Source organism: Epinephelus lanceolatus, chromosome 14 (assembly GCF_041903045.1).
Source record: "Epinephelus lanceolatus isolate andai-2023 chromosome 14, ASM4190304v1, whole genome shotgun sequence".
In the NCBI taxonomy this organism is placed as follows: domain Eukaryota; kingdom Metazoa; phylum Chordata; class Actinopteri; order Perciformes; family Serranidae; genus Epinephelus; species Epinephelus lanceolatus.
In genome coordinates, this window is record NC_135747.1 from 24,282,412 (window position 1) to 25,282,236 (window position 999,825).

A 999,825-nucleotide genomic window follows, 5' to 3' on the forward strand; every position below is an offset into this window, starting at 1 on the left:
AGGCCTCTTTTTACTACCATAGATGATCTAGAGGGCAGAGTTTTATGCCACATTAGCCGCTGCTCTACCATAAAGAACAATGAAGGGATAGAAATTGGCCACCAACATACATGTGCAGACCCTTTTTATTTGACATAATATGAGATAAAAGCAGGGCTCATATCCTGCAAAGCCCCTCGTGTTATTGGTTCTGTTAAAACATTTTTTCAATATAATCGCAGTAAACTACGCTGTTGTCCTGTCCACTTTGACAAAAGTGGTGGTGCTTTACAGTTCGGACTTAGGGGCCAAATTGGTAGGCATCAGTACCAGCTACACCTCTGTAATTGGGCAGATTTTAGAGAGGTGCTATGAAATACACCCCTCCAACTTTAATAAGTTCCAGAGTCCTGGGCTCCAGGTTGCTGCTCCCAAGGTGCTGGTCTGAGTTAGCTAACATTTATCACATAAACATCTAACACCGCTCCTGCTAAAGCAGACAAATGCCTTCCTGCTCTGCAATCCCTTCCGTAGCCATCAGAATCAGGGCAACAAATCCAGCTTTAATAGTTATCTATGGAGTCCCTCGCATGCAATGAACACCCACATTTATTTCTCTGCTTTCTCCCGATGAGGGTAAGTGGATCAATTAGTGAAGACTACAAGTTCAGCATCTTTACACATAGTATCAATTGTTAAGTTGAGCAACAGCAGGTCCCCAGATTATCTCAGATCTGTACCTCCCCTCACTCCCATCCCTTCTTCTCTCCCTCCTCCAGATCCAAAGCTAGCCTCATTACAAATGATCCTCTGATACACACAACCTTGGCACACACCTTCGCGCTAATGGCCCACAGATTGATTTTTAATTAGTAACACTTTTGGATGGTGGCCAACTCAAACGGACTTTTATGAAAAACTAATCACCTTTTAGCTTTAAGTGTTAAAAGGTGTACGTGAATGTTTAGAAGCTTTAAAAGTGTTTGGATGTTCACAATAAATGAAAACAACTAAACCCAAATTATTCACAAGCTTACAGTTGTACGTTTCAGATATCTTTAAGGATAAAACTACATTTATCACCACACTGAGCACATAGATGACCTTACACTTCTTAAAGTTGTGTGCTGAGAGGACGGCAGTGGAGTGGATGAAAACTGGGTCAGGTCAGATCATCGTCTCAGGGTTGCAGAAGATTTTGGGCCAATGAAATGTCAGTCCACATTAAACAAGCGGGTCAGATGAGACCAAAACTGTGTACCCAGTGAGTTCATCTGGCAGGAGTTCATTATCAAAGTGTACCTAGCTTTGATAAACTGGGCCAGTATTTATGATGGCGAAAAGAGACACGAACAACATCTGCAACATTTTAGGCCCAGATGTGCACCCTGTGATTTGCTGGGTCAAGCCTATGATGTCTGCTGCAGAGGAATACACATGCTATCCTTCATGATAGCATAGGTTGTTGATTATTTTTAGGCATCAGTGTTCATTTTAACACATTATTATTCAGACACATATTATTGTTTCATTGTAATTATTACTACTGCATATTTCACTGCATCTTTTTTAATGTGATTTTACAGGCACCTTTTGCATCCCATGTGCCCTTATTTAAACAAGGGGATCATCAGTAGACAGTCTAGTCCTTTCATGCATGGTGTCCACAACAGTGAAAAGATATTTGGAAGCCATTTTGAACTACTAAGTTGCAGTACCATGTCCCAGTGACCTGGTGGTGGACCCCCCAAAAATTGTCAGCAATTACATTTGATTATTATCCTTGTATCTCTTTGTTGTTTTAAGATATTGCATCATAAATTCAAAATGGTGGACAAAAGAGGAGACACACCAGTTATCTCAGGCATGTTAAAACCTTTTATTCTCAGACAACCAGACAGATAAAAAAATATTTCAACTAATTATGATGTTAAAAAAACACAAATGTACAAGGAAAATTGGGTAAAAGTATTTCTGGAACTGAAAATACATCTTTAAACTCCTGGGACATTGTGTGCCAAAGCGTAGTTAGCATCCACTGCAGTTGACACAATGCATCAATGGTGTAAAAAGTGATTCAATTTAAACCAATATAGGTCAGAAAATAATATGCATATTGTTATACAATTTTCTCATGTGTATTCATACCATTGACTCTTAGTAAATGTTTGGTAGCTGAGTGGTTACAACACATGCCATACAAGTGCAAGTTAGGGATAGCTTGCCTAGGACAAGTCCAGTCTGAAGTCGTCGAAATCAGTCACTTGGGCAGTGAGTTGTGGCATCAAACCAACGAAAAAGGAGTCCTTTAAAGGGAAATTTCGGTTTATTTCAACCTGTCTCCTATCATCCTAAATTTGTTTCAAGTGACTAGTGACATGAAAATAATAGTTAGCATGTTAGCTGTTAGCCTAGATACAGCCGGGGCGCATAGTTGCGTCAGACCTGTTAAAACGTAAGTGAACGGGCAATCTTCAAGTGCAAAGTTAGTCCACTAAACAAGCTTTTTTTCCCACAAAGACCGCCTCATATCGTTAGGATAAATGTCAGAGAACATATAGAAAACGACATGTAAACGTGTTGTCTTACCTTACCAGTGTGGTGCCATGTTTGTTTACCATTTAGCTCTGCTTTCCAAAGCGCGGCCGAAATATTGCGAGAACAAGCAGCGATCTCATACTGTGCCTGAAATCTCGTGAGAACAAGCAGCAACAGCTGGAAGGCAGAACCGGACAGTAGCCTGAAAAGTTCATTCATTTATTTTATGAAAGATTTATAGAATAATGGCTGACTTTTTGCCAGACTTCGACTCTGTGGAGGAGGAATTTGATTTTGCAGAGTTTGATGGCCTTATTTTCAAGGTCTGGATGTGACCGAGGACGAGACACCTCCACCTGGAGTAGTATCCAGCTGGGCTTTATCTAGAGCTCGCGAGATTTCAGGCACGGTATGAGATCGCTGTCAACCATTATTCTATAAATTTTTCATAAAATAAATGAATGAACTTTTCAGGCTACTGTCTGGTTCTGCCTTCCAGCTGTTGCTGCTTGTTCTGGCGAGATTTCAGGCATGGTATGAGATCGCTGCTTGTTCTCGCGATATTTCGGCCGTGCTTTGGAAAGCAGAGCTAGATGGTAAACAAACGTGGCAGCACACCAGTAAGGTAAGACAACATGTTTACATGTCGTTTTCTATATGTTCTCTGACATTTATCCTAACGATATGAGGCGGTCTTTGTGGAAAAAAAGCTTCTTTAGTGGACTAACTTTGCACTTGAAGATTGCCCGTTCACTTACGTTTTAACAGGTCTGACGCTACTATGCGCCCTGGCTGTATCTAGGCTAACGGCTAACATGCTAACTATTATTTTTATGTCACTAGTCACTTGAAACAAATTTAGGACAATAGGAGACAGGTTGAAATGAACCGAAATTTCTCTTTAACATCAGCATGATACGCGGCTGGTTGCCGTTATAGTTCATGCCTGGTGGTGTCAGGGGAAAACGCAGTGGGACAAGGACAAAAGTTAAGGCAGGGAATGTCCGAGTGGGGCGAACAAGAGGGGTGGTGGATGGGTCCAACAAACACCGACTTTCAATGAAGACAGCAATATTCACGTCCCATAAGATTCTAAAGCCAAACCCTGTTCTTTTTTCCTAAACCTAACCACATATTTTTGTTGCCTAAACCCAACCATGTGCGTTAGTTGTTGAAGGTGTTGTACCGATGTAGTGCGTTTATTTTGAGAGCAACTGTATGTAAACGTTAATTTCCTGTAAAAACAGAAGTGTATCTTGAAAGAAGACAATGCACGTAACAGGCAGAACTTTACACAGTGTCCCAGAACATCAACAACCAATGCACCCAGGGTACCTTGCATGTCATATATGGGCCTAGAAAGACCATGACCAAACACGTCAATATGGGACGAGGTCAGAGTGAGAACTGTGAGAATTGAGTGTTACTAGGATGCCAGATTTACGAGGTGCAGCACTGTCTCTGGTAAACATTTTGAGGCACAACACATATATTTAGAATAGCTTAAGTTTCAAAGCGTTGCTGTTGTTGGCAAGGAAGGGCAAACAATAAGGAGTATATTAAAAAGCAAATGAAAATGTTTCCCAAAAAACCCCCCACAATTTCAGTTCTTTACACAAATATAGAGTAGCTTGTGGATGCATGGGGGACGCATATGCTGTTTGTAGCTCTGCAGAGAATGACTGCAGCATATTTAAAACCTAAAACCAAAATAGATAATGACTTTAAATGTAGGAGTTTTTTTTCTAACCTCAAATTTGTCACAGAATAAGATGAATGACAGAGTATGCTTGGTAAAATCCACAGTTCACTCTAGATATTGCATGACACATGCTGGTGCTTTATTTGCGTGTATGTGTGTTTACCTTGCTCAGGGGGGTTTTCATACTTTGCTGGGTGTTCAGGGCAATCACACACCCGCTGCAGCTCTCACACACACGTACACACACACTAACACATCTGACCTAACAATCCACTCAACAGTAATTTATCGGTGTGATCCATCATTATCATGTTTTATTATGGCCACCGTTGGAGATATAATTCACAAATAGGCACACGCTGTAGCGATGACAGTGAAGGAGAGGGATGTCCTTTACCTTCGTCCTCTGCCAGGAGCCTTCAGGAGTCTCTGCGGCCCCGTATGCAAGAGACCAGACCCTGAATGGGCAGGGAAGCTGGGGATCTGGGGAGCAGGAGCCTGCCCTGTTAGCCCGCTGCATTGTGGGCCAGCAGGACTCCCATTAAGTGCCAGAGAGAAGGAGAGAGAGAACACACCACAGCAACAGCGGAGCAGCGTTGGTGCCATGTCACATGACCACGTTTGTATTCGGTAGCCATAACTCACTGCCTGTGCGTGGGGATTGATCCCAGGCTGGACACTCCCTGGAGGAGCCCTGGCACTCAGCGGAGTTTGATCCCTCAGATTAATGCAATAGGGATTCCCGGTCCAGGCCTTTGTCTCTAGCCAAACACTTAACGTCCCCCGAATTTGTATCCAGCAAAGGTTGAGTCCCATGTTTATTTGGGTAATGAATTGCTGTAATTAATGCACCTATTGATTCCTCCTCAGTGTCTCCTACAAAGGCCAGTCCGATATCTAATTTAAAGGGAGTGGGAGTGTTAGCGAGAGGATGAGGAAAGGGGAGGAGAGCCCAGTATAGGCAAAACAATTGCACTATGTGCTCGCAGAATGAGAGTGTAATTGTTCAATGAATCACATTTGAATACATTCAATTAAATCTTTCAAGTTGAGGGCGCTTGGTTCTGTGCGTGTGCTGTTATATCACTTTGGTTTCCCTCTCGTGTTGTAATAAAAATGTAAATCCTTGGAGGGCATCTGAGAGCCGATGAGGACGTTTGCCAAGTAGCATCTCAGAGCTCTGGTGTCGCGCTAATAACCACAATGCAATTTTCTCGCACAAACAGGCAAGAGTGCATTAGCATATAATCCCCTGGAATTATGACTATACTAATCTCCGTCACTGTGCCCTCCCAGAGGAACTCTGGATGTACAAAAAGTGTTACTGCATGTGGAGGAATTTTCTGAGCACTTCAAGGACAGACTATGGTGAAAATGTAATATATGTTTCAGTCTGGATCATGTGTGTGTGTGGTGTGGCTTTTCTCTGATCTGAGACCTTTGCAGGGCTCCTTTAAATGCTGTTTATGTCCTTCCCCTTGCCGTGAGGCTGTGTGGCTGTGCCCTGTGTAAACACCTGGTCACCGCCGCTGAGCAATGTCTGACCACAGAACAATGAACAGCCAGCTGGTCCATCTATTATTGTTTATTGAGGTTCACCTCAAGAATTGCATTCACCCCCCCTGTGAGTAATTACAAGAAAATGAGCCTTTGACCTTTGATGTATATTGGAAAATAAAACTTTAAGAGTAATATTGTCAATATGTGTGTATTGATCACAACTGTAATTACTACTAAATACCTTGACAGTCCAGAGGTGGGTGGTTTTACTGTGTGAACGACGAAATAAATTACAGCGTTGAAAACAGATAACATTACTCTAATCACAAAGCAGTCCATTAGATTTGCTCCTGCTTACCATTAAGTGTGATATTTAAATTGGTTTGATATTCGCGGAGAGCACCGATTGTGTGAGTAACAACAATGTAACAGGGCTAGTTATTCAGCTCATTAATAATGCACTTTAACTAAATCATAGCCAGCAGTTCAGTCTATTGCTCGGTTTTCACCATTCTCACAACAATGATGATGAATAATGATTCGTTCTAACCTCCTAGATTTTCTAAGAACCTATGGCATGCCTTATTAAAGACAAAATAGGTAGAAGACTAATTAAGCAGACCAAATAGGAATGACGGCATGCCCAACTGCCAGAGCCAAGTAAGGGCTTGAAAAATGGCTCCTCTGCTATTTCAATTAATCAGTTGTATTTTGCTTAATTTTGTTTGACGTTGGCAGAGGAAACGTCCTCTGGGAGTATCTGTCCTTTGACCACTAATGCTTTAGTAATTCTTCCATCAGTAGGACCCGTGATTGAAACAATCAAGTGTGTGTGTCTGTCTGTGAGTGTGTGTGTGCACATTTGTTAGTGCATGTCCCGACATGTATGTCTGTATTCCAGCCCACATACAGTGAATATATGCACCTGTTCACAGCAGAGCAGTGTGCATCAGTCTTTCATTCATTCATTTGTGGTGCGTTCATCATTTTTTTTCCCCCTCTGGAGACGAGTATGGAGGTTGATTGCAAAGCCCACACAACTGAGAGTGGAACCTGATTAACCTTACAGTGACTCCAGGAACATGTGACCACGGCTGCTTCCCCTCCTCTCCAACCCGTAGCCCAGGAAGGAGATGCTGAACTTAACCTCTGCTACAGTGATAAATTAACAATAGAACAATTCAATGCCCCAGTAATTACCAAACACTTTGGACACGGCAACATTTTTCAGCTCTGCCACACAGGTTTGTCAGTATTGGTGGCTTTCACCTGGAATCCTGGGGCTCTTTGCTCTTCCTAACTTTGTTTTCTCTGACGCAGATTAGATCTGCCACCCCATTACAGATTCATTTTCCTAATTTTTCATGTCTGCGCCGCGCCCCATCTGCACAGGGCTGATAATTGTGGGGACCAGCCCTGGTGATTAACATCAGCAGAATTAATTACGCCCGCCATTAAGGCTCCAGGTTGCACACAATGATCAAGAGAAATTAACTTTCTCCCAGGCCCCTAAATCATCTCACCTTCAAGTGGAGTGATGGCAAAGAGACAGGCCTGGAGTCCTGGACCCCGCTCGGCACCTTCTTAACCAAACATGAGGTGCGCATCCCACACCTGCACTGCTTCCCACCAAGGAGATTATAGTCGCGGCTGATGGGTATCAATTACGCTACCTTATGTGGTGGGATGAGCGAGAGGTGTCCAGGGTCTGGTGACTAATGGACCTGGGTTGGAGCCACCCTGCAGCTGGAGACCAGGGAGCTGACTGTTTCTCTGGCCAGGGAGCAGCAGCCAGATGCTGAGGGGCTCAGTTCACTGGCCTGACACACACAGGTATATATCTGCACACCACATTTGACTGTGCACTCTGGAGTAGGGTGGCTGTGTGATTGCAGGTTAGCCAGAAAGTGATGAGGAAAAAGACTTTGTCACCTTTGTCAGGCAGTCAGACTCCTGCTGGATCAGTTTATCACTTTGTTTTCTTGTGAAACTTTATCTTATCTTAAAAAGAAGCCTGATTGGAAGATGTAGGAATTTAAAATAATGCCTTGTTTTATACATTTTAAGATGTTATATCAGGGTTTTCTTATATGAGCATCCATAGGTGAGTGCGGCTCCTCAGAGAGGGAGAGTGATGTGTTTGTAAGCTATGCTAATGGAGCAGGCCTCATGCCCCCGCAGCAGGGAGAACAGTGGTAATGTCAGGAGGAGATAAGCAAATTGCGTCTGTATCATATTGACTTGTCAAGGTTAAGCAGTGTGAGCAGGGGGAGGAGTGAGAGGCGAAAACTCTCCATCCTTCTCGCTCCCTCTTACCTTGACTATTGTAAAAGATACATGAGAGGCAGGAGGAGAGGGCGAAGAAGTGAACAAGAACAGGTAGAGAGGTGGCTTTGCCTCCAAGCAACCCACCTCCGAACGCAGAGTCCTGTTGAGATAGCAATCACACGGAGCAGACAACAGACACGCGTTTGTACGGGGAGGGTTTTGGCTCTCTGCTCTCGTTTAGACTGATTTGATTTAGCTCCACAGGATCTAATTAAGCTCAGACCCAAACCTCTTTGGAGTTTCAGCAGCCATATTGTGAATGTCAGGCTTTGAGAAATGGCCATGAGCGATCAAACCTGCGTATGTGTGTTTTTATGAACACACATCACAGTGATAGAATAATGGCTGTCAATGGATATGGTGTAATAAAATCTGACGATCGTTATGCATAAGGGGCCATATAAATTTTAATGACAGCAAATGCAACGTGTAGTAAACATAATAACCAAAACAGTAACAACAATGGCTCTGCCAAGTTAACTTGGACAAAAAAAGTGAAAAAATGCGGCAAAAAAAAAGAAAAATCCACCAGCACTGCCTGAGGTTCATCCCATGGTGATTGTCACAGTGCTTCCCTTTCCCTCTAATTAGCTGTAGCAGTTTTGCTTGAATTCGGTGTATAATCCCCTGGATGAGGTGCAGTCAGCATCTTTCCTTTTCCTAAAAGCACGAGAGGTGCAGTATCATCAACTCCATCTTCGCTCCAACACTGCCTCTGGATGATTTAATAAGGTTAAAAGACTAGTCAGCAATTACCCCCCGCTCAGTGGAGGAAAACTCTGAAACACAATTGCATTACAGCTGTAGACAAAAGTCAGACACTACATCCACAAAGAAAGTGGCTATCTCTGCCTTTTACAGTCCTGGCATTAAACAGCTTTTTTAGTTACAAATGAACGGAGGGGCTTTTCTTCACAAGTTATTCAGATTTCCTGGGTGTGTTTGTGTGTCTATCCCAGAGCCTTGTAATGGTCAGGGTGAGATTGTCCAGAGAGTGTCATGGAGTGACATTTACTGCCTCTGCTTTGGGGGAACAGGTAAGCAGAGCACACCATCTACAAAGTAGTCCCCTTTGACACCAGCACTCTACAAATCAGGGCTGAAGGGCAGGCCAGAACGGGGGCACTGACACAGAGGTCCTTTAGAGTTCTAGCGTGGCCCAGGAATGTGGCAGAGCGAAGGCAGCTGGGGCAGAGCAACCAGACGTCTGGGATTTGTCTGGCACCATGTTTGATTTTACTAACCTCAACGTAAGAGAACTCAGGGGGAGAGAAGTGTCTGGTGGGTTCCTGTCCCACTAACTAAACTAACTCCACTTGCTTTCCAGTGAGAAAAGTTTCTAACTGGGTTATCGCCTCCTCCGTAAGACGCTTGTTCGTGGGGGGTATCAGCTCTATTGAAATTAGTCCTCCTAGTTGCACTTATTAGATAATACTTCCTGTATTAGTGGGGCAGCAGTGATAGCAGGCAGATTTACAGCTCTCTGCGGCAGGCAGCTCACTCTAACATGGGCCGTGTTAACTCTGCTCATTAAACAGAGGATGTCATCACTCCACGCCACCGCTCCATGTTACATGTCACACATATCCTCCATAGGCCAGCCTCTGTCCACCTCCGTCCACAACATCCTCTAAATCTGTCATTGCCACCTGGACCAGGGTCCCACATTTGACCACACCGCCCTGCTGCAGCTTTCGTACGTGCATGTGGCGGGCACATATTGAGGGGATACACACACACACACACACACACACACACACAGGTGTTTGTGTGTGTCGAGTGGCACAAAGAAAATTACACACCCAACCCTTCCTCTACTCACTGCATGTGTGGACGGATGTGTGGGACAGCGGTCGGTCCATCCACATGGGGAGAGGTGTAGGCGTGACGCTCATTACAGACCCAGCTCTGTACACAGGCCAGATAAGCAGAACAGGACAAGATAAGGAAGCATGGCTGGCTACAGCAAAGTGCAGCCAGATATTCTGATGCCAACACCAGATGAAACGGTCTCCCTCGAAACATTTACTCCACTGTTCACCCATGAAAGCTCTATTTTCATAAACTAGTTGCTGCTGCATTTTAATCAATGCAGGGAAAGGTAACTGCTGAATCTGCATGCTTTGCTCAATGCATTTTTTACTGTAAGAAAGCACGCAAGTTCTAAAAAGATACAGGAAAATCCACTTTAAGGGGATCTATGTTCATTTTCAAAATTCATACCTTTTATTCCTATGATCGAAGGTCTAGGAGGACCGAAACGTTAGTGGTACTAATGCATTGTGAAGCTGAGCAAGAAAGACTCAAGTGATATTTTCCAACACCTGCATCTAAGACAGCTGGATGTGCGAATATCTCTCTTCAGCTAATTCCAGCTAAAGATGTTATGTATGAAAGTGAGAGCACTAAGGGGAATGTTTTGAGTATATGGCAACATTTTTTGTTTCAGAACTGAGAACAACCAAATAAAATAAAGCTTGATTGCGTATGAAAAAGAACACACATTCTGTGGATCCACAAAATTAGGCTATGGCGCAGCAGACGTTACACTCTATGACATCAAAGTTTGAGGCTTTGATAGAGAGTAGATCATACTCATAAATATTGATTAAACTTTCCTAAGCCCTGGAAATAATAAATTGGATTTTTTAATTTAAGTGGTGTTCTACTTGAGGACTTTTTTAAGAGGCCATCACCTGCGCCTGTCACTCATATCACACAGAATCTATAATCTTTAAGTGTTTTATCAGTAATATCCCGTTACAATGCAAAATATTTCTGTTGTAGATAACACAGGGAATTCCTTAAATATAATATTTTGCGCATCAAAGTAATATTGAGACATTTTCTTGGGTCTTTTCACACTATAAATATTTGCTCAGGAGCAAAGAGAGGGACTAATGGCACTGGGCTCAACCTCATGCTTAAGGCTCCCTCCAAAGTTGTGTCTAAGCATTGCATGTGATCTGTTTTTCAGAGCTTTCACATACCTTCACACGAATCACAGTTTGCATCAAATACAGGAACTAATCTTTAATGAAAAGGGTCAGATTTTTTTTTAAAACATCTTCTATTTAAATGTGCAAAAATGGAATTTAAATCTGGATAAATGTCAAGATCAGTTCAGCAAATATAAGTATTATATATCACATTTAACCACATTTGTTTTTATCCACTTGGTAATTTGCTTATTAGTATTAGAAGTTGTTAGCTGAAGTTTTCTGAAGCACTTAGAGCAGCATTTTCCCATCAATATACATTGATTAAATTTCCTATCTGAGGCATGTTTATTATGAGCATTTTATGATGAGAAAGGATTTCTGTAAAGTCTAAAAATGTGTTGAAATGCACTGATAGTAATCATTTCTCTAACTGGATAAAGGGCCATTGAGGATTTGCCTGGGTTGACTTGCGAAATGACCCGTGCCAGCACTGGCTATTATACTACATTAGTCATCGACTCCTGGGACTGTGCGGGCCTTATGGTTATTCTTCTTTAAATGGAGTATCATCTAATTCAAAACATAGGAATGTGTTTATCTGACTGCCTGTGCACATAGTTTCTATGTGTTTGTGTGTATAACTTTTTGTGTTTGTGTATGTGTGTTTATAGGCCCATGCATAGGTTTTGTGCATGTGTGTGTTTCTGTAAAGCAGTATTGGATCGCCAGGTGTGAAGGTCATAATTCAGATGCTTCATAGTGATGCAGATAGTGTTTACAGTATCCAAGTGGTGCCATTAGACATCATGTCTGCAGAAATTTAGCCGTTGCCTCTCATCCAGTAGATTGCTCCCCTCATCATCAACAGCACAATCATTCTCAGTGATAGTAAAGCACAGGGGAGGAAAGAGGAGCCGGCCCTCCAAGATGGATGTGTGTTATTGTTTGTGGGATGACAGTGTGTTTCAATCAGGTCCTCTGTGCTCTAATCCCAGGTAGAGCTTTTGAAGTGCTGAGTCAGTTACTGCTTCATCGATCCATCACAGTGGGTTAGTAGTGGGCAGGTGTACTCCCCGGCTCCCACGAGACCGAGGAAACACCTGCCCTGCACTGCTCGGGACTTCATCATCCCGCCATTCCTTTGTCTCGTTCTGCCGGGAGCTCAACGTCGGGCCACGGAAAACTGTGAAAGCAGCACTTTTGTGGTCGTTTGTTGCCCGTACACAAAAATTAGGGGAAGGGAGAGATGGTTTTCCCTTGCCTCCCACACCTGCCCCCCTCCCTTATTTCTCACCCAGGAAGAAGGGACATGCACTGAATGGACCGCACACAACTGCCTTGGAGCAGGTCCACAGCATTTAAACAGAGAGCAGGCGTGCAGGGTAGCACAAAAACACAGTCCCCAAATCTTAATTTTATTAGACAATCCCTGTGTTACCAAGATGAATACTCTTTTTACGATAGCTGTAGAGGAGGATGACTTTGGAAGTACATTGAGAGAAAGCATAGTGGTTATTATTACATCTGAGAGCAGCACGCCAGCGAGGGGTGAGAGTCTATGTTTCTCCTGCTGCAGGCAGTCAATTAGTGCCAGAGGGAAACACAGCACTCCTCTGTTGCTCTCCACTGAGGAGCTGTAAATAAAGGTTTTTATTACACCACACTATCTGCGTCTCTTCTCTGGACATCAATAGGCCAATGCATTGGACTGTTTCCTAACATAATCACTCCTCCTCTTTCTATTTCTCACTAAAATCAAGAAGGAAGGTCATGGTCACTGGCTTAAAAATGCAACAAAAATGGTCACATTCCTGGATTGATTGTTATACTGACTTTCACACAAGTGCCTCGGATCCCATCAATGCATTATTCATTTAGGAAAGGATTGACAAACCAAACAACCTAACACACTTTATTGCTCCCACAGAGCATTTGGAGAAAACCTGCAATTATCTGTCCATATACAGGAGAGGGAGAAAAATACTCCAAGCCCATCCTGACCTGTAGCTCATTTAAAAAGGCTTTGTCCTGGCCTGTCTGACAGTATCAATACACAGTGTGATGGCCTCCATGTATCAGACTATAAGAACCAGTCAATATTAAAAAGCAAACTAAGTGCATAGATGTTCAAAGATATATGAAAACAGTGTCCCTGGGAGTTTGAGCAAAACATAAAACATAAGAGTGAAGAACAAAGATCAACAATTCTCCATGGAGAAAAAGTTATTTTTGCTGAATTACATAAATTAGTGAGAAGACACAGGGGCGACACAGGGGACATGGCCACCTAGGTATTTAGAACATGTGCATTTGTTTGAGGACTTTTATTCTGACAAAATTAGAGACATTTCCAGCTTTAATTAATGCAGAAAAGACACAAAATTGTGCAGAAAAATTCACCAGAATGCAGGAAATTGATTGTTTGACACTGAAAATTTCCTGAGGGGGGGACCCCAAACCCCTGTTTTATATGTGTCCCCTCCTCTTGATGATCTTTACAACACTAAATACTTACATTTATTTATTTATTTTTATATCTACAGAAACATTCTTGACACCAGACTTATAGAACGTGAAAAAAATATTTATAATAATTTATTTACTTACTGAGTTTATTTTTTAAGAAGTATTAATATCACAAGAAACCAGCATTTTAAATATATATTTATGTTTGCTGGGCTCTTCGATCTGTAAGTAGTAGAGTACTGACTAATTTAGCATACCACTGAATGAGATATATTTTTTAATTTTTCAAAAATAGATTTTAAAATTCACAGCCACATTACTATAATGTTGGACTCTAAAACCTCCTTTAAATCATTACACTGTATACTGTGTAGTCAGGTTCTAATAAGGATACTTCTATAGTTAAAAATGGGGGGGGGGAATCAATTTTCCCTGTAAAAATAGAGTTATGATATCTAATATTTATCTTCTGAGCTGTCATGCTGCAAAACATGTAATTTTGTAAGACAGGAAAAAGATATAATTCTTGCTGTGTTGTGTTTTTTAGTTTAAAGAGCACATGACTGCCCTGTAATATGTCTAATGCAGTGATATGTCCTCACACACACACATTTTAGTGACAGAAAGAACCAAAATGCAAGGCCACTGTAACCAACTTTAGCTCCTGTAAATTGAATGCTGATTCTATTTATATTTGGTGTGATTTACACCCAGTTTCCTCTATGCAAGTGAACAGGAAACAGATGCTAGGAATTGTTCTTTCCCTAAATTCCTCAGAGAGAGATTCTAGTCAACACCGACGTGTGAGATGGGCTTTGTACTTGCATGCGAAAAGGTAGTAGACAGTGACTAAATTGACTCTCTGGTTTCCCTCCTCTGAATCTCCATTTCCTCAGAGTTTCCACTTGCGTACGTCCGTCTACCCAAACCCAGGTTGTGGCAGGCAGGCTTCCCTAATGGAGTCATGGAGCCAAGTCTACGCTTTCTCAGGACAAGGTCAACCAGAACACCCCAGGCACCACAGACAGTGAGGGTTAGGGGTTTGTGAGGACATTGAGTTCATAAAAATATTTCAGTGACACATGATAAGACAAAGTAAACACATGTAACTCAGAGCTAAAAAGGGAAATCAAAAAAACAGCCACAATATCATCTCTTAAAAAATACTCGTAATGCTAAATCAATTATCTTGCCACAGTCCCTCTAATAAAGTACACTTTTGCTACGCAACAGAGAGCAGGCCAATAATAAAAATGTGTTCCCCATAATTACATTAATTACGGAAACAAATACAATTAAGGTTTTGAGATGATTGCAGATAATCAAGTAGGCAGACATGTGACACAAGGGAAAAATAATAATTTAGTATCCAGGAATATTGTTTGACATTTACAAGGTGATATGATTTGAAAATAAAAGGCCCATCTTTTCATGGACCATGGTGCCATCTAGAGGACGCTGGGAATAAAAGGGTAGTCAGGCACAATGTGGCCTCGTTTGAGAGGTGAAGGTTGTTAATGGCTGTGTGCGCATTGCAGAGCTTGTGTTTGGGGATGTTTGGGTTCATTATTCACATGTAAAGGTAATTTTTGTGGTAGTCAGAGTGGATTAAGTGGATTTAGTTGAAAGAAAAACCCTGCAGTCAGTTGCTGGTTTATGTATGATCCTTGACACTGCACCTTGTATGCAGCATTATGATAGGGTGCCACCTACTGTTGGATCACTTCCTCTGTTACTGATCTTAGTGTAATCAGATGCTATTAATCTAAACAAATTGATACAAAGGTCAAAAAACTATACAGTTTGATAAAGGTGTGTGTGTGTGCCTATGTGTGTTTCTGTGTTTTTACCCCTCGCCACCTGATAAGAATAAATGGGGGGAAAGGTTATATTCAAGTCATCCTTCACCTCACGGATGATTTGCAGCCACTGGCTCCTCCCTCACAAAGATTTACTGTACATGAAATTTTTGCTGACATGGTGCTCTTCGGCCGCCGTGTCTCAGATATATGGCAAACCATAATTTGGAGGTGTAAAATGGGTATAAAACCTGTATTAATTATTTAATCGTGGTTCTAAGTGCTGCCTTTTAGTCCACACCAGGATGTCATCCCCCTCTATTTCAGGGGATCGTTATATCACTCATTTGTCACAGAGAAAAAAAAAAAAGAATTACAATCAAGACTGAGAATGTGTATGGTAAATCAGAGAGAAACCAAGACTTTTTTATTGACGTCATTAACTGTTACTTTTATTAATTTTTCACTCCATTTGATATAAGTGAACTGCTAATTGCATTTAAATCTCTTGCGCTGGACCTAATTGAAGGCCAACTGGCATACGTAGCCATGATAAATACCCCAAAACCGCAATGATAGGACAGAAGCTGAGACTTTAGAAATAAAAACCTGTTTCTTAAAATGCCATATGAGAGGACAAAGCAAGCCACCACAATTGCAGAGAATAGAAATGTCCCTGGCAGGTAGCAGTGTGTGGGACCCGTGATATATCTTTGTGTCAGGGGGCAGTTAGGTACAAAGACTGCGGGGTGTGATCAACAACCAAACAAACATGTTGTCCTGAGGTTGGGGCGAGGAGGTGTACACAGAGCATCCATCAAACTACATCTGTGAGAGGCTGATACTGTACTGTTTGCTCTCACGACACTCGCTGCGCTCGGCTCGGCTCCTCCTTGCACATCTCAGATGTGGACTTTCAATTATGAGATTATTTATCAGGCCCGCAGTGATGATTGCTGTGGTCACAGGTCTGTCTGGGATATGGTGCAACTTCACAGACTGGCAAGTTACATACATACCTGATTATAGTGTTGTTTGCTGACACTAAGTACCACAAGCCAAAATACATATGTGTTAATAATACATATGTCATCTACAACCAGACAGACTATTAAACAACAGTTAATCTAAAACTAAATACACTGTGATTCCAGTCTTGGTAGAATCACTCAGAAACACACACACACTTGTTCTTCATGCTCATATGCTAGTGTTCAAGATTGTAGCATAATGCACATATTCTTATTCATATATTTTTACATAGACCTACTTCTTATTTTCACGCTTCTTATTTCCACTTTTTTATAAAGCTCTACGCCATATATCAGAGGGACTGTAACGTTCCACTGTTTCGCCTCTGGGATCAATAAATTATTTCTGATGTCTTGATTAACCATGGAGAGGATTCAGATACAACTGAGGGAGGTGGAAGAAGTATTTGTCCTATTTTACTTGAATAAAAGTAGCAATATTACAAGTTAGAGATATAATATTACAGGTCAAAGTCCCACATTCAGAAGGTTTTTTAAGTAAAGGTAATGGTACATCATCAAAATATACTTAAAGTATTAAAAATAAAAGTATTCAGTGCAGGTAGAATGATGTCTGTCAGTGTAACATTGTTATAAATTACTTGTTTATCATTACTGACATTACTGTCAATATGTTGACACTGTTGGGTAATTTAATATATATCAAGGCGCTGCATTTTATAAGCACATAAAATGCAGCGCATTGTATGTTTTGCCTGTAAAATATGAACGTGTTAATATTAGTTATTCAATGTAAAGCAACTGTATATAACCGTACAGCTTTAGGATAAATACTGTGTCGTGCAGTACCTGAGTAAATGTACCTAGTTACTTTCCACTGAGATTAGTAATACATTTTAGATACTGTCTTTGCAAATTCAAGCTGCTGGGTAAAAAATATATGGAAATAAATCAGCTGTATTTCAGGAAAAACGTCAGCTATCTGGAGCTAAAGTTGGTTTATTCATGGTAATAATTGTTAAAATGTCAATTGCAATTAAAACACAAGTAACTGCAGTAACAAAGCTCCAATAATACATCATCAAATCAGTTCTGAAATCTATACATTTATGGGCCTGTACCATAAACTAGACAGACTCTGGTATGCTAAGTTCTGGCTGCATGACTCTATAATGCATTCAAATACTTGTTTGGGTTATAACTCTGGCTTGTTCCACACAAACATCGAAAAAAAAAAACCTTGCCCATGACATTTGGGCAATACCCCAACCATCTGCTCTACTTCAGCAACAGTATAGATCACACAGGCTTCAGCTGTAAAGTGTAGCTTTGGTCTTGCTGAACAGGCATCAACTGCAAATATACATATAATATACAGCCCTTTATTGTCCGTAATATCATCACCATCATCGAATGGTCCATCGGGGTCCAATTTTCAAAAAGGAAGATGGTTTTTCACATGTTCCCACATCGCAGGACATCAAAAATAAATATGTAAAACAATAAAAAATAGGATATTAGTATTGCTGCTTTCAATAATGTTCCCTAACGAAGGGTACCCTACTGTATATGCTCTGAAGTCGAAATGATGTTACCAATTCCTCACACTCATTAGGAATTTAATTAAGGAAAAAATGTACAGTAAAAGCTGTAATGTGGCTGTGATTTACAGATATATCCAAAGATAAGAGGAACAGAGCAATTTCTGCTCAGCTAGTGTTGTAAACCCACAAATGTATCCATTATCTCTAAGCAAATACAGTAACTGCAGTAGAATAAAAGGAGCAACACACAGACTGTCTCTTGAATTTGAACTATGGACTGATCATAAATACTCATCATTAACAGTGTCAGAAAAACATTACCCTTTTTATTGGGGCTGTATTTTCCTCACACACTACAATAAAGTTAATGACAGACATTGTCCAAACCATAAAACAGTCATATATTTGGATGCTGGTCAGCTTCAACAAGGCTCAGTAGCATCTGGCTCATAGATCACTCTTGCCCAATCAAGTATTCTTGTCAGAGAGATCTGACTTGAACTAAAGGCACAGATGTATGTCGTGTTTCTACAATTACAGCTGAATACAACTTGCATAGCTGTCTTAAAACAATTTTGACTATGCTCTGCCATTTGGTCTGAGAAACTGCTGCTAAAAGGCAAACTATGCCCATATTCAAAATTCATACATTATTCCCATGGTCTACGACAGTCCAAAAATTATTGGTAAACATAAACAACTTTCTCCCAAATCCCAAAACCAGAGTGCTAAAACTCAAATTTGCTATGCCATCACGTATTAAGTCTGGAGCTGCTCCATAGGCAATGAATTGGGAAAGATGTTATATACGACCAGCCCGTTATCACTCCCAACTTGTCAAGTACCAATGCTTGGTCAGTGTTTCTTGGTGGCAGACACCAATACAGAGGCACCATAAATGGCAGTATGATATTTTGCTGTTTCTGACATAGCGAGCAACTACACTAGTATTAAGAGTGAGAAAGTCTGAGAAGGGTGGGGATAGCCAGAGATGGATGGGTCAAACAAACTCTGGACTTTCGCCCAGGAGCCTGCTGCTCATGACCTGAGTGAAACCATAAGTCAGCGAAGTTATTTTAATATAGTGTGGCAGTATGTGTAGCATGCTACGCTAGTGACATATGTCACATGATGTTACTAACAATTTAACTTAAGTCAAACAATGATGCTTTTTTTTAAACCTACTGATGAAGTTTTGTTGGCGACACTTTAGTTAATAAAAGTGTTTTACCTGTGTTGTAAGTTTATTTTGAAAAAGACAGCTGAAATTTCATATGTCTATTTTGAGGAGGTGTCATGGGACCAACTAGATGAAACACTGGTGAAAGGAGGTTCCCACCTGATGACCCCAAAGACATGTTAGTTATCACTGCTCACTGGTCTGTATAGTTAAGCCTTGCCATAATAGCTTATCATAGGGCTTAGGAGGTTTTTCACTGAGTGCTGATCCTTTATCTAGAGCACAGACTTCTTGTATTTATTTAAAAAATTGAAGAGACACACTACATGTAATGAGCATAAGTTGACATGCCATCCTTGTACATCCACAGCTGACACAGGAAAGTACCTAACACATCATATTTTGACTATAGGACCACTGACAAAGCGTCAGTATTTGTCAAGGTGGGTTGAGAACATGTTGAGATGACACTGAGAGCACTAAGGGGAATGTCCTGAGTATATGGGTACATTTCTGTTTCACAACTGAGAACACTACAATTGAATTAAACTCATTTGGGTATAAAAGAAAAAAAAGAAACATACTGTGGGTTCATAAAGTCAAACTCCCACACATTGTCTATGGAGAAGCTCAGACGTTATACAATGTACTTGATGACATCACACGTTTAAGACTTGTCTGGTTTCTGGCTTTGAGAGAGAGTAGCTCATGTTCACAAATGTTAATCAAAATTTCCTAGGACATAGAAATAACGTATTGGAATTCTTAATTTTGGTGTTGTTTGCCTTTAATTTGTAACATCATGCAAATACACTAAACAGAATAAACATGTTTATTAAAGTTAGCAATATGAGTGATACTTGAGATAATGCTGCTAGGTTTGTTTCTCTTAGACACTGCTGAGTGTCTTTCAGTCAGAGCTGCTGAGGGTGAACTGTAAAAACTGTATTGTTTTCCTGTCTGAGACTTATGCTATTTGGATTTTGAGTCTGTTTACCTTACAAATAAATGATATTTTGCAGACTGTGATGCACCATCATCTCACTCACTGTCAACCCTTTATAGTGGTCCTATTGGTTGTAAGATGCCTCACCTTGAACACCAACAACATTTCCGATTATTGAAATCAACTCCCATTGTAAACCACTGCATGCCTTTGTGACCGGTTGTATAATATACAAACACTGAAGAAACATTAGAGAAATACTTTAAGAAACAGGAACAGTATTGCTTAGTTTATGTTTCTTGTGGTCACAGGAGCACCCATGATAACTGAAAACACACTGCACACCCATTGCAGTCTCTTCACAAAGTAAAGATTCTGCAACTGCACCAGGCTTACTGCATGTCAGTTGGCTTTAGTATTTTGATTTGTCAAGTGCAATATCAACTAAGTTCAGCACTGTGCACTGAGCACTGTGTCAAACTGTAGTTTTAAGAGCTTTATTGTTTTGTGTTTACATGCTGCACACCCCTACATACCCCCGAACAGCTTAATCAGCATGCAGCAAGGGCAATGTTCTCACTCAAACTAGTACGACATGACAGTTTTACATGTTACATTTTCTAATAATTGATACAACCAAATAAAGCAGTTTAAATGCATTAGTGCATTTGAACAATTGTGATTTCATTGTCAAAGTTAGACCTTACTTTTAGGCTTCAGCCACTTTTGTTTTCCAGCTGGTTCATAAAATATCCTACTTTTTATTGCCCATTTGCTATTAATATTCATGTCTATTTTTATATTTGGGCTTATTGAATTAGGTTATTGTTATGCATCTTTATTTGAAACATTCAGTCTCTGCTGCTCAAAGGGGGTAGGCTTCATCTCAACATTAGGATGGGGGCTGCAGAGAGTAACTTTGGGGTCCTCCCCCAGGAAATGTTGAGCTTCAGACACTAAATTTCCTGCATTCTGGGGAATTTTTATGTATCCATTTTGCCTTTTCTGCATCAATTTATGGTGTAAATATCTTTAATTCCTTCAAAATAAATGTCCTCTTCTACTTTTATGCATTTATTGTGGGGGTGGAGACAAATGCACATGTCCTAAATATTGAGGGGGACAGGTCCACTGTGCCCCCCTCCCCCCCCCCCCCCGAAATCTACACCCATGCTGCTCCTGTTCTTCAGCTGACTGATCACCAACACTGAAACTGAACTTAATAAAATTATTGGTTGCTTTGTTACATAAACATGATGTGACAGTTAAGAACAGAAACAGCCATCTAATTAAATCCACACCCAGCACTCTAAATAAATTTACTTACTTACACTCTCAATTGTTGAACACTGAGCCACACCAAATTGTGGGTTACTTCAGGTTTATAGGAACCCACAGGGTTTGTATTCCCAGCCCTTGTGTTTTTCTAATAGGTAACTGACAGCATTACAGTAGGTATCTTTTAAATTCAATGCCCCAGTGATTTTGGACTGGAGTCACCCAAAGATTAAGGGGCTGGATGAGCATTAATGACTCTGTAGAGACCCGTACCTGTTTAACCAGTAGATGGTGCAAATTATCTTTTTTTTTCATTGCGCAAACCAGACAGTAAAATGGGACACAGTATGCAAACACAACTTTGCATTTTAAGAGGAAACAATCTTAAATATATATGCAATGTTGTGTTATCACATGCATACATGAACCACAGTAGCTATCCTGTGCTCTAATTTTAATTGTGATGATTATAATCCATGACAGACAGACAACCAGACCGACCGGTGTCCTGATCACGTGATCCACTCAGATCTGCGGCCGTGGACATCTGTAAAATGGAGGTGAAGTACCCACAAATATTGCAAATTAAACACGGTTATTTGTAAAGGGCATTAAAGCTAAGGCTACTCTTTAACATAAACGTAATATTCGCGAGAGAATGCATGGTGTGCTATTAAAAATAGTTGCTCTTTTGTAGGTTTAACGTTGCTCTACATTCAGAGCTGTCAACGCTAGCTAACGCTGCAGCTAAACTAAGCTAAGCTAATGGCTGTCACGTTCACATTTAGGGGGTGTCACCGCCGGAGAGCTCTGTGTTGGGTTACTGTTTCAGTGTGTTGTTGTTCCGTTTATTTAACCCATATTGCTCGTCACGGCAGACAGATAAATGGAAGCTTTTAGTGACAAAGTGCAGCGTGACTGATAGTTAGCTAACGCTAGCTGCTAAATTAACGTTAGGCCGCTAGGGCTAACTTAGCTTGTTGTAGCGTGAATTCTGCATTGCGGGCCTCAGCCTGGCGATGGTTTGTCTACTTACCATTTAGCATATATTATTTGACCATTAAAATGTCTGTCCGTGCACTTGGTTTATCTGGCAGCCTAATTATATACGAAAATGTAGTTTAGCATTAGCTTAGCCTGTTGCTGTAACGTTACGACCCAGTGTCAAGACTGCCAGAACTGTATAGCTGCAGATTTTTGTACATTTATTAATCGTTATACTTAACAACCTCATGTAACCACACTGAATATTTCTTCAACTATTCTCCTGTAACATTTTATACAGCTTCAATGATATTTATTGCCTTGTTATGCTTTTATAGGACCGTGAAGCTAAAGAGCCCGAGCAGCTCAGAAAGCTGTTCATTGGAGGCCTGAGCTTTGAAACCACGGAGGAGAGTTTACGGGCCCATTTTGAACAATGGGGAACCCTCACGGACTGTGTGGTACATATCTTTATTGTAATCTGGCAAAATGGCCTCTTATTATAATAAACATTAACTGTCCAGGTAGACTGTTCTCACTACCATTGTGTTTTGTGTTTTTTTTCCAGGTGATGAGGGACCCCAACAACAAGCGCTCAAGAGGGTTTGGCTTTGTGACATACTCCACTGTAGGGGAGGTCGACGATGCCATGAAAGCAAGGCCTCATAAAGTCGATGGCCGAGTTGTCGAACCCAAGAGGGCGGTGTCCAGAGAGGTACATGAATCCCATAGCACAAGGCAGATGCTGCAGTGATGATAATGTTTGGTGTGTGCGCTCACTGATACGCTCTGTTTCAGGACTCCAATAAACCAGGCGCCCACCTGACAGTGAAGAAGATCTTTGTCGGTGGCATCAAGGAGGACACCGAGGAGTACCACATTCGGGAGTACTTTGAGAAATATGGCAGGATTGAATGCATCGACATCATGGAGGAACGCTCCACTGGGAAGAAGAGGGGATTCTGCTTTGTCTCCTTTGATGACCACGACACTGTAGACAAAATTGTCGGTATGTGGATGTGTAGACTGTCAAAATTAAAGCTGCATTTGGTAACTTAAAAAAAATACCCTTTTTTCATATCATGTGAGACTGTTGTTATATTCACACATCACTCAATGAGACAGATAATCTGTGATGAAAACACACTCCACTGCTTACTTTGTTGTACTGTAGCATTTATCATAGTCTTACGGCATATGAAAGAAAAACAACCAACCAGAGGCAAGGAGTCTCGAACACAGCTGTCCCTCATGTCAATTCTTGTGAATTGCAGTCACTGTAGGCAGTGCTGATCAAATATGAATAAAGATTTTGTTACTCTATTGCCTGTTTCTCACTTCAGATGATTTCAGAAATATATTTTAGTGTACTGTTTAGCTATGAAATGAGAACATTTGTGACCCAGCTGCCATGTTGGATACAATTTAATGGGACTACCAAGCACTGCCCATTAGCCGGACCAATTTTCTCATTTTACAGCTAAACGGTACACTAAAATATGTTTCTGAAAGCATTTGCGACAAGAAATAGCCAGTACAGTTAGAGAATTTTGATTCATATTTGATCAGCGCTGCCTAGACGACAGTTTGACCACAGTTCATGGAGCAATTGACATGATTGACAGCTGCGACAGAGACTTCCTGGCGCTGACCAAGGCTATTCAAGAGAAGGCTGAGACACGGGGTCAAACATGGGGGATTGCACATGCGCAGTGTAACTTGAGTTGCGATGCTGGAGGGTGACAGCAGGGGCGCTAGATAAAAAGCGCAGCATCCGCTCAGGCGATCAAGGAGTGCGCTTGGTGCGGTCTGCTTGGACTTGGTCAGCGGCTGCCTGAAGTTGTCGGAATTGCATCTCTGTCTCACCCACAACGCAGGCCACCAGTCACAGTCCAGTAATAAGCTGTGAAAATGACATGCATGCACATCCCCTGTATTCCAATTGAGACAGGAGGGTTGTGTTTTTTCACACACTGTCTCATGCACTACTTTCAGGAAATACTCTCTGCAAATATGACACAAAGTTTGTCCTAAAAGTTATCAAGTGTGGCTTTAACTACGCTGTCAGTAAACATTAAGCAGTGCTATGTACGAGTGATGTTTTCCTCATATTTTTCTTACAGCCCAGAAATTCCACACAATCAACTTCCACAACTGTGAGGTCAGGAAAGCTCTTTCCAAACAGGAAATGAGTGCTATGTCTACTAACAGGGGTAAGCAAACCATCAACTGTAGAGTAAAGTTATACTCACAGACAAATATTGTACATACTGTTTGCAGCTGACATTACAAATATTTTGTAAACAAATCCAAAATTTACATTTCAGGCAGGAGTGGAGGATCTGGAAACTTCATGGGAAGGGGTGGTAATTTTGGAGGTGGTGGCAACTTCAGTCGAGGTAAGTAGTATTTGCATGCCAGATGAAAGTGCCTCTGGCCTTAATCACACCAATGCAGGTACATTGTATTGTGATGGTCACATATCAGAAGGGGTTGTGGGATCACAAGTTTTACATCCATAATTACACACCAGAGAAAGTGAAATGGTTGAAACTGATGAATTAAATTTGAATTTATTTAAAGGATAGCCCTTTGGGACGAAGCATTTCATTTTTTGAGGTGGTCCTGTAGACATAAATACACAATTATAAACACATAAATACACAATTATAAACACACAAATAAAAACAGCATTAGATGACAAACTTATACCACAAATAGACACATGCTCATTCACTCACTCACACCCTCAGCTGTTGTACCAAAGGAATTGGATACAGTGACCTGAATAATGAATTAACTCAATTATCTGCATCAGTATAAACTTAAAGAGCATTTAAAGAAGTTTGACATTTGTTATTGTAAGTACACAAATTATAGCATGAGTAGGTTGCTTTAAGATTAAATTCAATTCAATTCAATTCAATTTTATTTATAAACAGTAAAGTTTTCTTATAGCAGCGGAAAGAGGAAGTAGTTCTCAGAGATAAGGGTAGATTTTCCAGGCAAATTGAGCTTTGTATTGGAATGACTCACATCTGACTTCTCTGATAACTCTGGGCACAAAACTGGGGTGCTGCATATGTCTCAGTGGATCTGAATAACTATATTGAACCAGAAATTGTTTCAAATTGTGAATTTGTTTGTTTTGTTTTTAAATGTCGGCAATCAAGTAAATGGTTTATGGCCATAGCCATCTGGTAAAATCAGGTACTGAGCTTCATGTAAGTTGAGCAAAAGCCAGCAATACTTTGCCAAATGACACTTATTGCGTCATCCAGCAGAGTTTCATAGGGAGATCCAGGTGCTGGGTCGATGGAGGGAAGTTTACCACAGTTCATTCACACATCCTACCCACATTGTTATGATATAAAGCTGGTTGAAAAGCAGAGAAGTCCGCTTTTAAGGAGACCTGTTGTAAGACAATAGGAGTTCATTTCCTCATGCAGCTGTCAGACATAGGGCAGATTTATATCTCAGTGACGGAACATGAGTGTTTCAAGAATATCAGAGGTGATAAACACGTGTCCTTCTAACATAGCTGCTAAGCAGAAATACACTCGCATGTTTGTGAATCGTGGAGTCATATGTCAGCATTCTCAGAGATGCTCTGTTGTCTCTTCCAGCCTTCTAGGCAAGACTCATTTTTAAATGTATCCACTCTGTTGTGCATATTTGAAAATGTCACAGTGTGGACAACAGGCCAAAGCAGAGAGAGGCACATCACTTGAGCCTACATTAGTGTGGACATGGTGTAATCCATGACAGGGCTGCAAGAATACAACAGATCTGTCTCAGTTTTAATGCATAACGTGTTTCACCCTTTTTTTTTTTTTAGGTGGCTTCGGTGGAGGACGAGGTGGTTACGGCGATGATTTTGACAATGGTGAGCTCTGGTAGAACGTTAAATTCCGTTATAGGTTTAATTTCCTTGCTAATTTGCACAACTGTCATGGCCTCAAAAGATACTTTACAGCAGTCTGTGCTATGTTAAAACCACGCATGAACTAATCATGTCACATTTAAGTAAGGTCATGTTGTAAGCTGCCTGTGTTTTCATTGTCGTAGGTCCAGGAGGAAACTATGGTGGAGGACCAGGTTATGGAGGGGGCCGAGGGGGCTACGGTGGTGGTGGTCCAGGGTATGGCAACCAGGGTGGTGGATTTGGTGGCAGCTGCGATGGAGGTTATGGAGGCAATGACGGAGGTAAAAAAAAATAAATAAATAAATAAATTGACTTAAGAGTTTTGTTTGTTGAACTGAAGTTAAACAGTAAATTGTTCAGGTTTAGCACAGTCAAGGAAAACCTGGAGAAGTCATGGAATTGTGTTGTGTGTAATAGTGTACAAATTTATTTTCTACACATTACATAGCTCAAATTTATGTTGCTGTGTCATATTTCATTTAATATCACGTTTCTCCATTTTCCTCCTGCATTGAGTCTCTCCCTTCATGTGTGTCAGATAGTTTAAATTATTTTTGAGTAGAGTTTGAGTCTAATATGTTTGAAAAATGCTTGGCAAGTAGGGCAAGAAAAAAAATGTTATTATGGGTCCTGGAAGTCATGGGAAAGATATGAAATTTTGTTTGTGAAAATGTGTGGGGACCCTGAGTGTTTGATGTAATCCATAGAAGACGTGCTGTACTGAACACCTCGTGCTTGCGGTAAAATTGACACGTACTTCTTCAGGTTACGGAGGCGGTGGAAATTACAACGACTTTGGAAATTATGGTGGGCAGCAGTCCAACTATGGGCCCATGAAGGGAGGCAACTATGGTGGCAGAAACTCAGGTGGACCCTATGGTGGTGAGTTTCACCCTCCATACTGATACATTCAGTGACATAACATCATAATCTCCCCTTAGGAGTATCTAACATATTCTGCTGTGACCGATCCTCAACTGCAGGTGGCTACAGCTCTGGCGGCGGCGGAGGTGGCTACAACCCGCGGCGATATTAATTATTTCATGTTTTGGTAAGTTGCATTCAGTTCCGCACCACCCTCGTAGCACAGTACAGAGTGAGCCCATGAAAGTGCAGAATAACTATTTGTTCTATCCTGTATCCATTCAACAGGCTTCAGTTCTTAGCAGGAGAGGCGAGGAGGTGAGCAAAGGAATTGTCAGGAAAGCTGCAGGTTACTTTGAGGCAGTCATCTGAAAGCATTAGAGGAACACACAAGTCAGACATTACCGCAGCTAAATCGGAGAAGTTTATGGAAGAAGGACTGTATACACAAGACATGAGTGCAGATGAAAACCTCCCCTATTTGTGATAGATGTTTCCCTACAAAGCTATTTTTCCTTTTATGCGTCTGAAGTGTGTGTATTGTGCCTATGGTATCAGGGTTAAAGAGTAAATTGTTTTTTTTTTATCTGAAGCCAGTTCTTAATATCTTTATTTTTTCTTTTTTTATATGGGTTAGTTTTCTGCTGGCCGATTAATCTTATGTCTTTTAACTTGTCATAGTTATATCAGGCCCACAGATGAGCTAGAGTTACTCCATTTTTTTCTTTCTGAAGTTATTATGATTGCTCAATTGCAAGTGTCAAGTGTATTTTGATTTTGTATGTGAAGCACAGTATGTAAATCCTTCGTAGTACCAGTGTCAACAAATATAAGCAATTAATTAGAAATAAGGGAATCCCCTCACTCTTCTTGTTCCCAAAAAAAAACAAATTCTAGATTGTTGGACTATTTTGATTAGAAGAAAAAGACCGAATAAAATTGTGTAGTAAAGTGACAAGAGGTTCAGTGCGTCATTGGTTCAGAAAAAGAGAAAACTGAGTTATTGATGTATCTGTTGCCTGCACATTGTGACTGTGAAGTTTAGCAAATCAGCCTGTCCAGAACTTTCTCCTCTTGAGAGTATTATTGGAGACTTTTGTGGGGGAAATAGTGTATTTGTTGTATGTACTTGTTCAAAGGTGAATGACAAGGGAGTTTTGGGTAGTCCTAGGGCAAGGGCCCATACACCACCTATGCCAGTGTTGAGCGAGTAGGATTATAACAGCCACAAGCACCTGCAGTTGGGCCCTCAGCATCGCTAGTGTGGAAGATTGCAGATGACTGTCAGACAGGACGTCTTCAGCCCCAGCCAGCACAGTGGACCAGTCAGCATTTTGAGAGAGAAGGGAGAAGGCAGCATCGAGCACAACGCCCATGGAGGAAGCTTGCAGTGTCGTTCCTGGTAGTGAGCATCTATCTCTTTCAAGGCTAGCTAAACCCTCCAGCAGCTGGTGCTAGCGAAGAAAGACTAGTTCCTGGACACATTGGAGATCCTGTTGAGTCAGAGATACTGCAGTTTTTACCCGCAAAAATGCTAGATTTCAGACATTAACAAGAAAAGGGAGTGAGTATTTCACAAAAAAAAAGCTGACTTAAGAAGATGGAGCAGGTAAGAGTAACCACTTTGCTTGATTTGCAGATGTGGAAAGAGGCATTCTCTTCTTGCTGAAAATCTGTAAAGACCTGATAACATGGAAGGTTCTGGATGGGTAAGACTTTTTCAAAATATTATCCAAGGCTGCTCTTATTGTGATCTAACAGTGCACATGGTGATTATACGGGGTGCAAGGGTTCTTTTAAGGTAAACGGATCAGGAAGATATCCAGTATTGCTCAACTTTGACCAGAAGTCAGCCTGTGACCTTCACCACACTGCAGGGATTACAGTGAGGTTAAAATATCTTTACATGTTTTATTGCTTTGCTATCAGTCAGACAGGTCTGATAAAGTTGAAAGTGGTGCAACACTTTTGGGTCATGCCCAGAAAAGATAAACTATTTACACATGGTGGCCACTTTATTAGACACACCTGTACAATCTATTAAAGTTGAATACAAGAACTCTGCCATGAATTCTTCTTTATCAAGTGAAGTTTTTGTTGTCGGAGATGTGTAAATTCAGGTCATAGTTAAAGGTTGTGTACTAGTTATGTGGAAGAAATACTTTTTTTTTTTTTTTTTTTTTACTTAAGAACAACTTAAATACAACAGTGTAGGAAAAAATTGTAAGTTGTGCATTCAAAATCTTTCTCAACTCTTTAAGTAAATAAGCAATAGCATTAAAATATACTCAAAGCACCAAAATTAAAACTACTTCTAGTGCAGTATAACATATCACTGGATTATTATCATTGATGCATTAATACGTTAGCATCACTAATAGTATACACTGTTAGGTAGCTTAATCCATAGTAATACATCATGATTTATTAGCAGTGTACATTTTGGACTGATAATCTATGATGTAGTGGAGTCAAAAGTACGATATCTGGCTCCAAAATGTGGTGGAATAAAAGTATAAAGTAGCATAAAATGGAAATATTTAAGTGAAGTACAAGTACCTCTAATTTGTACTCAAATACAGTACTTGATTGAGCATTGTTGTGGAATCCAGGGTGGGGGAGCCCTTCTGTGTGGAGTTTGCATGTTCTCCCCATGTCAGTGTGGGTTTTCTCCCTGGTTTCCTCCCACAGTCCAAAGACATGCAGGTTAATTGGTGACTCTAAATTGTCCGTAGGTGTGAAAGTGAATGGTTGTCTGGCTCTATGTGTCAGCCCTGCGATAGTCTGGCGACCTGTCCAGGGTGTACCCCACCTCTCACCCAATGTCAGCTGGGATAGGCTCCAGCCCCCCCGCAACCCCTAAAAGGATGAGCGGTTACAGAAAATAAATAAATGAATGAGACCAATACCCCCACTAACTATAACCTCATGTTAAAACATAGAATTAATTGAATAAACACCTTTATGGTTGTGTAAAAAAAAAAACTGAATATTATAGGCATAATAAAAGTAGATTTTATGGCTGAGCAGTTGTATTGGATTACATTAGACTGTACATGTTTACCTAATAAAGTGGCCACTAAGTATATATGAATGCCAAGCTTGCACGTAGTTCATGCATTGTTAAAATGTATAGATGCCTTACCAATCTGTGTATTTATGGAAAACAATGTTAACATAATAGAATAGTTTACTTTAAATATAAGTCATTTGATTACTGCTGCAAAGGCTGCTGGTCATAGTGGTATAATGCAATCATAAAATCAGATGTGATTGGTAAAAGGGGTCCGTTCTGAGGGGGGCAAATCCTCTGCTTAAATCACAAGGGCATCTCCCCAAAAACACTAGATGATTAATTAAACAGTTATTTTACTTTACAGGCAACAAACCGCATCAACAGAAAGGAACTGAGGTCACAAGTTTACAGTAACCAACAGTGATATGACAGAGTATACAGAGTAATCACAAGTACAGGCAGGAAGTGTAAGCACAGATGAGTTTGCTTCAGATGCTGAAAGCTTTTTCATCATTTGCTGGCACCTTTTTAACCCAGAGTTCAAAGTAAGTTAAAATTTTCGGGGAAATTTTATTTGGTTTCTCTGAAAATAGGAACTTGCCATCTTCTGCTGTGCTGTTCTTATAGTTCCCTTTTACTGTACTTGAAGATGTGGCAATTATACAGTAAGTAATTTAACATGGTACGCTTAAAAGTGCATTCCAAGTCCAAATTTTTACAGAATAAATGTACATATTTGGGTAATTTAACACTTTAGCAAACATTTATATATTTAATGTCCATGTCAAACATGTCATACTGTTGAAATATGACCCACAGGATTACCTGCTAAAAATTTCATTGTATTTAAAAGGATTCATACATGCGCTGTTATGGTTTCACACAGGACAGGTCTGCTCACCCTGAAAATAAGAAACAATGCTTGCTGATATGTTTTTCAGTCAGCTGAAGGATAGTATTTCTGCAGAGGAATGTAGAATGACCAACTCCATTACAGACGTGCCCGGCAAAGGCACTCCAGTTTCAATGAACTATGTTGGCTAATTCAGTGAGTTATGTTAAGTGTTACTTGTGCTCTTAAATAAAAATATTTTCCATGACTTGAGTGTTTTATTTGTAATAGAAACATACAGAGCTATAAATGTTTTTAATTTGTGAAATACAGCTGCTCTTAAAGGTTTCATGATTCACAGACGCCCTTGAGTCTCTCACCAGTTTAGTCCGCCACACGCCCTCTGACGTTTGTCATGAGAGCGGAAAATAGGCTTGGTGATCAAAGGTAGTGTTTGTGTGTGAAAGTGCATGTAGAGCACATACTGATTGCGTAGGGCTTTACCTTTGAATATGCGTGCCGGGGTTGGACCATTGTGAAGTCGCCATGCGTGGTTCATACTGAGCACACTCTACCGTGGCTCCACAATTGTTCTCTTTGTTGTGTAACATAATGAATGCAGTGGGTGTGATTCCTTTTGCGGAGAGAGTTTTGCAGTATTAAAAGATTTAGGTTACTGTACAAACAAACTTGCTCTAATAAAAAGCAAGCAGATTATAAAAGTGGTTCAGGCCAAGAACTCTTTTGTTCCAGCACAATATTCCTTTTCTTTGCTCCTATATAAGCCCTTTGGTAGAGCCTTCAAGTCAAGACTTGAACATGTGGTAAGTTATGTAACCATTCCTTTGACTATATGTCCATCTGGCATCAATCTGTCGTGGGCCATAGTACACCACACAATGTTCTCTCAGTAAACAGGGAGGCGGTCCAGCTATAGGAATACTTTATTGAAAAGCACAGAAGTCAATATTTTATAAAAGAACCTGGGCAGCAAATCATAAAGGGACAGTTATAAAATATGAGTAACAATGATTGAAACAATCATTAGCATACAGAAATATGATATATACAATATATATATGTACACATACAGTAACAGTATATCAATCTCAAAAGCAAGTGTTTATATTTACAAACAATATTGGTTAAAGAATCTGTTTAAAGTATCCGAGTACAAAAGAAGTAAAATATCAAAAATATTACAACATTCAAGAGAAGTGAGCAAAAACTATACAATAGTTCTGCTGAGCTACTTATACTTTAAAGCTGAAGGACTACAAAGTTATTGCATAGTATTACTATGATAATGCAGTACCATATTACAAAGGAGAAACGAGGTTGTCTTCGCTCTTAATGAAAGTCTTTTTGATGCGAGGGACGAGGAAGACGCTGCCGTCAGTCGACTGCTGGAGGGAGTATTCAGAGGGGGAGTAGGTGTTCCCCTTCTCGTCTCTCAGCATGCTGAAGACCTCCAGGTACAAGCTGTTGAGTTGCTGCTTCATTTCCTTCAGGTTTGTGATGTTCTGGCTCTTCTCGTTCAGCAGACGCTCCTTCTCCTCCTTCAGAGAGTCCAGGTTGCTCTCCAGACCCACTATGTTCTCCATCTTGCGTTTGCGGCAGTTCTGGGCAGCTACCTTGTTCTTGCCGCGGCGGCGTATGTCTCGGACCAGGGCCAGCTGGGCCTCGTTGAGTTGGTGCTTCGACATCATCTCGTTGAAGTCGTCAACAGGCAGATTGATGATCATGTCAACAGTGAAAGGGATTTTGAGGGCCTTAGCCCTCTGCTCGTCTCTGGAGAGACGCACTTCCGAGCGTTTCTTCTGCTTGTCTTTGGTGAAGGGGGCGTTGTTGTGGCCGTTCTCCTCTGCTGGGTCCGTCTTGTGTTGCTTGGGCTTCTTTTCCTGCGTCTGTTGGGGCTGCCCTATCGGTACAGACACAGAGATTCCTAACTGAAGGTCATCAGGTTGGAAATTAAGTGTGAACATCTCTGAGTAGTCAGATTCTGCACTTCCAGGGTTGTGGTCCATCTCCTCCATGTCTGAATCACTGTAACCACCAAAGGACCCATCTCCATACACGGACTTCCCAGGTGAACTAGCATTTGGACTGGTGTTTGAAGAGATTCCTGAATCTGAATCTGGCATTTCTGCCTTCATACTCTGTTTGCCTCTGTCAAAGGCATCTCCAGGTGAGAGGCTGTAAAGGTCCACTGTACTAAAGGGAGGCTTGTTTGGGATGTCAGACATGGCGTTACTTTCGTTTCCTTCAAGGCTATGTTGACCGCTGCTCTCCTCCAGAATGGTGCTGGGGTAAAACATGTCGCAGAAACTCTCTGCTGCAAAGTTAACATTTAACTGAGGAGCTTTTGCCTTCATCTGGCTGAGATTGTCCGGTGTGGCCATACTGGGAACAGAGCCATCGAATGTATTCATAAACTCTGTGGGACAAACATTTAAACTGTTTATTTCCCCATCACTGAGATTGGTCATGGGGTAAAAAGTGTAGTTTGGATTCTGCACTTCAGGGCTGTTTGGAAGAGGATAAGCTGTGGTCTCCAGTGTGTCCTCCATTTGCATGCTCAGGCATTGCTAGAAGAGAAAGATAAAGAAGTATTAAAAGAAATACACTCAACATACTACAGAAAAAAATCCGTGCTTGAACATAAACCTACAGAGCATGATCTGAGGCACATTGTAATGACTGACATAACAAGATACATACTTAATCGATCATCCTCCATAAAAATTTGGGTTTCAATCCTTGAACTCTAAGCCATGCAGTTGACTGGTTGAGCTGGTAGAGCTGGGTTTAGCCCAACATAGCCTACTGTAATTCCCAAGATCAACTAGACATCCAATTGTAAAAGATCAGAAATCACAAATACCAATCTCCCAGCTCGCTGTTGCTGGGAGGTTAAGCGACTACATTATCTCCACAAAGCAGCTTACATGAACCGAAACAGAATTCCACACAGCCCCTTTTTCTACAATGTAGAGTCTTATCAGCAACTTGCCAGAGCAACTAATGCAACACTATGCAAGCTGTACGGCTAGGATTGCAGTCTAGTCCACAGTGAGAGGTCAAGGCAGCAAATGGCACGCTGCTCCACCCATCAGCTAATGCAAATATGAGCAGCCTCGCAACAAAACTGATAAGGCAGCTACTGAAATACTACCATGGACAAATCTTTTCATTAGAAACTAAAGGTTTTCAGACAGCCACACCCCCTTTGAACAAGATGTCTTGTTGTTCTGCTGGATAAAGCTGGTGGCTGCTGCATCACATCTTGAACACCCACCTCCCTAATTCTCTCTAAAGTCTCAACAATGAAACCTAATCACAGTGGAATGAGCCGGGTGCACCTGTCTCACATATATGAGACCCCATTCTCGCAGAGCAACAAAAAAGTGTTTGTCCTCTAATGCCGGGCCCCGGCTCATTGATGCATTCTTTGGGTATTTGTTCCACAACGCCAAACACCATGCCATTGAGGCGGTGTATTATACCTGCAGCTCAGGGAGGGACAAAAGCTCCATCCAGGCCTGCTCCAAATCTGGGGACATCCTCTGTGGTGGTGGTGGTGGTGGTAGTGGACCTGGAGATAGGGTGGCTGGTGGCAGAGCCGGTTGCTCGGGCGACATCATGGGTGCTGAAACAGCAGTTGTGTCCAGGCAAACTGAGGTGCTCTGTCAGACACAAGAAAATGACAGTTTTTATACAACTGAAAGCTGCAAGCTGTGATGTCACATTTGTGGTAATAATTCAATGTTCTTACCTCAGCTTCCTCTACGGGAAACGTCTCTGCCAGTAGCTGCAAACATTCATCAAATGACATGGCATCACAGTTGTCTTCTGTGAAGCTGACATTCTGGAAAAGAGGTTAAAATACAAGGTTTTAACGACCGAGCATCCTTTGTGGCGCACCATCTTTTAAAAGCAGCATGGTTTATATTTATAGCTCCTATGTCTCTGAAGAGTAGTTTCTAGAGCAGAATACACCGATGCAAAACTGCAGACCCACCTGTGTTTCTGTAATTACACAGGATGATGTGGTTACCTAGCTACATAGCCACAGCCTATCAAATCAGGTGGGAGTGGTCCACCTATGACATGAGTAATGACAGCCATGTGCATGTACCTGTGAAACCTCTAGAGGTGTGACAGCCGACTGCAGTGGGGCACTGGGTGGCGGGCGGGGTATGTACTCTCCTGTTTCCTCGTCGAGCTGTAGCTGTGCCAGCAGGGCCTTCTCCTGCTCCCGCACCAAATGCTGCCTCTTCTCTTCTTCCAGCTCCCGCTGCCTCCGCAGTTCATGTTCTTTCTGACGGTGGTTGTAGTCAAACACTTCACGCCTGGCGCCGAGATCAATGTCCTGCTTCCACAGTATGTCAATCAGCTCCATGGCCTGGAAAGAGAACGGCAGATCAGTTTGGAGAGTTGTGAGCCATGTTGTCCTGCAGTGAGAATGTGAGCAGCATTGGAACAAGGAAGAGCGTGGCTGCTGCACCCGCCACACCCTGTCCCTCAGTATCTGTTCACTGACAACAACACTGGCACTAAAGTCAAGGGGGAGAAGCCACATGAATAATAGATGCACTTCTCTCTTTCCCCTGTTGCCACCACACACCAGCAGAAGACACGTATCCTCACTTGATACCCTTTCTAAGGGAAGCGATCATCACCCATCTAATTACACCGAGGTGTGAATTCAGTTGTCTGATTCAAACTCTGAAAAAGGGCTCATTCTAACAAGTAACTTCATGTTACAGTTTAGTTCTGTAAATAAAGTTAAATCCCAAACATTTGTCATAGTATACTGACTTTATAAAATCAGGAAGTTAAAAGTGTATTGTTGTTGTTTTTAAGGGACAGTTCACCCAGAAATCAAAAATAATTATTTATCTTACCTGTAGTGCTATTTATCAATCTATATTGTTTTGGTCTAAGATGCCGAGTGTTTGAGATATCGGCTGTAGACATGTTTGCCTTCTCTCTAATATCATGGAACTAGATGGCACTCAGCTTGTGGAGCTCAAAGCTTAAAAATGTTGCTTTTGTAAAATTCAACAGCAATGTCTCTTTCCAAAAATCATGACCTGGTTACTAAAGATAAACCTCAGACCTTTCTGTGAGCAGTTTCATGTAGGAACTATTTTCTTTCTACAAAACTACACCCACTAACCGTATCATTGCGCAAAAGGAAGTGTGCATACTCAAGGACGAGAGGCTTGTGCTCGTCACAGTGCAAGATGTAAACATCAATGGTGTCCTCCTCTGCTTAGCTGTAACTAGGGTTGCCACCTTGGATTTGTGAAAAAAAGGGACAGTCGACCAAATGTTTGAGGCGGAGGGCTCGGCCATTATTACCAATTCAGACTGACCAATGAACATGAAATTCGGACATAGGAGACCAGATTTGCCATCATTCCATGTCCTTCTATGTGCCTGTATTTTATATTAATTTTTATATCAATGAAAAAAACAAATCCGTGTTACTAAATTCTTACATGTTTACATGTATCTCACCATAGTAAGTTGGAAGTTGACATATTCTGCCATATATGAAGAGGGGAGACTCTCTGGAATCTGGCAATATAATAAGAACCATGATGCTGGGACATTCTGTCACTTCACAGCTGTCCAAAACATGTGGTTTGTGCCAGGCGGACATGATTGCCAGTATTTTTTCATTATTGCAAGAAATTCCATTGACTCATTCACAAGTCAAAAATGTGTTTCATCTGAAAGAAACATGCAATATTTACATCTAAGATAATAGAAAAATAGTCAACCAAGTGCAATGATGTCCTCCAAGATAATATTTGCCACTTTGATTGCAGCAACAAAAAAAAATTGGGCATTGGGGGGGGAGGGGGGGGCATGTGTCTCCCTCAATGTATATGGTGACTACGGCCCTGTCAGGCATGCATAATTAGGCTACAGTTGTCTGGGTGGGCAAAGGTGAAGTGGCTGGTCTTGTCATACAAAGTTTGATGGAGTGTCAACTGGACAATATGGAGATATTTGCATCTTGAAAGCCGGACTACAAATGTGGATAGACAGGGAGAAACACACGCAAGCCTAAGACGTGGTAAGATACGATATTCTTCACTATATGAAGTGACTGATAACAAGATCTGTATAATGGGTTGTAAAGAAATTCGTCAGGATTTTATTTGGTAGACAATTAATCTGGATTTATAGCATGATGGGATGACAGCACAATGATGTGTGTGGTATCACTGGAAAGCTCTGCTCCTGCGCTTTCATGTGATATGTGCCCGTAGGGTTAAATATAAATGGAAAAAATACAAATTAAAACATGATTGGATGTGCAAATATACTAAGTGAACTGTTAGGACTTCCCAGAGCTCTTCTTACTTTGCTGTCTCTGACACAGATGTTCTTGAGCCTGTTGCACTGATTCTGGACGGACTCCTTGGCCTGCTGCTGCTGCATTTTCCCCAAAAAACAGGACAAGTTGTGTCCCGGGAGAGATTTTTTTTTTTCCCGGGACAGCTGATGAAAAAAGAGAACAATTCTGGGAAAAACGGGACGGGTGGCAACTCTAGCTGTAATGTTAGCTAGCTCAGTGGTGCTAAGTAAGCTAGCAATAAACAGCATGAAGAAAGGTCCACAATGTAGCCACAAAGTGCAATTTTTTAGCATAGACTTAGCTAAGTTTTAAGTTGTTTATTACTTTCTTTTATTGGTCCAGCACCTGCGTTCAAGGGTTTTTGGATGTCCATGACTACTATGCTTTTTTTGCTAGGTGAGCTAGCAATAGATGCATGCTCCCTTCTGTGCCGTGATATGGTTGGCGATTGTAGTTTGGTAGAAAAAAAATAGTTCCTACATGAAACGGTTGGCAACAAGGTCTGTGAATTATCTTGAGTAACCAGGTCATGATTTCTGCAAAGAGACATTGCTGTTGAGTTTTTCAAATGTATTTTTGAGGCACTTTGAGCACCACAAGCTGAGTGCCATCTAGTTCTGTTATATTTTAGAGAAAGCAGACATCTCTACGACCGATATCTCCAACACTCGGCAGCACACACCAAAATGATCTAGACTGATAAATAGCACTACAGGTTAAGAAAAAAAATATGTATTTTTTATTTTGGGGTGAACTGTCCCTTTAACTATGGTACCACAGCACTTGGAGGGTGTTCCTTTTTCAAACGACACAGTAGTAATATTCCTGAAATGGTGGGATAATATAACCAAAAAAAGTAACTATAAGGCTGTGGCTCTGTTGCTGGGTGGATTTACAAACCTTTTCTTCCTATTATGTAACGTAATTAACTAAGTATAGATAACTACTGGTAACTGACCACCACCCAGTGCCCCACCTTTAGTTTTTACACATTAATTAAAGTCCTGCTGACAATACAGGGTATAAGACACAGCGTACCAACTGACTAACTAATTTTAATACTGTTTCCTGTAGATTTTCACTCAGAGGCTGACTGGTATTTTCCCTTTTAAACAAGAATGTCTAAAGATAAACTGTGCCGCTCTCCTCCTTGGGCCTTTTACACAGAAATTATTTACAGAAGGAAACCATTTCACAAGGCCCACGGATGTTGCATAAACCCCAGACACTGGTTCACAAGAACATGTCCGGGCATGTGACTTGTTTGTTCCTCAGTTTTGTGTATAAACAGAACTTATGGGCTTATAAATGGTCATATGGCCGAGACAGACGCAGCCAGGAGGAAGCTAATCAACGGGAAATAGAGCACAAAGCAGAATAAAACACAACAAAAGAGGATGTGAAACTGAAGAGAAGAGACTGTAGATTCAAAGAAAATGGGGTAAGAGGTAAAGCTTCATAAACTCATAATAATAGCCAGCAGGCATCTATATATATTCTAAAACACTGTTGACACCGTTTTTCTGACTACAGCTGTGGCACGGCAAAATAAGAACCCACTAACCCTCTTTGACTCAATATTGCATCAGAGGCATGACCGCCAAAGGATTACACGTCACTAAAGCTGCCTAAAACCATACTCGCAGAGTGAGAGATGGGCATACAACCAGGAATTATGGCCTCTGCAGGAATGAGGAAGTAGCCTAAAATGTCCAAGTGGGGACGTCTGGTGATCCGTGTTTTCCAAACTAATAAACCACACTCTTGTCTGTTTGTCACACCTCATAAGCTCACCTGACAAGTCATACAAGTCTCTTTAAAAACAAACCCACGTCTCTTAAACCAGCCCTTTCACTGTCACTGAATAATAGTGCTTTTATATGCCACTGAACCAAACTCCCTAATAAATCATATGTCAAATAGATTGCGTAAATGTGAATCCGGTCAGAACAGGTTATCGGTATGGTATCAGTAATGGCTGTCATAAGACCTGGGCTGGCAGCAGAACAAGGAAACTGGCTCCTAAAATGATTTCCCAGACACCACTGCCACACAATACACAGCCATACAAGCCCAACAACATGCCTTCAGTTTAAAATAGTGGCAAAACATGCAGAGCAAACACACGCCTCCCAATTACCAGAAAACACATGCTGGAGACATATTTTGAAAACAAGCCAAACTAATGGTCCTGCAGGCTATCAAACTAGGCCATAGAGGAGTGATACAAAGTGTGTGTGTGCTTCTTGTAGCCTATGGGTTGTTCATTTACTTCTCTTCAGCTACACTACAAGGGCCTCAGAGGGGACCGGACTCCCAGTGGTTTATTGCATTTTCTTTCATCACAACTGGCTGGACATTCACCCTTGACCGAGGATGATGAAACATAGCAGGCACATGTTCCAAAACAGCCCTTTAGGCCTTCATCAGTCAACCGTGGACTTCCACTGACCCTCGCTTATGACAGGTTTAGCCAAACAGGAAAGATGAAGGGCCATAATCCCAAGTTAAACATCTAATTCAGTGTATATGAACAAAGGTAAGCCTAGACTGAGCTTAGACTGAGTGTGTGGGTCTATTTAGTCAAAACACACTGACAGACAAACAGCAAACACAGAAGCAAAACTAGGAATCAGCCACAATGGTTACAAGCTTGTCTGTATCAGATGTGGGATATCACATGCTTGGAGGAGGAAGGGGGAGGAGGAAGACAGTTACCAGAAATTAGCTCATGAGACTGAGTTTACCAAATATGTCAGAATAAGAAAATATGTAATTTTATTTAAAGTCACACAACGAAAACTATGAGTCTATTTATAACATTATTTCCTGTCGAGGAAAAACGTCACAAGTGAATGACTTGCAGAAGTGAAAGCTGGTCACAGGGCACCTTATTATATCTCTATAAATAAAGACAACCAGGCTCACAGTATATTTCATATGATCTTCCCCCAGCTGCTGTTAATCTATAATATCACCTTATAACTGCGCCATTACCCGATTGTCACTTATTATTAAATTTGCTATATTACAAAAAGTTTCCCTGAACTATCATCACGCCCCTGTCTCCCTCAATGTCTGGCGATGACTTTATAGAAACCCACTATTTACCTGTTGACCGGAATGCATCACCTCCATTTCCATCATCATGGAGATCTGTGCGGCGGTAAAGAGACGCCTTATGATAGGTAAGTGTGGCTGTTATTCCTTCAAATGGCAGATTAAAATGGCGAGCGGTCCGAAGCCGATAGAGTCCGTCGCAGTAGCTGAGCCGAGGGAAACATTTACTGCTTCCTTTAAATCTAATGAACATTACGGAAATGATGGCCCTGCCCACCGAGCTGCGGCGCCGGGATCGTCCCCCTCACACCGGCCTATGAGGCGGGAGAGCAGTGTGTGCATGCGTGTGGAGCCGGATGGGCCTATATCCACTCAATATACTGATTATAAAATTTTAAAAAATCACACAACACATTAATATGCATTGCAAAGTAGTAATAACCATTAAATATAACAATAGAATTAAATTAAATCAATAAAACAAACTGGTTTTCACTTTGTCTAAAGAACATTAAAGTCATTAAAATTCAACCTAATTCTTACAAGAGCATTATTCTACATTTCTGACTCCTTGATAACCAGCTCATGTGTAATTATAAAGCTTAAAAACCATATTGCAGTTTTTCTTTCAACTCCGTCATCACAAGAGTTTTGATTGGTGCATAGCGCCCCCTGCTGGTGACCGTGCCCGGTGTGGAGCTGGAGGCCCTGGGGCCCTAAAGTCCCCGTGGAAACACTGAAGACATCCACTGACAGCTGGGATGTTGTGTCAAAGCTGGGAGGAGACACATGTAGGCTCTGGTCAGTGGTGGAAGAAGCATTTAGATTATTTACATAAGAGGAGATGTCATCTACCACTCAATTTGCCTGTAAGTTAAAGTCCTGCATTAAGTCATGCAGGATGACACCTGTCAGTGCTTTATATTATATTTGTGTAGCATTATTATTCATGCATTGGCATGTAAGCAGTACTTTAATGTTACAGTTGTAGAGACTGAGCTTATTTTAACTACTATCCCAAACACTTTCTGACCATAACAATGCATTGTTGATCATGTGCTGTAGATATCTTAATTAGAAAAGTAACTACTAGCTACAGCTATCAATAACATCGTGTGCAATACATAGCACAATAATCCCATTTGAAATGTAGTGGAGTAGAAGTATGAAGTAGCATAAAATGGAAGTACTGAAGTAAAGGACTTCAAGTAAAGTACCTCACAACTGCACTGGATAAATGTAATTATTCTCCACCACTGGCTTTACATGCTTATTTATTTTGCTTATATTGATATACTTCAATTCAATGTTATTTATAAAGCCCAATATCACAAATCACAATTAGTCTCAGAGGGCTGTACAGCATATGACACACAGTGGAGGGATCCCTCTTCCAGGACGGACAGACGTGCAGTAGATGTCGTACAGAACAGATCAAGGTAATAATTTAGCAGTAATCCATATGATAAAATGTACTGAGGATAATATGCTGTCATAATGCTATTTATTAAAGAACAGCTTACTAGATGCATAACCACATAAATTACTGCATACAGTAAAATATTAGAATAATAAAGAGTAGCCTAACATAAAGATACTGAGTCAGTTGTAATGCAGTGATGGAAAGTAACTGTTTACATTGTATATTTACTCAGTTAACTTAAATACAATTTTGAGGTAGCTGTATTTGAGTATGTCTATTTAATGCTGTACTTTGACTACATTACAGATGGAAACATTCTCTCCTCTCCCCCACTAGCCTAAGATCAGTTTATCAAATATCATGTAGTGCTATACAGTAGTGGAATGTAACTAAGTGCATTTACTCAAGTACTGTACTAAGCTTTTGAGGGCCTTGTCTTTACTGTAGTATTTCCATGTCTTGCTTCTTTATACTTTTCCTTTATAATACAGTACTGTACTCTTTAGTCAACACCTGTAGTTTACAGACTAAGATCTTTTTTAATTGAAGTCATGTGATAGTTTATAAAATAGAACCCATATATAATGGGACAAAATTAGCTCCACCTTGACCAGCTACGATGTCAAAAAGCTGCTTATACTTTAACGCATCAGTATTACTATTCCAGTAACATTTTCTGCAATAATATATCTCTTACTGGGATCATTCTGGTGCATATGTTTTTACTTTTTGCTTTAAGTGCTGATGCAACTTTTGCAGACTTTTAATTAAGTAAGGTTTTAATTGCAGGAGTTTTACTTGTAGCAGAGCATTAATACACTGTGGTGTTATTACTTTTACTAGCCTATAGGGGTTCAATCACTAGTGCTAGAGATTAAACAACAGAAACACAGCTGCATTAAAATTCTGCCCTTCACTTAAATGCATCAGAAATGATAATCCAGAATAATATGGACTAAAACAAGGCACTCTTCTTAAGTACTTTTAATGTTGATGATTTAAGTATATAAATCACACTCTTGCACATCTACTAAAGTAAAAAAAATTGAACGCAGGACTTTTATTTGCAATAGTTTTTTAAAAAATAGTGTACTTTTACTCAAGTAAAGGATCTGGATACTTCTCTCACTACTGTTGGAGACACATGATATGTCCTTAACTGCTCATTTCTTTAACTTCAAATGATCACTGCCATTTAACTAAATTGCTCAGGCTCTTAGAAGTTAATTAAATCTGAACTATTCTGTCACCTCAGCGTCAGTAATAAGTCGGATCGAGATGTAATTAGGCTAAGTGTCTTTAGAAATATGCCAAGGTAATAAGACAGACTGAGCCCTGGCTGTTGCACCTATCTGTGAAGAAGCTCACACTAAAGTGCAGCTCACTGTGCCACTGCGTGAAATTACACTAAAAAAGCCTATTTTTTTTTTCACTCCCCCCTCTCATGCGCGCTCATGAACACGCGTTCACGTTTGGCAGCTCCACGTCGACATTCTTCCAGCTGCATATAGTGAACTGCACAGGACTGGGGGAAGAAAAGGTAAAAGCGGCGGCGGCCACCTTACGATTGGAGCGCTGCAAGTCCGCAGACGGACACCGACCGCAGTGAAAACAGACGTTTGCACTGTGAATCCAGCCGTGGCCTGCAATATCTCCAGATCGCTTTCTGCTTTTGCATTTTATCATCAAGACTACTTGCCCCTCGTGTTGGATTGCAGCTGGTCCCTTGCGTCTACCTATATCAGGTACAGTATGACTTGCAGAACTTCATCACAGCACTTCATGTCTGTATTATTGCCAAGATAATGATCGAGGTGTGACACTGTTTGTTTTCTTGAATTATTTTTGCACTTCTAAAGTTGCTGTCACTTGACTGCTGTGGAAGTGGCAAGTGCCCAAAGTGCCTTCAAACTGACAGAACTTAATACTCCTGGAGCTCAGCTGGCCTTCTGCACTTTCCTCATTGCTATCGTATCTTTCTACATAGTTAGGTGAATAGCTCATTTCTCCAGGGCCTGCTCAGTCCAGAAAGTTGTTAAAGCTCAACAGGTAGAATCAATGACACACTAGCACCGGAGTGAAATAATGGAGTCAAAGATAGCACCAAAACTGGAAACTTCAAACAGCCATTAGAGGCTGTCTCATGTGTTAACTTTACAACCAACCAGATGGTCAAGCTTAAAGAGGTAAGTAAGTACATTTTAGGATCCTTTTCGGTGGGACCTACCACAGGATCAACTATTGCACGTGGCCTACTGATATATAGCCATTTAATCATTTCTGTATAGAGCTGACAATGTGTAAAACGACTCCATCTGGCCTGCTTTACCTGTCTTACTCTAGGGAGGACCCACCACACAGCAAGTCTTGCTGTAGGCCCAGTCCTCAAGGCATTCAAGTCTTAACTGCTCCTCGCTCTCTACGCTTACACAAATAACACCAGCTATTCTCTGTTTGAGATGTTTCAGTCGTCAGTGCAGTGGAAAACCAGATAATCAATGTGGATGTCCTGTTTTCCTTGCTTTTTGTGCCTCACTACAGGTTAAAGGAGCACCCAGTCGTGAGGAGGACAGGGCTCTGCACAAGGACAAACCTATGAGGTGGCACTGTGGCTTTCCAAATAAAGTTCTGTGATACACTTAGACTCTAATTGCTTGCAGTCAGTGCATTACAGAACTTTGTTTTGGGAGTTAATACTTGAACCTGTGGGAAATAAACCTTCAAATGTCTGGATATTTAAGTTGGCAGCACGGTGTAATATTCATGTCTTTTGCTCTCAAATAAAGTTTCTCTTTGTTTCAAGCATTTCTCACAGCCTCTGTCTCTTTTTAAAGACAGTTCACCCAAAGTTAAATTGTATGCTAAAGTAGCAGTGCAGTTGTTTGTCATTTACGTGCTCTAACTTTGTGTTAAATCATTACTTAAAGAGCACTGCTGTGTGCCATATGGAAACAGCAGTCAGGTGAGCGAGCGGAGGTGAGGCCGGGAGGTAAACAGTGAAGTCACAGTGTTTCAGGTTACTCTCAGTTTTTAAAAACATGTCACAAATGTTACACGAGGACTCTTGACACTATAATGATGCTGTTTTAATAAGTGCAAATCATCATTTCTTTAAGATGTGGAAGACTATGCAATTAAAAATGATTAGCCTCACACTATAGATTTATCATCTCAGGTTGAAGTTGCCAGTTTCAGTGAAATATAAAATATATACTGTAGCTGTAGACAATCCAAGATTTATCTCACAGCTTTGAGTAACTTTTCCACTTTTGGTCCACTGTTTCACTTTCTTTCATTATTCTGAGCCAAGCCAACCTGGTGTTACTTTCCACTACCTAATTTTGCACAAGCATAACTTTTGACCTTGTAAACTGTTGATAAAGTCATGTTTTGTTTTCATATACTGTAGATTTATTCACTCCCAAAATCTATTTTTTGCACAACTTCCTGTCGTCTTTAATATTAAAAGTAGTAACACTGGAGGGCCTGACTTAATTTTGTTATCTCTTTAACTATGCAACTGTCTTTTATAACTATACAAAGTGACTGTAAATTCCTGCCTGAGCAGTCAATGGACCATATGCGACCAGTCGTATATTGCAAAGCATGCTGGGAAATACGTAAAATGGTGCGTTCACGTGCATAATGAAGAGTGGCAGTTGTGTAACAGTGTGTAATTATCTGGTGTGACGTTTGAAAACAGAGAGAGTGAAAATATACAGTACGATTATTATCCCAAGGTGTCATATTCGTGTTGCTTGTTTTGTCTGCAGTTCAAAACCCAAATATACAGTTTACTATTATGCAAGGCAAAGAAAACCAGCAGATCCTCATAGTTAAGAGGTTAGGTCAGGCAATGTGGGAGCATGTTTGGTGTTTCAAATGGCAATTATTCGACTATTACAGTAGGCTAGTTTCAGATTAATTTTCTTTGGTGTTATTGTTTCCTTCCCAATCTGAACCAATGCCTGATAGCAATTGAACATGCCACAAATTAAGTGTAAAAAAGATGTATAATAATATGGTATTATCTTACAATTATGTTTAAGTGTTTCCTATGCTTTCTTTCCGACTGCCAAACGTGGCAAGAGAAATTAGGCTCAAATTTTTCCAACTGCAAGGCATTTATCACTATTCGGGTCATTCATATGGAGCGAGTGTGATATTTCCGACGGTCTGTGAACGCGGCGCACTTTCCCTGCGCTGACCTCTGACAGCCGCTCATGGATCCGCTCCCTCCCTTCACAAACACGGAAGCAGCATGGCGTCCAACAGCAGCGGCGGCGGCAGCTCCGACAGGCAACGGATTGCACAGCAAAGACTGAGAATAATCGCCGGGCATTTACAGGGACCGGCGGACGGCGACTCCACCATCCTAGCCGCGGAGTGCAAAGCCCAGGCCGGCAAGACACACGTCTCCAGTGAGAGGAAGACGGTGCCGAGGAGGAGGTACAAGGCTGTGATGGAGCGGTGGACAGGGGTCCATCCTGTGTGGCTGTAGCTCGTTATTAAGTCAAACATAACGGGGCTGTCGGGTAAACGACAGCTAAGTGGACAACATGCACTGACAGACCGGCTTCCATCTCTCCTCAAAGCGTTTACAACGTACGGGGACATGGCTGATGCTGTTTTAAATTAGCTTGCTAGCTAACGTTACTTAGCTACAGAGTGGGCATTCATCTTTTGCTACGGAGTGGGTGCGGCTAGGTTTACTCTCTGGAGTTTAACGTTGTTGTGGTCGACTTTCCTAAAGTTGGTTAGCTTTAGCTTGTTGTGTGGTTTATAAAAGGTAGTTTAATTTGAGGTAAGGTAGTTTTTAACTGTCAGAGAGGTTGTAAAAGCTGAAGAGAAGTGTTACCGTATAGGCTAATGTGACATTTACGGACGCCATAGATAGATAACATCCGTTGAGTACAAGCGGTTAAATAACCGTTAATGTAACCGTTACTGCAACGTAGTTTGATTAATCGACTTTGCCATTCATTTACTGTACATGTAGCCTACTGTATGTGAGTCATTTCAACTGCTGCAAGTACTCTTTATTTGTGTAAACATATTAGTAGAAGAAACATTAATAAGGTTTCTATATGTTTAAAACTTTACCAAACTAACCCTAAAAATATAGGACACCTTAGAAATACATATTCATTCATTACAGTAAGACAAGAGACTGTAGTGAAACTTCTCTTGTCTCCTGTCTTTCCATCTGATTGGCCAGGACAAGTGGTGGTCTGACTTTCAACCTATAGGCAGCTTGGCTCCTTTTGAGGAAACACCATCACACTGTGCTGACATCTAGTGTCAGTCTGAGATAACAGCTGCAGCTCAGGGTAAAACAAAAATCAACAATCAGAAAGTATGAGCATTTGGTCTTGGGGAAATCATCACGTCCTGTTCTGGTCAATATGACACTGGGATGATACAATGGAATATTATGTCTTGCAGCCCCTGTGTGATGCTGAGCTTTAGTCCTGTGATTTTAGTGCTTGCAAGGTTAAACAGTGCGTGGGTTTGTCCCTCAGTATCATCCTACGTAGTAGCATAGTAACAGAATTACATAGGATATCAGTAAAGAGCAAACTTTCTAACAGGAACTGCGCCACAGTGTGAAGTTCAGGTACTCCTTCTCCCTGCCTATTGTTCAGTCGCACATACCTTAACCAGATGCCACTCTGTAATACCCTATAGTCACTTTTTGTTGCCAAGAGACTTCCTCTGTTCAGACTTTCAGCCACAGTCTAACAGTCTTGACATTCTCATTGCTACCTTTCTGGTAGGGCTAGTTAGGAGATTAGTGGTTTAAGGCGAAAATCCTGACTTGCAGGTTGCGTGGTGTCTCAGCTCCACCTAGCTAAAACAAATGTAGATTAATATAACAGCCCCACAGTATTTCCCACCTTCATGATGTTCAGTTTTGTTGTTAAAATTGTTTTATAGATGTGCTGATTCATTTTAGGTATATTTCAAGGCTGTAGTTTGAGGTGCTGTTGAGTAGGTATTTCTGGTATTTGTTTATTGTAGTGATACATATGCACATTAATTAAAGATATGGACAGCTCCACATGTCCCATAACCTCATCTCTGCACATGGTTTTAGAATGATTGCGTTATCCACAACTTTCATCTGTTCTTATGCTAAAGAAACATTCTTCATGCGAAATAGTGTTAAAGGATATTTTATTCCAACATTTCTGAGATCAATTTTGTTGTCTTTTCTTGTCTTTATATCCAATATACTGTATGTCTAGTTAAGGCATGTCAAGACAATTTTATTTATATAAATTCAAAAACTACTAATCAGAAATTTGCCGCAAATGGCTTAAATCAAGGACTCCTAAATTGATACACATTAGGCCATGGACCCCCATCTGAAAAGATATTTTGGTTGATAGACATGATTAAGACCAGACGTTGTCAACTACGGTTGAGAGGATAACTTGGAGGAAGTGAAACCTATGGTCAGAAAGTCAACCTCATGACTCTTACTCACCCTGACCTCACTTCTGTAGTGAATTACATAGTAGAAGAAACTATTTCCACTTCTCCTGGGGTTCCCCTGGAATACCATTAAGGACCCCTGGGGGTTCCCGGACACCTGGTCGTGGTCCACTGCTCTGTGAAAGAAAAAACTTGAGATGCAGGCAGGCGCTAGTTTATATTATCAAAACAATATCATTAAGAGTTACTATTGTGCCTTCAAACATGACCTTGCTTATAGTTTTAAATTGTCTGTATGTAACTGTAGCGTGTACTCACTGACCTTGCCACACGCTTGCCCCATTTATTGATATATTTTTATTCAGTACATTCAGGCACCATGACAGCATATCAATGATGGCGAGGATTCATTAGAGTCTGACTCAGTGTGTCACTCCCACTTTTCACTCTCACTCTTAATTTATCGGAAACTCAATTTTGGCAGGTATTAATCTCAATTATGGCTTTTACTCCACTGTGTTAGCATCCCATCCCAAGTGACCCATGAGTTATGGTTGCTCTGTGAGCGGTACAGCACACGCGCTCTGCACAGTGGTGGAGCATCGACAGTGTAGCAGTGTGGCAGGTGATTATAATGGGATGTCCCTCAACAATAATAGCGTAGTAGCATTTGTTTCCATGTCTTAAGTGGCTATGGTTGTACTCTAATATGGTTGGTGATTCCACAACAAAGGATAGACAGTATGGCTGATGCTTAGGTGCTGATGATTTGGCTATATATACTAAATAATTAGCTGAAGCTTGATAGACCTGCACACACCTTTGGACCTAATCATAAAAACCGAGCAGTATTGAAAGTAGCCATGGATAAGCATGTCTACCAGGTGCCATAAATGTAAAATATTTTAATGTGTTGGATGGAAATGTCTGACAGCACAGCAGGAGTGTCTACTAGCTTCCCCTGTTGATGGATATGCTATTTGAATGTGTCACTTCTGCCTCTGCATTACAATGTCAACCAGCTGCGTGTTTGCATGCCTGCGTGCAGATCGTTGCGTAGTTGTAGGCACCCGGGGAATATCGTAGGTGTGCCTGTCTGCACCCTCCCATATTGTAAATTTGCCAACTGATAGCCAGCCCCACCCTTGATGAATGCAAAGGCAGTGAATGGCTGAATAAAATAAGGGAACATTGATGTTTTCCCTCAGTGAAATGCTAGATGTCTGGGTGTGAAAATTTCAGCATGAATATCATATTATCAGCAAGGACTCTTTGTCTTGGGGAAATTGCCCATGCCAAGCAAGCATCAGCCCAGAGGGAATAGGGTGGCAAATTAAGAATATACCAAGCCACCTTCACACTTGAATCACATTCACCCCTGTTCTTTAACTTTATTTGATGGTATTTCACATTGTGCATTAGCTTCAGTGTAAGGTGTGCGAGTTGTAAGCTTAACCTCTGCCAATATTTGCTTTTCCGCAGGCAGGAGATTATGAAATGGAACGGCTGGGGATACAGCGATTCAAGATTTCTCTTCAACAAGAAAGGTCAAGCAGAATTTACTGGCAAAAGGTAACGCAGAATGTCACATCACCACTCTTAGATATGCAAAAATGCTTATTCTTGGGTGCCTCAGTCGCCCCCTGGGTAGAAGCTGAGTCCTTAGTGCAGCCCGGGTTCAAGTCCGGCTATGAGTCTTTGAAGCATGTTATCCCCTCCTGCTTTTCCTCTCTATCGAAACAAAGCAGAAATGCCGTAAAAATAATCTTTAAAGATTATCTGTTGAGGATTGAGAGAAATCAGTCAGTTCGAGGTCTCATTCACAGCCTCTATTCTTGTGTTAATGCAGCCAGTGCGTCTAACTCCATTCATTCATTCATTAGGGTAACTTAAGGCTGGAGTTCTGCATTGATCATTTTCACAGCCCATACTGTGTGCCTCTGAAATTAGCTGCTGTCCCCTTCCTACACTCACGGCAATGTGGTGCTACTGCCACCTAGTGGCTGGCATTTGAAGTGTTCATTGTCATCTGAGAAGGTCACTGGTTGTGATTGTCAGCTCTCCCAAACTCTGTTGCTCATTAACAGAAACCACTTTCCAAATCTGTTCAAAAATGGAGCGTATTATGTCTGTAATTATTTATGTGTCTCTGTGGAGTTGTGGGTAAACACAGTAAATCACTGACTTGGAAAAGAAAGAATTAGTTTGAATGTCTGAGGGAAACAAAGCCGTTTGTCTCTCAGTCTTACTGAATGTGGCTTCAGTTTACAACAGCACCTTTATCCATGTCTCCCATGACAAGAGCAGAGGTATAGACGAGCCCCGTGATTGTAATCATGACATATGACTTTGGAAGAGACGGCCGCTCTTGTCAGATTGTAAACACAGAGAACTGGCACATTGTGCATGAGGATGTATTTTGAGTAATGAGCCGAGCTGAACAGGATGTTGCGCAGCAAATGGTTTCCTCCTGTGCAAGCAGTTGCCACAAACTGCTCTGTGCCCTCTCGACTGAAAAGCTACCTGGGCGGCGTTACAGTAACTGAGGCTGGGGCGCTGTTGAATGAATGTCAAAGACGGTATTCTCCTCCTCCGCGCTCGCTGTGACAGAGGCTTTTTCATTATAGAGTGTGTTTCATGGTCTCTTGGACAAAGGCGCGCCACAGTCCCCTGATGGGCTGGCCCGGGCTGTGCCAGCAGCTCAATTATGCAGGGGATGGCGAGGGCGATCACACGGACAGCACTGTCACTGCTGCTCTGCTTGCCTAATAACCTCATTGGACTCAAACCTAACACTCTATTCTTATTAGACACAGGCCTGGTTTTCCAAACGAATAAGCCCAGTCAGGCATTTAGATGTTTTCAGTTGAGGGCTTTGACTTCAACAACAGGAAATCACTAATACATGAGTTATAGTTGATTTTTTTTGTGTTTGTGTAATTGGTTGTTCACATAATCTGTCTTCCTTCACACAATCCAGGTATAGACTGAGTGGTATGATCATCCCTGCTCTGAAAGACTGGTTTGAAGGCACATTTGGAGCCAATTTGCAGCATAAATCTCCAGCAGCAGTGAGTGTCATTCATATTTATTCATTGTGTCTTCACTGAATGGCGAAAAAGAGTACTTAGTCACAGTTACAAAAACCACAATGGCTTGTTTTGTTTCAGCCCGTCCTGACTAGCAGTGCTGTACAGCCTCCCACTCTTAACGAGGCCTTCGTGGAGGATGTGAAATCCACAGGTATTCCCTTCTCTCATGACGCAGAGGACCGGGTGTTTCGCGCCCACGGTAAGGCATACTGGGAGGAGACTTCTCCCGAATTACATCACCTACTTTTAATGCTTGTAAACCACAATCAGCATATCTAGCATCAGTGTTTTTATTAGTGATGATCATGGGCTTGTCATCTCATCCCTGTGTTTTCTTCCAGGCCATTGCTTACACGAGATCTTTGCTCTGCGAGAGGGGAAAGTTGGGCGTGTTCCAGATATGGTGGTATGGCCAAGTGAGTTCAGAAGCTGTGTCATGTCTGTGTTTTTATCCGTCTGTTCTCCTCCTCCCACGTAGATATCCCCCCTACTGGCTTAGGTGATTTAAAGGGTTAATCTCTGCAGAGGCTGGGATATTAATATGTATGAGTGGAGGCTTAATAAGAAGCGTCAGGGGGAGGACGGTTGACACCCAATACGCCACGGTCTGGTCCCGCACAGTACACCCATGAATTATGATTCCGAGATTGGTTTTCTGTTGTTATGGCTGGCACTATTTTATCATGCAAATGAGTGTTGACTAATGGTTGAAACTTGATTAGCACCCTCCCAAATGGGCAGCAAATCACCAAGCAACTGTTGGCATCGTTTCATCCTCGCCAGCACCAAATTTAAATCTAACCAACCCCACAAACACACTCTCATTTGCAATGTATCTAACAGATAGTTTAACCTGTAATTTGCATTCCTCAGTAGTCCCTCCAAGTCAAGCTGTGTATTTTAAGTGGCGGTTTAGTTCGTTGAACTGTAATCCGTGGGCAGAAGCTGTGTGTTTAATTGGATGGCAAAATGCACCAGAACGCAGGCATTTCTCACCGCCTCTAAAAGCACTTGAGGCCAGTCGAGCACATCCACGTAGGTGGGTATTGCCACTCTTCCCACTCGCTCACCACTCCAGCGTGAATGGATGTGAGCACCGTGATTGGCTAAAACGCATTTGTATTGATCCGGCACAGCCCACCCTAGAGAGCGCAGCTTCATGCAGTCTGACTCCGCCTGAGGAAAGCCCCAGGCAAATCACAACTATCAGGCAAATCAAAATGTCCCCCAGCTCTAATGGCTCAGGCCATATACATTTATTTATTGTCTCCTGTATACACACAGAGCTGTGTGCCATTTTTTATATCCTTTACAATGTGTCCACTCTGGCTATTATGTAAACACGTAATTTATGAATGTAATAGAGGACGGTAAATGAAAACATTTTCTTTATGGTCGCCACTAATTTCTAAAATGATATTCTGTGTCTTTGCAGACTGCCACAATGATGTCGTGAAAATTGTGGAACTGGCGTGCAAACATAATGTTTGTTTGATACCATATGGAGGTGAGTCGTGAAATAAATGGCACTAATCAGCATAATTAGCTGTCATGTACTGTACATACACACCACTAGATGTATATTTATATTTAATATACTTCATTATTTACTCCCATGTGTTTTTTTTTATTAATGAAGCCACGTAATCTATGAATTAACCTGGTAAATAAGATGCTGGCAGTGCAGTGGACATTTTGCGGTGTGTATTTTGTACTAGACCAACAGAAGAAAGAGTAATAGCCATTCCACTGGGCCACCAGTCTAACCATATGATGTAATTACAACATCTCTGGTTCACTTTCAGGCTCTCTACCCCTCTTGTCTCCTGTCACTCACCACTGTTAACTATTTCAAGATGGCAAAATGGCTGAAATAAATGTTTCATTGTATTACAGTAGTGTAACAACACATTCGCGAGATAGATGTAATTAAAGTCAGTCACACGTTTATACAGTTATATCCTGAAGGCTCCAGTCATTTTAGATGGAGGATGGGTTATTTGCATTGTGCAAACTTAGCTCTCTTTTTTAAACTGTATTTTGCATACCTGTCACTGTGATCATTTTAACACAGCACAGTGCCATGTCCACATTGCTGTCTGAAATTTGAAAAAGTCTGACTCATAAAAAGCTTTGTATTGCTTGAAATTTTCCCATACTACTGTCAGTGTGATACGATTCTTTTTTTTAATACCTTTCTTTGAGAAATATAAACACTTTTTGCATTTAATATTTGATACCATTGTGTTAAAACTATAAAACCAGGAAAGTGTCTGTATGATAACATCCTCCATTTGAAGCCGTCTCTTCTTTAACTCCTTAGAATTGTTGTTTTTCCTCTTCCAGGAGGGACCAGTGTCTCTAGTGCCCTGGAGTGCCCCCCAGAGGAAACTCGCTCCATTGTCTCTCTGGATACCTCTCAGATGGTACGTAGGCACCTGTGTATGTAAGTGTCAGAGGAATTGATCTGCACCACCGACAAGATTCACTGAAATCAAATGAAATATTGTCTGATACAAAATTACAGTATTTGTTGTACACTATTGGCACTACTTATGCTTTAGATAGGTAGAGCACAGGAAAGTAAGGGTCTCAACCTGTGTCTCTAATTCAAACGGCTGCTATTGCATTATGGAACAATAGTATTTATCGGCACCATACTGAGAGAGGAAAAAAAAAAGCAATTTTAGAATCTATGTTGGCATTTTGATTTTTACTTTCTTTCACCACTTTGCCATTTTTCCAGAAGGAATGTACTACATACTCTGGATAATGTTAAAAATAATAAATGATTTAGTCAATTAAGAGAAAAGTATAATTTTAAAATTATTTATCAAGCAAAAACATTTTCTGGTTCTGCCTTGAAAGGCAGGATGTGAGGATTTGCAACATTTTATGTGTTATATATTAAGGTAAATTTAATACATTTGGATTTAAGATTGTCATTTTCAATGACCAAATCATGTTTAAAATGCCACTGAAATGTGTGTCACTTTGTACTGTGCATTATGAGAATCCTACAAAACATAACTACTCACTAATTAATATTTAACAAACACACACAGTAACTCTCACATGCATGTTTGTGCAAAAATTGACATACAAACATACATCTAGGTGTCCCAGAATCTCCATTGTCCCCAAAAGGATCTTTTCTTGTTTAGCAAGAAGACCTTCAGTGGTCGTGAGTGTGTGAGGCTCGGACATACCGTTTGCGTTAAACATCCACAGACAGCTGCAGACTTGTATGCTGGTCTCACATGTAGATCCAAACTCCTCCTGTTTTCCTTTGGGTATCATAACATGAAGAAGTTTAACCGACCAGTATTTCTGGTGCCAGCTAGCGAGGGTAGCAACATTTGTGGCCTACTTGCCTGCATCTCTAATCTTAATATATCCCATAGGGCACTGAGAAGCTGTTTTTTTTTTTACTTCACTAAAGAAAATAAACATTTATTGCAGCCATGGTTAAAATTAGCATGTTTGTTGTGTGCACATGATACACTGCTTAATTCTGGTTTTTAAGATGATAAATGTGGTACCAGAGCACCAGCCATTTATTTGACTGGAAACCCAAGAACCTCACCATGAACACGATGATGTTTCATTGGATATGATATAAAACGGTGAATATTGTCCCCAGTACAGTACAGCCCTTTGATCCAGGCTCACACAGAGGTGATATATAAGCTGTCCGGATGCTGCTAGCCTAGCACTCATTGAGTTTGGTGCCACAGACACCAGTGACCAGTGTTCTGTGTCAGGGGTCAGAGGTGAGGTGGCTCCAATGGAAGCACATGAAAGGAGCAGTGTGGTCGGAACATAAAGTTTATTACCTCTGGAGAATAATTGATGGCAGGTGTGAAATGACCTCCTGCAGGTAAGGGTAGGCCACGTGCCCAGCGGCCCAAATAAGAGGCATATATTTGGAATTAGATGTTAAATTGAGTTTAACCTTGAGGAAACTGTCTCCGTCCCGCAGCCCCTCTGCACTCATTTATCCTCAGACATGTGACCGTCAGGCTAGAAGGACATGCCGGTGCAGAACTTAAAAAAGTATTGCAGGCAAACTGTCAAGGGACTGTCTCCATGGACTGCTGTCGAGGGCATTGTTTGTGTCCGAGCCTGAGATATTTCAAGTCAACATAACGTATGTAGGCAGTTTTAGAGTTCAGATGACAGACACGGTGACACACAACATTTTGCATTACGAGTTTGTAACCTACACAAATGGCGGTGCGTGTGTTTTCGTTTGAGACAAGCAAACAGCATTAGAGAGTATTTGTGTTGCATTGTGTTTTATGACCTCCTCAGTCATGTTGCTTGTTTGTCATTTACAGAATCGCATCCTGTGGATTGACGAGAAAAATTTAACTGCCCATGCTGAAGCTGGCATCGTTGGTCAGGACTTGGAGAGATTGGTAAGCACTGCTCATCCATCCATATTCGTCCAGCGCAAGAGCTTACATCGCCGTAAAACGCCGTGCCAACAATCAAGCTGCGTGACCATTCACACGCAGGTCGCCCCACGCTCAGTCACCTTGGTACTCTTTGCTCAGTAGATGGAGCGGTGTTTAGGAAGGAGTTTGAGACGGGAGCAGAGTGCTGAAGGGGAGAGATTAGAGAGTGAGGCGGCGGTCATGAGCAGATGGCACCATCAAGCTAATTCAGAAAAATGGAGAAGGAGCGGGCATTTGATGTAGAGGAATGCGTGAGCTGCATCTAAAGCAGACTCCACCTCTGCATTTAGACCGGGCCATTTTGATGGAGCAGATGGGTCTGCAGTATAAACTGCCTTCCAGGGGAGTGCTGTGATAAAACAAGGCCTGACTTAACCCCCATCTTGTGCTTCGGGTGGGGGTTGTTGTTGTTGTACTTTAAGGTCCTTATTGTTATTATTACTATTAAATGCTCCGCCTAAAGATGCAGTCTCTTACAGGTTGGGCTGCCTTGAGGAGAAAGTGTTAGTTCCTGATGACTAATGCATTCTCCTCATAGTTGTAGGGATGGTGGTGCATTTGATGAAGGTTGCTCAAAGGTTTTTTTTTTGTGTGTGTGTGTGTGTGTCATACTGTCATATTGTTATACTAGGAAGTCACTTACAGTATTTTGTGGATTGGGTGGAGCTGATTTTGCAGCAGTCTTGCATCATGAATGTCTGAAACACAGTTTCTGTATTTGTAGTTTTACTATTTTTAATAAAAATGCCTTAATATGTCACCTGGCACAGTGCAGCTATTATTTTCCACATAACATCAGTGATCCAGTCAAGCAGTGGAATTTGGCCCTGCCCAGATAATGCGCTGATCTCTGTGTTCAGTCTTCTCGTGCTCTTTCCGCTTGGTTTATTTTAGGCTGTTGTAAAAATGTATGATGCCATAAAACCAGTTTTAGCACTGCAATTATATTTGTTTTCCTTTGCTTGCTCGTTCTTTTTTGCTTGTTATTAAGACATTCTTGTGGGTTTACAACGTCATTGTTTTCCAAACAATTTTAACTCGTTTGTTTTTCATTTTTTTGTCACAGCTTAATGAGAGCGGCTACTGTACGGGGCACGAGCCTGACTCCATGGAGTTCAGCTCCCTGGGGGGCTGGGTAGCAACCAGAGCGTCGGGAATGAAGAAGAATATCTACGGCAACATTGAGGACCTGGTGAGCCGCCCGCCCTCCCCTTTACCTTCCTGCTCATGTTTGTTCCAAAGGATGACAGTCAGCACACAGCTGTTCCTGCACAGTAATTATGAAGGGAATTATTAGCAGCAGATTTGTGGACTTTACCCTCACCTCTAAAATGCAGTGGTCACAGTATCAGTTATGAAATGTGTTCACATATGGCGTTTGCTAGTGTATATTTTCATTTCTAAAAAGTGTTTGTTTTGTTGCTGTTTTTAGGTCATCCATGTAAAGATGGTGACCCCACAAGGGGTAATTGAAAAGAGCTGTCAGGGCCCACGCATGTCCACGGGGCCGGATGTTCACCACTTCATCATGGGCTCAGAAGGTTTGCTCCCTTTCTTGTGTGATTTCAGTACAGCAGGGCACGTGTGTGAGCTTGTGTCAATGTGGGATTTGTGTGCACGTCTGCAAGTCTTAGTGATAAAACAGTAACATCAGGATGATTCTCATGCTCTCGGCTTCTTACACATTAACCAGCTTCGGTGGAAAAGTGATCTGGAGGGGTGTTAGTTAGGAACCAGCAAGTGTCCTCCCCACCCCATCTGCAGTGCCCTGTCCTTGTGAACGCCTACAGAGAATACTGCCATATGCCAGGTTCCCCCTACATAATGAGGAGGTTCAGAGACTCTTGGCATCGCTATGTTAAACAGCTGTGGATGCAAACTTTATATTCGCCCTACAAAGCTCAGCAATCTGCTCCCTGACTGGGCTGGGATCACTGCAGAAATCAACATTTGTACTCATTAGGAGGGATTTCAATACCAAGAGCACACCTTTATATATGAGATTAAAATCAAATATGTTCAAAAATATAGTCACAGGGGGAAATGTTTCAACATTATTAAAGTATTATTACTAGTTAGTATAATGGATAACTGTTGCCAGTCTGAGTGATTAATGCTCTGCGACAGTTTTTAAATAGATTTTGATTTTAATTTCTTAATTACCAATAATACATTTGCATAAATGCATTTTTAAAAGTTATATCTTGACTGTGCAGGTTAACCCTGACTTGTACTGACTTATAATGTATAAGATGGCCACATTCAGGCTTTATGATTAGTCATGTTTGTAGTCTCTTAATTTAAAGCAGCTGTGCGGAACTTTACATTTTTGTTGATTATAGTGCTCCCTTTGGTCAAAGCGGTATGACACCCATGACTGCAACCGGTAATTACCGCATGCATTTGTTTTGGAGAGCGAGAGGAAAATCATAAATGTTCTGGTGAAGCTCTGAATTTCTTATAAACTGAGGACAGTTGCCTGCTGTATATTTGTGTTCATGGTCACAGTCACAGATAATTTTGTGGCGTTTGTTGTAATGTTACTAGACAAAAGCGGTTCACATCAGCTAACGTTACATTTAGCCTGTTTATAACTTCCATGTCGTCGTATATTGAAGTGCGGTATATTCTCTAAATAAAAACAAAAATTGCATACCTGTCAATTAGGAAAAGGGCCAGCTCGGGATCAGTTATAAAACCTTTCAAATCTCTCAGCTCTCTCCACTTGGTGAATGCCCGACCAAGGTTTACACACGTTTGGGCTCGAGCCCTATCACTGTCCCGTTTAGCCTTCTTCTGTTCTTTTTCTTTTAGATGGTGCTCCTTCTTTATCCGCCATGACATCGAAAGTACAACCAAGTCCTTATAGATACATCTGGTAAAACTGTTATGTGTTCAGCAATGCCTGCTGCGTACCACTTACTTAAAGAACACTCTGTAAACACGGCTCTTCTTCTTTTAATTTATTGGCGGATCGCAAACAACTTCCAGGTGCATACCACCACCTACTGTACAAGAGTGTGCAACATCATGTCATTTAGCCTGTTTCTTAAATCCTACTCATGAACACGGCTTCTTCTTCTTCTTCTTCTTTGGTTTAATGGTTGCGGGCTGCTGCGGGCATGCAGACTTATTTCCACCTCCAGGTGCCGTATTCTGGTTTGCTGACTTCTGCTGTGTCCGACCTGACCGAGGCTACACTAAATAGCCATATAGAGAAAGGCTTTTTTGTCGCTGTTGGGTTTAAATAAATATACGGATCAAACTGAATTTCATTATGCCTAAAAGATATTTTGCATAAGTTATATTGCCAGGGTTAAAATAATAATAATAATTCATCTGGCATCATGACATCAAACAGCGGTTTCTCAGTTAAAATTAAAAAAAAAGATTCAATAGACAAGACAAGATAGACGCTGCTGTTGAGTTGCTCTAACTCAGTGTCCTCTAGATATTGCTCGACATCTTTGTTTGTTTTTTTACAATGTTCCGCCCCATTCTCAAAACCCCACAAAACAACTGTTGGCATGGCTACGCATCAGTGTGGACTTAAAATGACATTAGTTTCAGACAGATCCGTTATTGTTGTCGTGATTGGTTCGGGAAAATCCAATCCCCCTCCCCCATGGCAGTCAGTCAGAGTGGACACAATGTCAGACTGAAGATGGAAATGGAGTGTAACGAGTTGACACTTCGGTCCGATAACAGGCAGTAAGTTATAAACACTTGAGAGTTTATGAGGGTTATGTAGAGCGTGTGTAGTTTCCCTTAACCTTACTGCTCCAAAAGTCAAACATGCAGATTTGTGATTGCTGTAAACACAGAACACACATCAGGGCTCGTGTCAAGGGAGAGCCTGTGTAATTACTTCACTAAAAATCGAAAGGGACTTTTATCGCACGCATTTACAGGTGTAAAAGCATGTAGAAAAATGAAACATCATGATAGTATCCAAAACTTGAGAAGTTTCTAAAAGTGTACCTGTTTGTTGTCAGAGGTCACAAAGTGTTGCAGATTGTTCACAAATTGTTCATAACAGCCAATTGATTCAATGCAAAAATCTGAAAATGGCGTGAAGAGAAATGAATTTAAATAGATCTGCCTAATATCAGAATGCTAAAGTGTGTAATCTTTATAAAATAGTATTTTTGTATCAAGTACCATATCTCGAAAACTTGAGCTCTTAGAACAAAATAAGAGAACTGCAATAATAATAAGAGCTATAATCATTCTTTATAATGAAACCACACAAAAGTCAGTGGTGTTAAACAGAGGACAAGCTTGCTGCTGGGCGTCAGTGGCGTGACAGAGACGGGACAGGACCACACGTCTGTGGGAGAACATGTACTTCAGGGAGGCCTAGCGTTCAAACGAAGAGGTCACACCACTGCAGAGTCTCATTAAAATTATCTACCTCCTCACCCCAGAAACCGCGTCCTGCAGTCTGACAGTAGGCCACAACAACAACAACAAAACAACACACTAAAACCTTCAAACAACGCTCTGCATGTTAAGTGGAACGCATCCATTTTATCAGAAATTACTGTGAAACCTCGGAGCTTCTCATTCACCGCACAACAACGGGGCCTCTCTATCTTTCTGACCTTGAAGTAGCCTGAATGCAAAGTCTTTTCTTCGCTCTTGCTTTCAACCGGTGTAAAGAATGAGTGGAATAATCAATGGTAATCCCTTTTCTCTTTTAAACTCCTCTCAGCCATGGAGGATGTAATGTAGGTGTGTGAAGCCAACCAGTGCTAATTCAATGTACAGAGTCAATTCTTTGATTCTAAAGTGGTGGCTGCACAGCGGTCAAAGCTGTTGATTTTTGTCTTAGAAATATTTGACGCTGGAAGCAGAGGGACCCTCCTTCGCAAACAGCCCCTCACCCCAAATACTAATCCTGTGAGATGAGGTTGGTTTAATAGAGACAGTCACAGTAAAAAATGGCTTAAGCTGCACTCCAGCATTTCATTACGTTGCATTCATCCCCAAGAGAGTGTTTTTCTGACCTTGCTGCTCTTATTGCCTCCCTTTATTCCTCATTCGCTCACCCTCCTTCCCCTCTAGCTCCTCCCTATCTTTCTCTCTCTCCCCCTCTCTGTCTCTCTGCCTCTCTGACTCCTCCTCCCTCGCTCACTCGGCGGCTTCTCCCGCGCACCATCAGGTAGGAGGAGCATTTTCCTGGCTGAGGCCTAATGGAGTCACATGTTTTCCACTGGGCCACTAGGGAGCAGCATGTGGCATGTAGTGTCACGTTAGAGGGCTCATTAACAGCCATAACAGGCTGAGGAAGCCACCTAATGGAGCTGGCCATGTTCAGGGGAGATGCATCACGTCGTCTGTAGCAGCACTGAATGCTCAGGCTGGGGAGGGGAGTAATAGGTTTGGTTCACACAGATTAAATTCAAAAACAAAAACAGATGTGCAACCAACAAATGTCAGAAAATAGTTATAAATGCACATTACAATGTACAACAACCCATCTTGTTTTGTTTATCCAACAGCCCAAATCCCAAATATGTTGAATTTACAGTGATGTACAGCAAAAGACAAAGCTTCAAACCTGAGGAGCTTGAACCAGCTAATATTTGGTATTTTGCTTGATCAATGATTTAAACAACTAAATGTCATCAAATGTGTTGGCAGTTTCTTTTATGGAAAATCAGCAAATCATCTCAGCGCCACATGAAATAAATGTAATATAATGCCATGTTTGTAGTATTAACAAACTGTACAGTTTAATCTCAGATCACATTCTTCTGCCCTCATTATGTGTGTAAGTACACAGCTATGCAGCAAGTTGTCAACTATTAAATTTATTGCCAACTAATTTGATAATCGACTGATCAGTTCGAGTAATGTTTTAAGACAAAAATTCTCAGATTCCAGCTTCTTGTTTGTTAACTCCAGTGACACAAGCTGAATATCTTTGGGTTGTAGACCAGACATGACATTTCATGACATTATCTTGGCTTTGAGAAACACTGATTGACATTTTTCTGACATTTTACAGACCAAACAACTAATCGATTAATCGAAAAAATAATTGACAGATTAATCCATGATAAATAATCATTTGTTGCAGCACCACTTCCAATAACACTTGAAGACAGGAGTTTGTGGTTTTACTGGACCTAATAATTAACATTTAAATAGTTAATGGACAAAATGCAATAATTTAATGATTAAAAATCAGGAGGGGATGGCTCTGAAAACCCAACTGCGCATGACCTGCCTCACGCCAAATGGCAGACTGACACAGTTAGAGACTAGCTGTGAACTCAGTGGGGCGTTTAGCAGCTAAAGAGCCAGATATTTACCCCAGGAGCTGAAAGAGACCAGAAACAGAGCTGTTAGAGAGCAAATATCAGACTCATATTCACCAGGTGGCCACAGACATGAGTCCAAATTAATGGATAAATGGTTAATAAATAAGCAGCTTAAAAGATGTTATTATTTTAAAAAAATAGTCAAAAGTCATTCTCTTTTTATTGGTTTATAAAAGCAATATGAACACATGTTAACAAAATCCACAACCAGTTGAACATGAAGACCTCGCAAAATAAAATAAAAAAAAGTTTAATTGGAAAAAAAAAAAGGCAAATGAGTAATAACATAGATAAAAATCATACCATAAAATGAGAATAGAGAGCAAATAACAAATAAATTGTGCTAACGAGGATGCTTAATCAAGACATGCACGTAGAGACAGTGGGGGGGCTACTGATCACACCTCAATGTGTTTCTGGTTCTTATTCAGACAAAATCAGGTCTAATATTTGAGACATATAAAAAACTAAACATAATATTTCTTGGTGAGGGGTTATTATTAATATTATGTCAATATTGTGTTCACTACTTGTTGCTACTGTCAGAAAATTAGAAACGTGCACAATTAGTTAATTTTTGAGGCTGTACTTTGCGGTGGTGTTGTGCTGGACTGCATGTTTTGTTCACCTCATGGACATAAAGCAAAAGACTGTGGGTGCTGAAGGAGGATTTCAACTCAGTTCATAATAAATAATGTCTCAGACTTGGGGGAATCAGTGCTCCTTAGCTGCAGTTTACTGTAAACTTGCATATTTGCGTGAAAGCAGTTTTTAAGTATTATTCCCAGAGATATTTGCTGTGTAAGGTCGACATTCTGTCTTTTAAACATGCAATGTGACTCCCTCAGCAGCAGCTAATGGTTGACAGTTCTCAGGGTCATAAGGTCAGCCAGAGGTTTTGGCGTATCTGTATATGTGTTGCTGCTGCTGTTGGCCTGGCTGCCTTTGATAGAGCCCTGTTTTATTTCCTCACGCTCTTAAGTTGATAAATCTTAGTTGTCCCCCAGTGTGTGGTAGAAAACCAGATCCATGAGGTGAAATGTGAGACAAAGGTCACCCAAAGGACCCTCGGGACGTGTACCAGAGCCCTGTAAAACGGTCTTAAGTTCCGCTCCAAGAGGGGGGTTAGGTCATATGAATTATGGGAACTGATTTACTTCTTTTTGTTTTTCTCAAAATCTCTCACTGTGATTTTCCACAGGAACCCTGGGTGTGGTTACTGAGGTAACGCTGAAGATTCGTCCCATGCCGGAGTATCAGAAATACGGCTCAGTGGTATTCCCTAATTTTGAGCAGGGAGTTGCCTGTCTTCGAGAGGTTGCCAAACAGGTAATATGTTAATACATCTTTAAACATACTGCGCTTTGCCACTGTGTTGTCTCCCTGTCTAAGTATCAGGCTAAGGCCAGAAACTTTTGGAGTCTGTTGCCCAAACTGCTATAAGCATTTAAGCACTATAAGACTTTCCCTTCACCTCTTCACTTGTTTGAAATGAGCCTGCCAACAAAAAGCAGCTGAACGTAGACCAACTTGTACTCTTTTCTAAAACCTAGACGCTAAACTCATCCAACACTTTCTGCAGCTGTTGCAGAGTAAAACCCTTAATCAGACCTTGAAGTTGAGAGACTTTTTATTGCCAGCATACTGCAGAAAACTTTTGTCACCCTGAGTTTACGATGCCATTACAAAGTAAATCGAAACTTTGAGGTTCCAGTTGGAGGTTTTTTTGTCAAATACATCAAGCTACTGGAAAGGACTTGAAGTCTAAAGACTGTACATTTTGGACCACTTGGACCAAAATTACAACCAAAAGTTTCAGCAGTTTGGTTGAATATAGAAGCTTTACTTTGGCATGGTCATTTGATGTAATTCTGCCTTGTGATTCAAACTAATATAGACCAACTTTTATTTTTCAGAGGTGTGCCCCAGCATCTATACGACTCATGGATAATGAACAGTTTAAATTTGGTAAGTTTTGTTCAATCATTCACAAAATAGGCGAACCTAGGCTTAAAGCATTACATAACACTGCTGTCGTGGGTTCAACCAAACTAACACATTTTAAAACACATTAACGACTGATATGTTTACACCTGGTGTTGACACTACTCTGACATTTTGGAATCCCTGAACCTGAGACCTTTGAAAGCACTGCTGACCTCATTTTAGTTTGAAAACTGCGGGGTTGTGTTTTAGCCTAGACGGGCAAAAATAGAGTCTTTTGGGAATGATGAAGCCGACACCCACATTTGTTTCCCAGTTGGGTCTTATCAGTCACAAATCTGTGTCAAGCGAAAACATACCTTTTGGGATTTTATCCTTCTTGTGTTGGTACTTCATTCCCATTCCCATGGATTCCTCCGCTGTTGGATGATGCTCCAAGCCAGTGCTGCTCATATGTCGCCATATTTACTTTGTAATGTCTCCAAACCTGTTTTGTGCCACCTTGACTGCTTTGACCTTGACCGCCTTGATTTGGCGCCCCCAAGCAAAGAAATCCCTGGTCTTACTTTTCACCATCTCCATAGTATTTTCTGTAACCAAGCAACAAACCGCAGAGAATCTGCTTCCTGTTTACACCTGTACATGCATGCCATGTGTACATGAATGGTCATGTGTTTTGCGTTTTCAGACGTGTTGGTATAGATGGAGATTAGTTCTGATATGGTGCTAAAGCATGTGTATGTACAGAGATCGTTTTCATTATGATATGTCATTCTGAAATGAAAACGTTTCAGTGTGGATGCTGTCTAAATCTTGTATCACTCTCACTGAAGCCTTCACTGTACAAGTAGGACTTTAATTTGACGTGGTTTTCACTCAGGAAGTGTTTCTTCCTTTTAGGCTTCAATGAGTGCTTTTACATAGACATGAATAACCCAGTTATGAAGTTTATCTGGGTTATGATCATATTCAGGATACAATGTTTACATGTGTGCAGAGAAATCAGGTTATTCATATTCCCTGTAGACATCCCAGTTTCTTTCATAGTACTTCAGTGAGCACATTCGGGTTTCTCATGAGCAGGATATGGTGTTTAAATGCTTCAACACATAAATGGAGTTCTCCAAAAACCCAGTCATGAACTGGCTTTTCATGTCCATGTAAACATACTCAGTGTGACCTTTGGCTTTGATTAAAGAGCTTCACAACATAAGGCACACAGCAGACTTTTATCCAGCAGAATAACAATAATCATATCTATTAGGAGTTGAGTTTGTTTCTCATACTGTATTTTTTTCAGTGTTTTGGTTTGTGTTTCATTGATGTGCTGTTTACCTCTGAGAAAAGAACAATGAATGGCAACGCTACAGCATGCAACGATTTTACCTTGTACAGCACTGAATTGTTAAATTGATTATTATATCCGCAGCAGAATAGCTGCACACACACAGACAAAGAATTGAAGCAAGATGAAAAATGACCCCGGCCAAAATTAAGTAGTTGTTACATTGAAGTTTTATGATGTTGTTTCTTAAGGTCTAGTGGAATGCATCTGGCATTGCCAGAGATCTCTGTAAAGTTCCCCAGTCTCCAGGGATCTCATTATCTCCCCTATATCTCCACTTTTCACAGAGTAGGCACTTCTTAGCATTAAGCAGGGAAGATGAAGCGACCAGGTTTTTCACTAATAACTAAAACTCATGGCTCTATGATACCTTCTTGGGCTTATTAGTGGCTTGTCCTCACTTTTAATCATGTTGGCTGTTGAGTAAGGAGGGTTGATGTATTCACAGGTCTTTCTCAGATTGGGACTACAAGTGCAATTTGGCGCTGCCTGTCTTGATACACAAGATGAAAAATGAGAACGTTGTAGTAAGTAGCAGCTCGTTGATGTGCAAAAAGAAACAACCAAACCACAGAGGGGAGAGTTAAAAGTAAAATTATGCCCAGTGTAGGTGTAATTCTCTCTCTAAATGTTGAGTATTTAATTAACGAGTATTATGGCTGTGAGGGACCTAAAGACCTGCAATCAAATTTTGGAATGGAAACAATTAGGACACTAAGTGATGAAGAGACTTGAGCATGGGGGGAAATAAATGAACTGTTAAGTCTCGGCGACATCACCCGTGACTTCCCCGCAGTGATTGATAACCATCCCATTGGCCCCAGCCCCTCATTTTCGCTTGTCCACAGGCGCTTTTGTGCGTCCGATCAGAAATAAATCAAAAAGTGTGGGTGAGGAAGACGGATATCGCTGTGTCAACCCCACTTCCCTTCGGAAACCCTCTGATTTATAGTCGCTGTCGCTGGCAGCCACTGGCCAGTTGTAAAGTTATTCAAATGTTACCATTTATTTTTCCTCCTTTTGTTTGAAACCCCAAATAAATCTGACTCGCTCGCCCTCTCAGAACGCCGGAGGATGGAAGCAGAATATGACTAATGTGTGAAAAAAAAAAATTGTCGGCCCACTTCTGTGTGAATAGATGGAGCTGACTCTTATCTCATATCTTCACAGGTCACGCCCTGAAGCCTCAAGTATCTTCAATATTCACATCCTTTCTGGACGGGTTGAAGAAATTTTACATCACCAAGGTTAGAAATAATTAGATGTGAACAACAGTGGTTGCTTGCTCTGAGTGTTTTTTAGCAGGAGTAACGAATCCTCCTCTTTTAATCACCAGTTCAAAGGGTTTGACCCCAACCGCTTGTGTGTGGCCACCCTGCTGTTTGAGGGAGATCGTGAGAAGGTCCTGCAGCATGAGAAGCAAGTTTATGACATCGCTGCAAAATTCGGGTAAGTAGTAGTTTAGTTTAGTCTGTCTTACGGTCGCAGATCCATGTGAAGCACAGGAATGACAAAGCACCATTTGGTTAGACTTTGATGCCCGAGGCCCAGATGTCACTTTATTTAACCAGCCATTATGTAGTAGCAGTGAAAAGGATGGAGAAGCACAGTTACACACTTCAGACTTGGTCCTCTACTCAGTAGTTTGTCTCTGTGTGGATTGATGGATCACCTGTGGATGTCCTCCTGTCAGGCGGGCTTTTATGTTAAAGTAGGTGTGGTGTGGGCGGCGATAGCAGGACACAGCTCCCCTCAGGACAGCGCGGGGCGAGAGGACACAGCCTGGGAGTGCTTGGCTGTTGTGATTGATCATGAAACGGATCAATGAGGACTTCGGTGGAAATCAGTTCCCTGTCAGCTTGAGAGGGATGCTCTCTCTATCTCGTGCCTATTTTAAACCCTGAACAACAGTTTCATAGATGACTTCATCCTAACATAAATTCAGCTTGATGCCATCCAGGTGGTTAATGTTTATCGGTGATTCTGATGTGGCTGTGAAGTCAGATGTTTTAACACATTGTCCCAGTGGACCAGTGGAGTGTGTACTGATTGAAACTTAATGTAAATCAGGAAGCTGTCATAGGTAGCTCTCTAATAGCAGAGTTTAACACTTCTCTCTGTACTTAGAGTTTATTAGTTGTGGATTTATTTTGAAAAATGTGAAACTGTTTATTTTTTTTAATGCTGAAAAAAACCAAACATTTTTTTAAAGCAGCAAAAATCTGAAAACACAACGTTTAAAGATACCATTTGCAACTCAACCATTCTGTTTTCTTTTTTTCCCAACTTGCTTAAAGGAGCTCCAGGGCTCAACAATATGGATTGCCTGGTGGGCTAGGAGAGCTAGCAAAAAGAATTAAAGACATATTTTTTGTATGGAGCTGATAAAGGAAGTAGCTAAGGAGTGAGCCATTTTGCTTATTTCTGATCTCTGTCGAGAAATGCACAACAGCGTTTGAACACTTATGAGAAAATGGTGGCAAAGTTTATGAGCTAAAGTGCAAGCAAGCATTTCAGTTATCCTGGAAACAGGAGTTTAATTGGGTGGCAATAGAGGATGTGGGCAAGTCTCCAACTATGTATAGAACAGTTTGACACAAGTTTGAGACCAAGACGATTAAAAATGGCATTGTTTTTCATGATAGCAAGTAAAAACTGACTTTGGGCAAGTAGTTCTGACCTACTTACCTGACTAGGCAAGTTGGGAAAAAAAACAAACAAAAAAAAATAACACCAAACCCTGAGTTTTGTGATATTCAGAGCATATCTATGATTCAGAGGTTGCCTTTACACAGCTTTCAGCATGGAGGTGGGTGAGCTGGCAGCTAGCAGCTAACGGTGCTTACGGTTCAAACAGTGCTAGCAGCAGCGACAGTGCTAACAGAGCTAACTGTGTTAACTTGGGGGGAACAGGAGGGTGGGCACTAAGCTTCCGCAACAACGTTTTCCCAACACCAGTGGTAACTGCCGTACAAGCACAGCACAGAGTGGCGTTGATCAGCTAGCCTGTGGGATACACACAGGACCCACATGCAGTTACATGCATGCCTGACTGGCATGGCTACCATAACAAACAGAAAAGTTGTATAACAACACATACAGAGGGAGCATGGCTTCATTCTCCGCTCAGGATGCCATTACACTAGTTAGTTTGCATTTTTCTCTATTCTCCTCTTATTTCCTATTATGACATTTTCTGATGTTTTATCACAACAGGACATTACTTTATTGTAACTTATAAGGTCAACACCCTCTCGCTGCTAGAAACACAACAGATTGTAAGTTACACGACAGAAAAGTCCAGGTGATTGATCAATGGCTGTTAAAAACCGGTCTGCTTCAAACCAGATCTTTTCATTTTTACCTTTTACCATTTTTAGCCTTACATTTACTCTGCTTGAGGAACTTGCCAACAAAAAGGCTTCCTAAAATAAAGGAACATTGATGTAACTGTGTCACCTCTATCTTAATATATTTCCACCATCATTTGAATACAGCAACTCATTAAATCACAAGTATAAACAGGACAAACAAGGGATTCTCAGTTCTCCTCACTGGCCGACATCAGTGATTTCTTCCTGGGTAAAGCTTATCGATTATATATTATAGTTGGTGTTACCAGTTGGCTCAGTGCCCAGACCTGCAGGTAGCCGGAGCACTGCGCTGGAAACAGCCAGCAATTAAATCACAAGAAACTTGTCAGTTACATGCAGCATCCTCTGCTTTATTGCATTATTAAAAATAAATCGTGATCACCCATCGGATCAAGTGCCAGTGATGGATTAGTGCGGTTGTGTGAGGAATATTTTCCTGTGGTGTTGGGGAAACAGGAAGAAGGGTGAAAATCAATATAGTGATTTTCTAATGAGCTTGGCCTGATTAGTTTGGGTGGTAGATGAAAATCTGATTACCCACTGCAGGTGATGGATGTGTGCCTGACCTGTGGTGATGCACAGAGCATAGCTTCATTGATCTGTACATTGTTGGATTGACGGCCTCCGAGGCAGCTGTTGTGAGGGGAGCAGTCAGACCAACAAAGCTTAAAGAAACGAGCTGTTAAATATTAACCCTGTTATCTTCTTTCAGGGGGCTGGCAGCTGGAGAGGACAATGGGCAGAGGGGCTACATGTTGACCTTCGTCATCGCTTACCTCCGGGTGGGTCACTCCTCTGGCTTTTTTTCTGCGTGCGCTGATGGGCAGGTGGGGCGGGCGGGGAGGACGCAGGCTGACAGCAGATAGGATAGTGAGCAGCACAGAAAGGCTGCAGAATGTGACCTCGGGAGGGCTTTGATTTGATGTGGTCACAGTTGTTGTCAGGGTGTCTAACACTGAGGTATCTACACCATGAGGAGAGCACAGTGGCTGCAGTCAAAATGATAATGGAGAGTTGTCTTGGGTCAGTCCTGTCAGAGGCCTTTTGATCATCACAGTAACATGGAGTTTACAGGCACTTACATTGTCTCCCTCCTTACTCTGTCTGGAGTATATGTTTTCTCAAATGTCTGCTCTTTATCTTTTTAAACAAATCCAAATAATGGCTTGAATGTTGGACAGACTTTTCCTCTCATGAAATGAAACTGCAGGTCCTTGAAAAGTCTTAATTTGTCTGTCACATTTACTAATAAAAGACCTTAGACAGTACCAAATTGTCTTAAATGTTTTTTAGTCTAGTAACCGCGAGAATTTCCTGTGTTGGCACTATGGGAAACATAATTTTTACAGGAAGGAAACACTATTAGACGGGGGGACAGACTCAGACACAACACCAATATGCATGTAATGCCTCTATTTTCGGTACCTCCGTGCATTTAGATCACGCGATGAGACTGTATTGTTAAATTAAGGCCATGCTATTAAGCCTGCTCCTTAGTTACCTGAACTGACATCAGTGTGTTTACATGAAGGCAGTATATTTTAACTTTTTGTGTATTTACATTGCAAGTTTGGTCTTAAATTTAATTACTCTTGAGCTATAAAATTAACTATGTATTGACATTTCATGAAGAAAACAGAACCTGAGAAGTTTTAAAAATGTCTTTATTTTCCGTAATTTTGATATTGCACACAATCATAGCAATAAGTTCAAACCATTTATAAAGGGGAAACTGAGCACTCACTTCAGAGCCTGTCCCCCCAATGTGGTTGTCTAATTACGCCAACGAAACTCCCAAAAATAAAACAGCTAAAGAAGCAAGCAATTCTCATGCTACCGGTTTCATACCAAAAAATCACAATCACATGCTGTTTTAACCTAACAAACAGTATGTTAGTGTGGGATTTCAGATGTAGCCTGGATTCTTGTGTATATGTAAATGTACTGAATCACCATTTACATGTCAGCCCACTAATGCTAATATTGTTCTCTGAGCAGGACTTGGGGATGGACTACTATGTGATCGGGGAGTCCTTTGAAACCTCTGTGCCTTGGGACAGGTAAAGACACTGATATGAGCTGCAAGCTCTTCTCCGTTTAGTTTAAATAGCTGTAAACATTCTTCTTTTCTCACCTCCCACACAGTTTGTCCTGAGAGACTCCTCTGTCTTCCTCCTGCTCCTGTTTCTTTTATTTCTCTTTGCCTCTGTCTTTGACATTCACCTTCATGCCCCCCCCCCCCCCCCCCCATTAACTGGCTCTGCGTTGGCGGAAGCTTTGCCTCCTCCTCAGCCTACAAACCCGCCATTACTGACACACACACACACACACACACACTAGGAGAGACCTCTGTGTGTATACTCTGTGTGAGGAAATGCAATACTAGCCGCATATTCATCTCACATCCACATGTGGTGTGTTCTGCATTTTCTCCATGGTTTCATCATCATTTTGTCACACAAACACACACAAGAACCAGGAGCACACACACACACACACACACACACACACACACACACATACAGAGCTCCGTGTTGTGTAACATGCCTGACGGGAGAGACCAAGAGATCAGGCGCTGAGGCGAGCATATGTGCCTGGCTCATTACCCATCCTCCCCCCATCCTCCACACACGGCTGCACATGCTTAGGACTGGCGGCCATTTCCACACCAGTGGGAACCTCTCCCACAATGGTCGTCATGTTAGTCTCCTCCTCTTCCTCTTTTCATGTCTTTTTCTGAATTTTGATCATTTTGCAATGCTAATTAGTATTTCAGTTAAATGTAGGTTCCCTGTATGTATGAGCAGTATGTTTTAAATACACTAATACATTAGTGTGGTGCAAAAAGTCATCAGCAATTCTGTGGTATATGTGTTTTTTTTATTCTGCCTTTTACTTTATTCCCAGGGTGTTGGACATTTGCCGGAACGTAAAGGCACGCATTGTTCGAGAGTGTAAAGACAAAGGAGTGCAGTTTCAACCGTTGTCAACATGCAGGTAATGTTTAGCAAATGTTTTGATGCTAAGTGAGGCTGACTGACGATAACTCCAATCCCATAGGGCTGGATATCATTAAACGTCTTCAGAGACGAGTGGAGATACAATGTTTTTCCTCAAAAGCCTTTTTTCATTCAGCAAAAAAACCTCAAGTCCTTTAATGTTTCCCCTCTCATTTTTTGTCAACAAATCCAATCAAGAAAACAAAACCAACAATGTGTTTGTCCATCTTTCAGTATTTTTCGTTATCCCTACCCAGTTTGTCACACTCAACCCCAAATCTATTATCTATTATACTGGAGACATAAAAAAAAATTGTACATCAGTTTTTTAAAAGAAACTAAATAACTTCCTGATACAACAGGGCACTGTAGTAAATTTAACTCAGTCAGGAGTTAATAATGCATTTGTCAGGGACTATTTTCAGCTGCGGATTAATACACATTTGGTGCTCTAGCAAGTATTTACAGCAACAGGACAGTGTATGTAAGACTCATTTAAAAAAAGTACAGTAGTCATGTTCATCAAAATGAAAGAACATTACAACCACTGCAACTGTGGCTCATATATGGTTTTGATTGTTTGTGGACAATAATGGACCTCTGTGGCACAACAGAATAAGACATATGAGGAAGGCTTGGGCAGTATTTTTTCATACCTTCCTGAAATTTCAGCAGGGTATACAGTGTATGACAGTATCTGCGTGTGGTGCTAACACTCCTCACCCAACTGCTTCATTCCACAAGTGCGCTAAGGTTTTTCAGTCCAGAAACTCACAAAATGTCAAGAAAGTTGATATTCTTACACCTAATTTCCTTATTAAACAGAAATACAACCACACACCTTCTAAATTCAAGTCTCTCTGTTTTTTTAAGTAAGACTAGCTTAATTGCCTTGTTAAGTCGATATGAAAAGCACTTAATTCAAACCCGACAGAAACAAAACAAAACCCATCTTAAATAGTCTTGTTAGTCATCTAGTGAGTTAGTCCACTGTTCCAACAATCACCATTTTTGTTCTGGTCGAAATAAACCGCAAATTCATAGAGTTAGATGTTAAAATATGCTGTTTTTCCCTGCAGCTTTCTCTGACGTCGCTAGCTGGTTGTTTACAGTCCTGTGATGTTATCCCTCCCTCTCCCAGTCGCCATGTTTAGCTCAGCTGCCTGTTTCACCAGCAGAGACTGACCTCTGGTGGTGCGTGATGTGCACTACATACAGTACATCCTCAATACAGCATCTCCTTACGAGAAATATGAGTGTCTGTATTTAAGATGCTTTTGAAAATCAAACCCTCGGGATTTCTAAATACCCTGAAATACCGTAATGCTGTGATACCGTCCAAGCCTAAACGATGCTCTGAATCTGCAGCCAATACTTGTTAGAAGGATAAATTAATTGTTGATTTTAATGTTTTCGTTAGATTTGTTAAGTACAAGAAAAAAATTGACTTATTTTTAAGAACTTTGCTTAATTAAATAATTGTCTAGAATTTTAAAATTGTGGTGTAGATCAGGAATTTTCTGATCAAAAAATTTTCCCAAAAAAATATGGATCTGACCAGACATTCGTGGCCAAGTTTTGGTACTTGACAGTCATCAATACACCAAAAAAAACCCCTCAAAAATAGTCGTCAATGCTTCAAAAATGTATTGGTTTGCATACCTTGTCCAACCCCTTCCCCTGGTGAGTTAGCAAGAGCCACACAGACAGACAGACAGACAGACGGACGGACAACCTGACAAACAGACGGCGAGCCGGTCGAGGAGCACCAGGCTTCTGCTCGCCGATTGCGGACAGATTAGGCCTCAGCCTGATTATGCGACAGCCATTCATTTCCCGGCTGCAGTCTGTCACATGATTGATTTGTCCATTTAACCTCTAGAACAGTCAGTGTGCCAGGTGATGGGGCATGTCAAATGAACAAGGGCTCTGCACCCTGCTCCTCCACAGGGAACGAGGCCAGAGAGAGAAAACATGCAAACTGGAAAACATTTTAAACATGTTTTCATACGTGTTCATGATGATAGAATTTAATCTGAATTTTATCTAAAAGCAGCCACATGAGCAGTAAGGATATTTTGTTCTGTGTGAAATAACTCTGATCAATTTTCTGTCCCGCACCAGTGACTCATCCTAATACCTTCAGCAAAAATGTGGCTGAGATGATTCACTAAAAGCATTTGGTGGCCATTTAATGTCTGTTAATGTTATGTTATTAAAGGTGACAGTGCTTCCACGCTGCCGCCGCTCTCTGGAAATCATGAATGGAATTGAGGTCAGGGGTTCATCGGGGAAAGCCAAACCTCCTACTTTACTTGGTCTTTCAATCACGAAGGGAAAAAATGTATTTATTGTATGAAAATGGAGCACTGTGACAAAACACTGCTCTTTGTATTGATGTAAATTAGATTTCTAGAGCTGGAGAAGAAACATTAAGGAGTCTTTTCTGCATGTGTAAACACGACTCTTACTTGTTTTCTTACAGGGTGACTCAGACATATGACGCTGGTGCCTGTGTCTACTTTTACTTTGCCTTCAACTACAGGGGACTCAGTGATCCAGTACATGTGTATGAACAAGTGGAGGTATGACTTGTTTCATTTTTATAAATATTAAGGCATGTCAGTACTTTCATAGGTCATTATTACATCTGATATAATATGTTGAATCTTCAGCATCCCAGAGTGTGTTACACAATATACTAGTATATAATATGTAGACAGGGATGTCACGAGAAATGATAGTTTCATACCAAGTTGACACCAAAATCCTGAAAACGTGACAGTGCTCGTTTTTCTTCAGTAGCGTAGGCACCAGGGATGCAACCTGACAAGGTAGCAAATACACCTACAGGTGTTCTAGTCTGCCGTTAAATGCCAAAGCAAGAAAAAAACGGCACAGCACCAAACAACACGTGGAAGACAGCAACAAGTCCAGCTGCAGCGTCAGCTCTGCCTATATTAATTGAAAAGAAAAGCGTTTTTCATGAGGCTAGCCTACTTTTTAACTTCTTGCAATTGGAGTGCCGCATCTTTACTCTATGCTGCAAACATGAGCAGTGTGACAAGGCAGTGAGTGTCTGTTCTGCACTGAGCGCTGCACATTTAGTGTGTTTTTTTCTGGACTCCAAGACTTGAACAATGCTCAACTTAGAGGTGAAACTCTGCATTCGGGACTGTTACTTTTTACCTGGTCATCCAATCACAGTTGAGAAGGGGCGGGACAAATACCACAAAGACCATCTGTCCCATCTTAGTGTACAAGTCCTGAACAACAACAGCAGAGGAGATACTGTGGGCTAAATATTAATAAAATCTCATGAACCCACATAGACTTGTACTTCACATTTGAGGCAGATTATCAGGGATTATTAATAACATTTACATTTAAATTTAGATGCTTTTAGTTGAGGATTGTATGTTTAAGTACACAGCATTTATTGTTTTGTTTTTGTTTTTTACCGTAGTATCAAATTGGGTATTCTGAATTTAGGTATTTTAATGGTATTGACAACTGAATTTGTTATCGTGGCATGCCTTTATGTAATATGTAATAATAGTTTGTTTTTCTCCCGCAGCATGCAGCTAGAGAAGAGATCCTTGCAAATGGAGGGAGCTTGTCACATCACCATGGAGGTACTACAACCTGAAAAATACATACTAAAATATTGGGTCTGTTTTTGCGAACATGCACTAAACATGTGCACATAACTCACAAGTACAACACTGACATATTTGCACCCTCTCCTAGATTATAATTTATGAAAAGAGACTGCAGCGAGTAGCAAAGGCAGCATGGCATGCTCTCCCAGCGGGCCCTTCCATGCTAGCGAGCGGGCGGCCAGTCGTGCTATAAATGTGCATTTGGTCGGAGATCTTTCATCGCTTCTTTCACGTGTCCAAAATATGTTCCTGCGGCTCAGATGAATGGCTCTGACTCGGCTATTTGTTCATTTCAGCAGTGACCAAATGAAACGTGAGCAGGGGAGGGCGGCGAAACAACTCTCCGGGCCCCATCAGGGCTAACCGAAATGGCTGCCTTATCTATATTGCCATCCGCCTCGCTGTTTTCATACATCACTTCAGGCTATTCATCACAGCTGTCAAAAACAGTATGCAGTGAATCAGCTGCGATATTAAATCACAATTTTTCCTGAAGGCGGGGACGGGTTCAAAATTAAAAGATTGCTAATAAAAAGGAGGCGGCAGGTCGGGGTAAATGATGCTGCCGTTATCGCCGGCTGTATACTGACCTCCAAACGGTGGCCCAGCCACCCCGAGCAGCATGGGGAGGTGACGGAGGGGGGAGAAGAGGAGGGGATATTGATGCAGCTCCTGCGTGCGAGGCCCACTCTGTAATTGTGATTAATAACAGTGGGGCTCGCTATCTGAGCGCAGACAGGCCGGTTTGTCTGCCCACAATCAGCGCTTGACAAATGGAGCTAGTTTCACTGGGTTTTGTGTATCAAACAAAACAGATGTAGTCAAGGATGGTGAGGTGGGAGGGCACCGGAGGAAATATACATTTTTGTGGCCCTGTATTTACAGCAGGTCAGTGTTGTGCTGCGTGGGCGTAGGTAAGGGAATCTGGGCGTGTAGAGCGCCATACCTCTTCCTCTGCAGGATATAATACTCAGCTAATACCACCATGTGTTGAATGCTGTCCTAAACAAAAAACGCAGACAGTTTTAACTGTAGATGGATCCCGGTTCATCACTCACAAAAAAATCTGTTATATGTTTGGTTATTGGCTGGTTCTAAAAGCCACAACGCTGGGAGAAATGTCCTCTTTAACTAGGTCACCAGTGTCGCAGTGGTGAAGAGTTGTTGAACATCCATCACCAGGAGAGTCATCCATCTATCAGCCAATACTCCGGCTCGGCCATATCACAGGAAGGCAGGGCCGCTACCTTACCCCGTCTCTCATGTCCTGACCCCCATTTGTCAGAGAAGCTCGGGGAGAGCTAGAGCAGCGTGTCGAAGGGTTGCGGCTCAGCATGGCCACTACAGTCTCCTCTGTATGTGGGCCACCCCGGGATGCCCAGCAACTGCACCTCACCTTGTGGCTCTGCAAAGCTCCACACAGGTCACTGCACTTAGGAGGTAGAAAAATGACCTGATTCAGTGAAGTTCCCACCTCGCCTTTCGCCGTGCGCTTCCCCAGGCTTCTCCGCACAAGAGAAATACAACACTTTTTAAGAAATCTGTCATTTCTGAAATAACTACCTGCTCCTCTTTGCATGTCTCAGCTACACAGACCCAGCCCGCTGAGATTGATTGCAACAGCAAGCAAAAAAGAGAGAATATGACAAGATAGATGTGTAAATTATCACAGTGATGGAGGCAATGATGCAGTCCCAGCACCTTCTGTTTTCTCTCCTTTCCCTGAGAGGAGGGAGGGATGGAGGTGGAACAAGGAGGAAGGACTGAAGAGGAGGAGGTTGTGGAGAGCAGGGTACTTTCTTAGTTATTGGGTAGCAGCTGATTGGTCCCTCTGTCACCATCTGGAGGTTTGTGTGGTATCAGAGTCCCTGGTGACCCCGCTGTCTGCCCTGTTTTGTCAGGAGACGGGCCTCACTAGCCTCATGGCTGATCCCCATCTGGGTCTCCTGGCTGGACTCTGATAACAGGCGGCCCCGTCCCTCAACATGCCCTATTAACACCGGAGCTCGCCTGCTAGTGATGCAAAGAGAGGCGTGCAGAGAGGGAAGGGAAGGCGTGTGAACACTCCCATCATACACCTTCTTTTTTTTTTTAGGCCTCCGTATCTAATCTCGAGCGATTACGCTGCTGGTTTCAGATGTTTACTCAGTGAGCAGCAGCTGCTCTGTTCTCAAATTTATCTTTTTGAGTTTTGAAATATAGATATCGCACATTTCTTTTAAGTTGACACAACCTCCAAAAGTTAACATTTACCCACCTCTGAGCTGACATACTTAAAGTCAATTTTCTTTAGTTATTTTTGTTTCTTTTGTGATGTAGCCAATGTAAAATCCTTTGATTAAAACCCTTTATTTTTTTTTATGAAATGACTAATTTAATAAGTAGTTATTGCTTTTCAACAGATTTTCACTACATGCTGCAGGGATATTTTTGTGATGCAGTGGCCAAAGGTGCGTAGTGTTTAACAGCATCATCCCCAGTTCAATTCAGGCTGGTGATTAAAGCCACAACAGTTATTTTAATTGTGAATTTATGGATTTAGTTTTGGATCGGTCTTGTAGTCTAAAACAAAATACAAAAAAATGTCTTAACGATTTCCTAGAGACCAAACAAAAACCCAAAGACATTCAGCTTACATCAATATTAAACTGAGAAAAGCAGCAAATCCCCCAATTTAAGATTTTTTTTGCTTTAAATTTAGAATTAATCTGTTTATATTCTCTGTTAAATAATTGACTAACCAGTTCGACTCTGCTAAGTACAGCAGGATCGACCCTTTCCATCGGACCCCTGTTGGGATAGTTTATTAAACCCCACTTTATTTGGGAATATGTACCATAAAAGCGCAGGGTCCATCTTAGTTGATATTGTTCCTTAGTGGTTCAACCACCTTAAAAATGTGCAATTCATTAAATGACCAAAAACCAAATAATACACAATGACGACAGGGCTCTTGGGGAGTCTTGGGGCCCCTGGGCAGATGCCCTATTAGCTTGGTCAGGATTTTTGCTGGATGTTATTCCTCTTGCCTCTTCCCCATTTTTTATCAAAAAATATATATAATTGCGTCCCAAAAATCTTTAGTATTAACAGATAATGTGAAACTCAAAATCAATCCTCATTGTACAGATCGTGGCTGTGTTTACACAGCTTTATCGGCTTGTAGAAAATCAAAGTTTCTGTTTGATTTTAAGTTCTCTAACAATAGTTTGGCTCTCAAGTGAGGTTTTCCCAGTCCTCCGCAGCCACCAGACCTCTCGCTGGCTCCAGACTCTCCGCTAAGAACCTGTCGGGCACAGACGCCGTGGAGTATGTCGGACTGGACAGCTGGTGAAGCAATGGGCACCCACACTAGGCTTGGTGCCACAGCCTCCCTCGCTCCTCAGGTTGGGGGGTTTTGAGGCAGAGGAGGAGTAGGGAGGGTGAAGAGCGGCTGAAAGCCAAAGTCCCGCTGACAGAGGACCATTGTGTAGTGCTCCACGGTTGGCTTTGGCACCCTGTTGGTGATCAGGCCAGTGTCAGAGGGCACAGTGCAGCGTTCAGGACAAGCAAGCACAACACCCCTCGCAGGTCAGCTGGAGGAGCGCGCTTGTGCGCACAATGAGACAGAAACACACACACACAGACAAACGCTCCAGCGACTCTGGAGGGAGGGAAACGGAGGGGAGTGGTGGCTCAAAGAGCGAGGGAGCCGGGGACGGCCCGCTACAGCCGCCAGCCGGCCCCTCCTCTGGGAACACACAGAGCCTAATGAGTTTGATAGTCTGCTGAGCTCCATAAATCATGCCATGCAAAACATTTCTCCTCTCTGAATAAAAGCATTTATCACCCTCTGTTTATTCACTCACTCTCACAAGATTGATTGGCTCCCAGCAGCCCGCTGAGCAATCAGCCGTGCCGATTCCTCTATTTCTCCCCCTCGGTCTTCTTCCTTGAGTTTATTTATTTATTTATTTCCTCTCCTCTGTCATTCAGTGGGTAAACTTCGGAAGGAGTGGATGAGAGAGACCATCTCCAGCGTCGGCATCGGGATGCTCAAGTCTGTCAAAGACTACGTGGACCCCAATAACATCTTCGGCAACAGGAACCTCCTCTAAATCCCCGCTCAACTTTATCTCACCTTTTTCTAAAAAAGGCATCTTGTGCATTTTGAATTAATAGATACTAAATATGAATTTAAAATGGAGAAGAGATGTTTGTCTTTTTCATCAAAAGTGTCATTCGGTGCCATTTATCGATTCACCCAAACCTTTTATTTTATGTTATATTGCACATAATATGCTGTAACAATCATTGTCACTCACGGTGGAGCTCATTTATGCTGTTGAGTCGCAGCCTCCGCTTGTTGTTGGAGCTACGGCCATGATGCAACTAGACATGATGCAGCAAAACCTTGATTTTTGTCATGATTTCTTAACATTTCCTAAATATCCTTGCCAACGTGTTAAACTCATCTGTTTATTTTTACTTTCCTTGTGCGCGTGTGGCACTTCTTTAGTGGTAAGTTCTCGATGAATGCGCTTTCTAAAGCTCTGTGCCTTTCTAAAGCTTATGTCTGCCTTCCCCTTCTCCTACTGAAACACTCTGCTGGTGAGTCCCTTTGTGAAGCGAATTAACGTAGACATGACTTTTCCTGTGTCTTCATCTTGTTCGTGCCCTCATGCCTTTTGTTGTACTAACCTATTGCCATAAGAGACTTTTTCTCAACTGTGTATGTGTGTGTGTGTGTGTGTGTGTGTGTGTGTGTGCATGCATGTGTGTGTGTGTGCGTGCCTCTGCCTCAACTAAAGCCTCCCCCTGCCCCTCCAAATTTTAACAAGAACCCCCCCCCCCCACACACACACACACACACACACACACACCTCCTGATGATTACAAAGCGATAATCTTTGTGTGTTTAGTTTTTTGTACTGAAAGCGTTTACCTTGCATGGTTTGTTACTGAGAAAGTAAAGTGGGGGAAAAAAAGCCATCGCGTTTTTTCCGATCACGCCTGCTTCAGTGTGACGGCAGTCTAAGGCCTCTGGATCCCGGTGCTCACGTCGTACCAAAGACTCAACACATCAGATCATGCACACCTTCACATATTGACTTCATGCACAGCTAAACTATATTTTTTAATCGGCATATGCAAAGATAACCCTTCTGAGAGCTGTAAAATGCAGATATTTGTGACTGTTTCATGTGCTAAAACTTTCTACATCACGTTTCTTATGTTCTAGACACAGTATCGCATTATTTCCACTACCATGAAACTGCCCCAGAAATTCTTCCTGGAAATGCTTCCCTTGTTATGTGCATTGTGTAAAGGTTTTTTGGAACGGATACTACAATTTGATACCAGACTTGTACCATTTGTCACGGTGTAACTATTGATTTTGAAGCAAAGTAAAGCTTTAAGAGAGCAGCTTGATGAGGAATCCTGCCTTTTCCCCCCTTCTAACCTGTGCTGCACATCTTCCTCGAACCGCCTTGTCCTTTTTAATTCATAATATTATCCCCAAATGAAAGGATCCGTCGTGTGACATTTTACCTTTGTGTCAAAAAATCGTGCGAGAGCTTTTGAATGTTATAGATGTACCTTTTTGTTATTTTCCACCTCTCTTAACGACGTCGTAACATCCAAGTACATTTTGTCAATGCTGTTTGTGCAATAAATTGAACTAAAACATCCCATTTGTCGGATTTTCTTTCATTGATATGCAACACTGTTCAAAGGGCAGAACTCTCCGTCTCTCTGACATCATTTCCAATTCAGCTCTTAGTAGCTTTTATTTATGTCATTAGAAGGCGTGAAGAGGGTCAACAGGAGCCTGAGAGCAGCTTATTTTGAATTCTCTACCTGCATTACACTGAACTCAAGGTAATCCAGCACAGAGGAGTTTAACACAGCCTGTATTTTGCTTCCTGACTGGAAGATTTTTTTTCTACACACAGGCTCATTTGGGAGTCATCTTCACCCACACTGCCACCCACACACTGCTCGCTGACATCACCACCACCTATCAACAGCAGTAGAGCTCAGCCTTGGACGGTGAAATACACCGCAGTTATCACATTCCTCACACCGAAGCCTAATACCGAGGATTGTATGAATGAATATAGCAGATATAAATAAGACATGAAGGATTTAACCTCTGGGATCAATCACTGTAGTTGTTAGAGCTGTCAAACACTGATACAGATTCATATATTTGCAGCTAATTTCTATCTTCTTAATGTGTTGGTAACCTTCAACATGACTGCATCATGCAATTTCCTTTCAATGAAATGTGCAAACATCTGCAGTATTTCATGTGTAGGGATGCATTTGTCCACATGAGGTCAGCACTGCACCGAGACATACTGTGTGTGCTGAGCAGCGGAATCAGTGGAGGAAGACATATTCAGGTCTTTCATTAAAGTTGAAGTAGCATGATTTTAATACAGAGAAAAGTCAGGTAATGCAGGACGTGTTTGGTAGATTACCAAGAAAACCACCTTAAACTCTGAAGACACTGAACTTGTTATAAATCTCTGCTTTATTTCTATAGCAAAAAATATGTTGCCAATTAAAATAATTCAGAAACTTTGGACCTTCAAACACATCAAGTACCCCTACCTCATTTTAATGACATGTTCAGGTACAATGTGACAGTCACTTGTGTTTGTTTTTAAATGGTTAAATCCATTTATCAGTTCAGTCATTAAATCATTAATATAACCTGTAGCTATATATATTATATTGTCCAGTTTTTTTGCCATGCTTCCCTTGTTCTTTTGTCGCTGTTTCCTTTGTGCTGTGTTGTCAACAATGGACATGCTTACATGTAACAATTATGGCTAATTCTGGACTATTGTTGCTGACATAGACTCAGTGCATCATTTTTAATATTTTTATTTGTGACAAAAAAGGGCCTAAAAACATGCTGGTTTCAATTCAGAAAAATGTCCTATTTTACCTGAATGCATTAAGCACTCTTTCAAAACCATTTCCCATAAAAAGATACGAGTATTATGAAAATATTTTCACCACAAGTCAAACATTTAATAAAATGAAACATCCTGTAACCACTGTTGTTGTTATACCATTATTATTGTAGCTGCTTATTACCAGAGAGAAGGGTCACCTTGTATGTTCTGGGACCAGTGATTTTGACTCCTTGCAATGCACATACTGTTTGTCTCAGAACAATAAAATGATTGTTTCGTAACACACTTACTTTCTGTAGTGACTTCCTGTAGGTGACAGATGATGCTGCTGTTGCCCAGTTACATCAAGTTGTGCGCAAGCATCTGTCTTTTTGCTGTAATACATTGTCTGGCTGCAGCTTTGGAGTTTATATCGTTTATATGTCTCTTTGCTGTCTGCTTCAGTTTAGTTTTACTCTGTTGTTGATTCCATAAGAAGTGTCAGATAATTTAATGTATGCAGCCTAATAATGCTTGTTGCACCAGTCACAATGTCTGTGGGACCTTCTATTTATTGTCAGTCACTTTTATTTCATATCAATATTTGTCTCAGACCAATAAAAATTATTCATTTCAAGGAAACAATATAATAACATGTTTAGTGATTGGCTGCTAATATTTAAAGAGCCCAAAGTGTAAAACCTTATATGTCCCACATAACCTGACTTCACCCTAAAAACACTACATGATGCTTGTATATCGAAATACTTAATTACAAGTGGACATCCTGCATTGAAAATGTAGAAATATGTAGGCTTGGCATTATCATACTATATATCAGGTTGTTTTTGTTGATGCATTTCAGTGTATGAAGCATTTTACTGTTGTAGTTTGCAGGGGTAAAAATGACCAATTAGGCTTAGATTTAATCTCGTTAATGTAAAAAAAAAAAAAAAGTAGTTTTACCTGTACTTGGATAGTTCAGACGTTTTCCTTTAAATCACAGGTATTGTACTGTGCCACATTTCCAGTCGCATCTGTTACAGAGTAAACACAAAAGGTCCTGATAAATAAACTGTGCTCAGCACAGAGCTGACCGGAAGTCATAACCTACCTGTTTAAACCTTAACTGGCGAGTGTCAAGGGGTAGCAATTATTAGCATATGGGCGTGTCCTCTAGAATAATTTCCCCGCCTCCCCGCACTGCACATGCGCACATCGTGTTGGCAGGTAATTTCAAACGGTTACTCCATTTCTCTAAACACCAACAGTTACAGAGCCGTTAGCTTCACAAATGTACAACAGTGCTGTCAAATTATGCATTTTTATGAAGAAAGGGTGAGGTTAGCTTCAGGTAGATTAGGTTACAAAAGATTTGTCACTGATTTAAGGCACCACCCGCAGACCCAAGTCAAACACACCCAGGGTGTTCTCACTAACAAGTGCATGCTAGTTGTGGCTAACATGCTAAATGCTAATATGCTAATGGTGACAGATGGGTGGGTCCTCCAGGTGGTTTATGCACTCACTGAGGAAGGCTTACCTTCAGTGAGGTCTGTGAGGCTCATAGAAATAGATTTAGGCTAACAATATTTCATTTTATTTCTGTGGTGAGGCCTTTCTGCTGTTTGAGACTGCAGAGCCTCATTCAGCTCAACATGTTGCAGAACTGTGAGGAGCCCAGTAAGATGGAGAGGCCAAGTGGATTGGTGCTATTGGGACAAAGAGGCAGAGTGGACTGGTTACATTACTCCTTGAGAATGAATGAGCAGAGAAGTTGAACCTGGAGCAGATTATGGTGGACGCCAAGGTGTTCAAGACTCACAGAATGACGTCCAGACCAGATGGGTGAGTAAAACAACACACTTACTTACTAGTAGCTTCCTTAAGGTTACAGATGATGCTATGGTTGCCCAGTTACAACAAGCTGTGTGCAAGCATCTGTCTTTTTGATGTAATATGTTGTCTGGCTGCAACTTTGGCGTTTATAATGTGTATACATCTCTTTTCTGTCTGCGGCAGTGAAGTTTTAAGACGTGTCAGGTAATTTAATGCAGTGGTTCCCAACTGGTGGGTTGCGGTCCAGAAGTGGGTCGGAGGTCCATTTGGAGTGGACCGCAAGTGACTCGCAAACATCTCAAGTTTGCAAAAAAACACACTTTATTTTACAGTAAGTACAGTAAATTTGTGGCACAGAGCTTTTATTTTGAAGTGCCATGTCTTGATGTAAAGTGAGTGACTAATGAACAGCTACTTGACAGAGACAGCGAACTAGCTTGAGACATGGCCAAATGCAAGTATGATGCTGAATAAGGAGAAATCTGGACCCGTTGCTGGACCAGTTGGAAACGACTGATTTAATGTATGCAGCCCAGAAATGCTTGTTGCATCCGATACAATATCCGTAGGACTTTATATTTATTGTCGGCCATTTTTAATTTAATTGCCTGAGTTTGTGCTGTTTTCTGGTAAATTCTTGAGAGGCTACGCTGAGAAAGCAGGTTGTATATTTATAATTGATAATCAATCGTACACAAAGGCTGCAAAGTGTCTTCTATAGAACAGAATTTACCATTGCTTTGGACATAAGGGCCCTGTAGAGTGACGTTATTCCATTTGTGTATACCCTGACATTTAATGCAATTAAACATGTAAAAAGTCCATTCTAACTGACTTACATTTTACATCAATTTAAGTACATTTGAACATATGTACTTTTGCTTTTACTTAGGTACATTTTTTTAAAGTAACTACTTCTATTTGAGTATAGTATTCTAGTACTTTTCCTATCTCTGAAAGTTGGTCAAAGTGCGGATAATTTTCACGATTGTTGTTGGGTAGTTTAATCTCGAGTTCGTAGTATTTTATAAGATCATCACATTTTGTATGTAAAATCAAGCTTTAAAGTAATTTACAGTATTTCCCTCTGAATTGTAGTGGAGTAAAATCATAAAGCATGACCTGGAAATATTCAAGTAAAGTACAAGCATCTCAAATACTTGAGTAAATGTTCTTTTGTTTCAGAATAAACCAGAAGGCATACAGCAGCATATTTTTATTTAAACTCTGAACAGAAACATTGCACATTTGCCTTTTCATGCCTTACGTTTCTTTCAGTTTAGCCTGCCTTTAATAAATCCAGACTCCAAACTGGGAGAGGAAAGAAGAAATACAAGAAGCACGTTACATTGCAAAAAAGACAAAGTAGAAGTTTGGCCACATTTGGAGACCTAATAGAAAAATAGAACAGCGATATTCATAATTCACGTAACATGATGCAATAATAGAATTTAAACCATGCATTTCCAATGAGATCATGTGTTTACTGATGAAGTTCAAAGTACGAGGTATTTGTTGGCTCACGTTTGCTACATCCTTAGCAAGTGGTTGAATTTAATACTGCATAAAACATGCGATTCAAAACGGTTCTGGTCGATTTCAATTCAGATCTTCAACTAAAATACAGTAGAGTACACAGATCCATGCCACACAATGTGCACAGTCACATTTTAAACTCCGATTAACAAAGCTACAACACAATTCATAAGGCATACCCCCACCCAAAAGAATAATACTTAATAATAATAATATCAAAACAATAGCTTGTGACTATGGGCACTTCAGTGGGCCTACTACAAGTTTTGGTGTCTCATTCTTCTTTTGGAGATGATAAACATTGTTTAAGTAGCATCTGTGAGCTTTGAGAAAAGGACAGAAATCAGACTGATGGCAAAATTTTAGCATTTTAGGAAATACACTTACTCGCTTTCTGGCAGCAACATTGATAACAGGATACTGCTTTAATATTTTTCCCTTAAATAAAGCTGCTGGTTAGCTTAGCTTAGCATTAAGATTGGGAAGAGGAATATACAGTTAGCTTGGCTCTGTCTAAAGGTAACAGCCTACCAGCATCTCTAAAACTCTTAGATTATCATTATTACATGAATTATATTCCATTTGTTTACTTCGTACAAACGCTAAAGGCTAAAAACACCAGTTTGTTGTTTTATGGGGGGTTATGTGTCAGACTATTTCTTGGCTCTGGCAAGATGCTAGGCAACCAGGAAAGGCTGCATAAAGTAGCATGTCCTGGCCAAGAAATAGTCCAACACATCACCCCTTTTAAAACAGTTAAGTTTGCTTTTTGTCCAAATTACACAAACAAAATATGACATTTTCATTAATGAGCTTTGGAGGTGGTGGTAGGTGGATCTTATAACCTTTGGACAGAACCAGACAGGTGCCATAGCATTGTTCCAACCTCTCATTGTTCCGACCTCTCATTAGTCTGACGTCCCGTTGTTCCGATATGTGATCATACTAGGCTATATTGTATTTGTGTACCATAGAGGATCAGCAACGCAACAAAAGTAGGCTACTGGTCGAGATACAAGTGTCATAGAGGGGAGAGAATGAAACACCATAACCTCCTGTTATTAACTCTGGGGTCCGGGTTGTGTGGGGAGCTTTCCGCGGTGCTGAATGGCTCCCGGCGGGCGCATTTCTGCCTTGATGGTGCGCCACGACCGGCTCTGGGTCAGCTGGGAAAGGCTTGAGGAGAAGCAGGCTCACGGCTTATGTGTTTGCCACTTTCATTTTCATTTTAACCCACACCATGATCTTTTCCTGACCCTAACCAAGTGTTTTTTGTGCCTAAACCTAACCAGACCTTAACCACAGTTCATCATGATGATTTCAGAACAACGGGACTTCGGAACAATGGGTTTAATATGGTCGGAACAATGGGCTGTCGGACCAATGGGCAGACCCCAACCAGATAAGCTATTTATAGTCTTTGTGCTAAGCTAAGCTAAGCTAACCGTTGGCCAACTGTAGCTTTATTTAAAGGAGCAGTGTGTAGGATTTAGGGAAATCTATTGGCAGAACAGAATTGTAATATTTGTTCATAATCACCTGAAACTAAGAACCGTTCTATATTTCTATCCTTAGATTGAACCTTTTATATCTGCATAACGAGCGGGTCCTCTTCCAGGGACTGCCATGTTTCTACAGTCGGCCAGAACTGACAAACCAAACACTGGCTGTAGAGGGGGACTTTCACATTATTTTCTTACCTGAAGGCCACTGAAGGTGGCTGTAAGCAAGAGGTGAGCGGAGGGGCATTCAATTGTTTGTAATCTGCAACCTTACCACAAGATGGCGCCAAATCCTACACACTGCCCCTTTAAAGAGACAGATATGAGAGTAGTATCCCGTCTTCTAAAGTTGAGCGGTATGATTTGAGGCTGTTTCTGATTTGAATTTTGAGCTGCAGAACTAATTGACAAAGTTGGACGGAATTTTGACTTCATTGGACACATTTCCCATTTAGTGCACAGGGAGGATGGAAGACCAATCAAAACACGATGAACTGCTTCCTAACGGCTGTCGGGCATTCAGATGAATTTCTGACATGCTAGAAATTTTAATTAGCTGTTGTCAGGCTCTTGCATAGTTGATGCTGAGCCATGAGTCTGTCATAAACTGACTTTTACGGTCCTTTTGGGACCTGCCTCAAATCATATGGTGTATGCCCCGTTTGAGTGAGTGTATTTCTTTAAATTTCAAACTATTCTTTTTATGCCTCAGCACCGGAGATAGCCATGGCCGGAAACATTTATTTTGGGGTTATCCGTACGTACATATGTAATCCATACATCCGTCTGTCCCTTTCTTGTGAACACATCTCAAGAACGCCTGTAGGGAATTTCTTCAAATTTGGCACAAACATCCACTTAAAGGATGAACTTATTAAATTTTGGTGGTCAATGGTGAAGGTCAGTGTGACCTCACAAAATATGTTTTTGGCCATAATTCAAGAATACATACGCCAATCATGACAAAACTTCCAACAAATGTATAATAGAATATAATGATGAAGTGATGACATTTTATATCCAAAAGGTCAAAGGTCAACTTCACTGTGACATCATAATGTTCTGTATAAAACACTTCTCTTGCCATCACTTAACATCATAACTCAGGAACAGAAGGGGAGACATTTGGTCAGATGCTGAATTGGTGACACTAATCTTGAAACTGTGCTGATTGTATAGATCTTCTGTGCTGTCAGGGGAGGATGTGTGTACGAAGCATTCGTGTTTTCATAGACATGGAAGTAAACTGTAAGAGAAACTTGACCAGTGTGTGGAGGTATATAACTGCGGAGTGGTAATTCTTGTTGGGTTTTTTTAATAGTTTAGTGAGGAGTTTCTATTAGATGTATTGTAATGTTAAGTTTCTGCAGAAATGAATGTGATATCAGAACAATGTCATCAAGGCACATTGTGTGTGTTTGTGTGTGACAAGTGAGACCCTGCATTTATAAAACTGGGCAAAATAGATTTCTATATAATGTTGATGCTTTGTGGCTAACATGGGGTCAAGACGTGACTGCAGTCATTGGTTTTTATTTATTAATTATTATTTAATTATGGCAAAACATGTCCTAGTTCAACATGGGTTTCCATACTATCTAAGAATCTTGGTGAGGAGGCCATGCATTTTTCATTAGGATCTTAAAACAAGGCACAGGAAGGGAGGGAGCGGAGCACTCAATTTGCATTGCAAGCACTGTCACAGGTCCTGCTGTTCCTGCACCCCTTTATCCTTCAGAAACTCTACAGCCACATTACAATCCAGAGCTTACAGGTTCTTAAACAGCACTTGTAAATAACAGCTTATGTACAGATTTACAAAAAATATCTCTGTTACCCCAGACAAAATGCGAGCAACGAGGAGGTACTGAGAGCAAAACGAACCACAGCAGAGACAAACATTCCTCTCCAATATTCTCCATGCCTTATTGTGCCGAAAATCTGTGCAATGCCCAGAATAGTTAGTGTTGACATGGTTGACATGTTGACACAGTGGTTTGAGTTTCCTTTCTGACGTGGTGTCATCAGCTGATTTGTAGCTGCTCCGACAAGCTCACCAAACACAGCTCTGTTAGCCTTCAGCAGAGGAACACTGAAGGGAGCAGAAAAACCTCTATGATAGCGCCGCGCTCAAGTCTAAAGCTCATCTCTAGCAGCAAAAGCAAAGAGGAGCAGAGCCCAAGAACCTCTGCATGCACTGCACTGCCTCTGTTGCAGGCTGCATTTAAGAGGACATAAGCCTAAGAGGTCAGCTCGGAGATGGCATCAGAAGCTAACTAACAGGTTTGGATGGTGTGCCGTCTGCATCACCGCTGCAGCAGGGTGCGACGCCCGTTTTGGCCACAGTGCAGCCGCTTCTTTCAGTGCTGTCTCCACTGCAGGGGCTCGCGGGAGGAGAAACACTTTGACCGCCTTGTCTCTTCTTGTTCAGTTCTTCCCAGTTGGCCCTGTTAGCTTTGATCATGTCAACCATCGGCTGAAGTTTGGGATTCAACTTGACCAGAGTCTAGATGGAAAGAGAGGAAGGAGAGAATGAGAAGACTGGAAAATACACATGAAATTTAAAAACATAAAACACCATCAGCATGACAAGCTGAGGCCCCAGTTTAGGGCTGCATCCGTTAATGTGCAGATATTCAGTGTTGTTGAATATCCCAGAAATTACATTAGTTGCGATGAATAACTATTAAAGTGTACTCAGCTCTGCCTTTTTGCTAATAGAGAGAGATAGATAGATAGGTAGATAGATAGATCGATAGATAGAGAGATAGATAGAGAGAAAGAAAGGAGAGAAGAAACGTGGTGACATACGACACATGGAACGGCGTCACTGGAGGAGGATCGTGAGGAGGAGGAGGTGGATTTTGAGGATAAGGGATGGCAATGAGGTGCGGCATGACCCTTCTCCAATGGCGGCACATGTGGTGGTTGCCACTAATAATGGCACAGACCACTGTTAGTTCTGTTGTCACTGTTAGCACTGTTAGTGTGGTGGTGAAAAGGCCTACAGTAGAAATACCTGACCCTTGAGCAACCCATGATGGTCTCACTCTGGGAAGAAGTCTTAGAGCAGAGTGACCTGGCAAACATTGTGGTGGAGAAACATTGTGATGGGGAATTAGATGTCGTTGGCAGAACAAAGTGTGGAAGAACGCCAAGTATTAAGGTGAAGATAAGCGCAAGTTCTGGAGATGGCAGGAAATCACACCCACACAAACATGGAAAGCTAGGTATGATGTTCATCTGAGGAGGATTATAAGAATCTTTGGAGAACTGCTCTTCGGGGCTTCTCATTGTTGCAGTGTTTGAAGCTGTACATTGTGTCTTCAATAAAATATCCCGCAAAGGCTGCAAGATTGACCCCGTGTCATAAAGAGTCTTTTTTCAACATTAGCACCGTTATCTGCTAGCCACCGGCTCAGCCACCTCCATGTTGAAAACCATGGGCAGACAATAGATATGCTATATGCTCTGAATGCCATATAGAGCTCTTTCCAAATAACCTTCCGCATTTTTCAAATATTGGCAGGCATTTACTTTTCAGAAAATCAAATGCTATAGCTCTGTGACGAGATGCTATGATAATATAGAGCAGGAACAGACTAGAAAAGCAGCACATTATTCACCCAACACACTACAAAACAAATGAAACAATACAGAGAACCCGCCGCTACAGTACAATGAAAGCAACATACAGTAGCTAATGAAACGACTGCTCTTTAGAGATTAGACCCACGTGTATGACTGAGATAAGTCTCCTTTGTCATTTGTCTGTGTTGAACTGTAAAAAGCAGCACAGTCAAAGCTGTCATCCACCATTTTAATAAATTACCTGAGAGACGGGGGGAATTTGTCCCCTCTGTTCTCCTCACATTGTGTCTATTGGATTTCCAGGAAGTCTGTAATTAGTTGTTGTTTCATTAACCCCGTTTCATGTGGAAATATAACATGTGGGCATGACTCCCCCATACCAAAACATTATTCACACATATATAAGAAGAAATAGCCAGCCACTGTGAAAATGAATTAAATAAATAGGTAAGTACACCCACACTGGGGATTGTGTATTGTACCTGTGAAAGGGAAATCAAATGTGTTGTTACATTTGTAGAAAACACAACTAATCACAGCTGCCAATTAACTGAAATTTAAATGCATTTATATTCAGAGGGTGTACTGACTGGTTCATATGAACAATTAAAACACTTGTGTGGGCGGTCGACCAGAACAAAGCTCTATAATGTGGATAAGACATCAAGACTATTTTCTTTGTTAAAACAAGCCCACATTTGCTCATTAAGAATTCATAATGTGTGCTGAAAGGTGTTTTAAAAACTGACTCAATAATTCATAATATTGTAATTGTTGGAGTTTTTGTTACCCTGTGGTGCAGAGCAGCAGCAGAGCATGATATGGATTTCCATTCCTGGGATTTGAGATGAGGTTGAAGCCTGACTCTGACTGTGTTTTTGCACACATCTGGTTTTATAGTCTGTGTAATCCTGTATGGTAATGTAGAGCCGAAACAATTAGCTGGTGATTGGATAATAAGGTTTACATTAACTGGTTCCAACTTCTGAAATGGGAGGATTCGCTGCTTTTTTGTCTTGTGATTATGAATAGGTTATTTTAGGGTGGACTGTTGATCGTACAAAACAAGCCATTTGAAGACATCATCTTGGGCTTTAGGAAATTAAGATTTTTCACAATTCTTTGACATTTGTTGTGGTATTTTCTTTTAGATTAGATCAGATTCAACTTTATTGTCATTGCACATATTACAGCTACTGAGAAAACGAAATGCAGTTTAGTATCTAAGAACAGAAGACTGAGGCTACAATTCACACAGGCTCACCAAAACTGGACAATATAGAAGATTGGACAAACGTTGCCTGGTCTGATGAGTCTGGATTTCTGCTGCGACATTCAGATGGTAGGGTCAGAATTTGGTGTAAACAACATGAAAGCATGGATCCATCCTGCCTTGTATCAACGGTTCAGGCTGTTGGTGGTGGTGTAATGGTGTGGGGGATATTTTCTTGGCACACTTTGGGCCCCTTAGTACCAACTGAGCATGATTTAAACACCACAGCCTACCTGAGTATTGTTGCTGACCGTGTCCATCCCCCCCCTTTTTTTAAGATATGTTTTTTGGGCATTTTGCCTTTAAAGGACAGGACAGCCAGGTGTGAAAGGGGGAGAGAGAGGGGATGACATGCACCAAAGGGCCACAGGCTGGACTCTAACCCGGGCCGCTGCGGCAACAGCCTTGTACATGGGGCACCTGCTCTATCCACTAAGCCACTGACGCCCCGATGTCCATCCCTTTATGACCACAGTGTACCCATCTTCTGATGCCTACTTCCAGCAGGATAACGCACCATGTCACAAAGCTCAAATCATCTCAAACTGGTTTCTTGAACATGACAATGAGTTCACTGTACTCCAATGGCCTCCACAGTCACCAGATCTCAATCCAATAGAGCACCTTTGGGATGTGGTGGGACGGGAGATTCACATCATAGACGTGCAGCCAACAAATCTGCAGCAACTGTGTGATGTCATCATGTCATTATCCATCAATATGGACCAACACCAACACCCCGAATAATTAAGGCAATTCTGAGGGCAAAAGGGGTCCAACCACAAGGTGTACCTAATGAAATGGCCAGTGAGTGTATACAGTATGAATAGTATTAACGTTATAAATAGTGTGATCTACTGCTGTACTTGTGTGTTTTGTTACTGTGCCTCTTCACTGGCCACGGCCGTGGCTGACAGAGTTATGTTTTCAGGCTGTCTGTTGGTCCATCTCATTATCATTAAACATGATATCTCAAAAATGCCTGGAAGGAATTTCGCCATATTTAGCACAAATGTCCACTTGGACTCAAGGATGATCTGATTTAGATATTGGTGGTTAAAAGTTGAGAATTCTGACAAAACGTCACAGTTAAAGTGATGACATTTTATATCCAAAAGGTCAAAGGTCAGCCTCATGCTGACTTCATAATGTTCTGCGAAAACACTTTTCTGGCCATTAGGTCAGATACTTAATTGATGACTTGGGTGCCCATTTTAAAACTGCTGATTATATAGACCGTCTGTGCTGCCAGGGGAAAGATGTGTGTGAAGCATCCATGTTTTAAAATCTGTAGCTTTTTTGCAGCAACATCCATATTTGAAGCATTGTCTATTTTCATGGCCTCATGAGTCTGGACAGACAGATGTAAACTGCAACTTGAGTGGTTGGCAGAAGCACTCAAGGTGGTTAATCTGGTTGGATTCTTAATTTCTGATTTTTACCTCAGAGAGGGCAGTCGCAACACAAATTATGTAATTTAACAATTCAGTAAGAGCAAATATAATATTTTCCCTTTTAAATTTTAAGTCTGTGTTACATGTTTGTCACTCTATGTTTTATGTAACCGGAACACCCCTGTCTAGGCAATCCTATAGACCGAACAGTCCAAAGAGAGACCAAAGCGATACAGTATAGTATGTATGAGAAACATTTAATTTGTAAGCAAAATATATTTTGCTACAACAACCCCAATAACTCGTTGTAACTAGAAACAAAGGGGTTCTGTAAAATAAGCTGATAAACTGACAATTAGGTGTGATCAATAACTGTATGTTACCGCTCACCCTGGGGCTTACCTGCGTTCTGCCCTCATATAGGAGTTGTAAAGGGGAGTAGCCCTAGGCAAGGCTCCATATTGGATTCAGAAATGAAATATAATAAACCCATTTACTAAACCCAAAGCACAAAGAAGTTAATAAACTGAATGTCTAATGGGGCAATAAAGATACAATTTTCATCTGAAATGAGGAATTTGGCTCCCACAGCTCCTGTGAAAGAGACTTTTTATCTCAGCGAGGCCCCTCTCTGGTTAGATAAACCTGATAAATCTGAATGATTAATTGAGAAAATTATCTGCAGATTAACTGTTAATGAAAATGTGGTCGTCATGTAGCTATGATTTTCAAGAACTACAAAAAGAGTTGATGACATCATGGGTTTGTCTCGTTTGCGAATTAAAAGAAGATCATTAAGGAAAACTAAAACAAGGCTCCTGCAGTTTAAAGCAGTGGTTCCCAACTGGTGGGTCGGGGTCCAAAGGGGGGGTTGTGGATCCATTCTGATCAGAGATGTGTCAAGTAAAAGATGCACTTTATCTTTAAGTACAGTGAATTTCCGGCATAGAGCTGTGTTTTTTAGGTGTCGTTTCCTGCTGTAGAGTGAGTGACTAACGGCCTATTTCCTATTTGGTTGCATCTCCGCTCCGGCATGGCAGTGGAGCCGATAGGATTCAATTCTAGTCAATGTGTATGTTTCCACCGGCTGCGGCTGTGCTGCATTCCGGCTCTGTCACAGCTCCGGCACTCCGGAGCCCTCCGCAACAGATACACAGGACTTCTATTTTTGCCGGGCGCCGGAGCACAACGCAGCAATTCAGCACAGAGCAGATCGTGCGGGGCAGGAAGTGGTGCACAGAAACACAATAAAACATCCAGTTAATTTTCAAAACAAAATACACAGTGTTCACGGCGGATCATATTTCCCTGCACTACACCTTGAAAACTACATAATGGGCAGAGGCAGGCCTGAAGTCAACAGGTCAGAGGGTTTCAGACGTCATTTCACCCCGTTAACACCATGGACGAGGAGATATTAATCATGGCAGTGCACCGAGATGTCTTCCGGCGGAGCTGCACCGCTCCGCACAGCAAACGCAGCCGGTGGGTATTGATGGACGGCGGAGCACGCAGCGGATAACCAGCGCTGCCGTTCCGCAACGGACACGCATCCAGTGGAAATCCGGCGTAACATACAGCCACTTGACAGAGACAGCAAAATAGCTCAAAGACATGGCCAAAGGCAAGTATGAAGCAGAATATATTAGACTGTGTGGACCTTGGCCGAACCAGTTGGGTACAAGTGGTTTAAAGGTCCAGTGTGTAGGATACAGTGGCATCTAGCGGTGAAGTTACAGAACTAAAACCTCTCCCATATGGTAAGCGTGTATGAAAACTACAGTGGCCGACACAGAAACGCAAAGGCACAAATGATTTATTCATTTTGGGCAACTGTAGAACAAACTGGCAGAATCCATGGAAGAGGACCCGCTCCGTATGTTGATATGAATGGCTAATTCAAAGCTAACGAAAACACGACAATCCATTTTTTTCAAGAGATCAAAAACTGAAAACTTAGTTATGAATATTGTGTACTGCCTCTGCCAGTAGATGCCCCTGAATCCTACACACTGGACCTTTAACACAGGTTGGAGTTCATACTTTTTAAGACTTTTTTAATGCTACTCAGACTAAAATTTTAGACCAATTTCTACAACAGCCAAAATGGAAGAAAAATAAACATTATTGCGACTTCCAAATAAGTTCAAAAATAGCTGCCCACAGACGCCATAATGGGAGATATGATGAACTCACTGTTTTGGTTTAGTTTTAATTACTGGTTGATTTTGTTTTAGCGTTGACTGATTTGCCGGATGTACGGAGAGTTGCAACATGACGCTATGAACTGGATTTTCCGTTGCCACATAAAAAAAAAAAAGAAAACAAAAATCCCTAAACAAACATTCCCCAAATAAACAGGCCTTTACAAAAACAAAGCTCAAATCAATGAGGTATTCAAGACTTCATCAAACTATAAAAACTAAGATTAACCAAACATACGGCGGTTGAAGACTGTAACCCCGTGGCGTCTTCCATGCTCCACACACACTTTAGCACACATGCCTTTAATTAAGGGCCGTGTCATAGTCGACGCACACAACGCACTTCCTTTCATAGTCAACACACTGAACGCAAGCGATGCAGGCGACACTTGAAATGCAATACATTGCTCGCGCAACAGGGGGCAGCAGAGTCACCGGTATATTCCGGCTAGTTAGCTAGTACTACTATTTTATTAGAGTGCAGGGCACTAGAACTGTCATATAAATAGGGTGTGCCCGTACGATAAGTTTTTCCTCCTCGCCCGCCATATTTCATACCGGCTTCTTCTGTGAATAACAAAAGTGGTTAATTTCAAGTACGTCGCTTGCATTATCACCCCTGCTGGCAACGCATGGTATTACACGCGTCGCTGCGTCGCATATCAAAAAAATGGACAACACATTTTGAGATGCAAGCACGCATCATGGCGGCCATTGCGTCTCAATGCGTCCCAATGCATTCGTGTCTGTGTGCCTTTGCGTTGAATATGAAACGGCCCTAATGGTTCCCGAGATGCCAGGTCAGGTGGTGCATTAAAGTGACTCAAAAAATAATAGGGAACTAGGACTTGCTAGAAATGGCTCTAACAAACATGAACCAACATTAGTTACATAGAGTTGGGGACAACTTTGCCCAAATGTTTAATGTAACATACACATTACTTTTTTTGTTTCACGGCGGAGACGAGGGTAGAACAGAACTGGGAAATACCTGAAGTTTGTTGGCGAGTTTTCTTTAGTTTGAAAAACAACTTGAATGAAATACACTGAGCATTGTGCATTTGCCTGCACTGTTTTTAGCCATGCTGCAAAGTCTGGGTTAAATAGCCAATTTTGGTTGAATTTGCACTTCCCTATATCGTCCAGGGTACGGTGACAGCTAACTAGCAGACAGAGGATCCTCTGCTTGGAGTATCTGGGCTGGAAACACATTTTGAGTGTTGCTGGTTCCACTATCCTGATCTGTGTGACGTTAATGTCAGGGGCACTCCGTAAATTATAGTTGTAGTTATTATTCTGAGATTTTAAAATGCAACGTCAAGAAAGACTGTTCATAAAATTCTACTTTTCATATCTTAGCATTTTTAGGACTTTTTTTCTGAAAGACTGATTTAAGACATTGTAATACCTATCAAGGGCTTATTTTTAGTTAAATGGATTCAAGGACTTTTAAGACTTTTTTAAGATCTGCAGTAACCCTGAAAAACGTCCTTCTCTCCACAAAATATATCCACATAAGGACTCTGTCATTTGTTCCCGCAGCATCATTATTCCACTGAGGTAGACTGGGAAGGAGAAGAAGAAGAGAGAGCCTGTCATATGGTGGGGTATAAAGACGGAAGGTTATAAAATGGGGGATTAATATTCCACAAAGTAGCGAGCCACAACCAGGAGAAGGAGATCAGCGAGATCAAGAACGAGATCTCTTCCGCCCACGGACAAAAAACCCTGCCGCCTCTGAACTTCCTCTGTTCTCCCCCTCGCAAGTTTAATTGGCAGCAGCATGATCGTGAGCTTCATATCTGCATTCTCCAAACATCAGCCTTTTACATGAGGCGGCGTGGAGACGAACCCCCCACGCAGACAACACACAGCGCTTTGATGCTTTTTATCTGCACTACACAGACTGTAACAATGGTGGCACCAGAGCCCCGCGCAGATAAGCCTGATCTAACTTTTGACACTGATCCTGGGATAATTCAATAGATGCGAAGATGATCTACTGTTTGTTTTCTACTCGTGATGACTAAGAGTAATGTGTTTAATATGACAGTAAAAAGGAAAGGAGGGTTAACAGAACAAAAGCAGAGAAAATCACCCAGTGCTGTAAGACTGAATTAACTGTTTTATCCTTGACTCCCTTCACAACTGTTTGCTTTCATGAATTTATCTTCAGCACGCCTCATCTCTTAACAGACCTGATCTCTTCAGTAAGTCAGCCTGCGTTTTTCTCCCACACAGCAGCTGCTGCCGGCAGTGGGAGGGGCAGGTGAGTCTCTCTTGACGTCATTTAGAAACACACGCACACACACATTACTATACTGGCGAGGACACAGTATAGATTTCCATTAATTCCCTGAAAGATTACCACTAGCTCTAACTCTGACCCCAGCGTTTGCTCGGCTGGGATTCCTCAATAAAAGTCTGCCTCTGTATCTGTGTGTGAGCCAAAACGTCTCAGAAGAAAGATACCATCCTTATTTCATTACTGTGCAGCAAAGCCCAGAGTACACTGTGTTACTGAGGGGGATTTAACCCGACTAGCATCACAGCTCACACACTCCACTTCCTCTGAGCTGTCTCGCAGTCAGAAAGTGCACACTCATTCTGCTGTTCTCAAAAGAACAGGATACGACCTTGAAGTTGTTTCAGAGCTTTCAATAAGAAAAAAAAAAAAAAGCATTTCTTTTGCGGTAAGAAATCTGTGGCTGCAAAGAAAAAGTTGAATAGTTGTCGGTGAAAGCTTGATTACTGGCGTCAGTGAAGGGGGGACAATGGCTGAGGAAGGACAGCGACTACTGATGTCAGAGGCGGATGTCTGTGTGTGACAAGCGTGACACAATGAAGGCCAGAGAGCGGCGAAACTTTGTGCGTTACCTCGTACAGTGGCGCGCAGATTCCATCAATCCACTCCAGCTGGAGCCCCGGCAGCTCGTCCTTCCTGTTTCGATCAAAGATGGCCTGAAACAGAAAAGTCAGAATTTATTTACACCTACGTTTGTGGCTGGAGAAACACAGGAGCAATGTGATTCAGGCTCACAGTCCCTAAAGTGCTGCTGTTGCTAAGAAAAGTCTCCCTCGGCTCTGGAGACAACTGACTTTATTTCCCGTACATTTCCTATTCTACCTCATTCTTCTGCAGCCTGAACTTAAGAGGCTCCACCGAGGCTGTGCTTCAGAGATAGTTACTGGGCTACGACTTAGAAGTTAATATTTAATTTCCAACACCCACGCACACAGAGCGGTAAAGGTTTGACACAAGCGGCAGACCTGAGGCTACCGCATTAGTTATTTCAGAGGGGAGGCAATGTGGCCTGGCTCGATTAGTCAACAGCCATTAATGGTGCACAGAAAGCTGTTGGTTATTTCCCCTTTAAGAACTTGCAACACAGTTCAGCCTTCAAAGCTCCTCAATCAAACACACGCAGTACTCCTCTGTTGTGGTGTTGCAGCTTTGAGGACTGTCTGAATGCGTTATGAATCTTCATTAGGACCAGAGTCTTTCCCTGCTATTATTACAGTGCTATTTTTACCTCTATATGAGATTACAAAAATAAAAAACAGTTTATTACCTCAGCTATCAGCAAGTCAAAGCTTGTAGAGCTCCAAAAACCCAAATGCCTTGTGTGTTTACCACTGCATGAATGGAAGGGTCAGTGTTTGCTTTGAATCCTGTGTAGGAGTTTTTTTTTTTCTTTTTTAAGAATGATTGTTACGCGGTCCACAGTTTGCTCCTGGCGCAGCAGCGAGGCAGCGGAGCGGTCAAGCTGACAATTCACTTTTCTCACACTACGAGACACGAGCTCTCATGTTTCCTACGCAGTCAGTGTGTTTTGGAACTGCAGAGAAAATATATCTCTGGCGTCATCAGCTCGGTGGAGGTCACGGAGGTGAAAACAAACTGCAGAAAGCAAAAACAACCACAGAGACGGTTGGATGTACTCACAGAGGGCGTGAGCTTCAGCTCTGATCTTTCTCTGTCGCCCTGCTCGAAGAACTCGCTGGTCACCAACTCTGCAACCTGGAGAGAAAAGATGCAGAGATGTAGAGCTACAGCCAATAAGTATTTTCATTATTGATTCATCTGCCAGTTATTTTCTCAACTAATGATTTATTAAAAACTGTGAAAATTGGGCCTGCCACAATTTCCTAAAACCCAAGATGATGGTATCAAATTTCTTGATTTGCCCAACCAACACAGAGAAGACAAAGAAGAACAGCAGATCCTTTAGAATTTAGAAGCTTTGACTTTACACATTTCTACACATTTTCAATGTTTTTCCAAACTCAAAATTCCAGGCTTCTTGGTACATTTTTCAGACCATATCTGACATCTAAGTACAAATTGCCAGCCCTTGGAAAACTTGGAAAATGACTTTCCACTGTCAAACATCCCTGCCCAAAGAGAAAGTAAACTAGCTAGTCCTACCTTTACTTCTTATTAAAATTGAGGTTCTACTTCTAATTTAAAATGAGAACTGAATTATTTAATTTTCACAGCATCTGTGCAGCTTTGTTTATTCACTGTGTCCATGGAACCAATGATGATGAAGGCAGCCGTAAAGGAAAGTCTTGTCATCACTGCGTAACTCTAGATAGATAGATAGATAGATAGATAGATAGATAGATAGATAGATAGGTAGGTAGGTAGATGGATATATAGGCAGGTAGATGGATAGATAGGTAGACAGATAGATAGATAGATAGATAGATAGATAGATAGATAGATAGATAGAAGTCCTTTCAGAAAGTCATTGTGTACTGTACAGCCATTGTCAGACAAATAAACAGAAAACTATAATAGCACCAACAACAGCAGCACGTTCATGTTCAGACAAGCTTAATACTTTGTTATTTGTGATACTGTATACAGTATATATGCTATTCAAATGCGTAGGAGTGTGCGTTCAGTCACCATGCTTCTTGCCTTGCGTTTGATGACATCAAGCTCACTCTGGCTCGCACTCTCTCACACAGTGGTAAACAGTTTGGCTGCACTGACTGCCTGCTCAAAATACCATGAACAAAACTCTGCTTGATCAGTTTATTTTTAGAAATTCTGAATTTTATATTTAAGAGAACAGAGTAGGAGCAACAGTGTGGAAACACAAGTATTTTTCCATATTTATCTAGACCTGGAAATTACTAAAATGGAATTCCATGTGTTTCCAAACTGTGTAGGAACCCTCTAACTTGGGAATGTTTGGTAATTTAGCTTAAAAAAAGGAATTAAACAATGAATCAGTTATCAAAATAGTTAATATTTTTCCTTTGACCATCTATTAATTAATCAACCGATTGTTTCAGTTCTAGATGAATGGTTAAGAAATACATTCATGTCATATGTGAGAGTGTTTCTTACCTTGCGTGATATTTCCCAAGGTTTAGTGACAGCACCAAGATCACACGCTGTCATCATCATGGATCTGAGAGGAATCAGACAAGATTTATTTCATGTAGTATTTACAAGATCAAAAATTTAGGAACACTATCTTTGTGTGCACAGTGCGTTACCTGCACATGTCCCTGTGACCCTTCACATTCCAGTTGTACTCTCCTTTGCTGACCAGCTCAAAGAAAGTGTTTCTGTTCCTAAAGGGAAACAAGACAGCCACATATATAACTGTAAGTGACATAAAATCCACAAGGGGGCGGTATTCCCTAAAAGAAACTTGTTAACAGTGTGCAGAGACAGACTCAATGTGCTTCACGGTAACTGAGTTAGTACACTGGAGTTGGCCAAGCTCAGTGGACATCAGGAGATTTAACAGTTTAATAAGCTGCACGGTGTTTAGCAGAACATACTCAAAGTAAAGTGTGAGGTCTGTGGCCAGAATCGACTGTTTCAACAGCTGCATGAGGTCACTGTACTCTGTGGACGAGAGGTTGGAGAAGATATTGTGACCCTGTGGAGACACATACAGAAATAACATGATAAAGAATTTCTAAACACAATTTCTAACTTCACACAAAGAGCTTCAGATAAAGAAAAACTAGTCCCTGGATGAATTATTCGTTATGTTTAGGATGGGGAGCATTTACTTAACAGAGGGCCCATATTACTTACGTGGGTTTATTTAAGAGACTTTTTAAATTATTAATAACAGCTTGACTGTTAAATTAGACCCCTGATAATACTAGCTGATACAGATCATTGGATGAGGATATATACCAGACAGTATAGTGCACAAAATTTACTCTCCGCCATTTAATTAAAGTGTACAAATTCTGAACATTACATATATGCCCTTAAGATTCCACGTGGCATTTGCACTACATTTTGTCAGCAGTCCCACAATACAATGTGTCACAGATAACTGTATATGGATTCAGAATCTGCAGGCAATGGTACAACTCTGCGTTCATGTGGTGTCTAAATAATCGGAAAAATGAGTCCCCGACTGAGAGAATTTGCATATATGCTCCCTCAAATCAAGGGCAAGTCTGGAAGTCAGTGAAAACTCTGGTGCATGAGTTGATGTCATATATGGAGAAACATGGCAGAGCGGACAAATGTAAAAAAAATAATAATAATGAATTCACATATTGCATGTCAATGTTTTGCTTATGTAATTTGTAATATAGTTTGAGGCTGTGGCCAGTAGTTGCTGTCCACATAGAGTGACCTACATTAGTTAGAAAAGTCATTTATAAGCATTCGTCATGGTAAAGCAATAAAGCAATAGTGGCATGGTGGTGCAGTGGTTATCATTGTAGCCTCACAGCAAGAGGGTTCCTGGTTTGAACGCGGGGTGGAGAACCCTTCTATTTGCATTTTCGTCCCGCGTCTGCGTGGGTTTTCTCTGGATACTCCGGCACCCCCCCCCCCCCCCCCCCCCCACAGTCCAAAGATATAGGTTAATTGGTGATATAAATGTGAGCATGAATGGTTGTCTGTCTCTATGTGTCAGCCTTGTGATAGTCTAACGGCCTGTCTAGGGTGTACCCTGCCTCTCGCCCAATGCCAGCTGGGATAGGCTCCAGCCCCCCACTGTGACCCCCAACAAGATAAGCGGTTACAGACAATGAAAATGAGGTGAAGCAGTAGTATAGTGGTTTTAGGAGATGTACTGGTGCAGCAACAAGTCTGGGGCAAAATCACTTTGTAATATAAAGCTTCAAACTACTATCAGCGTCTTTTGTAAATGCTCTGAACAACAAAATACAACCCATATTTGTAGCATCTGTAATGTCAAAAGCATTACAACTTAAAGCTCCTGAACACATCAAAGTTGAAACAACGACTTCCCAACTCTGGAAATAGGACAATCTGAGGAGCATGTGAATGCAGCATTCGATCATGGTATTGGAAGCGTTCTGGTTTCTGTTTGTAGTCTGAGTAGTATTAATCAATCATGTTGAAGGGGCAGATAATCGGTCCATGTGGAGAGCAAAAGAGACGGAATGCACTGGCTGAAATGCATTCACAGAATCCATTGGCTATCATCTGACGACAATTTCGCCTTGTATTCGTTATTTTTCTGCATTCATATGCAAATATCAGTTTATAGAGATTTCCCAAAATCCCAGTACACGGAAAAGGAAGTCTTTCCCCGGTGAAGGAGTCCTTACTGAAAAAGGCCGATTTGCATAACTAACCCATGATGGTGAAAAAAAAACCCTGCTCAATAATAAAACTGAATGGATCTGTGCAGGGGAGGAGGGAAGCCAGCAGCTCTTAATAAGTAAGCAACATCCCTCACTTGAGGCTCTCTATCATTAAAACAGGCCTCTCCCCATCATGTATTATACATTCATTCACCACTTAGGCACCCGCCTCTAGAGGACGGAGAGATCCGTCGGTGGAGAAAACAGAAGATGTAGAGGTGACAACAGACAAGGAGCAGAATGAAGGGATGATAACAACCTGCAGAAATTAGCAGAGATCTTCAGAACTAAACGACCACTTTGTTTTCTCCTTTTAAATGCTAAAAGAAGAAGTGTTACGTGCCTGTGATTCCCCTCCATGAGCTCATGTGTTCCAATAAAATATTGAACCAGCGGAGACACAAAGCAGGTCTCACAACTGGAGCGTATGAAGGACAGAGGCGGGTAAAACAGGAAGTGAGAATGACGAGATGAAAATTGAGAGATACAGAGGGAGTGAGTGACGTTTTTAGAAGTTTTAAATAAATGGTTCGTGCGGGCTGGCAGACTGAATCGTGAAGCTTTCCACTTGAATTAGCCACATTATTCATTTATATGCTAATAGGACAGCGGTAGTTCAACCCCAGTATCAACAGAAACCATTATGATACTCCAAGCAAACATTTGTCAGCTTACTGTGTTGTCAGCGCCGCGATAATGAAGCCACTGGAACAAACCCTGCTAAGCCTCGTCTCAGCTGCTCCCTCAAAACGCCTTTAATTACAACTTCATGCAAACCCAGTCACCTGGTAAAATGTCTCTCTCAACCAATTACCACCAAATCTATCGCCTCTGTAATTACATTGATTTGAGGGCAGCATGAGCTATTTGTTTACTCGCTCACATACAGCAGTCATCGAGGCTCCACATGGTTACCTTGAGGCGCAGTGGCGCAAACTCCCTTCATTTTTTTATTCATTTAGTTGTCTAAAAAGTAAAGACAGAAATATATAGTAGGTAAGAAACAGCAGCGTGACTGTATCCATTTGACCCAGTCAGGTGTATTGTCATGGTTCAATATACGTACAAATTCTTCAACGGAATATTTCGACACGTAGGGAAAATAAATTTATTTGCTTGTTTGCTTTCTTGCTGGGAGTTAGATGTGAAGATCAACACTGCTCTCATATCTGTCTGTTAAATATGAATCTACCACCAGCAGTACACTGTGAGACTGGAAACAAGCGGAGACAGCTAGCCTGGCTCTGTTCTGGTCTGCTGCCAACCTCATGGTGATGACAAGCCTCAAGGAAGTCACGGTGCCCAGATAAGAAACTGTGCAGCACATAACCACCCGTTTAAAAAAGCAAAGCATGTGGATTACCTTTTTGTACAGATGAAACAAACCAGACATGACTTGTTAATCAGTGACCTTCAGAGTAACTGGTTGTCAGATTTTTGTTTTACCATTGGACAGAGCAGTGTTGTCATGATACTGGAATTTCTAACTTCAATTAGGGTGACCAGATCCCAACCAACCAAATGTAGGGCAAAGAGTGTTTTGGTGTGGGACAATGTGGGACACGTTATCAATGCTAATACATATATTTATACAATGGTTAGTCCTGACCAAGCAGTTTGATTCGACAGTAAGGCATTCCATGAATGCTGATATAGAGTATAAAATCGTTGGGACTTTTAACTCTGCATGTATCACTCCACTTTACAGGTGTTCTGAACCATTAATTACATTAACTGTTAAATAGCCTACATTAGGGATCATTGTAACAAACTTATTGAACCAAAGCACAACATATTTCCACAAACAGCATTTGAGTTTAATAAGGAGTGGTCGTAAGGAAGGGGCGAAGGGAAGTAAAGAAGCCTGGATACTTCACTGAATATCTCCAGATTTGCTTGTATGAAGATGTCGCAATGTGCTGAAATTACTTCATCGGCATCACACGTATGCTACTAAAGCAACTGTTGACAGACTCTTATTCCACCGGTTGCACAATAAATAGAAACATACATGTAGGTTGATACAATGTGTGTATTTCACTGGCTAGCCCATCGCCGCAGCTTTGCACTACTCTCACGCAGCGGTTACCACTAATATCTGGACGGTTGCATTGCGGAATCAGTTGAGGTGGTTCGGGCATCTGAATAGGATACCTCCTGGCCGCTGGAGGTGTCCCGGGCACATCCCACTGGTAGGAGGTCCCAGGGCAGACCCAGAACACACTGGAGGGATTACATATCTCATCTGACCTGGGAACGCCTTGGGGTCCTCCAGGAGGAGCTGGAAAGCGACGTCTGGAGCGCTTTGCTTGGCCTGCTGCCCCCGTGACCTGGCCCCGGATAAGTGGATGAAAATGGATGGATGGATGGATGGATGGATGGATGGATGCACTGCGGAAGCGTAGCACTCTCCCTTTAGTTCCGCCTGTTTAACATTGTTAGCTCTGTCAGCACTGTTGCTGTCTTTTAGCTATAGAGTTAGCAACATAAGCTGCTAACCGCTTGCTCAGCCGCCTTATATGCTCTAAATTTTACATAGAGTCCCTTTAATAATGAGAGAGAGCAAGAAGGCGCCTCTGGTACCAGTGTGCGAACACTGCAGAAAATGAATACTGAAACCTAGTGTACCTATAATCTAAATTGTTGACACTTTCATGGAGCCAGCATAGCTATTTCCCCCCGTTTCCAGTCCTTAAGCTAAGCTAATCGTCTGCTGCCTGCAGCGTCATATGCAGTGCACGGACATGAGAGTGGTACCAATCTTCTCGTTGAACTCTCGGCAAAGAAAACAAATTATATTGAACTATTCTGTTCAGCTGTGCTTTTCCTGCTATGATGAGTCACAAATATCTGCCGCGAAAAGAAGCACCATGTCGCTTGTTCACACACTGCTAGTGCTAAAGTCAGTTGCTCATTTATTAGCTACACCGAGCTAACACTAATGCAGTCTTTACAGCAGTCCTACAATAAATTCTCCCTTCATAAAGGTTTTAATGTGAAGTGTTTGTTTGAATTGTTTAAAGAGATGTAAAATAAAGTGTCATGTCATCTGGGTGGCTGCAGTTTGTGGTGCTCTTAAATGTCCCCAAGACTCTCATCATCCAGGAATAGGCAGTATCTGAAATAGCCAGATATGCAATTGAATGTGTTTCACAACATGCAGCTCTCCTCTGTGAATTGAGTCCACAACACCATCCTTAAATGCTTAACTGTAAGTTCCAATAAAAAATGATCACATGCAGCAGTACTCATTAGCAGAACCTTCATGGTAACTGCATTGCAGCAGATATTGGAACATAGTGCACCTCGCTCTGCAGGATCATAACGGCGTGGTTGAAGTGGTGGTGCTCCAGCGTAGCAGAGGTCCCATAAAGCAGAGCAAGGGCTGAGCCCGTCCTGAGACACACATGCACAAAAAGCACACACAAACACACACAGGGATCAAGATGAGGTTGATAACATAATCAGCATTCAACACATACTGAGAGACAAAGTCTGCTGTTGAGTCTGTTGTAATTCCCTCTTTGCGCTCTGTCGCCAACTTATGGCTCAATAATAAAAGAAGCAGGAGCGCCATAACCTAAACTGCAGCTGAAATTCAACTGTTCAACACTGAATATGATCATTATTTAATGTGGAGAAAAAATACTCATGAGACGCTCGCTGAGCATGGTGTAGTGAAGGTGAGGCATGTGGGCCAGGATTATTTTAAAGTTTTACATGAGTTAGTTTTCAGTCTGTCATTTCCACAGTGAAAATTGTCTGAGCTTTACAAAGTTTTTGTTTAGTTTTGATCTAGTTTCCGTTCCAGTTTTGGTATTACTGTGGAGTCAGAAAGTATGAGGACAGTAATATATTTTTCATTGTGTTGACTCTGTCCTGCAGCACATTGGATTTGAAATGAAAGAATGGCTGTGAGCTATAAGAGCTGACTTTTAGCTGTGGAGGTTGTTCACATCTCATGTTGGGTGAGCATATCACTACATGCTCTCTTCATAAAAACATACAATTAATGAATCTTAAATAAAGAGGTGGCCTGAAGGCAAACAACTCCTAAAACAATGAGGAAGTGAAAACAGCTGCAGTACAGGTCTGACAGAATAGCGATGTGTGATGATAGAGATGTGACTTTAAATAGCCATTGATCACAAAGGATTTGACCCCAATTAGTAAATATAATGACTTCATTTTCAAGCTTATGTTAACAATTTTTTTCATGTGCTTTAAAGGTGCTGTGTACAACATTCAGAACATTATAAGGGAACTTTATTTTTCAACCTGGACTCTATTTTCCCCTGTTTTTGTGTTTAAGTGACAACTGGGAACAATCATGTTTGAAATTCATCCAATATTAAGAGAGAACGCTGCAGCCAGCAGCAGCAAGACAGGCTACAACATCCATTAACAGTGCTTGTTTTTGTCACTGACAGGCTCAGATTACTATGACTGTATTACAACATTATGGAAAGTACCCTACAGAACAATCTGTCGCTTGTTCCAGGCTGTTTTGTGTCAAAGTCTCGCTCTAAAACCTCGAGAAGTGACTTGTTGCAGGAAGAAAATGGAAGAAACTTAAGTGAGAGTTGCAGAGAGCATTGTAACAATCTGAGCCTATCAGTGGCAAAAACAAGCAAATTTAATGGATGTAAATTTACGGGGTGCACCCTTCCCAGGTGGTTACATTGTAGGTGCCGGCAGCAGCCCTTTCACTCAGTATCCCTTTTATCACTCAAATCGGACCAGTTTCAAAAGTGATTGTTCCCACAAGTCACCTGGACACAAAAACATCCCCTTTAATATAGCACCAAACAACTATTTGCTATGTAAAGATTAGAGCTGTCCCTTGACAACTGGAGATTCGAATCGGCAGTCGGAGGCATCTCAATTGACTGAGATAGCTTCAAGTCCAGCACGGTTGTTTTTTTTCTGTCTTTTGTTTGGCTAGTCAGTCTGCTGTGCAGTGTACCTCAAGAGACGCTTTGGTCCCTAGATTTTGCCGTGGAGTGAGCACTCTTGACTGTCACACTACTCTTTGGTACAAGCAGCAACAAAAATGTGTCACTGTCCTGATATATTATGACTGTGCTGTTTGTGGTAACGGTGTTGATTTTAAGATAATAAAGATACGCTTTAAGATTGCTGCTTTATAAGCAATGACAGTGTTTCACAAATAGGGTATGTGTGCCCCTAGTGGGTGTTTGGATTACTGCAGGGGTTACGTGATTTTTTTTTTTTTTTGTTAATTTAAAAAAAATCAGTCATGCATACTTCCTAAAATAGCTGTATCAGTAAATTGACCTTTCATTAAGTCTAACCCTTCTCACAGACTGGCCAATCATATTGTAGAATCGGCCACTTCTGATGGAGGGTCAGGATGTGCTCCATCAGCTCTCATGCAATCATTTGAGATTTTCTTCATTCTTAGGCTGGTATTGTGGCTTTTGAAACTAGTCATTTTCAAATGTTGTGCCCTGAACATATGTAATAGTGATACTTGTGATACTTGCTACCCGGGGCGGTTGAAAGGAGCAGCCGTTTAACGTGCTATGTCGACACGAAGTCAAGCACTTCAATGAGACGCTAGCCCCTGAAGGTGTACTAAATGTAAAACCATGCTACTTTTTGTGTGTGAATTAAGACCTACCCTGTTTTCCAGGAACAGTTTTGCTCCCACAGTCTGCGGTTGACTGGTTCGCTGTCTTTTGTCTTTGTCGGCAGGTGCTGTAATGGTTCTCTTTTGCACTGCTTTAGCTTCTGTCTTTATCTTTTTAAGATTTCACTGCTGATATATCCTCTGTCTGCTTCTCGCTGAACTGGCTTTTTCGCTTTCCCAAAAAAATTATAAATGTTTCTTCAGGGAGCACAGTTAGTGACCCTGGGCTCCATGCTCACTCTAACAGCTTGATGGACCATCATAAAATGACAAAAGGTTTGAGAACCACTGGGTTACAAGAGCTCCATTATGTCCTTTGTCAGCCTTAAGTAATTCAGCACTGGCCAGGTCAACATTCAGCTCAAAATAACGAACAAACTCAAACTATTTTTGACCGTTGATGTGATGAAAGAGCAGATGTAAAAATACACACACACAAAAAAAAAACCTGATCAACAAGTTTAATTTTGTTCAGCATACATGTTTTCAAGATTTATAATTTAGCCCACGGTTATGTCTGTCATCCACCTAGTTTCCGTCTTGGATTCGGAATCAGTTTACACTAATAACCTCTGTGAGGGCAGAGAACATTAAGTTGAAGCAATTTATTAGTTTAGCTGCTGATCTAAATGTGCTCGGAGTCAGCAGTGTTTACAGTCTCTTCATTAAGCAGACCCTTATATAAGCCTTATACAACTTGCTACTTGACTCTTGCTGATCTGGGCCGGACTGGCGCAGACTGCTGCAGGTGGTAAAACACACTATAAACAGCGTGTAGGAGGGAGTGTGTTTATGTGTGTGTGGCAGAGGGATAAAGCGGGAACACTTACTTTGCCTGAAAAGCGTTGTTGGTTCCCCTGTGGTCCAAATCATGGCACACACAGCCCACAATAAGCGCTAAGATCTCCACCTCTGTCAGGGTCTCCTGGAAGCCTGCCGTCTGATTGGTACAGGGGAGAGGAGGCCAATGAGGAAACAAACACACAGATACAAAGCTGCATATCTTATTCTATGAACCTGTGAGTACATTGAATAAAAATGAAAAACACACAGCAGCAGCATCCGAAAAAACGGTATGTCCCCAGATAGCCAGTGGGACTGCAGTAACACAGTCACACGGGGAGCTTTATGGCTTGGATGAATGGCTTCTGGAGGCCATGTGCTGAGTGAGTCACTATAGGTCATTGTGGGGATAGCGGCAAAGATAGCACGGCCCTCAGCCCACTCATTAAAACACATGGCAGGAGAGTGGAGGGTCCCAGAACAGCTTACACACTACTATTTCATCTCCCTCTGCCAATAATCAATTCAGATGGGACACCAGGCATTAATGCTGTGCTTGATTAAATGAACAACACTCTGGTGTTTGTATAAGTGTGTGTGTGTGCGTTGTCCCAAGGACCTGATGAAGTAATTCTCTTGGGGTCTCTATTCAAACAAACAGCTCTGGTTTGGCTCTGCGCAGAAGTGGCTGTTTGTATAGTTAATAATACAATGACTCGTAATTTGAATTTCAACACAAGTCAAACAGAAACGTATCACGTTCTGTCAACCTAATAACATTTCAATAAGCGCCAAAGTCTGGCTTGCATTAGCCGCTTCATTCATGCTCCACATTCACTGGCTCGACAACCAGCTGACTAGCAACGTCCAATCATATTCATGTAGGTGTACCCTGCTGTCTTGAACCTGAAGCTTCTTTTACTCTGATACCTTCATGCTAATGGCGTTTGCTGCTGCAGGTCCCTTTATGACCTCCAGTGGAAGAAGTAGTTTTAAGATGCTTTACTTAAATAAAAGTACCAATACAACAATGTCAAAGTACTCTATCATTAGTAAAAGTCCTTCACTCAAATTTCCCAACCATACCTCTTCAAAATTCCTTCTTAACGATGTACTATGCAGACTTTCCAAAAAAGCAATGTGTAGGCTAACGGGCATGTTTGTAGTCCACGAATGATAGGCAAATGTTTGCCTACAGAGTTTACATATCACCTTGGGTTTGTCCTTCACCTTCTCAAAATGATCCCACACTTTGGATTTCCTGCGCGACATGTTATTGACTAGCCTTTGTAATAACTGCAGGTACCACCCCTGGAAATTACTTCTCCCTGACTGCTGAGCGTGGTCACTTCCTGTGTCTGTCCTTTCACATCGTCTAGTAGAGTTTCACTTTTGTTTGGTTTCTTTTTGTGTATTTGTTTTTTACGACTAAGCGACCAATGAAATCTTGTCAACTAATGACCTTTCTGGTCAACTAACGTTTGGAAGACTATTGGGGGGCAGCCCTAGTGATAACACCTCTCTAGTGACAAACTTTGCACAGATACAACACAGTATAGTCAAGGTCAGACAGTTTTGGGGACATGAACAGAAGACAACCACATTTTTGAGTGGATGGGGTCTTTAACTACAATCTAATGTTCGTGTGTGAGAATCCTCCTGGCTGCTAAGATCATTTTAAGTGTATGAACATCTGCTATAAATTCTTCAACACAAATGTCTTTGACTAAGCTGATGATCTTTACCGTTAGCATGGCAAACATGCACTGGCAGACGTTGAAGGCATGTCTCCAGTTGTGATAGAGAACCATTCTGTAGTTTTTTCTGACTGTCAGCAGCCATCTGCACAGTGTCTGGAGGGGGAAGACGGAGATAGAGAGGGATGAGCACACGGGTCAGCAGTTGTCACGAGGACACATTAGGATTCGTGTTCTGGGTACATTCAGTCAAGTATTCAAAGGAGACAGACGAAGACAGTCAGCGGTCTCACCTCATAGTCGATCTTAAATTTCTGCAGCATCCCCAACTCCATGAACATCCTCAGAGCGGCCGTTATCATGGCGTCAACGTCCAGGGAGAAGTCATCAAAGGAGAGCTTATCGATGCCGAGCTCGCAGACCAGGGGAATGTTGGCAGCCTGTATCATCGTGGAAAGAGTAAACATAAAGGAGGGGAGAGAATATGAGTTCAGAGAGCAGGAGAGGATGGAGAGGTCAGGGGATGTTGTGCCACTTCCAGATGATACATGGAAATATGGAGACATGCTAATTAAGACTCCAAGGACTCATTTGGAAGGGATTAAGATTAATGAGGAAGTATTTCGCCGCTGTTTACTTTCAGAGCTCATTGACGAATGAATCAGTGCAGTAGTAATCATCAGCAGTGGCTTTTTTTCAGTATTATTCAAATAAAAAAATACATAACACATACATGATTCCAATTAATCATATTCATACTGAAGCATCTGCTATCTCTGATGTGGTCCAGTGAGCAGATACGTCTTATCTGCCTCTAGTCAGCATTTCTAACCTGCATCTCATTCCAAAGAGTCACAGCTCTCCTACAAATCTGTGTTGTTTTTCAGCACAGCCATGTTTGTCTTTTGTCTCCCTGTCTCTCCTCTCTAACAGCCACCAGCATCATGTCTGCCTTCACAAATGTTTGCCTGTCAGGTCAGCAGGTATTCTCCTCTCTCTTAATTCACAGCCCCGGGTTACGAAATGTCAGCCAGGTTTGTTTGCCGCTGCCATTTGCACTGCGGTGGAATCCCAGTCAAGTGTGCTTTGCGAGGCTCTGTATGTAGAGCAGTTATGAAAGAAAGTGGGGGAGAAAGGCAGGAAGCGGAGAGCGGCGCTGGATGAGGGGGCTGAAAGATCACACGAGCACACGCTAGAAAGCGGGGTTCCTACTTTGCCGTGATGGCCACAGGGGAAAATCCAACACATGAAAGTGCAGAAAAATAGGTCATATCTATATTTCAGAAGTGTCATGCCAATTAAAGATGTAGATATTTTCACATTTTACTCTTTATAAGTAATGCATTGAGAATGATTGCCTATTGATTGGAGTAATCCATTTCAAATACCACAATTAGTTTATTTTCTTCGGGGAATTCTCGACCCATATTTATGCCTGCGTGCCACAGCAGTTGTTTGGAGGACCTGTAAAATGAAGACAGGCTGCCAATAATTCATTTCTTTAACCATAGATTTTTTTCTTTCCCATTAAAAGTAATGAAAGATTATTATTTAATTAGACAAAAATATCTTAATTAAAGGGCCCATGAGCTAAATTTCCAGGACTTTACCCCTCTTGTAAATAACAGTTACATTTCGGGCGTCAGAGAAATCTAAATCTTTTTTACTGCTGAAGCATTGCATCATACTCTTACTAAATGGAGGGGTTTAGCAGAATCATAATGGACCTTTGATATTTTAATTTGTCTTAATTGAATCAATAAAAAGCGGAGACATTAAAGGAACGCATTTACGGAAATGATAAAACAATGAAATTATATTATGGCAATTACCTGTGCCAGCAGAGCAAACCTGATACACAAATTGTAATCCGCATTGAGAGTGTGTACACACTGCAGTATGTAAAGAACAGACTACATGACTACTCAGAAAACATTCATATGTGTCCAGGCAATGACAAATGACCTGTTTTGTCGTTGAAATGTGACGACTTGTTGGCTCTTTTTCAGCTAACAGGTGTAAGAAATGACTCCACATCCTCCCTCATCCTCTACTTTGAGGAAGATGTATGTTGAACATGTTTACTCTGAACTGCAGCTTTTTGGCAACAATTCTCATTTAAAGCAGAATACACTTTGTAATGGAAACATGTGCCCCTGTGATCTTGTTGTTTGTTCACAGGTTTTGTTTAAAGGAAAAGGCTGTATATTTTTCTTAATGTCAACGAATCCCTTGAAGAGATGAAAATGAAAATATTCCATGTGCGCCACCGGAGCTTGTTATTGATGAGATCGGTAGGAAACTGTTTGATGATGGCGTCTCGTTTTCTGCTTGTAGTTTTAATTGTGTAATGTATTTAACGGCATGGACACTTTTTTTCCTCTTTAAAATTAAAGCTACAGGGTGTCTGCAGGTCCTTAAAAAGTCTTAAAATGGGGTGTTGGTGGCTTAGTGGTAGAGCAGGTGCCCCATGTACAAGGCTGTTGCCGCAGCGGCCCAGGTTCGACTCCAGCCTGCGGCCCTTTGCTGCATGTCACTCCCTCTCTCTCTCTCCCCCCTTCACGCTCATCTGTCCTATCAAATAAAGGCTAAAAATGCCCCAAAAAATATCTTTAAAAAAAGTCTTAAAATGTTAAATTAAGTATTCCAACACAAGGCCTTAAAAGTCAAATAGTCTTAAATTTGAATTTGTGAGGTCTTAACTACTGCAAACATTTTATCTTATTTAATTTATCCATTGTTTAATTTCTTTTTGTGGGTTAGGGTTAAATTTGGGTAAAATCTGTCTTAAATGCATTAAATTTAACTGTCTGATACTTGTAGATACCCTGTTCTATAAAAATAAACAGCTGTCACTATATCCACCCAGTAGTACATGAGAAGAACAGTATGTGGAAAAAAAATCACATTCCTTCTTGTAGTGCTTCTGATGGCATTTACTAGAATCCACTGCACGTGAACGAAAGCAACCAATCAGAGCTGATAAGTCTCTGTCAATTTTGTCAATAACTGCTCGTGAACTGCGGCCAAACTGTCAAAACTAGGCAGCACTGTTCAAATACAAATCTAGATTCTGTTACTACATTGCCTCTGTCTTGCCTCAAATATTAGCAGAAACATATTTTAGTGTACTGTTTAGCTGTAAAATGAGAAAGGTTGTGACCGGCCGCGATGTTGGAAACATTCATTCATTCATTCATCTTCTAACCGCTTCATCTCTTGAGGGTCGCGGGGGGGCTGGAGCCTATCCCAGCTGACATTGGGCGAGAGGCAGGGTACACCCTGGACAGGTCGCCAGACTATCGCAGGGCTGACACATAGAGACAGACAACCATTCACGCTCACATTCACACCTACGGACAATTTAGAGTTATCAATTAACCTAGTCCCCAATCTGCATGTCTGGACTGTGGGAGGAAGCTGGAGCGCCCGGAGAGAACCCACGCTGACATGGGGAGAACATGCAAACTCCGCACAGAAGGGCTCCCACGCCCGGGATCAAGCCGGCAACCCTCTTGCTGTGAGGCGAGAGTGCTAACCACCACACCACCGTGCCGCCCGATGGAAACAGTCAAGCCAAAACCAAGCACTGTCCACTGGAGCAAACTTTTTCATCTAACAGCTAAACAGTACACTAAAATATGTTTCTGAAAACATTGAGGAATGAAATAGGCAATGCAGTAACGGAATATTTATTAAGATTTGATCAGCGCTGCCTAGTTTGATAGTTTTCGCATTCCACAAGCCAATATTAACATGATTGACAACTGCATCAGACTCCTTGGCGCTGATTGGTTGTTTATTTTACATGCGGTGGATTCTTGCAAAAGCCATCAGAAGCACTATGTGGAGGCCAAGGAGTATGATTTTTTTCCCACAAATCATCTGTTTCCTGTACTCTTGTATGTAGCGACAGTCTCTGCAAATATGACAAAACGTTATTTTTATATAACAGATACCAACTGTAGCTTTAAGTTTGATGGGTTAGCAAATCTGGGGAGAAAATAATAGACAATATGATCAAGACACAACAACGTAGAATTTGAAGTTATGTATGTGATTTATCCTGGCTTTATTTAGAATATCGCCTAACCTAAGACAGTAATGTTCCTACTGTTAAAGAGAGTGTAGAAAACTGACTACTACTGTCAGTACTGAGAAAAGCCGGGCTTGCTGAGACAAATGTAATGATGATAGCAGTGAATATCTGTTACCTTGAATTTGTCAACTTCAGTCTTGGAGCAAGTGGCATGGTAAGACAGAACCTGCAAAATAATGACACAGTGTCACTCAAAGTATTTTTCAAATCATTAAAATAACCAGTGGGGCTCTGAAAGAGAAGCTACGGCTGAAAATACTGCACACAGCTTTTTTCAGTGGATCTTCCAGATGAGGAAGTTGACACTCGCCTCTAGAGCGGTCTACAAGTGTTGCAATGTCAGCCCCGATTCCATCGCCATGTTCCCTTCATTTCCTGAGAGAAATACCTCACACAGACCTCCAGTTGCTTATTTGATCATAAATGCTCATGTTTATTCAGCGCTGCCAGAAGCAATGCATCTACATATTAGTTCATTCTGTGCCTCTCCTTTTAAATGTTATATCTCTCTGTTCTCTGCTGCTGCTCCTATCTTAAAACAGAGTGGTGCTAACTACTATAATGCACCTTAAAGCTCCCCATTGTAATGTAAGGACGTACTGTAAAGGCTGGGTAGTGCTGAATGCCTACACACTGCAGGGCAGATGAGGGATTGCTTTTCACTGCCTCTCATTAATTTTCAATAAAACCTTTGTGAGAAGGTTATCTACAAAGAGACATCAGCACTTTTTTTCATGCGTACATTCTTGTGGAAATATGAGACTAAAACAGGAGCCAAGCACAAATACCCCTGAGAGAGAATAAGTACGAAGAGGTTTTATATTAGCCATGCAGCAGCCGTTGTTTCCAGTGACTTCTGGGTAAATGTTTCAGCACAGAGCGTATGTTGACTGGAAAGGAAAATAAAGGCACCGTAACAGCTAATGGAATACAAGAACAGATAGGACACACAGTGAAAAATCATCCGAGGGAGGGCATGAAGCTGACACAAACACAATGAGCATACAGGCATGACAAAAGGAAACTGCAGTATAAAGCAGGAGCAGAGCAGAATCAACTTAAAGGGTTAGTTTGGGTCTTTAAAAGTGGGTTGTGTGCAGCACTTATCCATCGTCAAAGTATTACCTACGCACTCTAAAAAATTATTAATTTGGTTAGTGGATAACACTTAAAATAAAGACGTTTGTTTCATTAACATGTTTTAGTCAGTCGACAGCTTATTTTCAATAGGATGGAATTAAAATAAATAAGTTAGAATATCTTAAATAAAATAATTTGACCACTAAATATCAAGTTGATTCAACTTCAACTAGCTGAGTTTGTCAGATTATAAAAGACTCATAGTGTTTACTTTATAAGGCCTTACCTTACTTTTTTTAAGCTGAACTAGTGAATTCTTTTTAGAGTGCAGTAGATTAGGTCAGCATACCCCCAGTTTGGAGAAGCAAGCTGGAATACAACACGGAAGCTTAGCGATATACTGCTGTGAATGGGGTCAGCAACAAAATGTAATTTAGCCACCTAAAGAATGTAAGTGTACACTATATTTAGAATATTTTCACCACTTTACTTTGTTGTCAGACAGCAATTTCTGATAGGAAACTGAAGCTATTATATTGCTCTCTTCAAAGCCAGGCCCCATGAAGAAAAACAGCGATTTAACTTTTTTTTCATATATATATATATATACAGTACAGACCAAAAGTTTGGACACACCTTCTCATTCAATGCGTTTTCTTTATTTTCATGACTATTTACATTGTAGATTCTCACTGAAGGCATCAAAACTATGAATGAACACATGTGGAGTTATGTACTTAACAAAAAAAGGTGAAATAACTGAAAACATGTTTTATATTCTAGTTTCTTCAAAATAGCCACCCTTTGCTCTGATTACTGCTTTGCACACTCTTGGCATTCTCTCGATGAGCTTCAAGAAGTAGTCACCTGAAATGGTTTTCCAGCAGTCTTGAAGGAGTTCCCAGAGGTGTTTAGCACTTGTTGGCCCCTTTGCCTTCACTCTGCGGTCCAGCTCACCCCAAACCATCTCGATTGGGTTCAGGTCCGGTGACTGTGGAGGCCAGGTCATCTGCCGCAGCACTCCATCACTCTCCTTCTTGGTCAAATAGCCCTTACACAGCCTGGAGGTGTGTTTGGGGTCATTGTCCTGTTGAAAAATAAATGATCGTCCAACTAAACACAAACCGGATGGGATGGCATGTCGCTGCAGGATGCTGTGGTAGCCATGCTGGTTCAGTGTGCCTTCAATTTTGAATAAATCCCCAACAGTGTCACCAGCAAAACACCCCCACACCATCACACCTCCTCCTCCATGCTTCACAGTGGGAACCAGGCATGTGGAATCCATCCGTTCACCTTTTCTGCGTCTCACAAAGACACGGCGGTTGGAACCAAAGATCTCAAATTTGGACTCATCAGACCAAAGCACAGATTTCCACTGGTCTAATGTCCATTCCTTGTGTTTCTTGGCCCAAACAAATCTCTTCTGCTTGTTGCCTCTCCTTAGCAGTGGTTTCCTAGCAGCTATTTGACCATGAAGGCCTGATTGGCGCAGTCTCCTCTTAACAGTTGTTCTAGAGATGGGTCTGCTGCTAGAACTCAACATGTTTTCAGTTATTTCACCTTTTTTTGTTAAGTACATAACTCCACATGTGTTCATTCATAGTTTTGATGCCTTCAGTGAGAATCTACAATGTAAATAGTCATGAAAATAAAGAAAACGCATTGAATGAGAAGGTGTGTCCAAACTTTTGGCCTGTACTGTATATATATATTTTATTTGCTTTTTGATGCTCAGGGGGTAAAGAATTCACAATAGTAGATCAACAGTCAGACCAGTTACAAAGAAAATCAATAACAACAACATTTTGAGATGGTGAAAAGAGTTCATATCATACAACTGTGCTTGTATCCTGGAGTGGATGCTAGATTCAGATCTTTGATACAATCCTTGACATAAACATACATAAAACTATAACACAGACCCCACACATACACATACTTTTCATATATAAGTACCATAAATAATGTCATAAATAATGTTTTTTAGTTGAGGCAGGTGATATTGTTGTGAATTTACACGTTAATTTGATTCCAAGTTTTGTAGGAGGGAGTGTATATAGAATTGGATGCTTGCTCTAAACTTAGAAGTGTTTCAAAGGTTTGTATCCAAGATTTTACATTAATATTATCAGTAGTCTTTCAGTTAGTAGCAATAACTCGTTTTGCACTCATAAGGCCAACAGACACATTTTTTTTCTTTTTCGATTTAACATCACTGAACACAGGAGCTGCTGCTGCCTCCATCAGTTTTGATTGTGATGTTGTGTGACTTTGGTGTTTGAAGGGAACAGTTTTCTTCCAGTTTGTTTTGCTGTCAAAGCTAACGTTAGCTAATGCGCTAAAAAGTTAGCATTGCAGAGAAATCCAATATTCCTCTTAATACCTCCCCAATTTCTGATTAGGTGGACATGATAACCCTTAAAACACAATGTTATTCATCCCTACAACAGGAAATACTTTTCGCCTAACCTGATATGAATTGTGTGCTGTACATACAAGCATTTGTGATGATCGCCTCCATCCAGTCCTTTTGTCTTATTACATTTAATCATAGTTGTCTTTGTTTTTGTTGACGGATAGTGGCGGCTGGTATGTGATAAAATATAAGTTTTGAGCCATGACTCCTTCTAGCCTACAGCCCTGTGGTGGAGAGGCGTGTTTTGCCTCCAGCTAACAAACTAACGTCATTGTGATGTTGGCTCTAAAAGAGTCTATCAAAAATCACTCACTGGGCAGGGTAAAGCACTGAAAATATTCTCAATATATTGTAACTTAAACTGATTGTCAATTTTTTTTTTTTTAGCTGACGAAAATGTTTTGTTGCTGCCCCCGTCCTTAGCAGTGCATTGTTTCTTTTCTAGGTCAGTACTCCTGTCTGCTTCTCCAAACTGGAGGAGTGTTGACCGCCATGTACTGTATGTAATACACTGACTATGGATAAAAACCTCATAAAATGACACTTAAAAAATCCTACCTATCCCTTTAAGTCAATACTGTGAAGCCGCATTACATTTTGCATAGTAATGTTTTGTTTTGTCTAAATTAAATCAGGAAATAAAAGATTTCTTCTTCAAAACATGGAAGAAATCTTTATTTTCAAACAGTGATGTGAGGCAGGAAATCAAATGTGTTCTTACATCCAAAGCCACAGACTGCTTGGCCCAAGATTTCTTCACCTGGTCGTACATGATGGTGTTGTTGATGCCCAGTCCACAAAAGATCACAAACGCCTGAGAAAGTAACAAAGAGCACACACACTCAGCTACAACACTTTCAGATGCACCCACAATCTACTGTATGTTGTAAAGGAAATAGAAGCAGGGGTAATACTTCAAAGAGACGCTGGTCTGCGTCATCGAATGGTTTCCCATCGAGCCTGTTCAGCACTTGGGCGACACCTGTTACACAAACATACAATAGCAACGTAATGTTTAAGCTCCTATATAGGCACGACTCCTGCCTAACCTGCCTTCAATTAAAAGAGGATCAAACCCACACACTCAATGTCATCGACTAATGTGCATTATTAATGGAAATTAAGCAGAGACACAACATCCAATCACAAAATTAGTATGTAACAAGGTTATGCAAAACAAAGAAAAAATCCAGCACTGGTGAAATTGGCATTCAATTAATGTTATCTATGACAAGACATCGTTATCATCCACAATGCTGCGTTGGCATTGAAGCCTTTGTATATGACAGCAGAATTCCCTTTTTAGATGGCTCCGCTCATCATCTAATTAAAAACAGAGGAAGGCTTTGTTGATAAAGCATAAACATTTAATTGATAGAGACTGACGTTTATTGTCGGTGAGAAATTATGCTAAAAAGTAATTACACAATACATTACCATCTTTATTTATCTCTAGGAGGTCAAACAAACCTGCCAAAGTGACATTTTAATTTCAGTGTATGGCTGGAAATCCACAGAGGAGAATCTGGATTAGTACTGTAGCCATGAACAATTTTCATTATGGCATCATTACATTTAAAATACAAGCCTGATGTTTTCTCAGATCTATTATTGCTCCCTCTGTAATGAGCGTGTAATTTGTGATGAGTTGCCACATAGGTGGCCCCAAGCATAAGTGAACTAAATGGCTGCTCAGAGCCCCGTGGCCACCACATCATATTTAATACACCACATTCCTGATGTCACGGGTATTTCATAATCACAAAAAACACATAAAGTGGCAATAATCTGCAGCTCCATTAGGAGCTTTTACATAAATTACCCATGTGTTGTGTCACTGATATTGGGAGTTGGAAGATGGTATCAAATTTTGTATTTTCCATATCCATAGTCAGTGTATTCCATACGGTAGATGGCAGTTCACGTGCCCCGACTTTGGAGAAGCAGGCAGGTGTACCACTGTAGAAGCTCAGTGATCTACAGTTGTAGATGGGGGGCAGCAGCAAAACATATTTTAGCCACTTTAAAACAATAATTATCAGTTTAAGTGTACGCTATATTTAGAATATTTTCACCACTGTATCTTGCCATCAGACAGCTCTTTCTGATGGGGTACTGAAACCATTATTGCTAACTCCAAAATCAACAGACCTCATTAGCAAAAACAATAATTTAAGGCGCAATCCTAATACCCCCCTTGTCCACTACCCCTTAGCCCTTGGCCCTACCCCTAGCCATTGCCGACTACTCCTTGGCCCTCAAAGCAACGAGGGGTAGGGGTAGAAATCTTGCCCTAGGAATTGGAACACCACTCACTACATCATCGCATCGGTTACGTTCACGCATACGTAACTATTTTAAACAGAAACCTGCGAGCCATCTACATTTCCAACTGGCATCTACAATGAAGTCTCATTCATCTTAACGTTAACAATCGCGTTTGCATTATTCATCGTGCTTCGTTTGATGAACGACAGACGACAGGGGACTTCTGCTAGCTAGCTAACCAGCTAACATTACGAGGCAGCATAGTTATTCTAGCTGGCGTGTTATCGTAATGTGAAAAGTCCGACAGTTTTGCAGAAAAGGACAGATGACAGGCGCCAGATAGTGCGAGCTAGCTAGCTAGCTAACCAGCTAACATTACAAGGCAGCATAGTTATACTAGCTGGCGTGTTATCGTAACGTGAAAAGTCCGACAATTTTGCAGAACAGGACAGATATCAGACGCCAGATAGTGCGGCCTAGTTTACAAGTAATCTGACGACGGTAACGTTAGCTATGTATGAACTTTTTTCCCCGTGCTTGCTCGGTGGTAGCCATGGCGACGTCTACCCCTCGCTGGCAAGTCAGCATCTGAAATCCCTTGCTCCGAAGGGCTAGTTTCATACCCACTACCCCTCGTTATGCCCACTACCCCTCGTTATGCCCCCTACCCCTACACGCAAAAAGAAATTGGAACACCACTACCCCTCACGAGAACGCACAAATGTAGGGGTAGGGCCAAGGGGTAGGGCTAAGGGGGGGTATTGAAACAGTTCCTTAGTGTGCTGAACATTGGAGCTGCTGGTCTACCACTGCCTCGATCAGTTTGTTAGTTTGTTTCACTATGTTTCTTTGGTGAATCTGATTGAACGCTTTTAAACAGCAAAGTCACACAATAACACAAACAAATATCTAGGCAGTGATAGACCAACAGCTCCTGTGTTCAGCAAGGTAAAGGCATGGTTTTTGTCAATGGAGCTGATTTGAAGAGAGCATAGATAAATTGTTGTCACAAACGGCAAGGTAAATCAGTGAAATTTTTCTAAATAAATAGTCCACACTTAAACAGATATTGATTTTTTTTTTTTTTTTAGGTGGCTTAAATACGTTTTGTTGCTGCCCCCATCCATAGCAGTACATTGCTTAGCTTCTACTCCTGTCTGCTTCTCCAAACGTGGGGCGTGCCGACTGACATCTACTGTCTGTTATATACTGACTATAGGTAACCTCATACAATCCCACTTCAAAAAATCCAAACTATCCTTTCAACTCGATAAGTAATTATACCAACCAATCTAAACTCAAAGTAATACAATAGCCTAGCTGTTAATCATAATGGGACATGCAGTTTGTGTAACAACAAATGGCGCTGTTAAGTAAGGGTGCTTTCACACCTGCCCTGTTTTGTTCAGTTCAGTTAAACTTAAGTTTATTTTCCTCCTAAGTGCAGTTCATTTGGGCAGGTGTGAACACAGCAATTGCACCTAAACAACCAAACCGAGACGTTCTTGAAGATGTGGTCTCGGTCTGGTTACAAACAAACTCTGGTGCAGTTTGTTTGTGGTGAGAATGTGTCCCAATCTTGAACCAACTGAACCAAACGTTCACCTTCCTCTTCTGACTTAAACCCCAGAATTACTGCTTGCACCTTTATTACTGAGGCAAGTTCTGCATCCACCTGTTTTTTTCTTGTGTAATATAAAGAGACTACAACTTGCTTTTCGTTGTGCAACCCTGTGTTGTAGAATGACAATAAATGAACCTTGAAGTGCTAAAATGATTTTACTCACATTTGATATTTATCATTAAACTTCATTGTTGTTATAGTGTCAACGGTATTTCTTGCGGTTACGTTTTGAAGGAGCCGACTGTAACCTTGGCGGATGACACAAGGACATTCGTTTTCTACCTGAATGTATCCTTGGCTTGAGAATTTCATCTCCTGCTGCTTTGTTTGTATAATGTTTTTTTTTTCACTCCAGATCCTCAGGTGCCACCCACACACACTGCATTTCTTTCTCCCCTCACTCTCTTTCTGTTCTTCTTCCTCTTCCCTCTCCCCTCCCCAACAAATGCACTTACACCTACGCAAAAAAAAAAAAAAAAGAAGTGTAAGCACACACAGACATTACGCACAGACGGACACACACACACAGTCACAGACACACACACAGGTCTTAACCAACCATCTGCGGCAGATATGCTGATCACTTTGCACTCAAATATAACTAATGACTTCCTGCGTCAGATCTCAGTGGACCGAGAGGAGCTGCTATCATTGCTCCTCCCTGCAATATCCAGCACCAAAGCCGAGACGAGAGATCAATGATTTATCAGAGTGTCAGTGTGGTGTTGGCCTGGGGCTGATCCACAAACACAAAGCACACAGCCAGAAGAAGGGAACTCCACCTCCAAGCGTGGAGTGATGCTGCAGCGTGGGTCTAATCACACACATGCAGCCTCAGCTGAACACACGCTCAAGCTCCCCTCTCCCCTATTGTCTGCTATGCAGCAAAAACGGGGGGAAAGAAATTTGAAACCCACATTATGAGTGCATGTGGATGCTATATGATGCTGGGACTGAATATACAATATATCTGTGAGGGGTGGGACAAAAATAACTTTAATTAAGTGTAGTGATTTTTCTTTTTACGATCTTTAAATCAATTTTTTTAATCCCTGAATTGATCAAATAAATGTGAAGGTGCAACGAAGTTGCCCCGTTTATTGTGGTAATATAAATCACATGACGTCATATCAAGTGACGTTTTAAGAAGAACAAAGCCATAGCAAGAAAGCAGAAAATGGCAGACAGTCTGAGGACATGGACCTTCAGCTGCTCCAGTAGCCACTTGTATTTAGCCAGTTCAGCACAAACTCCCCACCGGATCAGCAAACTTTCTGTTGCTGCCTTTACACGAATTAGACCCTGCCTGCCATGAGCCCCCGCACTGGGGTTTGCATCAGCTGAATTTGAGTTGCTGCAGCTGTTACTGAGGGTCCTACTCCGGAGCTTCCACCCACTCTCCCTCCCAGCAATTTTTATCCTACTGGTGGAGAGTGAGGCAGAGAGTGAGGCAGGAGGATGACGGGGTGCCCGAGCTAGCTAATTCTTGTTTCATTTGTGGTCTGATGACCAGAAAAAAAGATCAAGAGCAAAGAAATAAAAAATACCCCTTTTAAATACTAAAAAATACAAAAAAATGTTAAGTGGTGGTCAATGTTGATATTGTGACAGACGTCACAAATAAATCAATGTATGGGAAACACTGCATGATGAGCAGAGACAGCTAAATGTAGCAGTTTATGATAACTTTATAAAGTACATTTTTTTAATTCATTCTATTGTACATGCACATTTTTATCAAGTAAGTAAAGTGAAGTTAATATAGCACATTTCACAGAGCAAGGTCACAAAGTACTTCACTGGAGTAAAATTGTTAAAAATAAGACCATAGAAACAGTTTTACCATTTTCTATGCAGTGTGTGATGCTGCTGAAATAACAGAAAGACTGACTGACATAAAACGTGCATGTTTTTTGTGTCTTTACATGTCTCATTATATAGAGTCTAGGATTTCACTTTTTCCCATGTCTAGTATTAAAAAAAATAAAAAGAAACTCCTTAATTGGATATATTGAATCGCAATACTTAAAAATCGCAATACATATGGAATCAGCACCCAAGTATTGTAGATCCAGAGATAAGCAGCCATGATATCTGCATCAAAAAGACTATGATCAATAACATGAACACCTGCTTCAAAGTTGTGGAAACAGTTTGGGGAAGGCACTTTCCTGTTTGAACGTGACAATGCTCATGTTCACAAAGCCAGCACCCTAAAATAGAGTTTTCAGAGTTTCGTGTGGAAGAACTCGACTGACCTTGACCTTTGGGATGAACCGAATGCCAACTGCAAGCCAGACCTTATTGCCCAACATCAGTGCCTGATCTCAACAAATAATCACATGGGTGTGATAGTCAGGTATCCAGCCGTATAGTACGGCACAGTACCCAAACTTTAATACCTTTTAAAACACATGTGCAAAGTTAAAAGAAAAATAGGATTAATATACCTAATGAAAACCTTAAGTACATACATCAATAAGACAAAGAGAAAAAGTGGACTTACCAATGATTTGATGGTTGCTGTTCCATATGGGAACACAAAGCACAGAGCGGATGTGGAAGTCCGAGAATTGGTCTGCCTAAAAACAAAAGGAGTGTGAATACAGTATAAAATGAGGATTACATCCATCTGCATAAAACATTTCCTTGCACTGTTCTCTGAAGGTTTGCCTCTAAAGCTGGGGTAGGCGGTTTAAATTTAGCGTCACTGTCCCAAAACACCATCATAAACTTTGAGCATATTGTAAGTCAAGTGGACTGAGAGAAAACTAGACTTCTGAATCTCCCATTGGCTCTGTTTTCAGGCAATCTAGCCCATGAAGGGAGACTTTGGCCAATCACAGGTCATTTCAGAGAGAGGGCATTCCTATTGGCTGCTCTACAAATGCAGATGGTGTTTACGTCTCTTCGGTGAAAGCATGATTCAAGGTCTTGCAGAGTAAGTAGCTAATCTAGCATTGGCAACAACTACCTTTACCACAGAGCAACCCAAAAAAGGAAGACAAACTTATCAAAAAGAGAGACTGACAATAAACAAAATAAAACGTGTCAATATCAGCAAAGCATTTCAAAAATGGAGGGAAAATGATGCTAATAGTTTAGCCTTCTGCTAACCGATGGAGGTGGACACCCAGTCAGCGGCCGCTGTTACCCGCCTCCAGCCAGCACAGACCCTAGCACTAGGGGACTGTACTGCCCTCACTTCCTGCTGGATCAGCAAACTTTCTGTTGCTGCTGTAACACAGGTTAGACCTGGGTCTGCCACTTGCTACCACCCCACTGGAGACCATCTCCAGAGCTGCTGCATCTCCTCACGGCAGAGCAGTCCACAGTGGTGGGGAGCAGGGTGGCTGGCTAGCTAATTCTTGTCTCATTTATGGTCTGATAAACAGAGAGAGCTCTTCAGTGAAACTGGATTTATTGGAAATTGAATCCTCAATTTATGGGAAACCCTAGGTTACTGTATGAAGCGTGTGCATAGGCCTGTGGTCATCTGGTGGGAGGGGCTTTGGACCATGGACTGAAAAATAATGGACGGTGATACCATAATGTTGCACATTGGTTTGTGACTCCTGTTTTGAAGCCATCTTGGTTCTTTGGAGCCAGAAGTGACCATATTCTGGCGAGAGGCTGGTGATTTATAGGAGCGAGAAGTGCATTTGTTTGAGAAGCAGAGGACACTATTGGATGTTCTAAATGGGGATATAAGCTGTAGAGGCCAAAACCTTGGGGGTCTACGGGGACTGAGTGGCTTCCAGAGCCAGCCTTAAATGGCCATTCAAAGAACGGCTGTTTTTGGCACTTGTATGTTGGCTTTATTTTCCAGCCACGGAGGTTGCTGCTTACTTAGGAGAGAGAGGGGAGAAGAACGAGCTGCAGTGGGAGGAAATTTTGTTTTTGTTTGTTTTTTTGGATTTATTCAGACTTCTGCCTACCCCAGCTTTAAGTATAAACAGACTGGGTATTAGGATCTCAAAACTTCCTGATTATCAACCCACATTTTTAAATATGACAAAACAGGTGAATGAATAAATTACAAAAATAATCTCTAGTGCAACCTTTCATGTTTACTTGCTCTTTAATTTGTTATTTTTATTTTTAAATAACAATTTTACTCATTTAAAACTGTGTTTCTTTTAGAATTTAGAATAGAGCATCAAGCACTGATGCATTTGAGACATATTCAAAAGATATGTTTATATTCTTCAAAGTTTGAAATTAAGGATCTCTTCTGAAACTCAAGTATAGTATTAGCACTAGTATTGGAAGATTTAAAACGATACCCTGCTCTCTATACAGAGTACTAAGTATGCATACATGCCTCACCTCTAATGGAAGAGCAAGGCTATATGGAAGTATAGTAAGAACCCTTAAAGCACTTGAAAAGCGATACACACTAAGTTCCCCCCTCCTTTCATTGCAGTGAGAGCCTGCTGCTAGCTTTTCCACCCAGTACACATTTTACATTTCTCTGTCACTGCTGCTTAAGGTTGACCATGTCAAACTTTTGCTGCTTGCCACTGGATGCAGAGCGGACTGCTGTGCTAGCCACTGTGGGACTCTGTTTAGATCTACACTGCATCAGCACTGGCCGCTGTGGTTGTGCTTCCTGGTTTAAAAGGGCCTTTATCCTACGGAGATCAATTAACAGCTGACAAAATGGAAAAATGAGTAGTATATAAATTCGCACCATGTGATGCCAAGAAAACAAGGTCTGTGGATTATCTTGAGTAATCAGGTCATGATTTCTGGAAAGAGACATTGCTGTTGAGTTTTTCAAATGTACTTTTTTGGCGCTTTGAGCACCACAAGCTGAGTGCCATCTAGTTCCATTACATTCAAAACAAGGCAGACATCTCTATGACTGATATCTCCAATACTTGCCAGCTCACACCAAAATAATCAAGACTGATAATTGGCACCACGGGTGAGGAAAAAAATGTATTTCTGATTTGGGGGTGATTTGTCCCTTTAAAGTACAGCTTTTTGTAGCTTTGTATCAAAACAATGTGTGTAGTATGTGTGAATGAGCTGTGGTAAATTTCCCTCCATCTCTCGCCTGGCGAAACTCCATATGACAAATTGATACAAAACACGTATTTCAGCAGAGTTTCACTGGCACTTGGGACTGTTGCTTAAACTACAGGTTGTACTTCCACATTTTCATTTTGCCCGCCACCCCGCGGAAACAAAAAGTACAGAAGCAGATTAATAGACAGAATTTCTCTCTCTCTCGAACACAGACAAGAATCCAACCAGTAAAACTAGGCAGTGCTGATCGACTGTAAATCATGACTATGTAATTGCATTACCTATTTCTCACTTAAAATGTTTTTAGAAACATATTTTAGTGCTGTGTTTAGCTGTAATAGTGAACGTTTGTAAACAGGAAGTGGGCGCCATGCTGTTTCCTGCACAGTGATAATGAAAAAAACAAAAAAAAACTGGATCAAACAGTAAAACTAGGCAGCGCTGATCAAATACAAACCAAGATTCTGTCATTGAGTTGCATATTTCTTGCCTGAAATGTTTTCAGAAACATGTTTTAGTTCACTGTTAAACTGTAATACGAGATCGTTTGTTACCAGCTGGCCGCCATTGTTTCAAACGGACGGTTATGCAATATGTCACCTCTTAGTTGGAGTGTTTATTGGTCTGGTGCGGTGCAGTGCATTCTGGTGGTTGTAGGTTCTCCCTCTGTTTTCTGTGATCGTGTACCACCAATTTCAAAATTATTTTGCACCTTTCTTCTGCAGAGACATCCTAGTTTATTAAAAGCCCACCTCTCCAGTGGTGAGATACTTCTTTAAGGTCACATGACAATCATGTGAAAGATCAGAGCCCAATTAATTAACAAGTGGATTGTTATGAAACCATGTTGAATTGGGTGTAAAGACAGGAGCTTAAACTGGAAAAAAAAAGCTCAGAGATGGATGTTACAGTTTGACTTCAATGGTCTCCTTCATCTCTGTTTTACACCATCTGTCTAATAATCAAAATGCATACTTATAATGCCCTACTGACTTCACCCCTGAGGCAGTTCCACAGCCATTAATGAATCCCATGTGACCTCATTGACTTGCCTGTGACATCGACGTGTGGACATCCCAAAGAGGATTAAAATCGCTAGCTAGCTAACTAATGCTAGTTAGTGGAACTGAAGTGAAGCATCTTCAAAACCAGGCAGTAAGTCTAGCTTTGATTGAGCACTTCTAGAACTGCTACGACCTGAATGATAATCGTCCCATGCATATTTCATGGCGGTTTGTTCACTTGGATGTCAAATTTCAAAGGCATGTCATTGTGTGTTTACCTCAGCATCAAAGCGAGGATCCTGATAGGCATCGCTAATGTTCACAGGGAGTCCTGTGGAAGCTACCAGCTCTGCGATGCTGTTGTTGATGAGCCAGTCAGAGTAGGACGATTTCTCCATGCTGTCTTTGAAACTAGGGTCAGACAATAAGAGGGGAGGATTATGAAAGAAAAACAATACTTGGCCAAATTTGCCCACTTGACTTTTTACTGGAGAGGTTTGATTCTGAAAACGCATTCCTTTAGCTGACAACTTTGTCATCATAAAGATAAAAACTTTTAGTATAGTCAAGAAAAGAAGTTTTTATTCTCTTTCACGCAGCTTATGAAGTAATGAAAAGTTAATTGTGCAGTTGTCTCTCTCATTGCCAAATACCCCCACACTCTGCCACAGAAACACCTTCATCCCTGCACACACTTCCTATTCCCATTTACTGCTGACATTTTACCTTCAAACACAACAAGATAAATGTTCAGTGTGGCTCGTTTTTCTCTTTCGACACTGGAACAAAGATGGAGAGACACTGATGTCAGATCTTTTGAATCCCTTTTGATTGAGTGACACAGCTATGTGTGTGGCAGGGGGTAAACCTCATGGGTGTGATGGCGAGATGCCTCACCTATTTCTTCTGTCTTGCTCTCCTTTCTCTCATCCCTGTCTCATGTCTGTCATTTAGCTGCCACAGACACACTAGCAGCACTGTACACTCACTCAACATTATCCTCCCCGTGGGGGCGGCAGGGTATTGTAAGGCACATTAGACATCCTACTGTACGCTTGCCTTCTGACACCAAATTTATTCACCCAATTACACACGTGAATCTCGCACAGCAGCCATTGTTGTTCAGATGTGAACCTTTAGCGTCATCAGAGATACTGTACCTATGTCATGTTAGCTTGGTTTGAAATGTTGCTACTTGAAATCACAAGCTGTCTATTTATTATATGTCACATCAGAAACAAAGATCATTAGGGAGTGTGTAGTCAAAAAGATTACTACAAATTTCTTGTGTTAGAAGTGACCGTATCAGTTACGTCATGTGCAGGATAATTTGTCTTCCTCTCAGCATTGGTTTTCATCCATAAACATCCCACACAATATTAAGCCTCTCCTTCTCCACTCAGCCGTCCCTAGCAGTGGAGAGAAGCAGCAAAACCCAATTAAGTAGGGCTCCTACAGTATGCCTTCTATTCAGCATCAGCATATTACTCCCACAGCACTACAGAATATTCAATGTTTGTACTTCCCTTATTTTTTTGCCCTTGATGGAAGCTTTACGGATTCAAACCAGGCTCTGTGCAGAATTTACAGGTCTCACGGTGCCAAAGACAAACAAAGGTGAAGATATGACTGTTTGGTGAAAAGATTACTGGTGTGACAAGTGTGGGAAAAGGAGGGCAAAGATGTGTTTTTCATCAGGCCAGGTGTTACTCTCTACTGTGACGTATATCTGTTTTACAAACTTCACGTCTGTTCACTTCCTGTCAACTCTACAGTAACGTTACCTTTGCCTCCACTAATAGTGATCAAAGTGCTTTTTGATCCTTTAAATTTAAGGCAAATAAATGGAAATACAGATATGCAGTTGGCACTCTTAAGATGCTCCCTGGATCAGACAAGCAGTGCGTTAAACCAAAACATAGAGTGCAATGCAGAAAACTCCCATGGGTGTGCAAGAGTGAGCCCAGAGCAAGGCATAAAATACCCCTTTAACCTTTAAGCCATGTTAGGACTGTGAATTAGGAGGGTGAAGACAGGGGTGGAGGAGGTGATGATCAATGATCAAATCAGCTGGCTGTTAAGCTGGTTACAGCTGGGACGTTTGACCTCTGTGTCCTGCATGAACTAATGCAAAGCTTCATTTACTTTTCCTTTTTCTATATAGTGTTATTGATCATTTAAAAAATGTGGTTAGCCAGTCACCTAGCCTCGCTATTTACTAAAATGCAGTGTTGCAATGTAACCAAGTAATAATAATTTATTACAGTATTTAAGTATTTTTGGGGGGAGTATCTGTACTTTATTTGAGTTTTTGTATTTCTGTCAACTTTGTTTTTCACTCCAATACATTTCCTTAATAAAATGTATACTGTTACTCCAGTACATTTCCTCTAAGCATCTTAGATACGTAATCAAAAGTGGGGAAGGAAGGAAGGGAGGGAGGAGGGACAGATGAATTAAGGAATGGAAGGGAAGGAAAAACTGGATTTTGTTCTTTAAACCTTCTGAGTTGTGAAACAGACCTTGTTTTTCTTCTGGTGCAGTGTAAACGCTCCATTTTCAAGGTAGCGTACATTTTATGAAGAAATAAACTTCATAATTCTCAAAATTCTGACTTTTAAATAAGGTTGCTAATGTGGCTATTTTCAAACTCAATGCTTGGAAGAGCTGCCAAAAAATAAGAAATCAGTTGACAAACACCGTCTTGAAAGAGCCATCAGTAAAGCTCAGAAGAGCTGACTGCCCTCTCGTCATAAACTTGACGGTACTTTTCTTTTTATTATTTTATTAGCCAGCTAGGCTAACTGACTGGCTAACTTAGCTATTTAAAGACTCAGGTCATTATCAAAATGATCAGTAACACGATATACAAACTCAAACAGTTAATTCTATTGACAATTTGTACAAAGCGAACTGTGAAAAGTGAGGTTGAGTTAACAAACTCTAGGATGAAAAAACACTTTGATCACTACAGTCTGAGGCAGAGGTTAAGTTACTGTAGAGCTGACGGGAAGTAAACAGACGTAAAGTTTGTAAAATGTACAGTACAGGCCAAAAGTTTGGACACACCTTCTCATTCAATGTGTTTTCTTTATTTTCATGACTATTTACATTGTAGATTCTCACTGAAGGCATCAAAACTATGAATGAACACATGTGGAGTTATGTACTTAACAAAAAAAGGTGAAATAACTGAAAACATGTTTTATATTCTAGTTTCTTCAAAATAGCCACCCTTTGCTCTGATTACTGCTTTGCACACTCTTGGCATTCTCTCCATGAGCTTCAAGAGGTAGTCACCTGAAATGGTTTCCACTTCACAGGTGTGCCTTATCAGGGTTAATTAGTGGAATTTCTTGCTTTATCAATGGGGTTGGGACCATCAGTTGTGTTGTGCAGAAGTCAGGTTAATACACAGCTGACAGCCCTATTGGACAACTGTTAAAATTCATATTATGGCAAGAACCAATCAGCTAACTAAAGAAAAACGAGTGGCCATCATTACTTTAAGAAATGAAGGTCAGTCAGTCCGGAAAATTGCAAAAACTTTAAATGTGTCCCCAAGTGGAGTCGCAAAAACCATCAAGCGCTACAACGAAACTGGCACACATGAGGACCGACCCAGGAAAGGAAGACCAAGAGTCACCTCTGCTTCTGAGGATAAGTTCATCCGAGTCACCAGCCTCAGAAATGGCAAGTTAACAGCAGCTCAGATCAGAGACCAGATGAATGCCACACAGAGTTCTAGCAGCAGACCCATCTCTAGAACAACTGTTAAGAGGAGACTGCGCCAATCAGACCTTCATGGTCAAATAGCTGCTAGGAAACCACTGCTAAGGAGAGGCAACAAGCAGAAGAGATTTGTTTGGGCCAAGAAACACAAGGAATGGACATTAGACCAGTGGAAATCTGTGCTTTGGTCTGATGAGTCCAAATTTGAGATCTTTGGTTCCAACCGCCGTGTCTTTGTGAGACGCAGAAAAGGTGAACGGATGGATTCCACATGCCTGGTTCCCACTGTGAAGCATGGAGGAGGAGGTGTGATGGTGTGGGGGTGTTTTGCTGGTGACACTGTTGGGGATTTTATTCAAAATTGAAGGCACACTGAACCAGCATGGCTACCACAGCATCCTGCAGCGACATGCCATCCCATCCGGTTTGCGTTTAGTTGGACGATCATTTATTTTTCAACAGGACAGTGACCCCAAACACACCTCCAGGCTGTGTAAGGGCTATTTGACCAAGAAGGAGAGTGATGGAGTGCTGCGGCAGATGACCTGGCCTCCACAGTCACCGGACCTGAACCCAATCGAGATGGTTTGGGGTGAGCTGGACCGCAGATTGAAGGCAAAGGGGCCAACAAGTGCTAAACACCTCTGGGAACTCCTTCAAGACTGTTGGAAAACCATTTCAGGTGACTACCTCTTGAAGCTCATGGAGAGAATGCCAAGAGTGTGCAAAGCAGTAATCAGAGCAAAGGGTGGCTATTTTGAAGCAACTAGAATATAAAACATGTTTTCAGTTATTTCACCTTTTTTTGTTAAGTACATAACTCCACATGTGTTCATTCATAGTTTTGATGCCTTGAGTGAGAATCTACAATGTAAATAGTCATGAAAATAAAGAAAACACATTGAATGAGAAGGTGTGTCCAAACTTTTGGCCTGTACTGTATATGTCACACTACATTGTTCAGGTAAATAATTGAGGAGCAGAGTAGATTTCAACACTGAAACAGTATACATACCTGCTTTCAGTGTCTGCACTACACTTAGGGGACAGTAGTTCAAACGACTTGGTGAACTTCACCACCTGAAAGATTTGAAAAGAGACTTAAATTCCTGGAAAGGTTTTAATGGAGGTACAGTGTTGACTGTCTAGGAAGACAGAGAGAACAGACATGGACAAATGGACAGACATACATACACAGCAGAACAGCAAGGGGGGGAAAAAAACAGTACCGGTGACTCAATGTCCTCCAGCAACTGAACAGAGCAGCGCTCGCACTTTAGCAATGTCTGGGCACGGTGCATGATCTTCCTGACAATCTTCTCCAGGTCAGTCTGCTCCTCAAACAGGTCATTGACTACCTCCAAGAGTGCCTGAACACCAGTGACAGAAAAAGATACCACTGCCATTATCTTCAACAATCTGAGCCACACGCTGCTGTAAAAACCCACTTTAGATAAAGACGTTTTGCCTCGCTCAGCTGTTAGAGCAGGATTGTTGTTATTATCCTTAAACCATAAAGCAACAGGATGAAATAACATGATCAGCTTCCCTAATAAAAGTAAATTAGGCCCTTTATCTACGGCAGTGTCAATCCAATTTAACACACAAGCACATAAAAATCATACTGTGTAAAGGCAGCTCTCCTCATTTCTTTCTTCTATTCACTGAGCTGTGTTCTCATTATGTTCTCTTCCATCACAGATCAATGTGTGACATAAATTAGTGCATCTCTTCACATTCCCTAGGAGATTTAGATCATGGACCAGGCCCTAGTCTGGATACAGGCCCATCCCCCCCAACCAGATCCAGAGAAAATGTCCATGCAGGGCTGCATGCTGCTCTGTGATCTCCCCTGCAGTGGCAGCAAGTGGGCTGCTGCTGATCAATAAACGGCCTCAATGTCAGCATCAGGGGGGAGGAAGTAATGCTGATCCCAGGGATGGGAGGGTTTATTATCCTTACCCGACTCCGGTCATACTCCTTCCTTGAGGCGGCGAAGAGTTGGGCGTTGGAGATCGCAATGCCACAGAAAGGCAGGTACATCTGCAGCACCTGTGGACATATTGAACAGACTAATGTCAAAACTGAGCTACATACAGACAAGTAAGGTTATTTATGACACATGGTCCTTGATGCCACAAAATTACTGCTGTAATATACATATATTTATTTCGAGCTGCCCTCCAACTTTAAATGTCCATTGAAATGTGACCTTTTGCATTTTTTTCATATCTTTAAAGGCATAATGCAGAGTTTTACCCATCAGTAGCTCCAGCAGTTGTGAATTTATGAATGAGAAACTTATCCTCATACAACAGTACATATACTTTACAAATTAGCGCCCCTACTGGTTAGGTTTAGTCTAGGAAAAGAATGATGGCTGGTCGTTGCTAAGTTCCATATGTAACATAGCATGATGATGTGATGTTACGTATGTGCGTGACCTAAAATGAAAATATATAAACAGGTCCGCACACCACACCTTTTGGAAATTTTAATCGTATCACCACATGTGACGTTTTGGGCACCAGCCCTTCATCAGACATGAACAAGATAAGGAGACACACTTCTGTATATACAACCACTGGTGGTCGCCCAACAGATCATGTGATGACACATGTAGCTGTGCAGAAACCGAGTACAACCCACTGCAAAACCAGTACAAAATTACACCACAGGAATTCAGTACATTTACAAAAAAAATACATTTACAAAAAAAAATATATTTACCAAAAATACATTTACCAAAAATATATTTACAAAAAATATTTACAAAAAATACATTTACAAAAATATGTTAACAAAAAATACATTTACAAAAAATATATTTACAAAAAAATATGTTTACAAAAAATACATTTACAAAAAGGCCAGCAGTGCCGAGAATATCACCTTGAATATCAGATCACTGAAACATCAGGTAAAAAAAACATCATAATGACATGCAAATTCAGGGTCAAATTGCAGAAGAAGATATTTTTATTCATATATTTAGGGGGGAAAAAGGCAAAGGCTGTAAGTACAATACAATATTCACAGAAAAGCCACTGTATTAGGACATACTTAATTTGTTTCTGGCATACTAAATAGTATGGTGGTACAGGTATTGGAACACACTGTTGGTCTCACACAGGACATGAACGGCAGTCTCCCTATTCAAATTCTGTGTTTATTTGACCCAACCACTAGCTCGACCGCCTCCTTATGTGGACTTTATCACTATTCGTACAACACCTGACTTCCTCCTATGTTGTCATCATATAAGGACAGCCTGCAACACATAGGTCACCTGATCACAGCCTCCGTCTTACAATTATGTGTGTTATATACGAATTATAGTGCATTACTTTTCGTAGGTATAAATACAAACATTGAATGAAAACAGTGTGGAATGTGTCACCATTTGTCTGTAGCGTGCATGTAAGCACCACAAAACACAGTCCTGCCAATGGTTTAACGCTACTCCACTCATCTAACGCAGTGGTTCCCAACTGGTCCAGCCACTGGGTCCAGATTTCTCCTTAGTCATTAGTCCAAGGTCAACACAGATTATTATATTCAGTGTCATACTTGTTTTTGGCCATGCCGTTGAGCTGGTTTGCTGTCTCTGTCAAGTAGCTGTCAATTATTCATTCACTCTACAGCAGAAAAGGGCACTTTAAAATAATAGCTCTGTGCTGGAAATTTACCATCCTTGTGTTTTTTTAAAAACTTGGCACGTTCACGAGTCATTTGCGATCCATACAGAATTGACCCATGACCCACTTTTGGACTGCGACCCACCAGTTGGGTACCACTGCTCTAACGCACAAAGAATCCTCAAAATGAAAATAGTAGCCAATTTTAGATCTGGCTATGAAATTAAAGCTATTTGTAAAAGAAAGCAAACAAAAACAGGCAGTGAGTAATATTTTCATCTGAGGAAAACTTAGCTGTTGAATTGGAACAAATAAGAAATGGCCGTTCATTGGCATCATTACTTGCCAGGACAGATAAATCAATTCAACTGACATTTTACCGTTTGACAGATTAGTCTGACTTGCTGTGCCTCGGGCTGATAACATAAATTCCTTATTTCACTCATATTTTCTTCACATAAATAATGTAATCACTTGATGTGGCCTAATGACTTTATTTAATATGCATCCTGAAATCAAATTAACGTCTTATTTAAAACTACATTTCTTTCTGTCTTACAACTCATTCATAATGAACACCAGCATACAGGATGCGGAGAGGTGGCCGCAGCTGCGTGCTGGTGTTAAGACAGCTGTGATATGATACACAGGTTGAATTCTATACAACTGCAATTACCCCAAAACATGGCCTTATCTGAGAGGCACTCAGCCCCTGTAACATGGGATCAATAGGATTTAGGTTGAGTGCTTCCTTACTCTGCCTCTTTGTTTAGTTATCTATCTTTAGCATCTGGCTGCTGTGTAAACAATACAATCAGTACAACAAACCCACTAATATTTGCCAGCCGTCAGTGCGACCTGAGGGTAGGGACACCACAACAATACATGAATGGGAAGTTACTCAGCTGTTGCTGCTGATATAGGGATATCTCTTTCACCTTTTGGAAAAGATAATTCATCAGTTACTCATCAGCCACAAATGAACATGTAAAGAACAGAATACTATAGCACTGTGTTGATGACTGGGAAGCTTGTGCCTACTTTAAAAAAATATTCAGTAGTCCCAGCCCAGCTGCCAGAAGGAAATGTTGACATTATATGGTTCTGCAAACCATGAAAATGTTACATTTGCATGTTTCATGGGTATCATATCAATGTTTCTAAAGTGACATATGAGCTGACTTTGTTACAGGGCAACACATTCTCAATCCGACCTTGTTACATGTTGACATTGTGGTCATGGACTTTCTACGTACGACGGTTACATGCATTGTCTTCTTTCAAAATACACTTCCGTTTTCACAGGAAATTTACCGTTTATGTACAGTCTCTTTAAAAATAAATGCACTACGTCGTTCCTTCAACAACAAACACATATGGTTAGGTTTAGGAAAAAAGAACAGGGTTTGGCTTTAGAATCTTGCGGGACACAAACACATATCTCATGGGTAAAAGTCGGTGTTTGTTGGACCCATCCACCACCCCAGTCAGACTTTCACCGCCTTCACTTTCATCCCTATCCCACCTGCATTTCCCCTGACGCTGCAGGGCACAGTTTAACTATAGCGGCAATCGGCCGCGTATCATGCCAACGTTAAAGGACGCATTTTTTCGTTGGTGTCTGATGCCGCAAGTCAATGCCCAGGCACCGTATTTCGATGACTTCTGAGTGAGACCGGGCTCTAAAGGGAGGTGAAGTGGATGGTGTGACACCTTGGCGAGATGCCGTCAAAGCTGCAGACCACCATTCAAGAACAACAGGGTGTTTTAGCGACCCATCACTATCTTTCCAGCCTTTTTTAGGTACAGAAAGCAGTTGGTTTTTACCAAGGCATTTCTGCTTTTCCTGCCAGGATTGTGCCCTTTGTGTAACCAAGTGGTTTTTGTTCCTTAACCTAACCACACTTTAACCACAGCCTAAGTTTCCTCTACATAATAGCATACAAAAATGTAGTGTATCTATGATCTGTCGAAATGTATGGGTTGGCAGTCATCATTGAGTTAGGGACCCCATGTGAAGAGACATCATGTGCGGTTGGATATGGACGAAATTAGTGGACTAACATTGGCTATTTATCTTATCTGCTTTAGTTGAAGATATAAAACATGTATTTAAAGCATAATTCAGGATAATACAGTTTTTTTCAGTGCTCTAACAATTGATTCATAAACTCACATGACAACCTCACAGCTCTAATTGCCGAGGTCATGATAATTGTAGACCTAAAAATGGCATCACAGGCTGGAGAAGGTTGAGAAACCCTGCTCTAATTGCTCCAATTTCTCTTCACTATCAAAGAGGTCTCCTGGGTTAGCTACACATCTTTAATTTCTCATTCTATATTTTAATGGTAGTATGGTGATCTAGATTTAAAGAGCGTGTTGACTTCAGCAAGAATGGGTTGTTTATACTAAAGAGAGACTGAAGAATGAGGGAATATTACACCCAATGGTGGAGTGGTAGAGCAATCCTTGTCCGCCAGACCGTATAAAGAGAGCTCGGATCGTACTTTATTATTCTTATGTTTAATGTATGTGTGTTTTACTGGTTTTATAGTTTTGTTTTACGTTCTTTGTTGCATTTCTGAGGACCACAAAGGAAATATGCCATTTGGGTTTTCCTGAATTGGAATAAGACTCTGGTTTATTGCCAAGTAGATTTTCACATACAAGGAATATGCTTGATATAAACATAGCAAGAGAAATGAAATTGAAAAATAAGACAAATATTGCAAAAATCAAGAGACATAAACACTGGGTAGAATACATTTATAATAAAAATATTACAAAATACCGTAATTAAAAAAGTACAGTATATCGGTATTTGGCAGCTCTGGCTCAGGAGGCAGAGCAGGTCATCCACTAATCAGAAGATTAGCGGTTCGATCCCCAGCTCCTTCAGTCTGCATGTCAAAGGATCCTTGGGCAAGATACTGGACCCTAAATTGCTCCCGTTGGCTGTTCCATCGGTGTGCATGAGTGTGTGAATGGTTACTGAGCAGGTGGCACCATGTATGGTAGCCTCAGCCACCAGTGTGTGAATGGGTGTGAATGGGTGAATAGGACATGTAGTGTAGAAGCGCTCTGAGTGGTCAGAAGACTAAAAAGGCGCTATACAAGAGTAGTCCATTACCATTTGTTTATTCAACCTTTATTTATTTCCAAGAAATACATTGAGTGGTGGACCCTCATTTTCAGTGATGCCATTAAGCAACATAAATCACAAGTAACCTAAAATGAATAAGCAGTGCAGTTTTTAGAAGTTGTAGTTTGTGCAGAAATGTGCAAAACTGTCCAAGCATTTTGCAGACGTGTACAGTATGAGATATATAAAGAACGTGGAATATACATGGATGTAGTCCCAAAGATGTGCATTAATGTAACGCATACAGATGGATATAAAGACAGGGGATAGGGGTGGACGAGGCAATCCTGTCTCCTAGAAAGTACATCTTTATGTTATTAAACTGCTTTCTTAATTATGTTGTTGTAGCAACATAATTGCTGCCTAGATTATGTTCTTTCAGGTAATGACACACTACATTGATGTACTGAGTAGGTTTCAGAGGGAGGTGGTTTAGGAGATTGCGCAAGTACAAAGTGCGGGACCTTGATACCACAACTTTGTGTTCCTATCCGGATGCCTGTCTAAGGTTTAGGCAATAAAAGCACTTTGGTTAAGGTTAGGTCAGGGAAAGATCCTGATTTCAGTTAAATGTTAATAAAAAATGTAATAAAAAAAAATAACGCTGTGGTCACTACCAAGCGGCAACCTCCAGAGCTGAAAAAAGAAGCCAACGTGAAAGTGCCAAAAACTGCAGTTCCTCTAATGGCCACTTGAGGCTGGCTCCAAAAACCAGTCAATATCTATAGACCCCCAGGTTAAAGTGCCCAACTTAACTGCAGAAATAAACATGTTAACAGTCTGGTACAAAAAAACAGTTTCGGTCTCTATAGCTAATTTCACAAAGGAGCAGCACACTGATGATGTCAGAGGGCTATGATTGGGTAATTGCAATGTTGGTCCTGGAATGCGATGTGGGATGTTGATGCAGGGAACACACTCTCACTCCAACCTCATCACATAGTGACATTTGGTCATGGACTTTCCACGTCCACATACAACGTGCAAGGTACCCTGGGTGCGTTGGTTGTTGATGTTGTCGGATGCCGTGTCAAGTTCTGCCTGTTACATGCATTGTCTTCTTTCAAGATACACTTCCGTTTTCACAGGAAAGTTAACATTTACATAAAGTCTCTTTCAACATAAAAGCACTATGTCAGCACAACCCCGCAAATTGAGGTTTTTTTTCCTTCAACAACAAACACACATGGTTGGGTTTAGGCAACAAAAGCATGTGGTTAGGTTTAGGAATAAAGAACAGGGTTTGGCTTTAGAATCTCACGGGACGTGAACACTGCTATCTTGGGTGAAAGTCCTTTCTAACTTTTGTCCTTGTCCCACCATGTTTCCCCTTGATGCTGAGACTATAACGGCAACCGGTCATGTAGCATGCCGACGTTAAAGGACGCCTTTTTTTTTATTGGTTTCTGACTCCACAAGTCACTGCCCAAGCACCGTATTTTTGACAACATCAGAGTGAGACCGGGCTCATCCCGGAGCATTTCCTTCTTGGCAAAATGATGTACCTATATAAACATAATTTTTAGGAGACAGGGATGGATGAGGCTAGCTGCAGCCGGGGAGAAACTGTTCTTGTGGTGTAAGGTTTTGCTCCTATTGTATTTTTATCCCTAATGATTGGAACTACTGATGTGCAGTGTTATAGTATTTTGCTTATAGTAGTGCATTTTTAATCATCATAATACTATAAATCCAATTCATCAACACCATAAAAAATAGAATTCTTCTGGTCTGGCATATTGCTAGTACAAATTTAATAAATTAAAATCTCTTCCACTCAATTCTAATCATAATGTGATATGAAATATAACTCTGTCACGCTAATGAGTATGTTAACTTCATGCACTTCATCAAGTCATTATACATAATCAAGCGCCTCATGCAATTGTTTTCAGATGCGGAAAAATGGATGATGCTGAGCAATAAGGTCATGCATAATGCTTTTTCAGCTGTCCTATGGAATTCTCTAATAATGATCTTCCAGAAAGGCAGTGGCCATCAATAGCCCCAGCAGGAGCAGATTCATTAGCGTGCTGGACTTTAGGGATCTGGCTATGGATCTACAGGCAAACGCGAGAAAAGCACTGCTCTCTCTAATTACATTCTGTCAGGCAGGCCATTATACAAGGTTGAATTACAAACAAGACGTTTTTGCCCAGAGACCTGTGGACTGACCAGTAAAGAGTGGTTTAATAACAAAACTAACTGGCCATGGCCTCAGGGACAGTCAGTTCCTCTAACCTCAATGACTTCCGTTCCCACACTTGGAATTTCATATAAGGCAAGCCGAGGGAAATCACACAGCCAACACTTTCACTCTCCTCTCTTCTACTACTCTACTCCTCTCCTCCTGCGCTCACTTTGCATGTGTGGTGAGGTGATGCCACTGTTGTTTTGCCAAGAATTGTTCTCAGGAATGAAAATGAAGCTCTCCGTTTTCTCTGATCTCATATGGGACCCCCTCGCTTGTGTCAGCAAAGCACATAGCAGTTTTGCAAATACACTTAACAATGATTGCTTCTTTTGAAGGTGATATCAAATATTTATGCAACAGGAATCTACACTCCAATAAATTTCACAAAGCAACTCACTGTTATACATTATTATTATCTACATGAATAGTAATGTAATAACAGACATGTGAGGATTCTGTTTCCTCCCTTTGTGCTACATAACATTTACATTTTAAAATTTCATACAGTCAAATGTAACTGTTGAAATATACTGAACGGACTGGCTTTAATTTATGGGCACAAATACAACACAGCTAATAAACACTGAACCACACCAGGAGTGCTGCTCAATAGCTATTATCCATTAAATAATTCAATAGTTCCACACATAGTTGGTACATGGAAAAACGCCAGGAGCAAAGCGAGGTCACATCAGCTAAGCAGCCGATGTTGCATCAGTGCAGTAACATCAAGACACATCAAGTCTTTGTGAATGCTTATTGCTCCCCAGACGAGTATCTATGTGGCCGTTATACATGTGTTAAACTGGATTTATGAAACCTTTTTAAGTACAGTGAGCCTTTTGAGGTTTTCTTGTGCTTTGTAAACACATTCACACAAAACCGAAAAAGAAACAAGTCCATTTCTCTGAAGATGAACTGTGATGGATGATATGGGACAAGAGCATAAAGGAAAGTATAATCTAAATTGGAACATTTAAAACAACAGTACAGTATCAGACAGCAACACAGAGCAGGACTATATCCATAATCTTTATCTTGTCTTAAGAGCAGATGTTGGGAAGGCTGATTTAGAGCATCAACAGCACCCTATTAGCACATTAACATCAGTGTACTGCCACCACGGTTGGCAGTGATACAAGGTTGTTTACACATGCTAATTTCACAACTGAGAAAATCAGTCAATTATCAATTAGCACCAATGATTAAGAATTACATAATGAACGAATTTACTCATCAACAGTTGAGTATAGTGTTAGCGTGCTTATTGTGAGAATTATGAGCTTATTTGCATGATAAAGTCCTGGAAATTTAATCAATGGCGGTAACTTTGTATTCCACTCATAAATTTGAGATGCTTAATGTGGTCAGATATAAAGACACAGATTGTTTTAATTCAGCTCTCAGTTCAGTTTTCACAGTATGGCTAAAAAAGGTTTGAAGAGTAGTTTAAGTAAGGTATTTTTGCACAGTTCCTAATCAATTATTTCTTATTATTTTGTATGTGGAATATGATCGTATGTAGAAACTTAAACACAATTAAACTATTAGACTTGGAGGAATAGTTTCATTTTTAAAACTGTAAAATTTAGAATAACCTAAATCATCAGTTCCTCCAAAACCATTTTCTTTTATCCTGCTGTAATTTGTGTAAGTATTTATACATTACAGGTTAATTAAGACATTATTATCATAATATCATAATAATAATATCATAATATCATAATCATTATATGTAATAAGTTCCAGTGAGAGTGAATATTAGTTTAGCTACCTCTTAAGATCTCATGGGCCTTTCTGTCAGTGGCAGCCTGTGTAGCTAGCTAGCAAAGAAGTTGACTGTATTCCTTTCCTTACTTATTATGTCAACTACTTTTGTTTCAATTAAATTTTTGGGATTACTAATATGGCATTCAAGTGAACTAAACTGAAATAAACTGTATAATGTCCTTATTGCTATGTTCTCGTTAAAGGGGAACACCACCTAAATTAAGATTTCCAATATGGCCCAAGAAAGTTCAGTCCGTATTTGTGTGCATGTACATGAGCTACTCTCTCTCAAAGACAGAAACTAGAGAAGTAAGTCTCAAACTTGTGATGTCACAGAAACTGCTCTATAGACAATGAACAGGAGCCTATGGCAAGCTGTTTTAACATTTAATCGCTAGACTGGATATTCATTACTGATTTCTGCAACATAATTTTGCCTAGTCAAAACTCTTATTCAAGATATCTGTAATTAGATTTTGACTAGTCAAAACTGAATTACAGATATCTGTAATTCAGTTTTGACTAGTAAGATTCAAACTATTTTTGCCATTCATGTGTATGGGGTTTGTCATTATAGATATCTCCAATGTAGTTGCGGATATCTGCAATTCTTTTTGCGGATATCTGTAACTGAATTGTGGATATCTGTAATTCCAGTTTGAGATATCTACAATTTAATTTTGACTAGTCATAATTCAAGTTCAAGATATCTTTAATTATCATCAATTGAAGATATCTACATGGTCCTTTCTAGATATCTTGAATTGAGTTTCAGATAGTCAAAATGACGTTGTAGATATCTGCATCTGAATTATGACCAGTCAAAATGACATTGTAGATATCTGCAACTGAATTATGACTAGTCAAAATGACGTTGTAGATATCCACAACTGAATTATGACTAGTCAAAATGACGTTGTAGATATCTGCAACTGTATTATTACTAGTCAAAATGACGTTGTAGATATCTGCAACTGAATTATTACTAGTCAAAATGACGTTGTAGATATCTCAAACTGGAATTATAGATAGTCATAATGTAATTGTAGATATCTATAATGACAAACCCCATACACATGAATGGCAAAAATAGTTTGAATCTTGCTAGTCAAAACTGAATTACAGATATCTGTAACTGTAGTTCTGACTAGTCAGAATGACGTTATAGATATCTGTAATTCAGTTTTGACTAGTCAGAATGACATCATAGATATCTGTAATTCAGTTTTGACTAGTCAGAATGACGCTTGAGATATCTATAATGGTAATTCCGGATAGTCAGACTTAGCGATTAAATGTTAAAACGGCTTGCCATAGAGCCCGATTTTATGAACCCACAGAATGTTTTTCTTTTTTACACCCAAATTAGCTTTATTTTATTGTAGTGTCCCCAGTTCTGAAACAGAAGATGTGGCCATATACTCAAAGCATTCCCCTGGGTGCTCTCAGTGTCATCTATAACATCTTTCCCAATTAAGATCTTATACCTATGACATCACAAATTTGAGTTTTAGCACTTTAGTGTTTGGATTCAGAAGGGAGTTGTTCACATTTAATAATACTTTTTGGACTGTCTTAGAGTATAGGAATAACATGTATGAATTTTGAAAATCCGTGTATTTGCTCTTTAAAAGTCAAATTGTTTCATAAGTCTATGCACACTAACACATGGTGACAATCCTCGAAGGCCACAGCTGGCTATAAAATACTTAAATCATTTGCACTGTTTGTTGAATGGTTACAGACCTTACACCTTATAATGATCACCACTTGAAGCTCAAACTGGCAGCAGTTACTCTGATTTCCTCCAAGATCCTGCTCCATGGGCAGTGAGCCACAGTCACAGCCAATTTATTATAGTAGTTATAGTAGTAGTGGCACAAATAGGTGCTATGATGTCTTTCTGATGCTCAGACCGGGTTATTGAGGCATAGGGGATCCCTCATCTTCTGTGATACTGTTTTTCTATGACACTAGGTACATTTCAGTCCATTTCATTTGGATTTCACTCACATAGAGATAGAAACCAGCCAGTACTGGATGTTTCACAGCTGCTACCAACAGTGAAAAGTATATAAACTATTAATAAATTACTATTAAAAAAGTAAAGTTACCGTTTGTTTTTTTTACCAGACTGTTCTCACTATTTAATTATTTGTCTTTACCCACTTAGTCATTATATCCGCAATACGGTGTCAATATTTTGTGAAAGCACCAATAGTCAGCCCTACCGATATCAAATTATCTGGTCATCTTGATATTTTACTTTCTCCATATTGCCCAGCCCTCATATCATATCAAATGTAACAGTCAGGCTTTTTCCAAAAACACTGCCATGCACAATCACCCACAGCTCTTGCTTTTTAGTTGAATTTAAAGGTCAGTTACACTGTGATATGAACTTTATCTGCTGGAAGCACAAACTTTTGTCAATCCAAATTACCACACATCCACACTATCCTATAAGCAGAGAAATGGGTCTAATGAAGGCAACCGGTAACCATTAACCACTATCTGTCAGATATCTGTTTGTATTATTGGTTCTTGTTTACTTGTTCTGAGAGTTGTCCACTCAAAGGTATCACACTTTGCTGGAGTAGGTGTGGATATTTTACTTTGGCATCCCCCAGGGTACAGTTTTGGGTCCTCTTCTTTTTTTATTTTTAAAACAAAATGTCCTCTTTCTCTTACATGCAAATAAAAATGTGGAAGAATATAAAATGAATTGGGCTTAAAAAAAAACCAGTAACACTATGCAGTTAAAATGTGCATTGGTTGTGCATTTGCTCTAAATTCAGAAAATCCAAATTGTCATTGAAGCACCCCTCCAATTTCTTAAAACAAGGCAATATCAAAAGCAGGATAATAGACAAGAAATCACTATTGAAGGTCAGCCTCACTTAACCAGCACAGAGTTCAGTTTTAACCCTGAATCACCTCATCATCCCCTCTATCTGTTCCTCTTTGAGAGTCTGGGCAGCCAGGTCTGCCTTTATTGTTTCAGGTCTCCACTTCTCAGTATGTCATTCACATTCACATTCACATGTATTATTTACCCATGGCATGCAAATCCCTCATATTACAAATGTTGTTGTGCAATTGTTCTTTTTATTTTCTCTTGATTTAAGTAGATTTTCATGACATTTTGCTGTTATATAAAGACCTTTGTAAGGAGCCAGTTTGGTATGATGCACTGCATAAATCTGATTTGATCTGATATCCTGCAGGAACATATTAAAAGCATGGGGCTCCAAGCAGAAATTGTGTTCTCTCTTCTTTAGCTGTAGATTTACATTGGGAAATATGGGAAAGCAGTTATTACAATATTGCTTTGAGCCAATCTGACAGGGATTTTGGCAGCCAGAGGGAGCACAGCGGTGAGGTGAGAATGCTCTTTTACAATCGACTCACGCAAATGTTAAACTATATTGGCAAACGGAACCTACATGGGGGGAACTCGCACTTTATTAAGAGAAAATTCATGAAAATGTCTGCCTGAATAATACATTTTATGTAAAATGTATTAAAAGGCATGCAAATTAAAAGAAAAGCTAAATTTAGATAATAACACAAGATGTAGAGATAGTAGGATGAGGTCAGCTTATATACTTAAATTAAGTCAATAGCTATATTCCTCTACAGACAATAATGAGACAATGCAATTATTCATGGGTTGAACCATTATCCAAGCCCTCCAAAGGACTCCCATCCCGCAGGGTATCAACACAACACAATTAAGGCAGCGTGGGATTTAAAATCAGCCATATAATGTGTTTAAATATCCTATCAGCTTTCAATACACAGATTTGTTGTAATGAAGGAACACCAAAGTTTTAAATGACATCTGCTTTTGCAGTAATATCTCATGCTTTAAAACATGTGATACATTTTCTTATTACAAGGTCTTCCATGAAAGCAGAGCTGCAGCTGTGCTATGCAGGGAGCTTACTGTGTTCTCTGACACTAGCAGAGCATTTCATTACTAATTCAGCTGTAGCCATCCCGAGCATTAGTGTGACGTTAATGCAATGTGAAACAGACTCAAAACATCGGAAAGAAAAAAAGAATTCCTAATCCGCATCTATTATGAACAATGGATGTAATGTTGACAGTCAAGCTCAGACGGAGAAAAACATACTACAAATAAAAACCTACAGTCATTTTCTTCAGTGGAACCTAACTCTAACACAAAAGCACAGCTAGCTTTGTGCTTTCATGTTTCATCTCTTCTCCCCTTTAGGGCCTCACAGCTGTAATAAGAGAGCGAGTCAGTGTATCGGCTTGTCACCGCCTTTCTGCTACATCTATTCATGTGTGCTGATGGACGAAACACGTGCACCTCGTGCCTCTCTAATGATGGTAATAGGTCAAATAAACATTCATTCAGAAACAGAAGACCTATCTGGAGTAGTGCGAGATGTAACACCCCCACCTACTGCTTTGACATATTTGTATATAATATAATTCATTCACTAACATCTGTGTCTTTGTGTTTGTTGCAGCTGCCAACTTGACTGATCTGTTTACTGACTGAGCTGATTCACACAGAGGTAAAATAGTGGTCATACAGCAGCATGCTTCAGTCCTCTTGGATCATATGTCTGATCACAAAACCGAACATCTGCACTCTTAGAAATAAAGGTGCTCACTAGAAGCACAGAGGATCTCCTCGTTTGTCTCGATAGGAGAACCCTTTTTGGGTACTGGCAGAACATTTTATAAAGGTTAGAACCCAACATGAAGGGTTATACCTAGAGCCATCTGTGAAAGCATCCACCAAGAAACTGCTATAAGAGGTTTTGTTTGCAATCACGTGTCTATTATGTGTGCAAAATGCAGATGGAGGACAGGAAGTGATAAATCTATACACTCCATAAATTGAATACAGAAGAAAATGACTACATAAAAGGGTCAGAAGAACCTATAGGCAGCAAGTATCGGCAGAAAACTGAAACGCATTGAATGTGATCCATACACAATGAGGACTTTTTTTGAGGTTGAGTCCATGACTAACAACTTTTTCTTGCCATGTTGAGTAAATGTTCACATAATCCGGTCGAAATTAATCTATATTTTTAAGTGTGTGTCATCCAAGAGAGAGATTTAAAACTTAAGTAAAAAAATGGGGATGGTACGGAACTGTTCCATTGGTTCCACTCACAACTTTTCACAGTGGAAATGGAAAAAAAGCATACCGAACTGAATTGTACTGTACTGTATTGCTTGGTGGAAACCGGGCTTTGAATACCCCTTTCTTCATTAAAGGGTTCCTCTGAAGGAAATTGTTCTGGGCAGACTCTCAGCCTTCAGAGGGAACCCTTTTGGGACCCTTATTTCTAAGAGTGTATGAACAATTCATAGCAACTTATCTCTCTAACTTCTCTATTTCTATCCTGTGCACACAGGTACACACCTTCACATCTGGAGGACCTGGCACCTGCCTGATCTGTTGGCTACTGAGCGGCTCCACTGGAACAGTTACGTTACCCTAAACTCCTATTTTACTGGTCTGAACTCCTTTTAAAATCACAAAATGTTGAAATCTAAATGGTGATGCTAAACTCAAAGGCTGTTACTCAGGCTGTTCCACTGTGCGCAGAAGTAAAGCACTAACTAGTCGGAGACTCTGAACAGCTTATACTGTATGGTGTATAAAGTTTTTGGTGACACAACACTGCTCAGAAATATGTGATGATGCTGAGAGACAAGCTCTCACCTAGCTAGAAACTTAGAACTGAGACTCGTACTCAGGGCAAATATGCTACAAGGCAGATTGAGCTTTTAGTTTAGACACAGAAACAAACAGAAGCAAACATTCCTTGCTGTTAATCACACAACAGATATAAAGTTAGTCTTGCTTGTGAAATATTAAGAACGGACAGATGTAAAAGCCTAGCATGCGCTACATTCAAACTCCAAAGACAATATGTGATGTAGATAGCACCCACATCTCCATTTGTTCAGAAAATCAGAAACGAAGTAGATAGAACACAAAAAGTCAGTTTGAGCATCAGGCCACAAAAAAGGTTCCCCTAACTGATGAATCTCCCAACAGTGGATGAAATGTTCCATAGCACGCTCAGTGCTTGCAGGTACAATGCAAATAACATACAGACGGCACAAAATGTGTAAAAAAAAATCCCATTTTTAATTCACAAAATCCATCTTTTTAATATATCTGCTACTGCAAACTCATGAGTATAACAACATTGACTGCAAAGCAAAATGACAGCACTACAGCCCTGCTATGTTTGTGTACCTCTAACACCACATAACAGTATTTGCCTAAAAAAAAAAAACATCCCTGAAATGCCACACATGAATCATGAAGCCTATGAGCATTTTACTTCAGGCTTGTTCTTTCCTCTGCACTACACTCCACTGTGCTAAAATAATAACAGCAGTCTAAAGCCACAGTAGCAGCTCTGCTAATGTCAGCATGACATCATGCTTATGACAGGGTTAACATGCCGATGGTTAGCAGGTTATCTTTACCATGTTCATGTCTTACTTTAGCATGTTAGCATGCTAGCATTCTCTAGCTAGGCTGATGGGAATGTCCGTAGTTTCGCAGGTATTTGCTCATATACCAAAAATATTGGACAGCTTTAAACTCTGACCAGATAATGGCGCTAAAATAAAAAAAAAAGGTCAAGGTAGAGCCAAAGCTATTGCATAAAGGGGCTCTGTGGAGAAATGTCTGCACACAGTTCTCAACATGGAGGTGGCTAAGCTAACAGCGCTAACAGTTCATTTACAATTTCAAGGCAAGACTTTTACTTGCAACAGAGTGCTTTTACAGTGTTGTATTAGTACTTTCATTTAAGTAAAGGATATGAATACTTCTTCCACCACTGTTAGGATGTCTGCAAAAGATGTCTTTGCTCTGTGGACAAGCCAACTACCATTGCTACCCCCCCAAATATGGCTAATAATTGTGACCAAAGTACACTACTGCCTCAGAACCATAGTTACTGGCTTCTTCAAATAAATCACTGGTATTAAAGCTTTATAAAGGTGTGATGTCATCCATCTTTTCATTTATTTATCCAAATAAATAAACATCACACATCATAAGTCGTGATTCTATTTATACACAAATGAGAAACAGCCTGAACTAAGCCTGCCCCAAATGTTATTCTTATCCATTTGTGCCTGATAAAGTTCTTTGATTCAGACATACAAAGATGAAGATGAAAGTCTACCTTTAACATGTGCAGAAAACATTTTGGACACAAGGACTGAGACATCAAAAACCACTTGTAAGTCACGACGACATATAAAACACAATTATCTTGATCTATCCTGCACATGCCAAGCACGCAGCGGGACACATATTGTGTTATGACAGCGCGTGATCCTCACCCAGCATTTATGCTCACAGCTATAATAATGAAATTACCTTTTCATCATCTTCAGTGAAGAGTTCTCCACTTGAAGTCTTGTTGATGCCCTGAGCGACTCCAATGATCTCTCCGTCGCTGTTGCGAATGGGCATGCACAAGAGGGACTTGGTTTTGTACCCTGTCAGCTTGTCGATTTCATCACTGAACCGACGATCCTGAAGACCACGGGGACAGTTAAAAGTTAAAGACACAATGTAAGAACTTAGTGCAAAGAAATACATATTTTACTTTTGTCTTTGAGATGACAGTGCAAATGTTCTGGATGTTCAAATGTTCTCTTCTGCTCATCAGAAGAGATGGTTTCGATACCGTTCTTTCCTTCATTGCGATATTTGAACTCTGCTATCGGCCGATGCTGATTACAGAGCCGATACCACTATATAAAAAAAGCAGCTGTACACTACGAACCCTGTTTGGATGTGAAAGATTTCTATCACTGTTGTATGGCTCAGGTTAAACCCTTTATAAAACATGAATAAATATATACAGAAATAGCTGCCATTAAACTTTCTTTGGTAAAATATTGCCAACATTTTGCTAACACCTAACGTTTCACTGTTCAACGGAAATCGATTCTTCTTCGCCGCTCTAAAACAGTAGATACCAGTGGCGGCAAATTGCAACTTGCTGTGTAGGTTACTGTTTTAGAGCAGTGAGGAAGAAATGATTTCTTGGAAAACTGACGTTTAATTAGTGTGAAACTGCTTTAAAGTTTATTTGTGGTATCGGATTAGTACATAGACTTGTGTATTTGCCGATACCCGGTCCAGCATTTTAGGCAGTATCAGAGGTATTTCAGATACTGGTATTGGTATTGGATTAACCCCACTCATTAGGACTCTGTGTCTTACAAACAGAAAGTCTACAATAAGGGTAACAAAATAGGCAAACTTAGAGGTGGTACTTTGATGCCTGCTGTGTTTGGACTAACTCTTAATTTCTATTACTTCTTTCTTCTGTAAATATTTGGCCAAGTAAGAAGAGGTGTGCTTACACTTCTTCCTACAGGCCACTGGCACCATGAAGCAGTTTGGTGTCCTTGCAGCTATAATGTAATCTAGTATTGTCTTACACAGGCTACTTTAAGTCAAGCTAAACACAGTGGAGTTTGCAAAAGCAACAGAGAGAATGATACCTCTCCTTTATTGCCTTATGTTTTATTACTCTGTGATGCTTTGTATGAATCTGTGCATTGACACAGGCTTGGTCCAGCTGACTGTTGCTCTCAGCTCTGTTACACTCTGTGATTGATGATCAATTAACAGTGACAGACAAACGTCAGATATGTCTCCCTGTCTGTTTGTCTTCTCTGTTTCTGTGACTCATGCAAATGCACACACGCATGCATGCATGCACAAAGAGGAGCAGGCACCTGATAAGCGTCAGGAATGTTCACTGTCTCTCCGTGTTCAGCCACATATCCAATGATGCCTTTCCCCCACGGCACTTGAACTTCATCTGAATTCATGGAGGGTAAAACTGTAGTACCTGCGTGCACGTCAAAGAATTTGGACACTAGTGTCTTCTTGTTGCCCGTCCCCTCCACTAAAAACAAGGAGCACCGGTCTGCATCCACCATAATACAAACAAACACAAGGATTTTGTAGCTGAGACTCGTTAGATCCAAGTCGTTGGATATGTCTTTTACAAGCTCCAGGAAAAACTCTCTTTCGTTGTGTTCTTTGAGGTAATATTTAAAATCCACGGCTGTGGACGGGTACTGGGGGATGTTGACTCTGGACTCCAGCAGTGCGCTCAGTATGTGCGCAGTGGTCGGGGGCAGAGAGCTCGCCTTCCTCAGCAGAGCTCTCCTCCTCATGCTGGTCAGGGGCTCCTGAGCCCTGGAGTTCACATGTTCGTCGTATGTCCTGTTGACATTGATGGCCTTTGATTTGGCGAAAGTTTTGCGCAGCTCCTTCTGCGAGGCTCTCCTCTGCAGACCGTCACATTTGCTTGCCCAGCTGTCCTTACACGCGCTGCCCTTCTCCTCTCTCGGCTCGGCGGGACCCGCAGCCGCCGGACTTTTGCTCGCCTTGTGGTTCTTGAGCCATTTCTCCACCATGCTATAATTCCCCTTTCTGTTCAGGTAGTCCTCGAATAACTCGGGATGCGCGTCCAGAAAACTTTCCACGTCAGAGAACACCATAGTTGACACTGCCATGCCTGTTCTTCAGATGGTCCTCAGTGAACCACATCCATGGAGTCGCGCAGAGAAATATCATCTATGAGGCTTTTACTGAGGGTTAAAGTAGAGAATCGGCTGATAACTTCCAAGATGCATTACGCTGGGAACACCCCTGGAGCCCTGGCCACATATCCAGTTTCCACTCTGTGGGGAGAAGGATGGAGACTCCCTTTGCGCACCAGCATATTCCTCCACAGCATCTCCATATGTATTAATTTAAGAACATTATAGCAGGTCTAAGCAAAGGACAGTGAGGCTGAGACTATCACAAGCATTGGAAATCTCACAGAGAGCCGAGCATCCCCGTCGTATAGGTCTTCTTGTGTGCAAATGACGCTGGCTGTGGTTGGCTCGGTCCCGCTGACGCTCGCTTCGTCACACAGACAGGAGCTCAGGGTTGCTTCAGCAGTCAGCCCTCTGGCCGTTTGAACCGCGTGCCCTCCTTAGAGAGGCTCCAAGTATGATGAGGATGATGATGCTGAGGATGATGAGAATCAGGGAAATATAGGTTATGATGCAGTACATAAAGATGTAAAACTGGTGGATTACAGAGGTGGATGTTTGCTCATAGATGATCATTACTTTCAGCAATAACTCAGTGCTCTATAATGCTGAAAAGCAAAAGACCCTCATGTTGTGGATGGATTATAATTTAATGAAATTATGCTTCATAGCGCCATGCATGATGTATTCCCATGCAACCCCAGACGAGGCTTTGCTGATGGCACTGCATGCTGACAAGAGCAATCAAACTGAATGACTGTCGCCTGCAGAACAATGCGTTTCATAGCATAACTGCAAGTCGACAATACATCTGTTTCACAAGCCACAAACTCTGGCAAATGTGGAGTCTGCAGCGGTTCATCTTCAAAATTTAATTATGGAGCAGCGACTTTTATTGGCAGGAGGGGGATGTCAGAAAATCAAATTCCTTTATACAATTTTATTAGTGGATCAGAGTGCGAGTGTGACATCTGAACGCTAGAGGGAGGTATACTCCACAGCTTGGACTGGGAATATACTGGATACAGAGCCACACTGGTGGATACAGCAGCCTCAGGTGCTGTCTCTTAACATGGACACCCCTTGTCCCGTGATTGCTTTAAATTTAAACTAGAACTGGATATTTTAGAAATTTATTTTTATAGACTCATATGTGCTATAGAATGAAATACAAAAAAAGACAGATAAAGAAGCACCGACAATCATAGAGAAATAAATTGCTCCAAAAATAACAGGTTGGGTCAATGAGTCACATACACTGCTCAAAAAAATGAAAGCAACACCTAAACGACACATCATATTTTGATGAACCAGTTATTCAAGTTGGAAATTTTTACTGATGTACGTTATAATTTTTTAGGAACAGATGAAGAACGGTCAGTGGAAACCAAAATGATCAACCCACTTAGGGATAGATTATGTTTCTGACAGTTTGGTCAGAAACATGCACACCAATATCCTGCTGGAGGTCATTTTGAAGGACTCTGGCAGTGCTCCTCCTGTTCTTCCTCGCACAAAGGAGCAAATACCGGTCCTGCTGCTGGGTTGCTGTCCAGCTCTCCTCGTGTAACGGCCAGTCTCCTAGTGTCTCCTCCATGCTCTTGAGACTATGCTGGGTGACACAGCAAACCTTCTTGCGACCACATGTATGAATGTGCCATCCTGGAGGAGCTGAACTACCTGTGCAACTTGATTAGGCTGCAGGTGCCGCCTCATGCTACCAGTCGTGACAAGTACACTAGCAGAACACAAAACTAGAGAAGAATCAGTCAGGAAGGATAAGGAGAGAGCAACTGTCTGTGGCCACCACATGTAAAACCATTCCTGTTTTGGGGGTTGTCTTGTTTTTGCCTCTCCATTGCACCTGTTGTCACTTTCATTTACACCAAAGCAGCTGAAACTGATTCACAATCACTTGTGCTTCCTAAATGTATATATACATACACCTACACACACAGATGTAAAAACATACACAACTACTTTAAATATCTTTGTAGACATACATCTGTACTCTCATATAATGTCAATACCTTCATACTCTTATAGAACTGGATATTTAAAAAAAGGAAAGAACTATGGCAAAGTTTGAATAACACTGTCTAGATTGGAAAGCCATGTACTACTAGCTTATAACACAAAGTTAAAACCACTTTTTTTTTTTTTTTTTTACAGTACCACCCTTTGTCTACCTAGTTTCCCAACAAATGCACCCAGTAACTGTCAGTCAACATCTGTAACCCAACATGGAGTCTTCTGCAACTCTTACTGAGGCACCTGTAAGTATAACCAACGTTCTCAAAAATGTGCAGCATATGTGACTTTCATTCCAGCTTTCAGATTCAAATACACTCTTCAAAGCTACAAATTTTAAGTCACTTCATTTAGACCCAAAATACTCCTTCCCCCTGTGGCATATGTCAAACACGCAGTCGTATTGCTCTAATTTGCCTTACAAATCTACATGAGCCACAACTGCCAAGACAAGAACATAATTAAAGCCTTACATGATCATCTACACCCTGTATTTGCTCCTCATTTCATGAGAAACCTAATACAGACCACATGTTTACTTATAGGAACTCACTGAGTCAAACAGATTACAAAAGATTAATGTTTAGTGTCAAATTTATTCACCGTCAAATTCAAAAAATGACATCATAAAAACTGTTGAGGTATCACCAGTTTGGAAGCAGATAAGGCATATTCCTTCTTCAAAGACAATTAAGACAACTTGATTATTAATCAACAAGGTACTAAGGAAAAAAAGATGACAATTAGACAATAAGCTAATACAATACACAGCTTTCAGTCCCTACATTCTGACAACACAGTATATGGTTTAATAATTTATGTTAGAAAAGGATCCTGTTAAAACCAGGGGATAGCACTTACTCCATCATAAAGGAGGATCATATCAGAAACAGAGGTACAGCTGTGATAAAATGCGGCAGCTTATCACGCTAATATCAGTCAGAGAATTCTTGCCGCTATGCCTGATTTTGAACAACCGACAACTCCTGGCCTCTTATCAGTTTGTAAGGACACAAAGATGGCAAAAGATGCGCAGATGAAGAGTTCTTTATGAAGTTGCAGACTTCAGATATGCTACGAGATCAGCTCGTTCGCCCTTCTTCTTGATGCCGGCGAAGATCATCTTTGTTCCTGGAATGTACTTCTTGGGGTTCTCCAAGTAAATCATCAGGGTGTCTTCATTCCAGGTGATGCCTGAAATCAAAGTGAGCACACACAGTGGAGTTTAAAAGCCGTACAGCATGATTCCTTGGACTACCGTAACACTTCAATTAAAAGCCTAGGTTCAATTAAAAAGGCCAGTCCCTTTTACAGGCCTGGCGTGGCTACACATTTTGATAATAAAGGCCTGTTTCACTTAGATGCCTTGTTTTGTTGCCAAGCAGTTCATTTTTATAGAAGTTCTTGTATGACACAGGGTTGTTGGCTATCCACCTGACCTAAGTCATTAAGTCAGAATATGTGTCCATTCCTTGATTACCCGTTAAGTTAATCATATTCCTTTAGTCGATAAGGGTCGACTGATCAAAAGACTCAGAACGGTTAAATCATCAAAAATAATCCCAAGTTGTTAGTATTGCTTGAACAGGATAAAATGCTTTTGTGTCGGTATGCCAGGTACTGTCTCTCAGAGATACATCAAATGAATGATTCACAACTGAAACCTTATTTAGGTGTGATTTTCATACAAGTAATATTCAGACTAGTTTAAATAGACAACTTGATAGTATGTCCCATCTTGCTGAGCAACAGTTCAATGTGAAAGGAATTAAAAGCCTGTCCTATATATAGGCCTGTTGAGTTCAGTGATTTAAGCAAATAATAGCCCGTGCTATTAATTGAAGTTTTAAGGTATGCTGTAAATACATGTGTACAGTATTTACCTTTGCTTTTGTTGGCGTCAGTATAGGAGTAGCCCTCTGCCTGGCCTGTTTTGCGTCCAAACAGACCCCAAAGGTTAGGCCCGACCTTGTGCTTTCCATTTTCCTCCACAGTGTGACACTGGGCACATTTCTGGACGAAAGCCTTCTTTCCCTTGGCAATATCTGCAGGCATGATTTCTATAAAGAGGGAAAAAAAACCATACACAAATCGAAAAATTTGACTTAATTGCTTTGTTTAATACATTAGTATCAAAAATAATCCCCACTGTAAAATTAAACATGTTGTGATATTTCCCTAATCTGCTTTTGTTTCATAAAATACATTTTTAAAAGAAGTAATTCCTCACTCCGCCACAAGGGGGAGTTCACTTTTATGTTGCGCAACTACTGTCGTGGGCATTGTTACAAAACTGACTTAGGTAACTTTACTTTGAAAAACAGTTTCTATGGTAAAACAAAAGAAGCAACTATAAACGTTTAGTATAACTGTGATATAATGAATTCAAACAGTAACATGTGAATGAACGGTCATTTACGGTAAAAGGCCTACCTCAACTATATGTAATATATGTGGTAATACATGTAATATAGCAACATTAGGTAATCTATATGCGCTATGTAAAAACAAACAATATAAATGATTTGTAGACATTTATACAACAAAAAAAGAGACTCTTCTTCTGGGTTAAAAATGAACGGTGTCTTCTCCGGAAACAGGAGAACACCGGCTGTAGACCACGTTGCACACCAAAGGAACCGGCACACACAGATTTAAGCCTCATAAAAAGACACTACGTTAAAAACAACCAACAAAACAGCTTCACATTTTGATTATCAGCTTCTTACCTTCTTTTGTTTTGTATTCAGTCGACTTCTTGAGACTCAATTCCTGAGCTTTTGTGCTCTTGCCGGCTCTTTCACAAGTATCTCACCAACGTGCTTCCTCTCAGTGAAGTTACTCCCGCTGCTACGTCACCAGTCAGCTGACCTGTTTCATCATCCTCGTTACGACAGACCGACAGACAGACAGACAGCGGTGTAATGACCTCTGTTATCAAATTGCGCAACGGATTGTGCGTAAGGGAGAGCAGGGGTACAACATGACACATTTTAGTTTGTGCTGGATGTTTTGTTTTATTCTAACAATATGCGCATCTCTGCTACACATGAACAGCTGTTGTTTTTCTAGAACTTACCTTTCTTATACTATTGCACCAAGAGGTGGCGGGAGTGATAGGTTACACTGTATCCCATGGGTGGGGCTAACTGTAACTGGCTGGGAGAGTCTGTTTTACACAATTAATTCAGCACAAATTTATCTATATATCATAGGTTGACATGGATCTATGGATCTATCTATGATATATATCCATAAATCTGTAGGCTACATCCCTCATCTAACCACCAGTGCTCCATGAATGGAAAGAGAATTTAAGTACATAGCGTGAGTGGATATATTTTTCTCTTTTCATCCATGATAGATTGATGGATAGATGTAGGTAGATAGGGGAAGGATAGGTATCCATCCATCTCTTAGTCTCATCGATATCCAGTGGTTGGACTGATAGATGTACACAGATTGGGTAACGGAGATGCACGTGTCAAAATAAGGGTATTGAATGTATGAATATTGACAGACTGTGACTGTGTGTCAATAAGATCCCTGAAAAAATAAAAATGCAAAGTATACTTCATTTAATTAAGGACCTTTGTTCAAACTGGACATAAGCCAGCTGCATTACAACTAATGCTGTGTGGAAATTTTATCAAGCCTAGCTAACACTTACAACTGGGAGTTGGTTACAAAGGTCAATATGATGCTATGTTTTAGGCAAGAAGACGGTTATTAAGATTATATCTGGTTGGATTCGGTGACTTTCATAGACAGCTCAGTATTTAAAAAACAAGTACGACAAAAAAAATTCACTCTGTGGAATTTCGTGGGTCACTGTTTGGGGATACTGTGGACAACTGGCTGGAGGCATGAAAGGATCGACCTTGTGTAACCACTTAAAAAGTCTGCCCTGCTTTAGGTTGTATCACGTTCTCCCCTAAATGTCTCTTTCTGACACCATTACCATCAATAAAAGATATTATTTAACATAAAATCCCATTTTACCGACCACTTCCGATGAATACAAACCACAGCATAACATTATCCTGTTTTGAGACACTGAAGCATAATCATAGAAATGATCTTAACACTGTAATTTGATTCACATAACAGTGGCTGGGATTAACAATCTCTCTATCCGTGTACTGTTGCATGTATTATCTGCATCGTCATGGTCAATGCATACTGTAACAGCATAGTGTGTGCTTGGACACACTTCTGAAATAGAGAGCAGAAAATGCGACCTTCAAAAGTGACCTTGCACACATTTTCACCACATATTTCTGCCCATGGGGTATTCACATAATTCCCTTGTTATTCTACAGTAGAAAACTTGGAAATGAAAATGTTCTATCATGATGAGGTTGATTCTGGTATTATTTGTTACAGCACCTGTCACAGAAATGATACAATCAAGCAATCAAACAATCAAACAATAGAGCAAATACAGGATACTGAGGCCTCAAACAGAAATATACCAGGGAACAAGCACCAGACAATTTAGGGCGGGACAAAGGCCATTTTGAAGAGATGGGTCTTCAGTTGTATTTTAAGAGTTTCTAAAGAGACCGCAGGCTGTAAACCTGCTGTAAACCAAAAAGTTCCAAAGTGTTGGAGCCACTACTTCAAAGGTACGATCACCTTTTGTTGTGAATCTGGAGCGAGAGACTGCCAGTAGATCCTGTTCTGAAGACCTAAGGGACCTACTGACGATACATGGAGGGAGGAGATCACTGATGTATTCAGGTGCCTGATCGAGTGAGAACAAGTAAAGTGAATCCTAAACCTGATGGGAAGCCAGTGTAAAGAAACTAAAATGGGAGTGATGTGGGTTGACCTGTTGGACCTGGTTAACAGCCGAGCAGCAGTACTTTGGATTATTTGAATACAGTTCAGAGAAGATTTGTTTAGACGAGTAAAAAGAGAGTAGTCCAGTGGGGAGGACGCAAAAGCATGGTGAATCATCTCTAGCTCAGGTTGAGACATCTCAGACCTGAGCTTTGCAATATGTCTTGGTTGTATAAAACAAATACAAATTTAATGTGATGATCAAAATGTATGGCCTGATTAAAAATAACACCAAGATTCCTAAAATCCCACGTACCTGTCGTCATCTATACAGTCCAATGGCAAGTTGAGGGAGGAAAAGCTTAAAGGCTAACTTTGGTATTTTTCAACCTGGACCCTGTTCTTCCACATATTTGTGTCTACGTGACTGATGGGAGCAAATATTTTTGAAACTGGTCCAGTATTGAATCAGAGTGCTGCTGTCGTCAGCAGTTAAACAGGCTGCAATGTAATCACTTGAGGATATTGCATGCCCTCAGTGTTTGCCTATACAGTTGTTGTTTTTGCCACTGACAGGCTCGGATCATTACTATAAGTGTCTAACAACAACATGAAAAGGATCCTTATTGAGACAGATCTTTTTGTTAAAGGGTAAGATCCTTTTTGTTTGACTAGAATGACCCCAGATGGCCGTTGCCAAACCCACCAGACTCCATTTAAATAAACAGTAATTTTAGTGTGTATAGAGCCAGCATATTTTCACGTCTAACCTCATGAATTAAGGTTTTATTTCAACCAAACCAGAGTTGGTGATTGTTGGAGTAGTGGAGAAACAACCCAAGATGATTTTTGTGAGTTTTATTTTGTTTTGTGGACTTGAATGACATGTGTTTTACAATGATAAAATTATTGTCAATTTAAATGGAGTCTGGTGGCTTTGGCACTGGTAATGTCGAGGTTCTTTCTGGTTAAACAAAAAGGATATCACTTCTTTCAGGAAAGGTCCATTTCTGTAGGGATTCTTTCCATAATGTGGTCAGACACTCAGAATAACAATTTAAGCCTGTCAATGGCAAAACCAAGCACTTTTAGTGGACGAAAATGATTAACAATGTACAATTACATTACAGTAAAGTCAAAAACTGTCATTGCTATTAGTCACTTGGACACAAAAAACATGAGAAAAATGGGGTCCTGTTTGAAAAGTACCCAAGTTACCCTTTAAATTTGAGCATGTCAGAGTTCAGGTTGGGTAAGCCAGCCATGAAATCTGATACCCAACTATTTCTGAGACAGACATGGACAGATGAGAAGAGTTTATGGTTTCTCTTTCCGATTGACTGCTTCTCAGGTTACTTCTGCATGTAAAATATTCCCCACTGTGTGTGTGCAAAGCCCAGGAGTGCACCAGTTTCCAAGATACCACGGCACCGCCTGGAGCACCACACACTAATGAGCTCCAAACCCTCACACTCACAGTTACTTAACACTGGTCACGTCGTCCATTCAAGCATTCAGTAAAACAGTAGTTAAATTTCCTAATACTGGTCTTTGCCTGTTTCTGTTCTTTCAGTATAACGGCCATGAATGTGTGTGATGCTTTCAATAATACAGAGGTCACCTTGTCTCTGCTGTTACATCACCAGGGTGCTTTTTCTTCTGCGGCTGCTTCTGTATTTGAGGGTCAGGGCCAGTTGATCCATAGGTTGACTGATAGTCTTATTACACTCAAGTATTTGTACTCACCATCCCTCTGTTGTCCAGCCTTTACAGCCTCTCACCTTTATATTTGGCCCAATAACGGCTTGCTTTCTTTTCTTTTTAGTAACCAAATTTGTGACAGTATGCACTTTTCAACTTAATTTGCTGGCAGGAATGGGGTGAAGCAAAGTCTCATACTGTGACATATATTACTAACTAGCATCAGCTGGTGTAAATGGGCTCTCTCCATGGTTTTCACCATAGGGGTTTCTTTCATCCTTGTTTTTAAAAGCCAAAAAATGCTCCTGGGGTTTTATAATAGTTTTCTCTGAAGTGTAGATGGTGTGATTGCAGTCATAAACTGAGCTTAATGTTTCCCCCACTGTATTGGAAATTCCATTATTTTAACTAATATGGAAGGACCATTGTTTTGTTAGCATGCAACAACTGGCTAACTGCTCCCATGAGACTGTGAATATGTTGGCTCAGGGATACCGATGAAACTCACCACAACAGTGTCCTGTCTGGCAGGCTCATCACAGGCTTTACCAAGTTATCATCTAACTCAGGTCCTTTTGTGCGGTTAGTACAGTGCGTCTGGGTGGGTGTGAAAGCTGTCAATCAAACCCTGGTGCAGACCAAACAACTGAACCGAGAAAGGTGGGTCTTGGTCTAAACAGACTCTGGTGCGGTTTGTTTGTGGTGTGAAAGAAAATGAACCAACCAACCAGTGGATTTTATGATAGCAGATATGTGATTATAACGATTTCAACAGTTAAACCAATAATAGATCCGTGGAGTGATCGTGAAATCTGTCTGCAGTCTCAGAATTGATCCTGATTAAGGCCACGTACTGTATATCCCATTACCTATTAATGCTAATGCATACATGTGATGAAGAACCCATTAAAAAACCCACTGACTCCAAGACGAGGGAACCAGAAATGCTGAAATGCTAACTCATGGACAAAGGAAACATTCACTGATCATTTTTAATTGTCAATATGACAAATAGTTTTCATGTGGTGGCATCCTTGCCCCATGTTTGACCTTGTACGTTACTTGATGACGCGGGGAGTGCTGAGTTTATCAAAGCTAACTGTTCCGTTATTATTTCTGATCAGGAAACTCATCTAATAAGTGTTACACATGGAGGTAAAGAGAGATCTCCATGGTCTTACAATTGACTACTCCGTGTTCACATAATCCGGTCGAAATTAATCTATATTTATAAATGCTCATTAGTAAAAGTGTATATCATCCAAGAGAGGCAATAAAAACTAAAGTAATGGTCAGTTGTCAGTTGTCGCCGTGAAATTTAAGGTGTGCTGATGGATTCGCGTCATCAGCTCACGCACTGAGTAACATTACAAGTAAACGTTCCACCTTAAAAGTTATAGTTGTAGTTATAGTTATAGTTTACTAATAAAACTCTCCACGGTATGAACAGTAGTTACAAAACCAGCCACAACTCAAAGCTCCACCTTTTAGTACCAGATCTTTGTGCTAGGTACCCCAGCAGAGGGTTGGGGGAGAGTTACTGCCTCAAGCAAGGGAGTTCAAGTATCTTGGGGTCTTGTTCACGAGTGAGGGTAGAGTGGAGTGTGAGATGGATCGGCAGTTAGGTGCGGCTTCTGCAGTGATGCAGGCGCTGCACCGGTCTGTCGTGATGAAGAGGGAGCTGAGCCGGAAAGTGAAGCTTTTGATTTACTGGTCCATCCACGTCCCAACCCTCACCTGTAGTCATGAGCTCTGGGTAGTGACCGAAAGAATGAGATTGTGGATACAAGTGGCCGAAATGAGTTTCCTCCGTGGGGTGGCTGGGCTCAGCCTTAGAGATAGGGGAAGGAGCTCGGATATCCGGAGGCAGCTTGGAGTAGAGCCGCTGCTTCTTCGTGTTGAAAGGGGTCAGTTGAGGTGGTTCGGGCATCTGATCAGGATGCCTCCTGGGCGCCTCCCGCTGGAGGTGTTCCAGGCCCATCCCACTGGTAGGAGGCCCCGGGGCAGACCCAGAACACACTAGAGGGATTACATATCTCGTCTGGCCTTGGAATGCCCTGGGGTCCCCCAGGAGGAGCTGGAAAGCATCGTTGGGGAGAGGGATATCTGGGGTGCTTTGCTTGGCCTGCTGCCCCCGTGACCTGGCCCTGGATAAGCAGATGAAAATGGATGGATGGATGGATGGTACCCCAACAGAGGGGTGACCAGAAACAGGGACAGTACAGAACAGTTTGTTTTTGTTTTAAACAAAAAAAAAACGCTGGATTTTGGTTTGGTTTAAATTGTTACTACAAACGAATTACAAATTATCCAACGATAACTGCACTGTCTATATGTCCACCAGTGGTGAAAGCACCCTTTAAATTGTGTGAACCACAGACCTTATTTTAGGCATCTAATCAAAAACCCATTAAAAAAAAAAACCCATCGACTTCAAAACAAGGGAACCGGAAGTGCTGAAATGCTAACTCACGGACACAGGAAACACTCACTGAATCCTTTATAACTGTTACTATGAGAAATAGTTTCCCTGTGGTGGCAGCCTTGCCTCATGTTTGACCTCAGAGCTCGTGCGTTACTCTGTGACGTTACGACTGTTACGTTATTTTCTGAGCAGGAAACTCATCTATTAGGCGTAATAAAAGGAGGTAAAGGGTCATGCAGTTGTCTGCTCCGTGTCCGACTCCATAGCCGTGTTTTGTGCCCACCCACTGCCCGCCACTGTTTGATCCACTCCTGCGATTTCTTCCCGCTCAAAGCCGATCTTGCTGCAGGGAGGAGCGAGCGGAGTGCAGTTGAGCCGAGCCGAGAGCATCACAGCCCGCATTCAAGGAAACGGGCAAGCACAGCACTTTTTTGACTTTCCATAATGTTCTAGCCTCCGTACAGCATACCTTTAATACGAAGACAGATATATATTTCGACGTGGACCCGTATGGACGCCGTCTGTCTGTGAGGAGCTGGGGATGTGTGCCCAGTGAAGGGAGACCCCCCCAATTGTTTCCTGCGCCAAGAACTGTAAAGACATGGTCATTACACCGCATCTGTGGTAAGGCAATGAGCTCGTCTCCCTCTGTTTGAATGCAATCTGAATGCCAGTCGTGTTTATGTTGGGGAAACCACCCTGTCATGACAGTGCTGTGTCGAATTAATGTGCACAGCCTTTGTTTTGGTGCTCAGACTCAGAGCCCAGCAGCATCCCATCCTTTTGTATTTGCATCCCGAGTGAATCGCCGAGGACCAGGCAGACATTACTATCTAGCTGCTGCTGCTAGTCTGACAGGAATGAGATGTGCAGAAACATGCATGTCCCATCATCACAGGGAGCATCATCACTCAAACATGGATGCTGTTGTGGAGTGATGAAGCAGCCAGGCAGCCCAACTCTGTACCTGACTTTGATGATGTAGACGTAATGCGTCACTGACATTTTCACCTTTCTAACCGGGCTCCATTGCTTCTCCAAACGTCCCATCAGACATCTGTCTCCTCACATATCTCATTATTATTGATGGACATCATCTCCACTCATGATCCATTATATCCCCCTCATTATGTTGTCAAGGTTGAGATGCCAACTAATTGAAAGTTAGCCAACTTCTGTCACTTACAGGATTGCTCCACAATATCACTCTGCCTCCTTTTTACAACTGAAGGTCAGCCAGTGACTTTGCAGTTGTTTAAGATAGCCCCGAATCACATAAATTAAAGAACAGCAGAGGGGACTGGAAAGCCAGATGCGTTTGTATTTCTCACTGGCATACTTTCTTGAATAGATGTTGCTTTGATCAGCAGTGATGATTGATTTTCTGATATATTTCTTGGCCCCGGCCTGAAGAACACTCCGGCTGAAGGTGTCCCCGTCCCATTTAGATGAAATCTTTGCAGAGCTTTATGTGCCTCATCCTTTTATAGACAGAGAGGGGACGGAGCGGAGGCCAGCCTCATTTTGATGCTCAAAATATTGGATTCAGATTCAGTCTATTTTGCCACATGTTATTAATATTGACAGTAGGGAGTCAATCAGGTAATTGCTTCGTCTTGCTCATCTAATTAGCTGACACATCCAAGCACAAAGTTCATTACAGATTGAAGCAGTTGCCAGAATATATGGCTTGAAGGCCTGTGACTCATGTTTAGCTTGGTTTACTTAACCTTACTCATTCTCTGTCATGTTGTTGCTTATTTTTAGGGCTGCCACAAAATAGTCGACCAAACGTTAGTCGACCAGAAAGGTCATTAGTCGGCAAGATTTCATCGGTCGCTTCGTTGTAGGACAAAACAAAAAACAAATGTGAAACTCTATGAGGAGCTGCACCTTGTCAAAATAAATCAAAACCTATATGACTGGACCATGTGGGAATTTAATTTGAAAGGACAGACACAGGAAGTAGTCACACTCAGCATTCAGACAGGAGTCACGTTACAAACACAGCCGACAGATATCTTTCCCTTCTTCCGTAAATATTCAGTCTGATAAATACGGAAAAGTTGATCATGTTAGTGCAGGGCTACCCAGAGCTTTACATCTGTCCCACGGACGATAGGCCTACACACTTATAAACAGCGCCTGGAAGAAGATCAGCTCTGCACTCAGGATTTCAGTTAAATAGGCTACACGACTGCTTAACAACCTCAGATGCAACCTGCCACCGCGCTCTTGAAAGCTGGCACAAACAAAGGCTCAGGAGTAGCATCCAGCGCTTGACCTCGCGTTTTCCAGGCAGTTAAAGACGCAGCATGTGTACGGCCTCTAATTTCCAGGGCTGGTACCTGCGGTTATTCCACAGGCTAGTTAATAACATGTCGGGCAGGAAATTCAAAGTGTGGGATCATTTTCAGAAGGTGAAGGACGAACCCAAGGTGATATGTAAACTCATCTTCATTGACCAACTACAAACATGACGTATCATTTGAAACATGTTAGTAGCTACATGCCCATTAGCCACTTAGCACAAACATTACTGCTTTACCAACAGCATCATTAACAGGCGGCTCGCTCAGTGTGTGACGTGCACTTGTAGATAAAATATAGGCCTATATTAATAAAGGTTCATTAGTACGGTTTTGTATTTCTCTGTAATGTAGCACAGTGTTAACAATGTTACTGATACTATTCTTTCTCAGACCTTGGACTCAAACCATTGTGTAGCCCCGCCCAATATATATATATATATATATATATATAATTAAATGATTGAATTATTGTTTACATGTGGGTGACTAGTCAACTAATGGCCCTAAATGACGACTATTGGTCGACTAGGAAAATTCTTAGCCGGGGGCAGCCCTACTTGTTTTATTCTCTGGAAGTGTAGCGCTAGATACCATTGTCAACATTTTGGTTCCAGTCCCAACATACTACTTTTCAAATACGTTAATTTGCTGAATATAAACAGCTTCTGTCAAAACTCTCATTTACATTTAACAAAGTAAACCAAACATCTAAAATGAATCAGTGTTGCTTTGACAAAAAAACTGTAGAATGGCTTTGTCTAAGTAAGAAATAGTGTGACGTTAACAGATCATGGTGTACACCAGGCAGCGACTGACAGGATGTGAACAAGAACTCAGAGCCAGCTTTCACTTCTCCACAGTTCCTGATATGGGCACAAGCCAGTCAGCACCTAAAAAGTATTGCAGTGTGATACCCAGCTTTACCTAGATGATGTAATGTGTGCAGTGCAGGATAAACTGGCTCTGTCCAGTTAGTGTTGTCTTTTTTTTGGAGAATAAGACAGGTCTACTCTAAAGGAGTGTGCTGCTTACTGCTTCCAGATGTCACACAAGATCTACATCCTTCTCACCTGCCATTGCACACCCAGGTTAATGGTCAAAACATTGCTGTGCTGATCGATATGCATTATTAGCCAGTTGTAAATTCAGACAATGGTTGTCCTCGTGGACCCTGTAATATAATCTTGGGACATGAGTCTGCTTTTGTTGGCTACTTTAATTATGCAACAGAGAGGGGAGATCAGCAAACTTGGTTCCCTGTAGAGAGCTCGTCGATAATGTGATATTGTGGGTAGCTTGGATGTGGTGACAACACAAACATTATGTCTTCGCACCCCTATTAAGACACAGTTACCATCTTGCTTCATCGTATTACATGTTCATGAGTGATGTCATTAACATTTGTGTGGCATTACATGCACCAGCAGCAGTAGAAAGTGATCTTCCATTGGTTTCTTGTTACTGTTTTTCATTGGTTTGGTTGAGTCTTGTAGTTCTCCTTGACATATTGGGTGTCTGAATCTTAAGTTTTTTTTCTTCATCCCTGTCAGATCTCACAGAACAGGGCACACAGATAGTGGGATTACTGCGGCCCTCTGGTCTAAACCTCTCTCCAGACAACTCTGTGTTGCTCTCCCTGGCTTGACCCACGTCAGGACAGATGATAGTCACTGCTTTATTCGTGATACTCTATTGATCCCAGCGGGAGAAATTTGATTTCTCACTCGACGCCAGCACCCCTAAGGTTACAGCACATATTTTGCTGGAAAAGCCCTGGAGCCTATAGGAAGTTAGCGTGTTTTTCACAGACAGTTCAGGAGAGCAGATTGTTGTTATTGCAGGTGAGTGAACCTGAAGCTGGTGGTTGTCTCTATGCCACTCTGCTCAGACTTCATAAAGCTGGGGGTCTGCGGGTCCTTAAAAGGCCTTAAATTCAAATTTTAAATTATTAGGCCTCAAAGGTCATTAGATAGTCTTAAATCTGAATTTTAAAGGTCTTAATTGCCACAAACATTTAATCTAATCTCTGTTGTTTCATTACTTTTTTGTCAAAATGAGTCAAGCTCTTCTGCATCAAAGTCCACATTTCTGACCTACCACTGAACCTATTATTTTACTTTATACTCGCACATACCTGTTGGCAAAATACAGATTAACCTAGCTCACTCTGATAATCATATTCCTACATAAAACCCTCACGGGACCACGGATATACCACTTACATTTATTGCATTTCAGTGGTATGCAACAAAACTACAAAGCTTTTAATTTATTCAGTTGATGCTCTGAAGCAAGGAGACATGGACATTTCTATTTACTTACCTGCAACATCAGTCTACCAGAGCATGGACTAAATAATGATTGGATGTACTCCAGGGCTGCAAATAACAATTATTCTTTATAGGAAAATATTGGAAAATGCCCATTATCATTTCCCACAGCTCAAGGTGATGTTTTCATATTTCCTGTGTTATTCGACATCATTCAAAATCCCAAATATATTCAGTTTAATATCATATACAGTGGTGCAGGGATGACATTTTTTTATAGGCTAATCTGGTAGTTAACATCGTCCTGGTTTCCTTCTCCAAAAGCCTATGGGATTTTGGATTATTGAAAAAATAAGCTCCCTGGCATGATATTCGAACCAGAAATGCCATCACCAGGCATAAAAAGATAATGTCAGGCTGGAAGCAAAGCACACCATGGCCGCATGACTTCATCATCGACACCATAATGAGGCTGTAAAGCTGTGTTCAGTGTGATGACGCTCTGTAGACTCATTTAACCTCTTGTTAGCAACCTCCTTTTTTAGTGTACTGTTTAGCTGTAAAATGAGAAAGCTGGTCGGATTGGTTGTTTTCGGTGCGCTAGCAGTTGCCTTTAGAAGCAGATAAGGAGGAGGGACATGATTTTTGTCAAAAATTATTCATCTTATGTAGTTCTTTTAGAAGATAGCTACAATTTCAGGAAATATGACACATTAATTTTCAAAAGTGTTACCAACTGTAGCTTAAAGCCTGTGTTAACCACAGTCTTTATTTTAGGCATCTTACCAAAAACCCACTGACTTTGAGACGAGGGAACCAGAGGTGTAAAAAATGCTAACTCATTTCTGGCATTAAGGACTCAATCCTCCATGATAAAGCATTAAATCTTCACATTTAGACATTGGAACCAGCACAGTTTAGACATTTTTTACTAGAAAAATGTTTGAAACAATTCATCAATTATCAAAATTGCCAATTAATTTTCTGTCAGGCAACTAATTGCTTCATCTACTAATGATTGCAGCTCTAAGCGGCTCCATCAGGTCTCAGTGACTACAACCATATGATTTTCAGTGAAGTGAACACTTAACAAAAACGTCTCTTCTTAATGCCCTCAGTGGAGTTCTACAAAACAGGAAGTCTCCTTTTATGTCCCAGTAATAATGGATACTCTTAACTGGGTATAGGTTGCAAATATGCTGCTACTGTAGAATAGTCACCAATGAAGCGTTCTTCCTGTTTACGCCCAGTCATTAGAGTTGTTTACTCAGCTGGCAGAGTCTAGTTTAATGAACCTCGTTTGAACTCTTGGCCTTGAATCTATCAATTAAGCTCGAAATTCATTTCATAGTATACAATCCGCTGATAGCACTGGTCAGAGGTAAGATTATTTTCTCCTCCCAAAAATATCTCTGACAGTTTTCGTCATTACTTTTGATTTCGGGAAAAGCCGTCTTTCAAATACTGCTGCTTTTCTGGAGCATGAAATGAAAAAGACAGAACTTATTTAATGTTTGTGATTGAGCTGAGAGTGCATTTTGGGTGAACAAGAGAGATGGGGAAAGGGAAATGAAAGTGTTTTCCTGCTTATGTAGACATTTCATGCATATGGAGCCACACATGGAAGTGAGGAAATTAGGCAGACAATAGGTTTATTTCCATAAAAAAATCTTTGCAGTGTGTAATGCATCAGCACAAAGAAAGAGGCTACATGCTGCAGAAATGCAGTTTTTAAATTAATCTGCAGTGTGTTGTTTACAGCCCCCTTTGTCTATTTGATAAACAGTATATACATATATATCAGATACATAAATCATTCTTATTTTGTACACGTTTATTCCATCACATCACGACACAACATACATAGGTGTGTATTGTGTAATTATGTGTCATTACTTTATTTGCCTTCAAACATCAGCATTTAAGGTACACAGTCTGAATTTGGTGCATATATTTATGAAAGTGTTTCTCAAGTCCACACAACTGATTTTGCAATACCACTCATTTGTTTTAAAATAACACACTTCCCTACGTTCTCAGTAGCTGGTGTAACCCTAACCCAGGGCTGATCCCAGAGATAGAGAGGTGTTGCCAACAGTTAAAGGTTTTCAATAATTGCAGTGCTCATCCTGCTTTCTCTGAAACTAGCTGCTCACCTGCTTCAAATTATTAGGACATTTTATTTCAATTAAAATGTAATCAGATTTCTACTATGGATCAGTCGGATCTGGTAGTTGCTTTGCTCTGATGAGTAAACTAAATTTGATGGCGATGGTATGGTAAGCCTCGTTATAACAGTGAATGTGGTAAAGTTGGTGACATTTTACTTCAACTTGAGGCATTGAAAGAATGTCGATTCAAGGGTCCGTTCCCCACAGTGTTGCACACTAGTGCCTTTGTTGCTTTATGTGAGTGAAGGCTCCCCTTTGTCCAGCAGGGTCTTGTAACATCCCAACAACATCTGGGGATCTGAAGCTCAGAATCAGACCTTCAGAAAAGGAGTCTGGGCATAAAATACATCAGTAGAAAATATCGCTTTCGTAATGTGCATGACTCCACAAAATTCTGTTTGATTTGAATTAAAATTTTGAATTTTAAATGGAATAATCTTGTAATTTATGTTTTTATTTATTTTTATTTATTTAACCCATATAACCAGGTAAGTTCCGTTTAGATCAACAATCTTTTTAACAAGGGAGACCTGGCCAAGACAGCAGCATACAAAAAAGTGACAGCCAAACAACAACACAATAAAAACCATGAAAGATACACAGTAACATGTAGAAATATTAGGACACCTGCGCACAATGACAAGACCCATCCGATTCACTCATCCTTGTCCTTTTGGGAGCTTTAACGTTGGGCAGAGACCAGTTCACGAAGTTTCAACTCTTTTTGAAGGTTATTCCAAGTGAATAACCTTCTTTCCCAGCTCATTCTGAGCACTAGGAACAGACAACAAAACTACACCTTGAGATCTCAGACTGTAGCTACAGTCGGATCACTGTTCAATCAAAATACAGATGTACGAAGGGAGTTTACCCAGTACGGCTTTCAAATACCAGTGACTGAGCCTACAAAGGTCAAAGATGGCCAGCCAACCCTGGAATAAAGCGTACAGTGATGAGAGAGGGCATTACAATTTCTAACAAATCTCAGTGCACTATCATATGCAGTATCTAACATGTCTTTTTCTAGCCTGCTGTTTTGCATGTATCATTGTTTATCATATTTTGAATAACCTATTCTCTGGATAGGAATTTGAGTGCTTGGATTTCTGGTATATACCGTCTTCCTTTTGCATAAAGCAGGGAGGTCCAACTTATTTTAGTTCATAGGCCACATTCAGCCCAATTTGATCTCAAGTAGGCTGGACAAGTAAAACCATTGCATAATATCCTATAAATAACAACACCTCCAAACTTTTCTAAGAGTGTAAAGACACACATTCTTACATTCTTACAACATTCATCCATTTATAAAACAGATGGTGAACAGCCTGAGATATTTTAGGAAAAATAAATGCGATTCCAAAACTATGTCTCTTTTTTTCCCCACATTCAGTCACTCTGCCAGTCACTGTCATTACATGTGCACTGTTGCATACATCTCCTTTCCAGTGTTGTATTGCTGACATCACGCTAAAGTGGCAGCTGTTGAGAAAGCAGGTTACGTCAACTCCTTACAAACCATTTACAAATCAAAGGTTTTGTCAGTGCCTCAGCAGCAGGGCTCCACCAATGTTGTTTTAAGACAGAAGTCTGATACAGATTCTTTTGTACTGAAGCTGCTGATTGACAATATTTCACACAATGATGACTGTCTTTAAATATGAACATCACAAGTGTTCTTTTTTGTCAGATAGCTGTATTCTGGTCGAGGTGAAAAGCCTCAGAAGCAGCATTTTACATGAAGTAGGCTACTCACTGTTTAACTTGCTCCTGAAACCTGACACCTCTTCACAAGTGTGATATTATTAAGTGTGCATTGTCATCCAGTGGGTCGGATTGGACCTTTTATTGGGCCGGTTCTAGCCTGTGGGCCTTCTGTTTGACACCCCTGGCATATAGCATCATACAAGATTATTTTAGAATGTGAAGTGACTCAAAACAGCTCCCCATGAGCTCCTTTTTGTCCTCATTGTTCCACATGGGTAATCTTGCTTGCAGCATAGCAAAAGCAGACACATCAACACAGACTCATCCATCACTAAACATAACTAAAAACATCAATTAGTAGAGGTATTATGCAACAGCAATAAAAAAAAGAAGCAAGTATTTAAAAAAAACAATGCAGAATAGAAAAGTCTGTAATTTCACCTTTTTTTGCTGATTTTGAATTTCAGTATATCCACTGTACATTTGCTTAAGCATATATTGACATTAAAATGTATACAAGCATAGGGCAGCACTGCAGTATTATCCTCCCACCCCACACCATGACACCTCACCTCACCCAGCCCTGCAAACCAACCCTGCTTGTCCCCTTAAGTCCAGGGACCGGTTGCACAAAACAGCGTAGGATTTTTCCTTAAGTATGACACTTAAGGCTTAATTTCTCCTCAGCTGAGGGACTTACACAGTTGCACAGAATTCCTTAAAAGGTTTCCTTAGTTAAGGAAAAATGTTAACTCACTTACTCAAAGAGATTTTACAGTGGTAAAAGTTTCCATGGAGATTGTTTGTTTCTTGGACTCACGCTTGTGATTACTTATTGTCTTACAAAGTTTGCTTATAGTTAGATAGTGAAAAAAATGGCAGAAGATAAGAAGATAACACTTCTGGAGGAATACACTCATAGAACGCACATCCTACAAAGTAAATGTCATCTCCAAACACCAGAAAACGATTGTAGGAAATAATTGGAACGAAAATTATTTCAGTCAAATCTGCAGAGTTTTTTTTTTTTTTTTTTTTTTTTTTCATTTATCACCATAAATTCAGTCATGTTACAGTTAAGACAGAGTCAGAGGTACCTTAAGATTTTTTTTTTTTTGCCTTGCTTTGGTTGCAAAGGTTTTTTTGTGCAATGGTCCAGGGATTCCTTAAGTATAAGATCAAGACAAGGAGAAAACCAGAAGTACTTGAGTGAACATTTTGAGGAAGCCTTAAGTAGAAGACTTAAGGGTGTTTTGTGCAAGCAGTTTTATTTTGAGGGAAACCTTAACTAGGACTTTAAGGAAAATCTTAACTTAAGGTGTTTTGTGCAACCGGCCCCAGGTCTTCACAAGAATGAATGGCCATTGAGGTGTTTGTCAAACCAAGGACTACAAAAGTACAACACAGTGTTCAAGGATAAATGAAAAAGCATCAGTTCAAGAAAGGAAAACAGCAAGAAAGAAAACCAAATAGCTAAATAAATATAAATAAAATAACATTAATGGCAATAATAAAAACATATATTGGCAGGGATAATAGCATTAAGAAAAACTTCACATAATAATAATAATGTTATCCACATAATAACACACATGTCATCATTTAACAACCAAAACATTGTGAGGTCGGCAGTGTTTGGTTTGACTCTGTTCCTGAGGTCTTGACCAGGTGCTTAAGAAGTGTTGTTGTAGTGTCCACATGGCAGCGCCTGCCTTGTCCTCCTGCTTACAGGACCATAATCATGGTGACTGGATTTAGAAGATTAAGCTCATGACTAATCAAGCTCTGATCGGACGTTCCCCAACACGATACCTGGCTTTATGTGGAGCACCGCTGCTGTCCACCTAAACAGGAGTCAAACAGACACCAAGTCATTGGTGTCCTTAAATTTAAGAATCCTGCTCTTACATTTCCTTGTGCATCAAATGTTTACTGTGGCTGGCATTTGGCACTACTGGTTTAGACTACAAAAGTAAGCCTTTACATGAGGAGTTACGGGGCAAACAATAAGAGACCAATTGACAATTGGCGAATAGAGTCATTTTTCGAGCAAAAATATAAATTTGAACTATAAATTTGAACTGGTCTGTTGGCAAATCAAGAAACTTGGTGACATCACCTTTGGCTATTGGATATTACAAGGGTATTTTTCCTGTTTTTTCTAATGTTTCAGATCAAGTGATTAACTGATTCGTCGAAAGAAATAATCTGCAGATTGATCAATAACAAAAATCATTGTTAGTTGCAGTCCTACACTAAGTAATGGAAGTGTCTTGATTCAGTTTTAATGCATGCACAGTGTACACTTCATGGTGAAAGTGATGAGCAAAAGCCAACAGTCTTGGTTACAAGTTTTCACTTTCATTCACAGCAGATTTATATCTGTTTGGCATCTTTCCATCCGTTCCACGTGCTGATAGACGACTGTTTATGTCTTTAATTTACCTTCAATGTCACTGAAAGGAAGTTCAAGCTTTCAAACTAGATTGAACCATGTATTAAAATGGTAAAGTGCACAGTGAAAGTACTCCTTCCTTCTGCTTCCTTATTAGGTCAAGGAGAGTGGATCTATTAAATAGGCTAAGTGGAGTACTCTATCTGAATGGACTTAGCGCCTTGTCTTACAGTAGCTTAGATCCTAGTTGGCTTAAGACAGGGCAGGGATGATGACGTTGTTAAAGGATCTAAATTATAGATTACACTGTGTGAGGATACTGCACAGTTGCATGTGAGAGTGGATGCTGTTAAGTGTGCAGAGCTGCACAGTGGACTTGGGGAGTTTCCCTTTTAAATGGGAGAATCTAACAGACACATCCTGTCGTTAAAACCACAGGGTGCTCCAGGGTTATAGCCTCTATACAATGCCTGTGAACACAAACAGTCTCTGGTGCAATATGCAGTCCTGCACTGCCACACAGTTTTCTTTTTCAGTCTTTTAGATATTGTCTTTGGTGTCATCTAGTTGCCCTAATAATAATTATAATAATATGTAATAACAATATGTAATAAAATCTCAAAACATTATTTAAAACTTCCAGTATGCGGACAGTTTAGCATTATAAATTGAGCATAGCGTTAGCTCAGGACACGATGTCAAGCTCAGCTCACATCCTGGCTACATCAGCTGATCTCAAACAGCCCAATCAACTGATGGAGCAGCTGATTGATGGAAGGGAGTCAGCTGATAGATCACATGATTCCTTTCTATGCAACCAATTGGGAAATCTGATTCAGGGCACCCTATTTAAACTGCTCTGGCCTGCCTACTGTTGCTGCTTCCTCTGCAAGCTGCTTTGCAACCCACCTCCACCCCAGCTCCTCCTTTTCATGCTGTGTCTGATTTAACAATGTCATTTCTGTTTGTCATTGATGCTGGCTCTGTTGTGTTCCCGAGGGGTCTTTGTTGCTACTCTCCCTGCCTTAGGCTTTCCATGTAGGCACATGGAAGGGCAGGGGAGTGTGCTCTCTGAATCAGGCTTTTCTTGTCTGCACGTGGAAGGTCAGAGAGGTGTGCTCTCTCTGCTTCAAGCTTTCCTCATCTGCACATGGAAGGGCAGAGAGGTGTGCTCTTTCTGTCTTAGGCTTTCCACATAGGCTTTCTGTGTAGGCTCAAGGAAAAGCAGAGAGGCCCCAGAACAGAGCCATACCACCAAATATAATACTGCAAATGGAAATAAGGTTTTCTTTGATTTAAGTGTTCATGACTGAATTACAGTTTTGTGTCACTGTGAGACTTAGCCAGGACTGCATCTAAGTATTACTTTCTAAATATCGTGATCAATATAAAATGTCAGGAAATGATAAAAATATCCTTCATAATTTCCTAAAACCTAAGCTAATGTCATCTAATTGCAGTAGTTTCAAACCCCAAAGATATTCAGTTTACTATTACAAAAAATTATGACATTGAGAAGCTAGAACCCATGTATGTTTAGTGTAATGGCCTAAACAATGATGTAAATTATCAATCAGTTATTAGAATAGTTGATGGATTAATTTTCTGTTGATCAGCTATTTGATTAATCAGTTTTGCTTCAGAAAACATTGTATTTTAGAGTAACTACACAAGATGAAAATTCAGGTTGTCCTGCCATCAAGTTCAGGTCTTAATAAACTACTCCAGTACAACACTGCTCCCCTCCGTACAAGATTTATTGTGGAGCTGCTGTTCATTGTGAAAATACACAATGACCACCTCTTACTTTTTGTTTATCATATCAACATTACTCATATGTTTTTTATTCAACCTCTCCTTGTTTGAAAATACTAGATCTTCTGAGTTTATCTCCAAAAGTCACATGATCAACAGTGAGGTATTTAATCAAAATTATTGTGCTATTTGTCTTTGTAAAGACCCAATAACATCCTCAGCGTCTCAACAAGTGTCTCAGTTTCTAAATTAAACAGGGTTTGTTTATCTGTTTGTTTTCCACCGTCTCGCAATCGATGTATGTTTTATCAGTCCTGGGACCTCCTGAGAGCTTAGACAATTACACAGCACCACTGCAGGCGGTGTTATGGGTGTCAGCGTGGAGTAACACAGTGCCATAACTATCGACAAAAACGAGCATCTCTGTTATCATCTGAACATGAAACTAACTAGATATTTTGAATCTAGTGTCATTATTAAAAATATATAAAAAACACATACAATGTCTGAGGTTTTATAGTTTAAATCCAAATGATACTGACACTGTTAGAGCTTTGGTTTGTGTGTATAAGCTTGTATAAGCTAGTTATCACTGGTTTGTGAAAATATAATAGAGCTGTAGATGCTTTTTGATATGATGTGTATCCTCATCTAATGGCCATCATTATCAGAGTTGTAATTAGATAAGGATTTATGTTACAAAGTCCTGTGGCGTGATCTCAGTCCTCTGATGATGCTGTGACTACAACCAAATTGATACAGTGATCTGCCCCATTGTAAACAGTTCATTGCCTTTACAAATATGTAGGGCTACAAGCAATGATCATTTCATAACAGCGAGGCCCCAACATTAGAGCGCTGTCATATCATATTGTTCATGATAATACAAGTTTCATTTTTAATCTTTTTTTTTTTTTTAATCCTCTATGGTACTTCATTGCCTCAAGGTGACATACCCATTTTGGCTGTTTACACTCACACAGTACATCCTCCATTATGTTGCAATACTTACAAAAAGAGCCAGGACCCTAAGGAAACCAATAACACTGTTAATATTGCATCATGACACCCAGGAGGCCATGTTGAGTCCCTTTTTCGGTGCCGTCCTCTCAACTCTCTCCACAAAAATGGTCTGAAAATTTATTTTCTGTCATTTTTTAACCTGGAAAAATTGGGGGCGTCGGTGGCTTAGTGGTAGAGCAGGTGCCCCATGTACAAGGCTGTTGCCGCAGCGGCCCGGGTTCGACTCCGGCCTGTGGCCCTTTGCTGCATGTCACTCCCTCTCTCTCTCCCCCTTTCACACTTGTCTGTCCTATTGATTAAAGGCTTAAAAATGCCCCCAAAAAATATCTTAAAAAAAAAAAAAATTGGACTCACAATAATAGATGAGTTCATTTTATTCGTAATTGTTTAATGTGCTGTGTTTGACAAGTAGTAGACAATTGTAATATCTTTTTTAATCTCGACAAATTAACTTAGATAAGTTTAACTTACATAAGTTACAGTAAAGTTCAGGCTTTGACACTGTGTAGTGTACTTGGCATTACACACATTTTTCCTCCATTTACAGAATGAATGCAATATTATTCTATGACTCTTCAAAGAAGAAGAGGGTAAAATTAGTGCTCCCAGTTGATGTTAGTGAGGATGAATCAGAATTTAAAAGTTTGGAAGACAACAAGCTGCTAACAGCCCAGCAGCAACACATCAAATAATTGCGTCACGCAGTTTGTCAGGAAAGACACACACCAGGAGCCTGAAAACAGGCATTTAAATGCAAAATGAATTATCAAACACTGAAATGTAACTCACTATCTTGTTTTGAAGATGGTTATAATAGTTCAGTTTGTAAAGTTTGCTGAAATATACTTACATGTTCATTCCTATATGGGCTGTTCCACAGTGTTGTCTGAAGTAACTTTCAGACATACAAACTCAGGAAAAGAGATCATTTTTATTGTTTTTTTTTTTTTTTTCAATTTCAAATGGCATGAATTTTAAACTCAAATGTTTTTGAATATTTTCCAGGAGTACTCCATAAATTTTAAATAATAACCCTGTTCTTTTATTGCTAACCATTATGGTACAGTGTTGCGTTAAGGTAACATACCCAAAAGTGTACCTCCCAAAAGTATTTTGGTCTATTTTATGACAAAAAAGACATTACAAAGATTTGTTTTATCAACTGGCATCATAATGCGTACCTCATTGTGATTACAGTAATATTCCAAGTTATTGACATAATGACATCAGACCATTACGCACAGCAACAACAAGCATGACTAAAGCAAAACTGCTTCCGGTGGAGGAATTAGTTCTAAAAAGGGAGTGACTGCAGAATGCTTCATTTGGGTTTAGCATCCCGAATGTCCTATGAGCAGCTCCATACTTTCAGACCCTTTCATTGAGCTGCTGCTCTGCAGTATGAGAGAGGAGTTACTTTGGTTATGGTTATATACATTGTTTACCAGGAAAATCCTGCATAATATTCCTTTAACTGAAATAAGTAGACAGCATGCAGTTAGAGGCTCAAGTCATTATTTGTAGGTTAGAGGTGAAACAATTCGCCAATTACTCGATTTGTCAATCAAAATGCAACAGTGTCTTTGGCTTCAGCTTCTCAAGATATCCTGCACTAGTCTCACAGAAAACATAATGTAAGGCTTATCCAGTAATGCACATGTAATGAGGAGAATCTTAAAAGAATAGCCCAGGGCTTCTCGACTGAGCATCTGAGAGTCAGATTAACATATTGAAATTGATGGAGGATAGTTCTGAAAGCCTAGGAGAGGCCCAGACGCTTATTTCTTCAAGGAGTAAACTAGACTATGCGATGTTTGATGAATGACAGTGGCTCTGTGTTTTTGTATAAACAGCAGCACTGACTGCTGTAGAATGAGGAAGGCGAAGTAGGTGTGATATAGCATAACTTCCTGACTTTTTTCTGATCTCTATTTTCAGATGAACAGAAAGCAGTGAGTGTGAGGAAGTGTCAGAGGATGCTCTTGATCTGCAGGGCCCAGTGCTGAGGGAGGTCCACGGAGCCAACTGGAGCCCATCATGTCTCAACACCAACACTACCAGCGAGGCCCCCACGGCCGCACCATGAGCTCTGAGGACAGGGGCTCCACGCCAGGCATCAAGACCTCCACACCAGTTCACAAGAGCGCCTCCTCATCGTCTTCTTCCCAGCGCGACAGCCGGCAGGTAATTGCCAGACTACTGTAGGGATCCATATAGAAATAGTCTGTAGAGACAGGAGGACTTTGAATTAATGTAACTTGAGCAGAGGTGATATAGGGAGGAGTGAATTAATTTAAATTATTTTATGTTGCTGCTGTCAGTGCTGTCCTCTTGTGAGACAGTTTATGCAGTAGAAAACAGGCAGATAGAAGGGACCTGCCAGGAATTAGTAAAAGATAAAATATTAATTCATCAGTTTTAGCGCGTGAAACAAAAACAGTCATTATGTTATGTCTGTCAGTTTTTAAAAAATCAGCTAACCCAAATTATCTCTGCAGATGTTTTCATATGCGCAGAAATAGTTTTCCTTATAGGGCTGTCCTCAACTTTCTTCGTTTACTAAAGTTGGACAGACACTGTGCATTTTTGCGTTTTCATCAATCTTGTACATTCAGGGCTCTACAGTAACTTTAAACAGTGGTCGTCAGGCTGGCAACCAGGCATCAGCTTCTGTTTGCTGAAACTGAAAGTATTGTTTCTATTTTTAGTCACCTTATATTTTGTATTTGAAGATACTCTGCAGTTATACTTCTGCCTAATAATGAAAATGTGACATACAAGAATATTAAGAGGCGAACAAATTCTCTATAGTCTGTGTTTTATCTGACAGGTCTTTGTCAGCTGAATCAATTTGCACATCCGTTTGTGATGTTGACATTTTAGTTGAACTTTTCACCTCACAGTCAAGCAATTTAATTTGATTCGCCATGAGTGTATGCGAGTAAATGCACCGACGCACATGCAGTATTGTGACATGCAGCATTGTCTAGCTCCAGTTCTGACTGTAACAGCAATATTCAAATGTCACTAACGCAACAAAAATTTATTTAATTGGGGTTACAAATTTTGCTCTTTGCTGTCCCTGTTTTCATGCCTCTGCTCCAGAGACAGCTGTGGCCTGAGGCATTATGCTTTTGGGTTGTCCATCCCATTCTCGTTAAAGTGATATCTCAGAAATGCCTTGAGGGAATTTCTTCAAATTTGGTACAAACATCCATGTGCACTCAACAATGAACTGATAAGAATTTGGTGGTCAAAGGTCGTTGTGACCTCACTGTGACCTTTGAATTGTGCCTACTGGCACAATAAAGTGTAGCCCTTCAGACATAGCACCTAGACCCTAGCGTTTCCACCGCAAACAGTACTCTTAAATGTGGGTGGTGTTGTTGTCACTCACTGTATTTCCCTATTACCAGTGACGCATAGGGAAGTCTGCACCTCATTTATTGTCCACAGAACAGGGTTGCATGCTAACATTTTCAGAACAAAATAAGACTGCAGTGAGAGTCTCTCTCAATGGGATATTTAGAAATAGCGGGTTTGTGCATGGAAAGGCAAGCTCGGGGATTTAGTGTTGTGTGAGCCAACGGCAACAACTTTTTCTCCAAGTGAGGATTAGAATGCATTCAGTTCACATAAGCTGGTGGAAATTAATATATATGAACGCTTGAAGATCCACTCATTTCTAAAAGAGTATGTCATATAAAAACTAAAGTAATGGTCACAGTTGTCACAGTGAAATTTAAGGTGTGCTGATGGATTCATGTCGTCAACTCATGCATTGAGTAACATTACAAGTTAACGTTGCACCTTAAAAGTCGCCGGCAGTCTGCCCAGTGAATTAAGTTGTTTTTTCTCAGACTACAGCTGCTGTGAGAGGCAGCAAAACATCCTTTAATTTCATAGTTACACTTTACTATTATATGTAAAACTCTCCACAGTATGAACAGTGGTTACATGAGCCTCAAAACCAGCCACAACTCAGCCCTGAGCAGAGTGACCATCTGCTATTTACCAATCAACAGACTGCAGTGTTCACAGCTCCACCTTTTAGTACCAGATCTGTGTGCTAGGTACCCCAACAGCGGGGGGACCAAAAATGGGGACAGTAGGGAACAGTTCCATTGGTACCATCCACAACTTTTCACAGTGGAAACAGGAAAAAAGTTAATTGAACTGGACCGTACCGTACTGCTTGGTTGAAACGGGGCTACAGTATTGTATGGTATGAATTGGTGACACTAATCTTGGGTGTCCACCTTGAAACTGTCCTGACTGTATTGATCTTCTGTGCTGCTGGTTTGAAGATGTGTGTAAGGCCACAAAAAATACTTAATACCTTTTACTGAATTCCTTCAAAGTCCACACTAAATATATTATATGAGACTGGACAGACATGGATGTAAACTGCAACTTGACTGGTTGGCGGAGGCATACAATCACGAAGCAGTGATTCCAGTTTATATGTTTTAAAGTGGTTTCCACTAATGGCAGCCTATGGCTATGAATTGGTTGCCAGTTTCTCAAAATGTTTGTCAATGGCAATCTGGCAAACGTTACTGTCGAGTCATGACATTGTCGTATCAAGTTTTAATCTGCCTGTCTGCATGGTCATTCGACCTCTGTGGTCACACTGTACAGATCCATTCACCGGTCCCGACGTAGCCTCACACTGATCATAAACATGGTTTTGTCTATTGACAGTTCTAATGAAGTTTAATCAAACAAGATGACTGCATCCTCAAAATTGCTGATGAAAACAGAAAGGCAACATCACATCATGCATTTCTAATATTGACTTAAAGCAGGAGGAAAATGACAAATATCGACAGAAGGCTGAGAAGATGCAGACGATATCTTCTGCCAGTTCTGCAGTGAAGTTCAGTTTTATTTCCATCACAGGGAAGACTCAGTGGAGACTACAGTAGTCACAGCGATAGTACTCCGATACTGCATGCCAGAGATCCATCCAATCATCTAACAGCTAGATTATTGATCGTTTGAGCAACTAATTAGATGTTGTTACCACCCTCAAACTGAACAACATCTGATCTGGAAGAAATTCATCCAGGTTCTGTTAATTCAGGGTTAAAATCTGTTTTAATCAGATTAGTGTCTGTCCAGTTTAATAGTTACAGAACTATTTCAACTAAATAATGAGCTAAGTGTGTTAAATCAGGCGTACAGAACAATCTCTGATAAAGACTAATGAGTAATAGTTTATTTACCGTTAAAAGGCCTTTGGAAAAAAGACTAATTGATGATGAACCCTACAAACCTTTATCTACTGATTAGATGACTAATCAGCTAAGACAGAGCAGCACTAATTCCCTGGTTAGTAAGTAAAAACCTTGCTGAGTCATGACAAACAATGAGATACACTCTTATTTCACAGTTCACAGGACAAGCGCTTCAACTTAACCCCTGCAGTAAGCTATCTAAAGCCCCTCGCTCACCTCACCTCACCGAGCTGCTGTGTCACTGTGGCCGCGCAGAAACCGGACACCGAAACTCGAATCTATGACATCACAGCTTTTCCGTCGGCGCTAGGCTATGAATATTTCATGAGGGACAGGCGGAGGCTTGGTGCTCCACTGAACATGTGGCACACTCTGGTATGCTGTGTGGGAGCCCAGCATGTGTCCGCAGGAGAAGGCTCTCTGAGGAGAAAACGGAGTTGTTTGAGAAAAGGGGCCTTTTTGAAGCGCGCAGTGGAAGGCCTGCTGCTCGATGAGGAAGACAGTTAACCCTTCTGTTCTTTGTTCTTTTTCTTTTATATCACTTCTTGCTTTTGATAACAGGGCCTTCATGAGTGAAAGAGCTTGGCATTTCATTTCCTAGATGCTCTATAATCTAAAAGCCAGGAAAATCTGAGGGCAGGGTTATCTACAAACACTTCTGTTCTTATTCATCTCTTCTAATGTCTTTAATGAAGTCAGGTACAACACATAGACGCAGCCGCTAAGATAGCAACGTCTTTGTGAAGTAGGCTCCCTTAAATTCTGCACACCTGCTTGAACAAGACCTCAAGATAGTCAGCGGCATATTAAAGGAATCAGCAGCACATCATGAATTTAATTGGGAATTAGTTCCTGATTGTTGCAGCTGTTTTGTGTTATGATGTGGCAGTGTTCGCTGAGTGATGCAGCAGTGCACCTTTGGGCGATCCAGACACATGATGTATCAACTGCAGAGGCAGGTGCATTGTTCAGAAACAAAGAGTTACAGATCGTTTTGTGTTCAATTCAGTTGTCTCAGGGTTTAAGTTCATAAACATAAAAATGTTCAACGAAAGAACCGGCATGTGTCTCCTGCATCTTTCTAAGTACAATGTAGGGAGACACTGACTTTAAAGTCACAGTAAAACAGAGGGGATATTTCTTCAGCCTCCATAATGTAACATACAGCCTAGTAAAGGTTTAGAAGGGTTTAGTTTGTTAAGTTGCCCTCCACCCACACCACCCTCACCCGTGTTTTATCAGGTCAGGCATCAGTTGTTATCACTCCATGTTGGATGGCGTGTTCAAAATTCAAAAAGAGGTTATGTCTGCCTTTGCAACCACAATAGAAACCTAATAAAAGATTCTGATTATCATTGACGAACCGCAACACATACGTCCACAGTCTACGTGTTGTGCTTCCATCGTCCGTGTCGCTGTTTCTCGTTTGTGAGCAGCACATTGATTCAAATAGCCGCTCCTTGCCCCTCTCTCTGTGGGCCTTTCCCAAACCAGCCCCTATACGCTCTCCCTACCCACTTTCACTCCGTTTCTTTTTTTTCTTTTTTTTTTTTAGCAAAATCCTAAATGATTGAGTTGTTTTTTTCCACCTGGACCTTTATGCTCTGCCGTTTCTCCTCTAATCATCACGCTGCAGGGCTTGACGCTAACTTTTTTCCTAAGGAGCACATGTGCTCCTAAGTTGAAAAAGTAAGGAGCGCACAAAGAACTTTAGGGGCACAATGTAAACTGATCAAATAATGTGTTTTCCGTAATAAATGTGATGCAAATAGACATTTACAAGCAAAATTATTTAATGAATATGTATACAAAATGTACAGAAAGGTAAAATCATCAAGTTTTGAAAAAGTATTGCAATTTAATTTTGTCTTTAATGTTATTATCTTATATATTATCTTTGCAATATGATTATCTTATATAATGTTATTACTATCCTAAAACATTCTCCAGGTCCTCTGAAACTCTGCAAGACTTAAGCTTAAGCCTCTTTCACACAGAGCTTTTGCGGTGCCCACCGTGGGGTAGGGCGCAGAGGACAGGATTTGGGGGAGTACAGGCTCGTTCAGGAGCTACAGCTCCATGGTGACCGCTTTCGGGTCTACTTCAGGCTCTTCTCTGCTATTGGACGCGCGGTGCCGAGGTGTCGTCACAGCGCGCAGACGCCGCAACATGCGCCCTCTCGCGCGCCACTTAGCTCGGCGGCAGAGCGGTGCGCACTTGCGCCGCGGTAGCACATACACAATGAATGGGTTCGTCGGCGGAGGTCTGCACTTTGCGCGCTCTGTGTGAAAAGGGCTTTATTTCCACCCTGCCCAGCAGCGGTACCGTGGCGAACGGTCCCTGAAGGCCTCTACACATGATCAGCTGTAAAACCGCTTTGTGCTGGCTGTCCCATTGTTTGTCTATGGAGAGGGCAGCAACGCCTGATAAAGCGGCACCGCTACCTTTGGCGTCGCACACCGCCCTGATTTTCCGCCCGAGCGCTGCGCTCAGAGTTGAAATTATTTGAACTACGGTGAGAACGGAGCAGGCTTCCCCGGAGATTCGCCGCTTAACCCGGTCCATCTCCTCCACACTTTGACTTATTTCCACACTGCCGACAGTGGGACTTAAGCCCTTTTCACACAGAGCGCGCAAAGCGCAGACCTCCGCCGACGAACCCGTTCATTGTGCATGTGCTACCGCGGCGCAAGAGCGCATTGTGCTGACAGTGGCTTGGAAAACCGCCCATAACCGTGTCACACGGGGAAGAGGGAAGGCGGCTGGAGTTCCTCCAACATTTGCGGTTAGATTATCATATTTTTTTATTGACAAAAATATATGCTGCTTCGGCTGATTTTTTTTATGCGCACATGTGCCCCCAAATATATTTTACAGTTGGCACACACGTATCTTTAGTCGCAAATGCGAGTGAAACGCTCGCACTGTCGAGCCCTGCGCTGTAACCTGTGACAGGCTGTTATGCTACCTATCGCACATTCACATTTATGTAGTTTTTTTTCCGAGCCACGAGCATCACGTAGGTATAGATTACTAATTTATGACAAAATCACTTGACAACACTGACTCCCGTGTGCGTATGGCAAGAGAGGAGAGGGGGTGACGCTGTGCAGCTGCCAGAGGAGCCGCTGAATGAGTTCCCTCTGAGTGTTAAGTCACTAAAAGACTCTGAGAAGTCTGTGTCTGTTCATAAAACATTCAGGACGCCACAGTTTATTCCACACTAGTGAAGCTGCTCCTCTTTTTAGAACCACCATGTCTGTAATAATGTAGCTTTCAGCCATGCTTGTTGTTGCCGTGGCTAACAGTATGACGTCAATATGTCAATGAGTTGAAACACGGCGAATATCACGATATGAATTTTTAATATGATGTTAAAAATTGTACTATTGTGAACGAGATGATATGGCACGCTCCTAATTACCGCTGAATCTGACACACTGGACCTTTAATTAAACCCAGAAAAAAAGGAAGGTTTGGATAATCCTTACACCCCTATCAGTGATAGAATCTCAACACAGGGTCTTTTTAGTAGCTGTTCTGGAACTTTTTACTGTATCACATGGTCCTCCTCAGCAGATGGAGTTTAAAGGCGCTGTATGTAAGAATGTGGCCAAAACGGTTACTGCACTCAAATTCAAAGTACTGCCGCGAGTCGTGTCCGCCCCCCCTCCCCTACAGATTCGAGGTTGCTGGACAGCGGCACGCTGGAGACTGATTTGTTTGCCCACGGGCGGCTGCCTGCATCCTTGATCTTTGGTTTTCCAGCGGACCGTTCGAGCAAGTCCGGCTTCTCTGCTGCTAACGCTGCTGCCAGAATATAGCTGAGGAGGAGCCGGCTGCCAATGCTATGTACTGGGACACTGCTAATGCTGCCTGCCATGCTGCTGTAGCTCAGTCGTAACTGTAACTGATGCTGAGACTCTACTGACTGCGTGACTGGTAGACGGCAGTGGGTGGCGCAACAGGCCAAAACACAAATTCAAAACATAAACATGATTTGCGGACCGTAAAAATGTTTTTTAAATGCGAATATTCTGGCTGTACTATTGTTGTCGGTGAGATCAGTATGTTATATGAACATTATTCCTTAGTCTCTGTGACATATTAGGAGGATTTTATGACTATTTGCTTTAGATTTCTTACATATAGCTCCTTTAAGTTAAGAAGTTAATTCGTTTTACCTTGGAAACTAATTAAAAAATCTCACAAAAAAGTCCATTTAGTAGCTGTTCTGGAGCTTTTGTTCTTAATACATGATTTTCATGACAACTGGGTGAATCATGTGATGTGCTCATCATGTGTGAAGCTCTCTAACAGCTAATAAATGTACCTTGCTGTGAGGCTAACCTGCTGCCCTCAAGGACAGGAATGGTCTTTTATGAATTATTACTGTACAAATCACTCTGAAAACATTGCTTTCTGGTTTTCAGGGACGTCTCCAACACAGATAATTGTGTCTGAACTTTACACCTGAATGTTCTTTGTGTTTCAACCTGAAGATAGTGTTTTACTGCATCGCCGGCTTCTTAGTGTGTTCTTGGTAGCGACTTTTCAATACATTGTTGTGTGATATTGTGTCGGTGGACCACTGTAGAGAACATGCAGCTAAATACATCTTCCCCAGAGACATCCCGAGGAAGCACAGTAGATGCTGAGAAAAGAGCTTAGCTAGCTTGGCCCGCCCCCAGATTTTGAGGAAAAATGAGAGCGGGGCATTTTGTCGTGGGGAAAGCCTTAATGAGATCTAGCCCCCATTTTCTAATCAATACATGTCACTTTCCCCTCTGCTGACGACTACTGTTCACTCTGGAGACCCTCATGAGAGCAATTATAGGCACCACCTGCAGAAAGCACAGACTCTCTGTTACAGTTTGTGGCTCGAGATATTACACATTGATTCAGGATGTCGCTGCAACTATCCATTTTTTTCCCCTCTCTCTGCTGGTCATTTCCTGGTTAGATATTTTTGGGATTGGAGATAGTGGGAGGAATTGATGGGATCAGTTGCTGTGTTTGCAGCTAATAATTAAGAAAGGTCCCTTTTAAATGTTGAGAGAGGAGAAACCAATGACTAGCAGTAGCTCTAAGGTTAGACAGTGGCTGTTTTCATGGGAATGACCAGAACATACTCCTGTTACTGTCGATGAAAAAATGATGGAGCACCTGCACTGACAACTGCATAAATCAGTATCTTCCTTCTCCTTTATTTATTCTCTGGCTGTTATCATAATGTCTGATGTGCTGATTTTACATGTCTGTCATTTTCCTCAGCACACAGCAGACAAAACTCAAAATCAGAGGAGATGATAGAGAATTAATACAAACTGTAATGTAAAATGTGTTGAAAAAAAGACAAACCCACAATTGGTTTTAAAGGGACAGTTCACCCCAAAATCAAAAATACATATTTTCCCTGTTACCCGTAGTGCCATTTATTATTCTGGATTGTTTTCAGGTGAGTTGCTGAGTGTTGGAGATATCAGCTGTAGAGATGTTTTACCTCTCTCAAATATAATGGAACTAGATGGCACTCGGCTTGAGGTGCTTAAAGCGCCAAAAAAATACTGACGGGGCTGCTCAAGATAATCCACAGACCTTGTTGTGAGCAGTTTCATGCAGGGACTACCTCTTTAATGAGCCACACCCAACAACTGTGTCACTGCACAGAAGGAAGTCTATCAAGTTATAGCTCACCTAGCACCACTGAGCTAGCTAACGTTACAACTCAGCTGAGGAGCATGCCATTAAAGTTTACATTATGATGCGTGCATGCTTCTGCAAGGGGATACCATTGACAGATGGAGTCCGGTAGAAAGATGAAACTGCTCACAACAAGGTCTGTGGATTGTCTCAAATAATTGGGTCATGGTTTCTGGAAAGACACATTGCTGTTGAGTTTTTCAAATGTATTTTATTGGTACTTGGAGCATCTCCAACACTCAGCAACCTCAAACCTCACACCAAAACAATCTAGATTGATAAATAACACAACAGGTAAGAGTAAAACTGTGTGTTTTTGACTTTGGGGTGAACTGTCCCTTTAAGGTTTAAATAGGTTTGGCATAGTCTGTGGAAGTGGTTCCAGTCATTCCATGAATATTTATAGTTTCAAGTAAGGTTTTGCCATGATCATTTCCATGACATCAGCCACATCCAGCTCTTTTTTATATTTTTTTTATATGAGGCAATAATAGCATGTTGTCTGATGTAATGTCAGTAATAATGCCATGAATAAAAATCCTGCATTCAGTGTCAGATTTAAAAAAAAAAATCTACAATGATCACTATTTATGGGTACAAAATATAGACCGAAGAGAAGACAAAGTCGGACACTACTCATTATAATGTCCAGGCTTTGGAATCAAGTGGCTATGAAAGGCTGGCTATATAATTTTTTTAAATATATATATATTTTTGTATCTTTCTAATTCTTTTGAATCTTTTTAATTGTATTTACAATATATAAAAATACAGATGAATAATTTTTTATATAAATATTGCTGGTTTGTAAATGGTCTCCTTCTGTTGGAACCTTTTTTTTTTTTGTGGCCTTTTCCTGTTAGATTTGAATATGACAGTTCCCCGTGCCAAACAACTGGGACAAAATACCCAATGTCCAAAAGCTATTGAGTGACCTTCAGATTTCCTTTATGTTGATACTGGTCTAAACACTGTTTCCAAGGTTAAGGATGACCTTTAGTTTTGCAATAAATCACTCAAAGGGCTTCCCTCCTCTTCTCCAGCCTCTGTATCTCTCCTACAAGTCAGCAGGTCACACATGTGCACATGTGGATGTTAGGGTTGTAACTGAATCTGTGGTGTTTACACAGAGCATGAGACTGACACACATACACAGCCTCTCAGGGTGTTAACTTCTCATCCATGTGGCAGCCCACCCTTCTACTCTAAGCTTTACCACTGAGCCAGCCAGACACTGCAGGGAAATCCATCCCCACAACACCTCCGCTGTGTTTATTAGTTGCTGAAATATCATTGTCCAGTGGTGATTGTGGGAGACGAGGTGAGAACAAGTTCCAGTTATTCTGTGAAGGACTACAGTGTATTCTTACATAGTATATTCTTACACAAGCACAACAGCAGACCACAAACGGTAAGATGCAATCTGAATTATTTAGTATTTGGTATTTTGTAGAGAACGAGTTGTAAAAAAGCTTTTAACTTAAAAAAAATACTAACATACAGTGAAAAGACTTGAAATGTCTCAACTGTTAAGATTGAATGAAGGTCATCTAAAGCATTTCAATTTATTTAGAGGTTTATCAACTTAGGCTACAGTCAGACTGCAGGCAGATCTTTAAGACAGACTGATTGATGGACTTGCGAGTAATCAAATTGGATTTGTGTCCAGACATCACCACCTTTTCTGCATGGGTTGCTATGGTAACGACATAAGCGTCAGTAACTACGTAGCTACACTGGTGACACGGCTTTCCAACGTGGCAGCATGAGAAATGGGGTCCATCATTTGGCCCTCAAAACACATTATTTATGTCGGCATCTGTCCATGGACTCTGATATGTATCGTCCTCCATAGCCTTCTGCTGGTAGCAGCATGGATCAGCACCGCACCAGAGAGAATCACAGACGTCACTAAATAAATTCAAAGTTAAAAGGTTAAAATTGACCAGTGGGAGGAGACGTTTTACAATCCTTAGTAATTAAATTTAGGCAGCTTGTTCACACTCTATAAGCTTTGCAGACAGTTGAATTGTCTATATAAAACAAAAAAACAGTTTGGTAAAATCAGTAATGGTTGCTCATGGATGCTGTTTAAAGCAGTGGTTCCCAACTGGTGGGTCACGGTCAAAAAGTGGGTCGCGAGTCCATTCTGATTGGACCGCAAGTGACTCGCAAACATGTCAAATTCGTAAAAAGACTTTTTTTTGAAAGTAGAGTAAATTTCTCGCACAGAGCTTTTATTTTAAAGTGCCGTTTCCTGCTGTAGAGTGATTGACTAACAGACAGCTACTTGACAGAGACAGCAAACTAGTTTGAGGACATGGCGAAACGCAAGTATGACCTTGAATGTATTAAACTGCGTGGACTTTGAACTAATGACTGAGGGGAAATCTGGACCCTGTGGCTGGACCAGCTGGGAACCACTGGTTTAAAGCAACACTGAAAAGTCAGGGCTCTAAATTGGTTGTATACTCTGGGCTCTAGTTTCCCAGCGCAGTGCAGGTGGCGCAGGGTAGCGAACCTCCCGCAGAGCTAGTTTCGAGCAGCGCAACCCGAGGCGCGCTCAGTTTGGTAGTTTGGCAGACCGAGGTGCGCTGAGATGGGTGTGGCGGCACAGCAGGGGGAGGTGTCGACAGATCCAGCTTGGCGCAGTGACAGTTTCGTGCCAAAAGGCTTCGCCGAAGGTGCGCTAAAAGCTCGCCAACAGCATCAGATAGGGAGTATATATTCAGCATCTGTCATCTTAGAAAAGTCAAAAGAAAAGAAACAGAGTGAGACTGCAAGAGAGAAAGAGAGAGCACGCGCGCGCGAGAGAAACGCAACATTGATTTACAATTGTGGTGACCTCCTCGCAGGCTACCTTAGCATCATCAGCCCGTGGAGATCTGCTCGCAGTTCCGTATATTCGGACACTGCGAGCTTGGACCTCCCGGACCAAAACATCAGTTTCCTCCTGGGAGGAGTTTGGCCGTCTGATGCTGCTGCTCTCTTCTGCCATGGCAAATTGAGAAAACTCTCATTACACCTTTGCACGGCGTATTTTAAGGGCGAGAAGAGGGGCTCATTTGATTGGTGTGATGTGTGTAAAACCCACTCCATGCCTTCTCTCCTCCCTCTTTCCGACTTGCGCCGGTAGGAGGTACGGAGATGGGAAAGAGGAGTAGCTGCACCAGGTGCACAGTGTGCCAAACTTACAAAATCCGCCTGGCCACACCCAGTTGGCGAAGCGCAGGTGCGCTGCGCCTCCGCCGCGCCCAGTCTGCGAAACTAGAGCCCTCTAGTTGCTGAGACTTGAGCTGTCCAGATTTCAGTTTAATATAAATAAAGATCAGCCACAAAAGCCAAGAATGGCTGCAGATGCAAGACTTTTATTTCCATCTTCATCTTCTTCTAACCGCTTCATCCTCTTGAGTGTCACGGGGGGCTGGAGCCTATCCCAGCTGACATTGGGTGAGAGGCGGGGTACACCCTGGACAGGTCACCAGACTATCACAGGGCTGACACATAGAGACAACCATTCACACTCACATTCACACCTACGGACAATTTAGAGTCACCAATTAACCTGCATATCTTTGGACTGTGGGAGTAAGCCGGAGTACCCTGAGAAAACCCACGCTGACATGGGGAGAACATGCAAACTCCGCACAGAAGGGCTCCCCCACCCGAGATTGAACCAGGAACCCTCTTGCTGTGAGGTGATAGTGCTAACCACCACACCACCGTGCCGCCCTAATTAATTGTTTCATTATCTCAAAATAAGAACTCTTGCAACTAGGGTGCCCAATAATTATTTAAATTATCGTTTAATCTGCTGATTATTGTGTTGATCACTTGAGAAATCTTTTGAAATGTCCAAAAAGTGTAAATAGAAATTCCAGATTCCAGTGTCTCATTTTGTCTGACCAACAGTCCAAAACCTAAATATCCAATTTACAGTAACATAAAACAAAGAAATACAATAAATCCTCAAGTTTTAGAAGCTTGAACCGACAAATGTTGAGCACTTCAGCTCAAAAAACTGACTTAAACAACATGATTAACTTCCTGTGGATGGACTAATCAATTAATAATCTAGGCTAATCGATGCAGCCCTACTTGTAACGGGATACTAAGCTTTAAAAAACAACAGGTTGTTGTAAAGATTGTAGAATAATTAACTCATTACCTCAAGAAAACACGAGTACCCAAGATAACATGATGCTTGTCATCTTGAGATAATAAGATAATTGAAATGACAGCCATTCTTGGCTTCCATTGCTTGTTGATTAATAAACCAATTTTCTGGCCTTAATGTTGTTTATTTTGGGTAATCAATGGTTATATTGGCCCCTTAGATTTAGAACTCCCTTGAAAAATGAAACAGATTCATCTGATTATATTTGTCACTCCTGTTAGTGCATCATTATGTTTTATAGCACTCTGAGTTCGCTAACGTTAAAGTGGGAAATCAGCTGAAGTGAAGTGAAATAATTGGAGAGTCTATTAACCTAAATTTGATTAGTTTGTGTTTATGAAGTTCAGCACTTAATAAGAGTTCGTCTCACAGTATTTCAGCAGCAGCAGAGAGCGTTACTCTAAGTGTAGATCACTATCTGTGGGAGAAGCGGATGTGTCACAGAAACTTGTCATCTGAAGTGTTGTGCTGATATTTATAGGGCTGATTTAGCCTAAGGTGTCTCCAAGGAGTGTTTGTCCTTTCTCCTGCTCAGGGAGACCTTAACTGTAATAGTTTGATTCATTGCAGCATTAAAAAGTCTACTGTGCTACGGCGCTGAGTGTCTCTGCAGGTGTTGGATACCAGAAGACTGACACAGAATTGATTTAGCTCATGATTGGGATTATAAAAGTCACTTTAGTGTTCTGGCATCTGCTGTAAGTGTGCCATTCTGCTGATGTGGTGTGAGCATTTTTCAAAGGAGGCTTGAAAAAGAAAGAAAGGAATGAAGCTATGTCAAGTAGAAGTTATTCAGTATCAAACTCACAAGTTAATGGAGCAAACCTTTTAGAATTTTGACATTGAAAAGCAGACGGCCTCTCACTGAGCCTGCCACAAGATCCTTCATTAAAGGGGTAAACTCACCAAGAGGGACCGGCTCATTCAGCTTTAAATTATTCTGCAGTGAGATCAATGAATGTGAGCAGAGAGCAGGAAATCACTTTGGCTTAATTCAGTTCTGTTTTTCGGGGTCAAATAACAAAAGCAAATCCTCTGACTGTAGCAGTAATTTCCATATAAACCGATAGTTGGCATATACTTTGGCATTTACGTGGAGCCAGAGGTTGAGTGGACGGTTCCTCATGAAGAATTTGTTGATTTATATCAGTAATGGTTCAGATCTTAAAATGATGCCCAGCAAAGTGCATTCACAAGCAATATTCGCAGCAGGAGCCATTCTTTATTTAGTGTCGTATTGATTTATCAATTTAAAGAGAGTTGAAAGTCTCTTTGTAATGCTGCAGATAACACAACAGGAAGTTTGTCTGAAGGGTTTCTCACAGACGGCTGCTTGTTACTGCCTCTTAGGGAGGGTGCTCATCATGTGTAGGGCTGTTACCGTCTAAATACAGAGGCGTTAATGTATCGATCGTTTCACATTATGCAGTTCAACTGATGACATAATCGCTTTATGCATAATGAGTCAACAGCTACCTTTTACGATATGATTGTTTTCAATGGTGATGTACACTCCACTAATGAAGTCCAGCTCCTCCACTTCCTCAGTCGCACAGGGCCACTAAAGGGAGGGGCTGTCATCGGCGGAGACACACGACCTCATTACCGAACAGATCTGTTCGACCGGTCGTTAGATTAAACAAGCTGTTGTCTCCTTTTGTTAAATGTCCTGCAAGCCAAGGTCGGGTGTCGTAACACACACCCGACGAGCTGTCTTGAAGGTTGCGACATCACACAGAGCAGTGAAGAGCCGTGGGGCTGTTGTGTGGGTTTTGCGGAGATGCTTGTGCATGTTAAGTTGTGGGTTTTGCCTTAAAGGCTGATTCAAGTATGAAATTAAAAATCTGACCTACTTTACCAGTGATACATTTAGACGCTTCCATTTTATTAATATTTTACTTAATCTGAGTCTGGGATAATTGCCCAAAAATAGACGACTACATGTCATGTTGAGATATTGCTACAGAGAGTACACAATGTTAATGCTTTGTACAACAGCAGTGGCACACTATACTGCAGACAGTTAGCTGTGTTGTGAGTAATAGTTGCTACTCTCACTTTTTCTAGACTCTTGATGCTGCATTACATAATATATATATCTAGGTTGCTTTCTGTTTTTTAAGGATTTTCCCCTCAAAAAAGCAAATTTGCTCTATCAGGACTGTTTGGATGTGGTTTGATCAGGTGTATGACTTTTTAAAGTCCTGATTGGTGCACAGAAGTACTTGATATCACCTTCTTCTGAGTCCTGCCTGCTTAAAACCAGTGATAGCAGTAGTTTAACACACTAAATTAAGTTGTATGCAGTTTTAAGGTAAGTTTTAAGTGTTTCTTAAAGAACGGTATTTGTTGACAATTAAAACCTGGGGTTTCAGGGTACTCCAGCTTCCTCCCACAGTCCAAAGACATGCAGTTTAGGTTAACTGGTGACTCTAGATTGGCTGTATGTATGAATGGTTGTCTGTGTCTATGTCAGCCCTGCGATAGTCTGTCGACCTGTCCAGGGAGTATCCTGCCTCTCACCCAATGTCAGCTGGGATAGGCTCCACCCCCCCGCGACCCCCCTGCAGGATAAGCAATTATGGAAAATGAATGAATGAAAGCTGTGTTTTACTCTATTGTCATTTATTATTGTTTATGCACAAGCTTCCGCTTCTGGGTGGGACAGGAGGAGTTGTAGTTGACAAATACATTCATTAAAAATGATGTCTGCTTATCACTACATTACCATGTGTTATAAATGTTAATATACTGCCTATATATGCTAAATGAGGGGACTTAAAGTGTTACCATTTTGTGTAAGACAAGACCGTACAAAACAAATTTTACTAAACCAAGACCAGTAAAATGAATATTTGATAATTTGGTTATATGTTTGTTTGGTCCTCAATTTGAGGATTTGGATATCTCTTTTTTTTTTTTTTAGGAATGACAAATAAAGACATTATAAATGATTATGATTCTCTGTTTCCCATACATTGAGTTATTTGTGGTAATATCAACATTGACTGTCACATATTTATTTTCTAGCTGCATGCATTTGTTTTCTGACTGTTAAACAACTCAGTGTCAGCTGTCAGCTGCTGTATTAGCTTGTGCAGATGGGCAGACGTTGAACTGACTGTTCTGTGGGAGAAGAGCAGCTCCAGAGACGGCCCTTAAGTGCTGCATCTAGTCTGGCTGGGAGTCGGGGTGGTCTGGGATCAGACCTGAGCCTAACTAAACAAATTAACCAAGAACCCCAACAACCAGTTAGTCGATTAATTGATTACAGCAGCTAACATAGAAGTAGACCAGGCAGTTAGAGGGAAAGGAAGCACTCAGTTAAACATTTTTCGAACTTGCAGACAAACTAATTTCTAAAAGATGCTGAATGAATCATTTCAGCTCAGTACAGCAAGATGGTGATCCTTATCTGTTCCGAGACACTTTGCTGCCATCAAAGCTGTGATCCCATCATTCCCAGTGTCCCCTCCAGTGGGACGACCGTGTGATCTTTTACCTGTCCCTGCCCAACTTTCCTGTCCCTCCACTCCAGAGGCGTCACTTTGATTTACAGACCCACTAGCAGCAGGAAGAGCACAGTCAGGAGAAAGCTAATGGAGTGGAAATGCTGAGAGAGCAGGAGGAATTTGAATGGGGCAGTATTTCTTTAAATCTGTAGAACAGGGGGAGAAGAATAAAGAAGTGTTAAGTGTATTCCTGTGGTTTTCTTCAGTCTGTCAGACTGTGGGCATGACAGGACCATCTTTTCTTTTCATTACAGCAAGTGTATCTCCTGTTTTCTTCTCATTCTAGAGGAGTGAGTGAATTAGTTCTGACGCCACATTGTCTCTTTCTTCCTCACCAGGAGGCAGACAGCTGGGAAATCATTGAGGGGCTAAAAATCGGCCAGAGCAACGTCCAGAGGCCTGATAAGCACGAGGGTTTTATGTTGAAGAAGCGGAAATGGCCGCTGAAAGGCTGGCACAAGGTAATCTCCACAGGGAAAGCGAGACACGCAAGCTTTTGCTGGTGGGAAAAACACCTTCAAAACATCCGCTGCTTGAATGTTAAACAGTATGCTGTCTAGTAAAGAAATAAGTTCCCCTTTTCATGCACCTTGCTTTGCCCTCTCTGGGCCTCTTCCGCAAACAAACTGAACATTTCTTTTGAAGTCACCACCTTCAGCATGAGCTGTACTGTTGTTTTCTCAAAACACTTGAATACCAGTGGGAACCAGTCCCTGTTGTTGGCATATTTAAACTCACAACACCACAGTACGCACAGAGCCTACAGCTAATTATAAGAGAATGGATGTTGGGAGACTTTTGTATCGAATCCACAATATAAACGTGTCTAATGTGATCTATATTCAATGCCCTCGCTTCCTGTTATTTCACTAACACATTATTTTTTGTGCTTATATTCTCTGCAGCGTTTTTTTGTTCTGGACAATGGTATCCTGAAGTACTCCAAGTCCCCCATTGATGTAAGTAACCCTGACTATAACCCACAGGCAGAAACAGGGCAGCCTGGCCTGACATCAGCTCAGCTTGGCAATGAGTCAGCAGAAACATCTGTAACACGGGTCATGATGTTCAAAGTGTTTTCAGCACGCCATGTCACTTTGCAGGAAAGCTAGAATTTTAGGGGCAAAATGGAAACATAACACAAGACTGTGAAGAAACCAAAAAATTGTTGTTGTTCTCACTTTATTTCTCTCTGTTGGCAGACCTTGTGCTGGTGCTGTTTGTAGGGCTGCAGCCAATGGTTGTTTACATGAATTAAATGTGTTGATTCTTTGAATAGCTGTTTAATTGTTTGGGCTATAAAACCCCAGAAAACTGTGTCCAATGAATTCAAAATGTCCTAAAGCCTGATGCTTCCTGGCAACGTTTCCCAGTTCAATTTCACCTTCGGACCTCAGTTGCAAGTCACATACACCCTCTTTCTTATGAAATGATACGGTGCACCCTGTTCCTTTCTTGCAGATGTGTCCCTCCCCCAAATTGTCTTCACTGCTTCTTTGTCACACAACTCTCTAGACTTTGAACAGGTGCGAAAAACCTCAGAGACTCAAACCTTTTCTGAAAACTTACATTTACACAACTTTTAGAGTCAGTGTATAAACATGATTGACACAACACGAGGTTGCATTTCCTTTTAATCTTAATGGCTCAAAACATGATGTCATAGGTCATGTAACATGCCATTTTAGGCGCTATAAATGTATGTAACTTTTAAAAACTCCTCATTTAGGATTCAAAAGATTAATTTCAAACATGGTAAGCAGAATCTCAGGACCTACACAGTCCCAAGTTTTGAACATTTTTGCCTGTGGCGAGGCGGGACAGCCCGTTCTCATTTTCAAGTCTTCAAATACTGCGGCTTTGTCAGTGATTTTGCCGTCAGACACTGACACTGACACCAAAAGCCACCTTTCGCAGTGGTATGATACATTCCTTGGCAGCGTCAGTTTGTAAAACAGCCGGATGGCACCTGTTGCGACGAATGATATGCCACTGGATGGCATCAGTTTGAAATGCTGCCAGTAGCGACGGAAAATAAAGAGCTGGAAAGTCCCTGACCAACAGCATGGAGGGTTTTTGGTTTCTTCAGACTCTATGGTGTTCAAGAAGTTTGGGTAACACTTTACTTGAAGGTATCTACATAAGGTTGACATGACACTGTCATGAACCTGTCATAAACATTATGTACATGTCATAAACGTTCATGATAAACGTTCACGCTGTCGTTAAGTGTCATTAGGTTTTTGTAATGACAAGTTGACATTGTTTGGGTTGTCTTGATTATGACAACTTGACATTAATCAAAGTGACATTACCAGAAGTCGTCTTTGTCATGACAAGTTGACATTAAAGTTGTTTGGGATGTCCTTATAATGACAACTTGACATTAACATAAAGACATCTTCTGGTAATGCCATCCTGGTTCATGTCAAGCTGTCATTATAAGGACATCCCAAACAAATTTAATGTCAACTTGTCATGACAAAGACATCTTCTGGTAATGTCACTTTGATTAATGTCAAGTTGTCATAATCAAGACAACCCAAACAATGTCAACTTTTCATTACAAAAACCGAATGACACTTAATGACAGTAGTCATAAACATTTATGACACTACATTATGTTTATGACAGGTTCGTCACGGTGTCATGTCATAGTTATGACAGTGTGATGTCACCCTTATGTAGATACCTTCAAGTAAAGTGTTAGCAAAGTTTGTTGTAAATGTAATAAGTGATAAAAATGATGTGTGCACAACATTTACAGATAATTGAACAACTGTAAACCTTGAGAAACTGTACAAATATTCATCTCTCACTTGCCTTAGATCCAAAAAGGCAAACTTCATGGCAGCATCGATGTTGGCCTCTCAGTCATGTCCATCAAGAAGAGAGCTCGTCGCATCGACCTGGACACTGAGGAGCACATCTATCACCTGAAGGTAACACTGATGGGACGAGTCAATATTGTCATTTTAGCGCTGACGAACAGGAGGTCAGCAGATGAAGGAGTTTAAAGCTGTCTATTCTCTTTAGGTAAAATCTCAAGACATCTTTGATGCCTGGGTGTCCAAGTTGCGTCATCACCGGCTTTACCGACAGAACGAGATCGTGCGATCTCCCCGGGAGGCCACCATGCGCACGTTTCCTCCCCCGGCTGCCATGGAGTCCCCTCAGCCTGCCTCGAGTGTGGTACGTGAAGCCAAGGTGAGCCCTCCAAACAATTAATCATACAGTTATTTTTGCCATAAATCAATAAATCATCTGGTTTATAAAATGTAAGAAAATAGTAAAAGAGAAAAAAGCATTTGGCTGGTTCACAGATCCCAGGATGACCTCAGATGTTGCGTTTTGTCTGAAAAACACTCCGAAGATTTTTAATTTGAAATGATATCAAACAGGAAAGCAGCAAATCCTCTCATTTGAGAAGTTGGAGACACTGTTTGACATTTTTGCTTGTTTTAAATAGTTAATTACCAGAAATATTGCTGATGAATCGTCTCTACAGAGTTCAGCTCAAAATTAAAACATAATGTCACAGATCTGATGAAGATACGGAGCCCTCTAATCAAACCAGCCTGAACATTTTTGTACTGAGCTTAAAAGCAGTCTGTCTCTCTGAGCTCTGAGCAGAGTGCAGTTACTTATTCAAGAAGGGTATGTCATGGGGAATGAGAGATCGCCTAGTTCTGTTTTTACTGGGATAGTGTACGGAAATATCATCCAGTAGAGAGGAAGTCAAACTTAATATGAAACAGCTTACATATATGTAAGCCACTGATTTGCTATTATCTTAACACCTGTTCCACATTGTTGTGTTAACCATCACGGCCCTGATCTGCCCCCTGCGTCATGTGTTATTTGCCAGACTAACTGTGAACGTGTCGACAGATATCTGCCCAATCCAGTAGCCCTGATTGGACAGTTAATTGTATACAGATCATTAGGATAATACAAGGACTTGTTTGTCCAGACTCTTCTCCGTTTGGTGTGAACCCCTGGTCCTTGTTGCTGTGTCTGAAGTGTGTGCAAATGTGAGGATGCAGCCAGAGCAGGTTCTCCTGGGAGTGTGGCTCTGTACCTCATGCAGCCCATTAGAGGTGATCAGTAGGATCTGGATTCAGAGCAGCTGGCTGCAGCCTGATGAGCTCTCCCAGAGGAACAGCTTAAATGAGAGACTCGTATCCTAGAGTCAGAATTAATCGCTTTGAAAGGAGGACTATCAGGGTCTCTTCTAAATACTAAAGAAATCCACAGCATGGAAGCATTTGTACATGTTCCTAAAAGCTGATAATACAATACATTATTCCAGTTGTGATTTTTGGTCCATTTAAATATTAGGGATGTTTTTGTATCCAGAATAATCCTCAGGGGGAAAATTCAAGGCCTTGAAAGGTTTTGAAAACAGATGTAAACAGACATGGGTTATTGAAAGTCAACCACTGTTGTGTCATTGTTTCACACGCCACCTTCCTGTTTGATTGTTTTTTTTTGTTATCACTAGGACTGCAACGATGAGTCGACTAATCGATGACTAATCGACTATCAAAATAATCAGTGACTATTTTAGTAGTTGACTAATCGGTTTGAGTCATTTTTTATAGAAAAGTACTACCAAAATACTCTTATTGCAGCTTCTCATGTTCAGATATTGGCAGCTTTACACACTCTCCCATGAGGGTGAACTAAAACCCTTTGGCGTGAGTACGAAACAAGACATTAGATGACATAGTTTTCGGGTTTGGGAGAGACAGACAGACATTTTTCAACATTTTAACACATTTTTCGATAAAATGATTAGTCGACTAATCGAAGAAATAATCGACAGATTAGTCGACAATGAAAACAGTCATTACTTGCAGCCCTAGTTATCACAACATTAAACTTTGGTTCGAAATAAAGTCATTCATTCATTCATTCATTCATTCATTGTGGGAACCCTGAGCCCTGAAACAATCACTCAGTTGACAAAAAAAATGTAATGTGTTTCAGCACCCAGCAGAGCCACCCCCGACACATCATCAGTTGTGCACCTCAACATCATCAGGTGTTTCGGCCTTAATCACAAGACACCCTTTGTTGAGGCAGCCCCACCACAGGCTGATCAGGCCTGGGTGTGCGTCAGAAAGTTGGCTCCTACGTGGTCACCTAGTGACCCAGACAGGATCCTTTCTCTTCAGCCATAGTGAATGACTGCACCTCTCAGCTATATTGGCCAGATCCTTGACCACTTTCCACTACTTTCCACTTGCCCATTAATCCTGATTTCCTTGAGGAGCCTAGTGGTAGATCAAGCAACGACGCCTCTGCAGCCCACCTTGATTTCTCCTCAGCTTTCCAGGCTCTAATTGCCGTGTCAGTTACGAGGTCAGCGTAGTGCAGTGCCTTGCATTCAGACGCCTCCTCCATGGCATCCTATGAGGAAAGTACACTGACTGGATGACCAGAGGACCAGGTCTGGTCATAAGTTGGTTGCTGGTCCAGTGTGTAAAAGAAGAAATGGTCATATGAAGATAAAAAACAACAACTGGCCGGCTTACTCAGTGTTAAAGTCCATGGTACAGGCAGGCAGTCCAAAAATGCATCCGAGTCACTCTGACTGTAGTTAAAAATCGTTTATTAATACATGGAAAAACCAACATGTTTCGACGAGAGAGTCTTCATCAGGGTGTAAAATGCATTGGAAAGAGGTGTGCAATGTAAGAACTCATATAGGGGTCATGTGACACTGCAATTGGAAATGACGTAAATGTATGCTACAAGTAATCCACATATTTAGTAACAAGAAAAAAAGGTTCAGTGCCAAATAAAAAGAAAAAACAGTGAAATAAAGTAATAATTGTTATGTATGTGACAACCCTGCACATTAAGTGTCAGAAAATGAAAAATATAGATATATATGTATATGGCAAAGACAAGAAACAATATGTGTGAACAGACAACAAACTCATAACGTGTATAAAGTTGAAATATTTGTAGAGTGTAATTCATGATAACTAACAGAAGGATTTGACAATAAGGATAAAGTTAAGCCTAAATATTCAAAGGCAGGAAAACTTCACAGGGCTCACAAAGGATCACCCTCAGTACATATAAAAACATGTCGTCTTTAATATTGTACTCTTAAGAGAGTGTATAAAAACACTCAATACTAGTTCAAAAACATGACAACAAGAGTTCTTGAAGAAATGGTCTCGGTCCGGTTACAAACATGAGCATGTTACAGTCCTGGAGGATTATTAATGTGCACCTCCTCCTGTACTGCCTCAATACGCACATTGAGCACATCCAATGCATCAAAACATTGTTTTCTAGTTGGAGCCGCGCCTCGTTTTCAAACTGTATGGTTTGACTAAAATGAATGACAGCAATATAGTCCACGATGAGCAGCGCTAAAATCAACCTGCGTAGTTGTCCCTCCATTGTGACATTAGAAAGTGTCCCATTTATCTTGCAAGTGTGCTCTTCTTCAACGTTTGCTTTACCTCCTGGATTTTTCCCACATCGAAATTCTGACCAATCAAGAACAGCTTTCTCACACAGGGCATTTGATCTGGTCCGCTTGTAAATGCTGCCGTGAGAACACGAACCAACTCTAGGCAATTATACAACTTTGTAACAAAATCAGTCCCTGATTCAAAGCAAGACAACTCCAGATCTGAGAGCACCCTCAGTGTGATCCAAATCTGTTTAAACACTCTTGACAAGTGTGTAAGACAGTACAGTAAACTCTGACATGAAGTTACAGACAAAACAACCTCCTTACAACATCTTTGTGTTCCCGGATCACCTCTCAACAGGCCAAGCCAAGCAGCTTGCCCTGGCAGCCCGTGGCTCCCAGCAGCAACAGCAGCAGCAGCCTTCCTGCCTCCTACAGCAACGGCCAGAGCAAGGTGGTTGCTTGGCTCCAGGAATCAGAGGAGATGGACAAGTGCGCAGAGGGTGAGTGCAGTTTTCTTTCTCAACCTGGGAACAAATCTGATTTTAAAAAGAAGTAGATTAAATCATGCCTCAGGCCTTATGGTAAGTCTTCTGAACTCTGAGTGCAGGATTGATGGGCATTTCATGACACATAACACTGAATGTGTTTGTGCGCGTGTGGGTGTGAATTTTATTTTCAGAGCTCGCACGATGCCAGTCCAACCTGACTGAGCTGAGCCGGCTATTGCAGAGTTTGGAGATTCTACAGAGGACACAGTCAGCGCCCAACTTCACAGATATGCAGGTAAAAAGAAGACACATGCACGGGTACAAAGAGCAGGGACGCTGTCCCAATAGACAGGATGTAACCATGCTGACAGAAGAGCAGCCAGCTTCTCTAACTGATCAGGATCTATTAAATATAAATGTTTTGTGTTATAGTTTTTTAATGCCACACACTCCATTTGCTTCATTAGTTCCTTTGCGATTCATTTGTGGGGATGTTGTCTTGTTTTTTGCCATTTCACTGCAATCAATGTGTGTGTTAGCTTTTGCTTTTAGTTGTGATGTGTTTGTCCTATTAACCACATTTTGCATATTTTGATCCACGTGTGCCACAAAGGCCAATTGTGTAGAATTGTCAAAGAAAGAAAAGCGCTTGAACAGAAGATGGAGAACAAAAAGTGTCGGCAAAGATGCAAAATTCCAACTTCAGGTACCTGTTTTCAGATTTTTGCTTTGCCACATAAACACACACACGCACACACACAGTAGTCAGTCACTCACGTGCCACATTTCCACTGCATGGTGCAGCAGGGCTCTACTCAACTCGACTTACTCTTTGGTTTGGTTTTCCATTATCAAAAGTTATGGTCGAGGTAAGGTACCATCGGCGAGCTGAGCCGATACGAGAAAGTGGAGTCAAAACACTGCACAGGACTGATTGGTCAGATAGAATCGTCACCACTACGACACAGGACATCCATTTTTAAGTAGCCAAACTATAGGAATTGGTTATTGTTTAAAAAAAAATTACCAAATCACTTTAAGGGTAGTGCCAATACCACTACCAGTGGTACCAGTACTTGCAGAATACTTCATTTGATACCTTCCTTTCTCCTGATGTAGAAGCCTTCAGTAGCATAAATGCCACCAGACGCAGGGCAAATTAATTGTCAGTAGCCTGTCCAGCTCATTCTCATTCCCAGGGTGTTCAAGACCGCCACTTTGTCACACCCCTGTGTTTGTGATATTCACACCAAAGGCAGCCTTCAGGGTCTTTATGAGACACAATGGCCCGTCCACTAACTCCAATGTAAACCCATCTGCGGCAATAGCTGATGTTGAGACCAACAGACGTAGTATAAGGAGTGAGAAAGTGTGCTTGGGTGGACAGGAGAAGAGGTGGGCTTACAGCCACAAGGGCCCGTGTCTGGTGTGAAACCAAAAGTCAGTGTTGTTTGAACTTACCATTAGGCAACTTATGTATGAACGTCACGCATTAACATAGTAGTAATAGTGTAGTACTGGTAGTAGTTGGCTAATCACACGTCGCATTAAATTGAAGAACGCTTGCAGTGATTGGCTGCGAGCAAAACCTTACAAGTAGTCTTTTTTATGTCTACAGTAGATCTGGATACTAATAACAGTGACTGGTGAAGTTCAATAACCACTGGTACTGGGCTATTTCAAGTTCTGATACCTAGTCCCACAAGCTACTGTCAATAGTAGCTGCTGTTTAAAAATGGCAGCCCGCAAAACACCAACATACACAAGGCTGTAGAATTTATGAAGTTCTCCCTCTGCTAGGTTGCCCAATAAAAGAGTTCATTGAGCGTAGATGATGTCATGGCAGTTTCAAGCAGCGTTGCCATGGCGATCACCTGAGAATCCCGCCTACACTGAGGGGGTACTCTCTGCAGCGGAAAATCAAACAGAGAAAAGGACCTGGTACCAAAAATGAGTCGAGTCGAGCTGAACCATGCAGTGGAAATGTGTCATTAGACACATTCAGTTATACAGTCTCCTTGTGATTAGGAATTTTCCTGAGACGACCTTAATGCTGTAATTCAAGACAAAAAAGCTAAATTGTTTTTAAAACACAACAGATGCATATTAAAAGTGAATTCATATATATTACATGAATTGTATTTAACTTGATTGTTAGATTTTAATTTGAAGAGACACTGTGTACTTTCAATATAAGGTGCAGTAAATTTTCGATTTAAGAGAGGTTTGATGTGTTTGTTAGTGGACAGAGAGACCCTGAAGTCACAGGTTTGATTTCTGTATGAGCGTGAAAGTCCACTGTAAGTGTTAGTGAGCAAGAGTGAAATGTGAATTGAACGTCTACTGCTCTTTTTAACATTTTTAAGAGGGGAGACTTTTACAGCACATACACACTACAGAGCATTTCTGTCTTCTTTGTTTTTGTTTTCTTGATCTTTTTTGTTCTTTAATCAGTCTGCGCTGATACTGGCCCTCATTAACGTGGTGTGTCGTGGCCTCAGTAATGCTTTTTCCATCTCTGCTAATTTTCCCTTATTTTGCCCAATACATTAATCTGTGCTTCCTGAAAAGACTAAATGTGCTTTCATACACTGTTGTTTTTTGTTCTCTAATGAGCAGATCACTGAATTTAAAAGCCCCTTCATACGCTACCTTAGAGATTTCTAGATATAACAAGTCAAAGTCAGCTGGACTTCCTGTTCATCCCAAAAAGCAAAGTTATGTAGCTTCTGTCATGATCCAGTGCCAAACACCACATCAAGTTTGATCTGATCAACTAGTTCTTGATATTTAATTGACCTCTATAACTGATAATCTTCATATATTTGAAGATATCAGCCTTAGGAAAATGAAGATGCAGCTATTTTGTAATGGCGTCTTCGTTAAATATATATATTTTTAGGCTAGTAATGAGAAGAGCATGTCACTGCCCCTCAGTGTGACATGTTGGTGTGACATGTCAGATACTTAGACGGAATAATTGGTCCTATTATACGCTACATTCAGAGTTAGCTGTGTGTTAACGGACCAAAGTTCTTGCTCTTCACAGTTCTGTCAGACACACAAGTACTGTGCCTCCCCGCTGACTGACAGTGGTCTTCTCTGGTCGTCACCTTTCTCCAGGTCCCTTTGTCTGCCAGCATGTCCCCTGTCCGCCTCCACTCATCCAACCCCAACCTGTGTGCCGAGCTGGTGGACTTTCAACCCGCTGTCTCCCGGCTGACAGACAGCGTAGAGTGTGCCAGTGACTACATTAAACTTCAGGAGGAATTCTGCACCATCGCCCAGAAAGGTAGGGAGGCAGCATGCATGGCTGCATGGTTATTAGGCGAGATATTCCCAGCGTTTTCAATTCATATGTAAATTGCATATGTATAGACTCATGGACCCTTGATGTTGCTATACCAACCGCTGACCGGCTTACGTCATTGCAGCGTTCCTATTGGTGGTGCTGAATGCAAACAGAAAAAGGGGGATAGTTTTTAGGGGAGCTCGCCCACGGGCATTTTATTTCAGGGAGTCCCCAGAACTGCTTGGTTGTATATGAGCGTACCCTGTCTTGTATCTTGTTGTAAACCTGTTTTGTATATTGTTGTTTGTTACTGTTTGTCATTCTTTTGTTTTGCGCCAGGATCAGAGAAAAACAATTTCATCCCTGCACTGTATATAGGTGAATGACAAAAAATATGTCTCTAAATCTTACAGGATTACTCTGCTTTGTTATAACCTGGATTTCATTTTCATTCCAATTGTTCCTGTTGTTTAGGATATCATTGTACATATAAGAGTAATTGCTGAGATTTTGGAACAATAAAAAGAATTCAGACGGGGCAAAAAATCGATCAAGCAGGTTTTAAATAAAGTCTCAGGTTGGCCAAACTTAGAGATAATATAATATAATATAATATGATATAATATAATATATAATATATATATAATATAAAAAGCGAGCACTAACATTAGTCAAGTCCATTTTATTTATGTAGTGCCATCTCATAACAAAAGTTGTTTCAGAACATTTTTCATATAGAGCAGGTATATCAGTGTCCCTCTTAATTGAATTTACAGAGACCCAATATTTCCCCCATGAGCAAGCACTTGGTGACGGTAAGGAAAAACTTGCTGTTAAGAGGCAGAAAGATAAAGAGAGAAAGATAAAAACATGACATCATGAAACAAACTGTCTCTTGTTAACATCCATCATAGTTGAACTTTGACCGAATGTACTTGCCATGACTGTGTGCAAACACTGTTTGTCTGTGGACATTTGAGATGCACCCATTATCAGTTCTACCTATAAAGTAGTTTAGACAATTTCTTCATTCTACTTGTGAAAGCAATGTTGTCTTTTTACCAGATTTCAACAGTTAAAGGTATACTATGCAGGAATTGTCAGTTAGTGTTTGTAACCTATATCACTACTGAAAGTGGAAGCTAACCCTAGATTTATTCTGCTTCGTGTTTCACCTTGCTATATTTGCATTTTTTTCTGCGATGTGTGCACAGTTTTTGCAGCTTCCTCTTGGATGTGTGCTGCTCATGGTCTGGCACCAGTTTGACCTTTTTATAAAGTCTCAACCTCACCTGCACGCTGTGCCCATAAACTGCCTGAGCACAGCAAAATAAGAGGAAAACAGGGAAATGCAGGCAGAGGGCAGAGTCTCTGCAGATAAAAACACCACCACAGACTTCCTGTGGGTAATAAGTGATGATTGAGAGGGATTACTAATGTATGAGTCTATACATTATTCTTTAGGGATGCCCCAGCTGAGGCTGAGTCCTTACCACAGAGGCCTGGTTTCAAGTCCGGCCAAAGACCCTTTGCTGTAGGTCCTTCACTCTCTCGCTCCTTTTTATACCTGTCTACTCACTATCAATAAAGCATGAAAATGCCCCAAAAAATATCTTGAAAAAAACATTGTCTTTTAGGGTGAACCATACATAGCATAATTTTAATGTAGTAAATACAATGTCATCATAACAGAGAGAAACAACAGCCAAAGTTAAAATAAAGTGGAATTTTAGTTTTCACATTAAAATTTAATGGTAACAATGTTGATAAATATACCTGTAAAGTAGAAATTAACAGAAAAGTTCAAGTTAACTTTGGTCACCAAGGCTAACTCAGTGTGTCAGACCAGACTGTTAATTGAATATAATAATAATAATAATAATAATAATAATATTTATTTATAAAGTGCTTTTCAAAACAAAGATACAAAGTGCTTTACATGTCACAAATTCAGGAAAACATCAACTGATAAAAACACTTTAGTATATAAAACCTGAGGAAATGAGGTTTAATTTAAATAAACTAAAAACTCAAGTAAAATCAGGAAAGGCTCACAGATAAAAGTATGTTTAAAGAAGGGATTTAAAAGAGATCACCGATTTTATTGATTTTCTTGGGCAGATTGTTCCAGAGCCTCGGGGCCCTGACAGCAATTGTCTTTAACTGTGTCTCTCTAACTGGCCCTTTAATAATAATAGTAACAAAAAGTTTTCCACGATACTCAGACAAATTAAATAAAACACCTTCAAAACTGAAACACAACATGGAAGCAAAGTAGTATAAGACTTTTAAATAACACTTTAAAGGAATGCTTTACCAGCAAAGTGACAATTTGTGTATCAGTTACTCGTTGCGTGTTACCTTGAATTTGTGAAGACTGTGTTTTCCTCACATGCCTCAGTGATGAATGGAGAATCCAAAAAAAGGCGAACCTTCTTTATGAATTGAATTAAAAGGGGGACGCGTTTAACAACAGCAAAACTATATATCAAAACGTCCACTTACAAACTCTCACACAACTCATTTATCCAGTTGTATATTCAGTACTCCCCAACAGAGTTGCCGGGTCCGCTTATTAGCCACGACTTTGGGCTTGTTTCTAAAGTGGAGTTGCTTATTTGGGCTTGAGCTCTAAATGTTTCTCTATACGTCTAATAAGTTATTTAAAGGCATGATAGTATGTCAGACTGCAGGATGTTTCCACAGCTCCGCTTCCTCCGCCCCTCTCCTTCTCCGCATACACACAAGTGATGGTCAGTCAGTGAGACTTTTCACATTTAAATTGCGTGATTAATGGAGGCTCTTTAACTATTTCGCTAGCAAGTGGGCAAAATATGGAAAGAATACAATAAAGATTTGTAGAAAGTGAGGATTAAATGATTCGACTTCAAGAGAGGGACGATTCAAAGGCAATGTGGCAGATTCAGATTCTGTGTGAAATATGTTACTCATCACTCAGATGTTTCTTTTGGGCTTGTTGCGTGACTTCGTAGGCTCAAGACTTCTTAACTGTAATGTTTTAGCGAAAATGCATGTGTTTGTACTAAGCATATAGCTGGATAAATAAGATTAGGATTAATACTGTGAATTTCCCAAGTGTGGGATCAATAAAGTTTATATTTTATTATACTGCATGTGTTGTGTTAATAAATGTGTTGATATAGTTTTACTGTTGTTAAATGTGGACCCCTATGACTTCAATTAGTGAAGAAAGTTCTTTATTTTTTGGATTTTCTGTTCACAGTGGAGGCATGCAAAAAAAAAGTGTTATTTTTTCACAGTTTCACAATTTCAAGGTTATTAGTGAGTACTTGATATACAGATTTGAATTTTGAAGAATGTGAAGTATTCCTTTAAAAGCAGTTGCTGAATTATGTGTGATAATAAAGACATGCCTGCACAGTTCAAGAAAGTTAGAAATAGATTGTGAGAGTTTCACAGAGTGTTTTAAGGTTAATGTCTGTCACTCGAAGATTGTGACAAAGCAACTAAGAAAAAAACATGACTATACAGTGTGAAGGATACTAACTTTCCTTTGTCCTGTCTGTGCGCAGTCCACTCTCTGCTGAAGTCAGCCTTCAACACGGTGGCCATCGAGAAAGAAAAGATCAAACAGATTCTGTCTGACCAGGAGCAGTCAGACCAGTCAGCCCAGATCAACTCTCTCAGGAAGTCTCTGTCACAGGTAATGAGCCACCTTCAGCCATTACCTATGATCCCTCCTTCTCTCTGCTATGAGTTAATCTGAGACGTTTATCAAACATATTTGGCTACATCACAATCGTAATGCTGAGTATGATGCTGTTTTAACATGTAATTACCCGGAGTGATCGGGACATTACTGAGGAAATTACTTCAGTAATCTGAGCAATGTGTCTTTAAACCCAAACCTATTTTGTAGTTGTCATGTTATAAAATTCGCTCATGATGACGGGCTGACAGAATAAACACACAAGCTACAGTTTATTCCAGTCAGTGAGATCACAATTGAGAGAGATGATGTGCGGAGATGAGAGCACAGGCGAGTGAGTAGTGAAAGTTCAATCATCTTTTCCCATATTAATTGGTGAGAGAGGGAAATGTGCTGTGCAGTTCATTAACTCGGCTCCTTAGGGCTGTCTCTCTACCCCAGTGATTTAATTGGACTGTTCCTCTGCTAACAGTCGACATCATTTCAATGAAATGTTTCTGCTGCTTTATCTCCACTTTGTTCCTAATTGGATGCTTGTGTGACAATGTTGTTGCAGGCTGGAGGTCAGGTTTTTTTTATGGCAAAGCTCTGTGGGAAGTTGATAATCAGGATTCATGGTCATTATAGCTACAGCGGCTGATGTCAACTATTTTAATCTCTGTTTTTTTTTCCACATGTACACATTCACTTAAAGTGGCTATAAGCAATATTTTATATTTAAGAATGGATCATATGACTACTTGCATGTGAAAGGGGTGATGAGTGATGAATCCACAGAGAATTATCACCTGGGCCCAGTTGTTCAGAAGCTGTCTGATTGGATTTAGACTTTCTGGATCAAATCTTGGAAATGGGTTATTCAAAAGGAAAAAACAGATTCTGAAATCGGATTAGATCATGTAATCTAGTCTTGGTTCTGATCTGGATCAAACCTTTGCTATGTGTTCAAAACTATTTAGAAAGATTGAGTAACATTTAATCCAAAAATCAGGATTATCCTGATCCCAGCAGAAGACTAGATTCAGGTGGATTTTAGTAACAAAATGTAAGTTCAGTCAGGAACACTTAAGTCAAAGAAAACTTCATTTCCATTTGCAGTATTATATTTGGCAGTATGGCTCTGTTCTGGGGCCCCTCTACCTTTCCTTGCGCCTACGCAGAATGCCTCTTCCACGCACCTACATGGAAAGCACAGGGCGGAGAGAGCACACCTCTCTGCCCTTCCACGTGCCTGTATGGAAAGCCTAAGTCAGAGAGAGCAAACCTCCCTGCCCTTCCATGCGCCTACATGGAAAGTCTAAGTGTTGATGATGAGATGAAGAAGTAGCTGAGGATCTGGATATGAAGAGGAGTGGGTTTTTGATGAGCTTGTCCTGGGCTCTGGATTAGGTGACTGGAGGTCAATGGGGTGGAGGGCATGACAACTACGCCTAAAATGACAGATGACAGGAGCAGATAGGAGAACAGATTTAATTTTTGGCAGCAGTGACATGAGTGGATGAAGGAGCTCGTGGCAATGTTTGATTGGTGAACAAGGAGAGGGAACACCTATGGTCAGCTGATTGGTGGAAGTGATGGGAGTGGGGTAGAGAGAGAACTGTGAATGGATATAGTATAAATGAAGTCTTCCTGATTGAACTTACGCTGAGCTTCATTTGTCCATATTTTGATATGTAGTCCCATTTAGAGCACTGGTTGTCCAGATTTGGTAATCTTGGAAAAAAAAAACCTATCTATGTCAGGGTGATCCAATCTAATGTTGCTGTGAAAAACTGGTACCAAAATAAGATGAATTATCTGATCCTGGATAGCAAAACATGGGATTTTCAAATCAGGATCATTCTGATCCAGACTAAACTTTTTAAACGACTAGGCCCTGATTCTTCAGCTCCCCTTCGATTATTTAAGATTTACAGCATGTTTCAGCTCATTCTTTTGATTTTTAGCCCTGCAACTTTACTGTTCTGGTTCACACTCACCGCTCTGATCAGCGATCACTTTTGCAGATGCAGCAGGCAGCGGTTTTCAGTGACTTATGTTCATCAGGTGGACAGAAACATGATGTTGCTCCCTGTCCGCTGGATGTGTAAACAGCCAACTGTTTGCTAAGTTCCCCATATCACAGCTTGTTTCTGATACCTCCCAGGTCGCCAAAAGATCCGTTAATCCTGCTGTTTTTCAACAATAGGTTCAGTCAAGTCTATTTTAAGTTAATACTTAAATGCGCATATGCATGTTGAGGGGTTACTCCTCGTCATAATCATTTATCTTGTCCAAATTTACCATAAAGAAATGATAAAATCCCCTGTCCTCATTATTTACAATAATTTTTAAGTTTGACCTTAGCAGTCTTGAGTTAGCGAAGGTGAAGAGGCATCTTCATCCTGGCACCAAGAAAACCATGTGCATGGAATCACAAAGAGGGAAATTCACACTAAAATGACTGTAACTTTTGAAGGTACTCACTTGATATTCATTTGGCTAACCCAGACTTCTGAAGTCTCTTATTAGCTGCAGTGTCATTGTTTTAGCAAGGGATCTCATCTGTGCCAGTGTGGAGAGGAGGAATGGCAGCAACTAATCATATGAGAGTACTAAGATAACCTTGAGGAAGATTAAAACCAATCCTTTTCCCCCACAATGTTATTTTTTTCTACACCCAGTGCATCAAACACTAGATCTTCCCTCCCCTCCTGCCCAACAAAAAACAGAACAACAACACAGCATGTGGAAAATAAACCACACTTTTCATTATTCAGGCCCTGTCCCAAAACGCAGAACTTCGAACCCGACTCAACCGCATCCACTCTGAATCTGTCCTGACTGAACAAGTTGTCAGTGTGAACATCATCTCCACGCCTGATGAGGTAGGTCGCTGTGGTCAGTCTGTCACTGACTGAGCCCATTTCTGACTCTTACACTGATGAAACAACAAAGCTTCCAAGGCTGACCGGGCAGCTTCAGTGTTTGCATCATACATTCATCAGTTGCATCATTGACTCCTGTCCATAGAGATTGATGTTTTTCGCAGTAAACCCTGGCATGTAAGCTCAAAGGATCATTATTCTATGCAGAAGCTGACACCAAGGTTAATGGAAAAAAATGACTAATTAGAAACGGATGGGAGCTTGCCCTCTGGCAAGGATGCACATGCTGCAAAATGAACTCTGTGTCGTCTTCTGATGGTGTTTGTGTTTGTCCAGGTCTGTTTCGGTCCTTAAATGTGTTATCATAGGAAGGAACGGTGAACATCTCTTGTGTTCGCATGTGTTTTTTTCCTGCAGGCTGGAGAACAGATGGGGATCCCTCTGACTCAGCAGGCCTCTAATGAGAGTCGACTCTCCATGTCGGAGTCTGTCTCTGAGTTCTTTGATGCCCAGGAAGTGCTTCTGTCAGCCAGCTCATCGGAGAATGAGGTACAACAGAGGAGAATTGGGTGTTTAAAGGGATGCTTTGCCAATTTTCAGCCAGCTTTGTATCATAACAGTGTGGGTAATATGGGTAAAAAATGTGGTCCTGGTGACCCCTTTTGTCGTGGGGTGTGTTTGAGGGTTTTGGAAGGTGTTTATATGTCTGTCTCTGGAAAGACTTTATCGATGTGATAGTGTCACAACTGTGGAAGATGCGGTCATGAAACTTTATAGGTGTGTAGCTGAGATACACGGTACAGTAATGGTCCCAGAAAATGTCACGGTATCATGGTATTACAGAATTTATATTACATAACATTACAAACGTTTTAATACTATAATTGAAACTTGAAACCAATTTGTTAGTGAAAGTTTGTGTAAAAAGTCTCCCCTTTGAAATTAACTAAAATAAAGGGGAGATTCTCCGTCCAGTTCCTTTTCCTTTTCCAATTCCACATTGGTTATGTCAACGGCATATATACTAATCCTCACTCGAAAAAGCATTGCAGAGCGTGGTTCCTGTGGGCTCTGGCGACACTAAACCCCCAAGTTTAGTGTTTCACTGCAGCCTGTTGTGTTGTGTTCTGAAAATGTCGGCGTAACCCTGTGGACGATAAACGAGGTGTAGACTGATAAAGGAGGAACTACACTGAGTGCTCTACGTAGCAGTGAGTGTCAACAACCCCACCCCCATGAAAGAGTACTATTTGCGGTGGAAACGCTAGGGTCTAGGTACCATGTCTGAAGGTTACTTTTGGTTCCAAAGCTACCATACCGAAGGTGTTTGGTCGAAATGGGGCTTTTGTCAATTTTCAACCAGCTTTGTGTCACAACAGAGTGGGTAGTGTGTGTTAATGAACTGTGGTAAACTTGCCTCCATCTTACCCGTGACAAGGGGTTTCATTTACAAAACAGTGATTAGGATCCATACTAAAAATGTACTCAAGGACAAACCACTACCATCTGCATTGCCACTTCTCCCGTCTCCAAAATGTTAGTAAGCATGGGTCAGAGTTTTTCCCATCAAGTATGTTTTTATAGATCACAACTTGTGGGAAGTGGTGTACGTCACTTTCAGGCCCCGTTTTGTGCATATGCAGTGTTTATGAATGAGATCCCTAATCTTCCTGCCCATTTGCCAGCAAAAATCTGCGTCACCCAGCAAATAATCACTGGTTCTTGGGCTGTTGCCTGAGCTACAGATGGCACTTCCTCATTTTTGTTTGCCTGTCCCCACCACAAACACAAAGGGTATTGAAGCAGATTGGGACTGAGACGCCCCTCTCTCTCAAACTCAGATCAGACGCTAGGCAGTACTGATCAAATTCAGTAATGTGTTTAAGCTTACTGTTAGGCTGTAATAAGAGAATTTTGAACAAGATGTAGGCACTTCTGTTTCCTGCATTGTGAAAAACGAAGAAAATACTGAGATCAAACAGTAAAACAAAGCAGTGTCGATAAAATATGAACCAAGATTCTGTTACTACACTGCCTATTTATTGCCTCAAATGTTTTCAGAAACATATTTTAACTTATTTAACTGTGAAGATTGTTACTGGTGGGCCACCATATTGTTTTTTGGTTAAGCAACTTGCATTACATCACCTACCAACTGGAGCGTTTATTTGTCTGGTGCTGTGCAGTGCAGTCTGATAGTTGTAGGCTCTCTATCGCTGAGCAAAAGCACCTTTTACTCTGCATATTTCTGCTGCATAGACAACCCAGTTTTATGAATATCTTTCCAGCAGTGAAACACTTCTTTAAAAAGGGACGGTTTAGAGGAGCTGGTTGTAGAGCAAGGAAGGGGTTAAACTAGCCCCACTGCTGGGAAGCCAGATAAAACGTCACTGTGATGTGTGGAGCTGGAGTTAGTCAGCAATTAATGAGGGCAGCATGAAAAGCAGAGATAGCGTGTAACGGAAACTCAAACAAAAGTCAGGCACATGGGAGGGCTTCATCCCTCAGTTGTGCTTCAGAATCATAACACTCCCCTTCTGTCTGTTCCTCCTGATTTGTAGCTTCTGGTTTTGTTAAAAAGGCACTTTGTACCATCACCTGAAACGATCACTCCTGCCTTCTCCCCTTTTTAAACTGCTGCGAACATCCAGTTCCAAATATATGTGGTCTCTGAAGAGCCATTAAGCATTGTAGCTCCCCAGGCACGCATTGAGCCACGCTGAAGGATTACTCGCCAATGAAATTCATCAACACCTCCCGTCCTCCAGCTCCAACAGCCTGTCCATTCAGACCTGTGTTACACTGTCGGCTGAACAATCACCAGCAGCAGGCGACTGTAATAGAGGCCATTACAACAAGTTGCAATATGCTCTTCTTTGGTGGCGTTGATGGCCTCATTGTGTTTGCTATATATAAAGTATGAAAATGCTGCAGAGTCTCTTCCTATGATTACTGCAGTGGGACAGATAGCCGACGACTGCTGCAGTTTGTTAGCCACTGGCAAACTGCAGTAACTGTGTGTGTGTGTGTCTGTGTGTCTGTGTGTGTGTGTGTGTGTGTGTGTGTGTGAGGCTTCGTCCGTCTGCTGTTCTGATCAGAGGTTGTGTTGCACTCTACTGCACTGACTCACTCCGCTCTGTACCTGTTCCCCCTCGCAGGGCTCAGATGATGAGTCATACGTCAGTGATGTGAGCGATAACATTTCCGAGGACAACGCCAGTGTGACTGATAACGTCTCCAGACAAAGTAGGTTCAATCCTGCACCATCACGAGCCCAAACATCTTTATGTTCCCTATTAGAAAGAAGGTGGGGGGGTAATAAAGGAGGGTATCCCACTCAACCATGCTTGCATGCATAGACACACAGACAATTCTGGCAAGATCATTTATCAGTGTGGCGGAGGCAGTTGACTTTGCAGAATTGCTCTTGCTGCCAAGGGCTTCTCTGAGACTTTATGAAAGCTGTCTGTGCGAGGAGGGATGGCACCTCCATCTTTGTCACATAGCACACTGCCATATTAAGTATCTAATGATGATGAAAATACTCTGGAAGTTGGGGAAAGAACTGGGATAGTAATATTATTTCAAGGTGATTTTAATATATAGGGATGGCATAGAAAGTAAATTAGGGAGAGTCCTGATACATGTACTCGTGGTGGCCCTTAAAAAATACCACGATATATCTGGGTATTTTTACGATGATGATATTCTTGACGATCCAACTCACATCACTGTCCGCCCGCTTGACTACCATGGGTTCTGGAGCCTTCAGCCTTTTTGTTGAGCTTCACACAGGCTTACATTACGTCAGGAATATGCCAAAATGACCCAATGACACCGTTTCCTGTGTGCACACGGCGAGAGAGGAGAGTGAGAGACGCTGTGCTGCTGCCAGCGGAGCTACTAACTGAGTTAGCTCTGAGTAGCGAGGCTCTAAAAGGGTCTGAAAAGTCCAGAGCTATTCATAAAACAACTGGGGCATCCAGGCCTGACGGCGCCACTGATTCCACACTACTAAAGGCTCTTCCCTTTTTGGAACTAACTCCTCCATAATGGGGCCAGTAGTAATTTGATTTTCAGTTCTGCCTGTTGTTGCTGTGCATAACAGCATGACGTCATCATTACAACAAGTCGGAATATTGCCATTATCACAATATGATTTCTTTTATCTCTAAAAATTAGACCAGTATTGCATGAATGATATGGTGTGGCACACAAATTTATATGTAGACTCACTGTTATCTTAATGCATTCAGTGATGTGAACCCCACGGCAGTAGAGCGATGTGTCCCAGTTAGTTGACAGCAAATCCAATCAAGAAACACCAATCTGCAGTAAAATAATCCAGAGCCAAGAGGCATGACCACATCACACCTATTTCACCCTCCTTATACTGACTCACAGCATGTTTTAGGATTTTAAGATCTCAGTGATGACTCTGAGGCTCTTTGTGTGGCCTGGTCCATCTCTATACTTCTGTCCATTTCATCCCACGTGATCCTGTATGAGGTCTGAGATCCTCTGGCAGAGGTATTTTATCTATTCCAGACGCTGTATTGCACCAGGCTCATAACCAGAAGGGACAGAGCCTTTGCGGGGATTGTCCTGAGGCTTAGGAACGACCTGCTCATGGGAATGAGGCTGCCTGAATCGTAATCAACTTTTAAATCTCTTCTTAAAACATAGCTTTATCTCGGAGCTCAGCCTCATTTTACCTGGATTATCTCTTTATTTCTTTTATCTGATCTTACTCATGTTGGCTTTACCTACTTCATTCTGGTCCAGTTAATGTTTGTTGTTTAATCACTTAATCTGATGATTATTCTCTTAATTAGGTGATTAAAAGTAATTCTGGAGAAGGATTGCTGAAAACAAATATCACAATAATATATTTACTATCCCTCTGACTCCCACTGCCTATCTCTTTATATATCAATGGCCTGTTCCTTGTTCTAAGCACCAGCATGAAAGCCCCTCTTGCGTCCCTCGGTCGAAAGGTCTAGAAGTGGACCAATAAATTGGTTTGGGCAATCAATCTGTGCCAATATAACTAACCTCTGATAGTGGCCGATATCTTGGCGATCTCCACCAGTCATGCGGGGACGTACATCCCTGACCAGAGCTGAAGAAAAGAGGGTGGTGTTGACTAGAGGTAAAAGAAGCTTATATGGATCAAAAAGCTTGGAAAAGAATCATATATATACAAATGCTTTTTTAGGTAATACGATAAGTACTGATAATACACTTACAATGTCATACATGACATCATCTGGAAACATTTTTTTTTTTAAATTACTCTTTTACTTTACTCCCATGTAGGGGTGTGCCATATCATCTGGTTCATGATAATTATTTTTTAATATCATATGAAAAATTAATTTCGTAATAGGCGATATTTTGACCGTCACAGGTTACAGTGTGATGATTAGAGGCGAAATGGCAGAGCATAAAGGTCCAGGTGGAAAAAAAACAACTCCATCATTTAGGATTTTACAAAAAGAGAAAGAAATTGCCTGTTGATTTATATATATAGATCTCAGGGTAAATTTGTATTTGGGACCTGTTTAAATGTGTAATTTGTGGTAGATTTTAATTTTTGTACTATTAATATTGTATACAGAATCTGAATCTCACTCTGAGTTACTGTTGTTGTCACAAACTAAAGAAATGAGAGGTTTGTTTAGTTTTTACTGAATATTTGAAGGCAAACTTTTTTTTTTTACTAATTTGTTATGTCGTCAAGAATATCGTTATCGCAAAAATACCCCGGAAAAAAATCTCCCCTACTCCCATGATAGGTTGCTTTGTCTCATAGTGACCTGTCTGCCTTCAGCTGGCTACTTGAGGCTGGTGCTGCATGTACATTAAAATCATCACAGGGAAATGAAAGTAATTTTCTGTCACTAAAAAACACGGTCTCCTCAAAGCTTAAGGCAAACTGCTAAACACGAGACAACGAGATGCAGCAGTAGATTGATAATGCAGCTGTCCTGTATTTTCGATACAAGTCTGTGAAGTTTCATCACTTTATAATTATGTAATAAATATACAGAATGTCAGTTAGATGGTCATCTGCATGAGAAATAAGGATAAAAGCAAAAAAAAAGGTTATGATCATCATCTCCTTATTGACCCAGAGAGATGTGCTCACTATAAGAGGTTCCCCCTGTGACAGCAGAGACTGTTACAGATGATGTTGTGCCACATGTAGATTGTTAAAGAGTTTGTATTGTTCTTCTTCCCAGTGGCCAACGGAGACTTTGCTGGCAGTGCCTTCCGTAACGGGCGTCGCAGCTGCCTGCCGGCGCCGTGTCCCGACACCAGCAACATCAACCTCTGGAACATCTTGAGAAACAACATCGGCAAGGACTTGTCCAAAGTGTCCATGCCTGTGGAGCTCAACGAGCCCCTCAATACCCTGCAGCGCATGTGTGAAGAGCTGGAGTACAGCGAGCTGCTGGACAAAGCCGCGGAGACCGAGGATCCCTTTGAACGCATGGTAAAGAAGTCGTTAGTAACAAGCACTCTGTCAAATCAAATGTTCATCACGTTAGGCGCAAGAACGCAGCGACCCTTCAGCGCTGTTTGTGAAGCTATTTAATGTTTGCCTTTGTTTAAAATTCCCTCCATGTTTTTGTGTCGATCATACCTGTATTGTTTATATATGAGGTGACATTGCCAGTCAACATGAATAGTCTCACTCAGAAGCATGAATGCGAGGCGGCGGTACGCTCCGACCGCAGCTGTCGACCTTGGATCCTCCTATTTTTATCTGTCTTCTGTCCTTTTGATAGCGCCTGGTGCATGCTAATGTTTGGCTTATTCCTGACAGAGCCTTTTAATGTGAACCGATTAATCCCCTCTTGTTTGCTCTCACTGTGTTGTTCTGACTCTGACAGGTTCTCGTCGCTGCGTTTGCCGTCTCAGGCTACTCATCCACTTACTACAGAGCAGGAAGTAAGCCATTCAACCCGCTCCTCGGAGAGAGTTATGAATGTATTCGGGAAGACAAGGGCTTCTGTTTTTTCTCCGAACAGGTACGTCTGCTTTGTTCGGTGGAGGACATGTTTCATGATATGAAGTGCATTTTAAACAGAAGCATTATCTTGGCTATATCTCCAGATTCTTGATGTCTGAGGTAAACTTCCATGCCTATGACAACTTAGAACAAATAAATGTCTACTTACAGTATACTGCCTTGCACCCTAACGGTTGTGATCAGCTCAACCACAGACTGATGTTTTTCCTTTGTTTTATAGTATTAGAATATTTTGTCAAATTCCCCAAAAAGTATTATAAATATTGATAAATTTGCAGATGAAGCAAAGATTAAAAGGACATCTAGAAAAAAATAAACATGACTTTGTGTTGCAATAACTATGGATCCTCTAGAACTAAACATTGAGTTTTACAGTTTATTCTTGACTTCTCTTGACTAATCGAATAACTGTTTGGTGGATAAAATGTCAGCCGGAGCCCAAGGTGCACATATTTAGATTGCTTGTTTTGTTTGCCTTGTTTTCAATTGACTATCAGGTGGAGAAAAACAAATAAATATTGACATTTCTGGAGCTGGAACCTAAAAAAAAAAATCTGCATTTCTGGTTGAAAAATTACTATTTCTAAATGATCAAAATCAGTCAATCAACTAATTGTTTCAGCTCTACAGCAAAGTCAGAATGTGTGCACTTGTAGTCCATCACGTGTCCTCTGAGTGCAGACTCACAGAGATGTATATGATGTGTAATCTCAACAACAACAGCTGTCAGACTGTTTTCATTTGATCTCCTCTCAAAGGTGAGCCACCACCCTCCCATCTCCGCCTGCCACTGTGAGTCCAAGAACTTCACCTTCTGGCAAGGTGGGGTACTCTCCTAATTAGTGAGGGGGTTTCATCACAGCAGATGAGCCTTCCAGTCTCATTTAGCCTCTTTAATATCCAGCTGCAGTTTTACAGATTAAAAATTGGTTTTCATTTCTTACATTTTTAGAAGAATTGCAAAGATTTGACTGATGAGTACATTGTTGATGTTTGTTTGCTTTTCAGATGTGAGGTGGAAAAACAAGTTCTGGGGGAAATCGATGGAGATTTTACCGATCGGGACCGTGAATCTTATGATTCCCAGGTAACTTTGATCCAGCTGCTTTGTGTAGTGACTAAACCTAACCTGTGATATATATCCCAAATTGGTGCTTAATCCTTTGAAACATGAGCAAATTGGCTTCGGAAGGCAATGAGCAATGAAAGAAGAAATGACCAAAAAAAAATTAGCAAGAAATTAGTAGAAAGAGAAAATTAAAAACAAGAAAATTAGTATAAAAAAGGTTGGTAGTTAAAAACAAACAAACAAGGAAATGACCTTAAAAGAGTGCTTATTATAAATATAGTTTTCCCCTAGTTTTTTCTTTTGTTCCCTAGTTATTTTAATTTCTTTCTTTTTTTCCTGCAATTTGTGGGACATTTCTTACCAATCTGCTCATTGCCTTTTTTCCCATGTTTCTGAAAGAAACTACACCAATTTTGCTCAAGGGTCAAAGGTTTAAATACTTGCGAAAGGCATCTGAAAGCAGCACAAGAATAGTGATGTCGCTCCAGGTTTCAAAGGGTTAATAATACAGCAGTGCCTTTAATTTGATTTGATTTTTATTTGGAATTTGAAAACAAAATGTCTCACAGGAGAATCATGACATTAAAAAAAATCCCAGAGGGTAGCACTTAAAATCATCACTAAAAACACTTATTTCCAAAGTGGTCCTTGGTGGAAACATCAAAATGCAGATAATTACACCCAGATTTAATGGATGTGTCATATTGAAAATGCACAGTATTTCCAACAACTAATGCTTACCACACACTAAGACTTTGAAAACACACCCTCTCACATCTATAGACAATCAGAGTTTTTAGTCACACACGGTAAGGTTTTACAAAGTCTGGGGATCATGCATCGTCACCATTTGCAAGACTAAAACTAGATTCTTTTGGGATTATTTACCATCCTGCCACTGGTGGAAAACATTACACCAAACTCTCTTCAAAAAATATGACATTAATAATTCCTTACATGACAGCAAAAACACATAAATCTAGAAACACAAGATAAAAGGTGTCCTATGTCGACAGTATTTTTGTCATTTCAGCATCAATATACCTTTAAAGAGAAACTGTATGTGTGTGTGTAAACTTTACATTCTGGGTTTTGTCGCCTCGCCACCAACCTCTGTTGGTTAGTTGCACTGTTGTAGCGGGAGGAGACTGTGGGAATGAGAAGCGAACCTTTTCAAAAATTAAGATGTCTCAATAAATGAGTGCTGGTTGGTTGATCAGATACACATCGAATTAAACAGTGGCTCTTGTTCACTCCACAACTTCACAACCAGTTTCTCACAGTACAAGGGAACTGAGACTTGTTCATATTCTTCCACCTCCCCAGAGTCCCCTCCATATTTACTGTCTCCCTGATTTGCTCCTTCTTGTTTGGTGCTGGAGAGAGTGTGGCCATTGGTTGTTGACAATATTCATGTCATTGATCTTCACTCTTTGCGTGAGCCAAGACTAAAAACTTAAGATAAAATTAAAGTAAGGTTAATGTTAGATTTTGTCAGAACTAGGGTTGCACGATAATATTGGCATGTCACTGGTATCAGCTGATATTGGCTTTAAAATGAAGTATTAGAATTGACTAACATGCTTTTTCTTATTTTGCCTAATGAATGAATATTACATACACTGAAAAGCTTTGTATTTCATATCTCCATCTGCTGGTGGGCCATCACGATAAGAGTATGCATGCATAACGTGATGTTAATTCCACTGCAAGAGAGACTTGATGATCTCTAAAATTAGGTGGATATATTGACATTGGCATATTGGCACATCGGGTATCAGCAAAAAATCCAATATAGTGCATCCCTAGACAGGACGTCAAGATGAGAAAAAGACTGACTTAAGACATCCCGGTCTGAGTTTTATGACCACCTTACACCAAACTATTAAGATCCGAGAGGGCACCACAACTCAAGCAAAACTCAGACAACGGAGATTTGTCTGCGACAGTGACATTGCTTAAAAAGTCGTTTGGTGTCAGGGCGGCAGAACTCTTCAATCATACAACCATCTTGAGTTGACATGAAGTCTCTCCTATCCATCAAGTATGACATGAATGCGGTGTGAGAGGCAGATTCTCAGTATTGCATCCATAAATCTAATATTTACTGCATTTATTGTGAAACTTGAATGTTTCTCAGTCAGTATTTGATCAACACTGTAATATAAAATAGAAAAAAATAATGCAAAAATGTGACTTGTTTACTTATATGTAGAATTTCAGAGCAGAAATGACTCATTAACCTGACTACATATTGTTTATACTGACCTATTAAAAGTTTGACTGAGCAGAAATGTCATGCCAAACCTCAACTTTTCTTCTGTCTTTACCATCATTTTTTAAAAAATCTTTTTCAAGTATAAAGACACAGAGGTCTTGAATGCTCAGTCTTTGTGAATATGACTGTGAGGCCCGTCCATGTGTTTATGTGGGCCAGATTAGTCTATAAGGAGTTCCAGGAGTTGCTGAGAATCTGGGGCTGCTGAACAAGCTGCCAGATCAAACTAGATCACTGACAGTTGTGAATTCATCACTTTCTTTTATCATCTGAGCTCATGTCACTTGAGTAGCACATCAAGCCAATCAGCTGTTGTTGTGTATTTCTAGGTTTGGAGATCACTACGAATGGAACAAAGTCACCACCTGTGTGCACAACATTCTCAGTGGGCGACGGTGGATCGAGCACTACGGGGAGATCACCATCAGAAACACAAAGAGCAGCGCTTGCCTCTGCAAACTTACCTTCGTCAAGGTGAGACACCTTCAGCAAACAATGATAACTGTGTTTAGATGTGATTAAATGCATCACCTTTTTGCCTTGCAAGGATTCACTGTGTTTTAATGTGAAATTCACGATGGTTGCATCTGAACTGTGGTAAAAGGAAGTTAACAATGTGTAATTTGTCTGTTAGGGAAACTACTGGAGTTCTAATGTGAACGAGGTTCAAGGATTTGTGATGGATCAAGAGGGGAAAGTGATCCACAGACTCTTTGGAAAGTGGCATGAGGGCCTTTACTGTGGTGTCCCACCTTCTGCCAAATGTGTCTGGAGGCCAGGTAGGCACTGCTTCTTCATCCACACTCACATTAGTGGTTTTCACTGGAAGTTTTCAAGGGACATTTTTTGACAATATATTTTGTTCCCTTTCACATCGGTTTGGTTGCAGGAAAGTTAGTGATGATAAAATGATTTTCCCTTTTTGGTTATGTTATGTTTCCTCTCCTCCACAGGCTCCATGCCCACAGACTATGAGCTATACTACGGCTTCACCAGGTTTGCCATTGAACTGAATGAGCTTTGCCCCGAGTTGAAAGATGCTCTGCCCCGTACAGACGCCCGGTTTAGGCCTGATCAAAGGTACCGCATCACATCCATCACGAGTGCAGTTTGAAAATGTCCTCCTTACAGCAGAGTGAATTCTGTTGCTCTTCTCTTTATAACCAGCTGACTTACTGTTAACTTAAAAGTGATGTTTGGGTCACACAGGCATCTGGAGGAGGGGAACTTGGAGATGGCATCCTTAGAAAAGCAGCGCATTGAGGAACTTCAAAGAGTCCGGAGGAAGTGGAACGAGGAGAACAACATCAAACTTGAGCCACGCTTCTTTAAGTAAGCACAGACACCAGTCAGAGAAAACTCTGAGTACATACAAAGATAGAAATCCATACACATACATATTTTAGGCACACATGGTTCTGGTTTAGCTGCATTTTTACTGTTAAACAAAAATGGATGTAGACATGTTCGTCATTTGAGTTCAGTTCTTCTGCCTGTCTTTCAATGAAAGAACAGCAGCTGGCAAAAGTGTTCAGACAGATTGTTGGGATTAAATTTGAAATGGTGTAGGAACACAGTGTCTAACCACATGACTGAGGCTAAATCACAATACACTTCAGAAAGTATCAAAATATTAATTAGAATATTCATAGTAAAGTGTCAGTTTGCCAAAAACAGTCAAAAGATTTATGGTAAAGTATGTTATAAAAGGTCATTAAAAAGTCATATTCATTCATTTTCATTCATCCATTCAGTATGTCAAAAAAGTCATAAAATATTTATAGTAAAGTATATCACCACATAAGTCAAAGTCAAGTTATTATTTTTTTTTAAAAGTCCTTATAAAGTACATTATTAAAAAGTCCATTAAAAAAAAAATTAGACTATTTCAATTAAAAATTAAAAAACATTTGTATTAAAGTTTGTTAAAAAAAAAGTCATAGTGTAATTTAAAAAGTCATAATAATGATAATTGTACTGTTAAAGTCCCACTGATTGTCACACACCTGAGTGTGTGAAATTTTTTCCTCTGGATTTGACCCATCCCCAGAGGGAGCACTGAGCAGCAGCAGTGCCGTGCTCAGGAATCATGTGGTGATGTAACCCCCCAATTTCAATCCCTGATGCTGAGTGCCAAGCAGGGAGGCAATGGGTCCCATTTTTATAGTATGACCAGGCCGGGGATCGAACCCATGACCTCCCAGTCTCAGGGCGGACACTCTACCACTCGGCCACTGAGTGGTTTTTTTTGTTTTTATTTAAAAGTCATTGTATCATCTGTAATTAAAAAGTCCCCCCCAAAAAAGTCACAGTATAGTATGTCACAAAAAAGTCGTTAAAATACATACTATTGTAACCAAAAAAAACATAAAATATTTATAGTAAAGTATGTCATACAAGTCATAAAAAATCCTGGTATAGTATGTCCAAATAAATCATAGTATAGAACATAATTATAAAGTTTTTTTCTTTTTAAAGTCTTAGTATAGTACACTAATTAAAAGTCCATAAAAAAGTCATAGTATAGTGTATCAAAAATGTCAGAAAAAAGTCATACCCTAAAAAAGTCATGGTGTAGTATGTCATAAAAAAAGTGATATTATGTAATTTAAAAAAAAGGAGAAAAATTTAAGTCCTCTTTTAGTACGTTAATGAAAAGTCCATTAACAAAAAAATCATAGTAATGTATGCCATTAAAAAAAGCCATAGTGTAGTAAGTCACAAAAGTTATTAAAAATGGTAAAAAAGTCATAGTATATTAAGTAATTAAAGAGTGTTTTTTTAAAGTCCTAATATAGTACCTTATTAAAAAGTTTGTAAAAACAAGTCATAGTATAACATGTAATTGCAATTTTCTTTTGAGGCCAAATATAGTATGTTAATTAAAAGTCATAGTACAGTACATCTAATCTGTAGACTGTAAATCAATCACACATCAGTGAAATTGTCTAACAACTAAAACTGTGTCCTATTACTAGATTTTGTCACCACCTTACCAACAACCTCTGATTGCTCCAAAAAAATTTGTATGCACATGAAGTAAGCATGTGTTCATAGATGCATTTAAATGTAGAAAGTGGCGATGCATTTTACTTCTTTGTTTTTGCATATGCATCATTTATACATCTGACTCCAGGCATGTTTACCAGCCTAGATATTACCTGCCTGATCATGCCTCTGTTTCTTGGTGAATGAAACTTTCTTCTTACAACTGTCCCATCTGTCTTTTCCTTCAGGAAAGTGGTTGATGCCAATCACAGGGAGAGGTGGGTCTCCAACAACATGTACTGGGAGCTCCGCAAGAACCCCGGCTTCATCAATATGGAACCTACGGTGAACCTGTGGTAGCACACGGATAACCACGTCCATCATATCGTCATCGCAGACAGGACGGCTGTTACCTATGCACAATATGGTGTTAAGAGAAACATGTTAATGATGAAACATTGGTGCGCAGGGATACGGGCGACTGCAGAGCTGAGAGGATGGCCTGATGCCCAGTGACCCTGTCGAGGTTCTGTGGCACTGCCACATGGTCATCCATCCATGTAAACATCCTGTAGGATCACCTTCATCGTGCTTGTGGAAGCTGGGTTGTCAGGGCAACAATCGTACCACTCCTATGTAGATCTTTCCTCAGCTCCTTTGACTTCTGAGTATGTCCTTGCCTTAAAAAGACACCCATACAAGTCACAAAGTTTAGCGCTTTTCCGTTGAAGCCATTTGATTTCTGACGGCAGTTTGGGTTAGACTAGTCTCTGAAGTAGACCTTTTGATTACCTACGATACCTTCGTGCATGTTTAGAGAGCAGCTTTCACTGGCATAAAGCCACATTTACTATATCACCAACTATTGTAGAAAAAAGAGGTATTTTTATAAAATATCTTGGACTCAGAATTTAGTGAAATAGTATCACGTGAACTGGCAGATTTTATTTATTTTCGCCTTTTAATACTGTTGAATCTGTGTGATAGCAGTACTCTCTCTCGGGAAACAGCTCATTTAAAATTAATCTCGACCGCAGCAGAGGAAGTGTGACGTCCATAGATGGTACTTTTAATGAGTATTTTCAAACAGCGGCTCTCACAGCTGATCATGTGGTGGAAGGAAAAGTAGGTATGAAAACGTAAATCCTATTCTGGTGTTTTGGACATGTGACGCAGGACACACCTACGCCCTTTACAGATGTTTTCTTTTTTTAAACGGTCAACACTGATCTGTCATGGAGTCCAGTTCCTCCTCACACTGGAGGCTCAGTGTAAACAGAGGAGCCCTCCCCTACACCGCTCTCTAATTTTAAACATTGTTACGTGAAACCAGCTCCTGAATCACATGGTTACATAAATACCACATAACTCACTCCATATATAGTAGGCACACGATATATATGACAGACTCCCAAACAGACCTTTATCTGAATCAAAGGTCTAAGAAAAGATGGTGTAGTAGGTTGTGCAGTCTGTCGAACCCTCGGAGACACTTTTGGCTTTAAAAATAGACCTGACATAAGAGTGAAGCAGTCGAATATTTCCAGTAAGAGGATAAAAAGTCATGTACATCCAGCTACACAAGCCAAGAGCTGCAATGTGCAGTTATTTTTAAATGATCAAAAAGTATTTAATTAAGAAAGTATTCATTTTCTGTCAAAAAATGTGAAAAAAATAATGATAAATTCCCATCAAATTTTAGCAAAGCTCATATCAATATCATAAATTCACATGCTTAGTTTAGCAACCAAAATGTATAATATAAAATGATATGAAACAAAGAGTCATTACTATTACCAGCAACTGTTTGGTATTTTTGTGATTGATCAGTCATCAGAACTGGAATCATTTTTTTATGATTAATTAATTAATTGCTTTATTATATCAGCACTCCCATGACTCGTTCAGCCAAAAAGCATAGTTAGTTCTTTATGAAACACCAGAGCCACCTACAGGTCGGTACATGGAAATGCAGTTTCAGGATGCTCTAGGTCAGAGATAAATTTGCTTTACCCAGGGGCCACTTTTGCAAAATGACAGAAGACCAGAGGCCACTTAATTAACAAAATTAATAATATTTATCACCAAATGTAGTGAATGAATTGCCTCTTTCAAACCTTTAGATGTTGCTATCCTCACATGTGCCAAGAGGCAAATCCAGTTGCAGCAGCGCCACATAGGTCAGGTGTATGCAGGGGCGTCTCTAGAAATTGAGGATATTCAGGGCTCCTTCCCTGGCGCTCTTTCTTTGATAAACAGTCTCCATCATGTGGTGCCCATGAGCTCAGTGGGTAGAGTGGCAGTGTCCTTGCCACACTAGTAACGGGCTCAATTCCAGCCTGTGGCCCTTTGCTGCACGTCAAAGCCCTAAAAATAATCTTTAAAAAAACAACAATCTCTCTTGTGATGTTTATTTCTGCACTCTAGCAACTTATTTACATTAAAAGTACAGAAAAAGATTCCCAGTGTGAATCAATTTATTAGAAAATGGTCATCCGCAGGCCACCCGGCATAGCCTCAATTCCACCGAGCAGTACGGTACGGTACCTTGGAACCAAAAAGAGGTACCCCTTCAGATATGGTATCTAGACCCTAGTGTGTTCACTGCAGAGAGTACCCTTACATGCAGGTGTGGTTGTTACCACCCGGTTGTAGCCGCGTCAGGTACGTAACTAGCGTGAAATTATATAACGTAGCGCAGGAAACGTGATTCAGGAAAAGGCACAATGGACATATTGAACACTTTGTAATCTTCTCCTTATGTGGCTGTTTATCACAAGACGGAGACAAGCTTTGTTTTAGGAAAGCATGGGAGCAGCAAAGAGAAATACTGCCGAAAAATACAAGAGAAGAAAAGCATACCGAGCAACTGAGCTGTATCGTACTGCTCGGTGAAAACAGGGCTTAAGTGTCACCCGGTCAACAATATAGATATTTCCTTTAGCTGTTAAAGCCAAACAAGTGTGTGCAGTTACAGTTATACTATTGAAAACTCAAAATGTGTGCGATTCCCCAGAGACTCTACTGCTACGATCCAGTCACCTATTTGCAGTTTGTGTATTTATTGCAAAGCAGATTGGCTTTAATAACTTACGCAGTAAAAAAAAAAAAAAATAACACAGGTCTTCTGATTGAAATCAACCCCAAACACACACACATACACACACACATATACACATGTAGTCACATGTTTTGTGAGAGCACATTTAAGTTCCCCTCTGCCAGGACTGCAGGACACAGAAGGACAAAAAAGACTAAATATAAATATGTAGAATGAAAACTATGTGAAGCAAATCCATCTTCCGTGCACTGTTCATACGGTACTGTAGATTACAAACCAAAAAGGTAGGTAGTACTGCTTTGCCTCCATATCCTGTTTTATGTTTATGTGCTTTTCTTTCCCTGATCACAGACTCAATGCTACAACTCTTTAGCGTCAGTTTCACTTGCTGTGCCTTATAATGCATTTATTAATGCCTCACAAACACACTACTGATAAGAACCCCCATGCCAAGAAGGTATGCCATTAACAAACACATTACCCAGTCTCCACCTGCCTATTGATCGATTATACTGAGAGTGTTGAGGGTTTAGCTGTGGACAAGCTGTCTTAAGTCTTAAAGGGAGATGTTTTGACATTAGGAGAGGAAAAGAAAAGGTTTGAGTGTAAAATGCTTGCAGTGTTTAAAGATGTTCCGCACTGCTCTGCTACTACAACATGCAACCAATACATTTTTGGTGATCACTGTAAATACAGCACATTTAGAAGATGGGTCACTACTGCAGAAGCTGATTCCCTTTTCCTCCTACGTCGGTGACTTTTTTTAAAAAAAACAAGACTGAACTGTGGACTGTGTGGAGGTAGGAGCAACGCTCAGACTGTAGTGGAAAAAAAAAACATCATGAAAACCTCCTCATGCTTTCTTCATCCACTGTTCTACCTGCATGTCTAGACAACTTAGCCTGCCAATGAATGTTGCAGATGCCTTACACCAAAAAAGGTTTTTGTTTTCTCAATTGGACACTCATGGTTTTTGTTTTTGTTTTGTTGTTGACTGACATGTATCACAAAGCACTGTGTCAGCTCAGTTTCTTTCAGATCTCTTTCCTGATGGGTACCTTCTGAAGTGCAATTTTAACAAAGTACATATCTTTCCATGAACACTGTACACTGCTGCTACATAGTGCTTGTTCTAATAAAACTCTAAAACTCAACCGATGATGTGTGTGTGGTTTATATGGAAAAGAAATGCCATAAAAGTCAATGAGATATCAACATGACTTACCATGAAAGGGTCATCCATGTAGCTGTCATCACTGAATGTAACACCACTTTTGAACTTTGAAATTATTTCTGTTTTATGTCAAGGCCACTACTAGTATAATATGATAAATGTGGTTTACATTGTTCAACTTTTTTTAAACATATTTTTTTGGGCATTTTTGCCTTTAATGCACAGGACAGTAAGTATGAAAGGGGAAGAGAGAGAGGGGATGACATGCAGCGAAGGGCCACAAGCTGGATTCAAACCCGGGCCGCAACAGCCTTGTAAATGGGGTGCCTGCTCTACCACTAAGCCGCCAACGCCCCGACTGAGTGCCATTTTAAGGAGCCAGACGATAGTGGAGGGGCCCACAGTAAATGTGCACACGCTGACTTCTTGAAGACTTTTTTTTTATTATTATTATTGTTATTGTGGCATACTTTTTATGACATAGTATTATGACTTTTTTTCATGATTTTTGACGACATACTATACTGTGACTTTTTTTCATGATTTTTGACGTCATGCTATACTTTGACTTTTTTTCATGATTTTGGACGACATACTATACTAATACTTTTTTTCATGATTTTTGACGTCATGCTATACTTTGACTTTTTTTCATGATTTTGGACGACATACCTTATTATGAAGTTTTTTTTTTATCATTTTTGATTTAAAAAACTGACTTTTTTTCATGATTTTTGACGACATGCTATACTGTGACTTTTTTTCATGATTTTTGACGACATGCTATACTTTGACTTTTTTTCATGATTTTGGACGACATACCTTATTATGAAGTTTTTTTTATTATTTTTGATAAAAAAACTGACTTTTTTTCATGATTTTGGACGACATGTTATACTATGACTTTTTTCATTATTTTGGACGACATGCTATACTATGACTTATTTTTTCATGATTTTTGACGTCATGCTATACTATGACTTTTTTTCATGATTTTTGACGACATGCTATACTATGACTTTTTTTCATGATTTTTGACGACATGCTATACTATGCCTTTTTTTCATGATTTTTGATGACATGCTATACTATGACTTTTTTACACACTTTTGGACGACAGACTATACTATGACTTTTTTTCATGATTTTTGATGACATGCTATACTATGACTTTTTTTCATGATTTTTGATGACATGCTATACTATGACTTTTTTTCATGATTTCTGACGACATGCTATACTATGACTTTTTTTTCATGATTTTTGACAACATGCTATACTATGACTTTTTTTCATGATTTTTGACAACATGCTATACTCTGACTATTTGTTCATGATTTTGGACGACATACCTTATAAAGATTTTTTATTATTTTTGACAACATGCTATATTAGGACATTGTTTCACACTTTTGGACAACATAGTATACTATGACTTTTTTCAGGATTTTTGACGACATGCTATACTATGACTTTTTTTCATGATTGTTGACGACATGCTATACTATGACTTTTTTCATGATTTTTGACAACATGCTATACTATGACTTTTTTTCATGATTTTTGACGTCATGCTATACTATGACTTTTTTTCATGATTTTTGACGACATGCTATACTTTGACTTTTTTCATGATTTTGGATGACATACCTTATTATGAAGTTTTTTTATTATTTTTGTTAAAAAAACTGATTTTTTTTCATGATTTTTGACGACATGCTATACTATGACTTTTTTCATTATTTTGGACGACATGCTATACTATGACTTACTTTATCATGATTTTTGACGACATGCTATACTATGACTTTTTTTCATGATTTTTGACGACATGCTATACTTTGACTTTTTTTCATGATTTTTGACGACATGCTATACTTTGACTTTTTTCATGATTTTGGATGACATACCTTATTATGAAGTTTTTTTATTATTTTTGTTAAAAAAACTGATTTTTTTTCATGATTTTTGACGACATGCTATACTATGACTTTTTTTCATGATTTTTGACGACATGCTATACTTTGACTTTTTTCATGATTTTGGATGACATACCTTATTATGAAGTTTTTTTATTATTTTTGTTAAAAAAACTGATTTTTTTTCATGATTTTTGACGACATGCTATACTATGACTTTTTTCATTATTTTGGACGACATGCTATACTATGACTTACTTTATCATGATTTTTGACGACATGCTATACTATGACTTGTTTCTTGATTTTTGACGACATGCTATACAATGACTTTTTTTCATGATTTTTGATGACATGCTATACTATGACTTTTTTCAGGATTTTTGACGTCATGCTATACTATGACTTGTTTCTTGATTTTTGACGACATGCTATACTATGACTTTTTTTCACACTTTTGGACGACAGACTATACTATGACTTTTTTTTATTATTTTTGACGACATGCTATACTAGGACTTTTTTTCATGATTTTGGACGACATACCTTATTATGAAGTTTTTTTTATTATTTTTGATAAAAAAACTGACTTTTTTTCATGATTTTTGACGACATGCTGTACTGTGACTTTTTTTCATGATTTTTGACAACATGCTGTACTGTGACTTTTTTTCATGATTTTTGAAGTCATGCTATACTTTGACTTTTTTCATGATTTTGGATGACATGCCTTATTATGAAGTTTTTTTTAATTATTTTTGATAAAAAAAAACTGACTTTTTTTCATGATTTTTGACGACATGCTATACTATGACTTTTTTCATTATTTTGGACGACATGCTATACTATGACTTTTTTCATGATTTTTGACAACATGCTATACTATGACTTTTTTTCATGATTTTTGACGTCATGCTATACTATGACTTTTTTTCATGATTTTTGACGACATGCTATACTATGACTTTTTTTCATGATTTTTGACGTCATGCTATACTATGACTTTTTTTCATGATTTTTGACAACATGCTATACTAGGACTTTTTTTCATGATTTTTGACAACATGCTATACTCTGACTATTTGTTCATGATTTTGGACGACATACCTTATGAAGATTTTTTATTATTTTTGACAACATGCTATATTAGGACATTGTTTCACACTTTTGGACAACATAGTATACTATGACTTTTTTCAGGATTTTTGACGACATGCTATACTATGACTTTTTTTCATGATTGTTGACGTCATGCTATACTTTGACTTTTTTATCATGATTTTGGACGACATACTATACTAATACTTTTTTTCATGATTTTGGACGACATACCTTATTATGAAGTTTTTTTTATTATTTTTGATTAAAAAAACTGACTTTTTTTCATGATTTTTGACGACATGCTGTACTGTGACTTTTTTTCATGATTTTTGACGTCATGCTATACTTTGACTTTTTTCATGATTTTGGATGACATACCTTATTATGAAGTTTTTTTATTATTTTTGATAAAAAAAAACTGATTTTTTTTCATGATTTTTGACGACATGCTATACTATGACTTTTTTCATTATTTTGGACGACATGCTATACTATGACTTACTTTATCATGATTTTTGACGACATGCTATACTATGACTTGTTTCTTGATTTTTGACGACATGCTATACAATGACTTTTTTTCATGATTTTTGATGACATGCTATACTATGACTTTTTTCATGATTTTTGACAACATGCTATACTATGACTTGTTTCTTGATTTTTGACGACATGCTATACTATGACTTTTTTTCACACTTTTGGACGACAGACTATACTATGACTTTTTTTATTATTTTTGACGACATGCTATACTATGACTTTTTTTCATGATTTTTGACAACATGCTATACTATGACTTTTTTCATGATTTTTGACGACATGCTATACTCTGACTATTTGTTCGTGATTTTGGACGACATACCTTATTATGAAGATTTTTTATTATTTTTGACAACATGCTATATTAGGACATTGTTTCACACTTTTGGACAACATAGTATCCTATGACTTTTTTCAGGATTTTTGACGACATGCTATACTATGACTTTTTTCACACTTTTGGACGACATACTATACTATGACTTTTTTTTCATTATTTTTGACAACATACTATACTATGACTTTTTTTCATGATTTCTGACTACATAGTATAGTATACTATGACTTTTTCTCTTGATTTTGGATGACAGGCTATACTATGACTTTTTTTCACACTTTTGGACGACATGTTATACTCTATTTTTTTTCATAAATTTTGATGAAATGTTATACTATGACTTTTTTTCATGATTTCTGACTACATACTATACTATGACTTCTTTTCATGATTTTTGACAACATGCTATACTATGACTTTTTTTATTGATTCCTGACGTCATGCTATACTATGACTTTTTTTATTGATTCCTGACGTCATGCTATACTATGACTTTTTTCATGATTTTGGACGAAATACTATACTATGACTTTTTTCATGATTTCTGACGAAATATAATGTGACTTTTATTCCTTGATTTTAGACGACATGCTATACTCTTACTTTTTTTTCATGATTTTGGATGACATGCCATACAATGACTTTTTTTTTTATTTTTGACGACATGCTATACTATGACTGTTTTTCATGATTTTGGATGACATACCTTATTATGAAGTTTTTTGATTATTTTTGAAAAAAAAAACACTGACTTTTTTTATGATTTTTGACGACATGCTATACTATGACTTTTTTATTGATTTTTGACGACATGCTATACTATGACTTTTTTTCATGATTTTGGACGACATACCTTATTATGAAAATTTTTTTTTATTGTTTTTGACGACATGCTATACTATGACTTTGTTTCACACTTTTGGACAACATGCTTTGCTATGACTTTTTTCAGGATTTTTGACAACATGCTATACTATGACATTTTTTCATGATTTTTGACGACATGCTATATTATGAAGATTTTTTTTCATTATTTTTGACGACATGCTTTTTTTCAGGATTTCTGACTGTATACTATACTATGACTTTTTTCACACTTTTGGACAACATGCTATACCCTAATTTTTTCATAAATTTTTATGACATGTTATACTATGACTTTGTTTCATGATTTCTGACTACATAGTATACTATGACTTTTTTTCTTGATTTTGGATGACATGCTATACTATGACATTTTTCATGATTTTTGACGACATGCTATACTATGACTTTTTTTCATGATTTTTGACAACATACCATACTATGGCTTTTTTCATGATTTTTGACGACATGTTATGCTATGACTTTTTTTCATCATTTTTGACAACATACTATACTATGACTTTTTTCATGATTTTTGATGACATGCTATACTATGACTTTTTTGCGATTTTTGATCACATACTATTATTAGTATTGTATAATATGGCATAGTTTGTCAAAAATCATTCAAACTACCTAACTGTGACTTTTTGATTACTTTTCATAACATACAATGCTATGAATATTTATGTAACATATTATACAATGGCTTTTTCAGTACTTTTAATAACATACTATACTATGACTTCTTTTGTTTTTATGGCATACTACTGTATGACTTTTCCATAATTTACTATACTATGGCTTCTTTAAATAATAAACTATGCTATTACTAGTTTTCTGACATTTTTTTGATACACTAAATTGTTATATACTATATTGAAAACCAGATAAATTCCTCGACTGTTTTAAAAACAACATAAAACAGGGACTTCAACAATAATCTGCTTTATTTTATCTGATTCTACTTGTGTAGAAACAGGGAAAAAAAATCTGATTATGCCTAGTATGAATGTATCCTGTTTAATATAATGTACACCACAAATACAGACCTGTGGCTGATTTAAACAAAATTATTTAAACCATTATCACATTGAAAAATGTGAATTAGACTTTTTTTTCAAACATTCCCATCTATGAATAACTGAAGAGAATGATCAACACAAACTTCTGTTTGTAGGACCAAATGGTGCTTTCCTGTCTCTTAGTTATTAAACCGCACAAATCAAGAGTGATTGGTTACATCAGTGTGCAGGCCCTTGATGTTGATGCCTTTGTACTAATACAGCAGGCCGTGCAGCCTCATAAATTAATGGCTGTCAAGTGGTCAGCTGCCATGAGAGATGTTTCATTCAATAACTCTGCATACAGCTCCTGAAGGCACCACAGCAATCAGTTCTCTCAATAATGTTTATTTGTAAGACCATCAACAGAAACCGACACTTGTTAACATTTAGTGTTTATTTCATGGGTTCATACACATGTTGTTGCTGCTCTCCACCAAGGGTCAGTTCATACAGCAGAGGACAGCAGTCAGTAAATGTATTAAATATATCACAAGGTACTAGGAGGCACACTGCAAAAAATGGCAACAGACCAGCAGGATATGAAGTAACATTATATCTACTCTGTACTGTGTTGTACTGATTGCATACTGACAGATGGAGGAGTGGAAGTAAGAAAAATAAATAAATTTGACCCATCTGTAGATCAAAATGCAGACCATCCTTTCAAATTTAACACAAAATAATCTCTTTTTCAATTCACTTTCATTTTAGAATTTAACAGAAAGGCAGTTATCTCTAAAAGCAAATTAAAAGTTTAAGATCTCCTATTGACTCTTTATATTGCTACAGAGAAATCTGTGGAATAAACAAAATAAAAGAAGTCAACTGAAACATAAAAACATCTGCATCCCGACTAAAAAACAAAGGAGTCCATAAATTCCACTAAAGCAACACAACAAACGTGGATAAACACGTAAAAATATAATGAGGACGTGCTTCATATTATTCACTGATCCTACTTCATTTACACACATACGTTTCCTTAAATATGTTGGAAATGTCAAGTAAAACATGATGGTAGTCTGAAGACAAAATTTCATTTATATTTGATTCTTAATATCGAGAAAGTTCGTCTCCGCACAAATACTGCTCTAACGTTGCCTGATTCAGGTCAGTGTATATGGAGTTCTTGTCACGTTGATCTGCCTTGTGATACACATAATTATAAAAATATACCTTGACCTCATATCGTCCATGGGGCGGGAAGACTAGTGAGAGGAACGACCTACGGCCTCACCATGACTGGACATCAGCTGATACATGTGACAATACAGGTGAAGCACACTGCGGTGGTTTTACTTGCTGGAGGCCATGATCTTGATGTACTGGAGGGCGCTGTGTGCTGCGTCGTTGTGAGCGTTGCTACAGGAAATGCCGGTGCCGTGGCACACTGTGACTGGGGAGGTGGACAGCTCTGCCAGGCACTGGTACTGTCCATTCACCGTCAGCTCATCTGCAAAGTACGGCAACACACTTAACATGACACCACCTGTAAAAATGGATAATGCAATGATCTCTCTGAGTGCTTTCCATTCTGCTAATTATGCTTCCTCCCGTCCTTCAGCCAGATCTGCCTTCATTCAGGATGCTCCAAATTTTTGATATGATGAGCATGTTTTCAGCAATGCCCATTAAATTTATTAATCGGCAGTAATTATCTTTCTGTACATTAGTTTTTATTCTCAGTGGCATGTAATTCAGCATCAGGTATTTTCCTTTTAAAAACTGACCCTACTGAGAGAAGCAAGGAGCCACGTTAGCTGAGGGGAAAGCACTCCGAACCGAAGCAACACCACTACAGTGTTTGTCTCCTTACCTATGTCAAAGTATGTGACCTCAAAGCCCTGCTCCTTAGACAGCTCCAACATCATCTGAATATAATCTGTGTTGGGAATGCTCAGCGGGTTTCTTCTCAGTAAAGATATATGCTCAGATGATGAGTTCCTTAAGTTCTCAAATCGGACGCTTGGTTTTGGAGTCTGAAAAATGAAATGTAACAGGAATACAACATAATTAAAGGACAGTCGACTCAGGAATGTTGCAGCTGTGTCCAGCGGTCAGTTCACAAAGATGAGAAATATTTGACGTACCCATGTGATTTCAGAACAGCCTGACAGACTCTGAAGCTTTGACACCATTTTCTCTGCAGCCGCCTTTTTTGCTGCCTTTTTTGAATTTCCTTCAGCTGTTAAAAAAAAAAAAAAAGACAGGAGATCAGAACGGGAAGAACAACAACACTACACTGTACACTGTGGTTGCTGTAAAAGATTTTACACAGATGTCTGAAAAACACGAGTACCTTTCTCTGACAGCGACTCCATCCGACAAGTAACGGTGAATTCTCTCTTGTGTGGCGGACCAGCCTCCATTAAAACTGTGTATTCAGGAAGACGCCATCCTCTCTGCAACGCCAACTCCTGAAACAAAAAATGAGAGAAAATATTATGGACAAGGAAAATCAGAGTTAAAATTTTATTTCAGAATCCTTACGCTGCTGCCACTTTTAATTACACTTTAGTAAACGGACACAGTTTTCAATCTCTGGAAGTAAATACATTTATCAAGCTTTTCATACTTATGTTTTTTACTCTTTAATCTGGAAATCTTCAAATAAAAATTCACAAAAATTACAATTAGAGACGAGACGTGCATGCACACGCACACAGGCAGCAAAACAAAAACAGCACCGCCCTGATTTACACACCTGCAGTATCCCCACTGAGTTGGGATGGTTGTTTGTTTCTGCTGCAACACCGTTACTCTCAGCCTTCACAGGAATATTCCTGTTGGGAATTACATCAAAGCACTTACCACAGCTGCAACAGATCAACACTCACTGCAGGCTCTCAGTACAGCAACAACACTGCATTGCTAAAAGGCTAATAAGGTTTTGGCAAACTCAAGTTAGGGCTGCAGCAAACACATTTTTTTATTACTGACTTATCAGTTCATTACTTCCTAAATTAATGACCTCAGAAAATGGTGAAACAGCACAGGCGTGCTTTGTTATAATTTATCACAACCTGAGATGATATATTCAAATTGTTAATTTGGCCCAACCAAAGTAAATTCAGTTTACTATCACAGAATACAAATATTTACATTTAAGAAGTTAAAGCAGTATATTTTTGCTTCAAACGGAACTTAAAGGGACAGTTCATATTTTTTTAAAGTGGGGTTGTATGGGGTACTCATCCACAGTATATTACATACAGCAGATTTCAGTCAGCAAACCCCGTGTTTGGACAAGCACACAGGAGTACTGCCATGAAAGCTGAGCAAACTTCTGCTATTGTGGATGGGGTCAGCAATAAAATGTATTTTAGCAACCAAAAAAAAAAAAAATCAGTATCAGTTCAAGTGTATGCCATTTTGAGAGTTTTTTAATTGGTTTACCTTAATGTCAGGCAGTGATTTTCAGCGGGAAAACAAAGCCGTTACATCACTCTCTTCAAAGCCAGACTCCATTGAGAAAAGCAGTGTTTCAACAATGCTAAACACAGGAGCTGCTGGTCTACTGCTGCTTTGATCAGCTATTTTGTTTGTGTTATTGTATGACTTTGGCATTTAAAATAATTAGTTTGAATTCACCAAAGTCACACAATAATACAAACCAACTAAGCAACAGAAGCAGCAGTAGACCAGCAGCTCCTGTGTTTAGCGAGCTAAAATTACTTTGTCAATGGAGTCTGGTGACATTTATGAGAGACGTTAACAACCTCCCTGGCGGAATGGGCTGCCTGTCGAAAAGGTAAAGTGCTGAAAAACTCTTAATAGCATACACTAAGACTGATACTGATTTATTTAGGTGGCTAAAATGCATTTTGTTGCTGACCCCCAACCACAGCAGTGTAGTACTTAGCTTCTGTGTCAGGCTCCAGCCTGCTTCTCCAAACTGGGGGCGTGCCGACTGACATTAACTGTGTGTGATACACTGACTATGGATAAGTACCCCATACCATCACACTTTAAAAAATCTGAACTATCCCTTTAATCTATTCATCAATTATCACAGTTGTTACCAGTTCATTTTTATTTCAATCATAACTTCAGCTCTACTCACACTGACCCAGCATCTATCTGCAGAATATTCAGGGCAGCCTCTGCAGCCTGGTGTTTAGCAGCTTTTTTACTGGGACCTTGACCTGAAACAAAACACAAACATGCACACACACAAAACACTGCAGATTATGTAGTATATTACAAATATTATTTTACAATCAGACAAAAAAAGCCCCATAACCTCAAGTCACTTAGCCACTTATAAAGGCTACAAAATAAATATGGTGTCCTGTATTTGAGAAAGTAAAGGTTAACTCTGGAAAGGACATATTGAAAAATGTGGATACAAATCAGTCCCTTTACAAGAGCAAACTGTTGTTTGAAGATTTCAAATGTAAAGACTGGATTATTTTTCATCACCTCAACACGTTGTTTTTTTCAATTAAGATATCATAATTAAAAAACAAGGCATATAAAACAGTGGTTTGGGGTCCAAAAATGGGTCGCAGATCCACTCTGAATGGACCACAAGTGACTCTCAAATGTGACAAGTTTGTAAAAAACACATTTTGAAGTACAGTGAATGTTCGGCACAGAGCTTTTACTTCAAAGTGCTGTTTCCTGCTGTAGACTGAGCTACTAATACACAGCTACTTGACAGAGACAGCAAACTAGCTCAACAACATGGCCAAACGCAAGTATGACGCTGAAGGAATTAAACTGTCTGGACTTTGAACAAACAAACGACTAAAGAGAAATCTGGACCCTGTGGCTGAACCAGTTGGGAGCCTCTGATATAGTGGTTATTTTTAAGACTATACTGCAGCAACAGACACACCAGACAAAAAAGCACAAGTGACAAATAATACGTTGCAGGCTGGAGTGCTCTTTTCAGAATTATCAGTGTATGATTCAGCTCAAATAAAAAGCCTTCATCCAGCGACAAGCAGTTATCAGCACAGCAGGAGGTGGGACTGCAACTCACCCGTGCAGCCGACTTCTCCGATTTTCACACTGAAGACAAAGCTGGGTTGATGAGCCTCTCCTTCAGCCTTCTCCATCACATACACGGGGAGGTTACCACTCTTGGTGCCATATTCGTGCAGGATTTGTATAGGTGTCTTCCCCGGGTTGGTCTTCTGCGATTCATGTGCATTCAAGCTGTGTGTATTAAACAAGCATCCACAAACAGTTAACCAGGAGCACATTAAATAGGCGGTTGCTGCGGTATATATCTGGGCAGCACATCAGGAAAGTTTACAGACCATAAATAATTAATGCAAATGGAACCATTTGACAAAATTTACTGCAGAATAAAACTGATCTGTCGGTACTTGCACTTTTAAGAGTATTTAGAAGCCAACGGTCAACAGATACTGGCAGCTTTTTAGCATATAAATATATGAACCATCAAAACTATCCAGAATCGAAGTCAGAGCCACTGATCACCTGTGACATTACCATCTAATGAATTTATCACAATGCCCTCAAAACAGTCTCAATTTATTGTTAATATAGGCTACGCTAAGTGCCCAGAAAAACACAAACCTCTTGCACAATATACTGCTATCTAATAAATCAACCCAATATGAATTTGGAAATATGCCCGTCTTGTAAATAGAGGTTTTATAACTGTACAAAAATCTTTAAATATAATACAGTCCAATACATTCTGATAAAAAAAAATTACTAAATTATGATTTACAGAGGTAATGTATATTCCAGGACTGGTTAAATGAATTGCACTATCCCGTATAGTGGGGCTGCACAAAATGCAAAATGAATAAATAAATGAACAAATAAAAATAAATAAATACATTTTAAAAAATCATTTTGCAATTATTTTTGACAGATACTGCAGTTGCAATATGAGTCGCAATTTTAGTGGAATGTTAATCATTTTTGCATTTTATTTTCAATTTAAGAAATTTAAAAAATATATAAAAATGATGATGTCATTTTTGCTGGGTCTGTCTATCTCTGTAGTACCACAGTACTTTATTTATAATGGTCTGTTGTGACATAGCTTACCATTATCAAAACATTTCAGCTCCTGAGGATATTGCACTTGGCCATCTTGTGATAGATTAATTGTGCAGCCCTACTGCATAGAGATTTCTATTTTATTGACCACAATATAAGATTTCTGGGCTGCATGTCTTCTATGTTTACCTACTTTAGTCCAATCTCAGTGTCATTTTTATCACAGAACTGACAAACATTTTGCTAGAGCTGAAGGCTGTCCCACTGTGATATTGACAATACTCAAGGTCCCAACCTTTTCTAGTCTTTTTTACGAATTTGGTTAATGTCTGCAAAACTGCAGATTAGTGAGAATTTTACAGACTCCATAGTGCTCTTATTTTAAAAACAGGGATAACGTGAAATCTGTAAGCATTTAAAAAACACAACATTAAAGATTTGAATATATAAAAGTGTAGCAGCAAGTACTGTCCAGTTCTTTGGTCTGCGAGGAAGTTCTGATGTACGGGCTATTAATCAGATCACAAAATATGCAACCACCACTCAATTACATTAAACTGAATATGAAATGTGAGCTGTGCACTTTACTAACCACACTAATGTTTCTGCATTTTAACATTTTCACTGAGCACTCACTGTGAAGCTGGTCTGAAATTAACTGAGGTCTGTGTGATGCCTTAAATTTGTTTTACTTCACACAAAACTATTGCTGAAATTAAAGCTCCTTTTTTTCAGGAAGGGCTGCAAAAAATGACAAAAAGTCACATTGTGATTATTTTGACAGACATTGTGATCGTGATATGAGTCACGTTTTTAGTGGAAATGGCAATTTTTGCATTTCAATTTCAATGAAAGAATAAATAAAAAATAATGATGTGATTTTTGCTGGGGTCTCTGTACCAAACAAGCATATCCCCTCATGTCTGGAATATTACTTGCAGGTTGGGGCATCTCTGTACCACCACAGTCCCTTCATTTATAATTACATGTTATGACACAATTTTACCTTTATCAAAAAATTACAGTACCTGCATGGATCTTGCACATGAAAACACTGTAATTTCAATCAAATTTCTAACACTGAGCAGCCCTAACTTACACATGTCTTATCTACTCAGTCTGACCACTTGTTCTCATCCAATATATTTTGTTTGTTTGTTTGTTTGTTTTAATTAAATAATAATTAAGACAGCAATTAACGGCAGACATAACAAAGAAAGGGATATAATCAATCCAAGCCAAACAGCAAAGCAATAAATATCACAAAAAAGGAAGGGAAAGAAAAAACTAATCATGTTATGGTGCTGTAAAATGGAAAACTGTTTTTATGGCAAACACAACAGACAATAAAATGACATTATTTACACTGAAGTGCAGCTTTTGGGTTGAGGTGAGGATTTGGCAATAACAATGTGGTACTATCCATAAATAAAACCACGTTGACAGTGTGTAAGATATAAGATAATCGTGTTTTTCTACACTAAACAAATACGTCTTAAACCATCAGATATATTTCTGTAATGACATCAGTCCACAGTGTGTTACAGTAGCTCAGCAGCGGGACTGATAACTTTAACTGAAGCTAGCACATCATAGCTAACACTGTGACGTTAAGCCATTTATGTCTGCTTAACAGCAATCTTTATATGACATTACTTACACATTAAGGGTAATCTGGCTAATTATTCTGCACATTTAACTCTTTAATTACCTCTAAGTAAAGGAGTTTTATGTTGCCCATCAAACCTAAACACTATCCGTTAGCTAGCTAAGCTAATCAGGGTAACGGTAGCTCACTAACGTTGACGCAGTTAGCTTCTGACATTCAATTAAAAGTACACTTATTTAACGCTAACAGAGGCCTCTGAAAGACAACTTTCCACTGTTATATATTATAAATATAATTTAGGTGAGGCTTCTTTTAGTGGCCGATAAAACAGAGTAGTTTAGTATTAAGACCCAGCTCAACTAAATGTATTAGCGTCACCAGTGACCGTTGGCTAACTAACCGAAATTTAAAGACCTGTCAAATTAACGCTAACGTTAACGCTTCTTGCTAAGACAGCTAACTTATCTTAATAACAGCACCGTAACAGACTGTCTAAAATTCACGTTGAGCTTAATTTACATTTAACTAACGCTAATAATATTTGAGAAACTTTTGCAGGGTTTATTTTATGACTAGCTATGTAACGTTAGCATTATTATCACTAACGTGTTATTTCGACACTTGGCATTAGCAGGACCTAAGTTACTATATACTGTCAATATGTTGTCTTTAATTTACAGCAAACGTTAAATATGCTGTAATGAGTAATAAATGAACAAACCTCGTGTCTGCGGTGGTTTTCACTGCTGGTGTCTGAAATCCCTCCTGAGACATGTTCACTGTTTTCTGTCTTATTGTCTGCGGGCTGGCTAAAGATTATACAGCGGGTTAATGGGAAAAAAAGCTCAGACACCGCTGTGGGATATTTGCCTGAGCATTTAGTTTTGTTATTGATGAGAAAATGAATTAGCCTGAAACAGCTAACAGTTCTTCATTGTAACCTAGCCGGGGAAAATTTAACGTCATATCAACATCCGGGTCACCAGAGGGTCACCTGAGGCCTGTGTGTGGGGATGAAGTGTTTACCGCCCCCTGCTGGTGACGGCGTGCAAGTGTCCGCCTCGGTTACAGCAGTGTAGGGTTGTATTCTGCTGGATTACAGTAGATTTAATCCAAAAACTACTTACTAAAATGGTGAAAGGCATTTAGATTGTGAAATGCAGCTTCCTGTTGGTGCTTCACAATGACTTTAACAATAACATGTTGCATAAATGATAACTTTACGTTCACTGACAGTAGCAAAAAACTGCTTGCTGTTTGCAGGATGAGCCCCACTCACATGTAATCTCAAAGACTTCAGGTAACTTTACTGACTGGATATAATTTATTCAGAACAAAAGGAAGCCAGAAAACAGGCAAAAAAACCTGAAATTTATATAATATGTATAATTTTGTAATTATATGCATGTACTGTAATTACCAGAGTGCAGCCCTTACCTTTATGAGTTCTGTAGGTTTATGTCTTGTATTGTTATAGAATAAAAAAACATATATAGTTTTAAAAAAAAGCAGGACTACAGGCAACAGTTAATTCCATTATTATTTAATCTGTCCATTTTTTAAAATGAATCAATTAATAATTTTCTGTATAAAATAATAGAAAATTGTGAATAATGGTGCTTTTGTTTAATTGCTGGAGATACATTTTCAAGCATTAAATACTCAATTAATGCATTATTTCTGTCAGAACTATTTGGTAGATCTACATTTTTTCTTTGATGCAAATTTGTGGCATTGTGATGTCACGGTGTTCCTTAAAAGCAGCAGTGAAGACTTGGAAAGTTGTGAATGTGATAGACTGTCGCAGAGCTTTTTTTTTTTTTTAAAGGTTCGAGTAACATGCATATAAACAATCACAAGAAATATAAATTACAACATATTTCCACAATGGCGGGTGTATAAAATTTATTGTCTCACTGATAGAAAATTCAACTGCTTCATAGATTTCTGATGTGTAATAACTGCATGTATAAAATCAAATGAAGCGAGGCTGGTGGCAAAAATACAATCATATTTGGGAGAGGACACTTGCCTACACAGTGCTTGTACCAGAAGTATTTAGTTAATTACGTCTGTTCAATAACCATGTCTAAAGGTACATTTAAATAACACATAATAGAAAGAAGATAAAGAGATGCACATTGTATTTAGTCCTGGGCTGATGTGCATGACTGCTGTAGCTCAACCAATTCATTAAAATTCAACATTAAACGTCTCATAAAAATGTATTGCTTTAAGCAGAGGAATGGAGTTGAACTGTACGTATCATACCTGGTATAAAAATTAAATATTCTGACAAATTTATCTACTTCCAACCATTTACATGACTTACAGTAAACCACATCTCAAATGAACGGAGCTGTTCCAGATGTCGTCATGAAAATACTGTTGAAATCCAGCAGATTTAAAATGGATGAAAAAAGGATGTCTGACATAAACACAGGGATGAGTCTCTGATGAATGAGTGGATCAAACAGGCGTCAGATCGCTGTCATCACTGCGACAGGCTGGGGGGAGGAGCATTGGGGATCGGAAAGACCACCTTCTTCCTGAGTGAGAAAGCTGGTTGAGGCATCTGCTTTTTGACACCGTAGGAATCTGTTTTCTGGCTAACATCTGCATTCACTTTGGTCAGGATGGACACAAGGTCACAACCCCTGGGGAAAAAAAGATACTGTCAGATAGTGAACTGAAAAACTACAAAAGCCACTTATAATTAGTTATTCACCAATTTCAAACTATCACATATCACAGAGGAAACTACAATTAGAGGTGGAGAAGTACTTAAATAATTTTCTTCAAATAAAAGTAGCAATAATAGCTCTAATTGGCAACTGGGTGGCGCTATAACAACAGAAAAATGCTTAAAAATGGTTAAAATGGGGCCGATCGCTGTGGCTCCCCCTGTGGCCAAATGTTTGTTGTTTTTTCTAATTTTTGGTATGACTAAGTCATGGTATGGTATGCTGTACATAATCACGGAAACTGTCAGTGTGTTATTCTGTCAGTCAGTCATTCTGTTGGCAGAGATGGCTGCCATCTTGTTTTTACATGGATTAGTGTATTGTGTAAATTATCTTTCCCCATGTTCACTGATGGAAACCTTGTTAAGACTTTTACTTCCTCTAGATAGTTGAGTTTGATCTTCCTCTCGGCACTCCGTCAAGGCCACTAGATGGCACAAAAAAGTGTCCATGAATAAGGACAACAGGCCTAAGTTAAACAAAATGAAGTAGAAGGTCAAGTAAACCCAAAATGTGATGTTCTCATTTGAGGATGCAGGGTCTTAAGAGGATAATGCTGCGCAAGGTGCCTTTGTGCGTTGGTATCTGACGCCGACATCACTGACAAAGCAGCAGTATTCAATGATTTCCTAATGAGAATGGTGCTGAGCATACAGTTGGATAATTGAGATTTGGATTATACTGCATGACTTGTGTGAGAGTTTGTGAGCAATAAAGAAATTGTCTTCACAAACAAACAAACAGTCATTTTGTAGATAAAATATTTCTTTAATATCTAAGCGTTACTTTAATTCTGTAGTTGGTCGAGCTGGAGCCAATTTGAACTATTTCACATACTGCATTACATTTTATAAACTGGCCATATGTGTTGTATTTGAAATCTATCAGATGGATATAGTAGAGTGCAATATTTCCTACTAAAATGTAGTGGATTAGAAGTATAAAGAAGCATAAAATGAGCACTGGTAACCACATAAAATAGACTGAAAATTTGTACTTGAATAGTACTTGAGTAAATTTACTTCCCACCACTGAAATCATCCAACAATATCTGATATTTTGTTTCACTAACCTTGGCACCATCTTGACGAGGTTTTGGCACAATGACTGAATAAACCATGCGCCATTACTCCTCTCTCTGAAAGAGACATAAGAAGGAACGGTGGCCATTCCTAGCAGGAAATCTGCATCACATGGGATAGACTCGTTGGCTTTAACAGCATCGCTGCAAACAGAAGTGCGTGCAGGACCATCAGCCTTGATGCGGACAGCCCTCTGCTCGCTGGTGCCCTGGCAGGCCTGGATGAAAAACATCTTGGGTTTTTCTGCCAAAGAGACGCACCTCAGTGCATTGACAGGTTCCTTCAGATCCTTGATCTTGACAGTGTAGCCATCCACACCGTACACACTTCCCTCCTTGCCGTGGCTGAGGATGCAGCACACCAGACAGTCCATCTGACTGTGGTTTCTGCTGCCGAGCTCCTGCATCGCAGACAGCAACTGCTCCCTCTTACAGTCCCTCTGTATCTCTACCTCAAAGCCGAGCCACTTAAACACTTTGTGCAGACACTCTGGAAGACACACAGATGACTTTAAATACCACATGCATGCCTAAATACTCACAGAGCAGGGATGAAAAACATGCACCAGTTTTAATTTGAGCCTCCCAAAATAATTAAACATACCTTCATCAAGCATGGTCCCCTCCCGCTTCCCGAGATTTTGTATGGAGTTAGAGAAGTCGTAGTTGTTAATTATCAAGCAGACACCTCTCTTTGATGCAGTCATGGGATATATTCCTAAATCCTACAGAGATGAATCAGAAACCAAGGACAGGATTTATTGTAATACTTGCACTTTGATGACAATAATCTACTTTTCATTTTGCCACAAGTTACACATTCAATAACTTTAAGGTCCAGTGTGTAGGATTTAAGGGGAATTATTGGCAGAAATTGAATATAATGAGTATGTTTTCTTCATTGTATAATCAGTCCGCCATGTTGCACCGAAATGTTTCTACAGTAGCCCAGAACAAACAAACCAAGCACTGACTCTATATAAGGCCATTGGTGCATTTGTATTTTTGCACTAGCCATCATAGTTAGCAGCCCCTCTGAAACAAGCACTGCCAAATAGACTTGATGGGACAAACTTTAACCCATGCTTACAAACGTTTTGGAGACGGGATATCTGAAACACAGACAGTGAGGTGGAAGCCTGATTGTAGATATTGTCCAATACCTTTGGCAAATGACATTTTTTGCTTTTGTTCGTACGTATATTTTTAGTGTGGATCCTACACACAGTTTCATAAATGAGATCGCTGGTCCGCTTGTTTTGGAGGTGAAGAGACAGTAAAAACCTCCTGACACTGAAGGAATTCTAACCAGGAGAAGTTTGAGCAGGTTGCAATCTCAAATTTCTACCACTAGATGCTACTAAATCCCCCTAAATCTTACACACGGCTCCTTTAAGTTAGCACAAACAGCGTCACATTACTCCTTACTTAAGCCCATGCACATGTAGAAGAAATAACATATCACACACCTCAGTGTTTGTGTTTTTAGTCTGAGGTGTCTGCTTTTCAGGGGAGGCCTTGTTTACTTGAGATGGCATTTCCACAACATCAATTCTCACTATGGGACAGACGATTGCAGGGTTGAGAGGCAATACATTTTAAGATGAAAAGAAAAAAATGTATTCAAAAAATCAAAAGGTCTGACACGTCATTTAACCGATGGCTTAACACAAAAACTACTTACTATGACCTTTCAAGGGGGGGCAGCTTACTGTTTGAGTGTTCAAACCACTCAGTGTGTGTGACAGGCCCTCACACTCATCTCCACCCTGAAACGCATTTGGCACATCTGGGGAAGTGAAACAAGAGGATTCAGAATAAATCCGTCCACTGCACTTAAAAACAGGTTTAAGGTGTGAGACAACCAACCCAACGCAAGACTCACCCATAGAGGTGTTGGACATATTCATGCTCGGCTGTGTGGGTCAAATAAGAAATTGTCATTAAACACACAAAGAAATATCACCATTTATTTGTCATATGAGTTTTAATGATAGATTCTCACCTCGGGCAACAGTTCTTCAGAGAAGAATGAAAAAGGTAATTAGGATTGTCATTCTCAACAATGGTTAAAAATACAACATAATGTTCAGTGTGAGTGCAATGTGACATTTTAGAGCATTATAATTAGACATGATTGAGAGCAGGAAAAATGACGATATCGAAAGTAAGTATGGATGCCAACTTCTGTCATCTGAAAGAAAGTTTTTTGCTTGTTTTATAATCTAGCGTGTCATAATTATTGGACACCATCACATTAAGCAGAGAAAAAAAATTATAATGAAAAGATTAGTTAGGTGGTGGATTTAAATATGGGCTTTCGCAATACAGATATCATTTGAAAACTATATTTACACCTACTCTTCTAGACTGATTGCTTTCCTACAAGCAAATACATTATGGATAATTTATTTAGCTATTTGAAATACAGATAAATGTACAGCTGTGATGCAAAATTATCTTAAAACGTCTTTTTACCTGGCAGTTCACGTGAGGCAGTCCTCTCAGGATCTAAAGGCTGAGGGTCCTGATAAAGAACACAGATAAAAAAAAAAAGACGTTCCAGCAAGTGGCTGGCGTCACATGGTGTGTGGCTTTAATATCAGGATAGAAATGTGTCACTGAAACTCAGAGGGAGCGTACCTGGCTTGGATCAAAAGGGTACGACACAGACCTTGGTCGGCTTGTTTCCTCAGCGATAGGGCCAGTGTGAGTTACTGCAGGTAAAAAGACACAAGTAAAGCAATAATAAAGCGTGCAAATATTATATGGAAGTGAAATAACAATTAAATGAAGTGAGATTAACTGTTACAGCATCATCATCTCTTCTCATCTCTTTCACCTTCTACTTCAATCCCAGCTTCCTCCTTCTGGTCTATATGTGCATGTGTATGTGAAAATGTGTACATGCTGTGGGACATAAATCTGTTCACACACTGACATTGTGGGGACTCATTGTCTTGTGAGGACAAAACACAAATCCCCACAGTGTAAATAATTAAATTGCAGTGTCAAGACTTTGTTTAGGGTTAAGATTAGGATACAGGTTGGGGTTAGGTACGTAGTGGTTATGGTTAAGTCTCCAGGGAATTAATGTATTCCACCCAAATTAAGCATATATAGGTGCAGGTTTTTTAAATGCAGGAAAACTTGCTAAATAAAAGCGACAGACTCCTTTCTCATTGCCAGCAGATGTGTATGCCTTTGTTTATTTTTTCTTATGTGTCACGTTTGACATCAGTAAACAACAGAGAGCAGCATGAGAGTCAGTGTAAATGTTATGGTGGTTACTTTGTTTAATATCTGTAACTTATTCGGTTTCTCTTTCAAACTCAGTGCTGACAAATTTGGAACGATGTTAAAGTGCTTCTCAGACAGACAGATGAACTTTTGTAGCTGAGATGAGAAGAAGTTACTGTCGGTCACACCAGAAAAAAGGGGCAAAAATTATAGGGCTGTAGTCTCCTGGTCGACTAGTCGATTATTTGGTCGCTATGCTCTTGTCCGACCAAATTCTCGTTAGTCGAATAATCACCGTGATACTTTCATAAGGAGAAAAGTGCTACATCAACAGCTTTCAACAGGCTAAGTTACCTGTGAAAATGACAGCTAATGACGGCTAATTGATTAGTTGAAGATTATGTGCGACTTTAGTCGACCGAGATTTTCTTTGGTTGACTTCAGCCCTAAAAAATTAGCGTGTCCACCTGATTGCTGTTTCCATCCCTGCCAATCAGAGCTGGAGCCAATAAATATCCGTGACAATTGCAGAGTCATTTGTCCCAGGAATGAATGAAGACTGCAACATTTCCCATCAAATATTAAAGCCAGATGTTAGTGGGTGTAAGTGGGGTTTTTTGTCCTGTGGAAAAGAGGCTTTAGTCAATGCAATGTCCCCTTAAGTACCTCTGGAGGCCCTTCTCTTTCTTGTGCTGCTGTCTTCACCTCACCACTCTGAGTTCTGAGGTAAACTATCTGAAAGTAAACCTGCTGTCTCCAGTGTCTGCTTTTGTGTCCTTATTTCGGAATTCATCGTTACGAGTAGATTTTGCAAAGAGAATTTTCTGTAGCTTACCCTGCTGTGCTTTAAACTGGATTATCTTTTCTTTCAGCATGGGACACACTGACTCAATTATGGTCTCCAGCAAGTTTAGATTAGTGTCATTGATGAGGTCCATGTGCTCCATCTCCAGGAAGACCTCCAGGGTAGTCTGAGAAGTTAAGGAGCTACAGTTACACTTTGTTTTACCAAAAGGTCATATGATGCATACTGCAATTAAGCAAAATCAGTAACTTCATAAATTATTTTTTAAAGTAAGATTAAACATGTTGTGACGCTCTATGAGATATAACTGTAAGTTTGTGACTATGGCTGTTTGCCTAGACGCCATCTAACTCATGAGTTTCAAACACCTCTGAAGATGCACTTACAACATTTTCCACCAGTTTCCTACGCGGCAGCATTTTGGCAAGCAAGAACTTCACTTGTTTCAAGTCATCATCAGTAATCTCCTCAGACAGGTTGTAGAGCAGCTTCCTGCAGAAAAAAAGTCATTAAAATGTCAGTAAAACTGTTCAGGATTGTTGAGGGAGGCCCCATGCTTGACTCGACATAGGCCACTACAGGACTTCACTATTCTGAAGTCACCGGATGCATTCAGCGATAGGGATGTAACTCTGATACAGGATCTTTCTCTACTGTGAAAGTATGAATTCCTGCAGTGTGTGTCTGTGATTTCAGCTTTGAATCTGAGCTTAATGTTCCCAAAATAGTTGCTGTAAGGTATCACTGTTGATAAAATCTGTGCATTAATTTGTTCCCAACATCCTTAAATGTGTTTCTGCAGCTACAACTGTTTTCTACAAACTCACAAACTTTCTCATACAAAAACCTGTGAGTATTTTAGATCAAAATCAGTAAAACATTGGGACTCCACCTGTAAGGAGAGATGAGGCTTGTGGTTGGTCGGTCGGAGAGCCCCAGGTCACGGATCAGACGGGTGCGCTGGATGATGAGGAGGAGCTCAGTCAGCAGGTGTGGCTGCTCAGCAGAGAGGTGGTCTTGATCCCCCAGGCGAGAGAAGAGGTGACTGGCCAACTCCACTGAGGTCGGGTTTCGGCCCAGGAGGTCAGTGCAAAGGAACGCTAAAGCTTTCACCTCGTCCTTGCTCAGGGCCTTCCCTACTTCTAACAGCAACCTCTGGAAATCCATTCTGTGCGCTTAAAAAGAGATACAGGACAGATTCAGTCAGATGTCTGGTTTCACTGTAGTCACATATGTTGTAGTGGCAGTTAACAGTATGAAGTCCTGACATCACCTTTAAAATTCCATTTAGTTTTCTTCACAGATATGAATTAAATACTGACATGCAGGCCTACTATAAAAGTTTTCTTACACCCCTTAGAGTCAAGAGGACCTCAGGACCCCCGTGAAGCTCTGGCTATCCCTAGTCTGGGTCGCGACACTCAGGTTGGAACCAGTGAACTAACCAATATATACGGACAATACAACAGCAGGACAGATGATGCCAGTAGAAACAGACAGATTGTCGTCAGATGAGTGTGGCTGAAAAGCACTTTGTAAACACCTGCTTCCTGTAGCTGCCACATTAAAGGGTCACATTTTGCCACTAGAAAGTGCAAAGAACAAGCTCAATGTGACCAACAACAAACTGGAACAGGACAATTGTGTAATGATTATCATGAATCCCCTGTAAAAAATCATGTGAAGTAAGTAATGTGACATTAATCACAGTAATGAAATATACCTAAGTGCAATTACTTAATGCTATACAGGAAATTAGCTCAATTTGTACTTTCCATATTGCCCCATTTTTTTTGCCACTTTATACCACAGACTGTCGAAAAAAATGGACGTAACCACCGTGACGTCACCCATTGGTTTGTGGACTACCATTTTGAAGCCTCAAGTTCAGTATTTCAGCCATCGCCATCTTGGCATTTTAGAGCCAAAAGTGGCCATATCTGGACGAGAGGCCTGAGCTATGGAGGAGTGCGGGGTGGATTTGACTCAGAAGCCAAGGCATCTGTGGACAGCTTGTCACTCAAATTGGCCTGCTCTTAAATATACATAACTTTAGGCCTTCATAAAAGCTTGCTTAGCTATAGAGATGTTTGGCTGTAAACAGCTGTAAAAAGTTGGGGGTCGATGGGGATTGACTGGCCTCTAGAGCCAGCCTAAACTCAGTATCTGCCATTACTCAAAGCTCAAGTATCTGGGCTTGTTGTGTCATTATAGGGACTGAAAAAGTCAAATCGGTGCATCCCTCTTTCAGCCCTCAGCCAACTTCTCTACATGTTGCAACTGGTTTTGGTACCTATGTGTATATGCGTGTATGCGTGTGTGTGTTTGTTTATGTGTATGTATGTGTGTGTGAGGGGTGGCATGTTAAGAAGTTAGAGAGTCAAGCTGTTTAGAGACAACAGGAAAACAACTGTCATTAAAGGCAGGAAACTATCTTGAACAGTAACGTTAGCACAATCACAACAGCCTGAATTACATTTTTAGCACGATTTAACCATTACAGCACATTTATCTGACCCACTATGAAAACGTGTTGCGCAGTGTTACCTGTGTGGAGTTCTCAGAAGGTCTGACCGAGCAGGATATTAGTTCACAGCATAATAAAGTTCTGCAGGCGGTTATCTAACTACTCATAAACATAGGCTGACATATGCTGAGGATATTTAACAACAAGTTCACGGACCCCGCAGCTCAGGGCTTTCATAACAAGCCCACAGTAGGAGGAAGTAGAAATCGAAAGTAAAAAGAGAGAGCGTGTAGCGTGACCGCGTGACACACAACCAGTCAGCAGTCACGGAGCTCCCAGCGGCTGCTCCTGGCTCGTGCTGTCGGAGCGCAGACATCCACCTGTGTGACGGACATGCCCTTATTTGGATATGACTACAGGAAGTGGAGCTCCTGCTTCTTGACTCATGGAATTATGAAAGATAAGATTATAGTTTTCTTGCTTCCTGACCAGCCTTTGACACCGGAAACAAGCAGAGACTGACACAAAACCATCACGTCATCAAAACAGCTTAATTCAACTTTTTCTTTTTTGATAATTTGATCATTAAAAACCAAAAAATACAAGCTTTGTTAGTTATTTTTAGGAAATTTGCTGAGTCATAGTGTATTTGAATAGCGAAGAATATTCAACCTGCAGCCATAATGCATTCATTTATTATAATTAAAATAAACAAACATCATTACATAGCCTCAAACATTACTTTGATTGGGACTTATGTAAAAAAGGAACACATGGTAGCAAAAGTAAAACATAAAGGCACATAAATTATAGTTCAAATGTGTATTGAATCAGTGTGTAAGGTGTATTAGACTGAAGGTAACCATTGCAACAATTCTTCATGCACTATTACTGGGGTGAAAGGATTAAACAAACTGCTAACAAAATTTTAAAATAGATATTTCTTTAAATTCTGTGGGTAGTGTTTGTCAGATAAAGTAATGACACACTTGAAGGTGTCCATTCTTTTTTATTGATCAGCACACCTTACTGTCAGGTCATAAAGTATGACAACAAACCCCGCTGTTGAAATATTTTATTTTTTCATTGGGGGAGAAAATATCAACAATCCTTGAAAAATAACAAGAATAAGAATTATTTGTGGTGATGTGACTTTGACTTGGGTTCCGTCTTCAGGGTCTTGATGTGTCCTCTGCGTCTCACTCTGACACTGAGCCACGCCTGGGAGTTTGCTCCTGAGCTGTTGAATCTGAAGGACTCTAGAAAGGACACACACACACAGACAAAGTCTAATGAGGTGTATAGCATGCAAATGAGTGAGGCAAAAGCAAGATTATAAAACTCCACCCATCAGGCCTGTGACTCTCCTTTTTCCCTCCAAACATGTCAGGTATAAAAAGAGGATTGATGTGAGTGCATATGGAGTTAACAGATTGTTTTGTGCTGTTTGTTCTAAGATTCCTGAATTTAAACTGTTACCAAAAGAAGAAAACGAGTAATACCGTAACGGCTGCGTTAATGACGTAAGTTGAATTATATCTAATTTACTAATAGAATTTTCATTAGTATTGTTGTTTAGCATTATGTAGAGCAGTAACATTTTCTTTTAATATTCCTTGTTTTGGAAAAAAATCATGCGACAACCACCACTGTGTTCAACTACCCTATCTGCAATAAAATGTTGAAACAGCCTCCTGGATCCTGCGTGTTTGAATGTGCACCCCATTATCAGATAATCTCTGAGCAAGCTGCAGCATAATTATACTTTTTTTTTTACCAGGTGTAACTCGTCCTTCAGAGGTGGAAGAAGTGCTCAGATCTAATACTCTATTTAAAGTAAAAATCATGCATTAAAACCTTCTGTATCAAATGTAAAAATAGTCCCCACCCCAGGACATCTCCAGCTCTCTGTGCCTCAGGATCATCAAGGACATTTTCCATCCCAGAAATAAACTCTTAGCACTGTTGCAATCTGGAAGGTGCTATGGAAGCCGTAAAAGTCACACTAACAGGCTCAAACACAGCCTCTTCCCCTGGGCCATTAGAACTGTGAATGCTGCTAAGCTGAACCACCACATAAACTAATAGGTGCAATATTTGACCACAGTGCCTTTGGGCATTACATTTTTTAATAACTTTAAATATTCATTAAGTAGCTTTTAGTAGATGTGTGATTTTATATGTTGCTTCTTAAGTGTGTGTGTGTGTGGGTATGGATATGTTACTTTGCACTGATCAGATGTGGCACTTTAATTATGCTGCACTATATGTAATGACAATAAAGGCATTTTATTCATTATGCAGTGGCCCATTTCAGAATAATGTATATTACATTATTGGATTATAATTATTTGTCCATTAATATGTAGTCTACATTACTTCAGTGCTGCAGATAGTTTCTGGTTTCCTCCAGGAATCGTTAAAGTTTTAATCTATACATGATTTTTGTAATTTGCTGGTTACATTTTATATTATTCATCTGGTTATGTAAAGTAAGTAACATAAGTTATCATTTAAATGTAGGAGTACTCATTTTAGAATAGTGTAGGACAGGGGTGTCAAACATACAGCCCAAGGTACGATTCAGCCCACTGGGTGATTTTGCACAGCCAATATTGCTGCACTTGTAAAGTAGTGTGTGATTTCAATAACAAGTTAAACAGTGAACAGCCTACTTCATGTAAAATGCTGCTTCAGAGGGTTTTCCACCATGACTGGAAAACAGTTCTCCCAAAAAAACAATGAATAATTATGTTGTGGTCATGTTTAAAGATACTGAACATCATGCAAAATATTGTCAATCAGCAGCTTCAGTATAAAAGAATCTGTGTCAAACTTCTGTCTTAAAACAATATAGGTGGTACTATATTGCTAAAGCACTGCCAAAACCTTTGATTTATAAATGGTTTGTAAGGCAGGAGATAACCTATAACCTATTTCCTCAATAGCTTAAACTTTAGTTAGTCCGGTGATGTCTGCATTAATACACAGGAGTGGAAATGTACTGAAAAATCTCCATGTATAGACAGTGACTGAATGTAGAAAAACTGAGACATATTTTTGAAACTGCACCTTTTTTTTCTCAAGACATTTCAGGCTGTTTGGAAAAATTAACTGGTCCGGTCCGCTTGAGATCAACTTGGACTGAATGTGACCCCATGACCTTACGTGAGTTTGACACCCCTGATACAGCTTGTAAAAGTAGGGGTATTTTAAATAACTTTAGATACTGCTGGATGGCTTTATCTATTATAGCTATATCATAATTAATTAGTTGATGATGATAATTGATATATTGTGCTATTTATCTGCTGATAATCAGGAATCTTAAGATGAATGTGGTGGAGTAAAGACATAAAGTAACATAAAATGTACAAGTATTTAAAAATTAAAGGATACTTAAGTGCAGTAATTGAGTAAATATACTTAGTTAAATTCACACACTTCTCCTTTTGTTATGATCACTTAGCTGACAATTTATTTTGAGATATATGATGACCAAAAACATGTAAATAATAATAGCTAATAATACTAAACACAACTAGACAGCAGTAATATATGAGCTACTGTCCCACATAAAGCTGAATAACATGGACACTTACTGTCAGTGATGAGGGAGTGCACAGCGGTGACGTGTCTCCGCCCCAGGCCGTGACTCTTGGACAGGACGCAGTCCAGATAGAGGTCCCAGAAGACCCGGGCCAGGTCCCAGAACAACGCCGTGTGTTTACCGTTGTCTGACGACCTGAGGAAGACCATCAGGTCCCAGAAGGCGGGCACCGTGTCAGCGATCCTCGGGGAGCGCATCTCCAGCAGCAGAGCCGAAGAGGAGTCCCAGCACTGCGGGTTGGACCGGTGGGCCGTCAGGGGGTCGACTTGAGCCGGCTTCTGGCCCTGCAGCTGCACGGCACACATGCAGCTCAGCACGAACACTGTGGCCACAGGTATGTTCTGGAGCACTGGGACCATCTGCAGAGGATGCAGCTGGGTCAGCTGTTTCTGCTATTGATTATCAGTAAAGTTTACTAACAATATTGATTATGCCTCATTAAAAATGTAGCTGTTTGAAGAGCGCAGCAGCAACTAAAAACACACATTTCTCTCATTGCAAATGCATTTTTTGATAATAACATTTAAGGAAGCATAATGCATTTCAGAAGGCTACATCTGCATTATATATTTTGTCTATGTATTATACCAAGTCCAAAAATGTTAATTACAGGCTAATAATTCGCCCCACAATCATTTTTAGGATTAATCTGCAAATCCAAACATGTAGATTAATCCTATAATTACACAGAAAACGCAATGAAGGACCATATATAAATAATAATGATATAAAGTATCCTAAATGAAGAGGAGCAATGAAAAAAGTACTTACCACCAAAGCTGGGCCGACTAACAAGACTATAGTGTTGATTGGAGTTTGGTAAATATCTGTTGGGTCTTACTTGACGTCAGTGCCTCCCTCCCTCCTTTGCCAGCAACCTTACTTGTTGTGTAGTGATTTTTACAGCCTTACTTGCAGTTTAAATGCTATCTTTAACAATATTTTGCTGCCATTATTATTATTTTTATTGGGACCTCCTGTTCAGGGAGTCATCTTTTTGTTTTTTAGTCATTAGTATCATGTTTGATTGATTTTTTTTTATTGTATTATTTTCTGATTATTTATTAATTCATTTCCTGTGCATTGTGGAAAAAGTGCAAAACTAATTGCTTCTTAGAATTTTACAAATTATTACAATTAAATGAAAAAATATTCTTGTGAAGTGAGCATGTGTGAAAGAGAGGACATGTCTTGGGTTTGTTCCACACTGATCAGCCAAGTGAATCAGGATTAAATCCACTTCCAGTTCATGAGTGTAAAAAACTTTTTGGTAAAGACTCTCCTGTGGGAGTTTCCCTTCGTGCTATCATAATATCCAAAAAAAAAGGAACATTTAAGTGGAACAAACATTATGAAATTGGTGCAATACTGAATGAAAGGGCTGCAGCAAGTAGCACCAAAACAGGCTGCAATGTAACCACTCATGGCACTGATGCACCATCAAGGTGCGTTTACTAAAACTGGTTGTTTTTGTCACTGACAGGCTCACATGGTCATTATAAGTGTCCGACAACATTATGGAAAGGATCCCCACAGTGAGAAACCTTTTGTTAAAGAGTAAGATCCTTTTGTTCAACTAGAAACAACCCTAAAATAATCCGGTCTCACTCTGAAGTCGTCGAAATCTGGCGCTTGGGCAGAACCCGAACCCTCTTCTTTTTTCCTGAACCCAACCACGTGCGTTAGTTGTTTAAGGCAAAAAAAAAAAAAAAAAAAAAAAAAAAACGTAAATTTGTGGTGTTTTACCAGCATCGTATATTTATTTTGAAAGAGCCTGTACTGAACGGTAAATTTCCTGTGAATACGGAAGTGTATTTTGAAAGAAGACAATCCATGTAACAGGCAAAACTTGACACAGCGTCCCAGAACTTCAACAACCAACGCACCTAGGAAAGTCCATGACCAAACGTTGATATGTGATGAAGTCGGAGTGAGAATGTGTTGCTAAAGTCGCTATCGCCAACCCACCAGACTCCATTTAAATAAACAGCAATTTTATCTCTTGAAACACACTTCATTCAGAGTCACCAAAACAAAACTAAACTCACAAAAGCTATCTGCGTTAATCTCTCCAGTGTTCCAACAATCATAAACTCTGGTTTGGTTGAAATAAACCTTTAATCTGCCCAGTTAGATGTGAAAATACACTGGCTCTATAAAAGCTAAAATTAGTGGTTATTTAAATGGAGTGTGCTGGGTTTGGTGAAGGCAATTTCGGGGCTGTTTAGGATTTTATCGTTTGAGAAAAAGGTCTATGTCTGTAGGGGTCTTTTTCATAATGTTGCCAGACACTTAAGATAACAAATTGAGACTGTCAGTGGCAAAACAAGCAGTTTTAGTTGACACAAATTGACAGAATTGCCCCAGGTGATTACCTTGCAGCCTATTTCACTGCAGCTGGAGAAAAAAAAATCTGAAGTTACTCTTTTTCTAACTTTTTTTTCAATTGATTGCAAAATAATTTGTTCTATTAAAACTAAAAAAAGAAAACACCCTGTTGTGATTGCCCAGAGCCCAAATTGATGTCTTAAAATTGCTTCTTTAATCTGACCAACAACATAAAAACCAAAGATCTTTAATTGACTTAATGTAGGACAAAGAGGAGAAGCAAGTCCTGACATTTGATAAGCACACAAATATTTATCATTTTTGCTTGAAAATGTCTCAAACAATAACCTATACTTCACCAGTTTGGGACTAATTTTCTACTAGTTGATTTATTGATTATTCCACTAAGTGTTTCCGCTCTACATGCCTGTATGTGCATTAGGCATGTGGAACGGTCATAGTAATTATTCCTCCTCTCCGTACTGACCATGAGGAGGTCTGTTCTTACTCTTCTTAATGATCAACAGTCCTTATTGTGTGCAGAAATGTTTTCTATAGTTCAGCTGAAGCTGATATAAGGCTTAGCCAACAGGTTGCTTTCAATTCCTTTGCATTAAGAGAATCAAATCATGTATGGCATACTGGGCGTATTATATACCCAGGCTGCAAGTTTCCAGTTAAAGATAAAAAGCCGTCAGAAGATATAAGCAAACTGACCTCAGAAAGTTGAGAGGGGGGGGGTCTGCTTCCTGTAATAAAAAGCTCAGTCATGAATGGTTGTTCCAGAGAGTTACGTTTCTATGCTTTTACTGAAATGTCACATGCATACCTGATCTCAGATGCAATTACTTTCTCAGTGAGAAGCCAACACTAAATGTACTGGGAGGGTTTCTTACTCACTCATTCATTCTTCTGATGATGCAAAGAAGCAGACTTTACGACAATTTCCGCTGCAAGGCCTAAATTATAACTTTCAAACGAATACCATTTTCATATTCTTGTTGAAACACAAAATGCGTTGTTAGGATGCTTCCAGAGCGGAAGAGTGGCAGAAAGGTACAAATTACTATTATTAAAGGAAAAATTATTGTTTAGCGAGGCTGTGCTACGAAGGAATAACATTTCTGAGACAGGATTTTTTTTTCTCCACACTGATCATCTTGGTCATATAGATCAGTGATTCCAAACCAAAGGTCGTCGTGCCCCAGCTGGGGTGCTTGGAGTACCTTGGGAGTCATGGGTAAGATCTACCTCAACGTGCTCATGGACACAATCTTGTACCTTCGATTTTTAATCAAAAAATAGATATTTCTAAGAGAGTCTAAGAGAGAGTGTTTTATCTTTTGCACTAATAATTTAACCAGTTTCATGCTGATCAAAAAAGGAGAAAGTAACATGAGTGGATGTTACGTGTTTACGTTTACCGGAAGAAAACACTGTAGTCCTCGTTCCAGATAACAAAATGCTTGGCGACGCCGTTCTTAGTGCCTTTTTCCGGCTTGTTTTGCTTATATTCTTGAAGCAGCAGAACGACAACAACCTTGTTCCGCTAATGTTTCGTCTGTTGAGGAGGAGAAGGGAGAAAGAAGACCTATCCAGTCAGAAACCTTCCCTGCCCCAATCCTTGCGCGGACCAGAATAAAGGCGATTAAAGGGCCAGTGTGTAAAATGGGTTGAAAACAGTGACATCAGTGGTCAAATTCTAGATTGCAGGGCTCACTCGCTCACCCCTCCCGTCGGGTAAATGACGGTGGCCTCGTAGGGACAAAAAGCCTTGCGCACGAGTTTTTCAGGAGTAGGTCTATCTAGTGACGAGGTGAATGTTTATTTAGAAATCTAAACCATGTTACGATATTGTAATGAATCACTCATGAGCAGGAGACCAGAGGAGCGTTCGGGAAAAAAGGCCTGTTTATTTGAGCACTCCAGAAACTCCGGTAACACTCCACTCCGTCCCAAACTCTGACTCTTCTGACGTAACAGACACACTTCATACACACATACTTGTTTACCATACCGAGTGGGGACCCCCCTCCCCTCTCTGCTCCACCAATCTCCAGCCCGCACACTGACTGACAGCGTAGCCAGTAAACAGAGCTCAGCTGTTTATTTAGCCTAGCAATATCTCCGGACTATAGTAGCTGCAATGGACGACTTTGAATGCGATTTTGAAGAGTTTCTTGTAGCGGACACAGACCCAGAGCCATACCTGTTTGAGCCGGAGCACACAGATGAGAAACTCCATGTGTTTGATGCTGAGCGGGCGAGAAGAGAGGCTGAATGCACAGAATGGGATTCGGTGCTACTGCTGCCATCGTTGAGAGATATATCACCAGGAGGAAAAGCGCCGCAGAGAGTGCATCACAAGGAGTGAAGTTGCGTCTTCTTTTCCTCGCAGATGACGGTTCAGGTTCATTCTCTCCTGTTGCGTGGTAAGTGTGGTCCATTCGCAAACTTTATAACTAAAAAACTTCTCACTACTCTCTATCGACGAACTACTAAGACACTCTGCTGTTTCCTCCTCCTTCTTCCTTCCTTCCGCTGTCTTCGTTGGTTTATTTATACACGCGAAACGCGTTCTCTGGCAGGCTGGATTGTCCGCTCGGTCTGCCGTACATACATGGCGGCGCAAGATGGCGACCTCTCTAAAGCAAGGCCCTTGCTATATATATATATAAAAGCATAATTATAAGGCTACGAAAACCAAACAAATTTTATTTTATAGCGATTATACACTTGTATAAACATATTAATGGGTAGAATATTCAGATTCAGATTCAGATTGACAATAAACATGCCAAATATTACACACTGGCCCTTTAAAGAGCGATTAAACTGATCTCCCATGCAAACCCTCATTCAGAATGAATATTTCCCATGTAAACTACCTGGAAAATAATTGCGAATGATTTCATTCAGATGATTTATTTCATTCCGAATGAGAAGCCATCATGTAACCGCACCCACTGTCTATACAGGAAATAACAAACTAACTTTATAACGATTAAAGATTGAGCAAAATCAGAATCAGTGTGTGAATACAGTTGTGAGGTTCTTTGAGTCAAGATCAAGTCACAACAACACAATTTCCTGATGTTAAATTCAGACAAAACTGAAGTTATTGTTCTTGGCCCCAAACAACTCAGAAACTCTTTATCTGATGACATAGTTTCTCTAGATGGCATTGCTCTGGCCTCTACCACTACCGTAAGAAACCTCAGAGTAATATTTGATCAAGATTTGTCCTTTAATTCTTATTTAAAACAAACCTCACGGACTGCATTTTTTCATCTGCGTAATATTGCAAAAATTAGGCCTATCCTGACCTAAAAAGATGCAGAAAATTGGTCCACGCTTTTGTTACCTCAAGGCTGGATTACTGTAACTCTCTATTATCAGGTAGCTCTAGTAAGTCCTTAAAAACTTTCCAGCTAATTCAGAATGCAGCAGCACGTGTACTAACAGGAACTAAGAAACGAGATCGCATTTCTCCTGTTTTAGCTTCTCTGCACTGGCTCCCTGTAAAATCCAGAATTGAATTTAAAATCCTACTGTTAACTTATAAAGCTCTAAATGGTCAAGCTCCGTCATATCTTAGAGAGCTCATAGTGCCATATTATCCCACCAGAACACTGCGCTCTGAGAACGCAGGGTTACTCGTGGTCTCTAAAGTCTCCAAAAGTAGATCAGGAGCCAGAGCCTTCAGCTATCAGGCTCCTCTCCTGTGGAATCATCTTCCTGTTGCGGTCCAGGAGGCAGACACCGTCTCCACATTTAAGACTAGACTTAAGACTTTCCTCTTTGATAAAGCTTAGTTAGGGCTGGCTCAGGCTTGTTTTGGATCAGCCCCTAGTAAGGCTGACTTAGGCCTGGTCTGCCGGGGGACCTCCTGTAATACACCGAGCACCTTCTCTCCTTCTCTCTCTCTCTCATGTCCTGTTAATACATGTCACTAACTCGGCTTCTTCTCCGGAGCCTTTGTGCTCCACTGTCTCTCAGGTTAACTTATATTGCAGCGGTGTCTGGATGGTGTGACGTGTGGTTGTACTGCTGCTGTGGTCCTGCCAGATGCCTCCTGCTGCTGCTGTTACCGTTAGTCATACTTCTACTGTTATTATACACATATGATTATTGTCACATATACTATCATATATCAACATATACCTACAACATATTGTACCACAATAGCCGTAATTATTATTATATTATTACTTAAATAAATGTTGTTGTAAACTACTGTCATTACTGTCTGTCCTGAATCTCTCTCTGTCTCTGTCTCTCTTCTGTCTCATTTTGTCATATGGATTACTGCAAATTCATTTTGTTGATCTGTTCTGTACGGCATCTATTGCACGTCTGTCCGTCCTGGAAGAGGGATCTCTCCTCAGTTGCTCCTCTTGAGGTTTCTACCATTTTTTTCCCGTTAAAGTTTTTTTTGGGGGGGAGTTTTTCCTTATCAGCTGCGAGGGTCCAAAGGACAGAGGGATGTGGTATGCTGTAAAGCCCTGTGAGGCAGATTGTTATTTGTGATTTTGGGCTTTATAAATAAAATTGATTGATTAATGAAGATTTGAGAGTTAAACTCTAAAAAATGGCTTAATTTTGTTGCTCATTAACATTACGGAAAAATACATATTTAAGATTTGAAGCTAAGTTTTCAGCGGTTTTTATTTATTTTACACCCATTTACTAATTTATTTCGTTTTATGCATTTATCATCGTTGTGATTTTGAATATGTGTTTTTCTTTCATGTGAAACAGGGGTTGTATTTCATGCATGGATCATCATATATAATGTCTATGATCTTTATCATTATCACCCAGGAGAAGCCTTTCTCTGCATGAGTCAGTGGTAAACGGTCTTCATGTGAATGTCAGACATAAATGCTAAAAACTGTGTGCTCTGCCTGACTCAACTCCACCTATATAACACTACACAGGTGAAGCATACTGATGTTTAGCACTTTTTTATCTGTAACCTTGAATTCTATTTAAAAATGTATTAAATTGTTGAATTTGTGATTTATGTGCATGAGAATCTTTTAAATGCTCATGTACAAAAGCACACATGCATAATATATTTATATTATAATATTGCTATGTTGTGCTAATAAAAGTCAGCTTTAATGAAAGCTGATGCCATAATTTCTTCAGGTTTTGTAGAACAACAGATCACTTTAACTCCCCATTTCAAATGGCAAATTTTAGGTCCATCAACATAGGTCAGAACATTTCACTGTAGCAGACCCAGCAAAACAGGCTTAGATCCCTCATCCCTTATGGAACAGAGAGCCTACAGCTTAATCCTTATTAACATATTTACAGTAAGTTTTAAATGTAGAAAGCCAAACACACACACACACACACACACACACAATGTATAATTCAGCACTATATGATCACCAAAAACTGCAAACACACAGAGTAGGCTAGTAGGCAGAGTAGGCAGAGTCCTGTGACTCCTGTGACATGATGACTCACATTACAAAGAATTTCTTCCCACCTGAGACACATGAAAGAACCTGCTTGGTGTGATTTCAGCATTAGGCTATAGGCCTGTCTCCCAAAATGTCATATTATTTCTTAAAGCAGTGCAGTGCCTCAGCAGGACCATGGGCGGATTATGAGACAATGGGCCCCTGTGCACAGACATGTAAAAGCCCCCCACCTCGCAGAATTTACAGGTTTGCCCTTTTTTTTGTTGTTGTTGCATCTCTTTGTGATCATGTTAAGTCAAACAAAATAAAGTGCATCAACATCATATGTATCTGTCAAATATACAGTACAGGCCAAAAGTTTGGACACACCTTCTCATTCAATGCGTTTTCTTTATTTTCATGACTATTTACATTGTAGATTCTCACTGAAGGCATCAAAACTATGAATGAACACATGTGGAGTTATGTACTTAACAAAAAAAAGGTGAAATAACTGAAAACATGTTTTATATTCTAGTTTCTTCAAAATAGCCACCCTTTGCTCTGATTACTGCTTTGCACACTCTTGGCATTCTCTCGATGAGCTTCAAGAGGTAGTCACCTGAAATGGTTTTCCAACAGTCTTGAAGGAGTTCCCAGAGGTGTTTAGCACTTGTTGGCCCCTTTGCCTTCACTCTGCGGTCCAGCTCACCCCAAACCATCTCGATTGGGTTCAGGTCCGGTGACTGTGGAGGCCAGGTCATCTGCCGCAGCACTCCATCACTCTCCTTCTTGGTCAAATAGCCCTTACACAGCCTGGAGGTGTGTTTGGGGTCATTGTCCTGTTGAAAAATAAATGATCGTCCAACTAAACGCAAACCGGATGGGATGGCATGTCGCTGCAGGATGCTGTGGTAGCCATGCTGGTTCAGCGTGCCTTCAATTTTGAATAAACCCCCAACAGTGTCACCAGCAAAACACCCCCACACTATCACACCTCCTCCTCCATGCTTCACAGTGGGAACCAGGCATGTGGAATCCATCCGTTCACCTTTTCTGCGTCTCACAAAGACACGGCGGTTGGAACCAAAGATCTCAAATTTGGACTCATCAGACCAAAGCACAGATTTCCACTGGTCTAATGTCCATTCCTTGTGTTTCTTGGCCCAAACAAATCTCTTCTGCTTGTTGCCTCTCCTTAGCAGTGGTTTCCTAGCAGCTATTTGACCATGAAGGCCTGATTCGCGCAGTCTCCTCTTAACAGTTGTTCTAAAGATGGGTCTGCTGCTAGAACTCTGTGTGGCATTCATCTGGTCTCTGATCTGAGCTGCTGTTAACTTGCGATTTCTGAGGCTGGTGACTCGGATGAACTTATCCTCAGAAGCAGAGGTGACTCTTGGTCTTCCTTTCCTAGGTCGGTCCTCATGTGTGCCAGTTTCGTTGTAGCGCTTGATGGTTTTTGCGACTCCACTTGGGGACACATTTAAAGTTTTTGCAATTTTCCGGACTGACTGACCTTCATTTCTTAAAGTAATGATGGCCACTCGTTTTTCTTTAGTTAGCTGATTGGTTCTTGCCATAATATGAATTTTAACAGTTGTCCAATAGGGCTGTCGGCTGTGTATTAACCTGACTTCTGCACAACACAACTGATGGTCCCAACCCCATTGATAAAGCAAGAAATTCCACTAATTAACCCTGATAAGGCACACCTGTGAAGTGGAAACCATTTCAGGTGACTACCTCTTGAAGCTCATGGAGAGAATGCCAAGAGTGTGCAAAGCAGTAATCAGAGCAAAGGGTGGCTATTTTGAAGAAACTAGAATATAAAACATGTTTTCAGTTATTTCACCTTTTTTTGTTAAGTACATAACTCCACATGTGTTCATTCATAGTTTTGATGCCTTCAGTGAGAATCTACAATGTAAATAGTCATGAAAATAAAGAAAACACACTGAATGAGAAGGTGTGTCCAAACTTTTGGCCTGTACTGTATATAGAAGTTTACAGTAATTTATAAAGTTAAAGGTGTGTAAGAGTGTGTAAGAGTGTGTAAACCTTAGGGGGATTTGGTGGCATCTAGTGGTGAGGATTGCACATTGCAACCAATTGAAACATCTCCCAGCTAGAATTCTTTCAGTGTTCAGGAGGTTTGTACCAGGAACAGAATTATCCTCCTCTCCAAAACGAACAAACCAGGTGATTAAAACAGGTAAAAACACTGAATAAAGCAGTTAAATGTTACAAATTACTGTTTCTCCTATGCTCTTCCACATGCTGGAGAGGAGCAGCTTGCCCACCACATGCTAATGTGTGCTCACCTTTTTCTCTTGTAACTTAAGATCCAGACATTCAGGAGGTTTTCACCGTACGTGGAATTATCTGCAGAGGTCTCCTCCTCTCCAAAACAAACATATAAGGTGATTTAAACCACTAAAAACACTGATCAAAGCTGTTCATGTAACAAATCAGTGGTTTTCCGACGCTGCTAGTAGCAGATGGTCAACACATTCTCACTCCGAACTCGTCACATACTAACGTTTTGGTCATGGACTTTTCACGTCCACATGCGACGTGCTACGTACCCTAGGTGCGTTGGTTGTTGACGTTCTGGGACACTTATCAAGTTCTCTTCTTTCAAGATACACTTCCGTTTTCTCAGGAAATTTACTGTTTACGTACAGTCTCTTTCAAAATGAACGCACTACGTCAGTACAACCACGATGAATTGACGTTTTCTTTCCTTCAGCAACAAACACAAATGGTTGAGTTTAGGCAACAAAAACATGGTTAGGTTTAGGAATAAAGAACAGGGTTTGGCTTTAGAATCTTACGGGACGTGAACACCATTCTCTTGGGTGAAAGTTGGTGTTTTTTTTTTTTTGGACCCATCCAATGGCAGTATCTAGAGCCAGTGTTTGGTTTGTCTGTTCTGGGCTACTGTAGAAACATGGTGGTGAACATGGCGATCTCTGTGGATGAGGACCCGCTTCCATGTAGATCTAAATGGCTCATTTTAAGGTAACGGAATCACAATGATTCTTATTTTCAGGTGATCATACATTAAAGAAAATATAATTCCTACCAATAAATCCCCCTAAATCCTACACACTGGACCTTTAAGAACTAAGAGTATAAAAGTTAATCATACAGTCAGCTTCACTAAGCTGCTGTCTTAAATTTTCAGTCAAATTCACTCACATAGCAGAGATACTACATAAGGTAAAATTAGTTCAGTGATGATTTTGGGAGGGAAAAACACGGAAACGCTCAGGTAAAATTTGTCAGTAGTTTATTCATCGGTCCAACTGTACATGATGCAGTGAGAGAGGGACACCAGATGATGAGTAACATGAAGGATTACAACGATGCCAGTGCTATGGCAGCACCTGGAACACACCAACTATCAGCTGGACTGGAAATAATAGCCCTGCACAAGGAAACTGTTCAGGCCTCGATATGTACAGGCACCATACAGTGTGTTTTTGTGTACGTGTTTATGTGTGTGTGTGTGTGTGCATGTGTGAGATTAAAAATATCAGACCGGATGAAAAACACACAAAAATGATTTTCAGTTCCACAAATGTAAAAGGGTGCTCTCTCGCTTTTCATTGGAAATATTAATTTGCCTTTTTTTTTTCTTCATTCGTCCATTCATAGTTTGAGTACGTTGAAGCGAAGTGAAACGAGACGTGGGAGTGGCCAAATACAAAAGATTAGCTGATTAGCAGAAGGTTTTTTGTAAATTCCATGTCTACACTGATATCATTATTACCCATACGTTTGTGCAATATCTCTCTTTGCATAGTAAATAAAAGTTAAATGTTTTCGTTGTTGACATGCACCTATCTTTTGTAGCATATTTTTCTTGCGGATTTTGGGGACTCCCATATAGAATTATAAGCCCACTATAGTGATTGCATGCAGCGTTACCAGTAGAGCTGAACTTGATTTCTAAGAGTTTATGAGAGCAAAAGGTTAAGCCGGTATAGTGGGTGTTGATGAGGACTGTTACGTGAGACCTGGCTGGTTACAGGTGAGCGCCTGCATGGACAGACTTCATGCCCTCAGCAGTAGGAGAGGCACCACTGGCTGCAGACAGAGGGGAAAGTGCTCTGTGTGCAACAACATCCATATGTTCAGGTGATTGGTTCTTTGGCTTTTGAGATACTTCGGGAGGGAGGGGAGGGGAGGGGAGGGGGGTGGATCTTGTGACGTTAATCTGACGTGTTATCAGTCTGAATCCCTCTAGAACTGACATGCTTCTCCTCGACCACCACGGCTGCTCTGTCCTCTGAATCTAACCTTTGACAGCCAATCGCAGGAATGCAGCGTGCAATTACAGTTTTGGCCCAGTTTCTTTTTTATCAATAACATTGCCAAAAACACCCGCTATACAACATGCTGAGATAAAAAACGAAAGCAATTGATGTCCTTGTAAAATATGCTGTTAATTCCAAACCTGAACTCCTTATTTATGTACAATTTTGTGTGTGTGCATTCACTATGTGGTCTGCACTGCCCTTACAGGTCCTCACATGCAGCCTCCTTTATCATCTACAGCACCTAAACCGTGAACTATAGGAACTTCAACCGGCTCTCCACTGGGTTTGGTTTTTAACGAGGTTGTCTCCTGCATAAGATAATTTTTTTTTCTCTTTGTATGTTATTTTTTTTGCGGTATATTTGTAGCTTTCATAGCCATGCAGAGCCCTGCAGGGAGGGCTCTTCATGCCAGGGGGCCAGCAAGCAGCACGCTTTTGTGCGGATAATCATGCCAGGTGAGAGAGTGGTGTGGATTCCGCCTGAACGCCTGTGCACTGGCACTAAAGGATGGAAGAGGAGCTCTGTCACTCTAGAGATCAGGGTGTGGGGGGTTTGTTACATGGGTGAGGTGGAGTTGAAAAGGCTGCATTTCTAACGTCACTACGATGGAATTTGTTAAAATGTCCACTATGTCTTTTTCAAGTAAATCTAATGCCAAAGATCAGCAGCAATAAGTGCAGTCCAGCTGTCAGGTAGCCAACTAAGAAAGCCTTGGAGTAGTCCGTCTGCGATTGCCATCTCTCCTTGGGTTAAATGGCTGTGGCATTGGGGTCGTATCGCCGTTTCTTCACATTTCTTGCATGGAGACAAGAAACAGGAGTCAGTGTGTGCTGTAATCACATCTATAACACAGCTAGTTCAACCTGGACAAGCAACCACACTCATCTCTTCAGCTGACAATAGCAGACTCATAAATATGCCGTAAACAATTCCTTAACCATTGTTGTATTCAAAGGTGGCATATAAAAAGGATCGCTATGGTTATGGATGCTGAAGACATTGAAGTGAGGAAAGGCTGGTCCATGTTTAACCAGTTTGGTGTTGACTGCAAAGAGGCAGTGTGAGGTGTTTATATTCACAAACCTTTACATCTAAGTTCATGTTGATGGACAGTATGGTGACCATACTAAGGAAAAATCAATTCCACTTAAAAGGACAGTTCACTTACAAATCAAAAATACATATTTTCCCTCTTACGTGTAGTGCTATGTCTCAATCTAGATAGTTTTGTTGTGAGTTGCAAAGTTGGAGATATCGGCCATAGAGATGTCTGCCTTCTCTCCAATATAATGGAACTAGATAGCAAATCATGACCCGGTCACTCAAGATAATCCACAGACATTGTTGTGGGCAGTTCTACGTAGGAACAACTTTCTTTTTACTAAACTACACCTAGCAACCGAATCACAGCGTATAAGGAAGCGTGCTAGTGTTGTAGAACGAAGAGACTCAAAACACAGGACTGGACATTTGAGGGTTCACTCGCGAGAAAGCCAAAGAATTAGTATGGGAGAGAGCCATAGGAGAGAGCTAGAAAACCAAAACACCAAACCAAGTCTCATGCCGGTGGCTTAAAAAAATGACAGTTTATACTCGATGTTCGTGATAATCATTTTATACATCCCACGCTGTGGAAGTGGGGATTTATGGTACTGCTCTAGAATGGCTAAGGTCTTATCTGGCTGATAAAACCATGTGTGTAAGCCTCGGTGGATTTGAATCCTCCTCTGCTCCCCTGTCATATGGGGTTCCACAGGGCTCAATTTTAGGGCCCCTGCCTTTTTCTTTTTATTTACTTCCTCTGGGATCCATTCTTAGAAAACATGGCAACTGTTTCCATTTTTATGCTGATGACAGTCAGATCTATGTACCTTTAAAGCGGGAGGATGCATTCTCAGTAAAACCACTTCTCGCATGTCTTAATGACATGAAAGCTTGGATGGCCTTAAACTTTTTAAATTTTAATGAAGAGAAGACAAGTGGTGGTGGTGTTTGGACCCAGTGGATCCTGTGAGTCCCCCCCCTACTGACTTGAGCCCTTTGACACCATATGTGAAGCCCACAGTTATGAATCTGGGTTTTAGGATGGACAGTAATTTTAAACTGGATAGTCAAATTTGTGCAGTCGTGAAGTCCAGCTTTTATCATTTAAGGCAGTTGGCAAAAGTCAAACCCATTCTTGCCAGGCAGCAATTCGAAACAGTAGTCCATGCCTTTATTTTGCCTCGGCTGGACTACTGTAATGCACTTTACACTGGAATCAGCCACTCTTCTCTCTCTCATCTGCAGCTGGTTCAAAATGCCGCTGCATGACTTTTAACTGGGGCAGGAAAAAGAGAGCACATAACATCCATTCTGGCCTCACTCCACTGGCTGCCTGTGCATTTTAGAGTTAATTTTAAAATTATTTTATTTGTTTTTAAATCTTTGAATGGTGTTGCCCCACCTTACCTCTCTGAGCTGCTTCACCCTTACACTCCTTCCCGGTCTCTCAGATCAGCTGACCAGCTGCTCCTGGTGGTACCGAAGTCTAAGAGGAAGCTCAGAGGGGACAGAGCCTTTTCTGTTGTAGCTCCTAACTTGTGGAACAGTCTGCCGCTCCACGTTAGACAGGCTCCTTCTCTGTCCATTTTTAAAACTCGCCTTAAAACCCACTTTTCCTCCTTATTCCTTGTATTTTATTATTTTTGATTCATTGTGTTACTGTTTGTTTTTATGTCCTATGTTTTCATATTTTATTTACTCTTGATGTACAGCACTTTGTTTCAGCTGTGGCTGTTTTTAAGGTGCTTATATTAAGAAATAAAGCTGGATTGGATTGGGACTGGATTGGAAGTACCATCCAGTTCTATTATGTCCAAGACAGGGCAAACATCTCTACAGCCGATATCTTCAACATTCGGCAACTTACAAGGCCACTAACGCAATCTAGACTGATGAATATCTCTACAGGTAAAAGGAAAATGTTATTTTTAATTTTGGGCTGAACGGTCCCTTCAAGTTTTCTTTTGTGTTGCGATTTGTGACACTGTGCATCAGATAGAAGTGACCTAAATTAAACTTTCACCCAGTTTTTTGAGCAAAAAACCAATAAAGTCTACTTTCAAATGAGCTAATAACTGAATGTTGAAGGTCCATGAATATAAATGTCCTCTGTTGCCCTCTTGCAGACTGACCGGTTTGTGCGTGCAACATCAGTTTACAAGGTGAGGAAGTGTAGGAGACATGTCTCATTACCAGTATTGATGGGAAAGACATTAGTTCCACTCAAAACATAACCATCTGGGAGGAAAGAGCTAACATAAAATATAGTCTATAGAGGAGGGAAAGAGGAGACAACCACATAAACAACAACCACAGCAGCAGCAGCGGCAGCGGCAGCGGCAGCAACAATAACTACTACCACAACAGTGGGACAACAACGAGAACAACAACAGGAGTTATGCATAACCTCCCCGTACTGTGGCTTGTTGTGGGGCTTCTATCACTCTGTCATGCACCTGTTCCAATAGTAGGCCAGTTGAAGGTGGCACTATTGTTGTGCGTGGTTCATGCAGTGCAATGCGCCGTGTCTGTACCAGGTCTGTGAAGCAGGCAGCAATGGCAGCTGGTGTGGGCGGGGTCCGAGAGTCCTGCTCTGCTCTAGGGCGGAGCCTGGCCGTCTTAGGTGGGTGTGGTCAGCCATGGCACAAAGGCTGCGGCCAACAAAAAGGGTCCTGGCCTCTGTCTGTGTCTCTCTCTCTGTGTCGCTGTCTCACCGCTCCACTTAAAGTCTCGCCCTCAAACAGTAACGGACTGAGAAAAAGATCACGGAGGCGATGAGAGCACGACAACCCTGGACCAAATCACTCTGGGTTTGGCTCAGCCTTTGTGCAATGAACTGACCTCCTCCAAATCAAAAAGGTCAACATGCAGAAATGTGTCTTATCCTGTTTTTTTTTTTTCTGTCTTTGTTTTGGTGACAACCATGATGCTTTGCTACCCGGCATGCTTTGGTGGCTGCAGGATTGTATTTCTCAGTTATTTCTTAAGCCTATTTAGACTAAGATGTGTAACACCCCTGTTGCTCAAGACAGCAGGCTAATCAGCGGTAGACTGTTATTAATTTACAGTACAATAAAGTACATTTCCTGACTACACAGAGATATGTTAGAGGTCTATCTTTGGATTTTAGAGAGCAAATAAGACTTTAACTTATCAATACAACCATACACAAGCTTTTTTTTTAAAAAAATGTCTAGCTATTAAAAGCATACTTTACCCTCTGTTATCAGGACTGAACATGCATGTCAAGCATTGAGCTCTGCCCGTCCAATCAGTTTGAGGTTCTGCTACAGATCGAGGCGACCCCCTTGTCAAAATCACCAACCAACCAACTACAAAACAACCAGGATGACGCAGAGCAGTTCAGATATGCATGTGTTTGTGTATCGTCCACCCCGGGGTCCATACTCTGTAGCAGGAGCTCAAACCCTGGTGTCTAGAAGCAGCAGGGATGCTAGAGTTACAGCAGGAGAGGCATGCGGCGTGTTGCTTACTTAAAGCCCCATCCAGTCCCCCCCAGCACTATGGCAGCCACAAGGATGGCTCCGGCGATGGAGCCTATTATTAGATTGGTGGCACTAGGACCTGTAAAGGGTTATGGGGAAAAAGACATGAGTTTCTATACTCACTTACTGTATAAATAACATGTAACTATACAATGACGATTTCACATGGAACAGAAAACATAACCATAAGTATACTATAACAGTAAAATGACTTGAATCTGAGAATGTATTTTGCATGCCCCCTTTAGTGTGTAACATGACAATAATGAGGCCCTGGGATTTTTTTTTTTACATTTATCTGGTGTCAGTAGAGGTAGAGATTATCAGTGGTTTGTCTGTTAAGGTTGTGCAGAAGACTCGACCCTGGGTATCCATCACTATAAAGGTTTAATTAAACAGAGATTGACAGGTGATGTGTATATGTGGCCTGCAGTATGAGCAGTAGAAAAAAGTTTTTTTTAAGGGGTCCCAGTCACTACACAGCCTACCACTGACTGACAAGCCAGGTCACTAACTGGACACTTCTCAGGACTGTTTTCCATCTAAATGCCCCACATGCCCCAGAAAGGAGAGGATCACAGGAGCAACCACATAACGACTAAGAATAAGAGGAAGAAAAGGAGGAAGAAGAGGGAGGATGAAGAAAGAGGCTTGTAATAATGGGGAACAACGGGAAGTGGCAGGAGAGGAGGAGGAGGAGGAGGAAGAGGAGGAGGAGGGGGAATCCATCAATCAATCACACAACACAGAAAACATCCAATCACATGACAATTATATGGTCATCACCAACACACAAGAAAACACAAAGCCACCGGGACGCACACACGGGCTCAGGCCGGCTCACGAGACCGCCCGCACACTGAGGCACCACTATGAGAGGAAGAGCTGTGAAAGGGTTAAAGATGCTTACTCTATTCCCCACCCTGTGCCTCCAAAAATCACCCCCAGGGCCAGAATGGTCCCTGCTACTGCCCCTATCAGCCTGTTAGTGGCCACGCTCACTGTGCAGAGGGAAAAGGAGCATTATTACCACCCTGTTAAAAACAAACAGCAGGCTTCTGCTTCAGAGTCATGGATGAAGTGACACGGTTCCCTCTGTGACGCTTCCCACCCCCTTTAACCACCTCCCGTGTCCACCCGCCCCCTGTGGACAAAGTATCAGATATCATTTCATCGTCTGAAGATTAACAAATGTGACACTGCTTTTTATATTCTCCTCCAGTCGCCATCTTACATGAAAAGTCTTTACGACCCCAGTACACCTGTGAAACTGTGTGCTGACTCAGATCTAACAGTGTGACTGAGAATGACATTGCAGAAATTGCAGAACAACATATACAGTACAAAAGTCAGCGTGAATCCTGGCTAAAATAAATCAGTGCACATAAACGTGTGTGTCATTCGTTCTATCAGATGCCAGAGGTTGAAAGAGGTGGAAACCGACCCTTGGGTCCTTCGTCCGGAATGGTCTCAGGCTCTTTAGGCGGGTCAGGCATGCTACAGTCTGTCCCCGCCCAGGTAGTGTCGCAGGTGCATGTGGCTTCATTGTTGCACACCTGTACAGACGAGACAGAAATAGAGGAGGTAACGAGGGGAACATAAGAGCTGTAAATAAAAGGTGCTGAAACACCGGGACACTTTTTGGGAATCATTGTTTATCCATGGTTAAAGATATAGCTAGCTAACCCTACACTTTTCAGGGTTTGATTTTGGTTTTGGAACAAGGAAGAAATGTAGATCTCTTTTCAACATCTCCAGGTAACGAGTATCATTCATACACGATGTGCTCCAGGCACAACATTTAGCACCAAATCCACAAAATCAGCCTGAAAATGAAGGAAATCTGAAACGACTGCATTAGAGTCAATGGAGCACAGCTGTGTTGTTGTCGGACCCTGGTCTGAGCCAGCCTGATGCTACGTTATGATTGGCCAGTCTGAGTCCGAGGACGCAAAGACCACAACGAACAAAGCGTAAATTGTGGGTTAGTTTACACCGGGACTCACCCCATGGGCAGAGCACACCTGTCCGTTAGGTCCACTGGGGCAGGTGCTCATGTTGAGTGACTGGATGGGCAGACACTTGCGGTCAAGGCACATCATTGACGGCCCACAGGGAGTCCCATCCTCCACGTAGCCTAAATCAGTCTCATCATCCAAAAGGACATGGCCACCACTGTGAGGAGAAATTGAAGGGAAGGAAAGGGGGAGAGAGATAAGGACAGCGGAGAGGTCAGGAGAGGGGGTGGAGGCAAAAACTCATACAGGGATGATTAAACCAAAAGTGACAAGAAGTGGACCACTGACGATAGCAATTCTATACATTTCGAGGACATAAACAGGTCTTAGTATATTGTACACATGTGTTTACCTGCAGTCTACCAGTCTGCCTTGATGGTTGAAGGAGGCTGGTGTGATATCTCCTTTCATAATGCCGATGCGTGGGCTGCGGCCGATGTTGGAGCACAAAAGGTAACCACAGAACACATCACTGAAAAACACAACAGAGAGAGAGAAGGAAGTCTGTACAGATGCCAACTGTTATATTCATTTTGTCTTCTTCATTCGTCTATCATTACTTTTAAATCCTGTCTTAACACCCATCTTTTAGCAACTGCTTCTGAGTCCTCTTTCATTAAAAGATTAGATGATTGTTTTCATTTAGTCTGTATCTGCATCTATCCATCCATTTTCATCTGGTCATTGGGGGCCGGGTCACAGGGGCAACAGGCCAAGCAAAGCACCCTAGACGTCCCTCTCCCCAGCAACTGGCTGTCCCGTCTGGCCTGGGAACGCCTTGGGATATGCTTTGGGATATGTAATCCCTCCAGTGTGTTCTGGGTCTGCCCCAGGGCCTAATACCAGTGGGATGTGCATGAAACACCTCTAACGGGTGGCATCCAGGAGGCATCCTGATCAGATGCCCGAACCACCTCAACTGATCTCTTTCGACGTGAAGAAGCAGAAGCTCTGTGACCTTGACCTTGACCTTTGACCCATGACCACCAAAATCTAATTAGTTCATCTGTGAGTCCTAGTGGACGTTTATGTCAAATTTGAGGAACTGATATATTGCCCTTATGAGAATGAGATGAATGCATGGTAACAGTGACCTTGGCCTTTGACCACCAAAATCTAATCAGTTCATTGTTGAGTCCAGACGAACATTGTACCAAATTTGAGGGAATTCCCTCATTACCTGCATTCACGAGATTGGTGGACCAGGTCACAGTAACTTTCACCTTTGACCTATGACCACCAAAATCTGATTGGTTAATAACTGAGCCCAAGTTGGTGTTTGTGCCAAATTTGAGGAATTTCTCTTAAGGCTTTCTAGAAATATTGCATACGCATAATGAGACAGACTCAAGGCCTTGATCTTGACCTCAAAAATCTAATCAATTCATCCATGAGTCCAAGTGAATGTTTGTGCCGAATTTGATTAAATTCCCTCGAGGCCTTCTTGAGATAATGCACTCACGACATTGAGACAGACCAGGTCACAGTGACCTTGACCTTTGGTCACCAAAATCAAATCAGTTTGTTGTTGAGTCCAAGGGAATGTATTTGCCAAACCTGAGGTATTTTTCTAAAGGTGTTCTTGAGATATCGTGTTCACACGAATGGGACGTACGGATGCACAACCTGAAAACACAATGCCTCCGACCATAGCTATCACCGGAGCAGAGGCATGAAAAAACAAACAAACAAAAAAACAAAAACGTGCCCTCTGTTGCCCTCTATTGGTTGGCTTTAATACAGCATTTATCTCCTTATTTATCAGTACAAAAAGAAAACAAGGAACAACCAAAGCCCTGCTTCCAAGTAGAAATAGAAAGCACTGTCATGCAAACATGTAAAGAGGAAATACCGTAGTCAATTTAATTTGTCTTCTATTGAAACTCACTGTTTGCTACACTGGATCCATCTGTCTCCATCCTTCCCACAGTTGCCCTTCTCTGTGCCCTCTGTGTTCAGCTTCTCATAGCAGAACTTCTCCGAGCCTCCAGCCTCTGAGGGAGAGAGAGGAGGGGTGAACTGCACAGCACCGACTACAGAAGACTCTTCTCATTCAGTATCTCTGCATGATGACACTCTGACACTCCGCTAATGTGAGCCAAAGAATATTAATCTTACTTGACCCCCAGATGTATTTACACTGGTTTTCCCTGGTCTTGCAATCTCCATTGTAGCAGCGGCCCTTCAGACAGAGAGAGAATAAAACAGTAAATAAATTCTCAGTCAGCTGCTCCCAAACTTCTATTCTGATGCACAACTGCTCCTTTTTTCTAATTTCACCAGTGTGCGTACCTGGTTTAACTGGCAGAGGTAACCATCTTGTTTGTGAAGATTGGGAGGGCACTGCAAACAGCCACAAACATAAGACTTCCTCTTAACCATGCACATTATCTTAAACATGCGAAGAATGAACAGTTTAAAACTAGACTGTAACAGTGCAACACAACAACACCTGTCCAGAGTCCCCAGAGCACGTCTCTGAGATATCACAGTCGTTCACAGCATAGCGGCAACTGTAACCTCGAGGATAAAACTAGTAGGAAAAGGAGAGAGGAGATAAAAGTCATATATCTTATGGTGCTGTCAGACCTAGAGTCGTCTTGCTTTGGTCCAAATCAGGGACTAGTTTTGTTACAAAGTTGCATAATTGCCTAGAGTTGGTTCGTGTTCTCATGGCAGCATCTACAAGCGGACCAGATCAAATGCCTTGGGCAAGAAAGCTGCTCTTGATTGGTCAGAATTTCCATGTGGGACAAATCCAGGAAGTAAACAAAACGTTGAAGAAGAGTACACATGCAAGATAAATGCAACACTGTCTAATGTCACAATGGAGGGACAACTACGCAGGTTGATTTTAGCGCTGGTCATCGTGGACTATATTGCTGTCATTGTTCATTTTAGTCATTTTGAAAAGTCATTTTAGAAACATGCAATCTAGTTTACCAATGTTGTTAATTTCCCCCAGTTTCAGTCCATATTTTCGTCACCATTCCATGTCTAGAAGCTTTTTTTTGTGATTTTTCACAGTAGTAAGTGCAGTCCTTTCCTGATTGCAAGTACACTGTTAACGTACAAGTAGCTACATGCTAACGTCAAGGAAACTTTGGCTTTTATCAGTGATTCTTCAAAGAGTTTGCTATTCTCTGTTATAGCCATTCCCCAGCTGCTATGACAATGCAGAGACACTGACATTCAAAGACCCGGATATGCTGATCAATCAGAGCAGACATGGCTTTTCGGGAGGGGGCTGTGTTTCAAACACAGAGTTAATACAGGTGCTTCAGCACAGATAGTAAAACACGCATTTATTTATTTATTTATTTATTTACAATAAAAGCATGTAAATATGTCCTCGTATAAACCTTAAATACAAATATGAACCTGAAACCTGTGCACAAGTCCTCTTTAAGAAAAGACCAAACCCATACCAGACATGTGGTATTGCAGCACGGGCCATCACTGCAGTGCGCCCCGTTAGCGAGGGAACACTTCTTGCAGCACTCTTTGTAGCACTCCTGAAAATAAACAGGGGCAAAGAGCTTCATGCATCCGAGCACACAGACCACAGCAAACAGACCTGACATTCTCAAGTGAGAGAGACTCACCGCTCTCGCTCCGCAGTCGCACTCCTCTCCCACTTCCACAAATCCATTACCACATTCTGTTGCCTCGAACAGCTAACAGAGGGAGACAGGAGAGTGTAAAAGGTGGAGCACACAGTGTGATTCATGACAGCTGGGGGGCGGGGGCAGAGGTGTGATTGTCTAACCTTGGTTGGCCTGTTAAACAGACACGAGCCTCCACCTTTCTGAAGGAAGTCCTTGTAGTCTGAGATGCTGCATTTGGAGAATCTCCGTGGGTGTTGGACCCTGAAGAGAGAGAATACCAGGTGATAATTAACTGTAAGTGCCGACAGAGGATGGAAACATGGTTCAAAATTGTGTCGGATACCGTGTGTGAAGATCTGCTTTCTAATGAGTGTTTTTTTAGCAACCATAGGCAACACATTCGGACTTCTGCACGCACACACTGCTTACTATATTAAGCTATTTATTACTGACTGCCTAAAACTGTAGTGAAGAAGTTTTAAAAACTTTTTATACCACACAGAATTTTTTTTTTTTTTACAATCTTACTGTCAAAAGTATGAAAGTATGATTGAAAACCAGTGGGGACTAAATGGACTCGAACTATCTATCATCATATCACATTTTTTTTCATTACTTTCCAGCAATAAATAACAATAATTACAAATATTATAATTATTTGGACAAGAAGTTTTTCCTAAAAAACTTTCCCGTTATGAATGAAGAGCTTCCTGCTGTAGCTAACTACAGGGACAAGTGTTTGCTAACGGTCTTTGTGAACGTCACAAAAGGAGGATTGATGCACAATCCACTGTCAAAACATTCCCACTTTTACTCAACCCTTTCACGAATAGTGGTCATTACGGTGGACAGCTATTTCGAAGCCATTTCTTGTATATGCATGGGTTTTGGTGGTATAGTTGCATTAAGTCACTACAGTGGTGCGTCATGCCATACACTGCCACCCACTGGCCAGGTGTTATCAGTGCAACACAAATCTCTCAAAATCAAGATGGCCGACAGAATGCAAAAAATGTTGTGGCCCTCAAGAATATCATGCCAATCCTTCTATAATAAGAGACTCTGACAGGTAAATAGAATCTGTAAAAATCAAATAACATCTAAGGAGTACTACAGTTGTTAAATTTCCCAAATATCGATTATATGCTGTGAGGAAATTGCAATTAATCATCTGTCCACTAAACTGGGCATCATGCATCGCTGGCTACATCTCAACTGCAATTAATAGTATTACTACAACTTTGTTGTTCTTCAAAATACTTAATCTGCAGTGTCTGTAAATCAAATATTTTTGTTATAAGAAGGTAATGTACAGTTATTGTTACAGAAACAATAAACAATTTGTTATTTTTGCAGAAAATGTTCATTGGAAAAATGATATAGTTCAACAGGAGGAGGAAGGAGCAAAGGTCAATGCTTTTGCATGGCATTGAACAGTATTAGAATTTGTTAGAAAAAAATGTGAACACTCCAGTGTAACAGCTTTAAAATATATTCTTGTAATGTCACATGAGATATAATCAATTTTTTAATTGGTTTATACATTTTTTTTAGTTTAAAACTGCTGTCCACCTAAGTGGATATGTGAATACTTCCTTGAAAAATGCATGTTTAAAAAAACAAACTTCGTATTTTCTTCATGCCTAAAGAGGAATAAAAACACTTAAGAAAAAGAATCTTGACTGAGGGTCGTAATAATTCATGCATGGAAGTATATAACGTCTCCTGAGAGCCCCTAATCAGATACCAAAACATCTTAGAATTAATATTAATGCCTGTGACAGGAGAGAGAACATATTCAGGACCTTTGTAAATTAAGTCTTTTTTATACATTCTATGAGAACCAGGTTCAATGCTTTCAAAGACTCTTTAAACTCTTCTCAGATACTCTGTGAGAATACTGTCAGAATACTATGAGAATAAGGTCAAAGCACAGATCAGTCTACATTAAAATTGTGTCATATTAACATCTTGATTCATTTATTTTACAAAACGGCTTAGTGTTGTAGTTGATTAAAGCATACTGACACCATTTATACTTGGCATTAACATGCAGTCTGTATTGATTAGATGTAAATGGGCTCACTGAGTAATATATTCTTTCACTGACTGAATGTCTGAATAAAAAATGACTAACACTGCAAAACAAAAGGGTCGACACTGGACAGAGATTTCGAATTATCATTAAGGTCAAAACAGAACACTTATCTCCCAGCTCTGCATTCATTCCCACACTCCCAGGGCGGTAATTACATTACTGGGTGACCACAAACAAGCATCTGTAATTGTCCCATTATCCCTCTCATCTGTGTGTGTGTGTGTGTCTTAGAAATATATTGGACATTACCCAGTGTCCTCCATTATGCAGCCAGTCCATGAGTCAACACAACCACATTCCTCTGCAAACAGGAAAGAGAGAACAGAATAAAACAGACAGTGAGGGAGATGAAATGGAAATAGATAAACCTCTTTCACACATGCAGTCTATCCCTGACATGTTCAGGAACATTTCCTGAATTTGGTTATGTGTAAAAGGGAGCAGGGGTCAATATTCAGGGAAATCTATATTGCCAATTTCCCATTTAAAGACCCAGTAACATTTTAGGGATGATGCTACTTAGGCTGTGTTGTGAATAAAAGTAGTAACACTGCAGGGTTGAGCCTGTAAAGGGTTAAGTCCCTCTGATGAAGGACGCTTTACTGTGGAGTAAATGAACAAATCACAAGACTCCGCTGATCACGTATTGAAATCTGCGATTTGTTTACAGTGTAGCCTGAACACCGATGCTGCTTGCAAACTCGTTAAATATTTAATACAATACAAGAACACTGGCTTTGGACAAAATCAGCTCCTCGCTGAACATGTTCCTAAAAATAATGAGAGACGTATTCCCCCGCGTACACCCAGCCTTGTCCTACTGTCTTGCTTTTCAGTTGAGTTTCATGATGTTAGCATCCATAGATAGCTGTCGGACTGAAAATCACTAAAACCTAAAAGGTTATCTCAGTATTATACCACGGAACTATGTGTGAAAGAGGCTGCAGACACACTTACAAGGTTTTCAAGACAAATATTAAATGTGAACATGATATTTCTACTTTATCATCTGAAAGAGAATTAGCATTAATTGGTACATTTACGCCGACGTCCAAATCTTCCACCTGAATCATTTTATTTTCCACTGACATAGTCACAGTCTTCTATCAAGCTTGTCCAGTTTTGGGGCCATCAAAAGAATCTGTGAAATGGCTGAGCTTCAAACATGGCAGCTGTTGGACTCTGATTTTGCCTCATTAAGCACTGTGATCTCAGAACTAATGACACAAATCATCCTTCTCGAGCCTGATCACTTTTTTTTCCAAGACAATCAGTTCATCTCTCCATCTGTCACTTCTGGACTTCACAGACGAGAGCTGACGAGAGACAGTCTGGTCCAGTCAAAAGACATCTTTTTGCTTTAAAGGCGCCATCTGCTGCATTAAATGATAAAGACATTTAAGTGTCTAAACATCAAATCTGAGACAACCCCACTTTTTCATATGTAGATTACTGGAAAAAATGTACTGTCTTAGATGCAGAACATCAGAGTTCTTAAAGGACACAACAACAAATACATGTTATCAAGCTTACAGGTATCGAGCCAACAGTTCTTCTGTGTGGACATTATTATTGAGAGCTATTTACCAAACATTAAAGGCGTTTTTTTTTTTTTTAGTAAATGTGTATTTAAGACATTTTAATTATTTTAAGGACCCACAGCCACCCTGAAAAAGTATTTCTAGCTAAATTGAAAGCCATTCGTGTTCGCTGAGCACGAATGGCAAATTCGCGATCTGGTGTTTTGCCTCAATTGAGCATAGTGTTAATTCAGGCAGGACACAATTTTAACTGCAAGCTGCTTTGTAACCCGCCTCCACCCCAGCTCCTCATTTTCATGCTGTGTCTGACTTTTCAGTGTCATTTCTGTTTGTCATTGATGCTGCTCTGTTCTGTCCCCGGGGGGTCTTTGCTGCTGCTCTCCCTACCTTACGCTTTCTGTGTAGGCACATGGAAGGGCAGGAAGGTTTGCTCTCCCTGCCTGAGGTCTTACTCATTTGCATATGGAAGGGCAGAGAGGTGTGCTCTCTCTGACTTAGGCTTTCTATCTAGGTGTGTGGAAGAGACGTTCTGCGTAGGCCTGAGGAAAGGCAGAGAGGCACCAGAACAGAGCCTTATCGCCAAATATAATACTGCAAATGGAAATAAAGTTTTCTTTGATTAAAGTGTTCCTGACTGAGCTATATTTTTGACTGCCCTAATAGACTGCCCTCCTTAAGTATACTTATACTAGCTGAGAGGAAGCAACGTGTGTTTCATGTATACTTCTCCTGGATGCTGGGTCCCACTGGATGCCCAGGTTCTGAGCCAGGCTCTGGGACAGAGACCCTGCCATGGACCAGGTGGTGCCATACTGTGGACACAGCAGAGAGCGGGGATTATTTACTTGCAGTCAGTCTCAGTGACAAAGAGTGACGAGCAGTGTTGGACAGCAAATCTGACCTCATTGACCCCGACTCCTCGGCTGACGGAACACATGCCTCCAAAGTATGCTGCGCTGCTTCTGCGGTAGTGGAAGGTCACATTTCTACAAGAATGATGGATGATAAAGAGGCAGACACGATGAACAACAGATGAAAGATAAAAACATCACACAGGGTAAGACAAGTCAAAAAGTGAGCTAATACTTTCTGTAAAAATCCACTCCTGAAGACAGAGTGCCGTTTTTCTTACGTAGACATACTGAGAAAATATTATCAGAACAAGGTCAAAGTATGAATCTGGCGGCATAAAAGTGATGTCAAACTGAGATCTTGGTTGGTTATTTTATGCAGCAGCTGTCTGTACTGCTTCCAGCTCACGCATGTTAAGTCTCAGAAGTGGTTGCAAATTCAGGTTCATATTTGTATCAACTCCAGGCCTTGATAATACGTTACAGAGTACAAGAAACATACAACTAAATAATAAAATAGTAGGAAAGACTGGGGTCAGTTGGCTATAGTGTTTGGTTTGGCACAGTGTTTTTCTGGTCTTTTGAAGGTCACAGAAAATGTAACATCAAAATGTTTGCTTTCTTGACCTGCACTTATCTACTTTATTAAAACATTTGAAAGTCACTAACTTTTCTTTTATTTTTCTAGTATCAAAAATACAAAAAGTGGTCAGTAGACTAAACCTGCTATGAAACTGTGTTAGATAGAGATTTTCTAAAAGTGTTACTTCTGGTTAATAGACCAAAGAATCAGCTACATTTTCATATGAGATTTGAAAGACTGTGATGAATGATTGTAGCTGGCTGGCATAATTTCATCACAAAGTTGGTTCAAATGTGAACAAGGTTGGTTGGCACACTGAGTTGTTCTAACTATAGCTGTATTATGAGAAATAGTAACTATTTAAAAAGATTAAAAACAATGTTTATACTGTTAATTATTAATATTTCGAATGGCAAATGGCAAAATCAAATACACCTTCCTTCTAAAGAGCTCCTTATAAATGCTGTTTGCTTTTAAAAATGGGCAGATATTTATTAAATGTTAATGCTTTCTGGTTCTCGTTTGAATTAAATGTTCAAACTGTTTCTACTGGTTGCTTAATTTTTTTGTAACTATATTGTATTTTAACATTGTGATAACCAACCCTGTGATGGGGCTGTGTAGCACAAATCACCTATTTTTTAGAAAACATTTGTGTACATTAAAACATGTTTATTTATCAGTCCCTCCAAGATTTCGCCTTATTGTAATCACAACAATTTATGCAAATCCAGCCAGTCCCTGTGAATTACCGCAACTTTAATGCTAATTTGACTATTAACACGTAAAATCTCTTTTCATTGTAGAGCTGAATGCAGTGCGGATATTTGCTCAGCTCCTACTTCTCTCTCTCTGTACGATGACACTGTGGAACCGGACCTCTGTGCCTGGGACAAAGTCGCGCACACACACAGTGACAGGGCTAACTGTTAGCATCACATGGCTAACATTCCCAAGCAGTTATTAACAGGTTTAACAACAGAATCGAGCTGTTTCTGTGTTGGTGTGAGATTAATAGCTCTGTGTCTAATCTTAAAATATGACGAGCAGTGATGAGATCAAGTTGTGCTGTGTTAGCTCGTGCTAACCAGGCTGAAAAGCTGCCATGAAATCAGACATTTTGGGCCACAACAACCACGATAACAGCCTGCAAAATCCTGGAGGGACTGATTTATAGCCTTAACCTTTCATTTGCTGCCAGCCAGAATATTCATACCTACATCATGCCAGAGAAATATGTAAGAGAGTAAAAAGTGTGCCAACCAACCCTGGTCTCCCCTTCTTTGACAAGGACTCTACCATATTATGCATTATGCTTGCATTTTTATATTCAAACAAAATACACTTCCATCGGGGAAAAATAAATACAATGAAAACCATCCAATAATATGTTTACATACACAAATTTTAAAATGGCACATAAAATAAATCAAAGGAAATGCTGGAAATTTAAAACAATCTTCACTGAGACTCCACAGAGAAAATTGCACAAAGGGTGATGGACAGATCTTGTTGAAATGAATAAACTTACGAGAAGAGGTGCACAGCGTCTGTGTGGTGCTTGATGCTCTGCTGCCGGTACTTGGAGAAATCCCGCAGCATCTCCAGTGGCCTGACGCTGACGGGGATCTGATCCTTGTCCGTCCAGATCTCCACAGCGACGAGCACCACACGTGTATGCAGCTGCTCTTTGAAGATCTGCCATTGAAGCGTGCGGTGAATGGGAGCAATAAAGAAAGGCAGAGAGAAAGGAGAGAGACAGCAGCAACAGCACGGGGAGAGGAGAAGAACACTGGGTGTGAATTTGAATCTGCACTGTCTGAGGAGGACAGATGATGAGGGGATGCAGCACACTGGGAAAAGGAGGAACAGGGGAGCGTTAATGCGCATCACGACAACACAGAGTACGATACAATACAACAACTACGGGGGGTGGCTCGGGGTTGGAGAGCTTTACTCCATCACGACACATGAGGACGTCTGCAGCTGTGCCACACTGAATAATATATCAGTGGGTGCACACTGTAAGGACATAATTGAAAGTTATGTTGTCAAAATACCAGGATGTTTATTAAGAGCCTGCACACAGTGCTGGTACAGAAAAATTCACTTAAGATTTACCAATATATTTGCATTAATATTAATCGTAATTACAACTTGTGCTGAAAATCTGATTGTAGATATTTTTTTTTTTTAGCGTCAGTATTTTCTATACTATCAAATGTATAATTAAACGGATTGTATCATTTTAGGGATGTGGACAGTGGCGGAGAAATTACTAAATACATGACCTGAAATATACTTTGTAATGTCTTGCATTAGATTACTTAAACTAAGTGTAACCATAATTACTGCACACATTATATTTTGGGGTTATATTTATTACTTAAGTGACTGTGCCATGTATTTATGGGTACATTATTCATATTTATATAAGTGGTAATAGATTCAGCATCACTGGTAAATTATTATTTCATTGTCATTTGTATTTTCATGTGCGGTGTTTAAGTGGAGTCATTGTGTTCTCTTGGTTATGAGCTAATCGGTTCCTACCTGCCCTTGTTTTGTGGGAACAGGTATGAGTGATACACAAGAAAGAGAGTGTGGGCCTCGTATTTAACAGTGAAGAGAAGTTGTTGTACCCCTGAGTTAGTATTGTCTTGCCGTGTTGGTAAAAATTAAATGAAGAGGAAGAAATAAATGTTGTAGCCGGCTTATTACCCACAGGCCTGGAAGAATGGGGGAACACCAACAATTAAGAAAAGAGGATTACATAAGTAACCTACTGTAAATACTTTGGATTACTTTTGGAATACACCAAACCCATATTGCTGAGTTCATTTGTCTGGGTCTTATATTTTCATGCCAGAAACAAAAGCCACTACAAACACTTTTTTTGAATCTGTTCATGGGACTTGTGTGCCCTCATTTCATCCTAACACTGTGTCCTAACAGCAAGTGAGTGACCCTCTCTGTCCACACTGAAGCCATTAAATATGCATTTCTGTTACATCATCTAAAAAAAAACGACGTAGACGGAGACATACCTACTTAAAAGATGGGCAGCAACTTTATATCTCTCTACGTTTGTACTTTTTAAACAAAAAAAAATTGTGATATTTACTGGACACACAATACAGCCAACAGCAAGTAGGTTGTTGTTATTGAGGGTCATTCACCAGAAATGCAGAGGACCATCTTTTTGGAACAACCTTCTTCCATCTCTACAATCATCATCGACATTATCGTCATTCAAAAAACATCTGAAAAGGACTAACACGTCATTGATCATTTGTAATTTGTTTGTGTTTTTTTTTGTAAATTGTACATCTTTAACAATTGTGTATTAGTTCTTAGTCTTAAACGCTTGTTCAATTATGCCATCCTAACTTTTATCTTTGTCTTTTTTATGTATGATTGTTGTTAATTAACAGCCGAGGTATCCTCATAAGCCATTTTTGGCTTCTAACCTCTCCTGCACAGTGTTTTAACTTAACATTTCTTTTTCCTGTGTTTTCTATCCATACAGTATATGTGCAACTAAACTAAACTGAAATGTTTGGATTAAGTTAATGTGTGTTCTTAAAATTCTGTCAGTCTATCATATAGTTGAATATTTTAGTGGACAAGTGAAAAATGTGACCTGTTGGTGGCGCTACATGAAAAATCAGAGGATCCCAAAGTCATTAGGATGAGGATGAGTGTCTGTATAACATGTCATAGGTATCCATCCAATAATTGTTGAGATATATAAGTCTGGCTCAAAGTGGACCGACCACATTGTCATTTCTAGAGCCATGCAGCTGGAGCAGCTAATAAAAAACAGCTATTGTATGTATGTCAGCTCTGAAGTGGATCTATATGCACAGAATAACTTAAGAGTTTACTCACAGCGTCCACAAAGTTCACCACAGACTTGGCAAAATTCTTTGTGTGCTGCTTGGTCTTGTGTCGTTTATACTGCAGACACAAAGTAGAAAGAACAGACAAAAAAGCTGCAGTGATTTCTTGGTGCTCACTCATGTGCTGCATTCAGAAGCACTGCTCCCTCTTGTGGGAAAAAAGCAGAGTGGGTCTGAAATATGACTGAGTTACAAACATACCATACTGTGGTCACTGACAATCATAATCTCCAAATACTTCATCTCCTCAAACACACTGCGAGGCATCTGCAAAATAAAAACAAACGACTCTGACCATTGCAAAGTTATTAAATACAGTGTGTCACAGTTCAAGGGTGGGTGAACTTTTCTTGCATTACTTGAGCGGAGACATGAGATCAGAGACTTACTGCTCGCTTTTTCCTGCGCCTCAGCCAGGACAAGTCATCGAGCTCTGAGAAGAGCTGCTCCTCCTCCTCAGCTACGAACACACACACACAAGGAAACAGTGACACCTCAATACACATATTTACAACTGGGTTTGCCTCTTCCGTGAGGGCAAGCCCATAGGGTTGTGTTTTTTTCCCAGAAAATCCAAAATAGTTTCCCTGAATTCCCCATTAAGTGGTCTGTTTAATTTAATTACAATAAGCATGCTAGACTAGAGTAGAGACAATAAACTTTAGTGGGAGCAACACAACATCTCATGCTTTATGAGAATATGAAAATAAAGTTTGACAACATCAGTGTCTCACACTGTAAAAGTCATTCCAGTTAACTCCTCGGGTGTTTTCACTTTCGGATGAATCCAAACTACATATTATGAAATGTTAACCTGTAACAACAACTAAAACTATTTTTACAATTCCAGGAATTACTACGTGCAGCCATGAACACAAAAAAGGGCGAGGTAATGTCAGGGTCAAGAGAGGTGTGTCAGTGGTCAGAGGTGGAGGAGTGATGGAGGAGGTTATGTAAGATGATGAATGACAGAGATGGAAACCCTTACCCTGTTCCTCTGAATCACTGTTCCACTGAAGGGAGGCTGCTCGTCTTAGTTTGTGAGGCCTTGCAGCTGTTTCCTGCAGAGGTAAACAAGAGTTAATAGATTCATGTTTGTCTGCTGCTGGATGTAAAGCTACAGCGAGAAGCAGGTTAGCTTAGCTTAACGTAAAGACTGGAAACAGGGGAATCAGCTAGCCTGTCTGAAATTAACAAAATCCACCTGTCAGCAGCTCTGAAGCTGAAGTTGTATCTTCTTTAGAAAATCCATATACAAATAAAAAAGTGTAAAAATGGCATGTGGTGACTTTACAGGAAGTTATGGGCCAGACTCTTTCTTGGCCAAGCACAGTGACTTCCCGCCAACCTCACAGTGAAGACAAGAAGTCACTGCTCCCGGCTGAGAAATAGCCAGCACAGAGCAACCCTGTAAAATGGCAAATTGATGTTTTTACACTGTTTTTGACAGATTAAACAAACAAATTCATTTGTCAGTTTCCAAGCTTTAGAGGTGCTGGTAGTCAGGCTAGCCGTTTCCCCCCACTTCCAGTCTTTATGCTAAGCTAAGCTAACTGCTGCTAGTTGTAGCTTCATATTTATCCTGCAGACATGAAAGTTTAATCAATATTCTTATCTAACTTTCGGCAAGACATTGTACAAGTAGGGTTGGGCTGATAGACAATGCCATCGTCCTTCGCTGATGACCATGTGATTTAAAAATCTACACCAAACTGGGGCACGGGATTGCGGCGCTACTGGCATTCATTCATTCATGAAGATATGCCACCATCACTTATCAATATCCTCTCACATCTGCTGAGCTGACTATTGTTTTTTATTTCTTCTTAATTCACTAGTACGTTATTTAAATATCACAGGTTGCAGCAGGTGGATTGAAAAGTGACACATTTCAAGTAAGGTATTACTCAAACACACACACACACACACACACCTTGGAAAGTGCCGTGGCACTCACTCCTAATCGTCTCTGTCCTTGTCTCAGTCCTCCCTACTGTAATGCATAAAGTTGGCAGTTTGTGAGTTGGGTCTGGTTCAGTTGATTACCGCCTCTTTTTGCAATGTCATTGTCCATCAGGATGTGTCACTGTGAACATCACCATATGGGCGGCAGTAGCTCAGTCCATAGGGACTTGGGTTGGGAACCGGAGGGTCGCCTGTTCGAGCCTGTTGATCATGTGATCACAATACTTTTCAGCTAACAGTCACTGATGTACTAATTTGATATTTTGGGAAATAGGCCAGTACGTAGGGTTGGGCGATGTCTACCGAACTTTCACTTTATTCACTTAAACCAAAATATGGAGCGTGGACCGGTGGGTGGAGAGGTGCCAGTTCACCTCCTGGGCACTGCCGAGGTGCCCTTGAGCAAGGCACCGAACCCCCCAACCGCTCGGGGCGCCTGACCAAAGGGCAGCCCCCTCACTCTGAGATCTCTCCACTTTGTGCATGTATAGGTCCTGTTTGTGCATGTGTGTGTCTTTCAGACCTGTGTGTAATTGACAAGCAAGAGTGAAAACATTGAATTTCCCCTCAGGGGGATTAATAAAGTGAATAAAGTGAAAGTTCGGTAGACATCGCCCAACCCTACGTACTGGCCTATTTCCCAAAATATCAAATTAGTACTTCAGTGACTGTTAGCTGAAAAGTATTGTGATCACATGATCAAATAATGTTGTACAAATAAATGACAGTGACAAAGTTGAACTAACAACAAGCTCCAGTTAGATCCCAGCCAACATGTGTATGTGGGGCCCATGTGGGTAGTAAATGAGCTGAAAAATGGGCCCTATATGGGACTGTCCATGGGTTCCATAATGACGCTATTCCAATTGCCCACATATGAGATTTTACTAAAGTTGGCCCAAGATAAGATGGCCATTTTGGGCCCATACCCACTTGGTGCCTGGGTAGCCGTAGCATTACCCATGTGGGGCCCACTTGGGTAAACCCACCCAATATGGAACCCACGGACAATCCTATATAGGGCCCATTTTTACATACAAATGTTGGCTGGGATGTGGTCTTACGTGAATGTTTCATATCATGACGCATTCTGAAACCATGAATATTCTTATTATTATTATCCTGATATTGATTTCAACAATATTGCCCAGCCCTACTAATAATACCAATAACAAAACCCCCGCCACAATAAAACAAGACTTAAAGGGACAGTTCACCCCAAAATCAAAATACATATTTTTCTTCTTGCCTGTGGTGCTATTTATTTATATATGGTGCTATTGCTTTGGTGTGAGCTGCCGAGTGATATATCAGCTGTAGAGATCTCTGCCTTCTCTCAAATATAATGGAACTAGATGGCATTCGGTTTGTTGTGCTCAAAGCGCCCAAAAAATATATTTGAAGAACTCAACACCCACCAATCGAATCACAACACAGAAGGAAGCGTGCCTCTACTGCTAGCTCACCTAGCACCGCTGAGCTAGCAATTGCTACAGCTCATTAATGTTTACATCTCGCACTGAAACGAGCATGAGCCTCTTGTCCATGAGTAGATGCGTGTTTCCTTCCTTGCAGCACACCAAAACAGTCTAGGCTGGTAAATAGCACTACACATAAGAGGAAAAATATGTATTTATCCCTTTCACATGACCACTTATCTAATGCAGCTTAACAAACTGGAACTAACATGATATGTATAAACAGAAGTTTAAGTCATACAAGAATGTTTGTTTAAAACCTAGTAACCCTTTAAACAGTGTCCAAATTGAGTACACCAGAACATAAGCTTGATTACTTTGCTGACACAGCTTCATTGTCTCATCTCCTTCCTTTAAAAACAGGAATGTCCTTGGAGCGATAAGGATATCCTCAGCTGAAAATCTAAAGAGAAGTTAACAGCAGAGGATGTTGTGCGTGTCAGGTGGAGGTGAAACCTTTGTGTGATACATATTTTGTCTCTCTGCAACAGGAATAACTTACCATTGAATGAGTCTGTTGTAAGGGCTCAATTAGATACACATAGACTCCATCGTCAAACATCCCGCTGCCAGGCAGAGAGAGTAGAAAAGAGAGAGAAAGCAGTCAATACTGAGTCAATAGGAGCTGAGGAGCAGAGACGAGTGTATCCAGAAATATTCTGAACACGGCGAGGATTACACACAACTCCGCTGTTCACTTACTGCAGCCCGTTGCAGGTAGATAAGGCCACATGGGAGTTATCGTTCCCTCTCACCTGGCCGTGGTAGTAACAGTGCTCACCGCCCTGAGGGAAGAAGACACAGTGCTAATGCAGCATCACAGCAAACCCCAGGCATTACTAAAGCAGCATTACCGGCAGAGCGGAGCACACATCCACAGATGATGGCTCAGATTCGCCATTACAGTGTGAATGTGTCATATTTTTTTACTTAATTATCATGAATATTCTAACATCTCAGAGGAGGTAACAGCTTGTCTCACAGATGCCGGTTTGGTAAGTTTGCAGTGCCTTTTCTGCGGGGGGTCTCTGCTTGTTAAGATGTGGAGTTATAACAAAGTGGGCCCTGGCACTATCTGTGACTCAGCTGTCAGATCCAGGGTGAGCAGAGGACATTTCCCCCCCCTCTCTCCCTCTCTCTCTCCCTCTCTCTTCCACTTCACCCATCCCACGCTGCACTGATACTGCAGAGGGCTTTCTCTCCCTCGTCATGTGACCAGAGCTCCAGCAGGAGGCTGCAGGAGAGCAAAACCCTGCTGATTCAGCGACAGTATGCCCAGCCCAGCCCGCTGCCTGAATCAGCAGCAGCAGCAGCAGCAGCAGCAGCAGGAACCAGCTCTCATTCCCAACCTGTTTTCTCCTCCCTCTTTCTATCCCCTCTTTCCTTCTGTTCTCTCAAAATCATCCATCTATCTGTCTATCTATCTACCCATCTATCCATCCATCTCCTCTTGTACATTTTGTTCTTAAGAAGATTTCCTGGCTGTGACTGCTGGATGACACATGAAGGTTGCAGTCTTAATTCAATTGCCAGTTAGCAGGTTTGGTGATAAAAGATGACAAGCAAACTGATTTTACAGGAAATCAACACTCACATCTGTTCCTGTTTTTGTCTCAAAGCCTATTTCCCAAAGTTGAGACAAAGCTTGTGCCTCCAGCTTCACAATGTGCGTGACTGTACAAAATGAAAACAGAACTCCACCAAAACAAGACAGATCATGTGTACTGTAAAAATTCAGTCACAGCAAGAGAAGACATTACCTTTGATAGAACAGGTTTGCCCGCCTCATAGTGGATTTCAACATAATCTGAAGACAGCAAGTCACTGTTAAAAAACAAAACAGAGATTGCAGTTGGTTAGGGTGGATGGATGTGATGCATTGACAGTTAAAAAACACACGAGCGTCTGTCTGCCTTTGCTTTCTCTGACTCACATATTGTGGCTTTCAACTAGCCGTGAGTGGTGCTTTGGTTGGCGTTTTAACAAGAACACTCATCACCACTGTGCCTGGATTAGCCTGCACAAACACTCCCGTGGCATCTGAAAAGTGCAGCGGATATGTTAAATGTTGCCTGCCCTCAGGAAAGATGATGACGCATTTACTCCATTAATACTGTCAAAACAAGATGCTAATTTTGCAAAGAGGCCTTCAGTTATCAAAGAGAAACAGGAGATCTAAAACAACCATTTTGAAACTGCATTTTACACAAAGTTCATGCACAGAACATGATTCTTCCTCAAATCTCCCAAAATTACATCAGTGGTCGAGAAACAGCACGCATAACAGGAACAGAAACAAGTAACGTCGCCCGAAAGCTGCAAATGAAGCCTAATGTGATGACATGATTGCGAGGCCTCAGCATTCACCTTGAACACAATGGTCTTTCCGGCAGTTCCTGCTATCTGAGTCAGCATCCCTCAACCATTTCACACACTCAATCTGTTAGCTGACAGCTGACTTCAAGAGGCTGCGATTTCTGCCACAATGGCGCTTTTTTTCCTGAGTAACCTTGCAAATAAAATAAAAACATCCTCTCCATGGACATGCAGTGGCATTGCAGCAGAAAAAAAGATAGAAGTGATGGTCTTGTAACACCAGCAGTGTGACATTTTTGAGTGATGCTCAGCGGCATGTGAGCAGGAAGTGCAACATTATGAGGGGAGAGTCGAGGCATGAGCGACGTCTGTGAGAGATTCCTGAGTGAGGGGCTATTAATAGCGTGACAGATGAGGCAGGGCGAGGAGAGTGGGCCAAAGGAATAAGAGTGTATCTGTGTTTGTACGAGTGTGTGTGTGTGTGTGTGTGTGTGTGTGTGTGTGTGTGTTTAGGTAGCACTGCGGAGCTTGGAGGGGTAAAGGCACCGTGAGTGTGTCGATGTGTGTGTGTGTGTGTGTGTGTGTGTGTGTGTGAGAGGGCTGTGAAAGTGTGTGGAGAGCATGAGAAGGGAGTCCTGTCCTGAGGTCTCTCAGTTCACAGGAGACTGAGTACCACAATGCAGCAGCAGGGAAGCGAGACAGAGGCATGGAAAAGAGGGAGGACCAAAAAAACCTGCAGGAGGTTCTTATGTCTGGCGCCAGATCAGATGCAGCTCTGAATCCTGTGGTGTCACTACTCTTCATACCTCTAACACATGGGCTGGGCTATATATTGATATCATATCGATAGCGTGATGTGATACTAGAAAGCATCTTAGACTTTGGATATCGGTGTGTCGTGTTTTCCTGGATCTAAAGGTCCAGTGTGTACGATTTAAGGAGATTCAGTGGTCTGTAGCTGTGAGGATTGCTGAATTGCAACCACCTGAAACTTCTCCTGGTTAGAATTCCTTCAGTGTTAATTGTTCAGGAGGTTTATATCTGGAGCCGAATTATCATCAGAGGTCCCTTCCTCTCCAAAACCAGTGGATCGGGAGATTAAAACTGGTAAAAACACTGAATAAGCAGTTTCATGTTATAAATCAGTGATTCACCAACGCTGTGTAGCATGTGGGAGTCCGGTGGCTCGCCAACTATCTACTATTGTTTGCTCACCTTATTTCTGATCTTATTTCTGATCTAAACATTCCGATTTTCACTGGGAGCCTAATTATCTGCAGAGGTCTCTCCTTCTCCAAAACAAACAGACCAGGTGATTTAAACTGGTAAAAACACTGAATGAAGCAGTTTCACGTTAAAAATCTATGTTTTACCGACACTGTTTGTTGCAGATGGGCTGCGGTAAGTACGGTGGCCAATGCAAAAATGCAGAAATGCCAAATGCCCAATCTAGAGCCAAAGTTTGGTTTGTCCATTCTAGGATACTCTTGAGACAACATGGCAATCTAAACAAGGACCCGCTCCCTATGTATATATATAAGCGGCTCACTCTAGGGTAACAACAACACAATGATTCTTATTTTCAGGTGATTCTACACTACAGAAAACATACTTATTATACTATAATCCATCTCTGCCAATATATCCCCCTAAATCCTTCAAACTTGACCTTTAAGGCTGCATTATGGTAAAATGGCGTAATTTTCTGAATTTACTAGACTGCTCGAGCTGCTCTATTATTCGCCTTTACCCGCTTAGCAGTGTTGTAGTCAAGACCGCCTAAACCGAGACCAACTCATGACCAAGACCAGAATGTATCAAGGCCGAGACAAGAACATCATTTTGACGGGTCGAGACAAGGTTTGGAAATGAACTTTTTTGTCCACCTGCCACTGAGGCCGGTGGATTCCAAGATCTATGGGCAGGTCAATAAATTACTATTACTTTTTGGCTGGTGAGTGAAGCAAATCTTGCAGCCACTTGCATGTTTTACCAGCATGTGGCTGGTGGCTGGCGCAAATTTCCAACCCTGGGCAAGACCAAGTTGAGACCGAGACCAGACCAGTGTGAGTCCCACACAGCATGACACACTTACGATAAAATGTGGAACATGCACACCATAGGTACTCCCAAAAAATATCTGAAAGAGCCACACTCACACAAGACACCCACAGAAAACAAATCAAATCTCCTCTTCATTCCCCTCTATTATTGCCATATACAGTATATATATGTGTGTACAGGAGTACCATGAGAAATGTCTGGATAATATAGAGGTGAATTTCATGTGTGGGGATTTTCCTTTGTTTTCTGTGAGCAAACAAATACAAACAAATACTAAGAAGCTGAAACACTCCTTTCCACACAAGCAATTTAGTGATATCCCCACAGTTGTGGTCTTGACCAGTCTGGAAAAAAAAAACAACAGAGTCCTCTTTGTCTGAGATGGACACAAGAACAGATAAAAAATTGAGCATAGTGTTAGTTCAGGCAGGACCCGATGTCAAGCTCAGCTCACATCCTGGCTACATCAGCTGATCTCAAACAGCCCAATCAACTGATGGAGCAGCTGTTTGATGGAAGGGAGTCAGCTGATAGATCACATGATTCCTTTCTATGCAACCAACTGGCAAATCTCATTCAGGGCACCCTATTAAAACTGCTCTGGCCTGCCTACTGTTACTGCTTCTTCTGCAAGCTGCTTTGCAACCCGCCTCCACCCCAGCTCCTCCTTTTCATGCTGTATCTGAGTTATCAGTGTCATTTCTGTTTGTCATTGATGCTGCTCTGTTCTGTTCCTGGGGGGTCTTTGCTGCTGCTCTCCCTGCCTTAGCCTTTCCATGTAGGCGCATGGAAGGGCAGGGAGGTTTGCTCTCTCTGCCTTAGGCTTTCCACGTAAGCGTGTGGAAGAAGCTTTCTGTGTATGCCCGAGGAAAAGCAGAGAGGCCCCAGAACAGAGCCACACCGCCAAATGTATTACGGCAATGGAAGTTTTCTTTGACTAACGTGTTCCTGACTGAAGTCAAGTCCAAGATGAGACATTCAAAAAGTGGTCTTGAGACCAAGACTGATCTCAAGTACTACAACACTACCACTTATTATTATATCCACATTACTTATGATTATTTATCAAAAATCTCATTGCCTAAATGTTTCGTGAAAGCACCAATAATCAACCTTACAATATCACCACAATATCATCTATCGCCCAGCACTAGTGACAATATTGATTCTAAATAAATGGAGTTGCTCTTAAGAAGCAGCACTAAGCATCACTTTTCTCATTCACATTTCAAATAGGACCGGGGAATATGGGGTAAATCAAGATCACTATATTGTTGACCAAATATCTGGATATCTATATCGCAATGATGTTGTTAGGTTGACTATTGGTACTGTTACAAAATATTTACACAATGAGATTTTGATAAGCAGTTATCAGTAATGTGGCTATAATGACTGTGTGGGTAAAAGTAAATAATAGAACAGCTAGAACAGTCTGGCATGTTCAGAAAATGACATCACTTTACTGTAATGCAGCCTTTAAAACCAGGAAAAGACAACACACACAATATTATGATATCCAAAATCTAAGACAATATCTAGTGTCACATCACAATATCAATATCATATAAATATATTGCCCCACCCTAATTTCAGTTCTATCAATATATGATATGTCGACTGAAAGAAATTGTTTTCAGATGTAAAAAAATGCTCCCTTGGTTTGCAGTCGCAGGTACAGTAAGAGGTGAGCAGATAAAGTAGCACCCATTGGCAGGTTACAGACCTATCTATATTTAGATCGGTACTGTCGCAGCTACAACACCAAGCAGAATTCAAACCCCTGTTCTCACACAAAAAGAAAAGGCACACACTGAAGTTAGCTCATGTATCTCACAGATAACCTACGCTACAAGCAAACAGCTGGGAATCAAGGTCATGCTTTTCTCTCTGCTGCTGTAAAGAGCTGCTGCTGCTGTGTTGTGTGGTGATTCCTGAATGTCCTGAATGCACAGGATGACAGCTTTTAAACACGATGTGAGATTGTGTGAGCTGTGAATGACGGGAGGAGAGTTCAGTCCCTACTGTCTGTGTGCGACTTAACACATGCTGCAAACAATGTAAACAAAACATGTGTGACAATATTTTTTTTTTATATTTCCACATAACCTCACTGAATATATTCCATTTAGAAAAAAGTGAAGAAAGACAGAAACGTTGGAGATATCATGGCCAGGGATGACTCGCCCATTGGCCTTCCTGATACAGCGGCACAGGCTGTTCTCACGCACTGTTCATAAGTATACCTACGAAAAGTAATTCACCACAGTTGGCACATAATCAACATAATCATGAGCCAGTAATTCGTGTATAACCCACATTATCGGGAAGGCTGCAATCACATGAGCAATGCACTGAAGGGAGAAAAGAAGGAAATAGTATCACGAAGGGAAAGTCCGCAAAAGGAGGCAAACAACACAAGACTTGCCTACAGGAGACTTGTGTTCACGTCCTGTGTTAAACCAAGTAAACTATGAGTTATTTTAAGGTACATAGTCACCATGTTTCTTTACCTAAACCTAACCTGTGTAACTTAACATCATTCATAGGGAGCTAATTCGCTAGATGTCAAACGAACTGTTGTATGAGGATACGCTGATTGGCATCAACTCCTCAGTAAGCGTAGTCAGACATGTGGTCTCCTCACAACATGGAGCTTATTCATACTTTCTTGAGTCTTTCCTACATTACTTGACCTTGTACATTTCCACACAAAGACACACTATTTACTGAATTTAGCTGCTCAAATCTGCACTTTGTAGGTTTCTACTCCGGCACTGAAGTGATGCTCACACTTTTGGCATCCAGGATTATTTCACTTCATTTACCAGCTATCCAAGTAAATAAAGATATCCTCAACAAACCTGGTTCAAGGTTTCCATAATTTGTTTTTTGCTAAAGTGATGAATTTACGCTCTTAAGTAACCAGAGACTGAATACCTACACACAGACTAAAAAAAACAAATGTGTAAGTCTTCACATCTAACAGAAACTCGGTCATGCAGACAATATAAAGTTACAATATTATATAGCTTTAAATCACTTTAAGGGAGCTGGAATTCAATCAGCACTTCAAAGTCCTTGTACACATGGACATTAAGCCTTCACACATGTACAGCGGCGACTTTGTGAAGAGAGTAAATCAATATCATTGAGTGTCTGGAGCCTCGTGTCTCCCAATGTGATCACACACTAGAGTGACCGTCTCCCAGCTGATTTTGATGCAAACCCATTAAACCTCATTAAAGACAGAGACTTCTGGTTTTCCAAATCATTTTCTTAAACAGCCTGTGTGTATAGTCTGGCGGCTGAACTAAGATTGCTTTTAGCACCGGGAGGATTCTGGAAACTAGCGCGCTGACCTATTCAATTACAGTTTCCCTGATTACATTATCGCTGACTGACGCCGCATTAATCACTGATCTGACATATAATAGCACATATCCTTTACAAACAGCAGTCATCTGCAGACGGGAAACACAAGTGTTGTCAGTTTGGTTTCGGCTGTGACACATATTGCTTGCTCAGAGAGTCGGTATCTTGCACTTTCTGATCATTTTGATGCACTAAGCCAGACTTTCACCGTGAGGGCGTGATCTTATCAGAGTCAGACGACTCAGTGTTTCGGTTAAATTCATCTTTATTCAGCCTCAACCGCCGCTTCGTGTCATGTCTCACAGTCTGTCAATACGCTCAGTTACCATGTTTTTTTTATCTGATACTGCCTTTGATCCTGTTTGGTGTATGATGTTCCTACTTCACTTGTTTACTTACTGAGCATGATTTTGTGTCTTTCTCCAATACAATATTTATTTCACTTTTATTCTTGTCAATTTTTCCTACAAAGCACATCTTAAACTGTGCATTTAGCTAACATTAGGCCTGCATTCAAAGGTCCAGCATGCAGGACTTAGTGGCATCTAGCAGAGAGGTTGCAGGACTGAAACCTCTCCTGTGTCCATTCTGGGCTACTGTAGAAACATGGCAGACTCCATGGGAGAGAGCTTTGAATTAGTACAACTCAACAGCCCTGCACTAAGAAATAAAACCCTAAATTAAACCCTAAACCTATCTTTCCTTTGATGCTTTCCTATAATGTTTTGTACAGGATGCTGAAAGTGTTTTCTATAATATCCATAGGAAGAGTCAGTGTGGCTCTGTTGTGGCAGGAAGGTTTACACAGCTTCTCTTAAACCCCTGATGAATCTGTACAATGCTGTCAACATGACCTTGACAGCAGACACAGGCAGATTCTTTTCACTGGAAATTCAACCACAAAGTTTGTTATGCTTAAAGGGAAATTCCGTTATATTCTAACCTGCTGTACTTCCCCTAAATGTGGCTATTGTGGCTCTACGAATTGTGCCAACTTTGCACTCATCACTTCCATTGTAAAGACTCTGGGAATTAATCCTTTTACAATCAGTCTCTGTGTCTGACTGGTAGTAAACACTAGAAAGTGTAGCAGCCATTATGGCTAACTGTGTGGGTATCTGAGTGGAATTTACTTTAATGAGCAGAGCGGCTCACTTTCTGTCAGAGCTGGGTATTGGTACTCAATGCCCTTATAAGGTATTTATCAAAATTACTTAGTACCAAGCAGTATCAAAATGTGTCCAGCTAAACGATACATGCATCCAATCCTTTTTGATCCCTAACTGTCTAAACTCCCCACTGGATCACCAAACTTTCATTGAACTTTCATTCAACATCTGCCCAGTTAGCACGAGCTAATACAGCAGTAAGGTGTTAAACGATCCCGACAAACTCACAACGACAGCAAAATGGCTCGAATCTGTTGTTGCACCCATTAATAACTGTTATGTTTTGTTTTGTGTCCATATTTCCATATAGTATACGCCATACACCTCTAGTGTTCAACATAAGGAAATACATCTCTTTGCAGATGGATAAAAACGCTGCCGCAGAAATGGCAGAAAATTAATTTTGAGTGTTTTTCATCATCCAATCTTATGGAATATGTGCATGGATCAGTAAAAAGGCAAAAACGGGACGAGTGATGTTTTCTGAAATACTATGTTAAAAGACATATGACCCACTGTGCATGCACTCTATAGCAGTGGTTCCCAACTGGTCCAGCCACAGGCTCCAGATTTCCCCTTAGTCACTGGTTCAAGGTCCACACAGTTTAATACATTCAGCATTATACTTGCGGTTGGCCATGCTTTCAAGCTAGTTTGCTGTCTCTGTCAAGTAGTTGTCCATTTGTCAATCACTCTACAGTGGGAAACGGCACTTCAAAATAAAAGCTCTGTGCTGGAAATTCACTGTACTCAAAAATAAAGTGTGTTTTTTACAAACTTTACACGTTTGCGAGTCACTTGCTTGTTCATTCAGAATGGACCCGCGACCCACTTTTGGACCACTACCAACCAGTTGGGAATCACCGCTCTATAGAGTGGTCCAGGAATGAGTCCAAAAACCTGGAAAATGAGTTTGGATTTTCACATCCCTGGTTCCCTCGGCTTGAAGTCAATGTTTTTTGAGTTTTTGGTTGGACGCCTGAAATAAGGTCTGTGGTGGACAAATGCTTAAGCGATTTTTGTTCTACAGCATTAAATTAGTCAGTACATATTTGACTCAAGATTTTGAAGCTTATGTGTGTCTTTAAAAAGGTGGTTTCTAACGAGTGGCTAAATGAGACTACAGAACTTCATCACGCCAAACATGGCTTTACAGGTTGCTGTGGTGGCGACATTGAGTCATGCGACTGTGGTGTAGTTTGTTTATAGCCTGACGTTAGCTTTTTACTTCTGGCAATTGCACTTGCGCTTCAAAAATCATAAAAGTGGTCATTTGTGAAGATTATCTGGCTGAACAAAACATCTAAGTATCATAATTGTTTGCCACAGAGTTTATTTTCTACAATTTTCCAATCCAATAGAAAAATCCCATAGACTTTCTGATGAAGGGGACCAGGGCAGCCTACAGAAAAACATTATCCCTGGAGAACTCTACATGGTACACAGCTATCATACTACCAATCTTAGCTGGCTAAACATGCCATCGAAATTTTCACTTAAGACAAATCTCTTAATAGAGCTGTCTTACATTCATCAATCTCTTCGCTAATCTGTTTTTATGCTAACTTCCTGTGGCACAGTGCATACAGTCTGTCCAAAATCTGATGCAATAGTCCAGTTTTCAGTGTGGAGCTCACACTCCCGCAGAAGCAGCTCCAACCCATACAAGCTGTGGTCTGGTGAAGTCGAGCAAGGTGTATTAACAAAGGTTGGAGGTTCAGTATGGCTATCCTACACTCCACTCCATTCACATAACGGGTATCACATGAAGTACCCTATCCATATCACTTTAAGGGTTCTGGTATTGGTACTGGTATCATCATTTTTAAAACAATACCTAGCCCTACTGTCTATAAATTCAATTGCTTTAGCTAAAATGCATTACTGTAGTGATATAAGAAGGACTTACGTGTTCAGTGCTAGATCCAGAACAAATCTGGAGCCAAATGCTTCTAACTGGAAACTGGCTTGGGCGAGGTGGACCGCCTGTGAAGGAGAAAAGAGTTGTCACTGCATTACATGATGCAAAGTATAAGACTATAGCTGTCTACCAACATAAAATCCTCCAGAGTCCACCTTCAGCATCCTCTACAGCACAGTGCACAAATAACAGATGTGGTGGTAGATGGCAGATGGTAATGCACAGTGGGTATACTGGAAGAAAGGCTTCCTTCAGCATGGTCGCTCTGGCATGGTTCCAGTTCCTAAAGTGTATCTGTTAATGTGTTAGGAGTGATGGGTGTCTTTGCTTTGTCTGACACTGTGCAGTAAAATGACATTACAGGCAAGGTTAACGTTTAATAGGAGCCATAATCTGGATTTAAAACTTCAAAGCCTCGACCATGGAGAATGCTTTTAAATGCCTGGACACTCCTGCTATTGACCACTGATATTTCTAGGAAATTCTTCTCACCACATGCCAGTATCAATCTCCCGCATCCTGGCTTACCTGCCCGTCTGTGGCTTGGTTCTTGGTGCGGGTGTCCAGGTCATGGTAAGTGCTCTCCGAGTCCTCGTTTAGGTAGTAGATCAACCGCGAGGGGTAGGTGATCACATGCTCTGCTGCATGCTGTGTTGTGTTGTCTGTGGCAGGTGCTGCAGTTGCCTGTTGCTTCAGCAGGGCTGGCACTGCGTCCCTCTCAACCTTGTCCCCTGCTCCTTGAGAATCTGCAAGACAATTCCCACCGCACGGACATGAAAAACCTGACACACACGTATAAAGACACACGCACACAGCCAGCTGTCATGCTTTATTCATGAAACGCATTGATAATACTGAGGCAAGTGGCCACGGCTTCATTGCCATTCTTAGGACAGTGTTTAGAAAGACTGCATACACGCTCTTGTGTACTGACAACCACATATGACAGAATACAGATGGATACATTTCACAGAGAGGCACTTTTGATGGAGCTGTTCCCAAAGTGAAAAACTCTGCACCATAAAGATAAATGCAGTGTGCATTATACAATATTATCAAAACATATTTATCCAGATAATGCCATGCACTTGAAGTAAAAAGAGCACCAGCAACTGTTAGTGTTAAATATGACACTCACACATAATAAAGAGCACTATATTTTATAAGCTGAACAAAAGATGCTGAGATGCTGTAGTCTGCCTCATGCACCATCACGCTGAATACGCCGCATATTAAATCAAATATCTTTAGGGGAGGTAAAAACGCGATGCTGTGCACCTGCAGTACACCATCAGATATTATTTTAGCCCAACACACAAAGTAAAAGGTGTGTCTAGTTACATGAAAGTGACAAATAAAGCAGCCAGCGGGCTGTTGCAATACGTACCGGATGACGCTAGTGATGGATGAAGCCAAGGCGAAAGGATGCTGACGAGCAAAGTGGCCAGAAATATCAAATGCATGATTCATATTTGATAACTGAAATATCTCGATATCAACACAACAACGCAGTATATAGCTCGCGGCCCATCGTGGCGGGGGACGTGCCGTGCAGGGGGGCTTTCTTCATGGATCCAGGAGGCACCGGGATGCTGCTGCAGTAGCGGCTGAAGGAGGAGGAGGAGGAGGAGGGTGAGGAGGAGGATGAGAGGGGATGAGGGGGGAAGGGAGGGGGGGGAGCAGAAAGAAGGCGGTGGCCAGGCAGCTACTGGAAGTCAACCAGCAGACTCCTCCTCGATGAGCACAAACATGTCCTTCCTCCCTCCTGGACCACAGGAAGCCCGCGCAGGTGACCTCAAAGACATGTGTGATCACATCAGGAAATGACCCTGTGACACTGAGATGATCATTTCACATGGGTGATTTTTTATTTGTTATGATAAGGAGAAAAACTAAGAGAGCATAAACATACACTTGAGAAAATAATATGCTGTTTTTTTTGTGAATTACAGAGATTATAGTTGTGTTAATTCAGAAAAACAGGGCAAATATTTGATCAAGTGAACGCATCACGCCTCTGTAAAATAAAAAAAAAACATATAAAAGAATATGTAAAAAAAAATAAGCAAGCATTAAACCAAATTTTATCGCATAATGTTCCAGTCATTGTAGTAATATATAATAAATGGGTATGATTTGGGGTAGGATTTAAGGATTTAGCTACGTCTTATAATATCATGGTTATAAACAGTGGTGCCCCCAGAAATTTTTCGTAGGGGTGGCCAGATGGAGCCGCTGAAAATCTTGGGGTGGCATACCAAAACCAAAAGCCATGACTGAATTTCAGATATTCATTCATGCTGTAGAAAACAGGCTAGTTGAAAACTATTTCAATATGAAGAGTTAAGGAATCACATCTTGACATAGGCCAACTTTGGTTCCTTAATTTACAGTAGCCTAAATGTTAACTGATCCTTCACTAAGACCTCATAATGTAGCATCAGGCCGGCTCAGACCAGCGTCGTGATACTCGTTACCTGGTGAGGTTGGAAAAAGATACACGTTTCTTCCCTGTTCAAAAACCAAAATCAAACCCTGAAAAGTGTAGGGTTAGCTAGCTAACAACTGAAGATATAGCCTACTGAATGTATACACATGCTGCTTTTGCTTTTAATGATTATAACAGTGAATAAAGACCAACCCTGCTGTACAGGAACCAGTGAAGGGAAGCAGAGAAACTTTGCTGATATTCAACCAGCTCTATGTCATCGCATTGTGATGACGCAGAGATGTGATCACTGATAAAAGTTGTTTGACTTCCTCTGGAGATCCCTGCCTGTCCGGTGGTGAAAGTCTGGGTGCTGGCAGCGGCACAGGCACCGTTCATCTGCACACACTGTGATGCCACACAGCTGGTTCAATATCAGCAAAGTTTCCCTTTATATTCATTGTCTTCTGTGGTGATCAGCAGTGATGTGGTGGTTCACTTTTACACTGTGATCTGTAGCCTATAGTTCGGTTTTAGCTTCTAACTATCTTTGTCTTTTTGACCTGTTGTTGCTGCTGAGTCAGTTTGACATCCTGGATATATCCTTCAAACACAGACTGTAGACCCCTCTGTCTGCTTCTCTCTGGAATCACTGTTTCATTTTTCCAAAAATATGATAATATTTCTTCAGGGAGTGCAGTTAGCTCACTCCGACAGCTTGTCAGACCATCACAAAGAAGCGGGGCTTAGTGACAGGTCAATTAGAGGATTTAGCAGTAAAATGCACTTAATATGTTCATTAGCCATTATTTGGTAATTTCATAACTGATGCATTAATGGGTGAGCAGCATTTTATGTGTCAGCTGGTAAAAGCAAAGTTAACTACGATACCTATTGGTTATATTCTGTTGTTGGGTGGTTTAACCTATAACAATGCTTCATACTGTGTAAGCTGATCACTTTATTTGTGTAAAATCCTGAGCTTTGAAGTCACTAGTAATTAATGGCTGTCAAATAAATGTAGTAGAGTAAAAACATGCAGAATTCCCCTCTGAAACGTTGTGAAGTCCAGGTATAAAGTCACGTAGAATAGAAATAATCGAGTAAAATACAAGTAGGCCGAGCCTACTGTACTTCAAATTTGTACTTATGTATTTTATTACTGCACATCATAACACAAAATTTCATTTTTAATCTTATGATAGAGGCACAGACCACAGCAGCAAAGTGCACAGCAGACATTTTGATTTGTCACAGCAGGAAAAACACAGGGTTACTAATAACATCAACAGTGGATCTGTTCTATGAAAGTGTCCCAATAAGCCATGGCAGTGTGACAGTGAGCCAGCATGCACAATACCAAAACCCTGACACTGAGGCAGCTAAATGGAATTCATCCATCGCTAATTTTATTATCTACACCTTTGACATTTGGCCAAGTTTGACCTTTTGACCGTCATCTTAAAGGTCAAGTCATCCACCCCAGAAACAATATGAGTGAGATCTCTCACAAATCACACCTACGTAAAAGCATTTTTCTTTTCTCATTTCATTTATATGATGTATATAAATCAAAATTAGTTTCCTCAAAATTAATTGTGCTTTATAAACTGACTCCATTCCAGAGTTTCTCCCATCATTGTGCCGATAAGGTAAGCACCCAATCCATCAACACACAATGCCCTAAATACAATTACATTGGCTTTTTTTCACTGAAAATAACTCATTTATGAGGAAACACTTCATAGAGCTACAGCAAACATTATGACTGATCCTCTTGATTTAACTTTAGGTGCCATGTATGTGTGAGTTATCGCTATCATATGAATATAAAGTGTTTCAATGCCACAGCTGAGCAAGTAAATGTAAAATGAAATGAGATCTAAACCGAGCTTGCTGAGACGGTACGTGAGGAACATCATGAACACTGGTGTTCAAGAGTGATTACAATAGCTCCTTTAAGTTTCTTTGAGTTAAAAGTCCCAGTGAGAACCCTTAATGTGCCCCAGTCTCTTCTTGAGATAGCAGAATATCTTAAAGGCAGACTGTGTGACATGGGCCATGAACTATAACGAGCGTATGGCATGAGTTGTAGATTTCATTGTAAGGCTATGCAGATTGCCCACACATACACACACACACACACGGGGCTCTTGGAGGATGTGACAGCTCCCCCCTCAGGGCTGAACAGTCCACAGAGGGATGAGATGGTCATTTTGGGTTGCTGGATACTGAGACAACTGAGACAAGACTGTCTGATCAAAGAAAAAGGGGTCGAGTAAGCAGCGGAATCCGCATGAACAAGCTAAGTCTTCATTAGTTCGACCTTGCATCAGACGGTTCCTATTAAATCTGACTAATTTAATACAACTAACATCTCTCCTACAAAGGTCAGCTGATTAAAAGTAAGCAGCTCAGGTAGCAGTAAGTAAAACTTACTGCTGCCTGAGCTGTGGGAGGTAACTTCACTTGTTATTAACGTGATTTACTTCTTATTCGTGACATAAAGAGTGACTCCGTGCTAAATCACACTGGGCAATTAAAACATTCAGCCTGAAAAAAGCTCTGGCTATGCCTCCGTCGATGATGTCATAACAGGTGTTTTGCCTTTAGCTGGGTGTCTGTGACATCAGTGTTGGGGTTGGAGTGGTGCCAGGGGAGCAACATGTTTGAAAAGTTAAACCCCATAAAGAGCAGTTTGGCAGCACTGATGTAAACTGTGATAGACTCTCTATTTTCTCTATAGTTTGTGATTTAGGCAGAAAAGACAGCTGTATTTATTGCCAATGTTCATTATTAACAATATATTTTTTGTATGACGTCTTCTGTGGCTCTGATGGAGCTTTGTCAAGTGTGAGTTTGGGCGTTAGATACTAGAAATGTGCCAGGCTTTGAAGACAATTTTCATAGTGGCGAAACAGTGGAATTACAACTTCAGAGTCTGCCATGTGGACGCCAGTGGGCCCAAAAAGACCTTTTCCCATAGACATATTGTGAAAGAGATGTCTGTAAATCAATGGATACGTTTTTTGAGCATCACAACCTCCACAAAATTACTTGTTTCACTATCTGAATCTGATCCATTCGGTCAAATAAGATTTGGAAAGTCTTGACAAACTGCACGATTAATTCATTGTATCCCCATTCAAGTTAGTGGAGGGCTAAACTGGAAGTGGCCAGCTCATCCAGGGATTTTCATACGTGGCAGTCGAACAATTTTGGCCTTATGCTCCTGCTTCCAGCGCTGTATCCAGTTCTCTTTGTACATCCATGGCATTTACCAAACACAGGGGGTCTAACGTTATTATGTTGCATTATGGGAGGCCTAGGATCAAGCATTTTGGATCTGGACTCACACTAGGGCATAAAAGTCAAAATATTTCAGCCTCTGTTGCATTTACCATTTTCGTCCCCCATTACTCTATTGAAGCCTATTACTAAATTTTTTAATAGTACCTTAATCATGCTGAACTTCGATGAATGGGTGTTGTAGAGATGAAAAAATTAAATGGACACTTTAATGATTGTGCACATGAACATGTATTAGCTCATCATGGGAGTGCTACGATAAGTCATTGTGGTCATCTCTGGGCTTGAAGCTTCAGTTTTACATTTTCAACAGGGGGTTGGACTTAGAGAGATGATGGATGTTGAGTGTTACCTTTACTATCAGCTGATGCCCTTCTCACTTGCCTTAGTCATACTGCCCTGGCACTTCTTCAGCTTGTACAAAATGCAGCATCAAGGACTGGTCTTAGATCTCACATTACTCCTATTTTAGCCTCGCTGCGTTGGCTGCAGTGGAGTTCAGAATTGATTTTAAGATTCTTTTAATCACTTATAGGAAACCTCATGAGCTAGCTCCTGCCTACATTTCAAAGCTAACTCCTTACACTGCTGAGTGGCCACTTAGATCATTCAGCCAAACCCTGCTGGCCATACCGCGCACCAACTGCAAGACCAACAGTGTCTGCTCTTTTGCTGTTCTTGCCCCCAGACTTTGGAGCAGTCTCCCCGCTCCCATTAGATCAGCTGAGTCTGTTGACTCTTTCACAAAACACTTATATAAGTTGTCTTTCGAGGGATGACCTAGTTGCTGAATGTTTTTAGTCTTAGTATGTGCATTAAGTCGTCATGTATCTGGGATATTTCCTCTTGAATGAGCTATGTGCTTAGTTTATGCATGCATATTTAGACACATTTATGTATTTATATCTGTTTTTAACACCTTGTTTTACTCTTTAATTTACTATCATGTTGTTATTGGTATGTTCTGTTTTATTACAGTTACTGCCCCAAGCAAAGGGGTTCAAGTATCTCAGGGACTAGTTCACGAGTGAGGGCAGAATGGAGCGTGAGATGGATCAGCGTGTTGGTGCTTCATTTTGAGGGAGCTGAGCTGGAAGGCAAAGCTTTCGATTTACTGGTCCATTTATGTCCCAACCCTCACCTATGGTCATGAGCTCTGGGTAGTGACATAAATTAAGGCCCAATCCCAATACCCCCCCTTGTCCACTACCCCTTAGCCCTTGGCCCTACCCCTAGCCCTTGCCCACTATCCCTTAGCCCTTGAAATGAAGCAACGAGGGGTAGGGGTTGAAATCTTTCCCTAGGAACTGGGACACCACTCACTACGTCACTGCGTCGGTTACGTTCACGCATACGTAACTATTTAAACAGGAAGCCGTGAGCCATGTACATTTCCAACCGGCATCTACAATGGAGTCTTAAGTTGAGTTCATCCTACCGATTGCGTTTGTTGTATTCATCATGCTTCGTCTGATGAACGACAGACGACAAAATTATGTACGACAGGGGACTTCTGCTAGCTAGCTGGCTAGCTAACCATCTAACATTACGAGGTAGCATAGCTATACTAGCTGGCGTGTTATTGTAATGTGAAAAATCCAATAATTTTGCAGAACAGGACAGATGACAGACACCAGATAGTGCAAGCTAGGTAGCTAGCTGGCTAGCTTTCTGTCAACTCCAATCTAGACACTGTGAATAGCAATAAAAAATTGTTATACCGTTCTCTACACAAATACACAGTTATTCGAAAATGTTTTTACAAAAGTTCCATGTTTATTTGCAAAATTATACGTACACGTATGAACTTTTTTCCCCGTCTCTTGCTCGGTGGTAGCCATCGTGACGTCTACCCCTCGCTGTCAAGTCAGCATCTGAAATCCCTTGCTCCAAAGGGCTAGTTTCATACCCACTACCCCTTGTTATGCCCCCTACCCCTACACGCAAAAGGAATTGGGACACCCCTACCCCTCGCGGGAACATGCAAATCTAAGGGTAGGGCCAAGGGGTAGGGCTTAGGGGGGGTATTGGGATGAGCCCAAAGAGATCGCGGCTACAAGCAGCCGAAATGAATTTCCTCTGTGGGGTAGCAGGGCTCAACCTTAGAGATAAGGTAAGGAGCTTGGACATCTGGAAGGAGCTCGGAGTAGAGCTGCTGCTCCTTCACGTCTAAAGAGGTCCATTAATCTGGTTCAGGCATATGATCAGGATGCCTCCTAGTTGCTCTCGCTGGAGGTGTTTCAGGCACGTCCCGCTGGTAGGAGGCCCCGAAGCAGACCCAGAAAACACTCGAGGGATTACATATCTCATCTGGCCTGGGAAGGCCTTGGGGTCCCCCACAAGGAGCTGGAAAGCATTGCTGGGGAGAGGGATGTCTGGGGTGCTTTGCTTGGCCTGCTGCCCCTGCAGCCCAGCCCCAGATAAGCAGATGAAGATAGATGGATGGATTGATGATTGATGGATGCATTATTAGTTACCTTATTGTTTTAACTTTGCTTCTTTTTCTGCATTTATTGTCTTCTGAAGCACTCTGTAACATCTGTTTTGAACAATGCTATATAAATAATTGTATTAGTTGTATTATAGGTTGGACCATGCTTATTTTTTATCTTTAACTCATGTCTTACAAGTCCCCAACTTTAAGGAAATGCAGTCCCTGTAACCATAGCCTACCTAACTATACAGTGATATTGTGGGAATAAATAATTTTAAAAAGGCTGGCACTGACAGGAAACAATGTGGCTTTTGCAGAATCATTCAACATCAATATTATGTCTGGAGATAGGGCTGAAATAACACTGGATTCACCAAGTTGTTTTGGCAAACTTTTTACAGTGTACTAAGCCCGCCTGCACATCCAGAGAGAAACCGTGAAGGCCTGCCACAAGTTTATTCTCTTATAATGAGCACCAATTAACTGGGTACTAAATCAAAGCGTTAAACGCCTTGTAAGAGGAGGGAAAAGGCAGATGACAGTCTTAAATAAACTTTCCCTTACTTGGCCCTTCCCACCCACTGAAGCAGATTGTGCATTTTAGGAGAAAAAATCTGCAGCATTCAAAACTTTTCCGTTTATTCAGTGAGGTGGGGAAAAGCGTGCACCGGGGGTTTACTCTGCTGTTATGAGAAGCAGCCGCAGCTCCTCTGAATGAAAGCATTCTTCAGTGCGGGTGACCAATAACTTTTCTTCATACTGTGGTTCATGTTTGACGCGTCAGCCAGGCGCGCCCACTGCACATCTCAGCTCCTCTGCACACACTAACGGAGCAGAGTTTGGATGGACTCACGGAAAGACTACACATGCCGCACAAAGAGTTTTGCAAGCGAATGGGGAAGTTACGGACAAGGCCCAGCAAAACGGAGCTAAACGGCTAAAAACGTTAGCAGTCACGTCCACCCGGGAGCTGTCGGTGTTTTCTGATCCAGACACTAATAAAAGGGAGCAGTGCACTTTGAGGTAAGCGATGCACTCTCTGCTTCTGATCTAAACGGGAAAGCCCTTCATGTTAATCCCATTAGTATGCCAATAGTGTGTATGTGGCACTCACTATACTATGACTGTTATTTCTTACTCAACAGGCTGGATATCTGTTATATAAACCATGTTTTTTTGCATTGATTTTCATGTAGATATAATCCTGATATAGCCCTCATTCTTATGGGACAGGTTCCACATCTTTTTTTGTTGACTGCACTGATTTTGCATTCAGCATTTTGTCCAGTAGGTTTCTTGTCTTTGTAGTACACGTTTATCTTTTGTTTGCTGGTGTATTGATATCTGCAGTAGCTTTCTTTTTTCTTAAGGACATATTCAACTTTTTATTTATTTGTTGGTTGCAATGGTTTGTGAAACAGTTTCTGCCTCCTCTGATGGTCAACACACGTTTTTGGCAAAGTGTGATTATTTAAGCATGTTTGCTTATTTTTCTTTGAGATTGAGATTTAATTCATATTTTTAAAGTTGTTCTGGTAGCTTAATACCACCATGTAATTATAATTTTTACTTACAGTGCCAGACATAGACACATCCTGCACCTTAGGCAAGCCTCCAGCTCCTGCCAAAAAAATAACTAAATTAAATTATTAAAAAAAGTAATTAATTAATTTAATTAATTAATTTAATTTAAAAGTATTATTTTATTATTATTATTTTGCTTTTTTTATTTTATTTTTTTAACATTAAAAAATCGAACATTAGGGAAATGGTGGAGTGTATGAGGCGAGAATTAGAGTACGAGAAAATGACAAGTACAAAAACAAGAAGACGAAATGTGTGTCTAACGAACAAGAACAGGAGCAAAGACAAACCAACACAATTAAACAACTTAGTTAACAAACAATAATCATAACTACGAAAGAATGCAGTATGTGCAAATTTGCACATTTCGTCTTCTTGTGTTTGTACTTTTCATTTTCTCGTACTATAATGCTCTCCACAGACACTCCACTCCATTTCCCTAATGTACGATTTTTTTTTTAGTCAAAAAAATAAATAAATAAAATGTAAAATGAAATAATAATAATAATAATGCTGCCCCCTGTCCCATCCAAGGTGGCTGCCTATGTCACCTATTGGAGGATCTGCCACTGTCTACATGAACTTGTTTTGTCAAAGTTCATTTATAGACTATACATGGATACATTTGTATTGTGCAATGAAAACTAGAAATAGCCTGAAAAACATGAGTGTGACTTAAACAACATTCATCTCAGCCACCACAAACTCATGGTGAATTTGTTTTGAATCCATCTTAAGTAAACATTGCGGTGGACATGAGCCCTCGTCTGGCCTTGATGAAGATACAAATATTGGTAATATGTTAAAAAAAACAAACAAAAAAAAACCCCTTTCAACCCAGATGTTTGGACGATAATAACCTTGGAAAAGATGAATGATGCCAATACAATTGTGCAACAAACACTATGAATCATACTACGAGGCCTGTTGCTGTCTCATGTGTGGGGCATCTCACTGTCCACATTGTTGATCCGGAGGGATGTTGACACTGTGTTCCAGGGTTACTCAGGACACACCCAGTCCCAGCTTCAACACAGGAACTGGATGATCAGACAGAGGGACAGGACAGACAACTGTGTCCTTCTGGGGAGCAGCCCAATATAATCACAGAGTGTGTGAGATGAGAACAGGTTGATTATAATGCTTGGGAATGTCTGTATTTACGCATCGTCCTACAGGAATGCTTCTTATCATTGGCTTTTCCTTCCCACAGATAACTTCACCGCAGAGGTTACGTCCGTGCAACAATGGGTGACTCTGGCGAGGACTACGAAAATTACACCTATGAATACTACCTGGAGTACGGCGACTTAGAGGAGCTTAAAGTAGAGCACAGGCAGAGGGAAACTATGCACATCATCTCAGTGGTCATCTACATTATTTCCTTTGTGCTCGGGCTGATTGGAAATGGAACCGTCATCTGGGTGACGGCGTTTAAAAGCAAAAAGACGGTCAACAGCATTTGGCTGCTCAATCTCGCCATGGCAGACTTTGTCTTTGTTCTTTTTCTTCCCTTCTACATCGATTACATCCTGCGGGACTTCCACTGGGACTTTGGCGTGTTCATGTGTAAGATTAACTCATTTGTGTCCGTGATGAACATGTACGCCAGCGTGCTGTTTCTCACGGTGCTCAGCATAGACAGATATGTCTCTCTGGTCCACCTCAACTGGTCTCAGAGGTATCGCACTACAGAGAGAGCCTGGTATGTATGTTGTTGCATATGGGCGGTGGCTGCCATCACAAGCTGCCCTGCATTGATTTTTCGCGACACCATGCGCCTACACGACAAAGTCGTGTGTTTCAACAACTTCCACACACAGGACGGACACACGGCGGCCATGAGACACACTACGATAGTGGTCATTCGAACCACTGTGGGGTTTCTTTTGCCTTTCAGTGCCATATGTGTGACAGGTATACTTCTGACAATCAAAGTGAATCAATCTCGGGGATCAGTTCGGCTGTCCAGCTTCTCCAAAACAGTCTCTGCTGTAATTCTCGCCTTCTTTCTATGCTGGGCACCTTTTCATACTTTTAGCTTGATGGAGTTATCCATGCATTCCTCAATGTACCTACACAGCATCCTGAAAGCTGGCTTTCCTCTCGCTAACAGCTTAGGCTTCTTTAACAGCTGCATTAACCCCCTCCTGTACATGCTCCTGGGCAAAAAGGTGCGTCACATCCTGAAGCGTGCATGCCTGGACATTACTAAGAGTTCACTGAGAGAGCTCAGCCAGTCGATCTCTGCCACTGAGATGGAGTCTGTGCCAGCAGTTCAACAGGAAAGTGTCCCAGAGGAGCCTGTGGAGTCGTCGACTCTATGATTACAACCATCCTCAGACTGTAGTAGTTGTCCATGAAAAACATTACTTTAGCGTAAATGTGGACGATTACCATAGCTGTTCTTTCCAGCTGTAGTGTTAAGATTTTCCTATTTTGTTTCATTTGGACTACACTCAATGGAAAAGCTGAGTAGAACGACATATTTCCCATTATTTTTCATTTGCATAGCACAAGGGATTTTCAGAGATAAAACCAAAGCTGAAACAGCTCATTGGTTGATCAATAGAAAATTAATCTGCAAGCATTTTCTGATTATTTTTGGGGCTTTCTTTGCCTTAAATGACAGGACAGTTTGACGACATGCAGCAAAGGGCCACGGTTTGGAATCGAGCCTGTGGCCGCTGCGGCAAGGACACAGCCTTTGCACACGGGGTGCCTGCCCTACCTACTGAGCTACTGGGGACCCCATCTACAAATATTTTGATAATCAATTAATCATTTAAATCATTAAAAAAAGATCCTAAGCATTCTCTGTTTCCTGGCTCTCCATTGTGAGAATTTGCTGCTTGAATTTATTTGACTTCTATGCTAGTAACTGAATATCTTTGGGTTTTGGACTGTTGCTCAGACAAAAGAGAGCAAGTGAAACTTTGGCAGATAAATCAATAATGAAAGTAATCATTAGTGGCAGTCTTATATCAAATGCATCTCATGTATTGCTGATTTTTTCATTGTTGTACTCTTGAAGCACGGTGTCTTTGGTTCTTAGAGATGAATATGTTGCATAAATCTATTTGTAGTCTAACATTGTTTTTATATAATTTTATACTGGCTGCTAGTCACTTATTAATGTATTGTAAGATTTTTAAACTAGTTGAGAGTTGTATAAATGTTTTATTCTAATATATTACAAGTAAATAGCACATTTATAAATAAATCTTCCTCTGAACACCTGCTGTACTTTAATGTTTTCTTTACTCTTTTATTTAAAAGCAGGCTTTGATGTTTTATGTACACACAGTCTCAGGTGGAAATTGGTATACACGAGCCTGACATAAATCCAGATGTGCAGTTCCTTCCATTTCCTGAGGGTCTGTTTACCAGCCATTTCCTGTTATTTCTCCCGGGTGAACTCTGACTTGAATGGATTAAATTGAATCCCTGGAAAAACTTTAAAGATATGGACAGGAAGGACACATTTCACCCTTCTTTAAAGGGAAACACCACCAAATTTAAGTATTGCAATATGTTATTTCCATGGCCTGGGAAGGTCCAATCAATATTTATGAACGTGAGTTACTCTCTCTCACAGCCAGAAACCAGAAAAGTCAACAATATTCAGGAGGGAGACAGGATATGTGAGCTGTATGATTTGGGTGAAGTGGAAAATTAGTCCGGTTTTCTTTTACTGTACAAACTATGATCACTTAGAGCTTATATTCTATGAAACTGCTCGTTTAAATCCTGACATTTTCTGGTGCTCAGATGTTAAAAACGGCTAATTAATTTTGATTTGTTTAAGTTTGCAAATGTTGTTGCTAAAGCCTGGAAGAGAAGGCAAGGAAGTTTGTTTAATTAGTATTTATTTTGATTTCTTTTTTTCAGTCTTACACACTAAAATGTCTTTGTGAGTGATCCACGAACTTGGTCTTCCAAAAGGATGTTTCAGTTTATGTTTGCTGGATTCTGAGCCTGGCTTGCTCTGAATGTATGGTATCTCGTAAGCCCATGCGGACTAGGCATAACTGCTTGCATGATACAATATTAAAAATTCATTAATTCATTCATGCAATAAGTCTCAAACTTGTGATGTCATCAAGTATTAAGTCTGGAGCTGCTCCATGTTTTTGTGGACCCACAGAATGTTTAATTTCTTTTTTATTCCCAAATGAGCTTTATTCTATTGTAGTGTCCTCAGTTATGAAACAGGAAATGTCCCCATATGTAACCAGTGGACACAAGTGTTGTCTGTGCTGTGTTGATATGAAGAGGCCCAGACCGTGAATATCTTTGGAGGCGATCTCTGTTTATTCCTGACAAGTCTGACAGCAAGAGGTAAAAACAAAATCTTCCGTCAATTATGACCATGTAACTCGAGCCCCTCTTCCATGAAGTACAACTGCAAGAGGGGCGGCCATGTTACATTCAATTCAGGACAACAAAACACAGAAAACATACCTGACAGCAAGAGGTAAAAACGAAATCCTCTGTCAATTATAACCATATAACTCAAGCCCCTGCACAAATTAAGTGATACAGGAATATGTTAGCATAAAATTATCTTATAAACATAGCTTAACAACATGGAAATGACCACAAAAGCGATGTCACTTACCTCTCCCATGGAGTACAACAGCAAAAGGGGAGAGGTAAGACGGGTGACACCTCTTTATAGGTGGGGTACCCCAAAAGGTGAACGTAGGGGTACAGAAACTGAAAATCAAACGTTCCACATATTGACTATGGAGGCCTTAGCGTGTCAGATAATATCAAGTGAAACAAATTTTGTGTAATTACTCTGTTACACATATTACTACTGTATAATTGACCCTGTTACACATATACTCAGATCATTCCCCTGGGTGCTCTCGGTGTCGTCTCTTTCACAATTCATTGTCTGTGGCGCAGCTCCAGACTTCATACCTTGTGACATCACAAATTTGAGTTTTAGCACTCTAGTTTTTGGATTTGGGAGATAGCTGTTCATGTTTTTGGACTGTCTTATACCAAAGGAATAACATGTATGAATTTTGAAAAATGGGTGAAGTTCCCCTTTAACAACTACACTCAGCAGGACCTGATGGCACTTCATGGACTTGGACCTGTGACCCTCCACCTTTCGAAAAAGTGCTCTATAAAGTAGCTCATTACAGACAGAAAGAGGAATAAGCCATATTAGATGAAGCCTCAATGTGATGGGAAAACCCTGCTGCTGCTGCCACTGTGCCACAGCCTGTCACTATTTGGTGTACATGTGACGAGCATCTGCTAAAGAGAGGGTTTACATTACTGTAATGTCTAGTGTTAAAGAGATGCACGATTAGATTCGTCATTATTTACAGAAAAGTAGCCTTGGATTATGGTATACAGGATTACTTAATCCGTGACGCAGCAGAATAATAAGACAGTGCGCAATCTGCGTCGCAGGCAGTTTCATAAGGACAAACACCGGCAAGGTAAGCAACTGGTCACCGCTGCGTTTATTAAATATTATTTACTGTGTGGGCGTTTTATAACCGGGACACAACTGCTGAACCAACGTTAGAAACAGCACCTTAAAACTGAACAAACCAGTAAAGTTATTCGGCTGTAATTAGGTTGACATTATATGTTACGTTAGCTTGTTTGTAGCATTGTATGCTACATCTGTGAGTTTGGAGCTAACGTTCCAACCGTTTACATACAGCTGCACGTGCGGGCAGTTCAAATTTATAACCGGCGTAACGTTATGCTGATAATGTCGCGAGCTAATACAGTCAGCTAATGCTAAATTATGTCAGTTTGCTAACGTTAGCTTGGCTCATTATTTGGCTAGTTAAACGTTACCTAACGCTACAGTTCGTTATTTCATATTCCCAGGGCATTTATTTATATCAATACAGCCGTATAAAATGCATCCTGAATTATATATGTTACTTTTAATATACGTCGCAGCATATATTTGCTGCTCTGGGTGACAGCCCCTGCGTTAAATGACCAGCTAACATTATTGTTTTTGTTTTGCTAACTTAGTTGCCGCTTTGCTAGTTTGCTAGTTGTTCTCGGGCACCACCGTTGAATATCTTCTATTGACTCTTATTAAATGTGTTAACTAGAGGAACTGGACCTTACACGTGATGTTGCCTCTCTTGCAGCATGTTGCGTTTGCCTGTTCTGAGTCGGAGCCTCTTTCCACCAGCAATTGTCAAAGGAGGTGTGGCAGCAACTAACAATGGTAACAATATGCTAATTCATCAGCTGATTAGTTTTTCGTGCTTTGGTTAAATACAATGTGTGCCTTGTATTTAAGCAAAACACCCTGTTTGTTGTTAGTGGTGTGCAAGCACCAGAACCCTTGTCACTTTGTTCCACTGATGGATTATAGGCAGGATTACAGTCAGATTTGCCAGCTACCACATCTGGTGCCAGGCTGTTGCTGGCTCAATTTAGCCAATTAGTAGTCAGTGCCAGTCATTTGTTACACTTTGGAAAATCAGGGATTCATTGTAATATGATGTGATAGAGATATGATGCATTATGCAGCTGTTTTTTCCATTAAAAGTAACAGTACTTGGAAGAGAAGGTCTGCATAAATGTTTCATGTGTGTGCTTAAAGCTCGCACCGCAGCGACAGCAACAGCACCTGCTAGTAACCTACTGGAAGTGTTTGTGGATGGGAACCCTATCATGGTGGAGCCAGGAACCACCGTTTTGCAGGTAACATGCTAAATTCATCTGTACAGTCGCATGTGATAGAGAGCTCATTTCCTGACATCTTGAGTCATAATATTGGATCTAACACTGTGACTCAATTTTGTCACAGGCATGTGAGAAGGTAGGAGTGCAGATTCCTCGCTTCTGCTACCATGAGCGCCTGTCAGTTGCTGGAAACTGTCGCATGTGTCTTGTGGAGATAGAGAAGGTTCCTAAGGTATATTTTAGGCTGTGTATATTTGTGTTTTGCTTTTATTTTGGCAGCCAAGCTGGTCTTTCAGTATTTAGTTGCCTATTTTAACAGAGACAGAGTGTAAACTTTTATTCCATTTATCTTGTAGCCAGTGGCAGCCTGCGCTATGCCTGTCATGAAAGGCTGGAACATTTTAACCAACTCTGACAAAACAAGAAAGGCCAGGTAAAATCAAACTCACAAGTAAGACATTGTATACCCTGTTGTTCTCTGATAATAACACATATTTGTCCTGTAGAGGTCATATTGCCTTATAATTACTGCCAATTGTCTGTGGGACTAAAATAAAGTTCCCAAACCTCCCGCTTCAAATAATTATATTCACAACTGTTCTTTGATTTTACACAGAGAGGGTGTGATGGAGTTCCTACTGGCTAACCACCCATTAGACTGTCCAATTTGTGATCAGGGAGGAGAGTGTGATCTACAGGTAAAAGATCATCGTAACCCGTGTACAGTAGATGAGTTAATCATAGACATGAGTGTGAATATGACACACATTCTTTTTAAATCATTTATAAATATGAGATTGACTAATAAGACCGAATACCGTTTTTGTTTGAAGGACCAGTCCATGCAGTTTGGCAGTGACCGGAGCCGCTTCACAGAGGGCAAAAGAGCTGTGGAAGACAAAAACATCGGCCCTCTTATCAAAACCATTATGACTCGCTGCATCCAGTGCACTCGCTGTGTGCGGTGAGTCATGCATCAATATCTAGAGTAAGCTGAGTTGCTGTGTAAATTTAGATTATTGAAAATAAATATTTTTTGCTCCTGTAGCTTCGCCAGTGAGATTGCAGGTGTGGAGGACCTGGGCACCACTGGCAGAGGCAACGACCTGCAGATTGGGACCTATGTGGAGAAGATGTTCATGTCGGAGTTATCTGGGAATGTTATTGATATATGCCCAGTGGGGGCCCTGACCTCTAAACCATATGCATTCACTGCACGCCCGTGGGAGACCAGGTTTGTGGAGTGTACACTACATTTTGATTAACATTTTAGTCATAGGTTAATTTTTACACTCATGTGTCGTTTGGTTTTCTGCAGGAAGACTGAGTCCATTGATGTTTTGGATGCTGTTGGCAGCAACATTGTGGTGAGCACTCGCGGGGGTGAAGTGATGAGAATCCTGCCTCGTCTCAATGAGGATATTAATGAGGAGTGGATCTCAGACAAAACCAGGTTCTTGTCTAATCACACAAAGATTCCCTCACAGACAGATTTGTGTATGATGTTTGCATCAATGCTGAACTCATCCTTGCTTCCATCCTGACAGGTTTGCATATGATGGACTCAAAAGGCAGAGGCTTATTCAACCAATGGTGAAAAATGAGTCTGGGCAGTTGGTTCCAACATCCTGGGAAGATGTGCTGACTCGAGTTGCTGGAGCAGTATGTGATTTATAATGAAATGGCCTTCTGTATCAGACAGTGCATGATAATTTGCCACTTGTTGTTTCAACTCAGGCTGTCCTAAATAACACCTGTTTTATCTGACAGCTGCAAGGAGTTAAAGGAAACGATGTTGCTGCTGTTGTCGGAGGTTTGGTGGACGCAGAGGCTCTCATTTCCCTGAAAGATTTGCTGAACAGTTTGAACAGTGAAAACCTGTGCACTGAGGAGGCGTTCCCAATGACTGGAGCTGGGTAAGGCCACAGACTAACTGTAAAACTGAACATGGGACAAAGCCAATTTAATTTGCCCTGATGTTAAAGGGTGTGTCCAGCTGCGTTCTTTTCTGTGCTTCAAAAATGGAAACCCTCAGTCAGCTGCTAGCAAAAAGCAGTGACGTAGGTTACAGTGCTGATGCCCTCCCTAAACAACTTGCAGCTGTTTGCTGAGGTTCACATGGAGAGAGAAGATGGTGTTTGCTATACACTGCATTTGTACTGTGTGAACACATTTATAGTCAGTGTATTACCTACAGTTAGCTGGCGGTTGGCATGCTCACAGTTTGGAGAAGCAGACAGGAGTACCTGGGCACAGAAATTAAAGAATGTACAGCTGAGGACACTATGTTAATTTGGTTCTGAAAGTCACACAATAACCAGACTAACTAACCAATCAGAGATAGAGGTAGACAAGTAACTTCTCAATGTTCTGCAAGGTAAAATTACCGTTTTTGTCAAAGGAATCTGGCTGCTAAGGACGGGGGCAGCAGCAAAACGTATTTAAGCCACCTAAAAAAAGGACCACCTAAAATAAAATCAGTATCACTTCAAATGTATGCTATGTTTAGAATATTTTTACAGCTTTACCTTGCTGTCATACAGCCCTTTCTATCAGGGAGCTGAAGCCGTTTTATCCATCTGTGCTCTCTTCAAAGCAATCAGACTCCACCAGACAGAAACAGTAATTTTACCTCTCAGCACATGGGAGTTGCTGGTCTACTGCTGCCTCAATCGTTTAATTTGTTTGTGTTATTGTGTGACTTTCTGAACCAAACTAATGTGGCATCCACAGCGGTACATAAGGTTATATGAAGCAACGTCATCATGCAGAAACCTATTTCAGGTTACACTGGAAATGGCTTTTAGAAGGGCTTGGGAAAATAGCATTTTGAGGCTACAACATACATACTTCATCAAATATATGAACTTAAAGATTTTAATAAATAAGGAACACGACCAGAAACTTCCAGACTAATACAAAAACTTCAGGAATAAAATGGAGCTGCCCTTTAAGTTTCTGTTTTTACCTTGGCTTCTTTAGATCTGACCTGCGTTCAAACTATCTTCTTAACACTGGGATCGCTGGTATTGAAGAAGCTGACCTGCTGCTCCTGGTTGGCACACACCCACGCTATGAGGCTCCTCTGTTCAATGCAAGAATCAGAAAAGGGTATGTTAAATGCTCCAAATACAGTATCTCAGTATCGAACTAGTATATCTGAGTTATGTTAAACAGAGATGTATGTTCTTTAATATGATTTTTATATCTATGGTACAGCTGGCTTCACAATGAGTTGCAAGTGGCTCTTGTGGGGACGAAAGTGGACCTAAGTTACACATATGACCACCTTGGGGAGTCTGCCACAGTGCTTCAGGAAATTGCATCAGGATCTCATCCGTTCTGCCAGGTAACAGTCTGAGCATTCCCAGGGGCGAATTCACAAAAGGATTGCGTGGCTTTGCAGATGCTGATTCTGCACAAATAAAACAAAAAGAAAATGTGCAAGTCTCAAAGGCCCTGCAAAGGTTGAAATGCACCCTTGACTGCACTTCCAAGCAAATAGCATCATGGTGCTGGTGTTATTTGCACACATTTAAACAAGGTAATATGCATACATTTGGCAGAAATTGGCCCCCTTTCTATGCAAATGAGCCTCAAAAACAGACCAAAAGTATTAGTGTCTTCAGAGAGTTTGATGGTAACTGATGTATTAAATTAATTTTTTCCTTTTTCCTCCACTTCAAATCATGCCATCTTCTTTTACAGTGTGTGTTTTAAAACACCAACAGCACAGACAGACTGGGATTTTAAATTCCAATATGGTTTCTCTCTGTCATGTTTAAATTCCTTCCTGAAAGTTGAGAAATGCTCCACACCTCGCCAGTCAGGACCTGTAGCTCGAGTTTTCGTTGTCTCTCTGCCTACTGTGTTCGTAGTGCAAAATTTACATTAATACTTTGCCACATAGATAATCGCACTCAGATGCAAAACTTAATGGCTGTGTCTGCGCTGTAATATCGTTAGCACAATACACTTTGTGAATGGAATCTTGAGAAAGGGCAGATAGCGCTTGAAAGTGGTGCTGCAATCCATTCTCAATGAAGTCCCCCCTGAATAATACAATGAATGTTATCAGTCAAACTGAATGTCTTTTCAGTTTTTTTTGTGTCGTTTATCTCCTCTTAAAGGTCTTGGCTAAGGCAAAGAATCCCGTTGTTGTGGTTGGAAGCAGTTGTCTGCAGAGAGAGGACGGGGCCGCGATAATGGCCGCTGTGTCAACCATTGCCCAGAACGCTCGAGTCAGCAGTGGCGCGGAGGAAACCTGGAAGGTTCTCAATGTGCTTCACAGGTCATAGTCATGGAAAATTAAGAGGAAAAGCTTCTGGTAAGAGGAGTGTTCAAGAGGGATGTTTACTGTACAATGTGTGCTGTTTTGCCCATGTCTTCAGGGTTGCCAGTCAAGTGGCTGCACTCGATCTTGGGTACAAGCCAGGAGTGGAGGCTATCAGGAAGAACCCACCCAAAGTTCTGTTTCTTCTCGGAGCTGATGCAGGCTGCATCACTCGCCAAGACCTCCCCAAGGATAGCTTCATAATTTATCAAGGTCAGCTCTTTTACTGCACAGCAGCAGAAGCTCTTTCATTTACATTAGACTAATTTATGTATGGCATATGTAAGAGGCAGTGTAAGTCCTGATCATTTTTTACATGTAAAGAGCTGTTACAAAGGAAAAACCTGAGTAAAGACACCTAAATGAACCCAGTGCACAAAGTGTTCGACAGTTCCATCCCATTCATCAAAATATAAAGAGGGAATATCTTCAGTAAAAATGGTTTTTGTCCCTCCAGTAGAGCATCAAACTTTTTCTTACTTTGTTTAAATGATTTGTGCAGGTCACCATGGCGATGCCGGTGCACCAATGGCTGATATCATTCTTCCTGGAGCTGCATACACTGAGAAATGTAGCACCTATGTGAACACTGAGGGCCGTGCCCAGCAGACCAAAGTGGCTGTGACGCCCCCAGGCATGGCTAGGGAGGACTGGAAGATCATCAGAGCCATATCTGAGGTGAACTACAATTAAAAAATAACCAGCTTATACAAAATAATAAGAAACAGGACTAAATGCTGTGTTTTTTTCCCGTCCCTTTTTAAGCTTGCTGGAGTGACTCTGCCATATGACACCCTTGATGAAGTGCGTAACAGGCTGGCAGAGGTTTCCCCAAATCTGGTGCGATATGATGATGTTGAGGAGGCCAACTACTTTAAGCAGGCTAATGAACTGTCTAAGGTCAGCTGTTATCTTCCTCCAGCATGTGTTGTTGATTAAAGAGGAGGTACTAATAAAGCTTCATTTAAATGTATTCAGTTAGTTTATCTTAGTTTGCTTCATGCTGTTCTTATCTCTTTCAGGCAGTGAACCAGGCTGTCCTTACTGAACCTTTAGTCCCTCCACAGCTTACTGTGAAGGACTTCTATATGACAGGTGGGTCACTAGTGCTCCGATACTCCTCTCATGCAACCCAGTCTTAATGTTATCTGTTATCCAAAATCCTCCAGGAAACACAGCAGTGTTGCATCAATTCTTAAATGTTGACAGGGAGAAATGCTAATAATACTAATACCACATAATTGGCAATCTTATTATTTGACCTTATTAGCTGCTGTTACATGAGCTTTTTTCTCACTGAATGAAATAAATCCAAATGAAAATTCCCACTAAGGTGTTACATTATCGCTGAATAAATTAATCAGTTAAGGTGTCCTGTGTACATGTCAGTCATCAGAGGAAGGTTTCTTTGAAGAACAATACAAAATCCAGCTCTCCAAGCTGAGCAAAGATTTAGGGATGTTTACTGCTGTGCTTCCTGTTGAAGAAAGTGTTTGTTATTTCTGCTGTTAAGGAGGAAATCCACTTGCAGCACCTCTGTAAGTGTTCTGTTTATATTACAGATTTTTATTTGACATTGTTAATGGGTGAGGTTTAGAACCACCACGAAACATCTATCACAATTAGTCATCTGGATTCTGATTGAGCTCTTACTTACATTAGTATAGATTATTATCAGAATAGTTTAGTTTATTGGATTTATAAGAGGACAGTGTGCAATGACATTAATCATTTACAAGAAATGAAAACATGGTTGCACCAGATTTAGCGAAACACTAATCTCCATCTCTACATCTGTCCTACATTTAACAAGTAGACGCAATAAATAAGAATAAAATTCAAGGTGCAATGCATACTACAGTAAATCCATGTGCCTGACATAATAGAGGCAGTATGTACACACTGCATAGTACAAAATACAATATACCTACCTTGTAAAGTGATGAGGTTACTGGTGCTGATGCCTTACATAATAAAAACAATTAGTACACACTGTACAGACCAGAATACAATATGAAATGTACAATAACTAAAAGCTTAAAGCTTTCTTTTATGTGCAGCGAATGTGATACCATAGTTAGATCTCAATGTTATTACCATTATTTACAGTGGCATGAACATTTGGAGAGCTAATGGTAATTGTATATTAGGAGAGAACAGAAACATGTCCGAGCGCTACGGCTAAGAGGGTCAAAATCTAAAAAAACAATGAGGTCATGAGGCCATTAAAATCATCGGAGCATAATATGTGTTCAGCAAATTTCATAGCAATTTCAGTAGTATGAGATATCCTGTGTGTCGACGCTTGTTGCCAAAAATAATAGTAAAACAAACTACAGAAAACAAAAAGGACAAAAAAATAGTAGAGTGAAATAATGTGATCATGGAAAGGCTCCTCTGTAGAAAAAACAATGTCAATGGCATCTGCAAAATTCATATGCCGTATGCTCACTGAAATTCCTAAATCATTTTTGAATTACATGAATTCATGATTTTTTAAATTAAATTATTGTCATATCCTGGTAAAGAGAAAAAAAAAATCCAATATATACCTAGCTACCTAGCTGCTGTAAGTACTTTCCGTCAGCATCTTTCATTTCCTTTGCCTCACTGCTTGTGTTTATGTTCATGAAAATCTGCTTTAATTTTTATTCTCTATACATTTAAATTCTTAATCACAATATATTTTTACAACCAAATATGACAGAATTTAGTTTGTAGCACTACTTCTATGAGTTTGATGCAGACAAAATGCTTCTTGGTTTAAAGCTGATAGTCCTATTTAACTACAAAATAAAACAAGTAACAGACTGTTCCAAATATTATCATATTATCTGTATGTTGGTTATCACACAAGCATAATACAACACATAGTGACATATTCATCCTTGAATATAATACTATTGCAACACCAGACTCAGCAGCACTATTGTTACACGTACAACATTGGGCTTTAAATGCATATCTTCAAGCAAAGTAAGCACAACGATTTTAATTCATAGCATCATGAACACCTATTGATTTTCCAGTTAAGACACATTATAATGTTGAATTTTGGTGTGCCGATTTTAAATTTGCTCTCCATCTTTACTCACAGATCCGATAAGCAGAGCCTCCCAGACGATGGCCAAGTGTGTGAAAGCCGTCAAAGAGGGAGCTCAAGCTGTGGACGAGCCGGCTATATGCTGAAGCACAAATGATAGCCATCCAGTCCATGAAAAGAAAAAAAAAATTATACGCACAATTTTACTATTTGCACATTCCTAGAAATGTATTTATTTGGACTGTTTTATTCCAAGTAGATGCCTCATCATCTATGCACATTATGGACCGAACATACTTTACTAACCTGCTGAAACTTGTGTACGTGCTACTTGCAGAGTGAATATGTACGTTTAGGCTTGACCAAATCTCCAAAGATGCACTCCTCACAGTTTATGTTTACCTGTTAGGTAGGTGTGACCAAAGATTTAAAGTCCCTAGGCATCAAAGGTAAATTTAGTTTCTCATCTTCTTGAAATTAATATTAAAAGTGTTATATTTTCCTAAAAGTATTTGGAGCATAGTGTTACAAGTGTATATATTTATGTGATATTTAATGAACCAGTTTTCTGTAGCAAGACTAATGAATATTTGCAACCACCTATTCAAGTTTGTGCTGCTATTAAAAAATGTTAAAAGTGTCAAAAAATATGTGCTGCTGATATGGAAGCCATTGTCCTTGTTTGATGTGACACAAGTCAACTTTTCCAGTCTCGAGCTCCTGTATGTGCCTGGCACGTGGTCCATCATCAGTGAACAGCGGCAACAGTGGCAGCAGGGCTGGTAACTCATTCATATGGAGGACGATAGCCGTGGTCCAGGTGGATCTCACACTGAAACACTTTGCAGGACCTCTCAGTCAATATGATTAAACACAGCTGCTTTAACTGAGAAAATTGTAAACGGCACTGTCATCTACACAAACTGCAATTTCTGTCATAAAGAGATTAACATGACATTTCTACACTGTAGGGGCTTTTAAGAAAGTTGAATTTCCAATATGGTAGGAGAGGTTGTTGTTGTTGAGCGGATTGTTGTCATGTCCCCGCAGTGCCTGTAGTGGTGCTGTGAGGAGTCTGCTGTGGATCCAACAAAAATCCTCAGCAGCCTGCCTACTGCTTGTAATTTGCTCTGGATAGCCTATATTCAAATGCATCCTTATTTCAAGATATACCGAGCTCGATGAAGATCACTGTTATTATCCTGTCTCGAATATCGATGCACAAATAGCCTAGCTGATTCTAATAGACATTTCGGCCGTCTATCTGGAGCGAATACCTTACACAGCCCATACCAATTCAAGGTAAGCGAAATCGTATACAGCCTCGGTCTCGATTTCTGAGTGTGCCGTTTTGCGAGGGCTTCGAGCGGCCAGGCGTTCAACTAGAGGCCGCTGTGCTACCGAGGCTAATAGGCCTCCTATTAATGACTTATTTATTTTTATAACTTGTGATTTTACTAAATGACTCTGTGCCTTAAGGAGATACAGAAAATTATGCAATGTTTAAAGTCTTAAGCCCTATAGCCTGCTAATGTCACATTATGTAACGATAGTGGCTATAATTCATATCGATTATTAACGGAGGCCTTCGGGGACAGGCCTTAAGCCTCGTATGTAGACCCTTTGTTTGAAAGTATTTGACCATAAATGTATCGCGTTTATTTACACAAAAATCCCACGATTGAGGGCAAGTATTGCTTGTCATGTATGAATACGCTTGCATTTTTCTTAATGAAACTAAACTGAAAATAGACCTTTTATAGTGTTGCCATTTGCTGATGTTTCCGTTTCCTGGTTAGCTACCGCCTACTAATTTGTGTTTTTAGCTTTGATAGCGTGTTAGCTAACTAGCAAATTGGACTTTTCGCGTCTGGTAAAACTTGATAAAATGTATTGCTGCTTAAAGATGGATAAAGTTGTGTCTTATGGATCAGGACACGGGAGTATGTGTCACGTAGATACGCTCACAGTATCACAGGGTAAAGTTTCACATCTGTACATCGGCTCCAGGCTAACGCTAGCATGCTAGCTCCCCAGGCTCTTAACGGTAGTTACGATGGTTAGTCACCGTTTGCTGCCTGTCCGGTTCTCCGCACCTAAAGTTGTTAACGTTAACCCAGGCTGTTATAAATGACTCTTAGCCACCCTGCCCTCATGTGTCCAACATGTACCTCAGCTGTCAGAGCCGTAGCGCTGTCAAGACCATCTTGAAAACACACAATTAAAGTTAAAAGTAGCGGCTAAGCTACTACTGAAGCTTGGCAGCTAATGCTACAATTATTGCTCCAGTGTATTGAGACATAACGTTTCCCGGAGCATCCTGTTTGCATGCTTTGGCACTAAGAAGCGTTTCATTAATAGAAGGGTTCGTGTTTTTTTTATGAATGGAAAAAAGCGACTTTTTTATTAAGTTATATGAGTGTTCAGCTAGTTTTGCAATGATGCCTTCACACCGGCGGGTGACCGTTCTAGTTTGTCATGCACACCGCTGTCATGCAATATACTGTTTTACCGCCATCGCATTATCTTGTAAGTGGTAGTTTGGAGAATAATTGGATGGACTGTTGCATAAAAGTACCTATTCTCTGTTTACCACCGTTTCACATGGAGATATTTAGAAAATGAGAAGGTGTGACAGCAACTAGCAGTCAGAAATTTCTGTCTAGACTATGTTTTCAAAGATAATGTGCAGTCCAATAATTTAATGAACAAGCTGTTATGAAATCAGTCTTGAAATGTTATTTAATTTTTGACATTCCACCAAATAATATTGCATAATTATGTGGGCGTCCTGAATTTTTATTCCCATTAAATACCTATATTAGCTATTAAACAGTCTTCTGATGTAGAGGTGACTACTTCCCTGCCTCTCAGCGTGCGCAGTTACCTCCTCAGTATGAAGTGTTAGTGATGTAATTCTTGGTTTCCCCTGACTTTATCCCATCAGCTGATGTTGTCAAGAACAAGAGTCACGTGATGTATGAAGGCAAACACATACACTTCTCAGAGGTGGACAATAAGCCGTTGTGCTCGTACAGCCCAAAGCTGTGCAAGCAGCGCAGACTAAACGGCTATGCTTTCTGTATCCGGCACGTTCTGGAGGATAAGACAGCCCCCTTCAAGCAATGTGAATATGTGGCCAAGTACAACAGCCAGCGTTGTACCAACCCCATCCCCAAGTCTGAGGACCGCAGGTGTGTATGTCTGTGTACATGTGTTGCATATTCTCCTGTGCTGTGCAGAAAACATTACGCTGTGCACAGTGTGCTGAGGATGTGTTCTTGTTTTCCAGATACTGTAACAGCCACCTGCAGGTTCTGGGCTTTATCCCCAAGAAGGAGCGGAAAAAGAAACATGATGCTTTGGAGGAAATGCGCTCACGGGCTCACCTGGAGTCAGTGGCTCTCAATATAACTGTGCCCTCACTAGCTCTGAAAGCTCCCAATGGTCTAGATGAACTTCCGCCATCTCCTCCCTGTTCACGCCTGTTGCCCCTCCCTGATGGGGAACTCCTGGACCCTTTTGCCTTTTATGAGGATGACACAGATGGGGAGGAGGTGGGTACTCCTCGGAAGGGCAGCGCCATCAAGAAGAAAATACAGAGTCGGCTGGTGGTCAGTCAGAAACTCTGCCATGACACGGACCTCTTCCAGCCACCCCCTGAGCACTTTAGTCCCTCCCCTGCCCCCCGTGTCCACCCCTCCTCGCCACTCAACACTCATCTCCCACGGCAGCAGTCAGGTCTCCTCCACCCGCCCCAGCACTCCAGCGTGACTTCCTTCATCTTCCCAGGACAGCAGCAGGGTTTATTATGCAATCCACCACCACCTCAGACGGTCAACTTTCTGCCTCCAGGGATGCCCGCTAATGCAGCACCCAGTCCAGTGCAACCCTCTGGGCCATCACTCAGCAGGAAAATGCCTTTCACTGCGACTCACTTGCCTGTCAGTTGCAAGGACAGTGGCAGTAACAATCAGCGGCACATGGTTGTCATGCGTCCCGCTGCCTTCTCACCTTCTGCCAGCTGCCTGGCCAGGTTGCAACATCTGGTGCAGCTCTGTGCCAAGAGACACCAGGAGCACGGAGACCTCTTTCCTCATCTAGGTGCTTAATTTAAATGCATTTACCTCACTTATAAATTCATGTGCAGTTTTAATGGACTGTGTAAGATAGTTTAGACATAGTGTAACAACTGACATTTGCCGAGACAGATGAGCTGCTCTAACAGATTCTTTTCCAGGACTGGACTGGTCAGAAGACAGTGCTGACGATGATGATGATGAAGAGGAGGAGGCAGAGACATTTGTTCCTTTCCAGAGCTCCTGGAGACCACAGAATGGGTTAGTATCCTAGTACCACAGTATAAACTTGGAACCAGTGAGGCTTCTCGTAATGACCGCTATTAATTGTTTTCTAAATAGGTTGGAAGACGACAGCGGTTCCTCGCGGAGAACACGGCTACTAAGGCTTTGCTCGTACCTCCAGGAGAAATACAAGCACATGTGCAGGCAGGAGAGGGCGAGTATCCGTCAAAAGAGATACCGCTATGCCTTCCGCAAAGCCTTGCTGCACGCTGCCAGTAACAACCCCGATTGTGCTGGGCAGCTGATCCAGGAGTTACGTGGTGCCTCTCGAAGCTCCTCGAGGTATTCTCACAAGTGTCACAATCTGTAAAGACTAACATGAATACAGTAAGATCAAAGTAGTTGAAACCTGACAAATGTGTTACTGCTGTCTGCTCAGTCCTGGATCTGTGTGTCTCTACAGTGTGGCTCCAGTCAGGCAGCAGAACACAGATACGGGGACCTGCACTGGCAGCACAAAGGGCCAAGCCTGCAACAACAGGGCTCTGCCCTTCACTCGACACTGCTTTCAGCGTATCCTTTCCACCACAGCACTGGCTGTACAGCTGGTTGCTTCAAGTGCAGAAGAATGGTTGTGATTCTGTTATCTAATTGAAAATCCAGGTTTATCAGTTCCAGTCGTACATGTTTTTTTAATTGACTCACTGTGATGTCAAATATCCCTTTGTGATGGAGTACCACCATCACATGCTTTTCGCCCAGTTGTATTGTGTTATTTCCTTTATTGTCCTCTGTAGACATTCTGTTGAATCGTTCCCAGCAGCTCTTTGCTAGTTGCACAGCCAAATTTGCAGATGGTCAGCAGTGCTCCATCCCTGTGTTTGATATCACGCACCAGACACCACTCTGTGAAGAGCATGCCAAAAAAATGGTGAGTTCAGTATTCATGGGACAATTTTAACATTTTGGTGTGCTTTTTTTTTGCCAAATTAGATGACAAGATCGATATATGTCCTTAGCTTAGTTTAGCTTAGCTTAGCACAAAGACTGGAAACAAGGGGAAACAGCTAGCCTGGCTCTGTCCAAGGGTAACAAAATCCACCCACCAGCACCTCTAACTCTCACTAATTAACAGGTTGCAGCTTGTATCCAGTTGCCCAGCAACCAGCAGAGAAGTTATTGATCCCAACCAAAAATAGCTCATCACATAACCCCCTGTGAAATGTATTTTTTGGATGAAAAGACAAAGGAGACAAAATGTCTGTAGCTTTAGATGTGCTGGTATGTGGGTTTTGTTACATTTGGACACACCCAGGCTAGCTGTTTCCCCTTGTTTCCAGTCTTTATGCTAAGCTAAGCTAACTAGCTGCTGGCAGTAGCTTCATATTTAGTGTTTAGTTAGTAGTCTTCATTCTTTGGGACTGCTCTGTTTGAGTCCACATGGGCTGTTGTTATGATGACTCAATGTTCATCCGTACACACCACCCAGGATAACTTCCTGCGAGGGGATGGTAACCGACGAGTGCAGCACCAGCAGCAGCAACAGCGAAAGCCACGTAAAAAGACCAAACCACCGGCGCTCACCAAAAAACACAAGAAGAAGAGGAGGAGAGGGCCGCGGAGGCCTCAGAAACCCATCCCTCCAGCGTTGCCACAGGGGAACCTGGGAATGCCTTCTACAAGCCTAGCAATGCCCTCACAGGCCAGCATCAGGTGAGCTGCACTCATGTCTCTACACTGTTGACTTAAAAATTTAGTGTGGGAGATCAGGTGTCAGGGGAATACCCTCAGTCACAGGTGCTCATGTCACACGTGTTTGAACAGCTTCTTCTTGACAATAGCATGTTGTGTTTCTTCACTGAGCTCTTTTGTCTCGTTTTTGTGACAGAAGCCCGTCGACTCCAGAACTGAGTACGGAAGAGCTTCCTGATGATATCACCAATGACATGGCAGACATTCCAAATGACCTTGAGCTAAACCAGGAGGATTTCTCCGACGTGTTACCCAGACTACCCGATGATCTGCAGGACTTTGACTTGTTTGAAGGTTGTCATATGGCTCATTCTTTGATGTGTGTACTCACAAAGTCCCTGTGTGTGATTCTATAATGATAAATGTGTGTATTCGTAGGTAAGAATGGGGATTTGTTGCCCACCACGGAGGAGGCTGAGGAGCTGGTGCGTGCGCTGCAGGCTATGGGCTCCTACCCGGACTCTTTGGTGTGCCTGACCTCCATGGGCGACCTGGCCCCATCTGAAGGAGTGGACCACCGCGCCATGACTGTGTTCCCTGGTCCGGTCCAGCCGGGGGGCATGGGGGACCTGCTAAACAGCCGCATGCCTACAGAGAACTTCACCAGCCTCGAGCTGGAGGACAATCTACTGCAGTCCACTGGGGGTCACTTTCCCCCCTCGCCGCCATCTCAGCCTGCTAACCAGCCCCAGACGTCGGGCTCCAACCTGACCTCATCTTCTTCTACAGTAGCCCCTTCCACCACCTCCCTGCTCACTCAGACCTCCATAACAGAGCGAACGTTTTCCCGGACACACACATCCCATGTGCTGGCCAAGTCGGATGCGCCCACGTCATCTCCCCAAGGCAGCCACTACGGCAGTGAGCACGTGCCATCCCCATACAGTGACCACATATCTTCTCCCCACGCCAGCTCCTTCCAGACAGACACCCCTCTATTGCTAGAAGTTCCTCTCAGCGGGGTGCCAGGACCCCCACGCTCATCATGGAACAATCTCCCTCTCCCCCTCACGGACCCCACGCAATTTGGCAATCTCATAGGACCAGAGAGCCATCTCATATCCACCTCTCTGTCCACACCGCCGGCCACCACCCACTCTGTGACGCTGCAGCCGATGGCTGCTCTCTCAGCGATGCCCCAGAGTGGCCTGGCAGGTTTAACGACCTCCCCCGCCCCCTCGTCCTCCCTCCCATCCTCCTCACATGATCATCTGACCTCCACACAGCCCAAGCAACAGCTCCCACAGTTCAGCGCGGCCTTTGGCCATCAATTGGCCTCCCACAGTGGCATCCCAAAAGACGTGCAGCCCAGCCACAGCTCCACAGCGCCCCCCGCTGGCTTTTCTATAGTTAGTGCCACCGCTGCAAGTGCCAACAGCGCCACACCACCTTTCACGCAAAGTAAATGAGAGCCTGCAGCGGCTGCATGACGGTCTGTGGACTCACAGTCACTTATTACCCAGTCGACTGGCTCCTGATTGACCACCCCTCTTCATCTGCTACATGTGTGCAATGTGGTAATAGTGCACTATTTGATAATGAATTTGCACAACCTCAGATTTTCCTCAATCTTTTCTGTTTTTGTTATTTTACTCTGTAGCCAGGCGGTCTCTGGGATTCTAAGTCAGTGTGAGTCCACTTGTTTGATGCCTTGTGGTTTCGTCAGCAGGGGGTAACAGTCGGATTTTGCGATGAAAAAGCGGGTGAAAATTGGCGGAAGGACCTTAGCAGAGATTAATCTGTCACAGTGCTCAGAATTCATCGACGCAGAAGCCTCAATCAGTGGTCGGTTTGTTTGCTTTGCCAGTTAAAGTCCTGTCTCTAAATGATCAACTGTACCCTGCCTTGCTCAGATAGCCATTGCATTTTTTTAATTTCCCACCTGTTTCATACACTGCTTCTGTCACCCTCTGAAAAACAAAGAGTACAGGTTGTGATATTTGTGACCCATTATGTTTCAAAGCTATTTAACTGTTATCATGATATAGAATCTTACCGAGTCAGATTTCACAGTCATATGAAATTTACCAAAATACTTTTAAACAGCTGTTTTTATATTGTGTATACTGTATATGTGCTCATGTATTGGTTTGCTCAGACGTCAAAATCTCTGACCTCACCATTGGTTGTGGGACTCTGAGTGGCCTAGTAGACACTTGAAGGTAAATATAGTTTCTTAAAGCAATAAACACATTAACATAACTCTAGCATTGTAAGGTATTTTATTGGTCTCATTACATGTAGCTTCACTCGCTGAATCCGGGCTGGGTCAGGAATATATTTCGGCCTCTATGAACTGTTGTAAACTGTTTTTTATTTTATTTTACAGCAGTTTTACTCAGAATTAGAGCCTATAGAGACCAGTGATCAGGTCAGCCTAACTTCTTCTCTGGGGTCAAACTGAGTAGATTTTAAAGGCTAATAAATGAGTTTCAGTGTTAATGGTAGGGGTGATAATGGCGTAATCCAGGGACTTTAAGTGTCTACTCTCAAAGGTGCTCTCTGGTCCACATATACAATGGTCATAAGTGACTTACGTGTTGGGCAAAATCAGTGTCAGGACTCCAAGAAAACCCACTATAAGACATCAAGGATAGACTGTCTGTACTCGATACCTTTGGGTATGAAGTACTGATAGCCAAAATAACCCAGTACCAAGTGATATCGAAACGTCTCCAGTCAAACGATACCTGCATTCAACCCTTTTTGCGCCGGGGGTTTGATACCATTGTTTTAACATACAAAAATTCCGTTAGTCCAAAGAATGACCCATCCGACTGAAAGCCCATTTCTCCTACAGCCTGTTATCACAAAAACAAATGCCCGTTGCTCTGATGCCACGTTTTTCCAAAAATACACACTCACTACAGTTAGTTTCAGTTTCCCTGTTGCGTTTGAGACACCAGATGCAGGTGTTTTTCACTGACCTGTCCCTGCTTTTCCAGCAGCTTTTATGCTACCAAACATGGGTGTTTTAAGCAAAACCATGATCTTTTCCAAACCATAACCAAGTGGTTTTTGTGCCTAAACTTAACCACATGCCCCCCACAGCTTTTTTGAGAAATGTTAAGTTTGAACACATCCATTACAAAATAATGTAACATATCCATTGTTTCCAGAAACATACATTGTGAATGTTTTGTCTCCTGATTTTTTTGTCGAACTGCAGGGAGTGTGTATTTTCGGGGAAATCGGATTTAAGAGCATTAAGTGTTTCTTTTTGGCTCCAATGGGACATTTTTTGGACTAACAGGGCTTCGGGATTTGGGCCATTAGAACAGTGGGCAGTCCATGATCCATGGCTGTTACAACTCCTTGCTGGATTGGCAAACTTTCTGTTGCTGCTGTCGCCGGAGCCACTCTCCTCCCAGTGAACAGTCAGTTAAATGGCAGTTAGAGGGAGCTTTAAATGGTCCGAACAAACTCACACCAACACTGAAACGGCTTGATTCTGTCGCTAATAACCATTAGGTAATTTTAGCTGTGTGATACTAACAGTTAGCCATGTCACTGGGCGACTCTCACAACTGTCCCCAGCGTGGCGCATGGTTTATTGACATAGTTGGCAGTTCAGCATGATACCACCAGAACATCTTAATGTCCGGCACTCCATTCACACTATGAGTATCAAATGACTTTCTCTATTGGTTTCGGTATCACTTTAACGGCACTGGTGTTACAATTTTTTAAATGACACGCAGCCCTACTATCCAGAGATGACTTAGATGGTGATTTAAATGTTATAAACTGGTGTGTAGATCAGTGTCTGTTTTACTCTCACTTACAAAGTAACTTTAAGCTGCAAACCTGGGGTCTGATTTTTAATTTTAAGAAAACGAGAACCACCTGAGAGCCCCTCCCCCGTCTGTGACCGACTCCTACAGCAGTACAACCATGGCTTTTGATAGATATTATATTAGACATTTGACGGATTGTCAGACATTGTTGAGTATTAGGTATATAGAGTAGCGAGTCTCTATCTTGGGGTTTGTTGGTGAATTATTGAGTAGCAATGGATTGAAATTGTTATTTGCAATGTATTCAGTGGAACCTGTGTCTTGTAGAATGAGTCTCTTGTTTTTAATGGCTATCAAAATGGTTGTAAGTCAGAGGGATCGATGTTTGTATGCTGTCAGTTTTTTTTTAAATATTATGATGATGAAGAGTATTTTTGATAGCTATTAAACTCCAGGAAGAAGTCTTGAGATTTGCATGGGGCAGCAACCTTTTGTGTGAGAGCATTATAATATTACTAGATTATGGTCACTGGCTTGATTCTTGGTGGTCTATGAAACATAGGAATATATGCATCGCCATTTCATTTCATTATGTGGAGAAAAACAGATTACAGTATGTTGTTTTTCAACATAGATTTGCACAGGAGTGGATGAGGCCGGTGGTGTTTCACGTGTCCCGTGTCTGTCTTGCCTTTTTGTTTTTTTTTTGTTTTTCTGCTTGGACGCTCATTAAGTAAACAGCTGCCATCATTACCAGCTCTGAGCTTGCACCAGAACAGACCCCCCCCCCCATTTCCAGCTGTGAGAAGGCCCAGTTCTGTCTCTCCCTTCCAAAGAGAAAACACATAATGAAGTGTAAACCCGTAGCTCCACCAGAGATGACTGGGCTTCTCATTGACTGCAGTGTTGTAACTATTCTAGTCATAAACACACTGTCCCCCCCTCGAAAAGTTAAAAAAAAAAAAGACAAAAAAAGTTGGATGAAAATGTTTGCAAGGCATAACTGCTGTATCCACATAGCATGAGATTAGTCACGGCACCAGTTTACTCTCCCAAAAACCACGTAGAACAAAATTAACAGGGCTCGTACTGTAGGCACATTTAACTGCTTGAATTCAGAGATGGCTGACAAATTCCTATACTCATTGAATGTACTGTATTACTGTTTTTAAAGATAGGATGAGCTAATCTAGTCACCTTTTGTTATCGGTCCTTGTTTAATTTGTCTAAGGTATTTTTTGTATACAAAGGTTTACATTTTTATGTATATTTTTCTTGTGTACAAATTATGTAATATGTGTACAAACACTGTATGTAATATCTGTATATAGTGTGAGAAATTTGATCTTTTGTTTTTGGATGTATAAATAAAACTTGCTGTGAGGTATTTGCTGACACAGTTTGTGGTGTATTTTTTTTTCCTCCGCTAAAGGTGACAAGGTGAGGAGTTAACATGCACACTGCTGCAATCTAGTGCAATATACTGTTGCATTTAACTAGGTCTTTCATGTACATGGGAGTAACACTCATTCTGGATTTTAGCTGAAGAAAGGGCCACAAGGCTTTGTATCTTAAAAGCAAATTAACATCTAATTGTGACATGTAACTACCACTGAATGTTTACAGGAATACAACCTCTAATGCAACAAGTTGGGCGTTAAAATGTTCAAAAAAAATTGGGACAATGACATGTTTATCACTGTGTTACATCACCTTTTAACAACACTGACTGTGCCTTCCAATCCCCATACTATCATACTGTCAATTATGCCAGAGAAGGATTTAGTATGTCCCAATACATAGTATGTCAAATGTAGTATGCTAAATATACCAGGATGTTCTACTACATCCAGTCCGATTTTGCTATATGTATGCCAGCATGCTTTTCTGGCTATTCTGACCCACAATTCTCTGCACAGCGGATGATACATCACATCGACTGAGCCGCATTGACAGCTGTCAGAAGTGGCAATGACGGATAAGCTCCCTCGCCTCATAGCAAGAGGGTTCCTGGTTCAAACCCAGGGTGGGGGAGCTCTTCTGTGCAGAGTTTGCATGTTCTCCCCATGTCAGTGTGGGTTTTCTCTGGGTACTCCAGCTTCCTCCCACAGTAGAGCTTTCAGAGTTGATCTCGTCTCTAGTGAGCTCCATGAGTGGTGTTTGTTTTACCTACAAGGTAATGTATATAAAAGCAAGAGGGTCAAAGTTCAGGGCTTAATATTATGAGAAAATAGTATGTTCAGATTGTGTGCATACTGCATGCAACAGTACGTACTTTTTAAAAGGGAAGCTGCAGTACCTACTACTAGAAGTAAAAATTACGTGATTCAGAACGCACCCTGAGTTAGCATTTCCAAATTGAGGAAATTTCTTTCTCAAGACTCACAAATCTTAAAGGTTTAAAGGCTGTGTGGAAGAACGGGCCTCAATCCCACCTGAACAGTAAAAGATTACTTTCTTCATACAGGAAGCATCATGAAGCTGGCACTGCAAACAAAGGCTTCTCCAAGTGATGAATTTCAGTCAGCTTTTTCAGTGTTTTTTTCCCAGTGTCATTCCACTTAACTACACAGTGTTTATATGGCTTGACGTGTTATGATTTCTTAGTGCGAGCAGTTTCGCTGAGTTAATACGAATGTCTGGTATTTCATGTGAATAGTTGTATTGGAAAATTTGCAATAGAAAAAAAACTGTGACATATTGAAGGCTAATTTTCCCCTCTGTATGTTTAAAAGGATTTGCAAATCATTGCATTCCGTTTTTATTCAGTTTTCACAGCGTCTCAACTGTGAATCGAGGTTGTGCATTACCCCCCAAATGATTATTTGTATATCACTTACCCCATGTTGCGTTGAATTCGTGAAGAAAACGTAATTTTTCCGGCATGCCTCCCTGGTGAACGAAGAATCCAAAAACTGAAAAAAATCTTGATCCACTTTGCTCTAATTTTTTTAAGGTTTAAGTTAAAGATCTAAGACTTTTTCATGCACTCAGTAGAAAGCTTTTTCTCAAATTTTGGTTGCAGATTTGTTAAAATTGATGTCAGTGAGCAAACCCTCTTGTCCAAGACAATCCATCCTGCTGACAGGTGTGGCATATCAACCTGCTGATTAAACAGCATCATTACCACACAGGTGTGTCCTGGGATAATCACAATAGAAAGCCACTTTAAATGCGCAGTTTGGTCTTTAAAAAAAAGACATTTATTTGGACTTCACAGGACTAGCACTACAGAAATGCACTTTCTGGTCACAGATACCCCAAAGAATCAGTCAGTACCTGGTGTGACACCATTTGTCTCATGCACTGACACATCTTCACATAAAGCTGATCAGGCTGATTGTGTCCCATGCAGCGTCAGCCCCGTCCTCTTCAATGGCTGTGTGAAGTTGCTAGATATTGGCAGGAATTGGAAAATGTTGTTGTCACGCTGATCCCTAAACATCCCAAACATGCTCAATGGGTGACATGTCTGGTGAGCATGCAGGCTGTGCAAGAACTGGGACGTTTTCAGCTTCCAGGAATTGTGTATAGAATCTTGCAACACGGGGCTGTGCATTATTATGCTGCATTATTATAAGCAGACAAGCATATGACAACCCATACCATAACCCCACCACCACCATGGGGCACTCTGTTCAGAACATTGGCATTGGCAAACTGCTCACCTGCTTTACACCATACACACCGTCTGCCCTGTCCAATGTAAAGCGGGATTCATCTGTGAGGAGAACGCTTCTCTAAAGTGCCAGACACCATCAACAGTGAGCAGTGAACCATTCAAATCAGTAATGAGGACAAACTGCTGTCAGGTCAAGATCCTGGTGAGGATGATGAGCCTGCAGATGAACTTCCCTAAGACGGTTTCTGCAGAAATTCTTTGGTTATGCCAACCAGTTGTGACATCAGCTGTTTGGATGACTGGTCTCAGACGATCTCGCAGCTAAAGACGCTGTATGTGGAGGGACTGAGCTTGGGTTGATAGGCCAGTTGAATGTACTGCCATGCAACAGCTCTGGCGGATATGTGCACCTGTCAGGTGGATGGATTATTTTGGAAAAAGGAAGTGCTCACTATCACGGATTTTAGCAAATTTACGACTATAATTTGAGAGAACTATGTCTATTGAGCACATCGGAGCTGCTGGTCTACTGCTGCCTCTACCAGTAATTTGTTTGCATTATTGTGTGACTCTGTTGTCCAAACTAACCCCTTGAAACACCCAAAGTCACACAATACTAACTAACTGATCAAGGCAGTGGTAGATCTGCAGCTCCTGTGTTCAGTGAGGTAAAATTACTGTTTTTGTCAATGGAGTCTGGCTGTGAAGAGAGAATAGATAAGTTCAGTTTCCTGTCATAAAGGGCTGTCTGTTTAGCTAGTACTGAGCAAACGACTGGATAAATGAGTCTTAGATTCAACGTAACACAGAGTAACTGATATACATTTGGGGGTTTTTCCTTTAAGTTAATACATTAAGACAGAAAACTGTTTTCAAAAATATCAAAAACTATATTAAAGTAGCTCAAATTCAACTACTCATGTTCAAATTTAGAAATTTGAGTCATGACAGCCCATCTTCTGTTCTGCAGCTTTCAATCACATCACATGGTCTTCATCAGCAGATTGTCGGCGTAGCTGTCACAGTAGATGTCGACTTTTAAGCCAACATGAACAAGAAGTGCTTAAGTTTTCAGAAAGAATTGAACTGAAACGTCAACAATTAAATGACAACTGGGCTAATCCAACTGCAGATGAGGACCATGTGATATGATCAAAAGCTCCAGATACAGGTACCAAAAAAATAGCATATGTGGATAGCTTAAATAAAAAAATTAATAAAAACTGGAAATGTCAAACATGAGAATCTGAACCACATGAATGAAGAATCCAAAAACTGAGAAAAGTCTTGATAAATTGAAGTCATAGGTGATCGCATTTAACAGCAAAACTATGTCAAACATTTACAAACTCATACACAATTTTTTTTTCAGTTTTTGGATTCTTCGTTCACAGTCATTAAAGTTTTCCTCATGAATTTGAATGGAGCATGGGGTGGGTGAGTAATCGATGGACAAATGGTCATTTGGGGTTGAAATATTCCCGTAAATATTCCCGTAAATACCAGACATTTCCTCCAACTAGGAAAATACAAAGAAAAAAATGTAAGTTTTATTGCTTAGATCCAAAATATTGTGCAATTACTCAACTTCTAAATACAAAATTCGGATCAGGTCCTTGACAAAATCCTAAAAATAGGGTTTGTGTAATGTTGTAATGTGTACATTTTGGAGCATTGTTCACATGATATTTAAAAGCTTTGTTTTGATGTACCATATAGTAGAACGACACCTTTTTGGTGGTCATTGAGCCGTTACATTTCTCACATTTTGGAGCATTACCACAAAAAAGTCAGTACCTTTGAGTCAATGATTCATAGAAATACCTTCAACAGCAGTTAAAGCTTTGTTTGAAATGTGTTTGTTTTTCCCTGCTCGAGTTACACTGTATTGTTTGTCTATAGGGTCCATCTTTGTTCCACTTAAATTTGCATCTACAGCGTTCATTTGTGCAGAAATTTCACTGCAGAAAGGCTGAGTATTTGACTCAGTAATTCATATATTTCAGTCTCTTGATTTTTAAATGATGTGCAGTTTAAAAACCTCCATTATCATGGATTATTGTGCTCAAGTGAATCTCAATTAAGACTGACACAGTACTTAAACATGCAAGAAGGGTGATATTCTCTAGAGGTACTGTGGGTTGACAGCTGCACTTAAAACTGTTCTGAATCAGAGGAAAGCAAATTTAAATAAGGTATTACAATGTATGACTCAAACAATGTCAAAACTATTCATTAAATTTGTACTGGATTTTTTATTCTTTTTCCTTAATCATTTGACAACCTTCAGTAAATCCAACAGCACTGTCCTGAATTAGCAAACATGTATACTGTACTATAAACTGTCAGCAAAGTCACACAAAATGAAACGTACATTTCAAGTGATTGCTATCCAGTGTTTACTGAAACTGTAACACATCACAGAACCAAACTTTTACTCCCTCTATTACATAATACTGCTCTTTTGGGTTATAAAAATAGTTTAATAGAATATATGCCTACTTGTGCTAAGAAATGACTCCTGGCGATCACACTGCTTTATTGCCATACAACACACAAAGGGGGGAAAAAGAAAATCAAACTGGTGTTATTGTGACATTATACTGTAGCCTTTTTTTAAAGGGACAGTTCACCTCAAAATCAAAAATACATGTTTTTCCTCTTAGTCTACCTGTAGTGCCATTTATTAATCAAGATAGTGAGAGAGGGGAAAAAGCATTTAAAAAAATCAGCAGTAATGTCTCTTTCCAGAAGTCATGACCTGGTTACTCAAGATAATCCACGGACCTTGTTGTGAGCAGTTTCATGTCGGAATTATTTTCTTTCTACTGAACTATAATCGCCAATTGTATCACCATGCAGAAGGATTTGTGCATCTACTGCTAGCTTACCTAGCAACACCGAGCTAGCTAACGTTACAGCTCAACCGAGGGAGACGGCATTAATGTTTACATGTCGACTCTCGTTCATGAGCCAATGCACGCTTCCTTCTTCACAGTGATGTAGTTGGTGGGTGTAGTTCTGTAGAAAGAAAAAAGTTCCTACATAAAACTGCTCACCACAAAATCTGTGGATTATCTTGAGTAACCAGGTCATGGTTTCTGTAAAAAGACATTCCTGTTGAATTTCTCAAATCTATCTTTATGGCGCTTTGAGCACCTCAAGCCAAGTGCCATCTAGTTCCATTATATTAGACAGGAAGCAGACATCTCTACGACCGATATCTCCAATACTCGGCAACTCGCACCAAAACAATCTGGATTGATAAATAGAACTACACAGGGGTGTACCATGAAGCAATATCAGTGGGTTAGCGAGGTATGTTGAATCTAAAGGTCTTCCATCCTACGAAGGTGGCTTTCTTTTTACCTGGCCAGATTTCTATGGTAACTTATGCTGCAAATTTAATCTCGAGTTTTCGGTTTGAAATCAGCTAAAAGCGCCTTTCTCTACTGTTTTGAGTTGCATCACATGTAAATATTCAATATGAGCAATAGGGCCTGACCGATTTATCGGCCCATCGATTTAATCGGCCGATTATAGCCATATATAGCCATAGATGTTAACACTTATATTTATATCTCCTTCAATTTATATCTTTGTAACCAGCGTTTGAACTATATTTAAGCCATCAAAAGCAGGTATTTTGGGGTTTTTTAAATTGAAAAATGTAAAAATTTAATCGGCCGATATATTGGTTATCAGATTTTTTTATTCCATAATATTGGAATCGGCATCGGCCCCAAAAAATCCGTATCGGCCAGGCCCTAATGAGCAATGCAGATTCTCAGCTAAATGAACACATTACAAATGCACTTTAACCAACTTGTTGAGTTAAATGTTTCAAATGCCACCCAACAAAGCTGTGCAACTACAGTGGAACTTATTGTATGTGTCGCAAATACAAAATCACAGGTAGCATACATTAATAGTTCACTATATTATTTCTTAGGATGACATTTACTTATATATGACAAGCAGTGTCATTTCTTGAAACCAAACCATAACGTTAACCACTTTCGACGAAGTTTTTATGACTGGTCCTGATTTCCTGAAGTCTCTTTTACACTGCAGTTTATAGATTAGTCTATTTGTATTTATCATAGATAAAATTCAATGAGGCTTTAGGGTTTGTTAAGACAGCTCAGGCAAAGAGAACCTGGCTCTGTTGAACTTGCTTCATAGTACAACCCTCTGGTAAAAAACAACAAACAAAAAAAAAAAAAAAACATACATTTTTAATTTGGGGATAAACTGTCCCTTTAAGTACCATTTTAAAAAGAATCTGCAGAGTGCAACACATAAAAAGGTAAAGAGTCATAAAAGACCATGTAGAAGGTGCAAACTGTATTGAATTTGTCTGTTTGAGATTTTGGGATGGAGGGCTTACATGGCACATTTCGCATGAGAAGTTTAAATGGAGAGTCATTTTTCACAGAAGAGCAGAAAGAACACAAAGGAAAACTGTGCAAATGGAAATCATTGAGCCTTGTACCTTTACTCGATTTGGTAAACAAATTTCTACTCATTTAAACAGAATATTGAATTTTACCCATTGAACTGTGTCTTCCGATTGCCAAGCAGAAGGGAAAACAATAGTGTCTTTAAAGAGAAATTAGGAGGAAATGTTCTGTTTAAATGGGTTAAAAGAAAAGTTTGACATTATGGGAAATTCGCTTTCTTGAAGAGAGTTATACAAGATGATAGATACAGCTCGTCTTCACAGGAAATTAAATTATTGTTCAGCTAGCAACGCAACTGGCATTTATTTTCTGTTGCTAGGTAACCAGCAGACACTTCAGGAAGTTACTGTTCCAAGCCAAGAAATGGTCCTAACTGTTGTTTTACACTTCAGTTATTCGTACAAATTAAACTAACGACATGTTTATTAGTAAACTCTGGAGGTGCTGGTAGGCAACTTTAGTTACCTCTGGACAGAGCCAGGCTAGCTGTTTCCCCCATTTCCAGTCTTTGTGCTAAGCTAATTACTTAGCCCATCAACTGTATATAAAGATGGAAGACATGACGGCTCTGGACAAGTGAAGCTAAAACATCTCAGTCACCCCCTGGTGGCTGGCTGCAGTATAGGTCATAAACCACGCCCCCTCCATGTTAGTGTATGGCACATGAGCCAAACTAAAAACTTGAAGTGCACGTCAAGTTGTTGTTATCACGCTGATGTAGGTCAAGTGTTTGTTCTTCTAATACGTTCGATTTCATTTAGTTATTTGATGCTATAAAAAGGGGATTAGCCGTCATGTTTTACAGCTGTGTGCCAATCGGTGTGCTCGCAATTAGTGGTGTTGTCCACAATTGCTCAGATGGGTGTATGGGCAGGAACTCGACAGAATGGAGATTGCTACTGCACAGATTCTGGCTCCAAATGATGTCACCAGCACAAGATGACAAGACGTGTCGTCCAGCTTTATATACAGTCTATGGCTTAGCCACATATTTAATGGACAAATATGAGAGAAGACTGATCTTCTGATCCAGCTCTCCCCAAGAAAGCAAATCATCTGTTCCCCAAATGCTGAACTCTCTCTTAACTTGTTTAATGTGTACCGTGTATCGCCCGTGGCAAATATATTATATCATCTGACTCTGTAAGAATGATGAAAATCCCTCTCATCTGAGAAGAAGAAAAATGAGTCAATTTGTTCATGCATGCATCATACTGGCAAGGAATGAAAGAAATATCTTTGATCTTGTATCATTTGTCTTTTAAAAGTATTGCTGCATATGCATTTTAATGCCAGAGGGGGGAAACAAGAAGAAATCACAACAAAAGCATTGGATCTAACATTTTAAAGCTGATACTATTCATCCCATTCATCACAAATACTCTAAGGCTGATTCAACTCTGTTCAGGACTCAACATTCCTCCAGTCCTGCAGCAGTGTGCTACAACGCATACCGCTCAGGCCAACCAACAGGCTTATACTGTTATACTGTCATGCACATTCCTTTTAAAACTACAGTCAGAAGTAGTAGCAATGCCGCTGGTCTCTGAACACCTCCTAGCTTTATGTTAATATGTACATCTGAGAGCAGTATTATCTACTATGTGAGAAGTCTTTGTCTATATGCATTTACTGTACAACTGAAAAAACATCTCACAAGTCCGGATGGAAAGATACAGCCAGGCAAATAATACACTGCATGACCAACTCCAGAGTCCAAGCTGTGAGACTTCAGGCGGACTTTTCTTTTTGTCCCAGATAGCATACCTGCAAAATACTGTAAGTCTCGTGCTACTGTTTTATGGCTACTTTGTTTATAGTCAAAAGGCATTTATACTTGAAGTGCAATTAAAGCTGTAGGTACGCTGAGGAGATAGATAGTACCACTGCAGCTCCTAGGAAGACTAACAGAGTCTGCTGATTTTATAAACTAGATGATGGCACTGCCCTGTTAATGGAATGAATGGACGAAACCTCAGTTTATCTAACGAGTCAAAAACACACAGCAAAAAAAAAAGAAAAAAAAGAAAAAAAAAGAAAAGAAAAGAAAAAAAAAAGGATGAGGCAAAGTCCAACAAACCAACACATCTCGAGGCCTTGTGGAATCGGGGCTGGCAACACAGCATCCAGTGTTAAAAACTGGCGGGGGCTTCATCGATCCAGCCTTTTGTTTTTTACATTCTCCGACAATATTACAGCCGCAGCATAGAGAATGAAACCAAAACTTTAAAGAGCATTAAGAAATATATAATAAATCACTAGTAAAACATGATAGAGGGCAGCCATTTTCATTCACTGGATGAGTACTTAAAAAGTTTTACAACTGGAGAAATCAAAGACTGATATACAAAAGAACAAGTAGAAAGGCAAGGCAATCTCATGTATGGCCATTTTAGTCTCTCAAAATATTTACCTCACAACCATTATCTACAGTTTGCATTTGGCCATTTGTACACAGTGGTTCCATTACAAACGCTCCATTATTTTTTCATGAATCTGTAGAAATTAGCTTATTTACAAGGCTGTACAACCACCCTAAAGAGCTCTCTCCGTCTCCCAGAGGACCCAATCCACTTAAAGCAGGATACCTGAGTTTTCAATAGAATGCTTCAACCCACTCGTCACTCTTCTTCACTGCACATTTCACAGGATATCTCGCACAGCCACACGCACATGCACACAATTTATTAAGCAAGGTACTTTCTCCAAAAAAGGATGCTGAGTGTAAACCTTTGTGAAAAAGCCACAAACTCACCAAAACCAATAACTCAAAGAGTCCTTGAAGAAAGAAGATAGCTGACTCCACCATTAAAATAAAAAACAGTTGTGAAGGAGGTATTGAGAAGGGACATCTTACAGCAGGTGGCAGTCATAGTGGCAGCTGAGAGGCTGGCCACTGACTGTCCTAAATAGGACCCTCTGGTGGTGTTCTAGCGTATAAACAGACATTAAGTAGGCCAGGATTTGCTTCAGGCAAATGAGTGATGGAGACCTTCCTGGGAGACTTCATCCCGGCTGTGGAGGTCAGAGGAAAAGATCTGACTGCTGCCACCAGGGTGGAAAATTAGAGCAGAGCTGGATGTAGCTCCTCTCAGTGACTGGCAGCTGCCTGTGGCACAGAAAACCTGACAAATATCAGGAAAAAAAGGGTTAATATTTACTGTCTAGACAGTCCTCACTTTAAAGACTAGACTAAATGTCTTGGATCACACAATAGCAAGGTGTTGGATGGATCAATAGCTACTTTCCTGTGTCCTGTGTCCTGTGTCCTACATTTCACTGTGAACCAAAGCACTGGACTGATGGACCAGTAGACTGTCAGATGCTGGGAAGTTACAAATTACATTTCCTCTTTTTTCTGTAGCAGCCATTTTTTGTGTACTTGTACTTTTTCAAGTATTTTAAAAATCAGCAGTTTCACTTTTTTTTCCATCACAAGTATCGTTCTTCGCTACATTTTACATTACTTCTGTTTCAGAGTTAAATGAAAGTAATGTAAATCAGTTGTGATAAAACTGAAAGGACACTTGAAGAGGTGAAAGGAGATAAATGAGCAGCTGCAGCAGAGAAGAAGCTGCAGGTGTTTCTGTGACTGCAGGAGGGCGGGGCTCAATAGAGGCGACAGTCCACTCAGCTGACACTTAAAGAGATACTTGTTGTATATATTTACCTTCACTGGCCGAGTGTCGAGGGGTGGGAAGGGTGCAGTTACACCCAAGGTGTGGCTAGTATTTACTGAACATTACAAAAGCACACCAACACAATCAATTTAAGGATCATGTCCGTATGGGTTATGGTTGATATATATTATTATGACTCTTTTACTGTTAGTAAACAGTATGATGTTTTTTGGTGGGCGGGGCTTAGCTGGAGACCAAAAAATTCTCCAGCCCCCTCTAGCACAAACTAGACCATGGGTAAATTCATAACACTGTCGGAAAGTGTCATTTGGTTATCCAAAGCTCCGCACTCTCGGAACAGCAGAGCACAGAGCAGAGTGAATGTGTGATTAACTCAACCGTTCATGAACTCATATGGAAATATAACGCTCCGTTTCTCCGACCAACAGGGCTCTCGTTTTAGTGTAGAGCATCAGACTGAATTTACAAACGCACCATGTCAGGTCACTCACTGTCTGGGACCGCAGGTATTACTTGTAAGAGTAAACACTGACCAGCAGGACCAGACTGGCCGACCTGTATGCTCTCCCTCAGTGGATGGATGATTGGACAGGATTGCCTGAGGTGGGATGGCTGGCTTTGTGTTTGATTACTATGCAAATCTTAGTTTCCTTCATTTTATTTGCTATTGAAGCTAATGTTAGCCAATGTGCTAAAAAGTTAGCATTAGAGAGAAAACCAGTATTCCTCCTAAAACCTACCCAGTTTCTGATTAGGTGCACAGGAATGCCTCCGCCCAGTCCTATTGTTTGACCGCATTTAACCATAGATATCTTCTTTTTGTTGACGGGCAGTGGCAGCTGGTATGTGATAACATTTAAGTTTTAAGTCATGACTCCTTCTATTCTGGCTCCCAATGACACAACAAGATGACATTTTATGACTCCTATGACTCCTGGCGAGTCATGTTTTGCTTCCAGCTAATAAAATTACGTCATTGTGACGTCAGCCCTAAAAGGGCCTATACCTCAGCATAGTCAAAATAGGTATCTACCTTAATTCATCACTAATTTAATACTCCAACCAGTGAGCAAAATGGCTCATATATTAAAATGCTCACGGTGGATCCACCAGCAATGTCCTCTGCGTTCACTGATAACCATTCCACCTTCAGTGAGGTGTGTGGGGACTTTCTGCTGTTGACAGAAACAGCTGTTGGACACTAGAGAAGCTGAGTGAACTGGTCATACTGGGACAGAGACACTGACTGGACTGATTATATTAGGCTTTGAAAATGAACAAGCAGAGTTGAACGTAGAGCAGATTGAAAAACATTTTGCTGCGCTCATTTCTCACAGTGTGAGGATCAGACTCTTTTAACTCACTCTCCAGATGAGAATGTCAACAACTGCTGGGTTATGTTGTGTGTATGCCCCACCTGCTGTATAAAAATTGAGCAGTCTCTCCTTTGCTGTAATATGTTTGTGGCTGCAGCTGCTGTGCAGTGCAATGTCAGACAGCTTTGTGTTTTCTGCCTTGGTGATTAATTTATTCTGCTTTTGATTCTATAAGAAGTGTCAAGTTAATTAATGTGTGTAGCTAAATATAGCCTTTTGCACCCGTCACCAGTGTCCATAGACTTTTTATGTAATATCTGGTCATTTTTGTCTGAGTTTTGTCCCTGAAGGAGGGGATCATGTTGCTTATGTTTTTTAACTAGTGTTTAGGTTGACACTTCATGAAATATATTTTGTAGTCTTAAGTTGCACCATTCAGTAACGTTTACTCAGTGTACATTTTATCTGACCTACTTTTTACTTTTACTTGAGTAAATTCCTTAAAAGTAACAGTACTCTTCCTTGAGTACAATATTCTAGTTGTCTTTCCACTTCTGGTCAGGCGGTCAAATGTGCCCTTAATGATCCATTTAAAAGACACACATACATACATCACATCTAGAAATTAAATATGCAAATTCATTGGACTTTTGTAGAAAGAAATACATATCAAATATTATGGTAAGATGCACCCTGCCTACCTCTGAAGTCTCTGCACTAGTTCAGCTACCAGGGAGTCACAGATCCCTGGGTGTGTTTCTTCTGCCAGGAAAATGGCCTCCCGCAGCTCCTCTGCAGCCTCCGGCTTGCCATTACTCGTCTCACCCTTTTCTTTCAGCTGCAAAAATGACATCTTTTAGATAACAATAGGACGTGAACCTCCTTCATATTTATTGTAGAGTAGCCTCTGACAAAATATATCCATCTGAACATACAGTAGATTTCATTTTGTGTGATAGGCATTGATTGAATCAACAGTTTACAATGGGTTTTATTTTAAATCATGCCTTTATTGATGATGAATGCTTTGACATAGGGTAACTTGTTAGTGCTCTTACCTCAGAAAACAATGGAGAAAAGATTGTTGATAAGCTTTGTGACAAAGGCCTCTTTGGACTCTCCTGCACCTGAACAAAAAAAGATGACCTTAATGTTAAAAGAGAAATCTGAGAGACCTTTCGACACACAGAAGATGAGAGGTGCTCAACTACTAATGTATTACTTTTTCCTCGACAACAGCACATGGTCTCACCTGTGTCCTTTCGAGCTCAGCAGGCTGTGCTGCCCCGTTCTGAAAGTTTTTCAGGTCCTTCTCTCTGATGGTGTTGAAGATCCAGTCATCATTGGCAGCGTCATCTCCACCAGAAGCCTGGCCGTTTGGCTCCCTACAGTCACACAGGATTTTAGGATTGTCACAGGCGTACGTAGAGTTGCTAGTTTTGGCTTCAGAGTGTAAATTTGCCACGTCTTGCCCCCCGTCAGGAAATGGTGCAGACAACTTACTCATCAGATTCATCCGAGCTGGATCCATCCCGAGACTGCTGTAACTTCCACTTCTTGTATCTGTCAATCAGCTCTGTCAGATAGGACGTCTTTTTGGCATGCCTTACAATATACTTATGTTTTAACAGCTCTTTGGCAGTTGGCCTCTAAAGAAGACACACAAAACACACTTAACAGTGAACATTAAAACATTACTGTGCCATATTACTGATAACAGAATGAACAAGAATCCTTTACACTTACAAAGCTGGGCTCCTTATTTAAACAGGCTTCAACAAATTCTTTAAGTGGTTTGCTGTAGTTTCCTTCCAGTGTTGGTGGATTGTTCTTTGGGATGAGGAATAAGACCTTCATGGGATGAAGCTCAGAGTGCGGCGGCTCTCCTTTAGCCAGTTCTATTGCTGTTATTCCTAATGACCAGATGTCTGCCTATAAAACAAAGACATTTGGGACAGGAAAGACAATCTTATTAAAGGTCCCATGTTTGGAAAAAAAAATCTCATTTCCATGTCTTTATTAATATAAAAACAGGTACTATATAAATACTGTGAAAGTATCAAAACGCTCAATCCACGGAGAAATGCAGATAGTCCATATTTAGGTCCTTTTGTATTTCCTGTTGGAATGTTTTGCAGTGTATGTGAATGACATCAGCTGACAGGAAGTAAACCTGGACCCAAGCTGTGACATCACAATGCAATTCCAGTGCAACAGTCTTTAGACAAAGCACTGTGACATCACGCTAATACTTGCAGGTAGACAACTGGCAATTGATCTGAATGCTGGGATATGTGAAATCTGCAAACTTGTTTATCTCTGTTGTCATTTTCAGCCATCACTGTAATGTTAAATGATAGTTAAAAACAATGGTCTGACCTATCTGATGTTTCTGCCATGCTTATCTCTTGTACTCTTTCGCTTTGATAGAGTGCTTGAGCATCCAAATCTACTGGCAACAAAGCTTAACAGTGTAATGTTACTGCTGTAGATAGGGGCCACAGCAAAACTTATTTTAGCAGCCAAAAAAAACCCATCATATCAGTTTAAGTGTACACTATATTTGGAATATTTTCACCACTTTACCTTACTAACTGGTCAAGGCAGCAGTAGACCAACAACTCATGTGTTCTAAAATGAAGTCTGGTGGCTTTGAGATACCTCCCCGTCAGAAAGGGCTGTCCGCCAGTAATGTAAAGTAGTAAAAGTATTCTAGATATAATGTTAAGTTACACTGATATTGATCTTTTTAGGTGGGCCTTTATTTAGGTGGCTAAAAAACGAACCAACTGAGGCAGCATTTAATTAGCGCCACTTCATTTTATGTATGTGACGCGAGGGTTTTCTACTCCAAAGTCATAGTAAACAAACATTGAATTTGCTGCCACTATAGTGCCATTACAGTCATGGCCGTGGCTGCAATGATGGTGCAGAAATGCCAAGAGAGAAGATTAGGAAGACTTGAAAACACTGACCAATCAGAGTGGACTGGGCTTAAAGAGAAAGGTGCTAAAATAGAGTGTTTCAGACAGAGCATAAATACAGGTATATTCAGGCAGACAGTATGAGCAAAAAAACGTTTTGGTTTGTTTTGTTTTTTTTACATTACAGCATGTAAACATGTTTTAGTAACATCCAAAATACAAGTATGAACATGAAAATGAGCATACAATGGAACCTTTAGAGCAGCATTACTTCACACACTTCCCCACAAATACACACACTGACACAGTGCTGTGTGAAATGACATTTAAACTGTCTGACATTCACAGCCTGAGCGTATTTGAGGAAGCTCTGCAAACTGAAGACTGTGACATAGTGGTGGTGTTGACAGGCCGCACTGACTCATGTTGTGGTTATTCCAAAAATATGTATTTGGCCATTTCTAGTGTAGAAAACCAGTCTTTGAAAGTGCTTAAAAAACAAGCACGCAGCAGGAAACAGAGCAAGAAAACAGAAGGGCAAAATCTACATATCATTTGAGGACGATTTCACACAAACCTTTTTTTGTCTTTAGGCGATGTTCTTCACCATTTTATTTGTTGACTCATTATACTGACGCTAAGTGTTGACACAGCATGGTTATGTTCCACCTGGGTCTGACAACAGATAATGCCTGAAGGCCTGAGCTGGATCTATTCACATGAAACAGCTGTTACATGATTCACCTCGCCCTTCCATCTCTCACTGTTTAAGCAAGCTTTGTGTGAAGTTGTGTTTTAGCCTGAATTATTTTCTCCTCTCTAGTCTAAATGTCTTTTGGATTGATTTTAAAATGTTATCACTCACTTTTTAAGGCTTTAAACTGCCTTCCTCCATCATACATTTCTGATTTATTGACCTGGTATGTGCTCTCTCCACCAGTAAGATCAGGGGATGGAGCCCTGCTGGTTACCCTCAGATCATGATAGCTCTCTGCCTACCAAACTCAGACAAAGTAACTCTGTAGCTTCTTTTAAATCTCTTCTTTCAACTTTTCTCTTTGTGAAAGCTTTTGGAAATGTTTGGAATATGAAGTTATTTATAACTTCTTTTCTTGTTTATTTGATTTGACCCTTTTTATTGTCCTTTGGCCTTACTCTCCTTTTATCTGCCTTGTTGATTTCATCTTCCTTCATAAAGCACTTTGTAACATTGTTAAGAAAAGTGGTATAAAATCAAGTTTACAATTATTATAAATGTAGCAATGATCCTTATAGGAATGAACATGTGAAGACTATATCTCTATAAGACCAATTCTTTATTATTAATTCCAGCTGGGCACTTTTAGGAATTGTACTGAACTTGGAGTAGCTTTAACCACTTATTTATTCTCAGTCCCTCCAGGATTTCGTGGGCTGTTTTTGTGACTGTTGTGACCTGAAATGCCTGATTTCACTGCAGCTTTTCTAAAAAAAAACTGCAATGTATGTCGCAGTATTTTTAGGCATTTTTTGAAATGAGATTGCAGGTGCAAGTGAAAATTGCAAAAATAGTTACAATGCCACAACGCTGACTCGGATTCTGAGCCTATCATTATGAGCATTTAGGTGGAGGTGGATTTGAGGGGGGTAGCAACAACTGATCGCCACTGCCTATCAACAACTATCATGATAAGAATCACAAAAAAAATAAATAAATAAAACATCAGAGCCGGGCAGGAAGATTAAGAAGGCAACAGCAAGGCCCACAATGATGAAACAGGCTTTCCTGATTGTAAGGACAGTGATCCATAGGAACAGGCTACATTACAGATCACCGCAGTAGTGTTAGCATCAGATGAGAGACAGACCATTGTGCGTCTCAAAGCCTCACTGTCAGTTAAGAGAGGGTACGGGATCCCAACCCCAACAGCTTCACCGTCAGTTGAGGGACAGCCCAGTGTGTTCCCAACAGCCTGACAACTGTTGTGACACTTTATAGTTTGTACAGTTAAAAAGCTCCAACAGCTACTCAATGCATTAATGTGTGTACGGTATTCTCGAGTAGTCTGTCAAATTTCGTTGTGCATTTGAAATGATAAGTGATCTTACCATGAAAGGTGTTAAAATTTCCTTTCTCTGTGCTGCAAGAAAGGGGCTCGTGTGTTTGTGTTAATGGCTCGACTCAGTCATTAAACCATTAATAAATGTTGGGTAATGTTAGCCATGATGCTAACCGTTATCCCTGTAACTATGTGTGACTTTGTCCCAGGTGCAGGACTAGTCAAATGATAAACTGAGAAAGGAAGAGAGCAGGGCAAGGAGGGGCTGAGTGGATCAATACATTGCACGCAGCTCTACAATGAAATGAGATTTTACCAGTTTTCAGTCGTCAAATTTGTGGTAACATTGCAGTAATTGGAAAAAAATTGCAAGGTCGTGCAATTTTGTGCGAAAGTAATCCTTAATCTACAGTTTAACCATCCTTATTATATATGCACTTACAGAATGTATTGCCCCTGGTAATCTTGGCCTACTTTAACATATCTATTTATTTACTTGTTGATATTCTGTTCATCTGTTTCTTTTAACAATTGGCACAAGTTAAACACTAATGGTCAATCTAAGTAGACACTCCAGTCTCTAACTGTCGTCACACACACTTAACTGTTAAACCACAACATTTCACTGCACAGAAAAAGAGCAAAGTTTCACTTTTACATATTCTCTTGTCTCTGTGAGCTCATTCTTGCTCACCTAACCACATGTGCTCACTTTCTGTCTATCTTGTTCACCACAGGAAGTCTGTAACATTAATTCTGTACATCAGCAACATTAAATTTCTATCCCTCGGAGAGACACCAGCTCACCAAAGCAGGTTTGACACACCTCACTGTGTTGATCTGAATAATATAAACACTCAATGCATGTTAGTAAGCCTGTTATATTTGCCTTAAAGGTCTTACTGTCCCCTCGCTCCTTCTTGAACTGGTGTTACTGGACTCACAGCTGGCCAACAGCTCAACCAGCCCAACAGGAAAAACTCCCACTACTCCAGATGTTCAGTGAAACCCAGCTGATGTGTTAAACCTACAGTAAGCTTTTGTTATCCAGCTGCCAAACTCACTGAGCATGTAAATTGAAGTTTACTTATGTCTTGGAACAAAATAATTGTCAGATGACCTTGTGCATTTTTTACATTTAATATTATGGAGTTTACTGTTGTCAATTAAAGCATTTTCTCCAAGAAACTGTACATTTCAATCAATCAATCAATCAGTTTTATTTATAAAGCCCAATATCACAAATCACAATTTGCCTCACAGGGCTTTACAGCATACAACATCCCTCTGTCCTTATGACCCTCGCAGCGGATAAGGAAAAACTCCCCAAAAAAACCCCTTTACCGGGGAAAAAAAAGGGTAGAAACCTCAGGAAGTGACTCTGCTATGTGACTCTGCTTTCCAATACTAAACCTGAGTGTGATAACAATAAAAGTTTGTAAACTCTGACCTTTGAATCGTAGGCTGATTGCTTTATGACTTCAGGTGCCATCCAGAAAGGAGTACCAACAAACGTGTTCCTTTTTATCTGAGTGTCCGTCAGCTGGCCCGCCACTCCGAAGTCAGCCAGCTTCACGTCGCCTTGTTCTGACAGCAGCACGTTGGCAGCTGAAAGCAAGAGGACAAAAAATATGAGCTGAATCACATATCAGTAAGTGTTTAAATGAAAATCAGTGTAGAAAGACAGACAATGCTTCTGTAATATGATTGTTCTGAGTTCCTGACATTAACCTGTTTTCTGTAATTAAAGATCACTGTTGCAAAACTTGATCATTTGGTCTTGTAGAGCATTAATCAGGTTTCTGAAAGCTTTTTAAGTGTTTGCATTTGCATGGTAAAGACCCAGGACAGGGAACTCTGACCAGTAGACCCACACACATCTTTCTAAAGACGCATTACAGAAAAAAAAATAGCTGAATACACCTCCTGTTTGCATCGCTCTCTCCACATCAATATGCCTGCTGTGGTACTATTACTGCCAACAAACAAAACAGGCTACTTACTCATCTGTCGCCATTTTAAAAAGATCTCAACAGAATTTATAAAGTGTAAAATGTGACAGATTAAAGCGCTGTGTTTGTTTGCCTCACTTAAGCATTATTTACAAGAGGACAGAGAACATGTTGTAAAGATTCAGCTATTTACAAGAGTGTTGTTAAAACAAGGCACCGGTACACACGGCAGTCTTACCTTTGATATCTCTGTGGATTTTCTTCTCAGAGTGCAGATACTCAAGCCCTTTTAGGATCTCTCTCAGAATTGTGGCAATCTGCGTTTCGTCCAGGGAGCCTGGTTCCAACTAGAGGAGTGGATAAATAAGCACATAAAGGTGACCTGGGGCTTAACTTTGAAAGATAGCGCAGATTTTACACATCGGCGAACTGTCATAATGGACCACAAATCAAACTGTTTAGGTCAGATTGTCTTCACATAGGTCATTTATTTTATTTTGATGTAGACTCACCAAATCCAGGGCTGATCCTCCACCCAGATATTCCATAATAATCCATAGTTTTGTACCCTGAGAGATAGAGAAGGAATTCAGTCAGATATGTTCAAAGTTGCAACAGTTACTACAAACTGAGTAACAGTTTACGTACACTTATTTCACTTAAATAATACATTTATTTATTTCGAAAGAGTGTGTGCATCATGTTTACTTGTTAAGATTTGACTGAGTTAAGACTCACATAACTACAATAAAGCTACTTTAAGTATTGTAATTGCCCTCGTGGGCTGTGTGTTAGAGCCACTGCTGCACCTTTTGACCGTGTTGGTAAGCAGGGCAGAGCAGCAGGACATGTACAATAATTAAAGTTTAGTGGTTTCTAGAACACCAGCATGCACCTGTCCCTTTCACAGTATCTTTGCCCTACATCTTCCTCTTTTTTTTGTTGTTGTTAACACACACACACTGGCGAGACATCCTATGTGATAAAAATCCTCCGGCACAAACTTATTGATGCATGCTCTGTTTCCAGCGGCACAAGCAGTTTGTTTGGAATAAATGACACTGCCATTAGCATGATCAATGGCTGCCACCACTGCTGCCCATTGACACCCACCACTACTGACCTGATGAGAAAAACCTAAATTAACAGAAACAAACCTTAGTGATCAGTTCTAAGGGCAGAGCGTTCAAGACGTGGCCGAACTAGAAAACTGTAGATCTTAACACTACGACTTTAAAGTCTTGTAACACACACAAATACATACATGAACACAGCACAAACACCATGGTTACATACTACACACAAGTAAGCCTTAATTCCCTCCTTCACCCAGCAGTATATCTTGAGCTAATGGACCACCACTTCTCTCCTCGCTGCTGTTAAGTACCATAAGCGCTGTGAGAGGCACTCTAAGCACCATCACACGTAGCATGACTGAAAGTCTATAACTACAGAGATGTAAGAAAAGCTGACTTTCAGCTTTAAGGGTGATCACGTTCACATCAGATGAGTACTGCCCAATCTGCACCCCTATATAAGTGCCATGCTGCACTTTCTATGTATACAAAGGTTATAATTCCTACACTGTAAATGCACATGACCACCCTGATATTGAAGCTGAAATTTGACACACTGATCTCATTGTCAATGTTTTATTTCAAATCCAATCTGTTGGAGTACAGAATAAAAAGAATAAAACATATGTCTATGTCTGAATACTTACAGATTGCACTGTTAAAAGCCCTCAAGCTGTGTACTACAGCAAAGTCGGCCTATTTCATGTTGTTCAACGGCAATCTGTGCAATATTACACAGGCAATACTTGCTCCATTGTCCATATGCATTATTTATTGACCTACATAGTGTACACTCGCTTGCAGGAACACACTGCTCACATATGCATTATGTCGAACATGGGCTATTACAGAAAGACAATGACATTCTTCCTGAGGCTAAAGCTTACCTTTAGGTATGATCCATAATACTTGGTGATGAAGGGACTGTCACACTGGCTGAGGACTGTGATCTCCTGTTGAATGTCCTCTATTTCATCCTCCGCTTCTTCCAGATCAATAATTTTAATGGCCACAACTTTCTGAGTCCGACAGTCGATGCCTTTAAAAACTTCACCAAAAGAGCCTTTGCCTATTCTGTCCAGCTTGGTAAAATACTCCTCTGGATCAGCTCTGAAGTTCTGTGTGACAGAGAGATGGATGGGGAGAGAAAGAACAGAGTGTATTTAAGTAACGTAGAACCACAAGCAACAGACAGGTTTCACATACAGATACAGGAGGTTCAATTACAGGTATTCAAGCTGTTGTTACACAGGCCCACAGCTCAACATTCAAGCACCTAAGCTCTTTCTGGCCGTCTTGATATCTTGCAAACTGTCATGCACTGTTATTTTTAAAACCTAGGATACACACATACTTTAGTAAGAACTAATAATCACTGAACTTTCATGCTGTGACGTTGATTTATTATAATCTAAAAATGGATTTTTACAAACCTTGCAACCCGAGCCCCACCATCAGGGCTGCCACTCAAAATAATTGTCATTATTAATGAATCTGCAGACAATTTTTCTGATGAATTGCTTTGTCTACAAAATGTCAGAAAATAGGGAAAAATACCCTTCTTGCTTTCCAAGAGCCAATTGTGACATCAAAATGTGTTCTTGGGTCTGACCAACAGTCAAAATCCAAACAATTTTCAACCTGCTTTTATGTTAGACAATAAAAAGCAGCAATTTGAAACATTCGAAAACCTGAAAATGTTTGGCATGTTCGCTTAAAAAAAATGACTCAAATGGTTATTCAGTTATCAAAGTTGTTGCTTGTTAATTTTGTACCAATTGACTGATCCACCGATCGACCAATTGTTCAAGCTCGACTCACAGAAGAAGCCTGTGCCTTTTGTGCACAAACAAGAAGTTATAAATGAGACCCTGATCCTCTCTGGGTAAATGTTATTATCTTTCAAACTCTACTCCCTTCATGTAGGTTTTTCGGTCATAAATGTATAGTCACAAAGCCCACGCTGAGTCAGCCTCCACTGACTATCATCAAAGTTATTTCTTACACTTTAGAAAACCCCTCCAGAGTTGGTGAGTAGTACCTACTAACCATGACTAGTAAACTGGTCTTAATGCGTAAAATCAGGGGTGAAAAGAAAAACAGCCTGCCTAACAGCTCTCTTTTAATGGTTTCCTTCAGTGTTTCATAGTGTCTGCGGTGAGAAGGGTGTCAATCTGGAACGACTGTGGCAGCAAAGTTTTGACAGGGTCAAAGACATACTCTTTTCATTAGAGCATGAACAAAGTGCAAATGTCCAAATGTTAATTGCAGAATGTAATGGCTGTAGAATAACAACATCATCAGCATTTAAACTCCCTATAAGCCTTGCTTTCTATGTGCAATTCTGTCTGCCACCAAGTACAATCTGGTAAAATGAAGGCTTCACTTATGGCACAAAGGAAGTACATCAACAATTGTGCAACTTAGTGGCTATCCTGCTTTTAACTCAAGCAATGTGTGGTATCGAGGACCAACATCCGAATCAGCCACAGAGCATAGAGCAGCACAGAACTTTTAATCTAATCAAAACCTTTAATTTCATCCTCTATTGACAGACAAACAGCCCTGTTCAAATTCTGCATTTCAGCCTGACCTCGACTTCTGCATCTAGACAATTTTTTTTTAAATTCCCTGACAAATTTGTGTGGCTGTGAGTGACACTAAAATCACAAGACAATGTAGCACAGATGTAACTTCGGCTTCATAACCTCCACAACAACGGCTAAACAGAAATTGAAGGACTACACCCTAACGTATTGACTGAACTAAATGGCTTATTTCCCCATGGAGCTGCAGGGAGGGAATAATGGTCTTCAGGTTGGCCAGTTCAACTTCCTTTCATGCAGCAATCATTAGCCTAAACCATCTGAGTTTGTAGTGTTGTAAAGTCCATGAAAAATATAACACAAAATGTGTCTATTCTGAAAACGTTGCATTTCTATTAAATCACCACACTGTGTAATGTGAAGAATTAAACTGAAGAAAATCATATTTTTGCAGCAGCTTTAATAATAATAATGAAGTAAAGCAATTAAGCCCAAAGCTTAATTTACCAGGTAACCCATCCCTAAGACGATGATCTATTGGCTCACATAGCATATTGCTTTACAGCCCCCCTCCAAGAGAACAGTTTCCTGTAAAAGTACTAATGCATGGTGGTCAAACCTATATGGAGGGCGAGATGAGCAGCTGCACTTTGCAAAAATTGGCAAAGAGGTGGCTGCTGAATTTGATAGCAAAGGGCCTTTACAACAAAGACAAAGGGACCGAGCGGTGCAGAATAAAACAGAGTAGAAACAACACAACCAAAATACTATCATAACACTGGTGTGGTCAGTCATCCAGGTGAAAATTATAATGTCGAGGCTGACCTCTGTAAAAACAAAGTGAAAAACAACAAGGGCGCTGCGACCACAGACTACACATGATGGGAATGTACTTGCCATATCCACAGTCAGCAGGTTTACTGCGACAGCTAAAGCTGCCTGAACCTCGCTCTAAAAGCATGTGTTTGATGCTCTCCCATCTGCACCACACAACTGTGTAGTCTAGTGTCATCCACGCACCGCACCCTCAGGGTTGGACGCTCACTGCCAGCCTCCCAAATGCTCACTCTCCTCTGTATAGTATCCTCTGGACTCTGATGTGTTTAATACCATCTATACCTGTATTTGTCAGTGCATGTGCTAATGAAGCAATACTAACTTAACAGAAAGAGTACTATTGTGTGCAGTCATCAATGTAATGATCATGCATGTATTGATTATATCACCCCAGGAGGTTGTCATTCTTACATGGGTGCTAGTGTGGCCTACTTTAATTCAAGTCTTCAAGCAGGACATGCACTGACTGCCAGCTAGTGGCTGGTTCAACATTTCTCTGAAAATACTTAAGTTTAACAAGGGACAATAAAAAAAAATTACAATCACACTACAATAACAATAAAACTGTCAAAAAGCGGTGATATCAAACCTAGAGCTGAAACCTTGAAATAATTTATCAGACTATCAACAGAATATTAACCAGCAACTATTTCTTGTGACAGTAAACTGACCATGTAAAGATTTTGACAGGTTGATTGACAAAAAGCAAGTCATTTGACGTAACTAGCATGATTATTAGTCACTTAATTGGTTAGTGAATCAATAAACAGCAACTATTTTATAATTAATTAATCATTTAATTCATTTATCACACAAACTTTCCAACATTCTCTATTTCAGCATCTCAGATCTGAAGACTGGCTGCTTTTCTCTGTTTCATTTCACTGTAAACTAAATATCTTTACTGTTGGCCTGACAAAACAACCTCCTCTTCACCTTGGGTTGACTTAAGAAAACTGCATTGGAGGTTTCTCACTCTTCTCTGAGATATTATAGACCTTTAGATTTGCCAGATTAATCTTTAATTAAGGTAATTATTAGCTGCATGTTCTTAACCATTTTCTGACTTTTAATGCACCAACTATTTTGCACCAATTTTTGCCAGATTAATCAATAATGACAACAAAAGTCAAAACCAATAGATATGATAAATGGACTGCTTAGAGTATAATAAAACAGGGCTCATAACATGATATAACAACTGCAAAAAGTAAATACACAGATAGTGTACTGCATGTGAAGCAGGTCTGGGAAATTAATAGAGCTGAAACAATTAGTAAATTGACTAAATAGTTGATCACCATTATGATAATTGTTCATTTTTCAAGATAAAATGTAAAGCAGTTGCTGTTTCCAGCTTTTTAAATGTGAGAATTTCCTACTTTTTCGTGTCTTACATTACATAATCTAAATATCTTTAAATTATGCACTGCTAGTCAAAAGTACAACAGTTGGCATGGGCTAAATAGCAAGTTAGGGACTGTTCTTTACTAATGAGGTGGGAGAGGGCGGTGCAAAAAGGGGGAGGCATGTCAAATATTTTTTTAAGCACTGGGGAGGGACTTATGTTTTTTATTTGGGCTTTGGGGAGGGGCATACAAATTTAAATGGTTGTATTTGTATTTATTTTACTGCTGATTTTCAAAGAAAACATGGCAGCCAGGTTTGGAAGACATGCTTTCTTTACAAATCGCCAAAATTACACCATTTACCACAACAAGAAACTGTAAGAATGGAAATTATCAAATTTCCAATAGTCCTTGGACACATCGTGTTTGACAAAGGCTTCTGTCAGAAAAAAAAACAACAAAAACAAAACAAAAAACATGACCAAATGTGAGCTTACAACAGTTACATTTGATTAAAATCATTTTATTCTATGTCTCATTTAAAATTTGGCCTAAATTTACTAACTAACCAGAATGCATGACAAAAGTTAAAACAAAAGAAAAAATTGGCTTTTTTCAACTCCAGGATTTCTTCAGCTTTTGACAATAAAACAATAAAGGGTACGTTTTGAAAATCCAATGGGAGGGTCATGCATTTTCCATCACTCAGGAGAATCCAGGAAAAATATTTGTAGCTTGGAGGTGGGTAAAAGAATACAAACACACAACAACAACAATAACAACAACAAAGTCACACCCCAGCATCCCTCTGATAAATAAAGAACAGTCCCTTAGATGCCAACTTGTGCGTCAATTGTGATGCTGTTCCTTTATAAAGGAGTGAGAGCTAAATTGTGCATCTTTAATTTGACAGCCTGTAGGTCATTCAGCACATGTTAGGTGTGACAACAAACAGACAAACAAGACCCCCGCCTTCTTATCTCAGTCAGTCACACTGGACTTTGACAAATAGGTGCTTTTATCTTCGGAAAGCAAATACGATAGCGTTTAACGTGATAATGATGCAGTGTTCCTGCAGATAAAGTTATTTACAGACACCGAGTTGAACTTCCGAGCTGAGGGTAACGTAACAAGGGAACAAGGAAACGACAGTAAAATGTCGGTTGGCTCTGAACCAAAACTTGCCTCTGAAAGTTAGCTAATAACACATTAAACTGTATTCACCTGGATCCCCGGCAGTCCGCTCTGAATAGGGGAATGAGCCATGGCGTCAGATCAGCAAAGATGACGCCTCTCGTCTTTTTCTGCCTTCCTTATCAGAGGTGTTTCCTCGCCGACCCCTGGTTAGGATGACCCGGTCCGTGCCACAAACTCTGTACTGGTAGTTGATGTATCACACGGACAGGTTGCTTGTTTTTAAATCAGCTGCTCGACTTGTCGATTTGTAACGTTACTTCGAGCCGCCTGCCAGCCTTCTCCTCACTCGCCTTCCGCAGTTAGCGAACGTTAGCTATGCTAGCTACTTTAGCAGCTAGTTAGCAAACAGTTGGCTGATAAATTGTATCTCCGTAGACCGGTGCGGTCTCTCCGTAGGTGCCTGGCAGCTTCCAGGTGATAAGATAGCGGTCCGGTTTTAAAACAGTCGCACAGGGTAAATAAATGCTCACTGTTATTTAGTTGTATCGCTTGTTGTTCTATTCTCTCATCACTTTTCTCTGTCGCCCAGCGCCATCTTGCTTAATGTCATTTTCATTTTCTGGAGGACCAATCAGAGTGAAATAGAGTCGACGGTGCTTATGTCGTCATTCGTAAATCAAAAAGCGTCACAGAGGAGGAAGGAAGTTCACACAGGTGCCAGTTTCATAATAACTACGTGGACAGACTCACTGCAAAATTAGATTTATCCTATAATCCTATAAGCAGGTGTTTCTTGCCTGGTCTTTGATTTATGAACACAAATCGTTCCCATACAGGTATCTCATTTGAAATAATAAATATATTTAATTAGGTACAGAGTGTAGGATTGAGAGGGATATAGACAGAACTGGAAAATAATATAATAAGTATGTTTTCTCTAGTGTATATTGACCTAAAAAAGAATAGTTGGATTTTCATTACTTTAGAATGTGACGTTTGTATCCTGAGACCCTGTGTCCTCGTTTGGGGACATCACGTGGGTTTACTTGACCTCATACTTCATTTTACTTAAGTTATGCCGCATTCGTTTGGCAATCCAGACCGGTCATTCCTTGTCGGATTGATATGACCATATGACACGTCTGATCTGAAAGCGTTTCATTGCAACAGTACGAAAACATGGCGGCGCGCCGTAAGTTTGTTTTTGTTTGCATGGTTGCTGAGCAACAGAGACTTTGCTGGTTCAAACGACTTTAGGCTACAATGGGCTTGCACAGACTTTTTTTCCAACACAAATCAACAGTGGAAACAGAAATGCCATTGCAAAATGCTTGTATGATTTTTACAACACAAACGCTTAATTAAACAGTATATATGAGGACAAATAACTTTGTTTACCATTCACAATGTGCGCAGCCATCTTCGTCATGACGTCAATTCTACCGACTCGGTCTACCTGGACCTTGCTTGTTTGATGAAGAGACCTCCGGGTAGAACGGGTGTTCTTTTGTACCTTTCCGGACCGGAAACCGCATCAATCCCGGTTCCGGCTACCAATAGAATGCAGCATTAGACCTGTTGTCCGCGTTTGTGGACACCTTTGTGCCATCTAGTGGTAGAAAGAGCACAACACACTAATCCATGTAAAAACAAGATGGCAGCAATCTCTACCAAATCAGTCTGCAGCTTTCTTTTCTTGAGAAAGGTCTGGTGAGTGAGACTAGTCTGCAACCGACCCCGACACAAAAGTGCACAAGGTCTAAAATCTGATCACATTTAATGGTTGAAACTTGTTTTTTTATAATAATGTTTGTAGTTTGGTATGGCAACACATTTGACGCTAAGACGCTGTTTATTAGGAAGTATTCATTTAAAAACATTGGGACTTCATTATCGTCTCGTTTGAGGACATTGGGACCTAATTATCGTTGACAGTGTTTAGTTTTTTATATTTATTGGGTCCTACTGATCCCAAATAGCTAGGAGAAATTAAAAGTGCATACTAACCAAAAGTTCGGATCTCAGGAGGATAGAGAGTGGGTCCTCATTTACAAAGATTGCCATGTTCTATCGCTGTGTTTCTACAGTAGCCCAGATCAGACAAACCAAACACTGGCTCTAGATAGGGCCATTTGCGTTTTCACATTGCCCACCATACTTTGCAGCCCCTCCCCAAAGAGAGTGTCACAAAAAAACAGATTTTTTAAATCTTAAACCGCTTTATTCAGTGCTTTGATCGGTTTAAATCACCAGGTCTGTTTGTTTTGGAAAGGAAGAGACCTCTGTAGATAATGCAGCTCCTGGAATACCTACTAACTGGGAGAAGTTTCAGCTGTTTGCAATCTGCAATCCTCACCACTAGATGTCACTAAATCCCCCTAAATCTCACACACTGTTCCTCCAGGACTGCTCCTGCTGGTGAGTCAGGGCTGTGATCAGCTGTGCTCATGTGAAAGTAAAGCTTTATGTAATCAAGTTACCACACAAACTAACTGAGACACAGGAAGCCTTGGGGCCAGTTGATATTAAAAATTACTTCAGTTAGTATCACAGAACCTGTTTTTGTCATCTCAGATACACATTACAGTCTAAAGGGTTTCTGAGATGACAAGAACTGGATTGGACTTTTTCATGGACAGCATTAAGGCATGTCACAACAGTAAAAGCACACAGGGGCGGAAATCCCGGGGGGGACAGGGGGGACATGGCTCCCCCTTCAGTAAAGCTGTACAACCCCTAGAATCATTTGAGACACAATTAATAATTTTTGAACAATGCAGTAGTATTTATTGAAAGCACAATGTAAGCTGTGCTCATTATAATCGCGCAATAATGTGCTATTTAAATCTTAAAAGATTTAGTCCCTCCCATTCCTAGTAGCGGTATATCCCATACTCTTTCCAACGGGCAGGGCTGCTTGGCAGCAGTAGCAGCGTGTGGCTAGAACCGCTGCCCACATTGCGCATTGCAGGGTAAGATGTTCACTGACACAGACACAGTTTAACTTAGGCTGCACAAGTTACAACACATCCCATTTACTGTTACAACAAGCCCCAGGCAAGCCCCAGTAGCTGCTTCAGTTTCAGGGTCTTGTTATTGTGCATGCTGGTTCACTGTCCTGTAGACCTTTTTCGCAGGAGAAATTTTGACATGTCATAGTAAAAAAAGCACAGGTGTTTGTTATACCATTTATGATGGTGGGTTCTACTTATGGGAGACCCTGATATTGTGCATCCTGGCTCACTGACACTGAATGCAACAGAGCCATTAATAATGTTATCAACAAGTCACAATGTATGTAAGATTTAGGGGGATTTAGTGGCATCAGACCTAAAATGTTGTTGCTATACATTACTGGATATTTTTATCGCATCATCACAAAGACATCCATGATACAATATCGGAATCAAAAAGTCGACATAAACTCCGTCCCTCAAATTGAGCATACTCCATCTGATGATGAGGACATGCAGTTGAAAGATACAATAAAATATGGAAACCTAATTTGAGAAAACAATGTCCAAGGTGAAGTATTGAACTTTCAAACTCAAGTAATAAAAACCACTTATTTTCGGTCAGTTTGGGAGCTCACAGCTCCCTTGCTGACCTGATGGGCTGCAGTACATTCCTTTTTTGACACACAATAGGACATTCAGTACTAACGAAACGCATCTACTGCATTGAACAAGTTATAAAGCTGAAGATTTTATATCAGGTTGGTACAGTGCTATGAACATGAGAGTTACATGCTCAGTGGATTTATAGCAAAAGATCACAAGAATAACAAGTGGAAGAACACAAACAGGACTTATTTTATTCCTACTTAAACACAACTTACACATAAATATGAAAGCAATTACATCCAACATGTTAATAGTTCATCTGTTGTTGTAACTCTACAGCTAACGTGAATCTGTTGTACTGAATATAATGACAAAACTTGCTTGCTCACAGCAGTCATTTGGGCATTAAAATATAAAATGTTAAAAACATACACACGATCGCGCGCACACACACACACACACACGCATTAAGGATATCTAATCTGCTTTTTCGGGTGTTCACATTTTGGTCTGATTGCGTGGATCATCGTCATCTTTGTGACTTTTACTCGAGTCACTGCTAACTGAGCCTTTCTTGACCATCTCAATCTCTGCCTTCTGTAGCTTGCGTTTATCATCCTCATCCTCATCCTCCTTATTATCCTTGTTCTTGAACTCGGCCTCGATTTCTGTAGGATCGATGTAGGTGTAGAAATACGCCATGATGGAGAAGATGACGCAAACTGCAACCAAGAGGGAGGCAAACAGGACGTACTCTGCCCACTTTAAAGGAGGAAGAGAGACAGAAGGCATCATCACATGACACGGTCACTACATGTCCACCAGTAATAGCTTTTATTTTTAGTCTCTAAGGTTTAGGCTTGAGTTTTGATTTGGTTTTTTACCTGCTTGGGAATCTTTGCAAGCTCAGCCACGATCAGTACGATGAAGTTGCCAATAGCAACAGTGAACAACCAGCCTGCTTGCAGCACTGCTTTCATATTACTAGGCGCCTTGAGGACACAAAAGAAGAACAAAAGATGAGTACAACTGAAAACAAAGAATAAAGATCTATTATATAGTTCAAAGACAAACAGAATCAAACGTTTTCATGTGCTGCGTCCTACAACTTTGATGGTGCAACACTGAAATCAGGTGTGAAAATGTATGCTGTAACAGTTTTACCTGTGAGTAGGAGAACTCCAGACCAGTAACAGAAAACATCACTTCACCAGTAGTTATGAAGAAGTACTGTGGGATCTGCAGAGCCATGTGAACTGAGTTGGGTTTGATGTCTTCTGCTGCAGTAATAGAGTCCTGACACTAAAACAAATAAACACAATAGTTCAGTTTAGGGTCGAGTTTCTCAACCTGTGTGAATGAAAAGAAGACAGCAGGACAGATTTTGACAGAGCATACCAATGACAATATGTCTGACAATAACTATAAGGCTTGTTCTTATATGCTTTGTATGATCAAGAAAATCTCTTTTCTCATGGAAAAGCCCAAATCAATAGTGCATTAATCCAAACCTCCTGACCATGTCTGTGGCTCTTAGACCCAAGCCCTCTGTGTCTCCTTAAGATGTAAATCTTTAAAAACAGGTCACAAAAATGTAGATTTTATTAAACTATATAAGCTTTACATTTTTCTAAAACAGATGGGAACGTTAGTGTTGATATTTTTTAACAAACATTACTCAAACAGAAGTAAATAGTGCTTTTTTGGAGACCATTTTCAGCTGTAGATTAAAATGCTTTAGTGAATATTTAGGCTAAGGAAAAACATGTCAACCAATACATGTGGCTCATTGATGTGTTTTTAATAGATTCTGGGCAGCAATGGAGGCACAAAGGAATAAGCTAATCAGACCTAAACAGAAAATTTCTAATAGGATCAAATCATTCATGTTTTTTTGGGGGGATTTGTTGGTATTACAAAAAATATAGAATATTACAAGCCTTACGGGGACACACTACAAGTGAAAAGAGTAAAACTAATAAATGTCACCATGAAGCTTTCTCAGTTGATTACTTACATGTATGTAAGACGATTGAAAAGTGTTTTTTTTTTAAATGTTTAAATACACAAATGAGGTTCTGTTTTTTTTGTTTGTTTTTTTCTTAAAGATATTTTTTAGGGCATTTATTGCCTTTAATTGATAGGATAATGAAGTGTGAAAGGGGGAGAGAGAGAGACATGCAGCAAAGGGCCACAGGCTGGAGTTGAACCCGGGCTGCTTTGGCAACAGCCTTGTGGGTGCCTGCTCTACCACTAAGCCACCAATTAACATAACAGAAATCTGAACACTGGTTGAGGCCAGTTTCAAAATTGTTTTGTCAACACAGAGGAAATTTTGCATTATATATATTTTATATTATATATTTATTTTTATATGATTATTATTAATAATAATATTAATAATTCTATAAATTAGAAAATACTGTCAACAGCCATTTAAAAAATATATTTTCACCATGTTTTTAGGAATAAAATATTGTATAAAGCAGACTATAAATGATACATGAACAAAAACCTTCAGACATGATAGATAGGTTTAAAGTTTTGTGTTTGTCTATAGTGCTGAAGTGGAGAATTCTGGCTCACAGTATGAGAAAAAACTCATTTTAAGAATATGGCAAGATTCTATATATTTTTAGACAACAAATAAGACACTACGGGGAATAGGTAAAAACCTTTAACTAATAAATGTCACTATGAAACCTCCATAGTTGATTACTTACAATGACACAATTATTTTTTGCATCACAAGTTTTCTTTATTTTAAGTTTAAATATGCAAATAGGGAGTTATCTAATTCAATATGCACTTATGCACAAATTTCCAGGACAGATATTTCAACTGAAATATACACCTAAATGTATATTTTGGATGTTTTGTTTCCACTTGTCTGAAAGAAAAGGTGTTACGGAAGCAAAATAGCCCAAAATCTTTAAATTAGGCGGTGCATGAAAAACCTGTAGTGTCTCCCCTTGAAAATCACATGTGAAACTTACATTTGGTCCAAAGTCAAGAGTGCTGGGGATAAAGAAGGTATATGAACTTCCAAATCCAAACTCCCTGCTGAATTCACATGACTGTGACCCACTCCATAAGGTGAAGACTGGCCTGGTCATTAAAACAGAAAAATCAGTGTAATAAACTGTATTGTTGTTTACATAAAGTAATTATTCCGGTATAAAAACTGTGAATTAGTTCAGATAAAATAAATCCTTACTTTCCACTCTTTATCTTGGAGTAGTTGGAATAATAAAATGGCTCAATTAGTCCAAAGTCAGCTGCAGGAGTTGAGACGTTCACTGCTATATCCATTCCATTTATAAATCTGAAATGGATCCACATTGAGCCAAAGAATGTATAACAGTCAGTAAAAACAACATGTAAACCATTCATTTCCAACAATTAACTCTGCGGTTACAGAAAAGGGCTGCAAACACATTTCTGTTGGTGAAGTGATTCATGAATTGTTACGGTTATTATTTTACATACCGGATTTCATTGATGCCTTCTTGTGGCTTGGAGGTCAAATCCTCAGTCTGAGGAAATAAGACAAACAATGGTGTTTAATTTAACCATTAAAACATCTTGTGTGTCTCTGATTTATAATTTGGTGCTTCTGACTCACCAACAGCCATTCCTCAGTGAGGTTTGAGGGAATCAGAAGGGTTTGTCGATGTCCTTTGGCCAAGGAAACTTCTCTCGTCACCGCAGGGCTGCCTATTGAAATGCTGATATTCTCTGCGTCAAATGTGAAGAATTCCTTACTGGCCTGCAACAAAGAAGAAATTGTTGAAACAATCAATGTGCAGGTACTAAGGTAAGAATATGTGTACGTTAAGAGTGGTGTTTCGGTTTAGCATTACTGTAAGAGAACATACCTGAGCTGCAGGAAGTGGCAGAGGGTCATTGCCAGGCAGTTTAATCATCAAATGATTATTGCCCATGTTGAGTAATTTCAATTGACTCTGGGAGGCGGATGGGAAGGTGGGTAATGTTTTCTGAAAATTGAGTTTGAAAATAAATTAATGCCTGATCTGATGTGCATTTTTAAAATATATGGGAAGATAAACACAATGACCATCTTTACTTACATCAATTTGAATCTGAACCAAGGCAGCGCAGACAAAAGCTATAGCTGCCATAACCATCCCCACTGTCATTCTTTTCAGAGGTCTGTTGGATTAACATGAAATCTTGTTAATGATTTGTCCAAGATATAAGGGAATGCTAAATATAACGCTGCATCCAGCGGCTGGTTAGTAAACAGATACTGAATTTTCAAAGGATGATATAATAACTATAGTTTGGGAAAAGATTAACTGGCCAATATCAAGAGCTAGGGGGCTTTTAATTTGAAACAGGAAGTGGCAGTATTCACTCAGTCACAGATTTACAGACTTTCACTGTAGCTCTGATAGCGCTACATATACTAGAATAAAGAACAATACACTTAGACATTCACACTCACACTCACACAGCAGAAGGGAGCCACTGGCCACTACTGGAGGCAAGTTCAACTGATAAGGATAGTTTGCCAAACGTCTTATTGGCACTGATTGGCGAAACTGATTAATCAGTCGACCTCTAGTTAGAGTCAACAAAATCTGCGTATCAGCGCAATATCAGATATCAGATTTCGCAACAGCATCACAACTGTGCAACATGCAGTCACAAAACTTTCCAGGTGTAGTTGAGATATCCATGAAGGCCAAGCTCAAAGATGGGTGTGGTCCAGGCAGCAAAATTGCGAATCCTAGGATAGCGAAGGAATGACCCACCCTACTTTCCTATGATTGGCTGGTACCTGTCACCTTCGTTGGTTGGATTGGTTAGGGTTAGGCAAAAGGAGTGGGACAGGTTATGGTTAGGGATAAAATGGCAAGGTGAGCAAATCAGAGGCAGAGTAAGGCAGAGTAAGGTGGGCCACTCCTTCGCTATCCAAGGATTTGCAAATTCGCATCCAGGCAAGGGCACTGGTAGTAGGAGGGTAGGAAGTAGGAAAGAGGCTGTTCTCCTGCCCCTTTATGTCCCTGCCCTGCATTTGTTGTAAATGGCAGATTGCTGTATCACGGCGGGTGGGTATGTGCCGAACTATTCCTTTGCCAAGAACAGTTACTAGAAAATGCTCAAGGTAGTTACTGCTCAAGCCAAGAAATAGTCCATCACTTAACCCTCTGTATAACACTGAATGCATCCCCCCCCCCCCGTTTACACTGCAAACAGTTCTCTTAAATGCAGGTGGGTTGTTGTCACTCACTGCTCTGTCCAGCACTCACTGTACTCTCCATGGCATGAACAGTGGTTACATGAGCCTCAAAACCAGCCACAACTCAGCCCTGACCAGAGTGACCATCCACTATTGACCAGTCAACGGACTGCAGTGTTCAAAGGTCCACCTTTTAGTACCAGATCTGTGTGCTAGGTACCCCAACAGAGGGGGGACCAAAAATGGGGACGGTACAGAACGGTTCCATTGGTACCATACACAACTTTTTACAGTAGAAACAGAAGAAAAGCGTACCATTAGCTGCTTCTCCCTGTTTCCAGTCTTAATGCTAAGCTAAGCTAAGATATGCTAACATTTGTCAAAAAATCGGATAAGCAAATTTTTCAAAATGTCAAACTGTTGCTTCAAATATGCAAAGATTGGGGAAGAAGAAATTAGGGTACTCACGTAAAGTTCAGGCCACACTTTTGGATCAGAGGGTAGATTAAGCTGTCCATGATAGGCACCAGAGTCAGAATCAGGATGGGGTTGACAGTCTTTCAAAAACATAAACTGCACAGTGAGAATCTTTTCAAACAAAGTACATCAGTCCAAGCACATGTGATAAAATTTTAACTTACCTGCATCTGATCAGGCTGTATAACAAGAAGCCCCTGCAGACACAAAGATATTATTAAAACACGAACACATTCATTAATTAATTCAACTATATTTATGGTTGGTTTTATCACCAAACTTACAAAGTTTCCATCCATCGTGGTGGCTTGCAGAGTCCATCTAGAGCCCTTTAAAAGAGATGCTGAGTTTAGCCCAGTTTCCAACAAATGATTTGCACATCTTTTTTAAGAGTAACTTTAAAATACCTTTTGGTCGAACAGAGTCCAGAACATCGGGAGTGGGATGTATAAAAAGAGGACCCTCAGCACCATTTTGATCTGAGCAATGAGGAGTTTCTACAGCACAGACAGACACAATATGACTTGCTGTTATCCCACTGCTGAAATTAGAAACTTTAGAGAATGAAATACAGTCAAACCTACATCATATTTTTCTTCTGCCCAGTCCATCCAGTGCTTCCTCTTTGGGTACTGTTTGCTTCTGTGCCTGTAGCGGTTTTTAATGGCAAACTGATCGACAGAAAAAGAAGAAAGCAAAGGAGAAACATGTTTTTAGAAACAACTAGAAGCAACTGTTGTGTCACATTAATGCAGAATGTGTTGGTGGTTTAAACCAGACTCACCCCGATGCATTTACACACATCCAGCATGATGTTTCCCTGTGGTTCAGCTTTGTAGTACATACCACTTCCAACGATAAACACCACTGTTAGGGACATCACAGGCACATCATTATCACTGTGCCCAGCATGTGTACCAAATCTTTACATTTCTGCTTCACAGTCTCCAAATTATTTACACATACCAAGTGCAACCACCATCAGAGCTGCTGGGACACCGAAGGCCAGAGAGTAACACTTCTGCTTAGTGTAGATGCCACACTCCTGAGCTGCAGATGGACACAAACAGCTGTCATTAAACGGTGCCTTTTACTCGTACTCAAAGACTGTTATTAGCTGTTATTGCGTGCAGTCATGTTTATGGCACTGTTTTTCATAAACTTTATGTCCTGCTCATATCTACCTCTCAGGATTGGAGTGATAATGGTTGACAGGAGACTCCCACCATTGATGCACAGGTAGAATACAGAGAAGAAAGTTCTTCTTTGCTTTTCCTGCACAGAGAGAAACATCAGTGATCTTCTGTCACGTGTTGCATGCATGTTGTGCAAAGCTGAATATAATGCCTAACCATTTCCTAACCATATGATATTAGGTGATACAATCAAAGTTTTATAGTTGTGCTAGCGACATGGCTCTAGGGACAACAGTGTCAGTTTGTCAGTTCACCGCTTCGGTCCAGACTGAAATATCTCAACAACTATTGGATGGTTTGCTTTTTCCTGAAATTTTGTACAGATATGTATGGTCTCTGATGGATGAGCCCTAATGACTGAGGTGATCTGCTGATTTTTGATGTCTCGACAACTACTGGATGGATTCTCATGAGATTTGGCACCTTCATTCAAGGACCCGTCAGGATGAAATGCAGCAACTACAATTCCTTTGAAGAGTTCTCCACTGATTTAACATAGCACTCCTATCACATTGGTGGACCCTGGATAGACAGTTTGAAAAACTATAAAAAGAGATTGGCTGATTATTTAACAATTTTGATACTTAATATCAAAACTGCCTCGTCAAAACCTGGAGCCTGCATTTCCCACAATACCAACCCGGTCTCACTCTGAAGTCGTCAAAATCTGGTGCTTGGGCAGTGACTTGCGTTGTCAGACACTAACGACAAAGCCGTCCTTAATGTTGGCATGGTATGTGGCCGGTTGCTGTTATACTTGCAGGTAGGAGTGGCGGTTGATGGGTCCAACAAACACTTTCACCCAGGAGAGTAGTGTTCGTGTCGCATAAGATTATAAAGCCAAACTCTATTCTTTTTTCCTAAACCCAACCATGTGCTTTCATTGCCTAACCCTAATCATGTGTGTTAGTTGAAGGCAAAAAAATGTAATTTCACGGTGTTGTACTAACGCAGTGCATTTATTTTGAAAGAGACTGTATGTATACAGTAAATTTCCTGTGAAAATGGAAGTGTATTTTGAAAGAAGTCAATGCATGTAACAGGCAGAACTTGACATGATGTCCCAGAACATCAACAACCCATGCCCCCAGGGTACCTTCAGGTAATATCTGGACGTGGAAAGTCCATGACTAAACATCGTTATGTGACGAGGTCAGAGTGCGAATGTGTTGACAATGCAACTCGAGTGACTACATTTCCGTCTGAGATTTGGTTTTAGCCTATCCCAGTAGCAGCTTATGTAGCCTTGAGCCACTAACCTCAAGCAGATATATATTTTTTAAGATTACTGTTTAGGGCTTTCATTGCCTTGTTTTAATGATAGAACAGCTGGATAGTGACGGGATAGGGGGGAGACGCATGCAGCACAAGGCAGCTGGTTAGAACTAAACCCAGGCCACTGCCAAGGCCGCAGCCTCACGCTTTACCAGGTGAGCTAGAGCAGTGGTTCCCAACTGGTCCAGCCACAGGGTCCAGATACATCCTTAGTCATCAGTTCAAGGTCCCCACAGTTTAATACATTCAGCGTCATACTTGTGTTCGGACATGTTGTAAAGCTAGTTTGCCGTTTCTGTCAAGTAGCTGTCCATTAGTCAGCAAGAAACATCACTTCAAAATAAAAGCTCCATGCTTGAAAGTCACTGTAGGCCTAACTGTGGAGCAGAAATGTTCTCACCTGATGATCACCAAATTGGTCTCCACCAAAGGCAGCCACACAAGGTTTGATGCCACCAGTACCCAGAGCAATGAGGAACAGACCCACCATGGACAACACACTAAATGTGAAGAGGAACACGTGCATGAGCAGAGCACTGTAGAAATATGTTATGAAAACTGCCTGCTAAAATCCCACATCCTGGACTCAGTTATTTCTGTAGTAGAATGGAAACCCACACATGATAGGTCATGTCATCTGGTTTCCCGTCTCTGTCTGCATCAGTGACGTCATGGATTGCACTGACAGACATCGCAATCTGGCCAATCGCATAGACAATGGACAAGTAGATGATAGTCCTGCCAGGGGAAGAGGGATAGAGTTAGTTAAGTACTAAGATAAAGCATTGTACATTCAAAATACGACTTAAGTAAAAGTACAGAGGTATTATTAGCAAATTGTACTTAAAGTATTCAGAGTGAGAGTACTTGTTCTACTAGTTTTAATTACTTTACAGTTAATTAGTTTAGTCTTGTGGTTCTAAACTTAAGGATTTATATTTATTTTAATATTCTGGGTTTTCCCAATCGTAGCTTTTCATGAAATATTTGATAATTTTACCCTTTTTATGCCTCAAACAGTTATATAAATGAAACCATCTGAAAAGTTCAGATGGGAAATTACTGTGTGGTGGAAGTGCTAACATCTTGTAGACATCTAAAAAATGAGAAGCAACGCTGGATAAACACTAAGCTGACTTTTTTTGTAAGGGACCACAAGCAAAAAAGTTGGGAACCACTGGTTTATCCTTTCAGTCATTACTACTTTATCATATGTTTTAAATTCAAAATATTAATCTGAAAAGTAAAGTAACTTAATGTGTGTAATAAATGTAGTGGAGTAAAAAGTGCAATACTTCCCTCTGAAATGTTGTGGAGTACATGTAAGTATCGGAAAAATGTATATACTCAAGTAAAGTACACGTACTCCAACTTTTACTTAAATACAATTGGTATTTTCTTACCTACTTTCCACCAATGAGAAATAGTCTTCCTATAACTAAATGCATATTTTTAATGACAAAGTAATTTTACTCACTTATACTTTCCCAGCCAGGAGTCGGCCACAATGGCCCCGAGGATGGGCGTCAGGTAGCAGAGAGCCACGAAGACGTGGTAGATGGACGTAGCCAAGTCATCGTCCCAGCGCAAGAAGTACTTGAAGTACAGCACCAGGACAGCTGAGAACAGGGGAGCAAAATGTAAGCTATCTCTTATTTTTCATTATATCTCATCATCAAAAACTGTACCACCGTGTGGCCATTAATAAAATAAGTAGACAAAAATCCTGATCATATAAACTAGGTAGGCTTTAAGTATCAAAAGAGAAAGTACTTATTTTGCAGAATAGAATAATGTATATTATAATACTGGATTATTACTATTGATGCATTGATGGATAGGTTACACCACATTATAATAATAATAATAATAATAATGATAATAACAATAATTCTCAACAGTTTTCCTTGGGGTTGAAATAAACAGTCAGTATTCTCACCTCGCATGCCATAGTAGGAGAACCTCTCGCAGAACTCATTGACAACAATGAAGAAGATGCTGAGCGGGTAGCCGCACACCTCCTTACTCTGATGGATCAAACAAACAGCAGCATAGTGACGTGTTGTGTTGTGTTCAGCAGGCAAAATTTATTTTCCTGGGATGGCAAAGGAATGACCCACCCTACTCTAGAGTACCCGCCTGTCAGGGTCAGCCAATCAGAGCCAGAGTAAGGCTGAGCCGGGCGGGTCATACCTTCACCATCCTAGGTAAAAGAACACTCAGCAGCAGCAGTGGTGCAGTAAACATTTATATCATGTACACCACAAAACAGTATTAAACAGAAGTATTGCAAATAAAATGTACTTTGTGTATCAAAAGAAAATGTGCTCATTATACAGAGTGATCCCTGCCATGCATGTATTAACATGTCCTCCGGAGACCCTGCGTCCTCATACGAGGACATTACATTTTGGGTTTGCTGTACTTCATTCTGCTTAACTCAGACTACAGCAGATCCTGACACAAAAGTAGACAAGGTTCAAAACCTGATCAAGTTTTGTGGTTGAAACTTGTTTATTTATACGTTTAATACTGCATACAAATCTGACCAATTTTAGCAACAGTAACAACATAAGATGCTGTTAAAGTAAAATAAAAGTACTCATTTGAGGACATTGTGAACTTTATTATTATCTTATTGCAGCATTTTAAACAGGCCAGTAAGGTGTGACAGACTGTTCCTACAGACAAAAACGACATTCCTAGCTTGGAGTGTGGAGCAAGAAGAACTTTGTGCAGCCTTGCTCTGAGCTGTTGAACAGAGCTTTAAGGTCAGCCCCCAGGGGTGACTGTAGTGTTTCAAAATGAACCTCTGCTTTCTCTCTATCAGCTTGCTCATGTAAAGCCATCAAAGAATGGAAAAGGCTTCCCGACGCTTTAAAAAGTTTTTACAGTTTCTCTGGTGATGTGAAAAACTGGATTTTGAACAGTCAGTCTTGTCAGCACTGATCTCAGATAGATGTGAGAGGTTAACCTAGCAGGTACATAGATGTTACATGTTGCCCTCGTGGGTGCATGTGCTGCTAACTTTGCCACATGTAATATATTTATTGCATATGTCTTACTGTAAATTGTATTGTGCAGCCTGTCTGCCATGTTTATTGTGTAAGCCAGACAAATTGTTTACTTGGTCACTGAAAAATATAGTAACTGCACTTCATATTGTATTTTAAACATACAATGTGCACTTACTGTTTTTATTATGTAAGGCACCTGCACTGGTAACATGGTCACTTTACAAGGTAGCTATTGTGTTTTATTATACTGTATTTTGTACTATGCAGTGTGTACATACTGCTTCTATTATGTCAGGCACGTGGATTTATTGTAGTCTACACTGTGCCTTGAATTTTATTTTTATTTACTGTGTCTTTTTGTTATGTGTAGGATTACAGATGGAAATTAGCATTTCACTAAATCTAATGAAACCATGTTTTAATTTCTTGTATATGGTTAGTGTCATTGCACACTGTCCTCTTATAAATCAAAGGAACTAAACTAAACTAAATTAAACTAAACAGCCATGTTCAGGTGTTGAAATGTACAGTTTTAGACTTGAACATTGACCCCTAAAACATATGGTTACAAAATGCTGCTTTGTTTTCAGGCATTGAAATAAACTAAAAATAATTTTGTGACTATTAAAAATAAACTAATTGTCCTCAAATTAGGACATCCTTTTAATTCAAAAACTACCCCCTGTTCAAAGACAATAATTCATTTTTTTTATACTTATCAAGTTCTACTAATCCCAAATAGCTGGGAGACATTGAAATTGCATACCAAACAAAAGCTGAAGGTCTCGGGAAGACCTAAGCAGGATTTTAATGCTGTACTTTGTTGAAGTGGAGCAAATTTTAATAATACTTTTGGTAAGTAGTGGTGTAAAAACTACATTTCCCTCTGCAATGTGGTGAAATTGTGATATAAAAAAGCATTAAATATCCTTCCTATGGATTATTATTTAATCTCACTGAACAACGAAGAACCAAAACTGCATAAATATCCATTAAATTAAATAAGTTAGGTACATTACCTTCCCTTTGCTCTGTCTCCCTTTCTTGGGATCCTTGTTATCTGTGCAAGAGATGACGTTTAAATAACTGGCTGTATGTCAGTAGCTTTAATTAAAAAAAAAAAAATACAGAAAACCTCTTGCAAAAGTTTCACTGGGAAATTTAAAAACAAATCAGCAGCAGTTCTGAGTTTAAAGCAAGTTTTTTGTTGTTCTGACTTGTTCTTCAGGGGTCTGTCTGCACCTTCTGCTCTGAAATATTTACTTTTATGGATTTGTATGAAAACGCAAAATGAAAAGTTTGCACACTCACCTGTCATGATGTTTAAGTGAAGCTGCTGCCCGCTTTCTGCTGTAGTTTGATATTCCTCTGAGATTTCTGCAGGGAGCAGTTGATAATTGATCCTTCACTGTGGGAGTGGGAGTGTTTCCGTAATATTGCTTCTTATTAGCACCTTGATCTGTCGTCCACACTGCTGACTGTGTTGCTTTTATGAGGGGAGGGAACATGAGATATAGGAGATAGGGAGTCAGGTATGTTCAGTCCCTGACACCTCATAAAAACTATTAATCCCCAGAAGCACCACAACTCAACCAAACGTGAGAATAAACTTTAATGCATTAGGAAATTTAAAAAAAAAAGGATTCATGAGAAATGCAGAGAAATGAGTGTATTTTATTTAAAAGAAAAAGCATTAGGGAACATCTCTGTTTACAGCAGAACAGTGACTTTGTGTTAAATAAAAATACAAAAAACCCACATTGCTGCTCAAATATAAAACAACTTCTCGAACATTTCAATGAACACTAAAATGGTAAAAGCTTCATATTACTTCCACAGTAGGCGTAGTGTCTGGTTCCACACCTCATCGCTTTGGCAAGAAGGTGAACATCATCTTTACAGTGTATGAGCCGCACACAGCAAGATCCTTTGCAAATATTGCACACACTCCTTTTTTATATACATTAATAAACAACATGGAATATACTTTTTGTATGCTTTAAATATTTGAAGACGCTCCCGTTCTAAGACATTGACGTGATTTAAGGTTGAACGCTAACATGAGTCAGAGGAGGCCCTTTTAGTAGAAATATAACTTCCTGTACAGGGAGACGAGCGTCGACGTATGCAGCATATACTGTTCATCAAGACATCAATACAGTGGCTTATAAAAGTGGAATGCTGTACATAAAAAACACAATGTGGAACATTATCAAAATAAACACCTGTTGGGAGGGTAGTGAGTGTAATGTAATGACATGCATATTAAAGATCCCAACAGGAATGGAAAACCAGTCTTTTCAGGTAGAAACAGGTGACACATCATGTCTGGCCATACGACAGGAACTCTCCTGCATGATTTCCTCTCTGGTCTCCGACTCCTCCGCAGTACTGCCACAGACATCCAACACAGTTAAATAGGTCCAGTGCCTTGGTCATGGTTCACTGAGAGAGGTGAGAGTTGCTTTTGTCTGTTTCCCTTTACGCTGACTGAAGAGAAGCAGGATCGGGCTTAGAAGCGACAATATGGCATCACTGGCATGCCTGGTTGGCGAGCAGAGAGGGCGCTGAGTTCAAGGCTAACCCAAGCACGCATCATACCACAGAGGACGAGCTGGGGATGCCGTGGATGGTGGCACTGGTTGGCGTGCCGCTGATGGCATTGAAGATGTGAAGCGAGTCTGGAAGAACGCTCTTCATACCATCTTCCACAGGACTGATCTGGACGGGAGGGAGAACGAGATATTCACAACTATTTACAATTCCATCTTAGATACATCAGTAACTTAATTACTGCCAAAGGAAACCCCTATAAAGGAATAGTTTGAAATTTTGGGATTTTCTCATTAGCTTTTTTTGCTGGGAGTTAAATGAGAAGATACAGGTGGGACCAGGTCATTGTTTTACAAGTCACAAGTAAGTCTCAAGTCTTCACACTCAAGTCCCATTTCAAGAAAATTAGACAAAGACGCAACTTCCCAGCTTCGTTCGACATTTGAACTTGCACAAACAGCATAACTTCAAGCTAATGCTTAGCTAATGCTAGCATAACTGCTCAGTAACGTTTTAACAACAAATAAATGCAAATTTTAAAAAGCATTTATGCTTTTTAAAATTTAATATTGGCATTAAATTTGGAGAAGAGCACATTGTGACTTGTTTAGGACTTAGAACTTGAAGTTTAGCTCTTGAAACTTGAGGTCAAAGACTTGAGAGTTACTTGTGACTTGCAAAACAATGACTTGGTCCCATCTCTGGACTCTGGAAGATAGTTATCACTCTTATATTTGTATGGTAAATATAAAGCTAGTCAGTTAGCTTAGCTTAGCATAAAAACAAGAAAAAGGGACTTTCCCCCCATTTTCAGTCTTGCTAAGCTAAGCTAAGCTAAACTAAACTAAGCTAAGGCTAATTAAACAAAGCTAAGCTAAGCGAAGCTAAGCGGCTGTATATTTAACATACAGACATGATGGTGATATCAATCTTCACATCTCACTCTTGACAAGAAAGTGACTATTTGTATTTCCCAAAACGTTAGACTATTTCTTTAAGTTACAGTCTCAGCACCCCGTTCATAACAATTAATAGATGCAGAAATCAAAATAGGTAAAAACAAACCAACCCTTAACACGTCAACAGAAAAATCTACTGAAAACCATAAAAAGTATGAGACATATTTGTGCATATCCAAAACCAAATGTAAATACTGTATATAAGTACACACTTTCAGACCCATGTACAATACATACACATACACATGCTGTTCATACACATGCAAATGTATGTGTACATATTTGTACATGCATACACACATGCAGAAAAAATACATATCAGCAATCCAAAAGAGATAAGTCAATAAGTGATTGTTTGTCTAGCCAGCCGCTGCATCTGGATTGTGAATATTAGAGGGAGAACAGGTGGGTTTTGATTTTTGAAATATAAGAAGTAGAGCTGAAAAGATGAAATGATTATCTGATTAGCCATTAAATTAATCTGCAACTATTTTCATGCAAAAATGCCAAACACCTCCAGCCTCTAAATGTGAGCATTTGCTGATTTTCCTTGTCATATTTTAGAGTAGTAGTGGAAATAGACAAGATTTTTCCTTTAACTTATCATCATGAAGTATTTTTTGTGCCATGTAATGGTTATAGAATAATGACATCATCAGTGTTTGGGTTCCCTGCAAGCCTTGCTTTTACAGTGCAACTCTCCGGAAAATAAAGGCTCGATTTACGGCACAAAGGAAGTCTATCACCCATTGTGCAACTAAAACGGGAAGAGGATAGCACCTTTGTCTTCCCCGTTAACTATTGGTAGCTAACCCCAGTAAACAAAAAGTATCAATGTAAGTTCTTTACAGTTTCTGTCCCCAGTAATGGAAATGGCAGAAGGGGGATTAAAACAAAGTAACTGTGGAAACAGAGGTAGCTGGTAGGCTCTCAGGAAAATGGATCTGTTTGTCTTTGCAATAGTGGCGCCAACAATAATACCACCTCAGTCAAAGAAGACTTTATCTCCATTTGCAGTATTATATTTGGTGGTATGGCTCTGTTCTAGGGCCTCTCTACCTTTACTCTGGCCTACGCAGACAGCCTAATGTGGAGAGAGCACTCCTCTCTGCCCTTCCATGTGCCTGCAAGGAAAGCCTTAGGCGGAGAAAGCACACCTCTCTGCCCTTCCTTGTGCAAATGAGGAAGGCCTTGATGCAGAGAGCGCCAACCTCCCTGCCTCTCTATGCGCAGCAGCAAAGACCCCCCAGGAACAGAACAGAGCAGCATCAGTGACAAATAGAAATGACACTGTTATGTCAGATACAGCATGAAAAGGAGGAGCTGGGGTGGAGGTGGGTCGCAAAGTGGCTTGCAGAGGAAGCAGCAACAGTAGGCGGCCAGAGCAGTTTAAATAGGGTGCCCTGAATGAGATTTTCCAGTTGGTTGCATAGAAAGGAATCACTTGATCTATCAGCTGACTTCCTTCCATCAATCAACTGCTCCATCAGTTGATCGGGCTGTTTGAGATCAGCTGATTTACCTGAGATGTGAGCTGAGCTTGACATTGTGTCCTGCCTGAACTAAAGCTATGCTCAATTTGGGCAAACAAAACAAGACATTTGAAGATGAGATGGATGTTTTTTGTAACCAAACCATTAACGATTACTCAAGAGTATAATCAGGGGTGTAGTGCTGCTGAAGCACAACAGAGGGATGCTCCGCCAAGTGAGGAAATAGAATATTCAAAGTTTACATAAGGGAGGAATTGGTCAATTCCCTACATCAACTTATGCATTAAGTAGCATGAAAGAAAACATTTCCCCTTAAAAGTTGTTGGTAGCGGCCCACCGAGAACACAGTGAATTAATTTTTTTTTTCTCAGTCTATAGCTCGCTAACTGTTAACTAATAAAGGTGAAAAGGCAGCAAAACATCCTTTCATTTTATAGTTGACTGCATGTAAAGGTGCCACCATAGGAGCAGTGGTTACATAACCTTTGAAACAAGCCACAGCTTAATCATACACATGCACACGTGCATGGGCGTCACAGGTGCGCTCGGGTATTAAACTAATAGCTCTACACCCCTGAGTATGATCGTCAGATTAATCAGTAATTAAAATAGATTTAAATAAATGTAAGTTGCAGCCCTAATCAAGAGTTTAAGCCATTCTAATGAACACGTGTTTCTTGTGTGAGAATAGTTTATATTTAGCTGGTTCCTTTTTTACTGCAGGGATGTAAAGATAAGGCCTGTCTGCCATCCGTTAAGATAACTATTCAGTGCCTTCTAAGGTCAGGAGAGTGACCTAAGCTTTTATAGCCTTCTGTTTTAAAGTAATAAAGTAACATTGTGCCACTGTGTGCACAAAATAAGATTCTAGAAATGCTACAAAGGTCTAAACATGTTTAGAGATGGCTCAAAAATGAGCCTAATCAGCAATCAAAATTAATTGTGATATGTGAGAACAGATGCGTCTGTCTGGCTGGACCAACATTTAACAACTCAGTCTTTATTGCATTGTGGTGCTTCTTGCATTACCATTCAGTCTGCTCATGTCAGCACAAGGGAAAAACAGAGAACGATGGTTATCAAAGACTGCGTTATCAATCACATTATCAAATATTTTATGAATGCCACTCACACACGTCAAAGATCTGTCTCATCAGATTAGTGTTAACATTAGTAATGCAGAATGTAGTTACTCTAATACTGTACCCACTTGCTCATGCATGATGATGGACAGCTCTCTGGCCAGGTCTCTATAGTTGGCTTTCATCTCATCGTGATACTCCTGTTGGTCCTCTTTGATCAGCCGCTCATTAATACCTAAGCCGTGGCCGCATGCCTCCACAAAATGCCTGCTCAGAAAACATCAAGATGTGTTAAAGGAGAATCAAACAAAGTAGTTCTGCGCATGCTATAAGATGTTGACATCTCATCTCACCTGAAGACCTCTTTCAGCTGTTTGACCTTGTTATCTGGATACTTCTTGGCGCTCGCATCGTCCAGAAAAGCTCGTGCATATGCAAGCGGCCCTGCGTTTACCTGAGGGAGGATGTAGGAGCAGTGTCATATTTTTTTCATGATCACTTAATTAGGTTTGTCCAGTGTGTGTATGTGTGTATATGTCGAGAAAATTCAAAGCAGGCACCTGGACACTGATGCTGCCCTGCAGTTTGAGCTGCAGACGGATCATGTCCACCTCACTGGAGGAGCAGAGCTGCTTGATCTCGGCCACCTTCTTGCTCATCTCATCGATGGCCACCTCAATGGGGCTCAGGTCAGTGTGGTGTTGATACATCACTGCGATTCGTTTCTTTACGTAGGGGAAACAATGCGTGGCTGGGGGACAGAGAGGAGGAGTGGGTGAACAGCTGGCCTTTAAGTTTGGATATCTTTCCTTCTTGCATGTGCTTTCCTGAGTTCTACAGCTCAGGACCCACTTAAATGTTGACTGTTCATCTTTCAAAAGCTCTCAGACAATAAAGATAAGAATGTAACGTTGAACCTTTGGATCTTTTACATCGTAAAACAATAAAACTGTGATTAGGATTAGGAAAGGTCCTTGACAGACAGCTGACATGTTCAGAATCTAATCAAGGTCTTCTATTCATGCACAGGCCCCTTTCTGCTGAGTAATATTATGCCTCAACTACTGATACCTACGTGACATTCTTCAACACAGTGTGTATTTAGAGCCTGTTTTCCTTAAATGTGTCAATATGCAGACAATGGGAGGAGGTGGTCTGTAGTCTGGGAGGATAATGACAAATGTATCCCACTTTTTAGAATATTTAAGATAATTTGATGTAGAGGACACCAAAATCTTGTTTATTTACAGCTGGGTTCTGTTACAGAAAACTATCACAAATGGAAACTACACAGATTTTAGTTAATTAGTGATGAAGAGAACTACTCAGCCTGTGGGAATAGTTGCATAATGTATTCTGTGACTGTGAGGAACGTTGAGCTACTGCAGACGAAAAGTCAGAATATTGTTGTCTGTGTTGCACCAATATTGACATTATTTTTTAAAATCTTTTCCCTGTAAGTCCCCAAGAGTACCCCCTTAAGGGCCTATACACATGCCACGTTTTTATCGCCCTCAAATCTACTGTTTTCAATGTACACGTGCAGTGGCCGTGCTCAAAAGTGACGCTATCTTGGTGTGTGAGTGTTTCCAAGGTCCTGCTTTTCAGGGCTTGACAGCTGCATTAGTCTGTGATAAACAAAGTTCAACTTTTGGAACGCAGCAATGTGCACCACGTCACGTGACAAGGAACAACCAATCACAGGTGGTAGATTTTTTCCCTTTCTTCCATAAATATGTCTATGATAAATATTAAGAAGAAGTTGATCATTTTAGTGCAGGGGTACCCAGAGCTCTGCATCTTTTCAATGGACAATATTTTGGGTCTATTACATAATTAAAAAACAGTGTCTTGGCCTGTTCCCAACTACCTTGTTCAATTGAACAAGTCACTATAAATCCAATCGTGACAAATACTCTGAGAATCTGGAACCAGTTTAGAAGAGTTTGGCCTGTATACGCCATCAGGTCTAGCCCCCGTTTTTTGCAACCACCTTTTCCTGCCATCCCTCTGGTCAGAGAAAGGGTTGCGGACTATAAATGACCTCTATGTTGATGATGTTTTTACCTACTTTGCAGATCTCTCTGCAAAACTCAGTCTTGCAAATACTCTCCTGTTCCACTTTTTCAAAATTCATCACTTTGTGCGATCTCAGTTTCCCCAGTTCCTACGACTGAGCCCTTTCTATCACTTAGTACAAGACAAAAGGGACTGATAGCGATTGTATAATCACATTTCCAAGGTAAACCCCAATTGATACTTATTGATACTTGATACTTAACTGGCCTAACTATTAAAGCGAGTTGGAAAACAAACAAACAAACAAACAAAAAAAACAGTGTCTAGAAGAAAATCAGCTCCAAACTCAGGATTTCTGGTTAATAGGCTATGGTGCTGATTATGGTTGCTACGGTCAGCACGAGAGTAGCACCCAGTGCCCAACCTCGCATCTTCCATGCCGTTAAAGATGCAGCATGTTTTCCAGCCCTTTGAGCTTATGTGCCACTACCACCCACAGTATGAAGTGTTACTTACTGGTTAGTATAGTCCTGCGTTTGCACTGCTCCTCCACCCCACCTTGCTTTTTGCCTGATATGGTAAAAGGCATCTCAAACACAAAGCGCCGGATGTTGTGGCTCTTCTCGAAGTCTGTCTTCCTGTCCACCAGCTCCTTCTCCTCCAGGTAAGGGGTCACATGTGTCACTTGAATGTAGGCATATTTGGAGTCCAAGTCTTTGGGGTTAATCTGCACAGAGCACATGTCATTACAACAGATGTTTTTATGACTCATATGTGTCGGTTGTAATTACAAAGTAAGTATCAACAAAGTCTTACCCTTCCAGAGTCCTGGATCATCTTCACGTTCTCCTGTCCAAACTTGTCAGAGTACAGCTTGAGGAGCCTCTGCGAAATCTCAGACAGAGGGGTGAATTTGGGTTCTTTGTAGATGTACTCCTTCCCATCTTCATCTTCAAAGAAGCCCTAAAAACAGATTAAACATGGTCAGAATGAATAAAAACAAACTGTTTCTTTATCTACTAAGATATCAAGAAGCAAACAGTGCCACATCAAACCAAACATGAGCTGTGAGTGGAAGTTATTCCAACTATTTGCTCAAATGAAATGGTGAAATAGTCTTTAGCTACGGGCTGAAAGGTTTGCTAGACTCCACAAGTACACAACCCTCTAATGTTAAAGCACAGAAAAAGGAAACTTCCACAGCAAGACATCAACTAGTGTCAGTTCAGTAATGTGAGACGGGCCAAAGGAGATAGATTTCACACTGTCAGTGGGAGCACTTATTAGTCAGTCGACTTGCATTTTAATGGTAAAAAGTCCCATGAACAGATGGGTGAAGCCATGCAATTCCCCAGTGAGAGATGAATCCTGCTATTGGCCCTACAAGGGTTTTCCTACTAAGATATAACAACACCAAGGCTGGGGTAGGGGAGGAGTACAAGGCTTGAAGATAAGCGATGCATGTGAAACAGCACCGACTGCATTAGTGAAGGAGCACAACACAGCCACATCACTGCAGTCCAACTGTTGGCTTTAACATTGATTTACCTCAGCCTCTGAGTCAGTAAAGTGGTACTGCTAACAGGGGTGTGGACAGCAGAAAAATAAAATCATCATTATTCCATGAGAGCTACCTAAAAACTAGGGATAAATTCAACACACACTCTGATTCAAACTACTTCACCACTGATCAGACTACCATGTCAAGAGAGACATGGATCTGTGGATCTCTATCAAAGCACACAGGCAGAGGTAACCACACCCAACAGAGATGTCACAAGATACGACAAAAATGAGAATCAGTACTAAAATCTTAGATCTGTAACACAAAAGCAGAAACACTGGAATGAGTGCACACGTGAGAGGGCGCCATGCAACATGGTTCCAGAAACAGAAAGCAGCAGAGGTGACTGATTGTTACTGTACACAGCAAGCTATGACTGAGAAGTGAGAAGTGTGATGGATTACAGCAGCACTAACACCACCACACAGATACTCAGGCTGCTCAGAGAGGCTATAAAGGTCTACTGCACAACTTACCGCTGCCTTCAAAGAGAATAAAAAGCAGAAAAGGGTATTAGAGAGGATCATAAAGTGCCACTGCATGTGGTCATGCTCTTAACACAACTTCAGCAGCCCCATGTGCTCATTGTGAATTATTTTGCAACACCAGCAACCAAATTAATACTTGTGCTCTTTGTGGAATACAGTTTTAAAGGAATACTAATGCTGTACTAGGACTATGGGAGCTGCCAGTCTACGGCTGCCTTGAGCGGTAGTTTATTTGTGTTATTATGTGACTTTGGTGAATCCAAACTAACCCTTTCGAACTCTAAAGTCACATAAAAAGACAAGCAAACTGATCAACTGAGGCAGTCGTAGACCAGCAGCTCTCTTACTGTTGTTGTCAATGGGGTCTGGCTTTGAAGAGAGCATTGATACGTTTTATTTTCAGTTCAGTTCCCCGCAGGAGAGGGCTGTCTCTTTGGGAAGTACTGAACATTTGACTGGATAAATGACTTGGATTATACTGCACGAGTTGTGTGATGTTTTGACATAGTTTTGCTGTTTGTAAACATGGACCCCATTAACTGCAATTCATCAAAGATTTTCTCAGTTTTTGGATTCTTCGTTCACCATGGAGGCATGTGAGAAAAACAGATTATTCTTTATGAATTCTATGTAACACGGGGTGAGTAACTGATATACAAAGGGTCGTTTGGGGGATGAAGTATTCCTTTAAATACAGACAGTGCAGAAATCAAGTCAACAAAAAGAAATTGACTGAGAGTTAAACTCACCTGGCCAAAGAAGGCCACTCTGAAGTAGGTGCCCAGCAATCTCTTGCCTGTGTGCATGACCTCTGTCACTTTACTGTATGCACGATGCAGGGTGTCATAGAGGTGGGCCAGTTTCTGTGCAAAGCAATAAAACTCATATTATAAATCTGATTCGGATGTGGAGATGCTAACTGTGTTGTGGGGAGATAAAAAGTTGAATGTACTTCAAAGTCCCTGCGCTTCTCATAAATGGGGATTATGAGCTTGTAGATGTCAGAGATGAGCTCGTAACGTTCTGCTTTCCACAGTCCGTCTGCACACTCCTCCAAAAGCTCCATTAGGACATCCTGGGGGAACAAGAAAAATATAAGTAAAGCTGAAATAGAAAAGTTTGATAAGTCAGCACCCCTGCTATCATGACAAAAGATGGTTACCATGTGGGAAATGTGGGAAAACACACATCTTTTGGTGTGTGTCTTTCTGCCCCTTTTGTGTTCATGATATTGATAAAATGGCAATTTTCCATATGATTAATGTCACAGCTCAAGTTTCTTTGGTTATCTTTTTTTACTTCATACATTCATGTTGTTTCCTGTTTTACTTTCAAACTCATGTCTCCTCCTGTTTCAGATCACTTCACTTCTTGCCCGTGTGTTTTCCCTCCCTTCTGATGACTTCACCTGTGTCTGACTGTCCGTCCCGCCCTGATTAGCCTCACCTGTGTCTCGTTATCCTTCCCCTCAGCAGAGTATTTAGTGTGTGTCTTGTTTTCTTTCAGTGTCAGTTCGTCTTAGCTCCTTGTTTATCTAGTGTTCAGCCTTTTGTTTTCCTGTGTCCTGGATTTAGCGTGTTGATCGACTCTGCCTGATCCCTATTGGATTTGTTTGCCTCCACTGATTGTCCTTCTGTGTACCAAACCTATCGTTTATTATTACAATAAATATACAGTAATTATATCATATTTGAAAATTACAAAATGTATTTAATGCTAATGTGATGTGTCTATTGTTTGACATCTTGGGAGTCAGCTGTTAAATCTGTGATGAAATACTGAAAGAGACAGTTACTACTGAAATTATTAGTCACTATTGGAAAGCTTAAGATAAGATGTTAAATGTTTTTGTCTTCTTGCAACAGTTAAATATGTTTATATGTCTAAATACATCAGTGTATCTCAAACCAACCACAGAGGTAAGATGGGTGGGGCACATGTGACCAGGGGTAAAATGAAATACGGAACTAATGTTTTGATGTCTGAATCTTTTTCATGGTGTATTAGTAAACAAGTTGTATCTTAACAATAGCAATGTGTTCATCACCGAGGTGTGCTACTTGTCCGTGTTTAGCAAACAGTTTTAAGCGAAAAATGTATGTGTTTGGGAGGTACTGAGCATACGAGTGGTTAAATGAGGCTTAGATTACACTGTGCAGGTTGTGTGAGAATTTGTAAACAGATGTTTTGCTATAGTTTTGCTGTTAAGTGTGGCCTCGTTTACTTTGGTTCATCAAGAATGTTCGCCTTTTTGGATTCTTCGTTCACTGGTGAGGCACGTGAGAAAAGGAAGTTTTCTTCACGACTTCTGTGTAACATTTGGTGACTAACTGACACACAAATGATCGTTTTATGGGTGAAATATTCCTTTAAAGTACAAAATTTAGAAATGTAATCAACTAACACTGAGACCTGATGTGGTCAGATGACAGGCTGTATCTAAATTCATGTAAACTAGTTCAAATCTTTGCACGGTCCCATTCAAAGTAAATAAAATTGACAGTGATTTATCACTTTTGTTTGCATTAGTAACACATACCTCATTGAAATGGACGTCCTGCATGCCGACGTCCTCCATCATCGCTGCTTCCTCGTCAATGTTTGGAGTCACGACACGAAACGCTGAGCAGCCCTGCTTGAACATGCCTGCACGCAGCATGAGATGAGACAGACGGATTGGGCAAACAAGAACAAGAAAGATTACAGAGACTATACAAACTAAACCTGAGAGCTGCTGTGCGGCATGCAAGTGGAAAAAGATTATTTAATCACCTTTTCTCCGCAGATATTCTGCCACAAGTGCTGCAACGTGCACGTAGCACATGGCCGCCTGTTAACAACAACAAGTACAGCTCAGGTCAGATAAGCTGAGTGATGTTGATAGTATTATGTTATAGCACAGACTCATCCACTAAAAGAACATTAACTCATAATAAGCTGGACCAATGTGAAGTAAATCTAATCAGTACTTGATATTTGATACTGTGCAGACACATCCTCAGACACAGGCCTACAGTGAGTCTATCACATGTTCAATCGGCCACCATCATACCAAAGTACAACCTGTTCAGCCACACACACACACAGTCTCTTATCACACACCTCTGACAAGTCTCCGTTCTTCACATGGATGCGGGCCATGCTGTCCAGCCAGGTCTTGCGTAGCTCAGGTGTGCTGGCGTAAGACTTGGCGAGGCTGTACTGCAGGTCCACCAGCATCTCTGGATCTCTCTCGTGCTCCTTCATCTGAGCCGTGGCCATCAAAACTGTTCTGATGCGTTTGGTCAGGTCCTTAACGTCTGATGGGAAAGCTGTGTTCTGGATGCACAAATAAGAATAGTCAGCCATGGTGTTGCCCTGATTGGGTCTGACCCAACCTGCCGGATCCAGGTTGAGCCGGATTTTTTGGGCCCAATCAAAGCTCTAACTTAACGGTTGCAGTAGAACCAGAACATTAATATGCACATATATGAATTCCTGACCTTGATAGTTTTGTCACTGTTGGCACAGTTGTTGATTATTGACAGAGACTGCTGGAAGCGTGTACTTCCGATCCCAATCACATCAGCTATCAGCTGGCTGACAGCAATCACCACCTAAAGGAAGGAAAAGATAAAAAATTGCAATATATACTTTTAATGCTTGTGTTTTATTGACATCAATTTTACTTCCATATTGTTTGAGGACCCACAGACATCTCATCACTTTAAAATCCTGTTTATATGCAATTCTCGTAAAATTAGGAAAGGTCTCATTATTAAAGGCTTAAATAACATGAACATGAAGTTTAATCCACAGAAGGACTATCCCACCTGTAGGTGCGTCCGGACGAAGGACTTGCGACCTGTGTAGTCAAAGTTGCTCTTCATGAGGAAGTAGAGCAGATGGGCCGCATCACTGCGGATGGAGCTCAGCTTGGAGTTACAACACTTCAGGATCTCGTAGCAGAAAGCAGCACACATGTCAGCGCGCCCCTCAAAAAACGTGCAGGGGAACTAGAGGGTGAAGACGACAGACAGGTCATCAGCTATGGTGAACACCCAAGACCATCTTTATTTATTAACCATTTTTTAAAAGGTATACTATGCAGGTATGTTGGTTACTGTTTGTAAATTCACCGTCATTTTGTATTTCACCTCGCTATATATGTGCATTATCGGTGCTGTGTCTCCCGGATGCTTGCTGCTTACAGTCTGGCACCTGGTCACTACCTTATTATAACGTCCCCACCTCACCTGAGTGCTGCAGGGGTACACACCCATCAAAGTCCCATCCATCCACCCATCCATCCATCTGTTTTTTTATCTGTTATCCAGGGCCGGGTCGCGGGAGGCAGCAGGGCAAGCAAAGCGCCCCAGACATCCCCAGCAACACTTTCCAGCTCCTTCTGGGGGACCCCAAGGGTCTGCCCTGGGGCCTCCTACCAGTGGGAACGTGCCCGGAACACCTTTAATGGGATGCGCCCTTTTGACGTGAAGGAGCAGCAGCTCTACTCCAAGCTCCCTCCGGATGTCTGAGCTTGTTACCCTATCTCTAAGGCTGAGCCCAGAAAGGCCACGGAGGAAACTAATTTCAGCTGCTTGTATCTGCAATCTCATTCTTTCAGTCACTACCCAAAGCTCATGACCATAGGTGAGGGTTGGAACTTGGATGGACCAGTAAATCCAATGATTCTGTCTGCAGGTCTTTCATAATATATTTAGCAGCATTCAATGAGCTCATGGAGTTTTAAAACACTTTGAAAAGAAATCTGACTTTGCAAAATACATAAAAGCCCTTTTCCAACTCTCTGTAAGACCTTTTGGTACAACTTAATACAAGAAATCGTATTGTTAGGTAGGGAAACCAACGTTCTTCACACCTTGTAGATGAAGGTGCGCAGCGTAGTGAAGACCTGCTTGAGAGCCGTTTCTGACTGATTGATCCGCAGGAAACAGAGGTGGACTTCAAAAACCTTCTTCATGAGTGGACTGTGGCCGTGGTCGGAGCACAGCTGGGTCTGTAGAGAAACAAAGCACCATCTGACTTAAAACACAGATAGGAACTCACATGGTTTTAATGAAGCATTAATTATTAGAACTTGAATATAACATTTAAAGAGCACAAAAAATGGTACGTATGTTAACCTTGAATCCCATGATGAAGATACTTAGTGTGTCCAGGACGGTCAGGCACACTTCAGTAGCGATGTTAGCCTCCAGCAGCGACTGATTTAACACATCTGCATCCGAGTGACTGTAGGCTGAAGAGGACACAACACAAAGCTGTAGCTGTTTCACCCCCACCAGCGCACAGGCAGGCCTTTCAAAATAGCATATCTCTTAAAATATGAGACCTTGGTGTTAAAGGCAAAGCTGGAAAATTTCATTATGATGATGCGATTAGGTTTCATTCCAAACTGAAACAATCTTAATGCTTACAAAATCAACACCTTTTATTAAATGAATGGTGACAATTTAAGGCACACGTTGTGTTAAGATTTGAGTTTTCTTTATATTTATGAATGATTCTCAAACTGCTTTTTTTCCGAAATACACAGGTAGTGTTTTGGAATGAAACCTTTCATATTTGACATGGATTTTCTTTTCTTTTCAGAGAATGAGATGCAAAGTTCAGAGCAGATGAGCTGGCCAGAGGGATGAGAAGACTTAGAAAGCTAATGTTCAGTTAACATAAGGCATGCTCTTAAACTTAGGATGAGTGGAGGGCAACACGCACACCACTTGCTTTGTCTCCTTTCTGTTGCAGGGAATCTAGTCCCCTGACGATAAAACTTTAAAGAAAACAATGAATTCCTGCACACACTTATCATCTCTGCACTGAAGTGTTGAAATTTCAGTCACAAGGACCTTGGAATATGTAATGAGAAAGCTCCTTGTGACTGAAACATTGACACTTTTTTTAATAAATCAGTGCAGAGGTGGTAAGTGTGTGCGGGAATCCACTTTTTTCTTTGACATTTGATTTGATTTTAACCAAATGAACAAAGCCAGTAACAGTCTGCAAACTGCCTGCCAACCTGATACATTCTTACCATGGTCTACAGATATTCCAAGAATACTTGAAATCTTTCTTACACTGAAAACACAAAGAGACTGTGTTAAATGATGTCATTTAAAGAGACAGTTCACCCCTAAAATCAAAATACTTATTCTTTTCTCTTACCTGCAGAGCTATTTATCAATCTAGATTGTTTTGGAGTGAGCTGCCGAGTGTTGGAGATATCGGCCATAAGGATGTCTGCCTTCTCTTGAATGTAATGGAACTAGATGGCACTCAGCTTGTGGTGCTCAAAGTGCCATGAAAATATATTTGAAAAGGAACTATTTTGCTTCTACTGAACCATATCACCGTGCAGAAGGAAGCGCAGGGTTTCCCACACATTCATTTATTTGTAGCGCACTGCCACAACATCAGCATCTCTCCCTCTCTCTCGCAGCACAGCGTACTTTGGGAACAAGTGGAGTTGCAGAGAACCAAGCGCAGTGAAAATGCAATTTAACCATTCATTAACTTACATAGTTTTACTGTTATCTATCATTTTTCCAACCTACTTTAGATGAAACAAGCTGCACTCCTGTGGAAACCATGCACGCTGCAGTCCAGCACTGAGTATAACCTGTAGCAGCACTTGCTGCTCCTCTAATCTGTTGATCTAATCTGACCAGCTCTGATTGATCTGACCACAAACTGATCAAAATGAAGTCTTGAATGTAATAAAAAAAACCAGTTTATTCCAAAAATATCCACTCAATAATTCAATAAACTGCTGCTGAACAAAAAAATAAAAAGTCTTGAAAGTACTGCTTGTGCTGTGTTCACCGACCCGTAAAATCGTCCGACTTTAGAGAAGGTTTACTGGTGACCCCCAATGTTACTCTCTCATATTCACACCAAAACTATTTAAACTGATAAACAGCTCTACAGGTAAGAGGAAGAATATGTATTTTTGAATTTGAACTGTCCCTTTAACAGACTGAACACATAGCTTCAGCTCTTGAGATAAAATCAATAGATGCTACACACAGCTACCTCGGCCCCCGTCTAATTTAATTTACCGATGATGCACCCATGTCTTCTGATGCATTGACTGCTCGACAGCAGGCTGGGTTTAAACAGAGGATGAGGGTGATGTTGATGATGTTGAAATGCATGAGGAGGCAGACTACACAGAATGAGGCGGAGGAGGGTGGAGGGATGGGTGGGGTCCTCTGGTAGAGGATGCTGGATGAAGAGAATGGAGCACTTACTGTGGTTAAAAGTGTATGAGTTATCCAGGCTGCTGAGCTGCTGTAAGCGGGCATGCATCATTCCCGCCCTGTTACGGGACACAGGCAGAGTCTGAGACTTCCGCTCATGTGCTACAGGTCCTGCCCCATCCTGGTTCCTAATGAGGAAACAGGACAATGTTAGATGGATGGCAGGTTAGTGAAGCAGGTTAGGGTGAATAATACGCCATTTTGCACACTCGAGTGGTGTAATAAGACTCAAATGTCTGTTTTAATTGATCACAGTGAACAAAATTTGAACATTTTGGGTGACTTTTACACGTATACCCACTGTGGCATGTGTGCAATAAAGTCATGCAGTATCCTTTGTGTTGCATGCAGTTTAATTAGATAATTATCAAAGCAGCAGAAGCAACATTAAAGCAGTGAGATACAACAAATGTCATGCATTTAGGAATAAGATATACAGATGCACTGAGGGCTGGTAGCTCTGTCACAGCACTGCAACTCTTACAGGGTGAGAAAATATCATGCATTAAGTCTGAGAGAGTCAGTTCCACCGTCAGTCTTACCCAAGCAGGAGAGGGCAGGAGCCAGGTTTTATTTCATTGTGTTAAACTTGCCAGCGTTTAGGTGAACAGAGATAGAAACAGTGGTGGTGGGAGGTTAGAGAGTGAACACCCAAAGCCCTCTGGGAGTCAAAGCCTGAGCTCCCAAATAGTGGAGAGAGTACAGATTGTGTGTTTGGATACATTTTCATTATCTGTGACATGACTGTGCTCAGCATATAGTCACACCCTTCAACAGTCACACACATAGGCAATTCTGATTGAAACTGGATGATCTTTAACATCGTTGTCGTATATGGTATGAAGTTTAATGGGCAATAATGTAGTGCAGGAAATAAAATAGTCTGGTATCTATTTACTAGAGCAGCGGTTCCCACAGTTGCCAGAGTGTACGTGGAAAGATTGTGGAGTAGCTTAATTCATTTGAAATAACAGAAATTACAATTTGATTTAAAATTATGTCACAATTGAGTCACCACATGTTGTAACTGAGAGTGCTGAAAACTAGCTGGGGTGCAGAGAAACTGAGTTAGCTTAAAGTGGTGCTAAAAGTGGTGATATGATATTATCACGATACGATATTATCACGATACGATATTATCACGATATGATATTATCACGATATGATATTATCACGACACAATATTATCACGATACGATATTATCACGATATGATATTATCACGATATGATATTATCACGACACAATATTATCACGATATGATATTATCACGATACGATATATCACGATGTGATATTATCACGATACGATATTATCACGACACAATATTATCACGATACGATATTATCACGATATGATATTATCACGATACGATATATCACGATGTGATATTATCACAATACGATATTATCACGATACGATATTATCACGACACGATATTATCACGATACGATATTATCATGATACTTCAGTCACAATACAATATTATTGCCATTTTAAACGTGTTGTGATATGCTGAGTATTGCGCTAAAATATACTGCAATTTATTACTTGTTTTCAACTTCAAATAATGTCCCCAAAGAAAAACTTTGTCAACATCTGTGTTATCTCACAAGATAAAGTTTTCACTCTGTTCATCTCACTTCAGTGATTTTTTTGCAGCGTGTATTTAGGGGGCTGAAAAAGCAACTTATTATATTATTCAAGTAGGCAACTGGACTTGCTTGAGTTTCTTGAAGATGTTTCGCCTCTCATTCGAGAAGCTTCTTCAGTTCTAACTGACGGGTGCGGAGTTGCAGGCTTTCAACTCTGTGTGAACCCTCACAGAGTCTCTGAGGTCACATGTGAGTCGTTGACCAATTCAGCCATCTTGTATATCATTAGATGGGTTAGATGGCGACCAGGTGAGAATGGGTGTCAAGTCGCCTAGGGAGGGTGATAAGTGTAAGTGGGTGATAAGTGGTGCCTCAGGCCAACTCATCTGTTTAACGATGGTTGTTCCAGTTTGACGTAGATGGCTTCTTTCACGCCTCTTTCAAACCATCTGTCTTCTCAGTCCGTTAATGCTGATGAAGCCTCTTGGATGAGAGGTGAAACGTCTCCAAGAAACGCAAGCAAGTCCAGTTGCCTATGATATAGCACTTAAGATTACCATGACCCGAATGACTAAGAATCTTCATCAACATATTCAAATAGGTTACCTAGAGTTTAATTTGTATTTGTAATATTAATAATGTATATTATATAATAAAATACTTACTGGAGATAATTTAGAAATTGAGTATATTTTGAGTAGTGATGACAAAATCCATTACAAAATAAATATGCAATGTGTTTTAAAGTATCACTTTATTCATTGAGATGAGTTAACCATTCACGAAAAATAAATAAAGTCATATTTTTTGTTGAAAAAAATGTCATTTTTACTATGAGGTGGTTTCTGCATTAAGGGTATTCGTCCACTGGAATCGACAGAAACCCCCCCACAAAGTGTCCTTGTAAAAATATATACTTTTTGCTAATTATTTATGAATGCATTTAGAGTAGATATTCACCAGTGAAATACAAAAATATTTTTAGGAACATAATTGGGTTTGAACAGGTTAAAATAAGTTACATGAACATGTACTTCAAAGAAAAATCTGGGAACCACTGACTGCACTAAACGCCCGAAATCCTTCATCAAGAATTCAACACGATCATAACTGCGATAAAAAAGCTGAAAAAGAACTGAGTTCATGCAACACATTCAGATGCTGACAACATTACCTTGCGATGTATCTCTTCCCCATGTATCTGAACTGATGGAGGCACACTCTGAGAGGAAAAGCAAGTGAATAATCAGTCACAGTAAAATCTTAAGCTTCACTTATAATGTCAGGGTTGTCACGAAGGCAATCAAAGACATCTTACTCTACGAGAGTGAAGAAGTCCATTAAGTCAGCAGACGAAGCCTTGTTCCAGTACGTGAAGAGAGCGTCTGGAAGATTAACATTGGAGAAATAATCGTGTTTTTATGGACTGTAGACATGTTAGTGTTTAAGCATATATAGTCCAGAGAGAGATTTTACCCTCAGACATGCTTTTGAGCACATGTAAGAAGCACATGAGGAGGCTCTTGATCTCTGCCTGGTCCAGTTTATCACATCGCAGCAGCGTACTGCCCAGGGATGAAGCCGCCTGGTTCTGAGGGACAAAAAAAAGACAGACAAATATATCATCCTGTCAGGGCTCTTGGCTCTGTAGCTGCTTTTGCTGCCTCAAGATAAACCACAAATGCTTTCTACGAAAACTACTGTCAGTTTATATTCTGTCATTTCCAAAGACAAAAGGCATTCACCACTGCAGTTTCAAAAAGACTTTCTTGTAAAGTTTTCATCTAGTTTGTGGTCATAGTTCAAAGCCGAGACAAGTGAGTCTTGGTCTTTGTCCTTGCAGTAAAAACAAGCAGGAAAAACTATACGCAGGGACTTTTAGAGAGGTTATGGCATGATCAATAAGGCCTGGGATTACAGTGGTCAAGCTACACTAGTGGAGTCATTCACTCAGATGTAGCGGGGTTCTATACATAGTGGAAAAACTGCCCGTGGAAAACAAACACCATTTCTCCCAGCTGAGGCAGAGAGCAGGGAGAAAACAGACCCAAAGCAGTGGAGCAACAGCTCTACCACCACAGCAAGCGGTTGGCGATGTACCAAGCACGTTCCTTTGCCAGCAGTTAGTCTAGACCATGAAACTGGCTGGGGATGACTTAATGGAAAGCATGAGGCTATGGCTGCTTAGTGGGTGTGTTGGAGGGTGGATCACGTCAGGGCTAAAGTTAGTTTTCCTGAAGAGGTGGGCAGAAACTGTGAAGCTGTGGTGTAGTTATTTTCATGCACTTTTAAAATATAGAGTTTGGGTTGATAGCATTTGCAAATTAACCTGAGTGTCTATCTTTTTGCCCCTGTTTTATCACACATTGTGAATAAAGCTGCAAATCACAAATAAAAACAGCTTTAATAGAAAATGAAACACACAACAGCACAGACAGTGAAAATCCAATCACTTGTGACTCTCAGATTTGGCTTGAGGCTGCCTTTATGAAAGCAAAAAAGACACAGCACACATGAGAAGAACTCAAAAGTGAGAAATCCCTTAAGCGTGCATGCTTATCCACATCTGGAAAAAGAGCAGAGACAAACCCCGTGAGGCCCTGTGGTACAGCAGCTCTGCTTTGTGGCACCAGAGAACAAACAGGCCGAAGCCTGAGAATCATCTGGCAAAGAAAGGGCTTAGGGTTAAGGACACTGGGACACTCTCACACACACTCTAACATTCCCAGATGGGACACTCCTAGGAGGAGGGAGGATGCGTTTTTGTACTTGAAGTGAAATGCTGGGCTGCAGTGCGTTCTCTGGCACACAGGGGACAGAGAGCAGGGAGAAGTCCATGGTGACACGCTTGGTGCGCACGGAGGGCATGGACTCCTCGGTCTCCGTAAAGAAGCGCAGGACATTGACAGAGTGTCTCCGTACAAACTTCTCCGTCTGCCACGGCCAGCCGTATAGGTAAGGTAGGGGAGTTAATGGCACAAGTTAACAAGGAGTGACGTTCTGAGGTACTTTTGTCACAACAAGGGGACCTCTGATATGCCCGAGGCACACTGAAATTAATGTCACAGGAAGCCAACATTTGATTTCTGATAAATGTTGCATGAAATGACTTTACAGGTATCTTGCAGCACTGTGTGAGATGTACCTTGTCCAGAGAGTTGCCCTTGTCATTGTTCTTCTCAGGCAGGCTGTTGCCAGAATCAGTGCTGATGAGTGAGCCGCGAGAGTCGGCATGGCGCACGGAGTTAATGTTGGGAGTTGATGACGTGTGAGGTGAAGCTGTCCAGAAACAAAAAGCGAGCAGTTTTCAGTTCTATCTATCCATCCATCCATCCATCCAGATATTACATATATAGATATTATTTTTTTCAGTATCATATGTTCACTCACAGGTGCCTGAGATGACTCCAAACACATCTTTGTGCAGGCTGGTGTCCAGAAAGGTGCTGGATCTGGGAGGTGTCATCAAAGCGTTTGTAAGAAGTGACTCTTCTCTTCCATTCTGAGGAAAAACAACAGTTTAATGGACACAAACCCCAAAATATACATGGCTGTATGTAGCTTTGAAAAGCCACTATGTGTGTGTGTGTGTGTGTGTGAGGTGCAAGACTTATGAGGGGTCCTTAGGTCCTGCACAATCTTAGGCTGATCATTCAAATTAGCACCCTGTTTCTGTAATGTTTTGAAGATTTTAGCACTTCAATAAGGAATGGAAACAGCAAAGAAGTTCATTCCTACGTTTTGTTATTAGAAATTCGAACCACAGTTTTAGTCTTTGCTGAAATTTTCATTAGCGTAGAGGGCAGATGCTCTGTTGGTGGGTTGGTTGGTCAGTCCACAAACATTTCCCCACCATTTGACAACCACAGTTTTTGCTCTAGGACAGTGGCTCTCAATCACGGAGGTCTCAGGATCCCCGGGAATCTTTAAATGAGTTCCAGGTGTTCCCCAGAAAAATGAGTAATAGTTTATTTTCAGTTTAATCACTCTAGAATTGAGCCCAATGTGAGTAAGGGTGTGTTAAGCTAAATTATGCCACCATGAGAGGATCTCTCAGTCCCTTAAATGCATGTCGAGGAGATGAGGAACAAGGAGAGAGGAGGCTTCTGGAGGAGCTCAGAGCAAGGAAACACACGTGTATCCTTGTGTCTCTTCCCCACATCTCTCTTTCACATCCTTGCTGGGAGAAGCAAAGATGCGAGGAAGAGACGCAAGTGAGGGAGGCTTGGGGACACTTAGCATAATTAAAAAGCACCCTAAGAGTCATAAGAGTGACTATTCGGATCATAAGGTTCACTTGCTCCACAGTCACCTCCTTAATGGTAGTTGACAGCTATAGAATTCTGGTCTTCATCATATCTAACAGCCAAAATCTTTTGTAGATGGAGGTCCCTGAAGTGAAATCCTACCAAATGGGGGTCCATGACCAAATGTGTATCAGTGTAGGGGTCCTTGACACGAAAAAGGTTGATAACCATTCAGCATGGAGGTCACAGCTATTGTGGATTCATAGATATGATGTAGCAGAAAAATTTAATGTAACTTTTAAATACATAGTTCGTGTCTTGCCTGCTTGAGTGGACAGACTGGTATCACTTCAAAAGATCTGAGTGTTTAAAACAATTTATCAATATTTGTTTAATGAAAATAACTGAATAAACTGAAAGCTATGCATGGTAGATAAGATATAAGAAAAGCAGCCACTAGGTGGCTCCCTTACATTGTTGGAGTGGTTGACGGTGAACGGGGACACTTCCTTCACATTCAGCCTGTTGACGTTCTCTTGGAGCAGACCAAACAAGGGAAAGTACAGCGTGGCCAACCTGGCCTGCTGGCTCTGAAAAAACAAACAACTCTCTCAACCGAATTTCTCAAGAGCACACACGCCAGATACTTAAGTGAGGTGGAAATGCAGGAGATGGAGATACAGAGAGAGGGCTCTGCTTACTTTGGAGGTGTAGCGGTCGTCGAACGTGTGCTTCATCATCAGGTTCTTCAGCACGTGGATGGCTATCTGTCGAATCTCCCTGAACTCCTGCAGAGCTGCACTGACCTCCCTGAGCAGCAGCCCGACCAGGAAGTGGTTCTTACAGAAGTCATCTGTCAGCGAGTAATCCATCTGGAGGTCTAAGGGGAGGAAGAGATGAGGAGTCAGAACCAGAGTGTAAATATATAATCCGAAATCAATCTGACACAGAGCACCAGAGCTTGAACAGAATACAGATTGGCGGCGGAGTTAAATCCTGGTGAATAATACAAATATCATCCAACAGTCTTTGTGAAGCAAAAACAGATTTACAGGGAAACTTGGATTTTGTGTTTGACAGATTCAGGCTGTGCGACTGAGCTGCTGCTCCACATCAACTGTGATCATTGTGGAAAAAGACAAATGGGATTTAAGCTTCTGATGGAAGAGCAGCAGCTGTTCACAGATGGTTTCCAACACAAAGCAAGTAAAGCAATCCCAAATCACACTCAAATATTCCCCAAAATGTCATCAAGTTTAGCACACTGTTTCATCTTCTTCAGTCTTTTTATAACCTGCATTTAAAGCATGAAAGATCTTTAAAGATTTCTTAGAAATAAAAAAAACAGATTGCAGCAAAAATGGAAGATAATTGAATGATTAGATCCAAGTCTGCTCTTTTTGGAGATGACATGCAAGCGACGCACCCTTACACCTACCTACTAGAGTATCACATGACTCCACTGTATCATATGGAGATAATAAAGCTAATTGAGGAAAATAAAAAACAAAGTATGTTCTGTAGGATCAAAGACTGCTACATCAACACCAAACCTATTTAACTGATATTTAATTAGACTTTCATTATGTATGCATGAGCTGTACAATAAAAAAGGCAATATAAACTCATCATCAGACTTGATACTTGACCAGAAGGTAAATGTGATGATCTCCTCACCTTGAAATCTCAGTATCCTTCCCTTTCCAAATGGCATGGGCAGGTTTAAGGGGACGTAGTGCTCGTGGTTGCAGACAACACGCAGGAACTCAAACCTGAACTCAAACAGCGTCTGCATTTAGAAACAACAGACATTAATTAAGGAAGAGTTAATACAGCATTAAAGCACAGCTCAGACAAGACTTTGCACATTTCTACAAACAAGATGTCGGACATTTTGTTTGTGTAAATGCTGTAGTGTGTACCTTTGGATCTCCAGGCATAAAACAGTTGATGTAGTTGTTGATCTGCTTGAACATGAAGCCTCTGTCCATCAGGTTGAAACAGCGCTACAGAATGATATAGAAAAGCAAATTACTATTAAGTAAGTATACATATATATACTTGTACACTTTGTGATGTCAAATTCGTGCCATATACAGTTACTGTGGCTCCTGACCTTGATGAAGACCGCCAGACTGTGGTTGGCATTCCTGGCAGCATCCAGGTTGTCCTTATATTTCTGAGTGATGTGTGGCATCATCATGTTGACCAGAGTCTCCACAGTGTGATGGAAGGATGCTGAGAAGCGCTGGTTTCTGGACAGCTGCAGGACACAGCACAGACATCATACAGATGTTATTACACAGCAAAATACAGTGCTGCGGGGTTTTTTTGTAGGAAAAAAAAAAAAAAAAACGTTCCTGCATTCCTCGACAAAAAGCCAATAGGATTTTTCCATTGGATTTTGGATTACTCCAGAAAATAAGCTCTGTGGCAAAGTCAATGTTTCTTTCATGTTGGAATTGACAAGATAACCTTCACAGATGGACACCACTTTTATGGTTTCTGAAGCGTAAATGCAATCGCCAGAGGTAAAAAGATAATGTTGCAAGCCCACCATCAGAGGGCGCCAAAGGGTACAGATTACCCCGGTCTGTGGGGGCTCATCCAAAGGTCTATGGTTGATCCTAAAATAGGATCAAGAACAAAAAATTGCTTACTGACTTAGGTCACTGACACTACAAGTTGTATGTATTGACATGGTAATGTTTTCAATAACAGCAGCCGGTCAGATATGCAGAACACACATGCACAGCTAATGTAGAGATAGAAAGTGTACTGTAGCATGACTAACTAAGTGCTTTACCAAAGATCAGTGGTTCGAATAAGAAAAGCCAGGGTGCAGAGAGAACAAGAAAATGAAAGGAGCAGATTCAAATTTTTTGCCACCCCAAAAAAGCATGAAGAAGCACAAGATGTGACAGGTGAAGTTGAACATGGCAAAGATGAGGAGCTCGGCAGACTAGCAAATAAAATCCAATGAAGCCGGTTCAGTTTTATCAGTTGTACCATGTCATGCTATATCATTGGAAAGGGGTCAAATAACGCTCTAAAGTTAGGCTTAATTCTGGTGAGGGAAAGTTTGGCCTGGATAAGTCTATAACACTGGATTTGGAAATGGTTACTACAAGACTAATGGCCAAGAACTAATTTGAACTTGCTCCTGTTGGTGTTTGAACAAAGGGTGAGTGGTGGTAGTGGGTGTGGATGAGGGGCCTGATTTTAAAAAACCTTCCCCCTGTCTATAATTCCTAATGACTGGCCTGACCATGGTCACATGACTTCAACATCACCACCACAACGAGTCTATAAGCCATGTTCAGCATGATGATGTGCTGTGGTCTCTTTTAGCCGCTTGTTGGCGACCACCCATTCTCATAACCCATCAGCTGTATTCGGCGTCTGACTTCCGGCAGACGGTGATACAGCCAATTGGGGGCAGACCCCTGATTTTTTTTGGCATTCCGGTTTGATTTGGGCGGAGGAGGCGAATTTCTGTTTCTGACTTCCATTTATATATAAGTAAATATGCTGAACCATTGCGATGGATTCAGAGTTTGCAGTGACGCCAATTATGTTCCGCCTCGTTAGTTCACCGCACGGATCATTTAACCTAGCAACAACTGCAGCTGGCTCAAACGTGATTGGTCAATATCACGCAGACTACAAACAGCCTACAACCGGAAACCAGAGCTCTTCCGCTCTTCTTCCGGAGGCAAAATCTCCAGGGTTTGCCTACAGACTCTACATTCACTGAATGTAGTCTATATATAGAGACTAGCGACCACCTTATGTAGGACACACAAAAAGCTTCAAACTTTATACGTGGTGTATTAACTGACGTGTTTTAAGCCAGAGAACAAAACGTGAAAATCTCTTAATCTTTTGTTAACCACAGACCTTATTTAAGGCATCTTAGCAAAAACCAATTAAAAAAAAACACACTGACTTCGAGACAAGGGAACCAGAAGTCCCAACTTTAAGATCTAATTCTGCAGCACTGTACTCATTACTAGTACTCATCTGCAATATCTCAGTTACAACAGTTCAGTTCGTTAAAAAAAAAAATCTTTTAGTTCAGATAGACATGATTACCCTACAAGACATGCTGCAAGAGGAAACTTTATATTACCAACAGTAAGAACAAACTCAATCAATCGTACAGTAATGTACAGAGGTTTGCATGAATGGAATTTACTCCTTTGACATATCGCACAGGGAAACAATAACGTTAGATTTAAAACTTTATTGAAGCAGCACCTTTTGACAAAGACTTCAAAAAAACAGACGAAAGTATAGGTGTCAAAAGCCTACAGGAATTAGTTAATATCAAAGGCAAGTTTGACTGTGTCATGTGTCTCAGGATGTGAAAGGTCTGTCTTTGTTTGTGGTGCAGGGACATTAAATTAGTAGTTGTTTTCTGTTAGTATGCTAATCATGTCTTCACATTTCCCAAATGAGACGTATATAATATGATTCATACATGGTAATGAACCTCATGCATGGTAAAAATATTGTTTTTCCTGGGAATTATTCCTGTCATTAAAAGAAAATTCTGGTAATATTCTAAATTTTTGTTATGGTAAAAAACAATCCATGAAAAGACCAAAATCTAACAATATACTGTATAAATTGTTTATGTAGCTAAAACCTGAGACAGCTTATTCTCTGTACCATAAAGATCCATTGTTGTTAAAAACACATCAATAAGCCACACTGCTGCACGCACACCGTGTTCCTTTATTATATATTGTTGGTTTTAGTCTTTTTGTTGGATTCATAGACATTAACAAAGATATAGAATATCTCCTTGTACTGTAACTGAAACACAGTTTGCAGACGGGTGTGATCTCCTCCACACACTGCGGCCTCCACATTATTCCAGCGGAGGTTAAACACAGGGATGTGGTCGCTTATGGGGTTCGAACAAATGCAGCCAATTAAAGTGCACGGCAGTGTGGGGCAGACTGTGGATACATAATACTCTGACTGTGGCGCTGTGGCTGTCCACAAGACTTGGCATGTTGTAAACCACAGTGAAGAGCTTACGCTGTTACGAAGCAGACACCCCTGAGTCAAACACACATGTTGTGGCAGACTTACCCTCACTTTACCGCTCTCAATCAAGTACTGAGCCATGGACTTGACTAAGGCTTCAAAGAAATACCAGGAGTACTGCGGGGCAGACAAACATCAATCAGAGAACAATAAAGAGGAAACTCATGTCAGTTATAATTATACGCTGTGTAATCCTTTAAAGAAGTACAAATACGTTACCTTGAGGAGTTTGTTGCTCGTGAGGAAGTCAGTGGACGGCTTCAGGATAGCAGTCATGGCTTTAGCCAGCTCCTCATGCACTGTTCGGGTGGTGGAGGACGTGTGTGGCTCAGTCTTGAATACAAACTGTATCAGACACATGCAGACACAACTGTGAGTACAAACACTAACATATAGGTAGTGAGCTGTGATATGCAGCGTGTGAATTTTACCTTCACATAAGATCTCAGGTAGTGCTCCAACCCCTCCTCGTGGCACTGGGCAACGATGTGAATCATGACTCTAAATGGTAACAATGGAAAAGGGAAGCATCTGTAAGGAAAAGTTCCTCACTCACAAATCTACAGACGTTTAATGTGGAAACAGACAACTTTTCAAAGTCCTGCAGGAGAAGTTATGAAATTAGAAAAATTGTTTTCCAGGCCTGGAAATAGCTTTAAGTTTTAAACACACATTGTTTGGCTATTGTTTGAATATATTCATAAAAATCCCCAAATATCAATCAAAATCAAACCATTTTTATTCCAGGAAAATTTACTGAGCATTAAGCTCTTTTACAGCAATGCCCTAAGTTCACATTCAATGGGCTAGAAGAATATATAATATAATAGTACTTACAAAAGAGTGATAAAAAAAAAGTCCATAAAAAATAAGTAGCAGCAATGTCTACCGAGAATTATAAACAGCAATAAAAAAAACAGTAAAAAGACAGATTTATAAGTTAAGTGAAGCAAAAAAGTGTCTATATCCACTTTAATATTATTTAATATGTAATACAACGTTCTTGCCCACAGGAAAGCCTTATTGATCGGCATGTCAGATCAAAAACTCAAAAAAAAAACAAACAAACCAGATTTGTACTCAATTAATGACAGAAAATAGTTGTAATTTATAGAAACAATGATTGAATAAAAATCAGCTTTCTACAGAGTTCTCTTTCATCATTTAAATTTTAAGGTGTTGTTTAGTCACGGATCGTCTCAGGGAAACTTGCCTGGTGACGTTGACCGCCACGTCCTCTTGGGTGGCGCTGGTCAGCACCCTGAACAGCTGATTAAGGGTGGTGGGCAGGAACTTGATCATCACATGGCTCTCCATCGCGTGCAGACTCTGAGGGTAAAACATCACAGAGATATGTTCATGTATGAAGAATAAATGTGGAAAACAGTGACGTGTCCTCTCTCAATTCTCAAACAAAGAGCACAGAAGGCATATAAATAATAATATGAGGAAATAATCAAATTAAAACAACAGGAGAACATGCGCATGACAAACACAGCGCTAATGACCCACACCTTATGCCTCTGCCGCCTGGAGCAAGACAGAGTGCAGGTACATCACTGCCGTGTACAGGAAGCTAACACAAGCCCTGTCATTTGGCCAGCTGCCAGTCAACATGGCTGACCTGCTGTTTGACCCTCTGGCCATTGTTCGTGTTCTCTGCTGTGTTTACATTAGAACCCAAGAGATGCATTGGACCAAGTGTTGTTCTCCATGTCAATGTCTGCCCGGGGAACAGTAAACTAAGGTTCCCATGAACTGGAATAAGACAGCAAGCGATGGAAAACGTGATAACTGAGCTACCAGTACCACAGGACAAAAAAAAAAAAGTGGAAAAAGAATCAGGGCTAGATATCTGACAGATTTATTGTGATCAGCCTAATCTCTGCAGCTAAGGAACAGTTAAATTCTGTGTGGACTGCAGTAGAAAAAAACCTACACAATCCGTCCAGAAGAATGCGCTGTTGGTGAGCTACAGCCCAAAAAGGAACATTAATCTCCATGTGATTCAGCTCCAACTGAGTGTGACTGTCTGCGGTTTCACAGTGAGTATGAGCTACGATTAGCTTCCAAGTTAATACAGGGAGGTTTTAAGTGTAAAAACATGTCTGACCTTCCCTTTAGGTATCCAAAAAAAAGAATCACATGTCAGTCTGTTCAGATTTAAGTCCAAATCCTTCATTTATAAATCCATGCAGGGCATATGCACTCAGTTATACAGTATATACCAACACTGGAATGTAAACTATATGTCAACATTGTGGATTATGGTTTGAATATGACTCAGAGCAGCATTAACAGTCTCTTTAAAAGTTCTCTCAAGCATGTATACACATTACTAGCCATTTAATTCACACAAGACCACAACAATACCTTTAATTAAGGCATAAGGTCTGCACATTTTCTTAGATATAAACAACAAGCACAAGCAGATAATTTCAATAAAAACAAATGCAAATTTGAAACACAGATTTAACATATAATCTTAACAAATTAAATGACCAAAAAATGCACTTTGTTATATTAACTAGCATGTGTTTACAGGTGGAGCCAGCATATCTTGGGAAAGACTATTGATATTTTAACTCACAGTCAGATTCCTACTGAATCCCTAGTTTTTATGCTCATTATTTTACCTTCAGGTATTTGACCAGTTCTCCCCCTGACACCTGGGGTGCAGGCACAGTGCTCTGACAGTGATGAAAGAAGTTGTGCAAATGTTGATCCTATGAGAGACACAAAGAAAGTCAGATTACAGAAGTTTTATTTCACCCAGTTGAGTTTCGACCAAGAAAACAAAGTGTTTCTACAGTCATTGTGAAAAACAAAAACTAACCTGAGTGTAGACAGTGGACACAAGATGAGTGGACACCTTAAATAAAGGCTTGCCTCCATCCACCCATTTGACTTCAGGACCTGAATGCTGTAATACAAAGAAAAGCAACAATCCTGTGCTCAATAATTCAGTAAATATCATTAATATGGACAGATATTTGTCAGTGTCTTGGTATATATCAGCTTTGCACCAAAGGAAGACAAAGAGAGGACAGCACTTGAACTCTGAGTAAATAAGGCAACTTAAGGATGCACTCTACCTTGCTGGCACCCTCCAGACAACTGAGGTATCCAGCGGGCAGGTTGACAGCCACAGGGATCTGACTCTCATTCATGGTCACCCGGCCGTCCTTCAGCAAGGGGAGCCAGGCGTAACCCACTGAAAGCAGAGACCAAAGAGAAGATGATCAGCTAAGATTCTAATGCTTCAGCAGAGATAACTTTATACAGTAAATGATAATAATTATGCATTTTATTTATAGACACCTTTGAAAGCACTCAAGGACACCTTACAAGACACAATTACAAAAAAACAAGCAGCAATGTATCCATAGATGATAAAATCAAACAATTCCGTAATATACAAGAAAAGTTATTAAAATGACCAGACAAAAATTGTATAAAGACTCTTAATGGAGAAGGGGATGGATGGACTTTGGAGTTGTAAATGGTTAGAGTGAAACTGTGTGGTTCAGCCAAAGTGGATTTAGTACCCACAAGGAGAACCTCAGTTTTATCACTGTTAAGTTTGAGTAAATTGCATGAAAGCCAATATTTAATATCCAGTAAGCAGTCAGAAAGGGAATTGGAGGGAAGAGTGGAAGCAGGCCTAGTGGATAGATACTGTAGAGTTGGGTGTCATCATCATAGCAGTGGAACTGAATGCCAAATTCTCTGTAGATATGGCCAAGAGGTAGGCGGTAGATAATAAATAAAAGGGGACCTAGATCAGAGCCCTGAGAACACCGCTTGTAACCAGAAAAGAGTTGGATCTGACATTTCTGATTTGAACAAAGTGAGTTGCGACCAGAGAGATATGATTTAAACCAGTCGAAAGTGGTGCCAGTGATATTAATGGTAGCTAGCTGCTAAATGGTATCGAAGGCTGCACTTAGATCAAGAAAAACGAGAATAGTTAAAAGCCCAGAGTCAGCTGCCAGTAAGAGATGGATATTATTATTATTACTTCATGTGCAAAAGTCATAAAATACAGATATCTTAGATGATGTGATTGTAAATCAGTGTTACCCTGAGTCTCAACCAGGTCTCTCTTTTTGGTGCTGGCCTTGCTGTTGCTGTCACAGCTGACGTGGTGGAAGGTGAACAGCAGATGATGTTTCTCGTGGAGCTGGGTTGGCAGCTCGATCTTAAACTGAGGAATGAGAGCACAAATAAACATTCAGTCACTGATGGCACTGACTTATACACACCTTTCTGTTATTATGCAATGTATCTAACCTCATCGTAGAATTCAGGGTTCTGCTGGTGATGTAATACTGCAGCAAAGGCATTTTTGGTAAACAAGGATCCTCCAGGTCGGCCATAGATGCACTGTGGAGTGATAGCAATAGTTAGTGGATCCCTGTGATGGGAGGGGATGTGGAAGCACTTCCAGGACACTGTCTGTGAAAGTTTACCTTCAGTGAAACAGCGTCCTCCTCATCTGACTCCTTGAACTCAATGCAGACAGCTATGTTTCTAGCCTGAGGACACAGGACAAGTAAAAGTGACCCAGTTAGCCACATAGTAAACTTTAAGGTTACTATGTAGGACAAAATCATCATTATTCCTCCACCTGTGTTAATGATCTTGCAAAATAACACTACATAATAAAAGTTTGTGATACCTTTGCAAATGATTTTTGGCTGTCGTACTTCAAGTGCTTCGGGTAGACATAGAGGTGATTGTTGTAGATGGTGAAAGGCTGAGAACATTTGGCTATGCACGGCACAAACTCCTCCACTTCAAAGAAGACGTTGGTCTTCTCACTGACATCAAACTGCTTCACAGGAATGTAGGATGAGGTAACACAATCTATACACAGAAGCAGGAGGGAGGGGAGACCAAATAAACAGCCTGCAGACAATGTGACCGATCTGCTCTGAGCAAAAACAGCTTTCATCTCTCATGTTAGCGGCACGGAGCGATTTCAGGGGCCTTACTTGTCAAGTCGGGGGCTACATTGTCAATGGTAACATCAAGGTTTCCTAGGATTACAGGCAGCTTGGCCATCTTCTCTGGCCTGGGGAAAGGAAAATAAACTCCAGTTAAGCCTTTGCTGTCATCTCCAAATGGTATATATGCACACCGCACTCACAGATGTAAGCAAACATCTTATTTTCAAAATTGACCAGCATTTTCCAAAGTACAACCTATAGGAACATTTTCCTTTCCAGAACATCTGCAAGACCACTTAGACAATTTACATTACAGAGGACTCAATGAAGCATTACTAACTTTCTGAAGTCGGCTAGCAATTTGAGCATATCGTCGTTGGATAGCTTGTTGCTGTCCTGTCTGTACAGAGCTGAGAAACGAGCACTTTTGTCGAGTGTCCCTGAAGCATCTTTGAACAAAGGCCTGCAAGAAGAAAAAGAAGAGTCAGGAACATTGTAGTGTCCTGAATGCATCCACGTAACCTGTTTAAATGAGCAAAAGTAGTTGGATGATGATGTTTCATTGGACAAAGGATGAAAGTTTACAGTCTAGGTCACAGCTAAGAGTTATTTCCACAACTGATTCGTCTATTTAGTTTTTGGCGGCATGGTGATGCAGTGGTTAGCATTGTTGCCTCACAAAAACCGTTCCGGGTTTGAACCCGGGGTGGGGGAGTCCTTCTATGTAGAGTTTGTATGTTCTCTCCGTGTCAGCTGGGTTTTCTCAGGGTACTCCGGCTTCCTCCCACAGATTAGGTTAACTGATGATGCTAAATTGGCCGTAAATGTGAATGTGAGCATGAATGGTTGTCTGTTTCTATGTGTCAGCTTGGCGATAGTCTAGCGGCCTGTCCAGAGTGTACCCTGCCTCTCGCCTAATGTCAGCTAGGATAGGCTCTAGCCATGTGTAATTTCAGCCACAAGAGGTCTCTCAATCAAAACTGATTGACCTTGTTATGTAGAGTGGGATCATGGGAGTTGTTGTCTTCATTGTTAAACAACCGCAATTGCCAATAAAAATCTGTCTTACAGGCAGAAACCTTAAAGACAGATGAGAAAATGTGGTATTAGTATGTAATTATCAGAATATGGAATTTATGTTTTTGTGTAAATCACTAACATGTCCTTCCTTGTGTCAAGTACACAGGACTTGCAACTCAATACAGTTAGAAATCTTACTTATTAAGAGAAATAAAGTACCTTGCTGCCCAGGCAAAAGGCATCCTGTACTGCCCTAACCGGCCACACGCCAGCTTGGCATTCTTCAGGACCTTCTGTGCCACCTAGTGGAAAACAGACACACAGTGTGATTTCAGCTTCATCACTTCAACACTCGAGTTGGTCTCAGCCCTGCAGCACTGTAACAAATTCATCATGCTGCTGTGCACACACAAAACACATTTCCTTCTCGCTTGAATTACATTACGACCCACCATGGTCCCTTCAGGGTGCACAACCACATTTGTACAGCCAAAGTCAATGCTTGTGTTGAGAGTCTGTGCAACTGGTCGGCACTTAAAAACAAGGATGATTATCTGTGTATAATGTGGAATAATCTGGTGGAATCTGCTGAGTGTGGGGGAACATGCCGCCTCGTGAGGAGGACGGTGATGGGAGTTCGTGGGTGGGTCAGTACCTTGGTGGAGTCTGAACTTTTCATGTACGGCTCAGCACAGTGGTTGATTCCTCCCTGGAGCACCTTCTCTATGCGAGCCACCAAGAAGATATCTGGGTGGGGGCACGTTACCGAGAACACTCCCTGTAGAGACAATGAAAATTACAATTACCTCAACTTTTCAGATGTATTTTAAGAATAATATGAAAACAAAGACAGATATAGTTGGTGGTGGTGAGGTGGCAATGTTGGTCTGTCAGGTGATCCATCACTTTAATGTTTCCCAGAGGATAAACCCTAATGCCTTTGGTGAACCCCTGACTTTTCCTCTAGCGTCATTGTCAGGTTCACATTTGTGGTTTTAAGTGAAATGTCTCAACAACTATTGGATGGATTTGTTATAAAATTTTATACAGACATGTGTGTCCCTCTGAAGATGAACTGTAAAAACTTCCCAGACTTTTCATTTGTTCCATTTTCAGGTCCAAATGTTAATTTGTTCAACTGTTGTATGACCTGTAAAGCTAATGACATACTTTTCAACCTCAGCTGTAACTGTATTTACTGTAATTAGTGTAGTTAGCATGCTAATACGCTAAATTAAGATAGTAAACCTGTTAGACATTTTACCAGCTAAATAACAGCATGTTGGCATTATCACTGTTAGCATGATGACATTAGCATTTAGCTCAAAGCACCACCGTGTACAGTCATAGACTGTACAAAAGGAGTAGGTACTGTGATGTAAGTCATTAGTTTTTGGACTACTGTTTTGAAGCCTGGAGTTTGGCATTTTGGCCATCACCATCTTGTTTTTTGGGAGGTAGAAGTGACCATATTTGGACGAGAGGATGGAGCTGTAGAGGAGCGAGGGGACTGCTACCGCTGTGGTGCCCTCACAGTAACTAGTTTTCGACCACAAGCCATATTGTATAAAACTGAGTCTCATATTAAACAGGGCAGATGGAGATTATCAGGGCTCAGGCTGCAGTCTTGACCTGTATTTGCTTCTCAGGTAGATGAGTGTGGAAAATCCACTTACACAAAGGCAAAATATGTTGGATTCATTTTAACGTATATTTAAAGAAAATATTTAAAGAAATTTAAAGAAATATTTACTTTTTTTTTAAAACAACAACAACAACAACAACAAAACAATCATTTGGCGGCCCTCCTGCAGTAACTCTGAGGACCCTCTGTTGAGGACTCAAGCTGTAAATGGTACCATCATTTACAAAATTAACATCATGCTATATTGACGAAGCTTTTAAACTCACCACTGAGACCATAAACTCATTAGAAAATGTTTACTTAGGCAATAAATCAAGTGAGAAGTATGGACATTTTTGAATAGCCTTCTATGCAACTGGACTTATTTGTGCAAGGAGCTGCCTCCTGCTGGCCATTAGGAAGACTGCAGCTTTATGGCACTTTAACACTGATAACCACTTGTGTACAGCACTGATTCACAGAGCCACTAGCATGGCTGCATGCATTTTTTTTAAATCTTAATTCAAGGTATTTTTACCTGTCTTGGATATTGCATGGCTGTCTCTGGCACCCCATGGACCAACCGTTGCCCCTCAGGATGGGCGTCCCCTCCCCCGTTCATATACTGACTGGTGTTACTGGGCACCATTCCTCTTACGGACGGGTGGTTTAAGTCCACGTGGAAGTCAGAGGAGATCTTACGGCCATTCTGGATGTCGAACAGTGACAGGGTGACATAAAATGGCTCCACCTGAAGAGGAAGGAGGGTGAAAATTCTGTGTCAGACCGATGATGCAGATTTTAAAATAAATCTCAATCTCAACAAATTTAAAAACAGAATAATTTCATATCCACAAGAATATATTTCATTTTACAGTACTTATGTATTGTGTGTGTGTGTGTGTGTGTGTGTGATATCAGTGGGGACACAGTCTTGACATGTTGTCTCTTTAATAGACAGTTTCTGTTGGGAGGGACAGCAGGACATCAGGCTCCATTATACGGATTGTTTGCCATTACTGAGCCTGTAGCCTGGTTGCTATGCCAACAGGAGTCCTTCAGCGGTTCAAATAATGAGGGGAGTCCATCCGGCCGCTCTAACAAACCATCTCCTCTGTCTTTAGTCAGCCGGATAATGATATTTCTGTTATTTAGGGCCCATTGTGGCCAGAAAAAGATCAGTCTTACGTTGGTGGTTGGTCCCTCCTCGTTCTCTGCCACACAGCTCTGCAGGTTGAATGAGAGGTCATTGCAGTTCACAAGAACCCGCTTGCCAAACTTCTCCTCAAACTGCTTCACATCCGGCTCTATTCCTGAGAAATCGAGTTTCTGAAGACAGCACAATGGAAGATATTGCATTTCATTAGGGAGTGTTCAGTTGGATCTCATTACGATGATGGAATGAGTGGACGTTAATTCGCTTTACATTTCAGTACCTGTGTGTCAGGGTCCAGGGTGAACAGCTTCAACCTGGTCTCGCTCCTCATCCTGGACTCAATATCTCTTGCGCTCTGAGGAGAAGGAAGGCATTTCCTAAATCGATTTAAACCACAAACTGTCTGAAACACCAGAAGCATCGTCTGAGAAATTTCCACTCAGTTGGTTTTATCATCAGAACATTTTTTGTCATTTGGAAATGAAGCTTCATATTTTACTGGCTGATCATGCTGGGCAGACAGGCCCAGTAATGAATGTCAGGTGGTACCAGTATACACTTCAGTGCAACACACTGTAACCTGTCAAGCTGTTTCCCAGTTAACAGTTACCACCAGTTTCCATGCACATATGGCTTCACTATTGCGTGACACTCAGTGCTGTAACAGCACGAGGAGCTGAGAGCACTTTTACAGTCTGTAAGTCATCAGTCTGTAAATCAATCAGAAGACACAGATTTAATCGTTAAAACCTTTAACATCTTTGATGCAGGTGTCATATGTCAAAGTAAGGGTGCATTAAGACAGCAGGAAAAAAGATTTCTCACATCAGATCGTTAAGTGAGACTGTCCGCATTGTTAATTGATCAGATTGGATTTGGGTGTCCAGACAACCTATCTGCATGGGTTGTTGTCACAGACTGTATAAAGTGGATATAGCCACCATGACGTCATGCACTAGTATGTGGACTACCATTTTGAAGCTTTGAGTTTGGCATTTTGGCTGTCGCCATCATAGTTTTCTGGAGCTAAAAGTGACCATGTTTGGACAAGAGGGTGAAGCTACTTTATTTTACTCTAAATGGGACCAAAGTTTACAAAATGACTATCATGCTGTATTAATTACAACTTGAAACTAGTGATTGAGATCAAAAACTAATTAGGAAAATGTTTACTGAGGTTATAAATCAAGTGAGAAGTATGGTCAGAGAGCTTTCAGACCTAGAGTTTGCTTGCTTCGGTCCGAACCAGGGACTAATTTTGTTCCAAAGTTGCATAATTGCCGAGAGTTAGTTCGTGTTCCCACGGCAGCATCTACAAGCAGACCAGGTAAAATGCCTTGCGCAAGAAAGCTGCTCTTGATTGGTCAGAATTTCCATGCGAATGACACAAAAGACACTTTAAAGCAGCGGTTCCCAACTGGTCCAGCCACAGGGTCCAGATTTCTCCTTAGACATTAGTTCCAACATCCACACAGTTTAATACATTCAGCATCATACTTGCGCTTGGCTATGTTGTTGAGCTAGTTTGCTGTCTCTGTCAATTAAGTGTACATTAGTCACTCACTCTACAGCAGGAAATGGCTCTTCAAAATAAGAGCTCTGTGCCAGAAATTCACTATATAAGAAAATTAAGTGTGTTGCTTGACACATTTGCGAGTCACTTGCGGTCCATTCAGAATGGATCCATAACCCACTTTTGGACCATGAACCACCAGTTAGGAACTACTGCTTTAAAGCCTAATTTGGACAGCCAGAGCAGCCGAAGTGGGATGCATTTGTAGAAACGTGACTGGAATCGCATTTCAGTCACCAATAAAATTGGTTGGGATCTGATCTATAAAAACTGCATTTTATGTGTTTTTGTTTTTTGTTCTTTTTGCTGTCCAGACTACCAAAAAAACAGATTTGGGCTGAGCTAACAAAGGCCTAAGACAAAGCTTTTCCACGACTGGATACCTTGTGTTGAATATTGTTGGATGCAAGTTTAAAGGCCTGATGTTTAATTTGCAGTGTTGTTTTCTGGATGAAACTCAAATATTGCTGAGGAGTTTTACTTCATCATGTGGCAGGAGGTCTGTGATTAATGTCAGATAAGATCAAAGAAAAAACAAATGATCAACTGAGAAATTAGGTGTGTAACCAGCAACTCTTAAATCTAAATCCAAGCCACATGTTTGTGGTGAAGAGGCCCTCTACATTACAGCTTCAATGAGGAACAGAAGTTTAATGCTGCAGCTCCATGTGATGATGTACTGAATGTGTGAGTACCAAGAGGACCTACCTGAAAGCTGTCCATGCTGCCAGAGGAGGAACTGTCTGACTTTCCAAGATCATCATCTAGAAGAGAATAGAAGAAATCATTGGATACAGACCGAAAGTTGTAGAACATAAACAAACCCCCCTCGTGTTATAAATCCTCCTTAATCGCTTGCTGACATGTCAAAGTTTGGTAAACAGTAATTCAGCTGTACAGGAATCAGTAGGATTGAGATGGAGATACAGCAGGTCTCAGTGGCATATTTATGGAAGCTCAGAGATCCCCTGTGTTTTTTTCTCTCATGCACAGCGTGATTAATAAAAGCTGAGGAGTTAGGGAAGATTAGTGGAGCGTTTTGTATAAAGGCATTCAGCCGCTTTCCTTCATAGCTAAGCCTCCTATGAGACAGGAGGTGAGTATTAAAAGCCTGGGTGGTCTGGTATCACATCACTACATTACAGGGCCAGGGAGAAGTAGGGGAGAAGTGAGGCACAAGTCGAGAGTGGATGTTGGTGTATGAATGAACAAAACATCCTCAGGTACGTTCAGTATGCCAGAGTAAATAAACTGATGAGGATGAGGAGATTTACTGGATCTTCAGATATGAGTTGATTATTATTTTGGATATAACAACTGAGAACATTTTTCATCTTAGATAGCACCATCATAGCTTCTACAATAAACTATTTTCCAATGTTTTTGTGTAACAAAATGTTTTGAAAGTGCTCCAGTATTGAGCAAAAGTGCCCACAGCGGTGGAACAGGCTGCAGTGTTACCACTCAGGGCACCGTTAATTTATGTCTACAAAAGGCGCTTGTTTTTGCCACTGACAGACTCAGATTGTTATTCTAAGTGTCTGACAACGTTATGGAAACGATCCCTACAGAGATAGACCTTTTGAGTATTTAAATGGGGTCTGGTGGGTTGGGCAATAGCTATTTCAGGGCTGTTTCTATTTAAACAAAAATGATCTAACTCTTTAACAAAGAGTTCTATCTCTGTAGGAATCTGAGCCTGTCAGTGACAAAAACATTTAGTGGACATACATTTAGGGTGCATATATCCCCACGTGGTTTTATTGCAGTGTCTCACTCAATACTTCACCAAGTTCAGAAAACACTGTCTCCATTAGTCACCCTTGTTGGTGTGGTGTGTCCAGCACTGTTGCCCATCTTTGGCCCTTGATGGCCTTTTTCCAGCAAATTCAGTAAGCTGAATTGGTGTTGGAGACATTGGAGCCTGTTGTGAATGAAATCGTTCTGACTGGCAGTTCAGCTCAGCACACCAGAAGAGAAACAGAGTTGAGGAAAGTAAACAAAAAGGTGAAATGAAGAGGGAGTGAAATCACTTAAAGGGATAGTGCACGCAAAAATGAAAATTCAGCCATTATCTACTCACCCATATGCCGAGGGAAGCACAGGTGAAGTTTTAGAGTCCTCACATCCCTTGCGGAGATCCCAGGGGAGAGTGGGTAGCAGCACAACTCCACCTAATGCAGGCTGACAGCGCCCCAGATTAAAGCATAATTGAAACCACAAAATATCTCCATACTGCTCGTCCGTAGTGATCCAAGTGTCCTGAAGCCCCGCCATAAAAAGTTGTTTGGAAAAACGTAATTTGAACTCTGTTTTCAGCCTCAATGTAGCCTGTAGCTGGTCGGAGCTTCAGGACACTTGGATCACTACGGATGAACATTATGGAGATATTTTGTGGTTTCAATTATGTTTTTCTGGACGTTTTAATCTGGGGCGCCGTCAGCCTGCATTAAGTGGAGTTGTGCTGCTACCCCCTCTCCCTTTGGATCTCAAGGGATGTGAGGACTCTAAAACTTCACCAGGGCCTCCCTCGGCATATGAGTGAGTAGATAATGGCTGAATTTTCATTTTTGGGTGCACTATCCCTTTAAGGTAAGATTATTTTTCTTTAGTCATTGAGCTCTTTACGAGAAACACTTAATAAGTGTTTGTGTTACTGTTCACTGGTGCATGGTAAATATGCTTTGTTCTTTTAACATTGGATTGTTGTTAATGTGCCAACTGGCATTGAGAAGGTCTTCTGGTTATATTTTGGAATGATGATTACAGACTACCACCGTCTGCTGGTGTGGTGAGTTATTTCCTCTCATGCAGGTGGTTTGCCATTGGCTGTAGTCTTTGAAGTGTGTTCACTTGAAACTATTTGGCCAAGACACAGGCAACACAACGCAACAATCGGCTTTTATTGCCACTAGTTCTTTGAGGTAAGTTTGGTATGCCTGGGCCTTCAGACACAAAAACATGGAAAAATAGGGTCTGGGTCTTGGGCTTGATTATTTTCATAATTGATTACCCTGTGTTTACTACTTTCTCAATTAATATTTTTGTTTCTCAAACAAAGCTGACATTCTCAAATGTCTTGTTTTGTTCAACAGTCAGTCAACAGTCTAAAACTCAAACATAGTCAGTTTACAATGAGAGGACTGAGGAAACCTGTAAAATTTAAAAAGCAGGCCCTGGAAATTTCTTCTTAAAAACTGACTCAAAGATATTAATTGATTATGAAAATAGTTGCCTTGATTTTCTTTGTCAGGTGACTAATCAATTAATTGAGTAATCGTTGCAGCTATACAAATATTAAACAGCAAGTACAGGAGAGATCATGTTGCTGACACTGATATCATTCATATAATCTGGCCGGTGTGAAAACACAAAGCTGCTTTTGTCTCACATATTTCAGTCTGCAAAATCTATTTCTTAATTAAACCACAGATGTTTTTGCAAGACCATGAAAACCATAAATCATTTCTCATCATGAACTCTAATAATATTTTGACTAACACAAAATAATATTCCATTTCATATTTGTGTTCCTTCGGGCGCTGGAAAAACGGATGTCGGACGGACAGACAAACACACGCACCATCGTGAATGTCTCCATTCCTCTTCTCCTGCATGGCGATCTCAAAGCTGCTGTGCAAGATCTTGTTGAGTGTGTTGATCCAGTCCTCCATCTCTCCTTCACTGTCCGAGGCCAGCAGGTAGGTGCTCTTATCCTGCATCTTCAGCTCGAATGCAAACCGCCGAACCTTGTTGTTCTGCAGCCACGGAAAGAAGAGAAAAAGGGTAGAAAAAAAATAATAAAACCGCAAACCTCAGAAGAATAAGAATATTTTAAGTGTGCAAAACAAAGATTTTGTTATCAGACAGGGGGAGGTTTCATGTTTGCCAAGTGCACATGTATCTGATATTGAATTAATGATTGACTAAGTTTAGTTTTTCACATTTACAAATCAAATAACCATCTGTGGACATGGCAGGGCTGCATGAATGATTCATCCCGCTATCCAAAGCTAACATTCAACTGCCAGGTCACCGGATTCTTACATGTAGTTTTATGATCTAAATCAATAGCTTGCTTCATTTTAATTCTGCCCTCACTGTCTTGTATTATGCAGCTTGATCCTGCAAAAACAAAGTAAATACAGCCTCAAGCGGCAACGAGTAGGGTCCAGGCAGATTGGGAGTGATTGATTTTCTTTAAATTAATTCAACATGGTTATCACAACTTGCTGATGCTCTCTGCTTTCAGAAACATTTGATATAGCTTATGACCTTCAGTGAAGACGTGTTTTACATATCTACACTTGCAGCTATTCTAATAAAAATTGATTGGCTTCTATAATTAAACAGATTCACATATCAAAGTTTCTTTGACAACTTAAGATCAGTGAAGTCTGTAGATGATCCTGACTAAGTTTTGGGACGATTAGCCCAGTGGTTACTAAGGAGATGTCAAAAGCAGGTTTTTAGAGCAGAAGAACATTGGAGCAAAGATACAGATGACCTGAGGGATTAAAATGGTCAAAGAATGTTGCCTCTAGGCCGAGCTGTTTTCGAGATAATTGCAAAAATGTAAACTTGATTATTATAGCATCTTAGATCATCGAGGACAAGCTTGCTCACCATTTCCAGGGTCGGAACCAAACATGAAGAGGCAGCTTTAGGTCATTGTGCACCAAAAATCTAGAATTCACTTCCTGAACACTTCAGGTCTGCCCCAAACCTTTGTTCTTTTGTTTGCTGTGATCCAGACCATTCAGCCAAATGGAAAGACTTGGAATTAATGCAATTCAAAATACCTGCACAGTATGTACTAGGTAATTACCAACACCGGGATTCTTATCTGGATAAACCAAACCAATGGACAAAGGTAGCTCTTAAGGTATGGTTTAAGACCTGCAAATGATTTCACCTTGAGAAACATGAAAATACTGAAACGGGTAGCTTTTGATCCAGAGCTTATACCTTCTGGTCTAGATATGTGGTTTAGGTGCATAATGGTATAAGAGCTTACTGCACTACAGCTAATGGTAATGACTTGCACTCTGTTGACCTGCTTTCAAATGTTTATAGCCTTGGAAAAAATATTTTTTAGATATCTCCAGGTCAGAGACTACTTCAGTAAAGAAATCAAACTAACAGAGGATAGTGAACCCAATTGGATTTATATATTCACTGATGTATAAGAATAAAGACAACAAGCATCTTGTATCACCCATATATAATAGATTACAAAATTCCTAAAATGATTCCACTGCCCGGGTCAAACAGAAATGGGAGAGGGACTCAGGCCTGGAGATATCTGAGGATGATCGGAATGATATTTGGGAGGGTCAAGCTAGGACCACCAATTCAAGATTGTGGCGGGAGTTTTGCTGGAAAAACATGATACGATACATCCTCAGGGGCGGAAGATTGCTGGAGGCTGTGTGGTAAATCAATGGCAGACCATTTGGAGATGCCCACTAATTTCTCCATACTGGCAAGACATCGCCAAAGAAATAAGGAACATCTTTGAAATAGAAGTTGTTCTTTTGTCATATTGCACTTGGGCAAAACTCCAGATCATGCCCCAGGACAAATACCTTTCCAAAGTACTTTTGGCCGTGAGCAAGACAGCCATCACATGGAGGTGGCTACAGGTAAGCCCCTCTTTAAAGAGTGACCGGGTCGCAATTATTAACGAAATTCACTGTATGGAGAAAATCACCTTGTCTTTAAGACTGTGACTTGGTCAATACACAAAAAATTGAAAAAAAAAAATGGACCGTATACACAAAGGGATGTATCCTACTTCTATGCCTCTTAAATAATTTCAATCGACTGTTGTTCCTCTGCTTGTTTGTCTTGTCATGTGAATTGTATTATTTTCGTCTTTGTGTCTGAAATGCACCATATAGATAAACCTGTATGGGACCTGCATAGTGGGTGGAATTTGTGAATTTTGCTGACTTTTGTTCTGATAGTTTTTGCTGCACAAACATTTTTTGGCAGAGAAAAATAGGAAAGAAGAATAATGAGAGCAAAATCAAGGGGGTTCCAGCTGTGAGCATCGCTGCTGGAACCCTAAATATTCACTAACAACATACTGGACTAAAAAATGACACTGTTCAGCTCCTAAAATCTGCAAAATGTGAGTCACTGTCTTGGACAGAGATGGGAGGCTAAACCCAGATTTAATTTAACTGTCACAGACAGCAAATGGACAATGTGAGTTAGGGAGGGACATATTATTTCCATCTGCCTAACAAAGACTCTGAACTCTGCCAGGACCACAGCAGAGACTTTATAAAAGTGAGCTGGAGCTGCAGCATGAAGCCAACAGAAAATATGACCTCAATGATGTCACCGTCCCATTTGGGCTTTTCTCTCTTGCAGCCCATTCAGAACCTAGAACTGCCGATTCAGCAGCAGTTTGACCATGACACTGCATTTTAATAAAGTATTCAATCAGTGTTTCTTCGGCTAGATATGGAAATCTTCTCATTATTGTCAGCAGTCCGTGTTATTGTTATGCGGTGGTTATCAATGTAGCCAGGCTGCGATGTTGAAACAGCAGAGTGGGAGTGACTGGGAGGGAGACTGGCTGAATAAACACGGAGAGGGGAAATAAAACTGGAGTCTTGATAAATGGACTTAATCATCTGATAGGTAGGAGGAGCCGTCTCAATTTCCTAGACAACACAGCTGCACACATCCTCGGGGAAATAAGTGGACGATCCAGTCAGAATTATTTTTAAAACCAAAGTGAGTATCTGTATTATTACAAAAGCGCAGGAGTAGGAGAAAAGAGAAAACAAAACCTCAAACCACAGCTATCAGTTTGAGGCCTTTTGCTCATCATGAAACCTACAGGGAGGACCACCACCTACCTCATTAATGAGGCAAAAGCGTTGTGTGTTTGAGCATATGTTGGCATCTTAACAAAGCGCAGGAGCAGCTTGAGGCTCAGTATGATGTCACTCCACATGCCATTACAGCTGCAGAGTTAAACATCTGCAGTTCCACTCACAGGGCAGTTTCTGCTGGTTGAGTTTAAGTCATATGATCTTTGTGACTTCAACGGAGCAGAAACTCATTAGCTGTATGTGGTATACAAGGGGCTGTGTAATGCTGCAGAATTACTGGTGCAGGTTAATCACCAACAGAATGATTCACTGATTACCGTACAAGGCCTGTATCATCATCACTGCATGACCAGCTGAATGACAATATACTGTGAGGGCATCTGCTTAAAGGATAAGTTTGGTATTTTCCATCCTGGACCATCCTTTTCCATGTTTTTCTGCTAAGTGACTGATGGGAACAGCAGTTTTTGAAACTGGTCCAGCACTGAGCGAGAACGAGGCAATCGGCAGCAGCTAAACAGTCCGCAATGTAACCATTCAGGGCATCTGTGCACCGTCAATGTACGTCCACTTAAGCACTCATTTTTGCCACTGACAGGCTCAGATTGTTATTTTAGGTGTCTCACAACATTATGGAAAGGATCCTTACAGAGACAGACCTTTTTGTTAAAGAGTAAGATCCTTTTGTGTAACTAGAAACAGCCCAGAAAATTGCCATGTCCAAACCCACCAGACTCCATTTAAATAAACAGTCATTTTAGCATGTATAGAGCCAGTATATTTACAATCTAACTGGGGGAATTAAAGGTTTATTTCAACCAAACCAGCCTTGGTGATAGTTGGAACAGTGGAAAGACGAACCAAAACGGCTGCTGTAAGTTTAATTTTGTTTCTGCTGACTCTGAATTGAGTGTGTTTTACAATTACAAATGCACTTTTATTTAAATGGAGTCTGGTGAGTTTGGAGATGGAACTTTCAGGGCTGTTTCTGGTGAAACAAAAAGGATCTTACTCTTTAACAAAAAGGTCTGTCGATGTGGGATCCCTTTCTCAAGTATGTACAAGAACTGGACTTTCCAAATATTCCTGAATGATTGATCATCTGTTTTACAGACATTACATTGTGATGTGTCAGGCAGTTGTCCGACTAACAACTACTATATTATGTTTTAGTATTTAGTGTTATTTTTATCATCATATATGCATTTCCATATATTTCTATAGTTTAATTGTATTACTATGGGTACTGATTTGGTTTGTAGTATTTGTCTTGTCTTAGTCCTGTCTTGGCTTTGTATTGTTCTTATTTTATTTAATGCTTACTTTTTTGTTGTGTCACTGTTGGATTGACCAAATATTACTGGTTTTTTTTATCTGCTCTATTAAGAAAATTTCAATAAACAGATTGTGGAAAAAAAGGTCTATCTCCGTAGGGATCCTTTCCATAATGTTGTCAGACACTTCAAATAATAATCTGAGCCTGTCAGTGGCAAAATGTCTTGAATGGTTACATTGCAGCCTGTTTCAGCGCTGCTGGCTGCAGCTGTCTTGCTCAACATTGGACCAGTTTTAAAAACTATTATCTCCATTAGTCACTTAGACACAAAAACAATTTCTTACCTTTTTTTGGTTAATTTCTTTTCTTTTTGTGTGTGTTTGTTTTATAATATAATTTTTAGTTGTGATATGTCTATCCTCCTTTCAGCATTGCAATTATTTAAGCAAACTAAATGAAAATTAGGGATGCATGGTAATATTGGCATGTCATCAGTATCATGCTATGATATTGGCTTTTTAAATGTAATATGAGAATCGTCCAACATGCTTTTTCTTAATTTGCACAATGAATGAATATCAAATACACTGACAAGCATTGTATTCCATGTCTCCATCTGCTGGTGGGCCATCACGATAACTAGGGATGCATGATATTGGATTTTTTGACGATATCCAATACGCCGATATATAATAGCTTATTTGACAGATAACAGATACCGATGTCGATATATCCATTTTTCCCCCACCTATTTTAAGTGATCATCAAGTCTCTTCTGTAGGGAATTGACATCATATTATGCATGCATACGCCTATTGTAATGGCCCACCAGCAGATGGAGACATGAAACAGAAAGCTTTTCAATGTATTCATTCATTGTGCAAAATAAGAAAAATCATGTTGGCCGATTCTGATTTCATTCATTATAAAGCCGATACTGGCCAACACCAATGATGTACTGATATTATCAGCATGTCATGACTTCTAACAAAATAAAATGTCTAAACAAACCACTGAGGGGCAAACGGGTGAACTTATTTCGGATGTGTGTTCTAGGCTAACGATAAACCAATGTCCAGCGCGCTTTATCTCTCTGGATTTGGCGATCCATTTATTCTCAATACAATGTACACATGTTCACCGTAATATAGAGGGGAGACAGCATCCTCCATATGTAATAATTATTCCATTCAGCAAATTCAGTTTTACTACAAGCTTTAATAACACTATAATAAACACCTGTTTGCTCTCCGTTCAACACACCTGATCCCCATTACCTGGAGCTTACCTATGTGTAACACTACCCTGTGTTCAGTTTAATAACTGCATGTGTATATTTATGTTAACCTTGTGTTAAGGTAAGAATGGAATAAACAGAATTATATTATGGCTCCAACACAGCATGTTGGCCGATGACACGCCGATATTACTGTGCATCCTTAATGATAAGAGTATGTATCCATAATATGATGTTAATTCCACTACAGAAGAGACCTGATGATCACTAAAACAATATGGGGGGGAAAAAGTAGATATATTGATTTTGATATTGGTTATTGGTCAAATGAGTTGTTACATATCGGCAAATCAGATATCGGCAAAGAAATCCAATATCGTGCATCCCTAAGAAGAATCCATGATGAGGTCAATTTTAAGGTTTTGTGATACAAAATAAAAAAGAACATAATCTTTCTGTATTTGTGGCATTTTGTAAAAAAATGGATATCATGGTGCAGAAAACTGTGCAGTGAAATTCGTTTATATTTGACGTCAATCTGGACTGAACCAGGAAATGCGTTCTTATTTCTCTTTGTCCACCGCTGAGAAATGTAACAGAGTGACGGTCTGAAACTAGAAACTGGGCGGTGAACTTGGAGGGATGCCATGGACACTTTAAGCTGCACTGATAAAACCCTCCAAAGATCTAAAAGCATTCAGACCCCATGTGTAACCCTCTCCTCCTTCTACATTTTACTCTCCCCCTCCACACGATTGGAATCAGACAGTTGTGGAAAAACACTCCGATTGATGCCAGCTGGGTGCCTCATCAGTAAGATCAGCTCTTTCCCATCTATTGAGATGATAGACAGATGATAATGCACCCAGTGAGTCTTGGCCTGCACTCAGATGGCTGCACGTGGCATTGATTGCGAGGCCCAATGGAAAGTGCACGGAAGTGAGACCTCAGCATTCACCTTGTTTCACCAGCTGAGAGTCAGCAGTAAAGCGTGACCCTTGGGAGGAGAGAGCTCAGGTTTCAGGGAAATGAACCACAGAGGGTCTCACAGATGCTTTTCAGCAGCGGACCATCATTGCTGGGGAAATTTGTGCTGAAATTTTGCCCACCATAGCTTACATTTCACCCCGCATGTTGGAAAATATGTGTACAGAGAAAATAACTGTGAAGAGGAAGCTGCTAGGTCTGTATTCTCAGTTTATTTCCAGTAAATGCCGTTTTAATGTCAACGAGGGACCGGGCAACGGGATATCCCGTTTAGCAAAACAAGTCATCCAAGGTCGTTAGAGCAACAATCACTGCCTTCATGCCAGAAAGAAATATTTTAGAGCGTACCTGAACAACACCCATACAGGAGTCCAAGAAGATGGTTCCTTTGGGCTCTTTGGAGATCTTCTCATCCTTGTAGAAGTTTAAATTATACGAGCCGTCCCCAAGCTGAGTTAGATGGAAATACCTCCTCTTGAACGACTGAAACAGAAAGAAGAACATTCGACCTTTTAATTATTAGGAAACTAAATGCAATGTTTTGGTCTTTACAATTTCAAGTCCACTACACTCTCTGTGTTATACAGTATAAGATGAGGCTGTCAGTAATTAGAAGCCTGCCAATAAAGAGGCAGTAAATAAAACCTTATTAAGAAAATAAAACAATGGGTGAAGGTATTAAGAATAGAGGGACATATACTTCCTGTTGAGATACGATCATCTACATTTGTAGCCACTTTTAAAAAACATTTAAAACCACATTTTTTTTAGGATGGCATTTCTATAAAGGTCCCAATGTTTAGTGTCTGTATATGTTTATGTTTTTAATCACTTTGTTTTACCACTTTACTACTTGCAGATACCTCTCTGTTTATAGTCTTGCTTTATTTAATTGCTTCATCTTATTGTCTTGTGAAGCACTTTGTAACATCTGTTCTGAAAAGTGCTATATAAATACATTTATTATTAGTATCATTATTATATGTGGTACATATTGTAAAGCCCCTGTACAGCAAATTTCCGATGTGTGATTGTGGGCTATATGAACAAAATGTATTTGACTTTAGGGAAATATTTGTGATGGAAGAAATGACTTAGGAGGAGACCTTCTCATGATAATGAGAGAAATAGGTCAATTTCACTGCTGACATAGCTGAATCTAAACAAAACGAACCCTTTTATGCATGAATTATTAAATCACAAAGTAATAATGTTTCTCAATGTTTGTTTCTGCTTCTAAACAAGTGAAAAATCATGCCTATAAATTTTCTTCCCATATATATTAGTTAGAAGGAGTAACTGATCTCCCCATGGCAGTTGATATCATGCATGAGAGGGTTAAGGAGTAAGAGTAAGGAGTAAGACATGTCAATAATAAGCGATTTTAACAAAAGATTAGACTCAAGACTAAAATCTACACATCCTGATAGTATGTTTTTTCCCAACATTTCATACATTTTTTCATCATTCCTACATAACTTGTACACAATATACATATAATAAATTACAGTTTTGGTAATTTGTAAACTAATGTGGCTGCAACCAAAGCTTATTTTCATTATAGATGACTCTCTGACTTATTTTCTCCATTAATCAATTAGCATCTTGTCTATAAAATGTCAGAAATTTGTTAAAAATGACTGTCGCAAGTTCCACAAGCCAAAAGGTGACATCTTCAAATTCAAAGACAAAACCTTAAGATATTTAATTTGCTGTCAAAAAACACAAAGAAAACAAAAAGCAAATGCTGACATTTGAACATCTGGAACCAACAACTGACTTTTTCCCTCTATGACATGTCATTAAAAAACGTGAAAAATACTGGAAAAAATGGAAATATTATTTGACTTTGAAGTGATCTTTTATTTATATGTTTATTATATTTGGTGAATTTTGTTTTAAACCCCACGGTATTAAGACATACAGGATGGATGACAGCTCATGAATGAGTGGAAGATTTCTCCCGCAACAATACCCTGGATTTCCAGGTATCAAAGTCAAGGATCATAAGGAACTTCTTGATCTTAAAGGACGATCACGGACATAAAGGACCCATTATCTACGATACTACAATGTAACCTTGCTTCTTCTCATTTTCTGTTTTACAAGATGTTGAGCATCTCACCTTAACCTATGATCTTCCTGTCTGTTGTTACTGGTTTTGTGCTATTTTTATTTTTTATGTAAAAATAAAAACTGGAACCAGCAAATGTTTTGTATTTTAGTTAGTCTACCCTCAAATCCATGTCTTTATTTATGGTATCTTACCTTTTCAACCAATGTTTAGACTGATGGAATAAATGTCCTTAGCAGTTCAAGTAGTCTTTGGTTAGTTTTAGAGTTTTGTAGAGGTAAATGTTATTGTAATACATGCACTTCCTGTTCTCAAGTTTCAGATAGCTTATCAGGGTGTCCCTTTTCACATCTCCATTAAGCTTTGTCTCATGATTCACACTTGTCTTTTAACTGTCTTTGTGTCAATATACTGAACTATAAAATAAGAATAATTTTTGCTGGTCAAGTGACTTGAATACTCCCTCAAAATAGCTGCTGTTTCATTTTCTGTTGATCAAATAGTCCATTGTCTAAAGCTTTCACTATTGTCTCACCCTCATGGTGACGCTGATGGCACTGTTCATGTTGCCTTTATACAGCCAGCCATGTTTGGAAATTCCACCTTTCTGTGATCCAAGGGAGGCCGTATCCTGCAGGAGACAACAACACAAGATCAGACAATCATCAAATCTTAAAATCTTGTTTTTTGTATGCTGTAATATATCTACAAATGTACCAACAGAGTGGAATTCACTTATCTTAATGTTAAAAGAAGTTGCAATACTTAAAATATGGCAAATTCTGGAGCACATACATCAATAAACTGTCGCCTGTTTCTAAAAAAAAGTCAAAATAAATGTACATATGCAGAGAAAACTCAAAAAAGAGACTAAACATGATTTAATTTGGATATTTTTGCAGTGCATCAGTACACTGTGATATCATATCACCCATTCTGTGAACACACCCTGCCGGAGCCTTGCCTCACTGTGCAGAAAACCTTTGATGTTGTGGTTTGAGACGACACAGAGCAGAACACAATGTAGGTCTGCCTCAGTCCAAACAAGCAGGCAGAGGAACATTAAATAAACTGTGACTGTGAAACAAAATAAACATCTCCATCTTCACAGCAGATCCGTGACACAAGGACCGGATCATCTCGCACTCATACGGCGGGTAGCATGAGATCACATATGACCAAAACCTGTCATCTATGAAAATGATCTGTAAAAATAAACCAATTAGGTGAGTAATGAAGGAAGAGGAGCCGGGCCCTGTCCTAGTTTATATCAGACCTGCGTGACATTTACAGTTACTTCCCGACTTTGAGAGACTACAGTGAGGAGCTGAACCCTGACAGCTTCACACAGTGAGGAAAGTGAATGGCCTTTCAAGATGTCTTCATCCTGGTCCAGCACCACTTCTTCTTCTTCTTCTTCTTCTTCTTCTTCTTCTTCTTCTTCTTCTCTCAGTCGCATAAAGCAAAAGGGGATTTTTTAAAAGTGCTGGCAGGAGTTATGATAATTTCAATGTGCCTTGTAAAGTGATCTGAAAAGCATCTGGAAAGGTTCACTGCCTATTTCTCCTTTTCAATGTCTAGACAACATTCACCGGTCCGCAGAGAGGCAGAAGAATCACAGGGTTCATTCTCTCTGAACTCCTATTTCTAAACTATTTAAAAAATCAGCAAACAAAACAGTTGCACTATTAAACTCTGGTTTGACAAAGAAAGGATAAACCAAATCTCAGTTGCATGTGATCCAAAACACACAATCATGAAAAAGAAATGATTTAATGTGGGTATTTTAGAGAATGAGTTCAATTGCTTTTCTTTCTGCACAAGCAACCTCCCTGTTTCAAAAAAAATCTTGTTGTGAAGAGATGGAGGCCAGAGAACGAGGCAAGAGTTGAACAAAGTTCTCCTGCTCCTCCTGTCCTGTCAGAGGTGAGGCTGACTGTGAGGCTGAACAGGACAGACTCTGACCCCTGACGACCTGCGCACAGCTTTCCTCAATCACAACTCCAAAACCCCAAAAGCTCCTGTGTATAAATGGTGTATTCCAGCTACTACTGACGCAAATTTTGTTGCCTATAGGAAGTGCACTTTGACATATAGCGTGAGCACAGTAGGTCAGGATCATCATCATACTTCTTGTTAGAGAGCGCGACCTTAGAGTGTGTTAGATAACGCATCAGCAACAGCTTCTTATCATCTTTAAGGCTCCCATCACATCTGAGTGTCTCTGTCAGGTGACTCATGAGCCTCCTTGTTGTGCACTCCCACAAGCCATTCCAAAGGCAACAAACACTCATTTAATCTGTGCACAAAAACACTCACACCCACTCCTTCATACATAAATTAGAGGAGGATGAAAAAATCCAAATGCTGCTGGAAAATTTCATTGTGTAAAAAAAGGAGCTCTTCTGAGACATGGTGTGCCGGTAAAAGTCTTTACGTCTAATTACACTTAATTCTTTCCGTTGAATTCAGCTATTAGATGCAAAAATGCCTTTTATTTCTTTAACAGCTATAATGAAAACAGGAAAGGCAAAACTGATGACTGGAATTAGAAGCATGCAGTCTTTTTTGGGCAAGGTTTCTAATAAAGAGACGTGATCCTCGGTTAAAATGCAGTCTAGAAACAATGCAGATACACACACTTCAGTACTCTGAGCTATTGATTGGATTAGTTTTGGTAAATTAAGGGATGAAAAGTCTAGACACTGTTAAGAAATAAGACATAGAGGGTCCTATTTAAACAACCTATAGGGCATGGTCTAAAGTGCATCTGGGGGCGTGTCGCACTCTACTTTTGCTCATTAAATGGGGCATAATCTGGGTGCAAAGTGAGGTGCAAGGGGCAAAGAGGTTGTATTTAGTCCCTTAATTAACCATAGGTATGTTTTTGGCATAACATGAATTCAACCAACCAGAGTGTCATCTCCCATTCCCTTAAAAAGCCAAATGCACCTGGTGCACTGCTGTTTGCATGGCTATTCAGCAAATTGGAGAAGCAAGCGTTTTTCTGCTGAGAGTAATGCAGCAATGGCACTAATGTCACTGCAGCAAATATAGTGAGATATTTAAGCAGCAAAATTAAAAACTATAGAGGAAACAGAACTAAAATTTAGCTTCTGAAATAATCAACAAAGTTACGCTGCTCCTCCTGCGCAAACAGCTCTGCTCTGATCTCTGCTATGTTGCATTTTACAGAATGTCATTCATATTTTCCCTCTTTAATAATGTTTTATTTCACCCACCTGCAACCCAGCAACGCGTTCCTGTATGTGTAACAAGCAGAGTGTACACACATTGTAAATCCAACTATGTAGGCGCATCTCACTATCTGAATAATGCAACGTTAAAATAGCAGGAAACTGGGGTGACATCTACCTCAACTGGTAGAGTGTGTGCCCCATATAGGCTGAGTCCTTTGCAGCGGCCTGGGTTTGATTCCAACCTGCCCCCCCCCCCCCAAGTTTGGTTGGTCAATGGCTCAGTCGCTTTCTGCTGCCTCAAAATAACAATGCACAAACAATGCATCTCACCACACCTCATTTTAAGACACATGGGTGTACAGATGGATGCAAGCTACTTACACGAGGGTGCTGATCGTAAAAATGACAACTGTGTCAGTCTGAAACTAGCAATGACAGATGTGTGTGGTGTGTGCCCTTTGCCAGGTGTATGATAGGGCCCATAGACTCACCTCATCTTTGTCGACATCCTCATCCACTTCAAATACATGGACTGCCAGTTTATCAGGTCTGGACACTTTGCTGTGAAAGAATCAATTCTCATTAAGCAAGCATGTACAGTAACACGATCAGAGAAAACAACAAATAACACCATCAAGTACAAAAAATTATGACAGGTCAAGGTAACTGTGTCCTCTGGTGCTGCACTTAGGTATAATTTTGAGATTCTTTTAGGTTTTACATTTCTTGTTCAAAATCCAATAACTTGATTGTCATTATGCACAAATAAAGTAAAATAAGACACAAATGAAGTAAAAGATAATAAATATTCAACGCAAAATATTCAATCTAAGCCAAGCTAAGTACAAAATATAAGCAATATTTAGTATAAAAAATACAATTAATGAGTGTGCAAACATCAGCAGCTGCAGCAAAAGTCCAGTAAAGGCACAGTATGACAGATATGAAGTTAATTATCCATTAAATTGATGCGGAAAATATCTTTTTTTTAGTCCAACACATTTATCTGACACCTTCTGCTACTAGTTACTTGTTCATACAATGTTATCTTAATTTATCACTTTGGAAAGAGACATTCTTCTCAATAGACACATTTACATTAGATATTTAGGTGCATTTCACTGCCAGTACTTGAGTTTTTAGCACTTGGCATTTAACAGCATTTGCTGTCGAGGATATTGACGGCAGACTGAGTTTTGCTTATCTGCTTTTATTTCAGTTCACTCAGTTAATCTTTCTAGCACATGTGGTCTGAGGTGGTGTGACTGAGATGTGAATTTTCCTTCAGTTTTCTTCATTGTCTTTGAATTTGAGTAATTTTGCATATTTGCAGCTGCCTCTGGAGAGTCTGAAAAAGGCAACATCACGGCAAATGCAAATTCCAGGAGTGCTGAAAAGCAGCACTTGACTGTTAATGGAAACACACTGAGGTGTATACTGTCTTCCTGCTGGAATATGAAAACGCGCCAAAGGTAAGAATCACTTTTACTGACAACAGTGTGAGGTTTTTAACAGGTGATCCACGTCACGGGGTATTGTTTTAACTTCCCCAGGTTCAGTAAAGTGACAGACCACTTGGCAGCAGCGTCAGTGTGGAGATCATAAGGTCATTGTCAACTCATATTCTAACGTGTTGCCAGTAAAACAGATATTCTTTAGGGAAGAGGCTGGAGCTGATGACACAATCTCCGGACAATGAGGGTGGTTTCCACACAGGCTGCAGCCGGGAATTATCCAGCGCACTGTAAAAAGGAAACTGTCTTTTGTTGCAGGGAAATAAGACTTATTTGCACGCATGCGTTTCCTTGTAATTAAATCACAGCAACAATTTTGTAGAAGCAGGAAACACAAAAGTTACAGTGTGTCTCGGTGACCTGGAAAAAACTGCGTGACCGCGTGTGCACTGTGTCTTTAGTTTAAAACCTCTGGCATCCATATATTACATGTGGTGACTGTTCTTACTTGCCCATCATAAGAATGTCTCCTCACACTTCCACATTACCTCTTTGAATACAGTGTATAACAGTGCTGCAGACTTACTGTGGAAGCTGTCGAAAGTCTCCAGAATAGTCCTCGTATTTGTAGTTGACGACATGCCAGTCAGACTTGTAGGTCTTAATGCACTGAGAAGACAAAGGAAACAAATTAAAGACCACTGTAACATACTGTACAGTCTGTCAGCACTGTGAAACACACCTGAGCAGTACTTTAGAGTTGTGTAAAGGTGTCAGTTTGTGTCAAAATCACTAGTTTGTGTCCTCCAATCAAGCATTTATAGATGTTCACAAAGGCCAAACTTGAACATGAAAAGTCCTTGGAAGAAGTGAGATGCAATTACTGTTTAAATATGGAGACAATGGTACAAACATTCAGACAGTCTTTCTGCACGCAGGTGTAGACTCAAAAAGGAGCAGATGTCTGAAATCTGCTTACTATCTCACAGCAGGCCAATTGCTATATGAAGCGGGCAAAATTCTCAGATCTGGGAAGTTTCAGTAAGTTACAGACATTGCGGAAGCAGGCTTCCCAGTTCAAATGTTGGAAAGTTGTGTGGTGGAGAGTTTCAGACACTGTTCATCCATTAGACTTGAACTTTGGTTGAAGCACATTGACACCTTTAAAAGAGTATACTGCCTACTTAGTGTTGCATTCCTAAAACATGGTCTCACAATGGACAGTTTAAAAAGCTAGAACTGCCATCCCAAGGTTGTATGCTTTCGTGCACCAGTCAAGTTTCTCGTACAGTTTACACCCATGTTTGTGAGGACATGGATGCTTCACACACATTTTCCTACTGGGAGCACGGAAGATCTTTCCAATCAGTACAGTCCCAAGGTGGGCACCCAAAAGTAGTGTCTCCAATTCAGTATCAGACCAAATGATGATGTTAGGTAACGGCCAGAAATGTGTTCTATGTAGAACATTACGATGTCACAGTGATGCTGATCTTTGACATTCTGGATATAGTAGGCCATCATCTTTATCATTTTATCCTATTACACATTTGTGTGAAATTCCTCATTGAGTCCAAGTGGACATTTGTGCCAAATTTGAAAAAATTCCCTTAAGCTGTTCTTGAAATGTTGCCTTCACAAGAATGAAATGGATGCAAGGTCATGGCGATTTTGACCTTTCATGCTTGACCACCAAAATCTAATCAGTTTATCCTCGAGTCTAAGTGAACATTTGTGCCATATTTTGAAGAAATTCGCTCATGGTGTTCTTAAGATATCGAATTCATGAGAATAAGCCAAACAAGGTCACAGTCACCTTGACCCTTGACCTATGACCACCAAAAACTAATCAATTCCTCATTGAGTCCAAGTGGACAGTTGTGCCAAATTTAAATAAATTCCCATGAGGTGTTCTTGAGATATCACGTTCACAAGGATGGGACGTACATATGGACAACCTGAAACCAAAACGCCTCCGGCTGTAGCTATCTCAGTTGCTGAGGCATAAAAAAAGATCAAACTAGATTTAGCAGAATGGGAGACATCTTTGTTGTTTCTTGTCAAAACCTGGTGCCTATATTGACCACAATGCAACTCGGCTCCAACAGTTCAGTCAGAGATTTGGGTGTGTTACAAGTAGCAGGTAATGTAGCGTAGAACAGAGATAAGATGTTGGCTACAGAGGTCTGGAAAGCTCACTTTTGTTTTTCATTTTCAAACACAATAAGTTTGTGCTCTAGATAAATGATCAGCGCTCAGTGAATAACCTCCGAAGCTCTATGATAAGCTATTATGGCAAGGTTTAACTATACAGACCAGTGAGCAGTGATACCTAACACATCTTTGGGGTCATCAGGTGGGAACCTTCTTTCACCGGTGTTTCGTCTAGTTGGTGCCATGACACCTCCAGGATGCTAGACAGTGATCTCTGGTGTCTCAGAGACATTCCCCTAATGCCAGGTCTCACTGCTCCATGCACCGACCCAACAACCTCCTTTACCTTACACATGGCTTTCTCAGCCCAAACAACACTGCCACCTTCAACAAACCCAGGCTCCGTTTACGCGAGCTCCAGGTAGTGACCGTGCCGGTACTACCTTTCCTAGCACATTCACCATACTCTATGTCACATGCTAGATATCATAACTCCAATATAAGTTAAAGGAGATAGAGAAGATAAACTCAAGGTAAGATAAACTGGAAGAACGTAGGGTTCAATCACAAATCAAATTTGTATGCTACAGAAGAGAGGTATGGCAACTGTAAACAGAGCTGATTATCATGAACAAACCAACAACTTGCAAACTCATATGCTCTCAAATTTAGAGATTGGGTGGACTTGAAAACTGCACAGTTTATTTATTAGTGAATCCAGATGTTGTTTCATATTTACTTACAGCTGTTTTTATGAATCATTACAAAGCATATCTACAATACAACGGTTGTTTTGAGCAACAATTAAAGCTTCTATGTAGTGAAATCCTCAAGGAATAAGGAGTGTATGGTCAGTGTTCACACTCCACCTCAGTCTAACCATCCATTAGCACAAACTGGGGAGGGAGTGTATCTCTATCTCCCTGTACTGGGAAAGGAGACATCTGTTCATTGTTAGAGTCAGAGATAGGAGCAGCTCACTGGTATCTATTCTGCAGAAATACGTGACCGTTTACAAGAACTGCGCCGAAATGCAACCTGATCAGGAGGGCGATCGGAAACAGAGAGGCTCCTGCTGGGTTGATCCCCACAGCTGTCCTGGTGATGTCACACAACACACTTGACCGGCAGTTTCAGTATCTTTACGACTTCAGACAAAGCTCCCTGAAAGCTAACCTCTGACCTGGAAGGTGAACTGTTGGCAGCCAGTTGGTCTCTGGCTTTAGAAGACAGTAAGAGTAGTGTGCCACATGGTAACCCACTGTGATCATTAGAGGAAGAAACATTTTCCCTCTTGTCACCATAATTCATCACATTTTTTCTGATTTTTTTTCAGTCCAAATGCAAGTAAATTACTAAACAAACACATCTTAGAAGCTGCTGTGTTTTCAAAAAGTTTACAGCTTGTTTAGTCTGAGACAGCAGAGACAGGCAGAATTATAAACCAACAGTGACAGACAAAAAACAGAAGTTAGATAAACTTGAAAATTGCAGAAATTAATTGCACTTCATCCCTCCTATGCCCCCTGCCATGAATAGATATAACTGAGAAAACACAGCACAAACAGTCCAGTAATGATCTGTAATGAGTCCAGATACCATGTACGCAACAGTTCAAAGTAAGATGAATGTTCCCTTTAGTGGAAATAAAGAGGTTTCCTGATCAGCCGTGATGCGTGATGTACATTGCTGCTAATATTAGACCACAAATTGAGTAATGACTCACATTAGTGTCACTATTCTGCAGCCATGTGTCTGTGCAGTTAACATGAGAGTGATATATTCCTCTTACTGCTTGTACCAGACGTTGCACTCACGGTCCGGCCACCAAGCTTTTCATGTTCAGCAATTGAATAAACTCTCATATTTGTGCAATCACATGCAGTATATAAAGTGCTTTGTGTTTCTTGTTTGCATTAATACCGACCTGCACAAACTTGACAGTATATTTACCTTTTGTGTCTTTAAAACTTCAAGTTATGTGGGATTACAGCTCATTAATACTCCCAACATTTCCCTTAAATAACACTTTTTATTTGGCATGATAACAACATTTAAACCTCATCATTTTTATCTACTTGTTCCAGTGCTTTTGTTGAAGCTATGTCAAAGTCACATTCAAGGGAGTTTGCATAAACCAATAATGCTTTTATAGCAGGAAACTTGTGCACATTTTCTCTTAAAAGCCATTAAACTTGTTTTTTAAATCTTATTTGAAAAGATCATGTTGAGTATTATTTCTTAAAAGTTGACACTTGAATTGTTTTACTCATGCATCCTTTATTTCACCAGGAAAATCAAATTAAGATACAAGATTTCTTCTTCCAGGGACTCCTGGTCAAGACAGCAGCATGAGCAGTTTCACATAACAGTTTCACACAGGAGGAAACAGTAAAAGTAGAGAGGCATACAAGCCATAACAGCGATTTCCGTAACACATTCCTCCTAAGTCAAAGTTTATGTAAAACTGCAACATGTTCCTTAAGGGACCTATAAAGATAGTCAAAGAAGGGAGCACTTCTAAGGTAATGGTATTTTGAAGTCCATTACAAAAAATACTTTTTAAGGAAAGTAGTTTTACCAACTGAAGCCGGGCTCAGACTGCGTAGTTCAAAAACCGAAACTGATTTTAAAACTGATTTTGCATCACACACATAAGGAGATACTTCACAGATGTTCTTCTCTCTAATCTCAAGCATGCACACACTACACAACCTGAACAGCGCATCACACATGAGAGGATATCATCAAGATTATCGTGCCAGAGGGAGCCTGAATGCACCACCTCATGTGATCTCATGGGGAAGCAGATGTAAACAAAACAGAGACTGGTGTGGTGTGTCAATGTGCTGTAATGGTAACTATGCTTAGAGAAAAACAAAAGCAGAGAGCTTAACAAGTCTGGATGAGAAAATGGTTTGAGAGACGAGGTCAACACAGGTTATCTATTCTTCAGCGAAAACAGGAGGTGAGATTTTAACTGTCAGTAGTATGCCAGCTAATATTAGCCTCAAGGGCCAGGATGTTTACCTTTGCTTGGCAGCACCGTCAGCTGCTCCAGACCAATGTAATCATAACCGTAGTCATCCAGATTTTAAATCCTAAATGTCAAACATGTTTGTAATTACCAGGGCGATAAGCCTGTGAGCAGTTCAAGAGGTTTAAAGGTCCAGTGTGTAAGATTTAGGGCGATTTAGTGGCATCTAGTGGTGAGAACTGCAGATTGCAACCAGCTGAAACTTCTCCTGCTAAGAATTCCTTCAATGTTCATTGTTCAGGAGGTTTTTAATGGAAGCCTAATTATCTGCAGAGGTCTCATCCTCTCCAAAACAAATGGACCCGGAAAATAAAACCAGTAAAAACACTGAATAAATCAGTATCAAGTTACAAATCAGTGTTTCTTCTATGCCATTTGGCTTGTCAAAGATGGTCTGCCAGCCCAGTACCTGCTAATGTGTGCTTACCTTATTGTCATTTAATTTAATTTTATTTATTTGGCTCTAAAACATATCAAAGGAAGGACATTCTTCTAAAAAGCACCTAGTTTACAAATGACTTTTGGCTTGTCTGATTGTAATAACAAAATTAACTTAAACATAGATGGATGGTTTAAATAAAACGTTGGCAAATACCTTTCTCTGCAAGTCATGAAGCTTTCATTCTGACCATTAAACAAAATATGATACTCATCTCCCACACCATCATCATCGCAGAGGTTCCAGATCCTCTGGTTTCTGTCCAGCCCTTTATATCTTCCAGAGACTTTAGGAATCCTGGTGTTATTTGCTCTTCTCCAGTTTAAACTCTTGTTTAATTTCAATATCACATGATGTCATACTTCTGTGCTCACTTTGCCACTTTCGTATAGACTGATCTTTTAGCCACTGTAAACAGTTAGTTTGAACTAGATGATGCTGTTACACTCCTGATCCAGATGTTCAGGAGGTCTTTATCATGAGTTGCATTATCCACAGATATCTCCTCATCTCCGAAACAAATGTACCAGTAAAAACACAGTTTCACGTTTATCGTTCACGGCTATCTAGAGCCACTGTTGGTTTGTCCGTTCTGGGCTACTGTAGACACACAGCAGTGCAACATGGCAGACTCCATGTCTTGTCCATGGAGCACCCACTCCCTATGTAGATACAAACGGCTCATTGTAAGGTACTGAAAACACAACTATTCTTAGTTTCAGGTGATCACACACTAAAGAAAACATACTTGTTATATAATACTCCTTTTCTGCCAGTTTATCCCCTGAATCCTACACACTTAACCTTTGAAAATGGATCTGTAAAGCTCTCACACTACCACATTATCTGGGCTGAACGTCTGCACAGATCAAGGTCCCAATAGGAATTCTCTGATTATTGCAAAGGGTGAATCAGGGATGAATCGGCCCACAACTCCTGTAGTCTGAGCCCAACTTTAAAAACTCAACTGTGTGTCATCAGGACTGTGAGGGTGTGGTTTGGTCAAATGTGACTGACATCAGTCTGGTATCCAGATTTTGATAAGAATGTTGCTAAATCCTTATTGGTGCATGTAAATACATGACATCACTTTTTTTTCCATCTGACCCCTCCCCACTTCCGACAAAAACACAAGTACAGAAATCTCTGATGTGAACTAACCAGGACTGGCAGAAAATATGAGGTTTATGTAACAACCCCCATTGCTCATAAGAAGTTGATTAAGACAACATGTTTTCAGGGCCTTTAAATCAGCTTACCTCTTGGACGAACAGACTCTGAGCCTCCCTCTCTGCATTTTCAGGCAATGTAGGGTAGAGAGTTCTCCCTTGCCGCCTCAGAGTTGAAATCTGTAAAAGAAAGACAGAGATGATTTATTCAACAAGAGAAACAGAGCAGGGAAATTATAACAAACATGACAACATTGTAAAAGTGAAAACAAAATGTGGAAGACATTGCTCAAGCTGGACAGTTTGTGGTCTCAGCTGGACTCGGTTGCTCTGGGTGTTCTTTTAAATATTATTCTACGTTTGAGTAAGGACCGATGGGTTTCTGAGGGTTCAAAGGGGCAGTGTGTGAGGGAGGCAGGATGCTTGTCCATACTGTTCAGCTCCAGGAACCACAGACACACCCTAACTCTGGCTCTCTGCCACTGTTGTATAGCCGCACTCTGAGTAATCAGCATCTCAGCACCTCTGATGCCTCATTTCAGCCTTTTCACTAATGACCAACAGGTTCACTGTGCACTGGAGCCAAACAGCAATTTCACAGCGGAACAAAAAAAAAAATCAAGGCTCTGCTGTTGAAGTAAAAACCTCAGATCATATTTTAACAAGGCTAAGTGTGGACAGCCACGCTAGCTGCTGAAAGGCAAACTTCAGCAAAGCTCAGCAGTAAATCTTACTCTCTAATAGAACAACAATAGGTCAGTTTCAGCTGAGTGTGAATGCTGGAGCTCTATCCGGAGCTTTGTGCAACAACATCATCACCCTCAAGTCTTAGCAGGGGGATTAATTTAAAAATAAAGTGCATCTGACCACACGTAATCCCTGCGAGCAAAAGTGAAATATGAGTACAACCATTAAGTGAAGCAGTTCAGCTGACTGAGAGTTGCAAGGAAACAAGTGAATTGTGGCTTTGTGCAACTCTAATGCTGATCAGCTGTGTGTTCTGTTATCTTTAACAAACACATTTTTATTGAAATGAAAGGCGCTTTGAACAGGATATTTTCCATTTCAAGAGTTTACAGTCCAATTTGCTGTAGAGCTAATCAAAGAAAACCACTTTGACCGCATAGTGTATTAACAAAGAAACACATTGATCAGGGTTTTGTCACATACGGAAATCAGTCAAATGGATTTTTAATCCCGTAGATACCAATCTAACCAATCCATCAAATTATTTCTTTAAATAAAAAATAAAAAAATTGACAGAAAATGAGTTTCCAGTCTGATGGCCAAAGAAAAAATGTCGACATTGTACATTTCTATGATAAAGCTGAAAGATTGAGACTCTACATTTCAACAACGGTTTGGTGCGGCTTATGCAGTGATGCGAGCGCCAGACTGTCGTGGTGAAGAGGGAGCTGAGCTGGAAGGCGAAGCTATAGATTTACTGACCCATCAACGTCCCAACCCTCACCTATGTACATGAGCTCTGGGTAGTGACCGAAAGAATGAGATCACATGTTCAAATGGCCGAAATGTGGTTCCTCCGTGGGGTGGCTGGGCTCAGCCTTGGAGATACAGGAAGAAGCTCTGACATCCGGAGGGAGCTCGGAGTAGCTGCTGCTCCTTCGTGTCGTGTCGAAAGGGGCTGGTTGAGGTGGTTCGGGCATCTGATCAAGATGTTTCCTGGGCGCCTACCGTAAGAGGTATTCCAAGTGTGTCCCACTGGTAGAAGCCATAGAAGACTGGAGCAGACCCAGAACATGCTGGAGGGATTACATATCTTATCTGGCCTTGGGGTCCCCCAGGAGGAGCTGGAAAGTGTTGCTGTGGAGGGGGACATCTGGGGTGCTTTGCTTGGTCTGCGGCCCCGCATAAGCGGATAAAAATGGATGGATGGATGGATGGATGTGGTTAACATGTGGCTAGGTTGGTTTAGGCACAAATACCACTAGGTTATGATTTGGAAAAAAAAAATTCACATTTTGGCTGAAACTACCAGCTTCTCGTGCTACTATCCTGGCAGGAAAGACAGATGTCTCGGTAAAGTACGACTCCTTTTTTATGTCTAAAATCCGTTGAAACACACCAACAGGTCGTTCCAAAACACCCGTGGTAGGTACCAAAAAATCCGCTGGAAACACAACAATGACTCAATATATTAAAGCAGATTTTATGGTTTGACAGTCCCAAATAGCATGGTTTGCAGCAAAGTACAATGCCAACATTTTCTTCTGGTGACTGGACTGATTTTTTTTTGATTTTTTTGCCGGAGCAATATTTTGTCATTTTAACACACCATGGAGGTGACTGATACAGTATACTAGAAATAAAACAATTAGTAGATTAATTGATCAGTGGAACCACAGAAAATTAATTACTTTTTTGATTTAATAACGGTTTATGTCATTTTTCGAGCAGGATACCAAATGTTCTCTTGATTCAGCTTCTCAAAAGTGAGGATATGCCGCTTCTCTTTTTTGATGCCATTGTAAACTCAATCATTCGAGGTTTTGGACAGTAACATGAATTTTTCACTGTTTTCCGACATTCTGTAGACCAAATAATTTATCGATTAATCAAGAAAATAATCAGATTGATAAATGATAATTGCAGTAAACCCAGTTTTAAGTTTAAGATTAAAAGCAACCCTGGAAAACCAGTATCTTATTCAATAATCATCATCACTGCTGTCATGTGTCTTGACATCTGAACTGACACTTTTTGTTTGGGCTAAAATGCTTCCTTTGAATGACCTTGTATTTGACTGAGTGGTGGTCATGTCAGCTTCAACAAATCCCACACCGAGCTCATATTTGTGAACCTGAAGTCCCCCCTTCCTCTGTGCTAGCCAGGTTTCCTGCACGGGAGATGATGATCTTTACAATCCAAGCTGCAGAAATAAACAGGCATGGAGGTAAGAGGGAGCCAGGAAGAGGGCCACAGGAAGCATTTAATTGGGCCACAAGTCACCAGGGGGAACCATGGAACCCTCATGGAGCCCTAATTTAGCAAGAGATGTAGCCGAACCTGAACCAAGTGTGCCTCCTGACATCACCACCTCAGCACTGGTCTCATATTGCCTAAGTTCAAACTGATATTAAAGGTAAACAAATGATATTCTACATTTTTGTTATTGTCAGCAAATCCTATGAAATGACCAAAGTCAACAATTAATTATTTTTTTTCCTACTAACAAGTATTGCCAGTCATGATAAATCTTATTCCTCTGAGCCACACCATTGAACTGAATGACATGTTCCTTCATTACCATGAAAATGAACGACAATGCCTTCAGAAAGACTCACACCGAAGCCCACGCTGGCACTGGGCCGTTCGTAAACTTGGAGCAGCATGCTAACATTCTCACAGTGACAATGCTAACGTGCTGATGTTTGGCAGGCTATAATGTTTTCTATGTTAGCCATCTCAGTTTAGTGTGTTAGCATGCTAAAATTTGCTAAATAGCACAAAACATAAAGGGCAGATGAGGCTATGGAGAATTTCATTAATTTTGCGAATAATATCTATCCCATGTTGGCACTAAAGCAGAACTCAGGAGATCACCATTGTCAGTGTGATTCATCTTCTGGGGACCATGAACATCTGTACAGAATTACATGGCAATTAATCTGATAACTGTTGAGATATTTCAGTGTAGACCAAAGTGGTGGATCATCCATAGAGCCATGCTGCTAGCGATGCTAGACCTATCATGATGACTACTTTTGAATGACAATATATTGTCCCAGAAAAAAGCTCACTCTGATAGATGATATTATCAGCATTTCAAAACCATTTTATGCCACTGATATAATGGTAAAATAATAGCATAATAATGCAAGTACACCCTTTCAAAGAGCAATGACAACATGTTTTCCGTACGTAAATTTCCTAACGTTACATTAAAACCATAATTACCATCAGTTGTATGCCTCTGCGCATATTTGATATGTCTCTTATTTTTATATTTACATCGATGTCTGTGAAAAGATGGATTCTTCACACACATTGTCCCCCAGCAGCACAGATGATCTATAAACTCAGCACAGTTTCAAGGTGAACACCCAAGATTAGTGTCACCAATACTCAGTATCTGACCAAATGTCTCCCCTTCTTTTCCTGAGATATGATGCTGAGTAATAGCCAGAAAAGTGTTTTTACAGAACATTGCCATGTCATAGTGAAGTTTGGATACAAAATGTCATCACTTCATCATTTTATCCTTTAAGATATGTGTGTGAAGTTTTGTCATACATAGCATAAGAATTTTCAAGTTATGGACAAAAAAAGTTTTGTGAGGTCACAGAGACCTTGACCTTTGACCACCAAATTGTAACCAGTTTATTTTTCAGTCCAAGTTTGAAGAAAGAATTTTTTAGGTATTACATTCACAAGAATGGGACAGACAAATGTACATATGTGCAGATGTATGGACAACCCGAAAACATAACATCTCCGGCTACAGCTATCACCAGCGGAGGCATAAAATGACAACGACAGTGACTTTAATCCTCAAGAATATTAACTGGAATTGGAATTTGAACAAAATATTTAAATATACTAAATAAAAACACAAATAATAATTGTGTGTGTGTGTGTGTGTGTGTGTGTATGTAGTTTTTTTTGGTTCATTCAGCTCAGGCACTGTAACAAAAAGTTTAGGAGCTTCATCCAAGTCTTATAATAAACAGGAAAACCCTGCTGTTTATTCTGGGATAATGTTTGCTAAAATGCTAGTGACATTCCAATGTAAACAAACATATGTAAACACAAGGGCAATGTTGTAAAATAAATGGACAGAACCTCGATAGGTTTTGCAGACTATATCGACTATAAGTGGATAACGTACTTATTGTGACAGGCCTGACTGTCGCTAATAAAAGTAAAACTATACTTTTATGTGACCCCCCCCTTTTAAAAATGTACATCCACAGTATGAACAAATGGATCAAATGCAACAGACGGAGAGTTGGCAAGTCTTAAGAATAAATAACACATTGATTTTAGTGTTTATATGGGATCTGTTGACAATAACCAACATATAGAACATCACCAGCCTCATTTTTTAAATACCTGGAAACTGTGAAGTGGTTGAAGTTAAGGAAAAAGAATAACGTCCTGATCTGTGGGCTTTGCAGCAGAGATGGGACCAGACCAGAAGGAACAAAGGGCCTCCTCCTGGTAATCCTCAACAAATTTCGCACAGAGAGAGCACAGAGAGACCTGCGCAGACCTGGCTTGTGCCAACAGCTTCCAGATCAACACCAGATGGAGATCATATAAACACTGGCTCACAAAAGCCCAGCACCAACCAGCACATGACTTCTGATGTGCCAGTGGGGATAAGATAAGGTAGAGACTTGATAGTGGCTCCTATTCAGGGGGAACAGCCAAAAACAGGATTTATACAGAAGTAACAATACAGACAGAGGAGCTCTGTCTGCCTGTTCTGGCCTTGATTCACCACAAACTAACACTGTATACTTAATACTGTCTATGAAGCACACTGGCTGCAGCTCCTTTTACCAAACACTGAAAGGCCTTGACACAGACGCTGATTAAAACCTTGCTTGAGTCTGGAGAGGTCAAAACAGATGTTCGGTTCAATCACAGGGTCTGTGGTGTTTTTTTCCCCCCCTCAGTTAGGATCACCTGTCAGCCCCTGACAACGCACTGTTTGTGTGTAAAGCTGGTATGTTATGTTCACAGCAGCAGGCTGAAGGAGCACGATACAAGAGAAGTCAAGGCTGCGCCGCTGTCACCCAGCACCCAGCTGCCAGATCTCTGTGAACTGTAACAACCAGTGGCTTTATAAAGCGCCGAACCCAAAGTTAGAAACACTTTTTCACTTTAATTCTGTTCCACACAGCCATCTGCAGGACTGCTGCAACTGGATTTGCCTCTTGGCAAAGATGAGCAAGGACAGCAAACGTTGAAAGGTTCAAAACAGGCATTTCATTGTAATATATATTGATAAATAGCTGTTTGGAATTCATACAAACATCACATTTACAATAACAGTTTGTGCCAAGTCTATCACAAGACCATCCCATACTGTAGATCACACACTTGACTGTCAGATGCATCTGGAATACCCTGTTTTATCAAAAATGTTGAACTGAAAAGCCAAACTAATCCCACACCTTTATCCATTATCCGTTTATCCACGTGATGCATTCAAGTGTTATCATGAAAACAAAGCTTTTTTAATTATTTATTTATATTAACAATAGTTTTGCCTAGCCATTACCTTTATTTGATAGGGCAGCTTATGTGTGAAAGGGAGAGAGAAGAAATGACATGTAGCAAAGAGCAACAGGCTAGCATCTAACCTGAGTCGCTGCGGCAAGGACAAAGCCTTAGTATATGGCTGCCTGCTCTACCAAGTGAGCTGCTGAGTGCCCCAAAACAAAGCTTTTCTTGGAGGCTAGCAACTAAGGAAATAACATTATCAACTATTTGCTCAGAATCAAAGCATGATGGTGGTACTGGCGTCCAAAGAAACACATTTTTCTTCTGACTTTCTTAAAAACAAGTGCAAATTCACAAAAGCTGCAACCAGACAGGCATGTCTTTTCACATTCACATACACACACACACACACAACTTCACAAACACTTGTCACTAGTACGATGATGCCTCCCTTTGACAACTGTCATGAGTGATGAAAGGGGAGGTGGCAAAATGGTGCGTGTGTATGTGTATTTCTGTCTCTGTGTGGGTGTGTGTTTCTACAAGTTTGGTTTTGTTATGTGAATTCATTGAAAAGTTATGCAACTTTTTGTCATAGGCCACTCACACTGTCACCCTCCCTTTTTAATACCACACACACACACACACACACACACACACACACACACACTTGACCTCAATGCCAAATTTTTGCCTTGTAGGGCAAAAAGTGTTGCTGCTACAGGGTGGGAACATTTCTGTGGACTGACCAACTGACAGAGCGAGCTGTAGAGCTGCTGGTCACAGCTCAAAATCCTCTAATGTGAGAAGGTTGCAGCATTTTGTGGAATTGTGCTGGGAATTGAATACAGATGAAGGTGCAAGTGGGCATCAAGATATCACTCTTATTTATACTGTCTAATGTGGGCATTCAGCTGTAACAATAAAAGACAATAAAATTTCCACTGGACCATGAGACAAAGCGTCAGGGTCAGATTTGAGGATATACTGCACATCTCTTCGCCGCTGTTAGTTAGAAACATCTTTCAAACAAGTCTCACTTCCTGAAGTACCAACACTGCGCCAGATTTCCATTTCAGATTTTCCATCGTCCTCGTGGAAAGTGTGGGGGAGTATACGTCCTGTACAATGTGGCTGGAGATAACACTTGCTCTGTCACAACATTGGAGACAGAATGAGCCAATTAAACACATGGCCCCTGACCCCTGTCTCTCTCGCTACAGCGTGGAAGGATGTAAACAAAAAGAAAATCTCTGTGAACGACCCCACCCTGTATTCAATGCAGTGGACACGCCTGGGCCGGAGGAAAAGACCGCTGAAGCCAAACAAACACAATAAAGAAAATATGCAACTTTCAACAAGTGGGTGGGTAAATAATGATGTTGGACTGATAACAATAAGTGGTGTGACGTTGTATGGTTATTTAAAAACCCAGAACTTTTTTAATGACTTGCACAATAAACAGTCTGTAACATTACCATTATTTATTGGGTGTTTTTCACCCAGAGTGCGTCACTTTCCACAGCAATAACATGAGTTGTCCCACTGGAAATCAAAGCCCAAACTCTGGCAGTGTTATCGCCAGTCTTTAGTCGTACTCCTCACCAATATAATCCAAGCGAAAATACCCAGAGACAGATTCAGAGTAAGGTTTTTGTGGCAGTTTTTGAGTGTGGATGTGACGTGCATGCATGAAACAGGTGTGAAACTCACCTCGAAGTCCTCATGGGGGAACTGCAGCATGTCTCTGAGGACATCACTGAGGATTTGTGTCTTCCTCTGCACCAGCACATTTTCATAGTCAAGTGGCTCAATCACCTTCGGCTTTACCTGAAGAGCACAGATAGAGCACTCTGTTATAGGGACATTTGATGCAAGTTGATGCAAGATGCAAAGACACAAGAGGAAATATACATGGCACGTGTCTTTTTTTGTTGCTGTTGCAACAGCATCACAAACCAGGATGATGCTGTTAATGGTTGATGATGCTGATGCCGAACACTGTCAAGCACCACTCAACAAAGTTTCATCAGAGCTTCATCAGGTCACTGCATGAAACTGAAATTGGAAATGATGTATGGCACATATTTAATTTCAAGGAAGATACTGATACCCTGCAAGTGGGTTGAGAAATGACATCAGTAAAATATAAACTAATACTACATTTTGCTATTATAGGTTATTCTGTAATATTAGTGTGAAAGAGACTAGCATGTCAATGGAAAATGAAAACTACATACAATGAAAGCAGGCAAGAAGACATGAATACAAGCAGTATCAGTGCTCTGCTGTCTTTGGTCAACCTGCATCTAACATGTGTAACACATTTACACTACCCATGTAATAACAGTGGATTGGACTGTGGACGTTAAATTCTGCATGCTATTACAATCAGGTGACCTGACCAACTAAGCACCAAGTCCAAGTCATAAGCCCCTTTCACACTGCCTCTTCAAGGTGGGAATGTAGTGCCATTACCTATCCTTGCCGTTCTGTATAAAAGGTACAGTCGCCGAGTGGGGTGGGGTGGGGGGAAGTTCTGACGACATGTTGTGTTTGCGACTGACTGCCAGGAGATTAAAAAGCAATTAGCAGCTAACTAAAAAAAGAACAGCAGCCAAAAATGTCTGCAAACTGGGGTGACAATGCGCTCCTGACCCTCCAAGGTGAGGACGAGATCAGCTGCAATATAACAGGGATGGTAAAAGATTGTTATGCCATTGTTTTGTTTAAAAAGCAATGCCAACGCATATGCTATATGTCACACCTAGAGGCTGATGCTGTTACACGTCCCGTCGTCATGCCTACTTTGCTTCCAGGATGCCAGCATACTAACTAAAATCATACACCTATAGCAACCTATAGCGTGATCTCTGTGGAGAAAGGGCCATACACTGTACAAAGACAGACGGCCTGACTGATCCCAAAAACTGAAGCCAAAACCTACAAGTCATTTTCTGTCATTTAAGGTAGTTGTTATGATGTATGTTCATTTTTCTGATTTTAACTAGTTATTTCATGCAATAAAAATGACGTGTGACGTCATGGCTGACAGTTGTGAATTACTTAAAATTGGGTTGCGCAGGTGTAAGGGGTGGGACCTCGATACTACAGCTCCACCCCTTGATCACTACTGCACAGACTCTGGCTTCAAATGTCACCAGCCCAAGATGGCAGCACTTATATCTGGTTTATTTGGCTTCATTTTTGTACAGTGGCAGAAATCCATAGTCTGAGCTTACAGAGTTTCCAAGGCAAATCCAACACATTAAGCACATACTATAACTGTGCACAGTAGCAGAGATTGTGTTGCACATCGACAGGCCTCTACAGCACAGTGAGCTTGATTGATCTAGCTGCACTGTCACACTGGGCTTTACCAACACGTGCTATCTGTTGGATTCACTGGGATAAGTCCATCAGAGCTCCATCTGTCCAGTGCAAATGCATCCGCCTAGTAGTGGGAAGGTCTGGATGAGCTTATCCCTCCGTGAGAGCAAACATGCATGACATGTATGTCAAGGAAACAGTCACACTCCACTTCAATAAGAGGCACACATAACACAATTATCCTCTACATTGCAAAACAAACCTCCATCATCCTCTTTTATCTTTTTATCGTATTTGAGAAGAATCAGAAGTCAGTTTGCAAATGATGCGTTGCTTTGTAACTGACTCTCAAGAACAAATGTGACCATGCTATCAGAGGATGATTATGGATTTATGGTGCATCATGTCACAGTGTGCATACTATTAAAGTATTGACCCGCTAAACTCCAGTGGCCGAGTCTGGAGAGAGCTTATGCACCACTGCAAAGACAGTAGCCATTAGATGGAAAGTCAGACGTCAACACTTCCAGTTGATGGGACGGGAGGATAAATCTCACAGGCAGGGAAATGGCAGAGTGCGAAATGAATAGTGATACATAGCCAGATTTCAGTGCTGAGCGACAGCACAGCCCACATGTTGCCTCCACATCTGGGAGTGATAATACTAGTATGATCTCAGAGGGAGAGTCATGCATATTGACCTGCTAAAATATATGTTGCTAGCAACCTTTGTTAATAACAGAACAGCTCACACTGAGGACACAGGGGGCAGGACCTTGTTTCTGTTTAAAGGACAAGGAGGGGATAGCAGGCCAGAGATGGTGCCACTGTGTCTGCCAGCTGAAGCAGGGCTGTGACATTATCAGTCAAACATTTATTCACAGCTTTGTCTGAACATAACACAAATGTAGATACAATTAAATACGGTCACACTTCAACGAGTTGCTTTTTCCACAGAAATAGATAAATGTAGAACAGACATTCAAATCAACATGGCAGGATGGTCGGCGCGGGGGCCATTTTTATGTGTACTGGTGAAATTACATAATGTGACCAGGTTGGGGCTTGATGCGAAACTCTCAGGAGCTGTTCTGAACTATTCTCGCTGTTTTATGGAATGACCATGCTGTAGCGCAAAAATTACTAGGTTAGAGTTCGGAACAGATAATGGTTTAGGTTAAAATAAGCAACTCAAACACAGAACATGAAATTTTGGGGGTGTTTTCATGAATCTGGGGTCATGATCTAGACACGACCCTGTGGCGATTTCCCCCCCCAAGTAAGGTGAAGGCATGACCCACCCTTCTCGGCCTTACTCTGCCTCTGATTAGCTTGCTCTGACATCCTTACCCTAACCCTGACCAGTCTCATCTCACTTCTCATGATTAAACCTAACCAATCCAACCAACAAAGGCTATGAGTACTTGCCAATCAGAGTTCAGTTCAACAACTTTATTTTTTCCCAGAAGGGCAATTCAGTTTTACAATCTACCCAGACCCTACACAAACTCACAGGCAGAAGCAAGATTCAGTCAACAGGGGTAATATACCAGGCAGACAAATAAATGGGCAAAGGATGCACACTGGCATTTCGTGTGGTCCCATGCATGGCCAGGCAAAGAATAATACTTGGCATACTTCAATAAATGAATTAGTAAATGTAAATCCAAAGGGAGAGGGAAAGTAGGTCGGGCTATGCCTCTACTACCCTAGGAAAAAAGCTGGTGACCCTGTGACTGCTGCGAGATGAGGAGGCAACCTCTGGTGCTAAGAATGGAAGTGCCAAAAACTGCAGTTCTTTGAACGGCCACTTGAGGCTGGCACCTGCTACAACACGACGCTGTAGTGAACAAATATGAGGCAGAAAGTAGCAACAATCCACTTTATAATTCATATTACCTGAAGACATGATTCACTTTAAATGTAACAAGATGTACCCCTCACTATAACCTTAAGTGCCAAAAAACACTTCAAAGCTAGCTTAATGCTAACCTAGCATTTTCTTCTGGGCCTCCACTCCCAGACCAAGTAGCAAAGAGGGCTAATTGTGGACTGATGTGTAGGGGTTGTGGGTGAGTTATGTAGATGGTGGGCAGGTCTCATAGCCTGCAACAGCTAAGTAGGTACAGCTGCAGCTGGAACAGCTAACATCCATACAAAAGACTTGTGGCAAATCGCAGACTCACTAAAGTGGTGTTTTGCAGGAATGATTTTTTTTTTGTGCACTATCTCTGAAGCAGAATTGAGGATTGCTGGATTTAATCATTTTATATTCTCATTGGTAAGTCATCAAATTCTATTCATTAGTATCTGGAACTAGTGGGTGTAGCACACTTTACGGCCCTTCTGATGTGTGTTGTCACCAATAACAACTAACACCATTTTACTTTGAGCTACTTGTAGTCAAATAACCACTGCAAACTGTTCAACATCCTTTCTACCCTCATTATATTCGTGTTTTTTCCTTGCTACCATGAGAGAGAAGAAGCTGTTGCTCACCTGTCTACACACAGGACAGGTAAGTCAGGAAGGAATTAAAGATGCCTGAGTGATAAGATGCCCTTGTTTGTGTCTGTGTGTTGCTTGAATCAACCTAAAATCTCTATACACAGTGAAAGCTTAAGAACACCATGTACACACAAAACACTGACAGTGAAATGCAGGCAGACAAACCAGGCAAATTAACAAACACCTGAGAAGGTCACAGGTGAGAAGAGTCACTTCACCAAAACAGTCTTTCACTGTCCAAATACCCACTGAAGCCAAAAACACCCGCTATCAAAATATGACTGATATTTAAAGTAGCTGCTAAAAGATTTGACCCCATTGGTGCCCTCGTCTCACCAGTGATGATCCCTGACCCCACTCTGCTGACTGGTGTTTCACTCCAAACCCCTCTGGGCTCTTCAACATTGCTTTGTCAGTGGTCAGTGAAGGTGGTCAACCACATAGTACACTCAGCACTGAGTAGGAACATGAACATGCATAAGCAAGAGTTGTGTCATTCCCTCTCATGCTCTTTTGAAAACACTTTTGACTTTATGTCTTACAGACTGAAAATAAAACGCTCCATAAACCATTCTGAATACAGTATAAAAATAAAATAAGACCAGAACAATGCAAGCTGCATGTTTTACATCTGTGTAATTAAGTCATCAAACACGCAGTCACCCCTGGAAAGCCCATAAAGCGGAGACGTATGAAGCCATCTCTTCCACGCCCTCTCCACAGTGATCTAGCAGCTGTTAAGCTGCAGCACCCACTCCTCCCATCACTGCACCCTCTCACAGCAGTGAACAATGGTGCTGTGTAGTGCCTCTCCGCTAACTGATACATGCTACCATCAACTTCACACGGCTCTAGAGATCCATCCACTGGACACCTTCAACACACGGCAGGAAATTATCACCGTCGTCAGGGTTGACTTTTGAGCCAAATAAAATGTTTTACAAGCCAATGTCATCTTGAAGAATAAACTGGAGGAAACAGTGCGCTGCTGCCCTCCAGGTGGTTAAGTGCTGGTAAAGTTCAACATTCCTCCCTGCTACGTGCTAACCTTGCATATTTTGAATGTGGGTTGGCAACGTTGTGTTTAATGAAAGAGATGACAAGAGTGAAGCAGCGCAGACGCTCACATGACACCTGCCTCTGGACTTTATGACTGTGGTTAACCTTTGGAGCGCTGCACACTGTAAGATGTACTCTGACGAGCCAAAAAAGACTTTTTTAACACATTAAGTTTCACATGTCTTTATATAAAAGCTCTTGTGAATGACTTACCACCACCTGTGGCACCGCATCTACCTCAGTCTCAGCTGCGGCCAAGCTCTTGTACTGCTGAGGACTCTCAATGACCAGCTCCTTCTTCGGAGCTTTACTAGCCCTGCCTTGCATTGTCAACAGCTGTGGTAAGAGCTATATTCCAAAGAGAAGCGGACAGCCAGCATATCCAAAGGAGAAAAATCCTAGTGCTGGAAAAAAAAAAAGTTTGGGAAGTTTGTATTTCTCCTGACAGACTCGTGCTCACACCCTCCCTCCTCAGCCTGCTCTGTGTGTCTGAGAGCAGTGGACTCACACCCAGGCTGAGGAGATGGCCCCTCCTACACTCAGCTGTGCTGCCTGGGGGAGTTAAACACCCTCACACACACACACACACACACACACGCGCACACACACACACACACACACACACAATGAAGATATCTGAACCCACACTATGCACCTGCACGGTGACACAGGGTTGACAAAGGCAAACAAAAGATACACATTCCTCAAGTATTACAGTGTGGTCAGTGACTGTCCACGCCTTGTGTGGGACAGCTGAAATAAGAGCTGGCTTAAGTTTTATCAGGAGGAACAAGCCAGGAGAGAATGGGACAACAATGGGGCACTTGGTGTCACAGCATTCAATGAAACCACCCAAGTGTCTGCAGAATACATACAGTATGCGGGCACCAAGATTCAAATCAACTGCAGCGATTTAGAAGTGAATTTCTGCGTAAACATCACAGATAAGCTGCCAGACTGAGATCATCAGATTGCACTTCAGAGACAACATGTACAAATCTTGACCCACATTAACTGCTAAAGACTGAAGACCAGATCATTACATTATGTTATGTGACTCAGCAGTGTTGCACTGTATATCAAATTAGTCATTACAAACTGTGACAGTCAACATCAGTCACTGAAGTCTTCACTGCTGGCTCTGATTCCGCTGTATGACTGCAGCTGAGATAGGAACTGTTAGTAATCACAAAGCTTGAGATTAGCCCCAGCTTCTGTCTTGCTGCTTGTTGATGCAACTGCTTGAGGGGCATTCCAACAAGACGCAGCCCCAGTCAACCCACCGAGGAGTGGGCCCGACCTACAGATTCCTCAGTGGGCCACAACAGGGGAGGATGTTATCTTTTCACGCCTGCATCTAAGCTTAAGGGCGAGGGGGGACGGGCCAGGTCAGCTGCTCCTCTCCCACAGTCACATGCCTCTACTGTATGGGCCCCACACAGGGATCGGTGTTATGGTCAAAATGAACTAATGAACAATGAACTAATCAAATGGATGTTCAACAACAGAATTCTATAAAATGCAAACACCATATGCTTATATATCATCTCAATACAGCTCCAGTGAAAATCAGTAAACTGTAATACTGATGATTTGTCAATTAACATAAAAAATATTCAGCCAAGCAAAAGTTGAGTTTTGGTAAGTTGGCCAGGTAAAACAAAACTTCTGAAGATGTCATCTTTCACTCTGGGAAATTGTGATAGCCATTTTTTTTCCAGAATTTTTTGATATTTATGGACTAAATGTTTCTAGACATAGACGAAACACAACTGATTAGTAAAAAAATAATTGGTAGATTAATTGATGATGAAATTTTAGAGAGCTGCAGCCCTAATTACAGTCAGCTTTTAGTCCAACATATTCACAAGACCTCAGCCAGCCCTCCACGCTTAATCTAAAACCCAAACACCCCACCTCTTCCCATATCGACCTACCACAGTTGACTTGTCATGGAACACTGTCGCCTCAGGCTAGGCTCTATGAAATAGTTAAAGCTCGGGCAGGCTATTTAATTTTGGTGTCATTAGACAAAAATCCCATGAAGAAAACTTTAAGATGTCTGAGAGAAAACTAGACTTCGGCATGTCGTTTGCCTGGCTCCGTTTTCAGGCTGACCAGTGACTGGCCAATTACAGGCCATTTCAGAGAGAGAGCAGCTATCAATCATGTCAATCACTGCTTGTGAACTGAGGTCAAACTGTCAAACTAGGCAGCGCTGATCAAATATGAATCAAGATTCCGTTACTGCATTACCTATGTCTAGACTCAAATGTTTTCAGAAACATATTTTAGTGTACTGTTTAGCTGTAAACTGAGAAAGATTGTGAGCCGGCCACCATGTTGGATACAGTTGAGCCAAAATAAAGCACTGCCCAGAGACAAGGTCAAACATTCCCATTTTACAGCTAAACAGTACACTAAAATATGTTTCTGAAAACATCTGAGGCAAGAAATAGGCAATGCAGTCACAGAATCTTGGTTCATATTTGATCAGCGCTGCCTAGTTTGACATGACCACAGTTCAAGAGCCCTGATCAATATGATTGACAGCTGTATTAGACATTCCTCGATTCTGACAAGTTGTTTTTGAGATTCTTGCAAATGCCATTAGGAGCACTAGGAGCAGAGGAACAGTACAGATTATGTGCCTCGTGTACTGTCAGGATAGAGTGACAGTTATAAAAAAACAACTTTTTTTTTGTCATGTTTGCTGAGTAAAGTTACCTGCTGTGGCTTTAAATACTAAGCTTTTCAGTTCTGGCTTCAATCTACACTATAAACATGGCCAACATAATCTGCATAGCAGTTACCTGCTCGTTGTTGAACATTTTGTTCTCTTACTTTGTTATCAGGTAATATCAAAATAGGAGATCAAGTTATACAAGTGTTGTCATCTACACAGTATAAAATAAAAGTTCAGTCAGATACTCCATAACCGGAATGTCAGATTTCACTCTTGCTGTGAGCCAGCAGTTGTGATTTAGTGGTTAGATTGAAGGCAGGTGTGTTTGGGTGTGTCTCCACTCTGTGGTCTACTTATGCCACAAGCAGCAAACTCTGCTGGCTCATGCTCATGCTGGTACTGCATGCATGGGAAATATAAGTGGATATCACAATGATAAAATTAAGGGCACTCATTCTGTTTCTCTGTGTGCAGGTGAGGGTCTGCTCCAGGTGCTGCAGGTGGACATGTAAAGTTGTGAACTGGCCGAGTCCTCAGACTGTTTTACCCTACATTCCCGCTAGTACTGACACCGAGGGGCGAACTCATGAAAGGACTGTGAGCCCTTTATATGCAAATAAGCCTCACTGCAAAAACACTCCAATTCACACAGATCAGTGCTGACAGCCATGCACAGTTACACTGAAATTATTTGCATCTCTAGAGAGTTGGTGGTAATCATGCTATTAGAGAGTGAAGGTATGCGATTGAAAACCCTATCAACACTAATAGCCAAATACTAAGTTTAAATTCCTTGCCTGCAGTTTTGAGGAATGCCTCTGCACCTCCTCGGCAAGGACCTGTTGCTCACACTCAGAAAGGTTGAGTTTTCTTTTTCTCTCTGCTATTGTTCTGCTGACTGAGTTCTTGGCGCAAAGGCAACATTTATTCTTTGCCACATGGATAATTGCAATCAGACGCAAACAAAGGGCAAATTATACTCAGCTTCAAAACTTTATGGGCGTGTGTTTGCGTTGTAGTGTGCTGCTTGAGTAATTAGAACAGCGCAACAAGCCCCAGGGGGCACCAGGATATCCCCAATTTCACCTTACCTTAGCCTAACGTGAACCCGATCACAGCCCTCACCCCAATCACTGAGGGCAACTCTACAGTAAACACTTTTCCAAGAGGAAACAGACTTTGACACAAGATCAGGTCACTCTTGTCTGGCGCATTATGATGCACGCACTGATGACAGCATACGAAAAGTTGACGATGACATGAACTGCCCTCTGGCATAGATCCAGATCAGCATACCTTGATCTATGCGGAGATTGTGTGAGTGTTTAAGGGAAATAAGCTGATCCTGCGTGTCAGGTGGAAGCTCCATAGTGGAAAGAGTTACAAATCATCCTGAGGGTGTATCGGCTCACAAAGGGGGGTTTAAGAGCGGCAAAGTGAGCCGTCAAACACTTCCTGACTCAGATAACTGTGTGGTTTTCAATCACGTTTCTAATGTAATATACACAACACTGTTGAAATGAAACACTTACACTTCATACTGTAAATAACAAGCAGGTGCTTTCCGGAAAACTTCAAATTTGGTGAGATAAGAAACATCAGCTTTTCTATGAACTATATTTCATTGGATGTTTATCATAACCAGAGTTCCAGTTTGGATACTCACTGCAGATAGTGTACTCCTCCCCCTTCTCTAACCACAATCCTAAGGCCAATTTTATCTTCCTATCTTTTTAAAACACGTTTGTTTACTGTATCACACTCTCTGACTTATGCAATGGTTAAACACTCTTTCACTGAATCACTCAATTTAATCCAGGAAGTCATTTTACACTCTGACCAACCAGACTCTGCAGGAACAACAGCAGACACTTCACTGTTCAATAAAAATGTAATTTAGTGGACTATCCATTCAGCTACTCTAAAGCACACAGACAATGATAACCCACTGGCATCACTGGACATTTTCTTTAATGTACTTAATTGTGCATGGCGAGTAATGCTACATTACAAGTACAAGATGTTTAACTTTGATCTCTGAGTTTGTACAAAGGCAGACTTCCTCTCCCAGACATCTCATATCTGCAGTGAGAGATAACCAGCTTCAAAGAGACTTCCTTTCTACACTGCACAGCCCTGGAACATGATTCCCAAGTGACAACTAAATGTTGGTGTGGCACAATGCTTAAATTAAATTCAGACCTTGCAATGTTATGCAGATTAATCCAATGGAAACCAATACAAATGTATTTCTCTGGGGCAAGCTGGCAATCGGGTCTGAGCAGGAAGGCCCACTGAGCCTTTTTAGTGGCAGAACAAACACTTGTGTTGAGCAACAAAATGTTCCAACAGTCAGAAACAGACCAACAGGATGTTTTGGAAAGTGTATTCTGCTTGAATACAGTTCAGTGTAAATGAATATGTACAGAAAGAGACTGTTTCATTGATGACTACACACACAGGAATGAAAAGCAACTATAGGCTGGGTAGTGATTCATAGGTCTGGAACTGGGCTAAAACCAGAATGTAATTTAAAAGATATAATTCATTAAAACATTGTTTTTTTCCTATAAAGACATTCAAAGGGCTCTAACACACCAAGCCAACAGTCTGGAGTTGGTCCATGTCTGTCCATCGGTGAGCATCTGTCTCCTGAATTTGTGTGGTGTGTCTGCACCTATGGGACTAGTTATCCTTGTCGCCTGTTTTTTGGGTGATTCAGCATGTTGAATTTGCGTCAGACATGGTGAAACCTGTTGATGCGTACAATCACTCAGGCAGTTGAATTTCGTGCAAGAGAAGAGAAACAGAAGTGAGGAAAGTAAACAAAAAGCTGAAGTCAAGATGAAGTGAGATCAAAACAAACGTGGTATGTTTGGGATTACTTTTTTAGCCTTTGAGCTCTTGAGCTGAAAGTGTTTGTGATTTTTGTGTTATTGTTCTATGGAGACAATTTGTCTCAATATTATTTGTGTGAACGGATCCAGAATCTCTGTGTTAATGTGTAATCTCTAAATATAAAACACATTCAACAAAAAAGAAAAAACCCAAACAAATTCCACAAAAAAAATCTGTAAGAATAAATTTACAATGAAAAACATTTGTGAATATCTTCATAACATTCACAACTCTCAAAAAGATATCTATGAATCCAGTTTTTATTTGTGAATCTTAATTTTACACTTGCAGATTTGCATTTTATGCCCACAAAAAATATTTTAGTCCATTTACAAATCTCTTTTATATTTACAGATTACACATCAACACACAGATAAATGATCACACGAGTAATATTAAGACAAATCTATCTCCATACTGTTCGCCATTACACGGTGAATATTGTTTTATCTCTCAACACATTGTTAAAGTGCTAACTGACTAACTAGCGTCTTGAATCCATCGTGACAGCCGTCTGGTTTCCCTTTCTTAACAAGGAACACAGACTACCGCCACCTGCCGCTATAGTGAGATATTTCCTCTCCTGCAGGCACTGAACGTACATGTGGCTGGCTGTTGGCTGTAATCTTTGCAGTGTGTTCAGGTGCAACTTTTTGGCTGGGTCACAGGCGACGTGAGGCAATGCAACAGTCGGCCTTCGACGCCACTAGTTCTCTGATGTCGTTTTTGGTTTGTTTGGGCCTTAAGACTTATGTTGGTTTTAATTACGTGTCAACACTGAGTCATTTTGTGAAAAACTGGAGAGAAGAGGCTAACCAAGGAATTAATTTAGATTCACTCTGCCACATCATCTTGCACCATAATCAAATTATGCAATTTGTCTTGATATAATTATACACAACACAAATAATTTTGATTTAAGTGATGTCGCACGGTCAAAACTGGTTTGCACAACATATGTCAGAGTGTAATAAAACTCCTTACATCTCCACCCTTGATGCAATGCTGAAGAAACTCACTATAGGAAGATGTTTGTCAAAAGTGTTTAAGTATACTGCTGTATCCAGTACATTGTAATACCTTAGTGTCCATAGTGTCCAGATTTGCACTTTTCCCCTCATTCCAGTTTGTTTGTTATCATTGTGCAATCTTTTACACACATTTTTAAAATGTTTCCACATCTATCAAGTTGTAATTCTCAGCCTGGACAGGACTATGACTGGGCTTCTTGCTTACATAACAAAGGCCTGATGCAATCATCAGGCCTTCCCAGTATTAGCCAAAGCAAAACAGGGTGTAACCTGGAATGTAACAAAAACACAGCCCACCACCCTGCTACAGCAGCACCACCAGGACTCACCATCCTGCAGCTTGTTTTCAGTCCATCCCCCAGAGAGTAGTGAACTGTGAGCTGAGATTTTAACATGGAGGTAATAATGACAGCGTCTACACCCTCTGTTAATAACATTACTATAGTAGTACATGAGATTAATAGCATCAAAATAACAGGATGTAATCACGAGGCAAAGACAGTCGTCTCACACAAGAGTCTCCAACAGCAGTACACACAGTAATAAAATCTAAAAATATATCATTGTTACAATACTCAGCGCTAATAGAGGTCGAGAGATGAGACTTCAGGATGCCTTCATTGATCAGTACAACCCGTAAATGTAACAAACAGTATCAAATATGAATAACGTTGCTGTCGAATCTGTGGGAAAACTCTCACTGCTGTTGCCAGTATGTCTATTAAGTTCATGAGTGCTGGAGATAATGGTCCAGTCTATCAGTCAGCAAGTGAGCAACACATGCAAACACACACATTAATGCAGTGATGTCTAGAGCCCCCCTCAGAGCAACGTCAGGGTGGCTGAAACATCTTAAAAGTAGGAAGCAATCTCCAAGAAAAACAACCCTGTCGCCAGGCAAAGTGTGCTGTTGTTTTACTGTAAATCCATTAAGTGAAAACGTGAAGGCTGTGAAAAGGGTGATCTTATTGGTTGTCAATGTCCTCAGGGATGTGATGGTGGTGTAATTCTGGTTATCTGTAAAATGTTACACCTTTAGAGATGTGAAGATGTATGTAAACATTTGAACTGCACTTATTGGATTGTAATATGGAGGACGAAAAGTGGCTTAATCATCAATAAATAAATAAAATAAATAAATACAAAAATATTAAAATAAAACACTACCTAACATAAATTAAATTTAAAAAGCCTCCTGTGGAGAGCTGTTTCAAATTATCATTACGTGACGTCTATACCTAATAAAATGAACTATGAATTGCGCATAGTGTTAGTTCAGGCAGGACACAATGTCAAGCTCACATCCCTGCCACATCAGCTGATCTCAAACAGCCAATCAACTGATGGAGCAGCTGGTTGATGGAAGGAAAGTCAGCTGATAGATCACATGATTCCTTTCTATGCAACCAATTGGCAAATCTCATTCATGGCGCCCTTTTTAAACTGCTCTGGCCACCTACTCTTGCTGCTTCCTCTGTAAGCCGCTTTGCAACCCCCCTCCACCCCAGCTCCTCCTTTTCATGCTGTGTCTGACTTATCAATGTCATTTCTGTTTTTCATTGATGCTGCTCTGTTCGTTTCCTGGGGGGGTCTTTGCTGCTGCTTTCCTTGCCTTAGGCTTTCTATGTAGGTGCATGGAAGGGCAGAGAGGTGTGCTCTCTCTGCCTCAGGCTTTCCTTGTTTTCAAGTGGAATGGCAGAGAGGTTCGCTCCCTTCGCCATAAGGCTTTCCACGTAGGCACATGGAAGGGCAGGGAGGTGTGCTCTCTCCGCCTTAGCCTTTCCATGTAGGCGCGTGGAAAGGGCTTTCTGCGTAGGCCTAAGACAGGCAGAGAGGCCCCAGAACAGAACCATACCGCCAAATTAAATACTGCAAATGGAAATAAAGTTTTCTTTGACTAAAGTGGTCCTCATTGAACTATAAATTTATAAAAAAATATTGAAAAGAAGTTTGAAAATTATGAAATAAACCATTAAACAAACCCATTCATTAAAAAAGGCTGAATTAAATCCTCGCTTTATAGAGAGGTTGGGACCACCTACATCATTAACATACAGACTTAGAAATAAATACATAGCAAAATGTAAATGTAAATATAGGAGAAGTAGAAGTAAAGAAATACAGTGAAGACATTTACTCATTTTCAGATACATTACAATAATTAATAGATTAATTTATTTTATGTATTTTGTTATTGATGCTTTCATCCTCCATATAATAAGGCTCAAATTTCACAATGGCATATTAAACACACATGCTCAAACCAAGAGCATGACACATTGAGTCAAGGAGGAAAGGAGAGCATTAGTCAAGTAATGCAATCTATTAAACTGATTTAATCTGTAAATACTTTCTGGCTGATGACATGCTGAGCTGGTTAAGTATTTCAACAACTTCCCCAAACAAGGAACTTCTAAACATATTATCATTGACTCATTAGACATGGTTCATTAAAAGGAAAACCATCACAGGTCTTAGCTAGAGGCACTACCCAAAACATCATCGGATCAAAGGCGCTTTTATCTGTGACCAAGCTGACGCCACCACTTTCTCCTTCTTTCCCTGCAACAACATTCCTCTGATAAAACCAGCAGACACCTCAGTGCTTTGGTTACAGCATTCAACATTTCATTGAAATAAAGGAAGGAAACTGAACGTTGGTGGAAGCAAAGAATGACTAACCCTGAAAGGTGTTCTTGGAGAGCAAGTGCGAAACATGACACTATTGAATCACAACGGCATACACACTGATGCATTATCTCAAATCAGGGACCCTTATTCCTGAAGGCAGATCGCTTCCTGAGGAAAATGAGATGAGAGTTTCCATGAGGAAGGAAAAGGCAGAGCTGTTGCAATCAGCGAGTGAAATAACAGAGCGGTGAAAAAGCCAAAACAGGTCGTTTAATTACTTACTCTGTGCCTAGAGAGTACAGATCAGCCTCCCACAGGCAGCTTTGTCTGTGAGTGTGTGTGTGTTCCTGGCCTTTACCCCCATTAGCTCTGTTTTAAATTCCCAGAAATAATGACCTGCTGCAATCAGAAGGAATTAAAAGGGCAAACATAATGTTGGATATCTTTTTATAACCAGGTCTAATGGATTAAAAAGGTGCAAGCAGTGATGAGGGACAACATCCCGTACATTAAGGACTGTGTGTGCTGCTTTCTAATTTCAGATATTCTCATTGAAAGACAGTATCTATAGAACAAGAAATGGATTCGTACCTCTTACAGTGCCGATAAATCCTATAAATAAAACAGCAAGTTCTCTTTCACCTGCTTATTAAACTTTAAGTGAGTTTTTTAGCTTAGTGTGTCTTCTAGTCAGTGTTAGTTGGCTAACTCTATTAGCGTTAGCAGCAAAGACTTTACATTGTAATGATGTCACAAATTTTCTCAGCTTGAGGAAAGTTAAACATATATAAACCACCACTGGCTGAAAAATTCAGGACAGAATGATTCATAATTGACCTTGTTTGCAATTCCAGGTGTCCCGTGAACAATTCTACAGACGTCTCTTTTACAATGGTGGTCTATTGGGAAAAGGCTTTCTGGGCCGCAGGGGATTTTGTCACTGCAATACCGCGAGGGGCCACTGAGAAAAAATTGCTGCAAGGCTAAGCGACTTTCCTGGGGGCAAATTTGGGAATCCTGGAATGGTGAAGGAACAGTCTGCCTTACTCTTCCTTTGAGTGCTGTCAGACCTAGAGGTCGCTTGCTTTGGTCCGAATCAGGGACTAGTTTTGTTACAAAGTTGCATAATTGCCTAGAGTTGGTTTGTGTTCTCACGGCAGCATTTACAAGTGGACCAGATAAAATACCTGTGCAAGAAAGCTGCTTTTAATTGGTCAGAATTTCCATGAGGGAAAAAACGTTGATGAAAAGTACACTTGCAAGATAAATGTGACACTTTCTAATGTCACAATGGGGGGTCAACTACGCAGGTTGATTTTAGCGCTGCTCATTGTGGACTATATTGCTGTCATTGTTCATTTTAGGCAAACCATAAAGTTTGAAAACGAGGCGTGGCTCCAACTAGAAAACAATGTTTTGATGCATTGGATGCACCAAGATGTCACACGTTAATAATCCTCCAGGACTGTAACATGCTTGTTTAACCCAAACAATGCGTTATGCGACTACAGTTGGTTCAGATCGAGGTCGGAACAAGTTCTCACCACAACAAACTGCTCCAGAGTTTGTTTGTTACCGGACTGAGACCACCTCTTCAAGAAGGTCTTAGTCGGGTTGTTTTGGTGCACACCTGAGTGCAGCTGCTGTGGTCACACCTGCCCAAATGAACCACACTTAGGAAGCAAACGAACTTGAGTTCAATTGAACCGAACCAAACAGGGCAGGTTACTCTGCCTCTGACTGGCTTACCCTGACATTCTTACCCTAATCCTTCCCAATCCCACTCCTAAAACTAACCAACAAAGGCAACAAGTACTCGCAAATCATAGGGAGAGTAGGGCAGGCCAATCCTTCACCATCCTAGGATTTGCAAATTTGCTTCCTGGGGGCCTCTGACAGCGCCCCAAATGTGAAGCCAAAACATCTCTATTGCCCCCTGGTGGCTGGCTGCAGTATAGGTCACAAACTGATGTGTGTTCAAGTGTGAACTCATTTTAATTAGTTGTTTGATGCTATAAAAAGAGGGTTTTGATGTCAGGATTGACAGCTGTGTGTGGCAGTTAGTGTGCATATGATCAATGGCGCTGCTCGCAATTAGCTGGGCGGGTGTATGGGCGGGAGCTTGATACCGCAGAGATCTCTACTGCGACTCTGGCACCAAATGACATCACCAGCACAAGATGGCAGCAGCTGTATCTGGGATATTTTGGCTTCATTTTTGTGCACTGGGAGAAAGTGAAGAGATGTTGATCATTGACCAAAGTCATTGGTTCAAATGCGTGTGGGTGCCCTGGCACACTACTTGGCCGCATATGAGACTTTTTGTGCTAAAGTTTTTTAAATTGTAGGCTTAATATGTTAGTGAAACTGCATGTGTTTGGGAAGCACTGAGCATATGAGTGCAAAAATAAGACTTTGATTTAGCAAGCAACTAATGCTTACAAAGTTGACGGCTAAATTAGAAGTTCACAGATTGACTCTTAGCCTGATGGCAAAAATGTTAATGAGCTGAAGAATAAAATGAGCAGGTTTAAAAGTAAATGAAGTGTATTAGAGTTGATTTATCATAACTGATTGGTGGTTAAGGAAAATAATAATTGATTTAACTGTTATTAATTGATGTATGAAGTGTTACTTTTGACTTGTCTGATTATCTTTTACTGCCATACATTTGCACTGTTACGCAAACCGCAACCCCTACACACATTTAACTATTGATTAAGACCACTAAATGCTGACAGAGGATTAATTGACCCCGTCTGGATGATAAGACCATCCCTGAGCCAAGAGAAGCAACCATGCCCTTGACCCAATTCCCTGCTCTCAGCCGGAGCCACTGTCACTCTGCTTTCTGCTGTGAATCTGATGAACCAGCTACGGGAAGGAGACGTCACACACACAGACACACACAGAGACACACACACACACAGTATAGTAAGTAAACACAAACAAGAAGGGCAAGACAAGCTGGTACGGAGCAGCAGAATCCCTGCCAAGCCCGCCGGTTCACAGATGAAGAGCGGTGATTGATTTCCAGCAGACACAGAGCTCACTGTCCCCCCGCCGCCTCACCCCCCTCACCCTCATCCCAGCCCGCAGAAGCTTTAACCCATGCAGCGGTGCTTAGTGAGAGGCAAGATCCAGCCCTCCCACTGCCCTACATTTTATACTGTAACACTCATGGATACATATTCACAAGGCTGAAATGAGGATGTAGCTGCATCTGTCAAATATCAGAGACCAGTGCCAGTAAAACGAATCATGTTTCAATTTGGTAAAAAGGTTGCACATACATATTCTAATACCATTAACATCACTACAACATGTATTTTGCCTTAATGGAAAAATCAGGGAGGGAATGCAGCATAAATAATTTGCAAACACGCCAAACTAAAAGACCCACTTAGACGCAGCTCTGTGAGAACAATAATGGGTGTTTTGGACATTTGAATGCAGCACTCCACACACAGCAGGTGATGCATTTACTGTATGCTATAGCACTGAAAGAAGTGGTCGAGAAGTCCATCAACAGAATTCTGAATAAACACCCATTTGTATCATTCATTTATGAAGCAAAAATGAAAAACATTTGCTGGTTCAAGCATCTTCAATGTGATGGTTGGCTACTTTTACCTGTTTTATATCATTCACAGTTCAACATGAATGAATCTCATCACTAGTTTATGATACAGCAGCATTATGGGATGGCTGACTGAGCAGAAAAACTAATATGCACCAAATTCTGTAGCATTTGACGCTGCACTGAGAGGAGAAGGGGTCTCACTGAGCTACTGGTTTCTAATGTGTGTTTAGGGTCAAAACGATGAGCTGCTTAATCAATTAGTGGATTATCAGAAAGCTAATTGTTTTGATATGAATTTTGATAGTCCATTGTTTGAGGAATATTTAAGGCAAAGTGCTAAACATTTTACTACTTTCATTTTTCTCAAAATATTCTCTGTTTTGTATTCAAGAAAACCGGACATTTGGGTTTTGGACTTATATTTGGACAAAACAAAAAATTTAAATATGTTACCTTTGACTCTGGGTACTTTTCTATTTCTAGTTTACTATATAGATAGGCATTTTTTAAAAAATGTTATAGACAAACAATGAATCAATTTTATGCAAAAATAACAGATTAATTCATAATAAAAGTCATCTTTCATTTCAGCTTTAATATATGTATGGACATATGGAGTTGTATCTGTTTGAATGCACATTACTACACGTATTGTGGCTGCACACACACACACAACACACACACACACAGACACGCACACACACACACACACACACACACACACACACACACCTTAAGTACTCTCGGTGTTGGCGCTGCACGCGACTCTCTCCGACTCAGCGCTCGCTCAGCCTCAGATGGCCCAATGGGCTCAGCTGCTCCCTTACAGATGTAGCCACTACAGTTCCTCTCTAACACCGTCCGCAGCCCATCAATCACAACTGTGCTGGTGGTGCACCCCATTCCTCCAAGTCCAAACAGGCATCAGTCAGGAGAACCTGCCAGTGACCCAGTTTCCTTGACTGTCCCCTGCTCCTCTTTGGTCCATGATCTCCAACTCTGACCTGCAAATCCACAGCTCCTCCTGACCCGGGGGAAAGAGCAAGTGCGCCGGTGTCCAGGCAGAAAGGATCCAGAGAGGAGAGCCAAGGAGGACGGCTGGAAGGTGAATTTATGCACTCACAGAGTCTCACTGTAATTTCTAGCTGCCCCGGTCTGTGCTTGTAGGAATACCTCAGTCAGCAGACGAGATACAGTGAGTGAGTGAGTGAGGCAGAGCAGAGTGCAAAGGATGGGGGGGATGAAGGATGCTGTGTGCTGCAGCTTCAACCAATGCTGAGCTTCGGTGCAACGCGAGCTCGCATGTGCATCTGTCTCACTTACCAAGTTCTCCTCTGAAGCCACTGTGTGCATGTCTTAATTCTTTCCTATCTTCACTCTTTTCATTTCCACATTTGCATAATGTGGATTTGACTACACTTGCAATTTATTAATCCCTTTAATTTTTACTCCACAATATAAGACTCCTTTTGGGAGCCGGATGAATAATTGTAGAATAAATGGGTTACAATAAATGCAGTCTTATATCCAGAGGGAGAGTCTGATTCCACGGTCAGGCAAACAGCAATATGGCTGAATGCTTATTTAGTTCAGCTGAGAAACCAGAGCCACTGGCAGATCAAATGGATGAATCACAAGGCACTGCATGTAACATACAGCAGTCTGCAGCCTATGTTGCAATAAAAAACATAGCAAAATCTGTTCATTTGTTCATTAAATACTCCATAAAAATGTAATGATAATGAAAAAATCACATCTTTACTGCAATGAAATGAAATCTGGCAGAAACCCTGCACCCTGACTCAAGCCTCAAAGAGATCTCAGTTTACAAAACATACCAAGGACATGGGAGGATTTAAACCTTTTAGGCCAAGACATCAAATAGGGAGTTTTTTTTTCTATAAAAGATTAGCTGCTGCTTGATCGCTGCCAAGTACACAGCAATATTAGGAGTGGAACAACAAAATTTGATCATACACAGGCTTTTTAAATGCCAGGGAATGATTCATCTGCTAGCGTGCCCTTTGACTTAAATGTCTCAGGACTGCAATCAGGAAGACAAATTATAAAAGCAGGAAATATGTTGGAAAATGATGCAATCATAAAAACACAGATGGAAAAATCACTTTCATGTCTCCATAGTTTTGCTTTTCCTTCAATTGCAAAGACAATCACTTTCAGATTAACATGGTCCTTGTAAGACCAATAAAATGGACCAAAAATGGTGCTGAAAGTACCCAAAAGGAGTGTTCTACCCCAAAGTCACTGTAAACAAACATTGTAATTTGGTTTATACGGCACCCATCTTTCAAAGGTGCTCTTTGTCAAATAGTGCTGCATAGAACCATTAGAGGTGCCATATAGCACTCTATTGTTTTTTTATTTTTTGAGCCTGAGGGCACCTAAATGATGCCAGATAATACCATGGAAGAGCCAGTATACTTCTAAATGAGACGTAATACTGAAATTAAGAATTATTATTAATAATTTTTTATGAAATATTGGATTAAAGGTTCAGAATTGTGTGCTAAATGCTCCCTGAGAAACACAATGTTTTACCTTTTCAAACCTGGAATATTTCTGTGCACATAGGAGCAAAAAGGTTGAGAACCACTGCTGTAATGAAGCTCTAGCGACATTTCAGTCAGGAAGACAATACTTTCCATGCTCAGGCTGTAAGTTTCTTTCTCACCCTGCCATTCACTCCTTGTATACATTCTTACTCACTATCTTTAGGTCATTGTCTGGGTCTGTCGATTGAGTCATCAGCTGATTCACAATCAGACAATAGCACAGCGACACAACTTCTCTATCAGCCTATCATCTTACTGCTCCTCATTTTAAATATGGTTCCTTCTCTGCCTAAGTTCTTTCTTGCTGCAGTCAAACATGCCCTTCACCTCCCCATCACCACCCAGTCTTTACGGATTTATCAGCCTCATCCACCCCAGCAGTCAGCAGCCTCAGAGTCATCAGCCACCACCACCACCACCAGTGTCTGGACTCAAAGGGGGGACTTGTCCTGCTGCTGCTCAGATGTCCCTCAATCACAAATATTTTCCTCTGGTGTCCAAGCGCCAAAGACTTCTGTTAAATCTCCATCAGCACAAATCATCTGTTAATGAGTACAACTCATATTCTGTATTAAATATTATCTTTACTTCATTCTTCTGTCTCCTGATTGAAATGTGTTATCCTCTGGAAACACAATGTGTGCTGTTTTAATGCAGTGTTTTTATAATTTCCTCAGTAAGCTAAACTAAACTTAACTAGGTCAAAGAACTAACGACTGGCCCTCAGGCTAGACATTGGACATACCTGACACAGGGGGGCTTAAAAGGTTCTTAGTGTGGCGGCGATGGTACATAGCACCTCAACCCAACCCAAAGAACCAATGAGGAAGCAACATTTATCTGTGTGTACCTGCTTGTGTTTCACCATCTGATTGTGAGGAAAAGGGGGGGTGGAAACTGGGCAGTGTTCATCTTGGTTTATTTGTCCATGCCTCTTCCCTTCCTGCAGCTGCAAGTTGCACACTCAAACACCCTTTATGACCTCAATGGAAATTGTCAAAAAAATCCTACCTGTCACTGTGGCACACACATGCTGCAGCTACTGAAGTACAGTACGTCCCTGCTGGCGGCAGCTGTTCTAACCTCCATTAGTAACGAAAGCCTGATGGCATCTGTCGAGAAACTTTGAGCATGTTAGAGACGTTCACCTTTTCTTTAAGTTACATTAAAGGTGCTGACACACATGCATACATGCAGGCACCTACAAACACATTAACACACGTGCACGTCTGGAGAAAGTGATCCCTTACATCATGATGGTGCACTAAGCCACGGACGCTTGCACTCACTCCTGCCTGCTGCCGTGTTAATATTTCAGCAGTGCTTGACACACTGAACTACATTCGAGTGTAGGATGAGATGAGCTGCAGAGGGATGCAGCTGAGTGGATGAGAGGATTCAGTAAGACAGAGAGAGAAAGGAAGGGAGATACTGAGTGAGTAGGTGACAAGACTTTGATTTTGCTCATTGATCTGTTAGGAAACACATCTCCTGTTTGGTTTATCCTTTTTCTCACACCACAGCTCCACTCTGAATCCCCCTGTCGCTGCAAAGGGGGATTTAAGGCTTACTATGTAAAACAACAAGAAGCAATCTGCCGTAAAACTGCAAAGTCATAAATCCCTTTTTGAGGCTGTGTAGGTGAGAAGCAACACAGAGTTTCTTTAACTTGAACTCCCTCATGACCCAGAGTGCAGATTATACTTTTGCTGAAGCGCTGTGTGAACCCAGATGTTTAAATTACACTTAGTTTTAACTAAATGCACAAAACTGGTGACGCAGTCTCCATCAAGTCAAACTGATGACAAAAATGTGTTTACCCTGTCGAGACTGAATTATTGCTTCTGGAATAACCAGCTGTCAATTATTGCTGCCACTTATTACTAAGTGGGTCCCAACTTAAATAGGAGCATGACAAAGTGGACAATGATGCATGACTACAAGCAGACATTGTTTGAAGTGTCACAGCTGCTGGTGGTCATAAATCGTTTGCCCTGAGGACACAGATTCTTCTTTTGCATGTACAAACATGTCTGCAACAATGCAATGAGGTTGTGACCAGACTGCTGTGAGGGATATGTATGGGATTTTCTAAACCATGATGGCAAGTTTGGCTAGTTATAAACCAGACTGTAACTATTCTTAGTATTTTCTTTTATGCGTTTCCATCCCCAGAAGTATACTTTAGCTACAGGGTGACCGATCAATTAAAGAAGAATAAAAAATGACTGCTCGACTTAAAGAATCTCTGTCAATTGACCTTTCGCTAAGCCCCGCCCCTTTGTGATGATCCAACAAGCTGTCGGAGTCAGCATGGAGCCCACACTGTAACTAACTGCACTCCCCGAAGAAATATTATCATATTTTTGGAACAATGAAACAGTGATTCCAGAGAGAAGCAGACAGAGGGGTCTACAGTGTTTGAAGGATATATCCAGGATGTCAAACTGACTCAGCAGCAACAACAGGTCAAAAAGACAAAGATAGTTAGAAGCTAAAGCCGAACTATAGGCTACAGATCACAGTGTAAAAGTGAACCACCACATCACTGCTGATCACCAGACAAGACAATGAATATAAAGAGAAACTTTGCTGATATTGAACCAGCTGTGTGGCATCACAGTGTGTGCAGATGAACAGTGTTTGGCTTCACCCCCGTGCTGCTGCCAGCACCCGGACCTCCACCACTGGATGGGCAGGGATCTCTGGGGGAGGTCAGACACTGTTCATGGGGCGTCGGTAGCTTAAGTGGATAGTGCCGGTGCCCCATGTATAGAGGCGATGCCTCGCTGCAGCGGTCGTGAGTTCAACTCTGGCTTGCAAACCTTTGCTGCATGTCGTCCCCCCACTCTCTCTGTCTACCCATTTCACACTGTCCTGTACATTAAATGCAAAAAGCCCAGAAAAATAATCTTAAAAAACAAAAACAAACAACAACAAAAAAACACTGTTTACCTGCACACACAAGTTTCCCTCCTTCCCTTCACTGGTTCCTGTACAGCAGGGTCGGTCTTTTTCTCACCGATATAACCATTAAAAACCAAAAGCAGCATGTGTATACATTCAGTAGGCTATATCTTCAGTAACTAGCTAGGTAACCCTACACTTTTCAGGGTTCGATTTTGGTTTTGGAACAGGGAAGAAACGTATATCTTTTTCCAACCTCACCAGGTAACGAGTATCATTAATACACGATGTGCTCCAGGCACAACATTTAGCTCCAAATCCACAAAACCAGCCTGAAAATGAAGGAATTCTGAAACATTAGAGTCAATGGAGCACAGCTGTGTTGTTGTCGGACCCTGGGCTGAGCTGGCCCAATGCTATGTTATGATTGGCCAGTCTGCGTCCAGTGGTGGGAATTAGGGAAGGGTCAATTGAGGGGTCTGGGACAAGTGATTCGAATCTTTGACTTTCAGACATCTTTTCATGTCAGTGAAGTTACAGTGAGAAGTATCAACAACAGTATCGATAAGTATCCGTATAGATAAGAAGTTTCAGTGTCGATATTGGCATCGCTAAAATCCTAATGATGCTAATCCCCAGTGACATGCAACAAAGGTCTCCAGCTGGAATCAACCCTGGGATGAGGCGGCCCACAATGACCCGAAAACGTGTAGATTGTTATATGCATGTGCCCCAATTAAAGGAGCTAAATTAAGGCTTTTCTATCACATACACTGCAGGAAAAATAGTCAAAACCAGACCTACATGCTGAGCTAACAATAACAATTAAGCCCTCTGTGGCAAATTTGTGATTCAAGACTTTAGGCTATAAATTCAACGCCCTTTTGGAGCCACAGCTGTTTCTCTGTATTGTGAGGAGAGCTGTACTTTATCATCTAATCACAAGAGCTTAATGACCATAGGATGGCATACTGCACTCTTTTGGTTTTTAAAAACAATAGGGGCTATGTGGCAGTGTTAAACCAAAAATCTTCCTGTTTAATTAACCATGTAACCAGCTATTCCTTAGTTTACATGCAGCCCTGTTACTCCTGTATTTCCTGTTACTCTCCATGTAAAACTATCTGGTGAAAAAAGGGCACGACGCCAACAGAAAGTTTGATGAGATGCCCCCCACGTTTGCCTGAGTTTGTGTGCTGCTGCTTCTAGTGATGAATTATTAAGGTCAGACAGAGGATTGCTGAGTCATTAGGTGTAGCAGAGTTTCTTGCTACTGCCCTTGTGTCAAGAAACACTGTCTGCAACAAGCCTCTCCACAACAAACGCTGCTAGGGAAGTAAAAATATCCTTCAACCTTTGAAACATCTCCAGTTGACTGTGACTCAGTATAATCAATATAATATGGTATATATTACTGCCTGACATGGTACACATTCCAGTGCCCCCGCACAGCTCGAGGACATCTATACTGTGCATGTCTGTAGCTGACAAATGAAGCATTTCTGTAGCCTGCAGCAGTACACAGTCAGACTGTGTCAGCCATACTAAATCCTGAGCTGGAGCTCAGGGCAAGGCTAAACTGAGAATGGTAGGGGGTGTTTGGAGTGTGCTGTGGCACAGAGTGGGTCTATCTGTGGATGTTCAAGTGTGAACATCCTCTGTGGGATGTGGAAGCTCTGCTGCACAGCTCTGCTCAAATCTGCAGCAGCTGCAGAGGAGATAAGAGCCGGTCTGGAACCTGGCTGGGTGTGTGGAGCTGCATGGATTACTGCTGTATAAATGACAATTTTGCTGAGAGTTTACAGCTTCATCAGACATCGGGGGTAAATTTTCCTCAATATATGAATTAAGATTTTATTTCAGAGGTTGAAGTTGTATAATCACTTGAATAGTGCTGACAGGCAATCACAGTCCTTATTCAGGTGTGATTTTCAATCATGATTATGGCTTCCAATAGAGTGTGCCAGTAAACCCGGGACTCCGTTAGCGCTTTTAGCACTTCCGGTTCTCTCGTCTAAAAGTCAATATGTTTTTTGAATGGGATTTTGGTAAAATGCCTCAAATAAGGTCTGTGGTTAACAAAAGCTTAAGTGAGTTTCAGGTTTTGTTCTAAGACATAAAACACGTCAATAAATACCCTACTTGTGAATTTTGAAGCTTTTACGTGTCGTAAAAAAGGCGGTTGCTAACAAGTTGCTTAATACGACTACAAACCCTGTCGGGGACATTAAACATCATCAACCCCGAACAGGCGAGAGTGCTGGCAGTCCGCCATTACAGCTTCTTATTTAGCTTAAACAGTCCGATTTCCCCATTATACAATGTTTTTAAAATAAAGCGGCCGAAATCAGTTGAAAGCTTAGTGGCGGTGACGTCAAGAGTCATGCGACTGTGGAGTAGTCATGTAGTCCGTTAAAGCCTAACGTTAGCTTTTTACTTCTGGCGATCGCATTTAAGCTTCAAATGCGGTATGAAAGGTGTTCATATGTGAAGATTATCTTGCTGAACAAAACCTGTAAGTATCATAAACTTGTGTTAGCCACAGAGCTTATTTTCTGACATAATCCAAAACGCAATGCAAAAATCACATTCACTTTCTCTTACGGGAACCAGCACGATGCTAAACTTCCGGGTTTTGACGTCAGCCCTGGCACACTCTATGATCTGGTCTGTTTGTTACTGAGTGGATGTGGGGCAGGTGGGGTACATGTCCCCCACAGTGGTTGTATCTGTCCCCTATGACCCCCGCACTTTTACATAGGCTACTGTAAATCAAGTTTGACAGCCGTTCAATTCATTTTAACAAGTCAGAGCTCATTTTTCCAAGTTGTACTGGATGCACCGTGAGTAGGCGGGCAAGGTGCACACACTAGCTGCTTCTTTTGTCTTTAGAGCAGAGAGGCATGCTCCCTTTGTTGTTGCCTCTCTAAATGCAGAGCGGGGAGGATGTCCTGATGTATTTAAACAAAAATGTACAGCAAACAAGCCAGCAAGAGGCAGAAAACATTGCACTCGTTCTTTCCATCAAACCATGTAAGTTGAGTTACGCAGTTTTTGATAAAAGTTTGTTCACGTTAAGGATGACCTCTTTTCCTAGTCATCAAGTGTTGGTTATTTGGTTTGGTTTCTTAGCCGCTATGGAGAAGCACAGTTGAATAGGAAAGAATATCTCAATAAATCAATCCAAAAAATCATCTTACTCCAGCACTATCCATCCTCCTGAAATAATGGCTATGGCCCTGATTGGAGAGAGTTGTAATGGTAATAGTTTGTGTTGGAGTACAGAAGAACTAGTGTTATCTAAAACATTAGATAAAGAGAGAAAAAGTTCACAAAGTTGGCACATTCCCAAATTGTGCCAACAAATCTACACAATCTACATTCTACATTTCACGCTGCTGAGACACAATACCAAACAGACCAGATTAGGAAAGGTTAAAGAGTCACTTTAGACACTTATGATAACAACCTGAGCCTATCTGTGGCAAAAATAACCACTTTTAATGAACCATCAGTGATGGTGCACAATTGCCCCATCTGGTTGCATTGCGAGCATTGCACAGCTGCTGCCCTCTCTCCCAATACTGGACTAATTTTCAAAAATGTTGCTCACACTAGTCACTTAGACACAAAAACATAGGTAAATAGGGTACAGCTTGAAAAATGCTAAAGTCCCCCCTTTAAAAGATCAACCATTATCACAAAGTTGCTGATTATTGTACCTATGTGCAGTGTACATTGTATTTTCATTATGTGTCAAAGTGCATTTTAAAACAACAGACCTTTTTTTCTCAGCAGACATTTTGACTTGTCATATTAGGAAAAGCAAAGGTGTTACTAATAACATTACGATGGTTCAGTTTTATTTAAGAGTTCCAGTGAGAGTGACAGTGAGCCACAGCATGCACCACAGGAACCTGAAATCAAAGCAGCTAAATGGAACTTAGCCATCACTAATTTCATTATTTACACCTGTGCTTTTCCAACTGTGACAAGTCAAAATGGAAAAGGCCTATAGAGGAAATTTAATAGCTCACATAGTATGACAGTATGTACAATATCAATTAAATTTTGCATTTCATTTTCGCTACAAAATATATAAAAATCATGACAATGTGATTTTTGCTGGGGTCTGTACCAAATAAGGATGCTCCCTTATTTCTGGAATGTGATTTGTAGGCCAGGGTGCGTCAATTATAATGGTATGTTGAGAGACAGTTTACATTTATTATTCATTTACACTTATTTCGCACTTGGCCATATTGCATTTCTGATAATATTTGGATTAATTGTGCAGCCCTACTCAGAAAGCTAAACTGTTTCTCTTCTTCGCCTGGAGTCCCTGGCCACGATCTCAACATCTGCTGCACATGGACTCCATCACTGGCCCGCAGTAACCCCCAAATAACACCACTTGCACTGATACAGCAATTTTAAGCTGTTAGCAGCAAGTGGTGGGTGGAGCTAAATTAACAACATCAAAGCTGCACATGTGGAGAGAGAAGGGTCAGCGTGAGTTTCCCCTTTCACACTAAGGAGCGGACAATGCTTCACACAACAGAGACAGAAATGTCCCTGCGTGCCTCAGAGGAGTAGAGGGGAGTTAAAGAGGAGTTGGCATCTCATCTGAGAAGCCTCTCTGGGATGAAGGTCAAAAGCGCAGCTGGCCATGTAACATGCCCAGGGTCTGCTTGTGGGGCACTGCAGGGAGAAGTGTGTATTTGTCCAGAGAGCGGCCACAGCGTGGTGAACCACAGTGACATCACCCACATTTCCAGCAGCGCAGGGCAGATAAAAAAGGCACGGCTCCCAGCTGGAGCTCTCCGGGGACTCTGAAAAGGAAGTGGCTGTTTCCTGCTGATGTGTGCGTGTGTGTGTGTGTGTACACGCTGCCATAACAAAAGACGCCTCTCTGCCCACTGTCCTTCAAACCCAATCAAAACTCCTGAACACTGGAGTTTTTCTGGGTATTTTGTCAGAGTATAATGCCGACCTCCTCCAAAGTTCAACAACACAAATGGAAGAAATAAAATTTTATTGAAGGAGCACAAAGCCAAAGAGCTCTGTTAACCCTCGAGAGGTTTTTTTTTAAGAACGTTTAAGTGTGCTGCTCCTTAAGAGTCAAAATCTGAATTAGTTTCTCGAGGGTTTGTTTGAGAGGAAAGTTATGTGGGTACAGTTACACATGTGGGTGGGCTACAAAGATAGGCCTGGAATTTCAATAAGCCAAATGCTTCACATTTTAGATGCCAAGTTTACATTGCAAGCCCAAAATACTTCTCACATAACACAGCGGACGACAGAGCGGCCCGAATGTGAACTTTTATCATGCATGCATTAGACTAAAGTCTCTCTTTGACCTGAAGTTGACACCAGGTTATCCTGTCCCTCTTAAAATGGTACAAACCAAATACAACAGGGGCCACATCCTCTTCCTTATACTTGGTATTTTGGGATGGTTTATTTATCCCAGGAGAAGAAAATGACCCATTTTCCTGAGGGGTACCGCTTCCTTTTCTTTGTAGTGGGCCACCAGGCACAGACTAAGTATATGTTGTACAAAGGACACAGGCACAAATTTAAAGTACGAACATACACACAAAATGCCATGCACTTTACATGTGTTCCTAAGTGGCATGCAGCTCTGTCGGATCTGCAGTGAGTTTGCTGCGGTGGGTTCGGTTTATCATTAATAGATGGTACTAATGAAGCAGTGACTTTCAACAGCCTCCGCTGCAGCACCAGCAGAGATGGTCTGAAGCGGTGCCAAGCCCCGAGGGCCTGCAGTCACCCTCTCACCCCTGCCAACTGTGTTTTGGCTTCACTTTACACAACACAGAGTAATCCTGTTAAAAAAAAACTTGCTTACTCAAGCAGTGCATCAAAAAGCTGACCAAACTGCATATCAAAAATGATATATTTCACATATCAAAAATACATACATTGCTACAAAAACACTCACTGAAAAAGCCAAGGTTAAAAAATAACTTATTTTCTATTGTGGTCCTCTTTCCAGGAAGTTGGCAGTTGTTTGTTTTTCTTGGTAAATTGAACAAGAAAACAGCCACAGGGGAGAATTGGAGATAAAAAACAATCAGAAATAATTTAATTTCTTATCGCATTTCTGCTGAAGGCAAAAAGTAGCCAATAATATGCTGTGCACACACACAGATCTGCACAAACACACACACACACACACACACACACACACACACAGACCACACTAAGAGGCTCCATGCAGAGGAGAAAGGTGCAAATACAACAGTGTGGGAATGCTGTTACTGCCACCTACAGGCAGTGGACGATACTACAATGAAAAACACCACAGCATGTATTCTGTTGAGTAAGGAAGCCTATAGAAGTGTGTGAAAGTGACATAAAGTAATGACTTGCCCACAAATTAAAGAGCTCAACTGGATTTTTTTTTTTTATAACTCCTCTCTTTGTATCAAAATATGACAGCAGTAAAACAAAATTGGGCTGGAGAGATTGATAACAGGTTAGAGAACACACACACATTTTTGGGATTGTCCAAAACTGCAGTCATACTGGGAGGGGATTCATACAGAAATACTGGCCATTTTAATATTTGATTTACCATTAAACCCAGTGTATTGTATTCCAGGGGCAATCCCTGATGGAGCTTTGGATAAGAGAAAGGTTTACTTTCTAATTGACAAAAAAGAGATAATTAGTGTGTTGATAAATTAAAAATTTAAGGGGCTTTTTGGTTGTACATGATTCGTCCTATTTCTCCAGAGTGGGTGTTAATTGTGAACTTGTCCGATACCAACATCTGTTTCTTTTTATGTGGTTTTATTTTTATTTCATTCATATACCTTCAAGATTTCTCTCTATATGGATGCACACATTGCCATGATTTATAATTTGTATGTTTGTTTGCTGAACTGAAGGAAAACACGAAAATCACATGTCAGATCTTGATGAACTAATTATTCAAGTTGAAATTCTTTACTTTATCTTTACATTGTATAATTTGTTGAGAACAAAATGACGTTACAACGGTCAATGGAAACCAAAATCATCAACCCACTGAGGGCTGGATTCAAAATCACACTGAAAATCAAAGTAAAAAACTGAAATCACAGGCTGATCCAACTTGTGTGAATTTTATCACAGCAACTCATAATGTGACTCAGTACTGTGCATGACCCTCGGGTGCCGGTATGCACTCCTGACAAAGTCTAGGCATGCTCCTGATGAGTCGGCGGATGTTGTCCTGGGGGATCTCCTCCCACACCTGGATCAGGGCATCAGTCAGCTCCTGGACAATCTGTGGCAATGGATTCACCGGTGCATAACATCCCATAGATGCTCAACTGGATTGGAGGTCAAGGGAACAAGAGGGCCAGTTCGTCATCCAGGAACTGCCTGAACTGCCTACACACTCTGGCCACATGAGGCCGGGCATTGTCCTGCACCAGAAGGAACCCAGGGCCCACTGCACCAGCGTAAGGTCTGACAGTCACTCTGAGGATTTCATCGTGGTACCTAACAGCAGTCAGGGTACTGTTGGCTATGACATGGAGGTCTGTGCGATCCTCCAAGGAAATGCCTCCCCAGACCATCACTGACCCATCGCATGCTGGATGCTGGATGATGTTACAGGCAGCATTACATTCACCATGGCATCTCAAGACTCTTTCACGCCTGTCACGTGTGCTCAGGATGAACCTGCTCTCATCTGTGAAGAGAGGGCGCCAATGGCGGACCTGCCACTTCTAGTGATCTTTGGCAAATGCCAATCAAGCTGCGTGGTGGTGGGCTGTGAGCACAGGTCCCACTAGAGGACGTCGGGCCCTCGTGGTCTGTTTCTGACAATTTGGTCAGAAACATGTACACCAGTGGCCTGCTGGCGGTCATTTTGTAGGGCTCTGGCAGTGCTCCTCCTGTTCCTCCTCACACAAAGGAGCAGATACCGGTCCTGCTGCTGGGTTGATGCCCTTCTACAGTCTGTCCAGCTCTTCTCATCTAACAGCCAGTCTCCTGGTGTCTCCTCCATGCTCGAGACTGTGCTGGATGTAAGGATGTGCCATCCTGGAGGATCTGGACTACCTGTGCAACCTGATTGGGCTGGCCTCATGATACCAGTCATGACAAGGACACTAGCAGAACACAAAACTAGAGAAGAATCAGTCTTACTTTTGCCTCTTCGTTGCACCTGTTGTCACTTTCATTTGCACCAAAGCAGGTGAAACTGATTCACAATAACGTGTGCTTCCTAAATGGGCAGATTGATAACCCTATTTCACTGAATTAGTATTAAACTGTGACGATTAATGTTCCCTTCATTTTTTTGAGCAGTGTAGTTCTCTTTCATGAAAAAAAGATTTATTACCAAATGACAGCTGGAAAAATCCTAACAAAACAATGTGATTATGGGTTATTTATGCAAAGTGACAAAACTCATTCACTGTAGATAACAGTAATGGTCGTTTCTTCAGTGACTACAGTGCCACTGTGTGATATTATACTCTGTAGAAACAGAGGGCAACCCTTTCCTCCCTGCACTGAGATTAACTATTGGAATAAAGCAGCTATTGTTTGTCACATGTGTGTCATTTCCAGCAGCTCAGTGTGAAAACAATTATTCCCAACACTCAGCTCGCTGTACAGGAAGAAGAGGTGATCGTACACAGACTGGACTGAGTGGGAAGAGAGAGTTACAAGAAGCTAACAGTATTTTCACATCTTTATAAACTCATTCAAATCAAACTGCTTCCTCTAAAAGCTGACAGAGGCTTAGTGCTAACACCCTGATACACAGAGTGATGACTGAACTTGTAACTAAGTTTTTGTTGTCGCTCATTCAGTACAAGGCAGGAAACCAAAACACCCAGGTGTCATGTTTTGCACAGAGTAAAAAAAATGTTATGGTGATGACAAGCTGTCATCACACATTGTGATGTGTGATTTGATCTAAACAGCCCTCGCCAGGTCAGCGCCTAGGTGTGAGGGAGGTTTGGGAGGGAGTGCTGTCATCATGTTCAGGCTCCGACATGCAGCATGGGAGGTGAGAGCTGAGAGGTCCTGAAACAAGCCCGTACTGGCCCGACGTGAGCGTGAACATCTACACTCTGTTAGTCAAGAAGAGGCCCAACATTGTTTTACTGCTGGTTCATAAAGAAGGTATGAATGGTTCAGGGCCAAAATACATTTCGGTTCATCTGCTACATTATGAAGCATCCGGACCTCTCAGGTCCTCTAGGACAGGTCTGCTTTCTGTCCCCAGAGTACAAACTAAAAATAAAGGAGCATAGTTCAGTTTTTATGAACCATATATCCGAAATAAACTCCCAGGAAAATGCAGATCTGCTGCAACTCTCAGTTCTGTTAAAGGAGCAGTGTGTGAGATTTAGGGGGATTTAGTTGCATCTAGCTAGCAAGGATTGCAGATTGCAACCAGCTGAAACTTCTCCTGGTTAGAATTTCTGGTCAGGAGGTTTTTACTGGGAACTGCAATATCAATATATTATGGAGGGGCTGCAAACTATGATGGCCTATGCAAGAGCACAAATGGCCCTATCTAGTGCTACTGTTTAGTTTGTCTGTTCTAGGCTACTGTAGAAACATGCCGGACCTCATGGACAAGGACCCGCTCCCTTTGTAGATATAAACAGCTCATTTTAAGGTAACAAAAACACAACGATTCTTATTTTCAGATGTTTATATACTAAAGAACACATACTTATTATACTGTGTGTAAATGACCTTCACCATGCTCCAATACAGATGTGTCATCTGTTTTTTATTCTGTTATTTAAATTATGAAGGTGGGTGCTCTTATTTTGAAATGGAAAAGCCAGTAACTTAGATTGTAAAGGCTGGTGCTTTTATTTTGAAAGGGCTAGCTGCCGGTAGGAGAAGAGAAATACAAAAAAATTAAAATGCCATGTACATCATAAGTGCATCTTTGTAACAAAAGAAAGAGTTTAAACTAAAGCTAGGCTAAATAATTAATTTTAATTATTAATTAATTAATGATAAAAGATCAAATACTTGTTTATTTCTTACACTGCACTCTAACTTTTATTCTTATATTTCATACCTGTCTTACTATATTTTGGCTTTTTATTTTCTATTCTCTTGGCTCTTTAATGCCTGTTTTAATTGTATTTAAATGTCCTTTTATAATGTTTCTTTTGCACTTTGTATGTAACTCACTTTGAATTTCCCTGTTGATCAAATGTGCTGTATAAATAAACTTGCCTTACCTTTTAAAGGCTGTAGCTAAACCACTCACTTAAAGCACTCAGTGTTTTCCTCTCTACACTTGTACAGATCAGTCCGTGTGGTAATGAAACACTTCCTGCAGTAATGTCTGATTCTATTACTAAAGTTAAACCTTATAAATTCAACATAATTGTGGTGTAACAAAAGCAAATGCAAAATCCTGTGTGAATTAAGAAGCTAATTTACAAGGGATTAACTTTTTATAACAATATATATTGATATTGATTCACATTAGGGTGAAAAAGATAGAGACATAAGAAAGCCAGATACGGTTTGCTTACTGAAAAATAAAAATACAGCCACTGATACATTGTACACATGCTAAATCCATACACCGGTAATTGCAGGCTTCAGTTGACACAATAAATTACCCAGAGGCCAATCATTAACGGTGAGATTACCCATTAAGTAGGGTTTATTATTAAGAAAAAAGCATCAATCAGCAGTTAAGCATTAATCCAGGTGCATTGCTCTCTGTTTGGAGCAGCTAATGGATTATTATCCTTAAACAGTCTTAGGAAACAGATTTACTCAAATATCCCACAATGAGAACCAGTCAGACTGATCAGCAGTATAATGGCAGCCTCACAGAAGCAGGATACTCTGCAGGTCCAGTTCAGACTGCTCTGAGCGGGGGGGCAGTAAGAGATGTTGGTTGGTCACCAATGACTAGTGTTAATACAGTTTAGTATGAATGTTCTTTAGGGCTGTAAGCTATAACACCCACTGTTTTTATCTAAAGTTAAAAGGGGTGGTTTTTGGGTTTGAGGACACTGGGGGCTGAGCTTGGACGTCTGGGGCAAAAATACCAGACTCTCTTTGTTGAGTTGGGGAAACTTTGAAAATTTTGTGAAACACTTTCTATGATAAATTCTTATTTATTTGTCCCCTCTTGTAAATTCTGCATTCTGTTGCAGTACCGGCTTGTAAGCCTAAAAACTGACTGACCTGTCAACCAATAAGACGCATGTATTTTCACATATTTTCCTATAAACCCCCTCTGATTGGTCTCATCCCACCTCCATTCACTGAAGATACAAAAGAACAGTGCTGATGGCTTCTTTAAGGATGATTAACTGCTCAAAGAGGAGAATTATACAGGGCTTTAGATGCCTAGGCTTTCCATGCAGGCGCATGGAAGGGCAGGGAGGTTTGCTCTCTCTGCCTCAGGCTTTCCTCCTTTGCACGTGGAACAGCAGAGAGGTGTGCTCTCTCCACCTCAGGCTTTCAAGGTAGGTGCGTGGAAGAGGCTTTCTATGTAGGCCCGAGGAAAGGTAGAGGGGCCCCAAAACAGAGCCATACTGCCAAATATAATACTGCAAATGGAAATAAAGGTTTCTTCGAGTAAAGTGTTCCTGACTGAAATGATATTATCACCATACTTAAGTCATGAGACAATATTATTGCGATTTTAAATATTTTGCGATATGCTGAGTATTGTAATAAAATATATTGTGATATATTGTGATTTATTACCTTTTTTCCAATTCATATAATAAAAAAATCGATACTTGGCACTATGTGATGATACGATATTGCCAGACAGAAATATCTTGATACTATGCTGTATCTATTTTTTCCCCCACTCCTAGTGTTAACCCCTTGTACCCATGCTAAGAACTGGCCTCGAAACTGAATGTACATATAGAGAGTGTAGATGGTGTCAGGTGAGGTCATTCTGTGAGGGAGGAGTGAACAAAGTCTGAGATGTAGTGAGAGGGGAGATTAATCTTTGCAGCCTCTAAACTGCAGAACAGCATGAGGCAGGATTTAATGCGAAAGTGGAACCAAAGACAAATTGAATGAGACAAAAGAAAAGCACTATAAGGTAACCATAGAGGTAATTAGAGCAGGGAAAAATGCAACTGTTATGCCATCTTTAATACATACTAATTCAACATAATCCGCACATTTATTTTTCTGGTTTGGGAGCGACTTAAAGACGCCGTGCAGCAGGGAGATGGGGTGGGGATAATGGGGGGCAGGAGTTTGGGAACCTTTAAGGATCAGCTAATCTCGGTTGGCTCTTTGTTTGTAATCAGTGGAAATCCTCTTGAGCCTGGTTCAATGAGCGCTGCTGACAATCAAGGGAAACAGAGGATGGAGGAGGAGACTAACGCATGTCCGTGCACCTGCACCTCTAAAGTGGCAGTGGATTTAACTGTAACACTATACGACACAGCTCCCCGGGGAGGCTGCAAACAGCTACAAGAAGCTGTCATCCATTATGGTGACGGCACAGAGGGCACAGAGCTCTTTTGCATTGTGTAGATACAGGAAAATGTTTTGTGATCCAAACCAAATCAGTCTGGGATGTGACAACATGTAAGGCGATATAAAAATATTCAACCATCTAAGACTCCATAACATTGTGCACATACATTATGACAATACTGGAATATGATTTTTGGATCCAAGTGATCTGACTTAATTTGGTAGTTTAGCTTAAAACAGACATTCCTATCTGGTTATTTTATCCATAAACTGTTACATATGTTAAATATAGGATTTTATCTCTATCTCCAGATATAGATTGGATGGCATGTGGAAATCTATCACTTAAATTATAATATGCTCAGTCTTTTATGGGATGGGAAATGTTTTTAGAAACTTATTTTAGTGTACTGTTTAGCTGTAAAATGAGAAGGTTTGGCTGATATTGGATGGCATTCAAATGTCAAATGCAGCAACTAAGAAATACAAATATGATAAAAAATTGGACTGGAAATTATAAAGTCTGGATGTGTATGCTAATTTGCATTTTGGATACCTTTTGTAACATGCATAAATTGGGGACATTGAATTATTTACAATACATTATGGCACAAAACTTCATTGCATTACACATGAAAAGAAATCAGCATGTATGATGTAATCAGATCTGTGGCAATCAGGTTATTTTTGATTTCTTCATAGGATTGGAATTTAAATTGTTTTAGAAAAATCCAGGAACTGTGCACCACCTTCTTCCTGTTGTAGTCTGTTGGCACTGCCCCCTCCCTTCCTGACAGAGGAAACACACGTTAAAGCGTGCATCCCTGTTTTAGAAAAGCTTGACTGGGACAGTCAATACTGAACTGCGAATTTTGTCTCAGGGCCTGAATCTGAGTCTGAGTCTCTAATGCAGCTATCAATCATGTTAATTACTGTTCATGTACTGTCAAACTAGGCAGCACTGATCAAATATGAATCAAGATTCTGTGCTTTATCTAGGCATAACTGTTTTCAACATGGTGGCCAGGTCACAAACGTTCATTTTACAGCCAAACAGTACACTAAAATATGTTTCTGAAAACATTTGAGGCAATGCAGTAACAGAATCTTAATTCATATGTGATCTGCACTGCCTAGTTTGACTGAAGTTCACAAGCAGTGATTGACATGACTGATAACTGCTCTCTCTGAAATGTCCTGTAATTGTCCCAAGTCACTTGTCTTTGGCGAGATTTTCCAAAGCCCGAAGACAGAGCCAAGCAGACAACATGTGGAAATCTAGACTACTTAAAATACAATATGCTCAGTCCTTTATGGGATGGGAAATGGTTTTAGAAACTTATTTTAGTGTACTGTTTAGCTGTAAAATGAGAACGTTTGTGACCCAGTTGCCATGTTTGATACCGCTGACAAAAGTGCCAAGCACTGCCCACCCTCCGAAGTCTGACTGCAGTTCGTGAGCAGTGATTAACGTGACTGACTGCTGCGTTAAAGACTCCTCAGCTCTGATCGGCCACAGAGTAGGCAGAGGAATCTGATCTTTTTTCACAGATTATCTGACTGTCTCAGTTAGTGCTCTGTGAATATAGTGACGCCTTCAGTGAATATAACAAGTTATTCTTCTAAATAAAAGTTACCACCTACAGCTTTAATAGACCACTATAAATTGGGAACAGTGAAGCTGCCTCAGTCCCTCGTGCAGCAGTCTCTCTTGACCAAAAAAAATCTCATTATTTGCTGCTGATCCCGTCTCTGTTGTTAGCATTTTGTGAGATTTAACCTGCCTCACGGATCAGGTTAATACCACAATGAGCAGTAATGCTGCTATAGCAACTAAGATGGATTTGGATGGATTTGACATTTTTCAGTTTAAAGTGAGTCAGTGAGAAAGCGCCAGGCAAGAAACGGAAAAATGGATAATAGCTGCAAAAGAGAAACAAATCAGAATCCACCAACACGAGTCTAAGACTTTTGTTAGAGACAAGTATTACTTGAGGGTGAAATATTTAGGAGACAATGTAGAAAATAAATCAAATAAAAGTACTTTATGACGAGCACAAACGTAATTTGTCATGAGTGGGGGATGGTGTCACTGGCTTTTAAAGACTATGAGTGAAGACACTAAAAGGAGATTAAGCCAAGGCAGGGATACTGAGCTGTTTATCTGCACAGCAGTGAAGAACAGGGATGTAATACATCATGCGGGGTGTCTGCTTTAAGGCACATCATACAACACAATGTGTGGCTGAATGTCAACACTGCACCATCCAGGGTCTAGGACCACTTTGTTCCCCTCCATCACAAACAAGTGTGATTAAGAGCAGGCCTTCAGGCACACAGCCACACCGCTGCTCCTCCATAAACACCACACAGCTAACTTTATTTATCCACCCAGGCGAGGGACACGTCCACTACACAGTGCACACTTTGCACAATCCTGCCTCCCGATGCTAAGTCCCTGAAAAACAAACAGGGAGCAAACAACAACAAAGCCTCGAGGAGAGCCTTGTCTCTGCTGTATACACAGGCTTTGACAGAAAAACCAAACACTGATTACCACGGTCACTTGATTTCCTACTGTGTACAGACTTTCATTTATGTCTTCAAGCTATTGTACAGTTTTCATCCCTCTCATTTTTCTGAATGTCAGCTGATAGAACCGCAGACGAAGGGATTTTTACAAATAAAGGCCCCAAAGCTCAGTGGATCTGTCACTTTAAACAGAACTCATTTGTTTACTGTGGGCAGCGAGCGCACAATGGGCTTGTTTCAGCTTTCAAAGAATAAAAAAAGAGCTCAGCGTCTCATGTAAATTTTTCTTGAATGGGGAGCAACTCATCAAGATTCCTTTTGCATCGGACAGATCGTGCATGCTTTGGAAGTGCTTAGCGGTGCACAGAATGTCTCCGCCAATGGTACAGTACATTTACTCAAGTACTGTACTTAAGTTAAAGTTGAGTTTATTGTCATAAAAAGTATAATGTACATACGAATGCAATGAAATGCATCTGCTCTGGCTCTCTCCGCCCTTTAAACTATATATAAATAAGAGTAAATAAAAGACAAAAATAATAGAAAATCCTAAAACACCTTAAAACATTTAAAGCACTTGCTGGTCAGTCATATAACCACCTGGAGATAAAAAGTGTCTTTGAGGCGGCTGGTCCAAGCTCTGGTGCTCCGTAGGCGTATCCCTCAGGGAAGGACTGAGAACAGACTGTGCAGAGTGGCGGGGTCCTCCATACATCTCAGGACCTTCCTCCTGCAGTGGGAGGTATAAATGCCCTGAATCTGTACAATTATGTGGTTCTGTTCAAATGAATTGCACTGCTAAAGATTAAACCAGTGGATCGAAAAGTTTTTGGCTCAGCAGTTTTGCCACATTGAGATTCCCCCTCTAAACTTATATGTTTTTGTTTAAATAACAGTTCAGGCCCAAACAGGTAAAATTATCTCATATTTGCTTGCCTAATATCAGACAAAACTGTCAACTCAATACACTGTTTTCATCTTCAGTCTGACGTTGCGTCCACTTCAATCAATTTCCATGGGGGAGGAAGATTTGACTTTCCCTAACCTATCACAAGGGACCAGCATATTTAAGAGTTATTGTTATTACTCCTTATTGGTTCCCACACACCACCTGACAATGCTTGAGAACAGCTTGACAACAGCATTAGTCCTGCCCGTGGCGCTGATGGCTAATTGAGTGGCCCCCAAGGGTGCTCACTGGCCGTTCTTTCGAACTGAGAAACCGCAGCTTCATCTCACGATGCCAGATGAAATTAGTGAGTGAAATGGGCAAATCCCAAGGTCTGGACCCAAGCAAATATTTAACAGTAAAAGCAAAGTTTAGAAAAATGTTTAAAAGATTAAAAATAATAATAATAATTGAGTTAGCTGCTGCATGAATCATCCCATGACCCCCCAGATTTATCTTGTGACCATCTGAGGGGGCCTGACCCCTAGGTTGGGAACCAGTGGGTTGAACTATCTAATTAGAAACGAGCTCCACCTTGACCAGTTACAGCAGTAAATTGCAATATCAGCAACAACATTTAAGTATTGCAATAAATCATAATGCACAGGGGATTTTTTGTTGCAAAATAAGTACTTCTACTTTTGGTTCTTTAAACACATTTTGCTGATAATCATGCTGTTTTACTTAAGGGGACCAGTTATGGTAATTTTCAGGTTCATACTTGTATTTCAGGTTTCTGCTAAAACATGTTAACATGCTTAAAAGAACATGTTTTCCTTCTGCTGTCTGTGCTGGAACACCTGTATTTATCCTCTGTCTGAAAAGCTCCATTCTAGCATCTGTCTCTTTTAGACTCTCGAAAAGGTCCAGTCTGCTCTGACTGGTCATCGTTTCTAGGTCTTCCGTTTACCTGCATCTCTGCATTGTCATTGCAGCCGGGGAACGACTGTAAAAGAGTATACAAGTATACTACCAGTAAAAGCTTCTAAACACAACCAGACATGTTCCAGCAGGAATAAAAGACAATCTGGGGAGAAATTAATAGTATCAACAACCAAGATGACATGTTTCCCTGGCGTTAGCGTGTAGCTTCATGCAGCAGTGTACTTGCAGCCGGTAATGACTGTAACAGAGTATAGCAGCACTTTGTTTTTAAGATTATTTTTGGGCATGTTTTGCCTTTATTGCTAGGCTAGCTAAAGAGAGACAGGAAACATGGGAGGAAGAGGGGGGTTGTATGCAGTAAAGGGCTGTGGGTGGGAATTAAACCTGGGCCACTGCAAAGGATTCAGCCAAAATGGGGCGCACATTCTTCCAGGTGAGGTAGCCCCTACCTGCACTTTTTTTCTACTGTGAAAAATCACCAATAAAAGCTTCTAAACAAAAAATTTTATCCAGACGATCTAACAAGGCCAGCACCCAACCCTGACGTCAGCACTTAGCTACATGTAGCAGTGTAGGCTACATAATGTAAACTTGTGCCTGAAGCAGATGACCATATTAAGAAATCCATCACGAGCTAATGTCAGCTTGTCTCAAAAGCAGAAAAAAACATTGGAAACAGAGTATTCATAACAGTTTGAAGCCTAAGGTTTTTAGTTCACAGGGACTGCATTTACATACATAAACATCATCATTTGAAACTTTTGCCACATTTAATATGAATATATAATAGGACATCGTAAGATTATAGAGATGACAAACAAAACATAAAAGGCCTGCCTTGAGTTGGATTTTGAATGCAGAGCTTTTACTTGTCAGACAGTATTTTTACATTGTTCTATTGTTACTTTCTCCCAAGTGAAAGATCCCAGTACTTCTTTCACCACTAACAAACACAGTTTACATAATAATCCAAAGGTGAGATGCAAACCCTGCCCCAAAAACCACCCAGCTCTCGGCCCGCCTCCTGTAGGTTGTGCCCCTCCCCCTCCCTCCCTCTCTGTCCTACAGTGTGTCAGAGTGAGGAATGTCAGCTATGCAGCCAGCCTGGTGAAAAGTCATTAGAGTTGATCCCCTCTGGCTGTGGCAGGTCCCATCCACATACTGCACAGTGCACAAAGCCATAAGAAAGAGCGCTGAGAACTGCAGAGATTTTGGTCTCTCTTTAATTAAGCTAACAGCATGCACTGTGGGAAAGAGGGAAACATCACAGGGAAGGGTTTACTTCACATTGAGGAGCCTCTTACTTTTATCTATTTACCTAAATAATGATGCATTTAGCCGCCTCTGCTCTGGAGCCCTGGGTGAATTCAAATAAGTGCCCCTAAACTTCTAGGGAAATCCCAGCTGAATGATAACAACTTGAGTGGTAACTTTCACTTTCATCTCTGCAGTCTGATAGCAGTCAGACGGCAGCACGGAGCAGGAATTTTAAGTAGTTCCCCAAACACTTCACAGCAGCCCTCCATCCTCCACACAGAACAAATAAATACTTCACAATCATTTCCAAACACATCCAATATTTGCCCCTGCTCCGCCCCAAGTGATACTTGAATGTTAAAACACGGCAGTATTCTCTTTTCACAGATTCCTTGCAAAGGTTTCAGCTCTAAATCTCAGCACCGGAAACTAGCTTTTGTATTGGCTAATTGTATGCTAATCCATCCCTCTGTGTTGCAACACATCCGACAGCCACTGATCCTGGTGTGATCTGCGTGGCGAGTGTTAATGGGAGGTCAGTGACCACAACGAAGCAATGTCAGAGGAGGCCAGAGGGAGAGATATCGTGTCCAAAGCAGATTAACCTACTGAGAATGGGCTGTTCGCCTGACACTAAATCCCAGGAGTTGCATCAGTAACACACAAGACTGAGTGATAAAAACAAACAGGTGCAAAAATAACACAAGTTAGCAGTATTTTTTATATCAAGTTTGATTTCAAAATTGGTGCATACACACGTTAATAGGGGTGGAAATTTGAGTGTCTCCTGCTTTCTGATGATTTTTTTATGCACAAATTTATGGGGGAAATGTCTTTATTTGTGTAAAGGGAAACATGTAATTCAGGCAGCAGGTGATGATTCGGAATCCAAAAATATAATGGAATATAATGCAGTAATGCTCTCGGGCATTCTGTATTGCTTTCAAATATTTCCTCCCTTGCAGATCCCCTTTCCCATTTGAGGATTTCTGATTTTCGTAGAACAACGTTATGTTGACAGCTGCAGACAATAAATTTGCCGTTGTGTTACATTACTTGGACGGTTATCCACAGAAGGTAACTATAACAATTTCATTACATACAACAAAATTCCATGACTTTTCAAAAACTTTCAATGATTCTTACTAATTCCATGACTTTTCCAGGCCTGGAAAATGTGATTGTGAAAGATTGTGTGGTTTTCCATGACCATGAGAACACCACATTTAGTTGACAAAGCCAGATGTAGCTACAGCCTCTCACACGTTAATAACAAACGGTGAAGCAAGCCAATCCTATTAGGGTTATATTGGGTTATGGAGGCGGGATTTGTAGAAGAAAACAAGATCTGTCATCCCGTTACGTGCCAGATACACTGACATACAATTCAGTAGTTGCCAGATATTACTCGGGACATGTCCCTACCATCTGTAGCCTACTGTACCCTCTTGTAATTAATCATATTCTGATGTTGATATGCTGGACATTTCACGAAAGACCACACATGTCAAACTCATAGTGGCACTAGATCAAAAGTCAGAGGATCGCCACAATGATTAGGATTCATAATCTGGGGACCATTAACGTCTGTACAAAGTTTAGCCGTGATGCATCTAATATGGTTGTTGACATATTTCAGTGTGGACCAGGGGCGATTGCTCTGAGACAACAAGGGAGGCTGAATTTCCCCTGAAATTTCATAGAAGAAATGGTCAAATATGCGCTATTGAATTTACATTAAAATAAGAATTTACATTGCATTAAACGTGCGCTAGGATGTGTTTAACATCATGACTGTGATGTTCAAACGTCAGCTGTTTAGCCCCAGTTTTCAAACGCGACATCCCTGTCATACATTCTCGTGTCAGCACGGTGGACGCGGAGCCTCCAAGCATTCCTATGAGACAGCGCTGAGCAGTTTTTTTTCAGGCAGCAAAGCGAGATGGTCATTGGATAAATGCGACAAAATCGTCACTTCCAGGGAGGCTCAGCTTCCCTGGGATCTATGCGGTAGGCAGGAGAGGGCGCTTGATGTATGCATGAGGATTGGAGGAATTGTCTAAAAGGCTGAACCCCTTTGTGACTGACAGCGTTTTGCATTTCGAGCTCAGTCCCATGCGGATATTTGCAAGTGGAGTCTTCTGACAGAGTGCCGTCCGGAGTTCCTAATTTCCATAAGCGATATAGCTCATTTTCACCATTTGTAGACACAGTTCAGGTGTTTAAACCCATCTGAAAATCTTTGAGGTGTGTTTTGCTGTGGTTCTATGGCACGAGTGTGGTTGAAAAACGGCTTCAATTAAATGTTCCTTTTATAAGTTACTGCCTCCCTACAATAATGACAAATTTTATGACGTAAACTTAAAGTGAGCTTCCCCTGTTTGAAAGACCAGCAGGTCTGGACCAATGTGGGTGGACCAGCAGACATAAATCCCTGGAGTCATGCTCGCAACTAGCATGGCTAAAAATAACACCAGTTTATAAGACCTTAAGATTATCACGGTTATCAAAGTTCGAGAGGTTCAAAGGACTGGAGTGTAGCATACATCAAAGAATCAAGTCAACCCCACACCCGTCAAGTAAAGTGAACCTCCACTCAGAAGTAGAGGCAAATCCTGTAATTGGCAGTGATTCAAAAATGGAGAGAATGCCATCCATAGGGTGGAAAAAATAATGACAAGGTTAAGAGTGTTAGCATACAGCGTGCCCTCCAATCTCTTCTGTCCTGGTAACAGCCGCATTCCCACAATTACAAGTTAATGGTCGGTTGCAGTGAAGGATGGGAGGAAACATTACTTTTATAGAGAAATGAAGGAGGCTCGGAGAGTAAGTGCACCTCACACAAAACACACAGGGACTTTAAAAGGAAATGTGCTAGTCATTAGTCTGCTCTTTCTAGACATTTCTCCATCAGCCGACATGGATGTGTTGTTCAGACTCCAGTCAGGAGTGCGGTAGTGCTTTTCAGGGCTTAATCCCATGAGCTTAATCTGTAGGCCAGTGCACGTGTGCAGAGCAATGATTTTGCCTTTGGAGCTCTACTCCTGACCAGTTTCACCCATGGGCTAACACTCTGGCTGGCCTCTTGCAATACTAATGAATCGGTGGTAGCGGGCAGGGCAGCATCCACCTACACTTGATATATTTCTCTCATTCACTTGCTCATGTGTGGGCTGGGCCATGTAAAGACCGGTTTGTAATGGTGCCATTCATGTGACCGTTAGAAGCAGCTTGGGGCTAATGGGGACTCTGCCATGTAGGCCTGCACTCCCTCGTAAAGCTCTGATGTACGGGAGGCTGAGTACAAGCGTCATTAGAGTAAACTGTGTCTAGATTTCAAAGAGTGCTCTCAAAGTCAGATACTTGTATTCGGGCTGACATGTTGATATGCTTTTGTCCAACCAAATTCTCATTAGTCTGACAATTGCTGGTGTTACGTTCTAGGTCGAGTGCAATCAGAGCACTGTGGTCAGTTTATTACTCTCAAGATAATGTGCAGAGTTTTTCTCCCACTAACTGATCGATTGGTTTGAGGAAAGGTAGAATTTCAGTAAACTCAGATTTTCTTTGACTACAGCCCTAATTTGTATGCAGATGGATGACTGTTTAGGTTATGCATTTGATATAACCTACTCAACTGCTATAAACAAGACTAACAGGTCTTTATAGTACAAGTGCATCGTTGAGTGGTGTTGCCAAAAATATCTGTTAATCAAAACATATAGATTCTGAATATTTGAAATGGTTTCAATTCTCATTTCAGTCAGGACCACTTTAGTCAAAGAAAACTTTATTTCCATTTGCAGTGTTATATTTGGTGGTATGGTTCTGTTCTGGGACCCCTCTGCTTTTCCTCGGGCCTGCGCAGAAAGCCTCTTCCACGCACCTACGTGGAAAGCGTAAGGTGGAGAGAGCACACCTCTCTGCCCTTCTGCTTGCCTACGTGGAAAGCCTAAGGCGAGAGACCACACCTCTCCGCCCTTGTGCATGCCTACGTGGAAAGCCTAAGGCAAGAGACCACACCTCTCCGCTCTTCTGCGTGCCTACGTGGAAAGCCTAAGGTGGAGAGACCACACTTCTCCACCCTTCTGCGTGCTGACGTGGATAGCAGAGAGAGCACACCTCTCTGCCCTTCCACGTGCAAACGAGGAAAGGATGAGGCAGACAGAGCAAACCTTCCTGCCCTTCCATGCGCCTACACAGAAAGCCTAAGGCAGAGAGAGCAGCAGCAAAGATCCCCGCGAAGAGTACAGGGCCAGCATCAATGACAAACAGAAATGACACTGATAAGGCAGACACAGCATGAAAAGGAGGAGCTGGGGTGGAGGCGGGTTACAAAGCGGCTTGCAGAGGAAGCAGCAACAGTAGGCAGGCCTGAGCAGTTTTAATAGGGCGTCCTGAATGAGATTCGCCAATTGGTTGCATAGAAAGGAATCATGTGATCTATCAGCTGACTCCCTTCCATCAATCAGCTGCTCCATCAGTTGATTGGGCTGTTTGAGATCAGCTGATGTAGCTGGGATGTGAGCTGAGCTTGACATCATGTCCTGCCTGAACTGATGATGATGATGATGTTCAGCAGATATAATGCTCACCATCTTAGCCTAACATGTTGCTTAATGCTAACATTTGCAAGTTAGCACAAAGTACAGGTGTGGCTGATGGGATTGTCATTAGTTTTGCAAGTACTGCATGAACTGAGATTTTGATCTGATGATTAAGCTAGATGACACATTCACCAAAGTTATTGCAATTCAATCTGATGCTAACATGAACATCACCATCCAAAAGTTGTGAAAATATTTCAATCCTGACCAGAGTGGTGGCTAAACTGACAGACCAACGAGCACTGTTCATGCCATCCCTACAGCCACAGTGCTAGCATGACTTAACAAGACTTTTTAACAGCTTGATTTTACACTGTGCATGAACATACCAAGAATGTTTTGCAGTCTTTTGTACAACACGTAAACTGCAATCTCTATTCCATTCATTTCAATTTAGATCTTTATTAGATTACAGACGATGATGCAGGAGTGTTATCAGTTTACAGAGGAAGGCAAACTGGATTAACCACATAATAATCATAGAAGGAAAAGAAAGCAGATGGAGTTGTGACTCAGTACATCCTCCACAGCTGCACTTAGGTGTGCACACTGCTCACTCAAAAATAGCAACTTAATGGCCTCGAGGATGGAAGCAAAGCAATACTCCACTTGATTGCTGAGCTGTTGATGATAATGTGCTGCAGTCGTGGCTCCATAGCAGGATGTGAAAGGAAGCTTGATTCAGATGGATGTGTTGTAAATGTATGGCGTGATTTAGACGGTTTCAAGGCAGCCTTAGAGGCTTCCATAACATCGACCACCCAGCAGGTCTATTATTCCACACTATTCTCCATTTGGAAAGAGGAAGAGAGCGCAGAAACTAAACAAACTGTCAGAGAGAGAGAGAGAGAGAGAGAGGTAGCATTCCAGCCTTCGAAACAAATTTCACCTCAGCTACAAGCCTCAACTTATGAATTATGAATACTGCTGGATTAGAGGAATGTATGTTCTCAGGATGTGAGTGTAAAACAAATCCCAGAGTGCCATGCACTTGCTAACAGGAAAACACCCACTGGCCAGGCTCTTCTGCAGGCTGCCTCTCTGTTATGGTAACCTCCTTCAAAACAGCTTTGCTCTATCAGGCAGAACACTCAGACAGAGTGGGCGGGTTAACAGCGAGCCCTGCCTAGAGACTTCTGGTCAAATACAGCCACAGGAAACCAGCTCTATCTAGTAAACGACAGGCTCTCCCACAAGAAGATGAAGGACAGGAAGTCATGTACACTTCCTGTTCAGGCAGGCAGGATGGAAAGATTTTGGAGACTTAGCTCGTGGTGGCCATGAGCTTTCTTCTATTTTAAGAGGAAAAAAATCAGGGTTGCCAAACATTTGTCATGGACTTTTCAATGATTCATAATAAAATTTCCAAGACCACTCAACAAGAACTGTATAGTACTCTTTACTCCAAGGTGAAGTCGGTCAGCGGACAATAGGTGAGCACAGACTAGAAGGTGCGGGGACAGTGCCTCGTCTGCAACATGCCAAACAGCGTAGGAGAAACACTGATTTGTTTTGTGAAACTTTCTTATTCCATGTTATTACCAGTTTAAATCACCTGGGATCTCATTTATAAATCAGTGTGTAGAATCCATACTAAAAATGTACGTATGATCCAAAGCCCAAAATGGCATGCGCCCAAAAATATTTGAAAATTTCTATAATCAGGCTTCCACCTCACCTTCTGCCTGCCAATTTCCTGTCTCCAAAACGTCTGTAAGCATGGGTCAAAGTGTCACCTATCAAGTCTGTTTTTATAGATCACAATTTTTCCGTGGGAAGTAGCGTACAGCCAGGTCCCTTTGTTTTGGAGAGGAAGAGACCTCTGCATATAATTCGGCTCAGGGTATGTAAGTGAAGATTCTCAGTCATCCAGGTCATGGTCATCTTAAGTGCTACATCGTAGGCAACTGGACTTGAGTGGCTTGAGTTTCTTGACAATGTCTTGCCTCTCATCGAAGGTGATAAGTGGTGTCATAGGCCACCTCCTCACGCCTACGACACCACTTATCACCCACCTACAATGCAGTCTTGGGATCCCTCCCTAGATGACTTAACACCCATTCACACTGGGACCCATCTAACCCTAATGCTGCACAACATTACTGGGTGGGTCAACAACTCATGTGAAATCAACTATCCTGTAAGACTTCAAACCTACACAGAGTTTAAAGCCGACAACTACACACCAGTACATTGAAGATGCCTCCTGGATGGGAGGTGAAACATCAGTCCGTTGCCTATGATACAGCACTAAAGATTGGCTCATGGTAAAAAACTTCCTGAACAATGAACACTAACGGTATCCTAACCGGGAGAAGTTTCAACTGGTCACAATCTGAAATCTTCATTGCTAGATTTCACTAAACTCTGAACCTTAAAATCACACAGTCAGCATTATTTTTGCCCACTTGTCCAGCGTCATTCAAACATATCAGAGTCAAACTCTATTCAAACATAACTCCAGCTAGCATACATACATGGAGGGCAAGACAGAACTTGAGGAGAAGATGAATAAATGTGATGGCAAACAAAATGTCACGCATCAACAGATATTAGAGCTGTGGTACGTCAACAGCTACAGAAAATAGCTTTGCTGTTATGTTGCATTACTTGGTAGCATATTTATGAAAGATTACAGTAACAATTTCATTACACTAGGCTGACCTAAATGCTTCTAAGCTTCAGTTGTTGCCATGGTAATCAATGTCGAAATCTGCGTGCAATAGTCCACCTTCCACCACTTTCTCTTACTAAAGTTGGCTCAGGTGCCAGTGGTTGATTAGTGTATATGAATATGATTAATTACTATTACAACCCCCCCACCCCCATCAGCCCTACATTACAAACAACAAAATTCCATGACTTTTCAAGGCCTGGAAAACAAGACTGTTGAATTCCATTACTGTTCCAGGCTTCCTATGACCGTGGGGACCCCTGAAAATTTAATGTACTCTGATGTTCATCTATACTGCTGCAGCGTACAGCATTGCTGCATCTATGTAATGGAAATGCCAATATAAAAAGAGACAATTATGTAACAACCATGAAATCGGCACACAGACGTGGAAGCCTGCAACTGAACAAAAAAAAAAAAAAAAATCAATGGATTGCAGATTACACAGTCCACTGATTTTTTGATGGGAAATAGTAGTTACCCATTTCCCACGCTGAGCCAGGAAATTGTTAATTATCTTGTGATGTGACCACAAACCAATCTTGGGATTCAGTTGGCTCAAAGTTGATATTTAACACTTATTTTAACGTGGTAAAAAACATATTCTGGCAAAACAAGGGGTTTGTAAAAAATAAAGAATTAAAAAAAAATCAGCTGTCCCAAAAAAATAAGCCAACTGCAGCTCACATCCATGATATTAAATCAGTTTTCATTTGCACTGGAACAAATTCTGTCTGTCTGGCCTCTGGATCATTTGAGTTGGCTTTGCAGTACTTAGTGATGTGGACTAACCGGTGTCGGTCAAGGCTAAATGAAGGAAATCCTTTCAGTTTTTGACAAAGTGCTTTATATTATCTCGACCTTCATGTGCTCAGTTGAGGAAATTCTCTCAAGCTCCCCACTCCGACTGCAACAACCCTGAGTGGCAAATCTGGTTTAGATTAAAACCACAACTGCCAAAAGCCATGCCCCAACCCGAGCAGACAAATTTTATAGTGAGTTTGATGGGTGTGTGTTTTATTTTGCACTTTCCTTGAGCCTCCACAAGCCATGCACTGCTTCTATCTGGAGTTCTTGTGGAGTTTAAATGTTTCCATTCCTCTAAGTTAGACATTCAGAGTATTAACTTGAAAGTGTTTAGAGACAATAGTGCGTAATTACTAAACTATATAACAGCTGATGAGTGGAAAAGCAGAGGACCTTGTTTTTCTTCTTGTGTCATGTCTGTTTAGATGACGAGAGGGGAGATCTTTGTGGAGCCAGGGACCGTGAAAAGACTCAAAACTCCACACGCAAATGTAAGCAAGCGTGTCAGGCGATCTGTGCACACAGATTTAACAATCTGTAAATAAATACAAAAGAGTGTCATAAACACTTTCACACATTTGTATATACAGGAAGCATTTCGAAAGCACAATTAATCAGATTTGTTAAGTGAAAAATCAGGTTGTGTTGTATGCATAAGTTTTACATGGTTTAAAATTTCTTGGCATTTGTGTGACGATTGAGTACGCAAAATTAAGCACAAATCCCGGTGCACATTTTTATATCTTATTTTTAATTTGTGGGTCATTTATTACATGTCTGTGACCATTTTGACTCTAAATTTCTCTCCATAACTGCAGCCAATATACGGCAGTACAATATAACAGCATCACAAACTGTAGCCTCCAATATTATCATAAAATTGAATCAATGCCTCCCTAAAACTGTTTCAACAAAAGCTTAACATTGTAACCTGTTAAATCAGACTGCATTAGTTTTAGCTGGGTGTGCCTAATAAATTGGCAACCCAGTGTAAACGGCTCACTATTGAAGAAATTAATTTCAGGGGAAACACTTGCCAACAGGCGTGTGTGCAAAACAAGTTTTACAAACTCTTGTTGGTTGTTATGCAACATCATCATGACCTTATTATTTAAGGTTCTGAACTGTCAGACAGAGCAGTGCTTCATAGTTTACACACATACATTAGGCTGGCACGCTATGAGGAAAATATGTGACAACATTAGATGTTTTCGGACCAGTGGAATTTTTTCATGGTTCTTGAGTCTGGGAATGATTGTAGTTCTCACTCAGAACACCGTTTTGTGGGACTTTCTTTTTTCTATCAGAGTAGGTACTCTCCCAGCACAAGAGGCAGCATTAAGTGACGCAAATGTACAGTGACTGACTAACCACAGCTGAAGCAGCACCAACAATCTCTCTTTAAAAACGCACTTGCCTTGGTAACAACAGAAACCACAAAACACGTTTTTGACTCTTCAAAACGAAAGTGATACTAAACCAGCCACTGGCCTGCTTACAGTACGTCATTTCAGCGTTTGGTCCATACGCCTATTGTTGAATACTGTGACAACAGCGTTACTACTTGACTCAGACTTCCACAGTACCTGTACTTATACCATGTCATCTCTCCTTTATCCAAAACATTGCCAGATGTCTGACATGCTACTTTTATTAGGCACTAATTCCTCTCTGGCATTCATACTTTTGTCTGAACTCATCTTGCCACACTTTCCTCCTTCAACTATGCAGAGCAGTAAAGCAGCACTAGTCTAATAAACATCACTTGCATGCATGTATCAGACAAAATAATGGCTGCTCCCTGAAGTCGTAGAGCTGAATCATCAGCTGTAGGCCCCTCAGTCTACTGAGATGCTTCAAGTTAAGCAGTTTTTCTTTGTTGCTGTTGTTTTTGTCAGTCAGTGTGCAATGTACGTCTGGGGACATTTTGAACCCAAGAAGATGCCGCAGAGTGAGCGCTCCTCACTTTCACGCTCCTCCTCAGGTTAAAATGATTACACTATGTCAAACTGTCCCATCTGCATTGTGAAGATGTCTGTGACAGGTACAGGCAGCTGCCGACCCAGACCCAGGATGAGACTGAGTGAGATGGAGGCAGCTGCCCAGAGGAAGAGCCCAATCAGAAGTCAGACCAGGCCTCCACGAAGTGTGTCAGGCTTTGAAGCCAATTTTGTAGTGGCCAAACAGTGTAATTACACTGTTATGTGATGCTCTGTGATCCAAAAAGACTTTATCCTGCTGACTTACATGGTGAAAAGACGACTGTGAATCAGTGGATACATTTTTTTAACATCTCAACCCCTGCAAAATGACTCATTTCACTATCGGGATTTAATCTATTTGGTCTCTGATTCTGAGTCTAGATTCTCTAGACTCTGATTGTCCCACTGAGCCCTGTTCAAAAATCTGGTGATAGACTAGTGTTCAAAAGTGCTGCTTAAAATCAGATTTGACGGACATAATTATGGGTTGGGCACAGCCCTGTAATTAGCACGGAAGTTGATATCAAGATGACAAGACTATATTGTATACATTCTGCAGGCCTAATATACAAACATCAGACACACTGAGGTGTTAGAAAGTTTGATATGTTCTGGGAAATTTTGTACTAAACGGCATAAAAGTTTTGGGCTGGTCTCATCCACAGCAGGAAAGGCAGACAGAGTCTGTTAATGGCTGTACTGGTCAGTAGAGCAGCCTCATGTATTATTGACCCATTCAGAGAACTCATCTGCTCCCATCTCTACCCCCCCTGAGTTTGTTGCAGAGTAACATTTACCATCATCGTAACAGAGGCAGCCTATGCACCCTTTAGTCTGACCCCAACAGGCCCTATGGTGACAGACAGATAGACAGACAGATGAATGCAGAGGGAGGTCAAGCTGCTTAGGCCTCACACAACACTGATAGCCCAGTAATCTTCTGACTGGCAGCATGTGTGACAGCCACCAGCATCTGCTCCCAGTACACAAGAAGGCAGAGAAGTTGTTTTATGTTGAGTAGCATGACTAACAAATCCGGCTTCACTACATGAGAGGACATGACTTTCTGTAAATGATCAAAGGCGGTTTATGTTGTGTCAAAAATGTCCCTGGCACACTTAGTGACTAATACACAGGACACACACACCCACTTGGTGTAATGCTGGGGTTTCCACATCTTGGGAAAATTTACAAAGCCTTGAAAGAGGAAAAGAAGCAGAGGTGTGGAGGCTGATTAGATCACGGGGGCTGATAAAGATTGTTGTATTTTATCATGTGAAGGTGAAGGAGAGGCCACGGTTTGTGCAATTACCTCATCAAAAGTGAGATCACCGCACAAACGGCATCTTCTATGTATTGCAGCGGAAGCTCATTACTGCCAGTGTTTGACTTGAGCAAACGCAGGCTATAAAATACAGCCTGTCACATGATGCAGGAGGAAGACTTACAGGTAAGAAGAGACAATAGAGATCGTAAGAAAAGGGAAATGGGGTGATTATACGCACGGAGGATGAATTAACTTGTTGATGTAGAAGCAGAGGTTTAATTGGGTGAAGCAACAAGACAGGAAGTGTTGTCCACCTGCCAAACAGATTAGGAAGCATCTAAATTGTCCATCAGCCGTTTTGACAAGCACAAACACCCACTGAGAACCACTGTCAAAATAATTTAGCTTGCACATGGGAATTTTTCCAAAAGCTTTAAAGGGATAGTCTGGATTTTTTTTTTAAGTGGGGTTATGTGAGGTACTTATCCATAGTCAGTGTATTACCTATGCTGGTTGGGACTCCTCCAGTTTGGAGAAGCAGACAGGAGTACTGACACGAAAACAACAGACCTTTTGACATGTTATAAAATATAAAGCACAGGTGTGTTCAATAGCACTAATGATAGCTGCATTTCAGTTAGGGTGGGCCCTGGTATTGCCCATACTTGCTCACTGGAATAGCCTACGGGTACTATTAATGGAACTGAGCCATCCTTAATTATATGAATTTCACCTGTTTAAATGTACCCTATATTTAGAATCTTTTTACCGACATACCTTGCAGTTAGACAGCAATTTCCAACTGGAAATAAAAGCCTTTATATCCACCTATGCTCTCTCTATAAAGCCAAACTCCATTGATTAAAACAGTAATTTTACCTCGCAGAACACAGGAGTTGCTGGTCTACAGGTGTCTCGATACGTTTAAGTACACTTAAACTGTACACTTAAAGTAACAAAGTAACAAAGTACACGTAAAGTAAACTGATGTTGATTTTTTTAAGCTAGCTAAAATAAGTTTTGCTGCCGCCCCCATCTGCAGCAGTACATTGCCCATACTCTAGGGCTGTACTCCCGCCTGCTTCTCCAAACTGGGGGCGTGCTGACTGACATCCATTGTAGGTTATACAGTACACTGACTTTGCATAGTACCTCCCACAACCCGGCTTAAAAAAAAAAAAAAAAACCCACCATATCCCTTTAATGCCTCACAGTGAGGCTAAGCAACAGCATGTGTGCTCTGTTGATTGTTGTCCATGTTGTCAATATTTTATTGTTCTCTGCAGCACACGGGAAACCTCCACTTTCCCCTTCTGGTTTCACAGTGAGTCAGTTGTGTGTGTGTGTGTGTACTGGCCACGGGCAGCTAATGGCATCACTCCCACATAATGACACCCATCTGGCGTACAGCTCCCTTGGGTCAGGCGCATAGCAGGAACACTGAGGATCAGAGTATATCACCATTAGGTGGCAGGCAGTTAGGACTATTGATTACAATTACACAACTGCCCCCCAGCTGTTTCATACAATGTATACACTAACTAAACATTTCCAACTGTCATCGATTTGTTATATACCCATCAGCCGATGCATTAATGCCATGTACATGCTGTGGAGTGCTGCTGAAAAACTACAAACAAAATAATTTCTGTTTTCATTCCTCACAAGGCAAAGTTGGAGAGGCAGCGTCCTGTGTTGTATCGATGTGCGTCTCCAGCACAACAAATTCAAAGCTGATGACAGCCATCATGGAGCTAATAGTGTTCTCAGCATGCCTAAAGTGTGGAGAAACAGAGGGATGGCTCAGCTGAGAGCTCTGGCCTATTGCAAGTCTCTCTGCTCTCCACTCCAACAATAAACAAAGAGGCTCTGGCCAGTGTGTGCCTTCACGAAAATGCACAAACTGTTGGGAGAGGAAGAAAGCAGTACAGTGCACTTGTCTCCAAAACAGAGTGGAGAAATTGCTGTGTAACCACTCAGCACGTAGGTACTAATCTGTGTGTTATAATCTAAATTAAGTGGTTCTGGGAGTTTAAACGGACAAAAAGTGTTTGAAGTTTATACAACAATCAGAATGGGTGATAACAGCTACAATCTGCTCTTTATGTCCCTGGAACAGATCCCTCTATTCCCGCTGAAGTATTTACATGTTACATGGAGGAATTCATTACAAGTTGCGTGGACAGCGGTCTTGTGTACAGTCACATTCTTGTCCCACTGAGAAGCTTCAGCAAACACTTGAACTCAACAACACAAGCATATGTTCACTTCTACAGATCATACATCCAGAGGGCTGATCAAGTGGGGCATGGGCCCCTCTGGTGCCTCCTCTAGTAGGGCTAGAAGGTGACAGGTAGTTGGTTTATTCATCTCAAGTGAAGATTACTGAACCAGGTACCTCTTTATAAAGTGCACAAATGACAACAGACAAAAAAGAACCAGAAGGAAAGGATAAACCGCAGAGATGAAAAATAACCTCAAAAATCTACAAAGAGACGCAAAAGAATCACAAAGAGACAGAAAACAGAAACAAAACAACTACAATGAGAAGCAAAACAAACTCAAAGAGATGCAAAGTGACCAAAAATAGATGCAAACTGACTACAAAGAGACACTAAATGGCTACAAAGAGATGCAAAACAACCACAAATAGAAGCAAAGCAAAGAGATGCAAAACAACTATGAGATGCCAAATGACAACTAAGAGACGAAAAGTGACCAAAAAGAGACACACAAAACAACTACATGGAGATGCAAAATTGCTACAAAGAGATGCAAAACAACTACCAAGAGATGCATGACTACAAAGAGACAGAAAACAACAACTGAGAGATGCAAAATGACAACAAAGAGATGCAAAGGAACCACATAAAGACAGAAAAAAGACAGTTGAAAAAAACTGCAGAGATGCAAAGTGACCAAAAACTGACACAAAGGCACATAAAACAACCAGCTACAAAGAGATGCGAAATAACTATCAAGAGATGCAGAACAACTACCTAGTGATGCAAAACAACTAAGAGATGCAAATAACACTAAGAGACACAAAACGACTACAAAGAGACAAAATAGAATTCACAGATGAGCAAAACAACCACAAAGAAACCCAAAGTTGCCAAAAAGAGATGCAAAACGCCTACAAAGAAATTCCAGAATTCAGAAAACGACCATAAAGATTCTAGGTGCCCCTACCCAGGAGAGGTATGGGGCATTTTACATGTCTGTCTGCATTTGGTCTGACAATAATGTCCAGCTTACTAATGCCAGGGCCAGATAGACTCAGGGCTTTAAATAAAGAGTCTTAAAACATTTTTACTCATCTAACAGTCTGGTCCCTCTTGTTCAAAAGTTTCTAAACTCGCCACTGCAGATAGCTGCCTATGAGTTTATCAACCAATGAACTCCTGGAGGTCTTCCCATACTAAAACAAAAACAAAAGTCCAAGGCAGAGCTCCTTCAGCTTAGTTCAGCCCTCCTCAAACCATGTTGATTTCCCAACATGCATACTTGTATCCATTTCTGCTCTCCTCCCTCAGGCGTCTCTGGCAGTGCACCCGAGTGAGAATGAATAAATAATACGAAGGTGTGGTTGGATGTCTGGGATCCTGACTCAGGATTCCATTTCCCTGACAGAGAGCCTGGACGGTGTCCGTTTCTGTTACCTAGCAACTTCTTCCAGGAAAGCTGGAACAATCAGCCGGAGCACCAAACACCCAACAAAGTCAGTCGCAACAATGGGGCCGACTCCTTTTTCCTCCTGAGCTCTTTGGAAAACTGATACTGAGGAGGTGCACTGCAGGTCCTCGTAGCCCAGATGTTCCAAAGCGGACGGTCAAATTCAGCATTATGTCACTGTCACTGGACACTTTATATGTGTCTGAAGCATGAAATTGAAGCCACATGCTTTCCCTTGTGAGGAGGTATTATGTCATCTTAAGGACACTGATGCCCTCAGTGACACTAAGTACTAAACACCTTGATCAGGCAGTGATTCTTCACAGACTCTCCAGGAAAGGGACATTTGGAAAAATGGGACAAGGAAGCTTCGAAGGGAAGGTTTTAAAAAATATTGTGATGTTTCAACAAAGCTCACAAAAGTGAAGCAAGAAAGATAGTTGTATTGTGCAAGAGCCCACCTAAAATTTTATAAAAACTTTCCATTTGTTCACTTTGAATCAATCTTTGACACATTTGTGGGTCAGGGCCACAACTCCATAACATGACCTGTAGTTTGTCACCTAGAAAGCCCACATGTGCATGATCCAAAGTCAGCTGAGTAGGGGCTTCAAGAACTTGGTGGCAATTTATGAATGCACATTAAATCTTCTGTATAAACTACAAACAAGAGACAGTTGTAAGAGCTTTTTATAGTGTGCCATATATCCAAAATCCCCCCTTTGTGTACCTCTGTCACACACACACACACACACACACACACACCCTCATTCATTCACTCCCAATCACTCACTTTCACACATCTATATACCAGAGACAATCCATAATATGACCTGCACTTTTTCATCCATTGAGCCCACATGTGCTTCCTCCCAGCTGATCTAAAGTCAGCTGACTTTATGCAGAATATGTGCGTAAAAGCGGGTGGGTATCAGCTCCAGTGAGGTTTAAACAGACACGCTTACACTGACCGAGGTGGTATTAAGGTGGAGGAGGAGGGGAGTTAAGGTGTGTACTTACAACTAGCACGGACGTCCTCACGACCTCAGAGACACTTTGCCGGAGTTCAGCCGCCGTGCCAGGTTTACCCAGACCCCGCGTAAACCTCCTGGTCTCCGGATGCGCTGGAGTAGACATCGTCGCGCACCGCTTTGCATCCAATGACCGTTCAATCCACAAGTTATAGGCTACAAGCGACGTTCAGAGGAAAATCATCACCGGTTTATCCGTTTCTCCGAGCTACTGAGCACCACGAGTTTGAAGCTGGCTCATGTTGTTGTGTTATAGCTGCTGAATCACTCCCACCTCTCCAGCTCATACTTTTCGCTTTTCATAGTCAACGCGTGCTCCATTATTCCGGCGCGCTGCCTTCTTCCATCGGATTTATTGTTGTCATAATAAAGTATCCTCTTGAGAAGTGTTTGATTGGCCGTCCAGCGCCAGACGGGAGGTGTATAATCTGGTTGCCTCCGCAGCGCACTCCGCCCCTTACCGGTTTAAAGGCCTGCCCACTGCCGGCTGTGTGTGAGCTGCTGGGCCTGGACTTTGGACTGCAGGCACTGAATGACTGAACCAATGCTTTCCTTTTGCCACAAAAAAATCGCAGCTCTAGAGACATGTTCAAAGAGGGTTAGTTCCCTCTGGTATCTGGATCAAACTCCCATAAAAATCACACAATTATTCATTATACCTATTTCTTTTATTGTTGTATTTTATAGCCTATCTGTCTTATTATATTTCAGCTTGCTTTAAAAATGTATTATCCCGCTCTTTAATGGTTGTTTTATTAATTGTATTTGAATGTCCTTTTAAAATGTGCTCTTTTGCACGTTCTTATTATTTTTGATGTTATGTGTAGAGCACTTTGAATTTTTTTATGTAAATAAACTTGCCTTGAATAAACTCATGAACTCACACTAGATCACACTTTCACAGAATAACCAGATGAAGGTTAATTAAAGGTCCAGTATGTAGGGTTTAGTGCCATCTAGCGGTGACGCTGCAGATTGCAACCAGCTGACACTTCTCTTGTGTGCCGAGCATGTAGAAGTAATCCAGTCAGTGTTTGATTTGTCCATTCTGGGCTACAGTAGGACAACATGGTAGACTCTGTGTAAGAGGACCCGCTCTGTATGTAGATATAACAGCTTCTTCTGACGTAACAAAAACACATTTTTTATTTTCAGGTGATTAACAAATGAAAACATAGTTATGAATTTTCTGTTCAATTTCTGTCAATAGATTCACCTAAATCCAACACATTGGACATTCAATATCAGATGGTCACGCTGATTCACTGACATTACATTATATCAGATTAGACTCAATATTAAGCTTTTTTTGTGCATGTAATGTTAATGTCGATTGTTTAGCACCAAGACTCAGCATTGATAATGTAGGATATAACTTCTGATATTAGACAATTAATATATATATATATATATATATATATATATATATATATATATATATATATATATATATATGTATTATAACAAGTTTAATGAATCTTAATTGTTGTGAGGAAAAAAGGCATTTTTTAAGAGTAGTGAGAGAAAAGTAAATAATAAGCTCCAGTGAACTATGCACTTTCACACACAATCAATTTACTTTAGCGAGAGGATAATGTGCCTAAAACACGTTTCAATAATTTTGCTTTGTTAATTACATTTTTTATATCACTCTCCTTCTTTGTCGGCAAATTTTGAATATTTCTGAAATTTTGTCTTCTTCTTGCATACTGTCTTAAATGAGACTGAGAAACACAAGTCTACACCTAAACAGTGCTGGCTACAAACTTTCCTTTTATCCATATAATCACATTAAATATTCGTGAAATGATGTCATAATTTTCTATCATTGATTTTGCCTGCTGGTGCAGGCACTGGCTTCTTGCTGTCATAAAGAGATAAATGCAGATTTGGTGCAATTTTATAAATAACATTAATTATTATAGTACAGAGCAAAACAAAACTTTCTACTGCTTATACTATACAACAGTGGTTCTCAAACTGTGCTGTGGGGGACCCCTGGGGGACATAGAGCCCCTGCAGGTGTGTTGTGGATGACCAGGTGAAAAATGTGAAGAGAAATAAAGTTAAATTTATGCACTGTAGAAAAAAATAAACAAGAGTTTGCTGATGCTGTCATGCTGACCTTTATTTCACTAGAATTCAACATGGATCCTTTTTTATTAGTTGCTTTCCTAATTATTGCCTAAATGACTGATAAAATAAATGGGGCATACACTTTTTTAGCTTCTGACAGAGGCATGACAGAGAAGGTTTAAGAAACACTGCTACACATGAATATACAGACACTGCTTTATGACTTGACTGAAGCACACGTCTTGATCAATGATGCCATCTGTAGGTCAAAGCTGAAAACACACCAAAGAGCTGCACACACACACAGTTCATAGTGAAAACATCACACCAGCTTCAACAAAAGCACAAATAACACAAATTTAAGTTTGAATAAGTTTTTTTATTGCTTTCATTTCCAAAGAGCTCTCTGTTGTCTGGAAAGGAAAAAAAAAACACTGCAATTCTGAGCAGAACTGAGGTTTTTCCATTTCATTTGCTTCACTGCAAAAACCCTGTCAAATGCATATTTCCATTCATTTAGACCCATAAAAAGATCTGGTATCTGTATACAGGAGGCAGCCTAGTTCAGTGAGGGCAACGGCGCTTGGAACTGAAAGTTTCTATTTTGTTTCACACATAATCTTTAAAGCTTTCAATAACACTCACTTTCATAATACGATGATTATGAACAAGTCTCACATTATCTCATACAGCTGAAGGGGAACTTTAGTTAATTATAAAACAAAAAGTCTGAGACATATTCATACAACAAAGATCAGCGAGTAGAATATTTACTTGAAATGGCATTAATTTGTGATGGCAGTTACCCCTGGCCACTTTGTGATCAATCCTAGGGTTATGTCAATAATACAACAAAATAATTTCATATTTTCTTCTTTTTTTTTTTAAACACATTGTGCTGAGCCAGGTGTGACCAGAGCATTGATCGTTAAAGGGTGGCCTGTTTGAACATGATTTAAAATGTCATGGTATACAGTATAAGGAGACGCTCCTCGTCCCCAGTGTAACAAAATAGCATTAAAAAGTCCAGGACGTTGATATAAACCAGTTTGGCACTGAAGTTGCAGGACATTTTCAAAGCAGCAGTTCTCAATAAAATGAAAAAGTAGACAAAAACACGTTATGACAATGCAGTGATCGTTTAACCATTTAAGAAAGAATGCTGGGTATCTATATCAACATGTTACCTGCTGTAAAAACAACCAATGACAAAATGTAAAACCAGAAAGATAGGAAGTGGTTCAGACCATTAGAAAACAGTATAAAATGACATCCTTAAAAAGAGGTTTCAGAGTTGAGAGTAAAAATGCCAAAAAATGCAGTCTCTGATGCAGTCTAAACCAGCGGACATGTCACCATTAAAGCATTAAAAAGCACCAAATGTGCATGGACACATGTACAAATGTCCCAGATACGTGTAGAAAAGAAAAGCAAAGAGTCAGGAAGGGCAGATGCCACCCGAGAGAGACAGCGTGTGGAAACAAGGTCAATCAGCTCAGTGAGGATGGGACTCTTTGCTGTTCAGGACACGAGCACCGCTGGAGGGGATCGTGGCACTGCGGATGACCTCCATCCACCTGTGTGGGCAGAAAAAAGCTTATTATCAGTCCTCCGACAGCCAGGATTCAACAATACTGCAAATATACACTTTACGGCCACTTTATTAGGTGCACGTTGCTGATACAGGGTTGGAGCCCCTTTTTGCCTTCAGAACTGCCTTAATAATTCGTGGCATAGATTCAACAAGGTGCTGGAAACATTCCTCAGAGATTTTGGTCCACACTGACATGATAGCATCACACAGTTGCTGCAGATTTGTCGGCTCTACATCCATGATGCGAATCTCCCGTTCCACCACATCCCAAAGGTGCTCTATTGGATTGAGATCTGGTGACTGTGGAGGCCACTGGAGTACAGTGAACTCATTGTCATGTTCAAGAAACCAGTTTGAGATGATTTGAGCTTTGTGACATATGGTGCGTTATCCTGCTGGAAGTAGCCATCAGAAGATGGGTACACTGTGGTCATAAAGGGATGGACACGGTCAGCAACAATACTCAGGTAGGCTGTGGTGTTTAAACCATGCTCAGTTGGTACTAAGGGCCCAAAGTGTGCCAAGAAAATATCCCCCACACCATTACACCACCACCACCAGCCTGAACCGTTGATACAAGGCAGGATGGATCCATGCTTTCATGTTGTTCACACCAAATTCTGACCCTACCATCTGAATGTGGCAGCAGAAATCCAGACTCATCAGACCAGGCAACGTTTTTCCAATCTTCTATTGTCCAGTTTTGGTGAGCCTTTGTGAATTGTAGCCTCAGTTTCCTGTTGTTAGCTGACAGGAGTGGCACCTGGTGTGGTCTTCTGCTGCTGTAGCTCATCTGCTTCAAGGTTTCACGTGTTGTTGGTTCAGAGATGGTCTTCTGCAGACCTTGGTTGTAACCAGTGGTTATTTGAGTTGCTGTTGCCTTTCTATCATCTTGAACCAGTCTGGCCATTCTCCTTTGACCTCTGGCATCAACAAGGCATTTTCACCCAGAGAACTGCAGCTCACTGGATATTTTCTTTTTTGCGACCATCCTCTGTGAACCCTAGAGATGGTTGTGTGTGAAAATCCCAGTAGATCAGCAGTTTCTGACAGACCAGCCCGTCTGGCACCAACAACCATGCTACATTCAAAGTCACTTAAATCACCTTTCTTCCCCATTCTGTACTCGGTTTGAACTTCAACTGGTCATCTTGACTATGCCTGCTAAATGCACTGCCACAGGATTGGCTGATTTGCTACGTGTGTTAACGAGCAGTTGAACAGGTGTACCTAATAAAGTGGCTGGTAAGTATTCAATGAATGTGCATCTGGCTGATTACAATCCTCACCTCTCAAAAGTGTATTCACTCTCTGATCTGAAGTAGTAGACGTGGGACTTGAAATGCAGTTTGAAGACGTAGTCCTTGTGGATGTTTTCAGACTCTGTGGGGATGGTGACTGAGTAACCCAGCAGAGGAAGGCTGGCCAGTGGATAATCATCCTGAGGGAAACAAATGAAATTGACATTGAAATAGAATTTATTTTGGTGTGTTGATAATTACACAAACAATTTGAGACAAGAGACAAATGAAAACAAACATAATTTAAAAAATGGCAACTGCTCCCAACAAAACAGTAAAGGAGAAAAAAGTATCTTCAGCCATTTTCCTCTGGAGCAATCATGAGATTAATAAACACTGCATGGGAAAGTCTGTAAACCTCGATTATGGCACAAAGATTTGACATTCTACACAGAGATGTGATGCCTTAAGCCCAGAGGAGGGTAAACACAACAGAGTGAGGAGGGGAATGAACGTGGGAGAGGCTCCGATGTGTTCACTAGACAAACAGAGCGGAGAGTGAATGTTCATCACCTGGTGAGACTTGTAGAAAAACAGGCTGAAGTTGGTGAAGACCACCCAGAGCTTCTGCCAGCCGTTGCTGTTCTTGAACTTCCTCAGTAAGTTTCCTGACAGTTGATTCTACAAAGACAAAAAGCAACAAGTTATACATCCAATACTATGTACATTTCTACACATTATATGACCACTAGTCATGTACGGTGCTTAGATTTTTTTTTTTTATAATTTTGATTCATGAACAAGCAGGGTGAAGGGCACGCACATCCACAAAACTTTTACAGGTGCTGGATAAAAAAAAAAAAAAGACAGGAGAGCTGCACACTGTATCAAAAGCTCCCAGTAAAATTAATTGTACAGTTAAAATTACTGGGAGCTTTTCATACAGTGTGCAGCTCTCCTGTCTGGTTCTTGCTTTGCTTTCATTCATGAAATCAAAAGCTATGTCTGGTGATATTCTGGATTTTTCTTGTTAAGAAATACCAATAACAAGCCCAAAACCAACAGTATTTCAGGTTCTTCCTCTGTTCCATTATTGTTCAATAACTATTAAAGGGCAACTTCAATATTTTTCAACCCCGACCATTTTCCCGTGTTTTGTGTCTAAGTGACTAATGGGAATGACAGTATTTGAAACTGGTCCAGTATTAAGCGAGAACGCTGCAGCCAGCAGCAGCAAAACAAGCTGCAATGTAAATACTTGGGGTATTTGAGCACTGTCAATCTACGCCCACTAAAGGTGCTTGTTTTTGCTAATGACAAGTTCAGATTATCATTATTAGTGTCCAGCAACATACTGAAAGAATCCCTACTGTGACAGACCTTCTTGTTTAAGAGTATGATCCTTTCTGTTTTACCAGGAACAGCCCTGAGTTTGCCATCACCGAACCCACCAGACTACATTTAAATAAACCCTAATTTTAGCATGTATAGAGCCAGCATATTTTCACATCTAATTGGGTTAACTAACTATTTGAACTAAACCAGAGTTGGTAATTATTGGAAGAGCCAAAAGATGAACCAAGACAGCTTTTGTGAGATTTATTTGTTTTCTGTTGACTTTGAATGAAGTTTTTTCTACAATAATAAAATTACTGTTTTTTTCAGTGGAGTCTGGTGGGTTTGGTAATAGCAATTTCAAGGCTGTTCCTGGTTAAACAAAAAGGATCTTACTCTTTAACAAAAAGGTCTATCTCTGAAGGGATCCTTATTATGTCCAGCCTGAGCCTGACAGTGTCAAAACAAGCACAAATTGTCATCCCCATTAGTCACTTGGACAGAAAACATGGGGAAAAAGCATCCAGGTTGAAAAATATCAACGTTGCTTACAAAGCATACACATCAATAAGCCACATGGTTGCACTGGTTGGCATGTTCTTTGATTATGATCAATGGTGCTGCAGTTTATTTTGAGTCAATCTCACAAACACTGTCCTGCTACTGTCAATACTGGAATACTAAATATGTATTAATCCGCAGCTGAAAATAGGTCCAGATAAATGCACTATTTACTCCTGTTTCAGAAACGTTTACTAAAAACCACAGTGCCCAGATGTTTTTGGAAATTACTTAGCCTTTTATAAAAATGAAATGATATATTTGTGACCTGATTTTAAAGATTTATGTCTTCAATAGAAACAAATGAGAAACAACACAAGTCAGAAAGTGCTAAGAAACACACTGACACATTGTCGGTTTTGGTCATTTCATGGCATTTGTTGACAATAACAAAAATATAGAATATGGCCATTTATGCTTGCTTATTTTATACTTCCAAACTAAGTGTCAAACTAATCTTCTGTCTTTAATAGTTTAAAATATACAGTAATTGTAAGACAGGAACTGAGTGGAATAGGTATTGGCTCTCTTGTTACATCTTGTTTAATGTGTCTATTGTGAATTTAATTTCATATCTTCAGCTGTCAATCACAAGTTTCTGTAAAACCAATTAGGGTGTCACTGATCTGTACAACATGAGGCACTACAGCAACTTCTATTCTATTAATTTCTTTTCTAAAAGCACTTAAGAGCTTTACTCTCTATAGTGAAGTTCAAGTAAACACATACACAGGGCCTCTCCTGTCTGCCTGGCTCCTTTACCTCTAGACTCCTGCAGGATTCACTAAAGGAGAGGCTCTGAACACGGTACCAGCAGATAACAGACAGAGGCACTGGTCCCTGGCCACTGGGGGGCCCCACCGGGGGGGCCTTATTCTCACTGACTGGACTAGGGTCCTCTACCACGGAGGAACGCACAGACGCGTGGGGAAGAGAGAGAAAGACAGAGAGAGAAAAAAAACAGACAGGGAGGGAAGGACAGAAACACAGAGACTGAGTAGGTGAAACACAGGCATGCAGTGGCAGGGATAAACACGGAGGCCGACCACAGTGTGTCCAGGCAAAGCTGTGAAGAGGACGTTTGTTACAACTACAGAGGAAGAGCAGAACTAGATCAGGGCAAAACAGGATCCGTTCTGTTAGTGTGAGATGAGGACGTTTAGCACATCTACGTACTGCTCTCTCTCTCTATTTATAGACGATCAGAGACTTCAAGTGCCAGGGGAGGAGAGAGAAGACAGAACCACACGGGAAAGCCACAGTTTTGAGTTGAGATAAGAACGTCACGCAGGCAACTGTTAGCCAAAAGAGGGAAGGGGGGGAACAGTATCCTCACTGAGGCTGCAAAGAAACAGCTTTCACAAACAATGACTGAAGGTAAACATTTATCTGATGTAAAAATAGCTCAAACGTTATTGATGCAAAATCCCTACGGCCCATCGTTTTCAGTTTTTAACAATTTGTGTGGAAAAATACCTGGATTTTGTTAAAAGAGGAGATCAGTCTGAAGGTACCATGTGAAGATTTTGTTTATTAGTAGCGGTGTCTCAAAAGTGGGTCCCTGTTTTGTTTGTAGCATGTACACTATGAGGATTCACATGCAATAAGCATCTGTTTTCTAACAAGTTTGCTATATAAACATGTTCCCGACTTCTTTCAGCTGCTGCAAAGTGGCAAAAAAAAAAAAAGTTATTGCAGGTTTAAATATCAACTGAGGATGGAAATGCACTGTTTAGTTACAAAAAGACTTCAGAATGCCTTTTAACACATTTTCACCAAAATTTTATGTCCCTACTAAGCAGTAATCTTCAATTACGTCAGTGGGGAAGTGCCAGAAACTGCAGTTCCTCCAATGACCACTTGAGGCTGGCTCCAAGAGTGAGTTAATCCCCATAAACACCTATGTTAAAATGCCAGACTTTACAGCAGATATAAACATGTTCACAGCCTGGTACAAAAACTGTTATGGTCTCTATAGCTAATTTCAACATTTAAATGTTATTAATGCTTAAAGTAATGCATAATTAAGGCTGGGACCACTTTGACTGACAGGCTGCATGGCCGCAGGAAGGTGAGTGCTGAGGGTGCTGCAGCACCTCCTATTGACAAAGGGCGGAACAACACAGTCTGTAAGTAGTTGGCTATTCTAGCATAACTCATGGGATATCTGAACATTTATTTTTAAAATAAATTAAACAGAATATGATAAGGTGCCTGTCAGCAGGATATGAAAAAATGATATTAAAAACGTTCAGATTTAATTGAGTCCTTCCATCTGATGTGACAGCGTTATCACATCAGTTCAAAGTGCAAGGGTCAGGGTTAGCTCATGGGGCAGTTAAACTTGGGGAGAGATCTGCGGTAGCGGGAGCTCATGAATAGCGCAGACAGGCTGAGAAAGAAACTGAAATTTGTGAGGTCTGTTCTGAAGCTACTTTTTAGATCCAAAAAATATTTTGGACCCGGGGGACTTTCACTGCGGGAGCTTAGCCTTTGAGTTTTAGAGCAGCTTATGGTGGAGCAGATGACAAGCAGACATTATGTTTTGATTTACCCAGGGCACATGAGTGGCTTCAGTGAACTAGATATCAGCCACTATTTAAAAGGAAAAATTACATTTTTTTGGCACAAGCAGTCCAGAGACAAATTGTGTCTGGGGCAAGAGAGTGCAACGGAACCACTGATATAAGTACATCTCAGCAGGTATCCTGTGGGTCCTCATCCCAATTGTGAGAATAAACGTAGATGTATGACTATGTAACATTTGTACCTTCTTGTGTAGCAGACTGTTAACAATGCTGTGGTTAAAATGGGGTTAGGTTTAGGTACAAAAACCACTTGGTTATGGTTAGAAAAAAATCATGTTCTCTCAACTAGTTTTGTTGTGTGTTGGTTTCCAACAGCGGTCTGCAGCTGGCAGCCGTCACACCTAAGCACTTGCACAGACATTGTCATGTCCAAAAGTTTATACTGAGCAGCACTTTCAAATTTGAGGCGTCAAAACAGGAGTTTACAAACCAGATGGCTACGTCCATTATTTTTATACAATCTATAGTCCCTGCACCCAAAAGTTGTTATTTCCCACTGCAAGGACAAACATCATCCTCTTGCAATGAGCACTTGTTAGAAAATATCAGTTACTGAATGTAAAAAGAGAAATTGGGAGACAGTTTATGAGCTACTGATTATCTATTATCTTTTTTACTCATAGAAAAAGATTGAGTACTGACATTTGTAACATCCATTTCCACCCACACTTTCTTTTATTTCTTTACTATCTGATTTTTTAGATAGCGCAGGAGGATACTGTTCCCACCGTGAGATAATCCAAGTGAATTAAGATACAGCACACACTCAGAGACACAGAGAAAGAAAACAGTGAAGCAGGAGGGGAGGAGCAGGTCTGAGGTTTGGCCGGTACCTCTACAGCTACGCTAAAGTCCACCATGGACACACTGGTGTTCCTGTGCCAGCACACGTGCACCATGGTGTTACCACGGTGAGGGGCGGGCCTCTCCAGCGAGGTGTGCGACGCTGTTATGTCGTCCTCAGACTCCACCTCCACCGAGTCCTCAGGGCATTCTGGGAAAGTCAGGAGGTTGTTACTGCTAGGCAATGAGCAGGGTGGTGAGGGGAGAAGGGCGCTAAAGCACAGACAATGTCAGATCATTTACAAATCAAACGTAGTCTCGTGTATCTGGGATTTCAGTCTGTGGAGTTTTAACTTAAAACTTACTGTATATCCACTGTTTATTTTTCAAGTATAACTTTATGCTACTGTACATTTATGTAGTAACTTACTGTTGTCCGTCAGAAGGTCAAACGAAGGCCCGTTCCTTGTTTTCGCCGTCTCTATCGCCATCTGTATGTCCTCCATCCACTTCTCCATCTCCAATAGTGAACTATGGTGAAAACACACAAATGGACAAAACACTCAGCGCAACCCATGATTAGTCACAGCAGGAAGGCCTGGTGGTTAGAAACAGTCCAGTGAACAAGAATGTCACAAGTCGGATCCCAGTTAGTCCAGGTGTCCTGCCAAATTCTCCTTGAAGAGATACCAAGAAACCATCTGCTCCCTCGTGGAGACTGGATCAGCTAAATAATAGTTATCTTTTTGTTTTTGTCACAGTGATTCAGATTCTATAGAAGAAAATTGTCTTCACAGTCTATACAATGAAACAATCAGGATCTAGACAGACAAGAGACATCACGCAGCTCAAGTGTATTACAGTGACCCAAGGTTACTCAAAACAATAATGAGGGCACAGATCTTCTCCCAAAGTGATGAATGAAATGACATGAATGAAAAAAGTTTCCAAAAAAATGCTAACAATCCAGAGGATGGGAGTAAAAAAGAACAACAAGCAAACAAACAAAATATGTAAATCCTATTTTCACGCATTTATGTTCAATAAGGGTATCAGATAAGACACTGATATTGGGTTTTGCAGATGAATGGTAGTCTAACAAAAAAGTAAAGTTAGAAATGCTATGTGCACTGTGATATTATTAATAATGTCACATTAATTATCAAAGTGAATTAATAATTAACTAACTACTCTTCTTAAGTTTTGTTAACTGAGACTTTATGATCGATAAATATCTTCACTAAGTACTGTTTTTTACCCACCTTGTCTTGGACTGATATTCAATTTTTATTTTTATTTTTATTTTATTTTATTTATTTTATTATTTTTTATTATTTTATTTTATTATTGTTATTATTTTTTATTTAATTCAATTTTAATTTTAGGAGAATATTAATTAAATTCTTAATATTGAATATTAAAAATTTAATACGTTTTTGTTTTTGTTTTGTTTTGCTGTAACTGAAACTGTGTTAGAAAACCTCCTAAACCATGAGCTGTTGAGGTCGGACACAGCATTGCTGCATTTGTGACAACAAATATAGTATCAAAAAATCCCAAGTTCTGCAGAGGAGTGTCCACGAACGAGGACGAGAGGTCAGCGTTCAGCAGAATGACATATAAGTTCCAGTAAACCAAAAATGTAATGTTCTCATATGAGGACACAGGGTCTTAGGAGTACATATTAACTCACACTTATTACAAGGACTTAAATATAAATTGTTACAAACTGTAACTGTAAAGTGGGGGTGAAAAAAACAGGATTTTTAAAGTGATTCTCAGTGGAAATTATGCAACTGCTGATTAGTTATATAGTCACATATAGTTTGTCACTATATGTGAGAGCTCAGCTGCATCTGACCAGAGTGCATGCAACACTTCTTGACTCTGGTGTCTCCACACCAAAGTCCAGACACCCCAGAAAAAACAAGGTCACACATTAAGTTGTCACTTTGGGTTATTTTAGGTCCAGGTACAAGGTGTCTGCGCCCCGACGACCACCGTCCTTACCTTGCTGCCACCACCACCGACTGCTGCTGTCCAACCAACGTGAAGGCGTGCGGCACACCCCACTCATCTTCACTCTCTCTGATCTGGGAGAAGAACACAGAGACACAGAAAAAACATTAGAGAGCAGCAGTATCTAGGACAGCAAGGACCAAAATAGACGAAAAGGGAGAGATGGAGGGAGGGATGATGAAAAGGAAATGAGAGAGAAGGACATGTGTAGTCGTCCTGAAAGAGTGTGTGACTGTGTGTATGTGTTGGGGTGGAGGAAGACGCTGAAAGAGCTGCAGCTCAGCTGTTTGAGGTGGCTTTGTTCTGCAGTAATGACAAACTGGTGACAGCCGTTTGTGTTCGATGGAGACAAACAGCACTTACTGTCATGCCATGGAGCGGCAGCTGGCCATGCACTTTGAACTGATTGGTCGGCATCATCCCTCGACTCGTGTACAAAATGACGTCGTTAAACTATTGCCAGGGAGGCAACAAGAGAAAGAGAATGCAAATTAACAGTCTTAATACCAGACGTCATTAAGTCTGTTTTTGTTTAATAGTCTAAACTGAATGTATATAATCCAATAAATAATCCTGGGGAAATTCAAACGTGCCATAGCAACCACAAAGACTGAATATTAATTCTAACCACATATACACACTGCTACCTTTTTGGTTGCCTTGTTTATCAAAGTTATATTTCCTATAAAATCAGACAACTGTGAAACACTTGCATTACATATGGCTGTCAAAGTTCTGAGCAACATGTGTTATTTTCTCCCAAAATGAACTCTTCCAGCTGCACTTAATCTGCCAGCACCATCTGACTGATATATGGCTGGAAATGATGATTATTTTTCCACTGAGATCACGCCACGAAATAATTCAATTAGTGATATGACCTAGTCTAAAAAGAAAGTGGGTGTTACCAGGAAAAACATTCGTTGCTGTAGGCCTTTTCCAGACAGTTTGCTGAGGCAGCCTAACCTGATGAACTCCTGAGGAAGCAAAAACATGCATCACGTGTTAGTCACACATATCAAACACGCTGTCTGTAGAGAAGTAAAAATCTTTGCCAGTTTATTCTTTTAAGCTTTAAACTCACCCGCCCAGGAACAACAAGATTGTCAACGCCGATCAAATCCTTCTTCAGCTCCAAAAGCTTCTGGAAGTTCTCCATCTTGATTAGGCTTCCCTGGAGCTGCTCCACCACCTCAGACACATCTGCCAGAGCAGCTACGGACCAATCAGAGGCAAGAGATTAATGGAGATAGACTGTTAGATTATGTTACAGTAGCAGAAGACTTTAAGAAGTATTTCACTCCTGGAAAGATGGTCTTTTCATAACACTGGGCTGTTTATGCAGTGGCAAGATTCAAAAACGTTTGAAATTGGTGCTCTATGACCCGAAAGAACAGATAAACCTACAACTACCAGAATGCAGTGTGCCGAACCGGACGGATAAAAGCTTCTGCTGGTGGATGAAGTAAAGCAAGCTTGGCCGGTTTTTCACAGGAAACAATATGGTAACAAACAATCTCGAATTACAGCTAAAATATCTGTTCATATTTGATCAGCACTGCTTAGTTTTACTGTTGGATCTCAGTATTTTCAGCAGTTTTCAGCTGTTGAAATTCTTGTATTACAGTCAAACAGTGCACTAAAATATGTTTCTGATGACTTTTAGGTGGAAAGTTTGCAGCACAGTAACAGTATCTTGGTTTATATTTAATCAGCACTGCCTGGTTTTATTGTTTGACCAGAGAGTTTGAGAGAGGGGCAGCTCTCTCTCTCTCCAGCCCCATCTATACTCTTTGTGTCTGTGGTGGCAGGCATACAAAAATCAAGGAGGTTAAAAAGAAAAGTCACTGTGTCATATAACGTTGTAGCACTGGGCAGTGAAATCTGGTCTGCACTTGGCAAAAGGCTCAATATCTGGCCCACTATCAGAGAATATGGGGATGATTTATTCATTTCACCGAGTTGGCCTTGACTCAGAATATATTTTATGTGAAAAATAAAGATATGGATGGGAATTAAAATTTCCCAGTTACTGAAAAGGTCTGTAATAAAAGGCCATAAACAACGGCTTTCTATATGAAAACATTCTACAGTATATTGTCTGCTATCCATTCCAGTATACCCAAAAAGTTCAGTCAGGCTGAGTGCACCAAAAGAGGCAAAAAAGAGCACACTCATACAACACTTATTTCTAGCAGTCTGCTGTAACCCTCCAACATCACTGCTCCAGTTACATTATGCATGTGCCTGTTACATTAAAGACTGATTTTAAGCCCTACATGGGCTGGGACCGAGCTACATCTCTAACTCCCTTGTTAACTATTTGCCTCCAAGAACACTACGATCATCTGTGGCTGGTTTATTGGTGGTTGACAGCAACAGCCGGAAGTAGATGTGGAATGCAGCCTTTGTCAATGACGCCCCAAAGCTAAAGAACACACTACCTATAGATATCAGGGAAGCTAGCTCGCTGAATATTTTTTAAAAGAAATCTACAAACGTATCTGTTCACTTTAGCCTTTAACTAGCTCTGACTTCCTGATACAGGTCTGAAACTCTTTCTTTTTACACTTCACGCTGCTGCAACTCTTTTAAAATCTAACTTGATTTTATGATTTACAGTTTTACAACTCTATGATTTATGAATCAGTTCTGTTTTATGTTCATTCTGTCTATTTCCATGTGAAGCACTTATATTGCCCTTGTTGTAAAAGGACTTTGTGCTGCATTTCTTGTATGAAAGGTGCTATATAAATAAAGTTTATTATTATATTATTACACCATAGCTCCCATAGGATCAGAGAGTGTGTCCCAGCCTTCATTCAATAGTGGAGGTACAATCTGTAGCTCAAGCAACAGCCCTAGAGCTAGCAAAAATTTGAGCTAAACGATAAGCAGGGAGATCTGGGCGCTGGTAAGTTGGAGGGAGGTTTACCATAGTTCATTTACACATACTACCCAAACTGTTATGATACAGAGCTGGTTGAAAATGGCAAAGTATTCCTTTATCTGTTTGGGTATTTTGTTCCTGTTCAGCCTGAGCGCAGTACCTCTGCAGTCCCTGAAATCCACATGAGTAGCTGGGTAGTGTTTGCACAGGCGCTCCAGGATCTGCTTGTAGTGATTGAGGCGGTGCAGCGGCCGCAGGATGAAGACGTTGAGGGGGACGTAGCAGACCTTCTGCAGCTCAAAGTCTCTGCAGAGACTCTCCAACTTGCGGGACGCCCTGCACGCCTTCTCCAGCTCCACCAGAAGTTCAGACTGTTTATGCAGGTTTGTTGTCAGGGGCTGCGGACGAAGTTGGAACACATAAATGAGTATTAAATTATTACTGTAATTACAGATACGTGAGAGTGAGAGTGTTGCCTCACCTTCAACCCTTGGAGGTTCTTCAGCATGACATCTCCAATGCGCTGGTAGTCTCCTTTTATGTGAGCATTGGAGCGTCCTTCCCTAAAACAGATAAACATCAGCAAGTTTGTTATCGCTAAGCATTATGGAGCCATTTGTAAACAGTGAATTAATTAACTGAGCTACGCAAATGCACTTAAAGCTCATTGATTATTCAGACGAGCTTCAGTTCATGCAAGTAAAATCGCAATGAAGTTGGAAAGGGCTCTTTAAACTTTGAGAGCAAGATCCACCAGCAGGTGTCTCCCTTGAGTGTGATTTTCCCCACAGAGGGCGCAAGAGTAATGAGCTACCATTATTGGATTCATTCAGAATATTTAATATTTTGCTTCAGCATTTTATCAGGGGCTTTGGAGAAATATATCCAGTCTGTACACATGGGGCACAATGTGTGCAACACTTCCCTTCTAATCTATGACAAACAGCTTTCTAATCATAGTCACAACAACAAAGGTACATCTCTACTATAATATTTGAGTATGCAAAGCTAAAAAAGAGACACATGCAGCAGCAGCAGATAATTTACATACACATTTGAATGTTGTTCTTATCAGCAGCGTTGACTGTAATATCACTTCCAGCTTTAATTCAGAGTTCTAACGATGACTAGCCAAAACAGGCTTTGAAATAAAAATACTTTAAGTCTGCAGTTAATGGCCGTAAATTCTGACACTCTAACAGGCTTTAAGCATCACTGCCTGCATGTCTGTATGTGTGTGTGTGCGCGCGCGCGCGTGTGTGTGTGTATCATTCAGTGTGTGTTAGATAAAGCACCACATCATTAAGAAGATCAGACAGCAGAAACCCACAGGCAAGAAAAGGCCGGCCCTGGTGCAGCTCGATTGTTGCCATGGAGACGATAGCTCCTCGGGTCATCTGGAGGGACTGGGTCGCCCTCTCAGACTAAATGCCAATAAATCTCATTAAAAATAGGGGGCAGAAATTGTGATAAATTGGGCTAAACCCAAACCAACACATCGCCACGCGTGTTGTGAACCCTGCAGGGATGTATTTTGAAGTGAAATGAGTCTCACCACAGAGCCAGCCGCTGCTCCACCTCCCTGAGAAAACCTGTGTGGAACTTGTGCAGAGGCTCGAAAGTGGAGAGGACGGTGTTCTTCAGAGAGTCTGGAGTCGCCTCGTCTTGTCCCACAGCGCTCTGGAAAGACTGAGGTCACAAATAGCAAGCATCAAAACAAGACAAGAAACTGTTTATATTAAAGCTGTAGTTGGTGACTTTTATGAAAAATAACTTGTTGTATTTACAGAAACTGTCACTCTATCCAGACAGAGATACAGATACAGATAGTGTATGAAAAAATCGTATTCCTCTGCCTACTCTGTTGCCTTGTAGCACTTCTAATGGCTCTAACAGTTTGCTTTGGCCAGTGGATGGTGCTTGGTTTTCACTCAACTGTATTCAGCATGGCGTCCGGGTCAGGAACTTTCTCATTTTACAGCTAAGCAGTACACTAAAGTATCTTTCTGAAAACATCTGAAGTGAGAAATAGACAATGCAGTGACATAATTTTGAGTCATATTTGATCAGCACTGCCTAGTAAGATAGGATGACTGCAATTCACGAGCCGTGACTGACATGACTGGCAGCTGCGTTAGAGACGCCTCAGCTCTGATTGGTTGTTTTTGCCGAGCCCTGGGGGATTCTAGCAAATGCCACTGGAAGCAATATGAAGAGGCAGAGGAACAAGAGTGTATGCAATATTTAGAATATTTTCACTGCTTTACCTTGCTGTCAGGCAGCCCCCTCTGATGGGGAACTCATGCAGTTTTCTATGCTGTCTTCAAAGCCAGACTCCATTGACAGAAACAGCTATTTTAGCCAGCTGAAGATGGGAGCTGCTGGTCTAGTGCTGCCTCTATTGGCAGTTTGTTTGTGTTATCGTGTGACTTTGGTGAAACAAAATTAACCCTTTAAAACTCACAGAATAAAGCAAACAAACTGACTGACTGAGGCAGTGATAGACCAGCAGCTCCTGTGTTCTGCAAGGTAAAACTACTGTTTTGTCAGTGGAGTCTGGTGGCTTTGACGAGAACATAGATGGGGAACTGAAGCCGTTAACAGGTTCTCCATTGGAAATCGCTGACAGCAAAATATAGTGGACACTTAAACTACTTTTTAAAGATTATTTTTAGGGTTTTTTTGGCCTTTAATAGACAGGACAGATTGAAATGGGTTGAGAGTTGACATGCAGCAAAGGGTTGCAAGCCAGAGTCGAACCTGCAACTGCTGCAGTGAGGCATCGCCTCTGTACATGGGGCGCCGGCACTATCCACTACACTACCGACGCCCCACTACTATGATTTTTTAAGTGGGATTTTTTTAGGTGGCTAAAATAGGCTTTGCTGCAGCCCCCATCTACAACAGTGCATTGTTTAGCTTCTACGTTGGTACTCCAGCCTGCTTCTCCAAACTGGAGGCGTGCTTACCAACAGCTACTGTATGTAATACACTATGGACAAGTGCCTCATACAACCCCACTTCAAATCTGAACTATCCCTTTAAGGTGAGCACAGTGAGGCCAACATTCGTGTTAAGTAACAATAAGAAAAAAAAATTGCGTGAAGGGAAACTATTTTCTGCTTCATGGTAGATAAAGCAACCATGTACAAACTGTAACAGTGGACTAATCAGATATTCGATTGCACGGCAATGGTTATCTCTCCATGACATCAGGTAACTCAAGTCCAGATTTTCTGGTCTCGAGCTTGTAAAGAGCTCGTTCAGTGAAAAGTTTTCACGAGCAAAGACTCTTCAAGATCATGTGTCAATATAGATTTTCCCAGGGTGCTAAAAAAAGACCTTTATCTGTGTTTCTGCTGTTGTGCTTCAGTGGCGTGACGTCCCTTAAATCCTGTAATTGCCTGAGAATGAATAGAAGAATCAATAGCCAATCACTCTTAACACTATTGTTCCATTAAGTCACATTGAAGTCAAACGCATGTTGTGCGTTTGACCTCAGCGGGCATGAAAATAGCTTCATTCGGCTGACGTGATGGGAAAGGGAAGTGGGTTTTAGGAAAAGCTAGAAGGGCTTGACAAGAAGCGCCAGCTGTTGTTCGGATGACTTCACCCCAAACAGCGGCACAAAACCAGTGTACGGGTAGAGAAACAGCACACACACACACACAGCTGTAAAAAAGAACGAGGACACGAGCCAACCCAAATATTTATGAGATGTGTGAAAGGCTTCTCTGAAAATTACAAGACGGGAAAAGCTGCAGTCTTTGAAAGAAGCCGGAGGAAAAAAAAGGAGTGATGCATTTTCTCCACGTGCGTGTGCCGAATCAGACAACGGCAGCGCTTCACTTCGGCCTCGTGAGAACATCCTCCTCGTTCGTTGCTGAAGGAGCTGTACCGCACATTTAATATCCTGTTTTCTGCTGCATTTCCTTTGAGATACTATCAAATGAAATGGTGTCCATATGCTTGTACCCAGCCAGTGCAAACTAAAGGAACACAGTGGATTGGGGAGCCTCATGCAGAGGGAACATGCGGCTAAATCCATCTATCTCTTTAAACACAAACACAGTTTAGTATTCACAGCCTTGAGTGAGACAGATAAATGCATTTCAGAGCGCGGGTGTGGGGAATGAATAAAAAATGAAATCGCATCTGCCAAAATATCCCTGTGTCACTGCCTGACTCTGTGTTTTGGCGGGCACTCTGCAATGGAGCAGCTAACCGGAATAATCAATGTTTTCTCCCCAGAGGACAGTGCAAGAGAAAACAAACAGTGGAGCAGCATGTTGGCAAGCTGGCAAATTTTTTTTTTTTTTTGTTCTTACCACAGTCACCACCTCCAGGTCCTTCACATACGTCCTTTCTGTAGTCAGCAGCTCCTTGGAGATGAAGTAGGCCCGATCTGTTGGGAACCTCTGCAAAGACATCACAACAGAGAGGAGACTGTGAGCAAGGAGAAATTAACTGTACAGCTATGAAGCATGAGTCCAGCCAGCATATCGCCTGTCTAACCTATTTCTCTGAGTAGACTTACAAGAAAATACTTCGGTCCCTGTGGAGCATTATTTAGGACAGGTAATCTAGGTCCAGTGCTATTCTGAGTATGTGGTGGCGGCTTTGAAGCACAAGTTAAGTTAAAAAACAACAACAACAAAACTGATACAACACAGTAAGTTAATGTAGTAAGACATTAAATCCAGTGGCAGTTCGCGCCTAAATCAAAAATACATATTGTTCCTCTTACCTGTAGTGCTATTTATCAGTCTGGATAGTTTTGGTGCGTGTTGCAGAGTGTTGGAGATATCAGTCGTAGAGATGTCTGCCTTCTTTCACATATAATGGAACTAGATGGCACTCATCTTGTGGTGCTCCAAGCGCAAAAAAATACATTTGAAAAACTCAACAGCAATGTCTCTTTGCAGAAATCATGACCCAGTTACTCAAGATAATCCACAGACCTTGTTGTGAGCAGTTTCTTGTAGGAACTATTTTATTTCTACCAAACTACACCCGCTAACCATATCACTCCGCGGAAGGAAGTGTGCTTCTACTGTTAGCTCATCTAGCACCACTGAGCTAGCTTATGTCACAGCCCAGCCAAAGAGGATGCCATTAATGTTTACACCTCGCACTGTCATGAGCACAAGCCTCTCATCTGTGAGTAGCTACACTCTTTCTTCTGATAAATAGCACTACAGGTAAGAGGAACAATATGTGTTGATTTTAAGATGAACTGTCCCTTTAAGTAAAAGTAGCAATACCACAGTGTAGAAATACTCAGTTACAAGTAACAATCCTGCATTAAAATTCCTACTTAAGTAAATACTTCAAGTACCAAAAGTATAATATGCAGAATAATAGTGGAGTAGAAGTATAGAGCAGCATAAACTGGAAATACTCAAGTACATTTAGCTCAATATCATAATAAAGTACTTAAGTAAATGCACTTAGTTACATTCCACCACTGATTAAACCACAAACCTTCCTCCGAACCTCGTCTTCATCATCAGTGCGAATGCTGCCTGCGTCGTTGAGCAGCGGGCTGGTGAGCGGGGAAGGCTGTCGGCCATCAGGACTGTGGCTGCACAGCTCCAGTGACTTCTGACCATTGACCATGCCATGGGAGTGACCAGAGGACGCAGACAGGTGAGGACTGTTGGACACCACTCCTGCACGGGGTCGATAATCGAAGCGAGGGGAGAAAATGAAAAGATAAGTAATTCATATAGACGTGAGAACACAGGAAACCACTTATACTCTTAGCATTCACCTACTTCTAGCTTTAGATGGGTGGAGTTTGGCACATTGTGAGAATTCATATGAAGTCACACAAGCTTAGAAAAGTAGATTATTTAATTATATTATCAATTAATTGATCAACAGAGAATTAATCAGCGGCTATTTTGAAAATCAAATAATCCTTTGGATCATTTTTTAACCAAAAGCCCCCAAACCTTCTCAGCCAGCTTCTCAAATGTGAGGGTTTGCAGCTCTTTTGCATAATTGTAGATGGATATCTTTGGTTTTTGGGCTGCTGGTCAAACAAAACAAGATATTTGAAGATGTCACCTTGGACATTTCTCGTTATTTTCTGACACTTTGTGAACTAAACATTTAACAAATCAACTGAGAAAATAAGTAGCAGATTAATTGATAAAGATAATGGTTAGCTGCAGCGCTACACAAAAGTCAAATTCCACAGACACGCTGGTGACATTTTGATATGAATTAAACTTCCACGCATTTAATTCATAATCCAACATGGCAAACATCACCCATTGGGAAACTACGCAGACTAAAGCAAACTATCTGACCCGGGATCAGAGTCTTCCTCTGCAGCACAAGAAAACTCAGCCTGCATTAAGTGTAAAATATCAGCCATGACTCACTCTACAGTCCAGACAGCTCTGGCAGTCTTCCTCCAGCATCAATCAATACGCGAGCTGAGACACATACCGCAGTATGATCAAGAGAAATAGCTTACTTACTGTCATCTATACTGACAATGTCCACTGGGCTTACTTACTATGTTTTAGCTGCAACTTGCCCACCTCTCTCTGCTGTCCCCTGGTTTGTCGACACAAACACACACTCAAACCAGCACCAGCACAACTTTGGGAAGGATTTACTATGAAACTCTACAAAGGAAAGGAGTGGAAACCAGAGTTTCTCTACAAGGTTGCTACACAGGAGAGCGGAAAGAAGCTACAATATGAACACACACATCCACCAACCAACACTACAGGGAGCTGAAGGGAGAGCAAAGAGGGAAAGTCTACAGTGAGCACTAAACACACACCAGAAAACTTCTGGGGTCTCAAAATGAAGATTCGGAAAAACCTCACTTCATAAAGGTCTTCTTTATTGACTCTAAAAGAACATACATACATTGTTAAACGAATAGAAATCTTGAGAAAAGCAGCATAAAAAGGTGAAAGCCAGGTGAGCGTGTACAGGGAAACAGTGACTGAGTGAGAGACTGAACGGAAAGTGCTGAAAAAGTGAAATCATGCAGCCTTCTAACCTTACCTAACATTAAATATAACTGATCTTTATTATTATTATTATGTAAAAATAAACAACCTTGTGACATTTTTGTGACTTTGTTATTACTGAAAAATGTCAGTAGGTGATGAGGAAAAACATGCATTATTCAGTGGATGAATACAAGTTTTTACATCAATTTACTTGTAACAGTGAGACAGTGAGCTGTCGAAATACTGTATACGAATAAGCTGTGTTAAAAATTCAGTCCCTAATCATACTGCATGATTCCCTCGTCTTACAATCTTATCTAACATCACATTCAGTCTGTTATACTAAATTAGGAAATGACAGTGAAGTTACCCAGAGGACTACATGTATATTACAGAACATACAGTACATACATGCAGACAGCAGACAGGGCAGAACAGCATGATGTGCACCACGCCTCAGTCCTGGTTTAGCAAAGCATGCACTGAAAAAACACCCTGAAGGACACCAGTGGTTGAAAAACACACAAGCCTTTCCTGCAGACCTGGGAGCGACTCTGAGCCAACCCAACATATGTTTGATGGCTTGGAGTTAAATGACCAAATTTGCACAGTGGTTTTTTTTTTCTGTCTGCTTCAAATTACTTCTTTTAGTGCGACAGAGTCATTCCAGGTCTTTGGGGGAGCTTTGTGCACCAGAAAGGGTTTCCTCACACTGCAGGGATCCAGTAACTCATATAACATGTCTAATCTAACATTTTATAGTGCTGTGCTGATTATGTCATGCAGAAAGTTTTGCCACTGATAATGTTTATAATAAGGAAACACATGCTCAGCCAAGAATGTCTGCAGGTGCTGGGTAGTGATAATCTGCATGTATTCTACATGGACATGACAGCGTTTTGAAACATTTTTGTTTATTAGCGCCTGAGCACACTAGTGCAGTCCCTGGCACAGAAAAGGGGAGGAACCTATTGTTTCTGGAGAGAATAATTCTTTCCTGCTGCTCAGTCACATTTTTAGGGCCTTAGGATGCTTGTAAAGTCACGAAAATCTGCTCGCACATCAAAACTGAAAACAGAAAATGGCAAAGTTCTGCAGTGACTGGGCTTGGGAACGGCCAGTGAGCTCCTCTGCCCCCTTGACGCATGTCAGAGTTGGGATAAAGTTCCTTTGATGCTCACAAAATTTGAGTGGATCATTGCTCTCATATTCATGAGCATATACAAAATTTGGGGGATTTTTTTCCCAACTGGAAGTCAGCTATCTTGGATTTTCAGTGTGTATTTTCATTTTACACACCTTTAAAGACTTTAGGATGCACAAAAACTCACAAAACTTTGCATCCATGTTTATTTCGATTTGCCAGTGCAATCAAGCTCGGGCATAGTCTGCGAGCTAATTTGCCTCCTTGACGCACGTCAGGGTGGTGATAAAGTTCCTTTGATGTTTACAAAATTTTAGTGGATTGCTCCCATATTTAAGAGCATATACAAATCTTGGGGCATTCTTTTTGCCTTGCCAGACTAGAAGTCAGCCATCTTGGATTTCATGTATGAATTTTTATATTACAAACACGTTTAAAGATTTTAAGATGCACAAAAACCCAAAAAACTTTGCATCCATGTTTATTTCAATTTTGCCGGTGTAACTGGGCTCGGGCATGGTCAGCGAGCTAATTTGCCCCCTTGATTCACGCCAGAGTTGGGATAAAGTTTCTTTGAAGTTTACAAAATTTCGGTGGATCATTGCTCTTATTTTTAAGAGTTTATACAAAATTTGGGGGATTTTTTTTCCCAACTGGAAGTCAGCCATCTTGGATTCCCTGTGTGAATTTTCATTTTACAAGCACGTTTAAAGACTTTAGGATGCACAAAAAGTCAAGAAACATTGCACCCACATTTAGTTTGATTTGCTGGTGCAATTGGGTTTGAGCATGACACATCAGCTCTACAGCGCCCCCTAATTACTTTTAGCCTTTCAATGCAATTTTCATGAGTTTGACAAAATCTGTTATAAGTCATTTCCAGAGCGATGTTTTTGAAGCAAGAAATACTGTCTAACTCCTGCACACAGAGTCTGACTTTCACTGAAATACACTGCCGAGTTGTTGTAGCGTAGCAAAATCTGCTCGAGCATCAAAACTGGCAAAAATTTGCTGGTGCAATTGGGCTTGGTCAGTTTGCCCACTTGACGCACGCCAGGATCGGGATAAAGTTCCTTAAATATTCACAAAATTTTAGTGGATCATTGCTCTCATATTTAAGAGCGTAAACAAATCTTGCCCGTCTAGAAGTCAGCCATCTTGCCAAAACTCACAAAACTTTGCACCCATGTCTATTTCAATTCGCCAGTGCAGTTGGGCTTGAGCATGGCATGTTGGCTCTACAGCGCTCCCCTAATTACTTTTAAACTTTGAATGCAAATTTGACGCATTTAAAAGAAATCTATAAGTAACTTCCGGAGCCTCTTTATTCGAGCAAGAAATACTGTCTAACTCTTGAACGCAGTGTCTGACTTTCACTGAAATACACAGCCGTGTTTACCAGCATCCCGCCAGTCCCCCCCCAACATGCTTGAAGGTACAAGGGTCCGTTTATTGTTATCATTATCATTATTATTATTGCCTTTATTGGATAGCTGTTGGTGGAGAGGCAGACACTAAATAAAGGAAGAAAAGAGGGTGGTACAACATGCAACACAGGCTGAACCAGGAACGTTGTTGCAAGGTACTTATTTGCCCTTTGTATTTGTAATACTGTCATGTCCACGTTGAATAAAAGAAAAATTGGGAATGAGCCACTGATAACAGTGATATCAAATAATTTAGAAATCTGATCCCATCTGAAATATAAATGGTGAATAAAGATTAGATATCGATCCAGACACACACACACACACACACACACACACAAATAAAACCACAAAATCTCACTATGCTGTTTGACGTCAATACTAAAAACGTCTTGGAGCACACCTCAGTAGCAGCTGACAGTGATGGATGAGCCAAGAGAGTCGCTGCTTTGAGGTGTTGCCCTTAAACTGTCTTTCACTCGTACAGTACACACACTGTTACAAAAACGTGCTTCTATTTTCCTGCATAATCCCAAACTCCTGTCAGCCTCTACGTGACGTACTGCCCTGGAATAATTAACCGTTAGCTGGATCAATGCAGAGAAGGCAACCCAGATACTGGTCATCTCACACTGACTGTAGTGAGCGACAAAACAGGTTTACATGCAGTCACAGCTGGAAAAAAATAAACACAGAAAAGATGTGACAGTTTCATGCTGACAGACAGACAAGTGCTTACACTGGACAAAGAAATAAAAGACAGAACAGAATAAAAATCATCAGTTTCTCAAACAACACACATAAACGTGGGCAGACGTGCAAAAGAAATCTGAAAAAGTGACCAAAAAAGAAAAATGCAGTGCCATTTTTAAAGGGAGATTGAGAACTTTGCAATCTTTGGAAACTAGTGTTGATTTTGTTGACACCATAGCTGCTGGAGGACTCAGCTTGATATCAAACTACTGCCAGAGATACTCGAGCATGAGTCAAGTGCAGAGGGGGGTGTCAATAGTGAGCATGAGAGCCATAAACTCTTGTGGAGTGGCTAAACTACCACTGAAACAAACATTTACCTTCATCTCAGTGAGACCTGCCACTGCTGCGCTTTCTAATGCTATTAGACAACAATCACAAAAGCACTCTGAGCTTATATTTACTCCTGTTGTTGTGTTTCTTGACGATTCCTACAACCACTGTGAATTTAACAACCTTTTCTTAATCCCAGGTTGACAAATATCAACTTGTGTCACGCACCTTGGAATGTGTTACTGATGCCAAAGGCACCCTTTGGTGCCTTCATAAGACGCACCCGGCTTTCAGTTGTCTCCAGTGTAAATCACATCATATCAAGTTATGTGGTATACAGAGCAAGAACGTCTGTGTAGGGCGGGTGGAAGGGGAGGTGGATGGGTTGCAGAAACACGGACTTTCACCAAGGACACTGCTGTTAGTGTCTCAGGTAAAACCAAAAGTCAGTGGTATTTGAGCTAAAAAAGCAATGCTGCTTTAATGTATCATTACATTAATTGAGCGAAGCATTAGTTCAGACAGGTCATGCTCTCGTGCCGCTGCTCTCCCTGCCTTAGGCTTTCCATGTAGGCACATGGAAGGGCAGGGAGGTTTGCTCTCTCTGCCTCAGGATTTCCTCGTTTGTACGTGGAAGGGCAGACAGGTGTCCTCTCTCTGCCTTAAGCCTGATTTATGGTCCTGCGGCATACCTACGATGTACCTACGTCGTTGCCGTGACGCCATCATGAACCCTTCGAACTTCTCCGTCACTCCATTTCGTCGCAGTGCAATTCACCGCCAGAGCAGTAGGAGGCTGCGTTTCTTTCCTGAATGGTTATCGTCGTCTCTAGTTGATTCTTTGTTTAGCTTCCGGCTTTTCCGGTCACAGAGAAATGAACGTGGAGCATGGACAGACGGCTCCGTCCGTATCCGTATTGAACGTTGAGCATAAATGGGCATTAATACTGCAACATCTACATCGCAACAGAAGATGTTTAAAGATGGCGGGGATGGCGCAATCTGGAAATACGGAACCGGAAATGCATTGCTACCAAGCAAACCAATCACAGCCCTCTCGGTCTGCGCTGGGCCTGCGTCGCCTCGACGTGTAGTTACATTTTTGGGGAGGTACACGTCATGCTATGCCGGGGGCTACGGCGAGCCTTCTGCGTAGCCACATACCCTACGACATAGCGACGTCGTTGATTTAATGCAGGACCATAAATCAGGCATTAGGCTTTCCACGCAGGCTCGTGAAAGGCAGAGAGGTGTGCTCTCTCCACCTTGGGCTTTCCACGTAGGCGCATGGAAGAGGCTTTGGAAAGGCAGAGACCAAATAACAGATCCATACCGGCAAATATAATACTGCAAATGGAAATTAAGTTTTCTTTGACTTAAGTGTTCCTGAGTGAACTTACATCCGGCCGTCATGCACTGCCATCACTCATCATGTTTTGGGTTAAAATGAGTACGTAATGTAACACCTTTACATCATGTTATGTACTTATTATAACCCAAAAGCCAAGTGGTTTTGTTGCCTAAACCTAACCACGATTGTCTGACAACTCAAACCACATACACAATGACTTTCCCCCAGGAGACAGCTGTGCGTCACATACAGACGTTACGGGTGCGTCTCAAAGATGCCAAAGGGCATCCTCACACCACGTCACATGCTGAAGGCATGAGATACTGTGGGTATTTGACAACCTGGGATGAGAACATGCCAGAAAAAAACAGGTTTCTATTTCAAGCTAATAAAGAGCAGAAGGTGCTGTAAACATAAAACGATATTGAATACCAATCAGGTGTTTAAATTGGTATTTGCAGCATATTAATTAGTTTTCAGACACTTCAGGCAGATGCTTAGTACTCTCACAACAATCACAAGCCAGATGCAGCATCAAGAGTATCAATAAATCAAGCAAGACAGCAGGATTATTCCCAATAAATGCCTATAAAGTCAACAATTACTGCCACAATTATACATCCACAGGTCTTTCATGACTCCACAATAGACGTATTATGAGTAAAAAGTGTGTGATGCAGAAAACTGTACAACATTTTACCATCTGATTAATGTAATGGAAAACAGAAATGTCTGTGAACAATTATGAACCATGAGTATTTCCCTACGGGAAGTCATAAGGCATCTGAGACAGAGAAGCTGAGTGACTCACTGACTTTGTTCTAACGTTCCACAAATGCAAAGAATGTGAGAAAAGTGCAAGTGTAACAAAAAAATTCTCATTTGATCCTTCTCAAGTGTGAAACTTCCCTGTAGTTGCTGCAGTTTTTAATAATGGGTAGCTTCTCAGTGTTAAATCCTAACATGGCACTTGTGTATTTCTGCAGGAATGTGTGAAACAATCAAAGAACTGGGAGGCCAACTGATAAACCTTTCTCCGTGCAACAAACAGGAAAACCCTGAATAGACTTTTTCCTTCGTGAAATCTCGCAAAGAGAAGTGTCTCCTGATGAAAGAGACTGATGTGGGCTCAAAAAGTGCTTCTAGTAGGTACCGCTGTGCTTAAGGAGACTACTGTGAACATGCAGCGTGGAGATTCGAGCCGTCCTCTGACAGAAATAAGCTGTCACCCACTGAACCCAGCTTTTCTAATACCATCTGGACCCAATCTAAACCCTTTAAACTTTCCCGCGGAGCCGATTTGAAGCTCTCTGTGCACTAACAGCTGAAAATCTGTCCGCCATCCTCATCACTGAAGGCATGGCATCCGTCCTCATCTGCCTCCTCATCCAGCTGGAGGCTGCCAAAGGAAAACTTGTTTCTGGGTAGAGGGGAAGAGGGGTTAGCCTCAACTGGATTACCAACTGTCAGGGGGCTGCTGCAGTTGCCCCTGTTAGTCTCCACCTCAGACTCACTGGACTCTGACCCACTGGTGGTGGAGCAGTCATTCATGTGAACTGGCCCCACGTGCGTGACACCACCCTGCCCTAAGCGCTTCAGCCCCGGACTGGACCTGGGCCTGCCCGCTACGGAGAGGCCATTGGCCACCATGCGACGTTCAAGAGCCGCCATACGTTCAGCCCGAGACAGGACAGGACGTGATTCACGCCCCGGGGAGGACGCTCCCTGGTTTGGGTCTGTCTCAGAGTGGTGACGCACTTTGTGGAGCTTTTGTAAACGAGGAGAGCGGCTCGGGACGGGAGAGTATCTGCCCTCCTCGTAGCTAGGGGGAGCAGAGCTATAGCCGTTCTGCTCAGCGTAACTGAGGGAGCTTGATTGATGATTGTCCATGGCAGGAGTGGTGATGCCACTCCTTGAACCCATATGTGGGGCTGTGAGAGGGCTGCTGCTATGCCTCTCTCTATTATGGGCACTGAGATCCACCATGCTATGGATAGGACTCTGGTCAACCGTTTGGTATGACTGCTTTGGAGGCTCGTCTAACTCACGGCTCATGTTGAACAACTGCCTGGAAGAACACGGGGATTCCCTATGCCGCATCCTACCAAGAAAGTGCTCCTGCTGGGCCTGCGAAGCCCCGTTAACGCTCCCAGAGCCAGACCCACGGCGGAACATGGGCTGCTCCCTGTAAGTGTGATTCAGCGTTATAGCCTGGTTATATTCACTATCTACATCACTGCAGTCAACGAAGGGCATGGAAGAGCTGCTGCCTTTAGCAGCCCGAGATGCTGGACCTGTACTCAGATGTTCTGGGTGGGTCTGTCGTGTTGAGCCTCTTCTCTCCTCAGTCCTGGACACAGACTCTGTTCTCTCCTCATGGCCGTTTCTCTGGTGAGATGGGCTCGCCCTCGTTGTCCTCGAGGCCGAAGGGTCTTCTGCACTCACCAACACCGACTCCTTCCAATGACGCCTAGAAGGAGAGTCTACTCTGTCCCCTGCAGCACCAATCTGACAGAGAGAGAGGGAAGGGGAATTAAAACATTTCAAGAGTCCATTTTATTAAAGCTGGTGTAGGCAGTTTTATTTTGGCATCACTGATCAGAAACCCTATAATAACCTGTGAGCATGGACTGAGAGTAAACTAAACCTCTGCACCTCCTCTTGACTCTGTTTTCAGGCTTTAAAAAGGTTAGATTGTGATGGAAGACTTTGGCCAATAACAGGTCATTTCAGAGACAGGGCTTGACATCATCAAACTTTCTTTTGCTGCCATTACACAGGTTAGACCTGTTGCTGCTGCTGGCCGCCAGCCCACTGTGACACCCAGTGCTGAGGGGTTTGCACTGGCCAAATTTGAGCCACAACAGCAGCCGCCTTCAAGTCCATCTCCCAATCCTCTGCCCGCTCTCCCCCTGGGGAGGCAGCCCACAGCTACAGGGAGGGAGACTGTGGGGTCGCTAGCTAGCAAATTCTTGTCTTATCTGTGGTCTGATAAACAGATAGAGAGAGCAGGGCAGAGAGGTGAGAGATGCAGGAGGAGGGTGTATTTTCAAATTCTGCCATTTTTTTGCCCTTTCCAGATTTCTGCCTACCTCGCCCAGCTTTAATGACTATGTTTAATTTGATTATTAATACTAATCTTGTACTGAGTTTGTGACCACCTGGAGGGCCGAGTGATTAGCTCTACTAGCTTGCACAGACGATCCACATGTACAAGCATATGTACAAGGGGGTGGCAGAACACACATTCCTGCTGTCAGTTTTACTGATCGACATTTAGTAGTGGCAGTGTGCCAATACATGTAGCAACAGTCCAGCAAAAGACGGGGAAGAAGCAGAAGAAGAAGAAGACTCACTGGTGAGGTACATATGTAAAACTAAACCTGTGTGACGACCAGAGGTATAAGACCAGACAACCTGAAAAGGGTTGTAACAGGTGGTTTAACACCCATTTGTCTGCCTATGCAGGCTCAGGCACCGTCCTGGAGTGCCAGCTTTAGACTCTAAGGGCCACAAAGTCTGAATCTGCATTAGACCGTTTCTCAATAAACATTTTTTTCCATCTCAGTCACTTCTGAAACCAGTAAATTGTACATATTTGTTATGCCACAGTATTTTTGATTTTTTTTTAACTTTATTGTAATTTTTCTGTTCTGTATTTACGTTATTGACTGTTGCAGTATTTTTCCATTTATTCTATTTCCTCTTAATATGTTTATTATATGCACTAAACACTGGGGCAAGTTCCTTTCAAGTGAAAACTTACTTGATAATAAACTTTATTTTGATTCTGAGTGTCCCCTAGTTTGGTTACTTTCCTCTGTTTTAAATTTATATCGTTCAGTTTCACACTGTACACCGACTCCATTGGCTAAGATTAGCAGTGATATTGATCCTACATGCGAAAGGTGTAAACGGTCTCCGGGCATTCTACATTCTATGTTCTGGTCATGTCCACGACAATTTAATTACTTGAATTTAATATTCAAAACTTTTTCAGCAATGGTTGGACAGCTGGTTGCCCCATCTATGTCCACAGCAATATTTGGAGGAGGCCTAACTCCTCTAGATGTTAACTTTAGTAGAGCCCAAGCTGACATTATCTCTTTTTGCTCACTTCTAACCACTACAGTACTCACCTCCAACATATGGACACTGGATCAAGGATGTTATGTATCATTTACAATTTGAGAAAACCCATTGTTTTTTTCAAAGAATCAATTGCTCGCTTCTTTGCCACCTGGCAACCATTTTTAAGTTTTGTGGCAAATCCAGAGGCTGCAAAATTGTAATGAAACATGCTATACTCCCCAACTTGTGTCGCACAAGTTGATTAATTTGTTGTCATTTTTCATCTTTTTTCTTCTTCTGTATTGGATTTTCTTTGACTGGTCTGGCTTTCTCTGTTTGTTCTTGTGTCGACGGGTGGGTGCGGTGTTCTTTTTGTCCTTTCTGGTTCTGTGTTTGTTTATTAACTCTATTGAATTGCCAATAAAAATACCTTGTTTAAGGAAAAAATTGAAACCTTAAAGGCAAAATGTAAAACAGGGCGGCTGTGGCTCAGGAAGTGAAAGGGTGGTGGTTTAATTCCTGGCCCTTGCAGTTTATATGTTGAAGTTGGTCGTGCTCCAGCGTTATGTTGGACAAGACACTGAACCCCAGTTTGAAGCCAAAAAATGAATAAAGGAAGTGACAAAATGTTATGTTCAGGATGTGACTATAAAAATGCCTGGGGATGTACTGAGTGTAATATACTGAGAGATATTTAAAAAAACAACAACTTTCTATGCAAAGTAACTGTAAGACAACAAGACAGGGTACCAATGAGGCTTTCTTTGTGTAAATGGAATATGTAATAATCATAATAAGATTCATCAGGTGACATGCAGATAACTTTCTATTGTCAATGCACTGAAAAACTGTGACACTCACTTCTGTTGGCACTTCATGGCGGCTTGGAGAAGGCAATGGCGACAGGCGGATATTGTGTTGGACCCGACTGTTGTGTTGGACTCGACTGTGTTTCCTGGCAGACAGGATGTTGAAGGTCAGTGTTATACACTCTGAGCACCGTCGCCTAGACCTAATGTGTCAAAAATGTCTGCAGCCTTTACCTTTCAAACGGGATCTTTTTAAACTCAGACTCCTTCACATAATCAATCACCTGCTTCTGTGTGCGCCCGCTGCAGAGACAAGTACAGGAGAGATGATAATGAGCTATTCTGGGAGAGCCGTTGTAGACTATTAAGTGATGGTGAGATGCTGCTGTGTGACTGCAGTCCTGAGAGACAAAGAGCTTTATGATGCAACTCACCTGAACCTAAAGGAGGAGCCTCGTGTGAAAAGCACCGGCTTAGGCTTGGGCTTAGGTTCCTCAAAGAGGCGGAAGAAGGCGTGGTATTCCACACAGATCTTCCAGAATATTTTACAGCAGTCCCTGCTGCCCATCAGAAACTCCAGAGTGTCCTGATATGAACTCTGGGGGACATAAAAACACAGCTTACATAGCCGAAAGCTGATTGATTTTGTATTTTACACAGTGAGATTCAGGGATGTGACTTACATTTAGATCTGGCCTCAGCTTGATGAGGAAACGTTTCCTCTTGAAGCTCAGTTTACGCACTTTAGACCAGTTGAAGGCGTTAATCTTTGTGTGTCCCTGCAGGGATGAAAAACAACCGTTTTACTTCATGCTTTAAAAAACATACAACATTTTTACCACCAAAAGATCTACTGTTTTCATAATCACATCATGCAGACGACTAATTACATCACACCACCACATGTTAATCTACAAACTTGTGCGGCTGACCTGAAAGACCAGGACACCGGTGTGAGCCACAGCCAGGCTTAGCCTCGTGCCCTCACGATCCTTGGCAGGGTGGAGGCGAATCCCATACATCTCCAACCTGCGTGCCACTTCAAGTAAGTGATAGTCTGATTCTGCTGGTGTTTGACCTCTAGTAACACAAAACACAACAGTAACACGTTAACCCTTTGAACTCTGCAACAGAAATCATATGCCTGTGGCTACATTGGTATTTTTGCTTATTGTGATGTCATTTTTTGGAGCATCTTCAAATACTTCATGTTTCTAAAATCTGTACAACCTCAGTTTAAAGGGAATTTAAGTCAATAAACCATGATAATTGATAACAGGATTGACAGAAAAAAATACAAAACTTAGACATGCTTTTTCATCAAATTTTATAAAATAAACACACAAAAATTGATCCAAAAGATTTTTAAATGTAGAAACATGAACAAAATATTTCCTAAACACACTGTAAGTTATTTGAATTATGTACGTTTTAAGTTTTTCAGATATGCTCATTTTTATAAACCGAGTGCAACGGCGTTTTGAAGATTCATCCTATTCCTTTGGCGTCACCACGTTTTTGCACCACACGTAAGGTAGCATAATGACATCATCACAAGTGTGCAACATGATGACACCGAGGACCTTTCTGCTTCAACAAGAATGAATACTCTAGCTACTGAAAGTAATGATCTCCTGCAGCCATTATGAGGAAATACCAGCACCACTGCACATTGTCACCATGTTTGCACCACATGCAAGGTAATGTAATGACATGTAAGGACTTGATGACGTGGAAGACAGAAGCCTTAGCTTTCGGTTGCGAAAAGCATAAATGTTCTGGTAATTATGGTTCTTATTTTATATCAGTTGAAACACGATCATTTAAACAACCATCTCCAGCGGTCATCCTTGGGATGTCTTTGTCTTATTCTTTTAGAGAATAAGGCTGGCGATATTCTATATTTCGCTTACTGTCAACTACAGACTGGGCAAGACTAGGAGATTTTTCATATCTTAACAAATAAAAATGTGAGAGACTGGTGGGTAACGGGCCTTTTTACATAAAATTCACAAAGTAAACAGGAAATAAATATGGATAAAGTCATGGAGATGGCATGAACATCGACGCTACATGTTACATCGCAAGCTGGAGGTGAGTAAATTCTGGGTTGAACCCCAATATTGAATGAGGGACCACTGACAACAGAATATCGGACTGTTAATATTGAAAATGCTGAATATTGGTGACCAGAATGGACTTCCTAGCAGATTGGGGGATGTAAGAAAAACACCAGGGATGCAGAATAATATCAGCACATCATCTGCATCTTGGTTTTAAAATGAACTATCAGAACCAGTCAACATGATTTTCCTTGTTTTGCACGGTGAATGAACATCACATATATTGAATCTCATGTCTCCACCAGCTGATGGGCCATCATGTTAAGTATGCATGCATAATATGGTATTAATTCCACAACATAAGAGACTTCATGATCACTAAAATTAGATAGGGAGAAGTGGATATATCGATATCGGTATCAGTTATTGCTAAAATGAGTTGTTACAAATCGGCATATCAGATATTAGCAAATAATCCAATATCGTGCATCCCTAAAAAAAACACTCTGAGCATACCTTAAACCACAGGAAAATCTGGCAAGATGATCTTTAAAACCATAAAAAAAATCAGGGCTTTCCTGACGATCGTCGGAAGAGGGGAACTTGGCCCAGAATTATCTTGATTCTTGTGTGTACCCAAAACAAACAAAGAATTCATGCAACTAACATAAGTTGTTTGTGTGGCTACGGCCTGATAGAACGTATCCATCTGTGTTGTACATCGTCATTGTTGTCCAAGAACTACTAATTGCTGCACTGGGTGACATATTTCATCATGTCAATGAATGTGGACACTGTAGTTTATTTGCGTTAATCCTTTATACATTGTCTTGCTGCTGTAAATACTCCACTGGGCACCAACTGTGTATTAATCCATAGCTAAAAATAGTCCTCAACAAATACACTTTAATTATGTGTCTGTCACAATCACTATAAACCACAGTGCCCGGATCTTTTAGGACATCACTAAGCCTTTAAAAAAAAAAGAAAAGAAACTATATATTTTTGATGTGTTTTGAAAGATTTAGAATAATTGGACTTCTGGGGCTGAGAGCCACAGAAAGAGCAGGGAAGTGAGGAAGTATTGAGTGATAAACTGGCTCATTATCAGTTTTGGTGTTCTCTGTAGATATGTTGACATTAAGAAAAATATACAGAATAACAGTGACTTTATCCTTAAATCTATATACTGGTGTTGCACAAAAGTGTGTTTTAAAAAAGGAGACTAAAGTAGGGAGGGTGAATTAAGACACAGCAAAATGAAAAAGACTAATCTTACTTCCAGGTTTTAACACTTTGACTTAAAGTGCAAACTGTGGCATTCATTATCCTTTCACCACATTTTTTAAACAAATAAATTAAATCCTGGCTTATCGTCGCTCTGTGTGTCTCACTAATTGAGGTGAAAAGACCAAGTCTGAGTAGATCCAGGTTTCTAATGTTTATCAGAGTTTTTCGGAGCAGTGGTGGGAGGCAGGGGGAGGGGCTGCAAACAGTAACTAACTTTCCTAATTCTTATCAGTGGATAAGCCTTCCTGTTTCCTGTGTGTGGTGCCTAATAAGAGATTTAACTTGGCACGGCACCCAGCCAAAAGAGCCGCAGTTACAGTTATCAACTAAAAAAAGCCTTAGCCTTAGCAGTCAAATCTAATGGAGATTCTGTCATGTTGCGGACGCCCACTGTGTGTCCATGGAGGTGAGACAAGGCTTGGCAAAGCTCTGATTCAAATATGTGCGCTGATAAGAACATTTTGAGGGAGAATGGCAGGAGGAGATCTGGAATGTTTCCAGTAATATACTCACAGCAGCACACCAAGGCTGATTCCTCACTTCACCTCACACAAACTCCTGCATTAGACATCTGAGATTAGACTCAAAATCTGTGTTTTTAACCTACTAACCCAGCTCACAACTGCTGTATGAGTCATTTGGTGAGTTGGAGGAAGATTTCAGTCCTTTTTCGGGAGCACTGCAGCCTTTTGTTGATAGAGAAGTGGAGAAAAAGTATCCAGCTCTGGCCAGAGGCTCAGCTTACAATGACTGGCTTTGCTAAGTTGGTGTATCATAAAAACCTGCACAGAGCACTCCTGAGAAAGAACCCATTCATTCAATGATTTCCTGAATGTGTCACCTGTATAATAAAACCTGCCTGCAGGACACGCACAAGCTCTGAAACAACTGATCCTGTTCATGGGTGAAGGGAGTAAATGTTGCTCAGTGACCTTCTGAACGCAGTAAAAAGAAACTATGACTTGGATCAATGAAATGCCGTATTTTAAAACGTGTGCTCACCACATAATACTCCAGTTCCATAAACTCACCTATTTTTTGAGTGAAACTCCATGATTTTGTCAATCAGGGGCATCTGATCTGGGATGTAGTTGTTGTTGAGGAGATGTGACCGGCACTGGCTCTCCTCAAAGTCCCCAATCTCAGCTGAAAAGTTAGGAATAAGAAGGGAAAAAGTTCATGAATGAAGAAAGGTGACAAAATAAAAACATCTTAGTAAGCCTCCAGAATAGCTTCAAGGGATAATTCAGATCTTTTGAAGTGGGGTTGTATGAGGTTATTATCAGTCAGTGTATTACATATACCCTTTTCCCTCCAAAATACGACGGGTATGCCATTAACGGCTTCAGTTCTCCATCTATGCTCTTGTCAAAGCCACAAAACTCCATTAAGAAAAAGAGTAATTTAAGCTTGCTGTATACAGGAACTGCTGGTCTACCACTGCTTCGATTCCTTAACTTGTTTATCATGTGACTTTGGTGAATCCAAACTATCCCTTTAAAACACCAAAGTCACACAATAACACAAACTAAGAAACTGATCAAGATAGTGGTAGACCAACAGCTCCTGCGTTCAACGATGCTAAATTACTGTTATTCTCAATGGAGTCTGGCTTTGAAGAGTGCAACTAGGGGTGCACTGATCCGATATCTGGATCGAATATCGGCCCCGATATCATCAAAATAGATGGATTGGGTATCAGAAAATGCAACCTATACCTGAGGCGATCCTTTCCCTTTAAATCTATTGCGACTACAGCTACGTCATACGTCATGGAGCAAAGGAGAGAATCTGCCGTGTGGAGGTATTTCAAGAAACAACTGTGTAGTCATCAATGCCTGATGCCTCTATTCTTTTCTGTTCTACATGTAAAGGTATATAGCTTTTTAGGTCAACCATGGTATCAGATCGGTATCGGGTATGGGCTGATACTCAAAGCCACAGCATCGGGATTGGTATCGAAACTGAAAAGGCTGGATCGGTGCATCATCTCTAAGAGCAACATAACGGCTTCAGTTCCTCGACAGAACAGGCTGTCTGCGGTTGTGTTGTCATGATATGAGAACTTCTAACTTTGATACGATACCGTAAAAAAGATATCGATATTCAATACCATTTTCCATACCACAAGGACAAACTGACACTAAGGGCATAAAATTTGTCGCTGTATGCAACTGGAGCAAATGAGATGAATGACGAGGAGACGCACTATGAGTGAGCAAGAGGACGCCGAGCAATGGGGAGCTAGTAAGTAGCATAGATAGTATTGATACTGAGGAAAATCAGTATTTAAACCTTGTCAAGTATTATGTATCAATAAATCTGTATCCATTTAGGTGGCTAAAATATGTTCTGTAGCAGCACATTGCTTAGCTTCCATGTCAGTACTTCTGCTTGCTTCTCCAAACAGGGGGCATGCCGAACCACCATCTACTGTATGATATACACTGACGTGAGTGACGATAAGCCAGGATCCTACACTATGGATGAGTACCTCATACAACCCTACTTCTAAAGATCCGAACTATCCTTTTAAATTGTCCTTGGCACCAATTCTCCAAGTCTCTGAACTCTACTTCTCCAAAAGCTATTTCCATGTGTAATACTCATGATACTATTTTGTATGTCTACTGTACATACTGAACCAAGGTTTAACTGATCTCCATCATTATGTGTGATGTTTTTGATCCCTTTCAGTACTGTGGACTGTGGGACTGTGTCAGGTTATGAAAATGCTCAGCTATGAGGTTATACTGAAGCAGTCATACAAAATTATGTTCAGGCATCTGAGTGAAAGGTATCCATGGCAACACACAGATAATCAATTTGCAGTGGTGCGCACTGTGCTATATGACAATGTTTGATGATAAGCTCGGGGGGGGGGCGGCCACAATGTGTCTTCAAAGACAGTTATCTGATCGGTCCACTCTTTGGTCTCTTGAGCTAAATGAGGAAACAGCCACGATGAACTTACACTGGATAATGTAGGAGACCATCAGCGCTGCACTGGTGTCGTTGCAGGTCAGACGTCCACAGGAAACATCCTGTTTGATCTGGAGAGCAAACAGGTACCTGGAAACAAACACAAAGAGTGTTCACACATTGAGCAGAGTAGATGTGGTTGTGGTATCAACAGGGTGTCTACGGATATCAGACACTTAAAATGAAATGCTTTCAAGACCTTTTTAAGATAATTCTAACCCAATGTATGACTGATTTTCCGAGAAATTCATACATTCCAGGTAAGCATAAAAGTAAAGAGTTTACCATGCAGAAGTGGGTTTTGTGAAGGACAATGGTTATTAGAGTGAGTTAGGTTAATCTACATTTTGCCAACGTGTAAGTGCAAGTGTAAAGTAAAAAGAGAGACGTTAGGTTCAGTTGTATGTTTAAAGATTTGAAGCATCAGAAATGTCTGACTTTCACACAGAAGAGCTTGACTCATTCTGACAAAAAGAAATTAAAAGATGGATAAATTAAATTGGGTCTGACTGGTAGAAAAAATTCCCACACCATTACATCTATGAAGTGTTTCTGTTTCGTTTAAATACAATTAGATAAAAATGTTTGTAGCAAATAGGACCTCACACATTAAATCTAAGACTATATAATGACTTTTGAGGCCTAATATTTACAGGGTTCCCACACATTTTTACCAATTAATTTTCAAAACTTTTCCATTACTTTTCCTTCATATTTTACGCCATTTCCATGACTTCATAGAAGTAACACTGGGCCTATAAAGGAATCATTGTGTGCATTAAAGAGGCTCTTACTTTAGTGTGCTAAAAAAAGCATTGCAGTGAAAACATAGCATGAAATATGGATTGAAATGCCTTTGTGTCTGCACATACAGTACAGACAAAGTGGTAACGTTATCTGTCCTGGCAACGGCAGGCATGAAATATGTACGGACATCGGACGGTCTTGATGCTTTTTTCTTTTAACAAGGCTGACTAAAGCCAGTCTGTGACACCAAGGGTCAGCATGCCCTGGTGCCTGCCCCTGCCTGCCACCCAGCGCACAACGCAGCTGGCCTCAATGCCGGTCCCACACAGTGGCGACCTCATGTTATTAATTCGGGCTAAGCCCGACTGGGCCCCATGGTCTAAGGCCTGGCCACCAGACACTCATGGGCAAGCTCCCTTACCAACCCTCACCTATAGTAATGAGCTATGGGTAATGACCGAAAGAATAAGGTTGAGGATACAAGCAGCCAAAACAAGTTTCCTCTGATGGGTGGCTGGACTCAGCCTTAGAGAAACGGTAAGGAGCTCGGACATCCAGAGGGAGCTCAGAGTAGAGCCGGAAGACCCAGAACATGCTGGAGGGATTACATATCTCGTCTGGCCTGGGAACGCCTTGCAACGTTTCCAGCTCCTCCTGGGGGACGAGCTGGAAACGTTGCTGGGGAGAGGGATGTCTGGGGTGCTTTGCTTGGCCTGCTACCCCTGCAACTCAACTTCGGATAAGCAGTTGAGAACGGATGGACTAGAGCGGCTGACCAAAGCCACTTCCCCCATTGTATACCAACATAAAATACTTTGGTTAGGGTCTTCCTCTCTCTTGCGCCATGTATTATACGTGTCATTTGAAAGCCATACATTATTAAATTTGAACTTCTCATGCATTTGCAGGTAAGCAAACTGCTGGCGCTTGCTAATTTTAATTGCTCGTTAGATATTTCCTGTCACCAATTGGCTGCATACACCAATTATGTGAGACTACAGACGTTACAACAGTCACTCAGTGCAGCACTAGATTATAAATTAGAAATACAAGAAACAGATTTTGCGTAACGTTGGACATGTTTTGGAATTTTTACGAATATATTTTAAACAATAGCTGAAGCAAAGTATATTTAAATCTTTTCGAAAACATTCTGTTAATTCCAAAAAAATTCCAGGCCAGAAGAATTGTTTTTCCTAATTTTATAACTTTTTGTTGTTGTTTTTTATGACTGTGGGAACCCTTCATTTATAAAATCGAATGTAAGACATTTTTTTGTTATTTCGCCTTAATATGATTTGACAGCTTTAGTGTGAAAGAGGGAGAAGAGGGGATGACATGCAGCAAAGGACCATCAAACCCGCAGTTGCTGTGGCAAGGACATAGCCTTTGTGCATGGGACGTCCGCCCTACCAGGTGAGCCACTGAGCACCCAGACAATTTCAGACTTTTAAAGGACCTGCAGGCACCCTGTTTCAGCGCCGGAGCACGATCAAATGAAACTCGATTAGAAACACCATGTACTGAATTCAAGCAGGGCGTCCAAGGGAGCCGCTGTAACTAAATTTCTGATTACATTTAATGTACCCTGGCTCTTTCAATTTCACACAAGACTTTCAAAAGAAGTTGGCACAGGTGCACATTTTGGATTCAGTAATTAATAAGTTGAGTGAAGTCATTTATGGAAGATTTACTGACTGTCTTGTGTTACAGCGCTGCTTCTCTTGGATGAAAGCCAGAGCAGGAATATAGTCTTATAAAAGTTATAGTAATAATTTTAAATAATGAAAATTAAGAAATAATTTAAAACACAGATGAATGGACCAGTGCACATCCAAAAGTCAGAGGTCCATGGATAAGAAGTGTTGCCAGCTTTATCAAAGGGCCTGATGAAACTGTGATGCCAAATGCATAGTGCTGCCATCTGACCTCATGATGGAGGAGGTCCCTCTTTGGCAGGAAAACCACATAAAGTACACTCTTTAGTAAAGGTGAGGTCTCAACCAAGCCTAACAGTACACCCATAGGAGTGTCAGTGGGACATTTACTTTCTGTACGCCTATTATTTATCCCCTCTGACCGTGAAAATATGCAAGTCATGAGCCCGCTCCAGAGAGGCGAGGAAACAGAAACCAGAAAATCATTAGCTCCACGCTAATCTCCAGAGGGCTAAATCAGAAACATGGCAGCCATGACACAAGTGCAAAGCTGAGGAGGGAATAAATCTTCTGGGGACCGGAGCACATGTTTCATTTATGCTTCTACAATCGCGTTCAGTCACAGCTGAAGTCGTTTACATTGACAGAATGTAAATAAATGCACATTTTGGTGCCAACTGGAAGACATGCCTGACAGAGAGATAAAAGGAGCTCAATAATGTGGAGAGGAGCTCACCTGGTTAGCTCCTCCAGGAGCTGGGCGTGATCCGGAGGGAAGAACTTCACAGCAAACCTCAGGATTGTGTGCTTCGGTCCTGTGTGGGATAGACGACTTTTGTCATAACTCACTCAGTTGTCAGTTTATTAGGTACAGCTGAATGCAGTCATCCTCGAAAATACCCACAAATCTGAATCAACGCAGATCCGACGGCTATTTTTAAGACAAAACTGAGACGTTCATGGAAAAAGATGCCTTGAAAAAACACGTAAACCATTTCGAAACACTTACGTCTAAGCTGCTTGATGATGGGCTTGATGTGATCTAACCAAACCTGTTGAAAACACAGAACAAGAAACATCACTAAAGTAGTCAGTTATAAGCAATAATAACTCTGAGACGTACAAGAAGATGCTTCATCTAGATTTCATTTCCATCCTCACTCACCATCATCTTCTGTTGGTTCTGAAACTCCAAGCCAAAGTAGTCGCCCTCAATGAGGTTCATGTGGGAGCACACCAGGTCGAACAGCATCTTGCCTGAGGCTTTTTGCTGTGAACAGGAGGAAATTAAATTCTGGTTAAAATAACACTCGTCTGTATAGCAACCAGGGCTGAATGAATGAATCATGATATAAATATATGGTCCAGCCCTAATCGAGGCAGAATATTTCTATTAAAAATGCAGCAAATTTTGGAAATTGCGTAGTGTAGTATTAGTGTAGCCTAATCTTTATCGGCAACTGTCCAGAAAAAACAGGTTTAAACAGAATGAGGAGACATGGAAAAATGAATGAAGAATGAATATTTATTCAGAATTCAAATGTAAAGGTTATGAATCAGGCGTTGAAGCATTGTACTATTCGGTATAGCCATAAATACAACCATTTCCATTTTTTGTCTGAACTTTTGATCAGCAAATCAACGCAAGTGACATCGATATACTTTTTTAACCCTTTGAAACTTGGAGCGACATCATGTTTCTTTTGCTGCATTCAGACACCTTTCATCTTTAAACCTTTAAATCCTGAGCAAATTGGAGTGATTTCTTTCAAAAGCATGGGGAAAAAAGGCAGTGAGCAACTTGGTGAGAAATGTCCCACAAATTGCAGAACAAAAAAAAAATAGACTGATAAAATTATTTAAAAAACAAAAACCAGGGGACAAAAAAGGAAAAAGCTTGAGAAAACTATATTTGTAATTATTATTATTACATTTTAAAATTGTGTTACAGAATTATTTTAATTTTTAAGCACTCTTTTCAGGTCATTTCCTTGTTTGTTTCTTTTTCTTATTTCTAACTATTTTTTTGTTTTAATTTTTCTCTTTTTACTAACTTCTCCCTAATTTCTTTGTTCATTTATTTTTTCATTGCTTCACTGTCTTCTTCCCATGATTTTAAAAGACATCAAGCCAATTTGTTCTGGTTTGAAAGGGTTAAATGAAGGATAACCAAATTCAGGAAATTCAGATGATGAGGCTGACACAAAAAAGCACTGAGAAACCAACTGTATTGTAGACCTCTCAAACCTTGTGGAAGTTAATGTCACAAAAACAGATACAACTGTCTGCATTCCTCTGTTACCCTCCCTCCTTCCACCCTGGCATTCAATAGCACAGTGGGCCACCAAAAGCTGCTGCAGCTGGAGGGGGCTGGACCCCGTCTTTGATCTGTGTTTTCAGTGTCACTGCTGTCACTGACGATGGACCAGCAGCCTTTGAGGCTGACACAGTCTCAGGATGGGATCAAGAATCCGACCCTGACCACATCTGTCCTCACTTACCCCACATACAGTACATATAAACACTATGAAGACCGACTTAACCGCCCACTTTCTGACAAATACTTGCAATGTGACAACACCAATACCTCAAAAAGCCACCGCAACTCTGGAGCGAGAATGTTCCCATGGAAGGTCAAACAAATGTCAGGGATTTCCACTGAAACAAGCCTTCTGTTAAAGACGCCCCAAGGAGACACAGAGCTCTGTCAGGCACACAACAGGAGTATTTCTGCATGGCTGCTTCCTCGTGACTGGTCTGCACCAGTGCTGAGCGTATCACAGCTACAGAATGTGTGTTTATAGTAGCCGTTCCCCACGGCTTGGATAATGATCCAGAGTTACGTTTCAAGGAGTTTCTCCCCTACTTTTGCAATAAAGGACAGCGAGTTGCTAAGACACAAGCGACAAGAATTCTCTTCATACAGCTGAACTGTGTCGACATCCTCTTTTCATCTGACAATAAAGGCGTTTGCCTGCCTGTAAATCTATGTAGTGTTTCAAAGGCAAAGAATGACACTGTCTGTGTTCCTATTAATGCTTAGAGAATAAAAACTTAATCTCTACCAGCTTAGTGCGAGGGTTTACACTTCCACAACTGAATCCATAATCTTCCCCAAACAAGCCGCCCACCCTCACCGCTCCTCCTCGAGTCTGTCCTTCCTGTGTGTAGCACCACTATCTCTCTCCAGGCTGCCTCATGCAGTGCAGAGGGCATCCCACCACTGAGGACCAGCTGTTTCCATATGGCGAAGGCGCTGATGAGGGAGGCCACAAGGAGGCTGGAGGGAAAGAGGCCATCAGCCAAAACACACTCCTTCCCATACACACGCGAACTGCCTCCTAATAGAGCAGACGAAACAGCCTCTGTATGAATTCTGTGTCTCGTGTTTTCTGCAACGATTTCGACAAATGTGCTCCGTAGAGGCCGCAGGAACGTGAACAGCAGAGGAGCTGAAGACAGTGAGGGCTGAAGAGTGTTTCCGTCTCTCTCGGGCACTCTCATATCCAGCCTTATATAAATCTGCTGTCAGTGTAAAATGACCACGAGCCAAGCAGAGATGGGTAAGGCACAGGCTGATTAGAGCCAGCCAGTGCTTGATTAAATGCAGCTGTTGCAGAGTGGAGTTATGGCGCTGCCATTTGACATTGCAGCAGCCCACACAATAAGAGCGCTGTCGTTAATGAAGCATAAGTCGCAGAGATTGACTGCCGTCATGACGCAGGCACTCAGAGGACACTGTAACAGTCCTCCCTCTCTGGAGTCTGGCTGCAACACTGACTATGTTAAAGACAATATTCTGAGTTTGATACGTATCATGTAAGCAGCATGTTCCATTTGGATATTTTGAATTAGACCTCTTACCAAACGGAACATTTTTGACCAATGGTGCGTTCCATTTGCATTCAGAAGTGGGAATTTCCAAGTTCCCAGATGGACATTTCAACCAGAACACACCCTGAAGTCTGATTCCCAGCCTGGCAAGCTGGGAAAACCTCACCAACCCTGACCTCAAAATCCCAGATGGATGCTACGTTCATCAACAGCAGTGAAATTTTTAGTAACATATTGTTTGTTGGAGCCATATGCTTGATTTGTGTTAAATGTTTTATCCTGCCACGCCACTAGGTGGCTTATGTCACTGGCTGAGGCGGGCCATGGTATTGAAGTTCATGCCAGTAAGCACAGGTGTTGCTGATGTTAGGGCGCAAACAGTTTTCGACGGTGAGTTAAATCTATATGGCTGTATTTATTGGAAGTTTGTGTCGAAACTTGTTGGAAGTCGTGCGGACATTACGGACACTGGTGAGAAAATAAAGGTATGATATACACAGCACTGGTAAAGATTGGGAGTAGTTTTCTGAGTACACATCCAACCAGTTCAGCTAATTAGCAACCATTAGCGGCTAACACATAGGGCTAGTCACTACACTGTTTATTAGCACTTCTGTTTTTTCTTTGTGTCTCATTAAATCAGTCACACACAACATCAACTTCTATCTCTGGACATGTTGCTACAGTGTTTGTATGCGTAAAATTCAGTGTAATGTCTTCTGATCAACTGGCATTGCTAACAATGGCTAACCCGGCTAGAATATCTTGTATTACCAACTTGCACTGGAATGCGATCAACTCAGTGTGACATCATTCCAAGCTCCGATTTCCGACTTCCAAGTCCTATAATAATAACACAATACTAGTATGATTCGGGTTGTAGGAGCATTCTTTGGACATGTATACAGTGCACTGTGAGAACCAACTATCCAACAGTTTGTAAGGCTGTGGGGTAGAGATGCATGCCCAAAACAAAAGCCTGCATTTCTGGTCTAAAGGAGAAACACCCCTACTTTTAAACCTTATGAAAGACTTGGATATCAACAGGTTTTTGGATAAGCGCAAATATCCCTGCACCAACCTTTTCAAGAAGGTGGCTGAAGGAATGAAAGAGAGAGGCTGTGTTCAAACAGTCAAACAAGTCCACTACTGGTGGAAAACTTAAAAAAAAATAGTAGTTCCAACCATTCTACTTTTCCATATTTTGACATAAATAATATGTTAGGACACGTTAATCAGAATATGCATGGCTGCATGTAAACAAGAATACAAGTGGAATATTCCTTTTCATTAGCCATGTAAACAGCTTAGTAGGCGATGTAATGAGGAGATGTGACATGAGAGCAACATTTTAGCCAACTGAACCCCGAAAGTATGTGGACAGTGGTGTATATAGTGATCATTTCACCCCTAATACATGATCCATGGGCCTTTTGTCACAGACGACATTTTGACCTGTCACAGTAAGGAAAGCAGAGGTGCTACGAACATCAACAATAGCTGCCTCCCAGTAAGTCATGACAGTGAGCCAGCATGAACAACAGTTACACCTGTGATTTTCCTACAGTGACATGTCAAAGTGTCTCCAGTGAAGAAGGTCTAGTCACTGTTTATTATAGCAGCATCTTGGCAGTTATCTGTGTAGCCACAGAGTCTGGTCAGGTTGCCTTCACTGAACTGCTAGCACATTAGAAATCACACAATAGCACACTTTATTGATAGCTGGTAATGGCTGCCAAATGTAACTGCCAAATGTTGTCAAACACAATACAGAGGGTCTGCAGCCAGTGTGGCAGATGTGTGAGGCACGGCTTTGAGAAAAATGCTAATGTCAGCGTGCTAACAGGCTCAGAGTGACACATGCTGGTGTTTAGCAGGTATGGTGTTGTACCATGTTTCATGATTATGGTATGGCATCAACAAAGTTATTAAAATTCATCCTGTGGGGAACATTAATCAGGACCAAATTTCAGGGCAATCCATCCAATAGTGGTTGCCATAGACATAAAATGATCATTTCATTTCCTTGGTTGTTCCAATTCCAGACTTGAGCTGCAATGATTAGTGTACTAATAGATTAGTCGATCTACAGATGATTAACTAGGAACTATTTTGATCATCTAATACTTGTTTTAGTATTTTTTTTTAACAAAAAAATGGTAATATTTGTTGGTTTCATGCTTCTTTAATGTGAGAATTTGATGCTCTTACTCATCATACATGATAATAAACTGAATGGCTTTTAGATTGTTGGTCAGATAAAACATACCATTTGAAGACGTAACTTTGGGCTCTGGGAAATAAGTTACACGGAGCATTTTAAATGATTTTCTGACATCTTATTCACAAAACAATTAATCAGTTAATTGAGAAAATAATGGGCAGATGCAGCTCTATTTCAGACCGACCCACCTACCAACATTTCCATCTCTGGCTAAAAGGTGGAACTAAAACTTGCTGGTAATTTAAATTAATTTAGATAATTAAGGTGGATTATTCTGCATGAGTTGTGTGCAGTACAGAAATAGTTTTGCTGTTGTTAAACATGGCCCCCAATGACTTCAATTCATCAAGACTTTTCTCTGTTATTGGATTTTTAATTTACCCGAGGCATGCAAGTTTTTTTCATGAATTAAACAAAACACAGGTTGAGTAACTAAAATGCAAATGGTAATTTGGGGGTTTAAGTATTCCTTGAAAGTTACTTTATGAAACGTCCATTTGTATTTATTGTAAGAGCACCTGCAGCAAGACTTCTTTTTTATTTCTCTTTCTCTTCTGGTCTCAAAATAAAACTAAAAATCACACAAAATGTTCAAATTTCCACTGACAACCACAAACGCAGACCGTGCCACACAACCTCAGACACAGAAGCTGTGACTTCTTTACCCTGACGTGCAGCTGACACATGATTTCTCATCCCTCTCCATACATGTCATTCGGCCTCTCCCCCGGCAGAAAGGTTACAGTTTTAAAGAAACATCACGCTCAGCAGCTGACATTTCTTTCATCATCCGAGATGCCAAGAAAATGTCACCTATCTCCCTTTTTTATGACCTCTATCTATAAAAGCACTAGGGTTAGTTTACACAGGAGCAGCCAATTCCAGAGTGAGGCGATGCATCCTGATTCAGCGTTCTCAGTCCCAGGCCAGGGAGGGTCTGTCTGGGTTTATTAGGTTGGAAGATAGCTCATAGGATGCTACTACTGTTTACATGTGTATGCTCGCCTCGCTACACTGACCTCCACATGCTCCGACTGACAGAGGAAGGCTAAATAAAGATGACAGCGATGTCTGCACACATGTCCGCTTGGGTTTCCACTTCAGGGTAGACCAAATACCCCCTCCCCCACCCCCACCCCCAACTCTTGTTAGTAAGCTCCTGTCAGCAACAAAAACATAAAGGTCAGGTGTAAAGCAGCTTTGTGTTCCCTCTACTGTTCCCCTCCAGGAGTTGTTGGTATGCTCCACTTCACTTGCAATAAGCCAGGCTGGGCAGTGCTCACCAAACTCCTCCTGGGGGAGTGTGGTGGGTGGGTGGGCATGGGTGGTAGACAGACTGCCAATGCCTTTAGGCTCCAGATGCACAGAGAACAAAGGGAATGGTTGAAATTTGGGAGTCATGGTGGTTGGAGGACAATAGAGGAGAAGTTCATGATGTTTTTCTAGCCAAGTGGTCAGCCAGTATTGGACTGGATGAGTTGGATCAATTTCTGGTTTTGCTGGTCAGCTTCACATGAGCTTGAACCAATTTGATTATAAGCAAACCAGCTGAACCGCAATTTGTCATTATGACACAGTGTTGCAAATTAAGTTGCCCACATCAGCAACCTGCGCTGAGGCCACCATGGCGCTAAATCCAACTTGTACTGCATTAGTCATAAGCAATATGACAATGTGACTAACATAATACAGTGTTTTCTACTAGCTCAGAATCTATGTGCGGAGGTAGCTGACGACAATGGGGGGATTTTTTCGTGTGTGTCCCCTTGAATCATTCTATTTGTCTGTGAACGCAGAGCAAGCGGAGCTCTCTATGAGTTCTTTTTTACCTCAACAGCAGCAGTTTGCTGAGTTTGAGTTGCGGGGTGGATAACTGATCAGTCGATCCAATCAGAGCTGATCAGATCGATGGATAAGAGGAGCAGCTGCTGCAGGTGAAAGCAAACTTTTAGACGCAGCGCAATAACATTAAGCTTCACTTTCACTGTACTTGGCGTTCTGCTACTCCGTCTGTGCCCATATACTTCTAAGCTCCTAGACTGCAGTGCAATGAATAACTGGACGGTATACGTATCCCAGCAGTGCTCCATATGAATGGTCCAGCTCCAAAAATATAAGATCAATATGTGCCGGCAGATGTTCTTATCATGGCGGACTGCCACAAACACATAAATGTGTGGGAATCCCACACGAAACATAGCCTTCAAGAAACTAAAACTGCACCAACATGGAAACATTTTAGGAAGTTGAAATGAAGTGTTATCCACAGAATGCCTGCTTTTTCACAACAAAAACCTAAATAAGGTGGCAGCTGGCTAATCAACAGGGAGCTGAAAGTTTCTGGTAAATGACCATCACTAATAACCTAATTGCTGTTGGCTATATGGTATGTCATTTCCAGTAAATATCACATCGTAAAACGTGTGTTTTCTGTATAAAAACGTAGGAGGATAACAAGTATTCCACCATCTTTTAAGTGGTTACGTGTCCAGTGGGAGCTTGAGAGCACAGCTGATGTTTTCGAAGTTTTTTACATGAAATAACAGACTTGCATCTTGGCAGATTCAATGTGGACAGAGAGCGTCCAATGCAACCCTTTAGTAAGACATTCGCTTGCAGTTAGGACATGGTGTCATTCTGATCCACTCGGAAGCAGCTGCTCAGTCAAGTTGGACACCTAGTGTTAAAATTTGGTATGCCGGTCCAGTACGACGTTTGGCTTAATATAAATCTGGTATGAACTTTTTAACACCAGCCCGATCCTAGACTGGATATCAGCAGGGATTTAAAAATTTGATTTAGTCTCGCCTTGTGTCGTGGGCCACGCTGGTTCAACGGCCCCTGCTGGTTCAGTTATACCTTGACGGATAATGGAGCCGTCATCTCACGGCGGGGAGGTTTTCAGCTGTGACATTCAGTGACATCACTGGAAGCTGATCGAGGTCAAAGATGACAGAGACTGTATGAGATTTATAGAATGGAATAAGCAAATGGAGAAGTGGGAAAAGGTCACTTTTGGGAATACAAATATCTCCAGTGCTCATCTGATAAGACGGCAAATAGACTTACCAAGATATGAAAATGTAGATTTGTCAAGTTGTGCCAAAAAAAATTGGAACTGACTTCTGAGGGCTAAAAACTGACTTCAGGTTCAGGAGATGCATTTTTGCTGTTCACAACTTTGCCCATGTGAGGTAGTAGCAGTGGAAAGTCCCGGGAATGATTTTGGATACTTTTAAGTGAACCGTGTCTCTTCTGATAACACTGCTCAGGGCCGGGCTGAGATCACAGAGCTGCTCACAGTAGCAGGCAGAAACATTCCCACACTGGATCCTCCTGGTGCTGTTACTGAAAACATATGTGAAGACTGCACTGACTGACCGTCCCATACTCTCATGGATTGTGTTGCAATAAATTAAAAAAAACACACAGCTATTAAAAAGTCCCTTACAGCACATGTAGACACCTTTGCATGTGCTCTTGTGTTCGTGTGTATACACGGTGCAAGTGTATACAGTGTGCTGTAAGGGAAGGGTAGGACAGAGAGGTCAGCGGCAGCTAAAGCTCATTGAGATTCAGGTCATGTGCTGCAGAGGTTCCCAGGGTGACTCGACTACAGCGGGAAGCTGACAGAGAGAGAACAGTGGAGGGAGGCGAACCTACTGATAATCCTGTCAAATTACCTGCATACCCTCACAGCACATACGGACGTGTGACTGTGCATATGTTTGCAGTAGTGCGTTCATAATTAGGACAGCTTTAATATAATTAGACCTAAACTAAAACATGATGTGTTTAACCTTGTCCAACATGCCCATTAAAGCAGTGTTACGAAACACTGAGTGATTAAATTATGAAAGTATGAAGGTTTTCCCCTCATTTTTTTGTTTTTTTTCCAAGCTACAGATAAAAAATATTTGTTAAAAAAAGAAGAAAAGAAAAGTAATGATTGGGCTGCCACAGTTGTCAGAGTCATTCTATCACAGTAGGCCAGCCTCCAGGCCCCAAGAGGACAACCATGAAAATAATGTCCCTTGGATTCAATAGGAGCTGAGATGGAGGTAGCTACCCTCAACAGCCACCCCCTCCTCCTTCTCCTCCTCCTCTCTTGGACATGTTCCCCACTTTCCTTGCCTACCCTCCTCAGAGCCTGAAACATATTGATTTTGCATAAAGAATAATTAAGCGTCCTGTTGTGACCATTGTGCTGCTGAATACCTAATAGTGCACAGCTCTGTGCGTCTGTGCGAGGACCTCCCACTGTTAGTCAGTGCGCCATAAATCAGAAGACAGATCTAACAGTCGTGGGTTGGCATCGTTAGCACAGACACTAAACAAGCAGCAGCAGAGACTGAACCAAACAAGGCAACATGCTTTTCTGTGCTTGCAAATATTAAGTCATGGTATCATGCCTGAGCCTAACACGGAGCATCATTAAAATAAGCAGAGGGCAAGTGGGGGTTTTCATCCAGCTGGAATTACCAAAAAGATTGGCCTCTTTTTTTCTTCATCTGCCTGAATCCCTTTCAGGGCGCTTCAAATTCAGAACCCATGCTGGTTACTCTCCCCCACCACCCTCTCCCAGAGCTGGGATTACTGTCACTTGAGGAGGGGGGGATACGTCATTTCGAATTTGGGCATAAACTCCATATTTAGTTTGGCTGGATAAAAGCAGAGTGAAGAGCTCAATGATACATTTTTAACGGCTATTACAGTATTACCACAGAGAGATATTAAAGAATGAAGTGACTTGAAAAGACTTTTGTTCCAAATTCAAATATTCAATGATAAAAAATGAATTTGAATTCCCACAGTTCCCAGATCATATAGTAAAAGTTATGTCAGGATATTTTCTTTTCAATCAGCATGCAAAACTTTCACATCCAGAAGAAACTGTGAGGTGATTTCTGCTTCCAAAACAGTAGTGACACCATAGGAATGTCTCACACTTTTTGAGGAAAAATACAACATTTCAAGCCTAAACTGGCTCTTCATCAGATAAAAAGGTATCAAACTGACTAAGGTGTGAGTCTGTATAAACGACCTTAGGCCCAATCCCAATAACCCCCTTATTCACTACCCCTTAGCCCATGGCCCTACCCCTAGCCCTTGCCCACTACCCCCTGGCCCTTGAAATGAAGCAACGAGGGGTAGGGGTTGAAATCTTTCCCTAGGAATTTGGGACACCACTCACTACGTCACCACGTCGGTTACGTTCATGCATACATAACATTAACTATTTTACACAGGAAGCTGCGAGCCATCTACATTTCCAACCGGAATCTACAATGGAGTCTCCGGTTGAGTTCATCCTACCTATCGTGTTTGCTGTATTCATCATGCTTCGTTTGATGAACGACAGACGACAGGGGACTTCTGCTAGCTAGCTAACCAGCTAACATTACAAGGCAGCATAGTTATACTAGCTGGCGTGTTATGGTAATGTGAAAAATCTGACAATTTTGCAGAACAGGACAGATGACAGACGCCAGATAGTGCGAGCTAGCTAACAAGCAACCTGACGACGGTAACGTTAGCTATGTATTAACTTTTTTCCCCGTCTCTTGTTCAGTGGTAGCCATGTCGACGTCTACCCCTCGTTATGCCCCCTACCCCTACACGCAAAAAGGAATTGGGACACCCCTACCCCTCGCAGGAAAGCGCAAATGTAGGGGTAGGGCCAAGGGGTAGGGCTAAGGGGGGGTATTGGGACGGGCCCTTCGTCTTTCACAAGACTGCAGCCATTGGTTGAGCACAACCAGAAAACAAAAAAGAAACACAGCACTAGGGGTGAAGTTATTTCAATGTATAATCACTTCTTAGATGCATCACAATTCTCTATGGAGAGATCGATCCAGAAAAGCCAATCGGAAATTTAAACTCCAATTCAATGGGACAATTTTGCCTCTGTTGGCTACCCTGAGGCTCTGTCATTTGTACATTTTTATATATAAGGCAACTCTTGGACTGTTCCCATACTACTTATGTGTCTTTATCACGCAGAAAAGTATCCAACAATAATACTCTTTGCACTCTCAAGGCTTCTTCATGCTTTCTGTTCCAAATGTCCTTATGAAAATTGGGAAAAGGGCATTCATGTACTCTGAATCCTCGCCATGGAATGTTGCAAATAGGGATGTCCTGATCCGATATTCGGATCGGTATCGGCCGCCGATATTAGCAAAAACCGTGCATCGGCATCGGATCGGACTGCATGGAAAAATGCCGATCCAAGAACTCCGATCCAGTTTTTCACAGAGTCCAATCCGGGTTTTCCGACCAGCCGAACGCTCCGTGATTCAAGCAGTCCATTCCAGTGATCCAGCTCTTACTATCAATCCACCAGGCCAGCATGTAGATGGCAGACACACACTGAGGGTAGGAAGAGTAGCGGTCAATTTAGTTAACTGACTATTTGTTTTCTGCTCTGGTTTTTTGAGAGTGATATTTTTATTTGGTTTACACTCTGTTTAAGTAAAGAGCACTGATGGCATTGTTTTGGGTACAATTAGTGAAATTGGAGCCATGGATGGACTATTGCTTGTTTAAACAGTTGTACAATATTGTGTGTGGTTTTTTGTCCCCTCTGTTGGTCCCAGGAAACAGCAGTACCAGGCTGGCACTGACACTACTAAAATAACTGAAAAGGAAAGGCTGCATTGTTTGTTAAATGTCAATAATGTCTTGTGGTGTTAATCTATTTTTTATTTATTAGGGGGGCAAAACACAAGTGTGTGGAGTCTTGCTGCTGTTTTAATTTCAATATTAGACATTTTAAAGATTTCTTGTGTTGATTTATTTTCTATTTATTAAGGGGCCAAAGCAGCCAAAGCAAACCAGCTATACTTTCTATTTAATGTTAATGTTCAAGTTTAAAGTTTGTTTATTTAACCCTGTTAACAATAAACAGGTCAGTTTCTCATACCAACTGTTGTGGATCATTCTAACTAATCCAATTAAGTAGTTCTTCTTGTTAGAGTAATATCGCTTGATGAAACCTTTTCTAACATGACTGACAACAAAATACGTGAATATGTATAATACATGCTTGGATCGGATCGGTATCGGTATCGGTATCAGCCAAAACTCAAGGCTGTAATATCGGTATCGGATCGGAAGTGGAAAAAGCTGGATCGGGACATCCCTAGTTGCAAATGACTTTTAACTCAAGGCAATAATCTTGTTTAACGCTTAAAGTTCAGCATAAAAAACTAAAGGTAGATTCCTTAGGATGACAATGTCGGTAAATATATGTTTTTATTTATGCTGTTGCCTGTCTCCTGGTTAAATAAAGGTTGAATACTTTGAATACCACCATGCCGCTTACCAACTGGATGGCGAAACCTGATACGTACACATGTGCATCATGTCGAGGTTTGGTGAGGATGGCTGACCATATGCAACCACAGATGGATATAATCTGACCAACATCCCGCGCTTAAAATCTAGCATATGAAAACATTTTGGTCTCTATGAAGTTTCTTCTATTTGTTACTATGTAATTCCGAAGGATTATAAATTAATTTCATCTATTTATTTTAACTATGGGTCTTTACAAATATGCTAAGTTTTAACTATCAAGTAGTCAAACAATGAGAAGAAACAAATTATGTACAGATATCAGAAATTTTGGTGAACCGAGATGCACCGATAATAGTTTCCCATTCACGTTGCAGCCCTCTGAATATGAATCACATCATAAGTTGCCTCAGTATTTACAACCCTGATTAATACCATAGAGAAAAGGGGCATTTTCTTATAATTTTTTTTAATCTCAGATATCTCCTCATTAAATCTAACCTGACTTGTATAGTAAATTAATGTGTATAATTTTGGAATACATAAACTTAAGTGAAATGAATAGTGACTACAGTGTGTCTTCAGTGTCTGTGTGTCACTTTGGTTTGAAGAGAACCACCCACCACCTGCAGATTAAGAGACAGCTCTGAATACTGTAGAGCACTGTAACTGTGAAAGTGAAGGCAATCAATAGGTTAATTAAGAGATTAATTAAGTGTAACTGAGAGAGGCAACTCCCACAAGGTCGGGCCAAGAAAGAGACAAGCCTTTCATATATAGTCTGAGTACAAAATGTGTCAAAGGGGTAATTCTTCATGATTTGGACTGATTAAACGGTCAGTGAGCTCCGAGCAGCCCTGCTTCACCCTCAGGACAGATGGTCTTATTATCAAATACACCAGAGAGATTATCTAGTGGACAACACAGTTATGGCAGGCTGGAGATTACATCTGACACCTAACCAGACTAGGAGTGAGTGCAACAAGATAGAGAGTAAACAAATGCATCGTCTGAGAGAGTGGCGGTCTGAATTAACCTCAAACTGACCACAAAATCAAGAAAATGAGAAAAACAAAAACACTTTATTACGCATCAAGTCCTCATTAGTCCTCTGCGTAACAAGCTGGAAAAATTGCAACCCTAAAAAAAGTCACATCCAATCCACAATCTGTCACAGTCCACCAGACCCGAGCACAAACCGAGCAGGGCTCTAGTTTCACGCACCTACTCCCAGTAAACCAACCCAGTGCACACCAGTATCATTTACGTCTCCACTGAGCGTGACACTTCCCCTCAGATCTAAATTTTAGATCAGTTGTAGCACAGTGAGCAGAAATGTATGCGCCTGTAATTGCGTAGGCTCGTTTCGAAACCAACTGTTTCAATATTTAGTTTCCTAATTAAAGTGTGTGACACTCCTGGGACTGTAACACAATATCAGAAATCTCAAATTGATGTCAGGGAACGTTTAAGAAGCAGACAAACAGCTGTTGAATTAGCGATGTGGGCATTGGCTCAAACAGATCAGTGACGGGCCAGGTACACTTTACACACATGCCAAACCTGCGCATAATCATCAGAAGCAAAACAGATGGGGCACATTCTTGTGGAAACATTAATATCCAAGGTATGTTAATTCAGTATAAGTAAATGTGCCACCCCGCCTGTATAAACAGCAGCTTGCTAATATTGGAGCAGACACACTGATCTACATAATCACTGTGATGTCTGCTTATGTGCTGGGTGTGTGTGTGCTGCAGAGATCAAGACGGAAAGAGAGCAACCGAGAGAGCGAGGCAATAATACGGGGTGTCATTACGATACGCTGCATAAGCATTAATAGAAACATAATTAATATGTAGATCCTGGCTTGCCAAATTCAAAGAGATTAATAATCCTAACATGTAAAAATGCAAAAGTAGCAGCAACAACAAAGTTCAAACGAGGAAGAGGTTGGATACAAAAAGGTTTAAACTAGCAACTGTGATTCAACACTGGGTTTTATTGGGGCTGGTTTAGGCAACAGGATAGATACATAGCATGAAAAAAATTGCCATACTGTTTATAACAAGATAGCTTTCCTCTTAATATCTTATATATATTATATCAGTTCATTGAGGGCAATGTTGTAAATCAATTAGCAGCAGAACTTAATTAAAAATACTTTTATTTGTCAGGGTTTTTTTTTAGGATTTAGCTAACTAAACCCAAAAATATTTGTCTGGTAGTTATATTATCTTCAATATTACAGTTCAACACAACAATCACTATATCCCAATATAAATAGGTATCACCATGTATGATATTATAGTACAAAATAGGGCTGAGTATCATATGCGATACCATCAGGTTTTGGCAGAAACAGTGTTAATTTCGTTGACAAAAACTATAACAAAAAGTTTTCGTCAACAACATTTTTTCCATGATGAAAACAAGACAATGATGAGCTAAAAATATATTGTGATAATAAAAACTAGGACGAAATCTATGTTTCATTTTCATTGACGAGATAAGACGTGACAAAAATGTTAGTGGTCAACTATCAGACACTGAAGTCTGAGAATGGCAGTGCTTGCAATTATCTGCAAATGCCGCATGAGTGTCAGGCTGGTAAACTCCGGTAAATAGTCTGCGCAAGGATGTTTCACTAGCCAGCAAAAACCCTCATTGGAGCAGCGTCTGCCATTGGTGTGAGTTGTGAGGTGTAATTCAACCAAAAATAATCAGCCGTGTGTGTCTGACTGTGGATGGTGGAAGTTGTAAATTTGTCAAATTTGTTAGCTGCAGCGGTGCCTGTTAGCAGTTAGCTCTGCTTGTTAGCTGCTGAGTGGCAGCGAAGCTAGCAGGCACAAATCCAGATTGTCTCGTCACCTATCACTTTGATTCTAATTTGCAAAACCTGAATTAGCCTTACTGGATTAGTTTAAAGATAAAAAAAAAATAAAATAAAATAAAGGCTGACGAAAATGCCGTGAATTTTTGTTGACTAAAACTAGACTAAAACTATTAAGGATAATGACTAAATGACTAAAATGTGCCTGAAACTTGTGAGCATTTTCATCTCAGGACTAAGAGTAAGACTAAATCTAAAGGGGCGTCGGTGGCTTAGTGGGTAGAGCAGGTGCCTCATGTACAAGGCTGTTGCTGCAGTAGCCCGGGTTCCAGTCCAGCCTGTGGCCCTTTGCTGCATGTCATCCCCCTCTCACTCCCCCTTTTAAACTTACCTGTCCTGTCCATTAAAGGCAAAATGCCCTAAAAAATATCTTTAAAAAAAACAACAAAAAAACTAAATCTAAAATAGCTGTCAAAATTAACACTGGGCCGAAATAATCTAGTACCATGTTGTATCAAAATACTCCAGTCAAACAGTTGCATTCAATCTGTTTTGGATCCAGATCTAGGAGGAGAATAAAAGATTTTGTATGATTTTTCTTGCAGCCAATCAGCGCAAGCGTTCTTCAGTTTAATGCATCGTATAATCAGCCCACTACTGCAGCAGCTACTGTCCATACAGTGTGTCAGATGTGAAATCAAGCGCAGTGTATTTACAGAGTTGTTTACACATTTATGCAATGAATATTTTGATTATTTGAACATCTGTGTAAAAATCATTTGGATGTGAAGAAGTGGAGGAAGCATTGTATGCAACCGAATGCTAACATTCACATAATGGGTATTGAATAAAGTAGAAAATGAGCTATCAAATGAAGTACCTTTTTGGTCTTGGTATCACGTTAAGGATACTGGTACTGGTACTGGTATCATATTTTTTTAAATGATATCCAGTCCCTCAAAACTACAAAGGCTACAACTAGCAGTTATTGTCATTATTGATTTATCATTCAAATATTTCTCTGATTAACTGAAAGCAGCTAAAAATGCTCATTATGTGGTGCCCCATGGAGGTTTCTTTTATTTTATGCCATTCACTGTCTCTCTCTCCTCTATATTCTGTAATCTCTTTAATATCTGCTATCTAATATATATATATATATATATATATATATATATATATATATATATATATATATATATATGGCAATAATAATTTGTGATTGCTGCTTAAGAATGAATTAGCTGCTAATTCAATTTCAGGCATTTGACTAATGGATTAATCACCTAATTGTTTTGGCATTTAAGACTACATATACCATGACAGATGATGATGTGCATATCACCCACTCCTAATTAGGGCCGAAACTAATGATTATTCTCATTTCTGATTAATCTCTCAATTATTATGTCAATTTATTTGATTAATCACAATCCCAACTCACAGTCCGATGCTAATTGATGAATAAATTGGGTTCAATGCAAGTTAAACTGACATATTACAGGACACTGAAAGTGTAAGGTGAAGACAAATACACACATGTACACACTCCGTACAAAAAATCCTTATGTTTCAGTCAATAACTGTCAAATTGTTACTATACTTTAACATTTTTTTATAATTATATACAAACCTTGAATTGAATACATTTTCTGTAATCTCATAGTTTATTTATTTAGTATTTTTAAGGATGATCACATCAGTTCTACATGCTTGTGTGCTTTTGCATTGGATTTCTATAACAAAATGTACTGTAAAGAGAAAGTTTCACTATTAAAACAGTTGGTATTCAACTGACACAGTGTCAGAGAAAACTCTTATACTGAGTGACAACATCTCCCCGCTCACGATTTCTCATTCTGTGAACTTAGTGCTGTGCTGAAACAATGTGTGGCAACAACACACTCTCACTCGAAGGCTGAGAGAGCAGTTTTCTGCCTCTACACCTCACTTCAGACAGGGTTTTTTTTTTTGAGTGGGACGCCATGTGAAGAAGATGAGACTTGGGAGCTTGTGCGGTGTTAAAGACAGTCTTCCCAGAGCTGGAGCCTGCAGGTCTCTTGAGAAAATGTTTCGGTTGTTGGTACTGTCCTGCCGCATGCTCCCTTCCCCATAATCTCCGCCAGTAATAAATAATGACAGCTGCACATGCTGCTCCGCTGGTGAGGCCAATCAATTGGCCTCCTCGAGATTAGCCTTAAACTACTTATCCGTCAGTGCGGCAATTCAGAGGCCCTCTGCCCTGTCATGTAGTGGAGTTACTGTGCTAATGATAGCTGTTGACCTGGCATCCCAAATATAGCCAAATTTCATCCCATGCACACACAGGTAAACATGTTTCAGCTCCATCTCTTTTATAGTAACAATAAGCAAAAGCAATTTTAAAATTTATGTGACCAGTCTGCAAACTGTGGCATCCATTCAGGGCAAAACCTGCATTGATGAACTGCCTAATCTTAGGTTAAAAGCAATCAGAGCAGACCAAACATCGAATAATCCTTTGCTTTAAAAATTATTTAGTCAATAGCTGCAGAAATAACATCCCCGGGGATACCCAGAGGCCAAAAATCAATAAGTCAAAGATCATATTTAAGCATTCTAATGTATTCACAATGAACCTCTAATTATCACTTGGCCAGTGCGAGGGCGTGTTGGGATTTCCCTGTCTGAATATAGTTGACCTTAGAGCACGCAGATGTAAAGACAAGCGCCTCGGACCAAAGGCTGCACTTCCTGCGGACGAGGATTAAGGTCAACAATCAAGAAAGCACTCTCGGTTTAAAAAAGCACCCGTGACGCCGCTGCTTTAACCAGCGTACAGTAAGATGCATGCTGAATTCAAAGTAGGGGGTCATTACAGCTTAGAAAATACTGTCTTAGAGTCTCGGGGCACGCTGCATGAGACAGCAACAGATTTTAAATCAGGGTCTTTATACTGGACAGCACATAAAGGCACGCTGATGGTGCTGATGATGTTTTACTGAAGAGGTTTAAGAGTCTACAACAATGACAGCGTGCTAACATGCTGGTGTTTAGTAGGTCTGATGTTAACCATCTTATGCCACATTTCCCCCCAACTGAAAAAGTTCGTTTTTGGTTTTCCATTGGTAAAACTTGTAGGTAGTACACACAGATTCTAATAGAAATAGCGCCCCAAAAAAACCACACCATCGTCAATTGACGAAGTACAGATGTGCTTCTGTTTGGTTGCTGATGAAAGGATCCAATGAGAGAACATACTGTGTTTGTGTTGTGCTGACGATGATGTCACGGCAGTTTCATGCAGCGTTGCTATGCCGATCAGCTAAAAATCTTGCCTGCATTGACAGGGTACCATCTGCAGTGGAAAACGAGACTGAGAAAAGTACCTGGTACCGAAAGCGAGTCGAGCCAAGCTGAGCTGTAACACGCAGTGAAAATTTAGTGTGTTAGCATTCTAACATTTGCCAATTAGCACTAAACACAAGTGAGTTAACCAAAGGTATCAAATTCCAATTCATCAAGTCAAGTCATGTCAATTTTATTTACTACCTTCGGCAATGAGGTCATGTTGTTGTTGCCATATGTCTGTTTTTGTGTGTGTGTGTGTGTGTGTGGGGGGGGGGGGGGGGGGGGGGATTCTTGTCAGAGGGAATATAGTGGCCCAATTTTCATGGAACTTCGTAAAGAGGTTTAGCATGAGCTGAGGAACAACCTGCTACATTTTGAGGGAGATTCAAAACACAGGCTGTACTCATACAGGAAGTCTTACAATGCATTCAACTGGAAAAGTTATCCCTGAAGGGGTCCTCAAAATCTTTCCACAAGACCTGAAGTCCCCTTCTAGCCTTTATCAATGACCTTATGGTTATTCCTGATGCTGAGAGTGTTCCCTGGGTGGAGCCCGCTGGAGGTGGAGAGAGGGACCTTCACTGTTCTTCCCTACGATCCTCTGTACCTTTTCTTTCTCTTCTATATCGCTCTGCTATTTCAACTGTTTTTAATTACTACTATCACTGTGTACTCTGACTACTGTGTGTATTCACAGAGGAATTATGTGGTATAATCAATCACAGCTACTACAGGCTTATTTAATGGTCCTTTCACTTCAATTTGGGCCTCTTTTTATTTTCTTATTTTATTTCAGAATATAATCTTATGTCATTTTACTGTTCTTATTAATCTAATTTTAGCCTTTTTTGGAAAATGTATTTATTTCATGTGTGCGTGTGTGTATTTGTGAGATCATATCCAACGTGGGCTGCTTTTTTTTTTGTTGTTGCTGTTGTTGCATTGTTTCTCCTTTTTTTCTATCACAGACATTTTATTAGGCTCTGTATTGTTGCTCCGTAAAGTCAATAAAATGATTTTGGAGGAAAAAAACACACAGGCTGCTGTACCCACAAATTATTTTTCACTTTCGTTCACAATGCCACATAGGGCATTTAGCCTTGGCAGAGGTCTGCACTCTCTGAGTGCCTGTCAAGTTTATTTCAGGTATTGGGCTACATATGAGGAATCAGAGCTTCGTCTCAAGGAGCTTTACAATCTGTATGACACCCTCCTTCTTAAGTCCCTTGATTTGGATAAGGAAAAACCCCCAAAAATCCATTTAACAGGGAAAATGGAAGAAACATCAGGAAGAGCAACAGAGGAGGGGTCTAGTAGTTGGCATACATTTCATTCAGAACCTTAAATGTAGACATCATGGTGGTGCTATCACCAAATTGAGCAGGATTCATCCTCTGGGGATCACGAGAGCCTGTAGAAAATGTACATTTCTATGTGGTGCTGTTGTGTTTTTACTCGACTAAAGTCTGAGATGGAAGTGCTGACAACAGATGTGTGCAACTGTAGAGTTGTACTCCAGTAAAGCACCATTGATAATAAGATAAGCTTGGTGGCGGCGATCCTGCATTGAGAAATATGCGACTGGGATTCAGAAACATTCAGAGGCACTAACCTGAACGGTTTGGTCCAGGAGTCACATCACTTTGACACATAACATTCAGCCCGGCATTACACTGCCCATTTTAATGGAGGACAGTTTAAACCCTCAGCCCTCTGCATGAACAACCCCATGGCGGGAGCATTAGCGCTCGTTCTCCACAGCGTGACAAATGTGGACGCTGTCCTGAGGTGAAATCTCACATTTAAGGTTGTTCGCTGGAGAACTGTGCCCAAAACACAAGCCGGCAAACACACGCGAGAGCTGGCACAGCCTCTGTGAAGGCAGCTGTTGCTCCATGTCTGCAGGCCACCAGGTCCAGCAGGAATTTAGGCCTCGGTGACTACAGAATACCAATTCCTCTCTGCTGGAAGACAGAGCGAGACCAGTAACCATGGCAACATAAGGAAAATTGTGATTCCTAATCTCTGAGTGCAAAAAAAAAATACATCTCATCTGGAGCTGAAGGGAAACATGTGTCTGAGGTTAAATAGTGAGTAATTATCTTTTTATTTTAATCATTCTACGGTGTAATGCCTGCTCTACTTTTAGAGCCACAGCGTTTAGCTTCATTTCTCTGTGTAATAATGTCGCAATTACCGTGACCATAACCATGGTTTCTGGAAGCTAAAATACATAGGGGTGCAAATGCCACACCCTGTTCGGGGCTTCGCAAGCACACCCAAAACCATCTCTATGTGCTGTGAAATTTGTGTGACTTTAAGCTGACTAGCAGGGATGTGACTACTACTACACACACACACACACACACACACACACACACACACACACACTCACGCACACACAAATCTGGCTCTGGAAATGGGAGCACTGGACTCTTGCTTTAGAGTGCTGGGGTTTAAGGGTTCTCAGAGACAGAAACAACCCACTCTGACTAATTTAACAAGACATAAACAATAGATGAGAAGGGAACATGAGTGTTTTTGTGAGTAAGAGGTTTAAGGCACAAGAAGTTCTCTCTGAAGTGTTTGGGGTTTGAATGCAGGCCTGGAGTTTGTCTCACCAAATGAGGTTAGCAAGCCAACGCTGGGGTGCAACCCAGGCTTTCAGTCGGACAATGCTGGCTCACTTTTTAACCAGGGAAAGTTCTCCATGGTAACCTACAGTATGCAGCTGCATAGCTACCCTGCTAGAGGAGGTTCAGTTCAGAGGAGTAGATCAAAAAAGTGTAGAGAATCTGTCCACCAATAGTAGTGTGGTGCTGTATGTGATTGGCTGTGTGTTTGATCATCAAAAAAGGGTAGTAAGGGTCTAACAGGGTCCCAATTTTGCAAAACTCATTACACAATCATTTCACATTTGACCCTGCGGTGTAATCACAGTCATTTAAGTGTAATTTCACTAACAAAATATATGTCTATTAGGATAAATGCTTCCATGCTGTCTCTCTGTTTAAAAGGAGGTCAACTGAGCTTATGTGAAGGAGCACTCAGACAACATTTCTATGTAATGGACTTAAATGAAATAAAGCAAGTGAGTCACACTACAACCACAAGACCTGTGTCTCCATCAGAATGTAGAAACAAGCGGATTAGACAATGAATCCACTATTGTAGAAAACAGAGGATATTATGTAGAATATACATAAATACACAAATGATATAATCGTCTTTAACTGTACACTCTTCTCAAAGGGCTTGGGGTTCTACCTAGAAGCATTTGCTTTTGGAAAGGAGATGGTCCTTTGTGGAAATAGGAATACCATTAAGAAACCGTTTCATCCAAAGAACTCCTTTTTTTTTAGAAAGAGTTCTTCAAGGATTGTTGAAAGCATGACTGTTAAAAGATCCATACCCTAAAATATTCAAATGTTTACCCATGTTTTATCTGGAATTTTAAAAAGTAGATGTATCTGGAATCCTCTTAATCAATTCATTTCACCTGAGTTCTACATAGTATCTGGTATCTTTACCATAGTTTTATGCCATATATAACTACATAGTCAGCTGAAATTCTTGTTTTTTGTATGGGTACCCGGTACTTGGCATTTTGTCTTTGGTTCTAATCTGGAACTGAGTTTCGTTTCCCAACCCTGCTGCACCATTGAAATATCAAATTAAGCTGTAGTAGTCATGACGTCATGATCACGTCAGCCCTGTGGCCATTAGGAGCCTCATGAAGCCCAAGGCTACTGGACACGGTTCCCTTGGCCCTGGACTAGAGCTTAGATTCTCTGCCTGAGCCCGAACCCGACCCAGCCGTAATTTCCCGCCACTATCCTCGGGCTCGGATGGGTCAGGCTCCTCATAATAGACCTAGGCTATGGAACCAACTACTTATCACATCTGGGGGGGCGCACACATGTGAGTTATCGACGGTGACAACGTGTGTCTCGGCTTTGTCGAGTGTACCAAGTGCAGCACGATGCTGGTATATGACAGCAAAAAGACGGGGACCTCAACACTTCAGAGGCACATGACGAAGGCTTGCGTGTCCACGTTCGTGTCCTTAAAAAAAATGTAGGGTTTAAACCGGGCTCGGGCCCGTAATTACAGTTAAAAGGCTGGGCCGGGCTCGGACAGAACATGCACGGGCTTGGGTGGGGTTGGGCTGGATTTTTTGGGCCTGATCTAAGCTCTACCCTGGACTAACCTTTTAAACTAAAACCAAGACCAGTGGGAGACAGCTATATGGGTAATGTAGCCAATTCCTATTACAATTACTACTTTAAGAGCCCCCCTTGGTGGGTTCTAGGTAAAAGCCTTGGATTATTGAAGGAGTTCTAGGCAGATAGATAGCATTACACCAATGCTAGGATCCCTGCACTGGCTACTTATCAAAAACAAGATTGATTTTAAGGTTCTTTTGTTTGTTTTTAAAGCCATACGTGGGCCGGCACCTCAGTATATTGCTGAAGTTCTCTGCCCCTTCTGCAACTCCTGACTTCTTAGATCCTCAGAACAATGTCTTTTATCTGTCCGACAATCGAGGCTTGTGGGTAAGGGAGATCGTTCCTTTGCGGTAGCTGCTCCAAAGCTCTTGAATAGCGTACTGCTCTCAATCAAATGCTCTCCTTCCATTGACACTTTTAAGACAAATCTTAAAACGTACATGTTTTCAATGGCCTTTGGTTGTTCATAGTGGTTCTAATATTTCAGTATTTTATAATCTTTTTTGATGTAATTGCTCTTACCGGTGTTAGTTTGTTTTATATTTGTGTACATGTTACAATGCAATGTCATTTTTTAAAATTTCTACAGCAATTTGGTCAACTGCGGTTGTTTTTAAATGTGCGATAAAATACACTTTGATTTGATTTGATACCCCTTGGTGAGTTTTTGTAAGCACCCATAGGAGGTGGAAAGGTTCTAGATAGCACCCTGGAGAGGGTCCTGGGTGGAATCATTACAACACAGAAGGGTTCTCTGTAGGACCTTTCATATGGGTTCTGGGTGAAACCTTTCACAGATCTTCCAAAGTAAAACCTTATGTTGGGTTCTAGGCCGAATACTCCAAAACAGTTCTAGGTGGATCCTTTATACAAGGTACCAACCAAGACCCAAAAAGGGTTCTCCTATAGGGACAAGCTTGGCTCCACTTAGCACCTTTATTCCTAAGGGTGTAAGGTGGGCTGCAGTTTGTGAATGCAGCTGAAAATGTGTCAGCACTTGACATGGTTGATCCTCTTATTCAACTTCTGTGGCACACAAGGACACAAAACAGGAAGGATTCATTATGACTTTGACAACAGCCTGTTAGAGAAAGCTATTCTGCAGGCCCTTGCAATGACAGATAATCTGAAGAAGACACTCGCTGCCGTCGAGAGGCTCCAGAGACCTGAAATGACCAGAACAGACCAACCCCCACTGGTTGTGTGAAAGCGGACGTCCCCTGGGACACGTCCTTTGATATCTATTAAGGGGCATTCCCACAGTGGCCCCCATTGACAGAGCTTTGATTCTTTTTAGCGCTGGACTTCCGCGCATCACTTATCTATAGAGACAGCCAGAGAATAGCTCAACAGTTGGGATGATCTGAAGCCCGGGCCGAAGCCCAAAGGAGCCCAAACACGCCTAAAGAGAGGAGGAAACCAAAAACAGTACAGATAAAATCTTTTGGTTTTCTATTCTCCACGGTAGCTTATGCAACAGTTCCCACTTTAATAACAGGGGGTAGGGAGGAGAGTGTTGTCAGGTCAATACCTATCCAGAAGGCATATGTGCAGCTGGGGCTACTGGTTTGAGATTTCACTGTCTTCCTCTTTTTTCATCTCTCTCTCTCTCTCTCTCTCTCTCTCTCTCTCTCTCTCTCTCTCTCTCTCTCTCTCACACACACACACACACACACACACACACACACAGTCATGTCGCTCCCTCAGTCTATGCTTCATTCATCCCCACTCTCCCTCCCACACATCTCCTCCATCTACCCAAGAGACCCCAAATTCAATTACTGCCAGGCAGCAGTGGGAGGCAGACTCAGCTGCACAGGTACAGCTGAAAGGAATTCTGATACGCAACATGTCAACCAAATGCATCATGGGAGCGACTTCACTGCAGGCAGACCTATGGCACTGACCGAAAATAGAGCCAGGGTGAGACGCAGCGATTTTTGTTTTAATTACCACTGAAGCATGGCAGAAAATAACGTCAGGGGAGAAAAAGCATATGTGGTGGTGCAGCGCACCTTTCTAACCGATAAGAACATTTCAGCAGATGAGAGCAGGGAAGGTGAAGCCAGAGCACCTGGAGTAAAATAAGGCACTACAGGATAAGGATAATCCCATGATATCACACTGCTGGTCGGGTCTGACATGTTAATTAGACCTCTGAATCTCAATGAGAAATTCATAATTCATTGAAGAGGGGCAGTGCTGCTGTGAAGCCGCCGAGCAGCCGAGGCAGACCAGTTCCCACGAGGGTTTCACCCTTTATTTGAGACCAGGAGGACATCACAGAGGGAGTGACAGCTAGCTAGAAGCAGCACCACTGCCACACCCATCATGCACTGTGATGTCTACCAACCCTGCTGCTACTAAGTCAGTGGGATACAGCGCCACAGTTCAAGAGCTTAATGAAAGGATCAGAACGCTGTCATCAAAGGGGCAGCGTTCAATGGAATAATGTATGTGCATGAAAAGTCAGAGGATCCACCTTCATGCGTCTGTCACAAAACCCTACAAAGAGATCACAGGTTACGTTTGCATTCGCCTCATCCTGTCTTTGTGAATTGACGAACGGTCACAGGGGCAGATAGAGTCGACTTCACTGCTGTCTGAGCCAAACAAACATGAGTCCGCCACAAAGAGACATCCATCTTGGTAACCATAGGAACAAGACTTATTATAAAGGCATCACTTTTCCCAAAGCACCTGGGCACAGTATAGAAAGCAGTGCAGCATAATGTGTCAGACACAACCTGACAGCATTAGTGACAGCTTGCCTCTATAGCTGTGGGTTGTCTGTTCTTCCAGGAAACAGCATGAATGATGCAGGGTAAATGGCTTTCTCTACATGATTGTACTACTTAAGCTGTGTTTACAACACTACTGTTTGCCTGTGCTTTATGGAAAACGGAGAGGAGACATACGATGGAGGAATTAACCATTCAAACAACGATCAATTGCTCACATTCCTGCGACAGAAATCCCCCACGCTTTCCTCTAACAATGTTTTTCTTTCTCTTTCAGTATCTCTCACAGGAAATATGTAACACATATTTCTGAGAGGGAATCACACTGTTTGGTTGCGCACATTCCTACCAGATGCATGATGCATATCTAATTTCAGCATGCTGTTAAGAATAGCCTCACAATCTGGGAAAGCCTGGACTGGTGACGGACAAATATTCATTCATATTATTAATCCACTGTTGCCAACATGCTAAGAAGCACTGCTGTTGACCAGACAACACTGACAAGAAAACACATTGGCTGCAGTGGATCTGTGGCTGTACACGTAAATCCACAAAAGACACACACACAGATTCCTGATCTTTGGGCTGAGTCTCCTTACAAAGTCCAAGGTAGAATTTCTAATAATAATGATTAAACTAACAATAATTTTCTTTTCTTCATTTGGGTCGGTCAGACTTGCATGTGTACTGCCTAAACAAAGCTGGATGTTGCAAAGTTTTATGCATCGCTTTTAACCTAACCTGTTTTTAATCTATTTAGATTTTAGACTACTTGCTGATTTTCTTGCACTCTCATTTGCAACACTGTTAAAAAGATTACTTGGATCTTTTGAAGTGGGGTTGTAGGAGGTTCTTGTCCATAGTCAGTGTATAACCTTCAGTACATGGCAGTTGGCCCACCCCAGTTTGGAGAAGCAGGCATACAGCTTTTTCCCTTGGCACTACATTCTCTCAGCTGCAGAACTCTTGTACTCTTGTACAGCTGTACAGCTGGGTCAGACTTTCAGTGGTTTATGGAGGACATGATAAATAGAGGTAGAACAGGTTGTCCACTAATCAGAAGATCTGCGGTTCAATCCCTCACTCCTTCAGTCCACATTTCGAGGTATCCTTGGGCAAGCTCTAACCTCAAATTGCTCCCAATGGCTGTTCCATCAGTGTGTGAGAGTGTGTGAATGGTTACTGAGTAGCAGGTGGCACCATGTATGGTAGCCTCGGCCACCAGTGTGTGAATGTGTGTGTGAATGGGTGAATGCGACAATGCGTAGTGTGAAAGTACTTTGACTAGGAAAGTGCTATACAAGTGCAGTCCAGAGGAAGACTGAATAGGCCAAAGGGAGCGATGTGTAAGAATATGGAGACTCTATGGTTGGGAAAAAGTAGTGCCAAAGGAAAGGGCTGTGTGACAGCAAGGTTAAGCGTTAAAATATTGTCAATATAAAGGGATTTTTTAGGTAGGCCTTTTTATAAGTGGCTAAAATACATTTTGATGTTGCCTCTGTCCACAGCAGTACACTGCTTAGCTTACATGATGGTACTCCCGACTGCTTCTCCAAACTGGGAGCTTGCCCACTGGCAACTACTGTATAGGTATTACACTAAATTGAGCATAGCTCACATCCCAGCTACATTAGCTGATCTCAAACAGCCCAATCAACTGATGGAGCAGCTGACTGATCAAAGGGAGTCAGCTGATAGATCACATGATTCCTTTCTACGCAACCAATTGGTAAATCTCATTCAGTGTGCCCTATTTAAACTGCTCAGGCCTGCCTACTGTTGCTGCTTCCTCTGCAAGCCGCTTTGCAACCAGCCTCCACCCCACCTCCTCTTTTTCATGCTGTTTGTCATTGATGATGCTCTGTTCTGTACCTGAGGGACTCTTTGCTGCTGCTCCTCAGGCCTTAGGCTTTCCATGTAGGCGCATGGAAGGGCAGGGAGATTTGCTCTCTGCCTCAGGCATTCCTCGTTTGCACGTGGAAGGGCAGGGAGGTGTGCTCTCTATGCCTTAAGCTTTCTGCATGGGCGCATGGAAGAGGCTTTCTGCAAAGGCCTAGGAAAGGCAGAGAGGCCCCAGAACAGAGCCATACTTCCAAATATAATACTGCAAATGGAAATAAATTTTTCCTGAGTGAACTACAGATAACTACCTCATACAACCAACCTCAAAAAATCCAAACTATCCCTTTAAGACGACTTAGGTCAGTGAAAAATTGAGGCATGTCCTGTTCAGTCGGCCTATCAGAGCTGGTTGGTTAGCAGTTGTTGTAATCATAAAGATACTAAAGATCAGCATCGCACCAATTTGCATTCTTATTTGTGTGCTTATTCTCCTCTTCAACACAAATGTGTGGATATATATTAGATCACTTAATTCTGACGTCCAGACACCCCCGATTTGAATGTACATGTGTCAAAAAATTGATCCTATAAAAAATGCTGTATATCTTTATGACTCAAATGAAACTGTGATTTTCAGCATCCTCCAGCATGTTAGTATTCTTAACCATCAGCCACCATATAATTCCCACTGTTGCTCCTCTCCTGTGTGTCTCATCCTCCACGACCCAATTACATTTCAGGATGTGAGGGAGGAAGATGGCTGTACGTGGGAAAACAACCCCCCCCCCCCCCCGACCTCATCCTGCTGCAGGATTTCAATTTCATGCCATGAGAGACAGGCAACCATGGGTTCAGAGTTCATGTGAGGAAAGTATGAGAATATTTTCAGCCCGTGCAAGAATGATGCAAGGCACATGAACGCCACGGTCACGTTACTGAACACTTTTAATATTTTCCAGCTTCAATGTGTATCATTCACCAGTGGAAAATCTGGAAAAAGGCTTGCATGTTTCTACTGCATGCGTGAGCCTTCAAAACCACAGCACTGGCTCTACAAAGGCACACAAATCTTCCATTTATATTTTTATGGTGACATCAAGCACATGACCCCCCCCACCCCTGTTCCCCCCTAAATCCTTGCCACCCCAAACACAATGCCATCTTTCAGGGAAACTGGGTCAATCAGCAGTGAAACCAAGACGAGCTAATAATCCCCCAAAACTTATTGTCAGTCATATTTTAAGTCAAGGGATTTGAATACGAAAAAGCAACTCGCACATGTACCCACATCCCTCAGTGTGGTAGGGTGTGTCTTCTGAATATGTTAGTCATAATTGGTGTGCAGCAGCGTATCCCCATGCTAGCGCACTACACTCACATTAATGCTCTGCATGGATACCCCCCCCACCCAACTCCTCCTCCTCCTCCTGCCCTCCTCGGCAGATATCAGTGGAAGACAGAACTCTGCAGCATGGCAACCGGCTCAGACGCTCCTCATCCACCTCTATGTGTAGCCATGGCAACCTGCAAATAGACCAGCGTGATTCCATGCGGCCTTTCAAATATGGACTCATATAATGTTGAAATTCATAGCGATGTATGTACGCAGAGAGGGTGTGACCTGGGGATCCAAGCTACCACCTCAGAGGGAGCACATACGCAGCTCAAAGGTCGAGGCAGTCGTGCCAACAAGGTGCTTTCGAGAAGCACAGGCAGGCATGATAAACGACGAATAATTCCTTCCCATGGCAGGAGGCCACAAAGAATAACAGAGAGAGAATAACAACAGATTAAAGTGGGCTGAAGCAATACTGTGGGGACAGCTGTCTTAAAGAACAGAAACAAGAAATGTTTCTATTTTAAGGCTCCCTAAAGTGAACAAATGTAATATGTTAGCGGAACAGACAGCAGTGACAAACATCAGATGTCTGGATGCTGGTAATTCCCAGCCTGCTTGCTGTATCAAGGCCTCTTCCTGATTGTCTCCACAGTCAGGCTGCAAACACTTTCTCGGGTGACATGGGAGATAAAAATCAGAGAGGCGCTATTTATCTGTACACTGTCTCCAACAATTCTTTCATTCACAACTCTTTGTAAAGACCAGCTTCCTCTACGAGGGGGGGGAGGGGAAGAGTGCCATGGTCACCATCTCCTCGCATCTTTTTCCTGGAATGCTCCTTTAGTTCCACAACAGAGGCACACCTAAAAATGGCCATCTGCATCAGGGGAATGCTACAGTGACAGAGCAGTCAATCTAAATATATCTCACAGCTTAGGGAATGGGGAGTGACAGTAATGGGTTTAGAAACCTCATTGACATGGTGTAAACGGTAGGACAGAGTTGGATTGGTTGCTTTGGGCTGCACAGCCACTGCCCCGTTCTCACGAATCCTCTAACAGCCAATCAAATCCCATTTGTATTCATTTTCTGCCAATGACAGCTCATCAAGGAAGATTGGTGTCAAATCATCCTCTGCGCCCAAATCATTCAACCACCACCACCTCTGTCAATTCTCCCCCCCTAAAGCGCCGCAAGGCTGGGGAAGCAGACCGTGTCCCCACCGCAGCTCCTAGTGTAACAGGATTTAGCACACTGCTTCAAGACTACACTGTCTTCCCCCCTCTGAGCCCTGCCTTCGTTTACAGTCGACATGTCATGTTTGAAAATACACAACATGGAACATGAGATACTGTGGACCTTTGGCAGTCTGTAATTTGCACAAATAATATGCGCCTTGAATTTGAATTATGTTGACATTTCTCACTGTGCAGGAGATGAAATTCTTTTTTTCTTTTTTTTCCACATACTGTTCATACAAGCTTTAATAACACTGATTGTGAGGGTGTCAGTTAGCATTTATTCAGATTTTTATAAGAGTAATACTTTCTAATAAAAGCCAACACAAACAAAAGATGACAGCACTGTGGTAGAGTGGTTAGCATTGTTGCCTACAGAGAGAGGGTTCCTGGTTTGAAGCCAGGGTGGGGGGTTCGAACCCTGGGGTGGGGGAGCCCTTCTGTGTGAAGTTTGCATGTTCTCCCCATGTCAGCGTGGGTTTTCTCCAGGTACACCAGCTTCCTCCCACAGTCCAAAGACATGCAGGTTAATTGGTGACTCTAAAACTGGCCGTAGGTGTGAATGTGAGCATGAATGGTTGTCTGTCTCTATGTGTCAGGTTGATAAAAAGACACTCAAGTACCAATAGACCAAAAGTGAACGAAAAAAAGTGTAGAAATAAACTGGTGTGTCATGCAACTCACAAAACCTGCATTTTAATGAGTTAATTTTATCAGCAGAAGATTGAAGATTTGAATCATCAGTCAGTGACCCCTCAGTCGACTGAGATTCATCAAGTTGACTCGTTGTTTTTTTGGACATTCAGTGTGCAGTGTACTTCTAGGGACATTTCAGTCCCCAGATTTACTTGCAGAGTGAGTGTTCCTCACGTTCACGGTGCTCTCTGGTGCAGGCAGCTGAGGACCCAGACCCAGAATGAGTCTAAGGTACTTTCACACCTGCCCTGTTTGATTCAGTTCAATCGAATTCAAGAGCGTTTGTGTGGTTCGTTTGGGCAGGTGTGAACACAGCAATCGCACTCAGGTTTGCACCAAAACAACCGGACTGAGACCTTTTTGAAGAGGTGGTCTTGGTTACATACAAACTCTGATGTGGTTCTTTTGTGGTGAGAACATGTCCCGACCTCGATCCGAACCAGCTGCAGTCACATGACACATTGTTTGGGTTAAACATGAGCATGTTACAGTCCTGGAGGATTATTAATGTGCACCTCCTCCTGTACTGCCTTAATATGCACATTCAGCACATCCAATGCATCAAAACATTGTTTTCTAGTTGGAGCCACACCTCGTTTTCAAACTGTATGGTTTGACTAAAATGAACAATGACAGCAATATAGTCCACAATGAGCAGCGCTAAAATCAACCTGCATAGTTGCTCCTCCATTGTGACATTAGAAAGTGTAAAAGGGAAAAACGCCAGCACTCTCAAATGTCCTTTTAGTAGGGTTAATTGACCAGCTTGGATGGCAGTACCAGTACACAACAGACGTTTCAACAGAAAGTCTTCTTCAGTTCTGTCGAAAGCTGGTCGATTAAACTTACTAAAGGACATTTGAGAGTGCTGGCGTTTTTCCCTTTTTCACTGTTTTTGGCCGTGCACCTCACGAGTGTATTTATTTTGAGAGTGCTTGCTTGTTCCTACGTGATTTTGACATTAGAACATTTATCTTGCAAGTGTACTCTTCTTCAACGTTTGCTTTACTTCCTGTATTTTTCCCACATGGAAATTCTGACCAATCAAGAGCAGCTTTCTTGTGCAAGGCATTTGATCTGGTCCGCTTGTAGATGCTGCCATGAGAACACAAACCAACTCTAGGTAATTATACAACTTTGTGACGAAATAAGTCCCTGATTCGGACCAAAGCTAGTGAACTCTAGGTCTGAAAGCACCCTGAGTGAGACGGAGGCAGCTGCCCAGAGGAGGAGAGGCTTTGACCGCAATGTTGTCTTTTGTCTTCTTCTAATGACTTTCCAGCTCACAACAACTTAAAACACTATATTCTCTAGCTTTTGTTTGATATCTAGTGTCAGCAGAAAAATATTGTTGATCCATCGTTTGGATACATTGGCTTAGAGGGCTAACTTGATTTGTTTAATATATTATGTGAAGGTCTCTGTTACCCTAAACATGTTGCCGGACCTTGTTCAACTCCCTAAGGAATAAAAAGGAACAAATAGTCAAATCAGGTACTGCCATGCAGATTTGGTTACCTTCGGATGGAGCCAAGCTAGCTGTTGGTATCGAACTTCTCACCTTACTCTCAGCAAGACACTGAATAAGTGTTGAAAGAATTCTTCAAAGCATGATATTCCCATCAATCTTTGATAGCGGTGCACCAATGATATATTAGTTATGCTTTATTATTGACTTATCAGATGATTATTTTCTCAATCAAGCGATCCATTATATGGTTAATATGATGCTTATAACAGCTTTTTCTTTTGGGACCAGCAGTCCCAAATCCCCAAAACCTTTAAAATTACAATCACATAAAACAAAGAAAAGCACCAAAATCTCCCAGTTAAGAAGCTGGGATTAATTGACTTTCTGTCAACTAACTAATCAATTAATCATTTCAGCTCCTTTGTGTCCACCGTACCTGAAGTTACTTCACATTTCCGTGAAGACACTTTTAATGAACTACCGTGAGGAAAATAACCGTGGTGTTCAGAATCTTCACAATGAAACTGACACACCCATTCATGTAATTAATTCACTGTATTATATATTAATGACAATAGCATGAATGTCATATTTAATGAGCACTCTCATCAGCTCGCAGAGCATTAGCTGATCCAATTAATTAAGTAATTGGTATTCAGACCTGTGCTGAAAATTTAGCTATTTATACACCTCTTACAGCCGACTCTCTGTGTGAGAGAGGCCATTGATCAACAGGTGGCAACAGAAACATCCCGGCTCCTCCTCCATGCTGCTGGTAAGTCAGTCATTGAGCTACCCATATTGAAGCTGTGGAAGACGAGGCTGAAAGAAGCCCTTCATCATGTTTATACTCATTAAGTCAGGCCCTCATTGCCATTCAGCTGACAACAAGGCACACTGGAGCCGTTCTAATTGCTTCCCATCACAATGAATGGGTGGTAGCATATGGGGGATAGAGTGGCCAACTGGTGGGATGGTAAGCCCTCTGGACTGGTGTGAGGGTCTTGCTCTAAAGCATGTAGGTCCTTCCACTGGTGACATAGCCCCTTTTAGCCTGGGTGGTCCCTGCTGCCCTGTAAACATGCTTTAATTATGGGAATGGGGTAAACAAAAAAATAAATCTCCTCAAGCATCAGATGCTGTGTCTGTGGCCTAATATAGGTTGAATATCTCTAGTCACAGGCATACCTGATTTCATCTCGTATCTCACTCAGTGCACGCCTCTGTATCTGCTCTGCTGTGACAAATGTTAGAAATAGTGGTGATAAACTATGGATCAGACCATGGGGATGATGCATTGAGATCATGGTCAGCGTGGTCAGCTTCTCAGTGAGAGATGAATTACACCCTGTCACATGAACTCTGTAGCTAATACGATTGTGACTCAGTGGGTCGACCTCAGACATGCTTCCTGCCAGGATGGGGAGATGGCTTTACGTTGCACATAGATTTTAAAAAGCTCCCATGGAGCAATGTAGATGTCAATGTTTTCTAGTATCAGATCGGAGTGGTTAATCTTACAATGATGGATTATCAGAGGGCGATATTTAACTTTTTTTAATTCAAATACAGCAGGGAGGGGCATCCAAAAACATCTTTATCCACTGATTTGTAATCTGTACTTAGTGATCGAAAGCTGATGCTGAGAGTATCAACACCCCCACATTCTGCTCTGATGTTCCCCACCTAGTGCCTGCTGAGTTCAGAAAACAATGCTGAGAACATCTTTACTCTAATAATGTACAATGTCTTGTGACTTTGTTGTGGATGTGAAACAAGATTGAGAGTCTACAGCCATGCTAGCTGCTCTGTGAAGCTGTACTTGCTGGTGCAGAGGCACTTTGGGCTAAGAGCCAGAACATTAGCATGCTAAAAGGATCACGATGACAATGTTGATGCACGTACTGATGTTTAGCATGTCAGGTTAACCATCTTAGTTTAAAGGAATACTTCTCCCTCGAAATGACCATTAGTATATGAACTGCTCATAAAACAACTTTCCCCGCATGCCTCCACAGTGAATGAAGAATCCATCCATTTTCATCCGCTTATCCGAGGCTGGGTCTCGGGGGTAGCAGGCCGAGCAAAGCACCCGAGACATCCCTCTCCCCAGCAGCTCCTACTGGGGGACCCCAAGGCATTCCCAGGCCAGATGAGATATGTAATCCTTCCAGCATGTCCCAGGTCTGCCCTGGGCCTCCTACCAGTGGGACGTGCCCGAAACACCTCCAGCGGGAGGCGCCCAGGAGGCATCCTGATCAGATGCCCGAACCACCTCAACTGACCCCTTTCGACGCGAAGGAGCAGCGGCTCTACTCCGAGCTCCCTCCGTATGTCCGAGCTCCTCACCCTATCTCTAATCATTTCGTCTTCTTTTATCCGCAATCTCATTCTTTCGGCCACTACCCAGAGTTCATGACCATAGGTGAGGGCTGGGACATAAATGGACCAGTAAATTGAAAGCTTTGCCTTCCGGGTCAGCTCCCTCTTCACCACTAAGGACCGGCGCAGCGCCCACATCACTGCAGAAGCCGCACCAAACTGCTGATCCAATTCACGCTCCATTCTACCCTCACTCGTGAACAAGACCCCGAGATACTTGAACACTCTCGCTTGAGGATGAAGAATCCAAAAATGGTAAAAAAAATTTACCATTAAAACATCACTTCCTCACTACGTCTCAAAAGCTCTCTTCAAAGCCAGACTCCATTAACAAAAAAACAGTAATCTTACCTCACTGAACACAGGAGCTAGCTGATCAAGGCTAACTGATCAAGGCAGTGGTAGACCAGCAGCTCCCATGTTCAGCGAGGTAAAATTACTGTTTCTGTCAATGGAGTCTGGTTCTGAAAAGAGCATAGATAAGATTGACTCAGTTCAGTTCCCTGTCTGCAAGAGCTGCCTGTTTGGGAAGTACTGAGCATGCAACTGATTAAATAAGACTTGCAATACACTGCAAGAGTTGTGTGAGAGTTTGTAAATGGATGTTTACTCCCTATGACTTTAATACATCAAGAACTTTTTGGATTCTTCGTTCATCGGAGGAAAGGTTTTCTTAATACTGGGTCAGTAATTCATATACAAATGTTCATCTGGGAGGTGAAGTAACACAAAAGTGCAAAGTACAGACGAGGCTCATGTGAATTTCATTAGTTTTGCAAGATTCTGATCTTCATAAATAGTGGACAAATTAAAATGTTGACCTAATGATGGTGCTAGATGAAAAGTCAGGGGATAAATTAAGTCATTACATCATTATAAGGAAACCATGAATGTCTTTCCAAACGTTTTATTGTATTTAAGTTAGTAAGTGTTTAAGTATTTTCCTGGATAAGTGGAAATCTTAACCTGCTGGTGGCGCTAGAGCTCAAATCATGGACTCAAAAAAGTAATTCAGACTCATCTTCTTCTTCAGGGAACCACAAATGTTCCTGGTAATCCATCTCACAGTTGCAGAGATATTTTAGCTTGTACCCAAAAGGTGGACCAGCCAAATGTGGCTAAAAATGGGTTTTACTTGTGCTTGTGTATTAATTTGCTGTGGACTTAATCAGTAATTAGGAGAGCAAAAGTAATATATTGTAGTTTAATGAGACTGCACTGGGTAAAAATCTCATATGGAAAGCAAATGAAAATGCCAAGAGATGAAGGGGTCTGTAATTAATGAATTGGAGAGGTCTCTCTGCACAGTAGCCTTTTACACAGGGGCTATACCGTGACTGTAATGGACAAAGCAATGGCTGGAGAGGACGGACTGCAGTCCTTAGTGGCTCATTATAGTTAGAGAGGAAGAACAGAAGTAGTAGTCCAACATGAGAGAGAGCTGCGTCTGAATTTCTAATGTTCAGCGCCAGTGCTGCTAATGTCAGTATTAAATGGGAAGTGGAACATTCAATGTTAGGTTGTATTCGTTGGTATTCCAGCAGTAAGGTTTGGCTAATGGAGCCTGACTGTTTCCTTCATTCACAGGAATGAGCATGACTCTCCTCTCTCCACTCTGCCTTCATCATCCCATCCCCCACCTCCTAACCCCTAAATCCATGCTACAATCACACTCCTCACAGGCAACTTCTGCAGAGCCTCCACCAGCCATCAGCATTCATGAGCGTCAAAACATCAGCACAGACAGAGTCACTGTACGTTAGCCTGAGGACTGCAAGACAGACTGAGGGGAACAGTCTGGATTTCCTGCTCTACTGAACTCTGCACAGCCAAATTGGACAGAGGCAGGCTGCCCATTTTAATTTGACAATAATTCCATGAAAATCCATAGCGGTAAAAAGTGCAACCGCACAATTATTTTGGCTCAAGTGTGATTATTAATCAATGCCAGTCGACTGTTGTCCAGGTTTGTGCAGCCAAACATCATCAGCATCAACACAAGTGTGTTCACAGCCAGAGTGCTAAGTAGGCCACAGCATGGTATGTGACCCACGAGATGGCTCGATGGCCCCTTTTTGTTTCTCGACCATCTGATATTCTGCCTGCTGAGGTGGAAACTTACCCCTCTGAACCAGAGGAGCAGGAACTGAAGCCTTAGATATCAGTTACAGAGTGAGGTTAGACGTTTTATGTTTTCTAAAAGAGACACATAAAAAAAATCCTAACTCGAGTCACTCCGACTATAAAATCACCTAAGATGAACTGCCTCTTCTCGAACATTACTGTATGTTCCTGCTGAGAAATAAAGGACTAGATAATTGCTTGACAAATGTGGTTTGTAGACCATGCAGCTATCTCACTTCTGCTCACTTCTCCTGCTGCAGGGGAGAGATTAATATCAGCAGGATCTGAGCCAAGTTGACGTATGTCTTCTGTATCCTCCACTGTCAGCTGGACCAAAAAAAAAGATGAGACTTTTGGGATGGAGCTGATGTAAACGAAACGAAGTTACTGCGAAAGTCGAGCAACTCACTCCTACCATCCAAGCATCCTTGGCAGGTCAAATTCCTGTGAGGCATCTCTGCGCTCAGAGGGGACTTATCTTCATTATCTCGACAAGTGTAGTATCCCGTTCTGTCTTTAGGAGTGAACTAAACATGAAAACTTTTCCTGTTTTGCATTGTTTTTCTGTTGAAAAGATAACCGATCTTTCCGCCCCAAATAGGAGCTGATGTCTGGAGAAAATGTACTCCTTGCACACCTCTAGGCACAAACAATATCAAGCCCACTGAGATTTTTATCTCAGTGCTGACTTGAAATAGAGGACATAATGTGTGTTAAATTGAGCATGAATAAAGCTTTCTGTTGGCGGGGGCCTTTTGTTACCACCTCCTGAGCAGCATCTTCAGCTGCAGTGACAAAAGCTGCTTCTAGCTCACCATCACACCAGCTCAACTACATCATCTCGACCCTGCTACGTCTATAAGAAGGCCAACTTATGTCTACCGTACAGAAGAACACTTTGAAAATACATTGAAAAGACTAAAGTCTGACACCCTCTCACATCTGAAGACAATGTGAAGTTTTATCACACATTATTAGCATTTTTAGCAAGGCTACAACTAGATTCCTTTTCAGATTATTTCCCATCCTGCTCCTGGTGAAAAATATCACACCAAACTCCAATAAAAAATATCACATATTAGAAATTCTTTAAGTTTCTGCAAAAACACATAATACTAGAACCAGAAGATAAAAAGTGTTGCATGTCGACAGTGTTATTGTCAATTCGACATCAATAGAATCCCTAAAGTACTAACTTTACATTTTGGATTTGTCGTCTCAACTCCACACTAGCCTCCATTGGTTAGCTGCACTGTGATAATAGGTGGAGACAGTGGAAATGAGAAAGAACCATTTCAATGTGGATCGGATACATGCCAAATTAATCACAGATTCTTGTTCACTCCACAACTCCACCAGTTTCTCCTCCTTTTCCACAGCACATGATAACCGAGAGGTGTTTCTTCATGATTACTGTGTACCTGGTTTGCTGCTACTTGCATAAGCCAAGACTAAAAAAGTTACGACAGTATTAAACATCTAGTTTTAGAGGAACATCAAGATGTGAAAAAGAATGACAGCTCAGACAAAGTTTTACGACCACCTTACATCAAGGTATCAAGATCATGAGAGCACGCACCAACTGAGGTAAAACTCTCACGATTTTATTCCAACATTGGAAATTCTTCTGCAACAGTGAAATCTTCACCTTATAAAAATTCTCCCATAAAATCAATTAATCAATCAATAAATAAATAAATAAATAAAACAACTCATCATATTGAATAAATGAGTCTCTTTTTTTTAATTAAATCCTCTTTCTTTAATAAATAAATGTAATGTATGTTGCTGTCAGACTGCTCCCTTAATACAGGCGTGTGTCTTTCTTTGTGTGCAGCAAGTGGGAGTGCAAAAAGTTTTTTTTACTGCAGTGAAAATGTTGGTTTTGGAAGCTGTAACGCTGACAAATATGGACTGAAACAGAATATTTCTTTAGATAAAAACATGCTGTGAATTTTGGAAATTATTATATCTTTCTTTTTTTCAATACATTTGACCTTTAGACTTTTCAACACAGTGTAGAGCAGCAATGATAAGGCAATTAATAGATTAGTCAATCAAAAGAAAATTAATCACCAACTATGTTTTTAATCAATTAATCATTTCAGTCTGTTTTCAAGCAAAAATGTCAAACTTTTACTGGTTATAGCTTCTTAAATGTGAGATTTTGCTGCTCTTCTTTGTCATGTATGATAGTAAATGAAGAATCTTTATGTTTCGGGATTGCTGGGTGGACAAAAGAAGCATATTAAAGACATCACTTTGGGTTCTGGGAAAGTTGTAATGAGCATTTTTAATATTCTTTTTAAATTTTACTAGACTAAACAATGAACTGACTAATCATGTAAATAACTGGCAGGCTACTCAAAAATAAAAGTAATTGTTAGTTGCAGCCCTACTTGAGTTGTTAAAAGGTGTTTGGGTCAGATGAGTCAGAAACAATCCTACGCAGTCACCACTGGAAGTGAAATACTGGTGTAGCCTAATCTTTATCTGCGACTGTGCAGAAATACCAGGTTTAAACAGAATGAATAGACGCATAAAAAAAGAAATTAAAAAAAGATGTGTAGCATATCAACAGTAGAATTCAAATGTCAATGTTATGAATGAAGCTTTGTAGCCTCAAATTGTTCGGTTCAGCCTTACAGCATTTGTCCAAACACATAAGAGGAATCTCACTGCAGTGCTTTTTTATTCTGGGGATCATGCTGTTGTTTCGTAATCTCTGTATCAAACTGCATGAAACCTGACAGCAAGTGGAAACAAGGAGATAAGGACTAAGAAGACAGATTAAACTAAAGCTGCCGTATATACAAATCTGACATGTATCATGTCAAAAAAATATAAAGCATCAGTGTGGGTTCTTTGGAGGGTAGAGTATTCTTAAATACTCTGGGATACCAAAACTCTATAAAAAACTAGTGTATGCTACCAAAACTCTGAGGTTGCTATCTACTCTGAGAGCCTTAGAGAACCAAGTTTCACTGCAGGTTTTTACAGATTACAGGCCCTAAAGCAGGCTGAATAAAATCCCTCCCTCACCTGCTCTACCTCAAATCAGATATAGGCATTGCTGGCTGGATGATATTCAATTTCGAAAGGCTGGCATTGGCAAACTGATTGTTCTAACCTGAGACAAGACGAAGCAGATGCAGCACTTGGCACATTAAAAGCAGCATACGGAGTGAGAACAGTCCCAAGAACCTTGTCTTGTAAAATAAAAACAAACGAGGCTTTAACGCCTCACTTAACCCGAAGTACACAAAAAGTAATGTGGGTTAAATGAGGGCAATCAAATGGGACCTGACGGTGAGAATCTAGCGAGCCTTAAGTATTAGGTACAACACATGATACCACTAGAAAGATTAGCAGTCATGCACAGGGGGCCCTGCCGCCCGCTTTAGGAGCAACATTTACCCATACTGCCTTGGAAAAGAGCCAGAAGGACACATTCGTCCTGCGCTGCACGCTCACTAACTGTCAGTAAAGCTCAGCAGCTTTAGTGCCGAGCCCCATTCATACACATTAAACGAGTCCTCTGTGGCTGCCGCTGTATCTGGTTTTCTCCATCACCACTTTCCACTTTCCTCTATCTACTCATCTCATTCGTCTCTTCCAGGCAGGAAGGACTGTGGTCACAGAATGTAGCTGTTCTTCTATTCTGAGACAAATAACAGTATTTTCTCATACTCCACCCGATGTTCTGACGTTAAATCAAGGTCCGAGGACACCTTTCCAAAACACAGAGGAAGTTCAGAGGAATGCTGAAGGAAAGAGTGCCATGTATCTCATCATCTTTTCATCACCTCATAGAATAGCACTGACATTGTACTACATTTTTCAGTGAATCCCATAAAAAGACCAAAACCAAATAACCAATAATGCATTAGTCTGTCTCTCAATACGTTCTGATTTACCAAATTATCCCGTCTGTGGCACTCCAATCCCATCGGATAAAGACTTACATGGGTCACAATCAGGCTCAATAATTTCCTAAAACTGCTGGGCACTGTAGTTTTTAGCAAAAGCTGCACCAACAAGACTAAATGGTGTATTTGTTGGGGACTATCTTTTGCCATGCATTTATACACTTTGAACTAATGAGCTGGACATTGTATGTGAGACTGACTCAAATTACAGCGCCCATGTTTATCCTTATGAAGGTAAATGTCATCCTGTGCAATGTTGTGTTGTCTCATTTATGTTTTTTTTACGAGTTTTTGGACAACAGTGGAGCTCAGAGGAATCTGCTTATCAGCTTTTACACAGGCACCACTTGTAAGAGGAATGTACTACAGAGAGGTGCAGGAATGAGTCCTACAACTTGGAAATAAGTTAGCATTTTAGCACTCCCAGTTCCCTCATCTTGAAGTCAATGGGTTTTGGTTGGATGCCTAAAATACAGTCTGTGGTTTACACGAGCCTAAGAGACTTTCAAGTTTTGTTCAGCGACATAAAATACATCAGTAAATACCCCACTCATAAATGTTGAAGCCTTTACATGGTTTAAAAAAGAAGGTTGCTAACAAGTAGCTTAATGATACTGCACATCATTACACTGAACCCTGGCGAACACAGCTTTAAAGTCTTGTTGTGGAGGCAATGTTAAAGTCATGCAGCTGTGGTGTAGTTTGTTTAGCCTAATGCTAGCCTTTTACTTCTGGTAATTGCACTTACGCTTCAGAAATCATGGAAGTGGTGTTAATTTGTGAAGATTATCTTGCTGAAAAAACATGTAAGTATCATGAACTTTTGTTTGCAGCAGAGCTTATTTTCTACAAAAATCTAAAATCCAATGGAATTATCCCATGGGCTTTCTGATGAGGGAACCAGGGCAGCACTGTTTTGGTTTTAGTCTTTTCATGGGATTTGTTCATGTTAAGAAAAATATTGAATATCACCAGCCTTATCCTTTGACGCGTCTGTAAGTGGTATTATTGTTGGTGCCACTGTTGCAAAGACAACCAAATCTTTCCATTTCCCTAAGAGTCTAACAACTACCACAGTTTCCACAGTTACTTTGGTTGTTCCACTGGCGACAATTCCTGCTACTGGAAAGAGTAACTGCAAAGAACTTACAATAGCCCTTTTAACACAGATGTCAAGCTATAGGGTTGCTACAAGGTCCTTTCTTAACACTGCCTTTGCATTTAGAAGCAAGAAAAAAATGACAGCGGCATCACTCTGCTCCAAAGTGTGATTTTAGACAGCATGCCAGCATAGTGGGAAGCAAACAAGGCGTGACGGTCGTGACATTTAACATGACAGCATTGGCCTCTAGAGTGACATATAGGAAAGACATTGGCAGTGTTTTATTACAATAACAATGGTTTGTGGACATTTTCGGCCACTGTGCAACTTGTTTGAGTTAGCCGCTAACTGCTATCAGCTGCTTTTTAAATCTCCCGCAGTGGGTCGCTGGCATAACATGTCAAAACATCACACCCATGCCACCCATGATCCCGTCCTGCAGGCTGTCCCATTTATACAGACATTGTTTCTATGTTGTTACTACCTCCATTCCTAGCTCAGAGGCAAGACAATTCTGTCCCCCCATTCCGCTGTGCAGTGTAAAAGGGGCTAATGATACTGCTTGGTTACTGGGGATAGCTACTGATAGGTACAGGGGAAAAGAAGAGCGCTATCCTCTTCCTGTTTAGATTGCGCAATGGTAAAGGCACTTTCTGTGTGCCGTAAATCAAACCTCTATCTTCCCAGGAGATCATACCTGGAGGCAGGCAGAATTGCACAGTGAAAGCGAAGCTTACAGGGAACCAATCTAAACACTGATGGTGTCATTATTCTATAGCCATTACATTGTGCAATCAACATTTCCTTCATAATGACACAGTAGAGTAAGTAAAGGAGAACACTTGTCTATTTCCATTTTAACAAGGTGAAAAGTAAAACATAAAATGATAATTATTCAATTGCACAACTTAAAATGGCCTCTGCAAATGATCTGCTTTATATCCATACATTCAGTTTGTACAGCATGAATATCTATTTTGCATTGAAAGTATTATCATCTTATAAAATGACATTCACAATTAGTAAGTATCTAATTTTAGCTCAACTTCTACATAATCCATGCAAATGGCTTATACTTGAATGTCTAAATGCAGATCTGTGATGAGAAAGCTAATCCTCTAAATCCTCAAGTCATGAATGAAATTCAAATGGCAGCTCGTCTCATTCAAAGACATTCAAGTATTGTTTCCTCTTCTTCTTTTGTGTACATGCTGTCTTTCTTTACATTTGCTAAGAAAGCACATGGATTTCTCACATGTCCCCACGTCATCACACCAATATGGGACAGAGCTGTGAAATACAATGGTGTCCATGGTTTCCAAATAATATCCTGAAAGGTTGTCAGGAGGACACAGTGGAGGGAAAAATATATGTAGTAATAGATGACAGCTGCAGAACAGGTTCAAGACAGTTTGGGAGATTAGGAAGCAGTGAAGAAATACCACCACAATAAACTGAAGGAACCCTGACATACTAAAACGTTCCCTCCAGTTTCATCCGTGCATTCAACAACTTAACATCATGCAGTTGCCATGCCAACCTGTTTCCAGACTGCTGCTGCTATGATGAAAACGGGAAACGCTTCTTGGCTACTGTGCAATAATGAGGAGTCCCAAGCCGACATTAGTATTCCCATCAAGAAATGTGCCTGAGCAAGAAGGCTGCAACAACTCACCGAGATGTCAAAGAGCTCCTCTGTGTCGTCCAACATGCGGACCCTGATGGTGACTTGTCGTCCAGGGGGCATGGCCGGCGGTCTGTGCCCGGGGTCCAATGTACTGATGCCAAGAGTCTCCGGGGCTCCAAGACGCTGCCCTGCTCCAGAGGCCATTGGCTCTGGGTCTGGCTCTGCCATGATGCACTGCAATGCTCACTGCCCAGCCTGCACCAGAGAGGCCAAGAGAGGAAAGTCAGGGAGACAAACACATGCACATGCATATCCAAAATAATGCAACTAAGGAGTTACATAAAGTAATAAGAAACCTCCTCTTACAGAGCATCAGTGATGTAGCAGGTGAAATACAATGACAGCATCAGAGCCCAGAGGACGGGCTGCACAACCTTCAGTGTCACACTAACACAGTAATTGCAAATGCAGTATTTGCACTCGCCGCTAATGGCTGATAATTGTTGCCTGTGGGAGAACCAATTACTGTAAAAAAAAAAAAAAAAAAGAAAAAAAAAAAAAAGGATCCAAGCATGTTCTTGATTTCAAAGCCGAACTAAGCAGCCCTAATTTGATTTGACAAATGAATCACGAGGCCAAAGTGTAAAATCAAAGCGTCAATACAATGACAATTGAATGGGAAGTCGTAAAAGCGAGGCATTAAGGCCAACGACATGCAGACATATACTTAGTTGGGTTTTAATTGGTCTCAAGGGTATCAAGGCAAGGACGTGAGGACACTGCAAGAGATCTGAATGAATGAGTGGTGGATTTGAGTCATCAGACAGCAAAGAGTAAAAACTGTAATACAGCTTCCAACTATTATTCCGTTGCTTTGAAAAGTAAGCCCTATACTATGCTGGAATTGTAGGCTACTGTTTTTAAACAGTATCGTCAGCAAAAGTGAAAGCCAACCCCAGATTCACTTTAGTTTTTTCAGCACTTGGGCCGCAATTTTTAGCCTCCACATGGATGTGTGCTGTTTATAGTCCAACCCTGGTTGCTACCTTTTGTATAAGGCCCTGACCTCACCTGTACACTACACCCAGAAGCACCTCGAACATAGCAAAATAAAAAGAGCATACAGGCAGTAGGCAGGGTCTCTCCAGATAAAACCGTCACACCCTTCTAGTGGCTCAAAAGTGATCATTAAGGGGGTTACTTTTGTATGAGTCAATATATTGTTTTTTAGGAAAATCACACCTTTTCATTCATTCATTCATTCATTTTCCATTATCCTATTGGGGGTCGCGGGGGCGCTGGAACCTATCCCAGTTGACATTGGGTACACCTTGGACAGACCGCCAGACTATCACAGGGCTGACACATAGAGACAGGCAACTAATCACGCTCACATTCACACCTACAGACAATTTAGGATCACTAATTAATCTGCATGTCTTTGGACTGTTGGAGGAAGCCGGAGTACCCGCAGAAAACCCACACTGACACATGGAGAACATGCAAACACAGCACAGAGGGGCTTGAACCCAGGGTGGGGAGGTTCGAACCAGGAACCCTCTTGCTGTGAGGTGACAATGCTAACAATGCTAACTGCTAAAAGTAATAGACAACTGTTGGAAACATGGACAATTATAAAGCAGCAGTCATCAATGTAATAGGTTAAAGTAGCTGAGGGGATCACATTTCACTGGAGTTGTACCTTGTTTAATTTCCATGTGACACATTGATAGGTTGACTGAAAAAGAAAAGTTAGCTTTATGTAAAGTTAATGGCTAACGGCTTCAATAGTTACCCCAAGGTAATGGATAACAGTTGAAATAGCTACCTAAAAGTAATCAATAACGGATGAAATAGTTAAGTAAAAGTAATGGATAACAGTGAAAGTAGTTACATAATGTATTGGATGACACATGAAATAGGAAAAAGTAATGGATAATGATTTAAATAGGTACCTAAAAATAATGGATAGCAGTTGAAATTAATGTCAGTGTCAGTCCTTGAGGTGCTCTGACAGGACTTATGTCTGGCAACAATATAATGGAGAAACACCACCCTGCCACATCCAGCAAAGCAGCGTCCCATCTGACATTCAAATCAAAGTCGAGGTGCAGAATCTGGAATAACCTGCAGTGTAACTCTGTGTTTGTCCCAGGTGCAGGACTGTGTTTGGACAAAGTCGAGGACTCATTCACTCCGAGTTGACACATGAGCAGGGCTGCTATCCACCCCGCATGTATCCACAGCCAGATCCCCCAAGGCCCTGCTGTCCTGCTTAATTCTCTCTTCATTGCACATTCCAGCAGGCTGATGTCATCCTGAGACCTCACCAAGTGCTTCATCAGAGTACTGAGGCCAGTGGGCAGTTGTTCAGCCGCCGCAGAGGTGAATGACTGCTGCCAAGTTTAAGCTGAAAGCTGAATAAGGCATTTCAAAAGGAGTGCATAATGTAATCCAGCAGAGTGCACGGAGAAAATAGGCCAAGGACAGTGGATACACTAAATTCTGTTTGATGATGGTCCGTCTGATGCTTAGCAGAGGCTCAGAAGAAGTTTTCAGTCAAACACTGCACGGTGTAGTTGGGGGGACTGGATGCAACAAGGCTAACAAGAAGGGCTGCATCATCTTCATTATTGATTACGCTGTCAATGTTTTAGCAGTTTTTTATTGATCAACTGGTCAATAATTAATGAAGTGTGAAAAATGTCGATCACAAGCTCCGATAGTCCAAGCACACGTCTTCAAATGGCATGTTTTATTTGACCAACAGTCTAAAGATAATCAACTTCCAGTGATACACAACAGGGACAAGCAGCAAGCTTCTTATTTTGGAAGCTGGAACCAGCAAATGTTGGCCGTTTTTTCAAGTACAATTACAAAAATGTGTCGGGACCAATTGTCTGTAGATTAACTAATCAATAAACAGACTCACCATTGCAGCACTACTGATAGCTGGCTTCAAAATATCCAGATTTGTGAAGTTTCAAGGCTAAAAAATGCTCCTTTCAAGTCCTTATCTTTGTTAGGAGAGAGCAATTAGTCTTGAAACTAAACATCAAATACGTAGTCTATCTGAGTTTTACACATTTGAATGTCATGTTGTTTGAATTTCAGTTCTTCCCGATGAACTTATTCATAACTCTGGTTACTTATAAATGCTTAAAGCTAAAAAACGGGATTCAACAAGCAGATTTAGGCTTGATAAAAAAAAGGCAAATGAACCCCAAACATAAGTGCCAAAGTGTTAAGAGAGCATGTCATCATCATTTGCACCTGTCTGTACACTCATCGGCCGACTAATACTCCCTCGAGGCTGATGGAAACCAGACCGAATGCTGTCACCTGGATCATGATTGGAAACAGACATTTCTCTTAATTCAACCCACTCATTTATGACATCTGATCCTCACCCCGTCATCACGCAGTGGCCCTTGCCTTGATTACTGGAGAGTGTCTCATGCCAAGTCTGTAAATGTGTGTCTTATACGACCTGCGCATGCATGCCGTGTAACCAGACACTCCTCCAACAAAGCACCAGCGAAACCGAAGACAGTGAAAGAGTAGACAGTGATTATTTCAGCCAACACGTACCCTCCCCTGCACCAGGGATCATTTATCAACCAGTCATGAGGTCTGCGTGTTCCTCTGAATGGGTAACTCAGGTCCAAACGAACACACTGAACAGTCACCAGTTGTACAGCTGGCACCTTGTTCCAGGGGGCCACAGTGTGACATGAAGCACAGTCCCCCAGTATGTGGAGCCACAGGGACATTTACAGACCCCTGAGTGTTTCTCACCCTGCCTTTGAACTTGTTTGCTTGAAATTCCCCACGAGTGTGTAACATGGAGCTGTGACTGCTGGCTCGCAGAGTCTCCGGGGCTGTAACAGTGGCTCCTCTGTGTGCAGGGGCACACGGGGGCCCCTTGGTGCGGTCCAACACAGCACAGCTGGAATCCTTTAGTGACAGCTGAATGGCCAGAGGCCGCAGCGGCTGATACAGCCAGCTGTCTACCTGAGGGAAGCTCCACAATAAAAAAGGAGCTTGGTTTCTTCTGTGTTCTGCAACAGTCACTGATACCTGGGTGTGGCTGACAATGCATGAATCACTATAAGTTCCCAGCGTATAATTGGCAGGGTTGCATGTGTTCGTTAAGTGAAAAGAATGACATCTAACTGGAAGAAAGCGTGTTGTAACCACAGCCTGGCTGCCATTTAAGCCTCTCCTAAACCAGCCTGGATGACAACTGAGGAAAATAGTGCAGAAAATGGTGAAACCCAACAGTCAGTGAGGTCTTTCCCACCTCACACAGCCTGGTAGTGTGTTCACACCATTAATGTAATGTAGGTTAATAGAGCAGGCTGCTGTAATCCTCAGGACATTATCAGACAGGACTGTAGATGTGACATTAATGCATGGACTCACCTGGACACCTTATTGAAACTAAGTGACAGATATGAAACGCACAGCTCCTGATCATTTAAATGTCACACAGAGAGCCATGAGTCGCGAAACATCAGCCGACTGCGGCGCCTGCACGCATCCATACAGCTAAGGTATATTTGTGCAATGCAAGCCGCACTGGAGGACAAATAGGACAGTTACCGGCTGCACATGGAGATTTTTCTACACACACTTATAGTTATTTCCCTCCCTCGAAATCCACAGGATCACAAAACAACACGGCAAAGATACTCCCAGGACTTAACCCTAATCTCCTCAAACAAGTTGAATCACTTCCCTAAGAGCACACAGGGTGAGGACTCGGGCTGCATGATTCTTACCCGTTCTCTCGAAATGCGGGCTTAGTATCCACACGTTATGTATTTCCCAGCTGAAAGGAGGTGTTACATCCACGTCCAGCGGTGCTGACTACAATAAGAGAAGCCCGGTGGAGTTGTTAGATGCGGCTCGGACCGGAGAGGAGGCTTTCTGCGGTCGCCATGGCGGACGACTGAGTGAGTGAGCCGGGGAAGGACGGGATTACATTGAACCGAGTGGCGGATCCACTCCCGGTGCCTTCTACTCAGACAATGAAGGAGGTGCAGCACCTCCACCTTCTCAGCAGCAGCGGGACACGGAAGAACAGCAGCACCATCTAGCGGTGTCTACTGGAACAACCACATTCAGATAGTAGTTACCAAGCTTTTAGGCTTGTGACCCATTAAAGGAGCAGTTAACCACCCATATCAAAATTACATATTTTACCCCTTACCTGTTATCAGTAAACTGTTTTGGTGTGAGTTGCTCAGTGATGGAGATATCAGCCATAAAGATGTTTGCCTCCTCTTGAATAAAATGGAGCTACCTGTAAAACATCAATGAACTGCCTAGTCCAGAGGTGTTCAGGGGCCACATACAGCTCAAATTGATCTCAAGTGGGCCAGACCAGTGAAACCACTGTATAAAAACCTATGAATAACAATTCCTTCAAATTTCCCCCCTTTTTTAGTGTAAAGACGTCCATTCTGAAAACGGTCATCCATCCATGAACAGCCTGAGACTCAGATAAATATGTGCAAATTCAACAGTATGTCTACTACTACTGAAGAAGAAGGTTAAGTCGTCCCCTGCCTTACAAACCATTTACAATCTGAAGTTTTGTCAGTGCCTCAGCAGCAGGCTTCCACTAATATTATTTTAAGATAGAAGTCTGATACAGATTCTTTTGTATCAAAGCTGGTGGTTGACATTATTTTGCACACCGTTCAATAGCTTTAAATATGACCACTCTAAGTATTCATTGTTATTCAGAGAGCTGTATTCTGGTCAGAGTGGAAAACCCTTTTAGCCGGCATTTTACATGAAGTATCTACTCACTGCTTAAATTGCTCCTGAAACTTCTCAGCCTGCACAAGTGCATCAACATTAGGTGTGCAGAGTGATCTGGTAGGCCGGATTGGACCCCTTGGTACCCCTGGCCTAGTCCCTTTTGCTAGGCTGGTGTGGCTACACACTTTGATAAATAAATGTCTGTCTCAATTAGATGCCTGGTCATTGCCAAGCAGTTTTTTTAAATTTTTTTTTATAGAAGTTCTTCAGCTGTATAAAAGCCGGTTGTTGGCTGCCTCAAATTATATGTCTATGCCTATACCCTGCAAGTAATCAGCAATCAGCCTGACATATGTGACATTTTTAATCATGTTGGAATTAAAAATCTGTGGGTTAGAATTGTCTGCACAGCACGAGTTTGTAATAACCGACCTCCCTGTGAGTCAGTGGGGTTTGAGAAAGAGGCTAATTTATATTCTCTATGAAAATGTTTCATTGACCATCCCTCTTAGCCCCATGGTGAAGTTCAGAAAGTTTTCCAGAGAGTATAAATAGAAGTCAGTGCGTAAGCAAGGTGCTAAATTATTATGGTATATAAATATAGGAACGTATGAAAGGAATGCAGAGTCTCTGACTAATGTATACATTCATGGAAAAGCATATATATATATATTTCAAATATTGTCAAACAAGCACTTGCTTGGATTAAAACAGATACTCTATGTTTTATTTACACTAAAGAAGTGGGAGTGGGTGATACCCTGTAGGCCGTCCCCTCTTGGTTGTGTATACTGTCTGTGTGGCCTGTTCGTTGTCAGTATAGCAAGACAGGGTCAGCCACGTAACAGCATCCACTGGATTTGGCAGAAATGTTTGGTTTTGCTCGAGGACAGCTGCAAAACAGATGAAAGACACTATTTTTCGTCTGCAGTATAAAATGCTATGACTAAGCCTAAATTCATTTGCATCAGTGAAGTGCATGTGGTTTTGAGTCGAGATGACACGAAGCCTGTCTTGCCCTCTCTGGTGCTTGATGTTGGCCTTTAATGCCACCTAAAACCTTGCACTTTATCCAGGGTCCACTGGAGGGTGCTTTGGCTTACCACGAAGCATGAGTGACAGGCAGCAGTATCACAAGTCCAGCAGGTCTTACAAAGTTCAAACATGTGATAACTTGAGCGCAATTAAAGTGTTGAAGCGCAATTATAAGTTAGCTTAGCTTCCTTCCTTTCATGCATAACCACATGACTGTGTAAAACTCTGCCACATAAACACCACTATAAGCTGCAGTCCTGTCACCAGGAAAAGAAAGCCACTGCTGACTTTACTGTCCAAAAGAAAAAAGCAGTAATAGCCAACAAGAGATCTGTAATATCAATCAAGTCGTGGATTGTTCCACAACTGAGTTATATATCATCGGAAAACCGATGGCATGTCCCAGTTTGAGGATTGATACTGTTTCAGCACCACACTGTTCCAAGATCCCTAAAACAGAATCATCCACAGGACAGAACCTTTGAATGAGGGGACCAGGCTGTTTTTAAAAGAAGTAAGATGCGTTAAAGGGTAACTTTGGTATTTTTCAACCATGTTTTTCCCATATTTTTGTGTCTAAGTGACTCATGGGAAAACATTTTGAAACTAGTCCTTTATTGAGGGAAAGGCCTGCAGTCAGCAACAGCAAACCGGGCTGCAATGTAACCACTCGGGGGACCAACAATCATCAAGGCACCAACAATTTACATCCACTGAAAGTGCTTGTTTTTGCAACTCACAGGCTCGGATTATTATCATAAGAGTCTGATAACATTATGGAAAGGATCCCTACAGAGGCCAGCCTTTTTATTTAACCAGAAACAGCCCCGCAATGGCCAGTGCCAAACCCACTAGACTCCATTTAAATAAGCAGTAATTTTATTACCATAAAACACACTTCGTTCAAAGTTGACAGAAGCAAAGAAACCCTCACAAAATATGTCATGGTTTGTGTTTCCACTGTTCCAACAATCACCAACTCTGGTTTGGTTGAAATGAACCCTTAATTCACCCAGTCAGATGTGAAAATATGCTGGCTCTATACATGCTTAAATTACTGATTATTTAAGTGGAGTCTGGTTGGTTTGGCAATGGCCATGTTGGGGGTCATTCTGGTCAAACAAAAAGGATCTTACTCTTTAACAAAAAGGTCTATATTGACAACTGGAGCCTGTCAGTGGCAAAAACAAACACTTTTAGTGGATGTGAATTGATGGTGTATAATTGCCCCTTGTGGTTACATTGCAGCTTGTTTTGCTGCTGCCCACTGCGGCCCTCTGGCTGAATACTGCACCAATTTAAATGTTGTGTGTAGTCATTTACACACAAAACATGGACAAAACATTGAGTTCAAGTTGAAAAGTACCCAAGTTACCCCTGAAGACTGTCCAGGTTCTTCATGGCAATATAAACCAGTACATTATTGATGGTTACATTATTTGTTTAGTGTAATAAATGAATGCCAAATAAATGCCTTTGATTAATATTCTAATGTGAAATATCGTCAATAAATGGCTGCTATTTGTAACTCCAAACAACCATCATGACATGGACAGATTATAGGGAAATGGACCCCTGAACACAGACATCCCTCCAACAAGCCAGGGCAGCCAATCAGATTTCAGGGGGGACTGTGCCACCTCTGGCCACCCCTCTGGATTAATTTAATCATTCCATGAATAATCTATTTTCCACACTACATAACCATAAAGCCCTACATGTTGGACCTATTCTGCTGTATAAGTGCTCAGTGCTTTGTATTCCCTGTTTCTACTGTCCTTTTTTAGGGATGGTGGCCTGGGGCTTTGGCCAGGACCAGAACCTCCACATCGCCCACTCCTCCATGTATGTAGCTGCATGCAGGAACAGGGATAAAAGACAAGCACTGTGTTGGAAAGCTGAAACTGGGATTTTTTTTTTTTCCCTTTCTTGTCTCTATTTCATGTCTGCTGCTCGCCCACCTTCTCACTGGCAAGAAGAGAAGTCTCCTACGCCTTGGTGGTGTGGGACTGAAGATGGAGAAATCACACTCAGTGTCTTGGCAGCTTCAGAGGCCCCCTGGAGGCACTGATTTGGAACTGAGGCACAGATGAACATTTCAGCGAGAGCGCGAAAACCGAGTGAGAGCTGCTGCAAGAAAGAAAAAACAGGCAAGAGACAATGCTGCTCTGGATTAGTTATGTAAGCAATTAAGATGTACCATGTTCTTCGTGATCTCCGTTATGTAATCGTAAATGAAATCACGAGTCAACTTCACACTGATCACCATAGGGTGAGGAAACACTTGTACATATAGAATAAACACATGCTTTTAGACTACTATTTATTTGTAAGTCTGTTACATGACTTCCACTCAGGTCACTGTACATTTATCTATTACCTCTAGAGCTCATTAATTCATACCAGTTAGTAGTCTTAGCTTTCAAATACATAACCAGAATTCAGCCAACTTCTTTTCTTCAACACTGTGTACTCAAGTTTAAGGGGTTCAAATGAAGTCCAACAGCTTCTGGGCCCCCATTAACCCACACATCCTCCCACTCTCTGTGCAGTATTTTTCTACACTGAAATACTACCTGACCCCAGATTTGTTGGGCGCGCTACTGGCTCACCCTTTTTTCCCCTTTAAGGGTGGTGGCCTTGTTAATAACCAGTGAGTGTGTGACGTGTGCTTCATTGTGTATGTGGAGGGGAGCAACTCTCTTGGGGTGTCATGGTGAAGACGGCAGGTGACAAAGAGTGATGTTAGGCAGTAGAATTAAGTGTCTAGATAAGCCATTGTTGGTGAACGGCACCTGACTGCCTCACCATCCTTCTTTCTGCAGAGTGGTCCGCACTGCTAGAAGCTAGTTACTAGCTAATAACGAGCTAATGAGCTAATTCAATGTTCATAAGCCAGCATGTTCCCAACTACGGTTCAGAGCTGGTAAGCTGTCACGGAGAGAGGTTACATGTGGTAGTTTGATTGACGCATTAACTCAAGGATATTCAACATGCAAGCACAGAACTACAAAAATGATGGTCTTATAAACGGAGCCTTGTGGTAGTTCAGGCAGGCAGTAACTCATATGGAGCCTGTTTAGACCTGGTATTAACATGTTATGGTGATCTGAACACAAGTGGACAGCCAAGATACATCGTTGTTGACACCTTGGCCTGACATGCGTCTCCAGCTGGCCGCTTCATTACTGCTCTGCACATATTACGTCCACATTTTTGCTAGCTGCTCTGTAGCATGCTTCCTAGTCATGTTAGCAGTTTCGTCAGAATAACTCAGGGGTAGGCAATTTGTGGCTCCGGAGCCACATGTTACAGAGCATTAGGGCAGTGATACCAAAACAACCACAACATCCTGCACTGATGATGTAGTACTTATCGGAGACACTTCAGATCTGGCCACATGGGGAATGTCACTGACATCAGGGGGTGTACTTGGTCTACAACAGTGTTTGGGTGGGTGGTGTGTGTTAAGTGGCATCTATATGAATGCCAGGACCCAAGGTTTTACAGCGAAACATTGTATTGTAACGAGATAGTCGCTGTTACTCACTCCATCCAGTAGTGGTTTCAATAGTTTGACTGATCAGTCTATGTCCCAACCCTCACCTATGGTCATGAGCTCTGGGCAGCGACTGAAAGAATGAGAACATGGATACAAGCGGCTGAAATTAGTTTCCTCCATGGGGTGGTTGGGCTCACTTAGAGATAGGAGCCCAACCACCAGGATAGTAAGGAGCTCGGATATCTGGAGGGAGCTCAGAGTAGAACCGCTGCTCCGTCCCACTGGTAGGAGGCCCCGGGGTAGACCCAGGACACACTGGAGGGACTACATATCTTATCTGACCTGGGAACACCTTAGGGTCGCCCAGGAGGAGCTGGAAAGCGTTGCTGGGGAGAGGGATGTCTGGGGTGCTCAATGCATACTCATACACGTATATGTTGCTAAACCTTGAGAAGTTTGCATAATCCTCCAGTGGTCTGTTCAACCTGACAGCCACATGAAACACACTTTTTACCATTTCTTCACAATATCTTTCCCTGAGGGTGTATTCACCTTAAGAAGGGATGGAAGATGGAAATGAGATTCCATTTCTATTTTAATCTCCGCTGCAGCAGCTGCATCTCCTGCCCTGTCACCGTTTCCCACCAACTTTGAATACCAGGTCATTAGCACCAAAGCCAGACTTTTACATTTCTCCAACCCCCACTGTTCCAATCAGTCTGGACGCACACACACACACACACAAAAGACACACTAACTACAGTCTAATTGCATGCACTGCTAGTCTGGCTTACTTAAAATCTTGCTGTCTGCTCTGTTTGAACTCCCTTTGCAAATGCCCCAGTTGCTTATGTTTTATTACAATCGATGCTTTGAAGAAATGGAGGAGGGAGGGCTGTGTGTGAGTGTGTCTGTGTGACTGGCTGTATGTATATTAAACAATTATAAAACCTTAATTCACATCTCATTACAACAGTAATCTGCTGAAATCAGCAACATTTGTATTCATCTTTATGTTGGTTGAATCACGTCCCTGATTAGTATTTAACACTCTCTGATTAAAGCCTGCACTCTTTGCCCCGGCAGTTCCCATAAGGCCGTTCTCTCTTCAATAAACAAGAATTAAAAGTGAGTCTCTAAGTTTAAAGGCCTTAAATGAGATCATTTGAAAACACCCCAAAACACAAGCACAATGTATTAAATTTATTTATTTGGCTTCTTCTGTCTAATAAAAACGTATCACTTGTAAAATATTTAAGGGCTTTGTTGTGCAGTTATTATGCCTCTAGAATCTAGTTAACTGTGTAAAGTCGCTCTAAATAAAGCATCAAATCCTACTGATTTCAACCTTAAACATTTCTAATTAGAGAGTCAATCGTTCTCATCAGCAGGTGCTTTAATACTCGAGACAGTTTAGATCTTGGTGTCTTCCAGGGTTTGGCAGCAGAGGCAACTCTGACATCCCTGAAATGTTCAGGCAGGGTGGAGAGGTGGGGAGTTGTTACAGCTGATCAAGCAGAGGGAGGGAATCTGTTTTGTACAGCGAACGACCATCCAAGCCTCGAGAACGAGGCTTCCTCCCGTTAGACATGAACACTGTGGAGCTCCTGCCGAGTCCTCCACCTCCACAAGAGAGGGAAACCAGCAGGGGGGAGCCTCATCACATGCTCTGCTATACTAAATATACAAAGACAGCGGGATTACACAGATTTTATTACTGCCACATTTCTGTTTGAATAACCTGGGCTAGAAATAATTTCCTGTAGAGATTCTCCGCCTGACTGTATTCAGATGCCCATGTAAAGGCTTTATCAGATTTATATACTATATTTGGTAGTGTTTATGAAATACTATTTTTATCTGTCATTTTAATGTCGGACTTCCTTGTACGGAAACCCGAAAAGGCTAGTAAGAAAAAAAATTTTGGTGATACATTTTCTAAGTCTGATCTATACAGTTTTTTTCTCTCCTATCTTAGAACTTAAAATTAGGTAAAAAAGAAGATTATTCTTCCACCAAGCCACCTAAGTTTTAAGTTCCTTATTCTTTTCACAGATGAGAAGAAGGTGTATTTTATTTTATTCATTAATTCATTTTGTCGAGGATCAGTTTTCTGTGTTACGTTTTTTAATCTGTGAAAATTAAGTTTTGACATGATTATTTTTCCAAGTCTTTGTTGTTGTAATTCTTATTTTGGCCATAAGAGGCTGAAGTACACATCTCCCCATGTCCTAAATATGACTTTTTTTAAAATAAACACAAGAAGTTTGTGCTCTAATAAAAAAAAAAAAAAAAAAAGGGATCAGCACTCAGTGAATAATCCTCCTAAGCCCTACGATAAGCTATTATGGCAAGGCTTAACTATACAGACCCGTGAGCAGTGATAACTAACATGTCTTTGGGGTCATCAGGTGGGAACCTCCTTTCACCGGTGTTTCGACACCTCCAGGAGGCTAGACAGTGATCTCTGGCGTCCCAGAGACACTCCCCTAATGCCAGGTCTCACTGCTCCCCACACTAACCGAACAATCTCCTTTACCTTACCTATACTACCACAGAGGAGGTAGACCCAGGGAAGGAAGCCTTGTTAGGCTATCACACTCCCCCGCCGGGTTAGGCTGTACAGTCTACCTCCCCAGGACGAGCCCTCACAACAAAGACACCTCCAGGAGGCTGGACAGTGATCTCAGCCCAAACAGCACTGCCACCTTCAACCAAGCCCAGGCTCCGTTTATGCGAGCTCCAGGCAGAAGCAATGCTGATACTACCTTTACTAGCACATTCACCATACTCTATTTCACACGCTACATAGCATAACTACAATGTAAGCTAAAGTTAAAGGAGATAAATGAACTCACAGGATCAGCAAACACACTCACTTTGCAGCATGGTCTCAAACAAAATGGATTCAAATAGGCCACTCCCACACTTAAATAACCTTCCTCTTCCTGGATTTCCTTCTTACTTACACATGGCTTTCTCAGCCCAAACAGCACTGCCATCTTCAACCAAACCCAGGCTCCATACATGCGAGCTCCAGGCAGAAGCAATGCTGATACTAGCTTTCCTGTCACATTCACCATACTCTATTTCACACACTACATAGCATAACTACAATATAAGCTAAAGTTAAAGGAGCTAACTGGACTTACAGGATCAGCAAGCACACTCACCTTGCCGCATGGCCTCAAACAAAATGGATTCCAATAGGCCACTCCCACACTTAAATACTTCCTCTTCCTGGATTTCTCCTGACAGGAAGTGGATCTCTCCACCTGATCTCAAGGAGTTATGTGCCCTGCTTAGTAGTTCCCCCTGCTGGCCCCCAGCTGACATTATTTCTTCTGTAATAGATAAACTGGCTGCATTTAATTGCTTCATCTGACATTTCTCTCACTGTCTTCCTCAAATTCTGTCCCCGCACTCCGAGTTCCCCCAGGAGTGAGACAGTTGATCTTGCTATGAATCCCCTACACCCCACTTCCACTGGACAAATTCTAGTCTTCCATCCTCGCTGCTCAGCTTCTGCTCCTAAGTCTGCATATCTAAGCATTCATGTTTTTTTCAGGTGAGTTTTAATTTCTACATTTCTGATTTAATTTCTCAGTCCATAGGGACTTGGGTTGGGAACCAGAGGGTCGCCTGTTCGAGTCCCCGTCCGGACCAAAATATGGAGCGTGGACTGGTGGCTGGAGAGGTGCCCTTGAGCAAGGCACCAAACCCCCCAACCACTCATGGCGCCTCACCAAGGGCAGCCCCCTCACTCTGAGATCTCTCCACTTTGTGCATGTATAGGTCCTGTTTGTGCATGTGTGTGTGTAATTGACAAGCAAGAGTGAAAACATTGAATTTCCCCTCAGGGGGATTAATAAAGTGAACTTAACTTACATGCACTCTAAACACATGGTAAATACATATATATATATATTGTGTATTGGCAAGTTATGTAACATTACTGTCATTATTGCAGCAATAATTCAATTGTCAACTGAAGGATGGGATTAAAGTAAGAATAAGCATCAATATTCATTAAACAGCACCCAATTCTATATCATAAATATGAATAAATAAATAATATGTTATTTAAATCAAAATGTATCCAAAATGCTTATTTTGTTGTGTATAACTATAATTAAATGTACAAAATTATCCCATTCCCTTAGCAAGAGTCCATACGTCCCACTCATAACACCAAATAGTGCGGCTTGCTGCAAGACTTACATTTTTCTGTGGTCAGGAAGTGCGTTCATGCCTTTCAGGTGGGAAGAAATTCTTTGTAACAAGGGTCAACATGCCCCCCGGAGAATACCTGAGAGCAATTTGCTGGCAAAAGTTAAACTATCCCCAACATTTAGTTTGATGGCACTGGACTGCAGAATCAAACGACCACAGCAGTCTTTCATAGATATTGCATGGCAGCTGATGGTAAAACATCCCACTCATAAGTGGTGAAGGGTCCCTGTTACCTTGACTAACGCTACAGAAAACTAATCTTAGCTATGAAGTCCACTTAATCTAGGCTTTAGCTGTTGGTTAGCCATGAACACTAGCCTATGTTTTCCCTTGCTATCAAGTAGGCTAAGAGCTAACACTTTTGGAAAGTGTGCTTCAGCAAAAGGTTTTACTTGTCTCCTTGGTCTTTTTCTGTCGTGTAAAGCAAAATGTAATCTGCATGGACAGCTGTTTAAAATCACAGAAATATTATGCTGTAGCTTGTATGTGTTTTCAATTTATTAGGCATATATTTACTGATTGATCAGCTTCCAGCCTGTCTGTGAGCTGTAGATTCCCCTCACTTGCTATGGTGGGCTGGGATATAAAATCAACAATCAACAATTGGTTCACAAAATGTCTGCTGTCAGCCAACCTGGTGAAATATTTTTTTTTCCTCATGTCATGCAATGTGTTTTTTTGTCAAGAAAATATCAAGTGTTGCATGCCTAAATTTGGCTTTAGAAAATGGATCACCAGTTTTTCTCACTTGCCTCTCAGGGCTTCCATAGACTCACCATGATGCCGTGTGTGTGTGTTTTTTTTCTGTGTTTCTTTAAATGTGAGAAGTCAGTTTGGGAGTATTTACTCTTGTCCCCCATGTAGGAATACACCAAATCCTTCAGCTGTTGTATTAATCCATGCATTTAGTATTTCAATCTATAAATTTAGACGACTACATCATAGCGACAGATGGTATAGATTTAGGTTCAAGAAGCAACTGCGGCAAAAACAGAAATACCCATCAGAGACGTTCTCCATGAAACTGCGAGTTACTCACAGTCAGCTCTTCTCCATCCCTTAAGGGTTGCTTGTAAAATGTGTTTTTCTCTCTTAAGCTAATCAGATGGGAAAACTGAGAAACTGGGATAAAAATCTAGCAGGAATTTCTGGCACAGCTTCACCCACTCCCACTGTGCACAGAGAAAGGAATATTTTTGACCCCTTAAAACATTTCACGAAAAGCACAGACTGTTTTCTTGGTTTGATTTTGGTGAATCATTTATCCAGGGACTGCAGGCTTGGCTGCTTTCTAGTCATCTGTTTACATAACAACATAACATATATGGCTATGCATTAGTGCTTAATTAAATGCAAAAAACACAATTAAGCCCAATGCGGGTCGGTCATAATTCAGGTAATAACTCACAGCTAACAGACAGACTGGTCACCAGAACATGTGGGAGGTGAATGAAATAACAGAAACAACTGTTCAAGCTATTTAGTGAATACTTTTGTTGTGAAATATGTAATGAATCATTTCTGTCAGGATTTTGGGACAAATAACACCAAACAATATGAATAATGGCAAGGTTTTCTATTTGAATGTATTGTGTTGAAAATTATTTGACAATAAATAAAAATCTAAATTGACTTGACTGACATTGTATGGGAGGGTTTACGGTTCCCTGTATAATGTAATGTACTGTGGTTTCAATAAAATGCTGCGCAAATAAGATACTCTTTCTATAAAATATGGCAACCTTTTATTAATTATATGGAAAATCTCCCATCCCATATGATTGAATGACTGTTTGCATGTTCCGTCTATTTTCACCACACTTGTATTATAAGAGACTGTGCAATTGTGGAGAAGACTACCCTATCTCTCAAACCCCCACACCGAATTTTTGTAGTGTAGTATTTAATTTTATTTGTCACATTTTTATTTGCATTGTTAGATGTCAGTTTATTTTATTGTCTGTTATTTTTGAAACATTCATAATCTAAAGCTGATATTTGTGACTGTATGCTTTGTATATTTTGAAAAGCTGAAATAAAATATACAAAAAAAAGCTGCACAGAGATGGATTATTTCAATTCCTTAAATTCAAGGTTTTTTGTAAGTGGCTATAAAATTCTCAATTCCTAAAGTCAGCTCTGCCAAGTTTTTAAAAAGCACATTTACTTATCGACTTACTGTTGTGTTCAGGTTTTCCAAGAAGGATTCAGACAGTTTGCTTTAGTGAAAGTAACAATACCACACCTTATAAAAAGTAAATTTGCAGTGAAAGTCATCTAATCAAAGTTTTTACTTAAAGGAAATGTTTGTACTTTGGGAAATACACATTTGTTTTTCTTGCCAAGAGTTCCAGTGGAGTATTTATACCCTAGTGTGGGATAAATACTGTATAAAGCTCACACCAGGAGCTAGCTAGCTTAGCTTAGCACAAAGACTGGAAACAAAGGGAAACAGCTAGCCTGGCTCTGTGAAAGATAACAAAATCTGCTTACCAGCGCCTCTAAAGCTCAGTCATTAGCTTACCAAGTTGTATTTTGTTTGTTAAATTCCTATAAGTGTAAAAAAAAAAAGACAAATCACTGTTTAATGTGGGTTTATGTGCTGAAATATGCCTAGGGCGGGACAAGTAACATCCTGAAGTCTCTGCTTGTTGCAGGGCAAATGGTCTACATTAAACTGCTTGATATACTATTGTGTTATTTAAGAACGATGTATTATATTTCAAAGACTGGTAATACATTTTGTATATAAAATCCTAATCTGAAAAGTAACTATGAACTGTAGAATAAATGTAATGGAGTGAAACATACAATACTTAGCTACTTCTGAAATGCAGTGGAGCAGAAGCAACATAAAAGAGGAATACTTAAGTAGGCTAATGTCGCTACCACTTAAAGGTGCTATATATGAAATTCATAAAGTTTATAGCAGCATACAACAGTTTCCTATGTAAAGATATAGTAGAGTAATGGCATCTTGCACAGAGAATGAAATCACGTTTCTTCTGTTTGTTGTAATCGGGGCTTCCCTTTTTCATTTTAGTAGCTGGGCCGGTGTGCAAGTTAAATGTGGGTCCGTCCCCCTTTGCCCCACTGGCTAGCTATTTGTTGTCACTCTGCACCCATCTGCAGCACACAGGCACAGAGCAACATTTGATACTGACGTTTATTTATACACAGAGTAAACAGGAACTTGAGCTCACGAAGCTCAGAGCCCACACACAGTCTCCGGGTTCAGGGTCCAGGGTCCAGGGAATGGACCGGGCTGAACCTGGAAGCGAGACCGAGAATTAGGAAGTGAGTCCTCGGACCCAAACAGTTCAGTCTGCGAACAAATGGAGGTGACAAAGAGGAGCTTACTGATGGTGTGGTTGAGAAGGTGAGGGGTCCGGAACCAGAAGAGTAGTCCAGGGAAGCAGCAGAGCCGATGAAGGACGAGCAGGAGGTAAGTAGAAGCCAGGCGATGGATTGAGGGGCCTACAGGTAAGTGAAAGGAGAACACTCAGGTGGGAATACTCACGCTGAAGCGTCGTCGCAGGAAAACACCACACAGCCATAGGCAGACGGAAACCAGAGACGCAGAGGCAGAACTCATGGTTGGGGACAGAAGGCTAGCGAGTTTACCGGGAAACAGACGATGCAGGCAGGTCAGAGGCAGGCAGGGTCGGCAACGGAGAGCAGACAGGTAAGGAGTGCTGGAAAGTCTTGCATGTGGGCAAAGAACAATCTGGCAAAGCATGTGTGTGCTGGAGAAGCTGAGTGAAGTGGGGTGATCAGGTGGGAGTGGCTGGCAGGTAGAGTGGAAAAACACTGGGAGGGCAGGGGAGCAGAATGTAGCTGGGACAATACGATGTTTACCACTGATAACACCATCCCGACCCACGGTGACGGGACAGCATTGTTGCACGAGTGTACAATTCTCATTCTCTTGTTTCCCAGTTAGCTCTGTTAGCACCATTAGCGTTAGCCGCTGCTATTTCAGCTCAGCCACCTCCATGTTTGCTTGTGAAATTAGCGGTGAGAGCCGTGTGCAGGCAATCCTGGCCCAGACTCTGAATATCATATATTGCACTTTTTAGCTACGGTACTTAAATACTGGATATGTAGCCTACTAGAGACAAGCAAACGCACTTAAGATTTGAAATTTAAATTCTGAACTACTCTCTCAAGATGATATACTGCCTGTCTGCATACCTAGACATCTCTTTGAACTTTGGGTGAATACACCCTTTAATGTCTGATAAAGGCAACATGGATTATGACCTAAACACATGTATCCAGTGGAGGAATTGTTCCTTGTTGTTTGCACAGATCCCCCCTCAACACACACACACACACACACACACACACACACACTCCTCCGTTACAGCTGCAAATTAGACTGTGAAATTGACAACTCATGTGTCGCCATCTGGTTGCCATGACACCTAGTTATTAGGCCTTCTGACAGTCCTAGCTCGGCTTGTTTGTTCCGTCTTTCCCCTCCTGCACATCGACATTGTTTCCGATATAAAAAGGCATGAAACATCAGGGGGGGTAGCCGAGAGTGTGGGCTGAGAACAGCTCGGCTCTTTTCAGCGAATGTTGACTTCCATCTAAGGTAAGGCACCAGCAATAAATAGTTTGTCAGGAGCCTCTCATTTAGTGTTTTAAAATCCTAGAAAAATAATACATCACCATTAGAGCCTTTAAAATGTTCATACAGGGTGCTGTTGTACCTCACAGTGAAAATGTTCCCGCTAAATGTATAATTTCTCCCTTTAACATCTCACCCTATTGATTTCCACAATCCCTCTGTGCCACACAGGTACAAAAGCCTCATTTCCACACATTTCAGCCCCTGTCTGGACCGCATTGAGACTTTAATGCTCCACTGATCAATGAGACGATTAAAGCAATTTAAAGGCTCCTTTGTTCGGCCCGTGCATCGGACTTCTCAGAACTGCTGGGCTGGCAGGGTGTTCCTCTACGCCTCGGGATAACAGCCTTGTGAACTCATGTCCCCTGGATTAAAAGTGCACAGGGCAGACATGGCCTTTTTGTCATGGACTGCTATATTGCACACAGACACCCCAGGGACTGTGCTGCAGTCTGGGAGCAATGGTGGTGGTGGTGGTGGTGGTGGTGGTGGTGGCGTGACTCATGCAGCTCCCCCCCTTTCATCTTGACATTTGACATACTGATGTAGAGGATCTCAGCTGGAACAAACACAGTGTGCTGTGTCACAGCTGCAGAGTCTGTGCCTCTGAGCCCCTGGCTTACAGAGCTGAGAACAGGTAACAATGAGTCAGCGGCTATTTAATTCATACACCTACGCTGTGGAACTCAGGGGGTTGTTTTCAAGCTGATTTTATTTTTCTTTTCCACTCTGTTCCCTACTGAGAATCCAACATCTCATGATGCTACCTATCATTCCTTTAAAAGTCTTCAACTCTGCGAGGATTTGAGGAAAACTGGAGTGCAGGATGACATTTTAAAAAGTCCAAGAGACAAAGCTGCACAACAACTAATAGGCTGACTCCTGCAAAGCAGTTGGTAATCCATTCTCATTAAAGCTCTTCCACTGGACAACAGGGACATTAAAGTGTGTTTGACTATATTTTACCACAAACACAAATGATGCTGCTGAAGACTGAGTGATGCCAGAGGGATTCTGCTTCCTAATGAACCCCACTGAGACCTCTCACCATCAGGTCCTTCAGCCCTCTGCCCCGTCTCATCAGGGTGGATAAAACACCTCGGCAAGCCAGACAGCACAAACAGACCACACAGGCTCGCTCTTTACCAGCTCCGCTTGCCTCAGGTAGCTGAAGGTGGATGTTGACAAGCGCCTCAGAGGACATGCTGGCACACACTTTCCTTGGATCTATTAACTGCTGATTCTCCCAACAGGCCACTTCCACTCTGCATCAGTGATTCAAAACAATCTCTAAAATTAGTTGGGAGGCAAACCAAGGAGAAAGGAGAAGGGAAAACACAGAGGGGCCAGTCTTTTTTAATCATCTCTAAAAACCATTTTATCTATGAATTCAGTTTCTGGGTCCTTGCCCTGTCTGGCACAACGGATTAACTCCAAATCCACGTTACCCAAAACTGAAAATATATTTAACTATTGTGTATTAGGTTCTCTTATTTCTTGTACAATCTGTTTTTAATGATACTCTACAAAGGGCACTATAAGAAAAGTATGGCCTCATATTCAAATAAAAGGAGGTATTACAGGTTAATTCTGTCATTCATCAAATTCTGTGACCTTACTTGAAATATCAGCTTTAGAAATTTCAAAATTAAAGGTAGGTCTCTAATGATATGTGTCAAAGAACTGAAAACAACAGCTCCAGTGTTAAACTCTACTCAGATTTAAAGGTCAATATAAATAAATAATGCTGTTCTAGACAAACTGAAAAACATATTTAATAGGGCTGACAAAATAACGCGTTACTTTTGACTGATTTATCACAGAAAAAATAACGGGTTAAAAAAATTAACACTGATTAATTGCTCTCCGTGGTGCCATTTGACCCGGTGCGTCATTGAAGGCCACAGTGGCTTTGTCATATGATGGAGGCAGGTGAGGTGACGCTGCTTAGCACCGTGAATGGAATGTTTACATCTAAAAAATACCCAGTTGGAACTGTTGATAGGAACACCACTCTCCGCAATTTGTGCAGTAAGGAATTTTCGTACAATCGGAGTAGTTAAGCCTAAAATATCACCTCAACACAAAGCAGTTAGCAACGAACCTGAAGGTCCCAGCTAGCACAGCCTCTGATGCTAAAGCTAGCAGTCAGCCTCGTCAAGCCACACTCAACCAGGTGTTCAAACTGAGTCTACCTGTGACCAACTAACTTACTCTGTTGCAATGGACTGCAGACCAGTTTTAGGGTAGAGGACAGAGGAAAAATTGTGTCCAAAATCCATTAGCTTTACTACAACACATCTGCTAAATGATATCTCTGTGTCAAAGGAAATTTAGAGTTGTGTAAGTACAAGCAAACACAGAGCTGAGTCTCATCCTTCAGTCCAAGATGGCCTCTTCCTCTAGCCTCTGCCTGACAATTTATTTTGTCTTTTTGAAAAGATGAATTAGGGTTTATCTGTTTGTTTGTTTTGTTGGCATCTCCCATGAGCCTCTGTCAAAGCAGCCACTTTTAAAGCCTGATGGGAGCTGTAGTCACTGAATGCTAACAAAATGAGCTTTTATCTTAAATAGCCTACAGTCTTTCTTACAAGGTATTGCCTGAGATGCCACAATAAGAGAGATCTAAACAAATAAAAGCAAATACAAATACTGTACAAATACTGCTTTCCCACCAAATTAGCTCTGGTTCTTGAATCAGGATTCTTGGAATCTTAATTTTATGTAGCAAACCAGCCTGTGTTTTCACCAGTGTTAAGCCGAACCACAGTAATCAAGAATGAACTATCAACAGAGGGTGTTGCACAATGCACAATCAAAATAAACGGTATCCTAGTTGCAAGATAGCGCATCGCATTGGTTTCCTGTGGTGGCATGGTAGTGCAGGTTTCTTGCTTCTAACCCCAGGTGGGGGATTCAAACCCTGGGGTGGGGGAGATCTTCTGTGTTAAGTTTGCATGTTCTCTCTGTGTCAGCCTGGGTTTTCTCTGGGTACTCTGGTTTCCTCCCACAGTCCAAAGACATGCAGGTCAATTGGTGACACTAAATTGTCCGTAGGTGTGAATGTGAGTGTGAATGGTTGTCTGTCTCTATGTGTCAGCCCTGTCGACCTGTCCAGGGTGTACCCTGCCTCTTGCCCAATGTCAGCTGGGATAGGCTCCAGCCCCCCCCGCAACCTCCAACAGGATAAGCAGATATGGAAAGTTAATGATTACCTGTGAACTTTTTCTCTGTTATCACAGATATTTGTTTTTAGCTAAAAACAAACATGCATTAAAAATAAAAAGAATATTTTGTGCAAGACTCCATCCTCTCTTTCCAATCTGTAGTTTTTGACACGTCCACTGAAGTCGTCGCAGTTTGCACTTTGGGCCAAGGAAAACCTGCGATTTCTGGGTTCCAGCTGGTAACCAACCTTTCGGGTTCAAAATCAATTTATTTTTGGTAGTAAATGACTCCATTAGGTGTGTAGCAGACACGAAATCCGTTCCATGTTGGTGAAAAAGGAATAAAAGTGTGTAACCTTTCCTTCTTGTTCAACCAACAAGGAGGAGAATAACAAACTACCAATAGCTGTCTTCACTGATAAAGCTAACGATATATTCAGATCAGGCTGAGCCCGTTAAATAAGCCACAGCTGAGGTAGGTGCCATCAGACTCTGAGGCTGAGTCACGGTAGAACAATGCATAAGCAGCAGTGACTATGCTTGGATTGTGTCAGACATTACTGGACAGACACAGAATTCATCTTGAAGCCCAAAAAAGACTGCTGAGAAGAAGGCAGACCTGCCTCAGGCTACCTGGCCCAAGAGATAGCTCCTCTAGTTTCAATTTAAGAACCTCAGTGAGCAGCTTGACGCTAGCTGCAACATTTGTTTGCCTGAACACAAGAGATAAAGTGCAGGGGTAAGAGGCAACACCTGAAGGAGGTAAGCCAGACCTTCCTCTTGTTCCACCATCATGTGTCAAACAGACAGCTGACAGAAGGCTGGACAAAGAGCTTAACAGTTACCCTGTATATTTGCTTGTCTATGGAATTGAAAAAAATAATCAAACCAAATGGAAAATCTTAGCAGTGCATCTCCTTTTCTCCTCCAATGCCTGTCAGACTTTTTACACAACGTCCATAAAAAATAGTCTCAAGTTTCAATTATAACAAAGCACCTATTCAACAACAAAAAAACCCTTCTGTTTTCATTGCTTTAAATGTCACTGTTACTCATACAGTAGTCTAATACCATATATTATGAATCTGTGTTGTTTTCTGAGGCGATTATTGTACCGTGGCAATCTCATACCATTGCAACCTTGGCAGTACAAAGCATCATGAAAGAGTGGTCAAAACCAGTTTGTGATTAAAGGGTTTAGATTTTTTAAGGGGGTTGTATGAGGTACTTATCCAAAGACACTAAACTACTAGCAAGCTGGAGTCCGACATGGAAGCTAAGCAATATACTGCTGTGGAGGGGGCAGCAACAAAACATATTTTAACTGCCTGAAAAAATCAGTATGAGTTTAAGTGTACAATAAACTGAGAGTATTTTTACTGCTTTACCTTTCGGTCAGACATTATTGATTTTCAGGAGCAGAATGAAGCCATTATATTGCTCTCATCAAAGCTAGACTCCATTAAGAAAAACAGCGATTTAACATTGTTGAGCACAGACGCTTGTGGTCTACCGCTGCCTCGAAGAGTTGTTTTGTTTGTATTATTGTGTGACTAACTGATCGAAGCAGCGGTAGACCAGCAGCTCCTGTGTTCAGCTAAGTAAAATTACTGTTTTTATGCCTCTGCGCCGGCAATACCCATAGCTGGAAGCATTTTGTCTATCTGTCCATGAACGCAGTATCTCAAGAAAGCCTTGTGAGAATTTCTTCAAATTAGGCACAGACGTCCCCGTGGACTCAACAATGAACTATGTAGATTTTGGTGGTCATAGGTCAAATCTATAGATCTTTCTTATTCTTGTGAAAGTTATATCTCAAGAACACCTTTTGGGGACTTCTTCAAATTTGGCACAAACGTCCACCTGGACTAAAGATTAAGCTGATTAGAATTTGGTGGTCAAGGGTCAAAGGTCAAGGGCATTGACCTCACAAACCTACTTTCAGCCATAACTCAGGAACTCATATGCTAATTATGACAACATTGCAGACATATGTCTAGTAGGATAAAATGAGGACGTGATGACATTTTATATCCAAAAGGTCAAAGGTCATATCTCGGGAACAGAAGGGAAGACATTTGGTCAGATGCTGAATTGGTGACACTAATCTTGAAACTGTGCTGATTATATAGATCTTTTGTGTCGGGGGGGAGATGTGTGTGGAACTGTGAGAGAAACTTGACTGGTGCGCAGAAGCATACAACCATAGGGTGGTAATTCTAGTTGTTAATGGAGTCTGGTGGCTTTGATGAGAGCATAGATGGAGAACTGAAGCCATTAACAGCTTCCCCATTGGAGTCGGCTGTCTGATAGAAAAGTAATGCAGTGAAAATACTCTCAAAATAGCGTGCACTTTCTTAGGTGGGACTTTATTTAGGTGGCTAAAATATTTTTGTTGCTGACCCCCATCAACTGCAGTATATTGCTTAGCTTTTGTGTTTCGCGTGATACACTCACTATAGATAAGTACCCCATTCAATCCCACTTCAAAAAATCTGAACTATCCCTTTAAGGCCTCTGGGAAACTTAAAAAACAGTTAACATAGTAATTATGCAGAATTACAAGTTAGAAAAGTACAGAAGAAAAGAAGCAATTTGGTTATAAAACCAGCGTCAGAGTGCAACAAAGAACCAGCGTTTCTTTCAGCATGTCAGTCCACTTACTTCATTTCACTTAAGCTTGGAGGCCGCAGTCGAGTGTTGAACGCACTTTTATTGTTTAGGTGTCAAATGTAACAGTGTCACCATTCAGAGAGGGAATAAAGAGTAAATGGTCACATAAAAAAATATAAAATCAACAATGAAAATGGTCACACGGGGAAAGTTTGGTTCCCGTGGCAACACAGATGTACAGTTGAGACAGTGTCCAGATCCAGACGTGTTTGGTTTGCACATTTCCACAGCCTATATTTATCTCAAACAATAAGAGTCCTTTTTTTGTTTACTAGCCATGCATACAGTTGACAATTCCACATGTGTTGAGTCAGTGTCTTCACAGGAGCTGGCACTTTCAATACAAAATATTTACACTACCATTTATTATTCTTATTATCATCGCCTTCGTCGTTACTATTTGTTACTATGGATTTGAATACTCTGAGCACATACAGCATGGGATCAGGATGTTGAAACTCGTACGCACCCCATTTCTCATATTGATACCGGAGGAGAAAAAAAAAGAAGTAAAGTATGACAAATGTTGGCATCTTCACTTAAAATGTCACCCATTCCTGAAAAGAGATTAGAGCGATCGTCTGTAGAGATATTCAAACACTGAAAAGATGAACTCTTTGTCCCATCAGGATGAAGCAGTTAGTTATATTACTACTCGGCAATCTGCTGTCAGAGTCCCCCAGAGAGGAAAACGGAACATCACACGATATGTGAAAGACTCTGCAATTGTTTGCTATTGTATCTCATAGTGAGAAAATAGGAAAGAGATGACTGCACCAATGTTTCAAGAAAGACACTGACTTATCCACCATTTTCTCTCCATTCCACTTTCAACGACTGGAAAAAAAAACAAAAATAAGAAAATGGAGGTGCTTTCAGGTCACCTCTTTGGTTCAGCCCTGTGATGAGTAGAAAAACCTCCCGCCGACCACTTGCACAAAATAAGCTGGGAGGAAAAATGCACATACTGCAAATCAAATACTCCTTAACATTTAGAACAACTGGATCCCAGATATCTGTTACTGGATTTGTGTACAGTAGCTACTGAGTGGTGGTAACAAAAGATGCATCCTCTCTCATACAAACAAAACCAGAAAACATTATTTACTCACTTTGAACAGACCGTAGAACAACCTAAAGAGTAAAGATCCTGATCTGTGATTGTGTGCTGATGATCCCCCCCACACCTCAAAAGGACAAAAACAAACCCGAACAACAGAAGAGACTAACATAAGGCGAGGGCATGTTCCTTTTAGTCATTTGTCAATTTCTCTTGCGGCAAATTCCTGGCATTCCTCGTTCAAACTGTATTCATTACTCACATGTCGTTATTAATAATCATGTCACTGCTGATTTTATGCTCCGTGGAGTTAAAATCCGTCGCGTTCAACCATGAATTTTTCTACCGTTTAATTGGCATGTACATGTGTGTGTGTCTAAGTGTGTGTCCCTCTGCTGCGGGTCGAAGTAGCTTCCTCTAAGTGGACTTTTTGCCTAGCCCCCGGGGCTATTGTATATTGCAAGAGGAGCAGCAGGGGTCATCCTTGTCTGGCTGGGCGGCGTAGTCCATCTGCCGAACGATCTCAGCGAACAGTTCGTCTACCATGGTTTTGCTCTTGGCTGAGGTCTCCATGAACGGGCAGCCCCACTCCTCGGCCAGTGCCTGACCTTCACTGGACGATACCTCCCTCTCGCTCTCCAGGTCCACCTTGTTCCCCACCAGGATCACAGGAACCTTCTCGTACCTGAGGACAGACACAGACCCACATCGGGTTGTCAGACACAGACAGAGGATGTACTCAGAGAAAAGTGATGATGAGGAACTGTATGGAAGCAATCAGCCAGTTTTTTGTTCTTATATTTCCACTATATTTACAGTTTACAAAGACAGACAATTATACTTTACCAAATCTCTATTAGCATTAGGGCTGCAACAATTAGTCGACTAATCGATGACTAATCGACTATTAAAGTAATCGGTGACTACTGTTGTAGTCGACTAATCGGTTTGAGTCTTTTTCCATAGAAAAGTACTATAAAAGTACCCCAAAATACTCTTATTGCAGCTTCTTACGCTCAAATATTGGCAGCTTTACACACTCTCCCGTGACAGTGAACTAAAACACTTTGGCGTGAGTACGAAACAAGACATTAGATGACATCATTTGGGGGTTTGGGAATGACAAACCGACATTTTTCAACATTTTAACACATTTTTCGATAAAATGATTAGTCGACTAATCGAAGAAATAATGACAGATTAGTCGACAATGAAAATAATCGTTAGTTGCAGCCCTAATTAGCATTGTGCTTAAATGAATACTTCACTCCCCAAATGACCATTTGTATGTCAATTACACACCCAGTAAACCTTGTTTTTTTCCGCATGCCTCCACAGTGAACGAAGAATCCAAAAACTGATAAAATTCTTCATCAATTGAAGTCAATAGTAAAACTATATCAAAATATCTATTTACCAACTCTCATACACCTCACACAGTATAATCCAAATCTTATTTATCCAGTTGTACCCTCAGTACTTCCCAAACAGACAACCCTTTCCAACAGAACTGACCTTTAAGAGAAATCTATCTATGCTCTAATTTTACTTTGCTGAACACAGCAGCTGCTGGTCTACTGCTGCCTCGATTGATTAGTTTGGTTGTGTTATTGTGTGAGTTTGATGTTTTAAACGGTTAGTTTGGATTCACTAAAGTCACACAACAACACAAACAAACAACAGATTGAGGAAGTGGTAGACCTGCAGCTGCTGTGTTCAGCTAGGTAAAATTACTGTTTTTGTCAATGGCGTCTGGCTTTGAAGAGGACATGGGTAAGTTTCACTTTGAGGTCAGTTTCCTGGCAGAAAGGGCTGTCTTTTTGGGAAGTACTGAGCATCGGACTGGATAAATGACACTTGGATTATACTTCACGAGTTGTGTGAGTTTGTTACAGGATGTCTACAGATATAACCAGGTTAAATTTAAGACTTTTTAATACCCCCTTATACTAAATTTAAGACCAAATCTGCAATGGAAATACACATTTTATCCATCCATCCATCCATCCATATTTGTGTGTGTGTGTGTATGAGACACAAGTGTACATGCTCTTTCCCGGTAAACAGACTGATGTCAGCTCAAAATGAACAGTAAGGAAAAGTGACAGTTAGGTGAGTTTAAGATTTATGTGTTTAATGTAAAAAGACCACAAAATTTCATCAGTCATAAATGCTATTAATTATTGCATTTTTTCGGTCTGTCCAATGATTGTAAATATTCACAAGTCATTGGGTCTGTCAGGCCAGAGACATTTCCGCGGTAATGTGACTGAAAATATTTAACACCCATTGAATCTGAATTTAAGACAATTTAAGACTTTTTATGGACCTATCGACGCCCTGTTGTTAGTAGATGTTTTGATATATAATTGATTATGACATCATCAAAGTTATGACTTCAATAGTTTCCAGTTTTTGGATTGTCCGGCATGAATATTCTTCCCAAATTCAATGTAGCACAGGCTGAATAAGTGAAATACAAATGTTAATTTGAGGGGTGAAGTATTCCTTTAATGTTTAAAAATGTTTTACTTGCACTACCAAATAAAGCTTTTGCACTTGCCATGTAAAACCCACTATTTAATTATCCATAATCCATACATTTATTTGTTGTACAGCCCCCTATTGAAATATGACCTGCCAAGACATTCAACTGTCTTTCTTTTAATGGCAACAATGAACAACTTGGCCTCATGACCTGCTTCCCAAAGCAAAGTGCAGCAGTCATCTGTCTTCCCTCTCCTCACAACATAAGCCTGGATTTTTTCAAAACCACCAGCTTGGAGTATTTTCAAAAAGCTCAGCTGGGTGCAAAACATGGGAGCTGAAAACAGAAAGAAAAGGGCATTTTTATAAAAAAAAACTTTGCTGCACACATGGGCTTTGACTGTGGGAGGAAGCTTTTCATATAAAGAAGCGGGCAGCACCTTCTCGCTGCGGGGAGCTAACCACTGAGCCTTCATGCCGTCCACCCTGCCTCATGTAAATACCAAGAAATCTAAAGCTTGACCCAGTAAAGAACAGGAAATGAGTAGTAGATGCTCTGACCCCTGAGGGTGGGAAGTGGCCATAATCCTTTGAGCTCTGAACTCCCTGGCATGTTGCTGGAGCGCAACATGTCACTGTGGAACTGGACTACTTAGTGGACAGCCAGAGGAGACGGTCAGTTGAATTAAATAGGCTACGGCACTATAATTATAAGAAGGAACAGCTTGGAAGCAGTTTCACCAAATTAATCACTACATCAGTTTTGATATCGGGAAACACGGTGGGCATCCGAGGCAGTTTGTAACACATCAGAAGAGATAACAAAGATCAAAAACATCAGAGAGATAGCAGATCATGCGTATCCACATCCTTTGGTAAACAACAGGTTGTTATTTCTTTCATCCTTATCTGTGTGTGTGTGTGAGGCTGGCAGAAGGAGTGGTTTCCATCTGTTGGACCCGTCGTTTGAACTGAGTTTAAATGTCTCTGCTCAAGATACTGAACATCGTCAAATCTAGTCGGAGCCATGCACCCGAACATCATTAGGGCTTTCAAATGCTGTCCTTGCTCTCTGAAATATACATGCTTCTAAATTATTTATAGAGAAAAAAACATCCTCATCCTTGATTGCTATGGTAACAGGTATACAAGGAATTGATGAATGCTGGAGAGACGGGGAGACTGCAGAAGTAGCAACTGTGGTACTTTTCCAAGTCGAGCAGCCGGAGCAACTCTCAGAGGCCAGGGGCTGCAGGTTTCACCGTTAAATAAGCTTAAACTTTCAGAGAACAGGGAAGTGGCTTTGATCTACTCATGAATACTTCATCCAGAGTGAACTTTAATCTCAACTCTCCTGTTCTGTTCCCAGGATCGGCTCAGCAGCTGAGAGGAACAACCAGGATTTAAGAGACGATCTTAGAGGTCGGTCGGCGTGTTACCGCGAGCGGGATAATGTTCTATGAGCTCGGAGGGAACTTGAATGAGAAACTACAGCGTATGCATCTCAGCGTTAACATGCAGAGTACAGTGCTCAGGTCTCACTGCATTCCTGGTGTCAAGAAAGACCAAGCCAAGGCCATTATTTTCCCGAGAACTATTTTAGACTAGTTGGTGGTAGGCAGTTCTCACTTTGAACCTTAAATTCCCTTTCCCACCTTCACTGAAAAGCCCTAAACATAGCTGTGGGAGAGCAGATTGAAAGGCAAAACCTTTACTTTTATAGCTGCACTCGTTCAGGGGGAGCTACAGGGGACTCAGCATTTAGTTGGGGGTAATGGTGCCATTTGGGTGTCTCGACTCTGCACCAGGCTGTGGTTTGGCTCAAATCTCCTGCTGTAAATCTCTGTGGGAGGCCAACTATCTAAAATATTATCCACCATTACATGATGTTTCACACCAGCTCTCACCTTCCTGCCTCAATCGTTACTCGCTACAGAAAAAACACAGCTTGAAATGGTTACCTGAATTCTGTTCACGTATTTAACTCCTTAAATGACAACTAGTCATATTATTATCAGTGACAGAACAGTAGAGCTGCAACCAAAGATTTCTGTCATTATCAATGAATTAAGGCAGCAACTAGTGATTATTTTCATTGTTGATTAATCTGTTGATGATTTTGTCACTTAATCGATTAGCTGTTCGGTCTATAAAATGTCGATAAAATTCATGACATCCTAAAAATGTCTTGTTTTGACTACAACCCAAAGATATTCAGTTTACTGTCATAGAGGAGTAAAGAAACTAGCTGTGAGGGTAGCAGATTTCAACGAGCTGAAACTTCTCATGTTACAAGTGTGAACTCCAGGTAAAAATTCCTTAAGTGTTCATCATTCAAGGAGGTTTTTAACAGGAGCCAAATTATCTGCAAAGCTCTTTTCCTCTCTAAAAAAAAACTAGGTATGTCCGATCCGAGTATCGGCGCCGATCACGTTATTTTTACAAAATCGGAATCGGTAATAAAAGATTGGAGGAATCAAAACAACAAAAATGGCCAGGTTTTCATCTATGTTGTTCATTGTTGCCTCTGCTTTCCACTGTATAAAGATATAGGCCTATTTTGTTTGTTGAAGACAAGAAGAAGATATTTTGTTTACATTTTGTGCTGCTGAACCACCGATAAGCTTTTTGGATACTATTTAAAGTACTTTAAAATACTTTTTTAATGCTTTGCAATGTATCGGATCGGACTCGGTATCGGACTCGATTTCAAAATAAAGGACTCGGTATCGGATCGGATGCAAAAAAAAAATGTGATCGGGACATCCCTAAAACAAATGGACCAGGTGATTAAAACTGGAAAAAGCACTGAATAAAGCAATTTTACGTTACAAATCAGTGTTTCTCTCACATTGTTTGGCTTGTCGCAGATGGCCTGCTAGCCCAGCACATGCTAATATGTGCTCATCTTTTTTCTGATCCAAAAATTCAGGAGGTTTTTACCTGGAGCCCGAATTATCCACAAAGGTCTCCTCATCTCCAAAGCAAATGGACCAGATTTTAACCCGTAAAAAACACAGAATAAAGAGTGTTATTCCACTGCTGTTTGGTTCGTCACAGAGGGGCTGCTCTACAGTGGCTGACGCGAAAATGCTAATGTTTAGTTTGTCAAACATGGCGGACTGTATGGGACGATAACGATCCCCTCTGTACGTAGATATAAACGGCTCATTCTAAGGCAACAAAAACAGGACAATTCTTATTTTCAGGTGATTATACACTAACAAAGCACTTATATTCCATTTGTGCTAATATATCCCCCTAAATCCCACACTGGACCTTTATAAAGCTGAAATCAGAGGATTTTTTTCACAGAAAATGACTAAAATCAATTAATCAATTAGCAGATTAGCTGACAACTAACTGATTAATCGCTTAATCGATGCAATTCTTCTATTCAGCTACTACGTTTTTACTTAATTAATCATTTGATTTATCAAACATTTAACAAATTGCAAAAAAAAAAAAAAGCCAATGACAAGTTTGCAGAGCCAATGGTGACGTCTGAAATGTCGTTTTGTCCACACTAACAGTCCAATATGAGACTAAAAAACTAGATAGTCATTTTTGAGAAGCTGGAACTGGGGAATTTTTCGCCATGTTTGCTTCTAAATTACACGAACGATAAACCAAGTATCAAATAGTTGCCAATTCATTCTGATGACAAAATCTGTTTCAGCTATTAACAAAGCAATTATCATCACCATTACTATCATATTTACACAACAACTGTGAATCTCGCTTTAGAGCTGGCTGAGTGTCAAAACCCAGAAATCAAATGAAAGACACTATAAATCAAGAAGTACTGATGTGGACAGAAGGATTGTCTTTTCATAAAACCAGCCTACTTTTGAAATTGGCGCTACATGACCAGAGAAAACAGAGGAAAAGGGTTGTCGAATATGCTTTTACTCAAGACGCAGATAACCTACAACTACCAGAATGCACTGTGCCACACCAGAACAATAAACGCTCTTGATGGTGTGTGACGTAATGCGAGCTTGTCTGTTTTGAAACAGGAAACAATGTGGCGGCGGCTGGTGACAAACTATCTACTGTTTACAGTTAAACAGTACAATAAAATGTATTTCTGAAAACATTTTAGGCAAAAAAAGTCTTGAGTCAAAAATCTGTGGTTTTAGTTTGATCTCAGCTTTTTCAGCCTCCATTTTTTTCAACATAGGAAACAGTGTGGCACTTACTTCCTGTTCACAAATTGTTGTATTACAGCCAAACAGTGCACTAAAATATGTTTCTGCAAACATTCCAGGCTAAAAATAGGCAATGCAGTAACAGAGTATTGGTTTTTATTTGATCAGCGCTGCCTTGTTTTAAAATTTGATCTGAGTTTGACAGCGAGGGAGGGGCGGGTCTGTGTCTAGATCTGCTCCTATACTCTTTGTGTCACACAAGAATGCACAAGTCAAATCTGTAGTATGAGCTGGCAAATGATCAGGGAGATCTGAGCGCACATACTACCCACACTGTAATGATACAAAGCTGGTTGAAAATCTGCAAAGTATCCCTTAAATGGATTTCCCAAACAGCAGCAGGAAGTAAAGCCAGTCCAATAAGGTCATACCAAACTGCTGTGTGCTGCGTGTTCTTTTATTTTTAACCATAATGGAGGACTTGACTTGGTCAGCCGTATGCAAGTTATGTAGCTCATTTAGGCCTCATCATAACACAAGTGCAGCACAAAGACATCTGGTACCAAAGGAGAGGGGCTATATATAGTCATAATAACAGAGGAGGAAACCAGCAGTCCCAGGAGGTGTGAGACAGCGGCTGCCACGGATACTGAGGCTCCCAGGGCCTCAACATAAAGGGTGTCGACCACACTGCCTTGTGACCCGACAGCGGCTGATGCAAGGAAGCAAAGCTTGTCCGTAACACAGAGCACATACGGAGCGGTTTTAGATGGTTTTAGACGCGAGCCTCAGAAGACAAATGAATAACTGCTTGTGTTTGTGCCGTGACACAAACAAACATGTCATGCTGTAGCCTTCAGCTTGTGAGCTTGACGGCCCCCCAGCACTGGTGCTGTCTGACTGCAGACACCCATTCGAGGTCGCCCAGACACACCTTATCTATAATGCATGATGCATCAACTCACACAGACCTTGCTGACGGACGGTGGAACCCAGCGGCCCAAGAGCCTCTGGATTTGACTCCGGCCGACACCGTCAGGATGAGGGAGGAAACGGACTGCATGCTGGGCCTCCTCCCGACGGCCCTTTAGTGGAGGGTCTTCGGTTTAGTCAGTGGAGAGACATCAGCTGAGTCAGAGAGGAGGCTCCTCTCTTCTGGCACAGCATCAGGGCAAAGAAAAATTTCATCAGGAAAAGATATCTGGAGAATCGCTGGTAAACACGCCATGGCAAGCACATGAATTTTGCATGAGCTTTTCTCCTTTTAAAATAATGACAGATTAAAAAAAGACGATATCAGGGATACTACTTAAAGTCTCTTTTGGATACTTTCAAGGTGGTGAAACCAAATTCTCTGCTTCCTTTTCCTTAAAAAAATATGATGCTATTCACAGATGACGGAGAAACTGGCCAACAAATGCAAAAATGGAAAAGATAAACGATGAGTATTGTACGAGACAGACTATACAGGCTACTCGTCCTCGGATCTGATGTATCACAGCATTATTACAGCACACTACTATCTCCCCGAGGTAATTATGCCATCTGAGACAAATCCCTCCTCCTACTGTGCAGAGTACGGGACCTGAAATCTGAAATGCAAAGTGCCACTGCATCGGAAATTTGTTCCATGAAATAGTGGTCAGACAGGAGCGGAACATGCTTTGAGTAGTTCAGACTCATTCATAAGTCTGAAAATTATACAACACACTAAGGATATTATATCAGCGTCGACACTATCAGTGCAATGTCAGAACGATCTCTATGTGACTGATATACAACACATTTTGGGTTACTGTTAATGTTTAATGTACCACTTAGTTTAGCATGTGTACAGGTAGGTGCAGACTTTGCTCAGATTAGGACGCAAACCTGAAGAGCTAATTAGCTGAACGCTTTGATTCTATGACTTCACAAAAAAAGGCTATAAACCACTTAAGTCTAGACAGCTTGTTGCCTGGCTGTTTTCATAATTGCTTGTTGTTTTCCTCTCCGAATATCCATGGCAACAGCTTAAAAGTGAAGTGGACTTTTTAATGGGCTTCTATGAGACTAGTTCAATGGCATTTTGTCACTACCTACCAACCGCTGTTTGAGAGCAGCGCACAGTTTGACATCATCCAAACCCTTTGTGAGGAGCTTTGTGGTGCAGAGCTGGACTCTATGAGATCAATGTTCAGTTTGTAGCATCGATGAAATACATACCATGAGTGTGTTTAAAGACATAATTAGCTCCTATTTTTACACGAGGCTCAGTGTATATGTCGTGTACTACTCAACTTGTCACAGCAGTCATATATAGGCTGCGTTCCAAATGGCATCCTTTTTCTTTTTACTCTTAAAGGGAAATTTTGGTTTATTTCAACCTGTCTCCTATCGTCCTAAATTTGTTTCAAGTGACTAGTGACATAGAAATAATAGATAGCATGTTAACCGTTAGCCTAGATACAGCCAGGGCGCATAGTAGCGTCAGACCTAGTGAACGGGCATACCTTCAAGTGCAAAGTTAGTCCACTAAACAAGCTTTTTTCCACAAAGACTGCTTCATATTGTTAGGATAAATGTCAGAGAACATATAGAAAACGACATGTAAAAGTGTCATGTTTGTTTACCATTTCGCCCTGCTTTCCAAAGCACGGCCGAAATATCGCGAGAACATGTAGCAACAGCTGCAAGGCAGAACCGGACAGTAGCCTGAAAAGTTCATTCATCTATTTTATGAAAGATTTATAGAATAATGGCTGACATTTTGCCAGACTTCGACTCTGTGGAGGAGGAATTTGATTTTGCAGAGTTTGATGGCCGCCCTTATTTATTTGAGCCAGAATACACTGACGAAGAGCTTCATGAAATTGAAGAACAGAGGAGGAGAGAGAGAGAGGCGCAACAGGTAGAGGACGACAGAGGAGGAATGGTTGCTGCAAGGCTGCATAGCTCTGGAGATTGGTGGTGTACCTGTGAATGCTGTGCCCCAGTGCCCACAGAAGAGGAATGCCTCTGTTGCAAGGAATGGGACCGGTTACAACCTTATTTTCAAGGTCTGGATGTGACCGAGGACGAGACACCTCCACCTGGAGTAGTATCCAGCTGGGCTTTATCTAGAGCTCGCGAGATATATTTCGGCCGCGCTTTGGAAAGCAGAGCTAGATGATAAACAAACATGGCACCACACCGGTAAGGTAAAACAACACATTTACATGTCGTTTTCTATATGTTCTCTGACATTTATCCTAACAATATGAGGCGGTCTTTGTGGAAAAAAAGCTTGTTTAGTGGACTAACTTTGCACTTGAAGGTTGCCCGTTCACTTACGTTTTAACAGGTCTGACGCTACTATGCGCCCTGGCTGTATCTAGGCTAACGGCTAACATGCCAACTATTGTTTTTATGTCACTAGTCACTTGAAACAAATTTAGGATGATAGGAGACAGGTTGAAATAAACTGAAATTTCCCTTTAATACATACTGCAGCTGCCCTTACAAAGAACAAACTGTTGCATGGAGCAGTAGTTCCCAACTGGTGGGTCGTGGGTCCATTCTGAATGGACCACAAGTGACTTGCAAACGTGTCAAGTTTGTAAAAAGCACACTTTATTTTTAAGTACAGTGAATTTCTGGCACAGCACTTTCCTTTTTAAGCACAGTTTCCTGCTGTAGACTGAGTGACTAACAGACAGCTACTTGACAGAGACAGCAAATTAACTCGATGACATGGCCAATTACAAGTATGACACTGAATATATTGAACTGTGTGGACCTTGGACTAAAGACTGAAAGAGAAATCTGGACCCCATGGCTGAACCAGTTGGGAACCACTGGCATAACTCCCTTCACATGACAAAGAAGGTGTTTATTTCCAACATTACTGACCATCAAGTTGTAGTAACATTACGTATACAATTTATTCGGCCATAGATTTGATATGGGTGGCTAGTGCCTTCGTGTGAATATGGCTAGCTAGTAAGCTAACCCTTAACAAAAGCAGCTCTGTGAGCCTTAAGCCCGGCTCAGACCAAAGATTTGCGACAAGACAAGTTGAAACAAGTTAATACTTGCAATACGCCATTCTCAAAACCTGCCCGTTCACACCAATGCAACTAGATGAGATGGTGTATCATCTCTATGCAACAACTGTCTGTACTCCAGTTCTGATTTCCAGCTTTTCAGGGTTTATTTTGTGGCTGGATATAATTTGTAGCTTCTTGAAATATGAATGAGGATAGCGATAGTGAGACATCGGCTACAGTTGTATTTGTAGTAGTGACGAAACAGTGAAAAACATAAAACGAGCATCGGATGTACTGTATTCATAATCAATACACCACAATAGAAATAAGAAGCTCTAATTAATCAGTCAATGGGAATGTGTGTGTGTGAGGGGGCATAAGCACAATACTGCGAGCAGCAGTAGTGACCCACCATCCAACTCCGGCACACATGAGGACAGAAACAGAGGGCTTGGCAGGGACGGAGTACCTGTTGCAGCAAGCAAACACATCGTCTGCAGTCATTTTGACTTGACCAGCTGATTTCATTACATGCTGATTGGCTGTTGAAAGAGGTGACATGCTTCATGTTCTAAAACCAGCCGTCTGTGACACCATCAGCCAGCTTGAGTCAAGCCCAGACCAGCCACTTCACAGTGCTGCAACTTTTCTCTGCAACGCTCTACAACAGTTTTGTCTCATCGCAAATTACTCATTACTCATTAATTACTCATTTTCTGCAATATCGATACAGTGGTATCAGCTGTGCTTTCTCGCTCTCTCTTACTGTTAATGTTTGTTACAATCATTTTGTTGTTCAATTCACCTGAGGGAGCCATGAATGTCCAAACCATTTCAGATGAGTGACACAGCAACACTGTGACCAGCTACATTATTTCAGAGTTGCACATTTGGAGTGCTGCTCAAATGCTTGTTACCGTAACTTGCCACAAAGCAACCCGACTGAATGTCATCTAAAGTGTGTATTTGGTCAAAAAAATATCTATGATTTTGATCAATGTCTGAGCCCTATTTTAACGTCACATTTCGCCATCCAATTGCATCCCTGTGTGCACCACAATGCACATGAAGCTAGCATAGCATCAGCTAACAAAGATAAATAAAACAGTACCACAGTACCACAGCTAAAAACAAATACATATGATTGGTTGATGCTTTGCCACGTCATTGGAGAACTATAAAAAGTTGAGGCCAGCTCAATTTTTATTTGTAGCGTGTCACACCTGTCCACAGCAACAAGTGTCGGGTGGTAGTTTGTAGCGTCATGTCACCGGCTTCCATTGAAAATGACTTGTAGCCTGTTGCTGTCGTTAAAGGAAATGTCAGGCAGCCACCAAAGTTAATAACGTCCATCCTCAGAGCACCATGGGCACATAATCTCAGCACAGTCCATCCATTAGTTGTTGAGATGTTTCTGTCTGGACCAAACTGGTGGACCAACCCTAAAGCAAAATACACTCTGACTAACTGCTCTACCCAGCGCCACCTTCTCTGACATAGTGACTTCCAAAACTGGCAAAAACAACTTGTTGGATATTTGAACACACCATTGTATGCGCCCTTTAAACACACTTTTAATTGCCAAGTCAACTGTTAAGTAACCGTCACTGAACTTTAGCTCAATTCTTTCACCCAGTTTCACAACAGACATGAAAAATAATCTTTCTGGGAGAACTGGGAGTCTGCTGCTTCTCCAGTTACTGATCATGACCCTTTCAACCAGTTGGTACATAAACAAGCCCTTGAATGAGAACTCCGGAGTTGCAAGCCATACTACAACGCTCACAGTACGGATGTAGTAGTTTGTTATGCTACCCCTATTTCACCTCTTTCTTCTTCAATGTCCTCTGACTGTGTCACTGCTGTTTAAATGCTCCATATACACCTGCTGTATAGTTAACTTCAGCTGAAGTGAGGAGTGATGAGGTCCCAGCGGAAGCAGGCAGGCTTCGGTGTAATAACGTTCACCCGTGGCCTCTGTGCTAAAGCTGGTCGGTACCGCTAACAGTAGGCCCTGATTGATGCTGACAGAGTTCAGAGTGAGAGCGACGCACAGCAGCAACTCTGACCCGAATGAACGCTGATGCGGTCGCGACGGGTCGCCACTGTTTTGGCAGCAAGGAGGGACAGACAAGCAAGAGATGACAACAGTGTAATGTGCAGGAACAGTAAGACTGATGAGGCTTACATAGCAAAATTACATCTCCTAAAAATAACAGTTCACCGAAATCAGAGACAGACACCTGTTACTGCTGAAGCCGTGGTTTAAGTTCTACTTTCTACATTTCAATCATCCCTCATGCAAATTCTGTGGCTGCAACTAATGAAATTTCATTATGCAATCATACGCTGATTATATTTTTGTTTGGTTTACGTACAAAAAATGATTAAAAATATCCCAATCACAACGTCCCAGAGCCCAAGGTGGCGTCTTCACGTCTTGCTCTGCCCAAAATTCAAAAGATATTACGTTTACGATGATGAACGACAAAGAGAAGCAGCTAATCCTCCCATCTGAGAAGCTGGAGCCTGAATATTTGTAGGATTTCTTCACTATTCTTTCTTGAAATGATTAATCAGTTCTCGAAATAGTTGCAGATTATTTTCATTTGAATCATTTACTCTTTTATTTACTTATCAGCTATGGAAAATTCCACCCTTTTTCTGATGTTGTCATGATTTTCTCTCATCAGTCTGTGCTTTAATGACTCTTTTTTTGATGTCTCCGTTCCTTTTGATGCCTCGACCTGTCTGGTACTCTCCAACTGCATTTACTGATTTCCTACATTTCCCATGATGCCCTTCGGCCAGCCCACAGAACATGCATGCCTCAACTTGTTGCATTTCTGCTTCATGGGAGCAATAAGCAGGTCTTTTTTCAACTTTTTTTTTTTCAAGTCAGGAAAGCACCTGTTATATTAAACATAAAATGTCTTAATATGGCGTGGCATTATGAGCTGTTGTCTGGATTCCTCATGGTGTAACTACTGAGAAGTGATGCAAAATGGGAAACCTAGAATCACGTTTTCTACATTTGGTCAGTTATCCGTGAAAGCTAAAACACAACGAGAAAACAACACCATAAAGGACCCAGAATCTTATATAATTCTAATGTTGGGAATCATTTAAAATGTGTACATAAATGGGCAAGTATGTGAGTGCATGAACTGTATTTTGGTTCATGTACTTGTATTTATATGAGACCCCTTTCAGGGCCCTGATGGCCAGCTGTCTGTCACCACAGTTTTGGCAGTGTGTCCTGCACTGTTGGCACAAGTCGGTCCTTGTCTGCTTTTTTTTGGCCGATTCAGCATGGCGAATTAGCATCAGAGACAGCAAAGCGGGTCAGTGAATGAAGTCACTTTGATTGGCAGTTCTGCTCAGAGCATGAGAAGAGAAACGGAAGTGAGGAAAGTAAACAAACAGCTGAAGTCCAGAGGACGTGAGATCAAAACAAGCTTGTTATGTTAGATAAGATTATCTTTTCAGCCATGGAGACAGTTGGAATGTTGTTGTACAATGGCGCACGGTAAATATCATTTGCTCTTTCAGCACCGGGTTGTGTTGTTAATGTGCTAACTGGCTAACTAACATCTTAAATCCATCCTGTCGGTCTTCTCGTTTCCCTGTTTTACGACGAATAAAGACTACTGCTGCCTGCTGGTATGGAGACTTATTTCTTCTCATGCAGGCACAGAACGTACGTGCTAGTTTTGTTTTTGTGATGTGTCCAGGTGCAGCTATTTGGCTGAGACAAAGGTGACATGAGGCAACAATAAGGTTGGCCTTCATTGCCACTAGTTCTTTGATTTCAGTTTGGTGTGTCTGGGCCTTAACAACCAACAAACTTCTGAAATACAACTACAAACAACTTTGTCTTTAAAATGCGGCACATTATATCCAGCCAACATCTGATCAAAGAGCACTATGCTACTGGTGCTATGGATACAACTTGGCTTTCATCTAAACAGTGCTGCACTTACTTTCAGCAACAGGAGAAACAATGACTGACACTCATGCTTTTGGGTGAGATGTGTTTAGAAATAAATACACTGTGTGGTTCTTGTATTGATCTTTGATGTGTATAAGAGCTGGGCTGCCGTACAGTGTGTACCCAATGAGATCATGTCGACTAAAAAAAGGAAACAGTCTTTGTTTGTGCCGTTTTAGACGTACGTGTTGAGTTTACCATATACAGTATATCTACAACGTCTCAGGAGCAGAAGTCAACTTATGTAACTGCTGTCAACAGAAGCTTTTAATAACAGAAATCTTGTGTGTGTAGGTTTGAATAGGCTGCGTACAAACAGCTTTAGTTTGTTCAGACCTCATCTGTAACACCCGGCTGAGTAAAGCAAACCTCTTCTGATCTTCAGCATAATCTCTCAATGAAATGTTTTCTGTTGCAAGGCTAGAGGATGCTAATTTCTGAGCAAGTCTTTGATTCATCTTTTCTTTAAAACAGATCAAGAGAAATTCTGTCAAAGAAATGTGCAGACTTTCATTCAGAACAAACTCTATTCAAGGAAAACTGCACACAGGAAACTGAATTGACCTTTCGCAAACTGACTCAGCAGCAACAACAGGTTAAAAAGACAAAGATAGTTAGAAGCTAAAGCCGAACTATAGGCTACAGATCACAGTGTAAAAGTGAACCACCACATCACTGCTGATCACCACAGAACACAATGAATATAAAGGGAAACTTTGCTGATATTGAACCAGCTGTGTGGCATCACAGTGTGTGCAGATGAACGGTGTTTGGCTTCACCCCCGTGCGGCTGCCAGATGGGCAGGGATCTCCAGGGGAAGTCAAACAACATTCATCTGCACACAATGTGATGACACACAGCTGGTTGAATATCAGCAAAGTTTCCCTGCTTCCCTTCACTGGTTCCTGTACAGCAGGGTCTGTATTTTTTTCACTGTTATAATCATTAAAGAGCAAAAGCAGCATGTGTATACATTCAGTAGGCTATATCTTCAGTAGCTAGCTAGCTAACCCTACACTTTTCAGGGTTCGATTTTGGTTTTGGAACAGGGAAGAAACGTATATCTTTTTCCAACCTCACCAGGTAACGAGTATCATTAATAAACAACGTGCCCCAGGCACAACATTTAGCTCCAAGTCCTCAAAACCAGCCTGAAAATGAAGAGAATCTGAAACAACTACATTAGAGTCAATGGAGTACAGCTGTGTTGTTGTCAGACCCTGGTCCGAGCCGGCCCCATGCTACGTTATGATTGGCCAGTCTGCATCCAGGGGGTCAATTTAAGACTAACAATGACCTGACATTTTTAACTCGCCTGTTTAAAGGAGCACTGTGTAAGATTTCAGGGGATTTAGTGGCATCTAGTGGTGAGGGTTGCACATTGCAACCGGCTGAAACTTCTCACTGTTTAAGTTCTTTTAGTGTTCAGTGTTCAGAAGTTTTTTACAGTGAGCTGAATCATCAGCAGAGCTCTAGTCCACTCAAAAACAAACAGACCTAGTTATTTAAACCGGTAAAAACACTGAATAAAGCAGAGGGGCTGCTAACTACAGTCGCTGACATGAAAATCTAGAGTCAGTGTTTAGTTTGTCTGTTCTGGGCTACTGCAGGAAAACAGCAATGCAACATGGCGATTTCCATAAATGAGGACCTGCTCTAAGGTAACGAAAACACAACAATTTTTATTTTTAGGTGATTATACACTAAAGGAAACACACTTCCATTTCTACATCCCCCTAAATTCTGCACAGTGGAGCTCTAAAACACAATCTAAAGTTTAGCTGTCTGGTTCCACATGAAGCAGAGGACTCTGAAATGCACCATCGTGTAGGAGTAGCATGTGAAGTGTGATGTTTTCGCTAAAGAAAATAAATTCTGCTGGGACATTAGAGAGCAGCACCACACTCAGTGCTAAGTGTGAAATCACATAACAGCCTGGCTGCATCTGCTGTGCGAGCACACATGTATACATTTACATACAAACACACACCACACACACACACACATACACAGACACTGTAGACTGAACACACCTCTCCTCGTTCTCAACTCATATGGGGGAAACATGTTGACCTCATTCTTTCATCTGGAGCCACAGATTTATAGGATTGTTTATAAGGTGCATTTGAAAAACAGCCAATTAGGTGACAGAGACTAAAGGAAACAAAAACAAGCATCTGTACGGTGGTTAAATTTCATTTTTTAGGTTACAGGATGGAAAACGACAGAGACAGAAACACGTCTGGTGTGGCTGCACTGTCCTTGTGCTGAGCATTATCTGAAGTAATTAGCTGTATCAGTAAACAGTGTGAGCTTTAAGCTGCACCGTGTTAAATATGCTTCTTCATTAGACCAGCCTCCTCCCTCTCTGGAGCCCACTGGACTCCCTGCATTGACTGTAACACAACCACTGACACCTACAATGACTGATGAACCCACGCAGTCACAGTCCAGTGTGTGCTGCTGCCACCAATAATCTAAGCAGCATCATCCACTGTGTGACACTCCATTTAGGCTCTCGCTTATTCAACATCATGCCATGTCGCCAGGTGGATGTACAGCACAGCGTGTCTTCACAGCATGTTGGTCTGGAGCTAAGGAACATGACAGCAGAACCACACAGCCTCAGCTAACCTCTCCCGCGTATCAATCAGCGGCTCACTCCGGTGACCTCATATCTGGATCATCTGTGTAACAGTTCTCAGACATCAGACGATTTCACGCTTTCAATTGTGCCGCTCTTCCTAAAGAGCTTGTGCAGCTGGTTAATTAAAAACATGGCTTCTTCTCCTCCGCAGCAGCCGGCCTCACATTAAGTGTGCCCCCCCCCAACCCTTACAGACAGTATTTTGAGCTGTGCTTCCTTGAAGCTCTCTCTGCAGAGCCTCTGTTGCACTGAATCCTGGGTATCCCCGGCTCGGTGTTTCACAGGGGTTGCAGCATCCGGCACAGTGGGCAGCAGCTTGGCAGATCACAGACAGCGTCTAGCATGTTATGACGGGGGAGGACTGGCTGGTCTTCACAGCGCTGACGGACAGAGTGGATCAGCACTGTTGCCCTGCTACTTACTGTCATTCCTAAAATGCCTAAAAACAAAGTCTGCAGAGAGAGTGAGGACAAGCACACATGATCACTGGTATAGCTGCTGGGGCTGCAGTGCAAAGGCAGTGTGTGTTACACCAAAATAGAGCAGGCATGTTGTGTTGAAGATGCATCTCCATGCAAGCACAGTTCCCAGACCAGGCCTAGGCCCACCCTGAAACTACAGGGCCTGATAGGCCAGCTATACACTCAACAATCTGGACATTACTCTTTCTCCCTGCGCGTAATTTCACCAACCTTTTCACTCTTATGATCTGATCCCTCATCGGCTTTATGTCCTGGAAGCTTTGCTGGTTGACAAGGCTGTAGACCAGTATGAATCCTTGACCGTTTTTGATGTAAAGGTCCCGCATGGAGGCAAACTGCTCGGTGCCAGCAGTGTCAAGGATCTCCAGCACCGAGGGCGAGGAGTCCACCTCGATCTCCTTGCGGTAAAAATCTTCTATAGTGGGGTCGTACTTCTCAATGAACGTCCCGGTGACAAACTGCACAGTGAGGGCGGATTTCCCGACCCCACCGCTGCCCAGGACCACCACTTTGTACTCGCGCATCGTGGATTAAATCAAGTCGTAAGGTATCAAATCTCCGCGCGTCATTGAAATGAACTCAAAACGTTCGCGCACGAATCACAGTCACCATTCGTGTCCCATTTTGAGCGGGTTGTCAATAACACAGTCCTGCTCCCCTCCTGCCGCCGCTGCTGCTCAGCTATGGCAGAGCACAAAGACTCGGTGCCCCAAGATGGATTTCATTGTAGAAATTCCCCCATGCAGGCCAGACACTGACAGCTAGACGGGCATCCGAGGACTGCAAATGTCCAAAAATGTGCACGGGGAGGAAGGAGATATCGCCCGATGATGTGGAGCGTGCGGGTTTTCATCTGCTTAGCTCACCTCCTGTGTGTGCATCAGAAAAAAACAAACTTGCTCCATCGAGGACACTGGTGGAAAAACGCTGGCTTTCAGCAGCTAGAATAAACTGCAGGCGCGATGTTGCAAGCCGGTTGCGCGTCGGGGAAACAGCCCCAACTCAAACTGTCTCCACCTTTGATGAAGCAACTTGCGTCTCTTTGTTTCCTTTTCACCACCTCTGGCATGTCTCCGCTTCTCCCTCGCTTCCCAGTGCAATCCCAGCCGCCATACTCTCGGGTGGAGACCCACGGCCGCTGCGTAACCAGCTGGTCCCCGCTCGGCTCCCGTACCGAGGCAAGGAGAGGAGGAAAAAAAAAACCTCATAGACCCTCCCTCCTCCTCAGACGGATGTGCGAGCCGTCCAATAGCCGGCCTCCGCTGCCTGTACACCTCACGTGAGCCTGAATGGGAGCCGCACGGAGGCAGCCAGTCACAGGCGGCGCTCGCATTTCCGTTCATGTGTTAAAATTCCCATCATTCGGTTGCCCCAGTGACATCCAAAGGGAGCTCGGCCAATCACAGCGGCGGCTCGAGGATGTGTATCCAGGAGGAGGGAAAAAAAAATGCACCGGATGCTGTTGCTATGGTAACGCTGCATTTTGTCGCTGCTGTCCAAATTTGAGAATGCTGCTATAAAAGCTGCCTAACAGTGTGGAGTCAGGAGATTGAATTATTTATTATTTATAGATGTGTATCAGCGCAGGCTGCCAGATATTACACCTATGGAAATCATTGCCTGTATTTCTAGTCCACTATATATAATGTGATTTTATTTTACGCACTCCATTTGATCCTAATTGATTTTTATTTCCTATTGTTTGTTTCTTTGCCTGTTAAATCTCCTCTCTGTGTTTGAAATGTGCTGTATAAATAAAGCCTGCCTTCTCTAAATTCAATTTCAGGAGACAGTCACTCAGAATAAAACCTCCAGACACACACATCTGAAATAAGAACTTGTCAAACTTAATTATGGAACAAGTCTTTAAGGTCCAACGTGTAAGGTTTAGGGGGATTTAGTGGCATCTAGCAGTAATATTGCAGACTTCCTTCAGTGTTTTTCTTACATCAAGTTTTGCTCTTCAGTGTAAAGACGATCATCTTCCTAAGGTACAGTCAAACTGCACTGCTACATTACAACTTTTGAAAACAGGAAAGATAAGGTTTGCTTTACGAGGGCCTAAGGACAGTTTTAATAGTGTATGGCAACCTTTTATTAATTCTCTGCTTGATCAGCTGTGAGGTTGTAGTACTGTTGGTCATCACCATCTACTGTGCACACATACACACGCTTTGTCTATTATTATTTCTTACTGGAATTTATCTTACTGTTTGCTTCCAGGGGGTTTGTGTATATGTTTTCTTAAATGTGGAAACTAGTAAATAAAGTTGAAATTCAAGAAGAATTCCTTCAGTGTTTTTACCAGGAGCTAAATTATCTGCAGAGGTCTCTCCATCTCCAAAATAGACCAAGTGATTAAAACTGGTCGGTGTTTCTCCTATGCTGTTTGGCACGTCAGAGACAGGCTGCTAGCCCAGCACCTGCTGATACAGTATGTGCTGGCCTTTTGTTGTCTGATAACCTTGTATGCTCACCTTATTTCTGATCCAGACATTCAGGAGGTTTTGAACAGAAGCCGAATTATCCACAGAGGTGTCCTCTTCTCCAAAACTAAAGGATCCAGTGATTTAAACTGGTAAATACACTGAATAAACCAGTTTCAAAGTATGGATCAGTGATTCTCCTATGTTGTTTGGGCAGTAGCTCAGTCCATAGGGACTTGGGTAGGGAACCGGAGGGTCACTTGTTCAAGTCCCCGTCCGGACTAAATATGGAGCATAGACTGGTGGCTGGAGAGGTGCCAGTTCACCTCCTGGGCACTGCCAAGGTGCCCTTGAGCAAGGCACCGAACCCCCCCAACCGCTCAGGGCGCCTGACCAAGGGCAGCCCCCTCACTCTGACATCTTTCCATTTTGTGCATGTATAGGTCCTGTTTGTGCATGTGTGTCTTTCAGACCTGTGTGTTAATGACAGAAAGAGTGAAAAAATGGAATTGAATGGGATTAATAAAGTATAGAAAAAAAAGAAAAAAAAAGTCAGATACAGGCCTCTAGCTCAGCACCTGCTCACCTTATTTCTGATCCAGACACGAGGTTTTTAACGCAAGCCGAATTATCCACAGAGGTGTCCTCCTCTCCAAAACTAAACGACCCAGGGATTTAAACTGATAGAAATACAGAATAAAGCAGTTTCAAAGTACAAATCAGTGTTTCTCCTATGCTGTTTGGCATGTCAGAGATGGGCCGCTAGCCCAGCACCTGCCGAAATGTACCTTTTTTGTCTGATTACCTTGAGTGCTCACCTTATTTCTGATCCAGATTTTCAGGAGGTTTTTAACAGAAGCCGAATCATCCACAGAGGTGTCCGGTGCTGTTTGGCATGTCGGATGGGCCATTGGCATAATCAGTTTATGTGTGCTCACTTTTTCCCCCTCTTATAACTTAAAATGTAAAAATAAATTTATTTGTTTTCTGTAACCGCTTATACTGTTGGGGGTCGCAGGGGCTGGCATTGGGCGAGAGGCAGGGTACACCCTAGACAGGTCACCAGACTATCACAGGGCTGACACATTGAGACAGACAACCATTCACACTCACATTCACACCTACGGACAATTTAGAGTCACCAAATAAGCCGGAGGAAGCTGGAGCACGTGGAGAAAACCCACCCACTTCAAACTCCGCACAGAAGGGCACCCCCACCTTCAGGCCACAATGCTAACCACTGCACCACCGTGCTGCCCTGTAAAAATGAATGTACAGTACAAAATCAAACAACAGAGATCACAGCGTTGCATTTACTCGACATTTATTTGCAATATTAGATTTTACACAATTTTGAATTTACAGGAACAAAACTATCCACGTTTAATTATACACAAATAAAAATAATTTCCACAAGTAAGTTAAAACAAAAAAGTGAGGGACAGTTTATATTCAGGCCAGGATGGAACCAAATGGCACCAGCATATTTCAAAGTGTAATATAATTTAGCAATTTAACCTTTTGTCCTATCAGGATAGTTTGGGTTTGTTTTACAAAGTAATTTTGGCCTCAAATTCAAAACTCGAGTAGCAATAACGTCACAGAAAAGTTAAATGAAATTTTTTTTATTTATTAGACAATATGAAATTTATAATTACTGAACAAATACAAACTGAGGAATAGATTAAAGATAAGGCAAAGTTCACAAAAAGCATGTCCTCTCGGTTTGACGGCGGTGAAAGTGCTTTAGTTGCTCAGACCAAACATTCTTACTGTCCACATCTTTTCGATGTGGGGATGAAAATCTCAAACAACCTCCATGTGCGGGTGTATCCATGACATTCAAGCTTTTTGATTAAAGGTGAAATAAACATTCGGTTATATGCCTTTAATTTGCAGGTAAAATAAATAAGGGAAATTTTGTCATATCTCTAATAACCACGTAAACTTTTGAAACAATCATATGATGAGATTAAGGTTCAAACAGCCACTGAACCATCAACTGACTGCAGACGCTCTGAGGGTGGATTATATGTTTGCTGCAAGATGTTAACATGCAGTGGAAACAATATAAAACACAAAACATTTCAGAGTATATTTGTATGCACTGGATCACTTACAGTGTGTCACCATGGCATATTATCTGACAGTACAATCTAATGTGTTATTGTGAGGAGGAAAAACAAATCCATCACCTACAAAAATACAGTTTTTAACCACTGCAACTTCAGATTGCCTCGGCAACACGTCAACACAATTAAATGACAAACTATTGTTACGCTATTATGAAAGTTACGCTCCATAAAATGTGGCCTGTACAATGCACTTTTGTACATAAAAAGCAGTTCTATGGCCTTGCTCATACAAAGGTTCGTTGTCCCTCACAGGTGACAAGGCAGTGACAGGGGCTGAAATGTTTCAAGCTTCTCGTTGCTCCCAACATTCACTCCCTGGACACAAGACGGCTTATCGTAGGCTAATATAACAGATCGAGGCCCTTTGAGGGAACCCCCAGCAGAAGCTAAAGTCAGTTTAATAAATTACATTCATCATAAAATAGAAGAAAATACATTTTAAAAGTGTTCCTTTCTAATGTTAGACTAGTAAAATATGCAAGTATACTCCTTATATTCCAAACAATAAATGTGTAAGACTTTTCACAACGAATGAGAACAAAAAAATGTGAACAAATCTCTTGGTGGATTGTCTGAATTAATCACACAAAAGTGTACACACGTTTTCATTAAAAAAACAAAAACAAAACATCAGTCACTTGAAAAGACGTCAGAAACATTAAAGGAAAGGTTGATATTTGCACAGAGGGAACTAAAACTTACATAAAAGATGAACGTTAATATATGAGTGAAATCTTTTTAACATCTGCTTGTGTTCTTCTCTTAACTAAACACAATACCCACTCTGTCAGTTTCAAACAATGACGGGTTATTGCATAATATGGTTTCAACCCTACACAACTCAACTCCACCAAACTTCTACCTCCTTAAATTCTACTTTACTAACATAAAGTATTTTACTGAGCATGAAACTAATGGGGTCATATCTTAAAAGTGAAACAAATGAAGCTGGGTATCAGCTCTTATACATGTTGTAGTACACACATACAAATTTGAGCATCAGTGAAACTTAATTGAAAGACTAAACACTAAAGCACTGACGTAGTATTGCAAAACATCTCCTCCTAAATGTGACTTTAGAGTAATTTCTCCACACAAAGCCTTTTAAATATGCACAAACATCCTCATCTGCACAATTCTTCAGGCACTTGTAACATTCAAATACAGTACTGACGACTGACTGTCACATTAAGACTAACAGCTCACACACTACTCATCTCTTATAGGGTTAATACAGGGACTTTACTTTGAATATGAGCGGTAGTAATTACTGAGTTGACTCAGATGGCTGTGGAGGTTCTGCTTAAAAACCAGGAGATGGTTTCACAAAGATATTTTAGATGGGTCTGTAATGTTACGCCAGCCTATAATGCAAATTAGACGGTCTTACAAAAATAAAGACTGGCTTACTTTGAACCCAAAAATCTAGCCATAAGGCTAACTCAGAACTAAGATAGTCCAACGGTAACAATCAGTGACACCCAGGGTGCGTTCAGCCCTGACAAAATGTAGCAAAACGTTTGTTTAAACGTAAATGGTGGAGTGTTGAACACCCTGTTGTGTTAGAAAGGCACACTGCCTTTTAGTGTGGCGGGGTTTCATTCAGTTGAATTCAAAGAGGCTTAATTGGCATGGGAAACATATGTTTATAATCCCAAAGCAAGTGTGAAATATAAACCCAAAAAAAAGTACGGTCAATAAGTAAAGATCTATTTTACTTTAATACACATTGCTGCTGATTGGGTAACACCTCCGACACACTCACCGAATGAGAGAAAACATACCTCGAAGGCTGTTTCACACTGTTTCGGCCAAACATGACATTAAACCTGAAAACCGTAAGAAAAGGGTGCTCTACGGTTTCAGATTTGAGTGTGCCTCTTCTAACCAGTGTTCCCATGGTAACAATCAGTGACACCTGCTGACCAGTGGCATGGAACCAAAAATAGAAATAGAATTTCTACGGATAATCCATAACATTTTAAGAAGTTACTGTATAACTTTAATAGTTCATCAATTTGAGAAATATGGTTATCCTCTTTCATTGAGAAGATTTTTATGTTTTCTTCTCACTTATTCAGACTATGAACAAAACAGAAAACAACAACAAAACTGTGCGACATATATGACACGTATGAGGGGAAAATGGCGGCTGCTGGTCAAAGTTAAAAGACATGAGTCAATACAGCATCAATCAGTGGCACAATCACTTTATCACAATGTAGCATTATCAGGGGAAAAAAAAAACCAAGGCGCGTCCCCTGGACGGTAAAACACCATCATCACTGACATGAGTGAATACAGCATCTGCTGTCACAGCAGGCATTGCGATGTAAGATAACAGGGATGTCTGTAGTAATATTCTACATATTCGCAAATTTGGGTGTATTTTATGAACCTTAAAATACAAGGATATTGTCTACCAGCAGCCCTGATAACCTCCATGCTGCCCCACCGCCTTTACCAGGAAACTGAGGCGCACTGAGCTTCAGAGAGCCGAGGAATGAGAGCAGGTGGGCGGGCAGACAAGTGTCAGATCTGTGCAGAGCAACAGAACAAAAACACAGACACATCACGGACAGTATGATAATAACACAAGTTTCTCTCAGTGGTTTCTGTGACATGAGAGGTACTTTCAAAACTAGAAAAGTAACCCGACGCTGCTGCATGGATTAGTTGTTCATAACTCCCTCACGTATTTTGACATGGACTGATGTGGTTACTTGTTCAGCCATTAGTCCTACTTAAGATACTAAAGAACTATTGCCTCAGTCAGGACCTTTGAATCCACACACTCCTTTGAGTTTGATCTGACTGGTAACAGAGTGTAACAAGTTGGCAACTCTGTCCGATATCAGGCAAGAAGAACTAGAAAACTTTGTGCAAAAGCTGAATTTAGACATATAAAACATGACCGACTGCTTTATCCTAAGTCTATCTTTGTGAAACCGACTCCAGAAGTGAGAACCACTTACAGATACATCAACAAATCAACCATCACTGTGACCAATAATCCAAACAGATGTTTTTTTATGTAATAAAGAGGGGGAGATCTAAATGTTTGAGTTCAAAGTATCTGCAGCAAATGGATTATACAGTATTTCCTCTGAGCAAACATACTCTATATGCAATGCAAAGGCACACCAGGAGGTGGAGCACTGATCCTGTTCTCTGGGGACCACAAGGTAAACAATAAAGATGGACTACCCTCAGAGCATTTTAAAGAAAGCTTGTGTAATTTCTTACAACGTGGAAAGTTAAAATAAGTGTGTATTACTAGGTTGTTTGAAATAATTAAAGCTAGCAATAGATAAACAATCATTCATGTGAAAAACCTTATAGTTTACATAACACATTCAAGAAAGTAAATGTAAGTTGTTGCTTGATATCTTGAGGATACAGTTTTAACAATCTCCATTATAGAACCTCTTTATACCTGGTATTAACATCTCAGATTAGATCTGTCAGCCTTATGTCTTCCTCTTGTAATATGTACAACATTTAAAACCGTCAGTGAACAACAGTTCTATTTGTTAGCTAATATCATAAGGTTACTGTATCTGAACTGCCTGTTTATGTTTAATTTCCATGTGTTTTCTGGTTGGATTTATTCAGAAAAGTTAATCTCTATTTATGAGGATCCTACATGTGAACTGCATTTCAGCTGATTAAGAGGCTAAACGCACCTCTCACCTTGTCAGAACTGGTTAAGGAAATAGAAACCAAGATATTATGCACATTACTAAGGATGCATGTTAATGCAGGTGCAGAGACGCGTGCATACAGTAACCTTCTGTGACTCTTATCTAACAGAATAATCCTAGTAATTGAGCTATGTAATTTATTAGGAGAGATCAAAGTAATGTCAACAACCTCTTCATCAGAGATGTCATCAGCATGCAGCCTGTTGTAGGTTGTGTGCGGTGTTCACAGAATATTTACAGAGCAGTTGTTGGGCGTCTTTAACAGCAGCAACACGGCACTGACTTCTGTGTCTGGTGGTTACTTGAGGATGATCTGTTTCAGGGGCAAAACACAGTCACTTAGTGGTTGCAGACAACAGAGATATACATGGTCCATGTGCGTTTTTGTTACATGACAAAAGTGCTCAGTGTGATGGACATTAAATTGCTAAAATGAAATGAAAGAAATACGTTAAAGAATACTTTACTCACTAATTACTCACCCTGTGTTACTCTGAATTTGTGAAGATGCCTCTAAGACAAATGAAGAATCCCAAAACCGAGAAAATTTGTGATGAATCAGAGGAAAGTGGAATCGAGTTCAACAACAGCAAAACTATATCAAAACATTCGTTTACAAAGTGTCACACAACTCGTGCAGTATAATTAGTACTTCCCGAACACATGCATTTTCACTTAAACCTTACTATGTAAAACTTATTCTTATAAACAGCCTCACACATGGAGGAATAGTCAGCGTGCGCTTGAACTCAAGTCAAAATGAAAATGTTTGGGAGGAACTGAGCACACGACTGGATAAATGAGACTTGGATTGTACTGCACAAGTTGTGTGAGTTTGTAAACAGATGTTTTAATACAGTTTTGCTGCTGTGAAACGCAGAATGTTTACCATTTTTGGATTCTTCGTTCACCAGAGGCAGGCGGAAAAAAGTTTCCTTCATGAATTCAGCGTAACATAGGGTAATTGATATGTCATATTCCTTTAACCCATTAAACTCTTGATTTTGGTCTTAATTTTCCCTTAGGTCTTTAATCTTATTAAGAAAAAAACAAGTCTTCAACAACTTCTTTAAGTTTTTCATGGCTGTACCATTACATCAAATTGAAATACTGTATATTATGGATAACTTTAAACGAATGTTTCTGCCTAAAATAAACAGTATTGTGTAACACTGGATAACTTCACTGCAATTTGAAGTCTTGCGTAACACTCAGCTGCACAATGTGCAATTGTAAAGATGGTCCCATTAGTGAGTAGGCACATTAAGTTAATAAAGTCAAGAGAGTTAACAAAGTAAAGACCAAAAATTTTAAATGGACACCTCTACAATCTCTAGTCTACAAAACCATCACATGTTTCAGTCTGCTCGGCTGACACTACCAAAACAGAGCAGTGTCAGAATCCAATATGACACAGATATAACACATACATCTTAAAGATATGCTATGCAGGATAAGGGGTGGGCGATTTGGTCCTCAAATATCATCACAATATTTCAGGGTGTTTTTGCGATAACGATATTCTTGACAATATGACAAATTAGTAAAAAAACAATCTAAACAAACAACGGCCTAACGACGCCACAGTTTATTCCACACTACTGAAGCTGCTCCTTGTTTTGGAACCACCGTAGAGTCTGTAATAATTTCGCTTTCAGCCATGCTTGTTGTTGCCATGGGTAACAGTATGATGTCAGTATGTCAGCAAGTCAAAATATTGCGAGCATCATGATCCGAATTTTTCATATGATATTAAAAATTACACCGGTAATATCGTGAACAAGATGATATGGCGCACCCCATGTGTTGACTGACACAGAAGTAATCTCTCTCAATCATCACTTAAGACCCTCTACAAGTGGTGGTGTATTTTTCTGCATAGACATTGCCTTCTGTCTGTATTTTCCAATTTTCCACGCTCAGGATGTTTATGGGCGTGTATCCCCACAGCATTCAGGTGAGGTAACATAGCAACCAGGTGTTAGAACATAAGCAGCAGGCATCCAAGAGAAACAGCGTTGAAAAAACGTAAATACAGCGGGGTGAAACATCAAAAGAGAGTGATCTGGGGTTGGCTTCTGCCTTCAGTTTCGCTGGCGAGCATATTTACAGACAGTAACTGTCAATCCTGCATAGTATACCTTTAGCATCGCCACTCCTGAAAGAGGTCTCATTACAGTGTCATGTATAAAAATGAAACCCTAGGACAGTTTCACAGATGATAATAATACAATTATCACATTGATGCAACCAGTATGACATGTACATCAGCTACCGTTGTGTTTGAAGTATTCAGAGAACATTTGAAACTGCATACTGAGAAATGAAACAGACACTGACATGGAACAAAGAAAAAAACATGCAGTAAAGAATAAATGCAACACCATTATTTCCAGATGGAAGACCTTTCTACAGAAGTGATGTCTGTCATCACGGAAATGGGTGAAATGCAGCCTAATTCAACTGAAGGTCTACAGGTGGATGAAGCTCAAAGACAGGCAATGCAAGCAGGGCAATGCTATGCTGATGAAGCAACTCCCCTGGTTTAAAGATGAAGCACTTATTCAGAGCTCAAGGATCTACGACAGAAAGCTTTAAAAAGGAGCAAACCTGATTGGCTGGTGCTGTTGCTGCGTAGGGGACACTTGTGGCAGGAGTAGTTGCTGCAGAGACAGTAGCAGGCGTAGCACTGTACATCATGGGGACTTTTTCAGGAAGGGAACCATGAAAGCAATGAAAAGGGAGGTGGAGCATTATGGTAACCATAGCAATGTTTCTTCTCTCTCTTGCCAGGCAAATACAATATGACACTAGCAGCAAGCCATCATTGGGTTAGACCAGCAGATGGCATGTGATCACACAGCAAAGCGAGACAGCAGGGGAGAACATAAAAGGAGAGCTGATAAGAGATTAAATTAGGAAATCTGTCCATAACTTGACATCCCAAAAGAGACGACATGTACTGCAATAATTCTACAAGACATCAGAGTTTTTTTATCATGTAAAACATTTAGGAAAATAAAAAACATGAAAGGGATGCTGAGCAAATTTCCTAAACCATGCTGCGTGGCAATTCTACCAACAAAATCCACCAAATAGCTCAGATTTGTGTCGTCTGTTTGACCACCTGAAGTGACGTCTGAGAAAGGATTATTGATATATTACAAGTGAGTATTTATCTTAAGACCTCAGTGGATAAAAAACACCCACATAAGCAACACAAACAAAAATATTTACAGAAGAAAATAAATGAATAAATAAAATTATCTGCTCTGATTAGTTTTAAATGTGGCTTTCCCATGCATGCTGGAATAACAAAAACATTAATATGAAAGTTTCACCTGTGTTCTCTATTGATAATGAGACAGTGTATTTAAAAGAATAATAATAATGAAGGGACCTACCAACGCTGTTAGCAGGGGTCATGCAGAAGACAGAACCTGTGGGAAAATCAAACAGAGAGAGACTATTTTAATGTGACTGACACATATTTATATGGTAAACACTGACCTGAGATGAATATGTCTTTAGTGTATTAAGAATACACAAATATGACCTAAGAGTTTGGACAGTAAAGAATTAACAGATGTGCAAATTAAATAAAGTAAATTCTACTGTACATCATAGTTCATAGTGTGTATAATATTTGTCAGCAGTATTTACCCCCAGAAAAAAAGAATTAAGACACATATGAAATTTAAAAACTGTATAAAATGTATGTTTAGCTTTGAGTTCACATTAAAGGGACAGTTCAAAGTCAAAAATACGTATTTTTCCTCTTACCTGTGCTGCTATTTATCAGTCTAGATTGTTTTAGTGTGAGCTGCTGAGTGCTGGAGATATCAGCCATAGAGATGTCGGCCCTCTCTCAACTATAATGGAACTAGATGATACTCAGCTTGTGGTGCTCAATGAGCCAAGAAAATTGATTTTAAAAAACTAAACATCAATGTCTCTTTACAGAAATCATGGCCTGGTTAGGGAAGATAATCCACAGACCTTGTTGTGAACAGTTTCGTGAAGGAACTATTTTTTTTCTACTGAACTATACACACCAACTGCATCACCACACAGAAGGAAGCTAGCTCACTTAGCACACTGAGCTAGCTAACATTACAGCTCAGGCAAGGAGGATGCCATGTGCTGTCTCATACAGGAGCCTCTCCTCCATGAGTAGATGCACGCTTCCTTCTGTGTGGTGATATGGTTGGCAGGTATAGTTTGGTAGAGAGAAACTAGTTCCTACAACTGCTCACAACAAGGTCTGTGGATTATCTTAAATAAGCGGGTCATGATTTTGGGGAAAAAGACATTGCTGTCAAGTTTTTGGTGCAAGCCGAGTACCATCTAGTTCCATTATATTCGAGGCAGACATCTCTATGGCTGATATCTCCAACACTCTACAGCTCACACCACACAATCTAGACTGATAAACAGCACTACAGGTAAGAGAAAAAATATGTATTTTTGATTTTGGGGTGAACTCTTCCTTTAAGTTTAGAAGCTCACCTGTCGGATAAAATGCAGCGGTGGGCTGCTGCAGCTGTGTGTTGGCCAGAGCCTGTTGGTAGTGCAAAAAACTGGGGCTGAGGAGAGAGCTGGCCAAGCTGCTCTTCTCAAAAGCTGGTCTCTTTGGTAGGGGTACACTGTAGGGAAAGGCCTGGAAGGAAACAAGGAGACATGACACACCAAAACTATCTGTTCTTTCAATTCAGACACAATTTGAACACTTAATATTTAGTATTCATTTACAAAAATATGGGAAAACGGCAAACATGGCTACACATTAAGGAGACTATTATCACATAAATCAAGCATGTTTTAGGATACAAGTATGAATGAAACAACCAAATTTTTTTTAAAACATCTATCAAATTATGCACTTAAAGCTACTGATGATGATTGTGTACACAAAGACTATATGAGACTTGAAGAAGCTTTAAACCATAATGACACAAATGAAAAGTTATTACAGTACAATTAATAGCTACAACCAAAGCAAAAGGTGAAAATACCAGGTCTACAGTTGCCTCGAGGGATCGCTTCATTGCTTTGGCAGTCGACTGAGTCTTTTAATAGCAGGCAGAGAGCACATGATGGCAGTGGGCCAATGGGATTCAAGCGTTTAACATACAGGTAACAGCAAGCAGAGGTGCGTCATGGGGGACAGCATTGTGGATAGGTGAGAAGGGGAAAACAAAAACAAAATAATCTGAATGTAGTATACGACATAAAACACAATATGCATGCACAGTGACCAAAATAACTGATTAAAGGACACGCTAACTAAAGCCTCCTTCATTAGTAGGTCAACATGTGCAGGTAATCAGTAGCTTTGGTAACACAGATTTACCACAGTAGGGCACAAGCTTGTATACTTTTTCACATTGTATATTGACCACTAACATTTCTTGATCAGGGTTTGTTAATTGTAATCAAGACACTACCATGATGCAACAGTGCAACTACAGTATGCACCCTATGTATTTTTCTAATACAGACATTGATTTTTACAGGTTTCAGGAATGGATGACAATGTAATGCACATCAAGTACTGAACATTTTTATTGTTAAAACTGGGATAGACAGTTTCATTTAGGCCTTGTTGGGCTGAAATCCCATAATACATTTTGTGTATATTGTGATTCAAGTGGACTAAGCGAAAACTACACTTTTGCACCTCCACTTGGCTCTGTTTTCAGGCTTTAGAAAATCTAGGCCATGTTGGAGACTTTAGCCAATCACAGGTCATTTCAAACAGAGGGCATTCCCATTGGCTGTTCAACAAATGCAGAAGCAGGTGCACATCCCTTCAGTGTCATGATCCTGGGTTTTCTGTATGTAGCCTGTTATCTTGTTTCATGTATTCCTTCATGTTTAGTCCGTTTCCTGTTGTTGTAGGTTCACTCCTCATGTGTCATGTCTGGTTTTACTTTCTGTCTTTGTGTGTTTTATGTTGATGTTCATGTACCTAATGTTAGAGCCTCAAATCACAGCGTGTCCACCGCCTCACCCTTGCCACTACAGACCACCTCACCGAGAAGAGACCAGGCAGCAGCTCTGGAGACTGACATCCAGTCAGTGGCTACAGCAACCTGAATCCAGCCAGCTTGCTGTTACAGCCCTGACCGAATCAGCAAATTTTATGTGGGTGCCGTTACACAGGTTGGACCTGGCGCAGCTGCTGGCCATCAGCCTGCAACACCCAACACTGGGGGTTTGCACTAGCTCAATCTGAGCTGCTACAGCCACCAACTGAAGGTCTGTCTCCCGAGCTGCTGCCTGCTCTCCTGCTCACAGCCGCGGGGAGTGAGGCGGAGGGACCGTGGAGTGGCCAGCTAGCTAATTGTTGCATCATTCGTGGTTTGATAAACAGAGAGAGAGAGAGTGGGGCAGGAAGGCTGAAGTGAATGAGCTGCCTGCAACTTCACAATAAATCAATGTACAGGAAACACTGGGTTACTGTATGAAGGGTGTGCGTATGCCCATGGTTGTCTGGTGGGAGGGGCTTAAAAGAGAGAAAGAAAGGCTGCAGGAGGAGGGTGCCTTTTCAAGATTTCTGCCTCCCCCAGCTTTAAATGAAAAATGACTTTTATGAAAGATAGCCAAAGGCAACATCACAAATCAACAGCTGAAACAACCATGTATGCAATGTCATGAAACACAGAATGTGGAGCTCCATTTACTACATTCACGCCAAGGCTGTTAGTGAAATGGCAGATGCCCCCTCTACTGTGTGTACTATACTGTGCACAACAAAACATACTGCCTCTGTGAGCCTAAAATACAACAAAAATAATATGCAGCCTAAAGATAAGAAACTATAAAATACGATGCACATAAAAAGTGACGTAGATGGTCTAAGGAGTGCAGCGAGGACAAAGAAGCTCATTTTACTGAAGCAAAATGGCACACAGTAAGTGAGAAACCTGAACATGCATTACATTTAAAGCAACTTAGGTAAAGTTAAGTTAATGTTAAAGCCAACAAATGTTTAAGATGCAAACAACGCAAAAAGAAATGGCAGAAATTATGAAGTAAAAAATGTCAGTGCGGTCCAGAATATATAATGACTATGCTCTTTTGTGCAGTTTTCCGTGCAGGCAGTTATCCTAAAGCTGAGCCATTACAATGATTCATACTGTATAGCACATAATAAAACTATTCAACAAGCCTTTTCTCAGTGAACTGCAATATAGTGCTGGTTCTGTCTATGGAGCATCTGGCGCATGTGCCCACATAGAAAATGTACATCTTTTTATTGGGCCTGTTTGAAAGCACAAGCCTTGAAATGTCAGCTCCATTATAAAAACTAATTTATCGCTCTTAATATGATTGACAGGCCTTTTAATGCACGGACTAATCCTTGATAAATCTAATCTCATCGCATCCTTCTTTGTAATGCTTTCTGATGTTATTAAAGGTCTGTTTACATCTGTAGTGTTTGTAAACAGGATTAAAAACAGGCATATGTTCTTAATTATCAATAAAGACAAGGTGCAGATTTTCCTTTTATGACTAAAACTCCTTTTAACTTAATTTAGAAGTTTTCAAACTCTGAGGTGTGTGGCTCCCCAGAAGTGCATGGGATAGTTAAGTGGTTATGAAGTGTGAGATGTTTAGGCAAAGATACTGGGTTCTAAAAACAACAGGAAGTTAGTTATTATGGTCTGGCCTGCTGATTTGCTTACAATTTGAGTCAAAACCGACACTCCTCTAAGTCACAACTTGGCAAAATTCCAAGGACATCATTATCTTTGATGTCCATCATGACTTAGTGTCCATAAATTCCCTAAGAAAACAGAAAAAAGGCGACCAGATAGCTAAGTGGTTAGGGTACATACCACAATGGTGCCAATGCCCTGAGCTGTAAGCCCCTGGTTTGAATCCTGGCTGGCTGGACTGTTTGCTGCAGGCCATTTCCCTACTGTCTTAACCCTCAATTGCTTTACTTTCTCCACTACTACTTCAGGCATAAAATGTCCAAAAACTACTCTAATAAAAGGGGGAAATCAGAGAAAAAAGATACTCACTACAACTCCAGAACCTGCCTGAATATCATCACGTTTTTAAGCTTTCTTTAGTATCAAAGTAATCCACTGATTGCTGTCTGTACATCAGTGGGTGCACAGTAAGCACGTGAAATAGCAGCTTCTTCATCATACTTTTACTGGTGCCAAATTACCAAACTGTAAACAAACATAGGCTAAAAGCACAGGGCTTGAGCTGTAGACCAAAGTGTAACTAATTATACTTCCTGTTTACAAGCAGGGGGGTTGGGAGTGGTGGGTGGTGCGCAGTTGTCTCGTTATTGTCTGAGGGGTGTGACAGTGTCAAACTTTGAAAAGCCTTGGTCTTGGAAATACTAATTTGACCTTAAAGTAGCAGTTTTAACCGAAGATGGAAAACAGGTTCAACAATGAATCCAATCACTGACTTCCTGCTTTGTTGCAGTTTCAAATTATATATCATACAAATATATAGGGCTCCACATTCAGTGATGTCATGGCAAACACAGTTACACCTAAAACCACCGCATTATTGGCAGCATAATGTTTTCTGTGCAAACTAGAAGACTTTTCAGTGGTCAGAAGGATAAAGCTCAGTCTTACCATGGCTGCAGCTGCGGCCTGGGCTGCCACAGCTGTGTGATTGACTTGCTGCTGACTGGATTTGATTTTGGCCTGCAAGTGTGCAGGCGGGTGAAAATACTTGCACTTCTCTCGGGAGCAGCGGCTCTTGATGTAGTCCATGCAAACAGTGACAGTGTTATCTGTGGTGTCAATCATTGGACTGTCACTGGGGTGAGCGAAGCGGCAATCTGTCTCCCCTCTTGCACAGTTTCCCCGCTGAAACTCGCGGCACACCTGAGAGGAGCAAATTAGAGAGAGTGACAGGAATTCAGCTTTTCAGCACGTAGCCAGAATATGTTAACCCACAGAAGTACTGATGTATTTTGTCATGTTAAATCACTCCTTGTGGTGCATGAATACCTCTAGTTTGTCTGTACGCTGCAGCTTCTGTGAGGGAGAAGAAGAAGAAGAAGAGGAGGAAGAGGAGGAGGAGCTCTGGACTGTGACAGGTGGGCTCCCAGTCACAAGAACCTGGGTGCTGGAGAGGTTGTCTGTTGGGATGAGGCTCATTCCATGGCTCAAGGGCGTCATGTATGAACCATAACCAAGACCAGTATTTGTGCTCAGTCCCTGCGTAACAGGAAATGTTGTCTATGAGGGAAAATGTTAAATATTATAAGCGAGACAAGCACCACAACACAATTTGAAGTTTTTCCCTAAAAACTCTGAGGAGCTTACCACAGACTGCAGGCTGGGTGCTGGGATCATGAGCTGCATCTGTTGGGCAAGCACGGCTGCGGCTGTCTTCTGCTGGATGAGGTTGTTGCGCCCGTTTATCTCTAACTGGGTTTTTAAGTGTGAAGGTGGATGAAGGTACTTGCAGTTTTCTCTTGAGCATCGGCCCTGTAATAAAAATAAATAAAAAGTCATGAAGAACGCTCAAGATTTCAATACTCATTTTTACTGAATAGAGCTTGAACATATCATAGTGTAACTCAATGCAACCTCCGTCAGCTGGCAGTTCTGGCTACCAACTCCTGACGGCTAACGTTAGCTAGCTCTCCTCCTGCTGATTTCAATATGTCTGTTGTCCACAGCGTAGCATTATCAGGAAAACAACAGAGTGCGTCTAAGCGGCAACCTTCGGAGCTGAAAAATGAAGCCAACAGAGAAGTGCAAAAAATGCAGTTCCTTAAATGGCCACTTGAGGCTGGCTCCAGAGGCGCCACTCATGTTAAAATGCCCAACATTACAGCAGAAATGTTTATTGCTTGGTACAAAACACGGTTTTGGTCTCTATAGCTAATTTCAACAGTAATGACAACTGTACTAGGGGGAAATTTTTAGATAACTCACTCATTTACATTTCAAATCAGCAGTCCACAAACTAATGGGTGACGTTCCGGTGGCTTTGTCCATTTATTTAAACAGTCTATGGGTGCATCCCCTTTGTCCTTTCATCTCTAAGGCACCATGGGTGAAGATCTCCAAAAATGTTTCTATTGTCCCCGTGATGATGGGACTCGAGCTCAGCTTTTTAGCCTGTGCATAATCAATGTGAGACAACAGAAAAACATCGGCCACTGCCATCTCTAAATGTCATGCCGATAGACTGATGACAATCAATAAGTCGAATAATGGCTGAAACTGATGTTTGGTTGATAAATTATGCACCCCTAATTGTTAGTTATACAGTTATCACAATATTCAATGTTACTGCATATTTTTCTCATACTGTGCAGCCCTATTCCCTATCATTTCATTTTATGGTTGTTCTATATGAATCACCTTTCTACATAAAGAAAAGACCATTTCCCACACTGGCACTGAATGTTAGCTGTGGATGTAGATGATGTGCTATGGAATCACACAATATAAATGTAATAGACAGTTACATAAGGAGAATAAATTACATGAACACACAATGCTTCCTTTAGAACTGTGCTGTAGCTTTTATAAGAGAGACTTTTAGAAAAAGCTGACTGGCTACAAAAGATGTCCCTGAGCTTGCCAGCTGCGGGAATCCAGTATCTCCTTTTAGACTTTAAAATGAGCCTACCAACACAATTTCTGTTAATCAAGCATCTTTATTAGCCTAATGAGAGGTTACCTTCCTCTGCCCTTCGTATTCAAATCCTTCAATTAAGTTCACTAATTTTACCTCATTTGCATCTCTCCCAAGAGATTCATATTAATTATTTTCAGAGAGGGTTTTACTGTCATCAGTGTTTCATTAGTCAGTATAAAGCTTGGAGAAAATGCAGTGCCAATAAAAAGTATTCACCCCCTTTGAAATTTGTAGTGTGTTAACTTTCTAGTTTACAGCTGCTTGAGAGTATGAAATGAAACTATTACACTGACATAAAGGTTTATGCACCACAGCAATGGAGGGCTTAGTCATACCCAAATACGAGGAAACGTATTCACAACTCTTTTGCAGCTTTTCACTTTTTTATAGTTTAGAGGCATTGTTGCCGATCTGTATAAAACAGAGTTGAAATACAATGAGAGCTGGTCACAGGAAGCAACTCGAGTCAGATGTGTGTATCAACAAGACTCTTATCTGCTTTTAATAGAAGTCATGAGATACTAGTTGCAATGGCAAAGCATGTGCACATTCCTCTGCATATTCAAGTTAACTCTGTTTGGAGTAATTGTTGACCGGGTAGAGAACTTTGACAGCAATTGTTTGTCAATAAAATGCCAACAGTGTCAAGCCAAGTAAGTATTTGTCTGAGTGTGAAGCTAATAAGTTAGTACCAGCTGACATTACACCAGCAGCCATATTGGTAACAGACATCTGATGACTCCTCAGACAAAAGCCTATTCACAAAGATGAGCCGTGACATCATCACATGACTGCAACAACTGCTAGCTGACCTCTTAGCTAACATTTTTCTTACAGGAAAGTGTTTATGAATATTTAATATGTTGCTGGGTTTTATCCTCTCTGCTTGGCCATTTTATTTTTCTAAACTTTATTTTATCCCCTGCTGATTTTATGATCCCTCTATTGTTTGAATTTTATTTTATTGTTGTTTTATTGTTCTTTGGGTTTTTATCTGCTGTGTTTTATTACTGAAAAGCACTTGGTAACTTTGTATTAGTATTTTATTTCCATCCTCACTACAGGCTGTAATTCTAGGTTAAAATACAATGAAACTAGGCTTGATGTTAACTTTATTCAGTCACTTAGTGCCAACATGGATTCAGCATCTTCTGTGTGTAACTGTTGTATTCTTATTCTTCTACTGTTCATTTACAAACATACGCCACATTTTAGTCTGTAGAAATATCTCTCATTACATACTTCTAAGTACAGTATGAGGCATGTTTAGGCATGTTATCAAAGCAGCACATGGTCCAACTAAGCAGTAACATATTGCTGATAAACAAACTTCCATTTTTTAACAACCATTTCTTGTCATTTATCAGGTGACATATACACTGATAACGACATATCTGCAATAAGCTTTTAATGCTTTAAAAGTATTTTGAGAGCCTTAAATTATGGCTAAACTTATTTCTAAGATCCCATTACTGCTTTTTAATCTGTTGTCTACTTCATTCAATTTCTCTTAACTTCCCATTTATTACTTTGACTTTGATTTTTATCATGCTAGTTGTTGGTTTTATACTATTTCTAGTCTCTCTAATTATAATTTTACTGTTTTACATTATGAATTTATGCCTTTTATGCACCTTTATTGCTTTAATCATGTGTACCTTGAGGCAGATCCTAACGTATCTGCCTCTCCTGGAAAACACTTTGGGTCACACCCATTGTTTTTGAATGTGCTATATAAATAAACTGACTTGATTTATATCAAACTTAATCAAAACGGTAAAAGCAACTTACTTATTCAAAATAACTTGTAGCCAACTGTATTTACTCCTCCTTGACAATCTGTTTAACAAGATGAATCAACTCATGTTGTTTTTAGATAAAGGAATATGGTAACTACTTTGCGTTGAAGCCTTTAGTCCAGGCCCCTGTCCGCAGGGGCACAGACCAGGCCCTCTGTCTGGACAAGCTGTGTATAAACTGCCTACAGTAAGGAGATAAGACGATGACTCAACATGAGAATAATCCTGGGGGCAAAGCTGCATTGTGTGGCGATAGTGACTGTGAGAGTGGATTAAGACAGCCTTGGTCTCATTCAGGGCAACTGAGCAAACGGGAGAATAAACTGGCTGTAATCCAAATGGCTGACAGAGTTTTTTATAATCTACATTAGATAAGTGATGAGAGTAACATCTGACAGGTGTTTACTGTATTTTTGGAAATGTGTGGTATGGTGTCACAAACACTGCAGCAACACACGATGCAAGATAAAGGTCTGAGACTGCTGTTTTGCTCTGGGGTTTGATATATTTCTGCAAAAAGCTAGATGTGAGAGCATTTTAATTTAGGAGAGGGGTTAACTTGAGATTTAACCATTAGGTGGGGTTTAAACTGACAGTAGTTGTTCCCTCCTCTATTATCAACACTCAGAAAAGAGGAAGGGAAGGAAGAAAAAAAGAGTCTTGTTTGTATCCTGTTTTTTGAATACTCTACAGTATGTTTGAATCTTAAAAACTATGAATTAGGGTGGGTGGTAGCAAGATATCACAGCATACTGGGGTATTTATAAATGCAGAAGGTATGATTTGCAATACTGTCAAAAATACAGATGCTCCTCTTTCTATTAGACTGATACAGAGATGCTGTATTGAGGCAATGTATTGTAATGCACAACACACATCAGCAGAGGTCAGTCTCTACCGGTGGAACAGGCAGCTGAGTGGAGAAAGATGGCCACTGCAAGTGGTGGGGATAACGTTACAGGACTAGTGAAAAAGAAAAATGCCTCTGCAATTGTTCGCAAGTATTGCCAATTATAACTTTATCTTGAGATGGCACCTTCCAACATTAAGCAGTTTATTAGCCACGTGATTTAATTCTACACATCACCTCTGTTTAGCCCACTGATGTCTTGGTATCCGCCACGTCAGCAAGTGTCATTGGCTCCTCCAACAAGAAGGGTGCTTTTTTCCTATCTATTCTTTATTCTAAAGCCTAAAGTATTCAAACCCAGCAAGGCTTGTCAAGGTAGGCTAATTGCATATTAGGCTAAACAATGACATATGCTACATGACTTCTAATAACAGTAGCTCACGAGTACTTTTTTTTAAAATCCATAAATAACATCATATAAGGCATTCCCCATATTTTAACATAATACCTTGACACGTGATGCCAAGATGGCGCCTAGTCATTCCAATGGAGTTGCTCACCTGGTGCATACACCATAAAGTTTTTAGCTCCTGGGTTTATTGCCGTGGTATGTGGCCCACTGAATATGTGCAGTAGTGTTTCTCCTGCTGGCCCCGCCTGCGAGTTCCTACTTGGCCCATAACCATTACATTGTGATGATGTCATAGATTTTTAAAACACTTTTCTCAGCTCCAGAAGAGGTTTGCAAATATAAAACCTCCATGGATCTTAAGTTCATAGCAGAAAGAGTCATAATTGACCTCCTTTGCAGTTTGAGGTGTCCTGTCAACAGTTTTATTGAGGTCACTTTAATAATGGAGGCCTATGGTTGCAAAGCTGAGCAGCGTTTCTGGGGGCCTGGTATACCCCAATTAAATGTGTGCAAGGTGCAAAGGTATGAAAAATCGATAGCGCCCAAGAATAATATCAAGACATGATTTTCCAAACTCACACCCCAACCCATGTCCTGATTTTTTCACTGGTTAGCTCAGCAGACCTGCAGGTTTAACTGTATTTAATGGGACACTAGCTTGCGTCCCCAAAAGCACTTTGAGTAATCCCAAAAAATTTAAAACTTATCAAGACAAACAAAAAGGTTGTATACTTACTAAATTACTACAACTAAAAATGTTTTAGTTGTCCATAAATGCATATAAGAGGTTAAGGTGTCACACATATACCACATGGGCAGTATTTCTTACCTTCAGTGAGTCAAAGCAGGCAACAACTCTCCCATTGTCAACCTGGCAGCTCTTGGGTGGATGCGCAAATTTGCATTCCTCATCACTACGAGAACAGTTTCCTCTCTGAAACTGTCGACACACTTCCAGAGTCAGCCATTTTGTGTCTCTTACTGAAGAAATGTTCAACGCCATGTCCAAAGGTTATAATCATAAACTTAATTTTTCAATCAATCTCAGTGTGCTTCATAGACCAAAAGCTGTGGGTTGGCTCTATGTGCAAAGTCCGCTTTCACAACAACCTAGTGAGTGCGCCATCAGCTGGAGCAGACAGATCAGATGGCTGGTCAATCACTGAGAAATCACCCATCAAAAGGAAGTGTATTATCCACAAATGAGGGTGCCTATAAATATCAGACTTTAGTCATAAATTCTCAGGTCATTATTCTCTGTCCTCTTATATTATGGCTCTATTTTGGCATTTTTTAGGTGCTGACTTTGTGCAGAGAGGTGGCAAAGGGCTTGCAGCTGAGGTATCCTGTGTTGGTGCTTGAGTCTGGCCTTAAAGAAAGCATAGGCTGGAAATGTAGACAGACCAAGACGGGGATATCTTCTCAAAGGCACTTTTTGATGGTGATCTGAAAGACAAAAAAAAAAACATATATCACTGATATTGTAACCAAACAAACAACATTGTCATCACATGTACTTTCTTCTATTCACTAGAGGCTGTTCATTCCCCAGAGTCATCTGTTCATTAGCAGTTTACTGCAGAAAGCAGATTAGGTCAAACAATAACAAATGTGATGTTTTGTAATTAGTCCAGTTATATTTAGTCATGTTAGACTTACAAGAAACTAATTGTTTGACATTTTTTTAAAGGGAAAGTCCAGTCTTCTCTGGTTCCAGCTTCATAAATGTGAGCATTTGTTGCTTCTGTCTCTGTTATGCCACTATAAACTGTACGTCTGGGTTTTGAACTGTTGGTTGCAAAAATCACAATATCTGAAGACGACACGTTGAACTCTGGTAAGGTGTGTTTTCCCTACTTTTTGACATTTTGTTAACTTAATAATTAACTAATTAATTAAGTAAATAATCAACAATGAAAATAAATGTTAGTTGCAGCTCTTAATAGATCAGACCTGGCAAGCAAAACACTGACAGACACTGAAATTGAGTGCTTTTCAAGACCTTTTCAAGATAAATTTTTAACCAAATTTTAAACAGATATTTGGACAAATCATCTTTCTTTCTTATTTAAGCGTTGAAGGTAAGTATAAAGGCAAGTAGTACAAGTATGCGGTCACGTGCAGAGGTAGGTTTTATCTAGGAATATGGTTATTAAAGTGGGTTAGCTAAACCTACATTTTGCCAACAGATAAAAAGTATAATGTTAAAAAAGACGGTATTAAGTTCAGTGGCTGGTTTAAATATTTGTAACATCAGAAATGTGGACTTTTACGCAGATGAGCTTGACTGATTTTTACAAATTAAAACTTAAAAGGTGGATAAATAAAATTACATAACATGTCTGTGGCAATTACCTCACAATTTCAAATTTAAGATTATTTAATGACTTTTAATACCTAAAATTTATAAAACTGACATTTCCAGGACCTGCACACACCCTGCACTATTATACTTTGTACAACAATCTACTAAACTAGCAGTCAGCATCTTGCAGGTTAGGCTGCGCACAGACTGACAACAGCACTGCGTCAAAACTCTCCTCATTCATCTCAGTGAGGCCTCTGTGTTTCATAGCAGGGGACACAAGCCACAGGGCTCCAGAAAAAAAAGAAGCATTGATTAGAAACAAGGAAGTCCCCCCTCACCCAAACTGGTTGTATATATGAAATACTGCAGGCTATATGTCAGTAGGTCAGACACTGAAGCTCTAAACTACTCCACAATATTCATAATTGATCAGCAGAGCATTGATTATACAGCCTGATAAACTACTGTGTTTCTCATGAAAGGAATTATGAACATGCAGCAGCAAAGTCTGTCAGTTATTATTTTGTTTTTTGTGATTTTGAGGTTCACTATATAATAACTCCTCATCATGTTGATCTCTCTCTCTCTGTTTTTCTGCCCTGTGCACACACAAATCTCAAGATAAAGATCTAAATGATTTCTCAGCCAAATGTTAGATGTAGCTAGTTAGCAGAGAAGACAAGCTCATTATTTTTGACGGACCATTCCACTTTTCAGAAATGATGTGACGGTTTTTGGGCATCTGATATTACGTCTACACATTTTATTTGATTTCTCCAGACTGTGCCTCTTCAATAAAAACATAAGCATGTTTCAAACAGAGAGACACATTTGTTGTGCTAGCTTGGGGTTTGTAGCTGGGTGGTGTCATGGCAGTCTATCAGTCAATAACAGTACAAGAACATTTCCAAAGCTCAAATCCATAGAGCCATTAAATGCATGTTAAACTACGTTTGTAACAAATTTTGTTGATCAGTACAGACAAAAACAGACCAGTTAAAACTAAATTTCATCTGAATCACAAGTGTATTCTGTGCTGCCTCTCTGCTCACTGTAACCTATTTTCCATTACACTGTTACCCTCTATTTGCTTATACTGCAGGACAACATGAACACTCTGTGCCAAAATTGCAACTGCCAGATATGCTGACTCTTGGCCCTCCAAATACAGAATACATGTGAAGCAAGACAAAGCTTAAACACACATCACGTTGGAAGTCAAAAACAGGACGGGATAGTCCAGCATACTAAAAACAAAACACACAGGAAGTTGCTGAGCAGGCAGAAAAGGTGGTTAACTTGTGCGCTGAATAAATGTGTACAAGAGTTGAGAGGTCTGTCCACTGAGAGCAAGTAACATGATCTACAAATGTACAAAGACTCAAAAGGCACAGATTCATAATAAACTGTTGTTAAGCCAGAGCTTCTGCTATAACTGCCGCTCAGCTTTACTGCATGCTATCCCACAGCATACTGCAGCAAATTCCTTTGGGCGCAAGTCAGGAAACAGAGCAAGAACACCTACCTCTCTCACTTCATGTAGCACTGAAGAACTTCAGTTCCCGACCAAGATTCTACACTAGAGCTACTTTTGAGCAGCTAACTTGTTAATATAACGACCACAGCAGCAGCTCTTATCCAGCTCTCTGTCCCACCGATTCAGTGACCAAAGATTTTCTCTTCACAACAGTAAAAACAGATTGCCTGTCCAACTCTGGCTGAAACATTTCCAGCCACCCCCTCTTCCTGCCTGGGTGCCGGCCCCCAGGAAGACCCTCCCAGTCAGAAATCAGCCAATGGAAAGCCAGGAGCTGAGGCACAGTGTGTGCACATCTCGGAGCAAGACACTGCCGACTCTTCAGCTGTTAGTAAACCTTATTATTAAAGAGGAGACTGAATTCAACATCTGATCTTGCCTTACTGCAACGAAGAGCAAGTATAAACTTAAGAAATCATATTCCTTCTAACACTCGACACAGCTTTTGTCCACTGAAACTACATACAGAATATATAGCACATAAATGTATGCCCTAACACAGTGCTTTGTAAGTAAGTTAGTAAGATTTCTGTAAATATAGACCAATGTAATAGTCTCCCTTTAGCATTATTTGCAGATCTGTCATAGTCTCAGTAAGTGTCTAATTCAATTTATTATTATTAAGTCCTTAATAAGCCAGCTTGGTTTTAATATTGACATCAGAGAGCTTTTTTCTTAAGGAGTGTACAGTCTTGCACCATCAAATTTACTGTTGTACCATCACTTCACTTCTAAAATAATAATAATATTAATAATAATAGTGATGCTTTTTATTTATAGGTACCTTTCAAAGCACTCAAGGACACCTTACAAGACACAGTTAAAAAAACAAGCACCAATGTATCCATAGATCATAAAATCAAACAACTCCATAATATACAATAAAAGTAATTAAAATGAATTGAAAGAAATAAAAAAAAATGGGTATAAAGTCATGATTATAAAATCATCATCAGTGCAAGTCTTAATACGTGTGTCACCATTAAATCAGACCATATATGCCAGCTTGAAAAGGTGTGTTTTCAGACAGGATTTGGAGGTGTTAAGGGAGTCAATATAACGAATGTCGTGGGAGAGAGAGTTCCAGAGGCGGGGGTCAGAACGGCTGAAGGCTCTAGCACCCATGGTAGTCAAGTGGGCAGATGGTGATGTGAGTTGGATTGCAGAAGAAGCATCTAAGAGTACGGGAGGGTGTGTAGATATGAAGGAGTCCAGACAGGTAATAAGGGGCTTGATTATGAAGGTGAGAGAATGTGCAGAATCTTGACATTGATGAGATATTTAACAGGAAGCCAGTCAAGTTGCTGGGAAACTGGAGTGATATGATCTATGGAGGAGGTTCTTATAATGATACAATAAAATGTGTGCTAAAGTGTTACATGTAATTTCTTGTGCAATGTAACTTACCCACTGTACAAAATTTGGTAATATTTTGTAATGCACTTTAATGTAACATTAGCACCTTCATGTCCAAAAATTCTGCAAGCCCCCTTCATAATTGAGTGTTAATTCAAGATTTTACACCTAGATGTAGCAAAAATGCAAACATAATTCATTCACTTGTGATGCATGCTGACATTTGATATGTACACAGTCACTCAAAAAAGGGATTTCATGTAAAATCAAATCAAAAAAGATTGACAAGACAAACTCCACAATGACCACAAGGGTCGCTGTGTAAAAAATGCTATTGCAGTAAAATATGGGTTCATGCTCTGCCACTTAGCTGCATCACTACTTTTTAGTACTAATATTTAAACCATTTCCAGTATTTTCGTAAATTTAGCAGAGGTTAACATCCTGTTGCCCAGCTTAGTTTGTGTTGTGCGAATGGTATTAATGGTAAGATCATTAAAGACCCCTCTCATCTGGTCACCGACACTTTGAACTGTTGCCATCTGGCAGACACTACAGAGCTGCCAAAACAGGAACCACCAGACTCAGAGACAGTTTCTGTCCCACACAAATATCAAATGTTTTCTACTGCCAATCTGCCATCCACTAAGCACTTTAAATACTCTTATATATATTTATTTTTTGCATTTTTATCACTCTCTGAATGTCCTGTGTCTTGTGTTTTTATGTTCTTTGGTGTAATGCATCACTTGAATGTCACATTTAATTTCTTTGTATCCTGTGCAATAACAATAAAGATTTTCGTATTTCAAGTATAATTCCTTTTCCAGTTTAAATTGTAGCTAGATGTTTATTTCTGTGTATTGCTGACACAGTCTAGATACATTACAGTGGTAAGGATGAGAGGATACACAAATATTGCACTGTTACTTGGAGGCAGGTTAAAACATAGCTTATATGCAACTTGTGTGATTGTTATTGTGTTTTAAACTGTTATAAAATAATTAAAATGGTTTGAAACTGGTTGTCCATGTTTCATAGAAGGGGAAATGCGAATTTGGCTTGTCTGATAATGGTGTCTCGCCCCATATAACTGTATATACCTGACGTTACAGCTACGTCTCTCAATTAGCAAACAGCAGAAAAAACAACAGCACTACAATGACAGCCAACTACGTGACACTGTCGTCTTATTTACAGTTTGGTACTTCGAGGGTAGTTAGCATTCAAGTCTCTTATCCGCATTCTCATCCTCGGCTAACGTTACTTTAGCTAGCTAGCAAGCTAAGGACACCGCTGTCACGCGGCTAACATTATAAAAACATCAACGTTAACGGTTATTAGCTTACGTTAGCCTCACTGTTAGCCGAGGAGTGCACCTGCTTACCTCATTATCACGGATGAACCGCTTCCCAGAGGAAACAGCAATCACGCACCAGCTAGGACACACGACACGGCAGCCCCAGCTGAAGTAACGAAAACAACATGTCAAGTGCCCCCGAGATGTCTGTCCAACAACCCGTTTAATTCTCGCTCTGTTCGCAGAATTACAGCCCGATATTTCGACCTCGTCTCCTCATTACTTTACTGTAGCACTGCACAGATTTAAGCAACAAGCTTTTGACAGCTTACTGTACGATCTTCAGTTTGATGTGCTGACGGGGTTTCCCGGGGTGCGCTGAGAAACCTAAAGGATGTCGATAATTGAATTTACCGCATTTAGAATAAGCAGCAGCAAACACCATGTTATATCAGAGTGGTAGATGCATAAAGTTGATTTTAACGTAATCATTTCTGGCAAAGGAGGTCATTTTATAGGTTATATCTCATGACAGCCCCCCCTACGGCAACCAAGTGGTACGACCCACACGAATGCCAGTAGGCTAAAAGGGCAAGGGTTTGCTTGTTACCAAGGGAACAGCAATAAAACCATGAGTTTTTCTGGATTAGTTTAATGAGAGCACGGTTTAACACGCAAATATAAACATCTAATTAATGAAGTATATTAATTTAAATTAAATTATAAATAATTCAATAATTCTGCTTATTAATTTGTGATGAAATAGCCCACCCGTCCTAAAGAGTATGCAATCTATTTGTGTAAGAAAAAATAATAATAGTAAAAGGCTTTTTGGGAGTTCTAATGTGTAATCAGAATGAGAAGCACAGCAGTAGCCCAGCTGCTCAAGGTCATATAAGATGGATGCTAACCCAGATAAGATCATTTATGGAGGGTGGGAGGGAGGAAGACAGAGATGGGAGGAAGATTTTGCTTTTATGTTCGACAACATATTTCTGCAATGGAGATAAAAATAACTTTCTGTCAGTGCCACTTACATGGAGACATTCTGTCTTCTCTGGTTTGTGCTAGACTTAAAGTATGTGCCTCAGTTGTATGACAAACTGTGTTTTCTTTTTCATCATTCATTTTCTAACAAAATGGTACAAGGAAAGTATTTATAGAGAGCACGTCCTTATTTCCTGTAGATTTTAAGTGGTAGGGTAGGATGAACCATTTGTCTGAACACATCAGAACATCTGCAAGCCTGTAATTTCATCCTTTGGCAGTGACGGTCATGCTCCACCTAGAAGGCTTACACACAGCACTTTCTATGTGCTGAGCATGAATGCTTTGAGGACAAATGTCAATGTTTATTCAAGGGAAAAAAGACAAATAAAGTCCGTTAGAAGTTAGTAATTCAAAGATGTTATGACTTTTGTGTTCATCACCTGGCATATAATCAAAATGTGCATAACAGTTGTCTTTAGAAATAGGCCTAATTGTAATAATAATGATTATAATAAAAATTAACAACATCAATATTTATACATACTTGTCATAAAGTTATTTAACCATCATTAGTTTTCATGAAAAGCACACACACAAACTTACAGTCCAGTATTGATAACTGTTTGATTACCTCCCTTTTATACTTCTCCAGGCTTCTCGAGGCAACAGATGAGATATATCTGGCCGGTCACACTAGCAGTTCACTTCCACAAACTGGAGATGTGGCATCAAGTACCATGGTGAAAGGTCATCATATTGCTCCCTTTGAGGAAAATGTCACTGTGAAAGTGAGTCACATATAAGAACAAAGAGAATGCAGCAATCTTTCATTTCTTTGATCTTAATCCTGTTTGTTGTTCACATATTTCGTTATTTACACTCCATTTATGTTACTTGACATCACTGTGAGGCTTTGATTTTTTTTATTTTTTAGTCAGACGTCACATGTACATAAAACTTCAATTGAACTAAACTGCATTATCGGTCAGCAAGTATCCACTTTCAACATTAACTGCTCAATATCAGCCTGCTGAGCTTGAAATGGTAGGATCTACTTACTGGGAAATTGCTGCTCGGGAAAATAAACTTGTTTTTTATGTACTTGTTGTCATGACAACATACAAAACATCTCTATCGTTACAAGTAAGATGACTGTTCCTTTATATGAAAGTACTACTACCACACTGTGAAAATATTCTGCTACTAAGTACATGTCCTGCATCAGGAAAATGCAGTTAAAATATTATTTAGGTTAAAGTACCCAATGCAGAAGAATCAAGCAAATAAATAAATTAAAATAAATAAATAAATAGAATAACAGCACATCCAAAAAAACTCAAAAACTATTACAAAAAATAAAATAAATTAAAATTATATAAAAAAAATCAGAAACTGACTTAAATGTTTATCAAAATAGATGCCAATTAATTTGATGTCAATTGCCTAATTGATTAATCAGCTAATCGTTTCAGCTGTAATTGTATAAACTGTTGGGTAGTTTAATTTAGAGCAAAACATCATATTTCATTAACTCTCTCTATGTTTATTTATGCAAAAATCTTATTTTTTTTTACAGTAACTAGTAGTCTAAAGATCTCATATATATTTCTCTCTGAAATGTAGTGTAGTGAAAGAATAAAGTGGCATTACAAGAAAAAAAAAGTACCTCAAATTTGTATTTAAGCAAAGAACTTGAGTGAATGTACTTAGTTACATTCCTCCACTGCTTTTAAGTTTTCACTTTAAAAAGAACTACTCACAATTTACTTTTCTGCTGTCCTTTGCCTTTTAACGTTTTCTAAACAGCATTTGGCTGTACTGTACATGGTGTACTTGCAGCACGTTTAATTGTTGAGAGCAACACTCCCATCTAGTGGTATAATATTGTATAAAAGCAAAGCAGAACTGGTGTATGTGTTTGAGAAACAGGTGTAATTGAACAGGAAACAGGGTCATTTCTGAATTTCTTCAATTTCTTCTATTCATTATTGTCATAACAATGTCATAAGGAAACTGGGTGATTTTTGTATGTTTATAAGAATTACTTGCCCCTTAAACAACCAGGGGACACAAGATAAACAGCAGTGCTATCAAATGGTCTGCAGATGTCAGTCTTCTCTAAAGTATATTTCCACACATCGACAACCCCAGAGGCTCAACATGGGGGCTGTTTGAGAGAAACCCAACTGTGAGGTATTGGTTTTGTGATGCAAGCTGTATCACATCCTGTGCTTACAGAGGAGCGTGCAATGTGGGTAAATAGATGACCTGCATGTTAAAATGAGGATCAATATACTTCAATATTCAGAGTGCTTTACTCTGGTTCCAACAGTCCAGCTCAGCCTTGTTCTGAAGGACCACATAAACATGAATGTGAACTGTAGTAGGAACAAAAGCAAACCAAGTGAAGTTTTGTTGGTGTGAACATAATGAAGTTTCACACCAAGGATACAGTTTATCCCTTTGAGGGGTAGAATTTTTGCTAATATATTGTAATTCTATTATGATGTTACAATAATCCCATCTAGTGATGTTTTTTTTTTTTTTTTACCCATTTCCTTTTGTTTTGTTATTTTATTGAACTATTTCATATGTCACATGTCATCACTGTTAATTATGACGTTCATTCTACATGTTTTATCTACCAGTGTACCAGGATGCAGCACCCTGATTTTGTGCCGATTCCAAGAGCGCAAAAAGCAGAGCAACTGTCTTCGAGCAACACAGCATTTTTCCTCAAGTCATTACACTCTTCCTACAGTTACACATCAAAAATAATACAGTCATACCATCTGGGTGGAAATGACTTGCTGTAGTCACGGGCTGAAATGCTGAGCCAGCCATCCAAACTGTACAACCTGAGGGGAAGCAGAAGTTCCTGTATGTCAGTAGATACACACCGGTAATGTGAAGTGTGCCTACAAGAACAGCAAGGTAACTCCAGACAAGTGCCATGGCTCCATGGAGAGAAATAAATGTATTTTTATGGCAATATTGTAGCACTTGTTAACACCAAAGCAGTGATCTAATAACAATAACATAATCATTTTATTACATTTCACACTGCTTTTCAGGGAGCTATTTATCAAAAACATACCCTATTATGATAATTTAAGTTTGCTTTCCTAACATATACAGTAAATGCAGCATATTATTGTATCTGCAGATGTAAACTTGTTATCTGGCATATAAGGCATGTACAAGTCTGTTGCCTACTTGAGTTGAAATAAACTGAAAGGTGAAAAAATATGAAGCCAGTTTCTAAGAAAAGCACTGGATGTGCTTATCTTTAATTAGGCCTTATAAAAGCACCAGCCAGCTGCTTACCTTGTTATTTCTCCATATCCAAAGAAATGAAAATATTCAGATGAATATGCACTCTGTAATTGTGTAGAGCTGGCTATTTCTGAGACTGAACATACATTCTGAGTTATTCCTTCTTGACCTTTTGCAAGATGAAAAAAAAAAAAGTCAGAAAAAGCAGTCTTGTATTTGGTTCAGTCTACGTAAGAAGACGATTTTCATTCTTCTTTTAATTGGTTAACAGATGGTAATCACAGTCAACATAATTAAGGAATAAATCTGTGTGTGTGCATCACATCAGGGCTAAAAATATGATATACGTTTGTGTATGATGTGTGAAATAAAACTGTATACAAATCACACTCATTACTCGGTATACCTTAAAGGGTAGCTTCTGTATTTTCCAACCTGGACCCTATTTTCTCATGTTTCTGTGTCTAAGGGACTCATGGAAACAACTTTTGAAATTGGCCCAGCATTGAGCGAGAGCGCTGCAACCAGCAGCTGCAAAACATGCTGCAATGTAACCACTTGGGGCAATTAGGCACCATCACTTTACGTCCTATAAAAGTGCGTTTTTACTACTGACAGGCTCAGATTATTATTATTATAAGTGGCAACATCATGGAGAGAATCCCTACAGAGGCAGACCTTTTGTTAAACCAGAAACAGCCCTGCAATAACTCAATACATTTACATGACTTAAGAGAAAATCGATTTATTGTGTTAGTCTGACTAAAACTGGACTTTTAAAATATAAGTAAACATGTTAGTCAGACTGAAATTGTACTAAATCAAGTTTCTCAAAGTTGGACCAACACACCCAGATAATGCAACTGGGAGTGGAATTACTCCTGCATGTACGCAGTCAATCAGACCCAAACTGGCCCAGGCGCTCTGTGCATGCTCCACATTTTTTGTCGCAGGCTTCCACCCAGAAGTCCCACCCAGAATAGCAGAAGAAGAGGCCAGTAACAACCTGGTGAAATCTACATCCAGAGCCGTGCATTTTTGGACAGATGAAATACACAGCTATAAAGCTGTCCACCATAGCAGCAGTTTGCTGCTAGCTAACTGTAGCTAACTTAGCTTGTCAGTTGTTCGGTCTGTGACTTAATAGATCAACTGGAAAAACTTAAATTATGATAGCGAGGTTGGACATACTTCTATACGGTCTATAAATTGATTCCCCTCCTGTGCTTGTGTATATGGACAAGGGCAGTAGTCCAATTAAATGGCCTGGTTGAGTTATAACCATAGCTCGGCTTAACTATGCATGTAAACATACTGACTCCAAATCCACCACACTCCGTTTTCAACATTTTCAAAGTCGACAGAAACAAGAAAAAAACCTCACATAATTCGTCTTGGTTTTCTTTCCACTGTTCCAACAATCACCAACTCGGTGATTGAAATAAATCTTTCATTTAACCAGTTAGATGTGAAAATATGCTGACTCTATACACATAAAATAAGTGCTTATTTAAATGTCTGGTGGGTGTGGTAATGGTGATTTCTTAACTGTTTCTGGTTTAACAAAAAGGATCTCACTCTTCAACAAAAAGGTCTGTCTCTGCAGGGATCCCTTCCACAGTGGTTGGCATTCCATATGGAGTCCCTCAGGGATTAACTCTAGGTCCTTTATTGTTTAATTTGGACATGCTTCCTTTGGCCTGACTCAGCATGTGTGTGAGCCCACCCACAGCAGAGCGCAGCACACTCTGGACCTGCTCATTACAAAGGGGGTTAATATTTCAAACGTCAATGTGGTTGATGTTGCTCTGTCTGATCATTTCTGTCTTCTTTGACCTGTCTGTTTCTCCCAAACCACCGGCTGGTCCTGCAGTTGTTCGGAGGAGACACATAAATAACAGCACAGGTGCTCTGTTCATGGAAATGATAAACTTTGAAAATGCCTCATGTTCTAATGTTGATGATTTGTTGAACTCTGTTACTTCGAGTGTTTTGAATGTTCTGGACACCATTGCCTCTGTGAAGGTTAAAATGGTTAAAAATAAGCAGAAGGCACCACGGAGGAATGACGACTCGGTCAGGGCACAGAAAAGGGAGTGCCGGAGGGCCGAGCGGAAATGGTGCAAGTCAAAGCTTCATGTTCATTATGAAATTTATAAAGAAAAGTTGTACGTGTTCAACCAAATCTTACGTAGAACAAGGGAGAGGTACTTTTCTGAAATTATTGGAAACTGCAGTAACAACTCGCGTGTCTTATTTGCAACAGTGAACAGATTAACAAACCCTCCAGCTCAACTGCCGTTGGAACTGATCTCCACATCTAAGTGTAATGAGTTTGCAGTATTCTTTTGCGACAAGGTTCAGACCATTAAAAATGCCATCAATTCCACAACACCAATAACAACCCTGCAGCCACCTAGACACTTAGAGCTGAATCATTTTGCACCTGTAACTGACAAAACTGTCCAAGAGATCATCACCAGTCTGAGTTCATCTACATGCTGCCTCGATGTGTTACCCACTAGATTTCTAAAGTCTGTGCTGAGCAGTTTGTTACCACCACTCGCTCACATAGTTAACATGTCACTACAATCTGGAACATTCCCAAAGGCCTTGAAAACTGCGGTCATAAAGCCTCTCCTAAAGAAGAGCAGTCTTGATGCCACAGTATTGAACAACTACCGGCCCATTTCAAATCCGCCGTTTTTAGGCAAAGTCCTTGAGAAAGTTGTTTACCAACAGCTTACTGACTTTCTCCTAATGAACAACTCCTTTGATGTTTTCCAGTCAGGTTTTAGCACTGAGACCGCTCTTATCAAGGTGACAAATGACATCCGCCTGAACACTGACGCAGGCAAAGTCTCAGTTTTAGTCCTGCTAGATCTTAGTGCTGCTTTTGACACTGTCGATCATGAGATCCTTCTACAAAGACTAGAGGACTGGGTGGGCATCTCTGGCACTGCCCTAAATTGGTTGAAGTCCTATCTAGAAGACAGGAAGTACTATGTTGAAATTGGTAACTGTGTCTCAGACCACATGGCCTTGACCTGTGGGGTGCCCCAAGGGTCAATCCTGGGACCCCTTCTGTTCAATCTCTACATGCTGCCTTTAGGCCAGTTAATACAAAGTAATAATGTGTCCTACCACAATTATGCAGACGACACTCAGATCTATGTCTCACTGACAGCAGGTGAATATGGACCAGTGGATTCACTCTGTCACTGCATCCAACAGGTCAGTATGTGGATGCAAAACAACCTTCTCCAGCTAAATTCAGACAAGACTGAAGTCATCGTATTTGGTCCACAGAAACAAAGAGAAAGTGTCAGCAGTCACCTCCAGTCTCTCTCTCTAAAACCTACAAATCAGGTTAGAAATCTCGGGGTAATAATGGACTCAGACTTGAACTTTAACAGCCACATCAAATCAATAACATCAGCAGCTTTTTACCGTCTAAAAAACATTGCCAAAATCAAAGGTATAGTGTCTAAACCTGACTTGGAGAGACTTATCCATGCATTTGTCTCTAGTAGGTTAGACTACTGTAACGGCCTGCTCACTGGCCTCTCCAAACATGCCGTAAGACAGCTGCAGTACATCCAGAATGCTGCTGCTTGGGTCCTGACCAGAACCAGGAAGTACGAGCACATTAGTCCTGTGCTCAGGTCTCTACACTGGCTTCCTGTGGCTCAGAGAATAGACTTTAAAGCAGCTCTGCTTGTGTACAAGTCTCTCCACGGCCTAGCACCAAAGTACATCTCTGACATGTTAGTGCCATATGAACCATCTCGGATTCTGAGGACCTCAGGGACCGGCCTCCTGCTGGTGCCCAGAGTCAGGACTAAACATGGGGAATCAGGGTTCCAGTTTTATGCAGCTAAAATCTGGAACGGTCTTTCTGAAGATGTGAGACAGGCCTCTACTCTGACAATGTTCAAATCTAGGGTCAAAACAGCTCTATTTCACTGTGCATATGACTGAAAGGATCTTATCTGTACTCTTCTCTTTTAAAGTTCATTTTATAATGATTATTAATGTTTTTATTTTGTATTGTGATTTTAATGCGTTTTCTTGTTCTGTAAAGCACTTTGAATTACTTTGTGTACGAATTGTGCTCTACAAATAAACTTGCCTTGCCTTGCCTTGCCTTGCTTCTGCTTGGGTTCAGAATACAGCAATATAATATTTCATATCAATCATATGCTGATGCCACACAGTTAAACATATCTGTTTCCACCAATAACCATAGCCCTGTAAATAGTCTCATCCAGTGCATCGCAGAGTTCAGACTTTGGATGGTGAAGAATTTTTTACAGTTGAATCATGACAAAACAGATTCTGTTAGAAGGACCAAAGGCTTTGAGGAGTGAAATTCAGTCTTTGTTAAATCCCCTGTCTGTAAAACCATGTGAGCCTGTCAAAAACTTGGATGTGATTTTAGACACCGATCTTAACTTTCAGAAGTACATCTTTGATATTTCTAAGACTGCCTTTTATCACCTCAGAAATGTATCAAAAGTTAGATGCTCCTTGTCTCAGTCAGACCTTAAAAATCTGGTTCACGCTTTTATTTCCAGTAGGCTGGGTTACTGTAATGCAGTTTTTGCTGGACTGACAAAGCTTATTCAGAATGCAGCAGCCAGAGTTTTAACAGAAACTAAAAGGTCTGACCACAAACTCCTACTTTATCTTCTCTTCACTGGCTCCAAATAAAACAAAGAATTGATTTTAAAATGCTTCTTATCATGTTTTTTTAAATGCGTTAATGGTTTAGCTCTTTCCTATGTTGTTGACATGCTCACAGAGTACACACCGGAGAGATCCATTTGATCATCAAATAAAGGTCCACTCATTGGACATAAAATCAACTCTCAATCAGCTCATTGGGTTTAAATCATTATAATCCTACTCTCTGGAAACTTCCATGTGAACTACAGTATGCTACAACAGTGTTTTCTTTTAAAAGCAAACTAAAAACATATAATTTTTTCCAAATGCCTTCAGTTAGCTTTTTGAAGTAGTGAAGCTGTACTGAAGCTACCCTCTCAGTTTGCTTTGAGATGGTGAACTTTCTGGAATCAATTTTTAAGTTCTTGCAAAACACCAACAAGCATATATTTACCAGTGGTAAATATGTAGATTAAGAACTTTTAGAAACAACACACATCATGATGTCATGGCCATTCAATGCATTTATTTCTGATATCTTAAGCAGAATTCACTCTTTTTTTTTCCAGTCTGACAAGAAAAATGGCAGATTAAATATTACACGCCAAAAGGCTTTTAGACGGTTCATTTCATCACAAGACTTTTAACATGTACATAGAAATTCTTACACTAAGAAATCTCTCTTCCACTATCACTGAGGTGTCGGTAATACTGGTAATTTCCACCAGGCAAAGCCATTCTTTAGCAACAGTTGAAATTATATGAATAAACAAATAGATACAGATAAATCAGCTTCTCAGAGATATGGAGTGGCAGTACAAGATCATTAAAATGCTCCTTTAACAAAGCGGCATGTCACACTTTTCTGGGAATGTCAGTAAAATTTAGAGTGAAAATATGTGTTGGATTTTTTTTTTCTCATCATCATTTTATTTACACTTAAGTCTGAGAGATTTCACATTTCATATTCTAGAATTGGTGGAAAGTCTTTCAGGACATCATTTTGTGAAAACAAATAAGAAGTCACAGAAATAATAAGCATTAAATTGAACAGTGCACTCATGTTTTATTTATAATCATTCAGCAGTTGAACTGTCTTTTATATTTTCTGTGTTCAGACAGGGAATAAGCAGAGAGGGCTGACATAGAGAAATCAAAGTACAGAATGGCAGCTGTGATTAAGAAAAGAATAAACTGATCTCTGTAAAAGATTTATTCAATAGTTGGTGAGGTCTCAGCCTTTAAATGTGTTTTCTATCTACACATGTTGGTTACAGTAAGGCAATGGACACACAGTAAATGACTTGGTGGGATTGCTGGGCAACAGGTCTTCCTCGTTTTTTGGCACCTAACCTTCAAACTTCAACCTCACCTTCACATTCAAGAAACTTCATTTTCCATGTTCAGAATGTTCAGCTCATTGAGGACATTATCTAAAGTACTTTTAGTGTTTGTATCTTTCATACTTTCTGGATTATTTGACGTTTTTTGTGAATTCTTCCCCCATTTAAATCAATGGACATAATGTTAAGCGTTAGCGTGGGTGACATCACATGCAGAATGGGGTGAAGCTGTTATACTCTTCTTGAAAATATCTCTTCAAAATCCACTTACTCCCACAATTTTCACTCTTAATACATAATTTTCTAATCAAAATGTAGAAAAATGCATCCTCTTCCAAATAATGTAACTATGTAGGCAGACACAATCGCACATTTTGCACTATGAGCCTCAAAGTGACAGGAATGCCATCAAACTGGCCCATTAACTCCAGAAGCAAAAAAAAAAAGAAGAAAAAAAAAGGGACTTTGTTTTAGTTCGCTCCATGTCCCACATATCTGACACTATGAGCACACATTTTACAGCAACACATTCGGCAGAGTCCACCCTCTCTCACAATGTAAATATTTAGTGTTAGGACATACGCTCTTTGAGTAATAAGCTAGAGCTGAAGTGGTGCCTCTCAGGTTAATCTCTTATAGACTGAATCAGTGTGTTTGTTTACAGTAACTTCAGCATAGAAAACCGCCATGTCACACACGTACAGTAAAATGAAGCTAGTTTTTAGCCACCTAAAAAAGGCCCACTTAAAAAATCAACACATTTTCACTCTGACCTTGTCCCATATCGACTTTTGGTCATGGACTTTCCATGCCCCGATACGACGTGAAAAGTACCCTGGGTGCGTTGGTTGTTCACGTTACACTTCTTTCAAAATACACTTCCGTTTTCACAGGATTTTTACTATTTACCTACAGTCTCTTTCAAAATAAACACACTATGTCAGTACCACAACCCAAATTGACATTTCTTTTTCCTGGTTTCATCTTAGGAAAAAAGACCAGGGTTTGGCTTTATAATCTTACGGGACGCGGGTGAAGGTCAGTGTTTGCTGGACCCATCCACCACCCCTACTGACCCACCTAATTTGAGTTATGTGCATTAACTTTTGTTCTTGTCCCGTGACATTTTTCCCTGATGCCGCAGAGCACCATTAAACTATAATGGTGACCGGCCACATATTATGCTGATGTTAAAGGACAGCTTTATTCGTCAGTGTCTGACGCCACAAGTCACTGCCCAAGTGCCGGATTTTGATGACTTTGAAGTGAGACCTGGTTGAAAAAAAAATCTATATCAGTTCGAGTTTATGCTATATTTAGAAGATTTTCATGGCTTTACCTTGCTGTCAGACAGACCTTTACGAAAGGGAACTGAAGCTGTTATATCAAAGTCACCAGACTCCACTGACCAAAACAGTCATTTTACAAATTTCTAGAAAACAGAGGAGCTGCTGGTCTGCTGCTGCCTCGATCAGTTACTGTGTTAGGTGGTGAAAATATTCCAATATCTGGGTCTTTTAATGTAGCTAAAATAAGATTTGTTGTGGCAATGTACACAGCAGTACATTATTTAGCTTTTGGTGGATTTGATTTATCAGAGATGCTAGCAAAACAACAAAAAATAAGCACAGCAAAAACGTCAGAAGAGTCGGACCACCATGTTTAACTGTATATCTTTAAATGTTTCAGTTATAACTCAAAATCGCAAAAAGAAAAAAAATCAAAACAAAACAGAAATAAACAAATTTGCCAATTTCCCATATCTCCGCAACTCAAATCAATTGCCAGATGTCCACCTGGAAGTAATTCTTGTCATTAGTATGACATCATGGTGATTCGGTCTATTATACAAACTGTCTGATCCATCAATTTCAGGAGGGAACACACAGCTGATTGAGATGTGCTAACTGGACTACAGACAAGTGTTATTTACATTTTGAACTACGTCAGTTCCTCTCAACTCTCCGCCTCACAGGTGAACCTCTAGTCAGTGATCAGTCTGTATACTGCATCTTACAGAAGGCTTTAAGGCAGCGCAACACAGTGGTAATGATAAAACGCAGACACATGATAATACACACAAGTCAGTGTCAGCTTTTCTGGCAACCAGCAGTCTCACCGCAAATTCTCCAGAATTCCATTCTTGAGTTTACATTAATACAATGACACACACACACACACACACACACACGCACGCACACACGCACGCACACACACACACACGCACACAGTACATATATAACTTGGGTATATGGCACATTTATAACATTAGAAGTGTTTCATTAATAGCTATATGGCACATGTAGCGCTAATGCAGTGCTCGTGCCATCTGTCACTAGGGAACAGTGTAATTCCTACAGCTTGTCACACAGCAGTGCTGCATGTTGGTTTATTAAAAGAAATTTCCAAAATAAACGTCCTTTTGGCAATTACCATTTTAAAAAGAAATCCCCCTGATCTAACAGCTATTGAATTAGCAGTTAATGTCTGTGGGTAAAGAAGTTCTCAGATACTCTTCAGGGGCCTCATTAAACGTTCTTAGTCTGAAATTCTATCTCATCTCAGTTAGGTTGACAGTTAGGATTTTTGGTATTACAGAAACATGTTTCCTAACTGCACTCAGGAAAAATCCTATTTTATATCCAGATAGGAAGTATGCTGTTACAGAACAGTCCTAACTTAATGACTGTCAAAGTTAGAAATCCAAGGTATGTATGGGTCAGGGTTAGAAGATGGGGAACAACATGAACACCTAAGCATAATGATCGAAAGGCTACTCAAACCTTATGATGACGCTTTCATTTCCTGGACCATGTATGTCCACTGCCAAGATTGATTTGATAGATTAGTGACTCAGACTAATTGTAGCTACAATTAAACATTTGTCAATGATAGCGAGCAAGTCAGTGACAAGTGAGAGTCATTGATATGGCTTGTTCATCACAAGTAGCCACCTGGTACTTTCTAAACATAGATACAGGATGAAGTGCAGATTGAAGAATTTACAATTATGGTTAGGATTTCTTATGTTAAGATAAGGGTCTGAGATAGGATGAGACACAGCCACAAGTCTAGGGATTGCTTCTGTAATAGGAAGATCTTTGAAACCTTAAGAGAAGACAAGCAGTTAGAACATTTTCCTGTAATGAGGCCTCAGATTCTTAAGAAACAATATCACAGTAGGACTTTTCCACAGCAGACATTTTGACTTGTCACAGTAGGAAAAGCACAGGTGTTACCAACACCAACAATAAAAATGACAACACCAGGAGCCTGAAACTGAAGTAGCTAAATGGAATCCTGCCATCATTAATTTTATTTTTTATGCTGTGACATGTCAAAATGCCATTCCTGACAAAGGCCTATGTAAAAATGCCCCATTACCAGTAATTATCCTGCATTCACATTTTATGTACAGGCACCTACAGCTTATGATGAGCAGGGGGGTCCTACATGAAAACACACTTTTATTTATTCATTTTACTTAAGCAGGATTGTGGATGAAATAAGGTAATTGAAATAGTTGCATGGTTGTTCTTTAGATTGATGTATTGGTACTTAAATCTGATGAAACCCTACCCACACAGTCCTGATGAAGCAGATGAGAGTTGTTGAGGGTTAAATTACCCCAACATTTTCTCCCCACACTTTAATTGCTGTTTATTTAGTCAGAAACATGTAATGTTATAATAGCAGAATTGAGCATTAAGCAGAATATATTAAATGCATTTTACTGTATATAACTGGATTATTATTCATGAATAACCCAGTCTCACTTTCAACTCATCAAATACCAAATACCAGACATCAGACACTGACGCACAGAGGCACCCTTTAGTGGTGTTATGACAACTGCTGTAATACAAATAGAGAAAAAGTACACATCAAGGTAGGAAAGGTGGATGGGTCAAATATACTCTGGAGGGGTACCTAGAATGTCATATTTTGGCGTGACAAGCCACTGACTTAGCGTCGGTATTTGACGAGTTGTGAGTGAGAATGTGCTGCAGTAATACTTCAACATTTAAGGAACTTTTTTATGTTGCATGTAAAGTTTGCAATGTAATCGCAATTACAAAGCATCTATCAGCAGAAATGGTATACAATATTCATAACTATATTTTCATTAGTTAATAATCACCTGAAAATAAAAATTGTTGTGTTTTTGTTACCTCAGAATGAGCCATTTATATCTATATACTGAGCAGGTCCTCTCCCACAGAGTCTGCCATATTGTTCTACAGTAGCCCAGAATGGACAAATCAAATTCTGGCTCTAGATAGGGCCATTTGTGTTTTCATTTGACATGAAATAATCTTTTGTCACCAATATATTTCACTGCTACAACACAGACCTCATGAATACTGTTATAAATTCAGAACAGAACAATTCAATATTCTGAGCTTCCACTTGAAACACCTGATCGAGTGTCATCAATGTGCTATACACCTACAGTAGTCTTTATTCTTTCCCATCCATCCACTAACTCACTGAACTCACACTGAGTGCATCCGTACAGACAAGTGCACCCATACAACTCCTGACAGCTCCAACAGCCGAACCTGTATTCATTCAACACATTCACTGCACGAGCTGGACGAATCACTCAAACAAGACAAAACACAAGTGATTCTTTAAAATGAAATCAAACTGTGCCGTCTGAGGTATTTAGAAAGAACTGCAATCTGCCATCTGTCACTGAGAAGAAACATGGGAAATGACTGTTAAAATAGCAGCAGCCACTTCAATGTTGACATTTAGTGAACATTTAATTTGATAAGCAGGGATTTGAGTGAATATGAGATAAGAAGCATAAAAAGCATCACTGAAGCCTATTTAAGCAGATAAAACAAGCCCTCTTTCATCTTCACATATTGCCGTGATGATTGGATTTGAATGACTGGAAACTATCGGGCAGGAGAAAATGACAGACATGTTTTATTTCTCGACTATCTGCTTTGGGGCCGGTCTTTGTGGGCCGGCGCTCTGCTGGCATTAAAGCGCTCTCGCTGCCCACAGTGCAGTCGCCGTCAGCTCTACAAACATGTAAAAGCAGCCAGTGTGACAGGGAGGGGCGTGAGAGCTGAATGCTGATCATCTCATTCACAGGCGGGCCACACACCAGCCACACTGACACATTTCATCACCTGTACTATTTACCAACTTTTTTATCTCTGCAACCCACTACTTCAAAAATGAATTACTCACAGAATATGCTTTTCTCCTCACAGAGAACTCATGAAAAAACAAAATGTTCTACCCAAAGCTGAAGTTATTTTGCTCAGCAGGATGCCCTCTTTGTGACTGTGTGATTGGCTTTGTGCGCGCATGTTATCTTTGGGAGACGTGTAAAAGTCTGCATGGTATTGCACTTGAATAAATAACAGATACTGGAGTGTAACCAAAATAAAAGCATCAGATATAGTCTCCTATAATTTGGTTGAAAACATGCATGCATATAACATGGTTTTTAGAGAAGGTTTCATTATCATTAAAATAAAAATACAATAAATACATTGTGTTTTTTATTTACTTTGGCTTATGGTACTGTATATCTTTTTGGAAATGACTCTCCCCAATAGCTTATTTGCAATCAATTGACTGTTATGAGGTGTAAAATTCAGATGGAGGGCAGGAAGTGATAAATCTATATATATTTAGGAATGACATAAAGCTGGTTGAATTAACCTCCAGGCTGCAGGTAACATCAGAAAATTAAAACTCATGTTGGATGTGATCCACACAAATCAAAGAAAGGTAATATTTTTCCCACAGCTTGACCAATTTGCCCAGTGTGGACATGATCATCATTTCAAATAAACTCACCCTTTAGAACTTCCTTATGTTACTCGGCGAGCTGATGAAAGCGTTCAAGTGAACCATAACTATTTTGTGTGTGGTTGGGTCCACGACTTATTAATTGATTGCCATTGATTTATGTAGCCAAAACAAGACTTCAGTTGTTTCAATTTATTTGTTGCATGAAATCCTAAATATGATTTCAGTAAAATGTCATCGTTGTCTGTTCTGTCGATATGCACTGGTAGTAGTAATAAATAAATGTCAATGTATAGGATTAGACAGGATCATCATTCAGTATCCTTGTGGCTTGAGGGTAGAAGCTTGAGTATAACCGTTATTTGGAGCCACAGTCTACATGGTTGCAATCTCTGTGGTCTTGACTTTCTGCCTATACACCTGTCATCAATCAACCAATCATTAACGGTGTCACTGATCGCAAGCACACCACTTGGCACACACAGTTGTCAATCATGACCTCATCACTACTTACAGCCGAACCAATCAAAACACTTGAAGACACATCAGCGTGGTAAGAACTACCTAAAATGATAGAGACAACTTTTGGGGAAAATTAATTTGACGTGTACATTGTACGTGTTTTAATCTTTTTAGCTAACAGCAGGGTTTGTGACCTGTACTACAGCCAGCCAGCAGGGGGCAATCAAGATGTTCTGACTTTACTTTAGGGGAGCTGTGATGTCGATCTTTATATACAGTCTGTTTTCTACCTACAAGGTCAACCGTTCCAAGAAGTCTGCTGGTTAAACGGAGAAGTTGTCATACTCTCCACAACTACTGCTATTTCTTTTCTTTTGAAGTGTACAATAGTAAACTATAGCTAACTGTACTGTGGTGTGCAGTTGGGTCCACAACTGAAACAATGCTGTCTTGTTTTCGGCTGGGTCAGTAAATATGCTTAAGTATTACTGGCTTTTACATTTCAGCTCTGGACATGGATGCATCACCATCAGGCTAATACTACTTGCTAACTTTAGCTACTATTTTCTGCCAAGTAGGTCAACCATTTCCAGAGATGTGGTGAAATGCTGGACCCGAGGAAAAAAACGCTCAGCCTTGCAGCAAATTTTTTCCCAGTGGCCACTTGCGGTATTGCAGCAAAGCATTTTCCCCATAGGCCACCAGTGTAAAAGAGACATTTATAAAGCTGTTGACAGGACACCTTGAACTGCAAACAACCTCAGTTATGATTCTTTCTATTATGAAATTTTGAGCCATGCAGGGTTTATGTTTTTAGAACTTTCCTCAAGCTGATTTCAAAATCTGTGATGTCATTACAATGTTAAGTCTATGAGCTGAGTGGGAACTCGCGGGTGGCCAGTGGGGGAAACACTATTTCAGATTCAGTGGACCGCCTACCACAGAAGTAAACCTCGAAAGTAGAAAACTTTTTTGGCGTATGTGCAAGCTGAGCAACTCCATCGGAATGAATAGGTGTCATCTTGGCGTCCGGTATCTAATTATTAATAAAATCTATGGTGAAATGCTGTGAAAAATGGCTCATGGCTAAAAAAATATAGAAGTTGTCACATCAAATTAAAGTAGCAACCAGTCTGAAGAATGTTTAAAACAACACTTAAACGTTTATGTTTGACATTAACATGATATGACTTAACTGTTTCTTTTTACTTCTCCCCTTTACATCCTATTTTTTAAGTACTTAAATTGACCCATGTTTTTTCTCAATTTCATTGACTGCAGTTGTCTAAAACAGCACAAATCATGGGCATTTGTGCTGTGTTGTTGGTTGTCTCTGCCTCCAGTTGCCTGCCCTCCATCTGAACAGCGCACAGATGTAAGACTTCATATGCAAAGAAGCTACTGTCAGAATGTATCAGAATGTGTGTGACATGCAACCATAAGTTCCTCTACAGCTACATCTTTCAAGTGTTTTTTTACCAGTTGCAACAGACTTCAATGACATTCATCAATTTTTGCTTTGAATGCCAAAATTTAAAGTAATGCAGTCTATGGCAGCTTCTTTAGATTTTTTTCTTTCACCTCAGTTTACTGTCTTATTCAACACATGATAAATAAACAAGGCAAAAATCAAATAACAAAAAAATAAAAGAAAACAAAAAACAAATATATAAACAGCATTTAAAGATTTAAGACACCAAAGGGCACTCCAAGGCAGAGCTGCTGTGAGACTCACAGACTTGGCAGTTTTCATAAAGAAACAGCAGAGCACTCGGATCACACTGAAGCTGAGAAACAGACAGATGCAGGAGACAGATTAATGGTGAGACAAAAAGAGAGAGACACAGGATGTGCAAGAGAGAGTCAAAGGTTTAAACAAGTCTGTGAGAAATCTCTCTCTTGCTTCTCTCCCTTCAGACCGAAGCCTCACCAGCGGGCCACTTGGCTTGTGTAGTCCTCAGTGGTGGTGGGGAAGTCACCGTCAGTCCCTTTCTCCAACCCTCCTCCCCTTCTCCCACCTCCATTTCCTCCCCCTCTGTGTTTGGGCGGCCACGGCCTGCCCTGGTCTTTTCGCTCCCTCAGCCAACGCCTCTCCTCGCGCCTCTTCAAGCGCACCTCCTGGTGCTCCCTCTGTCGGGTGAACTGGAAACGCTGGAGGAACAGGTCCTTTGCGTACTCGTACAACTGCACGTCCAAAAAGTTGAGCTCCTCGATGCGTCTGCGCACGGGCTCGCTCAGGTCCACGTTGGCGGCTCGCGTGCTGTTGATCTGCGTGAAAGCGGAGATGAAGCGCAGGCTGAACGTCCGCTCAAACAGGTACTGCGTCTTGCGTTGAAACTCAGTCAGGCCGTAGAAGGCCATGTTCTTCAGGTTGCTCATGGCGCTGCTCAAAAGGATGTGGTTTCGCTGGCTCTCGTTCATAGAGGACAGGTTGTAGCAGCCCACCAGGCTCAGGTCAGCCAGCATGCGGACCTGTCGGTTATTGGCCAGGTTGGATGGGCAGTTCATGAACTCTGTCAGGGTGACACCGGACCAGTCATCCCCACTGTAGCAGGTGGGCAGCTCGTCCTGGGTAGGTGAGCGTCCGTCACACATATGGAGGGCAGTCTTCCATGTGGCTCCGCGCTGGACGTGTTTCCACTCGCTCAGGTAGCGGGAGACTGGGTCTCGCAGCATGGTGATGTAGTAGAAGTTCCTGCAGCCAAAACAAACACAGTTAGAGAGCTGTGAGCACATCATCATCACAGAGGGCTGCCCTGCATTGTGCTGACAGATGGTGACTTTTATCTGTGTATGAAACTTCAAGGTTGAATGCTAATTGGAAAACTGAAAGTCTCACTAATTAGTTTATTATAGAGTTTATATATATTGCCCTTGAAAATTGCATCAGAGTAATGATTTCACAAAATTGAGCTTGAACCGTTTCCATTCCACAGATTTCTCCCACCTGCCAACATGAGGAATAATTGGGAATCAAGACATAATGGTAATCCATGGACATACAGAAAGTGAGTAGAACTGACCCAACTAAATCCCAAATATGTCACTGTTAGAAAATAATGAGGTTTCAGTTCTGGAGCTTCAAATTTGTTGCACTTTTAACTGGGTATCCTACCAATCATTTGTCACCCAAACACAGCCGGGCTGTTTACAGGAGAAAAGACATTCGAGTGTTATTTTGGTGGTGAGGAACTGGTAAATAAGTGCTATTCTCGCCTTTCCCTAGAGAGCGAATATGTCCTCAATCATAGCAAAAGGACAGTCACTCAAGGAGGAAGCTTAAAGGAATGTCCTTCCTCCCAAATGACCATTTGTATGTCAGCTACTCACCCCATGTTACACTGACTCTGTGAAGAAAACCTTGTTTTTTACGCATGACTCCGGTGAACGAAGAATCCAAAAACTGAGAAAATTCTTGACGAACTTAAGTAAAAGAGGACTGTATTAAACAACAGCAAAACATAATAAAAAATTTGTTTATAAACTCTCACACAACTTGTGCAGCATAATCAAAGTGTCATTTATCCAGTCATATGCTCAATAATTCTCACACAGGAGACTTTTTGACAGAAAACTGGACTAACAGGGAAACGTATCTATGTTTAATTCAATTCAGCAAGAATTTTCTCAGTTTTTGGATTCTTCATTCACCAGAGGCATGCAAGAGTAGGCCTAACCTTTCTTCTCTGACTCAATGTAACATGGGGTGAGTAATTGATAAACAAATAATAATTTGGATGCTAAAGTATTCCTTTAAGATGGATTCATCAGTTTCTACAGTGTCAACAAATGGGGCATTCAAAGAGGAGTGAGAAATCTCTGTGGTTGAGGAAGCAAAACAGCCAGTTTCCTCCAAAGGAAAAAAAAACGCCAAAATGTCAAATATAACTACATGGCTACAAATCACATTTGATTGTGAAGTTGATATTTTGCTCGAGAGTGACAGCCCCCACACAGGAGATTTCATCTGCCCTTCATGCCAAGGTTGGAGACCTCCAAGGAGATCCACTCTGCTGAACCGCAGGTATGTCAAAGCTCACTCTGATGGAAAACAAAGATTGGACAGGTGTTGGCCAGGTAAACCTTTCCTAAGATGATGCCCTGTGAGTGCCATGTGAATATTTAATGATGCGACCCCCCTCCCTAGAGAACAGTCAAGGCAGATAAAGTAGAGTGCCGCGCTGAGATTTCACACTGACTCCAAAGCTGCTCGCGGTGCTGCTTCACTTCTTTCGACACAACACACATCCACACTGTCTCAGCCAGGAGTGGAAATAAAGGAGCTACACAAACAGTCTCCCGTGCTTACGCTTTTTTGTCCTTCAGGGTTGGATTCACACCGGAATACTTTGCCCAAACTTTATACAGGTTGTTTGAAGAGAGAATACTGTTTCTTTGGACTCTTGTATTTGTTTTTCAGCAACTATTTGTTCCATTTTTGTCCTTTCCAGTTCTGTTAAATCAGCTCGACCACTGAGATTACATCATAGCCATTATCAGAGTCTGAGCCTGCTTCACTGATGAGGATGGAGGGCGCTGTCTCCAGGAGTCTGAAACAGTTAGACTGAATCAATTTGTTGATTTAATTGGCAACCTTTTTGATAATGGATTAATCATTTTTGCAAACATTCTCTCCTTCTAGCTCCTCCATTATGAGGATTTGCAGCTTATTTGTGTTGAACATCGTTGTACCTGAATATCTATCTGGGTTTTAGACTGTCAGTAAAACATAAGACATTAGAGGAAGTCAACTGTTTGATCAAAAATATAATCAGCTCATAAGATGAACTGATAATGAAAAAGAAATGGTTGGTAGTAACCCTTGCCCGTTCCAATCAAGTGGCAACCTCATGGGCTGAAAAATAAAGCTAACACAAAAATGCCAAAAACCGCAGTTCCTCCAGTGGCCACTTGAGGCTGGCTCCAGAAGTGAGTAAATCCCCACTGACACCCATGTTAAGATGCCCAACTTTACAGCAGGAATAGATTTACAGCCTGGCTAAATAAAAAAAAATAATAATATAATATAATATAATATAACAATATAAACAAATTTCTGGCTGAATGGTGACGGCCAAAATGCCAAACTCAAGACTTCAAAACCAAATGGGAGAAGTCTCGGTAGCTACGTCCATTATTTTATCAAGTCTCCAATACTTCCAGGGGGTGAAAATAATTACTTTAATAAATATTTCCTTAGTCGCAAATCATCACAATAATCAATGTCAATTAAAATCAAGCAAATTTGTGTTTTACAGCTGCCATGTCAGGTGATGACAGGCTGTCAAATATCAACTAGGACACTTCCTCCCTGCAGGAACTGTGCTGTGTGTTGTGTGTATCAGTGGTTCCCAATGTTTTTCCTTCAGGAAACCCTCTTCTGCCATTGAGTGAACTGACAACTTCTGTCTAAGTGACATATCTTCTTGAATTTCATGCTATTTTCAATGCATAACTATAACAGCACAGAGCAATTGATAAACTGTACAATGAACTCAAATAGTGAATGTGAAAAATGAGTGGTCTGGACAAATTAGAGCAGATTGTTTCCTGTGAATATTGCATCAGGGATTGTTCTATTAGTTCTTTGGTTGTTTGTGGTAAGCCTTTTTACATCCCTTAAAATCAACAGGGCATTGCAACCCCCCCATGAAGCTTTGGCGACTCAGGTTGGGAACCAGGGGTGTATATTGCAGCAAGAACATTTTGTCACACCAGTCATTTGTACATTAAGAAAATGATACCCTGAAGTGAAACAGTTTGACAGTGAGGTGTAAAGTAACACTGTGGATGGGATGTTGAGGTGGGATATGTAAGCTTACGTAGCAAATCAGATTCAATTCCAAACGTTCAAGTTCTTGAAGGTTACTATGCTAAGGTTGCTTTTTAACCATGATAAAACTATTTCCCTAATCTCAATCAAACTTATCCGATCCAAACCCAAAGTGTGACACAGGTTCAGTACACTGAGAGAATATTAATCTACTAGTGCATTTGTGTGGTATAAAATATCACACACACAGGAAACTGTTCTGAGTGTATTCAAGTTTGCAAACAGCACCAAACCACAACATTGCCAAAAATGTGTCTGGAGTTTATCTGGGGGAAGATTCGTCCTAACTGTGCCATGGGAATGTCACCGCTGACAAAGTTACCCGATACGAGTCAAGGAAGAAGGCGTGTGATTACAGCCCTGGTGGCTGCAGCTACATCCTGGCACTTGCTCCTGGAGTTGGCCGGCTGCGGATACATCCTCATTAGACTGTCTCTGGGATATAAACACATGCAGCAAGTGTTGTTTAAGTGCACTCGACAGCCCAAAGGTCAGTTGTGTGCACCATCAGTGTCAAAATGCATCAGGATCAGCGGGTCTGCAGAGCTGTCTCGGGAAGGCTTTCCCTGAGTGATACAGATGGCTGCTGAGGGGGAGGGGGGTCGGAGGGGGGTCGGAGGGGGTGTGAGCATTCAGGCTTCTCTTACCTCTGGCCTGTGCTATCATCAATACCACTCTACAGTCAATTCACACTTGCTATCAAAAGCACTGTGAAAAGTTTACACAGTGATGCTGCTTTCCGGCAGGTGACTGTTATTAAAGCACGACACATACTGTAGGAAGCAGCAGGAAGTAGACATCTTAATAATACACTGTCTTATAAGGCAACACTGTGACAGAGCAAAGAAGAAGCAGCCCGTTTTTAAAAGGGAACAAACACTAAGCATTCCTCTGTATTTTCAGTATGTAATCTTTAACCAGTAGATACATTTTGGATGTATTAGTAACATAGAGTGATATGGGCTGTGCACCACAGACTATCTGCACATGTTTTAAAACTGCATCAGCAAGAATGTGTTTTGACCAAGCTGCAACCTCCAGGGCAGAAAAATGAAGCCAACGCGGAAATGTCAAAAACTGCAGTTCTCTGAATGGCCACTTGAGGCTGACTCCAAGAGTGAGTCAGCCCCCATAGACCCCTATGTTAAAAAGCCCACCTTTACAGCAGAAACAAACATGTTTATAGCATGCTACAAAAAACATTGTTTGTCTCTATAGTTAATTTTCCCCTTCATGACAACTGTACCGGGGCAGAATTTAAGTGTCATTAGGAGTTAATGTTATGCATAATTAAGGGTGTGGTGAGTTTGAGTGACAGGTGAGTATTGTCCGTTGACAACATTGGTTGGGTAAAGTAACTATGTCTAGCTGTAGCCATAGCTGTCGTTATTTAAATGTGTTGTCAGTACATGAAAGATAATTGGAACATTTAAATCATCAAAAAAAATCTTGCTCTACATTTGGTTGTACCAATGTAATGGGTGGACTCTATAGGAAGAGGCCCAGACCATGGATATCTTTGGAGGTGATCTCCGTTTATTTCTGACAACTCTGACAGCAACAGGTAAAAACAAAATCCTCCGTCAATTACAACCATATAAACTCTAAGCCCCTCTCCCATGAAGTACAACAGCAAAAGAGGTGGTCATGTTATATTCATTTCAGTACAATAAAACACAGAAAACATACCTGACAGCGACAGGTAAAAACAAAATCCTCCATCAGTTACAGGTCCGTGTCATTGGTTTGACAGCCCATTGGTTCAACATCCCATTAGTCCGACTCTCCGCGGTGCTGAACGACTCGCGGCGGAACGGACTTCGGAACAATGAGTTTAATATGGTCGGAACAATGGGATGTCGAATCAATGGGCAGTTCCCTCAGTTACAACCATATAACCCCAGCCCCTACACAAATTAAGTGATACAGGAATATGTTAGCATAATACGCAGTGCGTTTAGGCTGAAAAGTGAACTTATAAACGTAACTTCACAGCACTAAAACATGGAAATTACCACAAGAGCAATGTCGCTTACCTCTCCCATAGAGTGCAACAGCAAAAGGGGAGAGATAAGGCAGGTGACACCTCTTTATAGGTGGGGTACCTCCAAAGGTGAACGTAGGGGTACAGAAACTGAACATCAAATGTTCCACATATTGACTATGGAGGCCTTAGCGTGTCAGGTAATAACAACGAAAACAAAAATTTAATTACAATACTTAATATTACAAATGTACATTTGATTTTGTGACATGTTACTGTTGTATAATTGACCCTGTTACACTAAAAGATCCTTTAAAGAGTCGGGTGTTCAGCTTTTCCCAGTAGGTACATTTTGTTTTAGCAAAAATGAGCATTAGCGTTATTATAGTTAAGCATAGCTGTAAATGAACTGTGCTAACCAAGCAGCGAGCATCAGAGTTATCTCCACCCTCTCTTTTAAATACAGTCACTTCTGGCTAAAGCTTAGATCGGGCCCAAAAAATCCAGCCTGACCTCACCCGAGCCTGTGCATGTTCTGTCCCTTTAACTGTAATTATGAGCCCGAGCCCAGTTTAAACGCGACATAATTTTTTTTAAGGATTGGGCCGTTACAACTGACGTTTTGAACAAGAGTTGTTTGAATGACCGAAATCTGTTCAGAATGATCTTAATGAATAGTGCAACAATGAGGAAGGATATATATCAGAACGGAGTGTTTATTTATAATGATCCAAAAAACTATTATTACTAGTCTATTACGAGGAGCCCGACCCATCCGAGCGGGTCCGGGTTGGGTTCGGGCTCAGGCAGAGAATCCAAGTTCTACATGGCTCCAAAAATCCAAAATAGCAACGTCCAAAATGCCAACCTCAAGGCTTCAAATTGGGAGTTCAGAAACCAAAGGATGACATCACTGGTCAGTTAATGCACAGGTCAGTGACTCATCACCTACACACCCAGTTTTCAAAAGTCACGTGACTAAGGAACTTAGTAACTGACATCATCCTCCACCCTGTTGAAAACATGTTTATCAACCCCAGCAGGAACACTCTGGTTTATATCTGAAATGTGCTTCTGTGATGGTGAAATTGTGGATGGCACGTTAAGGATAGAGAACCATGTAAAGCTGCTGTGTTCACTGTTGCTGGTTGACAGGAACACCAAATATGTAGCAGGTGGAGGGACACAATGAGCTTTGTTATAGTTTTGAACTGGTCATTACAAATATTTCCAAATTTCCATATTTCATTTTATTGGAGGTAACTTAACCCCAGTCCGCCACGATGATTACACACTTGGCTGGAGTCAAAAATGCTGCTGAACTCGAGGTAATCATGGATCAATAATGGATAGGAGGCATATTGCAACTCATTCCAGCCCAGAATACTCATCGTTAAAGCAGCAGCACCGGAGCACAAAGCAAATAGGGGCCGGTGAACAGAGATCGAAGAGGAATTCAAAAGCGTGGATGAAAATAGAAACTACAGCAGGGAATGATGAGGGGAGCAGAGGACGGAGCTTGTACAGAGAGTAACACAGACGCTTAGTGTAATTAAACTACATGTAGTTAATGGATATGGAAAGAGTTTGATAAATACAACATGCATAAAAGCTATGTTTGACTGATACATTTTAAAAAGAGTAACAGCTGAGAAGGAGATAGTTCCATGCTCTTAACAAACTATTTAAGGCCTTAGTTTGAGCATTAGGAAAACAAGACACACTAAATACCATAGACTGATTCTAAGCAGGTTTCTATTGTGTTCACACTGGAAAACTGCCAAAAAAGTATACTCAAAACAGTAGCCATGTATCATGCAGATGTCTTTGTAAGTTTTATTTCCATCCTCCATCCTCCTCCGCAGACACCGTGAAAACTACAAAATAAAAAACATAAAAATAAGGACTGAAATTCAAATCTCTTAATTACTTTTAGAGTCTCTCAACAAATGTCCAGCACTTAGACCTGCCCAACAATAGTCTCTCATGTGAATTTTCTGATAATAGACAGGTCCCAAAAGTTTGCACAGCAACAGAAAATATATTGAATTGCCCATACAGGCCACTTAAACAAATATCATATTCAGATACTCGGTAGCCATGTTGGTGCTCTCTGCTGCCATACTACCTCAGCCCATAATGCAACAGATGCAACCTTGAACCTTAGTCATGTGACCTGTTACTCTAGATCAGGATAAACCTACATATAGAACACTACATTTGTCTTTAACTGAACAATATTTTAAAGGTGGTATATTTTAAATCATCTTTAAATTAAGGTTCCCCTTTTAACTACCTATTTCTTACATTTTTAATCAGTTTTTAATGACAATGAATTTAAACACTAATGAAACTATGGATAAAATATGAAAAGCATTTTGATTAGATTTCAGTAAAAAATGTCTCTCAGACAGTTACACACACTATAAACACACATCTTTTTACTGTGCTGTAGATGGACAACATTCTCCCACAATGCAAAGCACAGAGAAAAAGTAGGAAAGCATCAAAATTAATTGTGGATTGTGATAAAATGGTTCCAGGAGCACATCAGAGAGAGATTACTAATGTGTTTTGGAAAATCATTCTGATGTCTCTTTGTTAGGTTTATTAGATAGTAGCCCCTCATTCTAAAGTCACAGTTCAAACTGCATAATTTCCTGTTAAAATATCTAAGTGTGTGGATTAGGGGAGACTGGGGGGTAACTGTGACATTTTGTTTTGTTTTGATGCCGTAACTCAAACCTCTCAAGCTATTTGGATATAATATTTGTGTTGGTAACTTGTAACTGTATTCTACTTGCTGACGGTCATCAAGTGTTTTTAAGCAAAGTCAGAATATTGATTAAAACACTACAAGTCAAATGTTACGTCCGCCTCCACCTGCAGGGCGACTGTCACAACACATAATACCTTCATGTAAATATCAAGGACAACAATAAACTCCCAAGAATATAGATATTGTTAAAATTCAATTTAATATCCTTTGAACAATTAATTCCAATTTAATCAAAACAGCATAAATAATCATATCAAGTATGAGACATCAGTTTGTCTGTTGGCAGGCAGAGAGGGATCACTATAGTGTTGTCTTAAGAAGGATGCCTTGTCTTTTGCTGCAAACCAAATCTACCTACACGTACAAATAAAGGCACCCTACTTATGGTTCCCAACTGGTGGGTCGCGGTCCAAAAGTGGGTCGTGGGCCCATTCTGAATGGACCACAAGTGACTCACTAATGTGCAAAGTTTGTAAGAAAACACACTTTATTTTGACATACAGTGAATTTCTGGAGTGTAGCTTTATTTTGAAGGGCCATTTCCTACTGTAGCGTAATTGACTAATGGACAGCTACTTGACAGAGACAGCAAACTAACTCGACGACATGACTAAATGCAAGCATGTTAAACAGTGGGACCTTGAACTAATGACAAAGGAAAAATCTGGACCCTGTTGCTGGACCAGTTGGGAGCCACTGCCATAGAGTATGTGCGGAGTTTCGTTGTTCTGTCTCGTTTCTTGTAAGTGCAGTTTGAGATTTTACAAATGCCCCTTGTTATAACTGCCCCCGATCTCCCCTACCTGTGGACTAGCTGCTGAAACAGTATGCAATGGAGATTAGTACATAATATGAACTGTATACAGTGTGTGGTATGGAATTGGTACACAGAGTCAGCAGCCATCTGTATGGCACTGCAGTGCATGCTTACATGCTCACACTGAAAATGCTAACATAAGTAGATTTAATATTTACCATGTTAAACATGTTAGTTTAACGTGTTTAAAATGAGCTAATTATCATTAACGACAAAGTACAGATAATGGGACGGTCAGACATTCTGCATGTATTTGGAACCAAAGGACCAGACAAATGAAAAGTTTCATTTGTCTTCTTCTCTTAAACTATTACTACACATGAATTTGTGAACCACATATATTGCAACCATCCAAAAGTTTGTCAAGACAGTTCCCTCTACCCACTTTGGTCCTGACTGAAATACCTAACAGACCAAAAACCGACTGATATTTCCACCTCTCCAAATGTCGTCACTGACACAGCCCCTAAACCCAGGCAACACAAAGAAACAGTTTTATCCCCATTCGATGTCAAAGCAACAGACAACAGGCTTTAATTGCCGGTAATTAGCCTCAATGACACAATTTCAGCCCACTGCGTCTCCCTGATTGCAGGCTGCTAAATCGGACATTGTACTTTCAGCCTGAGCGCATGGTGTTTGGAAGCAGATGAACCGAATTCACCCATCAAGACTTCATGTGTAGGAGTTGGATATCTCTGCAGGTGCTTGAGGGTGGGCTAGACAATAGGGAAAAGCAAAACAATATATCTCTGTGAGCCGGGCAGAAAGTTGTTGAGAGCAAAGGCTAACACAGTGAGCAGTAAATAAGTAAAGACAGACCATGTCCCAGTACAACAGTGGGACTGACTGATGTTGCTGGGATGTAGAGCGGTGGACACTGTGTGTGTACGTGTATGTGTGGTGTCTGAGTTTGAAGCAGCTGCTTTTGTATCGTGCAAAATTTCAACCTGTTTACAGTCTGCTGACTTCTCTGATTTATCCTCACAATGTAACAGCCTTGATCTCTCTCCATTGCTCCTCTGCAGCCCTGGAGCATTAAGGAAAACATATTTTACACACCTTTTTACTGTCATTCTCTGAGCTTGGTTGCCTATACAGTAGAGAGGCAGGTACAACTGAGGATAACATGACATCACAGGCATGCTGCTAAACAACTACCATCATATTTTGCTATTTATTTATGTACATCTATTCAAAGAAAGCAGAAAGGACTATAAATGAGTATTTTTATTTAATTAAAGTCTATTTCATTGTGTTCTGTTGTTTTAATAGTATTACTAAAATGATTACTGTTTCCCCTACAGTATACTCAGTGTTGTTTGTTTCTCCAGTAGCATTTTGAGACTCTCGTTTTAAAATAAATTTTATTTATTTATTTAAAAAAAAATAAAAAATTCTGGCCAGATTTGTTGGGACCTGACCTCGTAATAGGCCTCTGGTTATTATAAAGAATGAGGGAGGAGTGTAGCTGGTCCTTCTTCCTAGGTCCTACCTCAGTCGAGGTCCAGGAGCAAGAAGGGCCTCTTCAGAGGTTCAGGAGAAAGAGAGAGTGATGGAAAGCAGAAACTTCTCCTTAAGTTGGCTTGGTGACATCACAGAGTCACATGTCACTCAGTACGTTTACCAGCTGCTTGAGAAAATCGAATTATTGGCTTAGTCCGACTAAAACCGGACAGACTGAAATTGGACTATCCGTAGCTCGACCAACACACCTAGATAATTCGATTGAAAATCGAACTATTGCTGCATGTATCCACTTAGTCCGACTGGAGTTGGACTCTGTGTTCTGTGCATGCACCACTTTTTCTTTCGCTGGCTTTCACGCAGAAGAAGAAGACGACGTAGCAGCAGTGCAGTAGTTCCCGGAAAAACAAAAAACAAACACCATGGTGACTGAGAAACAGAAGACGCACTTCTGAAAGGACGAGAAAACTACATTCATGCTCCGACAGCTAAAGGAGCTAAAATTTTTGAAGTTTAGATGGTAGGACAACATGAAACACGGATTTCTTTAAAAAAGTTTCTTAACAAGAATTGGAACTAGTTCAATATGCACTATATTAAAAAGGACACAGTGCTGCCTATCCATGCGGAGTCAGACATACTTGGTCAGAAATTCGATTTCCTCTTCTTCATGTATACTCAGTCAAGTTGAGAGGTCCGACTTGACTGATTAGCTGAGCTATGAGCTTAGCTCAACTACTGTGTGCATGTAAACGTACTGAGTGACAGCAGTGCCCAATCAAATTTGAAAATTGGGTCCATGGGCAGGACTGTCATTTAGGTGTGACAATGAGGCATCATGTGGAGATGAGTGCCGAATGGCTGTCCTCTTTTTAATGAACAAAGAACATGCAGCCTTGTCCACCATTTCAAATGCCAAGACCCAAAGGAAAAGCCTTCACATGTCCAGTTTAGATTTTAACAAATGACAAATCATCTGTGGTCCAGTGAATCCCAACAGATTCAAGAGATTACAGTTGTTTGCTTCGCGTCTTAGACCACTAATCCACCAGGACGCCTTGGGATTGTACCGGTAATTTAATTTACAATCATTAAAGACTCTGAATCAAATGTTCTCAATCAGCTTCTTAGTGAGGGCGATGTAGTGCTACATAGACAGACACAATTTTCAGCTAAAACAAGCAGAGTTTTGGTTATTTCACGACACTGCTGTTTTGTCTGTGCTCGTCTCACTGCTTTGACAAGTGCAGCTGGAGAGAGGTGCCAATCATGATTTTGCAACAATTAAATCAAAGTGTGATGGAAATGTGGGGCTTTGAGATAGCCTGGTCCTAGACCTCTGAATCACTGGCCACATCTCATCAACTGATCAGTCTAATATGGAATATGAAGATATGTCACCATGGTCGGATTATGAGACAATGGGCCTCTGGGCACAGATATGCGTAAGGCCCCGCCACTTCTCCCACACAGACAAAGACACACAGACTGTGGTTTGCCTCTTTGTTGTTGTTATGTTGCATCTCTTTCGCCCCTTTGCGGTCATTCTGTGTCTTTTCTTGGTCGGTACATGTTACCGGGTTTGCTGACACTTTTACCCCTTTTCAACAGCCATGGGCTGGCTTGGCTTGGCTTGGCTTGGTTTGAGCCATCAGTCCAGCACAGCAGGGATTTGCTTTTCCATTACAGGGCTACCTTCCTGAAGGTGTGCCTTATGCTGATGATGGCTTGTCTTGAGTGATGGTCAAAGGGCAGGGTTGAGGGCAGGTAAAAGAAGTTTACCTGTTGGAGGTGAGCTGTTTGTAGAGGTGCAGTAAGAGCCTGTTGTCTGCAGCTCTTCATCATCTCACTGTGGCTGTTTCTGATTTCACTTTCCTCCCTGCCATATTATCAGACTTGCCTTTGTTGAAGAAAAGTTGCTAACATATTCCGCTAATAACACTTTTAATTTCCTACAGATTCTTCACAATAAAAGTCCTGCATTATTTTGTTATGTATAAACTTTTATTGTGAAGAGGCAAAACAAAGAAATGTTGATTTTTCGAGGAGCAACTTCACACAACTTCTAATACCGCCGATAGCGAACACGAAACAGGAAAATAAAGCAGATATCTAAAGTAAAAACAGGACACAGGACAAACTAAACTCCAAACCACAGACATTCGGTTGGAAGCTACAAAAGTACAAAGAGCTGAACACAAACGCCTTTTGCTCTGGTTGTCGTCATCAGGGGGTGGCTGCAGTTTTTGAGATATCACCGCTACCTGCTTGAGGGCGGGTGGCCCGGCTTTTGGACTTACTCCAGAGAAGAGCCATCTCCAGCACGGCATGTCTAAACTGACAATGGAAACACAAAGGCTTGACACAAGGCTTGACTTGGTGCAGCCCAGAATGACAATAGAAAAAGGGTATTTGACAAGTGTCAACAAGAAATCTGCTTTCATGAACACCATGCCAGGCTAAATACATGAGCTGAAATTAGATGACAGTTCAGTCTGATTATCAGGCTAATTTTCAGTGTCAAACTCAATTAATGCTTTTTTAATAATGAATATTTAATGTTATAGGAAATACATCCATACCATGAGTTAAACAAGTATTTCTATTTCAAGCTGCTATCAGTAAACCTGACATTTCCAGGGTCATTTTACTGCCACAGAAAAGTCAATATGCATAATTTAACGTATCGTATGTCACATGCTATAATTGTATGTTATTTAAATTAATTATGTTTCACGCATTCAACATTCAGTATCACCATCAAGAAGAAAAACATACCAGAGGTTGAGGTGAATATTTCTAGAGTACAGTACACCATGAGAATGGGGTGTTCCTGTAATTTTGCACCTCACTTGACTCCTGCCCTTTTCTCTACTCTGCTTCTCCTGCATGTCCTACATTAGTGTTAGACATTAGTGTTCCCTCCGGATCCATAACCTTTTCTTAAAGGTTGTCACATTAATCACGCTGCTGATTTCACTCGTCAATCTCTCTCTCTCTCTCTCTCTCCCTCTGTATCTCCTGTGTTTATCTCTCTTGCCATGCTGTGCGTCGTCTGTCCTCGCTGCCCCCCCAACGGAGCGCTGCATGTAAACAACCGTCGCTGTCCTTCTTTATTCTTTGTTTTTTTATGGCCTTTTCCAAGAGACTCTTCATTCAGATAAATCATGGTAATGATAAAAGTTTATGAGAGAGGAAGGCAACATGGTGATGTCTGATTGTATCTCCACAAACAATTTCAGGCTGGTATAGTTTTGTATTTTTAAGATGTGAAATCAAAGAGTGGAACATGTTGCAAGCTGCTCCTGAGGAAATCAGTTTTTTATTAAAAACCATGGTGACCATGCAGTGTGTTACAAAACAGGGTGACTGAGTGCATAGAGACAGTTTATATAACGTTATCAATCCTGTCTCCAACAAAGTACATTTATACAGCTAATTTGCAACAGAAAGGTTTGATCACAGTTTTTTATTAACGTAATGAGGAAATGTGAAAGTTGAACATTTTCTTTTGCTTTAACTTATCATTATAAAGTAAATGTTGACTGCACAATGTAATGGCTATGCCACCATTGGTATTTAGATTGGTTTCGTGTAAGCCTCGCTTTCACTATGCAATTCTGTCTGCCACTGGGTACGGTCTCCTGGGAGGATGACGGCTCGATTTATGGCACAAAAGAAGTGCGCGAACCACTGCACAACCAAAACAGGGAGAAGACAGCGCTTTTGTTTTCCCTGGTTGTTATCGGTAGCTAACCCCAGTTACCAAAAAGTATTGATGTTACTTGTTTGCAATCACTGTTCCCAGTAGGCTACAGGAAATGGTAAATAGTGGATCATCAGAAGAAACAATGGAAACTGTGGTAGTTGCTGGGCTCTGAGGAAAACAGAAAGGAATCATGAACAAGTTGTCTGTTTCCACTTTAATCGATGTATCTGGCAAGACACAAAAATGTTCATGTATTAGACCAAATCATAGTTTCTACTTTGGTCCTTGTGACATTAATGTCGTCAACCACCCATGTCCGCAAGGGTCCACACAGACCCCTATGTGGATATCAGTGTGCAGTCCATTTTTTGTAACTGTACAGACTATACCCGTAGCAAGCATGCCCACTGCACATGCTCCAATCTCTTGCTCCACATTCAAATCCAGTCCAAACCACTGCAGTCGAGCCTGCCACAGTTGCATCAACATGGTAAAGCCAGATTTAAGTTGGATATTCGACAGACATTCACTCCAGACCAAGCTTCATGTTCACCCAGTGTCGGAAGTAGGTGGATGGTAAGCTCACCTCCCAGCACTCCTGTTTACTGTTTGGTCCTGAAGTAGACCTTCAAATTGTACTATGAATAGAACTGCACGCACATCTACGTGACCGCAGCTTTCCCCAGATGTTCAATGCGGAAACTATGTCTGAGCCTTTATTAACAATAATATATACTTGTGCAGCTCCTGAGTCTAGGACAAATTTCCCTACAGGGTCAATAAAGTATATCGCAACGTATCGTACTGTATCATACTGCATCGTATCGTATCATATCATATTGTACATATCGTATCATATAGTATCATATAGTATCATATCGTATCATATAGTATCATATCGTATCATATCATATCTAATGCATTTCCTACATTGATTTTACATTCAGTTTACTTGCAATCAGTGTACCACAAATGTGAACACTATTTTATGTCTTAAAGCCCTATTTTATCAGGAGTAGTATGACATGGGGATCTCTATTAATTTGTAATAATTGCAGAGGTGTTCCAATCTCACAAACCGTCAGCTATCATCTGATGACGATAAGCCTCTGAGGGCAATGGCCAATATTTTGGGAGGTCCGGTGTAGCAAGCAGATATCCGGACAGGGACTTCCTCTTCTGTGCGCCGGTCATTTTGGCTAATCTCTATAAACAGATATCAGCATATGAACGCAAACAACTTAAAAACAGCTCACATAAAGCTAAATCATTCTCAGACAATAGCTGAAGCCACAGCGTTCTGTCTCTCCACATGGACTGTCTACCTGCTGCTCAAACGCGATTGGTCAATACTACTTGGACTACAAACAGAAACCAGAACACTTCGGATGCCAAAGTGTTGCCCTGTAACTTACAGATTCTGCATTGCAGATGTCTGTTTATAGAGATAATGTGATCTTAAACCTGTGTGATTTTGCTATGTCCATAATTGTCAAGTAAAAATTTCACTGCAAATGACCTACCATTTATCTAATATGATAATATTTGTTCCCCAGGATTTTGGGTCTTTTTTGTGTTTGTTTGTTTTTGTTTCTCTACTGGTCAAGAATTATCGAGGTTGCATGAGCAATTACAAATGAAAGGTCTGACAGCATTTTGGGTGACATTCAGAAGGCTTATCTCACTACATGGATCTTGTTTTTTTACATGCATGATTTTTTCAAAGAGCATTGTTGAAGGGAGCCAGATATTGAAGATTTTAACAGCCAAAGACTGCCTCTCTGTTATTGTTGACACACCAAGACAATAAAGAAGCTGAAACTTGAACGTGAAACATATTAAATTTGTTTGCTTACGAAATACTCAATCTCAAAAACCAATAAACGCTCATAGGCTACAACACTGAACTTTTCTAAAATGGTTTTTGCACTCACAGCCCTGGGGTAAGATCAGACAAAAATCCTGGTCTAATTTAATGCTGAAAAAGTCTGCAGTCAATTGAATCATGAAACACAAAGTGTTCATTAACATTTAACTAAAGCCACAATCTTTTCTATCCTTAACAAAGTGCTTTTGTTGCCTCAACCTTTATAAATTTAACACATCGTTCAAAAAACAAAAGACAGGCAGCAATTATGTTCGTCACCACAACATAATTGTGAAAACAGATTAGTTTATAATTCCAGGAGACAGTCAACACGTAGCTAAAAATCTCTATCTGGTCGTATCTGCTTGTGATGCCCCACAGCCCTCAAACATGATCTGAGCAGTACATGTGATCAGAGTCTGTAGATAGCAGCCGACAGCAGGACAGAGCAGGAGCGTGGGTATGCCAGTGGCACTGCCCTCAGCTAAACTACCTCATCTCTCAGTGAGATGGCTCCAGTGCTCCCCTTTAACCAACCGTAGAAGTTGCACTCTAAAAATACACAGGTATATGGATGTACACTTTGAGCATTCATCAGTTAAGCAGGAGCTTCAAACACAAAGGGTGGTGTAAAGGACAAACTGTTCTCGTCTTAACATGCAGGTTGAATCACGGAGAAGAAATTTGTTCCACAGCAGGTGTGACAGCATGATGTTATGACTCACCTGCACAGCTTTATATTGCAAGAACATAACAAATACTTAGCTGGGCTTTCTTTAAGCAAAGCCTGAGGACTCTGCTGAAGTGCTTTTTGTTCTGCATGGTATTTGCCATCAATGCGACCACGTAGCTTGGGGTGAGGCACTATGAATATACTTTATGGCTCCTATTCAAAATGGCAAGAGAGAAAGTTAAAAGTAGACTGAGAATAATGGCTGCATTTACCTTCATACCAAAAAGCCAAAGTTCTAAAGCTTTTTAAAATGGAGTATGCCCACATCTGATTGTGTATTTTGAGATGTAATATACCGACACAACTGAACCCTTTATTCCATATGGAACAGTGGGACCAGTCAGACCAAAGAAAGCAATCAGAGATCACAGCTCTCTTGAGGAAGTTTCAATTTACAGCCTCCTGAGAAAGAAAGAATAACCTTTAAAACTAATGTGTTAGCTACCAGATGCCGGAGTCCTTTATTGTGTTTTATTCATCAATTTCTGCTCACTGTACTGAAGTGCCAAGGACAAATGGTCACACTTAGTACTGTAACAGGTTAAAAATCACTGGTTACCCTGTTAAAAATATAAGAAGTAATGAAACTATTTCAATTTAATTCAATTTAAATTAATTTAATTTAAAAAAAAACCTTTACGGGAAAGCCATGAGTGGGACAATGGATCACTTCATTTGTACAGAGTCTTATGTCATGATAGGCATGATAACACACGTTATAGGAACTATTGTGCACAGATATAAATACAGGTGTGCCTTGAGATATTGGCTTAGTTTGAAAACCACTGTCCTAATCATGAGCCAGTAATTCACATAGAATCCACGTCTTTGGGAAGACTGCAATCACATGACCAATTCGCCAATGGCAGTAAAGAATACAGAAGGAATCAAACCTTTAAGGTTGGAGGTTGAGGTGGTAGATGTGTCACAAATCACAGGAATTTTCCCTCAGGACTTTTCCCAGAAGACTGGTGCTTGAAACCCATAGTTGAAACCGTATGAACTTTCACGTCATTTTAAAGCAGGGGTGTCAAAGTAAAATGAAAAGTGGGAGTGATTACCCCAATGGGAGTGGGGGCTCTTAAAAAGCCTGAATTGAAAAGTTTGGTTTTGTTTGCAATTTTTAACTCTTTTACTACTACTTTATTCTATTTAGTAATTATTGAAATAACTAAATTAAATATGGCTAAATAAATCCACTGAAAGATTGAAAGTCGTATATAAAAGAAATAGTGGAAGCTCTCTAGGGCCCCTCTTCCCCCCTAAAAGGCACAAAATGGTTTAGTCCACCCTTGCACCAGAATTTGTCTCTGAACTAAAGCACCAATGTACACTGTCATGTCTCTGTCATGTCTCGCCCCATGAAAAGAAAATCAGGGTTCCAAAAATCAAAGAAAGAAAGGAAAGGGAAAGAAAGTAACCTGAGTTTGGAAAAAAAATCAAAGGGTATATGAGAGAGACATGGATCAAGAGAGGAAAGACACTGCCTAAATCTAACCTCCATAAATTAAGTACATGTACATTTTTGGGAAACTAATTCATATGATATCACAGAACCATTGTATGAAAATATGTAGACTTATATTCAATGTTCAAGGTCTTGTAAGAAACCTTTCGACAAAAGATACAACATACAATGTATCTCTTGATCTGGATAAGGGTCTAAGTCTGTCAAACAACACAATACTGCAGTACTACTCAAGCTGTGCCTTAAATAGCTCAGGTCTCAGCATCTAATTCATTGTAAAAAAATATCTGGTTATGTATGATTTTTTCCGTCTTGTTCATTTCCTTTCACTCCATTTTCCCATACTCAGCATGTATTGTTGTGAATTGCTGTAACTGAAAACCCCACACACTGACGCTTACTGTAGAGAATATGGCATGATGTAAAGGAAAGTTCAGGTTATCTCATGGTAATTATGAGCTCTGACAAAGATCGACGGCAAAGTGGCCTTGGTTTCTATAGTAAGACATGGTCAGAAGTTACACGTAGAAGAATAAAGGAAACACTTGAATTAACGAATGGTTCTAAACTATTTACCAGCTGATTATAACGCCACATTTAGGGTGAAAAAGAAAGTGTTGCCTTATATTTTATATGTTTTATATGTGAGGTTTGGCTTTTACACCTCCTGGATACAAATGGTTCCTGCTACATATTGTAGAGTCTGTCAAACTAAGGAGATGGAGTCCTGGATCTTATTGTCAGCACATGAATGCAGCATAATTATGGTTTAAAAGCCGCTTGGAGTGGAAAAAATAAGTGCTGGTGCTCCCCTTATTCATGTTAGTAGTAGTAGTTGCACTACAACAGAGCACATAACCTAAGGCTAGTTCTTTACAGTTGCTGACACTGGCAAACGTGCTACAAAACATTTCCATTTGGAGAAATCTGCTCCAGCCTCAGAAATGATGTCATTCCAAGAGCACACGAAAATCTAAAACAAATACAATGGAAATATGCTGCAAATGAAAAAAATGTGCCGCAGAAAGCCACAGCAAATACAGAAACCATGCAAAGTCAAAAACACACAGACCCAAAGAAAGGCGCTGCATATCCACTCAACACAATGGCAGTTCTCCAGGCCTCTAAGGGGAGCGCTAAAGAGAACAGCTTGCTTTTCCATCTGAGAGAGAGCAGATGAGAAAGTGCTTGCTTTCAAAGCAGAAAAACAAATGACGTAAAGAGGTGCCATGAAATTCTACATTTATTTTTTCGTCTGACCTTAGTCTTTTACAATATCATATAAGGGCAACAGATTTGCGTAGCAAGCGTTAGCAATGTTAATCGACTTAGCACTCCATCTTAAGGCCTGGAGAACGCTGTGTTGACTAGATAGGCAGTGTTTTTCTGTTGCATTTGCTCTGGAGTTTGCGTGTTTTTGACTTTGCAAGATTTCTGATTTGAGCCAATCAATCACCATAGCTACGTCGGCCCAAACAGGCTGATGAAATCATGCCACAGCAGACAGGCTCACCAGTTGGCAGTTATGAACGGACCTCATCAAAGTAATCCATCCTGGTTGTGCATAAAAAAGTAAGTGGTTCAGTTGACTCTTAAAGAAGTATTTACCACTGAGAAGATGGTCTTTTCATAGTATTAGTCTGTCTATGCAGTAGAAAGATGTAAATACTTTTGAAGAGACAGAAGACAGACAACTACCACAATGCACAGCGCCTCACTAAACCAATAAACACTCCTGCTGTTGGGTGACATGATGTGAACTCATCCATTTGACACAATGGCGGCTGGCTGGTAGCAAACAATCTGGTATTACAGTTAAATGGTAAATTAAAACATGTTTCTGAAAACATCTGAGATGAGATTTAGTCAAGACAGTAACAGAATACTGGTTTATATTTAATCAGCAACACTTAATTTTACTGTTGTTTTTTCAGCCACCATTTTCACTATGCAGGAAACAGTATGGCACCCACTTCCTGTTCACAAACTCTTGCTATTACAGCTAAACAGGGCACTAAAATATGTTTTAAAATAACATTTCAGATGAGAAATGACAACACAGTAAAATAATCTAGGTTTATATTTTATTACTACTGCCTAGTTTTACCATTTGATCAGTTTGGTGCACCTTTGAGAAAAAGAGCAATGGGCGGGTCTGTCACTTGAGCCACTTCTATCCTCTCTGTGTCAATAATAGCGGCATGGGTGAAGGGCAAAATGCTAAAGTACAGCCTGTGGCTTCAGCAACAGTTTTAGCCGGGAGGGGAGCAGGGAGATCTAGGCTATGGTTAGATGCAGAGAAGTTTACCATCGTTCATCCACACATAACTACCCACATTGTTATGATACAGAGCTGGTTGAAAATCGGCAACGATCCCTTTTAAGGAGAAAGTCTGTGTGTTTAGCACCTCGTTCCTATTTTTAGTTTCTCATTACTTGATGGTTAATTATACTCACGGTGGCTTGTTTCCTTTGTTGCATTTGTTTTGAATTTTCTTCGTGTTTTTGAATTGGTTTCTGAAGCTGCAGCACGTTTCTCCAAATGTTTTGGGCAAAATACTAGTTTGACAAACTAACTGACACTCAAGGTCCTTATATTAGTTTTTTTCTGGAGCTTTCTGCTCCATCTCAAAGTCTTCACAGTCACATTTTTCAACAGCTAGCTCAGTTGTCATCCCTTGACCTAAGTGTGGAACTTTTGGCAACACTTTCGATGAGGACCACATCCATAATGCATTATAAGGGCATTCATAGTAAATCATAATACATTTATGATGCTTCGTAAGTACACTTATACACAGTTAATGCTTATTGATGCACTATATCAGCAGTCATATAACATTTTATTTGTGACTTATAATGAATTATAAGTGTCTCATGGATGCTTTTGACTAGTTATAAACTAGAGGTTGACTGATGGGGCTTATAATGCATTATGAGTATCTATTCTCACATTAACACACATCAACATCCACTGTTTGGCAAACAGAGACCCTGAAAGATCCCCAGTCTTTGCAAAGCCTTTTTCTGTGTCTAAAAAGTCGCTGACTCATGACACATTGTCTTAAGATGTGAGAGGGTGTCAGACTTTAGTCTTTTAAAAGTATTTTCAAAGTATTCTGGTGTATAGTAGACATTAGTATTTTATGAAGCAGCAGAGATTCTTTTAATTACATGAAAATACATCACACTTCACTTAGCGCAAAAACGAAACGTTATGATGAAGCATGCATTATTATAGTTGCATCAATAGCTATGTTTCCATCCACAAGTGATTCGAATCATTGGGAAATGCGCATTAAAAGTAATACGAATCCTGTGTGTTTCTATTAAATGTACGGACTTTGGCGAAAACTATGAACTCGCAAGAGTTTTCTGCAGAACCGGAAACAAAACAAGGCTCGCATTCTTCTTCTTCTATGTTTTCTGGCGGTTGGCAACCAGCTTGTAAATGCGTTACCACCTTCCCGACCCGGAGAGTGGATATCACCATTGAGAGAGGTGCACTACGTCAGACTTAATTCGAACATAACTTTTTCCATTCCCCGTTTTGCGAATCAGCATTTTTTCCAATCAACCAAAACCCGGCTAAAGTGAGCGTATTTTAGTTTGTGCGAATCAGGGGATTTTTAATTCGAATTTTGGCGTTTCCATCATAATTTTCCAATGCGATACTTCTAGATGCACATCTAAACAAGCTGATGGAAACATGGCTAGTATGTACCTCACTTTACTACAAGGACTATTATAGCATTCAATAAGTCCTTACGACAGTTGACACAGTTGTCGAGGTGTGTATAAGTGAGTATAGGTATTCATAATGCATTATAAGCTCCCTCTGTCTACTTCTAGTTTATAACTAGTCAAGATATGATACTTGACACTTATAATTCATTATAAGTCACATCAGTGTTTTAAGACTGTTAATATAGTGTGTCAGCAAGAATGATGTGTTTATGAGTGTAGTCATAAAGCATTATAAATGCATTATAATTCACTATGAATGCCCTCATAACGTAGTATAGATGTGGTCTTCATAGAAAGTGTACTGAACTTTTTCCCTGAGGTCACAACTAAGCCACCTCTGTGACAACTGAGCAAACTCCATTCACTAGTAAGTGTCCCTCGAGTTGAGATTGTCAGATGACAGCCCGGATCTCGAATCATGATTAGCCATTTACCACAAGATGAGGACATGTTGTTGCCATCAGATAAATAGATGTAGCAACATGTAGATGTTGCTGAGAAGTGATCTGGGGATCTTAGAAAATATATTGCCAGTATTAAATAACTGATACCCTCTGCTGTAACTGTCACAATCCTGGCTGTGCCTGAAGAAGTTTTAGATATTACTTGCACCAAAGGAATAATCTTCAGCAGTGTCATTCCTGATCAAAAGGATACAGCAGTATGAATATTTCGTACACTCTGACTGTTGCACTGAGGCAACATTTTTTTTTCATACAGATCATTTTTGTGACATGCACTGCAATGACAATATTGTGTGCTGGTAGACTTGTGCGTCTTGTTCATTACATTTTAAATATTTGCCAGCAGAGAGTACTGCTGGGCCCCGTCACGTGGTCGTCAGTGTGAATCCTGATGCTGCAGCCCGTGGCCCCACAATGTGCCGGGGAACATTTAGTCGTCTACTTGACATTCATAGTCTGCGAGGCTTTCATTTGCACAAAAATCACTGCGTATGAAGGCAATTTAGCTCTCTCATTAAAAAGACATAAACGCCTCAGAACTTAATGGCATCTCACAGTAAAAGAGTGAGCCTTTAGAGTTTTGAGATTACATCTAAAGATTGTCACGCGCATAAAAGCAAACAGGCTGGTATCAGCTCGCCGTTGACTTTCATCGCCGTTTGAATGAAAATGGCCAACAATACAAGTGTGTTGTCATCCAGCTTTTTATCTGTGGAGATGGCAGTACTCAGACGTTGTGTGAGGTGTTTGGCAAAAGCTTACATTCTGCAACAACGACTTAACTTTTAATTGTGTCTGCAGAGATATAATGTAAAAGTGATAGGAGGCGAACCTGTATCAGTGATTGTGATCTTAATCAACCACAAACCAGCATGTTACGTTTTCTTATCTGCACCTTTCATTATAATATCTATCACAAGGAGATAATGCAGTGTAGTGCGAGCTTCGTGTGAAGAATTTTCTGAACAGGCTGGATTCTCACGGTGTACAAGGAGCATTAACTCCTGCTTTTGATTATAATTCCTCTTGATTAGTGCATCTTTTACCACTTTAGAGATGTTACAGTAAGTGCTATGTGCTTAACCTTGTGAAAAAATCCTGAGTGCTGCACCATACACCGCGTGCAAGGATGTTTAAAGAGGAATGACTTTTCTAGGTAATGACTTCCTCCATCCCTGCGGTCTTTAATTTCAGCAGTCATGAAAAGAGACATTGATATTACCAGCGGTGAGTTGATTGAGACTCATGAGGACTCTCCTTTATCAGTCCACTTTATGAACTGTAACATTCCCAGAACGATAAAGACTAGCACAATATGCTGTAATAAATGGAGCACACGAGTGTGGTATGCTGTGAACGTCAATACTGTAGGCCTGCTTCAGTTGTTCATACAGTTGTTTAATGGCTTTCGAGTGGGATTATGTGGCCGGCTCTCGCCTGAATCCTCTCCTCACCATCTCTCTGGTGAGGAGATGTCCTTGGTCTGTGAGAGCGAGGGCGTTATTCAGCATGCAAGGTCTCTGCGGTGCATCTGAACATCTCTGCGCTGTCCCGTTTCTCTCAGACAAGATGAGAATGAGACTGGAGACATGCATTATTTGTAACCGATACCATTCCTTAATGGTGTCTGCACTTCCCCTGGCAGCCCATAATGGACCGTTTTTGAGGTTCTCGGCATCTTGTTCGGCTTTTTGATAGTGACGGAATGGGGACAGTGGGTGTCACCTGGGAAGAAACAAGAAGAACGATGGGACCTTTCATTTACTTGTCAGGAAGCTGGCATTGCTAGCAGTTGACATGATGTGCATACAGAGAGTGCTTGTACTGGGAGTGGCAGATAACAACAAGGGGGAAAAATTGCCCTTCAAAGGGAAACATTTCAGTCTTTTAATACAACACAAACAGGATAAAAGGAAAATGTCACACACCTAAGAGAAGAATTAATGGCTCTTTTATTAAATAACTGTAAACATTTCTCACACCAATAATCATTAAAGACCCTTAAACACTATTTAAGGGGGAGATGCGCTGGTCTTACACACCAGAGTCAGGTTTGGGAAAGTACTGCTGTGTATGTGAAAAAAAGTTATGTAAAGCTTTTTGTGGCTCCAGAGGGAGCTGCACATATCAGGTGACGTTGGAGCCGAAGACTACAAGTTTGAAATTAAATAAAAAATCTCAGGATGTGGAGTTAGAAATATGAGCTCACTAAACCTCTGTAGCTCACTCCTCATCTCTGCCTGAGGCCAGGGGCGAATTCAGAAACTTTTGAATAGGGGGATTAGGGATTGGGGCATGATCTTACAGAGGGGGCACTTCTGTAAAATGAGTTTATGTTTAATAATTTAAAGTCCTTTTTCGTGGCAATAATAAAATGTACATTTTTACAAGTAACATTTTTTATTCAGTGTAATAAATGATCATTGAATAAACAACTTTAATACATGTTCTGAAGTGAAGTAAAGTCTATAAATAGCTGCTATTATTTTAACTCTAAATTGCCAACAGCCAGGGATGGATGAATGGATGGATTATGAGAAAGCTGACACAAAACAATGCCTCTGTGTTGTTTTTCTTAACTTTTCTTATCCATTTATATTTGTTTTGCATTTATTTGAAGTTGTTTAACTACAAAGAAAAGTAGGTAGTTGCTTCATACAGAGGTTCTGGCCCTGTACTTAGTAGGCAGTGGTGTGCGGTTGCCCCCCCTCGTGGCCCAAATTGTTGAAAAATGCTCGCTAAAGTGCCCTCCTGGGAGCCAAAACGCGCGCTAAAGTGCCCTTTTTTTTCTTTTCACCCCTGCCCTTCAAAAAGTCTGTGCACGCCACTGTTAGTAGGCTCATTTTGTAATCCATCGATGATACTAACAAGCCAACTATTATAACCATAGAGGCTCTATAACTAGTGGCTAGTGCAGGGGTCGGCAACCTTTACAATTAAAAGACCTATTTTTGGCCGAAGAACACCCCAAAACGCTGGAGCTATATTTGAGCCTTAGGTACAGGGAAACTGAGATCTGTGTGGGTACATGAGACCCTAAAAAGGAGAGTGGATCACGGGGACTGCAACCAGTTTCTCCTCCGTTGTTTACCAACTGTAAACTTGTTGTCGTGACCACTACAGATGTGCCGCATCTCAAATCATCCAATAGAACAATAGGAAAAAAAGTGAAGATGACATGGGGCGCCTTCCCACTCTGAGTGGAAGTTTTTTTAGCACAAGTATTAAGAGTGCTCTGGCAAAAATGCCACACGCATAGAGCACGTGGCAATGAAAAAAACAGTGAGCAAAAAGCTAAATTCTCATTAAAAACAATTACAAAAAGCTTGTTAAAGCTGCTTTCTGTGTGATCCGGGCCTAAATAAGCCTATATCAACATTACAAATAGGTCTAAATGAGCATTCATTTGAACAGATTAGATTACTACAATGCCCTTTTCACTGGATTATCAAAACAGTCAATAGGAAGACTTCAACTCACACATAATTCAGCTGCCAGAGTTCTTGCTGGTACAAGAAAACATCATCATATCACTCCAAGAATGTATTTTAAAATCATCCTACTGGTCTTTCAGGCACTACATGGTCTAGCTCCCTGGTATATTTCTGACCTGCTCACTAACTACCCCCCATCCTGACCACTCAGGTCTCCCGACTGTGGCTTTTTGGTTCAACCCAGAATACGCTCTGGAGCTGTGGCCCTGCCCTGAGCTGCAATCTATCAGCACTGCATCTACCTTTAAAGCTAAGCTCAAAACCATCCTGTTTTCTCAGGCCTATGATCAATGTCAGAGTGTTGTGTGTATATGTGTGTGCACCTGTGCATATGAACTCTGTGTGTACATGTAAATGTCTGTTTTCTCAGACCTATGAACAACAGTGTGCATATGTTTGGATATTATGGGTATGGATTCATATGTTATTTTTATTATGTGCCATTAAATGGCATTTGCTTGATGTTCTTTTTATGTTCCTTCCTTTCTTTTTTTATGTAAACACATTGTGTTTCTTTGTAATAAAATGTGCTCTATAAATAAAGTTGCCTCGCCTTGCCTTCCTTCATATGTTCTAGCACAAGGTGGCTACTCTGCAGAGTGCTATTTATGACTTTACTTTAGCTTTGCATTGTTGGCGGTGAAAGCAAACAAATCTGCCCACACACAGTTCAATTATCTATTTTCCTTTGAGACTTTTCCCTTTAAAGATTTGGAATCCATACCTAGCCTAGCTAGTTGGTCTCAAGGCAACTGTAGCCACTGCTATCGAGGTTCAGCAAAATCTAGAGGAAGAGGTGTCAGGACACAGACACATGTTGTATATTTTAGCTGACAAGACATTCAAATAATTTTTTCATTTTGTGTATAGGGTTCATATTTTTAATACTGTAGAATCTAAGAAAATCAATATCAATATACATAGGTGAAAGACCAAATATACAAATTATGGGTAACATGAATAGTATATTCTGCCTTCATAATTGTATTGTGTATTATTTAGTCTAGTTTGCCCAATTTCTAAGCTTTACAAATAAAACTAGTCCATACTTTCCAGGTCCTTTGTTGTTTAATTTGTATGTGCTTCCGCTCGGATCCAAAATACAGCAGTATAATATCATCATATGCTGATGACACACAGTTATACATATCTGTTTCCACCAATAACCTAAGCCCGGTAAATGATCTCTTCCAGTGCATTGCCGATATCAGACTTTGGATGGTGAAGAATTTTTTTTACAGAGATTCTGTTGGACGGACCAAAGGCTTTGAGGGGTGAAATTCAATCTTTGTTAACTCCCTTGTCTCTCCCCTGTAAAACCATGTGAGCATGTCAAAAACTTGGATGTGATTTTAGACACTGATCTTAACTTCCAGAAGCACATCTGTGATATTTCTAAGACTGCCTTTTATCACCTCAGAAATATATCAAAAGTCAGATGCTTCTTGTCTCAGTCAGACACACACTTTTTGCTGGACTGACAAAGCAGACATCAAATAAACTCCAGCTTATTCAGAATGCAGCAGTCGGGTCTGACCACATAACTCCAGTGATTTTAAAATATTTCTTATTGCTTTTTAAATGATTTAATGGTTTAGCTCCTTCCTATGTTGCTCACAGAGTACACACCAGAGAGATCCCTTAGATCATCAAATGAAGGTCGACTCATTGTACCATGTTTTATCATATTAAGTATGAATGTGTACCCAGCATGGACTGAGAGGGTCACAGAGCTAGCTAAAGCATGCACTACTGCGTCCTGCAAAACCACGCCCATCTGGGTCAAATACTAAGCTTTTATCAAGTCCCTGGATAACACATCTGAATCTCTGACTGAGCTGTTGGTGTTCAAGTTGCATTGCATTTAATGTAGGTGTCTGGGTTTAATATGTAAGAAGAATATTCAGTGCAAAATAAGAAAGTGCAATCCTATACAAATATCTGTTTCTATGACTTTGGGTCTTCCTGAAGATAAGACAACAACGCAGCAGCTCAACAGAAAAGTCTCCCTAAGCTGAGACACAAGAAACCACTTCATGGGTGGCAGCAATGGTAAACAGAACCATGTACCACCTGAGCACAGTGAGTGTGAAGTGAAGTCTCAGGTAGCCGCCTGCTTTATTCGAGTACAATGTCGTCTGAGGTGAAATCAGCAATCACTGTTCAGATATGGAATAGACTGCGAGCCGGGTCATCCCAGGCCTCCCTGCCTTTTATGCTCTTTGTGATGTCCGTGCACCTCGCAGTGTGACACAAAGATCTGATACACAAACACAAAATGTAACCTTGAGCAGCCACAATGTAAGAGCAGGGAGGGTGAAAAAAATCTTTACCAGGGACAAGACCTAAATTACAAGCTGTATGCTTTGGGAAGGATGAATGCACCTCTAGAGGAATCAGCTGAGGATGCAGCTCCGGGACGGCACCATCTTCACTCAAATCTGAATGGCTGTGTATCCTTAATGAGATCTGTCATCTCATTTCAGCTCCTGGGACGGCACCTGTTTGACCTCCTCTGCTTCTCAAGCAGCAGAGGAACAAAGATTTAAGTGGCACTTAGGCGGTGTTGATGCAGCTACATAACAGCGTAACAATCATAATAGGTCTCATATGCTACTTCCTAATGACAGGATATAGTTGAAACGCACAAATGCAACTCCATTTACTGCCACTTCTACGCAGGGTGTTTAGGTACAAGTGGCTTTACAGGGGAATGACTGCACAATAGCTGGACGAGAACTATAGGTTGGACATTAAATCTGAATGTCACTTTACGTCAGTAAGAGAGTCCCTGCTGTCATAATTGGTTTTCTGTAATTTGAGACCAATTATGCATTGTAATATGACAGCACAGCTTCAATTACCATGATAGTGAAAATCCTCCTGTCTAATTATGCCCTCCTTTTAATCTTTCTCTTTCAAAGATCTCTCGAAGAGACAGCGGAGGAGGGGACAAGGCGTGTACTCGCATGGTCTTTGAATTAATAATACAGCCAGAGGAGAGACGCAAGTACACAGGCTGGCAGTGGAAACCACAGCACATGTCACATCACATAACACAGAGCGGGAGACACTGAGAGCTTTGCATGCTGCCATGAGAGTCTCTCTGATACTTTTCATGCACACAACTTCAGCTTTTTCATCCTCTCAGTCCAGTCATGTAAAGTCCCCAAAAATTCATTTAAATTCAGCAGTAATAGTTTTTATCCTCATTATGGAATTTCATTATCATCATCTCCATCATTATTGGAGCAATAGAATAAATGCTGAGGTAGCTATCTCCCTCTGGGTGGTGAGTGAAAAGAGAGAGGGATGGGGAACTATTAATGAAATCAGCAACTATCCACGAGCTCTGACATACAAATACCATGTAATGATATGACTTCTTGTTAGCTCCTATTGCTGTATATATACAGTTTTTACACATGGCTTAGGGCAACACATTCACAATCCCAACTCGTCAAATACCAACGCTTGGTCAGTAACCCGAAAAGTCAAATTATGATGATCTAGGTACCCTCCTGCGTCAGTTTTGGGCACTCAGGGACAGCGTGTCAATTTATGCTGGTTACACACATTGTGCAGGATTACAGGGTACCGGTGGGTGTTGGCCTGCGCCAGGGTTGTCCCGTGTCTCCGATTCTGTTTTTTTTTTTTTTGCGTAGCTGGGGTGAGGAAGGGTCCTGTTTGGGGACCTCAGAATTGCATCTCTCCTTTACGCAGATGATGTGGTTCTGTTGGCTTCATCACATCGTGACCTCCAGCATGCACTGGGGCGGTTTGCAGCCAAGTGTGAAGCGTTCGGAATGAGAGTCAGTACCTCCAAGTCTTAGGCCATGGTTCTCTGCCAGAAAATGGTGGATTGCCCCCTCTGGGTTGGAAGTGAGTTACTGCCTAAAGCGAGGGGGTTAAAGTATTTCGGGAACAATGGAGCGTGAGATGGATTGGTGGTTTGGTATGGCAACTGCAGTGATGCAGGTGTTGTGCCTGACCACCTGGGTGCACAGAGAGCTCTCTCACCCTGAGGGGACTTTCGCACTCTTTAAACCGAGTGCGTTGTTCTGAGCGTCTGATAATGACGCACTAGGATTTACACTGGAGCTGGGGGGAAAGCCTCACACAGACACTAAATTTTGGAATGACACTAAGAACCAGGCTCGGGCTCAAGGCCATATGGTATATGAGGATATTTAGGAATACTGACGGCATGATTTTTAGTACTGTCAAAAATATAGACGCTAATCTTTCGATTAAAATCATATGGAGAAGCTGTACTGATTATGTATTGTGGATGAATGAAGTCCACATTGCGCACCATCAGAAGTCAGTTTCTACTGGTTGAACAGGCAGCTGAGCTGACAGACATGGCAACATAGGACTGTAAAGAACTTGTAAACTGGACTGTAAGGGTAGCGATGCACACAAATGCTCTCAAACTCTGAAATTTCAGCAAGGTATGAAAAAAAAAAGATACCGTCTAAGCCTACTGGGGACACTGCCCATGCCGTGTATGACACTCTGGGAGTGAGACCAAGCTGAATGAATACATTTAATCAAGAACAACGGGGCTGGCATTGATTTTACAGCCATATTATTTTACCCCAAGAGACTGGGTGGTCTGCTTTATTTGAGCTGCACCGGCCGAGAGCTTATAACCTCCACGAGGAGGAAACTGTAATAGGGCTAATAAATATTTTCATGTTATTCTCACAAATACCATAATGCTACGATCAATAAAACTTGCTCTTTCAATAATTACTTTTATATGGTTCTTCCAAATTACAGAGTGTCTGTAATCATGATACATAAATGTTTTGATTTTCTTTAATGCACATTTCTAATGGACAAGACTCGTCTGCCAGGCTCCTGTAGCTGTCGGCCATGTTGGGGAAATTGAAGGAAAATTGATGTGGAAACATTTCCCAGCACTAGAGAGGCCTGATATTGAATTGGCTCCACTTTTACTTGATTCTTCCATGTTATCCAGCAATGGATATTTGCATATCCCACAAGCTATGACTGTGGACACTGGATTATCAGTGCTTGAACTTATCATTGTCTTCAGGATTTCATCTCCTCAAACATCCATCCAGGTGGGGCTTGAAGTTTTACAGTGTGATGAAGTGAGTGCTTCTTAAATATTAGTGTAGCTGAGAGAGAGAGTCATGTAGATGAGGCTGATTATCTAACTTTCTGAAGCTCATTTAAGTCTCTGCTTGGCACAGAGGATCAAGCCAGCAGCACTGGAAAGGTTTTAACCATGGCTATAATCCATGCCCTGCTGAGAGTCTGGATTTGGATGATGTGTGCGTTCGTGTGTGTGAGTCTGTGTTTGTGTGTGTTAATGCAAGACTGAGATACAAGGAGGGCTACAGAGGGAAGGATGCTGGGTAGAAAAAAATGAGAGGAAAACAGAAATAGATAATAAGATAGTAAACAGTTGGGTTTTTAAACACTGGTTCTGTTAATTCTGACAGATTTAGAGCTGAAACAAAAGGCTGATTAATCACAGAGATGATCCACAGAAAATAACCAAGGACTATTTTGAGAATCAACTAACAGATTGAGCCTTTTTTAAGGAAACATTCTTGTTTAATTTATTTTATTCATGTAATGTCTGCTTTTATAGTGACAAGCATATAGAATGAACCATCGCCACATACCACAACATTTATAGCCTGAGCTAGTTTTCAATGCTCATCATTAGATTGGTCTTTAAAATATACAAAATTAAACAAAAAAAAGCACAAAACAAACTTCAACAAACTGGCTCCAACTTCTCAAATGTGCAGCTTTTCTTTGTCTCTGATTGTACAGCCCAGTTGCCACAATTTTTTTTTGACTTTGTACATTCCTGCAAACCACGAATACATTAGATTTGTATGTATTATATACACTGTAAAACTTAAAAATAAAAGCCTAATCCCAATTAAACACTTAACATGTCTCTTTTACCAGCTGGGTGTGGCTACACATTTTGACAAATAACTACTTGTCTACAGTTCAAACGCTCAGTTTATTTCACTGAAACCATGAGCAAAAAAGAATATTTAATTCATATTTACATAATTGATATGTTATTCAAAACAGAAATTGTAAACAAGTAATATTCATACTAGTTTTAAACAAATAATTTGACTGTATTTCCCATTTTTGCAGTGTAGCAGTTTTTGTAAAATGAAATAAAAGCCTGTCCCAAATTAAGGCCTACTGAGTTCAGTGAATTATGCAAATAATAGCCTGGGCTACTAATTGAAGTTTTACTGCGTTTATGTCCCAGTTGCGACAATGTCCACTAGGGCTTGCCACTACTGTAACACAACATAAAGAAAACAAAACAAAACACCACAAAACACAGAGCCGGCTGGTGGACCAAGCAAACGTAAACAGAGGCAGCTATGCTTACTGTTATGCAGTGTCTGTTCCGAGAGCCCAAGCGCCGCTCTCTTGAGCCACCAGCCCCGTTGTCGTCCGGATAGTTCAGTGTTTGGTTTTCTTCTTTTTTTTGATGGAGAGAGAGATATTGAAAGGTATCGCTGTTTGTCCGTCAGGTCGTGCAGATACTGCTACCACTCTCCTCGCGTCCTCACCAGCTGTATCCCATTTGTAATCAAAGGTCCCCACCACACGCCTGCGCACACAGCACTATAGCACCTGGGACTTGCCGCACTGGGATTTGTAGTTCATTGTCCTAAGGCATTGCACAGCATACATAATACACTGCCTGGCCAAAAAAAAAGTCACCACCAAAAAAAAGGTCATACACTCTAATATTTCACTGGACCGCCGTCTTTAGCTTTGATTACGGCACGCATTCGCTGTGGCATTGTTTCGATAAGCTTCTGCAATGTCACAAGATTTATTTCCATCCAGTGTTGCATTAATTTTTCACCAAGATCTTGCATTGATGATGGTAGAGTCTGACCGCTGCGCAAAGCCTTCTCCAGCACATCCCAAAGATTCTCAATGGGGTTAAGGTCTGGACTCTGTGGTGGCCAATCCATGTGTGAAAATGATGTCTCATGCTCCCTGAACCAGTCTTTCACAATTTGAGCCCGATGAATCCTGGCATTGTCATCTTGGAATATGCCCGTGCCATCAGGGAAGAAAAAATCCATTGATGGAATAACCTGGTCATTCAGTATATTCAGGTAGTCAGCTGACCTCATTCTTTGAGCACATACTGTTGCTGAACCTAGACCTGACCAACTGCAGCAACCCCAGATCATAACACTGCCCCCACAGGCTTGTACAGTAGGCACTAGGCATGATGGGTGCATCACTTCATCTGCCTCTCTTCTTACCCTGATGCGCCCATCACTCTGGAACAGGGTAAATCTGGACTCATCAGACCACATGACCTTCTTCCATTGCTCCAGAGTCCAATCTTTATGCTCCCTAGCAAACTGAAGCCTTTTTTTCCGGTTAGCCTCACTGATTAGTGGTTTTCTTAAGGCTACACAGCTGTTCAGTCCCAATCCCTTGAGTTCCCTTTGCATTGTGCGTGTGGAAATGCTCTTACTTTCACTATTAAACATAGCCCTGAGTTCTACTGTTGTTTTTCTTCGATTTGATCTCACCAAACGTTTAAGTGATTGCCGATCACGATCACTGAGGATTTTTTTCCGGCCACATTTCTTCCTCGAAGACGATGGATCCCCACTATCCTTCCAGTTTTTAATAATGCGTTGGACAGTTCTTAACCCAATTTTAGTCGTTTCTGCAATCTCCTTAGATGTTTTCTCTGCTTGATGCATGCCAGTGATTTGACCCTTCTCAAACAGACTAACATCTTTTCCACGACCACGGGATATGTCTTTCGACATGGTTGTTTAGGAAATGAGAAGCAACTCATTGCACCAGTTGGGGTTAAATAACTTGTTGCCAGCTGAAAGATAATCGCCCATGCAGTAATTATCCAATAGGAGGCTCATACCTATTTGCTTAGTTAAATCCAGGTGGCGACTTTTTTTTTGGCCAGGCAGTGTAATAACATAGCTGCGACCTCAGGTTCACAACCAGCTCTGCATAGACCATAAAGGAAAAAAGAAAGAAAGACCCAGACTGTGACCGTAACAAAGGCCTACTGAGTTCAGTGAATTATACAAATAATAGCCTGGGCTACTAACTGAAGTTTTACGGCGTTTCTAAAGTGAAGTAATATATAACTTGACTTTTGTCACCAAGAGGTGGAGAGGATGGTGGATGGTGTGTCACATAGGTGAGCAGCCTGCCAAGCTGTAGACCACTGTGTGAAAACCACTGTGTGAAAACCAACAACAGCGATTGTTTTTGGCGACCCTGGCATTTCCCAGCAGCATTTGTGGCACCAAAACTGTGTTTTTTACTTAACCTGAGCACATTTAATGGCACATTGCTATATTTCTTAGCGGTGTTGTGGCACCTGCCAAGCTGCAGACCACTGTTTGAAGCCACCAACATCATTTTTTTTCTTTGGCAACTCTTTGCAGCTGTTTCCAGCAGCATTTGAGCCACAGACCCTGGGTGTTTTTTGGCAACACATTACAGTGTTTTCCAGCGGCTTAAGTGCTGCTGTGTGGGTTTTATGTCCAGACACGATCTTTTCTTTCACCATAATGAAGAATATGTTTTAACAAATATTATTCCACACAAATATTGTCAAACTCAGTAACAAAAAAAAAAAGGAATAGGCTGAAGCCCAAGGCTTATTTTTGCCAAACCTATATCAACCAAAGAATAACCCAGAGTATCAACAAAAAAAAAAAAAGAAATAAATAAATCAATAATTGAATTAAATTTAATTATTATTTTTAAAAAAATATTAATCAATAATAATTTTTAAAAAATCTGGTGATTGGCTTGACTTGTAAGCTGATCAATTGTTGGACAAAACAACCAATTTGTAAATATCACCTTAAGTTTCTAGAATATTATGATGGAAATTACGTCCCCATTTTCTCACTTTTTATAGACCAAACAAAGTATTTAGAGAATAATTGGCAGATTCATCTGCAACATTTTACTTTGAGACCCCATATTTAGTATAAATAATCATTAACATTTCATTTTTTTTTTATTATAACAGACTATAATGGAGCTGTGAGCAGATACAGGTATTCATCAGTGAATTTGTAAGTAACCACATCTTTCAGTTGGCACCCATAAATGGAGACTGGTGTATAAACAGACAATGAATGACAATATGGTAAAACACAGCTTTAATAACAAAAAATGTCTTCATAGAAAAAGTCATAATATATGGCACATTAATAAGCACTTAAAATGTTGCTTACAACTAAATTATAATGTGTTATTAGCCAGTTAAATGTTTGAATACTACTTAAAAATGCTAAATAGTGGGATTACAATAAGGTGTTATAGTATTAATTAATCAATAGTGAAATAATAATTGTTATTTGTAACCTCATACAGTAGAAATATAGATGTATATATAGATGTATAAACAAGCAGACAGACAGAGAGATAGATGAGGTTGTCCAACGTCAGAGCTAAATGTAGCAACACAGCAGCTCTGCCTGCTTTCTTCAGCACACATCGATACAGCTACTTATTAGACTAATGAGCACTGTGTTCGATGATGTAGTGGAGCTGCATGCCCGGCGCTGTGTCTGTGCAATGCCAACACAGACTCTCAGGATTTAGCCTCATGGTTCAGATCTCGGTTTGCTTTTATCACTAATACGATAACTGCAGAGTAAATTATTCATAAGCAATCGCTGCTCCCATGTTTAAAGAACCATAGCTATGATCAAATAGTGATGCTTTCTGTCTGCTAACTCTGTAAAAGCCCTTTGATCATTCCTACAAGAGATGATCAAAGGACACTAATGTAAACACATTTGTTCCATGCCATCATCTCAATGCCTGGTCTTTTTGTGACATGGAGACTTGAAATAGTAATGAGATGGGTACTGTATGTGCATGTGAAATGAGTGTGGGTCCTCCTTGCTAAGAAGGTGTAATTACTGATGTGCAGTCCAAAATATTCTCATGTAAAAGAAGAAATCCTTACAAAAAATGATATTGCAAAACATATTATGATATTCATACAGCATCCCAGCTTTTCATTCATTCACTCTAATACTACAGCTGTAAGTTGCTCCTTAGAATTTTCTATTTGAGAAAATTATGATGGTAAATTTCAGCAATACTGGACAACTTACTTGAAAATATGAACAATTACCAGATGTTTGGCCTCGAGTCACAACTTGGGCTTGAGTCACAAATTTGATGACTTTAGACTTGACAAAATCAACAAAGACTTGCACCTTGACTTCGACTTTAACACCAATGACTCTTGACTCATCTTGGCCTTTTGACTTGAAAATACTTAATATCCTCACCCACAGTCCAAAGATTAAAAAGTATACTATTTTTAAAAAGTGCCACAAAGCAACTCAGTTTTCTTCATTTCCCAGCGAGTCGATATCTAATTCCCCAGATGATCCACTTTATTTGAACCGGTATGACAGCATTCAATCAAGTTGTAGGAAAGAACAATGAAGACCAAACCTTGCATTACTGAGCGCGAGTCGGAAAAAATGATACCTAGGATAATTTTTGTTTGTGTAGCCTACAAAGACTACACAATGGTATTAAAAAAAACAGAATTATGCAAAACATACTAGGGTTGTCAAAAGTATCGATACTCTGAAAAGTATCGATACTCAAATGCTGTATCTGGATACAATACTAATTTACAAAAGTATCGATACTAACAGTGCATGCCACCTCAGCGCCTGTTGGGTGCGCGCGACAGGTCCGACGGACACGCGCTGTGCAGGTAGCATCTGGCAGGCACAGAGCCCTCGCTGCAACCCAGCTTGTTGTCGTCGCTGTGCATGCATGCTGTTTCTGTAATATGGCCTGCGCGGCTGCAGGAGGATCAGAGCAGCCAGTGTTGGTCAAAAATGATAAAGGAAAAAGTGCTCTTTGGAGATATTTAGTGAAGTGAACACAGCACGCTGCAGACGGCAGGTACAGCCCCTCCCCTCACTAGCAGCTGAGCAGCCGGCGTCGCCAGCATCAAACTAAAATATAACTTCTAATGTTAATGTGGGAGCTAAGCAGAAAACTTTATCAGTCATGCCCGTCTGTAACATTAACAGACAATGTTAGTTTAACAGGACAACATAATTATGTGTGTCTGAAAAGTTATGTTAACTGTAAAGTCACAGATTGAAGCTGAAATAACGTTTGGTTTCTCCCGTAACCCCTGGTTCTCTGATCACATAGTGAGGTAGAAACAGGAGCATCCTGAGCCTAAACTACCAACTACCAACAGGGCTGTAGATAAATACATTTGTATGGACAGATCTTGTTTCTGGTTGTTATTTACTTATTTATTTACTTATCACTGATGTTACTGTTATGATCTTTATTTAAAAAATGACATGCCTCTTAATTTTTGGCTGCTGTATCGAAAATGGTATTGAGTATTGAATATTTTCCTGGGTATCGATATCGAGTTTGAAATTTTAGTATCGTGACAACCCTAAAACATACAGGTTGAAAATTACAGACTGAGCTGCAACATGCTGTTCAACATTTAAAGTTGCACAAAGAACAGTAATTTAAGGCTAACAAACAACAAAGACTTTTCAGCCATTGCTATCTTGGTTTCTTGGAGCCAGAGGTGACCACATTTTGGCAGGAGACTGGAGCTGTAGAGTAGTGAGGCATGGATCTGACTAAGAAGCAGAGGACACTAACAGCAGAGAGCCTGTCACTTAAAGCTTAATTATACATAACTTTAAGCCTTAATAACATGTAAACTGGTGAGTTATATAAAAATTCACCCCCTGTACAGTTGTCACAAAGGGAGGAGTTAACAAAAGAAACCAAAACCATGTTTATACCAGGCTGCAAACATGTTTATTTCTGCTGTAATGTTGGACATTTTAACATGGGGGTCACTGGGGACTGACTTGCTCTTGGAGCCAGCCTCAAGTGGCCATTCAAGGAACTGCACTTGGCACTTTTGTGTTGGCTTCATTTTTCAGAGCCAGAGGTTGCCGCTTGATATTAGCATAGTTAGAGAGCTAGTGCTTAGCTACTGCTAGTTTAACAGGTCTAAAGTGAGTTTGGAGATGACCATTTATAGTTACCTTAGCGCTGCTAACTGCACACAGCAATCAAAAAAAGCCTATTCTCATGGTAAAGCTACAGGGTTCATACAAACTTAAACTCCTGATTCATAAATGTGGCAACGAGATAACCAGCTAACAAGACAAAACATGTACAGTAGACAAATGTTGACTTAGGCCAACTTATCCAACCACCTCCCCACATCTCCTGGCTTTGTACAAAGGTAATATGTTGAGGACAAGTTGGACAAGCAGAGACAAAGTTATTATCAACCCTCCATTATACTTCAAGAACTGAACCTTCCAATAATAACAAGGCAGCATTAATTGCAATAAGTAGCTGTGATGATATTACTGAATTTGCTATTATTGTCAGACTGTTTACAAATGTCATGTTATTTAATTTGTACATAAACCTTTTTTTTTTTACACATATTTATAGCCGTACATATTCATAACTTGTTGTTTACATTTACCTTTTGTAGCTTTGTTATACTCATCTTATACTTATAGTCATCCCTTCCTCGCTACTGAAAAAAGCAATTACATTACAGGTCTACAAGATCTACAACTCAAACAAGCTCCCACATATTTGTTTGCCCATCAGTCATCACACATATTTCTAATTGAAATTTCAGCGGTGAGTCCTTGTTCAAACTCTTCATTTTTCTCTGCAGATTAAAACCTAGCAACTTTTCTGATTTCAACTCCAGGAATTAATTAAATTAGTACTACATTAGTGACACAAAATCTACAAAAGCTCGGTTATGGCTCCGTGCCCGGCTGCCCTCTTGAGTTCTCTCTGGCACTGAGCAAGCAGGATGTGCAAGCTGAGACTCTCATCCTGTGCAAAGCAGCGACCTTAGGCCTGTATTTACAGACACCAGACAGAGAACTCCTCTTCAGTCCAACAGATCAGCAGGTTAATCAAACAACAGACAGTTATTTGGATCTGAGATAGAGAAGAATAAATTATTCACAACAGTGACAGACTTTCTGAAGCGAGCTGGCACTGTTGAGGATCAAGGTGGTGGCTTGGTGTGCGTGTGTGTGTGTGTGTCTGTTTCCGAGTTGCTGTGTGTCCCTTCAAATGGAAGGGAAAATATGCTCTCTTTCTTGGTAGGAATTAAGTCATTTCAATCATTATACTCAATTTACTCAAGAATCCTCTTGAGTTATCAGCAGAAGGGGCTCTAGCAGAAGTGTAATTGGCTCAAGTACGTATGAGAAGCCAACCTGGTCTCACTACAGACTCGTCAAGTCCTTAAACTTGGTAGTGATGCTCAGCAGCAGATACTGATGCACTAGGGTACCCTTTAGCAGCAACATCAGACGCACCAGGCAGCAGCATTTTTTTAATGCTTGGAGCAAGTATAGTATAGTATAAATGGTAAATGGCCTGCACTTACAAAGAGTCGTTCTAGTCTTCCGACCACTCAAAGTGCTTTTACACTACATGTCACATTCACCCATTCACACACACATTAACACACTGGTGGCCAAGGCTACCATACAGCCATTGGGAGCAATTTGGGGTTCAGTATCTTGTCCAAGGATACTTCAACATGCAGACTGGAGGAGCCGGGGATCTAATTGCCAATTTTCCAAAGTACAGGGGAGATAGTTGGGTCAAACAAACTCTGGACTTTCACCTGGGAGACTACCATTTGTGTCCCGTGTGAAAGCAAAAGTCAGTGAAGTTATTTTAGTAACAGCATAGTGTGGTAGTACGTGTAGCACACTACACTAGTGATGAATGTCATGTGACATATGTGATGTATGTTTTGTGATGTTACATTATGCAGACTGTTCTCACGCACTGTTCATATAATTTCCTACGAAAAGCAATACACCAAATTCATACATATCCCTCATAATCATGAGCCAGTAATTCGTGTGTAACCCATGTATTTGGGAAGGCTGGAATCACGTAACCAATGTGCTGATGGGAGTAAAGAAGGATGTAATCCCTTTAAGGAGGCAAGATGGGCAGTGAATGTGTCATAAAACACGAGACTTTCCTCCAGGACTTTTCCCAGGAGACTGGCATTGGGAACCGTGTGAGGTTAGAATCATTCTAAGGTATGTTTTCACCATGTTTCTTTTCCCAAACCTAACCAAAGTAACTTTTACTTGGCTAAACCTAACTTACGGAACTTTGAGTACATAACTTTACATTATGTACGTAACATAATTTGTAGGGCGATAATTCGTAGGATATCATACAAACTGTTCTATGAGGATGCATACATGAACACCTACTCTTGTTGCCTAAACCTAACCATGTACTTTTGTTGCCTAAACCTAAGGAAATATACCTAAAAGTTTTTTTCACCTACATTTTAGGTCTATTTTGAAAAGAGACTGTTTGCATTTAACAAATGGAAAGTGCACATTTCCTGTGAAAATGTGAGTTTAATTTGAAGTGATACAAGGCATGTTGTGGTAGTGCTGATTCCCTAGATTTCAGCAGGTTGGAAAAAGTGTTAGAACCAGTTCCAAACCACATAATGAAAAAAATATATTCACTTGTAGACACAAGTCTCACGAGACTTTACAATTGTGAAGCCTCCATAACAACAATATTAAACAAATGCTTCTTCAGTAATGACCAAATGTGTTTATATATGTGCTAGGGGTTGTGTTGGGTCTCAAAGAAATAAAACAATAAATAAAATCACTATATTAAGCCTGTGGGTGTTAGGTGATCGGTTGGCAAGCTAAACTCTTGCATGAAAACACCAAGAACTGCCCAGATGCAGGTGACCCAGTGTAAAGGGATTCTTTAATATTCCCTCCATTCTGGTTTTAAGCTGCACAAAATCACCCACAAACAGCACAGCAAATGAGAGCACTGGATTCTCAGACGGGCCTGGAGACCAGAGTTTCTGGCTGACAGTATTTGCTACAAGAGGTCTGCATTCGATTGAGGATGGGTTAGAATGTCCTGGGTGTACATTTCCTTTCCTCTCTTAAGCCTTAAGGAAGGGCATCGCTACACTCTGATTGGCCCAGAGGAGAAATGCACCAAGCTGTTCTCCATTCTTAATTTGGAGCCAGTGCTCACATGCAGCACAACAGGTGATCTGAATTACCTTCCAATCAACTCTGGGAAACTGTGACATCCAGCCAAAATGAACTGAAAGAAGGGAAATGACAGCAGGTACCAAACAATGAGGGACTGCTACAAGGTAAACTGGCATGCTGTCCCTGAGCCCTCTAAAACAGACACTGGAGGGGTGCCTAGAGCATCACAGTTTGACATGTAGAGCCCCTGACCAGGCGTCAGTATTTGATGAGTTGGGAGTAAAATGTATTGGAGAAGCATTTTGTGAGCCTACAGTTGTAGAGATGAGAATCACAGACTTGGGGCCTATCCCAATACCCCCCCTTAGCCCTACCCCTTGGCCCTACCCCTACATTTGCGCGTTCCCGCGAGGGGTAGGGGTGTCCCAATTCCTTTTTGCGTGTAGGGGTAGGGGGCATAACGAGGGGTAGTGGGTATGAAACTAGCCCTTCGGAGCGAGGGATTTCAGATGCTGACTTGCCAGCAAGGGGTAGACGTTGCCATGGCTACCACCGAGCAAGAGACAGGGAAAACAGTTCATACATAGCTAACGTTACCGTCGTTAAGTTGCTTGTTAGCTAGGGCTGCCACTAACGATTATTTTCATTGTCGACTAATCTGTCAATTATTTCTTCGATTAGTCGACTAATCATTTCATTGAAAATGTGTTAAAATGTTGAAAAATGTCGGTCTGTCTCGCCCAAACCCCAAAATTACGTCATCTAATGTCTTGTTTCATACTCATGCCAACGGGTTTTAGTTCACTGTCACGGGAGAGTGTGTAAAGCTGCCAATATCTGAACGTAAGAAGCTGCAGTAAGAGTATTTTGGGGTACTTTTATAGTACTTTTCTATGAAAAATGACTCAAACCGATTAGTCGACTACTAAAATAGTCACCGATTATTTTAATAGTCGATTAGTCATCGATTAGTCGACTAATTGTGGCAGCCCTATTGTTAGCTAGCTCGCACTATCTGGCGTCTGTCATCTGTCCTGTTCTGCAAAATTGTCAGACTTTTCACATTACGATAACACACCAGCTAGTATAACTATGCTGCCTCGTAATGTTAGCTGGTTAGCTAGCTAGCAGAAGTCTCCTGTCGTCTGTCGTTCATCAAACGAAGCATGAGAGACTACATTGTAGATGCCGGTTGGAAATGTAGATGGCTCGCAGCTTCCTGTTTAAAATAGTTACGTATGCGTGAATGTAACCGATGCGGTGACGTAGTGAGTGGTGTTCCAATTCCTAGGAAAAGATTTCAACCCCTACCCCTCGTTGCTTTGAGGGCCAAGGGGTAGTGGGCAAGGGCTAGGGGTAGGGCCAAGGGCTAAGGGGTAGTGGACAAGGGGGGGTATTGGGATTGGGCCTTAATATATTAATAGAATGAATTCTTTTGACACACATTCCTCCCAAACTGTTATAAAATACTGATGAGACTAAAGCAACTTTCTATGCAGACTCAAACTCTTATACTGTAATTACAAATTCTGGATGTCTTGAAGCCTGCAGACACCTCAGGGCTTATATAGCTGCCTGCTCTTAGAGGGCAATACAACAACACATTAAACATCACACAACAGCAAAATCCTGTAATGCACAACATTCACAGCAATGAGAATACTGTTAAGACTGCCAGATCATTGCAATATGCAAAGTACTGAATGAAATGGAAAAGCAAGAGGATCTCAAGTGGAAATAACTGTCGGTTATCTAATGAAATATTCAACAGGTTTATTTCAGTGAGGTCCAAGAAAGGCTTTTCAATACACTTGGCCTCTGACTATGAGTAAAATAATCACCAGGTCAGCGTTATTCGCTGAGAAAAACAACTCTTAAGTGGTGCAGTAGAAGTACTGTTTTGACTACTTCTTTGGGAGGTGATTTTTTTCATTATTAAATGATGCTGGTAAAGGCAGAAAACACTGATCCTGTCTGGGAGACAGTGTGTTTGTCAGTACTGCAGTTCTGCCACATTAGACAATTATTCATACAGGCTTTGATGTGCGGTGTCAGACTGACGGCTGGGCAGGCTCGACGCTCCTCTTTGCTCCACTGACTCCATCAGCCCAAAACCACTGAGCTTCAGTAGACCATAGCTCCTCACAAGTTCACCACCCATCTTACTGTCAATCCTTCACAGCTCACAGGTAGAATACTGCTCCACTTATTAAGCCCAATGTTTCACTTTCTTTGTCACATGGAAAACATCCAATACAGACATAGATTTTCTACAGAGGGACTATTGTATTCAAATCACTTCTAAATGTGTCAGAACACTGACTCATGTTTAACCTGCATGCATACAAACACATAATTGTTGACATGTGCACACCCAACTGGATGGATTGCCCCAAAATTTGCAACACACGGTCATGTCCTCCTCAGAATGAACTGTAGTCATTTAGTGATGCTTTGGCCTTTCCGTATAGCGCCATCATGAGGCCAAAGTTTTACTTTGTCCAATACTTTGGTTTCTGACTGAACTTTGTGTTTAGTGCAATTTCGCAAATTTAGCATGCTAACACATTTTACCCACCTAACGTCGTCATGCTAGCATTGTAATACTGTGAGCATGTTAGCATGACTGTAGACCTTTAAGACCTTTGCACACCAAGTCTGTATTTTTTTGTCGTGTATTTTTACACACGGAACAGGTTTGATTTTCTGCATTTCTTTTCGCATTTTTTCGCATTCGCATGTTATGTGTGTGCATGTACCTAGCTGACATAAGCTGCCAGCTGCTGTTCAGAAACAACTGGATAATGGAAGTTAGTAGTCATCTTTTTAATGTGTGTTTTAAAGGTTCAGTGTATAGGATTTAGGGGGATATATTGGCAGAAATTGAATATAATATAATACGTATGTTTTCTTTAGTATATAATAACCTGAAAATAAGACAAGCTGTGTTTGCCTTACCTCAGAATGAGCCGTTTATGTTTACAGGGACTTCATTTATAGAGATTGCCACCGCATTGGCCAAAGTACTAAGAAACCCAACTGCAATGTGCAGCATTGAAGCACTGCAGCACTGGTTTAAATCACCTGGTCTGTTTGTTTAGAGAGGAAGAGTCCTTTGTAGATAATTTGGCTGCCACTGAAAACCTTCTGAACGTCTGGATCTTAAATTATCAGAGCAAAAAAGGTGACCTCACATTAGCATGTGTTGGGATAGCTGCACACAGCGACATGCCAAAGTGTGTCAGAGGTACATGGAATTGTATCGTGAAACTGTTATCTGGTGTTTTACCAATGTAAATCTACGGGTCTGTTTGTTTTGGAAGGGAAGAGACCTTTACGGATCTTTGAGTTATGGTAGGAACCTCCTGAATATCTGGATCAGAAAAAGGTGAGCACACATTAATTCATGAGAGAAGATAGAGACCTCCAAGATGCCAAACAGCGTCAGAGATGCATAAATTTGTAATTTAAGTGCTAAATAAAGTGTTTTTAGCGATTAAAATCATTTGGTACATTTGGCTCCTGATAAAAAATTCGTGAACAATGAGCACTGAGGGAATTCTGGCTGGCAGGCGTTCTTAGCTGGTTGCAATCTACAGTTCACTGCTAGGCGCCACCAAATTCCCCTAAGTCTTACACACTTCATATTGAAGGTTTGCTCGCTGTGCATCAAAATGTACTACTAAATTCCTTGAACAGTCACCTGTAAAGGATCAGGGTAATTCTACAGCTCCTTTATCAACAGATAAAACTCTCCATGCTCTGGACACCAATATTTTCTTTTTCTACTTTCAAGAAGTTAGAGGACCACAAAATTAGCCTTGTTGCTTGATGACTCTATTTCGTCCCACATTGCTAATTTTCGCTATAGCAATAAAGAAGTATCGGATGCAGTGTGCAAAGGTTTTGTGATCGGATGACGGATGCATACCAAAAATATCAACTTGGTGTGCAAAGGCCTTCATGGCTTATTCGTGTTTAACGTTAGATACATACAGAAATGGACAGAGCCCTCTGTCTGTACTCTGTTCATTTCGCCTGAATTTGTGCACATTATCCGAGAACTAACGGATATGGACAAAATGAAGCAGTACCATCAGAGATCGTGGGGGCATTGTAGCATACTTCAAGCAAGATTCGTGCATAGGACACGACGAAGACAACAATAAAATGTTATGACCTTCTCCATTATTGCTATGACTGTTGTTGTCAGAAGCATTTGCTGCTCTCTAGTGCCATCTAGTGGATGTATCTTTGCCAACATATGGGACGCATGAAAATGCAGGCAGTGATGGTCACAACATTTAAAATGAACATATCTAGTTTTGTACATGAAGGCAGTATAAATAAGACTTTAGCCTTGTTGTTACTGCGAGGGATAAACATGTAAAGAGTTTGCTATCATAAAACATGAAAAACATTTTTAGTAACAAATTAGATTTTAGGCAGGCCTTCGTATTTTTCGTGCACACAAACGGAGGTACTTGTTGATGCTGCTTGGGCAAAGCGAAAACTCTATTAACATTAAAGTACATAAAACAAGAATTAAGTACTTGCCCAGACTCTTGCCGTCCCAATGACGCTGCAGCTGGTTTATACTCGTCTAAAACCTCTGCAAAGGAGAAAAACAGTTCGGCCTGCAGACATCTCTGTATCTTTAATGAGTCTCGTCCCCTGCAGTGCTGCTTGTTTCATTTATGGTGGGAAGTTTGTATCATTAGAAATGAAAAGAGCAGTGTCAGACAGTTAAAACTGCTCTTAAATAAATAACTGTGCTAGTTCCTCGCTCACAGTAATCTGTGACTTTGTACCACACACTAATGTTTCAGTATTTGGGACTGTACCGCCTGCTTTTTGTTGGCTGGCTCTGCTTTCTATGTTATGTTACATGAATAAATATGGTCCTGTGTGACTGTGCTAACACTGTTTTTACACAGAGACATCATATTTCGAGGGGAATGTGCACTCAATCCTGTGTGTAAAGTTAAGGTATTTTTTGAGGGGTATTATAGGTTGATTTTATCTCATTGAGTGACACCTGAAGATGGTATTTTGATGATGAAATTAACTGTGCCACCAATCTCTTGTTTTGTAAATGGAATGCTATTGATTGTAAGAAAAGTGTTATCAGGGCTTTAAATGGCTTCTCTATCTGTTCCTCTGCTCCACAGCTTTTTCACGACTCTGCAATTGTGAAATGAAGCCTCTGAAATCAATATGTGCCACAGTCAATTTTTACTCATTATCATCAAGATCCTGGGTATTATCAGGAGTCAATACCGGGAAAATGCCTTCATCAACAAATACAGGAGTAGCGCAGTGTGGCTGTGTACAACTCATAATTAACATACAAGATCTTGTCGGATATGAGCGCCCATGGTCAAATGAGAGTAAATGAGAGGAATTAATCTCAGTCTGTCACGTAAACGTTGCCAAAGACAGAAACTTCATTAGCACTCACAGATTTATTGTATTGTAAATTTGCAAATATGGATTTTTTTTGCCCAATAAATGTTTGAGAATAATAAAGATGTAAGGCAGCAATTTCAAATCCAAACCCAAACAAGAAAAATCATCTTCTGACTTCAAATTGTGAACGTAATAAAATCAAAACAGTGTGTCTTCCCAAAGACGGGGCCCCCAGAACTCTGGATAATAAACAGAACGTGCTGTCAACAGTTTTTATATGAGCTGTCTCTTCAGTAGAAATAAGTTCCAATTAAAGTGATTTTTTTTTCCAATGCTGTGAGCACCACAAACAAAGTTCCACTTATCTCTATCATGTTGGGATGGAAGAAGGAAATTCATATCTCAAATAACAAATAGAGCCAAAAATATCTGCATGGCACGAGACATCACTGAAGATAGTGTTGAAGTGTGTTTTTGTCATTTACTGACTCTTTGAATGCAGATGAGATGATGTTTGCATATATGTGACTGACTTTACATATAGTACAGGCCAAAAGTTTGGACACACCTTCTCATTCAATGCGTTTTCTTTATTTTCATGACTATTTACATTGTAGATTCTCACTGAAGGCATCAAAACTATGAATGAACACATGTGGAGTTATGTACTTAACAAAAAAAGGTGAAATAACTGAAAACATGTTTTATATTCTAGTTTCTTCAAAATAGCCACCCTTTGCTCTGATTACTGCTTTGCACACTCTTGGCATTCTCTCCATGAGCTTCAAGAGGTAGTCACCTGAAATGGTTTTCCAATAGTCTTGAAGGAGTTCCCAGAGGTGTTTAGCACTTGTTGGCCCCTTTGCCTTCACTCTGCGGTCCAGCTCACCCCAAACCATCTCGATTGGGTTCAGGTCCGGTGACTGTGGAGGCCAGGTCATCTGCCGCAGCACTCCATCACTCTCCTTCTTGGTCAAATAGCCCTTACACAGCCTGGAGGTGTGTTTGGGGTCATTGTCCTGTTGAAAAATAAATGATCGTCCAACTAAACGCAAACTGGATGGGATGGCATGTCGCTGCAGGATGCTGTGGTAGCCATGCTGGTTCAGTGTGCCTTCAATTTTGAATAAATCCCCAACAGTGTCACCAGCAAAACACCCCCACACCATCACACCTCCTCCTCCATGCTTCACAGTGGGAACCAGGCATGTGGAATCCATCCGTTCACCTTTTCTGCGTCTCACAAAGACACGGTGCTTGGAACCAAAGATCTCAAATTTGGACTCATCAGACCAAAGCACAGATTTCCACTGGTCTAATGTCCATTCCTTGTGTTTCTTGGCCCAAACAAATCTCTTCTGCTTGTTGCCTCTCCTTAGCAGTGGTTTCCTAGCAGCTATTTGACCATGAAGGCCTGATTCACGCAGTCTCCTCTTAACAGTTGTTCTAGAGATGGGTCTGCTGCTAGAACTCTGTGTGGCATTCATCTGGTCTCTGATCTGAGCTGCTGTTAACTTGCGATTTCTGAGGCTGGTGACTCGGATGAACTTATCCTCAGAAGCAGAGGTGACTCTTGGTCTTCCTTTCCTGGGTCGGTCCTCATGTGTGCCAGTTTCGTTGTAGCGCTTGATGGTTTTTGCGACTCCACTTGGGGACACATTTAAAGTTTTTGCAATTTTCCGGACTGACTGACCTTCATTTCTTAAAGTAATGATGGCCACTCGTTTTTCTTTTGTTAGCTGATTGGTTCTTGCCATAATATGAATTTTAACAGTTGTCCAATAGGGCTGTCGGCTGTGTATTAACCTGACTTCTGCACAACACAACTGATGGTCCCAACCCCACTGATAAAGCAAGAAATTCCACTAATTAACCCTGATAAGGCACACCTGTGAAGTGGAAACCATTTCAGGTGACTACCTCTTGAAGCTCATGGAGAGAATGCCAAGAGTGTGCAAAGCAGTAATCAGAGCAAAGGGTGGCTATTTTGAAGAAACTAGAATATAAAACATGTTTTCAGTTATTTCACCTTTTTTTGTTAAGTACATAACTCCACATGTGTTCATTCATAGTTTTAATGCCTTCAGTGAGAATCTACAATGTAAATAGTCATGAAAATAAAGAAAACGCATTGAATGAGAAGGTGTGTCCAAACTTTTGGCCTGTACTGTACATAACCTGACCTACACCAGATGCCCGAGGCCTGTACTACGAAGCAGGATTTGGAGTTAGCGAGGTAACTTCAGGGTTAACTCAGGGTTTTCAGTACCTCTGAATACTTTCGGTACACATAAAAAAATGGCAGTTTTATGTGGCAGACTGTTTCTGCTACTGAAGTAAAGAGTGGCCTACATAATGATTGTTGAGGTCTATCTGACCAAATGTTGCATTTACAATAACAGGAGCCAATTAACAGTGTATGAATTATTTTTCTACTTAACTATTATCTTTTTTCCTGGTTCTCACAACACAAGTGTCTCATTATTTTGAGCTGCAGTGATAAATCAGTGTAAAATAGCAACACTGTCAGCTATCTATGTCAGTTATCATTTTTACAGTCTATTGCTATCACTGTGGACTGAAATAAACTTTGCATAAGTTAAAATACTGCTAAAATCATGTGTTTAGCGATGTAAACTATCTCTCTTTTTGTTAGAGGCTCTGTTTTAAAACAGTTGAAATGAAGTGCTGAAACAATGAAATGACCTACTATTACTGCTGACCTATAACAATATAGGCTACTCTTTTTTACCTGAGACTCCAGACTTTTGTCCATGGAGACCTTTTTCTGCAGTGATCTTACTGGTCAGAGGTCGGGGTGTACTCTGAAGTTAGTCTCTATATACAGACTCTGTAGGCAAACCTCGGAGATCTTGCCTCCGGAAGAAGAGCAGAAGAGCCCTGTTTTCTGGTTGTCTGCCGGAAGTTAGACGCCGAATACAGCCGATAGATTCCGAGAATGCTCTGAAGTTAACCCGCTCTGGAGCAGGTTAGCTGTTCAGCATAAGTTACCATGGCGATTTATCCCAGTAAAAAGAGAACCAGCACATAGTACTGAAAACCCAGAGTTAACCCTGAAGTTACCTCTCTAACTCCAAATACTGCTTCATAGTACAGGCCTCAGTGCATGTGTAGGTTTATATATACATGATAACCTAGGTAGGATTTGAGAGGCTAGAGGTTTTGATGGTCATTGCCACTTCATAAAAACTCCAGTTCAAATATATAAAAAATTTGAATCACAATAAACTTCATGTACTTGGAATAATCTGGTATAACCGTGTAGTGTATGTGAATGTGAATTTTAATGTGCTCTGAATATTATGATTAAAGGATGTTTTGAGAATCCTGCAAAGACTGTGACTTCATAAAATAATGGATGTAGCTACAGTGATGTCATAGATTGGTTTGTGGTTTTGAGTTTTGCATTTTTGGCCATCTTGGTTTTTTTGGAGCCAGAAGTGACCAAATTTAGAAGAGAGGGGTGGATCTGAAGCATACACTGTAGTGTCACCTGACTCAAGCAGCTCCGCCCTTAAATACGCACAACTTTAACTATCAATAAAAGTAAACAGGTATGTTGATATGAAAACTAAGCTGTTTTCAGTTTTGTTGACATTAGCTAGAGGGATCTAAACATGTTCATTTCTGCTGTAATGTTGGCCATCTTTACATGATGTTTATGGGGACTGAGTGGCTTCTGGAGCTGGCCTCAAGTGGACATTCAAGGAACTGCAGTTTTTGGCACTTCATGTTGGCGTCATTATTCAGTCGCGGAGGTTGCTGCTTGGAATCTTGCTGTCTGTAGCTTGTTATTAAGGAACTATGGGTGCTTTTATTTGGTACAATTGAATCAAGCTCAAGTTTGTAAATGGACTGCACTTGCATAGCACCTTTCTAGTCTTCCTACCACTCAAAGCACCTCTACATGTCACATTCAGGCATTTACACATGCATTCAGACACACTGGTGGCTGAGGCTTCCATACACAGTGCCACCTGCTACTCAGTAACCATTCACACACTAACACACCGGTGGAACAGCCATTGAAAGCCATTTGAGGTTCAGTATCTTGCCCAAGGATACTTTGACATGCGGACTGGAGAAGCCGGGAATTGAACTGTCGATCTTCCGATTAGTGGACGACATGCTCTACCTCTCTTGCCCCCTAAGTGTATTTGGGCAGATGTGAACACAGCAATCATCCTTACGTGCGCACCAAAACAACCTGGTGTGGTGTGTGAAAGCAGATGAACTCACCCCAGGATTTTATGAAAGCAGGTATATGATTTTTTGCACACTTTGAAAGGTTAACTACCAATAAATCCATCTGCTGATTGTGAACTCTGTCGGCAGTCTAATAAATGATCTTTATAAAGCCTAAAACCTATTATTGCTAGTGCAGATGTGTAACCATTGTAACATGTATGAACGTCAGCAAGGGTATTTTCCCTGATTACAAAGCTGTTATAAATGCCATGATTGCATCTGACTCTGTGCACTGTGTTAGTTCATTAAGAAGTGTGTGAGAGCACTCCCACAGTATTCAGCCCTGAACCATTACTGTACACAATGCATCCTTTTTTCATAACAAAACATGTGATCGATCTGCAGTCTAAAAATAGCCTACTAATAATGCTTTCAATGAGTTCTTAGTGAGCTCATTGTGAAAGAAACCAACATAAATATACACATCAAAAGCACCGAAGTGCTGCTAAATATCTCTCTGTCACTGTAATTTGATTTCCCCACATGGGTCCTGACCTTGCAGGATGACAATTGCCAAATCTGTCCAATCAATGAGTTATCTGTCAGTCTGCATGTTTACTCCTCTTGGTTCATTTGTAAACAGTCAGTATGAACAGGAACCTGACCAGAACTGAAATGCAACAATGAATCATTTTCCCCCTGCTTTGGACCAAATGAACCAAACTACAGGTGTGAAAGCACCCTGATTCTCCAGTAAACACTCTGTCTGCATCCAGAACATTTTATTAAGTACTCTAAACAGACACAAAGAATAAAGAGTGAACACAAGAGAAAACAAGTAAATTCTCCAAAGAAAGTGTGACAAAAGCCAACACAAGTTAGTGGGTTTTACGGTGAATCACATAAAAAATATGGTATCCCCTATTCCGAACACCGATCTCCTGGGTCTAAGTCTTATGTTGATTGACCCACCCTCTACCTCAACCTTCTTCTTTATGTGGACTACTGCCTTCTTTACTCCTGTCAGTGTATTGGTCGCTTGATTGCTGCCTTTACGTGGGTATTATGCAGATTTTGGTATGCTACTTTTTGTAAGTGTACGTACAAACAGTGCATGAGAACCATGGATGTATTAAGAACACTGGACAGCCTTAGATGCAATTCCAGGGATTATCGTTTCTACTTTTGCAATGTGCTGCCCATAGTGCAAGCACACTAGAGACTTAGGGTGCTCTCAGACCTAGAGTCGTTTTGCTTTGGTCCAAATCAGGGACTAACATTGTTACAAAGTTGTATAATTGCCTAGAGTTGGTTCGTGTTCTCACGGCAGCATTTACAAGCGGACCAGATCAAATGCTTGCGCAAGAAAGCTGCTCTTGATTGGTCAGGATTTCCATGCAGGAAAAATCCAGGAAGTTAAAAAACATTGAAGAAGAGTACACTTGCAAGATAAATGTGACACTTTCTAATGTCACAATGGAGGGACAACTACGCAGGTTGATTTTAGCGCTGCTCATTGTGGACTATATTGCTGTCATTGTTCATTTCAGTCAGACCATACAGTTTGAAAACGAGGCGCGGCTCCAACTAGAAAACAATGTTTTGATGCATTGGATGTGCTGAATGTGCATATTAAGGCAGTACAGGAGGAGGTGCACATTAATAATCCTCCAGGACTGTAACATGCTCATGTTTAACCCAAACAATGTGTCATGTGACTGCAGTTGGTTCTGATTGAGGTCAGAACATGTTCTCAAAACAAACAAACCGCACCAGAGTTCGGTTGTAACCGGACCGAGACCACCTCTTCAAGAAGGTCTTGGTCTGGTTGTTTTGGTGCACACCTGAGTGTGATTGCTGTGTTCACACCTGCCCAAATGAACCACACTTAGGGAGCAAACGAACTTGAGTTTGACTGAAGTGAACCAAACATGGCAGCTGTCAAAGCACCCTTATAGTGGAAGCTGAGTAGAGCCGAGCAGCTAACACCCGCCGGCTGAATGGATAGCTTCCGGTTTAGTACTCTGCTAACTTGAATGGGGATAAACATATTTAATCATGCGGCTCTTCTAGACTTTTGAAATGTGATCGGACTGAATAGATTAAATCCTGTTTGTAAAATGTGTCATTTTGCGAGGGTTTTGACGCCCCAAAAAATGTATTAACTGATTTACAGATGTCTCTTTCGCAATGTAAGTCAATGGGAAAAGTGTTTTTGAGCCGTGGGGCATCACATATCAGTGTAATTACTGTTTGGCCAATACCAAAATTGGCTTCCTGGGGGCCTGATGAGAACAGCCTGCATAGTTTGCTCTCCTCTCGCTCTTTACTAACTACTGACAATTTTGTGCACTGAGATGTAAAGTGTTACCAGTCTTTTATAATGTTTGTGGAGTTGTTCTTTCAGGCTATAAACTCTCCGTCTGGCTGATCTCATCACTGGGTTGACTTTGATGTCACAACAACAAAACAAAGCCAACGTTATGACCTCTTGGTCCCACTGTGTTTTTTTTCCCCCAGGGCTGTCAGCTGGGGTCAGGGTGCAGGGGAACATGGCCGCAACACGGTCAAACGCCGCAGGAGTGGAAAACCTATCAAACTGCTCTGTCTGAGAGTTTCAACAATGTATTGACACAGTGGTCTTTGAAACAGTGTACTGTATGTCAGAGTGGAAGCACTTACAAAAACTATCAGGGGTACTAGCTGCAGCCCATATAAAAGGAGTACAGCTGTTTCATGACTAGACTGCAGCAGTATATTGGCTGAACTCAAAGACTGGATGCCACCTAAAGTTGACAGAAACAAAGGGGAACAGATGATCTAATCTGCATAAAAATCAGAAAACAATTTCTTGAAATGACTTTAAAACTTTGGAAACTTTCATGCCTGTCGCTCCAAACATATTGCAACAGCAGGTATGAAGAAATAGGAATGAGAGAGCAACCTTGGTACAAGATTTTCTATTACATCCCAATATCAGAGTTAATAAGTCCAATAAGCCTTTGAAGACCTGTTTCTAGCTGTATTATTGATGTTACAAATATAGCGCTGCCATGCTGTCGGTTAACAAGAGATGTGAGCTACCTGTCACAGCACATTTCCCGGCGTTAAATTGAGAAACTCAAGGCGAGATTGATACAAATAACTTACTGTTTCAATTATTTAGGCTCATCACAGTGAAATGAAGATTGTTCTGTCTTTATTGCATTGCAGTGAGACTGATGAGCTGAATGACAAAATGCATATTTAATGTCTGCATATAATGTTTTTTTCTTCCAGCTCTTTACCTTAAATTGTGTTCAAGGATATTTCCCCCCTGGCTCGGTGCTATGGAATACATAATAACATAATAAACAGATTTATTACAGCTGTACTCTATGAGCAGAGACTTGCTAAATTACCTGCCTCTTGCTTGGTGTAGAGGTGGTGAGGGTAACCATTGACAGAGCTGAAAAGGCATAATCTTTCAGCAAACTTGTTTATTGGGTATTAGCCACATGAATGCCAAAGTACCCTTGCGCAAGGCCTGCGAGGGACACTGGGCCTTGATCTTGTTGTTTGAATACTTATATGTAAAAAGCCACATTTTATTCATTGTTCAGCTTTGTTCTAATCCTGTAAGTGCAGTATTAAAGCTTCAGACGCATTCACTTAACTTTCTGATTATTTTCCAAGAGTTCCCCTTTCCCCCTCACAGAACGATCACAAAGAAAGTTACAGTTTCGCAGCATTTAACAGTGTGCAGACACCGAGTGGATATTTTGAATGGAGTCATCTGGAAACACTATGCTCAAGTTTTATCACAACAGTGATGAGAAACCTGCTCCTACTGCGTCAGCTCATTGTCTGTGTGAAAATATGCAGAGGCACAAAACGGTTTGACTCTAAAAATAGTATGGAGTCACATGCAAAACGGTGTAATGATTTATCTTGCAATTCCTCAATGAAGGTGAGGATTTTATGCAGTAATGCCAGGGTTGACACTGTAATATCCTGTGAAGACATGTAATCAATTACTGTAGGTGTCTGACCCAGGCCAGCAGGAAGTGCACCAGACTTTGAAGCCAATTTCACGTAAGCCCCATTTCCACCAAAGACTTTTGGTATAGTACCTTTAGAACCAAAAGTAACCCTTCAGATATAGTACCTAGAACTTAGGTGCACTTAGGGTTTCCACCGCAAACTGTACTCTTTCATGCGGGCGGGGTTGTTGTCACTTGCTGCTCTGTCCAGCACTCACTGTATTTCCTCACTTTTCAGAACAAAATAAAACAGACTGCAGTGAGAGTCTCTCTCAATAGGAAATTTAAAAATAGTGGGTTTGTGTATTTAGTCCCTCTCAGGCAAGTTCAGGGGTTTAGTGTTGCCGTAGCCCACAGGAATGATCCCCGTCATGCTTCTTTTTTTTTTTTTTTTTCCCCTCAGAGTGAGGATTATAGAATATAAGCAGTTCACATAATCCGGTCAAATTTAATCTATATTTTTAAACACCTGAAGATCCACTCATTCCTAAACGTCTGTGTCATTCACGAGAGACACAATAAAAACTAAAGTGATGGTCAAAGTTGTCATATTGAAATTTAAGGTGTGCTGATGGATTCAGGTCATCAACTCATGCACTAAGTAACGTTACAAGTAAACATTCCACTTTAAAAGTTGCCGGCAGTCGGCAAGGCACCTAAACATTCTTTCATTTTAGTTTATTAATATTATGTAAAACTCACCAAAGTATGAACAGTGGTTACAAAACCAGCCACAACTCAGCCCTGAGCAGAGTGACCGTCCACTATTGACAAATCAACAGACTGCAGTGTTCACAGCTCCACCTTTTAGTACTAGATCTGTGTGCTAGGTACCCCAACAGAGGGGGGACCAAACACGGGGACGCATGGAACGGTTCCATTGGTACCATCCACAACTTTTCACCATGCAAACAGAAAAACAGCGTACAGAACTGAACTGTAACTGTACTGCTCGGTGGAAAAGGGGCTGTTGTGGCCAAACAATTTAACTAAACACAACTTCCTGGTTTGTTGGTTGATGCAAAAAGACTTTTTGCCATTGACTTAAATTGGGAAACAGACACCTGTAAATCTGAGGATACGTTATTTTGAGTGTCACAATCTCCTCGAATTGACTTGTTTCAACATCGTACCGTAATCAGACCGTTTGGTCTGATTACGTTCCAAAAGCCTAAAACAGCTTTACAATTGACTCATTTTAGCCCCATTCAACTTGACTGAGTGCTAACTGGGAGTAGCCTTGAGCATGCCTGCTTTATGGAACCAATGATGTGGAAGATCTGGGATTTTATACCTGGGGAGTCAAAATTTTTGGCTTCATGCGCAACTGAGCAACTTTCATGCAAATGAACAGGCCTCACCTCCAACTCTGCATCCACTTCTCTTTATACATCCATGGTCTGATCAGGGAGAATACTGTAATATAGGTTGTTTCTATATATCGCAATATACATGACAGAAAAGACATACTGTGTGTAGCCAGCAGTGAAAATGTCCCTCCTTAGCCATCATATGCCCACCAAAACACTGTTGTTAGAATAATATATAACCAGCCAAACTTTTCATGGTTTGATTTCACATCCTTCCCAAGAGTTTTATTGTTTAGTGGATGTTATTATGATATCAAAACAGTGGTTCAGTCCTGTGAACCTGTGAACTGACCACCTTTATTTTGTGTTTCTGTATACGTACTGCAGACCAAGGGCCTAGAGGTGCAAACAGCCCCTTCACACTGCAGTCCAACTATTGTGTGTGTGGTTATTTTGCACCTTTTTTGTTGCTTTGTGTGTGTGTGTGTGTGTGTGTGTGTGTACACGCATGTGTGCAGGGCATTTTAAATGTAGAAATGATTTCCAATTTTAAAAAGTTTATACAGGTATTGGTTGTTCCAACATATTTAATCTATAATACATTTTGTATTCTTGGGGGAAGCTCTTGCCTCTGCCTTTCATCGACTACCAATTTTAACTTTATTGAACCTGTGGGATTTAGATGGTTTCTGGTTGATTCTTAAATGTGAAGTTGAAGGGGTCATTGCAACTCAAAACTCTTAGGTCCTAGGTCGAGGCTAAATATGGCCTTACCACTGCCCGGCCACATATTATAAATAGACTGCCTAAAATGCCTCTGTGCCGAAAAATCATTTTCCTCGTAGACAGAAAGTCTGAGGCCTTAAAATATTTTCAATTATTTAAAAAATATTGGGCCTTAAAAGTAATTCAATAGTCTTAAATTTGAATTTGTGACCTCTTAATTGCCACAAACATTTTATCTAGTTTCATTACCAATCTTTTAATTTCTTTTCCATCAAAATAAGTCAAGCTCTCATGCATGGAAGTCAATACTTCTGATGTTACAAATCCTTAAAGGGATAGTGCACCCAAAAATGAAAATTCAGCCATTATCTACTCACCCATATGCCGATGGAGGCCCTGGTGAAGTTTTAGAGTCCTCACATCCCTTGCGGAGATCGGGGGGGGAGCGGCTAGCACACCTAATGGTAGACGGCGCCCCAGACTAACGTCCAAGAACACAAAATTGAATCCACAAAGTATCTCCATACTGCTCATCCGTAGTGATCCAAGTGTGCTGCAGCCGCGACATAAAAAGTTGTTTCGAAAAATGTCATATAAACTCTGTTTTTAGCCTCACTGTAGCCTGTAGCTCTGACTGCTTCTCTGTGCTCCGCGCAACCAACAAAGCATGCGCTTTGCTCACCCGTGTTTACATCACGTGACATGTGCACCGCAGGGGGGAGACAACAGTAACCATAGTAGCTAAAAGATAATTTGCACTACGGTCTTTTAGCAAAGGACAGCCCAACATGTCTGAAGACTTTGAAATTGAGGAGGAACAGCATTTCTTTGTTGAGCCGTATTTGTTTAAGCCCGAGTATACGGACGGAACTCAGGCTACTGGACGAAGCAGCTGCCGCAGCTCATGAGTCTAACCCTCAGCCAGCCGCAGAATACCGGAGTCAAGCACTGGAAACCTGGTGGTGTAGTTGTTTCAAATGCAAAGCAATGCCAACGGATGAGGAAAGTCTTTGCTGCTCAGACTGGGAATTGGCGATGCCTGCACTTGAGAATCTGGACATCAGACTGCTGCTCTTCAGAGACCGTGCATCACTGATCACCCTGAGCGCGCACATGTGAGCGCGGAGCACAGCTAAGCAGTCAGAGCTACAGGCTACAGTGAGGCTAAAAACAGAGTTCATATGACGTTTTTTGAAACAACCTTTTATGTCGGGGCTGCAGCACACTTGGATCACTACGGATGAGCAGTATGGAGATACTTTGTGGATTCAATTTTGTGTTCTTGGACGTTAGTCTGGGGCGCCGTCTACCATTAGGTGTGCTAGCCGCTCCACCCGCCGATCTCCGCAAGGGATGTGAGGACTCTAAAACTTCACCAGGGCCTCCATCGGCATATGGGTGAGTAGATAATGGCTGAATTTTCATTTTTGGGTGCACTATCCCTTTAAACCTACTGCTGAACCTCAGACTGTTTTTTTTTTTTTTTAACTTTTCTTTCTACAATAAAACTGTAAAAAAAAAAAACATACACACGTTCGTTTATTCACAGTTACATTTTTTCTCTCTCATTGCTCCCATTTTATGAGACGCAATAATACCAGTACTCAGACTCATGTATCTGCACATATGACACTTCATCCTGATTACGGAGTCAAAGGTGTTTTACCTCTGCATATTTTCACACAGTGAATGAGTCAATAGAGCAGGTCGGAGCAGATTTCTCTTCATTTGGAACAAGACTGTGAACATGAGCAGAAGACTTCCTGGTAAAATATGCACTCAGCAGCTTCACTTGTCCTACAGTAAATGTTTTCGGACTATGTTAAGAAAACCAAGAATTGAGTTGTCAAGTGAAAGCACCGTTTTTTTTTTTGTTTTTTTTTTAATTTTGCAGAATTAGAGCTGAGTTGGCATAAGCACAACTGAAAACTGTAATTTTGTTTTTAATTTTGGACGAACTCTAAATTGAGCTGCAAAGTTCATTCTTAATTTTGGAAAAAGCAGCTTGCCAAAACAATTTTATCTCAGTGATGACTTAGCCGCTTTTTCCGGTAAATAACTGGAAGTATTGTGTGAATGCACAATTTGATGTACTGTTTTTTTTTGGGTTTTTTTGTCTTGAAAGAGGACACAACCCAAACTGGAGTATGCACTTGCAAAAATGCAGTTTTTATGTCAATTGTTCTCTAAAGTGGGCTCACAAAATCCAAATAACTATGTTAAAAATCTGAATGTTTGTGTTTGTCAAAATATATTCAAGTAACAAAGTGACACTTGGAGTCTGGAGCATAATGTTCAATCAACTGATGACATATCCTCTGCACCCAGTTTGTATGTTATCACTCGATTAAATGGGAGTTATTAGTGGCTATCAGGCTCATAAATATGGGCTAGAAGAGTCCTGCTGCACCGACTAGCACATTCAGAACACTTATCAGACCATTAAATGGTTGTGTTTAGTCACAGATGTCAGAACTAGGGGTGCGGGGGTTGCGGCTGCACCCCCTCCCATCCGCAACCCCACACCCCAGCCTCCCTACCCACTGCATTACGCTTTAAAAAAAATAAAGAATCTGAATTTAAACTCAATTTGTCTGACTTACATTTATCTCTCTCATATCATTAATGCATAGATCTATGCTTTTGATGTGATATGCAACCTGCCTGACTACATACAGTAGCCTTGGCATCCAGGATGTTGTGTCCATCCTGCAAACCTTGCAGCCCCAAACCTGCTCCATGCTGTCGGAGGTGGAGAAGCTCATTAAGCTCTGTCTGGCCCTGCCCTGCATCCGAGTGCTCTTTCTCAGCCTTACGCAGACTGAAAACCTGGCTGCGCAACACCATGACGCAGGAGAGACTAACACATTTGGCCATTATGAACACTCACAGTGACCTTATGGATGAAAGCGATGTCTCGACCCTGCTTAAAATCTTCATCAGTAGGTCAACTGAGAGAAGGTCCACTTTTGGAAATGCATGAAAGCTCTGAGGGCCGAATTCACAAAGAATGAACTTCGGCCGCTGATAGCACCTTGAATTGCACTTCACTTGCACCCGCAGTTTGCTCCGTCTTAACGTCCTATTCACAAAGGATATTGCGCTAATGATATACCAGCACAAACACGCCCACAAAGTTTGGCAGCTGAGTGCAGTTTGCCCCTGATTGCAATAAGCCACACATGGCAAAGTTATTTTTTTCACTTAACTGCTTGTGGCTATTAGCACTGGTATTAATTAGACTTTGTTTGGCAAAGTACCGAATACTGTATACCCTCATGTAGTGATGTCTGCTGGTGAGTCAGTCTAACAGTGTCGGATGGGTTGAGGCTGTGGATTTGACCAAGTTTGACCACTTTATCACTATTCCCTCTCACTTGTAGCTGTTTTTCCGTTATCTTTTGAATTTAATATGAATTATGGAACCGTTTTTGTTCACGTTTGTTTCCCCCGTTTCGTAAAATAAATTATTGAAAGTTGCTTTTGAAGTGCGTGACAGAAGTGCGTTTTGAGAACGACCGCAGACTGTCACCTCTTCAACGCATCAGTATCTTCGGATGCCATTAAAGTAATAATGATTATAATAATAATGTCAAAATATTATTTACAGACTGATTTAACAGACGATGACTGCTGCCACGATCTCTGGAAAGTCTGGGCGAGAGGCTTCCACAGAGGAGCGCCCAGTTTGCACCAGCTTTCTAAAGACGTTATTTACTTCACTCAAACTGCGTGTGGCTATTAGCGCTGGTGTTAGTGAATTAGACGTTGTTTATCAATGAGGCTCATTTGCATAAATATATATTATATTTTTGTGCCAAATATATGCATATTACCTCATTTAAATACGTGCAAATAACACCGGAGCACCGAGACGCATTTTTACCAGTTTAGCGGCCGCAAAAGCCACGCAATCCTTTTGTGAATTCGGCCCTGAGTCAGGAGCGCAGACTTTTCTTTTTGCATTCAAGGTTACAAATAATGTTATGTTCCTTAAATGGCTTGATTTAGTTATCAAAGTTTCATTTTCTTAACAATAAAGATGCCGTGTTCATCCATTCTAGTTCTCTTATGTGCATGTTATTATAAAATAACTTCAAATCAAATCCTTAATCATTGATAAGTGTGCGTGCTTCCCCCGCCCCTCCCAACAAAAATCCTGCCCCCCCTCTCAGAAAATAGTTCCGACGTCCATGTGTTTAGTGTCATATGGCCATGACGGAGGTCAGGTGACATATCACAAGTATAAACACAAAGAAAGATCATGCAAAGATGTGGTTGGGGTGGTGGATGGGTCAGAAAACACAAACAAACAGACAAAGGAAATTCACTCAGGAGACGGGGGTTGGTGTCCCCTGTAAAAATAGACTTACACCGATTTATCGGCAGTGCTCAGAATTGGGCCGGTTTTCACGTGATCGGCCATGACCTGTGACCGGCCAGTCAGTCTAAAGTACTGTATGTCGATTTAAAACACTGCATGTGCAACTCACGGCTTGGGCGATGTGAGGAAGTGAAACATGGGTGGTTTCTCACCTTAATCATTCACGCACACACATCAAAAGAGAGAAAGAGAAAGTTGTTAATTGTCCGTGTTAAAAACTTAACTGCGGAGCTCTCACTGCTGCACGGTGCCACTTGAAACTGATGAGGTGCGTTTCCGCGTGCAGAAGATGCACGTGTCTGCGTGCCGAACGTGCGTGTGTCCACGTGCTTACTGGCGGGCGTGTCTTCAGCGCTAAGGTCTTTCATACAGGCGACCTACACCCACAAATGCTATCCACCAAGAATTATTATTTCATTTATCTATGTTTTTATTTATGTATGCCTTTTTTTACTTATTTATTTTAATACTGTACCTGAAGTTATATTTGAGCAAAAAGGAAAATGTTTCTTAACCTGTGTCACTGTTTTTGTTTGTTTGTTTGAGATGATTTTTGAAAAGCTGGTTGTATCTTGGTTAAAATGTTCTAATAATGGAAAGATAGAAAATACTGCAATATCTTGTGTGCTGTGAAGTGGTTTGATAAAAAATTAAATCGGAATCGGCCGTCCGAACACTCTGCAAATCGGAAATCAGTATCGGCCCAAAAAATTGTAATCAAGTCTAGTAAAAACTGAACGTTGAGTCATTTTAACCACATGATATATGTCATGTGGGTCCATGTCATTGGTTCGACAGCCCATTGGTTCGACATCCCATTAGTCCGACTGTCCGCGGTGCTGAACAGCTCACGGCGGGCGTATGATGCACCGCGACCGGCTTGAGGCGGAGCAGGCTCACGGCTTATGTGTTTGCCACTTTCTTTTTCATTTTAACCCACACCATGATCTTTTCCTAACCCTAACCAAGTGGTTTTTGTGCCTAAACCTAACCAGACCTTAACCACAGGGCGTCATGATGATTTCGGAACGGACTTCGGAACAATGAGTTTAATATGGTCGGAACAATGGGATGTTGGACCAATGGGCTGTCGAACCAATGGGCAGTTCCCTGTCATGTGACGTATTTCACCTAACGTACTCCAACCTCAACTCTTCATTAATAAAGCACCTTTCACACAAACATGTAGCCCGAAGTGCATAATGTAGAAAAACTGAAACATCACAAGATAAAAAAATAAATGTAAATAACAATGAATAAAATTGTGCAAGATTAAAAATTGCAACAATAAAGCAATTAAATATATAAAAAAAGAAAGAATAAAGTCAGTAGAATAAAATGTAATAAACAACAGCGATAAAAAGTAATATAAAAAAAACAGTCATTAAAACTTAAGGCTACGACATTATCCCAAATAAAAGGCCAGATTAAAGACACAGAGAGAGCTTGCCTTTGTAATATCCAGAGTCAGTGAGTTCCACAGTTTAGGGGCATAAAAAACAGAGTGCTGTCTCACCGGTACTGTTAAGGGACACATAAGGAACATTTAAAAGAGAAGCAGTGGAGGACAATCGCTGATGTATGGAGGAGCAAGGTCATTTAAAGCTTTAGGAACAAGTAAAAGAGCTTTAAAATCGATCCTGAAATGTACAGGTAGCCAATGCAGTGTCTTAAGCAGAGAGGTAATCTGCTCCATTATCCTTGGTTTAGTTAAGACTCTGCATCATCACGTAACACTATGTTAGTGACGAACGTATTTACCTTAAGCCAAACCATGATTGTTATTTCTACCACATAGCATTGGCACCTAAATGAAACTGGTGCCAATGCCAATGGGCGTTTAATGGGCTAATAACGGCGTTCTCAACCTATTGCTGTGTAGCAGGATCCTGCTCACCCGTATCTGTGAGCCTGATAATCACTAATAATGCCTGTTTAATGGAGTGGTAACATTTGAAATGGATGTTCTCTTTGACTCTTTGTACAAGTTGACTCCGCAGAACTGGAGGTAAGGGACTAACGAGATTGGAATAATACCTTTGACTTATTACCATGTTTGCCTCTCTTTTCATCTCAGCCCGCCCTGCCATCTAGCATCTGGGGCTTCTCAGCCAATTACCGCTTGTACTGTATACCGCTGCAATCTCTGGGAGGATGTGAGGTCCCTGCCAGCCATGGCTCAGGATGACAAGGCTTTCTTGTGTAGCCGAACATCCAGCTAATCCATCTCCTCATGGCTCATCTTCTCCTCAGACTACATGGAGCTCAAAGAGCCGAGAGCTCAGTCTTATTAGAGCAGTCCTCCGAGGACCCGATGCAAAATGAGCAAAATTCAGATGGATCCTTTTTTGATGTATGTGCTGCACACCGTATCTTACCACATCTTTCCTGGAGAGAGAAGTTGTCACTGTATTCATGAGAATGCATGAATTTCTCCACATTAATCTTACACTATCTCGCTCAGTTTTCCTGTTTTCAGCCTCAAAAGCCATTTCAGCATGTGCTCTGAATATGTATATAAAGCAAAAATGGGACATAAGGAGGGTCGTGGTGAGGGATGAAATGACCTACTGTAATGTATCACTCATTTCCTCTGTGCTGCAGCGCCTATGGAGGCAGATCCAATATGGACTGATGTAGCATTCAGATAAAAATCAAAGAATGAAGCTCCATTTCACAACAATGCCCCCCTGGCAACACTCAGGGATAGCAATGGAGGCGTTTGTAAAGGTGGAAAGAGAGAGCTGGTGGTGCTGTGAGTGCTGTGTCCTTGAGTTATGCAGGGTAACAGCCCTCCATTGCTAATTACTACATTGAGACCATGCAGCTCTGTTTGACACCTCTCTCTGCAAAATGCTGAGATATCAACACGAACACAGACGGATTTTAAAAAAAAGAGGTAAAAATACCAGTATCGTCAGAAAAGCCTGGGAAATAAATAACCCGGGGAACACATTGTTTCAGTGAGAAAGTTTCCTGATACCGTTTTGATTTACATTTCAACAGTACAGTTAATGTCTTTAAAATGAACTAACAGAAATTATTACACTAATTTGCAACAGCAAATACATTGTCAAGGGATGTTGCACAGATTAGCTTTAACTTAATGAGGAAACAATATTTAACATATCCAGCAAATCACAAAACTTTGATACTAAATGTTCACTGACAATGCTTTTAATTTGTTTTCCCTGACAATATCAGCCCACGGGACTATGATTATTTTTTGGCACTTGTTTAAGGGAAGAGTTCAGCATCTTGGGAGATACACCTATTCGATATTTACTTTCTTGCCGAGAGTGAGATAAAAAAGATTGATACCGCACTTGCATCTGCCTGGTACATGTAAGGCTATACCTAACAACTGGTTAGCTTAGCATAGCTTAGCTTAGCATAACATTAAGACGGAACCGAGGGAAAACAGCTCTGTCCAAATGTAAGGGGAAAAAAAAAAACAATCATGACCTATAAAGCTGAACAAACTGGGTATGTTTATGAATCCAGTGTGCTGCTCTGTCTCCCCGGTGCTCAGAGTACGCTCTGCTGCTCCGAGAGTGTGGTGCTCTGAATAACCAAACAGTACATTCCAACAGTGCTCTGAATTTACAAACGATTCAGTTCGTGCAAGAGTGCGCCCTGGCACTTGGAGTAAGTATCTGTGGACACACCCATTATATCTTGTCTGTTTAATCTGTTCCATTCCCCCTGTTGCCACCATTAATGCTAAGCTAGCTATACAGCTGTTGGCTACAGTGACCAGACGTTCTGGTTTGTCTGGGATCATCCCGGTTTCATGCTCGTTGTCCTGAGTCCCAACAAATACTGGTAAAAGAGTAAATGTCCTGGTTTCAACTGTCACTACCAAATTGTCACAGTTTTCACCACAATTAAAATAAAATTATAATATTATACTTGTTTCCAGCACTTACAAATATGTTTAACATGTTCTGTCCTACTCATTATTATCAAATCTAACATGAAAACATAAACATTGCACTATGCGTCTGAATTCAACACTGATTTGTCTGTTTGTTTGTCAGTCAATCCATATGTCATCATCAAGGCTGTTGCTATGACGCTTGCTGCTCTTTCTGCCAGAATCTGTCACCACGTTAACGGTTAGCTGTCATGCCGAGGAGAAAATCAATCTTTTCTAAAGACACTAAATGAACAACTGCCGTCAGATGAACAATGAAGTTTACTGAACATACTCTGGTCAATAGCATCCATACAGGAGAATGATCTTTTTCCGAAGCTAACCCTTTCTCTGTGTTAGCCAACTGCGCATGACAGCAGCCAGCTACGCTACATCCGGCAGCGAAAATGCTGTGTTCATGGCGTCAATGGCGCTGAAAGGTGCGTACAGTTGGTATGCTGAGTGCTAAAAATAATTTTCTCTTGATCAAAATGTTTATGGTGCATGCATGAATATGCAGTAGCCCACACTTAAAGCCCTGGTTTGGAGGTTTGAAAACATGGTCACAGTACTCTTAGTTGTAGCTTCATTTTTACCATATGGATCTTGGTCAGTCTTCCCACATAACTCTTGGAGAGAAGGCGAAGAAGTGTTGCCAGTTATTGTAAACAAACCTACAAACATGCATGTGGTACAAATATGTAGTGCTTACGGTACTAGAAACAAGACTAAGAGTTTAAAGTCACTCTGGCAGCTCTGTGAGGCTGCTAGATATAGTATATAAAAAATGCATATAAACATTGAGATCCAAAATTTTGTTTTTGGTCTGTTGCAGTCATACTGAAGTTAATATAATAATTGACAAGAGGATAACAATGGAATGAAGGTTTTTGCAGTCTGAGAATTGTTAATTGTGTTGTGAGTATGATTACGTAAAGAGAAGTATGTGTAGCAGTATTACATTTTATTTAATGTGAGGACGGAGTGAGAAGAAAGGTCAATATGTTACATGTAAGATTTCATGATATCAGATGTAGTGTTGATAAGCAAAGGGGTAAAAATGAGTTGAAAATATAAGAAATACAGTTTTTTAGGAACATTTAGACATTTACAATACAGTATGTGGTGCTGGTTGTCATTTCAAAACACTACATTTTCATCAGACTTTACATGTTTTTTGATAGACTGTTTTTTTTTTGTATACTCTTTCTGACTCCTGACATGTGCTCCAGAAAAAGGGGAATAAAACAGGAACAGCTGAAGTGTAAAACTACTTTCCTCTGACGTACAGCTTCAAGCCCCAGACCACAATGGGATGAGTGGCACAGCAGGCTAGATATCTCTGATTCAGTCTCTCTCTCTGTATCCCACTCAGGCCAAGCTGAACCCCACAGCTTTCCTAAAGCTCCACTTTGCCACGAATTAAGCCCTAATGCGACTCTTCTGTCTATTGATTTGTTAGCCATGCATTTCCTGTCCTGCTTTGATGTCATTGTGGTGTCAGTGTATGGAAGATTCCAGATAAAATTATGGAGGGTTTTAGCTTTTAAGCTTGTTATTTCAGGGGATTATTCGGCCGCAGTTGAATTAACATTTTTATTCTTTTTTTGGCCACAAACTGGATTATGTGACTCTGTTCTGCAGAGGCGATATCAAATGCCCATCGCTGATATGCTGCTGCCATGAACCCCCACCACCGTGTAGGAGAGAGTGCTGACTGAGTCTGGGGAGAGCTCTGTGTAGAGGATTTCACCAGCTTGGCCTACAAGCTCTGCAGCACAGTAGAGTAAAAACTGGTCCTTAGAGCCAGGGATCTGTGCAAAATAAAACACATTCACCAAATGTAGAACAAAGAGATCATTATGTATCATAGTGGAATATTCACTGATGCTGTAATTCAGCCGCTGTGTGTTCAATACTTCTATGCAACGGCATTCTTATTGCTTATTGACTAAACTAACCCAAAGTGTCCTGTTGTTTTGGCTTCCTGTTTGAGCGGGAAAAAAAGAGTTTTGGTTTCTTTTGACCCACAGGGACCCCGTCACAGCTAGCTGAGAAGGAGCTGAAGTTCTGCAGAAAAATAACCCCCGCCTCGCCTGTGCTCAGCACACTGGATGTGGTCCACTGGTCCCTCTGCAGAGCTCAATACTCTGCATGGGAACAGAGTGAGCCACAGTGCGAAGCACCAAAATACAATACAAACAAAAGGCAGATTAATGGCCGGGATAATCAGAACCCAGAGATTTGTCCCTATTTGTGTTTGTATTTTTCTGACTCAACAATTTCTACCCAGTATTGAAGTTTTCTCAAAGCCTTGCATACGGCTGTGAACAGCAGCTGGGCTCCAGCGTCTCCTCACTGTCCTTATATGATGCAGCAGCTGCAGTTCACATTGTCATTAAAGCGCCACTGTGCTGCAAGATGACATTTAACACAATCACATCAGTAGAGGGTTATTTTAGGGCGACATATAAGAGAGTGCACGTAAATTGCAGTAAAAAACACTTACAGTGATCATAGTTATTTTGATCTACTGGCCGGTGCTGAAAAAAAAGTCAACAATGCAGAAATTGCTATAAATGTAATGTAAAAATTGCTAGAGGCTTATTGGCGTTTGTTTTTGCCAACCTAGAAGCTAGCCCTGGCTCCTTTCACAAAAGGCCAATGAAATGTTATCATTGGACTTTGGATTATTGACAAAAATAAGCTCTGTGGCAAACAAAAGATAAATTAATCTTCACAGATGAACACCACTTTTATTATTTTTGAAGTGTAAAAATCAACCCCCAGAAGTAAAAAGCTAATGTTAGGCTGTAAACAAACTACACCATGGTTGCATGACTTAACATCCCCTCCACAACATGGCTGTAAAGCCGTTGTGTTCTGCCCGATGATGCTCTGTAGTTTAATTTAGCCACAAGCATCTGCCTTTTTAAGATACATAAAAGTCTAACAATTCACGTGTGGGGGGAGTTAACCAATATACCGGTATATCGACGTTTGGTCATAGACTTTCCACATCCAGATACAACATTAAAGGTACCCTGGGTGAGTTGGATGTTGACATTCTGGGACACCGTGCCTGCTACATGCATTGTCTACTTTCAAGATACACCTGTGTTTTCAAAATAAACACACTACGTCAGTACAACACTGCATTTTGCAAGATTGACATCTTTTTGCCTTCAACAACTAACACACGTGGTTGGGTTTAGGCTACAAAAAAACGACAGGGCTTGGCCTTATAATCTTACGGGACACAAACGCCACTCTCCCAGGTGAAAGTCAGTGTTTGTTTGACCAACCCGCCCTACTCTGACTTTCCTCACCTTATCTTTTGTTCCTGTCCTGCCGTGTTTCCCCCTGACGCCGCGTAACACCAAAATATTTTGCTCTAGTTTTTCTCTAGAATGTTCTATGTCTGAAGCTTTTCATTACAAAATCAAATCTGAAAGTTTGGTGAATCACTGGTCCTAGTTAGATCATAGGTTAATACCATAAGGGCAGGTGAAAACGGCGGTTAAGTTTGGATTTCTAGTCAAGTCCAGGCTGCATGTCAGATCAGATGTTACATGCTTGTGACTATACTACACTCGATGATCAGACCGACTTTATGATGGAAGCAGAAAATGGCGTCCCACAGCAGAGAGGGCGAGTAATGACTCAAGGAGATAAAGGTTTGTGACAGGTAACTGTATGGTGACTGCTCCACTGTGGTGCACCAGCCCTGGATAGTCAAAGGTTTTCTTTAAGTCCTTACAGTTGTGACGAAGACTGTAATGTACGCTCCATTTTGAAGGTTATATAAATGTAAAACTTGTACTTTTACCTTCAATACTTGATTACATTTCATATCATGATTCAAATAAACACAAGAAATTTGTGCTCTAGATAAAGGATCAGCGCTCAGTGAATCACCTCCTAAGCCCTATGATAAGCTATTATGGCAAGGTTTTACTATACAGATCAATGAGCAGTGATAACTAACACGTCTTTGGGGTCATCAGGTGGGAACCTCCTTTCACCAGTGTTTCGTCTAGTTGGTGCCATGACACCTCCAGGAGGCTAGACAATGATCTCTGGTGTCTCAGAGACATTCCCCTAATGCCAGGTCTCACTGCTCCCCACACTGACCCAACAACCTCCTTTACCTTACTTACACATGGCTTTCTCAGCCCAAACAGCACTGCCACCTTCAACAAACCCAGGCTCCGTTTACATGAGCTCCAGGTGGCGACCGTGCCGATACTACCTTTCCTAGCACATTTACCATACCCTATTTCACACGGTACATATCATAACTCCAACATAAGCTAAAGTTAAAGGAGATAGAAAACGTTATTTCACAGAATCAGTAAATAAACAGAATCAGTAAACACACTCACCTTGCAGCTGGCCCCCAACTGACATTATTCCTCCTCATCCAAATCCACTGACTAGATCTAGCCGCTTCATCTGACATTTCCTTCACTGTCTTCCTCAAACTCTGTCCTAAAATTACTTTTGACACTTAAGTTCAGTAAATATCAGATACTTTAAGACTTTTACTCCAGTAGTATTCCAATAGGTGCATTTAACGTCTACCAGAATCATTTTCTTTCATGTACTTAATCCAGCATTGTCCACAAGTTTGATCATCTTTACAAGGTCAAATATCACACCTAATAGCTTTATCTTTTATATGAGATTTGAGCAAGACCTGAAACAATTAGTCATTTAACCAAAAACTAATTGGCAACTATTTTGATAATCCCTTCATTGCAGATCTACTTTAAACGAAGTGAAGGCCTACTGATATCTAAAACACAATGCTTTTCTGCCGACACTAAGATCATTTCATAGAAATATATTTTGTATAAACTCTGATACAATATAAATGGAGGACTTAAACCTGAAGCCATTCATAATAGCTGTATTTCCTGTCGCCTGTTATGAAACATAAGATGTTGTCAGGGTCCTGCTGAGCCATTGTTCCCACTCAATTAATTAGAGATGGTCCTTCAACAAGGCTGCACTTTTTCTTCGCTCTGTGCCGCCTCACTTCTAATATGAATGTGTGCTGTGCTCTCTGAAGGATTGTGAAGGTGGGATCTGTTGTCGGGATCAACAAACAGCATAATGGTGGTATGTCTGAGCTCCATGGTACGTTCAATGTATATCAATAGACCCTCGGATTCGGAGCAGTCGACAGGCTGCCATGAATGTGTTATGACAAGCACATTTTCCCTTCATTACAGCAACAGGAAGGAGCATTACTGAAATAAAACCTTATGACCTTTCAGGCTAAATGGGTGGAGTGATGGGCAACTGTGGTACTTAACTATGTAAAGTATGATCATGCTTTATGACTTCTGGGATAAGAGATCATAAAATAGCCATTATGAGAGCTTACAGCAGAGATATAGACTCAAGTGAAAGTGTTACTTTAATTCTTTGGAACCTGATAAATAATTGATTTTCAAATTCATCATATTCACCCGACGCTTCTTTGTGAATTTTTGGTGTCTGGCTAAAACCATTTTAGCTTGAAGAAACATTAAACTAAAAGCAGTATGTATGGGAGGTGTGTTTGATATTTCAGTTGCCGAGTCAAAGCAAAGATCTGAGCTTTTTTATGCGGGTTTTGATTTGGGTTAAAATCCCTTTGAACTAGTGCTTTTGTGTATCTCCTTTTTTCTTTATTAACATCTATGCAAATTAGATCTTTTTCACCCTGAGTTGAATGAATATAAAAGCTCAATAAAAAACACAAAGGGGAGAAAATGAAATGTAATAGAATAAGGGAAATGAAAAACACAGACGAATAGAAAAAAATAATTTCCTTCAGGCAGTGTGCAGTTAATTTTATAAGTGTGAAAAGAGTTTCTGCCATCACCTATAAAACAGTCACATTTTCAGCAAAGTGGTAGACAATGGGACTGTCAGGTTAATTACCAGCCGCGACAGCGGGGCTGGTATTGTTTTCACCTCGTGAGTCGGAGTGTGTGTGTGTCATCACGGCAAAATGTGGTCCTGGAGACTCACATTGTAGCGGGAACTACCTCAGAAGCTGTTTTCAGTTCTTTGCTAGCTGTGTATATGTCTGAAAGATTTTGTCACCGTGATAGCGCCACAACTGTGGCAGTCGCAAAAATTTACAGATGTGTATTTGAGATCACAATGAAGGCTGAGTGAAAAGTTGGGTGTGGTCTGAGCAAGGGTGCCAGAAGTAGGATGTAGGAAGTGTGGAAAGGGCCATTGTCTCCCTGTCGACACTGAGGGTGCTTTCAGACCTAGAGTTCGCTTGCTTTGGTACTAATTTTTTTACAAAGTTGCATAATTACCTAGAGTTGGTTCGTGTTCTCACGGCAGCATTTACAAGTAGACCAGATCGAATACCTTGTGTTAGAAAGCTGCTCTTGATTGGTCAGAATTTCCATGCAGGAAAAATCCAGGAAGTAAACAAAACGTTGAAGAAGAGTACACTTGCAAGATAAATGTGACACTTTCTAATGTCACAATGGAGGGACAACTACGCAGGTTGATTTTAGCGCTGGTCATCATGGACTATATTGCTGTCATTGTTCATTTCAGTCAAACCATACAGTTTGAAAACGAGGCGCGGCTCCAACTAGAAAACAATGTTTTGATGCATTGGATGTGCTGAATGTGCATATTAAGGCAGTACAGGAGGAGGTGCACATTAATAATCCTCCAGGACTGTGACATGCTCATGTTTAACCCAAACAATGTGTCATGTGACTGCAGTTGGTTCGGATCCAGGTCGGAACACGTTCTCACCACAAACGAACCGCACCAGAGTTCGTTTATAACCGGACCGAGACCACCTCTTCAAGAAGGTCTCAGTCCTGTTGTTCTGGTGCACATCCAAGTGCAATTGCTGTGTTCACACCTGCCCAAACAAATCACACTTAGAGGGCAAACTGACTTGAGTTCGATTGAACCAAACCAAACAGGACAGGTGTGAAAGCACCCATAACTCCATGGATGATCCAGCGCCAGATGGAAAGAATTATGCCAAACATAATTTTGTTTGTGTACAAAACTATGCTGTGCTCAAAAAAAAAGTGTAGGTTGAAAATTATAGATGGAGACTCAACAACCACCAATCTTGTTTTAACAAATAATAATGATAATGAAAAAAAAGAGCACTAATGATTTTTAGGACTTGGGACTCCGGACTTGTCAGTCTTACATTGGGACTTGAGTGCAAAGACTTGTGTCTTACTTGAGACTTGCAAAACAATGACTTTATCCCATCTTGGCTTATATATGACTAACGCAACCACTGAAATGCCTCTTTTACCGGGAAACTGTACAATCCAGTTTCTTTACAGCAAAACAAAACTATATGTCCAGTATATACAGTACTGGTATGTTTGTATACACTTTTATATATACATATCAGTCACCTTAATGTCTGGCCATACAACAGAATTTTTACAGGGCAGGTGGAATTAAATGCAAGTTAGAGGGAGTGTGGCTGGCAGCTGAAGGACACAGCTGTCTGGCTCCTCTTCGACAATGATGCAACTAAAGCACAAATTCAACTCTTATTTTACTACACATATGCAAATATATTCATACTTAGACATATACAGTATAATGATTTAGGTCAGTGGCTCTCAATTGGGTGTGCTGTGGGATTTTGTGATAACTACACATTATTATAGCAATATTCAACTAGGCCTATACAAAAAGTTAAGAATGAATTTTTGATTGACTGTAGCAGTGTGTCGTGCGCACTTATTTCCTAAACAAAAGGCAAATGTCAGCTAAAAATGTACTTTAATTTAATTGAATACAAAAAACCTACACAAGGAGCCTATTTGTCACCGTTTTGCGCATGGGAATTGTAAGTGAGTGACGCATCAAAAGCCCTGATTGGCAGCCAGTGTGAGGGGTGATAACATTTGAAAGGAGAAAGCTGTGAATGGGACAATGGATCACTTAATTTTACGGAGTAAATTACGACAAAGCACCAGCGAAAATGACCTACCAAAAGAATAAAAGACAGTATGTATATCAGTAGCCCTACTGTTGCCTTGGGCACCAAAGTGTGCACAGACTTTTTGAAGGGCAGGGGTGAAGAGAAAAAAAGGGCACTTTAGCGCGCATTTTGGCTCCCAGGAGGGCACTTTAGTGTGCATTTTGGCTCCCAGGAGGGCACTTTAGCGCGTCTTTTGGCTCCCAGGAGGGCACTTTAGTGCGCATTTTGGCTCCCAGGAGGGCACTTGTCAGAGAGCCTCAGTTAAATCATTTTAAAATTACATAATACTTTAAAAACAATTTCAGACATTTCTTTCATTTATTATGATTAATGATAAATTTGTGATAAGCTAATGTTGGCCAGTATATTATTCTGCCTAATTATTAATTGATCCAACTGTGTTTTGTAAAATTAAAAATAATAGGTTGCAGAAACTCTGACATACAAGCTCATATAGAGCGCTAATTTCTTTGTACAAAAAGGTGTAATTCAATGAACACCTGCTCGTTGGGCGCCCGCTGTCCTGCTTTGTTGTTGTGTCTGTGATAATTACATTGTGTGCATGTTCACACACAAATCTAACAAATACGTCGTTATCAGCGCAGGTCTGTCTGACAACCATCATTTCATGCCCTTGGACTGGACTAAAATGACATTATGCTCTCCCCGTGCTGTGAGAAGATTTGGTCTCCAGCTTGCGCTCCACGCTGTGTGAGGTGAAAATATGAGACTGTCAAAATGACCTTTCCCCACGACTCACAGGGACTGTTCTAATTGGCAATTTTTATTGTTATCAACCGAGGCAAACAAAAATGTTCTCCTGTGCGCTGCTATGTCGCCATTTCATGTTAAAAAAAAAAAAAAAAAAAAGGTATAGTGAAACGACTGGTTAAAGATGAAATATAATATTGTAAGTTCCTCTTTATCGACCCACGTAATGTCTCACAGATAAAAATCCTCATACTGGTTTATTTCACTACTTTGTCTTGAAATGATACAAGATCAATACCAGAGGAGGAAAATAAACGGTGTGCTTCATGGATATAATGTGTATGGCTATAATCGATCTCATCATGCAACACTATAGGAAAGGTCATACCTCACAAAGAGTGAAGCTTCTCCTCAACTGCTCAATCAATACGGACATTTTATCTACAGAAATAGAGTTGGGAGACATCAGCCTTCTGTGCTGTAACTAGTTAGCCAGCCATTTAACCTTTGGCTGGACATATACATGTATGAAAACACGCTTCCACCCACCAACAAATTCAAAGCATAATCACAAAAAATAGACTTCAACCTCCCGCCTGTTCATTTCACTTCAAAGAGGCCGAGAAACTACATCTCTGCCACAGATAACACTCCCTAAACTGTCCTGAAATTAAATCTGTCACACTTCCAGCTAAGCTATTCTATTGTGTGCTTTTCTGTGTTATCTCTTGTTAGGTCATGTCGTGTGCATAATCTTCATTTTGGGTTCTGCGTCCTCAATTAGATGGCCGCTCTTAGCTCTGCTTTCATTCTCCGTCACACCAGATGGACCCACAGATGGACACAGCGACGTTCTATTAGTCCATCGGCTCAGTCGGCAGCCAGCACGTCATGCTTCAGTCTATCATATCTCTCCGTCCAAATCCCCGAATTAGATTTTTATTTGCCTGTAAATCACAGATTCGTCGTCAGCTCACATATGACAAACAATAAAACGGAAAGAGGCAGAGCGTGCTGTGACGCTCAGCAGATGTCTGACACCTCCAGCACGGCACACAACAGCCACAAACGGATCCTGTTTTGTTTTGAGGGCTATGCTTCAGATGCTTGTTAGTGTGGTGTAGAGCTGTGGAGTATGTCGGGGGCTCTGACAGGGTCAGGCGAATCTCTCCCTCTCACGACTCTTACTGTTTGGAGTGATGCCGGTGTCAGATCCCCCTCCTGCTTCCCGCTCTGCTGTGGACAGTTGACATCCGCCGAGAATGACTGGAGAGATAGGAGTTTCTGACCGTCATTATCAGACAAATGTAGCCAGGGCTCAGTCGTCCGTTGCGGCATTTGATAGCTGCTCTTGCTTAGTGCTCTATAGCGTTTATAGCTATCAGCTTAGGGCATCTCTGAGGAGCAGAGCTGTTCAACTTCCCTGATCACCTAGAGAGCAAAGGAGCACCGGCATGGCCCCGGATCTTAGCCTGATAACATCCATGATTTATCGTCTTCATGTCATGCTGCTATAATACAGTCTAGTGGGAGACAGCAGTCAGGCCCTGGGCTGACAGCCCCACAACTCCTTCGGCTTTTGTTGAGGCCCGATCAGCTCTGATTACAGAGAGAGCTTCAAACAGCATCCCAGACATGTAACCTAAACTACTGTACTGGCACAAAGAGGCCACAAGTTTCTGGCGGTTAAATGTAAATCTTCATTTTAGTCTATTCAAATTTTCACAAAATGCTTCAACAGAAAAATAGCAACAATTCTTTGTGGTGTGTAAAAAGACCTCGTACTTCCTTCTGAGAAATTAGGATTGTCTGTCTGTCAGTTTGGCACAGCAGTCAGCTCTAAATACTGCAATACCCATGAGGCTACGAGTTAATGGAGTAGATAACAAATGTCAAAATGCACCATGGGAGTTGTAGTTAACTTGTCCTCTGATGTTTTTATGTACACAGGCTTGTACCTTTGACTTTTTATCAAAGAACCAGATATTTTTTCATGCATTTTTCATCTTTTTGACTGATGATTCAACCAAGAGGGTTTCATCCAAACTGTGGATGTGATCCAACTGTCAGTTATGTGACACTGTCTATGGAAAAAATATATGGGACTTTGATTTCGGGAACCAGAGGTGCTTAAATTTATGCTGGTGTTGAGCAGGTATAATGTTCATCATGTTCACCATCATAGTTAAGCATGTTGGCAAACGTTATGCCTGGGTCAAAACTTTCAATTCACCCACTCCACAGAGTCGACTGATTCGTCTGGCATCATGACAAAGCAAGCCAATGAGCTTCATTGGGGGACTAATGATTGGCCAATCAGCGCCATGGGCAGGACTAACACTGTTGTAAAGCTGCTGACACGACGTGCGCAGTAATTACTTTGCTCTGCTCCACTCTTACAACCACGGCAAAACCAGTATGTTGGCATGGCTACCCATCAGTTTCGATTTAAAATGACATTAGATTCAGGTGGACACATTGGTCTTGATTGACTGGTCAAGGAAAATTGAATCCCCCTCCCCCACGGAAATCAGTAATAGTGGATGCAATGTCAAATTGAAGATGGGAACAGAGTGTAACGAGTTGACAATTCTGTCTGATGTCAGGCAAACTAACATTTGCTAATATATTATTTCATTGGTAGGTACTCCCGCATTAAATTTCCCTGAGTAAATATTTCAGTCTGGACCGAAGTGGTGGACCAACAGACAGAACCATAATTTTAGGGCAGATGCTTTATGCACTCAGGTGTCTGTAGCAAGCAATGCTATTTACACCCAGGGTGTAAATCAGGCCCCAAGGAAGTGCACTGGGGCTTTGAAGCCAATTTTTAGGAAAGGCCAAACAGTGTAATTACACTGCATGGGATGCCACGGGGCCCAAAATGACTTTTTGGCCATTGACTCAAATGTTGAAAGACACATCTGTAAATCAGTGGATAAATTCTTTTAAGTGTCACAACCAATAGCAGTAGCAGTTTACACCTGGGTGTACATTCTGGGCATCCTAGCAATGTTGAAATATGATGTTAAAATGATTGGGTCTATTCAAATAAAGTTTATTTACACAGTGTGCACTCAGCAGTTTTATGCATCCTAAAAACTGAAAGTAAGTCAACTATGTCTAAAAGTAATAAGCCAACATTTATTCACATGGGACTCAAACCCCAGTCTCCTGTGTAAAAGTCCTGTGCTTGACCCATTAATCTACCACATTTTAGTACCTGTGTGGACTGTCGCTTTTAATACTGAATCACCTGATTTTCTGGGACGTTCTTTTCTTGGAAATTCACCACTTCCATCTCCTCCCTAACTCTAACCCTAACCCCAGAGAATATCTCAAATTGGCTAGCCCTTCCATGACCGGTAAGCCACCACAACTCTACCATAACAACACCATCACCACAGATTCGACCAGGACCACGCCCCCTCAGTCATCTCATGAAACAGCAAACAATTGCCTCTTTGTCTGCTCTGGTCTGGTGGTTTACCCTTTGCATGGGGATCGAACCCTGGTCCTCCAAACGGAGGAGCAAACTTTTCCACATCGCCATTTCCCTCCTTCCATGTCACACACCAGATCAGCAGGCCAGTGCAAAGTATTTGAATCCCAAATCTTAACCCAAACCTTAACTTAACCCTAACCCCAGAGGATATCTAAGATTGGCTCGCCCTTCAATGACCTCTTTGCCTGAATCCGTTTTGACCATAAGCCACCACAAGTCTACCATAACCCCACGTCACCACCCAATATCAACCACCACCATAACCACAGATTCAACCTGGACCCCATCCCCTCAGTCACCCCATGAAACAGCCACCAATCGCCTCTTCGTCCCTTTGTATGGGGATCGAACCCTGGTCTTCCAAGTGGAGGAGCAAAACTTTTCCACATCGCTATTTCTCTCATTCCATGTCACACACCAGATCAGCAGGCCAGTGCAAAGTATTTGAATCCCAAATCTTAACTCTAATCCTACCCTAACCCTAACCCCAGAGAATATCCAAAATTGGCTAGCCCTTCCATGACCTCTTTGCCCCAATTCTAACCACTTTCACTTGACATGTCAGCATGAAAAGTACTTACCAATCAAAGCACACAGTGGGATCCATAATAATGCCTTTTGGGATGAGTGTAAATAGGGAAGAGCAGCAGTGTGACTAATTCACCCCAGGTGCAAATAGAGTTGTTGGTTTCTGCCTAATTTTAACTCCCTAACATATCAACTCTTCCTTGTGTACAAACCACAAGCAAGCTCAAAAAAATATACCAAATCTAAAAATAATAAAGCATCACAGAAAGACGCAATTACCCGACAACAATGCAGCACACAACACTATTTCACAGAGCTTCATAAAACCCGAAGCCTCGCAGACATTCACTGCTTTGTTTGCCACCTTTGAGAACACTTTCACACACATCAGCAAAACATGAAGAAGTGTATTTCAGTATTGCACCTCCGTACAGGCCCACACCTGCAATTTAATATGTCTTACTCTTTAATATCTGCCACATCACTGGTGCTGCAGACTTTGCCAGTTACATCAATATGTTAATAACCAAACCCCCGCTCTGTATTCTGCCCAATAACAAGGGAGACTTTGATTCGTGGGCATGTATTAACGAAGTGGCTGGTTCAGTTAAAGTTCAGGTCAACTGTACAGCCAAATATTTGTACTGCTCTACCTGCTCAACACACATCAAGTAATTCACAATGAATTACTCATGAACAGTTGAAAAGACAGCTGCTGCGGAGGATCCCCCCCCCCCCACCCCCCCTCCTGTCTGTAGCCTCGCTATCATCAGAAGGCAGAGTGTAACCGCTGTGTCTGACAGATGAGTGGGACTTTGAGTGCTTAGCTGGCTCACAGACACAAAGTTTCATTGACAATCTGAGTTGAACGACTTGCAACGAACAAAGGCGTCGGCAGTGCTGGCAAGCTGATCACAGGGCTGCAGCGAGGAGGAAAAGACAGGAAGAGACATAGAGAAAGAAACAAAGATGGAGAGAGGGAGAGAGCGAAAGGAGACTGACACGTCTGTATAATATCTTTGTTGCTCACTTGTGTCTGATCATCTCGCTGTTGCTCTGCAGATGATGAAACTTCGTCGGCAGCAAGTAACGCAGGACTTGCCATCTTTGGAGTATCTGGGGAACACTGACACTCTGGTTATATCCGTTCCCCCGTGAGGAAAACCCTCCTCTCTGTCACACTGCTGTCTCAATTATACTGCACGTCACCTCTGCAAAGCTCTCGTTCACTTCCTGTGAAGCAAAAAGTCTGATGTGCGCAGAGTCATAACAGTTCAAGAGTGCTGAGCAAACGACCGGGCTGATAGATATAATACTGTGAAGGGGGCATGAAATAATCTTTGTTGCTGTTCTCGTGACACTGCACATGAGGAAGCACAACACAGAAATGACTCCTCGTCCTCCCTATTCCTCCCTTGTTTATCTCCGGCCCGAGTAAAGCTCTGGAATACACTCGCACTTCATTTACTCGACTGTGGCTGCACCTTTATGACTCTCACGGGACGGAGCAAAGTTGTTTTTTGCAGCTCAGCAGAAACTTTCCCGCATTTTACTGCTCCTCTATATGCCTTTAATCCATAGGTACTATGGCTGTATCAGCAAACGTCAATGTGCTTTATTCACCTCAGCAAGGTTTTCTGAATGAGTTCATGAAATCTAATTAAAATACTTAGAACTGCACAGGCAATTTTACTAAGGCAAATCATTAAAAACAAATCTTCAGTCCGGGATTCTCATGCATGGATTTGCCACTTTTGTCTGATTTATATAATTTTAAACTGAATATTTTTGGGTTTTGGACGTTCAGACAGTCACCTTGGACTCAAGGAAACTATTTGAATTTTTTTCCAGACATAGCAGAGACCGAAGATTTTATACACCATTTTATTCTGAAACTTTATAAACCAAACAATTAATCACAAAATAATTTATAGCTTAACTGAAAATGAAAAAGGGCTGCCCTAAAGCTTATTTTCATAATGTATTAATCTAACAATTCTTCATTTAATTAACTATTTGGTCTATGGATTGTCCGAGAATTGTAAAAAAAAAAAATGCCTCTCACTGGGTTTGGTTAGCTTTGCTTTGTATTTAGTTGTAGTTAATGTCCATTTTGGTTACCCCTTGTGTATTATTTGGTTTGGCCAAGCCACTATATATGCTCCCTCATGTCTCATTTTGACAGCTCAGTTTGTTCAGACAACACCTTGTTAAGTTATTATATTGGGTATGGTTATGTTAAGTTGACCTCTTTATAGTCCTAGTTGGTAATTTCTTGGTTTGTAACTTTTGGGCTGCGGTCTTCGGTAATAAAAACACAAGTCTTTTTTTTCAGGTGATTATGAACTAAAAAGCATACTTATTATATTCCATTTCTGCCAATATATCCCCCCAAACCTTACACACTGGACCTTTAAGCCCGGCATGATGTCATCAAACTGCTTGTTTGGTCAAACCAACATTCCATACAAATTTACTATGATATGAAAAAGAGAAAGGCAACATCATCACATTTGAGAAGCTACAATCATTTTGTGATTCTTGCTTCATTTAAAAATGACTTAAATCATTAATTAATCATCAAAACAATCATCGTCAATCATTTTCTGTCGAATGACTAACTGATTAATCAACTTATCGTTGCTCAAGCCTGGGAAAGAGACTTGGGCATTACTACTGACGACCTGGAACGGCAAGAAGTGTGGATCCATGCTATGGAAATATCCATTTGCAGTCAAACAAAATCTACTCAGTTCAGAATTGTACGTCGCATATACAACACCAGCTCTCAAAACCAAAATGGATGCTCACATTTCTTCTCTCTGCTGTAAGCGTAACTCTGAATCTGGAAGTTACAATCACTGTTTTTGGCTGTGTGTGAAGCTATAAAGCTATTGGTCTAATACTATGGACGAACTGTGAGTTATATTTGGTGTCAAATAGAATTAGACCCTACATGCATCTTACTGGGTCTCCCTGATGGTCATATTACAAATATCAAACATAAGAGACTCTTCAGTCTTTTGACTTTTGCTGCCAGGAAAAATAGTCTGCTCTAAAAAAAAAAAAGTCGTGGCACAATATATCTCTTGTATGCTTCACTCCTCAGTAGAGGCTTTTTAAAAAGTCGGGGATCCTTATTTAAAGTACATTGGACCTACTCTGTCATCTTCCATATTACATATTACATTGTGGGGGGTAACGAAGGTTGGAGATGGATGTAATGCCCACTATTTTTTTTTTATATATATATTTCTCTTATTTTGTTATTTTTAACTACTCATGTTATTTGTCATGACATGTCCGAGCTGCTTTCTTCTGTGCTGTATGTGAAAAATGTAATAAATTTATTCCTTAAAAATAACTGATTGCTGCAGCTCTGAATGAGAATGAGCGGCAGTCCTACAGCACATTCATAAACAGTTGAGAAACTTAATGTGTTTACACACCACAGCCATAGCTGAAGTCATTTCAATACTTACGGGAGAAACGACAAGGAGGTTAAGATGCTTCATTACAGTCGGCACAAACTGCTGTGTTTCCATGTGCTGTGTGTTTTCATTGTGAACCGCACAATGATGAGACAAAGTGAACTGATTTGCAGCATCACTGTTAAACCACAGCTGGCTAGGATGCATACTGCGGCTACCAACCTATTCCAATCACGGGTATTTATAAGATAAAGCAATCTGTGACACAGAAAGAAAAGAAAATCAAAGGCGGTAATATTTCTGCTACTGCTCCGAAACCAGCGTGCGAGCTCTGCCAAAATACCCGAGCCGTGCTGCAGGCACAATATGCCACAAAGGAGCAGAGCCAAATTGTTTGTCTAAACTGTTTTCAGTGAGAAAAATGGAGGTTAACAGTAAAAAGGCTGTTATATTTTGACCTCTATTCAATAATGGGCCGAGGTTTTGCCAATTAAGTGGCCTTGGCATATGAGGATTTGAGGACAATATCTTTACGCTTTCCCCCCTCTGGCATTTCGCACTTTCAAACACATTGATCTTGCCTCACAAGGGAGACTTTATGGTACCTGCTTCCCAATTACTCGCATAGGCTTATTCCTCTGACACAGTCTCAGGGAAAACACACCAGATTGGCCGCTAGTCATGACAGAAAAGCTTAGTGGAGGTAAATTTGTGAGCAGGGTGGGAGAGCTGCCAGCTTCCAAACATGCACTGCACTCAGAGAGGCAGATTTACCGTCTGCACTCTTCTACAGGCCTCTCTGTGTTTGTCCTGTCTCCAGCGGCTGACTGAAGACCTTGCTCGCCCAACAAAAACACTGTCAGAGATAGCTCAGCCAGCCATGAAATTGATTTTGTATTAACAAACAAGAGGATCTGTTTCTCCCACACTGTTAATCAAATCATTTCGAGGAATGAGGGGAAGATGAGAGTAAAATCATTAACTTCCAACAGTAAATCAGGTTCACTGCCAACCTGTTGTCCCATTAACCCTGAAACCTGTTCAATAGCTAATTAAGGCAATTACTTCAGGCATGACACGCCAGTTAATCATGAATGACTAGCCCATTTATAGTGGTGGCTTCATTACCATTGGCAGCACTCGCTGATTGCCGCGCCTCATTCTGCTCCACACACGCAGCAAATATACTAAGGATGATACGTGGCGGTTGGTCCGTCCCTCACCCATTCACAGAACTATTACTGGAATGAATGGAGGTATCAAAAAGAGCGAGGCATGTGCTCAAATTCCCAATGCTTTATCTCCCATTAAGTTTGTCTGTGATACTGAGCTTCAAAGTTTTTAACATCAGTTATGATATTCATATGTTTTGGGGCATTTAATGTCACAACAAAAGTCATAAACTGGGGACATCGCAGTTCATGGTCAGTGCTAAAACAACTTCCGCGCTATTAGCACCCTGCATATGGAGCTGTGAAGGGTTCACCATCACTAAATATGTAAATAAGGAATTATCAAATAATTAAATGGAAAAACTCTATACATTAACATACAATCTAGCTCAGATCTGTGAGCTTGGATTATTTCTCAGCACCAAAGTGAAGAGCATGGATGTATAAAGAGAACTGGATACAGCACTGGAAGCAAGGCCCGGTTCATTCCTGGCACACAGGGGTGAATGAAGCCAAAAAAGCTCCCAGATCTTCCACATCATTGAATCCATAGAGCAAGCGTTCTAGGGAGCTGGCTATTTCCAGTTTAATGCTCTGCTAACTTGAATGAGGATGAAATTAATTAATCGTGCAGCTCTGGACTTTAGAAATGTTATTGGACAAATGGATCAACTCACGATTGTTTTGCATGGATTGTGACGCTCATAAAAATATATCCACTTATTTACAGATGTTTCAGTCTATGAGGAAAAGTCTTTTTGGGTCCAAAGGTATCACATGATTGGAAAGCATTTTAGCACTCTGTTCCCTCGTCTTGAGCAAAACTGCTTTTTTGAATGGGTTTTTGTGTCTTGTGTGTTTACTTGCAGCAGCAGCCTCTAGCATGTTCATTCAGAATTACTTTGTTTTACATTCTTGTAGCTCTAGCTAACAGGAGCTAACTAGCTTAATCTGGTAACTGTTTACCTTGTTTGCTAAAAGGTCCAGTGTGTAAGATTTAGTGGCATCTAGTGGTGAGGTTGCAGATATGAAACTTCTCACATGTGCCACATGTGTAGGAGAACCATGGTGGCCGTTGTGAAAATGTAAAAAAAAAAAGCGAATAGCCCTATCTAAGGCAAGTGTTTGGTTTGTCCCTTCTGGGCTACTGTAGAACATGGCAGACTCAGTGGAAGAACACCCGCTCCATATGTAGATATAAATGGTTCATTTAAAAGGTAAGGAAAACACGTTACCTTTTTATTTCCAGGTGACTATACACTAAAAAAAACATACCGTAAAATTTCAAAAAACACCCAGTCCCTTTTATTAGCCTGGTGTAGCAACACATTTGAACAAATAAAGGCCTGTCTCAATTAGAGGCCTGGTCAACCAGATTGTTGACACTTGAGGTAATGTTAGTTAGCTGTTAAGATCACACATATGAAATATAAATGTTTAAACTTTTGCCAATATGGAGATACTACACAATGCTAGCTTTGTTAATTTCATTTTACTGAAGACCATAATTCTTGTAGATTTAACGGCATGACAAAATAACAAGTGGTGACTCTCTTTCTCTGTAGCTGTCATAAAGTCAGAATATGTGTCCATCCCTAAATTACCTGTGACTCAAAAGAATCAAAAGTGTTTCTTTAATAGCAATTTAATCCAAGTTATAAATATTGTTTTAACAGGATAGAGTGGTGTTGTGTCAGTATGTCGGGTGCCGTTATCCTCAGGTGCCGTGCCACAAGTGTCACAATATAACACATAATTGATATGTTATTAAAGGCCTGCCCCGAATATAAGCCTGTCCCAAATATGCGCCTGTTGGGTTCAGTGATTTAAGCAAATAATAGCCCGGGCTATCAATTGAAGTTTTACAGTAGCTATGAATGTTATATAGGCTACCATTCCTGCCAATAGATGCCTCTAAATGCTACACACTGGACCTCTAAGAGAGGCATGTGGTATGTGATTGTCTGAAATGTGAGGGGGCGGTGACTGAACACTTCTGTAATGAAAAAAAAAGAGAAAACTTTAATCAAATAAAAGTGTCACTAAAAAAAAATGTAACTATGAAAAAAAAATTCTGCTTTTTTAAAAAATCACGATGATAAACATTTTATAGTTATGAGCTGAGTTTAAATAATTCCCTAAATCGTTTCACAGTTTACTGGTTCATTTATACAGTTATTCAAAAAATTACTAATTTCATACTTTCAATAACAGGCACTCAAAAATAAGTTTGTAGTGGCAGTTTTGACAAAATTCACCTGAAAACTGAACCTAAAAATTAAAAGAAAATGTTAAAAAATCTAATTAATTCTAAGGTCACAGCAAGCTAACAGTATTCAGTGGTAAATTTATTGTTTACACCAATCACTTAGAAAAAAAATGTTAACATGAAAAAGCTGTACACTCCCAGGATTGTGATGAGGACGTGTTTTAAGAGAGTGAAGAAGAAGGGCAGATAAACCTGGGACCAACATTCTTTACCTGAGCCCTTTGTCTCTGTCTGTCTGCAGCTGTCCGCGGTGCTGAACAAGACTTCAGTCGCTCTCTAACAGTGTGATCAGTGTGCTCTGACACCTTCCTTGTCAGCAGTTCCCATCCCATCCCGCTTGAGGGACTGACTCTGACAGATAACGGCGCTGAGGAAGGCCCTTGTAGTGAACTGTCCTGAGTGTGAGTATTGATTTTCCTGTTTGTCTCCCCTGACTGCGGCAAGGTGGGGGCCGGCTAAAATGACTCCCTCAGCTCTGAGGCCCATTCCTCTCAGCTCCCCTCGGTCGCCTATAAAGACGAGCAATACTGTAGTCTGATTCCATATGTGCCAGGTCGTCTGCTGCACAGTATTCAAGCTGGTCAGAGGCCGCTCATCCTCTCGCTGTTAAATGTCACTCTCTCCCCTCCACTGCACATCAATAACTGGCCCTGGCACTGCAGGACACCCCTCTTGGTTGTTCCATTTCCATTTGCAGCCATGAATATAAATTTCTGGACGACCTGCCACTCTTGTCAACACAAGGGGAATTTCATTCTACTACGCTTCCACTGAGCTGAGGCCTCCGAATGCTAGGTGACATTAAAAATGCTGCACTGTATATTTCCCTGTAGCTTTCGCATTAAAAAAAAAAAAAAGCCCCAAAAAGCTCACCTCAAATGCAAACTGCTGGCACAGCTTTGACTTTGATCTACTTTCACCAGACAACAAAGCAGACAAATTTATTGCTGTGATTGCAAGTGTTCTGCGTTAATTAAAAACAGCAGTGGTTACCCTCGCTTAGACGTTGTTTGTCTTCTTAACGTGACAAAACACAACCGCTCATCAAAGCCGCGTATAAACAGGCCTCTGTTTGCTCTAACTTATCAAGCATCGGCACTGAGGTCCTGAGGGAGCATGGCTCTGTGCCTTCCCTTTTAAACAATTACATCAGGAGTCAGACGTGTAACCTCGCTCGGTCACACTTTCCATTTCAATGTAAATGTCAGGCTGATACATCTTGTGCAAAGACTCCCTGCAGACACACTTGTTGTCTGTACTGTGGCGACAATAGCAAAAGATTACATGCAAAAAGAACAATGAACATGAAGTGATAATTAACAGACCATGGAGAAAATACAATCACCTCCATCTGGGTCCATCTGAGAGTAACTAGCGACTCCAAACAAAGTGATCAAAGCTGCAAATCAACTCAAACCTGCACAAGGTTTGAATCTCATATGCTAGTGACCATTTCCCAAAAATATTGAACATCCGTCCCAATTGAAGGCTTAACGTCTCTTCAATAATTGTAGCTTTTAGTGTATAATAAGCTTTTACTTTAGCTTTCACTCAGGACAAAATGAGAGCCCTGCTGCACAAAGGCACATTATTTCACAGCCTTTAAACACAACCCCCTACTGGGAAAACCATTATCACAGCTAATGTCAGTTGTTAGAGGGTGTGAATGCAGCCTGTACATGCAGGTCCGGGGGGTAATCAGGGAGAATGTTATGTGGAGCTGTAGGGGAAAGTTTAAAAACCCTGTATACAGTCTGGGAAAAAAATATTCTCCTTAGTTAACTCGTGATCATGGCCAAGAAGAAACAAGATGCCTGTAAAAGCTGTTCTGGGTTACTGTCAGGGATTAGTTTGGTAACTTTTGTTCTAAATCACACAAGGTTTCCTCTTTAAACCTTGTTGATACTCGGGCGAAAGACCGTGGCCTCCAAAGATGGCATGCTAGCTATGAGCATGCCTAAAGGCGTTTATGCTCAACGTGTTGTTTGTTGTAGTTTTTCCAAAACACCAGGGGGCGTACAAACAAAACGGCATAGAACAAACATACATTTCAAAGCCGACAGAAATGTCATCTCTCATATTAAATAATCATAGACATACTTTATCATCTTTATACAACTGCAGTAAGGAAAGGAGTCAAATATTTGGAACTTAGACTGCATGTAAAGATGAACAATGTGTGTCCACTTAACCCCAATGTACAAAAATGAAGCCAAAATATCCAAGATTTGTTTGGAGCCACAGTCTGCACAGTAGCAATCTCTGCAGTGTTGAGTTCCTGCCCATACACTTATCCAACCAATCACGAGCAGCACTGATAGGCACGCACAGCTGTCAGTCACAACATCAAACCCCCTTTTATCAAATAACTAATTAAAAAAACAACTTAACCAAAAAAAAACACTTAAGCACACACCAGCATGGTAAGAACTATCTGAACAGAAACCATCTTTGAGAAATACGTATTTGACGTGTACTTGAATCTTTTAGTTTGGCTCATGTCCAATCTGCTAACGTGGAGGGGACGGAGTTTATGTCCTATCCTGCAGCCAGCCACCAGGGGGCAATTGAGATATTTTGGCTTCACTGTCATGTTGTTCCATCTTTATTGTATATACAGTCAATCATTTGGAACAACAAATGTATTACAATGAAACAAAGGTTGAAAGTTTGAATATCTTTTAAACAATTGAATATAGATATTTAAAAAAAATAATGAATTGGCCTTCTTTCTAAAATCCTGAGACTGAGATATTAATAGTAAAAATCAAGTCATTATTTTACCTCCTTATTTGCTTCTGTCAGTATTAGCAGGTGTGTCTGAAAAGCCCTGCACACTCAGCACGTGCATGGTTGCAAAATTTGGAGATGCAGGACCAAGCGTTGCGACAACTTGCGGAGCCAAAATATCTGATTATCATAAAACTTCAATTAATAGCCCAGTAATCTATCTATAAGATCTAATCTATAGGCTATTATTTGCTTAAATCACTGGAATCAACAGGCCTATATTTGGGACAGGCCTTTAATTGTTGTTGTTCAGCAAAGATCAGGAAATGCGATTAAATTGTTTATTTGAACCAGTATGAATATTACTTGTTTAAAAATTAGGCTTCAGATAATATATCAATTATAAATCATTCAATTGATCTAGCTACGACAGACAGTGCATCAAAGAGAGAGTTACAGCATTCGAAAATTACGGCACCCGACATACTGACACATCATCAACTCACAACTTGGATTAATTTTTATAAAAAAAACCCTTTGATTCTTTTAACCTGAGGACCCTTATGGACTAAAGGAATATGAATAAGTTACAGGGTAATTGAGGAATGGACACATAATTTGAGGTAGCCAACAAACTGCTTTTATACATCCGAAGAACTTCTATTAAAAAAAATGAACTGCTTGGCAACCAGACCAGGCGTCTAATTGAGACAGGCCTTTATTTGTCAAAATGTGTAGCCACACCAGGCTAGTTAAAAGGGACTGGCCGTTTAATGGGGACTAGGCTTTAAATTCAAGTTTTACGGTATGTCATTTTAGGCTCGTGCTCCCTTGCACTGTGGACACTACAGCAAATAAAAACTTAGCTTTAGGAGCAAGCGCCTCAACTGCACCCACTGCTTGTGGGACCCTCACTGTCACCCCCATGAAATACAATTTAAAGCAGACTGAATTATTTAGTGATATCAACACATTAATTCACATTCTAACCCATCTTTCTTGCATGGAATATGTCCTTAAACAATGATTTCAGACTATAAATTAAACAACAAAAAAATCTTTACACTGCCAGAGACAGGGGTAGCTGCAGTAGAGATGCCTCTAGTCAGCCAAGTGTTGTGTTCCATGTAGTTCAACTGTGATTTATGACTGTTGTGACCTAAAGTACAAACTCACTTGTAATTTAACCCACACAGGAAAGAGTGCACTTAGCCCTTCACATCATTATTTCACTCCATCATCCTCACTTTTATCCAGCAACAATGCTGGGTGCACTGTTAGATGGGGACAGACGGTGAGGTGTACAGGCAAGCTATGACAGCTGACAAGTAGAGCTGGCTGACAGTTTTTGAGGAAGAAAGTAATTCAGCTTTCTATATGCGAAAAACATCTGCAATTCAGTCTGAAGCGATTCCTAGATATGTATATCTGTGAGGCTGCAGATGAACCAGATCAGTAACCTCATGAATTTTTGAGCTTATAAATCATTTGACAAAAGAAAATAATTGTGACTGGCAGCTGATAGGATAAATCGGTGTACCCTCCAAAAAAGGCACATGGCTTTGGTTATGACACCCATGGGTCCATGGGCTCTATTGAAGCCTAAGGCCTTGTTCAAACAGACGACAGCACTGTGTGAAAAAGCTCACCCACCTCATTCATTTTAATGGAACTACTGCATTGGTTCCCCCAATGGGTCAACACAGTGGATCCAGAGGCTCTGCTGAAAAACGCAGGGATGTCCACCAAAAAAGCTGAAGTTTTCCCACAACTTAACGTGATCCATATGGAAGCGAATCGTGACTAATATTTAAATTAAAATATATTTACAGAAATGCTTTTTCATTTTAAGAATGTGGCTGCATTATTTGACTCATAAATAAAAATAATCATCAATCATCGTATTTGCATTTTAATTTTCTTCTTCAAGACTGCTCATTCTTTTACTTAATTAAAATGAAAAAGAAAAAGTCATTTGAGATTTAATTTTCAAAATATGCCCCAGCAAATAGATACCAAAATTCAATATCAAATGTAAAATTTGAAAATTAAAATGCATTTACAGAAATGCTTTTTCATTTTAAGAATGTGGCTGCATTATTTGACTCATAAATAAAATGAATAATCAATCAACCTATTGCATTTGCATTTTCTTCTTCAAGACTGCACATTTTATGCCATAATCAAAAAGAAAACAAAGAAGACATTGCTATTTCATTTTCGTGGTCTGCCCTGCAAAATAGTGACCATAATTCGAAAATGATTTGGCAATCTGAGCGGCGCAGGAGAGTGACGTCAGGAGCCGCTCTTCTTCAGCTGACCATGGTGCTACCCATCTAATACGGTAGGGGGCGGTGTGCACATTTGATATATGGATGCATCACAGATCATGGCGCTCCCTGAGATTGTGCTTTCTAAACATCGTAATTTCCCAAAACTGAATAAATACCACACATAGCAACACAAAACTGCTTTGCTAGCTCAATCATGTTGTAACTAAGATATCTGCTGGAAAAAATAATTTTTTCATGGACTGTTCATTGAGGATACGGAGTTAATACGTCCGCTGACTTGACAGTCATTTAAACTGCTAGCAGGTGCAGTGTCAGTGAGCGCGGTTACATGCACACTAATAAACCGATCATTATCTGATTTCTGGAGTTACCTGACTATTCAAGTGGTCGTGTAAACAGCATAATCCAATAGGCTTTATCAGATAAAAGCCATTATCTGATTATGAGAAATCAGATAAACACACCTAGCTTTTTCCCCAGTAGTCAGATTATTCGGTGCATGTATACCCTTTAATCTGGTTTCTTTCGGGTTTTGCTATTTTAGACTCCCACTCCACTACATTTTAGAGGGAAATATTGTACTTTCTACTCCACTACGTTAACCTGACAGCTTTTGTTTCCTTTCAGATAAAGATTTTACATAAAATAATATATTTTTATATTCTCAGTGTTTAAATTGTCACTTTTATTTTATCTTACTTATATGCTACACACTTTGTGTGACAAGTTTATATACAATACACTTGTATATTGCACTTTGCAGTACTTTTACCCCGAATCTACCCAAAGTATGTAAAATTGGCTCCACATTGATAAACTACACACTAGAATGTTCTCACATGTATTTGTTAATGATAAAAACAAACAGTACTGTAAGAATATAAGCTGTCAGCATGATGAGTGCTTTATTTTGCAAATATATGATTTGCGTACTTTAAGGTTTTTCAAGGATATGAGCACCTACTGTAACAGGAAGTTTGAGTTCTATGTCATGTACTTGAGGAGAAATCCAACTGAAGAACTGAATCATGTAAACCAGGGTTTTCTGATTATCAGATTATTGAAGTGCATGTAAACACGTCAAATCGGATTATTACCATTACCTGATTATTCCCAGTTATCTGATTATTGTGCGCATGTAAACGTGCTCAGTGTTAGTAGGCACTAGGGTTGCTACGGGTTACCTGCACAGCTGTGGGCGTAGGTGGTGATCAGTCACATGTAGGTTAGATAGGGGAGTCACAGCTGATCAGTGTTATGAATGAGAATCAGGGGAGGCCACACAGTTTTTCAACCATGTCTGTGTGTGTGTCGAGTGAATGGGTTTTCGTTATAATCGTAGTATTTTTGTCCTTTTGCACAAGCTCGTTTTAAGTCTTTTTTACACTCGGCTTTTTGTAGGTGTTTTTAACGTTTTTGTAAGTCAATAAAGTGTTCAAAGCGTACCATGGAGGACCTCGTGTTTGCACACCAACATGAGTTAAAAATGGCTTCGGATTCCCTCAACTGGCATTTTTGTAGTTGGATTGCCGATACACTCAGCTTGAGCTTATACTTTGTAGACATTGTGATTTCCCAAAACTAAATAATAGTCCAGCAACTTTTCCGGAGGAAACCCTGTGACATTGACACGTTAAATAATTTTCATACATACTGCCTTGGTTTGATTCTAACCCATACAATATGGTTGTCGAATATTGAATCTGCTCGTGAAATTAATAAATTATGCACAGCCAAGATTAACTGATATGATATGGAGTACCTATTGACATCAGTGTGTAGTAAGCCTGGAAGCCATAGCTAACAAGCTGCAGTCAACAAAGACCCTTGTAAACTTGTATACGTTTCATAGATATATTTACACTATTATTAATTCAGCTTTCAGCACGATCTTGATCATGATAGAAATTAAATTGCATCATGCCATCTTGCTGTTCTGCATTAAATTGTTAAGCAAAAAAATATCCATTGATCAAAGGAATTGTTGGACTGTATGTTTATCTATATTATCTATATATATTTAATATCAATAAATCATTGCATACATAAGTAATCATCTTAAATATTTAGGCTAATATAATTTAGATCTGCCCTGTAAAAGTGTGTGTATAGCGCACTGAATGAGTGTTTGGTGCGAAGATGTTATTACCGCTTGTCATAAGAAAACAAAGTGCGCTCACTTGTAAGATCCTCTTCACACCTAACACTCATTCAGTGCGCTATACACACACTTTTACAGGGCAGATCTAAATTATATTAGGCAGCTTTGTATGTATGAAAATTATTTAACGTGTCAATATCACAGGGTTTCCCCCGGAAAGGTTGCTGGACTGTGTGGTATTTATTCAGTTTTGGGAAATCACGATGTCTACAAAGTATAAGCTATAAGTACAAGTATAAGCTGCTAGCAGTTTAAATGACTGTCAAGTCAGCAGACGTATTAATTCCGTATCCTCAATGAACAGTCCATGAAAAAATTATTTTTTCCAGCAGATATCTTAGTTACAACATGATTGAGCTAGCAAAGCAGTTTTGTGTTGCTATGTGTGGTATTTATTCAGTTTGGGGAAATTACGATGTTTAGAAAGCACAATCTCAGGCAACGCCATGATCTGTGATGCATCCATATATCAAATGTGGGCCGTATTAGATGGGTAGCACCATGGTCAGCTGAAGAAGAGCGGCTACTGACGTCACTCTCCTGCGCCACTCAGATTGCCAAATCATTTTCGAATTATGGTCACTATTTTGCAGGGCAGACCACGAAAATGAAATAGCAATGTCTTTGTTTTCTTTTTGATTATGGCATAAAATGTGCAGTCTTGAAGAAGAAAATGCAAATGCAATAGGTTGATTGATTATTCATTTTATTTATGAGTCAAATAATGCAGCCACATTCTTAAAATGAAAAAGCATTTCTGTAAATGCATTTTAATTTAAATATTAGTCACGATTCGCTTCCATAGATCCAACAACACTGCACTGGACCATCAAATAAGGCACAAGCACACATTCCTGGTAGATTGCACCAATTTTCTACTGTTTACCCTTGAAGTAATCTCTCAAGACAGATTCTGCAATTTACATTGTAGAATCTGTCGGCAGCCCTGTGTGAAAGATGACTACAGAGGGGGGTGGGGGCGGGGCTTTGAGGTTGAACGATGCTGCGCTTTAGCCAATCACAATGGAGGGGGCGGGGCCGAGACGTGCTGGTGTCCCCAGGAAATGTGTACCTACAGAAACAGCAAGCTCCGTGTCCATGGTGACCGCTCCACCCAAAACGCCGTCTCGTCAACGTGAAAAACATGGGCAACAACACAAATTACAAGCGCTGTGCATCCACCAGCACACCTTCCACTCCTCACGACAGGCAAAAAAAGGGCATTAGCGGCAACGTTTTTACTGCCGTTTGGTTCGAGTTGCAGGTAGGAGTGTAACACTGGGGGCACCACCGGAAGTGAAGGGGTGAGTGATCCTCGAGGCCCCTGCACTTCAATTAGTCGAAAAACTACCGGGCAGTTTTTTTTTTTTTTTTTTTTAAACCGATGGATTTCCAGATTGCCCTTACGCAACTGAGGGGTTATCTCCGGGGTCTGAAAAGCGAAATCAATGCAGAAGTGCTTTAAACTTGTGCCAGCAGGGGGCAACTCTGCTAATATCAAAAATAAGATAGATTGCATGCAAGTCAATGAGAAAATGACTTCTCACTTGATTTGTGGTCTCTGTGAATATTTTTCAAATGAGTTTATGGGCTAAATTGCTACTTACAAGTCTTCTTCAATACAGCGTGATGTTCATTTTGTAAATTATAGTCCAACTTAATGTTAAATAGACAAAAAAGCAGGGTATGCTTTAGGGCGAGGCTACCTTGTGATTCACAAGTGGCTACCATGACGACCTGCCAATCAGGATACTCAGGAATCAGGAAATAGCCGTGAACTTGTTTTTATTTGGTGTTGTCTCTGTTTTTGTTTAAGAACTTTGACCCTGTCAGGGTGTGTTTTCTGTTTATGAAAGTTAACTGTAACCTTTTGGTAGCCTAAGAATGTCTTGTTCAGCATGTACTCAAAGACACTCAATGGAATCAGCTGTTCATTTTTTCCAGCATGTAAATTTAATGTAAATGGTGAAAAAAAGCACCCCAATTAATATCCCAGTTAACAGGAGTTACAGATGCACATTGCTAACCAGGCTAGCATTTGCTATGCTAATGGTACCTGGCCTGTGCCCTTGAGCTCACAGTCACCACTCCTTCCACCCCTGATTCCTTAAGGGGCTATAGACATGCAGTGTTTATTTACAACTTAAAATTGATTGTTTTCAATGTAGAGGTATGGCAAGCGCACTCAACTGACAGTGATGCTGCCGTGGTGCACACATGTTCCCGAGTGCCGATTTTTCATGGTCCAAAGGCTGAGACCTGAGATAAACTGAGTTCAACTTTTGGCTCACAGCAGCACGTACCACGTCATGTGACGAGGAACAACCAGTCACAGCCGACAGATATCTTTCCCTTCTTCCGTAAATATCAGTCTATGGTAAATATGGAAAAGTTGATCATGTTAGTGCAGGGCTACCAGAGCTTTACATCTGTCCCACGGACGATAGGCCCACACACACTCATAAACAGCGTCTGGAAGAAGATCAGCTCTGCATTCAGGATTTTAGGTTAATAGGCTATGATGTGGTGCTTGTTAAGGTTGCTTAGCAACCTCAGACACAACCTGCCACCATGCTATTGAAAGGTGGCAGAAAAAAAAGCACAAGAGTAGCATCCAGCACCTGACCTCACGCCTTCCAGATGGGTAGACGCAGCATTTGTACGGCCCCTTACAGCTTCCCTTCTCATCCAAATATGGTTGCTTCTGGCTCCATAAAACCAAGATGGCAATGGACAATATGTTATACACGTGACTTAAAAATGGTGAACCAATGAGTGACATCATGGTAGCCCCCCTCCTCCTTTTCCTAAGGTAAAGAACACCACAAAGGGCTTCCCAAGGACTTAACCCGAAGTATCTTTAGACCCCTCCTTTCCCCTCTGTTCTCTGCCTCTTTACCTTTTCTCAGGAACATACCCCTCTTACAGAGAAAATGGATGTGGTAGCGCTCAACAAGGCTGCTTTTCGTGGACCTGGATGGATTGCATGTAAGCGATGAGATTGGTTTCAGTGTTCCCCATGGACTGAAGCCTTTGGTGTTTGGTGATAAATGCCTCCTGTGTGGTAATACAGTGTGATTAACGGACACAGCCCAAAGCCTGATCCCTCCTCTCCCTCCTCACCGCACCTGAATCAATCATCTACATGGAAAGGCCACAGTCTTGGGCTGGAACAGCTGCTTAGAGCTCAGCTCTCTCCTCTCGCACTTTAGGAGAGCAGAGATGGCTGTAGGCCTCACTTTTAAACACAGTGAATACAAATGGATGAAGAAGTATCGGCTCACGCCTACGTTGGTGTGCAGGTACGCAATTTCAAAAACATGTTGAATCTAATCACAAATTTTTAAATGGTCAGGTAAATGTTACTGTGGTGCCTGGTGCCATATTTAAGCACAGAATTTGCCTACACCTACACCCTTGTTTATCTTTTTAATTTCATTTAGTACTGTGAGGAAATTCCATTAAAAATTTAAGTAACCTGACCACTGATATTTACGAGAAATTAAAAAAAATGCAATTGAAATAAGTACACGACATGTCAGTGGAACTTGGACAACTTAGAAAATTGCATATCTGTTTTTCCTTGACCTTAATGTGTTTACCTGTCTTGAGATTGAATTTGCTTTCCATTTAAATATGCGGTCAAATAGATACAGTAAGACCTTGAAAAATCAAATACTGCTGCATCCTCAGTAATAATCATAAATTATATCCTATATGCAAATTTTGTAGGTTATTTCAGTAAAAACAATTAAAATATCTGCCCCTATAAACCTCTGTTGCAGCCGCTTCCAAGAGAACACATCCATCCCCTCTTCTAACACTGAGGTGACAAGGCAGGCTGAATTTAAAAGCGCAACTCGACACACGGCTCCACACTGAGCAGCCTACATGATCAGATTTGATATTACGACCAACATTAAGAAAAAGGCTGCGGCAGCAGTTTTACAAATAGCCGTGAAACCATATCATTGGAGGGGAGATTATGGCAGCAGCATAAGCAGTCAAATCAATCCCTGAGTATTTCTGTGCAAGTCGATAGAGGATCCAGGTTAGGCCCATTAGTCATGTTGGCACCCTGCATTGCATTCCCAGGCCTGAAACGACCCTGCAACTTCTCTGCACATTGTTGCTAAAAGCTCTCAACATGCCCAAATTGACTTCTGCAACACACTGGCTTTTTTTATAGGTGTGTAAAAAGTTGGAATCAATGCTAATTTATGTCATACGGCATTAATATGCATTGGTTTAAACTCCGTCTCGAAATATTTAACAAAGGCATAATCTGCTCCTTGATGACAGCGAGAGGGAAAAGCCATTTGCTGATAATTCATACATACTGTTCAAAAGGAAGCACTCAGAGACACTTTAATATTGTTCCTCCCTCAGTAACTTGTTATGATTCACAGACATGCCCGGCATTACAAGTGAAGAATATGCCTCCAGTGTTAGGACAATTTCCTCTCACCACCCTCGAAGAGAAAGTAAACAAATTCGCAGCTCTGACTCCCAACATGAGAGGGGAGGCTTACGCAGAATGATGAATGAAGCAAAGTCCAGTATCCACAGCAGAATGAGGACTGATGAGAAGTTAAGTGATCCCTGGATTTGCGGGAGGGATTTAAAGCTCTGTTTTGTAGCCATTTGTCTGAAACCTCGAGAGGAGAGACAGGCATAGAGAGAGAGAGACACTGGATTCCTGTGATGAGGTTGATGTTCTGTATCACAACACGTGCTGGGACATAATGCTATTTGTTCCACACCAGCACTCTGTGATGCCACAAGATGTTACTCTACTCTCTAGTGCTGTGCTGTTGTTAGGACAGATTTTCAATCCATACTTATTATACTGTAGCCAGGGACCCAATTTATACTGCAATATTGTAGGTGGCTGTGAACAGAAATTGATCTAAGGAGGGAAATCCTTTTCTAGTGGGAAATTTACTATTGTTCAGTCAGCATAACATACAACACAGCCCATCATATCTGATGCTCTCTGCTTTATATAACACAAAATATAGAGGATGCTAAGATATATAATAAAACAGTTAAATCAGGCAAAATTAAAGTAAGATCAGAATGCCTAAATTTTCCTTTCTATGGTCCACTTCTGGTATATTTTAACATACTTTTTGGCTTTTCTTTCTAGTAATCTTATTTTGTGTTAGCACTGTACATTTTTTTTCTGTGTTTTTGTTCTATGTTGTCTGTCTGTAACTTATGCTGCTGCCTGTATTGGCCAGGACACTCTTGAAAAAGAGATTTTCACTCACTCTCAAGAGGTTTTTTCTGGTTAAATAAAAAGGTTAAACAAAAAAATCTAAATTCTAAAGGAGGTGTTTATTTTATTCTGATGAACTGATTAAATAAAAACTAGAATTTCTGCTTCACAGTTGTATGCCTCCATAAACCAGTGACTTTGCAGTTACAGTTTACAGTGCTTCCCATATGGATGTTGCTGCATAGAAGCTACATTCTGAAACGTGGATGCTTCACACACATCCTCAATTGGGCAGCACGGAGAGTCTATACAATCAGCGGTTTTGAATAATGACACTCAAGATTACAGTCACCAATTTGGTATTTGACTAAATGTCTCTTCTTCATCTGTTATGGTGTTGAATAATGGCCAGCAAAGTGTTTTTGCAGAACATTATGATGTCACAGTGAAGTTGACCTTCGACCTTTTGGATATAAAAAAAAAAGTCATGAAAAAAAGTCAAGGCCTTCTTGAGATATTGCTTTCACAAGAATGAGATGGATGCAAGGTCACAGTGACTGTTACGCTGCTGTGCTAAACTTGTAAAACGTCACCAACTAAGGCTAGCAAGCCCGTAACTTACTGCCACTCCCTATGTGTTGCATTAGATGTAAGAATTGTGCCTGGACTTCTGCTTCCTCCCACCTTTTTTGACATGTAAATCATATCATTTTATGTTGATTTCAATTTTCATGCTGCCTTTAGCAACCTGTTTTTAAATGTCTGTCCACTACTGTATGATTATTTTTTGTTTAACTGCTACTTACATGTTCAAAATAAACTACTATTAATTAACTAACTAACTAACTGGGTGAGTGTGTCCTCTCCTATCTGGGGTGAGGGTGTGGTTGATTCATCACCACGCCACTGGTCTTGTTCCTTGCAACCAGCTTGCTTGGACCGGAGGACTCCCGTGGACACCCTTCGGGTGCGGTTCTGTCTAGGGATGCACCGATCCGATATCTGGATCGAATATCGGCCCTGACATCATCAAAATAAATGTATTGGGTATCGGAATATGCAACCTATACCTGAGGCGATCCTTTCCCTTTAAATCTATTGCGACTACAGCTACGTCATACGTCATGGAGCAAAGGAGAGAATCTGCTGTGTGGAGGTATTTCACACTATTTTAGCTGCTGTTGCACAATTGTTTATTTTTGTTAAAAATAAATAGTTCATCATTGCATTAATCTGTTTCATCTTGTTTCATTTCATCTTTGGAAAGAAATGTGTACTCATCTGATGCCTCTAGTCTTTTCTGTTCTACATGTAAAGGTATATAGCGTTTTAGGTCGACCATGGTATCAGATCGGTATTGGGTATCATCTGATACTCAAAGCCACAGCATCGGGATCAGTATCGAAACTGAAAAAGATGGATCGGTGCATCTCTAGTTCTGTCGGACCAGTCGGCCAGCCAGCTTGCTCTCCTTCGTAGTTGTTCAGAGTGAATGTGTGTTTACATTAATAATTTGCAGTGTCAAACACTTTCAGTCTCTTTTGTCTTCAGAATGTCTTGCCTCCAGCGTCTCCCTCGTGGCCTGTCTGCACCAGCTTCTCCATCCAAGTGCGGCTAATAGTGGCTAATGAGTCATTACCACCAACCCCCAAGTGTGATGTCAGTGCTGACCCTGCATCCTACAACCTGCCTAAACCACCACCACAAGACATTCATTACACTACCAATAATGCTATCGTAACAGTGGCCTTCGACCACCAAAATCCAATCAGTGAATTTGTTCCAAATTTAAAGAAAATCCCACAAGGCGTTCTTCAGATATCATGTTTACAAGAATGGGATGGACGCACATACGTACAGTGAGACAACCCAGAAACATGATGCATAAAAAAACACACACACCACCAGGCAAAAATAATTACTACTAGGATATGCTGCAGTCAGTTCCAATGTTGTTTTTTAGGTAGAACAAAGTCCCGTCCAGAGGGGTCCACTGTGTCCAAGACTGCCTGCCATGTCTTCATAAATTCCTAAACATTGTCATGAAGGGGGTAGGCCAGCTGTTCCAGAGGGGGTATTCTCAGGACCTCCTTTTATCAGTTGTATGTGAGAGTATTCCAATCAATTCAGTGTTGTGGCTGTTCCTTGCATTGTCAACTTTGGCTGCTGAACAGGTGATAGCTCCAAATCTATCAGGGCAACCACTTCATCTTTCACTTCAGTCCAAAATTCCTGTATCTCTGCACATTTCCAAAACCTGTGTGCATGGGCGCCAATTTCTAAATTGCATTCAATACATTTGGGAGACCCTGGACCGAGCCCTCTGCTCAGTAATGGTGTGCAATGAATTTTGTCTCTCTCAGTATTACAGCTCAGACTAGTCCATGACTGACGCTGAGTTACTTTCTTCTGTTCGACACTCTACTTCAATCTGCAGCTGCATTCCAATGGGATCTGTAAGTTGGTTAAAACTTCAGCCAAAGGCTTCGTAAACATAAGAAATAAATCTTCATGGTTGTTGAAGGAAGTCTTATTTACTTATTCTATTATTTAATCATACAGAATATTGTTTCATACAGTTGTTTCATATTAAATTATATACTGAACATTAATGAAAAGTGCCATGTGCTTAATCATGTGCACTGCTGATCAAATATCTATAATGATTTTGCAAAATAAAACAGGACCAAGCACCTATTTATAAATGCAGGAATTTAAGAGGCAATCTGGACTGCAATCTGTTCAGCGAGATTATTCAAATCTCTCTCACAGCAAGTCTGACTGACGCCGCAGCATGGGGAAGATGCAGAGGACACCAGCAGTTAAAGATTTTTATTGATTGAACTACGGATTTCATTAAATTCATAAGCACCATGAGTGATTTTGGCATATCTTTACCTCAGTGTACCTTCTCCTTGTGGTGAAGCCATGCTGACAAGTTTAAGTTTGACATATTTCCCCACATCACCAGCCAGCCAGCCAGCAGAGCCCACAACAACATCAAAACACAGAGAGCTTCATCCCACAAAAAGACACAGGGGTTGCACACTCTTGCAAGCGGAGATTAGTCCGTGTGAAGGTGACTCTACCTGTGCTTACACTTTAAGTGTGCCAGGTGCTCAGTCAACCTCTGAATCCAAATAGGGGAGCTGTGTGTGAGGCAGGCAGCCTCAGCTTGCCTCCCCACAATATAACTTACCTGTCACCAGCACGCCCCAGATAAGGACAGATGACCTTTCTCCAGGTTGTTATAATAAATCAACTCCAGAGGCGGTTATTCCTGGCACTGCCCTCTCGTCAGGCCTTACAGGTATCAGTTGAGAAATAACACAGCCGGGCACCTCTGCTGGCATTTTCCACGTCTCTGTTTGATATGTCAATCTGTCAAGTGAAGGCACGAGTATGAACAAAATACATGCACACACACAGGCGAGGAAGTTCCCTTATGAATTGATGTGAAAGCTAACCAGGTCTGCCTTGTTTGTATGATTGCTGAACATTTTCCCCTTGCAGTGATTCTACCAAAGACACAAAGTAAGCTTTAACACATCTCATTGGGTCTTGCATTTAAAAATTGGTGACACTTAAAGCTAAACTGGTGAAAAGAGCCAGCCAAATATTTTTGCAACAACAGCACAAAAAGCTGTAGCAGCAGTTTAAAGCCAGCAACCAAGTCTTCAAAGCAATATTCATGAACTTGCTGATCATGCAGCTCCTGATCAGCAAACACTAAAGAATTTATGGTAAAAAATCTTCAAGTTTTGCACAATTATTTTTTTATGGACTGTTTATAGTACAGAACTAGAATGTTCTTTTTCTTGATTAGAGAGAAAACAGAGCCAAAGTTAATTGCCCCTCTGATAATAGGAGCATTTGAGCGGCTCAGCCACCAAACAGGCCTCGTGGGGACATTAAACACAGAATCTCTGAATCGCTGCACCAGCTGACTCATTCTCATCATACTGATGACTACATTTAACTAAATCAGTGTGAGGTGCTCTGCTCCTCTTCTTTTCTACTTCAGTCTAGGGTGTGATTTCACGCTGATCAAAAGCTGACTGGAAAGTAGGAGTTCAGCCCCACGACAGCACGTCTGGGATCTGAGAGTTCATAAAGGCACGCGGCTCTGAGTTAGAAGAAGGCATTCGTCATACGTAATGGCATGGATCAAATTAAGAAAACAACAGATCTGACTCAAACCAAAACTGTTTAACAGCTGAATATTAACAGTGTCGTTGCTTCCAGAGAGAAAATTATGCCATAAAAAAAATAAAGCGAACAAATGTGCCACATTGCAGTGATTCAACGTTTCTTACCACTGGAGGATCTACCAAGTCTCACAAACCGGCTTCCAGAAATCTGTGACACGGGGGTCCTTGCCAGCCACTCAACCAAATGCCACCCTTTAATCACACTATAAGAGCTGAATCAGACAATTGGAGATTCATATTTGCCGGACCAGCAAGTATTTGACAGCAGCATCAGAGAAGCTGCTCTGGCAGGCTGCATGGCTTTCATTACCTAGAGTGGCTTTTAGAGGAAGATGGTAAGCTCCATCTATACTGCATCTCTAACAGTTCCAAGCCAAATGGACAATGACAAATATCCATGGCAACTCAAACACATGCAAAGCTTTTCATTTTCCCCCCAAATGCTAATATTGCAGTGGTCTACAAGGGCTCGCTTATTCAATCAATGTGCACTGAACAATAATGTGTGAAGACAACTCAAGCCTCCCTGTTTGGTGCATCATGTATCAAGCAGCAGATTTCCACATAGAACTGGGACACTAATCCCCTTTCCAATAGAGGAGACATCACATGGCAAAAAAAAAAAAAAAAATTATAATCTTCCTAAAAGTGATTAAAAACTTTTGAAAACTGGGTACACACTCACACAAAGTAGTGCACATCTTATGATGAGATAAGCATTGTGTGAGATAAGCATTGTGTGATCAAATAAGAATTACAGAGAAGACTCCAGAGATTGTAGTAAATGGCAAAGATTATTTTACATGTCCTGAAGTTTGTCACATAATCTCATGTCTTCCTTTTTTCCTGAATCAGGCTTCAAAGTATGCAATGAAAAAACTGCTTCAAGATTTAAACCACACTATACTTCCATTTTCTACAATCCATTTTTTACTCCTATGTTTTCATTTTAACCTGAAACAATTAATTTTTGGCCACTTGAAGGAAATGCATCAAGCTGTAAACACAACACTGACATTATAAAGATAAGAATGTGATAGCAAACTGTGATACAGAGCAACATTAGCATTTAATTGTGTTTCTGGCTATTTGATTAGTGTTAGGACTAATATTCCCTCTCTTTTAACTCCGTTTTTTGTCGCCACCGACTCCTGAAGGAAATTTCTTGCCCTTTAGCCACAATTTCGGTACCAAATTTAGTCATTTTAAGGGTATCGACTAGGGCTGCCCCAGCTAAGAATTTTCCAAGTCAACCAATGGTAATCATTTAGGGCCATTGGTCGACTAGTCGCCCGCATGTTTACAATGTAATTATTAAATGCTATATCCTGGGCGGGGCACCACAATGGTTTAAGGTCTGAGAAAGAATAATATCAGAGAAATACAAAACCATACTAATGAACCTTCATTAATATAGGCTTATATTTTATCTACAAGTGCACGTCACACACTGAGCGGGCCGCCTGTTAACCCTATGGGCCCTAGGCGTTTTTGGGGTATTTTTACTGCCTTTACTTTTAAGCTCATATCACAGTCATTATAAAGGCTACATACACATGCTATACCTTGTTTTTTCAGGACAATCTGGGCTAACCAGATTTGCCATCATTCCATGTCCTCCTATGTGCCTGTATTTTATATTAATTTTTATATCAATGAAAAAAACAAATCCGTGTTATTAAATTCTTACATTTTTACATGTATCTCACCATAGCAAGCTGGAAAATGACATATTCTGCTATATATGAAGAGGGGAGACTCTCTGGAATCTGGCAATATAAGAACCATGATGCTGGGACATTCTATCACTTCACAGTTGTCCAAAACATGTGGTTTGTGCCAGGCGGACATAATTGCCAGTATTTTTTCATTATTGCAAGAAATTCCATTGATTCCTCATTCACAAATCAAAAATGTGTTTTATCTGAAAGAAACATACAATATTTACATCTAAGATCATATAAAAATAGTCAACCAAGTGCAATGATGCCCTCCAAGATAATATTTGTTTTTCAGTTTCAGTTATATATTGGGGGGGGGGGCATTTTGGGCATTGGTGGGGGGGACACATGTCCCCCTCAATGTATATGGTGACTACAGCCCTGTCAGCATGCATAATTAGGCTGCAGTTGTCTGGGTGCGCAAAGGTGAAGTGGCTGGTCTTGTCATACAAAGTTTGATGGAGTGTCAACTGGACAATATGGAGATATTTGCATCTTGAAAGCTGGACTACAAATGTGGATAGACAGGGAGAAACACACGCAAGCCTAAGACGTGGTAAGATACGATATTCCTCACTATATGAAGTGACTGATAACAAGATCTGTATAATGGATTGTAAAGAAATTTGTCAGGTTTTTATTTTGTAGAAAATTAATCTGGATTTATAGCATGATGGGATGACAGCACAATGATGTGTGTGGTATCATTGGAAAGCTCTGCTCCTGCGCTTTCATGTGATGTGTGGCATTTCTGTGCGAGCCTGCATTCGCGAGTAATCCATCCAAGAGTAATGTGTGTGCAAAGCTGTATGAAAGCTCTGTTATACATAATTTTAGTGTAACTTTATCAATGTTTTTCGCTGTGAAAACATTGGACTACCGACAAGTGGTCTTGGTCTTGTTGGAAAGCTACAATTCCGCTGTTTCACGTGATATGTGTGGCTTCTCGCTATGACGCACGGTCGCGGAGAAAATCCACAGAGAAGAACAGGTGTGAATTTGGACGCACTATGCGTCGTTTGGGCCCATAGGGTTAATGACGCTGTTGGCAAAGCAGTAATGATTGTGCTAAGTGGCTAATGGGCATGTAGCTACTTCCATGTTTCAGATGATGCGTCATGTTTGTAGTCGACCAATGAAGATGAGTTTACATAACACCTTGGGTTCGTCCTTCACCTTCTCAAAATGATCCCACACTTTGGATTTCCTGCCCGACATGTTATTAACTAGTCTGTGGAATAACCGCAGGTACCAGCCCTGGAAATTTAGAGGCCATACACATGCTGCATCTTTAACCGCCTGGAAAACGTGAGGTCGGGCACTGGGCATAACCTTTGTGCCTTTTTTGTGCGTGGTGCTAAGCAACCTTACCAAGCATCGTATAGCCTAATTGCCTGAAATCCTGAGCTGATCTTCTTCCAGGAGCTGTTTATAAGTGTGTAGGCCTATCGTCCGTGGGACAGATGTAAAGCTCTGGGTAGCCCTGCACTCACATGATCAACTTCTCCGTATTTATCAGACTGAATACTTAGAGAGGAAGGGAAAGATATCCGTTGGCTGTGATTGGTTTGTAACGTGACTCCTGTCTGATTGCTGAGCGTGGACACTTCCTGTGTCTGTCCTTTCAAATTAAAATCCCACATGATCCAGTCATAAAGGTTTTGATTTATTTTGACAAGGCGCAGCTCCTAATAGAGTTTCACGTTTGATTGTTTATTTGTTATTTGAGTGCGACTAAGCGACCAGTGAAATCTTACTGAGTAATAACCCTTCTGGTCGATTAACGTTTGGTCAACTATTAGAGGGCAGCTTTAGTATCGACCAAAGTATGTTGGTTCTACTAAGTACTGACTCACATTAAACCAATCTATGCCAAATTCCTGTACCTAAGTGCACATCTGGGTGACGTGTTTCGGCAGTGACGTGGTCACGGAGCTGTTTAAAACCACTCTAGGGCAAGCTAGGTGGAGCCGCGTGTGGCGTCTCTGGACAGAACCAGCACACTCTGCTCTGTAATTTGTAACCCCACAGATTTTCCCTTCACTTTTCCCCAGAAACAGGTAGTCTGGACTTAATTTTTACAACTAAAATTCTATTTTGTTTATTACAGCACAGGTAAGGTACTGAAAAAAGTATCAATCATCTTATTCAGCATTGAGCCCTAACCAACAATCTGAGGTTGAGTAAAGCCTCACCACTCTCTCTAGCAGAAATATTACATCAGTATGGCATGATGACAGCCAGCATCAGTAAATGTAAATTTACAGCAGGCTAACGATATTTTTAATTGGATGTTAAAAATGACAGTGAGTAAAATTTAATGAACTGAAAATGGTCGGTCGACTTTATTATTCTGAGAAGAATACTGGCTGATATGTAGGTTTTACTTGAAAATGTTCTGGTGTTAACTAAGTCTTTCTGCAGAGAAACTGTTAGAAGTTTGAGGGGAAAAAAAAATCACTGCACATTTCCCTCTCCATAGTCTAATCTGAATCATATTTAATGACTTCCTTGACCGTTTTCATTTTCTCTGTCATGACGGTGAACAAGTGCTTGACATATGCTGTTGCACTCTCTGTAGAGGTAACACTTAATTATCAAACCAACTGGATTACTGCTCAGGCCTGCCAGCGATGACGACTTGAATTAATGACACATGAAAAGCAATCTCCGCGCCCTGGAAGTCCAAGGCCTGTAAGGGCACACACACCTCCACACATAATAAACATCCCATCATTGGGATGAGTACTTTGCCTCCTACATCTAAAGATACGACTAGAACTGTAAATCTGCTCAACTTTCCTCCTTGGAGTTCATCTGTGTCTGGAGGGCGTCCATTACCCTGCTGCTTTACTGTGTCTCTTGAGGTCCTGCGCTTTCTCTCGGGTACACAGAAGAAAAGTCAAAGTCCATAAAGTGCAGCAAGAGAATTTATCTATTTACTGCTATTACTGTAGTTAGTTGAAGTTTCAAATGTGTGCTGTTTCCTCTAGTCTTTGGAGTCTCTGTCCAATAGACATTAGATATTATAAATATAATACTTGTAATACTTGAAAACCTGCCATAATTGATCTATTTAGGCAACTTAAGGGCAGCAGATACAAGTCGTGAATAACAGTGGTATGTCATCACCTTTTAAGCTGATATGGTGTTAGTATTAGCAAACAGTTGGTTATTAACACATCCAGCAGTTATGGAGCAACATTATCACTCAGTGGGAGTCGTGTTTGTGTCCACCTGATGCCTGTAAGTCCAGTTTTGACTCTCTTTTTGTGCTCTGTTTTTGGTCTCCACCTCCTACGTGGCATAAAGTAGTTATGCCTAGTGAACGCCCTACCCCCTACTTACCAGTTACGAAACACACACCACTAGGAGTACGTACCTTTTCTTTTCTTCCTGCCGCTGTACGGTTTAAAAGGCATGACTACTCGCTCAGCTTGCAGACATGCTCAGCTTGTCAGTCTTGACGGATTTTGCGCCCAAACTAGCTACTGGATATCATAACGTCATGAGATCAAATAGAGACCTTACATTGGACAACATCAGGATACATACCCAGCAATCATTACTGCATATGTGTACAAAACAAAATACGTTTTTTTTGTATTTATTTATTTTTTCATTTTATTTGTATAGTTTATTCAGAGTTTATAGTTTATGTAGAATAAGCATATACTGTAATTTTGTTACTGATTCTACTTACTATTTTATCAACAAAAAAAACATGACAGAGATGGGTTTGCCTTTTTGAGGGTATTCATGGCACATGGCAGCATTTTTTATCTAACATATGTTCTTTCTTAGACACAGGCATATTTTTGAGGTGGTAATCTGAATCACTCGCAAGGGCTTGTTCTCTACCCAATGCTGGTGGTATGGCTGGACAATACATTGATATCACATTGATGTTGGGATTTGAGACCAGAGGCCTGTACTACAAAACAGTATCTGGAGTTAGCGAGGTAACTTCAGGGTTAACTCTGGGTTTTCAGTACTACGAAGCTGGTTCTCTTTTTACTGGGATAAATCACCGTGGGAACTCATGTTGAACAGCTAACCAGGTTATGTTAGGAGTATTGGATCACACCTGACCTCTGACCAATCAGATCACTGAAGACAAAAGTATCCAAATTTCCTGTTATAGGATTACAGAGAGTATTTTTTACATCCAGCGCCACTGACATTCCATCGTCTTGGAGTGCCAGACACATCACATATGATATGAAGCAGCCTACTTCATTCAAGGTTCTGATGATGTCGCTCGTAATTAACAACCCGCTTCTTTCACAGGAACACGCTCGTGGCTGGATAGTCCAGACAGACAATGTTAGAGTTAGTCAGACCAGATAATGCAGAGATTTCCTGGTTAAGTCAAACTGGTTTCGTAGTATAGGCCTTAAGTATCATCTCAGAAAGTAGAAAATTGTAATATCGAAAGTGCCTTTTCAGAAAACTGATGTAATTTTCTGTACTTGTCAGATTGTTCCAGCTGTTCTATTATTTGCATTTACTCATTTATTATATCCACATTACTGATGGTAATTAATCAAAAATCTGATTGTGTAAGTATTTTGTGAAAGTACAAACAGTCGACCCTACAATATTATGATATTTGATTTACTTCATATCGCTCAGCCCTAGTTGGAGAGCATTTACATTGAAAACAGCTGCCTGCTGCAGGCTATGAGAGCTGTGAAAGTCCCTTTAAAGGTCTGTAAAGCTGATGGGAGCTGCAGATTCAGGTGATAATTCTCTGTATATTCATCACTATGAGCGACGCCTCCCACATCATACACTGTCATCTGATACATTGACTCTATAAGAAATATTAATTAGTATCTTTAAAGTGCTTTATTTGCATGACAACTGGGCAAACTTCATCTGATGAATGCTGTGTGATATGATTGTCTTGTTTTCTAAACTGCTATTTCCATCTATGATCTCATCTTTAATAGACAGAAAACAACAACAACAACAACAATAATGTCAATAATAATGAATCTGACAAACTGCCCACATATTGTGAAATAAAATGAAAAATCTGCGTACATCAGTGCTGGCAAAATGTAAAACTCAACCGCTGTCTGCAAGTTCAAGTTCATTTGGGTCAGGGTCGATAATGACTCCCTCCCACATGCTGTTTCAGGGAGATGCCCACAACACTGGTATATGTCACGCGCAGGTAGCAGATAGAGTGAGACATGCATGGTTCACTGATCCGAGCTGTAAGTGGGAACGGCCACGCAGTAATTGCAGCCCTCTCTGCATCACTTATTATGAATAAAATATGATGTGGGGTGTTATTCAGCAAAGGATTAGGGCATGTCATTGGTGTGCCATATAGAGTAATAACAGTCTATTACTGCTCCTGCAGGACTGTTCTAGAAACTAAGGGAATGTGAATGTTATTTTTATAACTGGTGGGGGAAGAAAAAACATAATGTCGAAGGAGGTTTATTATTTTTGCAGTACCCATCACTCACTGGGCGCTACTCCAACTAAGCTAGAGTAGCCATTAATGGTAATATTGGTGACATACAACACACTGGAACAGAACCAGATCATAAGGAACACAGCAGTTTCCCTTCGCCGTCCAAAAGACTGACAGCAATTAGGTATATGATCACTATCAAGGAGCATTTACTTTAAATGTACAGCACATACGCAAAATCTAAACTGTTAAAAAACATCTTTTAGTTAGCGACAGCAAACTAAACATGACAAATATCCAAATGGCAGTAGCTGCCCTTTTTTGTTCTCTATACACAACTTACGAGGCAGCTTTTCAGTGCACATAACATACAGTAAAAACCTCGAGGACACCGTGATCTAAACATCATTATCCAGAATCACAGCAGAGGACATCCTCTGTCATTGCTACGTAGGCACATCTCTCCCTCCCCCCCCTCTCTGTGCTTCATCAAAGGAGAGTATCGAAGAGCGTCCGCACTGTACCCGTGTTTTGGCTTTGTACTTCTGAACTGAGCATTCATTATGCATAAGCAACAAGAAAGCTGCTAATGAAGATTTTATAATTGATAAAAACTGCAGCATCAGCATATGCATAAAATTACCATGAGGCCACAGTTAAAAGGGGAACAACGAACATGAAATGGAACAGGGGGAAAAAAATCTCTACATACTGTCCAACACTTTAAAGAGAAAAAAAAATGCATATTAATTTATCGGTTTGAACATTTATGGCCTTTATCCAAATTATACATTCATGTACCTGTAAGTGGATGTGAGGCAAATAACAAGGCTCCTCTGGGGACAAACAAGCATATGAGCAAATTAAGTATTAACTCAGTGTTGGCTGCCTCAGCCTCATGTATTGAAGTCTGTTTTGTTTGCATTTTCCTACCGAACTTGGATATCTAACAACACATAGTGGCACAATGTGTTTCTGAATATAGCTGAAAGCACAGAAACAAGGATTGTTTGCTTGCTTGCAACTAGAACACTGGAAATATGCACTCACACACACAAAGCAGACTGAAATGGGAGCAGCCTTTTCAGATAGATATGTGCATTTTACCCAACTTTCACACACCATTTTTAGCAAATAGCATTTGATTGATTTAACTGTTTCATTAGCCATATTTTCCCCTTATATATTGTGTTTATGTTGACCTTGGTGTTGGGCTACTGTGTACAGTTGCTTGCAGGGATAAATAAAAGTTGAAAATGCAGAGAGCAAAAAACAAACAAACAGATTTTGGTTCTGTGCTTGAAAGTTGAGGCAACCAGTCTCCCAGTTTGGATGTTATCATCACATTACGTGATCATTAGTCTCGCTCACCAGACTTTTCTCAAGAAAAGAAAGGTTTTGGTATAACACGCCCAAATATCACCTACAGGACAGGACGCGAACCATGGCAGAAAAATGGCTACATCCCCGCAAGATCAAACACTGCAAAAGGACGTGTCGAAAAAACTGCTACACAACCGGAGGTGGTAGGGCGGGACTTCAGCAGGTGGCTCGTTCCGCCCAATGAGAGGCTGATCTATGTAGCGAACTTCCGCCCACTCAGACTACATGATCATTATCTGTGTTTTTTAGCCTCATCAAGACTGGTCATGGCAGATGGCTGTTATCAGGACACTGAAAGGCGGTTTGCATGTTCAATGTTGTGAAACAGTGACAGTTTTGTTAGGTTTCACTTTCACTTTATTCAGGTTTACACCCCAAAACTATGTTAGGTTTAAGAGACAATTTGATGGTTTGGGTTAAAATAAGTACGTCTGTTACACATCATAACATGACATCACATAACGTGGTTAAAAGTAGTAACACACAGGACACAAACCCCACTCTCCTGGGTGAAAGTCCTGTGTTTGTTTTACTGATCCACCCTCTCTCCCATACAACTCAGGTTTTCTTGCTCTTTACACGACATCACTTGACTGCCTCCTTCTCTCCCGTCATAGCGATTATGGCCACGAGAGGGCTGAATCCAAAGGACCTCAGGCTGACTTTCTGCAGACTTCCAGGGAGCCCGTTTGAGGTGCAAACCTCAGCAGACTTCACTGATTCAATAACCCACAATTGATTGCCACATGGACGTGACGTTGTGGGTTTTTTAAATTGCCAAAAAAAAAAAAAAAAAACTACGAATGTGCAAAATAGTTTTTGATAGTTGGGTCTATTAAAAAGCTTCTTGAATTGTATGGGCTAGAAATAATTTTCAACCACATCATGATACAGAGATATGTTTAAGTACAGGCTGTGGAGGGACTGAAAATGCATTTTAATATTGCAGCCTCTCAAGTCGTACAGTCAAATAGGCCAGAAAAAAATTGGCAGAAAACAGCAGAGAAGGTCTTCTAATGTCAGTAATACCCAATTTATTGAGTTTTAGTTGAAGCGTTTCTGTGTTATATAGAGATCTATTAATACATTTTTGTTTAATTCAAAAAAAAAAAAAAAAAAAAAGCCTACACGTGGATCTTGTTATCTGCGGGGACAGGTGAGTTCGGCACTGTTCATCAACTTATATTACATGTATATGAATATGACAGCAGTGATAGTTGACCGTTTCCACAGCAACAAGCAAAACAGTCTTGAGGGGTGCCTATCAGCCACTTGTAGTCTCTACCCTTGCAGACTTTACGTGATGACAGTGAATACATCACACTACGTACAACTGAAGCCTAGGAGGGCTCAGTCTGCAAGTCCAGAGGGTGGACATTTGGATTCAGCAGAGGTTGCCTGCTAGATAAAGTGACTGAGGGGGCTGTTAAAAATTGCGAGGGGGGATTTTTTTTTTTTTTTCATAAGAATTTAAATTTAGCCTCAGAAGTGCTAAATAACAACCCAACAAAGTGGCATGTTTCTGTCTAACTCCTCCAACAGCAGCACTATTCATTGTTCTGATTGTTCTGAAACAACAGCTAAGAGATAGTCACAGGTATCTCAGCTAATAATTGTGTTGTTTTTGCTATTTTTCTACAGATACATAAAGCTTAAACAGAGGTGGCAAAAAATACAACTGAGGGGGCTGAGCCTGCGCCTACCAGTAAATGTAAACAGCAATGTCATGGCCTGATAATGGGTTTCTAAACCTTATAGTGACTGTGGCAGGCCTCTTCTAACCTACGATGCCATTGCTTGGTTATAGCCACTAATAACAGCCATTTAATTGCCTGATAACAGCCAACCTTTCCCAGCAGGGGTTATGGTTCCCTTATTCATACCAAAACCAAGTGATTTTTCCTTGGCCCATGACCTAACTCTTCATCCAATTTCCCCGATATCTGTTTTGTGGTATTAGACATATCTCACAGTTAACAGAAATGCAGACAAACTCAAAACCTCTGACTTTTAAAGAACTGGAAAAAAAAGAAACCTAAGAATTTCTGTAGCACATACAGATTCATGACTAATGGGCTGACTCTGGATCGTCCAGAAATTGCTTTGCTACATTTCTAAAAATCAACTAAAGGACAAGGAGAGGTATTAACAAAATTCAAATAAGTTCAGCACTAATTCAAAAGCTGGCCATTAAATGTCACCAAAATACCACATTTTTGTAAGTTGAGGAAACTCTTAATTCAGCCGACAAATCTTGTCTCGTCCAGCGTCTACGGAGACATATTGTAAGAGATGCTGACATTGTCAACAGCAGCATCACATTGCAAAAAGGATGACCCTGATGAATTCTATTCATTTAATCAACAAAACATCCAGTTTCCATCTCAGTGTTTCAGTGCATGTCAGCCACGTCTAAAATGTAGGCTTTGATTTGCTATTAAATCACATTTTCAGGGGGAGCCAGGAAGAGTGAAGCTATGACAATAAGTAACAATGTTACGTTGGCGGATATGTTGAAACTTTGCTTGTCTTTACGTTTCAACAGCACTGTGGTTAATGTGTGGTTAGGCTTGGGCACAAAACACACTTGGTTATAGTTAGAAAAAGATCATGTTTTGGCTCAAAATACAGTTTTGGTGCCACAATAGCCGCTGGAAATGCTGTGATGGCTTGCTAAAAAAACAACCTTTTTTTCCCCAGTGGTATGCAGCTTGTTCGTCCTCCCCTGATTTTAACTTAAAACAAACCAAACTCACACTCTGGGCACCGAGAGGATGTGTAAAAGTCTGTGTCGCCCCAGCTGAAGAAGCTGTCTCTCTCTCTCTGTTGTATGAATGACAATGTGCATGCATGAATGTTTTTGCGCTCTGGTTGAGCGACCTTGTGCTCACATGGAGAATACTTCTTCTCAGTATCTCTGATATGTGACAAAGGCTTCAAGTGGCTTATTCTGCTGCAGAATATTATCTTAAATGCCCTTTGTCCTTATTATTACATGTGATGATTTGCAAGAGAAAAAGTTTTACCCTGATGTCAAACTGTTAGAACATATCCAATAACATATCATCTGCAGGGGGACACTAAAAATAAGCCTTGCCGGTATTTGCTCATAAGAAAATATTCTGTGACTATTAAAGTAAAATGATAATAACACACTTTTATACACGGACAGCAAACAGTCGAACACCGCTGCTTTATTCGAGACGTATAATGTATGCTTCACTGTCGGGACTCCAGGCTGTATGTTTGATAATCAAATTTCCTCACCTCAGACCTGTAGCCGTGACAATAAAGCGGCGTTGCTGTTGTTGTTTTTTTAATCTCAGTGACAGAAATTCTGACTGCACCAGGAGGGAGACTAATATTGAAGTGAGAAACCGAATATGCTCATTCTTATTTCAGTGGAAAACAACATCAAATATGTCTCTGATGCTGACCTACGACCTTATACTACACACGCAAAACAACCCTGAAGGCACGATTCACTCAATCCATGCTTCATGCGAGTACATTTGGAAAATCAGCTCCTTGTTTTGTGACACAGTGTCACATTGCGTACATCAACCCCGGTAACTCCGGACCAAACAGTTAGCTAATGAACACATAACAATTGGAAATAACTCCAGCAGCTCTCCTCTGAAATCGCCTGAGAGGGAAAAACAACCTGCTCAACAAGCCATCTTCGTGCAGCTGACAAGGTAATGCCACGACGCTCTCCACAAAGCAAGTTAGGAGGACAGCACTTAGAGGTATGTTTCTCAAAAAAAAAAAAAAAAGCCCCCGAAGAGAGCAGGCTCGCCCGCTTCACTTCCCCCCTGACTGACAACACACTCCAGAGGAGCCACGCCGCAGGACACGCACACTGATCCGGTCTGACACGCCTGACCTTTCCTGGGCCGCACGGCTGGCTCACCGTGCAGCGCGTCCTGCCCGGCTGAAAAGGCCATACAATGCCATGCAGGCAGTGCCATCGCCGCCCACCTCAACCCCCCACCCCCACTGCCATCTCAAGAGCTGGCGAGGTGAATGCCTGGGACTGCGGAAAAACAGCCACTCAATCTGAGAGGCTCCCAACCGCAAAACAAGGGTATGCCATCTGAATTTGGCAGTGATGTATGATTGGTATTCCCCATTGCACCCTGAGGTGGAGCTAAGATTTTTGTGACAAGTGGATTATTTATTACAAATGACCACATTTTACTGTAAGAGGGTTGCTTTTTTACTTTGACCTTCTACTATTTAAGATATTTTAATTAAGGCATTGCTCACACACAAAATGATTATGAAGCTGAAATTTGCATAATACTATTAGTCATCTCACTTCACAAATGTGCCGTGTGCAGCCAGTGGCTGGTTAGTGAGGAGGTCTAACGTAATGTGTCTGCCAACAGTCTTGGTCGAGGCAGAATGATCTCAGAATAGATGCTGCGGGAGGCCACTGAAGAACAAGGGACGGGAGGACTAGTAAGTGCAGAATAGATGCTGCAGCTGTGAAATGAAGAGCTGTCGCATCCAGTGAGCACTTCCCTGAGTAAAGGAAACACTTGGCACAGCAGAAATAAATCATGTGCTCGTGTACTTCAGTGTAAGACTGTATTTTTCAAAACAGGAATTCTTGCGTGCTTGTTTGTTGTGACATTCGGTCAGGGCTTTTGCTACGTGAAGGATCTTTGACGATATATGTCTAATAGACTTTTAACATGCTAATAAAGAACCTAAACTGTAATGCAATTTAAAGAATCAGTGACTCCAGAAACACTAACTGCATCTGTGCAATGTGAACACACACACACACACATTGCTCATGCAGTGACTAGTTCATTACAATGCGGCCCCCTTTTTGTAATTGTACTGCATCTCTATCACATTAGCACAAGCAATTGCAAATGTCATTTCTAATACAATTACAACAGAAAATATTGGGGAGATAATGCATATCAAATTAACCGGTTCTACTTCGCTTTTCCTCTCAGATAACTTCTGTGTGTCTAAACCAAACATGCTGAGATCATTTGAGCTCAGTCCTGGGATAAGATCAAATGTAAAGACTCGGTGTGATACAACAGTAGTGCACCTGTTCTGCAGGCCGACAACAACACCTTAAAAAGGGACTTATCACTAGGCATGGGAACACAGAACCATTTCCACTTGAGACCTAGTTCCAAATTGTCCAATCCATTGGAATCTTACACCTCAGGGCTTATCAATTCTTTTCATGTTTTTCTGAGAGTTGTGCATTGCAAACAATGACATCAAACGTATGCGTCTATGCTGCTAGCTTCATTTCGTGAAGAAATATGACATGTACTACTAGTAATGTCTGTAAAATGATCATTTCAAGCAAGGGTGGAAACACCAAATGTCTTTCTACGCAAGATGGGCTTAAATTCCAGGAATGCCATGACGCTTTCTGAACGAGTGGCTCCTCTTCCCAACCAAGCAGCTTGTCCACAAAAGAGGGTAAATATCTTGTGATAATACCATTGGCGCCACATAGGCAGGCTTGGCAGATTTTTTCTATGTCTAAAAGAAAAATAAATCAAAACAAATTCTGAAACCCTGAATAAAGAATCATAACAATAAGCAGAACCAATAATGGCAGTTGTATCAATAACATCTTATCCCATCCCTATCACACAAGACAAGAAGGCCAAGGATGTGGGAAGAGTTGTGCGTGCTGATGCATACATCAGGGTCAGGTCTCACCCAATTTTGGGCAACAGATGGATACCCTAATGCACAGAGATGAAAATTCAACAAAAAGAAAAAAACAGTCACTGACCCTTTAACTTCTCCTCTACGGATTCAGAGTGTGTGCACTTTCATAAAACTCTCAGTCAGTTCTCAATAGGTGCAATTGGAGCCTTGATCCAGTGACAATGAAATCACCCGAGGCAGGGTGCCAGAACATTTGGACTGCAGGCTTACAAACAACATTGTTTCTGCTGTGAAAGGGGAGTTCTGTAAATGCTTGGTTAATGGCACAAATTGGCAGCATAACAGCACCGGCACAGCTGGGCAGGAATAAGTTCATTGTGAGGGTCTGAAGTGAACACAAAAGGAGAACAAACAGACAATTTATGTGTTTGAAGGTCACGCAAAGTGAAAGACTCTTAAATGTTGGAGCAGCAGTTTAAACTGTTGCATTATTCCCATCAGCCTCACACTTGTGCATGCACCTACCTAAAACAAAATCAGCTGATTGCAGGGTGACTAGTTACAATTATTTGCCTCTTTACAATCAGTGTAGGTATTGTTCCTGACTTTCCGACAAAACTACAATGCATCACTGCAATGGGAACACCATCTCACCCATCACTGCACACTTAAGGGAGTAGTGTGTAAGATGTAGGGGGATTTAGTGTCATTTTGTGGTGAGGACTATAGATTGTACCCAGCTGAAACTTCTCCTGGTTAGAATTCCTTCAGTGTTCATAGTTCAGAAGGTTTTAAGCAGGAGCCGAATTATCTGCTGAGGTCTCTTCCTCTCCAGAACTTACAGATAAGGAGATTTAAACCCTTAAAAACACTGAATAAAGCAGTTTCACATTAAGAAAAAAATCTGTGTCTTTCCGACACTGCATGTCGCAGACAAAACATTCTCACTACGACCTCGTCACATATTGACATTTGCTCAATGTCAACATACGACATGCAAGGCACCCTGGGTGTATTGGTTGTTGTCAAGTTCTGCCTGTTACATGCATTGTCTTCTTTGGAAATACATGTGTTTTCACAGGAAATTTAACATTTACGTACAGTCTCTTTCAAAATAAACGCACTACGTCAGTACAACACCGCAAATTCCGAAAGCTAACCACGTGGTTAGCTTTCAGAAGAAATAACAGGGTTTGGCTTTAGAATGTTACGGGACACAAACACCGCTCTCTCGGGTGAAAGTCCGTATTTGTTGGACCCATCCACCACCATTCCCGCCCGCCCCAGTTGGACTTTTAACGCCTTAACTTTCGTCCTTGTCCCGTTGCATTATCCCCTTATGCCGCTAGGCACTGTTAAACTGTAACGGCAACCAGCCACATATCATGCTGACATTAAAGGATGGCTTTTCTTGTTGGTTTCTGATGCGGAAGTCACTGCCCAAGCGCTGGATTTCCTCTTGCAGAGGGCCTGCTAACTATGGTGACCGACACAAAAACATGAATGGCCCTATCTAGAGCCAGTTTCTTATTTGTCCGTTCTGTGCCACTGTAGAAACATGGTAGTGTGACATGGCGTTCTCCATGGATGGGGACCCGCTCTCTATGTAGATATAAAATGCTCATTCTGAGGTAACAAAAACAGAATGATTCTTATTTCAGGTGATTATACACTACAGAAAACAATTATTATTTATGTTTTATATTCCATTTCTGCAAATATATGCCCTTAACTCCTACACTCTGAACCTTTAACTGTTCAGACATAAGGCTATGCAAATTAAACACAATTAATTCTTGAATCACCTGTGCCTGTTTGCACACACTTGACCTGTGGGTCCTGCTGGTTTGGGGCCACAGAGTTTTATTCACACATGAAACACAGACACACGCAGACGCACACACACAAGGGGTGCATACCTTTTATTCCTCTGGGCCTCCTTCTTATCCATAATGACAGGCACACAGTTCGTTAGCTCGGTCCAGTCTGCATGCAGTCCGCAGCTCCAGCCAGTAGAGAACCGGGAGAAGAGCCAGGACTCCTCTTTCCCCGGTCGGTGACATGTGCATTTCTTCTGTCCTGGCTTGCAGTCGCACGGCTGCTCCAAGCGAATATTCCTCACCAAGTGTCTCCCGAAAGTGGTGCCTCCGGTCTTCTGGATGTGCAGAAACACGATCACGTCGTCCCCTTTGATGTTGAACTCCACGTGTCTGTCAAGGTCTCTCTCGGTGAAGTTGAATTTGGACGGTAGTTTGGGAGGGCTGTCATCCTCCAGGTCCTGATCTCTGTAGAAATCGTCGCTATCCTGGTACGGGGTGGAAAGTAGGCTCACCCCCCTGAATTTCTCCCCAGCCTTAAAGTGGCACGAATTGCTGCCAGCGGGACATATGTACTGGTAACCTATCATAACAAAAAGAACAGCTAAAATAGGCACCAAGATGAGCTTACTGGATCTATCATCCATCATATCAAAGGTAGTGTCTTCATTCCATTACTGTGAATAATAAGTAGCACCCGTGGGCTCTTCGGGGATCAGTGATGCTCCATGCCTCAGAGAGACTAAAGGTGCCTTTTATTTAGGTGCCACATGTTGATCAGATCAGAGGTAATCTGGACATTAGAGAAGTCCACCGTTTGGTTTGTATAATGATGCACGCCGTCTGCACTGCGCTGGAGAGCTTGTCCAAAGTCAAGAGTCATGGCATTCAAATGTTCCTGGCTGTCCAACTTCTAAAGCGCAGGAGCTGCATCCGCGCCGACGACTCCCGTGCTCCGGTATCAAGTTCACAATAAGGCAGCTGATGAGAGTTTACTTTCCTCCTGTCTTTGTGCCTTCCCCCCCCCAGGCTTAAATCGCAGTGTGGCTCGACTTACTCCAGCAGAGATGTGTCACGGCTCGGACTGTGGGGCTGGATCCTCCGGCAGCATCCTACAGCATCCTCGGCGGGTTGGGGCGGACTGACTGACTGTGCTGAAGCAGTGCTTTTGAGAGGATGCTGCTGCTGCTGCTGCTGCATCCCAGCCGACACATATGCGTTATGCTCTCGTCGTGGCTGGGCTGGGCGAGCTCTACTACATCCCATCCCCGTCCATCCCATAATCTTGTTAAACATAGTGCAAAGCCAGTATAGCCCGCATGGACACTGAGCTGAGACAACATGGAGATTTAAGCACATATACATATCAAATCCGCTGGAACTTTTTCTGAGGCGCATTCATCCTAGTGTGACCTTTGATATTTAGAGAGGTAGCACTGTCTCTCCGCTTGCAGCTGGTTGCCAGTGTAAGGATATAGGCTTTTCTTATTTTTAAAAAAGCCCAATTTAATGTCTAATATCTGCTCAAAGGACGGAACTGTTAAGAGAGCCAATTATAAGTGAAACAGCTGCTTCCTCTGCAGCAGTCTTCTATTGATACCATAAAACACTGGTGCATTGCCTTACTGGCATGCCATGGCCAAGTTGAGGTGTACAATTCATTAAGATGTATAGAAAATGTGATTTAAATAAGATAAGTTGTGAATAAGCATTTTTAAATGTAAAATAAAATAGGGGAGACGGGGGTCGGTTGTCACAATTTTTACTCTTGTGTAAATCGGTCATCATCGAAACATCTTTCAATAGTCATTCCTACATTAAAGGTCTTAGCTTGAAATGGGTGTCCCTTTGATTTTTGCAACCTATTGTCACAAGACGTAATTAACCATCAAAGACACTGACACTGACACAGGACTGGTTGTCACAATATATGGGATTGGTTGTCCCTTTGGTTATCAATGGGGTTTTGAGGGAAAAAAATGTGGAAATTTTTAAAAGTTTAAGATAACACCTAATAAAATCAATACTATCTCTACAGTAGTAGCCTACTCATCAATGCCCCTTGTGTGTTGAATTTGAACCAGGTGATTGTTTGAATTATCCTCTGTAATGAGAAGTAAAATGAAATAATTTACATTTCTGACACAAAAAATCTAGTCTTCAATAGAGCTGTCGTTTCATAACAATTGATTATGAATATAATATTGAACAAAACAGTGAGATTGGAATAATCTCCATCTCACTGTGACCAGGAACTTTTGTTAAAATGTCAAACAGCCAAGCTTGAAGTATGTAACTGGTTAGATACAATGTCAATTTCTAATGAGCAACTAAAGCAACACTGTGTGTGTGTGTGTGTGTGTGTGTGTGTGTGTGTGTGTGTGTGTGTGTGTGTGTGTGTGTGAGATCAAAAACACCTGAGAACATATGGACTATGTTTGACATGCCTTCTGTCTGAACTGTCACACATGTGACAACCAACCCCCAGAGCAGTGAGACAACCATCCCCAGCTGACAGCTGACAAACACGTTAAGATAGCTACCATATGGCTTTAGCTTGCTCGCTAAAAGTTGACTGAATCAAAGCTATTATTACCTTTAAATATTTAATAAGTGTTTGATTTATGAAAAGCTAATAACCTACAAGCTTTCAATACAAAAACACCAAAAGGAAAATTACTCTGACCCAGGAAAAGTGACAAAATATCTCCTAACTTCAATGTTTCATGTGCAAAATGAGCAGGATGTCAGGCCATGTGTTTGATATCTACATAATGTCACAGCGCCCTCATGTGTGGCTGTAATAAGCACTGTGACAACCAACCCCGGTCTCCCCTACAATAAAATGATGTAAATGACAAGTCTATATGAGTCTAATAAAACAATCTTTAATTTATTTTTCTATCCATTTTTATTTCATGTGTTCTTCTCTTATTTGATTATAATTATTTAATTTAACAGTAATGCTTTATTTTCTTTTGATGAATTGGTCAGTAATTTCATGTTTTTAGTGGTCACCTGCCCAAAGTTTCAGATGATACAAAATAGAGAAAGCTGTAAATCAACCTGCAACGAGGATTATTTTACTGGTCATGGGAAGCACTGCTCATCCTGTGTAAATGGTTGTTGTCTTCTGTGTCTCTGGAGGGAGTCTGCGAAATTACCTGTGATGTTATCAGTGTTGTTTTGTCTCGGCCTTGGAAAACGTTGAAAACGTTTTGTAAAAGCCTGCTTCACAGCTGGGTGCATGATGATCCAAAGAACTGAGCGTTTTACAGGCAGGGAGGGTTTAGTTAAAGATGCAATGGAGTTGCCTAATTTTGAAATAGTAGAATGCAGTGTTTTTAAGCCATCAGGATACATTCATTCAGACTTCTTTATACCTATTTCTTTCATATACACCAACTTCATGGAAGTCTTAAGCGCTAGTGTGAAGGATTTAGGGGAATATTGGCAGAAATGGAATAAATTATAATAGGTATGTTTTCTGTGATGTATAATCACCTATTAATAAAAACAATTGTGTTTTCGTTACTGTAGAATGAGTTATTTATATTTACATAGGGAGCAGGTTGTTTTGCAAAGAGTGCCATGCTGCACCGCTATGTTTCTACAGTAGCCCAGAATGGACAAACCAAACTCTGGCTCTAGAAAGGGCCATTCCAGTTTTTGCGTTGCCCACCTTAGTTAACTGCAACTAGCAGCATAGAAAAAAACATGGATTTCTTTTTGCACAAATTGCTTTATTCAGTATTTTTTACCGCTACTGGTTAAAACCTCCTGAAAATCTGGATCTGTGGAATAGTGATTTCTAACGTGAAACTGCTTTATTCAGTGTTGTTACTGGTTTTAATCACCCGGGGTTTCATTTATAAACATTGCACACACACAAAACGAGGCCTGGAGGAGGCGTATGCCGCTTCAAATGCAAAAGTTGTGATCTATAAAAACAGATTTGATGGGAGAAACTTTTACCCATGCTTATGAACATTTTGGAGATGGGAAACTGGCGACGCAGATGGTGAGGTGGAAGCCTGATTGTAGAAATTGTCCAATATTTTTTGGCTTTATAAGCACATTTTTAGTATGGATTCTACGCATTGTTTTATAAATGAGACCCCTGGTCTGTTTGTTTTGGAGAGGAGGAGACCTCTGTGGATAATTCAGCTCATGGTGAAAACCTCCTCAACAATGAACACTGCAGGAAATCTAACAAGGAGAAGTTTCAGCTAGTTGCAATCTGCAAACTTCACTGCTAGATGCCACTGAAATCCCCTTAATCTTACACACTGGAACTTTAAGCAGTGTTACCAATACATTTTTATGAGTTAATTGGTTATGTTTTTAATGAATTGATCAGTCATATCATAATACTATTGGCCAACTGCCCAAAGTTTTAATGTGAAATAGAGAAAGCTTTAAATAAACCTGAAAAATTAAAGGAGCACTCCACCATAGGATGATGATTTCATGGGAAGCACTACTCAGCCTGTGAAAACAGTTGTTGTCTTCTGTGTCTCTGGAGGGAGTCTGCGAAATTACCCTGTGATGTTATCAGTGTTATCTTGGCTTGGGCTTGGAAAACATTGGAAATATTTTGTAAAAGCCAGGTTCATAAGCTGGGCGCCTGGAGATCCAAAGAACTGAGCGTTTTCCAAGTAGGGATAGTCAGGGAGTGTCTCATGAAAGATGCTATGGAGTTGGAAGTAGAGTTTGGAAATTGTGTTTTTTAACTATACAGATTATAAGTCAGGATATTTCAGCCTCTGCTAAATGTCAATACGACGCCAGAAAAACGTTGGTTTCTTACGTTGGACAGATAGTAAATTTTGGTTGAAATGAAAATTAAGTTGGTGATATTTTAAATGTCTAACAACATTACAATTTCACATTGTGTGGACGTTAACATCTTGATGTTTCACAAACAGGTTTTGCTTTCCATACCTTCCGAATGTATGTTGTTATTCTACATCAAGATGACGCTGGCATGAGACATCTGGGAGATGTTGGATTTTGGTTACGTAACAGCAGAACTTAAAACCAACAAAACAGCAGTGTCATCTGTTGTCAGTATTCTATCAGTGTCAAATTTACATTGGCAATAGATGTTGTCCAACGACATTGGTGCCCAGCTGGCATTCTAATATTTATTCACTGTTGAATCAATGTTGAATTATGTTTTGGTTTTGAAAGATGAATCAATGTTGGTGTCACAATTTTGTCTAATAAACCTTAAACATAGTTTCAAATTTGTTTCAATGTTAAAACAGATCTTTCTGAAATTTCAGTGTTGACTCATGATAATTTTCTTAACCCTTTTACAGACATCAGAATTAAATGTTGTTTCGGTGTTGTTTTAATGTTGAAATAACAACTGGCATAATTTCAACCATATTTCAACAGTGAAGGTTCGGCCATGTGCCAGCTGGGTATTTAGACCATTGAAGGGTGATGACTAGGCTACTTTTCATCTATTTTAACACACATACACACACACATCGTATGGAAGTATGATACTAAATTGCTGTACAACCCCTTCAGTGTTTTGACAATTTACATATTGATATAGGCTACCAATTGTTTCACCTAGCCTAATAATAACCATTTTGCTTAATGTCATTATTATCCTTTGTTAAGTTTTATCATTCTGCAAGTTATATGTTGTATCTTAACATTAGCTCATCATAAACATAAAGTAACAGTATAATTATTAAATATTTAATTCAGTTAGTCTCGCTACACAGTTTCCCACAGTGGTGTAGCTGCAACATGCTCCAGTGTTTGGTGGGAAAGTGTTTAAGCTTCAGCGTCTGCCTCTTTAGCTGTCTGCCGCTGTGCCTGAATAAATTCCAACTTTACCATTATGTTTTTATAGATTTACACCCACAGTCATTGATTTTGTGCGTGTAAGCAAACAAACACATTGTGCCTTAAATAGAAGTACCCATAATTTATTTTTTACGATACGTTTTTTTTCCAGATACGAATAACGGCCAGCGCGAGCCACCCCAGTTCGCGGCTACCCCGGCAACTAGCTAACGTTAGCATACTGGTTAGCTGCCCAAAATACCTACCTGAAGTCCTTTGCTTTGTATGGAAGCGGTCAGCATCACTAACGGGGTGAGGGATATATTATTGGCAACACCGTGACCGCATTTCTAACGTAACGTTACACTGTTATAGTTTTGTAACAAGCTATCTGTGTAGACTTTGTCCGTTAAATCACGCTGGTGCACCGTTTTCATTCAGGGAAGGGATGTTTACTTTGATGCTACAGCTAAGTTAACTTCAGTGTACTCTGTCTGACCCTTTCACCTCCGTTATATTAGAAGCAGGTCTTGCTAACAGGTCGACTTGATTTTGACATGCAACAGCATATTATGTAACAGTGAACTGTGAATTTCTGAGGGCTTTTCTAGACCGTTATGTGCACCGGTGTTGTGATTTCCCTGATAACTTAGTGTAACTACGTGGCACTGACTGACTGGCAGCACTCTAAAGGCAGAAGGACCGTGTCTGACGGCGTTGGTGTTTGCTTTCTGCCACCTCAGGTTCATGTTACGACTCGCCGGACATTATGAGGAACGTTATTGTGCTGTCACTGCTGCTGCTGAATATACATCATGTCATATCAACACCCAAAGGCGTCACTGCCAGTCTGGAAGCAAAGTGGAACATGACGCCTTTCCTTCTGGAGGCAAGGTACTTACCCCCCATGGACAGCATGCACTCACACAAGTCTGCAGCAGGCAGGGCCGTAGTCAGGATAGGTCATCTGTCCAAGCCCCCTTAAATGCATCCTGTAGTATAGTGGCCCTGAGAGATCAATGCAATGCAAATTAAGACAATACATGCAAACAGACAGCACACAAGCAAGTGATGAAACATCTTCACCAATATGATGACACCTATGGGAACAGCTATTGTAAAAGTGTATATCCATTGGGGAAAAGAGGTCATCCCGAAAGGCAATAAATATGTAAATAAGTGCCTTTTAGTGGACCATAACTCTGGTTTTTATACGTAATTGCAGCCAAAAAATATTGTGTGTATAGCATTGTTTATAACTCACCATGTCTAGGTGCTGTATCATAGGCAACTGGACTTGCTTGAGTTTCTTGAAGACGTTTCGCTTCTCATCCAAGAGGCTTCTACAGTCCTAATAGACTAGTGTGGAGTTGCAGGTGTTGTCAGATTACTTAACACCCATTCTCACCTGGACCGATCTAACACTAACGACACACAAGATGGCTGGGTGGGTTAATGACTCACATGTGACCTTAACGACTCTGAAACTCAGAGCTCACATGTGACCTCAGCGACTCTGTAAGCCTGATACTCCGCACCAGTCCATAACCTGGATAACTGAGAACCTTCACCGACATATTGTGTTACAAGAAATGTTGGTCATTTTTCTTGTATGTGTATAAATACTCTGATTGTAAACAACAAACAAACACAACAACTGCATACCTGTAAGGTCTGTGTAATGCTGTGTGCTACTCATAGACTGTAAAAATAATGGATGTAGCTACCGTGATGTCACCTATTGCTTTGTAGACTCCCATTTTTAAGCCTTGAGTTCAGCATCTCATCTGTCGCCATCTTGTTTTTTGGAGCCAGCATTGACCACATTTAGGGGGGCTGGCACGGTGGAGGAGTGAGGGGCCGATCTGACTGAGAAGCAGAGGACACTATTAGCAGACAGCCTGTCACTCAAAGCAGCCTTCCCTTTATTACGCATAACTTTAAGCCTTAATAAAATGTAAAGGGTGAGCTTTAAAAACATCCTCCCCTTGTTCAGTTGTCATGAATAAGGAAGTAAGCTAAGGACACCAAAACCTTTTTTTGTACCAGGCTGTAAACATGTTTATTTATGCTATAAAGTTGGGCATTTTAACATTTTAACATCTATGTGGATTGATTGGCTTCTGCAGCCAACCTCAAGTGGCCGTTCAATGAACTGCAATTTTGGGCACTTTTGTGCTGGCATCCTTTTTCAGCTGTGGAAGTTGCTGCTTGGTTCTACTAATAGTTTCTAGTTACCAATTCTGAATATTAAAAACGGTTTAATTCTCTGCAGTATCGATGCACCATTACCAACTGCACTGTCTAGCTCCCTCTTATTGTAAATGTTTACTGGAGGCACTAGTGTTGTCACGATACCAAAATCTTTGTTTCGGTACCAATACCAATATGAATTTCGATACTTTTCGATACTCTTCAGTACTTTTCCTAAGGAAAAGTCCTTTTAGATACAAACCTTTAGAACAATAAATAGTAGGGGTGTAACGGTACCAAAAAAATCATGGTTCGGTAAGTACCTCGGTACGGACGTCACGGTTTGGTAACTCAAATGTTCCACCAAGTTTGTGTTGTCTCGTGTTGTCTCCCTTTGCGAGGCAGACTTTCTCTTGTCTTTTTTCACGTACACCAGCTGCGAATGTTGATACAGGTGTTGTCATACACACCACTTGCACAATCTGTGCTCCAACAGGAACAAGAAAGGCGTTTGTGTGCATAATTGAGTAAAATAAATTAACTAAATTAATGAATTGAATCAGTTTCAAAGTACCGGTATTTTCCGAATGCAGTATAGTACCGTTTGGAATACTCTAGTACCGCGGTACTATTTTAGTACCGGTATACTGTGCAACACTAGGAGGCACTCTGCTACTAACCAAGGGAAAAAAAACAATCCTTGTTGTCATATTAAAACCTTGCTATATTTATCTTTTAATAAGACATTAAATCCTATGCTCTTAAAGTCAATATTTCCCTTAATACTAACTATGTGGTCCGCAGCTTTAACTGTTGGGCAGGTAGAAAGTGATTACTTAGGTACATACTGTGGTTACTGACTAATGCTGACTATTACTTTTGTTTACCCTTGTGCAGCGAGTTTATCGGAGAAGATGGGAATGAAAAATTCTGGCAGTTTGTAGACACTGTGAAAGAGCTCACTGTTTACAAGCAAGGAGGTACGTTGATTGAATCCAAAATAGATTTTAAATACGTTTAAACCTCAACATGTGTGCCTCTTTTCTAAAATTTCTCATTTCAACTGATGGTTGATTTGTCTCACAGAGTCTGTGCGCTCGTACAACAACTTGATCATCAAGAAGGCCGGCCAGTTCCTCACATATCTTCAAGTTAATCTCCTCAAATTTGCTCTGGCTCTACGGTCGTACTCGCCAGCTGTTCATGCGTCTCAGCAGGTATGTTGGGATTCAAACAGTGCACCTGTTCCAAAACCTTCTCAAGAGCAGTGTTAGAGGCGGTTTCATTGTCTTGTTGTCTTGTCAGGCCTTACTTAGAGTTTTTCTCACTTTCTTTTCCAAAATCGTTAAATGACAGTCATTATTCTTAAACTGCTGTGTGAAATACTACACATCGATAACTCATTTTCTCACAACAGCATTTGTATATCTCTGTGGTTTCTCACAGAAAGGTTAATTATCTGTAATTGATCCAGTGACAGGAGTTAGCGTTGGTGATCAAAATCGATAAGACTGCTTTTTGTATTACTCTCAGATGCATTGCAACATATATGCAAACTATTCCATATTCTATCTAAACATTAGGACAGAAATGTTTCACAAATGTTAAGTATGGCCTTGTCTTAATGCCAAAATAATGAATAACAGATCAAGCTTTAGATCCAGTTCTCTCTGACATTCTAGTTCAGATTGATTGCAAAATTGCATCAGATTTAAGTGAAAATATTTTAGATGTGAAAATTCTTTTGCTTGGAACAAGTCGGTGTAGAAAGTGATTTTCACTTAATAAGATTTATAAAAACAAGTCAAGATGTCTAGCTACCAGAAATCTGAAAATATGATCAAACAAGGTTCATTTTAAGGAGTTCTCAGTGCTGTTGCTGTTTCTAGATAACAATAGTCGACCCAGTCAAGAGCTCATGTAAAATTTGGTACAAATATTTGTAGTCCCCAGAGGGTGAATCCTGATGACTCTTGTGACCCCCTTACTTTTCCTCTAGTTAACTTATCAAGTAAAATATCTCAACATCTGGTAGATGCACTGGGACAAAGTTTGGTTCAGATATTCACGGTCCCCAGAGGGGATCAATTACCTTATTATCTCCCTAACGTTTCATGTGGTGCCATTATTGGGTGAAAATTGCAATTTGTCCAATACATTAGTTTGTGATTTAGTTTAACTGTAAAATGATAATTTGTTATACTTTGTTCTTAGTACTAATTAGCAAATGTTAGCATGATAACTCTCCAAACTTAAATCGTGAACACACTACCATAAACATCACCCGCTGAACATCAGCATTGTCACTGTGGGCATACATTAGCATTCAGCTCAAAGCAATGCTGTGTCAATGTACAGCCTCTTAGATTCGCTAGAATGGCTGTAGCCTTGTAGTTGTGTTTATTAACAATGGAAATAATGAAAATTTTACCTTTGATGACATTTGACCAATAATGATGGAATTATTTCAAAGTTGGTCCTTTCTTTGCAAGTGTTTACATCATCATTAATCACTTGAAATAACATATTTTTCTCTTGAAGTTTCAGACCTTATAGTAAGTGCCAAAGCATACTGCAGGATCTGTAACACATCCTGTGTAATCACAACCCCAAACAAGATAAAACTGTTAATCAAGACAGGGCAAGTGACACTTATTTAAATTAAGTCAAACAGCCTTGCATAGTCAGCACTAGATAATCCAATCCATACTCAAAATAATTTGAAGTAGATTAAAAATCTGAATATAAGATTATATCGCTTATTAAGAGGTATAGTTTCTGCAGTGTAACAGATGCACCTCATGGAGTATAAATTCTTGAACACATTTATACCGCAGAGGAGTGTTGCTACCACAACTTATTTATACGATACAGGCATCGTAGAGGAGCAATGTCTTGCTCATGCCAGAGAAAGAGGTGAAAAATGATGGTTTGGTCAGAGAAAGGTGGACAGAGAGACAGTGAAAAGACAGGGAAGCAAAACCTGCAGTGAATGCTCTGTGCGAGTACATGACAGCAGAGGCCAAAAGATTTTTCCCACAGTCAACAAAAATGATATGTGAGATTGGTGAAATGCTGTGGTAAGATAGTCAGACAGAAGAGTTTGGTTGGACAGTTTGGTTGCAGAGGAGATTTACATTTTTCTTATGCAATGGTTCCTAATTTCTGTGAATTTGTGCCAGTGAGATTTTTCTCTTTACTGTCCAATGCGATAACTTGGATTTTACATATTTATTTCTACTGTTAAGTGCTTACTGTCACTAGGGGAAATACATTAAAGGTGTTTGCTGATGCCTGTGACACATTTTTTAAATTGAAACTAGTTTTTGTATGACATGAATAATAAACAGATACTTCTCTGTTGGCTGTGGACTAAATTTGATTTTAAAATTGGGTGACTCTCAGGAAATTTCAGTGCACTTCGCATGCACAATTCTTTAGCCCTTTGATTGTTGTGGTTTCAGCAATGATAAGGAGGAATTTCATTTTGGTGACAGCGCTCCCCGGTTGATGAAGTTCTCTAATTTTAGAATGTATTCAACGTTTGAATGAATAACGACCTCATGCAGCTGAAATTGTTGAAAAGTGTTGTGCTGCATAGTTAAATTGTTGTGGTGATTGCTGTAGAATTTTAAAAATAAATCAGTCATGCTGATGTATCTATGGTTAACTTGAGCCCATGTTGAAGAGTGAGGAGTCTTTATTAGAGTTGTTCCGATACCTATATCTGGATCAAATACTGCTAAAGACAGTGGTTCCCAACTGGTGTGTCATGGTCCAAAAGTGGGTTGCGGGTCCATTCTGAATGGACTGCAACTGACTTGCAAATGTGTCACGCTTTATTTTGAAGTACAGTGAATATCTGGCACAGAGCTTTTATTTTGAAGTGCCGTTTCCTGCTGTAGAGTGAGTAAGTAACAGAGAGGCTGAATCCAAATGTCGACCCTCTGGACTGGCAGACTGAGCCCTCGCGGACTTCAGTTGTACATAGTGTGACGTATTTACTGTTATCACGTAAAGCCTGCGAGGGCTATAGGGTTATAGGGTTATAAGTATTTTTTCAGCAGTTGAAAAACCCACAACGTCACATCCGTATTGCAATGAATTGTGGGTTACTAAGTCAGTGAAGTCTGCTGAAGTCTGCACCCCAAGGGGACTCTCTGTAAGTCTGCAGGAAGTCTGCTTGAGGGCCCTTGTGGACCAGATGAATTGTGGCTTTGGACAGCCGTAAGCACTCCCAGACTTCCTGGGAACCTACCTGCAAGGTCTGCTAGTCTGCAAGTATGGTGTAGTGCCGACATTTGGATTCAGCCATAGCTGCTTAACAGAGACAGCAAATTAGCTTGACGTCATGGCCAAATGCAAGTAAAACACTGAGTATTTTAAACTGTGTGGACCTTGAACTAATGACTGAGGACAAATCTGGACCCCGTGGCTGGACGGATTGGGAACCGCTGACCCAAAATGCTAGATTGGTTATCGGCAAATAGTCAGTGCACTGATCTGGTACCATGTAATTTATTAATAAACTTTAATGAAGTGTCCTACTCGAATAAGACAGCAGTGTCCTGTAAATCAATTCCCTTTGCAGCTCAACAGTAGCCTCCACATCACGTTGCATTGTGCAGCCACTGTTAGCCACCTTGTGTAGAGCGGTGAAGAAGAATTGATTTGTGGTAAAAAGTCTAAGGTTAGCCTTTAGCAAAATGTGCAATGTGGCATTACTTTAGTCCGGAAGCTGCCACAAGTTTAGGGTTTAACCTGAGCCACGTCATACAACAATCATAGCAGTCTTTCCACGTCCATACAGAGTTAGTAGTATACAGCTGTTATTTTGTTTTTTCAATGCAGTGTTATTGAATATATTCTAGGCATTGGATGACACCCAAGGTCAGGTATTGGAGTAGGTATTGGAAAGAAAAAATTGGATCAGAACATCTCTAGTCTTCACCACATGCTGTCCATGCTAGCATCATGTTGTTGCCCTTATGATATAGAACATTTCCTCACTCTTCCGTGCTCTTTCACAGATCGCCAGCGATGAGCCTCCGCCTGAGGCTTGCTCTGCCTTTGTCTCCATCCATGGTCAACATAGCTGCAGTACCAAGGACATGAAGAAGCTCCTGAAGGCAGCTGCAGGCAGGTAACACAGAATGGCACCATCTTCCCCCCTCTGTGGATAAACTCAATTTGTAGTGCAGAACTAGATAAAAAAAAAGTTTGCAGTCATTTTGTTCCCTAAAATTTTGCTTCCACTGACTGCCTGCAATGATCATATATTTTCGAAATGTTTGCAGGCCAAAACCATATTTGTACAAGAATGATCACACATATCCAGGGGTCAACAAAACAGATGTGCCAGTTGTGATCCTGTACGCTGAGATTGGAACCAAGAAGTTCGCCTCGTTTCATAAGGTGCTGTCAGAGAGGGCTGGAGAGGGCACGCTTGTGTATGTGCTGCGGCATTTTGTGGCGGTGAGTACATAACATATCAGAGAAAAAGTTTTCTAGTTCAAGTTCAAGAACTTTGTTAGCTTTTAAAGGATAAGGCTTGTCATATTCTATAGTTTTATTATTGACACATTACTGAAACCAGCAATGAATCTATCCCTCTGACAAGTACTGCCTGTGCCAATGCCTACTTTATCTCATTCCGCTGCGCCTCACATCTCCGTTGTTTCATCTTTACTTTAGATGACGGCACTATTGCGGTTATACAACAGTGACATGTTATTCCTTTTAGTAGATTCCTCAAAATCTTACTCAAAACTTGAAAACTAACTGAGATACAGATCCCTTTGAGGGAATGAAAGGTGCTTTTCTTTAAGATGGGTGTTGAAGAAAAGCAGAGTGTGGGTGTGAAAGTCTTCTGATTGTGCCGGTGAAAGCACGAGGCAACGCTTTGAAATTGAGTGACATCGGTGTCAAGGTTGAATGTTAGTGGATCTGCTGTATGTGGGGGCCCGTGTGCTTCTCGTTCAGACTGGTAACACGTGTTATAGATTATAACTTTAACTGACTGTGAAGTATTTAAAAAACCCTCTGGTAAGCAGGCGACGTACACATGAAACAAAGCTGGGCAATCATATGTAGACGTACAGTGCATGGCCAAAAGAATGTGGACACCTGAGCTTTAATGCTATGTGTAATGGAAAGTGTTAACATTTTTCTTAATTGGAAGGAGCCTAGCCCAAAGTCCACCAATCTGTGCAGCTGTTACTGTCCAGACCAACATCCCCTCCCCAGGGTCCACTGGTTGTGTGCTTCACACTGTTCCAGCCATCTCTTGGCTTTGCACATGTTAGACATGTGTGCTGTTGTTCAGCCATCGAAACCCATATCATAATGTGCCCCCCCCCCCCCCCAAAAAAAAAAAAAAAAAAAGGATCTGTTCTGATGTTGCTTCCCGAGGCATTTTGGAACATGAGTGACTGCTGCATCTTGCAAGGGAAGACAATTTTTTTGGGCGTCAGCATTCAGCCCACTGCTGTGCAGCTAAGCTGTTGTTGCTCCGAGGCGTTTCCGTTTCACAATAGCAGCACTTACAGCGTTCTGTGGCAATATCTAGCAGACCAGAAATCTGATTAGCTCATTGTGAAGATGGCATCCTATCACAGAGTCTCTTTAGTGTGACCCTCTCTAATAATGTCTGCGAATAAAGATTAACAATAAAATGTCTGTACGCTGGATTTTATCTGCCTGCTAGCTAAACACACTTATTAGAGCAGCTGTCCACATAGTTTTGGCCATGTATTGTATGTAGGTATAAGCAGAAAGTGTACCCATGGGCTGGATCTGCAGACTTGATGATTTTCTCTGACACTTCTGACAGAAATGTACATGTAAACAAAACTCTGCACTGTTTTTGATCGAAGCCATCACTCTGCTCCTCACTGCAGAATCCAAAACCTCAAAAGATGCTTTTATCTGGCTATGGTGTTGAGCTGGCCATCAAAAGCACCGAATACAAAGCTGTGGATGACACCAAAGTAAAAGGTCAGTTTGCGACTTATCAAACTTTCTGTGCTGGACTTTGCTGCGTCTGAGGCAATAAAACAAATCTTGTGCTTTGTAGATTCAAAGACAGTCACAAATGCTGAGGATGATGGTAATGATGAAGTCCAAGGCTTCGTTTTTGGAACATTAAAGTAAGTAAATGTAACACGGCATGTACCATAACTGTTTTTTCACCTCTTGTGTTTTCTGTTATCGCTCCGGTGCTTCGTGTAACTTGCTAGAGAGATAAAAATACATTCTTGGATTCTATTTGTATCTCGCTCTTTTCCTTTCTCCTCTCTTAAAGGAAATCTCACCCTGAACTCAAGGAGCAACTCGGTGAGCTTCGCAAACATCTCCTGGATAGCACCAATGACATGGTCCCTCTCAAAGTGTGGGAAATGCAAGGTATCCATTTTCTGTTTTTAGTTAATGGTTATATTGTATCCACCTTATTCCTGCGGGCTCTACTGTAGAAATGATTATGGGTGCTAGCTAGTCCCATAGACTGTCTGTGGTTTGTCCCAGTGGCTACTCTTGGTGACTGACTGCCAACGCTCTGGTACCTGTTGCACTGTCCGCGTCTTTAATGATTGACAACCAGTCTAAGCTAAATTTCTGTTTTCAGCAACTGTGTTGAACATGTAACCACAACAAAAAGGGATTGTTCCTGTTGCCAAAGGTACCATTGATATGAGAAATGAAACCACAAGAGCTTCACGAGACATAGCGAAAAAGTATTAAATCAGAATTTGCAGAAGAGAATGATACCGAGACTGACAGGTCCGTCACTCAACGTCAGCACGTGTTATCCCTCTTTCCCCATCTGACTTCATTCTCAACCTACATTAGAAAATTGCTTGTTATAAAATAAACTCAGCAACAAACCTTTCGTTAGGGCTGAGAATGTGTTACTGATTTACTGTACTTCCTTTATATCATAAAAAATGAACGCCAAAAGTTATTTCTTTTACTAGTACTTTACTATTACTTAAGTCTGCTGCTAAATTCAGATCATGTTTTACTCAGAACAGTTTTCAATAAATCAGAAATTAAAAAAAAACCCTGCAAACTGCATCGTTAATGCAGATGAGCGGAGTATTAGCTGGGAAACATCACATTTATTCACTTTACATGGAGCTACAGTTAAGTTACACTTAAGATAGCTCGGGCCATGTTAAAGCTAACAATATTTTAAGGGAGCAGGGCAAGCTGATTGCTAGCGTGCTTGGCTGAAAACGAAAGAAGACTTTGAGATGGCTGTCAGAGATGGCAGAGGTATGATCACATAATCCTGTTTGAGCTATAACAGGTGGTGTGTTCCACGTTTTATTTCCCATTTGCTCTTGGAAAGAAGAATAGAGTACCGTAAACAAACTGTTACCACTGGAAATCGTCGGTTTCGGTTCAACGCTGGAAGTTGCGCCCATAATTCACGCAAGGTTTCATGGGGGCTAGGAATAATGCTTGTCTTTGACTAACAGTTAATAATTTTAACACAGCAAATTGAATGTAATCTCATTTGACTGCCTTGCATGTGTTTGATTTGCCTAAACATAATGTGCATTCATAGAGGTAAATGTTGATTTCATTATTTGATCTCCACAGATCTCAGCGTCCAGGCAGCTGCCAGAATCATGTCCGTGCCAAAGTTCGACGCTTTGAAGCTAATGCGGGACCTCAGTCAGAACTTTCCGAGCAAAGCCAGGTCAGAACATTCATCTTATTTACTCTCTCTGGCTGACTGGCAAACACATTTGGTACCGTTCCAAAATCCATATTTTTAGGAGCCCTACTCTGTGTTACAATGTGTGAATCCAGTCACGACAAATGCTGTTATTAAAGTGCACATGAGATATGTCTCCTATAAACCCATTTGCTTGAGTATTATCTGCAATAAATACGACTTTAGCACTGAGATGTAATCAGCTTTTTGATGTTTGCTTATTTTGGCTCAGGCAGCTTGTAATAACACCAGAAAGTGCTGAGTAAGAGTCGGCTGTTTATAGGGAATTGACTGAAAACGTACCCATCTTGAGGGCCCACAGGTTTTTGGAGATTAAAACTGGCATTTTACTGCCGGCTTGGGATGTGGTAAAAGCTGATGGTGACTGTACATGTTTTACTGTTCCCACAGATCACTGACAAGAGTGGCTGTAAAGCAGGAAATGAGAAAAGAAATTGAGGAGAACCAAAAGGTGCGATATAATAAGCAGCGTTTCCACATGACGGTGCAGTGGGCGTTTTCTTTGATAACATCCTCAGTCATTGCACAAGTTTTATTTTAGAGAATGAGTTTCTAATCTATATCTGAAATAAATTCTATAACAATATCAAATGTGACATTTTATTTTCTCCTAGTTTCTGTGCTCACTTTATCCCTTCCACTTTCAGCTGTAGTTTATGTGCATATCTTCTCCTGTCGAAAGATCAGACATTAAAGGCAGAATCGCTCATTTAGGGGCGTTCGACTAACACTTTGAGCTTGTTTTTTCAGCGTCTCAGCGAGACCATTGGTGTTCACCCGGGAGATGGGGAGCTCTTCATCAACGGACTGCACATTGATCTGGACATTCACAACCCTTTCAGGTAGGTACCCAGCAGGAGGGACTGGTGGTCTGCCTGCGCTCTCCCCGGGAAGCCTCAGACCTAAGCTTCAGCTCAGCAATCCTGATGCAACAAGATCAGAGTTTGGTGCACAGTAAAAACCACTGCCACTCAGCTGATATGTATTAAAAACATCTAACCTGTGATTTTGTATTTACAGCATTTTAGACATCCTCAGAGGGGAGGCTAGGGTCTTGGAGGGGCTTCACAACCTGGGCATAAAAGGGGACCATCAGGGCAAGCTGCTGAGGCTGCCTGTGAACGCTGTGGATGACAGCTATGCTTTAGATATAAGACATCCAGCTATAATGGTGAGTCCTGGCCCAGATCAACACTGCAGGTGTTTTTCGTCTTTGTGTACCAGGGTGGGAATTAGTGAATCAGTCATCAGGCTGTTGCAACACTCGAGCCTGCCAGAAACTTCAGGTATTAATTTGGAATTCAGCCAAGAAAAGCTATCAAATTAAAAACTTTTCATTTCGGCCCCTCTGGCCATTTTAATATCCCAGATACTATAAAAATGTCAGCGAAATGAAGAATTTAAGCCTTTCCGCATTCAACTGAGAGGTCTGTCGTTTCAGCTTGCTTTCCCCTTCTAGATACGGAGAATGTGTACATTTTGTGTGTCTAAGAGAGACACACATATGGAAGGAGACAAAGAGAGAGAGAGTGTAAGAGAGATAATGATAGTTTGCCAGCGAGGCAACGTTTGCACTGTGGGGAGCCTTGTACCGTACGTTACAGAGAGAAAGACCACTGTTAGTGCCAGATTGGCCAGCCATGATGGATCATTTTGGGCCTATGATTGTGGTCATTTATCATAAAAAGCCAGATCTAGTAGCTCACTGATGGTGGGTCCTAGAGCTCTATAACAAGTGCATGTAAAATGTTTAGCACATCAGATTCAGCATATTTCTGCCCTCAGAATTAAGCTAAGATAGACTTTATTTTATCCAAGGGGAGATTTTTTTTGGGGGGGGGGGGGCAATAGTGCTACACACACCTGCAGTCAATTTAAAACAATGCATAACCAACACAACAGTATAGGGTTACACCAAAGACACAGTAATAAATTATATACAAAAAGGGATATGTAAGTATTGTACATCTTAAATGATACAAATACTTGGGCATTATAAAAATGAGTAAAGAAATCATAAGAACCATACAACTATGATACATAATGCATAAAGTACTGCTACTACTGGAATGGTTTGCTCATGTGCTGTGTGTGGCATGGAGTTGCCTTTTTATTGAGCAGATTAGTTGCTCAATTAAAGCACACTGAAGTGGAATCCATAGACCTTTTGCACCTTGTGATGAAATCAGGGTGTCTGCACGCCCTTAAAAAAGTCTCAAAATGTCTTAAATTTAATGTTATATAATAAGTCCTTGAAAAGTCATTAAATAGTCTTAAATTCAGTTTTTTGTGGTCTTCATTTCTACCGACATTTTATCTTATTTCAGTTATCCATCTTTTAATCTCTCTTTGTCAAAATGAGTCAAGATCTTCTGTGTGAAAATCCACAGTTCTGATGTTACAAAACCTATGACTAGGGCATGCACGATGTCAGATTTTCACTACACGATTATCATGGCCAAAAGAGTTCACAATAATGATTTTATCCTGAAATCTATAGAAAAAATAAAATAATAAGTAAGAGGGTTCCTGGTTCAAACCCGGGGTGGGGGGTTCGAATCCCTGGGGTGGGGGAGCCCTTCTGTACGGAGTTTGCATGTTCTCCCTGTGTCAGCATGGGTTTTCTCAGGGTACTCCAGCTTCCTCCCACAGTCCAAAGACATGCAGGTTAACTGGTGACTCTAAATTGTCCGTAGGTGTGAATGTGAGAGTGAGTGGTTGTCTGTCTCTATGTGTCAGCCCTGCGATAGTCTGGTGACCTGTCCAGGGTGTACCCTGCCTTTCACCCAATGTCAGCTGGGATAGGCTCCAGCCCTCTCGGGACCCTTAACAGGCCAAGCAGTTACAGAAAATGAATGAATAATATGTTCTTCTATCTACTCAAAACACAAGTGTAGGGAGGTGGTGTAACTGTAACTGTACAAAATCATATAAAAAGACCAATTACACTTAATTGTGAAAAAGCAAACAGGCGGCATTGAGGAAGAGAACAAAGGGAGCTCCCAAAGAAACAGAAATGATTTCAGAGGTGCAGGATTATTTGAACAATATTATCATATGTGTATTATTACCATAATATCAATATTTCATTTATAAATATCTCAATTATTGTTAATACAGCTATAATGTGAGACCCCTACCTACCATTTAACCCTAAACTGTCTTTTAACTTTATGCTTGCACTTACCTGTTGTCAAATTGTAGATTAATCTAGCTCCATCCAATAACCATTTTCCTCTGATCTACCTCTGCACAGGATAACATGAATATTACTTATTTTTATACTTACCTGCAATGCTTGAACAAGAAAAAAGCGATTTTTCCAAAAATCAGTTTTAAATTTGGTTAAAAAAATTGATAAAAAGGTGTGATAAAGCATTATATTCAAGTGTCTGATACCTGTTGACACTCTGTGGATATTTAAGGTACAAAGCCTTAAACAGGGACGAGTATTTTGATTTCTTTGAAAGGCAACATAACCACTGAAGAAATGTAGTCAAAATATTAACACCATTCAGAATAGTCCTTCAGTGAGGTATTTAATCTCTAACTTTTCCAAGGTTGCTTTTCTGTTGTTGCACTCAACTCATGACATCATTTTCATACATGCCCTCTTCTTGTCATTCACCTTGCAGTGGATAAATGACATAGAGAATGACCCAGCGTACCGCAGCTGGCCAGCAGGTATACAGGAGCTCCTCAGGGCCACCTTTCCAGGAGTCATCCGGCAGATCCGACGCAATTTCTTCAATCTGGTGAGTCCCCCGCGGGCCAGAAATGCTGCAGGGTAGTGTGGCGATAAAGGGAATAGAATCGAGAGAAACTGTGAAACTCTTCTCATCTAGACGAGATTAAATAGTTTTTGTCAAATTGTGTGTGTGTTTGCAATCCTAACATTTCAGTTAGCACAGTCAGACACTCTTACAAAAGAGAATGCTGAGTACATTTTGAATACTTAACATTGTCTGTGATTACAAGAGCTGTCTGGGACTGGGTGTATTGTTGTATCTGCCAAACTCTGATTCATCCATGATCCCAGTCGGATAATGGATATTTGTAAATGATTCAGATTTGATGATGGTGCCTTTGTGGTTAGGTGCTGTTCCTAGATCCAGTACGGGAAGAAAGTGTGGAGCTGGTGAAGCTAGCAGAGCTGTTCTACAAGCACAAGATCCCCCTGAGGTTGGTGCTGTTATTTGTCACACCTCTACAGCTGTTTATATGGTGCACGCCTGGCATTTATAATCTTAACCAGATAGTGATTCTCATTTCACCTGCAAATTGAATACTTGCTTTTGCCCCCTTTCTGTAGAATTGGATTTGTGTTTGTTGTCAACACCAAAGATGAGATTGATGGCTTCTCAGACGCAGGGGTGGGATTTTACAGACTGTTGAATTACATCGCAGACGAGTACGATTTATCCCAGGCTCTGATGTCCACGGTCGCTGTAAGTATATCACATGTATAAATCTGTTGTTTTAGCAAGCAGCTCTTGAAGAATAAGTAAAGCACACTCCTCGCCGGCTCATATCTCTCCGTGCCTCAGAAGTCAGTTGTTTTATTGTGCCTTGTGTTCCCATGGTTTGAGACATTATTGGACCAGATGAGTCAGTGGGATTTTTGCCTCTGGTGTCTGCTTTTTCAAATGGAGTTTGGAATTATTGACAGTCGCAGTCGATCTGAAGACCGTGATCAAATCTGATCTGACTCGCCACTCTCTTGCAGTTGTACAACAAAGTAGACGTAGGGGAGACGCTGTCTGTTGACACAATCACTTCTTACCTGAAGAGAAAATTCCCTAAAGCCAGTGCTGAAAGGATTCTCGGCGTGGAGTCCGAGTATGATGACAAAAGAAAGGTAAGGAAATTAAACAGTTGGTAACACTTTGTATGACACCCATGTCTGTAATGCATTCTAAACACATTATAAATTGTACTTTTAACTGATATCATACATGCTGTAAGCACTCATAAATATTCATGAAGCTTTATAAGATTAATAGTAACACATTATAGAACTCCCTGCACGTAATTAACTTGATATCTCTACACAGCCAGAGTGTGAGATGAGCAATGATTTTAAATTGAGCACCTCCAGTAAGGTGCTCTGAACGATGGTCAGGCAGTTCTGACAAACTGAAACTCACACTGAACATTCACTGTTACATTCATGGTTTACCGCTAACCTGACGTTAAGCTCACCTGCATGTCCCAAATGCAGACACACCGTCTCTCTCTCCTCGCTTGCTACACTCACACGACCACATGGCGTCTTTGTGTACCAGCTCCTTCTCATCTGCTGCTCTCCAGGATTTGAGTTGTTTTGCCTCTGTGACTGTAAATGAAGGGTTGATTAGGGGAAACCAGGGGTAATTGTAACAGTCTTTGGTTTTGATATCATTACTCAAAAACCTCTAAAGCTATTTGGGTACAGTTTTTTATGTAGGTTATCTGTTAACAGCCATTTGATTTTACAAGCAATGTTGAAGTCATAATATTGATTGAAACACTTGAAGTCAAATGTTACATCTGCCCCAACACACAGGAGCGATTTTAACAGCATTTAGGGTATGGGAAGCATTTTTAAACTGTAATACAGCATCTACATCTGTGTACAAATATGTGTCTAAAACCTGTCTTGTGTCAGCAGATGTGCTAAATATCTTATGCCAGCACAAAATAAATCTTATGCTCTTCAGCACTGCTGTTTGACAAAATCCTGGGGAAGCACTGTATGGTCATGGAAATTTGCCTCAAAATCATGAAGTAATGGAAATGTTTGGGTAAAAAAAATGTGTGTGAACCGTGTAGTTACTCTCTGACCTTTTTTTTGCAAGGATCATAGTGTATTATAATTCTCATAGTTGTAATACAATATAATCATTTTATGATGCTTATATTCCTGTTATGACCTGTTTAAAAAAAAAGGTTTTTTATATTATGTGTGTTGTTCTTTAATAGATTTAAAGTTATTTTGTGTTCACATTACTTTAAGCAAACAGTGACCACTCATAGTGACCTATGGCCAGTTTATAGTTTCTGCATTTGCGAGGGTCCATGTGATGTAAACATTGTCATCCACCCATGTCATGCTCCAATCTGTTGTTACAAACTCCAGTCCAGTCTTAAACACTGTGATCAGCCAACTGCAGCCGCCTCACCACAGTGAAGTTAGTTTTGAGTTGGATATTCAACAGAAGCTCACACCAGATCCAGCAGTGTCTTCTTAGTTTCTTTTCACCCATTGTCAGTAATAGAAGGATGGTAAGCTCACCTCCCAGCTCTCCTGTTTACTGCTGGGGGCTTATACAGACCCTCAGCTGTGCTATGAACAGAATCATGCGCTCAGCCCTGTGACCGTAGCTGTCCGTGGACATTTGACGCAGAAAGTATGTCTGAGCCTTTATAACCAGCCTGTAATGTATTTAATTACTACAGTTAAAGCATCTAATAGCCACTTAGAGTGACTCAGAAAATCACATTATAATGCATTTTAACATGATTATAAATCATCACAATTATGAGGATTCTAATACACTATGATCCTTACAAAAAATGTCAATGAGTAACTAGCAATAATGGGATATTATGATACTTGCAAGTCATTATAAAAACCCTTATAACATGTCATGACAATTATTATTAAGCATTATTAATGTTCATGATTGCTTATAGGAGTGAACAATATGGAGAAAATCCAATATCAAGATATTTTTGACAAAGTACCTCTACTAGCCCTGACTTTTTTCATAAGTAATCATCAGTTGTGTGGATATAAAGACTAAGTGGGTAAGGGCAAATTATAGAGCAGCAAGAACAGTCAGGGAAGTTCAGTAAACTACATCACTTTACTGTAATGAAGCCTTAAAAGACAGAGAAAGACACTTTAAAAGACACAATATTACGATGTCCAATATGTATGACGATATCTAGTCTCATATCATGGTGTTAACGCTATATTGCCCAGCGCTAAGTGCTTGTAGCTAAAGTTATACAGTGCTATAACTATGTTCATAATGCATCATAGACATTGGGTGTCATAGAAAGTGTTAACAAATAGTTCCCTCGCATTTCTTTCTGTTTACTGGGGGTAAAAATGATTACTTAAAAAATGTATATATGTCTTGTGTGCTCCAGGACGGCGCCCTCTTCTACAAACAGAGTGGCCTGGGTGCCCTGCCACTGGCTTTATTTAACGGAGTCCCTCTGAGCCCTGATGAGATGGACCCAGACGAGCTGGAAACCATCATCCTGCAGCGCATAATGGACACAACCACCGCCTTCCAGAGAGCTGCCTTCATGGTATGACACGTCTGTGCGAGAAAAGACTCCTGCTTCATTGTCAACCTGCCAAACCTAGCACTTTTTGTGCCAGGAGTTAAACCTTTAGATGAATATGCACATACATATACATACACACGCGAGTGAACTGAAGTAAAGAAACTGTAGAGAATGGCACCAGTGGCGGTTCATCCATGCTTACAGCGTGCGTACACTTAATATTTCACATACTGGCCTGGGGTTACCATGAGGTTGATATTAGATGGAGGTTTATTGCAGCAGCAGCAGTAGATGATTAAAACTGAGCTAATACTGTGTGTTTAACGTAATATGGTAAATCATGAAAAGTGTATTCACTAATTGATTAATGCCCAACATTATTCTGGCGAGATTTGCTCGACAGCAGGATATTTCACTTTGCAGTTTCACAGTTGAAAGTGTAGGAATATTCCTCCAGGGCCCAACACATTACTGCATTTGCAGACACTTTAACATGTCACCATTAGCTGCTCAGGAATAGGGAATACGCAAGATCCAGTATGTCCTGAGTGAGTCACTCTCATCTGTTTTGTCCTGTGCCTACAGGGTCAGTTGACTGAGGGCTTAGATGTGGTGGACTATCTAATGGAGCAGGCCAATGTGGTGCCCAGGATGAACCCTCTTATTCTAAGCACTGACCGGAAGTACCTCGACTTCACTGCCAAACCAGGTGGCACTAATTCCCTTAAACTATCCATTAATGATTCAATGTCTGTGTTCTGTCTGTTATAATTTTTACTTTTTCTTACTGCAGTTGTAGACGACTGGGAGGACACCACTATGTTTTCATACCTTGACTCAAGAGACAAAACAGCTGTGATGGCTAAGAAAATGAAGTACTTCACAAATAACGGTAAGAAGTCTCTTATATTTCATGCCTCGGCTTCCTAATTAGCACCATTTCAGATGAACACAAACTAATTCATTCTCAGTAATACAATGACTTATTCATGTGTCTGCATTCTGCCATCCAGCATGGAACAACCATTCCGCATTTACTTGTTGAGAATCTTTAAAATGAGCAGTATCCGAACAAAAATGAATCCTACACTGCTTTACTGATCTATGAAAGTGTGAAATTGACCTTTGTTAAAGCAGACAGGCTGCGCCTCCAGCAAGATAATTGCTGGGTCTGCTGACTGGCTTTCAGCCAACAGTCTAAGTGGTCGTCAGAGCTGCATTTCACTGCTCAGGCCTGGAGTGTAGCTGTCTCAGTGAGGGCTGAGGAAGCTGATTGCCATTCTCCCTCTGTGGACTAGCTGACCGGCTGACTGCCTGCTTTTCTGACTGACTGACTGACTGACTGACTGACTTGGGGGATATAACTATGACAAGTGGCACAATTCTCCACTATTATACTGAGCTCTCTGTCAGATGCCTCAGTCTTTCTCGGAAGCCATCAGCTATCGATCCAACAAGAGTTTAGACTCTGGGGCAACGGCCAGTAGTTGGCCAGTATTTCAGGTATTCCGGTGTAGCCAGTAGATTTACGAATAACAGAAAGAGATGAAACAGTTTGAAAATTTCCCATCACGATTATAGTGCTGCATCAGTTATCAGTATTATCATGGTGTTGTTAAATGAACGTACTGGTACACATTCTGAAATCATTTCACAAACTACAACTGCACATTTTGTTTGCATAAGCATTCAAATATAAACATAGACAATACCTTGTGTACACATGAAAACCATGTGATACACATTAAAGATAGAGTCTTTGAAATGCTTGCTGGAGTGTCTGTGTCACTGTAGATCAGGAGGACAAGAGACTGGTAGCATCACTGGGTTTGCCTGCTGCACACCCACTCTGTAAAGATGAGAAAAGCAGAACAAACCCACGTTGCAAGCTTTGCCGCAGACCTGCATCTGGGAGACTGTTTCTAACAGCGGTTGATGCATCAAATACGGTTTTAATGATAATTACAATGTTGAAACAGTATGAGTAACTTAAGATTTACTGCATACTGACATTGAGACACTAACCGTTTAATCCCTAATAACGTGTAGCTGATATCAGGGCCAAGACTTCCTCTTCCATGGTCATTGCTTACAGTCCTATTAATCTCTAAAACCTCTAAAAGCTAAATTGTTGCCAGACAATAGCTGTTGGATTTCAAGATTGCATTTTGGTGAATACTTTCCCCTTCTTTTGCTCTCCACGCTAACTGTTTACCTGCATGCAACCAAAGCAAATGTGCATGGCCACTGACTACTTGGACTACAACTGGACTACAAATGGAGACCAGAATGCCTCCGATACCAAAATCTTGACCCGTAGCCTACATAATCTACATACATGTGCAGATATCTGTTCATAGAGATTACTTACACACAAATTGAACATTCTCTTTAACAACCGTACCTAATTTTCCTTCTCACTTTCATCTAATTCTCATCAGTGCGTAAGCATGAGCTAACCCTTTTAAAGGATTAGCAGCTCTTGCTAAATGCCACATAAGCATTTACGTTCACATCGAGATTGGATATATTTGCCCTCTGCTGGTACTTTCATTATTATCACAGTTTATACAAATGTCATGAAATTATTGCAAACGGCAGGACGGAATGTATTGTAACATAAAACTGTGTTGAATATGTGGAGTTTAAAGTATGACAGAGTGATTGCTCTTTTACCTTAGATGAGGATGGGATGAGTGCTGTGACCATGTGGGTAGCTGGAGATTTTGAGAAGGTCTCAGGAAGGAAACTGTTGCTCAGTGCTCTGAAACACGTGGTGAGTATCACCTTCTCTCTGTCCCCATTCTTTCAACCTGTCACTCACTTTCTATAAGTGTAACACTTTGGATGGCATGATCTATAAATTGACATATATGTTGTGTTTTGGTGTGTTGTTGCTGTTGTTGTTGTTGATGATTATGTGTTAAAAGCATAAATACAGTCATTGTTTTTGTGAAATTAATCGAGAATCCCAACACCAGTGATTTTTTTTTTAGATGAAGTCTTGACAATATACCTCAAGCCTTAAATTCTTGGAGGGAATGAATGTTGACTCAATCGATAACATTTTTCACACCGGCCTGTCTTTGACACAAATCTTGCAGCTGCTGTTCCTGCACCTACAAAACTGTCAATCTATATCCGCATACAAGCAAAAGAGATGGAGCACATTTAAATTCCTTTTTACTGATTATAAGGGCAGGCCTATGTGAACTAAAACTAAGTAAGCATACTCTGAGAATGATTTTTCTGCATGTGCACCCTCCTAAAAAGCACCAGTAAAGATGCCTCTAAGATGAAACGTTCACTGTTGATATACTACAGATGAATTAATTGTGATGCGGCAAGTAGGCATTTGGTATTTGTCATGAAAAATAGATTGCTTGCAAGTAGAATGAGCAGAATGGGAGGAACATTTACTGTTACTTTCAAGCAATCAACACTCTCTCCTCCCAGTGCTCTCCGTGACACCTGCGGTCTGTGGAAATATGAGAATGTGTGATATTTGTGTGAATTATATCACTGCTCCGTTTGTGTGTGTGCGTGTGCGGGTGTGTGCGAGCAGAAGGCCAGCCCTGGAGTGCGCGTGGGGGTGATAGATAACCCCAGTGGAAAGCCCAGCGAAGATAACACTGTGCTGTACAGGGCTATCTGGGCCTCGCTCCTCACACAGAAGAATAAGGCTGCGGCAGAGTTTGTGCAGAAACTCCTGAAAGAGCAGAGCAGCCAGCTCCTCCAGCAAGGGACCAAGATGAAAGACTTACTAATGCAGGTAAGGGAGGCAATGCAGTTGTGTTTTTTGTCATATCAGAGATAATCAGATTCCCAAAAGCTGATTTACATTTTTTAGATTTCAAGCAAATGGAAGCAATTTAGTCTAGATTCTGTATTTTCTGCCATTATATCAAAGAGTATTAGATACAGCTTTGCAATATATTGATTTGCTTACATTGGCATATGAGACTAAACAATGTTTTGACTTGTCATTTTTGTTATGTGACATCCATTTTGCTCATTTGCCTGCCCTAAAGGCTGCTTTACACTGACAGTGACAACCTCAAAGCTTATTATATACTGACGAACATGCATCTGTAGCAGGAAATTTCCGAAAGATCCGATTCGGCGCTGGTGACAGCCGTGTCCGGAGGCGTTATGTTTTCAGGTTGTCCTTCCAGCTCTCTTGAACCTGATATCTCAGTAACAGCTTGAGGAAATTCCTTCAAATTTGACACAAACATCTACTTGGACTCAAGGATGAACTTGAACACACAAATGTCTAACAGGATGAAATAAAGTGAGGACATTTTCCATCCAAAAGGTCAAAGGTCAGCTTCACAGACACATCATAATGTTATGCAAAAACCCTTTTCTGGCCGTTATCTTAACGCCATAACTCAGGAACAGAAGAGGAGACATTTTGTCAGATACTGAATTGGTGACGCTGACCTTGGGTGTCAACCTCACATTCACGCTGGTGCTATTTGGTCCACTTTAAACGAACCCTGGTCCACTCCCACGGATAGTTCAGTTTGTTTGGAGTGGTGTGTACGCTCATTCGAACTCTGGTCCGCTTGAAAACTGGGAGTCTCGGTTCACTTGCAAGTGAACCCTGGTGCGGTTTGCTTACAGTGAGAAATGCAAATGGACTATCCAGCGAACCAAAGAGAAGATGTGAACCAAAGAGAAGAAGTGATGTGAAGCGCAGTGCATTTTGGGTAGAAAATAAAACAAAGCAAACAGCATGAACCCTGAGAAGCAGAGGTAAAAAAGAAAAAGTTGGAAAATGTCTTGTGGGCAGACGTGGAGTAGCATGAATTTGGTGTTGTTGTATTGTTTTTGTGGGGACCAAACTGGCTGAAGGGCATGAATTTCCGTTTTTCGGTCCTGGCCAATTGATGATCCGGGTTTTCTTATTCCTCATGCTTTTGTTCTTCCTGGTCAGTGGTTGTTTCTGGTCCACTTCCATGGATAATTCAGTTTGTTTGGAGTGGTGTGAACACTCATTCGAACTCTGGTGCAGACCAAACGAGCGAATTCTGATGTGCTTGAAAACTGGGGGTCTCTGCTCACTTGCAAGTGAACCCTGGTGCGGTTTGCTTACAGTAGGAAATGCAAACGGACTATCCAGCGAACCAAACAGAGGAAGTGAACAAAAGAGAGGAAGTGATGTAGAGCGCAGTGCATTTTGGGTAGAAAATAAAACAAAGCCAACAGTGTGAACCAGGAGAAGCAGAGGTAAAAAAGACAAAGTCTTGTCCAGGCAGTTTGGTCCACTTTAAAAAGTGCAGTGTGAAAGTGAACCAAATGGAAGTGTAAAATCCTTTAGCAATCCTCATCCAATTGAACAGAGTCCCCCGGACTGTCCTGGTGTGAATGTGCCCTAAAACATCTATGTTTTAGAATTTGTTATTTGCAACATTCATATTTAAAGCATTGTCTACTGTCATGGCTACAGCTTTCTGATCCATCCTGCTCCCTCTGGTAGTCCATCACAAGCTCATTGGTTTGGCTGATATTGAGCTTCAGGTGATTGTCTTTGCACCACGTGATGAAGCTCTCCAACAGTCAGCTGTAAAAATAGTCTGTAAGTGAAGCCCCATGTTTCTCACTGTAAGTTATTCAGTGTAATCAAACATGTTACTGTAGTGTTAACTCTAATTTCACCTAAAAATACACAATACCTTTTATTAGATTCCTTCAAAATCTTCACTACATATATTATATGAGTCTGAACAGGCATGGGTGTAAACTGCAACTTGACTGGTTGCAGAAGCAGACAACTGTGCTGTTACTGATGCTCTGAAACATAAGCATATTGCGGTGTTAGCGTAATGTTTTTAACCTGTGTGAACTAATTAGCAAGTGGCATAACTAAGATGTTGCATTCATTTTGGGTTTGTAGCACGTGTGCTCTGCCTCCTGACTGATGGAACGAAGCAGTTTACATGATCATCATTACAATTAGGATATGTGGGAATTAGATAACTCCTACCTGCCAACACAATTAGCTGGAATATGTCAACACAAGCGGTAAACATAGAAATTTTCTGATGCCAGCAGTCGCAGCTGATTAGAAAATTACAATTTATTTTCTGCTGCGTTAAACACATAAATGCCTTTGAGCTGAGATGGTGAATATCTTGTTTTCTCTGGCATGACAGGAATTTGTTAGAAGACCCACGGCCAGCAAAGTAAAGATATTAACTATTTTATAGTATTAGGCAATAGCGATATGGAAACATCGTCTGTCATGGTATCTGTAGTTTTATGTTATGGTATTGGCATATATTGAGGTATGATTAATTTTCTGTAGATTCAATAAAGCATTTAGACGTAAAATAACCAGATGGAAATGTCTCTTTTAGGCTAAACCAGTGTGAGGAGTACATTACCTGAGGTGCTTCATCACAGTGCTGCAAAATCCTATAAATCCAATGCTGCCATAAAACAGTCCTGCTCACTGATTTGCAACACTGCCTGCCAGGGACTAATACAACTGGAGATATTAAAGGGGTAGCTGCCTAAATATAAACAGTCTGTCAAAAGCTCTAACAGCTGATAAATTTATTGCTTTATGGTATATAGCGTGATATCGTCCAACCCCCTGGTCTCTCATAGCCAGACCTATCTCGTGCTGGAGAAGGGTCTGATTGAAGCTATCACTGCACTAAGGGAAAAACACGCTCAGGGTTGTTTGTAATTCTTTAAACCAGTTGCATAAATCATTGGAAGACATTTTTACAGTGTAAGCTGTTAGCTCGGAAGTTGCGGTTGTTTAACGCACAGCGCTTAAATGACATGTGGATATAGGTCTGGCTATACGAGACCAGTTTAAAGTAACACGCAGAAAGTGTTTTACCGTCTGAGATAGGCGGCCAATGACAGGCTTTATACCTACAGTCTACAGACTAAGACTAAACCCTAAGACAGTGGTTCCCAACTGGCCCAGCCACAGGGTCCAGATTTCTCCTTAGTCTGTGTTCAAGATCCACAAAGTTTTATATATTTAGCATCATACTTGTGTTTGGCCATGTCGTCAAGCTACTTTTCTGTCTCTGTTAAGGAGCTGTCTGTTATTCACTCACTCTACAACAGGAAACAGCGCTTCAAAATAAAAGCTTGTGCCACTAATTCACTGTAATTCAAAATAAAGCTACACTGAAAAATTTGTTTTTTACAAACTTGACATGTTTGCGAGTCACTTGCGCTCCAATCAGGCCATGTTTACACTAAAACCGAATTGTTTCTCATTTTTCGTTTTGAAAAAAGTTCCGCGTTGCGACGACAAGTTTTGCGGACCGCAGAAATGACCAAAAACACTGCAGTATACATGCCAGGCCAGTAGTTGGCAGTGTGAGTTTGCAATGAAACAACACGCGCCTGCGCACATGCACTTCCTTCTACAGAGCGGTGATGGATAAACAAATAAAATGGCAACCACACGAACATTTGTCTGGATGGACAACGAGGTGGAGTTGCTACAGAAAATCTACACTTTGCTGGAGAAGCGTTGATAAATTCAATATGGTGAGCAGCACAAACAGAGCACGGGAGTCCACCATTGTTGTTCTCACGCATGCCTAGTGACTGGAACCGTAATGCGCATGTGCGAAAAGTCTCCGTTTTCAGGGGAACTGCATATTGCAAGTTTACATGACAATGGAGACGGTGTTGTTTCCAAAAAGTTCCTCTCTGGAACCCGTTTTCAAAATGTCGCGCCACTTAAATGCCACTGTCGTGTAAACAGTCAACCAAAACGCAACTAAAGTTTTCCGTTTTCAGTTGAAATCGTTGTCGTATAAACGGGACCTCAGAATGGACCTGCGACCCACCAGTTGGGAGCCACTGCCCTAAGAGATATACAGGACTACATTGTGAATGTTACTGTGCCAAAAAATAAGAAATACATTTTCTTGGGTTTGATTCTTTGAATGTTAATTTGATTTTAGGTCGCCCCACTTGATTGTATTAGTAAGAGGTGTATCCGTGAAATGTATCTCTCGCAAATTAGGAGGATGTTATTTGATATTAATATCACTTTTAACGTTTTAGGCAGATCTGATGAGCATAATGGCAAAAACAAGGCAAACAAAGGTTGGATACAACCACTTGCAGAGACTTGTCTTTCAGTGCTTTCTTGATTCAAGTGCACAGTTGGGGAAAATGGTGATTGATGAGCCCATCTTCTCCTTCCCCTTCTGAACATCAGCTAACAGAATACATTTAGAGCACGCATGATGCTCCACAGCCTGTGGATGCCAAGGCAAGCAGCCTACTCACTGTCAGTTCCACTTGATCTGTCACAGGGGCCGGCACGAGGCAGGCTCCACACGCTGAATCTTTAACTTAAAAGCGCTGGTGGATACCTGGTCTCCAGGACCTGATGAATAGCTAAGGCCCTGCTCACCGTTCACGGCTCTGTAAGCCAACGTGTGTTCAGCCAAGCCTGACCATCACTCTGCTGCTGTAAGCAGTCTACAGCCACTTGTGTTCTCCATGCTGTAGTGTGCAGTATCCACCCACACAGCGTTAAACACACACACACACACACACACACACACACAAAGAAAAAAAAATCTCAGGCGCTAATCAACAAATCAGCTGACAGGAGAGCTCCCATCTCTTCCATCAGGAATAAGTCATACAGCACCAGGTTACATTTGGGACATACCATAACAAACTGCCCTTCAATTATACCAGCCTGAAACAATGGGGAGAGAATGGGCTGGAAATAGCAATGGAATGATGGGTAGGAGGTGGCTGTGTGAGTTGAGACCCAGAGTCAAGGGATATGAGTTTATTATTGGCTGCCAGACAGACTTGCTGACTGGATTGTGCTGACATTATTGGTATTTCACCTGTTCTCCTGAGGAGAGATGTTGGAGAAACTAATAACCTGACTCTGCCCTACACACTCCCACACCTAATTTGTTATAGACAAAAATGGCTGAGGCTTAATTAAGAGTTTGTTATATTAATTACAAATTGATTAATCTCATTTTCACGCATGTGCACTTCTGACAGCTCGGTGCTCCGGCTGAAATATTTCATGTTTGAAAACTGCAGTGATTGCAAGCATCGATGATGTTGTGAATCTTTTTTGTTTTTGTTGCCTCACATACATCATTTTTTATGCCAATGCATCACTCAGATTTTGTTTTGGACAGGCTGTAAAGGGAGAAAGGTCTATTGGATCGTGCGATACAAATTCAAATGTGAGCCAACAATACGATGAATTTATCCAACATCCTAACAAACTTTGGTTATTCTGTTCTAGGGCATGGACGAAGATGCATTTGAGAAAAAGTTCAACACGCTGGAAGTAGATTTTATTCGGAGTCAGCAGCTGTTTTGTCGAGAAGTCCTGAAACTGAGCCCTGGACAGCGGGCAGTCATCAGCAACGGCAGGGTGAGTGGACTTCGACTCAGCTCAGTTAGCATCTTATATTGATCCGTAGATTTCTGCATAAAGAGCTGAAAAGACCACATTATTTCTTTCAGAAGATAAAGCACTGGTTAAATGTTGCAGCTATTGTTTGGTACAGTGGAGTAGGATCCTCTAAGCCGCTGCGCTTTGGAAGATTTTCCCTCTTGTGTTACCTTAATACTGTCAAATCAGCACGAATGTTTCTCAAAGGTCACAGGTGGCACAAACTGCACTGTGCATTTGTGTCTGTGCGAGTGTCTGTATGTGCTGACTGCATGTGTGTACCGAGCTGATGACTGATGTCTCAGCAGCAGTGATGCTGACAGCCACGGATGAAGAGGCCAGCCTCTGAGATGGCAGTAACAATTAATATCATTTTACATTCCTCTGCTGCTGCAGTGGCAGGACTCCCAAAATAGAAAGGATGAAAACACAGGCACTGTCACTGAATACCATGACTTTAAGTGGATAAAACACTGTGCTACAATCACATTACATTTAACACCCCCCCTTGGCAAGTGGTAAATAATACATGCCGAGATAAGAATTGGAAAAGTCGTGATCTGACTGCGTTATTGTCTTCGTGTCAGATCCTCGGTCCATTTGAAGAGCAGGAAGAATTCACTGTGGAGGATTTCCACCTGCTGGAGAAGATTACACTGAGCGGTTCTGCAGAGAAAGTCAAAGCCAAAGTTAAACAGATGGGGATGAAGCCAAAGCAGTATGTTTATATTTTTTTTCTGTCTTGTTGTGTGAGAAAATCTTCCTCTTTCTTTAACTGTTACGTTTTGTCTGAAAAAAATCAAACTTAATGTCTCACTCCATGAACATTTGTATATCAATTACTCATTGTTACCTAAATTTTTACCGTTTTTCTTGCATTCCTCTGCTGTAAACAGAGAATCCAAAACAGGTAAACATTCTTCATGAAGAAAAGTCAAAGGAGTCTGCATTTAGCAACAGCAAAACAAAATCAACACAGCTGTTTACAAACTCTTCCACAACTCGTGCAGTATAACCAAAGTCTCATTTATCTAGTTGTCTTCTCAGTACTTCCCAAAACACGGTTCTCATTGAAATCACAATGATGAATAGTTTGAAAGCTGCTCTGGCACACTCAAGGCAAGCTACTATTCGTAAGCAGAGGCATTTTATATTTTAAAATTTGAGTACAAAAATGCACTTGTTTACTTCCCCTTTTGCCTCTTTTCTTTTTTTTTGCCTCCGTTCACGGTGGAGGCCTGCGAGAAAGAAGTTTTCATCATTAATTCAAGGTAGCATGCAGAGAGTAATTGATATTCAAATGGTCATTCTGTGGGTGATGTATTCCTTTAATTGATTTATGAGCCTACCTTGTTAACAGCTTGACATCACATTATGTGAGCTCCGATTGTCTGACATCTCTCCTGAATTGTTGCATTAATAAATGATGGACTGACCCTGTTACACCTCTGTTCCCTCAGCGCCAGTGACTTAATCATGAAAGTTGATGCCCTCCTAACTGCAGCCCCCAAAGGAGAGGTCAGGAGGGACGTCCAGTTTATCAAAGACAGCCACAGGTGGGCAACATTTTTTTTCCGCTCTGTTTACTGTCCTATTGGCTGCGCCGTCTCGCAGCAAAGTGTTTACTCTCCTTTTGTTATAATGGATCTAAAAATTGCTACACCATCATTTCAAGCAGTGCAGAAAAGCAAATCTTTTGATTTGCAGTTCTGCTGAATAAGGGTTGTATAACCTTGTGTTGCTGAATCCGCTTTGGTGTGCTGTTCTCCTCCTCAGCGTGCTCCATCTCTCCCCGCGTGAAAACGAGGTGTTCTATGATGTTGTGGCCATCGTTGACCCGCTCACTAGGGAGGCACAGAAGATGTCCCCTCTACTGATTGTAAGCCGTATTCTTCCCCTCGTATTCTTCGCCTCTTTTCTCCATCGATTCCAAATACAGCAGGGACACTTTAAAATCACTTTGGCTGAAAGGAAGGGTACAGAAACACAAAGCTTGCCAAGGTGTAAAAGCTCAGATAGAAATTTTCTTTTTTTTCTATACTCTCATGATGCTATGATTATTTTTCAACCCCTGAAAAGCATTTAGAGTCAGTAAATTCGATCAGGAAAATAAAAAAGTCCCAGTCTTTGTTAGCTCAAGCAAGTATGCTTATTAATTAAGGTTATTAAGAAGCAGTTTCCTCAGTGGGCTTAGTTTCACTGAATTACATTAGCCGTATGATGCATCTTGCAGGAGGATCGCTGCGGTGAAGAATCTGACTTGGGTGAATATGAAAATATGACTCACCATGCCTTTACAGACAGCCAGTCAGACAGCCACCTTCAGTAGCTGTTGTTTGCAGTGTACACCTTTCAGTAGTGTACTGCAGTATGCAGTGGAAAATATGATGCCAGCATATCAGCATCACAGCTGGTTTTAAGGAAGGCATCCCAATGTGCTTGTAACTACTGGCGCATTATTTTTTTTGATCACTGTTAGATAATGAAAAAGGTTATGTAAGAATGTATGTGCTTTGCCATTTGAGAACCTCTTATAATTAAGTATAGTGAGAGTAATCGGCTTGAAACTTTAAGATGCCTTTGATCCTTTTGTTCAGCAAAAGGCTTGTGTCTTGTATCTCTCTGCTGGACCAGGCTCTACTTTGCGCCTCTTTTCTATAACTGGGTGTTTTCTGCTGTGACTCTTGCAGGTGCTCAGTCAAGTGGTCAATGTGAGACTGCAGGTGTTTATGAATTGCAGGGCCAAGTTGTCCGAGATGCCTCTCAAGAGGTAAGCTCCAGCTCCAGCAGTAATTAAATTTTCCTGTTTGGCTTGTTTGTGTATCCTCTGACCGCTGCAGACTTAGCATCTCTGCCGCGCTCCTTCCCTTTGTAAGATTATACTGCACAGATGCAATCTGTTTAATAACACCACCTTATTGCTTTGGGCCTCCCCTTGCATCTCTGGGCAAATTGCTTACAGCTTGCATTGTTGCGGTTCAAGACATGCTGTAAAAACAACAAAATGATTAAAAAAAGCAAATGAAAGGTTTAAATTGTCCATTAACATTTACACCACTGAGTGAGTGTTAGTCATCATGTAATTTGGGGTGTTTTCTTTTTTAATTTGTTCCATAATGGGCTCAGCCATTTGTAGAGGTAGTATATTGAAATAGCTCAATGTTTGTTTGTTTTTATCAGTACCAAATGACTTTTCCAGGAAGTTTACCCTCACTTTGGAGGGACAATTTACTCTATGACCTTTATTGACCTCTGTCAGAGACCAGCTGGGGTTGAGTTGATGGAAATAACACTTCCCTCGCGAGTCACTCACAAGTCCCCACCCCCCGCCCGAGCCCATCACACTTCCTGTCCTCCTGAGTGACAATTGCCTGTAATTGACACAAATGGCTACATGACATTTTCACATGAGAGACAGATTAGTTGGATGTCTGCAGCCAGGCTGCCACTTGTTAAGTGTCTCACAACGTAGACACATTTGATGTTATTTGTAACCAGCATGTTTTGTGTTGCTGGTTGCTTTTTTTAAAGTACTGTCCTCATGTTTAATCACTAAAATGGAAGCACGAGGGCAAAGAGCAGACTATTAAGAGCTAAAATTCTGAACAACTGGCATTTCAGGATTTGTTAAAGGGTCATTTCATTCATCATAGAGATGTCTGCTTTCTCTCAAATATAAAGGAACTAGGTGGCACTCAGCTTGTGGTGCAGAAAGCGTCAAAAAACACAATTGAAAATCTCAACAGCAATGTCCCTTTCCAAAAATCATGACCTGGTTATTCAAGATAATCCACAGACCTTGTAAGCAGTTTCATGTATGAGCTATTACTTCCTACCAAACTACAATTGCAGACTGTAGCAACGCACAAAATAAAGTGTGCATCTACTGCCAGCTCACCAATCACTACTGGTTACAGCTCAGTAGAGGAGGACGCCATTAATATTTACATCTTGGGCTGTCATGAGCATAAGCCTCTCGTCTGTGATTTGCACGCTTCCTTCAGTGCTGTGATACGGTTGGCAGGTGCAGTTTGGTAGAAAGAAAATAGCTCCTACGAGGGCTTTCTGAATAATGAGTTAATTTTGATTAATTAATCACAGAAAAAATAATATGTTAAAAAAAATTGCACAGATTAATTGCATTCAGTGGTGCCCTTTAACCTGGTGCGTCGTTAAAGGCCACAGTAACTTTGTCACATAATGGAGGCAGACGAGACGATGCTGCTTGCCCCCGTTAACAGAACATTTACATTTTAAAAACGTCAAGATGAAACTGTTGATAGGAGCACTGTTCTCTGCAACTTCTGCAGTAAGGAATTTTCATACCTTTGGAGGGCTGCAAGCCTGAAATATCACCTCAACACACAAAACATTTAGCAGCAAACTCGGAGGTCCGAGCTAGCACAGCCTCTGATGCTAGCGCTAGCAGCCAGCCTCGTCAAGCTGCACTCGACCAGGCGTTCAAACTGAGTAAGTCCACCTGTGAGCGACTAACTAACTCCCTTGCAAAAGATTGCAATGGACTGCAGGACAGTTTCTGTGATAGAGGACAGGGGAACAATTGTGTCCAAAAATTGAGCAGCTTTACTGTGACACATCTGCCAAAATTCATTTGAACTTAAATGTTAAAAATTTCACAGTTCACAGCAAAAGTTGATGTATGCGATTAATTGAAATGAATTAATTAGATAAATGTTTTTAATCGCTTGTAAGCCCTAGTTCCTACAGGAAACTGCTCACCACAAGCTCTCTGGATTATTTTGAGGAACCGGGTCATGATTTCCGAAACAAGGGTCAGTTCATGATGTCTGGAAAGAGAGAAGGCAGACATCTCTATGGCCGATATCTCCAACACTTGAATGAAACTCACATGAATGCATTCAAAAAACTATCGAATTGGCACATGACAATGTCCACAGAGAAACATCAGGATGGGCGTTGATATCTTTGAGAGGGGTTGGAAATCAACTAACCTGCAAACTGCTAACTTTATGTATTAGAGTAGCACAATTGTCACGACTGAGATAAGGACTAAGCACTGTCCCGCTGTGCGTGTTTGAAAGAGACAAACAGATAGAGGGAAAGAGAAGGTGGAAGGTGGACTATTGCACATTATGTTTTCATAGGTTATTAATAACTTACTCAGAATGCTGCTTTGTCACTTTCTGACCCGCCTGCCTGAAGCTGTGATAATTATATACCAGTGAATTTAAAAAAGAAAGTAGATAATGGCAGCCAGCTCAGCAGATGTGAGCAGATCATTAGGGGGAGAGCAGCAGACAAGTTTGTAACCATAAAGTTACAGCTTCCCTGCATGATGTCCCTTGTAGAGCCATAAGCTTGGTAAGCCTATAGTCCACCCCTGGAGATACTGCTGTTAGTGACCACACATGAATCCCATTCTGCGTTTGTTTTATTCACTGTTATACTGCTCACAGTGGTAACACTTCAGCAGAGACCACAGAGCTGCTCATCTTTTGCTGATTTTTCTTGTTGAGGAGTATTGGTCAGCCCGCAAATTGCAACCAGTCGAATGAAGATTGTGTTTCCCCTGGTGTCCTGGGTTTCTCTTTCTCAACTACAACCTTTTCTTTGCCACTTTCCTGTGCTGCCATAGCAGCTCCAATCCCATCCCTGGAGTCAGCAGCCCATCTGCTCCGCTCTAGTCCACAGAAACAGGGCTGCAGTGGCGGGAATTAACTTTTGAGAATTCTCCCTGTGAATAAGAAATGTGATGGTCTACCTTTGAGAATAAGAAGGCATTCAAAATAAAAAAAGAATTAGCATTGGTAATGTTTATCATCTGCCAGGTTACCTACACTCATGACTCCTCTGTGTCAGAGGGCACACTGAAGAAAAGCAATTAGCATAAAGATTAGCCCAGAGCTAGCCTCTGTGACAGCTCTGAGTAATAACGAAGAAAGGGAACAATTTTGGTGCACACACCACTGCACATATTTCTGTTATTGGCCGAGCAGGAAAACTGGCAGTAAAAGTATTAGATTCCTCACTTTGAGGAGATTGTACACACCCAGCTGTCACAACAGAGCCCATCTCTCTCGTCCTAGAAAGGAGACTATTGCACAACATGTCATCGTTTTAGTGCTTGCTGAAGAGGACAGTGCGTTTGTAGGAATTGTTGACTCAGTTCAGTGGCAAAAAGTCCTGTAGAATATTCTCCATTTTAGGGCTTTCAACTTGGTTGTTAAATATTATAATTTGCAGTTATTTGAAGTACAAGCACTTAAATTTTGACTGTCTCTGTTTCTTTGTCTTCACAGCTTTTACCGCTTTGTCTTGGAGCCTGATGTGAATTTCTTGGCCAACGACACAGTGTCTCCAGGACCAGTTGCTCGCTTCATGGACCTCCCAGAATCTCCCCTTCTCACCCTTAATATGATCACACCAGAGAGCTGGATGGTGCAGGCTGTCCGCAGCCCCTATGATTTGGATAATATCCACCTGCAGGAGGTATCCTGCTACCAGCAATCTTATCATTCACACCTCCTAATCAGGACTGTGGTGCATTCTATTAATCATGCCCTGTTTGTTTTCTGTGATTTCGCTCCAGGTGAGCGGGGTTGTGACAGCAGAGTACGAGCTGGAGCACCTTTTGCTGGAGGGCCACTGCTTTGATCTGTCAACTGGGCAGCCTCCCCGTGGACTGCAGTTTACCCTGGGCATGAGTCGGGACCCGCTCATGTATGACACTATCGTCATGGCTAACCTGGTCAGTAGCTTTTTCTGCTCAATACTAGAGATACAAGGGCAGTTTTCTTACACTGTGGCAGATAGGGCTGCATGATATTCGAAATAGTCATATTACAATTGTTTTGACAGTTGCAATTTTAGTGGAATGGTAAATTTTGCATTTCATTTTCACATTTTCATTCTTATGCATGATATATGAATATGATTTTTAGGCCAGGGCACCTCTGTAGCACCACAATGCTTTATAATGGTATGTTGTGACACATTGCACCTCCTGCAATTCTAAAATTGCACTTGGCCATATTGCAGTGTCAATAATAATTTGATTAATTATGCAACCCTAATATATGATGTGGACATCATACTGCCCTCCAAAAGCTAACTGCGGTAGCTACAATTTTCCTCAAAATTATGTTATGACTGAAATTAAACCTTTGGATGTCTGCTCTGTCTTGTGACAAAATTTCCCAGTTCAATCTTGTTCTGCTCTGGAGAAAATAGGGTATAAAAATTGCAGTAACTGCAAAATATAACCAAAACCCAGGGCAAACAATAGTAAATGTGGTTATTGTGCTCTGCCTGAGCGTAGTAATGATGATAATCGTCATGTCAGGTAATCCTAATTTAGATCAAACCTGATGAAGCTAATTTTATAAAAATTATAAAATTATAAAAATTTACAAAATATCATTCAAGGGTTGCTTGAAATGTTCTAGTCCATACAGATTCATATTGAAATTAGCAGAAATTAAAACAGTTTTCCACATATAAAGATAAGACACTAAAATTTAGGGCTGGTCCCAACTCAGAGTTATGTTTGTCGAATCAGATTCGGTTTTCGTTAACTTTAACATATTATATTTGTTCGGAAAACATGTTCAGTATAAAACAGTTGTTTCGTCAGTGAACCTTGTCAGTTGCAATGGAGCCAAATTTTGTAACGTTACCTTTGTGAAATTTTGCTGTTGTCCCTGGCTTCATATGAGTAGAGGAAAAGTCTGCTAGCCACTGGGCTAATTTATACAATGTAAAATGCCATAGGCTTGTGCTAAAAACATTAGCTTGTTGTATTTGTGGCGAAAATGTGTCCAGCAAAAGACAAATGCTTTGTCTGTGAATGCTGCGAGTTATAGTGAAGCCAATTTGTGTACTTGTGTTTGAAATTCTCTATTAAGCCATGTTTAATGTGTGTATAATGTGTGTTTTGAACAAACTAAACTTTACAGCACTTCACAGAGACCCCACCACCAACTAGTGTTTTGGAGGTGTAACTGCAGAGTGACACAGACACACCACCGCACAAGTATAAATGCTCAGAATGGCGTAAGCTCCGTATAGAGCTGATCTCCAACTTTCAAGGGGCAGCTGTATTAAAACTGTACTTAATACACTTTTCCTTTGCATTGCCTATATAGCTGTTAAAGGTAATATAAAGGTGGAGTGCAGTAACTACAATTTAAGTGCATTTTTTGTGTCTAATAAGTGTATTTCCACTTTTCTATCTATAACATGTTTGGCTGGACAGTCAAAAACCTTTGACGCCATTTTTCTGTTTCAGTGTTATTGTAGTTATTGCGGTTGGCCTTTGAAGGGCAGCACAGTAGTTAGCAACTGCAGTAAGTTTGGTACAGAAACTAACTGGTGCCAGGGAGGAGAAAACAAGTGTGACTTAAATATTTACAGTAAATACTCAGACTCCTGTTGTTTAAACCACAACAGGGGTATTTCCAGCTGAAAGCCAATCCTGGTGCCTGGATCCTGAGATTACGTAAAGGGAGATCAGAGGATATCTATCAGGTTCTCACGTGAGTATTCACCAGTGTCTACAGACTGTTTTTGTTGCCGCTGTTGTCTTTCCCATCTCATCCCACACAGACATTAATATCTTTCGAAAAAAATAAAAAAAAGTTAGGTAATGATGCTAATTAGGCGGCTTCATCAGTTGCTCAGCATGAAGGTTGTTTTCAGCTACCTCTCCATTTCATACCGGTAGCTATGAAACCCATCACTATGGTAACATAGAGAGCTGCTGACACTGTAGCGGCTCAAGGTTTTGATGAGTGCAGGGAGTTCTGCTCACCACAGAGGGGAGAGAGACAAGTAGGAGGAGAGGGGTGCTATTAAAGAGAAGACAGAGTAGAGGGATGATTCAGTTGGTCACCTGCCATGCCATCTACCTCAGACAGCAAAATATCAGCAGCAGAATGTGTTTTAGTTAGGACGGCGTAGGTGTCAAAGGCTGCATATACTAGACAGAGTGCGTCGGCGTTGTCTAATTTCCCCGGACGAATACAGACAGTATTGTGCTTCAGTGGCTTTGATAGATTTTTTGAACAAAATACAAATTTACTTACCTTGTACTCTTTTAATTTTGCACATTTACTTTAATTAAAATGTACTGTGGTGCCTCCTAGTTTGATCTGGAACTAATCAAATTCATACTTTTTAAAGGAACTCGTAGCTCATCATATTATTTTTACTTAACAAAGGTGTAATAATCCCTCACTATCAAGTTAGAATAATGGCTCCTTGTTTGTGCGTCTGCGTGCTCGGCTAAAGTGCATCATACTAGATGTCCCCACAATCAAAGATATCGTCCTCTCTGGCTCTCCTCACATAAGATTTAGGACACATACAGCCCTTGGTTCCTCTGGAATCATATCAGACAACCAAGATTTATTCCCCAATCCTCCAGGTGAAGCTAAGAGGTGATGTCATTTTTCACCTTGGCAGTGTCATTATTCTTGTGGTTAGCGGCACTCTGCTCTGGTTAGGTGGCCGATCAGAGTCTAGGGGGAGTGTCCGTGCTCTCCATTCCCAGAGCCTGCGTTTTTCCACCCGCACCCCGTGCTGCCACCGCACCTCGCCCTGACAGCGATGAATGAGATGGCCAGCTCTCCTCTCCTCAGAGCATGGATACAGATTGATCTCTGGTGCTTTCTAACACAAGCCCTAAAGGCTCAGTTGCATCGGTGACAGCAGAGGGGGCAAAACACAAGCAGCACTTTGGGCCCAATGAGGAGGGAGCATTTATCATAGTGATAAGGTTAGGTTTTTTTGCCTTTAGTAAGCACTGGGGTCGTAATGGCTCGCCTTGCATCATAGCCTTTTGCTCATCTCTTCCCGAAGTGTGCTCTCTGGTTTTTAACCACGAGACCCTGCAGATCCTGCCTGCCAAAACACATTCTCCACCGGGCAAATCAGTCCTAAAACAATTACAGTGAAAGGCCAGTGTTACGCAATCAATACAGTACAGACTTTCTCATTAAATCTACCAGTATATACGGCATGGCTGGGAAGTAGGGATGGATAAAATAAAGGTAAGGTGATTCTTAATGATGATGGAGGGTAATGAATATGATCAGAGTGTGACCCTGGCAGCTGTCCCAGTATGCACTTTTAAGTGCATGCTCTCACTGTCTGTCAGGGGTCCGTCCATTAGCTGCTGTCGTCTCCTTCATGAAAGGAGCCTTTCCTGTATATTTTTCTTGCTCAAACATGTGCATCAACCTTAGTCACTGAAAAATGCATTTCACTGAAGTACACTATTAATGAGAATGGACTGATTGTGAGTAGTTCTGCAAGTGCTTATATAATGTATGTACAGTACATTATATAAGCATTTAGATAGCATTATTATCAGTAAACAATAATTAATATACATACTGCAGTGAGTGGCCTGAATGTAGGTTGTCAGCTGTATCACAGTGAAATGTTTAAAAACTTAGATGCAAATTTTAGCACTGGCTGGTTTTAGATGCTCATTGTTCTGGTCCTTTATATTCACTTTAAATGCTAAATGCTCTCTGTCCTTGGCGTGTGAAGTGAAGTTACCTGAGACTATCTCCAAAAATCTTTTTTTTTTTTTTTTTCATTCTTTTATTAACAGAAAATGTTTCCTGGAAATTTGAAAATCACATTGACAGTAATTATTTATTATAAAAAGGGGCAACAGTGGGACTTGTAAGATGTGAAGCTTTTTTAATAAACCTACAGAGTTTAAATCACATGATATGATGTATGATAGTACAGGCAACTAAACTTTGTTATACAGACAGTACCGATCGCTATCCATAGCCAAATAAATTGCTTGCCAGATTTGATATATGATTTCTTGTTTAAAAGAGTTGTAAAGATTTTTAAAATAAAAGAAAAATAAGAAATTCTGGGGCGATACCAAGTTTTAAAATAACAATTTGGCCTATAGCCATGATTTTTGTTGTTCATTCTTTTGTTGTTATGTATTCACATAACAACAAAAGAATGAAGAATGTTTCAAAGTTATTCAGCCCTTCATTACACTATTTTTGAATGAGCACAACGTCAACCATACTAATTTATACTAACATAAATAACCTTCTTTCACATGAAGAACATATTTTAAAAATCTGCTGAAAAAGCCTTTTTACTATATATAATATATCGTAATTCCCTCAGCAGTATCTTTTTGAAAACACCAACAAATTTCTTTGAACAGCTGTATTTCTTCAGGTTTCTCCCCATAAGCTATATTTTACAATATAGAGTACAGCACAGTGGTGTGGTGGTTAGCATTGTCGCCTCACAGACAGAGGGTTCCTAGTTCAAATCCAGAATGTGGAGTTTGCATGTTCTCCCCAGGTCAGCGTGGGTTTTCTCCAGGTCCTACGGCCTCCTCCCACAATCCAAAGACGTGTATGCATGTCAGGTTAATTGGTGAATGGTTGTCTATCTCTATGTGTCAGCCCTGTGATAGTATGGCAACCTGTCCAGGGTGTGCACCCCCTCCTGCCCAATGTCAACTTGGATAGGCTCCAGCCCCCTCACGACCCCAACAGCACAAGCTGTTACAGATAATTAATGAATGATAACCGTATAATTTACCTTCGCCCAATGCTCATTTTTGCTGAATTAGAACTTAAATGCATCAAAATGTAACTTTGCAGCCTACAAAGCTGTTAGGAGCTGGTGCAAATATTAACTTGCTTTCCTCCTGCAGCTTTCAACATGGATTTGTTGCTCACAATGTAGCATTATCAGGGAAACAATTGGGTGTGTCCCCAATGTGTTGATATTGATTCTACTGCGTCCTTTCGTCCTGAAGGTATCCCAAGGAAAATCTGTTTGTCCCAGAATGTCTTCCGTTGTCTCCAGGATGACGGGACGCTGTTAGTCTTGAGCCTCACTTTTTAGCCTTTGCAAAATTGATATGACACAACATAAAACCATCAGCCACTGCCATTGGTGAATGTAACTTTATTTGCCAATGGGCTGATGGCAGATACCAATGTGCGACCATTTAATAGTCCATCCCTACTAGAAATCCTTTTGTTGTGTGATTGTCATGTCTGTTGCTTAACCATGTAAATCATCTAGGCTGTACTAAAATGTATAGAATGCCAAATATGGTTATGATCTATGGAAGCGAATTGTGACTAATATTTAAATTAAAATGTATTTGCAGAAATGCTTTTTCATTTTAAGAATGTGGCTGCATTATTTGACTCATAAATAAAATTAATCATCAATCATCCTATTTGCATTTTAATTTTCTTCTTCAAGACTGCTCATTCTTTTACTTAATTAAAATGAAAAAGAAAAAGTCATTTGAGATAGAGAGATTGAGAGATCAAAACTGGTAGCAGGTCATTAACTCATTAACTCTGTATCCTCAATGAATAGTCCATGAAAAATTATTTTTTCCAGCAGATCTCTTAGTTACAACATGATTGAGCTAGCAAAGCAGTTTTGTGTTGCTATGTGTGGTATTTATTCAGTTTTGGGAAATCACGATGTTTAGAAAGCACAATCTCAGGGAGCGCCATGATCTGTGATGCATCCATATATCAAATGTGCACACCGCCCCCTACCGTATTAGATGGGTAGCACCATGGTCAGCTGAAGAAGAGCGGCTCCTGACGTCACTCTCCTGCGCTGCTCAGATTGCCAAATCATTTTCGAATTATGGGCACTATTTTGCAGGGCAGACCACGAAAATGAAATAGCAATGTCTTCTTTGTTTTCTTTTTGATTATGGCATAAAATGTGCAGTCTTGAAGAAGAAAATGCAAATGCAATAGGTTGATTGATTATTCATTTTATTTATGAGTCAAATAATGCAGCCACATTCTTAAAATGAAAAAGCATTTCTGTAAATGCATTTTAATTTTCAAATTTTACATTTCAAATTGAATTTTGGTTTCTATTTGCTGGGGCATATTTTGAAAATTAAATCTCAAATGACTTTTTCTTTTTCATTGTAATTAAGTAAAAGAATGAGCAGTCTTGAAGAAGAAAATTAAAATGCAAATAGGATGATTGATGATTAATTTTATTTATGAGTCAAATAATGCAGCCACATTCTTAAAATGAAAAAGCATTTCTGTAAATGCATTTTAATTTTCAAATTTTACATTTCAAATTGAATTTTGGTATCTATTTGCTGGGGCATATTTTGAAAATTAAATCTCAAATGACTTTTTCTTTTTCATTGTAATTAAGTAAAAAATGAGCAGTCTTGAAGAAGAAAATTAAAATGCAAATAGGATGATTGATGATTAATTTTATTTATGAGTCAAATAATGCAGCCACATTCTTAAAATGAAAAAGCATTTCTGCAAATACATTTTAATTTAAATATTAGTCACGATTCGCTTCCATAATGATAAATTGGGTTTTACAGATTATCAGTATTAATGGTGTGTTTTAAGGCTATTGCTTTGTACAAAATGTAATTATGACAGTTGATAGATTTTATTCTCCAGTCTGTTGATACATTTCAGTCTCCAAAAGGGGCTTCACCTGTGTTAGACTAACTGGCTGCAGATCCATTGTCCAGATTTCACAATCATTGATTTTCGCTCTCAGTGACAGTAAATACGTTCTCTCTCTTTACCCACTTTTTCAGGCATGATGGAACCGACTCACCTGCGGATGCTGGTGATGTCATTGTTTTGTTGAACAGTTTCCACAGTAAGATCATCAAAGTCAGAGTGAGTGTGTTTCTTAAATATTTGTTAAGTAGAGAACTGGAGATTATTCAGCGTACCGTAAAAAGCTCTTCAGCAGGTCACAAATGGAGGATGTATGATGATTTCACACAGTTTATAATGAAGCCGCTGTTTTGTGTCTTATCTCCTATTACAGGTCCAGAAAAAGGCAGAGAAGATCAATGAAGATCTTTTAAGTGAGAATAGTGAAAGCCAAGGCATATGGGACTCCATAGCAAGGTGTGTAATCGATTCCCACATACAGCTAAAATATGATTGGTTTCAGTTGTTTTAAAACCCTCCCCCAGCTGACTGGCAGTAACAACTGTGAGCTCATTGATTGGTGGGTTCGCTGATGTGCCTTCTGTTTGTCAATTACACATTGTGGTTTCAGGAGATCTAATTCCTCCCCCTGGTCCAGACTGCAATATTATGCTGTAAGATCTAGTCTTGCAAAAAATATGTGCTTCTGTAGGTATGTGTGTGTGTGCATTTGTGTGTTTCTCCCCAACACTTCCTAACTGTGTGATCCTGTCTCCTCACTTAATGCTTGCTGTGTGAAGTGTTTGGAGCACTTTTGAGAAAAGGTAGGCAGTGTTGCTGCAACCCATTTAACACCTAAAACATCCTCATGTTCATTAGCATGCAGTGTTTATTGGTTGCTTTCAATGCTGCTGTACTCTCCTAAGTTTTGCAATGAATGAGAATTCATTAATGAGATAGTCCAACAGGATATGATAATAATGCAGAGCTGTGTTTGAACATAATGTTTACATTTTCATGTTTTCTTTTGCATTCATTCATTTATTTATGTGGTCATTCTTAGAATATCAACAACACTACTGTAAGCGTGTAGCCTGCAAACATACTAGAATGTGACCATACATAAGTGCATACAACTATGTACACAAACATAATGTACTGTACACACATGCATACAGCCATGTGAATTCAAATATCGTCTCTGGAAGAACTGTGCTCTTTGATTTTACCATCAGCAGTGATGTGTTGATGATTGACGGCAGGTAAAAGTAGTGCAGTGAGACATCCTGGTGTTTTTGGCGTACTGCGTTTGACACACTATGTATTGGGACATACTAATTTTTTTTCTGGCATGCTAAATAGTATGGTAGTATGGGTATTGGAGAGGACTTTAGAATGCAGCAATGCATAACACATGCCATGTGACGAAGAACAACCAATCACAGTCGGCACAAATCTTTGCTTTCTTCTGTAAATCAGTCAATTGTAAATATGGAGGAGATTTAGTGCAGGGCTACCCAGAACTTTACAATCTGTACCATGGACAATATTTTAGTACACACTTAAAAACCAACGCCTGGAAGATCAGCTTCAAAGTTGGGATTTCTAGTAAGTTAATGTTAGATGTCAGTGATACGGTTAGCTGGTTATGGTCGCTTAGCAATGTCCAGTGCAACCTGCCTTTGTGCCCTTGAAAGTCAGCAGAGGAGTAGGGATCCAGAGCCTAACTGACACGCTTCACGTTTATCCAGGCAGTAAAAGACACGGCATGTGTCCCAGGCCTGAGCGTATTCTCCCCTGGCCACAAAAAACTGGTCCTTGGAATGTGGATTGTCACTTGTGCGGTGGGGAAGGAGCTAGAACTAGACCAGAAGGCCCAGCAGTGCCAATTAGCTACATCTATGCTCGTGTCAATGCAGGACACGACTCAACAGTAATGCCAAGGTGCACAAAACTAACTGTTGAACCTGACATTTTGTAGGAACAGTGCAGACTCCATTTGGGATCTTGGGAGTACAGTCAGTCTACATGTAATTCAAGGGCCTATGGTCTATGACTGAGTATATCAGCATGGTTGGCTGTTGCCACAAGCTCTTCAGTCCTTGTGTAATTACAGTAGGAGTTGTGTTCTCTGCAGTAGATCAAGCTCTTCTTGGTGGACTCACCCTCAGGGACAGGCTGAGGGGGTTGGAGTAAAATCGCTGCTCCTTCATGTTGAAAGGAGCTCACTCAGGTGGTGTTGCTGTCTGATCGGGATGCTTTCTGTAGAGGTATTCTAGGCTCGTCCAGCTGGGAGGACACCCCGAGGCAGACCCAGAACCAGCTGAAGGGATTATAGAACTCTTCTGTCCTTGGCTCCTGTTAGGAGCTCTAGGACATTGTTGGGGAGGAGGACATTTGGGCTGCCCTAATAAAATCTGCCTCTGCCATGACCAAGGAAAAATAAGAAGCTGAAAGATGAATGAATAGACTGATAATTGGATGTAATTTTAAAACCATTCCCCATGGATTGCTTGATTAATGAAAATGACTCCGGAAATAAAAGGTTAAATAATGGGTTGAATACGATGGTTTCAAGAAACGTAACTGCTCCTTAAGTGGCTGTGATGTATGAAGCTGAAATTTACTGAAATTAGACTGTGATTGAAAAGAAGAGAGTACTTCTGTTTGACGTGATTCAAGCATATCCTATATGCATCTCAAGGCGTAGAAGCCACTTATCGTGCTAAGCAAAAAAGTCTAACCATATATCCTACACTGTGCTTAAAAATTCTCTGTCCAGTGGGTCCACCGTATAGAGACGTGCCCTGGAGAGTAACGTCTCCTCTCAGTCATATTTACATTCAGTGACGGCAGCTGGTTTCACCTGAAGTTTGAAGATGATGACTAATTTTAAGACGGACAGAAGGAAAAACACTGAAAATCAACAAATGCAATTTAGCTTGAGCAACAGATGACACAAAATATTGAGAAATATTTGCTTGTCTGACAGTTAAACCCTCACAAGTAAACAATTGTTTATTCATTGAGAGAACAGATTGGTTTTTCACAGGACTCTAAATGATAGTTACAGGAAAATACATTTTAAAATGACTGCACAACATAATTAAAGGCTTCTGCTTTTCCAAATGTAAAAAGGTCTGAATATTCCAGCCAACAGAGCCTTGACCACTGATCTTACAAAATAAAGTTAGTTCCAAAGGGAAGATGTCTTTATATCCATTACTTCATTTGTAGTCTCAGGGTGTTTTGAGGGATTTGTTGTAAAGGGTGGGACTGAAGGCCGCGTATTGATCTAACACATCTGAAGAATTAGTGAGGTGGATCCGTGCATCAGCAAGCATCAAGTGACAGTGTTGTTACAAATGCTCTCATCTTTAAAGAGTTTTATCTCCGTAGAGTGATAATGAGACTGAGTGAAAATAGATTTCTTTCCTATTCTTTCTTTCCTACATGTTCTCCTTCTTTGTTTAGTGGTTTCTTTCTTTTGTCCTTTCTCTCCTGCTTCGTCTGAGTGGAAGTTTTTCAGTCTTGCCTCTCTCAGCCTGGGGAACTTTGAGGGTTTAATGTCCTTTGTGCTGAGCTTAGAGATCAGAAACTTCGGGGCCGCACAGGGTGTGGAGGAGCATCAGCCGCTGTGTTACCTGAAGGAGTTCAGGTTTTAGGTGGAGGGTGCTGTAAAAGCAACGTGTCCTTCAGTAGTCATAAGACCTTGAAGGGTGTTAGATGAAGCCTTGGCCATTAATGTTTTTCCCAGACTGAATCCAGATAATAGGCAGGGTTGTTATATAACATGTATTTGCTGTGTGTTTACTGTTGAGAGGTGAGCAAGGATGATTTTCTGCAGCTTTTGTCAAATGCAAAACATGTTCTGCAGACCACATAGCTCAGAAGATGAACTGCATTTCGGAGTAGTAAGTTGTTGTGATGCTTTCCATGGCGGAGAAACCACAATGTGGTTTTGTCTGTGGGCTTATGTTGGTGGTTACAATGTGGGGAAGGAATTTTTCTTCTGTGGACATGTTTTCCTTACTTGTTTCTCTGCAAAATACTTTGAAAAACTTTGCAGAGAAAATATTAGCCAAAAATAACTTAAGCCGAATATGACCTGGAAAATATTTTGCAGTTTTTTTTACTTTATTCCTGACAAAACTAATCAGCATCTAATGTGTTGCTTTCAGTGCAGTCATGCTTAGCCATTCATGACCTTGTCTTTACAACTTCGCTGTAGACTGGGTGCCATGGCCAATGCTGTCCCCAAACGCTGTCTCTTAATAGAGTGTTTTCTCTTGTGGTCTTTTCTTGCTTTGTTACTGTTTTGGATGGTTTGGGATTTTAATTTTGAAGCTGTTGGTGAAGGACCCTGGAAAACATCGGAAAATAATGCAAGCTTTTCACGGCTTTTCAAGCAATTTCACTGTTGCAGAAAAATTTCCAATGTGGCAATATGCTAGAGTTGTGGAGAGCTTATGTGATCTCTATCTTTTGATATAAGGTTTGTATATTGAGTCTTTTTCTCATCTTGACATTGTGGTAAAATCAGACATATTCAATAATGTAAGTTTGTAGTCTTGGCTCATTCAGATAGTGGAGTTCAATAACGTGGACACTGTCAACAACTACAGTAGTAGCTGCACTCTCTCCAGCACCTAACACGAAGCAGTGAACCGGGTAGACTGTAAATTTAAAGTAGACTCTAGGGAAGCGTAAGAACATGAACAAGTCTTGGTTCTCTTGTGCTGAGGAATAGGAGGAGAAATTGGTGGGGTTGTGAAGTTGGTGTGTAATTGGGTGTGTATCTGATCCACGGACCACCACTTATTTTAGTGCACTAACCAATGGAGGCTGGTAGCAAGTTGAGGTGAACAAATCCAAAATGTACAGTTTGTACTATGCACATACAGTTTATCTTTTTGGATTATATTGATGCAGAATATATAAGGATACTGTTGACAAAAGACACCTTTTGTCTTGTGTTTATAGAATGATGTGCTTTTGCGGCAATGTAAAGAATTGTTGATATGTCGTATTTCCCAACGGGAGTTTGGCACAATATTTTCCACTAGCAGGAGGATGGGGAATAATCTCAAAGGGAATCTAGTTGTAGTCTGGAAAATATTGACCCTGCAAGATCTGCGGTCTCAAAATCTCTTAGTCTTTTGTCTTTTCAAAGTGCTCTAGTGCAGTGATTCCCAACTGGTGGGTCAAGGTCCAAAAGTGGGTCACGGGTTCAGTCTGAATGGTCCGCAAGTGACTTGCAAATGTGTCAAGTTTGAAAAAAAACATTCTTTATTTTTAAGTACAACGAATTTCCAGCACAGAGCTTTTTTTTGAAGTGCGGTTTCTTGATGTGGAGTGACTAATGGACAGCTACTTCACAGAGACAGCAATCTAGTTCGTTGACTGGGGTCATGAGATTTTCACAGTACAATAACTGTCTCAGCAAATATTGCTGTTTGACAGTATCATGGCATTACAGAATTTATATTTCTATAAATCAGAATGACCCTTAAAGGAATGAAAATGGAAGGGTTATTGTCAGTTGAACAAATGTTTTATTACCATAATTGAAACTTGAAACCATTTTGTTAATGGAAGGATATGTAGAAAATAACTGAATTAAAGTGGAGATTCTCTGTCCAGTTGCATTTTTTTTCAATATCCTAGATAAGCAAATGTACACGGTATAATAACCATCAACTTTTATACCACAGTATACCTTAAAACCGGTATATCACTGCAACCCTATTGACAACACGGCCAAACACAAGTATGATGCCGAATGTATTGAACTGTGTGGACCTAGAACTAATGACTAAGGAGAAATCTGGGCCCCGTGGCTGGACCAATTGGGAACCACTGTTCTAGTGTATGGTAGGCATAATGTGCAAAGTACGGTTATTATTTACCATCCTTATGTACTATACATCAGCTATCTGTCTTTTAGTCGCTCAGTGGCAGATCTTGTTTGTCTTTAGATCATCTCCTCACAGATGTTAGAGAATAATTCTGCTCAGTCTACAGAGTTGGAGGAAAAACAGAAGTCGAGTTATGTCCGGTTGATGTTGTCCACTGCTCAGGATTTACCCAGAGCTTTATGGATCCTTCCAGAGGTCCAGATTATCTCGAGTGAGTCAGCCAAACGGGCTCTCACCTGACCTTCTAAAGCTGCTTATCTGGGGGGCTCCACTGTAGTGCTGGAGGCCCTTCATAATGGCTGGCTTAGTCATGGCAGGCAGTCGGTATCCCCAGACTCTACAGATGTGTGGTGACTCCCCAAAAGCACAACTGCTCAACTACAGAGAGCAGTGCTTTGGTTTGAGAGGGCAGAGAAATTCACTAAATGTTTTCAAAAACAAGTGACTACAAAATGGTGAGAAAAAGTTGTGCTGTGTTTTGGGTCATCACTGAGTTTGTGTTTTATGGATGTGACTTGCTTACCAGCCAGTCTCTCGTATGTGTGTGTCAGAGTTGGTTTTAGAGGACATGAGGAGACAAACAGTATGCTCCCACCCCTCCCTTCACACCTCTCTCTCACTCACTGGTGTCTTCCTGGAGCCTCGGGGCCCAGGCTGTGGTTGTGATTGAGTGTGGGAGAGACACTCCTTCCCTCATCAGCAGTCTGTTACAGACAAGGACACACAGTTTGACTGCAAACACATCTACCCTCCAGCGCAAGTCCTGATTTCTGTCCGCTAAATGTGCCTTGCATCATGAGCCACTGCTCTTCAATAGAGTGTGGACCGTGTCCTTTGGATTTTACTGTATGTGATGGTATCTCAACCTGAAAACATTTTAATTAATCTAGGAGGTAACATAGATTTTCAAATGTCGATTAATTGGTGCTAACGCTCACATAGATGTAACTGAGTCTGAAAGTTAATGGACTGGTTTGATAGGCACTATCTTTGAGTGGGCAAGTTGTATAAAATGATGCTTTGGGCTATTTTTTTACCCTAAGGCGAAGTGAGTTTTTTCTGTCTTTCTCGCTGGATTGGTATTTATGTAGCTCATCGAACACCAAAGTTGGAGGAGAAACTCTGCAATTACCCACATTTGAAGTGGTCTGCCTCCAGTGTGTTTGGACTAGGGCTGGATGATATACAGAGAAACTCAAACATAACAATATTTTTGACCAGATTACTCAATGTTGATATTGTAACGATTGTGTAGGGTTGACAATTGATGTTTTCACAAAATATTTACACAATGAGATTTTTGGTTATCATCAGTAATGTGGATATAATGACTAGGAACAGCCAGAACAGCCTGGTAAGTTCAGAAAACACATCACTTCACTGTAATGCAGCCTTGAAAACCAGGAAAAGACACTTAAAATATTATATCAAAAATTTAAGACAATATCTATTCTTGCATCAAAATACACAGGCCACTTTATTAAGTACACCTTGCTAGTACTTGGTTGGACTCCCTTTTGTCTTCAGAACTGCCTTAATTCTTTGTGGCATAGATCCCAAAGGTGCTCTACTGGATTGAGATCTGGTGACTGTGGAGGCCACTGGAGTACAGTGAACACATTGTCATGTTCAAGAAACCAGTTTGAGATGATTTGAGCTTTTTGACATGGTGCGTTATCCTGCTGGAAGTAGCCATCAGAAGATGGGTACACTGTGGTCATAAAGGGATGGACACGGTCAGCAACAATACTCAGGTAGGCTGTGGTGTTTAAACCATGCTCAGTTGGTACTAAGGGGCCCAAAGTGTGCCAAGAAAATATCCCCCACACCATTACACCACCACCAACAGCCTAACTGTTGATACAAGGCAGGATGGATCCATGCTTTCATGTTGTTTACACCACATTCTGACCCTACCATCTGAATGTCGCAGCAGAAATCCAGACTCATCAGACCAGGCAACGTTTTTCCAATCTTCTATTGTCCAGTTTTGGTGAGCCTGTGTGAATTGTAGCCTCAGTTTCCTGTTGTTAGCTGACAGGGGTGGCACCTGGTGTGGTCTTCTGCTGCTGTAGCTCATCTGCTTCAAGGTTGGACGTGTTGTTGGTTCAGAGATGGTCTTCTGCAGACCTTGGTTGTAACCAGTGGTTATTTGAGTTGCTGTTGCCTTTCTATCATCTTGAACCAGTCTGGCCATTCTCCTCTGACCTCTGGCATCAACAAGGCATTTTCACCCAGAGAACTGCAGCTCACTGGATATTTTCTTTTTTGGGACCATCCTCTGTGAACCCTAGAGATGGTTGTGTGTGAAAATCCCAGTAGATCAGCAGTTTCTGACAGACCAGCCCATCTGGCACCAACAACCATGCTACATTCAAAGTCACTTAAATCACCTTTCTTCCCCATTCTGATGCTCAGTTTGAACTTCAGCAGGTCGACCATGTCTACATGCCTAAATGCACTGAGTTGCAGCCACGTGATTGGCTGATTAGCTATTTGTGTTGATGAGCAGTTGAACAGGTGTACCTAATAAAGTGGCCGATACAAATTAGTCATTTTAGATCATTTTCTTCACCCTGTGGGCTCTATTAGCTATGTGGGAACATAAGAATAAGAAGCAGATTAAATGTTAAAGCTGTTTTAACTGTGTCTGTTCTAACAGGATAATTATACGTCCCAGCAGGAGAACTGAACTGCTGTTAAAATCACAGCTGTCCTTCATTATCATTTTATTTTAAAGAAAACACCTCAGTTTGCCGCACAGTCTTGCATGGTGTGTTTTTAAATGTTTTCTACTGGCTGTTTTTATTGTATTTACTCCTGGCTCTACAAAAGCATGGTAGCTACTGGCTTACGTCAGATATACTGTCACTATATGGAAAAAGAAACACAAGACGCTCATGTATCATGGTCTCGTTTACAGCATCACAGGTGGTGGGGCCAAGAAGGATGATGGAGAGAAGAAGAAAGAGGATGTTCTTAACATATTTTCCGTGGCCTCGGGCCATTTGTACGAGCGCTTTCTGAGGTGAGTCACTCTCAGTTCAGACACTTGCACACACTTACATTTCAGCCTCTACATGATACATTCCTTTTTGCCCTGATCCTTGATTCTTTTTTTATTTTTTATTTATTTATTTATTTATTTATTTATTTTTTTTCAGAATAATGATGCTGTCCGTCCTTCGGCATACAAACACACCCGTCAAGTTCTGGTTCCTCAAGAATTACCTCTCGCCATCTTTCAAGGTTCTTCCCTCGCTTCATGACTTCATACAAGCATTCAGTTGTTCCTGTTTGTTCAAAATAACTTCAGCTGAGTTCTTCAGAGCTTTATTTATACTCTGCAAGAAAGTATCTTTTGGCTTGTTCCCTCCGCTGTAATGGTCTGTGTTTAATATTAGATTTTCTATTTGTGTGAATCTACAATTACTTCCCTCTGTGACACTTGTTGAGTCGCAAAAACTTTTCAATCAGTTTTTATGCTCACGACGTTCATGACATCTTTACTGAATACAGATTTATTTATATGTCCAGATGTTTTTTACTATACATCAAACATCTGTTAGCTTCAGCCTTGCATTATGGTTTGGCTAACAGGCATTTTTATACCAAAAGAGTGCTAATAACTCTGAAAACTATATATACACTGTAGGAATTATTCTTCCTTATCTGCCTTTTTGTGCTTGTAACACAGCCACCTATCAATGGCTGGCCTCGGGTGGGCCACATAAACTAAGCAGCAGTGTCTGTTTTCTAATGGGCAATATGTTTGCATGTTCTCCACCTGTTTTTCTTCACATAATCCAAACATATCCTCCTACTAATTTTGTTTGTGACACACTGTTGTTGATTCAACAGCTAATCATAATTGTCTGTAATGAAACCATGTGCCTACAACTAAGGCTGTACCAAATAATTGAAAGCTTTTTTAGCATGTCTATTAATTGTGTTTAAACCCAGTATGTCTGCACAGTTGCAGAAAAGATTCGGCTACACTCATGTTAGTACTATACTATTTGTGGAATTAGATTTCAGTGGTGGCTGCTTAAGATTTCCAAGGTTTCCAAGTCATGTGACCCAAACATTTTCAATCACGCCCGAGCGCTTAAAAGTCCAAAAGTCAAAATCATTTCCAAAATTCACATGGTTTTATCTAAATATATATCTCCTTTAATCCATATTTTTTGACTTAAAGCCTTTCAAAATAAAATGTTTTCACTGCGACCAAAGTAACCGTTTGCTCTCCTGCTTGCCGTACACAAAGAGGGGCACGTACCTGTATTAAGAGAGCGGTCTAACAGCAATCTAACAGCACAATAAATTACATTTATTCATTAAAGAAAGTTGATTTAATTTCTTGTCTAAATCCAATGAATCACCTTATTCAAATTTGGGATTTAAAAATCATGTCACAGAATATGACGAGAGACTTTCGAAGCTTCATTTAAAAACCTCAATGTAAGGTTTGAATGTAACAGCCCATACTATAACCACAGTAAGCCACCGTGAATATCCCACAGTGTAGTCTCACTTCTTATTAATTTATGTGAGGCTTTCCACCTGAATAACAGAAGCATAATAGCATATTCTTTAAATATTGAGTTACCCTAAAAAGTGCTTTTGTTTTGGATATCACACATAACCTCTGGTGTTTGTGTTTGTTGTTTGTGTTTGGTGTTTTTAGGAGACCATCTCTCACATGGCCGAGGCGTACGGCTTTCAGTACGAGCTGGTACAGTACAAATGGCCCCGCTGGCTCCACCAGCAGACTGAGAAGCAGCGCATTATCTGGGGATACAAGATCCTCTTCCTGGATGTTCTGTTCCCTTTGGCTGTCGACAAGATCATCTTTGTGGACGCTGATCAGGTAAGGTTCAAATTGAAGTGAAATAGGAAAAGAGCCATGTGTAAGTGTGTGTCTGAAAGTGAGAGACTCGTCTGTATAGCAGCCCCAGTGCCGGTGTGAAGGCTTTATGAGAACACGGCTGAAGTGTCGTCAGTGCTCTGTACTATTCAGTGTTCTTGCTCTCTCTCACAGATAGTTCGGGCTGATCTGAAGGAGTTGAGGGATCTAAACCTGGAGGGTGCTCCTTATGGCTACACACCGTTCTGTGATAGCCGCAGAGAGATGGAGGGCTATCGCTTCTGGAAAACCGGTTACTGGGCATCACATCTAGGACACAGGAAATACCACATCAGGTATACCGCCTTAAAAGAAGTGGAACGTAGCAGCACAATATTTTGAATGCATAGCAGGGAGTTCTGATATTTTACCTTATGTTCTGCTGCTCTCCAGAATAACACCAAAATGTTAGCATTTAGAACATTGTGCTTCGACAGCCACAGTTTCCTCATAGGTCATTCACTAGCTGGAACTTTCCTGACACTCTCGGTACTTTGCAAAGCAGAATGAAAAGAGCCAGATATAACTGGAATTCTGAAGGGACCATACTGCCAAATGTAATATATCTCTTACAGTCATGAAAATACATCTTTGACTTTCTGTGTACATTTCGACTTGCACTCGGTTAATAATCCAGAGGAATTATTCATCATTCTGCAAGAATAGGGTTTTTTTTTTTTTTAGCTCTTCCCAAGTTCCAAATATGACAGAGAAGGAAGTGGAAATGTATTTATGTATTGTTATATTTAGAGGCTGAGAGTACTGCTGTTGTTTTTGTTGTTCTTCTTTCTTCAATCTGTTTGGATCTTAGAAACTGTAGGTCCAAGAGAAAGTTTTAAAATCTTACCCTGCTCAAGAAGTAAAAAATAACCAGTCTGCCAGAAGTTCGCTCCTGAGAGACACAGATTATTTCTTCGATTAGTTAGTTGTTTGTCTATAAAATGTCAGAAAATGGTGAAAATGTAGATCACTGTAGATGACCCAAAGATATTCACTTTACCGTCTTAAGAACCTGGAATCAGAGCATTTTACTTTTTTTCTTAAGAAATACTCAAACCGATTAATCGCTAATCAAATTAGTTGCTCATTAATTTGATAGTCGGTTACCGGAAACCGGTGGATTGCCCCCTTCAGGTTGGGAGGAAGTTACTGCCTCAAGCGAGGGAGTTCAAGTATCTCGGGTCTTGTTCACGTGTGAGGGTAGAATGGAGCATGAGATGGATCGGCATGTTTGGTGCGGCTTCTGCAGTGATGCAGGCGCTGCGCCAGACTGTCATGGTGACGAGGGAGCTGAGCAGGAAGGTGAAACTTTGGATTTACTGGTCCATCTACATCCTAACCCTCACCTGTGGTCATGAGCTCTGAGTAGTGGCCGAAAGAATGAGGTTGCGGATACAAGCGGCCGAAATGAGTTTCCTCCGTGGGGTGGCTGGGCTCAGCCTTAGAGATAGGGTAAGGAGCTCAGACATCTGGAGGGAGTGCGGAGTAGAGCCGCTGCTCCTTTGCGTCTAGAGTGGTCAGTTGAGGTGGTTCGGGCATGTGATCAGGATGCCTCCTGGGCGCCTCCCGCTGGAGGTGGTTCAGGCACGTCTCAATGGTAGGAGGCAACGGGGCAGACCCAGATCACACTGGAGGGATTACATATCTCATCTGGCCCGGGAACACCTCAGGAGGAGCTGGAAAGCGTTGCTGGAGAGAGGGGCGTCTGGGGTACTTTGCTTGGCCTGCTGCCCCTGCAACCCAGCCCTGGATAAGCAGATGAAAATGGATGGATGGTTACTAAAAGCTCACCTGTAAAAAAGTAAAAGAAATAGTGGCTACTCTACAGTACTGTGTTATCCAGTTTCCATGGTGATTGGACCCCACCAATTATAGCTGCACTTGTTGTGGCTGTATTTTAGTATCAGCCATCTGTACATTGCTGTGTTCTATTAAATCAAGCTCCAGGTATGAAATAAAAAGTTCATCTCCTTGCTTGGCATGTGGCACCGAGGTCTCAGTCTCTCAATGTGAAGGCTAATAAGGTGGCAGCCAGCAGATGAACAGAGAGTTTGCACAAGTTTACCTCTGCCTTATGAGGATGGGAAAAAGCCCCAGAGCTTCAGTGATTTGATTGGATGCCAGTGTGATGCTCAGCTCTGAGGGGCAGGACAAAAGTGACTGATCCGCATCAGCGAGTCCAGGGAAAACATAAGGTAGCGAATGTCCTCTGGCAGACTTAAATCTAATAAGTGAAACTACACAGTCTACATGGTTGGGTTTATTAATATGCCACGTTAGGTACAATTATCTCAAAGTGCCTGGGGTATTTATCTTTATTGAGTCATTATTTTTATTTTTATTAAGTCATTCCTATGGGCTTTCCTTTATTCTCCTCCTCTCACACCTGCTTTCTGTGTCTCGTCTCCTCCTATATTTCAACCAGTGCTCTGTATGTAGTGGATTTAAAGAAGTTCAGGAAGATTGCAGCAGGGGACAGATTACGAGGCCAGTACCAAGCCCTGAGCCAAGACCCCAACAGTCTGTCCAACCTGGACCAGGTATGTAACTTAGAGATGACATCATTGCATTACATGATGCAGAGTTTCTTATCACCTGATATAGTTTGTTTGTTGTAGTTTGTGCACAGTAATATATTTTTCTCTGATTTTTCTCAGGACCTTCCTAACAACATGATCCACCAGGTGGCCATCAAGTCTCTTCCACAGGAGTGGCTGTGGTGTGAGACGTGGTGTGATGACACCTCCAAAGTCACAGCTAAGACGATAGACCTGGTGAGTCCATGGATATATTATTACATGAGTCAACAACAGGGGGGCCTGTGACCCCTAGGGGCTCCTCAGAGTTACTGTAAGGTGCTCGCCAAATTCCAGTTTGATTTAAAAAAAAAAAAAAAAAAAAATCCAAATTAAAATATACCTGAAAAATACACATTAACACAAATCCAACACATTATTAGCCAAGATAAATTGGCCTATTTATTTGTACACATTATGTTCTGCTCATACCAAACGCAATGCGGATTTTCGCATTGCGTTACTTGCGTGAGTTTGAACACTAGAATATTTTGTGTTGACTTGCTTCATATGCATGAAACTGCTGAATCGATGAATGAACTTAGGCCAGTACGTCCTCAGCATCATACATTACCCAAGGACCTCAATGCCGATTGGCTATCATGGCACGAATTAGTCACTGAAGTTCTGATTTTTCAACTCTCACGAATAACTGTATGATGCAAAATCGCGCTACTGGCTTTATTTGCTCTGCGTAATAAGCGCATTCTGTGTCATTCGTGTTGCGTCCATCATGCTGCCCCAGCAGGAATTCACATCTAATCGTGCCTTTGTGTTGACTTTACATGTACTTCACTCATGCGAAGTGTTTTATTCACACCTAGTGAGAATGCAACATTAGAAGGCTAACTGTTACCCATAAATCCTTGTCAGATAAATCCATGATGTATAAATACATGACTCTGTCAATACGTTTATTATTTTAATAGCTTGGTATTGAATGCACTATATTGAGATATGTTTATACACGGCATTTTTGGCCGCTCTACACATTATTGCAGGCCAAATTTAATATGCAACTTAGTTTAATATATGTAGTAGGGGTCCTTGGCCTGAAAGTCGTTAGAGACCCCTGTATTAGATCTGGATACTGGACCCCAAAATGGCACCTATTCAGTCCAATGACAGCTAGCTTTCTAGCTTCCAGGTTTACATCTGCAGTTTGTGGCCCACTGAATATGTGCAGTAGTGTTTCTTCTGCTGGCTCTGCCTACGAGGTCTCGCCCAGCCAGCAAATTTTCCATTGAGACGGCTTCATGGATTTTTTACATTGCTTTTCTCGGCTTGAGGAAAGTTTTAGAAATATGAAACGTCCAGGGCTCAAAAGCGCATAATAGAAAGAGTCATAACTGAGCGTGTTTGCAGTTCAAGGTGTTTTAAAGTTTTACAGATGTGTCTTTTATAATGGTGGTCTGTGGGGAAAATGCTTTTTGGGCTGCAGGGGATTTTTTTTTTTTTTTTTTTTTTTTTTGTTTGCTGTAATACTGCAAGTGACCACTAGGCAAAATTAGAGGCAAGGCCAAGCAGTGTTCCTGAGGGCTTGGTTAAATCCCAGAGCAGTGAGATCTACACTGAACAGTATGTGGGGAAAGCTCACTGGCACACCTCAGGGATTGCTACAGAATGTATGATCACATCCAATTACTCCTTTTATTGGGTAGTAAAATCCTCTGTGTCTGTATTTTAATGATTCTTTTGTGTGGAAACATGCTGATAATTGATAAAAGTTATTAGATATTTATATTTATATTATGTGTGTGGCTGTTTTTGGTCATAATAGTGAGCTGTAGCTGCTCTGAAAAGCAGGAGCATATTTCCCAGCCATTATTGTCCATGAGGCACTTGGCATTTAGGAGACAACTGAGGAGCAATCCTGAAGTCTCCTAAACTAATTTAGAGAATTACTGGACGGGCTCCAGTAGGCTGGAATAGGAGGCATTGTCTCGTTGTGGTATAGGACACCACTTGGTAATTCAGACACAAGACATGGGCTAATGTCCTTTTAACAGAATTGGAAATCAAATTAGGTTCAAATGCCTGCCACAGACAGTGCAGGGAATGGCAGTATGACTTGTTGGGGGAAAGTGGCGCTGGTGGCGTGAGTGATGTGTTTTGTCTGCTTGTCCCTGCTGCAGTGCAATAACCCAAAGACCAAGGAGCCCAAGTTAACAGCCGCAGCAAGGATCGTACCTGAGTGGGTTGAATATGACAACGAGATAAAACAGCTGCTGAGACGTGTCCAGGAACAAGAAGACACAGCGACACAAAAACAGACTCCATCGTCCTCACAACATAAAAAAGGTTAGAAAAGATTATCACTGTTTATTGTCTTTGTTATAAGACAGAAATATCTATCCTCAATCAACCTCTCTTGGCCAGTATGTCTGTCTCTCACCATGGTGCACATTTTCATTATTTCTTTCCACCCCGCCCTCTGCACAGCCGACAACCGGCGTGATGAACTTTAGTGCCTGCCAGCACCATGCTGAAGAGAAAGGAGGCAGCACCTTTTGCAAGCCGGCCACCTGTGAAGCTTGAAGACTGACAATTCCATCTAAACTTAGCCACAGAGCGTTGCATCCTCAGCCGGGGAGAAGGATGGGATATTTTCAGAGATGCCATATCTGCTTCGGCAGTCGATACGTCTTACAAAATTAACACCTGATTTAAGTGTTAACTGCCAACTGTGAACCTGTGGTGTGTTCTCAGCACTTACAGCAACGTACGTGGTTACCGGAGAATGAAGTGAGCAGAGAGGGAATAATGAGGTGAGGTCAGTCACAGCACTCTTATTAGGCGTGTTTGAGAAAATAGTTGGCATATATTGCACTGATGATGTATGCAAAGAATCAAATGGAGAAGGCACATGTCTGAGAATCTAATCTTACAGTGTAATGTTTGTTTTTATATATATATATGTTATGGAAAATTACGTTTCAAAATGCTGATTTCTTGATTTGATGTTGACTGAAATGCCCGCACCAAAGTTGTGACTGACATAAAGCTAGTCTGTTTGTAAATTTCATAACTTGCCGCAAAGTTGTTACATTAGAAGTTAGGGACTGTACGATAATTATTGGGTGTTATTATTTTTTTTACCTTTTTTGGGAGAGCAGGGGAGTGTCGTTTTTATTTTTTCTCACTCCAAGACTATTTGAGTCGGCAGCCATAATCAGGCCAGCTGATTTGGCCTCATTCTGGGGTGTCATTCATGCCAAATCTTTGCCGAGTCAGGCAACCAGATGCAGCCCAGCTAATTACATCCGGCTTACAGAGTTTGGGCCGATGCTGGGCCAGGTCATTTCTGGCAGTGTTGGCAGCCGGAATCAGGCCAGCTGATTTGGCCCAATTCTGGGTCATCATTCATGCCGAGTTTCAGCTGAGTCAGATAACCAGATGCGACCTGGCTAATTTCATCTGGCACGCCGAGTTTGGGCAGATGCTGGGCCAGGTCATTTCTGATAACAGCCCAGTGATGGCAGCTGGAATACGTCTAGCTAATTTGGCCTGATTCTGGCTCTCATTCATGCTGAGTCTCAGCCAAGTTGGGCAACCGGACCCACCTGGCTAAGTTCATCTGGCATGCCCAGTTTGGTCCGATTCTGGGCCAGGTCATTTTGGCTACCTGGGAAGGTTTATCATATTAAAAATTGATCTAGTATGGATCTAATAGTAACATCAAAACAATGCTTTTCATGCATCATCAACCCTGTCTCTGTATCAAGGCTTCATTTTCCTCATCACCATCAATCATGTGGCTAATGTCCATTTTGGAAAACACAATACATGCAGATCATACTAGTTTTTACCAACTAAATGTCTCTCGTACAGAGCGTTTCAGTTATTGACTATCCTGTACAGTCGCTTTTTTATTCTGAATCATAACAGAAAGCTGAACCAAAGTTAAATGTGTCTGACAAAGTGAGAATATGATGCATGCTCCCTGTCGCACATTGATCAGTGTGATCAGCTCTGCACGTGTTTTTTCTTCAGTCTTCAAAATGTTGTCAACAGTTATTAATTTGTTTTGATATTTGTCAGTGCTCTATGTGGCTCAGCAGGACAAATTACCTCAGAGTCTCCAAGCTGCTGCTCAAAAAGGACTCATAGCCTAACTGATTGAAAATTGAAAGTGGTTGTATTTTCACCTCTTTATGTTTGTTTTTGTATTTTATAGGGAGGGTATTACTTTTTCTTTTTTAAAGTCAAAGGGAGGGTCCAACAAAAATATAAATAAGTCTGGGAAGTGCCTCTTTTTGTAAAATGAAAAAGATTCATCTCTCCTTCCAACCCCAATTTTCCTATTGTCCCTGAGAAAAGCAGGTGGCACAGAAAATGTACATTTGCTAAACCCCGCCCCCAAACAGCGATTGTTCAACTGTAGCTCAGCAGCCGCTGTAAGGACGGGGGTTAGCAAATGTTTACGTGTCTGTCCCTGTAAAGTAATGTGTATTAGATGACTTTGGCTCAGCAGACCAGGCGATGCTTTATAATGGCCAAGCTGTGGATCAGAGAATCCTCATTTGCACACTAAAGGTCACAGTTTATGTGTAGGACAAAGGGTTTTAACTTATTACTGTATGTTTACATCTTGCGTACATTCAGCTTCACTGCTTTGAAATTTTAGAAATCATTTTTCAGTATTTGAATTCCACGATGAACCAGTGTTTTTGTCTCAGGAATAAGACAGGTGTCGCTGCTCAACCCAAACCAATAGTAGTTTCTTTTTTTCTCTGTCTTTAAAGTCAATAAAAATGGGTGCAGGTTGTCTGCTCTCAGGACACCCATCTGTCACTGTGCTGTGTCAAATACAAATGTTTATATTACTGTCTGGTGGAAAAATAAACCTTTGCTACAAAAGTCATTATAAAATCTGTTTGTGATTTCTGTGTGGTCAGTGGATGTGCGATTCATACGCTGAAAGGTCCAGTATGACGTGATTCTCGTTCACTGTAATTTGTTCCTCGCCGTGAACCATTTCACCACATGAAAATACATTTATGGGAGAGAGGCTGTTGCAATTAGGAAAAGGTTAGATGTAATCATGAAGAAGTGCTGTTTCTAAAACTGTAGCCACTCTCCAACCTTTCCATACAGCAGCACTCCTGTCCCTCAGCTCAAGGTAAGGTACATAAATAGGTCTTTATTTACATCTCAGAAAAACTCCATTCATATAAAAATAGTACTGTACTTATGTACAAATAGAATCTTATGAATGGATGTGAATGGTAGAGCGTACAGTACGTGGAAAGGATGCAAGTGTCCCAATTAACCACTTACATGTGACAGATAAAAGCTGCTTCACACATGGCAGGTATTTGTTAGCATAGCAACAGACCTTCCCCAAAACGGAATTCCTTCAACAACAAAGATGCATATTTAATTAAGGTCACTGAATTAAAGTCACAATTTGCTCCACAGTTTTGTGAGACTCATGACATTCCTCATGCCAGCGATCTCCCTTTTAAATAGGGAGGAAAATACGGTAATTCCAGCTGTGCCGGATGTGAGCGTCCTCCTCAGTTGAAGTTGAATTTAAAGTTGAAGGGTCCAGAGCCGAATGGATTGAAACCCTGGAAGCCGTGGAAGCCTCCGTGGAAGTGCTGGTGGTGATGATGACCCTGCTGGCTCTCCGGATCCATAGGGTCTTCACCGTGGTCGAACTTGGTTCTCATCTCTGGAAGAAAAAACAAATCAGTACAGAACTTAACAAAATAATATTTACTCAGGTATACATCTCTGCCTGAGCTCAATTGGGCCCAACACAACCTGCTGGGCTCGGGCCGGTCCAGGCTGCAAGTTCTCCTTATTCCTCCTGGCTTGAACTGGGTCGTGTTCTCCCCAATTTATTAGTGTTTTTTATTTATTTTTGTATGAAACTGCAAGTTCTGGTGCGTATATGACAGGAGTTTTTGATGGACTAAATCTAGAGGAAAAGAGAAAGAGTGCAGAGAGGCAAAACGATGGTGTGTCAGATCTCTCCTCCTCTCGGAGTGTGTGAGAGGGTGATGAGAAACAGGTGGTGTCTCTTCTGGCCTGTCTTGGGAGTGATGAGGGTAGGGAGGAGTCACACTGCACGTTACGTCTGGGCTCCCCTATATTAAGGACATGACAGTTTGGTTTTTTTTTTTACCCAAAGTTGAACATTTTACAACTCTCGGCCACCGGAGACAAACATGATAGACACTCAGCGCCTCGTCACGTTGCTGGTGTTTGTGGCATAGTGTAAATGTGTGGTGCTACAATTGCAAAAAATGCGTAACGCTCATGAAAAAAAAAAAAGCTTTTCTTTTTGACAAGTTGAGACAAAGCTGTCACTGTAGCCGCACTTGTCACTGTCTGTTGTTTCTGCTGGTGTTGTGCTTCTTTCTGTGGCATTTAAAGGTCCAGTATGTAGGATTAAAGGAAATATATAAGTATGTTTTCATTAGTGTATAATAACCTGAGAATAAGAATCATGTTTTGATTATCTTAGAATGAGCTGTTCATATCTACACAGAGAGCAGGTCCTTTGGTGTGTCTCAAATCACATACTTCCGTTAGTATACTTCTATGTAGTATACTGTGTGCACTATGTACTCATTGGCATAGTGCGCAAATTTCAACAGGATGGTATTGTCTCAAACCAAACACGGCCGTTGTGCACTCACCGAAAATTAGCTAGTTAGCAAACTAGCATTAGCATTCTCGTTATCATTCGCGGTACCAAATCATTACAGATTGCTAAATTAACCCAATAAACATACTGCTGGCTTATACCCAACAACAGTATAGTGATGCTTAGTGCACAAAACATGTATTTGTACAATGCAGCGATGTTCACAGTCGCACAGTCCCCGGCCGCCATTTCCAGTTTGAAAAGTGGTCCCTCCCCTTCCGCTACGTAGCCAAGATGGCGACCATTGAGGGCAAGAAGTGTCCATAGTTCCACACTCAACTTCATGACCGTTTTGAGTGCTCCATCTGGGTACTCACAGCGTACTGCATTTTTCCATACTTCTCAGTGTGAACGCACTTATGCACTCAAAATTTTAAGTGTAAGTACAGAAGTACGCGATTTGAGACACAGCACTTGTCTACAGAGATCGCCATGTTGCACCACTGTGTTTCTACAGTAGCCCAGAACAGACAAACCAGACACTGGCTCTAGATAGGGCCTTTCGCGTTTTCCTGTTCACACGTCGGCCACCGCAGTTTGTAGCCCCGCTGCGAAGAGAGTGTCCTAAAAACACTGATTTTTTTTTTTTTTTTTTTTTTTAAAATCACCCCATCTGTTTGTTTGGAGAAGGAGTAACCCCTCCTGAACAATGACAACTGAAGGAAATCTAAGCGGGAGAAGTTTTAGGTAGTTGCAATCTGTCCTCACAGCTAGATGCCATTAAATCCACACTGGGACCTTCACCAGCAGACTAGAACACTTGTCAGCACTTGCTGCACTGTCAGGTCTGGAAGAATTGCATCCTAAGTACTTGATACTAGAGAAAAACAAATACTGTCATGTTTTCAGAAATTCTGCATCTGCTTGGTACATTCATACACAGGAGATTTAGTGTTTGACTTTATTTCATCTGGGCTCCTTAATGGACTTAATCTGACTTTGATGAGTTACTACAGGGATGGAAAGTTTCTTTCCCAATCACTCTAACTTGATATGGTTTAATTACTAAATAAGTTGTGTTGTCTGTAAGATTGTTTGTACTGTATAAAACCATTTAACTGATGTAAGAAAGGTACCCAGGAAAACAATGAAGGTCTCCAGCTACTTCAACAAAATAGCAAGTAGTGAGCTGTTCACAGCAGCCCCTCAGAGGCCTGGCATTTACTGCAAGACTGACAGTAACAACTTTCCACTGACTCTGCAGACCACAAAACTTTTTACCTGGGTCAGTGAGAACCTCTTTAGCCTGAGCGATGTCAATGAACTTCTTCTCAGCCCTCTTCTTTTCCTCTGGATCCTGGAAGTTGTCCGGATGCCACTGTTGTGCCAGTTTCCTGTAGGCTTTGATAATCTCCTTTTTCTGGGCAGTTCTGCGACAACGGGGAGAGCATCATCAGCACATGTATGACGGATAAAAACAGCTTTTCTTTCCCGTCCTTTCAACACAAGCTGGACCTAATAATACTCATCCAGTTGTCAAGGTTACCACATTCGCTCTTGTGTAATAAACCATTACTTTTTATTGCTTTAAAAATGTAATCTATCTTGAATTGTCAGCAGTGCTTTTGAGCACAGAAATGTTCAAAGAGGATAAATGATGTGGTTTCCATTGCAGTGGGGCTCCTTTGTAGAGCAGTGCTTGTTCAATACAATCTGAAAACAAATTGCTTTCAGATGCGGTCTTGTAAAGCAACCCATTTGTTAAAAAAGATAACAACACACCAGTTCTTCTCAACTTCCCCCGTAAAACTCCGATATGAATGGAAACAAGGAGCCAAAACTCCAGTGATCAGTGCCCACCTCTTCACTCCCAGGATCTTATAGTAATCCCTCTTCTGAGACTGTTTGAGAAGTCGCTGAGCTCTCTCCAGGCCTTCTTTTATCTGACGGTCATTCTCACTGTGTTTGGCAGCAGTCTCGTAGTCCTTAATAGCTGGAAAATAAAAATGGAGGACACAATCAGTATCGCTTACTCATCCAAAGTGGCTAATGGAAAGTGAAGTACAGTATTTAAACACAGTCATTCAGCGAGAGGAAACACATAACCTTTAGACCTTGTTGTGGCAAGCATCCACCTAAAATGCTCAAGTGTGCTCAAGCCTTCAGTTAGATGACAGAACAAAAGACACAAAGAAATTTGCATGGATCAACTGACAATAATCGTTTTACCTTTCAATCTGTGCTTTATGTCCTCAAATCTGCCATTGTGGCATCACTGTTGCTCTGGTACAAGGCTACATCCAGTTTCCTACACAAATGGCACTGCTGGCACTGCATCTATGAATTTATAACTTACAGTAACACTGAAACACTTTGATGACTCACCTAAAGCCTGATGTAAAGTGACCTCGATGCAGGAGACGAGTGGCTGTATGAGCATCCCATAAAAAAGACTAAGAGTCTACAGTCATTTTATCTGCTGTGAGGCTGAACTTAGGCACAGTCGTGCTTTGATCTAAATGCTAACATGCTCACGATGGCGATGCCACACTAACTGTCTTGGTTAAAGGATAATTTAAGTTGGGGTTTTTTTTTTTAACCTGGACCCTGTTTTCCCATGTTTTTGTGCCTAAGAGACGAACTGGGACATGACTGAGTGACTGGTGTAATACTGAGTGACAAGGCTGCAACTGGCAGTTGCGAAACAAGCTGCAGTATAACCACTTGGGGCATGTTCGCATTATTTTACATACACTAAAAGTGCTTTGTTTGCCACTGACAGGCTTTAAATGTCTGGCAATATCATGTGAAGGACCCTGCAGATCTTTTTATTAAAGAGTAAGATCCTTTCTGTTTAACTGGAAAAAGCCCCAAAATCACCATCACCAAATTCACCAGACTGCATTTAAATTATCAGTAATTTTATCCTTGTAGAACACCATTTGTTCAAAGTTGTTAAAAGTATTTAAAAGTATTTAAATGGAGGGTAACACTTTACTTGAAGGTATCTACATAAGGTTGACATGACACTGTCATAACTATGACATGACACCATCATGAACTTGTCATAAACATTGTGTACATGTCATAAACGTTTATGACTGCTGTCATTAAGTGTCATTTTGTTTTTGTAATGACAAGTTGACATTGTTTGGGTTGTCTTGATTATGACAACTTGACATTAATCAAAGTGACATTACCAGAAGATGTCTTTATGTTAATGTCAACTTGTCATTATAAGGACATCCCAAACAACTTTAATGTCAACTTGTCATGACAAAGACGACTTCTGGTGATTAATGTCAATTTGTCATAATCAAGACAACCCAAACAATGTCAACTTGTCATTACAAAGACCTAATGACAATTAACGACAGCAGTCATGAACGTTTATGACATGTACATAATGTTCATGACAGGTTCATGACAGTGTCATGTCACCCTTATGTAGATACCTTCAAGTAAGGTGTTACCAAATGGAGTCTGGTGCATTGGCAATAGTGATTTTAGGGTTGTTTTTAGTTAAACAACAAGTTTTATGTCTGTAGGGATTCTTTCCATAATGTTCTCAGACACTTATCTGAGCACCCAACTTCCAAAAATAACCACTTTTAGATGAGTAACACTGACAGTGCAAACATTCCCCGAGTGGTTACATTGCGGCCCGTTCTGAAGCTCGGTACTGGACCAATTTCAAAAACTGTTGTTCCCATTAGTCACTTAGAAACAAAAATATGGGAAAATAGGGTCCAGGTTGAAAAATATCAGAGTTACCCTTTAAGCATGTTAGCATTTTCTTATTAGCACTAAACATAGCTGATGCTGATGTGATTGTGCTCAATTTAGCAGGAATTTAATCAGAGTGCTTTGGGCAAATTTAAATTTTGACCTGATGGCTGTGTTAGAAGAGAAGTCGGAGGATCACCAAAGTTATTACAATTCTTCCTGAGGGGGCCTTGAAGGTCTGGACCGACTGTCATCTTTATAGTTATGCTGCCAGCATGGCTAAAAATCAAACTGACTGCCACATTTATCAGAAGATAAATAACTGCACTTAAATAGTTTTGCACTGAAAACGCAAATTTTAACTCGCCATTGAGCCTTGCTGAGACTGCTGTCTTGGACATGTGATCATCTGTAGTGAATTAAGTGATGTAATGTCTGACAATCAGCAGAAAATAACTGAGAATGACAATATAAAATGTTACTGTTGCTGGAATCGTTGGTATCGAAAGCGTCCTTGTTAATCTCATCTCTGAAAATACTTGATCCCACACTGTTAAATAAACCACTTTATTCATCATCACCTACAGATCATGCTGCAGCAGCTCCGGGCTGTTTGTGCGTGCACGTTTGGGTGCTTTGAGGCTTGTTTACCCTGTGAGGTGTACTGAGGTGAATTTAACACCCATGGGTTCTGACAGTTTAAAAGCCCACATGAGGTCTGACGTTCCCACCTGCTGATGTGTTCATGCCATGTTTATGACAACATACACAGCCTCAGTATGTCATTACTCTGGGGCCGACCTGCCTGAAGTGATGGTGATTGTGGGTGTACTTGGACGGTTTTGTATGCTTTGTTTTTTCCTTTTAAATATGATACGTTGGGGACATTTGGTCCCTAAAGAGTGCTTTCAGACCTAGAGTTGTCTTGCTTTGGTCCAAATCAGGGACTAAGTTTGTTCCAAAGTTACATAATTTCCTAGAGTCGGTTCATGCTGTCACGGCAGCATTTACAAGCGGATCACATTAAATGCCTTGCACGAGAAAGCTGCTCTTGATTGGTCAGAATTTCCATGCAGGAAAAATCCAGGAAGTAAACCAAACGTTGAAGAAGAGTACACTTGCAAGATAAATGTGACACTTTCTAATGTCACAATGGAGGGACAACTACGCAGGTTGATTTTAGCGCTGCTCATCGTGGACTATATTGCTGTCATTGTTCATTTTAGTCAAACCATACAGTTTGAAAACGAGGTGCGGCTCCAGCTAGAAAACAATGTTTTGATGCATTGGATGTGCCAAATGTGCATATTAAGTCATTATAGGAGGAGGTGCACATTAATAGACACAGTTGGTTCAGATCGAGGTTGAAACACGTTCTCACCACAAACAAACCGCACTAGCACTTGATGATTAAATGAATCTATCATGTATTTGCATCTCTAGAAACCTGTCAACATAGGTTAAAAGTTTTGCTTTTTCAAACACTTCACCATCAGACAAAGAAACCAGAGTGCTTCATTTTTTAGCATATGCACAAAGCGCAGCTCCGCACTGGCTAAGTGGCATATGTTAATGCACACTGAGGTTCCTTCCAGGTCAGCAGCACCCTGTTCCTGCGTCCTATATTCACATAATCCTTTTCAAAAATCTCACAAACGTCTTTTATTCATGTTTCATTTGCCTGCTTCACTTTATAATGCATTGTTTAATGATAAGATATTTAGCTGCACAGAAAAAAATATTTCCAGGGAAGTTATGATGGCCTCCTGGTCTAAGATGTGTAACATGTAATCATAATGGACCACGTTAAAATCCAGGCAGGGACAACCCCTAACCCTCATCTCTTTCGTTCATCATTGCTTTTCATCTCTTTCCTAGCTAAAATAAAGTCAGAACTGCCCCAACAAACACTAACAATTAACAACTCTTTAAAAATGTGCACTCATTGTGGCAGTAATGACAGAAGAGATTCTGTCTGATTCTGACTTGACTCTCCCATCCACAGCATCTCACCTGTGCTGTATGACAGCCTTTCTCTTCAGCTAATTAACTGCCTGTACAGCCATATTAAAGTCTCAAGTATTAGGTACAAATGTTTTCCATCTGCAGCCTAATTTAAATGACGCACACTGTCAAACTGTGGTCACACACAACAAATCCCCTTCAGTTTCCTAGATTTCGACAACTAGCAGCAGGCTATTGGAAAACAGGCACAGAAAACCTCTCCTCTTGTGTGCATCACACTGGTTGGTTATGAGTCATTGTTTTACAGTGTTTTAGTTTATGTAGTGCAAATCAATAGAGTGCTGCAGCCTGACGCACAGGAAGCGGTTTCAGGTTTCATGAAAATCGTGAAGACAGACAATGAAAACACTGGCCAGGACGGTGTCACTCAGTGGTCATGACGAAGTCTCTGCCAATGTCAGTAATAATATCCTCTGATTCCTGTCTTGATCATTAAAGCCACTTTGTCTTGAATTGTACATTTTCAACTTTGGGTTTGTCACATTAATAAATCAACAAAAGCTCTATTGTTAAGTGTTCTTTTGGTTCCTTGTGTTTTTTTTGTTTTGTCCAGCAAGCAGCTGCTCTCCTTCAGCTGCCACTATGGTTTGGCTCCGTTCAAATTCAAACTGATAAGTATTGAAACCTGCAGTTCAGTACCAGTGCCCAACTGTACATTTTTCGATACTTCACTCTTCCCAAAAATAACAAAAAATGTAATTTCAGTTGTGCAAAATAAGTCCAAACTTCCAGCTGCTGAGCAAATGTTAAGGGAGTCTTAAGAAACCAGAGCAGTGTACTGCTCTCTGGCTTTGTCTAAAGAGCAGCACACTCTGCTCCGCTCAGGTTGCAGAAACATAGATAAATATGGTTATTCAGTGCCTTTTTATTGGACATTAGGCTCACATTTACGCGTGTTGTCGAAAAAAGATAGACTTGAAGCATAAATAAATCTATTAGACAGAGCCGAGACGCGACCGTCTCAGAGAGAGCCGCCGCAGACAGCTGCACAGAAGAAAATGAGAGCGTATCTGCTGCGTGAGACGAGCAAGAAAAAAACAGATCTGTTACGCCTGTAGTCTAGACGTACGGGTGGTTTTCACCTGGTGCTGCTGTGCTACGTTCAGGCTGTGACACGGTTGGTCCAGCCTTACATTGTCAAGAGTGGACGCAATCAGCCCTGGCGGCCGAGTCACAGCCAGGACGCTGCACAGTCTCGTACTTAAGATGCGTTCTCAGGCACCGAGTTCTGTACCAAACCAAAGTGTCATTACTTGTCATAACTTTTATCAAATTTTTCTGGTATCTGATTCAGTTTTTGGCTAGTATCGAACTGGTAGTCATTAAAGCATCGAATGTGTAGCAGTTTCAAATTAAGCAGCTGGAGTGAAAGTTATTCTGTAGGAACCCGGGTTTGGACATCGCATTTGCAATCTGTGCGCAAAGACACGGAGATGGGTGGAACAGCTTACATTACATTTCAAACTTAATTGACAGATAAACATAAAATGTGGGCAGGGATTTTGACAAAAATATCCGTTGGCTGTTTGCACGGCAGCAGCAGAACATCGGGCGACAGGTAAGATGATGGCTGGAACACAAAATTCCCGGGGATTTCACCATCTGCCTTCACTGGACTTTCTACGATTTGACAACAGATAGGGGAGACCGTTGTTTCAGCCTAATTCCCTCTCTGCCAGAAAAGGCTTTATGGAGATAGTAAGTGCTGTGTGTGTGTGTGTGTGTGTGTGTGTGTGTGCGCTTTGGCACTGCCACTGAAGAATGGCTTTAGGCTTGATAAACAAGAAATTCTGCATAATTTCAGCCAGCAGTGCGGGGCAGCTCTACATCTCGCAGGCTATACTTATTCTTAACACACTGTGCTCCACACCTCATTCTAATTACACTGTGTGAGATAAATGCTCTAACGGATGACGTCTGTCTTATTCAGGCTTTAGACATAGTAGTTATATGCTTTAACCAAATTAGATAAGGACACCCCGGCTGCATTTATCTACGTTTAGTCTTGATAGTGTTTATTTAAATTCAAAGTCAAAATGGATTTGGCGATGAACAGACAGATTGTGTTAAATGAGGCACAATTTAATTTAATGTGAGCATCCATCCCATTTCTGACAGTATGCTGCCTGACAGCATGTTCTTTAGATGTTTACATTAAAATCACATTAGTTTCCTGGTAAACATAAACACGTTCCAACAAATCAAATGATCAGATGGTACGATGCTCATATGATGTGTCACTGATATTTAAATCTAATTTCACTGTGTAGTTTTTTTGTAGTGTTACAAGGACCCCCTGTGTTAGACTCCTGCCATGACACCTGTGTACAGTGTAGCAGGTTTGGGATTATTACAACAGACACTCAGCTGCCAGTTTGTTAGGTACACTTAGCTAAAAATAATGCAGTCCGATACAAACAGCTATTCAATAAATGTTTAGTTTTTGTTGATTTTACTGATTATTTAAGAGGCTGAAGTTTGTGGTGCTGTTGAATTGACGGGTGTTTCTATTATCTTCTCCACCAGATTTATATCACAGGCTGAAAAGCAGAAACACCTCTTTGGATAGTGCAATACAGTTCAAAAGCACCACAACTGCAGCCTCCAAAATGATCATACAGTTAAATCAACACCTCTCTGTAACAGTTTCAACAAAAATTAGCATTATAATCTTCATCAAAGTAAAATTAACCGCAGGACTCTTGTGTTAGAGTCTGACTAATAAACTGGCAACTAAGTGCAGATTGCAGTAACTTCATTTAAATGACCCAGCTCTCAACAAAACTTTAAAAAAAAAAAAAAAACATAAATATGTGTGTGTGTGTGTGTGTGTGTGTGTACAGTGTACAGTGTAAATAAACCTATAGACTTTGGCCCTGTCTACATTGCATCTCTTCGACATGCAAAGTTTTAGGCCACTGAAACTGAGATTTTTTAAAACACCATCTAAGGCGCAGATTTCTCTAAACTCAAGCTACTGTGCATCTGTGTAGACATGTAAAATAGAGCGTTTGGGAAATGATGATGTCATCTTTATTCGCGCATGCTCATTTTTGCTTTATGTGATGAGCATATGCTAGAAACAATGACAACAATGGTGGACTACCGGTCAAACTTAAACTTTGTATTACTGTACTAATTTATAGATGAATGAAGGCAGTGTTATTTGGTCCACCTTTGCGTCTGCTGTTTAAAGTCCGCCAAAAGCAATGGCTTTGGATCGGCCTGGTCGAACCAGCAGATGGTTGGACGATTTTGAGAGTGGGATTGTGGTCAATGAGGAATGAAAGGAAAACTTTTACATGTCCAGAACATCACTCATATCTTTGTGTGAGCTGCGTAATTCTTCAATTGATTGAAAATCCGCAATTATGAGATTACTAGTAGGTGTTTTGGCGAAAGTGTGGACAGGATCATTTGTGAAACAAAAGTTAGGACAGATTTGTTTGTTTTTTAACGCAGGGGGAAAATATGAGTTCTCAAAAATACCTGTATACATGTAGACAAGGCCTTTCTTGCCAAACAACTGCCATCTATGCAACAGCTGTGTCATAGTGTCCATGGACTTACACAACTGAAATAAATAAATTCCCAGTAAAGGGTGGTTGTAGACTCAATAGCATTTAGTGTGATTCCGGTTTGAGTGCGAAAATTTCACAGGCTAACTCCATTAAATTGAAAAATGAATAGATCCCCACCAGATACAGCTACCTCTGACAGGCTTACCTTCCTCATACTGTTCCTCTTGGACGTAGGCCTCAGCTCTATCCTTCAGCACGTTAACGTTCTCCGGGTTGGATTGGAGAACCTCACCACACACTGAGATAGCTCTGTTGGCCTGCTGGCCCTGTTCGTGACACAAAGAAAACACGTTTAATTAGACGTACTGTTTAATGAAGTCAAAGACTGAGCTAATGTATCTCATGGTCGCAGTAAGGGGTCTCACCTGTGCCAAAGCATGGCACATGCGCTCTTTGGCAAGGAGGGAGAAATGCTGCACGTTGGGCTCCGTCTTCATCACCGCCTCATATTTGCTCACTGCGTCTTCATACCTAAAAGAGCAGGAAGCAGGTGGGTGTTTAAACAACGCTGTGACACTGTCAATACGGCAGAAAGCAACATGGATCATTGCACCCACGAACATCATGCCGCTCTCTTATTCGCTCTGTTCAGTCTTGTGAATGTGATATCTTATGTATGTCAAATTTGATGTGACATCCATTCACATTGAGATGGGATTTGCATGCCTGTTTGTAAGATCAGAAAAGTCGGAGAGCTTGAGGGAAAGGAAGCAGTCATTCTAGAGGCTGATGCAATTCCTGGTATTCAGAGAGGATATTATTTTATATTTACAGGGATGTACAATTGCCCAAACATACACACACACCTCTGCTCTTGGATGAGTTCCTCGGCAGACTGGATCTGTTTGTTGAGCTTCTTGACCTGCTTGTAGTGGCTGTAACACTGTTTGTGATCAGGATCGAGCTTCAGGCACTCACGCACCTCGCTGCAGATCAGATGTGGAGAGGAGGAGGGTCAGAACCGGCTAATTTTTTGTCTTGTTAGCTACATATGCAAGTAATATGCGTGTTTGTGCATGACTGAAAAGTATTTATACTTTGAGGGGTCATTACTACAGAAATGAACACGACGTTTAAGAACAGAGTCAACAATAAACAAGCTTTATGAGCCATTAACTGCAGGACAACTTCACTGTGTCATGATATATTTAGTGTTATTTTGTCCACCTCACTGTCACACATCATTTAAACAAAGGAAACAAGCATGTATTTATAAGTAACACTTTGCTAATGGCCCTCTACAGCACTAAACTGATACGAAGTAGAGCTTCAATCAATGACATTTAGAAAAAACTGAAAGATCATAGGCATTTTCGGACCAAATTAGGACTCCCCAAGAGGCACTGCTCACGAGAACTACATATCTTTAAGGGCTTTTTTCTGTTTGCATTCAGACCGCCAATGGGAACACTGAAGTCAAATACTGTAAGCCAGCTAGTAGTTGGTACAGCAATGTCACTTTTGCTTTGAGGAGTCAAAACTACATTGTATTTTCACCTTTGCATATACGCTCAGTGAAAACAGGACTTCAATGTTTGGCCATTTGTCCAGTTTTTTCTTCTATTTTTTTCCGTTACGAGCTGTTGTTTCCATTTTGTGTTGTCTGTTGTTGACACAGCTAACAGGTTTTTAAAAATGGCAGTTGCCGATGGTGCACCGACTGTGTTCAACCAATCGTCATACACTTAGGTCACTTATGGTTCCTCTTGTACTGGGAGAATACCTACTCTAAAATAGGAGCTAAAACCCCATTCCACGAACTTTGATTGTTCCCATTTGTTGCAGTGCAGACACAACAAAAAAAAGGGGGGTACTTACTGTAGAGCTATGAAAAAGATCCTCTGGTCCGACAACAACATATATCTTCACTTAATCAATTAGAAATGCTGTATGATTATGCCATGTTTGATACTGCAAAAACACCTTAAAATCCGAATGTTATCTCGTAGTGACACTTTGTTAAATCCTGTCACAATGTCTAACACTTCCTCAAAGAAGGCAGTTTGCAAGTGGGTCTTACTTGAGGGACATCTCATGGTCTCCGAGATTATAGTAGATGGTGCTGAGTTTGTAGAAAGCCTGGGTGTTGTCATTTTTTAACTTGGATGCAGCTTTGAGGTCGCTGATGGCCTTCCCCATCTCTCCCATTTGAATGAAACACTCCGCTCGCATCTCACGAGAGGTCACATCCCAAACGCAAGTCTGTAGCAGGCAGACAAAGGGCTCTTACAAACTGCAGTGCTTGTTACTATACAAATGCTCTATACGCTCTGCAGTGGTGATAACATGGAAAGTGTCATGCTCGCAGGAAAATTAGGCGTTGCTGACAAGGTAGGCATCTTACCTCAATGACAGTGTCAAGCTGGGCAGCTGCTGTCACGTAATCCTGGCTGTTGAAGCTGTTGCGTGCCTGAGCCACCAGCCGCTGAATTTCATCTGACTTTGTCAGCTGACTCTGGGCTTCCCCCTCCTCTTTGGCGCTGGGGTTGGACTTCAGCTGGAACATTGCAAGGCAAGATGTTACACTGCATGCTCATAATCATGGTTTAAGCAAAAAGCAAGAGTGACGAAAAAAGATAGAGGCCAGAACAGAATATGGAATATGAGATGTAGACTGTAGACCAGAAAATCAGTGTGCTTATAAAAATTTTAGTCAGTCCTTCACCAACACATTCCAATATGAACTCTTATATTTGTGAAGAGCTTTTTAATATTGACTCTGCCTCTTGAAAACATTGCCTATCACAGCGTTAGCAGTGCTTACCATTCCCTGAACCCTTTACATTATAATCATCTTCATCACAGAGGTCATCATATTCACAAGAGCAATCTCAGCTAACGACACATCCTTTACATATAGACTCGAGTACTCTGAAACGTGTTTCCTGCTCCCTCGGCTTAGGAAAAAGTATAATGCATAAATGTGATGCATTAAGCTAAGCCGACGCCGTGGACTGCTGAAGCAGCAGGACAGCACACACCTCTGGCCAGATCCCTTGACATTATACCAGCAAAATGTTGCCCACGTATGCCTTTAGACCTGTGCTGGGAATGTGGCTCCTTGCCCTCTTGGAGAAAGAGGCACCACACTTGACTGCAAATTTAAAACTTTACATCATCAGGAGGCAGCAGCTCCTGAGAAGCTGAGTGGACAGCGGCTGGCTAACCTCCCTTCACTGAGCTGACTGAAGGCACAAATTTAAAACCAATATTTTTTTCATGTCAGCTCAGTGAGAAGAAATCAGTGTTTTTTTATGTATGCATTAAATTAATTCATTGATTTTATTTCCTCCACCCACCCCAAGTGAGGGTAACCTACTTGAAGTAAAACAGGCAAGCTCACAGACAAACTGGGAGCCTTGATCAATCAGTGTAGATGAGCACATTAAATACTTTCATATTCCCCACCTGAGGTTTCACATTACAGCCAGCCGAACAGGAATACATGACCAACTACTGAGCTTCAACCTACTTACAATACAGCAAAGCAAAGGTTGACAGGTTTTCTGCATGTGTTCAGTAGAAGAGTATTTAAAGGTTGGTAACTAATGATCAAAAGAGACTTAAGAGGCTGCAGGCTCGCCACATGCCCCTAGCACAATGTGCCACTGACATTCACATCCTATCCGCATATAGAAGAGGAACTTAATTTTTGCCTGTGTGATTACCTCACCCGAGAATACAGCAGCTTTAAATGGAATCTAAGAATTAATAGTAGATGTAACAAGGGCATTTGTGTCTTCTGGGAGTGTTGTGAAACTTCTCTGTGAAAATGGTAATTCAAATGGAAAATGCATTAGCGAGCTTCAGTCTTAATCCTTAACGAGCACCTTAAAATGATCCCTGAAGGCCCGAATGAGAGTTCACTGCCAATTTAATTATGATCTACATCTTTTAAGATGGCTTATGGATGCAGGGTATCCTTCTCTAAGGTCTTATGTGGCCTATGTGCATGTGCTTTTTTAATATCCTTGCTACTTGGTTTCAAAGTCTTTTGTTGGGGCCATTCAGCCCCATCATTAACAAAGCCTCTCATGTTATCAACCTCATAGTGTGACTGTAAAGTACAGGGAAACTAATTATACAAATAAAGTGTGCACACCGACTGGAAAAACATGAATATCCTTAACAACAATAAAGCTGTGTATAAGTCAAACTATTGCCCTTATTTCAAGTCATATTTATAAAACATAAAGCCTTCATGCTTGAGTGTAGCGTCACCATAACACCAGACTACGGATCAACACTGACACCTCCTGGTGAACTCTGCTTATCTAACATGTTAGTGACTTCTTCTCAGTATTCTTGCTGTAGAGTTTAAACTGGATGTTACTATACTTACCACCTTCTTGAAGTCACTCTCTGCCTCATCTAGTCTCCCCTGCTTCAGGAGCAGATTCCCCCTCTGAAGGCGTGCCTGGTAAGAAAGGGAACTTTTACGTAAGAGTGCAAATATAGTTTTATCAACACAGCTGACATAGCTGAACAGTTTCCCAGCACAGTTGTGCCTGGAGCTGATTTAAACTGGAAAACTTGCACATATATAGCATATATAAATACATCCTTTTCTTCCAATTATTTGCGTACAGTAAATGTGTTTCTCACACAGCGCTATCTGCGCAAAAATGTAAGTCTGCAGTATCACACACAACTGTGTGCAAATATGATACACCTTTATGTCACTGGCATTTTTAAGAGAGCCAGTCAGCGGTTATTTTTAATCAGGAAGCTGAGGAGCTTTGGCGTTAGCCGACACATATATGAAATGGCAAACAGAAGCCTGGTTGAAAGAGTTTTATCATTTGACATAACAGCATAGCATGGCAACTCGAAAGCCAAAGAGCTAAAACTAGCTCTCTGAGATTAGAAAGTCACAGAAACAAGTCTGCAATACATTCGACAGTGCTGGAGAAAGAAAGGGCAAACATATAAATGCAGATGCCTCACATCCGTAACACTCAGAGTTGGAGCTGCTCCCATCTGGCTGTCGATTTAGGGTCCCAAGAACTAGCTGGAACAGATATAAGAGGTCCTAAACCTCCTAAGCCATACTGGCATTTAACACAGTATGGCTGCATCAGAGAATGCTATTATTTTATAAGATGTTCATTCACTTGTTCATCTTCCGTAACCGCTTATCCTGTTGGGGGTCGCGGGGGGCTGGAGTCTATCCCAGCTGACAGTGGGTGACAGGTGGGGTACACCTTGAACAGGTTGCCAGACTATCACAAGGCTGACACACAGAAACAGACAACCACCCATGCTTACATTCACACCTACAGTAAATTTAGAGTCACCAGTTAACCCGCATGTCTTTGGATTGTGGGAGGAAGCCGGAGTACCCAGAGAAAACCCAGAGAAATTATTACTCCTACCTGCCTGTTTGCACAATTGTGTCTTCTATATAATATTTGTACTTTTTTAATGGTGCACTAAGTTATGTGTTTGTATGTGCCTTTGATTTGCTTGAAAATCTATCTATCTATCTATCTATCTATCTATGGACCTAGCCAACACAAGGTCAAATAGCAGCATCCAACACAAACACAACAACATCAAATCACAACACTGACAATGGCTATGTCAGCACACATTCAACTGTGTGAAAATAAATGACTGCAGACCAACTAATGTAAAAAGGGAAACTCACAGATGTGAAATCTGGTTTGAGTTCAATAACTCTGCTCAAATCTGGCAGAGCAGACTTTGACTTCCCCATTGCCAGAAACACTGTAGCTCTCCTGTAGTAGGCCATGTAGTTTTTGGGATCTCCATCTGACAAACGGACAAGGAAAACATAATTATTTAAGTTTTAAATTATAAAAACTAAGGTAAAAGTATTTTTAAACTTGGCATGTTTCTGACACTTACCCACAGCAGCATGGAAATGAGACAGGGCATCAGCTAGCTGGCCAGCAGCGAGCAGCTTCTTCCCCATTTCCATATGATTGTCAACACTCCCATCCCTGCCACATTTCACTCCTGAAAAACACACACAATACTGATATCCTGCACTACAATAGGGAGCATATTAACACAAACTACGTTACAAGAGTGCAGTACTCCATTAAATTGGCTCACGTTAATTACCGACCAGTGACAGACAGCAGCTTGTCGCATTGATAAAGTCAGTAACGTCAAACTAGAGTTAGTTTGACATGAAGGTTAGCTAGCTAGCTGTCATAAGTTCTAAGTTACGTTCGGTTAGCTAATACGAAAGACACTAACATTAACAAGCTAACGTTAATATGACCAGTGGCAGTTTAGTTTTTAATTACCCCTGAGCTCAAATTAACTAGTTGCTTTAACTAATAAGCTAAACGGTTTGTCTAAATTTAAGTTAGCATAAGTGATAACAGCTAGCTTAACGTTAGCCTAATCGATATCACAAGCTAACGTTACCGTTGACATTAGCCATGTAACGTTAACGTTACTTTGACTACACACTGCCTGTCTGAACTGTGGACAAAGTTCTGTGCTAGCTCAAGGTAACATGCTATCATTGGCTTGTGTAGGAAAGTATACTCAGCTTCTTACCTTCATATCTCATGTCAATCAAAACAAGGACATAAGGGATGTAAGTCAGTATTTTGTGAGCGACATGGTCTATGGACACCATGGTGAGCTTAGCATCAGGCAGCTCCAATGTCCTTATGTCCCGCAAACTTTAGTCGATGTTATTCTAAGTAATGCTTCGCTTTATTCTCAACAGTCCCATGTGTCGACCGCTAACCTGAGATTTAGCATTGCTTCTCTTCTCCCAGTCACTCATAGCAGAGCAGCGTACTCAAGCGGCCGGTCGTGGGTGGCTGTGATTGGCTGGATTGTTTGGAAAACCCCGCCCACCTCCGCTGGCTCAACAGAGAGGAGCCACGGCAGCACTAGACCAGTGCCGTAGAATACTAGACCTGTCATCACTTTGTGGGTATGTTTTATGTGTGTGTGTGAATGTTAAAGTGTGTGTTTTCCGATGTTTATGGGGTCCCACTCATGGTGTGGGACCAGCATTTTGGTCCACACAAACTTAATGTAAATGAGCTTTTGAGACTCTCCTGATGTGGTTCTCCTTAAAAATCCTCACAAAGATTGAATTAAAAAAAAAAACAATTTGTGTGTGTGTGTGTGTGTGTGTAAAATGCCATAGGCTTGTGCTAATAACGTTAGCATGTTATATTTGTTTCTAAAACTTGTTAAGTATAAGACTGTTGTTTTGTTGGTGAACCTTGTGAGTAGTAATGGAGCTGAATTGTGTAACGTTTCCTTTGTTAAATGTTGCTCTTGGCATCATATGCGTAGAGGAAAAAGTCCCCTAGCCACAAGGCTAATTTATACAATGTAAAATGTCGTAGGCTAGTGCTAAAATCATTAGCATGTTATATTTGTGGGGAAAACTTGTTTAGTATAGTAAGTTGTTTTGTCAGTGAACCTTGTGAGCTGTAATGAAGCCAAATTTTGTAATGTTATCTTTGTTAAATGTTGCTGTTGTCCCTGGCTTCATGTGCGTAGAGGAAAAAGTTTGCTAGCCACAAGGCTAATTTATACAATGTAAAATGCCGTAGGCTTGTGCTAAAAATATTAGCATGTTGTATTTGTGGGGAAAATGTGTCCAGCAAAAGACAAATGCTTTGTCTGTGAATGCTGTGAGTTATAGTGAAGCCGATATGTGTACTTCTGTTTGAAATTATCTCTATTAAGCCGTATTTAATGTGTGTTTTGGGTGTGTTTGAAGTCAGCTTTTCTTTACAGCACTTCACAGAAACCTCGCCACTGACCACTGTTTTGGAGAAGTGACTGCAGAGTGACACAGACACACCACCACACAAGTATAAACACTTACAACGGCGTAGGCCACGTGCATATGCTAGCTGTGAATTGAAGATTGCAACCAGCTAAAACTTCTCCCAGCTAAAACCTCTAGAGTGTTCATTGTTCAGGGGGCTTAAACCAGGTATCTGCAGATGTCACTTCCTCTCCAAAATAAACAGACCAGGTGAACAGTAAAAGAGAAGTATAAAATAAACTAAGATATAAAAGAAGTACCCAAGTTAAGTGCAAGTACTTAAAAACTTTACTTAAGGACAGTGCTTGAGTAAATGTATTTACTTAGTTACTGTACTTATCTAGCTCACATTAAATAAGCATCACTTCAATCTCGATGGTGGTCCAGGTGGAAATAGTTTCAAATCATAAATACATTCTTTCTGCAATGAATCAATATCAACATTTTGTTTTATTGCAAATTTCAAGAACATCTGAAAACATCTCACAGCGTTAAATTACAGCATACAAAATTCAGTTAAATATGTCTGGAGATATGTAGCTTACTTGTTAAGTCAACAAGCATTATCAGTTACTTCTGTCATGTTTCATGTAAAGATAGTTCATTTTTTATTTTCATCTTATAAAAAATATTAATGGCTACAACAAAACATCTAAATAATTAATACCCATTTTGGGACACTTGATGGAGCCACTGTTAACATTACTGGTGACACCAGTGCATTTCCTTCTACGGCACGTCAGCATAACTGTTGTGAAAAAAAGCCTATTCTAAAAGCTAATATAGAGCTCAAGCAGTAGCAGAACTTGGAAAATAAAACCACCCACACATCCCATGAAGAACAGAAAGAAAAAATATATATTCCACCTTTGAAAAGAGGTCACACATATGCATTTGTTGCCGATGTCTTTGTTGAATCTGTGATCCCTGAGATGCTGCTGCCTCTGCTGCCGCTGCTGCGGGTGGTCCTTGATTTTCTGCTATCAGTGCTCTCTGTACGAGTCAAAGACTCTATGCTCTTTTTTGTTGGAACAGCTCTGTAGGGATCGGGGTACCTGTACTCAGGGAATCTCTTTGGGCTGTGAAATACACATTCAAGAAATTAATGGTTACATTTTTCTGTAGATAATGCAAATGATGAAGGAAAAAAAATCAATGATGCAGTAGCGGCATTGTACCTTGAGTGGCACCCTTCCTTCCCTGCAAAGATACTGAAAATAAGACCTCCAACAACAAGTAGGGTGGAGCCTCCCCAGCCGATAAAGACGCCAACGCCTATTTCAAACCTGGCAATAAATACAAGAATAGCATAAATGTACAATTCTACCTTCATAGAGTAATCACATATGCCATGTCATTTAAAAATTGCACTTACTTCTGAGCTTTGTAGTTGGGGTCTTGAAATTCTGCTCTAATTTTATTTCCATAATAGGAGAAAGCAACCATAGAACACATCCCTAAAACAAAAGGCACACAGTCATTTTAAGATGAATCATATCGTGTCTTGCAATGGGACTTCTTTCAAATAAGTCAGAGTAACGTTTTACCTCCAATAAGGTAGTTCATTCCTCCAGCAAAGGTTACTCTTGCATTTGCAACCTCTGATCCCCCAATTTTAGTACACTTCATTCCCACTAAGACCAGAATGGATCCAAAGAAAGCCAGGATAATAGAGATGATGATGAGAGCACGGCACATGTGAATGTCCCCTGTCCAAGGACAGCAAAACAGTGTTACGTATGAAGAAGCAGTAAGAAATACTATGGATTTTTTTTCTATTTATTGTCATGCCTCGTACTGAAATACATCAAACTTACAATTCAGTGCAAGCATTGATGGAATTCCCTTGCAGTCAGACACTCCAGTTGAATCAGATATACAATCCTTCCAAAGATTGGAGAAGTAGTTTGAAGTAGTTAAGACTATGCTGTCAACCTCGGACCATGTCCAGATCTCTGTGGGCATGGTAGAACACACCAGGATCCATCCAGACACACAGACCACAAAGCAGCCGATCTCCATGTACATCACCACAGTCCTGTAACTCATGCTTGCCTTCAAGTTGAGCCTCAAGACAGAGAAAAGGCAAATCTAGGCGATGGCACAGCAGCTTCCGAACACAAACTGCAAGACACCTGTTTGTCCTGTGTTGCCAGAAACACACACTGACGCGCACACAGGAGGCGAAACTTGGTTTGTGTACATCATCACATGTTTTGCCTTGAATTGTGATGCCACCCTTTTGTGACGGTCACTTTGGTAACGTGTTTGTTGTTGGTATAGTGCATGTGAGCCTACCAGTATGGATTCAGGTTTACGTGAAATTTAGGTCTTACTACACATGTTGTGATAAAAATTCGAAAATTGTAAACAAGGCAGTGGCACTCACATGAAACTAGGACAATAGTCCCACTTCCCACTGTCATACTAACACTCTCTTTTCTCTTATATTTTATACAGAGTATGACCTGTCTTGCTAAAACAAAACATGACAACAGCATTATCAGAACAACAAGAACAAAATTACAGTATTTACAGTATGCAATATGCTGATTGTCAGGAAACAGTTTTGGTTATATTATGTCATGTTGTGTTTGCCACTTTGTGTTAAAATAAAACTATTCGGGTAAAAAACCTTTGAGCTACTATACAAACACATATTTTAATTATCTTTCTGAGATTTTTAATTGGTGAGAGCTTTGAGATTTTGAAGCTGCTGCAGGTCTTGTGTTCATATAAGATCGAAACTGCTTGAGGGGTTTGTAACATCTGGTGTGACAGGTTTTCCCCATGTGCATACCTCCTCTATAGGCATATACCACTTTACTGTAAGACTAAAACATATATAATGTATATTGTAATAATGTGGTATGAACTTAGCAACAGGAAAAAGGGTGAAGTTAGATGAATTTGAATACCTGTCAGGGCAAATTACTCAGTAGAACTGTCAGAGCATAAAACACAGCCCCTAAAAGGATGGGGAAAAAAACAGTTCTAAAAATATGTCATGTCCTAAATCCTCGAAGGTCAGTTAGTTCAAAATTATATAACACGTTCAGTGTAAATATTGTTGGTTGATATTTAGAAATCATGAAGGCAAAACATTTCATTCATTCACATTTCATCTACTGGACTCGCTGCCAGCAATGTGCAAGAAGACGTATGTCCTTGGTTTTATAAGCTCCACCAATATAAGTGCACTCCATCCGAACAAAGCAAAGTACTACACCAAAGAATACAAGTAATTCTCACACTCACTGGGTGGACACTGTGAGAGGCAGAAAGGAGTTCAGTTAAGGAAAGAATTGTGCTTCCAGGACTGCGTTTAATGTCTCTCAGACAGAAAAGAAGCTTCAAAGTACACACATAGAACATATAATTTTACATTGGAAAACAAATAATATACAAAAATCATATTCACATTGGAATGAAATAAAAAACTGAATAAAACAATACATACAGTGTCCTATATAGAAACGTGTACAGGTTACCGCCAATTAAAGATGCAACCAACAAAAGAAATGAAAATATTGCATACATAACTGATACATACATCTAAAATAAATGATGCAGAAATCCGATCAGAAAGGCCCATTTGGACAGAATTAGATTTTGCTGTTCACACCTTGCACATATATGCTGCATCCTGGAGGCGTTGCTGTAGTCTGGAGGTGGTCTTTGGTTTACAAACTTTGACCGCTTTCTAGGGAAGGGGGAGTTTGAGATCAGAATGAGCACCTCTGTAGATGTATTTGTCCTGACTGTTGCTGCAAAGAGACAAAACACAGATTCATCCTCATAAATCACACGCCTATACAACTTAACAAAATAAATTCATACAGTTGGTTGTCCTATCTGCAACATGTATCTTATGTATAATGTAAACATAGTATGCGTTACTCAAATGAACCATTTGGTAAAACAACCTGCGTTGGAGAAGCAGAGCATGCTGCCTCCGACAATACTGAGGAAAGAACCTGACCAGCCAATAAAGAGAGCAACTCCAAAGTCAAACCTACAGACAAAGACCAGAATTTAATGATAATTTTTCTGGATTGGTTGAGTCACATTAAAACACCAGTCGCACAGTTCTTACTTAATTTCCACAAACGTTGGGTCGAAAAACTCTGTTGTTATCTTGTGTGCGTAGAGGGAGCATGCTGACATTGAGCAGAGTCCTGAGAAGAACAAGAAAAAAATGTGTTTAATCTGATTAAGACAAGTACACAGATAGTCCACTTTACTTACCATCAAACATAAAAGTTACACCAGCACAGCAGACAATCCTGGCTTTGGTTCTGTCACTTCCTCCGATTTTGGTGCATTTCATTCCAATAAGAGCAAAACTAGAACCAAAAAAGCCCAGACAGATGGCTGTGATCATCAGCGCCCTGCATGCCTGGAGGTTACCTGCAAACATAAAACAGAGGTCAACTTATATTGACTCAAAAGAGTGTTACTCTTTGTGGCTCCATTCTGTGGTTTGCATTCTCTGTACTCACACACCACAAGGTCAGTGGGTTACACATAAATCAAAAAATACAATTTGTTATAAGTAATTGTTTTCAGATCAGGCACTTTGTGGTAGTGTAGTGTCTGTCTTGGTACTTCCTATTCAGATGGGATTTGAGGCAAATATTGCCACCCCTGAAACTAGTCAGCCATGGGAGAAACAGCCTGAGGCTCCCAGTAAATCTCCTTTATAGGTTTGAAGTTCCAGAAACAAAGGCTAAACATTGACATACATGGCGGTAAATGGGTAGTTTCTTGAAGACTTGCATGATGTCCTAGGATAGCTGTGTAGCAATTATCCATCCATCCATTTTCATAACCACTTATATTCTTGAGGGTCGCGGGGGGGCTGGAGCCTATCCCAGCTAACATTGGGCGGGAAGCAGGGTACACCCTGGACAGGTCACCAGACTATCACAGGGCTGACACATAGAGACAGACAACCATTCACACCTACGGGCAATTTAGAGTCACCAATTAACATATCCCCAACCTGCCTGTCTTTGGACTGTGGGAGGAAGCCGGAGTACCTGGAGAAAACCTATACTGACACAGGGAGAACATGCAAACTCCACACAGAAGGGCTTCCTCCTGGGATTGAAAATTAGATGTGGAAGGAGCTGAGGTGGAACACTTGTAAGGCACATGGAAAATAGGGATTAATCAGCCTTAGTCTAAATATAAAAAAGTAGGTGAAAAGAGAAATTACAAGTAGCCTTTCAGACATTAACATCTGCTCTTTTAAAGGGGAACTTCACCCATTTTCAAAATTCATATATGTTATTCTTATGATCTGAAACAGCCCAAAAATATTGTAAAAAAAATGAACAACTCTCTCCCAAATCCAAAAACTAGAGTGCTAAAACTCAAACTTGTGATGCTGTCAAGTATAAAGTCTGGAGCTGCTCCACAGACAATGAATTGGGAAAGAAGTTATAGATGACACTGAGAGCATCCAGGAGAATGTTCTGAGTATATGGGCACTTTTTCTGTTTTAGCATTGAGAACACTACAATAGAATAAAACTCATTTGGGAATGACAAAGAAAACAAACATTCTGTGGGTCCACAAAACCAGGCTCCATTTGGAGCAGCTCAAAAAGTTTTACTTGATAACATCATCAGTTTGAGACTTACTTCTTTGGTTTATGGCTTTGAGAGGGAGTAGCTCATGTTCCCAAATACGGATTGAACTTTCCCAGGCCATGGAAGTAACACACTGGAATTCTCAATTTAGGTGGTGTTCCCCTTTAACCATAAACAATCACAAAACAGAAAACATATTTGACACAGCTGACCACAGTCAACAAACAAAGATGCAATGAGAACAGAAAAAGAGCTGACCATCCAATGCTAGCATTGAGGGAAACTTTTTGCAGTCAGAGGATCCAATAAAATCAGTGACACAGATCTTCCACAGATTGGAAAACTGAACGTTTGTGCTGATGACCACTCCATCAAGTGTAGCCACCTTCCAATAGTCTGTTGGCAAAGTTGAAGACACTAGAATCCACCCTGATGTGGTAAAAATAAAGGCCAAGATCTCCATACACATTTGGATCATTCTGCCGAGAGGACTTCTTAAACTGCTGGATCAAAACCTGATGAATGATTCCTTGGCTAGAGAGTCTTGATGAGGATATAGAGGGAGGAGCTCAGGGCAGAACCCAACAATTGGCCAGTGGTTATTGATATAATCTTCCACCCCCTCATCCTGCACACATCACCGTAACCCTCATTCATAGACGATGGGGACTAAGGAGACTGAATGTTCTGAATATTTTGAATTAAGTCAACTGCAAGTGTGTGTAATGAATGTGTATCTTTGTGTTTGTGTGTATATGCACTGTGAGAGTATGAAGTCTAATACTCAAGTTATTTCAATAATAAGTAAAAAATAATAATACCAAAATGTACTTGGTTAAGATTTTTTTTCTTCAATTTTTTTACCGAAGTAAATGCACTTATGTATCAAAGACATAACATTTATTCACAAATTGTTAATGTATTAACTTGTAAAAAGTTGTCAGTGTTTTTTTCATATATTAAACTAATAATATATCCTTTAGTATTTTATGTGTAGTATTATTGAATCCAAAAGGAGAACACCCGCACACTGTTTGCATTTGCAGAAAAAGGTTACATTTATTTATCATGGACCTCAGTGCTGGACTGGCCATCGGGCATACCGGGCATTTGCCCGGTGGGCCGATGGTAATTTTGGGCCGGCCCTTTTTTTTTTTTTTTTTTTTTTTAAATTTTTTTTTTTTTAGTCATGTCATGATACCTATTGGTACACAAAACTGGTAGATCGGCCCATTAGTCATGATTGATTCTGGGCTGGACCAATTACAGCCGAGGGCCGATGCCCCTCCCACTTGGGCCTCGGCTGCCAATCAATCAATCATACAGAGGTTGACAAAATTGAGAAGAAACTCAAAGGAGGTGCGGAAAAACTAAGAGAGAAAAAGAGACAAGCCCTTTAGGAAGATGCTGCCAAATGTGTTAAAATAACACAGATGTTTGCTGGCTATGGCGGAGCTTCTTCAGCGGCAGCATCAGTGACCGCACCCACACTGGCATCCAAAGCAGCCGCAGCAGGTAATGAGGTGAAGGGGAGGCAGGAGGAGGAGACCCGCGGCCGCCGCATTGTATGACGACGGCACAGGCGGTGCGACTGGAGGGGAATTTGAACTTCAGGTAAGAAGTGATGAACAGTAGTGTACCTGGGTCAGATATGAATCAAGTTTGGTTGATAGTTTATTTTCGTTGTGCTTGCTAACTCTTAACACAGCATAGTTATGAGTAGGCCATTTAACAATTTAGCTGGCTGTTGAGCAGCATGACGGGCTTTCTCTACTGCTGGGCTGTTTCTATGATGTTATACTAGTGATGGTGATCTTAGTGCTTCAGTAACTTTATTTTATTCATTTAGTTAGTTAAGTATAGTCTTTATTAGTTAGGTAGTAAAATATTTCAGTGTCTATTAATTGATATAAGTGCACTATGCAGTAATTCTTTACTCTGAAACAGCTAAAGCTCAACAGAGCAAAAGTGTTCATGTAAAACCAAATGATGAGGCTAGTATTCATCATAAACCCACTTGCAAATATAATTTAGATTGAATCAAATTAGGATTTGCCAGGAGATGTGATGCTGCTCATTAACATAAAAGTGGCTTGGAGTTAAAAGTAACTACTTAAATGTATTTGTCTTTTATACATAAATATCCTCTTTATTCTAGATAAGTTGTGTTTTTATCTTATTGTTTTTTTACTGACATGTAACAGCAAACTCTTGTGGACAATAATTGCCTGTATTTTGTTTTTATTGTGGGCATGTTTCCATTCAATTTAAAATATCCCTTCACTTTTTAAAGGTTGCCATGTTTGAGGAAGTATTATGTGTTGCTGTGCTGTTTATTGATGTGGTGAGTACATAGTCTATGAAAATATTACTAAATCTGTCATTTATTCATTTTAATATTCATCAATGATCATGTCTCACCTCTGTTCCTCACTGTCCAATTTTCAGGATCCCATCATACGTTCATTGTTCAGGAGGTTCACTAGACCAAGCAGCCTTTTGGGTTCCTCTAAGTAAGTACTGTATAGAATAATGGGACTGGGAGGATGGTGTAGGTTTAAATTTATTAGACAAGTACATATACACCAACAAGACAGTGTACAAGCACTGTCACAAGAAAGTTTGTTTTCATTCACAGGCTTCATTGTCTTTCCATCAATACCTGGTGGGCCGGACTAGGCTCAAAATGCACAGATTAGGCTGTATGTGTATTGTATACACAGATTAGCCTATCCCAGCTGACAATGGGTGAGAGGCGGGGTATACTCTGGACAGGTCGCCAGACTATCACAGGACTGACACATAGAGACAGGCAATCATTCACACTCACATTCACACCTACGGCCAGTTAGAGTCACCAATTAACCTGCATGTCTTTGGACTGTGGGAGGAAGCTGGAGCACCCAGAGAAAACCCACACTGACACGGGGAAAACATGCAAACTCAGCACAGAAGGGCTCCCCCACCTTGGATTGAACCAGGAACCCTCTTGCTGTGAGGTGACACCACTGTGCCGCCCCAAAGAGAAACAGAGTCCCGAAAAATGAAGAAATGACAGAAGTCCACTTCAGGTCAAGTCAGATGTGGAGACTTGTGATTGGTGCAGCGAGTCAAAAAGAGTGAGTGGGCTGAAAGGATGGATGCCTTGGTATAAACTGTAAACAGGTGTAGTTCACCCCTTATTGGTGCTTTGAAAAATATGCATTTTCTTTTTGTCTTATTAGTGCAGCTTAAGTGTCTGTAAAACCCATTTCTGAATTCACCCCATCTTCAATAAAGACAACAACCGGAGTGACATCATTCTCATTATATGAAGTTCTTTTTATTATATATTAATTTACAGACATTCTCAATTGTAATATGTGCTTTGGTTGAATCACAACAAATGATGAGTAAACACAAGACAGTGTATTTTAGCAGTAAAACATGACGAGACCAAGAAAAAGACAACATCAATAAAATATGAGAACTGGTGCAAGAGAGGGTTTATGTCTTCTGATGTACAGTAAGCGATAAGCTGATTGTTGGATCTATGCATGAAAAAAGGGGCTCTGAGCTGCTACACAAATGCATCTCTGTCTGAGAATTTCGTTGGTGTTGTCTGCGAGAGTTTTGAGATCTTGGAGCTGTAGGATGGTCCTGAGCCCATATAAGATCCATACTGCCCAGGCCGGTAGTATCCGCTGTACAGGGTTCTTCCTCTGGTGCGAGGGACCATGTATGTGCCTCCTCCATAGGCGTATACCACTTGCCTGTAAAACCAAAACATCACCAAAGTTAGTAACGCGGTGTGGACTCAGCAGTTATAGGAAAAAGGGTGAAGGTGGATGAATGTGAGTACCTTTCAGGGCAAATGACTGTGCAGACTGTCACAGCATAAAACATAGCTCCCAGAACGATTAAAAAACATCCCACCAGTCCTAGAAATATGGGAGGTCCTAGGTCATACCTGGAATTATTGAAATGTAGGAAAAACAAGTCAGGATACATTGTATACATCAGATTTTGTGTGATATTTTACTGTGGAATTAAAGCTGGGAATGTCTACAATTTAAACTATGGTGATGTGGGTCAGTGTGACGAAAGGTACCGTAAGACTCCCAGTCCAACGCTGGGCGCAAACGTTGTTCTGGCAATCCTGTTGATGTATAAGCAGTAGGCAGACACATCCGACACACCTGTATGTAGAGGTGTTGTTGATATTAAAAAAATAAGGGCAAAACATTTCTGTCATTTACTGCACAAACACAAATGCTTGGGTTTTATACTCACTGCCAGCGATATGAAACACTGCCCCAGAGAGAAGCAGTTTGTCCTTGGTTTTATCACCTCCACCGATGAAAGTGCACTCCATCCCAACAAAGCACAGCACCACGGCGAAGAATCCAAGAGTTAACCCGCACATCAGCAGGCCTCGTACTCCCTGAATGAAAGCTGTGAGCAACACAAAGAAAGAGTTCAGGCAAGAAACACAATGAGAATGTATTCAACAGAAAACGTTCAGGTTCTCTCAGTACAGAAAGTAAGTGAGGAGATTAAAATCAAATCTCTCTGAAGGACATCTAAAGCTATACTGTAGATGGTGAGTTGTATCTTACAATCTAATGCCATAGTCCACCTTGACAAACACCTGTCACCTGACAAAATTATAACAAAGATTTAACAAACATTTTGTTATGTATGTTATGAGCATTTATGATTCAGAAATTTTACAGAAGCTCTATGGAGCTGGAAAAGTTACAGAAAGTTTTGGCATCTAAAATCAACTTTTTCATAGCAAAAGGAAACACTGGCACCGAAAAAAATCCATTGAAAAATAAAATATTGGCATTTAAAATATACTATGTCTTGCATTCTGATTTGTTTTTCAATGACAATCGTATATATTTTTTTCCTTTTATTTTTAGTAATGTTTTTACTGTCAGGAGTTGTAGGTTGTTTTTTTTCTGCCTTTGCCCCTCCCCCTTTCTTCAAACTCCTCCCCTCCATTGTTTGTAATTTAAAAAAAAAAACTGTCATGGTAAAAACAAAAAACAAAAAGACAGAAAGAAAGAGTGACATGAAGAAAAAGAATTCTTAAGATTGTCATTGAAAAACACATCAGAAAGCAAAAAATACCAAAATAAAATTAATGCCTGTGTTTTGTTTTTCAGTGCCAATGTTACCTTTATAAATTTGAAATTTTATTTGTGATGCCAGAGCTTACTGTCACTGTTCTAGCTCTATAAATATGGAAGTATGTATAGAGTTTAATTTTCAGTCAGGATCAAATACAGTTTAAGAATAATCAAAGTCAAATTCACAAAACTACATTCACTTTTAAGTTAATTTAAATTTATCTGCAAACTAATAAATTTAATTTAAAAGTATACCACTCAGATTCAATGCAATTATTACAGGTCAGCAATAAAAATTCAAATTATGTAACACATATTACTGCCGATAGTAACCTAAGTGTCACTGTAAACACTTATTCATAACTGTGCTATGCCCTGCTTTGATCAACATGTTCCTATAATTGCAAATCTTTTTTTTTTTTTTTTCAGAGTTAAAGTCTAGAGCAGGGGTAGGCAACTTTTTTAGGCCTTTTACTTTTATTACAGAAGAGTTGTAGAGTGACAGGAAAGGGAAAGTGAATGGGGATGCAAAGGGCCACAGGTCGGAATCAAACTCCGGCCACTGCTGAGGACTAGAGGTCACCTTGCTCCCTGTGGCTTCTTCTTTTTTTTACATTTTAAATTTACATTTTACATTTACATGTACATTTCTTTTCTTCTCATTTTAGACCTAAAGTAATTCTAACATTCTCCAATTGTAAAACTGTGTAATTTATACACTGAATAAAAAGACTGTTTCAACATATCGTCAACAAAAATGTGCGTCATATAGCCAGCATTACAGCCTAACATCTTTTCTCTAAATTCTGCCAAACCTTAGCAGTGGTGGCTAGTATTGAGTCTCCCTAGCATGGCTAGCTACGGATTCTAAAACCAAGAACAGGAAAAGTCTAATAAAGAATTTAATAGTGTGTTGAAAGATTTATTTGCTTTCACCACCAAGGCAGCAAAGTTAAAGTACCAAATAATCATCAATAGCACCCTGCAGAGTGGCCATCTTTGGGTTAAAACGACAATGGATGCTTATTTAGACCTATTACTAATGCTGATAGATTAATTTAGACTAATAACAACCAGACAGATGTTCTTTTTTGGCCATAAACAGCTTTTGATAGCAAAGCCTGCCGACCCCTGGACTAGAGAGACAGAGATAGTATTAGAAACATCATTGCTGAGGTAGGCCTACGTACAATATGGCTGAAGCACTTACGGGTGACAGTCCAGAGTACGGGGAAGTCTCTACAGTTGGTGACAGCCGTGGAATCAGTGAAACAATCCTTCCACAGGTTGGACCAGTACCAGGCCACTTTGATGATAAAGGAGCCTCCTTGTCCTCCTAACTGAGTGATCCTCCAATAGTCCATGGCCATGGTGCACAGCACAAACAGCCATCCCAGTGATGTAATCAAGAAGCCGAGTATTTGGATCAGACGTTTCCTCATTTTAAAATCATTAAATTAAACCAGATGGCGTCCACTCAGGTGGCCAGAAGCACAAAACTCACTAAATGTCTGCCCGAGCAGGGTGCTGAGTCGTTTCCTGTTTCAAGTCGGGATGACATTATGTTTGTGTCGTGTGCTTATGTTGATGGGGGCTCTGTACGTTTTGTGAGATGTTTACTGTAAACTTTCCGAAGTCTGCCACCTGCTTGAGCTAATGCAATCTGACTCAAGTTACTTTTTCAGGTTTATATCCTTTTTTCCACTCATGAGTGTGTAGCAAAAATACATTTAATATGTATTTACAATAAGAAGTCGACACTTATCACCACCTTAAAATGTTTGAATATTTGTCTGTCACACAAACATATTAACAGGATATGACACAAAGTGCAAACTGCTGCCCTCTTCAGACCTGCTGCAATCACTGACATGCAGATATGACATCTGCTGGCAAAACAAGAAACTCACTGCCGAAACTCAGTTTTATCTGTTTTATTTCTACTCATGCACTCCTCTTAAAAAACAGAGCCTTACATACAAGTTTGAGCATTCCAAAGTAGTTAATGGTTATGCAATGGAAAACAAGAGCATCTGTGTTGGACACAGTTTTAAGTACTGTCATTACAGATTAACAACATGTTCAGGTTACTTGTGTTAAAGAATACAACCAACAAAGAAAATGTCTTACACAACATTTCACACTACCACATAAAAAAAATAGAAAATGATGCAAAAATTAGATTATAAGGATCCAGAAACCAAGTGTTTATGATTTTGCTGTTTAATTACAATACTAATCCTATCATTAAATGCACAGTTATATGTACAACGGCCAAATACAGACGTTGTCTGCTGTATAGAAAATAGAAATTCCCCACTATCAGAGAGTAAACTGCATTACACAACTTCAAATTTGGACACCTGGATGAAAGGCTTAAATATTCTCGGTGAGTCACATATTAATAACAGCAAACTCTGCCGCTTTTAGACAGAACCAACCACGTTTCATCTGGCACGCTGTATCTTTAACACTTAGTAGAGCTTTTAAGACTCACCAGTGGCTTTGACTAAAAGTGTTTTATATTCACATCCCTCACACATAAGCATTCTTATCAAAGTGCTGCATCCTGGAGGAGTTGCTGTAGTCTGGAGGCGGCCTCTGGTTGACAGACTGAGCCTGCCCTCTCGGGAAGGAGGAGATATGGGAATGTGAGGCAGCACCTTTGTAGATATACTTTGCCTGACTGTGGCTGGAAAGAGACAGGACACAGATTCATCTTCATAAATCAAACACCTATGTGACTCAACAGAATTTATACGTGCATCTGTGTCTAAACATAGTATATGTTACTCAAACGAACCTTTCGCTGGAGGAACCTGCGATGGAGAAGCAGAGTATGGTGCCTCCGAGGATACAGAGGATGGAACCTGCCCAGCCGATAAAGAGCGCAGCTCCCAGTTCATACCTGCAGACAGACACCAGTATTTAAGGATATTTTTTTCACATCAAAAAACTGGTTACACAGTCAAACAGTTCTTACTTCTGTGCCACATATGTTGGGTCGAAAAACTCCGCTGTTATCTGGTGTGCATAGAGGGAGCATGCTGAGAGTGAGCAGATGCCTGAGAACAACAAGAAAAAGAACTTTAGTTAGATTACACAAGATATGACGCAGACAAATCCACTATACTTACCACTAAGTAGGAATTCCACACCAGCAATGCAGACAATCCTGGCTTTGGTTCTGTCACTTCCTCCGATTTTGGTGCATTTCATTCCAATGAGAGCAGAAATCGAACCAAAAAAGCCCAGACAGATGGCTGTAATCATCAGCGCCCTGCATGCCTGGATGTAACCTGCAAACATACAACAGTGGTCAATTTAAATGGACTCACAAGAGTGTTACTTCCTGTGGCTCCATTCTGTGGTTTTGCATTCTGTGTACTCACACATCTGCACGTCACAAGGTCAGTGGGTTATTGACCTTGTGACCACTTTACACATAAAGCAAGAAATTCAATTTGTCACAAGTAACCCTAATGTGTTTTTAGGCACTTCGTCAGAGTTTGTTGACTTTGTTAGTATAAAAGGTCCCATCCATATGGGACTTTGAGGCAAATATTACCTTGGAAGTTAACCCCTGAAACTAGTCAGCCATGGGTGAAACTGCCTGAGGGTCCCAGTAAATCACCTCTATAGGTCTCAAGCTCAGAAGACAAAGGCTAAACATTGACATATATGGAGGTAAATGAGTTGTTCCTTGACCAGTTCCTTGAATTAGGCCAGAGGATATCTATTAGCCCTGGGTAGTAATGAGCTTCAACTTGAATTTTCTAGCGAAGCACAGACAGAGAAGGAGCTTCCTACAAGGAGACAATCCTTTCAGGCATTAACGAACAGAAAACAGAAAGCAAATTCAACATGATTGACCGAAAAAGGCGGAAAAAGCAAGAATCCAATAAGAAGGGAACAACCAGCTGACCCTTCAATGCCAGCATCGAGGGAAAGTCTTTGCAGTTGGAGACTCCGGTTGAATCCGTGACGCAGGTCTTCCACAGATTGGACCAGTAGGTAGCTGTGGTGATGACCGTCCCATCAAGTGAAGACACCTTCCAGTAGTCCGTCGGCAAGGTGGAAGACACCAGCACCCACCCCGAGGTGCTTAAAACAAAGGCCAGGATCTCCTGAAGCATGCTGCTCAGCCTTGCAGAGAGGACACCTCCACGCAACCGTGTGACGGCCAATTACAGTATGTTACTGGTGAGACCTGAGATCTATTAATGGTTCCCTGGCTAGTTAGGCTTGTTCAAATGTAGCTGTGCTCTGCGCCGGTAAGTTCAATGGATAGGCTATGATTGATAGTTAATGTGTTGTGGACTGTTATATTCTGTAGGGAGGAGTTTGGCCTTTAACATCAACGAGTGGCCAATGGTCTATTATGGCATCTTCCCCCCCTCATCCTGTATACGTCACTGTGACTCAGAGTCATACATGATGGAGATGGAAGGGGCAGACAGTTTTGGATGTAGTAAGTATCATGACATCAGTGATTGCATTTTATAATCAAAGCAACTGTATGCACAGGTAGGCATTCGTTGCTCTGTGTTTGTATGTGCATATTTTGAGTTAGCATATGTATCCTGTGATGGGCAGGAAGTCCAACAATCAAATTACAAAATGTTTGTTTAAATCTCATCTATGGATTTATTTGTGAGTCAACCAAACAAACAAAAAGAAATGTCTGGAGAAACCACAGATAGTGAGAAGACACTTGTGATACAGTACAGTGAATATCACCTTCTACCTTTCACCTTGCGCTGCTGCCTATGATTAATGCTCAACAAGAGTGCTGCAACTTCCCCTCAGACCTAAAATAGCAGGATTTTGATAACTTATTAACAGCATGTCATTCACTCTGATGTCACAGCATGCAGACGAGACAAACTCTCTGTTACATTGCAGAGAAATCTGTTAATGAATTTAGAAAAGGATAATTAAAATTACATTTGGGGTGTCACAGATAAACAGCAAATAAGAGGAAAAGCCAAATATGGAATTCATTAAGCTTATTAAGCTTTTATAATGTGAATTAGAGCCCCATCTGGTGGATGTGTACTGTTTCTGTAAACACACTGCTGCCACCTTCAGATGGAGCAAAGCACTCAGCTATTGTTCTCTTAAGAAATGTGCCGTTTCAATAAGGATCATGTAGATGATGATTGTAGATATGGAAGAAGGCTGTTCCAAAGAGACGCCCCTCAGTATTTTACTGAATATTGATTAAGAGAAGTCCAACGATATGGAAGATAAATGATCGACCAGTAAATGAACTCTACTTAGGATACCAGCTGACCTCATAGTCTTTTTACGGACAAGTTCAATATGGTATTTCCAAGTTCCAGTTAGTTTTTCGTCTACTATGACCCCTAGAAATTCAACGTGAGGAGCTTGAGTTATTTCGATGTTGTCTATGAAAATTTGGCTTTATCTTTGTTATATTTTTTATTTTTGTTACAAATATCATGAAGTTCGATTTTGAGAGTTTGTTCATCTGATACCATTTAAAAATTGATGGTAGCTCTTAATTTGCTTCTCGAATGTGTGTGCTGAAATTTTCATGTGAAGACACCAGACATGTATCATCAGCAAAGTAAAAAAGGCAGTACATTTTTGCAGACCCTAGGCAGGCCATTTATGTAGATCAAGAACAAAGGAGGTCCAAGAATGGAGCCCTGAGGTGCTCCACGAAGTAACTTAGTTCTATTTGCTCTATTTTTAAAATGTCCCTGAATAAGGTGAATTCACACAAAAATTAAGTGAACTGTATTTTATCTTCCTATTCTGTTTTAAACACTGAGGTGGATTGAAATATGTTCTGCAAAGGGGGAAAAAAAACTCTTAACAGCGAGTCAGTTTTTTGCATTTCACATAAAACAACCAGCCACATACTGTAACCATAGACCCAGGTGCCAACAATGCTATATTTGCCTTAATCCTAACTGCCTCTGACCTCAGCATGTCAACGTGACAAGCACAAGCCAATCACAGCACGCGGTGGGATCCATAATAATGTGTTGTTGGAGTGGGTGTAAATAGCCGAATAGCTGCAGTGTAACTATTCTCACCTGTGTGCAAACAGACGCTCCGAATTGATATGATTAATAAATACAATACTGGAAAATATTGTGCACATCAAACAATATGTAATTATGATAATAATAATCATAAAGCATTTCATTTAGAGGTGCCTGTCAAATCACTCAAGGACACCTTACAAGACACAATTAAAAAACAAGCAGCACTGTATCCATAGATCATACAATCAAACAATTCCTTTATATACAATAAAAGTTAATAAAATGACTAGACAAAAATCATAATTATAAATATTAGGGATAAAATCATCATCACTGCAAGTCTCAATAGACAATAGGAATGTATTTTCTTCAATATTAAGTAAATAATGCAACTTGGTTACATAAAATATGGGTCAGAAAGGGTTCTCAAAATATCATACTTTCAATTTGATTTAGTCTAACTAGTATTTTCTCCCTGACTGAACCATTACTGACTTCAACAGGTTTTTGTTGATTTCCTCCACAGTGCACTCTGTGACTCACACACTCTCAGTTTGACATTTCCAGCAAAGGATTACACATTTGCCACAGCTAACGCATGATCCATAATCTGGGACATAAATTATTATTCACTGTTTTTTTCAGTGTGAATTTGATTTTTGCTATAATACTGAAACAGTATTTGTCATTATATTCATTTGTGTCAACAAATATGACCATAGGAAAAGATTATGATAAAAGGCTGCTATGGAATCAGATTGAAAAGAGAACTTTCATTAAAAAAAGAAAGAAAAGTGACACAATCTGAGGCTTGAGATGAAAATCTGGGGCAGTTTTACAACAAAGATAATCTCAATTTTTCACTGACCTCTTGACAAAATGCTATCAGACTGATTCCCATGTGAGGGATACTTAATGACAAACGTGTAAAGATTGCTTTGCAAAATATATCACTTAAAAATGACATCTTTTGTAGCATTTCAACTCAAATTGCAAAAGTGGTAACTTGAACTATAGGAAAGATTATTAGAGCATCTACTGCACCTGAAAATGTATGCACTGAATTTTGAAGTTTGAGTTTTGAAAGAATTTTGGCAGCATTTTGGCGGCAGTTTAATACATCACAGATACAAGCTTGTGAAACCAAAGTGATACATTTGTTTTTGTGGTGAAGAATATTTAGGTTTCAGTGTGTAAGAGCATTTCTTAAAGCACCTCCACAGTATACACACAATACCTTGCCATAAGTGAGCACATAGATTATGTTCACACACTTGATTTGTTTCCAACCACTATAAGACAAATGCGTCATGCAGCAGAGTGAGAACAGACTTGTTATGTGGTCACTGTGACACCCCATTATCTTACCTGCAAGCTGAAAGATGGTATGATGTGGTCTGCAGTGCACAGCTCCAATAGCATTCCCAGCACAGTTCTTCCACAGACCCTGGAGCACCCAGGTCACTGTGATGACCGAGGATGCCCGACTGGTCTGCCTCCATTCGTTGGACACTGTGGCACCAATAGTGGCACCGAGCCCGCCCAGGCCGCAGAGAAAAGCCAGAATCTGCAAGACTGACATTTGGAGGTTCTAAGCTACGTACAGTCTTTTAGCAAATTCAAGAAAATGAGGAGAAAATAAAAATCGCCGCAGGAATGCAAATTACACTGTGGACATGTGTTTCGTTGAGATGATTTACAGACAGGACATCTCGCCTGCCTCTCTAGGGGCGAGGGATGGACACAGCTGTGTGAAGGGGGGAAATAGTAGGAAGGAAGCATAAGCTGGCAGTTAGTCATTAAGTTTTGGCAATGCAAGTTTTGTTCAGCAAATAAGGTCAAGTGTCATATTAGCATAAAAAAATAAAGGAGTAATCAGTAAACCTCAAAAGAAGAAGCAATGTGTCAAAGTCCAGTTACTGGTTCATCTATTCCTGCACACAGTATTAGCAAGTGAATGGCTAATGACTGCGAGGTCATATGTGAATGTATGTTGTTTTTCATGTTCTATGCTCTCCATGAGAGGTTGAAGGGTCCGTGTTTACCTAAAACTATAAAAAATATACAACAGATGGTGGTATCAGGGCTTAACCAGCTGTAATGTGAATTTTTATAGAGTTGTTGTCATTTCTGAACCTAAGACTGCATCTTAAGAAATGCAAATCTGGCAATTTTTTTTTTTTTTTGTGTTAATTTGTGCATTACTTTCTGTTATAGAACAGGGAAAATAAGAACAAACAGGTAATAAAAATTATATCATTATATATACTGTTTGCGTAACACGAAAAAATGCATTAGGGAGTATGTGGAGTTGATTTTTGAAACAAATAAACATCAAAAGTTTGCGGTTTTCTAATTAGTTAAAAAAGATGAAAGTGGCATTTAGTACATTTTACAGGAACTGGTGTTAAAAAGGTCAATTTTCATGATTTACAAATAAGAAAGATGAATCCTACGTTAGAGTTTTACATGGAGTTCACTCATTTTGTCTCAGCCAGCTATACTTTATTTGAGATACAGTGAGTGGTGAAAAAGAACTCTGCTGGTGTCACTTTAGTCTGAAGAATAAAGAAATATGTATTACGTTATCCTCTGTGCCTTGACTTCTGTTGAATATTAACATGCATCCATATGTGATATTTAACTCACATTTAACTGAAGTCCTTTCAAAACAGGATTAAATGGGACAAATTCAAATGGGGGGTGGCAGGGTTAGCACTCATAGAAGAATGGTTTGAACTTGCTGGTTGGCTTGTTTGCATGTTCTGTTAGCTTGTGTCTCCTCCCACAGTCCAAAGACATGCAGGTTAGGTTAATTGGTGACTTTGAATTGCCTGTTGGTGAGAATGTGAGCATGAATGGTTGTGTGTCACTATGTGTCAGCCCTGTGATACTCTGGTGACCTGTCCAGGATGTACCATGCCTCTTGCCCAACCCTGAAGCCCCCTGTGACCCTAAAGAGGATATGAGGTTACAGAAAAGGCATGAATGCGTGCATGGATGGATGGATGGATGGATGGAAATCCAAACGGGACAATCTTAATTATCCATAAATTGTTTGCAGAATAAAACACTGCCTGTACTGTCTAGGAGATTCAGAATAGGATTACTCTGGTCCACAAGAGAAGAGCAAGGCCAGCTTGAAAGTTTAGTTATTTCAAAAGAAAGGACAGAATTATTTTTTCAATAAACTTTATTAACCTTGTGAAGATTACATTTTTTATGTTTAAACAGATTTCCATTGGCTTTTTCGTCTATAGATTTATGTGTTTTTTTTTAAAAAAATAGATACAGCAATGAGATCAGAAGGATTTGGTGTATTTTGATTTATGAATATAGGTCAGTTTTGTCAATCAGGTGACATTTAGAGCAAGAATTAATATTTAATCAGTTCAAACAATGCGTTTCCCCAAAGTGAATTGGAGGGCGATACCATAGACCAGGGGTTAGCAACTGTAACTATCAAAAGAGACATTTTTGGCCAAAAAAGCAGTCAAATAATTTGCCTGGAGCTGCAAAACATATTTGACTCTTATAATGCAGGTAGCAGTAAGTCTAAATTTGCCCATCAACATTACTGGAATTAATATATATAAACACTTGAAGATCCACTCATTACTAAAAGTGTGTGTCATATAAAAACTAAAGTAATGGTCAAAGTTGTCACAGTGAAATTTAAGGTGTGTTGATGGATTCATGTCGTCAACTCATGCATTGAGTAACATTACAAGTTAACGTTCCACCTTAAAAGTCGCTGGCAGTCGGCCCAGTGAATTATTTTTTTCTCTGACTGCAAGAGGCATAAAAACACCCTCTCATTTTATACTTAGTCTATTTACAAAACCCTCCACAGTATGAACAGTGGTTACATGAGCCTCAAAACCAGCCACAACTCAGCCCTGAGCAGAGTGACCGTCCTCTATTGACCAATCAACAGACTGCAGTGTTCACAGCTCCACCTTTTAGTACCTGATCTGTGTGCTAGGTACCCCAACAGAGGGGGGACCAAATATGGGGACGGTATGGAACGGTTCCATCCATATTTCTGGAAATTTCTTGTGCTGAACAAAGTCTTGAGCAAGCTGATTACTACTGGAAATATTGAAATACTTTAACTACAACACTTACTTATTTTTTGCTGCTTACCTTTAAAAAGTACTTAAAACTAATGAATGACTTCAAAAGTCCATCACATAAAGTAGCTGAAATCAGCTTTACCATGACCAGCTAACATTTAATTACTACTTACAGTTAAATCTGTACAAACAATTCAATAACATATTTTGATATGTATAACATTATAATATAGTCATGTTAAAAACCATAAGAGTATATTCTGCATGGTTACTTTCACCTTTGACACAGTTTGGATGATATTACCTTAGCTGTAGTAATTTTGTGCATGTCCATATTGTTTGGCTAAGAAAGGGCAGAGTTCATGACATGAAGCAGTTTGGGAAGTGATGGAGATCTCTGTCAGCCAATCATCAGGAGGTGGGCGGGGTTACGAAGCGCCCCGCTCACCTGACAGACAAGCCAGGCTGCGCGTCTCCTGACCTGTAGTAATCCTGTCCTGACTGTGTGTAGGTGTGATATTGCCAGACATTGGAGTGTACAGCAGCTGTCATCTCAGGGTTTTACCGCCTCTGAGTCTTTGTCGATCCCCTCTGCCACACAGCCTGCAGAGAAAGTCCCCAGGTTGCTCTGACTGTTGGGGGGCATGGAACCGCTGCGGAAGGAGGCGAGGGATAATCCGTCGGCTTCAGCTAATCTTCTCTCCAAGATTTTCTTCTGGTAAGAAAAGCAGCCCTCAGTGACAGCCGTGTTTGACATTGATTGAATGGAGAGCTCTCCTGTGTGACAGTTTGTGGCCACTCAAAAGACAGACTGTCCCCTGGATGTGATAGGGTGTGGTAAAGTTGGAAAGATATTGGCAGATTCGAACTTCAGGGATCAGTAACTCTTAAGTGAAACGTTGTTAAAACACAAACCACGCATATTTTCTAGAGATGGGATTTATGGCTCTTTGAAGGGTGCCGGATCTTAGAGATCCGTTCCTTTCAAAGAGCCATTCAAAAGACTGGCTCATTTTTACATATATTTATTTTAAGAAGCCAGCCTGGGGGTAACTCATTTCATCCTGAAATAATCACTGGGAGGAATGATGGGGTGAGATTTGGATCAGAATAATACAGAAATCTTTTTCTGGCAAATATTGCACTTTGCCTTACTGTCCGTCACAAGAGAAAAGTGCATCAATTTCAATTTTCAATTTCAAGATCTTTATTTTGAACATGAAGATAGTATAAAAAACACTAACAAAGGACAGCACAAGGAAGTGCTAAGAAACAAATAAAAGACAATACTGTATTTTGTATTCGACAAGTGTTAACATGTTCGAAAGGGAATAGGAGGAAGTGCAAAACTTATATAGTCCTACCCCTTGGACTCTGTATTATACTTTTCTTAAAGGTAGGATCTGGAGGATTTTCAAACAAAACAAAATATAGACATATACAAATGAAATCCTGCTTAATCATCACCTATGGGCTTCTACTCATGTGTGGTGGTGACTCTGTTTGCAGAGCTCCTGCCCTTTAACTGTATTTTGATGTTTTTGTGAGCTTGGACCGCTTCTGGGCGGAGATTTCCCCAGCCAATGAGAGAGCGCAGGTGCCGTGCCCGAGCGTGTCCGAGCGTGCACCAGCGAGAGCCTTGCCTGAACCTCTTCTGTGAAGCCTTCTTCCGTACCTCCGGGCTCCGTACACCCGTGAGCGTTGAGTCTGATAGGAGGGGCCGAATTTGAATGTGTGTTTACAAACAGCAACTGGAAAATCCTCCAGACCCTACCTTTAATCGGTAACTTCACTATAATACAGTGTAGTGTCACCAAACTCACTACACACTTGATTGGTTAGCTACAGATTGCAATACAACACTTGGTTTGAATGAAAGGCATTTTTCGTAATTTCTGGGAATTTTTATTAGGAATATTAATCAATAACTTCACTATAATACAGTGTAGTGTCACCAAACTCAATACACACTTGATTGGTCAGCTACAGATTACACTACAACACTTGGTTTGAATGAAAGGCATCTTTCGTAATTTCTGGGAATTTTTATTAGGAATATTAATCAATAACTTCAATATGATACAGTGTAGTGTCACCAAACTCACTACACACTTCATTGGTCTGCTACAGATTACACTACAACACTTAGTATGAAAAATGTCTTCCTTTTTAATTGTCTTAATTGTAAGATAAAGTGTAGTGGTCCCAAATTCTCCTCAAACACCAGGAGATCCCTGGTGGTCAGTCAAAACCTAGTTTTTAAAACAGTTTTACTTTGATTTATTTTAACAAAACCATATAAGTAGCTGCCGCATTTGCTTTCAGCAAACCAGAACATTGGTTAAACTGACATACAGATTCAAACACACAATCCATCTCATATTTACTAAGCTGCGTCTTCTGAGAAGGATGAAAGTTTTGACATTTTGTATTGTGTCTTTGCCATGAATAGAAATATAGTCACACATACATAAAGACAATAGACATCAAAACTAGTTCACTCTTTTAATCTTCAACTCACATATTATATATATAAAATATACATGCACAGTATATATACACACACACGGCAAAAAAACCCAAATTCAGTCACTCAGCCAAGCAGTGACCTTAAGATAATGAACTGAGACCTGAGACTCAAAAACAGCATTTTGATTATCTGTGATACAGTAAAATTATATGAAAAATAACTACGGCAAAATGAACGCTCCTAGAATAGACACACACACACACACACACACACACACACACATCTTACTGTACATTATTAATGATAGAAATCCACAGTCCTATTTTTACATAGAAAGTCTCCTATGTCAGGTAAGACCTCACCAAACTCACCTACAGCCTCTTTATTTAGGGTTGTTGCACAGTACACAATACCAAGGGGTATCTTTGTTTGGTGTCGTTGCCGCTGTCATTCCAAGGCACTGCGTGTGAAACCATCTTGTGCAAGTTCCATACTGAATCTACAGGGATAAATTCATTAAACATATTAAGAAAATGTTACCTTTACGTAATACATAAAAGTATATAATATTTGAATACTTTAATGTTGTGTCTGGTTCTTAACCCCAGATTATCTACTGATTATCCACTATTCAGATTATCTATTGATGTCCAAGTCTCACCCAGACAGCATCAACAGCAGTCTTGGGCAGGTCCTCATTGCCACAGAAGGAGCAGAACTCATCCTTTGAAACTGAAAAAAAGAAAATACAGGCCTTTATTACTGTTAAGTTTGTAGGAAGTGTTTGACATATCAGAATGTCATCAAATGTGACCTGACAAAATGTGTGAAACTGGAAAAAGAACTGTATTTTTTCTGTAATATACTGAACCAAAAAACAAAGATTTCATGATGAGAATATATTATGTATTTTCCTCCACAGGACCAACCAAAAAGGCGAAGTGGCTATTGTAAATGTATTGGTTAAAAACAAGACTACTACAGTGATAATATAATAATGATTACAGTTATACTAACCTTTTTTAACCCTTGCCTTGCCATCTGCTCTTTAAATTAATCACACAAAAATATTGGTATATTGGTAATGGTAATGTAGAGACTAAATTTAAGTCATATTTAATCACATTGTTGTCAACATGTTTGAGAATGGGTCATTGATGCAACACTTTAGCTAAAGACTGGTTTGTCTGAAGTCACACTCCAGACCTTCTTTCACCTTCTTGCATGTCCAAAGGGCGTCAACCTACAAGGATATGAACAATGAAACTGTAATCAATATAGCATTTGCAATACTTTCAACATTCAACTGTCCTGAGTCTGTGATCTCTTTTAAGTCCCTTCTTAAAACATACTTTTATCGGACAGCCATTCCTGATTTTACTTGGGTTTTTATCTGTTTTCTGTTTTTTTTGTCTTTTGTTTTAAACCTGATGTTTTTATGACGTCTTTATCTTGGCTTTTGTGAAGCACTTTATAATGTAGTTTTTGAGAAGTGCTCTATAAATAAAGATTATTATCATTATAATTATTATTGTTATAGAGAAAGCTGTCAAACTATCCCACATCGTTCTGTATTCATGAATATTTTCTCACATTATTCAAAATTAATCAAAGTATTTTATGGGAGACTGTGTCCAGGGTTTTCCATGAACACACCTTGGATGTAAATACTAGGCTTGGGCTGATTTCCGCTTTAACTGGTTCGGTCGAGTTTAAGAGCTCCACCCAGTTTAATTCACGTCAACCGGATAAAACGAAAAAAAAAAAAAACTTACCTTGCATTGTAACATGCATTATGACAACTTAATAAGGTTTATGTTTGTTTATAAATGAAGTGGAGGAGCCTACAAGTTTTGTTTAGTTTGTCTCAGAGGCTGCAGAGGGACTCTGCTCAGCTGTCTCCTGCTGCTGCGAGAAATCAAATTTCATTGGGAGCGGGGAAAAGTGCGAGGAAGTCAGCAGTCCATTCAGTTTGTTGCCCTAGTAACTTCTTGGTGTCCTTCTGCTTCTTCTTCTTCTTCTTCTTCTTCTTGTGTAACCTTGTGTGTATTGGCGGATTGGAAGCGCATTCCACCTGTAATGGGCTTTTATTGGGAAAAATAGCTCAAATGCGACCCCCAGTGGTAAAATTAGGTATATAATTCAATATATCGGTTCGGTTAGATATTTGGCTTGGAAAATTTTCAAACCGGCACAAGCCTAGTGAATACAACTGCCTCACTGATGCTTAATGTTTCTAAATGCTTCCTTAACAATGCTAGTATAGCTCTGGAAAGTGCAAATTACACTAGTCGGGTTTCCATCCACCTATTATTATTCGCATTTTCAACAATTGCGAAAAAAAAAAAACTTGAATGGAAACGCCAGAAATTCAAAAAAAGGCCGAAATATTGCAAAAAAGTTTTTACGCTTGGAGGGGGTGGAAAAGTCAGCATATCGATATTAGGAAAATGCGACTTTTGGCAATGGAAACAGATTTAGCGAATAAACAATGACGTAGACTACCGAATCCTACTTCTACTTCACACACACACCTGTGTGAACTTAGAGAGAGGTAATTACTCCAGTGTCAGGTGAGTGTAGGCTATTTCACAACTTACCTGAATAGACTGGATGTGTTGAATACCGCTGCATCATGTGCGCTGCCTGGTGTACCAACACAGACATCATGGCATTATGTAGGCTACGCTGACAACGCTGATATGAGTGTGATGAGAGCTCTCGCAATAGCCAAGAAGTTCCCAAGGAATCTCTCCATCTCGTTGTAGTCATGCATGTGCCGGTAATTGTTTACATCAGTTGTGAACATGAGACGCTCTCAATGACGTCATCTCATGGCGACCTCTTCTTCTACGGGTGTTCTTTTGCATTTTTATTTTTCATGAGAAGCGCCACCTTCTGCTCGACCTGTTGACTCCCAATACTCGCAAAACAATAATGAATGGAAACGTGCATAAATTTGCATTTTCTTTTGCCCATTTTCACAAAATTCGCTTAAAATTTGCGATACATTTGGATGGAAACCCAGTTACTGACTTGGTTTTAATCTGTTTTGAGCAGTCATTTCATTTTAATGATCAGCAAAAATGTACCTCTGTGGCAGACGTGGACCCTTTACTTGTGAGGACATTGCTGCTGTTCTTCCCATCTGCGCTCTTTTGAAGATCTTTGCCAGTGTTCAGAGTTGACTTTGCTCTCTTTTGAACTGGAATAGTGGTTGGAGCAGTATAAAATTTGGAACTGGCAGTCTGGGGCTTTGCTCCATCTCGCTTTGCCCAACCCTCCTGAGATTGACTGAGGTCTTTTGGTAGCATGGGTTTAAGGAGTAACTGCTCAGAGAAGTTATGAGACATGATGTGTTCTCTGCTCTGCAGAGAGCCATACATTTTCCTGACAAATGTCCCTGGCCTCAGTCGCCTCTGCTTTTTCAGAATTGACTGTTTGATAATTCCAAACCATCTCTCCACATGGCAGTTTGTGTCCCTTGTTTTACCTGGGCCAAATGTGTCATCTTCTTTGTCAGATGCATACCTTTTCAAATTCCCCAAAAGCAGGCCACTCCACAGGGGAAAAATGCCGAGGTAGTTCTCAAAAAAGACATCAACAACGCCTGGGCATAAGTATGGAGTTTCCTCATCGTGTGGGCTTTCAGCATCTGTTTTTTCGAGCTCTCTCTGTACCTCCTCCAGGACCCTCTTGAACTCGTATGTGAAGGGAGATCTGCCAACAATTGTGTGGGCATTTCTTCTTTCTTCATCATCTTCCTCCTGAGCTAAGGGGCTGTCATCTAATTTTTCAGTTTCTTCTGTGTCAGGAATTTTTTTATTAAGTCCTGCATGACCTTCAGATTACTCAGGACAGTGTCGTTGTTGTATTTGCCAGTTAGTACAGTGCACAGTGAGCGGAAGATTTTGAGTGCTGCCGTCACTGAGGTAGTGTTTTGTAACCTGGCAAAACCAAATGTCGCAAAATCCTTCAATCCTTTGTCTGCTGTTTTTCTTGAAATTGACTGAGTGACAGCTTTGAGCACGTGTGCAGAGCATATGTGTAGCACTGTAAACATTCTGATGTCCTTCCATGTCTTCAGTTTTGAAGAAATAGAAAAAGCCCTGTCTAGGTAGCTAACAATGCTCTCCCTGTTGAATGACGGAAGAACACTTTGCATTAGTGCCCAGCTGTAATCTGTTTCAACTTGATGTACTCTTAGTTTTGTGTACTGCGACAGTTTTCTGAAGAACTGCATTAGCCAGAATGTGATTGGTGGTACAGAGTGTTCATTTGTCAGCATTTCACAGACTGGGATGGGAGGTGCATTCTGACCCCCTCCAGGAAGAGTGAGAGAGTAGTAAAGGACTTTATTGGTCTGCCCGGGAACTTTGGATGGAACATTACCTGTAACATCTAGGTATAAGGTCAGCAGGATCTTCTTTCTCAGGTGTTGCACAACTATGCTTACTCCTGTTTCAGTATACATGTGTACACCAAAGGGGTCAACTTGAAAGTGCTGTATGTAGCCAGACATCTTGTGAAATTTGGAGTCACATTCCTTCATGATATTGTGAGTGAGGAACATCATCATGAATTCTTTTCCCTTTACTAACCTCTGAACTAAACATTTTTGTTCCAACTTCGGGTTATGTTCCTGAAATCAGCTCGGCATCGGCTATTTTTTTAAGTTTACTATAGTACAGTTGGCTCACTCCTTTGCGTATAGCTCTTGCTATTTTCCCTCTTCTTGTGTTTGCTGCAGGCCTGATTTTTTTTTCACTTGTTTTGTGTGACATTTTTCCTCTTTGGAGCACAGATATCTTAACCAGGTTTTCTCCCACTGGCTCCCTTTTCCTTTTAAAGAAGTATTTTGTACTACAGGAAGGGAATGTACAAACTGTACTGATGTTTAAATATGGACTATTAATTTTCCAGCTGTGAGGAGTTTTGATATGCTGGCTCTTGAAGGCAAGAGTACAACAGGGATTTTTCTGTCGGAAACTGTTGTATAAGATGTTGGTCCATGGTTGCCTTCAGTTTTGTTGAGCCGTGCAGTGGAACAATTGTTTGCCATTTCTATCTGTTTATTGTAATTGTTCAAGTTCAAGTTCAACTTTATTTATATAGCACCTTACACACAACAAGATTGATTCAAAGTGCTTTACTCCACATACCAAGGAAAAACATATAAACAAATAAACAAACAAACAAGTAGACACTATATACAGTTAAAAGCTAAAGAAAAGAAATACGTTTGAAGGTTACTCTTGAAAGTGTCTATAGTGGGGGAGAAACGGATAGGGGGAGGAAGGGAATTCCACAGCTTTGGGGCAGCTATTGAGAAGGCCCTGTCCCCATAGCACTTTGTCCTTGTTCTGTGGACAGAGAGTAGTTGTTGGTCAGAAGACCTCAGTGCTCTGGCAGTGTGATAAGGGGATAGGAGTTCGGTGATATAAGGGGGGGGACTAGACCATTTAATGCCTTAAAAACAAACAACAAAATTTTAAAATTAACCCTGTAGGTGACAGGCAACCAGTGTAGGGAGGCAAGAATAGGAGTGATGTGATCTGAGTTTTTTGACCTTGTTAGTATCCTTGCTGCTGCATTTTGAACTAATTGAAGATGGGATAAGGATGACTGAGGTATACCAAGATATAGTGAGTTGCAGTAATCAAGACGGGATGATATGAAGGCATGGATGACTTTCTCCAGGTCGGCGGAACTGAGAAATGATTTGAATTTGGAGATGGTGCGGAGCTGCATGGAGCTTAATTTTACTACTTGGTTGATTTGTTTATCAAATTTCAATGCTGGGTCGAGATTTTTTGCATGTGATTTGACAGATGGGGTGAATGGACCAAGATAGGGTGAAATACTGTTTGTTAGATGCTGTGGACCAAATAAAATAACCTCAGTTTTATTTTCATTGAGCTGGAGAAAGTTTGTGGACATCCAGGACTTGATATCTGCAAGACAATTATTGAGGTCTGTGAGTTTGTTCTGGTTGAGCCAAGGAGAACAAGATCACCATCACCAATGACAAGGGTCGTCTCAGCAAGGAGGACATTGAACGCATGGTCCAGGAAGCTGAGAAGTACAAGGCTGAAGACGATGTCCAGCGTGACAAGGTGTCTGCTAAGAACGGCCTGGAGTTGTACGCTTTCAACATGAAGTCGACTGTGGAGGATGAAAAACTTGCTGGCAAGATAAGTGAAGACGACAAGCAGAAGATTTTGTTTTTTCCAGGCTCGTCTGAGTATCGTCTGCGTAGCAATGGAAAGAAATATTGTGTTTTTGGATAATTTGGCCTAACGGAAGCAAGTAAATGGAGAAGAGGATTGGACCGAGAATGGAACCTTGGGGAACACCACAGAAAATGGGAGCTGAGGAAGAAGATGAGTCACTGATGGAAACACTGAAGGATCTGTTTGATAAGTATGATGAAAACCAGTTTAAGGCAGAACCAGAGACCCCCACCCATTTGTGTAATCTGTTTATGAGAATGGAGTGATCTACTGTGTCAAAAGCGGCGGTGAGGTCCAGGAGCAGGAGGATGGAGCAGTTACCTGAATCAGCAGCTAGAAGAAGGTCATTTGTTATTTTGAGTAGAGCGGTTTCTGTACTGTGAAGAGGTCTGAAGCCGGAATGGAATTTTTCAAAAATGCAATTTTGAGCCAGGTGGGATAACAGTTGATTAAAGACTACTTTTTCAAGAATTTTTGATAGGAAAGGAAGTTTGGAAATTGGTCTATAATTATTAACGACAGGGATCAAGATTCTGTTTTTTTTAAAAGAGGCTGAACTACTGCATGTTTGAAAGATTGGGGAACAAGGCTGGTTTCCATTTCCAATTGTTAACCTCTTTGATACCACTGGCAACTTTCTCCGTTCCATCCGTTCCATGTCTTTCCATATTTAGGCCGGGCTCCTGTCTGCAATGGCATCTCCTGTTGTTTGTCTTCTTCCTCATCTTTATGTGAGTCTTCATCTGTCACTTCCTGTAGTTGAACTCCTGTCTGTAATGACATCTTCTGTTGTTTGTCTTCTTCCTCATCTTTATGTGAGTCTTCATCTGTCACTTCCTGTAGTTGAACTCCTGTCTGTAATGGCATCTCCTGTTGCTCTTCCTCTGCCTCATTCTCTTCTGTGTCCTCATCTGATACTAGGTCTCTAGCATGGCTGTCTTCCTCTGTCTTTTTTGTCTTGTCCTGTTGTTTAATAGTCAGGTCCCTCACGCCTTTTCTATTTCTGGTCCATATAACCCACAGTCAATGACGGTTTTTCTTCTGATCATGACCAAAAATGGTTACAGATAGTTCAGACCAGATTTCTGAGGAATACTCTGTTTCTCTGTTTGTAATATTAACACTCTTCATTGATCTGACAGTAGCTTCCATTCCACCTGCCATTGCCCACAAGTCTTTCCTCTGAGCTCTGCTTCCTTTTTAAACTCTTCCCATTGTCTTTAAATTGCCTCTAACCTAGGGAAAGGGGACAGGAAAAGCTAAAACCTTTTGTCAAAATAAAGTGAGTTTGTGTAAGAAAGTCTTGATAGAGCTAAAATCTACAGTAAAACCATGGTTGACACTTGACACAAGCAGTACATGAACATATCTATACATAACTAAGAACTAAAAAAAAATCCACATAATTCCACATAAAAATGTCCTTAAAGGGATAGTTCAACATTTTGGCAAATTCGCCTATTGCCGTAATCCCTATAGTCACACGAGTAGGTACATTACCTTTAATTGTCAGTGCGTGCTGTTCTGAGATCGGTGGGACAGAGCTGCCTGCTGAAATGGAGGTAAACAGTACAGGTCCCTCTCTCCCTCAAAACTAATCAAATACACCATCAAATGACTCCAAAACGCTCTAGTGGAAAACACATGGCTTGCGCATTCCCCACGCTATGAAATAATAATGTATAATTAAGTAACATTACGACACATGAAGCAAATACTCTGAACTACTTTCTTGAGTAAACCACTGGGCGGAGTGACACAGTGCGCAGCTGAGACAGTGCCGTAGTTATTGCTTGTAGCCATTTGCGGTATTGTCAGCTGGACACACCGGAAGGTTTGAGGAAAGTTTACAAGTGTTTATGTAAATCATGCATTGTAAAAGGTTGCAGTAACAAGCCGAAGACATGGAGCAAAGTGAAGTTTCACGTAGTTGATAGTGTATTTGATTAGTTTTGAGGGAAAGAGGGACCTGCACCGTTCACCTCCATTTCAGCAGGCAGCTCTGTCCCACCGATCTCAGAACAGCAGGCACTGACAATTAAAGGTAATGTACCTACTCATATGACTATAGGGATTACGGCAATAGGCAAATTTGCCAAAATGTCGAACTATCCCTTTAATTCGTAATTTCAGTATTATTTCACAATATGGTTAATGATAGTTTAGGGACATCATGTGTCTTCGTCATTTTATGCTATTTATTCAGATTCAGAAAATATACATTAGTTTGGAGCTGATATCCAGTAAAATTTCAGTTAGTCGAATATGCACAAAATCTAGTAGAAATTTAAGAGTCTGAACAAGTATAAAAGCATAGCACAAATATGTTAATAATTACAATGAAAAGATTACTTACATATAACCACGGAGCAGGACTGGAGGCACATTTCCATATGCATAGACAGTTGACATATTCCTTTTTCCATGATAGAGGTTTTGCAGACTGAAATATCACTGCGTGTAGAGCTTAATTGAAAGTTGCTCCTGATTGGCTAGTGACTTAGTCACCCTATCCATCCTTCATTTGATTGGTTCAAGGTAGTAGCAATTAGGCAACCACACCATACTAAAATGTAACAAAATTCAAATCCCCCAAATTATACTAAAGCCCTCTCTCCCGAACTAAGTGGGTTCAACTGAGGTTTTTGATACTAAACTGTAATAGTTATTGAATATAACTCCTAATAAAAATTCCCCCAAACTATAAAAAAAAGCTTTTTTTCAAACCAAGTGCTGTAGTATAATCTGTAGGACACCAATTAAGTGTGTAGTGAGTTTGGTGACACTACACTGTATTATAGTGAAGTTATTGATTAATATTCCTAATAAAATTTCCCAGAAATTATGAAAAATACCTTATTTTCCCAAATAAGTGTTGTAGTGTAATCTGTAGGAGATAAATTAAGTGTGTAGTGATTTTGGTGACACTACACTGTATTATAGTGAAGTTATTGAATGTTTTTGTAATATCTCTTTTCGGTGTTGCACTTTGTAGACGATCCCTGTACGCTGCTCTCACAGCCGGCTGCACGTAAACACTAATGTTCTTGGTGTGGCTCCGAGGACGGCTCGTTTTGATGAAAATTAGGTTGTAGCTCGTTGTCTATCTTACTACGGTTGAAAATGTGCGTGTTTTGTGTTTTAACAACGTTTCACGTAAGAGTTATCAATCCCGGAAGTTCGAATCTGCCAGTATGTGATAGCAGGTAGCTGCTGAGCATCTGTCCATGCCTAAAGCTCACAGTGCCCACATGCAGGAGGGAGCTGGGTGTAAGTTTATCCGTGTAGTTTAAAACCACAACAGCCAGGCATGTGCAGAGTATTTCTAGAGTGGCATGGAGCACGGAAAAGTGAGCTACTACTGTTTCAATGGTGAAGTAACAGTAGCCGCTATAATAATCACTTTATTTGTGTTGCACTTTTTTTAAACATAGGGGACAGAGTGTCGAAGTAAACAATACAAGAGACAGGGTTACACTTACTAATTGTAAGGTTCAAGTTTTGGGAGTGTGCTACAGTAGGATAAATTAACAGATTGTTCTGAAGGATTGATGCTTAAAGGTCCAGTGTGTAGGATTTAGTGGCATCTAGCTGTGAGGTTGCAGAACTGAAACTTTTATCTGTATTTGATTTGGTCATTCTGGGCCAATGTAGAAACAACATGGCAGACTCCGTACAAGTATGTAGATATAAACAGGTTCCTTGTGAAGTTTAAAAAAAAAATAAATTCAATTAAATTACATTTATTTAGCAAGAGTTTGCCTCTTTATTAGGAAATGGGTGCACACAACATACTGATACTGTCAAGTAAAAATTCATTAATCACTTTTTGGATAGGCCCAGCTGAATGTTGCCATAATAATATGTGACTATCACAAAATCCCACAGCACACTGTACTGTCACAGTAACCAACTGTCCTAAGGTAACAAAAACATAACAATTCTCAAGTTGAGGTGATTATAAACTAATGAAATCATAGTTGTGAATATCATATTCAATTTCTGCCAATATACCCCTAAATTCAACAAACTGGACCTTTAACAAAACAAGTAGTATTTAAATGTTGCAGCTCGTTAAGGTGGAAGTCTTCCATATTGTACAGTAGCTATACATGTCTGTCTTCTGGTGAAAACATACTTTCTCATTTATTTTCATGTTTTCTTAATAAGATAAAAGTTAGTTTCTTTGAACACTAAGTTCAATCAGCTACTAAGCATCTTCTCACGTACTTTATCTCCAGTTGGCTGAACCCCTTGTTCAAAATCGGGTACAAAAGGAAGTTGGAGGAAGATGACATGTATAAAGTTCTCCCAGAGGATGCATCGGATAGACTCGGGGAGGAGCTACAATGGTAAGACAATGAATAATGTCTTTTATTAGTATAGTAATAATGTGTATTGTAATTTCCGATTATTATTGTGTTGGAACATACTTTTACTTTTTAACTGTGATTCTTCCAAAGTTCAAAGTAGGGAGTACCACAAATATTCTAGGGATAACAGATGCCACAGTGATGTGTTACTGTTTGTCAGTGATACTCGACTTAGTGCTGGGTTGCCTGTTGACCATTTTCTAATTCACAATGGGAATTTTTTCTGTACTTTGAATGTAGACAAAGTGCCAAAGTACATATAAATTGCATCAAAACAGAGCTTGTCTATCAAAAAAAAAAAAAAAAAGTGCCAGGGGAGGATCCCCTGAACCCTCTGACAGGGGTCCCTGAAAGTCCTCAAATTCTAGGAACGTCCCTACAACTGGATTTGCCTTGTTTATTAATTTCATCTGATAAGTATTAATAGCGATTGTTTCTCATCGGCCCCTGGCCTCTGTCATTTTGCAAAAGTTGCCTCTGGGCTAAGCAGGTTGATCATCCCTGCTGTACTTTACAGACCCCTTTCTTACTAGCAGTCATTGCCAGTTTTGGGGGGTACTGACCTCAATGATAGCAGTTTGAAAAGTATCCATCATCCGTCTAATAGTTTCTGAGGTACAGGAATCCAATCATCATCATATAGTGATCATTTGACATGTTAGTTTCTCATGTTAAGTGTCCAGAACATCTGTATGATCAGTAATCATAAACTCAAAACTACTCAAGTTTTGATCAGATTCTTATTCTTGACATCTGGTACCTTGTACATGGAATATCTTATGGATCGTCCATGACTACTACAGATGTCCACTGATATACTACTCAAGTTTTGATCAGATTCTTTTTCTTGACATTTGTGCATTCGCCAAGACCTGATCCACCACCTCAGCAAAGGCATACTACTCAAGACTACTATATGTAAACAATCAGAGCTTTATTCTCATATGAAGCAGCAGTCATATTGAAATGATCCCCTGCTACACTGGGAGAAAATCCAAGTGTTTACGAGCCAACCAGAGACTCATGGATGCCCCCCACCCCCCCACCACTGCCTGGCACCTCTCAGCCCTGACATATTCTAAATAAGGGACAGACCACCCCCTCTGAGGGAGTTTGGCGTCAGAGTTCACTTTGTGCTTGGAGGGGAGCCCACCTATATATAGACAGTACTTCTTAAACTATCACATGAGAGCATGCTCCTTGCCACACACCTCTAGCAGTGGCTGCCACTTGTAGGAAGCTTTTGAGTGGAGAGCTTGGTTTTGTTGCTTGGCATTAAAGCATGTTTTGTCACTTGAGTACTAGACTATAACATAAATATACCTTAGTCCCACTCCTGGTAGTGATTGTCATGGACAGGTGTTAAGGCACAGCGGGGGGGTGCCCAGTTTAGTGACATTATGGGTGAGTCTGCTCCTGGCAGATAATACTTTCTTCTGGCCTTATTGGATTATAATGATCATGTACTGGAGCAATTCACAGCTGAGTGTGACATGGTCAAAATGTCAGCACCTCCCCCCATTGAAGGCGAGAAAGAGGTTGCCTGTACCATCTAGTGAAGGAGTGTTTAATGCCCACAGCTGAAGCTAATGATGAATGATCACACATACACTGATCCTGCAGCTGCGGTAATGTAAGGTTTGTATTAAAAGAGAGCTGAGTGTAATTGAGTGTAACAACTGATGAACCAGGTGAGAGTGGACTCAAATGCATGACCCTGGAGACAGTTCGGGTAAAATAACTCAACAGGTGGTTCAGTACACAGAAGGTCTGTCAGTGGAGGCAGACAAATCCAATAGGGATGAGGCAGAGTCAACAGGCAAAATCCAAAAAAACAACACAGGGAAACAAGAGACTGGAACGCTAGACACACAAGGAGCTAAGACGAACTTGCACTGAGAGAAAACAAGACACACATTATATTCTCTGGTGGGAGGAAAGGTTAACGAGACACAGGTGAGGCTAATCAGGGCGGGATGGACAATCAGACACAGGTGAAGTCATCAAAAGGGAGGGAAACCACACAGGGGCAGGAAGTGAAGTGATCTGAAACAGGAGGAGACATGAGTTTGAAAGTAAAACAGGAAACAACATGAATGAATGAAATGAAATAAAAAGCATAACCTAAGAAACTTAAGCTGTGACATTGTAGATGACTAACTGAAAGTAACCGTTGCTTTTCTTTCACTTGTCAAAGGTATTGGAACAGAGAGGTTCAACAAGCGGCCAAAGATCTGCGCCCACCCAGACTTGCCAAAGCTCTTGTTCTTTGCTACTGGAGATCATATGCACTCATTGGAATATACATCTTTATAGGGGTACAGTGCAATCTCACATTGAAACTAATGTCTAAAGAGAACACTGCTGCATTACGAATTCAGCTTTGTTTTAACGCCGCAAACATGTCTGCCTTAAATCTCATTTTCTATCAGGAAATTATCAAAGTCGTTCAGCCGGTGCTGCTTGGGAAGATAATTGAGTACTTTGAGAGTTATGACCCCACTGACACAGCTGCAGTCTACGAGGCATACGGCTATGCTGCTGGCATCTCCCTGTCAACCATCAGCCTGACCACCCTTCATCATCTCTACTTCTATCACGTCCAGCGAGTAGGCATGAAGATTCGTGTGGCTATGTGTCACATGATCTATCGGAAGGTCAGTCATTATGAGACATGTATGTATCAGTGTCATCCTCTGTCATGTTCCTGTGGTTTGTATTGATTTAACACCTTTGTTCTGCAAAGGCTCTTTGTCTCGACAGCAAAGCATTTGCCAAAACTACCATAGGACAAATCGTGAACCTTTTATCCAATGACGTCAACAGATTTGACGAGGTGATTATCTGAAAGCGTTTTATGTGTTAATCTTTAAATCTATATTTTACATGCGACTTACACATCAGACATACTCTTTCCTCTTCATTGTTTTATCACAGGTAACCTTATATTTGCACTTTTTGTGGATTGGTCCTCTACAAGCAGCAACGGTGATGTTATTGTTGATGTATGCGATTGGCCCATCATGCCTTGCGGGAATGGCTGTATTCTTCATCCTGATGCCAGTACAGACTTTGTTTGGACACTTGTTCTCTACTCTCAGGTTTGTAGGAATTCACCAGATTTATCAAATATAGAATTAACAGTTTTCTCTACTTTAAGATCCAGTGTGCAGGATTTAGGGGGATAAACTGGCAGAAATGTAATATAATATAATAAGTATGTTTTCCTTAGTGTACTAAACATTTGAAAATAAAAATCGGTTCAGGATTGTTACCTTAGAATGAGCTGTTCATTTCTACATACGGAGCGGATCCTCAGCTCCTGAAATTGCCACGTTGCACAGCCATGTTTTTATAGTAGCCCAGAACGAACAAACTTAACACTGGCTCTAGACAGGGCCATTTGCATTTTCACGTTGAAGCATTATGTTTTCTGGTTGTCTGTCCCATTCTCATGAACATGATATCTCAAGACTACCCAGAGGGAATTTTCTATAAATTTAGCATAAACATCCACTTGGACTCAAGGTAGAACTGACTGGATTTTGGTAGTCATAGATCAAAGGTCAAGGTCACAGTGAACTTGCATGTGTCTCATTCTCATGAACAAAATATCTCTAGAACATCTTAAGGGAACTTCAAATTTTAAACAAATGTCCATGTAAACCTAATAATGAACTGATTTAGTTTTGGTGGTCAAAGGTCAAGGTCACTGTGACCTTGCTTCCGTCTCATGAACAAATATCTCAAGAAGGCCTTGAGGGAGTTTTCTCAAATTTGGCACAAATGTTCAGTTGGACCCAAGAATGAACTGATTTGGATTTAGTGGTAGGTCAAAGATCAAGGTCACTGTGACCTTGCATCCCTCTTATTCTCGTGAACAAATATCCCAAGAAAGCCTTGAGGGAGTTGTCTCAAATTTGGCACAAATGTCCACTTGGACTCAAGAATGAACTGATTAGAATTTAGTTTTAGGTCCTAACTCAAGAATTCGTATACCAATTATGACAAAATTTCACACAAATGTCTAATAGTATAAAATTATGACACGATGACATTTTGTATGTAAAAAGATAAAGGAACACCAAAGGAATCCTTACTGGGAGTTCATGGCACATGGGAGAAGTTTCAGCCGGTTGCAAACTGCAATCCTTACTGCTGGATGCCACCATATCCTACACACTGTTCCTTTTTGATTACATTGTGTTTTGTTTTTGTTGTTTTAGGGCTGAAACAGCAGTCTTAACAGATGACAGAATCCGCACAATGAATGAAGTCATCTCTGGGATCCGAGTTATAAAGATGTATGGGTGGGAGAAGCCTTTCTCTGCGTTGGTGGATGAGGTCAGAAGGTAAACCAAAAACAAACCTGCCCTCCATTTTACAAAATATCATTGAAATCTATTAACACATTTTTGTAATATGTACATTAGACAGCATATACTGAGAACATGTCTTGTTATTACACAGAATGGAAATCTCCAAGATCATGAAAAGCTCCTACCTGCGTGGCCTCAACATGGCATCTTTCTTTGTGGCAAGCAAGATCATCGTCTTCATCACCATCTGCGTCTACATACTGACAGGAAACCAGTTGTCAGCTAGCAGAATTTTTATGGCAGTTACCCTCTATGGGGCGGTCAGGCTCACCATCTCGCTCTTCTTCCCCTATGCCATAGAGAAGGTCTCTGAGTCTCTCATCAGCATCAGACGGATTCAAGTAATTACCCACAGACAGACGCCATGTTTATACCCAGTGTGTGTCGATTACTTCCTGTGGAAACTGACGCTCTGAATCTGATTCTTCTAAGGATTTTCTTCTGCTGGATGAAGTTGCTCCTCAGCATCTGGGGCTTCCTGTAGCAGAGAAGAAGGACTGTATGGTGAAGGTTCAGGATTTAATATGCTACTGGGACATGGTGAGAATTACTGTGGGCAACGTGTTTCTACTTTCTATCTGTACAACACTCACATGCAACAATCCTAACACCCGTCGAGGGTCTGAGTAAGGATAGAGAGTGTTGCTACACAGATTGTGAAGCCTCTGGGACAGACTTGTGATTTTGAGCTACATCAGTAAAGCCAACATTAACACACTTACTGAATAGTGACTACATGATAGCGTTTCATTCATTTTTTCTTACAGATGCTAGACGCTCCAACTTTACAGAACGTGTCTTTCACAGTGAGACCAGAGCAACTCGTGGCAGTAATTGGACCTGTTGGGGCTGGAAAGGTCAGGTCTGTTTTGAAGTCTCAGTTTTAAAGTCATGTGCACACATGGTGATAAATCTGAGACATTTTAAGTAACTCAAAACCATTATTAATGTTATCGATTCTAGCATTATAGCGTTGAGTCAGTTAGGGGTTTTAGTGTTTTTTCCCAAGAGCCTAGTCCAGGCTTTTTGAGTTTTGAGCATGCATGTCTCTTGATTTAAACCAACATTGTAAAAGATTGGTGAGAGCTATCTTTGTAGTTCATATAGCAAAAGAACAAAGTGAGATGAACGTCTTAAATTCAGTTTGAATGGTAAAAATCTGTTCAGCCACTGCAGAGACATCAATGTCTACATTCAAGAAAACTGTCTTGCCTGCAAATTTGAGGGCAAAGGTTTCAAAGAGTCTTACATCACTAGGCTGTAAGCTGTAGGTGGGTGATTTCATCATTTGGCCCAGGGCAGGGCTGTACTAATGTTTTTGCACATAGCACTGGTGCTGCAGAGGTTGAAAGTTTTGTAGCACAGGCCACAAAGTTGTAGCACGAGTATTGAAGTATCAAATAAGTTCATTGTAGTTTGACACAAATTAAATTCTTTATTGGGTGCAGTTTAAAAAGTCATTTTTCATGAGCTTTCAAATAAGTATATTACTGAAGCAATGCAGATGTAATGTTGTTTTAAATGCCTATTTATTGCACATAGATATGTACATGGGTAGGAGGGATGCTGTGGAGGTCGCAGCACCACCTAAAAACAGGCATTACAGTAGACATCCATTTACCTACCTTTAAAAATATAGTGTATCCCCTTTCTTACTATACAGCCTGCATTTATAGTACACAAGTATCTGCACATTGGCAGGTCTGCATTATATACAGTACATCTGGTGAATGAAGCGGCTGTATCGTCACAGCACTGCATTTCATAAACACATCTGTAGCCTGCAATCAGGCTCTGTCTCACGATATCCTACAAATAGCGATGCACTATCAGTTGACAAACAAACAAGCACACAAACTCCAACCTCAAACAAGCAAGCGGCTCTGTCTCACAAACACACACGAGTCACACTCACCCATTCACACACACATTCATACACTGGTGGCCAAGGCTACCATACAAGGTGCCACCTGCTACTCAGTTTTTTAACACACTCACACATCAATGGAAGAATCATCGGGAGCACTTTGGGGTTCAGGATACTTCGAAATGCAGACTGGAGGAACCACTGATCTTCCAATTGGTGGATGTGGATGACCCACTTGTGGGCAGCTGTGGCTCAGAGGTATAGCACAGGTGCTATGGTGGTAATTTAATTCATAGCACGGACCGATTTTTGCATAGCATGCATGACGAATATGTCCCACTGCTCAGCCATGACCTAGGGAAACATTGAACATTTGGCCCAATTGCTTAGAACATAATACCCTTGGAAAGGTCTCCTTAATGTGTCATAGTAAGAGGATACTGAGAGGGGGAACATGGGACCTTGGAAACATAAATCTGTTCTTACTGACACAATGACAGGCCCCCAGAAGTGCACCAGGCTTTAAAGACAGTTTTTGTTGTGGCCCCCAAATCACTACATCTGCCCCTGATAATAGTAACAAAGGCACAGTTTAGAGAAGGTGGATGAGAGGAGAGACATGGAGCGATATGTCCTCGTATTTATAGATAATACCATCCAAAGTCTGACTAAAACTGAAACTTGAACAGCAGTCTTTATGCTAGGCTAAGCTAATTGACTGTAGTTCCATTACAGTTGCAGTGGTATCGATCTCCTCATCTCACTCTCAGCAAGAAAGTTATTTTGACCGTATTTCCCAAAAGTCAAAATTGCTTTTTAAACATTTGATTTTGTTCTGTGTTTACGCATGTCAGTCCTCGCTCCTCAGTGCCATCCTGGGAGAACTGAGTCTGGAAAGTGGTGTGGTCAAGGTCGAAGGAGAGCTGACGTACACGTCTCAGCAGCCCTGGATTTTACCTGGTACGATTCGAAGCAACATCCTTTTTGGCAAAGAGCTCAACCCCCAGAAGTATGATAGCGTTCTGAAAGCCTGCGCCCTCAAGAGAGTGAGAATCACTGTTGATTACGACACGACCCGCTGCATTTTCATACTCTGTAGTCTAGCTATTAGAAGAGTTGAGCTGGTAGTGAGGCCAGTGTAAATGTAAATGACTGGTAAGGGTTGCATTTGGACCCCGTTCAGGACTTGGACCTGTTGCCTGGTGGTGACTTGGCGACGGTTGGGGACAGAGGGGCCAACCTCAGCGGAGGACAGAAGGCGAGGGTCAGCTTAGCAAGGTGTGCTGGATAACCATGCAGCATTGTACATTTTTATGCGGTGCCAGTGACAGAGATAACCTCTATACAGTATGTCATGTTTTCAGAGCAGTGTATCAGGATGCAGATATCTACCTGCTCGACGCCCCGCTCAGTGCTGTGGATGCTGAGGTGGGAAGGCACCTCTTTGAAGAGTGAGTCTATCAATGTCTCCTTATTGTTTTCCATTGAGAAACCCAGTCAAATGCACATATCCGTTAATCAGGTGTTAAAATCATGAAAATATATCTGCAGTATTTCCATTTTAACACTGAACTATTTGTTTGCTTCAGGTGTATTTGTGGACTTTTGCGGAAGAAGCCTCGTATCCTGGTGACCCATCAACTCCAGTATCTGAAGGCTGCGGATCAAATTGTTGTCTTAAAGCAGGTGTGTGTTTATGTTTGTGTGTGTTCAGAAGAGTTTATATATAAAGAAAAAATGCTCAGGTCTGCATAAAATCTGCATAAACATTGGGAATGGAATGGAGACACTTGGGAGGTGGACACTGGGATGGTACGTTTGGGTACATCAGACTCTTAGAAAGACAAGAAATCACAGGGAGTACCAGCAGCTTGTCCATGAGCTTCGCCCACATGATGGTCAGTTCAAGATATCTGATTTTAGGATGAGTCTGGCACAGTTTGACAATCTGCTGTCAGTTGTCGGGCCTGATTATGGTTAGTAAATGTTAGAAAGCAGTACTCACATACCGCATGTCTTGCAGTTTGCCTAGGGTGACGATGAAAGTGAGCTAACATTAGCCTCACACTAAACGCTACTACTTGTCATCGCTCAGTGACAACAGCTTCTCAACGGTACAATATATGTAGGGGTTAAAAAAAATTGGGACAGAGCTTCTCTATTTTAAGATAGACTACACAGGATTTTCCTAAAACCAATGTATAGACTTATACAGAATTAGTCCCTCTCAATCATCACTTATGACCCACCTAGACCCCATTCTATTTTCCATGCTCAGGATCTTTATAAGCGTGTACCTCCACAGCGCTCAGGTGAGGTCAGGGCTTTAAAAAAGACGCCACCAGGTGCCAGACTGTAAGCAGCAGGCGTCTGAGAGACAGTGCGGAAAAAAATGAAAATATTGTGAGGTGAAACATCAAACCTTGAGTGTATCTGGGCTCAGCTTTTACTTTCTTTTACTTACGAGCGTCTTTACAAACTAATACAGTCCTGCACAGTGTATCTTGAAAAAAAGAATTTTGATAGAAATATTCTCATTATGAGTGGTCCCTTCAAAACTGCACATAGTCATTGTAATCTATGGGGATCTGAAATAGAATAGCAGTATTGATATTATCTGCTTATCAGTAGTATCTGCTTTTACCACAGCTTTGATCACCAAAAAAAAAGAAAAAATAACATCCATCACTTAGTTTAGTTTATTAGCACGTACACGTATAGAAAATACAGGAAAAAGAAATTAAAAGCTGCAAAACATTTTGCAGAAGAGGTTAGAAGCCAAAAATGGCCTATAAAGATACCTCCCCCTATAAAATAACAACAGTTATACATAGATAAAAACAAAGATTGCACAATTGAACAAGAGCTCCAGACTTAGATGTATTACAAAATTGTTACAGATATACAGTTTACAAAAAAAACCCACAAATTACAAATAAATCAATAAATTTTTAAAAGTCTTTGCAATTTAGAGTCCTTGTCAGATGTTTTTTGAATAACAATAATGTTGATAATGATTATAAAGATGGAGGAAGGTTGTTACATGCAAGATTAAACTTTTATATTATTGCCACAATACATCTGAAAGCCTCAATACAGTTAATATGCTGTTACTTAGAGAACAAATTTGAAGAATTTGTGTGTCAAGGAGAATTTGCCCGTCTGCAAGAGTTTAAAATTTGCATGTACAAGCAAAAAAACAACCTGTCATAATTCAAAAACCTGGAGAAACCCTGCGCACAGCTGTGCCTCTCTCTTGGGTGGCAGCTTGTGCATGATAATCCACAAGAATCAAGAAAAATAAAAGTTCCAGCGCACCCCAGGGATACTCAGATTGTCACTTAGTTAATTATCAGCTTACATTTAAAAGCAGAAGGAGGAGCGAACTACGCATTTCGCACATCGCTTCATCAGGTTTGCTCTTTGCATAATCGCTATCAGGTGTTTCTTGAGAATAATCACACGCTGACTGGCAGAGGATGAAACAGGTGCAAGGTGCTCATCCTCTTCTGTTCAAATATCATGTTTATAGTTTATAGTTATAGGCAAGAAACACCAAAGACAAACAGCAATAACAGTATCTATTTAAGAGCAGAAAGTGTGAGTATGCATCATGTCACTCACAGATGCTGAAATTTCTATCACTGTGAGTACTTTTGCTCTTGACTGCGTCCCTTTTCTGTCGATGTCAGGGTCAGATGGTGGCAAAGGGGACCTACAGTGAGTTGCAGGGCTCTGGACTTGACTTCACCTCCCTGCTTCAGGAGGAGGAGGTCCAGGAAGAGGAGAGGCAAGTCACGACCCCCATCCCTGCGACTGTCTCCCGCCTCTCCTACACGCTCTCTGACAACTCAATGTCTTCCCTCTCCTCCTCTCAGTACTCTCTGATTGAGGGAGCAGAGCCACTTGCAGCGGTAGGTATATCTGAAACATTAAGTTACAGAAACTTGGCTGTAATTGGTAAAAAGTTTTTTCCATCAAGCTCTAAGCGCACTGTGTAGCAATATCATTGTGGGGAAAAGGGTTGTTGTGCATGCTGGCCGCCACTAGAGGGCAGAAGGTGCTCACCTTTTCCTCGGCGCTCATGACAGCCTCATCTGAAGTGTTGCTGGATGACTGGCACTGACACTAGTGTCTAACTGTAGGTAGTGCAATCAACGGAGGAGGAGAGACGCTCGGAAGGGAACGTCGGCCTGTGTATGTATGTGAAGTATTTCAGGGCAGGTGCCAACTTCCTGGTCCTCTTGGTCCTCATTTTACTCAATGCCTTAGCACATGTGAGTCAATTTCTTTCATTAATTTAGTGTGTTTTTAATTTTGGAAAAATACAACACATAATTTATGTCAAGTGATGTTTTTTTACAGAATTGATTGATGTAATAAATTGTTTATTTGTGATGGTTTATTTTGTGTGTGTGTTTGCTTAGATTACATTTGTTCTCCAGGACTGGTGGCTCGCTTGCTGGTGAGATTTTGTTTCTTTTACACAACACCAATGCTTGCAGTAGAAAAAAAAAAAATGAGAGTAGCAGGTTTTGCGAGGCTGGAAATGGTTGATGATTTAATAGAAGACGACTGAACCAAACTGTTTTTCTTGGCATTATCTGTCTCCTGTTGAAACTGACCTTGTGCTTCAAGATAGGAGGAATGAGTTCTGTATAGTGCCTTCGTGCTGCAGCGTTCTTTCTTCATTGTGTTTATTTGTCCTTGTGGGTTTTTGGTTCTTTTGTGGCTGACTCGCAGGGCCTCTGAACGGAAGCACATCAATGTGACAGAGCACCTCAATGGCAGCTTCCCTCAGCAGCTGGACCTTGACCTGTACCTAGGTGTTTACGCAGGTGAAGCTCACTGAGCGCACATTGCTTTTTGTGTACTGTTGAGGCTCTGAATACGCCAGCCATTCAATGAACAGATCCACAGTTCTTTGGCTGTGGCCCAAGGCCTTCAAGGCCCAGTGTATGTGTACATGGGCCTCAGCTGTACAGGGAGATAGCAGTGCCTCTCTTGTGTTCTGCTGTTGGATTGCTCTGATTGTCTCCCTGTGACTCCCAGCCTCTTCACTCTGTCAGGCTTTGTATTCACAGTGATAGATCAGCATTCAAGACAAAAATAAATGTAATTGAAGGGAAAAAACTTGCGTGGAATATATATGAGTTTTTTGTGCCGTTCAGCATGCTTAATTATGGCACCTTGAATGCATAGCTGACCTTGGAACAGGTACAAGGCTAGCACAAGGCTATGCTGATGGATTTTTTTTTTCTTCTTGTGCTTTTGTCAGGTTTAACAGCCACTTCAGTAGTGTTTGGCTTCCTTCGCAGCTTGGTCTTCTTTAATGTCCTGGTGAGGTCAGCCCAAACCTTACACAACAGCATGTTTAACGCCATCCTCCGGACCCCGGTGCACTTCTTCGATATCAATCCAATTGGTAAGTGGCTCACCTCCGCGTCAAGTTCTCATTTAGGTGACCGATTACTTATTTATGACGCGGTCAAGGTTGCACAGGAGCGATGAGATGATTAGGAGATGTTAACATCCAGTGGGACCTGATGCTGGAGTTATTGTTCTAACATCTCGCCACTAGAGAGCAGACTGTTACTGACTTTGCCGCCACTTTGCAAACATCCATATGCGTGCCCTTAAACTCCATAGTTTGTCATTGCCATCAAGTTCTTTAAAATATGATAACTTATGTTTGAAAATGTATTTTATTCCATTCAAAGATTTCACATTATCACCATATTATTGAAATATTTTTGTACTTTCTCTCTAAGTAGAATTAATAACTGATAAATATTAATCAGAGGGCTTTAAAATAAAAGCTGCGCACTAATTTGTGTAAGCGTAAAGATGTTTTTCTGTTTGTGGTTTAATATGAGCTGGCATCACAGGAAGTAAAGTAACCAGGAAGCCAATTCAGTCCAAAAACCCCCCTGATATGACTTAATATATAGCCATAATGTATTTAAAAACGTGTAAAGAGAGTGCTATCTTTTTTTATTGTGAGCTCGAACCCAAAGCAAACAGTCATATTGAATAAATGTTGTTTGCATTTGATCTTGGACAGTGTTGTGTTTGGACTACAGAGCTGTGCAAATACAGACGTATTTGTCTTGCGCGCTGTATCAGAAATCTTCGATTATTTCATTAGCTTTGTAGGCTGTAGCTGCTGGGTCAATGGAGTGGGCAGATGGACACGATTTTAAAAGTGTGCAAACACTCCAAATACGTCTGACTTTACTCAGGGAGGGCAGCTGCTGGGTTGTGTTTTTTTTCCCTTCTCTTCCGGCGTTTTTTTGCACCACCTTTTTTTTTAAAAATACAGAGAGTATTTCAAGATTTGTTCAAATCACTCGCGAGATGTTTTTCTTGCTCGTCTTGTTATTTTATCTGCACGATTTTGTGGTATTAATCAAAGACCTCCTTTTAATTAAATGAAGTAATGTCAAAACAATGTGCCATTCATCTCCAAAGTCAACTGTCAAGTGGCCCACTTTGATAACTTTAATTTTTCTGGAGCATTGTTCACCTGTCAGCAGGTAATTACTCAGCCTAATCTCCTCATAGTGACATGCATGTACAACACAATCAGCTCAGGTGGGAATTCTCAACAAGAAGGGAACTTGTATCTGTATAATGAGTCATAATAAGCTGGTAACACAAGTCTAAATATGATTTGAGGGTGTTCAGGAGCTTGCGGTTTCTTCTGGCATTAAGAGTGGGTGCAGCGACAAAGCTTTCCTTTGCAGAGCTGTGTTTGGAGCAAACACCACAGGTCTTAATCTTTGGCTTTTGTTTCTGCTGCTGCCATTGTGTTACGTATTGGACTACCTGACGGCTTATCTGGGTGTGCCGTCCTTGGTAATCTACGCACGGGAGGAGGACAAACACTTTGAATAATGTAATAATCTGTTTAATAGCGCAGCAAAGGAGAGGCTTAACAGACACTGCTATCTGATTGCTGTTGTGCTGCTATCAGTAACCATTGTATGACCAGTCCAGTCATTACAGCTTGGCCTCCAGGCTGGCAAACAACACTGTGTGTCTGACTGGATTTATAGACAACTGTCCTGGAGAGAGAGTTCCTTTTGTCCTCTGTCCAGTCAACAGTACACTAAACATGACATTTTTTAACAATATAAATAAGTTTCACTCTTTACCTTTCTTTTTTTTTTTGCTTCTCCTGCTTTGTGTTTCTGATTCACTCACTTGAGTGAAACCAAACAGAAAAGACCAGGACAAAGACGGCTGATGTCAGCTCTGCCGCTTTTCCCCTCACTCTTATTTCTTTCTTAATGTTTTGCTCCCGTCTAAAAAGATTCTTCCCCCCCCTTTCACACAATAACTGCCACTTCCATCACAGCTGCTTCCACATCCACTGCTCTCATGCAATAAGTGCGAGCGATTTGTAACAACGTTCTTAAGGATTTGACAACTGTTTACATGTGTAAGTGATAGGTGCGCTGCTGCTGAACAGGCCCCGCTGTTTGATAGCTGTCCGCGGAGTTAAAGGTTACCATTTCAAGCGTCACTGCACAAAGGTCTTATTTGTTATTCTGTGAATGTGGTTTGTAACAATAGGGTACAGCGGTGGTGAATTATGATTGATGGGGAGGCATTGTAGCTCTTCTGTATCAGCCACTGAATGCCATTTGAAATATGTGTTATCTTTTGTGCTGTGTGGAAATAGTTGATTTCCAAGTTGGGGCATTTTACGATTAAATCCTTTTATATTTTGCAACAGTTCTGTTTGATAAGAAGATGTCTCGATGATGTTATTAACGCCGCAGACACTATTTTTCCTCCACTATATGGATTTGTAAAACTTCATATATTCATGTTGCTCAATTTTAGCAATATGTACAGTCTTATTACAGCTGTTCATCCAAATATGATCCAGTTAGAGCAGCACAGACAGCGGTGGATGTGTTGAGCTGATGTTGATCCCTGTAATTTAGTGTCATTGAGTGGGCTAATCCCCTCAGAGACTGCAGGCCAGGGCTTCAGCTCATCAGCACAGTCAAGGAGTGGAGTTTCAGTCAACACACACACACACGCACGCACACACTTCTATCGTCCCCCTTTCACATCGGCATAGTGGGCCATCTCAGTGCTAGGTGTCACTCAGTTGCTGTTGACGTAGGGAACATTAGATCTTCTGTAGTCAGTGATGTGAGATTCTAATTGTGTCTACAGAGGCAATGTTTTTAATGTCTGTATTTCAGGTCTGGGATGCAAGAGTGTTAAGAGCGAAGTGGAGGAAGTACTGCAGAGAGGATGATGATATCGAGGTGTGTAAATTGAATGTGGAGATGGAGCCGTGTGTGTGTGTGCAGTGTGGCTGATAGGGCTCCCCCTCGCTCGGCACTTCCACTATTTAATTGCATGAAAGGGAAGCAGAGGAGATTGCAGGAGCCTGGCGGTGTGAGCGAAGAGAATGGATTTAGAATGTATTAGTATTGGCAGCAAGGCGCCGGCGGTGGGAGGCTGCCCCAGGCCCCGAGGCCCTTCATGGAAGTGCAGGTGAGCTGTGCCACCTCCAGCCTTGGCAGCCCCCCTCCCCAGTATTCCTTCATTATCGCACTTGCCTGGCTGAAAGGCCCCTCCAACTGCACTGGGGCCCACACATGGAGCGGCTCGGAGTCGTCGCCTTATCTTGATGTTTACAGGGAACAGCGATTTGCCACACGCCCTGCTCTAGCCGGACCCCACTGTTCCACTTCTTTAAGTGTGATTGGGGGCCCTGCTCACCTAATATCTCCACCTAAGGGGCCACCTTAGTTGGGAGGGCTTGATATTTCCTGAGCCTGAAAAAGTGGTGCAAATCACCCCTGGAGTCTTAAACCATGAGAAATTGTTTGATACTAATGCTGCTGATATCCTGAAACGTCTATACCCCTCTCTACACAATAGGTGATATTGTTGACAACCACCCATAGTGATTGAAGCCATTGTCCCATGCCGATCTTACCTCATAGGCATTTCCATGCAGTGAATGTCTTTGTGTAACTGCATCACTGTAATGTATCCCCTCTATAGTCTGCGCAGGATGGAGAAGGGTCTTTACTTCATCCCCTCTGAAACTCTCTGTTAACTGAGCCGCTTGTCAAACAGCTGATAGCTGACTGATGTTCTCTGCTCTAACACCCTCTAACCATGGTATGATGTAACCCAGAGAAACCTATCCTTTTCTTATTGGCATTGTTTGTCAGATATGCATGAATTTAGGTCATCTATGGCTTAGACAGTAAAATTACATAAAATATTATTGGATCTTCCGCAAACACAGTTTGACAAGTACTCCCCCCATTCCCAGACTAAAGCAGCGATATTCTACACTAGTATAGTCGCAGCTCTACCCCCTTGCATGAACCCTCCCCTCGGGATGTCTGTATGCTAAAGGGGCACTCACACTGTGAATAAGATTAGTCTGCCTCCAAGTGTACAACATGCTTACGCCACTTGACTTTGAATCAGTACTGATTTGGAGCATTGCTGGGTTGTTGCGGGGAATAATGCTCTGGCTGGGTTTATGCAATGGCTGTTATGGGGAGCCCGGCCTCGTCTGCATGCATGTTTTTAGGCGGGAGCGGCATTTTGGATAAAGCTGTAAGCTGCTTACGGCCGTGGAGAGAGGTGATTACAGGGCCCACCTCCGTAGGACTGACTGGGAGGCTGGGAGGCAACTTTTAGGTCAGTGGTGCCATGGCTCCGCCACGCCTCTGGAGTGCCATACCGTCACATTCTGCCAATGTGCCGCTCAGCCGTTCCCTCTTTTGATCCCGTACCGAGTCCCACCCTGGTTCATGGCCCATTCTGTGAGCCTAGATAAACTCATCTGCATGCCTGCATGGTTAGTTTCATTTTATCACTGGGCTGTACCCTAAATATGTATGCGCTGCTTTATTTACATGATAGATATTATTGTTTGCTCAGTGATGTGTCACTCTGAGAGACAATGGGTTGCTTAAGTGCAGTATTAAACATTATGACACCATTTTGGAGGCGCTTTGACAAGGACTACACACACAACAGATCCACAGCTTGTTCGTGTCTTTTAACTTGAGCTCGGCTCCTGTAGTGGCAACGCTGGCACTGCTCTGGTACTTTTTGTCTGCCTCTGTGAGTCTGAGGGCTTCCTTCAGGGACAGAGATAGAGAAAGCCTTTTCTGTCTTGCCTGCCTTTAGGTAGTGTAGTGTGGGGATTTGCTATCACTGACCCTGCAGTAAACAGTGTGTGAAAGCAGCTGGAGTGTAATCTTATGTGCTGTGGGATCAGAATAGGGGAGCAAAGTTACTAAAAGAGTCACAATGAAGGGCTGCCACAGCACCTGCAGAGCACCAGCCAAAATAATGAACACCTGAGCAGATTGGAGGCAACTCAATTAACGTCACTGACACTGCCAGTCAGAACATAAAGGCAGGTACGCAGCTTCTGTTGCCCTTTTGTTTCCAAACAAAAGGTTCCCTCATGTATTCAGCCAAGAGCAGGGCAGTCTTTATGAAATGCTAGACAAATAATGATTCATTGTTTAATCTAGATAGGCCTGTGTTTTTCATCTGATATCGCACTCAGTGTATAAGCTCTTTTCTATTAAATTGGCGGGGACTTCGATAACAGTTGCTCAATAGTCTAGGGAGACTGAAGGAAATTGAAACAAACTAAATATTGTTTTTTTATGGGTGCAGAGCAGCTAATGGATAAAGATTTGTTCTTACATATGTCATATAGGACTATTTCCTGCAAAGTCATGGTGTATATTTCAGGATTTCACCCCCACCCCAGCAATAAAAACATGAAAGATGCGGAGGACTTTTATTTTGACAAAATTGTAGATATTTACACCATAAATTAAAGCAGAATAAGCACAAATTGGTGCATAAAAATTCACCAGAATGCAGGAAATGACGTGTTTGATGCTCAGAACTTTCTAGTGAAGGACACCACATTAGTTTCATATGTGACACCCCTGAAATTTGGAAACAAAACACCCTTGAAATTACATGACATATAAGTGTCCTCTCACGCTACACAATCACACATTTTTTCCATCTAATTCCACTATATTACATCTCATCGACCAAATATACACTTGACATATTTCTAACCATTAAAACAACATTCTTCAACCAACTGTGTGATTCCCTCATACACGTATCTACTCTAATGTCATCCAGTCTGTGCCTTTTGTGTTGTGTTGTTTCCTAGGAAGAATCCTCAACAGGTTTTCGAAGGACATCGGTTACCTGGACTCTCTGCTCCCATGGACGTTTGTGGACTTTATCCAGGTGAGTCTCACCTCGGCAGGTTTGGTCGCTGGCGCTGCAGCATGGGAAGGCCATTTCATGCCTGGCTAAACCTGCTTTGTGGTCCGGGTCCCCTAATCTGGAAACAATTACTGTAGGATTACCCGCCAGCGCGGCCCAGCGCCTGCACAGATTTAATAAAAGTGTGCACATAGGCTGAGGGCGTGGCTCCCTCAGTGTGACACAACAGAAGCGGCATCTTCAGAGAATGCGTTTGGAGACTAAGCAAGTGATTGGGAGAGAGAAAGGTAGCATAGAGGAAATAAAGGCCACAGGATGATGGGTCCGATGTAAGGGGGAAAACAGTGGTGAGGCGAGGAGGTAGGGGGGGAAGGTGACGAGGATGATGTGTTGAGTGGCAAAGAGAAGAAGCATGGGCAGCAGGCGTACGATGTGCTTGCAGGAGTGGAGCTGGAAGCGTGGTAGAGGGGAAAGGGGACAGGTCAGTTGGAACAGATCCAGAGTGGGACTTGCCCCTTCTCAGCGCAATCCACCTAATGCTCCACAGTCTTACAGGCCCGGTAGCCAAGGGCCACCCTGGTGCATAACCAGGTTAGGTTACCAAAATGCCACCCTGCCGCCGTGACAGACATCTCCCACGAAAGCCTGCGGAGATGAGCCAGCTCATGCACCTAGCACCACAAAGAAGGGAATGTTCGCTGCACAATTCGAGGTAGAGGAGCAGGCGTGGCTCTTTGGTTAGGGCCAAAGAATAGAACAAAGGCGCGCTGAAAACGAATCCCCCCTCCACAATGCCTGAGTGATGTTTGTGGCAGATACCCATCTCACAGTAGACAAAAGCCATCTTAAATGCTGAAAGCACAAAAGATCATACGCACAAAAGCTTTTTGTCTGCTATAGTTTCCCTCATTTTGATAATAAGGTGAATAATGGCTGGAGTAAAATAATAAGTTTGTAGAAGGCGCAAAGGTCCAACTGAAAACAGTGAAAGTAGACTAGGTCAAGACTAAAAACAGACTTCACTATACTTGAATATGACTTATCTATTCCACCATTTTAGTTGTTACAAAACAAGACACAATACTATTTTAACTATGTGTCTGTATTGCAGTTAACTAAATAAAGAGTGATCTGTCAAAATAAGACTGGATATATCTTGTGCACATTGTTTTGCTGCAGCAGAAAGTGGGAAGTGATCATGCTGGTGGACAAAGGTGGCATCCTTTGGACCCAACACTTTTGTTTGTGCTGCTTTCTCCTCTTGTTTGCAGGTGTCTTTCATTGAGCAGTCTTTAATGCTTTCAGGAAGGAAGATTTTCGCTCTTTTTATCAAGGTATTAGCCGCGCAGAAAAGCTGCTGATCCCGACTATTGTTGCTCATTCGCGGAGGGACATTTCCCCATAGTCATTGTTTAAATGGTTGTCAGGGGGGAATAAAGTGAAACTTCATAAACAATGCCCTAACTGGTTTATCTCTCTCTATGGGGAGAGGCCGCTTCTGTGCGGGGATTTGCACCAGAGCCTCACCCCTTTATGGTGGAGTAAGCACTTCACAGCCCTTCAGCATTGCCCCCATACCCGCCTAACAAGGGGATTCCCCCAAGCTGGGGGAACCTGGTTACACCCCAGAGCCCTATTTTTTTTTCACAGGTCTCATTTAGCAGTAATTTAGTGTATTGGGGAAAAAGGCTCTTTCTCTTCTCTCTTTATGGTCAGGGGACAAAGACAGAAATGTCAATTAAAAACACCTCAGGCTTTGGGGACTGTCTGCTTTTGTGTAGACTTGACCTTTAAATCCTGGGTTGCCTCTATTTTCACAGAGGGGGCAGAGGAGGAGGGCAAGACAATAAGGGGTGAGTACAGGGGTCTTTCAGTGGAGGATTTTGTGTGAAGGCTCTTGACCAAGTCACACCACTAACTGCAGGGTCCATAGCTACATTCATAGGTATTCTTAAAGAAGTATTTCACTGCTGGAAAGATGGTGCCTTCATAAAAATATGCTGTGTATGCAGCAGAGAGATGCAAATTCCTTTGAAATTGGTGCTACATGACCAGAGGAAACAGAGACAAAGGGCTGTCGCATTCCTTTTGCTCAAAAGGTAAAAAACCTACAACTACCAGAATGCACTGCACAGCATCGGATCAATAAATGCTCCCACTGGTGCGTGACATAATCCAAGCTTGGCTGTTTTGACACAGGAAACAATATGGCAGCCAGCTGGTAACAAACAATCTTCAATTACAGTTAAACGGTGCACTAAAATCTGTTTCTGAAAACGTTTGAGGCAAGAAACAGGCAACATATAATAACAGAATCTTGGTTTATATTTTAACAGCACTTTTTTATTGTTTGATTTCAGTTTAGCCTCCATTTTTACAATACAGGAAAAGTGTAGTGCCCACTTCCTGTTCACAAATTCTCATATTACAGCCAAACAGTGCACTAAAAAAATATTTTTGAAAACATTTTAGGCAAAAAACAGGCAATACAATCACAGAATCTTGGTTTATATTTGATCAGCACTGCCTAGTTTTACAGTTTGACTGGAGTTTGGTCTGAGTTACAGAGAAAGAGGGAGGGGGGCAGCTCTCTTTCTCTCGATCCGCTTCCATACTCTTTGTGTCTGTGGTGGTGGGCATACAAAAATTTCGATGGATGCGCCTTTCTGTCAAAATAAAAGCACCAAGCTAATAAAAATGCAGTGGAACTTTTTAATTTAAAGAATATAATTTACAAGAAAAGCTCCATGCCATTAAGTTAATTGATTTTCACACCCCACATCCTCCCAAATCGATGGTGCGCCAGAATTTAAGGTTTTACTTTGGTGAACACTTTTACTTTGGTGAATTTGGTGAATTCCGGATCCACTCTCTAGACCGGAACCAGAATCCAGACAAAATTCAGAATGAATGGAAACCAGGCTCTTCGCCCTACGTGAAGAGCCTGGTGACGCGAGGCTAGGGAGATCTGGGCAAAGGTAAAATGGAGGAAAGTTTACCATAGTTCATTTACACATACTACCTACATTGTTATGATACAGAGCTGGTTGAAAATCTGCAGCGTATCCCTTTAACCCTCCAGTTTGTCAGCATGTGCATGCTAAGACACCAGCTGACAGTTAATTTCATTTAGGTGGGACTTAACCTAGTTTCACCAGTGTTAACGGCATATAAACATGTATAAACACTGGCTCATTAGTCATAGATTACAGCAGTAAACCAAACAGTCATCTGTACAGAGAGAAAATAGTTTAGGGTGTGTGTGAGTCAAAAGTGGGAGTGCATGTGTGAGGTATGCAGACACAAACCCAGCACCGAAGACACACACACAGACATGCAGCAAAGATGGCCCATTGTGTAAAAACACTGGCGGGTGGATCGTTGTGTGAGTCTGTATATTGTGGCACATTGTGTGTCAGGCCCTTTCAGTGGCTTTGTGGGATATGAGAACTGCTGACGTAACCGTGAGTGCTGTAGGATGGGATTTCACTGGCTTTCTCCGCTTCTTTACCACGCACGGTGACAGAAGGAGTGAAGAATGCACTGGCTCCAGGCGTTAACACAGGTTATCCTGAGAAACATAGGAGATGGTCCTGTGTGGAAATATATAGGCCGTGCCATAAATCCCCTCGGAGCATTGTTTTATGACAGCGCCATTGTCTTCCTGCACAAGGGGGGAAACACAAGTGACACAGAAAAGTGAGAAGTCCAAAGGTGAACTTTGCTACTTGTTTTATTCACTAATTTGTAAAATGAGTGTAAAAATAAACAACAACATTATGTGTGTGTGTATGGTGTGTATATGTGTGTGCTTATGGGTGTGCCTAACCGGCCACTCAGCAGTACCACACATGGTCATTTGATGGCGAGCACCGGCCAGCAAAAGCTTCCACTGTGTGTATGTGTGGTCTGCCATGATGCTGCGGTCCAGCACTTCAGCTGCCTCTGACTCAGACATGCAGGCCAGGCTCAGGGTCCTTTGAGCCTAGGAACTTACATAACAAAGTCCCAATCTCATCTAGAATCTCATCTCACGTCAGTACGGCGAAGACAATGCACCCTGCGCTTTCTGTGAGTGACTTTTGTGTTGGCGAGTTGCTGTTTTCTTGCACGTTTAAAAATGTTTTTGTGTTGTTTTCAAGCGAAAAAGAAAGGAGCAATGACTGAATGAATTTGCTGGACACAAGTGATTTATAGTAGAGAGAGGGAGAGAGTGAGTGAGACAGAGAGACCGCATTTCAAAGCCTTTCTCTTATTTCCAAAATGGGGTTGGAAATCAGCAGCTTGACTGAGCCCAAATAAGTGACTTCTTTTACCTTTTCACAGCACACAAAGGCCTAATCCTAGGACTACTTGAGCCACCAATGTAGACAGCGACTGAGACCACCACAGTATGTGTCAGACCCTCCTCACCACACACAAAACACATTGACTGCAGCTTTATGAAGTGAAAATGGCCCAGAAAGGGAAAATGTGAAGGAGGTGTCCACAGTCATTTCTCCCAAAGAAAGGCCATAGCATCTGGGCATTTAATGCTAAAATAAAGCCCAAAGACAGAGCAGAATGGATTTGGTCACTTGTATTGTTCCAGAGCCCGAGTGGAACAGCCCTGTTTTGTTTCAGTACCACTGACCCTTGCAACTTATTGTGCCGCTCTGTCACGGAAAAGTGTGGAGTGAGAAAAAAATTCCAGCGATGACAGAGGACTTCTTTTTAGGAATTTTCTTTGCCATGCTTTCCCCTCATTTCCTGTTTTGTTTGCACTTTTTTTCTCTCCCTCTCTCCCTGCGGCAAATATTGCACACTGTCAGTAAATAAAGGGAGGATGAAAAAGGGGTTGTAAGAAGCGTACTGATTCCTTGTGTCCGGAGGGATGTTTAATTAAAGGCAAGTGTTTATTTTCCGCTGCGGAACAACAGTCGCTATCATTGCCGAGCACAAATATAGCAATTAACTTCAATTTTCTGCATTTATTTGGACATCAAAGAGCTGATAGAATCATTGAGAAAATAAAGCAATTAGGGTCAGCAGAGATCTCAATGGTCTTTGGACACAGCAGCGCGCCCAGTTTGCTTGAATGACTGAATCACATGCGTGCGGTAGCTTTCTTTTCTTGCTAAAGAGCAATTAGCGATAATTCTTTATTTAAACTGTTTGTATACAAAACCTTTCATCCTTTTATCCACTTTTATGTGCAGCGGGATGTGGCTTTGGGAGTTTTCAGTTCCTGTGTGGTTTCATAGGAGATATGGATGTGGTCCGAGGGGGTGAGGAGTATGCTTGTAGGATCACTTATCGGAGTCATCTGTGTGTAGTGTGGGTGGGGGGCCACGGTGTTCCCGATGCTGACATGATAAGCGCCAGACCACGCAAATGGATCACATCAAACAGGGCCTTGGCGACAGCGGGCCCTGGGGAGCAGGAGGAGGCAAGACTCCTATCTAATGGTTCCTGTTTCTCCTCTGTCCCCTCAGATGACCCCACTGTCAGATAAGCCTGTCTCGGACCTTCACAGCCCCCTGACTGAAATGGGCCCAATTAGAATTTAAATGAACCAATAGGCAAACATGAATGAGCAGTGTCGCTGTGTCACCAATCAGCAGCGAGAAAGTGAAAGAAAAATTTGATAAGACATTTGTTCAGTTAATATTTGATCCCCCTCTAGGGAAGGCTGGATAACGTGCAGTAATGGCTCGTGTGCCACCATCTCACTTTGCAGTCTGGTAGCCTTCCATCAAGGCTAAGATTGAAACTTATGTACTGTGAAATTCTTGGGATCAGTTGTGCTCAGTAGCTTCCACTCACTGTTTGATTGTGTGGGCTCCAGTACAGCAATGGTTAGACTAGTAATACCCTCTTATCTGAACTGCAAATGGAATTGAGTGGCTTTTCATCATGAAACTACACTGAAAGTGATCATGCTTAAATGTGTGCTTAAGTGGCAGATAACATCCGTAATTAAGGTGCTAAATTAAATTTTCATCTCTCTGGGCCAGTCTGAGACCACTGAAGGTAACAGTACGATCCTAATCTCCACGTCTTAGGACTCGTCTCTTAGGATGTGTCTAATTTCAGGGTGTGAGGTTTCAATTTTATCATCTATCAATCGAATATGAAATATGTAACACAGTATATCTTTCAGTTAGGAAGAAATGGTCTCTCACATGTTCAGTGGTGGAAGAAGTATCCACATCATTTGCCTAAGTAAAAGTATCATATCACACAGTAAACATACTCCATTAAAAGTGCTGCGACTAAAATCCTATCCAAGTAAAAATATAGAAACATTATCAGATATTATAACAACGTATTATATATTTTGCTTTTTATAACATAAGGCATCGTAATCCAACAGGTCCCAATAGAGATGTCAGTGGTTAAACATTAGCCTGATCAGTTGACCGCAGAGAATATTTTTGACCGGTTATGCATGTCAATCTATGTGGCTGCTTTTAAGTTTACTGCACTGCTCACCAACACCTGAGTGGAGAAACATTGTGCCCATTCCTCAGTCTCCCTTCGGCAAGGAGGTGGCTCAGTTTTGAGGCACAAACTCCCTGTTGAATCATTAACTGTGTTATTACTGTCAGCTATGTTAGCACTGTTAGCCGTGTTAGCATGGCGAGTGGTACTAACGCAGTTAATAATGCTACAGGGATTTTGCAGCTCAAAATGGAGCTGTTTACTCAACAGGGCTACTGGTGGCAGACTGGAGCGTGGGCACTTTGTTTCTGCAGCAGCGCCATCCTACCACCAAGATGCAGCCACCAGTAGTAATCTCCAAACAAACAGTACCGCTAGCTAGCTCCCACCCAACCTGGGTGGTCGAGGGTGGGAAGTGCGCGTTGTATTTCCACATCTTAATGCAGCTAGCTGGCTGACAACAGAAAATAAAATAAAAGCCAAGACATTTACATAAAACAATAAAATTCACAAACCTTACATGGACAGCATGTTGAAATGCCGTGGTAAAGCTTACTGAGTCAACGAAGCGCCAAGCTGAAAAGAAAGGCCCTTTGTATTTAATGTTGTTCTGAATTTTTTATTCTTAAAAATTAACGGGTTGGTTTCCAGTTAATGGGTGTCGGGCTGTCAAAACCAAAATTACACGGAACAAACATCCCTAGTTTCCAGCCGAGGAGATGCAAAATAATTTTTAGGGGTCATGAGATGATAACAGGTGTAGGAAAGATGAACTCTAAAAAAAATAGGCAGCGCCTGTGGCTGAAAAATGAAGCCAATGTGGAAGTGCCAAAAACTGCAGTTCCTTGAATGGCCACTTGAGGCTGGCTCCAAAAGCAAGTAAATTCCTGTAGATCCCCGTGTTAGGATTTCCACCTTTACAGAAAAACTGAACATGTTTACAGTGTGGTACAAAAAATGGTTGTGGTTTCTCTAGCTACTCTCCGTTCATGAAAACATTACAGGGGGATCATGTTTATACAACTTATCAGTTTAAATTCATCCAAATATGGTCACTTTAGGACACATTTGGCTCCATAAATCCAAGATGGCAATGGGCAAAGTGCCAAACTCAAGTATAAAAACCAGTGTGTGACATCACAGTAGCTGTAGCTATTGTTTTTATACAGTCTGTGGAAAAAACTAAGCTCTGCTTCATACATGTTTATTCATTTTTGGGGACTTTTTGTAAACCTCAAACAGTTATTTAAATGTAATCACTCAAAATGTTTAGATGGGACATGTCTCTCCTCTTATAAACCGCTAACAAATCACAGACATCTGAAACATGACAACTGCTTCTTTGTAAGGAGTCACAAACCAAAAATGTTGCTGCTTTAATCTTTAAAATGTATTTTTGTAAACTTGTCCATGTGTTTTTTAAAGAACATTATTTGTCTGAAAAGAAACAACACTGTCAAATAATGCTGTGGATTAAGAAGTACAATATTTCCCTCTAAAGTGTAGTGGAGTACGAGTATAATGTACACATATCTCAAAATTGTACTTTATACAGTAGCTCTCATATATCAAGAATTGTACTCAATAGTTTTCACCACTGCACTGTGTTAAATAACATTAAAAAAGAGTAAGGGTGCAATATTTGTCACTGAGATGTAATGAAGTAGAAGTATTGCATAAAATGGAAATACTTGAGTAAAGGACACGTACCACAAAAGTGCCCTTACAGTAAAATACTAGTAGCTGATAATTGCCACCACAGATGGGCTGTGGTAAAAGCTTTTTATTTAATCTGATACTTTATCAGATTCTTACTTCAGTTTCTAAACACAGTGCAGGTGTGGGTTCTTTGTTGTCGTCAGACTCATTGCCTCCAATCCTGTTTAGGCAGCTCTGGTATCCTGGTCTAGATGTGTCACGGAGCCATTAACACGGGTGATGAGTCACTGTGTTGTTGAGGGCTGTGTGGTTTGAGTGTGATGTATCAGACACCCACAGTGTGGTTCCCAGAGCCCTCTGCCAGTCACTGTGGCCATGCCTGTTGGCTGGCTGCTCTGCCAGGGAGGCTTACAGGCCAGAAGTGTTGAAGGGAAAGCCCAAGGGAGCCAGGGATATGAGCTGCAGTGGCCAAGTGGTAAATTCTCACCTGCTACTAAGTGAGAATTAGCGCTGTGGTCGTTTTCCTTTCACACTGTGAGTCACATAACCTCAGTCCCACAGCCTGCTGTTACCTTACTGTATGTCTGTGATGGTCTCACACAAATACAAGTGAAAGAGTTTCTCTTGAAAGAAATAGGCCTCACTGCCCCAGTGGTAGCCCGCACAGCAGCAGTGGAGCTTTTGACTCTGTTTGGTTAATATTGTGCTCCTTTCTATTTCACTTTCTGTCGCAGGTATTTCTCCAAGTCATCGGAGTGATTGCAGTAGCTGCCGCCATCATCCCCTGGATCCTTCTTCCCGTTCTTCCCCTTCTTGCTGTGTTCCTGTTTCTGCGAAGCTACTTCCTGCAGACCTCCAGAGATATCAAACGCCTCGAGTCTACCAGTAATTTTTTCCTTTTTTTGTGTGTGGTGGGGTAGGCATGTCCATTCGTGGTACGAGACAAAAGCAGACCACAGGAATGCTAATAGACCATTGAAGAAAGCCATGGTCATTAGCATAAAGGCTAAAGGTGGCGGTGGCCTATGGCTCGGCCACACGCAGTTTCCTCAAGAGACGGGAGTTCATGACATCACATACAATGGGAAAAATGCCAAGTGGGCATGACTAGGCCATTGCAGGCTTTAGTTCATCTATTTTATTCTGGGCTGAGAGCCCAAACGCACATCGGCCAACAGGTTCCATCATCTTAAAGAACAAAAGTTCTATTAAAAAGCCCAGAGGAAACATTTAGGTTTTGTCTTTGGTTTTGTGAGCCTAACAAATAGAAACAAAAGACCACTCAATCGCAACCTTTTCTCAAATCAAAACTTTTTGGCATCAGGGGCGCATTGAATGTGAGTGACGCACTACATACTTATTGATTACCAAATCACATCTTTACGTACACCATCTGAAAGTCGATCTATTGAGAAGAAAACCTCAAAAAATTAAGATTGACTGACTAGATCACTTAAACATACAGAATACTGCAACATGGAAGCAGTCGGTTAGCCTATAAAGGTATGACACATGAAAGCAAATATGTTCTGGAACCATGTTCACATTTAGAAACTGTTCAAAACTGTTCTTAGCATAGAACAGTGTTACTCAAACTGCAGTCCTTGGTCCAATTGCAGCCCTCGAACATGATATGAAATGCATGCAGTTAGAGTTCTTAATCTGAACCCGAGCGCGAGGGGTCCTGACTGGGTTTGTGCTGAAAATGTGCGCTGATTGGCCTGGTTGGGTAGGGCTTGAGCTGTTAATTAAAAAAATCTTTTTTTCTGTTAAATAAATTAATATTAAATATTAAAAAAGTGAGCATCTCCGAGCAGCCAGGCTCCGTACTGGGCTCTCTATCCTTCCTCCCGGCCGGAACAGGGAGCTTCTCTGGCCGGGACATACACTGTGGAGAGTTGGCGATTGGCCGAGCTGGTCCATTTTCCGCTGGAGATGCGTGTGGCTTGTGCTGCCACACAGCCAGTGTGTCCTGTCGGGGTTAGAAGCTGACTAGTGCTTTTTTGGGGCAGGTTAGGCTTGGTCAGGCTCAGTATTTTATGTGATGATATCAGTCGGGCCGGGTTCAGGCAAGTCGTTTTCGGTTTGGGTTGTAATTTTTTCGTCCCGTTGACAAGTCATGCATTATATCTTAATGATATGCAGTCCATTTCAGTACTTTCACTTTTAAAATCTTACATTTAATACACTACAAGGAGTCTGCATCAAACTGTGACCCCCTTAACAAGCTGTCTGTCAGGTTAGGGATGACAACTTGTATAAAGCTACTGGTTGCATGGTAACTAGTGGCACCTCACGAGTGTTGTGGGCAATTTCGGTGGATCTCATAGCTGTACTTTTCCTGTGTGGCAAATTGACCCTCAGTTATCAAAACTTTGAGCACCCCTAGTTTAGAATAAGGAATGCATTTGGATTTAAAAACGTCACTGAAGTGTTCAGTGCATGGATAGCTGATTTTATTGATGCATGTTTATTTGAATGCTAACATATGTGGTGTTTATATTTTCTCTTTTAGCTCGGAGTCCTGTATTTTCCCACCTTTCTTCCTCTCTCCAAGGCCTGAGCACCATCCGTGCCTTCAAGATTCAGCAGAGGTTTCAGAAGATGTTTGATGAATACCAAGATCTTCACTCAGGTGAGAATAAAAGAGCGTGTTTTATTTAAGGATACAAACATTTATCATACACATTCAAAGCTATTCATGCTAATGCAGTTTTTTTAAAATATTGGTAATATTTAGGCAATAGAGATTACATGCGTTATCTTATGTGTTTGTTAACAGAGGCCTGGTACTTATTCCTGACCACTTCCCGCTGGTTCGCTGTGCGTCTTGATGGAATTTGCTCAGTGTTTGTCGCCATCACTGCCTTTGGCTGTCTTCTCCTCAGGGATGGTACTGTATGGGCTTTGGGTCAGACATTATTAGTGAATCCATGATGATAAACACAAGACTGTGTGACTGTGTGGTTACTACCTTTTTTTTTTTTGGTTATTACAGGACTGGAACCAGGTGCAGTGGGTCTGGCTTTATCTTATGCAGTGACACTCACAGGCATGTTCCAGTGGGGTGTCAGGCAGAGTGCTGAGATCGAGAACATGGTGAGAACATTTACATTAGTACACTTGACTGTGGGTTATATTTTGAGCAGACATCACTAAACCCATTCATGAAAAAGGGCTTTATTTACCCAAAAATGAAGCAAACAATTTACTTAACACACTTTACTTAACTGAACCCAACTCCGGACATAATAACTTAATAAAACTCAGTAGTTTTGAACTGACCTAACCAACAGTACACAAAGAAATACATATTTAATGGCGGATTGTACCATTCTTGTTACAAAGAAGGGTGACACGAAGACAAACACCTAAGCTACAAATAAAACAAAAAAGGAAGATTTGTCTCAAGCAGTTTATATAAACAAGAAATTATCTGAAACAAAGGCACCAACACCAACAAACTGTTATATTATTATAAACTGCAAACTGCAAATACCCCTGTGATGTGGCGGGCACTTGGTACATTCTGATTGGCCACTTCCTGTATTTAAGGAAATGAGATGTGCATCTTTTGCTCAGGGGTCCATCGCAGAAAGCAGGTTTAACAAACTCTGAGTTGATTAATCGTGAAATTTTCGGTTCCAGAAAAGCTGATTAAGGTCAGTTCAACCAACTATGAGAATGTTCACACTGATTGAAACTTATGCATCATGAATGAAGCTCTGATACTCTTCGATTCACCATGGCAGCAGGTAAAATAAAAGGCAGACCCTCCTTTTTAATCCAGTGGACGTAGAGATATTAATAATTGGGAGCTCGGCAGGATTATGATAAATTTGTCATCTATGTATCTATATCTGTCTGACTTCAGTGTTATAAAAACGGACATTTGATTCAGAACTTGGGCTGACTTTATGCTGCATGGTATTGACAATATATTAAAGCAGTAACTTTAGATCACCTGAGTAACAAACTATTATCCAACCAGGATTCTGATTCCGACACACAGTAAACCTCTACTAATTAACGCGCTTTGATATGGAATGAATCAATGAGGAAATGAAGCCGTGTTTCTGGTTGTGTCAGAGGGAGGACACTAAGAGAAACTTTCCCTAATCTCAGGGTTACCTTACTCAGAGTTTTTACTGCTTTCTGGAATATACCTCATGTGTGACGTCCAGCAGCACCACCCTCAGCACTGGCAAAGAAATAAAATGAAGAATGACACAAGACAAACTTATCTAAGACAAACTAAAGTGTGACTGTACTGTACTGCACTATTAATAGAAACTAAGATACTGCCAACAGTGCTAAATAAACAATGAGTATCTTGAAACAAAAGCTATGTGTCATCATGTATGTGTTTGCTAATGGTTGTGTGTGACATCAACAAACTCAATGAGAACAAAATGACCTATTAACTTTAGAAGACTAAGGTGTGTGTAGGAGAGTTAATGACATTTAAATAAGCTGTGTGGCAGCAAGGGCAGTTATCTAAGACGGTCTAATGAAAACACTGTTGAGTTGCATCATGGGCAACGACTTCAGTTTTTCCTACTTGTACATGTTCTGTGAAAAACATTTTATAGATCTAAAGAGGTCAAACTCCAGCAACACTTGAAGTGTGTAGAACGTTATTTTAAGACCAGTATGCTTCTGCATGTGGCCTTCATCAGGGTCATCGTGAAATGCATTACAAATAACATTTGGATAGGGTAGGTGTGAAGCAGAAGAAAATATAAAAGGCAACCAATCATATGGTTGGGTCTGCTCCATTTCAGAGCACCAGCTCACTATTTAAAACGTATCAGCGAGGGCTGGAAGAACAGTTTAAATGTAGTGTAATGTGTTGGCCAGCAGCAGCAACTACATAATTATCAGCTGACAAAATTAACAACAGTGTCCGCCGACAGGGCAATAGCCATGATGATTTCCTAGTTGACAAATTCTTGCCTGCATGAACAGCATTGTTCAAGATATTCTTTGTTTAAGCCTGAATAACATTGGTGAGTTCTGTTTTATCAATCTCACTTGACTTGTTTGTATTTGCATGTGCCGTGTGGTCGTGGTGATGTAAATGCTGCTCTCGCCAGTTAAATTTAGAGGCGGATATGGTGGCCAGAATAACTGACTCCGCCTCGGCGTGGTAATAATTTGGACCCAGTCATTGCTCCAGACTGGCAGAGAGTGACAGGCGTGGTGTGGCATCCTTTTAAAACACTTTAATTTCAAAATTGTGATAAAATGCTGTATGTAGAAAGGATAGGATTAACAACCAGATACTTCATAAAAATAAATAAGAAATAGGTAATAGACAAATCCATAAGAAAACCATTACAAACTAGATCAGCGATATGAAAGAACCACTATAAAAAGTCAAAAATTGACAGTACCACCTCAAATGCTGGACTTAATTCCTCTATTCCTATAAAATGAAGTAAAGATTAAATTTGATGTTGCTTATTTATCAAAATGCCCTCTAACAGTATTGGTGATATCATTCCTCTTTAATGTAGTTCAGATGTTCAGATATTCGGGGACAGGATGTCTCACGTAGGGGTGTGCCATGTCATGTTGTTAACAATAATACTGGTATGATTTTTAATATCATATGTAAAATACATATCGTGATACTCCCGATACCTTGAGTTGTTGACATATTGATGTCATACTGTCACCCACAACAACAACAAGCATGGCTGAAAGCGAAATTATAACAGACTCTGCGGCGATTCCAAAAAGAGGAGCAGCTTCAGTAGTGTGGAATAAACTGTGGCGTCCTGAATGTTTTATGAACAGACCCAGACTTCTCAGAGTCTTTTAGCAACTTACCGCTCAGAGGAAACTCATTCAGCGGCTCCTCTGGCAGCAGCACATCATCTCTTCCTCTCCTCTCTCGCTGTGCGCATGTTGGAGTCAGTGTCATTTTGTCATAAACCTTTGGTAATGTAAACCTGTGTGATAGTTCTGGTATCATAACAGCCTGTCACAGGTTACAGCGTGATGATTAGAGGAGAAATGGCAGAGCATACAGGTTGTATTTGAGAGCTGTTTAAATGTGCAATTTGTTGTACTATTAATATTGTATACAGAATCTGAATCTCACTCTGAGTTACTGTTGTTTTTACAAACTAAAGAAATTAGAGATATTTAGTTTTTACTGAATATTTTAAGGCAAACTTAATTATAATTATTTAATATTAATAATAAAATATATTTTTTCACTAATTTGTCATATTGTCAAGAATATCGTTATCGCAAAAATACCCTGAAATATCATGTCATATCACATGGGCACTGAATCATGACATTTATTATCTTTCCATTGGTATGGGGGTTAGAAGATTTAAGGTTCCTGGAATATTGACTATTTATTTATGCTCCGCATTTAAATTTGCCTTGAAGAGATTTAGTTGTGAAGATGCTGTTCCCTTATATTTCTTCCTCTTTTAAACGTGTATGGTTATTATCTTTCTCAGATGACATCAGTGGAGAGGGTGGTTGAGTATGCGGAGCTGGAGAGTGAAGCACCCTGGGAGACGGACAAAAAGCCCCCGCATGATTGGCCCACGGCAGGCTCCATCACCTTTGACAGAGTCAACTTTTCTTACAGTGCCAGTGAGCGTCTGGTCCTAAAGAACCTGACTGTTGTCTTCACATCCAGAGAAAAGGTTCTTGTCTTTATTCCCACCTGTGCATGCTCACTGGTGTGCACAGGCCGTGACGTAGCTTGATATGCAGCCAGTGTAGGAGGCGCGATGTGATTCTTTTTTATGTGGCATTATTTTCAAATCAATTATTAAAGGGACACCATATTGTGCTGCTGAATCTTCAGGACTATACCATTTGTGATTCATGGAATACATATCATGTAATTAAGACTGTTCAAGTGGATCCATTTGTTCCCAATTTGCATTTTGAGCTACCTGACGGTGACAACTGTTTATTCACTATAAGAGAGAGGAGAGGCCGAGAGAGAGGGGCGAGGGGTGAGGGAGGAGAAAGAGAGGGAAGCAGAGGGAGATGGTTGAGGATGATTGAAATTGTGTTTAATGCAGGGGGTGTATTTTGCATGGCTATGGTTGGCCAGGGCGGCTGATTTCACAATGGATGGGTTGATAAGTGTAGAGGCCCTGGCTCTGACAGCCCATGGGAGGGATCTCTGCCACATGCCATGGGGGTGAAAGGCTTTGTGCATCCTGACAGTTCCCCTGACACCCTTTCACAAGGAAACCTACCACCTACAGTACAGGATCCATTCACTCTGGCCCTCACATACTGTACATAATCATGTAAAAACACACAACCCACTGCAACGCCACAGTTGACCTCCCATTGCTCAGCGAGAAATAGCTCAGTAAGGGCATATTACTCATCACTGAGATTTAAAAAAACAAGGCCAAGGATGCACAGTCCCTGCTTGCACACTTCATTAAGTGTACAATATGGTTTCTAAAATGAACTTTAATATTCTTAAGGGGTCGAAATAAATGGAAAGGTAGCTTGTGATAGCAGATATCATAGTTTGAATAATGAAAGTAAAGGCAAGTGTGACTAATCTATGCTGAACACAAGAAAATGTGTTATTAATAATTTGTTTAAATAGCTAAAATGGCCTTTATTTTTACATTCATTGCAATCAGGAAGTAGTGTGCTATTCTTATGGTATAGCTTGAGATGGATGGACAGGTATACAAAGCCTTTAGGATCACATTTTGTCTCCGTGATGGTCATTTTTTAAATTCCCATGTGTATCGTTTTTGAAAGCGCCTACAAAGCACCATTAAGACTTGTTGTGTAGTCTCTGTTTGTGCTTTAAAAACAGTGGGATTATGAACTCGTCGATTTTTCTTTCACCACTGACATTTTGACTCGTAAAAGCAGGAAAAGCACAGGTGAAATTAATAACATTAATGATGGCTGCGTCCCATTTAGGTGAGCCAGCTCCAGGGCTTCGATATTGTGCATGCTCACTCACTGGCGTGGCTTACTAGGACACCTAATGGAATGGAGCCATCGTTCGTGTTTTTAATTACATGCCTCTTTGGCTCTGACAAGTCAACATTGTGGAAAAGGGTCATAAAGTGAAAATCTTTGTTCAGTGGTTACCATATTTTTTTTGCAGTTTTTGGATGTGAAGACATTGTGCAGAATTTATGAATGGATACTGTGCAAATATGCTGAAAATACACAAATATAACAAGTTGCATATCAGGGCAGAGAGGATAAGCAGAAGGACCTTTTTGGGCCATAGTCCAGAAAAATGTTGTGGTGGAGTGCGGTGATCATTCAGACGTCAGAGTGACAGAGGTTTTCTGTGTAACATTTAGAACATTTATATAAATACAAACTACTATTTGCTTGTTAAAGATTTAGTGGAGTAATGGCGTCTTGAGCAGAGAATGAAGTCATGCTACCACTGTTTGTGTTGTAATCTGAGCTTCTTTGTGGTTTGTTGTGGTACTGGCAAGCTCATCACTGGTGCTTTGCTCTGCACTCGTATGGGGGATACTACTGATTACTGATCAGGATGGCATTGTTGTGGAAAGTTTCCCCTTGGTTAGAACCATTAGCTCTGTCAGCACTGTTGCCATTGTTTAGCGCTGTTTATGGAGTTAGCACCGTTAGCTGCTAGCTGCCAGCCACCTCCATGTTGAGAACCATATCCAGACAAGTCATACGCTCTGAATTTTGCAAAGAGCCCCTTTAAAATCTGAACTCATCCTCAGATGTTACATAATGCTTCACACAGGCTTCACCATTTATTTAGAATTCTGTAATGTCTGTCGGCTTAGCCACCTGTCCTTGTGTATCTTCATGCTAAAAATATACATGTAAAGCGTTAAAAATGTGGCATCAAAGACTGTAGGGGTTTGCCCGACAAAAGAAGTGATCTACATCTTTTGAGCAACAGTCAGTACGTTTACATGGACAGTTTAATTCCACTTTTAATCGGAATGAAAGGCCATTCCGATTAAAAGTGGTCATGTAAACAGTCATTCCGATTGAAAATTAAATCCGATTAAAGGGAGTGGTTTATTCCATTTGTCATTCCGAATGAAAGAATTTTGTGTGCATGTATACACTCATTCCTCTGTTCATTCCGGTCTTTCTGCGCATGCTCGTTTCCTTGCCCTTCTGGCGCGATGACGTATATAGCGCGCATAGCAACGGGCTGCATAGTAACGGGCTGCATAGCAACGGGCTGAGATAGAGCAGTTGGACTCGTTGCACTCACCGGTTTCCATTCGCCACAGCACGGTCTTCTGCCTCCCTTCTCCTCCTCAACAGATGAAGCATTAGCAAAACAAGGTTGTTGTCGTACTGCTGCTTCATGAATATGAGCAAAACATGCCCGAAAAAGGCACTAAGAACGGCGTCGTCATCCGGAGCGAGGAATACAGTGTTTTCTTCCGGTAAACGTAAACACGTAACATCCGCCCCGCCCCCTATCCAATCAGAAACCTTCCCTGCCCCAAACCTTGCGCAGACCTGAATAAAGGCGATTGAACTGATCTCCCGTGTAAACCCTCATTCGGAATGAATATTTCCCATGTAAACTACCTGGAAAAATTTTAATTCCGAATGATTTCATTCAGATTTATTTCATTCCGAATGAGAAGCCATCATGTAACCGTAGCCAGTGACAGCATCATTGCTAATGTAACGTGTGTGGACAGGTCATGCACAGATATTGTTTTCTGGCATTTATTCACTTCTGCAGAAGACAATATGATGCATTAATTGCCTTGTGGATACCTATTTCTGCAGCTCTGCTCCTAAACATGCAGAATATCAGCATTTTACACCAGACATTGAATGTTAAAAACTGCAAGACTATGTTTATCACGTGACACAAGGCAGCTTGATGTATAACAAATGGCGGTAAAATGTTAGGTGGACAAAAGTCCCTAATATTAGTGGTCAAAACAACACAAAACAGCTAGCTAACGTGACAATAAAAACGGTAAACAATATGCACCAAAGGGGGCGTTGGTGGCTTAGTGGTAGAGCAGGCGCCCCATGTACAAGGCTGTTGCTGCAGCAGCCCGGGTTCGACTCCAGCCTGTGGCCCTTTGCTGCATGTCACTCCCTCTCTCTCTCCCCCTTTCACACTTGTCTGTCCTATCAAATAAAGGCTAAAAATGCCCAAAAAAAAATCTTTAAAAAAACAAAAACATAATATGCACCAAAGATTACAACATAAACTGCTCAGTTTACAGAGTAAATATTAAGGTCGCGCAGCAGCATTTTTCAGTGCAACATACCCCCAGAATTGCCAAACGGCACTGTGAGGGGCAGACAGAAGGAGCTACTGAAACCCAGGAGGTACAAAAGAGGCAATGTGCAGCAAGTACATTTCCACAGGAAATATTAAAAATAACACGAAATAAAATAACTCATGGAGATAAAATTCGCAAACACTCAACAAAGATTTAAACTGATGAATATAGTTCAACAATAAAAAAAATTAAGTGCACTGTCAACCCTGTTAAACTCAGAGTACCTTGGCTATGAATGAAAATTCTGCTCTTGCTCCAAGCTTGTTCGCCATTGTTGCCATTTTCATTTCTAGCAATCTCCTCAAAACTCTGTAGCTGTCTCCTCAATCTCGGCATCCTTTTGTTGAGATCGGGCCATGTTCCACTGTCGTTGTAAGCTGGTATGTGGCTTTGGGAACAATCATAGTCCTACTGCCTGCATTCTGTAGGTTACTTACTTTGTTTCTCTCAAACATGAGCAGCCTCGACCAATTCTCAGTTTTTCGTGAGTTGTGGCCATGGCAGGGGCAGGTGGCTCTGCCTGTTGTCCATCCCTGTGACATGTCAGGGTCCAATGCAAGTGCAGTTGAATTTTATGGTTAAATTTTACAAGGCCTCTTTCTACTTCAGCCTTGGGCATCAGGTTATGGAGAGCAGAGTGGTTACTTGCAGTTGAGAATACCTTTCAAAACAAGATACAAAGAGCTTTATAGTCAGAAAAGAACCCATAACAGACCAAATACACGTGATGGTGAACCTGCTTGTTGTCTAGCATAGAATGAGGCGACTTCTGCCATGAAAGGATGACCCAGTGTGTGTGTAGCTCCCATTCAGCAGCTCCCATCTGCGACTCAGTGATTGTAACTACGTTTTCTCCTACATCCTCTTTGAAAACATCCAAAGTATAAAAACCTTTGTTCATAGAAAAATAAAAAACATCTGAACTTTCTCACCCCTGCTACCAACTGAGTGAAACACCTATGTCAGGATCTGTGAGAGATTTGTGTGTCTAGGATATGTTGGTGCCGTGGTGAAGCCTGTACTATGCATGCATCCATAGCATTACATTTCTGTTATACATAGATGGTGCTTATTCTGTCAGCGGTTCAATCAGGTCTATGCACTCTTTGCTGCAGCTTCGGCAGAGAAGAGGTCTGTCATATTCTGCTGTCACAGTAAATGTGTCAGTGACATCCTCTTGACATGAGGCCACACAAGGGGTTTGAGGAAAGATTTTATTCCTCTCCTGAAATGTTTCTGACAAGGACCAGTTAAAGGCATCCAGTGGTGCGTTCCTGCGTCCCTCGTGTGATAATCGCTTGTGTTTCATGAGGCCGTTTTAGTGGGACCGTCTCAGCCCACTGCACAGCTCTCTCTCAGTTTGTTGTCAATTTAGATAGCTTTACTGTTTGCCTTTACTTTGGCTCAGAGAAAAAGTTATTGTGTCCTTTCAGTATACTTAGGTGTTGTGCTTAGAGAGGGAGGTGGTGCCATCTTGTTCGTCTAACTGTGTTTAAGGTTTGTTTCGATCCTGAATCATTGAAATTGATCCTTACTACCCTTCACCTAAATAAAGGGGTAAGTAATGATTTGCCTTGTGATGCCATTGTGTCACCAATTAAATTTTTTTTGGTTGCATTTGGGTCTTTGTTGTGGGGTATGCTCAGCATTCAAAATTTGATCTAGACTAGTCATGCTCTGTGTGGGTCCTCTTGAGGTCTATGGTTTATAGTGGTGCATATGCATGGCATGATTTGGGTGTGCAAGGGTTCTACAGGGGAGGCAATGGCCAGACCTGCAGGTATTCACACCAAAGTAATGTAGGGCTATCAAAAGTATTCATTTACCCATTTGAATATTTGAATCGGTTTCAGTACTCATCTTCCGAAGCACTGATCCATTGATACCAACTGCGCATTCTTACTCTCTTATCGTTGATAACATTCTGCTGTTCCCTGCTTCTAACCAAGGAAAGAAAAAGTTGTTCTCACGATGAAGCCTTATTAGTTTGATCCTTTAATAAAAAAATAAGATTTCATGCACTTTGTAAATGTTTCCTGGTGGTAGCGAAGATTCTATCGAAACTAGAAATTCCTGTATCCTGTGTCAGCTGCCCCCCTTCCCTGCCTTTTCACTTGACATGGAGGATGAAGTTAATTTTTCATCCAGCACCATCAGCAAGACAAATTTTTACTTCGTCCAACACTTGTATTTATGTCCAAATACCTACAAAACGAATGACAGTCATCAACCTTACCGACCTCAGAACCAAATTAGCAACTATTAGCATGCTAACATGCTAAAGTAAGACGTTGTAAGCATCATAGCCTCTAAATGTTAGCCTGTTAATGTCATTGTAAGGATGTTAGAATGCTAACATTAGCCATTAGCTTAAAGCACCACTGTACCTTTATTCAGCCTCACAGAGCCACTGGCACGGCTGTAGACTCTTAGCAGGTTTTAGACCGAAGTCCACCTTGCTTCAAAACAGTGCAAATGGCTGCGTTGATGTGCGCTGGTTACTTCAGGTATTGGTTAGACTTGAGATACAATCCAGAAGTAATAGATTTGAAAGTGAGTGACATATCTTTGAATGAAAGGGCTTCTCAGATGCAAAAAAAACCCCTGCACTGAGATACAATCCAGAAGTAATTGATTTGAAAGTGAGTGACATATCTTTGAATGAAAGGGCTTCTCAGATGCAAAAAAAACCCCTGCACAGTGGTTTACTTATTGTAAACCACTGACATCTGATGGTGAAGCATCAATAGGTTTAGGTTTATTTCTTTGCACAATAAGAAGAAAATACAAAGAAGTAATGTCAGTGCCGGAGAGGAAGGAAACCTAAACATCTTATTCAATGTCCTCCTCGTTTTAAAGAGTAGCATATGAAACTGACATCACTTATCGAAACAAAACAAAATAAGCAACAAACAAACAAATATGGAGCATATAGCACAAAAATATCAATAAAAAGACACAAGAAAACAAACAGTAATGAAAAAAATAGAAAGAAAACAACAACAGAAAAACAAACCTAAAATAAGAGGATATAACTAGATTAAATAAAAGGTTATCAATGAAATTAGACATTTCTTTAAGTGTGACCTAAGAGCTGACAATATGTTGTGAACGAGTGTTTCTGCCATCAGAATTTAAAAATAGTATTTAGAAAGACGGTTCCACATCAGCTGCAGCCATCTTGGTTGTTTTTGAAAAATGGCTTCAACAGCGCTTCCTGTACTAAGCTAGGTTTATGCTTACTGTAGTGTTTCCCACATGAGGGTGCAGACCCAAATTTGACATCATCACGTATTTTGCGTAAAGCATGCAGGATCCACAAGTTTTCAGTCATTGTGTCAAGACCATCCTGTAGTAGATAAACGGTTGTTGTTAGCTTGTCGCAGGCCAGGTTGACTGTAAATCTGTTTGAACGAAAGGGGGGCCAGAGGTATCTGCCAGAGCAAATAAAACATGAGCTTTATGTGTTTTGTCTTAACGATTTCAAGGTCGACTGTAGAAATATGATGTTCATGGTACAAAATGACCCACAAGTAATGTACGTTTGTGTTTGGGCCAACACAGCATCTTGCTAAATGACGTTACACTGCTGCAATAGTTTGAGCCTCATTCAAAAAATGAGAAACCTGCATTTTTCCATGCAGGGCTACTGTCAGTCTGAGCACAGCCTTTGTACTCTTACATCCTGATTGAGTTGCTTCCACAGGACATGAAATACACAGATACAAAAAGAAGGGTGGTTAAGCCTATAACACTTAAAGAGCCTTGTTTAATGGCTTCACCTGTTGTCATAGAACTGGAGTTATAATAAGTAACTACACATAGCCTACCTACAGCCATTGGCATATGCAATGCATGTAAATGTTGGACTATAAAATGAGCACATTTATAGCATATAGCACAGTTTAAAATAGCTGCCTTGAATCATACACAAGCAAAAGGTCCAACAGAATATGATATAGTAGATGGCATCAAGATGGTTCACCTGATGCCATACAACATGTTTGGTTGCCATACAACAGAGGCTTAAAACATTCTTTAAAAATCAGGCACTTTCTCCTCTATCTGCTGGGAAAAAAAAGATATTTGTTATACCTGCTTGTTTTAGAATGTTATGTTTTCCATCAGTCTCTCTTTATCTGCACACGATACAAGTGGCTCTATTGTACTTCGCCATATGACATGTTCCCTCGGTAACATGACACAATAGGCACAAGTATGATTAACAGCCTGAAGGAGCATGATAATGTTGCCTGTTTTTGGTGAATTTGTGGAGTTTTATTTACAGATACAAAAACAGTTCTCATGTCTTCACTCTAGGTCGGCATCGTTGGACGCACCGGCGCTGGGAAAAGCTCCCTGATCTCCGCCTTGTTTCGGCTGGCAGAACCTGAGGGACGAATAATGATTGACGGTTTTCTGACTTCGGAGATCGGGCTGCACACGCTGCGTCAGAAAATGTCCATCATCCCACAGGTGCCATTTTTGAATTGCCCTCAGTCCCGGCTGGAGTCTTGACTTGTGCATACAGTAACTAATGTGGCAAAATTTTTTTAGATATCATCATAAATTACAACAGCAGTTCTTTCAATGATCATATTATTTTGTGCTTTAATGTCTTGCTTTGACCTCCTCAGCACTTCTTTTGATTCCTCATGATTGAGAAATATCATAAATGTCAGATGAACACTGCTAAGCACCCCCCCCCCCCTTTTTTTTTTTAATACGCCTGGCTTTTAAAAAGCTAAAACAAGTGAGGAAATTTACAGTCGTCTCTCAGGGGATTTCTGAAAGTGAGACAAACGGATGCCTTGAGACAGTTTAACTTTATTTCCGCTTGTTGAAACTGATACGGCATTAAGAAAATGCCAGCCTGCGGGTGAGTGTCAGCAGAGTGGAGGGAGGGGAGAAGACTCCCACGGCCTGTACTGTGAAGAGAGCAGTTCCCCATCCCTGACAGAGGATTAGCCCTCTACCCCCCAAACATGGGAAAGCTGCTTAGAAGAAGTCTCCCCCATCCTCACAGTCAGAGTCCCCTTGTACACCGTCACTTAGCCCAAACATTTCCAGGGTGCAGCCAAGATGCCCAAAAACAGTTTCATTAATGCTTTTCTGTGGATTTGATAGGTTCCTGGCATTGCTACCACTTCAGATAAAGTTTTACTTCCCAGTCCAAACTAGTTTGAGATGGATGTGATGTGTGTTGATGTGATTTTGTTTACTCGCTCTGCCTCTCCTAGAGGGAGAGACTTGCACAAAGTGGCAGGTTACGAGTCAGAACTTTAACCGCACGCCCATCTGTATCACATGCTGGATGGCATTTTCATGATATGAAGTCTCACCGGTGGAGTTTCTCTGTATCATGCTCTTAGTTTTACAAACTTATATAGAGAGAAGTCTCTTGGATTTACACAAATCCATCTGAAAGCCTTTTTTATTCTCCCGCTAGACGTCAGAGATAAAGTGATATTCAGTCAGCCTTTCACATGGAAAGAAATCTTGATATAAAATGCTAGTTGCCTTACCTTTTCATGTGGAATTTCGAGTGTGATATGTATACTATACATTGCCGGTGAGGAGTTTCATTATTTGCCACCCACAGATTTGATTATGATAAGCTTTTATTAGCATATGGCATTAAAAAAGGATCCATTTCAGTTTCTATTGAATTCTCAGGAATGACTTAGTAAAAAATGAATTCTGTGGCAAACAGAGGGCTTAGAATTGGTGGAGCACATAATCGGTCTATGGAAAGCTGTGCTTGAAAAGCAGTTTTTCCGACCTAACATTGAATCCTCAATTAAAGTGTGTCACAAAACTAGTTTGAATTGGGACTTCAGCTGGCTAAATGACAAGGCGGTATTTTGGTGACAGAAGGAAAAGCTCATTGGAAGTAAAGAGGTGGAACATTTTCTAAGGCACAGGTAGCAGGGATGAAGTCCTGAAAGCTTTATTTTTTTCTGGATGAAAATTGAGCAGTTAGTCCCGAGTCTTCTGACCTACATGGAGGTTTGTCGAGACATGATTTTGTATTTGAGGGGTGTGTGCGGTGTGCGTTCACTGCATAAATCTGTGTGCTTACATGGAGTGCATGCTGAAGTCTATTTTTGTGTCACAGCTCTGGCTGTGAAGCTGACCTGTAAGAGAGCAGAGATGAAGGCGTGGATAGTGAGTCACACACAGAGTAGTCGTGTAACCTTAACGCAGGACACTCAGCCTGTAAGAGCCATTGTGTACTTTATTCTTGCTCCTGGTCTAATCTCACAGCTGCCAGGTGAACAGTTCCCATCATGATTTGAGGTTAGATTCATATCTTGAGTAAACCAGAGTTGTCGCTTTGCTTTGACTTCAAAGAAGAGTCTATTGGTTTTTGTTACTGGCACTTGCTTACTGCTCTGCGTCACCTCAGTTGCTGTGACACATCTCATCAAAGCCTTTTTCAAATGGTCATTATGACATTTAAGTGTCATAAATTCAGTGTTATGTTTCAAAGGAAAGTGCAGCTGTATTTGTTCACTGATAAAGAAAATAAAAGCCAAATGAAAAGCTTATCTACAGCAGCTTTGTACCATAAGACGCTCTCTGTGTGACGACCCGGGAGAGTCCGTAAATCACTTCGACATTGGAGCAGGATTTATGAATAAATATCTGACCTGACACAAGGAGATGCCGACTCGCTCCTGTTTATCAGGTTTACCACAAACAAGAGTGGCATGTTGGAACAGTGCCTGTGGACTCACGGGCTCGTCCCTCTGCTCTGTAATAAAGAGCTTTATTTACTCTCTTGAAGACGGCTGCGTGGCTGAACCTCGATACAGGTGTGTGGCTCACCATAAATACATATCTCGGACATCCGGGCTGTCTGAGATCTGAGGCTGGCCTTTCATGAGGGTAGTCAACTGATGCGATAACCCCTCGTGACAGGTGCTTGTGCGTTTGACAGAGTAAAGCTGTTACTTTCAGCAGAAGCGTTGAGATTATCATATCTAATACAGCTATGAAAGTCTTTGTATGGTAACATTGACGAGATGGCACTTTTTCTGCCATATTATATATTCCGACGAGATCGTGCAGTTATTCTCCACCGTCACCGGTGCACAAGCTCTGGTTTTCCAAGTAAAAAGATCAATTTATTGAAGCATAGTTGGCCAGAGCATTGAATAGAGCTCCTGAGTGGAGCAAACCCTTTGTGAGCATCTTCCCCTCAAACATTGCCTAGCGGTGCTCTATAAAGCTTGTCTTAACCCTTTCATACATCTTCCCCCTTGTCATTATCTTAACTGGCCACGGCCTTCTCTTTCTATATCCATCTATCCACAGGACCCAGTTCTCTTCACGGGCACCATGAGGAAGAATCTGGACCCTTTCAGGCAGCACACAGATGAGGACCTGTGGAATGCACTCCAAGAGGTACTCCAGCGTGGCTCTGAATGATTCCCCCTCGCCGGCCCAGGGGGGGATCCCTCTGTCCCCCTGTACAATGCTGCCATTCAGCCTCCCTGCTCGCCACAAGTCATGGGGGGAAATCCCATTAGGGCCATGGGGCCCAGCTCAATGTGCGGCTTGTAACTGGGAACCATTGAAAGTGCTGGGGGAGATGTGTTTGGGCAGTCAGGCCAACCAGGATGAAGGCTCCCCCCACAGTGAAGGGCTTCAGCTCCTGGTCCTGCCTCTGAATGGGTTTGGTGGCCTGGATTAAAGCTAGAGGCTGGCCACAAGAGAGCACTGGCCAAGGTCATCAGTGGACCTGGCCCTGCATTGTGCCAGGCGGTTAATGGGTGTGTTTGGATAGCTCTTTAAAGACATCCCCACAGGAAGCCTTTATGAAGGGGTAATGAAGGGTTGGGGCTCTGCTCTCCCTCTCTGCAGGTGCAGATGAAGGCCGTGGTGGAGGACCTGCCCAGTAAGCTGGAGACGGTGCTGACCGAGTCCGGCTCTAACTTCAGCGTGGGCCAGAGGCAGCTGGTGTGCCTGGCCAGGGCCATCCTCCGGAAAAACCACATCCTCATCATTGATGAGGCCACGGCCAATGTGGACCCAAGGTCAGTGGACACTTGAGTTTACAAGTGACATATTTTACATCAGTGTTTGAACAGTCCTTTCCACAAGTTGCTCATCAACTGTAAACTGCCGATACTCTACTGTGATACCAACTTATTCCTAAAGCAAGACACATACTCAGGTATAACACTTACCACCTATAATGGACACTGCTTGGTGATAAATGGAGTATCTAAAGGGATTATATTTCTTAAACAATGTGATTGGAGACCAGTTGCAGTTAGCTTATCATTAGCACAGTGGTGGATCAATCAGAGCATCCCTGCAGTAAACAGCCAGTAATAATCAAAAACATTTAACACCTAAGTTTTAAGGTATACCATGCAGGATTGTTGGTTACTGTCTGTCTCCAGCAAAAGTGAAAGTAAAAGCCAACTCCAGATTCACTCTCAGTTGATCTTTCACCTCAATATAATTATGTTTTTTTTTTCGGTGCTGTGTCTCTTGGATGCCTGCTGCTTACAGTCTGGCACCTGGTTGCTACCCTTTTATAAAGCCCTGACCTCACCTGAGCGCTGTGGGGGTACACGGCCACAAACATCCCAAACACAGATAATAAGAAAATCCAGAGGGCAGAGTCGCTGCAGATAAACACCGCCACACACTGAGGGTGACGATTATGAGGGATTACATCTGTACGAGTCTATACATTGTTTATTTTTTTAGGAAAATCCTGCATAGTATATCTTTAGCAATTATGCTATAAATGTGGCTTTATTATAAGACTGTATTAGACGACATACAAGACAAATAATATCTACTGAAACACCATAAAAGTCAAAATAAACCGAACCTCTCTTTGTTCACACAGGGAGCTCTGCTGTCCTTTAGTTTTTCCGCCTTTTACTGCACATTCCTTGCTGCTGATGAGCCATTGTTCAGTGTTAAGTAAAAATCCCTGCCCAAGGGTCTATAGGAAGAGAGGTGTTTTTTTTTTTTTTTTTTTGTGCTGAGGTGTTGTGTTCCCTGCTCCCTTTTAGAACCGACAGCCTTATCCAGCAGACTATCCGGGACAAGTTTCAAGACTGTACAGTCCTCACCATTGCTCACAGGCTCAACACTATCATTGACTGTGACAGAATACTGGTAAGTAGGAGCGCAGTAAATTTCCATTGTTCAGCACTTCAGTCAGGTGTTTTAAAGGGATAGTTCACCCCAAAATCAGAAATGAATATGTTTCCTCTTACCCATAGTGCTGTTTATTAATCTACATTGTTTTGGTGTGAGTTGTCGAGTGTTGGAGATATCAGCCGTAGAGATGTCTGCCTTCTCTCCAATATAATGCAACTAGATGGCACTCAGCTTGTGGTGCTCAAAGTGCCACAAAAATACATTTGAAAAACTCAACAGCAATGTCTCTTTCCAGAAATCATGACCTGGTTATTCAAGATAATCCACAGACCTTGTTATGAGCAGTTTCATGTTGGAACTATTTTCTTTCTACCGAACTACACTTGCCAACTGTATCACAGTGCAGAAGGAAGTGTGCATCTACTGCTAGCTCGCTTCACAGGACTGAACAAGCTGACATCCAGCCACGATTGCCAGCCAGCCATTAATGTTTACTGCTTGTACTGTCACAAGCACAAGCCTATCATATGTCACCGTGCAGAAGGAAGCATGCATCTACTCATGAATGACAGGCTTGTGCTCATGACAGCATGAGACGTAAACATTAATTGCTGGCTGGCGATTATAGCTGGATGTTAGCTAGCTCAGTCCTACGAGGCGAGCTAGCAGTAGATGCATGCTTCCTGCTGTGCTGTGATTGTTGGCGGGTGTAGTTCCTACATGAAACTGCTCACAACAAGGTCTGTGAATTATCTTGAGTGACCAGGTCAGGATTTCTGGAAAGACACATTGCTGTTTAGTTTTTCAAATGTAGTTTTTTGGCACTTTGAGCACCACAAGCTGAGTGCCATCTAGTTCTGTTATATTCAAAACAAGGCAGACATCTCTACAGCCGATATCTCCTCCACTCGACAACTCACACCAAAACAATCTGGACTAATAAATAGCACTACAGGTAAGAGGAAAAATATGGACTTTGGATTTTGTAGTGAACTGTCCCTTTAAATAAAACCATTACCTTTAATCAGTCATTAGTTAACAGACAGAAAAATGGGGTTAAACAGTACGGCTTCTTTTGTGATATCCCCTCACAGTCTTTTTCTTTCTGATCAGCTAGCCTATAATAAACCGAGCTCCTGCTGTGTTCCTAACATGAAGCAGACCATTGAAATATGCACCTCATGTATTTACTCCCCCTGCCATACATTAAACACACCTGAGATCCGGAGTTAAACAAAAACCTCTTCCCTTCTTTTCAAGGAGCCTGCTGCACAACCTTTTCAGAGTTTTAATTCACTCAGCCTATTTCCAACAGCTGGGCTGATTGCTCCCTCCCAGCATTCCCTCTCATTGAGCCATGCGCTCGGGCCACTTGATCTTTGGCCCTTTCCTGCCACTGCCTGCAGAGGTGCCAATTAGTGCCATTTGTGGCAGCATTTGTTAAACGTCTACGGAGGACAGGGCACGACCTGGTGGCTGCTCGGTCGCTGAGAGGGCAGCTAAGAAAAAGCCAGATATCACACAGCGTGGACTGTTTCACACCTACACTCGTGTTAAATGCCCCCAGATTGTTGCGCACTCCGGGAGAGCTAAATTTGGGCCCACCTGAGTCGCCTTGTCCAGATTTTAAGCTGTGCCATATTTAGACGCAGAATGTTTTCCAATATGCTTTTTTTTATTTATCCTTTATTTAACCAGAAAGGTCCCATTGAGTATTGGTATGTCTTCTGCCAACAAGTCCTGGTCATGGTGGGCCAGCAAAATTAAAAAGTTTCAAATACAAGTACAAAAAGAAACTGAGAACATCACAAAAGCATATCCAAACACAACAAAAGATACAAAACATACAGGAGTTAGAGTTGAAAAAGAAAAGCAGTAACATTGTTCTGTAAAAACATACTTTTAAACATGTCAAGAGAGGTTAAAATTTCCAAGTTTAGTTTTCCTTGGATCTCATTTCAAGCTTGTGGGATGTCAAAAAGTCAGATTTAACCAGCTCTGTCTGAGAGTTTGGGACCATGTGGATGATTTTTTTCTGATGACCTAGTGTTATAGCTACTGTAAAGCTCTTGTAATAAAAATTAACATGGGTTTTTGTCTGTAAACACAGTGAAGTCCATTGAACCAAACGCACTCCAAACACACCCCGTCTCCTGGTATCCTGTCGATTATGACTGCAGCTGCTGAAGTCTCCCTTTCATACTAAACACCCCCTGAAACTGGGCTTTAGTGATAACAAACTGCTCATTACCGCTGTAAGGGGATCGAGCTTGTTAAAATTTGTCTGTGATATAATTGTAGTCCTTTCCAAACTGCTTGGATTGGCAGTATACTTTGTGTGGTTTACATGGCATGTGATGACACAGAAATGATGGTGATTTTCAAGAGTGTCTTAAAGGTGTGATTGTTGGATTTGACTGAGGACCACCCCTGAGCCGCTGAAATGCCGGGATAAATACATGGATAAATCACTGATCTTCAGTCTGTCAGAGTCAGCGTGCTCGACTTTCACACTGCTAACGGGCTACGCTCACATTGTCCGCGGCCCCCGCTGAGCACAAACAGGCACCCGTGTTTGCTGTTGCATGAGTCACGTAAAATGGATGGTTCCTAATGTGCAGAGAGCTGCTGTTTCCCCATTCATCTTGCACCGTCTGCATGCATCACTCAGCAGTGGAAAAAGCTGAAATGTCAGTTTTCCCCAAAGTAAAGTATACAGCCGGTGATACACGCTCACACCCAGCATTGTATGTGTGATTGCAGGTTCTCGACGCCGGCAGGATCCAGGAGTATGACGAGCCGTATGTGCTGCTCCAGAACCAGGAAGGGCTCTTTTACCAGATGGTCCAACAGACAGGCAGAGCTGAGGCCGCCTCACTGCTGCACACAGCCAAACAGGTAACCACACCCACCTTTGTCCCAGGACGGAGCTGTCACTAAATAGAGTCCAGCCTCGGCACACTAATCCCAGACTCTCCCTTTAACTCCAGACTTCATTGCTCACCTCCAAAATGATACAGTTAAGCGAGAGAAGATGTGCATTACCCTGACAATGCAAAGACACTTGATTACCATTTTAATTTAAAGTGCCTACTTGGAGCACTGCAACACCATAACATTAATTTCAAGAGAGAAATTGTCCCCTTTGTAGATTTACATCCTCTGATTTTTATCACAGAAACTCTCCGTATAATCTTTTTTTCCCTCCATAATGTAATTTTGAGATCATTTTAGAGATGATTCTAGAAAAGCAGCTTTCTTTGCACTATATCTATTTGGAAATATTGGGTTTAACTTCATCGCGATTTGGGATAAACTTTCTATGGGGATTACTGTAATAGAGAATGTCCATATTTTTTCCCTGTGAAATTCATTTGTGATGTATTTCCCCTTCAGACACTGAGCAGATAAGAGCCGGCTATTCATTGTTCAATTCCATTTTATGTGCATCTGTCTGGGACTACAGATACCATATTGCAACTTCAAACAGGTCTTTGTGAAATAAGAAAAAGTAGGCATCATTTCATTTTCTCTCTGTCCCTCGCACAAATTTATCAGCGGAACTGTATCTCCTCAGCCAGAGGAGTGAAATGAGTAAAATACTGATTTCAAAGACTCAGCACACTGTGGTATTATTTGGTATCGTCTTACCCTGCACACTGGCGGATTGGTAGTGACATTGTTCAAGCCCTTACGTTTTCCTTTCTTTATTGTGGGGTGCTCTGCTTAGATCAGATTACTGCTGCATCCATAACTGTCTAGCACCACTTATTAAATACTGAGATGGTCCACATGTTGTGTGTCAAGTTTCTATAGTTGTCCGTCAAGGTTTAAATACATTCAATAATCTGATATCAACCTCTGGCTCCTTTGTCCGCGCTGAAAGAGAACCCCAGACAGTGTATCTCACACCGAGGCCGACCTGCTTCCACCTGTTTTGCCTCTTTTTCCTCAAACTTTCTGTAATTGAAATCGTCAGTCTGTCAGAGCCTCTTTGTGCAAAGAAATTTTCAGACACTTTAGGCAAACACGCGGGTAAAACTGAGCTCAAATGAAACAAATAATTTCAGTGATTATCTCCCGATATTTTCCCCGTGAATTTCACCAGGGCTAAATAAGCCACTTTTGCATGCTTCAGCGGGTGACAAATCCCTTCACCCAGCTCCAACTGCATCTGTCATGAATCACACCTTAGCAGATCGTAGCTTAGATTGGACTGTGTGCTCTGTGTGTTCTGTGACACTGCTTCCCCCTGATGCACTTCCAGGTTTACACGAACAAAAAGCGAGTGACAGACGTGCGCTGTGCCAAGGACATCCGTGTCATCTTTGAGACGTCTCTTTGACAGTTTGGAGAGTCGCTGTGGCCCTCGCGCTCGCCATCGCTGACCAAAATCTTTTGCCAGATAGATTCCTTCCTGTGTATTAAAATGTCCTCAGACTTGGTGAGTGTAGTATGTGCTGCATTTGATTGGCGTAGTCCTTTGGTGTGGAACAGAAAAGAGGCAAGTATCTGCTGCAGGGTGGGCCTTTATTGACAGCATATTACTGCATGGTTGTTTATTGATTACACCCTGTTATGTTTATGTATGTGTGTTCTAGCCTCCTGGGTAGCTTCAGTTCTGCACTGGTGCTCAAAAGAGTTCAGATACTGGATGTGTTTATCCTGGTGCAATAACTTATTGGTGGCTTGAATTATTCTTTTAAAGCAAAAATTGTTTGGTTGCACTGCAATCTTTTTTATTGGTGTTTGGAAAGTGTTTGAAAAGACAAGGAGAACCTGAGAGGAGACACAAATGTTTTCAGTAATTATTGTGCCTTAATCAGACGATTGATTTTTTTTAATTGCACTGTTTTAATTAAGTACTCTTCCAGCACTTTGACGACAGCGGTTTTATGTCTACCTCAGCTCTTGTCAGCACAGAACAGTAAAGTTTAAATGTGACCTGTCATGTACTGGCAATGATAATGAATAACAGAGAGAAACACAAAACAGAAGTTTGTTGCCTCTGAAATTTTTTTTCATCAGCGTAATATCAACTTTCTCTGTTTACTCTTTTGATAAATGGGCTGTTGTTGCTTTAAAGACCTAGAACTTTTTACTTTGGCAATAACACGGCATTAAAGTCTGGGCAAAGCAAAAATAAACATGCGCTATGAGTTTGTCACACCACAGAAAAATGTGTTACTAACCCATTTGGTTTCAGAACTGTGAAAACATTAGCAATATTCTATGCTCTGAAATGCAGAGGGCGAGTCCGCTCAAGGTGCTGAAACAAAAAATGTACCACTGTGTTTGTTAGCGGCAACCCAGTAGCACAAAGCGCACACTTTCCTTGAGTCGAAGAATGAGCCACCACGCAGCAACCTTGGCAGTAACAGCGTCCTGGTCAGCAGCTAATGTTAGCACAAAGCACACACCCACAGCAGGGAGCATCAACTGCTGGGCCGGGTAACCGATTCAGGCTGAAAGACTGCAAGGTACAGTAGTAACTGGCTATTTTGCTTGTGTTTACATAATTTGTGGCATTTAAAGGAACAGTGTGTAAGACTTAGGGGGATTTAGTGGTATTTAGTGGTGAGGATTGCAGATTGCAACCAGCTGAAACTTACATACTGAAAACATACTTATTATATTAAATTCCATTTATGCCAATATATCACCCTAAACCAGGCATGCCCAAAGTCCGGCCAGAGGGCTAATCGTGGCCCACGAATCAATGGCAGGACTATCATACAGTTTGTAGACTTGGACCAAGTAGGAACTATAAGGTGGAACTAATGTGTTTTTATTAACAGGCTGTTAATCAAAGAAAACAAGTGGTTACCCAACTGTAGACATTTCCTGTTAGGTAGTAGACATGGACACAGCAGAGAAGCGTAAAGTCAAATGCAAGGGCTGTCGCTTTCAGGAGTAGCGGAAAGTTGAATACCTTTTTATTTAAAGACGTAACAATTGACCTTTCACTAAGCCCCGCCCCTTTGTGGTGGTCTGACAAGCTGTCGGAGTCAGCATGGAGCCCACGCTGTAACTAACTGCTCTCCCTGAAGAAATATTATCATATTTTTGGAAAAATGAAACAGTGATTCCAGAGAGAAGCAGACAGAGGGGTCTACAGTGTTTGAAGGATATATCCAGAATGTCAAACTGACTCAGCAGCAACAACAGGTTAAAAAGACAAAGATAGTTAGAAGCTAAAGCCGAACTATAGGCTACAGATCACTGTGTAAAAGTGAACCACCACATCACTGCTGATCGCCAGACAAGACAATGAATATAAAGGGAAACTTTGCTGGTATTGAACCAGCTGTGTGGCATCACAATGCGATGACACAGAGCTGGTTGAATATCAGCAAAGTTTGTGCAGCAGGGTTGGTCTTTTTTTCACTGTTATAATCCTTAAAAAGCAAAAGCAGCATGTGTATACATTCAGTAGGCTATATCTTCAGTAGCTAGCTAGCTAACCCTACACTTTTCAGGGTTTGATTTTGGTTTTGGTACAAGGAAGAAACGTATATCGTCTTCCAACCTGTGTTGTTGTCGGACCCTGGACTGAGCTGGCCCAGTGCTACGTTATGATTGGCCAGTCTGTGTCCGGGGGCGGGATTTAGCAAGGGGCAATTGTGTTTGTCTCAATTGTATGTTTTTTTTTTTTTTAATAACCCATTTGATGTGAGACACAGCTGACCCCCAGGTATATTCATATTACTTTATCTAGCCCCATTCAAAAAAAGTTTGCACACCCTTTCCTTGAATCTTCCACAGTCTGCCTTTAACAAAGGTGTTTATTATTCTGAAGGAGCTCAGAGAACTTGTTTTGAACTCACTGCTAACACACAGGGGGCAAATGAGGGTCTTTATATAGTAGGGGAGGGGTTATGATAAGGATCGCTCCAGCGTGTCATTGAGCCATGATTTCAGACCTGCCCAAATAATCCTGAACACAAATACAGTAAAAAGAACTTCGGTCTAACTCTGCAATGCAGTACTGTGTAGTTTTTCAACATGTATAAAATGTTGAGGCAGAAATCTCTGGTTTTACTTTACCCGGACTTTAATTATATTTATAGCTATGTATTTATTTACATTGTTTGTTTTGTTTGTATCTTTGCGTATGGTTTTGTTAAAGGTAATATTTCAGGGAGTTTGCACTTTGTAGTTTTTCAGTCATAAATAAGTGATACACATCATCACTTATAATTTACAACAAATAAAATTCAAAAGCCAATAAAACAGTGTTGCTTGAATGTTTCACTACTGTCTTCATTTTGTGTTTAAAACATCTTGTCTCATGTTCCACTGACTCACTTCCTCCTGCCGTTGCTCATCCTACACTCACATGTCTGAATGGTGTGTTTGCTCCAGGTCAGTGGTTACAACTGGTCTTGACCGAGATGCTACAAATTGGTGAGTGGTAAAGGGAGAACAACCCGGTGATTATCTCGTTGAGTCAAGTGATTTTTAAATTCCGTTTCACACTGGTGAAGTGATGTCGCTATTTGCTCTATTATTTTAGTGTGCTGGTAGCGCAGTATGACGATTAAGTCCCCAATTAAATTGTAATTTTGTCATCACCATTTCAATTAGGAAAGAGCTGTTTAATTTGCCTTCATACAGAAAAGAGCAAAGCCGGTGATTACACATTCAGCGATGGCTGTCAGTAAACACTTAGCTTGCTGTAAAAGGCTGTATTTAACCAGGCCCAGATTTGGGTCGTGAACTGCGGGACATCAGTTCCTTTAAAAGCTGAGTGATTTACACAATTCATTAAAGCCAGTGAATCTTCAGCCAGCGTCATATTAAATGGTTACTTACTCTCAAATAGCCCCTTGGGAGTTGAATTGTTGGCTTGCGAATAGATTAAAGTTTACATTGAAAAGAGAAATTGAATTCAGAGGTAATCAATAGCATAATGGGCCAGTGAGAGGAGCCTGCTGCCTGAAATGAAATTACCATATTTTTAATCTTAATTTTCCACTCTGTTTATCTGACAGTGTGGATGTGCAATCCAAACAGATAATGAGAGAGTGGGATATTGACAGAGAGGTCCTCTGGAGTGCTTGTTTCAGTGATTAAACGCTGTGATCTGTGATTACTTTGTGTCGGGTGTCAGGCTGGCGGCCAGGGCCCGGGGAGACGCCGGCACATAGCAGCTGGAGCATCATGGGTCTCCGAGGTGCTAATGCACCTGACACAGCATTGACAGCATTCGAAACCCTATCAGGGACTGCACCACACGGCAGCTGCCACAATAGGAATACTCATGGCACTATCTACATCAGAGTCAGCATATATCCTCTCTGCTCTCCCCTCGATAACAGCCAGCACAAGAATGGCGACAACAAAGTTTGCACAATAAGTATTATTAAGCGGATACCTTCCTACGTCGGCCAATAATAGCGCCATTTTAAGACATATCTGAATAGGTGTGCAAATAGCAATGCCATCAACATAGTGCTGATATAGCTTTAATAAATAAATGTCTGAGAAACCTGGCTGTCCACACAATGAAGTTTAATCCCAAAGAAATAAAACACAAAATAAGAGTCAGCACAATGTGGAGGCAGCGAATGAAATGATGCATTCACACCGTAGCATTTAGCCCATCCACACTTTAAGAGAGGAGTGATACGTGTGTGCCGATTTGAGGATGTGATACATGTCCTATTCAGTTAAAGACGTTTTATTGTCAGTTGAGAGAAGAATAATGTAACAAGTATCCACAACAACGGAAAGTGGTGTAAATTATTAAAGGCTGTTTTGTTGCGGGCCAATAAATAAGTAGTCTCAAGGCCGTTTTGGGTTGAGGAGACAATGTTTTTCACAAACTTTGTGTTGTGCCAGCATTTTCTTTTGTGATGGATACTGCTTGTTTGACAAATGGAAACAAATTGCATGGTGCAGGCGCCTGAATGGCAGGGAGCTGGGGAGTGTCAAACTCGGCGCTGAAAGACGATGAAGCGAGAGCCTCAGGTTTTTGTGGGCGACTCAGACCTGACTGATCCCAGCATAAAGTACTTGTTGAAGAGAAGGAGAAAAGGAGAACAGGATTTCGACAGGCTGCAGTGAAATTAGGAGAATTGACTATGGCGGCTTTGTTCCTGGCTGGTGACATGGGGTGGGGGAGATGGGGAGACTGGAGCGATTCCCCAGAGACTCTGCGCTCAGCCTTTCTAAAGTGACTACAAACTGAATATCTGACAAGTTCCCAAGGCCTGACATGACTCTGTGTGGAGCGAAGAAAAACAAACAACAAATGGCACGTTTTTAAGATACATGTGGTGACACTGGATGCAGTGTGTTAGAAAATGGCTTTTTATCTTGTTAAAAATAGGTCCTCAGTTCGGAATATGTTGATGCTATATTTTCTAGATTGTCGCAGAAACCTAGTGAGACCTACTTTTTCCCTGTGACAGACTTTGTGAAAGTAGAAACTACACAATGTTGTTTTGGGCTTATAACTAACTTCTCTTTGATCTTACATCACAAAAATCCCAGAAACATACCTGCAAGTAGTTCCTCCAAACATGCACACATGAGGTTTGATAAGCCACACTGTATCACGGTGCCTCAGCAGTTTAGTGACCACTCCGGTCTGGCCTTATGGACTGGCCGACTAATACTGCAACAAACAGTAATTATAGGTCACTGTGTAATGGATGATTGTGCTCCGTAAACTCTACAGGCTGTGGTTTGTTTCAGACTCTGTGGAGGGTGAGTATATTTAACATCCAGGGGATACATTCACTGAAAAGTTTTTATGCTCATTTGCACAAACAACAAGAGTCTGTTTATATTTTGAAATTATAAAGTCAGGGTTACCGCTGATCTTTAAAAGGTTTTGAAGGTGTTGAATTATTTAATCTACAAATAAGTCCTTAATCTCTTAAATCAACCTCTCAAAAGTCTTAAAAATGCTGAGATAAGGAAAGTAGCCCTAAAATAAAAACATCTGTTTTTCTTTATTTTAAAAAATGATTTTACTGAATGCCTCTTGCTTTAATGTCACGTAGATCAGGATGGGATTCCAACAACACTCATATTTTGTTTCCACTTGGAATGCCTAGAGCAAAGGATCCACTGTCTACTAGCTAGCAAGGCCCCTAGTGCACTGTGTTTTGAAGGAGCCTGGTCTCACTCAGAAGTTGTCGTCTGGCGCTTGGGCAGTGACTTGTGGTGTCAGAAACCAACGAAAAATGGCATCCTTTAACGACGTTAGAGTTTAACGGCACCCGGCCACGTCAGGGGAAAATGAGGCAGGACAAGGACGAAAGTTAAGGCGACGAAAGTTAAGGCGACGAAAGTCCGACTGAGGCAGGTGGGAGGGGTGGTGGATAGGTCCAACAAACATCGACTTTCACCTGAGAGAGCAGTGTTCGCATCCAAAATTCTAAAGCCAAACCCTGTTCTTTTTTCCTAAACCTAACTACGTGCTTTTGTTGCCAAAACACAACCATGTGCGTTTGTTGTTTAAGGAATAAAAAGTCAATTTGCGGTGTTATACCAACATAGTGCGTTTATTTTGAAAGAGACTGTATGTAAACGTTAAATTTCCTGTGAAGACAGAAGTGTATTTTGAAAGAAGACAATGCATGTAACAGGCAGAACTTGACATAGCATCCCTAGTGGCCAGAGGGTGGAATAACAACTACTGAGTCCATCACGTGATGCCGTGAAGACATTTTCCCATAGACTTGCACTGTAAAAGAGACATCTGTAAATCAGTGATGTGCATTTTTTTGAACGTCACAACCCCCGTAACATGACTTTTTTTTCACTATCAGAACTTGATCCATTTGGTATGGTAACATTCGGAAAATCTAGAAGAGCCACAATTGAATCATTTTATCCCCATTCAAGTTAGCTAAGCGCTAAACCGTAAGTAGCCGGCTCTGCTGGCGGAAGTCTCTAATGCGGTAGTTCCAAATGGCTGGGTCGCGGTCCAAAAGTGGGTCGTGGGTCCATCCTGAATGGACAGCAAGTGACTAACAAACATGTCAATTCTGTAAAAAAAAAAAAAAACACTTTATTTTCAAGTACAGTGGTTTCCGACAGAGAACTTCTATTTTGAAATGCTGTTTCAAGCTGTAGAGTGAGGAGTAACAGACAGCTTCTTGACAGCATGGCCAAACGCTGAATGTATTAAACTGTGGGGACCTTGACCTAATGACTAAGGAGAAATCTGGACCCTCTGGCTGGACCAGTTGGGAACCACTGCTCTGGTGCACTTGCTCTATGGGCCCTAAAAAGTCACGTTTTTATGATACATTTAGGCAAAATTGTCTGTAACCCTAAGTAACTGATCATGTGTTTTTTCCTTAAGTTTTGTTGATTGTAAAACTGGTCTTAAACTTAATTCAAGAGGCATTCCAAAAATCTTTAAAGGTGTTAAATCTAGCTTGCCTGAAGCCGCAGGAAACCTGAAAGAGTGTCCGTTATTTATTGAAAATAAAACTTAAATAAAACAGAACAAGAGGTCTCAAAGAATCCTGGATTTTTATCATTTCACCTGCCCCTGCTGCTTTGAACTAAACTGGCTAATGTGGCCTTTTGAAAGGCCACCAAATAGGAAACCTCTTTGCATGCTTTAGCCTTAAATCCTGGGCATGCTCTGTCACCTTCCAAAAGTGCTGTTTGATTCTTCATCTGCGAGAGAAAGAAGCAAAGTGGAGGGCGAGACAATACCACAGGGCTTATCTCATCAGTAAATAAGGCTTATTGCTTAAAGCTATAAAAGGCAGTGCTTATTGGTGATGTCATCCCTTTGTGGAAGACTGATGAAGCTTGAGGCAGGGGGCACAATGTGAGTGTGAATGTGTATGAGCGTGGAGGAGGAGGAGGCCTAGTGCACCACGCTCAAGAGTTTCTAACTTTCCCCTGCAGAGTTTGATATAATTTAAAATGTATGACATATATTTTAACTGCTGCTGCACTAAAATTGCAGTCTTTGGAGGTAAACTGACCCAAATGTACTTCAAAGTTCCATCTGGCCAGGGGGCTTTTATCCTTGCCCATGAGAGCGGTTGATGTTCTGTGCATGTAAACGTGCAGCTTTGGGTAAAGGTGGGGACAGCTTGTGTCCCCCATTATTGTCTGGTTGCATTTACGTGGGTCCAAGGGCCCACTGTGTCTTTTCGGGTTACTTTCTCATCATTTCTCCTAATGTAGAGACCCACAGGGTTGGTGGCAAGCGCACAATGCAGCTGTTGTATGGTTACTGTCAGCTCTCTCAAATAAGGCTTCCTGTTCATTAGACTTCTTTTCACCTCCGCACAATGCGCCGGCTTTGCAGCAATAGTGAGTCGACGCCCATCTCTTCAATGCCATGTGAATAGTTCTAAATAGTGTTTATGCAAGCCATTGTTGTCTATTGTGTGCCCGGTCTTAATGCACAGTGATTTGCCTGCTTTTGTAGCCTGGGATACATTATCTTGCCTATGTGGCTTCAGATGCATGTCTGGCCTTTGAGCCAGTAAACAGTCTAAAAGTTAACTCCCAACAGACAATGCTGGAGATGCCTGATAAAGTGGGACAGAGTATACTAAATGTCCCTCTGTAATTACTCAAACGGCTTCTTCCTCTGCCGAGCGCGTATCTGTTTGAAACTTTGTAGTGCCATCACGTGAAAAAGTCACACCTCTCTAATTTAATTTCGAGAACATAGATGCATTTTTTTCTTGTGTTTTTTCCCCCTTTTGGAAATGTAATAATTTGATTTGATTTCATTTTATGGTTAGAAAAATATTCTGAAATTTGTCTCCCAGGACGACAACTGTTTCACAGAAATACACATAAGCACAAAATACAAAAAAAAAAAAAAAAACATTTAACCAAACAACAAAACCATACTGCAAATATGACATTAGACATTATAAAAAGTGGATGCAGTATAAAAAAATGAACATTCCTATTACACTTAGTGTTTGATACAGATACACTGAGGCTACTTAGAAGTCATACTGTGATTTAACAGGTCAACACATTCTCACTCAGGTCGCTGACTTTCCACGTCGACAAATGATGTGCAAGGCAGCTTGGGTGTGTATGTTGTTGGCTGCCCAAGCACAGGTATTGGATGATGAATAGGTTTATGGACTGAGGAAAGAATGAGCCAGCCTAACTTTAACATGAACAGAGAGACAACTGTGCCATGAAACAATTCCATACAACGTAACGCTCTGTATTATAGATTTAAAAACCATATCAGGATCTGTTTGTGCTCCAAATGACCTCAGTCTCCTAAAATATTAATAGTGCCTTGCTACAAATATGATCTATATGTGCACTCCAGGTTAAAGCAGTGTCCACATAGATGCCTAAATATTTAAAAGAAAGAAAATAATTAAAACAAAGTTTGGGAAAAAAGTCAAACTTAACCTCAAAGCTGATTTTAAATCATAATCTGCAAGGATTATTCTCTTTTTTTAAATAAATACATAGTAAAGTTGATACTGTTGCTTTGCGAGATTAGACTGACACTATCTGTTGCACATCTGGTGAAGAAAGTCCATTCAGTGGGGAGATGCATTTAAACCCTGTGTCTTTATTCTCCAGACTGTCAGTGTGAAAATGAAAGGGTAATACAGACGGACAGCCGGGTGGATAATCTGACACACGTCACAGTCAAAAGAATAAAAACTTTTAAATCTTGAAGATAATGTCAAAATGATATGTCTTGTAATGGAAATTTTATGTCTCGTGACTCCCGTCGGTTACTTTAACGTGGGTTTCTGTGTGTTTGCACCACAACTTTATTGATTAAGCTGATAAACAGCAGAGAAATTGAGCATTTTGGTTCAGTTTAGATGCATTTTGCTTTGTGCTAATATGGCTGTATTTTCTCTTTGTTGTCTGTTCTCTGGTTTCAGTTCCTGCTCTACATTTGAACTGTGTAGTTACTGTGAGGATGCTGCCAGAGCACTTGGAAAATCAGTTAAGTTTGATTAAAGGCGTCTATCTCCTCCTCAAGGAAGAAAAAAAAAGTCAGCGGCACCTGAAATGTTTTTCCAAAAGAAAACAAAATCACCCTGAAAATTGAGAGAGCAGGAATGGCCAGCATATTATAGCCTTCATCTGTTTGTGGCTTTGTTCTAGAGAGCGTATACATCACCTCCAGAGAGTAACCGATAGGCCCGACCATTCACTTCTTGGATAGATGCACAAAAGCAGAAGATATCTGCGGCACAGATTACATTATACTCATTTCAAAAGCATTCACAGTCAAGTATGCAGAACAGGAAAAAAAAAAGAGAGGTGCTTTTAATGCCGGCCAATGATTACAGGCGAGTGATGTAACTGATAGTTGGCCCGTTATTGTTCGGAGATTTGGTGTGTTTGACCCCCTGAAGCATTCTGCTGCCAAGGGAATTTAAAACAACCTTTGGACTCGGAGGAAAGGAATGTTATGATTGCTCTCGGTGACACTGATACAACGCTGTCACATGGCTGACTCCAGACTACAGGAGAGGCTTCGCCGTGACTGAGACGAGTCTCGCTGCATGAACACTTAGCAGCAGGCGTTTCATTAACCTGTCAGAGAGAGGCTAGATGTTGCTTTGTCTTTGATTGCCACATCCCCTTACTCTCATGCTGCTGCTTATATGTTTGACCTCCATTAGCCCACCAGGTGTGTTTCACATTTTATTTAATGAACTGTAGTCACTGCCGCCAACAATACTCCTCGAAGCAAGTTTTTTTTTTTTTTCCTCACACCAAAAGTAGTGATGTTGACTCGCGTTGCTCCTGGGCTGATATTTTCATTAAAGGCCCTCTTATCAAATAATGAAATGAAGAATCTGTTTCTTGCCCAATGCTATTACCTCCCACAAATCAAAAGGTTTCCAGTGTAATGTCTTGCCTCCCATGCCAGTTAATTAGGTAGCGCTGTGCTACATACTAATGCTGCTTTCATGAGAATAATCTGAGACAATAAACCTGTCTCTTTTGTGTCCTTCCGCAAGCCCTCTTAATTAATACCAGCAAATACAAACCGAAGTTAATTGAAATTTGAACATCCCATCTTTATAGTTTACAATAACACAATCGCTAGTGTTTTGTTGCCGTTGTTGAATTACTATAATAGCCGGTATCATATCTCTATTTAGTATTTCATTGATCGCTCTGAGGGATGCAGCAGAAATATAAAAGAAAGAAATGTCTTAACCATGAGTAAACACAGGAGGCAATATATGCAACCCCGACATTGATTCCGACCGAGACATTAATATTCACACTCCTCCAGATAATCAAAGCAAGGTGTGCATGATTTGTTTTCATTGATTAAGTGACATTCCTCCGGCTTCTCACACCATGGTTATTAATATAGTTTGCATTGATATTATTTCTGCATTAACAACAATTTCAGCAAGTGAGAGAGATAACGGGACGGATGCAAAAGAGTAGCGTCTCGCTGGCAGGGAGCTTTAATCAGAGCCCCCCCTTTTGATGCAAAATCTTTACAACTTTAATCAATCTTTATGGACGAGCTTTTCAAACTGTATGCAAGTTTGAATAGCATAGTTTTAAAGAGGCTGTGCCCTCCTGTCAGATATCGGATGTGTTTTGCAAATTACAAATCCTTCTAGGAATATGAATTAGGTTGTGCAACTCCGAGTGTTCCCCCCCATTCATGCCGCACACAGTTCAGATTTCACTTTACATGAATTCTTAGTACTAATGTAATCAGGCCAACAATTCCCAACTAGCGTGGGATTGTAGTACACAGAGCCCACAACAAAGCATAATCTGGCACGCTTCTATTCCAGTAGGATTTTTTTTTGTCCTCACACTTCTTTTGTCACATTGGCCCATGAACAGAAATAGCTAAACAAAATAAATAAATAGATAAACAGTGGGTTGTCTTTATAGCCTTTATGCAGTGATATTTCTGAGCCAAGAACATTTCTGAAGTTAACAGTATTTATGTTCCGGTAGTGTTGGTCACAGTCTGTCACACATTATTTGCATCTGCATGTCCGATTAACAAATATGACATATTCCTAAGATCAGGCTCCTAGCACTCTAACCACCCACCATGGCAATTAACTGTCTACTAAGCTAACAAGCGTAACACACATGCCTGATGCAAGCCAGTAGAATATCAAGCTCCTAGATGTATCCCCGTTTACCCTGTGGTGCCGCTGTGAACACGCAGTACACATGTGCAGGGGTAATTTCAAATTAAGTTGCGTCTCTGGACTGAGGATCTTCAGCCTCATCAGTATCGCTCCTGGTTTTACGTCGGAGTGCGAGCCGCATTTAAAATTCACAGGAGATAGAGAGCGCTGTCGTCCATGTCAGGGACTAGAGAGACCTTGTCAGGGTGAAAAGAGTCTGTCGAACAAATTCAGTGCTTCTGTGTGTCTGTGTGTCTTGAGGACTGTTAGTAGTGAACTGAAACTACAAGACTCAAGGAAAATTGTCTCGGATACAAAGGCTGCCACGTAAAAATACATACGTAGAGCAGAAATACACATAAAGGCCCCTTAAACACATGCAACACTGTCCCTGATTTTTAGACCCTCCTTAGGTCCCTGAGATAAAAGAGTTTTTATACCTATTCAGGTGTATATAGCTAACATGCTAAAATCACGCTGACCTTCACACTGCTCAGGGTTGTCATCACTGCTTCGGCAAGAAAAGAAAAAAAAAGCTTAAAAATGCCCGAGTACCTACAAAGACAGATTCGTAGGTAAGAGCAAAGAAAGGCCACACACACAACATCCATTCATTCTTATGATGAGTCAGGTCATAGAGGGCAACTGGATTTACAATAGGTAAAAAAACAGAGACCACTTATGACATGTCTGTCACCATGAATACAATAATTCAAATACAACCCTGTGTGTTTGTTCCAGCATGGGGTCTTAAGGGCTGTTGCTGGAAATGTAGATCCATGGATGTCATTTCACCGTTGGGTTCAAGGATTATATCCAACACAGCATCTGAAGGTGGAGGGGTTTTGTAGTAAATCCAGACAGTTTTTTTTTTTACAGCACGATTGCCACCAAACTAAACTATCTGTTCTACTTGTTTCAAAAAAAGCATTGACCGTCGGGGCATAGCCAATATGGAGGTTAATCCATTCTAGTGTCTATACTATGGGATGCTTATGGAAGCATATTTGCTTAGGGCAGCCATGCAAATTATTACTTACTGCCCTGTAAGCTGATAACACAAATTAGATACCCATTAAAGTTGAACAATGTATATAGAATGAGAAAAGATTGCAAGTGATACCTGAAGGGATGCTTAAGTCGTATGGCACTAAAATATGCCTCATGCTTGCAAACTTCAAAAGTGGAGAGATGTTTATCCTTGGGATTGGAAGATGCATAATAGTAATCTCATATGCACAGAGGCAGCTGCCAGGTGGAGGATAGCACACTGCATGTTTATGAATAGAAATCATTACAGGGACTGGGGAGCATACCGGCATGGACCAGTGACACAGAACTTTTTTATCATCTTCCCGCGTTCACTACAGCACTTTAAAGTTCATGTGCTGAAATGTTTAGTATGGCATTAGTTGAGCTGTGGTCATTTTGTGCTGTATTGGATTTTTTGTTGAATACAAGCAAGTGTAAAAGTCCCTCTAACTTGAAGTCCTGACCTGAATGTGGGTTTGGAGTCGAGAACAACGAGGCTGTTAATTCGATCCCGCCACCTGAGGGGCCTGTGAAATCAGAAACATGCCAGCTTTAACAGCAGCGCCACAACTCCACTGGGCTTCTACTTTCACTAGCCTCTGCTCTTATCAGATGAGCCACTCTAATGCATGTGCCAAACACCTCTCTCTGAGGGCGAATACAAATGCGCAGCAGCTTTTAAGAGGTGGAAGCGCTGTTAGTGGTGCGTCGGACGAGAGAGGAAGTGCTCCAGGCCTGTTTTGAAACCCTGGCTAATTCTACCTTTTGACTTGCCCGTTGTTGTCTTTGAGCCCCTTTCCCTTTCTGCTCCTCTGGCCAGCTGATAGTTAGGGATTCATCTTAAAACCCTCCCCTTTGTCTGATAGACCGTGGAGTCAGCAGTTATTCTTCAACTGACGAGTTTCAATGCTCGGCGGTGAAAGAGATGAAGCTGAAACACAAAGGCAAATTAAGGGTACAAAAACACTCGCCATTGTCCCATTGTTGAGGGTCACAAATCGTCAAGTAAAAGCAACACAGCGTGGTTGAAATGTATTCGCCTCCATCCCTTCGCCCCCCCTCCCACCCTCCCTCCCTTCTCCTCTCTTTATATTCATTAGATTCATTATAGGCCACAAAGGATTGCCAACAAAACAGCTTGTGATTTTAGTTGAATTCATCCCCCTCTGAGGCCTGCAGGGAAATTAAAGTAGGTGACTATCACTGGAGGGGGAGCAGGCTTGACACATCTGAAGCTTTCAGTGATGCTAATAGCCAAGCGTATCCAAAATACACAGGAGCTGACCTCAAACAGATTGTGGGGGTTTAAAATCATTAGTTTGCAAATGAAGCAAAAGTACATTGGTTCTATGGTAGAATCAGCCCACTCTGAACCTTTGATTAGTGTTTGTCAACTCCCCTTTCTCTTCATACTCCCCCGCCCACTTGCAATCCAGAAATTAATAAAGGAGACATAGCGACACTTTGGAGGGAAACGCTTGCATCTCCAGCACCTGTTAAACAAATGCACTTAAGGCAGGAATCAAATTGCAGGCAGGTTTAAATTGGTGTAAAATCTTCATTTAGATGATGTCCCCAGGGCCTGCTTATTACTTGAGATTTATATAGCATTAGTTCTGCCTCGCAAATGTGGTGCACCATTCCACCTCAGTGAAATATGAAGAGGTTTGATAAAAAGCTACAACAGATTCTCTCATTAAAAAAACCTAAACCTTTTAAAGATTCATTAATTTAACTTGTGGCACGCAGCTCTGACATGCACAGAGTTCTGTGCTTGTGCCCTTGAGCGCTGTATGTTATACGGCGTAAAATGTTGCTGTGGCTCGTCGTCGGCACAGGTCTCTGAGAAGAAGTGCGCTGACAAATTAAAGTACCTCCAACGCTGAATGCATCTCATTGCATCGCAGATGTTCATTTTGACGCATGTACTGATACTAGAATAAGCTACCTATAAGGGATTCTGTGGCGTTCTTTTGCACCTGTTTTTGAGTCAGAATCTGAAGTTGGTCACACTTGCTATCACATGTCATGTCGCCGTGAATGGCACACATCACGGTGAAGGCTGGAAGGAAACAACCACAAAGGCATTTCATTTGTAGCAGTGCCCCTATTGAGTATGTCTGTTTCAGTCACCAATCTGTTTTGTTCTCCGTCCCTTTCAATTTGTTTACATTTGGCCCCTACTGGAGAGGGACAGTCTATTGATTTATTGTCCCCGCTTCCTGAGAGTGCCGTTAGGAGTGCACAAGGCACCCCCCCCCCCTCGCCCCCCTTGTCTTCAGGCCCTGCTCTTACATTGTGTCGCCTGGTTGCTAGCCTCTGTTACAGACAGGCCAGGGAAAGGCCTTGCCCGAGCATCACAAGGACCCCACAAGAAAAAAAAGCCTCAGCCACACGAAGGCCTGAGAGACAGCACGGCAGCACAATGAATAGCAGATGTCGTGGGACATTTGCCTCCCACAGAGGGCTTTTTGTTAAGATCCTTACATGTCCGTTTTGTCATGATATCACAAAGGTTACCATAAAGTATCGATGTGTGTACAAATAATATACAGGAAAATTAAAATGTGTGCAGTGTGCTTATGAGCATGTATATATATTTATGTAAATGTATATATATAATATATGTATACACTTGTATATATGTATGTATATACGTGTATGTGTTTCTGCCACGTGTGCACACACAGTCATTTTTTCTTCTATCAGGGTGGTTTGTATTCATGTTTTGTGACATCTCCTTTTGCAGATGGATATTTTTTATGAAAAGCATCTGACTGAAATTCTACAGAACAATTTATATGAGTCAAAAGAACCGTTTCAGATGAAAGTTGAAATGCTATTGTAAAATGGCCTTTCACTCCTCCCGCTTGAAGATAAACAATTTCCCATGAATATATGGCCGGGCCCCCTATCTATCACCGAAATCAGAATGTGTCCCATACTGAGCCTATTGTAGTCTATTAAAAGAAATCCTTCCCTGTGGCAACCATTTTGCAGGTTTCAAGTAGATAAATGCCTTCCAAGAGGGATAAGAATGCATTTCTACAAAACTGCATTAAAGAGTAATGTTTGTCAACTACTCCGATAAAAACTTCACAGTCACAATTCTTTTTAGAGGCGGCAAATGCATTGGCAATGTGTAAAGCTGATTGGTCTGGGGAGGCTGCCTACAGGTTAGCAGGCCTCATTTCCAATCTCTGACAGCAATATGTGTCGCTGTGCGCTTCATCCCGATTGCTCATGTTCAACACAAACCATGGTCACTCTATATATGGAAATCTCTGTCTTCAGGGCGAAAAAAAATTAAAAAGGTGAGATTGGCACTTTAACCTCCATGCCCCCCTGAAAATATGTTTTAGTCTGATACATTATACTACTGCGAATTATTTATCAAGAAGATACAAGCTTGATATTTCAAAAAAATAATGAGATGTTGAGGTGGCAGCTGGAATGTTCTGGTCCAGCGAGCAGCATCTATGAATCGGGGGAAATGAAGTAAATATGGCTGGCTGGGACACGCCATGTGCAGAATGTGAAAGAGTGGAGTGCGGCATTTAGGTGGCACTGACCAAAAACTTAAAATCTGTCCTTTGTCACTGTCTTTTAGCCTTTTTGTGGAAAAGTGTCACTGCATGTAGTCATGAAATACCATAACAATTGCATATGTGTGAATTCAGGGTTTCAAAAGAAGTTTGCCTAAATGGTTAAAGTGCTTTGAATGCAGATAAAGATCAGACTTGTTAGAAAATATTAAGTGAATTACTATTAAAAAAAAAGAAGAAAAAAAAAAGAAAAGTCTCCTTTTGTGGCTATCAAACATCTCAAAAGACGAGAGTTTTTTAACGTGGAGCCTGGAATCTATCAGGCAAAGACAAAACGAGTGTTGTGCTAAGTTGAGTTGAAAGAGCCCACCTGTCGACACGCTGCATTCAGAGAACAAGTCATCCAGTTGTTGTCGTTCATACAAAGCGAGTGAAGAGAAGAAATCTATTCACACACTCTGAATACAGTTGAAGTGTGTCTCTCCTCAGATGACTGTTATTTAAAAGAACAAAACGGAGTAAGGTTGTGTATTAATTCGCTTCAGACCCTGTCAGTCAGTGCTTTCACTCCACTGTTAGTCCCTCACGCTTTGATGAACACACAGCAATCAAGGTGAACCGCGACGTGAGGTTTTTTTTTTTAAGGCAGTGAGTAACATGTTTTTCTTCACAACCCATTCATACCCACATAATGCCATTTAAACCCAAGACGTGATTTTTAGAGAGATGATTGTGCTCTGAAATAATTATGAAATTGTTCTCTTTATTGTGCCCTTTGTAGATTTAAATATTGCTCTGTTGATATATGTAAAGTAAGTATTTATTTAATGTGTGACAGAGACGTCAGGCTTGTGTGGTGTGTTTCAACTTGTTGACTGAATTAAGTAAATCAAATGACAAGGAAAAAAAATCGGTTTATTTCAGCGCTTTCACCCTCCCCACCCCAAACTCTTGTCTTTGTTTTGATTTATTTCATCCTCTCAGAACATCCCGTTGCTTTTCAGGGCCCCCTTTGTTCTTGGTGAAGGGGTCTTTTATTTGGGAGAAATCTCCCATCTCAGACCAGCGCTTTGCCTTGATGCAGATCTTCATTAATCTCCGGGGCCGCTGTGGGCTCTACAGCAGCCTGCCGTTTTGATGGGAATTGAATTTGATACCGTATTGTGGCTTGTATGGGAGCTAACAATGGCCTGTGTTCCTTCCTGTGTCTGTGCACAATCAGAGAGACCCAATTAAATAATTTGGTACAATAAAGGGGAACAAAAGGATACCCAGGCATAAAGTGAGGGCTTCAACATTTGCATTCTACCTATTTCTGTATCATGTTAATTAATTCGCTTTGAAACCACAGGGGGAGGCACAATAGAAAAACAGTGCAGCTCATTTCAAAGTATGTCTGAGGATGCTTTATATTCAGGTGACATGCCAAATCAACATTTTACAATAGGAAAATCACATTTTTCTCCGGAGCGCCAGAAACAATCAAAAAGTGACTTTTTTTTAATTTGAATACAGTTTTCACATAAGCAAACTTTATACTTTAAAAGCCATTATTCCAAAATCCCATTATGTTTTTTTTTCCTGTTTTGTGGCAAATTATAAAAGGCTCTTCTGTAGCTCTGATAAATAATCCCACCTCTGGTTGAATAGAATAATTTTGCATCTAAAGTGACTGTGACGATAACCTGCTCTTAATTAACAATGTGTGAATTGTGTGATATATAACTGCTTTTGTTGATGGCAATATGTCATATTCAATGAAGGGTAAATGAATTATCCACGAGTGGCCCCGTGATAAGCGGTGATGGGACCCATATGGAGCTGTCAGTGGACCGCTGGTGGGCTCTCCTAGTCCAGCTGCTGTAATTGAAAGAAATGAGCCATGGAGCTGACACATTAGCAGTCTCCCCAGAGATGGACCACACAGCACACACACACTGGCTTGAATATCCACACACACACATATACACACACAAATTCTCACTTTTTATACATTATCTATATAGGCTCTATCTCACTGAAAGTATAACCCACACAATGTCAGCCAGGCTGACGCAGGACAGCGCCCTACTGTAAGTGAGACAGGGTGTAAGATTGGGTAGGTCTCCGTCTGGGTTAAGGGGATAATGAGAAACTGCCCTGCAGTGAGTTAATCAGCTCATCGCTCTCCCAGCACTGCCATTTATTTGCTGTTTATTCCCCAGCACAGGGCCCCCAGGGGGAGGCCTGTCTGTGAGGCAGCACCTGCAGCTTCCCCGACGCTTGATTTAGTGCTGTAAATGCTGCTTGTGGGCCAGATTACGCTGGACAGTGATCAAACCTTATTTGCACTCTGATTAGACAAACTGCTCCCTGCACTGACCAGGCTGAAGCAATTCTCCTTTAGCAATTTTATACTGCTGCCCTGCGTAAAAATGATTAACACTGCCGGGATAAATGTGGCAGCCGTTTACCACAGACATATTCCTGCACAGCCTCAATTCTGAGGCAGGTATCAGTCCTACTGCTATAAGCCAACTATTATAATCACAGCTATGAAAAGGCACTTAATATTCATTAAAACCTTATGGAAGTAATCACAGAACTTACACTGTGTCTACAATTGGTCACAACAGAGTAAGCAAAGAGGCATTACCATTTATTGTCAATGCATATTTCCTTTGGTATGTCTGGCTGATTCAGTAAAAAGAAAAGTTCTGTAATTCACCTCTCAGTATCTCTAAGACCACTTGATATTTAGCCTAAAACAATGGATGTGTTAATTGCCATTGTTTGTCTGAATTGTGTCCAGTAGATCTGGAATATATCTTAAGTCATTCAGCCAGAGATAATATTTGAAAATACAAACCATAATACATAAGACAGCATGACATGCATGTTGTGTAAAACATAGGGGTTAGACAAAGTAATGCAAAAACCTGCTTAAAAGGTTCTTGAACCTGGAAGTCACCTAGCCCTAGTCCACATAGACACATATTTTTGAAAACAAAATTTTTCCCTGTTATTTCTCAAAAAAATCCCATTCTCACAAGCACTGCTTGGAAAAAAACTCCCATCAATGAAAACGTAAAATACGACTGAAGCTTTCCAAACCAATAGGTGGCGATATAACCGTCAAATCCACACAAAGAAGAAGAAGTTTACCCATTCGACGTCTGGCTGTAGTGACCTCCATATCGCATTCCTATACCTCAGTTACTCTCTATAGTGGAAGAGTAACTGTACATTTATGTGTAAATGTAAAAAGTCCTGCTAGCAACATCGGTTCCAACATTATTTTGGTCACGTCTGCCATTTCATGTGACGCCTCACATAGGAGATAGCAGCACACACTCTGACATCACAAGCCAAAAACTTTTCCTCTGTCTAAACATCAGCACTGAAAACACTGAAAATCTTCCCCCAGGACGCAGTTTTACAAAAGACCTTGAAAATGACCTTGCTACCAACCTACGCTAAGTTACACTTCCAAATATACCCACGTATGTGTGGACAAGGCCTTTATCACACACATCACAACAAAGGTGAGTTGTGTTAGTGTAAAAACAATTTTTAGAACTATAGCAGAGGTCTACACAGAGGTCTACACCAACCCTTCGCTCATCCACAGCTCCAACCTCTCGTCCAAATATGGTCACATCTGTCTCCAAAAAACCAAGATATCGATGCCTGAAATCGCTTCAAAACTGGGGTCCACAAACCAATAGTGATGTTACAGTGGCTACGTCTATTATTTTAAAGACTATGGTAGTGATACTCAACTTGCAGTCCATGATGATGTGCCAGGTGGCCTGCCAACCATTTTCTAATTTACAATAAAATTTAAATTAATTCACATTGAGATTTTTTTTTATTTGGACTTCATGTCCCTCCGACAGAGGTCCTGGCTAATTATTTCTTTATTAATTGTTAGTGTTTGTTTATTAACAGGCTCGTGGCCCCCTGTCATTTTGCAAAAGTGGCTCCTGGGCAAAGCAATTTGAGTATCCCTGCTTTATGGTCCACACTAGCATAGTAGCACTTTGGATTTTCAAAGCAACCTGTACACTACTAACAAAGCCCAAACCCTCTGCCCACATTAAAATGCACTCATCAAAAACTGCTTATTCATTTAAGATTTGAAAAGAACAGTCTATAATATCATCACAAAACCAATGATAGATATGATTTGGATTTGATAAATAAAGCTAACTAGCATTCAAGCTAATCTGACCCAACTTTGCATCAATGTTTATAATTTTAAAGTTGTTATTTCAAAGTTTTCTTCACAGCAAAACTGAATTGAAATTATATGTCATTGCTTTGTATTATTTATTACACTGTTATTTACATTGGATTTTATCTAACCCCTATGTGCAGCCCATGTATATGCACACACGCGCAGACACACATTCACACACTCCAAAGAACAGACAATACATCCTGTAACCTTCAAACGTATTGTGTTTAGAGGAGGTCCCCTGTTGCATTCAGAGTGGAAGGCACTCCAGCTCGGTCATTGTACAGCAGATTTTCATGCTTTAGTGCTACACAAAGCCTGCTCTTTCCACCAAATGATCAGGCCATCTTAAATGTTGCACCTGAGACTGAATAGGTACGTATGTAGTGCACTGGCAAGGTCTCTTTTCTTTCATCTACTTCTGTGCAGAGGCTAGCAAAGTATTAATGAAACTGTTTTCTGATCTGCTCTCTTTACCCTGATCCTCCCCCAGAATGCCTCTCTATCATTTTTCTAGTATTTACTGTATTACCATAACCCTGATGCAAGGCCCATTTAGAATTGTGCTCGAGCGACTGGGAGGCATATTAAGGCAAAGGGGAATTATTGTGAAGAAAATGTACAGTATAAACAGCTGAAAAGAATAGAGGGCAATGCTCATAATGGAATCTGAAAGCTTTCATTTTTTCCCTCATTGTCTCTCCTTCCTTCTCTAAACAACCTTCCTTTTTTCAGCTATCAGAGCAAAGTTCTCCGAGAGAAAATGAAGTGCATTCATGCATCCTGAAAGAGGCTTTTAAGGTTGAGTACAGCTCAAACAAAAAGGAAGGTGAGCTCCGGCTGGACTGAGTATGACTCAATGTTTATAACCTTGCCGTGCAGAATTCAAGAATGCTGGGGAAATGAATGAAGCTGGGTATAAAGCACATCCAAGCCACAATGCTGGGAAACTTATTGGTATTCATTAACATGCTTTGTCCAGGTTGCTAAAGTGATGTGATGTGTTGTAGATTTTGTGAAATGTTTGCAGATAATTACACTCAAGTACTCAAAGCTGCAAAATATCACTGTTGAATTCGAGTTGGCGAACTGACAATGGCGAAGCTGATACTTTTTAAAACATATATTTCTTTTTGGGGAGATTCTTTAGAATGGTATTATTGTATTTTTATTGATTTAGAGCGCGCAAAAGATATGCATCTCGAAGATGAATGTATGGTTGCGATAAGATACAAAGAGTATTTTTCTTAGCTGTCAGGCCCCCTCCCATTGCTCCCAGCCCCTTTCTCTCTTCATTTTGCTAACTGGTGCTCAAAGCCTCTCCTCCGCTGACCAAGCATCAGCTTCCCTGTGCTGATAAATGGGCTTCTTTGAATTGATGGCAGGCTGGAGGAAAAAGAGATAATCCTAGATAATGTGGACACAGTTTTCATTTCTTGTCACCCAATTAAACTGCAATTATCCCAAGTGCAGGAGAAGAGAAAAGTGGAAAGAATGGCCAAAGAATGGGAGAGCGAGGCTCCCTGGGACACTCTCTACCAGACACATTAGCCCAGATTTGCTCCATCCTGATAAAAGAGACCCATTTCTTGCACTTGGCAGTGCACAGCGAGTGGCAGACCAGCTGCAACCTGGGGTTTAGAAAAGAATGCCTGTGCAATGTTTGTGCCATGCCTCAAAGTGGCTGGGAAGAAAAAGATCAAAATGTATACAGGTTGTCGCCCTATTAAAGCACTGTGGCTTTTGTATGGCGCTCCATGCGTCTTTAGCCGAGGACATCAAGGTTTTATCCCTTAACAGCCCGTATAGATTTTTTATATTATTATTATGCAAATGTCCAAGACACATTGTCGGACAGAACAAGTGTGTATTTTGTGAAACCTTTGTCATCGCTGACTGATCAATGTAAGAACCCTGGAGCTGACTACACAGGGGTTCGAAGACCTTCAAACAATCCCTTAGCATATCCAAAAGTGCTTTGACCGAGAGCTTGTGTGCACCTACTGTTCCTTAAAAGAATCGACCACTGCTTTAAAAAAAGGGACGCTTCCTCCGTGAATTGTTTGCCTCCAGATGAATCGAGGCTGGGTGAAACTCTCCCCTGGCACAAAATCTAAGAAGTAAATTAATGTCTTTTGTAATTACAGTTCCTCTTAGTAATTATCACCCTGGACAATTTATGGATTAACATATTGATTTCACTTGACCCTTGCCAAGGCTTAATTTGGACAGGGAAGATCCTTTTTGGCTTGTGCTGCCAAATGCAAGCAGCCCTCAGGGGGGAGGAGGCCCCGCTGGAGCTTTGCTCTTTAGGCGTGTCACAGCATCTTTAGCAAACGTCCCATGGGACGATGATCTGACTCATAAAGGGTCCTGGCCTTTGGCTCGGCTATCTATTCAGAGTGTAGCTCTGCACGGGTATTGACTTTAGCCAAACATAAAAAAAAAAAAAAAACTGCAAGAGTGAGAACTGAGAGGAGCATTCGTAAGAGTAATTCATTAATCTTCACACAGGCGATTAGCGCTTTGAAGTCTTTGATTTTGAAAAGCCGTGCTCCTTGCTTTACTATCCCTCCCCTCACAGGCTGTTTAGATAAACATTGGAAATAAACAGATTAGTTAAAATCATTAGGCAAACATCTTAACACACAAACACAGGCTGCCTGCTTTGGAATGCTGATAAGTGTAACCCCTCTGCAATGGCGTCTAATGATGGCGTCGCGCATGCTGCGTGCACAGATTCGCCGTCAGTGGCAGTAATGCATTGCTGATTATGGAGAGGGGAGAATACTCTGTCAAAATATGATCAATATTTCCTATAAGTGCCCCCGGCTGCTCTGCATGAGTAATGGCCTGATTACGCGAGCAACACGAGAGAGGCTAGTGTGAACGCGGCCTCTCCACTGCTGTGTCCATCAAATAATGAGATCACCTGAGACAGCCCACTGTCACCGCTCCCCCCTCCCCGCCCACCCCCCGAACAGGACGTGCTGACAGGACACTTGCCCTCCCATTGATCATATTGTCATTCAAGCCGGTGCTTTAGGAAACACATGTACACACACACATTCACACACACACACACACACACACACACCCACGTGTTTGGGTACAAACGGCGAAATGCAGTGCAAATATCACTCATCTTTTCCTGTTTTATGTGTCTGGTATAATGAAGTCCAGTTCGGAGCGGCCACATGTTTTGTTCCCGCGGTATGTCAGACAACACCACTATAAAGGGCTCACCTAGAGAGATGTGTGACATTCAGCCGCAACAATGAGCCATCTGCAGGAATTCACTGATTTCACTCTTTTGAAAAGTGGGACTTTTTTCTCTCTCGCTCTCTCTCAATGACATGGTTATTATCTTGGTCACTTAATCTCCTCAAATAAGATTGATTTGTCCTTTCAGGCTGTGTAAGAGTGCCTCTGTCAGAAGGCGCTCAGGCCATGGGAACCATAGAGTTCCAATGCATCCCCACAATTTTCCCATTTGATGGAGGTCACAGTCACTCAGGCTGCTTCTTTGACATACTGATGAGTTGACGCACAAAGGCCCTTTCATTGTTACAAGTGATAGAGAAGAGCACGGCTACGGGCACAATACCAGACAGGAAAAGATGCCGGGTTGTGAATGTGTCATGCAAATGCAGACACGCACCCTGAATTGTCCGATAATTATATACTTATATACTCATTTTTAAAGAACTTTTACAGCATTGTCTTTAAGCAGTGTTTAAGAAGTAAGCAAGAAAAAGACAGCAATAACATATGAACACTGACATTTACACCCCTCTGTGTTTTTAAGATACTTGAGATAAGTCGGTAAGACTTGTCATTTCAATACTTGTCCACTAAATCCAACACTTAACGCTGTGTTGAGAACTGTAGCGCTCGCTGAAAGAAATATTTCTTCACAGCATCATTTGGTCCCACTGCCAAGGCCAGTGTTCTGGTACAAGCTTAATTAAATTATCCCCCTTTCTTTCTTTGGTGTAATTTTATTTAGCCTGTTTTTCATAAATCAGTTTCAGTCAGACTGTGAGGTCTCACAGACAATGGGTAATGATTTACACAAAAGCCCAAATAAATCCCAGGTCATCTTCCACAGCAGACCCCAAGAATAATTTTTAACAGTTCGGCAATTTGATTTGATCATATTTAACTTTCACTTTTCATTTCCGCAGACCCCGCGCATTGATAGAGGCGGTTAATTTGAATAAATCTTGACCCTTCACTTTTATAGTGTTTTCACCTTCTGTTCATTCAAGCCAGACGAACACAAATCCGCAGATTCAGTCTTTCATATGCTATTCATAACATCAGGGAGACATGCAATAAGGGTCAAAGGTGGTTAATAAGCTGGAAGCACTAAACTGTCAACTTTTGTATGAGTTTGTTTGATGTTGTGTGCAATGTTAAAGATGAACAGGTCACCCTCTGGATTTTTTTTTCTCTCCTCCGCTCTGAAGGACGATAGCACACTATGAAAGCCCAAACAGCATGTTGCTGTGCTGCCACGGGTTCAAGGAGATTGGATCACTTTTTGTTTGTGAAGCGGCCTCAATTCAGACTCCACATAAAGAGTGAGAGACTAGGAGAGGACTGAGAGAGAGCAGTCTTTGTAGGGTTGAAGGGAAAGGGTGGATAAAAAATTGCCTTGGTGCATCAGTTTTCTCTGATCCCAACTGGAACTATAAATGTATCTGAGAGATGAGCTATCTGTGGCGGGCTGTGCCACAAGCAGGCCTTTTCTTCCTTCTGTCCCTATGATGAGTTAGCAGGACCTGCAGTGATAAAGCTGATAGAGGGGGCCGCTATCAGGTGGCAGTCTGGGTAATTACAACTCTCTATTTGGGGCTTTGCAGCGATGCTGTGGTGATAAGGGGAATATAATGAGGAAGAAAGGCCAGCGATAATGTATCCGCTAAATGGTTCAAAATAGTCTATCATGGGAAAAGTCATCTCGGCGCCTGGAGGGAAACAAGTATCTGTGGATTTGAACCACGGGGCTCAGCGACAGAATATGTGGAAGGTTTAAACTAAACATACACCCTGTGGGAGGTAGCGGCAATCAGAGTTCAAAAATCTGACTTTGCACAAAGGGTAGGGTAGGTTTTTTTTTTAATGATCGAGGAAGTCGTTTGATTGCTCCCACTATTTTGTTTGCCCCTCGGGGTGTGGAGATATTCTGCAGTGTGAGATTATGTATAATACTTTGACAAGCGGCGGTTTAAAGATGAAGGTCTTATCAACCTCGCGGACTCCACATCCTTCTGTGTAGCCATTCTCCTCCCATAATGTGCTTTCAAAGTTTGTTGTATCTGTCAGTTCAGGTCCTCGAAGATTGAACTGACAATCACTCCTCTTTCCTCCCTCTTTACCATCATTCAAGCATACACACACACACACACACACACACACACACACACACACACACACACACACAATCCTCAGGGCCATTTGCCTGTTCCACTCCCCAGTCTTTAATACACACACACACACACACACACACACACACACACACACGCTGCAGTGTGTTCTATCTTGTATGGCAGTTTTATTGTGAATTACAGATTCCCTGACTGGGGATCATGACCACTATCAATAGTATTTTCACTAATGTGATTAAGTTAATACTGTGCTCTATGAGAGGATTATTTCTCAATTCCTCTTGATATGCGTAATATTTAGGTTGTGGTTGAGTAAATATTTTGGTTCTTCACCAAAATAATTCCCACTGAGACAAAGACACGAAAGTCTGCCCTAAGGAGCAATAAAGACTGTATAATTAGAATGATTAAAGAACTGCACAACTAATTTGGCACTTATTGAATATATTTTGAGAACACAACGTTCAAAATAGGTCACATATTTAAACCACAAAAAAAACACCAACTTTATTCACATTAATTATGCATTTATTCAGACCTTGTGTGTGACTCATTTGAAGTGATGCTGAAGTCGGCATTGTCTCCTTACCAATCCAATCATTATATTGCCCTGCGCTTAAGCATATTTTCTACGTATTGTGGGAGCTGTAAAGAAACCTCATTAGGCAAAATGACTTCTAATCTAAATGCAATCATCTTTAAATAGTAATCAATTGGATCCCTTACAAGGCTAAACTGTTTGTCATTAGCGCTTTATCAAAGGCTCACTTAAGATAAGATTCTGGAGCTAATGGCGTGTGATAGTGACAAATTGACTTTCAATACTCTCGGCATCACGCAGGGAACCCTGTCGTCCCTCGTTGTGTGTGTGTAACATGTTTGCTTTGCTTGGAAATGTGGTCGCAATTTTTTAGATTTTGTTGCTTTGTTTAAAATAGCTGTGATGTGTATAGGTGTGGATTTCAGGGGACACAATATTTAGAACATTTGTCTCAGCAGCAGAGGACTTTTATTTTGACAAAATAAAGATTGAAAATGGTGCATAAAATTCACCAGAATGCAGGAAATCAAGTGTTTGATGCTCCAAATTTTCTGGCGTAGGACCCCCAAACTCCCCGTTTCATGTGCCCCCCCCCCCCCCCCCCCCCCCAATATTGAAACGAAACCTACGCCCTTGGTGATATGCACACCTTTGTCTTAATCTCCTGCAATTTATCTCAGCGAATGATTAATAAAAATAGGCCTCCTGATGAAAACACTTAACTGAAAATACACAGTAATTAGGTCTGAAACAATATCACGTCTCTCCCTCCTCAGAGCTTCAGTAATATCATGCTTTAAATGGGTTTTTAGCAAAACTAATGGAATATTTTGGCCCAGATTTGTGCTGTTTATCTGCAGCGTAAATCCTTAATCTGAAAATCAGCTGTAAAAAGTGGAGCAATTGGTGTGCTCGTACTAAAAAAAAAAAAAACTCAAATGAAAATGAGATGACTACCTTCTTTCCCTGTGAGCTTGCATTTGCTTCTTGTCTTGGCCCCGGCCTGCATGGGAGCAGCTGAAAGGAAGAGGGAAGATCCAGGCAGAGCTGTGATCAGACAAGCAGAAAGAAACCACATCAGGTACACAATCAGGACCCCTCCCTCTCCCTTTCTTCAAAACCTCCCCGATAATGAGCAAACTTTCATGTGGCTGTAAATACTCTCGACTCTGTGGGGTTTTGAAGTGGCAAACACAAGATATTGTTGTTTACCCTGCTTGGCTTTTTTTCTCTTACCAGTCAAAGGAAAGCCATCTGATAGCAAGAGGTCAACTTGTGTTCCCTTGAAATCAATTTATTTAAAGACCTGATTCCCCTCCCTTCACCTCCAATGGTGCCACTTTGGGAGAATAACAGTAAACACTTTGAATAAGAAAAAAAGGAGCTATACATCTTACAATTATCTTTATAGATGAGGACTTTTTTTTATGCAAACTGGGATTATCCGGGGATCCTCATCAACTCTCTCTATAATTTGTTGTTGCTTTCTCCTCAGAGTTAGTGGAGTGTTGAGCAGAATAAACTGTTTGGTGCTATCATGAAGATTCCTGCACCTCCAGGGGCTCCTATTTCAGAGTGATGGCTTTAGCACTTTAGAATGAACTGTGTGCGATCTCTCCGGGTAGGAATATGTCCCCATGGGCTTGTTGTTGCTGCTGTCTGCCTTCTATTTGCATGATATTTTTCTATTCAGTCTTATCATCAGTGTGCTGTGAGGTGGGAGTGCTGGCTCCGTCTCAGAGGCTGGACCCGGGCTTTATCGGCAGGTAATTCTCCCACTCTCACTAACTCATCTTGAATTATTTAAGTGTTATTTCCAGGACCCAGGGTGAGGTAAAAAGAGGGGGAGAAAAACACAGTGTGTATTGTTGTTGGTGTTATATTTTTTTTCTTCTTTCTTCATTTTATCAGATCTTCATTAAAATTACTAAATTGAATAAATTAATGTTTTTTTTTCAGTCTGCAAAAATAATAAGATGTTTTGTGGAAGAGATACAACGAATCTTGACATTTTGATGAGGAGGGAACATGCTGCATGACTGCGCCTGCTCCCGTTAATACAGGCTCAACTAGGCCCTGGCATCATGTGAAATCCTCCAACACATGTTATTAAAAAAAAAAAAAAGGCAAGAAAAAAGAGGCCAGGATTTAAAAGTGTTTCTCTTCTTAAACAAGCCAAAACAAAATAATAAAATTAAGCAAAACTGCAGAGAGGAATCTGAAATAAATGATGGAATCTGCAGGGGGCCATGTGAAAAGCATGTACACTGAATTGCACACCTCTGTAACTGTCAACTCCTGATAAGAACTTCCCAGCCTAACTTATTCATATAATTCATAGCAATTTTTGCCCGTTTGTGTCATGAGAGGCTATGTGCTCCTGTGGAGTGAGTGGAGCGCTTCATTGCTGTAATGTTATCGAGGTGAATGACAAGCCGACAAAAGGGGCGCACGGTGTTGAGAGATGCTGCGCCTCAGTTTAGGCAGCAGGTTTGTCTCTCATCTGGTCCTCTCTTGGCGCGGATCATCCTCACCTTGTCAGGTTTCCTACTTGAGACAAAAGCCCGATCCCTCAGTGAGCTTTTTTTTTTTCCTCCTTGTGCTGCAATAAAACAAGCTTAAGAGAAAAATTAAAACAGTTTCCAAAAAGGGCGCTCCTTGTAAATTACGCACTACTTTTGGAGAGGTCACCTCAACTTTCACCTTATTAATAATCTTCTTATTAAAGTCATTATTTGTCTCATATTTTTATTTAATAATAATAAAAATAACAATAACAATAACAATTGCACACTGTATATTGTGTAAACTGCCCTTAGATTAGAGTAAACCGTTAAAAAAAGAACAACAGCACAGAGAATTGAATTTGACATCCATTTATATCCTAATTTAAACGCTCGACCTACAGCCTAATTCCTCATTTATAATATTGTTCGATACAGCCCTTCTCCATTTCCCCCTTTTTTGTACATATATAATTATGTACAACGGAGAAGGTGCGAGAACAAACCACTTAAACCTACAATTTACTCAACAAGTCCCGCAGATAACTGTAATTGCTTAGTTGAATATTCGACAACCTAATTTCAGTTGTCGATTCGCTGCCCTTGGGAAAGTCCTTTGAAGTGAAAGTGAAAAGGGGGATTTCAGGAAAGTAATTAATTTCACCAAGCGCGATTAGAAACACTTCAGACCTCCTCGGCATTTGCGTATTTACGACAAAATGCCACAATATCAGAAAATTAAAGAAGACATTCTTTACCTCTCTTGTCGTCTTACACACGACTTTTCAATGGCAGTGCCACCCATGGGGAAGGGAAGGGAAAGGGGGCAGGCGGAGAGGATGAAAGGTGAGGAAGTGGAGTGACACCAGCCGGTTTGATTGTCAATTAAACAAATGGAACAGAGAGGGAAGAGGCGATTAGGCGTGTAATGATAAATGTAAATAAAGGAGAGCGCGCGTTTTCATCCTCTTCTTCTTCATTTCCCTCCTCTTCTTCTTCTTAAAGTGTTTGATTCAATGCAACAACACGCACCTGTCTGCAGCAGTCACCAAATGTGTCAGTGTATTATTAGTGAGAGGCTCACACATGCTGCCACCCTCAGGTATTTCAGGTGCATCCTGTAAAGTTAATTACTTTAACACAACCCAACAATTCCCGATGTGACAAGTTGCTCATTAGAATAAATATATAATTCAAAAATATGAAACTAATGAGTCGGAACAACACCGAGGTCAAAGGCACTCACATAATAATAAAGATATATAATACAGAGATGCGTTTCCTCTTCAAACAGGGTGGGATTTTTTCAAAAAATCGCTCAGCAAGTCGTCTGCGCGCTCCGTGCCAAATGCGCATGCGCCAGTGGCACTTTCACTACCTGCCACACAAGCCTGTATTTCACATGGGGCAAGCGGGAGTTCGCATCCACTTGCGTAAACGCTGCTGCTGCAGAGTGGTGGTTGACAGTCTCAGGCGACAAGAGGAAAACAAGACGGTGTTTTGTGTCTCCTTCTTCTTCTTCTCTTTTTTTGCTAAAGGCGTATCACTGGTGGATGCCACCATGAAGCAGAAAACATAAGTTGAGCACTCATAAGGACGCTGCCACTTGTACTTTGCTGAAGATATTCATCGGTGGGATGAAGAATTAAAGTCTTATAGGTGAGTATCCAATGCGTGAGCTGCATCTGTGAAGCTTAAATGCGTAAAAGTGGATTTTTAAACTTTTTAAAGGGAGTCGTGTGTGTGATTTTGCAGGTTATTTCTATTTAAGCTTATTTTTTTATTGTGTGTTTTTTGCAGAGTTTGTGCCAACATGTCTAAACCAATGGATCACGTCAAACGCCCGATGAATGCTTTCATGGTTTGGTCCAGAGCCCAGCGCAGAAAAATGGCTCAGGAGAACCCGAAAATGCACAACTCCGAGATCAGCAAGAGATTAGGAGCGGAGTGGAAACTTCTCACCGAGTCTGAGAAGAGGCCATTCATCGACGAAGCCAAACGACTGCGAGCGATGCACATGAAGGAACACCCAGACTATAAATACAGACCGAGGCGGAAGCCCAAGACTCTGATGAAGAAAGATAAGTTTTCTTTCCCTGTGCCATACAATCTCGGGGAGCACGACGCGCTCAAGGTTAACGGGCTTTCCGCTGGAGCACTTTCCGAGTCCATCATTGGGAACCCTGATAAGGCTGCAGCGGCTGCGGCGGCCGCAGCGGCGAGGGTATTCTTCAACCCGTCCATGTCTGCGAACCCCTATTCTTTTTTCGACCTGGGATCCAAGATGACTGAGCTTTCCCCACCTTCGTTTCCGTACGCGTCTCCGTTGGGCTACCCGCCGGGAGGCGCCACGGCGTTTACCGGGACTGGCAGTGTCACTGGCGGGACGCACACCCACACTCACTCACATCCGTCCCCGGGAAACCCAGGCTACATGATCCCTTGTAACTGTACGGGCTGGCCCTCAGCAGGACTCCAGCCGCCCTTAGCATACATCCTCCTCCCCGGGATGGGAAAACCTCAACTTGAACCGTACCCTGCATACGCTGCAGCGTTATGATAAGGCCCGCTTTGGACTCCTGAGCAACACACAAACTGTGAAAACAAAAAACAAACAAACAAGAAAAAAAAACCTATTCATGCAAGAGTTTTATTATGCATGCACAAACTTGTACATGTGATGAAGTGCTCGTCGTCTCAGATATCACATGTGTATGTATATTGATAAATGCCTTTATCTAAGGTAATGCTTATTTAGAGAACTCTCTAATCTATTATTACCCAGCCATCACCTCTCACAGCCCAGAGGCAGAAGGACTACAGGATGGCAGAGATGCACACATGAGAGGAAAAGGGTATCAATTTGTGAAGAAAAAAAACCATTTTGAAAAGGTATTTCTATCTTTTGCAAGTTGCACCTGCTTTGACTATAACCTGTTGGAATCAAGGGCAGCACATTAATCACAGGATCTCCTCTCTGATCACTTGTTGTAGGCTAAATGGGTTGTAATTCACGGATCAAGGAGGATCTCTCACAACATTCCCCCCCCCCCTCTCTCTCTCTCTCTTGAATGACTGTAAATGTGTACAGATACAAATGACTCTAGTTTATTTGCCGTTATAGGCTTAGTGTTTGAGATAGGGCCAGGATCCTACAGGACGCATTTTCACTAAGAGATGCGGTGTATATTTTGAGTTTTTAAACCGTTTTATAGATGTCTGTAATATTTATTGTTTAGTGGAATCTATGGTGACCCCCAGACAATTTTAAAAAGGACACGACTAGTTCTGTGATATTTGCACATGAAACGTAGAGGATGTAATTTATTTTCAAGGTGGTTTGATTCATCAAACCTGTTTTTTCCTCCTCTCCAAACAGTAAAAAAAAAAAAAAAAAAAATTAAACGCAAGTGGAAGTTTATTCAAGGAGTCCCCTGATCCCTCACCCTCCCACTCCTCGTATCATGTGCAGCAGAAAAAAAACCTTTTTAACTAACTCTTATGGAATTTGTAT

General features: G+C 40.9%; 27 protein-coding genes, 2 long non-coding RNA genes and 1 pseudogene across 59 annotated transcripts in view; 10 read left to right on the forward strand and 20 right to left on the reverse strand.

Annotated features, from left to right (window-relative positions):
* Positions 1–21,630: 21,630 nt before the first annotated feature.
* On the forward strand, positions 21,631–27,922 carry hnrnpa3 (heterogeneous nuclear ribonucleoprotein A3). Its single transcript, XM_033618049.2, has 11 exons — positions 21,631–21,754; positions 22,517–22,639; positions 22,747–22,893; positions 22,977–23,187; positions 24,302–24,391; positions 24,506–24,577; positions 26,017–26,064; positions 26,247–26,384; positions 26,869–26,985; positions 27,087–27,154; positions 27,256–27,922. Exons 1-10 carry the CDS (start codon positions 21,749–21,751, stop codon positions 27,137–27,139), a joined length of 1,005 nt encoding a protein of 334 aa, XP_033473940.1. The 5' UTR covers positions 21,631–21,748; the 3' UTR covers positions 27,140–27,154; positions 27,256–27,922.
* Positions 27,923–31,743: 3,821 nt separating this feature from the next.
* nfe2l2a (nfe2 like bZIP transcription factor 2a) lies at positions 31,744–40,479 on the reverse strand. The gene is made up of 5 exons (XM_033617942.2): positions 40,303–40,479; positions 34,954–35,220; positions 34,591–34,683; positions 34,322–34,501; positions 31,744–33,403 (listed from the first exon to the last, which is right to left on the reverse strand). Exons 1-5 carry the CDS (start codon positions 40,339–40,341, stop codon positions 32,135–32,137), a joined length of 1,848 nt encoding a protein of 615 aa, XP_033473833.1. The 5' UTR covers positions 40,342–40,479; the 3' UTR covers positions 31,744–32,134.
* A 2,721-nt stretch (positions 40,480–43,200) lies between these two features.
* LOC144466804 (uncharacterized) lies at positions 43,201–44,479 on the forward strand. Its single transcript, XR_013493234.1, has 2 exons — positions 43,201–43,419; positions 44,216–44,479. It is a non-coding gene; the product is annotated as an uncharacterized LOC144466804 (long non-coding RNA).
* Positions 44,480–45,876: 1,397 nt separating this feature from the next.
* agps (alkylglycerone phosphate synthase) lies at positions 45,877–80,988 on the forward strand. Its single transcript, XM_033617989.2, has 20 exons — positions 45,877–46,123; positions 49,595–49,684; positions 51,093–51,183; positions 51,283–51,403; positions 51,546–51,620; positions 52,640–52,711; positions 53,551–53,630; positions 55,545–55,625; positions 56,731–56,856; positions 57,097–57,205; positions 63,195–63,322; positions 63,910–63,961; positions 66,453–66,529; positions 66,619–66,731; positions 69,369–69,438; positions 70,655–70,716; positions 71,564–71,653; positions 74,141–74,240; positions 75,233–75,290; positions 79,293–80,988. The coding sequence occupies exons 1-20, from the start codon at positions 45,936–45,938 to the stop codon at positions 79,412–79,414; spliced, it is 1,905 nt and encodes a 634-aa protein (XP_033473880.1). The 5' UTR covers positions 45,877–45,935; the 3' UTR covers positions 79,415–80,988.
* Positions 80,989–85,247: 4,259 nt separating this feature from the next.
* On the reverse strand, positions 85,248–153,290 carry pde11a (phosphodiesterase 11a). 2 transcript variants are annotated; one of them, XM_033614709.2, is made up of 20 exons: positions 152,073–153,285; positions 150,697–150,855; positions 134,510–134,599; positions 133,777–133,917; positions 133,563–133,627; positions 129,094–129,226; positions 125,284–125,359; positions 119,800–119,867; positions 119,607–119,699; positions 115,502–115,552; positions 111,581–111,727; positions 111,336–111,443; positions 109,638–109,747; positions 106,460–106,550; positions 101,352–101,452; positions 101,061–101,138; positions 100,909–100,972; positions 99,493–99,567; positions 98,424–98,507; positions 85,248–89,590 (listed from the first exon to the last, which is right to left on the reverse strand). In XM_033614709.2, the coding sequence occupies exons 1-20, from the start codon at positions 152,859–152,861 to the stop codon at positions 89,357–89,359; spliced, it is 2,757 nt and encodes a 918-aa protein (XP_033470600.2). In that variant the 5' UTR covers positions 152,862–153,285; the 3' UTR covers positions 85,248–89,356. The 2 variants fall into 2 exon arrangements, 1 of the variants encoding a protein (XP_033470600.2); XR_013493272.1 differs by lacking the exon at positions 85,248–89,590 and having other exon boundaries at positions 98,441–98,507; positions 99,493–100,137; positions 152,073–153,290.
* A 2,205-nt stretch (positions 153,291–155,495) lies between these two features.
* Positions 155,496–157,787, reverse strand: LOC117250337 (cytochrome c-like). Its single transcript, XM_033616401.2, has 3 exons — positions 157,649–157,787; positions 156,803–156,979; positions 155,496–156,113 (listed from the first exon to the last, which is right to left on the reverse strand). Exons 2-3 carry the CDS (start codon positions 156,972–156,974, stop codon positions 155,968–155,970), a joined length of 318 nt encoding a protein of 105 aa, XP_033472292.1. The 5' UTR covers positions 156,975–156,979; positions 157,649–157,787; the 3' UTR covers positions 155,496–155,967.
* Positions 157,788–164,175: 6,388 nt separating this feature from the next.
* On the forward strand, positions 164,176–227,842 carry osbpl6 (oxysterol binding protein-like 6). Of its 5 annotated transcripts, none has more exons than XM_033617542.2 (23): positions 164,176–164,454; positions 179,402–179,647; positions 196,434–196,556; positions 197,001–197,054; positions 198,924–199,037; positions 199,132–199,302; positions 202,896–203,037; positions 203,217–203,320; positions 203,639–203,731; positions 206,149–206,317; positions 209,872–210,002; positions 212,768–212,875; positions 213,293–213,424; positions 216,034–216,121; positions 219,121–219,374; positions 219,775–219,912; positions 220,673–220,736; positions 220,923–221,001; positions 223,591–223,735; positions 223,896–224,040; positions 224,215–224,341; positions 224,471–224,593; positions 226,498–227,842. In XM_033617542.2, exons 2-23 carry the CDS (start codon positions 179,501–179,503, stop codon positions 226,607–226,609), a joined length of 2,763 nt encoding a protein of 920 aa, XP_033473433.1. In that variant the 5' UTR covers positions 164,176–164,454; positions 179,402–179,500; the 3' UTR covers positions 226,610–227,842. The 5 variants fall into 5 exon arrangements, with proteins under 5 accessions (XP_033473433.1, XP_033473434.1, XP_078030637.1 ...); XM_033617543.2 differs by having other exon boundaries at positions 199,132–199,287; XM_078174511.1 differs by lacking the exon at positions 212,768–212,875.
* An 8,855-nt stretch (positions 227,843–236,697) lies between these two features.
* On the reverse strand, positions 236,698–244,881 carry prkra (protein kinase, interferon-inducible double stranded RNA dependent activator). Of its 2 annotated transcripts, none has more exons than XM_033614790.2 (8): positions 244,631–244,881; positions 241,303–241,478; positions 240,385–240,460; positions 239,020–239,098; positions 238,615–238,732; positions 238,406–238,500; positions 238,132–238,294; positions 236,698–237,768 (listed from the first exon to the last, which is right to left on the reverse strand). In XM_033614790.2, the coding sequence occupies exons 1-8, from the start codon at positions 244,681–244,683 to the stop codon at positions 237,611–237,613; spliced, it is 918 nt and encodes a 305-aa protein (XP_033470681.1). In that variant the 5' UTR covers positions 244,684–244,881; the 3' UTR covers positions 236,698–237,610. The 2 variants fall into 2 exon arrangements, with proteins under 2 accessions (XP_033470681.1, XP_033470672.1); XM_033614781.2 differs by having other exon boundaries at positions 240,379–240,460.
* Positions 244,882–245,799: 918 nt separating this feature from the next.
* Positions 245,800–254,551, reverse strand: casp10 (caspase 10, apoptosis-related cysteine peptidase). Its single transcript, XM_033614565.2, has 13 exons — positions 254,327–254,551; positions 252,672–252,954; positions 252,166–252,271; positions 251,810–251,945; positions 250,378–250,451; positions 250,213–250,261; positions 249,740–249,753; positions 249,620–249,650; positions 249,419–249,523; positions 249,204–249,292; positions 248,339–248,459; positions 247,726–248,224; positions 245,800–246,566 (listed from the first exon to the last, which is right to left on the reverse strand). Exons 2-13 carry the CDS (start codon positions 252,944–252,946, stop codon positions 246,404–246,406), a joined length of 1,662 nt encoding a protein of 553 aa, XP_033470456.1. The 5' UTR covers positions 252,947–252,954; positions 254,327–254,551; the 3' UTR covers positions 245,800–246,403.
* A 579-nt stretch (positions 254,552–255,130) lies between these two features.
* LOC117248215 (protein FAM237A-like) lies at positions 255,131–258,328 on the reverse strand. Its single transcript, XM_033613042.2, has 2 exons — positions 257,849–258,328; positions 255,131–255,505 (listed from the first exon to the last, which is right to left on the reverse strand). Exons 1-2 carry the CDS (start codon positions 258,213–258,215, stop codon positions 255,381–255,383), a joined length of 492 nt encoding a protein of 163 aa, XP_033468933.1. The 5' UTR covers positions 258,216–258,328; the 3' UTR covers positions 255,131–255,380.
* A 10,548-nt stretch (positions 258,329–268,876) lies between these two features.
* Positions 268,877–304,980, reverse strand: adam23b (ADAM metallopeptidase domain 23b). Of its 5 annotated transcripts, XR_013493273.1 has the most exons (27): positions 304,754–304,980; positions 303,895–304,148; positions 303,355–303,431; positions 294,282–294,345; positions 293,224–293,306; positions 293,024–293,087; positions 290,067–290,139; positions 289,468–289,538; positions 289,280–289,345; positions 289,068–289,136; positions 286,708–286,874; positions 284,644–284,728; positions 284,467–284,554; positions 282,451–282,502; positions 280,265–280,364; positions 280,101–280,172; positions 279,924–280,010; positions 278,948–279,028; positions 278,788–278,838; positions 278,614–278,677; positions 278,384–278,489; positions 276,848–276,967; positions 276,484–276,652; positions 275,922–276,033; positions 275,388–275,478; positions 274,466–274,556; positions 270,665–270,722 (listed from the first exon to the last, which is right to left on the reverse strand). XR_013493273.1 is itself a non-coding variant. In XM_033617488.2 (26 exons), the coding sequence occupies exons 1-26, from the start codon at positions 304,827–304,829 to the stop codon at positions 270,677–270,679; spliced, it is 2,352 nt and encodes a 783-aa protein (XP_033473379.1). In that variant the 5' UTR covers positions 304,830–304,980; the 3' UTR covers positions 268,877–270,676. The 5 variants fall into 5 exon arrangements, 4 of the variants coding, with proteins under 4 accessions (XP_033473379.1, XP_033473377.1, XP_033473378.1 ...); XM_033617488.2 differs by lacking the exon at positions 275,388–275,478 and having other exon boundaries at positions 268,877–270,722; positions 303,895–304,112; XM_033617486.2 differs by lacking the exon at positions 275,388–275,478 and having other exon boundaries at positions 268,877–270,722.
* Positions 304,981–312,169: 7,189 nt separating this feature from the next.
* Positions 312,170–316,356, forward strand: cmklr2 (chemerin chemokine-like receptor 2). 3 transcript variants are annotated; one of them, XM_078174513.1, is made up of 3 exons: positions 312,170–312,560; positions 314,121–314,239; positions 314,333–316,356. In XM_078174513.1, exon 3 carries the CDS (start codon positions 314,369–314,371, stop codon positions 315,446–315,448), a length of 1,080 nt encoding a protein of 359 aa, XP_078030639.1. In that variant the 5' UTR covers positions 312,170–312,560; positions 314,121–314,239; positions 314,333–314,368; the 3' UTR covers positions 315,449–316,356. The 3 variants fall into 3 exon arrangements, with proteins under 3 accessions (XP_078030639.1, XP_033472826.1, XP_033472821.1); XM_033616935.2 differs by having other exon boundaries at positions 314,121–314,232; positions 314,335–316,356; XM_033616930.2 differs by lacking the exon at positions 314,121–314,239 and having other exon boundaries at positions 312,171–312,560; positions 314,335–316,356.
* Positions 316,357–318,311: 1,955 nt separating this feature from the next.
* On the forward strand, positions 318,312–327,829 carry LOC117251809 (NADH-ubiquinone oxidoreductase 75 kDa subunit, mitochondrial). The gene is made up of 19 exons (XM_033618365.2): positions 318,312–318,583; positions 319,262–319,341; positions 319,723–319,823; positions 319,930–320,037; positions 320,162–320,238; positions 320,422–320,503; positions 320,639–320,769; positions 320,854–321,039; positions 321,124–321,258; positions 321,353–321,467; positions 321,576–321,721; positions 322,788–322,916; positions 323,025–323,154; positions 323,936–324,096; positions 324,197–324,351; positions 324,641–324,816; positions 324,904–325,038; positions 325,161–325,233; positions 327,236–327,829. Exons 2-19 carry the CDS (start codon positions 319,263–319,265, stop codon positions 327,325–327,327), a joined length of 2,211 nt encoding a protein of 736 aa, XP_033474256.1. The 5' UTR covers positions 318,312–318,583; position 319,262; the 3' UTR covers positions 327,328–327,829.
* Positions 327,830–327,875: 46 nt separating this feature from the next.
* ino80da (INO80 complex subunit Da) lies at positions 327,876–334,779 on the forward strand. Of its 2 annotated transcripts, none has more exons than XM_078174515.1 (10): positions 327,876–328,001; positions 330,129–330,375; positions 330,474–331,285; positions 331,422–331,521; positions 331,603–331,827; positions 331,949–332,058; positions 332,283–332,416; positions 332,975–333,198; positions 333,377–333,531; positions 333,616–334,779. In XM_078174515.1, exons 1-10 carry the CDS (start codon positions 327,977–327,979, stop codon positions 334,644–334,646), a joined length of 3,063 nt encoding a protein of 1,020 aa, XP_078030641.1. In that variant the 5' UTR covers positions 327,876–327,976; the 3' UTR covers positions 334,647–334,779. The 2 variants fall into 2 exon arrangements, with proteins under 2 accessions (XP_078030641.1, XP_078030640.1); XM_078174514.1 differs by having other exon boundaries at positions 327,877–328,001; positions 333,374–333,531.
* An 8,052-nt stretch (positions 334,780–342,831) lies between these two features.
* stk24a (serine/threonine kinase 24a (STE20 homolog, yeast)) lies at positions 342,832–364,479 on the reverse strand. Its single transcript, XM_033617400.2, has 11 exons — positions 363,964–364,479; positions 358,895–359,125; positions 357,444–357,500; positions 357,170–357,278; positions 356,430–356,587; positions 351,763–351,948; positions 351,520–351,665; positions 351,269–351,401; positions 351,075–351,143; positions 350,718–350,854; positions 342,832–348,184 (listed from the first exon to the last, which is right to left on the reverse strand). Exons 1-11 carry the CDS (start codon positions 364,003–364,005, stop codon positions 348,151–348,153), a joined length of 1,302 nt encoding a protein of 433 aa, XP_033473291.1. The 5' UTR covers positions 364,006–364,479; the 3' UTR covers positions 342,832–348,150.
* A 3,185-nt stretch (positions 364,480–367,664) lies between these two features.
* Positions 367,665–380,077, reverse strand: slc15a1a (solute carrier family 15 member 1a). Its single transcript, XM_033617399.2, has 23 exons — positions 379,922–380,077; positions 379,630–379,670; positions 377,533–377,620; positions 377,071–377,212; positions 376,212–376,331; positions 375,994–376,093; positions 374,307–374,397; positions 374,089–374,172; positions 373,907–373,989; positions 373,707–373,793; positions 373,530–373,619; positions 373,407–373,451; positions 373,287–373,319; positions 373,114–373,202; positions 371,531–371,612; positions 371,318–371,437; positions 371,065–371,208; positions 370,929–370,975; positions 370,657–370,764; positions 370,436–370,547; positions 368,604–368,741; positions 368,324–368,431; positions 367,665–368,201 (listed from the first exon to the last, which is right to left on the reverse strand). The coding sequence occupies exons 1-23, from the start codon at positions 379,926–379,928 to the stop codon at positions 367,938–367,940; spliced, it is 2,223 nt and encodes a 740-aa protein (XP_033473290.1). The 5' UTR covers positions 379,929–380,077; the 3' UTR covers positions 367,665–367,937.
* Positions 380,078–380,264: 187 nt separating this feature from the next.
* Positions 380,265–507,090, reverse strand: LOC117251257 (dedicator of cytokinesis protein 9). 5 transcript variants are annotated; one of them, XM_033617395.2, is made up of 53 exons: positions 506,651–507,090; positions 449,035–449,151; positions 441,220–441,309; positions 434,917–434,999; positions 433,368–433,437; positions 430,212–430,307; positions 427,951–428,085; positions 420,835–421,009; positions 417,960–418,015; positions 415,959–416,033; positions 415,711–415,851; positions 415,061–415,273; positions 413,554–413,676; positions 413,118–413,200; positions 412,219–412,341; positions 411,924–412,003; positions 411,608–411,795; positions 411,399–411,464; positions 411,220–411,312; positions 411,010–411,133; positions 410,022–410,140; positions 409,763–409,849; positions 409,563–409,652; positions 408,140–408,255; positions 407,358–407,427; positions 407,146–407,271; positions 406,972–407,043; positions 403,985–404,131; positions 403,791–403,874; positions 403,546–403,657; positions 402,570–402,748; positions 402,342–402,458; positions 401,012–401,123; positions 400,767–400,900; positions 399,098–399,212; positions 398,940–399,006; positions 398,796–398,843; positions 394,803–394,846; positions 393,895–394,010; positions 393,630–393,767; positions 392,581–392,763; positions 392,251–392,364; positions 391,871–392,086; positions 391,541–391,598; positions 391,308–391,414; positions 389,721–389,843; positions 389,518–389,631; positions 387,533–387,679; positions 387,233–387,443; positions 385,258–385,448; positions 385,051–385,151; positions 384,826–384,964; positions 380,265–381,331 (listed from the first exon to the last, which is right to left on the reverse strand). In XM_033617395.2, exons 1-53 carry the CDS (start codon positions 506,765–506,767, stop codon positions 381,206–381,208), a joined length of 6,171 nt encoding a protein of 2,056 aa, XP_033473286.2. In that variant the 5' UTR covers positions 506,768–507,090; the 3' UTR covers positions 380,265–381,205. The 5 variants fall into 5 exon arrangements, with proteins under 5 accessions (XP_033473286.2, XP_078030642.1, XP_033473278.2 ...); XM_078174516.1 differs by lacking the exon at positions 394,803–394,846 and adding an exon at positions 396,019–396,086; XM_033617387.2 differs by lacking the exon at positions 394,803–394,846 and adding an exon at positions 396,019–396,155.
* Positions 507,091–509,604: 2,514 nt separating this feature from the next.
* LOC117251151 (FERM, ARHGEF and pleckstrin domain-containing protein 1) lies at positions 509,605–596,568 on the reverse strand. 4 transcript variants are annotated; one of them, XM_033617157.2, is made up of 27 exons: positions 596,324–596,568; positions 591,588–591,794; positions 548,462–548,566; positions 548,306–548,348; positions 548,033–548,111; positions 544,884–544,981; positions 542,941–543,055; positions 539,489–539,636; positions 539,240–539,335; positions 538,991–539,154; positions 538,791–538,859; positions 538,609–538,702; positions 535,971–536,184; positions 527,233–527,420; positions 526,077–526,166; positions 523,304–523,437; positions 522,230–522,311; positions 521,909–522,146; positions 519,943–520,073; positions 519,767–519,835; positions 519,222–519,311; positions 518,850–518,932; positions 517,270–517,370; positions 516,890–517,050; positions 512,146–512,253; positions 511,621–511,772; positions 509,605–510,314 (listed from the first exon to the last, which is right to left on the reverse strand). In XM_033617157.2, the coding sequence occupies exons 2-27, from the start codon at positions 591,765–591,767 to the stop codon at positions 510,233–510,235; spliced, it is 3,114 nt and encodes a 1,037-aa protein (XP_033473048.1). In that variant the 5' UTR covers positions 591,768–591,794; positions 596,324–596,568; the 3' UTR covers positions 509,605–510,232. The 4 variants fall into 4 exon arrangements, with proteins under 4 accessions (XP_033473048.1, XP_033473049.1, XP_078030643.1 ...); XM_033617158.2 differs by lacking the exon at positions 516,890–517,050 and adding an exon at positions 514,231–514,367 and having other exon boundaries at positions 596,324–596,567; XM_078174517.1 differs by lacking the exons at positions 509,605–510,314; positions 516,890–517,050 and having other exon boundaries at positions 511,635–511,772; positions 596,324–596,567.
* Positions 596,569–609,246: 12,678 nt separating this feature from the next.
* Positions 609,247–609,808, reverse strand: LOC144466838 (uncharacterized). The gene is made up of 3 exons (XR_013493238.1): positions 609,706–609,808; positions 609,442–609,558; positions 609,247–609,352 (listed from the first exon to the last, which is right to left on the reverse strand). It is a non-coding gene; the product is annotated as an uncharacterized LOC144466838 (long non-coding RNA).
* Positions 609,809–616,580: 6,772 nt separating this feature from the next.
* Positions 616,581–636,575, reverse strand: rap2aa (RAP2A, member of RAS oncogene family a). The gene is made up of 2 exons (XM_033618007.2): positions 635,597–636,575; positions 616,581–618,305 (listed from the first exon to the last, which is right to left on the reverse strand). The coding sequence occupies exons 1-2, from the start codon at positions 635,908–635,910 to the stop codon at positions 618,068–618,070; spliced, it is 552 nt and encodes a 183-aa protein (XP_033473898.1). The 5' UTR covers positions 635,911–636,575; the 3' UTR covers positions 616,581–618,067.
* Positions 636,576–639,119: 2,544 nt separating this feature from the next.
* On the reverse strand, positions 639,120–661,412 carry LOC117251178 (muscleblind-like protein 2a). 9 transcript variants are annotated; one of them, XM_078174519.1, is made up of 10 exons: positions 661,187–661,412; positions 658,183–658,799; positions 652,963–653,127; positions 652,645–652,854; positions 652,264–652,518; positions 648,667–648,720; positions 648,161–648,311; positions 647,056–647,091; positions 646,262–646,461; positions 639,120–643,964 (listed from the first exon to the last, which is right to left on the reverse strand). In XM_078174519.1, exons 2-10 carry the CDS (start codon positions 658,354–658,356, stop codon positions 643,950–643,952), a joined length of 1,260 nt encoding a protein of 419 aa, XP_078030645.1. In that variant the 5' UTR covers positions 658,357–658,799; positions 661,187–661,412; the 3' UTR covers positions 639,120–643,949. The 9 variants fall into 9 exon arrangements, with proteins under 9 accessions (XP_078030645.1, XP_078030644.1, XP_078030651.1 ...); XM_078174518.1 differs by having other exon boundaries at positions 652,645–652,875; positions 661,187–661,411; XM_078174525.1 differs by having other exon boundaries at positions 646,262–646,314; positions 652,645–652,875; positions 661,187–661,409.
* A 20,735-nt stretch (positions 661,413–682,147) lies between these two features.
* hs6st3b (heparan sulfate 6-O-sulfotransferase 3b) lies at positions 682,148–800,840 on the reverse strand. The gene is made up of 2 exons (XM_033617077.2): positions 800,161–800,840; positions 682,148–683,066 (listed from the first exon to the last, which is right to left on the reverse strand). The coding sequence occupies exons 1-2, from the start codon at positions 800,706–800,708 to the stop codon at positions 682,298–682,300; spliced, it is 1,317 nt and encodes a 438-aa protein (XP_033472968.2). The 5' UTR covers positions 800,709–800,840; the 3' UTR covers positions 682,148–682,297.
* Positions 800,841–806,082: 5,242 nt separating this feature from the next.
* uggt2 (UDP-glucose glycoprotein glucosyltransferase 2) lies at positions 806,083–862,961 on the forward strand. 2 transcript variants are annotated; one of them, XM_033617073.2, is made up of 41 exons: positions 806,083–806,178; positions 806,610–806,760; positions 808,957–809,039; positions 809,146–809,276; positions 813,090–813,202; positions 813,357–813,534; positions 814,959–815,055; positions 815,135–815,207; positions 815,363–815,463; positions 816,664–816,763; positions 817,193–817,253; positions 817,553–817,644; positions 817,823–817,973; positions 820,438–820,557; positions 820,899–820,984; positions 821,115–821,250; positions 821,529–821,660; positions 823,940–824,104; positions 824,669–824,792; positions 824,877–824,975; positions 826,765–826,859; positions 827,649–827,855; positions 833,361–833,492; positions 834,101–834,231; positions 834,974–835,069; positions 835,290–835,392; positions 836,204–836,283; positions 839,795–839,984; positions 840,085–840,243; positions 841,944–842,029; positions 847,111–847,195; positions 847,350–847,432; positions 847,756–847,779; positions 855,797–855,901; positions 856,038–856,122; positions 857,561–857,743; positions 857,915–858,075; positions 860,205–860,319; positions 860,437–860,553; positions 862,491–862,656; positions 862,798–862,961. In XM_033617073.2, the coding sequence occupies exons 2-41, from the start codon at positions 806,636–806,638 to the stop codon at positions 862,821–862,823; spliced, it is 4,596 nt and encodes a 1,531-aa protein (XP_033472964.2). In that variant the 5' UTR covers positions 806,083–806,178; positions 806,610–806,635; the 3' UTR covers positions 862,824–862,961. The 2 variants fall into 2 exon arrangements, with proteins under 2 accessions (XP_033472964.2, XP_033472965.2); XM_033617074.2 differs by lacking the exon at positions 847,756–847,779.
* A 2,520-nt stretch (positions 862,962–865,481) lies between these two features.
* Positions 865,482–883,044, reverse strand: dnajc3a (DnaJ (Hsp40) homolog, subfamily C, member 3a). The gene is made up of 12 exons (XM_033617075.2): positions 882,823–883,044; positions 882,157–882,267; positions 881,936–882,060; positions 880,628–880,702; positions 878,630–878,782; positions 878,306–878,487; positions 877,092–877,211; positions 876,651–876,756; positions 876,431–876,551; positions 868,814–868,946; positions 868,235–868,383; positions 865,482–866,032 (listed from the first exon to the last, which is right to left on the reverse strand). The coding sequence occupies exons 1-12, from the start codon at positions 882,902–882,904 to the stop codon at positions 865,875–865,877; spliced, it is 1,515 nt and encodes a 504-aa protein (XP_033472966.1). The 5' UTR covers positions 882,905–883,044; the 3' UTR covers positions 865,482–865,874.
* A 1,452-nt stretch (positions 883,045–884,496) lies between these two features.
* Positions 884,497–886,229, reverse strand: LOC117251617 (claudin-10-like). Its single transcript, XM_033618080.2, has 5 exons — positions 885,883–886,229; positions 885,613–885,774; positions 885,441–885,522; positions 885,244–885,351; positions 884,497–885,144 (listed from the first exon to the last, which is right to left on the reverse strand). Exons 1-5 carry the CDS (start codon positions 886,112–886,114, stop codon positions 884,946–884,948), a joined length of 783 nt encoding a protein of 260 aa, XP_033473971.1. The 5' UTR covers positions 886,115–886,229; the 3' UTR covers positions 884,497–884,945.
* A 1,090-nt stretch (positions 886,230–887,319) lies between these two features.
* On the reverse strand, positions 887,320–890,154 carry LOC117250879 (claudin-10-like; annotated as a pseudogene).
* Positions 890,155–892,979: 2,825 nt separating this feature from the next.
* On the reverse strand, positions 892,980–896,315 carry cldn10l2 (claudin 10-like 2). Its single transcript, XM_033618192.2, has 5 exons — positions 895,990–896,315; positions 893,935–894,096; positions 893,753–893,840; positions 893,504–893,611; positions 892,980–893,414 (listed from the first exon to the last, which is right to left on the reverse strand). The coding sequence occupies exons 1-5, from the start codon at positions 896,219–896,221 to the stop codon at positions 893,222–893,224; spliced, it is 783 nt and encodes a 260-aa protein (XP_033474083.1). The 5' UTR covers positions 896,222–896,315; the 3' UTR covers positions 892,980–893,221.
* A 383-nt stretch (positions 896,316–896,698) lies between these two features.
* Positions 896,699–902,551, reverse strand: LOC117251587 (claudin-10-like). 2 transcript variants are annotated; one of them, XM_033618047.2, is made up of 5 exons: positions 902,168–902,551; positions 897,917–898,078; positions 897,763–897,844; positions 897,583–897,687; positions 896,699–897,471 (listed from the first exon to the last, which is right to left on the reverse strand). In XM_033618047.2, the coding sequence occupies exons 1-5, from the start codon at positions 902,379–902,381 to the stop codon at positions 897,315–897,317; spliced, it is 720 nt and encodes a 239-aa protein (XP_033473938.1). In that variant the 5' UTR covers positions 902,382–902,551; the 3' UTR covers positions 896,699–897,314. The 2 variants fall into 2 exon arrangements, with proteins under 2 accessions (XP_033473938.1, XP_033473939.1); XM_033618048.2 differs by lacking the exon at positions 902,168–902,551 and adding an exon at positions 898,705–899,048.
* A 2,803-nt stretch (positions 902,552–905,354) lies between these two features.
* Positions 905,355–970,189, forward strand: LOC117251802 (ATP-binding cassette sub-family C member 4-like). The gene is made up of 31 exons (XM_033618354.2): positions 905,355–905,593; positions 917,820–917,930; positions 920,149–920,269; positions 920,384–920,608; positions 920,698–920,787; positions 920,889–921,052; positions 922,178–922,303; positions 922,422–922,671; positions 922,763–922,870; positions 923,098–923,187; positions 925,052–925,243; positions 925,381–925,475; positions 925,562–925,648; positions 925,787–925,883; positions 927,890–928,111; positions 928,343–928,474; positions 928,625–928,662; positions 928,941–929,035; positions 929,476–929,622; positions 935,404–935,483; positions 944,279–944,429; positions 946,060–946,179; positions 946,327–946,437; positions 946,543–946,643; positions 950,027–950,218; positions 958,151–958,306; positions 961,151–961,240; positions 961,700–961,872; positions 962,872–962,977; positions 965,726–965,860; positions 967,230–970,189. The coding sequence occupies exons 1-31, from the start codon at positions 905,520–905,522 to the stop codon at positions 967,305–967,307; spliced, it is 3,957 nt and encodes a 1,318-aa protein (XP_033474245.2). The 5' UTR covers positions 905,355–905,519; the 3' UTR covers positions 967,308–970,189.
* A 27,524-nt stretch (positions 970,190–997,713) lies between these two features.
* The window catches only part of sox21b (SRY-box transcription factor 21b), a 2,218-nt gene continuing 106 nt past the window's right edge, over positions 997,714–999,825 (forward strand). Inside the window, exons 1-2 of the mRNA XM_033614101.2 lie at positions 997,714–997,970; positions 998,112–999,825. The exon at positions 998,112–999,825 is cut by the window's right edge and continues 106 nt beyond it. Of these exons, the coding sequence (XP_033469992.1) occupies positions 998,125–998,871 (747 nt within the window). The 5' untranslated portion in view covers positions 997,714–997,970; positions 998,112–998,124 and the 3' untranslated portion in view covers positions 998,872–999,825. The remainder of the gene's footprint in view (positions 997,971–998,111) is intronic.

Coding starts and splice junctions, on each gene's coding strand:
- LOC117251809 (XM_033618365.2), top strand. CDS start 319,263: ATGTTGCGTTTGCCTGTTCTGAGTCGGAGCCTCTTTCCACCAGCAATT. Junction 320,239..320,421: donor GACAAAACAAGAAAGGCCAG/GTAAAATCAAAC, acceptor GATTTTACACAG/AGAGGGTGTGATGGAGTTCC. Junction 325,039..325,160: donor AGGCTAATGAACTGTCTAAG/GTCAGCTGTTAT, acceptor TATCTCTTTCAG/GCAGTGAACCAGGCTGTCCT.
- LOC117248215 (XM_033613042.2), bottom strand. CDS start 258,215: ATGGTCCCAGTGCTCCAGAACATACCTGTGGCCACAGTGTTCGTGCTG. Junction 255,506..257,848: donor GCACTCCCTCATCACTGACA/GTAAGTGTCCAT, acceptor TGTCCTTTCTAG/AGTCCTTCAGATTCAACAGC.
- adam23b (XM_033617486.2), bottom strand. CDS start 304,829: ATGCATTTGATATTTCTGGCCACTTTGCTCGTCAGCATCCTTTCGCCT. Junction 286,875..289,067: donor TGGTGAACTTTGTGGACGCT/GTGAGTAAACTC, acceptor CTTCAATGGCAG/ATCTTCAAAGAGCAGCTGCA. Junction 284,729..286,707: donor GACGCTGTGCACCTCTTCTC/GTAAGTTTATTC, acceptor TCATTCTTGTAG/AAATGTGACCTTCCACTACC.
- agps (XM_033617989.2), top strand. CDS start 45,936: ATGGCGTCCAACAGCAGCGGCGGCGGCAGCTCCGACAGGCAACGGATT. Junction 51,404..51,545: donor CCGGGTGTTTCGCGCCCACG/GTAAGGCATACT, acceptor GTTTTCTTCCAG/GCCATTGCTTACACGAGATC. Junction 66,530..66,618: donor AGAAATTTTACATCACCAAG/GTTAGAAATAAT, acceptor TTTAATCACCAG/TTCAAAGGGTTTGACCCCAA.
- hs6st3b (XM_033617077.2), bottom strand. CDS start 800,708: ATGATGGATGATAGATCCAGTAAGCTCATCTTGGTGCCTATTTTAGCT. Junction 683,067..800,160: donor GAGGCCCAGAGGAATAAAAG/GTATGCACCCCT, acceptor TTTTGGCTGCAG/GAACTTCTACTACATCACCA.
- cldn10l2 (XM_033618192.2), bottom strand. CDS start 896,221: ATGAGGAAACGTCTGATCCAAATACTCGGCTTCTTGATTACATCACTG. Junction 893,841..893,934: donor AGTGTTTCATATCGCTGGCA/GTGAGTATAAAA, acceptor CTCTACATACAG/GTGTGTCGGATGTGTCTGCC. Junction 893,415..893,503: donor ACAGTCATTTGCCCTGAAAG/GTACTCACATTC, acceptor TTGGTTTTACAG/GCAAGTGGTATACGCCTATG.
- nfe2l2a (XM_033617942.2), bottom strand. CDS start 40,341: ATGATGATGGAAATGGAGGTGATGCATTCCGGTCAACAG. Junction 34,502..34,590: donor TTCCCGTAGAGGAAGCTGAG/GTAAGAACATTG, acceptor TGTGTCTGACAG/AGCACCTCAGTTTGCCTGGA. Junction 33,404..34,321: donor TGTCCCTCCCTGAGCTGCAG/GTATAATACACC, acceptor TTTCTCTTCTAG/CAATGCCTGAGCATGCAAAT.
- uggt2 (XM_033617073.2), top strand. CDS start 806,636: ATGAGGAACGTTATTGTGCTGTCACTGCTGCTGCTGAATATACATCAT. Junction 817,254..817,552: donor AAATTGAGGAGAACCAAAAG/GTGCGATATAAT, acceptor TTGTTTTTTCAG/CGTCTCAGCGAGACCATTGG. Junction 847,196..847,349: donor GTAAGATCATCAAAGTCAGA/GTGAGTGTGTTT, acceptor CTCCTATTACAG/GTCCAGAAAAAGGCAGAGAA.
- cmklr2 (XM_078174513.1), top strand. CDS start 314,369: ATGGGTGACTCTGGCGAGGACTACGAAAATTACACCTATGAATACTAC.
- LOC117251587 (XM_033618047.2), bottom strand. CDS start 902,381: ATGTCAGTCTTGCAGATTCTGGCTTTTCTCTGCGGCCTGGGCGGGCTC. Junction 898,079..902,167: donor TACCATCTTTCAGCTTGCAG/GTAAGATAATGG, acceptor GTATGTTTGCAG/GTTACATCCAGGCATGCAGG. Junction 897,688..897,762: donor CCAACATATGTGGCACAGAA/GTAAGAACTGTT, acceptor GTCTGTCTGCAG/GTATGAACTGGGAGCTGCGC.
- rap2aa (XM_033618007.2), bottom strand. CDS start 635,910: ATGCGCGAGTACAAAGTGGTGGTCCTGGGCAGCGGTGGGGTCGGGAAA. Junction 618,306..635,596: donor CAGATCATAAGAGTGAAAAG/GTTGGTGAAATT, acceptor GTCTGTCCTCAG/GTACGAGAAGGTTCCTGTGA.
- ino80da (XM_078174514.1), top strand. CDS start 327,977: ATGGAGGACGATAGCCGTGGTCCAG. Junction 328,002..330,128: donor GGACGATAGCCGTGGTCCAG/GTGGATCTCACA, acceptor TTATCCCATCAG/CTGATGTTGTCAAGAACAAG. Junction 331,286..331,421: donor AGACCTCTTTCCTCATCTAG/GTGCTTAATTTA, acceptor ATTCTTTTCCAG/GACTGGACTGGTCAGAAGAC.
- pde11a (XM_033614709.2), bottom strand. CDS start 152,861: ATGGCAGTGTCAACTATGGTGTTCTCTGACGTGGAAAGTTTTCTGGAC. Junction 119,700..119,799: donor CAGACCAGCGTCTCTTTGAA/GTATTACCCCTG, acceptor TTACTTTCTCAG/GCGTTTGTGATCTTTTGTGG. Junction 89,591..98,423: donor TCTGCGCGCCACTGTACGAG/GTAACGCACAAA, acceptor CTTTCCATCTAG/ACTCTGGTCAAGTTGAATCC.
- stk24a (XM_033617400.2), bottom strand. CDS start 364,005: ATGGCTCATTCCCCTATTCAGAGCGGACTGCCGGGGATCCAG. Junction 357,279..357,443: donor GAGGATCAGCCCTGGATTTG/GTGAGTCTACAT, acceptor CCACTCCTCTAG/TTGGAACCAGGCTCCCTGGA. Junction 351,666..351,762: donor TAAATAAGGAGCCCAGCTTT/GTAAGTGTAAAG, acceptor TGTCTTCTTTAG/AGGCCAACTGCCAAAGAGCT.
- casp10 (XM_033614565.2), bottom strand. CDS start 252,946: ATGGATTTCCAGAGGTTGCTGTTAGAAGTAGGGAAGGCCCTGAGCAAG. Junction 252,272..252,671: donor AGCCTCATCTCTCCTTACAG/GTGGAGTCCCAA, acceptor TTTTTTCTGCAG/GAAGCTGCTCTACAACCTGT. Junction 250,452..251,809: donor CCAGTTTAAAGCACAGCAGG/GTAAGCTACAGA, acceptor TTTTACCTGCAG/TAACTCACACTGGCCCTATC.
- slc15a1a (XM_033617399.2), bottom strand. Junction 374,173..374,306: donor TATCACTCCAATCCTGAGAG/GTAGATATGAGC, acceptor GTCCATCTGCAG/CTCAGGAGTGTGGCATCTAC. Junction 370,548..370,656: donor TCCAAGATAAAGAGTGGAAA/GTAAGGATTTAT, acceptor TTTAATGACCAG/GCCAGTCTTCACCTTATGGA.
- osbpl6 (XM_033617542.2), top strand. CDS start 179,501: ATGTCTCAACACCAACACTACCAGCGAGGCCCCCACGGCCGCACCATG. Junction 199,038..199,131: donor AGCACATCTATCACCTGAAG/GTAACACTGATG, acceptor TATTCTCTTTAG/GTAAAATCTCAAGACATCTT. Junction 216,122..219,120: donor TGATAACGTCTCCAGACAAA/GTAGGTTCAATC, acceptor TCTTCTTCCCAG/TGGCCAACGGAGACTTTGCT.
- LOC117251178 (XM_078174518.1), bottom strand. CDS start 658,356: ATGGCGTTGAACATTTCTTCAGTAAGAGACACAAAATGGCTGACTCTG. Junction 653,128..658,182: donor CCTGCTTTGACTCACTGAAG/GTAAGAAATACT, acceptor TTTTTATTACAG/GGCCGATGCTCAAGAGAAAA. Junction 652,876..652,962: donor CACCCAGCCTGCAGTCTGTG/GTAAGCTCCTCA, acceptor TTTCCCTCATAG/ACAACATTTCCTGTTACGCA.
- dnajc3a (XM_033617075.2), bottom strand. CDS start 882,904: ATGGTGTCCATAGACCATGTCGCTCACAAAATACTGACTTACATCCCT. Junction 882,268..882,822: donor GATTGACATGAGATATGAAG/GTAAGAAGCTGA, acceptor TGTGTTTTTCAG/GAGTGAAATGTGGCAGGGAT. Junction 882,061..882,156: donor TCATTTCCATGCTGCTGTGG/GTAAGTGTCAGA, acceptor TCCGTTTGTCAG/ATGGAGATCCCAAAAACTAC.
- prkra (XM_033614781.2), bottom strand. CDS start 244,683: ATGTCTCAGGAGGGATTTCAGACACCAGCAGTGAAAACCACCGCAGAC. Junction 238,733..239,019: donor ACTCAGTGGGGATACTGCAG/GTGTGTAAATCA, acceptor TTTTTGTTTCAG/GAGTTGGCGTTGCAGAGAGG. Junction 237,769..238,131: donor GGTCACATACTTTGACATAG/GTAAGGAGACAA, acceptor CGTACTTTGCAG/ATGAGCTGACGGTGAATGGA.
- LOC117251257 (XM_033617387.2), bottom strand. CDS start 506,767: ATGTCTACTCCAGCGCATCCGGAGACCAGGAGGTTTACGCGGGGTCTG. Junction 410,141..411,009: donor AGACCTGGTTGAGACTCAGG/GTAACACTGATT, acceptor CTCTGCTTTCAG/TGGGTTACGCCTGGCTCCCC. Junction 407,044..407,145: donor CGAGCAACAAACTCCTCAAG/GTAACGTATTTG, acceptor TCTGCCCCGCAG/TACTCCTGGTATTTCTTTGA.
- LOC117251617 (XM_033618080.2), bottom strand. CDS start 886,114: ATGAGTTACAGGACTGTGGTGATGTACATGGAGATCGGCTGCTTTGTG. Junction 885,352..885,440: donor CCCAACTACAAAGCTCAGAA/GTAAGTGCAATT, acceptor ATTTATTGCCAG/GTTTGAAATAGGCGTTGGCG. Junction 885,145..885,243: donor AAGGAAGGGTGCCACTCAAG/GTACAATGCCGC, acceptor TGTATTTCACAG/CCCAAAGAGATTCCCTGAGT.
- LOC117251802 (XM_033618354.2), top strand. CDS start 905,520: ATGGAACCGCTGCGGAAGGAGGCGAGGGATAATCCGTCGGCTTCAGCT. Junction 925,244..925,380: donor AAGCCTGCGCCCTCAAGAGA/GTGAGAATCACT, acceptor GACCCCGTTCAG/GACTTGGACCTGTTGCCTGG. Junction 925,649..925,786: donor GGAAGGCACCTCTTTGAAGA/GTGAGTCTATCA, acceptor TGTTTGCTTCAG/GTGTATTTGTGGACTTTTGC.
- hnrnpa3 (XM_033618049.2), top strand. Junction 22,640..22,746: donor GAACCCTCACGGACTGTGTG/GTACATATCTTT, acceptor TTTTTTTTCCAG/GTGATGAGGGACCCCAACAA. Junction 24,578..26,016: donor TGGTGGCAACTTCAGTCGAG/GTAAGTAGTATT, acceptor TTTTTTTTTTAG/GTGGCTTCGGTGGAGGACGA.
- LOC117250337 (XM_033616401.2), bottom strand. CDS start 156,974: ATGCCTGCAGATATTGCCAAGGGAAAGAAGGCTTTCGTCCAGAAATGT. Junction 156,114..156,802: donor TGACGCCAACAAAAGCAAAG/GTAAATACTGTA, acceptor CTTTGATTTCAG/GCATCACCTGGAATGAAGAC.
- LOC117251151 (XM_033617157.2), bottom strand. CDS start 591,767: ATGGCAGAGCCAGACCCAGAGCCAATGGCCTCTGGAGCAGGGCAGCGT. Junction 548,112..548,305: donor CATCATCAAGCAGCTTAGAC/GTAAGTGTTTCG, acceptor TATCCCACACAG/GACCGAAGCACACAATCCTG. Junction 519,312..519,766: donor AGCAACGAATGTTTTTCCTG/GTAACACCCACT, acceptor CCCTGGCAATAG/TTTAACGACGTCATTTTGTA.